This window comes from Ornithorhynchus anatinus, chromosome 16, assembly GCF_004115215.2.
Source record: "Ornithorhynchus anatinus isolate Pmale09 chromosome 16, mOrnAna1.pri.v4, whole genome shotgun sequence".
Lineage (NCBI taxonomy): Eukaryota > Metazoa > Chordata > Mammalia > Monotremata > Ornithorhynchidae > Ornithorhynchus > Ornithorhynchus anatinus.
The window spans coordinates 5,941,372-6,910,472 of NC_041743.1; the positions used below are offsets into that span (position 1 = coordinate 5,941,372).

Genomic DNA, 969,101 nt, shown 5'->3' on the forward strand with positions numbered 1-969,101 from the left:
CCCCACAAGAGGCCCGCGGTTACAGTGGCAAAATGAATGAGATCAGCATTCTGAACTATGTGCCCTTGTTTGCCTGTGGTGGGTGGGAGTATATCTATTTGTGAGGTTAGAGTGAAGGCTGGAAAATGGTAAAGTGCATTTCCCTTGAGCTTTAAGAATCAATGGTTCATTAAGAAAAGTTCCTGCAATCACTGGGAAAATAAAAACTTGGCTTCCATTAGAGGAACCTTATTGTGGCTGGGACTATCCAAGCAGCGGTGCCATGTGAAAAATATATTTGAAAGTGAAGTATGATATTTAATTTTGCTTTGAATTTCTGACTCCTTCTGTTGTTGCTCCCTTGACTTATTCTTTTTTCTGCTTCAAACTTTTCCAATGCTGCCTCTTTTAGCCACTGGCCATTACTTTTATATAAGTAACCAGAATCTCAAACAGCAGCTAAAACATTCTTTTAGTTTTCTTAAAATGTGCACCAAGGAATTAGAATGAAGGTTTAGAACTGTATATCACGAGATTTTGAAAGTGCATTTATGCATTTAAAAAAAAGGTATTAAAATTTATACATTAAAAGTTGTGACAGCATGAAAGTGCACAATATAAGGAACACTTTCCCAGCCATAATGGAATGGCTTCCATTTGTTTTTAAATATGAGCAAAAATAGAGAATTCACCTTGAAGGGCTCTAGAAGGTGATAGAGACATGAGGCAGGAGGGAGGATGAGAGGGGCTTCATGTGCAAAGACGACACGTTCTCCTGCTGCCCTGAAGGACTACAGCTGAACATAAAGAAATCAAGTTACAAGAAGGTGAGAAACAGCATGGCTTGGTGGATAGAGCACGGTCCTGAGAGTCAAAGGACCTGGATTCTAATCTCAGCTCTGCCACTTGCCTGCCGAGTGACTTTGGGTAAATCACTTAACTTCTCTGTCCCTCCGTTACCTCATCTGTAAAATAGTGATTAAAACAGTGAGTGTCCAACCCGATTAGCTTGTATCTACCCTGGTGCTCAGTACATTGACTGGCATATGTAATCACTTAACAAATGCCATTTAAAAAAAAAGACACTTAGAGATGGTAAACACTTTACCCCATTGTATAACTAAAGAAACCAAAAATTGAACACTAGTCTCTTCCATTCTGGGTTCATATAAAAAAACTGATATTTGACTTAGGTTAAACCTTCAACCCCACAGCACTCAGGTACATAGCCATAATTTATATTAATGCCTGCTTCCCTCTCTAGAGTGTAAGCTCCTTGTGGGCAGGAACCGTGTCTGACTCTATTGCATTGTATTGTCTCATGCTTAGTGAAATGCTCAACACACAGTAAGCACTCAATAAATACCCATGATGGTGATGATGTTGAATAAATACCATTGATTGTTTGGTCCTGTTTTCACTACTGCTTCTTGTATTTGGGTATTCCCAAATCCTCAGTTCTAAAAAAAGCTAATCTGCCCCTCATCATTTGAACTTTCTAACAGCCCTCACTTATTCATCTGATCACATATAGTGAACCTATTGACCATGAATTTATCCAAATCCTTCTTGAACTTTCAGCTTTGGGAATGAGGAGGCTTTCCTGGCTGATATCCAACTGAAGGCATATTCGGACTATTAATTCATAGTCCTTTGAGATTCATAAAATACATGAGTGTCCTCTTGCATGTGTGCTGTCAAAGCATGCACGTTAGTCTTCAGTGACAACATAGTATGTAAGCCTCCTCACATTATTTGGAAATAGGAACATTTGTATCATCTGGCAAACCTTCAGAACTCTACCCCTTGTTTTTCCTCAGTATCTGTAAGCTAGTGGATGGATTTTATTTGAAAATTGCTCTGATAATTCAATGAGGCAAGTAAATTCTACACTTAAGCACATTTTTATTTGTACCCTCAATAGTCTTTTCATCTTAGGTTAGCCAATTATTGTACCAAACAGTCTGGTTTTCAACCATCTTCCCTACACCCCTCCTCTCTTCCCCTCCTGCCCCCCCACCCCCTCCCAGCCCCTTGCCACCTGCTTCCAATACAGTACCAGGCAACTGCTGTGTCCCTTTTCAAATGTTCAGCCAGAACCTCTGTCTGCCGTGGCTTCTGCCACCAAGTTCTGCAGTTCAGACACTGTGCTGAACTTGACATGGGCCCGGAGATGGGGAAGGAAACGCCAAAGCTGTGAAACATCAGGGAGCATCTGGGTTCCCACAGCAATCTTCTGGTTTTGAGCAGAATAAAAGGAAGTTAGGGAAAGTGACAGTTGTGTGACAACATCGTGATGGCATGTGTGATGTCTTGGGTCTTGGGATCCAGTTCCTTGGGGTGGACCTAATTCAGGTTTTTTATTACCCTAAATCATTTGTACTAACTCCTGTTTTATTGTTCTTCCTCCTACACCCACTATTTGTGGACAGATATTATCTGCCCACCCCATTAGATTATAAACTCCTGGAGGGTAGTAATTTTGGGTCCTGTTGTTTCCTCCCAACTGCTTGGTTTAGTCCTTTGCCCAAAGGAAACCCTAAATAGATACCACTGATGATGACAATCAATCAGTGTTATTTATTGAGCACTTATGTGCAGAGCATTGTACTAAGCACTTGAGTGCAATTCAACAGAATTAATGGACATATTCCCTGCCCATAACGAGGTTGCAGTCTAGAGGATGTGGGGTGTGTGTGTTTGTGTGTTTTCTGTGGGCTATGATGTTCTTTGCAAAGGAAGCTGTTCCTTATATTTGTATATGCAGAGTGATTAAAAGATTGATGGTCTTTTCCAGGCTTTTCAAATGATACTAGTCGTCCTAAAAATAGTTTCTAAATTTGGACTGCAGGGGATTCTTTGGCCTTTCCACAATTTTATATGGACTCTCAAGGTGTTACTATTGACTTGAGGCCCGAGACAAGGAGTTAGTTCTTACATCTAAACCCAAATCAACCCTGAGTTTTCCTCAGAGGAACTCATCTAATTTAAATGTAATTAGAGAAGTGGCATGGCCTAGTGGGCAGAGCATGGGGCCTAGGAGTCAGAAGGACCTGGGTTCTAATCTCGGCTCCTCCACTCATCTGCTGAGTGACTGTGGGTGTCACTTCACTTATCTGTGCCTCAGTTACCTTGTCTATAAAATGGGGATTAAGACTGTAAGGTCCAAATGGGACTTGGACTGTGTCCAACTTGATTAGCTTGTATCTACCCCAGCACATAGAAAGCACTTAATACATTTTTTATTATTATTATTATTATTAAGTGCCATCGGGTCATTTCTGATTCAGAGCAACTCCAAGGATATACCTTCTTCAGAATGTCCTGTCCTCTGCTATAATTTGCAACCTTTCTCTTGGTTTTTCCATTATTGTTGCTATGGTCTGTATCCATGTAGCTGCAGGTCTGCCTCTTCCACGTTTTCCCTGGACCTTCCCTAGCTTTAATGTCTTCTCCAGAGAATTAGTCAAATACCATTAAAAAAGGATAGAATGTGGCTTCATTTCCCAGTTTTGCTCTTCAGTTTTGGACTTCTGCTCTAAGCAAATGTGTGAATACACTGCGAGTGTAACCCCCGGTCTGTGGCAGCCAGGAGAGTCATTTCAGAAGGAAGTGTCTCCCCATCTCCATCTGGTGTTCTGTCAGTTGCAAGTGTGGCTGCCCATCACTGGTGGGACTTCATCTTCCATGTTGGCACTGTTTTTTGGTCTTTGTTTTTTGAATTATGAAATATCGAGAGGTAGGAAAGATGATTAACAGAAGATCAATCAATCAGTGGTATTTATTGAGCAATAACTGTGTGCAGAGCACGTTATTAAGCACTTGGGAGAGTATAACGCAACAGAATTAGGGGGCATGTTCCCTGCCCATAACAGGCTTACGGTCTAGAGGGGGAGACAGTGTAAATAAGTAAATTATAGCATATAATTTAAAGATGTATACAGAAGTGCTGTGGGGCTGGGGATGAGGTGAATATCCAATGTCTGAAAGTCACAGATTCAACTGCATATTTGAAGCAGAAGGGAGAGCGAGCTGGGAAAAAGAAGGCTAAATTGAGGAAGGCTTCTTGGAGGAGATGTGACTTTAATGAGGATGGGAATGATAGCCTCTAGGAACTTAAATTGTGGGGTGTTCAAAATCTTCAAATATCCAGCTAGGGTTGGACTATCTGAAGATTTGGGCTCTGGCTATAGTTTTTGCATGGGGTTGGAAGGCCTGCCCAAATTGTACCCCTTAATGATGCCACCCAAAACAACAATTCCCAGAAACTTCCCAATCTGGATTGTCTGGCCTACTGGGTGGAAGTGGTCCAGTTCCTCTTTTTCAAACAGACATTTTTACTTTGGCATTCAATCAGTGATATTTATTGAGCCCTTACTGTCTACAGAGCACTATAGTAAGTGCTTGGGAGAGTAAAATACAGCAGAGTTGGTAGATGTGTTCCCTGCCTTCAGTGAGCTTAGTCTAGAGGGAAAAGTAGGAAACAAGGAAGACTTTGGAAATAAACCCAAATAATTAGAAGGTATCAACAGAAGCATCTGGTCCAGTTCTGCACAGACTCAGTTAATAACCAAATCAGATATTCTGACTAGAGCGTAGATGCTCTTGGTTAAGTTTTCAAAACATCAGCCAGGCAATTATAAAAATAATAATTGTGGTATTTAAGTGCTAATTTTGTGCCAGATAGATTCTGTATAATCAGGTCCCATCTGAAACTTTCAGTCTAAGTAGGAGGAAGGGCAGGTATTGAATCCCCATTTTGCAGAGGAGGGAACTGAGGCACAGAGAAGTTAAGTGACTTGCCCAAGATCATACAACAGGTAAATGGCAGAGCTGCACTTATTATGTTATTACATTATGTTATTATGTTATTACATTATGGATTATGTGACTTTCCACACTCACCTCTCCAAAAAACTCAGGCACCTGAAATTTATACAGGGGCCCTTCACCTCAACAGGATATAGACTGGTGCCCCTCCCAATTTTTTGTGGGTTTTTTTTTTTTTTTTTTTTGGTTTGGGGTGGAGAGAATAAGTATAAATTGAGAAAACTGAGAAGTGCTCCCCCACCCTGCCCGGCCACAATCTGGCATCAAAGAAAACCCAGATCTGGACCCTTAATATCCTTTTCCATGAAAGCAATAATCAAGCTTTATCAGAAACAAAACCAGAACCATACTAAATATGTCCAAGGTTTAGGATCAGAGGCCAGAATAGTGGAAAGAAGCTTTTAAATGAGTCGTAATGTGTCCTGACCAAAGTAAAGGAAGACAAAGAGAACCAGGGAAAAGATATGAAAACTCCACTGTCTAAGATGACCCCAAAAAAAGTCCCTATCAACAGGAAGCTATCAGCAGCCCTAACCAGGGAAAGTTGGTTGCATCTGTGAAAAAAAACAGTGTGACAAAATGATCACCCAGACAGATCTTAATGTAAGGAGAGCTAAAGGTGAGGGCCCCTTGCGATGGATTCTCTTGAACTGACTTCAGATGAAGACCTGACAGAGATGAGCAAATCAGAAATGTTTTGGCTTGCAGCCCATTGAAATTTCCTTTAAATTCACATGGGTTGCCTTCCCCTCTGGTGAAGGGGATGCCCCTCACCTGCCCATCTCAGTACTACTGGTTACTGTAATACATCAAGTCCTCCCATAATGTGGGGGTTGTATTTGTGCAGGACCCCACCTTAAGGAAAGCTCAAGTTATAGCACCTTCAGAATCCAACTCCACACACATGCTCCCAATCATTTTTCCCAACACCACATCGCACTATATCCAAATAGACTCATCTTGTCAGAAAAATGCTCCCTAATACAGACACTGTTTTGTGTGTGTGTGTGTGTATTTTAAATCATGTTTAAGTGCTTACTATGTACCAGGCACTGTATTAAGCATTTGTATTTATTGAGCACTTACTCTGTGCAGAACACTGTGCTAAGCACTTGGAAAGTACAATTCAGCAACAAATAGGCTAATCAGATTGGATACAGGTCATGTCCCACATAGGGCTCACAGTCGTAGTCCCCGTTTTACAGATAAGGTAACAGGCCAACAAAGTGAAGTGATTTGCCCAAGGTCACACAGCAGACAAATGGTGGAACCGAGATTAGAATCCAGTTCCTTCTGACTCCCAGCCCCATGCTCTATCCATTAGGCTAACCTGCTCTCTGTCTTCTGGCCCACTGTGTAAGAAAGATGTGTGTTCTGAGTGTGATAATGGTTGTGCATCATGATTTGGGGGCAGAGTGAGCCCAAAAATGTAGAAAAAAGTGTTTTGCCAACTATTCATTTGACGGTAGGCCCAGAAAGGGGGAGGGGATTTTAGGGAGTGCCATCCTTGCTCTATAACTTGTCTGCTGTATGATCTTGAGGAAGTCACTTAAATTCTCTGGGCCTCAGTTCCCTAATCTGAAAAAGAGGGATTAAGACTTAAACCCTATGTGGGACATGGACTGTGTCCAACCTGATTAATTTGTATCTACCCCAGTGCTTAATATGATGCCTGGCACAAAGTAAACACTTAACAAATGCCATAGAGGGGTGGGGGGGCATGGGGGAACCTGGACAAAGACAAGTTTCAAAGAACCACTACCTTGCGTCTTTTCAGCCCTAAATGCTAGTTAACTCTTGGGGCTTGTCAGAGACTTGGAGGGGTTGGATTGGGGGTGAGTGAAGTTGGCTGGCTGAAAGTGAAGGGAAGAAAAACCTGTCGCCTGGAACTTCATCTCCTGATGGCCTCTCCTGCTGCCTGTCTGTGGCATCTTAGGTTGCTTCTCTGCAAGTGTCTTTTCACTCTTCTAGGATGTAGGGTGATGTGGTCATTCAAGGTGGAAATAAGGCATCTGGCCTGTAAGAATTTTAATTAAAAATTAAAAATGGGACCCATGGCCCAAAATTGGCCCTTGGCCTTGAGCTTCTTCAAAGCATTCATATATTCTGTCAGTAGACAATAGTAGTCAGTACTATTGATTATAATAATAATAGGCATTTCATGCCCATTTCATGCCCTTTTTTCTGTACCAGGAGCTGACTCTTAAAAGCTGTTTACTGTATATGTAAAATACTGAGTCAAGATGTCAAGTGCAAGCAAGAACAAAAGAACCATTTGAAACAATTTTGAAAATATTATGGTTAACAAAGAACTGACTACAAAATTTCAAGCCCAGAACTTGAAATTCTGAACTTGAACATGATGACAATAAGTAAGAAGGGTTGCATTTAATACAGATCAGGTGATCTAGAGATATGAATAAAATAGGACCAGAAACCGGTTGAAAATAAAATAAGTCCAGCAGTAAAAAAGCAGATGTGATTTAAAACATTACTTTAATGGCCCTGAACTTCTTCAAAGCACTCATATATTCCATCAGTAGACAAACCTCATGAGCTGAAATCCAAAAACATAATATGGCTGAGAGCTGCAGGTAATTTTTTAAAAAATCCTTTAATGAGAAAGGTGAGCAAATGTTCTTTGGGCAGGGGTGGGCTGTGGGGCCAGTTATTGCACTGTAAGCTTGATATGGGCAGGATACGAATCTGCTTATTCTGTTGTATTGTTCTCTCCCAAGTGCTCAGTACAGGGCTCTGCACATTTAAAGTGCTTAATAAATACCACTGATTGATTCCCTGGAAGGGGCTCAACTGCAGCCTGCTGCAGTGATGAAAGAATAAAACATCTGTCGCCCAGCTTTTCACTGAGAATACCAGCAAGTACAGGAAAGGTGCATGTTGCACTTGAGCTGCAGTTTGACCACCCTTGCATTAAATGCTTAGTGCTTAGTACAGTGCTCTGCATACAGTAAGCGCTCAAATATGATTGAATGAAATGCACCATTTTTGCTTAGTCATTCAGAGTCGCTGTGGGGACAGAGAGGGAGACGGTTGTAAGAGAGAAGTTCAAAAAAATGTACCCTTCTGATCTAATTCAAAGTAAAATGCAGTATATCTTAATGAAGCATCTATACTTTGTATTAATTTGTTAGTGAATTCCAAATCAAGTTCCTTAGAAGTTTGTCCATCTCTAAAAATAAGAAGTAATGTTTTAAATCACATCTGCTTTTTTACTGCTGGACTTATTTTATTTTCAACCGCAGTTTCTGGTCCTATTTTATTCATATCTCTAGATCACCTGATCTGTATTAAATGCAACCCTTCTTACTTATTGTCATCATGTTCAAGTTCTGGGCTTGAAATTTTGTAGGAAGTTCTTTGCTAACCATAATATTTTCAAAATTGTTTCAAATGGTTCTTTTGTTCTTGCTTGCACTTGACATCTTGACTCAGTATTTTACATATATAGTGAACAGCTTGTAAGAGTCCGCTCCTGGTATAGAAAAAAAGGGCATGAAATGGGCATGAAATGGGCATGAAATGCCTATTATTATTATAATCAATAGTACTGAGTACTTGTTCAATACCATTACCATAAATAAGTACTTCCCTGTTTGCGCCTGTCCCGCTGTCAACCCCTGGCCCACGTCCTACTGCTGTCCTGGAATGCCCTCCCTCCTCACATCCACCAAACTAACTCTCTTCCCCTCTTCAAAGCCCTACTGAGAGCTCCCCTCCTCCAAGAGGACTTCCCAGACTGAACCCCCCTTTCCCTCTGCTCGTCCTCCCCTCCCCTTCCCCCGCCTACCCCCCGGCTCTTCCCCCTCCCCCTCCCCTCAGCACGGTGCATATTTGTATATATTATTTTTTACCCTATTTATTTAGTTAATGAGGTGTATAACTTCATGATTCTATTTATCTTGATGGTGTTGTCTTGTTTTGTTCTCTTTTGCTTTGCTGTCTCCCCAATTTAGACTATAAGCCCGTTATTGAGCAGGGATTGTCTCTATCTGTTGCTGAACTGTACATTCCATGCTCTTAGTACAGTGCTCTGCACATAGTAAGAGCTCAATAAATACGACTGAATGAATGAATGAATGCCTAAGAATTTATAAACCCATTGTTGGGTAGGGATTGTCTCTATCGGTTGCTGAATTGTACTTTCCAAGCGCTTAGTACAGTGCTCTGCACACAGTAAGTGCTCAATAAATGCGATTGAATGAATGAATGAATGAATGAATGAAAAGCCGGGTGGTCTAGTAGAAAGAGCATGGGCCCAGGAGTCAGAGGATTTGGATTTTAGTCCTGGATCTGCCACTTACCCTCTGGGGGATCTTAGGCAAGTCACTTAACTTCTCTGTGACTCAGTTTCCTCATTTGCAAAATGGTGATTCAGTACATGCTTTTCCTCCTACTCAGACTGCGCCTCTATAGACTCCAGTGCTTAGTAAAGTGCTTGACCCATAGTAAGCACTTAAATAATTTTATTAATTATATTATCAACAATTATTATTATTACTGCTCCATGCAAGGATCAGTACTAAGCACTTGGGAGAGGACAGAAGAGTACTAAAATTCTTTTGTAATAAATGAAAAAAAATCAAAGTTTCAGATAATCCATAGGAATGCCATTGACCTCTGGTGATTGCCATAAATCTGGAAATGTCAAATGCTCAAATGACAAATTTTCTACCTTCCCTGCCACCCCCAGTCAGCTGACTCTCATGTGTACGGACACTCAGATTCAAGGAAGATGGCGTGGTCTGTGAGCTCAGAGATCCCATGCTAATGGGGAAACAGAAAACATCACCAACTTAAGAGATACAGAAAAATGCAGAGACCCAAAACATGTTTATGTAATTTACACATTCACAAATGCGTGGGAAGACCTAAGGAGGCTGAAGTGACACTCGAACTCCCATCTACATGTACAGAATGAAGAACTGAGAGAATTAGTGGATCCATTTATTCCCCCACCAAAAACTAACTTAACCTAAAGTACCTGAATAACTGAGGCTACTGTATATTTTTTGGCCTTGAATGATCGGGATCATTTGCTGGTTTGTTTGGCTTTAGAAGGTGATATCAGAGTGGCAAAGGAAATGAAACGCGGCAAGGAAAATCTAGGAATCCAGATCCCTATCATTTGTCAAGAAATAGGACCATTTCCCGGTTGGAAATGAAGGATCCAAAGTGGAAAAGTGTAAGCAGATCCACTCCTAGACTTGGCAAATGTGCAAGAGCTTCTCAAAGACATCCATACTCACGGATGCTGCCTCACAGTGGACAAAAATGCCAGTGGCTGGGGGGATGTGAGGCCGTGTTTCCCACTTTCAGTTTATTTTGGATTCTGTGTATTGCTTTTGCAGGGTAACCCCTGGGAATCAGGATCATCCAGTCTACAGGCTCTAGAGTGAAGGCTTCACTAAATAATAATAATAATTATATATTATACTCTTATGTGCCAAGCACTGTCCGGCACATTGTCAGTCTATCATATTTATTGAGCGCTTACTGTGTGCCGAACACTGTACCAAGCATTTGGGAGAGTACAGTATAATAGTCTAAGGGACACATTCCCTGCCCACAACAAGCTGACAAGATAAGCAGGTTAGGCACAGTCCTTGTCCCACATAGGCCTCACAATCTAGGGAGGGGGAGAAGAATTGATTTAATCCTCATTTTACAGATGAGGAAATGGGAGGCAAAGAGAAGTTAAGTGACTTTTCCAAGATCACACAGAAGGCAAGTGGTGAAGGTGGAATTAGAACTCAGGTCCTTTGACTCCCCGGTCTGGGCTAGGAGTTAGTTACGATGAGTGCAGATTCTGGATTACAAATACTAGATTCTCTTCTAAAATTTCAGAGATCCAGTGGCATGAAAAGTTAAGAAACAACTCTCATTTGGAGATCTGCAGTCAGCAGGAGTACATTTAAAACTTTCCCAACGGGGGAAATTTGAAAGTTATAAGATGCTTATCCCAAGAAGTTAAACCTTGCTTCCTTCTTCCTAGCTTGGCTGGTTGCTAGATTCTCACTACAGATCTGCTCAGCATACCTTCCTGCCCAAAACCAAGGCTCATCAAAAAGACACAGCAATGCCTGTCTGATGCCAGGACACCAGGGTGAGGCTCAGATATCTGCCAACAGTCCTTGGTGACCCTCCCCTAGACAGATTAAACCTTGAAGCTAGTACCTCACAGGAGGAGGAAGAGGACAGTAGGGAGATAGATTGTTAGCTCATCTTTATTGTATTGTACCCACCTGAGTGCTTCTACAATGCTCTGCACACAGTAGGTGCTCAATAATTATGTACATAATTTAATTGTGCAATTAATTAAATTGTGCTATTTCAGTGCTTACTACGTGCCAAGTACTGTATTAAGTGCTAGGGAAGATGTAAAATAATCAGAATGGACACAGTCCCTGTCCTACATGGGGCCCAGAGTCTGAGAGAGAGCAAAAACAGATATAGAATCCCTATTTTACAGATGAGGAAACTGAGGCTTAGAAAAGTGAAATGACTTGCCTAAGGTCACACAGAAGGCAAGGGGCAGAGATGGGATTACAACCCAGGTCCTCTGACTTCTAGGCCCGGGCTCTTTACATCAAGCCACGCTGCTTAGAAAACCCTCAGAGATCTAAGGAGGTTATGGGAGCTCTTTCTCTGGCCATTAATAAGGAAAAGTTTCAGGATCAACTGTATGATATCCAATACTGCGTGAAGGCAGGGGGCTGGACTAGTCTCTGTCCTCCTACGTGCTCCTCTTCCTACTCCATGCCTCCATAGAGACACAACTGGCAAGATGAGAGAGTGCAAGTGGCACTGTGCCAGCCACCAGCCCCACCAGCAGTTCCTCTGCACGGATTTTTTCGGCCCGGAAGTCTCAGTTCCAGGGGTCATCCATGATTTCTGATGGGAGACTCCGTCATCATCCAGGTTTCTCCTGGCCCTTCAAGTCTACAGTTACATTCATTCATTCATTCAATAGTATTTATTGAGTGCTTATTATATGCAGAGCACTGTACTAAGCACTTGGAATGGACAAATCGGTAACAGATAGAGACAGTCCCTACCCTTTGACGGGCTTACGGTCTAATCGGGGGACTACCTTGGTTAAGGCAGCCCTCTCAGGGTCGCATCTGGAGAGTTTCCAGTACTCTACCGGTCTCGACTATGGGAGGGAGAGTCAAGCAGAGGCATGCCCATTCCATTGCTAGCTTGGGCAGCGGCTAGCGAATGGAAGGAAGGCAATCTGCTACAAGTCAAAACTCATCTGTGCTGGTCAGGAGCGGCACGGGAGAGGACCGAGGGCAGAGACTCAAGTTTACCGTGCGGGGGGAGGCGATGGTAAGCCATTTCCATATATTTTTACCAAGAAAACTCTGTGGATACACTACCGGAACGATTGCAGATGGAGGTGGGGCATTCTGGGAGGGATGTGTCCATGGCGTCGCTATGGTTCAGAGATGACTTGACCACATAAGACAAGACGATGTTAGAGCAAGAAAAGTAGAGTCATTCTTGGGTGTTTGGGAGTCTGCGGCTCGTGGAGAAATTTCAATGAATGGTATTTATTGAGCACTTACTGTGTGCAGAGCATGTGTACTAAGCACTTGGGAAAGTGCTCTACTAGGGACAGAGACTCTATTTTCCACCTGTTCATTCTCTCCCAGGGCTTAGTACAGTGCTCTGCACACAGTAAGTATTTAATCGATGCCGTTACTACCACTACTAAAAGACAGTAGTCACTAGGTACGATTCCTGCCCTCAAGGAGTTTACAGCCTAGTGAGATACTATACCTTTCCCCCACCCTCTCCTCCTCCACTCTCGCCTTGTCTTATGCTGTATCATACTCTTCCTAGCGCTTAGTACAGTACTCTCCACACAATAAGCAGCATGGCTCAGTGGAAACAGCCCAGGCTTGGGAGTCAGAGGTCATAGGTTCAAATTCCGGCTCTGCCACTTGTCAGCTGTGTGACTTTGGGCAAGTCCCTTCACTTCTCTGTGCCTCAGTGACCTCATCTGTAAAATGGGGATTAAGACTGTGAGCCCCACGTGGGACAAATTGATCAGCTTGTATCCTCCCCAGTGCTTAGAACAGTGCTTTGCACATAGAAATCGCTTAATAGATGCCATTATTATTATAATAAGTGCTCAATAAGTACGATTGTTTTACTGACTGAACTTGGGCATCCTCACTGTCTCTGATGTAACCCACTAGGAGAAGCAGCGTGGCTCAGTGGAGAGAGCACGGGCTTTGGAGTCCGAGGTCATGGGTTCGAATCCCGGCTCTGCCACTTGTCAGCTGTGTGACTGTGGGCAAGTCACTTAACTTCTCTGTGCCTCAGTTCCCTCCTCTGTAAAATGGAGATTAAGACTGTGAGCCCCACATGGGACAACCTGATTCCCCTGGGTCTACCCCAGCGCTTAGAACAGTGCTCTGCACATAGCGCTTTACAAATACCAACATTATTATTATTATTGAATGAATGAATGAATGATTATTATTACTTGCAGGTTGGCACTGGGGAAAAAAAAACCCAACAAGCGGGTCTCTCTTGAATACTGAAAAGCAAACAGTGGCCACTAGGGGGCAGCAATAACAATAGTGAGGTTTGGGGTGATTTTTTTCTCTTTATTTTTTTTCCTTTCACCGAAGTATTGTTATATCAGAGTTTAACCAGTCAGTCGTATTTCTTGGACGTTTACTGTATGTAGGGAACTGTACTAAGCATTTTTAATACGATTTAAAAAACACACAGGCAACTGGATGACTCTTGCTCTGGCCTATCCCGTCTGACCATAAATCCTTCTAGTCCCTCAGGGGAGCAGCAGATGTTCTACACTCACACCCACACAGTAACAGTAATAGTTATCGTGGTATTTGTAAAATGCTTTCTATGTCCCCAGCATTATACTAAGCACTGGGGTAGATACGATACAATCAGATCGGGCACAGTTCTCATCCAACACGAAGCTCAGAGTCTCCGTAGGAGGGAGAACGTGTGTTGAATTGCCATTTTACAGATGAGGAGACTGAAGAACAGAGAAGTTAAGCGACTCGCCCAAAGTCACGCTGCAGCCAATTAGGGGAGCTAGGATTGGAATCCAGGTCCTCTGACTCCAAAGCCCGTGCTCTTTCCACCAGGTCTGTAAGCTCCCTCGAGACAGAGTTTGTTGTGGGCAAGGGAGCGTCTGCTAATTCTGTTGTACTGTGCTCTCCCAAGCGCTTAGTGCAGTGATCCGCACATAGGAAGTGCTCAGTACTATTGATAGGTCGCTCTGCTTTCCAGGCCATTCCCCCTTAATTTCCTTTGGCAGTAAAGCCTGGGGATGTCAGAATTTCAGGGTGGATGGTTACCTGAGCAATAATCTTGCCCTAGAAGCAAAATTCTCCCGATGATCCAGGCAGCACTGGCCCATAGCCCAGGTCCTGAGGGATGAAAGTATTGGTCGAGTGAGGGTCGGCTGCAATGGAACTCAAGTCACCAATTCAGCCAGCAGCAATTGCCCCCTCCTGGGAAAAGGGGAGACCTGACTGATCCGTGCTAAGGGAACCGGACGAAACCCCTTTCAACATGAAGGAGAGGGTCTGTGTAGCCACCTGAAAGCACCTGAAACCTGAAACCCTCCCTATCTGAATGAGCCTCATTTCCACAGCCTAAGCACAATGTATTTTAGGTGTGTGTTGGAGTGGGGGCATGTTGAGGTCATCACTTGGATCATTCTTACCAAAAAAAGAAAAAAAAAGAAATTTCCTAAAACCTACACTTTTGTCTTCATTATCCACAGAATTTTTTCAGTTCTTCTGTTTCCCCGGGCAAAGGAAACCTGGCCTTTCAGAGCTTGGACTGGGGCTTGCCTAGTGACGTGGGCACCAGAGAAGTGAATAAGGAAATACACCATATCATGGTTGGGTGGGAGGAGGTGAAGAAGAGGAAAGGGTGAACGGCGGTGTGAGTAAGCTAAGAATCAGTGGGAGGACATGGACACGGAGGCTAGGAAGTGGCCTGGGCCAGCCCACTGATTTCACGGCGCGTCGGCTTGCAGTTGAATCCAGAGGCCCTGTGACCATAGCTCTCGTTTATAGTGTGAATGAGATTCCCGAGACCTAGCGTCCGCAGGACCCGACGCTATTTGGTCTGGGGGAAGTCTGCGCTGATGGTTTCCTTTGGTGCTTTCCAGCTATTTTGGCACAGCAGGTGTTTCTCTTTCTTGGCTTCTTCAACTACCCACTAGATTTTGTTAGGTCGATTTTCAGGGGGCTCTGGAGAGCATCGGGGGAAAAATATCCCGTTATTTCTAGCCGCCCTTTTGATTTGAAAAGTGGCATTACTTCCTGACAGTCGAGTTTTGAGCAACACGCGTGGGTGTGGCTCATCGCCGATGTGTGACCGACAAGCCCATCTGCCGCACTCTCGGGTGTTATCCACCACGGCTGACGCTGATTTCACGTCTCCCCCTCGGTGTCCCCCTGCTCTCCTGCCTTCCCCATTTCTGATTGCTGCGAGTCACGCTGACCCATCTTCTTCTGCCACAGTCTAATGCTGCTTCACAGCATTAAGGTTTTGCTTCATTTCATCTCAAACTTGCAACACCCTCCTTCCACACATCAGACAAACCACAGCTCTCCCCACCTTCTATGCCCTCCTATAAATCCCCCTCCAGGCCGTCCGTTCCCTGTGGGTAGGGAGCATGTCTGCCAACACTTGTGTGGTACTCTCCCAATCGCTTAGGACAGTGCTCTGCACACAGTAAGGGCTCAGTAAATACCACTGATTGGTCCTACCTCCCCCGACAACCTGTCCCCGATTAATTTCCCAGCACCCCGAGTCATCTCATCCCTTCAGTTAACACCAGACTTATGACTTTATCTTTACCCTCCGTAGCGCCCATGTATTTGTGTCTGCTTTATTTAATTTTGAGTTTAGTCAATATTTTTATTGTGCTTAAAGTGTATGCTTCCCCATAAGCAGGGAATGTGTCACTTCTGTATTCTTTCCAAACACCCAGAAGAGAGCACTTGATACATGCTGCTACTATTTATACTATTTTAAGGTGTTTCTTCTGTCCTCTTGTTCAGCATCTGGCAGCCATTTGGGTAAAGTCTTGTTATCCTTCTCTTCAAGTGGACCACCGGTGAAGTACGATGGGACAAGTATGGTAACCAGAGGCCTGAGGGTTGACTGTTGTAAAACTCCATGCCATTTTTTCATGGTATTTGTTAAGCACTTACTATGTGCCAGGAACTGTACCAAGCTCTGGAATACAGATACAAGGTAATCAGGTTGGGCACAGCCCAAGTTCCACATGGGACTCACAGTATTAATCCTCATTTTACAGATGATGGAACTGAGGCTCAGGGAAGTGAAGTGACTTGCCCAAGATCACACAGCAGACAGATGGCAGAGCAGGGTTTAGAACTCAGGTCCTTCTGACACCCAGGCCCGTACTCTATCCACTTAGGCAATGCTGCATCCCTGATGCTGTTTTTAACCTAGTTGTTATTGATGGAACTGCTCTAGGAGTCAGATATGATTTTTGCAGTATCGAAAAGTCTATCTGTTAAGTGCTTACTGTGTACACAGCACATACTACGCGCTTGGGGGAATGCGAAGTTAGAATGTTCCCTGTCCACAAGGAGCTTGTAGTCTAGAGGGGAGCAGTAGACCCCAAATCTGTCATAAAGCAAACTGGGACGTTATTTCCTTTGTCTATCTTCAGTTTGGGCTGTCTTGGTGCTGTGTTGATCCCACACCCTGTGTTTGTATCTTCCTCAGGACACGCTAATTTTACGGTCTTACTTTCTATTGCTTACCCTGCATCATAAATGTGCCATTTAAGTTACAGAGATCCATGTCATTCAATCAGTAGTATTTTTTGAGTGCTTACTGTGTACAGAGCAGTGTACTAAGCATTTGGGAGAGTACAGTACACTGGAATTGGTAGATATGTTACCTGCCCACAGTGAACTTTCAATCTAGAGGGGGAGTAAGCACTCTATAATATAATAAACACAGTAAGCACTCTATAATATGATTGATTGACAAGGCTCTCTGAATTCCGATGCAGTCAGCTAGAAAATATAGGAAATTGGCGAACATCTCAGGAAAGCCAAATTTTTTAAGAAGTGACCAGAGCCCAGGAATACTGAAGGTGCCAAGTGCATTTGAAACAGTCAGTTGAATTGAGCACTAACTGTGTGCAGAGCATGTACTAAGCTATTGGGAGAGTACAGTGTAACAGAGTTGAACACATTCCCTGCCCACAACAACCTTACAGTGTAGAGGCATTATACAGACTATATTGCCCTTAGGTAGTTAAGTCGATGTATGGAACACTCAGCATAAGATGATTAATATCAATGATCAGTATCAATATAGAAGAGTAGGGTTTTGATTGTGATAGAGGTCATGGTGATAATAATGGTAATTATAATAATAAGAAGAATAGTTGTATTCCTAAGTGCTACCGTGTGCCAAGCTCTGTAGTAAGCACTGGGATAGGTGCAAAAGAGTTAGATTGGACACAATCCTTGTCCCACATGGAGCTCACAGTCTCAGTAGGAGGGAGAAAACACAATGAATCCCCATATCAGCGATGAGGGAACTGAGGCCCAGGCAGGTTAAGCGACTTGCCGAAGATGGCAAGTGGCAGAGCTGGATTAGAAGCCAGGTCCTCTGGTTCCCGGGACTGTGATCTTTCCATGCTGCCATGCTGCTTTTCTATTACCTCTCATGTTTCCTACATTTCTCCTGTGACGGGCAGGAAAAATTATGACCACTAGAGTGATATGAAACCACACTGCGATTCATGGAGCATGTGGTTAATGATGTTCCTTAAGGTCTTCAATCAACCCTCTCCCACTGCAACTCAGCCCACACACATTTCCCCTGGAACATCAACCTACTCACTGTAACTCAATCTCATCTCCGTCATGTTGACCCCTCTCGCGTGTCCTCCCACTGGCCTGGAGTGTCCTCCCCTCCCTCATATTCTGCAGATTACCACTCTCTCCATCTTCAAAACCCTACTAAAATCTTATCTCCTCCAAAAAGCCTTCTTTTTTCAATCATAGTTGTTAAGTGCTTTCTATGTGCCACGCACTGTACAGAGCGCCAGTTACAAGGTAATCAGGTTGGACACAGTCAAAGTAGGAGAAAGAACAGCTATTGAATATCCATTTTACAAATGAGCAAATTGAGGCAGAAAGAAGTCAAGTGACTTGTCCAAGGTCACACAATAGACAAGTACTCATATACGTATCCTTAATTGATTTTGCCTTTCTCCTCGCCTAGACTCTAAGCTCCTTATCAGCAGGGAACATGTCTACCAACTCTGTTGTATTGTACTCTTGCAATTTTTTAGTACAGTACTCTGCACACAGTAAACACTTTATAAATATCACCGATTGATTGTTTGATTGAAATGGTAGAGCTAGGATTAGCACCCAGGCCCTCTGACTCCCAGGCCCCTACTCTGTCCAGGACCTGGGTTCTAATCCCCGCTCTGCCACTTGACGGCTGTGACCTTGGACAAGTCACTTTACTTCTCTGTGCCTCACTTATCTCATCTGTAAAATGGGGATTGTTCCTGTGAGCCCCATGTGGGACATGGACTGTGTCCAACCAGATTAGTTTGGGTCTCCCCCAGCACTTAGAAGAATGCCTGACACATAGTAGCATAGTAAGCGCTTACCAAATACCATCATCGTCACTAAGCCAGGCTGCTTCCAAGCCTTCCCTGACTAACCTCTCATCTCCCCTCCCTATTCTTCCTCCCTTCTGTGTCACCAACCTACTATGCTCCTGAAGCACTTTGGCACTTTCGCCTCAGAGCGCTTAAGTGCATATCCGCATACTCCGTTGCTTCCCCTACCTGTATTACATTTTAATGTCCATCTCCCTGACTAGATTGCAAGCATCTTGTGGGCGGGGATTGTGCCTTCCAACTCTAAAGTTCTCTCCCAAGCACTTAGACCAGGCTTCGGCACCCAGTAAACATTCAATAAATACCACTGATGGATTAATAGTTGGTCCAGCATTGAGATCCCACAATAGTTTCTGCACTCTCCTCTGAAATCTTGTGACATTTCCTGTGTTCTTTATTTAGTAAGGGCCTATGAAGGGAAGAAATAATGTTCTGGAAGAGAGGAGGAAAGAGAAGAATCCTAGAAACATTGGGAGAGGGAAGAAAGCAATATCTGCTCTGGGATATTAGGGTAATAGAGCTACCAAAAGTGAAAGAGAAAGTCAGGAAACTAGATGTAAGCAAGGCCCCTGGTGGAAGAAAAGAGAGAGTGGCTTGGGCCTTCCACCTTCTTTACCCGACAGGGATGTTGTGAGGAGAAAATGAGATCGTGTATGTGAAAGAGCTCTGGAACAAAATTAAAACACTGTAGAAATTCAAAGTATTTTTGTGTTATGCACATGTCCTCCGTAGAGTTGAGAGACAGTCGAAGGTTGGGTTACCTCTGTACTCTGTGGAGAACATGTGAGGGAAGCAGATGTCTCTGTTGAATTGTACTCTCCCAAACGCTTAGTACAGTGCTGGGCACGGAAAAAGCACTCAGTAAATACCACTGTTGGATTGATTGAGTGATTGGGGTGATGCCTGATGCTGTCCCATGTGAGACAGATTCTGTATCCGACCTGACGATTTTGTGTCTACCCATCCCAGCCCTCAGTACGGTGCTTGGCACATAGTAAGTACTTATCAAATGCCACAATTATCGTTATTTGTAGTGGCGGCAGCACTCTCTGATCATGCACTGTGTGCAGAGCACTGTACTGGGGGACGTGGAAGCCGAAGTCATAGTCCCTGCCTTGGAGGAGTTTACATCTAACAAGGGAAGAGAAGCAGCTTGCTCTAGTGGAAAGAGCACAGGCCTGGGAATCATAGGACCTGGGTTCTAATCCCACTCTGCCAATTTCTTGCTGTGTGACCTCAGGCAAGTCACTTAACTACTCTTTGCCTCAATTCTCCTGCTCTCCCTCCTACTTGCTGCCAGAGAAGCAGCCTAATCTATGGAGAGACCATGGACCTGAGAGTCAGAAGAAACTGGGTTCTAATCCCAGCTCCGCCGCTTGTCTGCTGCATGACCTTGAGCAAATCCCTTCACTTCTCTAGGCTTCAGTTACTTCATCTGTAAAATGGAGATTGAGACTGTGAGCCCCACATTGGACAGGGAGAGTGTCCAGCCTGATTTGCTCTTATCTACCCCAGTGCTTAGTACAGTACCTGGCACATAGTAAGCACTTAAAAAATACCATTATTATTATTTAGACTGTGATCCCCCTGTGAGACAGGGATTGTGTCCAACCCAATTAACTTGTATTTACCCCAGCACCTAAAACAGTATTTAACACAGAGTAAGTGTTTAACAAATACCATTTAAGAAAAAAGGACACAAGCAGATACAAATGACCGAATATGCAATAGGTATAATCAATAAGTGGTATTTATTAAGCACTTATTGTGCACAGATAACTGTACTAAGCACTTGGGAGAGGCGTAAAGGAGACAAATGATAAAAATCACATGTAAATTATTAATTAAGCAGATATGCATCTGGCTGTTACGCTACAGGAACAGTGTGTCCAGAAAGGTGCGGGGCTTGGGAAGTTACCCCAGAAATACCTCTTGGATGAAGTTGACTTTATAGAGTGATTTTGAGGTAGGAGCGGTTTGCAGCTGGTAGAGTGGTGAGGGAATTTTCAAGCCACGGGGAAAAGTATGAGGAATGGGTTTCAGGTCTGTCTTTGTCTTTTGAACAGAATTCTCCTCTCCACTCAGATGAGATCTTGCCATGATGTAGAAGGGAGAGAGGCTCTTCAATAGAAACGATCCTTGAAACCCACCCAACGGCTTCCTCTCTTCCTTCTATCCCCCTCTTCCCAGTCACAAATTAGCTGTGATCCTCCTCTCTGAGATTTTTCCAATACTTCTGCTTCCCCGACTCTGATGAGGACCATTAGATGACTCAGTGAATGAGTCTCCGCTCTTGGTTTTCTGCTTATCTAGTTGGTAGTGATGATTTGTCTTCCAGCTTTATCTCGTCTTCACGGATGGGAGGCTTGAACAGAGGGGCTTATACAAGGATAAGTTGCAGCACTCAAAACAAGCAAAAAGCAAACAAAATGGATTCCAAAAGCAAAGATGGAGTCGCCTGGTCCTGGGTCAGTTTCCACAATAGTAAGTTCTTGCTATGTGCAGAGTACTGTTGTTAATACCACATGACTGCATCAATCTAACCGTACTTGGGGGTCATTCATTCAATTGTATTTATTGAGTGCTTACTGTGTGCAGAGCACTGTACTAAATGCTTGGAAAGTACAATTTGGCAACAAATAGAGACAGTCCCTGCCCACAACAGGCTCACAATCTGCCCGGGATAGCCTTACTCTCTGCTTCAATCGCGGTGCTCCATCCCTCAGTTTCTGGAAGAATACGAAAGACTAAGGTGCAGAATCAAGGAATAGCACAATTATGTATTAACAAGATTAGGAAAGCTAAAATTAGAAAGGAGATACAGATAGCTCAAGGTAAGAGGTATTTACTGAGCATCTCCTATGGGTAGAGCAATGTACTACTTGCTTGTGCCTGTTATTTTAATCTGTGCTCTGTTTTAACCTGAGTGTCGATCGATCAATTGCTGATATTTATTGAGTGCTTGTGTTCAGAGCACTGTACTAAGTGCCCGAGAAAGCACAGTACAAAAGAGTTGGTAGACACATTCCCTGTCCACAATAAGCTTACAGTATAGAGGCAATATACAGGTTATATTGCCCTTAGGTACTTTACAGTCCGATGTGAGGAACACTCGCCGTAAGATGACCAACAGTGAGAGAAGATGTGTAAGAATAGACAAGTGAGTGAATAAATAGCACAAAGATAAGTGAATGAATGAATCCTTAGGTGGCTGAATGCTCAATAAATGATGATGATAATTATGGTATTAGTTTAGCGCTTACTATGTGCAAAGTACTGTACTAAGCACTGGGATAGATACAAGGTAATCAGGTTGAACACCATCCTTATCCCACATGGGACTCACAGTCTAAGAAGGATGGGGGAGGATTTAATCCCCATTTTAAGGATAGGAAACTGGGGCACAGAGAAGTTATGTGATTTGACCAAGGTCATACAGCAAGCAAGTGGTGGAATCAGAATTAGAACTCAGGTCCTCTGACTCCCAGGTCTGTACTCTTTCCACTAGACCGTGTTTCCTCCCCATGACGGTGATGATGAATTGGGCATGTTAGCAGTAGTTCTTAGAAGAGCCTGGAAGTACTCCTTCTGCTAAATTATGCAACAGTCAGGCCCTTAAAAGAAATATCGTGGATGGTTTGGGTCAGTGCACTCTGAAAAGGATGTGGACAAACTAGAGAGGTCCCAAGAAAGACAATCAAAATAAGGGGCTGGAAAATCAACTCTAGGAAGAAAGGTTAAGGGACTTAGATTTATTTAAATCTGGAGAGGAGAAGGATAGCTAAATGTCTTCAAGTATGTAAGGGTTTTTAAGATGTTCACCATGGCTACAAAAGAAAAGGTTTCAGTTAAGGCAGAAACAGGCCTTGGGAATATAATCAACTACAAACTGAATGTTATCCCTTAGAGCTCTCACAGGATTCTGGGAAGCATTGTGCCCTAATGAAAGAGCACGGACCCGGGAATCAAAGGACCTGGCTTCTACTCCTGGCTTTGCTGTTTGCTGTGTGACCTTGGACAAGTCAATTAACTTTTCTGTGCTTCAGTTACTTCATCTGTAAAATGGAGATTAAATCCTCCTCCCTCATTCACAGCCTGTGAGCCTCAGAGACAGTGTCCAACCTATTTATCTTGTATCCACCCTGGTGTTTAGAACAGTACTTGACATAAAGTAAGTGCTTAACAAGTACTATAAAAAAAATCCTGGGATCTATTTATTTATGAAAATTTTGCATGCAAAATCCAGGATATTTTGCAATGGGTGAGAATGAGTATTGTGTCTAGTTTGGTTCCTGAATTTTTTAACAGTTGCAGAGAAACTGAAGAGGGATTTGGGGTCAGGGGGAGATGAGAAGTTCAGTTTGAGTGTGTTCAGTCTGAGATCCTGGTGGAGAAGTCCCTGAAACTCAAATTTAGTACAGAGCTGTGTACACAGTAAGGGCTCAATAAATACCATTCATTAATTAATTGATAGAGGAAATGCAACACTGAAAACATCAGCGATGGTTGTGATTGTTGAGTGGACAAAACCTGAGATAGAATAACTGAATCCCCATCTTTAAGGGGGTCCTGGTCCCCATTTTTGATAATGCTAATAATGATAATTTTTGGTATGTGCCAAGCACTGTTCTCAGCCCTGGGATAGATACAACATAATCAGGTTGGACCCAATCCCTGTCCCATATGTCTTCTGATGTCTACAGAAAGAAAGAATGTGAACCCCAGGTGGGACAGGGATTGTGTTCCCCCTTCTAGACTGTGAGCCCATTGTGGGCAGGGATTGTCTCTGTTTCTGGACTGTACTTTCCAAGTGCTTAGAACAGTGCTCTGCACACAGTAAGCACTCAATAAATATGATTGAATAAATGACTGAATGATTATCTTGTGCCTACCCTAAGCTTAGGACAGTGTTTGGCATAGAGTAAGTGCTTAACAAATAGTAGTAGTAGTAAATAATAATAATAATAATAATGAAAAGCTGGGAAATACAACCTCACTGACCTGGGAGAGAGGTCCAGTTCTCTGATCTGATGAGTTTGTAATAACTGTTGGGGGTTAAGTGAAAATTATGGTGAGAGAGTGAGGAGGAGAATGAGTTTCATGAATGAAGGTGGAACCTACTCCCCATAGCACATATTCCTCTCTCACCCTAGAAATTCCCAAACATTAATAGCGCTGAATTTGGCTGCCTTGGCCAAAGCCACCCTAAATAAAAACACTGTTTTTCCATACTTTTGAGTAGGCTTGGGCAGAGTAAGAAGGAAAGAGGCCCTTCAATAAAAAACGGCCTTGAAACCTACCCAAAAAGCTTCCTCTCTTCCTTCTATCCCCCTCTTCCCAGTCACAAGAAAACACATTCTTGCACTCTTGACAAATAAGCCATTGTTGCAATCAACAAGGCATTGATTGCAGCAAGGTTTGGTAGCACCCCTCCACCCCACACTTACCCCCCCCCCAAAAAAATATTCCTAGCTTCTACTCCATATTTTCTCATGATCACCTAAAGCCATAAGAAGTAGAATTAGGTCCATTTCTCCTTAAAAGGTAATTGAGGAAATGGGTGTCTGGGCTGACTAAGAAAAGAGCAATTTTCATTGGGAATTTAAAATGTTTTATAAATGAAGTGTTCTTTTGGCAGATAAATACCCACTCTGAAGCAGTTTCAGGGAAAAAAAAGCCAAGACATCAATTCTGCCAAGAACAGATGTTCAGTCAAAAGCAGCAAGTGGCAGGAGACTGGAGCCATTACTTCTCAAACCTTTCTTGATAGGGAACCAAGCCTGGGCCTCCTGCTTACGCCTAGTGAGGACATAGTTCCCAATCCATTAGTCAATCAGTGGTATTTTTTGAGCACTTACTATGTGAAGAGCACTGTATTAAGCACTTTGGAAATACTATACAACAGAGTTAAGTAGGCATGATCCCCACCCACCAGGAATTTACAGTCTACCAGGTGAAGCGGGCATTTAAACAAAATGACAACCCAGCCCCTTCTTCCTGAACCCATGAAAACTCAGACTAATGGCCAGTTTAGGCTGATGGGACAAAGAAGGGCGAAGGGACAGGAAGTGGAAGTGTCTTGGGACACAGGATATAGTAAGAGTGAGGGTGACCAGTCAGCCCATCATATTTATTGAGCGCTTCCTGTGTGCGGAGCACCATAAGCCCTTGGGAGAGTACAATATAACAATGCAAAAGACACATTCTTTGCCCACAATGAGCTTACAGTCTAGAGGGGAAAACGGACATTAATTGAAATTTTAAAAATTACAGATACGTACCTAAGTGCTGGGAGGGGGGATGAATAAAGGTGGGCAGGTAGGTGTGCAAGAGGAATAAGCATAAGGAGCAGAAGGGCAAAGGGCAAGAAGTTGGGAGGGAAATGTAGTGGAGGAGTGAGAGGAAGCCAATTCCAAGGGGTAAAAAAGACAGGGACTGTGATAGGGAATAGTAAAGGCACAATGAGAGAGTGGAAAACTGAGGAATAGCTAGGAAGAGGAGGAGGAGATGAGAAAAAGAGGAGAGCTAAATGAAAAAAGAGAGGCAGCATGGTCTAACTGATAGCTTCCCTGGAGTCAGAAGGACCTGGGTTCTTATCCGCCATTTGTCTGCTGTGTGATCTTTGACAAGTCATTTAACTTCTCAGTGCCTGTTACCCCAGCTGTAAAATGGAGATTAAGACTGTGATCCCCATGTGGGACCATGGACTATGTCCAACTGGATTTGCTTGTATCTACCCCAGCACATAATACAGTGCCTGTACATATCCTCGTACTTAATAATAATAATGTTGGTATTTGTTAAGCGCTTACTATGTGCAGAGCACTGTTCTAAGCACTGGGGTGGACATAGGGGAATCAGGTTGTCCCACGGGGGCTCACAATCTTAATCCCCATTTTACAGATATGGTAACTGAGGCCCAGAGAAGTGAAGTGACTTGCCCGCAGTCACACAGCTGACAAGTGGCAGAGCCGGGATTCAAACTCATGAGCTCTGAGTTCAAAGCCCGTGCTCTTTTCACTGAGCCACGCTGCTGAGCCACACAAATCTTTGATGACAGAGTGGTGCTTTGAAGGCTGCTATATGCCCAAATAGCACATTGTTCTGTAAAGAAAAACACACTAACTTCACACATCACATATTTACTGGTGAATTTGCATATTTCATTCACTTACATTATGCAGCTGAAGTAACCCAGCTATCACTCTGTAATTTTCTTTTTTTAGCTTCTTCATTTGCTTTAGCTCATTTTCCTAAATTATTCACATATCACTTCCTTGGTATTTATGAAATTTTGGTATTAAGAAGTAAATTGTCCAGATGACAAACTGTGGCTGACTAGTTTTTGCAAAGATGTCCAGTGCACTGACATACAGGTAGACATAAAAGACCAGAAACAGAAATCTAAAATGATAATGGAAATCTATGCCTAAAATGTTGTGAAGTTAAAACCGTTAGGGAAGAACTGAAGTGATCAGAGTGACTAGAGTTAAATGGGGTTAATCTGGGAAGACCTCCTGGAGGAAGTGGTTTTTTGTTTTGGAGGAGAAGGATGCGGTTTTGCAAAGAGGAAGAGGGAGTGTGTTTATATGTACATGTTTATATCTACTGCATGTTTGTCTGGCTCATTTCCCTTTAAATAATAATTTTACTTGATGGGATGATATGTCTCCCTAGCCAATCAATGGCCTTAGAGGTGATTTAGTCAGCTCCCTTCAGCAAGATTCTAAACTGAGCCAGGGTTCAGTCTAGCCCACCATCCCGTTGTACCCATTGGGAACAGTGGCTTGGATTCTTTGGCCTTTGTCCATCCCTTTGAGAAGCAAAAAAAGTGGGATTCCAAGTTGAGACCATATTCTTAGCATTTATCTCCCCCCGACCCCCCTCCTCCAATTGGACTGGGATAGGGATTAATAGGGATTGAGAAGGAGCGAAAAGGACACCCAGTGAAAACTTGGAGCCTTCCATCTCTCCTCTCACTCTCTGCTGGGGACATAATAATAATGATAATTATTATTATGGTATTTGTTAAGTGCTTACTACGTGCCAGGCACTTTACTAAGTGCTGGGGTGGATATAAGCAAATCGAGTTGGATACAGTTCCTGTCCCACGTGGGGCTCACAGTCTTCATCCCTATTTAACAAATGAGGGAACTGAGGCTCAGAGAAGTGAAGTGACTTGTCCAAGGTCACTCAGCAGACAAGTGACAGAGCCAGGATTAGAACTCAAGCCCTTCTAACTCCAAGGCCCGTGCTTTATCCATTTATGCCATGTTGCTTCTCCGCTTGTGCCCCCAAGCTCCTCTTACTTCTGCCTCTCTAGCTCATTTGTAAACACAAATTTCAGACTTTGGCTGAAAGGAAGAAGCAGTATTCTACAGAATAACTGCTTCTAGACCCAATGCACGCCACCTCTAGCAACCTAGAATCCTCTCTTGACCTCCACTAAAGTACAGTCATCTTCTCTCTCCCATTACCTTCCAGTAATAATAATAATTGATCAAATCTATGACAGCTGCTACTAATTTATCCTTTAGAGAAGACAGGCTCATGAGCTTTGAGTATAGCTCTCTGTGTCTCATGGGGAGTGAATTTTTTCAGTAAACATTTAACTTATGGGCAGGGAACATGTCTGCCAACTCTGTTGCACTGCACTGTCCCAAGCATTTAGTAGAGTTCTCTGCACATAGTAAGCGCTCAATAGGTACCATTGATGATGATGATTAACAATGCAAGATAGAGTCAGTGAAAGATTCAAAAACAAACCCAGTAGTACCAATGAAGAATAATGTTTTTGACCCAATGTGGTGTACAGGGCATGAAGAACAGTGTGAACAATGGGAACAGTGAAAGAAGTAATAGTATTTGACACATCGTAAGCACTTAACAAATAACTGTAACAAAACCCAATCTGTGTCCATTACAGTGTAAGCTTCTGGAGGCTAGAGAATGTGTAATATATTCTCCCAAGTTCTTAGTACAGTGTTTCACCCTCAGTCATGTCTTGTGCCGTCGAGTCGTTTCCAACCCATAGCGACACCTCAGGCACATCTCTCCCAGAACGCCCCGTTCTCCAACTGCAGTTGTTCTGGTAGTGTAACCATAGAGTTTTCTTGGTAAAAATATGGAAGTGGTTTACCAATGCTTCCTTCCGTGCAGTAAACTTGCGTCTCCCCCCTTGACTCTCTCCCAAGCTGCTGCTGCTTAGCACAGGTGAATTTTGACTTGTAGCAGATTGCCTTCCACTCGCTAGCCACTGCCTAAGCTAGAAATGGAATGGGTAGGCCTCTGCTTGACTCTCCCTCCCATAGCCAAGACTGGTAGAGTACTGGAAATTCTCCAGGTGCAACCCTGAGAGGGGGTCACCCTCAGTAAGCCCTCAATAAATACAGTGGCTGATGGTGGATTGCCAAAGGAATAACAGAACCCTAGATTGTAATTACCAGAGGTAATTATTCCATGGTATTTGTTAAGCACTTACTATGTGCCAAGCTCTATACTAAGTGCTGGGGTCAATACAAGATAATCAAATCAGACACAGTCCCTACCCTACAGGGGGCTTATGGTGTAAGGAAGAGGGAGAATGGGCATTTAAACCCCATTTTGCAGATGCGGAAACTGAGGCACGGAGAAGTGAAGCGACTTGCCCAAGATTCATTCAATAGTATTTATTGAGCGGTTACTATGTGCAGAGCACTGTACTAAGTGCTTGGAATGTACAATTCGGCAACAGATAGAGACAATCCCTGCCCACTGACGGGCTTACAGTCTATGATCACACAGCAGGCAAGTGGCAGAGCCGGGATTAGAACCCAGGTCCCCTAACTCCCAGGCCCGTGCTTTTTCCTGGGCCACACTTCTTCCTAGTCGGCAGGTGATGGGATGGTGGCTAAAGAGAGAGAGGTAAATAGCAAATCAGAGGGAATCAGAGGCAAAGTCGGGAGTTTTCTGACTAGTTTCTAAAATGCCAGCTTTGGTCTTAGCCTGCTGAGCTTCCACCTATTAAGAGACACTTCAGACTTGACAGTGCTTCATTCAGGTGGCCCTGGACTCCAGAAAAGAAACATGCGCTTTCATCTCAGTCAATCAGTCATGTTTATTGAGCTTTTACTCTGTGCAGAGTACTCTACTATTAGCTTGGGAAAGTACTTTGGTAGATACGTTTCCTGCCCATAACAAGCTTACAGTCTAGACGGGGGAGACGGACATTAATGTAAATAAATTACAGATATGTACATAAGTGCTGAGGGAGAAGTGAATAAAGGGAGCAAATCCAAGTGCAAAGGGCTATGCAGAAAGGAGTGGGAGAAGAAGAAATGAGGGCTTAGTCAGGGAAGGCCCCCTGAAGGAGTTGTGCCTTCAGTGTGGCTTTGAAGGTGGGGAGAGTAATTGTCTGTCGGATATGAAGAGGGAGGGCATTCTAGGCCAGAGGCAGGATGTGGGCAAGAGGTCAGCGGAGAGATAGATAAGATCAAGGTTCATTGAGTAGGTGGGCATTAGAGGAGCAAAGTGTGTGGGCTGGGTTGTAGTAGGAGGGCAGAGAGGTTAGGTATGAGGGGGCAAGGTGATTGAGTGCTTTAAAGCTGATGGTAAGGAGTTTCTGTTTGATGTGGAGGTGGATGGGCAACCACTGGAAATGTGGACGGAACGTGTTTGTAGAAAAATGATCCAGCCAGCAGTGTGACGTATTGATGACATCGGTGACATCAAGATAATGACCTGTGAGTACAGGGATTCCTTGCTTTCCCCAGAAAATCCTCATCAACAACCAAATGAGCAAAGTTCATTCAGTGCTAGCAGTCAGACCGAACACAAAGAGATGCTCCAAACATATAGATAGATGGATAGATTTATGGTTCTCAAGTGCCTGTTTAACAATTCCAGTTATAGTGAAACCTCCACTTTGAGTGGATTCAGACAGTGAAACTCTAGCTGTGGTGAACAAAAAAATGAAAGTTTCATATTATTTCATAGTTTTGAATTTTGCCAACAGCCACTGAGAGTAGAGCAGAACCTTTGCTCAGTGGCAAGTCATGGTGCCAGCAAGGGAGTGGATTCATCTCACCAGAGTTGGGTCCTCTTATCACTTTCATAAACGTGAATTTGGATCCTCCTTTGAGGAGGCCGTCTTGAAATTCAAAGTGATCAAAAAGATATTAGAAACGGCTAGCCACACAGGGCGGCATTTTGTATCCTGCAGACATTGAGATGGGATACGAGCAGTCTCGTTGGTCAGCTATCATCATCGGGTGCTCCTATTTTTTCTATAAAACCAGGACTCCCTCAGGGAGATACTCAGAAACTTAGATTAGGGCCAAACGTTCCTCCCCTCAGAGATTCTGAAAAAAAAAAATGTTTTAAGAATAAATGAAACCACAACTTCTTCCTTAAAGCTTTACCCTTCTCTTGAGTGAACCTGATACTACGATAATACGATTCCCCTAAGCCTTTTCTGTCTTTCTCAACCTTCTTTTGGCCTTCCTGCATAGCCACGGAGTCAGTCAGTCAATCATATTTATTGAGCACTTACTGTGTGCAGAGCACTGTACCAAATACTTGGGGGAGTTCAATATAACAGACACATTCTGTGACCACAATGAGCTTACAGTCTAGAGGGAGAGATAGACTTCTCCACAACTATAGCAGCATAGCATGCCCCAGTGGAAAGAACACAGGAGACCTGGGTTCTAATCCCGACTCTGCCACTTGCTGTATGGTCCTGGGTGAATCATTTAACTTCTCTGGGTCTCAGTTCCCCATCTGTAAAATAAAATGGAGATAATATACTTGTCCTCTCTCAGACTGTGAGCCCCATGTGAGTCAGGGATTGGGTCCAATTTGCTTATATTATATCTACCCTAGCCACTTAGGTACAGTGCTTGGCATATAGTAAGTGCGTAACAAATATCACAATAAATAACCTCCCTTGCCTAGGCTGTAAGCTCATTTGAGGATAGGAACCAGGTATGTTTCTCTCCTAGTATAGTGCCTAGCAGAAAAATTTTCTCCCAATTCTTTAATTAGGACTTTGCAAATTGGCTCCTGTACCAGAGCACCTTCCATTGGCTTGTATTTCCCCAGATTAGATTATAAACTCCTTGAAGGCGAGGGCCCTGACTTTTTTTTTGTAACCGCTTTTTGTAATAATGATGGTATTTAAGTGCTTATTATGTGCTGAGCACTGCTCTATGCTCTGGGTGAGATACAAGATGATCAGGTTGTCCTACGTGGAGCTCACAATTTTAATCCCCATTTTCCAGTTGAGGTAACTGAGGCACAGAGAAATTAAGTGACTTGCCCACAGTCACACAGCTGGCAAGCGGTGGAGCCGGGATTAGAACCCAGGACCTCTGACTCCCAAGCCTGTGCTGTTTCCCTAAGCCACGCTGCTTCTCTTCTGTAGTTGCTCTGAACTCAGGAGACACTCTAATACTGTTCACTGATAGTTTGTTGAGGGAATTACTCATTGCTTCAGGAAGCCATCCTATCCCTGCCAGATTTCAGTGGGAACTTTCTCCAGTACAAAACTCCATCCATGGACACAAAACTCCATCCATGGACTGACCTCCTAAGGCTCTCCATGCTTCCTTTGTACCTATTCAATTATTTAACTCCTTGTGATGTAGAGCAAAACAAAATAATAACTGTGATACTTATAAAGTGCTTACTATATGCCAAGCACTGTACTGAGCACAGGTGTGAACCCATGATAATCAGGACAGAAACAGCCCCTGTCCTACATAGTCTATGGGAAAATCAGAACAGGTATTTAATCCCCATTTTACAGATGAGAAAACTGAGGCACAGAAAAATTAAGTGACTTTCTTAAGGTCAAACAGCAAGGAAGCGGCAGAGCTGGGATTAGAATGCATGGTGTGGTGGATAGAGCACGGGCCTGGGAGTCAAAAGGTCATGGGTTCTTATCCCGGCTCCGCCACTTGTCCGCTGTGTGACCTCGGGCAAGTCGCTTCACTTCTCTGAGCCTCAGTTACCTCATCTGTAAAATGAGGATTAAGTTTCCTCGTGGGCTCCACGTGAGCTCCACGTGGGACAGGGACTGTGTCCAACCTGATCTGCTTGTATCCACCCCAGCGCTTAGTACAGTGTCTGGTACATAGTTAAGCACTTAAATACCATCATTATTATTATTATTAGAACCCGGCACCTGTGACTCCCAGGCCTGTGTTCTTTCCACTAGGCCACGGGCTGTTTCCTCCAATGATACAGATAGGGTACTAACCTTCTATTCCTACCTTAATCTCTCTCCTGTTGCCAGGGGAAGGCACGATTTGCTCTAAATTGGGAAGCTGTAGCTGTTCTTGAAAGTTTCTCAGATGCAGCCACCGAGGCCAGATATGACCACTCAAGGACTTCCATGTATCAGCAAGGAGACAAGACTGTGAAAAACAGATAAACAATGACTGAGAGAAACTGAGACATGAACAGAGAGAGAGAAAGAGATCAAGTTCATGTTAAAATACTGAGAATGCTTCTTGACTTAATGTTCTTTTTTTCAATTCTAGCCTAATTAAATTTAAAAAAAAAACCTACTGCCACCACAGTGTTGTGGTGACCGCATACAGCCGCAGCAAAATTTTCTAATCTTCACTGTGGTTAGCAAAGCCACAGATAACCAACAGCAGGAGAAAATGCAGAGGCAGAGGAAGAACTCAGAGAGACTAAATACATCCCTTCTCAGACCAGAACTGTCCTGTGGGTCCCGAATGTGTGAGAGACTGGTGGGACTGGCACCAAACTGAAGGGGGTTAGGCCTTTGGTCTCTCCCTGTCTCCCACTATTGTGGAATCTTCTCTCGAGGAGGCTTAGGTGGCTCAGATTCTACCACATCTGACAGGCAGTGGTTATTCCTAGAGGAAACAGCCCAGGCCTGGGAGTCAAGGTATCCGGGTTCTAATCCCAGCTCTGCCACATGCCTGCTCGGTGACCTTGGGCAAGTCACTTACCATCTCTGGGCTTCAGTTTTGTCTGTGAACCCCATGTGAGCCTGGGTTGTGTTCCACCTGATTATCTAGTATCGGCCCCAGCATTTAAAAAGTGCTTAGTATTGAGTAAGCACTTAGCAAACACCACAGTTACTGCTGCTGATATTGTTATTATTACTGCTGTCTTGTGCCCCCCACAAGTTACTCAACCCATGGACCCCCACAGCAAAGTCGCACAGATGATTATTGTCGGGATTTAGCAGCTTGACCTAGTGGGTAAAGTGCAGGCCTGGGAATCAGAAAGACCTGAGTTCTAATCCAGGCTCTGCCACTTGTCCATTATGTGACCTTGGGCAAGTCATTTCACTTCTCCAGGGCTCAGTTTCTTCATCTGTAAAATGGGGGTTAAGACTGCGAGCCCCATGTGGGACACGGACTGTGTCCAACCTGATTATTTTCTATCTACTCCAACACTTAGTGCTGTGCCTGGCACATAGTAAGTGCCTAACAAATACCATAAAAACAAAAAAGAGGTGGGAACAGGCTGGGTGCAGGTAGGTTGTACTGAATTGAATGAATGAGCTGTTGCCCCAGCAGGAGCCCCTGGGTAAGTCCTGGGCAGGACTAGGTTGGACCTTGTCACCTCCTCTTACCTTTCCTCCTGCCCATCCATTCCTGTCTTAACTCTTGTCCACAGCACTCTTTGCCAGGAGGAGCAGCTGCCTATATACCAGGAAAAGAAACTTGCAGGCGTTCCAAAGACACTCACCATCCCCTAGAGTCCCAAATGCCAAAGTCCCCAACTCACAGGCACCTGAAGGAAAGCGGCGAATCAGACCGAGTAACTCAAGTTTCTTCATGGGCAACGAGTGTGGACGGTCTGAGAGAGTACATCTTGTATAGGGGTTATATGTCCTCTGGACTAGAAGCTCCTTGTGGATGGAGAACGTGTCGATCAGTTGTATTTATGAGCACTTATTCTGTGTGGAGCACTGTACTGAGTGCTTGGAGAGTCCAACACAGTGGATTTGGTAGCCAAGATTCACTCCCTTAAGGAACTCACAATCTAGTTGGGGAGACTTGACGGTATTGTTCTGCCGTCTGCCTAATATGGTGCTTGGCACACGGTAGGTGCTCAATAAATACCATCAATTGATTGATTAATGTGGTGCCTATGCAGGTCTCCGTGGCAGCCCCATAAGCCCTAGGTGGGTGTGAATCCAGACCAACATGTGGCTTGGTCCGGCCTCACTTCCTGGACAAGGCAGCTCTTAGATGAGCAACAACCGATCGCTGTAGGAAGCCAGACAAGGGCCAGGCCGGAATAGAAGGTGGAATGGGCTCAGCCCCAGATTTTCAGATCGGGGAGGGCTTTCACACGAGAGCACTTCTGCCAAGCCAACTGCCTTTCCGGCCCAAGGAAAGAGAAACCATGGGAAGAGAAAATCCCAAAGAGATTCCAGGAAGATAAGGTTTAGGAGAGTCAGACTACGTCACATAAAAGATATCTCTAACCAAACACCATTTGTAAGAATAGATTTATCGTTTGGACTTTTCCGTAACTGAGGCTGAACTTTTCCCCTTAGTTTCCAAATCAGCCAGGAGTTTCCCCTGCAAGCCCTGGAAACAGATACATGGGAAACTGTGTGTTACACTAGGCACCCAGCATTACAGTAGTTAATGATTTTGGTGTTTGTTCAGTGTTTACTGTCTAAGCACTGTTCTAAGTACTGAGGTGGTTGCAAGATAATCAGTTCGGTTATAGTCTCTGACCCACATGGGGCTCACAGTCTAAGTAGAAGGAAGAATGGGTATTTAATCCTCATTTTACAAATGAGGAAACTGAGGCACAGAAAAGTTAAGTCACTTGCTCAGGGTCACACAGCAGTCAAATGGTGGAGCGGGGATTAGAACCCAGGCTCTCTGACTCCTAGGCCCATGGTCTTTTTACTAAGCCATGCTGCTTTTATAAAATAATGGCATCAAATACCCCATTTTGAAGAATCTGTCCAGTTTGGCCCAAATCTAGAGCATTTCTCCAGGGGATCTGACTCCTCCTCCCCAACCCCTCAAATGCACACATACACTCACTCTCACACACACACACACACACACACACACACACACACATATTTCGGAAGCTTTGAATTCTTCTTCGAGATCCCTCGGAATTCAAGCCATGGAACTCCCAGCATCAGTTTATGCTGGGAACAGAAAAATACCAGAAATAAAAGTAATAATAATAATAATAATGTTGGTATTTGTTAAGCGCTTACTATGTGCTGAGCACTGTTCTAAGCACTGGGGAAGACACAGGGGAATCAGGTTGTGCCACATGGGGCTCACAGTCTTAATCCCCATTTTACAGATGAGGTAACTGAGGCACCGAGAAGTTAAGTGACTTGCCCAAAGTCACACAGCTGACAAGTGGCCAAGCCAGGATTTGAACCCATGACCTCTGACTCCAAAGCCCGCACTCTTTCCACTGAGCCACGCTGCTTCTCATTCCGGTGCCATATCTATTCCGAACAGGCAGAAACCCAAATAAATGGCCCCCCTACTCATGACTGAGGACAACCCTTGACCACAAAGAGCCTTTCTAACTAGCAATAAGCGATCTTATTTTTCTTTGATTCCTTGGGGTTTTTTTAAAAAAAGGAAATGTCAGAACAATGTTGGTGTATGAGGGACTTCATGGATTTCAGTATGGCATCTGTTCATTCTGTTCATTTTTATATGATAATGATGGGGATTTCCTGTATGGATTTTTCATCAGTAGTGGCATTCTTAATATGAAGTGGAAAAACCACCAATTGGTGGTATTTATTGAGCACTTACTGAATGCAGAAACACTCTACGAAGTGCTTGGGAGAGTACAAATCAATAGTCGGTAGACATGATCCCTGACCACAAGAAACTTACAATCTAGAGGGGGACACGAACATTAAAGTTAAATTACAGCCAGGAGAATTTTTAATGGTATTTGTTAATTGCTTACTATGTGCCAGGCACTCTACTAAGCACTGGGGTAGATATGAGATAATCAGGTTGGACACAGTCTCTGCCCCACATAGAGCTCACAGTCTTGATACCCACTTTACAGATGTAGTAACTGAGGCACAGAGAAGTTAAGTAACTTGCCCAAGGTCACACAGCAGACAAGTGGCAGATCCGGGATTAGAACCCAGGTCTTCTAACGCCCAGTCCTGGGCTCTTACCACTATGCCACACTGCTTCTCAGCATGGTAGAGTATAAGGAGAATGACAGTATAGGAACACGTTACACAAGGAGCAAAAGTTGAAACAAATAGCCAGTGCTCACAGCTTTGACACTTGAGAATTCTATGGGATCGGATGTTTGTTTTTCCTTCAAGTTGTGTTTTTACAAAAGGCCATATTTGGAGAAACAATTCTCTGGTTAATCAGTGCTTGCCCTCAATCCACGCGCTACTGTAGTAATGTGGAAAATTGCCTGGATTTGCATTCTCCATTTACACCCACTCCCTTCCGGGAATTCATCAGTTCCCACTGCTTCAATTACCATCTCTACCTGGATGACTCCCAGATCTACAAATCCAGCTTCTCTCCATCCCTCTCTCTGCTGTCTCACATTGCATCCTGCCAAGACGTCTCTACCTGGCTGTTCCATTGTCAGCTCAATCTCAACATGTCCCTAACTGAACTTTTCATCTTCCCTCTCAAACTCTCTCCTCCCCTCGGATGGTACTTTTGACAATCCTACCATCCCTTCTGTCTCACAAGCCTGCCACCATGGCATGACCTCAACGGACCTCTCTCCTTCAATCTACATATTCAGTCACTCACTAAATCTTTTCAAAGGTGAGACCGGCAGGTCTTGGTGACGGATTGGATGTGTGGGGTGAATGAGAGAGCTTGCTCCTTCCTCTCCATCCAAACTGCTACCTCACTGATTCAAGCACTTGCCGTATCCCATCTCGATTATCACATCAGCCTCTTCACTGACCGCCTTGCCTCTAGCCTCTCCCTTCTCCAGTCCCTATTTCACTCACTGCCCACATCATTTATCTAAAAAATTGATTCTGGACACATCTCCCAAAGCCTCAAATACCTCCTGCGGTGGCCCATTCCATCTCCTCATGAAGTAAAATCTTCTCACCATCAGATTTAAGGTCTGCAATCTTCTCTCTTCCCCAACGTAACCCTCACTTCTCTGCCACTACAGTGTGGCCCATACACTTCGCTCCTCTACCTCACTATTCCTCACTCTGTCTACTCACCTGGCATTAACCCTCTGCTCCCGCCCTCCCTCCTGCCTGGAGCTCCCTCTGCCGCCATATCTGCCAGACCAGCATTCTACCCATCTTCAAAGCACTATTGACATCATATCTCCTCCAGGAAGTCTTCCCTGACTAAACTCTGATTTCCCCCACCCTATTTTCCCTCCCTACTTCCTCACCCATGCATTTAGTCCCACCTACTAAACACTTGGGTACTCATTCCACACCCCCGCCTTCCACCCTCAGCTCTTGTATGTGGTTGCTTCCCTTATCTGTTACTCTCTGTATCCCCTACTAGAGTGTAAACTCCTTGAGGGTGGGGATCGTATCCACCAACTGTAATGTACTCTCCCAAACACTTAGCAGTGCTCTGCCCACAGTAAGCACTCAATAAATACCACTGATTGATTTGTGGGCTCAAGTGAAATGGAGAATTGAACAATTACGCAGTTGATTCATTGGCCTTCATGCCCCAAAATCCTCTTTGGGGATCTGAATTTTTCAGTTGGTCCATTTATTTAGGTGTAACTCAGCCAGGGAATTGCTTGGTCCTTGTTCACTTGGACTATACAGTGGGCTATATTAGGGGACCCATTCACTAAAACCAGAACAATTCCTATCTGCTCTTGTCAGAGGCCCGTTTTCATAGATATCCTTCCCTCGTATTTTCTTGTCCCCTCGTGAGTCAGAAACAGAAGGTTAGCGTCTCGCTTCCATTCCTGAGTTGACCTGGGAGGTGGTTTGGTGTCGAGGAGGGAAGAGATATCCCCAATCTCTAGGACGGCACCAGTCTCTAGTCCCATCCCCCAACCTCCAAACAAGACAGAAACTTGCTTTCTCCCTCTCTACTGTAGCAATATAGAGAGTTTCAGACCCCAGTGCTGCTCAGTCATGTCTAACCGACATGGATGGTTTTTCTAAAAATCCATTCAATCCATATTTCCCCAGTCCTCAAGAACCTCCAGTGTTTATCCATTCAACAAACAGAAACTCCTTACCATTGGCTTTAAAATGTTCAATCACCTTACTCACTCCCATCTTACCTCACTGATTTCCCACTACAACACAGCACACACTTCGGTCCTCTAACGGCAACCTACTCGGTATACCTTGAGCTCATCTATCTCACCACCGGCCCTTGGTCCACATCCTGCCTCTGGCTTGGAACTCCCACCCTTTTCATATCCAACAGACCACCACTTTCTGCAACTTCAAAGCCTTATTAAAATAACATCTCCTCCAAGAGGTCTTCCCTAACTTGTTCTTCATCCCTTTGCTCCCATCCCTTGCTGCATTGCCCTTGCACTCAGATTTGCACCCTTCATTCACCCCACCCTTAGCCCCACAGCACTCTGGTACCTATCCACAATTTATTTACTTAGATTAATGCCCATCTCCCCCTCTAGAATATAAGCTCAGTGTAGGCAGGGAAGGTGTCTACCAGCTCTGTTTTATTGTACTCTCCCAAGCACTTAATACAACTCTCTGCACAAAGGAAATGCTCAAATTACACCAGTGATTGATGCAGCTCACTTTAAAAGAAGCCAAACTGAACCCCAGGGACATAAGAGGATGCTATTCAACACCAGAGGAGATGATCTAGAGAGGGAGGCCTCAGAAGTGGGGTAATCTGGCCTAGGCACTCATCTGGCTCTCAGGAGGTTTGGGGAAATGATTCTGGCCCCATCTTGGCCTGAGAGAATGGCTGCTCAAGCCAGGATTTTTGAGAAGGGGTTGCCCCAGTGGGGAGAGAAGACTGAAAGTGAGACCAAAGCAACCACCACCACAACAGGACAAAAAGAAAGAGACATGTACGAATTAAACCCACTCACTTTCGGTTGAGCAAATTGAGTCAAACTACTGATCCCTCCTGTATTGTGGCCTAATCCCCAAGACCAAATGAGTAGATAGCTTTCTTCTCAATTTCTATAGGCCAGTTAAAATTTGTCAAAGGTCCTTTACCTGGTGAAAGCCGTTATGGTTCTGAGAAACACTTTCCAGCCATCCTCGGTGCTTGTGTACAGCTCATCTGTGATCTCTACTTTATCGATCAATGGTATTGACTGACCGCTTATGTTGTGCAAAGCACTGTGCTAAGCTCTTGGAAGAGAACAATGTAATAAAGTAGGGAGATACAATTCCTTGCTTCCCATTCACATTCAATTAAGGCAATGAATGGTGGGTGATGTTTGGGTTTTTTTTTTCTTTTGTTTCACACTGTAATAATACTGTCATTTGAAAGAGAAGCTTCAGGAAAACGAATGGTTGATAGCAGAATCCCGATAGGACGGGTGGCTTTGGAATAGAATATAAGGCAAACTGTCTGCCTTCCCCGTCTGTCCATACCTCACTGCAGTGGCTGAGGGTGAAATACCCTGAAAGAGGGAAGTGGTGGCTGGGACCCGGTGGACAGTAGTGAAGAAGACCTAATTAACTTGTATTTGCTGTAGTACTTAGTGCAGGGCTTTGCACTGAAGTGCTTAATAATAATGATGGTATTTGTTAAGTGCTTACTATGTTCCAGGCACTGGCGCAGATACAAGCAAATTGAGTTCAACACAGTTCCTGCCCCATGCGGGGCTCACAATCTTCACCCCCACTGTTCAGATGAGGTAACAGAGGCACAGAGAAGTGAAGTAACTTGCCCAAAGTCACACAACAGACAAGCGGCGAAGCCGGGATTAGAACCCATGACCTTCTGACCCCCAGGACCATACTCTATCTACTACGCCATGCTGCTTCTCTCCGCCATGCTGCTTCGCCTAACAAACACCATAATAATAATAATAATAATAATAAGGTTTTGGACCAGAGAAATCAATCACCTAGGGTATCTTGTGTGGCAGACAGGTCTGGAAGGAAAAAGTTGTCTCTCCATCCCATTAGACAGCAAGTTCCTGGAAGACGGTGAGCGTGTGTCATGTTTCTGTTGCTCTTTCCCAAACACTTAGTACAACATTTCACTAAGGTGCTCAGAAAGTACTGTTTGATGATGATGCTGAAAATAGTTGGCTAAGAGGGACGGTCCGAGCAGGAACCGGCTGGCCCATAGTTAAAGTATTTAGTAAGTGCTTGGTATATGCCCAAAATCGTGCTAAGCGCCTAGCGTGGATTCAAACAACAGATCAAGTCTAGGCTTGCTTCCCCACATGGTGCGCTCAATCTAAGTGGCGTCAGACAGATAAAAGGGAGTGGTAACAATGGGCCGCAACAACCACAAGTAGCCCTCAGCAGCAAACCAAGCGAAGCAACATAGCCTAGTGGAAAGAGCACGGGCCTGGGAGTCAGAGAAGGTGAGTTCTAACCCCAGCTCTGCCACATGACAGCTGGGTGACCCTGGGCAAGTCACTTGGCTTCTCTGTGTCTCAGTTACCTCATCTCTAAAATGGGGGTTGAGATTGTGAACCCCATTTGGGACAGGGGCTGTGTCCGACCTGATTACCTTGTATCTACCCCAGCACTTAGAACTGTGCTTGGCACATAGCAAACACTTAACAAATCCCACAGTCATTACTTTTGTTATCAAACCAAGACAACAGTGTTAAGAAGATTATCAATCAGTTGTATTTACTGAGTGCTTCTTGTATGCAGAGTACTGTACTTAGTGTTTCGGGGATGTTTCGGAGTGTCGGGAGACACTTTCCCTGCCTGTGCCTGCCTGCCTGGGCTGGGTTCTAATCCCAGCTCCACCACTTGCCTCTTGTGTGACCCTGGGCAAGTCATTTGACTTCTCTGTGTTTCCCTTCCCTCATTGTAATACCTGCTCTCCCTCTTATGTATCTTGATTATCTTGTATCTACCCCATCTCTTAGTATAGTGCATGGCATGTAGTAAGTGCTTAACAAGAACCATAATTAATTCAATTAACCACCCCACTCTCAGTCCCCAACCTCAGCCATTCCCGAAAAAGGGGTCATTCTAAGATATCTCTCTCTCAGCTCCAGACTTAATACATCAACAACTTACCCAGTGATTTATTATTATTAATACCTAGCAAAATATATCATTAATATCATATTTAATAGTGCAAATAGTGGATTGTATGTATCAACTCTCGTGAATAGTCCTCTCTCAAATGCTTAATCCAGGGCTATGCACACAGTAAGCATTTACATTCTAAGCACTTAGTACAGTGCTCTGCACACAGTAAGCACTCAATAAATACAATTGAATGAATTAATTCAGTGAATACCAATGATGGATAGATTGCCAAAATAATATCAGCCCATTAGCCATTTCTAGTATGTATAAACTTATTTATGTCAATCTTCAGCAGTTTTGTACATTCATTTCTTTAATAGTATGTACAATTAGCTATTTTGGCTACTTTATAAATACTTTTATTTCCATTACCCCTGTTAGGGTATAAGCCCTTTTGTAGGTGGGGAGCAAATCACTTCTTTGTTTTGTATTTCCCAAGTGCTTAGTGCAATGTAGTGCACCAACTGGACCCTCAGTAAACAGTGCCGAGAGTCCTTGAGAAGAAGGATGGAATTTATTAGCTGACCTGCCAAAAGGCACTATTTATTTTACTAAGGGGTTTCCCTTCTTAACAAAAATAAGCCACCTTACCCTTCAGGTTGAGGTAAAAGTAAACCAGAGCCCACCGTAACGTTGGTCCAGTGTTGGGGGGGTGGGGAAATCACTCCCATTCAGGCATTCCAGTAGGAATCATCTGAAGCAGCATGAGAAGCAACGTGGCTTAGTGGAAAGAGTACGGACTTGGGAGTCAGAGGTCATGGTTTCTAATCCCGGCTCTGCCACTTGTCAGCTGTGTGACCTTGGGCAAGTCACTTAATTTCTCTGTACCTCAGTTACCTCATCTGTAAATGGAGATGAAGACTGTGAGCCCTACGTGGGACAACCTGATTACCTTGTATGGGCCCCAGCGCTTAGAACAGTGCTTGGCACATAATAAGCGCTTACCAACATATTAATAATAGGTGCTTGGGAGAGCACAATACAACAATAAGCAGACACATTCCCCACCCACAGTGAGGTTACAGTTGAGTTTACTTTCACCCCGCTCCATCGGAAAGAGTTTCTTTTTCTTAAGTTTCATATAGACTTTCCACAAAACTTTAGACTACTGTAGTGGCTTAATTAGATTTTAAATAGGGACCCGGGTCTTTTAAAGATCCTGGATGTTTGAGAATTACTGCAATGAACAGCAATACTACATGATCCTTTTTTATTTCTCTGTCCCACATGGGGCTTACAGTCTAATGAGGAATTGGATCCCTATTTTGTGGATGAAGAAACTGAGGCATGAAGAGGTTCAGTGACTTGCCCAAGGGCACACAACAGGCAAGTGACAGAGCTGGGATTAGAATGCAGGTCTTCTTGACTTCCAGGCCCGTGTGCTTTCCACTAGGCCACATGGCTCATGCTTGGAAACCATTATTAAGCACAAGTAGGCGGGCATTACAACTAAGCCCGATGAATCCAGTGAGTTTCGTGTTGCAGCTGTTACGCACCTGAGCAGTAAAGTGACCGATATGAGTGTCCTCTCACAATTATGGGGTCAGAACAAGTTCCGGACACTTGCATTATGGAACAAGGCAGAGGCAGACACTGGAACAATTTGCATACTCTCGTTCCTTAGGCGGCCACCAATTCAGGCCCGGGGGAAGACCACCATTTGCTGCAGGTTTTTTCTGAATTTAAAAGTTTTCCCGGAATTTTCCCCAAGGAGTGTTGGTATTGTGAGGAAATTCTTCAAGGAGAACTTGGAATTTAGGCCCACACTGCCAGAGAGGAGTCTTCCCTTCCTCACTCCCTCCCCCAAGTTTTCCAGTGTCCAGAGATGACAGAACAGAGTCCGGCTTACCCTGCTCCTTTGGGGGACACTCAGCTCTCTGGTAAAGTCCCGAGAGCTTGTCTTCTCCTGACGTAGCTAGATGTGGTGTCAAAAAGGGAGGCTATGAGTGGTTTTTGGTGGTGGGGATAAGTGGTGGGAAATAGGTAGATGTCCCAAGACAGGTCCCTGTGGTCAGGATGTGAGTTTGAAAGTGGACCCGGGGCTTAAAGAAACCAAAAGGTTCAAAAACTCTACCAACCCACGCCCTAAAAGTTTCCCCAGCCCAAGTTTTCCCCAACTCTAACCACACTTACCACTTTTCAGCCCACTCCTTGTCACACCTATCTCGTCAATCACAAGGCTAAGAGAACGGAAGCCAATTTTTGCCTGTGAGTCCACCCAGAACGCCCCCCCTCGGCTAACCAAACGGTGACTAGAAAGGAGAGCCAGAATTTTTAATCTTGCATTTAATCCTGTGCTTGGGACCTAGTAAGCACTCAACAAAAACCACAGTTAAATTAGAGGTACTGCTTGGGCAGGCTGCCTGTTGTCTATTATTCAATCAATCAATGATCATATTTATTGAGCGCTTACTGTGTGCAGAGCACCATACTAAGTTCTTGGGAGAGTATGACACGATAGAGTTTGTAGACACATTCTCTGCCCATAAGGAGCTTATTAAGCCCAAAGCTCTTAGGGTCGGGCTGATCTGAGGAGCTAATTTAATTAATCAGTGGTATTTATTGAATGCTTACTGTGTGTAGAGCACTGTACTAAACACTTGGGAGAATGCAGTGCAACAGAGTTGGTAAATACGTTCCCTGCCCTCAAAGAGCTTACAATCTATGGAAGCAGCATGACCTAGTGGGTACAGCACAGGCCTGGGAGTCAGAAAGACCTGAATTCTAATCCCGGCTGTTCCGCCTGTCTGCTGTGTGACCTTGGGCAAGTCACTTCATTTCTCTGTGCCTCAGGTACCTCCTCTGTAAAACAGGGATGGAGACTGTGAGCCCCATGTGGAACAGGGACTCTGACCAATCTAATTAGCTTGTATCTACCCCAGCGCTTAGAACAGTGCTTGACACATAGTAAGCACTTAACAAATACTACCATTATTATTATTAGTGGGTAATCTGTTATGGCATCACACTCGAGGTACCTAAATGCCACAGTGCACCCACCACCACCACTGGCAGGTCTGTTGTCACGGGACTGATGCTCCAGAGGTCTTTCCTGCTGCCTTGGCTCCCTACCTGGCCCCGGCCACAGACATGGGCATCGGGCTGGGAAGCTTAATACGGGGAGGCTTTAGTAAACACAGAGCACTGAGTAGAGTACTCTGCACATAGTAAACTCTCAATAAATATCGTTGATGATGAAGCCTTGATCTCTGGAACAGCAATTCCAAGTCAGAAGTAGCATTGCTTCCTGAAACATAGGCCAAAAAAACTCCCAAAATGTTCATGTGTCACCTTGTGAGGCCTGAGGTCACTTATCTTCCCCATTAGGCTGTAAGCTCTTTGAGGTCAGGGCTCACACCTACCAACTCTATTGTCTTGCACTCAGTGCTCAGTTAATACCATTGTTTGTTGGATTGATAAGGTAAATAAAACTTCCAAGCCATAATGAAAATAATAGTACTAGTAATAATTGGGTATTTGTTAAGCACTTTCTTTGTGCCGGGCACTATACTAAATGCTGGGGTAGATATAGGATAATTGAATTGGATACAGGCCATGTCCCTCATGGGTCTCACAGTCTTACTCCCCATTTTATAGATGAGGTAACTGAGGCACAGAGAAGTTAAGTGACTTGCCCAGGGCCACACAGCAGTCAAGTGTCAGAGTTGGGATTAGAACCCAGTACCTCCTAACTCCCAGGCCCGTCCTCTATCCACTAGACCACACTGCTCCTCTATAAAGAGGGATGGGAAGCAGGGAGGAGATGAGAGAAGGGAATTCTGTTGAACTTTGGTAGTGCAAGGAATATAAAATGATTTTTCTCTCGGCAGCGGATGGAGAGAAGAATAATAGGAGAATCGTCTTGTCCAAATTGGACAGTCATTGTGAGAAAATGCTATCAGAAAACAGGTTCTGAGGTAGAATCTCACTGGCTCGAGGTGAATGTTAAAGGCCCCTGGGGCTCTTTTTTTTTTCCCTCTGAAGGGATTTCCTGTGGTAGGGATTTCCCTGTCTCCATTCCTAGGAGTTAGCTGCACCCTCCTTCCAGTCCTGGCTGGGTTTCACTAAGGAAACTGAAGATACTATATATGGCTGTGGAAAAAGAAGCCATATGAATGCCAAAGGCAACAATTGCATGCTTGGACGCTGCGTTGAACAGAACTTAGTGTGGTGTCTAGTTCTATGTTCCGCACGCCAAGAGGGGCAGAAGGGTGTCCCCACAATAACTAAGAGTTTACAGATAGGACACAGAAGGAAAAGTTACAGACTGGGATCATTTAGTCTGGAGAAGGCCAGGGAGTGACTTGAGTGGCCACAACTAAGCTATTGGCCGTGATGCAGAGGAGGGAGATATCTGCTGAGGATAGAACTGTCCACAAATCACTAAAGAAGGGAAGATCGCTAAACCTTGGGACAGGGTGCCTAGGTGGTTTCTGAGGGAGGTTTTGAAAATTTCTGGTCAGGGCTTTAAGGTAGAATGAATACTACTTTACTAGGGGTTCTTGCAAGTAGCCCCTGCTTGGCATTGGGAGGTGGGCAGATGACCTCTCCTGACCCTGATTGTATTGGGGTGATCTTTTCAGATCAAATCTATATAATCTGGGCATTTTTTTCTTTGTCCTGTCCAGTTTTCACTCCCACAGAGTTTTGTTGTTACTATAGCAGAGTAATAACAATAGTCATTTCTTCCTTCCAAGAAGCATTGGTCACTTTGTCCCCAGATCTGAGTGTGTGCTAAGAAGGCAAGCAGGAGGTACGCATCATTTCTAGAATGAAAAGGCTCCAGGGAAAGGTTGTGGTGTTTTCAGCAGAACTTTTGAAAAATTTGATCTCCTTGCATGATATTTGGAGTGCAGATACCCATTATGGGACAAGGAGCTACGTACTACCTCAAGAATTTTCAGCATTAAATAGTCATGCCTTTGAAGCACTAGGTAATCCTAGTTGATACAGTTTTCTAGAGCCGTCCATGCCCCAGTGTAATGTGGAAGGGTCATGGAGTCAATCTTTCAAGCCGAACGCAGAGAACAACCATTTGTCTTTTCAGCGTTCGTATTCCCGTTGCTCGTGGCGCCATAATTCATATTCATTGGATTCCCGACACAGAGTGGTTCATCCACTTTGAAGGTGGATAGATTAAGTATGTTCACCAAAGCCGGACTTTCCGAAATCTCATCTTGTGCTCTAGCTCGGGAATTGGCAACCAATTTGTGCAGAAGAGCTAAACAGAATGAAACCTTTGAGCAGTAGGTGCCAGAGTCATATAACGTACGACACCCCCGCCCTGCCAGCGTTAACGCGTAACATCATTACATTACGCTGCGTGGGATGAAATGTGATGTCATTTGGCCGCGAGGCTGCGTCATAGCAACAGCTGTTGCGGCCGGCAGGGAAAGGAAAGGGGAGACCCGACAGAAGGGGAGAAGGGAGAGGCAGGGGAGATCAGCACTGGAATTTGCGTCCCCTGGGGCGTCAACACCCATGGCCTTCGGGGAGTCGACGCCCAGCCGCTCCACCTGTTAGGGAGCCCCAGTCTAGTTGCCCATTGCTGACTCCCCAGCTCCCTGCCGCCCCTTGGCTGTCTGCTGTGGCTTTAGGCATAGTTGCATAATTATGGGATTTGTTAAGCATTCACTATGTGCCAGGCACTGTACTAAGCGCTGGCTAAGTGCTGCATCTGCGGTGTTATATATGGTAGTGGCACCGTGTGGTGTGGGCTGTTTGGCCAGGTCCCCCTCTTAACCCAAGGCTTTGCTTGAGAGTCTTATTTAGTTGTGAGAAGAGAAGCAGTAGAGTCTAGTGGCTAGAGCATGGGCCTGGGAATCAGAAGGACCTGGGTTCTAATCCTGGCTCCCCCACTGTCTGCTGTGTGACCTTGGGCAAGTCATTTCACTTCTGTTAGTAAATAGCAATTTCCCGAGCCGCCGCAGATGCTTTGGGGTGCGATGATAGAACATGGAGAAGATATACAGTCCTGGCTCTGAGAGCCCACACTCCAGTTGTTCACCCTGAGTCATGATGATAATAACCAGCTTGATCATCCTTTGAAGGATATATTTACACCTCTTGCTGGGTCTTCATATTATCTTTATAATGTAAGGTCCTCTATGGAGAGGACCATTCTTACTCTAATAGATGGTGAGTCCTCTGAGGGGAGAAACCATGTAATAATAATAATGATAGTGGTATATGTTAAGCGCGCACTTTGTGCCAAGCAAGGTACTAAGTGCTGGAGTAGATACAAGGTAATCAGGTTGGACACAGTCCCTGTCTCACATAGAGCTCCCAGTCTTAATCCCCATTTTACAGATGAGGAAACTGAGGCACAGAGAAGTTAAGTGACTTGCCAGAGGTCACATAGAAGACAAGTGGCAGATCCAGGATTAGAACCTAGGTCCTTCTGACTTTCAGGCCCATGCTCTCTCCATTAGGCAACATTGCTTTCCATGACTTTTGTTTCTGAGGTACTTTCCCCATGGCCTCCTAGTACAGTGCTCCAAACCGTGCAGCATACATGGTAACAAAAACAGCCGGACCCTGGGAGTCAGGGCACCTGGGGTCTAATCTCAGCCCTGCCACTTGCCTGCTCTGTGACCTTGGACAAGGCACTTCACTTCTTTGAGCCTAAATTTCCTCACCCGTAAAATGGGGATTAAATAGCTGATTCTCTTCCTTCTTCAATCAATCGATCGTATTTACTGAGTGCTTACTATGTGCAGAGCTCTGTACTAAGTGCTCGGGAGAGTACAACACAACAGAATTAGCAGAGAGTTTCCCTGCCCATAATGAGTTTACAGTCTAGAGGGGAGGACAGTCATGAATTAGTAATTTATAATATATAATTTAAAGGTATGTTCATAAGTGCCGTGGGGTTGGAAGGGAGAGGGTTGGAGTTCTTAAACTGGGAGCCCCATGTGGAAGAGCGACTGTGTCTGAGCTGATTAGCTTTTATCTACCCCAATGCGTAGTACAGTCCTGGGCACATAGTAAGAGCTTAACAAATACCACAGGTAATATCATCATCATCATTATTATTATTATTTACCTTAAATTGTGTATATCATTGAGAAAGTGTTAGGAAATTAATAAATTTGCTTAGAAGTATTAGGCCTTATAAGTATGCAGTAATGGTATTCATTGTCTTAAAGGCTTAATGGGAAGTCACCCTTCCCTTTATGGAAGAAAGATGTGGTTCACTTCTGGGAATGTGAAGCTGGCCCATTGTGAGCCATACAAATGAGCATGTAACCACATGCCTGAACAAAGTAAAAATGTCATTAAGGGCTGCCTTTTAAATTCCTTCTGCCACTGCCTCGTGCTGGATTTTTTTTTTCTTTCTGTTTTTATCTTCCTACTGCTTCCTCTTTCCCTTCCCCTCCTCCTCATTTTCTTTCTCTGTCCTGGTAAGATTTATAGAATTCTTGCTTACCAAGTAAATGCCATTTGCTGAAATGCTGCTGGTTTTATGGTATAATAATAATAAGGACAGTATTTGTTAAGTGCTTACTATGTGCAGAGCACTGTACTAAGCGCTGGAGTAGATACAGGGTAATCAGGTTGTTCATTCAATAGTATTTATTGAGCGCTTACTATGTGCAGAGCACTGTACTAAGCCCTTGGAATGAACAAGTAGGCAACAGATAGAGACAGTCCCTGCCATTTGACGGGCTTACAGTCTAATTAGAGCACTGTTCTAAGCGCTGGGGTAGTTACAGGGTAATCAGGTTGTCCCACGTAAGGCTCACAGTTAATCCCTATTTTACAGATGAGGTAACTGAGGCCTAGAGAAATGAAGTGACTTGCCCACAGTCACCCATCTGACAAGCGGCAGAGCCGGGATTCAAACCCATGACCTCTGACTCCCAAACTCAGGCTCTTTCCACTGAGCCACGCTGCTTCTCATATATATATATATATGAGAATATATATATTATATATATATATACATATATATGTATATATTCCCCAAGCATGAGATATGTATTCAGTCTATTTAAATTATATAAATTATGTATTTATTGCTTACTGTGCGGACAGCTCTCTGTACAAGTGCTTGGTGACAAGTTAGTAAACACGATCCCAGCCCTCGAGGAGTTTACAACCCAATTCCCTAATCAATCAATTGTTGTATGTATTGAGTGCTTACTATGTGCAGAGCACTGTACTAAGTGCTTGGGAGAGTAGATGGCATTTGTTAAGTGCTTACTATGTGCCAAGCACTGTTCTAAGCACTGGGGTAGATACGAGGTAATCAGGTTGTCCCATGCGGGGCTCAGTCTTAATCCCCATTTTACAGATGAGGTAACTGAGGCATAGAGAAGTCAAATAACTTGCCCAAAGTCACACAACTGACAAAAGGCAGAGCTGGGATTAGGACCCACGACCTTTGACTCCCAAGCCCATGCTCTTTCCACTAAGCCAAAATGATAATAGGAGACTATTGCTAACTTTTGTTCTGAAATGATAGCTACCAAATAACAGAATTGAAAGTAATATGTGAATTTGGGGTAATTTTTGGGTATCGGTCTTTGAAACGTAATAGAATGCTATTTTTAAAAAAATGTCATTATTCATTCAATATTATTGATTGAGCGCTTACTATGTCCAGAGCACTGTACTAAGCGCTTGGAATGTACAATTCGGCAACAGAGACAATCCCTGCTCAACGACGGGCTCATAGTCTAAACATGTAAGGCTAGGTTTGATTATCTGTAAAGACACACCACAATCTTGGAGCCCTGTGGGTATTGGGATTTATTGATCACTATCCCCCTTTTTATTTTTTTAAATACATTTCAGCTTTTCCTGCATTCAGTTTGTTCTATGTAGTTCTTTTAGTCTTTGTTCTTTCAGCCTCAAATCCTTGTTACTCTTCTTCCTTCCTTTTCTGATGTTCCTTGTTTTTTCCTTTTATCTCCCCTAGCAGAAAGCTCTACTCTGAGACAAATGATGTGAAACATACTTCATTGTTATTACATACTCTTTTTTTCACCATAGGCCCTTTTGGGTCTCTCTTTGCTCGTATTAATGAAGGATTTGTGTTTGTCTGAATAATGAGTCTAGGTAACATCAATCCATACTGTCTTACCCTGATTTTATGTGTAGCGGTGGAAGATGTGAGAAGCAACTCTGGTGACCATAAGGGCAGAGAGAGGGAGTGAGTCAGTGGTCATGAGAGGGTGACCGGTGTCTTCCAAACCAGAAGTCAGGCTCTGAGGACACCTCAATCCCCACTCAGCCAGGAGGAGAACTTAATAGGCTGTAAGCTTGTGGTGGGCAGGGAACATGTCTACCCATTCTGTTGTATTATACTCTCTCAAGAGCTTAGTACCGTGCACATGGTAAGCTTTCAAGACATCCCTTTGATTGATTGCGGGGGAGATAACGTGAAAGAGAGTTGTAGAATTGGGGATAGCTCAAGAGTCAGGGCATTAAGAAGTGAGCTTGTCCATGAGATTAAAAATTCCCTCTCCCTTCCCCTCCCCCCAGTTTAGCACAATGCTCTGCACACAGTAAGCACTCAGTAAATATCGCCGATTGATATCTACCCCCTCACCTCCCATTGGCTCCAGCCCCTCGAGAGACAACGTCTATGAGAGAGTCAGTGTAAGTCTCTGACTTGGCTTCCTGAGAGAACCGATCATGCCACCCCGTACATACTGGGAAACAGCTGGCTCCAGTGGAAAGAGCATGGCCGTGGGAGTCCGAGGACCTGGGTTCTAATCCTGGCTCTGCCAATTGCTTCTGGTGTAACCTTGAGCGAGGCTCTCAATTTCTCTGTGGCTCAGTTTCCTCAAGTGTAAAATGGGGATTCAATACCTGTTCAATACCTGTCCCATGTGGGACAGGGACTGTGTCCAATCTGATTAACTTGTATCTACCCCAGCTTTTAGACCAGTGCTCGACACATAGTAGGTGCTTAACAGATGCTATAATAATTTTAAAAAACCCAAAACATAATACTGGCAGTAGGAAGAGGGAAACGGCAAAGAAATCTGGCAGTAGGGCTCCAGTGCAGCCAAAAACACAACTGACACGGAAGAGGAAAGTGGGGAGAAAGGCAGCAAGCCGCAAGGGGCTGTTTCCTAATAATATACCTCTGGCACATATGTATTGTGTGGGCAGAATGAGGTGCAGAAAAGGGAAGTGGGAGGGTGAAAATACCTGAGCCTAAGGCCAAGCAAAGGATCAAAGCCACAACAGCTTTCATTACCATTGCTTCAAGGGGTTTTTTGGTTTTTTTTAATCTGGGTTCAGAACTTCGGTTATCCAGTGAAGCCAGGCACCAGTCCGAAGGAAGATTTTGTTGTTGTTGTTCTTCCCATCTTCAGGACGGAGTGAAACTCAACCCCCATTTCAGTCGCGAGAATCCTTTGGGTTTGAGGCACCACAGGAAAACACTGCCTTCTGTCCTTGATAGGATCTTTGGTGACTGCACCTTATGACTTAATTGGATTTTCCAAGTTCTGAACCTCCTCAAATGGGGGCTCTGCTCCCCGCTCTATCTTGGTGATTAATTTTACTTTTTAGCAGCACCCACCCTATTTCAACTTGATACCAAGAGCAGTAAGAAGGGGAGTTTAATCTCCCAACCAGATCACCAAGGTAGAAGGGGTTGAAATGCCAGATTAACCTGTGAAATCCCCTTAGCAACAGTTTTAAGATTACTGTGTGACTGTGCTGAATTGCCAAGCATACCAATGACCTATTCATGCAAATGTCTGGGCTAGCCAGAGGGTTTTTTATTTTTAATTTAATCAAATATTCACTGAGGCAGAGGGCCAAGAGGGGGCCTTGAGGCCATTTTTCTATTCCTTTGTCTCTTGGGGGAGCTCACACCTAAAACCTCCCTTTCAAATGAGAAGGTAAACCTTGTAATGTCCTGCTAAACCTCCCGGGAAGAACACACCTCAGCCTCCCAGATCTTTCCTCCCAGATTTTTTCCTCCCTTTTGACGAGTCTCTCCTTCCAACCCTACAAAATGTCAGGCCTGAGTAAGCACCTCTAGAAGCAGTGTGACCTACTGGAAAGAACACGGGCTGTGTGAGTCAGAACGCCTGGCTTCTAATCCTGGCTCTGCCACTTGTCTTCTGTGTGACCTTGGGCAAGTCACTTCACTTCTCTGGGCCTCACTTACCTCATCTGTAAAATGGGGATTGAGACTATGAACCCCACATGGGACAGAGCCTGTGTCCAACCTGAGTTGCTTGTATCTACCCCAGTGCTTAGTACAGTGCCAGGCACATAGTAAGCACTTCACAAATACCACCATTACTATTATTATTATTAGTCTGTGACCTAGGGCAAGTAACTCAAGTTCTCAGTGTCTGTTACCACATCTGTAAAATGGGGATTAAGACTGTGAGCCCCATGTGGGATATACTCCGTGTCCAACCTGATTATCTTGTATCTCTCTCAGTGATTAGAACAGTGCTTGACAAATAGTAAGCACATAACAAATACCATAAAAAAGTTCCTTGTGGCAGGGAATATGTCTTATGCTTCTGGGTACCTTTCCAATCACTTAGTACAGGGAATGAAATGTAATAAACACCATTCCTGCTACTGACATAGTCACGCCTATGGCTCTGAGGCTGATGTGAAAGTTTCTGCCCCAAGAATCAGTCGATCAGTGATATTTATTGAGCACTTTCTATGTGCTGAGCACTGTACTAAAGTGCTTGGGAGAATACAACAGACTTGGTAAGTGCAATCCCTGCCCACAAGAAGCTTACAGTCACTAAATCATTGTCCGTCTTGCTCACTACTCCCAGGATTCTGCTGTCTTTTGTCACCAGAATCATAAAGTTATCTTTTTCTTTCCTTTTTTTCATTTTTACATAAAATCATCACCTGGTATTGCTCCTGGGGTCTAGACTGAGCCAGTGAGCTTTGAATGAGCTGGTTCTGTTCCTAATCTAAACTGTCTTGGCTCTTGTCTGGGCTCCCAGACCAACTCCTGTTGAAGTGATCAAAGAGCCAGGTAGTGGGTTTTCTTCCTCCCCCTCCTACTCAGGGTCTGTAGTGAGGCTAGGGCAACCACTGATGGTCCCCATGAATCTCAGAAAAGTGGACACCCAGGATGTTGGATGCTTTACCCAAGCACACAGCATAACATAATAATGTCACAGGCATCATTTGGGACAAGTCCATCAGGTTTGAGTGAATCCAGAGGGTTTCTCTGGGCCCGATCATGCCCTCTACACCCCTCACTTAATCATATTTATTGAGCACTCACTCTGTGCAGAGCATGGTACTAAGTGCTTGGGAGAGGACTACATAACAATAAACAGACATTCCCTACCCACAAGGAGCTCAGGTCTAGAGACTGTAGAGACTTCACAGGTCTGGGGGTCCTCGGACATCACATCTAGGGGACAGAACTTGACAGGAGGAGTCAGGGCACCAAAAGTGAAAATGTCAGACATTAAGGGATCCAATACCCTACCTGCCCCCAAAGGGAAAAGGCAAGTTAAAAAACAGATTTTCCAACATAAAACTGAATGAAGGAAGAGCTATATAGGGATGAGATGTAGAATGAGAATCTAATCACTAAAGGTTAGCAACAGTCTGCCTCCTGTCTCCTGTAGATGTACTTTACTAAGTTTCGAAGTGTAGATTGTCTCTCTTTGTTGCCGACTTGTACTTTCCAAGCGCTTATTACAGTGCTTTGCACTCCGTAATAGCTCAATAAATATGATTGAACTTATGTTGGCAAAAATCAAGAGATGCACTGATCTGTGAAGAACTGCTGTATCTCACCAGAAAAGTAGAGGCTCAGAGTGGAAAAGAAACCCCAGTGTTAAGAATAATAATAGTATTAAGTGCTTACTTTGTGCCGAGCAGTGTACTAAGCACTGGGGTAAATACAGTATACGCAAATTGGACACAGTCCCTGTCCCAGACAGGTACCACAGTCTAAAGGGGAGGAGAATAGGTATTTAATCCCCATTTTACAGATGAGGAAACTGAAGCACAGAGAAGTGAGGTGACTGGCCCAACATCACAGCCTGGTTGATAGAAGTTGTTTGCACCCCTATTGGAGGCAGAACTGAGGTTAAAGGGGCTGAACAAGAGCACCTACTGACAGTGAATTATTTCTGAGGCTACTTTTCCCCCAAATCCTCTGAAAGAGAACCTCAGTTGGAAAACTGGGCAGAGCCTTTCAATTGAGGAGAGGGAACTCTTGTTTTCTGTCTTCCTGCCTGCTGAGTCATGTTTTGGCAGCCTTGCAGGACAGCTGTCTCCACAGGCTGATTTACGGGCATTTATACCCACCACAACTTTATCTCTGTACCTCAGGAAGTTTGCCAGAGGCTTGCATGTTTTTGGTAATCTATGATATAGTGCAGTTTGTGTATCTAGTGGAGTGTCAACTTTTGGATTTGTACTCACTTTCCCCTTTTCTCCCCTTGCGTATCAAACTAAACTTGTGTGTTAACACTGAAAAGTCTGGAGATTCTATGGATTATTTTTTTTCCCCTGGTTCCTCCCCTACTAACCCTGATAGCATTCACTGAATGCCACATGGATAGCACTTGCAGTCTCATGGCATGGCCTGACGTGTTAAAAAACTCAGAATCTAACACCTATCTATCAAATGTACTTATTGAGCAAGTATTGTGGGCAGAGCACTGTGCTGAACACTGAGAAAAATACGGTAAAGTTAGAAAATATGATCCATAGTGAATTTTTTTGTGACAAAGTAGCATCCCTGTGTCCTCCCTCTGTCATCCTTAACTTTTCCTCCTAATCACATATTATGAGATTATTTCCAAAGATTTTTCTAAAGCCCTTCTAAAACTGATTGAAATTTTCTACCTCCAGATTCCTATGGTAATTCATTTCCCATGCCTTCAACATGAAAAAAACCCATGTTGTCTGCTGATGTTTCTCATCCATCCTGTGTGTAAGAAGATTTTTAAAACTGGGGTAAGGGAAAAAAGAAGCTGCTAAGAATAACGTCTTTGAAACTCTCCAAAATAAATTGCCAATGACCATCCAAAGCTGAAGGAGAGTATTTTCTCCTCAGTAAAGAAGGGACACATCCATTCCTTTTCCAGAGAGGTTAGAACTAAGAACCAGATGGTTGACGGGGTCATTCCAGCTTGACTATTTTAGGGAAGATGTTTGGATGGGCAGCTAAAAAGTAATAGGCTTCCAAGTCTGGGATCACATGAAAGGTCAGGGAAGGAGGTGACTTGGCTTCAGCACTCCCCACCGGATTTCCTCAGCTTACATAGGATCCTTTTTCACCCTCAACTCACCAGGTCACGCTCTTACCATGCTCTCCTTCTAACTATACTTTCCTCTAGATTCTCCCATCTTGAATTCTTTGTTCATGCCATTCTCCCCCATCCTCCTCTCTTCAAATATGCCTCAGCTCTCCACATCTTCAAACCGGCCCCCAAAATCCCACTTTCTCAAAGAAGCAGATTCCCAAGATCTCAAGCCAAGTCAGCCCAGCAGCCACACTTAATGTTTATCCATATCAACAGAAATGTTCTGTCCTTGTCTTCCCACTCCTTAAGACCCTCCACTGGCTGCTCATCCACCTCCTCATCAAACAGAAACTCCTTACCATCGGCTTTAAAACATTCAATCAGCTCACTGCAACCACTTCACTTTACTAATCTCCTACTACAGCCTAGCCCTTAACTCTGCTCCACTGGTGCCAGCTTCCTCACCGTGCCCCGATTTCATCTATCTAGCTGCCGATCCCTTTCCCACATCCACTCCCTAGCCTGAAATTTCCTCTTCTCCCATATATACCAGACTACCACTCTCTTCTCCTTCAAAGCACAATTAAGGTAGCATCTTCTCCAAGTGGCCTTCCCAATTAAATCCTCTTTTCCCCGGCTCGCTGTCTCTTCTACTATCTATACCCTTAGATCTGTGCCCTTCGGCCACCTGATAGTCCCCGAACCCCACAGCCCTTATGTACATATCTTTAAAATATATATTATGTTTCTTATTCATATTAATGTCTGCCTCCCCCCCTAGACTTTGTTCATTATGGGCAGGGAATTTGTCTGCTAATTCTGTTGGCTTATACTCTCCCAAGGGCTTAGAACAGTGCTCTGCACATAGTAAGCAATGAATAAATACCACTGATTGATTGACTGATCCATACCATCCTTAGTGCTTATGTAGTCTATATTTATGTTCAGTTGTATATAAATTTATTCCACTATCTCTTCCTGATATACTGGGCTTCTATACATAGCTGAAATTTATATATATTAATGTCTATCTCCCCCTCTACACTATAAGCTCATTATAGGGAGGAAACAAGTATGCCAATTCTGTTCTACTGTAGTCTACCAAGTGCTTTTAGTACAGTGCTCTGCACACAGTAAGCACTCAATAAATGTGATCTATGATCATTATTAGGCTACTCTTGGTTATTTCCTTGTTCTTCCCACTATCTGGGAAGTTCGACAAGCTAAAGGCACATTACCTAACCTGAAGGAGTTTACAGTCTGTTGGGGAAGACAGATGTGGAAGTATTCACAAGCAGTGGAATCAGAATAAATACAATTGACTGTTGCACAAGTGCTTGGAGAGGCCATTGTTCTTGTCTGTCCGACTCCCCCGATTAGACTGTAAGCCCGTCAAATGGCAGGGACTGTCTCTATCTGTTGCCGACTTGTTCATCCCAAGCGCTTAGTATAGTGCTCTGCACATAGTAAGCGCTCAATAAATACTATGGAATGAATGAATGAATCATGGATGGTTCAGATTCAGAGTGCTGATAATTAGTTGGATGTGAATTGAGTGAGGTTTGGAGAGGATGATCTGGGCTGCAGTGTGGTACAGACTGAAGAGGGGAGATGACCAATAAGGAGACTGATATAATAGTCTAATCATAAGATGATGAGAGCTCAAACCGGTGGGGTGATTGTTTGGGTGGAAAGGAAGAGGCAGATCCGAGAACTATTGTGGAGAAAGATTTAGCAATTTACAGTGTCAGGGTTATAAGATAGTGGGGAGATAAAAAATGACACACAAAGTTGTGGGTTTCTTAGACAGGAAGGATGGTGGTGGTGTCAACCAAAATGGGGAAGTTAAGAGGAGTGGGTTTACGAGGGAAGATGAGGAGTTCACTGTTAGACATTTTAAGTTCAAAGTACTGCTGAGAAGTCTCCACTTGGAGTTGTCCTGGAAGCATATGAGGAAATGTGAGATGGTACAGCAGGAGAGAGGCTGGGATTATTTATGTTTATTAATGTCTGTCTCCCCCTCTAGACTGTGAGCTCATTGTGGGCAGGGCTTGTGTCTCTTGTTATACTGTACTCTCCCAGGCACTTAGTACAGTGCTTTGCACACAGTAAACACTCAATAAATATGATTGAATGAATGAATGAAGTTAGGGAGGGAGATTTGGGAATCGTCCACATAGTGGTAGTAGTGGAAGCTAAGCTCCCCCAGACTGAGTGTAAAGCAAGAAATGTTTGGGATGCAGAACACAGTTTTTTGGGACACAAATAGGAAATGAGAGAGAAAAGAGCCACTAAAAGAGACTGAGAGGGTGGGCAGAGTGGTGGGGGAAAGATCATTTATATACTGTGTCAGTTAAACTAAGGTAGGAGAGTATTTCCAGGGTAGGGACCAGTCAGCAGTATAATAATAACAATAATAATAATAATGTTGGTATTTGTTAAGTGCTTACTACATGCAGAGCTTTGTTCTAAGCACTGGGGTAGATACAGGGGAATGAAGTTGTCCCACGTGAGGCTCACAGACTTCATCCCCATTTTACAGATGAGGGAACTGAGACACAGAGAAGTGAAGTGACTTGCCCACAGTCACATAGCTGACAAGGGGCCGAGTCGGGATTCAAACCCATGACCTCTGACTCCCAAGCCCGGGCTCTTTCCATTGAACCACACTGCTTCTCTACGAAGTGGCCAAGAGGTCAAGGAGACTTAGAGCAGAGAAAGCCCAAGGGACTCGGCTAAAAGGGTTCATTGGTGAGTCTGGAGAGATGTAGAATGAAGGGGACAAAATCCTGATTGTAGCAGGCAGAGTTTCCAACTGTAACTTCACGGGCAATCTGTTAAAATTGTTAAAAGTTAGAATTGTTCATGTTCCTAAAATAATAGTATTAATTATTAAATTATTATTATTGTGGTATTTGTTAAGCACTTACTAAGTGCCAGGCACTGTAGTAAGCGCTAGGGTGGATACAAGCAAATCAAGTTGAACGGTCCGTGTCCCACATCGGCCTGATGGGCTTAATCCCTATTTTACAGTTGAGGGAACAGAGACACAGGGAAGTGACTTACCCAAGGCCACACAGCAGAGAAGTGGTAGATCTGGGTTTAGAACCCAGGTCCTCTGACTCCAGGCCTGGGCCCTATCACCTGTTTAAATCTGTAAACACTGAGCCATTTGACCTGTAGACGGAAAAGTTAGAAAGATTTTAAAGGGATGGATGCAATAAATACAGTGACCATACTGGATTTTCTTCATGTGTGGCTCGCGCACATGTGCTGTTTGTTTTATTTCACCACCACTGCAGCGGCGGCTGACTTTAGTGGGCCACTGCACTGACCATTGTGATGGCGGCAGCAGCATGAGAAGAGGGAAGACAGGTCAGGACATGTTTCCTCACTCCTCAACCTAGGGGTTGCCATCCTCCTCTGCATCAAACAAAAACTCCTTACGATTGGTTTAAAGCACTCATTCATTCATTTAATCCTATTTATTGAGCACTTGCTGTATGCAGAGCACTGTACTAAGCACTTGGAAAATACAATACAGCAATAGAGACACTCCCTGCCCACAGCGAGCTCACAGCTTGGCGGGGGGGAGACATTCATTCACTCATTCATTCAATCATATTTATTGAGCTCTTACTGTGTGCAGAGCAGAGTACTAAGTGCTTAGGACACTCAGTCATCTTACCCCCTCCTACCTCACCTCACTACTTTCCTACTACAGCCCAACCTTCACACTTCTCTCCTCTAATGCTAACTTTCTCACCGTGCCTCCATCCTGTCTCTCTCACCGCCAACCACTCGCCCACCTCCTGCCTCTGGCCTAGAACGTCCTCCCTCCTTAAATCCGACAGACAAGATCCACCCCTTCTCCCCTCCTTCAAAGCCTTATTGAAGACACATCTCTTCCAATAGGCCCTACCTGCGTAAGCCCCCTTTCCTCTTCTCTCCCGCTCCCCTCTGCATCACCCTGACTTGCTCCCTTTGTTCATTCCCCTGTCCTAGCCCCACAGCTCTTATGTAGATATCTGTAATTTATTTATGTTAATAATAATGATAATAATAATAATGTTGGTATTTGTTAAGTGCTTACTGTGTGCAGAGCACTGTTCTAAGCGCTGGGGTAGACACAGGGGAATCAGGTTGTCCCAGGTGGGGCTCACAGTCTTAATCCCCATTTTACAGATGAGGTAACTGAGGCACAGAGAAGTTAAGTGATTTGCCCACAGTCTCACAGTTGACAAGTGGCAGAGCCGGGATTCAAACCCACGACCTCTGACTCCAAAGCCCGTGCTGTTTCCACTGAGCCACGCTGCTTCTCTAATATTAATATTAATGCCTGTGTCCCCAGCTCTAGACTGCAAGCCAATTGTAGGCAGGGAATGTGTCTATTGTTGTATTGTACTCTCCCAAGCGCTTAGTACAGTGCTCTGCACACAGTATGTGCTCAATAAATTTGATTGAATGAATGAATGAATGAATGAATGAATGAATGACAGCAAACCCCGGCCACCTCCCCCCGCCTCTTCTGCCAGACTCAGTGAATTAGGGAAAGCAGGACCTGGGTAACAGCAATGGCCACCATACCTAGGGAGCAGCAGGAAATATCCCTTAAGAAACTGGCTAACTGCTTTCCACAAATTGTATCTTTAGGAGGCTTTGACCACTTGGAAATTGAGTTCATCAATGGCCAAGAGGCAGATTTAAGCACAATTACAATGATACTGAAAGAACCTGTGACATATATTGAAATATATAGAACATCTATATGTGACATAAAGAGAAGTAGCATGATTTAGTTGAAAGAGCGCGGGCTTAGGAGTCAGAGGGTGTGGGTTCTAATCCAGACTCTGCCACTTATAAGCTGTGTGATTTTCGGCAAGTCACTTAACTTTTCATTCATTCATTCAATAGTATTTATTGAGCGCTTACTATGTGCAGAGCACTATACTAAGCACTTGGAATGTACAAATCGGTAACAGAGACAGTCGCTGCCCTTTGACAGGCTTACAGTCTAATCGGGGGAGACAGACAGACAAGAATGATAGCAATAAATAGAATCAAGGGGAAGAGCATCTCATTAAAACAATAGAAAATAAACAGAATCAAAGTGATGTACATCTCATTAACAAAATAAATAGGGTAATGACAAAATAAATAGGGTAACTTCTCTGTGCCTCAATTACCTCATCTGTAAAATGGGGTTTAAGACCACGAGCCACAGGGGACATCCTGATTACCTTGTATCCACCCCAGCACTTAGAACAGTGCTTGGCACAGAGTAAGTGCTTAACAAATATCCTCATTATTATATATTGACATCAAACTGGTAAAATAACTAAGCATGACCACCCAGCCTAGATTTTTGTTTTTAATGGTATTTGTTAAGCCCTTACTATATGTCAAACACTGTTCTAAGCACTGAGTAGATACAACTTAATCAGGCTGGACAAAGTCCCCGTCCCTCATAGGGATCACCATCTGTCGGATGGAGGAGGATTTAATTCCCATTTTATGGATGATATAACCGAGGCCCAGAGAAGTGAAGTGATTTGCCCAAGGTCGCACAGCAGGCAAGTAATGGATCGGTGATTAGAACCCAGGTCCACTGACTTCCATGCCTGGGCTCTTTCTATTAGGCCGCACTGCTTCTCAAAGACCTTTGCATCTTTCAAGGTTTGCACACACAATATTAGCACTTCCACATGAAACTGCAGAAGTGAAGCATGTTTTCTCATGTGAAAATAATGAAGCAGTAATAGTAGTAATAGCATTTTTTAAGCATTTACTATAGGCAGAGCACTGCAGTAAGCACTGGGAAAGAGTACCCACATGGGAATGAAATGTGGTCCCTAGCCATGAGGGAATTCACAGTCTATAATAAATAAAATATATACTCTTTTGGTGGAAGAATTACAGGCCGTCAAAAAATCCTGGAAAGCATTTTTCACAAACAAAAATGCACAGTAAAAAAAACCAAAATTTAATTTGTCTGTTGTCTCCTGAACACCTTAAGCTCCTTATGGACAGAGTTTGTGTCTACCAACTCTATTATATTGTACTTTCCCAAGCTCTTAGTACAGTGGTCTGCACACAGTAAATGCTCAATAAATACCACTGATTGATTAAACAGGACACTGGCGACATTAACATTGCTAACTTGGCTAAGTATGCATAATGAAATTACTGTTGAGGTATAAAATTGGTAGATTATGGATGTGTATATAAGTAATAATACTAATGATAATGGTATTTGTTTAAGTGCTTATTATGTGCCAGGCACTGTACTGAGCTCTGGGGTGGACACAAGCAAATCAAGTTGGATGCAGTCCCTGTCCCTTGTGGGTCTCACAGTCTCAATCCCCATTCTACAATAAGGTATTCTAGGCACAGAGAAGTCAAGTCACTTGCCCAAGGTCACACAGCAGACAAATGGTGGAGCCAGGATTAGAACCTTTAACCTTCTGACTCCCAGGCCCGTGTTCTATCCACTACACCATGTTATGGGGCTGAGGGTGGGGTGACTATCAACTGCATAAGTGCATCGGTGACGCAGAAGGGAGGAGGAGTCAGGGAAAAGAGGGCTTAATTGGGGAAGGTCTCTTGGAGAAGACATGATATTTAACCAGACTTTGAAGGTGGGGAGGGTGGCGGACATCTGTCATATACGAAGTGGGAGGGAGCTCCAGGCCGGAAAGAGGACATGAGCATGGGTTCACTATTGTTAGATGAACCAACTTGTATTATGCAATATTATGACTGTTGGGTTTGAAACCAACAATTTATTTTCATATTGCTTAAAAAAATCATTCTCAGCAGTTGTCGGTAGTAAATAAAGGCAACTGGAAGAGAGGACTTGAAGGTGATTAACTGGTAAATGCAACCTGCTTGAGTAATTTGGACATGAATGAGAGGAGGGAAATGGGGTGATAGTGAGCTGTAATGGAATCCAGAGAAAGATTTCTTAATTTAGAAGAGGAGAAAGTGCTTGTTGCTCAACTTTTTCCTTATTTGTACTTGTAAAGGATTTAGTGTTGCAACTTCAGTTAATTTATTTGTATTCTGTCAATGCCATGCTCACTCAGTGCTCGCCGGTTTGAGAGCCTAGAGTTTACTTGGTTCCTGTGAGATGACTCAGCTTGTGTAGTTTAGTCTTCAAGGAATGAACCACGAGACTTGGCAATGGTCCAGATTTTTAAAAGTCCTTAACTAAAAGATCTAAAAGATCACCCTGGGAATTTTTAACCAATATAGTCAACACTATTTCAGAGATTCCACATGAGTATAGTAAGATCTAAATCTGCTACAGCCACTCATTCACAGAAGTAATGAACCTAGAATCATCTGGATTTTGAAGAAATTAAATCAATTAATTCCCATTCCTTCTGATTAGATGGACTTTCTCATGGGTAAAATTCCACTATGATAGTAACACCTTTGGCTTTAAAGCACTCAGTCAGCTCACCCCCTCCTAGTTTATCCCTCTGATTTCCTACTACAACCAGCCTGCTCTCCTCTAATGCCAACCTACTCACAGTATTTGGATCTTCACCTGTTTTGCTGCCTACCCCTTGTCCATGTTGTCTCTCTGGCCTGGACCTTTCTCCCCCTTCATATTCAACAGATGGCCACTCTCCCCATCTTCAAAGCCTTATTAAAATCACCTTTCTTCCAAGAGGCCTTCTCCGATTAAGCTCTCATTTCCCCTACTCTTTCTTTCCTCTGTACTGCCTGTGCTTTTGGCTCTGTACCCTTAAGCACTTGAGAGTCTCCACCCTCAGCCCCACTGCACATATATGCACATATCCATAATTTATTTTAATCTCTGTCTCCCCCTCTAAACCGTAAACTCCATGTGGCCAGGGAATATGCCCACCAGCTCTGTTGTTTTGTAATCTCTCAAGATCTTAGCACAGTGTGTTGCACACAGTAAGCACTCAGTTGATACCATTGATTAATTGATAATACAAAAAACAGTTATACACACACACATATACACTAATTCCCCACTGTATTTATGCCTGACCTACCTTTGAGGATCGATCTAATTATTTGTTTCATTAGTTTATTGTTGTATTCTTGTGTTGTACTCTCCCAAGCGCTTAGTACAGTGCTCTACACACAGTAAGCACTCAATAAATATGATTGAATGAATGAATGAATCAGCACCAGATAAATTAACTAAACACTTGTAGCTTTAGCCAATTTGTTCATTTAGGTGACCCTTAATAAATATTCTTTCTCCAATTCACACTTCAATGTAAGCTCCTCCTCTAGACCATAAGCTCACTGTGGGCAGGGAACATGTCTACCAACTCTGTTGTATTGCACTCTCCCAAATGCTTAGTACAGTGCTGTACACACAGTAAGTGCTCAATAAGTATCTTGATTCATTCATTCATTTCACATCTGCCAATTCCCTAACCTCAAACACCGTAGCCTGGTTGTGTTTATTTTGGAGGCCTTTTTAAATGGGCCTGATTCTTTCATGGAGCAATTGTCCGGAGCATCTAGAATTGGAGATGGCTGAGTTATGAATCAAGACCTCTGTGGATCTCCTCTGTGTTACTTTTTCCAGTCTCCCATCGAATCTCTTGTATCATTAAGAATTTCTCTAATATATAACCTCTGAAAGGAGATTGTCCAAGTTCCATCTTTCTATGTCCATCAGGTGATCCTCATAATAATAATAAGAAGAAGAAGAATAGTGTTTCAGTACTTACCACATGCCAAGCACTCTATTAAACACTGAGGAAGATACAGTACCCACAGATTGGACATATTCCCTGCCCCTAAAGGGCTCATAGTCTAAGTGGGAGGGAGTACAGGTATTTAATCCCCATTAGACTGTGAGCCCGTCATTGGGCAGGGATTGTCTCTATCTGTTGCTGAATTGTACATTCCAAGAGCTCAGTACAGTGCTCTGCACATAGTAAACGCTCAATAAATACTACTGAATGAATTTTACAGGTGAGGAAACTAAGGGGCACAGAGACATTAAGTAACTTGCCCAATGTCACAGAGCAGGCAAGGGAAAGAGCTGGAATTAGAACCCAGATCTTATGACTCCTAGGCCCACACCCTTTCCACTAGGCCATGCTGCTTCCTGAAACTGCTTCTCAAAAGGACTGTCTTGTGTAGTGCTTTCCTCAACCGAAAAAAAAAAAGAGAGCGAGAGAGTGCAAGAGCATGCACACACCAAAATTCTTGGCTTCCAGCACTTGGTCTGGTTCATCAGCCTAACCTCCTCTTTCTAACTTTCCCATCACTATCAAACACCAACCTCCCAGTTCCAGAAGCTCCCAACCCTGGTACGTCATCTCTGGCTCCACTCTCTTGTTAACCCCACTCTCCAAATCCTGCTGGGTTTTTTTTCTCGGATCCACCAACTTCATCATTTCTGACAAGATACTCTTCCAGCCTCCCCATCAGACTCTCTACCTCAAGCTTTTCCCTTCTTCAGCCAACATCCTAAATGAAGTTGCAAGTGTCTTTCTAAAAGACGAGTTTTAAGACACCACTCCCTGACTTTGAAAACTACTCATTTTTCCATAGGAATAGCTCCATCAGCTGTGTCCCTCTTACCTATTCTCTCTCTGAAGAGGAGCAGAATTTTTAAAAATTCAATTACCAAGTCAAACCAGGGATCCATCTAACCCAGCATTATGATCTGAAGGAACTGTGAGTTGATTGAGCTTCTTGGCATCCATTCTAATGTTGAGATGATGCTCCCTGTAAATCCCAAACTTTTCCTTCTCTACCCTTAACGTTTTCTCTGTTAACTCATTACAAACCACCCACCCAGGAATTTATACAAACGCTGTTTGAAGCGAGTATTTTAAACTTGCTCAACTTTGTGGTAGGAAACTCCAGATTTCCTTTTGTTTGTTTTGAACATACCATCTTCAAGCTTATTATTATAGTATTTGTTAAGCACCTCCTATGAGTCAAGTGCTGTTCTAAGCACTGGGGTAGATACAAAATGATCAGGTTGGACATTAGTGGGTGCACCACATTCTGTCCATGTACTTCATGATCTGGAGGCTTAATCGTCTCCCTACACCCTGACTTCTTCTCTTCACTCCTCCCAAGCAAGTCTCATAACTGGACCTCACTCCCAATTCTCCCATCTTTGAGCCATTCCCTTATACCTGCCCTTCCCTCCATGGAATGCCTTCCTCACCACTCCACCAAAACAGATCACTCCCCTCCTTCAAAGCTCTCCAAAAAGTTACCTCCTCCATGAGGCATTCCATGACTAATCCCCAACCTTCATGGTCATACCACCCCATGAGCCCTCTTGGTATTCAGTTATAATTGTTTATTTATGATTTATGTAATTACTTGTGCTTTTATCATTTATAGCTATACTTGGTCTCTTTCACTTAATATATATTTGGTAATTTGTACTTACATGCTTTTACCTGCTTTAGGACAGTGCTCTGCTCAGAGAAACAGTGTACCCTAGTGGAAAAAGCACAGGCCTGGCAGACTGAGGACCTGGATTCTAATCCTGGTTCAGCCACTTCCCTATGTGACTGTGGACAAGTCACTTAACTTCTCTGTATCTCAGTTTCCTTTACCTGTAAAATGAGATTTCAATACCCATTCTCCCTCCCATTTAGACTGTGAGCCCCCTTTGGGAGAGAGACTGTGTCCAACCTGATTGACTTATGTCTCCCCTAGTGCTTAGTACAGTGCTTGGCACATAGCAAGCTCTTAACAAGTACCACCAATTAGTAGTAGTAGGTGCTCAATAAATAAGATGGTGTTTGATTTTCCCATTTGATCATAATCTTCTCAAGGTTTCCTAAGTCCTACAACAATGCAGTACATTGGCAGATGCTTGATAAATTATGCTGATGGCAATGAAGATGCCTGTGAGGCCAGCAGGCAAGGAATTAGGACTAGGTCCTCTGACTCCCAGTGCTGTGTTCTTTCCACTACACCTGGATCTGATAAACAAGTGGTGGCTCTCTTTTGTCACATCTAGCTCACCGTTCCTCCTAACAGGATTCTCAGAGCATCACCTCATAAAAGTTGTCACCCCCAAATCCCACCCCTCCACTCCTCCAACCATTTCTCCCTTCCAACCAGAGATAGACCGCAGCCTGCATTCCAGATTGTTTTTCCCCACACCCTGATCCCTACCTAAATGTTGCAAACCATCTCTTGTGAGCCGTTCTTAAGAGAAAGCCAAATTGCTACTGCTCTAGTACTAATAATAATGTTGGTATTTGTAAAGTGCTTACTGTGTGCAGAGCACTGTTCTAAGCGTTGGGGTAGATACAGGGTCATCAGGTTGTCCCACGTGAGGCTCACAGTTAATCCCCATTTTACAGATGAGGTAACTGAGGTACAGAGAAGTTAAGTGACTTGCCCACAGTCACACAGCTGAGAATTGGCAGAGGCGGCATTTGAACCCATGGCCGCGGACTCCCGAGCCCGGGCTCTTTCCACTGAGACACGCTGCTTCCCTAATAGCTCTCTGCAGTCATTCATGGCTATAGGTAGGGAGGCAGCTATTTTCTTTTCCATTTCCCCTTTTTGAATATTGTTGCTTTAGGGGTGTTTTGCTGGTTTTAGCTACAAGCGAAAAGTCCTCCCCCACAAATCCCTGAACATCCCTTAGCATAGAAAACACAATCCCCTAATACCGGATGTCTCAGGAATATGTCTGATAATTGGCTAGATGCTGATGGTGATCTAGTCCCCATAAAACTTGTACACTCTTCCCAGGCTTAAAGACTCCGCTGCCTGTGTGCCTATTAGCAGTAATGGTATTTATTTTCTGCTTAATGCAATATATTGCAATATAATACACTGTAATATACAATGTAACAATACACTGTAATAATTATCCAGGAAGTACAAGAAACTAAGCCCTCAATTCTTCTTCTCCCACTCCCTTCTGCATCACCCCTTGCACTTGATTTGTACCCTTTATTCACCCCTCTCTCAGCCCCATGGAAGCAGCATGAGCTAGTGGAAAGAGCAGGGGCCTGGGAGTCAGAGGACGTGGATTCTAATTCCAGCTCCACCACATATCTGCTGTGTGACCTTGGGCAAGTCACTTCACTTCTCTGGGCCTCAGTTACCTCATTTATAAAATGGGGATTAAGAGTGTGAGCCCCATGTGGGACAAGGACGGTGTCCAACCCGATTACCTTGTCTGACCCCAGTGCTTAGAATAGTGCTTGGCACATAGTAAGCACTTAAATACCACAATTACTATTATGGACATATCCATAATTTACTTATTTATAATAATGCCTGATTCCCCCTCTGGTCTGTCCCCTTGGTTTTTTGTTTGTTTTTTTAAGGTATTCATTGTTGTGGGCCAGGAACACGTCTACCAACTCTGCTATATTGTACTCTCTCAAGCGCTTAATACAAGGGCTCTGCACACAGGATAAGCACTCAATGACTGTGATTAATTGATTGATTAAGGCATAAGATGTATTCTCTGCCCTCAAGGAGCTTGCATTCCTGCCTGAATTAGGCATGAGAGCAGACAGGATGCAATCACAACTCTTCACACATGCTTCCTTGAGCTCCCCGGGGAACACTTCTTACTTCCTCAATTTCTCCTTCCCTAACCCCGGTATGCTTGATCCTCCTCTGACACCTAGGTGTGTGACATGCAGAAACTTTCCCTTTATTGGAACTTATTTAGCATATCCTTTGTGTAGAGCTTGGAATTGGGTGCCTGGGAATGGTTGATAAAAGTAATAATAATGCCGGTATTTGTTAAGCGCTTAGTATGTGCAGAGCGTTGTTCTAAGCTCTGAGATAGATACAGGGTCATCAAGTTGTCCCATGTGAGGCTCACAGTTAATCCCCATTTTACAGATGAGGGAACCTAAGCCCAGAGAAGTTAAGTGACTTGTCCACAGTCACACAGCTGACAAGTGGCGGAGCTGGGATTCGAACCCATGCCCTCTGACTCCCAAGCTCGGGCTCTTTCCACTGAGCCATGCTGCTTCCCCTAAAAGTAGAACATATGGTCTGTGCCCTTACAGAACTTATGCTATAATGGGGAAAATGGACAGATGTGGAGAGTCTGCATACAATGGTAGTTATTATTATTATACTTGTTAAGCACCCACTATGTGCCTTGCACTGTACTGAGCACTGGGCTGGGACACTTGTCCTACTTGGGGTTCAATGATAAAGTAGGAGACAGTAGAATTCAATCTCCATTTTACGGATGGGGAAACAAGAGGCAAATCTGAGTGAAGAAAGGAGTGGGTCTGGTCAGTAAATCGGGGGTAACCCACCTGCTCTGACCAGGGCCAGGCTTAAATTATGGCAAATTGGAATTACCCCCTAGGCAGCATGCTTGAGTAGGCCCCCACCCTGCTTTGGAGGAACCCAGTATGCTGTGATGCTTTAGAAGGTGAAAACTAAATGCACCAGCTAAGAAGGAGCTTAATCAAATAAGCTACTGAAACCAGAAGCTGGCATCAATCATTCCGTCAGTGGTAATTATTGAGGGTTTACTGTGTGCAGAGCACTTCTAAGTGCTTGGGAGAGTACAGCATAAAATGGAGTTGGTAGACACAAGGTAGACACAAAGAGTTGGTAGACCTGCCCATAAGGAGCTTACAGTCTAAAGGAGCCATCTTTCATATCTGCAGATCAAGGCCCGTGCATCCCCCAATTGGCAGGTGGTCTGGGGCAGGGAATGCTATGGAGAGTAGTTCCTTGCCCCACTCCAGGAATGACCCTGCCTCCAGTCCCCTGGTTTTAAGGAAATCATGGGAAAGATCCACTGGTGAACCCAGGAAGTCACCAGTCCAGGTCAGTTTGCTTCCTCTAGCATAAATCTTCACCTCCTACATATAATGGAAAATCTCCAGAAACAGCTACAAGAGAAATATGTCTTTCCCCCCTGCCAAACACCCCCCACACCTCACTGATCTTTTTTGAACTAAAGAAGTATGCTTTTTTTATGTTTTGTCCCCCCTCTTCGTTTTCTCAAAGGTCAGACATGCCAGTCCACCCTGATCCCGTGTGGAAGCTCCAAAAAAGGGGCTTCGGTTTTGTTGAAAACTTTGAAGACCTGACCGTCGTAGGGGCAGTTTCCCAGGGACAAAACTTCCTCTTTTTTGCATCACAACTGTTCACATCGGAACTTCCAACAGAGCCCTTTCTGACAGCACATCCCACTCACTTCCGAAAATGACACTCTCCGTTGGGGCCAACCGAGAGTCTCAGCAAGTCCCACCTGCTGGCAGAAGACCAGACATCCAGCTTGCGGAGTTAGGTAAATCCTATGAACCTGGGCAGCTTCAGACCACTGCAACCCAACGGACCCATCTAGATTTGGGCAAAATCTTCACCTCGTAGGTGGTCACAACGAGCAAAGAGGGAGTAGATACCCCTCCTGCTGGTTTGGATCCCTCCATCCATATTTTTCCACCTCCTTGCACCCTACTATCAATCAATCCATCAGTCAGTGGTATTTGTTGAGCACTTACGCTGTGTAGAGCACTGTACTAAACGGTTGGGAGAGTACAATTCAACAGACTTGGTAGGCATGTCCCCTGCCCCCAGTGAGCTTACAGTCTCAGTCTGAACCCAGGTCTTCCCTTTCCCCTCCTCCCTGCTGAAGAATTTAACCCAGTGCTTGCCACACTTCTGTCACTAACTTGCTTAAGAAGAACACATTTGGTATTTTCCCAAGCAGGAGGCAGGGCCTCTGATGGGTGAGGTATCTAGGAAGGGAGAAGCAAATACAGCGGGAAAGACAGAGGAAAAAGTCAAGAAGGAGAAGTATAGGGACAAAAGGGAAAGTGACAGGGACAAAGAGAGAGAGTCAGGTAGGGGAAAGAGAGGAAGCAAAGAGAGATAATATAGGTATGGGCTCTCACACTCAGGGCTTTAGACCCACACACACGTAAATATTTTTATGTCTGATCCCCAGTTAGACTATAAACTCCTTAAGGCAGGAAACAAAATACTTCTTTGTTTTGAAGTTCATTCATTCATTCAGTAGTATTTACTGAGCACTTACTGTGTGCAGAGCCCTGTAGCACACACTTGGAAAGTACAATTCAGCAACAGACAATCCTTAACCACGATGGACTCACAGTCTAGAAGTGGGGAGACAGATATCAAAACAAGTAAAGAGGCATCGGCAGCATCAATATAAATAAATAGAATTATAGATATATGCACATCAGAACAAGTAAATAGGCAAGCCTGGATGGAGGGAGAGAGTACACGGGAGGAGATATAGATTTGGGTATCATCCACGTAGAGATGATAGTTGAAGCCAGGGGAATAAATGAGTTCATCGAGGGAGTGAGTATAGATGGAGAATAGAATGGGACCAAGAACTGACCCTTGAGGAATCCCTACAGTTAGGGGATGGGAGGGAGAGGAGGATCCCGCGAAGGAGACTGAGAATGAATGGCCGGAGAGATAAGAGGAGAACCAGGAGAGGACTGAGTCAGTGAAGCACTCAGTACAGTGCGTTGTACCCAGTGGACATGGACTCTCAGTAATTACTATTACTTCTACCACTGCTGGATAGAACCACTCACCCTGACCCTCGCTGCCTCCTTTGCAGAGTTCATTCCTTTCCCTGCCACCACCTCTTTCTCCACCACTTCTGCCTCTGACGCTACTTCTGCTGCAGCGTCAACTACCACAGTTTCTGGGATCCCCAGCCTTCCTGCAGGTCCTCCCCTCCTCAGAGGACTGCCAGGGTGGGGAAAGGGAAGGAGGAGAAGAAGGAAGAGGAAAAACAACTCACCTGTTACTATTTGGCCACTGCTGCCATTATGTCTCCTGCTTCTTCAACCACAGAAGGGCTTTGAGCAATCCCCTTGACTGCTCTCCGGGGATGGGATGGGACCCCAAAATTTGTGTCTGCCCCACTTCAAGGACACGTAGTCACTTCCTTCCTGCTACAGCTGAAATCCAGGACCATTTGGGTCCAGGAACTGTAACTCTGGGCAGACAATGGGGAAACCTTCCTCCCAGTCAAGATAAGATGGAGGAGTGGATTGCAAATGTTGTTCAGGCCTCTTCCTTGGAAATTATTTTAAATAGGGCAGGTTACAGTCAGGGTGAGAGGGTGAAATCCCACCAGTTCCAGGATGGTAGGACATGGCTTGCCATGGAGAGTTACTTCTTCAGTGAGGCCCATCCATGTTTCCTCCCCTCTTCATTTAATAATAATAATAATAATGTTGGTATTTGTTAAGCGCTTACTATGTGCCGAGCACTGTTCTAAGCGCTGGGGTAGACATAGGGAAATCAGGTTGTCCCACGTGGGGCTCACAGTCTTAATCCCCATTTTACAGATGAGGGAACTGAGGCACAGAGAAGTTAAGTGACTTGCCCACAGTCACACAGCCGACAAGTGGCAGAGCTGGGATTCGAACTCATGAGCCCTGACTCCAAAGCCCATGCTCTTTCCACTGAGCCACGCTGCTTCTTCCCCATCGTTGCTTTCTCCCCCTGTTTATCTCTGCCCTGTCCTTACTTGCTGTCCCTCTTCATCTCTGCCCCCATCCATGCTTCCTCCCTTCCTCATCTCTGCTCTCACCCATGCTTCTTCCCCTTCAGCTCTTCTCCACTTTTTCTTCCTCCCCTTCTTCATCTCCACCTCCATCCATGTTTCCTCTCCCTCTTCATCTCTGCCTCCATCCATGTTTCCTTCCCCTCTTCATCTCTGCCTCCATCCATGCTTCCTCCCCTTCTTCCTCTCCCTGAAAATCAGCCACCCATACACTGATGACTGGGGGACACTCAGGCCTCCACAAAAGCCTGAAAACCAGAAATGCGCTTCAATTTGAGCCAGATCAAGTTCAGCTAGGGTGGGGGAAGAATGTTGTGGCTGTCAGGGTGATGAGACAAAGGAAGAGACATTGTGGAGTCTGGGTCTGGCTTGGATGACTCCTTGAGGTTTCTTCTAAAATCTCTGATTTTATGATTGCATAGCATCTTATCCTAAAGATCAGTAGCATTAATCAACACTTCAAAGGAAGCTCCCAATTGTTGGGGCCAAACTAAAACTGGAAGTATGTGTATAATTGCTCCAAAACTTTGAATAAGAATTTCCACAGTTGAGCCAAGTGTGGGGAAATGATCATTTACTCTCCTGGGAATAGGCTCTCTTTTGTATTTTATTTTATAAAGTATCTGTTAAACACTTACTATATGCCAAGCATTCAACTAAATCCTGTTAATCAGATTGGACATAGTCCCTCTCCCACATGGGGCTTACTCCCTAAGTAGGAGGGAGCAGGATTTAATCCCTTTTTACATATGAGGAAACTGAGGCACAGAGAAGTTAAGTGACTTGCCCCAGATCACACGGCAAGCAAGTGGTGGAGGTCCTCTGACTCCCAGGCCCATGCACCTCTAGGCCAACTGCTTCTCTTTACTCAGTATATCCTTCTCTATATTTTTCTCTTCAAAATGTATGTTTGTTCAGGCAGAATGAGACCCCATCATTCGTATTTATTGAGCACTTACTCTGCGCAGAGCACTATACTAAGTGCTTTGGAGAGTACAGTACAGCAAAGTTGATAGAAATGTCTTCATTGCCTTTATACAAAAGATATGATTACTGATGCTTTAAACTGGACTCCCTTATGTGATTAGTAGATGGGAGCAAATGGATAACTGAGGTTTAGGAATGTGGAAGCCAGACCTTTGTAAGTTTCTGGGCGACAGGAAACATTTGTCTTGCCTGTGGTGTACTGAGGTTTGGGAGGAGAGAATTCAGACCTTTGTGAGCTCCTAGAGGACAGGCAACATTTGCCTTGCTTCTGGTGTACTCTCTCCAATGCTTTGCCTAGGGCTCCACACTCAGGCAGCGCAATATATGCCACAGATGGGTTTATGGAGTAGTAGGATGGTGTTTTTAAGTTGGGACTTGATGGGCACAGCAAAATGGACCCGGCCCTCTTCGCTCTCTTGCCCTCTGGCTTTATGAGCCTTCTCTTCTTTCTCGTGCCCCCTTTCAGAGACAAGGATCTAAGTCCAAAATAATTGGCTGGTGGAGAAGGGATAGAGAAGAAAAAATCAATAGAGGACAACCTTTCAGGCATCGATAACACAATTTAACCTAAAGATCACCTAAGAGTTGACTACATCGGCTATTCAAGCTCCTGGGAATTACATAGAAATCATCTGTCATGTTAGTATGGCCAGAGTTTATGGTTTATTTTTTCCTATAAACTAGGCAAAAAAAACAGTGGGAGGGAGAAGGATTTTAAAAGAGTTGTTCTTCCTTCATTTGTATTTATTGGGCACTTACTCTGTGTGGAGCACTATACTAAGCACTTGGCCATAACCAAATTGCAGTTCCCAGCACTATTGTCTTCCCAATTCACTACCCCCCATCCTTCTTTCACTTCTAGTCTCTGGATTCAGTGTTAGTGAGGAATCTTATCGTCTCACATACCTGGGCTCAGTGCCAAGATTGAATCTGGAACTTAAAGATCACAGGACTTGGCTTTTTTTAGGAAATGTCACACATGTGACTTTCCTATTGCGGTGGAGATATTACTTAGGAAAATCTGACCCTGACGTAGGTTTATTCGGAAATGAAAAGCAGAAACATTGTGGCTGATTTAACCCCAAATGAGACCATTCTGTGATTTCACTGAGTGATATAGGGCCCTCTCAAAGGTAATAACTGTGGCATTTGTTAAGTGCTTACTATGTGCCAAGCACTGTACTAAGAGCTGGGGTAGATTTAGGATAATCAGGTCCCACATAGAGCTCACAGTCTAAGTAGGAGGGAGGATGAGTATTGAATCCCCATTTTGCAGATGAGGAAACTGAGCCACAGAGAAGGGGTGACCTCCCCAAGGACACAAAGCAGATAAGTGATGGAGCCAGAATTAGAACCCAGGTCACACTGCTTCTCGCTGAGAAATAGAAAAAGGTCTCTTCTGTCTCTAATTCTTGAGATTTGTATTATAATTATAACTTTATCACAAAGGAACTTTTCTTAAGGAAACTAAGTCCTCTTCAGATGTCATTTCATCCATTCTCACATCTCTAAGTGTTATCAAGACTGTAGGGAATAATTCACCCCAATTTATGAATAAGGAAATATAAATGCAGAGAGATAAATGTGTTGCCTTCTTTTTTTATGGTATTTTTTAAGTGCTTATTATGTGTCAGGCATTGTACTGGGGTCCTGGGGTAGATACAAGATAATAAAATTGGACAACATCCAGGCCCCACATGAGGCTCAGTCTTAATCCTCATTTTACAGATGAGGTAAAAGGCACAGAGAAATGAAGTGACTTGCTCAAGGTAACATAGCAGACAAGTTGAGGAGCCGGGATTAGAACGCAGGTCCTCTGACTCCCAGGCTCATCCTCTTTTCACTAGGCCATGCTGCTTCTTGGCTTTACGTTCAATGTACAGACGTGTGCATGAGAAAGAGAGAGAGAGAGAGATACAATCCATAATTCCTATTATCGCTACTGTCATTACCATTATTATTATCATATTTAAGTGCCTACTATGTGCCAGGCACTAATAATAATAATTATGGTACTTCTTAAGCGATTACTATGAGCCAAGCACGGTTCTAAGCACTGGGGTACCTACAAGGTAGTCAGGTTGGACACAGTCCCTGTCCCACATAGGGCCCACACTCTTTATCCCCATTTTACAGATGAGGTAATTGAGGCCCGGAGAAGTGAAGTGATTTACCTAAAGTGACACAGCAGATGTACCAAAGCCAGGATTAGAACCTATGACCTTCTGACTCCCAGGACTATGCTCTATCCACTAAGCTACACTAAGCACTAGGGTAGATACAAAGTTTATCGGGTTGGACACATTCCCTGTCCCACATGGGGTTCACAATCTGGGCTTTAAAACCTAAACTCTCTAACTCCTCATCTAGTGCTCTACTCTAAATGTGATAACAGCCCCAAAAAGGAAGGATCATAGTGAACAAGTTGATCAGAAGTCTGATTTTAAAAAAAAATTGCACACCAATGAGATGACTCACTAGAGGTAGACTTTAGGTCAAATAGGAGAAAAGATTCCCATTATTCACGGCCCTGGCCAGAACCATATTAAAGTATGGATTTGGGCCGGACAACTCAAGAAAGCCATAGACGTGGACCAGATTAGATATACAGATGGACAGTGGTTCTAGGAGAAAAGCTTAAGGAACTAGGAGGGCTCTGCTCCGGTGGTGGTAATAATACTAATTGTGGAATTTGTAAAGCACTCACTATGTGCAAAGCACTGTTGTAGATTCAGGTTAGACACAGTCCCTGTCCTACATGGGGTTCACAGTCTAAGTAGGAGTGAGAATGGGTACTGAATCCCCATTTTACAAATGAGGATACTGCAGTTCAGAGCAGTCAAATGACTTGCCCAAGTTCATCGCACAGCAAGCAAGTAGTAGAGCTGGGATTAGAACCCAGGTCCTCTGATTCCAAGGCCCGGGATCTTTCCAATAGGCCACTTTGCTTTCTAATCCAGAATAAAAATAGTAGAGCCTTCACTGTCAGGCTTCTGGGAATGCTCCGGACAGCCGGAGGCTCTGTGATTGAACCCTAAACATGAAGGCCCTATGAACAGCTGGAAGTAGTGAAAATTCAGATTTCACAGATAGTGTGGCCCTACTAACTCCTAAGGGGCTTTCCCCCACCACCCCAACCTTGACCTCAAACAAAGAGCCCTTTCGAAACACCACATAATTCCAAAGCAACTCAGAATGGATTTAGAATCCAAAGAGTCACAAGAAAATGTATAAAACCCATCTCTGGTTTATGCACTTCTCTGTGTGGTCTTACACAAACAACCAGGCATTTGCCTATTTCTGGGTGACTCAGTTCCCTCTCTCACATAAATACAGCCCTAGGGCAGAGACAAGGTGTGTTATTGACGTTTCTAAGACAATAAACTCTCCCTGTGAGATGGCTGAAATACCAGTTCACAAGCAGTCATCACAAATGACTAGACAGGTTAGGTTACCACAACCATTCAGATTAAAGAACAAAAGGAAACATTTTTAGACGGTTAAGGTCACGGAAAAAGCTACCGCAACAAGATGAAAGGGGGGACAAAAGGTTAATGATGTGACCAGACTTCCCCAAATGGGCGAAGTGATCACGCTCTTGGCTGTATCATCCTGCCACCTGGCCAGCCTAAGGTGGCTGTTCTCCCAATAAGGGATAAGTTGCAGAAGGGAACCCCATGAACCCACAGCCGTGGCAGTGGAGGTGCCATGGCAAAAGGGAGAAGGATTCCGTGTCTCCCAGCTGGGCATGGGAGTTGATGGGCACCGACCTGCACCCAGTCAGGCTCAGGTGAGTACAGGTATCTCCTTTCTTCCCCACATTTGTCGGGGTTCAGATTATACTATGTCCTGGCACGCTGGGTAGCATGATACCATGTACAATAGAGAAACAGCCTCATTTAATGAATGGAGCAAGGGCCCGGCAGTCAGAAAGACCAGGGTCCTAATCCTGGCCCTGCCACTTATCTGCTCTGTGACCTTGGGCAAGCCACTTCACTTCTCTGGGCCTCATCTGTAAAATGGGAATTGTGCCTGTGAGCCCCACATGGGACAGGGACTGTGTTTCACCTGCTTTGCTCATATCCACCCCTGCTCTTAATACAGTGCCTTGCACAAGGTAAGCGCTTAAATACCACAGTTATGATGATGATACCAGCATCCTTTGGGACAGCTGCACGTGTGCGGTAGCACCCTCAGAAGTGAGCCCAGTCTGAGTCGGGTTAGCCCCTTCCCAGGGGTGATAGCCAGGCCCAGTTGGGCATGGGCTAGGCTGAGAATGGACTAGCCTGAGCTCTAACTGGGGCAGGCTCCACAAGGACAGGGACTACCATTTATATGGAAAGACAAACACAACAGCCCAAAGTATCCAAGAACAGGCTGGATTGTTTGGTGAGGGTGGATGTAAAGAAAGCCACCAGTTATATTTTCAAGCCACATCAATATATTTGGAGATTATTCTCATGCATTCCCATACATATGCCAATACATGGCTGGCAGCTGGCCTTGTCTTTTAAGAACAAAAGTCTTGATAACTATTTTTACATTAGCCACCTTCCATTAGGGTGCAATTTCACATCCTGTGTCGGCTGCTTTTTCCATGGCCTGAGCTGTTTTGAAAAATTGTTTCCTTTTCTCTGTGAATCTACCTGTTTGCTGTTTGCTTTAACATAGCCAGTCGTGTGATTACTGCTTGTGAACTGGTAAGTCAGTGATCTCACAGGGAGATGTGTTTTTTCATAGGCATATAAAGTAGCCCAAGCTGCCTCTACCCTGGTTTTTCTGTGGGTGAGAAGTATTGTGTTGCTGGGAAATAGGCAGATAAAGCAGCATGGCCCAATGAAAAGAGCATGAGCTTGGAAGTCAGAGAAGCTGGATTCTAAACCCGGCTCTGCCACTTGTCTGCTGTGTGACCTTGAACGAGTCACTTCACTTCTCTATGTCTGTTTCCTCATCTGTAAAATGGGGATTAAGCCCTACTTCCACCTACTTAGTTTGTGAGCTCCATGTGGGACAGGGGACCTGGTTACCCGAGGGGGTACTCAAATACTGTTACTGCTGCTATTACTGCAAAACACTGGGGGAAATGCAAGCATATTAATTTAGACGGATAACTGGCACATTCCCTGCCCATAATAAAGCATAATGAAAATACTCTAAGCATAAACAAGGCTGTGAACAAGGGAGCTGTTTTTGCATAGAGTCAAAGGAAGGCCCGGAGCCGGGGATTGGGGTGGGGTGAGGGTGCACGTCTTTCAGGCTAGGAACTCTGTTGGAAGAGAAGTAGTGTTCCCTAATGGTTAGAGCACAGGGCTGGAAGTCAGAAGGACCTGGGTTCTAATCCCAGCTCCACCACTTCATTCGTTCTTTCAATTGTATTTATTGAGCGCTTACTGTGTGCAAAGCACCATACTAAGTGCTTGGGAGTACACTATAACAACAGACACATTCCCTACCCACAATGAGCTCACAGTCTAAAAACTGTCTTGTCTGTTTTGTGGCCTTGGGCAAGTCACTTTATTTCTCTGTGCTTCAGTTACCTCACGTGTAAAATGAGGATTAAGATTGTGAGCCCCGTGTGTTCCATGAACTCTGTCCCTTCTGAGTAACTTGCATCTACCCCAGTGATTAGTAGAGTACCCGGTACACAGTAAGCACTTTACAAATACCAATTTTTAAAAAACCAGAGGAAGCCTCTCAGAATTTGAACAATTCAATTACTGAGTCAGCTGAATCCAACCACACAGCCCCCATGTTCTGTCTCCAGCATTGCACTGGAGGCCAAGGTAAATTTTTCAGCTCGTTTCAGCCTCATCCCAAAGGAATCACTCTGCCTGGAACCAAAGATCACTACATAGAATTTTTCTGTGAATGTTCACTTTACCACCGGACACAGAAAGGGAATGTCTTTGAGATGAATCACTGAGGAGTTGAACATTGCATTCTCACCACTTTCACATGGCTTGGGTTCCAGCTGCCCTCAGTGATGATCCCCTCGAGCAGGGACCGCCAAACCTCAGGAACTGAAGAGCTGGAAACTAGAAAAGTAGTTTGGCCAAGAGCCAAGGAGCTGAGAAAAATTCCCTGAACCAGAACAGAGAGTGGGAGCATTTGGGATCGATTGGCGGCAGCTCTGAGCAAAACTCAGATGGGGCAGACTGGGCATAGGGCCCGGAGTCTTCCTCTCCCCTGGCCCTCATTGGGGAAGGTTCCACCTCCACTTCAGGTGGAGTAATAAAGTAAGCAATAAACCAGGAGCCACAGACAAGCTGAGGAGAGCTGCAGGTGGCTTACAAGGCATAGTTTGGCCAAACCATTTTTTAAAAAACAAAAACAAAAAAAGAACAGTATTTAAGTACTTACTATGTGCCAGTCACTGTATTAGCACCGGGGTAGATACAAGATAATTAGGTTGGACACAGTGGGGCTCTCAATCTTAATGCCCATTTTATTCATTCATTCAATCGTATTTATTGAGCACTTACTATGTGCAGAGCACTGTACTAAGTGCTTGGACTTACAATTCGGCAACAGATAGAGACAATCCCTGCCCAACAATGGGCTCACAGTCTGGTATGGGACCTGAAGCACAGAAAAGGGAAGTGACTTGGCCAAGGTCATACAGCAGACAAGTGGCATAGGTGGAATTAGAACCCAAGTCCTCTGACTCCCAGGCCCATGCTCTTTCTACTAAGCCACATTGTTGTTATTGTTGTTGTAGCAATAATGGTTCTGAGGATCCACCGGGTGCAGTCCCTGTACTAAGCACTTAGAAAGGTTCAGCAGAATGAAGAGACAAGTTCCCTGTCCATGAGTCACTTATACTCTCAGTGCCATTATCTTCAAGTCCAATGGATAATGTAGACATACATCTACTCTCTGTATCACTGTCAGACAGGTGTTATAGCTGATGCTCATGGTCTTCTGGAGCCTAAAGAATTACGCCCTAAGGTTTATTCCTAATTCACTGATTAAAATCCTTTGCTGGCTCTCCCGCCTGGCTTCATTTCATCCCGGCCCTGGGCTTATCTCATCCCGGCCGCTTGGTCCTCATGCTCCAGAGCGATAATGCTCTGCTCAGCCTGCCGCGGCTAAATACTACAACCTCGAATGGGAATTTTGAGGGCACCACAGACCGTGCACAGAAGCTGGGTGCCACTGAGGGGAATCGGGCGAGAAGTCTCCACCGCCTGTTGGTGACAAGAATGAAGCGGCCCGGGGAAGAGCTAAGAAAACACCAGCCAGCTGCTTCCTGGAGCACCGGACCTGGGACCAAGAGATCCGGCTTCTTTTTGGAGCCCTGCTAGTGACTCATTCTCTAAAGATAGGCCCAGTCACCTCCAAAATCTGCGTGTCCATTTCCTCATCTCAAAATACCCCGTGGAGATCTGTATTTCGTAATTGTCAGTTCCCAAGGTGCGATGAAGAGAGGCGAGGCTTCCCTTGGCGATGAGAGTCGCTATGCTAATGTGACATCCTTCTTCTACACTGATCCTCTCTCTGAGGAACTCAAAAAGCCCAATTAGTGTTACTCAGTGGCTCCTGCCAGAGGAAAGGGCGGAAGAGAGAGCAGGGATTGTCCTTCCCATTCATATCTACCAATCCTGTTATATTGTACACTCCCAAGAACTTAGTACAGTGTTCTGCATACAGTAAGCACTCAATACCATTGATTTATTGATTTTACAGATGAGAAAACTGAGGCAGAGAGAGAGAAATTAAATGGTCATCCAAAAACACTTAAAAAGTCAGAAGGATCAGAGTACAAAATTTGGGATTTACATCTCTCAATACCCGAAGCAGGCCCTTGGACCACATTTGCTCTCTTGGGTATCATTGCTCGTGAGCTGAAAAAGTGGTTTGAGGAAGTACTCTACGTAGAAGACCATCCACATCTGTTTGTTTTCTGCCGACAGGCTCTTGGGTGATTGCCATCCAAATCCCAGCTCTGCCACTTGTCAGCTGTGTGACTGTGGGCAAGTCACTTAACTTCTCTGTGCCTCAGTTCCCTCATCTGTAAAATGGGGATTAAGACTGTGAGCCCCATGTGGGACAACCTGATTCCCCTGTGTCTACCCCAGCGCTTAGAACAGTGCTCTGCACATAGTAAGCGCTTAACAAATGCCAACATTATTATTATTATTACTCCTGCTCCAGAGCGCATGATTCCCCTGCTAGGTCAGGATGTGAATCACAATAATAATAATGGTATTAAGTACTGATAGTATGCCAAAACTGTGCTCAGCACTGGAGTAATTACAAGGTAATCAAATTGGACAGTCTGTTCCACAGTCTGAGGGAATCAGAGAACAGACACCATCTTTCAGCTGAGGAAACCTAGGCCCAGAGAAGTTAGATGATTTTCTGGAGGACACACAACAGGCAAGCAGCAGCACTGGAGGTAGGAACTGGGTCCCCTGACTCTCAGTCACAGGGCCCTTTCTATCAGGGCTCGCTGCTGGACCCACATGACTGAGAAATTTCCTTCATGGTGTATCCATTTCACATCCGGAGAAGCAGCGTGGCTCAGTGGAAAGAGCATGGGCTTTGGAGTCAGGGCTCATGAGTTCGAATCCCAGCTCTGCCACTTGTCGGCTGTGTGACTGTGGGCAAGTCACTTAACTTCTCTGTGCCTCAGTTCCCTCATCTGTAAAATGGGGATGAAGACTGTGAGCCCCACGTGGGACAACCTGATTCCCCTATGTCTACCCCAGCGCTTAGAACAGTGCTCGGCACATAGTAAGCGCTTAACAAATACCAACATTATTATTATTATTATTATCCTTAAGCAGGCGTTCTGTAGAGGAATGAAACGCAGTGAGAGGGATTTTCCAGAACAGCATCAGAAAAATCTCAACCCAGGCAGAAGAAAAAATGAAAAGAAACAGGAGTCGTGATCTGGGTCAGAGGTGATCTTAGAGCCCCTTGTCTACGGCTGGGTATCTAGGACCACTCCTGATTGATGAGAGCCGAGGAGAAATGTCAATTTTATGTGTTTTACTTTAAGGGATTTGGTGCCCAGAGAGCCCAAGAGAACAGGGAGGGTGGTAAAGACAGTTTAGTAGTAGAGTTTGGCACTCAACTTCCAGGCTATCTTTAAAATGTTTGGGAACTTCAAAGGGTCCTTGGATATTAGGAGCTGGCAAGGTTGTACACTGGAAATCTCTTCAGCCAAGATGGTCTTGTTACTGTGTAGTGAAGATCTGGGTCATTGTCTCCTGCATCTAGAGGCAGACTGTGAGACAGATTGCGATCAATCAAACAATCATTTGTGTTTATTGAGTGCTTTACTGTGTGCAAAGCACTGTACTAAGTGCTTGGGAGACCACAATAAAACATAATTGGCAGTTCCCCACCCACAATGAACGTACAGTCTAGATTTGCTCTTTCTAAGTCATAGAGCTAATGAAATCAAATAATGGTACTTATTGAGCACTTACTATATGTGGAGCACTGTACTAAGCACTTCGGGAGTACAGTACGATGAGTTGGGGGACCTGTTCTCTAATGAAATACTGGGGAAGATTAGAGAGTGAGTGGAACTGTGAGTGAGAGGCGTGAGTAAGAAAGTAGAGGTTAATCAGGGAATACTCCTGATTCTGACCCATTGCTCATCCCTTCTGCTCCTGCTTGGGGACTACCTCCTTTCTCGATTCCATGAAACTTCCACCACCATCTCCAAAGCCCAAGAGGCCAATTAATTAATCCCTCTCTGCCCAATCGATTAGACTGTAAGCCCGTCATTGGGCAGGGATTGTCTCTGTTTCCGAATTGTCCATTCCAAGAGCTTAGTACAGTGCTCTGCACATAGTAAGCGCTCAATAAATACTATTGAATGAAATCCCACGAGCTATATTTAGCCCTTGCACATATCTGCATATTGCCCATTTCTGTAATACTTTTTTCCTTCTTTTATTATTTTCTCCCTTGTTGTTTTTACTCTTTTACCTAGTGTACATTTGGCAATTTGGTTGCCTCTTGCAGTGGATTGTAAGCTGCTCAAGATTAGGACAGTGTCTTTCATTTTTGTTGTTTTTCTTTTGTGTGGGGTACAGTGCTTTGCATATAGGAAGTGCTCATGGCCTAGTGAAAAGAACACAGAATTGGGAGTCAGGAGATCTAGGTTCTACTCCCAACACTGCCGCCAGCCTGCTCTGTGATCGTGAGCCCTTAATATCTGTAAGCCTCAGCTCCCTTAATTAGTCCATATTTATTGAGCATTTATTGTGTGCAGGGGAAGATTCTAAGCACATGGGAGAATACAGTACAATAGAGATGGCCGACACAATCCCTCCCACAAGGAACTTAAAGCCTAGTCATCTATAAATGGGGATAAGATACCTGGCCTCCCTCCTCTTTAAACTATGAGCCATGTGTGAGACAGGAACTGTCTGATCAGGTTATCCTGTATCTGTCCCATGTTAGGACATTGTAAATGCTTAATTAATACTGTAATTATCATCGTGATTATTATCATTATTATGTTGATGATGGGAGGGTGTCCAAGGTAGGGGGCAAGTCATAAGCAATAAGTCGAAGGTGGAAGAGTTGAGAGTGAGGGAAAGTCACTTGGCTGACTGGTTATCCAAACCAAGACTGGAACAAATCAGAAAAAAATCAATCCATGGCATTTACTGAGTGCTTACTATGTGCAAAGCATTGTGCTAAGCACTTGGGAGAATACGATGTAACACAATTGGCAAATAATGGGTACCTTGAGCTACTCTGGTAAGGCACCTGTAAGACTCGGCCAAATCCTGTTCTGGTATGTTGCTCAAGTTTGCCTGCATTCACTTTAGTCTTACTCTGTTCAGAAAATCACTGTCATACTGCCTGAAAACCAAGGGCCCATTAGTGGTATTCTGATATTTGGAGCAAGAAGAGAGCTCTATTGAGCTGTGCCCTCTTCAGCCTCCCTAGGGAAGGAAAGCTCTGTAGATGGCCAGCTCCTTGTGGGTAGGGAATACGTCTACCATCCCTTGTAGTTTTCCAAGCAGTTGGTACAGTGCTTTGCACAAGAATCAGCCCTCAATAATACCACTGATTAATTCCTGAAAAGATTTGTTCATTTTTCAATGCTCTGTCTAAAAGTTTAGAAACTCTCTTGTACTCTCCCAAGCACTTAGTACCCTGTTCTGCACACATTATGTGCTCAATAAATACCACTGATTGATAGAAATAATCCATCATCACTAACTGGCAAATGATTACTGTGTACTAAATGCAGACTCACCCCCGCGATACACATTGCATCACTCCAGGAAGGCTCAGCACCAGGCTTACTCTTCACTTTTTTTTCTTTCAGTTTTCTGCCTCCCGTATGCTATTTCAATAGCAACCGACAGAACTGGAAGCTAAACTGGGCATGATGACGTGGGCATTTCTGTTCATGACTAATACCAAGAAAAGGGGGAAGGAAGATGCCGTTAAACACTGAAGAGATGGCTGCATAGCGAGCAAGTGTGCATTGTTGGCTATAGATAATTTTGTTGAGCTGAGTGTTGGATGGCTTTCCAAGAATAGGTAGTTGAATAGTAATAATAATAATGATGATGGTATTTGTTAAGTGCTTACCCTATTCATTAAGTCATATTTATTGAGCACTTATTGTATGCAGAGCACTGTACTAAGCACTTGGGAGAGTACAATGCAATAATAAACAGACACATTTCCTGCCCACAAGGAGCTTACAGTCTATATGCAGGGAAACAGACATCAGTACAAATAAATAAATTACAGATATGTACATAAGTGCCTTGGGGCTGGGAGGCAGGGAAGAACAAAGGGAGCAGGTCAGTGTCGTCGCAGCAGGGAGTGGGAGAAGAGGAAAGCCGGGGCTTATTCTGGGAAGGCCTCTTAAAGATGTGCCTTCAATAAGGCTTTGAAAAGGGGCAAAGTAATTGTCCCTCGGATTTGAGGAGGGAGGACATTCCAGGCCAGAGGTAGCATGTGGGCTAAGGCTCAGCGGTGAGATCAAGACACAGTGTGAAGGTTAGCATTAGAGGAGCAAAGCTGCAAGTTAACCAGGTTGGATGCAATCCTTGTCCCCTCATGGGGCTCAAAGGCTAAGAAGGATGGAGAATGGGTATTTTATCCCCATTTTATAAGTGAGGAAATTGAGGCACTGGAAATTAAGTGACTTGCCCAAGGTCACCCAGCAGGAAAGTGGCAGAGTTCTGTGCTCTTTCCACTAGGCCGGGTTGCCTCTCATTTTTATGGGCAACGACCCCCTGAATAATCATTTACTGGTCTGGATCTGGCCCAAAGACCAGATGCTGGGCAGGCAGCCAACACACATATCTGGATGGGGTCAGGCAAGCCCATTTGGTTCTCGGGTCAGATATCTTAGGGCTCCCAGTGGATCTTCAGGGTACTTTTGTGCACAGATATAGGCACAGTAATAATAACTGTGGTATTTGTTAAGCACTTACTATATGCCAAACACTGAACTAAGTGCTGGAGTAGATACGAGATAATCAGGTCCCACATGAGGCTAACATGCTTAAGTAGGAGGAAGAACAGATATTGAATCCCCATTTGGCAGATGAGGGAACTAAGACACAGAGAAGTCAAGTGACTTAACCAAGGTCACACAGGAGACAAGAGGCGGAGCCGGGATTAGACTCCCAGGTAAAAGCTTGCATAGTCTCCAGACCTTTTGCTGAGAAGCCTTGCTACTGCTTTCCCAAGAGCTTAGTACAGTGCTCTGCACACAGTAAGTGCTTAATAAATATGATTGAATGAATGAATGAAGGTCCCGCCATTGTAGTCCAACTGTCAAGCGGTCTAGGGCTCATGTCTAACAATATGTTTTCCTGAAAATCCCCTCCCCACCCCCACCCTCTGCCAATGTCAAATCAGGCTCAGCCACATCTGGCCAATGGAGAAAAAGCTTTAGGGCTGGTTATGGGGTTCACCCTTATGACTCTGGCAGACTGAGCCAGAACCCCGTGCAGGAAGTATATGTGGGAGAGCCACTCTGTAATAGCGATCACAATACAATTAAATATAACAGTCTTGCTGGGAAGGAAAGACCAAAAAATAAAAAAGCCCAAACAACACAAGGATATTCAATTTTAGAAAAGGGAACTGTGATCAAATGTGAACCGTAAGTTAGGAAAAAGTTGAAAGGAGTAGCCTAAAAAAAATACCCAAAACAATCGACCTACAAGCTATGAAAAAACCCAGCCTAGAGGACCAGAGAAAATGCAATATGCAGATTTTAAAAAGTAAAAAAAACACTCGCTCATCACTAACGGACAAAGTTAAAAGAGGTTATCGTTCTAGTCAGGGAGAACAATGCCACAGGGGCAAGGACTTCTTAACCCATGGAATTGGCTTTTGGGGCAGAGGGGCTGTCAGATCTCCTTGCAGCTGGGCAGAGGCCCGAAGTGGCTTCAGGAGGACAACTCTGTTCCCCATTGTGTATTCAGGCTAGGCTTTGAAGGGCATACCAACTCTAGTTTTTAGGTACATAATGCTGTTCCTCTTGTCCCTTGTTTTCATGGTATTGTAGCCAATCAGTTCTTCCTACAACTTAACCTCACTGGATGGGATGTGTGAGGAGAAGGTGTTTTTTTTTTTGTTATATTTTTTAATGGCATTTATGAAGCGCTTACTATGTGCCAGGCATTATGCTAAGCACTGGGGAAGATACAAGCTAATCAGGTTAGACGAAGTCCAGGTCCCACAGGGGCTCACCATCTTAATCACCATTTTACAGATGAGGGAACTGAGTCTCAGTTAAACGAAGTGACTTGCCCCAAGTCACACAGAAGACAAGTGGTGGAGGCGGGATTAGAACCCATGCTATATCCACTAGGCCATGCTGCTTCAAGTTGACATCAGATCTATATCATGCATTGAGATGGGACAACCTCCAGTAGAGGGGCAGAAAAACAATCCGAGTATTCAGTGAAAGCCAACCTCAAGGAATGTGGTCTAGATGGGCACAGCTGGGAGATACTAGTGGAGAATTATCTTAGTCTAGTAGCGCCATCTTTGACTATAAAGGGCAGGTATTAAAGAAAAAAAATACCCACACACACGTACCCACCCACTCCCCTCATTTCAGTATGACTCCGAATAATAATGATAATGATAATGTGTTATTTGTACTTATTTGTACTTGGCACTTAGTATGTGCCAAGCTCTGTACTAAGATCTGGGGTAGCTACAAGCTAATCACATCCTACACGGGGCTCACATTCTAAGTAGGAGGGAGCACAGGTATTGAATTCCCATTTTGCAAATGAGGAAACTGAGGCACAGAGAAGTGAACTTTCCCAAGCGTTTAGTACAATGCTCTGCACACAGTAAGCACTCTGTAAATATGATTGAATGAAATGAATGAATGAACCAAGTGACTTGCCCAAGGTCACAGTAGACAAGTGGAGGAGCCGGGGTTAGAATCCAGGTCCTTCTGACTCCCAGGCCTGTGCTCTTTCCACTACAGCATACTCCTCAAAGGTCATTCCATCCTGCATTGGCCCAGAGGAAAAAGCACTGGTCTGGGAAGGATTCTAATCCCGATGATCCCTGCCAGAACTATGCCATCAGGAGAGAAGGTCTCTGACCCAAAGAATCACAAAGGGCGCTTCTCCAGGTGGACTCATTCATCAGGAATTCTGAAAAATAGCTGGCTGACAGGGGTGGCGAAGACTCTACCAAGCTGCTACTACCTAGCTGCTACCAAGGAAACCACCTTTTGGGAGCTGGCATTACAGCACAGCACTGGCACTATGCTGTGCTCATTTTGCCCATAAAAGAGTTCTGCAGTAAAAAAAACAACACAAAAATCTTGGCCATGTGCTCTCCCCTGCTTGCCTGACTCATATCACTCTGAGCCCTAGAGGAACATGATTGGCAGAGATGAGTGTAAGTGACACTGTGCACAGCACCATGACTGTGACCTTCCTCCAGGTCCTTGTTCCAAAAGTCTCAGGCCAAAGTCTGCCCACTGTTCCCTATGGGAGTCTCCATCACAGTAGTCCCTCTATGTGCCTACAGAGACAACCGGAAATGGCATTTGCAAACTATTATTTAACTGGGAAATGAGGTGATTTATTTCTACTCCCTTTGCCAAACTCCTTAGTTCTGTCAATCACACATAGATAAATGGAGTTGAAATACTTTTCTGATGGCAAAATGCAGTTTTTAAGGGTGAAGCAGGAAGAGATGACGTACTGTAAAAAAAAGAACAATCTCCTGGGAAACACGCAAACATAATTCACACAACTTGCATCTTCTGGGGAGTTCACATTTCACCCCGCAGTCTCCTTAGCTTTATAGTTAAAGTTCACAGTATAAACCACTATGATATTGTGGAGCTTGGCAATTTTTTTAACTTTTTCTTTAAAAAAATGAATTCTGTGTTTGTGAATATTTGGAATTAAGAAGTAAATTGTTTAGGCAGTCAAACAGCCATGTTGGGGTTGGTTTGTGCAGCTGGATTTTATTTTGTTGCTGCCACTTGTCTTTTTGCATTTTCCTTTGTATTGTTTTTTACCTGGAGGAAAACAAGCTCACTATTTTAGTCACTCCTCACAGCAACTAAAAGTATGTTCTGTCCCATGGGTTTTGTCTAAACGTTTTGAATATAATACAATTGAGGAATTAGAGAATGTTCTCACAGTGAACATCTTTCTAGATACAACCCAGTGCTGGGCCAGAAATTTTTTTTTTCTGCCTGCATGTGGCCTCATCAAGACCTGAGTACATAGTGCACCTTTTCTGCAATGTGAGTTTTTCAGGAAAACAAGTCCCACATTAAAGGAGAAGTGATTATTCAGTGCCTCTCCTACAGCATATAATCAGTAGTTCTATTGACTGGGTGAAAGATATCGATTGGCCTTTGAAAATGGCCACTCACCTACTCACTTTGGAAAAGTAGCAGTATATTCTAGGAGAATAGCAAAAAAAAATGATATTCATTGTATTAACATTATCCCTTCATGGAGAGCAGTGTGGCTTGGTGGATAGAACACGAGCCTGGGAGTAAGAAGGACCTGGATTCTAATCCCAGCTCTGCTACTTGTCTGCTGGGTGACCTTGGGCAAGTCACTTCACTTCTTTGGGCCGCAGTTACCTTATCTGTAAAATGGGGATTAAGACTGTGAGTCCCATTTGGGCCAGGGACTGTGTCCAACCTGATTAACTTGTTTCTATCCCAGCACTTAGAACAGTGCTTCGCACATAATTCATTCATTCAATAGTATTTTTTGAGCGCTTGTTATGTGCAGAGCACTGTACTAAGCACTTGGAATGTACAATTCGGCAACAGATAAAGTCAATCCCTGCCCAATGACGGGCTCCTTAACAAGTACCATTATTATTATTATTACTATTATATTTTATTATTTGTTTATAAAGTGTATCTAATAATGTTGGTATTTGTTAAGCACTTACTATGTGCAGAGCACTGTTCTAAGCGCTGGGGTAGACACAGGGGAATCAGGTTGTCCCACGTGGGGCTCACAGTCTTAATCCCCATTTTACAGATGAGGGAACTGAGGCACAGAGAAGTTAAGTGACTCGCCCACAGTCACACAGCTGACAAGTGGCAGAGCTGGGATTCGAACTCATGAGCCCTGACTCCAGAGCCCGTGCTCTTTCCACTGAGCCACGCTGCTTCCTACTGAGCCATGCTGCTTCGTGTATCTGTAGCATGATCAAAAGTTTCTATGCACCTCCACTGCTACAAAGCCAAGTTTCCCAGAACCGGTGTCCATAAATCAATGGTATTTATTTATTGAGAGCTTACTGTGTACAGAGCACTGTACTAAGAGCTTGGGAGAGTACAATACCGCAGAGTTGGTAGACATGTTCTCTGTCCACAAGGAGCTTGCAGTCTAGAGGGAGAGATAGATATTAAATAAATCATGGATATGTACGTAAGTGCCGTGAGGCTGAGGATTAGGTGAATATCCAATGCTTATCAGGAGCATTCCATTGCCAACTGCATTGGCATTTTGTGTTTTCAAACACTAATGAATGGGTTGCTAAATGTTAAAATGCCAGAGTTGGGGGCGGAGGGGGAAGGGAAGTGGGGGGCATTTCTTCAATTTGATGTAATGGAATCTTTTTGTATTTTTTTTGTGGTAGGCACATAGGGGCTTTTTGATCACTCTGAACATATATATGTATATTTATAAATATTTATACATATGTGTTAGTGTCCACATATACACACACAAACACACACAGTTTATATATACAGAATGAGTGGTGAATAACCTCTCCTGAACCTCCAGAAGGCTTTGCAGAGGCGGGGAGGGGAGGGAAGTAAATGGTGTATACCCTAGCCCTTCTCCAATCTCTCCACCATAATATCAGTTATCTATAACGTCCCCCATCCCCTATTCCTGCCCACCCCCTTTATCCCCCTCATCCCCTCCATCTAGTCTAAGCTTTAAAGCTCTGCTAGGCCACTTGTACTGCAAGGGGAACAAGGCAAGACAGATATGGGTAGGCTAGGTCCAGAGCAGATGTGAAGAGAGGGGTCTGGACCGTGGCCTAGGTGAGACAGTTGTGGATTTTTTGTGTGTTTGGTTTTCGTTATTCATTTTTTTCTTAACAGTACTTATTATGCACTTATTAGATGCCAAGCACTGCCCTAAGCCCTGGGATAGATGCAAGATCATCAGGTTAGACATAGTCCTTGTCCCATGTGGGACTCACAATCTAGGTAGGAGAGAGTAGGATTTAATCCCCATTTTACAGATGCAGTAACTGAGGCACAGAGAAGTTAAGAGACTTGCCCAGTGTCACACAGCAGACCATTGGTAGAGCCAGGATTAGAACCCAGGCCCCCTAACCCCCAGGCCCATGCTCTTTCCACTAGGCCATAGCAGGCAGGGGTAGAACGTAGGTCCCGGATTAGAGGCCAGGAATGGGATTCTTGGAGCACTTCAGGAAGTGTTTTCCAGGACAGGCTAATCATAACCCCTTCCCTTCATCCCAGAATCACATGCACACTCAGTGGATTCTCCAATTGCTTTCCGTAATGAAGGGCGCCCCACCACTGAAGCGACCTACTAATTTATTCAGCAATGTTTGTTCAGTTGTTTTAAGATACCAATGAAGTCATCAATCAATCGTATTTACTGAGTGCTTTCTGTGTGGAGAGCACTGTAGTAAGCACTTGGGAAAGTACACACAACAGAGTTGATAGACATTCCCTGCCCACGGTGAGCTTTCAGTCTAGAGTGGGAGAATCTTGTAGTCGAGTAATCTTGTCACATCAGCTATCTTCATACTATAGTAGGTGGCCCTGCTATGCAATATTTTGCCCTTCTTCCTACTAGAATTTTACTGTCCTAATAGTAATAATACTCGTGGTATTTGCTAAGCGCTTCTTATGTGCCAAACACTGGACTAAGCACTGGGGTAGATCCAAGATAATCAGGTTGGACCCCATCCCTGTCCCACTAGCTACCTCTCAAACTTCACCTGAGGCTTTTCTTCGGACCAAAGACCAAATGATGAAACCTGAAGTTACAAGGTGAAACCCACAGAGGTGGCAACCCTAAAACAGAGAGGCTCCGCCAGACCAAAATAGTTCTTTCTAAGGGTTGGTTTTTCTTTATAAATTTCTCTTCTGACTTTCATTTCTTTGACACCGAGAGGGCCTGGGGAACTCCCTCTGGTTTCCCCATGTGGTCTTTTTCATCCTTCTGTCTTTTTAGAAGATCTCGGAAGCCTCCGCTGCCAGGCCATAGAGGAGAAAGTACTTGCTCTGGGCAAGGGATCGGAAGCCTAGTGCAGGGCCCAGTGCAGTCTCCGACTCGCCTGCTTGCCTTAAAATGTGGGCTCTGCACATCCCTCTTCCTTTTCCTTTTTCAACACCTCCTTCTCGCCTCTTCAAGTTCCAGTTCCCCCCGCTCTTGCTTGGAACAGTGTCCCGGGATGCCACTGCCATCTAGAGGGGCGAATCAGCAAGTCGAACGGTCCGAAACAGTTATTAAAAAACCAGCGAAGCACATCTTCAAATCAAGCGGGCTTCTGGGAAACTGCAGGAGCCGGCAGGCCAGTCTGGCAAATGCAGCATGCAGGGGGAGGTCCTTTTTGAGCCCAGACACTGTGAAAAACCAAATGAAGAGTCAGAGTCACAAGCAATGTCTGAATCTGAAAATCGCAGCTGTACACGCAAAGGTCAGTTGTCTGGGTCATGGGAAAGCGTGTGTACACTCCGTGCACACATGCAGCCGCATCTGCACACCCAGGTAGCCGTTACTCTAAAGGGCAGCCTCAGCAAGATGCTATATAGTAAGATACGATCTTTAAGATGCTAGAGATCTTCTTTGGGTTCTCTTACTGTAGAGATTGGAGCTGAAGAAACCAGATTTGAAACGTGAGTAAATATAGAATATCTTTGACCTCAGTAGTCAAAGGGCCAAGGAGGCTGAGAGAAAATGAAAGACAGAAAGCTCCCCCTCCCTCTGGTTAAGTTGGGGGCCACACCTGGGTGAATGTCCAAAAATAAGCCGGGTCCCTGTTCAAGCTCTCTCTAGGGCTGGTCCAATTCTCTTCCAGCCCCAAGGATGGGGAGCCTGACCCAAGAGAGTGTGTCCACAGAACCCGGAACAGATCCAGAAAGTCCAGGCCATCTCTAGGTCAATATTAAACCCAGAGGTTCTGAGCTCGATATTAAATTAGAGAGCTGTGGGCTTCAGCCTCTAACAAGAGATCTGCAGAGGTCAGAGGTTGGATCCTTGAGGGGACTATTTAAATCAGATCTCTGCTTCCAGAGTCTATGGTACTAGAATAGGTAGACCCATTTGTTTGAATGACCTCAAGAGATGACATGCTTCTAGAAGAACAATCAGGCTAAGGCTAACTGCACAATCTCATTTATCCAGTACACACCTGGACTTTGGCACCTGGCAAAGTCCCAGGGATACGGTGCGGCTTCTATAGAGGATGCTTGGGAAAGAGGATGCTTGGGAAAGATTAGGACATTTGAACCCTGAAAGATCAAGGCTGAGGGGGGCACGATTGAATTTGTCAGGAAATATGTGGACAGGACAAACATGGAATTGCTGTACACCAAATCTCTCAGCACTCACTAGTTCTTTCATTCAATCACATTTATTGAGAGCTCACTGTGTGCAGAGCACTTCACTAAGAACTTAGAGTACACTATAACATTAAACAGACACATTCCCTTCTCCCAGCTAGTTTACAGTCTAGGGGGACTTACAGGTTCTTACAGGTGGTTGGTTCAAAACAAACAAGTGGAACCTCCTCATCACCCAGCATATGGAATTTACTGATTCGGGCAAAAATAGGTACAGGTTCATCAAAAGATTTTGGTTGATTCATCAATGAGTGGTCCATGATGGATTACTAAAGGACAAGTTAGCGGTAGGGAGGGGGAAGGAGAGGAATATTAGTCCATCATAAAGAACAGTCGGGATGTTGAGGAAATAACCATCACACAGTTTCTTTGAGCATTCCAAACTGGAGAAGCCATTTTCATTTCTCAGTGTCTAGATAGGGTGTGGTTTGTTGAAGCAGTCAGTGATTTGTCAGACACCCAATTCTGCTTTAATCTCCTGGGATTAGATACTTGGATTCTCCTACTGTAGAGATGGAAGCTGAAGAAGCCAGATTTTCATGGGGATTACACAGTTTCCAGGTTGTAAACAAGATACTTTTGGAAACTACCTGGATCCCGGGGTGGGGAGAAGGGGGAATAAGGTCTGATTGCCAGCAGATTTTAAATCCTGCTGGGATGAGAAATCTCCCGTTCAAGTTGTGTCAGTGGTTGCTCTAATCCCATTCTCAGAGGTTCCCCAGAAACAATACCTGGCGGCTTTTTAGTAGAGCAGCCACACCCGGCTTTGGGAAACAGAACTGTCCCTAGGGATGTCCATTATTACTATCGGACACACAGTCCGGTGAACTGCCCCATTTTCCTGCCCCATTGTCATTTCTACTGGGAAGCTGAGGTAGCATTCTGGGAGACAAAGAGAGATGTAGGGAGGCATAGGTTGTGGAGGCAGACACGTGTCTAGAAGGGACCAGTGCCCGAACAGATTCACACCTAGAAATATACACACACTCGCAGATGGACCAGCAAGCAAACTCATTCACACAGACATACGCTTACTCTAGGCTAAACACGTGTGCCTGCATGGGTGGGGGCTCGGGATGTAGTCGGGCTGTTTTGTGGGCCCAGTCACACTGGGGACCCCTTGCTGAGGAGTCCCTCTCTCACCCCCTCATGGTCAGAAACAGCAGAGCCCGGTTCTTACAACCATTCGAGAGGTAAAAGGACTCCCTAGCAACTGAAACCCTTTAGAAAGGGCTCAATATGGACTTTCAAGTGAATACTTCGGTAAGTCATTCCAGCATCTATCAACTCTCGTCTACAAATTCTTTATAGTTCATCTTACTCTTTCATGCTGCAGCTTATACCCATTTCCTCTTGCCTGTCCCTAGCAATAATGAAAAGCAGTTGGTCACTTCCCATGGCGTAGTGGATAGAGCACGGGCCTGGGAGTCAGAAGGCCATGGGTTATAATCCCGGCTCCGCCACTGTCTTCTGTGTAACCTTGGGCAAGTCACTTCATTTCTCTGTGCCTCAGTTACCTCATCTGTAAAATGGAGATTGAGACTGTGAGCCCCACGTGGGACAGGCACCGTGTCCCACGCGATTTGCTTGCATCCACCCCAGCACTTAATACAGTGCCTGGCAAATAATAAGTGCATAACAAATGACATAATTATTACTATTATTTGCACAATAACCAAGGCCTATGTGAATTTGAAAGTCATTAGTCATGTGCCCTCACAGAATGCCACCAAGCAAAATAATGATTCCAGAATGGGCTTTATCAAATGAGGTAAGAAGTTCTTAACCTAGAAACTCTAGCTTCCCAAGAAGATGTGAGCCCTTCGTGAGTAGGATCTTATAGTGTCTCATGGGATCTGGACTCAGTTCAATAATAATAATTACAATAATAAGAATAATAACAATAGTGGATTTCACTAAGTACTTACTGTGTAGCAAGCACTGGGGTAATACAGTATAAGCAGATTGAACACAGTCCCTACCCCACAGCCGGCTCACAGTCTATAGGGGAGGGAGAACAGGAATTTAACCCTGGTTAATTGATTGATTAACTCCCATTTTATTGATGAGGGAACTGAGACACAGAAGAGTTAAGTGACTTGTTCCAGATCATGCAGGAGGAAATAGGTAAAGTCAGGATGAAAACCCAGTTTTCCTGACTCGAACCCCACATTCTTCCTGCTAACACAAGCAGCTTCTCAGCTTCCCTTCCACAGCTCTTTTGGGATTTGGGAAGTGTACGGAGGCTGAGGGTGGAAGAATGGGAGATTCTCCAATCTCAAGTGGGTTTAAAACGTTAATAGCAAGTAAGTTTCCCTTCGATGTGGCATTATTTTGGGTGGGCAATTCCCCATGCCCTAGGGTAGGGTTTATCTCCTCAGCCTGCCTCATCCTTTGTGAATGGAGGTTTGGACTCAGATCATGGAGGTGGTGATGCTAAGTTCCCTAATAATAATAATAACAACAATAATTGTGATATTTGTTAAGCGCTTACTATGTCAGGCACTTTAGATTCAAGGTTGTCAGGTTGGACACAATCCCTGTCCCACATTGGGCTCCCAGTCTTAATCCCCATTTTATAGACAAGGAAACTGAGGCCCAGAGAAGTGAAGTGACTTGCCCAAGGTTACAGAACAGACAAGTGGGGGAGCTGAGATTAGAACCTAGGTCCTCTGACTCCCAGGTCCGTGCTTTTTCCTGACGGGCCATGATGCTCCTCTCGCTGACCTGCAAGAGGGCAACCGAACCTGGTTTGTCTTTTTCCAGGACCTAAGCATTCTGGTTACAACCAGGAAATCCCCTGCTTGGGGGCTTTTGGGGAGGCAGTGGGTATGTAAATACTCCAGATGAGATCCAGGCGTGCGGCCCCGGCCCCGCTCAGTGTGAAAGTTCCGCCATCGGTAGACGGCTCGTTAGTCATTTCAGCGCAGACAGCTGAAAGGAATCTGGTGTCGGGCAGAGCGGAGCTGCAAAACTGGCCCAGACAGGTTTTTCAGAAATTTTCCACTCGTGGGCGTCCTGAAAGCTCACACCCCGAAAAGGTTAAGAAAGCGCCCCAGTCTGAGCAGTGAGCCCCGGAGAAGTTGTGGACCTGGGAGGAAGCTCCCCCAGAGGTGGGACCAGGGAGACGGGCTACAAACCCGCGAGCGTAGACTGGGCCCTGTTCTTCAGCTCCTGAATCTCCACACCCCCTACAGAGCTGTGCCAAGGTATTTCGGGGCCAGAGATCGGGCTGCATTTCTGGACCCCCGATGGCTTTTTCCCTTCCATCCCAACCCTCTTCCCACCACAAAGGGCAGCTTCCCAGGAACCCTCCCTTGCCCCCTCCTTGAGCTGCTTCACCGTCTTTATCTTCAAGGTTGCTCATTGATTTTGGTGGGGACTCATCTGGGTTAATGGGTGGCAGGCACACGGGGATGTACTGGTAAAGTCCCTTCCAAATGAAGGTAGAATTCCTGACATTTCTCCGCACAATTCTCATCGGAGAAATCAAGAATAACTTGCACGTCCTAGTGTGAAAATGACGTGCTAGGCTGAGTCTCGTTTCTCACGTAAACTTGAAAATGAATGTGGCAGGGGACCCTGCAGTTCCTCCGGGGCTGCCCCATGGGCCTCTGAGAGTTATTCCCACTCCCGCTTTAGGGTCCAGAGAAACTGGCTGACTGAGAGGTGTCCCTCTACCCTGCTGCTGGAAGCAATTAGGGTAGGGGCCCGATATACCCATCCCTCCCTTCGTAGCAGAGGAGAGGGCCGGGAGAGAAATAAAGACGCACAGCATCCCAGTATGCTCCACACTGGTGAGGCCAAGACTCTCAGCGCCGGGGCCGGAGATCTGGGCCTTTATAATAGGACCAGAGCCAACCAGAAAAGCCGTGGAGGCTGGAACCAGCCCAGCAGCCCCTATGGACACAGAGTCCAGGATTAGGGAGATCGGTCTGGTTATAGCTGGAGAGTTAATAATAATAATAATGTTGGTATTTGTTAAGCGCTTACTATGTGCAGAGCACTGTTCTAAGCGCTGGGGTAGACACAGGGGAATCAGGTTGTCCCACGTAGGGCTCACAGTCTTCATCCCCATTTTACAGATGAGGTAACTGAGGCACAGAGAAGTGAAGTGACTTGCCCAAGGTCACACAGCAGAGAGTTCAGTTTTCAGGTCCTGATATGGCACCAGACATAAAACAATCAATGACATTTATTGAGTACTTACTGCATGCTGAGCACTGTACTAAGTACTTGGGAGAATACAATACAAACTTTATGTCTGGTGTTTTTAAGTACCTGGCTTCGCTCCACCTTTACTCCTGCCACCGAATTCCGCGGTTTGGAAGCAGTATCTGTGTTCACAGGGACGAGAGAGGGGACTGGGGGTGGGGGAGCGGAGAGGAAGGGTCAAGTTTCCCTCAATTTTGACCCTAACTTTTAAAAATGGAGCCCTGTAATTAGCGCTCGAATTCACAGATGTTTCAAATCTTGAAAAACGAGCTTCAAACGATTGTCATGCACGTAGAAAGGGCTTAACGAATACCATTATTATTATTGTTATTTTCTAATGAGATTTTCAGAGGAGCGGGGTCCTGCAGCTTTGTTGTTGAGCAGCAGGGGGCGCTGTGATACTGTCAATGCTGGCCTGGGCCCCGGAGAGAGGATGATCAGGGATCAAGGGTATATCCATGGTCATTCAATCAATCAGTGCTATTAATTGAGCGCTTACTATGTGCGGAGCACTGGACTAAGCACTTGGAAGAGTACTCTGTCTACTTACCCTCTTTTAATGGAGTGGAAGCATAACTGCGCTTCCTTTCCAATTCAGTTTCCAATATACAAGCCTAGGTCAAGAGCTCTGGGGAACTGCATGAGAGCCTGAGGTGTTTTAACAGGGAAAACACAAGAGAGGAGATGGAGGGAAAAAAAAGTGTTTCAGTAGTCAAGTGTTTGAACCACTGCAATGTGAGAGGATGAAGCTGGTTGATTCCCGGGTCTCAAGACCTAAGCACTTAGTACAGTGCTCTGCTCCCAGTAAGCACTCAATAAATGCGACTGAATGAAAGATACACACATTTTTTTTTCCACAACACATACTTTCACTGAATTTTGCCAGTAATGTCACGAGGGAACATTCTTCCAATAATGCGTGTCCGATTATCTGGGCAGGCCACAATTGTGATGTCAGAAGAAGCTGTCCTCCTACCTGATCCACTCTCTTTTCCCCTTATATAGTTCAACTCACCCTCTTCGTTCCTCGGAAACCAATACTCACTGTCCTTGTCTGTCTGGCCTGATGGTCATGCCCTTCCCCAGACCCAGCACATCCTGCCCAATAAAATCCACCAGACCACAGCTCTCTGTATCTTCAAAGCCCTTCTGAAATCACCTCTTCCAGGGAGCCTCTCCTGACCAATTTCTCTTACCCACAGATTATCTCCCTCCAACTGCCACTTCAGCATCACTACACCAATGACTACTTGTGGACTAGCAACCCTGTAGCACTTCCCTACGTATCGACTCACATTTAATATAGACAACTGTTTGAGCACAAACTCAGACGTGTCCATTTCTCATCTTATTTGTAAATTTATTTCAGCCTCATTCCCCTGTCCGAGACTGTAAACTCAGTGAGGTTAGAGATCATCTCTACCAATTCCACTGTGCTCTCCCATGCCCTTTCTACAGTGCTCTGCACACTGTAGGTGCTCAATAAGTACTACTGATTGACTGATACTATTGTTTGAATGCTTTTGGGCAAGGTGCTCATACTCTGATGTGAAGTTTTCTCCATTATGGGAGAACTGAATGATAAATATCAATCAGTGGTATATATCGAGCACTTGCTGTGAGCAGAGTACTGTACTGAGTGTTTGGGGGAGTACAACAGGGTTGACAGATACATTCCTTGCCCACAAAGAACTTTCAGTCTAGAGGAGGAGGCAGACATTGATATTAATATATTTCACTGTCTTTCATTTTCTGAGATGAGAGATCTGACAAGATCCTGAAAAGTGATATATGTCTAACTTTCCTTTCTGTATTGTGTTTCCTGATGCACTGATGTCTTTGGAACCATGAAGGTCCTTGTTTGTTTTCCCACCTGTTTCCTGTGTCGCAATCTTCTCAAGGTCTTTGCTCAAGGAACCTGCCAGCCTGGACTGTCCACTGCAGTGGTTTCCAATAGTCCACTGCTGCCCAGCACCATTTGTCGTGGTGTTTTACTCTTTAAGCATGTATTCTGCCGCCCCCCACCCGGCTTTGGAAAACCCCTTTAAGTACATCATCCAGCAGTTACTTGGGTATCCGGTACTTTTATACTCACCCGGAGGATGGCAACTGAGACTTTCACCCTATTTGCCATGTCCCCAGCTGAGTTCTGATTCTGAGCCCTGGAGCGCAGTGGGAATTTGCATAGTATCCCAGACATTCTTCCCTCTACAAGACATTTGGCCCCATTGCGCCTTCTTACAGCCTGGATCACTTTGCCAGAAGCCATTAAGAGCTTTCAATTAGAGAGGGGAAAAGCCCCGGGGAAGAACAGTAAGTCTTGGGCCTTGGACCTCAGAGCAGCTTATTCAAGCAAAAACTTCACCACATCCCTGCTACATGAAAGATTTCTGCACCATATTCAGGTCTTCAGAAGGGCTGAATCTCCCTAGATCTTGGAAGCAGGTGCCTGTGCTGGCAGGGCCTTCCCTTCCCCAGATCTGTCCTCAGCCCAAATTCCTGTGGTGACTTTTGATTTTGATATGAATTTCCATCTTCCACATCTTGGAAGAAACTAGCTTATGGAAACAGTTTGGATTAGTATAAAGAAGGTGGGCCCGGGAATTGGAGGAACTGTGTTCTAATCTCAGCTCCGCCTTATACCTGTTTTGTGATATGGGGCAAATCATTTAATCTCTCTGGGCCTCAGTTCCCTCATCTACAAAATGGGAATTCAATCCCTGTCCTCCCTCCTACTTAGACTGTGAGCCTCATGTGGGTCCTGATTATCTTGTATCTACCCCATCCCTTAGTACAGTGTTTAGCACACGGTTGCGCTTAACAAATACCACAATTATTATTACCACTGGTAATTCTGAGGCCCGAGCCTCACCCTTAAACCTAACTCCCATCATTGTTTAACAGTTGCTTCTCCGTATTTCCTGAAGTCTTGGAGGTTTCTAAGGGACAGTCCATTGGTCTTGGAGAGTTCAGTTGGTCCTAGAGTGTTTATATTGTATTTCTGGAGCTACCTCATGGCTACTCCCCACCTATGCCAGCAGACTGGGGCTAGGCCCAGAATAGGGGCCCAAAACAAGGGCCCAGAGTAAACTATGTGCGGTGAGATGGGAAGGGTTGAAGCCGAGCTGCCGCGGGCCCTGTGAGTCGACTTGACCTCAGGAAATGTGAACCAGTGGGCAGATCCCAGAGCGTTTCCTTCCTCTTCCCATTTTGCCCCTACAGAGACTGTGGGCAAAAGAAAGCCACTACCAACCTTGCTTTTTTTTGGTATTTGTTAAGTGCTTACTGTGTTACGGGAGAACAGCGTGGCTTAGTGGAAAGAGCATGGGCATAGGAGTCAGAGGTCATGAGTTCTAATCGTAGCTCCGCCACTTATCAGCTTGGAGACTTTGGGCAAGTCACTTAACTTCTCTGTGCCTCAGTTACCTCATCTGAAAAATGGGGGTGAAGACTCTGAGCCCCACATGGGACAACCTGATTACCTTGTATCTACTCCAATGCTTAGAACAGTGCTTGGTACCTAGTAAGTGCTTAACAAACGCCATCATTATTATTATGTGCCAGGCACTGTACTAAGCACTGGTGTAGATACACATTATCACATTATCCCATATTGTCACATTGGTCCACGTGGAATTCACAGTCTTAATCCCCAGTACGACAGGCCTTTATAAACTTCCTTTCACAGGAAAAATCACCATTGCAAGACTGGCTAGTTGCATGTGAAGCACAAAAAAAAAAAACACCTTCCTTTTCCTTTGAGGCTTCAGGAAAGCTGGAAGTAAACCTGGGGATAATGGGCAATCTTAGAACTGGAAACCCAGAAATGATCATTTTACCACTTTTTTAAGAAAAAAAATGGTATCAGTTAAGCGCTTACAATTCATTCATTCATTCAGTCGTATTTATTGAGTGCTTACTGTGTGCAGAGCAGTGTACTAAGTGCTTGGAATGTACAGTTGGGCAACAAATAGAGACAATCCTTGCCCAAGGGGCTCACAGTCTAAAAGGGGGAGACAGACTTACCAGGCACTGTACTAAGCACTGGGGTATGTACAAACTAATCAGGTAGGACATAGTCCGTGTCCCACTTGAAGCTCCTAATTTTCCGCCCCATTTTACAGATGAGGTAACTGAGGCCCAGAGAAGAGATGCTTAATAGTACAGTGCTCAAGCGCTTAGTACAGTGCTCCGCGCATAGTAAGCGATCGATAAATATGATTGAATGAAGTGACGTGACTTGTCCAAAGTCACACAGTGGACAAGTGGAAGGGGTGGGATTAGAACCCAGGCCCTTCTGATTTGGGGGCCCGTACTCTATCCACTAGGCGATGCTACTCCTTGCCCTGGGAGCTTCGTGCTCTCTCTAAAGGATGGGAAAAACAGACTGTGGATTTCGGGCTTGGGAGTCAGAGGTCGTGGGTTCTAATCCCCACTCCGCCACTTGTCTTGCTGTGTGACCTTGGGCAAGTCACTTAACTTCTCTGGACCTCAGTTACCTCCTGTGTAAAAATGGGCATGGAAAAAATGGGAACCCTACGTGGGACAATCGGATTACCCTGTATCTACCCCAGCGCTAAGAACGGTGCTCAGCACATAGTAAGTGCTTAACAACTACCAGAATTATTATTATTTTTCATATTTTATTTCGGGGAATCACATTTAGCGTTTGCGCGGAAACTGGCATTTCGATAACCCCCCTTGCCCTGCACCCCTCTCTCCTCTTCCCCCAGCCCCGCCGGGGCCCAGAGAAGCAGCGTGGCCTAGTGGGAAGAGCCCGGGCTTGGGAGTCAGGGCTCATGAGTTCGAATCCCACTCTGCCACTTGTCGGCTGTGTGACTGTGGGCAAGTGACTTCACTTCTCTGTGCCTCAGTTCCCTCATCTGTAAAATGGGGATTAAGACTGTGAGCCCCACATGGGACAACCTGATTCCCCTATGTCTACCCCAGGGCTTAGAACAGTGCTCGGCACATAGTAAGCGCTTAACAAATACCGACATTTATTTATTTTATTTCTCTGTGCCTCAGTGACCTCATCTGGAAAATGGGGATTAACTGTGAGCCTCCCGTGGGACCACCTGATGCCCCTGGATCTCCCCCAGCGCTTAGAACAGTGCTCTGCACATAGTAAGAGCTTAACAACTATCAACATTAATATTATTACTATCTCCCCGCCCCGCGCCTGGCCCCGCCCGCTGTCACGTGCTCCGGCCCCGCCCCTTCCTCCTGGCCCCGCCCCTGCGTCACGTGCCCCTCCCGTCCCCACCGGGCGCCGGGCCCGCGTCACGTGCCCCGGCCCCGCCCCCCGGCTCGCGCCCATCTCCCCGCCCCTCCGCGTGGCCGCGCTCGCGCAGGCGCCGTCCCGCCGTCGTCGTCGTCCTCCTCCTCCTCGTCCTCCTCCTCCTCCTCCTCCTCCGTCTCGTCCTCCTCCTCCTACACCCCCCCCCCCCCCCCCCGAGCCCCGCCGTCCGTCCTCGGCCCGTCCTCCGCCGCCATGCCCGGCCTGCTCCTGGGCGACGAAGCGCCCAACTTCGAGGCGGAGACCACCTACGGCCCCATCCGCTTCCACGACTTCCTGGGAGACTCGTGAGTGCGGGGCGCGGGCCTTGGGCAGACCCCTTGCCCGCCGCGGGGGCCGCCGGGAAACCTTGGCGTCCACTGAGGCGGGGGGCGCGGGCTGAGGCGACGGGCAGGGCGCCTCTGCCCGACGCCCGTTGAGGAATAAATAATCCTAAGGATGGTATTTCGTAAGAGTAATAATTATGGTAAGCGCTTACTATGTGCCAAGCACTCTTCCCAGCGCCGAGGCGGACGCAGAGTAAGCGGGTTGGCCCACGTGGGGCCCACAGCCCCGGTCACTGAGGCCTAATAATGAATAATGTTGGTATTGGTTAAGCGCTTACTATGCTTACTATGCTTACTTACTATGCGCAGGGCACTGTTCTAAGCGCTGGGGGAGATACAGGGTCATCAGGCTGTCCCACGTGAGGCTCACAGTTAATCCCCATTTTAATAATAATGTTGGTATTTGTTAAGCGCTTACTATGTGCAGAGCACTGTTCTAAGCGCTGGGGGAGACACAGGGTCATCAGGTTGTCCCACGTGAGGCTCACAGTTAATCCCCATTTTACAGATGAGGGAACTGAGGCCCAGAGAAGTGACTTGCCCACAGTCCCCCAGCTGACGAGTGGCAGAGCCGGGATTCGAACCCATGACCTCTGACTCCCAAGCCCGGGCTCTTTCCACTGAGCCACGCCGCTTCTCTAGAGAAGTGGCTTGCCCAAGGTCACACAGCAGACGGGTGGCGGTGCTGGGATTAGAACCCACGTCCTCTGACTCCCAAGCCCGTCCTAATAATAATAACAATTACGGTATTTGTTCAGCCCTTACTATGTGCCGGGCGCTGTAGTAAGCGCTGGGGTGAATGCAGGCAAATGGGGTTGGACGCGGTCCCTGTCCCATGTGGGGCTCACAGTCTTGATTCCCATTTTTACAGGTGAGGTAACGGAGACCCAGTGAAGCGATTTGTCCAAGGTCACACAGCAGACAGGTGGCAGAGTGGGATTAGAACCCAGGACCTGCCGACTCCCAGGCCCGGGCTCTCTCTGTTAGGTCATACTGCTTCTTTGTGCTCTTGTCACTAGGCCATGCCGCTTCTCCTGACCTGAGGAACTGGGAACCAGAGGGCAGATCCCTGGGCACCTTCTTTCCTTCCTCTTCCTGTGCTGGGCTGTACAGATTGCAGGCCGCAGAGGCTCTCTCTTTTAAAAAATATCTATCTATTCACTCAATAGTATTTATTGAGCGTTTACTATGTGCAGAGCACTGTACTAAGCGCTTGGAATGGACAAATCAGAACAGATTAGACTGTAAGCCTGTCAAACGGCAGGGACTCTATCTGTTGCTGACTTGTTCATTCCAAGGGCTTAGTACAGTGCGCTGCACATAGTAAGCGCTCAATAAATACTATTGAATGAATGAACAGATAGAGACAGTCCCTGCCCTTTGACGGGCTTACAGTCTAATCGGGGGAGACAGACAAGAACAATGGCAATAAATAGAATCAAGGGGAAGAACGTCTCATTAAAGCAATAGCAAATAAATAGAATCAAGGTGATGTACATCTCATTAACAAAATAAAATTAACAAAATAATACGTTTAAGTGCCAAACACCATACCAAGCGCTAGGGTAATTGTAAGCCACTCAGGTTGGACCCAATCCGTGTGCCCCTTGGGACTCTCAGTCTTCATCCCCATTTTACAGTTGAGGGAACTGAGGCCCAGAGACGTGAAGTGACTTTCCCAAAGTTACACTGCAGACAAGTGGCAGATAGTGCATTAGAATCCAGGTCCGGGCTCCAACCAGGAGGCTGCATCGCTTCCCTTCCCAGACACTTGTTGAGTAAATGCCGTTTTCACCTGCAAGACTCTTCCCGTGCCAGCCCCAACCGAGAAAGTAGCAGCCAAGAAAATGGGCAGAAGGGCTTCTTGCCAGTCTCTTGGATTGGACGGAAAGGATTTCTTGTTTGTGTGCTGTGAGGTTTGGGGAAGTTAAAAGAATGCTCTGCATCCTTGAATCAAAGTTCCCCACACTTAGAAGTGTTCATAAACTTCTCAGGTCCTACAGTTTTGAGCTAGGAGGGAACTTGTGAGATCCTCTAGTCCCTGAGGCCCCATTGGACCCTTTTATCACCAGACCTGTTGGACTTCAAACTTGGTCGTTCGATTCTATTAATATTTCCTCCTGGGTCTTTCACCAAGCCTTCCTCACCTAATTTCAGCGTGGCCCAGTGGGTAGAGCATAGGCCTGGGGGTCGGAAAGACTTGGGTTCTTATCCCAGCCCCACCATGTGTCTGTTGTGTGATCTTGGGCAAGTCACTCTGTGCCTCAGGTACTTCGTCTGTAAAATGGGAGTTAAGACTATGAGTTCAATGTGAGACAGAGACCGTGTCCAACCCAATTACCGTGTATCTACCCCAGTGCTTAGTACAATGTCTGGCACATACTAAGTGCTTAAATAGCACAGATATTATTAATATTAGTCCCTGGAGGGCCAGGGACCTTGCTGAATTCTCACTTGCGTTTTGTTTTTGTTTTGTTTTTTTGCCAGTGCTTGGGATGGGATTCTGCACACAGTAAGCACTTAATAAATACCATTTGCCTTTAGGCAGTTCTACCTGTACCCATCCAGTCAAAAACAAGAATTTTCATCCCATTTTTAGCTTTTAGGACAGGAGGCCAAGTTGTTAGACCTGTCAGTTTTTCCCAACATCACACTGCGTTTCACGCTGCATTTTATCCAAACAGATTTATGTTGTTGGAAGAAAGTTCCCTAATTCCCGGAACAAAGTATGTAGTGAAAGGACAGGTTGTGGTATGTGTAATACTCATTTGGTATAGATTAATCCAGAATTGCCAATCCATCCAGTCTGCCCATGATAACCATTTTAGGAGGGCACCCCTTTTTAGGTTGCTTCACATTGCCCCTTCTAAGATCCTGACTTTTTAAAACAGTCATATTGTACTTTCTTGACTTTATAGGGCAATCAGGCACAGTTATTGAGTGATTACTGCTTGCAGAGCACTGTACTAAACACTTGGGTGTTGGTAGACATGTTCTCTGCCCACAAGGAGCTTACATTCTGGAGGGGGAAACAGACATTAAAATAAACTATAGCTATGTCCATAAATTCAAGGGGGATGGAGAAAGGGAAATGAGGGGAAATCCTCTTAGAGAAGATGGAATTTTAATAAGACTTTGAAGGTGGGGAGAGTGTTGATCTGTTGGATATGAAGTGGGAGGGAGTTCCAGGAAAGAGGCAGGACATGGACAAGAGGTTGGCTGTGAGGTAGATGATCCCCACCCGTGGGAAGCTTGCAGTCTAGTAGCCTCATATAGCCTGGTGCTCCTGCTGCCTGCTTATCCACTCCATAGTATAGGTTAAAGTTAATGGACAGTCTCTCCTGTATATTTTGTTTATGTGATTTGAAGAGAACAGTAAAGAGGAATTGGGGAACGTTCTTCTCACGATGTGCATCTGTCTTGATGCGAGGTTCTCCACAAGGTGCCCCAGGTAGATGCAGGCCATGGCATCAGAAGAAAAGCAGCTATGCTCATACGTGTGGCATCAGTCAGGGTGGAAGCACAATAAGGTCAGTTTTCAACAACCCAAAATTCTTTGAAAATACAACTTCCAACGAGTGGCAGAGCTATCTTTCCCTTGCCTTTTCTCACAAGAGGCTTCCACTGATGCCTGCCTATTCTGAGGAGAAGTCAGGAAGGGGAGTGAATAGAATCACTTCCTAAGGAAGATTAGTGTGGAGAGTGATGGAAATCATTCTAGGGGAGTCTCATATTAGATGAAGTCCTGACCATCAATGAGGGAGGCTGCCAATTTCCTAGGAAAGATCCTGAATAGCCTCTGGTTGCAATCAGCTCTTTAGAATGACTCAGCAAATCCCAATTTAGCACAGTTAAAAACAGAGGAAACATTCCCTTGGGTTGAACCTCTAAAACGGCCCTTCACTGAGTCCTACGACTGTTCTGGGGTCAATGGGGCCAAATATCTGTTCTCTTCCACGGCTTGGAACTCACATGTTTTTCTCATGTCACTTCTGGTGTCCACACACATGCCCCCACACACAATGCGTGCTGACTCTTGTTTAAACTAGAAGGTGTTTTCTGAGCGAAAACCTCACTCATACAACTCCCTCCCCCCCCCCCCCCTTATGGCTACCTTCCCAGACCATTTGGGGCTGCCATTGCATAGGGGAGCAAGTGATGGGTGCTTATTGGGGCGAGCAGAAAGTCCACAGGCTCCGTCTCTTGCTTGCTGTATTACCTTGGCAAGTCATTTCATTTCTGTATACCTCATCTGTAAAACGGAGATTAAATGCCTCTTCTCCCTCCATTTCAGACTGGGAGCCTCCTGTGGGAAATAAACTGATTCTATCTGCCCCCAGCACTTAGTATAGTAGTTGGTACATAGTACTCGCTTAACAAATGCCATTATAATTCCTACACCAAGGTCACCAGCTTCCACCCTGCTTTGTGCTGAAGAAAAGTCCCTTTGAGGTCCTTTGGAAAAGCCTGTTTTGCCCTTAATGTTGTAGCGCTACTTTGCAGGTAATGCTTTACAAATTCACAGTTAAGCTGACCTGAGGGCTGAACTCTGAATTTTGTTTTTTCTGTGTGGGTAGGTTTGGGTCCTGAAAATTCCACTTGTGTGTAAGCTCGACCAGGCAGAAGGAAGGGATGTGTGCAACCAAGTGCTCAATAAATACCATTGATTGTAAGGTGTTGGGGCAATGCCTCTGTAGAAGGTGGCAGTTTGGTAAGAGGAAGCCAGAAGGTGGAGAGCCTTGAAGCCAAGAGTTTTATGCAAACAGTTCTGGAGGCCTTTGTCCTTGAATAGGAAGGAACATGATCAAATGGATGCCTAAGAAAAATGATTTCTGCTGTTGGAGGCAGAGTGAGCCTGCTGCCAGGTGTGGAAAGTTGCTTGAGTTGTCCAATTTGTAGGTGATCGGAGCTTGTCAGGTGGCTGTAGAAAGGGGGAAGGGGCTGATCTGCAAAATATTGCTAAAGAAGAACCAGCTGGACAAAATGACATTGACAAGTCAGGAGTCATGAGCTTGGGAAGGTCAATTCTTGTTAATATTTAGCTTGAAGCGCACAACCTTGTAAACAGTGTGTGTTTGGCATTTTATCAGGTGCTGCCCAGGCACTATTACGTGCTTATGTATTATTATTAGGGTGCATATAAATTGGGAAGAAGGGGAAGTGCCATTGCATTCCAGAATCCCTCCCCGCTTGTCACTCCCTGGTCAGAAATAGGAAATACTTTTTAGAGATTTAAGAATAAAAATTTGTTAATGTGCAACAAAGAATTTAGATTTTGGAGGTAGAAATTTTAACATTCACCTACTCAGAAATGGCTGGTGTCACAGACCTTCACCCCAAGTTTTACTGGTGTAGCTACTGAGACGGTGAACCATTCGTTGCCCGGAAAGAGGCTACCTACCACTGTCTTCTGTGCTGTGGCAAAGTCTGGGGAACGTGGAGAAGGAATTGCACCTTTCCCATCAATCAATAGCATTTATTAAGCGCACACACGCTGTACAAAGACCTGAGCTAAATGCTTGAGAGGCTACAGTAGATGAACAGTCGTGAGCTCTGCTCAAAGAGTTCACAATCTAGTAAGGCTGACGCACCCTAAAGAATTAGAGGAGGAGGAAGGAAAGGGGGATAGAGATATGAGTCTGTGCTTAAGTTATAAGGTAAGATATTCATTCAGTGGTACTTATTGAGCGCTTACAATGTGCAGAGCACTGTACTATGTAAAGGGCTGTGCAAAGTTGTGAGTACTTGTAGGGGAAACAAATTGGAGAGATTATGGGACATTAATCTGAGAGGATTCTGGAAGAGATGGTTTAAAAAAAGATTTTGAAAAATAGGGAAAGCTAAGATGAGGTGGCTTTGAAGAGGGAGGGAGTCCATCCAGAGAGAAAGTATGAGGTAGAGATCTGTGGTGGGAGAGATGAGAATGAGGTAGTGAGGAAGTCCGCTTGAGAGGAGTGAAGGGTACAAGCTGAAGTGTAGTGGGAACAAAGTGGATAGGAAGGAAGGAGATGAAGGGGAAACTCACGGAGGGTCTTAAAAGCCGATGCTCAGGAATTTCTTATTGTAGAGAGGACTGAGCAACAATTTGAGGGTTTTGAGGATAGGGAGGTTGTAGCTTAGTGGAAAGAGCACGGGCTTAAGAGTCCAAGGGCTTGGGTTCTAATACTGGCTCCGTCACTTGTCTCCTGTGTGACCTTGGGCAAGTCTCTTAACTTCTTGGTGCCTCAGTTACCTCATCTGTAAAATAGGGATTAAGACTGTGAGCCCCACGAGGGACAACCTGATTACCTTGTATTTACCTCAGTGCTTAGAACAGTGCTTGGCACATAGTAAGCACTTAACAAATACCGTAATCATTATTATTATTAGGTGCAGAACACCACTGTAGAAAAAGATCTCTTCAGGAGAGAAACTGGGGGCAGTGGGGAAGCTGATGGAGTAGTCACACTGAGTTATGAGAAGGATTCGGACCAACATTGGAGAGAGAGGAAGGGGTTGATTCTAGACCACCTTTTATTTTAGTGAGAATTAAAACTCAGATTTTCCCAGGGCAACCAAGAATCAATTTTATTTTGCACCAGCACTGCAGAAAACTGTACCCATCCCATGCCACTACTGACTCTTTTCTAGCGGTGCATTTTTGGGAAAACAAAACTCCCAAACAGCTGCCGAGTTGCTGCCTTGCTTGAGTAAACAAGTTTGCTTGTTTGCTGCTCACTGAATCTCTGTGGTTTCTTTGGAATGGTAAACTGCCAATAAACCAGTTGCAGAAAAGATTTAGAACTAACTTGCTGTGCTTTCATGAAGGAAGATTTCCAGAATCGACTTCTCATGCACAGTAAGTGACTAAGGCAGTGCTTGTCTGTTTGCATATATGCAGTGGTATAATGTAAGAAGAAATGCTCCAATTAAATATTTATTTTTGCCAATTGGTCATATTTATTGAGTGCTTACTGTGTTCAGAGCACTATACTAAGCTCTTGAGAGAGAACACTATAATGTAACAGACATTCAGTGCTTGAGGGACAGTGAAAAAGGGGCTGTGTTGTGCTAGTAAGTAATCAGTTGTATTTATTGAGCAGAGCAATTGTCTTTGAGTGCATACTGTGTGCAGAGCACTGTATTAAATGCTTGGGAAAGTACAGTATAATAGAGGTTGGTAGGCATGTTCCCTGCCAGAGTCTAGAGGAAATAACAGTATGGTGTGTTTTCATAGCCTCTTTCTGGAAAGGAACTCAAAACATGTCATGCTGCGTCACACCATCTCTAATCTAAACCACAGTATCAACCCTCCAAAAGTGTGGAGAGTGAGCCAACACCCCAAGAAGAATTCTGAATCACTCATTTTTAGTTTCTTACGTTGATGTGGAGAGGTTCTAAAGCCTGGGATGAAGGCTCTCAGAAGGGAATAAGGAAGAATTTCCCTATGGAACAATTCCCAACTCTGTTGTTATTGCACTTTTCCAAGCACTCTGCACACTGTAAGTACTCAGTAAATTCCACAGTTTTTATTACAAGATTATTATTACAAGAACTCTTTTAAAAAGAGCAATCAAGCTGTTGAATTATTGGACAAAGGGTTGTGATTTAAAGCCCCTGCTGTTCTGCAGTTCGGTCTGCGGGTTTTTCACCTGTTTCCAGATTAGTAGGGCCTCCACTCATCCCGGTTGTTGTTTTCCGTTGACTTCTAGATGGGGCATCCTCTTCTCTCACCCTCGAGACTTTACCCCAGTTTGCACCACCGAACTTGGTCGAGCTGCCAAGCTGGCTCCCGAGTTTGCCAAGAGGAATGTGAAGATGATCGCTCTCTCAATAGACACCGTCCAAGATCATCTTGCTTGGTGTAAGGTACAGTGTGCCAGGGTCTGGGTCTTGGGTGTGCCTTAAAATTCTATGACAGTATTGCCTGTACAGTACTTGGAAATTCATTTTGCTGGCTGGGGAGGGGTTAATGGGTGATCTGAGGTGACCAAACTACTGAGATGCAAGTAATGAACCAGTCTTGATTGGAGAAAGGTCTTGACTGGTTTTCAACTTCTATTTACTCTACATTTGCCATGAGGAAGGCCATAAACTCTACTTCCAAGGGAGAACTCAATATTTGTGAAATACTGTTTCACTGGGAAGTAATGAGAATGTGTCCCAAACCCTGCCACCAATTTCCTTATCACCCCAAGCATATATGGAGATTTATTTAATGACAGTATCTGTAGAACAAATAATCATATCTGTAGAACAAATAATCCCTAGAGTTCAATTGAATACTGTAAAGTTTCATTCACAATCCCTCTCACTGAGAAACTGAAGGGCATTGTGAGCAGAGCCATAATGTCACAACTTCTTTGTGTTTCCCCTTTCTAAAAATTTTAAAAAATTTTAGGATATGCAAATTATTTTTGATATTATAAAGTAAGTCATTCAGGTGCCAAAGCTCCGACTGATGCCCAATTTTGGAGAGACTTACGTGTGTGCATTTAGTCTTTCCAAGCCTGCACTGAATTGATTACTTGACAAGTATGACACTGGAGGAACTGAAACTTTGTGGTTTAAGTTTTTAAACCCCTATGGAGAAACTCAAACCTGAGGTTTTATGCTCTCACCCCAACACCTGTCCTCATCATTAAATCTTTATCTCAATCAATCAATGGTATTTTCTGAGTGCTTCATTCATTCGTTAGTATTTATTGAGCACTGTACCATGCGCTTGGAATGTACAATTCGGCAACAGAGACAGTTCCTGCCCAGTGACGGGCTCACAGTCTTAATGTGTGCAGGGCACTGTACTAACAGGGTTGGGAGGGTAAAACACACCAGAGAAGGTAAGGCATGATTCCTGCCCCCAAGAAGTTACAGACTAGAGGGGGAGACAGGCACTGAAATAAATTACAGAGCAGCACTTAGTACAGTGCCTGGCATGTACTAACTGCATAACAAATACTATTTTTATAAGAGGGCCATGAGGCTGGGGTGAAATCAGAACGCCTCGGGTACAGACAAAAGGAAATAGGAGACATAGAAGGGAGGGCAAATACGAGGAGTGAGCAGTTTTTGGTCATGTCAACAAGTCATACTTAAGTATAGATGCAAAGCTTCCTAGGGGGAATGTGGAGAGGATTTGGGGTCCAGAAGCAGCACTGGGGAAAGAAACATCTCTACCTGGATTGGCAGCAATGTTTCAGTCACTACCTACCTGGTGTCCAAAAGCGTTGGGCAGGTGATTGGGAATTCTCTTGTACTGTATTGTATTGGCAGAGTGGATAGAGCTAGGGCCTGGGAGTCAGAAGGTCATGAGTTGTAATCCTGGCTCTGCCACTTGTTTGCAGTATGACCTTGGGCAAGTCATTTCACTTCTCTGTGCTTTAGTTACCTCATCTGTAAAATGGGGATTGAGGCTGTGCATCTCATGTGGGACAGGGACTGTGTCCAACCTGATCTGCTTGTATCCACCCAGCGCTTAGTATTGTGCCTGGCATGTAGCGAGTGCTTAACGAATACCACAATTATTATTATCATTATTACTCTCCTAGGCACTTAGTATAGTGTTCTGCACCTAGTAAGGGCTAAATGAATGCCATTGACTGGGGGAATGGGAGGTAAAAGGGATAGATAGCCAAGTTGCTCCATGTGATGATGTTACATATTTAATTGTATTTATTGAGCACTTTCTGTGTGCAGAGCACTGTACTAACTAAGCATTTGGAAAGCATAGTTCGGCAACAGATAGAGAAATCGCTACCCAACAGTCTGTTACATATGGAAACAATTCCCCTTGCCCTGGGGCTTTTGAGCTTACATTCAGCTCCTATGATGCAGGGCTCACGGCCTTGACATGCTTCATGTGCATGAAATGTGTATTATAGAATACCTTCCTTGACCGCTGCCACTTGCGTGTCTGCTACCTTTTCTGACATCACATCACATTCTGTCCAGGCAGAGTGCCAGCAGGAAGAACATGCCCTGGTTCCTAACAGTTCTCTCCCAAATGCATAGTGAAAACACAGATCATGGGCAAATTGATAGTAGTAGTAATACTTATTAAGCAAGTACTGTGTGCCGAGCACCATTCTTACCACTGAGAAAGTGATGTCTGGGGGGAATTAGGTACTGCCCCTGTTCTCTGGGAGGCTCACAATCTAAAAATAAAAAAGGGGAAAGAGAACTGGTGACAGATACATTGAGGAATATGGTATTTGTTAAGCTCTTTCTTTGTGCCAAGCACTGTATAAGCACTGCAGTAGCTCCAAGGTAATAATAATAATGGTATTTAAGCACTTACTATGTGCCAGACACTGTAACAATAATTATGGTACTTGTTAAGCGCTTACTATGTGCCAAGCACTTTTCTAAGTCCTGGGGTAGATACGAGCTAATCAGGTTGGACACAGTACCTGTCCCAGATGGGGCTCACACTCATAATCTCCATTTTACGGATGAGGCAACCGAGGCCCAGAGAAGTAGAGTGACTTGCCCAAGGTCACACACATGGCAGAGCCAGGATTAGAACCCAGGTCCTTCTGACTCCCAGGCCTGTGCTCAATCCACTAAATCCCTATCCCACCCGGGGTTCACATTCTTAGTAGAAAACAGATGAAACAAAACACTAAACTGATAGAAAGACAAAAGCAAAAATCAGTAGAGTGCTGTGGCTAGCAGAGCAGAATTTCAGGCCCTTCAGAGTCCACAGTCACGGGCATGGCCATTGTGCCCACTGCAGTAGCAGTGGTGAGGTTGTCTTTGTCTTGGAAGATTGGCAGCGGAACACTGTGAAGGGCCACAGGCCAGCTGGCACTCTTCGTTGTCATCTCCATACTCAGTGAAAGCTTTCCATCCAGTCGAATACTTCAAATTTTTGTATTTTTCCTCTCAGTCCCCTTGGTCAGTTAAATTAAGTGTCCCTGGCTGAAGACTTTAAGTTTCCAAATGCTAAATACTGTTGGTCATGCTAGCCAGTGCCAGCAATTGCCTCAGTTCTGTCCTCTCTGTGGGCCTCAGTTGGACTTTAAAATTTAGTATGTAGCCCCTGCTTTTCAGCAGGAAGTGCAACAGTGAAAGACGTGGTTCCTTTCTTGGGGAACTTAAAATCTAATGGGTCAGAGAGAACAAAGAGAAATAGCCAAACATTCAGAAAGACACAGAAGGCAAAGAGTACTTTTGAATACAGAGAACAATATGCTCCCTTAAGGTTTTCATCACTGTGCTTTGAAAGTAAAGGAGCTGGAGTGAATTTCAGGATTAGAAGAGTGAAGGTAATCTGGGAAGTCTTCATGGAAGAGAGGTGACTTTTGGTAGCACTTTGAAAGAGGAGGCAGAGGAAATGCCATTTGAATTTAGATGCAGTGGATGTTGCACAGGTTTGTTTTGGCAGAGTAGCAAGCACAAGAGTAAGGGACATGGATGGGGTGGATGATTTTGAAGCCGACGGTCAGGGGAGTTTTCATTTAATGAGAGTGCCAGGAGGCAGGGATTGGGAGATCTAAACTGGTGCTTGAAAGGATGATTCTTTCTGCTGAATAGAGAAGGAAGACCAGCAAAGGTAACTTCTTGCCTAGGAGACAATAGTAATAATAATAATGGTGGTAATTGTAAAGCACTTACCCTGTGACAAGCATTTTCTAAGCCTAGGGGTAGATTTAAGATGATCAGGTTGGACACAGTCCTGTGGGGCTCACGGTCTTGGGGAAGAAGAGGAATTTAATCCCCATTTTGGAGAAGTTAAAATGACTTGCCCAAGTTTACAGAGCCAAGATTAGAATCTAGGCCCACCAACTCCCAGGCCCGTGCTTTTTCCACTAGGCCATACAATGCAGTAATCCAGGCTCAGGCTGGTTACGGTTTGCAGACAGTGTAGATGTGTAGTGGAAGATCACGGCGTAGTTGGCTGTGGGAGGTGGTGGAACGAGTTGAAATCAGTGACATATTACTGAGGAAGAATAGGTAGGGCTTGAGGGGTGAAAGAGTGGAGTCTTCAGTGACACCCTAGGAAGACAAGAGGATTGGGGTTCTGTGAGCATGGATAGGAAAGTTAGAGAGTGAAGCTTTGTCTACCAACTCTGCTGTGTTGTGCTCTCCCAAATACTTAGTACAGTGCTCCACACACAGTAGGTGCTCAATAAATGCCACTGACTGAGAGCAAGTGGAATGTGGGGGTTGTCTTGCTAGGTTCCTTCTGTGGTGTGTTGATGGGGTGTGGAAGACAGCATCACTATCAACAACAAAAGTGTTCATTGAGCACCTCCTGTGTATAAAGCACTCGGAAAACATTCAGAGATATAAATGCAATCCCTGCTGTCAAAGGGTTTGAAATGTAATGGGGAGAAGGGGTGGCACACAGACATTAGTCAGTACCTAGAAGTTTAAGACTAGGAGACTAGAGATCAATAATTAAGACCATAAGAATGCTGAGATGGCTAATCACATTAAACACATATGGATTTGTAGAATTGGGAGAAGGTGGAAATCTTGCCTTCAGGTGGCTTATAGCTTTAAAGGTCAGAGGTAGCAACACCATTATCATAAAATAGCATGGGTGGAACAGAAGGGAATTGATTTGAATGTTTACCATGACTGAAAACTTTGTATTCAAATTCATACACCCTTATTCTTGCCACTGGCTTTTGCCATTCATTTGAACATATTTATTGAGTGCTTACTCTGTGCAGAGCACTGTACTAAGCACTTGACACCCTTTCCTTGTATGTTTGAGTAAAGCCCTTTTCTTCATTGACACAGGCTGGTGCAGTATCACACCCTGACTGATGCACAGTCCTTTTTTCCTCCACCAAAACTACTTGTGAATCATGCTGTATCCCAGCATCAAATCAGTTTGTGGACAGAGTATTCCCTAAATATTTTCACTGTGAAATGAATAGCAGAAATGGCTTCACAGTGGATGGTTTTGCCAGTTACTTTGCTCGTGTTGTAACCATAAAATTACTACCTGCTCCTTATTAACCTTGGTTTGGGAAAGATTAATTTGGCAGGGATTGTCTTTATTGCCGAAGTGAACATTCCAAGTGCTTAGTACAGGGCTCTGCACATAGTAAGTGCTCAATAAATACTATTGAATGAACCTAGGTCCAGAGCTTTCTTGCAGCCCTTTCCATGGGAAGTTAAGGCTTTTGTTGTTGGTCATAGGTTACTCATCCGAGGAGGATGGGTGCTATTACTCTTTCCACTTCAAGAGGGTAATGGTTAGCCTATCAAAGTCGAATGAGCCCATCCCTCTTAACTTCTACCCTCTTTCCTTTTATAAGGACATCAATGCATACAATGGAGCGGAGCCCACGGAGAAACTGCCTTACCCCATCATCGCAGATGCCAAAAGGGAGCTGGCTGTGAAATTGGGCATGTTAGACCCAGATGAAGTGGACAAGGATGGCCTGCCTCTGACAGCTCGTGTGGTCAGTTTCCAACACATCCCATTCCCAAATCCCATATCAGTCTACCAAAGAGGAAAAGAGGTTCTTATAAGGTTTGGTTTCAACTGCCCGACACTCATGTGATAGGAGTGCTGGCCTTACCCAGGGTCTCTTCCCCTCTATCTCCTGGCCACTCTGCCAAGTGAGATTTTATTTTCTAATTGTATTTAAGTATCTATTTCAAGATACTAAGCACTCTGCATGGTCCATTGCTCTGCACATAGTAAGCACTGAATAGATACTATTTTGAAATATCTAATTAATAGCAATTTATTGAGTGCTTACTCTCTGCAGAGCACCGTGTACTATGTGAAAGTGTAACAGAGTTAGTAAAGTTCATGACCTCAGGGAGTTTACAGTCTAGCAAGGGAGATAAAGTAAAATAAGTTATCCTATAAGAGGATGCAAGAGAATTTAAAGATGTTCATAAGTGACATGGGGTGTGTATTTGAGTGCACAGGAGACACAGTGGGGGAGGGGGGCTGGGAGAAGAGTTTAGTCAGAGAAGGAAGGCTTCCTGGAGGAGATGTGGTTTTAGTAAGAGCTTTGAAGGCTAGTGTTTTCATAAAGTATTTTTATGGATATTCAAACCTGCCCTTCCATAATTATATCACAGTGCATAATTCTGGTCTCCACTGGAGGCGGCCATGACCGAGGCCTCTTTCTGGACCCAGTCCAGAAGTAAAGGCTAGTAAGGGGGAAAAGACTGATTATTAATCAATTTAAAGCTCTGTTTTGGCTGGTTCTGATTTCCACAGTGCACAGTCAGCCATTGGGAAAGGGAAATTAACAACTTCAGTGGTGAGCTGGCCCTCCTGCTATTGGCTGCAGCCTGTGTTCCATTTCAGTGTTGTTAATGTCAATCCTCTGCTGCCTATTCGGCTTTACTCTGGACAGACTTACTCTAATGAGAAGCAGTGGGTAGTGCCTGTGAGGTTCAACCTTCCTTCTTTCCTCCCTCCTAAGCTTCACTACAGAAGAGACCCATATGTATGTTTTAAAAGATGCAAGACAGGCTAGAATTAGAAGTTATAATTTCCTTTCAGTGTTATTGAGTATCCCTGACCAATTAACTCTGGTTTATGGAAGTCTCTGAGGGGAGACCACAAGGACCCCATGGTGTGGAACAAGAGGGAAAACTGTAAAAGGTCTACATAGTGGAAGAATGTTACCCACGATCCCTTCTTTCCTCTGTCCTGTGTAGGTATTTGTTTTTGGCCCTGACAAGAAGCTAAAGCTGTCTATCCTCTACCCAGCCACCACGGGCAGAAACTTTGATGAGATCCTCAGAGTGATTGATTCCCTGCAACTGACAGCATGCAAGAAGGTGGCCACCCCAGTGGACTGGAAGGTAAATACAAGGGATCGCTGAGCTAAGATGGGACCCCCAGCTGTGGTTTGCTAGAGGCCAGAGGGGCAGTGCTCCCCGGCAGCCAGTGTGAGGTGAGCTCTGGGGTACTTGGCATTATGTTCTTAAAGTGGGGGCACCCATATTGTGTCTCCACAGGCACACTTTTAAACAACTCCCCTCGAATGAATCCAATAGATAATCTAACAGTCCAATTTATTTACAATACCGTTTAACCAATTTACATTACCTGAAGCATTCTTTCTGCTGTTCCAAAAGACATTCATTTCAATTTTGTACTCCCAATTATATAAGTGCCTTTTAGGTCTCAGAAAATCTCACAGTAGTGATGGTTAACACGTATGTATACCGGGAAGCTAGAGTTTTAATGGACATAAGGCAGCGGGAGAGACTCTAGCTGCATTTCGTCTGGATCCTTTCCTCTCCTCCCCCATTGTCACCTTTTATATCCAGACATGGAGGCAGGAGCTTTCAATACTGGAATTACCCTGCGCTCCTGCTTTCTGCTTCCTTATTTTTCTCATCCTAACCCCTTAAGGTTCCTTCCAGCCTGCTGGGTGCCCAAAGCACATTAGGAAATCTCTCTGAGCCGCAATCTCCACTCCTGAAAAAAGTGGAATAATCCTCATCCCCTACTCCTAATGCTGTGGGGCTTGGGATTTTTACAAAAAACCCATGAAGCACTTTGAATTTCTTAGAGATAGTCAACAGAAATACAATTTATTACCCCAGTGTGCCACTCTTACTTACTCGTCTGAAAAGCGGAATTAATCATATTCTATTAAAGATGAGGTGGGGGGACTCTGATCCCCAAAGGTTTCTAAGGTATGGGGAGAGGGGAGGAGAGAGTTTTCAGATGAAGATTTGTAAGGAACCTCATTTCTAAAGCTGTGGGCTGTCACTCATGAAAGCTCTCTTTTTCTCTCCCCAGAGTGGTGACAGTGTCATGGTCATTCCATCCCTCCCTGAAGAGGAGGCCAAAAAGCTGTTTCCTAAAGGGGTCTTCACCAAGGAGCTCCCCTCAGCCAAGCGATACCTCCGTTACACCCCCCAGCCGTAGGCCCCTCCAGCCCACCAGCTGGCTTTCCTGACCTTGCCAGTTGAGGGGATACCACGTGGACATTTGTACTACAGCCATCTCTAACCATACTGGGCTGACACACAGTCAGAGGTCTGTGGCTCTACTAATGGTTTGTTAAAGGAGAACAGCACTAAAAATAATCTGTGATTTCCCTTTTATAGTGCCTTCACCAGCGCTCTGTTCATTTAAGAGGCTCAGTACTGGGGACTTTACATCTTATTGAAACTTGGTGACCAGTTGGTATTGGAGAAGTATGGCATTCCCTAATTTCCTTATGATTTTTTTTTCCCCCCCAATAATGGTTTCAGGGAAGACTGGTGTTGAATGTCAGATCTGTAAGTGCACCCTCCTTGGTGTGAATTTCTAAATGCAATTTAAGAGTCCAGATATTTCAGGCAGTTTTTTCTCCTGTACTGGAGGTTGAAAAAAGCTTTGAGTCTAACCGTTTCTACAACATGAGTAAGAATATTGTGCTGCAAAGAGCTTTTCCCAGAATTAAGACTTCAGAGAAATTTGCTTCAACTCAGTGGAAGATTGGTTATATACCACGAGCTCCCATACCTTTGAAATGTTCTCATTAACAAAGCTAGATTTATGGGGAGGGATAGATACTGTATCTTCAGAATGCTTATTTCTGTCTCTGGTAGTTTTTGCTTTCTGATTTGCCTTTTGGAATTCAGCAAATAAAATTCTTGGTTGAAACCAATTCTCGTGTGCTGTCTGAATGACAGTATTCCTCCTAACTGTAGACCCTGTCCCCAGTTTTACCCCACAGCTGCATGGGAGCAGAGGTGACAATGGAAAACAATTTTAAGAGTCACACTCTGGGGAAGGGGGAAGTATAAAGAGGCTGGAGGGTTACCTGATCACCAGGTAAGGTCTGCTTAATGGTTAAATACATTGTTATGGCTATGTTACTCATCTATAATTGTGTACTCTTTTATAAGTTTACTCCTGTGAGAAAGTTGGCTTTGACTTAAGACACTGTTTTCAGGACCCAGTTGTGTTTGGGAAAGGAAAGCTAGGTCCAAATGAAAAGTCACAGATCACACCTACCAACTTCATTTCATACAGTCTAGTCCTGCACTATAACCTGAGCAGAAACCATTTGCTCCTCACCTGGTACGCTTTTGCATCATTTCTGCCATCCTGCAAAATGTTCCCCTCTCATCTGTAGTAAGTTGACTTTGTCACATCAGACACTCTTCCCATTAAACTTTCCCAGAGCTAAGAGCCCCTAACTATGTGGTCAGTTAAAGGTACTGGTCACCCCTGTGCAAGAGCCAGGAAAGTCCCCCCAACGCATACCAGACACAACAGAGAAGTTGCTTTCTCACTGTGTGAAATGTGTACTGTAGAACTCACTGTGTCAGAGGGCCTGCACCACACCTTCCTTCTAGAATCCAAAAGGGCTTCGATTGATGAACGTTCCTTAACTCCCTGTCAAGGTTTCTGGCAGAAGTGGATGCAGTGCACATCAAGGATTCTCTGTGGACTCCTGCTGGCTCCCTTCTTTCTGAATCTGTAAATACCTAGAGGGGAAGCTGGAACTGGAAAAGCCACAGGATATATTAACCATAGCTCTAAAATATCAACTTCTTGAGAGGGAGTCACACTATTTCAAAGAGAGCAGTGTGACTTCTCAACCCCTCCTTGGGTCTGTTTTCTCAACTGCATTCAGCATCTGGTTGAGAAATCAGTCATTTACTGTACACTTCCTTTGTGCAGAGCACTGTACTAAACGGTTGGGAGAGTACAATCCAATGTAATTAGCAGACATGTTTCCTGCCCTTAAAGACAAGATAAAATAAAATGACAAGAAAAGGTGCTAGACTGAAGGAACCCTATGGAAACATTGAATATATTTCTGGGCCAAGAAAGTGAAACAAGGCAAAAGTCCCCTTTCTCAAAAGACTAGAGGACAGAGTGGGAGAAACAGAAACTCGCTGTGTGGGGTTCATTACTAATGAAAGAAAACTGACACTTCGTGAAGCCTCAATATCTGTTCAAGGTGACCTTAGTGAAGAGACCTAAAATGAGTGTGATGATGAAAGAAATTCATCCTCTGTGTGCTTAACCAACCACTGGGAAATCACTTTCAAAGTAGATAATCCCCATTTTGTGCTCCTCTCGCAGAAGTCTCAGAGGTAAAAGAGTTACGTCCTACAGATGCACAGGAGAGGTGTGTGTTGAAGGAGCACTAATATAGTAACTCACTGGAAGAATAAGATTACCTACCTGGTCTGTCAAAAGCTGCTTCTTCACTGGAGAATTATATTTACTTCACACGATGGCCTCTTCCTCCAAAGAGATATTCAGACTCCATTGCTGGGCACCGGGAATGACTGCAGAGAGACTGCTACCTTAATAAAATATGATGCAGAGAGCAAGAGGAAATGCAATAGAATTGGTTTGAGGAATTCTAAAACTCAATTCATGAGGCCCTGAGGTGCTCCCAGCTAAAAACAAGCTAGACTGGTGTGGTAGCAACCAGCCCAGGAAGGGAGAGGTTGGAGGGGGGGAGGGGGAGAGGGGTAGTTATCAGGTTAGAAACCTCACCTGATTGACTAAAGCAGGAGAAGCTAGCAAGGCAAACAGAGTGCTGAGGTATTTCAAAATTGGTAGTGGAAGAAACCAGGAAACCAGAGAGTCTCTAAGGCAGACATCACTGAGGAATCTTGAAGCACATGTGTGCACATCACCTATGTCACAACTGTCCCTGTCCACTTGGAAAAAAGGAGCCTTTGTCCAAAGAAAGAAAGAAAATAAATGCTACTGGAGCTGAAATCTTGTGAGATCCGTCTTTAAATCCCTCTGAGGGTCTTTTAAAACGGAGATAGAGAAGCCTTCATAGGCCTGTGAAAGATTGGGAGAATAAGGTGAGAAGACAGGCACCAGAGACATTATGCTAATAGGCAATGAAAGATATGCAAGATAAGTGAGATTGAAGCCCTGGGGGAGCTCCCCTCTCCCCAGCAATACCCAGGAAGGTCCCGGTCTTGGGACTAGGACAAACCAGGAGGGAAGAGGAAACACACTAGGGTGGGATAATGAGCCAGGAACTCAGCGCTGAAAAGCAGTCTGACAAAACTTGCACCAACAAGGGAAACTTTGGAAACATACCTCTTTCCTCCCTCTCCTTGCCCCTTCCACTACTCTACACCCCAAGCTCAGTGGTATTTACTGAATACTTGATATGTGCAGAGCACTGTACTAAGCACTTGAACCACAAAGCCCAGGTAAGGCCTGCTAGCTAATGCAGAGTTCCAAGTGTGCCAGGTTCCCAAGTTGAAGGATACGACATTTTCACTGGGGGTTATGGCATTATGTAGATAAGCCCCTAGAGGGAAATTAATTAACTTGGGCCATGAGTTTATACGTTCTGGCAAAGAAAGCATCCTTTCACACTGCTTTTACATACCTTTAAGTAAAAGCATCAGTTCCTTGCCGATTACCTTGTTCATCCTCTATTACTGAAGATGGTCCTTTGTCACCTGCCAAACTGCCGGGTGAATGAACATAAATCAAAATACATTTAAATAAGCTCCAATCCATAACAGGAACACTTAAGATAATACAGAGGCCAAGTTTCTGATGTAACATGCATCCTACAGGAATTAGAAAGAGTCACTTGGCAGGTGATGCTCTTTCCCTTCAAAATAACAGAACCACAAGAGGCCCTGATCTACTGGAAATTAGACACTGACATACTGCAACTGTATACATCTATTTCCTTGCATAGGTCCCGCCTCGAAATAGCATTTCCCACCTTGAAATAGAACGTGGCATTTCCACCAAGGTAGAAATGAATCCTTGTAAATGGACTGGGGCATAGGGAAAGCCAGAATCTCTTCTTTCTCCCCCTGCCCCCCCCCACCCCACCTCAGCAAGCCCACAGGGTCTCTAGAGATGCTTTAGAAAAAATAAAAAGACCAGATAGTATGTGTTCTAGGATGAAATTTAAATCCTCTTCCTCCTGCCGTAGTCACAGGGACAAAACACTTCAGATGCATTAGCTTCCGCCTTTTCTTTTCCCTTCTCCCCTTGTTTGTAGCCCAAAGATTCCACTGCCCCTGAGGTTTTCACTATTCTATTCTAGCATTCCTTCAACATAAACTCTTCTGTTTATGGCTCCTTTGGGCTGGTCTGAGTGGGAGGTACAGAAATATAAATAGTAAATTCTGAAAATTGTTAACTCTTAATGAACTTGAAAACTGCAAATTTAAAGTCACAACTAAAAATTTATTGCAAAATGCCGAGACACATCGTTTTCATAACATTGCAGTGCATTGCTAAGACAGTACAATACCACTTTTTAGAAGACAAAACCCAAAAGGTAAGAGAGATGCCAACTGCAGCAACTTGAAAAACCATCATTTCATTTAAGACCCAACACATCTCACCTTAGCATTCATGCTTCAGAAACTTTACCATAACTAATCAACTCTATCACAGTTTCCCTTTGCACTGGGGAGCAAGATGTCAACTCCAGGGCTTCATGCTCCTTGGCTTACTGTAACATGAACGAACAGAGGCTTCTGGGGCTCATTACCCACAGACATTTTACACGTCTGAGATTAAATCTTGTTCTAAAAGCAGAACTGGTAGAGGTACCTCATCCTGTTTTCTGGTGAAATGAGTACAGTTGGAATTAGGTTTGAAAGTCTATCTTTTTTTTATTGTCCTTCAGAAATATTCCTTAAACCTGGATGTTACTCATGATCTTTGGCCAAGAGCTGAAGAGATCACATAGAAGGAGCTCTTAGTAAAATCGTCTCCTAAAATGGGAGGCTCTTTTGATCTAAAGAAGAATGAAAAACAAAGCAGATTGTAAACCAATCAATGGGTCTTAGCAACTACCTCTTTAAAGATTTCAATTAGGGAGATTTTCTATCTCAGCAAAGAATACCATATTGCTCTAAAAAACATCACTCCCTAAATTTGATGTTTTCTAATGGAAAAAACAATTCATCCCGCCACTCTCCCCCCTACACGCCTGTGTATCTATCACACTGCCCCCATGGGTCCTATCTTTTGTCCTTTAACCTTCTAGGCCACTTCTTCCCTTCTTTGTAGCAGCAAGAGGAATCAAAATCAGAACATAGAGTCACAGAAGAGGAGAGGGAGAGAAGCCGAGATAGGAAGGGAAAGAATCAGAGCTGGAACAGCCCAGCGGGCTAGACCCTCGCACAGATGGGGCGGGGAGGGGGGGGGGGGCGGAGGTGAAAGGCCCACCTGTTTCTAGAGCAGGGAAACTGCTCAACTGGAAGGACCCTCCCATAGGGAAGGCTGTTGGACACTAGATGTCAGTCACTAAGGTGGTGACATCAGCTGAAGCTGAGCCAATTTCAGGAGAGGAACTGGGCGAGGAGGCAGGGAGGGATGAGGGAGTCTAAAAAAGTTGGGGAAGAGCTCAAAGTGGAGAGGAGAGTTTCTGCAAGGCGTCTGAAGAAGGATGTGTAACAGATGTTTGAAGGAACAGTGCCCTACAGGGGAAGGACTTGGGAATGGTGGGCCCACACAGGAATGACTAAGGGTAGGAGAGCAGTATTTTGGAATTTGGGTCGGGGGGAGAGACAGGGGGATGGACCCCTGGGCTTAATTTAGGACCCAGTGTAATTAGGAATGGATCTGATTCCTGCATCTGGCCTGGGATTCTGCGGTGCTACTGCTGTTGTCGTTGGACCTTTTACCCAGTAAATACTAAGGAGCAGTGTGGCCTAATGGAAGGAACACAGGCCTGGGAAACAGAGGAGTTGGGTCCTAATTCCAGCTCCATCACTTCTTTGCCATGTAACCTGAGGCAAGTCACTTAATGTTTCTCTGTGCCTCAATTACCTCATCTGTAAAATGGGGATTAAGACTGTGAGCCCCATGTGGAACAAGGATTTTGTCCAACCCGATTCTTTTGTATCTACCGCGGCGCTTAGTGCCTGGCACATGGTAAGTGCTTAACAAATACCACTGTAAAAAAATAATTAGTACTTATCCACTTAGAACCAAAGTGTGCTCAAGAAATCCACAGATGTGGAACCAGCAAAATCAGAGAAACTTGCTCCCAAGAGAGGGGGTGGGCCCAACATCGGGAGCCGGCCCGCAAGGTAAGAGATGGACAACTGGACCCTGAATGCTTCCTGGGTCTTTTGAGGGGACTAAACCTAAGTCACAACAAAGTTGCAGTAATGCCCCAATATTTTGCTGCTATGTGCTAACAGGGAAGCAGCGTGGCCTAATAGCTAAAGCACAGATCTAGGAGTCAGGGGGACCTAGGTTCTAAACCCAGCTCTGCCTCTCTGCCTAGGACAAGTCTCTTCACTTCTCTGTGCCTCAGTTATCTCATCTGTAAAATGGGGATTAAGACTTTGAGCCCCGTGAAGGACATAGGCTGTGTCCAACGTGATTAGCTTGTATCTACCCCAGAGCTTAGTATAGTGCCTAGCACATAGTAAGCATTTAACAAATACCATAAAAAAATAGGGCCTAAAAGAGAGGACCTAACACTACTGGAAACTGCTGAGGGTCCCAGCAACCCTTGTCTTCAGAAAACTCAATTTCCTCACACATAAAGGGAAAGTAAGCCTCAGAGATGGAGACAGATACAAACAGAGGTAAGGCAAAAACCATACACAAGCCACTTCTGGCTTTTTTGAAGTGGTCTGAGACCCCTTATCAGAGCTGGGTCCTCCCACTCCTCAGCAGTTGATGATGACAGGGAAGTGCTCTCCCAAGCCTTTGATCTTCTAATACTATGTTCCACCCCCTTCTTCCAACTCAGAGCCAGAGGAGAGAGGAAAGTGCACTGTCTCACTTCCAAAAAGGGAGCATATGTGGGCAATTCCTTCCCCCTGATTTGGTGTCCATGTATGGATTTTCAGTGCTAAGGGGGGAGAAGCAATAAAGACACTTTGATTTCATAGCAATATGGTATTATTGTTTTTGAAGGGAAATGGAGAATCAAATCCAATTAGGTTGAAAATGTCACCCAGTTAAGGGACATTTAGTGAGAAGGTAGTCGTGCATTCCTCTCTCCTTAAATATTCAGAAGGTAAGGTCCCTTCTCCCTGATTTATTGCACTACTACATTTTGCCATTTGTCCTCCCAGGGTATTTATTGTAATCAATATTCCGAGTTAGGGGCTGGAAATAAACAAATGCCTAAACTCACCCCTTCGTTCCTTCGAAGCCATTTACTTTCCACCTGATTCTTAATCAGATTTCTTAAGCTGACTGGGGAAACAAGAACAAAATTCTCTTCTGAGTCCCATGAATTAAACAGTCCAAATACTATGAGTTAAACAGATCTAAGAGGTAGCAAAATGTCAAATCTACAGCCACCTAACATTCCAGCAGCGAGAATTCAAGTGGCAAACCTCCACCTCCAAAAACTCATCAGAGACTCTCTGTCTGGACGGCATGCAGTCAATTTTTCTTTTTACACCCTTCAAAACATCAAAATCATAGCTGAATAGGGAGGCTATTGTTGCCCAATTTTATCCATTTCCTATCTGAATATTCCCTGAAAACAGATTTTATTTTGAAGCACTGATAATAAAATCAGTACAAAGGATCTCTTTGTCATAACACTCTTTTGCAACAGCAGTAGTCAATTTTATTGCCCGTATTTCACTTCACAATGACTCTCCGGTTCTGAAGTGTTTGCAAAGCTTATCCTGACTCAAACATCTCCCTTTGCTCATACTCTGCCCACCTCAACCTCTGAGATATTTTTGACTAACTTTTATTAGAGATTAAAATTCCATTTCAGCAGCTGTTTTGCTATTTGCCACTCAATTATATGTAGAAAACAAATGAGAGGTCCTTACTATGTTTAGCAGAAGATGTATTTTTGCTGATTAAGAAGTGAAAATGCTTGACACATAGCAAGCACTTAAATACCATAAAAAATTACTTATGTAAACCTAAAAAATCTAATTCAAAACCTTTCATTATTTCTAATTCAAAACCTTTCATTATTTCATTAATTCAAAATCTTCCACATTACTATTTGATGTCTTTAATTGTCTTTTAATTGATATTTTCCATGTATATTTTCCATGTAAATATTAACTTGGGTCAAATTGGGGATCTTAGGAGCGCATTTAATGCCCTCTACATTGCTTCCTACGGAAACTAAACCTCATTTAGCACTCTTTCACAGAACCATTTAATGGTGCTAACCGGAGGGTCCCTGTATCCAGGTCCCAAAGGTGACACCAAATGCATGAAAATCCCTTTAAAAACCCACCCCCATCTGAATCAATCAACCAATGGAAGCAGCATGCCCTAGTGAAAAGAGCCAGGGCCTGGGAGTCAGAGAACCTGGGTTCCAATTCTTGCCCCACCCCTTATCTACTATGTGACCTTGGGCAAGTCACTTCACTTCTCTGTGCCTCTGTTTTCACATCTGTAAAATGGGGATTAAATCCTATTCCCTCCTACATAGACTGTGAGCCCCATAAGGGACAGGGACTACTGTTCAATCTGATGCCATGTATTTACCCCTGTGCTCAGTACAGTGCTTGGCACAAAGTAAGTGCTTAACAAATACTAATTATTATTTATTGAGCTCTTACTGTGTGTACAAAGCCCTGCCCTAGGCACTTGCACACTCTCAATCTTGGAAGCAGGGCCATGGTGAGCAGCAGGGGTTCTAGCACACTGGATGCCAACTATTCATTTTAGGCACCAGAGTGAAAAGGGGCCAAGGATTTGAGGGAGGTGGGGCAACTGGGAGGGACAGGCGTCAACCAGCTAACAGGCCAGAAAGCCCCTACTTGGGGCCTTGTCGATCCTAATTAGAAGCACTGGTCTTGTCACAGATTTAGGATGAGACGATCTGGGAATCCAGGCCCAAAGGCTAATAATAATAATTATAATAATAATTAAAATAATTATGGTATTTGTTAAGTGCTTACTATTCTAAGCACTGGGGAAGATACAGGATGATTGGGTCAGACACAGTCTCTGTCCCACCCAGGGCTCACAATCTAGGTAGGAGGCAGAATAGGATTGAATCCTCACTTTACAGATGAGGTAACTGAGGCCCAGAAGAGTTGAGTGATTTGCCCAAGGTCACACAGCAGACTATGTGGCCACTGCCCCCAGGCCCCCGGGGTGGGACTAGGGGAAGAAGAACAGGGAGGGAGAAGGAGAGAGAAGGAGTGGACCAACTTCTCCAGGTCCCTGGGCTAAGAACCAAGCTGAGGAGTAGGCTATGGGCGTCCACCTGGGGGAACCAACGACTCCGCTGCCCATCCCACTTCCGTCCCCCAGCCTGAACTGATCCAGCCATCACTCCCTGGTGATTGCTTCGTGCAAGGAGGAAAGGGAGAGAAAGGATTTAAGCATATTTCCCCAGGTTCTCACTCACCCCGTCTCTGACGACCGGGCAAATACATCTGCTCTTCATTTAATCCCTGCAAGCTGCTGTCAGATTTCAGTACACTTTCTGGTGCCCGGACGACCAGCAGTTTACTTATTTCCGAAGTACCCTGGATCTGAAGAAGACAGACAGAGACAAAATTAGGGAGAGCAGCATTCCACCACCTCAGCACAACCTGGTCAGTCCAGTGGCACTAACACTCCAGGATTGGAGCCTCGAGGGGAAATGTGTTTGTCCAAAAAGCCACCATCCCAACCAAGGGAGTGGGAAACACCAACTTTCCACTGTCACCTCTAACCTAATTTGAGAAAGATAATCTTGTGGTCTCTAGGGCTTAAAAATAGACTAGAGGAATCCCAAAGCCTAGGAGACAATTAGACAAATACATTACAAATACACAGCCATACACCCTCTAGGCTCTAAGCTCTTTGAGGGCAGGAAATGTTTCTGTTTATTGTTCCATTTTACTCTCCCAAGCACTCAGTACAGTGCTCTACACCCAGTAAGCGCTCAATAAATACAACTGACCCATCACTTAAGTAGCCAGGTCGGGGGTGCTGACGAGAACAGCACCCAGGCAATGGGGCTGCAGAGTCAGGACAGGAGCAAGGGCTGTGGGACCCAAGGGGAGTGGGGAGGGAGAGGCGGCTGGGGCGGGGGTAGGGGAGCCCTGCCTTGCCTTCACCACACAGGGAATTGATGGACGTTGAGAGGAGAGATGGGGAGATTGAGCCTTGCTTCAAACAGCCCTCCCTAGCCAGTGGTTTACTAGAGAATATTTGGCTCCACAAAGGGTCAGCTGGAGCCCTGAAGTTCTCAGGTGACTTATTAGGACCACTGAAAGGCTGGACCCTGGTGCCGCCGAACCAGCACATTAAATCCTTGTCCGGGCCTAGCAAGTGGGAAAACAAAGCTGTGGACTGGGGCACAGCTACAAAGTCTGATTTAGTTAACTTGCTCCAGTTAACCAGCTCCACCCTTTTGACTCCTAGGAGCCAGGGAAGAAAGACCTGAGACTTGTGAGAAAGGTAGTGATCCTACCTGCCTCAATATTTTCTCCCCCTTATCTCCCTCCCAACATATTACTGAAAGAGAAGAGGCCTGGGGCCTTGTTCTCCCCACTATGGGTTTTACACACAGAGAAGTAATCTCAAAGGCAATCCGTTTCTGAACAGCCGCTCTGGGGTGGGTAAGAGGGAAAGGTGAGGCCTGTCCAGCCCGATGAAGGCTGGGTCCAGGGTGGCTCCTCCTCCATCCTTTAAGGAAATCATTCCTGGAGGATGAAGCCGGCTCCTCTCCCCTCTGCACCGGACAAATGTTCACCAAGGTCCTAAGAAATAGTAAAGTAGCCAAGAAGCAGTGTGGACTAAGGGATAGAGCACGGGTCTGGGAGTCAGAAGGACCTGGGTTCTAATCCTGTCTCCACCACTAGTCCGTTGGGTGACCTTGGGCAAGTCACTTAACTTTCCTGTGCCTCAGTTCCCTCATCTGTAAAATGGGGATTAAGACTGTGAGCCCCAGGTGGGGCACGGACTGTGCCCAACCTAATTAGCTTGTATCTAGTACAGTGCCTGGCACAGAATAACCGCTTAAAAAATGCCATAAAAACAAAAATACCTCAAAATTACTAAATCCGGAGTCACGCTCCTTACCTGGGTGCAGTTTTTAGGTATCAGGCAGGGAGCGTAATATGGTGCTTCTGTATGAACATCAATCACACTTCCGTGTACTACAAAAACGTGCTCCATAGTGTTATCATAAATAGTCAACTCATTGTAACTTAATAAAGTCTCCACATAGATATTATTAAACTCCACAACCTTCTGATAGGCTAGTTCCTACAATAAATGAAATACTTTCTTTAATCAAACATGCCAAGAGAGTACATCTTTTCCCATGATCCAAACAGTTGGGGGGCTTATCTTGGTGGAAAATGCATAGCACTGAGAGGGAGGAGACTCAGGTTCTAAACCCAGGTCCGCTACTGGACTGCTGTGAGACCTTGGGCAAGTCATTTAACCTCTCTATGCCTTCATTTCCTCATCTATAAAATAATAACAATAATGATGGTATTTGTTAAGCACTTACTATGTGCCAAGCACTGTTCTAAGCGCCGGGGTAGATACGAGGTGATCAGGTTGTCCCACGTAGGGCTCACAGTCTTAATCCCCATTTTACAGATGAGGGAATGAGGCACAAAGAAGTTAAGTGACTTGTGCTAAATCACACCGCTAAGTGGAGGAGTCGGGAATAGAACCCACGACCTATGACTCCCAAGCCCAGACTCTTTCCATTAAGCCACGTTGCTTCTCTAGGAATAAGATACCTGCTCATCCTACTACACAAATTGGGAGGAAACATATGAGACTGAGCCCTTGTCCAATCTGATAATCTTGTGTTTAGCCCAGTGCCTGACAATCAATTAATGGTACTAAGTGCCTGGGAATGTACAAAATAATGGAATTAGAAGACACAATCCATATCCACAAGGATCTTACAGCCTACAGGGAAGCAGTGTGGCCAAATGGGTCTGGGAGTCAGGGGACCTGGGTTCTAAATCCAGTACTATTTGGCTGCTTGGGCAAGTAACTTAATTGCTCTGTGCCTCAGTGTCTTCAACTGGAAAATGGGGATTCAATACCTATTCCCTGTCCTACTTGTACTGTGAGCCCCATGTGGGACCAGGGCTGTCTGACCTAATTAACTTATATCTATCCCAGCACTTAGAATAATTTTTGACACAAAGTGCTTAAAAAATATCATAATTATTATTATTACATGGACACATTCACTTGAGCCTAAACTCCAGACTCTGAACAAGTGTAAAAGATGCTTTATTCATCCACTGTCTGCAGCTCTGAACCAGAACATGATAGACTAAACTCCATGGAGGAAAGAGAATTGATAAAGTGGAAAGGCCAATGCTGCTAGCCTGAAGTTTGAGAAGTTTCCAATCCATAATCCCAAACAGGAGAACGAGTACTAATTTCCTGCAGAAATCTCATGTAAACTCATGCCTAGGTCCGTTTACCTCACTAGCTAGGTACTCCTCAAAATACTGAGAGGCAATGTTGAGGGCAATTTTTAACCACATTTTATATTCCAGAAATGGCCAGAATACATCAAAACCTTCATAAAGATCCTCCAGAGAGATAAAACATGCCTGGGAAAGACAAAAAAGATCAGCAGTACAACTGGAAATAGCACTTATTATACCAAACAAAAAAATCCCCCAAAAAACCAAATAGCTACATTGGGGGAGGAAGAGGAGGAGGAGAGGGAGAAGGAAGAAGAGGAGGAAGGAGAGAAGAAAAAAGTGGAAGAGGAGGAGTAATTGTAAGTGGGAAATAGGGAGAGGAAGGAGAAAGGAAAAAAAAGAAAGGGAGGGTGGGGAAGACAGGTGGTGAGAAAGCGAGATAGGAAAGGAGAGGAAACAAGCAAAGAAGGGTAAAACCCCAAATCATTTTTCCCTGACAATAACTGACTGGATTTCTGGAAAATAAAATAAAAATCACTAAAGATTTCTGAGGAAAATCACCCTGGAATCTCAGATGCCCCTGAGGAGATGGAGTTTGATTCAGAACTTCTGGCAAAGGAAGCAATGGTTCAGACCTGTAGAATTGTCTCACACGTAGCAGTGAATTCGAGTTCCTGCTTTAATAGACAGCTCAACTCTCCTATGATGTCACCACTGGTACAGTAATCTGTAAAGCTCATCTTGGTGTTTTCTGGATTGTGGTACACTTGGGGATCAATTCCAAACTTGAGGCGCGTACCATGAAGCTGCAAAGGATAAAGGCACAACTACCAATCGAAAGCCGGGGCTCCCACTATTTCTTCCTGCTGCAGCCCCCAGAGGGAATGGGAGCTGTGCTTTCTGGGCCCAGAGAGACCAGTTTCTCCTTTAAAGTCACAGAATCCCAGAGCTGGATGCATCCTGACCTCCAGGCAGGTGAGGTGACAGATGAAGCCAACCAGGTCAGGTGGTTAAGGTCCATCTCCTCCCCTGCCCCCAGTGGGGGCTCCAGAATGACCCTGGCATGACCTAACTGCCCATGTAATACAGGGGGACCCACAAATATTATTATTTATAAAAATGACGTGCCCACATTAACTTTGTCTTCTGGGATATTCAGCATTCAAACCAAAAAGAGCCAATATAAACTGAACAGGATCTAAAATTTGAGAACCCTTTGTCTGCATGTTTTACAAACTGAAAATAACTCCAATTTTCCTCTATATCTGAATTCCTCTCCAGTGATGGAGAGCAGCTCTTACATTCATTCATTCATTCAATAGTATTTATTGAGCGCTTACTATGTGCAGAGCACTGTACTAAGCGCTTGGAATGAACAAGTCGGCAACAGATAGAGACAGTCCCTGCCGTTTGATGTAAGCGGGCTTACAGTCTAATCGGGGGAGACAGGCAGACAAGAACAATGGCAATAAAGAACAATGGCAAGAACATGGCATCAGGTGACTTCAAATGGAAGATAAATAGTCCAGGAGTGTCAGTGATGAAATCAATTTGGAAAAGCAACATTTTAGCCAACCTGAATTTAGAAGAAGTTATTTAAAAGCCTCCAGCTTAGGCCCCATTCACTAAGAACCACATTATACTGGGAGCCTTCTTTTCATTGCCCTCCCTCGCCCCAGAGTTTACACCAACAGGCCCTTACGCTTGCCATTCCCGAAATAATCAGGTAGATTCCTTGAGGCATTTCACCTTCTTTACAGATGACTGCCCCATAGTCAAAACAGGCCAGGTGGGCTTTTTCCTATTAAACACAGAAAAGTAAACAGTAAACACGAGTAAACAGGCATCAATATGAATACATAGAATTATATTTACATATGTACATAAGTGCTGTGGGTCAGGGAAAGACGGTAGAGCAAAGAGATCGAGTAGGGGCAACGCAGAGGGGAGGGAGAGCTGAGGAAAAGGGGGTGCTAAAGGGGTACTCAGTCTGGGACAGGGGGCATGTTCATTCATTCATTCATTCAATCATATTTCTTGAGCACTTACTCTGTGCAGAGCACTGTACTAAGCACTTGGGAGAGTACAATATAACAATAAATGAACATATTCCCTTCCCACAGTGAGTTTACAGTCTAGAGTAAAAGAGCCACTGAGGGTCTGGCCAACCAACAAGCGAGATCCCAGGGACAAGCCACCCAAGGGGTCACCGTGAGGAAAAGTCCTTTTGATCGGAATCGCCCGGATCATCTGCCCTCATCACTCGGAGCAGCCAAACCTCACTTTGCTCTGGGCTGCCCTCCCGTTGAGTGCCTGCTGGGAATGCTGGAAATGATGCCCAGGACCTGAGCCCATTGGAGAAATAAGGGGCTTTACCTTAAAGAACTCAATGAGGACATCTTTATCCTCTAGCCAAACAATATGGTGTAGAAATTTCTCAGGAGTCGGGGGAGGAATTACTGTAGGAAAGTGATTAAGCTCTTTTATTTTGGAAAGAAATATCTGAAACACAAGAAGATGACACATGATGATGGAGCCTCCAGACCAGGACGGAGGAGGAGTGACACTTAAGGCCTGGGATCCTGGGAAAATGAATCCTATCTGGTGCCAATGGGCTGCTGGGCGCCTCGGCACACTCTCGCCCCTGCAACAAGTGACAAGGTGGGCAGGAGTGAGGCACATTTTGCCTTCGCTCTGATCTATTCTGTGGCATATTTTCCTTTGGATTCACTCCCCCAAACCTCAAACCCCAAAGCTCATACTTTTTCCATCCCCTACCACCCATTTCTCATCAACAGATACATCACCTTCATTCAGAATAATCCCAGGATAAACCCTAGTCTGGGTTATTTATTACTCCTTAAAAACATAATCATTTGGTAGTGTAGCAGATGTCAGATGATTTGGGGTATCGATAAACCTCACTGATCATTCCTCTCCCAAATTCCTGAACTACTAACATTGTAAACTACAGTACCTGATAGCACCTGTATAATCTTTTAGAAAGCAGGAAACATGTTTTGGTTCTGTTTCTCCCCACCTCCCCAGATTTTAGTACCTGGCTCTGACCTCAATAGGTGCTCAATAAATGGCATTGGTCGATCAGCTATTCCACAGCAGGTAGGAGCATCACTGACCACCCAACTCCAGGCCTGCCACATAAAAGGCATCCAACAGAACGTTCTAACTGGACCTGGTTCTGATGGCAGCTCTGCCACTGGCCTCCCGTGTAACCTTGGGCAAGTCACTTAACTTCTCTATGCCTCAGTAACCTCATCTGTAAAATGAGGATTAAGACTGTGAGCCCCATGTGGAACATAGACTGTGAGCAATCTGATTATCTTGCATCTTCCCCAGCACTTAGTCCAGTGCCTGGCACATAGTAAGCCTTAACAAATACTATTAAAAAAAAAGAAGAAGGTCCTGACATCCTTCTTTCTACCAGAAGGACTGACCCAGCATGGCAGAGAACCCCAGTGGGAGCAGGTAAACAGGGAAGCCACAGCCAAAGTAGCATCAGCTGCTGTTGCTGCCCCACGGTTTCCATTTCTGCCTGCGGCTACAGGTGCTGCACTGGGCAATCGTACTAAAAACTCCAGGGAGCCAGGGCTGAGACAGCTGCTGCCTCCCCTCTCTGCACTGAATACATCTGTCTTGGACAGTAAATATTGCTGTAAGTGTATGTGTTGGCGTAGAATAGTGCTATTAATTAAGCCTTTACTGTGTGCCAAGCTTTGGAGTAGATTCGACTTAATCAGGTTGGACACGGTCCCTGTCCCATATGGGGCTCACAGTCTAAAGAGGGAGCACTGGTATTAAATTCCCATTACAATGAGGAAATGGAGATACAGAGAAGTTAAGTGACTTGCCCAAGGTCATAGAGTTGGCAGGTGGCAGAGCTGGTCTGTCTCCCCACCTCTAGACTGTGAGCTCACTGTGGGCAGGGAATGTCATGTTTCTTGTTGTATTGTACTTTCCCAAGCACTTAGTACAGTGCTCTGCACACAGTAAGCACTCAATAAATACGACTGAATGAAGGAAGTAGGTGGATGAGAGAAATTTGAACCCCCTCTTTCTGAGTGTCTGCTTCTCTCCCTCAGAGGCATCTCACCTTTTCCTGTCTTTTTCTCCCTGATAGCTTAGATCAATGGCCCTGCCTCCTGGAAGCCCCACCCCAGCAGCAGAAAACACTGCTTCTTTCACTCACATCGAAAGATTTGCTTCCTGGTCTATGGAAGCAGACCAGGCACAGGCTATTCACAGGCACAAAGAGAAAATATTCGATTACCTTGTTCATCTTGGTTCCTTCTATTTTATCAATAATGCCTCTTGACCGGAGGAATCTTAGATTTTTCAAAGCTTTACCGAGCACGCTGCGGATAGCCTGCTTGGTTTTCAGAGCAATGACGACATCACGACACTCGTGTTCTATCAGACCTGAAGTCAACAAAAAGAATTCAGGTGTGACCCTAAAGGATTCCTCCAGAATAAAAATGGTGGTATATGTTAAGCGCTTTCTATATGCCAGGTACTGTATTAAGCACTGGGATGGATACAAGCAAATCGGGTTGAACAGAGTCCTTGTCCTACATGGGGCTCACAGTCTTAATCCCCATTTTCCAGATGAGGTAACTGAGGCACAGAGAAGCAAAGTGACTTGGCAAGGTCACAGAGCAGACAAGTAGCAGAACCAGGATTAGAATCCAGGTCCTTCTGACTCCCAGGCCTGTGCTCTCTACAACAGGCCACGCTGTCTAGTGACTCGAGCGAAAAGATAACCTTTCGAAATGACCACTTGGCAACTGTGTCCAAAGACAGTGGTACCTTGCCCTGGCTTTGCCTACCCTTGTACTGTGAGGGAAGGGGTAACAGGTGAGGCAAGAAGGCTGGGGAGATGCTCATTACCCAACACAATCTGGTGCTGCTCAGCAGGAAATCATTGTGATTGAGGCAAAGATAATGAGCCAGGCAAGGCCCTACTCAGGGGAAAACACTGTGCCTGTCCAGTTCAGTTCTGGACAATAGCCAGGGATAGATTCACCTGTGCCAGGAAGACATCGAAGAATGACAAACTATCTAAGCCACTCCAGACTGATGGCTGTGCACTTGTCCTTATTTGTCCCTCTTAATTACCTTCCACCCCTTGGTTAAAGCCCCAGAAAACAAGGTGACAGCTTGGCTGTTACCTAAAATGTCCTCCGGCTTCCACTTACCTAGTTCTTTGATTGCTTCCTCTTTGTTCTTTTCCAAAATTTCATATAATTTCTGAAAGGAATTGAGAACAACATAGTACATTAGATAAAGAACTAAACACCTCCTGAAGGTCGATTCTCTCAACCAAAAATTCACATTAGAATTGACTAGTCTTGAGGTAGGGGGAGTCAGAGGAAGCATTAGTTAATAACTTTGGAAATAATAGTAGTAGCAATAATAATAATGACATTAATCTATTACAAAAAGTATTCCATTTTACCCACCTCCAAGAAGGTGACCCGCCCAGCCCACAGATGCAGACAGAACAATGCAAGCGTTCAGATTCTCTCCGACACTAAAGGTACCTTGCCATAGGGAATGAGGGCTTGGACTTAACTGGTTTTTGAGCAGAATCTTTTCTAAGTGCAAATGTTCCCCTGCCATTTTAGATTGTGAACCCTTTGATGACAGGGATTTTATTTAACCCCCATACTTTCGTTCAGTGCTTGGCACCTTATAGTGCACTCAATAAATCATTTGCATCAGTCATGATACCACTGCCCCTTCTCATTCTGTAACACAACTCATTACACCCGATTAGATGTTTTCAATTGGGTTAAAGTGGGGAGGGAAGAAGGAATTCTGCCGAGGGGACAGTCTTGCCAGAAATGAGGATTCTGACTGCCCCTTTCTCTATAAATGCATGTTCTCTTCACCTGAGAAACGGGCTCTTGACCAGCAATTTGTCTAATTAAACGCTTAATATCTTCTTGACTTCTGATATAGCCCTTTGTGAGACTGTACATCAAGCTGAGCCGCTTTTTGATTTGAGCTTCTATTAGCTCTATCAGCGTGGGGAGTATCATCTGAAACAGAGAAGGAAATCAAACAGTGAACTCTGAACATCCTTCTCTTCTTTCTATCCAAGGAAAAGGACGTAGCACAGCCCAGAGGGTAGAGCATGAGTCTGGGAGTCAGAACGACCTGGGTGCTAATCCTAACTCGGCCACTCGTCTGCTGTGTGACCTTGGGCAAGTCACTTCGCTTCTCTGTACCTCAGTTGCCTCATCTGCAAAATGGGGATTAAGATGGTGAGCCGCAAGAGAGGCATGGACTGTGTGTCCAACCTGATTATCTTGTATCTTTCTCAGTGCTTAGTGCAGTGCCTGGCACATAGTAAGCACTTTAATACCATAAAAAAGGGAAAATGAATCAATTGACAGTATTAATGAGCCCCTACTATGTGCAGATCGGTATACTAAGCACTTGGGTGAGTACAAAAGAGTAAGACAAGATCCTTGCCCTCAAGGACCATACAATTCAGTGAAGGAGGCAGGCATTAAAATAAACTGCAAGTAGGGGAAGCTAACTGTTTAAAGAAACATTGTGGAATTGGGGTGCGAGGGGCAAAGGCTTGCCAGGATGTACCTCTGACCAGTTTTCAGTTGCTTAACTTCTCTGTGCCTCAGCTTCCTCATCAGTAAAACGGGGATCCAATACCTGTTCTCCCTCCTACTTAGACTGTGAGCCTCACATGGGATAAGAACTGTGTCTGACTTGATTAACCTGTATCTCCCCAAGTGCTTAGGTTAGTGCTTGACACATAGAGAGAGCTTAAATTTTATTATTGGTGGTAGCAGCAATGGCATTTATTAAGTGCCAATCACTCTAATAAGCCCTTGGGAATTATAACAGAAGTCCCAGGCAATGTTCACTGCTCACAGGGAGCTCATGCTCTAATGGAGAAAGCATTTCATACCTTAAGAGCCATTTAACAATTTGAATCCTTACCTTAAAAATACGCAGAAACCTAAAAAATCTAAAGTACTCCAAAACTGTTGTAATCTGAACTATCACTGGATCTTCACCTATTAATGTGACAAAATGTACAAAAAAGATATCCACGAGTCCATGCACTATGATGAAAAGTTCCATCTGGTTCCAACTGTAACTGAAATATTTCCTTTTCATAACTGCTATCTGAGAAGTAAAAGAAATAGAAAAGGGATCATTTCATTACATTCTCTACCTGTATTAAAAAAAATATATGTGCATCCCTAAGGAGAGTCTAGAATACAATATCCAATTTTCCAATACTCCAGTCCTACCTCTCCCCTCCTCCCATCCAGGCTCAGAAGTGGGCTCTCACAGTCACTGTTCACTTTCACCAAGACTGGAACCCTGTGCATGATGATTCATTCAATCATATTTACTGAGCACTTACTGTGTGCAGAGCACTGTACTAAGCACAATACAGCAATAAACAGACACATCCCGGATCACAGTGATGATTCTTCTTTTCTGATCACTCCCTTGACCCTGCCTCCCCCAACCACCACCACCATCACCACCTAGGCCCCTTGAGGGCCAGTGGGTTCAGGGACTGAAAGACACCTTTTAGGGAGAAAGAGGGCTTCTGTCACCAGGTGGGCTGATTTTTGTTTTTAAAAAGAAACCAAAAATGTGGTTTTTGCCCCAAACAAAATGATCTCCAGTACCTTCAACACTGCCTCCGTGATATACAACAGAACAAAATAGTAATTTACTATTATCAGGCCAATCACATTGATAGCTCTCACAACTGGTAATAAGTGCATCATCATGGGATAAACATACAGAAGCGATAGAATGTGTCCTGCATATTCAAATTCATCTGAAAATACAATATGATATGCTAAAAAGGCAAATTTGCTCCTAGGAGGAAACAAATAGAAGATTAATTAGAATATCAAGGTATTTTTATGGTGTGACAATAAAAAACACCCAGAAAACAAGTGAGAGGTCTAAAATATAAAAGTTTCAGCATGCTGGTAGTAGATAATTAGCAGATAATTCACTAAATAATACTACCAGTAGGAGAGTTTTAATTATGATTGAGGCGGATGCTTTTTTGATTTTGAATTTAGGGAGAGAGTGGTAGGCTGAGGGCAAGAGGAAAGAAGAATGGAGGAATTGACACTTTACCAGCAGATACCGGACCCTTCCCATCACTGGGCTTAAAATAAGGGCCCCTTAAGCGGAGAGTGCATGCAGAGTTAGTGAGAGAAAAGGAATCAGGAGGGATGGGGCTAAAGGCCACTAGAAAGAAGTAACCGTTTCTCTCATTTATAATCATCCTTCAGCCTCACTGGTAACAGAAGTCTGGATGTGGGGGAAAGCCTCCATTTCAGTCCATCCTAACCCTTCCTCCTAAACTTCCTCCTCCTCTTCCCCCACAGATGCTTTTCTCTCACCAGTACTTTTCAGAATGCTGCCACACAGCTTGAAGCATAAATGGAAAGCCAAGCCAATAATGATGGGGAGGGAGGGTGGGCATTTCATCCCCATTTTACAGATGACAAAACTGAGGCACAGAGAAGTTAAGTGACTTAGCTGAGGTTACTCAGTAGGCAAGTGGCAGCAAGTAGAATCCCAGGTACTCTGTCCTCCCAGGCCCTTCCCACTAGACCATGCTGGGAGTGATTCTGGCCCCCTGAACTCCTTGGAGCCTGACCCTACAGCAATGTTGTACTGAAGGGAGGTGTGGCCACTGGCTTTGCCATCTGGGCCAAGTCAAGTCACTTCATTTCTCTTTGCTTCAGTTTCCTCATCTGTAAAATGGGGATTCACTACCTGGTCTCCCTCCTATTTAAGGCTGTGAATCCCTTGTGGGACTTGATTAACTTGAATACCTACCAGCACTCAGAAACATGTGTGATATTTAAAGTGCTTAACAAAGACCACCCTTATTATTATTTATCATTATTCCACATTCCAGTACAGAGCAGAAACTTCCGCCTTGAGATCAGAGCCAGCCCCTGGCTATTGAACATGCTCATGGCAACTGCTAGGGTCTCCAAATAGTCAAATCCATGGCTCCCACTGACTTTGAGGTTCCTGAATTGGGAAGGAGTGGCCCAGATTCATAATCGCCGAGTTCTACCGCAGCCTAGATGAACCCTGCAAGCAGTCGGAGATTGGGCTTGGACCCAACAGCTGGGTTAAAGCTATAGTATAAACCAACCAACCCACAGTTTTCAGCATTTTTCAGGTTGCAGTGCACTGAAAACATCAGGCTTTTTAACCCGAGTGCTCTGCCCACAGTTAAAGCACTTAATAAACACTATCACAACTATCAGGATCCTCAATCAATCATATTTACTGAGCACTTTCTGTATATAGAGCACTGAACTAAGTGGTTGGGAGAGTACAATATAACAGACTCAATCCTTGCCCAAAACAAGTTTACAATCTAGAGACCGTCTCCTCCAACTTAGTCTTTTCTTCCTTCACCCAGTCTGCCTGAGGAAGTGCCCAAATTCATCCCCTAGACTGTAAGCTTCCTGTGGGCAGGGAACATGTCTACCAACTCTGCTGTACTGTACTCTTCCAAGTACTTAGTACAGTGCTCTGCATACAGTGAATGCCCAATAAATACCATTGATTGACTATAGACCAGAAAAGCAAAAAGAGGAGGGGTAGAACCTTGAGAATTAATTGTGAATTTGTGAAATTGGACTTTATCCTGCTGACCTATCAAAATTTACCAATTTTGAGTAAACTGACATTTAGGAACAGAGAACTTACTTGGGTGGGGTGAATTTTTCCCTTTCGTTACTGTACACCAGATATAATAGCAGGTTTTTTACTCTCATAAGTACGCTTTTAGTTTTCACATACGTTGAAACATCATGAATGCTCATGAATCTTTTAAAAAAGTAATAGATTAAAATAAAGTCAGCACTGTTCCTGATAAAAAGTTGCATTAAGTATCAAATGAATTTACTAAATAGGCTCTAAACTAGTCATTTCTAAAATCGAAGACCCAATGGCACAGTCCTACCTGAAAAAAACATTAGGCTAGGCATAAAGTCAGACTGGAAGCAATAGAAACTTCTAATTACAATTAGAAATGCATACTCTAATGCTCCCACTACAATTTTTTGAGCTACTGAATGTTGGTGCCGTGCCATTTTTGGCAGGTGCCCAGGTGAACCCTGAGAACTGATGGGAAAGTTCTAGGCAGTTTAGAGGAGTTTATTTCATTGGCGGTAAGAGAAAAATCCAGAGACACACACCTCCGCCTAATTCAATTATCCACCCAATGGCTCTTGACCATCAACTCTGACAAATTTAGAGCTTTCTGTGCAATCGGGCTTCCCCTCAAGGATGGGACAATGGCAACAACTGTGCAGGGGTGCCCAACCTGTTGATTCTGAGTACAGTGCTGGCATAGTTACCAGTTAATCAGATTGGACCCAGTCCCTGTCCCACATGGGGCTCATAATGTAAGTACGCGGGAGAAAAAGTATTTAATCTCCATTTTACAGTTGACGAAACCGAGGCACAGAGAAATTGAGTGAACTGCTGAGAGCTGGGATTAGAATCTGTGCGCTTTCCACGCTCTTTCCACTAGGCCATGCTGCTTCTCTAGGTGGTTTTACGACTGTATGACAGTAACAGAGACTGCTGGGAAATGGAGAACACACAGGCATCGCACTGCCCAGCAGCAAAAGATAGCCCGGAATCAGACAGGTCTCCCTGACCCTTTTCCCTCCAGGGAAGTCAGGGAAAAACCAGCTCAAGCCTTCCTTCAAACAAACCACTCAGGCCTATGATCCCTCTGCTTTAAGTCATAAAGCTTGGTAAGTTCAAAGGGTCCCAGTTTAAATTACAAGAGCCCCAGACTCAAATGATCACTGGATTTGAGGGAAGTGGGAGAAAAATGAAGGAATGGTCTGAAAGGTAAATGGCCCTCCACATGGTGCAGCACTTTCATTCACTCATTCAATCGTATTTACTGAGCGATTACTGTGAGCAGAGCACTGTACGAAGCTCTCGGGAGAGTACAATATGACAGTAAACAGTGACACATTCTCTGCCCACAGTGAGCTTACAGTCTTAACCAGAGAGCCACACTTTGGTCACATTAGCTTAAGCAGGCAGATGTAAAGACCCAAAGGAAGGAGGATGACAGCTGTGTCAGCCCACTTGTACATCTGTAGTCAGAACATTTTGGACATTTCTAGACCGCAAGCTCTCTGTGGGCAGGGAATGTGTCTACCAACTCTGTTATATTGTACTCTCCCAAGTACTTAGTATAGTGCTCTGTACCCTGTAAGCGCTAAATAACTCCCACTGACTGACCACCCCCTGGAGAGTTTCCATTTGATATATAAGTAAGCAAGCAGCACTTACTTTCCTTTGGTGGCACTGTAGCTTTTGGATGCGCCAATCAGTATCCGGGCTGCTTCTTCATTCAGGTTTCCATCTTTACACTGTTTCTCAAAGCTGCTCTAAAAAGAGCAATTGAAATGCCACTTACAAAGGATGCCAAACTTATGTGGAAGGGAGCCGAATTTGACCAAGTCCAGTACATAAAGTAGAGTCCTTAACACTCTTAAGGAGTGTTTTCACTTCTGTTGTGGAGAGAATCCCTTTCGGGAATTAGAGAATGTTCCTCCAACTATACGCATCAGTCGGGCTAGGGCATGATGCAATGTCAGAGTAAGCAGTTGCATGGAGGTTCACGGCACCGCTCAGGGAGTGGGTACCAAGATATGAATTTTTCAAAAAGCAGGGTTCTTCAGAAATGGAACTAATATTTTAATTTAATTCTACTGTACTGTCCCAAGTGCAGTGCCAGGCTCAAAAGATATTATTGATGGATTAGGAGGTGGAGAGCCCAGTGGAGAAGCCCCAGGATGACTGCAGATGCCGGGACCACTCCACCATGTTTGTTCTGTCCCTGACACTATAATTAGCCTGTAAGCTCCGTGCTGTCTAGCGACTCGATTGTACTGTACCTTCCCAAGCGCTTAGCATAGTGTTCTGCACATGGTAAGTACTCAATAAACACCATCGATTGAACCTGTCCCTGACTTCAGTCAGCAGCTCCTTCCTCATTGTCTAGGACAGTGAATGAAGTTGACCTGCTTCTGCTCACCCAAGTGCTTAGTACACAGGAAGTGCTCAATAAATACCAATTACTGATTTGTCCCAAGTCCCATGCCAACAAAGACTAACTCTGAGTGGAGGTAGAGAAGAATTTCTTCCTTTACTATAGCATCTTGAGGAGTAATCTCCTTCTGCCCATGCTCCCCCAAACCCACCCCACTTCGTAGTTTGAGTCTGTGAGCATCCCTCTTCTGAACTAGTGGTAAAGGGGGAACAGTCATTCTACATCCTGCTGGAACATGCCGTCAGCAGACTTCACTTACCAGACATGGTAGAGAAAGGGTTCTACGTTCTACTGAGCACTATTGATTCAATTAAAAATTAAATGCCCATCCTCCACTTGATGTAAAGGTAAAGGCCATCCTATCACTGGATTAACAATTATTGCTTTGAAAATGAAACCTGGGCCGGCTTTGCCTCTTTAATTACCGAATTTGAGATTTATCATGGGACCCATCTAGAGTTCATCACTTACTAGGAAATTGAAACGCTTTAATGAGAAGCAAAATTTGAAATGGAACAAAACGTATGCAAGCTCAGGCTTGCAAGAGCAACTGGAGCAAAATATGTAAAAGGCTGTTCAAGGATTGTGAAATTAAACATTCAAAGGACAAATAATAAAGTGGAGTACTATGAGCAATACTAACCATCTGTATTATAGATACATGCATTCTGGCTTCCTCCAATAAATCTTCTTCTATGTTGGACATGTCTTCCTCCCCAAGATTCTGCTTTATCTGAGCTGCCATATACTACATTAAAATACACAGAGAAAAATGGAAATGACTAAAATATACTGCAGGAAAAAGACCATAGCAATTTGCCAATCATTTAACAGAAATCTCAATTGACAAAATTAAAGTTCCTGAAATTGAGTTTACACAGCTGCACTATTTTTTCCACAACAAAAAATGGTTATTTTGCAAAATGAGGTCTAATCAGCCAAATATTATTTCTGCCGAAAATATATTTTCACTGGGAAAAACCTACACCTGGAAAATGTGGATTCCATTTGTGGGAAAACAGGAGTTTGTGAGGGGTCCTGTCCAGAAGACCTGAACATTTCTACCATGTCATTTCCCTGCCACCCTGCAAGTTTTCCTATCTTTTGAGAAGTCTTCTGAGAACTCAGAATCCGCCCAGTGGAAAATCCACTAATAATAATAATAATGTTGGTATTTGTTAAGCGCTTACTATGTGCAGAGCACTGTTCAAAGCGCTGGGGTAAACACAGGGGAATCAGGTTGTCCCACGTGGGGCTCACAGTCTTAATCCCCATTTTACAGATGAGGGAACTGAGGCACAGAGAAGTGAAGTGACTTGCCCACAGTCACACAGCTGACAAGTGGCAGAGCTGGGATTCGAACTCATGAGCCCTGACTCCAAAGCCCGTGCTCTTTCCACTGCGCCACGCTGTTTCACTAGCAAAGAAATGGCTACCAGGCTAGCCACAAACCCACACCCACCCAGGGAATTTAGAGAATATTTGCATATCCCCAAGTTTCATTTGCCTAAGAGGACGTGTCGCAATATTGCTGGATCAGAGGCAAAACAAAAAACAAAAACCTCTTCATTAGAGTGACGCCTAAAAAAGAAACTTATTTTCATTCAGGTATTGTAACTCTAACAGTGAAATCCTCAGCTTTCTAAAGTCTCCTCATGAGGCTGATGTAAGTAGGGGGAGAAGAAAAAGACAAAGGGAAAAACATGCAGGATTATCTTTGCAATACACGGCAATAGAATCAAATGTCTCACTTGCACAGGGTATTCAATTTTTGTGATTTCTTCTACCTTGGTCCAAATAACATTTGTTAAAATTTTTTCCGTTTTGGATAAAGCAATCGTATTGTCCACCATCTCCCCTATGTGTCGAATGGCATTGTGCACTGCCATTTGCCTTGGGATGGACACAACACACAGTCCTGCCAAAAGAGTAATATTAAATATGTTGTCAAAAATAAAGGTGAGGATTGGGCAAATATCTGACCAATTCAAACACAATTGGTTCATTACCCAAATTCAGACCCCAAAATAGACTTCTTTAGCAGATTTCCCAACCAGAATTAACCAAGCTTCGTGTTATCATCTTTGTAAATTAGCAAAAACACAGACTATTGAAATCTTGACGAGCAATCACACACCCTATCACCACTTAGCAAAACAAGGAGAAACTTGAGCCACTTTATAATTATTATTATTAATAATAATAATAATTGTGGTATTTGTTACTATGTGTCCAGCACTGTAGCAAGCACTAGGGTAAATACAAGATCATCAGGCCCCGCGTGGGGTTCCCATTGTAAGTAGGAGGGAGAACAGATACTGAATCTCCATTTTGCAAATGAGCAAACTGAGGCACATAGAAGACTTGCCCAAGGTCACAAAGCAGACAAGTGGCAGCACAGGAATTAGAACCCGGGTCCTTTTGACTCCCAGGCCCAGGCTCTATCCACCAGGCCCCGCTGCTTCTCAGGTGGTCTACACCTTCTATCTAACCAAATTAGTTACAGGCCAGGGGCTGCGTGGTGTGCATTTCCCAGATGCCCACTCCTGTTAAATACCTTGTTCACCTGAGTACTCAAACGGTAAGACCCAGCAGCTGCCCACTGCTATATCACATCTCCACTGGCAGCCAATCTACTCCATCCCAGGCTTGACTCTGTGTTCTCCCCTTGGGAATCTCATCATAAAAAGGGATTACGATTTGTACACTCTGGTCTTTCCTTTCACAGCACACAACAGGGCTTTTCACAACACACTATAGAGAGACTTGGGCACCATGGTTCATGACCCATGTTTTTCTCTTAGAATCCTAAGGTTGAAAATTCCTGTCTAGAAAAAAGGTCTAGTTTATGGTGGCCCTTTTGGAACAATGACCCTAAGCTTCTGTGATATCGTCTATATCTTTTGTAGTCTCCCAAGTGTTTAGTACAGAGCTCTGCACAAAATAGGTTCTCAATCAATACTATTTTCCTGATTCCTTTCCCTACCAGTCTTGTATTGCTGTCATTTGGACGGTGTTTCTCCTAGATGCCCAACCCTACGAACGCTCAAAATGAAGCTCATTTTTGCCATTTTTCTGCCCACCCACTCAGCTTTATGAGGACTTCCTAACATTGTACCCCATCTGCACAGGATTTCATCACCCAGAAGAGTTTCAGTGTGACTGAAACCTGGGAATTTCACTTTTGAAGTTCCCAAATGGCAGCAGCGGGGCAGGCCAAGAAACAGCAGCAGGTGAGCACAGACGGCAGTCTCTGGCTCCCTGGGGTCCCCTACGCTGCTGCCCACTGTAGGGCCGGTGAAAAAAAAAAGCCCCACGGCTGGTGAGAACAACTGGGGAAACTCCAGAGATCCAGTGACCCCAGCTACTGCACTCACCTCCTGCTCTAACTTACCTTCTGTTGTTCAACTCCTTTTTTTTTTTTATGGTATTTTGTTAAGTGCTTACTATGTGCCAAGCACTAAGCACTGTGGTAGATACTTTACCTAATACTACAGATGACCTAATCGACAGCTCCGAATTTAGCACCATCGTCAATATTGTCGCAGCGACTATGTGGGCTAAAAACTAATACACAAAAGCAAAGTTTAGCGCAAACCAAAAAACTGACACACTGTAAAAATTGGGTCCCGTGGTGGAGACTGAACGCTCACTGTGGGCAGGGAATGTGTCTGTTTATTGTTATATTGTACTCTACCAAGCGCTTAGTACAGTGCTCTGCACGCAGTCAGTCCTCAATAAATATGACTGAATGAATGATGTGGGGCTCACTGTTCAGTCACAAACATAAAGTCTTCTGTGCCCTAATTCCAAATTGGAGTAGATGTTTTTGTGAGTCTTAGATGAATTAAACAAAAGGTGACCATGAACTGTAAAGCTTAAGTCTTCCTCTTAAAAGAAATAAATTGCTTTGGGCATTTTTCACCAGAAATTTTCTGAATTATAAAAAATTTAGAATGAGGATTCCCCTATAGAAGGCATTTTGAAGGGAGTGGAATGGCAGTAAGCACTCAGGGCATAGCTTTCATAACAGTAAGCACACAAAAATAGGGGGATGATTATAAATCCTCTGTCAAAAGAGGCAAATCCCAAAATTCTGCTGCAGGGAACTTTCCACTGGAAGAATGCAGCCAAAGCATCCAGTAATCTGCTGTTAGAACCTTTTTATCTGAGACTGTGAATAAATTATCTTTTGGGCTCCTCACTATTCAGGAAAGGGAAGGTTTTTATGGAGTCAGGAGAAAAATTATGCAGGTAAACTCTATTATGACTCATTAAAGAACGGGAAAGGGAAAAAGAGAAAGGAAGAGGGAGCCAGAGCTAGAAAAGGGAGAAAAAATAGAGTGGGAGGAGAGAGAAAGAGAAAAATCAATATTACACTAAGTGCTTGGGAGAGTACACTATAAGAGAGATGTGTTCCCTGCCCACAAGGAGCTTACATTTCAAGGGCTTGGTACAGTGTAGTACTGTGTGCAATAAATACATAGTATTTATTTAATGAATTTCAGAGACAGAGACAGAGAGAAAGAAAGAGCAGAAGAGAGAGAAAGAGAACAAAACAACAAAGAAAATCGGTGAAAGCCTGTTGGTTATCTCTACCGCTTGTGGTGGAGATTTCATGGGCATAATCATGTCATTAAAAGCCGGAGCAGAGATTAAGCAGAGTGACCCTTTGATGCCTGAACAAACAATAACGCAACCCCATCTCCAGTTAAATCCAAAGCCGGAGTTCATCAGAAGTGGACTGACTAGCAGAATGGTCAATACCCTGTGCAAAGAGAAAAGACAAACAGTCATGCAGAAATCAAACCTTGTTTCTGAGGCCATTCAATCATTAAGGCATCGCATTAAATTTACTCAAATAATTGCCCATTTTGGGGGTAACGTTAAAACAGGGGTGGGGCTACTAAGCAGGGTTACATTTTTGAAATAAGTCTAAGCAATTAGGAGGGCAGGAGGAAAAAGGAAAGAGGAAAGGAGGGGAGAAGGAAAAAGTAAGAGGGCACTTGAAACTGAAGTTTCTTATTTCCACTGCACTCTTCCCGTGTGCTTAAAATATGCACTTAGTGAACTGACCTTTCCTTCCCTTTTTTTCCTCTCCCCTCCCTCCCAGCTTGTCTTTTCAGAAAAGAAACCCTCCTCCCCGAGACTCGAGCTAGGTTATTGCATTCTGACTCTTCTCTTCCCAGCTGGAGTGTGTCCGGAATGGAAAATAATTATTTGCTCCTCAAAAATCGGGGCGGGAAAATTATGCAACTGAGCCAATTAAGAGATGAATATATCACCTTTAAACACTGCAATCACGGTGTTGGAATGAACAACAAAATTCCAACTGGCAAGTCTAAACTCGGATAAGAGTCACGATGGATCGGAATTGACCCAATTTTGCCCACGATTCTCCAATGTTGGTACCCAGTAACTATTTTGGAGTCCCAGAACCATCATTTTTCTGAATCTCAATAAAGAAGTTGGGCTTCAGAGAGCAGACATGACCAAACAGGCAGGAAAAAGGCTTAATAAAAAAATAAACAGAGTCCTCAGACTGGGAGCCTCATGAGGGACAGAGAATGGTATGACTTGATTATCATGTACCTACCCCAGTGTTTAGAACAATGCTTGGCACATAGTAAGCATCTAGCACAGAAATTATTAAACAGGCACCTAATTTTTCTTGGTGTGTCAAAGAATCAAAGCTCAACTTCTCTGCGAGTAGTCTACACATCCCATGGTAGCACGTGGCTGACATTGGTAATATTAATTGTTGTGGCATTTGTTAAAAACTTACTATGTGCCAGGCAGTGAACTAAATGCTGGGGTAAGCACAGGATAATCAGGTTGGACACAGTCCCTATTCTACCTGGGGTTCACAGTCTAAGTAGGAGGGAGAACAGGTAATGAATCCCCATTTTACTGATGAGGAAACTGAGGCACTGAAAAGTTAAGTGATGTGCCCAAGGTCACACAGAACGCAAGTAGCAGAGATGGGATTAGAATCCAGATCTTCTTACTTCCAGGACAGAGCTCCCTCAACTAGGCTAGACTACTTCCTAACTGACTGAATGCATTTTCCATCAACCAGTAGAAGACCCTGAGCCTTCGTGACTAAGAGCTTTTCATTAGTTCATCTTTTGAAAACAGCAGAACTGATGATGGCTCCTTAATTATGCAAGCTAAAGGTGTCTACTTGGAAGAACCATAGTTCTCAGAGAGTTGCTTGCTTTCTTCAGTTGAGAAAGTTTACAAATTCCTGTAAATGCTGAGAAATTAAACCAGTTGAGAACTGTGAAGCAAGCAACTTAAAAAGCCTTGGCAGAGATCTTAGCTCTGCTTAAACAAATAAGCAGGCCTGTATTTAGGTCAAGCTAATTGGCCAGGCAGTGTAGTAGAATCGGTCTCTTAAACACAAACTTTCGAGTGACTATTTTTAGCAGAAAAGACTATCGGCTCATTTTAACAGGTTCTTCCCCTCATTTGTTTTCCATGCCTGCTTGGCTCTCACACTTTCTGCCTGTCCGCACTAATTGAGTGTACAACTTGCAGTCATAAGAGATAATAAGCCTTCCCGATAAGTCTTTTTTTTTTCTTGGTACTGTGGGATTTCTCTTTAAACTGGAGAAACAAAAGTTTACAAATGAGTCTGCATACAAGTCAGATGATTTACCTTACAAGGCTCAAGATAAAATACGTGAGTATGGTGAAAAATCCAGAATGAAATTTCAAATAGCTCAGATCTTCGCATCCGAGAATTATGCCAATAATAGAGCAGATAAAAGCTTGGCACAAAAATGTCAAAAGTATCAAGAACCTATGGAGAAAGGTAATCATGCTTTACAAACACACTACTGATTCTGAGTTTCTCTTTGGAATTTCCAAATTCTCCATTTTGGGCCCTTCCCCTCCTCTGAAGACTATTCTACCTGCACACAAAAGGATCTGGAGCTGAAAATCCAAAACTACTTCCCCAACTTCGTAGGTGCCAAGTTGGGTGAGACTCAGGAGGGGAGAGGGCAGGGAGCTCTGCCATACCCTCGTCCCCCTGCCCCACCCGGGGAGAGTGCCAACTAGTCCCTAAAGCCTGGCAGGGGCCCAGAGAGTCCTAGAGAAGAATCCTCAGTCAAGTCTTGGAACAAGGTTGAGCCAGGCCTTAGAGCCTTGCAGGAACAAGGTAAAGCCCCCAGCTTACCTTAACTCCCATTCTCTTCTAGACACCCTCCAATCTGGCTTCCGTCCCCTCCACTCTACCGAGACTGCTCTCTCTAAGGTCACCCATGACCTCCTTCTTGCCAAATCCAATGGCTCCTACTTCATTCTGATCCTCCTTGACCTCTCTGCTGCCTTTGACACTGTCGACCATCCCCTCCTCCTCCATACCTTATCTCACCTTGGCTTCACGGACTCTGTCCTCTCCCGGTTCTCCTCTTACCTCTCTGGCCAGTCATTCTCGGTCTCCTTCACTGGCGCCTCCTCCCCCTCCCATCCTTTAACTGTTGGAGTTCCTCAAGGGTCAGTTCTTGGCCCTCTTCTGTTCTCCATTTACACTCACTCCCTCGGTAAACTCATTCGCTCTCACGGCTTTGACTACCATCTCTATGTAGATGACACGCAGATCTACATCTCCGCCCCGTCCTCTCCCCCTCCCTTCAGGCTCGCATCTCCTCCTGCCTCCGGGACGTCTCCACCTGGATGTCGGCCCGCCACCTAAAACTCAACATGAGCAAGATTGAGCTCCTCATCTTTCCTCCCAAACCCGATCCTCTCCCAGACTTCTCTATCACCGTGGATGGCACGACCATCCTTCCCGTCTCTCAGGCCCGCAATCTCGGTGTCATCCTTGACTCGTCTCTCTCGTTCACCCCACACATCCTATCCGTTACCAAGACCTGCCGGTTTCACCTTTACAATATTGCCAAGATCCGCCCTTTCCTCTCCACCCAAACGGCTACCTTACCGCTACGGGCTCTCGTTACATCCCAGCTAGACTACTGTGTCAGCCTTCTCTCTGACCTCCCTTCCTCCTCTCTCGCCCCGCTCCGGTCTATTCTTCACTCCGCTGCGGCCGGCTCATCTTCCTGCAGAAACGATCTGGGCATGTCACTCCCCTTCTTAAACAACTCCAGTGGTTGCCTATCAACCTCCGCTCCAAACAAAAACTCCTCACTCTAGGCTTCAAGGCTCTACATCACCTTGCCCCTTCCTACCTCTCCTCCCTTCTCTCTTTCTACCGCCCACCCCGCACGCTCCGCTCCTCCATCGCCCACCTCCTCACCGTCCCTCGGTCTTGCCTATGCCGCCGTCGACCCCCGGGCCACGTCCTCCCACGGTCCTGGAACGCCCTCCCTCCTCACCTCCGCCAAACTGATTCTCTTCCCCTCTTCAAAACCCTACTTAAAACCCACCTCCTCCAAGAGGCCTTCCCAGACTGAGCTCCTCTTCTCCCTCTACTCCCTCTACCACCCCCCCTTCACCTCTCCGCAGCTAAACCCTCTTTTCCCCCTTTCCCTCTGCTCTTCCCCCTCTCCCTTCCCATCCCCTCAGCACTGTACTCGTCCACTCAACTGTATATATTTCCATTACCCTATTTATTTTGTTAATGAATTGTACATTGCCTTGATTCTATTTAGTTGCCATTGTTTTTACGAGATGTTCTTCCCCTTGACTCTATTGCCATTGTTCTCATCTGTCCGTCTCCCCCGATTAGACTGTAAGCCCGTCAAACGGCAGGGACTGTCTCTATCTGTTGCCGACTTGTTCATTCCAAGTGCTTAGTACAGTGCTCTGCACATAGTAAGCGCTCAATAAATACTATTGAATTGCATTGAAGCTTGGCATCCCCCTCCCCTGCAGGCCAGCTCCAAAGACAAACCAAAAATGGAACTGCTTTCCTGTGGCTCCGTTTTTAGGTCCCCCCCATGTAACAGACAAGGAGCAGGGCAAGGTAGCCCATGCAGCCCAACCTATCCCAAAGATTATCGAGTGATCGCCCTCATCGAGCGATTGCCCCCTTTGCAGGCTACTCCCAGCCCAAGTTGGTGGTCGAGGATCCTTTTTAACTCCAATATTAGTTGGTTTGCTCCTCCACAGGAGTGACAACATCAGGAGAGAAGGGTGAGGCCTCTCCCACTTCAACTATGGAAGTGCACCTCTGATCAGCTATGCTTGCTCTGAGCTCAGGAAGAACCTGTGGGACCCACAGAACTCGAAGGCCCAGGCCTCGGGCGGGTGAGCAGAGAGCCAAACCCAACTGGGCTTTAAGATCAGTTAGAGAAAAATCTTGGCTTAGAACACAGCCTTTCCAAAATGGCTGAGTCTTCCTCACTGAAACGACTTCCAGGTTAGATGAGTGCCTTGCACATATACTGTGGAGAAAATAAAAGGCCAAGGCATTTTCCAGATGAATCCCTGTGTTCATTTTGAATTTCAAGAAAAGCAGCTTGGTTCAATGGCAAACTTTTCCAGGGAGGAGGACTCAAGTCCTATGGTCAGAGACCACACCTATACTCTACCTAATGCACTGATCCATACTTAGTGCACTGTGAATTTCACACTTGTCATGATCAAAAGTATGGATTTAGTCCTGCACATGGAACCTTGCTAAACTCAATACAAAATGAGTTCCACATTTACTGTCACTGCACATCAGTAAACTCACTCTGAGTGGGGAATGTGTGTTTACTGTTATATAGTACTCTCCCAAGTGCTTAGTACAATGCTCTGCACACAGTAAACATTCTATAAATACGATTGACTGACTAGTAAGATACATAAATCATAGTAGTAATTTTTCATTTTATAGATTGATTTTTTTTGATGTGACCTAGAGAAGAGCATAGGATTGAGGATTAGGAGGTCAGGGTTTCATCTCATCTCTGCTACTGGCTTGCTGTGTACTTGAGCACCTCAATTAACTCCATTCTACAGACATGGAAACCAAGACCCAGAAAGGTTAAGATACCAACCCCGGCCCCACCCCACCTCTTAGGTTATGAGTTCCAATGTGGGACAAGGACTGCGTTCGATTTGATGACTTTGTTTCTACCAGAACACTTAGTCCTGTGCGTGGCACCTACTGAGCACTTAAGAAGCACCCAAATTACTATTACTATATGCTCACCTTATAACAATGACATCAATCCCTGGTCTAAAGCTTATGGAATCTAAAAGCAGACCCAGGGTCATGATGGAAACAACTCCTGACATGCCCAACCATTCCGCTACAGAAAGAGAAGAAAAACAAAGAACAAAAACAAAAAAATGAGATCACAAAACTCACCCAAAAGAACACAATTAACCTTTGGGCCTGGTTGGTTATAGACCTACCAACTACAGAGCAAATAAGGGAAAAGTGATGAGAGCTCTGGTCCCAGAATTCACCTGCACCTGGTAACCCCACCTTAGCTACAGTAAGTATGGTTCTCTATTGACCTGGGGGTAGTAAGGGGCACAACTCCACCCTATAAAAGGAACAGAAGATAAAATGGGGGCAGCAGCTTCCCCTTCTATGCTGCCAGAAGAAAAATGAACATTTTCAAAACTGTTCCATTCAGTCTCCCCAAATGAAACCAAAACTGTCAATGGAGAAAATTATTACTAAACTCAGATCAATCTTTGGACTAACACATGAATCAAGAGAACAACAAAAAAAAATCAAAATAAGGGATCTTCAAGCGGCACCCAGGCCAACCAGCTCCCAGTCGCTGCCTGAGTTACGAAGGGAGAGTCGTATTTGCTGCCACCTCAGTATTGACACAGTAACCCACTCTGCAAACATATTGTGCCTAGGGATGTTTGGCCCGCATGAAAAAAATCCTGCCAGTGCAAAATCTACTTTGTAAAACAAACTGAGGGATGAGGAGAAGCCCAGGGTGATCATGAGGCCCAAGAAACTGCTCCAGGCTGCCATCTGGGGGAACCCTGCTCCACTGCCAACTCTCTGCTGGGAGGCTGAGGCCTTAGATCTACAGCTGAGTTTTGGCCATGGAAACCTATAAACCTCAATCCCAGCCCCGCTCCTGAATAACATGACCAGATCAATCCATCTAGCGTTATCCGGGAGGAACACGAACTTCAGGGGATCCACCCCACTCCCTGTCAGGATCCCGCTTTTTTGGCCAGGGCGGTGGGAGAGTCTTGGGGACACACAGTGGTGACACCACAACAGTCGACCAATGGTATTTATTGAGAGCTCACTGGGAGAGCGCAATAGAGGGAGTAGAAGTGACCTCTGCCCACGAGGGGCTGCCAGTCTACAGCAGAGACGTAGAGTGGAGGAACTTCCTCTTCCTCCCCTTGGGCTTCATCTCCCACACCAGCTGCCACCACAATCAAACTAGGCCTCTCCGGGCCATTTCCCAAAGGTACCTGGCAAGGCCAAGGTACCTTGTTTCCGGTTCTGCCAGAAAGTTCACGGTCAGAGCTCGTGTTGCCGCTGAGCGGGCGGTGGCAATGAAGCCAGCCCAAACAGGAGCAGGGGCAGGGCTGAGAAAGGGATCTGGTTTGACGGCACCAACAAAAGCTGGGTAAGTGGCAGGTGTGCATCTTTGGGTCTCTACATGCCACTCTCCGGAGGGCCCTCCCTGACAGATCCTGCCCCCACTCCAGTCTGAGACCCACAGTGCTGGTCAGCATATTCCACAGTCTCATCAGGATCCACCTGATCAGGCCATTGCTGCCATTTTGGTAGGTGGCAGTTAACCGATCAATCAACAGAATTTATTGATCGGAAGCACTGTGGCCTAGAGGATAGAGCCCAGCACTGAGAGTCAGAAAAATCTGGGTTCTAATCCCAGCTCCACCACGTGTCTGCTGCGTGACCTTAGACAAGTCACTTTACTTCTCTGTGCCTCAATTACCTCGTCTGGAAAATGGAGATTAAGACTGTGAGCCCCATGTGGGACATGAACTGTGCCCAACTTAATTAGTTTGTATCTAACCCAGCCCTTAGTACAGTGCTTTGTACATAGTAAGAAACACCATTTAGGACTTACTGTATGCAGAGTACTGTGCTAAGCACTTGGGAGAATACATCGCAGAGTCTGTAAGCCTGTTGTGAGCAGGGAACTTGTCTACCAACTTGCTTATATTGTACTCTCTCAAGCACCTGATAATGCTTTGCACACAGTAAGGGCTCAATAAATATCATTGATAGGGTGATTGATTCATTCATTCAATCATATTTATTGAGTGCTTACTGTGTGCAGAGCACTGTACTAAGCACTTGGAAAGGGGCAGACAATTACTCTGCCCCCAAGGAGCTTACAACTTGTCACTGGGGCAAGTGGCCAAAGGAAGAGCTTCCTGAGAGCAGGATTTGTGTTCTCTAGCTACTGTAATCCAACAATAGTACCTACTGAGTGCTTACTCTGGGAAAAGCACTGTATGAAGTGCTTGGGAGAGTAAAACAAAGTTATCTTACAATCTTGTTTCCAGTCTAAATCATGCTCCCTCAAGAACTTGTGCACAGTGTTCTAGCACATTAGCAGGCACTTAGGAAATACTGCTGATTGAAGAAGAAAGTGAGTGGCCATTAGGACGTGATGAAAGACATCAACACTGTGGAGGTTTTGCCCACGTTTCACCACTGAGAGAGACCCACAATGCACCCCTCCCTTCTTCCTCCATTTTGTAGATCCAGCCAAAAATAAGCCCTAGCAAAGGACACCTTTATTAAGGGATAGAAAGGAATATAGAGAGCTATATAGGGCTTGGTTCAAAAGGGGTAAAAAGAGGGGCCACAGAGAGGAAGAAAAAGAGAGAAATGAAAAAAAGGGTTTATAAAGATGCCCTGACCAAGAGGGAAAAAATGGGTGGTCAAGGTTGATAGGAAGGGAGTACAGTAAGGAAGATGGCAGAAATATTAATCAATCAAAGGTTGCAGAGCACTGTACTAACAGCTTGGGAGAGTACAATATAACCAGGTTGGAAGTCGTGTTTCCTGCTCAAAGCTGGGCTTACAGTCTAGAGGAGAGCAAAAAATAACAGGAAGGGGTGGCAGGAAAGTGGACTGTTGGGAAAGGGAGATAAAAGTGAAAGAGTCATTAATAAGCAATACAGCATTAAGAGATATCATTTCTTTTCCTGACTTACCAACATAGAAGATGAAATATGTCATGGAGAAGCACACATTGACATCAGCCACTGTGTCACTAAAAATGTCAGACAAGAGGTACTGGACGATTTTGGAACACCAAAATCCAAATAGAATGCTTCCAAAAATGTCGTGGCATAAATGTAATAGAATGTGCATCTCTAGAGAAAAAGGAATAAATGAATGGGTGAACAGGACCACTTCCATCTTTATAGGGGATGGGTATTATCTAGCCACACTGGAGTGGAAGCTCTCTTTCTAAACATTTTTCAAAAGCTCTGTAGCAAAGGTGGGAAAATGGGAAAATTGTCATTCCAGGCTCTATCCTGCATAGCTAATTTGAGCTCTGTGCTCCACTTAGAGCCAATGGAAAGAAAGTGTGTGGGCTAGACCCAGCAGATACCAAAAAGGAAAGGATCACCCAGTGACGCATTGACTGGTACATGCATCCAAAGGAGGCCAGAAATATGATGGGAAGCAGTAAAACCTGAACATCCTAATAATAATAATTGTAGTATTTGTTAAGCGCTTTCTTTGTGCCAAGCACTGTACTGAGCGCTGGGGTAGATACAAGTAAATCAGGTTGGACACAGTCCCTTGTCCCCCACAGGGCTCGCAGTCTTAATCCCCATTTTACAGATGAGGTAACCAAGGCCCAGAGAAGTGAAGTGACTTGCCTAAGGTAACACAGCAGACTTGTGGCAGAGCTGGGATTAGAACCCAGGTCCTTCTGATTCTCAGACCCATGCTCTATCCTCTAAAATATGCTGCTTCTCACTTATCTGAATCCTTCCTTGTCCTGCCCTCCCCATCCTTCCATAGGGGTGACCTTGATTGGGATTACCCTAAACTCAGCACACAGCCGCATGAGGTCTTGGCCCCAAAAGGGAGCAGAGCATTCAGCAAAGCTAGAGAGAATGGCCTCAAGATGATTTTGGGAGACATTCCAAGGAAACAGTTGAAATCAAGCTTCCTGCAGAGGGGTTTAGAGCCAGAATGCCTTGCAAGTACAAAATAAATAGGAAAATCAAACGGTCCTACCTTTTGGAACAGGGCTCTGAAGTTCCATAGTTTTGAGAATCCCAAGTATAACTGAGGCAATCCCATAGCTGGCCAACGCCTCTCCTCTAATGAGATCGATTAACATTTTGGGAACTCCTAAAAAGAAGAACCTATATGGGTTAAAATGAATTACAAAGCAGTCATTTCCATAATTGGGATTGTCTCTGTTGTCCAACTGTACTTTCCAAGCACTTTGTACAATGCTCTGCACACAATAAGCACTCAATAAATACAATTTAATGAATGAATGAATAATTTGCACAGGGCCAGGGAAAGTTGTAAGGAACAGGCTAGAAAACAGGACAGAAATCAGGGCAATGAAAGGACATAGAATGAAATGGAGCCCGCTGAAGGAAACCCCTAAAAAAACAAAATCTCTCTATTTCTGAGCAAGACTTCTTTTCACCTCCAAGTCAGTCCCTTAGGGGGTTCACCATAAACATGTCTCATTTCATTCTAATCAAAGCTAATTTTATAAATGAGGGTCCAATATCATGTGAATATCATCAAGAGAAGCAGTGTGGCTTAGTGGAAAGAGCACGGGCTTGGGAGTCAGAGGTCGTGAATTCTAATCTCGGCTCTGCCATTTGTCAACTGTGTGACTTTGGGTAAGTCATTTAACTTCTCTGTGCCTCAGTGACCTCATCTGTAAAATGGGGATTAAGACTGTGAGCCCCACGTAGTACAACCTGATTACCTTGTGAATCTACCCCAGTGCTTAGAACAGTGCTTGGCAAATAGTAAGCGCTTAACAAATACATTATTATTATTATTATGTGACTAATGTCATTGGTCACATAATACATTTAAAGTCCAGGTACCAAATGAACCCTATTTCTCTCACCAATCAAATTTTCAAAGGAATTGGAAATCACTCATTGCCTATTGTTATTAAAATGCATTCATAAAGATTTTTCTACAAGTGACTAAAACATGCTGCTTGTTTTTATATTCTGCAATAAAATATTTTAAACACCAGTATCTCTGTGTTTATCTGTATTGCTATACACATCTATTTGCTTAAGGCAATTGTATAACATAATTTTGCAAGCATAATGCACTGTTTGAACGAGGTATATTAAGTTTCTCTTAAAAAAAAAACACCCACTTTTTAAAATTATTTTAACCCCAGACTGATTTGTCAATGGTCCCCAAATAATCCGCTCCTAACTTTTTTAATTGGCCTACTCTCATAATTTGGTATCATGTTGGGCCTAGGTTGAAATCATTACATTTGTGCACTGGAAATGCAGATTTCTGACAGTGTGATTGGGTTCTTCTACATTCCTCCTGGTTGTCCAGGATGTTGCCTGACACCTCACCCTTCCCTCACCTGCGTTCTCAAAAAGGGGATTTAAGGAGCACTACTTGAAACATATTTCTTTGGTTCTTTTTGTACTCAGACTGCAATTCTTTTATTGTGCTTTGCATGTGAAGTAATAGACTCTAATCTCACCCCACCCAAATCCAGGAGATTAAACTGCTTCAGGTATGAGGCACTCCTCAGGAAATCCTCCAACAAAGATGGCCCAATCCCAAAAGATCACTTGTTGAGTGCCAGGTCTGAGTCTTTGCCCGTTTTTTTGAAACAACTTACCCCTCTCGGTGCCCCAAGGTGTGCCCTAGGGGACATGGAATTCATGCCTTGTCTACTGGGAAACCAAATTTGGAGTACTAGAGACTATACATGTAAAATAAAAGTCTGTACCTTTGATATCTGAGACAAAGAACGAGGAAATGAAAGCATACCAAGATTTTTCAAGGGCCTCACAGCCAGAAGAGGATCTGTAATGCCAAGAACAACTCCAAACAGTAGACAGGAGCCCAGCTCCCATTTATATTTATTGTATTCCAGGGTAAAATATCCAATTAAAATAAACGTCATGAAAAAGTTACTACATCCAAGCATGGCAACCTGTGAAGTCAATCAATAAGCAAGTTACTTCACTTAGCTCTAGATATTTTCATTGCATTTCATCAGTTCTTAATAACCGGGTATTTATTGGACATTCTGAAGATGTGCAGAGTTAGGAGGGACCTTAAAAGATATTTTATCCTATAATGTACATTATGCACATTAGGTGGGTTTGTTTTTTGGTTTTTTTTAATTGGGAGATCTTTAGTAAGGAAATACTCTTTGGCCAGGGAATGTGTCTGTTCCACACAAATTACCGTAATCAAGTTGAATTCAAATCCTATCCTGACTCTGTTCCCCTCACTCTTCATGGGGAACAACCTAATTCATGGAATCCATAGAGTTTCCTGTATTTAAAATTATGTTTTTGCCTGATAATAATGGTATTTATTAGGTGCTTCCTATGTGCCAAGCAATGAGCTATGTGCTAGGGTAGATACAAAGCAACCAGATTAGACATGAGCCTGTCACACATTGGGCTCACATTCTAAAAGAAAGGGCAGATATCTTATCTCCATTTTACAGAGGAGGAAACTAAGGCTCAGAGAAATTGCATGCCTTGCCCAAAGACACACAGCATGCCCATGAGAGCTGGGACTAGAATCTGGACTTCTGGACTCCCAGTCCCTGGAGCTTTCTACTAATCCACACTGCCCTTTAATTGGGAAATAACTACAAAACTACTACTAGGTCACGTCTACCCCGACCAATGAATAATCTATCCTGTAGTTGTCTCTCTGAGCTGGAGTGCTTTATTTGCTAAACAGTGAACTCTGCACCTTTTGTTTTACCTGACTTAAGAAGCTGACTAAAAATGCTGTCATTCAGAAACAGGAGAAAGAGAATGTGCTCATGTCCCTAGCCTGTTTAGGGAAAATCTTCATCCAATACTACTAATAGTTGTTACTTCTCTGTGCTTTGGTTTCTTCAACTGTAAAATGGGAATTAAATACCTGTTCTTCCTCCCATCTAGACTGTGGTCAACCTGATTATCTTGTACCTATTCCAGGATTTAGGACAATGTTTGGCACATACCAAGCACTTATATACCATTATCACTGCTATTATTATTGTTCTATAGTTTGTCTAGTAACAATAGCATTCATTGTAATACTCCCCCCTCTAGATTGAAAGCTCACTGTGGACAGGGAACATATCTACTAGCTCTGCTATTCTGTACTCTCCCAAGCACTTAGTAAAGTGTTTGGCACAAAGCAAGCACTCAGTAAATATGATTAATTTAATATTTTAATACTTTCCTCTCTGCTGGACATTCCAGAGGAGAAAGCAAATGAACTATGGGATTAAAAAACATTTGGATCATCTGCACTTGTATTTATCCACACCAGCTATTGTGTTAATGACACTAGTAGAAAGCTGCAATTTCTTTTAAAGAAAGCTCTTACCTGCCAGAAGAGTTTCTTGAGTATATAAAAGTCCATATCCATTGCAGCCATAAATATTATTAGTGGAGTGAAGAAATGAAAAAGTGCATAATTATTGGTAGCTAGAATAGGATAAATAACCATAGAAACCTAATAATACAAAACACAAATACAAGGGTACATTAATCTGACACTCTAAGAAATGTGAGATATTTTATTTACTTCTGTTAGTTCCAAATTATCCAATCATCTGCTTGACTTGGCTGTTCAAATACTGCCTGGAGAAACAAGGAGTTGATAAAGCCCTTCCCTATGAGATTCTGAAAAGTACTGACTTATACAATAGGTACCAGGGTCAGTACTGCATTTTTAACAGATGAAGACTGTCTCTGAAGTTTTCTAGGAGCGGCTGAAAATTCTGGGGGCCATTAAATGAATTGAAAACAAAACTTTCATTACCCTTCCAACTGTAAAACAGGTAGGCATACCTAGTGGATGACTTCTTCAAAATTTCAGGCCCTTAGCACTGAAAATTGATTTTTTTCTTAAGAAGCAGTGGTTTCCTTCTCTCCAAAAGGCCTGGGTGTGCCTTCTACCACTCTTAGTTGAAAACCATTGACATTTATGGAGTCCGTACTTACACTTACCACTCCCTGGCTAAGACATCCAAACACTAGTCTTCTAAATTCGTTATAGGCAGGGAAGGTAACTGCTAATTCTGTATTTTACTCTCCCAAGCACTTAGTACGGTGCTCTGCACATAGGAAGTCCTTAAAAAATACCACTGATTAATTGGGTTCAGGGAAAAGCCCCATAATTATTTAATGCTGGCTAGAGAGTTATTCAAGGCCAACTTCTGCTACTTCTTCTTTAAAGCCCAAAAATGCACTGAGTCTATCCTCATGTAATTGTATGCTTTCACTTCCAAAGCACCAACACTGGAAACTTTAAACTGACATGGGGCTGCCTCGGTAACCTCCTATGGCAAAAGATCGTCTTCTGCTCAATTTTTATGGCAAAGGTCAAAAAACCCACAGGTTTTTATCCCCAGCCCTAGGGGTCCTTAATCATAAGGAAATTCTGGACTACACACCCCAAGATGTTAGGGGCAGAGAGCTAGCCAACCATGGATGAATTAATCTTAGCTTGAAAATGAACCTGTGCCAAGCCACACTGCCCTTCATCAGGATCTTTCCCCAAACTGCCAGAGATCTTTATCAGTCTCATCCTTCCTCATCATCACCGTCATATTTGAACACAGTTAATCTTAAGATTATCTAATTCATCCTTGGATGTAGGAAGGGGGGGCATTATTCTCATTTTATTAAAACCGAGGTCTTCCCCGAATAAGCCCGGGCTTCCTCTTCTCCCACTCCTAGCCCTCATTTCCTCTTTTCCCACTCACTTCTGCATCACCTTGATTTGCTCCCTTCATTCACCACCCTCCACCACTACAGCCGCACAGCACTTACATAAATACCTATATTTTATTCATATTAATGTCTGCCCTTCTAGATTGTCAGCTTGTTGTGGGCAGAGAACATGTCTACCAATTCTATTACTGTACTTGCCAAAGCACTTAGTACAGTGCTCTGCACACCGTAAGCATTCAAAAAATACGATTAATCGATTGACTGATTAAACAAACCGATGTAAGCTGCTTCTGATCATAATCTTCAGGACAGGAACTGAGTCAAGAATGGAGGGGAGGGAGATCCCCAGATTCCTGACCAGAGCCCTAGTAAAGCATGCTGCCTCCTGTGTCAATAGGCCTCGCTCCCACCCCAGAACCCAACATCTTTAGCAACGTTTTTGATATCAGGTTTTCAGAATTTTAAAGAGAATCTTCATGCACAGGTTATTGTACATGTTCTGGCTGGGAGTGGGTGGCAAGTGGGGGAGTCCATGCTTTTGCTCTCTAATCCAACATCAGTGGTTTCTTAATTTATAATATAAATTACTCCTACCTACACTTATGAGCCCTATGCGGGAGAGGGACTGTGTCCAACCTGATAACCTTGTATCTACTCCAGCACTTAAAACAGTGCTTAGCACAGAGTAAGCACTTAAATACCATCATTATTATGAAATTACCTCTTTATATTGGCGGCCTACTTGTCCTACGATAAATCCAAATATGAGAAGAACTGCCAAGATAGGCACACGGGTGTGCTTTAAAAAAGCTCTTAACAGGCCTGGGTGGAAATGAACAGAAAGGAAAAACCAAGTTCAAACGTTATATTTGCAAAAATATCCTACCCTCAAGTCATCTCCTTCATCATTCTCTGCAGCTCACCTCCCATTTCTTGGATTGACCACTGGGGTGGCCTCCATTGGTACTGACTCAGAAAGTCAATTCTTAGCTCAGGGACCATAGAGAAGCAGCATGGCTCAGTGTGGAAAGAGGATGGGCTGGGGAGTCAGAGGTCATGGGTTCAAATCCTGGCTTTGCCACTTGTCAGCTGTGTGACTCTGGGCAAGTCACTTCACTTCTCTGGGCCTCAGTTATCTCATCTGTAAATGGGCAATTAAGACTGTGAGCCCCCCTTGGGACAACCTGATCATCTTGTATCCTCCCCAGAGCTTAGAACAGTGCTTTGCACATAGTAAGCACTTAACAAATGCCATCATTATTATTACCAATGGGGGGGACCAGCTGATACCAGGGAGGTTCCCCCCTCGGGTCTTGGCAGTGGCTCTCTAACAGTCTAGCAACATATTGGCTACCCCCTGCAGATATCCACCTTCCAGACATCAAAACCTCAGACACCAGGCTCTGGGTTCTGCAATTCTATGATGAGTTTGTTGTTGGCTGGGAATGTGTCTGTTTATTGCTATATTGTACTCTCCCAAGCGCTTAGTACGGTGCTCTGCACATAGTAAGTGCTCAATAAACATTACTGATTGAATTTTGGTGGCTTTCTGGCCTAACAGCTCTCTCAATTCTGACCCTACCTAATTCTCACCACTCCAAAAATCCACTCCCTCACTTGGTCCCCATGCTCAAATACGAAGTTAACATCTCTGTCTACTTGTAGTTGCACCTACCTGCAACAGCAATGATGGACAGCATTAGCAGCAACACATGTGACTCTTCAGGGACTTTAATATATCTCCCACAGATTAATTTATAAGAGTTTGATTCCTTTAAGATGCCTTTCATTTTTTGCTCTGATGTCTTCAATCCCATCATAAAGTCTACTGATTTCACCCACTTAAGTCTTAATTACCACTGTCCTGCATATATCAAAAGGAAAATGAGGCCATCTAGAAGAGTTGGAAAATTAGCACATTCATACTAAGTGCATCCCTTCTTCTTCCTAACTCCTTAAGGTAGGAATGTGCCCTGTAGGACCTACATGGTCCTAAAATACCCGGTTATGCCACTTGTCTGCTGTGTGACCATGGTCAAGTCCCTCATCTTCTCTGTGCCTCAGTTACTCACTTGTAAAATGGGGATTAAGACTGTGAGCCCTATGTGAGACACGGACTGTGTCCAACCCAGTTACTTTGTATCTATCCCAGAGCTTAGTTTAGTTCCTGGCACACAGTAAGTGCTTAACAAATATCACTATTATTACTATTGAAATACTCGATCATTTTTAGATACACCAGCTCCCCTGTGGAACTCTGGAAAATCACCTATCTGGGCTATAGTAACCCTTTAAAAATGGCTCGAGTCCAATTCACCATGACTTTGCAACCTCTGGTCATCTCAGCTTTCTCTCAAATAATTTTGCCGTTCCGACTGCCCACCTAGCCCCTCATCCCTCTAATAACACAGATCAATCTTCTTTTTCATCCCCATCAATACCACCTTCCGATTTATTCCATCACCTGTATCGCTCTCCAACTCCAAGCTACTTCAGAAAGAAAGATGGGACCCAGTTAATAACAAGGGGAGGACAGCCTCATCTCCCCATCAGTTTGTCGTAGGTGATGCCCACCAACTGACAAGTTCTTCTGGGATTGCCCTTGCCCAGTCCTCATTGGCTCTTGCCTTCAGGGCTCACATCTGATTGGTAGTTCAAACTCCCAACTCAAAACAACCTCAGCACACCTCCTCTTCATAATTCTCTTTCTCATAGTTTTTTTATGGCATTTGTTAAGCACTTACCCTGAGTCAAACACTGTTCTAAGCAATGGGGTAGACGTGAGTTAATTAGGTTGGATAATAATAACAATATTTGTATTTGTTAAGCACTTACTATGTGCAGAGCACTGTTCTAAGCCCTGGGTTAAATACAGGGTAATTACATAGTCCCATGTGAGGCTCACAGTCTTAATCCCCATTTTACAGATGAGGTAACTGAGGCACAGAGAAGTTAAGTGACTTGCCCACAGTCACACAGCTATGTGGTGGAGCAAGGATTCGAACACATGACCTCTGACTCCCAAGCCCATGCTCTTTCCACTGAGCCATGCTGCTTCTCTGATAAAGTCCTTGCCCCAGTGCTTGGCACAAAGTAGGCACATAACAAATATCATCATCATTATTATTATTATGGGGCTCACAGTCTAAATAGAAGGGAGAACAGGAGACCTGACACATAGAGAGGTTAAGTGACTTGTTCAAGGTCACAGAACAAGCAATTGGCAGAGCCAGGATTAGAACCGAACAGAAGTGGCATGGCCTAGTAGAGAGAGCACAGGGCTGGGAGTCAGAAGGACCTGGGTTCTAATCCTGGCTCTACCCCTTATCACCTGTGTGACCTTGGGCAATTCACTTCACTATGCCTTAGTTACTTGATCTGTAAAACGGGGATTAAGACTGCGAGTCCTATGTGGGACAGGGACTGCATCCAACCTGATTAACTTGTATCTACTCCAGCACTTAATACAGCGTCTAGCACTTAGTAAACGCTTAACGAATACAATTAAAAAAAAACCAAAACAGGTCTTCTGACTCCCAAGCCCATGCTCTTTCCACTAGTGCTTCCTCACCACTTCTTTCCCCCACTCATTCTTTCTCATTCTCTCTCTCACATACACATATATATCACCTTCCCTGTGTTAACAGCACCCTGATTCTCCAAGAAGCAAACTTTTGGCAATAACTCACTTTGCGGGGGCAGAATTTCTGTGCCTTTTGCCTTGGAAAAAGAGTAGGCTGGCAACCTCCAGTTCACCCTCAAAGAAAGCCTCTCCAGTGCCAGGGGGCTTCCACCAACTTCACTTGGCTTCAGATCTTCCCCATGTCTTCTGCCACCAGTAAAACACCTTAGTCAATCACCTTCCCCACTCTCCAGGACTAGAGATTTTTCCCAGAGTGAGGGAAGTGTCCAAACCTCCTGTTGCCCCCATTGCCAAGTGGTCCATTATTTACCAATGGTGTCAGGTTTTCAATTTTAGATTCTAATAATAATAATAATGTTGGTATTTGTTAAGCACTTACTATGTGCCGAGCACTGTTCTAAGCGCTGGGGTAGACACAGGGGAATCAGGTTGTCCCACGTGGGGCTCACACTCTTAATCCCCATTTTACAGATGAGGTAACTGAGGCACCGAGAAGTTAAGTGACTTGCCCAAAGTCACACAGCTGACAAGTGGTAGAGCCGGGGTTCGAACCCATGACCTCTGACTCCAAAGCCCGCGCTCTTTCCAGTGAGCCACGCTGCTTCTCATACACTTATACCAAAATGCTTGCACAAAATTTTGCACTAAATTCTTATACAAGTGAGCTTGTGATTATGAAATGAGATGACAGAAAAAAAATTAAATTCACGCAAATAATTCCAACGTTTTTTATGAAATCTGTTAAGCACTTACCATGTGCCACGCATTGTACTAAGCGCTGGGATACATATGTTAGTCAGGTTAGACACAGTCCCTGTACCACATAGGGCTCACAGTCTTAATCCCCATTGCCCAGATGAGGTAACTAAGGCACTGAGAAGTGAAATGACTCACTCAAGGTCACACAGCAGCCAAGGGGCAGAGCAGGGATTAGAACCCCTGTCCTTCTGATTCCTAGACCCATGCTCTATCCACTAAGCCTCTCTGCTTCTCTGCTTCGCAAATCTTTTAACCAGAACAGTTGTCATAACTGCCTGGCTTGTTTCATTTAAAAATCATGTTGCATATATTGAGGGTTGGTTACACAATCAGTATTTCATTTAAAATAAACCATTAAAACATTTCTAACCGGTCAGTTTAGAGCTCAATATTTCTTTACAAAGGCAGTAATTACAAGTTTGCACAGTTATACTGCTGTTCATCTACAAGCTCCAATACACGTTGGGCACTCGTCCACACACCATAAATCTGATTAGCAGCCCCCATAAACCCAACTCACCAGAACATGAAGTAGCCTAGCCTGCGGCAAAGGTTTAGGTAATGGGTTTAAAGAGAAGGCTTTCAAACGCATTTCCGTCACAGATGATAACAAGGTGTCCCTTTCCTGAGATGAATGAAGCCAGTGGATAGAAACCCACTACAAAGACAGGCATAAACTCCCAGAATATATCTTTTGATCAGGGCTCCTCCTGTAACCTAATGAATATTCTTCCGTTCATTAATCCCTCATGTCACCACACCCTAGGTCATAATGGTCCTTGTCCCTTGTGAGAATAGTAAGTGATTAAGGGGTATTATGTGAAAGGCCTGGGGCTGATTAGGGTTTCAGAAGCCTTTGGTTTTGTATGTTTTGACATAATCTAAAAGGGCAGTGCTACAGTCAAAGTGACCTAAAACGTGAAGTTTTTGTCCACGTTCCCGACGACCACATCGGCCCACTTCTTTATGAATCACAAAACTACCACCTGCAGTCTCTTAACTGGCCTTAGTTCTCTTTACTCCACGTGCTGATCCACGGATTAGCTTTGTTGATTAAAGGCACCCTAAATCCACTTTTTGTGATTTTTTGCAATACCTTTCTTCCTGCAGTTTAACTGTGTAGCTCTATCAAACCTGTAATTATCAAATGTGGCATATTCTATATAAACCCTGTTAGACATTCACATCCATTTCAATTAAACATAAATGAACTAACTCCTCTTCCTTTCTACTTGCGACCAAGCATTCTCAAGCATGAATTTAAAATTAAACCTTCGCACACTAAAGTTCGATCACTAATTACATAGTCAGCTAATATATAAGAATCATTGAAAACTGCTTTGAAATTTTAACTAATGTGGGGACTTCACACACACACACACACACTCTGAAATTTATGGAGATACCTTGGGCAAAAATACTCACATTTCTTCATCAACTCTCAGGTCTTTTTTTCTGATGGGCTTTGGAAAACTGAGATCATCCCCTTAATAGATCCATTTTTAAAAAATTTTCTCCAAAAAATTGTTCCCAAAGCCGGAGACTTTTGTGAATACTGCGATCATACTAAAAAGGTGACATATGCTAAAATAAATTCGTCCAAAGGCCTATTAGCTTCTGATGAAGAGAGTAAAGCTCAGTGAACATTGTCCAGAGGAAAGAAATTTCCAAAATCTGAGTTGCTTTCAAATTAGACCATAAGCCTTCGGTTTCTGGTTTATTTTGGCAGGGGGAGATTGCTGCTTTTTCGTACTAAAAGACCAAAACCCCTTTTGAAATCATGATTATGGACACACCGACGTTCTCACAAGAAAGTGTGCGCTGGAACTGAGCTTTCCTGTGACCGACCCCACAACAGGTCAAAATTCACGTGCAAAAGTAAAGCCAACGCCCCCATCCGTCTTTCCCCTCTCCACACCCTTTCCCATACACGTGGAGCCTAGCCCGGGAATTTCTTTTTACTACAAGGACAAAAAAAAACAAACAAAAACCAGATCAAGTTTGTGCCTGTTGTTTTTTTTCCATTATATTTAAGCAAAATGCGTCTGTTATATTGTGGTGTACTCTCCCAAGTGCTTAGGACAGTGTGCTGCAAACAGTAAGCGCTCAGTCAATAGAGTTAAGTGCTTACTGTAGGAAGCTCTGGGGTACATACAAGGTTGGGCACAGTCCTTGTCCCACATAGGACTCGCAATCCTAATCCCAGTTTTCCAGATGAGGAAACTGAGGCATAGGGAAATTAAGGGACATGCCCAAGATCACACAGCAATCAAGTGGTGGGGGAAGGATTAGGACCCAGGTGTTTCTGACTCCCAGGTCCATGCATTACCCAAGGACAGATACCCAGAAAAAGTGAACGAAGAGGTCCTCTAGACTGTAAGCTAATTGCAGGCAGGGAACGTGTCACCAATTCTGTTGTACTGTACTCTCTCAAGCGCTTAGTAGTGCTCTGCAGATAGTAAGCACTCAAATACCATCGAATGTGATGAAAGTGAATTTTTTTTCCATTTTGAAGCACCAATTTTTAAGGCATTCTTTTAAATCAGGGCCATCTGGGATTGGAAGCCAATTAGTAATTGTCATGGAATTTAAGCACTTACTATGGGCCAGGCACTATACTGAGTGCTGGGTTAGATACAAGATAATCAGGTTGGACACAGTCCCTGTCCTACATTAGGCTCACAGTCTCAATCCCTATTTTAGAAGATGAGGTAACAGGCACAGAGAAGTTAAATGATTTGCTCAAGCTCACACAGAAAACAAGTGGTGGAATAAGGATTAGAACCCAGGTCCTTTTGACTCCCAGGCCCGTGCTCTATCCACTATGCCATGCTTCACCTAATTTCTTCCAACGCACCATTGCCGAATCTCGGGGTGTCCTGGTATACCTTTAGGAACGCTGGATTGGACAGAGGGCTTTAAAATCTGGAGCAACCTACACCAGCCTGTGAGTGTAGCAGTGTTTTTTTTTCAGAGGCACAGGCCAGGTGGCTTCTTTGAAAATGAAAACCCGTAAATATGGTTTTAGCCCAAAGCAATTTATTAGATTTGGTGCAAGCATGGAGCAGAGACATTCAACAATTAGAAGTTGCACACCATTCTCCTTAGTAACTTCACCTAGTAAAAAGAGATTAGAACCAGACAAACACTTCTAGAATTATAATTTGCTAAAAGGATAGGAAGGTTTGCTCAATCTACCCGTGTTTAAAAGCCACTGAGTAAATATCTAGTTTTAAATATAACAAATCCCTGCCCCTTTCTCCCCGCCCCACCTATCATCCCTTTTTCCCCTGTGGAAAAGCTGAAAGGAAGTATTGTCATCAATCCCTGAACAAAGGTAAATTCTTAATTTCTCAATTTTAGTTGCAGAGCTATCAACTCTTATTGAAGAATATTGCCTTTTTGGATTTACAAACATTGACTGTAAGCAAACCCAGTTCAAATTAGCATAGGGAGCAAAAGGCATCACAACAAGGCTTTCTTCACCTGGATGTGGAATACAAAAATTAGCCTGTCAGCATTAGCAAATCTAATCAGCAGGAAAGTCTTTCTGTAATATTTCATCCACCAATCTGCCCCTAATTGAAAGGGACATGCCCAACTTTTAAGTAAATTTAAGGAAAATCTTGCCCTAAGTATGTTAGTTGAGTCACTGTGCTCCAAAATGCAACTGCTGTAATCTTGATTTGCCATAGGAAGAAATTCTACTTGGTTTGGGAACCCCACGTGGGACTATGTGACCTATTAACATGTACCCATCCCAGCACCTAGAATAGTACTTTACACATAGTAAACACTTAACAAATACTATTATTATTTTATATATAAAGAATGGCTTTTAGATGATGTTAATAAAACTGGCTCAGAATCAGGATATGGCATAACAATTGGGGTATTGTTAAGCACTTATATGTGCCAAGCACTGTATTAAGCACTGGTGTAGATAAAATTCATTTCAGGTCCAAAACTACTGTTTACATAATAACATGTACACTTTAGCTTGCTATTGAACTGGCATTGCTTCCTAGAGTGTAAGCTCGGTGTGGACAAGGAATGTGACTGCTATATTCTTATATTATACTCTCCCAAGCACTTAGTACAGTGCTCTGCACACAGTCAGGGCTCAAAAATGCAATTGATTGATTCCTGTCAACTGGCCTCCCAATGGCTATCTTGACCTGCTTGGATACATTTCAGAATAATAAAGATATGTGCACTGTTTGCCCTCATGAATAGGCTCTAAGAGAAACCATTCAACAAAGCAGAGGTTACCAGGTAAACCAATACTTTGGCATGAGGGCACAGGTCAAATGATATGTCCAGGGAATGTGGATACTCATATTAAAAACACTTCTCAAAATTAAATATTTATATTTTACAAAACTGAAGATAGATAAAAACTCCTGGTGCTTACATTTGTTTTCAGAAATACTTTTTTCAAAATTTAACTTGAGAAACTGGATGGTTCCATGGTTTGGTTAAGTAGAATGGGAGAGGGTGCCTTCAATCATCAACTGGAACCTAACCAAGGAATCTTGTGCCCCACACTCATCTCTCCCACTCCTAGCTTCTCGCTAATACCCTCCCGCTTCACATCTGATAGAAATGCTCTCCCGATCTTCAAAGACCTTCTTTAATTCCATCTTCATTCATTTCTAATCTCCTCACTTTATATCCACCTAATGCCACTTCAGTATTTCCACACCAGCTAAGCACTTGTGTACTCACACCCTTCCTCAATACTTATGTACACATCTTTATAGTCTATTACTTCCCGCTATCTGTAATTTATGTTAGGGCTCTGTTTTTCCCCACTAGGCTGAAAGCTACTTGAGGGCAGGGATTCTGTTTACTGATTCTATTGTACTTGTCCAAGTGCCTAGTATCATGCTCTGCACACAAAAGGCACTCAATAAACACAACTGACTAATCAAAGTTAAAAACACACATAATCTAAAGGAGAAATAAGAAACATGCAAGAAGGCTCCAAAACAGAACTTGGGTTGTATCTCAGACTACATGCATGGCAAAATGGGAAAAATCTTGAGTATCAAATTCACAGCCTTGACTCATGATTAAATCTAGCTCATGATCATAGCTTTCAGGCAGGAAAGAAGGAATTCCATCCAGGTGTAGTATCCCCACCGACCTAAGTGAGTTTGCTTGGTTGCCAAGGTTTGCTTGCCTCAAAGTCTCCTGGAAAACTCACCTTCTGTGGATTCAACTTTTTGAAATTCCCAGATAGCTTTGTCCCTGGACATAGGTGAAATCATTGAAGAGGGTTCTCACTGGAAGTTATTTACTTAGGAACATCCTCCCCTAATTCATTTCTGAAGACTAAATGTAGCCTTCGTGAGAAGATGAACATCCCCACTTGGGTTTGAAGAAAATGGCACTATTGAGAGGAAGTAAAAAGTTGACAAAGGGATATCCTTTGTGCTTAAAATTCCCCAAACCACAAAATGTGTTTGTTTAGCAAGCCATAAAGGCAGAGTAAAAAAGTGAGGATTTTTATTTAGAAACCTTACTTCATTATTAAAACCTCTTTTTCCTAATTTTTATAGGCACTTGCAGGATTTATTTTCTGATAATTAGCTAGATGTGATCAAATTTTTTTTTAACATCTCTTCAATTGAGAATGTAGGACTGTGGATAGCTTGCTCTCCAGTACGGTTCAGTTTATCACAGATTTGGCACTTTTAACTGGACCTGGAAGTAAGCACATTTTAAAGAGGCAATTAATTAGATTCAGGTGCCACATCTTCAGTAAGCTAGTTAAGGAAATAATGAGAAAAGCCAGGTAGCTATGTTTCCCAATCAGACTCAATCAGTAATTGGACATGGGGGGGTGAACACTTTGCTGACTAATGCCATTCCCCATTCTAAGCATTTTCCCAATTTCACCTAGACTCTAAAGACTTCATTTTCTTTGAAAAACATCCACCTGATTATGTTTTTCAAATCCATTTGTATCCCTTCACTATTTTTCATTTAGCAATACAGACAACCACCGAGTAATTTTGCACAAGCCTCTTACTCCCTTGGGCCTTCACTTTCCCTGGTTAAGATGAAGGTGTTCAGGCTGAACTTCTCAATAATTATATACCTCTTACATGATGGCATAACTCAACTGAAAGGGACTTCCCCAGACAGGCTCTACCATATGGGCAAATCTGGCAGTGTTTTGCTAGGGGCACCTCTTTCTCTTCCTGACTTTTCATTTCTCAATTCAACCGCTTTCTTTGCCCCTTTCTTTTTGCCATGGGTACAGAAATGTCTTGAGCTGGCCCTAGCCCCCACTTTTAGGCAAGTTAACACCTATCCTACTCCAAACCAACTAAAGGTTGCCAGTCTTAGGTTTAAAAATCTCCAAGGACATAAGAACACAAGCAGTGTCATTACTAGATCATACCAGTGAAACATCCAGGACAGTACTTTGAACCCTACTAAGGTTACAAAATACTTGGAGGAATCACATGATGATTGCCTTCTTTTTCATTAATCCTAAGGCTCTCTCATCCATTAGTTTACTCAAGCCCTTCTTGACCTGATATTTTCAATCTGCACAACTTCCTTTAGTTATAAATTTCATATACTTAGGCAATTGCTGTGTGAGGAAATGTTTCTTTCTGTTTAATAATTGTGGTATTTGTTTAGCATTTATGGAGTGTCAAGCACTGTTCTAAGTGCTGATTGTTTTGTTTGGAGCTTACCATCTTCAAACTTCCCCTTATCCTATTACTCTGAGATTTGGTGAACATCAACTCAGTATTCAATTACATTCCCTCTCATTCGTATCTTTCAGGAATGAAGAATGCTCATCTTTTCCATCTCTCTGTGTGGAAGTTTCTCCATCCCCCAATCAGCTTGGCTCCATGCCTTTCCTAAAATAAATCAACCAGAACTGCGCCCAGTATTTCACAAGCAGGTATACCATGATTTGACTCAGCATCGATAGATTGTGCATCCTCTAAGCTCACTGTGTAATCAGATTGATGTATTGTGTTCTCCTGAGCCTTTAGGACAGTGCTCTGCATATGGTAAGTACTCAATAAATACTATTGATGATTACCTCTTGTAACCTTGGGGATTGATGACTGCTGCAGCACTATCCCACTGACATGGCTTCTGGGCATTTCTATGATCTGGGGAGTCCAAAATGGTAGTGTTTGCTGGTTTATCTATTCCTACCTAATACCCTGGGTAAATGCTAAGTCTTGCTTCATTACTTCAGGAAGAATTCTGAAGAATGGCATTCTAAATAAATATCAACCAGGTAAAGAGAGAGATTATGCTGTCTAGAATGATTAATAGCAATGTAAATCAACCATGCCAAAATCTAAGTGTTTGAGGAACATTATGGCTGTTAATTTTCATCTTTTCTAGCCCTTGCTTTTGTCTATCACCCAGGACTCACGTGGTGCAAATATCTTCAAGAAAATAGGTTGCACAATATCATCCAGTTGTTGCTTCTGCTCCAGAACTTCTTGGATAGAAGACTCCTTATGAGTTTCCAGCCAGTCAGCTTTTGCCCGGCAAGCATTAAGAGCAGTGTTCTGTAAAGGAAAATGGGAGAAAATATTCTCCAGAATTTTAATATGACTTTTATTTGCTACTATACCTTTGATTTTCATTTTTCAGTGCCCAGGGTCCTCTGGACTCAATAAATGAAAAGTCTCCGATTTACATTATTCCAAACTTACTTCAAGGTACTTCCCCCCATGTCCAGAAAAGGATTTTCTCTTTGGCTTATTAGAGCACCTTTAAGAAGCAACTGTGATGTTTGAAAGCTCCTTGAGAGCAAGGATCGGGTCTACCAAGTCAGTTGTATTGTACTCTCCCAAGCACTTAGTACAGTGCTCTGCACAAGGTAAGCGCTCAATAATACCATTGACTGATTGATTATGATGATTGTCTCTATCCATTGCCGAATTGTACATTCCAAGCACTTAGTACAGTGCTCTGCACATAGTAAGCGCTCAATAAATACTATTGAATGAATGACTGGAATACTGATACCCAAGAAGAATGTAATGGATCAATTTGACACCTATGTTTAAAGGCTACATCTAAGTAGTTCGAGAGTACCAAAATCTGTTGTTCAAGAAAAGATACATGGACCCGTACGCCTCTTTGCCATTCTTTGCTATCGTTTCTAGATTTTCATTTAAGGATATTTTGACGAATGAGCCGATTAGAGCAGTTAGTGCCAACTGCAAAGCCAGAGTGGGGGTACAGAAAATCAGGTAAGAGCTGGGACATGGAGGGTAAGCACTCAATAAATACGATTGATTGATTGAAAGGGCCCCAAACTTCAAAAGAGGTAATCCTCAGAGTTAGGGATGATACCTTGTCTTCCTTATTGAGTTTTCCCTGCACCTTCTCTGTGTCTGCCATAGTTGCCTGGATCTTGGCAATGTTCCTTTTCAGAGCTAACTTAGCATCTGAAAAACAGGTCCAAGAAAAAAAATTAAAATTGAAAGTAGAAAATTATCAGAGATCTGCACAACTTTTATTTGCTGAAAGCTGGAACTATAATAAGGAACTACACTGACTATACCTGAGGTGGGATTTTTAGGGAAGTTCCGCCAGGAAAGCTTCTCCTACCTCTAAATTTTTCTCTTGCCAAAGTGATCTCTTAGAAAGCTAGCACCTTCCAAATGGTTTCAGATGAGGGCTTTTATTGCTCCTTAAGCAAAAGACTAATAGACAAAATATAGCATAGAAGAAATGAAATTGCAGACCTAGTGGAATTGGTCAGGGAATGTAATGTAAATCTGGGCTAAGGCAGACGATGAGACTGAATTCACTTTTTCAATTAACTCCATTCAAATAATAATTAATAAATAATTGTGGTATTTATTAAGCACTTACTACAGTGCTTGCCAGGCACTGTACTAAGCGCTGGAGTCGATGCAAGATTATTGTGTGGGACACAGTCCCTGTCCCACGTAGGGCTCACAGTCTTAACCAAATCAATGACCTACAGCTGGTATATCCCAATCTAATGGGGTCATGTTGATTACCAACCTACAACTTTACACGATGAAGTGGGAGACAGTTTCTGGAGCCCATGTTCAGCTACAAAGTAATGGCCAACATTTTAATTGAGATTTTTTTCTCTTTCTAATGATCATTTAGCAATAAAAAAAGCATTTCTAAACTACACAAAGTTATCAGAAACAACACGGTTTAGGGGAAAGAGCACAGAACTGGAAGTCAAAGTACCTGGGTTCTAATCCCAGCTCTGCCAGACAATTGCCATGTGACCTTGGGCAAGTCATTAACTTTCCTGCGCCTCAATTTCCCTGCCTGCAAAATGGGTTCTGCACCCAGTAAGTACTTAATAAATACTATTACCGAATCCCTGTTTCTTCTTCCCATTAAACTATATGCCCCATGGGAGACAGGAACTGTGTCTGATGTGAGTATATCTACCCTACCATTTAGTACAGCGCTTGACACGTTAGTGAGTGCTTAACAAACATCATGATTATTATCGTTATTATTACTCTGGGCAGTTAGGTAACATCTTCTGGTTCTAACGCTGCCCTTTACAAAATTCCGGAAGCTCTTTATGTCCCAGAGTTATTCTTGAAAGGAACCGTCCTGGCTGATGATGTCACACTGGTCACTAAGTTACAGCTCTGCTGGTCCACATAATTGTAGTTGTCATCTGGCAGAAAGTGATGTGGCAGAAATATCATCTTGTCTAAGACTGAGCCTGAGACAATTCGCTATGCATTTCAAGGGTCATTTTCTGCTGGATCTCTGTCCCAGGTTTTAGCTGACCAGTGACTTTTTTTTTCCATTTGGAAAGATGCTTCGTCAAGGGCTCACTCTCACCCTTCTAATCTGGTCTGCGGGCTTGTTCCAAGAGAGTCACTGTTTTTGTGACAAAGTACCCTGGGCCAAAGTTGGATGGGAGATTCTTCCAGAAGATATGGAGAAATTGAAGCTTACGCTTCCTCCTTCAACTTACTGCTTGCCTTTCCCTTTGGAGAAAATGTGCTGCACTTTTCCCACCATCAAGCCGTTCTACAGTTGTATGTTTGCCCTCTGTACTCTTCTGAAGAGTCTGTGTTTTATCCTGGCTTCTCTAACTACATATTCGCTCTGGACCAAATGGAAGCAGCATTTGAAGGTGAATTAGTAATGCAAATTTTAAGTGAAAATAAGTTTACGGGATGGATATGTATTTGAACAGGGCACATCTCAATCAATCTCATTTATTGAGTGCTTACTGGGTGCAGAGTGCTGTACTGCAGGCTTGGGAGAGGACGATAGATCAGAATTGGTAGATGTGTTCCCTGCCCACTATGAGCCTGCAGTCTAATACACAAATCCCTAATGCAGTATTATGAAGCGAGTCAATCCGAGTGATAAGTTAACCACCCATTTGGGGAGCTCATTTTATTGTGGCATTTGTTAAACTCTTATTGTGTGACAAAGCACAACTAACTATGGTAACTGCTTGGGGAAAAGGCCCAGATAATCAGATTGAAGGGAGTTGGAATCAGTCCTTAAATAGATTTTTATGTATAAGTCAGGACTTAATGAAAGTGAAACTAACATGCCTGACACCTTTTGTTATCAGACGTGATTTTATGTGATTTTATGGTACTGTGCCCTAAATGTTTTAAGAAACGGGTAAAAGTTTATCATTCAAGAAGATGACATACATAACTAGATAGTAAAAAAAATTGTTTCTTCTTATTGTAAATATTAAAAATGTATAACTTCATTCTGTCTATCCTGTCAATATTATTAGATGGTATTTATTAAGCACTGCCTATGTGCCAAGCACTGGCCAAAGCCTTGGGGATGGTACAAGATCAAAATATTGGACATTGTCCCTGTTCCACACAGGGCTCACATTCAGAGGGAGGGAGAAAGAGAGAAAGGAGAAAGAGAAAGGAGAAAGGAGAAAGAGGAAGAGAGAAAGAGAGAGTAGGTTATCTTATAGATGAAGAAACTAAGGCACAGAGAGGTTAAGTGGCTTGCCCAACATCTCAGAGCTGGCAAGTGGCAGAGTCTGGCCTAGATTCTGGGTCTCCTGACTCCCAAGCCTGGGATCTGGTATTCATTGCCTACATATTCCACAGGGATAGTGTGAAAACGAGCTAGATAATAGTTGTCACGTATTCTGTTCTCCCCAAAAGAAAGGAGTTACATAACAGAATGAAATATCGCAAGGGAGCCTGTCTCTCCTACTTTGGTAGGGTAGAGTGGACACCCACAAGTTTGGGATGGAAGAGTGGATGGGGGAAAGAGGCCTCCCTCATAGCTCTGGGCAGGGGCCCTGTGTCTTTGGGTTGTGTGTACCTCTACCAACCCTAACAGTCCAAAGTGATAACTGGTGATGTGAGGCAGGATGGGGGCAAGAATTCTGCCACCAAATTAGTGGTTGCCATTCCATTCCCTTTTGGGATCCTCTCAATGTTGTATACCTCCTTGCTTTTCCCTTTCCAGTTCCTGAGAGAGTGGCTACACCCTTGGGAGCTTCAAAGGAGAGAAAAGAAAAAAAAGACAGAAAAACCTGCAGTTTCCCAAATGCATTCTGAAAGTGGAAATAGCACTTACTCCAGTAATCTGAAAAAGGTGATTTTGGTGCCTACCTTGAGAAGAAGAATGCAAGACGGCTCTTGTTATTAGCATTAATGCATATTTATTGTAATGTTCTAGGTGTTGCTCAAAACACAAACTCGTGAGTGATCCCCAGTGGATTTATTATGTAACAGAAACACTGAATAATGACCAATTTAAAAGTAATGGGACAGGACAAGAGAGAGGGTTAATTTCAGGATTTCCCAAAATGAGGCTACCTTTCCTGTAAATCAAAAGAGACAGGATAGGACTCTTGGCTATCTTTCAGGGATCCCAAAAAAGCACTTCTCTTAAGGGCCACTAAAGAGAAACAGTGTGGCCTAACCGACAGACTATGGGTCTTGGATTCAGGGGACCTGGGTTCTAGTCCCAGCTCTGCAACTAGCCAGCTGTGTGACCATAAGTAAGTTCCTTAACCTCTCTGCACCTCAGTCCCCTGCATCAGAAAATGGGGATAAGATTCCTGTGCTCCCTCCCTCTTAGAATGCTAACCCCTGTGGGACAAGGGACCAAATCTGACCTGATTAGCTTGTATCCACCACAAAGCTTAGCCCAGTGCTTGGGCACACAGTGAGCACTTAAATAAATACTATGATAAGGATTATTAAGTATATTCTTAATAAGTAAGTGCCAAGCACTGCACTGGGAAAGATACAAGCTAATCAGGTTGGACACAGTCCCTAAACACATAGGGCTCACACTTTTAATCCCCATTTTACAGATGAGGTAACTGAAGCCCAGAGAAGTTAAGTAACTTGCCTGAGGTCACACAGCAGACGTGGCAGAATCCGGGATTAGAACCCAGGACCTGACTCCCCAGGCCCGTGCTCTATCCACTAAGCCATACTGCTTCTCTAAAGAAGAAATCCCCTGACCCCATTTCTTGTGAAATAGCCTATTAACATAGTCCTAACCTATGAGAATGGGTTATTACAATTTGAGTTTAAAAGATAAGGAATCAATTTAGGTTTGGTCTCAAAGAAAAATGCTTCACTCTGTTGTTTCCTTCTCCTTTTCAGCTGCGAGTGGACCCTTCCACAGAGTTCTTAAATAAAAAATTACCGGGTGGAGCCCTCCAAAGGACGGATCAGATCCTCTCCAGGCTTGTGAATGCTATATCGATTCTAACAAGTTACCTGGACCAACCAAACGACCGTCACCACCACCATCACCATCACTACCACCACCACCACCAAAAATCCAAATTCGGCCAAGTCAAGGAAAAAAAGAAAGATGCTGAAAACGATTGGCCCTTTCCCACCATTACCGTTTGTTCACACGCTCCCCCCTCTATCTTGAACACTTCCCACAGAGATGTAAACTACTAAAAGAAAGGAATCTATCTGGGATAAGAAGCATTCTTTCGTTCCACTCTTTCTGTCTTAAACATTCTTTATGGAGTTTTCCTTATGCAGAAATTTCGTTCAACTAAAAACGAAAGTGCTTGACTAACATGGTGTTGGGCAGAAAGTTGTCTTATAATAAAAACTACTAAGCACTGAATAAGCATTTCCACTAAAAGAGACTTAGATTGGCATTCAGTAAATCCCTGATTTAAGGAAAATTTGGGGGGCGGGGGAAGCCTGTTATGTATTTATTCATACTTATGAGGTACTAAATAATTTGACCAAATAGATATGGGAGCCACCCACCCAGAAGTGGTAGTTGAAGCTGCTGGGTGGAAAAGTTTTGCAAGTGAGTATGAAGTGAGAAAATTAGGGGACCCAGAACAGATCCCTAAAGGGCACCTACAGTTAGGGGAAGTGGAACCAAAGAGAAAGAGAGCAAGAAATAATGACCAGAAGTAGGGAGGAAACTAAACAGTACCTGGGTTGGTGAAACGAAGACTAGACTGCATCACCAGGAGGAGGGGGTGGTCCAATCAATGGTATTTATTGAGCATTTAGTGTGTGCAGAGCACTGTACTGAGCTCTCGGGAGGAGACAATACAACAGAGTTGGTAGACACATCCCCTGCCCAAAAGGATCTTATAGTCTAAAGAGGGAGACCAAGTCAAAGGCAGCTGGGGGATCAAGAAAGATCGGGATAGAGTAGAGGGAGGGGGAATAGAGAAGGTGAGATGCTGCCTGAGAAGAGAGCAGCAGGGGACCAACAGGGTTAGGGGAAAACTAGAACTCAGTGATGGTAAGGAGTGGGAGAGACTGGGCCGCAAAGAGTCACTGGAGCTACCTACCTCCTTCCACGGATAAAAGGGGCTGTCCAAGGAGGGAACTGTACTTTGGCAGCCCTTGGGTGAGGAAGCCTAAATCAACCCTAGCTGGAAGGCTACGGAGCAAGATTCAGGCGATGATGGACCCTAAAATAAGCATTTGGGATCTGAGGGAAATTCTTACGTTACCTAAACCAGGAAGCCCAGGAGTCGTAAGGTGCCTTACCCGCCCATTTCAGGAATTCTACACATTCCACCTGGGAGTACCGAGCAGCCACGTCTTGAGCATTTTCACCCTGAAAGTTCAATGCCTCGATGTCAACGTCCAAGTCGACGAGGGTTTTCAAAGTTTCCAGGCGGCCCCAGGCTGCAGCACAGTGTAAGAGCGAGTAACCTAGGAATGTGAACAAATTCAGTCAGGCCCTTAGTATTTTACAGTAGCGTTATTTGCAAGTACTTTATTTGCTTCAAGCAAAAATACTGCACTTCCCATGGCTGGGACAGAGATTCAATCAAAGAAAGACCCGGATTTAGAGCCAAAACCATTTGGGAAAGAGAAACACTCAGAAACATGGGAGTAGTGAAAGATGTGGCTCATCATTGCTGCTCTGTTTATTAATCAATAGTATTTATCAAACACCTACTGTGGGCACAGCACTGAGCTAAGCACTTGGGAGAGCACACTTAGAACTAGAGAAGCAGCAAGGCCTAGCGGATAGAGCACGGGATTGGGAGACAGGATCATTCGATCCGTTAATGATATTTACTGATTGCTTACTGTGTGCAGAGCATTGTGCTAAGTTTTAAGAGAGTACAACTGAGTTGGTGAACATGAAGAGTTCAAAGAGTTTACCTCAAAGAGTTTACTTCAAAGAGTTTACAATCTAATGAAGGTGTTTTCAATCTAGGAGACCTGGGTTCTAATCTCTGCTCTACCACTTCCTTGCTGTGTGGCTTTGGGCAAATCATTTCACTTCTCTGTGCTTCAGTTTCCTCATCTTTAAAATGAGGCTAAAATATCCGTTCTTCCTCAAACTTAGACTGTGAGCCAGTGTGGAACAAGCACTGTGACTTATCTGATTTTTCTGTATCTACCCCAGTGCTTGGGGATTAGCAACTATCATTATTATTACTTAGTAGTCACAATATCTGCCCTCAAGATGCTTACAATCTAAGTGGCAGGGAGAACGGGTATTTTATCATATTATTATATTTATTGTTGTTATTGTATTTGTTAAATGCTATGTGCCACGCCCTGTACTCTAAATGCAAAGGCCTAGAAGAGCCTACAGATTTAGTGGATTAAAAATACTGCGTATGAAAACTCACAGGGCAGGAACTAGCTTTCCTTAAAAAAGGATAAGAATGAAAAGCCATTGTTGGGTAGGGATTGTCTCTGTTGCCAGATTGTACTCTCCAAGTGCTTAGTATAGTGCTCTGCACACAGTAAGCGCTCAATAAATAAGATCGAATGAATGAATGAAAAGGAGCAGAATACCTCTGGCTGTTTTTTCATTCAGGTTTACCCCATATTTTGCCAGTGCTCTGATCACTTCACTTTGTCCAGCCATGCACGCTGCATACAGCAAATCTCTCCCAGCGACATCTTGTTCCAAGAGCAACTGCATGGCCTCTCCCTGGTGAGGCTCTTCGGCATCTTCAAAAATCTTCTGCAGCCCCTCAACGTCTCCAGTAAGCACAGGCTTCAGGAGAGGGTTCCAATCAGCCAGCTCCTTTGGCTCCTTGGATTCTTCAGATGTTGCTGGGTTTGGGGATTCCAACGGTTGGGGTGGCTCCTGGGGTTCTATCGACTCCATCGCCTCCAGAAGAAGCTGAGGGGAAAACAGCACAGATCGGAAGCCAGATCAACGGCAGTTCCAACCTGCGGATGACCTGTCAGTCTCACCGTGACAGCATGGCTAAAATCCGCCCTTCCCCCTCCATCCAAATTGCTTCCACGTTAGTACAGTCACTCATCCTATCCCGTCTGGATTTACCGCATCAGCCTCCCAGCCTCCTCACTCTCCCTACACCAGTCCATTCTTCACTCTACTGCCCGCTCATTTTTCTAAAATAATGTTCAGGACGTGTTCCCCTGCTCCTCAAAAAACTCCATAGCAAACAAAAATTCCTCACCACTGGCTTTAATGCACTCCATCACCCTGTCCCCTCCTACCTCACCTCACTTATCGCCTACAACCCAGCCCGCACACTTTGCTCTTCTAGTGCTAACCCTCTCACTGTGCCTCCATCTCGCCTATCTCGCCGCAGACCCCAGCCCACGTTCTGCCTCTGGCCTGGAATGCCCTCCCTCCTCAAATCCTCAATTACTCTCCCCCAGCTTCAAAGCCTATTAAAGGCCATCTAATCCAAGAGGTCTTCCCAGACTAAGCCCCACTTTTCATCTCCCACTCCCTTCTGCATCTCCCTGACTTTCTCTCTTTGTTCTTTCCCCCTTCCCAGCCCCACAGCACTTATGTATATATCTGTCATTTTATTTATTTGTACTGATGTCTGTTTCTCCTGCTCAAGACTGTAAGTTCCTTGTGGGTAGGAAAGTCACTATTTATTGTTGTACTGAACTTTCCCAAACAGTACAGTGCTCTGCACACAGTAAGCGCTGAATAAATACGATTGAATGAATGAATGACTGTGGTGGGTATCAGATGCCTGATGCTGAACAACAATGCTGCCTGTAAGGGCACCCAGGAGCCGGAGGAAAGTGTGAATGGGCCCCAAGGGTCTTGTCCTGCGTATTCTCTCCACCACCCCCTCAACCTGCAGCAAATATTTCCAGCAGATGGATAACTGTGTTCCTCTCCTCAAGCCTCCTGGCGCCTACTTCCCCATTCCTGTCCCTTTGCCAACAAGATTCACCGAAGAAGCAGCATGAAAGAGTGGAGAGACCCTGAGGCCTGGGAGTCAGAAGGTCCTGGGTTCTAAACCCGGCTCCGCCACTTGTCTGCTGTATGACCTTGGGCAAGTCATTTACCTTCTCTGGGCCTTAGTTACCTCATCCGTAAAATGGGGATCAAGATGGTGAGCCCCACATGGGACAGGGACTGTATCCAACCTGATTAGTTCATATCCACCCCAAGTGCTTAGTAAGTGCTTGGCATAGAAAGCGCTTAACAAATACTCAAATTATTATTATTGTTATCTCAATTTCTCATCAGGGCAAGCAATGGATTTCCTTACACTGGCATATATCGTTCTAATTTACTTAAGATAGAGAAGGAATCAGGATTTAGCTTTCTGTTTGCTCGACCCCACATACAAACCACTTAATAAATATCAAAAAAGGGTTAACACCAAAGCACTTTTCTCTCTGTATAACATGTTCCCCTCTTAAGGTGTTGGGAAGTAAGAAGGCAGATCAACCTCACCTTGGGTAAAGAAAGCAGTGAGTGTAGCCTGATTGATTGAGAAGAGGTCTGGCCCTTCTGTGATTGTGAGTCCATTGTCGGGTAGGGAATGTCTCTGTTACCGAATTATACTTTCCAAGCACTTAGTACAGTGCTCTGCACACAATAAGCGCTCGATAAATACGATTTAATGAATGAATGATTGAATCAGAGAACTTGGGTTCTACTCCCCACTCCGCCACTTGCCCACGGTGCCTAAAGGCAAGTCACTTCACTTTTCTCTGTCTCAGTTACCTCACCTGGGAAATGGGGATTAAGACTATGAGCCCTATGTGGGCAGGAACTGTTTTCCAACATGATTAGCTTGCATCTACCCCAGTACATAGTTCAGTGCCTGTACATTGTATGTGCTTAACAAATACCACAATTATTATCAGTATACCATATTTTTTTAAAAAAGGCTGATATATTAATCAACTAATAGCACCTCCCATGTGCTGAGCATTGTACTAACTTTTTGGCAGAGGACAATCTACAGGGTCTGCTGTCTGACCTTGGGCAAATCACTTCACTTCTCTGGGCCTCAATTCCCTCATCTGTCAAATGGAGATAGAGACTGGGAGCCCCACGTGGGGCGAGGGACTGTGTGTCCTGCCCGATTTGTTTGTTTCCATCCCAGCGCTTAGTACAGTGCCTGGCACCTAGTGACCACTGAAGAAAAAACCACAATCATTCTGTCACTTAACTTCTCTGTGCTTCAGTTCCCTCATCTGTAAAAGGGGGATGAAGACTGTGAGCCCCACGTGGGACAACGTGATAACCTTGTAATAATAATGTTGGAATTTGGTAAGCGATTACTATGTGCCAAGCACTGTTCTAAGCAATGGGGTAGATACAGAGTAATCGGGTTGTCCCACATGGGGCTCACAGACTTAATCCCCATTTTACAGATGAGGGAACTAAGGCCCAGAGAAGTGAAGTGACTTGCCCAAAGTCACACAGCTGACAAGCAGCGGAACCAGGATTAGAACCCATGATCTCTGACTCTTAAGCCCAGGCTCTTTCCACTGAGCCACGCTGCTTCTCTGTAGGTACCCCAGTGCTTAGCACACTGTAAGTGCTTAACAAATGCCATCATTATCATTATGATGATTGTGCCCACTGCATGACCATGGACAGGGCATTTCCCTAGGCCTCAGGTCCCTCATCCGTCAAAGGGGGATGGAGACTGTGGGCACCTCCCCATGGGACAACCTGAGGACCTTGTAGGTACCCCAGCGCTTGGCACAGAGTGAGCACTTAACAAATGCCATCATTATGATGATTGTGCCCGCTGCGTGACCATGGTCAGGTCACTTCCCTAGGCCTCAGGTCCCTCATCTGTCAAAGGGGGATGGAGACTGTGCCCTCCTCCTCCCGTGGGACAACCTGATGACCTCGTAAGTACCCCAGCACTTGGCACATAGTGAGCGCTTAACAAACGCCAGCATTATCATTAGGATGATTGTGCCTGCTGTGTGACCATGGGCGGGTCACTTCCCTAGGGCTCAGGTCCCTCATCCATCAAAGGGGGATGGAGAGTGTGCCCTCCTCCCGTCGTGGGACAACCTGATGACCTCGTAGGTACCCCAGGGTTTGGCACAGAGTGAGCGCTTAACAAATGCCATCATTATCATTATGATGATTGTGCCCTCTGTGTGACCATGGGCAGGTCACTTCCCTAGGCCTCAGGTCCCTCATCCGTCAAAGGGGGATGGAGACTGTGCCCTCCTCCCCCCGTGGAACAACCTGATGACCTCATAGGTACCCCAGCGCTTAACAAATGCCATCATTATCATTATGATGATTGTGCCCGCTGCGTGACCATGGGTGGGTCACTTCCCTAGGCCTCAGGTCCCTCATCTGTCAAAGGGGGATGGAGACCATGCCCTCCCCCCGTGGGACAACCTGATGACCTCGTAGGTACCCCAGCGCTTGGCATCGAGCGAGCGCTTAACAAATGCCATCATTATAATGATGGTGATCATGAGGAAAGAGAGGTATTGCCCTGCCCACGACGAGCTGCCAAGATGGCGGGCTGAGGAGAAGGACAGAGCGGGGTGGGGGAGGGGCTGGGTGTGAGGAGGTTGGGGGGGCGCCCCCCCCACCCCCCCGGCGCTGTCCTGGCGGCCATTTTGAGCGTCCCCTCCCCGGCCTGGCTTACCGTCCTGGGGGGCAGCGGCGGCTCCCGTTGCCATAGCAACGGCGCTCTCGGGGGCGCCGGGCTGGTTCCGGGAACAACGAGGCCCACCGGAACCCCGCCCGGGCTTGATTAAATAACCCAAATAAAATAAAAACAAAAAGGGACTCCACTCTACCTCCGCTTCCTTCTCTAGGTCACGTTTTACTCATTCATTCAATCGTATTTATTCATTCAATCGTACTAATTGAGCGCTTACTCAAGTGACTTGCCCGGTCTGTCTGGGTGGTATTTGTTAAGCGCTTACTATGTGCAGAGCACTGTTCTAAGCGCTGGGGGAGATCCGGGGTCATCAGGTTGTCCCACGTGAGGCTCACAGTCTTAATCCCCCTTTTACAGATGAGGGAACTGAGGCACAGAGAAGTGAAGTGACTTGCCCGCAGTCACACAGCTGACAAGTGGCAGAGCCGGGATTCGAACCCATGACCTCTGACTCCCAAGCTCCTGCTCTTCTCACTGACCTACGCTGCAGTCACCCAGCTGACAGGTGGCGGAGCGGGATTAGAACCCATGACCGCTGAGTCCTAAAATGCGCTCGGTGGACAGCGCCCGGGCTTAGGACTCAGGGGTCATGGGATCTAATTCCGCCTCCGCCACCTGTCAGCTGGGTGACTTTGGGCAAGTCACTTGACTTTTCGGTGCCTCAATCACCTCATCTGTAAAATGGGGATAAAGACTGGGAGCCTCAAGTGGGACAACCTGATTACCCCGTATTTTCCCCAGCGCTTAGAACAGCGCTCGGCACGTAGTAAGCGCTTAACAAATACCAATACTACTAAGCGCTTGGAATTCATTCAGGTGTATTTATTGAGCGCTTACTACGTGCAGAGCACTGTACGAAGCGCTTGGAATGTACAATTGGGCGACAGATAGAGCCCATCCCTGCCCAACGACGGGCTCACAGTCTAGACGAGGGGGAGACAGACAACAAAACAAAACAAGGAGACTGGTGTCCAGTATCATTTAGATCAACAGAACCATAGATATAGACACATTCATTCATTCACTCATTCAATAGTATTTATTGAGCGCTATGTGCAGAGCACTGTACTAAGCGCTTGGAATGGACAATTCGGCAACAGGTAGAGACAATCCCTGCCCAGTGACAGGCTTACAGTCTAATCGGGGGAGAGAGACGGACAAAAACAAGACAACATAATCAGGATAAATGGAATCAAGGGGATGTACACTTCATTAACAAAATAAATAGGGTAATAAAATAAATAGAGTAATAAATAATATATATAAATAAGCACCAGTGCTGTGGGGAGGGGAAGGGGGAAGAGCAGAGGGAGGGAGAAGGGGGAATGGGGAGAGAAGGAGGAGGAGAGGGAAAGGGAGAGCTCAGTCTGGGAAGGCCTCGTGACTGGGGAGAAAGTTTGCATCCTTGAAGGGATGACACAACTTTACCTTGGCTTTGTAAGCCACCCTGATTACCTTATGGCCAGTTGAAGGAATAATAATAATAATTATGGTGTTTGTTAAGCGCTTACTGTAGGCCAAGCACTGTTCTAAGCGCTGGGGTAGATAAATGGAAATTGGGCAGTCCCAGGTGGGAGGTTTACAAATACCATTAAAAAAAAAGCCTCCTGAGACTTCTTTAGATAAGCAGCGTGGCTCAGTGGAAAGAGCACAGGCTTGGGAGTCAGGGGATGTGGGTCTAATTCTGACTCCGCCACTTGTCTGCTGGGTGACTTTGGGCAAGTCACTTAACTTCTCTGTGCCTCAGTTACCTCCTCTGTAAAATAGGGATTAAGACTGTGAGCCCCAAATGGGACAACCTGATGACCTTGCCTCTACCCGAGCGCTTAACAAATACCATCATTTTGTTTGGTTTTGTTGTCTGTCTCCCCCTTTTAGACTGTGAGCCCGTTTTGGGGGGCAGGGATGGTTTCTACCTGTTCCCGAACTGTACATTCCAAGCGCTTGGTACAGTGCTCTCCACACAGTAAAGGCTCCATAAATACGACCGAATGAATGAATATTATTATTATGGAAAGGTGGCGCAAGATGAAGCGCTTAGAACTGTGCTTGGAACATAGTGAGCGCTTAACAAATACCATCATTAGACTGTAAGCCTGTTACTGGGCAGGGATTGTCTCTACCTGTTGCCGAATTGTCCATTCCAAGCGCTTAGTACAGTGCTCTGCACATAGTAAGCGCTCAATAAATACTATCGAATAAATGAATCATTTTGTTTTGTTGTCTGTCTCCCCCTTTTAGGCTGTGAGCCCGTTTGGGGGCAGGGATGGTTTCTATCTATTGCCGAACTGTCCATTCCAAGCGCTTGGTACAGTGCCCTGCACACAGTAAGGGCTCCATAAATACGACCGAATGAATGAATATCATTATTATGGAAAGGTGGCACAAGATGAAGCGCCTACCTGAGCATCCTCCCAAAGACAGATGCTTGCTCCCGTGGAGGAAGAGGGAACATTCTCCTAAGCCGGGATTTATCCAGTTTGATAAGAAGGGGCGGGGGGAGGTCGTACGAGGGCCCCGAGAACTCAGGGGCCCCGAAAAAGGAAGGGAAAGGCCGCGGGCCCGGGGGGTAGGGGGGCGAGGGAGCCCCGGAACCTTTCTGCAGGAGGAGGAGGTTTCCGGCGGGACCGAAATGAGCGGGAGGATTGCTTCCTGCCGTTGGCCGGAGACGGGAGAGGAAGTTGTGCGGAGTGGCAGGGTCCTGCTGGAGCCCAGGCGGCGGTGGCGACGGAGGAGGAGGCGACAGAGGAGGCGGCAGGACTGTCCGGGCGGGTGAGTGCCACCCCCGGACCGCCTCGCCTTCCTCCTGTCACCCCCGGCATTGGGGCTGGACGGCGCCCCGTCTGTCCGGTCCTGCCCGGTCCTGCCCGGTCCTGCCCGGTCCTGCCCGGTCCTGCCCTTGCCCTGCTTTGGGGCTGGAGGGGGTCTCCCCGGCCCCCGGGGACCAGGGGGACACCCGCCACCGGGCACAGGGCCGGGGCTTGGGAGGCCGGATCCCGGGGCAGGCTGGAGTTAGGGGAGGGATCCTCCTCCCCCGGATCATCCATCCTCTGGGACCCTCCCCCTCCCGGGACCATCCATACCCCGGGACCCTCCTCCCCGGGATCATCCATACCTCGGGATCCTCCTCCCCGGGATCATCCATACCCCGGGACCCTCCTTCCCGGGATCATCCATACCCCGGGGCCATTACCCCCCGGGATCATCCATACCCCGGAACCATCCATACCCCGGGATCATCTACCCCCCGGGATCCTCCCCCCAGGACCATCCATCCCCTGGGACCATCCATACCCCGGGACCCTCCTCCCTGGGATCATTTTGTTAATGAGATGTGCATCCCCTTGATTCTATTTATTGCTATTGTTTTTGTCTGTCTCCCCCCCCGACCCCCGATTAGACTGTAAGCCTGTCACTGGGCAGGGATTGTCTCTATCTGTTACCGAATTGTCCATTCCAAGCGCTTAGTACAGCGCTCTGCACATAGTAAGCGCTCAATAAATACTATCGAATGAATGAATCCCCCCGGGGCCATCCATCCCTGAAATCATCCATCCCCCGGACCCTCCCCCCGGGACCCCGCCGTGCCCCTCCGGGCGGAGCCGAAACCGAGCGAGTTTCTTGTAGGCGGATGGCAGCCCCATCCGATGCCCAGAGCCCTTCGCTGACGGAGCCGGGCCTGGCAAATGCCCGCTCCTTGCTCGCCCCAACCGAAGGCTCCGTCCTGACGAAGGGCTGCTGGCTGGCAAACCCCGGAGAGCCACGGATCCGGTCCGCCTACTTGGCCCTACGCTCCCAAGCGCCCAGTACAGTGCTCTTCGCACAGATTAATAATAATAATAATAATGTTGGTATTTGTTAAGCGCTTACTATGTGCCGACCACTGTTCTAAGCGCTGGGGTAGACATAGGGGAATCAAGTTGTCCCACGTGGGGCTCACAGTCTTAATCCCCATTTTACAGATGAGGGAACTGAGGCACAGAGAAGTTAAATGACTTGCCCACAGTCACACAGCCGACAAGTGGCAGAGCTGGGATTCGAACTCATGAGCCCTGACTCCAAAGCCCATGCTCTTTCCACTGAGCCACGCTTGATTATCCACCCAACAAGTACTACTGATCGATGCTAAGTGTGAGCCTCCCCGCTCATTATCGTAGTGCCGAATACCATGTCGTACACCTAGTGAGCGCCCTCGTGGTATTAATTAATATCGACACTGATATTTAGAAAGGGGGATGTAATCATTTTAGCAACCCAGCTGTCGCCTTAATAACCATCTCCCACCTCCAGGATTTTGAAATGCATTTTGGGTTTCTACAGGGGCCGGCCCCCTAAAAAATCAGTCGATCAATCAATGACATTTATTGAGCATTTACTGAGCGCTGATCGCTGTACAGAGCACTTGGGAGAGTACGGTAGAGTAAGTGGACCCAATCCCTGCCCCTAGGAGCTCACTAGGTACAGCGGTTAGTGTTAGAAACTCCGGTTACTGAATTATAGAGACTGGGTGGTAGGCCTAAGAAAAATATTTTAAAGGAGACTTATTCCTTAGGGCTAGTAAATGAGTGATTTTGATATTGGAAAGTTATGTCAATCAGACAACGAGAATGACTTTCGTTAAGGTTGCTCACCTTTCTGTCTTCTCAGGTTGGGGCTTGGAAGTTTGGTGTGAAGGGTTCCCTTCACGGTGCATGGACGGAAAGCCAATGCGTAGGTAGGCTCCTCGGTGGAATACATTATCATTTATGTTTTTATTTCACTTCCCATCTTATGTGCCGGGACCGGTAAATTGTGTTTCAAGGTGGAAGAGTGAGATTTTTCAGATGTAAATGCCTTCGCGGAGAACACGTTTCTCTAGTATAAGAATGTGGTTATTCCCGTCACTTTTTATAATCTTGGACTGTGGTTTTGACAATAACTCTACTACTCTTCCTTTTAATTTTGCTAAAAAACCATTTGTTTTTAATGTGAACTGCTCTGAGTATCTCTGTGATGTAAAATTAACTGCACACATTGCAGGGTAGAGGTAGATTTTGGGGGCGAAGGTGGGAGTTTTTTTCTTATGTCATTGTGACTCTTACTTCTATTTGTCAATCATTCTCCCGAACTGTGCTGCAGCTCCTTTATGTCTGATTTCATTTTTGGTTATGTCACTGATGTTTCTGAATGCTTCTCTGTTCATTAAACCAAACAATTTATAAAGAGAAAGCACTGCATTGCAGGGCAGGTGGTTCAAAATCCAAGCAAGGGATTACATATGATAATTTAACCCATAGAAGAGTAGAGCAGAGATTGGGGTTGAGGGGGAGTGAGGGAAAGTGGCCCATCCCAGCTCCTCTATTCCCATCCCTAATGTGATTCCTCTCCCTTGCTTTCTCTCCACGTAAAAAAATCCCAGAATTAACAGGAGTGAGTTGGTGCAATATCCTCACTCTGTTTTCACCCCGCTGCTGTCCCAAGCACATGTTCAGGTGAAAAATTGCACCTGCTCTACCGTTCATTTTAGCTCTGTCTCAACCATCTGTGCTTTGATCCCAAGGATGGGACATTGCTCTCAGGCCGTTTCAAAGGAAGAAACATTTTATGTAAGGTATATCTTCTGTAGCCGGAGCAAGGAGGAGAATTCAAAGGAAATCATTCTCAGTTGTGTGAGTTAACACCTTCTCCGTGTTTGTTTACCCTGACAAGCACTCAAAATTACTGTCACCTTTTATGTATCTTGTCTTCTGACATAAATAGCAACATCCAGATTCATGGAGCAGTGAAGTTAGCGAATGCTTCAGTTCCTACCGTGAGTGAAAAAACCGCTGACCTTTTCTTAACCTCAGGTCACAGAAATGCTAGCCTTTCTGTAATTTCTAAAAATGGGGGATTATAACTTTTTCAGGAAGGGAATCAGTCTTTTTTCATTTTTAGCATTTCCTAAATAAGTACTTGTTCACTCTTGATGGCTCCTAGTTTGATTTTTTTTGCAATACCAAGTATCTGTTCTGAGAACTTCCAAATGCCCCCTCTCAGTGTTTCCATAATCTACTTCTCCCTCCAATTCCAGATTTCAAATACAGAACACAGTACTCATTCCTAAAACTCTATGAACACTGATTATCAGAGATACTGGAGTTCCATTTTGCTCTTACATTTCGTAAAAGAGCTTAGCACGCTTTGTGGAAAATGTCATCAAAGGGGAAATAAAGGAAATTCCTAATTTAAAAAAAACCCTGTTCTTAATGTCAGCAATAATCATGATGCTATTGATTAAATGCTTACTATGTGCCTAGCACTTTGCTGAGTTCTAGGGAAGATGCAAGATAATCAGATGGGATAGAATCTCTCTTCTACCCGGGGCTCACAATCTGAATTATCACAGGGTCACAGACGGTGATTGGTGTTTTGGGGGGAGAGGCAGGTCAGTGTCAGTGCTTTGGTGTTAGCAGTTCCCTAGTTTGCCCTGAAAGGGAGGTGAGAAGATGGGTGAGAGTTCAAGTTTCAGAAAATGGTGTTAGGTGGATCTCTTAGATCACACTTATGAAATTTATTATTTCATCACTTTTTAGATATGTGTTAAAATCTCTCTGTTTCATATGCATTCAGGAATGAGGGTCAAGTTCTGGTCTGAGATCTTACACCGAGCAGCTGCTGGTGGTATATTTATCCAAAAAAATACTTTATTTGAAATATCTAAAGGCAGAAGTAGCTGGGAGCAACACGATTAAGGGATGTGCATTTGCTCCCGTGGGACTTCTGGCCAGCCCGAGTCTTCTGCCTGTTCCCTCAGTGGCACTTCTGTTTATTGTTATATTGTACTCTCCTAAATGCTTAGTACAGTGCTTTGCACACAGTAAGTGCTCAATAAATAACAATTGAATGACGATGGCCTCCCCTTTTGCCATACCTGTCACCCAAAAAGGGTGGGAAAGAATTCCCCATGTTATTGAGATGAGGAGAACAGTGACAGCTATACTTTGTCAACTGTTTTAGAAATAATCTCACCTAGGCTCTAATCTTTCTAAGGCTGGAGTCTGAACGTGATGATAAAGAAGAGAAAACAGAGAACGAGGTGATAGCCGGGAACAGGGGTGATGGTGAGATGAGGGTAAGGGAGCCCCAATAAAGTTGTAAAGTCACACTGAATTAATTAACCACCCTTATCTCCCCAGGTCTTCAACGCCCCCTACCCCTACCTCTCCAACACACACTTACAGACACACACACAACATCTTCACATCACCCAGTTTAAGAAGCACTGTTGTAGAGCATTTTGGATTCATCCTATGGTGCTAATTAATCATTCTCTTTGAATATTAGGGAGTTCTTTGATCATTAAAATGCATCCAGTGTCGCGCCTTAATCAATATATCCTTACACTAGCCATGCAAACAAGCGTTTGTTCGCTTCCAGGGTATTTATAATTGCAAGCAAGGGCAGACGAACAAATGAATTGTGCCTGAAGGACAAGGATGAACTCTATTATGAGTTTCTGGGAACAGGAATTGTTATTCAGCTGCTTTCCCTCCCTTTGCCATAACTAACTACTGGCGTTGGACCAGAAATCCTTAACTTGACTTGCTGGGGCCATCCCTGCCCCTATAGCCCTGCCTCTGGGTCAGTCTTTGCCAGTATACCTCAAAGGGAAGAAGTGAACATTTTCACCCTTTCTGTGCATATTTACCATCCCGCTGTAGTGGGGTTCAAAGCTGGGAACTGCTCCCCGCAGCTCCTCTGGCTCCCTCTTCCCAGTGCCACTGCACTCACTTTAAAAACAAACTGTACCACACACACAAACCTTTTAAGGTTGAGGTAGAGGCAGGTTCTCCCAAAGATGAGTGTACGTCTCCTCAACTTGTTAATCAGTTACCCCTTCCCGGGTCACTGAGAGGAATTGGAGCTTCCGACCTGGCCTGCCCAAGGAGATCCAGGCTTTGATTCTCCTCCTCCTCTCCTTCTCCTCCTCCCTTTCATCCCTTCCCTCCCTTTAAAGAAGCAGCGTGGCTCAGTGGAAAGAGCACGGGCTTGAGAGTCAGAGGTCATGGGTTCAAATTCCAGATCCGCCACTTGTCAGCTGTGTGACTGTGGACAAGTCACTTAGCTTCTCTGTGCCTCAATGACCTCATCTGTAAAATAGGGATGAAGACTGTGTGCCTCATGAGGGACAAGCTGATTACCCTGTATCTACCCCAGCATTTAGAACAGTGCTCTGCACATAGTAAGCCCTTAACAAATACCAACATTATTATTATTATTTCATCCCTTCCCACTGCCTCCACCGCCTCTGGCTAGTTTAGGTGTTCCCCAACCAGATTTCCTTTCTCCACACATGATAGGAAAGACCCCCTCCAGTGAACTTCAGAAGACACTTCCCCTGCAAAGTAAGTTCAGACCTTTGATTTAGGACAGGAAGAGGTGGGGGAAGCGCGGGGAGGGGCGGACATAGTTGTCTCCTCCCTTCCCCACCGGACGATAGTCTTCCATCAGGGATGCTGGATGAGCCCTGGTATTGAGGCTTCAAGACCGAGAATCTGCTGAGAGGAATCGATTCTGGTAGCAGTTTCTTGGCCGGCGGCCTCACACTTTCGTGTCCCGGCAAGCCTTGTTCCTGCCAGGGCCCGGAGCGCAACGGTGGGTAGATGGGCAGGGATGCCGCCCGTCTCCCAAATCCCAGAGCAGAGAACTCGTCCACTGCCCCTCCCAGCACACAGGATGCGCGTACCCTAACAGCCCCCACAGTGGATAGGCTTTTCAAATATCCAAAGCCTAGTTTCTCTGCATACGTTTTCAAAATATTTCTAACTCGCCTATACTTCTGGACTCCGTAGGACATGGGACCTTTTTACAGCCAACTTCCCAAATGGTGTGGTGATACACAATGCACCCCAAGCCACACGGCGACTAGAGATATGAAAAAGTTTTGAGAGTTGGTTTTCTGGGTTTTTTTAATGATGTCTTTTAAGCTCTTACTGTGTGTCAAACACTGTTCTAAATGCTAGGACAGGTACAAGTTAATTAGGATGGTCACAGTCCCTGTCCTGCAAGGGGCTCACAGTCTAAGGAGGGAGTAAAATCCCCATTTTACATTGAGGAAACAGGCACAGAAGTTAAGTGACTTCCACTAGGTCACGCAGCAAGCATTTTTTTCAGAGCTGGGATTAGATTCCAGGTCCCCCGCCTCCCAGCGTGTCTTAGTGGAAAGAGCTTGGGTTCGGGAGTCAGAAGTTGTGGGTTCTAATCCCGGCTCCATCACTCATCAGCCGTGTAACCTTGAACAAATCACTTAACTTCTCTTGCCTCGGTTACCTCATCTGCAAAATGGGGATTAAGAATGTGAGCTCCATGTGGAACAATCTGATTACCTTGTATCTACCCCAGTGCTTAGAACAGTGCTTGGCACATAGTGCTTAACAAATACAATCATCATCGTCATCTTTCCAATAGGCCACGCTACTTCTTTGTAAGAGGCAGATTGACTGCAGCACTTAAAAGGCTGAGGTTTCTGAACCTCACAATAGGTTTATTATAAACTGGGGGGTCCCATTAATGAAAGACCCTCTTTCCAAAGTGACTTTGCTTTCTTCACTTTTAGCAGTACCCGATTTGAGCCCCCGTCTACTCCCCCAATCATCTTGTTCCTTCCACTTTCCGTCGGCAGTGACGGAAAAATCCAAAGAACCTTTTCCCCCGAGTCTCCTCTGCCCTCAACTGCACCTCCCTGCTTGGGTGTGTTTTGATCAAATGCTCTTTTGCCTCAGTTTTTGTCTAAACCATTCTGACAGAAACCGTGCTCTTTAGCAAACAGGCCTCATCTGACTGGCATAAAAGATTGGAAACCTGCTGGGGAGAAATATTGGTCTGCGGGTGCTCCGGGAACATGGTGGTAATATTATGGAGCAAAATGCAGCAGCCTAAATTTTTAATTGAGGCTGCATATTGCAACAGTCTAACAGGTCGTCTTTCTCTTGAGGGGCAGCCCTGAATTGGAACCGGGCCTTTCACCCTGGGTTACTGGCTTTTCTTGGATCTGTTGCAATTGTGTTGGAAGTCATGTCGATGGGGCTTATTGGCTGTAAGTGATGGGAGGACAACCTTTTCAAGGCCACCAGCCAGGCAAGTGTTTAGAAGAGGGAAGCTGCAGTTATTAAGAGCAGAGGCCAATGGTAATGCCATGGCGAGGCTGGAAATTTAAAGAGTGGATGTCGACCCTCTCTTGGGAATGTTATATGATGCATATGGCACATAGAGTATTTTGGAATAAAGGACCTGTTTTAACAGTGCCCTATATTCAGAGTACTGGGTACTTGTGTGTGGTAGGAGTTGATATGTAAACTGTTGTTTCAGCATGAAATGTTACTGTTATTTAAATGGTGCTTTTCATGCTTCTGAATTTTTACCTTTTAAGAGCGATGAACGGGAGCACTAATAACAGTGTGATTAAAAGCCCAATTACTTGCTGTCTGTGTGAAAAGGAGAAATTATCCTTTAGTTCTTTTGCTTTGTTATTTTTCAACCTTTGCATTGTCAGGTTCATGCAGCGGCTATTCCTCACGGATGACAAGAAGTCCGTACAGTTTGAACTCCAGAGTTTAGCTGTCTTGGTGTTATTCATGGCGAGAAATGCTTTTGACTAAAATGGCTTTTGGTAGCCCGCTCTAGACTCTGATAAAATATAATGGAATCACTGGGCTGAGAGCAAGCATGAAAAGGCTCAGTGCCAGATGGATTTTTTTTTCAAGAGAATTTTGCTATTTTTGCAGTCTGAATATATGATTATAGTTAAGGTTGCAAAGATAGCAATAAACAAAATAAGGCATGTGTATGTATATACTAAGGGACCACTGTTCTTGCTTCAACATCTTGAGGAGTCTATAGTAATTGTAGGCAGAAGACCTGAGCTCCATTCCTGGCTCAGCCGACTCGGAGGCTTTCAGCAAGCCATTCATTCATTCATTCGATCATATTTATTGAGCGCTTAATGTGTGCAGAGCACTGTACTAAGTGCTGGGGAGAGTACAGTGCAACACTAAGCCATTGAATAACTGAACTATACAGTCCATTTATACAGGTGACCACTCTTGGAAGCATTTATGGGCTGTATTTATTTTAATGTAGAATGAAGGTGTGGGATGACTGGCGGTTTGTTTTTTTTTAATATTATTCTCTCTCTTCCCTGAGCCATGAAGTAGGTAGGTAATGTAGGCCCACTCCACTGACCCATCTGGGCTCCGTGAATTCTCCCATTATTATCATTGATGTCCCCCTTTTGACTAGATGAATATACTCCTGTTTTTTGGGCTCCTAAAAGAGTGTTAGAAAAATTAGTATAGTCTATTGGAGACAAAACCAAGGTGACTCTCTTGTGTTTGAATTCCAAAGAAATTCTGGTTTTCTTTCCTCTCACACACTTTTCTTTGTACCTTCAATAATGCAGTGGTTTCGAAGATAGCCACTCCTTCAGCATCAGTATTGCTTCATGACAGCCTGTTGTGTTTATTTTTAATAATCAATTGTATTTATTAAGCACTTACTGTGTGCAGAGTACTGTACTAAATGCTTGGGAGGGTACAGTATAGCAGACACATTCCCTGCCCACAACAAGCTTGTAGCCTAGATGGGGAGACTGATTTTAATATGTATGAATATACATTTTATATGTGTATATATATAACTAATATAAATGAATAATCTGTACATCAACTAGAAGAGTTGCAGTGTTAAAAGGGGACCGGTAAATATTATATACTTACAGAATATGGAGTGAAGATTCTCTAAGCTGTTGACCAGGTTTTCTTTTTAACCTAAACCCTGAGATATATCTCGGTGGTTAGAATTCTCTCTGACAAAACTCTCAGTGATGATCTGCGGTTATCCCTGTGAATTTTTTCCTGTCACCATGGTTCTCTGGTGCTCAAAACTATTTCTCAAAGCTCAATGTGTTTCTCAAATTAGAGGTCATGGAGATCCAAACAGATGTTTAGTGGCAGCAGCAAATTGCAGGCTAGAGGTGACACAGGCAGTCCCACCATTCCCTCCGCCTCCTGGGAAACTTCCTCAGGCTCAATCAATCACTGGTATTTTTCGAGCGCTTCCTGGATGCAGAGTAATGAACTACACCCTTGGAAGAGCACAATCATCAGTACTTTTTTTGCAGTCACGAATGGATAGTCTTTTTTTTTCTTCTTTTTATTGGAGGGGGGGATAGGGCATGGGGATTCTCAAGAGAGTCAAATGAAGAGGAAGATAAGCGAATCCTGGCCTAGGGCAAAGATTTCTGGGAGGAGAAGGCCCTCTTTTCTTTTCTCTATTCCTTTGGGTCATCTCAGCTTACGTGTTAGGGATCGGCAAGGTTTAGGGCACTTCAAGTGTTAAGGATTATCTCGGACAAAAGTAGACTTGCACTAAAATGGATTTTTTTCTGACAAGATCATTCAGACCATAGGACATTTGAGTCTCCGTTCATTGTAAGAGTTCGGTGCTACTGGTATAGAAATAATGTGTTTCTTTCCCTTTGGTACTTTGTCATCTCCGGATTGTGAATATTTCTCTGAGTAGTTTGACTCAGTTTCCCTCTGGGGAAGATTCTTTTGTAATTAATGTGCTTTTCAGTGCATCTTTGGGCAATGGGACATCTCCCTTTGAACTTGGGAGACTCTATTAGCCACATTCTCCTGTCTTTGAATGCTATTCAAGTGCACCATTTAAAATGTCAGTCCAGTCAGATTGGTAGAACAATAGCTGTTATTTTTCTGAAGAGCAATGACTATAAATGTTTTGGTAAGGACAGATCATCAGTGAAATCTGTAGGGTATCACTCTGCAGAAAGAAACCTAGAAGTGATTATTTTACTATAATAAATGGATTGACATTTTTTAGCCATTTCCTGGGATATGCCTCTAAACAATCCTGAGATCAAGGCATTTTTTTCTAGTGTATGTGTGTAGGTATACAGCTACTTCATTCAATCGTATTTATTGAGCGCTTACTGTGTAGAGAGCACTGTACTAAGCACTTGGAAGAGTATAATATAACAATAAACAGACACACTCCCTGCCCATGATGAGCTGGTTCAAATAATGAATTTCTATGAAATTGGGGCGCAGTGGTCCTTGCGACGCTACGAATCAGGATTGAGCAAGATTGGATTCAGCCCACCAGTCAAACTATTAGGGCTCCTTTCTGTGGCCCAAGGCTTCCTCTGGGGTACATAAAAGGGCCTCAGAAAAACTCATCTGGACTCTCAACTGAGTTTATACCTGCATTCCTCATTAGATCATAAGGCAAGTGGGTTTTGCTTCTGGTACACTCTCCGTAAGGTGCTCTGCACTCAGGAGTTCAGTAAATACCATCAATGGATGGGTCGATTGACGTAAATCAGTGAGGTGCCTGTTCTCATCCCTTTCCCCCATCTCCTTCTCCATTCCGGTAGGTGTACCGGCACTCGACCAGGAGAGACTGGAATGGACGTAACAAGCCGCTGCACTCTCGGAGACCCCAACAAGTTACCAGAAGGGGTTCCTCAACCTGCTCGCATGCCCTATGTCTCAGACAAACACCCTCGACAAACTTTAGAAGTCATCAACCTCCTGCGGAAGCACCGGGAGCTGTGCGATGTGGTGTTGGTCGTAGGCGCCAAGAAGATCTATGCCCATCGAGTCATCCTGTCAGCCTGCAGTCCCTACTTTCGAGCCATGTTTACAGGAGAACTGGCGGAGAGCCGCCAGACTGAGGTAGTGATCCGGGACATTGACGAAAGAGCCATGGAGCTGCTGATTGACTTTGCATACACGTCTCAGATCACGGTGGAAGAGGGTAACGTCCAAACTCTTCTGCCCGCTGCTTGTCTTCTCCAGTTGGCAGAAATCCAGGAAGCCTGCTGTGAGTTCTTAAAGAGACAACTAGATCCTTCCAACTGCCTGGGCATCCGGGCGTTCGCCGACACACACTCGTGCCGGGAATTGCTGAGAATTGCGGACAAGTTCACCCAGCACAACTTTCAGGAGGTGAGTTGCTTCAGGTGGTTGGAGGTCCTGCCCTGTAAACCAAAATCCATTTTCAGCACAGAAAAAATCAGTGAGGGGAAGGGGGAAAGGGCCCACATTTTGCCAATTAGTGGATTTCAGTTCAGGTCCACACTCTACTCATTCTAGTTACTTCGGTGAAGAGGGCCAGAAGAAGTTATGATAGCCGTGGTTTACTGACAAGGAAAGATGGGAGAGCTGGCCCCTTTGGACAGTTCGATGTTGAAGAGCAGTAGCTTTAGAGAGAGGTCTTGATTTCAACTGCAGAGTTCACCGAGCCGCCACTTTAGGGAGAGCACAGGGGTGTCACAGCTTTTCGAATTTCCAACTCATAATTGCATAGCATCTCCCCCATACATAATGACTCACTGGGCCTCCCTTCGCTGTAGTTTAAAACTGCAGAAATCCCACGGAAGTACTCCTTTCCCTTAGTTTCCCACATAGCTTCCCAGCCCAGCATTACGAAACTAGTCCACCTTTCACGGCCTAGATCAGGCTGACATTTTCCCTCCGAAAACCAGTTCCCCTGCATTTTAGCTCCGAAACAAAACTAGTTCTGCCCTCCATGTTTTTGGACAGGAATCCTTTGGTGTGGGAATAGAGCCTTTTTCTTGCTGTTATCCCAGTTACTTATCCTCACACCAATCTTCAGGGTTATAACCTTCTTGAGTGATGATATCTGACTCTAATTGGCACACAGACGTCATGCTTATTAACTAAAGCTAGGCAACCAGTGTCAGGGGCAAGAGGGTAGGACAAAGAAGAGAAGAGGGGAAGAGAAAACGGCCCTCAAAAAATTGGCTTAAATTCATATGATTCCAGTGAATAAGATCCTATTCATGCTCAGCTTTGTTTAGAGAAACTTAAAACCTGAAATGCAGCAAAATGTCCCAAAACTAATTCTACTGCTATTCAATCCTTTCCCAGAAGGACTTGCTTTATTCATACTCTTGCACTTTTGTGAAAAAGCCTAAAGCCCATCTCAGGAACCAATTTTGAGATCTCCTCAGGTAGGCCAATCCTAAATGGCTTCCTTTCTTCTTCTCATCTAGTTGTCGGAGAGAAGGTTTCCAGCTCTTAAAACAAGGAGCCAACATTTTTAATCCAAAGCTACATATATTTTTTTAAGGAGTGAAAATATGAAAGCACTGTCTTTTGACTAGTGAGTGATTCGGTACAAATATTATGTTGGCAAATTTCCTGGGATAGCAAAATAAATTCACCATTTTAATTTTTTCTGTTTCAGAATTGTTTGGAAATTTAGACACCCACATGATCCATGATTTAATTACTTGGCCACTGAGCTCCCACTGTGATCAGAACACAGGATGGTGACCAGTTTAACAGCCTGGGTCTAAGAAATATTCATTTCCAGTAATGTCTCTGTCACTGCTTTAGAGATGCCCTAAATACCACTCGTGAGTAAAATATGGCCCTCCAATTAATTTAATCTGGCTGTCTGCTACTTCCTGTGGCCACTACTATTTTGTTTCATCCAGCTATAGGTTCAGGTAGCAATTTAGCCCCAACCAACTACAAAAGCCAGTTGCATGTGGGGGCTGCTGTCAGCATCTAGTCAGCCCAGCAGTTGAGAAAGTTGCCTCAGTTGAAAGAGGCTATACTTCTGGTATTTAAAATCCTTTTTTACACGCTCACACGCACACACTCTTTTTCTCTCTCTCTCCTCCCCTCTCCCTCTCTCTTCTTATGATCCAGCCCACAAATGGTTTTTTTTTGGTTATTTGTACAACACTTACTATGTGCTAAGTGCTGGGGTAGATACCGCTAATCAGGTTGGACACAGTCCATGTACCACATGGGGCTCCAGTCTTTAATCTCCATTTTACAGAGAAGGTAACTTAGACATGGAGAAGTAAACTGATTTACCCAAGGTCACACAGCAGACAAGTGGCCAAGCTGGGATTAGAACCAGGGTCCTCTGACTCCCAGACCAGTGCTCTACCCACTAGGCCATGTTGCTTAAGGTTGCTGACAAGCCAGCACAGTTGGTTTCTTCTGTTTATCATTAGGATTTTTTTTTTGGCATGTTCTCATCCAGGCTTGTCAACAGATGTAACCAGAATAATTGTCAAGCAGGGCAATCATCACTTCCTTCCTTTAAGATGGTGGGTTGTTGGTCTGATAACCAGTGACATATCTTATGTTCTTTGCAATCTCTTTAGCTCTAACTGCAAATGACACACATCTTGTTGACTCTCTCAGTCCCCATCTGGACTTGTGCAGTCCAGCAAAAAACACAGATGCTAAATGTACTGATGAGTAAATCCTTTCCTGTCTTCTACAAGTCAGTGGCAACCTGACCTCTGATTAGCCCTCTATGCAGTCATTTAAGGATATTTGCATTTGCCCTTCTCCAGCCTGATTAGAATATTTTACCCTTTCTTCCTTCTCTTTTCTGCCTCCTCTTACTGTTTGGATAATGATACTTTTAGATTGTCTGAAAATATTTTGCTCTATTTCCAGCCATTCCTTATTTTAAACAGTCTACCGACAGACATTTATCTTTAACCTGTGGAGGGGTGAAGGAACAGGAATCTCATCCAAGGATCTTTGGCACATTCTTCATGTTGTGTATGCCTACATATCCCAAAATCAAAATTCACAGAAAAAACAAAATTGAGCTGGTGAGCATAAGAATATCATACTGACTTTTTGAGGGCAAATATTAAAGGTGAGGCCTTAGTGGAGTAGTCAGTCAGTCATATTTATTGCACACTTAATATGTGTAGACCACTGTACTAAGCGCTTGGAAGAGTTCAGTTTAACAATATAACAGACACATTCCCTGCCTACAACAGCTATTCATGTCAAGCACATATCACAACCTACCCATTGCCTTGTGTTTTAAGTCACCTCGTGATCTCGTTAAGTCGTTCTCTTAATATTGTGGTGGGTTCATTTCTAACAGCTCCCCTCAAGAGCTTTGGGCTCTGTAATGCTTATGCATCAATCAGTCGGACAGTTGTATTTATTGAGCGCTACTGTCTGCAGAGCACTGTACTGAGCACTTGGGAGAGTACAAGAAACAGAATCGGTAGACCGTGTTCCCTGCCTATACAAGGAGCTTACAGTCTAGAGCACGCAGAGCAAGTGACACATTGACACATTATCTTTAACCACCTGGTTAGCAGAATCCATGATTACAGCTAAATTTTCAGGGTCCTGACATTTCCTGAGCCGGACGAGGACTTCGATTAAAACAGGCGCAAGATCTGTAGGGTCCTACGTTCCTTAAAGTCAGGTGGCTACTCAATCAACTCCAGCGAGTATGTAATTGATCTTGTGGTCCTCTTGATTATGTTTCTGGCATCCTGAATATCTCCCAATGCATTTTAAAAGACACTTGTAATCAAATATTCAAATGATTGTGTTCCTGGGCGTCTGCGGCTGAGCACTCTGACTTGTTGATGAGAGTGAGAATAAACCTGACCCAGGAGAGTGTCCGTCATTTGCAGTAGAAATTTTACAACGGAGTGTCCGAGCTCTTCCTCGTGGACTGCTCATGGGACAGATGGAAATTTCATCTTTTCTTGTCCTGCGGGCAAGGGCAATAGCAGCTTAGGCAACAGACCTCTGCAGGGCGTCCGATCAGCAGCCTGAAGAGGGCAGGCGTTAAGAGGGCTCCAAGTTCCCCAGCAGTGTGAGACAACTGCATTGTCGTCTCGCCTTCTGCCCCAAGTTGCTCCATGTCTTCAGCATGGGAGAAATGATGAACAGGTCTACAGTTTGTCACTGGCTTGTTTGTCTGAGCGGGTCAGTCCTTGGGGGGCTCTGGTGTCCTTCTCTGGGTATTCACACTTGGTAATGCAAGCATTTTGCTCTAAAACTCCTTTTCTTTCTTTCTCTCTCTCTCTCTCTCCTTTTACTGTGTATATATTTAGACAGAGAGGTGGGATCAGCTCACCAGACTAGTCCCTTCATGTTCCTGCCACAAGGCAGTTCCCATTTAGCAGCAGATCCGTCTTTGCAAGGTTTTCCTAGTTTTCTGTTTGCCACTAGTAATAGATTTCCAAAACTGTTATTCGGGTTGTTTTGTGTGTTTGTCTTTAATAAAGCTTTTTATTCAGTCATTTTTTTTCCCTTTGGAAAGTATTTGATGGCAGAAATGCACATTTTTGTAATAGTTTTATTATTAATTGACTTACGTCTTTATTTTACCGAACAAAAGGCAAACTCTAATTCCTGCTCTTGAGCAGTTTGTTCTCTTCCTAGTCTCTTGGAGAATTTTTTTCTCTTTTACGTGCCACCATCTGATGCTGGTTTGAACAGTATTCCAGCTTAGAATGTGGAGTCTTAAGAACAAATAATTTTCTGAGTATACCAACGTTTTTCTCTCATTTTTACCCACCTTTGAATAGGTGATGGAGAGCGAAGAGTTCATGCTGCTTCCAGCCAATCAGCTCATTGATATCATATCCAGCGATGAGCTGAATGTTCGCAGCGAAGAACAAGTGTTCAATGCAGTGATGGCGTGGGTCAAATACAGTATCCAAGAGAGGCGTCCTCAGCTACCCCAGGTAATAATAGCTACGTGCTTGAGCAAGCAGCTGCTTTTATATCAGATGAATTTTAAACTTGGCAGATGGAGAATAGAAAAGGAATTTCACTTCCTCCTCCCTGGCCTGAAGGGTCACTGGCACTTTTCAGAGCCGGGCTAATTAATGGGCTAGGGTGATTTAGGTTTGTGATGGCCAGTCAATCAGTAGTTTTTATTGAGCACTTTCTGTGTGCTGAGCAAAGTACTGAGGGCTTGGTAGAACACAATAGCGTTGATAGATATGATCCCTGACCCCAAGAAACTTACAATCTAGTCGGGGAGGCAGGCATTAAAATAAATTACAAGTAGGGGGAAATAACAGAGTTTAAAGATATGTACATAAGTGATGGAGTTGGTGGGGAAGGGAGGGAGTATCCAAGTGCTTAGGGAATCTGGAAGTGCTGAAGTAGGTAGAGGGAATAAGGTGGGAAGGTGTGAGATTAATCAGGGAAGGCCTCTTGAAAGAGATGTGATTTCAAAAGGGCTTTGAAGCTGGGGAGAGCAGTGATCTTCCAGCTTTTTCAAGAGGGAGGGTGTGAGCAAGAATTTGATGGCAGAAAAGTTGAAAAAAGGCACAATGAGTAGATTGGCTTGAGAGGAACAAAACATGCAATATGAGTGTAATAGGAAAGGAGTGAGGATAAGTAGTGGGGAAAGTGAGCTGATCAAATGCCTTGAACCCAAGGAGTTTTTGTTGATGCAGAGGGAAGTGGGCAACCACTGGAGGCTTTTGGGGAGTGGGGAGATAGTCACAAAATGACATTTTAGAAAAGTGATCCAGGCAACAGAGTGAAGTAAGGACTGGAGAGGAGGAAGAGTGGAGTCAGGGAGGCCAATGAGGAGGCTGATGTCATAGTTGAGTCAAGACATCAAAAGTGCTTGGACTGGTAGGTTGGAAGTTTGGACAAAGAGGAAGGGAGGATTCTGGAGATGTTATGAAGAAAGAACCGGTAGGATTTGGTGACTAAGTATGAAAGAGAGAGAAGGAGTCAAGGTTATTAATAATAATAATGGTATTTGTTAAGCACTTACTATATATCAGGCACTGTACTAAGCTCTGGGGTGGATACAAGCAAAGCAGGTAGGACACAGTCCCTGTCCTGCGTAGGACTCAAAGTCTTAATCCCCATTTTACAGATGACATAACTGAGTCACAGATAAGTGAAGTGACTTGCCCAAGTCCATACAACAGACAAGTGGTGGAGCCAGGGTTAGAACCCATGACCTTCTCATTCCCAGGCCTGTGCTATGTCCGCTACACCATGCTGCTTCCCTTGGATAACGCCACGGCTGTCCACTTGAGAACAGATAGGATGGTGGTGGTGTCAACACTGATGGTAAAGTGAGGAAGTTGAGCCTCCCATTTTGCCCCTGATCACCTTATTCCCACCTGTACCCTCCTTTCTACCCAGCTTCAAATAAAGCTAGATTGAGCATAGAATGGTTGAGAACCTGATGGGTTGTTTGTGTTAAGAGACTGTTACTCTTGTCCTTCCTCTGGACAGCATGGAAATCCTGATGCCTTGGTTTTGGTGCAGGGATGTTGTGAAGGATTTCTCAGGTTAATTTTTTTAAATCTAGTAGCAAATTCTGCTCAAAGCTCAAGATGGCCATTCTGAAATGGCACAGAACTCCGGAAGCAAAACGTTGCACTCGGTGAAAAAACTGTGAATTCCCTGATCCTCCCACATCAATGGTTAAAATGGGTTAAATGTCATTTACCATTATGCGAACTTTCCCCCTCTGTGTAGTTTTCTTGTGTGGCCATTTTAATTTGATCTGGAAATGGCTGGAAGAAAAGCTTCAGAAAAGGAAGGTCCTGGGACTGGCCCTCTGTTGAATCACCCCTTGTGAACTAAAAGAGTGATCCAAATGATAAAATCCAATAATGGTGTGGGGTTTTTTTTTTCTTTTTTGCCTCCTAGGTGCTGCAGCATGTTCGTTTGCCTTTACTTAGCCCCAAGTTCCTGGTGGGAACAGTAGGCTCTGACCCTCTCATTAAAAGTGATGAAGAATGCAGGTGAGTGAGTCCCTGGAGGCAGAAACAAAACATTCCCATTTCCCCCTAATTTCAATATCTGTTGCCTTAGTATTTTATTAGTTGTTTGTGCTGAACCTCAGGCAGTGTTAAAGGAATCTCTTCTGGGGCAGGATTAAGAAAGGAGATAGATGAGAAAAGGATTGGATTCTCATATCCCATTTCATTTGTTGTTTTTTTGTGGATAATGCTTATTAATGTATAAGTGGCAATCAACAAGTTGTGTTTATTGAGCACTTACTGTATGCAGAGTACTGAAACCTAAATGTGGATTCCAAGATTTCAGTATAAGTGTGTGTTTGAGGAGGCTGTTGGCTGTTAGCACCTGATAAATTTTCTTTGCTGAGGTGAAATTAGTTAAGATCCTACCTTCTGGAGAACTCGATGTTTGGCTTCAAGCCCTTAAGACTGTACTTTTCAGGTTCATTTTTCTATAAAGATGTTAGGAGAGTAAGTAGTGGATAAAATCTATCAGTCGGTGGTATTTCCTGAGCACTGTACTAAGTGTTTGGGAGTGTATAATACAACAGAATTAGCAGATTCAATCTCTACCCATAACAAAATGGTCCCAACTCTAGCCATACCTGAATTTGGCAATGTGGGCATTTGCTTAGCATAGACCCAGAGGAAGCAAAAGGTACTTTTTGAATATTTTCCTGTGACCTAGAGAGGGGGACTTGGGTTGATCCACAGTTGATCATCATCTGTCATGGCATGTGAAGGGGAAGGAGGAGGCTCTCTAGATTGTAAGCTTGTTGTGGGAAGGCAACGCTTCTGCCAACTCTGTTGTAGTGTACTGTCAAGTGTGCTGCAAACTGTAAGCGCTTGATAAATATCCCTGATTGACTAGAGAAACAGATTTTATTTGCACCAGCAAAGAGAGGATCCATTTGCTCTTGAGAGTATTTAAGAGCCACTGATGCACAAACTGTATGTCTCGGGATGTCACATTAGTAGATTTCTTTCCTTTGGGATATCCCAACCCGGAAGTTTGGGGGGGGTTATGTATTCTCCTTTGTAGAATTGCCAGATAAATTCTCAGAGCAGTGAGAGAACATTTCTGTGGGAACCAGGCCACCAATCAATATTTAAAGACATTTGTATTTATTAATAAAAATACATTCTTGACTCAAAAGGATCATTCCTGTTCATCTCATTTGTAAAACCTTTCTGCTCTGTCAGAATTTAACAATGTGCATTTAAAAAAGCAGATATCCTGAAGGAACTATGACTGAATTCATAGACCAATGAATTTTTGTCTGTCAATTTTGAATCCAGATGAAACGTTTGCATGTTGAATTTCAAGCTAAAGCTAAGTCAAAATCAGGATCAGTCAGCCAATCACTGGTATTTATTGAGCACTTACTGTGTGCTGAAAGGGTCCCTAGCCATACCTGAATTTGGCACTGTGGGCATTTGCATAACATAGACCCAGAGAAAGGAGAAAGTTCTTTTCAAGTATTTTCATGTGACTGCAGAGAAGGGGACCTGGGTTGATCCATAGATGATAATCAACTGTCATTTATTGAGCACTTACTATATTAAGCACTTGGGAGAGTACATTACAACAGAGTTGGTAGACATGTTCCATGCCTGCAAGGAGATTACAGTCTAGAGAGGGAGGATTGGAATGGAAATGCACTCATTTTTGCCAGGGTGTGTGTCATCATTTCCTGCTTGGGCTCTATTGTTCTTAAGGAATCAGGGTTTGTTTGTCTGATTATGCGAGCCAGTCAGGATTCAACAAGCGATGTGTCAGAAGAAACAATTTGTTCGTATAGGTGACACCAGATATGAGGGGCACTTCTAGGTTTGGAAAGAAGCAGCTGCTCTGCTCAGGAAAACTGGTGTGTTGTCAGCTTGCCATCTTATAGGGTCATCTGCAATGTGTCAGTCAGTCAATCATATTAGAGCGCTTACTGTATGCAGAGTGCTTTACTGAGCTCTTGGGAGATTACAGTATAACAATAAACTCTGTGTGTGTGTGTGTGTGTGTGTGTGTGTTGTGTATGTCCTTTGAAATTTGCTGCCATTTGTGACTGGATTTGATTTGTACTTGCTCTTATTTGCCAAATATATTCTTGAGCTAAACTGGTTTTGGTAATGACAGTGTTCCATAGACACTGAAATAAACGTTGCCTTTTCTTTCCAGAGATCTGGTGGATGAAGCTAAAAACTATCTGCTCCTGCCTCAAGAACGACCACTAATGCAAGGACCAAGGACCCGTCCACGCAAACCTATTCGCTGTGGGGAAGTTCTTTTTGCAGGTAGAGACCATGTCTATTTACCCTGATTGTGTGGTACAACATTAGATTTCTTTTTTTGCTTCTCTGTATTAACCAGTATGGCACATTGGTTAACTTAATGAAAATGGATGGTGGCCTTCTGATTTGGCCTCTCTCTGTTTCCCTCTGGCCATAATTCTCAATGCATTTATTCCATTCCCTTTGACAGCAGCCATTTCATTCCTGCGGCAGATTCCAAATACTCTTTCTCCTCTGACACCTTTAGTGCCTTTTTCATTAAAATTGAAATCTTGACTCCACTTGGACCATTCCCCAAGTATTGTGCTGTTAATCCATCCCTTCACTTTCAGACAAATTACCACCCCAGCCAAGTGAACTATCCATCACTTTCCGTCATCTGGAATCCACTGACCCAGCTTTCCCAAACTCTTCCCTACTCTCTGGGTCTTGTTCAGGTCGACCAAGTAAATCATTCTCTCTTTTTCAAGGGACTTTGATAGTGTTTGTTCTCGTTTCTGATCCTACCTTCCTTTTCATTTTTCTTCATCCACAGTCTGTTCCTGAGTGGGTTCATTCATTTTCATAATTTAACGTTATAACTATAACCCCTTTGTTTTAACCCCTTAAACGTCTCAATTGTACTCTGACAGCCCTGTCATTTCTTGCCTTCTATAACATTTTCTTCCCATCAACATCTTCATTTTTCACTTTTCCCTTCTGTTCTTATTTTCTATCTGGCTCCTTGATGTTTCCTTCCATTCTCATTCTGCCCCAGTTCAGTCTCCGGACTTCGTAAGAGCTCCCTTTTTTGCAAAGACCTTTTGATCTGCTTTGTTTCTAAGACCCTCTCACTACTTTATATTTTTTATTTAAATGGATTGCTTAAGGAGCTTAGATTGAGAGGCCCAAGGGTTGGAATTGTCTATGTGGCTTCTATGCTGTCCAGACTACACTGTCAACCCTCAGCCAGAAAAAAACAAAAAATTATCTAGCTTGGTTCCTAGTTACATTGTGCTCTGCCACTTTGGAAGCCTTAATGGCTAAAATGCACACATTCAGATCTCTCCTGAAATACCACCTCCTCCAACAAGCACCCTGAAACATATATCATTCATTCATTCAATCCATTCAATCGTATTTGATGGACAGGCTTCTCATGGACACTGGGCCAGGATATCAGAGCTTGGTTCCATTCCTTGAAATTGCTTGTGTGAGCATGATCACAGGCCTTACCTTTCCCAATGCCCCCTCAGTAGGCGGCTGGTGCAGTGGAGATGCTATCTCCAGCGTGGAGCGCTACGACCCGCAAACCAACGAGTGGCGAATGGTGGCTTCAATGAGCAAAAGGCGCTGTGGAGTTGGAGTCAGTGTTCTCGATGACCTTTTGTATGCAGTCGGAGGTCACGACGGATCTTCTTATCTCAACAGTGTGGAAAGGTAAGCGTAAGAAATTTGGGTACCCTCTCTTGCCAAATAGCAAAAATTTTCAGCCTGGGGTTCAAACGGCATTTGATTTGTTCCCGGTCTGTGCCTTGGCACAGAAAGCCAGTGCTGCGATGTAGGAACACCAAACTCACCCCTATGGACAAATGAAACTTCTCAACTGCCACACAGAGGGGAAGGCTTCTCTGTAGCTCTTCTAGTGCATATCCTCAGCCACTCCTCTCTGCTGACCCCTCGGGCCTGACATAGCCCTTTGCAGAAATCCCTGTTTTGTGAGGAGGCAAAGGAAGAAGCAGCACTGAAACTTGAAAAAAAATTTGGAGGAGTTGATGGAGGCAGTGATGCTTGTCCTGAGTGGTTTGGGGTAAGTCGTGCTGGAGGACTGGAGCCAGGGCTAAGTGCCTTCTGGAGGTTTCTCTGAGTTAGTGATGCCAAGGTGATCCTTCCATTAAAAAGTTGCTCAAGGGAAAGCAACGGAAAGGAAGATCTCCTCACAACACTGTGGCAATGTGGTCTAGTGTGCAGGGCATCGGAAGGACCCTCATGAGTTTGGAATCCAATTCCCAGTTCCTTTTGGAACTTTGTGTGACTGTGGGAAAAATCCCTTAGGCCTTCTGGGCTTTGGTTTCCCATCTGTAAAATGGAGAGAGGAATACCTAGCCTCTGTCTTCCTCAAAAGCGCTTTGAAGCGTTCATATGTATAGATATATATATGGTGTGTGTTTCAAATGCACTTTAAGTTCCTTTGAGAGAAAGGCACTGTAAACATGAGGAACTTTTGAACCAGCAGTTATTGGGGCATCTCTCGACCAAGTGGCATATTAAAAGTCTTTTTTTCTTTTTTAAATAGAACCTTTTCCCTTGGAACACTCTTATTCTCCAAAATCTTTCTGATTAGAGGGTAAGAAACAGCCAGGGAAGGAAGAATACTAAAGGAGATCGTTCTCTGACCTTTGCCAAGAAGACAAACATACTCCGCCTTCTGGCATCCCAACACTGTGCTGACTCAGAGTATGCAGCTGTTTTCTTTAATAAACTTGGACTATGGCTAGAATTTAGTTCAGGAGGGAAAGCATTTGAAGCATCTGCTTTAGGGCTAGAATCAAAGATGAAGAATTTCTTCACTATTAGGACTATATTTTAAAGGGGAAACAAAAATAGGTCAAATCCTTTTCTCTGATAAGGCCTCAGTAACCTCAGCCTGAGGTTTCTCTGTGCACGTCAAGTCGACTACCCTGTTGCTTGCCCTTCACAGGTACGACCCGAAAACCAATCAGTGGAGCAGCGACGTGGCTCCTACAAGCACCTGCAGAACCAGCGTGGGAGTGGCAGTTCTTGGAGGCTACCTCTATGCTGTGGGCGGACAGGATGGAGTCTCATGTCTCAACATTGTGGAGAGGTGATTTTTTTTTAAAGGAACATTGTTAAAGAGCTCCAAGAAATGCAGTCCCGATTGCATTTGAGGCAGCGAGGAAAGGGTTAATGGGATTATTCAGGGATCTTGTGGGACATTTCTTCTGTTAATCTGATAATTCCAGGAAGAGTAAACTTGATCTTCCACCAAAAAACAGGCAGTTCACTCTTATCACCCTAGAAAACTATTTAGAATCTTCTGCCTACTTGGAAAACAGGAATTCCAGTCTTTCAAAACCAGTCATTACTTTTATGCTCCACTTCCATTTTGAACATTCTCATTCCCATGAACTTGGACATTAGTGTCCCCATTCTGCAGATGCACAGGGCAACTAAGTGCCACAGAGCAGGTTCTCCTGCTTTTCTCAGATTTTCTAGGGGGTTAAACTTCAAGGCCACTCTATCTTAATGTGCCAGAACCTGTTAGATTGCATTTTGAGTATCAAGTGTCCTTTCACTGGGAATGCCATTAAGGCTATTCATGAAAACCCCAGGAAGGAAATAATCTGTGTCCTTAAAATGATTGAGGAGTGACATTAATGAAATGTTCTCCTTTGGCAAACAGTTTGGTTTAGTATCAGTCAATTGATAGTATTTATTGTTTGCTTACTGTGTGCAGAGCACTGTACTGAGCGCTGGGGAGAGTATAGTATAACAGAGTTGGTAGACACGTTCCCTGCCCAAGAGCTTAATAATGATATTTATCGAGGGCCTGCTGAGTGCAGAGCACTGTAATAAGCGCACTTGGGACGTATAACAGAGCACAAGACACAGTCTCTCCCCACAAAAAGTTTACACTGCCAACAGACACTATGTCCTAAGTGGAGTCAAAAGATCCTGAAAGATCCATTGTTTCCATTTCCTGTTTTCTATTCCCTCTTAAAAAAAAAGAGCCATTTTCCACATCATTTCTCTTGTTCATTACTTTTGACTTAAATCTGCAGGACTGCAGAAAAAAAAACACTTCTATATGGGATGCTGCTCTGCTAAAGTCCCTTTGTTGATTAGAAAACACAACTAGTATTTTCCTTATCTGTAATTTATTTTAATGCCTGTCTCTCCCTGTAGACCGTAAGCTTCTCGTGGGCAGAAATCGTACTTACCAATTCTATTATATTACACTTTCCCAAATGCTTAGTACAGTGCTCTGCATGTAATAAGCACTCAATAAGTACCATTGACTTACTGATTGATTGGTTGACTTTTTCTGCCGGCAGGTATGACCCCAAGGAGAACAAGTGGACTCGAGTGGCTTCGATGAGTACCAGGAGACTCGGCGTGGCCGTAGCAGTGTTGGGGGGCTTTTTATATGCGGTAGGGGGCTCTGATGGGACGTCACCTCTCAATACAGGTACATTCTTCTCCGACTGAACCTCTCTGGAGCCTTGTAAATACTCCTGTCATGTTTCTTTATCTCCACTCCTTCCTATACTGCTGGTGGATTGCCGTAGCAATTGAAAGACTAATTGACCAACATTGGTTCCCTCCCATCCAAAGTCCCTTTAACCTATCAAGCCATAGTATTTACTGAGCACCATAAGCTCTTGGCCAAGCACAGTAGAGTTAATAGATTTGATCACTGTCTTCAAGGAGCTTCCAGTGTAATGGGAGAGACAGATGTGAAAATAAATTATAGATAAGCAGAAGGGAGCAAAAGATATTTCAGGAATTAGTGCTTAAGTAATAGGTGTCTCAGTAGGAACCTGAGTGCTGTGGACAGTTGTGAATGATTGCGTGTTTAGGTGGTGTAGAAATGCTGAAGTGGCAGTTAGGGGGATATTAATTCGGGAGTTAGAGAATAATTGGAGTCAGTCTTATTTACTTTATTTCCACGCCTCATCTCCCAGAGGCATTATGGGAATAGTGGGCAGGAGGTCTGCAATCTGGCAATTCTTGGTGATCCTTGGTGGGGCTGGGGAGGGCTGTATGGTCCCAAGGGAGGAGAAGCCAGTTGGCTTGGGATAGTGACCCAGCATTTACTCAGGAAAGTTGGAGAAGTGGAGTTCTGGACAGATGGACTATCCGGAATGTACGTCCTCAGACAAGGTGTTCCCTGCTCTTGCCATTTTTGCCCCAAGCTTCAAAACCAGCGTTTTGGTTGCACCCACAGAAAGAAATATAGAGCAAAAAGCATGGCCTAGTCAGTCATTAAGTAATTAACCTCGACTTTTCCCAAGTCCTGGGCTACAGGAAAGCCGACCCTATGACTCAGCCTCACAAGATTCGGAGACCCTAGCTCCGCCGAGGTGAGAGGACATCTTCAAAAACAACTCAGCCCCCTTCTTTTTTTTGTCTTTTTCTCCCCAGTGGAACGCTACAATCCCCAAGAGAACCGCTGGCACACAATAGCCCCTATGGGGACGCGGCGGAAGCACCTCGGGTGTGCTGTGTACCAGGACATGATCTACGCAGTGGGAGGCAGAGATGACACGACGGAGCTGAGCAGTGCTGAGAGATACAACCCCAGAACCAACCAGTGGTCTCCAGTAGTGGCCATGACATCCCGCCGCAGTGGAGTGAGTGCCGCCTCTTTTCTCTACCTCTCAGCAGACAGTTAAGCAGAAAGGAGAGAGGTTGTCTCAGAAAAGAGAAATTTGTCTGGTTTCTCCTCCTAGAGAAGTGCTTTGAAAGTGAGAGGCCAGGCTGCGGTGTGAAGTTCCTGCTGCTTAGGTTATGTTGTCGCAGGTCTGTAAGTGCAGAGGGGACACTTTTATGCCGACTGCAACTTGCTAATAATAATAGGGGTATTTCTGAAGCACTTACTATATTTCAAGCACTGTACTAAGCTCTAGGGTTTTTTGTTTTCTTTTTATATGGTATTTGTCAGGTACTTACTATATGTCAGCCACCGTACCAAGTGCTGGGGTAGATACAAGCTAATCAGGTGGGACACAGTCCATGTCCCACATAGGGCTCACAGTCTTAATCCTTATTTGATGGTTAACTGAGACAGAGCAGTTAAGTGACTGGCCCAAGGCCACAGAGCAGACAAGTGGCATAGCTGGGATTAAAGCCAAGCTCCTTCCGACTCCCAGGCTCTTGCTCTATCCATTAGGCCACGCTGCTTCTCAATATAGCATACCGAGAAGGGTTATGATCTATGCAGATCGGACACAATCCCTGCCCTACCTGGGATTGCACAATCTCTTGGGGAGGTAGAACAAGTACTGAATCTCCAGTTTCACCGATGAGGTAACTGAGTCACAGAGATGTTCCTACCTAGACGGGGAGCCCCATATAGGACACTCCATGTCCCATCTGATTATCGTGTACCTACCTTAGTCCTTAGTACAGCGCTTGGCACCAAGTAAGCCCTTAATAAATATTATTACTACAAGTGCTTGAAACAGTGGTCCTTATTAGCCAATAAACCATACTCAATCAATCAATCAATCATATTTATTGAGCACTTACTGTGTGCAGAGCACTGCACTAAGAGCTTGGGAGAGTTCACTGTAACAATATCATATATATATGTATATATATAATATATTCAATGAACAACTGCCTGCTGAATTTAAGTGTCAGGAATTGGTGGGGGGCTGGGGGAGAAGAGGCCTTTAGACATATGTATGACTTCTGGATCTATTGCAATTTTCTCTGAACAAGATTTTACATTTTTTAATAGAACCTTTTTGACAATCCCTTTATCTCCTGTGTTTATATTCTTCTTGAAATTGGGCTTCTTGAGGAAGGAGACATTTAAATAAACTAGAAATAAAAGGTCATCAAAGAAAGCCCTTCTATGAAGAGTTCTCTGAGGAAACAAATGCTTTGTTTTTCACCCAGCCCATGGGTCTGTCTTTCAGGTTGGCCTGGCAGTGGTGAATGGACAGCTCATGGCAGTAGGAGGTTTTGATGGCACTACTTATTTGAAAACAATTGAAGTTTTTGACCCCGATGCTAACACATGGAGGTAATTTTTAGTTTATAAAAGCTGTGCCACTAATCACCAAACGGTTCCAAAGGCTCTTGGTGGGTAGGGGGCTCAGTTCCATCCAGCCTATATTGACTAAGAATATCCCTGGGAGACTTGGAGCCGATGTCTTCCGGGAACCTAGGAAGTCATGGGTGTGAGGTTCCGATGTAATATGCCCACTGGCGAAAGACCAAGTGGTGCTTAGAAGCAGTTGTGTGTGGTCTGATTCTATTCCAATCAGAACTCATCCTGAGCTCAGATTGAAACCCAGCGTTCTCAAGGGTGGCTACTTGAAATTACAGGTGGAGGATAAAATTACTCAGCCAACCTAAACCAATAGCCATTCGGTCAGGCCATCCATCAAGTTAAAGCTAATCTAGACAATTGGGAAATGTACATTTAGACCTCAAACCACACTCTGCTCCAGGATTTCTGAATTTGATCTCATCCTAGGGGACCCCATACCAGAGAAATCCACTTATGTCTAGTGGATAGCTCTTATGGATGCACAGTACACATTCGGGTTTTAGGAGAAACCTCTATGTTAGAAGGGGCCGGACAGTTCTGAAAATCTGACTCTGAATTTTCTTTACAGGTTATATGGCGGAATGAATTATCGCCGGCTGGGGGGTGGCGTAGGCGTGATCAAAATGACACATTGTGAGTCCCATATATGGTAATCACGCAATCATGTATATACTTAGATATATACCGGAGAGACATGTTGACTTTGGGGCTGGGGAGCAGCTCAAGTAAAAACATTAGTTCACTCTTTACCCTCTGCCGGTGCCTCGTGACGTGGAGATATAAATCCAGTGACTTCAAGAGAGCATCTAGTGGAAGACCAAGTTGGTCTGATTCTACCAAACTTCCTGCCACATTGAAGCTTTGCTTACCTTTGAATTTTTTAAATGCCTGTTTGCATTCTGAGCAAAGAAAACCTCGTGCTACGCCAGCATACGCAAGATTCCAGAACCAGAAGATGTATCAGGAGGTTGGCAACAAGGAACTTGGAACCTGTACCAAGTTGTAATGAAGTGTTCACCCCCATGGTGGAGACAGTGGCTGGGAGGTAGGTGAAAGTGGAAAACGATACTGAAAACAATGCTCTCTCCTTATTTGCAGAGAGCTTTAAAAAAAACCCAATAAAGAACTCAACTCGCAGGATGCCACCTCTGCCCAGCTTTTTTGACTGTGCAGAAAAATATTTATTTTTTAATTTGCTATCATGTATTTTCCTCTGTACTTACACACAAAAAGCCCTCTTTTTGTCTTTTGTAAGGAATCAAGTTGCAACGAGTTAATGTGGAGCAGAGCTGTAACCCGAATTATTTCTGTGTGCTGCAGGTTGGGTTACTTTGGATGAATTCACAACTCAGAGGAGAGTGGTAAAAGTGATTATCTAGCCAAACATTCATAAGCTGACGTTTGTTTTTAAGGATCTATAGGAAATGGACTTGACAGTCTAAAAGAAACCATCTTGCTTTTTAAATATGTCAGATAGGAATAATGTTTTATCCCAGAACTCTGGACTGAATTTCAAATGTCACAGCTGTTGCACAGGCAGTTTCCGTTTCCTTCACGGGGACATGGACTGCTGATATTTTTATTACTGTTTTTCTGCTAGAATGAGAGTGGAGCTCTTAGTGCTTCCATAGCCAGCATGGAAGTCTCCTATTCGGGGAACGCAGACAGGGACTTCTGTAACTCCAGAACTGTTTCTACTCAGAAATCCAGAAAAGGAGAAACAAATAAAGGAGAGGTCTCGGTTGTGGAATTCTTAACCCTTGATGCTTAAAGATGCTTTTGTCTCTAAGGGGCCTGCAAGGAGAGAGATGCCGAGATTCATGTAACCAGCTCCGGTGTAATGAGTGTCAAACCACTCCAAGCATTATGCTGTAGCATCAGCCTGGCTGCCTTGTCAAGCTCCACACTTATTCTCATAGTCTAAAGGATCATTTTTGGAACTCATCTCTCAAAATGCACTTTCTAGGGAAGAGTTAAAACATAGGTGTTGAAAAGGAAAAATATCCATTTTCTTATACATTTTAGTCACAAACCAATATTTTAATGTGCTTGGTAGCAAAGTCTTTAAGACTTTTTTTTAAGGGAAAAAAACCTTTTACCCCCCCACCCCAAACAAAAAGGGTTGGCAATTCTTGTGTTTACATTTGAAAATCATTTGCACCTTTACAAGAAAAAAAAGTATTCTGTAAACTATCGTTTACATATACCATTTATGCTTTTTTCTAGCATGACTAACTTGTAAAAATGTGTTTACCCTAATAAAATCCTTTAATGCTATTTGGGGCTTGTTTGTTGTCCAGGAAGCAGGACACTTTTTTTAAATGGTATTTGATAAGCGCATACTGTGGCAAGCACAGTTCTAAGTGCTCGAGTAGTACAAATTAATCAAGCAGGATACAGTCCTTATCCCACATGGGCTCCCAATTAAGTAGGATGGAGAACAGCTGTTGAATCTCCATTTTGCAGTTGAGAAAACTGAGGCCCAGAGAAGGTAAGTGATTTGTCCAGGGTCACAGAGGAAAGTAGTTGAGCTAGGGTTAAAAGCAGCGTAGCTCAGTGGAAAGAGCACGGGCTTGGGAGTCAGAGGTCATGGGTCATCCCAGCTCTGCCACTTGTCAGCTGTGTGACTTTGGGCAAGTCACTTCACTTCTTCGTGCCTCAGTTACCTCATCTGTAAAATGGGGATTAAGACTGAGTTTGAGCCCTACTTGAGACAACCTGATTGCCTTGTATCTGTCCCAGCCCTGATTGCCTGGCACCTAGTAAATACCATACTGAGGGAAGTCAATAGCCCCTGAAAAAAGCTTTCTGTCTGGACAGTGCCTCTCCTGAATAGCCTTTTTTCTTTATCCAAGCAAAAGGGAATTAGGCAAAATATTTGGTCACACTTCAGCATCTTTGGCCTTGATCATAGGAGGTGGAACTTTTGGAGATGAGGTAGATAGATCTGTGACGTGTACTGCCTTAATAATACTTAATCCACACCACTTGAATGAACGGGAAGGTGCTTGTGACCCTCTCAGGGCTTGAGGCCACTGGCCCACCTGAACTTTTCACTGAAGTCACCCTGACCTATGAAGTGGAGACGGGGAGGGGTTGTGGTAAGGATGGAAGAAAGGCCGTGGGGTAGTGATAGCAAAGTCTTCATGAAGTTTACCTCCTACACACACACCCCTACAAAGTTTAAGTCCTGGAGATGAGTTGGGCAGTAGGCGTCCAGCTCGCTTCGAATGAAATCAGAGCTAATGGGGAAGTTTATACCAAAATAATTAGGAAGCATGCGCATTTCTGGTGTAGACATAACTTATGCCTCTTACCCCAGACTTGCCCCTTCTGAAATAGGCTGTAAGAGCAATTATATTTTCCACAGAAATATGTAATCCCATTACGCCTAGCAAAAAGCCATATCTTCCTATAAAGTGAAGTTGACATTTTTCAGATAAAGAGGAGGTAATCCTCTCTCCATTTCTCATCACTGGAAACATGTTTCACAAGCCTTCTACCTTGCCAAGCAAGGTGATCAAGAGTCCCTGCATCAGGCTAGATAACCTTCTCTTGCCCTAGAGCAAGCCCCCTTTTCTTTCCTCTATTAGTTTTAAAGCATTAGTCGACACCTCTAACCTGATGTTTTGGGTGCTTTAATATAAACTATTACATTCATCAACCACTAGAATTTATCTAAATATGACAAGACAAAGGCTTTACAAACTAAAGACTGAATAGTGGCTAAAGTTTGAATGTTTAGTTAATATACTGCTGGGAAATTAGGTTTCTTCTATTCCAAGCGACAAACTCACTGCAAGAGCTCAAGTGCATAGGGATACATTAAAATCTTTAGGCAGTGTAACAAGCTAGGCAGGTCAAAAAAGAGACCATAATAAAAATGTTCTCTTATGCTCATACATCAGAGCCCCAACTCACTGGGGCTCTGGTCTTATTTCACCTGAAATGTCAACAGAGAATAGTGAAGGAAATCTTATACATAATATTGTATAATGTTTATCCCATATGAAATGTCACTGGATTTCAGCAATTGCCAGTTCTGTTAGCAGGGCCAACACTCCAGTCAGGTATTTACTATTCAAAATCTGTAAGAGAAAAATACATTTGAAGTTAGAATGAAAGGTTGAAGAGTCATATTTCCATTTGTATTAGCATGATACCAAACTAAATCAGTCCTATTCTAAACTAGGTCTTCCATATTACTTTTAATGACATTAATTCTTTCAGGTTGACACCTATCCAATGCCAGCAGAACCAAATGCTGAATTCTTTACTTGCTGGGTGCTTCCTTATAGTATGTGGTGGGTGGATTATAGAGGTGGGAATGTATTTTGTTATTTCTTGGAAAATTTTGTATTTTCAGCTTTTAGGTTGTTCACTTGGGAAAATTGAATGTGAAATTTGACTGCGTAAAAACATCTTCTGGAATTTGTGAAGAGGGTCAGAAGCATAGCTACCGCATGTATGAACTGGGGCCCAAGGCTTGCAGAAAAAAGTATTACAGTCAGACTTACTATGTTCAACACTAGCAGGCAGCTGCATTATTCCCGTTATCTATATCTTTGTTAGGCCACTGAATGAAGTGCTTTTGCTTTGAGTAGATGTGAGAGGATTGAAAGTATTTTACCCTCAAGAAAAGATAGTAATCACTTAGCAAAGGGAGAGGAACAGAGAATAGAGAAATGAGGGTTCTCAATGTTTATGAATGCCAATAAAATTGACACTACCAAATCAAAAAAATTCAGGTAAGATAAATAGCATGGTAGAGTTAGCTTGCCTATCTTGAATTACCATTAGAGAGGGTAAAAGGAAAACAAATCATGTCTCCTAACTCCTAATGATCAAAGTGATATAAACATCTAAACTTTCCATTTTGCCATGTAGTCTTACAGCTTCCAAATATTAAAAAATGAATCGAGTGAAACTGTGGGTAAGTTTATGTAAGCCATATGTTGAAAATCCAATTTTAGTGTTCCCTTATTTAGCCACACACCTAAATCAAACTAAATTTGCCAGATCCTTAAGTCATACACACACAATAAAATCATTTGGATTGCTCTTTTTCTTCAAAAGTAGTTTTTGTAGACTGCCATTCTGATTTGTCTTTTCAAGTATGTCCATCTCTCCCATCTCTTCTACCCCTTATTGGCAGAGAACATGTCGCTACTTGCTGTTGTATTTTCCCCAAGTGCTTAGAACAGTGGACACCCCCTAAAAACGATTACTTGTACTTCTGATCGAGAGGCAGAATTCATTAATCAAACTAACCTTTATTTTTCCATCGGTATGTGCGGAAGCTATGGCAGTTGAAACACGGACAAGTCTCGTGGCTGTCAAGTGGATTTTGAAATGTCTGTGGAAGTGTGAACAGAGGCAGTCTATAAATAAGTCAACTTCTTCCTGTGTGATCTCCTCCAGGGTTTTGTGGACGTGGTTCCACAGAGCTTGGGCATCATCAGGGTGTATTGAGTATGAAATGTCCAGGCTATGAGGACTGCAGGGCACAGACCACAAAAATTCCAGAGGAACCATGTGGTGGTCTAAACTGCTTGCACTCCACAGGGCTGCCATCCAGGAAAGGTTGAGGGCGCTGATTTTTAAGCGACTGAAGTTGCAGTCAAAGGTTCTCTGAAACCAGGTTCCAACAATGGCAGTGTTGGATTCGGCTCCATTTGCAAGGAACAGGGGTAGACATGTAAAATCCTCTGTAATGCTCTCCAAAAGGCTGTCTCCAGATGTACAGCAGAACCAGCCTGTCCAAACCACTCTGTCTTCTGCAGGTTTAGATGACGTCTGGAATTTTGACAGAATCTAGGGAAAAGAAATCAGAACATTCAGTTCCAAAAGGGCATCTACGAGCAAGCTACCAGTTCTCCAGACATGCTCTAGCGAGGGTTTTTTAATATTATTTAAATTTTTGAAGAGGTTTCAGCAGCAGCAAAAGCTAAGGAATAGTGTTTTCAAAATCTTTAATATTCTTTATATATTAAAGTCTTCTTCCACTCCCAGAACAGGGAGTGTGTCAAGACTTGATTACCTTCTAACTTTGCCGGCACTTAGTCCAGTGCTTGTTGCATAGTAAGTGCTTAAATATATTATTATAGCCATAAAAAGTCTCTTATTTAGCAATGAAGGCCTCTGTCTATCTTCTATCATGGAAAGGAGAGACCTAAAGCATCTATAAATGGAATCTTGAATTACTAGATATTTTCTACAACTCTGGAATACATGTAAAACGCCAGTAATTGTAAGTTTAACCTCTCTTATTTAGAGTCGGGGACTAAGTTTGACAACTCTTGACTGGGAGCTTCATTAACTATTAATCAAGAAGATGAAAAAACCAATGAGAAAATAGAATGGTAACCACAAAGAAATTCAAGGCTAAATAAGTACGGTCCAAAGCATCCAAAACTATGCACACCACGGTCAGTCGGTGATGCCGGATGTACACCTTACCTGTACAAGAAATGCTCCAGGGTCCCGCTGGGTTCCTTTCATGCCAAGGAGAGCGGAGAAGGTCACTCTGAAGTTGAGTTCTTTACCCACTTCTACAGCGACGCCCTTCTGCTTTTCGGCAGCAATGAAAGCATTCAGAAGCCTAGAATACTCTTTGAAATTATCATGCGAGAACCTATACATTGGAGTCAGGCTGTATAAAGTCCACTGTTTGTGAAGAAGGAAGGCAATCTTTTGAGGGTCGGCATTTTCCTAGAACCAAGTCAGAGACCAAAGGACCAAGTTTTTTAAACCAGAAGAAAGCATTTGAGTGGTATTTCAAAATTCTAAGAGGGAACTCAAGTTGCAGCACATATCTGCTCAGTGAATCAAACAGCAGAGTGGAAAAAGATCAACTTGTTCCTTGATGTGGTTGGGATTACCACCCTCATTTTCAAGCTACCATTAAGGTTTAAGATTAAGGTCAGCAGTTCAATACTACTGTGTAATAATGCTTAAACTTAACTGGGCTTGCCTAGGGGTCCTTATAACGAGTAATCTGAAATCCACTTTGGGTAAATCTTTTCTTCAATTATGGTTCTTCCAGAAAGCTGTAATTTACCTGCAATGGTGAATTTAGGGAAATTCTCCTTCGACTTGGTGTTTGACCAAATGGGGTCTGCTTCCTCAATGATGCCAGTTGTCTATTGTAATTTTTAAGCCTCAGAGTTTCTCCTCCTAAGGAAGCAGCTTCCCGTATGTCAGAAGTATCCATAGTCTAGAGAGAGAGAGAGAGCACGAACGCTTATTAAAGGGGCAATCTAACACAAACATATTTCACATAACCTAAGTGAAAACCTGATCTAACCTAAGGGAATTGTCACTAAATTTTCCAAATGAGAGGCAGCGTGGTCTAGTGAATAGAGCAGGGCCTGGGTGGCAGAAAGACCTGGGTTCTAATCCCAGCTCCACCACTTGTCTGCTGTGTGACAATGGGTAAATCACTTCTTTGTGCCTCTTACCTCATCTATCCCAAGCTCTTAGTATAGTGCCGAATTGTACTTTCCAAGCACTTAGTAAAGTGCTCTGCACACAGTAAGTGCTCAATAAATACAATTGGATGAATGAATGCTCTGCACCGAGTAAGTGCTCTAACACGACTGACTATAAAATGGGAATTAATACTGGGAGCCCATGTGGGACATATGTCATTAAAAAAAATTCTACCCTGACGCCCTCCCCAAATCTATGGTATAAAAACCTCACACAATAGCAAACATACTACATTATCTCTGTAAATATTTGAATTCCAACAGCATGCCACACAAAGGTAATTTCCTCCACAGTCAATGGGCAAACACTGCCCAAACCAAAGGTATATAGTGAACTGGGTTTTCCATTACCTGAAAATAGCAATTACTGCACAGTTGAAAAAAATATATTAAAAAGTGGTAGCTTGTCACAGGTTAGAAAAGATGCAGCACTATCCATTTCCTATAAACTTGGCATCATCCGCTCCCCTCAGAAAAAGAAAATTGATGAACATTTGTCTTGACGGTGTCTTGGCTGGCCACTAGTATGGCCCTGTAGAAAGAACACAGGGAGACCGAGTACCTAGGCCCAAATGCCAGCTCTGACACTGGCCTGTGTGACCCTGGGTGAATTGCTTAATCGCTCTGTGCTTCAGTTTCCTCATCTGTAAGACAGAAATAATAGTTGTGGGATTTGTGAAGGGCTTCTTATGTGCCAAGTTTTGGGGTAGAACCAAGATAATCAGATCCGACACAGTCCTTGTCTCATATGGGATTCATAGTCTAAATAGGAGGGGGCGCAGTATTCAGTACCCTTTTGAAATTGGGGCACAGAATGGAAAAGTAACACAGCAGGCAAATGGCAGAGCCAGGATTAGGACCCAGGCCCTCTGACTACCAGGCCTGGGTTCTTTCCATTATCTCTTATACAGGAAGGGATGTGTACAATCTGATTATCTTGTAACTACACCCCAGCATTTAGCACCGTGTTGTTATTAAATCAATAAAAACATCATTCAAAAGAAAAGGAAGTGTCAGTTACACTAAAACCTTAATTTCAACCTTAATCTTGTAGCCTTTAGAATTGTATTTAGAGAGATTGGTGTCATAAATTTGAGGTAACTAAAATACACCTAAATGAATCCAGCTAACAGGAAGAGTGAAGCTTTGCAGCTGGTTAGATTAGTCCTCTAGACCTGTAAACTCTTTACAGGTAGGGAACGTTTCGGCGTCCGCCTTCAATAGTATTTATTGAGTGCTTACTATGTGATGAGCACCGTTCTAAGCGCTTGGAATGTACAATTCGGCAACAGATAGAGACAGTCCCTGCCCAATGACGGGCACACAGTCTAAACGTATTGTACTCTCCCAACCGCTTAGTACAGTGCTGTGCACAGAGTAAAAACTCAATAAATAACCACCGATTGACTGGATAGCCACACCAAGTAAAAACAAAATTTTTAAACGCCAACGAATGAGAGAGATAATATTTTAGACTGGGAGCCCCTCGTTGGTCAGGGATTGTCTCTATCTCTTGCTGAATTATACATTCCAAGTGCTTAGTACAGCGCTCTGCACATAGTAAATGCTCAATACATACAACTGAATAAATGAATCATCATCAATGGTGTTTATTGTGCACTCAGTACGTACAAAACACTGTACTGAGCGTTTGGGAGAGTACGACAGGGTAATCGGATGTGTTCCCGGCTCAAAATGAGTTTACAGTGTAGACACCCCCCTGCCAGCCCCCTCCCAGGGCAGGAAGCAGCGTGGCTCAGTGGAAAGAGCCCGGGCTGGGGAGTCCGAGGTCGTGGGTTCAAATCCCAGACTCTGCCACTTAGCGGCTGTGTGACTTTGGGCAAGTCACTTCACTTCTCTGAGCCTCAGCTCTCTCATCTGGAAAATGGGGATGAAGACTGTGAGCCCCACAGGGGACAACCTGATCACCTTGTATCCTCCCCAGCGCCTAGAACAGTGCCTTGCACATAGTAAGCGCTTAACAGATGCCATCATCATTATTATTATTATTCTCGGTGCCTCAGTTACCTCATCTGGAAAATGGGGATGAAGACTGTGAGCCCCACAGGGGACAACCTGATCACCTTGTATCCTCCCCAGCGCTTAGAACAGTGCTTGGCACATAGTAAGCGCTTAACAAATACCAACATTAGGCAGGGCCCCTCTCCGCCTCCTCACCCGCCCCCCCCCCCCATACACACACACTCCTTCATTCAATCGTATTCGTTGAGCGCTTACTGTGCGCAGAGCGCTGTACTGAGCGCCTGCAAAGTCCAACGGAGCACTCACCCCCAGCCGTCGCCTCCACCCTCCTCGAGGACGGGCCGGGGTCTCTTCCCCCTGGGGGATCCCCCTCTGCGAGGGAGAGGCCAAAGGCAAAAGGAGAAAATTACCAGGAAAAAGAAAAGTGCGGAGGCCGAGGCGACCCCCGCGACCCCCCAGCCCCGCCCCGCCCCGGCACCGTTCAAACCTCTTTCCCGTCCGGCAGCGCGGCCGGAAGCGGAGGCGCGCGCCCCCAGCACGGGCGGAAGGGGGTGGGCGGAGGCTTCAGAGGGGGCGGGCCGGCGCTACGGCGGTTCTCATTGGTCGCTCGCGGGGACCGGCCGCCAATGAGGACGCCTTTCGCCCGAACTAAAGATGGCCGCCCTGCCGCTCCCTCCACCGTGAAGGAAGGCGGGGCTCGGGGGCCGCGGAATGGCGGCCGAGGCCTGCACGTCCTCGTGGGCTTCCGCACCTCTCCACCCCGGGCTCGTCGCCTGCTGAGAGATGCAGGCCCATTCGATTTCTTTCCCGCGCCCTGCTCTCATCCAAGTGAGTGATGAGCGGGGCTGCGGGGGGGCAGGGCTGCGGGAGGGCAGAGCGGGGCTGGGCAGGACCGGTCCTTGCTAGGAGGGGGATTTTTTTCCTCCCATCAGATTCCTAAGGAAGGGATAACACCCCCTCTCCCCCCCCTCCTCCTCCTCGAGGGAAGAGGAACCGACCCCCTGAAAAGCAGCCCGGCCGACAGGAACGAGCCCGGCTCTGGGTTCTAATCCCAGCTCCACCGTGTGACCTTGGACGGTCACTTTTCATTCATTCATTTTACAGATGAGATAACAGAGGCCCAGAGAAGTTAAGTGCCTTGCCCAAGATCACACTGCAGACAAGTGACCGAGCCAGCAGTCGAACCCAGGTCCTTCTGACTTTCTGGCCTGTGCTGCTATCTTCATTCAATCGTATTTATTGAGCGCTTACTATGTGCAGAGCACTGGACTAAGCGCTCGGAATGGACAAATCAGCAAGAGATAGGGACAGTCCCTGCCCTTTGACGCGCTTACAGTCTAATCGAGGGAGACAGACAAAAACAATAGCAATAGACTCAAGGGGATGAACATCTCATTAAAACAATAGCAGATAAATAGAATCAAGAATAAATAGAATCAAGTCACTTCCCTTCCCTGGGCCTCAGTCTCCCCATCTGTAAAACGGGGATGGGCTGTGAGCCCTCCGTGCGGCAGCGACTGCGTCCAATCCAGTCATCTTTTATTTCCAGGCTGGGAGCCCGGTGTGGGCAGGGATTGTCTCGCTTTATTGCTGAATTCTACTTTGCAAGTGCTTAGTAATTCATTCAATAGTATTTATTGAGCGCTTACTATGTGCAGGGCACTGTACTAAGCGCTTGGAATGGACAAATCAACAGATAGGGACAGTCCCTGCCCATTGACGGGCTTACAGTCTAATCATAGTAATCATAATAATGATGGTGATGGTATTTGTTAAGCGCTATGTGCCAAGCACTCTTCTAAGCGCTGGGAAAGGTATAGGGTGATCAGGTTGTCCCACATGGAGCTCACAGTCTTCATCCCCATTTGACAGATGAGAGAACTGAGACACAGAGAAGTGAAGTGACTTGCCCTAAATCACAGCTGATAATAATGTTAGTATTTACTAAGTGCTTACTATGTGCAAAGCACTGTTCTAAGTGCTGGGGGATACAAGGTGATCAGGTTGTCCCGCGTGGAGCTCACAGTCTTCATCCCCGTTTGACAAATGAGGGAACTGAGGCACAGAGAAGTGACTTGCCCCCAGTCACACAGCTGATAAGTGGAGGACTCGGGATTAGAATCCACGACCTCTGACTCCCAGGCTCTTTCCACTAAGCCATGCTGCTTCTCTAAGAGCTTGGTAAAGTGCTCTGCACACAGTAAGTGCTCAATAAATATGATCGAATGAATGATTTACCCCTGCGCCTATTGCAGTGTCTGGCAAATAGTAAACGCTAAGAGATTTGGGCATGAATGTGTCTTTTGTTATACTGCACTCTACCAAGCATTTAGTACAGTGCTTTGCACACAGTAAACACTCAATAAATACGATTGAAGACAGCAGTACGGGCCAGAAAGTCAGAAGGACCTGGTTCTAGTGCCGGCTAGGTCATTTGTCTGCAGTGTGATCTTGGACAAGTCACTTAACCTCTCTGGGCCTCAGTTATCTCATCTGTAAAATGGGGATTAAGACTGAGAGCCCCATGTGGGACATAAACTGTATCCAACCCAATTACCTTGCATCTACCCCAATGCCTAACGGTGCTTGGCACACGGTGCTAAACAAATACCATTAAAAATACCCCAAATGCTTTAAAGGGGGAATGTTTGAGATAGGGAGACCTATCCCAATGACATCAATATTAACCACCCTTATAACCCTTGTTATAACCCCAACTCTTCCATACTTGCCTGCTGTATGACCTTTGGTAAATCATTCAACTTCTCTTTGCCTTAGTTTCCTCATCTGTAAAACGGGGATTAAATATCTATTATCCCTCCCCTTTAGACTGTAAGCTTCCCATATTGGGCAAGGACTATGCCCGATCTGATAATATTGAATCTACGTCAGTATTTAACACAGAATAAGTGCTTAACAAATGCCAATGGGATTATTATTATAATAATAATAACACAGAATATTTAACACAGAATAAGTGCTTAACAAATGCCAATGGGATTATTATTATACTTGCTGTTAGCAGTTACTCCTTGCAACATCTGTTTGAGGTGCTGAAAGTGAATGTCTTTAATCTCCTTTTTACAGAGGAGGAACTTGACAACCTGAGAAGCAAGCTTGACATATCCCAGAGTCCCAGAGGTAGGGGCAAATCAGAGGATGTAATTTCACCCTAACTTGAGGGTGATTAAGACCACTACTACACCCCCTCCGAAGACAAGAAGTGTGAAAGTCGTCATCTTGGTTCCAACACAACCTGTGACCCCAAAATGCCTTTCCCCTGTGGACTACTTCTGTCATTCTGGAGTCCGTTAGGGCCTGCCAGAAAGACAATACAGCCTCTCCGGTGGTTCTTCTCTCGTAACCTCACATTGAGTTCGTGGAAGAGAATACCAGGTGAAACAATGGGGGATTGGGACATCTGAATTATGTAGTTCTACAGTGATACTTTTAAATTTACCTTTCCTTTTGAAGAATGGGCAGTCTTGTCCATTTAATAATAATAATAATAATAATGTTGGTATTTGTTAAGTGCTTACTATGTGCCGAGCACTGTTCTAAGCGCTGGGGTAGACATAGGGGAATCAGGTTGTCCCACGTGGGGCTCACAGTCTTAATCCCCATTTTACAGATGAGGGAACTGAGGCACAGAGAAGTTAAGTGACTTGCCCACAGTCACACAGCCGACAAGTGGCAGAGCTGGGATTCGAACTCATGAGCCCTGACTCCAAAGCCCGTGCTCTTTCCACTGAACCACGCCATTTCTGTGCAGTCATTTAGATTGACTACTTCTGTAAATATTTTTATGTTTGTCTCCCCTCGTTGGAGCATAAACTCCTTGTTTTTATTCTGTTCTTCCCTACTGGCTGGGATATTACCCTGCACCAAGTAGGTACTCAGTACTACTACTAAAATGAGACATTTAAATTGTTTTTTATGGAAGATTTATATTTTCATATCACTGGGATTATTTAGCAACTGTTTTATGTGGGGCACTATTCCATAGCCACTAGTAACGTTATTCTTCCTATGCTTGAATTAAATTGTACCCTGAAAGAGTAGTAGTCAGGAAGAGTAAATTCATTTGTATGATATGGTCCTATATCAATCAATCAATATATTTATAGGGCACCTCCTGAGTGCAGAGCACTATACTAATTAGGGTACTTGTTAAATGCTTACTATGTGCCAAACCTTGTTGTAAGCCCTGGTGTAGATACAGTTTAATCAGGTTGGACACAGTCCCGTGTGGGGCTCATACTCTTATCCCCATTTTATAGATGAAGTAACTGAGGCACAGAGAAGTTAAGTGATTTGCCCAAATTCACAAAGCAGATGTGTGGCGTAGCCGGGATTAGTACCCAGGTCCTTCCAACTCCCAGGCCCGTGCTCTATCTACAAGGCCACACTGCCTCTTTAATTGTATGGATCTTGCAGTGGCATTAGTAAATATGATTCCTGAACTCAAAGAGTTTATCATCTAGCAGAAGAAGCAGGTATGAAAATAAACTCTGATGGGGAAAATAAGAGAGTAATTTATGTACTAAGTGCTTTGAGGGATTGTGAGTACTGAAGTGCTTAGACGGCATGAAAGTGCTGATGTGGGAGTTGGGGGATATAAGATGGGGATATTAGAAATAAATTGTGAGGGTCCCTTGGGGGAGATGTGATTTCAGAAGGGCTCAGAAGATGGAGCAAGCTGTGTTCTGTAGGATATGAAAGGAAAGACAGTTCCAGGCCGAGGTAAAGGGTCTGAGCAAGAGATTGGAGGTGGGAGGCACAATTGGTAGGTTAGCTGGAGCAGAATAAAGAGTGTGAGCTGGGGTGCAGTAGGAGAAGAGAGTGGATATGTAGGAGGCAGAACTTCGATTATTTTAAAACCAGTTGTCAGGAGTTTTTGTTTGATGTGGAGAGGAAGGAGAAGCCATTGAAGGTTTCGAAGGAATGGGGAGATGTGTGTATATCACATTTGAGGAAAATGGTCCAGGCAGCAGAGTGAAGACTGAAGGAGACAGTAAACAAGAAGACTGATGCAGTAGTTAAACTGAGACATGACGAGTATCTGGACCAGGATAGGGGCAGAGTGGTTGGAAAGAAATGGAATGATGTATAGAAAAAACAACAATTAGGATATGGCTAAAAACTGAAGTTGGGGGTATATCTAGAAAGAATGGAGTTAACAGTCTGTATTATCTTAGTAAGAATCAGGCTATTCTCTAGATTTCCATGCCTAGGCTTGAGAAGCAGCGTGGCCTAGTGGAAGGAGCATGGGCTGGAAGTCAGATAACCTGGATTCTAATCCCAGGTCCGCCACTTGTCTGCTCTGTACCCTTGGGCAAGCCACTTAACTTCTCTGTGCCTCAATTACCTCAGCTGTAAAATGGGGATTAAGTCTGTGATCCCCACTTGAGACATGGACTGTGTCCAACCTGATTAGCTTTTATCTACTTGATACAGTACCTGGCACATAGTGCTGAACAAATGCCATTTAAAAAAAATGCCATTGCTCTTTTAACTCTGGAATTTTTGGGAAAGGCACAGATATAGAAGGGCTATATAAAGACAAAGCATTATTTTTATAAAGCAAATTACATGTATTTTGAATTAATTTGTTAGCTACATTAATGTATTTGATTATTTAATAGGATAGTTGAATGTGTTTCTTCCTCCTTTGTACAGATTTTAATAGCTTTGTTGCCCGGACTAACACTTGTGGAGAGTTGTGTTCCTCTCACTTGGGCCAAGAGGTTACCTTGTGTGGATGGATTCAGTACCGAAGGTAAGTTAAATCAGGCAGCTTCATGAGCCAGTCACTCGATGATATTTACCGAACACCTACTGAGTGCTAAGCTCTGTAGTAAACTTAGCTTGGGAGAGCTCAACAGGCACAACAGAACTTTTTCATTTTCAATAATCTTTTCTTACTAACGCCACTGTACGCTCCACACACTTTGAATAGTAAGAGGGCACTCGGGACTTGCCCAGTAAATACTACTTGATATAGGACCCAATCACACAAATGCATTTACTTTTCCTGACTACAACTCTTTCAGGGTACAACTTAGTTCAATAAATAATAAAGTTACTAAATGGGTATAGGGTAGTGCTCTGCATAAAATAGTTGCTAAATAAATGATCCCGGTGATATGTGAATATAAATCTCTGATAAAGAATAACTTAAATGGCTCACAGTAGTAATAATAATTGTGGTACTTGTTAAGTGTTTACTATGTGCCAACCACTGTTTTAAGCACTAGGGTAGACACAGGTTAATCAGGTTGGACACAGTCCCTATCTGACATGAGACTCACACTTTTATCCCCATTTTAAAGATGAGGTTAACTGAGTCCCAGAGAAGTAAAGTGACTTGCCCCAGGTCACACAGTAGACACGTGGTGGAGCCGGGATGAGAACCCAGATTCAGTGCCATTAGCAGAATTAGCAGTCACGTTCCCTGCCCATAATGAGCTTACAGTCTAGAGGGGGAGGCAGACATTAATATGAATAAATAATTTAAAATATATAATTTAAAGATATGTACATAAGTGCTAAGGGGTTGTGGATGGGGCAAATAGGAAGTATCCAAAGGAAACTTCTAAGTCTTGAGGGCAAAGATCATGCCGTTTACTTTTCATATGTTTCCAAAGCCACCTGATACAGTGCTTTGCTCACGGTCGGCACTCAGTGCACACTGTCGATCTTCATGACTCTGAAAAAATATGTTTTTTGTATTGTTTTGTTTCTTCATGAATCAGGCAAAGCCTTTTCCTGGTCCTGAGAGATTTCCATGGACTCATTCAAGTTGTCATTCCCCAGGATGAGGTAAAGGGAGGAGGGGGGTTAATTTTTGTAATGAACAGCAAAGATTGAGAGGCAAAGCCTGGCCCGACACAGCCCAAGCGTTTATCGATGACTAAATGGAAATGTTGGAAATGCTGCTTCTCCACCTTCATGTCTGGTGGGCCACATTGGATTCAACCTTGCCAGTTGGTCCATGTTATTGAGAGGTGGCATCTGTGTAGATCTTATGGCCTCAAACAAGTTCAGAAATCCTTTATCAGGGAGCAGCATGGAAGGAATTGCTGCATTAATGAGGGTTCCTTCCACTTTCCAACTCTGTCACTGCATTAATTCTCCCATAAACCCCGACATGGGTAGGACCATCTCTGCAACAGGGAGGATTTGATCATGTTAGAATTAAACGTGGTAGTTTGCTTCATTTTCCTTTCCCCAAGGAAGTCTTAAAAACCTCAACTAGCTCTGTTCCAAACTTTTTTTTTGTGATTTAAATAAAGGCATTAAAGGACTAATTTTTAAAGCACCAGCCCTTTCCGTGGTACTTAACTATGGAAAAACTCTGTAGTTGATATTATCCTGATTAATTTTTTTGTTTCCTTTTTTTCTGTCATCCCTAGTCGGCTGCTTCAGTGAAGAAAGCATTATGTGAGGCCCCTATGGAATCTGTTGTGCAAGTGACAGGGACCGTCATCTCCCGACCCCCAGGGCAGGAGAATCCGGTTAGTGCTTTGGAAGGTCAATAAATGGGATTAATTGACTCGGTGTGGTTCTGTCTTGGACTTGAAATTTCCCTATCTCTTTGCCCCATGTAGCACCTAGGAATCCCTGGGAGAAGGAAAATCTGTAGTGAGGCAGTGTGGCTTAGTGGGAAGAGCCCAGGCCTGGATCATGGGACTCAGATTCAAGTCTCAGCTCTGCCACTGGCATTCTTTTTAACCTTGGGTAAATCAAGATGATGATGGTATTTGTTAAGCACTTACTATGTGCCAAGCACTGTTCTGAACACTGGGGTAGATACAAGGTAATCAGGTTGTCCCACGTGGGGCTCCCAGTCTTAATCCCCATTTTACAGATGAGGTAACGGAGGCACAGAGAAGTTAAGTGACTTGCTCAAAGTCACACAGCTGATAAATGGTGGAACCAGGATTAGAACCCACGACCTCTGACTCCCAAGCCTGGGCTCTTTCCACTAATCCGAGCTTCTTTGGGTCTCAAGTTTGTTTCTTTGTAAAATGGGGTTAAAATAGATTGTGAGCCACGTGTGGGACAGGAACTATTCTAATCTATCTACCCTGCTGCTTAGCACTTAATAAGCCCTTAATAACTGCCATTATTATTATTATGGCACCGAGGGGCAGGACCTGTTACCTCATCTCACTTCTTAAATTGCATAGTCTGCATTATAGTGAGCTGTCACTGAATGTATCTTAAGTAGATCTTTCTCTCTTTCAGAAAATGCCGACAGGTGAGATTGAAATTAAAGTGAAATCTGCAGAGATTTTGAATTCCTGCAAGAAGTTGCCCTTTGAAATTAAAGACTTTTTGAAGGTGAGTGTCTTTTTTGGTCATATTTGGCTAGTGATGAGGTAATGATCACTGTAGGATGTGTTGGCAGGGTAGCATTTCAGGTGAAACATTGATGCTGCAGAAGTATACTTTCTTCCTTTAAAAAAAAGTTGAAAACCCTTGTAAAAGAGAATGTTTTTTGACCATAAGAATGAAACAGATAAATATCAATGCTTAGAGTTGCTTGTGCTTTTATTCTTAATGTAGGGTTTGTCATGAATATGACTCCCGCGTGGCATACTTATACTGTGATCAGTGAGCCTTAAATTTGGAATTAAAATGAAATACATTTGCTGGAAAAAGAGGTGAAAATAAATCAAGGAAGGCCAAGTGTGGTTCTAACCAAGATGTTTAGCAAGTTTGAATTTAAAACAGGAAAAGATAATTTGGAATAATAATAATAATAATAATGGTATTTGTTAAGTGCTTACTATGTGCAAAGCACTGTTCTTTGAGATGGTATGATGGTAGGAGCAGGGTCTTACCTCTGCTGAATTTGGAGTAAGCAGGTAGTGATAGGTATTGGAAACACTGATATGTTTTGAAGGAAACTCTCCTAAGTCTCTTAGAATCCAACTTTATGTGAGAGATTAGCCTCAGGTAATAGAGGCTTCTTTGTATCCAGATTATTTTGTTTGGTTTTTATAATGAGTCTTTTTTCAAAGTCATCTGGCTTTTTTACTTGTTAGAAAACTGAAGCTCTACGGATGCAGTATCGTTATTTGGACTTACGCAGTTTTCAGATGCAACACAATCTGCGCCTGAGATCCCAAATGGTCATGAAAATGCGGGAATTCCTCTGCAATCTGCATGGTAAGGGAAATACCAAGCTTCACCCTTGAACATTCAAGGGTGCATTCTACGCAGCATTTTTATTGCAGAAGACCACCTGTCATTCCTCTCAAAATGAGTTCAGAATAGGACATCCACTATTAGGGTTCAGTGCTTGTTTGCCTTCCTTGCCTTGGACACGGAGGCACCAAAAGATGATGTGAGATAAGTATATATGGAGCCTTTAATCAGTCAATCAATGGTACTTATTGAGTGCTTACTGTGTGCAGAGCTCTTGGGGGAGTTGATTTTTCTTTCTGCCTGTTTTTGACATCATCTGTCATTTCGCGAGAAGTTTTGGAAGAACAACAAAGCAGATGTCAACCAGGCTCTAAAATGAGGCTGTTTCAAATAGATATTAACCTTAGGACAATCTCAGAGTTGTTAAACTGCCTTTGGAACTCTTTGATGGGCCTCAGACTCAAACCAGGTCTTACCTCTATGTTGTTCTGAATTTTTAAAATGCTGACATTTCTCTTCTTCAGGATTTGTGGATGTAGAAACACCAACATTATTTAAGAAAACTCCAGGGGTATGTATGTCTCTTGACAAGTCTGCTATTAAATCTATCTTTTGACTCCAAAATCTGAAACATTACTTCATTTTGATGTTCACTTGATGTAGCTTTATGTTTGTTCTAAGGGGTTTGTTGGCTCCTCACCTACCTATCACTAGTCTGTGCTGTCTAAGGGAAATTTATCAACTAGTCATAATCTTTTCCTTCTGAGCTATTCCAAGGAAAGTAATGATTGAGCTGTTCTCAAAGACTTTTATCCACAAAACATTCCTGTTGAATTAGTTCAAACTTTATCATGTAAATCTAAAAAAAACATTTAAGAATGGCTCTTCTGGAAAGCCACAAACAAAGATTCCTTGGTCAGCTGCCTGCAAGAGAACTGAAAATTCCAGAACTGTTCCTGGCTAGTGCTTTATTCATTTTATTTGTGTAATGCATCTAATCCCTCTTTGAAATATAATAACTACACAGTGACATCCTTTAGCCACAAGATGTGTAAGCCAGGTGCACTTTTACTTTTGGTATCAGGGTGCAAAGGAATTTGTGGTACCTTCAAGAGAGCCTGGAAAATTTTACTCCCTCCCTCAGAGTCCTCAGCAGTTTAAACAGCTCCTGATGGTCGGAGGCTTGGACAGGTAAGAGGGGCTTTTTTAAAAATTTGGCTGGTATTTTCAGGAATATGAACATTGATTTCTTGTAGAATTACATGAGTATTTACAGGGAATAAAGGGGAATAAAATGGTGTTTAATAAGTGACATAATCTGGAAACTTATTTTAGTGTACTCGTGAGAGGTGGGGAGAAGACAATAGGATAAAGAAATATGTGGGATAGTTATTTCGTGGCATAGGTTGGCGAGGAGTCAAGCAAACGATGGTAGGTATTTGGTGCTTATTGTATGCACAGCACTCTATTAAGCTTAGGAAAGTACACTGCGTAGACACAGTCCCTGCCCACAGGGAGTATTCAGTTTATAGGGGGAGACAGACATTAAAGTAGATTAGGAATAGGAGATATAATAGAGTAATTTCTGATTTGAAGGAGCATGAAGATCCAAGGAAAACTTCTTGCTTGCTAGTGGGATGGGTTAGTGTAAGGTGACTGGCATTGTTGCAGCCCAAGAATGAGAAATCACAATTTCCCAGAAACGGTTTCATTTGTGCCCTTTGATCACAGGTATTTCCAGGTGGCCCGCTGCTTTCGAGATGAAGGTTCAAAGCCAGACAGGCAGCCTGAGTTTACACAGGTATCCCTGAGCATATTTTATGCACTCACTGTCTTCTCTTAGAATCAGGCCACAGAGCGTGTAGCTATTCCATGGGTGGGAAACTGACTAGCACAAGTATGTGACTGTAAGAGTCTGCTGTGCCTGCCTGAATAGCATACCTGGATGATGTGTTCTGGGTTGCGTTTTTCTCTATGACATGTATGCTTAATATTTAATCTGATACGGATGCTGTCAGGTTGATGTCTATTTGCTGTTTTCTCCACTGCATATCACTCCACGCCCTATAAATCTGCATTAAAGCCCACATCCATCAACTGTATTTAGCACTTACTGCATGCACAGAACTGTACTAAAACACTTGGAATGTATAGTGTAGTAGAGTTGGAAAACACAATCAGAGCCAACAAGAAGCTCACAGTTTACAGGAGGCAGATATTAAAATAAGGTACAGATAGGGGAAATAGTAGAGTATTAGGATATTTACAAAAAGACTGTGGGCCTGGGGTGAGTAATGAAGTGCTTAAAAGGTACAGAGGTTAATTGGGCCCTGGTGCAGAATCCAACCTGAACACAATTTCTTGTACACTCATTTTTCCATAATGCATGTTTTTGCTATGTGTTTTGGAGCGAACTCTTTTAGGGAATTAAGGAAATCTCTTCCAACCGAGTGTCTGTCTAGGTTAGACCACGATGCTGTGTTGGAAGAACCACTTGTAGGAATGCTGTTGCTGCTGGTTAAGGCATTATAGTGCAACTTTTCCTCAACACAGGGCCTCTCAGAACCCCGGCGGTATAAGAGAACTGCATGTGAATATTTGATTACGTCTTTGAAAATAGAAAGTTATTGTCTGTATAAAAATTAACCTCCACTTTTATAGTAGATTATTCACATTTGAAATCTAAGGCCTCTCAGAATCGAAAGATAAAAGTGAACATAGAGTTAGGAAGGAAGGAAGGATCTAACATCCATGCTATTGTCTTTATTAATCTTATTCTCTTGTTTTGATTTCAGATTGATATAGAAATGTCATTTGTTGACCAAGCTGGGATTCAGAAGCTGATTGAGGGCTTGCTTCAATTTTCCTGGCCTAAGGAAAAAGGACATATTACTACTCCTTTCCCTTCCATGAGCTACTCTGAGGCTCTGACCTCCTATGGGCTTGATAAACCAGATACTCGCTTTGGAATGAAGGTGCTTCACTTTCAACACTCTTTTTTTTTTTTTACTTAATTTTCAAGTGAATGGCAATGAGGCTTGTGCTGAAGTTTCCTCAGATTTTACTAATTAGATGAGTTATGCATCTAATTTCTGATCCAGGTTAGACTCTAATGGTGCTTTGAGTTTATCTGAATTATTACCCTGAAATGTTGTTTCGAGTTTACTGTAGGGAAATGGGCAATCTGAGAATCAGCAAGGCCTAGTGGAAAAAACATGGGTCTGAGAGTTAGAGGACCTGGGTTCTAATCTCAATTACATTGATTACTTGCTGAGAGACCTTGGGCAAATCATTTAAATTATCTGGGCCTCAGTTTCCTCATCTGTAGAATTCAGTACCTGTTCTCCTTCCTACTTGGATTGTGAGCCCCATATGGGCCACGGACTGTGTCCAACCTGATAAACTTGTATTTACCCCAGTGCTGAGAACATTGCTTGCCATATAATAAGTGCTTAACAATTATTATTAAAAAATCTGAAAAGCAGGGCTTAAATTTACTGGGGTTTGCTGGGTCTCAGTCCAGCACCTGTTCTGGAGTCCCAAGCTTTTTGGGGAGAACCCTGGCCCTCAGTTCCCGGAGGGGTGCTGGGTGCTTAATCATCGCCATTGATAGACTGATTGAAACCCAGGTCATTTCTTTTAGATACAAAAGAGGCTTACAGTGTTTGCAAACAAAGAGGATTGAGTTTGGCAGTCTTATTTTCCTTCTCAACTGCCCTGCAATTAACCCATAGACATGTCTTCTACCGTGTGTCCTCCTTCAATTCACTTCAATCTTTTTTCTCCTGTGTCTGTCTGTAAAATCGGTGGATAGTAGCAAATGAATTGGTTCATGCCACTGGAGCACCAGGGAAAGACAAATACTGGGTATTCCATTATATTCAACCACTCTTATGTTTTTTGAAAAGCAGATTCTTGACGTGTCTGATATACTCAAGACGACAGAGATTGAATTTGTGCAGAAGGCCCTCAGTGAACCCCAGGGTGCTATCAAAGCCATCTGTGTCCCTGAAGGAACAGTAAGTAAGATGCAAATCTGTAAGTCTGTAAACTCCTTGTAAGCAGCGATTGTGTCAACCAACTCTGTTGTACTCTCCCAAGTGTGTAGTACAGAACTCTGCCCAGAGTAAGCACTCAGTAATTCCACTGATGGATACAACAGTTTAGAATGATAGTTGCTTTTTAGCAGGAGTGCTAAAAATATGCTCACTGTCCTCTAGGAGTGTGCACTGTACGGAGATCAGTGCACATCTGATCATATGATTATTGGTAAATACCACATTATAATTAGAAGGGGGGAAATGCTAAGTAAAACCAACTACTGAGTGTATCTGCAACCAGCTTGGCGACAGGAAGGAGCTGCCCCTGGATGATGTGGTTGCAGTTCTAGAATGAAGTCCTTAATCCCTTCCCCATCTCCGCTCTTTACTGTCAGCTGGCCCACAGTCACTTATAAACAGGGCCATTGGTCAGCAGGGAAAATAATAATGATTGCTCCTGAATGAGTGTGAGGAAAGAACAAATAATTTGTGTACTCTCCCATTTAGAGAAATCTGTTTATGGGGCCACATATCTGTGGAACACTTCATTTGCCTGTTTTTTCTTCTCTTTAGAAACATCTTAAAAGGAAAGACATTGAATCCCTTAAAGAGTTTGCAGAAACTCATTTTAACCAGGTAAGGATTAAATAAATCTATCCACCAAACCAGGGCCTCTTCCCTTTTTCTGATGATTGGCTGCAGCCATATCCAATTTTGAATATGTTCAGTTTTGCCATGACACATGTCTTTACAATTCATTTTGGCTAGAATGTTGTTAGGATATTATGGAAGGCTTGTCCCAGTGCCTGAGCCTGTTTGGTTATGATGTGTGACCCATGCGCTCCCCCCCTCAAGGAATTTCCCATGTTTCAGACTGAGCCTTGATAGTCTGAAAAGACAGCATTCTTCAAATTCTCCATCCTTTAGGGTCAACCTAAAAACTTGCCCTGGGTTGGTAAGACTACACCTAAATTTGGAAGGGTGGCCATAGCTTGAAGTGGAAGTGACCTTCATTTTCCTTGTGTGCTTGCTTGTGTTTTCTGGGTTACTCTTCATGTTTCTTGAGTGAATTCCTAAGATAAGCATTTCAGGAAATAATTCATCTCAATAAAATTGGCTTTTCAAAGCCCTCCCCCTGATGGATAAGCAGTGGGATGCTGCATATTACTTTCTTTTCACTGCAGGAAATTTCACCTTTATACTTGAGGTCCAACAGAAACTGGAAGTCTCCATTTACCAAGGCTCTAAGTGAGGAACAGAAATTGGAATTTATCAAATTAATGGAGATCCAGGAAGAGGACCTTGTCCTACTAACTGCTGGAGAGCACACGAATTCGGTAAGGGGGACATTCCTACCCCTTCATAGTAGGAACAAACAATGTCTGATCTGTGAAAGACAAACAATTCCTCCTCTAGGGGAATCCACCCCAGAGATTATAATCAATCAGTCAATCAAGGAAGCAGCGTGGCCTAGTGGATAGAGTATGGGCCTGAGAGTCAGGACCTGGATTCTGATCCTGGCTATGCCACTTGTTTGCTGTGTGATCTTGGGTAAGTCACTTTACTTCACTTTACTGATCAGTTCCCTCATCAGTAAAATGGGGATTGAGACTATGAACCCCATGTGGGACCGGGACTGTGTCCAATCCTATTTGATTATATCCACCCTAGCGCTTAGTACAGGACCTGGCACATAGTAAGCACTTAACAAATACCACCAAAGACCCAGAGAACTTAAAAGTGACTTGCCCAAGGTCACACAACAGTTAAGAGGCAGAGCCAGGATTAGAACTCAGCTTCTGCCTCCCTGGCCTGGACTATTCCCGTTAGGCCACTCTGCTTCTCTTGCAAGTACTATCCAGCAGAGTTGGCAGGTACCTTCCCTGACCACAGCAAGTTTATTGGGAACTAGGAGGTGCTCTGGTCTCCCAGAAGTTGGTTACTTTGGTCAGTAAAGTTGCTTTCATAAAAGAGAGGCTCCAAAGCATTTAAACAGAATTCTCCTAACCCCACTGTGGCCTCTCTCATTCACAGTGCTCTCTGTTAGGAAAGCTCCGCTTGCAATGCGCCGAACTTCTGGAGTCAAGAGGATTAATGCTCCGTGACCCGTCTGCGTTTCACTTCCTCTGGGTGGTGGATTTTCCCTTGTTTCTTCCCAAGGAAGAAAACCCTGAAGAGTTAGAATCAGCCCATCACCCGTTTACTGCCCCTCATCCTGATGACACCCACCTCCTCTTCTCTGAGCCCAGAAAGGTACCAATGTCTGAACTACCTGATACAAGAGAGGGGTAAAATAGGACCTGGGAATGGAAAAATAAACCCAAACTTTTTTTAACGTTTTAAGGAATAGTACTATTTTTTGGTATTAGAGTTTTGAAGTTTGAATTTGCATTAATAGTCCAGTGTTCTGAAGGAATGGCCCTATTTCTCAAGGGCCCGATTATACTTTCCCCAACTCCCAGGTCCGAAGCCAGCATTATGACTTGGTGCTGAATGGCAGTGAGGTAGGTGGTGGCTCCATCCGAATTCACAGCGCAGAGCAGCAGCATTACATCCTGGAGACTGTGCTGAAGGTAACCTATCTATGTAGATTTCTATTTTGCCATCTTACATATATTCAAGTTTTGTTTTTTCATCTGGTAAATTCATTTTATTAAACACAGTATAAATATGGGATTAGATCCCTCTTGCTCTATTATGTTAATAATTATAAATTAGAATTAACTTTAGACAACATATTTTTAAGGTATTTAAAGGAGATATGAGGAAGGAAAAAATTAGAAGGAAATTATAACAGTCATATTAGAGTTTTTGTTTACACTCATGAATGCCTGTTCCATGAGGATGGTGGGCCCCACAGCCTTTTGAGATCTAAGAAGACCTAAGATTTTCCAGTCAGAGCTGAAATGACCCAAAATGGCAGCTTTCTGGACTGTTAGCTCTTTGACATGCATTTCTTCCTATTCCTCATCTCCACCCCGCAACCGAAAATCCCTGACCTCTTTACACCCCGTACTCCAAGTGAAAAGTTAGAACCTATGTTTAAATTTCTCAAATGTATTTTGTACAGTAAATAAAAAATGAAAGCAAGGGTAGACCCAAGATTTGCTGGGAGAAGGGAAGGGAAGAATCTCTTCAGGTGCCCAGAAGGGAAGGAAAAAGGGAATGGGTGGTTAAGGGTGGCTGCTAATAGAACTGGTAAAACATGGGAAAGAAAGATGATGGGTGAGGTGCCAGTAACGCCCAGAGATTTGGATCCTAAAATGAGAAGTGAGGTTGTGGGGCTGAATCGTGGGCCTAAATGGATAGAGAAGTGATTTTGAGAACAGTTGGTTCACCTGTGACAGTAGTGGTCCCACTGAGTGAGCCTTCCCTCCGAGTAATGACACTTCTTTGGGATTCCAGGAAGATGTCAAGCTGCTTTCCCACTTGCTTGAAGCTTTAAGTTTCGGGGCACCCCCACACGGAGGAATCGCTCTTGGTAAGTAAACTGCGTCGGGCTGGGCATTTCGCCCAGAGAGGATCGTGCTGGTGCTCAGAAACTGATTCAGAAATTGAGAAGAAGCCAGGAGGGAGAGAGGGGAGGAAGATTGGTCAAAATGCCTGGGCTAAGGCAAAGCAGAGATTTTCAGGATTAATAATTCAGCTGGGGCAGAGGGTGGGCAAAAAAACCCACAGGTACCTAGCCCAAGAAAGCTGTATTTATCAGGGGTCCCGGGTCCATGGGAGGCAACCTGAAAACAGGCTTTCCCATCCTCATGCTTGTTGTCAAAGGAGCCCCAAGTGGCTGAAAACTTTCCTTTCCTGTCTTACAACATTGGCAAAGCTTAACCAGCGATTCAGTGTTCCCCTGGGGTGGTGAAGTACCCAAACACTGACTCCTCCAAGAATTGTTCAAGTCTTGCATATTTTTCTGTTGATATCTTGAACGGCTGAATTTAGACCTGTCCTTCCTATCTGTTAATCTAAGTTCTTCTACGTACTGTCCTCCTCCATTTAGGAGCAGGCCCTTGTGGAACCCTGTGCTTCAAAAATTCTAATGACTCGATAAATGTAGGAATAATATCTAGATTGGTGTTGTTCAGACTTTGTCCAGGGTAAGTGCTTAACAGAATGAGAATTTAGATTAGCCTTCCTAACTCCTAGATAGATGCTGAATCAACTGGGTGCTCAAGAAAATCTCATTTCCTGATCCATCTTGGACTCAAATCTGAGGAACACCTGCAACTAAGAGAAGACCCGCTTGTGGTGGTGTCCTCTGGTATCTCCGTAAAGCATTGTACCTTCAAGAGGTACAAATGAAGTTATTATTTTACGAATTTGATCACATGCAAAATAACGTATGATTCCTCAAAGAAACCAAGGGCAAAAATAGACAATCTTTCACCTTTAAATTTTCACAAGGAGAAGCATCATTTGCATTTAGGCAAGGAGAGAGGGGATGGGCGGACTGGGTAGAATAGTAAATTCAGACCTGGTAGCTGAATTTTATATGATAATGACCATGGTCCGTAAACCTTAATCATCCTCCCCAGTCCTATATTTTGGTTTTCGGTGACTATTCCTCTTCATTTGGTTTCATGAGAAGAGAAGGGAAAGGCTTAGGCAAGTGTTGCAAGCATCACAAGCAGCATTTGGATGGAATAAATTGGAGGCTGAAAGTTAGACATAATGTGTCCCTAGAAATTTGATTAGAGTGATCCGAACCCATTGTATTACGCCTCTGGATTCCGAAAAGAATACTGTTGTAAAAATGCAAGAGTGAAATCATTCGAACTCCATATTCCTTTGAATAATTGGATAACTATTCTTTTTCTTCATGGTGTTTTAGCACTTATTACGTGTCAAGCACTGTTCTCATTACTGGGATAAGTAAAAGTTAATCAGATCGGACACAATCCCTGTCCCACGTGGGCCAGTCTAAGTGGGAGGGAGAACAGGTATTTAATCCATTTTACAGTTGAGGAAACTAAGGCACAGACAAGTGACTTGCAGACAAGCGGCAGAGCCAGAATTAGAACCCAGGTCCTCTGACTCCCAGGCCTCTGTTCTTTCCACTAGACTAAGCTGCTCCTCAATGGTATCAGAATATTAGAAAGCCAGGGGAGGTGGGAGGGGTCATCACTACTGGCTTAGTGTCTAAATTTGATTTCCAGGACTGGACAGACTCATCTGCCTCATCACTGGAGCACCAAGCATCAGAGACGTCATAGCTTTCCCAAAATCCGTCCGGGGACATGATCTCATGAGCAATGCTCCAGACTACCTCCCTCCGGAGGAACTAAAACCTTACCACATCCAGGTCCAGTGGCCAGGAAATTCAGAAGGGGACGGGAACTAATTCAAACCGAGGAGCGAGAGGTCTCTGGCCTGGGAAGCTGTTTATGAAAGAGCCTTTCCGCTTTGAAGTCTCCAATAACCGAAGGCCAGGGTGAGAAGACTGACGTACTGCCGCAGATTTCGCCAACGCTCTTTTTAATTTCGGCTCTCCTGGAAGGTTGTAGAGAACTGAAGGAACAAATGGAGACTCTCTGATGCCTTTACCAGGTTGTGGAATCACAGACGGGAAATTAGATTTTACTTGGAATGGAGAGAGACAGGTAAGTCCTCCTGTCCCTCCATGAATTAGTGATAGGATGAGATCGAAATAGCATGATGCTGTTTGTACCGACTCGGGTAGAACATCATTCCATTAAAGATGTAAATGATCGAACGAATCATGATTAAATGGGAAAAATGCTGCCATCTAAAGGCAGGTTAGTCAATTTTAGGGGCTCAAAGGCAAATCCATGTAGCCCTAGGGGAAGAGCAAAACTGTTTTCATGGCGGGAGACCAAGTCCCACAATCATTTGTAGCCAACAGCCAGGAAAGATGCTAGTCTGGGCAGCTAGTATAGGTCTGTGTATTTACATTTGTTCCAGAATTTTCAGACTTCCTGAATATGGCTCTTAGCTGTTGCCAGCATGGCTCCTCAGTGGTTACAGATGAGAGCCTTGGTGATTTTGAACCTAATAGCTAGTGGTTTTAAGTCTGTAACTTCTTTAGTTTCTGAATAAAATCTATTTTTAATGCTTGGGTTTAGTTTCATTCCAAGTAGGGAACGTATTTCAGAAAGGTTGAGAAGCAGCATGGCCTAGTGGAAAAAGCATGGGCCCGGGAGTCAGAAGACCTGGATTTTAATCCCAGTTCGGCCAATTGCTCACTGTATGACCTTGGGTAAGTCACTTCACTTCTCTGTATCTCAAATTCTCCTGTTCTCCCTCCTGCTTGACTGGGATCCCCATGTGGGACAGGGACTGTCCAATCTAATTAACTTGTATCTACCTCAGCACTTAGAGCAGTGTTTGACATATAGTAAGTGTCTAACAAATACCATTTGGAAAAAAAAAAGGTCAACCGATAGGTGTTGCTTTTCACACAAGTGATGCAGTAATGGGCCAACTTGATGTAGGGTGAGAAGATGATCATCATCAGCAGGGCCCAATAAAAAATATGAAAGGTGTTTGATTTTTTTACCCCCTCCTTCAGGCCAACCAAGTGTACATGGCCCAGTCTGTTCTTCCCATAACCAGTGGGAAATAAACCCCCCCAAAAAAGTGCCAGATCTGCAATCCTATGAGAGTTAAAACTGAGCTCCTGCACACTAGTAAACTTTAAAGATTTCCTTAGCACACTTACAACTAGAAGCCAGTGATTTCAGCTCCAGCTATTCCTCCCACAACACACCACCGGGTTCACTGCAAGTGTTAAAAACAAGGCAAGCAACTGCCCGCTCCATCTTTGGAAAAACAGTGGCCTCCATTGTCTTCCTGTGCACACTGGGTGTGAACAATTTCTCCTTGTTGGAGAAAAGAAATATCAGATGACATGTCTGATGGGGATTTGTTTTATGTCCTTCTCTTCAAGGAACAATGGGTTGATACAGCTGGTTTTGTTTATTCGTAGAATTTCCCCACTCTTTTTTTGAAAGCTATGTCCTTCTGTGATAGTAGTTTTTCCATTCCCGCCCCCTGCCCCCTCAAGCTCCCAAATTCCTTGATGCTGACTGTTGTTTGCTTGGGTCGTTTAAAGGTTATTTTCCTCATTCTGAGCAGTAAAGTAACTCCGTCTTTCCCACAGAAAATCAGTTAAGTTACTGATCACTACATTAACGTAACCTTCTGGCTAGGCATTCAATAGACTAATAACTTTCAGCTGGGCTTCAGCTAAAGCAGCTAAGACCTGAAGTAAGAGAAGCAGTGGTCTAATGGATAGACAGACCTTATTAGTGTGGGGAATAGGCCTTCTGGGGTGCCTTCCTAAATAATAGCAATTGTGATATTTGTTAAGTGCTTACTATATGCCAGGCACTGTACTAAGCCCTGGGTTGGACACAGACCCTGTGCCACATGGAGCTCAGTCTGAATCCCCATTTGACAGATGAGGTAACTGAGGCACAGAGAAGTGAATTGACTTGCCCAACATCTCACAACAGACAAGTGGCAGAGAGGGAATTAGAACCAATGACCCTGTGACTCCCAGGCCCATGATCTATCCACTACACCGTGCTGCTTCTTTAATATGTCTAGTGTTGACTAGTGTTCCATTTATACTGTAAGCTCGCTGTGGGCACTTGTCTGCCAACTCTCGTGTATTGTACTCTCCCAAGTGCCTAGCACAATGTTCTGCACGTAGTAAGCGCTCAATAAATACCAATGAGGATGATGACTGGTCTGCAAGATTCTGCCCTTCTTGACAAAGAGGGAATCCTATCCAGAAGGTGAAAACACTACAGTGAGCTCCCTGAAAACATGTTTTCCTCCATCAAGGACTATAATGACTATAAACATCCACTTGCATGTTTAGTATAGTAAGACTTCAACATTGTGCCAGGGAAGGGATTCTGTATTCTTACTAAACTTTAACCTTCATCTATTTGCTTTTATTAGACTGGTTTGAATAGACTGCTTGCCTGAACAATTGTTCAAGATCTTAAAGAACTAAGAGTATGGGTTTTCGTAACCTAGAAAATCATTTATATTAAGGTTACAACTTTGGAATATAGTGAAAACCACACACCAATGACTGTAAAAGACAACAAACATCTCTTGGAGTAAGCAGGGGCTGAACTTGCAGTAAGCAACACCAGCTCTTAATCCTATCCCGCGACTTGAGTACATAGCTGCATCTAAATCCTCTCTTTGTCTCCTTTCTCTGAGTGTTTTAGGCAATGGGCTTTGTTTCAAGCATCATTTGTGAAACAAATGACACACTAAGAGTCCATGTGGGCAGCAGGGTGGGTGTCAGGACTGCCCCTGGCAGGGCATAGTAGGGGGTGGTTAATACGTTATGGTTGTCACAACAGTGGTTTCCTCCAATAGGGCAGTGGAGGGAGGATCAGGGTGGTACATCAAGTGCATAAGTATTAGCACACACATCTGGACACGCTCACCCTGGAAAGCAACGAACTGTAGAGCTCGCTCTCCCAAATGTAAGTATCCTTCAATTCTTTCCATGGATTTCTACTTTCAGGAGCAGGGTGGCAGAAATTACTTTCTGGACTGGAACAGATTGATTAAAGACTGTGAGCCCATTGTTGGGTAGGGATTGTCTCTGTTGCCGAATTGTACTTTCCAAGCATTTACTGCAGTGCTCTGCACACAGTAAGCGCTCAAATACGAATGAGTGAAAGGCATAGCAATTTTTATATTGGGAGGTCAGACTCCCGGGAACTTTCTCTGGATCTCCCTGAACAAATAGGCTGTTGAGATAGGAGCTCAGTGCGAGCAGGGAATGTGTCTGTTTACTGTTATATCATACTCTCCCAAATGCTTAGTAAAGTGCTCTGCACACAATAAGCGCTCAATAAATGATTGAATGAATGAATAATCACATTAGGGCTTGGAAGGGTGGAAGACCGATTGACTTGCTCTTGGATAGCTATCCAAAATTTAACAATACCTGGATTTAGAAGTGAGGGTTCTCTAATGGAGGAAGAAGAAAATCATACCCAAAGGATAAGCAAAATTGAACATGAATTCTAGTCACCCAAGGAAACTTTTATTCTGAGAACAGAAAGCCTCCAGAAGAAAAATTATAATACATAAACAGCGTGGCTCAGCGGAAAGAGCGCGGGCTTGGGAGTCAGAGGTCATGGGTTCTAATTCCAGCTCCGCCGCTAGTCAGCTGTGTGACCTTAGGCAAGTCACTTAACTTCTCTGTGCCTCAGTTACCTCATCTGTCAAATGGGGATTAAAACTGTGAGCCCCACGTGGAATAACCTGATCACTTTGTATCCCTCAGCACTTAGAACAGTGCTTTGCACATAGTAAGCGCTTAAAAAATACAATTTATTTATTTAAACAGCCAAATAGCCCAGATAATTCTGTTGTTCTCCCAAGTGCTTAGTACAGTGCTCTGCACATAGTAAGAGCTCAATAAATGCCATTGATTAATTAATCTCATGATCCTAAATAAATGTCAATCTATAACTGTTAACTGGGGCATGATTAAGAAAAAACTGTAAATTGAGAAGTCCAGTTTGGCAGCAAAAACATCAAGAAAAACCGTAAAATTTTTAAAAACTAAATTTGGAGGGGTTTTTGATGCTCACAAATTTTAAAATGCATATTCAAGGGTTAGACATTGAATAGGATTTTATTCAACCCTGAATACATAATTGAATAAAATCCCCCCCCAATCCTTATCAATAATAATAAAGGATACAAAGTGCTGGGATAGCTACAAGTTAATTGACTGGTATCAAAATTTGGAAGACTGCATCCTCCAGAGGTCTGATTATTAGGAATGGCAGTCACTATCTAGGACCCATAGTGGGTTGGGTGCTGTATGTTTAGTTTATAAAGAAAAATTCCTGCCCTTTAGGAGTTTCCTTTCTGGACAGCAACAGTTACAGAATATGATCCTGCCAATAGTTGCTTGGTCCCTGAGAGGGGAATGTTGTGGGAGGGGACAGTGCTAGTTGAAGGCATAACCTGGCCTATACTCTTGACTCCTCTGCCCCTGTCTGTGTCTAGTTGCAGAGGAAAGGAAATCACTAGCCTGCCACCTGTTCTCCATCAGTCGCGTCACTGCAGTCCATAGCATCTTAGTCTACTGACCTCCCTCCTTGAGTGGACATCATGATCAAATCCTTAAAGCAGACGTTCCTGTCCCAAGACCTGGAGTCACCAAAGTGGAGTCCGGTGGAGACTGTGGTAAATTCCGGCAGGGAAAGAAGGTTGGGATCGTGGGACGATGAGCAGCACAGGTGTCAGGGCAAGGAGCCAATTGAAATGGAGTGGGGATGAACCTCTGTGGGCTGGCTGTGTTGCTGCAAAGGATCAAAATGCTCCCTGTTGCTCCCAGCACAAGATGCAGGGCTTCTCTCCATCCTTTGGTTGGAAAGCCATGATCAGAGCCTCCCCTCTTCCCAGCTGAGAGACTATGAATGCCAAAGTTCATATCCCCTGACCCAGGCGCCACAAGTAATAGCTGAAAAATCTCTGGCCTCTATTTATCTTCCCAGGGGGAGGAACCAAAAACACCCCAGCTTCCCCTGGGGACTGAATACAGGGGTTATTTACCGGTTGGGACCCTTTCTGATCTGAAAAGCCCAAGGAGACTTGGATGGCATAACTCCCTTCCTCCCCCTCTGGAGTTCCAGGAGCTTTGGTAGTCCCAGGAGTTTCTGGACCAAAACAGACTTCCAGTCACCCAAAACGGTGACCCACAACCCAGATGGGAACCTGCAACCAGTAATTTCCCGAGGGAACTCTGGTTCCTGGAGTCGACACTCGGAGACACAGCAGCCTCCTTGTGGTCCTCAGCAGCCCCTGGGGAGCAATTCCAAAGGCCAGATGCTAGCCTAAAGGGAGGCTGGGTACGGGGGTTGTGTGTTCCAGGTGCCGGGCTGCGACCTGCGGATGTATGAGGCCAGCACATGGGTCAGCACCGTGATTAAAGGAGGGAGCCAGAAGGAGGCACTGAGGCAGGGCTTCCAGAAACTCTTCAGATACATCCAAGGGAAGAATGAAAAAGGTAAAAGCAGGCACCTTGAGCCCTGGGAGGCTTCAGAGCAGTTCAAATGAGTGCTTTCTAGCTCCTCCCACTGACTGGAGCCCATCATGAGCAGAAAACTATTTCATCTTCTCCCCAACACAACTCTACTCCCCAGGATACTCCTACCAGTGGAGGGTAGAGTATATGTCTTGATGGCAAGCAGTACTGTAGGGAAGCACCTTTGAGGTGCTATAGCACTGAGCTAAGTGTCAGGCTCCACAGCCCCCTGGGGGCATGGTCTGGGCAAAGTGTTAATAGTGGATACTGTCCAGGTTTGATTTCATCTTTCGTTTTGTAGGGCAGCCTGTGTATTCCTGCTCCTGTATTTGCTTGAGGCTCTTGCACTAAGGGTTTCTTATGAAAGAAGCTGACCTGGTGTTTTAGCATGGGTAAAGCATAAAGTGGTCATTATTTCTTCCCTAAACTGGAAAAGGTTGCCAGATGAAAGCTGAGCAAAAACTGGCTTTCATTTTGGTCACATAGGACTAGCCCGAGAAAATCCAGTGAACTAGGGAAGTTATGCCATTGGTCACCTCATGTGCTCTGGAGGGGATTGAATCCCCTCTGTATACACACAAAAATACAGATGGGTTTAACTTTGGAGGCTTAAATAGCTCACTTTGGTTGCATGGTACTTCCAGCTTTCTTTGATGGTGGGTGAAACAAATCTATAAAATCCTCTAACTGGATTTAGCCCCTTTCAAGCAATAGCATTTGAGCACTGGGGCACCGTACTAGGCACTGGGGAGAATACAATGCTTCTAATCCTGATTCCACCACTTCTCTTTGTGACCTTGGGCAAGACTTCTCTGGGTCTGTTATGTCATCTGTAAAATGGGGATTAAAGCTATGATCCCCATGTGGGACATGGACTGTGTTGAACCTATTATATCTACTCCAGCATTTAGTACTGTAAGTGGCACTTAAGTACTTTTTTTAAGTATATGATCCATTTTCTCTAAGAGCTTTAATCTACTCTCTGGAGGAAACTATGTGGCATTTTAATCTTATTCCAGAGGCCAAGATCGAGATGACTGCACCAGTGACGTGTCTGGTTCAACCTGGCAATGCTGAGTACAAGATCTCCTTCTTCTTGCCATTTAAGCATCAAAACTCACCCTTAGAGCCAATTGATCCGGATGTGTTTCTTGAGCAGAGAAAAGGAGCGGCCATCTTTGTCAGGTAGCTCCTAGATCATTTTGGAGGAGCGGCCTGTTTGGTAGGAAAAGGCAGTTGTGCTTGGCCGTGGCAGGTGAGATTCTATATCAGCAGATAGCTGGTGGGAGTCTGGGTTTGGTCACTATACTGGTCTCTGGGGCAGTTAAAACAGGTTTACTGAACACAGCTTTTTATCCTGCGAGTGCGATGGAAGACGGGCACTGTGCCTATTACCTCTCTTGACTTCTCTCCTAAAACTGCATTATCCAGGGTGACCTCAGTCCTCATTACCAATCTAGTAGTTTCTATATTGAATCCTTCACAACTTTCATTTTGAGAGTTTCTTCCTCTTCCTCTCTAGCCACTGACTCCATTTAAGCCTCCATCTAACCACAAGTGTGACTAGAGTATACTTTACCCTTTTTCACCATTTGTTCCTACTGCTTTTATGGGGTTAAGAGCACACATCCTACCTACACTATACCCCCCCTCAAAGCAGCTGACAGTAAGCAGTCAATACCACTGATATGACACCCAAAATGAGCCCTTAAGTCCCAACAAGTCACTTGCTCTGCAATGGCATCATTTAAAGCCTTACCGCCTCACCCTCTTTCAACTCATTTAGACTGATATTAAGCCTTGGGTCTCCCTCGTCTTCTGGATTTGCTCCCTCATTCAAATATCTAGACTAGGCTACTATTCATTTTTGTTCTTCCCTTGGCACCCTATACCTGAAAATTCAGGATTGTTACTTGACCTCTCTCCCCTTCAAGCCACCAGGGGTCATCCATTCTCACCTCCCTACTCAGCATCTTGGCATTTGATCTGCTCACATCACACTTCCAAACTAACCTTCCTGGAATACCCTCAGTCCACCTTCCCTCCGCCTGGAACGCCCTCATTCAGCCAAATAGCTTTCTATCCTCCTGCAAAAACCTACCTTATCTTGATGCTGACTAGAACCTCAGGTGAGGTAGGTTTGAAGATGGCCAACATGCATGTACATTTCCTTTGTTCCAGGTCATTTGGAGGATTTGCCTCTATGGAGAAATTCAGTAAAGAAGCTCAAGCTCTGGCAGAAACCTTGCAGAAGGAAGGCCAGTCATTCCATCCTGACTTCTACTATACTGCTAGCTACAACAGTCCTTTCACACTTTTCAACAGGCACAATGAAGTGTGGTATTTCAAGAAGGAAGAGGGAGAAGGGTTATGGGTAAGGGCATAACCCTGGATGGGATGGCTTGTGGCTACGAACATTTTAGTGCCTAGAAGGCCTCGATGTGGAAGAGGCAAGCCCAATGAATCCCAAAGAGTTGATATATAAAGATTTGTCTAGTCACCTAAATTAGTGAATTTGAAAACTGTACCAGGAATATTGGGGAGGGCAGGGGGAGAAATGGGACAGACCAGGTTTTAAGCTATGGTCCTAAACCATGTATTTGTTTCCATAGCAGAGGTCAATCATTAAGCATCAAGACATGTATATGGGGTTGAGTGGTTATGAATAGGCAACTCGGGGGGAGCAAGGATTGAGTTAACTCCCCTATTGGAGTTTCAGATGGCAAAGGATTCCTTGTTGAAAAAAATTGGGCAACTACTGTAGTCAAGAAACCCGGGCTCCAGTCTCTGCCTTGAACTACCCTGGGACGTTTGGATGTGGACTTCTCAATGCTTAGCTTGCAATGGCTTCAAGCAGGTACTCTTAAAAAAAATCATGGATTAATTTTGAAAACCGTTCTCCCTGAGCCCAGCAAACCTTGTCATTGCTCCCTCCTGAGGGGAGAAATGTGGAAGTTGTTGCATTCAATGACCAGAGTGGTTAGGGTGAATATAGGGTGTGGTTCATGAATGAGAACAAGGAGACTGAATAAACAGTGATATGACCTTATTAAGAAACCCAGTGAGCTGAAAGCATTGTATAATGGCTCAGTAACCGAATAAATGCTCTGAAGTTTAGGGTACTAACATCCCCCTTAACCCATTTTTTTCCCTCTAAGGCATTAAATTGAGTTTTAACAATCAAGTCTTTGAATCATTCTTTATTGTAGTTTGAAAATGTACAGTGAATGTGGAATAGTTTCAGGGGAAGTCCAGACTGACCTGGAAAAAGCAAATAGGTAGGGGTTAGGGATCCAATTTTAGCACTTCATTCCATCATCCCCACCCTAGGTTGCATCAGACCTTAGATTCTCATCAAATATCAGTGAGAGAGTTCAATTAAGGATGTGGTCATCATTTGTGGATTGTACCCATGCAGTACCCTCATTCTTCACTCAGTCTTACCTTTAGCTGTCCCCATGATTCCAAACTGCACAAACCCTAGGAGAGAGGGACAAGTGCATTGACAACAGTCCAAACAAAATTTTAGTCTTTACCTTTTGCATAGTAACCTCAGAATAAAAAAAGGAACGTTTTATAGGTGAAATCAGTCTCTTTCATTTGGCAGAATCTTATCATCATTGGTTATCAAGTTACAACAAGCAGAAGGTGGAATCAGACATCTTACCTGATTGTGAATGTCCAGGGCACATCCCCTGGAAAAAAAAAGCATGGGGGCATTGTTTTAGAAGTCTAAAATTGGGCATGGAGAGGCACTTAAACGATTCCCCAGCTCAGAATTTTATACAACAAAGTAACCTCAGCATAGTTTATTGGGTGAAAACTGTGCATTTCATTAGGCAAAATCATCAACATCACCAGTTACCTCCCCAGTGACTTACTTTAAACTGATGCTTAAAAAGTCCTGAAAGTCTTCATCCTGAAAACCATTAAAGCAAGATGAAAGTACCATCTTGGAAAGTCATTCAAAAGCATGCTATTCCTCCCACTAGCTGCCCCATTGCAAACACTTTATTTTCTGATTTACTTACTCCCATTAAATCACCACTGCCCTGCATTCCCTCTACATCTATTTTCTCCATTAGACTGGGGTAGGCTCTGAGGACAATGTTTTGCCCCTAAAGCCTTTAGTAAACCCTGATTTTTAGTTCACAGAAAGCCAGATACATCAGATAGGAGCGAAAGACAAAAATGAGAGTTCATCACTTTTCATCTGCTGAACTATGTTATCATCATTGTATCGGCTTAAACATTTGAGACTACCAAAAAAGCTACCTTTGAATGCTAGCTGGTTAGGGGCTCCTGCTTCAGTGGGCATAAGCCTCTTCACCTGTAGAAAGATACTGAATTTTAGCTGTGGCTTCAAAGATACACTTGTCTTAAATGTATGTTTCTGTACTGTTTCAGTATAAAAACTGGCTTCATTCTCTTCAGAGAGATTCCCATTGATTTTAACAAATCATCATGAACAGCACAGTTACAATAGTGATACACATGGATCCAAATGCCACAACCCATTAAGGCAACATTTAGTGTGAGCTGTTTTATGGTATTTGTTCAAGCGCTGGGGTAGATACAAGCTAATCAGGTTGTGCACAGTCCACGTCTCACATGGGGGTGCTCAGTCAGTCTCCATTTTAAGACACTTGCCACATAGCAAGTAAGTGGCAAGATAGGCAAGGGTCAAGAATAGAATCTAGGTGCTTCTACATTACAAGCACATGCTGCTTGTCAATCCCACTATGCTGTTCAAACATACATCAAACTTACTTTTAAAGTCACTTGCTGGAATTTCCACGCTTCTGACTAAAAAATTAAAAAAGGACATGTGTTTTAGGAGCAAATTGTTACAACTTCAAAAAAGAAAAACCCCAAGCCATCAACCACTGCACTCACAGCACTCAACAAAGCCTCAGCGTTTCAAGTATTCAGAAATCTCTTCTGTCCACTACTCTTATCATTTAAAGTCATCACTGGCTTTGCATATTTAGAGTTGCTACGCAGGCAACCTCCCACCCACCTTTGGATCAAACTGAAATCCCCCCCCGCCAAATCAGTAACTTCTATGTACATTCTAGAACCTCACTGGCTTAGAGAATTAAACATTTCAAAGTTGGCACTGAAATTAAGCCCAACTCCAATAACACTTGCTAAATTTGGAACACAGCTCAGTGTGATGGACCTTGTGATCTTGTGAAGTTGGTTTGATACTAACCTCAAGCTCTGAGGAGACTCACAATGGCACATGCTGTTCTGATATTCAGTTAGCATCCAAGTTCACCTAGAAGAGTGTTACTTGCATTAGAATTTGCAATTCCAGTCAAGGGCTGTGTCATTTCTTTTCCACCCCTCCTGGAGGTGGCACAGGGTCTTTCAGAAGCAAGCTTGTCTACATAGACTTTCAGGTCAGACATTTGAAGACATCATTGTAAACCCTGTTTCAAAATAACTTCCCTTAAATTGAAGCTTCTGGACTTCCTAAAATAATCTGCTCCACATTACAGACTAGAAAGGAACATGTCTATCAACATTGGAGGAGAGCTAGTCTTTCACTGCAACATCTCCCCATGTATGGGCATAAAATGACAGAAACCTACCCTTGATTCATACTTACCACTGCTAGATGTATCCAAGTGCCAGTTATTGCCTAGGAAGAGGGAAAGCAAATTCTTGAAAAAGCTGTAAGTGGTTATCCAAGCCCCAGAAAAGCAATGCCTGAGATCAGGTAGAGCTAATAAGACCATCATGATTGAATCAGTCTTTGCAGCATCATCATACAGGCTATTTCAGGGCTTTAGAGACAAATATGTCTCAAAGTGAAGGTAAGGGCTCAGCCCAAGTACAAACCCCATTTTCCAACTAACCTTTGATGAGATCCATTTCCCAGTTGACAGCAGAAATGCCCCAAATGAAGTTACGACAGAGCAGTCTCTTCAAGAATGCTTTCCACTCCTGTGGAGTAATATGTTGTTACCCTCTAATAGATCGCAATAGCAGTACAATATGGGAGATGTGGTTTACAGTGGCGAACACATCAGATAGAAGCGAAAGATTTTTGACTGCTCATCATAGAGGTCTGTTGAACTTTGGTATCATCACAGAAAACACCAAGACTTTAGCCTCATTCACATCACCCTTTCCAAGCTCAACCATTTCTCCTAATCACCATTCCTTGTGTCAACCATGTATTAAGCCATATACCCCAAACACTCAACCCAACCTCACAATACACAATAAAATACCCTTGAATTCTATTTCCCCTACCCCTAACGTATCCCCATTAGACTGCAAGGTCCTCGTAGGCAGATTGTGTCTAGCAACTTCTTGGATATTTTCCCCCAACCACTTAACATCACGCTCTGCACGGTAAGCACTCAAATACTATTGACTGATTCAAGCATTAGTCTATTTCAAACCAGTACTCATTTTTAAGCTACTGAAATAGAGGGAGCTCTTCTGTGGCATATTCAAGTGACCAGTTAAGAAGCTTTATTAGCCTTACCTTACCTTTTATTTAGGTGGTGTCACCCCACTCCCTAGAATAAAGAAAATAAAGGTCAGCCCTTCTTAACAAGCCACCAAGAGAATGATTTGGGGGATTGCCAGATACATCAGATTATGTGGTATATTTCGTCACTGTTCCATCTGCTGAACTATGCAAGCATCACTGTATCGGCTTTCATTGGCCCACTACCAAGAACTGGTACCCCCCCACTGTTATGTCCCTTAGCATCTTGGCATGTGATTACAACTGCACATTATGATAGCTCACCTGATCTTTGGCCACGGTGACCAAGGAGCACTTCTTTGAAGTGGTCTAGGGAAGAAATAAAGCATTAAGTGTAATGCCTTCTAACACCCATCCCCAATGGCCAAGTTTAAAGTGCCTCAGTATCAAAATGGTGGTAATAGCTCTCGTCATTCTCATGGTCAAGAGTAGCAAATAAAGAGTCATCATTGCGGCACTCATGTCCAAGTGGCTTTTCACAGTTAAAAGGTCCACCCAATTAAAGCATCTGAGATGTCCTGTGGACACTTTATCCCATTCTGTATTAAAGAGGAAAAAGTTACCTTGCTAAAGAGTGATGTCCCCTCCATTTCTCTGGACCTAAGATCTAGAAGACAAGGAATAAGCTCAAGATCTCAACGTACCACCCAGGAATCTGGCTTCTTCAAATCACAAAGCCTCAGTAGTCAGTTGTCAGAAATCACATCTGTCCACTACTCTTATACTTAAAACCATCATAGGCTTGTCTGCCTCGTTTATTAATTCATGTATGGGAAAATTCAGATTTCCCTTCCTAACTGGGTCAACACCCCCAGTCTGCTAATCAGACTCACTAGGGCATTCTAGGATTGTGATCAATAGCACATACCTGATGGTTGATACCACTGGACGTGTCACTTCATCCCAGCTTGTACCTGAGGTAAAAAAAAAAATTGAATTAGGCTTGAACCAATGCTACTTTTTCGAGTGTCAAGGAGCAAATACTCGAATTTCCATCCCTTGCCTCTAGCGCTGCTGACCAAATAAAAGACCCTAGGATTAGCCCGTCTCCTGTTGGCCAAAACCAGATCCCGCATGAACCTACCCTCAATCTAGAATATATGCTCATTGTGGGCAGGGTGCCTATACTGTTACATTGTACTCTCCCAAAGCGCTTAGTACAGTGCTCTGTACACAGTAGGCGTTCAATGAATACGATTTACTGATAATCGGGCAAGGGCCTCAGTGGGCCTTAAACCCGTCGCCTTCCCGCCATGTGCTCCTGCATGAGGGCGAGGAAGGCTTTCCTTCCCTTTGTGAGGATGGGCTCACACACCCTACGCTTGGTAGCCCAAAACTCCCCAGCCTACCCACCCCAAGGCCCCCAAAATGTTCTGTCCAAGCCCCGACTCAGCTGTGTTGGCATTCATCAGCTTTCTCAGATGTCCCTACCAACACTTGTTTTCATCACAGGTAAGGGCAGGACTTGCGTGGCTCGGTGGCAAGAGCCCGGGCTGGGGCGTCGGAGGTCGTGGATTCTAATCCCAACTCCGCCATTTATCAGCTGTGTGGCTTTGGGCCAGTCTGGGCCTCGCTTCCCTCATCTGTAAAACGGGGATTGAGACTGGGAGCCCCACGTGGGACAACCTGCTTCTCCTGTATCCACCCCAGCGCTTGATACCCGGGAAAAGGTTCATGAGCACCACCATCACCCTCAGCGACCTCATCTGTAAAATGGGCATTAAGAGTGGGAGCTCCACGTGGGACCTGATCACTTTGGATCCTCCCCAGCGCTTACAATAGCCATTTGCACGTAGTAAACGCTTAATAAATGCCGTCATTATGATCACCCCGGGCCGCCCTCGTCGAAATCGATTACACCGAAGGCAGGCCTTGGGGGACGGTGTGCTGGGAGGGCAAGACGCGCGGCCTGACCTCCCGCTAGTCCTCATCCTCCCCGGCCCGAGGTGGGGATGAAGACCGTGAGCCCCACATGGGACCACCTCATCACCCTGCATCCCCCCCAGCGCTCAGAGCAGTGCTTGGCACATCGTAAGCGCTTCACAAAGGCCAGCATTATCATTCCTGATAGGAAGAATGGGAAGCAGCGTGGCTCAGTGGAAAGAGCCAGGGGTTGGGAGTCAGAGGTCATGAGTTCGACTCCCGGCTCTGCCACTTAGCTGTGTGACTGTGGGCAAGTCACTTCACTTCTCTGGGCCTCAGTGACCTCATCTGTAAAAGGGGGATTAACCGTGAGCCTCACGTGGGACAACCTGATTACCCTGTATCTACCCCAGCGCTTAGAACAGTGCTCTGCACATAGTAAGCGCTTAACAAATACCAATATTATTCCTATTCTACCCGTCGCCGTCCGCGGGCTACCACCCGACATCCATCACACCGACCCCTTCCCCGCATGGAGACGCGCTGACGGCCCAAGGCCGCAGGGCCTCCACAAAGGTCACTCACCCAGATGGAAGACAAAGGCTGCAGGCGACTCCGAAAGAACGAGATGGCGCTCGGCCACCTGTTTTTATAGCCTCCCTTGACGTCACTGCGCAGCCGCACTGAAGCGGCCCCGCCCTTCGGCTGTTTTCGGCCGTTTTCGGCCGTTTTCGGCCGTCTTCGGCCGTCTTCGGGCTTCCTCGGGGCTCCTTCAGGCTCCGCCCCCGGCGGGGCGGGGCGGGGCGGGGCGGGGGGCCGGGAGGGGGCGCTGGCGCGCGGCGGTCACGTGAGGCGCCGGGCGTCGGGGCCCGGGCGCGGAAAGGGGAAGCGGGCGATGGGGGGAGGGGGAGGGGGAGGGGGAGGGAGGGGTGGAGGAGGGGGCGGTGGAAGGGGGAGGGATTTCCTTCCGGCAGGTCGCCCGCTCCAGGGAAGGGGGCGGGGGGATTCACTTCCGGGACGGTGTTCCGGCCCATTCCGGCCCGTTGCCACCCCCGGAGGTAGGTACCGCTCAGCGGCGGGGTCCTGGGCCCCGCCCCGATCCGGGGACCCCTTCCCCTCCCCTCCCCCCCCCCGACTGGGGCCCCTCCCTCAGTTTCCCCCCCATCCCCCAGGACTGTCCCCCCTCCCCCCCAGTGCCCTCCTTTCCTGGGCAACGCCCCCTTCCCAACCCCTTCCCCCTGGCACCCTGCCCCGCACCCCCTCTTTGGATCCACCCCTTGCCCCCGGGGGGCAACCCAACCCACCCCCCAACCCCCACGCCTTCCTCTCCATGCACGCACCTTCACCCCTCCAGCCTGGGCAGGGTCCTTCCCCGTGCTCAGAAACGCCCCCCCCCCCCCCAACTCTCCCACACCCACCAGTACCAACGACAGACTTGTCACCGGTGGATCGATCCCTCCTCACACGGGAGTTGCTGGAAAGATCAATTCAACAGAATCAAGCCCCCCCTCCCCCCCCCCAAAAAAGAAGGGCGGCGGTGTAGGATCCAAAATAAACATCAGAATTATTATGGCATCGACAAAGGCTCTCGGGGGATTAAAAGTTTCAAAACAAACACAAATAAGGCTTTGGAAAAGAAAAAAAAAGGTCAGATGGGATAAAAGTTGGTGCTTGAAAGCAGTAAACATTTCCCCGTTTTGCCATCAATTGATAGCTGTTAATTAGTGGGGCGGGATCCTTTGAGTTGTCACGAAGTTCCTAAACTGCCGGTGTCCTGTCGATATTCAGATTAGTAAAGAGACACACACCCTCTTCAGACCGGTGGGGTGAAACCCTCTTTCACCACTATTGAAGACCGTGGGTACAGTTCCTGTCTCGGCTTTTATCCCCCATGTTGACAATGTAACTTTTTTGACATCTGATCGAGATTTTTTTGGGGTTTTCGTGATCTGGAAGACTTGGCCCGGCTCAACCTCAATCGAGCCCTTAATAAATTCCACAGGTTTGAGGCCTGGTAATGAGCCACGCTGCTCTCTTGCCACCGAGGGAGAACTGCCGAGCCGCGTTCAGCGTTTTCAGAGCCTCCGGCGCTTTTCCTAAATTGGAGTCTGCCATTGTCTTTAGCCTAAATTTCTAGACCCTAGCTGGCTTGGCTTGGGAAAACTGAATTATCCTCATAAAGTCTTAGTCACCCTATAAAAGATGTAATTGAGCAAGAGGTTTGCCAGGGAGTAGCCAGAGATGAACCACGGATGAAAGTGCTAATCCGCTCTACCCCTTTCGGAGATCACTTCTACCCCACGTTTCTCCTGCCTGGCAAAATGGTTGGATATCCTCTGTGGCAGGTGAACTGGGCTAAATGCCTGAGTCTCGCTTCCTCTTTTATCTCTACTGGAAAATTCTTCTTCACTCTTGCATCAGATTCAAGGCAGCTTGGAAGGTCTAAGCAGGTAGTTTAGTTATAGGCCTTCTAGGAATCTGAAGTGTCCCTTGCAAATTTGACCCTGACCAGTGGAGAGGGTTTGGACAAACCACCTGTTGGGCCCTCTGTTTCAACGTCTAGGAATGAAGAAGTCACCGCTCCCTTAGTAAACCTCTCAAAGTGACCCAAGGAGGATTTCCAGATCCCGTGGAGAGGACCCGTCGGGACCCGGTTAGGATTTACACTGATCGCTCTTTTTTCTTCTTCGAGCAGGGTTGAACTCCTGAACCACCGGGCCCAGCCATGGAGAAAGGTGGAAATATACAACTGGAGATCCCCGACTTCAGCAACTCGGTCCTGAGCCACCTCAACCAGCTGCGCATGCAGGGCCGCCTCTGCGACATCGTGGTCAATGTGCAAGGACAGGCCTTCCGGGCTCACAAAGTGGTGCTGGCCGCCAGCTCCCCCTACTTCCGGGACCACATGTCCTTGAACGAGATGAGCACCGTCTCCATTTCGGTCATCAAGAACCCCACGGTTTTCGAGCAGCTCCTGTCCTTCTGTTACACCGGGCGCATCTGTCTGCAGCTAGCCGATATCATCAGCTACCTGACGGCGGCCAGCTTCCTGCAGATGCAGCACATCATAGACAAGTGCACGCAGATCCTGGAGGGCATTCACTTTAAAATTAACGTGGCGGAGGTGGAAGCGGAGTTGGGCCAGACGAGGACAAAGCATCAGGAGAGACCCCCGGAGTCTCACAGGGTGACACCGAACCTAAACCGCTCCCTCAGCCCCCGCCACAACACGCCAAAGGCGAGCCGGAGGGGCCAGGTGAGCACAGTGTTGGACATCCGGGAGCTCAGTCCCCCTGAGGAGTCCACCAGCCCCCAGATAATCGAGCAGAGCTCCGACGCGGAGGGCAGGGAGCCCATCCTGCGGATTAACCGAGCGGGACAGTGGTACGTGGAGACCGGGGTGCCGGATCGCGGGGGCCGGAGCGACGACGAGGTCCGCGTTCTGGGAGGGGTGCGGATCAAAACGGAGAACTTGGAAGAGTGGCTCGGGACTGAGAATCAGCCCTCGGGGGAAGACGGGAGCAGCGCCGAGGAGGTCACGGCCATGGTCATCGACACGACGGCCCACGGTTCAGTGGGTCAGGAGAGTTACCCTCTGGGGTCTTCGGGAGCCAAGGTGGCCCGGCCAACGAGCAGTGAAATCGACAGGTAAGATGGCGGCCTTTCCCCCTGTCTCATCCGCTGCGAGGGCATCGTCCAAGTTGGCCACCCTAGAGAGCTCTTCCCGTCCCGTATGTAGGCAAAATAAACATCGACTGCGTGGAGATTTTTCTTCTTATTATTTTTTGAAACCAGAAGGTTCCACTTCCTCTAGTGTCATAGGTTCTACTGTACTGTATGTTCTCCCTTGAAAAATCCAAGTAGCACATCCAGCCACCCTACACTAAGTAATTGTCAGGCAGGACTTCCTGAGGATTCAAGGCAGGGAACCAGTCACCAGCCGAAACGGGGCAACATTTCCCTTCCTTGCTGTGTCGTCCCCAGGAGGAGAGTTTTTGTGGGGGGTTCATTTTCCTCTGAGGTATTTCAAAGGCAGTGCTTAAGGCCAGCTCCTGAACTAGATATTGACTTGGATTCTAGGGATTCCTAGGCTAAGGGATTCCTAAGAGCAAAGGTAATTGGAATTCAGAAGTCAGTTTTTGCAACCGTTCTTTTTTAATTTTTTTCTAAACCTAGCATTTAAGAACATTTTCCCAACTGTACCTAGCTCTTATGGTAGACTCAATTAGCCCTGGGCTTAAAAATTCCCTTATTCTGAGACCAGTTCTCTCCTCTGCTTATCGCAGATAATGGATCTCAAAACTATTTGGGAGCAGAGACCATTTTGGCAAGACAAAAGTACCTGCTTACCTCGTCCACTTCCAGTTACCACTAACATACCAACCACCATGCTCAAACAAAGTCTCCTCCCTGAATTTTCCCACCTCTTGTCACAGCTTTGATCCCCTCACTCCTCTTGCCTTTCTTTCTTCCTTTTTGTCAGAACTTTTGTATAGCTCTGAAAATCTTGGGAAAGTATTTCTAGTTTTTTGTCACCATAACTTGCACTTTTAATGTCCTTCAGGGGATATATGAAAGAATTGGTTAAAAAAAAAAGTCCCATCATTTTTACCAGCTATGGTTTCTCAACATGTTTTCTTTGTCTTCAGGCATAATTGCGTTCTTGCATATTGGCCTGTCTCCCCCCTTATATTGTAAACTACTTGAAGGCAGGTACCATGTCACCTTCTTTTGTAATTTCCCAACATTAACTAAATCCAATCCCTTCAGACTCCTCAAAACTCTCATGTTTATCTGTTTACTTGTTATTGATTTGACGCATTCACTGTCTTTTAGCCGGAGTTATTAGGTCTCTATGGAAAATTTGTCATTTGAGGCCTACTTTCTTCCTTGCTAGATCGTCAGCTCCCTAGAGAAGGGATTGCTTCCCTGAGCAGGGAACACACAGTGCTCAGCACACAAAAGGCACTCAATAGATGCTGCTGGTATGGTCACTAGTACAGATAAGTACCCATATCGGCAGTGATAACGTCAGGTTCCTCCTGTTGCTAAGTAGCCTACATGGATCCAGCCTTGTTTTAAACCCAAGGAGAGGGAAGTTGAAAAGCGGAATTTCCTATTGCAATTCTGTGTGGTTTGCCTTCCTGACAGCAGGTCTGGTTTGTATAGACGAAACAGTGGATCTGTGGGGTGAACTCTGTTGGGCAGGCCTCCTGATTGGCCGGGAGTTGGTGCGTAGCCCTCTCTGGCATACCCCACCGGGCTTGGCCTGGACTCTGGAAACTTCTGGAAGGTCACCTGGGGCAGCAGCGGAGAGTGGTGGCGGGAATGGAAGGTGGACAAGCTTAAAATGCCACCCGTCAGTAAAGACCGCTCATTGTCAGCCTGGTTTCGAGGACGGCGCTGGAGAAGGGCCTGGCGGCGGGGACAGCGCTCAGTTCCCTGGGCGCCTGCGGGAGCCTGGCACTGTTTAGAAATTGGCTCTGAAGGCTCTTTCAGCTGCTAAATTCCACTATATAAAATTCTGTGTTAGGGGTGGCTTCTCGCTACACTGTAGCACAGCAAAACAAGTGACTTCTCGAGTCCAATAGTGAGATACAGACCCAACACAGACCTGATCCCACATCTCCTGTGGGACCTTGGGCAAGTTGCTTAACTTCTCTGTGCTTCAGTTTCCTCATCTGTAGAATGGGAATGCAATCCTCTTCTCCCTCATACTTAAATTGTGAGTCCCATGAACAGGGACTATGTCTGAATCGATTATCTTGTATCTACCCCAGGACTTAGTGCGGTGTGGCACATAATGAGTGTTTCACAAGTTATGATTATTGATATGTGCCTCAGTACAGTGCTCTGCACACAGTAAGCGCTTAATAAATACGACTGAATGAATATGCAGATGAACCAGATCCTCTACCTTCATTCCTAAATGTGATCTTTTTGTTGGTGACTTTCCTGTTTAGTACCCCATAAAGATTATAAATTATATCTTCTCTTCATCTGCTCACATGACTTATCTAAGTGGATGATTCCGAAATCTCTCTCCCATCTAACCTGTGTGTAGTTCCACATTTCCTTTTGCCTTCAGAGCAGCTCAACTTGGATGCTCTGTCAGCACCTCAAACACAGTATGTCTAAAACAGAACTGCTCACCTTTCCCGCTAACCCTACCTCTCCATCTAAATTTTCCCTTCTCAGGCATTGTCCTAGAAGCCTTTGACCTCAGTGCCACTGTATCAGCCTCTTTGCTGGCTTTTACCCCTCCAAACCACTGCGCAGATCCATCCCCTTGAACCATTGCTCGGCACGCATTTCTTGTCCCCTAAAATCCTTCGGCTGGCTTCGTGTATCTGATAGGAATAAAATTCCTCACAGTCGAGTTTAAGGCTCTCCACCAGTCCATCCCTCTTTTCCTATCTGTTCTCTTTGCCAGCTCTTCCTCAACTCGCTCTCTTCAATCCGCCCACCCCTAACTCCACCACCTTTTCCTTGCTCTCGACTCTCCCACTTCCATCCCATCGCTCACGCTGTCATCCCCTAACTTAGAGTTCCCTCACACCCCAAATCTGATGGGCCTCTGCTCTCCCCACATTCAAGTCCGTCCTAAAATCTCACCTCTCCCAACAAGCCTTCCCCAGTTAGTTTCCGCTTCCCTGTTCCATGTGAGCCTGTCGGCCATCACTAACACTTTCCTCACCTACCCCAAGGAGCGAGGGCCAGCAAAAGGTCTCTTCTTCCCACATGAAACACTGGGAAGGTTGTGGCATTTTCTTATAGAGACCAGTTTGCCCGAACACTGAGCTCTCCAAGAACTATCTTCCTGCCACCACCCCCAGGATTGTTTTGCTTATGTCTCCAATGGTTGATGTTAATGGCTGCTGAATCGTAGTTTATATTTTTATCTGATATTGACTTTTATTCTGTTGGATGTCTGATTATTTTTCTAAAGTGTATCTGCCTCCCCTGTTTGGATTGTAATCCCTTTGAGTGGGAGGCCTTATCTTAATTGACCTTCAGTAATTACTCCAGCACTTTGTGAGATACTCATTGAATTGTAAATGCTTTCTAAATGGCAGTAATAATTATAAGTAATGTAGACACAAAAGCTGGGAAGTCATACTGCCAGGTAAGCTACTGAGTTTTGGCTCTTTCTCTCCTGGAATAAGGATGACATGCCAATGGACAGCAGAGTTCCCAGAGCTGTAGTAAAGTCCCTGCGTGGTTTAGAACAGGGGAGGGCCAAGGTGAGTCCCTGGGCCAGGTACATCAAGTGATTTAATCCAGCCTTTAGACTGGAAGCAGCCTGGCTCCAAACTGCCCTTAGCCACTCCTATCAGGTCCCGAGTCAGTCCCTGGGCCCCGGGACCACACCAAGACCCTGCACGGCGTGTTGGAGATACACACTGCCGTCTTGCTCCCCCAACCTCCCTAGTGGCTGGCTGGGAGGATTTTGCCCATTTCAAAATCCACTAACCGTCTGTGCTCTGGCCCAAATCACTGTCCACCCCACAGTGGAGAGCCCTGATAAACAAAGAGATGGGGGCCACTTACCCTGACTTCCTGGGATGGGTAGGGGTGGAATCAAAGAGACAGAAGTGTGGCAGCTGAAGGTGATGCTTAGGATCCAGCCTGAGCACCGCACTTTGCCCATCCCTGGTTTAGAACCTGCTCCAAAGCTAGGCAGGTTCTCACTGTGGAATTGGAGGGGTTGCATCCACTGGGAACTATTCTGGTTTGACTGGAGAGTCCTGGGGCCTCCTTAGCTGAATGAGGGCCCCCTTAGACTCAGAGCCCTGAGCAGCCTCCCTCTTTGCCCTGGAGACCCTTCTCGATTGAAGTAGCTGGTGTTTGGGCCTGGGAGTCAGAAGGTCTTAGGTTCTCATCCCGGTTCCACCACTTGTCTGCTGTGTGACCTTGGGCAAATCACTTCGCTTCTCTGTGCCTCAGTTACCTCATCTGTAAAAAGGGGATAAAGAATGTGAGCCCCGCGTGGGACAGCGACTTTGTCCAAGCCGATTTGCTTGTATCCTCCCCACCCAGCGCTTAGTACAGTGCCTGGCACATAGTAAGTGCTTAACAAATACCACAGTTATTGTTGTTCTCCCTCTCTCTTTAATTGTGAAGATAGTATCTGTGTCTACCCCTGCTTAACACTGATTAATCATTCTGTAAAGAGATAACCGCCCCCCCTTCAGAAGTACAGCCTCACCTACTCTGACAGCCCTTTTCCTGTTCCTCCGCCTGCAGATTTAGCCCTTCCGGCAGTGTTGTCACCCTGACCGATCGACACCGAGCCAGAAGTGAGTCTCCCGGGAGGATGGATGAGCCCAAGCAACCCAACTCTCAGGTAGGAAGGCAGAACTCAGGGATTTAGGGTTCCATTAGGGCTTTATGAATGAATTGCCCCAGAGGCAAAGCAGTCTTAAATTTCACTGGAGTAAATAGGCCGCTTGCTATTCTTTGTAAGAGCAAAAGAGCAGTGCTTTCTGTAGGAATTGGAAAGAAAAATGGGTCAGTGTCTGACGATACCAGTTACGGTGTTTCTCGGCCTTTTGCAGAGGGCAGATTTGGAATTCGGCAAAATGAAATGGATTTAGGGTTGCCTTCTGATTGTGGTACTGAAACCAGCCCTTGGGACGTGAAGGAGATACAGCAAAACCTGGGCTTGCAAGAACAGTCAAATGGTGATGGGAAGGAGGAGTGAGCGGCTGTAGTTTAGGAAGGGGAGGGATAGGTTCTTAGGTTGCCCTGGTCTCACTCCATGGATTAAGTGGAAAAGAGGTAAGACTTTTAAGACTGAGAGCTCCTGGATTGTAAGCTCCTTGGGGGCAGGGAACCATTGTAATCTCCCAAGCACTTAATACGTTGTTCTGCACAAAGTTAGGGCTTTATAAATAGATTGATTGAGGTGGAGTAACCAGGCTGGCCCTTGTTTCATTCAGTTGCTCTTTCCTGGGGAAGGGTCTGCGTGGCTGAAGGGAGGAGTGTATTTTCATGGCCCAGGGCCAACCAACCATGGCCACTAAATGCAATTAGGCTGCTCAGTGGACTGACAGCCTACTTCCCCAAATCCTGGGGAGGCTTTGGAATATTCCATTCCTGTCTTGGGGATTGGGCCGACACTCCCTGGTCCAGGGAACCCAAGGGAAGAATCAGGGTGTTCCCAGGCTGTATTCAATTCCAGAGGGCCCAGGTAGCTTGCAAAATCTCTCTGGGGGGGAGCAGGGAGCACTAGAAAGCCCCTCACCCATTGGCGGGTGAGGGGTGGGAGGGTGGTCTCCACCCTGGCAGCTTGCTACTGGACTTGGAGGATGAATAAATGGAGTAAGTCAGGGTGATGCAAAAGAGGGTGGAAGAAAGGAAAAGAAGGCTTAGGGAAGGCCTCTTGGAGGAGATGTGCCTTCACTAAGGCTTATCATCCCCAATTTCCTTAAATAGGATAAACTGATGTTTGAATTTCTACCACACACAAGAATAAGCAGTATGGTCTAGTGGATAGAGCACGGGCCTGGGAGTCAGAAGGACCTGGGTTCTAACCCTGGCTCTGCCGCTTGTTTGCTGTGCGGCCTTGGGTGAGTCACTGCACTTCTCTGTGCCTCGTTTACCTATTCTGTAAAATGGGGATTGAGACTCTTGAGTTCCGTGTGGGACACGGACCGTGTCCCACCTTCTTAGCTTGTATCTACCCTAGCGCTTAGTACAGTGCCTGGCACATAGTAAACTCTTAACAGATGCCATTTTTAAAAGTATACTGTACGAAGTGCCTGAGAAGTACAACGGAAGCTCAAGACACGTTCCCTGGCCAGTAGGAGTTGACACTTTAAGATGTAAACCTAATCCCAACCGCTTAGGTTCCCTCCTTCAATTGTCATCCCTTTCAAATGGCGGAGTCCCCCTTCTGGACTATGAGCCCGTTGTTGGGTAGGGATTGTCTCTATCTGTTGTGTACTTTCCAAGCGCTTAATACAGTGTTCTGCACCCAGTAAGCACTCAATAAATAGATTGAATCAATGAATGAATGAAAGGAAGCACCAAACCCGATTTTTCTAGCTGTCTGCCTTGACCCCCCACCGTGTCCTTTCTCGTGCCTCTCCCACGCCTAATCCAGGTGGAGGAGTCGGCGATGATCGGCGTGAGCGGCTACGTGGAGTACCTGCGGGAGCAGGAAGTGTCCGAGCGGTGGTTCCGCTACAACCCCCGCCTCACCTGCATCTACTGCGCCAAGTCCTTCAACCAGAAGGGCAGCCTGGACCGCCACATGCGCCTGCACATGGGGATCACGCCGTTCGTGTGCCGCATGTGCGGCAAGAAGTACACACGCAAGGATCAGCTGGAGTACCACATCCGCAAGCATACGGGCAACAAGCCCTTTCACTGCCACGTGTGCGGCAAGAGCTTCCCCTTTCAGGCCATCCTGAACCAGCACTTTCGCAAAAACCACCCCGGCTGCCTGCCCCTGGAGGGCCCACACAGCATCTCGCCCGAGACCACCGTCACATCCCGGGGCCAGGCAGAGGAAGAGTCGCCCCCGCAGGAAGAGACGGTGGCGCCGGGGGAGGCGGTCCAGGGCTCCGTGTCCACCACCGGGCCGGACTGAGCCGCGGCGGCGGAGGGGGAGGAACCTCTTCCCCTTTGGGCGGTCAGCAGCTGGCACTGGGGTCGCGGGCTGGTACTGCGTTTCACAAGATGCCACACCTCCGGACCGGACAAAACCCCCCAAGATGTTGCCAAAACCGAGAATGAACACCACCTGCTCCCCACAGCACTAAACGCCGTTCCCCTCGCCCGCCTCCCCTCCCACCCTCACCTCGGCGAGTAGTCGGCAAGCAAGTCAGCCTTCTGATTCAGGGATCAACAGCTTTGGTTTTTACTTTTTTGAAAACGACGCTTTTTCTAGAGAACAATTCAGGATCGACTGTCATTTTGTAACCAGTCACGTTTCCAGTCCGGCCCACCCACCGGTCCACGTTACCTCGGGGGCCGCCGGCTGGGCCGAGGAGCAATAGCACTCAGGCTTTTTCCGTCCTAACCAGCCGCCGGAGGGGAGGAGGAGCAGGTGAAAAAGGTGGGGGGTGGGGGAAGGGAGGCGGGGGGGTGGCGTTTTGGGGACGGTCTCTCCTCCCTCTCCTCTGCCGCTCCTTCCAGGTGATTTTCACAGTCCAGGAGGAAAGATGGGCCGGGGGGACCGCCCCTGCCCAAGGACATCAGTTCCTGTTGGTTTAGTTGGGCCGTTCTGAATCTCTTAAAAAACGTGATGGCGGCTTTGGCTATCCTGGGTCGGGGGCAGGGGGGTGGGCCCTCTCCCAGCAGGGGACGGAGGCCTGCTTGTTTCCCTGCAAGCAGACTTCTGAGGAGAGCAGCCTCCCAGTGGGCAACATTGCCTCACCCAAGCACCCCAGGATCTCGCAAATGAAATTCGCAGCTGTGAGATTTGCGTTAGACCCTTCAGAATCTGAGGAAATCGGGGCAGCGGCCGAGGTCGGGGCAGGGGAGGGAGAGGGCGGGGAGGGCCAAAGTCGAGTTTTTATTTTTGCCAAGATGGAATAGCACGGAGCCGAACTGCAACTTCCTGAGCGGTGTGTGCCCAGGGCAGTGCCCGGCACATCACTGAACATGAAGAAAAGGCTTCTGGGCCAGATGAATTGATGAGTTAGTGGCTGGTTTGACTGTAATCTCATCCAGCCCCTGTGCTCCTGGTTTTACGTAAGAGCAATATTGTACATCAGAAAATGTCACCTCCCAGGGAAATGATTCTGGGCGGCGTTTTTAAATCCATACGTCTCCACATTTGATAAGTTTGATAGGTTTTATATGACTTTTTTAAAAAAAAAACAAAAAAATCAGTTTTTGCAACTTTGCAATTGAGGCTATTCGAAGCTCTGGTTCCCGGCGTGCTCTGAAATCAGCCGCCTGCCGCGGACGGAACGGAACCTCCCTCGTTCCCGTGCCTCCCGCCTGCAAAATCCAGAATTTCTCCACGCCTTCCATATCCACCCCGCCCTGCCAGAGGGCAAGGCCGAGGGGGGACAATAGCCAGGGTGGAAGAGCTGAGCTCTGGTAGAATACCCTGTGGGATACCTATGGCTGCAGCAGCCCGGGCAACCCAATCAGAACCCCATCGGGCACAGTAAACTGCCAGCTGGTCCTTTCGATCTGGCTCAACTCACCAGTCCCCCTTGAGATGTGGCACGGCATTCCCGGGAATGAGCGAGGTTCCTCCGAGGATCCCACAGGGCTGGCCAGACCCTGTCCTGCAGGTGGAAGGAGAGGAGAGGGTTGGGAACAGGTCGGTGCGGGGAGCTTTTGCAACCTAAGGCCTCTAGGACAGAAAGAAAAGAAGAAAACTCTCCAACCGCCCCGATTACTGGTCAGATTTTTTTTTTTTTGAGGATTGGTTTTGTTTTAAAGAGTGTGGAAAACGTGCCGCGCTTTTTAGAAATTGCTTCTGTGCAGAGGCCGGGAGGCAAGCGGGGTGCGACCGGGCCCCCTCGGCATCGGTGGGGCCGATCCCAGATGGGGTGGTAGGCCCGGCCTCGCTCCCCCACCTGGGATCGCACATGGTACATGGGCAGGAGGGTGGAGGGCAAATGGAGTTGCTCCAAAACTGTCAAGGGAAAGAGCCGAGGGGGCTGTAGGAAAGAAGCAGGTTAAGCACACCAGTTGCTTACTGTTAGGAAGACTGTCCCGGCCCCCTCCTCCTTTCTCCAAGGGCAGAGGCGTTGTCTCTCCTGGAGGGACTAGGGGAGACCTGAGGGCCGGGGAGGCTCAGGATTGCCACAGAATGGGACTCTTTTAGCTCCCAGGGACCGGCCAGGTCCTGCGGCCGAAATAGGATAGAAAGAAATCGTAACGACTGTGCGACTGGCTAAACGCTTTCGGTGTGCCGGCCCCGGAACTGAGCACTGGGGTCGTTACTGGGTAATCAGGCCAGACAGAGTCCCCGGCCCACTGGGGGCTCACGGTCTAAGGGCGCTTGGAAGAGGTTTGGCCTCAAGAGTGGGGCAGGGAGGGAGGGAAGGGGAGGGCAGGTGCAGATTATGCTGCTCTAGACATAGCTTTTAAATTTACCAAAAAAGAAAGAGAATATTTGAAATGTCCATCCTGCTTTCGGGAGACAGTGGTAGGAATTACTCTATCGCTTTGTATGGTTCCTTAGAAGATGATACGTGTGAAAATAGAGCTTTTTCAAACTATTACCAGGTTGGAAAGATGACATGCAGGAATTGCTGTTACAGGAAACTTTCTCCCCAGCTACTAGCAGCAGCTCCATCCAAGTGTAGCAAGGAAGGGCTAACATTGAAGCAGTGACTGTGTTCTCACACGGGGGTGACTGTGAGTTTGTGACATTTTGTTTATCCTTAAATTATCTTTTAAGGTTTTCACTGTGTTGATACTGTGAATAGAGGAGAGTTTTCATCATACAGGGCTGTGGTCTCCGACCCCTGTTTGCTGGTTCCCTCCTCTCAGTTGGCCTCTCCAGAGCCATGAAACGTATATGAAGTCCCAACTGAAGCTACTTTTAAACAAAATAAAACTTGTGAAAGGAAGGTTTCCCTCCCGCCTCCTCCTCCTCCCCCTTCACACCTTTCCATGGAAGAGATGCCAGTCTCCAAGTGGTTTCTTTTAGCTACCCAAGAATCCAATCCAGGCACCTCGGGGTCATTCTTATATTTTGTAGCTGAAGTGAGCTCTAGTTTAAAGATATTGGGAAGGAAGAGGGGATAGCAAAATCAGCTTTATGTTTACTTAATGTACCTAGAAGAATACAGGAAGAATGCCTTGGTGAGGATATCCACAGTGAACTCTTGTTCTTTAGACCGGTCAGAGCTGAATTGACCCACAGTCCTTTCCAGACCCCCAGGTGGGCCCCTCCTAGGTAACAAGCTGCCTTGGCCCCAGGGGTTAAGTGAAACCCAAAGGTCCTCTGTTGTGGAGCCTGGTGTCCAATGGCAGTGCCAGGCTAAGTGCCAGGGGGTTCTTGTTGCTGGGTCTTTGGGTGACTCGCAGTTACAGAAAAACTGTCTTGCATGCCTCGGGGAAAGAGGAGAGCTGGCACAGTGCTGTCTGTTTCCATTCTAAGCTGCCACTTGGAACCTCTCTGGCCTCTAATCTGTCACCTAATTTGAGGTCTAAATTTAGCAGAGGCCAACAGCGCTGTGTGCCGGAGGGGGCCTGAATGCCCTATTCCAGTGTTCTCATTTCAGGTTCCAACTCAGGGGAGTTGGAAATCATACCCAGAATTTTGCTCTCTGTAAGCGTATGGGCAAATTTCCAGATCTGTCTGATCTCACCAAAGCGTGTGTGTTGGGCTGGGGTGGGGTGGGGGGAGGGTTGGACTTGTACCCTTAAGCTCTGCAGCAAAAAAGTAATGGCTATAAAGAGTTGGAAGGGAAGAGATGTTTACTCATGTTTTCGATTAACGGGACTCTCCTGGCCTTATTAACATGGGACTTTCCGGGCAGTGTGGCAATAGCAATGTAGAGAATATTCCTTCAAGGTCAGTGTCCAAATCCTGGCCTTTGCTGGGAGTAAGATCGGCGTGGGCACTCAACCAGTGTCTGCAAATTTCAGATTATCTGGCTGTTGCCCCATTTGATAAACTCTGAAAACAAATCACCTTCCTCAGATAAATGGTTTTAGGTTTTTGTTTGTTTGTTTGTTTTAAATAGCCCAGGCCACAGTTTGAGGGGAAGGAGACGAGCTGCTAGGTGATTTCATGGAAGGAGAGGGGTTGCAGAAAGGACTTTGGATTGTTCATATGACTAAGAGAGTTTTGGGATGGCGCAGAGAGAGGATGAACAGGTGAACTGCAAGTCATTTTCTTGGAAAGCTGCTCATGTGCCCATGCGGTGGTTTGCTCTTTCCCACATGCAGGCATACCATGTAAAGCCTCCCATTTCAGGAACAGCGGTCGGGAGGGTTACTCTGCCCCAAGTCACCTCTGTTTGCGGGGTGAATTGTGGGAGAGGCAGCGTAAAGGTCCACGTGCCAGCCAGTCTGAGTAAACAGGGCTCTCCATCCGCTCCCGGGAGAGGCTACAGAGGGTGGAAGAGCCAGTGCCCCAATATAATTCCTCGGGCTCATCTCCAAGTTGGGGTTGTTCTGCCATTTTGCCTAAAATACGGGTCGGTGGGGTTGTAAGCCGTAGAGCCATATACTGCCACCTCCTTTAAGAGGCTGCTGCTTCCCCCACCAGCTTCTTCTTTTCCTGCAAATTGGGAGTCCATTCACAACTTGGCACTGTGAACTGCCCATCCCTTAAGGGGATGGGTGAATTGTGGTGGTGGTGAGACAGCGTGGCTCGTTATAAAACAGGCCTCATTTAAAGCCAGATTTTCCCAAAAAGGGGCCCGTTTACAATGGGGCATCCTAGATAAATAGTCTGTTTTGTGTCAGGCCTTGGAAACATGCAACTCTCCCTGATTGATGGCAGTGGGCCCGCAGGGAGCAGATAGGCTAATTGACCCAGATACTAGCCACCTCTTCAAGGGGAAACCTTCATTTTCGGTTTGCTCAAATAAGCTATGCTTACCATATGCTACAGGGGGAGTCAAAAGTCACACCTCCTTCTGCTCTTTAAGGTTTGTCTTTATTGAAAATGTTTCTAGGTAAGGCCTCCTGGCTTTCAAATGCATATTTGAACCATCCTTCCAACTGTGAACAAAGTTACTGTTTCCCTTTATTTATTACACTCCTGAATGTATATTTATCCATCATCCATTTGCATTGTGAATTCCCATGCTCAGTGTTCCAGGAGCCCATTAGCACTGGGAATGGTCACAGTGAATACACAAAGAGATTGGAAAAATGTAAAGGAGAGTGGAGCAAGGGGTCGAAATCCCTCAGGGGAAATAGCATCATTTGACTCGCTGTGCCCATATCTCAGGGTGGACACACCGTCCCTCCCAAGACTTCTGATTACCTCATTTCCATAGGTGAGATTCTCCAGAATGCATGTGACCAGCATGGCTTCGGAACTCCCCGGATCCGTGGTGGAAGCTCCTTGGGTTTAGCGCAATACAGAGCTGAGGGATGTCGAGCTGAAGGAGGTCTTGCTGGACATTTTGGCTTGAGTAGTCCTAAGATGAGAGGGTGGCGGGCTTCGTTCACTACTAAACATCTGTCGAATCGTCGGTAAGCCCTCACTGTTGGAGGTGATGATGAAATCCTTGCCTCGTGACAGAATTACATGTTTGTCTACACAGGACACCTGAATGCTTTTCCAGGTTAATTCTCTTCCTGACCTTAGAGCGAATTCACCAGGCGAATTGATGATGCATTTCGGGTTGTGGCCCTTTGTGTTGTTGTGCGGAGCTAAGGGACAAGAGGCAAGAGGAATATGGAATGCTCCTTAGGAGACTATGTTTCTCAAAAGGCAGAGGGCATTTCCTGCCCTTAAACAGGAACTGGAAATAGCAAAGCCTCCTTCAGAGACTACACTTCCTAGAAGACATTTCCCTGCTGCACTTCCTGCCTGCCCAGGTATCCTAGGGCCGAACCCTTAAAAGACCAATGAGATGAGGCCTTCGGCTTATGCTCATCTCTCCACCTGACTCCTGAGGAGTGTCTGCTGTAGCCCAGGCTGCCCGTATGTTCAAGGGAAGACCCCCATGGTGGTGAGTAAATCGCTTTCTAGCACCTTGCTCAATTTAAAACTTCTGTGAGAGATGCTCAGACAAGGCGATAGGTGACTTGGAAGTTCTCTCAATTTTCTGTCCTTTTCTGAATGAAATTCCTGTGTATTGGTGGGTGAATGTTGACCCGCTATTAAGAGGAGCTCAGCACCTCGTGAAGATCTGCCAGCACTTCAGTTTCATGGGTTCTGTAGAGGTGAGTGGGATTTTCGATATGCATCTGAGACGTTAGGCATATCACCCAATACCTTCCTCAGACCCTCTGCTTATGAGCCACAATCCCGTGCCATTTTGAGGATATGGTGGGGGTGGGGTTGGGGGGAAGCAGAGTAATACGGATCACTTAGAAACCAATCACCCTCAACCAGAAATCTGAATCCAAGATCGATATTACTTTCTGCCATTATGCATTTTCTACCTTTCAGATGGGTGAAGGCGGTGGGGGGAAAGAAACAGGACGAAACGGATTCTTTTAAAATCCCATCCAGCCCTTTCTCGTCTTTTCTTTTATAAACAGTTCTCCATTTTCAGAGAAATGAATATTCTTTTCCATGAGAGCCTGCTGTCTTGCTCCTTGCCTGTATTCACAACTTCTGCCCCCGACCCCTTGTCGGTGTTGCCTGGCGGTGTGTGGTAGGCAGATCCCTCTGGGTCCCAGGCAGCCTCACCTGCCAGGGTGCCATGGGGGAAGCTGGTGTTTATTGAGTGGGCGGGTGAGACCGGGCTCCAGAAACTGCCATCAGATTGTATTCTGCGGGGCAAGAGAAGCAGTATTTGCTGTCCAGCTTGGGCTGGGGTAGGATGTGAGGCAGGATAGAAGGCTTGGGAGCGTGGCTCGCGTGGTTTCCCCACCTAGCTCTTGGAATTCAAGCCAGACGGGGAAAATGCATTTGTCGACATCACCCACGCCTCATTTCTCTACTTCTCAACAAACCCCTTCCGTGGGAGCTCCATGCCCAGAATATCAGCCAACTTGCACTTTGAGGCTGATGATAATAATGTGTGGTATTTGTGAAGCGCTTACTATGTGCCAAGCACCGAACTAAGCACTGAGGTAGATCCAAGTTAATCAGGTCAGGTACAGTGCCTGTCGTCTATGGGGTTCACAGAGGGAGGAAAATAGGTATTAAATCCCTATTTTACAGATGAGGAAACTGAGGCACAGAAAAACTAAGTGACTTGCCCAAGGTCACATGGCAGGCAAGTGGGTAGTCAGGATTAGAACCCACATCCTTTGACTCCCATTCCTTTGCTCTTCTATCAGGCCACCCTGCTTCTTCTGAGGCAGAGCCGGCCTTCTATGCCTCCTTCGAGGAATCCTTCCCCTTCAAGACAGTAAGCCTCTGGACTGTAAGCTCCTCTTTAGGCTCTAAGCTCCTTGTGGGCAGGAAACGTGTCTAACAACTCTGCTCTGCTGTACTCTCCCAAATGCTTAGTGGAGTTCTCTGCACACACTGAGGGCTCACTACATTTCATTGATTCAAGAGCTCCATACTCACTAGCAAATTAACAAAGAACCCATACAGTCTAGAAACTGTGCCAAACCATTCTCTGTCTTGCAGACTTTTCGGGGACTGGCTGAAATTTTAGGATCCGAATTAGCCCTTGGGGGTCAGCAGTCCAAAGAACAGCAGTGATTATCATTGGGATCCTTTCCCAGGAGACTTTTTCAGATTCTATGCAATCACTGTCCCCTGGGATCAGGTAACGTTGTCAAAAACCCACCCCACCCTACTCCATCCAACCCTTCATTCTTGTAAATGGTGAGATTCCAGTCTCCCCTTACCTTCTTAAATCTATGCACTTTAAATGAAATTAGGGAAAAATCAACCTGAGGCTTCAGGGGTTTTCTTGAGAAAGGATAGGTTAGGGTCTGTAGAATCTTTCATCATCTCCTCAATCAAGCAGCGGTCATCCAATTCAGTGCTTTGTAGCTCCTTGGATCCTTGTGGCTTCCTGTCCTATTGGCCCTACTCTGTCTTTCCTTTCTACATCCTATGCTGATTTAGAAGCACTCAGTCTAGAAAAACCCGGTATTTATGTAGCGGAACCAGCCCAAAAAACTTATGGACAGATTGTCTTCAGGTCAGCCCGTGGCACCAGGGTGTGCATTTCAAGGATGATGCCCTTTAGATTGTTGAGCTAAAGGGTTGAGAGAAGCTGGGGAAGAGCCCAAAGGCACGTTTTTAAAGCCATTTGGTCTAATAGCCAGTGAATTGTAATGCTGCAAGTAAGACCTGAGCACAACGGGGGCTGGGGAAATCCCGGGCCTGACTACGATGGCAAAATAAGGAGGGCACCCACCATCTCCTGGTTGCCAGGCAACCCTCAGAGTTGTGTTGTTTCTTCAGGAATAGAAAGAATTTGTAGTTGTCCTCCAGGCTCATAGAAGAGGACATGGAGAGGGAATCCCAGGGATGTGAAAGAGATGGCAGTGCTCTGCACATAGTAAGCGCTCAATAAATACTATTGAATGAATGAATGAAAAGAGAAAACCCCCACTAAAATCCATGGGCTGATAGGTACCTTGACTCAGTAGGTACTTACCATAGGCCACCTTGGAAACAAGGGAGGTGCTCACACTTCAGAGACAAAAAGGTACAGGCGTACTGATTTGTGATGTCTTGACTTGGCCTGTCCAGCCCATCTAGAAGGGGCTCCGTCGTCACAGGCAGGGGAGGATTTAGCTGCCCCTGCGAGAGCAGGATCATTGGAGAAGAGGAGAGGGGAAGAACAAATGCGAAAGGGCCCAGACTAATTTGGCAGCGGAATGAGTAGGTTTTCACCTCTCAGCAAACTGCTGGCCCTTCCTCCCCAGCCGACCCCCGTACCACCCCAGCCTGCCTCTGGCTTCCAGAGCGTAGCAGGCCTGGCCGAGGAGAAGGGCTAACCGGAAGGAGACCCAGGAGAGGCCCAAAACGTTTGTCCTTCCTCACGTTTCCCCACTCTGCAACAAAAGCCGAGGGCGCCCAAGTCAGGGGAAAAGCCATCTTGTTGGGAAATTTGTTTACTTTGGGACTTCTTTTCCTAATTTATTTCTCAAGCCTGCCAGAAGCAATCAGTCAGGTTTCTATTGGGGACTAATCAGATCCCTAACTGCAGTGATTCTTAAGGAGATTCACTTTAAAATCAAAAGCCCTCACCTACAATGAAGGTATGTTCCCCTACACTAGGGGAGGACAGATCTGGCCCTACTCCGCTGGACGTCTCCCAGCCAGCCCCAGGCCCGTGGCCTACAGGAATGCCAACCGTGCTCACAGCTAGCTCCGAGCCAGTTGCCTCCGCCACAGAAGTGGCTGCATTTCTGCTGTTAGAAACCCCCCCCACTCCTAGCCCACCCCACCCCTGGTCCACCCCATGATTGGGAGGATTTGGCATGTTGATATGTGGCCTTCTACGTGCCTCTAGACTTCCACAAGTTCCCCGGCGGCCCTCCAGCCCAAAACCCCGCCCAAGCAGGAGGTCGCTAGCAAGAGTGACTGCAACAACCCCCCAAGCCCCTATGAATAGATGGGGCAAGCCAGTCACCCGACAAAAAAAAGACTAGAATTTATATGGGTTTTCTAGTTTTATTTAAAAAAAAATACTTTTAAATCATGTAGCTTGTATTAAAAGAGCCGGGTTTCTTTTTTGAAAACCAGCCCGTTAAAATTAAAGCAACACTAATATAATTCAGTTGTATATGCACATGCATTTGATCACAGAGTGATATATAGTTCATGAATGGACTTTGTGGGAAGTTTGGCTATTTTCTTACTATCTTATCTATCGCTGGTAAATGCACATTGGTAAATCTTATTTACGCGCCCATGGTGACCTTGGTACCGTAGACAGCTTCGTTTATAGTTGTGTCTAGTTCTGGGCAAAGAGAATTGCTTAAAGAGCTTTTTTGGTTGCTTCGATATGGGGGCAAGAAATGTCTTTCTTCGCACTTTCTATTTATAAAGAAGGCATGACTCCATACCTGCTCTCGGCACAGGCGTGGTCCCGAAGCAAGAGGTAGAGGTGCCCGGTGAGGTGCCCGGTGGAACAAAGAGGAAAGGGGAGGGGTGGCTTCAATGTGAGCTTGTCGGCCCCCATGGGGAAAGAGGGTGGGAGTCGGACCCTCGGGAGGAAAGCCAACAGGAGCCGGCCCTTAATTGGGGTCAGATTGATGGCGTGTGGGGCGGGGAGGAGGTGGGCAGCCTCCATGTTTGTGTGATGTGGTTTGGGAAAGTGTGGGTTGGTGGGTGTACGTTTGTTTATGAAAAGTTGGACAAGAGCAGAGTCTTCTCCCTCCCCATTCCAAGAATGTGCAGGTAGCAAGGTTACCTCGTCAACACCAGAGGGGAGTCCATTGCCCTGTGACTGCCACCGCTGAGGCTTCACCTCCTCCCATCGTAGCATCTCTACCTCCGAGCTCCCGGCTGAGGAGCGTGAAGCTAAGGACGCTTTGCTGCACATCGGTAGTCACGGCGGTGCCGCTGCCCGAGTGGTGTGAGGCGTTCTCCTTCAGGGCCCCGGTCAGAGATCGGCTGCTGCCTCGCTTTTGCCCATCAGATCTCTTCCAAAGCAGTTCCCCGGTGTCATCTGTGAGCTTCTAGTTGGTGCGGCTGTTACAGCCAGATGCTCGGCCCAGTAGATAGGAAAGGAAAGCCAAATGCTTGTCTTCGGTTGCCATTTGCCACTCGCAGTAGGAGCTGCTGGGAGGAGCCCAGGTGCTGGGTCAGGAAAAATGGGGAAAGTTTCCATGTCACTTATAAGCTCATTCTTGTCCTAGAGCCAATTTGCTTTTTACCAGAACTGTGGGGGAGGGGGCCGTGGGTTGGGGGGGAGAGAGAGAGTGCGTGTGAGAGAGATGTATCTACCCCAGCGCTTGGCACATAGTAAGCACTTAACAAGTACCATAATTATTATTATATTATTATTATTATCAGATGGTCATCCCCACCATCCTTTGCAATCAGGCCTGGAGGAAGTTTGGCCCAGGCAGCTCATGGGGAAGGACCCCCAGAAGCCCCCTGACCCTCACCCCGAGCATAGCATTGTGCCGTTTCAGGGTGAAGAAGCAAGTAAATCCCAAACCCAGCAAGTTGAGCTTCTTTCAGCGCCTTTTTCCCACTGGTGTGCTTTGCTTTTCTTTCCTTCCACCCTCACGGAGCTACTTTCATCTGCTGACCTGTGTGAGAACTGTGATGTGAAAACTGAAGTAGGAGGCTGGGGGAGGTACGGAGCGAGCTCAGCTCGGTGAGGGGCCAGAGGATCAGGCGGTTCCCGACAGACATTTTCCCTCCCGGCGGTCAGGGGTGCAGTGGAGGAGCACAGAGCAGCCATGCGTCAGACAGGGGTACTTAATGCCAGCAGCCTCGGGGCCAACCTGCACGCGGGCCTCAGCTTGTCCGGAGGAGAGGGCGGTGGTGCTGCCCCTGCGCAAGCCCCGTGACCCACTTCCCGCAGCTGCTGGCCAGCTCTGTTTTTCCCCTTCTCTCTCGTACATGACTGGGACTCAGGAATTAGCTCCTGGAGGACCAAATCCTTGCCTCCGATAGTCCCCAACACAGCCAGGGACCCCCCTTCTTCCCTGCAGCTGTCCCACACTAAAGTCACAACCGTTCTAAGCCAACAACTCACCTCTGGGGTCTTGAGGTTGCTGCGGGGCCGATTAGCACGCTTGAGAAATGCCTGAATTGCACCAATGAAGGGCGGTAAGGTGATGTGCAAGGATGGGGCGGCAGGAAGGGAGAAGCTGGCCTTTCTCATGTAGGTGACTCGGCGTTCCCCATGCTCGATCCGGCTGGTAACAGAGAAGCCACCGTCTCTTGCTTTCCCTGACTGGTTAAGGATGTGATATTGTGGGGCACGGGCGGTACCTGCTCCAGTTGTAAAAGTTGGTGAGGTCCTGGCTAGGGTAGGTTAAATAAATAAATTGCGGTATTCATTAAGGGCTTACTATGTGCCAGGCACTGTACTAAGCATTGGGGTGGATACAAGGAAATCAGGTTGGATGCAGTATCTGTCCACATGGGGCTCACAGTCTCAGTCCCCATCTTACAGATGAGGTAACTGAGACCCAGAGAAGCAAAGTGACTTGCCCAAGGTCATGTAATAAACAAGGGGCGGAGTCAGGTTTAGAACCCATGGCCCTCCGACTCCCAGGCCTGTGCTGTAGCCATTATACCACGTGGGGCTCCTCCCACCTCCATGAAGGCCGTAGCCAGGTAGACGGAAACATCAGTATGTCTCGTGACAGCTTTGAGACCCCAGTTTGTGGCACTGCTCCCCCGCCCATCCCGTCCCCTTCCCTCTGATATGTGATGGGAGTTGAGACTTCCCAAATCTCCTAGCCAATGAGCCTAGGCAGCGCCCGGGGGCAAACCTGATGAGGAGAGCGTTCGTCAAATGAGTCGGGGAGATGGTCTCGGACATGCGGCAGGGTGAGAACCGCAAGTTGAGTGAAGCAGGATTCCATCTTGGCTGGGCCAGGAACAAAGAGGAAGATGGTTGGATTGTGAAATGACCTAAACAGGAACACCCGCTGGGGGAATTGGTGGGCAGTATTAGTGTTAGTGATCCGGGACCTTCAGACAGATGGAACTTGTACTAGGCCCGGGAGAACGGAGTCCAGGTGGCTCTCTGGCCCTGTAGTTTCCAGTACGGTTTCCGAATGGGAAGTCGTTTATTTCAGCAGTGTTGATCTGATCTAGGAAGGCAGAGGTACAAGCGAAAACCCCTGCAGGGCCATTCCTGGTCTACTGAAGCAATCCGGGTGCCCCGCCTGGAGGAAGCAGATATTCTCTCCCCAGAGGGAAGCCCTGGTCTCTGGCAGGGGCGGTCACGAGCTCCAGTGGGCAGCTGTCTTGTCGTTCAGTCAGATGGGCGGGAGCCGACACGGTCACGGGCTTCAGCCCCATGCCACTCGTAGAATCCCCTGTCCAGCACTCTGGGGGGGGTGGCCCTGCCCTGGAGGGACCCTCACTGTGCCCATGAGGTCAGCCCTTACGATGCTTACCCTGAAGAAGGGTCTGTGGATTACTGTGAAGCTTTGCTCAATAACCTCCATTTTATGCAAATCATACCACATTGGCTAAATTACAGGTGGGAGATTTAAGAAGGGCTGACCAACGGAGGTCAACTGTGCACTTAGAGCACAGGCGGTCCAAGCAGACGGATCCCTGACCCCCCTAATCCCTGCCACACAGATACACCCTTCCCATAAAAATCCTCCCTGAAGCAGCCATAGACATACTTGAAAACATCTGGACTGGCCTTCTGGGGGTAGAGGGGAAGAATGGATAGAGGTACTTAGAAAAGAAATTCCAGATCAGCAAATTTATTCTAGTCTTTGGTGTGTTTTTGCAGAGGTTGTGATCGGCAACAAAGAGAATGTTGAAAATATCATTTACCTGGATTTCTGATTTAGGACAACTTACATGTCTACCAACTCTGTTTTAGTGTACTCCCCCAAGCGCTTAGTACAGTGCTCTGCACATAGTAAGTGCTCAATAAATACCATTGCTCGGTTGATTGTGCGCTAATCGCGCAGGGCTTTGAAATCGTATTTCATCACACATCCGCCCCTCCCTCAAACTCTCAGCTCCTACTGCAGAGGGCTCGGGAACCTCTCCAGCCAGCAGGCTGAATCAGGGAAGTTTTTCCTTCGGAAAGCGGTGTTCTGTCTTTAAACTATGAAAATATTTTTGTATTTCAAATGTGGGCATTTCAGCACAAGAAAGGTGAGGGAGAAGTCTGTGTGAATGGCCTTTACCCCACCCTTCCCACCCCCTCGACCCGTCTCGCAAAGATGCTCGAGTGGAAACCACCTCGTTCTTTGTGTTCGCCGACACTGGGGTTGGAGGTAGTAGAAAGGGAAAAAAAATCCATGTAGCAGAATTGTTTCCTTCAGATGGACTCAGTCTGAAAGGAAATATGCCCTTTTTGGTGCTTTTTCTAGTGGGAGGGAAAGAGGGACATGGCCTCCCCACCCTTTCTCTTCTTCCCTCCCCATACCCTTCCACTGAGTAAGATGCCTGCCCTCTGGCCTTTGTGAAAGGCTCGTCCAGTGGGGCTCATAAAGGAAGGACCCTCCCAGGTACCCCCCATCCCTCCACCTTCCCCCTCTTCCCCCCCTACCCCCCAGGGGGGTGAATCTGTCAGCTGCTCTGGGTCCCACAGGAGCCCATTCACACAGTTCTGGGCAGTGACAAATTCCTCTAAGGAAATCCTCCCCTGCACCCTTTTCGGATTGTTTGGGGTTCTCAACCCCCTTGATTTTAGGATTGGTCAGACCACACTTGGTCTAACATTAGTGGTGCTCACACTATCCTAATCCAGGAGGGTTCTTAGTAAACTAAATCAGACAATCAGTTTCTAAAATACAAAGGCCCCGGAGCGGGAAGGGAAGCGCTCATTTTTAACCAGTAGGGCTTTCCAGTTTCGTTTTCCTCGTGGAAAATGGAACACTTGTTTTTCTCCGAGAGCAATTACTTCAATAACCAAGGTGCAACAGAAAGGTCAGAAGGGCCCAGGATGGCTACCTCTGCCCCTTTCTCCCAGAGGAGGTGGCTGTTCTGGGCCTGGACGTCTTTAATTACGACGTGTGCTTAGACTAATAATATGTTTTACTATTGCATTGTAACCTTACTTATATCTAGCTCGAGCTATGGACTCGATAGGGTTATTTTCCCACCAATTTTAATTGTTGTCCCTGAAGTGTAACCCTCTTCTCCCAGCCCCCTCCCTCCCCACCCCCATCCCTGTCCCAAGCTTACTGAAGAAATGCACTTTACTAAACTTTGGGTGTGGGGGATGGCCTGTAGCCAGGCCATTCGGAAGGAGAGTCCAGGAGGGAGCAATTCTCGCTAGACCTTTTTGCTGCTGCTGCTACCGCCATCACCTAGCGCACCAATGCAGCTCTGCCTCCTACCTCAGCATCCCCCTCCTTTGGTGAGATTAATTCAGTTTTGGGGGGCAAAACCCCTCAGCTCCCTTTCTCTCCACCCACACAGATCCCCGACTGTCCTTTGGAAGAGGAACCAAAAAAAAAATTATAAAGAAAGATTTTTCTCAAAATGCCAACCACCAAAATCAGAAATTTGATGGGGAAATATTTCCTAACGTTGCAAACCCATGTTACCGGTCTGAAGTTTCCTGCTGTACACGCTTCCAGGTGATCTTGCTGGGGGGTTGTTGGGGGGTGGGGGGAGTGGCTGAGGGTCATTTGACTTATGGGACTCAGTGGTCGCCCTTAGTCTGCAGTAGGTTAAGGAGCAATGCTGCTGTGTGTGAACTGGGGCCATCAGAATTTTTTCCCTAAAGTTTTCCCAGCTGTCTCCTTTTGAGAGTTCTTCCCTCCCGCTGCTCGCCAGGTAATAACAATTCTTGGTCCGGTTGCAATGTCTCCTCCAGGGGGTACCCCTGGGAGCGGAGTCGGGGCAGGGGGGAGGGTAGGTGAGGGTGGGAAAGGATTTGGGTCGGGACAAGGGGAATGAAAAGAAAGGGTGAAGATACAGAACTGTATAAACATATTTAAAGCAGTTTAGCAAAAGCTTTCTCGTTGAACAGCTTTAAGAACAATGTGAATGAAAAACTTAGCAACTTGGTTAGGAATCTTTAAAAAATCTATAAATGTCTACTTGAAATCCTGTTTGTATAAAGAAAATGCATTTTCCTCTTTATTTTAACACTGTAAAAGAACATTATGCATGTGAGTGGTTTGAGAAATAAATGGTTTAATACTCTGCTTCAGTTCTCGTCCTTAAGTAAGTTAAAACAATTCTTGAGTGTGCTTAGTGGGTAGTGGGAGGTCTTTTCCATCTCCCCCCGGGTGGGTGAAGGGATGGGAAGATGCCTCGCTCTATGGAAGACTGAAGCAGACCCTTCGACCTACTCTTCTGTCCCCCTCCGTTCACTAGAGAGAGTGAGAGAGATGATGGCAGTAGGTTTTTTATTAGTTTCTATCCACAAACCAGACCGAGGGGAGGCAGAAGCAGCACCGCTAGCAGGGATTGGATATTCTTCCCATGAAGATGATGGTGTTAAGGGCAGCTTCCCGGATCAGGACCAGGAACGGCCTGTTGGCTTTGAAGGTCACCCTGTAGGGGTTCAGCGAGCGGCCAGAGATCACGACAGCCGTAGACGCCGCTGCCTCGCTGCCTTCTTCGTTGACCTGGTGAGTGAAAGTCCAAGACAAGAACATAAGGATCCGTCAGTATTTACTGTGTGCAGAGCACTGTACTAAGCGCTTGGGAGAGTACAGAATAACAGACCTGATCCTTAGAGGGTGAGAGGTGGAGGCATTTGGGTCTCTAAGTTTACCCAGGCCACCTTATGCCTGATGGGGCACTCAAGAGTGGTCAACCCCCACCCAAATCCAACAGAGTCAAATTTCCTTCCGAGGTTCCCACCCTCCGTCACCGGTCCGGCTGATGAACAGACAGGCAGGACCAGCAGAGAGACTTGTCACCCAACATCTCACGGCCAGAACCAGAAAACAAAACCTTACCCAGAAGCAAGGTAAAAACAGATAGAAAAAAAAGAAGGAAGCGAGTGGGAGCCTCTCACCTCGAGGAAAGCTTTGTGGAAGGCTTCAGAGACGGAGAGGTCCGAGCGGCCTCCAGCCACGATCCCTGAGGAGGAACGACAGGGGAAGGGTAAGTTTGGGGGCTGGGGGAAGCGTTGCTGTGGGGAGCTGCCCATCCCCAACCCCAGGCAGGAATCTCCTCTTCAGCTCCAACTTCGCTTACACCCATTGGCCTCCACACCTCTCCCTTGCACCAGCCCCACCCTCGTTCCCTCAGTTCTTGGTCTTCCCCAAAACAAACTCTGCCTTTTCCCCTTGCTCCTTCACCCTGCACCTCCCCCGAGGCCCAAATCCTGGCCCCAGGCTACAGTGAGAAGGAAGGGAGGAAGTCAGCACCTGAGGGTGTGGCTCCCCCCAGATATAGGCTGCTCAAACAGGCTAAAAATAATAATAATAATGGGTATAGTTAAGCACTTACTGCCAAGCATTGTTCTAAAGCACTGGGGTAGGTACAACCTAATCAGGTTGGACAGTCCCTGTCCCACAAGGGGCTCGCACTCTTATCCCCATTTTAAATATGAGGTAACTGAGGCACACAGAAGTGAAGTGATTTGCCCCAGGTCACAGCAGAGGTAGAGTCAGAATTAACTCTATTAATTCTAATTAAATGCAATTAGTCGATGGTAGCCATAGCCCTTTCCTGGTGGGGTCCCAAAGGCAGGACATCAGTTTACAAACCCGTAGGCTGCTTTTTCACTCTCCCACCTCCCCGGGCTTCAAAAATTCCGAGGTTCTATTTCATTTTTGAGAAGCAGCATGGCTTAATGGAAAGAGCACAGGCCTGGGAATCAGAGGACCTGGGTTCCAAACCCGGCTTCACCAGTTGCCTGCTGTGTGACCTTGATCAAGTCGCTTTCTGTGCTTCAATTTCCTCTTCTGTCAAACGAGGGTCCAATGCCTGTTCTCCCCGCTACTTAGACCGAGAGTCTCACATGGGACAGGGACTGGGTCCAACCTGATTAACTTGCACCTACCCCAGTGCTGAGAACAGGGCTCGACGCATAGTTAAGAGTTTAAATACAATAATAATCAAAATAATAATATTCAATCTGACCATCTTCTACTGTTCCTAATGTTAGTGTAGCACCCAACACCTAATAAGTGCTAAATAAATACTTCTACTAATAATATTAATACTACTAAGATGGTTTGTTTTTTGTGAATGTGAGGAGAGGGGTGGCTATACCTGGGGTTTGCTAGGGGAAACTGGATAACGGAGAGGGCATCTCCCTCTGCTCTCTTCTTCCCCTTTCTCCCCTCCTCCTCCTCCCCCTCTACCTGGTAGCCTGGCCTTGTCAGGGTCGAAGAGGTCCACCAGCCCCATCTGTCCCAGCTTCTCCTTGACGCTGAAATTGTCCTCGACGCGGAAGCGTGGCATGTGTACGGACAGCAGGGTCTCTTTGGCGTCGCTCAGCCACTCGTTCAGGGTCTCCGGCGACAGGTCCCGCTCCACGGCGGCCAGGGCCGAACTCTGCCGGGGCAGGATCAACACCATGGTGATGTCATCCCCCTTGTAGGGCAGCTCCAGCACTTCCACCTGACCGGCCTTCAGGTAGCGGAACTTGGCCTCCTGGTACATCATGGGGACTGGGCAGGACTTCTCCTCCTTCAGGAAAAATGGCTCCTTCTTGGTGTTCTCAGGGCTGAACTTGGAGTCCCAGCGACCCTTCGGCGAGACAGGCAGGAAGAGAAGAGGGGGTGACCGGAGGTTAATAATAATAGTAAGTCCTTAAATACCACAATTCTTATATGCTAGGCACTGTACTAAGCACTGGGGTGGATACAAGCAAATCGGTTTGGACACAGTCCCTGTCTTACATGGGGCTCACAGTCTCAATCCCCATTTTACAGATGAGAGAACTGAGGCACAGAGAAGAGGAGCAGCATGGTGTAGTGCATTGAGCACGGGCTTGGGAGTCAGAAGGTTATGGATTCTAATCCCAGCTCCGCCACTTGTCTGCTGGGTGGCCTTGGGCCAGTCACTTCACTTCTCTGTGCTTCAGTTATCTCAGTTATCTCATCTGTAAAATGGGGATGAAGCCTATGAGCCCTATGCAGGACAGGGATTCTGTCCCACCCGATTTGCTTGCATTCATACCAGCCCTTAGTACAGTATCTAGCACATAGTAAGCGCTTAACGACTGCCATTATTATTAACTTATCCAAGATCACATAGCAGACCACCAGTCTTGGCCCTTGCAACGCTCTGGCTTTCTCTCCTTCTCCATTGTCCATTTCACATTTCTTGGCGTCCCCTGCCAGACCCACAGGGGGGCAGGAGGGGCTGAATGGCCCCCTTGGGCAAAAGCAGTAAAAACCCCCCGGTGGGGTGTTGAAGATTCACGACTGGTCCTAGCCCTCAGGATGATGCCCTGCTGCCCCAAGCCCACGCTGGTCCCTGTGGACCAGACCCACTCCAAGCCCAGGCCTTTTCTTACCTTAAAGTAAATGGCATTGACCAACACCAGGACTGTGAATTCACTGATGACTCCCGGGGGAATGACGTCGTTGATGCGACCCTCTGTCTTGTTTGAGACCCAGTCATTGATGATCTCCCTGGACAGCTCTGGCTGATCCTATGGAGGCCGGAGACAATCAATCATATTTGAGCATTTACTGTATGCAGAGAACTGTACTAAATGCTTAGGAAAATACAATATAACAGAATTAGCAGACACTTTCCCCGCCCACAACGAGCTTAGAGTCTGGAGGGGAGACAGACGTTATTATAAGTCATTTATAGTATATAATTGATATGTCCCTATGGCCTGTGGGATTGGGGGAGGGGCGAATATCAAACATCCAAAGGTCACAGTGAGAGTGGAGAGTGAACTGGGGAAAAGAGGGAAGGTTTCTTGGTGAAGATGTGACCTTAATATTGCTTTGAAGGTGGAAAGACAAGTCCAACCGGCTGAGTTTTTCCTTCTAGAGATGGGTCCCCCCCTTCAAGGGGGTGACTGCCTCCACAGCCTTTGGAGCTGGACTTCCAGACTTGATGATGACTGATGGTATTTGTTAAGCACTCACTATGTGCCAAGTACTGTTCTAAGTGTAGGAAAAGATACAAGGTCATCAGGTTGTCCCATGTAGGGCTCACAGTCTTAATCTCCATTTTACAGATGAGGTGATGCAGAGAAGTTAAGTGACTTGCCCAAAGTCACAGAGCTGATAAGTGGCAGAGGAGGGATTAGAGCCCACGACCTCTGACTCCCAAGCCCATGCTCTTTCCACTAAACCATGCAGATTTGCTCATCCTGGGCTTCTGCAGAGACCTGAGAGTTCCCAATCACCACTGGAAAGAACCAAAATGGTCAGGCCTATGAAGTCTGTTCCCTAGAAGCCCTCATGCGCCCTAAAAATCCTTGCCCCTTTTCCTCCCCTGTGTTCCGGTGAGCAGTTCACACCTTCACTTCTAAGATTATGGAGAATGAGGGAGTTAACAGTCATCCTCTCCATTGGTTTGGAGGGCCCGGGGAGGAGGACGTAGTGGGATCAGAGAAGAGGGTGGAAAGGGACCACCAGGAAAAGATTCTCCAGTCCCCAGTGACCAGCCACCCTGGAGTGCAGCTCTTAGTAGGCATCCATGTTGCCCCTACACTGTCCAATTCAGCTGATTTAGTAATTCATTTAAGTCAGTCTTGTCTCCCCACTAGGCTCTAGGCTCCCTGAGGGGCAGAGACCATGTCTGCCCAAAATGAGGCAAAGTCCACAGTATCCATGCCTGCTGTCAGTGCCCATCAAATGCAGGATGAAGATGGTGGAGAAGAAGAGATGTCTTTCAGTTGTAAGGAGATAGGGAAATTTGGAACATTTTTCGCTCCACCTTCTCCTGGGACAAACTGAATCTGAAGGAGGTGTCGGGGAGAGGGGGAGTGGGTGGGTGGGTGAGAGAGAGAGAATGAATGAATAAATAAATTTGGGTGATGAAGGGTTGCTTTGATTCAGTGAGCCTATCTGGACACTCACTGGGCTTTTTAATCCTGCTACTGAACCTGCTGCCAGTCACTGGAGTCCAAGCCCCTTACTCCTCCAAGCATTTAGAGTGGGTCCCTTTCTTCACCCCTCCTTCAGCCCCACAGTTCTTATGTCCATATCTGTAATTTATGTATCTATATTAATGTCGGTCTCCCCTTCTAAACTTTAAGCTCGCTAAGGGGAGGGAACGTATCTACCGACTCTGTTATATTGTACTCTCCAAGTGTTTAGTACAGTGTTCTGCAGTAATAATTATTGTGGTATTTGTTAAGCACTTACTATGTGCCAGACATCATACTAAGCACTGGGGTAGATACAAGATAATCAGGTTGGACACAGTTCCTGTCCCTCAAAGGGCTCACAGTCTTAATCGCCATTTTACCAATGAGGAAACTGAGGCACAGAGAAGTGACTTGCCCAAGGTCACCCAGCAGACAAGTGACAGTGCCAGGGTTAGAACCCAGGTCCTCTGATTGCCACTAGGCCACACCACTTTTGCACATAGTAAGCACTCAAATAGGATGGATTGACTGACTGACCTCACTTCACAACAAGGAGACGACAGGCACAGCTCAAGAAGAGCTGGAACTAGACCCACTCTGGTGGCTCCCAGGGTTCGGAGTTCAGCTGGGCATGGGAGCAGGGGAATGACTCTCCAGGTGAAAAGCAGGTGAGGAGTGGGGCCTTGAACCCATGGCTGCCTATGTGGCCCAGAGGAACTCGAATAGCCCCAGAAGGCAACCCCAGGTCCAGAATGGCACAGCCCCTCGACTCTCGGTTCCCGTGGATTCCATTTCTCCCTCCAGGGAGTGCCAATGATGACTCTCTCTCCTCCATTATAATTATTAATAATTATAGTATTTGCTAAAACGCTTGCTTATGTGCCAGACCCTGTACTTAGCGCTGGAGCGGATTGGGTTGGACACGATCCCTGTCCCACATGGGGCTCACAGTCTCAATCCCCATTTTACATATGGGACAACTGAGGCACAGAGAAGTGAAGTGACTTGCCCAAGGTCACAAGTGGCAGAGTCTGGGTTAGAACCCAAGACCTTCTGACTCCCAGGCCTGTTCTCTATCCACTGTGCCATGCTGCTCCTCTCCCCTAACTCAGGAGCAGGAAGAACCAGAAAAAATGGAACATCCCCAACTCACCTTGAAGTTCAAGGGCTGCAGCTTGGCTCTATACAACATCTCACTGATGTCCTGGTAGGTCTCATTGAAGGTGAGGGACTTTTCTCCAAAGAGACGATTGGCGGACACCAGCTCGGAGGACTTGTTGGCTTTCCGGTAGAGCCGGCAATTCAGCTTGGCGAAGAAGAAATGGACCTGATCCGACGTCTTTTCCGAGATCGTATCAAACTTGAAGACCTAAGGAATCCATACAGGGAGTGTTAAGAGAGCGGTGGGTTTGGGGAATCTTAGGGAGCGAGGGAGTGGTGGGCAAGAGAAGGCAGAAAATGGCCCCCCTCACAGGACATAAATAGTGGGAGTCCAGTCGAACTCTCTCCAAGTAGTCAGGGGAGGGGAAAGGCAACTGTTGGGGGTGAATGGGCACTTAGTGATTGGTCACTAAGCTCCTTGTGGACAGAGATTGTGTCTACCACTTCTATTGTATTGTACTCTCCCAAGCACTTAGCACTGGGCTCTGCACCCAGAAAGTGCTCAAGAAATACCACCGATTGGCTGGAGAAAGCTGAGGGGAACACCCATAAAATATTTAGTACTCACTGTATCACTCAATAAAACTGATGGCATTTGGGGGATTAAAAAAAACCCCTTCATATTGCTTCAACACAAACTCACAACTAATAAATATATGCTATTTAACAAGATCCAGGGGTTCCCTGGGGAAGGGAGGAATTAAATCTATTGGGGCTTTTGCTGGATGTGGTGGTAGATTTATGGGAATTTTCTGGCCATTTGGATGCAACCTCCAGTCTCTCTTCTGCCATCCTGCTCTCCAGCATCCCCAGGCATCACTGCACAACCCAGCCATGATCCCCGGAGCTTTGGGGTTGCCAGTTCTGTTTGGGTGAAGCTGGGCACAGCAGTGCCAGAGGCAGGTAGGAAACCATGGACCACCTCCTGCCTCCTATCCTGCTGGCCTTTGGCCTCATCTTTCAAAAGACTCCTCTTCCCCCTCCCAACCTCTGATGAACACCCTCTTTCCCCTGTCCCTGTGGGGATTCCCACCCCTTCCATTCAGGAGGAAGAGAAGGGGGAGACTGTCTTTCAGGGGTGACTTGAGGTCTTGGGAACTATGCCCAGCTCAGAGGAAGTGGAATCACCCCCATGGGATCTTGATGATGATGATGATTATGGTGTATGGTATGGTATGGTATATCACTCAAGCTCCACTTGGCTCGAGGCCCAGAAGAACCCTGCTTCTCTGACCAGGGGTATATTATGGGCCAAGAAGGAACCCAGGCAACCCTTAGGCCCACTGTACTACTTTTCCCTCAGATCACCTGCTCTTTCAAGCCATCTAACACTGGGCAAAATGAGGAATGGACTTAGCTGAGCAATAATAATCATAATAATAATGATAATAATAAACCTCTGTAAGCACTTACTAGGTGCCAAGGATTATACTAAGTACCAAGGGTGATATAAGGTAATCAGGTCAGGCACACTTTCCTAGATTCAGAGGGGAATTGGTGTGTGATCAGGGCTCACCAGGCATGTGTGCAGTTCTTTAAATCAACTTTAAATATAAAATAATTGAAGTATCTCCTGTCTAATCCTCCGCCTTAAAATGCCTCGAAGGCAGAGCTGAGTCTCCTCAGTTTAGTGTGACAATAGGTTGCTCTTCAGCACCTGTTTTCTCCACAAACATTAACTTAATGAGAATGATGGGTCCCCAGGGTCCCGAGCCTCTCCCTCTTGCTGGGAATCCTGGAGCACTTGGAGTCCACAGCCTGGGAGGGATTCCTGAGGCCGGGGCAGGACCAGATTCTCCCCATCCTAACTAACCTCCTACTACAACCCAACCTGCACACTCCACTCCTCTAACACCAACCTACTCTCTGTACCTCCATCTTGTCTATCCTGCTACCGATCCGACCCCTTGCCCATATCTCCCTTGGGCCTGGAACCCTCTCCCCTTCATATCCAACACTCCACCACTCTCCCTACCTCCAAAACCTTCCTAAAATCACATGTCCACCAAGAGGCTTTCCCAGACTAAACCCTTGATTTCCACATCCGCCCACTCCTCTGCGGTGACTGTGCATTTTCCCCTTTAGGACTTAGATACTCACTCCACCCCCATGATTCTTGTATAAATATTCTTATACTTTACTCTTTTCCATATCCCTAATCTATTTTAGCATCTGTCTACCCTGTAGGCTCTAAGCAGTTTATGGACAAGGATTGCAACTACCAACTCCTGATGCATTCTACTTAGTAGTATAAGCATTTTGTACAATGCTCTGCACACGGTAAACACTCATTAAATTTAGCGTTCGACTAGGCCACTCCCCAGGTCCTGCTTTGTTGGAAAAGTCTCAGTCCAGTGCTCTCCGACCTCAGCCACCCTTCAGCGAAAACCCAGATGGACCTTGGCCCTGAGACTTCAGGACAGAGGACCTGTGAGAGGGAAACCCGGATGGTGCCAGAGGTTTACATGATGCCACTCACCCTTTCTTTGCCCCTACCCATCATATTCCCGGGTGCAACGTAAGAAGGCAGGCAAGGGTGTGGCACACGGAGAGGTGCAAGCAAAGGACTTGAACGTGACAGTCCAGGTGCCGACACAGAGTTGCCCATTAGACCGTACGCTCATTATGAGCAGGGAATGTTTACTGTTGTACTGTCCTCTCCCAAGGGCTTAGTACAGTGCTCTGCACACAGCGAGCGCTCAATAAATATGATTGCCTGCAGCATCAGGAACCAGCCTCCCGCCGGGCCATCGTGACCCTGCTCTGGGCCCTCCTCTGTAAGATTCCGGCTCCACCACTTGTCTGCTGTGTGACCTTGAGCAAATCACTTCACTTCTCGGGGGCCTCAGTTCCCTCATCTGTAAAATGGGGATTAAAACTGTGAGCCACATTTGGGACAGGGACTGTGTCCAACCTGGTTACCTTGTATCTACCCCAGCACTAAGAACAGTGCTTGGCACATAATAAGTGCTTAACAAATACCATTATTATTACTATAAGATGGGCCAAAGGATATTTTACCTCCATGAGCTCCTTGAGGGTATTGTTGCAGGCACCCAGTTTTGTCATGGCGAAGGCAGTGGAGATGCTGAGGGGAGACATGAAGATGTTCTCTCCGTTGGACCTGGAGTCCGCCAGATGCTTGTAGAAGGATGTGGCGAAGCGAGAGTTGGCCTCAGACAGCTCCCAGACGCGAGGGTTGGTGGCCTCGGGGATCTTCTTCGGCAGCCGCATCTGGGAGGCCGGGCCCTCCGGTTCGGCCAGCTTCCCGCCCGGGGAGCGGTAGATACACATGGGACTCCCTGGGACATCCCGGGGCTTGGCCAGGCAAACGTCTTCCACGGGGCTCGAGTGGCAAGTCACGCAGCTCCAGGCGCCCACGAGCAGCAGGGGGAGAAGGTACGGTAATGGTCCCCTGCTCCCGAGAATGAAAGCAAATCAGAACCACCAGGAACGGAGACCGTGAAAAGCCCTATGTCAATAACACGGGGGAAGCAGTCACCCTAGTAATAGTAATTATGGTACCTGTTAAGCGCTTATCATATGCCAAGCTCTGTTCTAAGTGCTGGGGTAGATACAAGTTAATCAGGTTGGACACAGTCCCTGTACCACATGGGGCTCACAGTCTTAATCCCCATTTTACAGATGAGGTAATAGGCACAGAGAAGTGAAGTGATTTGCCCAAAGTCACAAAGCAGACAGTGGCAGAGCTGAAATTAGAAACCAGGTCCTTCTAACTCCCAGGCCCATACTCTAGCCACTAAGTCACACTGCTTCTCCCCCTCCTCTCTAATAGATGGGGAGCCCCCCGAGAGCCAGGCATTGAGGCTTGCTTAGCCCCCAGTGTCTCCTCCCCAGGACTCACGAAATGCTCAGTCAGTAGCACGGGCTGGATGAACTAACTCCCTGGCCAGAGGGGGTCACCCCCAGTACTTCTCCGCTTCTCTCCCTCTCACAGACGCCTGCCTTGCCCATCTGTAAAATAGGGATGAAGACTGTGAGCCTAATGTGGGACAGGGAACATGTCCAACCTGACTAGCTTCTATATACCCCTGGCACATAAAAAGTGCTTAACAAATACCATCATTATTACTATCATTATTATTATTATTATTATTACTGTTCGCCAGTCCCCAGGGTCCTTGAGACCAGGCCTCCGGCCGGCTTGGCCACTGACCGTATCGGGCTCCTGAGGCCAAGGACCTCCCACCCCTGGTCCAACCCCTCTCCGCCAGCCCGAGCACTGGGAGCAACTAGAAAGGGTAGGGGTTAAACCCACAGCACAGGGCAGCGAACAGGGGTTGATATTTCTGGACAGACTATCTCCTTCCCGCCCTCCGCCTGGCATAATGCTGCACTTGGATCCTTGCAGATCTATCTTCTAAGCAGAGCTGCAAAATTCCTGGTGTGAGGGAGTAGGGAAGCCTCAGAGGGCTCAGAGTGGTGCCCATACAGGTGGAGCTGACGGGGCAGAGCGGTGAGCAAAAGCACGGGGTCAAACTCCCCCCCTCCCCCCCAAGGCTGCCATGGTCGGGTCCTGCCCATGGGAGCTGGACTGTCAGAGGTGGCTGAAGCTGCTGGATTGTCTTTCCAGCTGGGAGAATGTTGGAAGGGTTGGGATTATTACAAGGCTTGATTTGTCCCCACTAGGGCCCCAAGGAACCAAAGAGCTGTTCCACTAGCAGCAGTGTTGCCTAGTGGAAAGACTACAGTCTGGGAGTCTGCTGTGTGACCTTGGACAAGTCCCTTAACTCTCCTGTGTCCGAGTTTCCTCGTCTGTAAAATAGGGATTAAATTCGTTTTCCCTCTCTTTTACACTATACCATGTGGACCGGGGACTGTGTCTGATCTGATTATCTTGAATCTACCCCAGTGCTTGGCACATAGTAAGCGCTCAACAAATACCACTATCACCATTAATGACCCGCGGCTCCTTTTGCTTTCGGCAGAGTCCTTGTCTTGTTGATTTACTGGTTGTTCCCTCACCCTCATATTCTTTTCTTTCACTCCCTTCTGCGTCACCCTTTATTCACCGCCTCCATCAGACCCACAAAACTTATGTACGTATCCATAACTTATTCATTTATATTACTGTCTGTCTCTCCAGCTCTAGGCTGTAAGCTTGTTGTAAGCAGGGAACATATTTACCGACTCTTATATTGTACTCTCCCCAGCAGTACAGTGACCTGCACACAGTAAGCACTCAATAAATATGAGACACAGACTTGCTGAGGAAACTTGGACAAGTTACTTAACCTCCCTACGCCTCCTCATGCCCTCTCCCCTCCCTTCCTTCAATGTTGTGAGGAAGCAACACAAAAAATGAGACAGCATTACAAGCTTTGGGAGACGCAGTGTTCTGGAAGGCCTTGGATTCCTCTCCTGGACATTTATCCCTGCCTCCATCCAGCTCATGCTGCTTCCCTCCCTGGACTGTTCTTAATGGGGAAGCAGACAACAGCACTCAATCCCAGAGAGAGGCCTGTGCCACAAACGCAGGAAAAACGGTTATAATGCCGCCACCACCTTGGGGAACAGCTTGAAGCTACTTCTGCAAGGAAGGCAGTGGGTTAGGACTGTTAGCCTCCTTTCAGCAGAAAGACTATGGAGGCGTAGAGAAATGGGGAAATCTGCCCAGGACTCCCGGAGGGGGCTTCCAGAGCAAGGGAGGAAGAGCCACTGCTTAGCCCCGAGGAGCTAAAACTCACAGATTCCCCCAGCAGACCCCAGAGAGGGATGGAAAAGGACCGGTCCACATCACTTGGCTCCTCCAGGGTGATCTCATTTATCGGTGGGAGTTAGGAGCCAAAAGTCTCCCCTGGACAACACAGGTCCCCCTTACCTCCTTCTAGGAACCCCAGGCCCTCGCTCCACAGGAACCATAGCTGCTGGCCACTAAAGATGGCACTTCGTCACACCTGGGAAAATGGAGACCGACCGATTCAGTGGCAGCTCCCTCACTGAACCAATCTCCCCCCCTCCTCCAGGATTCCCGGAGGTGTCATGGGGTGGGGGTGGGGGAGTGATGGATGAAAAAGCGGGGGTCAAAGGTTGACGACCAGCCCCAGAAGGTTAAGCAAATTAAGCAGGGGGATTGTTTAATCAGTACAGAAGTTCTAAAGTCCAGCTAGGCCAGGGAAAGTTGGTTCCACCTTCCCCACTCACCCGCCACTAGCCACCTTTTCCTCTGACTTGCCAGCAGAGAGGACCCAATAAGGCAGGACTGGACATTCGAACGGGCTCAGGACCTAGTTGTTGAATTCTTGGCCTGATGGCATTTTTTTCCTCCCTCTCCTGTCAGGGAACGTTCAAGGTCAAAATAGGAGAAAAATAGGTGGGCAGCCCTGCATCCCCAGGAACGCTTTCCGCTCCACCCACACCTCACCAGCTCCTGCAACCTTGTATCTCTCCCACTTCTCCCCAGGAGGGGTAGAGAGGGAGGGAGGAAGGGAGCGGGAAAGGGGGAAAGGAGCCGGGAGGGGGGGAAAGAGGGAGAGGAGAGAATGGCACAAGCTTAATGGGGCAGAGCAAAATTCCCACCTTGAATCAGCCCTAAGTAACCTATGTAATTTATTGAGTACTTACTGTGCGCAGAGCACTGTACTAAGCGCTTGTACTAACCAGGTCCCCAGAGTCTGGCATGGCCGGAAAGGTTCAAAGCCTCACATCAGAGTTGTTTAAAACAACTCCTAGCCCTCTGTCATTGCCCTAGTTGACAGGGCGATGGAACAGGGCCAGGAGGGGTTACCCTACAATGCCCTTCCTGGCTTGCCATTGCCTGCTACAAAGCTGCTGCTGCCACAGTCACCCTTGGTGGATAAACTTAGCCGCACTCCTGGGTTTAGTTACGACTGTAGTTGACCTGACAGTTTCCTTTCCTAACGTATGCCACAGGGAACAGGATTTTCTATTTGGGAGCTTGCCTGGAAGTGGCTGAAAGGACAGTGGGGCAGGATCTCACTCACTGTAGACACCACCACCATCGTCTTTCCTGTCGCACGTGGCCTAGTGGATAGAGCATGGCCTGGGAATCATTAGGACCTGGGTTCTAATCCTGAATCCGACACTTGTCTGCTCTACGTTGCTTTGTTTCTCTGGGCCTCAGTTACCTCATCTCTAAAATGGGGATTGCATGTGAGCTCTTTGTGGGACGTGGACTGTGTTCAAACTGATTAGCTTGGATCTACCCCAGCGTTTAGTACAATACCAGGGATGTAGTAAGCACTTTATGAATACTACTAAAAAAAAATGGTGGCAGCTGAAGCCATTGGAGAGGATGAGTTTTCTGATTGAATGGGCGTAGAGTGAAAAGGGCAGGAGACTCAGAAAAAAGTCTTGAGTTAGCAGATGAGTTCCAGAGGAAAATCCAGCAGAAGTGATCTCCCCCTCCAAACTGTAAATGCCCTATGGGGAAGGATCATGCCTACCAACTCTGTTGTATTGGGGTTACTCTGCTCACAGTTAACGCTCAATAAATATCATTGATTGAATGGCCAGAGAGGTAGGAATTAGAAGAGAACCAGAACAGGGAGACCAAAGCTGGACATTTCCAGGAAAAGGGAATGGTCAAGGGTATCAAAGATGGTGAGAGATCAAGGATAATTATGACTGAGTGGATCTCATTACACTTGGCAAAGAAGTCATTGGTGACTTTGGAGAGCGCAGTCTACCACAGTCATTATTATTAGACACAATGTCCTCAAGTACATTACAGTTTGGTGGGGATGGGACTCTCCTTAAAGACAGCATTCAAACTTCACCTCTTCCTTGCCCGTATCCACTTCCTTCACCCCAGCTGTAAGCAATAGGGGTGGAGGAAACTGACACAGTGCCTGGTCTGACTTTCCTATCACCCATAACTCTGCTGGGATCTTTTATTTGATGTGAGAGCAGGGCCCTGGCAGAGTGCAAACAGCTCCAGCTGAAGTTACTGAGTAACTCACCGATTAGCTCTTTTGTAGGAATCTGTTGAGAATTCTTCTCTGGGAAGGCAGACTGATAAAGCATCTGACAAAACAGAATTGTGAGACCCATCTTCTAGGGGCAGGGAACGTGTCCACTACTTCTTGTACTGTACTATCCCAAGCGGTTAGTACAGTGCTCTGCACATATTAAGGGCTCAATAAATACCACTGATTGATAGGGTTCCTCAATTCTTCTATTCAGTTGGTAGCAACCTTGCTTGCAAAACAGAGTCTATCAAAATAAAGTTTTGTCTGACACCTTTCCAATACTTTCTTAGAGAATCTCACTCAGCTGGGTTCAAAGCTTCCCAACTCCATTATATGGGAACTTAATTACATTTTAATCTTATTTGGGAGACGAGAAAAGCAAGCCCAAGAGAAATTCACCTGCCTTGATTTAAAACAAGACAACAACAACAAAAAAATCACACACTAATATTCACCCCCAAATTTTGCAGTAGCTCTCAGTCACTCTTTATAACTGCAAAATGCTTAAGTACTAATTAGAAAATCCCAACTTTCCTTTAAATAAAGGCCTCAGAGCAAAGGGCAAAATGTTAATCTTGATGAAACCATGGCAGCTTAGTGCAAAGAAGGCCTTGGGAAAACTGTAGGAATTCAAGAGCTCAAAGCCTACTGTTCTATGAGTATACGGGGGAACAAGGGGGATGAGAGGAAGGGAAGGAAGCTTTTGAAAGAGAAAACACAGGGGAGCATGAGAGAAGAGGAGCACATTAGTCCAGGATTGAAGCTAGGGGTTAAGAACTCTAGCAGGCTGCAGGGAAACAGAAGCAGGAGAAAGGAACTTTTTTAGTAAAGAGAATAATGTTGACATGAGCACAGGGTAGCCATTGCAGGAATCTTGGTTACAGATGTCTGCTTCACAGAGACATGGCTTAATTGCTTTCTGAAGCCTGTCCCCTTCTATCAATCAACTGTATTTATTGAGCTCTGTGTGCAGAGCATTGTACTGATACAGCTTCCTACAGTTGGTACACATTCCCCGCCCACGAGCTTATAGTCTAGAGGCCTAATACTCATGTCCCCTAAAAGTCCTGCCTCTTTTCACCCCTCCCCTCAAACTGACAGCTTAAAGTTGAAACCTGACAATTGCTGCTTTAAGGAGACAAATTTAGAGATGTATAATAACTATGGTACTTGTTAAGCACTGTGTCAAACACTGTACTAAACATTAAAAAATCAGGTTGGACACAGTCCCTATCCACATGGGGCTCCATCTAAGGAGTAGGATTTAACCCCTGTTTTACAGATAAGGAAACTGAGGCACAAAGAAGTTAAGTCACTTGCCCAAGATCACACAGCAGACAAGTGGAGAAGCTGAGTTTAGAACCCAGGTCCTCTTTCTCCCAGGCCCAGGCTCTTTCCACTAGGCCCCGTCCGAACCCCATTTTTACTCAATTTTTTTTGACTCAAGCCCTTGAGTGGGATCATCGGGGCTGCTGCCAGCCCAGTTACCATTCTTGGTATTCAAAGCCAAACTGAGGCCCAAGCCTTCAGTGTGAAAACTAGACTGAGCAAGCCATTGTTCAGCCGGGTTCACTCCGATCCCACCCCATCATCCACGGTAATGGGAAGCGCAAGTGTGGTGGTACATTTCTAATCCAGGGAGCGGAAACATGAGCCAGCTTGGTTGATTGAACCTGGAGGAAACAGTTTCAATAAGAAACAGGTTGGACTCTGGTGCCAAAGTACAGAGAAAAAGAAACCCAAGTCACACCTGATTCATATGTCAGACAAGGACTCTTTCTAGAGCTTTCGAGCTCTGAAGCCAAACCTTGCTCCTTTTAAGATGACACCACCATTAACCACTTAATGTATTTACCTGTTCATTTTGTTCTTAGGCAGGTATTTACTCACTTCTTTCTTCTTTCCCCTCCTAAATATCCGGCAATGTTTCTCCTGGTCTCCCCCATTATAATATAAAGCTCCGTTGAAACAGGGACACTTTCTTTTACTCTACTGGGTCATCTCAGGTGCCTCCTTCAGCGCTCTGCATAAAAAGCAGGGTGCTCTGTAAAGACTGTTGATGAAATAATAAAATTAATAGTGGTACTAAGTGCTTACAATGTACCAAGCACTCTACTGAGCACTCTCGTAGGTACGAGTTAAATAGGTTGGATGGTTCCTGTCCCATATAGTCTCACAGCCTAAGCGGCAGGGAGACTGGGTATTTAATCTCCACTTTACAGATGAGGTAACTGAAGCACGGAGAAGTTTAGTGACTTGCACAAGGTCACACCTATAAAGAAAGCATCCCAACTTTATGCCAGACTGAATTCATAAATTTACTTTTCCACTGAGAATGAATGGCTCAGCTCTTGGCCAATCCACTGGTCCACCCAAAGCACTCAGAAACACAGGCCTGGTGGGAAATGAACCTGGAGCCAAACTGAATGTGTCCTATGGCTACTTTGGTGGCTCATGGCCTGGGTGATCTGGACTGGTGAGAACAGGACCAAATGTCTCATATTGTCTTGACATTCCGCTTCTTACCTCTGGGCCTTGTGGCCAGATGAAACGATTAATAAAGCGATGGCGTCTCCCCTGGAGTGCGGCAGATGAATGTCCACCCTGCCAGCTCAGGACCGAGAACCTGCCTAGAAGAACTTGCTGTGCCACTCACACTCTTTTGCCCTGTTGCCAGTCATGCCCCCAATGAGCTGAGGAGACAGGAAGAGGTGCAGCAGGTTGCCATACCCACACAAACGTTTTCTATGTTCAGGACCCACTCGTGGAAGAAGTGACCATGGCAGAGTGCTGAGAAGTACTGTTAAGCGCTGAGGTTGCCACCGCCCAAATTTGCCCCTATTTTTCAGGATTCCTGTCCACCTCATGAAATACCCCAGGCGGGTCGTTAGTTGGAAACCTTCCCCACCAACAGCAGAGCTCCAGCGGGCCTTCTACCTCCCACACCAGGAATAATCAAATTGATGGCATTTACTGAGTACTTACTGTGTGCAGAGCACCATACTAAGCGCTTGGGAAAGTACAATAGAGTTGGTAGCACTGATCCCTGTCCACCAGGGACTTACCGTCTCAATTTCCAGAGCCACGCTCTTTACACTAGACCAATAGTGCGGCGACTAATAAGGCAGGTAGCACTGGAAAGACAAGGACCAAAATTCGGTGATTCCCCTTCTAAATCAAGGAGTTGCTCAAAAGACCTCTGGCGCTCTTCTAACCAACACTCACTTTTTCTTTGTCGAGGTCACCCAGAAATTCCACTCACCATCACAACAGACCACCAGGCAAATGTCTAATTACCCCACCCAAATGGTAGTTCTGTAAATATATGTAATTTATTCATTTATAGTAATGTCCATCTCCCTCTCTAGACCGGAAGCTCCTTTTGGGCAGGGAACGTATCTCAACCAACTCTGACGTACTGCACTCCCCCATGTGCTCAGTACAGTGCCCTGCACACAGTAAACTCTCAATCAACACCACTGATTTAAATAAACGACTTCCTCTCTTTGAGGAAAAAAAAAAAAAGCACACTGGGGGCCCAAGGAGATCAGAGACACCGAGACAATTACCAACAAAAGAGACCAGACGTTTCATCTTCATTAATTTATCATTTAATATAAATGCTGACAGAAAGCAGATAAGACCTTGTAGACACTTCCATATATTTACAAACCAACAGGTATATCACCTCCTTCCACTTGTTAAAGTAAATCCTTTTATCTGCAACTCATAAGAGCCTTAAACACTATGCAGGAGCGACATGAGGCTGAGTCAGTTTCAAATGGAAGGGAGGGAAGAAAAGCATTTTAACATATGTGGCATCTTCTACATAATCACCATGCACACCATTTTTTTAAATACAAAACTGAAAAAGTTGGTTCTATACCTCTCAAAAATCCACAAGTGGAACATTTACTTTTTTAAATCCAGAGTTGCCGCTGCCCCTTGCAGCTACAACCTTCATCATCTCTTCCCCAGCACTTCATGGCTCTTTTAAAACTTCATATAATTAACAATTAAAATGGGATAAGTTTCAAACAGTATTCTTTTTTCCCCTTTCTCCCATCCCCAAAGGAGATGAGGCATTCTGTATCTGATGTCCCAGCTTGCCCCAAAGCCAATGGACCAAAAGAAGTGCTTACTGCTTGGGAAATTCCTTCCTCACATTTTAGTTGTTTTCCCTCCACTTTTTGTAAGTTGATAACTTTTTGAGAGGTATAATAAACATCCATAAAATTCAGTAACTTGAGAATCCCCTTTATTAAGGCTGAAGATCTTACTTTTTTTTTTAGAGGTGGGTGGAGGTAGGAAGAGGAAAGGCGGGATTAAGGCATAGGAGAAAGAAAAGACGGGAAGACTTCGAAAAAAAAACCAGCAATGATATATGAGTAGATATGAAGTCTCACTTATCCAAAAACCTAAGTGATTTCATGAAGTCACTCATAACCTGACTCAAATCTCATGGTCTCCTAATAATTCTAGTTTATTTCTTTGTTTTGTTAAATATACCTCTGCAGGGCACAATCACATACAATCAATACGATTGGTAAATTACACAAGCTCTATCCCAAGCATATATGCACCAATGTTAAAAGTTAATTAAAAAAAACACACAAAACAAACCCAAAAATAAAATAAAAGTAAAATCCACCCAAAAAGGTGATAATGACTGCAGAATGTCTCGGGGAGACTGGTATGAGCCTAAAGACCAAATGACCATCATCGTAGGGTTAAAGGAGAAAGGGGAGGAGGGGGGAAAAAGGGAAAAAACACTCACATTCACACACAACTGAAGAGAAACCTCCACAACTGGAAAATGTTAAGTTGCTATTAGAGGGATTAGATCACATGAATCTTTCATAGACTCTTTCTAGAACATATTATAAAGCCAGGAACATTGAATCAAATGGAGGAAAAACAATTCATACTAACTCAAGTTCCAGTTTTCAGGAAAGGAACAAAATGACAGAAAAATTGGGCAACAGTGCAAATGGTAAAAGTAGCCTTCAAGTAGGTTGGTCTGGAGACTCTGAGCCAGAAAATGGAGGCTGACATGGAAAACCCTGAATTAAATGTAAGGAAGGCATCTGCCCTCTCCCTCTCCCCTCTCAATGCAACCTGAAAGGCCACAGAGCTAGCCACATTCTATACTTTCCAGTTGTAAGACAGCTCTAACTGGATGGTCTGGAATCCAAAGACTTGTGAGTTTTGTCTGCTGAGGATAGAAAAAGCAGCCACAAAGGAGCACGTAAAAATGTCATCCAATAAATCTCAAATACTCTACAATGTTTTATCTTTACTTAGATGTACATTTCTTCCCAGTCACCTGGTATTTTTTGCTTTTTGAGGTTTATCAATGTATCCTCCACTCCCTTGGGCTACAATTTTCTGTCTTTTGTCAAAATCAAAAATTATTGTTTCCCAACTCTTGTTTTAGTCTCAAGACACTCACTGTTTAGTTGCTGTGGCCCAAAATATTACCGGCAGATTAGAATTTTCTCAAATTAAAAAAAAAATCCCAGTAAACTGCACATCTGGGTGTGTAGGGAGTGAGAGGGTAAGGGGTGGGGGAGGGGTCATGTTTCTTTATCACAAAACACTTTGCTCAGTGCAGTTTAGAAAATATGTTCATTGTTCATGAAAAATACGGATTTTAACAATTTATTTCCCCACTCTCCAGAGCTTAGAAATGGAGCATGGACAAAAATCTACCTTGGCAATTCAGTCAGACCCTGATGACAAAAACCATTAGACAGATTTTTTCTTTTTCACTATCAATAGAAACAATATCTTGAAACCAAAAGAGCAAGACAGCCTAATTCTTCATTATAAGCATCACTCCTCTGTATAACAACTTTACCAGGTGGCTCAAAAATTATTGATTTGTTTACCTTAATACTAAAAGAAATCCAGCTTCACATATATTTTACAACCTTGTCCTCTGAAGTGGCAGCAGTAACCATGGACTTCAACATCCATCTTGAGAGCCCATTTTAGCTACTATCAGGGAGGGAGGGAAGGAGGGAAAGAAGGAAGGGAGGGGAGGGGAGGGGAGGGGAGGGGAGGGGAGGGGAGGGGAGGGGAGGGGAGGGGAGGGGAGGGGAGGGGAGGGAGGGAGGGAGGGAGGGAGGGAGGGAGGAAGGAAGGAAGGAAGGAAGGAAGGAAGGAAGGAAGGAAGGAAGGAAGGAAGGAAGGAAGGAAGGAAGGAAGGAAGGAAGGAAGGAAGGAAGGAAGGAAGGAAGGAAGGAAGGAAGGAAGGAAGGGAGTGCAAACATTCGCAGCAAGCCAGAGAAGTCAAGATAAATTTATGCCACCTTAAAGTTTCTGGCTTAATCTCAGCTCTTCAATTTTTACTTATATAGTATGGTTCTGTCTCAATACTTCCTTTTTCTTATGCTTAAGAGAGACAGAAATATCTATTGGAAGATGATCAGTTGGCATCTCAGTTGGCAAAGCTGAGTTTCCAATTTTTTAAATCTATTCATTTTTCTAATAAGAAAAAATAAACCCCTATAAACATTTAACACTAAATCCTCTAGGGTTATTTTTATTTTTTTCCCCTCCCTGGAGAAAGAAAACTGGATTAGGGATGTCAGAAAGGGAACAAACTATCTCCAGAGGCCACCATGGCTATTTGGTGTTTACATTACTGACATTAGCTATTACTTTCAATACTGTTTTTTGGAGGAATTTCTAAACACATATGAATGGGACTTTTAATCTCTCTAACTTCACACTATTTCAAATGAACAAACAGAGAAAGCAAGAATTTAGCAAACTCTTGTGGCTTCATTATGTTGCACGTCAAAAGCTAGAAGTACCACCCATTATGACCCGGGCCCTGCTGATTGTGTTCTCCTTAGCGAAAGTCAAATTACAAAGAGCCCTCCTCCATTCACTGTTCCTAGAGGACTGACTTCCAATATCTGAACCCAGAAATGTGCACCAACATGTTCACTCCTTTACTCACTAGCCATTTCACAATACAGTTTGTAATCGGTGATTCATTTCTACAACCTGACCAGTGAGAGCTGTTTTTCTCTTTTACGCATAAGATTCCATGGGCTGCGAGGATAGAAATGCATGTAAAAATTGCATTCAAAAACTGGATGATCCAAAAATAAAGGGTTATATAAACGCCATTTTAAAAGAGCTGAAATCCACTCTTGGAGAAAATTAAGTCTCTTCTGACTATGTTAACAGGTATAAGGCCATATAACCCAAACCGTTAACTTCGGACACATCTACCCTCACAGTGCAGTCATCTCCAAAACACTTTTCAGATTTAAAAAATCAAAAAGGCTGCTATATTCCCCCTTGCCAAAACAAAATAAAGCACAAGTCTTTGGCTCCCCTTTAAAAAACACAACACAACACAACACAGCAGGCTATCGCTCTTAATCAGACCCTTGTTTGCCTACCAGTAGGGCAACACCACATTTGTGCATCACTGAGTAATAACACCATTAGAAAAGGCAACTTCACAGAAGTTATTGGCTAAGCGAATTCATTTGAATGCTCTGTTTTGAGGCAGCAAACTGTCACTGTCACACGATTGGGGAGGGTGGTGGGTGGAGCCCAGCAAATCAGCATAATGCATTAGGGGCCTGAAGAAACTAGACTGCTGAATTCAAGTTTGAGAGAACAGTGCTGCCAATCTGAAGGGCTTTTCGGTCTAGAGAATTCCTATTTTGAAGGGGGATGAGGCTATTTAGAGAGCAGCAAATGAGTGGCCAAAAGATAGTCCATTTTTAGTGGAGTAAAAAAAAAGAGAATCAGAGTTGAGGGGGTTATGGGGAGTGGGAAGGGCCGGGCTGATTTGGCCTAAATTCTGGTTTTATGTTTGGTTGGTACCAGAAGCATGTCCTGCTAACTGTGGTAGAGGTTTTGGAGAAGTCTGAGTTTTGGTCAAGAAGGATGCAGGGAAAGAGACAAAATTGCACTGCCCTTTGGACAAAATTTAGAGGCAAAATAATCTGTGGACCCAAAAAGAATAGAAAATTGGACTCCCAAATCATGCTGAATATGATCTACAGTCACTTTTCCCAGAGACCTTCTTAGAAGACACTTTAGGGTTTGCTTTTGCTCACCTGTGCCCTGCCAAAATTGAGTTCCTACTTTGTGGGCTGAATAAGGGGTGAATAAGGTACTTTCTAAAGGTTCCAGATAGAAAAGACACCTAAGGTTCCGCCTTTAACTTGACTCTCCTCAGATACCATGAATGGTCCACCCCACACTCTTCCTTGCCTACAGATGCAAAGGTGGTTTTAGCACTATGGAAAAGAGGGAACTGAATTTCCATCAACTGAAAGAACATAGTAAATTGCAAAACTTGAAGGATCATTACATTACTTAAAGGCACCAAGAAACTCAGTGTAAATCAGCAGTTCCTTACAGTAGAGGTGGATTGTTTATAGATTTCTTCACAAACACACACACACACGGGAAGAGACTATAAAGTCATTTCCACAAACCCCAGAAAGATTGAAAACTTACAATTGCTACCTGACTGGTTTTATTTCTCAACTTTCTCCAAAGGAATGGGGAAAGGGCAGCCAAAAGTTTTAAACCAAACCAAACAAGAAAGCCAAAAATCAATGCCTTTTGCAGATATTAACAAAAACTAGCTTAAGAGCCAAGCTAGGTATTTCCAAAGAGGACATTCACCTGGACAGACTAATCATAACAAGGACAAGCTGTGCACAAAGTACAGCCCAAAGACCAGAAAAAAACAAGAACTGGGGTTTCTTTTCTAGTTCTAAGCCTGCCACTAAGCACACGAGGAAATCAACTTTGACTGTCAGGATCCAAACTCTTAGCTGGGTGAGGTAGACAGAGAGGTGTGCTTTGACTGGAAAAACTCTGGAGGCACAAGGGGGCCATGAGCCTTCCTGGCAACTCGGTTCCTTACTCGGCATGATAGGATTGGCGGGTGGAAATAGAGGCCTTAACTTTACTGGAGTGACACCTATTTCCAAAATGTTATTTAAAAAAAAAAAAAATTTCTGAAATCAAGTTACAACAATGGCATTTCCTGTGCTTAGCTACACGAAGTGGCTATACAGTAAAATCTAGAAATGGCTCCTCTGGTAGCAAGTAACAACAGTAGGAGAATAAAATGTTGTTGGAGGAAAAACAAAATGGTGGGAGCTACACTGGCAGTGGGAATCAGTGCCAGAGGCCCCAGTGTGGATTTCGGCCTTCACCGTCACCGCCCAGCCCAGCCACCTTCCTCTCCGGAATGTAGCTCAGGTCGGTTGACGACTTGCCTTCTAAATTAAGGAACTACCTGACAACCCCTCAAGCAGAAAAGGGGTCTGTCCAAATCAACTCAAGATCAAGATTTACGGTCTTGTACATTATTTCCTCACAGGTAAGAAAATTAAGTGCAGAGACAACAACTATAAAAGCCAAAGGAATCTAGTGGGGAGATGAAAACGCCATGGCCCTTCTCTGCTTCTCCCCCAGAAAGAAAGCATTAGGAGTAAAAGAGAGTTGAGACTATGGGGTCCGACTTGCTTGAAGTCAGAAGTTCAAGATAGTTCAAAACAAAATTTGCAAGTGAGCGAGCAAAGAAAATGTGGACATCAGCTGAAAACAATGCCTCATCTTCATTCAGTGCTTTGACCTCCCAATCAGACATTTGATTGCAACAGCTGCGCTCATGCGAAAAAATCCTTAAAACATACCCAATATATATACAGATATAACTATGTATATCTGTATATATATAATATATATAAATTTTTATTTAAATAAAAAAAGCTCGAATCCCAAGCCAATATGTGTATATCAAATCCTTGACCAGCCAGGTCTGTAGGGCATAATCAAATTCAATGTGAAATAGTATATAAACGCGGTGCCTTGACTGGGCAAATTAAATAATCGCTACTCAAAAGAGTGTTCTGATTGGACTCTCCTACTGGTAGGCAACGACAGGACTGTTATCACTCTCCTCCCCCCGACTTTTGTTTCGATTAACAGTATGATGGATGCAAAGCTTAGCCCAAGGTTGCTAGGACCTCAGCAAGAGTTAAGAAAAAATAAAAAACAACAAAAAAACACTAAACAAGAAAAACATCAACTCTTGCTTTTACCCCACCAAAGCAATACAATAACTTATTACATAACCAGTGCTTTCTGATTTAGTAGTCTAATCCAGAAAGGAAACGAGACAATCAGGCCGAGAAAGGGTGAGAGCTAGGGAGGGAGGAGGACTGAGGAAGGCTACAACCGAGGCGGTCCCAAAGGACGTTTTGGAGGAGCTCAGCACGGGCACAATGGGCCAGAATGAACGAGGCAATGACCGAATATTCTCCCGATAGTGGAGAGACAAGATTCAATCCCCTGCGAAGGCAACCTTCGTTTCCTTCAAAATTGGTGAGTTTAAATCAGGTCTAGGAGAACTGATGAAGAGGAAGGGACTACCTTCTTTTGCTAAAGACTTCCTAAGGAGACGACTAGCCAAACCCAGATTTTCTGCAAGAACCAGACAGTTCACTTTAATTCTCCAAAGCAGCTAAAAATTTCTTGCATTTGAGAGAAGATATTCAATTTTTTACTCTCAAATGCCATAAAACCTGATGTTCAGCAGCCCACTGAAAGCTCCAATGTAGTGACAGAGCTAACCTGGGGGGAGTTTCTTGCTTTTGATCTCATTGAGATTTTGATCATGTGGATTCACAGGGCATTTGGGGGAGCTTGATATTTCCTTCTGCCAGTGCAGTGCGCGCATCAGATATTTCACGCTGGCTAGTAGAAGAGTGACTGGGCCAGGCATCTTTCCTTAAGAACCAGCTCCAGTTCACCGCCACTGTGACCACCATTTTTACCCAAACCCATGGTCAGTACACTGAATCAAGCTTCGTGGTCACTTGAGGAGGGGGAAACATGACAGTGGCAATTGAGTACTGGTAGCGGGTGGGTGTTAAAACGACATGCGGGGGAAAAAGCGCATAGACCAAAACACTAAAATAACCCCCAAAAAACTGAGGTTGGTCAAGAAACACAAAGCGGGGACTGCTGCCCAGGTGTTCTGGGGAAGGAAAGAAAAGGAATTTATAGGCTCCATGAAATAGTTGTGGAAAAAGAGTTTGTTGCACATTTTCTGACAGTCTTTAACTACCCCAACTCCCTCTCTCTCACACGAACACCTTAAATTCACAAGAGTTGGCCAGGTGCTTTTTTGTCTGGGTTTCTTTTTTTTTTCCCCAGAGGGTGGGGAGGTGGGAAAAGGGGGGTCAAAAAAGACAGGGGAGGGGTTAGGAATTATACACTGGGTATGTAATAATACCAAAATAAAAGAAAAACCTACCTCATTAAGATCATACAATTAATCAAACAGAGTATATATATAATATCTTCTTTTTTTTTAAGCCCTGGATCCAAGGCGTCCAAAGTTATTAAAATAAAGTTCATTCACAGAACAAAAACAAATTTAATCTGAATTGCTTGCAGATACTGCTAATTTTCATTTTTTTTAATTAAAAAACGCATTAATGTGAACTATGTGCAGGGTTTGTTTTTAGTAGTGGTGTTTGTGCACATTGCCTCTGGACCTGCTGCTGTTCCTGGGTTTCTCTGATTACCCTCAGAGCAAAGGCATGGGAGCTCTACACACTCCTTTCCTATCCCTCTGCCCCTCGCGCAGACTGGGGGGTGGGGGTTGCGGGTGTGTGTGTGAGGAGAGGAAGAAAGCAGCTGTGGCCTCTGTCTAGGGAGCAGAGGTGGGTGTGGCGCCTGCTCTCTGGGAGTCATTGTTATCTCCTCCTCCCTCAGGGTCCTCAGACAGGTTCAGAGAGGCGGTCTTGTTGGATAAGAGGCTGATACTCTCTTGTGTCAAAGCTGATCCATTCGGCACATCGCTGCTAAGTGAAGAGATTTAAAGGGAAGAAGGGAAGCAAGGAAAAAAAAGGTCAGTGGGAAATCAACAAGGTGGTAGAGCCCAATCCACATTGGAATGTTCTAAACTCTAGTGATCAACAGAGTTATCAAACTGAGGATGGCTCACACTGTCAAGTGAGCACGTGTATCAAAAAAATCTAAGCAGACTCTCGGTTCCCAAGGGGACTAGATTTCCATCACCCGAGTCTCAGGTCTCACTGTTCCACAGCGGAAGCAGGCTAGAGAGCAGGATCCTTGTTTGGCCTCTCTGGATCGGACAGGACGGGAGCTCCTGAATCTATGTACTCTCAAACCTGATCCATTTAAGGCATCTAAATTAAGGGTGGGGAGAGGAGAGAGAGAGAAAGAGAGAGAGAGAGAAACTACCTCTTTTGTTTGAGATGATTGGACAGATTTGCTCTGGCATTTCAATGGTAGGTATGCGGCAGTACAGACTTATGCAACACACTTCTCTTTTGGGTGGTTCTACATATTCAAGGTAAGCAAGAGCAATGCCGGAAGAGAGATGTTTTCAATCGCTTCCGTTGGAAGACTGTGTTGACCGCTTGCCCTCGTCTACCTGGAGAGGTCAAAAGATCGAGGGAACCTGCCATTTCTTTACCTGAATGTCAGTGCAAGGTCCTCAGCAGCAATCTTGTTTTGTGGTTCTGGTTGTCCATTTTCTGCTTGCTTACTGGTACCCAGTTTGCTTTTCATGTCCAGAGAAGACTGGTTCTCCTTTGAAAGAGGAGAAAATACATGACAACTCGCAGAGAGTAAACCGAAGTACACTCAAGGTTCTATAGCTAGACTTCGTGGGAGCAGAGAAGAAAGTTGTGAACATAGAACTGTACAAAGAAAGCTCACGGAATATATGATTAAAAACAAACAAAAAACCCATATTGTAATAACCATGCAGACTGTGGGTTCTATCCATCCTCTTAAGACTCCAAATTTCCTAAAAGGAAGGAATGGTCCATGCAACATGAAGCAAAGCCTAAGCACATCAGTACAACAGGACGAACGCCACTGGTATTTTGTAGGAAGGTTTCAGCCATTTTAGCCATTTCAGATCTCTAAGTAGGTCGATGATGGTTTCTAAGACAAAGGAATATTGGCTAGCCACTTGGCACTAATCTTCTATAGAGTGGCTCAACCATTAACACCAATGTCTGCTTCCCAATCTCAAAGCCCAAGATTGACCCCCTACAAAAATAATAAAAAAAAAAATCCAAGTGGACTATTTCAGGGTATCAACAATACCCCTTCCTTGGAAGTTCTGACTGAAGCCAAGGGCAGAGATTCAACACAGAACCAGCCACGCCAAGAGCTCATTTAACTGGAAACAGCCGCCATGGCGATGGGTCATTTTTAGATACTAAAAGTGATGCTAAGAGTAGGCATCCATCAGAGTGCCTTGCAGTAAGGAGTATCCCAGGTGACAGCCAAGTTTTCAGATGGGTAAGTAACACAGGAGCTCTTCGTTTCACCTCCCTTCTCCGCCCCGACCCGAAGCACTCACCATGCTCAGTTCTCGGGTTCTCTTTCCGATTTCCTTCTCCACCTGGTGTAGCTCCAAGCTCAGCTGCTCACTTGAGATCATTCCTGGCCATTTTGGGGGTGGTGGTGGTGGGGGCTGAGGCTGGGGTTGGCCTGCCAAGGTGGTCACCTCCCTCTGCAACAGCAGCCTGTTACTAACAGCCTAAGTGCATAAAGCCAAGCACATACACAACTCAGCACACAACACACCATGTGCATAAAGTGACCAGGCCATAATTTAGGAGTATTGCCCCCTTCTAAAGCTCTGGACTTTCAATGTGTTTCCATCCAAAATTGTACGGCACTGCTTTTTTCACTTATTCTGGGCTATTTTCAAATATAAAATGAAGGCTTGCAGACTTGGTCCATGGCCCCTCAGGCATGCAAATCCCCGTCCATCCCCACTCTACTACAGCCGAGTGATTCGGGCCCCCAGAAGTGAGGTTGGGTCAGGCTGGGTCGTGGTTTGAGCCAGGCCACAATTTTCAATTTAAAGCAGGACACGTTACAAAAGTGAGTCAATTCTTCCTTGGATGTAAAACCTATTGAATAGATTCGCAGGACTGAAGGCCTCAACTCAAGCAAGCACGATCAATGACGACAGTATCTGAGGGACAGGAGTCAGCGAGTAGAGGTTTGGGAAGCCATCCAACACTCCCACATTAAGGCACCAGCAAAGGCACGCATGCAAAGTAAGACTATGACCAAAGAAAAACAACCCAAAAAACACCTCTAATTCCTGAGCCAGAGCACAACAGCATGAGCAAAACAAGAGCTCCGTAAAGCAGTCACCTCCAATTCCTCCTGAGAAAGGCTAAGTCAAGGTTAGTTTCTATCAATGCATCGTTACACACAACAAAAGGTTTAGGAAGGAACACAATACACTATGGTGTCTAGGGCAGTAGCCTTTCCCAGAAAGGGATAATACAATCAAAGAACACAAGAGCGGCCTCAACTTTCAGCCCAGCAAGGATTTCTATCCCGTTCCGAGGAAGAGGAACACGGTACCACATAAGTAGTTAAATTATGCTCACTCTCCATTATTCTTTTTACAAGCTTGAAGAGGACAGTCCATTGTAATGCACTTTTTTTTTTAACACTTGCCTTTGATCACAGGGGCTAAAATAAGATAGGAATTTTAGGGAGGAATAGGGGGTTAGAGGAGGACAGGCTTCAAAGAGCTCACAGGCCAGAAAGCCACTAATTTAGGTCTCTTAAGCCCCCATTTCTCAAGTTGCATCAAAGGCTGGGGATAAGTGAGGCTGGGGGTTCAGCTCAGAGAGTTCCCTTATATTGTGAATTTGGCAGGACTCTAAAGAGTGTATTGCATAGTGCTCTGCACATGGTAAACATTCAATAAATATTACTACTACCTAATAGCTGTGGGCACCATCGCTCCCAAGGAGTTGGCACCTTTGCTTCTGTTGATTACTTTGGAGAGGTGTGGGAAAGAATTTAAAATGGATAAATTAGGGTTCACGTCCAAATGAACTTCTTAACTTTTTCAGAAAAAGCACAAGATGTAGATTCACGCTCACTGGAGAGAAAGAACACAAATCACCCCTGGGGATCCTATCTTTAAATTAACTATTTCGTCACCACCAGGAGGAACACAGTCCCTGTTGTGGGCAGAAAGTGTGTCTGTTGAGTGTGATACTTACTCTCCACTCTCCAGAGCACTTAGTACCGTGCTCTGCACACAGTAAGTGCTCAATAAATATGACTGAATGATTAAATCTGAGTGTTTTTCTCCCATAAGGTAAAGTAGTGAGGAAAAAAACCGTTCCGGGCTTTTGGAAATATTTTTAAAAATGAATGAGTGTTAACAATGGAAAGTACTGCCACCAGATTACAAATCACTCATGGGCTCAAAGTCTGATCCCCAGACTCTGGGAGGCCCTTCAAACCTAAACAGTCAAAAATTTTCCAGAACAGTACCTCTAGTCCTCGTAAGTGGGTCTGCTGGTTAATTTGGTGGTTTAGTTGCTGCAGTTCCAGTCGAAGTTGCTCCCTCTCAGCAGAGGGCAAGGGCTTCCCGTGACTTGCCACGTCTGACATGGACAACCTTTCTCTTTGGGCAGGGGCAAGAGTGAAAAACATACACATGAGACTTTTCTGTAACTAGATTAGCAGGATGAGCTCAAGAGAATGTGAGAGTGTGGGAAGAAGGGAAAAAAAAATTACTATTACCTCTCGTTGAAGTGCCCCTGAGAAGGTAAGTTTTGCTGAGATAAGTATGGAGAGCCTCCCCAACCACCATGATTTCCATAGGGACTGTAATCTGTAAGGGAATGATCACGGGCAATATATTAATCTGTTCTTCAGGCTTCTCAAGAGTTATTTCTGATCGCTGCACGAGTTCCGCAATCCAAAACGATGTTAGCTTTAACAAGCTATTGAGGAACATTTTAATATTAAGGAAGAGTTCTGCTGTTGGTCCAGAGTAAAGAGCATTGCTCTGGGAATCGGGAGACCTGATTTCTAGCCCCCGTTCTATCTGTAGGGGGCTAGTGAGGGAGAAGACAGGTCACACATGACCGCATTGGGCCGCATCCCTGCCCATCCACTCTTCTGTGGCACTGAATGTCCCAGCGAGGCTCGTAACTGTAGGGACAAGAGAGCACGTGGCACCGCACACAAGTGATTCGACCGCACGAGCTCTCAACTTTCAAGCATCAGGACCGAGCCTCATCCATCACTCGGGATGGGAGACTTCAGCAACACAAGAGAAAAAGGAAACAGCCTAACTTCCAACCCACGGACAGCATCTGAGCTCCCTTGCCTTCACCTGAACACAAACTTAGGCACACCTGAAATATTAATTGATTTGGTGGAAGCTCCCTGGGCTGCCATCGCCTGCATGGGCCCCGAACTCTGGTACATCGCTTTGGAAGTGCGAGAGATGGCTCCAAACCGCGACACCGTAGGCCGGTCTCCAAACGGAATGAGGTCATCGTCACTAGTTTCCGCTGCCCTTCTCTGTAGGTCCAACCGCTGGTCTCTCATTCCTTTACTGTCTGCATTCTGGGAGAACGGGAGATCCACTAATACTTAGCAAAAGCAGAGAACATATTGTATCCGGCCATTATCATCTGCTTGGTTCTGAAATAAGGCTACGGATGAGGCAATGCTCAGGAGCACTGAAAATACAAAGTGAGGGCATCATACCAAATGGCTCTTCCCTTTTAATATATAAACTGTTCTGTGGTTTTTTATAAAGAACAGCAAATTCAACCAAGTTATAACCTGCTACTCCAACAACATTCTTCTGCAATTCAGTCAATAGTATTTACTGAGCGCTTATGGTGCACAGAGCAGAGTAACAAGCTGCTGTTTCCTGTGTGTTATTGGCGCTAGTTTTTAGAACCTGTAATGCTTGGCGCATAGCACCTAAAGACTACAAACCATTACAATAGCATTATTGCTATTTTACCTGCCTTGGAGTAGAATTTTCACTCCAAATGTAAGGAAATTGATCTTTTGTTAACATTTGTGTCGCTCACTTCAGGAATGCCCTCTGGCCAATGGTAAATCAGTATCGAGAGCTAGGAAAGGCAATCTCCTTTTTCGTCTCCTTTCTATGTCAGAATCCAGTACAGCGTTCTGCACAAAGAGAGATATCCCAACAATACTGATCTCACCAATTACCTGGATCTATTACATCTTTAATAGAAAAGAGCTTTAAAAAGGCCAGGGACTTAATCATCCGGGGTAAGAAAAAAAGGCACAAAGATAGAAGCAGAATTTGGCTCTGAAGTGTTGGGAATTTTCTAGCTACGCAAATGGGTTTATATTCTTATCTCGGTCTGGATTTGAAGAGAGCCAGAAGCCCTTAATACAGTGCTTTTCACACAGTATGTGCTCAATAAATACGACTGAATGAATGAGTTTAACTACATCTGGAAAAAAAAAAAAAGAACAGACATTTTCAATGAAGAGTGAAGGGGAAAGCTGAGAATTCAATCTGCCACTCTGAACACAGAATCACCCCTGCTGCGGGATTAAAGAATACCCTTGACTAGAACCAGTGACTCGTAGCAGATCAGTCCATCTAAAGTCTATCTGGCAGCCACAAACAGCTGACCTACTTTGATTTGCTGTGTTTGTGGTTCTGCAGCTTCACCTACCGTCATCTCCACACTCCCTGCTGCCACCACATCTTTGGGCTTTGCATCTTTGGTTCCAATGTAGGAGCCGATGGTGTCACAGGACCAGGGGGAGTACTGGCTGTAGTCGTTGCCTTTGTATTTGCCAGCTACCTTCAAATCTTCATCCAAATACTAGGGATGGAAAAAGAGAGGAACTCAATTCTCTCAGTAGCTGGGCAAGGAGGAGTTTTTCTGAACCTTCTAACAGCACGCTTGAAGTGAGGGGCTGGGAGCCCTTTGGACTAAATATGTCACAGAATAGACAACTGTGTTTGTTGTGCACCATCTACGAGTCCTTGTGGACTCTAAATATTTGTTGTTAGATTTCCGACGAGACAAGGGACCATCTGATTATATGACAGGACACTTGGTAGGGATCCATCACCAGTCCCATTCTAGGCTTCCTAGAAGAGGTAAAGTCCAATTGAGTCTAGCGTTCACACCTCTTATCAGTGAAAGACGAGAAAAAAGGGCAAGTAATAAACCACATCTAGGGTTTTAAAGGAACCATTAATTTTGCAACTTGAAAGCAGGATGAGGAATTGGCAATGCCATTTTCAGCATTTGGAAACTAATAAGGTTTACTGTGGAAACCTTATTATCTGCGCATTAAGCCTTAAAACATTTCCTCAGTGCGCTGTAAGGTAAGATCTTTACTCTTCAGATACCTTCCCTGGCCAGGAAAAGTAAATGCACTTACATTTCCCAGCTGTCATACTGGAGGTCATTTGTAAACTCCTCCAAGGTAGCATCTCATCTTTTGGCTTTTATCCCTCCACGGACAGCGCTCTTGCCAAAATGACACCAAAGACCACTGGACACAATCAAATGGTCTACTCCTCTGAGGCATCTCTACAGTCTTTGACAGAGTCACCTGAGGATGCTCTCCTCCTCCTCTCTTTGAATCTCTCTGGTCATGACTACAAGGTCTGTATTTCCATTTCTGACTACTCATCTCTCCAAGCCAGTACTTCCTTCCACAGCCACTTCAGAGTCAGAAATTGTGCTCAATGAATTGCTCTCCCAATTCTCGGTCTTCCTACAAGGCCTCACCGATAGGATTGCTCCTTATTGGATCCTTTACATACACACACACACACACACTCACTCTCTGTCTATTTGCTTACTTCCTCTGGATGGAAGGGATGAGGCAGTGTTGGGGATGGTGCAAAAGGAGGTGGGGAGATGACCTTTCTCTCCTCTAGCTGGGCCATGATTTCCTTCCGCCGGCGGTGTAGTTCATCGAGGCTAGGATGAGCCTGAGGGGGAGGTGGCAGTCGGCCATAAGGTTCCTAAAATTTGAGGAAAAAAATTACTTTACCTCGAAATAAGAATGTCACTTTTGAAACAGAAGTCAGTCAAATGCTTTAAATATCTGAGAAAACTCTGCAAAGGATTAAAAAAATATATACCTCTGGTATTAGGAACAGGTAGAAAGACACCTGACACAAAAGAGCATTGGCATAAAAAGAGTAATGGTGATTGTATTTCCAAATTCAATCGGCAGTTTCACCGGGTCAATAGAGAATCTCTCTGGCAAGACGTAAAACAAGAGATGAAGGAAAAATAAGAACAATCCACACATACTCTGAGATACGATGATCTGATCTGATTTGGATGGGGACCCACTTGATAGTAACCCTCCAGTTGCTGGTATCTCTCTCTGGTTTCGGGTACATAGGGTGACACGGCCACTGGCGGGATCTCAATGGGACCAGGGCTCTCCCGGAAGATTTCTTCTCGCTGAGCAGGGTACGGCTGACCCGGGTACACGCGGCGGCCATCGTAGTGTGGCGGATATATGGGCGAGTACTGTTGCGGCTGGGTGCCGTACTGGGAGCTGACCGCACGATCCTGAAGGTAGGGTGGGTAGTGATCCAAATATGGAGGTCCTGGCTCCGGGGCGGATGGTGGAGGTCGCACGAAGCGGGACACGCACGGTGGGGTTGGGGTATAGTATACACCTGGACAGGTGGGATAAAGGGAACACGTCACTCCATGTAGTTGGTTCTCAATGCAAGTCACTTCTTTTCCTGATGTTGCCATCTAGGACCCTACTTACTGGGCGAGAGAGTAAATATATTGCTTCCTCAAAAGCTCTTGTTTTCCTTACTATACAGTCTCTGAACACGTGAGACAAAATAGACTACCTAAAGAGCATGGGGCAAAAGAGTAAATAAATCGTTTCCTCAAAAGCTTCTGCATTCCCTACTATTGTATAGTCTCTAAACACGTAAGACAAAATAGGCATACTAAAGGGCTTCGCTCTAGCGTCTCTTTAGCCTTCAAAAGAGGGAGCTGGGTTTCTCTTACAATGGACAGCAGAAAGGAATGTATAAATCAAACAAAAGAATAAAGGGTAAAATGCAACTATTGAGTCACCTTCTGAGAAGCAGAAATGTAGCCTGACAACGCTAACCTTGTGACCTGGAAGGAGCAGCAAGGTCACCACTGGTTAAAAATAACTTTAAAACAGAGGCCTCCCCCCTCCCAACTGCCCATTCCCTGCTTAAAAACCCATTTCTGCAACCCTCCAAAATTGAAAGCTGGCCAAGAGTATGGCCCTTGGTAAGCACTACCTTCCCCCAAAGCCATTAAGGAGTCAATCGATATAGGAGGGGAAGAAAAATGTGTTGAGTTCACCTGCTCACTGAATGACCTCGGGCGAACTAATTCATGACTCTACTGTCGCCTTATCCCTCGAGAACAGCAGTGAGACGGTGACAAAAGCCAGTTCTACAAAGTATGTTGGTTTTTGGCAAGATGTGTGGCCCCGGCCGGGTTCTGTTCCTACCTTGAGGGTAAGGGGCTGGATCAAAGGGTGGAGCCGCGCCTCTGGGATCCTGATAGAACACATCTGCCTGCTGGGCTGGGTACAGCTGGGACCCTCGGGGCACCATCTGGAGTGGTTTGGTGACCGGCATGGGAGGCAGGTCTGTTGGTCCTCGGGGAGGCACCGGGAGGGGGTTCACGGGTAATGCAGAAATAGAACTCTTGGGAACAGACTCCAACCTAAGAGAGAGGAAGCAAGAAATGGGGCAGGTTAGGTTCTCCAAGGCAGCTCTGTTCCAAACAGTTTCAGTGTGAGTGGGTGAAACATGTTCAAGCAAAACAGAGCTTTCCCAAATGGAGGAATTAGCTCACGGTAACTCCCAGTCTCCCTATCAATGAGACAGGCTAGATTGTAAGCTCACTGCGGGCAGGGGACGTGTCAACTGACTCTGCTCTACTGTACCTTCCCAAGTGTATAGTACAGTGCTCTGCACACAGCAAGTGCTCAAAAAATGTCATTCACTGCCTGGAGAAAAATTTAATACCTCATTATCCCTGTGTCACTTTTAAATCACTAGTTCATATCAATCAATAAGTGGCATATATCGAGTACTTACTGTGTGCAGAGCACTATGCTGCTGCTTGGTGAGTACAATGTAACAGTGTAACAGAATAGAGGGGGAGAGGGACAATAATATAAATAAATTACAGATACACACATAAGTGCTGTGGGACTTGGGGGGTGAACAAAGGGAGTAAATCAGGGTGATGCAGGATGAGCTCATAGAGGTGGAAGTAAAAAAACAGGGAGGGGTGGGGTGAGGTTCAAGACACATCTATTATTGCTTGTTTTTCCTCTAGTACCCATGAAGCAGGTCAAGTAATAGGAAGATGCATACAGGTCAGGAGGGGATCCAGGAGCACTGCTACTCAGGTGATCCATCTTTCCCGGCTTCAGACCCGAGTCATAGCTGGCATCAGTCCCTCGGGGGATCAGCTGGGTCACGGTACTCCCTGCTGAGACAATCCCGTTTGGCAGAGTGGAGGGCTTTCTGCTGGGCATGTCCACTGCCCCTTCGTCTGAAAGGATAGCTGGTGAAGGCAGTCCCACCTCATTCAGCTGGCCCAAGGAGGCACTCAGTGGTCTCCGGGGAACGAGGCGTTTGTTCATTTTACGGAATCTTGAGAAAAACAAAATTGCGCACACACAAAAAAAATTCAGAAACCAAGGAAAAGTTCTTCAGACATACAGTGGTGATATATCGCAAGTGCTGTTACTAGACACTGGAGTAGCTACAAGATAATCAGGGTTACAGCCAAAGGGAATTTACATAGGAGCTTATTATCAAGTCTACCCTCCTTGAGTTTTTCCAAAGGCGGAAAGGAAAGGACAAAAAATAAAACAGTTGCTCTTCAAAGTAACATCTCAACACCATGGCTACATTCTGTTAGAAAGTCTGAGCAAGGAGAGAGGCTGTGGGGGGTTGCAGGGAAGATAAGCTTTCCAAGAGGCAGTTCCTAATTAAACATTTTCTGCTATATAGAACCTTAGAAAAGCTCAAACCTAAGGACAATCGGTCAAGGTACCTCGTTACCACAATTGCTGGGAATACAGTGAGACAGGGACTACAATACCACGAGAACAAACTCTTACTTGATGTGTAACAGGAAAAAGTGCAGCTTGCCAGAGCTTAGCAGGAAGCAGAGGACCAGATTTCAGAAGTTCCAATTTTTTCCCCCTTATACTCATGAAAGTAAGGGATCTTAGAAAATGTTACGCCCTTAGATCTCTAAAAATACTGCACACAAGAAATACTACCAAGTGTACAGTATAACTAGGGAAGTAATGTAGCCTAATGGAAAGAGTACAGGCCCGGGTGTCAGAGGATCTGGGTTCTAATCCCAGCTCCTCTTATCTGCTGGGTGACCTTGGGCAACTGCTCTGTGTTTCAGTTACCTCGCCTGTAAAATGGGGAGTAAATCCTCCTCCCTCCGGGTTAGACTCCTGGGCAGAGACTACGTTGACTCGATTATCTTGTATCTAACCCTGGTGCTTGTACAGTGCCTGGCACACAGTAAGGGCTTAAAAAGTACCATTAAAAAAAAAACCCTTCCACTCCCACCCAAACGTTTCTTTTATTGCTCAGTAATATAAGTTCTTCAAGTGAATGCAAAAAACTACATTTTGCAAGCAGGAACACACATGTGAATGATCAGAACTTAAGCTGCTCCTTTTGCATTGCCTGTCTGGTTTTTAAGAGTCCTTCAGGATCCCCAGAGTACTGCCGAGCTTTGGCACTAGTTATTATTATCAGTGCATTACACTACCGAAACCAAATCCCCTCTAATGAGCCCACTGCTCTTCTGGTTCTCAAACCCAATAATTTTTCAGCTTAAATGGAAAACACTACGTGGCTCTCCCAGGACCAATAAGAAGGGGAGGGATGGGGGGTAACCCCCAAAACCAAGTCTTTCCTCAGAAGGTGAATATTATCTGGAGCCAGCCAGCCCATCAAAACATGCAACATGCAATAACCTCCACCACAAGAGGGACACTTACTTTTCCAATTCCTCCTGTGAGTGTGCAAACGTGCAGCTGGCCCCACGGGGGCACCCTCCTCTTTGCTTCATGTCTCGGCACATGTACGTCTTATACTTGCTGTGCTGAGGAGGCTAAGGAGCAATAAAAGGAGAAAACATGTTAGACCAAAGATCCTACAGTTCGGGGTGAGATCACTTTTTTGGATCTCTGAATGTTCAGGGGCAGCTGGATGCCTAGACTGAGCCAGGGAAGTTGCGTGTATTCCAGAAAACGACGGAAGGTGGCTTTGCCTTGGTCTGAGAAAACAGGAAACAACCAGCTGTTGCTCTCACGACCACGCAGGGACAATAACTTATCTTTCTCATTTACTTGGTCCAATTCAGGACTCCTCTGAAAGTTGGGATCTTGCCTATTTAGAAAACAGGCCTTCCTTTAAAGCCCTATTAGTTCTGATCTCAGGGCCGGTATGCTAAAGGAATCTTCCCTTTTACTCTCCTCCATAATGTGATCTCACAACCAAGTCGTCACCTGGTAGTTTCTCGATTTTTTCAGGAGGGGGAAAGAATGTTCACGATCACAGGAAGCTATGCATTTTTAGTCAAAGCCTACTTAATCCTTGTCTGACTTGAATTACGTTCAGATGGTAATATGTATGTGCCTGGATTATGAAAAGCACTTAGGAATCCCATGTTTATTAAAGGCAGCCGTACAAATTAGTTTACCCACGATGAGTCCAGAAAAAAAATTACACTGTGCTTTTTTAAAAGAAACAAAAATATAGGCAACTAAGAGTTTAGCTGAAAAACTGAAGAATTCACTTTTTTTTTTTAATGGAATTTGCTAAACACTTACTATGTGCCAGGCACTGTATTAAGCACTGGCTGTGCTTAATGGACTAGATAATCAGGTTGGAGACAGTCTGTGTCCCACAGGGGACTTGCAGTTTTAAATTGCATTTTACAAATGAGATAAGCACAGAGATGTTAATGACCCATCCAAGGTCACACAACAGACCAGGCGCAGAGTCAGAATTAGAACACCGGTCGTCTGAATCTCAGGCCCATGCTCTATCCTCTGCTTCGCTACATATCTCTCCATGATCCCAATTCTCTACGAAGGTAGGCTAATAATGCTTACTGCCATTGATGAAAATTTGGAGGGAGTCAATAAGATTCTTTGCCCTGAGATTTATTTTAAACCTTGCCTCAAGACTACTTCCAAATAAGGTCACGGACAAGTTTCCAGCATTAGTGCTGTACCAACTCATCACTGTACCAACTCATCACTGTACCCACAGCTATTACTACTAATAGTAGCATCTGCCAATAAAAGTAATTTACCTAGTTTGAAATGGTTAAAAACTAGAAATAGAGCTATCACTATTTGTCAAATGCTACGATCTCTGGGATAACAGGTGGCAGGCACCTCAAAATTCATGTCACTACTGCATAATGTACCATATAGCCTTCTTTTTCAGTGATGGGGGAAGGGGGTGGCATGAAATGAATCAATCATACTAATTGAGCACTTACTATATGCCAAGCACTGTAACAAAGTGCTTGGGAGAGTACAATGGAATTACCAGACAAACTATGCTCCCTGCCCTTAACGAGTTTACAGACTAGAAATTAAAGACTTTTTCCCACCTATTTTGGGCATCTTCTTACCTGCTGCTGGTCTGTTCCTTTTTTGCTGTGGTTCTGGATGTAATCTACCAGGCCATGGACCACTGTGCGCACAGCAACTAGTCCATTTTCGAGTTGTTCCCATGTCGGAGGTGGGGCATCTGCACAGAATGAATTGATCAAATTAATCCATGGTATTCACTGAGCGCTCACTGTTGCAGAGCACTACTCAGCACTTGGGAGAGTACAACAGAGTTGACAGATATGTTTCTTGCCACAGTCTAGAGGCGGGGCAGAGGCATCAAAACAAATTATAGATATGTTCTGAGGGTCTGAGAATGGGAAGAATATCAAACGCCTGAAGAATTCGGATCCAAGATGAGAGAGTGGGTTTTGGGGATTTTTTTAAACATCTGTTCTACTAACAAGCAAAGGAACTTCATGGCTGCAAAAATATTATTTAAGTCACCCGAATTAAAAGACGGTTATTGCCAGAGAATACAGTGTGGTGATATGGTTCGTACTCAATCGAAAAGTACTTGTACCTAGAGACTGTGGGCATTTTTCTTAGCTTATCCCTGTTAAATTTCCAACTACTTTGAGATTTCCAATCTAAACTTTACACAAAATGCTCAAATTCTATGTTTTGTTCTTCGGGGTTTCTTCTGACTGAATGCATAAATTTCAATCTCCCAGAGGGATTCTAACACTTAATTCAATCACTACATGCATCGTACTGAATCTGCTCGAGCTTACCTGGACTAGGGTCAATATTTGCTAGCAACTCCAGGTGGGGTCGCAAGCGGTTGAGGTTGGCTGGGTCTCCTGTCCTTTGCAGAGCAATTGTTAGTTCCTGAACACTCTGTGCGAATGAGGCTGGGGTCTGCAACTTAAAAAAAGATAATAATTAACTTCTTCAAAGGTCAGGCAACCTTTCCCATCCTCAAAGGCCCAGCTAATTCAGCACATTTTCACCTTTTCAGGCAGTCACACTCAAACTTCGTTACAGATAGGGAAATGAATGCAATGACCTACTTTGGCCCCCTGAGGTTCTTCTAAGCAATGTGGAACCTGTCCTGCAGAATAAAACAATTGGGCCAAGCCACAGAACAGTCAATTCCTTGAGAAAAGAACAGGGCATCTACCTTCAGATTAGGAAGCAAAAGATCAGACTCCCCAAAACTATGGCTTCCTACTAGTGAGTTCTAGTTATCATATCAGTGATTTATTTATATTACCATTTATCTCCCTCTCTATACTATAAGCTCCTTGTGGGCAAGGGAGGGGTCTATTAGCTCTTGATGTATTGTATTCCTCCAGGCATTTAGTACAGTGCTCTGCACACAGTAGGCATTTAATAAATATCATTAATTGATCACATCCCAAAGCCTTCTAAATCAACCACAAGCAAGTCAAGAATCTCCCTGCAGTATGAATGCACCTTAATCGGTAAGAAAATGGAGACAATGACCAAGTAGAGATCCACAGAAAACTAGCTTCAGATTCTTTTGATTTCATATGCTTGAGTGGCTCCTTTATATATTGGCAAATTAATCTGCTAATGGAGTTTTTCACCTTCAGAATTTTACAACCTACTTATTAATCATTAATGCTGCTTCCCAAAGAGATGAGCAAATCAAGAGAAAACCTCCTTGCCTGAGAGAGACTTTTTGATAGTTATTTCGCCTCCACTTGACACGGAACAATCAATCCCTCATTCCCTATGGCCCACAAGCCACTTCTTATAATGATTCAGGAACTGAGAGCTGGTGTGTGGTATGCCAGAAAATCTATCAATCTGGAGAAGTGGTAACTTGATACCTATCTGCAACCAATAACTGCCCAGATTCCTGAATGCAAGCGGCTCAGCCAGGCGTTAGGAGATGCCACTGCACCAGGCTTTCCTGCCACTTGAAAGGGGAATAGGAAGGGAGGCCAAGTTTAAGGTAAAGACTGAAAATCAAAAGAGAATACGTGGTAAACGCAAGAAGAAAGGCAAAGAGAAGGGGTGGAAGACAAAGGCGAAGGGACATGGAGTATAAGAAAAAGGAGATCATAAACAAACTGACCAACATTTTGGTCCCCTCCTCCATCCATTATTTTTTGGACATTTAAAGGTGGATCAGAGTTCAAGGAACAAAGAGAGGCTTTACCTTGTCAATAATGGACTGCATGTGAGATTTGTGTGACTGGTCTCCATAAAGAAGAGAGGACCACTGGTCTGGTGCAATGCGTAAGCCTGCCTCCATGGCTATCTGCACTATCTGCGAGTCATGTTCCCGTCTCAAAGCTTCATAAGTCCGAAACTCCTCCTTCAACTGCATCAAGGAGGAGTCTTCGTCACGTTTCGTTACCTGTTGAGGAGAAATAGCGCCTTATTTCCATGGAGCATTTAGAAACTAAAGGGATAAATACAAAGTCTAGTTACGACCACTGCCCATACGAATTTAAACTGTTAACATGTTTTTCTACCCTCGGAAAATCCATCTGTTTATAGTTGCCAAAGTCTCAGGTACTCCACAAAATTAAGCCACCTGAGAATGAAACATTTATGCCTTTGTGTTGGTCAATGTTATTTAATGGTTATAAGGATCAAGCCCAGAAAGCTAAAACTGAACCAAACACAGCAGACTTACGTGAATTTTTAAAAAGCAGCATGGCCTAGCAGCATGACCATGGACCTGGGTTCTAATCCCGGCTCCTCCACTTATCTGCTGTGTGACCTTGGGCAAGTCAATTCACTTCTCTGTGCCTTAATTACCTCATTTGGATAAAGGGGGATTAAGTATGTCAGCCCCAGCTGGGACATGGACTGTGTCCAACCTTGGATCTACCCTAGTGCTTAGTACAGTGCCTGGCACATAGTAAATGCTAAACATATTACCAAAAAAAAAAAAAGTCCAACTTGGGTGCCTTGGCCAACAGTGCATTGGCCTCCCCTACAGAGTTTCGCTCCCCTCACATCGCAGCCTAAGATTCTAAGGTCTAGAGCGCTCCTTGGCCAGAAGCCAAATGAGGTTTACTAAAACAAGAATAGGTAAAACCAAACCCCACTTTGAAACAAAACTGGATCTGAGTTAACTCCCATGACTGACAGTTCAAAAGGCAAAGCAGGAATTCCCAGCACTACCTAATCCAAACAAATCTCGGAACATTTGTTTTGATGTTTCATAGACAAGAGAACCCTATCTCATATTTGCTTCATCTTTAAGAGTTCCTATTGAAAGCTTAAAACCAGAAGGGGAGGGAAAAAAAATGTAAGTTTTATTTTTATAATCCTTTAAAAAGAAGTCAACCCCTTTGGGAAAATGCTCTAGCTAAACTGAATCTTAAACACTATTTAGTGGGAAGTGCTTTGTTTCTGGCATGTTCCCTGCATGCTGAATTTTAAGCGTAAGACAGATCATACCTTGAAGCAGGAGGCTCTATAAAGGAGCTGGACAACGTGCCCAATGCTAGTTTTTGAGGCTTGAGGAAATCGTGGCTCCAACCTTTGTACCACAAAGAGAACCAAGACTTTCCGGGACAAAGCCGATCCGTCTTCTAAGGCCAGCAAGACCAGCTTCAGAGCTTCCTCCTGCATTGCTGAGAAGGCAAACGAGAAATTTTATTGTGGGGCAAGTTGAGGCAAGTGACTTGAATGCTACAGAGTGAGTGAACCTGTGCCTGATCAGGGTAGGAGTTGGGAAGGGCACAGCTGTCAAACCTCTTTCATTCTCTCTTGGCATTGTAGTCAGAAAAACTCCAGGGGTGAATTGCAAATAATGCCGTTCTTGGGTCAGAAATATGGCCCAGCCTGGCATTAAATCTGCATGTTCTTGTATACTGCTGCCCTCATTGACACCATTCTTATTAGAGTTGTTTCATCTAATATCATTAACTTTTTCCCTCAACAGTCCTAATTTTCCCTCTAGTGGTCCAGTAATGCATTTCACATTCAAACAAAGAGTAGTAGTATTTAATGAGTGCCCACTTGGTGTGATTTACTAGGCACTTGCAAAATACAGACTAAAAAAATGACAAATTCCCTGCCACGAGGAGCTTACACTCTTCCAGTTCCAATATATCCTTTCCTCCCAAGATATAAGAAACAGAAGGAATATAATAGGTGACCCCTGGCCTCAAGGAATTTATAATTAAAAGAAATCACACTAATAGTAAATTAATGAAAACTATTTCACCTTTTTCATTTAATGTAATTATAATATGAAGGAAGAAAAGGCTAAAAGAAAGGAGGCATTAAGTCATCTTTTTGAAGAAAAATGTGATAGATTTATCTTCAAGCTCTGAATTATGGTGAAGTTAAATGTTAAGTCAATAACTGCAAAGTCTGAGCACTGTTTTATGGCCCAGGTGGGCCTTCTCTACTCCATTCAAGTCTACTCCACTTGCACTTGGGCATTTGATATTCACCCCTCCCTCAACCCCACTGCATTTATGAATAAATTTTTAGTTTATATATTGTAAATTATTCATTTATATTAACGCCTCTCTCCCCCTTTAGACTGTAAACTTGTGGGCCGGGAAGGTGTCTGCTTACTCTGGACTTACTACAGTGCTCGGCACATAGCAAGTGCTCAATAAATACAATGGAATGATAGATAATCCCAGCTCTGCCCAAGAGCCCACTTTGTGAGGCAACATTTGGGTGATTTTGAGACAGGAGATTAGGATCTGGGCGGAGACTAGAAGGATACAGTGGAGTGTAGTTCAATGGGTGGAGTATAGTTCAATGGGTGGAGTTCAAGCCTCCAGAACTGTAAATTATCTGACTCAACTGAAACAGATACTAGGGAGGAGGTAAGGTGGTGACTAGGGCATGGTGATGGGAGTCAAAGATGCCAATACAAAGTGTTACACACATTTCCCTCTAGAAACAAGAGCATCCGATTAGATTAGAACCACAATCAACCAAATTATGCTAGATGTGATTAAGACCTGAAAGCATTAGGTCAAGCAAGGAAAGGAAAAGGCAGTAGCAAAAGAAATGTGAATGCTAGTCTGCCATCATTCATTCTGGCACAGTTCTGTCATGCAGAATTTTCAGAAAAGAAATTAAAGGCTAGAGTGCAAAGTTGTTTTTTGGTGTTTTTTTAAGTCCCGAGCAGCAACGAAATGAGGATCGGTTTCAAAATTATTTTCCGTCTAAGAGCCTTTTTGCCCTGGATAAACTTCATTAAAAAGAACAAATATCCATGTTTAAGTTTCATATATAAACACATTTGAATGGTCAGAAGGGCTTTCTGGTCACCTATTGTTGAATTTCAAGAGAAATTACCAACATCTTGAAATACATACTTAAAAATCAAGTGGCACCGTTCTTTGCTTCCCTTCCTCCTGGTTTACATCACAGTTCCACCACCCAAACAGTTCATAAGCATAATCACCTCAGTAACTTTGTTACTTACCTGGTCCAAGGAACTGGCAGCCCCGAGCCCTGACGGCTGCCCAAAGATTGGAGGAAAGTTGCTGAGGATTCTGATGCTGGAGGATGAGCTCGGTGACCGTCCTCTCGCCCAAGGAGCGAGCTGCCCTCATGGCCCGAATTCGTCCCTCTTCTTCCACCAGTTGGCAGTGAACTAATGTCACCAGTTTCCTCTGCATTGGGCGACTCAGGACACTCTGAGTAGTGCTGTTTAGACCTACTCCTTTTGGAAAGGGAGGGAAAAAAAAGAAAAAGACAATCCAATTTTCTGCTCTTCAAGCTAATTGGAACCTCTAAATCAAGAGTTAGAAATGTTTAGTTTTGGTACCCTGAGTTTCAGTAAACCTCAGGCACTATCAAAGACTCTGGGTGAGAGGGTACCAGATATCGGCGGGCCCTTTGGATATCACAGGTGAACAAGTGTCCCAAGCACTTCCTCCCCATGTAACCTCCTGCGTTTTCAAGCACCCTTGACCAATATGTCACCAATATGTCACCAAAAACAGAACATGTGGCTAACTCTACTGTGTTCTAGCTTAAAGTCTGTTAGAGTAAAAGTATATTCAGTCAATCGTATTTATATACAATTTACTATGTGCAAAGTGCTGTACTACACACTTGGGAGAGTACGATACACCAGATTCATTCCCTGCCCTCAATGAGTTCACAGTTTATAACAAAATTGAATAACAAGTGTGCTTTCCAAAAAACCCATTTTGGATTCAAAGGGTTTGATGCAAACCAGATCTGTCACCTGCTGCAAACCAAATTCTACAGTGATATAATCGTTTTGATGGGGGCAAATGTATATCAGCCTCATCTGGACTTACCTCTAGCACTGCTGAGTGGTTTCAGGTACAATGCTAACTCTTCGACACATTTCTTGGCTTCCTCATAATGCTTTGTATCTTCTGCCCCACTGCACAAAGTAATGGGCTGTTGCTCAGGGACCTGCAGGAGAGAGCATGTTAGTTAAAATGCCCCACTGTCCACAAAATTAGAACAAATGTGCTGACTTTAGAACCAAGTGCCCAGTTCTATCAAAAACAGGTAATGACTCTGATGTCCTAGTCACTCAATTAATAGTACTGAGCGTGTTCTCTGTGCAATGCACTGTACTAAACACAACAGAAATTAGGACCTTACAAGAAGCTTAAAATCTACAGCTTACACTATGTCCAACTGACACATCAATATTTCACAGGTCAGGTGTAAGGTTAAGATTTTTTTAAGGGTGAAAGTCTTGGAACTTCACTTCACATTGCTTCCCATTAACATTTGGAATGAAACTATGAAAACAAAAATAAAGAACCCTCAAGAGAACACTAAATCCATTCAAACATGCTGCATAAGTGGCAAGGCAAATTAAACTCTTAATTCAAGAATTTCATTTTTAAGGCAACATGAGGTTGCTTCTGCGGATCAGATCAGGAACCCTGAAAGATCCATCAATGAAACCACTCATGTCTTTAAAAAGCCACACCCTAGCCCTCCAGAGATTTACATTAGACTCACTTCAGAGCAGGTAGCAACAAAAGATTCTGACATATAGATAAATCATGATAGAGTAAATCAGGTTTGGCTATCCCAATTAGCAGCTGAATGTGAATAATTCAAGAACTTGGCCTCTAGTTGGTAAACCAGTGCCCGAGGACACAAACTGCCATGATGCTTGCAGTTGGAAGCAGCAGCCATCTTGTCTCCTCCAGAAGAATCTAAACTTGGTATCACTAAATAGCAGTTATACAAGGGACACTTACTGAGCACCCATTTGACATGGTGCACCATACTAGGCGGTTGAGGTCATACAGAATAACAGAGTTATGCATCCCCTGGCCCCAAGGAGTTTATATGCCAACAGGAAAGAATATAAAAATTTACAACCAGAAAGATAAAAATTAAATACAGCAGACGTGCACCATAAATGCTACAAAGGGATAAATTAATATGGATTGGCAGAAGGGATACTACAATTACTCCTGTTATTATCACTATTATTATTGGATGATATAGCTCAGTGCTGGGAAATGTGCGAGAGAAAGCTTATTCAGGGAGTACTATACCAAGCATTTGGGAGCGTACAATATGACAGAATTAGCAGACATTCATTCAATCATATATATTCAGCGCTTACTGCGAGCAGAGCACTGTACTAGTACTGTACTTGGGTCTGTACTGTACTAGTACAGTACTAGCACTGTACTTGGGAAGCAGCGTGGAAAGAGCACAGGCTTGGGAGTCAGAGGTCATGGGTTCGAATTCCAGCTCTGCCACCTGTCAGCTGTGACTGTGGGCAAGTCACTTTACTTCTCTATGCCTCAGTTCCTTCATCTGTAAAATGGGGATGAAGACTGTGAGTCTCATGTGGGACAACCTGATTACCCTGTATCTACCCCAGCGCTTAGAAAAGTGCTCTGCACATAGTAAGCGTTTAACAAATACCAACATTATTATTATTATTACTAAGTGTTTGGGTCAATAGAACAGAACAATAAGCACACAGATTCCCTGCCCACAACAAGCCCACACTCTATAGGGGAGCTCGTTCCTTGCCCATAACGAGTTTACAAGAGTAGCCCCCAAAAAACAAGTGATGACCAAGATTTCTAATGCTAAATTTGTCACTGTAGTATTGCTTATAAAATATAGCACATTCAGGATAGAATTACATCAAAGAATAGTCATGATTTCCTGATTTCAACAAAACTACTGTATAATGATTACTATAGTTTCAACTGCAACAACTGCTGTTATCATTGACTGATTCATACATCAAAATAGTGAATAACATCTCTTTCATGGATTATTTGTAAATTGGAGTTAGCTATCCAAGGCCTACCCATGTCCCCTTCTCACCCATATAGTACAATTAATTTAAAGGAACAAAGTGAATTACCACTTGCCTGACTAAATGACATACAGCAGGAATTTCTAGTTTATCTAGAAGCCTAAAAGTTTCAAAGTAATTGCCATTAATCAAATAAAGGTCCCTCGCTAAGTAAGGAAGGAAGAAGGAAAAGTGCCAAGGAGAAACTCGTACTTGGGAAGTATATGAAGGAGTTTTATATTGTTACTTGATGATTTAGAAGGTGTAATGGGCAACTCAAGGAAAGCTGACCAAAATAAAAGCTTAAGAAGTTGCTTGCGTTTCCTGAAAACAGGTTAGTTGTCAACCCTAACAATGCCCTCTCTCATTTACTTACACTTTTATTGTTATCATTGGGTGAGTGCCTACTTCCTACTTGGAGGAAAAAAAAGAACATAAATTGAAGAAGGTCCTGCCACATGGCACTCACAATCTAGGGAGGATCACAGAAACAAGTAACATTAGCGTTAACATAGCATTTTGATGCTCTCCCTCCTTCCATTCACTCTTCCATACATGGTTAGGAAAGTGAGAAACCCCCAACACTCTAACCATTTGAAATGCAGGCTCCTTGCTTTACCCATGCTGCTCCTAGGGAGGGGAAAGGGAGGACAGAAGAAGGAGAAAGGAAACACTCAGTAAAGGATTGTCATAATAATGATCACTACTCCTGGGAATGGGGGAGTTGGGGACCTGAATCTCCACAGAGCCTAATCCCCAAGTCAGGCGGGCTTGGGCTTCACTTGGCCTCTGATCCAGGAGAAGGGGGGAAAGCTCTAGTATCTTAATTTGCAGAGGGTGAGGGGCACTAAGGTTTTGAAGCACTTAGTAGACCGTTCTGCATCCAAGAAGCGCTCAGTAAAAATCACTGCTTGATTTGAACCCCGTAACAGCCTGGCCTTGTTGACTGAAGACTTGGCCTGCACTCCCGGTTTCCCTGATATTCCATTCACATTTTTTTTAATGGTATTTGTTAAGGACTTACTATACGCCAGGAACTGTTCTAAGCACTGGGGTTAGATTCAAGCAAATCAGGTTGGGCACAGTCCGTGTCCCACAAGGGGCTCAGAGTCTTAATTCTCCATTTTGCAGATGAGGTAGCTGAGGCACAGAGAAGTTAAGTTACTTGCCCAAGTTCACACAGCAGACAAGTGGCAGAGCTGGGATTAGAACTCAGGGCCCAACTACTAGGCCCATGCTCTATCCACTAGGCTACGTTACTTCTATGAGCAGTAGCATGAGAAATGAGAAATGTATTAACAGTAACTGCAACCAGGAGCTTAGAATTAATTGTCTTACTATGGAAACTATCCGCTAATCCACATTGGGCAAACTTTTTTACTGCACTATTCAGAAGACAGGGGACCTTATACCCACCAAAAATCATCTTATCACAACCAAAGGTAGCAAGTCAAAATGCTAATCCTTCCTAATGAGGAAGTTTACCTGTTATAACCACTAATTTGTGACAAGCAGGCTAACATTCCATCAAATCATGGAGGCCTCATCAGCCAATTAGTCTAACAAGTGAGCCAGCCTTTTTTATTCTAAGACAAAAGTACTCTTTAGTCTAAAAGCAATCGATATCTTCCTAAATGGACCCCTTGTCTTAAATGTAGGACTTTTGGGACTCAGCTAACTGCAAGGTGAAAATCCTTCTCAATTTATTTTAAAACCAAGTTTTGATTTTTCAAGTTATGTATTTAAAAGAGTTATACCCAGAACAGCCAATGCTGCCCTCAATAATATTAACTTGCGGCTACTTGAAGCAGCTACTTGAAAAACTTGAAACTTCTACTTTGAAGGTTAAAGAAAAATGCTCATGAAAGGAGAAATAATTTGTTGAGAGCCTTTTGCTGCCTGAGAGTTTCTCAGTATTTAAATACAATCCCAGAGAAAATGGCAGTTGACGGAATTTTAGCTCAAAAATCTCATCTACAAAGTGTTTTTCTTCGGGCAGTAGGTATAAAAGTTTGGAGAAGATGAAAGGGGACCAGCAAGTTACTTTGCTATGTGACCAAATTTTCAAGAAGGCAAACAGCCTACAGTCACTCACACTCTGGCTAGTTTCCTCTATACAATACACACACGATAATGCTTTCTTGGCAACATTTTCACTATTCCTTCCTCCCCCTCTATCACAGATGCAAACTTTCCATTTCTCTCCATTCCAGGATACTCTCGTCAGGACCAAAGTCCTTTCCCTGCACAAAACTTGGGCCAAGTCAATTTCCTTTGTGCAATTTAGGAGAACTGCTCATCATATACATCCTTGGCCAAAAATCCCCACTGATAATAGAAATAATATCTACATGAGCCACCCTAACTCTTGTCCCACACATCGAAATACCAAATTTAATGGGCTCTTACATCATCTACACCCAAAATGCAATGAAAATGGAGTACCCACTGGGCACTTTGACATCCCAGCTGCAGAATAATCGCAGCAAGATGCACACAGGGAGCCTGCATCAGTCCAGGGTGGACCACCTGGTCATCCCTGCAACTGGGGCCCATGGACTCCTCCCTAATTTGTGGGAATACTCCGGTTGAAAAAGGGCTGCTGGGCTGGGAGAAAAGATGGGATATCATGGAGGGAGGGAGGAAGGCAAAATGTCTGGAGGGCACCTTCTGAAGGGAAAGACACAAGGTCCAAATCTGCTTCTGGACAGAAGGGAGGAGGGAGGGAGGAAGAATGAAAACTGGAAAGATCCAGTGTCTAAGATAGACTCCGGGGTACAGTGGGTGCTTTCAGGATCCTCTTCCCTTTCCAAGTGGCCTCAGGATGGTCACTGCTGACCTGAGTCACTTCCTTCAGTCACAGATGAAGGAAGGCTGGAACAAGGCCAGTCTGAGAGAGGGTTCTACTAGAGACAACTTGGGTCCAGGTGGAGTTCACTACAGGACAGGTAATGAACAGGTCATGGGTCAAGAAGAGGAGAATAAAATGGAAGCCTAGGGATGCTGCAAAGCAAAGAAATGTGGGTGATGAAGAACGAGGGAAAGGGGGACGAAAACTAAGAGTCCAAACATAAGTCCATACATTTGTCCACGGAGCACTCCCTTTTGAACAAAGCTCAAAGGAGGAAAATCTCCTTTGCTCTTTTCAACTACACCTTCTTAAAGAATGCTAGAAAAAATGAGCAAAAAAATCAAGCCACCTGGGATAGAGAACACAATACTGGGCCATGGAATAATCTGATACATATTTTCACGCCTGCTGGACTTTAAAATCTTTGAAGACGGGGATAGTGTCTTACTCTACTGTACTTTCCCAAGCGATGTGTACAGTGTTCTGCACAGACTAAGCACTCAATAAAATACTGCTGATTGAGAAAATTTTCTGCTGTATAATAGGTTTGGTCTATGACCGATGGGCTTAGAATAAGACCACTTATCTAATACAGTTTATGTACTAAATGTAAACCCACAAAGCCAAGGAAACTTAGAACAAAAACTGAAAGGGAAAAGTTGAAGTTATTCGTCATATGACCTTGAACATAGTTTTTCTTTTGACGAATCCATCTCTTGGAAAGAGGGACAGACCTTCTTGACATGAATGTTGGAATCAGTTTCAACAGCAAAATCAGCCATAGCTTTAGGCATGGTCAATTAAAAAACAACAACATCCTAGCTATATGATGTTAACAGTCAGAGGGGAGCCTGAGAATCCTATTCATTATTTATTTGTTCCTCGAGTGCATTTTTCTCTTTTGAGAGAGGGAAGAACAGAATTGATTCTACAGAAACTTCCATATTAATTTCCCAAACTTTAAGCTCAATATATAAACTACATGAGAGCAAAAGCTAAGCTATGCAGAGATGCAGTCCTCATGCTTTGTTCAGTTCTAGCAGTCACTTGGAAACTAGCCACCTCTCTGCTCCACCCTTCCTAAAATTTTACTTCGTGGCTGGGTGCCCTTCACATGCTGTTCTAAAACCTTGAAAACATTTCTGATCTAATGAACATCCCACAAAAGTCCAACAAATAAATCAATACTGCTTTAGAAGTTTCAACATAAAGAAGCAGTTTCCCCTGACCATTTTTCAACATACTCAAAACATACAATGTATTAGAAAAGGAAGTAGGTACCTCTATTTTTAATAGACGGTTAAAATAATTCCTTTGGTTTTACCTTTAATTTCAGATTTTTCTATGCTTTTTTTCTTCAGCTTCACTTTTTTTTAAAATGGTATACATTAAGTGCTTACTATGCACCGTATTAAGAATGGGGGTAGATACAAGGTAATTAGGTTGAACACAGTTCCTGTCCCACATAGGGCTCAAAGTCTTATCTCCAACTTTACAGATGAGGTGACTAAGGCATAAAAAAGTTACGTGACTTCCAAGGTCACAGAGCAGAAAAGTAGCAGATCAGGGATTAGAACCCAGGTCCTCTGACTCCCAGGCCGGTACTTCTTCTACTCAGCCATGCTACTTCTCATGTGAGTTTCGAAAGGAGGAAGAAAAAGCTCTACCTGTGGATGGTAACCTACCTCCTACAACATTACAATATTAGTCATCTCTTCTAGGTCTAAATATAGTTTTGCACATTACTTCGTGGGGTACTGAACTGAAAAAGAAGTTAGTGCTTAGGATGAGGGAGGACTGCTTTCTTTGGCCGTCACCTAATTAGAATGTACTTCATGAGTTTCACACAACCTATAAATGGGGGAGGGTGGAGAAAAAGCACGTCGAGAGACTTACTAGAAAATTCTTGGCTTACAGTAGTTACCTAGAGGGCACAATTCAAGTTGCTAAGATCTTGACATTCGACTTTAATTTGCATTTTAAGAATGCTGCTTATTTAATAAATGCTTTTCATCTGCAAGCAGACCACCCAGGTTTTTACATCTCTGAAACAAAAGCTAGGTTATATCAAGAAGCAAAATGGATACACCCAATAGTTTGAGTTTAAAATCCCATGGAAATTCATTTTTCCCTAAAATGCTCCCAGACATATGGCCTTGGTCTTTTGCATAATGAAACTCCATATTCCCAGAAGAGCCTCTCCCACACCTACAGGTTTTGAAATGACAAAAATGTGCAGTCATATTGGTGACATCCTACTGTTACTGACTCCTGAACTCTGGCCAAACACCTCCTACCCTCACAACTGGAAACACCAAAAGAGGTGGTGATTTTCCCAGTGCCTTCTTCTAAACAAATACACAACTCCCCCTTCACACCACACACTATATTAAAAATCAAGAACACCCTGCAGCAAATTCACAGAATTCATCATTTAGAAAATGAATTGAATTTGGCTTACTTTTGTGACTTCAAAACTGAATTGATAGAAAACTTCAAGTATGAATTTCTAAATGAGCTTAGCTCTATCTAAAGAAAGGCAAGTCTTCCTCAGGATTGGTAAAAGAGCACTTGTGCTCAGATAATAAAATAAGAAAATATTGGTGGTATTTAAGTGCTTACTATATGCCAATCAATCAGTGGTACTTATTGAGCATTTACAATGCTCACAGCACTGTTCTAAACCCTTGGGAAAGTATAATACAACAGGTTAGCAGGCATGTTCCCTGCCCACAATGAGCTTACAATCTACAGGGGGAGACAGACATTAGTATAATTAATTTATAATATATAATTTAAAGATATGTGCATAAGTGCTGAGGGGTTTAGGGTGGGGCAAATACCAAATGCCCAAAGGTCGCAGATTCAAGTGCACAGACGGAACGGAAGGGAGAGGGAGCCAGGGAAAAGAGGGTTTAATCAGGGAAGGCCTCTTGGAGGTGATGTGCTCTTAATAATGCTTTGAAGGGTGGAGACAGTGCCAGTCTGTTGTATATGGAGGAGGCAAGAGTTTCTGGCTAAGGGAAAGACATGAGAAAGGGGTCGGTGGCAAGACAGATGAGATCACAGCACAGTGAGCAAACTGGCACTAGAAGAGTGAAGTCTGTGGGATGGCGGAAGTAGGAGATCAGTGAGGTGAGATAGGGTGGGGGAGGCCGATCGAATGCTTTAAAGCTGATGATAAGGAGTTTCTGCTTGATGCAGAGGTGGGTGGGCAGCAGTCCTTAAGGAGTGGGGGAAACATGGACTGAACTTTTTTTTTTTAGAAAAATGATCCCACAGCAAAACAAAGTATGGACTGGAGTGGGGAGAGACAGGAGGCAGGGGGATCACCAAGGAGGCAGATGCAGGAGTCAAGTTAGAATAGGATAAGTGCTTGTTTTAAAGAGGTTGTCTGAATAGAGAGGAAAGGCTAGATTTTAGTAGTGTTGTGAAGGTAGAGTGGACAGGATTTGGTGACAGATTGCATATGTGGGTGGAATAAGAGGGATGAGTTGAAGACAACACCAAGGTTACAGTCTTATGAGATAGGGAGGATAGTGGTACTGTCTACAGTGATGGGAAAGATGGAGGGGAGATAGAGTTCAGTTTTGGGCATGCTTAGTTTGAGGTGTTGGTGGGACATTCAGGTAGAGATATCCTAGAGGCAGGAGGAAATGCAAGACTGCAGGGAAGGAGAGAGGTCAGGGTTGAAGATGAAGATTTGGGAATCATCTGCATAAAGACGGAAGTGGAAGCCATGGTAGCGAATAAGTTCTCCAAGGGAGTGGGTGTAGATGGAGACCTAAACCTGAGGCTTGAGGAACTGTTAGAGAGTGGGAGGAAAAGAGGAACCAGCAAAAGAAAGTGAGGAGGAGCAGTCAGAGAAATAGGAGGAGAACCAAGAGAGGACAGTGTCAGTAAAACCAAGGGTGAATAAAGTTTCAAAGAGAAGGTGGTGGTCTACAGTGTTGATGACAGCTAAGAGAGGATTAGGACAGAGTAGAGGCAGTCGGATTTGGCGAGAAGACGGTCACTGCTTACCTCAGAGAAGGCTGTGTTCGTGCAGTGAAGAGGGTGGAAGCTGCACTGTAGGGGGATCAAGGAGAGAACTGGAGGAGAGGAAGTGAGAGAGTATGTATAAACAACTTTCTCAAGAAGTATGGAGAGGAATGGTAGGAGGAAAAGAAGGCAATAACTAGAGGGGACCATAGGGTCAAGTGATGATAGGGTAAACGTAAGCATGTTTGAAAGTGGTGAACAAGAAGCCAGCGAAAAGACAACAGCTGATGGTGGCAGTCAAGGAAGGAAGACAGAAGGAGCAAGTGTTTTAAAAAGGCATGAAAGGATGGGGGTCAGAAGCACAGGTGTGATGGGGGTAGATTTGGAGAGGAAGCAAGAGATCCCTTCTTTGAATTTCTGCAGGGAATTTAGGGAGAGTTGAAGAGGATGAGGGGGAGAAGAGGGCAGGATTGGAGAGGAGCAAGGGAGATTTTAGCAAGTACATCCTGGGGTAGATAAAGGAAAATCAGGTCCTAAAATGGGCCCCCCGAAGTAGGAGGGAGAACAGGCACTGAACCCCATTTTACAGATGTGGGAACTGAGGCAGAGAGAAGCTAAGTGACTTGCCCAAGATCCCACAACCGGTAAGTGGCAGAACTGGAATTAGAACCCAGGGCCTCTGACTTCCAGGTCTGTGCTTTTTCCTCTAGGCCACACTGCTTCTCTGGGTTTAGTCATTACTGCATCCCTTTCAGGGTGACTTCAGGTCTGGGTAATCACTTTTTGTTGCAATTATTGAAACCGACAAGGAAGTAGAAGGTTAAAAAGTTTGAAAATATTTCAAGTAGCATAGGCTCCTAACACTGTCACAGCCTGCATCCTGGAAATGGCTCCCAAAGCAGAAAGGAATGTGATCAGGAGGTTCCAATATAATGACATTTTCTTCCCCAGCCATCCTAGTTCCTGGTGTCCATTTGCTGAAATCCCCAGTGACATCATCATCCAAAGTTTTTGTTAACTGCTCACACAAGCAAGGCTCTGTTCTGGGTGCAGTTCAAAACCGGCTAAAATGGCCCTCTTCCTCCTAAGTAGCTTAAAAAACAAGCGACAACAACAACAAAAGCATCACACTTCCGAACTCACCAGGAGAACCCTCTGCATCAAAGCTAATCAAATACCTGCTTTCTCCTCAAAAGATCCTATTAGGTAAAGTATGCTTATTCACATTAAAACCCATCCTGTTGGAGCATATGCAGACTGAGAATCGGTACTCTAAGTCTACACTGTTGGGGTAGGTAGGCGTAGAATTAACTGATACTGAATTGTGCTACCTTAAACGGAGTGATGCTGGATTTTTCACTCATTCCCTTCCCTAAAGACGGAAGGAAAAAGAAGAAGAGGGAAGTGGCAGGAAGAAGGCTACCTAAAAATGCCTCTCACCACCTTACCTGAGCGCCCACTAGCTGCAGCAAGGCTGAGTTCACTGGGAGGAGCTCGATGTCGGTGTTGATGGCGGTCTGGTCAAAGGGGCAGGCCTTGCGGTGGAGCTTGTTCAGGCACATCTTGCAGACGGTGTGGCCACAGCCCAGACTGATGGGCTTTCGGATCGTTTCATCAAATGTCTGAGTGCAAATGGGGCAGGAGAGGAAATCCGTCCATTGTGGAGCTTGTACAGGCATTGCTTCGGGAGTGACAATTCACAAGACAAAAATCTAAAGCACAGATTCCACTGGAATCAAAATCTTCGAAAAAAAGTTTGTTTTTTTTTTTAAATAGCTTCTGTAAATTCAGTCAGCACATAGTGTGAAATATAACCTGGGGAAAAAAAAAGACAAAAAGGAAAGGTTTCAGTCTATCTTCCTTTTGGCTTACCAATTTAATGTTAATTATGCATCTACCTCTCCCTGCAATTTTTAACGCCCTTCTAGATTTTATACCAAACTTCACCTTGCTACCTGTAATTTAAAAAGTAATATTAGATAGTCTCATTGCAGTCAGAGTTGTATCTATTTTTGGTGATTTCAAAACATGCATGAGCTGTCATTTTTTGTTTTACTTCTTGCCAGACAAAAAAAGTGGAGTGGTTGCTAATGATGAGGGGACCAGATGGTGGTTGGTGAATCTCTTTTTTCCATGCAGTTCCCCACATTTCCCACACTCTCTTATTCCCTTTATTCCTCGCTTTGTCCAGTCTTGAAGTCTGCCTTATGCCTGACTTTAGCTATTGGTAATTTTAGAGATCCTTTCATATTTAGGCCCTTAACTATAAAATGATTTACTGTTTTTCATTACAAATAGAAAATAAAATAGAAAAAAAAAGACAGCCTGGTCAACACTACTCCCAAAATGCAGACTTGCTTTGTCTACACGACCCTGCATCAAGGTATATATGTAAAACCACATACTCACACACATGTACATTCCTCCCTCACTCTCCCCAGAAAACCTCAAGTAATTTTTAGTTGAAGTTTGTAGATACCAAATCCCCTTCAGCTGAAGTCCAATAAAGTAATTTCCTCTTTGGACTTTAAATCCCTTCCTGCTTTCATCACCTCCTTTCGTCAGCACCTTGTTCCTGGCTGTTCTACTAGGAACAGAACCAACTTGTGGCCCAGAAGATTTTTAGGTAACTGAGACTTCGCTGACCACTTTAAATCAATCTTCCTATTTCAGCTCAAAACCCTTGGCTGCAGAAGTGTTAAAGGAAAAACGGAGTTATTACCCTGTCAAATTGTTGCAATTGATGGTTCAAAAGAGGCTGAATTACATGAGGTTTACTGTCTTTATTTTAAAGACCATAAAAATTCAGTCAAAAAAATGACAGGAGCTAATTGTATATGTTCCGTATGTGTAATCAAAAAGGGGAACAACTCCTTTTTAACCAGAATCTTCATAAAGACAGCGAGATAGGGAGACAAGTGACAACAGTGACTTAGGTTCTAATCCTGTCTCCACCACTTGCCTTCTGAATGACCTTCGGCACATCACTTAAATTGTGTCTCAGTTCCCTAGTGAAGCAGCCATGCAGTCTGTGAGGGAAATCTTTAATGCCCTTGCAAAAGCACCATTGAGCTGGCAGTGATTTACTGGCAATCCTGCTGAACACAGTGACTACAGCTGAGGTTGTGGATGTGATAGCTCAAAACCTTACGCCAAGAATTTAACTCAAATACACAGCCTGGCAATGAGAATTTGAATCAGTCTGAAATAGTTTTTGATTTCTGAAATAGCTTAGCTGGAGAGCAGATTGGGGCTTTGGATAGTTTTTACATGTGGAGAAGTACAATAGCACAATAAGAGAGAGTGTTCATGTGTACAGTAATCACGACTGTAGTTTCTGGCATCAGCCACATATGCACCCCTTAGTTGAATTTCACTGTCAGTGGTGTCTTTTTTTTGAGCACGAAGACCAAATACTCATGTGTCTATGTGCATTAGTATAAAATATATGATGTGCCTGAAAAAATTAGGTATTTAAAAGCAGGCTCCATAACACTAATGCTTCAACCCTTAGCACTGAAACCTCACTAAAACTGCTCCATATTTTCATCTCTCAGTGCATGTTTCTATTTCTTTAGGGGATTTGTTAAGCACTTACTCTGTGCCAGGTACTGTATTAAGCCCTGGGTTAGATACAAGCTAATCAGGTTAGCTTGTGAGCCACATGAGGCTCACTATCTTAATCTCCATTTTACAGATGAGGTAACTGAGGCACAGAGAAGTGAAGTGACTTGCACAAGGTCACACAGCAGACAAATGGTGGAGCCAGGATCAGAACCTAGGTCCTCTGATTCCTAGGTCCACATTCTTTCCACGTTACTTTTGCTGGCTGGTGAGCATTCCTGGAATGAAGCCTGCAGAAGACAACAGAATTTGGGCAAAGGAAACGAACTGCAGCTTCACCTGTCCTCTGCTGTTGCTCCAGAGTGATATTCCCACTGCTACTGGGGATAACTGGCTGATTTCTTGACGTCTATGGGCTCCACATCAGGGATTCCAGTCAGCCAATAGTGGTGATAATCAATCAATGGTATTTATTGAGCTCTTACTATGTGCAGAGAACTGTACTAAGCACTTAGGAGAGTACAATACAACAGAATTAGCAGACACGTTCCCTGCCCATAATGAGCTTACAGTTTAGAGGATTGTGGCAGGGACTGTGGTTTTTGTTTCACATGCTTTTTCCTAACACTTTGCTGCCCTGAGCTACTCCGTACCCTAGAATTTCATATAAAATAATCCTTACAAGATGTTCAAAAGGGAAAAAAAATTCTTGCCAAGGCTGACCTAACACAAATTTTTAAAGTTACTAATTTCTTCACCTCAATAAGTACTACATTCCATGGATAGTTATTATGTATATACTGTCATAAATGTTTTTCTGTTTTCTGTTTTTTTAATTTCACATGTTCCCACACAAAATCAATCTCTCTTTTAATCTTCTGCTTTCTATTCCTTTTTTCATTTTCTAATCACTTATCACTCCTAACTGGACTTGACCTAGCTGTTGCACAAAATCTAAAGCAAAAAAATCAGGACAAATCATGATACATGGTCTCATCGGTCCAGGATGTCCCCGGTCTTTTAGAAAAAAAAACCAGAATGATCACTCCAGCTCTGAAGTCCCTGTCCCACATGGAGCTCACAGTCTCAATCCCCATTTTACAGATGAGGTAACTGAGGCACAGAGAAGTGAAATGACTTGCCAGTAGCCAAATGGCGGAATTGGAATTAGAACCACGGCCCATGTTCTATCCACTATGTCATACTGCTTCTCAACTCTCCAATTAATTTAGGCGTAATCCATTTTTCCTGTACAATGCCACCGAAGTGTATCATTTTTTTATTTCCAACATCTAACCTCATACATTACATACATATTGATGGAAAGGGAAAGAGGCATTTTCAGAGTGGTGAGTGATGGGGTGATCCAAGCCAAAGGGAATCACTCCAAAACCCGGGAGCCCCAAGCTGTTAAACAGAGATTCCCCTGGCTGCACTGGAAAGCTGGCCCACTCCTTCGGATTAGTGTGATTTTCCATTTAACAGAAACCGCGTTCACTACTGCACACTAAACAGATTTCTTAACAAATTACACATAATTTCTTTATTGCAATCCTTCAAAATAGCAAATGGCTGATTCAGAACTCTGGAAGCACCAGCACTTTACACTGCTCTTTCTGGCACATTTCATTCATGTGCCTCTGAATCTCCAAATCCCCAACATTCTTTAGGTCTCAGAAACGCGCAAAATTATTGTCTTGACCAATCTGAAAAAGAGACTGTTGTCAACAGCCTGTTAATTACTCACCCTGTCTAATGCAGAACAGCTACTTGAGGCCTGTTTTTCCCTTCCATACTGAGTCTTAAAAAGGGAAGGAATAGTAGGGTCTTATCCTCAGGTCCTTATTTATGGTTCTGCAAATTAAAAACCAGACTGAGGACACCTTTTATCTTCTGCCAATTAAGGTCAGTGCAGATGCAAAATGCTACACTTACTAAAAGCCCTAATTACTATTTCATTTGCTTATGTAAGCACACACCTCATGGCTTCTCTGTAATTAAACCTTACCAAAGAACACACAGTTCTCTCTAAAAACCTAGGTTACGTTCTTGATGAACCCTATGCCTTCCTGTAAGCATGCCTTGACTAAGGCCACATACATCCGCACAACTATTTCTTGCAACACTGCAATAGCGTTTTATCCCAGAAGGTTGTGCGCTGCCAGAAGAACATTCCCTAACAGAGTCCTATCCAAATCACAGTGAGGCAGATGGGGGAATGGGACAGGAGGGCTAGGATTCATATGGGACAGAACAAAGAGTGGGAGAGGTAGGTGGGTGGTGGCGGGGATAGAGAACAGAACCAGGAGATTCTGGGGGGGTAGGAGAGGTCAACGTTTGGACAAGGAGAGGACTGGGAGGGGGTTGGTTGGATTGCCCTTTCCTAAGGGCAGCTAACAGACAGCGGCAAGGACCCAGACCTGTCTTTGGCAATTCCACCCCTTCCAATTGTAGGTATTGACTGAGGGTTTAAGGGGCCCAAACTAATGCCTTTAATATTCATTTTAGAGGAAGAGGAATGATTTGAGATGATCCATTTCAAACCTCATATAATGAACAACTTCATTCCATTGTTTTGTGTTTGGCAGCATCTCTTCTTTGAATAGATTATCATGTCAGTAATAACAGAGTAAAAATACTCTGGATTTAGACTGCACCTTTCCTTTGAAGAGCCGAAAAGCACTTTCTTATATATTATCTCATACTCCAAAGAAATTGCATCGAGATTTCAAACAGCTCATGCGATTACCTTTCAGCTTCCTCTGGAAAAACCACAAGATGATAAATACAAAATAACAGCTAACCATTTTTTTTTAAACACTCAGACTATTATCCTGACATAGCAAGGGTTAGGCTAGTTCTGTTAATGTTAATGTTGGTATTTGTTAAGCGCTTACTATGTGCCGAGCACTGTTCTAAGCGCTGGGGTAGACATAGGGGAATCAGGTTGCCCCACGTGGGGCTCACAGTCTTCATCCCCATTTTACAGATGAGGGAACTGAGGCACAGAGAAGTTAAGTGACTTGCCCACAGTCACACAGCCGACAAATGGCAGAGCTGGGATTCGAACTCATGAGCCCTGACTCCAAAGCCCGTGCTCTTTCCTCTGAGCCACGCTGCTTCTCAAGTTCTGCAAGACCCTTTGATGGAAGTGTGTGCAAATTTTTCATTATTTTTTAGGGGGGGTCAAGTTAAATATTAACACCATCTCTGATTGACTTTGACCAGAAAATCACAATCACATACTCCAGAGAACCTGCTTTACCTCAGTTCGGATAATATAATCAGGATCAATTCTGTCACTGTAAGTATTTAATCCAATTTTCTGTGACCACGTTTTAAGATGTTCTGCATGTGAACTACAAGTAAAAACTGAGTTGATTTTGTTGCATATGAGAGCTTTTATAGGGTAAAGAAGAAAACCCAAGGGTCATTTGAAGCTTTTTCCAGAGGAAAATAAAAATTATCTTCAGAATCCTTGACCCAAACTCAATTTCTGATGTTAGGAAAACATCCATAGCAACCAAGGAGGGCAACTTTAGATAAAAGCAGAGCGCTCAACACAAACATGCTTACATACTTTTGTTTTTTAAATCAAGAGCAAGGGATTAGAAATACAATATATGACTAAATACATTTAACACCTCACACTGTTACAGTCTTTCTTTTAAATATGGGCTTTTGCAGTGAGACAGTGCAGGATTGAAAAAAATCCCTCTTTTTAATAGAATTTCTCTTTATCGTTGTCATTTCTGTAGGTTTTTTCTCCTTCCAAAACAGCCCTGAAGTCAAGAATATGTGTTATTTCAATATTATAGTGTTGCCATGGAAGTAACCAATTTATCACTAGTCATATTTGGATCCCACAGAAGGACATGGAACAGCTATTCTTCAATATCTCAGAGATTTGGCAGCCCAGGCAAAATTTGAAAAATGAGACATTTTATTTTATTTGCTCTAATTTGAAGGACTTTCTTTTTTAAACAATGGGGTCATTGAATGAAATATGGTTTTAATCAAACGTACAGTCACCAGCCTAAACCACTTTCCACAAAGGCTGTCTCAGTAGTTTGAGACCTATGATAATTCTTCAGCCAAGGAGCTGGAGAGTTGGGGACACAATGGCTTTCTGGGGTATGCTTTAAGAGTTCAAATCATCCACCTCCCAGACAATGATTTGTCAGGAATTTTCTCAAATCCACCGACTTTGGCCACCTCCCTAACCACCTGGATCAACCCACCTTCTGCTCTCTTTTTCTCCTGTTTCAGACCTATACTCTGATAGCTTAAAGAGAGTTTAGGTGTATTAACAGAAATTACTTCACTCTTCTTTGATGTGAAAAATGGTTTACCTGTGACTTTCCAATGAGCTTCCTCCTTTACATAAACAGGACAAAGGCTTAGATTACTCAAAAGCAAATTATTCCAAGGTCCATTAAATTAGGTGGTTATGAAAACCTGCTCTAAGATATTTAGACAACTTGACAACTTGAAGCATTCTTCTTGCTTCCAGGTCATTAACCATCCTGCTGCCATTTGATACTCCTTTACTCTAGGGTCAAACGTACCTCCAGGTCTTCTTCCCTCAGAGCTCTTCTAGACCAGTCTTGCATTTCTTGTTAAATTGGCCTTACTTCAAATGCTTCAATATTACTCTTCTCCCAGGAAGCTTCTGCTCATACACCAAAAAGGTAACTATGGAGAGCTGGTCCTTGTGCTCGAAAATACCAATGAGGGTAAAATTTACCCGTGGATAAGTGGGCAGTTGAAAAAGCTAATGTAGGACCCAGAGTCCCAAGCACGCACGCACAAAGGCTGTCCTGTGCTGCGCTACCAGTTTAATGCAGATCAACATCCCCGAACAATGAACCTCTACTCCTTTTTCCTAAAGTGTACTTCATTTATTCCAATCTGATAGTCTGTGAACCCAACAGACGGTGATTCTGGGCAATGAAAATAATAGACATCATTCCAGTCACTTTAATCACAACCTTTTTTTTTTTAATAGAGGAAAGAATTTCAAAATAAAGTGCAGCAGCTGGCTTTAAGGATTACTACAAAGGATAATGGGAGAAGACATTCTCATGGGCAAGATTCCTTATCCAGGGCCCTTAAAATGAGAAACTGATCTGCTAACTTTGGTCCTCAGGGAAGGAAAGGCATGTTACACCCTGGAACTGGCAAGGGAAGAACATAAGCTGGTTCCTAAGCAATTCCTGCACATTAAACAGCAATTCTGACACGGGGTTTTAAAAAATATGAGTTAATTTTTATCCTGGTCTTCAAATCCTGTTAAATCAGAAAATGAGGCCTCTTGTATCAACTATTAACCAGGGTTTCTCAACCCAAACTTCAGAGATGCTAAGACATCAAATTAAATTTGTTTTACCCACACTTTAAATATCCTCTTAGGTCACACTTTGAGATCAGTTCCTTCCCACCACAAAAACTGTTTAATACAGGAAATTAGTTCCTGGTTCCATAGAAGTTATTTTGAGAAACCCTGCAAAAAATCAGATTGTCAAGAACTTAATTTTACTGTGGGAAAAGAAACCACAGAGAAAATCCAATCCTACCTGATGGTGTCTAACAAGTTCAATCCTATCGAAGTTTACTAAGTCGATCAATCGAGATGAGCCTGCCCTAAGAGAAATCTTAACTGGAGAGGTGTTTCTCTAATTTGGTTTAACCAATCAGTCCAGTCTCCTGCCTTTCTACCTGTACTGCCAGTATGGCCCAGCTGCAAGGTTAATTTTCAGATTAGATGGTCACACCCTCTAGAAGGACAACAAAGCTGGGGCAGTTCTGCCTTCTGTGGCTGTGCTAAGAGTAGCAGAACAAAACATGGAGACCCCTGGGCCACCTTGTGTTCAGGTACACAACTTATCAGGATTCATCTATCTGTCATGAAAATGAGACTATCTACAAGTTATAAACATTTTCCAGTAAATATGCTACCTGGAAAACTAATGAACTGCAAGAATAAGGAACCTTTTCTAAGAGGATAAAAAAAACCCAACACTCACCATCTGCATCCCTATGGGGGAGACATTTACTTTCACTGTAGTTTTGGGTTGTTTTTTTCAACTAAATAGTGATTTTTGAGGAACAGAGCACTGAACTAAGCACTTAAAGAATGCAGTTGTCTATAGGTAGATAACGTAAAGGCACATGGTATGATACCCAAAATGCAGCACAAAATATATAAAGGACTTTGGAGCTTTAAACTAGTTAAGAACTATTTTTGAATTATTGTATCTGATTTGTCTAAGATAGTGCTAACAGTGGTCGTCCATTAGCTTTGCTTTTTTTTTCAGTGTTACAATAATAATAATAGTATTTGTTAAGTGCTTACTATGTGCCAGGCACGTACAAAGCACTTAATGTCAGAGCCTCACTGAGCATTTAGGCGAGAGGAAAGAGAGAAGTTGATCAATCGGTGGTATTTATTGATGGCAACTAAGGACACTTCCCGGAGAAGTGTATGTGTTTATGTAGTGGGGTCCTAGAAAATGGGATTTTATTCTACTTGTTAATGATAATTTTGTTAATGAGGCAGTTCCACATGCAAATGATGTTAACTTGCTTTGCTAGGGGATGAATATTGCATGAAGGAATTCCAAACTGTCATGTGGATTATGTGGTCATCAAAATCAGGACTGTCTAGTCAATACTGTCTGCCATCATCAGTGGAAATCAAGAACACAATCTAACAAGGTCAGAAAGCTATGCATCAAATCTGACATTAAAAGTTGAAGTGTTCTATGACCTTTTCAATATTTAATCCTATTTTAAAAGCCATGTGCCCCCCAAGATCTGAGGAGGAAAGGCCCTAAAACTAGTAGGTCACCCTCACTAGCCAGTTATATTAAAGCTCTTTCAATGGACATTAACATGCATGCCCCTTCTCATCAACTTACTACTTCAGTGGGGAAAAACAGTAAAAGAGAAAATATTTGGTCTTTTAGTCCACCCAAATGAGTGCATTTTGAAAACAGTACAGAAGTGAAAAAGGCACTGCTGACCCAGAGGATGTTTACCATACAGACTCAATTTAAATTACCCTAAACTACTTCGTTGGTTTACTGATGCCAGGACACACAATTTAAAATAAGTAGTAACCGCTCATATGCCAAAAACATCACAGCGGGGTGACCGAGATTCTAGTCACACTGCTAATAATGAAGTTGATTCAGAGAGGAGAGTTTCCAGAAAGCAGTCACGCATGCTTTTAAGATCAATAAACTCAGTCACTTCCTGGTTAAACTCAAAATAGCCTCGTGCTGTCACTCTAACAGATGCCTGCTACTACTTTCTTGATCTCTCCCACCTGACAAATTTTACACATTGTAAATTTTGACCCCAATCCATGATTTAACAAATACACAGAAGTCTTGAGCTAAGATCAACAAAACAGAGCACTGAAGCACATCCAGAAAAGAGGGAGACTGTCAGAGAGAGTGGTATTTTTATTTGACCGGTGAACTAACCCAACATCCTTATGTAGTATTAAGACTTTTGCTCTCCCTGCTTTCTGCCTTATCAAGCAACTAAATCAGAAGTGCCAAAAAAACAATAAAAAATAATTTACCAGGTCAAGAGATACAAAACCAAACAGGCTATAGCACTGGTTCCCAAAAGGGATGTCAGCATGGTAGGATGCTTATTTTTCTTTTTCTTTTTATGGCATTTGCAAAGTGCTTACTATGTGTCAGGCACTGTACTTGGCACTGGAGTGGATACCAGCTAATCATGTTAGACACAGTCCTTGACCCACATGCGGCGCACAGCTAAATCCCCATTTTACAGATGAAGTAACTGAAATCAAGACAAGTTAACTGACTTCCCCAAGGTCACACAGCAGACAAGTGGCAGAGCTGGGGTTAGAACCCAGATACTCTGGAATAAAGTCTGGTTGCCCTGACAAGCAAACTGCCCAAAGCCTCATGAATTCCAAAATTTTCTTCCCACCAGCAATCAAGTCCCCAAACTTGGTTTAGGGCCACTATAATCCCATGCCTAGGGACAATTGTGTAATGGTCCTTGAAGAAGGTGTGATTGAAACATAAGTATATTTTCAGACTTATTTGGTACATATTGGGAAGAGTAATATGAAATTTCACTACCTGCTACACACTGAAATGAGGAACATCTCTGCATTGTCTAATCACTGATATGGAAATTCAAAGATTAATATCATAGTTTGTAAGCCCGTCAAAGGGCAGGGACTGTCTCTGTTAACGATCTGTACATTCCAAGTGCTTAGTACAGTGCTCTGCACATAGTAAGCGCTCAATAAATACTATCGAATGAATGAATGAATGAAATAAAGGTGGTGTAAAATGATTATTAGCTTCAGTTTCTCCTCCAAATTTTCAGGATCTGCTCCCTTGTGTCTAGCCAAACTGCCACTGCCCTGTTTCAGGCATCTGTCTTCTCCCAACCCATTTTATCGGCCTCCTTTCTCATCTCCCAGCATCCAGTTCCTCCTGCCTCCAGTTCATTTTTCACTCTAACTGGATCACTTTTTTCAAAGATGTTGAATATGTCTCCCCATTTCTCAAACCAACATAACCACAGAAACCAATGTAACAGATCAAGTAGAGTCTCAGTTCCTTATGAGGTTCCCAAGCAAGGACACACTATGTGCAAAGCACTGTACTAAGCACTGGGATAGATTCAAGATAATCAGATCAGACACAGTCTATGTCCCACAGGGGACTCCCATTTTAAGGGGCAGGGATGAAGAAACTGAAGTCCAGAGAAGTCAAGTGACTTGCCCACAGCAGGCAAGACGCAGGGTTAGAATTAGAACCCAGATCCCCTAATTCCCAGGCCCAAGATCTCTGGAGCCTCCCTGGATCCCCTGATGTCAGCTTGGTTACCAGCCTGATAGTGAGCATTTGGAAAGCCCAGCCCCTACATTCCAACACCACTGGGAATGCCAGGGGTCAGATGACTAGCTACTAAGTGGACAAGGAGATCATGGAAAAAATAAATAAATAAATCTTCAGCAATATATGGACCAAGAATATAATCTCTGGAACCCAAATCCCATGGACTCAAACAAATGGCTTTCAGCCAATCCCGAAATGCTTTGATAAAACTCCACTGGTTCACTGGAAAATGCGACAGGCAGGCTTCTGGGGGGTTGGATTTTTTTTTTTTTAAAAGCACTGTTTTGCTCCTTGTCAACCTGGGGCAAAACAAATTCAATTTCAAGGACCTCCTACACTTTGTGTCAGGGATTCAAGTTAATTTAAAGATGACTCAGCTGGTTTTTCTTTTGCTCAACATCTCAAGGACAACAAGATTTGAGCTTTTATTGTTTGCTAATCCATCATCTCAAGACTGTAAACTCATTGTGGGCAGGGAACATGTTTGCCAACTCTGTTGTAGTGTGCTCTCCCTAGTGCTTAGTACAGTGCTCTGCACATAGTAAGCACTCATAGCAGCAGCATGGCTCAGTGGAAAGAACCTGGGCTTCGGAGTCAGAGGCCATGAGTTTGACTCCCGGCTGTGCCACTTGTCAGCCGTGTGACTGTGGGCAGGTCACTTCACTTCTCTGTGCCTCAGTTACCTCATCTGTAAAATGGGGATAAACTGTGAACCTCACATGGGACAATCTGATTACCCTGTATCTACCCCAGCGCTTAGAACAGTGCTCTGCACATAGTAAGCGCTTAACAAATACCAACATTATTATTATACGCCATTGATGATCATTAAATGATCTGGGGCCTTACTCACTTTTTTCTTCTCTTTGGTCATCTGCCTTCTGCCCACCTCCCTCCACTTCAGAATGAATAATAACATTAACTGGGCCAAAAGTAGAACAGGGCCCAGTGTTTACAGCTAAGAATAATTAACCTGAATGTTCACAATGGTGGGCAAGAGGGAGATGGGGCGGGGGGGAGACAACAATTAATCAATGTTTCCAATTATAACATTCAGACAATATCCAAATTTTTAATCGAGAACATTTAGTTCTTAATTATAAACAAATGACAGATTTAATCTTGTGATGGGAGACTCAGCTCCCTGTTGTTTTAAAAGTTACTACTTCTCTTTTCATCAACTTGATTTCTTTTGAAGCTTTCTCATATTTGCAAAGCGCAGCCATGTCGACGGCTCATTACAAGTCAAGACTTAAGCAGGTAGTGGAACTCTAGCATCAAGCCCATGTAAATGCTACACGTGTGGTTTAAGATCACTCAGTACTTAAGATTGAACTTGACTTCCTGCTCCACTACAATCTGGTCTCTCCCCCTTCAGTCCACTGAGTCACTCTCCAAGGTCACCAAGGACCTCCTCCTCTCCAAATCTAATGGTCTCCGCTCCAGACTAATCCTTCTTGACCTCTGATCTGACTGTGGACCACTCCCTCTTTCTGATAATGCTATCTAATCTTGGTCCCACCCACACAGTTCTCTCCTGGTTTTCTCTCAGCTGGCTCCTCCTCTGCCTCTCACTTTTTAACTGGGAGTGTCCTTCAAGGCTTTGTTCTGGGTCCCCTACTCTTCTCAAATTATTACTCAATTTTGGGGAACTCAACCGCTCCTTCGACTTCAACTACCAAAATGGGGTCCCAGAGTCTTTCCAGGGATGGGTAATTTATAAGGGAAAGGTGCTAACAGACCTCTAATTTACACCATCCCCAGTGGGAGAGGGACTGTGTCCAAACTTGGTTATCTTGTATCTACTCCAGCCTTTAATACAGTGCTTAGCACTTAGTAAACCTCTTAGCAAATGCCACTATTATCAGTATTATAATCTGCCACTCAGAGGAACTGGGGTGCTCCCTTTAAATGCCTCTGCTGCTCTAGTGGCATTACTCATTTACCACGTACTTTGCCCAGGGCAACAGTGAGAACGGCTCCTCGACAGAAGGACACTGTAGAGGATAACTCATACACACCAAATACTTATCTAAACTTTAAATGTATGATCCTTACTAAAAGTAAAATAATAGTAATATTATATAGCCCACTATGGGCAGGGACTGTCTCACCTTATTGCTGTACTGTACTTTCCAGGCACTTAGTACAGTGCTCTGCAAACGGTAAGTGCTCAATAAATACAATTGAATGAATGAATGTAATGAGTACCAACTGGTTGCAACGTGTTGCACTGGAAGTACTTGGGAAGTACAGAGAAGTGATGATACCTGCCCATAAGGAGTTTACACTCCAATGGGGGAGCCAGATTTGTACAGTCAAAGAAACTGAATGTCCAACTTAATAAAATATAAATACAGAAGTGTTCAGAATCTTTATCTGGAAGAAAAGGGAAACTGGAAAATTAGTTTGCAACTGCATCTGGACTTCCAGGACTCCACTATTCAAATAAAGTAATCACTTTCCTCAAACGCCTGCCCCTTGAGAAAGCAAATTCTTGCCCTCACACCTCCCCATTATTTGAACATGACTTTTTTATTCAATTACCAAATTAAATCCACTATACCTCCTCAAGGGAGGTGGGAGAACCAACTTCCAAGTAGGTTTGTTTAGTCAGCAACAAAATCAACAGAGTGAGAACTTCCTATCAGCTAGGTAGGGAGAGGAAAGGAATTCTGGGACAGCAAAAGGATAAAACCTGTCTGGCTCAGCTCAATATCTGGGTCCTGGTCTTATCTTTTCCCATGTGAATTTAGTTTATTTCTTCTCCAGGAACAAAATCCCCAGCAATTGAGAAATGAGCCATGAACTCGCCTCACAAAACCCACAATACAAAACCCTCTTAAGTGAAAGTGCATACCAGAGAGGTGATGAGGAACACACCTTTATTTACTACTTTTTCCATGTAATTCTGAGGTGCACTGACCCAAAATTCCCAATATGCTTAGTCCTGTCATAACGTGTACTCGGTCAGTCGATCATATTTTTTGAGCACTTACTGTGTGCAGAGCACTATACTAAGCACTTGGGAGAGTACAATATAACAGTAAACAATCACATTCCCGGCCCGCAACAAGCTTATAGTCTAGAGGGAATGAATACACAATCGATACCACTGATAGGCTGTTGCTTCTTCCAAGCTGCAATTCATTTTGGTGTCTGCCTCCCTGACTAGATTGCAAGCACCTTGAAAGTGGGGATCACGTGAACTAATATGTCTGCATTCTGTTAAGCACTAAATACTATGCACAGATTGAGAAGTCATTTGGTTATGGCACGACAAAATGCCAGAAGACCCGTCTGTACATATGCACACAGTGTTACATGGGGGGGATAGCGTTTTCCTTTATTGTGGAGTTCTGCAAGAATGCAATTTACACACTACAGAGTGCAAGAATGCACTTACACACTGGGAAGCAACATGGCCTAATGGCAAGAGCATGGACTTGGGAGCCAGAGGTCGTGGCTCCCTCACTCGTCACTCGTCTGCTGTGTGACCTTGGGCAAGTCACTTAACTTTTCTGTGCCTCAGTTACAACCTGATTACCTTGTATCTACCCTAGTGCTTAGAACAGTGCTTGGCACATACTAAGTGCTTAAGAGGTACCATTATTATTGTTATTATTACTACAAGAAAACTGTGTTCTGAAGCACCTTGTCAGACCCTCCCACAGTACCTCAACCCCTGCGAAACCGTCACTGTTTCCAGCTTCAGAAAAAAAAAACCCTAACCTCATACAAAACACGTGAAATGAAAGGCAAACAGTTGTATGCAACTGAAAGTAAAAATTTTTTCTTCTGAAGAACACCTACAAAAAACCTTCAACCTAATGAATCATTGATTGACCTTAAAATATTATTTTAGAATTTGCTAGAATCACCTTCTATTGAGTTCTGAAATTAACCGAGAAGAACGTATAGATTTTGTTCAACTCAAGAGTTGGGAGGTGATGATTTTCTAGGGCATCAAAGATAAAGCAATATAAATTCTGAACTTCAGCCAGACTGTTCAGGCTATTTTTCCCTTCCTCAGACAGAGCTAGAAGTCTATAAAACATAGACTAGATATTGTATACCCTGAGATAAAGACATAAATCACATTGGTTGATTTAATAAGATATACTGTGTTAAGTATTTACATATTAGAGAGAGAGAGAGTTTTTATAGTGCTATTTATTCAATCGAGTCACATTACAAACGATAGGAAAGCATTTGCCAAGTGTATCCTTATAAAGGACAAATAAAAGGACAAATATCTTTCCCAGAGAAATGAAGTATAATTCCAGTTTTAGTTGCCTACAAAACAGCTCTAGTAAAACAAGATAAAAATTGTTTAAATATAAGAAATAAAAAGAATCGTGTATTTTGCCACTGTAAATATGCAACTGAAAAATGGTCTATCAAAATGATCTTTGCCCCTTCCTTTATGTGGCTTTCGATCAGTTCCAAAAAAAGAGTAATGATACTTATTAAAACACTTACTCTGTGTTAAAAGAATTGGAGAAAACAAGATAATCAGATCAGAGCCAATTCCTGTCCCTCAAGGAGCTCAACCTCTAACAGGGAGAACAGGTACCTTCTCCCCATTTTCCAAATGAGGAAACTGAGGCCCAGAGAAGTTTAAGTGACTTGCCCAAAGCCAAAGGAGCCGACCAATAGCAGGAGAGGCACCAAAACTCAGGTCTCCTGAATACAGTCTCATGTACTTTCTATTAGGCCTCCCTGTTTCCCATCACCATCTCTAGTACTGAACTTTCCTGTACCTAAATCCCTATGGTTTGTATGAAGGAGTTTTGATTGAAAGGGTCTGCGTGGTAATTGAGTAATTCATAACCGAAGTCATTTACCTTTGGAAAAGAAGTGCTTGTGAACCTGTATTCTCAGGGATTAGCACTCCGCACAATTTACATTTATCGTTTACCCAACATGACAAAATCACTGCACGGGCACTTAGAGTCAATTCTTGATTACTTCTGGTAGTGAGAACAGGAAATCATATGGCTGTATAACTGCAGCTGATCAGTAATTTAAATCCTGGTCCCCAATAAAAGCTTTGCCCAGATCTAACTAGGTTCTGACAAAACTATTTTTGGCCTCAGTTCCCATCCGTTCCTTTGTCATCCCCTTTATTGAAGTGCTACCATATTCTGTGGGGTACCCTGTGATGAGATCATTTTTAACTAAGATATATACAAGGATGGAATTTGTCTTCCAATAGGAAGGGCAGATGTATATGTAGTTTGTTGAAGTGCTAATGAGCAGTGAAATAGTTAAGGACCATTAATTAGGGATGATTATCCCTCTGGACATGTTTCTTTGCTCAGAACCTCTTTGGGGGATGGGGAAAAAAGGCTAAAAGTTAAATCACTCAGTATACTCAAAGTTAGTGCCTAATATATTTTTTTTTGGAATGCTCTCCAGATAGCATATATCCATGCTATCCATCCCTCCAATAAAGTGATTAACTGAGAATTGTAAATTAAAGCAGCTCACACATACATTTCTATTTGCTTGATAAAACCGTGATATTTTCGGTCAGCGGTATTTTTCTGCCAGCCATCAAATGAATGCTTTTACTTCAGTGATTTAGGGGAACCCTGGTAGTATTTCTTTACATCCATTAGTGGTTCAGAAAACACTGTACTGTATCGATTTAAAAATAATAGTGATAATGTTGGTACTGGTTAAATGCTTACTATGTGCCAAGCACTGCTCTAAGCGCTGGGATGGATACAAGTTAGTCAGGTTGCGCACAGTCTCTGTCCCACATGGGGTTTACAATCTAAGTAGGAGGGAGTAGGATTTACTGCCCATTTTACAGATGAGGAAACTGAGGCCTGGAGAAGCGAACTGACTTGCCCACAGTCACACAGCTGACACGTGGCAGAGCTGGGTTTAGAACCCACATCCTCTGATTCCCCAGCCTGTGCTCTCTCTAGTAGGCCATACTGCTTCTCTAAAAATACAAAAAAAAAAACCAACCCAAAAAATGATACCCACCCAATTCTGGGCCACTGTTATAGTACAAGGACAAACTTGCTTTCCTTTTTACTTTAAACAAGCGTTTTAATAAGATTTTCAGATTATTAAACACAATTTCTAATCAAATTAGGTCAGCATGATATTTTAAGGCTCTCTTTCCTTGGCCTGGCCATCATGCAATACACAGCAAAACTTTCCCCTAATGCATTTACCGTCCTAACAGTTTGAATCTCACTTTAATCCTTCACTAGTAACGCGAAACCTCATTTTCTTGTCTAATTTTGAACCATGAGGTGATTAACTGCTTGCAAAATTATTTTTAATATGAGAAATGTTTCGGTATAAATTGGTAGTCACAGACTTTTTCCAAAAACCAACTGTAACTCAATTCTACAACTCCCTGAGATCCCCACCTCTGTGTCTGATTAGATTATCTACTCCAGTGTTTAGCACAGTGTTTGACATTAAATTCTATAATTATTTTCTTCAGAGGATAATTTGCCTTTCAGGTAAAATAATTGCCAACAGGGCAAAAAGGACATTCTGTACTTCTAATGTTGGATTATTTTGGGTAGTAGTAACAGTTCTTATTAAGCTCTTACTGTGGGCATAACACTGTACTAAGTGCCCAGGAGAATAATAATAATAATGATGATGGCACTTGTTAAGTGCTTACTATGTGCAAAGCACTGTTCTAAGCACTGGGGAGGATACAAGGTGATCAAGTTGTCCCACGTAGGGCTCAGAGTCTTACTCTCCATTTTGCAGATGAGGTAACTGAGGCACAGAGAAATTAAATGACTTGCCCAAGTCACACATGTTGCAGGGTGGGGGCGGGGGGAAGAGAGGAGTGGGGCGGGGACGGATGACACAATTATTTATGTAAAGAGACTGTTGTAAAGGACCAGGGTTCATAATCGAGAGTTTTAGACGAAATCATGTCTGGCTAGTAAATAGGCCACTCTATCATTAAAGCAACTAAGAACTGGGAAAATGAAGTAATCCAACTGGAATTCTGCAGGCTCCAAAATGCTAAGTCTGTCACTTGCCCCATTTTGTAACGTGACCCTAAGGAGGCTAACAGTTAGCTAATTCTATTTTGCCACCCGTAAAACGGCTTAAGGTGCCCAGCTCAAATTTACTGGTGGGCCAAATTCCTTATGAAAATACAGGTGGGCTGGCTTGGGATCAGAATAGTGGCGGGAAGAAACAGGGATGAAAGAGTAACGAGGCTAAACACTAAAGAACACATATGTGCAAAGAGTAAAAGCATCTAGCCCTATCTATCACTCAGTCAACACGCTCCCCACTGAGTAAAACTGGCCCCTCGGTATTTTCATAAGGAGAGGAAAAAAGCATCTCATCTCCTACCTCTTCCTCCTTTCCTCATCTTCTGGGTGGGAAACTATTCTGGGCCTCAAAATAACGACACTTGGGCACAGCAGCTGGAGCTGAAATTCCAGGCCTCGGCCAGGCCCAACCCTGAAAAACTGGGAGATGTCCATAAGGCCCAACACTCATTTTTTTCTGGCTGGACCCAACCTTGTTAACAGGGGAAGGGAGGAAATTCCAGAACCTAAGCACGTGCAGTGGTAACCTCGAACATACATTAGTCTGTCCGGGGAGTAGGACCGCTTAGGAATTGCAGACTGCACCCTGGAAGCCCCACTCACTTGAAGAGGGCATCACTCACACTACTGAGGAATTTGGGGGATTCTAAATGCCGGAGTCCTGATGGCAGACCAACAAAAGCCAATTAGGAGAAACACAGGCCAACCAGAAGAAACACAAGCCAGGCATGATTGAGACGACGTCTGGCCCGGCAAAGGCTCTCGCTTCAAGGTTCCAGATTATTAGAATGGGGCAGAGAATTTGTAAATTAAAACCAAAAAACATCTTCCTGTGGTTTCCAGTTGGCTGGTATAACGACTGCAGCCATGTGCTTGTTGATCATAGGAGTAAAGAGGTACCTGGGAATGAGGCGTTCTTTAAGATGGCTACGATAATTAAATTTCAATTTTGAAAATCTCTTTTGCTTTGACTATACTTCCCTTCAATCTCCACCCAAATCATTCCTCCAGTCTTCTTACGCACCTACCAACCACTGACTCCTTTGGAAGGCCACCCCAAGGACACACTAAACATGCAAATCTCTGTGAGATCTTCTGAGATCCTTAGACTCAAAACACTGGAAGATCAAATTCCTCTTTTTTGAACTGATAATGATCTGTGGGGATGAATTCACATTTGCGGATGAGGCATCTCTAACCTGGCTGAAATGGGTGACAAAAACATCCAAAGAGTTTGCTTGGATGTTTTGGATATTTTGCCAAGTGACAATCCAAGAAACTCAAAACTCTTTCTTCCAAAAGGCAGTGAGGGACTCATACCTGACATGCCAGTGATGACAACAAGCAGTGAGGCCTAGTGGATATAGCTCAGGCCCGGGAGTCAGGACCTAGGTTTTGCAGTGTGGCCTCGGGCAAGTCACTTAACTTCTCGGTGCCTCAGTTACCTCAGATGTAAAATGGGGATGACGACGGTAAACTCCACATAAGATAAGGACTATGTCCAAACCTGATTAAGTTGCATCGCTGCCTGTGCTTAGGGCAGTGTCTGGCACATATAAGCCCTTCACAGACACCATTAAAAATAAAGGGGGGGGGGTGTAGAATCCATCCATTGGCTTTGAGCTTCTTTTACCTTTCTTTGCCAAATATTTGACCACAAGACAAATTCAAGGAATATCCAGATCCCTGTCCTTCCCTCCCAAAGCCAGTCTATCCCCAGCCCAGCCTGGGGCTGCAGGTCTGGACTGGAACAGGCCAAGGGTTCCCACCTAAATCCTAGTCTGCATCCTTAGAGTCTCCTAGATAGTCGCTCTGGTGCAGACTTGGGTTTCCTGGAGGCTGCGCCAGGATCAGATCAGCTTCCAGGGTCAGGGAGATGGATTAGTAGGGAGGGGTTCCTAAGGGGGTACTCGAGATGAGAAATAGACTAGAGCAGAACTGAGTATCAAATCTTGAACATTGCATTTTCATTTTAGACACCCATATATTAAAACGTGGTCTAGGCTGCTTTTATAAACAAATGAAAGTTGGAGACGGACATATTTTTTTAGCTCTGAGTTGCACATCTAGTAGCTGGCTGGCCCAACTTTAATAGCTTTGGTTGCTATAAATACATTTTTTTTTCTAAATCCTTCCCAGTCAGGCAGGATGACACACTTCAGAGGCACATATTAGCACTGTAATTGTTTTTATGTCACAAGAATAATGTCACCTCAATTTTACAACAGCACTGCATACTTGCTCAATATGAGTTCTGTGATTTTCACGTTTTAAAATCTAATAGCAAAAGCAACTGCTGAAATGTCTTAAGCGTACCATGTTCCTAGTCAGAGCAATATACTTGACACAAAGGAAAGTGCAGCACTACCACTGCTCTCTACCACTGCTCAAGTACTTTTCTTTGGATTAGGGAGGTACCCCAAGGTGCCAAATTTGCATAACAAAAGCAAATACTCTGCCTCTCTATGCTTTTAAAAATTTGAATATTAAGGGAAGGACATCACCTTTAAAATTTAGACAAAATTTCTCTAGAGAATCTTAAACACAATTAGAGCAAATCAGAGTGCACACAGATGCAGAACTAGAGTATTGGAAAAGACATACTCTAGTCTGAGAAGCAGCGTGGCTCAGTGGAAAGAGCATGGGCTTTGGAGTCAGAGGTCATGGGTTCGAATCCTGGCTCTGCCACTTGTCAGCTGTGTGACTGTGGGCAAGTCCCTTCGCTTCTCTGTGCCTCAGTTCCCTCATCTTTAAAATGGGGATTAAGACTGTGAGCCCCACGTGGGACAACCTGATTCCCCTGTGTCTACCCCAGCGCTTAGAACAGTGCTCTGCACATAGTAAGCGCTTAGCCAATACCAACATTATTATTATTATTATTACATGAAGTAAATGAAAAAGATATTTTCAGAAGGAATCCTGAAAATTACATAGAAGAAATAAGTGCGGGAGCAGACCAAAAATACTGTAAAAATTTGGAGGGTAAAAAAGACAGTGTAACAGAAAGACAAGAGCAGGCGAAGGAGAATGCACCTTTAGCCTTTTCTAATATAGACAAATGTGAGGCGGGAATATCTGAGGGGAAAATAATGGTGTATGTCACAGCATGTGCCCTAGACTGCGTATGGTAAAAGACCACTGCAACTTTTTATTAGTAATCTCATACAATTCTTGCTTATCAAATACAAATTTAACAGCAGTGGGATACTCATTTTCAGTAAAATGCTGATAAATGATCCCCTTGTGTAACCTGATTAGATTTTCATTGCCAAATATACTAATCATGTAGATGGATAATGTGATCTTAGTTCTACCAGATTTAAAAACACTATGGGGTCTGCTGAAGAACTAAGTGCTTGGAAGGGTACAATAGAAGGACTAAATGATGAGTTTACAATGGTGGGGCGGGGGAGCACGGACCAGGGAGAGGCAGACAGTAAATTAAATGATAGAAGGAAATAATAAGAGTATATAAAATGCAAACCTAAGTGTTACTGGGTGGGAGAGGGGCTCTGAGTCCCGAGGGGAATTTAAAGTGGGGGTAGTCCAGATTTAATGGGGGAAGGCCTCTTGAAGATGTTATTTCAGAAGGGCTTTGAGGATGGGGAGAGCTGTGGTCTGTTGGATAGGATAGAGGAGGGAGCAATGGCAGAGGGAAAGCATGAACAAGAGATTTAGAGGAAGAGACAATGAGGCCTGATGAGACAGATTGGGAGGAACAAAAAGTGGAAGCAGCGGGTAGTGGGAGAAGAAAGTGGAGAAGGAGGAGGAAGTGTGGCCTATTGGAAAGAGCATGGGCCTGGGAATAAGGAGACCTGGGTTCGAGTCCCAGCTCTGTCACTGGCCTACTTGGCCTGTTATGTAACCAGGGCTAAATTTCCTCATCCATAAAAAGGGGATAAGTTAGACTGTGAGTCTTCTGGAGGTCAGGACTTTGTCACCACAGAGAGCTAGCTTATCAAGTGACTCCAAGCCCAACTCTCAGGAGCTTCTGTTTGATGCGGAGAGGAATGGCTCACCAGTGAAGCTTTCTGAAGAGCGGAGAGATGCATAGAGAGTGATGATTCAGAAAAAGAGATCCAGATGGCAGAGTGAAATATTGACTGGACAGGAGAGGCTGGAGGCAGGAAGATCAGTGAAGAGGTTGATGTCAGTGGTCAAGCTGGGATATGACAAAGCACCTGGACCAGCGGGATGACCGTTTGGATGGAGAGGAAAGAGGAGATTCCAAAAATCATGGGGGGAGAAAGGACAATATTTGATGACAGAACAAACATGGGAGATGGAGGAGAAGGAGGAGTCGTCAAGACTAAATGCTGCCCTTCAAAGATGGGAGAGTACGGGGGTGTCAATTATAATGGGAAAGTTAGGGAGAGAAGATTTGGGAGGGAAGATACATTGACTTTGGATCGAAGCTACTCAGAAAAGTTTTTATAAGCTTAAAATACATGCTATCGTTGCTATTTTCCAGTTCTTTCAAATCATCTACCACAGTTTAGTTTTGAAAGTAACAGAACTCTGTAGTGAAAGGAAATGAACTATTTTTAAAAATACGACACAAACACTAACTCATAGAAGAGTTACGTGCAAGTGCCTTGGGGGAAATGCCCCTTATCTGCGATACCCGGAATGAAATATGTATGGGTGACATAAAGAGAATTATACATAAATTAGCGGTTACATTTTGAGAAAACGTGCTCTTGAACCTTTCACCATATTAAATACAAGGATCTCATATAAAAAAACAAAAATCTATTTTTTGCTATAAACTGCAATGACAGGGAAAGATAATGGACTTGTATCTTCTCCACCGAAGCAATATGACTGACCGGCTGTGCAAACTTCCCGTGAAAAAATGACTGAACCATGCCACGTCGTGGATAAGTGGAAAGAGCTGGGGCTTGGGAGACAAGGGATGCGAGTTCTAATCCCGCCTCCGCCACTCATCTGCTGGGTGATCTTGGGCAAGCCCCTTAAACTCCTCTGGGCCTCAGTTACCTCCTCTGTAAAGTGGGGATGAATACCGTGAGTCCCATGGGGGACAACCTGCTATTACCTTCTAACTACCCCAGTGCTAGGACAACGCTTGGCACACCACAAGGGCTTAAAAAAATAGCATTATCATCATTATTATTATATGTAGGGAATGCCTAAGATTAAAGAGAGCTCCCAGAAAAAGGCGAGGTTCTTCCTCGGTGCACTTAATTAAGCCTCTTCCACATTAGAGGGAAGTTTCCGAGGGGGAAGATATCAGCGGGATTTCTAAGCTCCAAATAACCCGGAGACCTCCTCTCCCTGCCCGACGTGAATTAAAATGGCTGTTATAAGTCCATGAAAATTGAGTGGAAATGGCAGTTGGCCCGTGGTAGTTTTGAAGAGAGGCGACCTCAGGGCAGACAACAACTACGATACCAAACGGTGGCCGGGGCAGGCAGTGGTGGTTCCTCCCCAAAACGCTGTTTAGCCCCGGTTAGGATTCAGAGGTGTCGACGCAGGCTCCTGACTGCCGGCAGGCCCTATTCAAACCGTTTTCGGTTAAGCAGAACCTGCCCCACGATGCTGAAATCCACCACCATGTCACAGGCGCCTGCAAACACACGCGCAAACACCGCACAGCCCAGAAATCTTTTTGTGAACACACCTCGGACACGGGCGAAGGGAGGGGGAAAAATCGGGGGCCTCGGATGGAGGGGAGCCAGCACAATACAGCACCGGGCCGTGGAAAGGCCAGACTTTTGTTCCCGCACCCGGGCAACCCTTTCCTGCCTCTTCTACCGTCCTACGGAGAAAGCGGTCCAATTTTAGGGGGAAACCACTCCAATTTTCTCGACAAACGGCTCCTCTTTTGCCGGGAAATTGCCGTGGCTGGCGAGTGGTCTGTCGTTAGGCTTCGCTGAGGCCGAGCCCTACCTACGTGCTCAGCATTTTATTTTGGTTTTGCCCGTCGGGGGGGGGGGGGGACACCGACCCTTTGGGGTCGCAGGGTTGGCAGGGCCCTTTACCCCGTCACCGGTCGTTACCGGTGGCCGAAAGGGGCCGGGGGGTGCGGGGGCGGCCCCGGCCGGCCCGGTGGGCCGTCGTTGGGAAGGGTAAGGCCGAGGGCCCGCCATGCTTCTGCCGGCTCGGGTTGGGGGGGGGGGGGGGGGGTCGGGGGAGGGGGCTGTAGGGGCGGCCGGGGGCATTTCGCGTCCCGCGCCGGTCTCTCCCCGCGTCCGGTCCCTGCAGCGGCCCTTATTGTTCCCCGGCTCCGCCCGGCCCGGCCCGGCCCGGCCCGGCCTCCCTCCTTCTTTCCTCCCTCCCTCCCGGCGGCTGCCCCCCGCACTCACCGCGCCGTCCGAGCAGCAGCAGCAGCAGCAGCTGGAGCAGCAGCTGGAGCGGAGCAGGAGGAGGAGGAGGTGTTGTGGGTCCGGCTGCTCTCAGCTGCGGGCCCCCGCGGCCTCCGCCTGGGCCTGGGCCCGGGCCTGGTCCTGTCCCGGCTGGGCCGTGCGGGCCCCCTCGGCCCTCCCCGCCGCCGCTCCCGCCTCGGCCGCTCCCGCCTCGGCCCGCCGCCCACCTGCTGCTGCCGAGGCCGCTCTGGCAGCAGGGGCCATCTTGTTCAGCTGCCCCTTCCTCCTCCTCCTCCTCCTCCTCCTCCTGCCGGCGCCCTCGTCGGCCTCGTTCCGCTTCCTCTTCCTCCTCCTGCTGCTGCTGCTCCTCCTCCCGCTCCTCCTCCTCCTCGGGGCGGGGCCCAGGCGGGGCACCCGCCGAGGCCGCCGCTCCTCCTTCCCGCGGACGAGGAGCACCAGGAGGAGGAGGGAAGACGGGGGGGGGGCGGTCGAGGAAGGTCCGCGAGCCCACAAGTCCTCCTCCTCCTCCTCCTCCCCGAAGAAGGACCGGGGCCCCTGGAGCGGCCGGACGTGTGACCGGTCCCTGCGGGGCAGGGGGCCTCTCGCCTCGGGGCCTCGACTCTTTCTCTCTTCTCTCCCCGCCGGGTCTCTCTCTCCCCAGGGTGTCTCCCTCTTCCAAGTCTCTCTCTCTCCCCGGGGTGTCTCTCTCTCCCTGGGGTGTCTCTCTTTCCCCGGGATCTCTCTCTCTCCGGGGTGTCTCTCTCTCCCCGGATCTCTCTCCGGGGTGTCTCTCTCTCTCTCCCGGGGTGTCTCTCTCTCTCTCTGTGTCTCTGTCCTCCCCCCGCCCCGCGGCTCCCAGGCCCGAGAGGAGCCCCCCAACCCCCGCCGCACCCCCAAGTGCGGGAGGCACCGGGGAGCCCCTGATCCTGCTTCTGCCCCTGCCCACCTACCAACCGGACTCCAGACCCCTAAACACTCGCCGTCCGCAATAGTAGGAATAACAATAATGATGATAATGGTGTTGGTTCAGCCCTTCCCACGTGCCAGGCACCGTACTAAACGCTGAGGTGGATCCAAGCAGATCGAGTTGGACACCGTCCCTGTCCCATGTGCCGCGCCCCCCTCCCGTCTCAACCCCCTTTTTCATAATAATGGTGCTGATTACGCGCTTCCTAGACGCCAGGCGCTGTACCAAGCGCTGGGGTGGATCCAAGCAAATCGAGTTGGACACTGTCTGTCCCACGAGGGGCTCCCCCTCTCACTCCCCATTTTACAGATGAGGGAACTGGGGCCCAGGGGAGTAAAGTGACTTGCCCGAGGCCACGCAGCAGACAAGTGGCGGAGGCGGGATTAGAACCCATGACCTTCTGCCTCCCAGGCCAGGCCTCTAGCCGCTAGGCCATGCTGCCCCTCTTTATGCTTCCATCTGGCCCATCTCCCTTCTCCCCGCAGCCCCCCAGAGGGGTCAGGGTCTTTGCCCTCGCCTAAGCCTTTACTTCTGGGGAGGAGTAGGACCCAAGTTTCCTGGCCCCGGGTAGAGACCCTAGGCTAGTAAATTCTGTGTTGTACTGTACTCTCCCCGATGCTTAGGACAGTGCTCTGCACATCGTAAGCACTCAATACCTCTAACCGACTTGTACGCTGCCCTGCACATAGTAAGTGCTCAATAAATATCATTAATAATAATGATGGCAGATTCCATAGGTACCAACTCAGGAGAAGGGGCACAGTCACAGCACCATCGGCCCTCCTACTGATTTTTGGCCTTGAGGTGAGGACCCGAAGGTTGCTTTCACTTGTCTGCCCCATTCCTCCATCACAGCCAGCAGCAAAATGGTGTTGGTAGCAAACCGGCAGAGCTGAAGGACATTGGTAGATGGGGATGAGGGAGTTGGAAAGCAGTTTATGGATGAGAAACAGTACGGTCTAGTAAAAAGACCAAAAGGCTGGGAGGCAGGAGACCTGGGTTCTGGACCCGACTCTGGCAATTGCCTGCTGCGTGACCTCGGGTGAGTCACTTAACTTCTTTGTGTCTCTGTTTCCTCATCTGTTAAATGGGGATAAAAATACTACATCTCCTAGGCTGTGAACCCCATGGGGCACAGGGACCTTGTCCAATGTGATTATCTTGCATCTACCCCAGTGCTTGGCATAGAGTATGTGCTTAACAAATGCCATAATTATTATTAAAATAACCAAAGACAGAAATGGTTAACCCTGCTTGCTTCCTTCCTGTAGTCTGGGTCTGACTCAAAAATTAGCTTCCTGTTGCTACTGGTGTCCCAATTTACCCCTCAATCCCACATTCCCCTCCTTGGGGAGAATCTTCTAGAGCGTGAGCCCGTTGTTGGGTAGGGATTGTCTTTATTTGCTGCCCAATTGTACTTTCCAAGCGCTTAATACAGTGCTCTGCACACAATAAGCGCTCAGTAAAAACGATTGAATTGAATGAATGGACAAGTCCAGGGTAAACCCACAGACAAGGGCAAACTTTAAAAAAAAAAAAAGAAAAGGTATTTGTTAAGTGCTTACTAAGTGGCAGGCACAGTACTAAATATTGTGGTAGATATAAGGCAATAAGTTGGACATAGTCCATGTTCCCCATGGGGCTTACAGTCTTAATTCCTATTTTACAGATGAGGTAGCTGAGGCATAGAGAAGTAAGGTGACTTGCCCAAGACCACACACAGACAAATGGTAGAGCCAGGATTAGAACGCAGGTCCTCCGACATCCAGGACTGTGCTCTTTCCACTAGGCTATATGGGACAACTTCTACTCCATCTTAACCAGGAGGCATGGAACAGGGAAACTAGGCTGCCCCAAAATTCCCATTTTATGGGCCCAAGACAATGGAAGGGTATGGAAATTGGAAAACCAAAGAGATAGCTTCTCCTACTTTTTATTCAACTTCCTTGTCCTTCTGCGGAAACTTGATTTTTATAGTGGAATTTTCATGACATGGTATGTGAATCTACAGCAAACAATTGAATTCTCTTTCCTCAGTGTGCTCTTTTGAAACACAATGGTTCAGTGAATGAAACTACTGTTTTCTAGAGGCTTGAGGCTATGAAAGGGGGAAAAACTAAATGGGTACTTGGTAATGAACTTCTCCAGTAATATTTATTGGATGCTTGGAAACCTTTAGATATGCCAAATAATTATTATTGTGTTTGAAACTGTGTCACTTGCCCTTTTAAATGCAATGCAATACAATACATTTGCACCTGTGACCGCTAAATTGGGAACTTTCAGACTAATCTCTGCCAGAGTCTAAATAGAACACAGGGAGGATGCGAGCCCAGTTCTTTGTGACCTTGGGCAAATCACTTAAGTTCTCAGGGCCTCAGTTCCCTCATCTGTAAAATGGGGATGAAGACTGTGAGCTCTAAGGGGACCAGGGACTGTGTCCGGCCTGTTTATCTTGACTCTACCCCAATGTTTAGTTTAATGCCTGGCACATAGTAAGTGCTTAACAAATGCCATCATCATCATTATTATTATTCTTACAAACCAGAAGGAATTTCTGAATCCCATGGGTCCCCAAACATTATGGATCCAAGTTGGATTGGCAAAATTCTGATCACATTAAATCAATCAATCGATAGTATTTATTGAACACTTACTCCATTGGCCTGGGAGAGTACAATAGAGTGGGTAGGCACGATCCCTTCCCTCAAGAAGCTTACAGTCTTATGGGAGAGACTAATACTCATATCAATTTCAGGTAGAAGCACCTGAGAATAAAAGGATGTACAAGGCCTTGTCTGGTTTGCACTTATTGTCCTGTTCGTGGCTGGACCGCTTGGGAACCAAACACCTGTGTTCTTTTGGGGAAAGGATCTAAGATGGGTTGGGTTAAGCTAGAGATTTCTAGTTTATGCCTCTAGGGTTTATGAACTCTCAACTCCAAAGGCCAGCATAATCGGTAAGGAGGTTGTCACTGAGAAATTGCTTTTATTAAGAATTATTCTTTTTACTTTGCTACTTTTTTCATAGTTCTTAGCCCCAGAATGTACATTTTAGGGGGTGCTGGGAGCTGGTATTGTACCGAAAACAGCTGAAATTGGGAATTCTGAGTAGCAAACATTGCAGGTAGCCCCTGCCCGCAAAGAGCATTGAATCAGGGACTGGAGGAAGGGGGAATAAATCAGTTAAAATGGTGACTGCAGGCTTTTCAGTCAGTCAGTCAATCAATCAATGGTGTTATTTGAATGCTTACTCCATGCACAATACTTTTTTTAATGGTATTTGTTAAACACTTACTATGGGCCAGACACTGTTCTAAGCGCTAGGGTAGATACAGATCAACCAGGTTGGATACAGTCCCTGTCCCACATAGGGCTCACAGTTTTAACCCCCAGTTTACAGATGAGGTAACAGACACAGAGAAGGTAAGTGACTTGCCCAAAATCTCTCAGCAGGCAAGTGGCAGAGCCTGCATTAGAACCCGGGTCCTTCTGATGTCTCAGGAGTACAAGAGAGAAACAGCACAATCCCTGCCTTCAAGGAGTTTACAATTTAGCAGACAGGCATTAAACAAATTACTGGTAAGGGAAGTAACCAAGTATAAAGATATGTATGTGCATAAGTGTGGTTGGGGTGAGGTGACTACCTAAAGGGCTTGAGGAAAGAGATCGGATGAGCAGGGCTTTTCTCCCAATTTGTCCTTCCCTGAAACAAGCCCTGCCTCTGTCCCTGCTTTCATCATGGATTCATTGTGAAACCTCTTTTTACACTGGATTTTCAGTTTCTTTATCAGAAAAAATAAGCACGTTAAATGCCAAATATTATTTTGATTGTAAACAAAGAAGCCTGAGGGGCTATTTGAAACAACAAAATGAACCATTTAGCAACCCACTAATACATATTCTCCTTTCGGCTCCTGTACATATTCTTTTCAAGAAATGTCCTGCTCAAAATCTTCACTAGATAGTCCCGTGGACACCTACTCTGTATTTTCCTCTTCCAGTTTTCATTTTGAAAATATTTTTCTCTGAAATGCTTTTGAACTTAAGCATGATTTAAAGATTTCGGAACACAACCTAACTGCAAGATATTTAATCACCTATTTGGCTGAAGCAGTGTCTGCCTTCCAAAGATTTAATTTATCCTGTACTCTCTCAGACTGAGAAGGAACCTTCTAAAATAATACAGTGGGCTGCCCAAAAAATTCTTCCTGAAGCTGAAATCAGGGGGTCTTAATCTTCCAAGCATCCCAGAATTTTCCTTCTAATTGGTAGCAGAGTTCATAATGAAGCAGGAGGCCCCAGGATCTCTGAAGTAGGAAGGGTTAGACCCTGGCAATGAATCAGCTGGTGACCTCCTTCCTGTGTCTCAGTGGCCTGCAGTGGGGAGCTGGCCTAACATTACAAGGGAGGTTCCAGGGGTTGGGCAGAAGCCTTATCTAAGTGACCCAAAGACATATCATATCCAAGGAATTACCCTTAAACTGTAGTAGCCACTGGCACCATCTAAGAAGCCTTGCTCCACCTCCCAGGAGGGGGATCAAAGTGAATGGGCAAGAGAATCAATCAAGACTATTCACTGAATGCCAACATGGGCAGAGACTGTACTGAGTGCTTGGGAGAGTACAAGAAAATTAATAGATAGGATCCCGGTCCTCAAAGAGTTTACAGCCTAGTAGGGGAGACTTGGTGTGGTTCAAATCCAGTTCTACCAGCGCACGCTTGGAACGAGGATATTGCAGTATACTGCACATAGTAAGCACTCAAACACCACCGATTGGTATTATCCTCCTACCACCTCCCCTTGCCAAGGGTCGTGATGTCCTGGCCCTCCCACCCTCTCCTTGGCTGCTTCCTCTAGACTTTAAGCTTGTTACGGTTGGGGAACATGTCTGTAAATGCTGTTGTATTGCATTCTCCCAAGCACTTTGTATAGTTCTCTGCACATAGTAAGCGCTCAATAAATACCAATGAATGACTGAGAGATTGATTGGCCATGGTTTGGTTTGCGATTTAACACTACGATCCTCAGGTTGTTTTCTCTGTAACCTGATTATTTTGCATCTTCCCCAGTGCTTAGTACAAGGCTTGGTGCATAGTAAGCATTTAACAAATATCACAATTATTATTAAACAAATGTTGCACTTGCCCATCTTCAAATGATACTGGTTTTCTATGAGAAACTATTTTAAAGAAGAGGAATTGTTGAATTTTCTCAGGGTTTCATTTATCTAAACTGACAGACCTGAAGACTGCTCAGTTGGGGCTCGACGAGAGATGATCTCGATCTTTTGTATATAAGGGTCAGTCTTATCCCCAGTTCTCCTCTTAACACCCAGGCTGCATTCTCCCAGAACTCTGCTGTAAGAAAAATTTGCGGTGTAACACCAACCTGACACTGTATTGTGCTGTATCCAGACAGATGCCTGTTTTCAGAACATTCCCTAATTTTGCCTTGGTATCCTAGCCAAGACGCATAGTGAAAATATGCAGTATAACCTAACGGGTTGTATCTTAATAATCATGTTTAATCACTGAGTGTAGACTTCAGCAGCTGACAATGGGGCAGGCAAGGAGTAATGGCAAATGTACAGTGGACATCCAAACTTTTCTCTGCAACCTTATTATTTTATATCTTCTCCAGTGCTCAATACAGGACTTGGCACATAATGAACATTTAACAAACACTTCAGTTAGTACTAAACGAATGCTGCACTTGCCCATTTGAGAGGGTGTTGGATTTCTTCACTGATACTGGTCTTAGAACGTAAGAGTGTAAGCTCCTTGTGGGTAGGCAACATGGCACTTCTTGGTTTTGTAATTCCCAAATGTTCAATACAATGTACTTCACCGAGATTGCATTCATTAAATACTAGTACTACTAACTACTATTGACAACTGAGCACTCTAGAAGGTTCTGAGGGAAATTATAAAGAAAGAACAAGGCATTAATAGTCAATCAAGTGAGCCTGTTGTTGGGTAGGGATTGTCTCTATTTGTTGCCAAATTGTATTTTCCAAGCATTTAGTACAGTGCTCTGCACACAGTAAGCTCTCAATAAATACGACTGAATGAGTGAATGAATATTTATTGAGCACTTACCATGTGCAGAACACTATACTAAATGCTTGGGATAATACAATGTAACAAATTGGGTAAGCTCCTTGTGGGCAGGGAGCATGTCTACCATTCTATTGTACTGTTCTCTCTCAAGCCCTTAGTTCAGTGCTTTGTACACATGAAGTAATCAGTCGTATTTATTGAGTGCTTACTCTGTGCAGAACACTGTATTAAGTCTTTGGGAGAGTACAATATAACAATAAACAGACACATCCCTTGCCCACAACAAGCTTGATTTGGTTGACATGTTCTCTGCCCACAAGGAGCTTACAGACCAGATGAGGAGACAGAATCAATTATCACCCTGGTCAACTGACCTTGAAAAGAGGATTTAGTTATTCTTAACCTTTTTCCTCAGTTGGTAAGCCATGAAGATGTCCGGGTTCCTCAGTAGCCTAAAACCACAGTGAGATTTCACAGGACGGTTAAGGAGGGCCCTTACAGGGATCTTTTCTGTGTAACCTAGAAATACCGTTTTGCTCCAAAAAAATCTAGACAACTCAAGTTGGACCTTCTTAACTTTGATATGCTCAATTCTGCCATAATGTATGCTTTCAATACATAGCGCATGATCAGGGAATTTAGGGAATGCTCTTCCAACCACTGCGCCTGTTTGAGCTTGACCATACCGCTTATCAAATAAACCGGACTCTTGTGCAGCATCAGAATGGGATGAGTTCTACAGTGTGAGTTTTCTTTAACACCAGGTTTCACAGCCCAAACCTTGTATTTGAGGAGAACTGGGTGGCGCTTAGAATGGAGAAATGATTCTATATGACAAATCTCTCTCACACATTTTCACACACAGTCACGCACTCTCATACCCCTTTTTATAACCTCTCACGTCACACAACCACATCATTTCTAGCTCTCTTTCTTTCAGACATACTCACTCATACTCTTTCCCACATCCACTAACTCTCACATACTTATTCCTCACACCAAATCACAGACTCTCAAATGCTCTTCATGAACCATTCACTCTGACACATCCACTCTGATACCCGCCCCTCTTTTTACTCCCTTCTCCTTCCTCACACATTCTCACTCATTCACACACCTTCCTATAACCACTAACTCTCACACAGTTACTCCTCCCACTCAATTACACACGCTCTCACACCCAAACGCACACGCCTTCTCCCATATGGCACTTTTGTCTCTTATTCCATTCATTCCTCTCATAGTAGCAGCAGGAACAGTTTGCCCAGGGGACCCTAAAAACGATCTTTAAATGGTGACAGCAGAGAATCATAATAGACAGCAAAACCGAGGGAATCATAATAGCAAAAACTGGGCCACAAAGAGGGGGAAAAAGTCCAAGGGAAAGAAGGAGACGGCAGTGAAGATGAGGTGGGAGACCGCCCACACTGCTAATGAGCATGGATTTGGGAGTCAGAGGATCTGGATTCTAATCCCAGCTCTGCCACAGTGACTGCTGCTATGTGACTTGGGGCAAGTGACTTAACTTCTCTGTTTCTCAGTTACCTCCCCTGTAAAATGGGGACTAAGATTGAACCTAACGTAGGACAGGGACCGTGTCCACCCAATTACCTTGTATCTATCCCAGCACTCAGTACAGTGCCTGACCCTGAGAAGCAGTTCTAATCCTGCCTCCACCAGTTGCCAGCTGTGTGACCTTGGGCAAGTCATTTTAACTTCTCAGTGCCTCAGTTGCCTTATTGAGTTACCTGTTCTCCCTCGTACTTGGACTGTAAGCCTCGTGTGGGAAAGGGGACTGTGTCTCATGTGATTGACTTGTATTTGCCCCAGCACTTAGAACAGTACTCGACACATAGTAAGCACTTAACAAATACCATAAAAAAGAAAAAAAGATAGTTCTGGTCAGGAAGCCAATTTCTTAACCACTAACTCAAAGATGAGGGACTATTTGGGTGACCAGAAACAGTAACCTCATCTTAATTTCATATCTGTAGTTTCCAAACTTAACCTTTGTCACAATCACAGCCTCCCTGAGGTCCCCAGGGACTTCTACAATACCCCAAATCCTCAACAAGAGGGGAAGTAGCTTGGCCCAGTGGAAAGAACACAGGCTCAGGAGTTGGGAGACCCGGAGTTTAATCCCACCTTTGCCACTTGCCTGTTGTGTGCCTTTGGGCAAGTCACTTGAAAAGTCTGCGCCTCTGTTTTCCCATCTGTAATTTGGGGATTAATGCCTGTTCTCCCTCCTACTTAAACTGCGAGCCTCAGGTGGAACAGGGACTGTGACCTATTGGGTTATCTTGTATCTACCTCAACACTTCACACAAAGCAAGTGCTTAACAAATACCACAACTATTATTAATATTGCTACTATTAGTAGTAGTAGTAATAATAGCAATAATACTAATAATAACAAGATCTCAGCAAGGTTTCCATTGACTCTCTTTTTCCTTTACCACAACTGATGCAGATGTACCAACCCACGCCTGACTAAACTGTCAGCCTGTGCAAAACTGGGTAAACCAGCATGTTTATCACGCACAAGCATTAGTGTGAGCAGGGCTGATTTTCTGCTGGACATTCTAGGATGCCCATCCAGAACCTCTTTGGATGGGGATCCAGGGCAGTGGTGAAGCACTGCCCATGCCCACATCGCTGCAACTCAATCAATGGTATTCATTGAGCTCTCTGTGTGCAGAGCACTGCACCGCAGATATCACTACCACCCTCCCCCGGAACACTTTTAGAACTGAGAAATTTTTTGAGGCGTGTAAATTACACGACTGAATACCTGGTGCTGTTGCAATGTGAAGGCTTCTTGATGCCTGAAGAAGAGAAGGAGGCAGCTCCCAGATGGGGATTATTTTCCTGACCGGGAAATAAGCAAGATGGGAGGAGGGAAGCACTCTAGAGGGGACCAGCGGGTCCAAACAGCAGGAACCCCCCAGGAATGTGCCCGGGGAAACTTGACACCGACCCCCCACAACAACCCCTGGTCAGCCCAAGTAAAGTCAGCCTGGTCCCCTGGTCTGTTTTCACCTCAGCGTGACTCAGACCTGTTTACAGTGGGGCAGTCTGGGGAATTCACCATGGCCCTTCCAGCTAGTCAGGTGAGACTTCTTGGAGGAGGAGGCAGTAATTAATGATCTCTTTAAACAGTGGAAGGGAGGGAGATTGGCCCTCTGAAAGGGAAGGACAGATCACGTGAGGGTGAGGTGGGAGAAGGTCTGAGGTGCTGCTGCTTATGCCCCAATCTTGTGTCCCGACCCCTAGGCCAAGCACGCAATCTGGCAGGTAACAGAGGGACCACTGATTGTGAGTTTCAAACATAGGCCGATTGCCCTGGATCCACCACCCTAGGGATGACCTTTACTGAACCTCCTCCAACACATTCATTTCATACACACACAGACACTAAAGTTTCCCCGACCCCTCTCTCGCCACCCCGACACGCAGTAAACAAGGGACATATAGTCTCATGCTTATGCGGGACATAGCAGGAACTTGCTCAGAGAGACACACATTCATTGAAACACAGAAAAACACACAGAGTCCCAGACACAACAAACCCTACACAAATACAGGGCACAAGCAACGAGAGTAGCCCAGGGGTTCAGGACCAGAGGAGAGCCGTGACAATCTAATATAGGCAAAGACTGCAGCGTGGCCAGTGGATAGAGCGAGTACCTGGGAATCAGAAGGACCTCGGTTCTAATCCCAACATCACCACCTGCCTGGTTTGTGACCTTAGGCAAGTCGTCATGCCCTGTACTAAGCACAGATACATGAGACCCGTTTCCTGTCAACAGGGACTTGAATTCTCACAGAGGAGACGGACAGAAATATTTGCAAACAGGCCTAAGTTGTCTGTTTGTCTTAACAGTGCTAAGCTGTCCTCGGAAATTCTTCCTAATTATGGGACTAATTTCCTTTCTGCTATCTGAGATGGATGAGACGCTTGGTTAAGGAAGTCCCCAAACGCTAATGCTACAACCCTCATCCCAAGTACCTGCTGGATGGAGCCACTTCAGGGAGTTGTAGATCTCAAAGCCCAAGACAAGCTATATATTCGTAATATGCCAATTCTAATTACTATCAGCTGATGCTCTTATGGCTGCTGTTTATTAAGCATCTGTAGTATCCCAGGTATGACCGAAGTGCTTTATAGTCATTTTTATAAGGTATTCACCATACAGAAATCTCAGTCAGGAAGTTATACCTGTTAGGACTGTTCTTCTTGAGGTTACTTGCGCTAAGGTATCCTGTGTTTTGGAAAGGACACTTCAGTGGCCAACTTGTATGACAGCAACTTGATCTAATTGGGTGAGCTGAGCTGCCCTCAAAAACCTGCCAAGGCAGGTAGCAGGTTACCAAAAAGGTACAAGAAAAATAGCTCTCCAAGGGATAGTGTCTACCTTGTCCCCTACCTGGCGTGGCGAGTAAACCCTGGGCAGAGGAACTCAAAATTCAATCTATCCCTCTTTGCCCGGAATTATGAAAAACGAGAAAATATTTCACATCAGTCTGTGAGGTAAAGCCACTTGAGTTTCCAACAGAAATCCTGAACTCCCTTCTGTTTTGCAAAGATACAAACATGTCCTGCTTCTTTTTCTTGACAACCAGAAACAGGCAACACCCAAGCAGTATACTTTGGCAAACATCTAATACCTCTCAATTTAGGGGAGACCTTTTTTTGGACTATCTGAATATATTCTCCCATGATCCTGTTGATTGGTCCTGAATTCTGCCTGGTTAACAGCTGTTGCTTGGGGTTACTCCCTTCACCCCATCACCCCCTTGTCTGGACTCTAGGGGTGGCTCTGATGTTCCCTAGGTCAGCAGTAGATGGGAGGGACTGATGAGGGGATTGGAAAAGTCTGACATACTCTGTCAACTTTTTGGACATGCTTAGGTCAAAGAGCCCAGGGCTAGAGGTTAAGGACTCCAGAAATGCTTCCCTTTTTTAAATGGGGATGATAGCTTCCTTGAGTTGGATTGGTTCTGAGGTTTAAATTTGCTCAGTTCAGATTCAAGTTGAAACGGAAAACCTCTCAAAAATAAAGGCTTGCCCTCAGTAGACCTGGATCTTGACAAGAAAGGCGCTCTGTGTGACTCAAAGAGGCTGGAATTTCAAACAATTTGAAGTTTGGTACTTTCCTCTGAGGCCTAAATGAGAAAGAGCAGGAAACTGGACTCTCAAATTGTAGTGGCAAAGAACACCAGATCTTTTTTTTTTTTTAAAAAATGTTCACCATTATAACCCCTTGTACCTTTTAGCAGAGGAGCTAACAGGTCACAAATGAACCTGAGACAGAGTTAATGACTGAACTGAGAGCTACAGGTAGCTTGAGATAGAAATCTCCATTAAAAAAAATAAGCTCATAAATTCACTGAAGCTTAAGTCTAAATTAGTGCAGAGCTATTTGAAAAGTTGGGCCATGAGGTTTTTTGGGATCTAACATTAATTTGGGTGAGTACAGTGCAGAAAGGATTAATGTTTCATTACGCAACTGGCATTAAGCAACAGAAACTGATTGTCCCAATTTTATTTCTGGCCACCCTGAACTGTACAGCTGTAGTTTTGTCTAAAAAAAATGCATGAATAAGGGGAAAGAATTCTGGGGATGAGAATTCTATGTAGCCAGTGTAATGCTTATACTTTACCACTTTCCCTCTGCCTAATTTATTCTAATATCTGTCTGCCCCTGTAGACTGTACGCTCCTTGTGGGCAGGGATCATTTCCACCAACTGTGTTGTACCGTACTTTCCTAAGCACTTAGTACAGTGCTCTGAATACAGTAAGTGTTGAATAAGTAGTGTTTGGCACATAGTAAGTGCTTAACAAATACCATCATTTTTATTACTATTATAAATACCATCGATCTATTTATTGACTGATTGATATAAGACTGCCTAAGGACTCTCTTTAGCCAAACTGAAGATACTAACCGGAGAGAAACTGCATCAGATATTACTTGATCTTCCTCCACTCACATACAACAGTAACTCTAATTTGACATTCTGCCTTCTGCCCAGGTGATTCCAAAATGTTTCGCTGAGGGCAGGTGCTATTACTTTACATAGATACGCACAGTATTTCCTTAGTGTCTTTCATCTGAGCATCTTAGGGTTCAGGCCAAACACTAATTAATTCTTGCAACATCTCGGTGAAGTATCATTTTCATGTATACGTAGTGAATGAGTCACTTGGTTCATCATCAAAATAGAACCTTTTGGTGGAGGTTAGAACTGGCAGCTGCTTAATAACACATAGCATCATTACAAAACATCAGGAAAGGCAATGCTGCATTTTATCTAACTAAAGACACTCCCAGAGTATAATTATTCAAACAGTAATTCACCTGGCATTTCCACTGACAACACCTGACTTGCAATAACAAAAACAACCACCTCCAAAGTGTTTAAGGGTGCTATTAATAACTCCGAGTGACTCAGTTTTACACTTCACCCAGAACCCAACTGTGCTGGCAGCCACTCTCCTCCACGTTCTGCTGGGAGGTGGATTTCGCCCTGATTCAGGGAAAGTGGCTACCGCTGACTGAATCATCCAACACTTCCTGTTCCACCCACAAATCTGGAGCAGGTCTACCTGACCTGCTTAGCTTCAGCAGGCTAAAACCATCATTATTATTTTAAACTGTACCTTCCTTCCTGCCTCCTTGACGGAATGCTTGTAAAGATGTAGGTGCATGATAATGTGGGCTTTTTCTTCCTCCAAACCCAAATAATGCAGGTGTGTGATGAAACTGGACCCAGTTTGCATTATTACAGGGTCTTGAGAATGCACTGTTTGGCTCTGACTCGGGGAAGGTATTATTTTTGGAAAAAGATGCCTCGTGATTCAGGTCCACCTGGGACAAATCTAACCCTTTGTCACCAACCTATGGTAATGGGGCATGCAACATGCAGACGGGAAGGTTTGGGAAGCCTCACACCCATCATTGTCCTGCAGGATGTCAGCCTGCCCCACCCACCCCCCCAACTGGGAGAAAGAAGCTCTGGTTTAGACATTGCCTCTGCCTCAGGGTTCGACTGTCCAGAGAGCTGCCCACAGGGCCCTGACCTCAGAGATGTCTCCCAAGCCAGTTGCCATGCTGCTTGGGTTCAGTGGGGATTCACTGCGAGTCCCTGTTCACTCTCACATTTGGGGTAGGTAGAACTTCATCATAATAATTGCGGTATTTTTTAAGCGCTTGCTAGGTACTGAGCACCATACTAAGCACTGGGGTAGATACATTATCATCGGGTCCCATACTGGGCTCACATTGCAAGTAGGCAGAAGAACGGATATTGAATTCCCATTTTACAGATGGGAGAACTGAGGCCCAGAGAAGTTAAGTGACTTGCCCAAGGTCACACAGCAGGCACCTGGCAGACCTGGGATTAAAACCCAGGTCCTCCGACTCCCAGGCCCATGCTCTTTCCAGTAGGCTATGCTGCTTCTCCAACTTCAGCCATTTTTCAGGGGGAGGAGAGATCATCATCATCATCTGCACGCAGTGCCACTGATGGTGACGAGCAGTCAGTCGTATTTATTGAGCACTTACTGAGTGCAGAGCACTGTGCTAAGCAGTTGGGAGAGATCATTATAACAATAAACAGCCTCAATCCCTGCCCACAAGTAGTAAGCGCTTGGGAGGACCCAATACAAGAGAGTTGGTAGACGCAGCAAACTTACAACCTAGAAAGGGAGACGGGTATTAATCCGGACGTACCTGTCTGCTCTGGAGCCCAGTGGGTGCCTTCAGAAGCCCTGTCCTGGCGAAGATGGACACGTCTCGAGGGAGGTGCAGTTCTTCACATCCCCACTTTCCCTGCCCGTCTGTTGGGATCTGGCCAGCACTTATCGTCGAACCCTGGCTCTGTCTGCTCCAGGATACCTGGGCCAGGATTTCTGGAGCGGATGGCGCAAGTGTGACCCTGAGCAAACACTTCACTTTTCTGTGCCTCCGTTCCCCCATCTGTAAAATGGCAGGTAAGACTGTGAACCCCACGTGGGACACAGACCGTGTCCAACCTTGATTAGCTTGTATCAAACCCCACTGCATAATACAGTGTCTGGCATATAGGAAGTGCTTAACAAATACCAAAAAAAGTCTCACCAACAGCACTGGAGCTTCGTGACTTCTGAAGAGGTAAATACCCAGTCCCACAGCTGGAGTTCGTCTGGCAACAGGCCACCATCACTTAGCTTCTGCAGAGTAATCTGCCCATCAGCCTCCGCTCCCTCTCCTTGCCTAATACCTGTGAACTATTTCACCACCCTGGTTAGGGTGGGCTGGTATGATGACAGTCTGTTTCCTGCTGCATAACCTGTGAGTTGACCTGAACCGGGAGTGCAGGAGCCAGAAGGACTTAGAAAGACTCCACTTTCTCCTGCTGCAGTGGGTGAAGAATGCTTCCACTGACCCAATGCAAAGGATCACGGGGGAAAGGAAGCAGGGAAAAAAAGGTACCACCCACCTTTCTGCTCAATCAATGGCATTTATGGAGTTTTTATTGTAGGCAGAGTACTGAAGTAAGCATTTGGGAGAGTACAAAAAGCAGAATTAACAGACACGTTCCCTGCCAATAACGAGCTTCCACCTCCCACTTCCAATCCTCCCCTGGCGTCTCTGCCTCCCTGTTACCACACAAAAGCAGGCCCACGGAGCAAGGGTGGGGCGGGGTTCCCTCCTTGCCTCTTAGTAATTAATCATGCTTGTTTTGTTAAACCCCACAGCTCTTCTCTGCCGAAGACAGTTTCTGGGAGCAGACAGACACCTCCTACTACAGTCTCTCCTTCCAGGCCTCTCCGCCCCCTCCCTCCTGAGGAAGGAGGAAGCTCGTGATTTAAGAAGCAAACAAGGCTTTATTTTTAACAGCGGGCAGAGTGGGGGAGGAAGGAGAGAAGGAGGAAGACTAAGGCAGCCCATTTGGTCAGGAGAAGGTCAAGGTTAGCAGGCAAGTCGTAGCTCTTCCTTACTGCCGGTCTCACTGCTCCTTGCTACCTTTCATTCATTCATTCAGTAGTATTTATTGAGCGCTTATTATGTGCAGAGCACTGTACTAAGCGCTTGGAATGTACAAATCGGTAACAATTTGTACCTGGTAGCCCCAAGCACAGCAGGGTGGGCGGTTCTCTCCGAAGTGACCTGCCCTGTGCCTCCTCCAATTTCTTTTTCTCATTTTCTGATATTTGTTAAGCGTATACTCTGTGCCAGGCACTGTTCTAAGCACTGGAGTATATCCAAGCTAATCAGGTTGGGCACAGTCCATGTCCCACTTGGGGCTCGCAGTCTTAATCCCCATTTTACAGATGAAGTCAGGGAGGCATGGAAAAACTAAGCGACTTGCCCAAGGTCACACAGCTGACAAATGGCAGAGCTAGGATTAGAACCCAGATCATTCGGACTCCCAGGCCCGTGATCTATCCACTAGGTCACACTGCTTCTCAATTGTGGAACTGGAGGCCAAAAAGGGGGAGGGGATGGGGAGAACCTACTACATGTGACCCAGAATTGCTCAGGAGAAATTCATGGAAGTGATCCCCCCCACCTCAGGGTACCGAATGTGTGTGTCTGTGAGAGTGGGGAGTGGGGAGGGGCTGGGTTGGATCCTCTACACAATCCTCCTACAGAACCCTGGATTTCTGTAGGAAATCCTCTGCCCTTCTTTAGAGGCAGAGACTCACTGCTGTAGCAAGCTAAGGATGCAAAGTGAGCTTGCAAGGTGAGGTGTCATATCCGACAGACAATTACTCTTCCCCCTTCAAAGCCTCCTCCAAGAGGCCTTCCCTGACTAAGCCCTCCTTTCCTCTTCTCCCATTCCCTTCTGCATCTCCCTGACTTAATCCCTTTATTCATCCCCCCATCCCAGCCCCACAGTACTTACGTATATTTCTGCAATTTATTTATATTAATGTCTGTCTCCCCATCTAGACTGTGAAGGTGTCTGTTGTATTGATGATGATGGTATTTGTTAAGCGCTTACTATGTGCCAAGCACTGTTCTAAGCATTATAGTGTACTCTCCCAAGTGCTTGGTACAGTGCTCAGCACACAGAAAGCGCTCAATAAATCCAATTGACTGACTGATGTTTGTAGAGGAGCTCCATGGTGATCTGCAGATCCCATAGGAGAAGTTGCTCCTTTCCAGGTTTTTCCTTGGAGGTGGGTATGGGGGGGGGGGGGGGGGAGCAGAGCCCCCAAACAGGAAAACAATCTTGAAACTCCTTCCTCTGTCTCCTCTTCTGCCTGACACAATTTGTTGCGTAGAACGATTTACCTCTGGCATTCCAGTACTTAGTCCAGCGTTCTGCACCCAGTAAGGGTTCGATTAATTTAAGTATTCGTTAAGTACTTACTCTATGTCAAGCACTGTTCTAAAGGCTGGGATAAATACAAATTAATAAGGTCAAACCCAGTTCCTCAGGCAAATCCTGCAAGCCATTGCAAATCCAGGGCCCACTCTCCCAAGGAGCTGTTGAAGTACTCAATCAATTAGTGGTATTTATCGAGCTCCTAATGTTTGCAGAATAACTGTAATTTATATTAAGGTTTGGCTCCCCCTCTAGACCGTAAGCTCTTGTGGGCATGGCCTGTGTCTGTTTGTTACACTGTACTCTCCCAAGCACTTAGTACAGTGTAAGCACTCAGTAAATACTATTGACTGTCTGACTTCTACTTGAACTCTGAGCCCCAGGAGGGACCTGATTATCTTGTGTCTACCCCAATAGTACTCAGTGGAGTGCTTGACACAAAGTAAATGCTTAACTAATACCACAGTTATTACCTATAAATGACAGCCCCAGGCTTCTTGGCATTGCTAAATTGATAAACACACCTTTGGGCTAGTGATAGTTTTAAAAAGGTTTAATCATAGCGACAGGCAAAACTGGATTTAGTCCAGCAAGTTTGTGTGCCAAGAAAATCAGAAGCTTTGCAATGTACGTCATTACAAGGCATTCCCTGAAATTATTAGAAACAGATGTCATTCAAGGTCGGTCCCTTAAAATCTACCCTTAATCAGCTACAATGAACCTTCTGCACCAAGTCAGTATATTTGGGGGCCAAAAGTGGGTTTTATTCATTTGCCTTGGTTTTGCATCAATCCATGGCCTGTAGAGAAGAAAATTGAATTGGGAATGTCTCCTGGAGGAAGTGGGTTTCGTGTGCTAAAGTATTCCCCAAGTCCAAGCCATAGATCTCCATTTTCTTCAGAAAATCCTTCCTTAAAGAAATTAAAAGGATTAAAAAAAATATCGAATGCAGAGTCTTCTTCCAGTTGATCTTTAGTCAGTGGCACAGGGAAACCATGGAAAATTGAAATCCCCAGATAGTCTAAAGAAAACCCTCATTTTAGTTCATCCTTCCAGCAAAGCCATTAGCAAGTAGCAAGTCAATTGACTTCCTTCCCATCACTGCTCCTACTGAGAGAGGGTCAGGAGGAGAAAAATGGCCAAAAGGCTTTCAGTAGGAGGGAGAAAGAGAAACAGAGGTCTTGGAAAATCCACAGATTGGATGATCAATCTATGCATTTTTGGTGCTTAAACTGTTTTATTTCCCATAGACTCAGGGATGGTGAGACTAAGTGTTCAGCTTTCCTTTTGTTCACGCTCAATTTCTGATTCTCAAGCATTAAGCCAAAGCTATCAGGTTTGTGATCAACAGTACTGTAGGGAAGGTTTGAATAAAGCAAATGCTTTCATGGGAAAAAAACACCCCTCTCCCCCTGCCACAAACACACACACAGAACTCTTTTCAACTTCAATTACCAGAGAATATAGCAGTGGTCCCACAGCTATACTGAATACAGTGATTCTAGTTTGTGAGGTTAAGAGGCAGAGTGGAAAGTTGGAGAGTTGGGAGAAGCTGGCCTTGAAACATTAGTCCTATGAAAAGGAACACTTTTAAGTAGGGCAGGATTTCCATTTTTAACCTACTGATACATTCTCAGTTTTAAATGTAAAAGATTCACATGTGTCTTAATACCCAATTACTGATCATCCCCTGAATTCCCTTTTTAACAAGTTTTCTATTCAAAGAATATTACTAGCATGTGAAAGGTGGAGAAGCACTTTGTTGTTGCTTAATGTCAAGGAATGGGCTCTTATATTCATTCAATAGTATTTATTGAGCGCTTACTATGTGCAGAGCACTGTAATAAGCGCTTGGAATTTACAAATCGGTAACAGAGACAGTCCCTGCCCTCTGACGGGCTTACAGTCTGCAATGATATCTCACTGGGACAGGGTAACAGTGTCAAGAAGCACCTAGCCTGGTTGGTTGAAAAATTCATCCCATTTAAAATGTGTGAACAATACATGGTGAAGAAAGGGAGTTTACACTAAAAATTAATGTTTCCTATTCCTGTTGGAGTCTTAATAGGCATGAGGCAATCAACACTTTAGCTGTAAAGGACACTTTAAAATATAAAACCTGGCTTTTAATAGTACTAGCGGTATTTTTTAAGTGCTTACCATGTGCCGAACTCTAGGGTGGGTACACTCTAAGCAGATCAGGCACAGTCTCTGTCCCACTTGAAACTCACAGTCGAAGAGGAGGAAGAAGGTATTTGTTAAATGCTTACTATGTGGCAAGCACTGTTCTAAGCGCTGGGGTAGATACAAATGAATCAGGTTGGACATAGGCCCTCTCCTGCATAGGGCTCCTAGCCTCGACCCCCATTTTACAGATGAAGTAATGGAGACCAAGGAAAATGAATAATAATAATCATAATAATTATGGTATTTGTTAAACACTTACTATATGCCAAGCACTGTTCTAAGCACTGGGGTAGATACAAGGTATTCAGTTGTCCCACGTGGGGCTCACATTCTCAGTCCCCATTTTACAAATGAGGTAATTGAGGCCCAGAGAAGTGAAGTGACTTGTCCAAGGTCACACAGCAGACAAGTGGCAGAGCTGGGATTGGAACCCACATCCTCTGACTCCCAATCCCGCTCTCTTGCCATTAGGCCATGCTGCTTCTCTCGTCTGCTGTGTGATCATTGGCAAGTTCATTCATTCATTCATTCAATAGTATTTATTGAGCGCTTACTATGTGCAGAGCACTGTACTAAGCGCTTGGGATGAACAAGTCAGCAACAGATAGAGACAGTCCCTGCCGTTTGACGGGCTTACAGTCTAATCGGGGGAGACGGACAGACAAGAACAATGGCAATAAATAGAGTCAAGTCACTTGACTGCTCTGTACCTCAGTTACCTAATCTGTAAAATGGGAAATTAGGACTGTGAGCCCCTGTAGAACAGGGACTGTGTCCAACCTAGTTAGCTTGTATCTACCAGTGTTTGATGCATAGTAAGCGCTTAACAAATACCATCATCATTAATATTATGACTGTGCTTGGCATATAGTAAGCGCTTAACAAATACCGCCGTTATTATTATTCAACGGCTTAACGGAGAACTGGAAACTAGGAAGGACGTCAGCTAGGTGTTATTTCACTAAGCAACCAGCAGGGGGAGGAAAGCGTCCATGTCAGCTTGGTGCTATTTCACGAGGCAACCAGCAGGGGGCGGAAGGCGTCCATGTCAGCTTGGTGCTATTTCACGAGGCAACCAGCAGGGGGCGGAAAGCGTCCATGTCAGCTTGGTGCTATTTCACGAGGAAACCAGCAGGGGGCGGAAAGCGTCCATTCAGCTTGGTGCTATTTCACGAGGCAACCAGCAGGGGGGCGAAAAGCATCCATTCAGCTTGGTGCTATTTCACGAGGCAACCAGCAGGGGGCGGAGAGCGCCCTGTCGTCTCGTCTCGTCCCCCGAGACGCGGGGCGCCGCAGCCGCCAGCTGGGTCCTGGCGCCCTCTGCCGTTACAACGGCAGCAGAGCAACAGGCGCTAAAGGCGTTCGGCGGAGCGGCCCGGGCGGCCCCAGCCACTGCCCACAGAAACCGCCTCCTCCCCTTCTCCTCCCTTTATTTGCTCCTCCAGTCCTACCCAGCCCTTCTGTGTTTTTCCTCTTCCTATTCCCAGCAGGATTCTCTTGCCGTGCGGCCCGCATGCTGCTTTTGTTCTTTCTGTTTAAACGGTATTTGTTACAGCACTTACTATGTGCCGGGTGCTATAATCATTTATTTAGTATTTATTGAGCGCTTACTATGTGCAGAGCACTGTACTAAGCACTTGGAAGGTACAAGTCGGCAACAGATAGAGACAGTCCCTGACCTTAGACGGGCTCACAGTCTAATCGGGGGAGATGGGCAGACAAGAACAATGTTGGTATTTAAGCGCTTACTACGTGCAGAGCACTGTTCTAAGTGCTGGGGGAGATACAGGGTCATCAGGTGGTACCACGTGGGGCTTACAGATCTAATCCCCATTTTCCAGATGAGGTAACTGAGGCACAGAGAAGTTAAGTGACTTGCCCACAGTCACACAGCTGACAAGTGGCAGAGTTGGGATTTGAACCCATGACCTCTGACTCCCAAGCCTGGGCTCTTTCCACTGAGCCACACTGCTTTTCTGCTGTTCTAGGCACTGGGGATAGACTCAAGCTAATCAGGTTGGACACAGTCCCTGTCCCATATGCCGTTGGCAGTCTTAATCACCATTTAATAATAATAATAATAATAATAATGATAATAATGTTGGTATTTGTTAAGCACTACTATGTGCCAAGCACCGTTCTAAGCACCAGGGGAGATACAAGGTGATGAGGTTGTCCCAGATGGGGCTCACAGTCGTCATCCCCATTTTACAGGTGAGGGAACTGAGGCACAGAGAAGTTAAGTGGCTTGCTCGAGGTCACACAGCTGACAAGTGGAGGAACCAAGATTAGAACCTACGACTTCTGACTCCCAAGCCCGAGCTCTTACCACTGTGCCACACTGCTTCTCATGGATGAGAAGTACATTTCATTTCACAGATGAGGTACAGAAAAGTGAAGTGACTTGTCCAAGGACACACCAGCAGGCAAGTGGCCAAGTTGGAATTAGAACCCAGGTCCTTCTGACTCCCAGGCCTGTGCTCTATCTATTACTATTCACCTGGGTTCTAATCCCAGCTCCACCACATCTGCTGTGTGAATTTGGGCAAGTCGCTTCACTTCTCTGTGCCTCAGTTACCTCATCTGTAAAATGGGGCTGAGTGTGAGCCCCATGGGGGAACTTGGACTGTATCCAATCTGATTAACTCTCTTCTACCTCAGTGCTTAGAACAGTGCGTGGCAGGGAAACTAGGGAGGAGGAGGCTGAAATAATCTAGCCCCAATATAACTAGAGTTGTACTAGAGCTATAACTGTTTGGATGGAGGCGAAGGAGTGGATCCCAAAGTTTTTGCAAAGACAGACTCCACAGGATTTGGCAGTTGAAGGACAGGAGAGGCTCCTGGGACAGGGACGACGGCAGCGATATTAACAGACAGAAAAGTAGAAGTAACTCTAGGAAGCAAGAATAACTCAAAAGCACAGCCTCACTTGGCTCAGTTCTGGCTTTCTGCTTCCAGACTCTTTTGGAACCCATTCCCTCTGGATAGCACACCCTCAAGTCAGTCGATTGATTTTACTGAGCGCTTACTGTGTGCAGAGCACTGTACTAAGCACTTGGGAGAGTACAATATAACAGAGCAGTAGACACCTTCCCTGCCCACAACAAGCTAACAGTCTACAGGCGGAGACAGACATCAATATAAATAAGTTGCAGATGTATACATAAGTGCTTTGGGGTGGAGAGGGGCATGAATAAAGGGAGCAAATCAGGGCAACGCAGAAGGGTGCTGAAGAAAAGGAAAAGAGGGCTTAGTCAGGGAAGGCCTCTTGGAGGAGATGTGCCTTCAATAAGGCTTTGAAGGAGGGGGGAGCTCATTAGGAGCAGGGAATCAGTTTATTGCTGTATTGCACTCTCCCAAGCACTTAGTAGAGTACTCTGCACTCAGTAGGCACTCAATAAATACAACTGATTGAGGGAATGAGTGGGAGAGAGCCATGCCTTAGCCCTGAAGTACTGCACTGCCTCTTGATGGAGTCCTAGACTTTTCTGTCTCCAGCTGGGCCCGAGCTTAGAGGAGGCTTTGCCTTGGGGCCAGCCGGAGATCAGATCGGCCACCTCTGACTGGCTTCAGGGCTTGCTGGGCCAAACTCTGACCCTAGGCAAGGCCCTGCTGACCTATTCACCTTTCCCAGTCTGGCATCTCTACCTATCTGTGTGTCTAGATAGATCCAAAGTTGCAAACACATTGTAGGGACAATACCAAACTGTGTATTATTGGTGGAATTCGTTATTTCCACTTCCCTAATGGCAGATTCGAGTCGACCATCAGCTTCATAAGGCAGAAGCTTTTAAGAGGGAAAGGAATGGAGATGCCAACATTGAATACTATCCAAAAGGTTTAAATAAAAGGATCTCTTTATTTTGATTTTGAAAACTTTAATAAAATAAGGTGAGATTATAAGAAAAATTACATTAAAAATCCGGTAAACAGAGCCATTATAATGTCTTCCCATTCTTTACAGGTAAGAGGAAGTAGTTTTCTAAAGTCTGGAGACCGAAAGCGTTAATGCTACTGAACTTTGCACTTAAAGATAGTGAGCAAAATTAACTGCCTAAAATGCATTAAGACAAATAGAAAACACGATCTCTCGTGGGATCTTATGATCAGTTTTCGAAGGAATAGTTCTCAGAGAAGGAGAATCACCTTGCTAACTTTCAGAATGAGGGTGTCTGTGATGTGATGCCATAACTTGAAAAGACCCTTAAAACAAGTAGCCCTCCAAAAACGCCTCTTCAGGATCCTCAACTGACATGGAATTCAGATATGCAATCGACCTCCTTTCTCTTCCATCGCTATAGCTCAGTTTCCTGCTGGCACTGGAGAAATAAATTAAAAAACAACAAACAACAACAACAGAGAGAGAATCAAATTATAGTCCTCCAGCAACTAAACAGAGAGTGTTATTGGTAAAACTTCCACAGAAGTTAGACTCTTCCAGTGCTAGGTACAGTAGTTGGCACATAGTAAGAGCTTAAGAAATACCACAGTTAGTATTATTATTCTCTGAAAAGAAAGGATTTGACTATTAACGAAGCCATCATTTCCCTCCTTACAGTCCCCTCCTGCATCACCTCTATGCACCCCTTAGGAACTTTGATACTTAACTCCAGCCTCACAGGACTTATGCACGCATCCTTATACTCTACTATTGTTTCCTGTTTTACTGTCTGTCTCCCCCTGTAGACTGTAATTTCCTTCTGGGCCTAAGCTTAATAATTAATAATAACAAGGTTTAAGCCTCATTAAGATCATATCTCCTCCAAGAGGCCTTCCCTGATTAAGCTCTCTTTTCCCTGACTCCCTCTCCCTTCTGGAGCACATCTGTAATTTATTTAATGTCTGTCTCCCCCCAGATACATGCTCACAGTACATGCTCAATAAATACCACTGATCGACTGTCTATTTTAAATCCTGTTGCCACCTACACAAAGGACTGAGTATATCTTAAACCCTCAAAATAGAACGCTTACTATGAGTTAGAAACTTTTTATTTCCAAAACTCCTTTGAAAGACCGAGATCAGTCAGTTCCATAATGTGCTTGTTGTATTCTTGAAGAACCTCGTATTAAGGAGAAACTGTATTCTTTTGCTTTGATCGATGGCGTGCACATGCAAAATGCCAGTTCTTCTGACACTGCAATCACTGTCTATCCAGAAAGACACCCACTGTCAGAAGAACGTACCCCAGATTTCTCAAGAGCGTTCTATCCAAAACTCATTAATGAAAATACACTTTATGGCAGAACTGATAAGAGATTTTCTGTGTAAATATCACTTGCCTTGGTTGAAGTTTTTGCCCAGGTGATCCAAAAATTTGCCTCCGGTTTAATCCACAAGCACCTGACGTCCCAGATTCTGGTGACAAAATCAATGGAAAGAACAAGGTAGATAATATTTTCAAAACGTTTTACATCAATTTCAACCTTAAAACAGAAGATCGGTAAGATAATGGATTAAGAAGATAGTTTAGGACAAAAAAAATCACTTCCTCAGGCTATATTCCATTTGTAGTGAAATAATGAAATAGGAGTGAGGAGCCCCAGGACAGAGAAAAGCAGGGGAAAATAAGAAAGCCTGTCAGAAAGTTGAATGAATTCCTTTTCCATTTCCTCTCCAAAATCCTGATTGCTTGAAGATCTGGTGGACCTTAAAAACTGGTTTTCTGATTAAGCCATTTCACATTTTGTAGGAATTAAGTTTAGTATTTTGAAATTAACAAAATAAAGATTTTAATTCTTCCTATAAGCCTGAGTATCATTATTCAATATTACAAGTTCTGAAACCACTCAACAGCAGATTTCCATCCACAGCACCCACCCAGCAGGACTGATGCTTTTTAGATCTGCATTTACAGACAACTGGGTGGTGAAGTTCCAAAAAAGGAAAAAAAAAGGCATCTAGGGAAAATGCAGGAATTTAGAAAATCATTTATAATTTAAAATTTAAATAGAACATAAACCTCCTTTCTTTCCAGATGTAACATTTCACTTTTACACATTATTTTGTAGGGATTAGCAGAATCACAGAATTCACTTTCAATAAGGAAATTATAAAGTACATACACTTTCAAATCTAAAAAAAAATCTCATGTTGTTGCCTTTGAGATACAGAAATATCAAAAAGTGGGAAAAAATTGAACCATATCAAAAGCTGCTTTGTTTACAATCTTATTGTTTCCACCTGCTAACATAGCAGGAGTTGAATGACCACACTACAGGAAAAATAAATTATCCCTAGAGGATAAAAAGAACAGACTCTGGCTTCTACACTAAATTTACAAGAAAAGGGAGGGAAGGGCAACAAGCCGCCTTCTCCCACACTCCTAAAGTGCTCTTCTTGCCTCTTTGTGGACTCTGGTTACCTCAAAAACCATTCAACCAGGTTCTCAACTGCACTCTTAAAAGCAGAAAAAGCAAGAGAATATACTAGCACACTTTTCTGATTTCAAAGAACCAACTGGGAGTACTTGGTAAAGCAAGAGTATTATATTTCAACAGCTCTACTGTAAGTTGATACAATGTGAGTTTTCATTTTAAGAAGAATTTTTCTTATTTCTCCCTATAATGAAGTTTTACCGATACTGTCGGTGGTGGAAAGATCTGGCTTTAAGAAAGAGAATCCAGCACTTACCTTTAGTAAATGTGCAGGGACTCCCATGTTGGTTAGCCATTGGGCTAGTCAAACCCCTAGAGTTCTGAAAATGAAAGTTTAGCTCATTAAATCAAGATCAAGTGATCATTTTCATTATTTTAACATATAGATTAAAAAAAAGTCGAGAGATGAATTCAAATACATCAAAGTCACCTCTGGAAAGTCTTTTAAAAATACAAAGGAGACGGATGGACGTAAGATAAATTTATATAAAGAGTCAAGGGGTACAGAGAGACCTGAAGAGAGTAGCACGGATACATAATTGAGTGCCCTCTGGATACAATTCACTATACTGAGGGTTTGAGAAAGACATGGTCCCTACCCGTTAAGAGCTCACACTCTTAATGTAACAGAAATGTTAACCAAACTTTTAACACACGGCACACATGTGAAAGACACTTCCTCAATCTGTTCAGCTTCCTGGAACCACTGTGGGTAAAGAGGTATAAAGTGTTTTTTAAACACAATTTGCTTCAGAAAGCTATTACTGATAATGAATGTTTTAAGACCTTCCCATCATCTGCATTGGGTTGAAATTAGAGTGTGAAAAATCTACCCCCTATTTTCCCATGTTGTGATGATGCAGAACAATGGACATATTCTGTCCTCGAGAAGCAGAGTGGCCTAGTGGAAAGAGCATGGGCTGGAAGTCTGGGGACCTGGGTTCTAACCCCGGTTCCACCACTTGCTTATTGTGTGACCACTGGCCAGGTCACTTACTCTGTGGCTTGGTTTCCTCATCAGTAAACTGGGGATGGAATAGCTGTTCCCATGTGGGACAGGGACCATGTATAGGCCATATGGCTCTTGAAAAGATGAGGTCTGAAGTAGTTATTACATACTGATAGGGACTGCTGCCTGAAAGGAAGCCATACTGCTACTGTGCAGTTCCAAGACTTCTGTCTCCCTAAAAAGTAGAGGTTAAAACTCCTATAGGAACTGCCAGATTTTAGAGATTCCTTTCATGTTCTAGCACATGTTAAACACTTTAAAAATGCTAGGATAGCCAACAATTTCTATTAACTATCAATGACTTAAAGTATAATTTTAAAAAAGTTACCATATTTTCTGATTCCAATTTGGGGGAGTTGCAGCTTTGCCAGGTTTTGGGAATCATTCCGGTAACCTCAGTTGAGCAATCTCTCCCGTGTTCCTGTTGATGATTGTGCTCTTTGGGAAAGGTACTTCTCAGTATGTTTTTCTGTCTCTTTGCAGGGGAAAGCAGTGAAGGATCACAGTGGAAATGGGTTTCTCTCTTGATCCTGGTGGTGCCGGGTGATGTTTGCACTGGGGACTGAAGTTTATTGACTGTTTGGGGCACTGGTATTTCTCTGGCATTCTGCTGGGGTGAAGTTCTCTGGGATTCTTTAAGGCCATATTCCTGATTAAATTTTCTCAAAGGGGCTAAGATCCTCCAATGAGTCTCTACCAGCCTTGCTTTCTCTACAAACAGTTTGGGGTTTGAAGCTCTCCACGTTCTTTCTGATTTTAGAGGGTCTCTAGGGAAATATTTACGAAAACAGTTTTCAAATTCATCTTCATCTTTCCTGGGACTTCTTTTCAGCCACAAATGTCCAAACTGTCTCAGGGGTGACGATTTTATTTTAGGGGTGAGGGACTTCTGCGGTTCGCTGGGAAAGTATTCATGAAAAATTCTTTCAAACGCATCATCATACTTCCAGGGACCTGGTACTAAATCTTTATTTGGTGATGAAGGAAGTGAATGGCTTCTCTGCAGGTGAGCATTTCTAAGGGTTTTCCATTTCCAGCTGCTTAGCCCTTCACCAGAGATTCTCATATTAGGCAAGTTCAATTTACAAGTTGGCGACCTCAAAGTTGAAATGCCACATGAAGTTACAGAATCAACTTTGCCTACATCCATCGAATCAAATGCTGTGCTGGAGCCTACGACTGATTCCAGGGAAGGGTATTTTTGAAAGGATTGTTTAGACCTAATTGGGTCCCATTTAGAATGCGGAGATAATTTAGAGGCTCCATATGGGCTTCCATCCAAAGGGACATCTTCCAATCCAAGAGAAAAACTTGGAAATGTAGTACTCTGTAAGATTTCACAGCTGCCTGTCTTTCTGCTTGACCCACTGTCTATGCTTCTAGCACCTATTACTACTTCACTTGCCTCAAAATCAGTGCAAGGCTCCGAGCAAGGTAAATCAGAAAGTTGCTTCTGGTGGTTCTCTTCATTAATCATTTTCTTACTCAGATTGTATGGAAATGGAAATTTTTTGCTACTTCTCCAGTGCAAATCTAACTTTTCTTTCCTTGAATTTTCTAACCTCGCTATTGTGTTGTTCAACTTGTACCTCCTGGAGAGTCTAGCTTTGAAAGAGTATTTGTTTTGGGAGTTCGAGGTTCGTTTCAAAGACGCACGCACAATCCGACTCATTGAATTCACCATATCTGGGTATAGGTCTTGAAGTGTAACATCGCTCCATGTGCACTCTTCATTTGCAGTGAGATACTGATCTACGTAAAAATTACCACTGGCTTCTTCATCCCGATGAAGTCTTTGATTTTGGGGCACAACCTCCTTGTTTACTGAACTACGACAGGAGGGGTCCAGTTCCTGAAGAGATGAAGAGGTATGCTTCTGTGGAGATTCTGGATTTCTTCCTGAAGCATTATCATGGTAGCCTATGAGATGAGAGAAAGAAAGGGAGAGAGAGAGGAAGAAAAAGGAAGAGAGGACAAAGTTAGGGTTCTTCAAGTACTTGTTTTGGTGGGATCAGATTTTTAATGAGACCTTCCCTATAACTTTACTCACCAAATGATCACAAACTCCTCATTGTATGCAGTATATTTTAATAGGCTCTTCTTCTAAAGTGGCTGGGTATCTGTGGAATTTGCTGGGAGCAAAGAGCCAGGGAGAAGGCAACTCTTGTGGTTGGAATCGTCTTTAGGGTGAGGAAAGTGGAAAGAGAAGGAGGATATGTGATTGTACTCTCCAAGCGCTTAGTACAGTGCTCTGCACACAGTAAGTGCTCAACAAATACAATTGAATGAATATGTGATTGAAAGAGAAGTCCAATCAGATGCACCTGGGCTATCAGATTATAATTAGCTCAAACTCTCAAAGAGAAGAGATGGAGAGAAGATGGGAGGGATGGGGAAAGGAAAAAGGAAAGAGAGAATGAGGAGGAAGTCCTTTCTTTTTAATGGACTCATTGGTCCTTGTTCATTGGTTGCCTGTGGGCATGAATAATGTCCGTGAACTCTAATGCAGTCTACACTCCAAAAGCGCTTAGTACAGTGCTCTGTAATAATAGTAATCATAATGGTACTTGTTAAGCATTACTATGCGCCAAGCACTGTTCTAAGCACTGGGGTAGATACGAGTTAATCGGGTTGGACACAGTTCCTGTCCCACTTGGGGCTCACACTCTTAATCCCCATTTTAAGGGCAAGGTAACTGAGGCCCAGAGAAGTTAAGTGACTTGACCAAGGTCACACAGCAGACATGTGGCAGAACTGGGATTAGAACTCAGGTCCCAGGCCTAAGCTCTATCCACTACGCTGCACTGCTCTCAGCATACAGAGTAAGCATTCAATAAAGAACAGCAATTGATTGTTGATCACAAATGTATATATTGTTATGCCATATCTGGCTTATTGTTCCCCAAAGAATGATCTTTTATCCATGTACTAATTTGTTCATATTTTGTCAGCTGAATTTGCTCCTTATACATATTTTCAACATTTAACTCAATTAGGGTTTCAAAACTAATGGGAAAAAAGCAGCACTTCTCCACATCTCCTAGCTACAATTAAGACACTCAAGTTTCCAAGGTGTGAGAATATTTCATTCATTCAATTGTATTGATTGCTTACTGTGTGCAGAGCGCTGTATTAAGCGCTTGGGAAAGTACAATGTAGCAGAAGAGAGACAATCACTGCCCACAGTGAGCTCACAGTCTCACATGCTAAATTTGGGGAGAAAGTATAACCAGAATATTAAAAAAAAATGGGCGTAAGATGTAGCCTACACAAGAAATCTTTAGAGACCAACACACCCCATGAAATACTTTTTGCAATTTGCTTACCTGGCAGAGATTTAGTTGAGATATTTACTGAAGAAATAATAGTACGAACAGGTTTTGCTTCTCCTGTATCTGTCAACTGGAAACAAGGTAAATTCTTTAGTTTAAATGCAATACCGGCAATCTCGAGAAACTCATCTTTAATAAACCCTTTTTTCCCAACTCCTGTTTAAATCCACATAAAATCCTCTTTGCAAAAATCTTAATTTCATACTGTCCTGAAAATCTAAACTCAAATCATACTATTGTATTTAATTGGCACTGAAGGGCTATTTTAGCAAGGCATAATTACCTTTGGAGGAGAACTAAACTTACGTTTTATTCAGTATTGTAACTCAGTAAATACTTTACTGAAAAAGTTTTCTTTACTAAACTAAGCATGCTCTTTTCTGTAAGTAGATGCAACATGTTCCTCATGAACTAGAAATGTTGAATGGTTAACAGGTCTCCTGTTTCTCTGACCCATTCAACAACTACAATCACTGTAAACTCAGTAAAACCTCAGAATTTGCATTCACAATCGGGAAATTCCCAGCATCTTGAGTCCATTAAGGCTCAGTCTTGTTTTCCTCATAACTGCATTTATCTGATTATTAAGGCAATGAAGCTGGATCAAATATTTTCTCCACCTACTCTTACCCTAAATTAGGTACATATTTCATATAGGAAATTGTATATTTTCAGCACTGAGTTTTTAATTTGCTTGTGATCACAAAAGTTTCAAGTTGTACTCAGGACAAATAGAATTTAGAAGATTAAAACTGTAGAGCTGTACTGCAAATAGGTGAATAAAATCTACCAGCCCATCAGAATCTTTTACTGGCCTTCCCACATCTTGTTTAAAATGAGCCACATAACCAGGTTGTAAACTCTTTCTCTTCTTAAATCATTAGTATCTCTTCCTACCTACCTTCTTTATCAGTAATCTATCTTCTTTTCATAAATACCATACTATCCCAGACATATTCCCCAAACAATACTTTAAGGGCAGTGATGAGATCTGGAATTAAGATGGTAGAACTGGCAGAAGAAGACTATGCTATGCAAGCTTGGCTGTGACAGTGGGGGAAAACCTGAAGGGAAGTGGGAGCACCTGCTGTATACTGACATCTAGCATCTAGCCGGGAATGGGGCCGCAACGAGTCTTGGCAGCCATTATTGGCCATTGGACAAATGTCCAAAGGCTGCTGCAATACTCTGTCCCTTTTGGGAAATAAACCACTAGGAAAAGCTGGTATACTCAATATCGTTAAGCTGGGTGTATCTAATTCCTAGTGTATTACAGGCATATGAATTGATATGAACCATTCTTGTAACCGTAAGCTTGTTGTGGGCAGGGACCGTGTCTACCAACTCTGTTAAATTGTTATATTGTATTCTCCCAAGTGCTTAGTAAATAGTAAATGCTCAATAAATACTACTGATTTATTGAACCAGATTCTGAGCAACTAAGAGCTTCATTGACCAAATTTGGGGAAATAAAATAAACTTGAAAACATGTTACTAGATTCAAAAATGAAAAAAAGATACCAACAGTTGATGCTAGTGATGTGCTATGCATGCCTGTTTTTTCTAGCTGATTTCCACCTCATTTTACAAATTTTGGGGCCTTACAAAGGATAGCAGAATTATTGAATATAAAGGAATTGAAAAAAAATGGAAACAGTCATTTGATTTCAGATTGGATGAAAGCCAAATTAACTGAAAAGCCTGAGAAGAGACTGGTTACCTCTATCCATTTGGGATAATTCCTTTCGTCATTTTGAAGTAACACATCAACACTGACAAGGCGCTTCTTTTTGATTTCATTTTGTGCAGGTCTTTCCAGTGCAGCATGCTCCAAATATGAAAAAATACCAAACAAAACACAACAAAAAAAACCCACAAGAGAAATGAATATTCCCACCAAATGTGGATAGCCCTTTCTCCTACAGTAGTGTGACATCCTGGTGAACTTTGGTTGTCAAAACTACATCTACATGTTTCAAAAGATTCAATTTTATTTTGGCTTGGCAGCTCCAAATGGGGAATCCCAGAGGACCCTCAATGCCCGGTCAGTCGAGGGTTTTTGGACAATCTGCCCTGACCCAGGCCTCGGGGACCTTGGCGGATCCCAATCTGTATGCAAAGGCTGGGCTCAAGCAGGAGTGTGGCTGAGGGAAGATTAGAGTTTCCAGGGACCATCGCAACCTGCAGGGATATTTCAGTCCACTAAGGAGAAGTCTGAGGATGGCCCACATTAACCTAGGCCCACCGGGTTCCACCTCCTGCAGACGGGGAACTTCCGAGGGACCCCAAACTGGCCTGCTCTCGACCGGGGGGCCTGGGCTCCTCAGGTTTATCCTTGTCTCACACAAGGTGAATTGGGTTTGGGGGCTGCATATTTCATTCTAGTGATTTTTCAATCTCACGCCTGGCCAAATGGAAATGGTAAGCAACAAAATATTCCAGGTTTCAGCTGCACTGGGAAGCTGTGAGACAATCCAGGTTTAGGACTCGAAGTTGAGGCAGTATTAGCAGATGAGAAGGGAACGGCAGAGGGCAGTTCATGAGGAGGAGGATGGCAACAACACGGCAGAAGTCAGGAAAGCTGAGATTCAGGTAGAGCACACACTACTATGTTCTCCAGACTTCATTTCAGCTGTTGGCCAATTTAGTGGAAATAGCACAGAACTCGGAGTCAGGCGACTCTGGATCTAATTCTGACAAGTTCTTGGCACTTCAGTTTCCTCCTCTGTAAAATGGGGATTCAGTACCTTTCCTTTTTTAATTATTTATGGAATTGTTAAGCACTTACTATGTGCCAGGGACTGTTCTAAGCACTGGGGTAGATGGACAAATTGGACACAGTCCATGTCCCACATGGGGCGCACATTCTTAACCACCATTTTACAGATGACAGAAGTGAGGCACAGAGAAGTGAAGTGACTTACCCAAGATCACATGGCAGACAAATGGCAGAGCTGGGATTAGAACCCAGGTCCTTCTGACTCCCAGGCCCATGCTCTATCCACTAGGCCACACTGCTTCTCCCCACCTAGAATGTGAGCCTAATGAGGGACTGACACTGTGCCTGACCTGACTGTATTGAATCTACCTTAGAGCATAGGGTAGTCTTTGACACATAATAAGCATTTAAATACCACAAGCAATGCTATTATTTGAGCATGCAGGAATACATGGTCTTATTTGCAAACATTCTCATCTTTATTTCTAAGTCTATCACAAGTTAGTGAAATTTACTTACACAACTGAAGCTCTCATGAAAAGAACAAGTCTTTCCCTCCAAGTTAATTGTTTTCAGCTGTTTTCCGATCAAAGTCACTTCAACATTGTCGCACTCCACATCAGATGTAACATCGCCACTGCTGTTTTCTGCATCTAAAGTAAAAAACTAGTTCCAATAGTAACTAACGAAACAAGTTTTCCTAGAAGAGATTATATTAGTTGCTATAATAGAATATTTTCAATCTCCAGTTACTCCACAAATAAGGAAGCAAAAGAGTTTCAGCTCTGAAATATTTGGAAAATACCCAGATTTACAGGATTTTTTGTTCTTCCTAATTTAAGGAATATCCCATTTTTTAAATGAAAGAGTTGGTCTCTGACTTCAGTTCTGCCTTTTTAATAAACATATTTTACCAAGGGAATGAATATGCAGCATCAAAAATTACACTGATGAACATCAGTTCCTAATGGTAAATGTAGTTTGTTAATGAAAGCTAAAAGTTAAAAATTTGCTTAGGAACCGTGACAAACAATTTAATCCGAAAAATCAGCACCTTTTCAGATTTTCCCTAATTTCAGTGATCTAAATGGCAATAACTAATCAAGAGAAAAATACTTGTTTGCCCTGTTTACTATGTATATATCTGTTTAATAGTTCATCCATGTGGATCTTAGGAAAAAGAATGAGTCAAAATGTGTTCTCAGAGTTGTCAGTGCCTATGAGTGCCGAGGAGCAGGAGTTTGGTGAAGATTTCCATGCCAGCAACTAACTGCAACTCCTTTTCAATTTGAATAAGAGTCATTCTCTAAAAGCATTTATAGGATATTAAAAGGAAAGAGTGCCTATCTTATCCTGGATGTCACCATTTTTCTAATCGTTTGGACTCAGAAGTGTGGAATGCACAAAGTTGGACAGAAAACAAATGAAATTTGATTGAATGAGTGAACTGACTTGAAAAAGCAAAAATAAATTAATATCTGAGTGCAGAAGGCTTATTTATGAAGGGCAGAAAGACAGTAGGATAGTCACAGGATCCCATAAAGCCATAAAGCTGGAAAAGCCAGTAGCAAACCCATCCTAGGTGAAGGAGCCGGGTTCGAAAGCTTAAAGCAGGGTTCAGAAATCAAGAACAGTCACCAAACCCAATAGGAAGACAAGGAAGAGGAGGAAATTAGAGCTTGACTCAGAACCTAATTAATCATGATTTGTTACACCTAAATTGAGAGAAAATAAAATCAACCTAGATATGCTTGCATCAGGCTTTGGTGGTTCGTTCTCTTTCTTTATATTAATGTCTGTCTCCTCCTCTAGACTACAGTAAGCTTGTTGTGGGCAGGGAATGTGTCTGTTATACTCTTCCAAGCGCTTAGTGCAGTGCTCTGCGCACAGTAAGCGTTTGATAAATATGACCAGCTGACTCCTTCAGCTCCCCAGTAGGCAGGGACAGTACATCTCTTGTGTATATATTATGTATATATGATTCTATTTATCTATTTTGATGGTATTGATGCCTAACTACTTGTTTTGTTCTGCTATCTGTCTCCCCCTTTTAGACTGTGAGCCCGTTGTTGGGCAGGGATTGTCCCTATCTGTTGCCGAATTGTACATTCCAAGCGCTTAGTACAGTGCTCTACACACAGTAAGCGCTCAATAAATACGATTGAGTGAATGAATGAATGAATCTCGGTGCATATTGGACCAGGTTAGGCCTGGGCAGGGCTGGGATAGGGCTGTGATTGAGTCTATCCTGGATTTCTGGTCTGCCCAAGGCAGTAGCAGTAGCAGAGAAGCAGTATGGCAAAGTGGATAGAACACAGACCTAGGAGTCCGAAGGTCCTAGGTTCAAATCCCAGCTCCACCGCTTATCTGTGGTGTGACCTTGGGCAAGTCACTTCACCGTGCCTCAGTTACCTACTCTGTAAAATGGGGATTGAAACTGTGAGCCTCACGAAGAACAAGAATTGTGTCCAACCCAATTTGCTTGTACCACCCCAGCGCTTATTACCTGTCACATTATAAGCGCTTAACAAATATCACAATTATTATTATTATCCAATTGGAGCCGTGATCTTGACTTTAGATCACAGGCTAACCACTGCCTGCTGCCACTTCTGGTCCTCCAGCACTGAGGCTGTACCTCGGGCCATCTATCTGCAATGCTTCTGGGAGCCTGAGGTTCATGAAGGTGAGGGCAGGAGGGAGAAAAAGGCCAGTGTGCCCTAGTGAGCCGTGAAGTTCTCAAAAACCTCAGGTGGGCAACAGGGTCCCTGTACTGACTGGTTCTTCCTGTTCCCCTCTTGTTGACAATAATAATAATAATGGTGTTTGTTAAGTGCTTACTATGTGCTAGGCACTGTACTTAGCGCTGGTATGGATACAAGCAAATCGGGTTAGACACAGTCCCTGTCTCACATGGGGCTCACAATCTTGATCTCCATCTTACAGATGAGGTAACTGAGGCAGTGAAGTGACTTGCCCAAGGTCACACAGCAGACAAGTGGCGGAGCTGGGATTAGACTCTCAGGCCCGTGCTCTATCCATTATGCCATGCTGCTGCTCTTGACAACCCCTGATTACACCCATGAATGCAAAGGAAGGGTCAGAAGATGTCCCTCTTCTCATGGTGGCTAGGTTAAACTCTCTAAAAGGGAAAGGCAGCTGCCTGCTCAACAGTCCCCAGTGGGCCTGGGCGTCACCATGCCTTTCTCTCCCAGGGCAGTCCCTATTCTACTCGCCCAGTTGGATTTTCTAATTGCCAGTGGCAAGCAGGCAAAGTTACTCCTTGACCTTGTTTATAAGCCCATATCACATTACAGCAAAAATTTCAATAAGTGACAGTCACGGAATTTAATTGTAGAAATAGCAGAAGTTATGTCAGACCTAGATTCTCATACTGCCAGGCTCATTCATTGGCTTGGAAAATTAGTCTTACCTCTGGATGGAACTGGATTTTCTTCATATAGTTGACTATTCGACTCCACAGGGGCTTCCTTAAAATATGTAATTTGAATAAAATGAATATCTCATCAGCCTAACCATTAGTTTCACAGCTACTAAAATCTGAAACCAACTGGTTTTTACTCAGTGAGAAGTCCACTACTAGTCCACAATAATCCAACAACTGCATCCTGGTCTACCTAGAAAATTAACCCCAGTGTTTCCAAAACACAGTATTCTTTGAATTAAAGTTTCCCATAAAACTTCTCAGCCTTTTGAGTGCTAATTTACCTTGAAATTACACTGCAGGGGCATCTGCCTGTAACTTGGCAAGGGGAGAATTAAGCAGGCTTAATAAGGTTTCTCCTAGGGACCATGGAAGAGAAAGTAACACAATCAGTTTTCATGACATGTTTTGGCTAGGGGAATTAGGGAATATTTGGGTGACAATGTCAGCCTATTGAGACAGACTGCTTTGGGGGGATGGAAGAAACATTCTGGGCTTGGCATTGCCCACAGTTAGTAAGACGATGTGCGTTTTCCTTAATGCAAGCTTCTGCAATAATTCGACCTCCTTACTATAAAAGAACTAGGTGCAACTGGGAAGGTATAAAGTAGAATAGCCCAGCTGGTTTGTTCCAAAATTAAAGGGTTGTTGTTGTTTTTTTAAGGACTCTTGCTTGGAAAAAGTAGAGGCAACTTCTCCCCCAAATGATGACAGCAAAAACAGAAGCTTCTTTTTTTTGGAAAAAGGCAAGCTCAATACGTAACAGGATACAGCAACATAATTTCCCAGATTCTCATGTTAAGTACGACCAGGTTAGAAGTTTTTATGATTTTGGGCCCCAAAACAACAGGTACACCTGTTAAAACAGATTATTCCAGAAGCATTAATCCAGTCATGGATATGAAAGAAACGGCTCCCGTTCAAAACATATGACAATCAATTCTAAACCCAAATCGTAGTGATAATTGCCACCTATATTGTTGGGACAGACTTTTCAAGGAGCACTTGATGAGCATTTTTCAAGGAGCAACAACTAAAATGCTTTACTTTATTTTTAAATAACACTGTACCCAACCCCTTCACATCTTGTCTTAAAGCTTTAAAATCTCTCATAAAAGCAAATCAGTTTTAGATAAAAAATAATCAAATTGTAAAAGTGAAGTACAAATTGATATTCAGTAAACAGCAAAGTGGAGGAGAAAAAAGAACAGTTTGTGAGCCTTTAGGTTAGGTAGAATGTGTGGTTACAGTAGTTTACTGGAATTTAGGAACCCTGGTTTCTATTTTTGCCACCATTCCTAAACAGTCCTTGTTAGATCATCCAGTGTTTATACTTCATCTGACCAGCAGAAATTTGGCTATCCAGCTCAAAGGAGAGAAGCAAGAAAGGGTCATGGAGCTGGGAAGCAACTGTGCTTCTACATCAAGTTCCTGAAGGGCTTTAAGTCCCAACTCAAAGATCAGGACCTCTTCATTGTCCCCGAAAAAGTGCAAGTCTTTCATCAGAAACAGTCAAGACAGATTAAATAATTGGTAAAGATTTCACTGACATAGCATCTCTAACTTGACTGGAAACAGTGAAGTGTCATCAGCAAGAAACAGATAACAAGAAAGCAGATTTAAACATCCTCTAAGGAAATTTATCAGTGGAGAAACTCAATAAGGGTCAGGTTGAAGAAGGAGCCCCAGAACCTGGTGGTCTAGTGATTTAGGAAGAGAAAGGGTGCAGGACCCCTGAGAGGGCAAAGAGTCTCACTAATAATAATAATAGTATTTGCTAAGTGCTTACTATATTCATTCATTCAATAGTATTTATTGAGCGCTTACTATGTACAGAGCACTGTACTAAGCGCTTGGAATGTACAAACCGGTAACAGATAGAGACAGTTCCTGCCCTTTGACGGGCTTACAGTCTAAGCAGACTATATGTCAAGCACTGTTCTAAGCACTCAGACCAAAGGTATTTTCTGAAGGGATTTTTAAAGTATCAGGAAAAAAATTAGAATTTGCCTAGGGCAAAGCTAACATTATCAGGGGTTGATGCATGCAGACAAGTACTATGGATTTACAGTTAAATATATCATAAGTATCTTACTTCTAAGTCTGTCCCAGCACAGACTGCTTGAGGGACTACTTCTATTTTTTTAGGCTTTTCAACCAGGCCCTAGCACTCTCCCCATAGTTCTCTAACACCTTAAGAAATTATGAGAAAAACTGATGCTTCTTAAATTAAAAAATAAACAATTTAGAGAGGGCTATTTGTATTACCTAGTTTGTCTTCTTGTGGTTGACTTGCCATGAGGAGATTGTTCATGAGAAAGTAAAGGAAAAAAAAATCTGCTTCGAAAACTACTTCTCCTACTAGTTGGTTTGCAAAAAAGGAATAGTAAATGAGAAAAATGTATTAACCTCCCATAATGACGGGATAGACCCAAATTCAGTAAATAGGGAGGCTGTTCTGTATCTATGTCTTTCAATCTCGGTTACGATTCTAGACCAATATCTATAATTCTTACCACTGTTCTTCTAGAATAAAAAAGTCTGCAAAATTCATTAATAAAATACCTGTGTTTTGTTTCTTTTCTTTATCTTTTGTGGTGTTTCACCCCATACTTTTGGTCCTTAGAGAAGAAAAAAAAAATTAAAGTTACTATGAGTCTAGCATTAGAAGTCAGCCAAACCTCTTGCTAACTCCTAGGACAGAAAATTTTTCACTCACATAAAGGGAAAAGACCCTACATCCCCAAAGTTGACTGTTTCTGTGTTAAATCTAGTTCAAAATAAAATTTGTTAATTGATGTTTCAGAAATAAGCAATGGTCTCAACTTACTCCAGAGTAAAATTGGGATCTCTTTTCAAGTTTGAAAACTAAGGTTGACTTTTGGGAAGCTGGTGTCTCTGCCTGGGATCTAAGAAAACCCCTCCCCTCCCAACCCCCCTCACCCACACCACCAACCGGAGTTTGGCTACCCTGCTCCAGTACTGTGTGCCAAGCCCTGAACTAAGCACTGGGAAGGAGTTTACATGTGGGAATTAATAATAACTAGTAATAAGAATTGTGGTATTTGTTAAGCTTTTACTCTGTGTCAGGCTGGGGAGGAAACAAGCAAATCAGGTTGGACATTTGGGGCTTTCCATCTCAATCCCCATTTTACAGATGAGGGAACTGAAGCACAGAGAAGTAAAGTGATTTGCCCAAGGTCACACAGCAGACAAGGGGCGGAGCCGGGATTAGAACCCATGACCTCTGACTCCCAGGCCCGTGCTCTATCCACTAGGCCATGCTGCTTCTGGTATTTGAGGGTGTTGAAAGAACTAGTCAGGTGATTATCTAGGGATATTTCTTCAAAAGGAATTGGGGGCTAAGAAAGGGTCTCTAAGCCATTAATTCTAGGCACTTTTTGATCATGTCTAGAAATGTCAAACAAAGCACTATATAGAGAAGCAAATGTTTTCGGGAAGTGTTTGAACTGGGTCATAGAAACACACCCTATCAGAGGAGAAAATAGCAGAAAAAGAACTTCAGGGGAAAAAAAAAATCAGTACATTATCTATTTAACTCGAAGACGGCATAATGCTGCTAGACTAAAACGAAGGCTAGTGTGCTAAGTCTCCAAGGAACCAGCATACGTGTGAAGGAAGAGTCTGATCCTGGGACCACAAAGCCAAGTGTGGGGAGAATTTATGATGAATCGGGAGAAAATTGGAAACTAACAGTAGAGGTAAAATTTGGAGAGAGCCAGAGTAGGACCCAGAAAAAATCTGTGAATGATCCCTTGGGTACCAGCAAGCCAATAAAGATGAATGACTAAATCCATGCCAAGCATTGTGAGGAGTAACCTGGATCCCAGCTCCACCACTTGTTTGCTATGTGACCTTGGGAAAGTCACTTCACTTCTCTGGGCTTCGGTTACTTCACCTGTTAAGACTATGAGACCCGGGTGGAACATGGACTATGTCCAACCTGATTAGCTTGTATCTACCCCAGCACTTAGAACAGTGCCTGGCACATAGTAAGCACTTAAAAAATACCATATATTTAATGAAAAAAAAGCTAACAAGACCTTTGGACTGCCCACACTACACAAATGTTTTGGCAGGCACTGTTTTTAGGAAGCCTCAACACTAAAAAATGTTTAGGGAGAGGGAGAAATATGCTAACCAGCCTGTGGAAAATGCATTAATTGCTAAGAAAATATTGGTTCTACTGTGATAATTGAGCAAATGCATCCATTTGCAAACAAGAGCTGAAAATGTCATTAAGCAGTTGTTATTCATCCCTTCATAACTTTATGATAGTTTTTAGATTTAAGAGAAGTTAGTTTTATAAAATTCAATCTCTAGAGGAAATGTTGACATCGCATGACTAAATATAGAGTTCAAGCGTGGCTCAGTGGAAAGAGCACGGACTTTGGAGTCAGGGCTCATGAGTTCGAATCCCAGCTCTGCCACTTGTCGGCTGTGTGACTGTGGGTAAGTCACTTAACTTCTCTGTGCCTCAGTTCCCTCATCTGTAAAATGGGGATTAAGACTGTGAGCCCCACGTGGGACAACCTGATTCCCCTACGTCTACCCCAGCGCTTAGAACAGTGCTCGGCACATAGTAAGCGCTTAACAAATACCAACATTATTATTATTATTATTAAGCTTGGTTCTATCTTTTAAAAAGAATCATAGTATTAAATAGAAGTATTTGTTAATTTTAAAACATGGTAAATTTCCTGTTAAATAAACTCTAATAGGTATATCTACTCCCTTGCATGATTTTCAAGAACCTACTTTGCTTTAACTTTTCATTTTTATCACCTTTTAAAAAAGCTGAAGATGTAGTTCCTTAAGAAAAAAACAGCTTACCAACTGGTGTGTTGTAAGTCAATGTTTCCAGGCACACGATTACATCATCTTCAAAAGCATGATTATACTATGGAGAAAAAAACACAAAACTACCATTAAAAACAGATTACTTGATTCAGGCAATACCTTTTCATAATCGGGTTCTTAATAAAAATTATGCTCTTTTTCCTCATCTACCAGAAAATGCCCTAATCTGGCCCAGTGATTCTGAGGGTATTTATACAACATTTTAACTTTCCATCCCCTTATCCCACTACACCCCAGCTTGTACTTTGCTCCCCTCAAGATAACCTATGGATTGTGCCTCATTTTCATCTCTTCTGCCTCCCAACTCTTGCCTTTCCCTCTGCCTGGAAGTCAGACAGAGCTCTGCTTTTTCCATCTTCAAAGCCCAAATGAAATCACATTTCTTCCAAGAAGTCTTCCAATCAATCAGTGGGATTTATTTAGTGCTTACTTGGTGCAGACAGCACCATATTAAGATCACGGGAAAGTAGAGAACAACATAGTTGGTGAAGAGTTTTGGCTTAGTACAGTGGGACAGAGTAAGCATTCAATAAATATGATTGATTGAATAGTAAACACGATCCCTGCCCATAAGAAGCTTCGAGTCCTCAAGGGGAGACAGAAATTGAAATAGACCGCGAGACCATAAATGAATCTTAAAATCCTCTAACAGTGTTTCTGCCCTGAAGAACACCAGTCAACCTTTCCCAACTCATCTCTTATCACCCAGATAATAGCCCTCACAGCTGCTACCTCAGCACTTCTTTGCCATTTCAACACTGGTGAGCTCACAATTGCACCTAACACCTATGTATGAACGTTACATCTCTACTACACAAGCATCAACTCGTGTTCACATCCCCTTACCCTTCTTCCTTCTATCTGTAAATTACTTCAGTGTGTCTACCCCAAAAGATCGTTCATTCGTTCAACTGTACCTATTGAGCGCTTACCGTGCAAAGCTCCTTGTGGGCAGGAAACATGTCTAATTCTATTGCAAGTGCTTACTATATTGCTCGGCACACCCTAGCCACTTGAGAAGCAGCTTGACGTAGCGGATATAGCACGGGCCCGGGAGTCAGAAGGCCATGGGTTCTAATCCTGGGTCTGCCACGTGTCTACCTGTGTGTCCTACTGTGTGTCACTTTACTTCTCTCTGCCTCAATTACCTTATCTGAAAAATGGGGATCGAGACTGTGGGCCCCACGTCGGATAGGGACTGTCCAGCCCGATTTACTTGTGTGTACCCCAGGGCTTAGTACAATGCCTGGCACATATTAAGTGCTTAAGAAATATCATTATTATTATTATTATTATTAATAATTACAGTTGATTGGCTGAATTGACAAGGTAATCTCCTCAAGACCCACCCCACTGTAAATGCGGAGTTCAAAACCGAACACGCGTTCTGATAAGGAGGTTCCGACTAGTGCAGAGAATGCAAGGTTTAATCTTTAGCTCTTGCTTGCCATATTCCAAAGGTGAAATATGTGGAATTTGGTCCACGTGGCCAAGATTGCTCCTCATTCTACAAGTTTCCTTCTAGTTGTATTAGTTCCCCATAGTAAGATGGGCAAGAAATGCCCTAGGGAGAATGCACCCAAGAAAGGAATAAAATGGGAGGGAGAAAAGGGAAGAAGGGTGATATATGCTGTCTTTTGTTTTAACCCTTCTCATCCCTAGTACTCTGGAAGTCCATTGCCAGAAATCTGCACTGAACCCTCCAACAAAACTTTTTTTTTAAAAGGTATATGTTAAGCGCTTACTATACATCAAACACTGTTCTATGCACTGAGATAGATCAGCGGTATTTATTGAGATCTTAATATGTGCAGAGCAGAGCATTGTACTAAGCATTTGGGAGAGTACAATACAACAGAATAAGCAGACATGTTCCCAGCCCATTGTGAGCTTACTGTAGAGGGGACTAGATACAAATGAATTCGGTTGAACACAGTCCCGGTCCTGCGCGGGGCTCACAGTCTAAGTAGGAGGGAGAAGAGAAGTAAGTGACTTACCCAAGGTCACACAACAAGCATTTTGGCAGTCAGGATTAGCACCCAGGTTCACTGACTCCCAGGCCCATGACTGGGACTGGACTGAAGCACAAGACTGCAGACTATAGACTGTAAGCTCACTGTAGGCAGGGAATGTGTCTGTTTACTGTTATACTGTATTCTCCCAAGTGCTTATTACAGTGTTCTGCACACAGAAAGCGCTCAATAGATATGACTGACTGAAATGGGGAATGAGAAGAAAGGCTTTCAGCCGCCTGGTGCTCATGAACATGATTCAACAATGCAGTATTCACGTTAGATTTGTGCTTCTGTTGCCTGTTAGTGAGGGAAAGAAAGGATGGAGAAAGAAGAAAAGGAAAAGGGTTTGGGGGGGATCTGCAGTTAACATCTCCAGTAGATGCCATAATGCTGAAATAAGTGGAGGGCATCAAAGCTAATCAATCGTTTGCAACCCATTATATTTATATTGATGCCCGTTTACTTGTTTTGAGAAGCAGCGTGGCTCAGTGGAAACAGCACAGACTTTGGAGTCAGAGATCATGGGTTCAAATCCCGGCTCGGCCGTTTGTCAGCTGTGTGACTTTGGGCAAGTCACTTAACTTCTCGGTGCCTCAGTTACCTCATCTGTAAAATGGGGATTAAGACTGTGAGCCCCATGTGGGACAACCTGATTCCCTTGTGTCTACCCCAGTGCTTAGAACAGTGCTCGGCACTTAGTAAGTGCTTAACAAATACCAACATTATTATGGCAGGCAGGGATTATCTCTATTGCTGTATGGCAATAATAATCATGGTATTTAAGCACTTACTATGTGCCAAGCACTGTTCTAAGCTCTGGAATAGATACAAGGTGCATCATGAGAAGCAGCGTGGCGCAGTGGAAAGAGCATGGGCTTTGGAGTCAGGGCTCATGAGTTCGAATCCCAGCTCTGCCACTTGTCAGCTGTGTGACTGTGGGCAAGTCACTTAACTTCTCTGTGCCTCAGTTCCCTCATCTGTAAAATGGGGATTAAGACTGTGAGCCCCACGTGGGACAACCTGATTCCCCTATGTTTACCCCAGCGCTTAGAACAGTGCTTTGCACATAGTAAGCGCTCAACAAATACCAACATTATTAGTTTGTTTCACATGGGGCTCAAAGACTTCATTCCCATTTTACAGATGAGGGAACTGAGGCACAGAGAAGTCAAGTGACTTGCCCAAAGTCACACAGCTGATAAATAATAATAATAATGGCACTTGTTTAGCACTTACTATGTGCAAAGCACTGTTCTAAGCGCTGGGGAGGATAGGTGTTCAGGTTGTCCCAGGTAGGGCTCACAGTCTTAATCCCCATTTTACAGATGGGGTAACTGAGGCAGAGAGAAGTGAAGTGACTTGCCCAAAGTCACACAGCTGACAAGTGGCTGAGTCGGAATTTGAACCCATGACCTCTGACTGCCCAGCCCGTGCTCTTTCCACCTAGCCACACTGCAGAGGCAGGATTAGAACCCACGACCTCTGATGGCCAAGCCCAGGCTCTTTCCACTAAGACATGCTAAAGTGCTTATTATGTGTATAGATCTACGATTCAATTTATCTTGATATCTACGCCAGACTATTTGTTTTGTTTGGCTCTGCCGGTTCCAATCCCGGCTCCGCCACCTGTCAGCTGGGTGACTTTGGGCAAGTCACTTCACTTCTCTGGGCCTCAGTTCCCTCATCTGTAAAATGGGAGTGAAGACTATGAGCCCCATGTGAAACAAACTGATGACCTTGTATCTACTCCAGCGCTTAGAACAGTGCTCGGCACATAGTAAGCGCTTAACAAATACCATTATTATTATTATTACCCCAGCGCTTAGAACAGTGCTCGACACATAGTAAGCGCTTAACAAATGCCATTATTATTATTATTATCCCAGCGCTTAGAACAGTGCTCGGCACATAGGAAGCGCTTAGCAAATACCAACGGCTCAGTGGAAAGAGCCCGGGCCGGGGAGTCAGAGGTCGTGGGTTCGAATCGCGACTCTGCCCCTTGTCAGCTGTGTGACTGTGGGCCAGTCACTTGACTTCTCTGTGCCTCAGTTCTCTCATCTGTAAAATGGGGATGAAGACTGTGAGCCTCACGTGGGGCAACCGGATGACCCTGCATCTCCCCCAGCGCTTAGAACAGTGCTCTGCACATAGGAAGCGCTTAACAAATGCCACTTGTCAGCTGTGTGACTGTGGGCCAGTCCCTTAACCTCTCTGTGCCTCAGTTCCCTCATCTGTAAAATGGGGATGAAGACTGGGAGCCTCACGTGGGACAACCTGATGACGCTGTATCTACCCCAGCGCTTAGAACAGTGCTCGGCACCTAGGGAGCGCTTAACAAATACCAACATTATTATTATTATTCTAGGCGCTCAATAAATACGACTGAATGAATGAGAGGAGGAGGCGGGAAAGGCGAGCAGCGCAGGGTGGGGGGCCCGGGGCCGCCCCTGGACCTGAAATCCAAACCTTTTCCAATATGCGGCCCATGGTGGCGAAGAACTTGTCTCGGTTTCTCCTGAGCCTGTCGGCGATGTCGTGGGCCTCCATTTTGGCGGCATCAGGACTGCCCCTTCCCGCTCCGCGGGCGCCCCGGCTACGGCCCGCCCCCGCCCGGCTCCCGGCGCTCCTATTGGACGGCCGCGCGCGTCGCTCTCCGCCTCCCCGCCTCCCATTGGCGGGAGGGCGACGGAGCGGCCGCCGATTGGCTCGTTTAAAATTCCGACGTCGGTTTAGGCCTCTCGCTCCTTCCCCCAACGTCAACTCCGCCGGGGGCGGGGCTGCTGGCTAGGAGCGCCCCGGCTGACCCCCGAGCCACTTCATCGATTATAATAGTAATAATAATGTTGGTATTTGTTAAGCGCTTACTATGTGCCGAGCACTGTTCTAAGCGCTGGGGGAGACATAGGGGAATCAGGTTGTCCAACATGGGGCTCACAGTTTTAATCCCCATTTTACAGTTGAGGGAACTGAGGCACAGAGAAGTGAAGTGACTTGCCCACGGTCACCCAGCCGACAAGTGGCAGAGCTGGGATTCGAACTCATGAGCCCTGACTCCAAAGCCCGTGCGATTATTGGGAGCCGATAATAATAATAATGTGGGTATTTGTTAAGCGCTTACTATGTGCGGAGCACTGTTCCAAGCGCAGGGGGAGACATGGCGGAATCAGGTTGTCCCACATGGGGCTCACAGTCTTAATCCCCATTTTACACATGAGGTCACTGAGGCCTAGAGGAAGGGAAGTGACTTGCCCACAGTCACACAGCTGACAAGTGGCAGAGCTGGGATTCGAACTCATGACCTCTGACTCCAAAGCCCATGCTCTTTCCACTGAGCCACGCTGCTTCTCCGATTGCGAGCCTTGAGAAAATGCGACAGAAGCAAAACACGCATCTTGCCCTCGAAGCGATCAATCGGATTTTGTCAAGCGATCGTATTTATTAATAATAATAATGGATGATGGCATTTGTTCGGCGCTTACTATGTGCAAAGCACTGTTCTAAGCGCTGCGGGGGATACGAGGTGATCAGGTTGTCCCACGTGGGGCTCACCGTCTTCATCCCCATTTGACAGATGAGGTAACTGAGGCAGAGAGAAGTTAAACGGCTTGCACAAAGTCACCCAACTGACAAGCGGTGGAGCCGGGATTAGAACCCATGACCTTGACTCCCAAGCCCGGGCTCTTTCCACTGGGCCATGCTGCTTCTAATATAATATTATTACAATAATAACATATTTTATATATTATATAATTTATCACAATAAATTTATAATAATGATTATGGTATTTGATTAGCACTTATTATGTGCCAGACACTGTTCTAAGCACTGGGGGGATACAAGGTGATCATGTTGTCCCACGTGGGGCTCACAGTCTTAACCCCCATTTTACAGATGAGGTCACTGAGGCACAGAGAAATTAATCAGCTTGCCCAAGGTCACAGAGCGATAGGTGACGGAGCTGGGATGAGAACTCACGTCTTCTGACTCCCAAGTCCGTGCTCTTTCCAATAAACTACGCTGCTTCTCTATTACTGAGCACTTACTTCCACAGAGCAATCAATTGATTAATCAATTATATTTATTGAGCACTTACTGTGTGCAGAGCACTGTGCTCAGCACTTGAAAGAGCACAATATAAGAGAGTTGGAAGGCACTGTCCTGGCCCTCAAAGTTTACCATGGGCCGGGAATGTGTCTGTTATACTGTTGTACTGTGCTTTCCCAAGCACTTGGTACAGCGCTCTGCACAGGATAAGCACTCAGTAAATACTACTGACTGACTAATAGGGGAAAGAGGCAGAAACAATTGACATATAGTGGATGCAGATAGGAAAAAACAAGGACATGAAATAAAGTAATACAAAAATAACAGGAACCTAGGATACCTTATTGCACCACTCACGGTCATTTAGCGGATTTTGTTTAAAGAAACCTCAGTAAAGGTGAAAACCACACATGAAAGAGTAAATTCTTGGTTTGTGCATGTGGTGGGTGTTTGTGTCTGTGTCTTGATGCATAAAGAATCCATGTAAATCGAGAAAGACTTTAATTTTGAAATATATGTACAAGAGATGCATTCTTGGGTTATAATAGAATTATGTTTCATTAACATCGACTACAACCTTGTGAAGTACTTGAAGTTTCATGACTAGTTCAAGGCTCCTCTGTCATTTATGAAGGGAGAGTCTGTCATCATCATCATCAGCAGCAGCAGCAGAAATAACACATGACATCATCCAATGAGGCCTCTAGGAATTTATATCCTAATGAAGCTTATCACATACCTGCCACATACTGTACTGTAGATGTCCCTCATTTCTAAAATGACACGGCTGATGGTGAGATTAAATGTCAGTCGCTAGAGATTAACTCTTGCACGAGTTCATCCTTTGTTCATGAATATCAAGTACTGTCCCTCTTCTGGCCCCTTGCCATTTGTAGTGAGCTTTGCTCAGATGCCAGTGGTCACAAGCACAGGATACGTGCTTGACTTGTTTTGCAGTAGCACACGTTGCAAGACGACTGATAGGAAGGTTTCCATCTGCAGACATAGAACAGAATATCTTAGAGGCTTCAACAGCATCAGGTTTCACTGTGCCTTCACCCAGTTCATAAGCCATCTTTGAGTATGACCCTCAGAGGGACTAAATAAGGGTTGTGGAGTCTTTTTCCACTTTCTTGCAAAATATCCGCAGAAAGCAAAAGCAATAAATGAAGATAAAGAACAATACCAACAACAAAAAAAAAAAGAGTTGTCCTTTACGTAGCTAGATTGTGCCTCAGTTCCCTCATCTATAAAATGGGGATTAAGAATGTGAGTCCAATATGAGACAGGGACTGTGTCCAACCTGATTAGCTTGTCTCTACCTCAGTGTTTAGGACAGTGCCTGATATATAATAAGTGCTTAACAAATGCCCCCCGCAAAAATGGTGCATCAAAGTGCATCAAAGCAGGGTATATCTAGGCAGGAGTGGTTGTTTCAAGCGAAGTCACCCGACAGTTACTTTTAGGGCTGGGTGGATTTGAGAAGTCTGAACCCGGCCTTTGTCTGACTGCAAATCCTTCTCCCCCTGAGCCACTCCTCTGATAAGGCAAAACTTTTCCAAAACATGGTACATACAGCTGCCTTTGTTAGCAGATAATAAAGCCTCGCCCAGCTCTCCGCTTCCCACTCTAGTTCATCCATCCTATTTACTGCAATTGTCGTCACCCTATCCAGGCAGTGACTGTTCTCACCAAGCAAGGAGCACCTCCAGCAGTAGGGGGATGATATGGAAGTGACACTTGCTGATAGTGAAAGAGTGGCGTTGAAAAAGGATAAAGCCGACACTCAGCATCTCGCCAGTCAGGAGACTGGGAACTAAGGGAGCCCACTTCCCCAGAAGCCCACTATTTTGGGTCAGCCCAAAGAAAGAACAAAAAGAAGAAAAACTTTACCCATCAGACTGCCATCTTGTTGCCAGCTTCTGGTTTATACACTAAATGTTAAGTAAGGCTCTCACTCCCAATGTGTGAAGTATTCCTAATTAGAAGCGGTTCAGGAGTGGAATGCTCACAGTAGTAGAGTGCTTATTATGTGCCAAGCACTGTTCTAAGCGCTGGGGTAGATAGAAGTTAATCCGGTTGGACACTGTCCTTGTCTCACATGGGGCTCATACTCTTAATCCCCATTTTATAGATGAGGTAACTGAGGGCCAGAAAAGTGAAGTAACTTGCCCAAGATCACAGAGGAGACATGTGAAGGAGCCGGGTCCTTCTGACTCCCGGGTCCTTCCAACTCCCAGGCCCTTCTGACTCCCAGGCCCGTGCCCTATCCACTAAGCCACACTGCCATCAGCAGCTCTTTTGGGTTTCCTACTAATATCAGCTACAGAATAGATGGGAGAAGCCAGTTTCTGTAATGTTTAGAAGAGGGGACAAGGAGAGAAATGGCAGCAGCAGAGCAAGCACAGGGAAAGTGGCTGATTGGTAGACACATCCATCAGTACCAACTAAATAAAATGATGACAAGTTTGCCATTTGAAAATGTTATTAGTCTCGTTTTGGACTGGGGACAATTGGACATGTTCAGATGGAATGATCCTTTCACTGTCATGTAATTTTCATTGGTAAGATCAGCCATATTGCATAGCAAATTTAGCCCATTTTGAATGTGATATTCTATTCTATTTGAGGGAATTGTTAGGTTTATTTAATTATAAAAAAGAATGAGGAGAAGTCAATATCTGAACATCCCTCCAAACTAACCAGTTATCCAAACTGAGATTAATTCAGAAAATCCCTCCAAAAGTTCAGATAACTGGATAAAATTGGATATGTGCCTGTTTGAGATTGCCTGCTTAAGAAGCAGCATGGCTTAGTAGAAAAAGCACGGGTGTCAGAGTCAGAGGATCTGGGTTTTAATCCCGGATCTGCCACTTGCCTGCTGGCTCTGCAACTTGCCTGCTGTGTGACGCTGGGCAAGTCACTGAACTTCTCTGGGCCTCAGTTCCCTCATCTGCAAAGTGGGGATTCAATACCTGTTCTCCCTCCAACCTAGATCGTGAGTCCCATATCTTTTATCTCCCTCAGTACTTGGTACATTGCTTGGCACATTGTAAGCACTTAACAAAAAACACAATTATTATTATTATTAGCTATTTCATTATCCAAACTTCCAATGGTCTGATTTAGATTTAGTCCTTATTTGGGTAATTGCTTTTCAAATGTTCTCCTTTCAGGTCTCGAACAGGAAGGGCTACCACTGATGGGTGCTCTGTATTATATGCATGTACGAACTAATCCAGATGTCATTCATTAATTAAATGACATTTAACCCAAAGTACCAAATCTTTGACCTAAGATTAATAAAGCAGTCCATCAGAGAAGACAAAAAGGGATTTTTAATTAATGCTCAGAAAAGGCGAGGACCTGCTTGTATGCCTTCCAATAGAAAATGGTGGTGAAGAAAACAGGAAGAACTACAGAAAAAATTCAGCTCAAAGGGCATCTCTGGTTAGAAGCCAGGATGTACAGGAGCAGCAATTCTGGGGACTGATTGTGCAGGGCCCCTCACCCAACACATGGGAGAGCAGGGTCCGAAAGGAAATCTGAGTCAGAACACGTCACATATTTCCGTCAATCCTTTAACGTGTCTTCACCACAGTACCAATTTTTATGATGCAGAAGGGGCTGTTTTCCCTTTGGAAATCAATAACCCTTTTGTACTGAGCCACATGGCTACTATTCTTTGCTCTCATTGTTTGCATTTGCATGTTTTTCTTCTACAAAAATAGCCAAGAGATATTTTAATCTTGGTGCATCAAAGACATTCCCGGCCCCATTCCCGTATCTTTCTTTGTTTGAAATGCCTACATGAAACACAGTGTAATTACAGAATGCATGAAACCACGGAAATCACTGAAATCACCCGGGCCTAAGTAGAACAAATGTAAATCAATCAATAAATCAGTCATTTTTTTGAACACTTACTGTGTGCAGTGCACTGTAGTAAGTGCCGGGGAGAGTACAACACAACAATAGGAAAAGACACAATCCCTGCCCACAATGAGCTTACAGTCTAGAGGAGGAGACAGACATTAATATAAATAAATACATTTATTTAAACATCAGCAAACAAAAAAGATGTTCAATCCCAATGTCACATTTCTTTTAGTTGGCATAGGTGAGATATCGAAAAGGTCTTGACTGGTCCAAGTCATTGAAGTGGCACTTTTTTCTCACAAAAATATAGGTGTCCACCTTGATTTTCTGGATGATATCCAGCTTGGGTAACTGAATTTTTCCTATCTAAACTTGCAAGTGGTTTCATTCAGAAAAGATGCCCTTCATGTCTGTATCTTATGACAGGCCCAGCCTCTCAGAGGGTAAGTTTACAACTCTCTAAGAGTAGGTTAGACATAATGTTCCATTTAGTGCCTTGCCTCTATTATTTACTCAATAGTCCCCTTGTGGCATGAAAAGGACAGTGTCCTTCTGAGAGCATCTTACTCTTCAAGTGCAGGATGGGTCTGACTGAATCACTAACATTCTTTGCTTGGGGCAAACACAATGCTATACTCTTACCCTTATAAAAATCCAGAATTAGCAGTCTTAATAGTACTAATGAGTGGAAGAGCACAGGATTGGGAATCAGAGGACCTGGGTTCTAATCGTGGATCAGTCACTTGCCTGCTGTGAGACCCAGGGTAAGTCATTTAACTTCTCGGTGCCCAAGTTTCCTCACCTATCAAATGGGGATTCTGCCCGTCCTTTAGGCTGTGAGTCCCAGGTGGGACAAAGACTGTGTCCGAGCTTATTGCACTTTTTCCAACCCTTAGTGCTTGGCACAGGGTAAGTGTTAAACAAATACTACTACTATTACCATTACTACTAGCATTTCACTCAAAACAAAACGTGTTGGGGAAAAGGTTTAGGCTGCTGTCAAAAGTCACCCCTGAATTGGGTGGAAACTTTTGGTTTGCCCTGGGCAGACATTTGGAGCATTTGAGCAAGTCTGCTTACTTTCTAACTAGCTGGGAAGCTGCCTGATTGACACATCTGTCTCCCCTCCCTCTTTAGAAAAGGAAAAGTCAAAATTTTAAACAGGTTTTTTGGCTCTTTCTGCATTCAGAATGTATTTTGTCACATTCTGTTGCCAAAGGATAGTGTTTTCTCAACCTGGAGGCTGAGTTCTAAAGTCAGGAACCCAAATATTTCAGGCTTTGGGAGGATAATCTCATTGGTCTCCCCAGTGAATCGGGGCAGAATCCCCAGTCCTTTGTTCTGGCCCCTGAAACCGCACTTGTGTAGTGAACATTTTCAATCCAAGGACGTTTAAAGTACAAACACCCAATAGCTCCTCAGGATGTGCGATAACGTGTTCTAGAGCTCCACTTTAACCAGAGCGTTGACAGATGGATGCCAAGAGTTGCTATCTAAATACTGAATTTGCTTTGTCCCAAGAGACTTAAAAATAGAGTGGAATTCACATTAGGTATGAGAAGCAAAGGCTGAGAGCCTGAGAGGTGAATGTATCTGTAAGAGTGAGACTGGTGTGTTCTCTCCCATTGGGCAGGAGCAAGTGATACAGAAAGGAAAAAGCATTAGTGCATCCTTGTTCCGTTTAGGTCTCAATGTCAGGCTTCTTTTTTTATTGTATTTGCTAAGCGCTTACTACATTAAGCACTGTTCTAAGTGCTGGGGTAGATACAAATTTATCAGGTTGGACACAGTCCCTGTCCCACATGGGGCTCACAGTCTAAGTGAGCTTGCACAGTTTATTAATGGTAATATTAGTAATAATAATAATTGTGGTATTTCTTATGCACTATGTGCCAAGCACTGTTCTAAGCACTGGAATAAATACAAGGTAATCAGGATGGACACAGTCCCTGTCCCACATGGGACTCACAGTCTCATCCCCATTTTACAGATATGATAACTGAGGCACAGAGAAGTTCAGTAATTTGCCCAAGGTTAAACAGCAGGATGATCTTGGGAGAGTCACTTAACTTCTTGGTGCCTCAGTTTCCTCATCATAAAATGGGGGTTAAATCCTACTCCCTCCTACCTAGGCTGTGAACCTCATGTGGGACAGCAACTGTGTCCAACCTGATAACCTTGTATCTAAGCACACCAGTGCTCAGAACCAGGCTTGGCATATACTACTACTAATAATGATGGTATTTGTTAAGTGCTCACTTCTAATTTAAGCGCTTTCTACTAAGCACTTAACAAATGTGTAAAACAAATAAACAAAACTTGCACATCTCCTTGGGAGTGAGGATGTCTAAGGCCAAGAATGACTGGCTCTAGGACTTCAGATGGTGCTCGCTGTAGCCTTTTGAATTGGAAGAGTTTCCCGGAGGAGCAAAAGTGCATTATAATCCTGACGTCCAGGTCTCCTCCGGGCTGGCTGGGTAGAATAAATTGAAGAGGATTGGGCCCACTGTACATTATTGCTTTACCTCCATTGGCAGTGGAGTAAGGATCAGACTGAAAACCCTTAGCACTGTCATGACCAGCAATGTCACTGAGAAACAGTCTCAGAATCTTAATGAATTTTTCAGGGGAGCCAAATTTACTAAGCAATTTCCAGCATCCGGATCTACTGATGGGGTGAAATGCTTTTGGAAGGTCTACGAAAATGTATGGGAAATTTGGCCTCACTCCCTGCCCTTCTCTTGTATCTGATGCACTTCACCCTTGCACTTGGATTTGCATCCTTTATTTACCACTTCCTTCAGGCCCACAGCATTTGACCAGCTAAAATATGACCTACCTGTGTCAATCAAGAATGATTTCATCTAACTGGGAAAAACAGTTGTGCCATTTCTGTACTTTTAAGTAGAGTTTCAGGAAACTACCAGAGAAGCAGCGTGGCCTAGTGGAAAGAGGACCGGCCTGGGAGTCATAGGGCCTGGTTTCTAATCCCGGCTTTGCCACTTTACTGTGTGACCTTAGGCGAGTCACTTCACTTCTCTGTGCCTCAGTTACCTCATTTGTAAAATGGGGATTAAGGCTGTGAGACCCACATAGGACATGGACGGCATCCAATTTGATTATCTTGTATCTGCCCCAGTGCTTACTGCAGTACCTAGCATACAGTAATCACTTAACAAATACCATTAAAAAAAATAGAAACCAGCTTGCATTTTTAATAATAATGGAAGGAGGCAACTTAGCCACACTGCATTTTTGCTGCATCCATCTCCAAATTCTGCCCCAGTGGGTGCTCAATAAATATTTTTGATACTGAAACATTTCCTCGTGGGGTGAACCAAGAATGATTCCCATTTTACCCGTACAGAATCGAGACCCAGAAATCTCAAGTCATCAGCTCAAAGTCATTCAGTAAGTCAAAAGCATGAGCCAAGAAAAGAATTCAAGGCCTTTGACTTGCTATCCCTTTCTCTAACCACTTGACCACAGTAAATGCAATACTGAAGGCTAAAAGCACTGCAGAACAAATTGTCCATTACTGCTTCTCTTAAGGGTTTATATTGCTAAAAGGTTTTCATTAAAATCCATTTCTCTTTGGCAAACACAGCAACTGCCATATTATCGGAACTTCTAACCTTATAAAATTCTTAAACTCAAACTTAAATTCAATCTTTAGTTGAACAATATAGTACAAGTTCATTATTATTATTATTAGCAATAATAACAATAATATTTGTTAAGCACTTAATTTGTGCCAAACTTTGTAATAAGCACTGGGGTAGATACAAAATACACAGTCCATGCCCCACATGGGGCTCACAGTCTTTTACAGATGAGGTAACTGAGGCATAGAGAAGTTAAGTGACTTGCCCAAGGGGACATAGCAGCAGACAAATGGCGGAGCCAGGATTAGAACCCAGGTCTTTCTGACTCCCAGGCCTGTGCTCTATTGGCTAGGCCAGGCTGCTGTATTGTACTCTCCCAAGAGCTTAGTAGTGTTCTGCATACCCTAAGTATTCCATAAATACCAATGATTGAAGATTTGATCTTCATTTTCAAAATAAGGTTAGTATTAATACTAACTCTCTAAAACTCAGTGATGTAAGGATTATTTAGATTATTCTTTTATAGAATTTTGAGTTCCTTGGGAAAAGGCAGAGTATAATACTACATGTCATTATTATGGAAACTAATAATACTGCATGTCATTATTATGGAAACTTCTCAGTGTGGTTCCCTGATAATTTTGAGGAAGAAATTGGTACATAATTTAAAAAATCTAATTGACAAAAATAGAACCTTCATAGCAGGATATAAAGACCGAAAAAAAAAAACCAACCCTTAAATGATCACTGCTGTTTTGAAAGTCAAATACGATAAACGGGCAGTAGCAAAAGGCAAAGTAAATGGAAACATTTCTTATGGGGAAGATGGCGATTACTCATTACAGTTTATAAATATAGATTTGGCAAAATTAGGGACTGCCTATCAACAGAATAAACGATAAAGGTATAGCTATAGTTAAAGGTATCAATAGAAATTCTTGAATTTGGGAGCTCACATTTCCAGCTAAATTACTCGTTTACTGGAGGGGCTCAAGGGTTCTGGAAAAGTGCTGATTTCCCCTTGCCCTCCTGGAACAGTGTGGAGAAAAACAATGCTTTTTTCATTTCCCTTCAGCTCCTCATCTCAGACCGCTTCCCAAGGTTCGCCAACACCCTTTTGCGCTTGGCTTTGCCCTTGATAATTACTCGAAGATGGTGATGATGACGATGAAACCTTGGTTGGTCAGGTGTGAGTCCTCCCTCAATGACCTTGACCACCCAGTGTTAGTAGATTACAGAAGAAAACTGATTGAGATTCTTTTGTATTCTGAGGGTAGGGAACCAACTCTATACAGTTCTCTGCACACAGTGAGCGCTCAATAAATACGATTGATTGATTGAAACAAGTGGCTCGAAGGCTGGGAGGGTGTCTTATTTCTGTTGCACTTTCCTGAAAGTTTTGAACACTGCTTTACATTCAGAAGATAAGCAGCATGGCCCAGTGAGAAGCAACATGGCCTAGTGGAGCACGGGCTTGGGAGTCAGAAGGACCTAGATTCTCATCTCAGCTCTACCACTTGTCTGTTGTGTGTCTTTGGGCAAGTCATTTAACTTCTCTGTACCTCAGTTACCTCACCTGTAAAATGGGAATTAAGACTGGGAGTCTCATGAGGGACAGAGACTGTGTCCAACGTGATTATCTTGTATCTAACTCAGCACATAGTATGGTGCCTGGCACACTGTCAGCACTTAACAAATACAAATTAAAAAAACACAAAACAAAACAATAAATGAAACAAAACAGGGGTGCTCCCAAAATACTACTGATTGTTTGGAGACTTGGCCCTGCCCTAAATGCTACAACTGTTTTTTGAACAGTATCATTAAAATTACCCATGAGCCAACATTCATTCCCTCCATCAAAACTCCATTAAAAATCCACCGTGGTCAAGAAATTTTCCTACTTAATCCCACCTGCCTCCAGGCATTGAAAACACTTTAGTTCCTAATGTACTATGTACTTCATAATTCTGTTTATGCTTCTGTTAGATTAATTCAATGTCTTTGAGCTGATCCTGAAATCCGAGATAGATAATTCGGGGATTTTAGGGGAAGCCGTGCAAGGCCTTGGCTAAGGGGGATGTCCTCAAAAATAAAAGCCATGATTATATCGATGAAGAAATACGTATCATGCATGATCTATGGTTTGGGGTAGAACAAAACTATTTTTCCAGCAAATCTTAATGAAACAACTTCCTCATCAAACTTATCATGGGATAAATCCAATCACATTTCATTTCTTATCCCTTCCACTGGACCTCTGCACCTGTTTCAAGTAAGAAGTAGGTGATTTTGAATTAAAATTATATTCTATATGTTTGGAAACTGAAATGTACCCACATTACTGTTTCATGTTAATTAAAAGATAAACCTCTAAACTTGTCTTTTATGTTGTTTTAGAAATTTTTTATTCTTTTGTAGTTCCTTATTTGTCATCAGTCCATTTTCTCCCTTTTATTATTTGACTTTGAGCCCTCCTTGAGCAGGGGACCAGATCTAATTTTCATTGTAAAGGTTTTTTTTCCAGTGTTTGGTACTATTTTGCATACGTAAGCCCTTAATAGATACTACTAATACTGCTATTACTAAATTTAGTATAGCATTAATAGCCTGGATGTCTAAATTGAATCCTTATGTTTTCAATTTTCCACTCTCCTCACTTAAGACTGTGACCCTCATGTTGGACAGGGACTCTATCCAATCGGATTAACTTTTATCTACCCCAGCACTAGTACAGCTCTTGGCATATAATGAGTGCTTAAAAATACCATTATCATTATTAAATTAGGAAATGGGTCCCACAAAATCTAATAGCCCTGAGACACAGTAGAGTTCATTCATTCAAGTTTGAAACATGAAAATTCCCTGAACTTCAGTCTTCCAGTTGAATTATAAAGCAGCAGGACCCATCTGCCTCAGTAAGAAATGTGCAGGTTTGGGGTTTTCTTTATAAATGAGCGAGAGTTTGGCTCAGTGCTATCCATGGTGCAGATGATAGATTGTCCACTGACTCAGTCAAGGGGACCACCAAGGGTCATCAGAGTCATAGTTCCCATTTAATAGCAGAGCTCCCTTCCCCTGGGTCTTGCTTTTTCTTCTTTTTTAATGCCATTTGTTAAGTGCTTACTATGGGTCAAATACTATTCTAAGTGCTGGGGAAGGTACAAGTTAATTAGATGGGACACAATCCTCACCCCACATGGGACTCACAGTCTGAGTTAGAGGTGAACAGGCATCTCCTTTTTACAGTTGAGGAAACTGAGGTGCAGAGACATCAAGTGACTTGCCCAAGGTCACAAAGCAAGCAATCGGCAGAGCCAGCATTAGAAGCCAGGTCCTCCCGACTCGCAGGCCCGTGCTCTCTCCACCAGCCCACGCTGCTCCTGGCTGCTTCTGCCTTCCCCATATCCTATTTAAATTAACTCTAACAGTGGCTGGGAGGGAGAGACTCAAGGGGAGCAAAGAGCTCCTGTCCACTCCGGGGAAGTGGCAAACCTTTGGTCTCGGGGCTCCCTGGCTTCCACTGCGCAGAGTCCATCAATGTTAGATGCTGACATGCAGGAACGCCTCCCAGGTGTGTTCCTAATAAACAAATGACCCTCTGGGGGGTAGGGGCAGAGGAAGCCCTTAGAACAGTGCCTGACACATAGTGAGCGCTTAACAAATACTATTAAAAAAGCCCCAGAACTTCCACTAGCACCCGAGGGAGCTAAGGCTCATCTCTGTAGCATCTGTGCCTTGTTGCCATGTTGGGTTCCATTCCCTGTCACTACTAGGGCTATGTTTAGCCCCTCGGCAGCATGGCGGAGGTAAGATCTGTGCACAGGTTACTTAATCGCTTTGGGCCTCAGAGTTTCCTCATCTGTACAATGGGAATCAAAGATTGGTTCCCCTTTCCCATACTCTGGGAGCTTTACGTGGTACAGGGACTGTGTGCGGTCTAGTCGTACTGTATTTTTCACAGTGCTTGGCACGGTGCTTAACACATACAGTAGTGATCAATTAATAGTAGGAGTAGGGAGAATAGTGGTAGTGACAGCGGTGGTAGTAGTAGTAGAACAGAGTTGTTGTGATGGAGGCTCTCCTGAGGGTGGGGGTCCTGGGGCAGCTGCCCCTCCTGTCAAATAGCTAAAGCAGCCCTGCCTGACCTAGACAATTACAATTCATGCCCCTGCTATAGTTGTTTATTTGTTTGGTTGGTTTTTTTTCAGTTAAGGAGAAGCTCACAATATAATATATTCCCTCCCCTGGTCCAAAATAGATTTTACAAAGGAATTTTACTATTTTCTTTTTTCTAGTTCCAGATCAGAAAAGACAGGCCTGGGTTTCCCATTCCATCTTCCAGAAACAGTACCTGGAAGTATTCACTTGTCTCTCTCTCTCTCTCTCTCTCTCACAGCACAGTTTAGCTTCACTGACTCGCTCAGTCCAATAGCTGATGTGTTTATGATCCTCGAGAGTGAGAGAAACAGGGATATGGGGGAAAGGCAGGCTTCCTTCTTTTGAGAGCTACCTGACCTACCGATGACATCTGAGTAACTTCTCTTCCTACTACTCTGATCTGAGTACTGAAGGTTACTTCCATATTGGGAGACACACCCCACTCCTCTATGAATCCCCAAATAGCTACCTCTCTCATCTTAGACAGAGGAAGTACCCGCATCCTTCTGGGTTGCTTTGCCATCGCCCAGGTCTACCTTCCAGAAACGCTTGGGCAGCTACTCCACCAACCAAAAGGGCCTGGGGATGAACAGTGTGTTTGGAAGAGGAGGTAGGGGTCTCTAGGTGGCTGGGCTTCCAGGGGGTGGGATGCCCACCTGGTGATAGTATCGAGATCCAAATATATTTAATTGATTATAAAAGGTAGAAAAATAACTATGATACTCCTAAAGAAGGGTAAGTAATGACTGCAAGGAGTTAGGTAGTTATCTTTGTAGATTCTATAGAGCCAGTCTCCTCTAATGGGCCAACTGCCTTTGGGCTAAGGCTCACTGTCTGGTGGGGCCAATGACTGCCGCTAAGACCCCAAGGAGGTAGGGGACATTTGGGGGCTTCGACTATGAGGACTAAATCCTGACCTGGATCCAAGGGCTTGTTCCACCTCCACATCCCAGCGGCTGCTACTTACTCTCTGATACGTCTTGTGGCTGCCACTGTCTCCTCAGTTTCCATGTCACTGTCTTTTTCTTCTCTTCGCCAGATCTTCACCTTCCTCCTGTTGCTGCCACCGCTGTTTTGGTTACTGGCACCCTAATGCAGACCCTAGAAATGAGCAGTGAAGCAGACTGAGAGGAAGCCTGGGGAAATTGGAAGAGGCTGGCCTAAGGGAGAACCGGGAGGTCCCAAATCACCCCAGGCTCTCCAAGAATGGAAAGGACCCATGGTCCGAGACCACGGAGCCTCTAAATTGGAGCCACAAAGGCTATAGGGCAAAAATGAGCTGTCTCCTATTCTAGAATATGAGCAAAATAAGTTTGTTTAAAAATTCCCCCCCAACATATTGCTTTTATACTCTATTAGAAGAAGTCACAACACTAACTAACTGTATTTTATTTTGTGGTCTTGGTGATAATGGAGGTTGCTTTTTTGGGATTTTTTTTTTTTTAAAAGCAGAGATAACTGCTTTACTGGAAATGGTCAAAATCATGCCTGGTCAGAGACAGGGGAATAGAATGGATGGTCTCTCGAGGCCCCTTTCAACCTAATTGACATAAAACCTTTTCCAAAGTTGCAAATTAGTAGACCATTGAGACTTTTCTGAGGAGTAGTAGTAGTAATAATAGCATTTATGAAGTGCTTACCATGTGCTGGGCAGAGGACTGTACTAAGTGCTGGGAGAGAATATACAGGTGGGAATTAGATGAGGATTCCTCTTTAAACATTTTCTCAATTTGTCTGCTCCAAATTTCAGAGGCAAAGTTTGTTTTTAATGATGATGGTGATGATGAGGATGATGATGATAATGACAATAATGCTGACAATAATAATAATTGTGGTATTTGTTAAGTGCTTACTATGTGTTGAGCACGGTACTAAGCGCTGGGGTAGATACAAGGTAATCAGGTCCCAAATGGGGTTCACAGTCTAAGTCAGAGGGACAGCAGGTATTGCATCTGCGTTTCGCAGATGAGGGAACTGAGATACAGAGAAGTTAAGTGATCTGCCCAAGGTCGCCCAACAGACAAGTAGCAGAGGCAGGATTAGAACCCAGGTTCTCTGACTCCTAAGCCCGGGCACTTTCCGGTAGACCACGCTGCTTCGTTTTTCTTTGGCTTGATGATCCATTGAATTCATGCCAAACACTGGACTGACCAGTCTAACTGAACCCAAACAGGCTTTGATCTGGTCCCACTGACTTGGCTTCACAGGCCTAGGGCCCACCAGCCCACCAGTCTATGCATGTGTGTATTGTGTCCTAGCTGTTTGTGTCTGAGGCCCACCACCGACAGGGAGTCGAGCAAAATACATGATTGACAAGCTAATAGCAAAGTATGGTTAATATAGCTAATATTAAAGTTCTAGACTGTACGCTCACTGTGGAGAGGGAACGCGTCTACCACCTCTTTTGTACTTTACTCTCCCAAGTGCTTAGTACAGTGCTCTGTACACAGTATACTGCTCAGTAAATACTATTGATGGATTACAGAATTGATATTGAGGATTAATGACCATTTAATAGTAACCAGTTCAAAGGTTAAAGGAGCTTGATAAGGTTGCCTCCCCAAACCAGAGCAAGTGTTAATTTTTCCAGAGCTGCTCTGCTACCAAGAAATAGTTGAGAAGCCATATTTAATATTGGCAAAATGTCAACCATTATAGCTCAGTATCTCTCATGACATGATTAGATGGACTTTCACAAGAACTTTCCTTTTAGAATCCTTTTAAAAATATATGCAGTATTTTCTAGGGGAAATGTAAACAGGAGGAGTAAAGCAGGCATTTAAGTGACTTGGATATACTTTTTAAATTAGGAAAGTGGGAAGGGGATTTGTGCCTTGGGCGCTGGAAGGGTCACTCAATCAATCAATCATTGGTACTTATTTATAAGGCCAGGCAGATCCTTTTAAGGGAAGACTTTCTCCCTATAGCCTAGTGATGATTTACTCAAGATTTGTTTCTGCCTATTGATTCTTACCAACAATTCTCAGCTTGTAATTTAAGATTGTGGAAGTAGGCCTGCTGAGTGAGGCTGAGGTACATCGACAGAGCTGTGATTGTGTTTAGTCCTATAAAAGCATCATAGAGTGAGGACTCCAGTAAAATGTTAGTGGTGGATTGGCCTAGCTTCAAGACCCTCTTCTGGATTCTTCTTAGCTAAAGCCACATTCTGAGTGACATCCGACTGGAATATTTTAATATTTCCAAATACAATGCCTCATTGAAAAGTGGGAGTCTGGATTCAACAAATAATCATTATGAAATTTAAAAGTCATGAGAAAGAGAAGACAGCAGTTTTGTTTCCCTGAAGAGAGGTTCTGATAATCCCATTCCATCTGATAAAACAACAAATGAGGTGTTATTACTGACACCACTGTCAAGAACATAATTTCTACTTCTGACATGTTACAGCTTAAGCTGTCAATATGTTGTATGCACTGAATGGAGGAGAAAGATTTTTCTCTTTTAGTGCCAACCACTTGAAGTCATCTTTTACACTCAGGCTTACCTCTTCCAAAGTTGAGAAACTGTCATTCTCCCCAGAGTGGAAAACAAAGGCATTAATTTATTTGTAATCCATGGTGAGTTTGTGACTATAATACACATCCAAAACCTACTGTCAGAACAGGCCAAAATTTGGAGAGGAGGAAATGTTTGAGAAAACTCTAAAGAGAAACATACCTCTCTCCTTTTCCTTCTTCATGCTCTCATGCTCTCCATAAATTATTTTACTGCCCGTCTCCCCTGCTATGCTAAAGACTCCTGGAAGGCAGAGATGGTGTTTACTAACTCTCACAAGTGCCTAGTATAGTGCTCCACATACAAAAAGGGCTTAGTGTGTACTTACTGATGATGAGGAGCAGGAGGAAGAGGATGACAGCCCTGTAAAGCATTACTGGGCTGTGGCATGTTGTTTATGTTTACCATTGCCTTTGTGACATCTTCACTCAATTAGTCTAAATGCTGTATCTTCCAATCTAGCACCGAATAAGTAAACAGAAGCTAAAATTATACTACTCTTCCTAATGATGGTATTTGTTAAGAGCTTACTATGCACAGAGCAGTGCTCTTGGTTAGATACAAGATCATCAGGTGGGACTGTAAGCTTGTTGTGGGCAGGGAATGTGTCTACCAATTATTATACTGTACTCTCCCAAGCGCTTAGTACGCATCTAGGCACACAGGAAGCAATACCACTGATTGATTAATTGTTAATCAGGTAGGCCACCGTACTTTTCAGACTCACTTAAGAATGACCTAAGGACTGTGTTTAGCTACTTTGTTTTACATTGCTATCATCAACAGCGGGTTTTGAAATTTACTGTTGTTTTGTATTTCACTGCTACCATTCTCCATCTCTGCTAACCCTCATTTAGATTGTGAGCACCAGGTAGAATAGAGGCCCAGTTTAATTGTCTACTTTATTATCACCCCCAGAGTTAAGTACACTCACTTTCATTCATTCAACCGTATTAATTGAGTGCAGTGTGCAGAATACTGTACTAAGCACTTGGGAGGGTACACTATAACAATAAACAGACACATCCCTTGCCCACAATGAGTTTACAGTCTAAAGAAGAGTACTTAGTAGCCAAGAAAACCTTTAATAAGTACTATTTTCCCAATCGAAACGCTCACTGTGGAAGCTCCTGTGGAGAAATGTACTATATAAATATCCAGTACCATCTGGCTTAACCCTTTCAGGTGTTTTTAGTTTTTGTTTTATATCTGGAGGGGGACATATGGTAGGTGATTTTCTTGGCCACTTGTGTCACAGTCCTCCATAGGAGGATACCCAGTTTCCATTTGGGCTTGGCCTTTACATGGGAAGGTGGAAAGTGCCCCCCGCCAAACCCTGCGTTAAGAAAAATACTTAGAGAAGGCCTCTTGGAGGAGATGTGACTTTAAATCCTCCCAAGAAGGGTATCAGTTCGGTCTTTTCATTCATTTCTTTCATTCATTCAATCGTCTTTATTGAGCGCTGTGTGCAGAGCACTTTATATACAGTTCAGAACAAGTAAAACAGGTACACAAGTGCTGTGGCATGGGGGTGGGGTAGAACTATTGATTCCTGTCTACTAGTTTTGTTTTATTTTGTTGTCCATCTCCCCCCCTCTAGACTGTGAGCCCGTTGCTGGGTAGGGATTGTCTCTGTTGCCAAATTGTACTCTCCATGCGCTTAGTACAGTGCTCTGCACACAGTTAGTGCTCAATAAATACAACTGAATGAATGAATGAACAAATACCATCATCGTTATTATAATTACTCTCTGGGCAGTGTAGCTCAGTGGAAAGAGCCCGGGCTGGGGAGTCAGAGGTCATGGGTTCGAATCCCAGCTCTGCCACTTGTCAGCTGTGTGACTGTGGGCAAGTCACTTCACTTCTCTGTGGCTCAGTTCCCTCATCTGTAAAATGGGGTTGAAGACTGTGAGCCTCACATGGGACAACCTGATGACCCTGTATCTACCCCAGCACTTAGAACAGTGCTCTGCACATTGTCAGCACTTAAAAAATACCAACATTATTATTACCTCAACTGTAAAAGGGGGATGACAACTGAGCCCCACGTGGGACAAACCTGATTACCTGGTCTCCATCCCAGTGCTTAGAACAGTGCTTGGCACATAGTCAGCACTTAATGAATACCATCATTATTATTATTCTCTGTGACAGTTCCCTCAACTGTAAAAGGGGGGGTGAAGACTGTGAGCTCCACGTGGGACAAGCTGATGACTTTGTGTCTACCCCAGCTCTTAAAACAGTGCTTGGCACATAGTCAGCGCTTAACAAAACCCATTATTATTATTATTATTATTCTCTGTGCTTCAGTTCCCACAACTGAAAAAGAGGGATGAAGACTGTGAGCTCCACGTGGGACAACCTCATCACCTGGTCTCTACCCCAGCTCTTAGAACAGTATTTGGCTCAGAGTAAGTGGTTGACAAATATCATCATTATTATTATTATTCTCTGTGCCTGTTCCCTCATCTGTAAAAGGGGGCGGGGGTGAAGACTGTGAGCTCCACGTGGGACAACCTCCTGACTTTGTCTCTACCCCAGCGCTTAGAACAGTGCTTGGCACATAGCACTTAACAAATCCCATTCTTCTTCTTCTTCTTCTCTGTGCTTCAGTTCCCACAACTGTAAAAGGGGGGTGAAGACTGCGCGCCCCCGCGGGGGGCAACCTCATCACCTGGTCTCCTCCCCAGCGCTTAGAAGAGTGCTTGGCACAGAAGTCGGCGCTCGCCCCCTCCCCTGGTTATGTATTACGATCCTGGAGATTAAAAGCTCTTCACATTTCCATCTTAAGGCGGTTCAATCCCCCAGGGCTGAGGAGGGAGATGGGCCGGTGCGGAGGATGTCCTCAGAAGGGCCCTCCCGCGGGGGGGGGGGGGCGCGGCGGCGCGCGGGACGCCTCAGGGGGGCGGCGGGGCCGCGCGCGCCCCCTCCCCCCCGCCCGCTCCCCAGCGCGTGGCCCCGCGCGGCGTGCGCGCCCCCGGGGGCGCGGAGGGAGCGCGCACGCCCGTCCGCGGGCCCGGCCCCCCGCGCGCGCCCCGCCCCTCGGCTCTTCCTGCCTCCCCCTCCCTCCCGCAGCCCCGGGAGCGGCGGCGGCCTCAGCGGGACGGGCCGGACAGCGGCCGGCGGCGAATGGGGACACGGAGTTGGTCCGGCGGCCGGTAAGGGGGCGGCGGGGACGGGGCGGCGGGGACGGGGCGGCGGGGCTTCCCGCACGGCGCCGCTTTCTCTCGGGTCCGCTGCCCGCGCGGACGGCGGAGGGGGGGGGCGCGCTCCTCTCTCTCTCCCCTCCCCCCTGCGCGCGCGCCCCCCCCTGGGCCCCCCCCGCCATGACCTTCTTCCTCCCCCAGCGCTTAGAGCAGGGCTTGGCCCGCAGGAAGCGCTCAACGAATACCAACATCATCCCAGAGAGCTCTCTGGTGGTGGTGGAAAGCAGCGGGGCTCGGTGGCAAGAGCCCGGGCTGGGGAGTCTAGAGGACATGGGTTCCAATCCCGCCTCTGGCCCTGGTCGGCTGGGGGACTGTGGGCCAGTCACTTCACCTCTGTGGACCTCAGTGACCTCATCTGGAAAATGGGGAGGAAGACTGGGAACCCCAAGTGGGGCAACCTGATGACCCTGCATCTCGCCCAGCGCTTAGAACAGTGCTGGGCACATAGGAAGCGCTTAACAAACACCAACATTATGATGAGAGAAGTAGCGTGGCTCAGTGGAAAGAGCCCGGGCTGGGGAGTCAGAGGTCATGGGTTCGAATGCCGACACTGCCCCTTGTCACTGGGGGACTGTGAGCGAGTCACTTCACTTCTCTGGGCCTCAGTGACCTCATCTGGAAAATGGGGATGAAGACTGGGGGCCTCACGTGGGACAACCTGATGACCCTGGATCTCCCCCAGCGCTTAGAACAGTGCTCTGCACATAGTAGGCGCTTAACAAACACCAACATTATTATTTTCCCGCCCCCCCCCCCCACACCTCATGCCCCGTCCCCCCACCGTGCCCTCCCATGGGTGGGCGAGGATTCCCCCCCTCATCATCACCATCCTCATAATGATGATATTTGTTAAGCCACTTACTCTGTTCCCAAGCACTGTGGCTCAGTGGAAAGAGCACGGGTTTAGGACTTTAGGACTTTAGGATGGGTTTAGGGCATGGGTTCTAATCCCAGCTCCGCCACCCATCAACTGGGTGACTTTGGGTCAGTCACTTAATAATGACAATAATGTTGGTATTTGTTGAGCGCTTACTATGTGCCGAGAACTGTTCTAAGCGCTGGGTTAGAGACAAGATCATCAGGTTGTCCCACGTGGGGCTCACAGGCTTAATCGCCATTTGACAGATGAGGTCACTGAGGCACCAAGAAGTCAAGTGACTTCCCCAAAGTCACGCAGCTGACAGGTGGCGGAGCCGGGATTAGAATCCATGACCTCCGACTCCTAAACCCATGCCCTTTCCACTGAGCCATGCTGCTTCTCATTTAACTTCTCTATGCCTCAGTGACCTCATCTGTAAAATGGGGATAAAGACTGTGAGCTCCACATGGGACAAACCTGATGACCTTGTCTCTACCCCAGAGCTTAGAACAGTGCTCGGCACATAGTAAGCGCTTAACAAATGCCAACATCATTATTATTATTATTATTCTTCTTCTAAGAGCTGGGGGGTGATACAAGGTGATCAGGTTGTCCCACGTGGGGCTCACAGTCTTCATGCCCATTTGAGAGATGAGGGAACTGAGGCCCAGAGAAGTGATTTGCCCAAAGTAACACAGCTGATAAGTGGCAGAGCCGGGATTAAAACCCCTGACCTCCGTCTCCCAAGCCCGGGCTCTTGCCACTAAGCTGCACTGTTTCTCCGATTTGACCCAAGGACTGTGCTTAGGTACTTAGGTTTTACAGCTGTCATCAACAGCAGATTTTGAAACTGACTGTTGTTTTGGATATCACCGTTATTATGCTCCCTGTCTGTTAACCCTCATTTAGAACGTCAGCCCGCTGTGGGACAGGGGCCCGGTTTAATTTGACTACCTTATAATCACCTCCGGAGATAAGCACCCAAAACAGGCACTTGCAAGGGAAGTACCCCTTTTTCAGTTTTTGCAGATCCAGTGGTTAGTTTCTTGCCTGGAGCAAAGGAAGATGCCATCGTCAGGGCTCTTCAGCCTGCCTGGCGGATCGCAATCTTGATTGCATAGGTACTGTTCATCGTCAGGGTCCGTGGATGGAAATGCAATATGTTTTAGGGATTTTTTCGGTTCAGCCCGATTTAATAATTTAGTGTCATTTCTGCAGATTCACCGAGGTAGGGAGCAGTTAATACGTTTAATCCTGTGAAAAGGCAGTCTTTAAAACTTCTAAACTTCCCGTGCGCGTTTGTCTGACTTCTGATCTTGAGTAGAGTGTAAAATAGCATCGATGCGAAGTTTGACTGCAGGCAAATTGAAGATGGATTTTTGCCTATGGAAAATTTTGGAACGCAAGATGAAGCACTAGAAAACTGGCTTGTAACTCTGTTATACGGAAGTGAAGCTGAGTCAATCTGACAGTAAGACCGGACAACCCGAGGAGCCAAGACGATAGATGAATCGAGCCTTATGCATTATCATATTTAAGAGCCACTGGCACATGCTGGCAAGGCAGGTTTGACCCAGTCGCTACATTCTGGGATCTTACATTAGAGGTTATCAGGGCACCAAATGAGGCAGGGCAGATTTTATGATCAAATATTAATCATGCATTTAGATAACTACGATTTCAACCACAAGGATGTTTTAGTGATAAACTTGTACGCAAGCAACTGGATGAGTTCCTGACCAATCAGTCAATCAGTGGTATTTATTGATCGCTTATCCTGTGCAGAGTATTGCTGTTGGGATTGTCTCTATTTGTTGCTGAATTGTACTTTCCAAGTGCTTAGTACAGTGCTCTCCACACAGTAAGCGCTCAATAAATACAAATGAATGAATGAATGAATTAGCAGGCATGCTCCCTGCCCATAGTGGAAGCAGCGTGGTTTAGTAGAACACGGTCCTGGGAGGCAGAAGGACCTGGGTTCTCATCTCAGCTCTGCCACTCTGCTGTGTGACCTTGGGCACGTCACTTCACCTCTCTGTGCCTCAGTTACCTCATCTGTAAAATGGGGGTTAAGACTGAGCCCCATGGGGGGCAGAGAATGTGGCCAACCTGTTTATCTTGTATTTACCCCAGCACTTAGAATAGTGCTTGGCACAATAGTAAGCACTTAACTAGTACCATTAAAAAGTGAGCTTACAGTCCTGAGGACTGTAATACATTTCTGACTTATTTCTCCAGGGAGCAGCAGGAAGGTCCGGGAAAGAGTTGGTGTGAAAGAGCCTGGCTGGGGGAAAGGAGCAGGCAGGTCTTTCCCCAGCCATCCTGCCTGTCCTCACCCAAGCTCCCTGGGTTCCTTTCTCCAGTCACCTCCCCTGCTATTTCTGTTTTGATTTTCCTCTTCCGCTCATTGCTTTCCCACCTGTCATCCCCAGTTATACGATGAGAGTCTTAGACTGTGTAGTTTGTAGGGGTGTGGTGCTCACGTCTCCCCAGAATTATGATATTGCAAATATAGAAAGCAAGATGGCAGGCTGGTTTGTACTATAAGGCACATGGATAGAAATGAAGTGGTTTAACAAAGAATCAGAGGACAGTGTTCCTTAAAATCTTGGCTTTATAATTGCCGTGGCAGAAAGTTTAACTATCGCCCATGAAAATATCCTGTGTGTGTTTGTCCCATTGATGATCCAGATCCAGTCTAACTCTCTTTCCTTCCTTGGTTGCATGAACAGCAGACTTTTCTAAGGCTTTGCATATTAATCAGAAGGTGTTTTTTTCACATCTCTGTTTTATTTGTGTCAGTAGGTCACTTCAATTAAGTCCTTAAGCTTAAAATTTTAAGAGCTTTTACTTTCAACAATCTTCTGTTTCCCTTAACCCAATATTAATGATAAAAGTTACCTACTTTTAATACATCCCAATATTCAAACAACTTTTAGAATCACTCTAAAATACCCACACTCAAAGGAGGGTTGGAAAAGACCAAAATGATATCCTTCTCTGGAGGATTTAAAGTCACATTTCCTCCAAGAGACCTCCGCCGAGTTTCCCCGCCGAAGCCCTCCCTCCCTGTGCACTTGGGTCTGTTCCCCTTAATCATTCCCCCAGCTCCTCAGTACTTACGTCCATATCGCTCTGTATTTTATTTTGATGTCCATCTCCCATGCTAGTCTGTAACCCCTTGTGGGCAGAGATTGTCAATATGTACTATTTTGTATTGTACTCTTCCCAAACCCACAGTACAGTGCTCCACACACATGAAGCACTCAATAAATATTATTGCTTGATTGATGAAATTGAGTAACAAGTTTTGGACCTAGCCATAGAAAAAGCATTTGCTTCCAATGTAATTGTTATGGGCCTTACTGCAATTCGGTGGAGTGCTTTATTCCCAGAGCTGCCAATGGCCTCATGTAGATACCCCTGCCTGTAGGCATTTTGCATACAGAACACAGGGATGGTCATGTGAAGGAACATTTGAGAGATTGAAGCAGATATGATGTAGCCTTGGAGATACCTTTATTTTGGGGAATTTGTTAAGCACTTACTATGTGCCAGGCGCTGTATTAAGCCCTGGGGTAGACTGAAAGCTCGTCTCCAGACTGTAAGCTCGTTGTGGGCAGGGAAAGGGCCCACTAATTCTGTTGTATTGTACTCTTCCAAGCGCTTAGAATGGTGCTTTGCACATAGCCTTGTGCTTTGCACATAGCGAGTGCTCAGTAGATACTAATGATTGATTGAGGTAGATGCAAGCTAATCAAGTTGGGCACAGCGCATGTCCCACCTGAGACTCACAATCTTAATAATTGAGGCGCAGAGAAGTGAAGTGACATGCCCAAGGCCACACAGCAGACAAGTGGCATAGGTGGGATTGGAACCCAGGTCCTTCTGACTCCCAGACCCATGCTCTTTCCACTAGGCCATGCTGCTGCTCACAAGTTAGGTACCTACTTCCGACAAGTTGTAATGGTTTGCAACAGAGTGTATAATTTGTGTGTTATTCATTGGGCAGCCTCAAGGTTTGGCTTGGACACAGTGGTGAGATGATTACCAGCAGAGTAAGCTTGTTCAAGATGGTGGCACTCAAGGGCAATTCAGGGATCCCTTACGTACTGTCTGTGGATAATGCCTAGAAGGAACAGCAGAGGCAGTTATTGGTTCAGACTCATCCTATGAGTTGCAGTAAAATTTCTTTATGGCCCTTTCAACAGGATTTTTACTGGATAAGAATGAATGTTTGTTTTTACAATGTATATGGAGAAGTGTTAAGCAATTATGGATTTGGGGCCCTTGGCTAAGCCTTGTAAAGTTAATGATGTATTTCAGGGCCAACTTCCCGGGAAGGAGTTTGTTATAATGAAGTTGCTTTTTACTATTCACATTTCCAAAGTATTTTATTTTTTTTTTTAGCAGAGAGTGAACCTGGTTAATACTAATAAAGTAGATTTTATGGGACAAAGCGGAACCTGTATCTCAATACATTCCTTTCCACGGTTCATCACTCTTCTTGATGCCTTTATTCGTGGGTTTAGTAGTAATAGTAATGGCTTTTATTAAGCACATCCTAACCATTTGAGAGAAATACAAGGACATTGATTCAGACAGGGTTCCTGGCCCCTGTCACAAGATGGAAGGTGGGAAGGGCCAATACACAGGGTAAATTCAGTGACAAGGACAGCAATCAAGAAGAGCAGTGAGACTAGCAGAAAAGTCCTGCCGCAATTGAATGGTCGTTGGGTTCTTGTCTCTGCCCTGGGTAAGGCACTCCTCCGCCCAAATTGCCATAACTTTGTAGAAGCAGTGTCGCCTATTGGAAAGAGCACGGGCTCCGCCACTTATCTGCCTTATGACATTGGTCAAGTCATCTCCCTTCTCTGTTCCTCAGTTCCTTCATCTGTAAAATGGGGATGAAGACTGGGAGCCCTACATGGGCAGGGACTGTGTCCCACCCGATTATCTTGTATCTACCCCAGTGCTTAGAACAGTACCTGGCACGTAGTAAGCACTTAAACAAATGCCTTCATTATTATTATTATAATATCTTTTCTACCTATCTGACTTGTCAGGAGGGCTGTTCTCCTCCATCACCCGTGGAGCGGTGCTGGGATAATAATAATAATAATGATGATGGTATTTGTTAATAATAGTGATGGTGGACAGGGTGGACCTCAGACCTGTCCCGAGCCCAGGCTGCTATAGGAGGGGATTGGCCTGCTCTTCGGTGAGCAGGGTGGTGAGGTGGTGGAGGAGAAGTGTTGTCCTGGGCCTCAGACACCCCCCCCCCCTCCCCTAAACAGCCCTGCCCTAGCAGGAAGCCCTGCAATAACGGGCAGGGGCCGGGGCGCAGGCTGGAGGTGCATATTTTCCATTGTTGCAATTTATCTCATGACTGACCCCTTTTCAGCCCTTTGGGGAATTTTTTTGGAATATTTTGGGGACTTTTTGAGGTCACGATTTCTTGTCAATCACTTAATCTCCCAAGCGCTTAGTACAGTGCTCTGCACACAGTAAGCGTCAGTAAATGCCATTGATCAAATGATTTAACTTTAAACCAGTACTTACTAATTTTGCATTTGAAAATCCAAGGTATCTTTTCATTTTTGGACTAAAACTTTTGCTTAGAAAATACTTTTAACAGTAAAAACAAACATCACCACAGCTGTGATGTTATGATAGGCCCAGAAGAGCAGAGCACATTTCCTAGAAAAAAACAACAAAAACTGTTAGCATAAATTAAAAAAAAAAAAAGGGAACTAAACAAAAAGTTTTGTGAAAACACCAAAAAAGAAAAACCCCAACCTAGAAATTCCCAGAACTGTGGTGTTATCCTATCTTCCAGGCAACCTCTTCTCTTTTTATAAAGGTTAGCGTTTTCCTTGGTTTAGACGACACTGCCTACAGTGATGTTACACCCATGAGTGTCTTTGAGAGAGCCTCTCTTGCTCACTGATACACTCTGTCCTTGAAAATACAACAGTGCACTTTGTCTGATCCTCTTGCTCAGACACCAGTGGTTAAGAGGGGGAAAGATAGGTCTAACCGCCAGTAGGATATGCACTTGGGTTTCTGTTGGGTTTTTTTAAAATGGAATTTAAATGCTTACAATATGCCAGGTACCGTACTGAGCCACGCTCCGCCACGTACCCGCTGTGTGAGCTTCGGCAAGTCACTTAACTTCTCTGTTCCTCAGCTACTTCATCTGCAGAATGAGGATTCAATACCTGTTCTCCCTCTTACTTGGTCTGCCAACCCCATGTGGGACCTGATTATCTTCTATCTACCCCAATGCTTAGAACGAGTGCTTGGCACGTAGTAGGCACTTAACAGGTACCACTATTATGATTACGAAGCGCCGGGAAAGATACAAGATGTTCAGGATGGAAGCAGTCCTTGTCCCATGTAGGGCTCATAGTCTTAGTCTCCATTTTACAGATTTCACAGAGAAGTGGAGTGACTTGCCCAGGGTCACACAGCAGACCGATGACAGAGCTGGGATTAGATAGAGTCTGCCCAGGTCCTCCAGCTCCTGGTCCTTAGGTTTTTCCACTAGGTCCCACTGTTGTTGAAGTAGTGGCGATGATTTGCACTGAGCCATCCACACTGTGTGGCCTGCAACGCTTGTGCCCAGCAGCACACCTTGCCAGGGAGTTGATAGGGTGTTGGAGTGCTGTCTGTGGTCACAGAACAGAGTACTTCTGAGACTTTAGATTCATTATGGGCAGGGAACTTGTCTGCTAATTCTGTTATACCCTACTCCCCCAAGCATTTAGTACAGTGCTCTGCACATAGCAAACCTTCAGTAAATGCCACTGGTTGATTGGGGTGGGGGTGTAGGGTTAGAGGTGTATCCTTTCACACAAATTAATGTTTCTAAACTAATCTTTGGGCTTCAGATGTGACAGTGTTGGTTTTGGGTTGTATTTCTGGTTTTGTTTTCTCCTCTCCCCTGTTTATAATCTTCTCACCCCTCATTTTTCACACATGCACATACAACCCTGCCCCACCTTCCGAGGGCTCATCCAGATGTGCATACTCAAATGTGTAGCCCTCTCCGTAAAGTGTCTCTGATCCTCTTTGACCTATGGCCACCACAGGACATAGACTCAGGCATAAATCTGGCCTGCATTTGCCGCAGCTACCAGCATCCTGAAGGAGCACAGAGGCCCACACCTGTTCTCCTCTCGTAGAAAGAATACTGTTGGGACTTAAAAACTCTAGATTCTAGTCCCAGCACTGTCTCTGAAAGAATGTTGAATGTGTGTATGTATTTAGTATACTAATTATGGTACTTGTTAGGTGCTTATTACGTCAAGCACTGTCCTGAGCGCTGGGGTAGATGCAAGCTTATCAGATTGTAAAGTCTGTGTCTCACATGGGGCTCACAGTATTAATCCCCATTTTGCAGAAGAAATAGCGTTCTCTCGTGGATATAGCACAGGCTTGGGAGTCAAAAGGACCTGGGTTCTAATCCTGGCTCCACCACCTGTCTGATGTATGACTTCTTCACTGGTCCTCAGGTCCCTCATCTAGCATGTGATTGTTAGCCCCATGTGGGACAGGGACTGTGTCCAACCTGATTTGCTGGTCTCTCCCCCAACATTTAGTACTACACCTGCCACATAGTGAACACTTAACAAATACCATTAAAAAAAAAGGAAACAGGCAGAGAGAAGTAAAGTGACTTGCCCTAGCTCAGGCAGCAGACCAGTGGGGGAGCCGGATTAGAACCCAGGTCCTCTGATTTCCAGGCCCATGCTCTTTGCATTAGGCTACATTACTTCCCAGTATAGTGAAGAGATTACCCCACTGGGAACCCAGGTGGTTCAGGATAGGTTGGTGGCTTATGGTAGAGTGATATTCAGTTGTTTGGGAAGTTTGAGGCTGAGCAATTCTGAGAAACAAGAAAAGCTCCCTGTAGTTATGACTGAGGAGTGTTCAGGCAATGGGACACAAAGTCCACTCACAGGCTGCACTTACTTCACCCGTCCAACTTGCACGCTTTTAGTATGGATCCGAACTGGGTCAATAACCATCCCTATTAGCTCTCTGCATGGGGAGTAAGCCAGAGATGGAGCTCAGGGGAGGAGGAAAAGAGGGCCACTGAGACAGAGGGAAAGTACCTAAATTACTTTTCCAGTTGGTAAAGGCATTTTTTCAGGTTGCTTAGAGAAAAACTTTACTTTGCTATCATGAAGGGGATGACTAAGATAAAAAGGAAAAAACAAAAACACTAAACCACTTAAAAGGCCACAGAAGAGGAATTGTTACTGCACCCCAAGTCAACCTCAAACTTACTGGTCTTTAAATTTTCTAACAGGGAATTCTGCTTTACCCTCATGGACAAATTAGTGTTTTGTGCCTTGTTGAGAGGACAGCACATGGTTACCCACAGCAGAAGTGCAATCAGGCCTAACTAGACTTTTGAAAGTGTCTTTAAAATTCCTCCAAAGTGTGTTAAAAAAAGAAAATTAGCAATCCATGTTTAGTTTACAATTTTGTGAGAAGGGGCAGAGTTCAGAGGAGGTCAGTTTGAACTAAAAACTCTTGTTGGTCAGATCAGAGGCAACATTGCTAAGAGGAAACGTTTTAGAAGCTAAACGTGGGAAGGAATTGATGGGTTACTCCACTCAGAGTGCTGCCGTGGATTGCAGCATGCATATTTTCATCTGCCTGTTTGGCCGAGGACATCTGAAGTTCTGGCACACAAAAGCGTCAGCGCTTTTTAGGGAGGCCTCCCTTTTTGGCTCATCCACAAAGCAGGGCAGTTGCAGAGGGAGAGATGATATCAAAATAATGCCCCATTACTAATCAAATGAAAGGGGCAGATATGGTCATAACTTTTGCTCCCTTGTTTTCCTCCAATTTCTTATATTTTTCCAGAGAATGGAGAGGAGGCGACCTACGTAATTTTCAAAACAAAAGTACCGCTATCCGTGATGTAATAATAATTGTATTTATTAAACACTTTCTATATGCCAGGCACTGTACTAAATGCTGAGGTAGGTACAAAATAATCAGGTTGGATACAATTCCTCTTCCACATGGGGTTCACAGTCTAAATAGGAGGGGGAGGAGGTATTTAATAATAATAATGATGGTGTTTGCTAAGTGCTTACTGTGTGCCAAGCACTGTTCTAAGCGCTGGGGGGGGATACAAGGTAATCAGGTTGTCCCACGTGAGGCTCACAGTCTTCATCCCCATTTTACAGATGAGGGAACTGAGGCACAGAGAAATTAAGTGACTTGCCCAAAGTCACCCAGCTGACGAGTGACGGAGCCAGGATTAGAAGCAGCATGGCTCAGTGGAAAGAGCCTGGGCTTCGGAGTCAGAGGTCATGGGTTCGACTCCCGGCTCTGCCACTTAGCTCTGTGACTGTGGGCAAGTCACTTAACTTCTCTGTGCCTCAGTTACCTCATCTGTAAAATGGGGATTAACTGTGAGCCTCATGTGGGACAACCTGATTACCCTGTATCTACCCCAGCGCTTAGAACAGTGCTCTGCACATAGTAAGCGCTTAACAAATACCAACATTATTATTAGAACCCATGACCTCTGACTCCCAAGCCTATGCTCTGTCCACTGAGCCACGCTGCTTCTCTAATACTAGTATCTCGATATAGTTTAATTTTGATCAATGTAGTGTAGGCTAAACTTCTTTATGATGGAACCTTAATTTTCTTGTGTAGCAAAGTAGGTCTGGAAATCCCATCCTTAGAACTTGCTCACATCTGTCAGTGAGCCAGTCCTCTATACTATAAGCTCACTGTGGGCAGGGAGCCTGTTTACCATCCCTGTTATGTTGTACTCTCCCAAGCGCTTAATACAGTGCTCTGAGCATAGGAAATATGATTGGTTGACAAGGTGACTGTGCCTCTGGAAACCCTGAAATCCAAAGAGGTTCCTGGGTAATTTCTTTAGTAACAATAACAATAGCGGTGGCATTTATTCACTGCTTGCCCTGGGGTAGATACAGCGTTATCAGATTGGAAACAGACACTGCCCCACGCGGGGCTCATAATCCATTTTACCCCTATTTTACGGATGAGGAAACTGGGGTCAGAGTGTTGAAGTGACTTGCCCAAGGTTACTCAGAAGGCCAGGGGCAGACCTGAGATAAGAAACCTGGTCTTCTGACTCCCACTCCCTTACTCTTGAGAAGCAGCATGGCTCAGTGGAAAGAGCCCAGGCTTGGGAGTCAGAGGTCATGGGTTTGAATCCCGGCTCCGCCACTTGTCAGCTGTGTGATTGTGGGCAAGTCAGTTAACTTCTCTGTGCCTCAGTTACCTCATCTGTAAAATGGGGATTAACTGTAAGCCTCACATGGGACAACCTGATTACCCTGTATCTCCCCCAGCGCTTAGAACAGTGCTCTGCACATAGTAAGTGCTTAACAAATACCAACATTATTATTATTATTATTACTCTTTCCACTAGGCCACATTGCATCCTCTGCCTATTGCCTGTGTCACATCTGGATCACTCCTCCAATGAATGTAAGCCCAGAGAAATGTAAAACTAGTCACCTTCAGTCGACCCACCCACCCAGGGCTTAGGCTGCCTAGGATAATGGTGGGGATTAAGACTGAGTCTCACGTGGGACAACCCGATTACCCTGTATCTCCCCCAGCGCTTAGAACAGTGCTCTGCACATAGTAGGCGTTTAACAAATACCAACATTATTATTATTATTATTAATGGGTCTTCCCAGTTCCCAGCTGATGGCATTTTCCTCGTGTCCTGTAGCTCATTGTGCCCACTAGAGGATCTGGGGGCACCCCCAGAGTTGTTTGTAAGTCCAGGATGCTGTCTGTTCCTTAGCCTTATTTCTGCACCCTGTTGCCACCTTGGGTGGCCTTAGGGCACACTCCAGAGTCCAGGCAGGTGAGGCTGAGGGGAACCCCAAGTTAGCAGCTGTCAAAGAGGGGGTGACCCACCAAGGAAGACAAAACTTCTCTTCCCATAAATTCTACTCACGCTTCTAAATACACGAACCCTTTCGTGACACAGGTGGGATCTGTGACATTTCTTTCAACTTTCCATTAGGTTTACCTTCGCATTGACACAGCCAAAATATTCAACTGTTGATAAAAATCATTCGGTAACGCTTCGCCTGCCTGACATAAATTTTCCAGCATGCATTCAATTCACTGGATCCAAATTCTTGCAGTAGGCCTGCCCTTTCCAGTCCTAGTTAAAAGCCACCAACCAAGGATGGGAGAAGTTTGACGTTTTGGGAGCCTTTTATCCCTTTCTATTTGAGGGAGAGATTCATTCTACTCTTCAGGGCACTCTCCCAGATACAATTCAGTGTCAGTGAAGTCTTTACTGTGCCCTAGGTCAAATAATACCAAAGAATAACATTTTTGTAATTAATACTAAATGCCCTATCTTTAAAAAACAGAGACCTCTGACCTTTTTATTTCCTTCAAGTGCAGTGTCTGGCTAATTTAGTCTAGTTACTTAATGTAGTGAAAATAACACCTTTATATGGTTGAGAATTACCAAGTATTTAACAGAGCCATTTTAGGAGTCCTCAAAAAGGGCAGGTAGAATTATACGTGTTTTTTAGCTGAGGAAGTGAAGGGGCAGTTGATCAGGGACATATTCAGACAAATAACCCAGGCCTTATTGCCAAAGCCTTATCCTTGTGACTAGGCTTTGGTAGTCAAAAATGAACATTATCTATTCCAAAGATGGTGGAAATACTTATGATTCTAATTGGCTGGAGAAAATAATCCCAGGAATGAATATTAGAATTTGTCTAGGGCTTGCCAGCCTGGTATTGTTGTCTATTTTAGGGAGTCTTTGCTGGCAAAGTGCATTGGAGAACTGGAGTAGTTATCTAGGTCATTCGGACCAGAAGATTGCCTTATGAATCAAATTTCTGGCTAAGCGAAAGTTTGGAAAAAAATTGATTTTTGGAACTGAATTATAGACAGTTGCCTCATTTTCTATTTTGTTTTGCTAAAGGAGTCATGGTCTGCAAATGCTTTTGGTTTCTTATGTTGGATTTTATGGGAGTTTTGACTCTTTGGAAAAACACTATTTGGAAGAGAAGCAGCGTGGTTTAGTGGCAAGAGCACGGGCCTGAGAGTCAGAGGACCTAGGTTCTAATCCCAGCCCTGCCAAGTGTTTTCTGTGTGTTTTTGGGCAAGTCACTTAACCTCTGCCCCTCACTTGCCTCTTCTGTAAAATGGGGATTAAGACTGTGAGCACTGTGTGAGATGGGGACTTTGTCCAACCTGATTACCTTGTATTTACCCCAGTACTTAATACAGTGACTGGCACATAGTGCCTAACAGATACCATAAAAACAAACAAATATTAAAAAAAAAGAAGCCTACTGAAACCATGACCAGAAAATTTGTCCTGGTGTAATGGACTGTTTTTTAATAACTACTTAAATAGTAGTGCTTAATATTAACTTGATCAAAAATAAAAGTTTTTTTAGGCAATTTTGTAATTACTGGTGGGGAAAATCAATTTAATTAGAGAATAGATTTAGATGTTTTTCAGTTTGCGTTTAGAAATTTTCCAGTTTGCGTATCATCATCTTCAGGACTTCTTCTGTAGCAGTCACGATGAAACGTCACTTAATGTCCTTGATGACAAAATGTACTTTCCATAGGTTTGGATCATGTGGGAGATTATAATATATTCTCTCAGAAAGAATGTAAAATGTTAGGAATCTCGTGTTGGGTAGTGAGATACATGGGTAAATGTTTTATGTTATAGGTGGTGATAAGGAAAAAGTGGAAGTGAATTGGAATGTGAAGGGATCAGAATTATTAGTTTTTCTGAATATTGCTTACAGTTGAGATTCAATGGCCATATCTGGGAAAGGTATATTTTTTAGGAAAATTTTTTTCTGGAAATATCAATTTTTGATCTGAGTCTGCAAGAGGCAAAATTAACTTGCAGTGCAGAAATAAATGTCCAGGGAGGACATGTGCAGGCCGGGTAAGTTTGTAGTCAGCATCAGCAAAACTTGGGATTTGGAGGCCCAATGAGGCCCCGCTCAAGGCCTCACTGATGGAGCCTGGCCTGAGTTGGACAGGCATTAGAAAACCTGGGGCTCAGCTTGTCTGAGTGACCTAGGGCAAAGGCAGAAAAAAAAAAGGGGCACATTTAAATGTGCAATTTTGCTCTTCTCGTATCTTTCTTTTTTTGCTTAGTCTGTACTGAGAAACGGGCAAGTGGAGGATGTGGGCAAAGCGGAGAGGGCCTGATTGAGCCCTACTGAACTCAATTAGGTCAACGCTGTATATGCTTGATTTGTCAGTAGACTAGACTAAGCTCCTTGTGGGCAGGGAACGTGTCTACCAACTTCATTATAGTGTACTCTCAAAAGAGAGTGCTAAAGCTGACCTTTTCACTGTGCCTCTATCTTGTCTATCTCACTGTCCACTTCTCACCTACGTCCTGTGTCAGGCCTGGAACACCCTTTCTCTTCATATCTGACAGTTACTCCCCCCGACCCCCAAAGCATTATTTGAAGGCACATCTCCTCCCAGAGGGCTTCCTGACTAAGCCCTCCCAGCCCCACAACACTTATGTACGTATCTGTAAGTTTATATTAATGTCTGTCCCCCCCTCTAGACTGTAAGCTCGTTGTGGGCAGGGAATGTGTTATGTTGCTATGTTGTACTCTCCCAAGTGCTTAGTACTGTGCTTTGCCATCAGTAAGCACTCAGTAAATATGATTGACTGACTACAGTGCCATGCACACAGTAAGCACTCAATAAATGTCCCTGATTGCTTGTTCTTTCTGGCTCAGGCGCTGCAGCCCCTGAGGGCTGAACCTAGCCAGCGTAGAGCCCCTCCCAACCCTGGGTCGGAGCCTCCCCGTATCCTCAATCTCCCCCCCATCCCACCCCCGGCCTAGGCCATTTTAGATTCCCTTACTTCTGCTCGCCAGCCTGATTGATGGGTCACATTTCCAACTTTTCCAGATTTCGGCCCTACCTCCTCGTTCCTGCCACCGGCCCACCCGGAATCCAGAGAGACTCAGTAGCAGAGTGAACGGAGCAGGACAGAACCTGGAGAGCAGGTGGATTCCAGGTCAGGATCACAGCAGCATGTCGTCATCTCGCCCGAGAGAAAGGACTCTAAAAAGTTATTTCAGCCAATCCATGTAAATGGATTGTAAATTTTGTAAATGGAACAAAAACTGGTTACAAATTCCCCTTTGGTTGGGTATGATAAAAAATGAGCCATACTTTAAAAACAGCATTTTTATTTTAAAACAGGAGGGATGTCACTGTCACTAACTTGTTACTTTTACTGTTATGAAAAGATTCAAAATAGATTTTACATATCTATTGAACAAAAATAACTTGATAATTATTTGAAATCTTGGCGAAAACACTTGGAAGCTACTCTGGAAGAAAGTCATCCATTTCTATTCAAAGCTATTAATTCAGTGCTATCAGAGGTTTACACTTAGTGCATTCATGGCACCTTTAATCTAATTTTAGCTTTACTGTAAAATTTTTATACTAAGATCTTAGTCTTGTAAACTGTATTATTCATGACAAAATGGGGTGGAGGTACTTAAATTATAAACTGAAAATATCTTTTAGGTTTTGGAGAGACAATGCTCAATTTTTATCTTTTATCTGACAACTCTATCAAAATATGAATTGATAAACGTTTTTGAGATATAAGGCAGAACATAGATTTATTTATTTATGGGATGCTGGAAGGAGACTAAATTTCTGTGAAACAGCTCCAAAGTGTGTATGTGGGGTCTCTCCCACATGTTTCCCCTTCCTGGGGTCACCCAGAAGCCATATCCCCCCACTCCCACAGACTTCTGGGAATTTCAATAGGTGGCCCAGGGGAGTGACGTGCCCAGGGCGTACCTTGGGGGAAGGGGGATGCTGCCAAAATTGACAGTACCTCCATCCATCCTGTTTCCTGTTCTCAGTGGAGTCTCCATCCTTTGATTTTTTAAAAAAAGGTAAAGCCCTTGATGCTGGCATTTATATTTTGAAAATCAATAATCAATAACCTTTAATGTGCACCTACTTTGTGCAGAACGTTGTATTAAGTGCTTGAGAGAGTACAATATAATTAGAACACACGATCCCCGCACCGAAGGAATTTACAATCTACTGGGGTAGACAGACACTAAAATAAATTACAGATGGGAGGAAGAAAGGGGGCTATCTACAAAAGTCTGTGCTTAAGTGATAGGGTTGGGTCTGAAAGTACCTAAGTGTCAGGACAGGTTGTGAGTATTTAAGTGCTTAAGTGGCATGAAATGTCACTGGGGAATGTCAATGGGTGGGAATGGAAATTAATCAGGGAGGGCCTCCTGGAGGAGATGAGATTTCAGGATGGCTTTGAAGAGGAGGAGAGCTGTAGTCTGATAAATTTGAATGTGAGGAAGGAGAGAGTAAGATTTTGGCAGAGGGAGAGATGAAGTGTGGAATAGTGAGTAGTTTAAGAGGAATGTAAAGTACAACCTGGGGTACGATGGGAGAAGGGAATGTATCGATAGAGAGAGACCTGATTGAATATCTTAAAGCCAAAAGTCAAGAGTTTCTGCTTGATGTGAGTGAAACAGTTAAACATTTGGGGTTTCTGAGGACTGGCGTGATGCTTACAGAATGACATTTTAGGAAAATGATCCTGGCAGCAGAGAGAAGTGTGGACTGGAGATGGGAGAGACTGGAGCCGGGAGATCAGTGAAGAGGGCTTAAAATCACGGTTGAAAGGAAGGCAGAAATGAGCGACAAATGACAAGGAAAGAAAAGATGATAAAGACAAGCCAAAGTAGAAACTAAACAATGAAAATAATGGGATAATTATAATTGCTTTGTGGCCTAAGCTTCTCATCCTGAGAGCAGTGGACGTGAGTGGCCTGAAGGGCAGTGGGTTATAATGGCACTGGCTGGGCTTGGGCTTATTCTCTAGGCTCACACTAATTCATTTCTTTAGAGTCTGGACCTTTGGTACTCCTCCCTAAATGTCCACCTTAGCTCTATCATTATTGTATCTGTAAAGTGCTAACTATGTGCCACTCAGCGGTCAGGTACATAAATGATAATCAAGTCAGACAGGGTCCCTGTCCCATAAGGGGCTCACAGTGTAAGTAGGAAGGTGAACAGGAATCGAATACCCATTTATTGATGAGAAAACTGAAGCAGCGAGAAGTCAAATGGCTTACCCAAAGTCACACAGGAGGTAAATAGCTGAACTAGTATTAGAATTCAGGTTTTCTGGCTCCCAAGCCTGTGCACTTTCCTCTAGTAGCAGTTTTGACTTGACTGTCAATTGTATTTATTGAACACTTGCTTTTGGAGGAGCAGTGTACTAAGTGCTTGGAAAAGTACAAGACAACAGAGTCGGTAAACATGTTCCTTGTCCACAATGAGGTTAAAGTCTAGAGGGAGAGACAGACATTAATGTAAGTAAATAAATTATGGATAAGTACAAAAGTGCTGTGGGACTTAGGGAAGGGTGAATAAAGGGTGCAAATCCAAGTAAAAGGGCAATGCAGAAGGGAAGAAGGAGTTGGGGAAAAGAGAGCTTAATTGGAGAAGGGCTCTTGGAGATGTAATTTTAATTAGAATTTGATGACGGGAAGAATAGTGATCTCTCGGCTCTGAAGGGTCAGGGACTTTCAGGGCAGAGAGAGAAGTTGGGCAAGAGGTCAGTGATGAGGTAGACAAAATTGAGGAACAGTGAATAGGTTGGTGTTGGAGGAGTGAAGCTTCTGGACTGGGTTGTAGGAAATCAGTGAGGTAACAGGAGGAGGCGAGCTAATTGAATGCTTTAAAGCTCAGGGTAAGGAGTTTCTATCTGATGTGGAGGTGGATGGGCAACCCCTGGAGGTTCTTGAGAAGCGCGGAGATGTAGACTGAGTTTTTTTTTTTTTAGAAAAATGATCCTGGCAGCAGAATGAAGTAAAGACCAAGACTGGGGGGAGAGAGCGAGGTCAGTGAGAAGGTTGATGCAGTAGTCAAGGCAAAAGTATGATAAGTGCTTGGATCAGTATAGTAGCAGTTTGTACGGAGAATAAAGGGTGGATTTTAGCGATGTTGTGAAGGTAGAACTGATGGGATTTGGTGACAGATCAAATAGGCGGGGTGATAGGAAAGACAGGGAGGACAGGGTTTGGATAGGAAGATGAGGAATTTCTGTTTTAGACTTAGTGGAGCATCTGAATAGAGATGGAGGTGTCGTGCAGGCAGGAGGAAAATGCAAGATTGCAGAGAAGGAGAGAAGTCAGGGCTGGAGTGGTAGATTTCAGAATCTTCTGCGTAGAGATGGTAGTTGAAGCTGTGGGAGCTAGTGAGTTCTCTGATGGAAGGGGTGTAGAAGGAGAATAAAAGGGGGCCCGGAATTGAACCTTGAGGGACTCCCACAGTCATGATCCTGGCAACACTTTGAGGTAAAAGATTTTACTGAAATAAATCTCAGACTTTACTCTGTTTAGGACATTTAAACTCAAAAGAATCAATGAAGTGATTAAATAATTTGAATAATAGTTACTAAATACCTTTGATTGGAGACTGAATAGTTTCCTCCCAGTAAGCATTTATTTTTCAATCATATTTATTGAGCACTTACTGTATGCAGAGTACTGTACTAAGTGTTTTGGGTGGTGTACAATGTAACAGACATATTCCCTGTCTACAACCAGCTTACAGCCTAGAGCAGGAAGGAGACAGGCATTAATATAAATAAATTGTGGATATGTACTTAAGGGATGAGGGGTGGGGGATGAATAAAGGGAGCAAATCAGGCCTATGCAGAAGGGAATAGGAGAAAAGGAAATGGGGGTAGTCAGGGAAGGCCTGTTGGAGGAGATGTGCCTTCAATTTTTCTGTTTCATTTACATTTTGTCCTTGTGGGAGAACTCTCATTCCCCTGACCCTCTCAAGATTTGAAGGCAATTTTACAATTCTCTATTCCTTTCTGTCATATTATAAACAAGAATGGCCACTTTAAAAGCAGCCCGAATATTCCAGTTTAGGCTTCTTTAGAAATATAACCTTAAACCTTAAATTAATGCAAAATCTGAAACTAGGCATTTATTTTTACCTTAGAACTAAGTGCCTTATTTGTAATATAAATCTATATACATCATTTTTGTTCTGAAATGCACCATCTAGGTTAAAACAGGTGATGTAGAATATGCCAACCCTCTATTTTTCTTTAATAATAATAATAATATTAATAATGACTGTGTTATTTGTTAAGCACTTACTGTGTTCCAAGCTCTGTACTATGCACTGGAGTGGATAAAAGCAAATTGGATTGGACACAGTCCCAGTCCCACATAGGGTTCACAATTTTAATCCTCATTTTGCAGATGAGGTAACAGGAACAGAGAAGTTAAATGACTTGTTCAGGGTCACATAATAGACAAGTGGTAGAGCTAAATCCCTTCCCTCATTAGAGCTTTTTAATACTTTTAAGGGTAGGCATGTTGAATCTTTTATTGCCTTGGTTATGGAAGGATCAGTAAATAAATTATCTGATATAATTAATTCTGCATAGGAGCTCTCCTCTCCCCCACCAGATTGTAAACTCCTTGACATGGGTCATATTTACTAATTCTGTTATACTCTCCCAAGCACCTAGTATGGTGATTTGCACCCAAGTAGATGCTCAGTAAATGTATTGTTTTGATTGATTTCAGAGGTTGGGAAACTTGTCCTCTTTTTCTTGAGAGTTCCAAGATATGTATCCATCCACAGAGGATTTTGTATTTTTTGGTGCCTTTTCAACCTTTGGGACTGTGAGCTACAACTTGGTGGCTAAGTTCTTTGTGGGCAGGAAATGTGTCTGTTTACTGTTATATTGTACTCTCCCAAGCACTTAGTACAGTGCTTTGCACACAGTAAGTACTCAATAAATACAAATGAATGAATGAATGGGTGGTGTCTGTCCTCATCTTTTCTGAGTGTGCTCAGAGAGGAAGACTGTGTGTAAGCAACAAAGAGGGGAACCACTTTGGTTTGGTTGTCCTGTAACTGGTGTATGGACTTTTCGAGGTTTTAATATTTTAACATTAAGCCTGAAAAAAAAACCCAACAAAATTTAATTAAAACTTTAAGGTTTTTATTGAGATCGTTTTGGCAGTGTATGTACATTTATTGAGTTGTATTGTCAGTTATGTATTTTAATGACTTTGACATATTTATGTATTCATGCCTCCCCTAATAGGGTATAAGCAGCTTGTGAGCAGGGAATTTGTCATTTCTTTGTGGTTTGCTCTCCTAAAAGCTTATGACCATGCATTGAGCCCAGTGCGTGCTAAGTAAATATTATTACTACTTCTGCTACAGTGCAAAGTTCTAAATCCATTCTCATTCTGCCATGGTTGGCTTAAATCAACTGAATATTTTTGCATCATGAATTGTTAAAGCCTCCACATGACTCATCACAGTTTGGAATGTGTTATGCGGAAAACCTGATCATTTTAAAATGTGACAAATATATGTTTTTTTGGTTTTTTTTCTGGGAATTTCCCCTCTGCCCACTCTGATGGATCTGGAGTTTCCTTGGGTAACTGACAACCTAGTTTTTGCTCACTTCTAGTTGCCCTTCTTCTTTGTACACTAATATAAAGCCTTTAATCTCCAAACCAAAATTTGGATATTTTTCAGTTCTGAATTGAGAGTAGCATCTGAAATCCTAAATAAGATAAGGTTACCATAACGTTGCTCTGCATGTCAGAGGTAGCTGTGCTGTTGAGGTGTGAGTCATCTGCAAATAACCAGAAAGGGGTAATCTTACTAAAGAATTAACTCTTGTTATGCATGTGTTGATTCTGTGCAAATCATAAAAATAACAGCTAATATATCTTGTAAATTTTAAAAATTTAGACCAGAATTTTTACTCGAGTGAAAATGAAACCTGAAAATTATCCTCTGAATTAATGTTTTCAAGGTCCCAAATCCACATACAGAGCAGTGATCTTGACTCCAAAGGTACATGAATTATAAAGGAGTCCACTTGGAATATGTAGAAAATTGTGGACTCAATTTTGAGTAAACCCCAGTTGTTCAGGGTGTGTCCACCTAAATTCCTATTCTTTTTCTACAGGAAAGGCCAGTCTAGCTGATGACATAGGCATCCATTCCCCTCACTGGGTTAAAGAAGCAGTCAGTCGTATTTATTGAGTGCTTATTGTGTGCAGAGGACAGTGCTGAGTGCTTGGGCGAAGGTAGTGTGGCAGAGTTGATAGAAACGTTCCCTGAGCACAACAAACTTACAGTCTAGGAAGGGTAGATGGACATTAATATAAATAACTAAATTATGGATATGTACATAAGTTCTGTGGGGCTGAGGGTGGGGGTGAATAAAGGATGTAAATCCAAATGCAAGGGGGGACGTAGGAGGGAGTGGGAGAAGAAGAAATGAAGGCTTAGGAAAGGCCCCGTGGAAGAGATGTACTTTTAATAAGGTTTTGAAGGTGGGGAGAGCGATCGTCTGATATGACGAGAGAGGGCATTTCAGGCCAGAGGCAGGACGTGGGGGGGGGAGGTCGGTGGCGAGATTGACAAAACCGAGGTACACTGAAGTAGGTTGACATTAGAGATGTGAAATGTGCGGGCTGGCTTGTAGAAGGAAAGCAGCGAGATGAGGTAGGTGAGGGCAAGGTGATTTAGCGCTGTAAAGTCTATGGTAAGGACTTTCTGTTTGATGTGGAGATGGATGGGCAACCACTGGAACTTATTGAGTGGGGAAATATGGACTGAACGTTTTTGTAGAAAAATGATCTGGGCAGTAGAGGGAAGTATGGACTGGCGTAGGGAGAGACAGGAGGCAGAGAAGTCAGCAAGGATGCTTAGGCAGTAGTCAAGGCGGGGTAATAGTGCTTGAATTAAAGTGGTAGCAGTTTGGATGGAAACAGTTTACGATGTTGTGTAGAGAAGCAGCATGGCTCAGTGGAAAGAGCACGGGCTTTGGAGTCAGAGTTCATGGGTTCGAATCCCGGCTCGGCCACTTGTCAGCTGTGTGACTTTGGGCAAGTCACTTAACTTCTCTGTGCCTCAGTTACCTCATCTGTAAAATGGGTTAACTGTGAGCCCCACGTGGGACAACCTGATTCCCGTGTCCACCCCAGCGCTTAGAACAGTGCTTGGCACATAGTAAGCGCTTAACAAATACCAACATTATTATTATTGTGAAGTTTGAACCGGCAGGATTTGGTGACACTGAATATGTGGATTGAATTAGAGACACCAAGGTTAGGGGCTTGTGACACAGGGAGGATAGTGTTGCTGGAAAGCTATGGGAAGATAAGGAGTTCTGTCAAAGAATGGTATCCAGCCTGTGACCCTGCATGGGCTAATGGTGGAGGGAAGGATTGGGCCTCCAGGCTGTGGAGGAGGATGTCATGCTAATCCACTCTTCTGTTCCCCCACTTCCCACCTTTTGTTAAGCACTTACTGTTTGCCAGGCACTCTGCTAAGCACAGGAGTAGATAAAAGGTAGTCAGGCTGGACATAGTCCTTGTTCCAGGTGGGGTTTACGGTCATAATTTCCATTTAACAGATGAGGTAACTGAAGCACAGAGAAATGAAGTGACTGCTGAGGTAACTGAGGCACAGAGAAATGAAGTAACTTACTCAAGGTCACAAATCAGACGAGTGCCGGATCTAGGATTAGAACCCAGGTCCTCTGACTCCCCAGCCTGTGTTCTTTCCACTAGGCCATGCTGCTTCCTTGTTTCTGCACCTGAAGTGAAATAATTGTCTTGATTCCTATTGAAATGCCAATCAGTTCTGCTGGCGAGTGAACGCCCAGGCTCCTTTTTATTCAAACCAGTTTTGCTGGGCTGCTAAATTATCTGTAACAAACCTCATGCATTTATCCTGGACAGGCAGGAAAGATTATTAAGAGATTTTTTTTTCGACTTTCATTTCAAGAGAATAGTTAAAGAATAAGTTGCCTACATTTTAAGAGAAAAATAACTTTTCCGTGTGGCACTTCAACAATAATGTAGATTAGTTTTCATGAAGAATTACCCTTTTTAATCTTTGTGAAAATATAAAAACCATCTATTGTTCTGTGCATGTACAGAGTAATTTATCATACTTTTATGGTTTCAGGTAATGCATTATAGATTTTCAATTATTATTTAGACCTGTAACCATACAGAGATGGATGGAAAAGTATTGCTCTTATAATGAGAATGAAAATGAAATATGTATTATGAATAACCTTTTTCTTTGTTGATCTCTTCTCTGCCTAACATAACATTAAAATGTGGTAAACAAGAACTTATTACCCATCAGTTATTCTAAAATGTTTCTTGATGCATCTGTTGTTTAGCATGATTAAGATAGTTTCCATTTTCTCAGGGATTGCTTGATTTAAAACCTGGATAGGCCAAGATTTTACCAACCCAGCCCAGGCTATGGGTGGTGGGGGGAGAGAGGGGGAAAAGGTCCAGGGTAATTTGCAGTTTTTCCACGAGTTCCCAGGTTTGTTGTTGTATTCTTTAGTTCCCCTCTCCTCTTTAACAAGCTTTTCCTCTCTTACCTGGCTCAGGCAATGCTTAGTTTTTATCTGTAAACTTAGAATCCTTACAAATCTTTAACAGATTTTTTTAAAAAAAGCAAGTTGTAGAAACTAAACACCTTACCTTTAACTGCCTTATTGTAGTTGAACTTTAGATAGGGTAGCACATCAGGGCTCAGGATTCAATCAAAAGCCACACAGAAAACAAACAGCCAGCAGAAAACAAAGCTGATTATGAAAACCTCAAAACTTTGTGGCCTATTGGAAAGAGCATGGTACTGGGAGTCAGGAAACCTGGGTTCTAATTCCGTCTCTGCCACTGGCATCTGTGTGTCCTTGGGGAAGTCAGAACTTCTCTGGGCCGATTCCTTATTTGGAAAATGGCAACAAGACCTCTACTTTCCCTACCTCGTACTACGCTGTAAACCCTTTGTGGAATAGAGACCGTCTGATCTGTTATCTTGTTTCTACCAAAGCACTCAGCCCATAATAATACCAAGGCTAAATAAAAGATACCCTGGGTTGGAGGAAGTGTGAAACAACACAGAAAAGTTATTTAAAATGCAAATTTAAGATTAGCCTTTTGCAATTCACAAGGACCCTATCCAACTCCCCCCACCTTCCCTAACCCACCCTTCACAGTACTTTATCTTGAAGCTTAATACCTTAGCTTTAAAGGGTGCTATTCTAAGTGAACTTTAGATTCGAAAACTCACTATAGTATAGAAGCAGAGTAGCTTAGTGGAAAGAGCACGGGCTTGGGAATCAGAGATCTTAGGTTCTAATTCCGGCTCTGGCTCTTTCACTTGTCAGCTGTGTGATTTTGGGCAAGTCACTTCACTTCTCTGTGCCTCAGTTAATTTATCCATAAAATGGGGATTAAGACTGTGACACCCCCTTGTATTTACCCCAGCACTTAGAACAGTACTTGGCACATAGTAAGCGCTTAACAAATACCATCATCTTATTATCATTATTACATGACAAAGTTTTTATTCCCACTGTAGAAAGAACAACAATTGTTTCAAGGTTTGCCTTTTATAAAGAGAAGAGGGTCTAAAAGAGATATGTGTAAAATGTCAATCAAGTAGATTCAAGTAAGTCAATTAGGAGCCATACTCAAGTATACAAGAAACATATCAGAATTAAAAGCATTAATCAAGCGTTATCGTTAGCAATACTTTAGAAATCTTTAAGAGTAGGTTAGTGGGGCTGGTAGTCAGAGGATATGGGTTCTAATCCCTCCTCTGCCAATTGCTTGCTGTGTGACCTTAGACAATATGCTAATTACTCTGTGCCTCAATTTCCTTTTCTGTATAATGGAGATTCAGTGCCTGTTCCTTCTTAGACTGAGTGTCCCATGTAGGACATGGACTGTGTCTGATCTGTTTAACTTGATTTACCCAGTGCTTAGAATGGTGTTTGACGCATAGTAAGCACTTAACAAATGCCATAATAATAATAACTTTGGGAACACTTTTTATTAGCAATAAGAAGGCATAATGGTATTTCCAAAGTTAGGTAATTTCTATATGAAATGGGTAATTACAAATTAGATTTGATTATTTAGCCAGTATAATTTCAGTTTTTTTAATGATATTTAAGGGTTTGCTATGTGCCAGACACTGTACCAAGCACTGTACCAGCTAATCAGATTGGACAGGGTCCATGTCCCGTAAAGGGCTTGCAGTCTGAATCCACATTTTATAGATAAGATAGCTGAGGCACAGAGAAGTGAAGTGACTTGCCCAAGGTCACACAGAGACAAGTGGCAGAGCTGGGATTGGAGCCCAGATCCCCTGACTCCCAGACCTGTGTTTATTCCGGTAAGCCAAGATGCTTCCCAGTTACTGGCTTGCACTATAACTCCTAATTAGCACCCAAAAGTTTTTTCCATCTTCTTTGAGACAAAAATGGCCACAACTGAAAACAGAAAGAAAAAAAATTAACAACATAATAAAATAAAAAAAAACTGATGTGCCTTCTGAATGTTGATGTTTTTTAAAAGATGATAAACTTACCTTCGAGCCGTATCTTAAACAGCTGAAATTCAAAGTTAGAACGGAGTCCTAGGAAGAAAAGAATGTTTTGAAGAGAAATCTTGGAAAAATCGAATGATAAAAATAAAATATTTGTGTAAATAGATCAGACAGTAATTTCCTCTGTTTTTATTAATATCTCAGTTGACTAAAGACCTGTGACTAGAAGGGGGTGTTTCCTAGAAGGAGTGGTTTTGTGGTAGGTTACTAGGGTTAGGTTTTCTTCCCTCCGAGAAGAGAGTACATATTTCTCCTTTCTGTGGAAGAAACCAAACTGAAAGTATGAGCAGAAAGGATATCACACAGAGATGATTAAATTCCTCTCTTCTTTCACCAGATAATTGGTAGGATAGTGGCCAAAGAGCATTGGTTTCCTCAAAGAGTAAATGCAGGCTACCTTTTTACCAAGATAATCTCTCTCAATAAGTTTCCTCACCTACTTGTAATAATATTTGTGGTATTTGTCAAGCCCTTACTGTGTGCCAGGCACTGTACTAAGCAGTGGGGTAGATACAAGATAATTGGGTTGGACACAGTCCCTGTCCCACATGGGGCTCCTAGTCTCAACCCCCATTTTACAGATGAGGTAACTGTGGCCCAGAGAAGTGAAGCGACTTGCCCAAGTTCCACAGCAGGCAGAGCCGGAATTAGAACCCAGGTCCTGCTGACTCCCAGGCCCATGCGCTTTCCACTAGGCCATTCTACTTCTCATGCTGCTTCTTGAGGCCGAACTTCAGCCTTAGTAGTAGTAATAATGAGAAGCAGCGTGGCTCAGTGGAAAGAGCATGGGCTTGGGAGTCAGAGGTCATGGGTTCTAATCCTGACTCCACCGCTTGTCAGCTGTGTGACTTTGGGCAAGTCACTTCACTTCTCTATGCCTCAGTACCTCATCTGTAAAATGGGGATTAACTGTGAGCCTCACGTGGGACAACCTGATTACCCTGTATCTACCCCAGCGCTTAGAACAGTGATCTGCACATAGTAAGCACTTAACAAATACCAACATTAATAATAATAATAATAATTATGGTATTTTTGAACATTGAGCTCTTACTGTGTGTACCAGGCACTGTACTAAGCGCTTGGGTAGATACAAGCGAATTGGGTTGGACATAGTCCCTGTCCCACTTGGGGCTCCCACTCTCAATCTCCATTTTACAGATGAGGTAACTGTGGCCCAGAGAAGTGAAATGACTTGCCCAAGGTCACAAAGGCAAGAGATGGAGCCAGTATTAGAACCCTTGACCTTTTGACTCCCAGGACCGTGCTCTAGCCACTACACCCTGCTGCTGCTGTGCTGTTAATGGTATTGAAAACCTACTATGATAATGCACTCTGTTAAGTGCTTAGGAAGGTACATCAGAAACACAGGACGTATTCCCTGCCCACAAAAACCCTTCACTCTAACAGGGGAGGTAAAGACAGAAATACTGTATGATTATGTAGAGCATGTCTCTACACACAAGTGCTGAGAATGGGCATGAATAGTTGCATCAGTCAAAATGATCAATCGTATTTATTGAGTGCTTGCTGCATGTAGAGCACTGTACTAAATTCTTAGATACAGAAGGATGTTAGATTTATATGACCTAAGGGTGTGGCTAATTAGTTAAGAAAGGCCTTGCTGAAGATGCATTTTTGAAAGGCTTTGAATTTAGGGAGGGCAAAATCTGACACATTTGAGGATGGAGAGGAGAAAATTCCAGGGTAGGCATGCAGAATGAACCCGGGATTAGAGGTAAGCATGAAAAGAGCAGGGTCAAGTTAGCTTGTGATCTGGGGAATAAATAGTGTAACACTGTAAACTTGTTGAGGTCAGGGAATGTGTCTGTTACGTATTATATTGTACTCTCCCAAATGCTTAGCACAAAGCTCTGCTCACCCACACGTCGATCATATATATTAAATGTAGAACATTCAAGGGAGCTACCAGAGGAATTTAATCATCCCTGTATGGTATCCTTTGAAAATGGAGGGAACTAGTAGAGAGCCCTGAAACCAGTGGTAAAACTGGGGTTTGGGGAAAAAGTGCTGGAGAGTTATTATACTAACTGGTAGGAAAATCTAGATCAAGCACCCTGTGGATATGGAGAAGCAGCATGGCCTAGTGGAGAAAAGCACACCCTGGAAGTCAGAGGATCTGGTTTCTAATCCTGGCTCTGCCACTTGTCTGCTGTGTGACTTTGGGCAAGTCACTTCACTTCTCTGGGGCTCAGATCCCTAATCTGTAAAATGGGGATTAAGAATGTGAGCCCCATGTGGGACATAGACTTTGTCCAGCCTGATTAGCTTGTATCTACCCTAGTGCTTAGTACTGTGCCTGGCACATTGTAGGTGCTTAATAATAATGTTGGTATTTGTTAAACTCTTACTATGTGCAGAGCACTGTTCTAAGCGCTGGGGTAGATTCAGGGTAATCAGGTTGTCACACGTGAGGCTCACAGTTAATCCCCATTTTACAGATGAGATAACTGAGGTACAGAGAAGTGAAGTGACTTGCCCACAGTCACACAGCTGACAAGTGGCAGAGCCGGGAGTCGAACTCATGACCTCTGACTCCGAAGCGTTCAGGACAGTTCAGCAAGAGCTCAGAGTCAGGAGATGGAGGATCCAATATCTTTTCAAGGGCATGATGATTATATTTAAACCCAGTAGAGTTGGCTATAGCCCCTAACTAAAGCACTTCTCTCTTTGCTAATCTAAGTGTTGAGGCTATCAAATGTGTTAGAAGGGAGGATGTTTGGTAAAATGGTGTTGTTGATGATTTGCTAGTCCATTTCCTGTGAGATTTTCAAATTGGGTTTTGTTATGCGGCTAGTTACACTTAAAAATAACTTTAAAAACTAACTTTCTTGACTGCAAGGCCTTCACTGCTGTAATTACTAAAATGATAAAATAGAATTCATCTAAAATTATTTTCCCCTGAGCCTATCACAAAATTCAGAAATGCCCACCTCTTCAGCCACAATTCTCTGTTTATTCAAGGACCACCTCAATTTGTATAGTGACCAATATGCTCAAACATATCAACCAATCAAATATTAGTGCTTTACTGGGTTCAGAGAACTGAACAAAGCACTTAAAATATAAGGTTGTCAGAAGTGGGATTCTAACCTCTGCCTTGAGGGGAGTCTGAAACCACTCTTTGCCGCCCTGCCATTATTATTATTTTTATTACTATTCCTATGTGTCAAGCACTGTTTTTAGTTCAGGGGTAGATTCAAGTTAATCAGTTTGGATGTGATGTTTGGACGTGATCCCTGTTCCACATGGGGTTTGCAGTCTAAGTAGGAGAGAGTTGTATTTAATCCCCATTTAACAGATGAGGTAACTAAGACACAGAGAAGTTAAGTGACTTACCCAAGGTCATACAGCTGACAAGTCGGGGCGTCGGGATTAGAACCCAGGTCCTCTGACTCCCAGGCCTATGCTCTTTCCACTCTTCCCCTTTTACCTGTACAATGCCGCCCAAGCAAAGATATATGGTGGTAGCGTGGCGTAGTCAAAATAGCTTAGAACTGGGAGTCAGGAGACCAGAGTTGAGTTCCAGCTTCCCCTCTTAGTGCCTCGGGAAATTCACCCAGCTTCTCCGTGGCTCAGTTTCCTCATTTGTAAAAGGGGGATAAACGACCTGTTCTCCCTCTAGACTGTATGTTCCTGGTGGTACTGTGTCGTATCTGATTAGTAACTGATTGATAATCTTGTCTTCACAGCACTTAACAGTGCTAAGAAAAACAGCATGGCCTAGTGGGAGGAGTGGGAGTCAGAGGACTCGTTCCTCCACTTGCCTGCCCTGTGACCATGGGCAAGTCACTTCTCTGTGTCTCAGTTTCTTCATCTTTAAAATGGTGATTCAGTGCCTCTTCTCCCTCCTACTTAAACTGTGGAATAAGGACTGTGTCTGACCTGGCTGTCTTGCATCTACCCCAGAACTATGCTTGGGACATGGTAAGTACTTAATTACCACAGTTATTATGATTATTAGCATAATGCATGATATATAGTTACTGCTTAATAGTGTTATTATTTCCAGTAATGATTAGGTTAGATTTTCCCCTCACAAATCCAGGCCCAAATGATTTTCTCTGAAAATTTTTGTCCCCAAAATGCACCTGCTGTGTGCAGACTTGGTAGGTGTCTTAGCTATAATATGAAGCTTATTTTAGTTGGGATGAGAATAACCCAATGTATTTTCATAACATGGTGTGGTGGAAAGTGCATGTTTGACCTTCTGGGTGATCTTTGGTTGGGCTTTTAATTCATCAGGATCTCTGTGTCTTCATTTGTAAAGTGTAGATAATAATGTCTGTCCCTCCCTTCCTCAGAGGAATCCTTTGAGGACAAAATTAGATAATTGATCAACAAACACTTGGGAAATATAAGAGCAAAATGCTATTATTATGGTGACTGTTTATGTTTAAAGGAGGCACAGAGTGTGCAATCTTGGCAGGGCCCCACCTGTCTAGAAATTGGCAGAGATTGAGGAAAGTTGGGAGTGGTAAGCAACTGCAACTTCTCCAGTTTGACTTTGTGTCTCCTTTTCATGAGGGAGTGGCAAGTTCAAGTCTAGGTCAGGGACTAATGATAATAAATGATATCTGTGAAGCGCTTACTATGTGCCAAGCACTGTTCTAAGTGCTGGGTGATCACGGTGTGAACTGGAGCCATCCGAGTTGAACTGTGGAGGCTCACCCCCAGATGCTGACACAGACCCCTCTGGGAATTCAGGTGGAATCTGCATCTTCTAGAACTGTTCCACCCGGGCATCTCATTTGGCCTTCCCACTTTATTGCAGATCAAGCTGATCTTCTAAAGGGAACATGGGAAGCAGCATGGCCTAGTGGAAAGAGTGTGGTCTTGAGAGTCACAGGATCTGGGTTCCAGCTTTGTCAATTGCTTGCTGTGTGACCATGGGCAAATCACTTACTTCTCTGTGCCTCAGTTTCCTCAACTGTAAAATAGGAACTAAATTCCCATTCCCCCTTCTTCTTAGACTGAGGTCCACTCGGGACAAGGACTATATCCAACCAAACTACTTTGTACCTACCCTAGCACTTAGAAAATTCATTCATTCAGTTGTATTAGTGGAAAGAGCACGGGCCTGGGAGTCAGAGGTCATGGGGTCTAATCCTGGCTCTGCCACATTGCTGCTGTGTGACCTTGGGCAAGTAACTTCACTTCATACCAACATCTTTGTTGTAATTTACTCTCTCAGGTGTTTAGTAGAGAACTCTGCTCACAGTAAGCATTCAGAAAATACCATAGGAAAAAAACAACTTCCAACCCCTGATTTGGTGGTAAGCCTCAGGGTGACATGAGATGGCTCATTCTGTCATCCAACTGTGTCGCCATGCCACTCAACACTTGAAGTATGAGCCGAAAGATAGTAAAATATTTAGGGACAAAACCTAAAAAATACGAGTTCAAAATGGAGAAAGTCAAGTTAGGCCCAAATATTCCAGAAGAAAACTTAGTTGGCAAATTGAATAAGAGAGCAGTGCAGTGCTGAGTAAATATACTTAAATGATACTGGGATTTATTGGTGGGAATTAGGTATGTAAGAGTCAGGGAGTTATCCTTCTGCTTTCTAGGCACTGACCAGTTTTAGTATATTTTGAGAGAGAAGATAAAATTAGAGTGGTTCATTGATAAGAGAGGTCAATTTTTAAGTGTCTGAAACATGCCTTATTAGAAGTCAAAATTCTGAACAGCTGATTTCCAGCTCCTGACTTTCATGAGAAGGAATCATCTGTTAATGCATCAAATTTTTAAAAAATCCATGTAATGCATTGACTAAGGAAACTACTTTAATCTGACTAGTTTTCTCTTTAGTTATGGAATTCTGTCTGAACTGTTTCTGCTTAGAACTCTAGGTAGGTTGAAGAGACATTATGTTTGCTCCAATTGGAAAAGAAGATGGGTTTTGGAAGCTCTTGAGACCTTTTTAGAGTTATTCCTTTGAAGTTGACAGAGTTGACTCTAAGTGGCCAAATTCTTTTTCAAAATAGTTTTGAAAGGTACTTTTTCTTTTATTCTGGATACAAGTGCTCGACCAGTTAAAATGCACTTTTAAGCCTATGATAAATTTTAAATCACTTTACATTTTTCTACAATAATTTCTTTATTTTAGGACTTTTGTGCATTTATTTAAGAATATAATTGATCATATTTGATGTTCTTTGACTGTGATATGGTTAAAGGCAGACTGATAGCTGTCTCTGAAGAGAATGCTTAACCATCTTTATGAGAAGAATGTGTTCTACTGCTTTGGTTTCCCGCTTACTAGGAAATACATTATGTCTATTGAACCACCCAAGTTTCTGTTTTGCACTAAAGAAGAAAAAGTTGAGGAAGAATGTCAGCTCCTAGAAGGAAAGGTTCTCATCTCTTATTTCTGTGGAATACTCCGACGCATCCAGTGAGAAGAGTATAAGCTTGTTATGGACAGGGAAAGTATCTGCTAATTCTGTTGCATTGTACTGCCCCAAGTGCTTAGTACAGTGTTCTGCACACAGTAAGTGCTCAATAAACACTGTTGATTGATGACAGTGATGATAAAAAAAAAAGGGCAACTATTTCCTCAAATTGATGCCATCACCTTGTTCTTTTGTAAAACGTGGAGGTAAGACTTAAAACTGTCAACTTTGCAATGTTATAGGCCTAATTATAAAAGATTTGGTGGTTGAGGGGCATTGAGGTTTTGTATTATTTGTGTATTTTCCCTTTTCCACACTCTCTGAAGCGAAATGGAACAAGGTATATCACTGAATAAACAAACCAGCACAACTTACATGAAGTGTTTATTATACTGTTAAAGTATCAACCAGCCATCTTATTGTTAACTTATTGTGTGTACAAATGAAAGCCTTTGGTTTAAAGAATAGCAGTATGAATTCGTGGCTTGACTTTAGATACTTTTCTTCTGGAGCATTTAGATGTTTCAAATGCTTGGGTCTGTGAGGAGGAAAGGTTTTTTAATTTACTTTGTTTACTTTGGTCAGGGTAAGGTGAAGACTATTAACAAACACCTAATGGTTGTTTGCATTGAAAAATAAAAGCCCAGTTAATTTTTCTTTCAAGCACTCTAGAGAACTGCTTTTGTCTTTTGTGAAGCTGGAATAAGGCAGGAAGGTTATAGACCCTATTATTAATCATGGCAGTGTTTTTTCTTTAAGTAATTAAAGTTTTTCCTATGACTGCGTGGTGTAGTAATGCTTGCCCTTCAGAATGCCATGCAAGTTTGAAATATAGAACAAGGACAAGCTTATGGTAATTAAAGCTAAAGTGGCAGATTATGACAGTGCTTGTTTGTTATGTCTTTAAAACTGTTGAGCATCATTAGTGAGGTGTGCTAGAATAAGCAGAATGGTAGATTTAGTCAGCAGAGACAAACCCAATTTATCAACAGTCTTTTCCGTGTTCAGGAATTAATGCTCAGAGAAGGTAGGGGGTACTTGACAGAAATCACAGTGCACAGCAGGTAAGCATCTGGTATTTTTTTCATTATATAAACTGTATGGGTTAAAGGCTCCCTATGATACATCCGGGAATTTGTCCTTCAATTCCCATTAGCACCAATGTGGATTTTGAGTCTGTTTGTTTTCCAGAGTCGAATTCAAATTCTCTTTTGAATTCTCTGTGCTAAAAGGAGTGATGGAGAAACAAATGGTTGCTTTTATTGAAATGTGTGTGAGCGTTTTAAAAATTCTGTTTTGCCTGTCCAGTTTCTGCAGTTTATATAAAAGTTAAAATTGATGTAATAAAGCATAAACCTCATTCAAATATCTTAACTTAAGGTTTTTAAAATATCCGTAATTCTTACGTTATCTTTTTCTGCCAGAGAACAGCCTTGCGTGTAAACAGTAATTTTGTGCCTAGATAAATGAGCCTTTTCTTCTTATTTTCCCCATGACATTTGACATGTGCTTTTGGGGGGAGAAACTTGCAAGTTTCTTCAGGGATGACTTTAGCTCAGGGTCTTAAGACATGTTTATTGTGGCTTTATTTATCTTTCATGTCCTTGTCAATAGTGAAAACAGCATAAAGTTATACCATTCACAGTAGTGGAATCTGGAGGCATATGTCCCATGATTTTTAAGTAGTTAGGAGAAGAGTAGAAAACTTAGGTATAGAGAAGCACCCTGTCCTAGTTAAAAGAGCACGAGCCTGGGAGTCAGAGGATGCGGGTTCTAATCCTGGCTCTGCCACATGTCTGCTGTGTGACCTTGGCCAAGTCTCTTCACTTCTCTGTGCCTCAGTTACCTCAGCTGTAAAATGGGGATTAAGACTGTGAGCCCCATTGGGACAGGGACTGTGCCCAACCTGATTATCTTGTATCTACCCCAGTGCTTAGAACAGAGCTTGGTACACAGTAAGCGCTTAACAAATGCCACAATTATTATTTTTACTATTAAAGACTTTCTTTCAAAATACGAAGTGTGCCAGAATACAACAGATTTCAGGGAGGCCACCGTCATTACCATTTTTAACAAAACACTAAGACTCTGAAGGAAAGCATGTGGCATTCTATGTACAGTGCTCTGCACACAGTAAGTGCTCAAAAAATATGGCTGAATCAGTGAATGATCCCCCTGCTAGCAAGATAGACTTTTGGACCAACTACTGTGAACGGTATGCTTGTGGCATTGTGTCGTGGCTTTAGATCGTAACAAAACAAAGCTCTGATTTTTCCTGAATATCATTGTATTGACTGATCTTAGAGCAATGATGTTAATGGAAAGTTTGGCTCTGGCAGTTTTTAATGAAGTTTACCTGCCCAGACAAGTTCATTAAGAAACTAAGCTTTCAGGATGCTACAGCAGGTCTTGATAGAACCATTCTGCCTAACCTAGTCTCAGCCAACCAATGAAGTCAGCTGAATGTCATGCTCACTTTTTTTGTCAATCTTTGTAGGTATTCATGAAAATACACCAAGGTACTTGGGTGTTGATTTTTAGCCTGGGCTCTTGATTGTATGGGATTCTCTCAAGTCAGCCATGTGTGAACCCCAAAAAAAGTTCCTGAGTGATCTGAGGTCCAGGTCCATTGGAATTGGGGTAGCCATGGTCCCCCTTCCCTGCCTTCTCCTGGTAGCGTTCCTCCCCTACTATATAAGGAGATGTGTGCCCTCCCTACATCACCCTTTTCATTTAGATGTAATTTTAAAATGTTTCAGAGTATACAATTTAAAATCCATCACTGATATTTATTGAGCATTGGTGTGTAGCACACTGTACTAAAATCTAGGGAAAATACAGTAAAGTAGACACGATTTCTGTCCTCAGAAACTTCCAGTCTAACCAGGGAGATGGAGAGAAACATGAATTCCAGGTAGGGGAGGTTACCAAATATAAGGTTATGTTCTAAAGTGCTGTGGTGAGGGGTTAGGCGGGGGCTGGGTTTGTAAATACTTAGGGCATATGGATTCAAGCGCAGAGAAGTTGCTGTTCAGTTAGACTTTTTGAAAATTTTGAATCTTTAAACTCCGAGCTGACTCTTAGGATAAGGTGTCGAGTATAGGTGACGAATTGTTGAGACTTCCAGAGCAAGTGATTGTTTTTTCTGAAAACTGAGCAGTTGTAAAGCCCTGAAAATAATTAGGAGAAAAAGACTATGTTTTGTGTGAAGAATCCTTTTCTATGATTGAACTGAGGGTCACTAACCTCATTTTAAACATTTAGATTTAGTTCTTTGGTCTATCAGTCCAAGGAGACATTATGTGTTTTGTTTGCATAACCTGTGAAGTATGTATTTTTCCTAATCCAGGCATATGTAGTTATACATAGATAATTTTTCAACATTATCTTTCAGATACTTTATAGAGCTGCTAACAAGGTTAAAAATGCCTTTGGATAGACAAATGACTCAGTATGCATCGACAGAATTGATCAAAATAAATTAGCAAGATGAACTGCAAAGCACAATGGGCGTTTTGGGTTTATATTTCCTGTCAATTTCTATTTCAAGCAGTTGAAACCACTGGATCCTTAATTTTACATGATTTGGTGTGCTGTCCAATGTCACTTCTAGAGACTGCTATTGTATTCTAAAACCTCAAGTAAGAAAAATGCAACTGCCACAGGCTTGGGAGCCAATTAGATTAATTTCTCTTTCCTCACCCCAACCTATTTCCTAATTTTTGAATGAGAATTATGAGGGAGATTAATTTACAGTCCTGTAAACTGGCTAATATTTCCAGTTAGTGCTTTTGGATTTCATCATTTGTAGCTTAGTGCTTAAAAAAAATAAGATGGATATTTTACAGGCTCCAGAAAATATGACATCACTGAAATGTGCTGTCCAGATTCCGATAGAAAAATTTTGTCCTCTGAAGTGGAAAACTCTAGGTGTGAGTACTTGAAATGGTACAGGTTTTGATGTTGAACTCAGTAATTTTTTCCTCATCTTCACCCTGGTGAGTGCTTGTGTGGTCAGGAAGCCTTGGCCAGTGCTTCATGTCTTGAACAGTCACTGGCTGAATGGTAAACAACATAGGAAAATTCACTTTTCAGTTTTGTAATCTGTTCCACTCACCTGGAAAAATTGCATTTTTCTCTTATATTCTTATCCACACACTAAAATATCTGCAAAACATTGAGGCAGTGGCACAAACCAAAGTGAAACAATATCTGCAAAGGAATTGTAAGCTCTGTGGTCTCCAATATGAACTGTGTTTAGAAGTTGTAAACAGGACCTCTGTAAATCTAATCCAGATGCACAGATGTTCCCATTGTGGAACTGTGAGATAAGCAGATACTGCCAGTAACTGCCTCTGTCCATCCTCTCCTTCTTCTGGTCTTACAAGTCTTTCTCTTTATGTTTCATTCTGGCTGGAATATCTAGTTGGTGCAAAATAAATACTGCTTTTAGAGATTGAACAGTAATCTCTTCAGTTGGGGGAGGGAAGTTTTAAAAATATTCTGAACTTATTTTCTTCTTCAGTCTGGTTATTTTCCCTGGTCAACTAGCTTATAATTCTTAAATTCCCAATATGCATCTCCTACTCCAGCTTATTCATGGGATCATAGAACTGGAAGAGACCTTAGGAGTTGTCTGATATCAATCTTGCCAGCCGGCAGATGGGACTGGATTACTTGGTATTACCTTAGGAAAGTGGTAGTTTATTCCTGGAAAAGAAATTCCGCAGGCATCCTTGGTAAGCTCTCTCCAAGTCCAACACCTTTGTGTATCCAACTTCTCCTGTTGAAGTTTAGGTTATTGTCCATACTCGGTCGAGGGAGATTTGGATAGAGATTGATTTATAATAGCCCTCGCTATACTTGAAGACTCTTAACCAAAATTGCAACCCTATTAGCTGCAAATTAAATATACTGTTATTCTAGTTATCCTTGAAGGCACTATTTATGTTCTTTAAGGATTTCTCAGTCTCTTTCATGGGCTCCTCCTCTGCCTCCCACCCCCTTACTGTGGGAGTCCCCCATTGCTCAATTCTGTGCCCCTTTTTATTCTCCATCTGCACCCACTCCCTTGGAGAACTCATTCGCTCCCATGGCTTCAACTACCATCTCTATGCAGATAATTGCCATATCTACATTTCCAGCCCTCATCTCTCTCCTTCTTAACATTGCTAAAATCTGTTTCTTCTCCCTCCAAACTGCCATTATGGTGACCCAAGCACTTATCCTATTCCACCTTGACTCCTGCATCTGCCTTCTTGCTCACCTTTCTGCCTCTTGTTTCTCCCCACTCCTGGTCCTTACTTCACTCTGCTGCCTGGGTTATTTTTCTAAAAAAAGTTCTATCCACATACCCCCACTCCTCAAGCATTTCCAGTGGTTCTCCATCCAGCTCCACATCAAACAGAAACGCCTTACAATCCCTTTGAGCTGCTAATTGGTACCATGGTTCCCTCTCTGCCCAGTAACTCTATGGGGGAGGATTTGAGGTCCAGCAACTCGGTGGCAGGTTTGGAGACAGTTATGAGTGCAGAGAGTTGAAGTTCAAGACAGCAGTCAGAGATCCTGGGTTCTAATCCTGACTTGCGACTTACCGTTGTGTGACCTTGGGCAAGTCACTTAACTTCTCTATGACTGTTACCTCATCGGGAAAATGGGGATTAAGACTGAGACCCACGTGGGACAATCAGATTACCTTGTATCTACCCCAGCGCTTAGAACAGTGCTGGCACATAGTAAGCGGTTAACAAATACCATCATTATTATTATTATTTTTATTCCAGCGCTTAGTATAGTGCTTGGTGTATAAGAAGCACTTAACAAATACATTATTATTGCTATTATTAATATGAATTAGGCTTTGAGCATAGAACTGACTTTAAAGTGTTCATAGTGAGTGTAAGCGTCAGTGTTCTTTGGTTAGTTTGCCCTCATATGTTGCTGCTTTTGTCATCTTCTTTCTGTGATTAGTATAGAACAGAAGAGACTGTGTCGAATGAAGGCAGGACTATTTTGTTAATAGACAGTTGGTCCATGTAAGCCAATATTTGGTCCTTTTAATGTGGCACGCCTACAGCCTGTGATTTTTCAACCTCGTAAAAGGGAAGTGTAGCTTCAGAAAGAGGTGACTTGGCCTAGAAGTCATTCTGGAACAACCTAGGCAGTTGAGCACTTACTTCCAGAGACTGGAGCCAGTTTTGAGGTTACCGGAGAGTAGAGCGGCACTGAACAGAGGTAAGACTGAGGAGATCTGTTTTGGTCCAGATCTGGCCTGAGAGATCTGGTTTTGAAGTGGTTGGGCCTTGGAAGGTTGGGTTGAGTTGAAGACCTTTCCACTTCCTTTGGGGATCAGCTTCATGTGGTGGAGGACACAGCAGCCCCTTGAACCTCTAGGCAGGGTTGGGGCCTCCTTCCCAAGACCAAAATTCCTTCAGTGGCTCTAGGAATGAGGTGATATTCAATTTCAGCCATTTTTCTGAATGTGCACTCTTTCCACTATTTTTCTGCCACCAAAATTCTGGTTTTAATATCTTGTGTGAAGCAGGACTTTTTATTTTCATGTCATTAGCCAATTTATGAGTCTCTCTGTCAATCAAGTATCATTGTTTAAAAAGGTTTTGAAATCACAATTTTATGCCATCCTGTGCATTTCATGATCCTTTCTAAACCCCATATCTATTTTCAAAGTTACTTCACTAATAGCCTCTCCATTTTCACCAGAATCTTGTCTGTCCTGCTTTTGTAACATAAAGGAGACTTAGAACTAATCTAATCTAACCTCTCCTTTATTTCCTCCCAGTATGCTTAAATTAACATCATTTCTATTTCTTCTTACTGTGTGAAGAGCACTTTAATAAATATCGGAGAAAAGGCCCAGAGATATTGAATGAGACATGGTTCCTGACCCAGAGAGCCTCATAATCAGGAAGGTGTGAGGTTGAAAGACATACTGGAAAATATATGGCCAAGCACCTCTATGGTTCTCTTGACCATCACCACCACTCCTATCTTCCATCTTCTGTCTCACAAGCCCATAACTGTGGCATTATCCTTGACTCATCTCATCTCTCTCAATCTACCTGCATGTTCAGTCTGTCGCAATTCTTTTGCAAGAGCTCTAGAACCTGCCTTTCTCCCTCTATCTGGACTGCTACCATGCTGATCCAAACACATAACCCACCTTGACTACTGCATCAGCCTCATCGCTGACCTCCCCACTTCCTGTCTCGCCCTGTCTTCTCCAGTCTGCTGTGCCTGACCCTGCTGCACAAATCACTTTTAGTCCATGTCTCCCCACTCCTCAAAAACCTCTACTCATTGCTCATCCACCTCTGCATCAGATAGAAACTCCTTAGCCTCAGCTTTAAGGCACTCAATTAACACCCTCTCCTACCTTTCCTCGCCAATCTACTACAACCCAGTCCACACAATTTGCTCCTCTAATGCCAACCTACTCACTCCTCTTGATCTCATCTATCTCCCCACTGACACCTTGCCTACAGCCTTGCTCTGGCCTGGAACTCCTTCCCACTTCAACTATGACAATTACCACCCTCAAAACCCACCTAGAATCTCATCTCCTCAAAGAGATCTTCTATGACTAAACCTTCATTTTCCCCATTCACCTCCCTTCTGTGTCACCTGCACACTTGAATCTGTCCCCCTAAGCCTTTGATACTCACCCCACCCTCAGCTCCATAGCATTTATGTACCTTTCTTTATACTTTGACATTTCCCCTGTCTCTATTTTAATGTCTTTCCCCCCCCTCCCCATACTCTAAGTCCCTCGTGGATAGGGATTGTCTACCACCTGATATCGTACTTTCCCATCTGCTTAGAACAGTGCTGTAGACATAGAAAGCACTCAGTGAACACCACTGATTGTTGAGTGGTAATTGGTCAGGGAGTAAATCCTTTTGTTGAAGAAGTATAATGTGTTGAAAGCTTTATTAATCTGAGAGTTTGTAAAATTTTAAGGGCAGGTGGTGAAGCTATTTTCTTGTTTAAGTGGAAAAAAAACTAAGGTCCTTTGCCTTTTAAATCCCAGTCGGATCTATTTAATGGTTAGGGACTGAAGCTGCATCCCAATCTGGGAACAGTCTCAAACAATATTCTCTCTCAGCATCAGCTTTGGAACAAGGTTGGAAAGCCCCCTTGCTGACCTGGTAACCTTGTACCAAACAAAAAATGACATGTCTGTGCAGTGTGAATGAGGATCATGTCACAATCTGAAGGGTGGGTGGGCGGGTGGTGTTTGAATTTCAGCTAAATTGAAGGAGTGGAGGTCATGTCTGAAATGGAACAGGAAGAATGATTGAGGAAGCAGAAGGTAGCCTGAAATTCAGGGACTTCAACACACAGTGGACATGCTTATTTCCAGGAGTTCTTGCCAGATGTTTCAACATCTTCAAGAGTCTCATCAAGCATTGCATTGTAATTTTCCCCTTTTTTTTGTGGGATGGCTTGCATCCAATGATAGCTTAAGTAGTTAAATATCCGTTTGGTTTTTATCTAAAAATTCTCAATCAAAGGCATCTTTTTAAGTTTAGTTTTAAATCTTACCTTAAGATGGTGAGTGATAAAATCCATCCTACCCAAATAGATCAGTATTAACTTTAAGAGTCTGGGTCATCAGTTTTACTTATCCTCACATTCATTCAATCGCATTTATTGAGCACTTACTGTGTGCAAAGCACTCTACTAAGTGCTTGAGAAAGTACAATACAAAAACAAAGAGATACATTCTCTGCCCACAACAGGCTCACAGTCTAGAAGGAGAAACAGACATTAATATAAGTATATACATAAGTTACTGATATATACAGATATATACCAATTTTATTCTCATTTAATCTTATTTCTGAGGGGCATCAATTATTACACAAACTAAAATAGCCAGGTGGATAATAATCTTATCCTCAAAGTTTAAATAGTATTAAACATTACTAAGAGAGTTAAGGTGCAAAGGATCTTGATGCTTTAATTGATTTAAATAGTTTTTCAGTTCAAAAGGTCATTTAACTAATTTGTAACAATTATAGGTTTTGTTAAGGACTTTATGCCAGAACACTCAGGTAAATACAAGGTAATTTGATCGAATACAATCGCTGCACATGAAGGACCCCAGAATAAGAATTTGAGATGATCTCGTTTGTGATCAGTTTGATTAATGTTTGGCTTTCTGGCCCTAAGGAAATTGAAAGATGCTAATTGCTCAAGGCTGTGGCCTGCCTCCTATAGACCACATGTGTTTGGTTTAGTATTGTCACATTCTTATGGAGAAACCTCCTGGGTTGAGCTGGAGGAGAGTGAAGTGGGGAGAGAACCTGACTGAAGTGTACAAAATCAGGAAGTTTGTGGACAGGGCTATCTTGTAAGTCCCACAACAGGATGTCAGTGGTAGGTTCAAAACTAAGAGAAGGAAGCACTATTTACACAGCAGATGGCAGACATGTGGAATTGGTTACACAGGAAGTTATGGAGGCTAAAAATATCAGCAGGTTTCAGAAAAGTTTGGATAAAGTCAGGGATGAGTGGTCCTTCATGGGGTTTTAGAGGGAAAAGGGGATGTTAATTGGTATCTGGCCACTGTTTCCAAATGTTTAAGTATGGGTGAGTTAGAAACAGCGGACTCCTCTAAGAAGCAATCATATCTTCCCTTGATAATCAGTCAACCTCACCTCACTCTCCTGCTGCAACCCAGCCTGCACATTTTGCTCCTCTTAAGCCAATTTACTCGCTGTACCTCTATCTCATCTTATCTCGCTGCCAACCTCTCGCCCACGTCCTGCCTCGGGCCTGAAATGCCCTCCCTCTTCATATTTGTCAGTTTACTCTCTTCAGCTTCAAAGCCTTATTGAAGGCAAATCTTCTCCAAGAAGCCTTCCCTGACTAACCCCTCATTTCCTTTTCTCTCACTCCCTTCTGCATCACCCTGATTTGCTCCCTTTATTCACCATTCCCTTGGCCCCACAGAACTTAGGTAAACATCCACAATTTCTTTATATTAATGTCAGTCTCCCCATCTAGACTGTAAGCTCATTCTGGTGAAGGAATGTGTCTGTTGTATTGAACTCTCCCAAGTGCTTAGTACAGTGCTCTGTACCCAGTAAGCACGATTGATTGTTGGTATTTCTGATAAAGCCAGTCCCACATCTTGCTTTTGGAATAAGGGGAGCCAAGGAGAGAGTGAAGCTGCCCAACACATGTAGCAGCTGCCAATAATGAGTGAGAGTTATTTTTAATTGACACTGGGCCTGTGGTATCTTTGCACGTTGTCCAGAAAATGGGAGTTTAATGTAATTAGAAGTGGTTTATTTACCTGTCAATCAGTGTATTTATTGAGTGCTTACTGTGTGCAGATCATTGTACTAAGTGCTTGGGAAAGTACAGTACAGCAGAGGTGATAGACACATTCCCCTCCAACAACTAAAAAACACTCAATAAACACTAATGATTGATTAGTTAGCTCTATTCTATTAATAATGCTGTTTTTTGGCAAGTTACTTTTATTATATATTCCCCTTTCCAATTCAAAAATGAATTGCTCAGGGAACTGAAAGTTTTTTTTTTGCTTTAAGAGAAGTTCTGCATTTTGATTTATAAAAATTGTGCTCTTTTCAGTAGTTGTCACATTTTTGACTGCTTTGCACCAGTCTCAAAAAGCCTCCTGTGTGTTTGGAATTTTTGGCACCAGTGTTACATTGCTGCCAAGGGTGCTTTCATGAGATTACAAGATATGTTTTCTGTGCAGTAAAAAGACTCTCCTTTCCATATTGCATCTTCTTCTGTATCATGCTAAATTGTCTTCATTTGTTTTTAATCCCATGACTGTCTCAACACAGCTGTCGGAGTAGTGTGATTTTATTGCCTGTGAAATGCCTACATTTTATCAGAAATCCTCAACCATTTTATGTGAAATAGTAAGTAGGTGTCAAAGATGAAACTTGTCTCATAGTTTAAATCTTATGCTGAAAGAACAGGTAGAAAAGAAGCATTTCTTTTGAGCCTTTGGCAACAGACTCTGATTTTAGAATCTTTACTTAAAAACATTTTAATTTATGCTATTTGATAACATGCATGTGTGCCTGCACGCACACATACTCACACATACAAAATACTGTTTTTTGACACAAAAGTAGACTCACCTGTGAGAGCAGAGTTCAGTTTATCAGAATCCCACTGTGGAATTCCGAAGTATTAATTTTGTTTGTGGTTTTTATTCAGTGAATAAGATTATGGAATATATTTTCTAGTACTTAAATTTACTGGAGAGGTAAAATTGTTTAAAACTCACTGTATAGTACAAATCATTGAATGATAGAGGGAAGTGTTCCTTTTTTAAAATAAAATTGATGTAGTTATTGGGAGAAATAGGTAAACTAGGAAAAGTACCAACAACCCAAAGAAGGTGGTAAAGCTACCAAAGGGTAATTTTTCCACATCTCTAGACTGTAAATTTATGTGGTCAGAGAATGTATCTATTCGTTACTGTACTCTCCCAATCACTTAGTACAGTGCTTTGCACATAATAATCGCTCAATAAATATGATTGAATGAATGAATGAGTGAACCAACACTGGTTTAGGGAATAGATAGGGCACTGTTCTCAAATTTTAAGTTCGTCATCATCAGTGGTATTTGAGCACTTACTATGTGCAGAGCACTGAGCTAAGTGCTTGAACATTAAAGTTGAAAGTTAAAATGTGGAAAGACCTTTTGGAGTTGTAAAATATGAAATTTGCTTTATGCAGGTTCAAGACTAATATGATGAGTTTGCAGTTTGTGCTCAATAATTATGGCTGCTGATGGGCATTATACTTATATGTCTTTGTATTGTCAGCTGCCCCCTTGGGGAAAGATAATTCTCATTTCCTTTTTTTCCTCTTGATATGAGTTTTAGTTTAATTTTTATCTTAGGTTTTCTATTTCAAAATTTTACAAAAGATGAAGTAAACTGCATTAGGGGAAAACCACACTATTGCCTTTTTTTTTTCGCTGAGCTTCCACCTGCAGGGTATAAAAAGAGCTGCCACAAAGGAACTATTAGTTACATGCCCTAACAGTTGAAAACCCTTTTCTTGCCATAGGATTGAGCTCCAAGACAAGATGGAGATGATCTAACTATACTGTCACAGAAGCATGGATGGAGGCACAGGAATTTCTGGGAAAAGGGAAATTCAGTGGAATTTCAAGAAAAATGAATCCACAGTGAGAATTGATAAATTATGGAATAATCTCAAGGGAAGTGGTGGAAATTTCCTTGCCCAGGCAGTTCCTTTTGAGAAAGCAGAAATTGTAGGTAACCATCTGCCACTGGCCTCAGGGGATGGCCTTGATGATTAGTTGGGTTGGCTTCCTCACTGAATTGAGGTCATATTGCCTCAAGAGAACAGGGATAGAAATAAAGACTGGTAATATGACAAAGGGAGTGTTATTTTTCTGCTTAGCTCACCAAACTTGGTTTCATTGGACATATATAGGGCCCCTTCTCCACAGTAGAGGCAGGGGCTGCTCATAAGCTTAGTATATTCTTGGTTATTATGGAGAGGTGATGGAAAAATAAATGAAGTGGTTAGAGCAGTGCAGATAAATATCAGTTTCCCGGGTACTCCCGATCCGCATGTCCTTTTAGACTGTGAACTTGTTGTGGGCAGCGAATGTGTCTACCAACTAAGTGCTTAGTACAGTGCTCTGCACACAGTGCTCAAGAAATATGATTGAATAAATGAATGAATGAACTGTGTGGTACTCTAATAATAATTACTCTCCCAAGTGCTTAGTCCAGTGCTGTGTACACAGTAAGCGCTCAATAAATATGATTGATTGAAGTCTAAGGTGAAGTCTATTATTGCTATCTAATAATAGCAACTGTGGTATTAATTGTAAGATTAATAAGCTCAATCAATGAACCCAAGTTCATTTTAGACCAAGCTCACTATGGGCTGGGAACATGTCTACCAACTCTTTTGTATTCTACTCTCCCAACAGCTTAGTACAGTGCTCTGCACATGTCAGTGCTCAATTTCATTGATTTTATTAAGTGCTTACTGTATGCTGAGCACTGTACTGAGCTCTGGGGTAGGGACCATGCAAGCAGAGTGGACACTGACAGCAGGGCTCAGGGTGTAAGCTGGAGAAGGAGAGTAGGTATCTTATTCTTATTTTATAGGGGAGGAAATTGAGGTACAGAGAAGTTAAATGTCTTGCCCAAGGTAAACCAGCAGGCAGATGACAGAAGCAGCATCAGAACCCAAGAATCCTGACTCTCAGCTCCATTTTCTTTCCACTTGGCCACACTGGAGGGGCCCTCAGGACCGGATTAGTCTCAGGATTCCCCTGAGGGTCTAGATCCACTCAGGAAGTGAGGAGGTTTAGGATTTCCACTTCTTCACTATTTGACGCCAACGCCCGGTGTGCAATTCCTGGCCTGAACCAGAATCTTGGTTAGCAAGGATGAGTGGGTAGTAGCCGGTTGGGCCGTCTTTGACTCAGTGGGTACAGAGTGGATACATGCTGGGAGCTAACTGGCTCAAAACATCCTGGCCACTGTCAGGGCACAAGTTGCCATTCGTATGTGCTTTTTACATTAGAAGGAACTGGGTTCTAATTCCGGCTCTACCACTTGTCTGCTTTGTAACCTTGGGCAAATCACTTAATTGCTCTGTGCCTCAGTTACCTCATCTATAAAATGGGGATTAAGACTCAGAGAGCCCCATGTGGGACTGTGTCCAACCTCATTAATTTGCATCTACCCCAGTCCCTGACGCATAAGAAGCACGTAACAAATACTAGTAAAAAGAGGTACCGGAATGTTGGGCCCCCTTGCTTTTTTTAGTTTAAATTACTGTGAAGAAATTGTTTTATGAAACAATTTAGACAGTGTCTTCAGTACAAAAACATTAAAGACAAATAGAATAAGTTGTGGTCTTCAGCAACTGAGACATAACGGTGTCTGAAAATAAAGGACCTTTGGATTTCATTTGCCTCTAAGGGCGCAACAGATTATATGATATTAGTTTATAGGGCCATTGGTTGCAGCAATTTCTACTTTAAATTCTTTTCTTGTCCCTGAGATCTAGTGACTCAGCATCTAATTCAGAATTTCAACTCAGCAAGAGCTTTCTCTCTATGGCTACTTATGTCAGCACACTGGAATCCATTACATAATCTTGTACAAAGCTTTAGTTGTGAAACCCTGTGTGAATATTATAGTTACAGTTTTTTAGAAGAGGATGAAATATGCTATAGTATGCAGAGCGGTTAAGTGGGAGGAGCATGGGCCTGGGATCTAGGTTCTAGTCCTGACACTTCTTGCCTACTGTGTGACCTTGGGCAAGTCACTTAACTTTTTTGTGTCTCAGTTTCCTCATCTGTGAAATAGGGATTAAATACCTGGTTTCCCTCCCCTTTAGACTGAGCGCCCCATGTGGGACAGGGACCACATCTGACCTGATTATCTTGCATCTACCTCGGCGCTAAGTAGAGAGCTTGGCACATGTTAAGTGCTTAACGAATCCTTCTATTATTACTGTTATTACTGTGATTATTAAGTTAAATTATGGACAAGTAGGTAAGTGTATTGACCGAGTCGGAATAATGCATCAGGTGCAGCTGATCCCTTAAACCATGGGTTGGCAAACTCTATCTGACCGCTGGAGGGTGATGCGCTCGGCCTACTTACTTTGCTTGCTAGTGTCAGCCTGGTATTCATCTGCCACCACCTGCGCCATATCTGAAAAGAGTTGCGACCTGATTGGGAGGTCACATTTCCAGGCAAATGAGAAAGGACGGTGCTTACCAGTGGAACCCGGTAATTAGCAGATGAAACCATTCCGACTCCAAATGCGGATTATTTTAAAGCCGGGGGCTGAAAGGTTTTGTCTCTTTTATACTAGATCCTCAGCCATATTTTGTTCAAGCTCTGCTTTGGCCAGGCGCTGGATTAGTTGGGAAAAGACATTTTCAGGTGCCACATGAATTAAGTAACGCTAGAGCATATTTTATGTTGTAACTGAAAATATCTCACATTCTGTCTTGGTGGGGGGGGTGATTAGATTTCAGTTTGTGTGACTCCACAGAGAAAGTGTAATTACCACAAACCATCTCCTAGGTTCTGTCTATGGGTGCTTCCACGTTTTCACATTCATCCAATTCTGTTGTAATGAAGGCATTCTTACAAAGCTCCTTGGTAAGGAAAGCCTCAGCCATAGAACTTATCAGTTTTGACGCTGCTTGGGTTGCACAAAGTTTCTTTCAACATAGTGGCATGTCGTATCTAACTTGTGTTGTTGGATAAATGTTCCCCAACTCCCAAAGAGTGTTCTAGCCAAAATGCTTTGTTGGAAACATGTCATGGTGGAGCAGAGGGAATAAAGAATGAAAAAAATAACATGTATAAAGAGGCCTGGTCTACTTAATAGTCATGGCTTGTCAAGACTCCTAACTTCCAGATGATGATGATGATAATTTCAGTATTTAAGTGCTTACTCTGTTTCAGGCACTGTTCTAAGCATTCGTTCATTCAGTTCATTCATTCATTCATTCATTCATTCAAACACTGGGGTATATACAAATTAATGAGGTTGGACCCAGTCCCTGTCCCACATGAGGCACACAGTCTGAGTAGTGGGAAGAATGGGTGTTGAATCCCCATTTTACAGTTGAGGAAACTGAGGAAAAACAAAGTTGTGACTTGTCCAAGGTCACACAGTGGGGAAGTAGAACAGCTAGGGTTAGAATCCAGATCCTGACTCTTAGCCTCGTGGTCTTTCCACTAGCCACTCTGCTTCTCATGTCTGGGAGTCAGAAGGACCTGTGTTCTTGTCCTGGCTCTGCCGCTTGTCTACTGTGTGACTTTGGGCAAGTCACTTAACTTTTCTGTGCCCAAGTTACCACTTCTGTAAAATGGGAATTAAGACTGTGAATCCCAGGTGGGGCAGGGACTGTGTCCAATCTGAACACCGTGTATCAACCCAGTGCTTAGAACAGCACTTGGCACATAGTAAGCACTTAAGTGCCATGAAAGTCACATTTATTAATAATAATGATAATATTTTTAAGTGCTTATTAAATGCTGAGCACAGGGTAGATCCAGTATAATCACATCAGAGTCAGTCTCTGACCCATACAGTGCTTCAGTCTGAGGGTGGGAAAGCAAAACATCTTATGCCATCTTTACTGCAGTTAAGTGACTTGCCCCGTGTGACAACAGGGAAGAGGCAGTGGGGGGGTGGGGAGAGGAGTTGGGGGAGAAGGCTTGACTCCCAGCCCTGTTCCATTAAATCATGATGCTTTTCAAAAGCAATAACTTTAAAAACACAAAAACATACAAATAATGGCAGGAACTTAAACTGGAGCGAAACCATTTTTCACTCTGCAGAAAGTGGGGAGGCATGAATATTGAGTTTAGTTACCTTGACAGTGTTCTGATTAAGTTGGATGGATGCCCTTTTTTCCTTGATACAAAGCCTACACCTGCTGGGCACAGAACTAATTTGTAAACCTGTGCCAATTTTATGCAACTCTAAATGAGACACTAACAATCTTTGGTTTCTCAGGCAACGGATGAGTATTCAATGCACATAATTTTAGCCCACTTTGGTTTGGAATAGAATTACTTTTTCAGTTAAAGTAGAAGAGAGAGAAAAAAAAAAGGCAGCAATTGTCAGTCCTCACTAAAGGTGTATAGTTTTCAGCTTTCATTCAGTGTCCTCTAGACTCTTAATTTGTCCTCTAGATTGTATTTGCTGTGGGAAGGGACATGGCTATCAACCCTGTTATATTGTACTCTCCCAAGCACTTCTTCGTATAGTGATCTGCATACAATACAGTGATCTGCGTACTATAAGTGCTCAGTGAATACGATTGATTTTCATTTTTCACATTTTATATTTTTTTCAAAGTTGATATACTAAGCTACTTGAAAAAATAGCTGAGGAAAAAGAAATTGAGGGTGTGTATTGCTAGCTGAAATACTATAGTAAATGTTATTTTACTTTAAGTGGAACTTATGTCATGGTTCTAAGTAGAGGATGGTTTGAAGGCCCTTGTAATGTTGACAGGACTACATTAAAGCCTCGTTGAGAGATTGGTAAGGTCACAGTAGCACAGTCTCCTAGATTGTCAGGTAGATAGCTGAGTTCATTTCAGTTTAATTGACTTTTAAGGGCCAACCAGGACATTATGGTCAGGTAGGCAATTATAATAAGTACTTTTTGCACTAATGGGTAGCTTCTGCTCACGGAGAATAATCCCTTCCCAATTTTCCACCTATCAAGTTGGCCTGTTGCTGTTTCACCATGTCCTTAAAAGATTTGCCTTGCTCTTCCTGGTTTTGTAAACCTTACTTCATTTCACCATACAGCAGGTGGATGGCTCTCTTGCCATCCTTCATCATCTCTCCTGGGACCCCCAGTGAAACAGTGTTTCAGGATGCTGGTGAATTGGCCATGTTCTTGCCTTGCTAGTCAAAGTTGAGTATAATGATGATAATAATAATTATGGTATCTGTTAAGCGCTTACTATGTGCCAGGCACTGTATTACAGCACTGGGGTGGATAAAAGCAAATCGGGTTGGATACAATGCCTGTCCCATGTAGGACCCACAGTCTCAATCCCCATTTTAAAGATGAGGTAACCAAGACACAGAGAAGTAAAGTGACTTTCCCAAGGTCACACAGCACACAAGGGACAGAGTAGGATTAGAACCCATGACCTTCTGACTCTCAGGCCCATGCTGTATCCACTACGCGATGCAGCTTCTCACTGTGACTCCCAGTTGACACTGAAAGCTCTCCCGAAGCAAGCAGCTTGTGCCTTCTGTGATAGATGCTGGACTTACAGCTACGTAGAAGACTAGATAGCACTGACACTTCTCCTTTTCCTTCCCCTCCTCTTTCTCTTCCTCCTCTTTTTCCTCCTCCTCCTTCTCCTCCTTCTTCTCCTTTTTCTCCTCCTCTTTCTCTTCCTCCTTCAGCACCTTTGGGGTACTTAGTTTAGTATAACACTGATTGTCCTGTCATCTCCAAGCTTTTCTCCCCAAGGAAAGGTTTGATTTGGGGTTAAGTGATCTGCGTGAAAGAGCTTGCCCTTTCTCCCTCGCCAAACAGGGATTTTTGTGCTAGATAAAGGACATTCAAGAGTAGTAAGAGAAATATGGAGCCATTCAGCCTTGTGTTTGGAAAAAGGCTGAGATCACAAATCCCCAGAGTCAGACCCCAGATTCCTGATGTGTTCTACTAACCTAGATCAGATTGCAGACCAAGCTTCTCCTAGCAGAGAGTTCAAAGCAAGCAGGAATAGAGAGATTTTGGAGTTTTTACAACTCCTTATGAGGGTTTAGCTCCTCCCTAGAGCCCTGGCCATGAAAGTAACTCCTCCTAGAAAGGCCCAGTGGTAGCTAGGGAATGTAGCCATTGAGCTCCTTTGCTTCTTGGGAGATGTAGTTTTCCCTTTTTGTTCCCTAGCCATTCCCTAGCCAACTTTCAGTCAGACCTCTGACTGTAGGGTTTGAAGCCACCCAGCTGTCACCCGAAGGCTGACTGTGTTGCTGTTGAAAATCAGCAGCTGTCTAAAGGGGTTTCTGGGTGTGGTTGGTGTATAACCTCATTATTCTTCACGTTTAGTATCAGTTCATAGTGTTGTACTGACTCTATAAATATCTCATAATCATCTGCATGTTTTGTATATGAGGTTTGAGCGCAGACCTAAACATTAAAGTTATTGGATCTCAACTCGAATACTTTGAAAGAAACTTGTAGCCTGTTTATCTGAAAGGGTTTCCTGGTAGATGATTCTGACAGCCATATATTGTGAAGTGTATGTGGTCTGTTATTTTAGGCTCCCATTGAATGCCCCTCATTCACTCTGCATCAACAGTGTTTTTGTGCACATCTCTGTGTGCAATGCATTGTATTAAGTGCTTGGGCAATGAAATAATACTATAATAATTATGGTATTTGTTAAGTGCTTACCATGTGCAGAGCACTGTTCTAAGCGATGGGGTAGATACAGGGTAATCAGATTGTCCCATGTGGGGCTCACATTTTTTAATCCCCATTTTTACAGATGAGGTAACTGAGGCCCAGAGAAGTTAAGTGACCTGCCCAAGGTCACACAGACAAGTGGCAGAGTCGGGATTAGAACCCATGACCTCTGACTCCCAAGCCCTTGCTCTTTCCACTAAGCCACACTGAGAAACAAAGAAGAGACCTGTTCCCTGCCCCTCAGAAGCTTACTTTGTAACAGGGAGGGGGTAATAATAGTTGTGTATTTGTTAAGCGCTTACTGTGTGCTAAGTCAGGTCCCACATAGGACTCACAGTTTAAGTAGGAGGGAAAAACGGTACTGAATCCCCATTTTACAGATGAGAGATCCGAGGCACAGAGAAGTTATCTGACTTGCCCAAGGTCACATAGCAGGTACAAGGTGGAGCAGGGATTAGAACCCAGGCCCTCCGACTCCCAGGCCCGAGCTCTTTCCACTAGGTCATGCTGCTTCTCTAGCAGGAGGAGGCAGATATAAAAATTTTGGCAAATAGAATAATGAAAATGTATATGTATACAATTGAATAAACCTGTATGCCTAAATCTATATAAGTATATATAGATATATATACTTAAATGGGGATTAAAAAATGTGAGCCCCACGTGGGACAATTTGATTACCCTGTATCTACCCCAGCGCTTAGAACAGTGCTCTGCACATAGTAAGCACTTAACAAATACCATAATTATTATTATATTATTATTATTTCATTGCCCTATATATATATAAAAGTTCTGAACATGTATATAAATAAATCCACAAGCATAGACGGCCAGTGAGTTTATATGACTTGGGGAGCTGGAAATTAATCAAAGAAAGGTTGTTGGAGGAGATGAAATTTTAGTAGGGCCTTGAATCAGTCAGTAGTAGCTGAATGCTTACTGTATACAGAACAGTCTACTGAGCGCTTGTGGGAGTACAGTAGAGAATATACTAGGGGAGAAATTGCATCAGAAGAACTGGCAGGATTTGGCAGTGAAAGTGTCATATCCCTTCCATTTTTTTATTCAATCAATGATTTTGAGAGACTATTGTGTACTAAAAATTTGGAAGAGTACAAGAGAAGATAAAGCTAGAGTCCCTGCCTCATAGGGAGGTTACAGTCTAATGTGGGAGACAGGTAGACATAAATTATTCATAGGTAGAGGGAGGAGGTGGAAGTTCAAGAGAGTAATAGATCGTAGCATGAGTATGTCAGGATGGAAATTTGGATAAATAATTGCGCAAGGCTGTATAATAAGCGTGAGGTTGGTTTTCAAGTTTTCACATACAAGTGTGGTTGGTTTGAAGGACCTGGAGCCTTGAGAATTCATCAGGGAAGCCTTCTTGGAAGAGGAACTCCAAAAATTTCCCCATCTCAGTGGCTATATTTGAGGATGTGTTGACTGTTTTTTTCTCCTGATTTATCTGTCTGTACATGCAAGTTAGATGACTTCATATAATTTCTGTGACTTCCTTTTCACTTACAGTCCACAGAGTTCATTGACTTTTTTGTTTGTACAAAATTATAATACTTTTGATGTGGAAGAGCTATTCTATCTTCCCCATTTCCTGTCCATATATAGCCCATATAAATTTCAGAACACCCGTGGAAGGAAGTGCAATAAAAAATTAAATGTGAATATGCAATGAACAGAGAACTCAAGTCTCTTCCAGCTATTTCTCCAAAAGCCATCGTTGGAGTTCTTACCCTAGTGTTTGGATCATGGACCTATGAGTCAGAAGGACCTGGGTTCTAATTCAGCTCCTCCATTTACCTGCAGTGTGACCTTGGCAAGTCACTTCATTTCTCTGCACCTCAATTCCCTCATCTGCAAAATGGGGATTTAGGACTAGTTCTCCCTCCTACTTACTCTATGAGCCCTATGTGGGACCTGATTATCCTGGATCTACCTCAACACTTAGAACAGTGCTTGGCATATACTAAGCGTTCAACAAATACCACAGTTATTATCCTTTCACTTCAGGCCTCTTAATGGTCTCAGTAGATCTGTGGGTGGGGCCGATTTGCAGGCTGGTAGTCATAGCTCTGGCTTTGCTCGCACATTTCCCTTGCCATCATGTCCTCAGGGCAGAACTGAACTGGTCTTCTGGAAAATCTTGGTGGTCCAGGCCCATGTGGGCTGTTGTGAGCCATATCAGTGGCAACAGGCTGGGCATGGCTTCTTGACTGTCAGAGTAAGCAAGGGGCTGCTCTGACTGGCTCTGCGTAGCCAAGAGGCCACTCAGAGCTGGTTTTGATGTGGCGGACAGAAGCTGAGAAGCTTCTCAAACTCCTCAAACCACCCCACTCTTGCCTTTATGGGTATTCCCCCACTCTTGTCCTTATCGTTATTCCCACTGGGAATTTCAGAACCATTATGATCCTGGCTCAAGGCATCCTGTCCCCAAGTCTCTGGAAGCAGAAGAGCCTAAACAGCCAGACACTGAACGTGGGTGTTGGGGTTGGGGCTGTATGCTGAGTTGGCTCCGAGACTGGACCCCATAATGAGCTTTTCTTCCAGGGTGGGGCTAGAGGCTCAGCCGCTATTGCGATGAAATGCCCGTTGGCTCAAGCCACAGGTTTGAGTGAGGGTTGGCCAGTGAGCTGGGGGCAACCATTCATTTTCTCAAGTCTGGTTTAGGCTTTGAAAAACCACAGGGAGCTGGGTTGCCAACTGCTGTTCTGAATCACTCGGTCTGGTTTTTCTTTCCCAGAGAAATATATTTGGAAAGCAAAGGAATCTATTTTTTCCTTTGCTAGTTTGAAACTGTTGCTTTTTTCATTTTGGTGGGAAGAGAACCACTGGCATTTGATTCAGGGACCTTGTTAAGTGGGTGCACTCTTCCCACTTTGTAATAGTGCTTCTGTAGTCCTTCCAAACTCTTTGTCTTAGCTGTACACTCAGAGACAATTCAAACTTTGCTTCGCACGTTTATTTTTAGGCTATTTTATTTTGAGAGCCACTCAGAAGATGAAGAGATGCAAATATACCAATGTAAACTAAAAACAAGAATCAGGGCTGACCTCATTGGCTAAAGAAGGCTATTGATTGTATCCCAAGATCTTATACATTTGAATTTGTGTGGTTATTGTGGAGGGAAATATTTAGCTTCCAGTTTAAACCTTTCTGAATACCCTTGAGCTGCTCCTAGAAAATTAGATTTGAAATATTTTAAACCTGTCATTCTAGTGAAATGTTACATCAGCCATTACCATAAAGCATTCCAAATGTTAGCTCATTTTTTACTGTGGAGCAATTCAAAGGGAGGAATTCAAAGGATTAGAGTAGAGCTGAGAAACGGGCATTAATTTGATTTTTGATTTTTTTATATTTAGTTACAGAAACATTCTGTCAACAAACTGACTTTTCTTGAAACCGACCTCTATGGTCTGTCACTTCCAAGATTTTCACCAATATTAAGAGCCTAAATTGTGCTTGGATTAGGATGCTATTTGAAATGACAGATGGTGAAGTTAACACTTACAAAGCCCTGTCAGATCTTTAAGCTGTCAAATAATTAGCATGTGATTTTCCAAGATGAACTGAAGTGTGATTTCAGTCCCATTGCAGGGATGATAATATTCTGTCAGTTGAGTACTTGGCTTTCAAGTCATGACTTTGGAATGTTGAGTTTGTCAGCTGCTATCCTAGGTGAGAGGCTATTGGAAGGGAATATAATTATCTCTAAAAAAGAATCAGAAGTCAAAACATTTTGAGTGTTTTGGGACCATTTTTATCATTCTTTCATTATAGATGGTTATTCTTTTCTCTCTATACCTTTAACAGAGTGGCAGAACAGTGTATGCTGTATTTAAATTTCAGTTCAATGGATGTCTGCCCAAAGATGGCTACATTTGGGAACTACAGTTCATTTATTATATTTTTAAATATCTTTCCACGTAGTTAAGATGCTGTTGAATTTGGGTCCCATGGGTAATGGAATAGAGGAGAAATATTGAACATTTCACGGGAACAAGTATAAATTATTGCTTAAATGTTGTCTGTAACATGACTGCAGAAGGATATCTCAGACACTTTGGCATCTGAAAGTGGTAGTGTCTGGAACTGACACAAGGTCCTGGGTGTTTGTATAGAGTTATTTGAATACCAGTTAACATCAAGGCGAAAGCTTTGTCAACCCCAGAAGATTGTTTTGCAGCACAACCATGGTGCTTGAAGCTATCTGTTATCTGAAATGTCCAATGGATATCCAGTTAATAAAATTCCTTCCATAAATATATTTCTTTTTTAACCTTCTCATGTGTTGGTAATTTTGGGTAAAGAGGGTGAGCAGCTATATTTTTGTAGAAACTTCAAGACACTGGAATAAATTGCATTTCATCCTGTTAAGTTTAAGATTGAATGAGTTTTAGAAATTTGAGGCTACTTTTTTTGTTTGGTTTTTTTTCACCCCCTAAGGGTCTGGGTGCATCCAGCTGTACTTCAAGGGACAGTATTATCTGTTGATGGAATGTATAGTAATCTTGTTGGAAACTGAAGCATGTGGGCCATTTTGGCTTTGTTCTATAAAGATCGTACAATTGGTGATTTTTTAAAACACAATTCATGTTTTAGAGCTGACTAGGTAATTTTCCTGCAGATTTTCCTAGGTGGATGTAGCAAGAGAAGTTCCGAAATGGAGGTCAGAACTTCATTACAGAAGGTTGGTGTGTCATCGGATTCTGTGGCGATCGTCAACAATGAAGAATTTGTTTTGGTTCCTCAGCAGGCAGATGACACATCTGTGAAAGATGATGAAAAGCCTCAACTGAAGGTATCTTTTCCTTTTCTAAAAATAAATGGGTAGATTTTGGGCACCTTGTACTTGTTAATATTACAGTTGCTATGATTTTTGTTGATCACCTGGAATTAGTTGCTTTCTTTGTTTTCATGTGGTCTTTAAAATAATGAAAATGAAAAAGGAACCTGGCCCAGGTGCCCAGATGTCTGAATAAGGGCATCCTGAAAACAAACACATGTAAAAATGAGAATGAAAAGTAAGTTCTTTGGGCCCTTCAGAAGCAAGGCAGTGGTATTACCCTAAGCAGGGTGCTGATACTGCTCAGTTCACTTACTTGAGGGATCCTTTGGTGCTGTGTTGCTTTCAGGTGGGTAATAGCACCTGAAGAATTTAGGAGGATGAGGCAGTCCTGGAGGACACAGTCTTTGGAAGGGCTAAAGGTAGTCTCTTGGGAACGTCTGATCTGTATCTCAAGTGGAAAAGTTTTCAAAAATCTCTCCAAGAAATAAGGGTGAAATAGATGTGCTTATGCGAAGGTCAGTCAAACAATCGAGTGGAGAACTGCTGATGGAAGGACTGACATTGGAGGTGGATCAGAACCATGATGGGCTTGGATAGGACAAAAGTAGACTTGTTTACCAAAACCCACCATAATAGGACTTGAAACTCACTGAAGTTTGAGATTCTAGGTTCCGCGTTCCAAAGAAACAAAAGAAATGATTTTTCACCCACTGAGTGACAAGGATATGTAATTTGTACCGTAAGAAGATGTTGTGGCCCAAGGTATCAGTAGGCAGATTGAGTAAATTCATAGAATAGAGGTTTATAGTGGGTTGTCGGCCAGAAAGTTGGGTTTTAGAGGAAGAATTAGGGGTGCTAAATAGAGCATCCAAAGATAGGAAGATGGATATCGAGGACAGCAGTCATTTCACAATTCTTTTGAACTTTCTTCTCTTCAGAGTGAGAAAGCTCCTCTAGGCTGTAAACTCGTTATGGGTAGGGAATGCATCTGCTTATTGTTATATTGTTCTCTCCCAAGCCCTTAGTAGGGTGCTTTGCATTCAGTAAGCACTCAATAAATACGATTAAATGAATGAATGAACACTGCGTGGGTGAAACATTGGTCTGGTTCAGTATTTCATTTTGTCTATTCTTGCAGTGGAAGTAAGACCTTTTTTCAAGACTAAAACATAGTAGCAGAGTATAGTGTTACACAAATATACACAGACTTTGGTACAATTTGTTTTGAACCATGAAACATCTTTGTATTTCTGATAGAACTGCATTTCATGTATTATGATTGTTGCTCTTATAGAAATATCCTAAAGAATCAGTAATCACTTGAAGATTTTCCTTCATTTTAAATAGTTTTGCTTAGCTAGAAGAATATAATGCAAAAGCAGAATGTTATGAAATGCCTTGTGATTTTTATTTTATTTTTTTACTGCAGATAGTTTCAAATGGCGATGAGCAGCTAGAAAAGGCCATGGAAGAGATTTTGAGGGATTCGGAGAAAGGCCAAAGCAATAATGCTCTTGACTGCAGCAACATCAGTGAGACATCCAGAGAGTCATCCAGAGAGATCGCAACCACCCCCAAAACTAAGCCTTCTCTCCAGTTAATATTGGACCCTTCCAATACAGGTACTCTTTTAACTAGTTAAAGGATGGAAAAGAAAAATGAGGAAAGCTGAGGAGGGGGAAATTTTAGAAGGAAGGTGGGAAAGAAATCTGAGTTTAAAATTCTCACCTCACCTTCCCTGACTGGTAGAGCAGTCACTCCCCAAGGACTTGGTGGCATGTGTGAAAGAATCGTGCATGAAGGCAAATCACCGGGTGCTTCCTGGGACAGCAGTCATAGTCCTAGTAATAGTATTTTAATAGGATTGGACTGTGAGCACAGCACTGTATTAAGTGCTCAGAAAGAATACAGCAAAATCCTTGCAGCTCACAAAGAGCAGCTGCATGGGTCTAGCATACCACCTGAATGCAGCCATGCCAGTTGTTGAGTGCCTGTTGAGTTTAACCTTTAGGCAAATTGAGCAATTGCCTACAGTTCACTGCCTCGAGGGACCCCCTGCAACCATCACGTGTTGCCCCTTTGGCTATTTCTAAAAGACCCGCATCCATCTTGTCTTTGTCTGCCTCGGCTGTGCTCTGGGGAGAGGCCTTCCCCAGTTCATCCCTCCCCTTCACCCCCCAGCTCCCTCTGCCTCCTGCATCGTCTCTGCAAATGTCTTTGACCTTTGGACATTTCAGCGTGGCCTAGCGGTTGGAGCATGGACCTGAGGACCTGAGTTCTATTGCCGGCTCCATCACTGGTCTGCTCTCTGACCTTGGGCAAGTCACCAGTTGTGTTACAGGCTGGGATAAATAGAACCTGAACAAGACCAGGGGACCAAAAACACCCAAATTAAAAAAATCAAGTTTCCTTCAAATTTCATATCAGCTACAAAGTCAGCAAATGTCTTTGTTTCTGCTCAATGAAATGGAACAAAGGAAAAAGGACAACCAACTGGGTAACTTTTCATTAATTTTTTTTTTTTGAGTGAGGGTTTTAAAAGAAACCTTTTACTCCAATGGAATTGATTTCACGAGAATGTTAACCTTCGTTATAAATGTGCCGCTGCCAAGAATCCCATAGGCGACCAAACCTCTTAACTAATTTTCACTTCAGTAAGCTATTATTAAACTTGTAGGATAATTTCAGAACTTCCGATGCTGGCTGACTACTCCATACTTAAAAGTATTAATTTAACTGGAATAATTTAAGTGTTTTTTACTTTGTGTTTTTATTTGAACAGAGTAGGAATATTCCTATAAAAGGGCTTTGCCAATATGAAAAGGATAAATTTCATAATTCTGGATCAGAATCTAGAGCAAATGTTAGGAAGAATTGAGATCTGTTGACAGCTAATTTTCTTTCTAAAGTTTTTGTTGTTTTTAACCCCAGGCAAGAATAAAATTGTGGTTTTTAATTATTTTTTTAAAGAAATTTCTACGCCCCAAATGCCTTCTCCCAGTGAACTCCCAGAGGAACACAGTGTTTTATTTAACAAACTGACATACTTAGGATGCATGAAGGTTTCTTCACCTCGCAGTGAAACAGAAGCTCTTCGGGCAATGGCCACCATGAAATCTTCAAGTCCAGCACGTTTCCCAGTGACCCTCTATGTGCCAAATGATGAAGAAGGTTCTGTAAGGTGAGGTCTAATGCCCATTTTTTTCCCCCTCTAAGCAGATTACAAATGCAAGCCTAGTTTGTTCTTAGTATCAATCAGAACATTTTTTGTGATATCCATTTATGTGAGCACAAACAAGCACATGTCACATTTTGGCCATAACAGTGCTTCCTGTTTGCAGAGGAAATTTATGAAATGGTGCCTAGAATGTCATAAATATTTGTCAGTCAGTCAGTCACTTTTAGTGAGCACTTCCTTTATGCAGAGAAGCATACTAAGCCTTTGGGAGAGAACAATATAATAGATTACTAGGAAGGAAGAACACTGGAAGAAAGAGCATGGGCCTAGGAGTCAGAGGACCTGGATTGTTGTTAATAACAGTAATAATAATAATAATAATTATGGTATCGGTTATGAGCTTTACTATGTGCCAGGCACCGTACTAAGCGTGGGGCTGGATACAAGCAAATTTGGTCTGACACAGTCCGTCCTCCGTGGGGCTCATAGTTTCAATTCCCATTTTACAGATGAGGTAGCTGAGGCACAGAGAAGTTAGTGACTTGCCAAAGTCACTCAGGAGACAAGTGGCAGAGCCGGCATTAGAACCAGTCACCTTTTGACCCCCAGGCCCATATTTTGTCCAGTGCGCCATACTGCTTCTAATTCCGGTTCTAATCCCAGTTCCACTACTTGTCTGCTGTGTAACCTTGTGCAAGTCATTTAATTTCTCTCTGCCTGAGTTCCCTCATCTCTCCCCTTCCCGTCTTTAGGAGTCTTTGGGACTCCTTGGGTGGAAAAAGCCCTTTTGATCTCCCCTTGAATTCCTGGCTTGAGTAAACAAGCCTGAGTTAATGTTTTCAGCTGAGAAAATTACCCATTTTCTTCCCCCTTTGCCTGCCCCTTCACCTCCTACAAAAAAAACCCCAAACCCTCAAAGTTTATTTTAGAAGAAATAGAAGCCATGTGCAAGCTTATTTCACTTCTTTAAAGTCAGTGCCATCTTTCTTATATTTGGACTAGGGTCTAAAATTCAAACTTTTCTTTTTGATGGATTATCTCCACTTCAAAGTTGAGGTACCCAGAGTATAAATGAGTTAGTATGTGTTCCTACTAAATACTTTAGATTTAGGGTAGTAATTTGCTTCCATTTGAGAAAAAATTTGTTGTGCCTGGTTATATTATCTGTTTTCTTTTTTCTGTTTTACTGAAATTAATGTTTTGTTGACTTTTATCCATAAGGTACTGTAAATAAAAAGGAAGTACAGAATATTTTCAAAGAGTCTACTTGTCCCAGTTTACTCAGTGCTCAACCAGTGTAGCTTATCACATTGGGAAAACGGGTGTTTTCTCTTGTCACCTGCTTCATATGCTTAAGCTATCAGCACCACAAGGGGGCTGGTTTGGTTATGGTAAATGTTATTGTGTACATGTGGATGGAGGTATGTGTGTCTAGTGAGATGTCTTTGAGGGTGGTTTGGATGGCGAAGAGACCTGGATGAGAAGATGGGAGTGTGTGAGAGGAAGGTAGCTGATGGCAGAAAGCAGGGAGGCAATTTAGGTGAAAACCTGAGCCCGAAGAATACATTTCCTACCAAAAGGCTGCCAATTACAGAATGCCTTTGTTGGCCCTCAGGTTGCTCTGGCCCCGTGGGGTTCTTCCCACTGGGGATTGCCCCTGACTTGGCCAAACTTTTCTGGGCCACAACGGATTAGCCATTCATCATTCTGACCCAACCCTCTGGATTTGGAGACATGGGAATCAGGGAAAGGGGCAAGATTTACCTGGGCTTTTACCCAGGTGAGTTGGCTTTTTCGTGGTGCTGTGATGCCTGAACTCTGCAATTCAGGATTTTAAAAAACAATAAAATAGATGTAGGGTAATCGGCAGTAGCGAAAATGGTAAGAAGTGAGGAAAGGGCTTCCTACTGATACTTTAGGAAAATTCAAAGAAGCTTGCTGTTGATGTAGAGGCTAATTTTTTTATTTGGCAAAGGTGAGAAAATTATGCACTTAGATTGGGTGAGATTATTTTTTTTTTGGTAGGGGGGCATCAGGCTGAATTAGTGTAGTGAATAGAAATGGCAAAATATTAAGAGGTGAAACATAAAAGTGTGGACTGCTCAGATTTAAGGAACAAAGGATTTTCATATATGAATACTGACAATTAAACTTCAAGTTAGTTGTGATGCATCAATCAGTAGATATTTGGGAAATGACCCATCAAGAAAAACCTTGAAAAAATGTCTACCTACCATTAATGACTTTTTAAAGAGCAATTCGAAATTATTATCTTAATTTTCAGTATTTAAGGCAACTCTTTTCAATATGCATCCTTCACACTATTATAGCAACCTTTATCCCCTAGTTCCATTTGTTTCCAAATGTTAATTACTTTTCACATTTATTTTATTCTTCAGAATAATAGACCAATCTGGCAATATAGAGATTGCCTCTTTTCCAATCTACAAGGTGTTGTTCTGTGCACGTGGACACGATGGGACGTTGGAAGCTGATTGCTTTGCATTTACCGAGAGCTCCCAAGGGACAGAAGAATTTCAGATACATGTTTTTTCCTGTGAGATTCAAGAGGCGGTAAGTATAAATACCTAGTGGTCTTCTATTTCGGCATACCTGATGTTGACTTTCAGGGCCATGCTCTTCCCACTAGGCCACGCTACTTCTCGTGCTGCTCAGATCCTCGCCAGAGTCTTCCTAAATTGACTGCTGAAAGTGTCATTGACTGTATTCTACTTTCCTACGTGAAGGCTCAGATGCTCTAGAATGCAGTGTAACTTGTTATATAATCATAGTAAAGTTATTTATTGAGCACCTACTGTGTGCAAAGCATTGTACTAAATGCTTGGGAAAATACAACAGAAGCACAAGACTTGAAGATAAATAAAGGTAATTGGAATTCAGAAATTCGACTTCCCGATGGGGTTCTCATTCATTCATTCAATAGTATTTATTGAGCGCTTACTATGTGCAGAGCACTGTACTAAGTGCTTGGGATGAACAAGTCGGCAACAGATAGAGACAGTCCCTGCCGTTTGACGGGCTTTCAGTCTAATCGGGTTCTCCATCGTGTACAAGTTAATACAAACCAGATGTGTTTTGAAATGGATTTTTTACCCACTCTTGCTGAAGACTATTACCTAAAACTCCTTTCCCTGCAGAGGAGGGAATAGATATCACTTGGGAGATTTATATGTAGAGGTCAGGGCCGTGGAGAGCAATAGAGTTATATATGTTTTAATTCCCTCTAGGATCAATGTTAGGCACTTTTCTTCTCCGGACACATTTGTAATAAAATGAAGCAGAGAAATAGCTAACTAGTGAGATAAACTCTCAGCTGTTCAGATACATGTGGTATGTTGTTTGATTTTTGCCCGAACTCGGGGTTCTGGTTTGGACATTGTTGGTTGGAGAAAACCTGCCCCATTAAAAGGGAGTAGGCAGTTTCAATTTCAAATCCAGTAGTCCTTTTTAAGAGGCTTTTCAAAGCGTGGAAAGCATGAGGGGAGGGAGTTAGTTGCAACCCAATATGCTGGAAAGCCTTAGAAAGGCTTCTGTTCTGAATCAGAGGTGGACCTGGGAGAGAGGCCAGAAGGCCAGACTTATTTTCTCTTGATCGGTTTACCAGAGACTTGGATCCTTCCTAGGAGTTGATCCCTTGAGAAGGTGGGTTCCCAGGCAAAAGGAAAACAGTATTCTCGTGATGGACCATCCACCTCAGGTTTAGTTACTTTACACGAGACCACCCTCCCAGAAGCAGAAATACGCTGCAATTCCCAGATATCATGGTGAAATGGAAAGGGAAATGTGGGATACTCTTGGGTCACTTGTCGCCTATGATAGTATGAAAGGGAGAGAAACAGGAATGATGCAGACAGAAAGTAAGACAGTTGCCTAATGTGTGTGTTTTTTCTTGATTTAGGTCAGCAGAATTCTTTATAGCTTCCATACTGCATTTAAACGTTCTTCCAAACCAGTGCCCGATGTTAAGGATTCAGTTCTTCCCACCCCGGACAGTGATGTATTCACTTTCAGGGTCTCTTTAGAGGTTAAAGAAGATGATGGAAAAGGAAATTTTAGGTAAGTCACCTAGACACCTGGGGGGAAATAACCCTTGTGCACCAAAATTATGAGTCTGATTAATGTGCTGGATGTTCTGAAAGATAAAGGAATTTGGGGCAAACATCCTAGGATGGTTAAAGAAATATGTGTTTATGATGAAAAGGTTATATTTTCTTAGTGTTATGAATATCTTTGCTTCTTGCTTTGGTGTCTCATGATCTTTGTAAGGCCATTTTTGGGAAAGAAACCTATAATAATAATAATAATAATAATGTTGGTATTTGTTAAGCGCTTACTATGTGCCGAGCACTGTTCGAAGCGCTGGGGTAGACATAGGGGAATCAGGTTGTCCCACGTGGGGCTCACAGTCTTAATCCCCATTTTACAGATGAGTGAACTGAGGCACAGAGAAGTTAAGTGACTTGCCCACAGTCACACAGCCGACAAGTGGCAGAGCTGGGATTTGAACTCATGAGCCCTGACTCCAAAGCCCATGCTCTTTCCACTGAGCCACGCTGCTTCTCCATAAGAAAACACAGGTTCTTATGGAAAGGTTTCATCTGATTTGAATCTGTGTCATATAGCCTAAACAAAAGTAAAAATGTACTTAGAAGAATTTTAGAAGCAAACAGCCTTTATCCTTGCAAAAGCAATGAAAGCCCATATAAATTTCTGTGACACAAATCAAACTTCACTGACAAGTGGTAAATAAAATGGGGCTGGGGTGGTGGAGGTGGAATAGAAGATATACCAGTACAAATTTTTGAAATAGTGGGAAAAAGGTATAATCTTTGAACCCATTTTCTTGTTGGAGAGGGTTAAAATTATGAGGGCATTCTGCCACATAATGTTAATGACAGTGTGAAATGCCTCTGAGATTGGTATAAGAAGTGACGAGTAAAATTACATTTAATATGTTGCACAAGGTGTGAGCTGAAGGAAGCAGAGAGGAGAGGAGTCTGCCAATGTTGAAAAATCAGATTTTTCAAAGTAATTCAGAATGTATTTCAGTCAATTAATGGTATTCACTGAAAGCCTACTGTGTGCAGAGCACTGTACTTACTATACAGGAGAATTGATAGACGTGTCCTTAAGCGAGTTTGTTGTCAGAAGGAGAGCTGAAAATTAATGCAAATAAATAAATTACTCTTACCATGTTAGCATGGACCACATTTCTTGGTGTGTGTTTAGGGGTATACATTTATAGTTACCCTCTTGTATTCAAAGAAAATGTCACTGGTGAAATTTATGCTCCGTGTGACTGATAAACCTGAGAAATTCCACTGTCAGAAGGATTTGCACTTGAGGTTAATAATAATAATAATGTTGGTATTTGTTAAGCCCTTGCTATGTGCCGAGCACTGTTCTAAGCGCTGGGGTAGACATAGGGGAATCAGGTTGTCCCACGTGGGGCTCACAGTCTTAATCCCCATTTTACAGATGAGGGAACTGAGGCACGGAGAAGTTAAGTGACTTGCCCACAGTCACACAGCCGACAAGTGGCAGAGCTGGGATTTGAACTCATGAGCCCTGACTCCAAAGCCCGTGCTCTTTCCACTGAGCCACGCTGAGGTTGTTTTTCAGTAGTGGCAATGGTTTGCACTGAGTCATCCATACTCTCAAATTTTCTAGGTAGGATATATTTGACAAAAAATTTCTTAACTTCTTTTAAAACATTATTAAATCTCCAGAATTTGTTAGATAAGGAACAGAAGAGGAAATCTGCAGGCTAGATGATTTGGTAATTGGTTGTAAAGAGTGTAACCAATAGAGAACAGGGAGTTGCCGAATTCAAAACTAACAAGATCAGGATTTAAGTGCAGATTTGATAACGAAGAAATGTATTTGGTAATTCATAGTTATCTCTCAATTTTTATTGGGGTTTTCTGTGGCCTCAAGTTTTGGATATACCCCAAATAGGAATACTCCCCCTGGCATAAACTGGGGTTGGGAGTTATGCTACTTAAGCCATTTTGCAAGCGTGATCATATGACTGAGTATAGGTGCTCTGTGGGTCTTTAGGGTGAAGAAAACTAGGGCTGCAAGAGTCAATGAGAAGTTTTTATCCCACCTCTTCTCTGCAGGCAGGTAGTGAGCCAAGCCTCCAGGACAGAGCTCTGTCAATTCCTTCTTAAGGATTTTCAAGAACGAAACCTCTTTGGGTGGCTTGTAATTGTGTCTTATTACCTTCACAGGCAGGGCATTCTTTATTCCCAACCGAGATAATAATAATAATGATATTTGTTAAGCGCTTACTATGTGCCAAGCACTATTCTAAGCGCTGGGGTAGATACAAGATAATCAGGTTGTCCCACTTGGGGTTCATAGTTTTAATCCCCATTTTACAGATGAGGTAACTGAGGCACAGAGAAATGAAGTAACTTACCCAAGGTCACACAGCAGACAGGTGGCAGAGCCGGGATTAGAACGCACGTCCTCTGACTCCCAAGCCCGTGCACTTTCCACTAAGCCACACTGCTTCTCTAACAGATGAATAGATCTCTTCTGTTCATTGATAGGAGATGATAATGATGTGGTTTATATGTGAGGGCAGGTGAGTTGGCTCAGAAGAGAAAGGACAAATGGGCATGTGTGAGGGAAGATGAGTGCAGGCAAGTGAGGAGGGCAGTGGAGGCCTTGAAGCCTTTGTTGGAAGTTGTTGGCAGCTGGGAGCCACTATAGGCTGTTGAGCTAGGGGCATGGTTAGCAGGTGAGGAGAGTGAACCTTTAAATCAGTGGTATTTATAGAGTGCTTATGTGTACAGCACTGTGCTAAGCACTTGGGAAAGTTCAGTACAAGAGAGTTGATAGACACATTCCTGTATAGTTCATCATAGGACAGGAGACTGTATGACTTAAGGACAAAGTAAAGTGTGTCCAGCCCGCACACTCCTCTGCTCTGGTGCCGCTAACCTCCTCACTGTATCCCGCCATCGACCCCTGGCCCACGTCCTACCTATGGCCTGGAATGCCCTCCCTCCTCACATCTGCCAAACCATCACTCTTCCCCTCTTCAAAGCCCTACTGAAGACTCACCTTCTTCAAGAGGCCTCTCCAGACTGAGCCCCCCTTTTCCTCTGCTCCTCCTCCCTTCCCCATCACCCCGACTCCCTCCCTCTGCTCTACCCCCATCCCTGCCCCACAGCACTTGTGTATATATGTCCATATTTATTATCCTATTCATTTTATTAATGATGTGTATATATCTATAATTCTATTTATATTGATGCTATTGATGCCTGTCTACTCGTTTTGTTTTATTGTCCGTCTTTCCCCTTCTAGACTGTGAGCCCGTTGTTGGTTAGGGATTGTCTCTGTTGCCGAATTGTACTTTCCAAGCACTTAGTACAGTTCTCTGCACACAGTAAGCACATAATAAATACAATAGAATGAATGAACGAATGAAATAAAGGGAATATCATTCCCCTCCATTGTAGTGATTATTGGGAGAGCAGTGAGTCAAGAACCAATTTTAAATGATGCCTGCATTTTCCAATAAGGAGATATGACAAAATTTTGACCTACATTGTGTCTTGTGTACATAGAGCCAGCAAGGTGGCAGGGTTTATTTGCAGATTCACAGAACTTTGGTAAAAAATGAGCATGGAGCTCTGCACATTCATGCAGTCCTGCTCTAAGGCTTCCACCTGACTCCATCAATCTGTTTTTGCACATTTGGTGAATCTATAAAAATGAATGCATAATCTGTTGCACTTTTTAAATTTGACAGTTTCTCCATATATATGTGTGAAGGACACTTTAAAAGTAATATTTAAATTATATCTTCCTAGTATTCCCTAATATTAGCTAGTTTTGATTTGATTTTAGTCTTATTGTTTTCGATCATATCGATTTTTAGATGAGAAACATTTCAAATTTGTAAATTTGTCTGGAAAACCTTACTTTTACCATTTATATTATGAATTATATAACATGTTTATTACTAATATTTGCACTTAGCAACTACATTGTTTCATTTTAACTAGAACTGTGTTTTTCTGTACTTTTTCACTGTGCTTAGTACAGTGTTTTGTACATCCCAGAGTTCAGTGAATGTATTAATGGCAGAAAACTTTTGAAATAGATGATTTCTCTGGGTCATTTATATGGCATTCATGATTGTTATTCGTTTGGATATTTCAGCCCAGTGCCTAAGGACCGAGATAAATTTTATTTCAAAATGAAACAGGGAATTGAGAAGAAGGTTGTGATCACAGTGCAACAACTTTCCAACAAAGAATTAGCTATCGAAAGGTACGTATAATTTTCAGCACAGACATTCACTAAATGAGTGACATTAGGCACTCACTAAAGGTTGATATTTGTTTAAAGCCAGTCAAGTTGTGCCGCAACTTAGCCAACATGAGGATTGATTGATACAAGGAGGGGGCAGGGAAAGAGGGGAAACAAGGAAGGCTGACCTCAGGGGACCCTGACTTGAAAGAGGTGGCTCCTCTGCAAGTCAGGTCCACCATGCCCTTTGTCATCACCTAAACAGCAGTGTGGCCTAGTGGATGGAGTCCGGGCCTGGGTGTCAGAAAGACCTGGGGTCTAATCCCGGCTCTTCCACTTGTCTGCTGGGTGACCTGGGTGATAGAAATAACTCTGTTGGAACAGCATTTGGAATTCTAGTGCTGGAATTATCTCCACAAAAGTCGTCCTCTGAGAGGTGAAAGTTTCCAGGAGCAGAGGGAGGCCACTTTCTCTTTCCTTTCCTGGAATTGATCCTCAAAATGGTTCTCTCCCTAAAAAGATTGGAAGTCAATGTCAAACGCCATTCCCAAATAAATATGTAGAGTATCTGTTAGTAGCTGTACTCTAAGGTTCTGAATAGACTATGTTAAAGGTTCTGAGAAGGGAGAAGCAAACTTTCTCAACAGAGCAGTCTTTACATTTTGTACCTCAGTCCCATGTAGATGCCATTCTGTGTGACTGTTACTGGGTTAGAAGACTGAATAATTTCTACAGGCATTTTTTTCAGACTTGGGAAACAAAAGTGAGAAGGCATTACTTCTTGATCAACCTATGCTGGTTTAATATCACAGTGTGAAAGTTACTGCTTTTTACTTGGGAAACAGTGTTAGGCACAAAGTTGGTGCTGAGTAAGTACTATTGAGGATGATTTGGGTTTATCTACCTTTAAAGAAGTCTCTTTAAGAGGAGCTGGACTTTTCTGGACTCACGAGATTCCTGTGGGAAGTAATATTTGGATTCATAACCATATATTCTGTGGATGGTCTTTTGTTTGGATATCTGGGATCTGTGTTCACTTCTTGGCCCCAGAAAACACAGTGAAAGTTTCCTTAACTGGTTTAATTCTGCCATTAGAATGAGTTGTTAAAATGTTGCAAATGCACCGTAGTTTTCTAACTGATTTTTACAACTGCAGCTGTTTGTCCAGTATTGTAGCTGTATGGATTTAATGAGTCTCTTCCTCAAATTTCAGTTTGGATTATGAATCCAAGGCATTTTTCTTTATGAGATTTAAGATTCAATTTTATTATTTTGAGACCCCAACAATGTTGATGGACTGAAGAACCATTGCAATCTTGCGGAACAAAAAAAAGTATTGCGTGCCAATGTAAATCTCATAAATGATGATCTCGTGCTGTTAAATGTTAATAGTGTGTGGCAGAATTATTTTGGTTTGTTTCAGACTGGTTTTGCATTTTTCAAAGTTGAATGGAAGGTGCAGTGTTCTGGGATTTTAGGAAGAGGGCACCTAGGCTCAGGTGATTTTTCTATGCCTTCCTTTCCTCTGAAAAACTGAGTTGACTCTTGCCCCAGTGCTTGTCACAAGACACTGAGAAGATAAATATGTAATAACTGAAAACATTTTGGTACAGGTACTTCAATTTTCTCTTATCCAGTGGAGTTTTGAGTGTCTACCCTTAACATTCTGAATATCATTTTGACTTTCTTTGTCTAAAGTTTGGAGTTACCATTGTTTCTCTGGCTGCACATCATCTGCTGATTCCTCCTCTCTTTTGCCACCTGTGTGCTTCCTTGGGTGCCTATAATCATAGCCTCTAAAGGTAACATAGGCTAGCAATTTGTGAAAAGATAATAATAATAATAATGTTGGTATTTGTTAAGCGCTTACTATGTGCAGAGCACTGTTCTAAGCGCTGGGGTAGATACAGGGTCATCAGGTTGTCCCACGTGAGGCTCACAGTTAATCCCCATTTTACAGATGAGGTAACTGAGGCACAGAGAAGTTAAGTGACTTGCCCACAGTCCCACAGCTGACAAGTGGCAGAGCCAGGAGTCGAACTCATGACCTCTGACTCCGAAGCCCGGGCCCTTTCCACTGAGCCACAGGTCAGGGATGTTACTGTCATTTTTCTAGGCACCTGCTTAATAACTAACAGTATTAAAGGCAAGAAAATACATTTATATTCATATCTGTTACATTTGGTGGAGGCTTAGGTTGCTCATTTTTGACTGTCAAATGCCTAGAGGCTGTAAGCTCCCACTCCTTGCGAGCGGGAGTTGTGCCGCCTTATTCTGGTGTGCTCTCCTATCCACTTAATATAGTGCTCTGCAATCAATCAATGATATTTGTTTAGCAGTTACTATGTGCAGAGCACTGTTCTAAGAGCTTGGGAGAGTACAATACAAGAGAAATGAGCAGACATTTCCCCTGCCCATAAGAACTCCATAAGTACCATTGATTGATTCTTGAATTCTACCCTTTGAGACCAAATCAATCATTGTTATTTAATGGCATGTTCCGAGGGCTTATTGTGTGCAGTCGACCTTACTAAACACATGGGAGAGTACAGTACAACAGAGATGGTAGACACTTTCTCTGCCTACCAGGAGCTCATAGTATATAGCAAAGATGCAGAATCCTTGACCGTATTTATCCTGGGGGACCTTTAAGCTTTCAGGAGTCTAAATCAGCACTCAGGCGAAATTCAGTCTTGTTTTTAAAATGATGTGTTGATTTCAGTACTTTTCAATTCATTATATCAAAAAAAAAGCAAGTAAGCGCAAGCCATGTGCTTTAGATTAGCAATTCGATCCATTTAAAACTTAGTCCGTTTTCCTTAGTGAATTCTCTTTAGTAACTTTTTTAAATGACAGTGAAAATAGTCCAGCAGGTGGCAGTCTCGTCAAGAGAATTGCAAAATGTGTATAAATCTGAAAATTCAGGCTGGTAAGAGAAAGCTATTTAGGATGAAATACTAGTTATACTTAGTTCTCCCCTCCCCACCTCTTTGAAGGTGAAAATGAAAATTTAATGTTGTGTGTCAGAAGATTTAATAAAATGTTAGGTTTCATTATCGCCGCATGGACTCAAAGAGTGTAATCAATCCTTTCAATATCAATGAGCCCTCTTTCATTCTCCACTCTCTCTGCCAAAGTAACCCCAGTGGGTGACTAGGTAAGAAGGATTTTCAAGCCCTACCTCCTTACTCTGGTGAACTCCTTGATAATCTGGGTTAGATTCCTTGAAAATGTGGTTGAATGATTATATGGGGTGTGTTTTCCTAGGGACTTACCTCTTCAGATGCCTCACAGTAATATGAAATTCACACCCCTTATGTGGTAATGATAAACACCACTAAACTATTTCCTAATTTGCATTAAAGTTGCAATGTAGTACAATATAAGGCATTTAAATCAAATGTCACATTAATCTCCCTGCATGTTCATTATTAATAAGAATTGGCTCATAAAACAGCTTAGTGGATTTTGATACTAATACTTTTTTTGTCATGATTCACCATGGAAAGAAGAGATACCAAGTGCCAAGTTGAAGATGTCTAAAACAGGACATCTTGGAGTGCACAACTGTGTTCTAATGTGTCCCTAGTGAGTGCCCTAGATGTTTACCCAACTGGCAGCTTCCTAGGTTGCTGGCTGACATCTTTGCACATTCTTCCTGCCCTCCATCTCATATGGAGGCCAGCGTGGTCTAATGGATAGAGCATGGGCCTGGGAGACAGAAGGACCTGAGTTCTAATCCCTGTTCTTCCAGTGATCTGCTTTGTGACCTTGGGCAAGCCATTTCTTCTCTTTGCCTCATTTACCTCTGTAAAATGGGAATTAAGACTGTCCAACTCAGTCACCTTGTATCTACCCCAGCTCGTGGTATAGTGCCCGGCACCTAATAAGCATTTAACAAATTCCATAATCATTATCATCATCCCCAGCCCGCCAGGAGTTGGAAAAAAACCGTAAGGTTGTCCAGGCTCTGGGGACGAGGCCAGAGATTGAAGCATTATCTGTAAAACTGTAGTTCCCACACCAGGGTTACCAAGTTGAGCTCAGAAGCGAAGAAGTAGTAAATGACTCCATTTATGGTGGCCCACTTTCCCTTAATATTAGTTTGGCATGTGATCTTGAGTTTGCTTCAGGCAGAATTGGGCCAAAACCAGGACTGGTTTGTGAAAGCCCTCTTTAAGGTATACTTTTAGCCTAAATGGTTATGGTCATTATTTGTAATACTAGCAAAGTCTAATGTTTTAATCCATTGTTGTTGCCTGATATCTGGAGGAAGGTTGCCACTTATTAACCAAAAGTTCATAACAGCTGACTTCTGCAGTGGATTATTCAGCCCACATCATTCTCCTGACCCTGTAAACTCTCCCTACATTTGGATCATTTTACTGTTTATCAGCACCATTCCCAGGAGATCAGCAGGAGAAAGAAGGGGAGATTAAATTCTAATAACCCCTAAAGTTCTTGAACCCCATGTCAGTCACATCACTGTACTGATTTGGACACGCACACTTGGAGCTTCAAGAAAATTCCATCTGATTCTATGAACTTCACCATGTTGTTTGTGGTGAAGATACTTTGAATAATTTACACAGATATTCATTTCCAGATTAAAGTAGCAATTTCATTAAAAATGCTTATTTATGTCATCTTTAGTTTTCAAAAATCCATATCAAGTCTTTCTTCCATTAGTCTGAATTATGGAGAGTTGTCTGTATGAAGGCAGCGTGCTTGTTTCTCTCTTAGAAGACATCCTCTTGAAAAGGTGCAAATGAAATACAGGTGCATCATTCGAGTGGTGCAGACACAATTTTGTTTGGATATGCCAGCACCGTTTCATGCTAAAGTCTTCTAGCTGGGCAAGCTGAGTGTGAGTTTTTGCACTCTGGGAAGATATGACGCTCCGTCACCTGTAAGGAACATTGGCTGTGATTGTAGAATTGATGAGAACCAGGTTGGTGGTGGCTTTCATTCATTCATTCAATAGTATTTATTGAGCGCTTACTATGTGCAGAGCACTGTACTAAGCGCTTGGGATGAACAAGTCGGCAACAGATAGAGACAGTCCCTGCCGTTTGACGGGCTTACAGTCTAATCGGGGGAGACGGACAGACAAGAACAATGGCACTAAACAGCGTCAAGGGGAAGAACATCTCGTAAAAACAATGGCAACTAAATAGAATCAAGGCGATGTACAATTCATTAAAATAAATAGGGTAACGAAAATATATACAGTTGAGCGGACGAGTACAGTGCTGAGGGGATGGGAAGGGAGAGGTGGAGGAGCAGAGGGAAAAGGGGAAAATGAGGCTTTAGCTGCGGAGAGGTAAAGGGGGGATGGCAGAGGGAGTAGAGGGGGACGAGGAGCTCAGTCTGGGAACACCTCTTGGAGGAGGTGATTTTTAAGTAGGGTTTTGAAGAGGGAAAGAGAATCGGTTTGGCGGAGGTGAGGAGGGAGGGCGTTCCAGGACCGCGGGAGGACGTGACCCAGGGGTCGACGGCGGGATAGGCGAGACCGAGGGACGGTGAGGAGGTGGGCGGCAGAGGAGCGGAGCGTGCGGGGTGGGCGGTAGAAAGAGAGAAGGGAGGAGAGGTAGGAAGGGGCAAGGTGATGGAGAACCTCGAAGCCTAGAGTGAGGAGTTTTTGTTTGGAGCGGAGGTCGATAGGCAACCACTGGAGTTGTTTAAGAAGGGGAGTGACATGCCCAGATCGTTTCTGCAGGAAGATGAGCCGGGCAGCGGAGTGAAGAATAGACCGGAGCGGGGCGAGAGAGGAGGAAGGGAGGTCAGAGAGAAGGCTGACACAGTAGGCTTTCTGATGGAGGTAATGAAATGAACAAAAGGGTACATTGAGTCTTTCTGCATTTCAGACTGCAGACGTGGAAAAGCTGAATACAGTGAGAGTGGAAGTCTTCAACATTCTCTTTGCCCCACTCTGGTCTCCCCTGCTGCCAGTCTCTTGCTCACACCATCCTTCCCACCAGGAATACTCTCCCCCTTCACAACCAGCAAAACACTGCTCTCCCCATTTTCAGAGCCCTTCTAAAATCACATATGCTCTAGATCTACCCCAATTAATTTATAATTCCCACCACTTTTTATAGCCCATACTGCCACTTTATCTCTTCGGAACCACTTACTCCCCGAAGTATATTCAACGCCTCCTCCGTCCTCGCCTTAGAACTTTTCTATCTTCATACACTCTTCACATCTGTAATTTATTTTATCATCTGTCATCTCCCCCATCTGAACCCCCAAACCTGGACTGTAAACTCTTTGGGGTCAGGGGATCATATGTACTAACCCTATTGTAGTCTTTCAAGTGCTTAGTACAGTGCTCTGTGTATTGGTAGAGCAGTACATTCTTTTGATTGATTTGATTATGGGCTCAAGGGAATTCTGGGGATGACAAAATGAAAAAGTAGAGAGTTCCTGCTGACATGATTATCTAAGGTTTCCTGACAAATTGTTGAGATACTCTAGAAGAAATATTTCTCCAAGGGACTTCAACAGCCAAGGAACCATCCTTCCTGAAATGTATCTGAGTTCTCTTTCTCTCCAATCCTTGGAATCTGAAAGGAAGCCCAGGGTTACTGTGGTTCTGATCAGCTCTAAAAGTCAAATGCAAACAGGGGAACTGAGGGTTTTGAGGATAGTAGGAGATGAGTAATCCCAGGGCACCCAACACGATCTCCATTTCCTACGAGTGTGGAGGTTTTGAAACTGTTCAATCTTGAGGATTGGTAAAACTCAGTATAACAGCTTGTTTGTGGCAATTAAGCAACCCATGCGTGTCTTCTCTTTCCCTAGCTCCTCAATTTCAACTAATACATAGTGGTTGTGTTTAAAGAAGCTTAATTTAGAGACCGGAAGTACAAGAGCTAGATCTATTAGAACTGCTTACTGCACACACTTTTAAATTATTCAGCCAGTTAGAAAATCAGCACAGCTCTCACAGATGTGCTTCAGCGAGATCTGCAGCCGAGGTTATAGGTTCCAAATCTTTGCTCTGGGGGACAATGGAGCTCAGAATTTCAGGCTCTTCATGGGATACTGCTCAAGAGTACTGAACCCCTCACCCCTGAGATAATTGGCACTTACAGAGGGGGAAATCGAAGGAGTAGAAATTGCAGGCAGGTTTTCAAATGAAATACCTCAGGATGGGATAATTTAGCAGGTACCTAGCTGTCCTGTGAATCAAGAGCTCCCTCACTTGAAGAAAAATGGATTGTCCTACTCATCATTAATAAATTTTCCTCTGTGATGCAGTATCCAATGAAGATCACACTAAAGGAGATGGCTAATATTAATAAAGGCCGTATGGACCTAGAAAATATGCTTAACTGACTAATGCATCTGCCTCCTCCCTGCCTCCTGTCTCTCTCCACTTCAGTCCTGCTCGGATCATTCTTCTAAAAAAAAAAAGTTCAGTCCGTGTTTCTCCACTTCTCAAGGCACTCCAGTGGTTGCCTGTCTACCTTAGCATCAAATAGAAACTCCTTACCATTGGCTTTAAATCACTCGATCGCCTTGCCCCCTCCCATACTACCTCAGTGATTTCCTACTACAACCCAGCACATTCATTTCGTTCTTTTAACACCAATTTACTCACTGCTGACCCCTTTCCCAAATCCTCCCTCTGGCCTGGAACCTTCCCCTCCATGTACGCCAGACCATCACTCGCTCCACCTTCAGAGCTTTATTATGTCTCATCTCCAAGACACCTTCCCTGGTTCGTTCTGTAGTATGTTTTACCATTTCAGACTGTGTTCATTGGATCGCTGGATTTTACTGTTTCCTTTCAGATGTAGATTGTGAGTGTAATTTTCAACGGTTACATTAAAGATAATACTGATGGTCTTGATTAAACACTTATGCTAATTGCTGCCGGGGTAGATACATGGTTATCAGATCAGACATTTTGAACTCCTGCACCTCATTTCTTTTCATCGGCTTAGGCTTTGGGTCACCCGAGAAGGAACTGAATGAAATAGCTCACTTACTGATTGAAGATTATTTGTAATTTACAAGTATAAGTGCATACTATAATTATAAATGTGATGCCCACATTAGACACTCAATAAATGCTTTTGATGATAAGAAGAGGGAGAACTAACTACTGCTAAGTCACTAAGAACTCTACAAATAGACCATAAGAACACATCAGATTGTTCACTGTTTTGTGATACAGGGAAATTATTTTTATTATTAGTTTTCTCAAGTCAGATGTAGAGTAGTAATTTTTGTGTGTCTCTCCCCAGTAGACTTTAAGCTCTTTGAGGGCAGGGATCTGGTATACTGCATGACCTTGGGCAAGTCACTTCACTTCTCTGGGCCTCAGAGAACTTGTCTATAAAATGGGGAATAAGCCTATGAGACCTATGTAGGACGTGAACTGTGTCCAACCAGGTTAGGTAGTATCTACCCCAGGATTTATTAAAGAGCCTGGCACATAGTAAGTGTTCAACAAATACTCAACCCCCCCAAAACACTATTGTACTCCCCCATGTGCTGCTTTGGTGCTCTGTACAGGGAAGGCACTCAAATGCTATTGATTGATTGATTGGTGTGATCAGGATTAATGTTCTACCAACTCACGCTTCTTTGTTTAGGCAGAATTTTCATTTTCACTTCATGGTTGCTGAGAAAATGGGCCCTTTAGCAGGGTATGTTTTGTTTTGGGGAAAATATATTAAGAGGATTCAGTTGATACCCTTATTTGAGTCTGCCATTCTAGCTAATGATACTTTCTCTTTTTATGGGCAGAGTGGTGCTGCTGTTTCTTTTGTTCCCTCAATGAATGAGCTTCTGTGTTCAACCCCATTAATAATCTCAGGAAGATCAGTCAGATCAAAAAATATTTTAGTCATAATAATAAGTGTTTTTGTTTGTAGCTCAACTTGAAGTTTGCATTTCTATATTACTAAGGAGTTTGTTCCTTGACACTGATTTTGAGTGCAGTTTAATGAGTCTGTCCTTTTCCTACACTCCATTTTCATATCCTTCCCTCATGATGATTAGTTTGTTCTTTCACCATTTCTATACAGTGAATGTTGTTCTTTCATCTGATTTGATCAGAGTTTCTATCTGTCACTCTAAGTAGTATTGTGTTGCTAAGGATGCTTGTATTTGCTGATATCTAATGCAATTGCCATTTTCTCATGTTAAAAAAAATTAGCAAAGTGAATACAGAAAAATGGCATTTTGGTATTCCTTGTTTTCTGGCCCAGGATTCAATTTTAACCTACCATTTCAAATCTTGAGTCTGGGTTTATAGTGTACATGGATTTCTAGAAATGTATATCATGTGGTTTTACTCTACCATGAATTTTCCAGGTCCCATTTTCTGAACCTGGGTTGGTTGCCCTCCAGCAGAATCTAGGTAGCCCTTCCTCTCTTACACCCTCAATTTTTGATCAGGATCCAGGTAAAAAGTAGCCCTTCTAGATCAGACATTGGAGTTGGAAAGGCAGAAGGGATTTCTGGGCCCTATTTCTGATGTTGGAGTTAGGGTCCAGATGGGTTGGAACCCAGGGGACGTATGTTCCCTGAAGCACACCTGTGATATTGCTAATGATAAAATAAAGATGTTTGCTCAGAGGTTGATCTGGGTCTCATGAGCTCATTGATTAGGTAGGTACCTTTCAGGATGCCAGAGAGGATTAGAATTGCTGTGAAGAGCTTCAGGAATCCCCGGGACGGTAAGAGCAGCAAGCAGTGGGAATGCAAGTCAGGGTTTTGCCTCAAGAAGCAATACGTCTTGCTTCAGAAGTTGATAGTTTTTCATTTTCCTCTTTTATATTTTGGATGTGGGACCCCGCGTTATTCCTCATATTAAACAAAAGACATAACAGTGTTTCTTGATCTGTCTTGTCATTTTTGGCAACTGACTGATTTTTATATGGGGAAAATGATCTATAACTATATTTCAGTAGAGTTTTTGAGTGCTTTCTGTGTGAAATATAAGAAGCATAATCCAAAATTCTATTATTGTGTAGAATATTGTTCTGACAAATAAGAAGGTGTTTCTTCTTAAATCTAAAGCATTCCTGCACTCATCAGTCATCTCTGTCTCCCCCTCCTTTGTTCTGGTTTTAGGTATTTAGAACATTTTTCAAGACTCATGGCCTGCCTTTGTTTAATTGCAGCTGAGATACATTAGAAAGCACTTTGAGGAGCCTGGGGAAAAAAACAAAGGTTTAAAATAATTGAGGGAACAGAGATGTCGAGGAAAGACAGGGAGGAAAGGTAGCTGAAAAAATTTACCAACCATGAAATTTTCACCATCCTTCCCTCGCTGGAATCAATTTTGTACTTAGGCCATGAAACACTTATTATGCAACTCCTGCTCTTGGCATTTGCTCAATGAGAATGAATCTAGAGGCATATTATCATATTCTCTTATGTAAATGTCAGCCATTAATATGGAATGAAACAAACTCCCACAGAATCTATGGAACTAAATTACAGTTAACAGTTTCCACTAGTATTCTGCCTAAATATTAGCCAGCCTGCCCAAACTTTTTAGGTGCCAAGGGCTGGCAGGTGGCCTCTATTTACAAAACCAGTCAAAGATATTTTCTGAGGAATAGAAATTCTTGAAAATTGGAAGTAGAACTGATTGGCAGGAAATCAAAAAGAGAAAGGGCAGGGGAAGAGGGAGAAGAAATTGAAGGGAAGAAAACTCAAAGAAGAAAAGTGGTGCAGAAACCAAATTAGATATGGTGAGAGGAGGACACCTGGAAGGAGGAAAAGCAATAAAGCAAAGTGATTTGACTGTAAAAATAGACAAACTGCAGGAAGATAGGGAAGAAGACTGATGGCCATCAGAAAGATGAGTAGAGTGAAATGAGGAGAGAGCAGGTGCCCAAGATGGAAAGGTTTTTGGACTCAAAAAGTGAAATATCTGGACATAGAGCTACTCTGGGGTCAGGAGATGAGGCATCTCATGGCCCTTGTCCAGCATGCTGCTTTGGTTCATCATCAATTCTGTTTAAATTATGGCTTAGGTGGTATCACTGCCACAGAGTTACCCAACTGGTGGTTTAAAAGAGAAGGCCGGAGAAGCCTCTTGGGGATCTCCTATACTGCTTGCTTCCCCATCTCCTTGCTTCCTAACTTTTGTTGTGTTTCGAGCTGTCAGTGTAATATCCAGGGAGTTGTATAAAGATGGGATTGGAACTACATTTAGACAAATCCTGGGGGGGCAGCCAAAGAGCTGCAAGCAGATCGAACCATAGTTTGACTGCCCGCGTTATATCATCAGTTCCCTCGGTCATCGAGTACAGAACAACCTGGCATGATCTCAGCTAGATGACATTACTTACCTCTTGGACAAGTGACTTCCTCTTTCAACACTATGCATTCTCAGCCCGGATACAGGCTCTATGCTATTGCAACAGCTCTCAAAAGAAATTGCAAGTCAAACCCAGGAACCGAGTTGCTTATTTAATTTTTTCAGGCAGTTTCCCAATACCAAATTACTGCTCATTCCCATGTTTCTTCTTCCTTAATTCAGCTATTGACTTTGTTCTCGATACCAAACTGGCACGAAGTGGGATTTAAAGCTTTAATTACAGCCCAACCCAGCAGCCTACTTAGACTCAGTCTTGTTTTCATTCTTGGGAGAGCACTTACTGTTTTTTGTGAATAATTTTTATCTGTTGGTCCTATGAGCCCTTTTCCTCTTTAGTTTTTCTTCCCTTTTATTTATTCTTCCTCTTCCCTGTCCTGTCTCTCTTTGATTTCCTGCCAATCAGCTATACTTCCAAGCCCCAGCCCAAGGTTGTTGAATTCAGGGAAATTTTTGTTTGAAATGATACTCCTGACGTTGAGATCTTTTTGGTGTTTTGTGGTTGTGGTGGAAAGGAATTGTGTGTAACTGTGGCTTCATTCCACCTTAAGAGCTTGGAAAGCTCATCCTTTGCTCGCCTGATAGGTTTGCCCCTCGCAGTGGCTGTGCTGATTTCAAACCTGCCTTTCTATTTCCTGGCCTTTCCGAAGGCTATGCTTAAAGAGAGCAAACGCTTTTCCTGACTGTTGCATGCCAGCCAGTTCTGGATGTTGAAGGGAATACAATACAAAAGGTGGAGACAGTGGTGCCAGGCACAAAAGAAAAGAAACACTTGAACGAGATCAAAACCTGAAATGTGGAGAGTTACAGCACATCACCTCTAAAGGAATGAAAGTAAGAGGGCAGAGGAGCAGCCCCGGCGGCTGTGTAACCAGTGCTGCCTGTCCCACGGCTTTCGGCAGCCCCATTTTACCGAGTAGCTAGTGAATCCCCGGCGGTTTATGTTGTGGTACCGTAGTGGGATGTAAAGTGCATCTGGTGGTCATTTAGGATTTTCCAGTGCCAAGCTTTCCCTCTGGTCCTGTTTGCCTGCTCCAAGTACCACCAGGTGGAAGCAGTTCCTGATTTCATCATCGAAATGAAATAATTTGGAATCTCGGTTTTGATAAAGATAGATTTTTACCAGCTTTTTTCAGCAGTGTCTTATTTGTATAAATACCAGGTCTTGTGGCATTGTCCACCCAATCTCCCAGGTCATTTCTTAATGGATTCTACCAATTTCCTTCTCTCAGAAAAGCAATAAATAGGAAGGACAATCTACTTTAATAAAATGGGACTGAAAGCAAATTTTCATCACAATAACTAAGTCTTTTTATATAAAAACAGGCAAAGAGCACCACACCGTAATAGGGTGATTAAAAATAGCTGTTTAATGAAAATGCAAATATAAACCTAGCCAACCTACTTTTGTAATTTTGACATACCAGTGTTGTTATGCTAAAAATACATGGTCATCACCATCTTTTCATTGAATTTAAAGTCCAAAGTCCAAAATAAAGACACACTGGAGAGAGATCCACAGACCTGTACCCATGTTTAATCTACACACCTTCATCATGCTCATACATAGAAATTATTTTCCCACACCTAATAATTGTGATAGTTGTTAAAGCACTTACTCTATGCTAAACACTGGGGTAGGTACAAGGTAATCCTGTCAGGCATTGTCCCAGCCCCACATGGGTCCCACAGTCTAAGTAGGAAGGAGAATAGGTACTCTATCCCCATTTTACAGGTGAGGATACTGAGGCCCAGAGCAGTTGAGCGAGTTGTTCAAGGTCCCCGAGCAGGCAGATGGTGGAGCTGGGATTAGATGCCGAGGTCTGTTTGCTTTCCAGTAGGCCATACTTCAGAAAAACCACATCTACGTGGGATCACAAATGCGGAACATAGAAACCCAAATACACAGCACATGACCACTAGAATTAAAAACCAGAGAGAGCAGTAGAGGAGGAAGAATGAGACATACATTGCCTAATTTAGAAGACTAGGTATTTTGCTAGTAAATTGATAGTAATTACTTTGACACATTGTAGTTTGAATTAAAATAATTAGAATCTTTTCTTAACACTTTGTCCGTACACATACAAAAGTCTTCTCTACAGACACAGGTTTTTTTTTTCATACTTATTTTCAAAGTCTTATTTTGAGACGTAGCATGCCGTAGTGGAAAGAGCCCAGGCCTGGGAGTCAGGAGGACCTGGGTTCTAATCTAGGCTTTGCCTCTTGTCTACTGTGTGACCTTGAGCATGTCACTTAACTTACCTTTGCCTCAGTTACCTTATTTGTAAAATCGGGATTAAAACTGATTGTGGAAGCAGTGTGGCTCAGTGGAAAGAGCATGGGCTTTGGAGTCAGAGGTCATGAGTTCGAATCCTAGCTCTAGCTCCTAGTTAAGTCACTTAACTTCTCTGTGCCTCAGTTACCTCAACTGTAAAATGGGGATTAAGACTGTGAGCCCCACGTGGGACAACCTGATTCCCCTGTGTCTACCCCAGCGCTTAGAACAGTGCTCGGCACATAGTAAGCGCTTAACAAATGCCAACATTAGTATTATTATGTGGAACAGGAACTGTGACCAACCTGAGTAGCTTGTATCTACTCCAGCGCTTATTACAGTGCTTGACACAGTGAGCGCTTAACAGACACCATAAAAAAGTCTTCTTGCTTGGAGAAGAGTGGAGTTAGAAATAAATCTAAAAATACCATTAACTCTCAATTCTATCAGGGTGAAATTTATAGCCTTCTTTCTGATTATCTCTCCTTTCGATCTGTAATTAGACCAGTTTTGGAATGCTGTCTGGTAGATGACTTTATTTTGACTGTATTACTACTATAATTTGCATCTTTTTAAAGGGGAAGTAATGGTTGATCCTTGAAGCCATTTTTGTTAATCATTACTTCAGTATTTAAAAAAATATTTAAATTAAGAGCTGTGGGAGGGCATAGTGCGAAGGGATAGTAAATGAATTCAAATAGCTGGTGTGCCCCACACTACCCGTGTTTCTTAAGGTGCCTGGCCTTTATAATAATTCAGCCAGACTAGGTACGATATAATGAGGACACATAATTTATACTATTTGTTGACTTACCTCTGTCTCTCTTTTTTTAACATTTTTAGGTGCTTTGGAATGTTGTTAAGCCCAGGTCGAAATGTGAAGAACAGTGATATGCATTTGTTGGATATGGTAATGATTATTTTAGCCCTTTTAACAAAGTGAGGTTTCGTTATTGTTCTATACTATGAAGGAATGTGTTGAGATAACAGCATAATTAAAAAAAATTATCTTTTACATTTGAGTTTATTAACTTCATGTGGAAAACTGAGCCTGAACTTGAGAGGAAAAGGGATGGGCAAGTGCCACAGTGGAAAATATCATTGTAGGTGCGTCTCTGAAAGCTAAGGCAAAAAACCCAGTTGTTGTTGAGAAATCAACCATCTGATATTCAATCATCCCTAAACCAGTTGTCCAAAGAACAAATCATTAACCTCTAACACTTCTTTATGTAAATGTTAATTGAGGCTAACCCGTTGGCTTTGTTATTGAAATATATTGATAGTTGAAATTTGATGACTGGCCTTTAATTGTTTAGATTTTTAGGCGTTTTTGTCATACGACCTCCAAAATGCTGCAAATTGGAATCTGATATGTGACTATAAAGTTAATGTTCTCACAATGCCCATAATGCGTCTCCTGTTAGTCTTCTTGGGGAAATAAATAAGGACATGAACCAAGTAGCTCCAAAGGGAAAGGGAAGCCTTTCATTTAGAGCGCACACTGTTACCGATATGACTCAACCTTATTAATCTGACTCTTGCCCAACATGTTCTCTTTAAAGTATTTCTCTTGTTTGTTACATCTTCCTTGATTCACATGGCCAAGTAACTTTAATGTATTTGCAAGCCACTACATAGATTGTCATGTTGTTTAGTCACCATCCTGCAGGTGTGGAGTACATGTTTCCTTCATATTATGAAAACACAATGTATTTTAAGTTTTTCCATAATCTCTGGTTCTTTTTTTCTTTAGTGGCTAGAGATTCCTCACCTGGAACTGGGTGGACATTTTAGCATGAAATATCAGCTGTAGATGTAGACCTCTCCCCCCGTCCATGTTGGATGTGGTCATGGTCAAGCCATTATTATTTACAGTAGGCATTTTCAACATTGTTTAGAAAGGAGTCCTCTTATGATTTCAGGGCGGCATTCGCTGGAGTGTATTTCCTTGGAGCCCAGCAATTGAGTAGCGGTGGGCCCTACTCTCACCATCACTGCCTTGGGGCACATGCCATGTTGAAGGAGTTGTGACAGTTCCACCCTCAATTGAGTTCACCCACTTCTAAGAATGCAAAAAAGGAGAGTTTATTTTATGCGTGCATTACAAAAGTGCTCTTTGAAGAAAAATATGGCACTGGAAAGATCCCTAAGTCTCTTTTTGTATGCAGATTTAACTCTTCTTGCTTCTTGTTGTGGTATTTTGAAGTTCCTCTGGGGCATTTGTACCTCCAGTTGGAAACTTCTGGTTTCCAACCCTTAGAATCAAACCAGAAATTTACCCTGAGGCATAAAGACTACTTAGGATCGTAGGTCCTGAATAATCATCTGTGATTGCAGTACAAGTAAGCTTTTTGCTTTAACCTTTCTAAGGCCAGATGATCTCAATAACTGTACTGTATATTGGTAGTAAATGTTAAAGCTGAGCACCTACTAATATGATAATAATGCTTTCCAGCATGGAAAGCTATATTCCATGTTTGCTACACCAATGTTACTGAAGAAAGAGAAGTTAGTTTTACATGTCTTTTTCTATTTTTTTTTTCTGATGCCATCTGTTCATAGGAGCTAAATGAAGTGTACTGCCTTTTCTACTAAGGATTTTTAAGATTTCTTCTGTGGGCTCTTGTTCCATCATGCCAATTGGTTTTCACTTGACAGCTTCGTGTTAGAGATGTGGTATAGGCCACAGTGTTGCATGGACTTACTGAAACCCAACTTTATCTTTTCACACTTAATTAAATGCCACAAGCCATGAAAGGCATGTAACTGCAGGAAGCTAACTTCAACCTTTTTTTGATTGTTGTATTAAAAACCATTTTTCTAGTGCCATATTTTTCTTCAAAGAGTGCTTTCTTAATACATTAATAAAAGAAACTCTCTTTTTACAGTTCTAGAAGTGGGCGAACTCAATTGAGAATGGAATGGAGAGGCCACATGACTTTGTGGATAGAGCATGGGCCTGGAAGTCAGAAGGACCTGGGTTCTAATTTCGGTTCTGCATTTATTTGCTGTGTGACCCTGGGCAAGTCACTTGATCCCCATTTTAGAGATGTGGTAATTGAGTCACAGAGAAATTAATACTATGAGCCCCATGTAGGACATGGATCGTGTCTACCCTGATTAGCTTGTATATACCCTAGTGCTTAGTGCCTGGCACGTAATAAGCACTTAACAAATGCCATATTTTTTTTTTAAAGAGTAATGCTTTCTTAAGTTTGAAGCTCATCTACAAATCATAATAGGGTAGTCAGGAGAAGTAACAGCCCTCAGGCCTGTTGCTCTATCTAGGGCTAAGCTTTCTTTTCTTCAAGATCTTAATGACAGATAGGAACTAGCATGTTATAACTACTGCTGTAAATGGAGATTATGAGCCCTCTGAAAAGCCTTAAATAACTAAGTTACATCGTGTATCTTTGAGAGCATTTATGTTGGAGATACATTAGCAGAGAGCTTTTACTCTCAAATTATAAGTATTTAAAAAAGCTATTAGCATAATCCTTTTGCTTGATGAAAATTAATATTTTTTGAAAAGGTGATGTTTTTTGGAGTCCCCTCTGTGGACCTTCATCCCAGTTCAGTTCAGCCCTACGTGCATATTATCCCTGGTAAGGTCTAGGTTGAGGTTGTCATAGAAAGCAAGTATGTTGTGGAATATGTCAGTGGTTAGGTATCGTACTGTTTTGAACTCAGTGAGGAAAATGAAGACACCCAAGCACATGCTGAAATGGCTTTTTTTGTGAAATTCAGAATGTGTCATTAAAACTGAAATGTCTAGTAGTCTTATTTTTAAAATATGTCTTGGTGAGAACTTATTTATGCAGATCCCTACCCTCTCCATCTTCAAAACCCCACTAAAATCACATCTCCAGGTAGCCTTCCCAGATTAATCTCTTCTCCCAACCCTCTTTCACTTCCTACTCTGTCACCTGTGGACCTGAGTCCTAGTCCCCTAAGTGATTCCTGGGATTCAGAGGACCCTGGTTCTAAACCCAGCTCTGCCACCTACCTGTTGTGTGACCTTGAGCAAGTCACAACTTCCCTTTGCTTCAGTTTCCTCAACTTTAAAGTAGAGATTAAATACCTGTACTCCCTTCTACTTAGACTGTGAGCTTCAAGTGTGACAGGGGCTGTGTCCAATTTGATTATCTTGTTATCTGCCCCAACACTTAGAACTGTGCTTAACATATAGTAAGTGGTTAACAAATACAATAGTATTAATGATGATAATATTAATAATGATAATAAAAGCACTTAGGAACTCACTCCACCCTATTGTATTCTTCCTAACGTTTAATACAGTGCTTTGCAAAAAGTATTTATTTATGTATATTAATGTCCGTTCTCTCTCTAGACTGTGAGCTTGTTGTGGACAGAGAATGTGTCTGTTGTTACATTGTATATTGTTATATTGTACTCTCCCAAGCACTCAGAACAATGCTTTGTACACAGCACTCAATAAATATAATTGAATGAAAGAATGAAATAAGGGTTCCAAAAAAACTAAAATTGTGTACTTTTTTAGGAGTCCATGGGAAAGAGTGCTGATGGGCGAGCATATGTTATAACTGGAATGTGGAATCCCAACGTGCCCACATTTCTGGCTCTAAATGAAGAAACTCCCAAAGGTAATCCAGTAATGTTTAAGAACTTTATTTGATTTCGTTTTGCAGGTTCAGAAGTATGCTACATTACAGGTATTATTTGAATGCTAGATTTAATATTGTAGTGATTCTCAAAATAGAATTATTTTTTAAGGGGAAAAGGGCTTTTCTACTATTTTATCATACTGAAACTTGTCCACTCTTCTGGTCTTTCCTGCCTCTTTCCCCGTTCCCTTCAACCTAAACTGAATTTTCCAAGACCAAGGGCAAAGATTAGTATTTTGATTTTAATATTAGTAATTTAGGGTCATCTGATTGAATTATGTCTATACAGAACTTGGTACAGTACTTGGCACATGTCAAGTATTTAATAAATATCACAGTCATTCTAATTCTTCCTTTTTCTTTTTGCTGGAGGATTCATGAACTTTAACCTCCATGTTTCACAGATCTAGTTATGAATCATTTAAGGTTTTGCCTTTAAAAATACTGGAATACTGGATTCTCTTGTAAACCATTCCTGCTTTGTTGTTGTCTTTTTGCCCACTCAATTTTTGTACGTCTCTGTTCAAAATGGAAAGCACCCGTCTGCTTAAGTCTTTACAGGATGGTGGCTTTTTTTTCCTAACACTTTACATGACCTGACAGGATAATTGCAAGAGCTTAACAGTAAATGCATTCAGAATGCTGTTAAGATATTGCTATTTGTAAAATATGAAGAAGGCGATGGGCCTGTGTGTTCACTCCTGTTGAGTTAACACATTTTCTAAGGCATGTCATCACCATTTCCCAGTCTCTGAAATTGGTACATCCCATGAGACATTCAGTTCACAAATTGATCTCATCTGTCAACATTATTGTTTATATTCCCTGACTTATTCTCTGACTAAGCCAAACAACCAATTTAGTAAGACAGTTGTTCTACTTCTTTTTAGTGAAGTGTGTTTTCTTCAGTTGACATATTCTCACTCCTTTTCTCAACATGATAATATTTAGGGAGAATGGTATAATACTTAAAGTAGTAATCTTCATTTTTATTTTTAATCCACTATTCACTTGCTTTTTGCCTTGGCATCTCTTGGGCATATCTGTCATTTTCCCCTCAGTAGAATGGAGCAAAAACTTCCATGTGAATCACTTCCAGATTTCAAGATTCTGGAATTCTGTCTTTGCTAATCATTTGCTCTGGAACCTGTGACAAGCCTGTCTGTTGTAATAGGCATTGAGACAATTTTACTAAAATGATTATACAGTTCCCAGAATAGAGTGGTAGTAGCAATACCAGTTTTAATTGCTCTTCAAGTTGATCATGCCAATCAGCAACCACACAAAGGACTCACACTATGGATAACCGTTCTTCCTTGCCTGCTTCTCTCCCATCCATTCTCGCTCTCTCCTACCTCCTCCTCTTCTTTCTACTTCCTCCCCCTCCCTACTATTTCTCTATCCTAAAGTAAACGTACACCACTCCCCAAATAAGGCCTACACTCAGCCTCGGTTTATTTTTAGATAGATTTAGATAAAATACCATGTACTTTTGATTGAATGTGCACCAACATCTGCTACTGTGGACCCCTACGTAGCATTGGAGTGTTTCAGAGCATTTTGCTCTCAATCATTCAGTTAGTCTTACTCCACGATTTTGGTGTCTTCCAACCCAACCTTTCCTTTAAGTACTCACTACCTCATCTGGTTTACCTGATCCTCTTTTTCATCCAGGTCTGCCTCCTCCCTAGAACCTGGGCCCATCTCTCTCACTCACTTAATCCTTTTATCTCCCACCTCCCCTGTCCGATATCCATATTGTTTCCAGAATGAAAACTCACAGAAGTGTATAAAGGCAGCCTCCAAGTGTGGCTAAGGAGCTTACATGCTGTTGATTGGTTAGTTTAAGTAGAGGTATAAGGTAAAGTAGAGCTTACTTGTGGATGTAAATTTTTTTTTAAAGTTTCTCCGATCCTGATTCTAGTTATTGCTTATCACAGAGTCATTAATGTCCTTTCAGAAGTGTTGTAAAGTGAAGTTGAGAGGCAAATTGTTGTTTTTAGTATTAGAAGCCAGTAGGGAAGAGAAATTGGAACTAAGCTTTATAACGGCCTTTCTTAAAATGTCTAGGCAATACTAGTACTACTACTACTAATTGTTGTATTTGTGAAGCTCTTACTATGTGTCATATACTGTACTAAGCGCTGGGGTTGAAATCTTCCCCTTGACTCCATTTATTGCCATTGTTCTTGTCTGCCTGTCTCCCCCGATTAGACTGTAAGCCCGTCAAAGGGCAGGGGCTGTCTTTGTTGCCGATTTGTACATTCCAAGCACTTAGTACAGTGCTCTGCACATAGTAAGCGCTCAATAAATACTATTGAATGAGATAATTAAGTCCCACATGGGGCGCACAGTCTAAGTAGGAGGGAGAGCAGGTATTGAATCCCCATTTCACAGATGGGGGAATTGAGGCAAGAGAAGTAAAGTGATTTGCTCAAGGTCACCCAGCAGGCAAGTGGAGCTGGCATTTGAACCTAGGTCTTCTGACTCCCAGGCCTGTGCTTTTTCCACTAGGCCATACTGCTACTGTAGCATTTTTGACACTACTGAATTCATCCTTATTATGTTGTAGGACAAAACCACAATATTATCAGTCAGTGTCAATTCCCTGAGCTCTTTGATCCAAACTATAATGATTTTTTATCAACTGATTGGTCATTCATTCATTCAGTTGTATTTATTGAACTTACTATGTGCAAACACTGTACTGAATGGTTGGAATGTGCAATTTGGCAACAGATAGTGAGAATCCCTGCCCAAAACGGGCTCACAGTCTAAACGACCATTAGTGGAAGTTCAGATTTAGTGCCACATCCAGCTAAAATAACATGAGCTTGCAGGTCTTTGTATATTAGGTTCAGAATAAACACCTTGAAACTTTAACATATCAATTCCTGGTTATAAAAAGGGGAGGGAGTTTCTACCCTGCAGTATTTGACATGGCAGTGCTTGCTCATACATCTTTTCTTTCCAAGTGCATTAAAAATAGATCTTTCACAGAGTTTTTTTATGTCCTGCGTGGATGAAAAAATGCTGAGATGCTTTTATTGCTTTTTTAAAAAGTGCACTTAGGTTAATGAAGCAGCAGAACAAAAACATTTTAATGATTGAGACACATTTTGGAATCCGTTTTTTTGTCTCTTGGAGACAGGGAACGTTGTTTTAGGTCAGAGATTGGGCAGGAGACTGCCCACTCTAGACTGTAAACTTCTCGTGAACAAGGACCATGTCTACCAACTCCATTATATTGTACTCCCCCAAGTGCTTAGTACAGTGCTGCACGCACAGTAAGTGCTCAGTAAATGTGATTGAGTGCAATAGATTCAGATTCTGTATATAAATGGAATCTAAAAAAAATCTGAAATACCCTTCTGAGAAAATAGGAAAGTACCTTAATAGAAAAGATACTACTGTTATGCATTTCTTCATTCATTTTTGGAATCAAAACATTAAAAACAAGCCAGGTTCCCGGTAAATGACCTTACAGCTTGGGAACCTTGAGGTCTCACTGCGACTGATTGGGCATTTGTAAATGAGCTTTCTCTAAAACAAAAATGCTTTACCAGAGTTATGGGAGTAATCTTCACGCTATCCTTGGAAGGGAGGGGAAGAAAGGACACACTTGTATCACTAATACTACTCTGGGCCTTTATTGGTAGATACTGAAGGGTGGGAAGGAAGAGCCTGGGAAGGCCTGAGACTAAGAGAGAAAGAAATCAGAGAGGGAAGGGGCACTAAAGCAAGGGAAAAAACAGAAGGCAAAGGATGGGCCAGATAATGAGGAGAAGAACAAAGTCAACTAATGAGATCAAAGCAGAGCAGTGAAACAGAGAGGAGAGTCAGAACATATCTTGGGCAAGTAACTTAACTTCTCTGTGCCTCCATTACCCCAGCTGTAAAATGGGGGTTAAAACCTTGAGCCCTATGTGAGACAAAGATTGTGCCCAACCTGATTAGCTTGTATCTGTCTCAGTGCTTAGTACATAGTTTGTGCTTAATACCATAAAAATGCCAAAATTAAACTGGATGAGGACTGGATCTGTTTGCAACATTTGATAAACAGATGCTTAAAATGCACAGTTCAAAATTGCTGTAGGTTGATCAGCAATTATTAGTACTTTAGGGCTTTATTTCTTTAGGAAGCATTTCTAGGAATTATTGACAATTGGGGCTGCATTAATCTGTAGCACTCGGGGAGAGAGCCTTTATGTAATGCGATCTGACATAGACTACTTGTTGTTTAACTGTCTCTACACTGCTGGAATTCAGAGCCCATCACAGACTACTGATGTGTGACCATGTGGCTCACAGAGATACTGGAAGGCTGAATGTGTATCTCTATAAACCAAAAAAGCCATTGTTATCAGTTAAGAGTTGTGAGCAGGGCTGACCTTACTTCTGGGATATTTGTGCAGGCAGACACATTGATCATAAGAATGCAAGTTTCTCAAACTGATGCTGAATTTTAATTCCCCTCTTATGTCTCTCACTTTAGATTTTTAGCTTCATGAGAGCAATGAATGCAGTACTTATTATGTTATGGAACTTATTAACCACTATGTGTCGAGCGCTGTGCTAAGCACTAGGGTAGGTAAGGAAATCTGATGATAAAGAGGCTTTGTTTCACATGCGGCTCATGATCCATCCTGTGTCACCAAGTCCCTAGCACAAAGACTTCTTCCATTACACACCCCTCACACTCATCCTGACAACTGAGGAACTGAGAAGTTAAGTGATTTGCCCAAGGTCACAGCAGACAGTGACGGAACTGGGATTAGAACCCATGTCTCCTGACTCCCGGGCCCCGTAGACTTTCCAACAATTGTGAAGCCCAGATCTGTTTGCAAGAGCGTGTTTGCCTTTAACTCAGGTATTTGAATATTGTTTGAGGGACTGAACAATACAATTTTCTCTCCTAGATAAACGGGTGTACATGACTGTAGCAGTGGATATGGTAGTCACCGAGGTAGTGGAGCCTGTCCGCTTCTTGCTGGAGACCGTGGTCCGTGTCTATCCTGCAAATGAGCGCTTCTGGTATTTCAGTAGAAAGACGTTCACAGAGACTTTCTACATGAAGCTGAAACAGGTAGGAACGATTTCTCCAAACCAAAGGAAATGCCTTTTTCCTTTGTCTTTCCAAATAAGTGTCTGGCTGAAGAATTGTTTTGGGAGTCTGTCTTGGGTTGTGAAATTTCTCTTAAAGGGACAAAAATCCAACAGAAAATTAAAACAAAAGAATGTATCATTTGGAAGTATGGTATTGGGCATGTTTCAGTTAGAGATTTCTAGCTTAGTAATATCACACCAGTGACATTCCAGAGGAGAATGTTGACTAGAAGTGGTGGTATTTGACTTCTAAGAGGTTTTTTTCTGGTGGGTTATTAAGAAACATAGGAGATGATTTATTAGGAAAATGGGGGAAGAAAACCCCACTAATTAAAAAAAATTAAGTTTCTACAAGCAGTGCTTCCTAGCCTATATGGTCTAGTGAGCATTTGCAATTACTGGCAAAGCACTTAAAGCACCTTAATATTCAGTGTACAGAATCATTATGTTAATGTTTCTATGACAACCTTAAATTTTATTTGCTCTTTGTTCCTCCCAGCTCCCCTCACTCTGCCTCATTTTCAGCTCTTCCACCTCCTATCCCTGTTCATGTTCTTCCTTTTCCCCTTCAAATTGAGCAGAATACAGCTCTCTCCATCCACAAATTCCTCCTGAAATTGCTCCTTTTCCAACAGTACTTCTTAATTAATTTTCTCCTACCCAGGTCATAACCTTCTGACTACCACCTTAGCACTTTTGTACTCACTGTTACCCACAGCCCTTTTGCCTTGTCTCTTTAATTGTAGTATTTCAGCACCTTTTCACCTCTGCCCTGTTCTCCAATAATGCGTGATTTATGAAAAATTCCATTCCAAATAAAAATTATTGCTACAATCTAGCCAACCTATTTCAAGAGAAGAATCAAATGAATGGTGTGATTTGGATTTGATTTTGGTATGCGACTGATTACTTCCAATTTTGCAATCACCTGCTATATAGGCAGACATTTACCAGGCCGAGGGTATAGTTCTTTTGAGTGGAAGTCGAGGTGTTATAAACCAAAAAATAGGGCTACCGATCCTACTGTTAATCACTGTACAGTGAAATGGGCCCTATTTTTCATGAACTTGATAGCACAGATGGAAACAAAAATACCTCAGGTTTTTTCAGCCAGTGAATCACAGTGTGTTTTTTTGGATAGTAGTCAGTCTGTAGCACAAGGTTCATTTGAAGCCCTCAGAAGGTGCCCCAGTTGTACAGTGTATTTCTCATCCCTCATTTTACCACTTATGGCTTATTCCAGTGAGCATTTTTTTGCAGCGTTTGAGACTCCGGAGTGCTTGTGGCATCAGCCCTTCAATGGCCCAATGATGAAAGCAAATGCCAGAGAGCATAAGCAGAGGAAAGGAAAGCGGGTAATAGAACAGAGAAGTGGAGAAGGAAAACCAAGTAAAAATTGTACCTTGCCTGAGGGCTTTGGCTAGAGACAGTCAAACAAGAAGTCTCAGAAAAATCAGGGCCTTTATCAGTTGGAAAAAGAATAGGAGCCGAGTGAGGCACTGCATTTTGCTGAGTGTGAGCGTACATCCAGGATGCCACTCCTTTTAAAGTTAAGGAATAATCAGAAATACCGACAGGCTGGGCCAAGTAATTTGGTTTATATAAAACAGAAATAATTTTCAAGAGAGTTTCTCTTACCCTCATGAAACCAAATTCAGGGAATAATGCCATTTTTCTCATTAAAGCAATTAACTTTCATGTACATGAGGTCAGTGGAGCTGATACTCACTTGTGTGCTCACAGCCTCCCATAATCTGTTTGGACCAAATGCTCAAAGCTTTACCTGCTAAACGAGTTTCCCTTTCCTTCCACCTTCTGTCTGTAAATTACTTTTCCTTCCACCTTCTGTCTGTAAATTACTTTAGTGTCCATCTTCCCCTTCTGCCACCTAGAGTGTAAGCTTTTTAAGCACAAGGATTGTGTGGACTAACTCAGCTAACTCTCCCAAATGCTTAGTAAAATGCTCTGCACACCACAGGTGTTCTTTACATACAATCCATTGATTCATAGGAGTGTTATGTTTACTAGCTGTCCTGTTACTGGATTCCCATTGGTTCTCTTCTTTTGCAGTACTTTCCTCCTTCAGATTATTTTTTGAGTGCTGGAATATAGGCTCCTAGGGTATTGCTGGAGTTTGAGTATGATAATTGGACTGCAGCTTTTAACATTTAAAAACCGTAGATCATCTCTTTCAGTTAACTTTTAAGAGAAAATTAAATGCAATCTATATATTTGACACCCATGGAAAACTCTGATTATACTTTAACAAGTCTCAAAACAGCTTTTGTTAATTACCATTTCTCATTTAATTCATGAATTATTAAAACTCAGTGATCCTGATCAGGGTTGAACTCTTTTGCTTGATATAGGCGTAACTGATATTTAGTATTTAAAAGATGTAAAATTTAGGTTTTTTGAACATGGCGGATAGGCAGAGATTAGGCAATTCATTAAGCTAAACTATTTTATAGGAATTCAAAAGAGGGAAGTTTCCAAGGTAAGAAATGAGGATTAATGAATGATTTTAAAATTCAGAAAAATCGACCAGACCCTCCGCACTCCCATGCACTGGCCCACACAGTCTCCTGCTCATCGATTCTTTCATTTTACTGTCCTCCACAACTTCCCCACAGAGGGAAAGCCGCATAGTTTAGTGGAAGAAGCAAAGGCCTGGGAGTCAGAGGCCCTGGGTTCTAATGCCAGATCCACCAAATGCCTCCTATGTGACTTTGGGCAAGTCACTTCACTTCTCTGGACCTCTGTTTCCTAATCTGTGAAATGGGGATTTAATCAGTTGTATTTAAGTGTTTATTTTATGCATTGTATTGGCTTATACAAGCAGAAAAGCACAATGGCCTAGTGGAAAGAGCAGAGGCCTGGGAATCAGAGGACCTGGATTCTAATCTCAGCTCTGCCAAATGCCTGCTGTGTGACCTTGGACAAGTCACTTAACTCCTCTGTGCCTCAGTTCCCCCAACTGTAAAATGGGGATTAAATGCTGGTTCTCCCACCTACTGGGAACCCCATGTGTGGTGGTGAACAAATCCCAGTGCTTAGAACAGTGTTTGACACTTAATAAGCGCTTAACAAATACCATTAAAAAGGTCAGAGGAACTGGGTTCCAATCTCAGATCAGAAAGTATCATACCAATTTTCCATAGCTCGCTAGCTCTTCACTTCTGGGTAATGCCATCTTTTGACCTTAATCCCTAATGGATAAGACACTTGGTTCTTGTGAGGATCACTTAGTCTTTAAACATTTGGTATCCTAAAAGTAGAATATAGATTTATGTCTAAAATACTGATTTTCAAGATGGATGGAGTTGGGTGTCTTCAGTAGTATTGTAATAGTATAAAGGGTTATTCAAGATTAAAATTCTTGGATTTGGGAGCTCTGGAATATTGCTTTTTGTCCTTCAGCCACTGCATTAGGAGCTGCTTTATTCTCTTGTTTAGACTTGATTTCACTTTTATCTCTCCCCTCGCCACATTTACCCAGAGCAGTGGGTGGAAGCGTTAATCCTGCCTTAAGTCTGTTCCCTACTGATTGGTGTGCCTGACCTGCTTTGAGCTTTTCAGGAGTTTGGGAGAGTGGGGCTGAAATCTTGGGAGCCAAGAGTGGAATTATGGGATTAAAACCAAGATTGAGATCCACAGATACTAATTCTCATATTAGATTCTCCTTCCACTTCCTCCCCTTCCCCCCAAACCTCCCACCCCCCACTTTATTTTCCAACTTTGCATTCCATTCCTGGGGCAGAGCAGCCTCCGTTCCCTAGGTCGTCTCAACTTCTCTGTTTTGGATTTCTCGTATTAAAACCCATTTGTGTTTAATTTCAGTCTGAAGGAAAAGGCCATTCAAGTGTCGGGGATGCCATTTATGAGGTGGTGAGTCTCCAGAGAGAATCAGAAAAAGAAGAGCCGATCAGTCCGACAAGTGGAGGGGGCCCTCTGTCCCCACAGGAGGATGAGCCAGAAGAGGGTAAGAAAGATGGATTCTGCTCATATCCCTTTCATTTTGCATATTGTATTATTTGTGTTATGTCATTTTTCCTTTGCATTTCATCAAGCATTCATTATACGTACTGGGAGGCAATGTTGGGAAATAATCCTCTTCCACAGTGGGGTGTGAACATGTGCATCGAACCTTGATTCGGCTTTGGCAACTACATAAAATTTTGACAGCAGCCCCTTGCTGACCTGCTTCTTGGTGAATTTCTTAGGAAAAAAATAAGATGATAGGTCAAGATAGTTTTTAGCAGTTTGTCATCATTCAATTTCTAAAAGTGACATCATTCTATTATACTGTTGTTCCAATCTGAGATCTCTTTGTAGCTAAAAGTGTCGGCTCCTTTATTCTTCCATTGAATGTTACTTCGAATCAGAGTCATTTGGCTGAAAGGGCCCAACAGAGATCCTCTGCTCCTGCATCCTCTTCATGGGCAGGAGAAATACTGCTAGTTGTCCATTTTTTTCTTCAGTGCTCCAGACCCAGAGGCTCTGCAACTTCCCTTGAGGGCCTATTCTGGTGTTTTATCTCCGCAAGCAGCTGAGAAGTGTTCCTTTCAATTGCAGCAGGAAAGTCTTTTGGCTAGCTATGAACTCACTTTCTCATCTGCCCTTTCCAGACATTTAGAATTTATTGGCATCTTATTCACAAAAACCTTTCCTATAGCTGGAGACCACTTTTAAGTAATCTTTGCTTTCTCTCTTCCTCGCTGAATAAGCCCAAGTGCTTTACTGGGTTCTAATAGGGCCTCTTTTCCATTCTTTATCATTGCTGTGGTCTCCCTTTTTAAAGGACAGCCAGAATTGGACACACTACTCTAAAGAATCGACAAATGCAGAGATTAGCAGAGGTATTATTTCCCAATCCTTTCATATCCCATTCCTATTGAGGCATCCCAAAACCACGCTGGTGTTTTACATAATGATGCCACATTCCTGATGTCTATTTAGCGAGTGGGAGGTTGGCGCCGTCTACTCTTCAGCCATAACATCGCGATGGGTATAGAAACCCTTTAGAGCTAGGTACAGTGATTTTAGTTTTGGTGGATTTTTTTTTTTTTGCATCTTTTTAGCTTTGTCATCCAACCATTCATTGTGCATGGGCTTTATCTTTTTTTAGAAGCAGCCTGGCTTAGTGGAAAGAGCATGGGTTTGGGAGTCAGAGGTCTTGAGTTCTAATCCCAGCTCTACCACTTGTCAGCTGGGTCACTTGGGGCAAGTCACTTCTCTGTGCCTCAGTTGCCTCATCTGTCAAATGGGGATTAAGACTGTGAGCCCCACATGGGACAACCTTATGACCTTGTATCTACCCCATTGCTTAGAACAGTGCTTGGCACATAGTAAGCGCTTAACAAATATTATTATTATTATCTTGACCTACAGGTTTCTGTAGGCGCACTGGTCACTATCAAAATTCACTTGAAGGTGTTGATGATAATTTGTTTAGAGGCAAGTGACTCTTTAAATCTTGTTTTTTTGGTTTTTTTAATGCAAATAGTCTTGATGGGCACACTAATCTGGCCCATTAGGCTGATGGACCACTCAGTCCACCTCCCTGGAGCCTTGAGAATGGACTCAGTGCAGGGAGTTGGGTAGAATATTTTTGTTTATGGTGTTTGTGAAGCTCTTACTGTGTATCAGGCATTCTACTAAGCTCTGGGGTAGATAGAAACTAATCAGCGTGGACACAGTCTATGTCACCTGTGGGGTTCGCAGTCTTAATCACCATTTTACAGATGAGGTAACTGAAGCCCAGAGAAGTGAAGTGACTTACCCAAGGTCAAGTGGAGGAGCTGAGATTAGAACCCAGAGCCTTCTGACTCCCAGGCCTGTGCTCTGTCCACTGGGTCACACTGCTTCTGCACACTTGCACGCTTATTTTCTTGTCCTACTCTCCCTTCACTCTTCTACCCCCATAATCTCCTTCTCACCGTCTCCTTGGGAAGATAGAGTACGTCCATTCTGCTGCTTTCTTATTGACACGCTGAACTGGCTTATACTGTCACCCCTGGTTGTATCACTAACAAAAGGTTTGGAGTATTTCAATCAATGGCCAAGTGAAGGGCTTAGTGGCAAAGAGAGCTGCAGAGATCTTTCATTTCCTAAATGATAAAGCAATCAGGGAGCTGCCATAGGTCAGATTCTCTGTGTATGGCTGATTCTTTTTCTTCATCTTTAAGCAGAAGATGCTGTTAGTGATCACAGCTGATGGTTGGCACCCTTGCTGTGTGGGAGTAGATCATTGCTATGGAGCTTTCCAATCTTCTACAATTCCCTGACTGTTTTTCCCTCATCTGTGACTATATGCGAATTGAAATAAACATGTCAGATTTTGGAACTGCTGGGATAAATCGGTCCAGTTTTGGGAGAAACATTCTTTCTCCTCAGTAGTAAATGCTAGTGTAAGGGCATCCGGCCAATCATCATTTTAACTTCTATTTGGGGAAGCAGCGTGGCCCAGTGGAAAGAGCATGGATCCGGGTTCTAATCTTGACTCTGCCAGTTCCCTGCTGTGTGACCTTGGGCAAGTCAGGGTGGGCAGGGATCGTCTCTATTGCTGAATTGTACTTTCCAAGCACTTAGTACAGTGCTCTGCACACAGTAAGCACTCGATAAATATGATTGAATGAATGAAGTCAACTTCTCAGTGCCTCAGTTTTCTCATTTGTAAAATGGGGATTCAGTGCCTGTTCTCCCTCCTCTTAGACTGTGAACCTCATGGGTGACCCAGTTATCTTCTTTCTACTCCAGCGCTTAGAACAGTGCCTGGCACATAGTAAGTACTTAACAAATTAAATAAATAAATAAATAAATGAGAAGCAGTGTGGCTTAGTGGAAAGAGCCCGGGCTTGGGAGTCAGAGGTCATGAGTTCGAATCCCGCCTCTACCACCTGTCAGCTGTGTGACTGTAGGCAAGTCACTTAACTTCTCTGTGCCTCAGTTACCTCATCTGTTAAATGGGGATTAACTGTGAGCCTCACGTGGGACAACCTGATGACCCTGTTTCTACCTCAGCGCTTAGAACAGTGCTCTGCACATAGTAAGCGCTTAACAAATACCAACATTATTATTATTATTAAATACCATTGTTATTGTTACTATTATTGGCAAAGGGTCATCAAAATAAGTCATACCAAATTGGCAGCCCTGAGAGAGATAAGCAACTGTCTGATAGCAAAGTTAGTTCATGTGCTCATTCCTGTAAAGAAGGAAGATCTCTGGAGATTCAAGTATTTGCAACACCTTTCTCAGTGTGCTACCCATCCTGACTTTGGCATCGTCTTTTCTAACTCCCAGTCCAATTGTAACCAAGTAAGTGACTCTTCTGGAACCCATTACTGGAGAGTCTTGGGCTTGCTGTGTATTGCTAATATTTTTGTTGGGCACTCGTTAAGCACTAATTATGTGCCAGGCACTGTATTAAGTGCTGGGGCAGATGCAAGTTTATCAAATTGGGACACAGTCCAGGTCCATGTGGGTCTCATGGATTTAATCCCCATTTTACAGATGAGGTAATATAGGCACAGATAAATTAAGTGACCTCCCCAGGGTCACTCAGCAGACAAATGGTGGAGCTGGGTTTGACTTGCAGGCCTATGCTCTTTCTATCAGACCATGCTATTTCTCTGTTCAATATTTATTCTTTCTCCTGCTCCATTTTAGGACTAGTAGCACACATTCTGGAGAAGTACAGGGAACAACATCATAATCCCTATCCTCTGTCTGTACGTCCACCTTGTAAAGTGTTTGATGACATCAACAGATCCTCTGGATTTCTTGCAGCCTCTTTTTAATGCAAAGCATTGGTTGATAGCCTATGAAATATCAAATTCCTCTCCTTGGCAGGTCACTGACATTAAAGATGTACCTTCACTTTCATTCCAGCTTAGAGAAAAACTTCCAGGATGGTTTAAGAAATCAAAATCCTTCAATTGGTAATATATTCATACAAAACCTAAGTACTAGAGAAAAGACTTACCTATTAGAGATTTATTTTTAACAAGAGAAGTGGCCTTTTCTTTGCACTTTGAGCAGAGGCTTCAATAATATTGTGAAACTAAAGATCAGAATTGAAAACTATGCCAGGTGCAGCAAATAGCAACTGTAACAACATAGAAAAAGATGATTTTTTTTTTCCTCCCCGAGCACAGTATGGCATTAAGTGTTGACCGCACATTGGTCTCGTCAGTGACACCAACACATACTAGGGAAGAATGCCGTCAGTAGTGATATCTCTGAACCTAAGGGACAACTATATTCAGGCTTGCTGTGGTAATTTATGCTCATTAATAAATTTGGCTTTGTGCTGCCTGATCAAAACAAAATCCCAGATTTTTGCTGTAGTTCTTTTATCAATGGCTTATAGACCAGGGTTGGTAGGAAATAATTTCCTCAGTTTTGTATTGCTTGTCTGAATCTATTTCTGGCTTTCCCTGAGAGAATAATTCTAAATTCTTAGGCTTCTCTTTATGAAGCTGCTCCTTTCCTCTCCTCCTATTCTAACCAAGCAAGTCTTGGGTTCATCTTTTTTTTAAAACTAACTGCATAATTCCTGTGGAATGAACCTTATTATTGTAACAATTTAGGTTTTTATTCTATTGTCCAAGATAATTATGTTTTTTAGATTATTTATTGCTCTTGAACTTTTACATGTGATTAGAATTCAGGAAAGGACCCTCCTGTCCATTACACTGATTCTTTAAGATTGTATATAGGTATTAGAAGAATCTCTAAATAATATTTTTGATAGTTATGGTTATACTGCGTAGGGATTTTGGGGGGGATGCTAAGAGAATAACTGCTATTATTTTCAGGGTTCAATGAGCACTATATTGGAAAATGAAGTGATTGTTAACTTTTTGGCGTGATTCCAGATGAATAATGCTAAAAAAAATAGAACCTTCCACTATGGCATATTTAGTAGCAAAAAGAAATAATAGTAATTTTATCCTAATGCAAGTTTCCATACTTAAAATTAAAAACGTTTCAAAATATTTTCTGTGGATTTTTTTTTTCATTTCGTTAGTGTGGTACTCAACAAAATTGCATTTATAATGCAGTCAACTCTTGATTATTCAGAAACTGATTTCCCAGTTTGTATATTTTCCAAGGGCTGTCAGCTTCTATTCCTTTCCTTTCTTGTCTTATCTTTGACCATGTCTTCAGTGGCTAACTCTTCCAGCTGAGGCTGGTTTGGGAGAAGGTGATGAAAATCAATCAAGGACTATCCCCAGTAGAGATCTTCATTCTATTACCGTTACGTATTAGCTTTGGGAATTGAGACGCTGTGTTCTTTTGCAGACATAGTCAGTTGTATTGAGTGTAAGGGATAAAGGATCATTTCTACAGACTTAAATGAGTGTAACATATACTGTTTTTAAGTGATCTGATGAGCAAAATCAGAAGAGATTTCATGGATGCCTGATAAAGGTATCCTTGGACAAATGAAATGGAAACCATTCATTCAGTCATATTTATTGAGCGCTTACTGTGTGCAAAACTATACTGAGTGCTTGGGAGAGTACAGTACAGCAACAGACACATTCCCTGCCCACAGTGAGTGTCACTTTAGTGGAAAGGCCCACTAGCTGCTCAGCATTAGGTTTAGCTGAAACTTTTTTCTCACTCTGATCTTGACTTCTGAAATAATATATGGGATTTCTTTGTTTTTGTAAGAAATGACATAAGCCTATTGGTCTAATGGTGCATGGTGAGTCTCTGTGGTTTAACATTTCCTCGCCTTGGAGAAACTGAAATTATTCTTCATAGTCAATGTTATGTAGCCTGATGCGTACAGGAGCTATAAAACTTATTTGAAATAGCACCATTTTACAGTCTGTTCTGTGTTGGCAAAGGTGAATCTTTTTGGTTTCTTCAAATGTGGCCGTATCATTATAGTATTGAAGTTGTATTTTAATAGTAAATATCTTCATGTTTGAGAGCATTCTTTCATTAGAGTTCAAATATATTTCAAACATTAACCAGAGAAAAAAATCCAGTTTTGTTCAACTAATTCTAAACTTCCATGCTTAAGATTGTGATAAGTAACCTGAAAGCTTGTTTTACAATAACCTTCCAAACAATTAGGTAACAGTTCTAATTCAACATGCTACAGGCTTCTCAGCGTATCTCAATCAGTGGTATTTATTGAACACCTACTTTGTGCAGAGTGCTTTAAGTGCCTGGGCAAATGCGCCAGAAATAAGACATGGTTCTTGCCCTCAGGAGGTTATAATCCAATGAAGAAAACAGCAGGCTTAAGTTATTTACAAAGAGATAGAGCAGGAGGAAGATCAAGAGTAAAACAAGGTAATGACAGGAGTATGAAAGGATGAAATAGCCAGATTAAAAATTGAATATTCAGTTGATCGATCATAAGTGTAAAGGAAGGCAATTGTATTGACATGGTTTTGGAGTTGGGATTTAATCAAGTATGGATCCTTGTAAGAAGTGGGTTTTAAGAGAGCTTTGTGGATGGTCTGGTGGAGTGGAAGCAGGAGGGAGTTAACAGCTTGAGTAAGGGGTCAGAGGTGGAAGACTGAAAGGGAGTCAACAGTTCTCCTGCCTGCTCTCCAATTCCATCTCCCCTACCTGGTTTTCTGATGCCATTGAGGAACAGCGTGGCCTATGCCTAGAAGTTGTGATTTGCCTAAGGTCGCACAGCAGTCCACTGTCAGAGTCAGGATTAGAACCCAGGTCCTCTGACTCCCAGGCCCATGCTTTTTTAACTAGACCACAGTGCTCTTCAGTATCATCAGAAGACTGTGTAGGGAGATAGACTTGGAGAGCAGGCAGGAGAACTGTTGAGAGATGCTGGGAAGGAGGAGAAAGTGGTAAGGATAGCAGAGCAGTGATGAAGTAATAGGGACTTTAGTTCAGTATGATTTCTGTTTTCAAATTAGTTGGTGAGGGTGTTAGGTTAGGGAGAACTTCGGAGTGAGTTGTTTTTTTTTTAAGTGCTTACTCTGGGTCAAGCCCTGTATTAAGTGCTGGATTAAATAGAGTATAATCAGGTCCCACATGGGGCTCACAGTCTGCGTAGAAGGGAGAATAATTATTGAATCCCCATTTTGCAGATGAGAGAAAAGCACAGAGAAGTGAAGTGACTTGCCCCAGGTCACACAGCAGACAAGTGGCAGAGCCAGGATTAGAACACAGGTCCTCTGACTTCCAGACCTGTGCTCCTTCCACTAGGACATGCTGCTTCCTGTGGCCTAGTAGAATTGATTTGGAATCATTACAGTGGGCTGAAGGAGTTGGCGGTCGAGGGAGGAACAGACTCTTGATGAGCAGAGGAATGGTCTGAAAGGTGACAGAGCTGAGTGAATTTGAAGTGGCAAGAGTCAGCAGCTCAGAGAAGCACGAGAGCAGGAGTGAAGGAATCAGATTGCTGGGTTCAGCCAAGCCTGGTATTGGTGGGGCAAGAATGATGGAGGGTCAAAGGGAGAGCGGAATTATGTGGCGGAGAGGGAGTTGTCAAGGGCATGTGTCAAGGGGAAAGAAGGGGTTGGGAGGGAGTGTCATGAATGGATCGAGACTTAGCCATCACGACAGGAGGTCCCATCGTTATCGATTTGTGTATTCCCTTTGTTTATGCTTTTTCACTCTCTCAACTATGGTGCATTTATAAATCGTCTGCTATTTCTCCCATTAGATGGAGATTGCATCTTAGAACGTTTTTGAACATGTCCCAAGTGGCTAGTTCAGTTGCCTGCCAACAATAGGTGCTCCATAAATACAGTGGATAGTGACATTCAAAGAAAGCCCATCCAGCTTTTGGAGTGATTTGGTTAATGTCACTTTTAAGCTTCATTTATAATCAGTTAGCAAAAAGAAATCTCCCCCAATAAGGTGTTGGAACACATTCAGTTGATCAGCACAGAGGCACTGATCTCATAAAATAGCTTCACAGGGAGGCACACATGAGGATAATGGACAGTAGCAGAATGCCGAAAACAAACTGCTGATTGGGGAAAGAAATGAGGCACAAAAGGAAGGAAAACAGAGCAGCCCTTAAAAGATGCAGTGAAGCAGAATCTCACATAGAGTGGTCTAGTAGCTAGCATACTGTAGGGAGATGGCAACAGCAGTAGCCAGACTAGCCTGCCATGTTTACGGTCTGAAGAGCAGGGGCTGAAGAAGCTGAATTTTAGGAAGCAGCTTACAAAATGGCTACCCGTGCTGCACAATTCCGAGAAGAAACTATCTCTAGGCCCACCTAGGGTGAGTGTTTAGGTGGTGACCCACTGGTTTCTCTGGCCGCCCCCAGCAGCTCTCAATACTCTCACCATCTATAGCGACATCTCTGAATGCTAAATTGGGGTTTCTGTCCCCTCACTTTTCCCTCACTTTTCCAGGAAGCAGCATCGCCTAGTGGAAAGAGCATGGCCCTGTTAGTCAGACGTCATGGGTTCTAATTCCGGCTCCACCACATTTCTGCTGTGTGAGCTTGGGCATGTTACTTCATTTCTGTGGGCCTCAGTTCCCTCATCTGTAAAATGGGGATTAAGACCATGAGCCCCTTGTTGGAAAAGGGACTGTGTCCAACGTGATTATCTTGTATCTTCCGCAGCGCTTAGAACAGGGCTTGGCACAGGGATATCATAGCTTAAAACTATTATTAAGTAAGAATAGTTATCAAAATAACCAAGAGGCCCAAAAACACTAGGTCAGTCTTCCTAAAATTGCGGAAGCAAGTACCAGTGTCTTTTCAAGCCAGTGATTCTGATTTAAGTGCATAAAATGAAGACTTTTTACAGCACACACTTAAGGTGCAGGCTGGATGATTTTTCAGTTTAGTAGTATATTCAGAAACATGGCCTGAAACCTAAACTGTGCACTGTTGAGTAATGGGAATGTTTTAATTCAACATTTGAAATGCACTTAATTTTTGGAGAATACTTTCTTTTTGAGATTAGAGATAAGAAATTGGGCCATTGAGAAGTTAAGGCACTTATTTTGGTCACTGGAGACAAATACAGATGCTGGATTAGAACTTGTCCATTTCTCTTCAGAATGATGTCTTGCCGCCTTATCCCTTCTGCTGTCTCATCTTATCTTTCATTGACAGGAAAGGTTGTAGAGTTTTATTTCTTCTTTTTGAAGAGAACTGAAGGCAGATAACATAAATTTCTGGAATTATAAATGAAAATATTTAAAACCAGTGATTGCTAAGCACAAGAATCAGCAACTGAAGATGTGTTTTTCTACAAGAATGTTCTTGCCTCTATTCTTAACAACAAATTTTGATTGTCATTCCTCAAAATGCCAGCTTGTCTTTTAAAAATCAATTAGCCATCACCGATATGAAAGGTGGGTACAAAAAAAAACCTCATAGAGCAATGCGAACAAGTTGCTTTTCTTTCATAGATCAGGCTTTCATGCATTTTCAATACATTTTATTATTAGTTCCATAATTGATGTTTCTGTCAACTCAAGCATCAAAAGTCAGAGCTGGAGGTGGCGTAGAAATGTTTCCCTGCTGGGGGATCACAGTACTCTTTTATTTAATTATTTTTAACAATTTGCCTGTCAAAGCAAAAGTGGAAGTTCAAGTCGTTCTCATTTGACTTGCCTCGGTAACAGGCATTCTTTAATTCAGCCTGTAATTTAACTAAAAGGGGATCCAGATAGAACATGACTAAAATTATTCTCATTAGTTTGCTGGAAGAGGTCTGAAGAGAAATGACTGAGGTTATCTCTGCTCGTATTTCAATAAAATGCAAAAAGAGGGGCTGTATTAAAGGATACTAATTTGACCATAGATTTTCATTTGTCAGTAGGCTGAGGATCATAACAGAATCCAAAATTAACTTTTCACCTGTGAACTCTTCCACGGATGCTAAATTGCCTCTGCTAGTGAAACTTGAAGTGCCCTTGATACAGCTTTGATTGAATTGCAAAGTGCGGCTCTCTGCTGTTGACTTCACCCATGTATTTAGTCATTTGTAACATGCATAGTAGGCTCGGCATTTTTAGATTGGCAACGATACATAGGCAACAGGTGGCAAAATTGCCCTCCTATAAGATACATACCTCAATTATTGGAAAAGTCCAGATTCATAAGTGTTCTGAAACAGTTGGTTAATTTGGGGTGCACTTTTTCCCTTCATACACTTGATTTAATTTTGATGAACATAGCCTGGCCAATGGAAAAAAGAAAGCCACTTTGAGCAATGAACTGTTTTTTCTATTTTAAATCAACTGAAGTTGCCATTTATTAGTCAGATGATACTCATTTATTAGCCAGATGATACTTCTCGCGGCTTAGTGTATCCAGGCAGCAGAAGCATCAACCCAGTGTGCAGTTATTTCAAAGAACATCGTCCTCTGATTTTGTAATCTGTAGTACTGATTAGCCAGTGGCAGCATTCACAAACCATTCTTTGACTATAGCAACAGGTTTACTGATGAAAGTTCTCCATTTGAAAATGAAAGGAACCCAATCAACAGATAAGGAATGGGCTGTCTGAGATAATGCACTACCTATTGTTTAATATGCATGATTTGATTTGGGCATGCTAATGCTTCCTTATCTCTTTTGGCTTGGGGTGAGGCCTGTAGATGTTGGGTATTTTTTGATACTCATGAAATTCGGAAACAGTGTGGCCTAATGGAAAGAACAAGGGTGGGACTCAAGAGACTGGGCTCTAATCCCGGGTGTGCCCCTTGCCTGCTGTGTGACCTTGGAAAAGTCACTTAACTTCTGTGTGTCAATTTTCTCATGTAAAATGTGGCTGAAGTCCTTGTTTTCTCTTTTGAACTGTGAATCTCATGTGGGGTAAGGACTGTATCTCGTTTAATAATCAGTGCTTAGCACATAATAATCCTTAACAAATGCCATAATGATTAGTTTCCAGGGTCTCCCTCATCCTTTTTTCCTTCCCATATTATCACATGAATGGGAAGATGGATAGAAGTGGCAATACACAGTTTTGGTATCTGTTAAAATCCTCAAATCAGCACTTCCCTTCTTACCTTACCGGGTTGATCTACAACAGTCAGCCTGCGTACTGTACTCCGCAAACACCAGCCTTCTCACTGTGAGCCTCACCTGGGGCAACGGGATAACCTTGTATCTCCCCCAGTGCTTAGAACAGTGCTTGGCACGTAGTAAGCACTTAACAAATACCATTATTATTATCATTCCTCAATCTCCTTGCCCACATCCTCCTCTGGTGTGAAACTTCTTTCCCCTTAAGTTGTGGGCAGGGAATGTGTCTGTTTATTGTCGTATTCTGTTCTCCCAAGGGCTTAGTACAGTGCTCTGCAGAGACAGTAAGTGTTCAATAAATATGATTGAATTGTGTGAATATCCATCAGACCACCTCTCTCCCCACCTACGAAGCCCTACTCAATTCATATGTGCTCCAAGAGGCCTTCCCTAAACCCTCAGAAAGGCCTTGATGACTCATGGCAATTTAAAAATGCCCTGTCTTGCAACATGGCCTAGTGGGAAGAGCACAGGCCTGGGACTCAGAGAACCTGGATTCTAATCCCAGGTCCTAAGTAGTAGATTCTGCTACTGGCCTGCTGAATGACCATCACTGTCCCCTAATGTCTCTGTTCCTAAGTTTATTCAACTGTAAAACTGGGTTTCAATACCTGTTTTTCTGCTAATTTAGATTGTGAGCCCTGTATGGCACAGGGACTACATCCAACCTGATGGGTTTTTATCTAGCCCAGCGCTTAGATGATGATGATGATGATGATGTTGGTATTTGTTAAGCGCTTACTATGTGCCAAGCACTGTTCTAAGCGCTGGGGTAGACACAGGCTTAGAGTGGTCCTTGTCAAGTAGTAAGCACTTAACAGATAAAATTGTTAAAAGTCATTATAATTACATTTATCCCTGCCACAAATTACCATCTCAGAAAGTTTCCTCTGAAGATGAAAAAAGTAAGTGTTTTGTCTGTGCGCTACTGTCCTCAACCCTAGACGTAACTACATCCACCTAGTGGATAATGGGATGCACGCATACATATCCAAGTGTGAGTGGAGATGACCTTGTGCCATTCCAAGTTAGATTTATTTGCACTGTAAGTGGATCATATGTATGCCTAGATTACATGAGACATAAATTCAAACACATACTTTTGTTCCCCCTAAGTATGTTAAATGAAATTATGTTGTTATGTATGTTATTGAAATTTAGCCTTAAAACTAGCGTAGGTAGATTTTTCCACCTGGATCCTGGTTTGCCCAGTCCTGTTGCCTGAGTCCTTCTGAGGAATGAGCACTAAGAGAAGCGGAAGGAAGGGGGCTAAATGCACCTTTAAATTTTTCACTTTGTTGTAAGTAAAAAATGAATTAAAAAAGAACAGCATGTACATCTCCACCTCTCTTTCTACTACATGCTGCAGTTGGTGCTGCCAGAACCACTCAGCTGGTGCCATCAGAGCCACTTGGCCATAAGATCTCTCCTTTAACCCTTGATGGCTGGCCACCCCAGTCTCATGACTATTGTGAAAGCTTCTCTATTACCAGGGGGTCTTCCAAAGCCTCCCCCACATCCTCAGCAACTGTTTGGGCTGGTAAAGGTAATAAAAAAAATACAAGTTTAAAGATGCTGGGCTCAGATTTTGATGACTGTGCCTAGCTCGACCGAGCCTGATTTGGTTTGGGTTAGAAACAGGTCAGGTTGAGCCCTGGAAATCCAACTGCTGAAAGAGGATGGGCTTCTTGAGAACAGATCAGAAAGGAACAAAGCAAAGTATTGCTGAAGGGAAGAAGTAAGGAGTCATCAGCCCCCATGGCCCTTCCTGCTTGTTGGGTGAGGAAGGTGCCATTTGAGTTCCTGCTAGTCTTCATCGTTACTCTCTCTACGGTCAGGTCCTCCCTCTAGACTGTAAGCTCCTTGTGGACGGGGAACAGATCTCCCAACTCGATCGTAATTGTACACTCTCCTGAGAACTTAGTTCGGTGTACTGTGCATGGTAAGCTGTGAGATAGCTTTGCTTGAGATCTAGTCCCATGAGTGGAAGTAACAGAAACATGGACAGTACCTTCACAATTGCTCTGGATTCCCTCCTTGTCATAGCCACTATAGTTTTGTGAGTGGGGAGAGAGGTTGTCATGAAGGACCCCAGGATAAACAGCAGTCAAAACTGAGAATTCAATCTAACAGACACAGTGCTGCAGGAACCAGCCAGGAAGCTGGGCTCTGGGAGCCAACAACTACTCTTATTCCCAAGGTATTACCCTAATAAAATCCAAAGCTAAGCACTCTTCCCTCTGATCGGGTTACATTTCAACTGAACTCAGGCATTAAATGTGCACTTCCTCCTTTCTGATTTGTATGTCATTAAAAATCTGAAATACAAAAAGGCAATGTTAAATTCATGAGGACAATCTGTTAGGGGCTAATCTTGTTCCATCTTCAATCAGAAGGTAACCTTTGTTGCAGTCCCCCAAGATCTGTTGGGTTTTTTTTTCTTGATACAACAGCTTCTAAAGAATGCAAATCTATGTAGCATTCCATAGGAAAAAGATTACATGCCTAAGAAGAAATCTCAGTTTTAGAGGTGGCACTTGAATACTTGAAACTCCTCTTGCAGCCTTACGGCTTAACCTTTTAGTGCTTTTTTAAATACATTTTAATCAATTCCTGCAGCACTGTTATTGTTTGGATAGTTTCTAATCTCTTTAGCTAGTGGAAAATTCATTGGCGTACTGCTTATTTATTATTGAGTGTTATCACTTTTTCATTTGTTGCATCTGAGCTTTGTAAGCTGTGAAATTTATGATTGAAGCCTGGACACTCTCCAAATATGTTAAATACATATTTAATTTTTAAGATGAAATGCAAATAGTGCCTGCCTGTTATTTTGAGGCATTGCCTTTTCATATAAAATAAGGCAGTTATAGGTAATAGGTTCTTTATGATGTTCGAGGGCCGGTTAAGCGTCATAACTTTGTTTTCTCTGGGCTCTTGGAGCATTTTTGCTATCATATCTGAATATTCCTGTTCAAAGGTATTTCACCTATAGTAAGGATCCTTCCTGGACTACTTAATGGAGTACTTTTGTTTGGAAAAAGAGGTGTTGGTGCCAAGTTGAAACATAAAAATTCCAAATTAAGAAATATGTTTTGGTCATGCAAAGTGGGCTGCAAATACCCATTCTTCTTTCTTGCTCAGTTATATTCACCTGCACTTCAGTAAGCGAGGCTTTGGTACTGAATATTCAATTTGTATTTGTCTTGGCAAGTCAGATATATGGGGCTCTGTTCTTTTCTTTTTAACCCGTGGATTCAAATATACAGACCTTTTTAAAACAAGGGACAGTATTCCCTTGAATTGTTCTTTCATCTGCCTCACAATGTATTTCTAGTTTAATGAGACCCTACTGAAAAGATGTTTTTTAATAAAGGTCAAGATTCATGTCTTATTTTGCCAATTGGTTCGGAGCCTTAGTAGAATCTTGGATAAATGATACAATCTCGAAGGCAATTGTATTAGAATCCTAGACTGATAGAGCTGTGAGGAGATCACCTGGTCTCCAGACAAGTGAAGAACTAAACCATCAAGGAGAGAGGGTTGTCTCTCCTTTTTGGACGATCTCCAAGGACAGAGGCAGCACCCCACCATTGGTAGCCTGTTGGAGTGTTTTATCCCCCTCACAGAAGTGAAGTTTTCTTTACATGCAACTGAACTGTCTTGCTGTAAATTCCACTGTTTTCCCACAAAGAATAACCAGTTGGCATTTTCGCTCCTCTCACCCCTCAAAAAACCTTCCTATCAGCTGATTAAAGGTATCTCCATTTTACCCCTCTTTTCTCCAGGCCAAACAATCTCAATTTCTCTAACCTTTCCCCATGAGGCCTTTTTTTCCATTCCTTTAGTTATGTTTATTGCTATCCTCTAAATCTCTTTAGTTTCTCTAAATCCTAAATGTAAAAATTTAGTAAATCTAAGAATAAGGAAGGACTAAATAGAAGAATGATTTCCTGAAATCCATGATTTGATCCTGTTAATGCAAACCAGTTCTATAATGACTTCCTAAATAATAGCATTCCATAGCTGACTCCTCTTTAGATTTGACAGCTTTATCCTCCAGATCTATATTTTTTCCTTGCACAGACATTTCTTTTACAACAAAGTAGTTGTGTTTATGGTAACCTTCATTTAACTAAAAAAAGTGTGAAATAAGGGGCTTCAAAAACAATTGCCATAGCACATGGCTTCTATTGCATCTTGGGAAATTTAAGAAGGTGGTAGAAGGTGGAAAAAGTCTTATGAAGCTTTTTCCATTCTTTATGAGGTTAAAACTTGAGGTGAACTATTGCTCTTGTTTCTCTGTCAGTGAGAAAACAATATGAACTGCTAAAAAACAATTTCTAGTAAATAATTAAATTTAAATTCATTCATTAAATCATATTTATTGAGCACTCACTGTGTGCAGAACACTGTACTAAGCATTTGGAAAGTACAATTCAGCAATAGAGACAATCCCTGCCCACAGAGGGTTTACAGTCCAGAAGTGTGTTTACTATGCATTTTAGTTCAAATGTTATTAGGGCATTAGGGTACAGTCTTCTGATACTATGTTTTAACTTACCATTCTTATTTAGCCCTACTCAAATTATAGTGCCCTATTAAAAGCATATGCAAGAATACCCTTTTCTCCTGTAATGTGGCAGGTGCATTTTTGCAAGCTCCTCAGATTACAGAAAACTCATGCTGTAGCATTTACCTATTCTTACATTGTGCAGACGTTATTTCTTCTGACCTTGTGGTGTGGTGTTCAGTCAATTAGTGGGCATTTGTTTAGTGCTTACTGTATGCAGAGCACTTTATTAAGCACTAAAAGCATATCTCCTTCAAGAAACCATCCCTGACTAATCCAACATTGCCCCACCCAATTTGCCCTTCCCTCTGTGTCGCCTGTGCACTTGGGTATGTATCCCATAAGGACTTTGGTAACTTCCCCACTGCCAGTCCCACAGCATTTATGTAGATATCCTTATATTCTGTTCTTTCCCCTATCTGTAATTTTAATTTCTTCTCCTCTGAACTATAAACTCTTTGTAAGCAGAGATTGTGTCTCCCAACTCTATTATATTGTACTATCTCCAGTGCTTAGTACAGTGCTCTGCAAGCAGTAAGTGCTCAGAAACACCATTAATTGATCATCGGAGTTTGCAAGAATGCATCTGCCACATAGGACTAATGGGTGTACTTGCAATTAGTTTCTTTTGCAGTGTTGATGAAGGACTGATAAGTGCGATTTTCATGCAGTCCTGTCATCTGTGTGAAACAGTATTCATGGCAGAGCCCCAGTACCAATATCTTAACTGTGTTCCTCAGTCAATCACATTCCCTCCAAATTGTGTAAAGAAAGCTAGGTATCAGCAGTAATGACTGCACTGTTATCTCTCCTAACTTTCCCCATCCTATTTTTGTGATGTCCCTATGGAATATCATCCTATTTTGCAGAACCATTTTTCCAGTTGTCCTAGATCATCTTAAATTCAATTTTTGGTCACCAGTGAAGATGTTGGCTAGAACCAATTCCCATGGAACACCACTTAGAATATTCTCCCTCTTGCATATGGGGCACCGAATACTTACCTTGTGGAAGCCCATGTTAGTTGCTTGCTTCAGTTTATAGTCTTCTAGCTGTTTTTTTTTTTTTGTGGTGGATCATTTGTTTGAATGTTTTCACAGATATTAATGTTAAACTGATTGTTCTGTGTTTTCCTTTTCATCGCAGTAAAGATGGGGACAGCATTTACCTTTCTCAAATCCTCCGGGCCTCCTTCTGTCTAACATCAACTCTCAAAAATAATAGGTAGTGGCTTCACAACCACATTTACTTAAATTCCATTTTCTTTCATGAAGAGAAAACAGCTGTTTTATCTGGGGCATTCAGCCCGCAGATAAGAGTACTTTGCACTTAAAATGCAGCAGCTCATACAGCCAGCTTTTTTGTACAAGTTATTAGAAAAAATACATCTTACCTCATTAAATATGTATTTATTTTAAAATGCTCCTACTCAAACTCCATACAAATCTTCTGTGGGTTTTTTTTTTCTTTTCATGCTGATGTCAAATTCAGCTCATTTAGTATACTGTAAAGGTGTTGTTTACATGTATGGGAACAATGTTATCTATTAACAATGGGGAACAATGGGGAAGCAGCGTGGAAGCCTGGGTTTGGGAGTCAGAGGTCATGGGTTTGAATTCCAGATCCCCCGATTGTCAGCTGTGTGACCATGGGCAAGTCACTTCATCTCTGTGCCTCAGTTACCTCATCTGTAAAATGGGGATTAAGACTGTGAGCCTCATGTGGGACAACCTGATTACCCTATAAATCTAACCCAGCGCTTAGAACAGTGCTCTGCACATAGCGCTTAACAAATACCAATATCATTATTATTATTATTATTATTATTGGCTTTGTCACCAGTGAGGAGGGAAACTAGTGAATTTTAAGGAGTTACTGTCATTTAAAAAAGAAAAAATAGTTTTTTCATTTTCTGTTTTGGATCCTATGTAAGATATTCCTTCTGGAAACTGAAATATTAGTCTTTTTGAAACCAGTTTTTGACAAACATTCCAAGGCTAATTCAGATGCCCCAGAATTTTTTTTTCTTTAGTATTTGTCACTTTCCATTTGAGTCTGGGTTTCCCTTAAGTAGTCTTTCCAGCTCTTATTAGATTGAGTCCAGTTAAGTTCAAATGACTGTTAGGTGCAGTAGCAAGGTTCACTAATTGCAGTGACAAAGTTAAATAGTTTTTGAATCCTAGGGAAAATAAAGGGGTTTTTTTAGTGTTTTTTTTCCCCCTCTTCATGAGGCCCTCCTTTCCCAACTGGACGAAGTACTAGAGTACAGAGCTACTTGGAGTTCTCTGAGCCCTGGCTTTCGTCCCCCTTGGAGACTCATCCTGACTTTGGCCCTGAGCTAATTTACTTGGCCCATGTAGAGGGAAGTTTGGGTCTTCTTTCCATCTCTGACTTGAGGCCCTGGAGTTAGGCTGTGAAGAATTCAGAGCATGTGAGCAACTGCACCTGCAGGAAGCTTGTGCCAGACCTAGCAAGAGGAAGAATGGAAGGCAGATCAGGAGAAGACGACTCCTTCAGCTCTTCCCAGGAACCGTTTTCAGAATCCCAGCTAGAATGGAAGTTTCAACTCCCTCTCTCCCTTCCATTTTGAGTCTGTGATGTTTTGAAAGGAAGATTTCCCACCCTCCCTCAGCGCTTAGTTCTTTTTTTGGCGTGAATATGACCACACTTTGCCATGGTTCACAGCAGCCTCACACATCCCTTTTTACTGACTTCAACCAACAAATGTTCCTTTCTTGAGTCGTCAGTTGAGAAGCAACGTGGCCTAGTGGTTAGAGTACGGGCCTGGGAGTCAGAAAGACCCGGGTTCTATTCCCAATTCTAACATTCTGTGACCTTGGGAAAGTCACTTAAATTCTCTGTGCCTCAGATACATCATCAGAAAATGGGGATTATTAAGACTGGGAGCCCTATGTGGCAGACAGACTTTGTTCAACCCAAATATCTTGTATCTACCCTGGCACTTAGTACAGTGCCTGGCATATAATGCTTAACAAATACTACAATTATTGTTATTATTATAATAAAGTACGACTTGCCTATTGCCCTCCTATGGTCTGGGCTTCGGTCTCGGCTTTAAGGCACTCAGTCACCTCTCTTACTCATTTCCGTATCCTCGCTCCTCTCCCATTACACTCTGACTCACGTTTCAGTCCTTTAATGCCAGGCTACTCATTGTGCCTTGATCTTGTCTCCCTCACTGCCTACTCCTTGCTCATGCCCGGCCTCCAGCCTGGAGCACCCTCCTCCTGTGCCTCTGGTGGACAATTGTTCTCAACGTCAAAGCCCATCGGAAATCACATCTCCAGAAAGCCTTCCATAATTAAGCTCTCACCTCCCCACCCTATTTTCTCCTGTACTGTTCCTTCACCATTTCTGAGTTACCTAAGACCTTGGGTCTCCACCTAAGTAGCACTTAAGGACACATCCTTAACAGCGTGGTTTAGTGGAAAGAGCATGGGTTTGGGAGTCAGAGGTCGTGGGTTCTAATCCCAGCTCCACTGTGGGACTTTGGGCAAGTCACTTAATTTCTGTGCCCTAGTTACCTCATCTGTAAAATGGGGATTAAGACTGTGAGCCTCACGTGAGACAACCTAATTACCTTGTATCTACCCCAGCGCTAAGAACAGTGCTTAGCACCTAGTAAGTGCTTCACAAATATCATTATTATCTTTGAACACTATTGCTTCTTCCTACCTCTAATTTGTTTCAGTGCCTGTTTCCCCCCCCTAGATAATAAGGCCCTGATAACAGGGATTGCAATGACTTTTGTACCATCCAAGAGTTTAGAACCTTTCTCTGCATTGAGGAAGTGCTCAATTAAGTTGATTACTTGATCAGAGGGAGGAAATAGGTATAAATTTCTGTAATGGTATCTGTAATTTATTTATGGTATCTGTAATTTATTTATGTTAATGTCTATCTTCCTCTCCATTCAGTAAGCTCACTGTGGGCAGGGAATATGTCTTTATTTTTATATTGTAATCTCCCGAGTGCTTAGTACAGTGCTCTGCACAAAGTAAGCACTCAATAAGTACGATCGACTAACTAAGAGATGAATGGGGAAAGCCTTATTCCTTCAGATCTTAGCCCCATGGCATTACAGTGTGAAATGTTTGCTGGTGTGTCTCAGAGAGGCGATTCAATCCCTGAAGTGAAATGGAGAGTCATTTGAAAAGTGCGGAAGAAAAATGTTTCCCCTCACTGTAGCGGAGAAGAATTCTGCTGAATAATGCAGAATTTTATCTCTGTGGCCATACATGTGGAAAACAACACAAATTTTCATCCTTAGGAGCTGCCTCTCAGTATCAAGTTTGTATTTTTGGAAGAAAATGCATTCCAGATGTCAGTAACACAGAACACCACCAGTGTCCATTTGAGTATCTTTGCTATTTAGGCCTTTCAGCATGTAGGAGATTTCCTGATCAAATATTTGACAAGCATTAAATCTCAGAATGAAATCATGAACTCTGCTTCGTCACTCAGCTGATGGATGGAAATCTCACATGCATTAATCCAAAGGCAGTGGATTTTTTTTTTCAAAAGCTACTCCCTAGTAAATAGGTTAAGCTTTCAAGCTTAGAATATTACCAAACTTAACCCAATTTGGGGGGAGTCTGTAAAGGTCAGAAACCATGCTTTATTTTTCTAAAGGGTTATTATATCTTAGTACATTTCTAGGGGAATGTCACAGGGTTTGTGTATAAATTTGTAGTAGATTATTTTTATTCCAAGTTAATTCTCTGTCACATCTGTTTGTCTAGTACCTAAATCTTCCCCAGTGGCTGAATAAAATTATTTAAACAAAATGAATAAAAACAATCTTTTGAATGTAGCCTTCATCAGACCAGTCACTTAAACTGAAGACTGACCTTGCAGTGGGTATAGAAGGAAGAGATGAGCTAGAGCTATTGTGTATGAGTAACATACCTGTCAATAGCATTTGGCAAAGTGGTTCAGTAAGGAAGCCAGTCAGAGTTCAGTCAGGTGAGTGAATACTGTTTTTAAAAACAAGGTAGGTTGTTCGAAGAAGTCAGGTTAAGTGGGCTTAGAATACATTTCTAAATTGATTATTTTCTACAATAAAAGCAGAATGGCATGTACCAATTTCTTTAGGAAATCTCATGATTGATTGATTCATGATTCATTGAGTGATTGAAGTTCATGACTTGGTGGTGGGGGTCATGGCCGTCTCCTTGCCATTCCCAGTTCTTCCTTTGATTTTTCTAGAAAGAGTTGAGTATCTTATGATATTGAGCTCCTGTCTCCCTCCAGAATTCAGGAGAGAAAATCGCGGATGAAGATAACTTCATCTGGGGAGCAATAGGCAAAATGGCCTATGAGAATAAGGAGGAGTGGAGTTGTACAAGTTCTTCTCTTCCCTTACCGTACACTGTACAGTTTTGTCCCAGCTGCTTTTGTTGTGTCTACCCAAAGGCTTACAGTGCTGTGCACATATTAGTGCTTAATAAATACCACAGTAATTATTGTACCCATCTGCACTCTGGTTGGATTCTCGTTATAGGCAAGACAAGTCCCCATTCATGCTCCACATCCATTTTGATGATGGTGATGATCATGATGGTATTTGTTAGGAGTTTCCTATGTGCCAAACACTGTTCTGAGCGCTGATACTGTTCATTTTGGTTCCGGAGGCCAGCAACCTTAGGCTGAAAAATGCCCTTGTTTGGAATTCGATTTTCAGAAGTGACACAAGTGCTCTTGTCTGCTAATTAAATGCCATGTCTTTTACCTGTAGCTGATCATGTGGAATATTTTGTTCAGAGACTGAATTTCATCTTCCCCAGAGTGCAGCTTTGATGTGTATAAAAAGTTAATACCTGTAGTACTTAAGAGCTATTGGCCCTCCAGGGTCGCAGTGCTGTTTAATGGTTCCAAAGCAGGATTGGGAATTCAGTGGCTCAGATCTCTTTCTACTGTAGGCAGAAAGCTGAGCTTTCTGAAATCTCTCTTTGGGTTTAATATTGGGGTTGGAGTAAACATTTGTAAGTATGTCAGCAGAAGGGCCACACAATATAGCACTTAGTATTTCCAGTATTGTAAATAGAGACAGGCAAGCTGTTCAGTAAGAATTCTAAGTGGTATCCATTTGAGTCCATTAAGATTTTTTTTAATGGTCTTTTTGTGATAACATTTCAGTTTGAATATAGATTGAAATGTAAATATCTCCTTTCTGTTTTGAATGGGAGAACCTAATTGCATTTCAAATAAAAAGGTGGGGAGAAGTTTGTTAGATTTTCTTCCATCAAATAGCCCCAGCTTCTGCCTAAATAGTCCAATTTCTCTTCACTGTGAACAGAACTTAAAATTGTTCATTCACCCAATCTCACAGCACCAGAACCAAGGGGTAGGTGTTAAATCAATCAGTGGGTATTTATTGAGCACTTACTGCGTGCCTAATGTACTAAGCACTTGGGAGAGTACAGTGCAACAGGGTTGGTAGACCCATGGCCAGGACTAAAACCAAACCAAGGGAGATATGTCTTCACACAGTGAAGGCTAAGCAAATGGAAGTTTTATCAGGTGAAAATATTAGCAGGTTTAAGGAGGGCTTGGATAAATTCATAGATAAATTGTCTATAATGTGTCAGTTGAAAAGTTAGTGTTTTAAGTTAGGGAACCTAGATGGTACATCCTTAACCATCAGGAAGGGTGTTAAGGCAACCACAATTTTTATTATTCCATCTGCAATCTAGTTGTATTTTTGTAATAGGCAAGGCATGTCCATGCTCATGATGTGCATCCAGAATACTGGACTGGGTGACAGTTTAACCTGACCCAGTAAAGGCATTAGGATGTTTTTATTGTCTACAAATATGCAGATCATATTCTGATGAAAACCAGATCACCGGAACATTATCCCAAGCTTAGATGGCTAACCCTTCCCTCATACCAGGGAGATGGGAGAGTTGAGACTGTAAGCTCGTTGTTGGCAGGGAATATGTCCGTTTATCGTTATAGTGTACTCTCCCAAGCTCTTAATATAGTGCTCTGCACACAGTAAGTGCTGAATAAATATGATTTGAATGAATGAATGAGTGAATAAATGAGTCAAGGAGAGCACTGTGAATCCCAAAATGCTATAGAAATTAACCTGGAAGGCTCCACTCTGCATATGAAAGCGTAAACATCCAAAAAGCACAAGAACTGCTAGGTGACAGTTTGGGGTAGTCAGTGAAAAGTGTCCTGACCAGAGTCCCACATCCAGGAAATATTTGTATATTTTCCTAAAGTTGTTAGGGATAGTCCACAGGCGTACAGAACCGTTCCAGAGACATATGGATGAATGGATGAAACAGACTGTGTCGATTATGTTTGCAAGAGATGAGAAAACTGGATGTGACCGGGAGGCTTACCCTGATGTTGTGCAAAATACTGCAGCACACACTTTTAGGTTTGGGGAGAAATTGCATTAATCCCTCTCAGCTGGCTCCTCTTCACTCTGTGGGCCGTGTAAAAAATGGTGGATTTGCTATTGGAATTGGCCTTGGACTGGAAAACTCAGAGGGCAAAATTCAATCTATGTTCAAGACCTCCATAAATTCAATTCTGACAGGAGTCTGCTCTAACTCCACCTCCCCCCAGGGGTTCCTCCCTTGCATTTACAACTTCAGCCGACTCCCGCTTTGATGTGGTGACCCCTAAATGGAACCAGTTCCCTCCAGACCTTTGCCTCAGCTCATACTTTGCTCTGCTACCCATCCCTGATATCTTTGATCATACTAGTGCTCCTCTTTTATTCACCTTTTCATTCTTTTCCTCTTCCTATCCATTACATTATTTGTTGTGTCTGGCTCCCTGTTAAAGTATAAACTCCTCAAGAGCAGGGATTACATCTCTTGCCTCTATTGAACTCTTCCTGTGTGATGTAGGAGCTGAAGAACGAGGGTATGTTTTAAAATTGGGATCAGGGTCCTAACTGAGCTCCTGTTGATTGGTTTGGGGTCTAATCACCCACAGACATATATGTTTCATCATCTTTTATCATTTTCCTGACCAGCTAATGTACAGGAAGGAAAAGATCTAGAAACGTCAGCATGGTCTGATTGTCTTGCAGATAATGTGCATTAGCTATTCTTGTCTACTTGTTTGATTGTCAAGTCTCAAAGTCTGATACTGTTTTTATTAATCACTTGTACTCAGCAACTGCAGGGATTATTAATTAGAATCCTGTAATTAGATATAGAGTGACAGTGATGAAGATTTAGTTTGAGGAGAAATCATGCAAATATGCTATGAAGATTTTCCCTGACCCAGAGTTCTTCTACCTGCAATAAATCAACCCGTTTTCTGAAATGGGAAAATGTTCAAACACTTTATAAAATGAAGGTTGGCCTTATTTAAATATTTACTTCTACCGTTCACCCACGGTAGAAGTTGGGTGAACTTCTGTTGAGTTGGTGGAAGCAGTGTGGCTCAGTGGAAAGAGCATGGGCTTTGGAGTCAGGGGTCATGAGTTCAAATCCCAGCTCGGCCACTTGTCAGCTGTGTGACTGTGGGCAAGTCACTTAACTTCTCTGTGCCTCAATTACCTCATCTGTAAAATGGGGATTAAGACTGGGAGCCCCATGTGGGACAACCTGATTCCTCTGTGTCTACCCCAGCGCTTAGAACAGTGCTCTGCACATAGTAAGCGCTTAACAAATACCAACATTATTACCCACCTAACACAGATCTATGGTAGCTCCGATAAATGTTGGCTTTTTATTTAACTGAAGCAAATGGAAATAAAGTACACTTAATTTTTCTGTCATGTTTTCATTACACATTTTGGATAGAACATGACTGAAGAATTAGGGAAAAAGTATTCATGATAATAATACGGCTACCACGTTAATCCAAGCACTTTCCCTATCCCGCCTTGATTACTGAATCAGTAAGTACTCAAAAAATACAATTGATTGAAGGGAAGAAAGAGATTGGTGTGTTACTCAGGTTAGTCAAACCTCCTCCCCTCTTGCCTGTTCCACACTGCTCCGTCTCAATCAGTGACGTATTTTGAGCACTGTGTACAGAGCACTGTACTAGGTGCTTGGAAGAGTTCAATAGAACAGAGCTGGTAGAAAAGTTTCCTGCCCACAAGGAGCTTACATTCCAGAGGGGGAAGGTTCCAGGGGGGTCAGTGTTTCATTTGGTTTCAACAACCTCCTCCCTACTTATAGGGACAGACCCGAACGTATCCCTATCTTTGCAAAAAACTCTGCTAGGTGGTCAGTCAACCCGGCTTGCTATTGGACCGAGGATTATCTGAAATGTCAATATTAGAGCTTTCTGATTAGTAAAATATCAGCAACCCTGCTTTCACAGCAGCGCTACTAGTTGGTATCATACTTTCAATTTTTTAATCAAATTCTTGCTTTTTATATATATGGTGTTCAACCATGAGGTCAGCAGGCCCATGTTAAGTTACATGGCTGCTCTGTTCTTTTAGCAGTTTCATTGCTTCACTTGAGACTGTTCTGTATTTATCCCACAGTATCAGTCAACTTGACTATGGAGAGATAGCTGACCTTTGGGTAAAATCTCCAAGGTAGGTCTTTCAGGGTGTCTGTCCAAATTCCCTGATGCAGCAAGACCCTGACAAGACTTTACAGAAGCAAAAAAATACCATGCCTCTGAGAGGAAGGAAATGAAGTAATTTCCTTGTTGTGTGTGTTCATTGTCCTGACTTCTAGGTGTGAGTCTCAAATACTTTAAAATCTACCATATCCAGTATTTATCCTCTTCAGGGGTGTGTATAGCACCCAGTCCAGAAAATGCATTATAGATGGCTCAACATGATTGCTGACATGACCAAAGGCTAATATAGAATAAGGGTTCTCTCTCTTTCACTTTCCACAAAAATAGTGGTACTTTTCCTTTTAAATATAAATTATTTAAATTGTAGTTGCTGCTGTTGATTTAGCCAGTTGACTGTACATCTTTCAGTGAGGAAATTAGATTTTGGTGTTTGTTGATAGGTAACTAATCTCCTCCTATGTTGTGCTTTGACTGTGGTTATTAGAGAAAGAGTTGCATTTAGACTCTTGTTAGTGGCTTGAAATGTCCTTCCATTAGTGATTGGATAAAGCACCCAGTTAAAGAAGTACAGTAAATTTTTAGAGATGTTCAGTCAAAGCCTCAAACTATTTTGACTGAAGTGTCATGCATATATATCTTATTTGATCTAAAAATTCACCTGCACTGTATCTTTATTCTTCCATTTCAGTGGCTCTTTTTTTTATAGCAGTGTCACATTATCAGAAGCCGATACAGAGGAAAAGTAGTTATGTATCTAGTTTTTAATTCAGTTCCTTCATCTAAAGATGGCAAAAGCCGAGAGATTATTTTTATTTTCAGTGAACCCTAACTTCCTTTTCTTCCAAGGAAGGTACCTCAGTAACAGTGCTGTCACTCCCACCATTAACACTGAAAAACGAACAAAAAAAATCCTCCACTATAAAAAGAGACCACCCATGGCTGGAAGGTGAAACAGGTAATACATTGTACCTTTTACGGATGCTACACCAGAAGCAGGATAGTAATAGAATTCTTCCTCCCCGGCTTGCACATCTTTTCTTCGCCCCCTCAGCTCAGCTTCTTCCACACTGGGGGCCTCAGGATCTATTTTCTTTAACCCTTTTCCACTATTATTTAAACATCTAAAGAACACATAAACAAACAAATGTAGACAGCTTTTGAAATGAGCGCTATTAGGATGCTGCATATGAAAACAATGCTGAGTGACATGAATATGAAAAACATTACACCTCAGGATATAGGGAAGAAGATCCTTAATGAACTTTAGCTCCCAGGAACAGTTGTTATTCTCTTTCAACTGCTGAATCAATCTGGAATAATTCCATGTGCCTTTTCATTGTAATACATAAAATTTGTGATATCTTTTGATATCCATAGCCCTCTAAAGAACCTTAGCCTGTCAGTGTGTGTTTTGGAGATTAATATGAATAATATCTTACAATTAATAAACCCTTTGGCTGTGAGGTCCCAGAAGACAGTTTTTCTGAACTTTGTAAAATTACCTTCTCTTGCAAATACAGCTGCACCCCAGAATCTTTGGGAATCACCAACTGTTTTTTAGAAGCAAACAGGTAAAACCAAGGCATTGTGGAAGATGCAGTGTTTGTACAGGCCTGTAAATAAATATTATTTTTTATTGATTTCAGTCTTCCCCATTAGCTCATATTTGCTGTGTGCTCTACTACTAGTTAATTGGATGTTGAATCAGGTGAATGCAGATTCCCTGGAAATTGGATCCTTTTAAAAACCTTGGAAGTAGTGTTTTCCTTGATGTCACAACTGAAATTTTCTCTCTGCCTCTTCTCTCCATTGTTTTTATGCCAAATACTTAAAAATTTGTTGTTTTCAGCAATAATTCTTGAGATTTTAGCTTGGAGAGTGGGTTAAAAAATGCCTTTTTAAAGTGTTCTTTTCTGAATCCCAAATAAATAGCTATTGATGTAGAGACACTTCCATCTATGGTATTTATGATTACTCTTTTTCCCCCTTTTCTATTTTCCAATATTTCTGTGAAAATATATCTCCAATTTAGCACTCTTGGCAGTTCTTTTCTTTAAAGCACTCTTCTGAGACTGTGTATCAGTTTAGTTTAATTTTTTAAACATCTCCTTTTAAGGACAGAATTCGCTAGCTGGAGCACCACCCAGTAGCTCAGGTGTAATATTGCCAGGGCAGTGGCTATAGGGATAATTTTCTCCTCCTTTGATTTGACTAGAATCCTTGAATTGAATTGGTCTTTTGTGCAACAGAATTGCTCTAAGAATGGTTATTCATGTTATCTGGTATTTTCCCAAAGAATTGCAATGTGTTTTTGGGGGGAGGAGTTTCATGACTGTTTCACCAAGCATGTTATTTTTACATCTTACTTCAGATTGATGTGATCCTATCTTCAAGCCGCCCAGATCAATCTTTATCTACTGCTTGTCTCTTTGGTATTTTCTGTAGCTTCTAGCTTTGCATTATCCTCAAATTTGATCACCAGACTGTAAATGAATATGCTGAAAAATACCGTTCCTCTTTGTTTCCTTCTCAGAATCCACGTAATGGCAACTGCCATTCTTCAGTAACACCAATGTTAAAAAAACTTCTGCTTCCTATCTCCCAGGCAGATTGTTATCCTGATTATTATATTATTCAGACAACACTTCTCCATCTTCCCTTAGCTTCTTTATATACGATTGGGTCGGAGGCTGTGTTATAATCTCGATAAATCATGTCCATTGCATTTCCCTTCTCCACAGGGAAGTATCATGTCTGTTACTACATAATAAATGCCGGGGCTCAGTGTGACTCATTTCACCAGTCAATGTTAACTGTTATGTGGTCTGTCTTGTTGGTTTTTTTCCTTCTTACGTAGTGTTTCCATTTATTTTCTGGTTTTTACCTGGGATCGGAACATACACTCAAGTGTATAATTATTCATATATCTCTGAGACTGTCACAATTTTAGATTTCCTTCCAAACACAGAACTACAGAAACCCAAAAACTAGCTAGATTTCTCGGACAAGTGTTTTTAGTACTCTACTATATTCCTGCTAGTGTGGTAAACTTCTTTGTGTCTCATTTGTCCTTTTATTTCTCTGTTGTCATGGGTTTTAATACATAGGGAAGAAATGTGGCCTAATGGGCAGGGCATCAGATTAAGGAGTGCAGGCTTCGTAATTATAAAGATAACCCTTCTAAAGGGTGAACTTGGTTGAAACCAGTCACATCTGTGGACTTAATTCTCTGACTCAGAAAAGTCAGAAAGGAATAGCCACTTTAAAAATTTCTCATTTTAGAATCCTTAGTCTTGAATGCAGGATAGAAAATTAAGTGAACACTTCTTTGAGTGCTTTTTGAAGGTAGAATAATGCAACATCATGATAGTACGTTATAAGAAAAAGTGGTTTCTTGTTTGGTAAAACTGCATTTTTTTTTCCCCCAGAGAGTGATAACGAGCTGTCAAGCGGTACAGGTGATGTGTCTAAGGATTGTCCAGAGAAGATCTTGTATTCTTGGGGAGAATTACTAACAAAATGGTAAAGTTTCAATTTTCTCATTTAAAATTTCATGTTTTTGATATTTACTCTTTTGCAAATGTTTGAATTTCTCAGGCTTAATGATTTTTTTCTACTTATGAAAACCATGGCTCTATTACTTGAGGCTGTCTATACTGACTATGAATTGGCATTCTTTATTTTTTAGAAAAACCAAGAGGGACAAACAAATGATTGATTCCAGAGCACCTATGGAAATAGGGTCTTATTTTACTACATTTTCAGAATTTGCCTTATTTATTGTTTCTCCCACTTGTTAAATTGTTCAAAATCATCTATTTCTAGCTTTGTTGTCATCCCATTCAAATGCCACATTTTTGTCATTTGTACCACTTAAATCCATGCCAAGCTATCTATATTTTTCTCATGCTGTGACCAGCTTCATGATGTTAAAAAAGTAGGTTTATTAACTTACTGTCTTGGAAAAAAAAAAGTATATTTTGTAACTACTTTGTCCTTGCTCCTAAATTACTATACCCAAACTCATTTCTCATTAATGAAGTTTCCATTGGCAAATTTGCCATTTGAGAAAATTCCTGTAATTCCTTTTAATTGTTTGATAGCAGTGAATAAATAAAATTATGAATTGAGATTAGAATCCTATTTTTGAAAAATAATTTACATTTTAGTCGTCGAGTTCCTACATTTAAAATGTATGGGGCATGAAAAGCAGCTGCTTAGAATATAACATTTTATTTTAATTGAAATAATAATGTCTTTAAAATGCAGAAATTGTCCAAAGTCCATTTGAGAATGATAATAGCAATAATGATAATAACTGTGGTATTTAAGTGCTTACTATATGAGAAGCACTGTACTAAGTGCTGGGGTAGATATAAGGTAAGCAGGCCCTTCAAGGGGCTCACAGTCTAAGTAGGAGGGAGAGCAGATATTGAATCCCCATTTTGCAGATGAGGGAACTGAGGCACTGAGAAGTTAAGTGACTAACCCAAGGTCATACAGCAGGCAAGTGCCAGAGCTGGGATTTGAACGCAGGTCCTCTTACCAGGCCCGTACTCTTTCCATTGGAAAAGACTGCTTCTCTAAAGATGAAAATGGAAACCTAGAATTTAGACTTCGGGGCTGTTTTCATTCAAATAAAGTATTAAATTTTCAAACTAAGATTGTTAACAAACCTGCCATTGAAGCACAAATGGAAAGCTACAACTTTATAGTATAAATTGTTCAAGGATACCTACATTTAAATAAATGCTTTAAAATGTGCCCTGGATCATTGGCAGGTATGATTTTAAATCAATCAATTGATCCTATTTATTGAGTGCTTATTGGGTGTAGAGTATAGTACTCTGCGTTTGGCAGAGTACAGTATAACAGAGTTGGTAGGCACGTAACATGCCCACAGCAAGTTTACAGGCTAGGAGGGGAGACAGACATTAATTTAAATACATTATGGATCTGTACATTAGTGCTGGGGCTGAGGGGGGGCGTGAACAAAGGGTGCAAATTCTAGTACAAGGGTGATGCAGAAGGGGTGGAAGAAGAAGAAATGAGGGCTTAGAGAAGGCCTCTTGGAGATATGCTTTTGTACAGTGCTCTGCACACAGTAAGCGCTCAATAAATAAGCACATATACACAGCATAAACACTCTGCAAACTACTACCACTAAAATCCATCCACTCTTGCAGGTACTCAAAATAATTGGCAAGTATGGCTGAAAAAGATCGGTGGGTCACATTGGATCATAAGCTGTACATGAGTGGGCAATGTAGCAGTAAAAAAAAAACAAACCCAGCTTGCTACTCTGTGTAAGAAAAACGAAGTACCATTATGTTTCCCCCAATCCAACAATTATAAGAGAACTTTGGCCAGTTCTGGGTTTTCTCCAAAATGAGAGATGTATAGAATCTTGAGAGGGTTGGACTAGGAGCCTCGAAGATGATCAGGAAGTTGAAAATTAACAGAAAGTTAAGGTAAATTGAATTATGTAGATAAGATGAGAGAAAATTAAGGAGAGAGTTCATGATTATTTTCAAGTCTATGAAGAGTTATTAAGCAGAGATGATTGCCATCTGTCTATTCTCCATCTTTATGGGGGTAGAACAAGAAAAAAATTGGTTTAATATGCATCATGAGAGATTTGGGTTAGGCAAGGAGAAAATTTGCAGAGTGAAGCTGATTAAACATTGGAATGCTTCCAAGGGAGAATCTGGAGGTTTTTTCTTTATTTTTCAAAATAAGGGCAGGGAGCAGGTCTACCAACTCTTTTGTAGTATGTTCTTCCAAGTGCTTAGTAAGGTGCTCTGTGCACTGTAAGCACTCAATAAACCAATGATTGATTGATCACTTGTAAAGGTATTGTTGATTTTTTTTAATCTGCATGTTATGGAATAAGGCAGTTAGAGTATCCTGAGTGACCTTCTAAAGTGTCTCATAACCATTTGATGATATGATTCTTTAAAGCAATTGAGATTATTTTTAAATTATTAACATTTTTAGTTTGACTTTGTGGCTGGTCTGAATTCATGTGTTATTCAAGAATAATATCTGTACCTTAATGCTGGGACCTAAAACATCTATTCTCATGTCTGTTGTCATGACATTTAAGGCTTTATATTAAAGTAATGTGGAATGGATTTTATCATTTTTAATGCTATTTGTTAAGTGCCTACTATGAACAAGGTACTGTAGTAAGTGCTGGGGTAGATACAGTGTAATTGGGGTGGATATAGTCCCTCTCCCACCTAGGGCTCACAGTCTTAATCCCCATTTTATGGATGAAGTAACTGAGGCACAGAGAAGTTAGGTGACTTTTCTCAATGTCACACAGCATAAAAGAGTCAGAGCCAGGATTAGAACCCAGGCCCTCAATCCCAGTCCAGTGTTCTGTCCTGTAGACCATGCTCCTTCTCAGGCCACACTGCTTTTCTATACTTGGTTGAGTTTTGGGTTGAAGCATGTGTCATAGCCAGTTTAATGTTCCCAAAGATGCTGAAAACAGCAGCTGATGTTATTGTGTACAGAGCAGTTGGCCATATGTAGTTGGATTTTCCCAGAAATATTTAAAGCCACAATAATTTTTTAAATTGCTCTTTTGTCTAGGCCTTGCCTTGCCATGAGTATATTTGTTTGGTGTCAGAAAGAATGCTTATCTCTGGTTCCTTACTTATTAAACAAGAGCTGTTTTTGAACCTCTGGAATAACCAGTACACGTGGCAAGAAAATTGGGATGTTAATCTTCCAGTAGTATAGCTGAGCTAGTTCTTTTCAACTGTCATTGGGCACATAGAATAAAGATAAAGAAGGGATGGTTTGACTTTTTTTAAAAAAAGGGGAGGAGTGGGAAGTTTCCTACAAGTGCTAGCCAAAGAAAGCAGGGGTCAGTCAATCAATCAACCATACTTATTGAGTGCTTACTGTGGGCAGAGTACTTTACTCAGTGCTTGGGAAAATACAATATAAGAGTTGGTAGGCATTTTCCTTTCCCACAATGATCTTACAGTTTAGAGGGGCACCACATTTTTTTTTCTGCTCATCATGGTAGAATGTAAGCAAGAGCCATGAATGCTAAGCAAGAGTCATGAATGCTTTCATTCTTTATCCTTTTTTGAGGGGGATTCTGCAAATAGAGCTCATCATGTCACCATTATAGAACATGAACTTGGTCCCAGAAATATTCAGGTGAACTGATTTCTCTTTGATAAGTTACTCTACCCAAATTTTCATACAACAGGAAGCCTTGAATCTTTTCAGTTACATTCTTAGAAATGAAAAATGGTTTCAGTTGATGGGGAATATTATTTTTTCAGCTGTTTCCTTCCCTAGCTGGAAAATAAGAATTGCTTTCCTTGCATTTGTCCTGAGAATACAAAAATGATTGTCATTGTATTGTCTTGTTAGGAGTCATATATGACAGGGCTCAGAGTGCTGAAGATTCTTTTGTTCAGTTAGCCCCAAATAGTTTAAAATTGATATAATGTAAAAAGCCATGTAATGGGAAAATCTGGGTGACATTTTATAGCAAAGACTTTGTTTTTTAACTAATAAGCTTTTGACACAGCATTCTCCGATTCTGACCAGGAGTATTTTGGGGGTGTAGCTGTTTTCTGTTGGTCTTGTTCTTATTTTTAAATTTTTTAGACCGGTGATTTGAGAAGAACAGTTTGACCTAGGTGGGAAATTGTGGAAGTAGGCAGCACTGCTGAAAATTGAAATCTATGGATGGGTGAAAATGTTTGTGGGCTGAAGCAATCTACAGCATTGCCTTTTTTATGGTATTAGTTTGGATTTTTGTGCAAAAGCCCCATTCTTTTCCTAATCCTTAAGAATTGATTGACTTTAAATGAATCTGAGATGTTTCTCCATCACTACCCACGATCCCATCCAACTACCTGTGGGAATCCGATAGTATGAGTAATATTTTTTTCTTTCAGTTGTTTCTCAACCAAAATCTATATTGGAATAGGGTCACTATAACCTGACAATAAAGAAGGCTACCCCAACTTTACTCTAAAGATGGAGGGAGGGAATTTCTAAAAGTGACTGATTTCAATGTAAAGGTCTTTAAGTTTTAAGATTAATGATCCAAAGGAATGTCCTCTAAAAGCCACTGACAAGTATGATTTAAATGAACCTGTGAATAGCTTCTTGAGACTTTTTGCTCTCTTAATCTCCCTAAACTTTAAGCTCCTTCTAAACTGTAGGTTTACAGCCTACAACAAACCTACAGTTTAGAGGGAGCTGTAGGCTGGGAATGTGTTATATTGTTGTGTTGGACTTTCTCAAGTGCTTATTACAGTGCTCAGCACAAGTGCTCAGTAAATACAATTGATTGATTGCTGTTTTGTTTGCTTCCTCTCCTGTCAGACCTGAAGCACTTAGTACAATGCCCTGCACAAAGTAAGTGCTCAATAAATGCCATGGATTGATTGATTGTTCACCTCAGCCTATGCTCTGTGGATTTCGCCCTCCACATTTTGCGATCCTGCAGGTTAGGGCAGCAGAGTTCCAGAAGCTGAGAATAATCAAACAGGGAAGCAAATATAGGGGAGCAAATCATTCATCAATCTGCTCTGCCCCAGCAATCTCAATCCTGGTGGCTAACCTAGAGATAACAGGTCAGTCTTGGGGCTAACCTTGGAATCAGCAATGTTCCCTTAGTGGGAGGGAGGGCAGAAGCAATGGGATTCTGCCTCTGTAAAATTTAAAACATTGAGAAGGCTCTGGAGGCTCTCCATCAATTAATCAATCAATCATATTTATTAAGTGCTTATATTATGTAGAATACTGTACTAAGCGCTTGACTACCTGTGGCAGTTAGCAGCATGGCTTAGTGGAAAGGGCATGGGCTTGGGAGTTAGAGGTTGTGGATTCAAATCCCGCCTCTACCACTTATCTGCTGTGTGACTTTGGGCAAGTCACTTAACTTCTCTGGGCCTCCGTTACCTCATCTGTAAAATGGGGATTAAGACTGTGAGCTCCACTTGGGACAACCTGATCACCTTGTATCTACCCCAGTGCGTAGAACAGTGCTTGGCACATAGTAAGCACTTCACAAATACCATCATAATAATTATTATTAGTTACTGTGGGTTTACATGACTGTTGGATTCCGAAAACTTGCCGTTCTAGTCCCAGTACCGTACTGCTTTTTGGTTTTTATTCTATGAATTATTCTTGTCTTTTATGTTGTTTCATCTCTCCTTCTGGGTCTTCTGCCAATCCCGACATCTCCTTGTCATTCTTTGATTGCGAACCCTTTAAGCCCCAGGGACTGTGACTAATTTCCACTCATGTATTTTTTTTTTTTCTCAGAGACTAGTACAGTGCCCTGCACACAGTAAGAGCTTAAAGAATTCTCTCTCTACTATTCCTCTTGCCTTAAACTGGGGTATCCTGGAACCACATTGAATGGTGGACAGTATTCCTAAGCCTTTTCCTTCCTTTCAGCCCTTCAGTCTTTCATTCAGTTATATTTATCGGGTGCTTAGTGTGTGCAAAGCAAAGTACTAAATGTTTGGGAGAGTATATATAACAGTGAACAGACACATTCCTTGCCCACAACAAACTTAGAGTCTCCCATTTCTCCCTGATTTTCTCCTTTCTTTCCAACATCTTCTCACCCTTGTCTTTAAAGCATTCAATCACCTTACTCCCTCATACCTCACCTCGCTAGTCTCCTACTACAACCAAGCCCGCAGACTTCACTCCTCTAATGCTAACCTTCTCACTGTGCCCCGATCTCATCTATCTCGCCACCGACCCCTCATCCAGGTCCTGCCTCTGGCCTGGAACACCCTCCCTCCTCAAATCCGACAGACAATTACTCTCTCCCCTTCAAAGCCTCACTGAAAACACATCTTTTCCAAGAGATCTTCCCTGACTAAGTTCCCTCCTCCTTTTCTCTTCTCCTACTCCCTTCTGTGTCACCCTGACTTTCTCCCTTTGTTCTTCCCCCCCCACCCCCATCCCAGCCCCATAGCATTCTGTAACTTATTTATATTAATGTCTTTCTCCCGTCTCTAGGTTGTAAGCTCAAATGGGGGCAGGGAATGTGTTTGCTTACTGTTGTATAGTACTCTCCCAAGACCGTAGAACAGTGCTCTGCATACAGTAGGCGCTCAATAAATGCGATTGAATGAACGACTAGTGGACATAGTTCCAAATCTCCAGGCCTGGGTGGGAAGCATAAACTTTCACCCCCCGGGATTTAGGAGTGAGATACATTTGCCCAGGCATTACCAGCTCCATGGTCATAAACACATACATGCACTGCCTTCTTTGAAAACTACCATGCTCCCCTATCCTATCAGGCTGATGTGGGGCTCAAGAGATTCTTGGGGTCCCAATAATTCCTGCCTAGAATTTGCTAGTAAGCACATTTATAACACTGGATGTGCAGAAGCTAAAGCTGCCCAGTCCAAAGTGTTAACACAGGTACAGAAGAAGATGAGACCCAGGAAAAAGTCAGAGACAGTCTTGAGTTAATCCGTTCTCATACATTTTTCTCCTCCTCCATCTCTTTTTTTCATTTGACCCAGAGCTAACACTTAGAGAAATTTGTGCATACACTTTCCTTAGCAACTGCGTGAATCCAGAGAAAAAAGACTGTTTCTAGATTTTTTACCCTGACTGCTCGGTTCAGAGTGACAAAGGAGTGGCAAACTGTTTATATCCTTGTTTTCTCAGGCACAATAACCTTGGTGTGCGGCCAAAAGGGCTATCTACTTTGGTGAAGAGTGGAGTCCCAGAAGCCTTAAGGGCAGAGGTATGGCAGCTACTTGCAGGATGCCATGACAACCAAGCAATGCTGGATAAATACCGACTTCTCATCACAAAGGTAAGAATCATTTTTCATTTTGTGCTCGTAGGAGAACTTATAAAAGGAATTCATTTAGCTTGGTCCCAAAGTAGCACCTGGGTTTTGCGTTGTGCTTCTAAATGTGATTGGAATTGTGATGAATAGATTTTGTCCTCTATCATGACCTCTCGCTAGATGGTCACGAACAGTGTACCCCAGTTGTCTCTTTGCATTTCAGTCCTCGGGCTTTGTTTTTCAATTTGTGACATTTTCTAACAACTGTGTACTATAGCTAATGAAATTGTATTATTTAGATTTTAAGTGTTAACTATCACACTTTTAACATTTATTAAATTCATATAAACCCAGATTCACATGCACACCATAAAGCTTTACTTATAACAGCCTGCTAGAGAAATGCAGATGGCTTAAACAGGAAAGGTAATTAAAGTGCTTTATCTTTAGAATTGGCTAAATAAATAGGTGACAAAATTCATTCATTCAGATATTTATTGAGCGCTTACTGTGTGCAGAGCACTGTACTAAACTTTTGTGAGAGTACAGTATAACACTAAACAGTCACATTCCCGCTCTGTAGTTGGTCCTTGGAGAACCCGTCAATCCCCCTCAAATCCTTTTATTCATTCATTCAATAGTATTTATTGAGCGCTTACTATGTGCAGAGCACTGTACTAAGCGCTTGGGATGAACAAGTCGGCAACAGATAGAGACAGTCCCTGCCGTTTGACGGGCTTACAGTCTAATCGGGGGAGACGGACAGACAAGAACAATGGCACTAAACAGCGTCAAGGGGAAGAACATCTCGTAAAAACAATGGCAACTAAATAGAATCAAGGCGATGTACAATTCATTAACAAAATAAATAGGGTAACGAAAATATATACAGTTGAGCGGACGGGTACAGTGCTGTGGGGATGGGAAGGGAGAGGTGGAGGAGCAGAGGGAAAAGGGGAAAATGAGGCTTTAGCTGCGGAGAGGTAAAGGGGGGATGGCAGAGGGAGTAGAGGGGGAAGAGGAGCTCAGTCTGGGAAGGCCTCTTGGAGGAGGTGATTTTTAAGTAAGGTTTTGAAGAGGGAAAGAGAATCAGTTTGGCGGAGGTGAGGAGGGAGGGCGTTCCAGGACCGCGGGAGGACGTGACCCAGGGGTCGACGGCGGGATAGGCGAGACCGAGGGACGGCGAGGAGGTGGGCAGCAGAGGAGCGGAGCGTGCGGGGTGGGCGGTAGAAAGAGAGAAGGGAGGAGAGGTAGGAAGGGGCAAGGTGATGGAGAGCCTTGAAGCCTAGAGTGAGGAGTTTTTGTTTGGAGCGGAGGTCGATAGGCAACCACTGGAGTTGTTTAAGAAGGGGAGTGACATGCCCAGATCGTTTCTGCAGGAAGATGAGCCGGGCAGCGGAGTGAAGAATAGACCGGAGCGGGGCGAGAGAGGAGGAAGGGAGGTCAGAGAGAAGGCTGACACAGTAGTCTAGCCGGGATATAACGAAGGCTTTTAGCAGCCTTCTAGATTATAAGCACCTTGTGGGCAGGGAACATGTCTACCAAATCTGTTTTATTATACTCTCTCAAGCTTTTAGTACAGTGCTCTGCACACAATAAGCGCTCAAAAAATGCAATTGATTGATCAGTTGATTGATTGCCGTAATGATGTTGGCCAGCTCTGATCTGGTCCCAGTAGCTTAATAAAGGCAGTAAATTCTGACTGCATTTTCATTCTTGTCATATTCTTCAAATATAGTTTTTAATCTGCTTGATCTTGATTGTCTCCCTCCCGATATACTGAATTTTATTATCTTAAGTCTTCATCTGAGGTCTTATGTATTTCAAGTATACTGTCAACTGAACAGTCTAAGTGGCTTCTGCATTTTCAGAGAAGACTTTTTCCCCCAGTATTTTGAACTCTATAGGAGAAGTTCATCTTTGGGTGGTGGAATTTAAATTTTTCTCCCGATGTATTAATTTCATCTAAAGAGAGAACAACTTCTAAGTAGAAATAAGTGATTTTAAAAGGCTTTTTAAATGAAAAGCCTTGCTCTTTATGCATCTGCATTTCCTCTTAATCCCTTCAAGAGATAAAATGTTCATATGGAGATTATATGCTTGGATACTTCATCTCAGATTTAAAAAGAATAAATACATTTGACGGTAGTTATTGCAGTAGGTCCCTGTCTTTTGAAGGGGACCTAAATAATGGGGATCTAGACTGTAAACCCTTTGAGAGTGTCTACCAACTCTCTTGTATTATACCATCCCAAACACTTATTACAGTGCTCTGCTATATACAGTAAGCTCTCAGTAAATGCCATTGATTGATAGGCTCTAAATAATGAGAAATATCAGTGAGGTCTTGACTGAATTGCTTGTATTTCAGTAGCTGAGATGTGTTATGGATGGTTTTAAGCTTGAACATGTATTTATCGGTAAACAAAGAAGTAGGCATCGTTAACTAATTGCCAAGGAGTTAACTATCAGCAAAGGTTTAGATTGGCGAACAGTGTGTAATTTTAGGTAACTTAAATCAATGGGGTTCCCACATTCAGTTTATGGATTAGTGGCAGAATAAAATGTGTAATTTTATTTTCACCGTTAACAATGCAGTTATAGCAAAAACAGCATTTTAATATAAGCAGTGTTACAACCTACCACGGTGGTAGGTCATGTTCAAGTCACAATATTCAATGGGAGGAAGTTCAGAGATGGGTTTAGTTGCAGCCCAGCTTTTCTCTGGAGAAAAGAGGTGAATTTCTTTTCATGGGAGAGGGGAGGTGTGGGGGGATGGTCATCGATACTGTCCTGTAAAAATCAATTATTTGCCTGTTTAATGCAGACTCTTCATTTTTGGGCCAGGAAAGGGTATGTGTGCTAGAGAAATGGAACTTAGTAATCACTAAAAGAAAAGAGAGTACAAGAGCATGGAAGGTTACAGGAAATGGTGGCCGCAGTCCTGGCAGCTCTTGGGTGGCCATGCCAGATGATAATGTTCAGTTCCAGTCTCGTTTACAGAGTGAGGAGGAGGAAAAGGGGAATTATCTAGGGCAGTTCACAATGTAGTTTGGCTTAAATATTGAAAGCTAATTAACTTTGTAAAAGTTCCACAAATTCCACAAAATGGAGAGGGAAGGAGAAATAATAGGAAATAAAATTGGGAGAAGGGGAAGATACAATTCAGAAAGCAACTCATGATCCTTCACAAGGCGTGGCCAGTGCCCTTTTGGTACTTATCAATTCTTTCCATGGACAGGCCTCTCTTAATATCCTGGTTGAAGGGATTAAGAACAGGGCTAAAGAAATTAAAGAATCCTCAGAACATTTTGCAGTCCATTTTGGGAGAGAAAGGGAAGGGTGATTATCTTTGGAACCTGTTCACTGTATTTATTTATGGCTGTTGTTGAGATGTTAAAAGTTTTAAAAATGTGTGCAGCACTGTTTTAAGGGCAGGGAAAGATATTCAGTTTTTCCATAACACTTGTTTTCACAACTTGTTTTAAATAGAACATTGTTAGAGAATCAGGGAATGTGCATCTGTCCAGATAGAATATTAGTGTGATGTTGGAAGATGTGCTTCTTTGTACTTGCATGACATCAGTCATGGCCACCATGTTTTCCATTAAACTGAAAGCTCCTTGAGGACAGGTCTCTTGTCTACTACTACTAATAATGATTGTGGTATTTGTTAAGCATTTACTCTGTGCCAGACACTCTTCTAAGCTCTGGGGTAGTTGCAAGGTATCGGATTCGTCACAATCCCTGTCCTACATAGGACCCACAGTCTTAATCCCCATTTTACAGATGAGGGACTGAAGCACAGAGAAATAATGGGACTTGCTCAAGGTCCCACAGCGGACAAATGCTGGTCAGGATTAGAACCGCTGTCCTCCTGACTCCAAGGCCCGTGCTCTTTCCACCAAGCCACGCTAGTGCTCTGTACAGAGTACTCAGTCAGTAAATGGTTGGGATAGACTGATTTATCCAAGAAGCCTGTGAGGGAGGTCTTTTTGGAAACTCTGTTGTGTAGTACCATGAATTGTCAGATACATAATTTTATTCTGCCATCAAGGAGTGAGATTGTTCCCTCTTTTCCTCTATACAGCTCTTCCAGTCACTGCTTTGGCCACGGTTGTCTCTTGGACACCTCTCTCCCCTCCCCTTCCTTAGTTCCCCGACTGATCATTTATTTTTAGGAAACTATGAAGATACCCTTCCCCAAACCCACAGCCAGTACTGGACACTAAGTATGTGTTAGCTGAGAGCAAGTAAGTCTTGCAAAATTATAAGTAGATAGTCTTTAACGTCAGAATTACATTGTGAAAAATATTGGTCGAGAGCGCAAATGATTACTCTGTAAAGTTGACGTTGTCCCTTAAAAATTCTGCAACCTTTTTGAGCCCCGTAATGCAAGGAATGAGCTTCATTCCATTCATTTTTTACCAGGCTGATGGTGGAGCCCAAAAGTAAAACCAGCTTTCTTCCTTGTGATGCTTAATGACTTAAGAAAAATTTATTCCCTCATATATTCCCTCATAGCAGCAGATGACTGTTAATAAAATAGCTTAAGGAATATTTTTACTTGAAACATCCCTTGTAGATTGTAGGAGGATTTATTATAATCACATTACTAGTCATTTTGCTTGTAAATATGTCTAGTTAAGGGAATACCACAATTTTCATCTAGTAGAATGAAATGCTTACTGGATAGCTGTAATAATAATAATTTCTGAAGCATTATAAGTAGTTTTATATGATCAGCTTCTTATAAAGACATTAAAATGTGTACCTTATTAACTCAGATAAAATGGTTGATTTTTCTTTTATATGATTTGGTTTTTAGAAAAATTAATTTTAAGCTGTGTATAAGACAAATAAAACTTGACAGAAGGACACTGGCTTTCATCAGTAGGCAAGGCATTGCTTAATTACAATGCTCCTCTGTTCTGTGTCATCACCTTGTCTAGTTCTAAGAAATGAGCTTTTTGATAGAATGGGGTTATTCCAGCTGGGACTATACCATTGATATTTATAAAAGTCATGGGAAGATTCCTGCCCCAATACATTACTAATGTAGTCATAAACTCTAGAGTGCTTTCTTCTGCAAATTTAAAATGATGTATTTTTGTTTTTGTTTTTTTTTAGCCATCTTTCTTTTTCCCTGGAAGAGAATAAGATACACAGGGAATTGGGAGGAAGGACTTTATTATGATATATTTTGAATGTCTTGAAAATAGGCATGTGTCATAAGGAAAACAAACACATTTCAAAAAAATTATTGAAAATTTAATGTGAATGAAAGTTAATCATTTTTTTTCATTTTTTCTGTCTAAGGAAGATAGAAGCGTATCTTTTCCTGTGTATTCCTATTTGCTTTTCTGCAAGAGAGATAATCCTTTTTAGTCAGTCTTTTGTTTTTCTTAGACCCTAATCTCCTTTCTCATTTTCCATCAAGTTAGAGAGAAATGCAAACTACTAAATTATTCCACTCTTTTAAAATTATACTAATGTAAATCATTTTATTTAGATGTTACTTAATCTGTTGGCCAAAGATTCATCAGAAACCAGCGTTGTGGCCTCGAGGATATTGTGCTCACTTCTGTGATTCTCTGGTTTTATTAATCGTTAACATTTTCAGCAGCTTTGCCTTATTGGATGTTATGTTCCTCTCTTAGTAATTCTAATTTGTTCCATTCTTTAGTTCGGAATATTAATAGGAGTGAAGTGTCTGAAGGAAATGATGGTCCTTCCTAAGTTAACTTCATTGGCTTAATATGGAATCAGAGTGGGAGTGTTACCGCTCAGGAGGAAGTATTTTGAGGTTCTTTGATATCATTAGCTTCTCATAGTTCATTCAGTTGCACAGCATATTATTTCTGTAGCATTTCATATTTTTGAAGTGTTTTTACAATAATTTATTCATTAATCCTCACCTAATCTCTTTGGAGCTGGGTGGGCGGCAGTTATTATTGCTGATTTACAGCTGGAGGAACAAGAGACCAGAGGGGTTGACACTCATAAGGTTACACAGAGCGAGAAAAAGCTGGAATTAGACCCCATTTGCCTGTTCATTATCATTATTAGGGGAAAAAACCCCAACTTATTGAGCACCTAGTGGCTACACAGTGTACAGGCCCAAAATGGCTCCCCACGGCTTGACTTTCTTCCGTTTGCTTTTCTGTTTCAGTTTGTGCTTGGGGATAATAATGATTGTTAGGATCAGTTTGAGTACATACACTGATGTTCACTAGACCCTATAAGTTTTTTCTCTGGTATTTGTTAAGCTCTTACTATGTGCCAGGCACTGTACTAAGAGCTGGGTTAGATACAAGGTAATCAGGTTGGAAACAGTCCGTGTCCTACATGGGGCTCACGGTCTTAATTCTCATTTTTCAGATGAGGGAACTGAAGCACAGAGAAGTGAAATGACTTGCCTAAGGCCACACAGCAGACAAGTGGTGGTGCTGGAATTAGAACCCACGTCCTTATGACTCCCAGGCCCTACCTCGATCTTTGGAGCAAGTGGCATAGACTAGTGGATTGGGAATAAGATGGGAAGATTGCTGTTTAAGTTTCTATTGGGAAAAATGACTGCAAGCATTATTTGGTCCCTACTTATTTTAATAATAATGATGGCATTTGTTAAGCGCTTACAATGTGTCAAGCACAGCCCTCTCCTGTGGAACTTATTTCATGGTGCCCTTAAAATGGAAATTCAATGGTAAAATAAGTCCCCAAATAAATCCCATTGCAATTACTTTGAGAGCCCGATAACCAGGACTTTCAAGTTCTCCTCACCCTAGAAAGGCTCTGGAGGGCTGACTCTATGAGACCTTTCAAGATTTTGGCCCTGCTGTGAAATGCTTTGAACTACTTGGAAAAAGATGCCGTGTAAATTCGAATTGGTTTTTGTATTAATATTATGCAGGCACAAGTCCTATTGAAGTGTAAAATAATTCTTCCTTCATTAAGAACAGGCTGCTAAGTAATACCTGATTTAGTTAAGCCCTTTTTTATGGTATTTAAGTGCTTACTGTGTGTCAAACACTGTCCTGAGCGCTGGGATAGATACAAGTTAATTAGATTGGGCATAGTCCCTGTCCCGCATGGGACTCACAGTCCAAGTAAGGGATAGCAGGAGAACTGAGGCACAGAGCAGGGAATAAATGAGGTAACTGAGTCACAGAGAAGTTATGTGACTTGCCCAAGGTGACACAGCAAGCAATTGGCAGAGCCTAGGAGTTAGAGGAGCTACATCCTAATCTCAGTTGTGCCTCTTGTCTGCTGTGTGACCTTGGGCCAGTCATATAACTCCTCCATGCCTCAGTTTCCTCATCTATAAAATGGGGATTCAACACCTGTTCTCCCTCCTACTTAGATTGCAACCTCCATGTGGGATAGGGTCATGAGTGTATAGATCACTGGGAGAATTTCTTGCAGCTTTATACATTTTAACCGTGAAAATACGGTACTACTAGTATAAATAGATCCAACACCACAGGACCCTGCATTACGTCCTATTCCTCCATTTCAGACAGGCATTTCTGGAAATTGGGTCTTGGGCACAATGACCCACTGGTTCTTCTGCTTCTTTCTGCCATGAATAGCCCCTTTTGCCTCCGGTGGAAAATAAATTAAGCTTGTTGCTTACGGTGACAAGAGGATGCCAAGTTAACACCATGAGGAGAATCATCGTTCATCCCAGTGGCACAGTATAGTCGTGTGTTAAGTGTTCTGGGACTAATTAATCAGGAAAGGACTCTAATTAAAAAGGAAACTGCTCACCAGCTGCCGGCTCAGGCTGCTTTACAGAATGGCACTGTCTAGTTGGCTACTTGGCAACAATTTTGTCTCAAAATTTGATCTGTATATGGCACAGTTGAAAGAGGGCTAGTTGCGGTTCTCTCACAGAGTCTTCTTTGAGGCAGTCTATAAGGCTTACCAAAGCTTGGGTTATTTAGTGGTTGCCTTTCAGACTCCTTAATGATGCACAATCCATTAGAGTAAAAACAAGGATTTGTAGTTGAAATATTTCACTTATCCTTCAAGACCATCTAATGTACAGTAGTCTCCCCAACCTCCTATACTAAGTGAAAAGGCAGTGTCTTATGCTGAGCCTGGCCTGTTGGTGGATTCCAACTGCCCATCCCAATCCTCCCTTTTATGTTGTTCCATAAATCAATCTATCCTTCTGAGTCATCCCCAGTAGTTCCCTGGTGGCCGTAAGAACCCCAAGGTGAATCAATTTGCTAGATTTGATTAATGTAACAGATACAGAATCAGAACATTAGATTAACAAAAGCCCCATCCTGTCAGGCTTTACGTTTGAAAACTTAACCATTTCTATGCTCCTCACAGGAAAGTCATATGGAAATGCAAAATATAAAAAAAAAAATAAAATAGGCAATGATGTTTGGTTCCCAGTGTTCAAACCAGCTGTGATTAATTCTGGCCTTTTCTAGCAGTCTCTCCAGGGTTCAGGTTGCTCCCCAGCAGGAAAATAGGCACTTTGGGAGGAGCATCAACACATTTGAAACCAGTCTGTAATCACTGCCTCACTGTGGGTGCAGTGAATGCCACAGTTCACCAGTGCCCAAATAGACTGGAAAGAGTTAATGCTGCTCCCAAAGCACTTAAATTCCCACCCTGATATAACCATAACCACTGGTAGAAGGGGGACCGCTGCAATTACACACTTGTCTTTTGTAAACAAGATCAAAGAATTGTAGAAATGGTAGGGGAGAATTCCTAAGATGAGTAGTTGTACTTTGTGGTCTGGCTGTCCCATTTTTAGGTCAAACTTCTTTTCGTTCACTTTCCAGGATACATGCTGCCTCTCGTTTTGCTCAATTGAGCTAAAAGAGGTAGAAGTGAGTATCCTTCTATTGATCCTTATTCCTGTATTTTTAAGCCCAACACTTACTACACCAGAAAGTTAAGTTCTGATTCCCATGTCCAGTTGAGTCAAATTGAGAGAAAAGTGCTTAGTAAATAACTGATCACGTTCATCCGATACAATCTACTAAGTATCGTAGACAGTAGTAAACACTTGGGCTTTAGAATATATGAAAACCCATCTAGTTTAAAGGAAATAAAGAAAATGTAATTAATAGTACTCTGGGAATAACTGAGTCTAATGTTCCTTTGGGATACTATGAGAGGGAAATTATGGGAGTCATAATGTAGGTATTAATCGGGAAATTATTTCTACAGATTATTTCATGGAAATTATTTCTATGAAGATAATGAACATGCAGTTATTAGTTAACTGAACTAAATCCTTGAGCATGTGTCTAAGGTTGAATTAAAGGACATTGAATAAGCTTTTCATATGTTAAATTTGCTTTTTGGCATGTCTTAGTTAACATACTTATATTAAGAGTATTTTTTTATAATTCAGCTTCTCAAATAGAGAAATGATTGCTAAAGAAGTACTTTGTGCATTTTTATCTGATTGAGATCTATATATTTTATGCTGCTTTGTTTGCTCAGGCAGCTCACTAGTGAAAATTGGGCACACACCTTCTGTTATTTATGTTTCATTTGCCCAGGACAATTTTCCCAATTGGCGCTGCTGCTATCACTACCCGTTTACCCTTTAGTTTTAGTTCTAGTTGAAGTGGAGCTTTAAGGAACCCGGTGTAGCTTTTTGTTAAGACAAGGGGTGGGGTTTTGAGGGGGGGGAGATACATAATTAGCACTTTTCAAAATCAGTAGTCACAGAAGTGTTTATCTCTGACAAGTGTGGGTAGCAAGGAGAGATGATGAAATCCGAAGAAGTGTAATTCTCTAATACGCCCTCAATTAATACTTTGAATTCCCCCAAATGACTGGTATGAACAACACTGTGTGGGTTTCAGTGACTGCTTGACACTAAACCAGTTCTGGAAATTATTGTTGCCACGTAGGTCTTTGGTCCTACCTTTAGTCAGAGACTCTTTTGTTGCTTCTCAGTTTCTTTAAACTGCCAACTAATGTGGGACTCTGTGGCAGGCGCTGTCCCATTTTCCCTTTTATTTTTTGATAGACTAGACCTCCTTTAATTTAATTTAAAATTACCCTTAGATTTCCATGATTTCTTTGTGCATATAATGCCAAGATCCAGTTAAGAGAGGTTTCCAACTCAATGTGTTGCTTAGTTTCCAGACGGGTAACTGCGTTTGTATCGCCATGAATTCTATGTTAATTAATTGTCTGCCAGCTTTATTCTGAAGGCTGCCCCTGCCAGCAGATCTGACATTCCAAGTAGGAAAGCAGCATGAACATTATGAAGTGGACCCAGAAGATCACCTCAGCCTTTCCACATGCCTGAGTTGGATAAACTGTTACCAACAGTCTACTGACCCACATATCTTTGCAAAGTTTTTTTCTACATCATGGGAAACTATTTCTGAGATGGAGCAGCCGAAAACAGTTTTCTCATTTCCAGAGGTGATTGCGGGTGGATTCCTGCTCACCTCCCTTTCCACCCAACCTCTAGCACATGTTTTCTGTCATGGGATTTTTGTTTATTTTCCTCAGGAGCAACACTTGTGTTATTCTTGGACATTTAGTTTTAAAGAGCTTGGAGAGAGGTGGTGTTATCTTCCATGTCTATCTTGAATTGGGAATGCTCCCTTGCTTTGGGCCATAGGAGGATTTCATTTAGAACTCAAGCTTCTGGGAAATTGCAAGGATTTCTACACTCTGTAGTGATATCTAATCCCCTAGAACACCTTCTGGGTCAGTTAATTAATGCATTTATTAAACACTTAGTAGGAGCCAAGCACTGGGCTAAGTGGTGGACTAGAAGCAAGATGTTCAGGTTGGACAAAGTCCCTGTTCCTCATGGGACTCGATATTTAAGAAGTAGAGAAAGCTGGCATTTGGTCCCCATATGCAGGTTAACCAAATGATAGCAGGGATTTTCTCCTTCCCAGGTTGCCTGTACTTTGCAAAACTGTGAATTAGGAGGTAATATACAGCATATTATTTGGCAAATTTTTGTCTTTACTCTTTTTCACATTTGAGCTTGTACTAAATGGCGTATGGGGGGAAAAAAAAGAAAGATTTCAAATTTGAGGAGTCTAATTTAGGAAATTTCTTCTGGATTAAGAGTCATGACAGGTATATAACAAATCAATCTTAATTCTCACAAGAGCCAAAGGACCTCTATTTGCTCACAGTAAATGTTAAGAATTCTCTACAACTCTCGGAAAGTCTTGGTGTCCTTGATCATTCTTTCCTACTTTCTCTGCTGGAAATTGTTCTTTGTGCCAGTTGAGCCTTGTTTATCAGCAGAAGATGACCAGCAGAGTCTTTAAGAAGTACCATGTGCCTTTACTGTGAATTTTGAGCTAACTAATAAATGATGGTAAAAACCCTTTGCAGTGATAAAGTGCCATTTAAATGCTAAATAACATGCTTTGGGAGGAAAGTCTTTATAAATATTTATATTTAATAATTAGGTAATTTCACCTTTTTGCAAGTCTTTTGGAGGTGCCTCAACACCTCTTTTTTGAATACTTTAAGAACAGTGGGGCAGTCCTGTAAAGACTGGATGCTTTAAAAGCTAGGTCCTAGCCCATTCCCCCCCCCCCCCCCCCCACCAAACGCTCAAATCTATTTTTGGAAGAACTTCTGTAGCCACTTTCAGGCTTTTACAGCACAGAAGACTAGGGGAGACTGAGTTCTCATTGACTTTGGACTCAAATATGACATTCTTTGCCTTCTCCCTTTTGAACCAAAGAGATGAGAAGCCAGCATTTTTCAGCTCTCCTAAGACAAAGGTAAAGAATCTGTAAAGGAAGCTCCTTTAATTGGGGAAAGAACCGTGTCTCAGATTTCCAAGGAGAGTTTGAACCTAGCTAAAATTCCAGAAAGTAACCCTCACTCCCAGTATTACTCACCTCTATCTGGAATTGAACTTACATGTTCCCCTTCGTTACTAACTTACAAGCAAGAGGTTTTCAGAATTGCGAGTTGAAATAGTTTACTAAAGGTCAAGCGTTTGTTAAGGGGAAAGAATGCTCTCCTCTATGAAGCACAGTAATTGTTCTCCACATAAACTTTGGGGCCTTAAGGTGGGTAGAAACATTGTCGCATAGTCTTGTACTTTTCCATTGTGAACCTGACATTTGGAATCATTGGAATGCTGTGTAAAGAGTTACGATTTAACCTTTATTTGTTCCCTCAAGACAAAATCCTCACTCCCTTTCTTTAGTCAGCTAATTGATTTTCAAAAAGGAAGATACACATGAACCTGACATTGCTCTTACCTAACAAGGAGCTCTTACCCAATGTGCCAGTGCAACTGTGCACAGTTGTCAGATGTGGATACTAACATTAACCAGCTCTAAATCGAAGATGGGCAGCAGCTTTTTCTTAGTTCCTTTCACAGGAGGTAGAAAGGTGCTGGAAAAGGTGCCGAGTAATTTTAACCACATGACATGCAGTAATCTCCTTGAACTCACACCCATTCTGAAGTGTTTTATTGCTACTATGAAGTAAAAACAAGAATAAATGTCAGCTTTTAACACTTTTTTTATTGATTTGAATATAACATCATTCGCAGCAGATCATTATTTTGCATTTGTGCCCACAATTAGCACTTTACCGGAATGACTTTTAAAAGTTGGTTAAATGAATTCATTTCCTTTGAAATTTCTGGAAGGCGAGGGTCTGAAACAAGATAAAACAAAATTCAGATGGGTTTTCTATCAGTAATGAGAGTGGGAGAACAAAAACATACCAATTTGGCTACACCAATATCAAGTATGGCATGCACTTTCAGCCTCATTAGTAGTTTTCACAAGTCATTTGACCTACAAAATTTGCATTGGCCCTCCCCACAGTTTCCAATGTCATCTTATTCCTTTCTGTCCTTGACTGCCCTCCATCAACCTATCTGCCTAGACTATCCTAGACTGTCTGCCTACAGCAAATAGAGTTCCCCCTAAGCATGACCCATAAAAACCAAACCAGAAGGAAAATGGGAGAGCTAAAGGTGATGAGATTTCTTTTATGGCTACTGCCTGGTTTTCATTAGGCCTACTGTAATTTCCGTTAGCCCCTCCCTGAGCGTATGGGCCAGTGTCTGTCTTTGTGACTATATATAGTGCTGGCAACTAAACAGTTACCCTTAGTCTCAACTTGCTAAAATTTCCTAAGCATGGATTCCAAGAGGTAGAATGAGGATAATAGTAGCAATAATTGTGGTTTTTGTTAAGCACTTACTATGTGCTAAACTCTGTACTAACCACTGGGGTGGATACGAGTAAATTGGGTTGGACACAAGCCCTGTCCCACACAGGGCTCACAGTCTTAATCCCCATTTTACAGATGAGGTAACTGAGGTGCACAGAGGTGCGCAAGGCCACACAGCAGACAGAGAGCAGAGCAGGGATTAGAGCTCATGACCTTCTCACTCCAAGGCCCGTGCTCTATCCCCTAGGCCATCTTAATACTTGTCACCTACGCACCTTAATCAGAGCATGGCATTAGTACATTGACAAAGCATTTGGATCCTTTAGGAGATAAGGCAACAACATACAATAATTTTGAATTTTAAAATTATTATTTTTGCCCTAGGATAATTGATTTTATTTTATATGAACCTCAACTGGCAACACCACCTCATATAAAACTGATGCCATGGAATGTACTGACCCAGCAGTTGTCCAACATCCATTAAATGTCATTTCATTTGATAATCTTTACAGCTATTCCTAGTCTACTCTATGTCATGTCACAAAACTTAGTCAGACAGCTTTAAACTTTAAGGCTTCCTTAATGACATTTATCCATGGCAATATATTTATAAAATGTAAAGAAAAAGTGGACTTCTGTCACATTATTAATCCTGTAATCCCTTATCCAATTTTCTGCTACTCCTCCTTTTGTTAATGCCGGTTACATATTCAAATGGAAGCCCTGACACAAGCTAGTTAATTACATTTACAGATGCAGAGACATTTAGCCCACAGTATTGGCTAACCACTCCAAGTCCAATTTTAGATACTGTACCTGCCTACCCAGATTCATTTTATATGCACACGCCCACAGGGGGTCTGATGACAAATTATACTACTAACAACCTGCAATTTCGTAACAAAAAGTGTGTTGTCAGAAGAAATAGTTAAGGTAGTATCCTAAAGAAATAAGGTGCATTTGCTGATTTTTAAAGAGAAAGCTATGATTCTAATTTCTAATCAACATACGTTGTTTAATTTGTGGTTTGAATCAGTATGTCATCGTCTTTTGAATTTTAAGATGGAAAAATGTTTAGCCTATCAGTTAATTTAAAGATCCTTCACCAGTAAGCATTCACTTTCCAAGTACCTGTTACATTTCTTCGGAATAAATAACCGGTGAATCTTTTTTTGCAGGGTTTATAAGCAATATCCAGATGTGTGGGGCCATTGCAAAATTTTGTGGAATTTGGATTTTCCAGCTCTTAGTGACAGCCATCACTGTCCCTTCCCCCATCTTCTTTCTCCAGGAATAGCATGAATAATTTTAAGGGCAGAGTCAATATTCTGTGAGTATTTCCATTCACAGCTCCCTCTCTTCTTCTGGCGGCTTGCAGAGGAGTTTTATTCTTTCTGCAGTCCATAGTGACAGGTGTGGGGAAGGCCAAGCAGTGTATGGTTTGATCCTTTTTTTTTATGGCATTTGTTAAGCTCTTACTATGTGTCAGACACCGGGGGTGACACAAGATAATCAGGTGAGATACAGTCCCTGTCTCACTAAGGGCTCACAATTTTATCCCCATTTTGCAGATGAGATAACTGAGGCCCAGAGAAGTGAAGTGACTGGCCCAAGGTCACACAACAGATAAGCGGTAGAGTCGGGATTAGAGCCCAGGTTCTCTGACTCCCAGTCCCCTGCCCTTTCCTCCGTGCCATGCTGCTTGCCTTCTGTAGTTTGTAATTGGAAAGCTGGTTGAAAGTGAGGGGGGAAGTATTGCCCCTTCCAGAATAGTGGGGGCATCTTTGATATTACCTTACCTTGGGTTCCCACAATGCAAGATCCGCTTTAGTGTCAAGCCAGGGGCAGGTATTTGTTCTCGTTGACCTTTCTCATTTTTTTTAATGGTATTTTTAAAGGGCTTACTATGTGTGAAGCACTGCTGTAAGCACTGGGGTAAATACAAGATTATCAGTCCGGACACAGTCGCTGTCCCATGGGGGGCTCGGGGCTTAAGTCAGAGGGCGAATAGATACTGCGTTCCCATTTTACGGTTGAGGAAACCAAGGCACAGAGAAGTTAAGTGACTCGCCCAAGGTCACACAGCAGACAAGTGATGCAGGCGGGATTAGAACCCACATCCTCTGACTCCCACGCCCGTGCCATTTCCACTAAGCCCCGCTGCTTCTCTCCCTATCCTTAGTAGTTAACTGCAGGGCCCTCTGCATGAGGGAATAAGTATGGACAGAGCACCACTTACAGAACAGGCCATCTCTAAACATCCACTGAGCTCCCAATTACAGAACAGCGCATTTCTGCAAATCCATCCATCCATCTCCCTTCTTCTCCCTACCCCCTACTTCTCCCCACCTCCACCCCCAATAAACACACATAGGCACTTTACTTGCAGTTTGAAGCAGGGAAGGGAAAGTTGGCCAGATAATTACCTTAATACCTCTTAAATGATGTCTTGATTACCGATCTTTAGAGAACCAGTTCAGCTGTCAATGCTCTGTAGTTTATTCCTGAACCATCCCTATTGATTTCCAAGGTAACACAGAGAGAGCTATTTAACTTGTTCAAATTCTTCTACAATAAGGAGTTGAACAGCTTTTGTTTAAAAGCAATTTGAGATCAGAAGAAGATAAATATTTTCCTTTGAGTAAGTACAAAAGAGCATGTGCATGGCTAGATGAACATTTGGACAATGAACCGAATTCCCCATCTCATTATTTTTTCTCATCTTTGGGACCTTATAATTAGGATACATTTCAGCTGATATTGAGGACCGACATATTTGACTAGCTTCTTACCTACATGGCTTTTCTTGGCTTTTCCTCCCCCTTCACTCGACAGGACCTAGTTGAATTATCCTGTAAAATCTCTTGAATCAGTACAATAACTAGATCATTATAGTTCAGAAATAAGATATTTGGCTGCCTGCTGGAGTCCCATTTTTATAATGGAGCAAAATGAAGTGACATAGGGTGAACCCATCATTTGAAATGCATGAAGACCATTCATTATTAGAGTGTGAGGGTGAAATCCATACTGTGCCCAGAGCTGAAATATCTGACTCTATATTTAGAGTCTAAAGATAAGGCCTAGTGGAAAAAATCAGAGAACCTGGGTTCTAATCCTGGCTCTGCCACTTGCCTGCTGTATGACCTTGGGTAAGTCACTACACTTCTCTGTGCCTCAGTTTCCTCATCAATTAAAATTTTAAATTAAAAAAATGCTAATTCTTTCCTTCTATGTGCTCTGCACATAGTAAGCCTCATTAAATACTATTAAATGAATGAATGGCAGGATGGCTGTGAAGGCAGTCACCTTCCCAGCTCCCAAACCCTTTGGGGAATGAGACAAGGATCATAACCTGACCATCTCCAACTCTTGAGGGACAATGAAATAATTAAGGACCGTTTGGGGGTATGTTTTTGATTTATTAAAATAGTTCAGATAGAGAGGAAGAGCATTAAGATGTTTGGTCAGTCCAAAGGAAGGGTGTTCTTTATCAGAGGACGGGGCATTTTCAGAGAGTTGTGGAAAGGTGCAAAGGAAATAATGTACATCTTTAGGCATCCTAGTCACCCACACCAGTTCTATTTGACAGAAATACCTAAGAGGAGGAAACCAAAGAATGTTAAATTAAATATATGTGACTAGCCTTGCATGTTTGAGGATGAGTAGGGGAAGAGGTTGGATAATTTAGGGAAGAATGTCCTAACAGTAGACAGCTTTTCCTCAACATTCACAATAGAGCGAAGAAAAACAGTAAAATTGGAGGCAGGAGACAAGACTAAATTCAAGTTATCCTACTCCCAAAGCCCATGAAACTTGGCAGCTGCTGAGATATCAATACAAATGAAGTCTTCTGCCAAAGAAATGTGGATAGTGAGCAGTAAGAGACACTGATTAAAAAATATTTCAATTGTGTTATCCAAAAGAACTTTTCAAAATTTGGAGTTCAGACCTAGAGACATCTCATAAAGGCAAGAACATTTCAAGTTTGCTTCTGAAAATTGAGTCATAGATGTTATATTTCAAACCAGCTGAAGGTTTGATTATTCTACACTTGACTGCTTTTAAAATTCCAGTTGCTATAACAACTTTGATATTTCTTTATTATTTTTAGCACTTTAGTTGCCATAACAATAGCTTTTTAAAGTGTAGCAATTTATCTTTTATTTTTTTTTTCAGAAAAGACTCTTTCAATTAAAAATATATTTGAATCTAGGTTTTTCTCAAAATATGACCCTATTAGTTAAAATCTGATCATGCCAAAGTGTTGTCATACAGTTTTAACAGACTTTTGCAAGAGGTGCTTGAGGGCTCAACTCTTCTCTCTGTGCCTTTTCACTCAGTCTGAGTGCTGGCATTACAGGCAGATAGTACTTATCAAGTGCTTCCTATGTGTCAAGCATTGCATTAAGCACTATGGTGGATACCAGATAGGTTGGACATAGTCACTCTCCTCCATGGGGCTCACAGTCTAAGTAAGAGAACGGTTCATGGGCATGGCTGATTTGAACCTTTTTGTTAGTGTACAATTAATTAGTGGAGAAATTGCATTTAGGCACAAATGTTGCTGGTGGATGTCTTATGGAGTTGTGTTAAAGAGTCTTCTTCATCCCTTTGAGAGACATTTATTATTGAGGACAGTCAAAAGCCTCAGAAGAAAGGAGAGCCCCCAAATTTTTATGCAGATAGTGAAATTATGTTTTGTTATAGTGTGAACAAAATAAATTTCTCCCATTTTAAAACTGTTTTTAAGAGCCTTTTACATATAGAATGCAGCAGTCACTGCTGACTGAACGAGGGTGGTGGATAGCAGTATTTTCCTAACTGGTAGACCTCAAAGTTTCCCAGAAACTTTTCTGGGAAAGAGGACTGATATAAGAGTGTAGAGATATAAGTTCACTGCTCTGTACAACACATATCCTGGCACTCGATAATTTTTTTATGATATTTGTTAAACGCTTAGTAGGTGCCAGGCACTGTACTAAGCACTGGGGTAGATACAGGCTAATCAGGTTGGAAATAGTCCCTGTTCCCCATGGGGCTCAGTCTTAATCCTCATTTTACACATGGGGTAACTGAGGTACCAAGAAGTGAAAGACTTTAAGCTCATTGCAGGCAGGGAATGTGACTATTAATAATAATAATAATGTTGGTATTTGTTAAGCGCTTACTATGTGCAGAGCACTGTTCTAAGCGCTGGGGTAAACACAGGGGAATCAGGTTGTCCCACGTGGGGCTCACAGTCTTAATCCCCATTTTACAGATGAGGAAACTGAGGCACAGAGAAGTTAAGTGACTTGCCCACAGTCACACAGCTGACAAGTGGCAGAGTTGGGATTCGAACTCATGAGCCCTGACTCCAAAGCCCGTGCTCTTTCCACTGCGCCACGACTATTGTTCTCTCCCAAGTGCTTAGTACAGTGCTCTGCGCACAGTAGGTGCTCAATAAATACGATTGAATGAATGAATGAAAATGATGTCCAGTGTCACACAGCAAAGTAGTGGAGCTGGGATTAGAACCCAGGTCCTTCAGACTCCCAGGCCCGTGCTGCACCCACTCTGCCACGCTGCTTCTCGTTCAGCAGGAACAATCAATTTCTTTGACCTAATTATACAATTTAACCCTTTTTCCTCTTCCACTAACAAATAGCTACACTGAAATGGAATGTCAGTTATCTCCAGGCCCCATCCTCCTGTAGAGGAAATATCTCTTTCATGATTAACAAAAGATATGCAATTCTTTCAAAGGTATTACTCAGCTGGTCAAATGGCATGAGCAGCCCGTGTCTGAAAATCATAGTTAGCTAGGGCAGCCAGAGATTGTTGTATAACTGGAATTTAAAGGTAAGTCTTTCCTCACTCTCAGCATCTCCTTCGGTATCTGGGGCTGTTGTGGCTGTGAGTACAGATGGAGGCCCAGGAGACGGGCATACCGTGACAGCGTGTAAGCAGCCACCATCTGAATGCATATCCTCTGCCCCTCAAAATCCGATGTCCCTTTATGACTGCAGTAGACCTTAGCTTCTTGATGGCAGAGTGCTTTGGTCATAGCCTGCTCTTTTGGAAATCCTCTTCCAAATTACACGATTAATTCTTAAAATCCAGCCAGATGATTTAGGGATGTTTCCCTGTAGGAGTCACAGAAGAACTGGATATGTTATTTGCCCAGGCCCTGAAAATTTCATTGTTTTGCTATACTGACAATAGCATAATGCATAAGCTCTAGCATTTGTTATATCCTACCACAGAACTGCTGTCATTTGTCCAGTAAGGAAAGACTTTTAACAGTTTTAAACTTCTAGGTGGTATGTGAAAGGAATAACATTTAACAGTTTAATTAGCTCAGATGGTTGATTTGCTACCTTGGCACTTGGATTTTGTATAAGATTGAATTCCTCATAGAGAAGTGCCCTGACAGCCTGCACTAAGTGGAATAAACACTTTTTGTGATCCCCAAAACACAAATATTACTCATGAAGCCTATATCCGGAATCGTGGGATAAGGAAGATGGCAAGATGAACAGAGAAATCCTTGATTTAGCTGTGTTAGGGAGGCCAAGCCATTTTCGTTATTTAGTTCCTTTAGCCACCTCTTCTTCTGGTCTTTTGATGATTGGTGATGATTGTTCAGCCTCTTCATCTGGGGAATTTCAGTATTTGGTAAGTCTTTCTCTTCACAGGGATCAGTGCTTAGTGTCCTCTCCATCTATTTAAGGCAAGAAAATGATGGAATTCCAGCCTAGTGCTCTATTTAAAGGATTTTCAGAGGGAACTAAAACATTGTACATTAATCGCAGTCATCTTGGAGTCCTGTCCCAAACACTGCCTTTCACCTCTGTCATGTGTTAAATGTTTCCCTGTGGTTGAAATAGTGCTTTTAGAGGGGCAGCCAAAAATAGTCATTCCTCAAGTTGCAACCTCCCCTTCCTTCCCTACTGTTCCTTCTGGACTGCTTGCTGAGCACGGTTCCTTGTTTCCCAGTTTCTACTCAGGGGTTACTTGAGCACTACAGCGTTCACATTCTCACCGATAGCTGCACTTGTGCTGTTACAAATCAGCTTTTAGGGCAACTCAGATAAGTTTGCCTTCAGCAGCATCGTACTTCTCCCTACTCAGAAATATAGGCAGGGTCTGCTAGTCGGTCTTCAGTAATTTTTCTAGCCAATGTTTTCCAAAGGCGAAGAGAGATTGTAATAAAAACGACACGGTATTCCTTTAATCTGCTTAAAAGATTGAGGTTCAAGCCCCAAATGAAGATCAATCAATAAATGGGATTTACTGAGCACTTGCTGTGTACTGTGTAGTAAGGGTTTGGGAGAGTATGGTACAGTAGAGGTGGCAGGCATGTTCACTGCCCACAATAAACAGAGATATAGAGTAACCTGTTCTCAGGGGGTTCTAGTGCGAATGGAAGACTGACACTTCCAGAACAGAAAGACCGGGGACAGGAGAAGCAAGGAAAAAATGAATGAGGTTTGGGAATATCAGAAAGGCCATGGGTTGAAGGTGACCTGATCGCACTTGTTGGAAACTATCTCTTGATAGGAGGGAGAGCTAGGGGAGCTTAGTAATGTTGAAGGATTCTGTTGCCTCTGTCCTACCCTCTTGTTTTTCCTAGAGAAGTCGGTACAATCATGGATTTAGGATTTTCCTCCTTTTCTGTTTTCCACTGTGAACATTAATTTTAGGCTCAAATCTCTGCGTATCATAATTTATTTTAGATTAAATATGCAAATCTGAAGCCTCCCCCCCATTGTTGAATTTCCTGTAAATAACTTTTGTCGCCACTGACTGAAGGAATGTGTAATTTAATTTCTCTTTTCAGTAGTGAAGTGTGTATTTTTGCAGAGTTTTGATAGGGTGGGTATATTCAAGTTGCTTTAGTTCATTTTGTTTTACATTCTTATTGCTTAGAAACTCAGGCTTGAAAATGTACTCTCCAACCAAAGACTAAATGATTTTTATATTCCCGCAATAAAAATTGTTCAGTTTCAAAATGGTACTATACAGGCTTGCTTTGGGACATCAAAAAAAAAAAATCAGAGCTGTGTTTCTCATTCATTCTAAAGGTTTTCTTCTGTCATGTTTTTTTTTTAAAACTATTAAGTAAGATTTCTGAAATGGATAGTTGAACAATGAATCCAGCAAAACATGTACTTCGAGTCGATAACCATCAGAGGAATCCACTCTCTTTCTTTTGGATTTGGAGTGTTTTTTAAGATACATTTCCAAAGCTGAAATCCTTTAGCAGGTCAGACATTAGTAAACCGAAGCATTTTTAGCACTAATGCTGAAGTCTTCTTCACTTTGGCTGCCAATTTTTCCAATTATCAGTTGGTAATCTGTACCAAAAATATGTTGAAAATATCTGTTAACCATTCCTATAAATCATTCAATCAGTCGTATTTATTGAGTGCTTACTATGTGCAGAGCACTATATTAAGCCCTCGGAAAAGTACAATGCCACACAATTAGCAGACGTTCCCTTCTCGTAACAAATTTACAGTCTAGAGAGGAGACAGACATTAATATGAATAAATAATTTATAATATATAATTTAAAGGTATGTATAAGTGCTTTGGGGTTGGGGTGGAGCAAATATCAGGTGTTCAAAGGTCACAGATTGAAGTGCATAGACAATGCAGAAGGGAGAGCAGGTCGGAGAAAAGAGGTTTCAATCGGGGAAGGCCTCTTGGAAGAGATGTGGCTGAAGCCACATCTAGTCACTCTAGTCAAGCGCTTAGTACATGCTCGGCACATAGGGCTCAATAAATACCATTGATTGATAGTCAAGCTTTGAAGATGGAGAGAGTGATGGTCTGGCATAAATGGAGGGGGAGGGAGTTCCAGACTAGGGGAATGACATGGGAAAAGGGTCGGTGGTGTGGGAGATGAGGCTGGGGCTGGTGCTAGAGGAGTGGGGTGTGCAGGCTGGGCTGTGGTAGGAGATTAGTGAGGTGAGATAGGGCGGGGTGAGCTAATTGAGTGCTTTAAAGCCAATGGTATGGAGTTTCTCTTTGATGCGGAGGTGGATGGGCAGTAATTGGAGGTTCTTGAGGAGTGGGAAGACATGAACTGAAGATTTTTGTAGGTAAGTGATTCGTGCGGAAGAATGAAGTATGGATTGGAGTGGGGAGAGACAGGAGGTCAGTGAGGAGGCAGATGTAGTAGTCAAGGTGGGATACGATAAGTTCTTAGATCAGCATGGTAGCAGTTTGGATGGAGAGGAAGGGGTGGATTTTAGCAATGTCCTGAAGGAAAAACTGACAGGATTCGGTGACAGATTGAATATGTGGGTGGAATGAGAGAGACAAATCAAGGACAACGCCAAGGTTACGGACTTGCGAGGTAGGGAGGGTGGTGGTGATGTCTGTAATAATGATGGGAAAGACAGGGTTTGGGTAGGAAGATGAGTTCAGTTTTGGATGTGTTTAATATGAGTCATTGGCAGGGCATCCAAGTAGACATGTCTTGAAGGCAGGAGGAAATGTGAGATTCCAGGGAAGGAGAGAGGTCAGGGCTGGAGATGCAGATTTGGTAATCATCAACATTCCTAATTTAGTCCCCAAAATAATCACGCTCGACTCCCTCCAGCATTTTTTTCAAAGCTTTGACTTGATAGAGCAGAATTGTTGAGGTCTCTAAACCTCATTGACTATTTTAGCCTCAGTTTCCTCCTCTCTCATTCATTGTTTTTATGTATAACACAAGGTCTGTGTGAAAAACCGATTTGACCCCTGTGCCTGCTTTGGGGGAGTTAATTTCAGGGTTTTAAATCCCTATGCTGTCGTGGGGACCAGTTTGATATTCAGCCATGCAGAGGACAAATTTTGGCCTTCTGGCTTTAGATTTAGTGAAGAGCATTTCCTTTTTACCTTTAAAGTCGCATATATACAGTTACAGAATTGGAGCTCAGAATTTGGTTTGGGGAAGTGCTAGGAGTTGGATAGGGGTGACTAAAGAAGCAGCGTGGCTCAGTGGAAAGAGCACGGGCTTTGGAGTCAGGGCTCATGAGTTCGAATCCCAGCTCTGCCACTTGTCGGCTGTGTGACTGTGGGCAAGTCACTTAACTTCTCTGTGCCTCAGTTCCCTCATCTGTAAAATGGGGATTAAGACTGTGAGCCCCACGTGGGACAACCTGATTCCTCTATGTCTACCCCAGCGCTTAGAACAGTGCTTGGCACATAGTAAGCGCTTAACAAATACCAACAAAAAAATAAATGATTCGAACTCCTTTTCATCAAAAATATTTCAAAGAAGAAAAAAAGCACCATCAGCCAGGGGTACGAAGGTTTGGCACTTAATTGTTTAATAATGAATAAGACTTTTCTGCCAATAAAGATTAGATTACTGCTGACTGGCTTCTTGAGCTAGTATCTGTTATAGTGACAGGGTAGTAGTTTCTCTGTGGGATTTAAAGGTGTTCCCTGCGCTGTTCTTCTAGCAGGTGTAAAATTGTGTGAAACCCTGCAAGGGGAGCACCTCTGGAAGTCCCTAAATGCTATTAATATATTATAAGGACTGGTCAGATCTATTGTCTTCATTTGTCATTCTTGATCGCAGCTTGCCGTGTAAGGCTATAAGCCTGCATGTGCCTGGCAACTGTTACCTAGTGACAGTTTCAGCTGCAGTAGCCATTGGCTGTGCTGTTGATTGGGGCAGAAGGACCGAGTCACCTTTCTGATGGTGAGTTCTTCTGCATCGGCTCAGGAGGAGGAGGAGGAGGAGACAGAGGGGGAGGAGGAGGTGGAGGAGGAGCAGGGGCTCAGGTGCAAGCAGTAAATCTGAAAGCGCGATTGTGAAGAATAGCGACAGCATCCTTGTAACTGCATCACAGTAAATCGGACTTTTGAATCAAGCAGCACAGCACAGCAGCTAAGAGTGGATGTAGGTGAGAAGCATCGCCTTATTCCGGTAACAAGAGAATCCCAAAAGTGATTATTTTGTGGTGGATGAAAGTGGCTACTGATAGAGGGATCGGACATCGAGGACTGTTCTGTGGATGTTATAAAAGCACAGCTCTCCCGTATGACTTGGCGATGCAGCTGAGAAAATAACTTTAAAAAGAATGCTTTCTGTCCAACTGCTGCATCCGAATGGGAGGAAATGTTTCTATTTCTAGTGCATAAAATTCCTTCAGAAGCCTCAGCAAGGACTGGCAAAAGGATCCCTGAGAAGGCAGTACTTTTGAAAGGACTTTCAGGAAATGTTAGCGTAATAGCCGAATGACCTTGGAAGCTTTTATATTTGGACTGCCTGATTCCATCCTTCCTGATCCCCAAGGTCTCAAACTCTAGGATTTCAATGGGTCTCGATGTTTTGGGAGCATTTTAAAACAAGACTATCTAGTAACCTCTCTAATGGCCCCTGAACTAATTGAGCATTTGCTCAAAATAGAGCACAGAAAGAGAAGAGCTGTTTTCTTAACATACGATTGCTTCATAACTGCAAATGTAACAAACGGGGTTCTTTCCCACTGTTGGAAAATTTAGTTGTCGAAGCGGTGATTTTGTGTGCTAATTACTAATGAAAATGGAAAATGTGTAGCAACTAGAAGATGAAGCCGAGTGAAAATAACTGAGTAGTAAACAAGGGCAGCATTTCTAGTCAAATCAGCATTTCGTTAGCTTCCCGGCAGAATGCAGACTGAAGTTTCTATTATTGTGCAGGGCTTTGGAAAGGATTCAGGTGTTGCTGCAAGGTGAGACAAGCCATTGATTGAGCCATGCACTTTATTGTTTCAGAACAGGGCATGGAAGGTGGCAGATCAGCAAAAGAAAATGATTTTTGGTACTCGATGCTTGAAACTGAATGCCCAGGATTTCTTTTTCCAGGTGGGAGAGAGCATTAAATTTTAGTGCTGCCATCGCTGTAACTGGAAATGACTAGAACTGGGAGAAATTGAATATTCACTTAAAACTCTACAAGTTCATCTTCTCATGGGTGTTAACCCCCTTGTACAGAACCGTCCTCCCTGGAGATGTGTATTCTCCTCTCTGAGAGCCACAGGAGAAACCTGGCCGTATTCCTTAGTCCTCTTCTCCCCCTAAATCCAGTTCAACATTCAGATTCAAGTGGTGCTGAACCTCTTGGAATTAACCTTGACAGGAATGTTTTTCTTACCTCTTTAACGAACGGATGGATCACGGCAACGAGAAAGGCAGCATCGTCCCCTGAACAGAGCCCAAAGGCACCGCCTGCTCCTATGAACTTTTTTCTAGATTTTCCAACCAAAAGCAGATGCCGAAGCTGTGAGATGTTCGTTATTTGAGTGGATCGAAAACATTAATTCACTTCTCATCGTCCTGGTCCTGGAAGCCTGATCTGTATTAAGACTTCTGTCCCTTTCTCATTCTTTCTAGTCTATCCCAAAGAAACTGCCTTTCTCAGGAGAATAAACAATTCACAGAAGCTTTCTTTTTCCCTCTTTTTAAGCCCCTTGGCAGTCAATTTTTTTTTCTTTTTTGGTTTTCATCTTCCATTGTGCAAGATAAAGAGTCTGTTTTCTCTAGAAGTGCCTTCCGTTTGTTAAAGGTGGTTGGAGAGCCCAGGAGGGAGCTAATCAGAGGCCTTTTTTCACCTGCTTCCTAACTTATTTTTCCCCAAAGCTGAGGTGTGTCACTGTTGCAATGAAGCTGATAAAGAGGCTCGAGCAGCTCTGAGAGTCAAATGTGAGTGACAGAAGCTCCGGCAGCCACTACCAAGACAGATTCTGAGACACCAAAGTGGAGAGTTTAACAGATGTTGGGCAGGTCACCTGCTTGCCGTAGCTCTGGCTGCAGGCTTCCCTAATTCCAAACCATGAATGAGTCTGGGTGGATTGAATGGAAGACTCTGAACATGAGTGGCAGTTTTATGAATAGGTCTGAGCATCACTCCTGCCCACTTGGATTTGGCCACTACAATGCCGTGGATGTCTGCATCCTTGAGACAGCCATCATCGTCCTGCTCACCTTCCTAATCATCGCCGGGAATTTAACGGTGATCTTCGTCTTTCACTGTGCGCCGCTTCTCCATCATTATACCACCAGCTACTTCATTCAGACCATGGCGTATGCTGACCTTTTCGTTGGAGTGAGCTGTTTGGTTCCTACTCTGTCGTTGCTGCACTATTCCACAGGTGTCCACGAATCCTTGACTTGCCAGGTTTTCGGATATATCATCTCCGTGCTGAAGAGTGTCTCCATGGCCTGTCTTGCCTGCATCAGCGTGGACCGCTACCTTGCCATCACCAAGCCTCTTTCCTACAATCAACTGGTTACGCCTTGTCGCTTGAGAATTTGTATTATTTTGATCTGGATCTACTCCTGCCTAATTTTCTTGCCTTCATTTTTCGGCTGGGGGAAACCCGGTTACCACGGTGACATTTTTGAGTGGTGTGCCACCTCTTGGCTCACCAATGCCTACTTTACGGGCTTTATCGTCTGCTTACTTTACGCTCCTGCTGCCTTTGTCATCTGCTTCACTTACTTCCACATTTTCAAAATCTGCCGGCAGCACACCAAAGAGATCAATGACCGGAGGGCCCGTTTTCCTAGCCATGAGGTGGATGCTGCCGGAGAGACTGGACACAGCCCAGACCGCCGTTACGCCATGGTTTTGTTTCGGATAACCAGTGTGTTCTACATGCTCTGGCTGCCCTACATCATATACTTTCTTCTAGAGAGCTCGCGCGTCCTGGAAAATCCCGCTCTTTCCTTCTTGACAACGTGGCTTGCTATAAGCAATAGTTTCTGCAACTGTGTGATATATAGTCTCTCTAACAGTGTTTTCAGGCTGGGCCTCCGAAGGCTGTCAGAGACTATATGCTCGTCATGTATGTGTTTAAAGGACCGGGAAATACGGGACCCTAAACCTAGGAAACGGGCTAATTCCTGCTCCATCTAAGGAAGGCTGCCCAGTTAACCCAGTGCAGTCTGACCGTGATTTGGGGAATAGTATTTGATACATCTGGAAATTTTGCCACAACGGAAATATTTACTTGAATAGTTGACGATGAGTCGAGATTTGGGACTGCAGGTCATTTTTTAAAATGGAAAAGGCAGCTATAGTGAAGGACCTATAGAGGATGCCCACGCAAGATCTTTATCATGTGAACGTAGTAATTCTCAAATTGACATAGGGGTTAGAGCAATTAAATAGCAAAGTTAAAAAAAAGTCAGTATCTCAAATCTTCCACAGGGCATGAAATTACTGGCACATTAAAGCAGGTTCCTCTGTGTGTGTGTGTGTGTGTGTGTGTGTGTCTTTCTCTCTCTCTCTCTCCTTCTCTCTCCCCTCCCCCCCACCCCGCCTTTTCTCTCTCTCTCTCGGAAGATCTTATATTTTTCCCTTTAAGAGACATGCTGCATATCATATATGTGGCAGAATATGTCCTTTTGCGTTAAATTGTACTTTTAAAATACAGTAGGCTACTATCTATAAACGGATCTGTTTAGAGGGTACAAAATAGATGTTTTAGATGAGTAATTAGACACACATCTTTGCTTGTGGTTTTTATACTATTCTCTGCTGCACAAATAGTTGCTGAAAACAAAAATGAGACAATGAGCTATTCATTTTTTAGGTAAAAGAGAAAAATGCTTCCCTCCCACCCCTCTCTCAAGACCTGCTGTATTTTTATCCATTTTTCATGCCCTGAAGTCTTTGGTTCCTTAGTCCAGAAGTGTCTTAGCTGAAGAGGTAACTTACTGTACAAGGGTATCACAATTCTCAATAATCGCTTCCTTCCAAAAAAAGCCACCTGGCTTTGGTAGGGGGATTGCATTCAACATGTTCCAGTGGCTTATAGAACCTTTTCTTTTCTGGGACCTTTGAAATTAGTCCCTGTTTCCAAAATGTCCTTTTTGCTGTACTAAAGCTTTGTTTCTTTTTCATTAAGGCCAATACTACTAATGCAAATACAAGAGACACACATAGCAGTGAGGCATCACTTTTAATGCTAGCTGATTTTTTTTTCTTTTTAAATGAAATACTAACCCTTTTATGTTGGCTCTACATAGCTTTCTATTGTAGCCGCCAGTCCATTGTGTGTAAACCTAGCTTGCACATAGTGTATTTTTTAAAACAAAATGTAAATTATATTATGTGGTCTGTGCCTAATGTTTTCATAGTTCATTGAATAGATCAATGGTATTTTAAGTCTGCAGGATTGAAAAAAATACACAAAAACACAAAAAACTTGCTTTAAGAGAAAAATACTTTCTGTGCAGTTGTTAAATAGATATTTATTAGACAAAACTGTGTTCTTGGACGAGGTGAGAAGACAATTTACTTAATTATCAAGTACAGGTAAGAGCTTCAGTATTTCCCTTTGTAATGATCTGCTTTCAGATTCAGAGATTAATCAAATTTATTTTGTAAGTGCACTACATGGGTTTGTGTAATACAGAGTTGTGTCAGGGGTTCAGATGCAGCATGGTGGGTTTATTGGGGTAGGTATATGAGCAAAGAATCATTTAAATCTTACTTTTGGCTCAAGTTGCCAGTTTCTCAGATGGTTTTATAAGTGACTAGTTCTGGAGCATTTGTCCTGTTAACAGCTGCACTATGATTTCCTTGTTTTACCAAAATGCATTTAATGAAATGTGCCTATGACTCTTCAAACTGGAAGCCAACCATGTTTGCACACCAGTGGTTTGACTTCAACGGTCCTTTTAAAATGAACTCGTTATTTTGTTAAGGTTGTTCTGAACCCCGGTTTGTTTTTAAACATGTAAGAAAGATGAAAATAAAGAGAATAAAATAGTATTCTATGTATCAAAACCAGACTTGGCTTCACTTTCATGGTTACAGTGTATTTAGAACGAAGGTCTCCTTATGCAGGATTAGGAATTTTGTTGCATCTCATTTTCTTTTACTCTCATGCATTATGTGTATGGGGGGAACTCATTAGGGTAATCCTGTGGGGTTTGGTTTAGCTGGCACATAACCACATCTGCTAGTTCTGGTGTAGAAAATGGAATCTTCAACATCCAGACCATTATTTGGCCTGAGGAGTTAGTCTTGGCCAGATTTCCCTGCTCTCAGACCTGAAGATTAGCTTCCCGCTTCATCCCCACTGCATCTACTTCCTGTAATATATATGTCCTTCCTATCTACTCCCCACAAAGAAACCCTAACATCTTGATAATTTCCTTTCTGTTAGTATTCCCCAGTCTATTTTTCTATTCCTGCAACTTTCCCTGACCTCCAGGATTATGATCTCCCGCTTCTTCCCTCAATTCAATAATAACCAGGCCTTCATCGGGCAAGCCAAGGCCACCTGGGCCAGAGTCACACCTAGGCACTAGGATAAGGAATTCTCTCTGTAATAGGTCCTATTCATTTTGATGTCCATTATTTCTCTTGAATTGGCCTCTTTGAACTTTTTTTTTTTAACCCGCAAATAAAACTCCTGTAGATCGGTGGAGAGAGCAGAAGTGAGAGACCTTGACTATTGGTTGTTGTTAACATGCTTGATAGCTTAGGGCAAAGTACTTAACTTCTCTTCACTAGTTCTGAATATGTATTTATGCCGCAAAGAGATAAAATTCTATGTATCCGATGAATGCTGCTTTTATGGAGGGACTTCTTTATTAATTATTGACCCCAACTCTCCCAGTGGCTTTGAATTCCCCCGAAGTAGCAAGCCAGAAACTGAGATAGCAAACTAGACACTTAACTCTTTCAGATCACTGGGGACAATTTAGTGCATTGCTATCTGTCCACCTTGTGCCTTCACTGTAGCATTGCATTAATTGAAGTGGTCTGAAAGGTTCACTGCTCACCCCAAAGTGCCAAACTTGCCACCATGACCTGGGAAAATTTAGTCCACTATTACTGTAATTATTATTAAACTGTATCTTATTAACTGGTTTGGGGGTGAATAATGTCCACCATGTAGAAATAGCAGAGAATCCTGTACTATGCTATCTTTGTTCACTTAGTGCTGCTTCTGAGGAATGAAGCGAGTGTAAATTCACCTGAATATAGTGTTCCTCACAACTCAAGGCAGCGTATTTGAATACAAGTTTTCATCACACACTGGATTTTCCTAGTCACATTGTGAAATATGTGTAATCACCTTGATTTTGATTCAAAAAGATTCAAATTTTCACAGTTTATATACTGTTAACACCTGATAAAACCCATAAGGGCTAATACAGGATCCCTTGCCTTCAGAGTAGTTACCCATTGTGGGATTCCAACAGAATAAATAGTAACTAAAGTTAAGAGATAATCTCTTGATTTTACATGCAGACAATTGAAGGCATCCATGCTCTCTTCTTAGGAGTTAAAAATTAAAAGGTATTATATGTATAGCTAAGTTATAATTAAGGTTCATTTATCATGTCAACTTTGCATCACCTAATATTTGCTGCTCAGTTTCAAAGGGCATTTTGTTTGTTTCGATGTACATTTGTAAGGTAAGAATTCTGTAAAAATCTGCGTACAGGGCTTTCTCCAACAAGAACCACATAATAGCAATGTGTTGTGTTTGTTTCGGAAAAGAAAGAAGCAATGCATTTTAGGGGCGGTAAGGTCGGAATTTGTCTTTGGGGAAATATTCCATTTTGATTGGAATTACCTTACAGAGTTTGGTGCATAATTATAAAAATATCTATGAAGCTAACCCAATTTGTATGTAGCAAATATGGGAATTTGCCTGATTAATATTATGCCACCAAAAATGATAATGTGTAGTTCCTGTAGACAAACATAAATATAATTCAATTAGGCTACCTTCTGTTTTTTGACATCAACTTGAATATTCATTTATTACTATTATTTTTTCCATTTTAGTTATGTGTGAACTTTTAAAAATGTAAAAATTTTAACCCATTAGTAAAAGAAGACTGGGATTGAAACTAAAATTCAGAAAGACGACTGTGATTGAAACTAAAATTCAATGTATTGCTTTCTTCAGATACTTTGTTATACCCATAAACCAACCAAATGGGAATTTGATTTTCCTCAAAAATTAATTTTAGCTGTCAAAATTTGAGTCTGAGTTATCTAGGAAATGGGAGAATTTTCAGAAGTTTTTAAAGATAGCAATTTCCTCATATAGACCCATGTTGTTCTTTGCTTTGGAAAGTACGCTTCATAATGCTTCTCTTGATTTTTATGGAATTGTCCCTTACCGTTCCTTAGATTGAGATTTTAAACTGTTGTAGTTTAAACAACATGGTAACAAATTAAAAATTTTAATATTTGTTCCAGGTACAGAGGTATTGAGGGAAATCTCCAGGATTGTATTTGCTTGTTTTTTTCAAGGATAAATGTTGAGCCTCACACATTGGAAGTCATGTGATCTCTCTGGGCCAGTACCCCCATGCCAGCCACTCTTCCCCCCCCCCCCAAATACACTGAGAAGCAGCTTGGCTTAGTGGAAAGAGCACAGGCTTGGCAGTCAGAGGTCATGGGTTCTAATCCTGGCTCCACCACTTGTCAGTTGGGTGACTTTGTGCAAGTCACAACTTCTCTGTGCTCAGTTACCTCATCTGTAAAATGGGGATTAAGACTGTGAGCCCCAAGTGGGAGAACGTGATCACCTTGTGTCTACTCCAGGGCTAAGAACAGTGCATGGCACATAGTGAGCGCTTAAGAAATACGATTATTGTTATTATATCACACCCAATCACACACACACCTTTAGTAGAGAAACTATCTCTACATCTCTACATTTGGGTTTCAGACAGGCATACAGAGTGCTATTTTTGCCTTTTTCCTGCTGTTGGCAGTATATTGCTTGGGTTTGGATTGCTTGGGTTTGGAAGCCCATAGGGGTGTTTGTAACAGGCCGCATGACCCAGTTCAAGACCGTGTCTTCCACATTTGAAAAGTGTCCAGTAGTTCACGTCCTTCTGCCTCCAAGCAGATTCTTAACTAACTAGTTTGTTTAATTTCCCTTTGGAATTTTTTAAGAAGTAAACCAGGAACATGGAAGAAGTATTCATTAATGGAAAGTTTTAATTGAACTGCATCTAAACCCACATTAATTTATCACGGCAAACCGTGATATGCTTTTCTAAATCCATTATGGAGAAACAGCCAACATGAACACCATGTGTGCACATAATTAATGTTAAGCAGATAGGGCCAAATCTAAGCTCCATCTCAATTCTCACTGTTTTTGATGAGAGCATCAGGCTTCCAAGTTGGGAATTGGGTTCACTGAACTGACTTGTAGCGTTTTCTCGAATGGCAAGATTTAAACTGATGGCGATTGAATCGTGGTTGGATTAGAAGCCTGCAGGCAGGATGCTTGGCCCCCTTCTTATCCCTATTAAATAGCCGTAGTTTCCAATTAAGGCGGCATTCTCTGGTGAGCTCAGCTAAGAATTAGGAATTAAAAGTTCTGGATTCCTAAGCCTGGCCCTACCAATTACTTCTAATGAGCTCTCGCTAAGTGCTTTCCCTCTCTATTGCTCAGTCCCTTCATCTGTAAAATGGGGAGAATAATGACTTGCTTCAGGCAATTGGAGAGTGCTTTGGGAACAAATTTCCATTTTAGAATGTCATAACTAAGGGGTTTTATGTTTATGTAACACCTTTCAAGTGATGATTTTTGAGAATTTGGGAAATTCACTAATGGGGAAGAAAGTGTCAATGTTTGGGAAGTGGAGATACTTGAAAAATGAGTTTTAATTTTCTGTCTTTGGGCCATTAAACTAATTAATGGTGGAAGGAATAAGAGTGCCCAGGTGATATGTACTAAGAGTATTACCCATCGAAAAGTAGGTAATGAGTGATATTTTATAGGCAGACAATTGGTAATCCAGTACAGCCGCAATTTAACTAGCAAATGCTGAGGACTAAATATTAGAGATGGTGAAAATACATTTGTTGTACGTTATATGGTGTGATAGTAATTTTGCATCACTTAAAATTGACTTGTGTTTTTATGGGATAAAGGAATTTAATTTCTAATTCTTAAAATGAGTTATTAATTTACCGAATTTATTAGTAGGTTTGTTAGCTGGATTATACAGCATAACATCAATTTGAACAGCTAATAACTGTCAGTATTGCACTAGCTCCTATTCAACATGTTTAGAAATCACGTCAATGACCAGTGAGTTTTTCCCACGGCCTTACTTTTGTAATGGATCCTTCATGTGGATTAATTTCATGATCAGGTGGATGATCAGAACAGATCCTTTTGGGATATGACTTGATTAATTTTTCATTTTAAGTCTATGACTATGCAAGGTATTAAACTATGATAGTTCTTTTTAAACATTTAACAGAAACGATGTATACTCCAGGCCCTCTCCAACCTAAAAAAAAAACAACTTTCTCAAATATGCGCTACCTCTTTGCCACATAAATGTTCATTGCTCCACTGATAGAGTTTTGTCCTACGTGTAGGCTCTGTTGCAAAACTGTTTCATGGCATCCCAATTTTTGCAAAGCCTCCACTCAAGTAGAGCAAGCCCATAGCTGCCAGGCTGGTCTGTCCGCTGCTGTCTGTTACCTTCTATGTCACATTATTTGAAACCGAAACGTTGGCACTGACCTCCCTGCTGGCACAGTCCTGCTTTCAGTTCACTGCCCATTAGCTCTTTGGGTATCATGCTGTCATCCATTCTTCTCAGATATCCTGCCCGGTGAAGACACACACTGCTATGAGTACCGCCCCGGTGCCAGTAAGCCAATTGTGTTCCAGTACTTTGTGGTTGGCAAAAACACCACAGGAACCTTCTGAAATTGTCTATCACCTCCGAAGAGGTCTTTCACCAGAAAAATCAGCTAAAATGAGAAGGTTTGGGCCTTTGCTCCAACTGTGAATAGTAATGATTATAATGATGATCGTTCGGGTATTTGTTACCATCTTACGATGTGCCAGGTGCAGTGCCAAGTGTGATCCATATGGGGCTCACGGGCCAAGAGGTAGGAGGACAAGAAAGTGAGGCATGGAGAAGTTAAGTGACTTGCCCAAGGTCACACAGCAGGCAAGTGATGGAGTTGGGATCAGAACCCATTTATCCTGATTCTGTCCCGCACTCTTGCCGGTAGGCAGTGCTGCTTCTCCAACTGCATATTCAGTTGTGAAAAGTGGTAGAGCCCCTGGGTCTTATCACACTCCTCCAGAAATCTTCAAGCGAGGAGATCTAATTCTCAGACATCTGCGTGAGTTCTTTCTCAGAATTGAAAATGCCACAGCACTGTAAAGGATTTCAAACATGCTGTAATGATCACCGTCTTCAAGAAAAAAGGTAAGAGAGCTGACTGGAAACTACAGATTTGTGTCTCTGCTTTTCACTGCCTGCAAGGAATCTTCCTGGATAAGCTACAAGGTGGATCTGTTATAAAATCTGTAACCAGGTAGAGGATTGCCTGTCCTTTGAGGGTGGCCCAGCACTTTTATAGTAGAAGTGGCAGATCCACTGTGAGAGAAATGGGAGTGAATGAGTTTAAAAGAAAAACAAAAACTGCCATTTTTTTTCCAGTCACTCTATAGAAGACGTACTTCAAAAACACAACCAAAGACCATCTCAAGTGATGTCATATCTGTGAGCAAACGTGAAACAGCAACAGATGCAGACCAGTCTAGCAAACATCAATGTATTCGTTTATTCATTCAGTCGTATTTATTGAGTGCGTATTGTGTGCAGAGCTCTGTAGTAAGCACTTGGGAAAGTACAACACAACAATAAACAGTGACATTCCCTGCCCACAGTGATCTTCCAGTCAAGAGAGAGAGATTAGTGAACGAAGGTTTACTGGAATAGCTTGTGCTTATGCAGAAATGGAGGGCACTCTTAATAAAGGGTTGTTGTTTTTTAATGGTACTTGTTAAGGGCTTACTATGTGTCAAACACTGTTCTAAGCACTGGGGTAAGTACAAATTAATTTAATTGGATACAGTCCCTCCCCTGCATGGGGCTCACAATCTAAGTAGGAGGGAGAGGGAGGCTTTGAGACCTTTTACCACCAAGAAGGAGAAACGAGAATAGAGAAAAATGTAAGATGGCAGCCAATTTAGAATGCCATATTTTAAATTATAAATGCTTTGCTCTTGCTCCCTCCCTAAACTACAAAGCAATTGGTTAAACCTCAGGTATTTCTTTGAAAAGTCATTCAGCAGATGGGATTATCAAACGTCTGCTAATAGCTTTCCACTATTTATGTTTAAACAGAATTAATCAGGTAACTTCTAGTCTTAGTGCTCCAGTGAACAGTACTTAGTAGGACTATGGTCTGTTAATTTTTGACTTGAGGTAATTTGTTGAGGTGTATTGTTCAATCCTCCACGGAGGGTATCTTTGACTTTATTGGTTGATTAGGTTAGACGAGGTGGGAAAAATGGGAATAAATTGTCTCGATGTTGACTTTTAGCATACACCTCCATTGTCCTATCAGAATGCACAAGCCATTTATTCAATTTTGAAGGTTTTTTTCCCCACTTTTTTGGCCTTACCCTTAAGTACAGAAAAAAATCAGAAAATATGCTGGCCAAATTATGAAGGGACTGTGAGAGGGGAAAACATAAGCAAGCATTTGGCATTTCAACCAAGCGGTTGATTTGGGTTCATTACAGCCCCTTTTGCTGCAGGATGGGCAGTTCTGGAGTCTCTCCAGGACAGGGCAGTTCTTGCTTCGTAGCCAGGAAACTTAAAAGCCATTGCTGCTTCTCCAGGATCTATGGGATTGCAGGATTCCCCCTTCTGGAGCTCTTGGGATGGCCGGACCCCAGAGTTTGGAAGTCTCACCCCGCTTTTCAGGCTCACGTGTGGAGGCGAATGTTCCGGTGGGCTGTCGGGGACCCTCCTGCCCTCTGCAAAGTCCTGCTGCTGCCGGGGCCTAATGAGTAGCCAAGGGACTAGAGGTAAATTCTTTTCGGGTTCTCCTTCAGCTAGCTCTTCTCTTCACCTACAGTCGGTGCCTCTTGTGTGATGAGATGGGAAGGATATTGGGTGAATGACATTCCAACACTCTTCTTCTCCCTTTCTTGTGCTCTACTGGAGTGGACATAAAGCATGTTTTGGTGAAGGTCAGGGGTTGGGGAGAGGGTGACCCACCTTTTAAGAGACATTTATTTTCATAGGCCACTGGCATTCTGGAAGACAACATTGTTGAAGCTTCCCAGTCTTTCATATTACATCTTAATGCAATATATTGTTTTCTTTATTTTGACCCTTAAAGTAATAACACTGGCCAAGGGACATATTCTATTTTCAGTTCAGCGTACCCAGCATTTTATTGGATCTGTTCATTTCTAAGATATTACTTTTGTTTTATAAACCGCTCCCTTTCCACTTTCTCCCTGGAGGCTATCTGATGGTCACAACTCTTCAGTTCCAGGGGCCCCAGGTGACTGACCCAAGCCCATCATTCTGTTCCAGATTCCAAGTTTCCGTATTATTTCTTTTATTTCTCATTTATGGACTTAGGATATTGAGTGTGAGGAAAAATGTCAAAAGCAATCAAAGCTTACAACAGACTTAAACTTCCTGGAAGATTATGAGCATTTGGCAAAGGATTTTCCTTTGACTTCCAAAGAAAATAGTCTTAATCTGGTGAAGACAGAAGATGTACCATTTTCCCCCCATCTTTTTTCTGTGTGCTGATGCAAAGCTAACAACATTAAGAAGCAAAAGATCGAGCCTTTTAGCAGTTCCGTTGTGACCTCACTTTAAAACAAGAATGAATATATGCTCTGCACACAGTAAAAGCTCAGTAAATACCATTGATGATGAGTATGTGTTTGCCTTGCCCTGAAAACATTTGAGCAGTCCTAGTAATCCAGATTGGTTTAGCAGCATTTAGTAATAATATTCAGTGTTTCAAATAAATGCTGATTATTATCTTAAGAAGCCAATGATTGATTCATTCAATAGTATTTATTGAGCGCTTACTATGTGCAGAGAACTGTACTAAGCGCTTGGAATGAACAAGTCGGCAACAGATAGGGACAGTCCCTGCCGTTTGATGGGCTTACAGATAGGCTAACTGTCATTCAGGTACTCTGATAATTTGGATAATCGGGTCTCTTTGGCTACATAGGTAGTAGATTCAGGTAAAAACGGGCAGATGTAATTATTTACTTGGTAGGGCGAAGTTGAAGCTGTTGACAAAATGAATTTTGTGTGTGTGTGTTGGGTGGTATTTCTGGCCCCTGTTAGCAGAAATAATCTTGAATTGTTTATATTGTTTTCCAGACAACAAAATGCGCCTTCGGGGCCCATTTCAAGTGGGTAGGGCTCCTCCCCAAAATGATGAATTTAAGCATAGAGATGAAAATAATTTCTTATTTTGGAAGTAAATCAGGAGTTGAGAAGCAGTGTGGCCTAGGGGAAGGTGCTTAGGACTGAGAGTTAGAAGACTTGGGTTCTTATCTTCAGTCCACCACATGCCTGCTGTGTGATCTTGGGCAAGCCACTTCACTTCTCCATGCCTTAGTTTCGTCATCTCTAAAATGAGTATTACCTGCTTGTTCTTTTTCCCACTTAGACTGTGAACACCATGCAGGACAAGTCACGGAACAGTGCAGTCACCTGATGGAGTTCTGCGCTTCGTTTGGCCTCATGTCGCTAATGAGCCTGGGGCCGTGTCCTAGGGAGTTCATTGGAGATATCTCCCATTGCCCTAACTATACAAATCACTGTCAACAGTGCCAAGTTGCGGCTCTGGCTGTGGCCTTGCTGCCTCCTTCTCTCCTTGTGTCCTAATTTCCAACACTCCTCCCTGACTTTCAGTCCCGTCTCGGATATGACGTCAATCCTTCTGGCTTTTAGTGGGGAGGATTAGGAAGCCCCTCTTATTTATCCCATGCCCCTCTGCTTCACTGACAGGAATCTGCTAAGGGGTCTACTTTCAGTTCTAAATGCAGTTCATTCCATCTTGCACCTATATGAAAGGGCACATTTCTAGAGGCCGTGTTTTGGACGCACCCAGCAAATGCTGAAAAAAATACTAGACTTTTGGATGTCAGGGGATTTTGCAATTGGAATTGTAGTTGCATGTTCAATTTTGAGATGCTCTGATTAACATTTCATGGATGTTATGAACAGATAATCATCCTGAGGTGGGATTATAGACATAAATATCAAACAAGGTGCTCCCCTCTTGCAAGACCCCCACAGAATACATTTATTACTGCCCCGGAAGCCTACATAGCAGTATGTGGCTGTAAGGATAGCCCATTACTTGATGCTCTTGATTTGAGGTTATTGCCATATTGCCAGTTTTCTGGAGAAATGAGTCTGAGGACAGTGCCTAAAAGCTCAAACTTTCCCTATCTCCAACTGTTATTCTGGAGTATTTCAGGGATCATTAAAACAACGGGTACTGTTATGTGTTGGGCTGCATTATGCCATCCCCGCTGCTCCGCTTGAGAAATGGAATAGCCACAGTAATACTTTCTGCTGTCATGGAGCTTTTCATCTGAGAGTCTCAAAGTACTTTATAAAGATTAACCAAGCCTCAAACACCCCTGTGAGGTGGGCATTACCCCCATTTTCTAGAGAGAACAAGTGTCTGGTCCAGCGTCAAATGGCCAGTTTTCTTGCTCAGTTTTACATAGAACCCCCTCTAATATTTTCTGATATTCTAATATTTTATTTTCAGCAATGATCAGGTTTTATTTTTGGTTCATCACAGTCTGACAGCCGAATGGTCTTGAGAGGTAGTTGATTTACAGATTGCTTGAGAAATGAGTAACATTATTGAAATAGAGGTGTGTCCACATATTTCTCATAATATGCAAGGAAATTGAGTGGTGGAAGGCCCTATTAAGGTAATGATCCTGAAACTAGACATATTGCAATGCATTTATGATGAAAAAACAATTTATAAGATTTGGAAGAGCTTATTGATCTGACAAAGCAATTTCACTTTCTGTTTCTTCTTTAAGATGATGGAACATGAGGGGAATTGGGATCCATCACTCACTCAAGCAACCACAACTTTTTCCCACGAGTTAAGGAGAGACAAATTTGAAACTTCAAACTGCCACAGAAATGATAAATTCATCATTTGCCTTAGCTAGAAAGTTTCATGTTATGTTTGTTTTTATGTTGAATTCTTATGCAGGGAGATTAAAAGCTTTAAGGCCTGGCAGAAAATAATCAATGGATGGTATTTAGTGAATGATTACTGCCTACTGAGCACTGTGCCGAAGTGCTTGCGAGCGTTCAATACAGGAACGTTGGGAGATATCTTCCCTGTCCCCAAGGAGCTTACATATCTAGCAGAGGAGACAGATGTGCAAATAAATTACTGGTAGGGGGTGTGGCATAGTTTAAGGATGCTTCCATCAAGTGCTGTGGGCCTGGAAGTGGGGAGTGCTTAAAGGGTACAGATGCAATGCCTAAGTGATGCAGAGGGGAGGACAGATAGGGTGAGGAAAAGAGGGGCTATTCGGGGAAGACCTCGTCGGGGAAATGTGATTTTTCAGAGGGTTTCGAAAATGGGGAGATTGGTGCTGCCAGATAGAGAGAGGGAGTTCCGGTTGGATGAAGCTCTTGAGAGAGGCAGGAGGTACAAAGAGTAGGTTGCGCTAGAGAAGAGATAATAAAGAATTGCTTGATTTGTCTCTCCTGGTAGTACTCTGTTGCCATCGCCTTGCATGTTCAGCACCACGGGGAGGTAGGGTCTACCTGGGAAGACTGAAAGGATTTAGGAGGATAAACTCTTCCTGCGCCATTTTCTTCAGATCCTGGACCCGGAGGTTAATCCATCAGTCAGTCAATCATTGGTATTTATTGAGCAGTTTCAATAGAAATGATAGACGCTGGAGATTGAGCATGGAAAGCCCAGGCACAATTTCACCTAGCAGTTGGGTAGGTGGAATTGGGTATCTTTTCATCACCAATCTTGAAGATATAAAGCTCAACCAGGAAACTTGAAATAGTTTTTTTCACTACAGATGACTTATTTTCCTGTTGAAGTGACATAATTTTCCTTATTTCCTCCTTCTAAATTAAATTCAAAGGCCATTTGGTTCACTTTGTGAAGGGGGGGAAGACTCTCTACCTTTCTTCATATTCAAGCTATAATTCTGTGACATTTATGAGAAAAGGAGAAGCAGCTTGGCTTAGTGATTAGGGCACAGGCCTGGAAGTCAGAAGGACCTAAATTCTAATCCTGGCTCTGCTGCTTGTCAGCTGTGTGACCTTGGGCAAGTCACTTAACTTCTCTGGGCCTCAGGTACCTCATCTGTAAATCGGGGATTAAGACTGGGAGCCCCTTGTGAGACAGGGACTGTATCAACCCGATCTGCTTGTGTTCACCCCAGTGCTTAATAGAGTGCCTGACACAAAGTATGTGCTTAATGAATATCATTATTATTATCATTATTATGATTATTAGGGCATTGGGTTTATCATGAACTTCATCTGGACTGCTCCCTGGTATTTCTCTCTTTCTGAGGCTGGATCACGAGGTAGGATTGGCACAACCATTTTCCAACCCTATTGCAGAACGTCTCGTATCTCAGTATAAATACATCAGTGTAGCAGCATTACTCATCTTTAATTATCGGAGTACACAATTCTGACCAATTTTGGTAAAATTATCAAATACTCAATCACCTTTCTCCCTTCTACCAAACCATTCTTCTCTCCTAGTAACCTCCAACTTGCAATCTTTGTTCCTCACTATCCTACTCATCGTGCCTCATTCCTGTCTCTAACCGCTGACCTCTTGCTCCCTCCCTTCCCACTGCCTGGAACTCCCTCCTCTTTCTCATCTGGCAGACTTCCTTCTAGACTGTAAGCTAGACTAAACACACTGTGGGCAGGGAACATGTCTACCAACTCTGTTATACTCTCCCAAGCACTTGGTACAGTGCTCTGCGCTTGGTGAATTCAGTCGATTGATTGATTGATAGACCTCAGCTCTCTTCATCTTCAGAGGCCTTCTGTGGAGAACATCTTCTCCATCAGGGCTTCTCCAAGTAAACTCTAATCTTTCTACATTGACCCCTCAAATGTCACTTCTGTAGCACTTAATAACCAGAGCCCCTAAAACACTGATGTCCATGTCTCATATGCTGTGTTACTTCGCTCATCTGTAATTGCACCTATCCTTTTACTCAGTTGCTTCCTTTACCTGTAATTTATTTTAATGTCTGTGGTTCCCCTAGACCATAAACTGCTGGAGGGCAGAGATTTTATTTTCTGATTCTTTAGTGCTCTGCGCACAGTAAACACTCAATGAATATTATCGATGATGATGATGTTGACAAAATAGTGTACCCAAGCTTGGTTTAGGAATCAATTATCTAGGCAGAAATTGGGTTTGTAAGTCTGAGGACTATCTGAGAAGCAATTGTGCTTTCCTTGCATTATTCCCTGAGGAACAGAATGAATGTGGTTGATTGAAACCCACCGACAAATTCATTTAAGGCATTCAATTTGATCTCCTGCCTTTTCAAACCTTTAATCAGGGCTTCTAAACAGGAGCAAAAGTGTCTGGGGTGAGTTACATCTTCTTTTCTTTACCCTGCCCATCCTTCAATAGTTGTGCTAAATAAGAAGCAAAATGGACGAAAGCCTGAAGGAAGAAAACATACAATCCATAATCTTTATTGAATATGGAGAATAGACTAGGTGAAAATTAATGTGGTAATGCCTTTCACTGATGAACTGACTTCACGTAATATATCTTCAGGACCTTTACAGTGTAGCAATATCCTGTAATTGCTCTCAAAATGAGTTTTTGTTTGCTCACTAAGAAATGGTCATGGCTAAAAAATGAGCAGATTGAAAAACAAATGAGTTGTGTTGCTTTAATTTCCAAGAGTCCTATTGGAGTAATTCAGAATAGAAAAGTCCTCTTCACAGAATCTGAAATTCTCCTCACTGTTTAATGAACTTAAAGCTTTTTTTTAAAGAACATTTGTGAAATGAGACATGAGCCACACGATTAGCTGGTTATGTTTGCCTATGAAAAACTTAAAAACACAATAACCCATACCAATATAATGTCTAAAAAAATGTTCTGTTGGGTCTTGTAAAGAGAAGTACATAGTCTTGTTCGATATTTCTTGGTTGCTATGACTTCCTTCCTAGTGTTGTGCAAGTATCTTGTTTATTTATCAGCCTAAAATCAGTTGAACAATGAAGAGCTAATATAGTGTTATTATTAGCTCTTTCTTGTTGAATTGCTTTAACTGAATAATCACCCAAAGTGCTTTGACTTTGGTAATGTATGTATAGGTTATACTATCTGGATGGCTGTCATAAATTCTTGAAGACAATGTATTCACCTCCACAGTACTCAACATTTCCGAGGCATTGTTGAGGTCCTTCATGTGAGGTCCTGTGAGCTCTCGTGGTCATAGGAAAATCTGAAACCATAATGATTTCTTGAGTTTTATAGAGTTCAGTTAACTCTCATTATGTTATAGGGTTGGGGAAGCATAGAGCCTTCACATTATAATTTACCTGCCATAAAGAAATAAGCTGAAAGGACATTTGGGTCTCATTTCTGCCCTGGGTATGGTGATCTATGTAATAATAATTGTGGTTTTTGATAAGTGCATATTGTGCGCCAAGCATTGCACCAAGCAATGAGGTAGATAAAAGATAATCAGAGTCCACATGGGCCTCACAGTCTCTAAGTAAGAAGGAGAACTGGTATTGACTCCCCATTTTGCAGATGAGGGAATTTAGGCACAGAGAAGTGAAGGAATATGCCCAAGGTCACACAGCCAACTAGTGGCAGAGCCAGGATTAAAACCCAGGGCCTCTGACTCCCAGCTCCATGTCTTTTTTCCTAATAGACCACACTGCTTTCCCACATATTCCCTCCTTTCCTGTAGTTGCAAAATATGAAAGTGGGCTTAGAAGGATCCCTCCTACCTCAGAAAAGTCAACGGCAGTTGAGGGAGGGGATTCCTTGTCCCTGTTTAGTCATCCTTGAGCTGGTCTATTGGTCGTAATCATTTTGAGGTCTTAAAACTCTGTAGAAGCAGTGTGACTTAGTGGATAGAGCATAGGCCTGGGAGTCAGAAGAACCTGGGTTCTAATCCCTGCTCTGCCACGTGTCTGCTGTGTGACCTTGGGCAGGTCACTTAACTTTTTTGTCCCTCAGTTACCTCATATGTAAAATGAAGACAAATGTGGTATTCAAACTGAAGGAGAAATTACAATTTAGGCATCACAAAGAAAGAAGAAACACCACTCTATTTAAAAAAGGAAGTCAGTCTGTATAAGCAGTGGTTTCATGGAAATATGACTTAGCCCATGAAGAATTACAATAAATTCACTTCAGTGCTTGAGATCATCTAGAGAGCTGTTTATAATTCTTTCCCCTGGAATCCATAGGCTTTGGGAATTGATCACCTACTTCTCTTTCTTATGCTGCGTGCTTGCTTTTAATAGGTGATTATGGTGTCTGTAAGCAAAGCTGGCTCCGCCAGAGCAGTAATGCCCTTAAAATACTTTTTTATCTTGCTGTGTGTGCAAAATTAGTCTCTTTGGAATATTCAGGGATATACTGCTGGGTAATGAACTAAAGTCTCACTTTGCAATCTCTAATTCCCACCTTTAGATTCTCTCCCAGCACTTAGTACAGTGCTTTGCATATAGCACTGAATAAATACTTCTACTAGTAATTTTCTCTAGCAAATACAATTCAAAAGGGGCGGGGAGGGGACTAAGTGTTGAGGGGTCTCTTCCCCAGCGCAGATGTTTTCCTCACCTCTGGGGTCTTTTCAAAGAATTGCAGATGTTATAGATAGTATATGGACTTCCGCAGCAACAGCACCCATGTCTTCCTCTGCTGTTCTTTTGATCATCTAAACTGTAACCTCCTTGTGGGCGAGAAACGTATGTACCAACCTTGTTATACTGTCCTCTCCCAAGTGCTTAGTACAGTGGTCTGCACATAGTAAGTGCTCAATGAATATGATTGATGGGTGGGTCTGCTTTTCCTGAGCCCCCTAATAATGAATGAGCAGTTCCCAGGAGCCCAGCATTGCTTGGCACACAGTAAGCACTTAACAAATACCATAAGTAGTATTATTAAGTGGACCAGCAGCAGCCACAGCCACTCAGCCAAAACATGGCTCTTCTGTCAGTTTCCCAGAAGGGTTGCCTCTGCAGAAAGACCGCAAAGTGTGACTCTGCTGAACAAATGCCATTTATTGTTGTTGTTATTAGATTAGTTTGGGTGCTACAGAGGGCGGTGTGTTTATGTGTCAGTTTGTGTATATGTTTGTGTGTGTGTGTGAGAGAGAGAGAGAGAGAGAGAAAGAGAAAGAGATATTTGGTAAAACTGAGATGAAAGGAGAGCAGTCTCTAAATAGAAAATCTTTCATCATCATCACCATCGTCATAACTGTGGGAGTTATTCAGCTCTTACTACGTGCCAAACGTTTATACTTGTCAGGTCCTGTACTATGTACTGGGGGAGATAAAATTTAATCAGGTTGGACTCGGTTCCTGTACCACATGGGACTCACAGTCTAATAAGAGGGGAAAAACTGAGAACTGTATTAACCATAAAAATGATTATTTCTTCCAGAACTGATCATTCCTGAACATTTATGGACTTCCAGCGGTGTGTTAAGTAGTGCTCTGTCTTTTAACAGAAATATGAGAGTTGGCTAGAAGTGTTGTTTGAGTAGTTTAAAAACACCTTCTGTCTAGTATGTCTCCATAGGTAGTAGTGTGTGTATATGTGCTTGTGTTCATGTGTATGTACATATGCACACACACATACATAATATATATAATATCCAGCATGCAGTGTACTGTAATGAATCACTTAGGAAAGGACCACAGGAAGGACAAGGAGCTGCCTACAAGGAGCTTACACCCTATCAGCCAGACAGACATGACAAAGGTGAAATCTGAGTGTGATGGTCACAAACTGTGTTTGGGCTGGATCCCTTTTAGGGGGTGCTACCTAGACTCCACAAGTCACCAACTACTTCAGAATCTTCTGAAGTTGTCTGGCCTTCCTGGTGAAGAATACACTAGTCATAATAATCGTATGGATTTTTGCGTTAGTCCTGAAGAGTGAATGTTTTGCATTTGGGTCGTTTTTCCTAAGCACTCATTTTTCATTTATCAGATGAGCCGATTAAGTAGCAATGTAGTCAGTTTAGATCATTCTTTACTCCCATAAACTTTAGGTACTGCTAATTTTCTCAGAAATTTTTTCTTTTGATTTCCCTCATTTATGTGCTTTATGATGTTGGGTACAACAAGGCATGATAGTAAATTACTATTTTGATGATCCTAGATTGTAATTATTTAAGGAAAATAAATGCCTTGTGGCCCAGAACAAATCACTGCTTTTGTTTCCTTTTCTGAAGCAAGTTATCTACTTAATCAGTGGTATTTATTGAGCACTTCCTATGTACAGAGCACTGTACTAAGCGCTTGGGAGGGTACAATGCAATAAAGTTAGCAGATACATTCCCTGCTCACAGTAAACTTATCTAATGAAAGTAGTATTAGAGTTACATTTATGTTTTAGGGACTAGGAGAGCTCATTTTTCATCCAATATCGATTAATGTATTCTATTTGGTCTATTGGAATAGCATTTTTTCTCTGGCTTTTGACAGACATTTTGTGTAAAGACAGATGTCTTATTAAAACTAAGAGCTATTCGAGGAGGACACCACTTTTTAGTTCGAACTGATATTTCGGTAAGACAGATTTGTGTTGTCTGTATTGATCGTAGATTGCTGGGAGACTAAAAAGCAATAAAGAGGCACTAGGGAAAATCTGTTTTCTGAAGAGTTTGCTTGAAAGCACGAAAATTACACTTCCCAACCAGCAGACTTATTCTTTGAGAGATTTTAGGAATTATTACATGTAGTTATCAAGTGACAAAGGGGCAAGGTTAAATTCATTATTCATTTGTCTGTTCTCCAATTTTATTGACCTCTAGCTTTAATGTAGCAATTCCTGGGCGCATTTTAATTCATGTGGGAACTTTTGACTGTTAATATCAACAGTGTTCCTGCAATTCAGAATAAAACACAATGTATCCAGACAGTCAATTGAACGGTGCCTTGAAGTACTGTGACACACTTATATTCAAAGTGCACTCTTGAAAATTTTATCTATTTCTGTAGATTATCTGAACAGAATTTGGGATGAAAACTGCCTCCTTTTAAAGAGCATCTTCTTGCTCTATAGCTCTTTTTAGTGGCTTTCAGTATTGTAGCATTGCTTTTGATGTGCATTTTACTGTTAAAATACATCTATAATTTATTTTACTGTCTCCCACTCTAGACTGCAAGCTCCTTATGAGAGGGAACGTGTCTATTAACTCTGTTATACCGTACTCTCCCAAGCACTCAGGAGAGTGCTGTGCACATAATTACTGCTCAATAAATACGATTGATTCAGTGATTGTTTATGATGGTTATTAATTGTTTGATTCCCAGCAAACCACTTTGTGAAACAAAAGAATGACTTATACATCTGTCCCTGTATTCTCTCTCTACGTTCACTCCCGAGTGATTTGATTTCAAGGAAAATACTTCTCTTAGAATCATGTGCTAAGTGTACTGCAAAGAATAAGAACCAGCCTAAAAATCACTTTTGTAAGTTCATAAAGTGGTTTTTAATTGGGAATCAGTGCACTCTGCCAGCCTTTGCTTTCCAGGAAGCCTTAATGGGCTGATCATTATCAGTTCTGAATTGGATTTTTGATAACATTTGTCTTGATTCTTTAAAACATTTCTTCCTCTGTATTTAGTATGAGCCAGAGTGGGAAGAGACTGATATTACCATAGCTTGGCCTGGTGGATAGAGTGTGGGCCTGGGAGTCAGAAGGACCTGGGTTTTAATTCTGACTCTGTCACTTGCCTGCTGTGTGATTTTAGGTAAGTCACTTAACTTCCCTGTGCCTCAGTTCCCTCATCTGTAAAATGGGGATTAAGACTGAGTCCTGTGTGGATCATGGACTGTGTCCAACCTGATTAGCTCAGATCTACCCCCAGTGCTTAGTACAGTACCTGGTACATAATAACCGCTTAACAAATACCATAAAAAATTATATTCAGAATCATAAGCCAGATAGGAGCATAAAACCAATAACTTTTCTTCCTTTTCCTTGACTCTGATTACCCATTAGTGGAACAACAACTTGTGTGGGAAACTTGTTCCAACCTTAGTTGAAGGTAAAACTGAAGATCAGAGGTGGAAGAGGAATTGGATACTGATTTGGGGAGCACTGCTGCCTGCAGTCTATATTTTCCAGAAGCCAAAGGCCTATATTTCCCCAATTCTTGGTGTAAGAACCAAATAGCAAAGCTGGATGGGGTCTTTACATTTGGGATCCTGCACTTTTTCTTTCTCTCTCCCTTTCTTCTGGGGCACACTCTGGTGGTCCTGCTCCAAGTGCTAATTTTTGAGTTCATGTGGCTCAGAAATTTCTCTCTAGAAGTTTACTTGTATATTTCTGGGAGTCTGTCTATTTCTGAGTCTTTATACCTAGAGGATGTGTGAACATTTGGATATGGTTTTGTTTTCCCCTCTTTGTGTGCATTACCCTAAGTATGGGCTCCTTCCATCCTTCTGTCAATGGTATTTATTGAGTGCTTACTGTGTGAAGAGCACTGTACCAAGCGGTTGGGAGAGTTCAATATAGCAGTATGTTAAACACATCCCCTGCCCACCATGAGACAGCCATTAAAGGAAAAAATAATTTGTAATATATGCTTGATGAATTATTTAGAACCGTAAGCAATGGGTATTTAATTCCCATTTTACAGATGAGGGAACTGAGGCTCCAAAAAGTGAAGTGACTTGCTTAAGGTTCCAGATTTACTTGTCTGGGAAATGTCTGGAAGTACAGGAGTTTTTGCTCAAGTTCCTCACCCAATAATCTTGATAGACCAGCTTTCACTGAACGCTACAGGACAGTAATACTTTCAGTCCAGTGGCTGGAGTTGTGATCTAAGGCATTTTACAGAATTTGGATCCCTGCCCCCAATTTGTTTCTAATGTATTCAAGGCAGCGGTTATTATGGAAAAGGCCCCCTACAGTTACCATTCAGGAAATATGTCAAACTTGCCACCCGCCCTGGAGGTATCTGCTCTGAGGGTGCCAGCGACCAGCTTGAGACGGTCAGCGGCAACAAGGGAGTGGCAGGAAGCTCATTCTCTTCCCCGTCGCCATACACACGCACACACTTTCTGCTGGAAACCCAACTCTTTCTCCAGACAAAAGGGGCTGCTGCCACCTCTGCTTCTTGGGTGGGTTGCTCATGCCCACCTTCCAGCTAACCCCCCGACTAGAAACACCAGCGAGTTTCCCCATGGGTGGCAGGAACAGTGGGATTGGCAATCCCCCCAGCTAGGAGCACCAGTGGTGATATGAGCAAGGTTGGACTTTCCCCCACTGCCAGGTAGCTTCTCAGAGAAGATCACCTGGGGGAGAATGTGTGTCTGTACTTGAGGATGAAAGATGATATGTGAGTGAGAGACAGAGAGAAAGAAGGGTTGTGTCTTTCTCTCCCTCTCTCAGTCTCCCTCTGGTCCTGGTTGTCTGTCTCAATCCCTGCCTCTATGTTTCTTGGTACTCGTCTCTGTCTCTTTAGTTAGTTTAAATGCCTACAGTCTGTCTTCGTAAGAAGCACGACTATTCTGTCCTGAAAACACGGCTCATCGGGAAAAACAGGTGCCATCCCCTCCATGGGCATAATTTCAGGCCCTGGTAAATTGAAAAGTCTGGAATCAGATTTATGATGCTGCAGGAAGAGGCAGTGATTTTCAAAGCTGTCCCAGCAGGCGATGTAGAAACTTTTGAGCAGTTGGTTTGCAGAGACCCATAAAATTTATAACTCCCCCACCGCCTCTTGTGACATGTGGAGCCACAAAACACAGCGCAATGTGACGATGTCACTGCACTATGCAGCTGCTTCAGAGCAACTACGGTTACCGGCAGTGGGCATGGTAAGCAGGAGGAGATGGGGAGGCGGAGACAAGGGGAAAAGAAGAAGGGCAGAAACGGGTCAGGGGAAGGAGGGGAAGGGATTAGCCCAGTTGCAGCCTCTCTCAGTGCATGCAGCCGTTGGCTGCCAGCAGCCTATGGCTAATCCCGTTGGCTGCCAGCCCATAGGCTGCCCATAGGCTGCTCTTGGCCCCAGCATACATTTGGGGAGAGCGGTCTCTTCCTCTGGTCAGCATGGCTAGCCCGCTCAGCATCACTGCTGCTTGCTGGGTGGACGGGGGTGGGTGGTGCACAAGAGATCGGAGGGGGTGAGTACATCTTGAGATCCCCCTGCCATCTTGGCTCCCCCTCAAGCCCTTTTCTGCTCAAAGGCTGCCTATCTATTTCAAACCCCTGTTTTTCATTCTGGAGGCCAAGCTGATGGCACTGTCTTCAGAGGGCGGAGTCTGCAAGTGGGTACCTATGCTTTAGAGTTACATTTCCTTCCAGAAGAGCATATCAAACAGTGGTATTTATTGAGCCCTTACTATGCGGAAAGCACTGTACCAAACACTTGAAGTAGTACAGTACAACAGAGTTAGCAGGCACATTTCCATAACGAGCTTATAGTGTAGCTCATCAGCCGAGAACACTCCTGACCCCTGTCCTGGGGTTATTAAATACCACTGATTTTTTCCCCAAAGCTCTGCAGTTCAAGGATAAAATAGATTTTAATGAAGAGAGTCCCTAGGCATTCAGCTAATAAAGAATGTTTCATCTTTGTTCAAGACCGTATTTAACAGTTGAAAAGCATGTCTTTCAAATCAGAGTTTTCTGGGGGGAAAAAAGACATCTTTTTATATCCCTAAAATGATTCTTCACCTGCTGATGTTTCCTTCAATTCTAAGTGTGTGGGTGGTATTTATATGATACGTAATTGATTCTCTGCAAATTATTTAAAACAAAAAGGCATAACTGGGATTTTAGATATTAGATAATTACACCAGAAGGAATTAATGCCATTTAGAATACTCTATTCAGACAACTGTAGAGTTTGAAAAAGAATGGCAGAGCTTTAATTACATAATTAAGACTAGTGTTTCCAACAAATTCCTTGAAACTTAATAGAGACATACTGAACTATCATTCTGAATATTCTTTAGCTTTTTGACTCAGTTGAGGATGGTGTGGCACTTAAGGTTTGGCTTGCAATATGTAATTTCGAACAACTACATTAATCGTTCATTCAGTCTCCCCTGTTCTTTTGCATGCCCCTTTTGTGCAGACCATTGTATTAGATGCTAGGGAGCAGAAGAAAGTAGCACAAAGAATCCATGCCCTCAAGGAGCTTGCAAACTGCCATTCTCTGTACTTCAGACACACCTACAGGGCTTGCCAGGGAATGATAACGCAATCCTGGAGTTGGAAAGAACTCAGATTTCATCTAGACTATCCCCTTTCCCCACGTTTCCTCATCTCCCACTACCTTCTGTGTCGCCCTGACTTGCTCCCTATGCTCTTCTCCCCCTCCCAGCCCCACAGCCCTTATGTACATATCTCTAGCCCTATAGCACTTACGTACATATCTCTAATTTTATTTTATTTGCATCGATGTCTGTCTCCCTGCCTTTAGACTGTAAGCTCATTGTGGGCAGGGGATGTGTTCGTTTATTGGTGTATTGTACTCTCCCAAGTGCTTAGTATAGTGCTCTGAACACAATTAGTGCACAATAATTACGATTGAATGAATGAGTATACCTAACCTGGGATGGTTGCTGGGCATGCATGTGCGTCGTTCTCTCTTTCTCTCTCTCTTTCGCTCTCATATTTGTTAAGCACTTACTATGTACCAGGCACTGTACTAAGCAGTGGGGAAGATACAGGCTAATCAGGTGAGACAGGCTATGTCCCATGTGGGGTTCATAATCTTAATCCCTTTTTTCAGATGAGGTATCCGAGGTACAGAGAAGTGTGACTTGCCCAAGGTCACACAGCAGAAACGTGGCAGAGCTGGGATTAGAACCCTGGTCCTCTGACTCCCAGTCCCATGCTTTTTCCATTAGGTCATGGAGCATCTCTCCATGATTTGAGTGATTCTTGCACTGTAGATTGGTCCATGGTCTAAACAGATAAATGTGGTGTAGAGTGGGGTATTCTGAAATCTGAATTCCCCCACTCCCACCCTATCCCGGCAAACTCACTGAGTCAGCTAGGCTTCCAGGACCAGTTTTCATTAATGTCTTAGGTTGTTGAAGTGAGTGAATTAGTAGCAGTCAACTCGAAGTGACAGCTGCTCAGAAGAGAAGGATTATTCATTTTAAATGCTCAAAAACTGGTAATACTCTCTAATATCCTGAATACTCTAGTTAATGGGTGGTGTAATTTAAAGTTGATTGCACTCACTGCAAACAAAGTAATTTCACTCTCTAAAAAATGAAATGTTGCCATTAATCCTGTCAGTGTTTTATTATTTTTATACTGTACACATTTCACTCTGAGTCAATCCTCTAAATTTTCCACTTGTTTCCCGTTTCTATCCATTTTCACAAATCTGTTTCACAATATTACTCTCCATTGAATACATTCACTCACTCTTCAGACTGCCAAACTGCTCTCTCTTTTGGGAACCTCAAAAAGGAGACCAGAAACTACTACATGGAGGAAGAAAAGTATTAAATACACTCATCACCAAACCATTCCAGGTTTGTTAAGGACATATATTCATAATAACTTGCAGGGTTCCCTTTATCCTAACCTGGCAGTCTTGCTGGTTTTAATCATCTTATCTGCTAATTCAGTGTTGCAGCTAGTAAAATATCGAAAATATGGGTTGACATTGTGGTATCTTGTGTAAATTGTTTGGAAACGTTTCCGTGGGGGAAAAACAAGACTGCAGTAGCTATCAATCTATGAGGTACCTAATGTCCATGTAGCTCCTACTCTTAGTAAACATTCCTTCTCCATCAATCAGAAGTCACGGCCACTGCCTGATGCTATTGTGTGCTCTGGATGGATTATGTGCTGTGGATTCCAGGCTTTCTTGGGTATTAATGCATGAAGGCCAGTTGCCCCCAGCCCCACGGCACTTCTGTACCTATCCTGAGTTTATTTCTATTGATATCTATCTCCTCCTCTTGACTGTAAGTCCATTATGGGAAGGGAACATGTCTACCAACTCTCTGAAATTGTACTCTCCCAAGTGCTCAGTACAGTGCTAGGCACACAGTATGTGCTTCATAAATATGATTGATTAATGAATTAATTGCAGTAGTTGGAGGGGGAGATCCTTTCATCACCGCTGCTGCTCCTGGTGGTTCCCCATCTTATCTGTCGACTCATGGGTTTGCTAAGAAGAAAGGGGTCTCTGTCCCAGGTGGTTCAACTCACTTATGACAGACCAACTGAAATGCCAAATCTAGGGGCTAATGAAGTCCCACAAAGGCATTCATTGAAAAGCTAAATTCGTCATAGATCTTTATTGGGAGCCTCATACTGAAAGCATTTTTGGGAATGGTAGAGATGGGTATTGCGTAAATGGTGCCACTTGTTATTTATTTAGTACCACAGTGCTCTGCACAGAGTAAGGGTTCATAAATTCCATTTTTTGATTGGCTGGAAGTGCTTCTTTTGAGCAGAGCATTTAGGCTATCCAAAGTGGTTTTTGTCATCTTCATTTTTTCCTCAAATATTTCTGCTCACTTGTTCCTCAGAAGATAGCAGTCTCTCTCTATTTAACACTTGAATAGACTACTTCATTTGAGGAAAATGGAGACTGACTATATGATCCTTCATTCATTCATTTATTAATCATGCCATTGTTGACCCTCAGTTAAGCAGAATCACATACACACAGCATACTATGTAGAGGAGCAACATAATCCACTTTTCTACGCAGAACATCTTCCCTTCATTTTATTAATTTACAGAACTTAATAATGAAATCCAATCATGTTCCTCTTGTGCTTATCTTAAAACTTATGACCCCTCTGCGGGTCTCAGCCATTTTATTCTTCATTGCCAAGCCAGTGAAACTGCCTGGAATTCACCCCAGATTAGGAGGAGGGAAGAGGATAGACATGAGTGACAGGGAAGGGGGTTGTGGGTCAGGGGCTGAGGCCGAGGGGCAGGTTTTTACCCCAAATGCAGCCTTGGCTCCCAAAGAAACAGCGACAACTGGCACTGGTGCCACGAGAAACTCTTTCTGCTAAAGACGGAGCCTGGATGTGGGGTGTGGTCTCTGGAGCAACCACGGTAGCTGGGTTACCAGTGGTCCATACAATGTACTCTATGGTCTTTCCTGCTATTGCCTTTCTACTCCCCGCTGGACTTCCCAGAGTTCTTGGTCTGCCAAGAGCCCAGCGAGAATAATAATAATAATAACTGAGGTATTCATTAAGCACTTACTATGTGCCAAGCACTGTACTAGACGCTGGGGTGGATACAAGCAAATCGGGTTGGACACAGTCCCTGTCCCATGTGGGGCTCACAATCTCAATCCCCATTTTATGGGTGAGGTAAATGAGGTACAGAGAAGAGAAGTGAGTTGCCCAAGATCACAAAGCAGACGTGCTGGAGCCAGGGTTAGAACCCATGACCTTCTGACTTCTTTTAGTACAGGTTCTTTTCTGTGACGGGGATCTCAGTGCATTGGGTGGATGCATTGGGTGGATCCAGGGAGATGACAGTCCTATTAGGGTTTCATATGTGGCACTGGAAGAGAAAGACCATTTCCCTTTCCTCTGATTTTTGTTTGTGGGGTCTGGGGCTGTAAATAGCCCATACATGAGGGTAGCATTTTTAAAAAGAGAGAAAATGGCACTGATCTATTTCTTGCTTTTTGAAAATAACACTCTGTTGGTGGCTTGGAAGGGTTATGTTACATTAAATGGTTTAAATATGGGCGATTGAGCTCCTGTGGATAATGCCACAACCATCTTCAGGCAAGCAGCTTTGATGTTAATGCACTAGGCCCTCTTTTTCTTTTGGAGAACTAATGTCTATTCTTTTAAAATAAAAAGTGCACAAAACTTATTATATTTCTTTTTTTTACCAATTTTGAATTCATTAATTTAAAGCGAAACTGATTTGTGGTCCTTTGATCCATACAGCCAGTGCTTTATAGATTGTTTCATTCTAATGATGATATTAATTAAAAAATGTCACAAAGCACCGTCCACAAAATAATTAAAAATTGAACGAATACTCTTGATTTTTCATTTCCTATTAAATGATGCTCACCACGAGGACATTGGGGGGATTGTTAGTCTTAAGTTAACTATTGACTTTTACATTTTTGTTTAAAAGATTTAATAATAATAATAATGCCCAGCGAACATTGTGGCCTAGTGGAAAAAACACAGCCCTGGGAATCAGGACACTTGGGTTCTGATCCTGGCTCCTTTATTTGCCTGCTCTGTGACTTTGGGCAAGTCACTTCTGTGCTCTGTTTCCTCAGCTGATAAAGAGATTAAATACCTGTTCTCCCTCCCCCTTGAACTGGGAGCCCCATGTAGGGCTAGAACTGTGTCTGAACTGTTTCTACTTATTTCTACTCCAGTGCTTGGCAAATAGTAGATACTTAATAAATGTCATTATTATTATTACTAGTTAATATTAAAGTTATTACAAAATTGACCAATGGTTTGTACATGGTTCCATATAAATTCCATCAAACAGTGGTATTTGAGCACAGAGCACTGTACTGAGTGCTTGAGAGAGTACATTGCATCCTAGTTCCTGTCCATAAAGACCTTACAGTTGGAGAGAGAGAGATTTAAATAAATTGTGGATATGTACATAAGTGGGAGAAGAGGTGTTGCCTAGTGGATAGGGCATGGGCCTAGGAGTCAGAAGGATCTAGGTTCTAGGCTCACTTCCTCCAGGAGGCCTTCCTAGACTGAGTCCCCCTTTTTCCTCTGCTCCCCCCCATCACACCTACTCCCTCCCTCTGCTCTACCCCCTTCCCTGCCCCACAGCACTTGTACATATTTGTACTTGTTTAATTTATTCTATTTATTTTATTAATGATATATATATATATATAATTCTATTTATCCATTTTGATGCTGTTGATGCCTGTCTACTTGTTTTGTTTTGTTGTCTGTCTCCCCCCTTCTAGACTGTGAGCCCATTGCTGGGTAGAGATTGCCTCTATCTGTTGACAAATTGTACTTTCCAAGCGCTTAGTACAGTGCTGTGCACACAGTAAGCGCTCAAGAAATGCATTGAATGAACGAACAAATAATATTCTAATACCCTTGGACAAATCACTTCACTTCTCTGGGCCTCAGTTACCTCATTTGTAAAATGGGGTTTAAGACTGAGCCCCATGTGGGAAATGGACTATGTCCCACCTGATTACCTTACACCTACCCCAATGCTTAGAAAAGTTCCTGGTACATAGTAAGTCGTTAACACATATTTAAAAAGTGCCGTGAAATTGAGTTCATAAGCGACATGGAGGGGAAGGAAATGAGGGCTATGTCAGGGAAGGCTTCTTGGAGGAGATGGGATTTTAGCAAACTTGGAAGGTGGAGAGAATGGTGGTCTGTCATATATGGGAGAGGGAAGGGAGTTCCAGGCTAGGGAGGCTGTGGGAGAGGGGTCAGTGGTGAGGTAGATGAGATTGAGGTACAGGCAGTGTTGTGGATCGTTGATCCCTTGTTTCTAGAGAGGAGGCACAGGATTATTTTATAATCACATCTGTGACTACATTTTTGTGCTTTTCTGATGTTGGAAATTGAGGCTTACAATTCAGTGCCATTTTTTACAGTAGCCTTTTGGGAAAGGCTGAAGAGCCATGGGAAGTTTAATATAGTTTTCAATTTGGTTTGTGCTTATCACATCTGATAAATGAATTGTGTTCTTGAATGTCTTAAAGACACCATTTTTTGTCACTATATGTGTAAGCTCAAAGTGGGGATTAAGTAAAAATTCCTAGCAGCAGAAACCCTGCAACACGTTAGAAAGTTGGCTTGAATAAAGTGATGGGTGACCACTGGCTCTCAAATTTTAATATTTTTTCAAGAGCTATGCTCGGAAAATTAGCAGAAACTGCTAATCAAAGGAAGTTTTCAACGGAGCTGTTTGGGACAAGGGAGGGAAGGTGCCTGTCTGCTTTAAGTAAGCAGATTGTGAAATTTAAATAGTGCCTCACAGCTTCATTTGAGGGTGGGAATCTCTATTCACATCAGGGCGATACATGTCATAATGTTAGTTGCTCTGACACCGACTCCTTTCAGGTTCATTCTTTTCTTTCTGGTTTCCATCTCTTAGGCCTTAATGATACAGTAATTACTGCAGCATCTCCCAGAGGGGAAGACAAAACAACTGCAAACTCATTACCTTACAGGCTTGATTTGTTTCGGGGTCCTGTTCCTTTCATGGAAATTACTTTTATCATCTTTAGAGAGAAGAGTGTATTTTTTCTTTCATTTCATTCTTTTAAAGATCTAAACTGGGTTGGAAAAGATACGATCTTTAGTGTGTAGTCAGTTTTGCTTATTGGCTTTGAAGATATTGATCTGTATTTATCTTTGTGTAGTTTTGAAATATGAGTACCTTTCATATATGACTACCTTTCATTTCGATTTTCAGTTGCTGAGTGAGACAGAACAGTTTGAAATAAACAAATGTAATCTCTCCTTGAAAAGGTCCTTGGCATCTTTCTAATAAGCAAGTATCCAGACATGTTGAAGTTAGATGGCAAATGGAGATAGTCAAATAAAGTAGGATGACCTTTAAGTGCTAGAGAGGTAAAGATCTAAAGTGAGTGTAAACACTCAGAAATCTGTATTTTAACTTGTAAAATCAGATTAATCTTATTTGTTTAAGGAGTGGATATTTTTAGTAACATTTAAAAAGTACTTCAACTGAAATAATATTACGTGAGTTAAACTGAAATTAATTAATAGGCTGATGCCTTATGCCAAATTTCAAAGTAAATATAGGTAGTTTCACTGAATTTTGTATGCTGTTTCACACATCAGTGCTAAACTCAAGGGGCCATCCTTTCTGGGGAAGGAAATCAATGGCTAATGCTAGCTGGCAGTTTAGTATGTGTCTTTACTTGTGCTCTGATGTATCAGTATTAGTTTGGATCCCAAATATATTTTGGTGAATATTTCTTTAGAGATACTCATAATTCATTGACTATCTAATGTGTTCAGGGCCCTATGATAAGTGTTTGGGGAAGAGAGGAATCAAAGATGTGATCTGTGCACTTGAGAAGTGTACAGCATCATGGGGGCAGAGAATAGACATAAAATGGTAGTCACAATTGAGAAAATAGAAATAATAGTTACAAGTGGATAACTGAAAAGCTGAAACAGAGGATTGCTGAGCTAACTGATGTGATAGTGTAGCCTAGAAGATGGTGTGAAGGATTATTATTACTATGGTATTTTTTAAGCACTTACTATGTGTCAAGAATTGTTCTAGGCACTGGGGTAAATACAAGTTAATCAGGTTGGGCACAGTCCCTGCCCTACATGGTGTTAACAGTCTAAGTAGGAAAGAGAACAAGTAGTGAATCCCTATTTTAGAGATGAGGTCCACAGCAGGCAACTGGGCGGAGTCAGAATTAGAATCCAGGTCTCTCTGATTGCCAGGCCCGTGCTCTTGCCACCAGGCCCTGGTCCTCCTCATGCATCAAGATATGTCTCCTATTGGAGTTAACGGGTCGATGCTATAAGCAATCAAATAGATTTACTATCTGTTTTAAGGTTGCAATTGTTAACCAAAAAAGTATTTTCCAACAATGTTGCAAAATCCCAAATGGACTCGAATAGCACATATGTAATGAAGCTAGAAAAGGTAAGCCGTAAATCAGGATCTGTCACTATGTCGTCATTGTATGAATTTAGATGTTTAGTCTCCAGTTGGGCAATCAGTGATGTTTATTGAGGCCTACCTTTTAAAAACTTTAGGCTATTTAAGCACTTACTCTGTATCAGGCACTGTACTAAGTGCTGCGTAGATACAAAATAATTTGGTTGGACACAGTCCATGTCCCACAGTGGGCTCATAGTCTTCATTTCCATTTAATATGAGGTAACTGAGGAACAGGGAAGTTAAGTAACTTGCCCAGGGTCAGAGAGCAGACAAGTGGCAGTCCTGGGATTAGAACCCAGGTCCTTCCGACTCCAAAGGCCAGTGCTCTTTTCTCTAGGCCACACTGCTTCTCTGTGCAGTGCTTTGTACTGAGAATTTGAGAAATTAGAACAGAAGCAAAAGCAACTATTTTTACCCACAAGGAAGTGACAGTTTAATATGGGTGAAAGGCAGAAATGAAGTATTTACAAATAACAGGAGAAAGAGGGAGATCCAGGATACAGCTAGTAGTGGCAAGAGTATTGTAAGATGAAATAGGGGAGTAAATAAGCAAATAAATAATTTGTCTTTATAGACCAATATATACCACCACAAACCTACATCTTGATATCAGTCGATCAGTTGTATTTATGGAGAGCTTACTATGTGCAGAGCACTGTATTAAGGATTTTGGAGAGTACAATACAACATAATTAGCAGACATGTTCCCTGCCCAAAAAAAAGCTTACCGAATAGAGGGGGAGACAAGCGGTAATATGAGTAAATAAGTAATTTATAATAGATAACTTAAAGATAATAATTGTGGTACTTGTTAAGTGCTTACTATGTCCCAGGCACTGTTCTAAGCACTGGGGTAGATACAAACTAATCAATTATACAAACTAATCAATTCGGACCCAGTCCATGTCCCACATGGGGCTGACAGTCTTAATCTCCATTTTATAGATTAGGCAGCTGGGATACCGATAAGTTAAATGACTTGCCCAAGGTCACACAGCAGACAAGTGGCAGAGCCGGGACTAGAACCCAGGACCTTCTGACTCCCAGGCCCATGCTCTATCTACTAGGCTATATGTGCATAAGTGCCTTGGGGTTGGGGATGGGGTGAATATGAAGTGTCCAAAGGTCACAGGTTGAGGTGCTTAGATGATGCAGAAGGGAGAGCGAGCTGTGGAAAAGGGCTTAATCAGGGAAGGCCACTTGGAGGAGATGTGACTTTAGTAATGCTATGAAGGTGGAGAGAGTGGTGTTCTGACGTATATGGAGAGAGAGGCAGTTCCAGCCTAGGGGGATGAAGTTGGAGAGGGTCGGTGGTGAGATGGACAACATCGGGGCACAACGAGTAAGTTGGTGCTAGAGGAGCAGAGTGTGCGGGCTGGAGTGTAACAGGAAATTAATGAGGTGAGATAGGGTGGGGCGAGCTGTTGCAGTGCTTTTAAAGCCAATGGTAAGGAGTTTGTTTGATGTGGAGGTGGTTGGGTAGCCATTGAAGGCTCTTGAGGAGTGGGGAGTCATCATCTGAATGTTTTTCCTGATAATGATTCGTGCAGCAGAGTGAAGTATTGATTGGACAGGAAGAGACAGGAGGCTGGGAGGTCAGCGAGGAGGCAGATGTAGTAGTCAAGGCCGGGTAGGATAAGTGATTGGATCAGCACAGTAGCTGTTTGGCTGGAGAGGAAAGGGCAGATTTTAGTGATGTTGTGAAGGAATGTGTGGGTAAGCAATATGTGGGTAACTTTTCAGGATAGGTGTAGATAGAAGTATTAGAGCAGGGTCTCCTGATGTGTAAACTCCTTCCTGGAAATGCGAGATACTTCCATAAGTGTACCCTCCTACAATTGTAAAATCATAGAGTTGGACAGGACTTCAAGATTTGGTCCAGTCCCTTCCCTCAACGTGCCCAACGATTAAATCAAGTTAGTGGTATTTATCCAGGGTTTACTGTGATTAGACTATTGGTACAGATGGGAACTCTTCTCCTTTTAACAAATCCATAAGGAAGGAAACTCGACAGTGTCCCCCGATAGCCCATTCTAGTGGGTGGCCACCTCTGTGTTCAAGAAATTCAACCTGATTACTTCATATCTATCCCAGTGCTTAGAACAGTGCTTGGCACATGGTAAGCACTTAACAAATACCATTATTATAATTATTACAAACCGTGGTAACAACCGCAGAAGAGGTGGCTACAGATATGGCCAGATGATAATGTCATTTATTCAAGAGATTACTTGAAAGGGGGATGCAAAGAGAATGGAGAGAGAATAATGGGAAAATTGAACAAAGGGAGAGGAAAAAATCTGGAAAAGGACCAAGGAGAAAACAGTAAAGTGAGAAAAATAGCAGCCCCATTTGGTGGTGGATGGATCTGCTCTGGATTTCTCCCAGTGCTGGATGTTTGGTCGGCAGATATTGTGAGTTAGTGAATCTGGCGTGCCTGTTTTTATTTTGCAATCCTTTGCTCTCCCTCTATGCCCTCTCAATTATTCCATTTTCTTTGTTGTATCTGGCAAACATTTTCTTCTGTCTTTCAATGTTGTTTTTCATCAATTCTGATTCCTCCTCCTTTGGATAGTGTTGATTGCCTCTTCAATTAAACCAAATTCTAGCCAGGATAAATGGGTTAAGATTTGGTGACACATGATGAATTGGCACGTCATTTGTGATTGTGTAGCCTACCCAATAACTAGTCCTATATTTCAGAAAGATGTTTTCTCCTGGGAGTGCTGAGGGAACTGTTATAGAATCATCCATCAGAAATCCATAGTAATGTATCAGACAGATCTAGACCAAGGATACCTCATAGAAATAAATGTTCTCCCTGCCAAAATACCATATATGTATATATATATGTATATTAGTATATATATATGCTAATGCTAGTTGCATTTGCTTTACATACTTAACTCTTTTCCATGCTCCGAACAGTGATAATATATAGATTATAATATACTCGGAAAGGCTGGAGTCCAGTGCTGTAATAATTAAGCCAATTTGTCATTTATTGTTTATAACACACATGTCCCATTTTGTTATGTTTGATTTGTTAGCCTTTCATCCATCAGTTCTCTTGGAATGGAAAAGTAATGACAAATTTGCATTTGGATTTAATTAAAGGGGGGAGAGATCATATTGCGTCCCCTTAAAAAAACACGCTATTGGTAATTTTTAAATGTGCAGAGAGTTATATAAATAGGAATGAGCTGAATCTATTTCAGGGAAAGGTAATTACAGTATCATAGGATAGAAGATCTGTGGGTAAAAATAGCCAGCCTCAGATGGTGTTAGAGAAAAGTAATTAAGGCATGAAGAATAATGATAAATACCCTTTGCTTTGCTACTGCAGAATAAAGCTTTCCCATCAAAATACTAGCTTCTAGTCTGAAATCTCAGTGTGATGGACGTTGATCTGTTGTATGTTATTGAGTTATAGAAATCACCGCAGCCTTCTGTTGTCTTTTGTCTTGTATCACAGCACAGCCAAACTTAAACCGTTTCCCAGGTCTCCAGTGAGGGACACTTCTGGTTTACTTTTAGGTAGGTCAGGGCCAAAGATGCTAGCAAACATTTCTGATCAGGCACACGGGCAATCAGGAATGCTTTATTGAGGTACAGCCTGTTTTGCTCCGACCCCCAGTGTATTGATCACTTCTTTCCATTTTCCCTGAACACTCTTCAGCCACAGGAAGCAAGGCTACTGAGTGTCCTCTAAGACTGTAAGCTCATGAACAGGGAACATCTTTGCTAATTCTGTTTTATTTTACTCTCCCAAGCACTCAATACAGAGATCTGCACATAAGAAGCAATCAATACCATTGATTGATCGATTCTCTATCTCAAGCTCTTACCTCTTGCCACTCCTCTGGTTCCTTTCCTTCAGACTAGAGTCCACCAGCCACCAAGATCAGTGGCCCCACCCCTCAACCCCTAATGAACTCTATAAGACCCAAGAAAACGAAGGATGCGCTGAAGCCTGCTTTTCCAACTTCTCAAAAATTGGGCAAGGATCTATCGTGGTCTAGTGGAAAGAGCACGGGCCGGGGATTCAGAGGTCATGGTTTCTAAACCCAGCTCTGCCAAGCGTCTGCATGTGACCTTGGGCAAGTCATTTCACTTCTCTGGGCCTCAGTTTCCTCATCTGGAAAATGGGAATCAAGATTGTGAGCCCCATGAGGGCCATGGACTGTGTCCAAGCTGATTACCTTTTATCTACCCCATCAGAACAGTCCTTGGCATGTAGTGCCTAATAAATGCCACAATTTTATTATCATCATAGTTTATAAATGGCATTATTTGTCCGAAGAGGATAAATTTTTGGCCTGGGCATGCTGACTAAGCAGTGGATCTGAAGTGCCAGAGCCCACATACCTCTTGTCCTTATGTGAGAGACATTCCTCTATTATCTGCATCTTTCCCTTTTCCAGTTGAGCTGGATAATTGAGAGATTTTGGATGGCTTTGCCAGCAAAAGTGTCCCCTGCGTGGGCCAAATGCTAGTTGAAAGGTTTATATCTTTTATGGTGCATGTGCAGTTAGTGCACGTGAGCTCCGATTGAGTGTAAAGAAGAAATGCTTTGTTGTTCCCTCCTGATTATAATTAAAATTAGGTTATTATTCATTAAAACATTCTAGCAACACTTTACAATGTGATTAAGAGTGCGAATGAACTACCATGGTATTGAAGAGACTGCTGGGAGAGAAATTACCCAGAGGACTTGAAGGAGAGTAGGTAATCTAATAAGAGGGGGAAAAAAACCAAGCTTCCGAATACCTCCAATTACTCTAGCTGCTTGGAAAAGCATATGGTTTTGATTCCTTTTAAGTTTAAATTATAACTTTCTAATTCATTTAGCTTCCAGTGATACGAGTGTGTGCTTTTGAGATTAGCCTGCCTTAGGTGTAAATATTTAATACAATATGTTGGAGTCTGCACTGTGTCATTGCTGGGGAAATTTGTATTCTCGCCCAAATCTCCCTTGTACCTCCCACAGTATACATCTTTCTCCTGTCTAGGTTTTTTCTTTAGTTTGGCACAAGGCTTATTTTTCATTCAGCACAGTTTCCAGGTTCTGATAAGCTGGGAAAATCAATCTATATTCATTGCCCTGGTTTATTTTGAAGCCTTGAAGGGTCACTTGTTCCAAAAATTCCTCCGAATTTCAGGGAGTGGTGGATAGGATGTTTTCTGTTTCACACCCAAGCTTCCATTTAAATCATTCTTTGGGAAAAGCCTTCTGAGATTGGGGACATTGGAATAGGTGCCAGTGTTTCTTTTTGAATACAAGATGAATGGGGGAACTACTACCTTCCCCTGGCATTCAAAGGCAGAAAAAACCTCCATTTGACCTGGGAGCGTGGTGAGTTTGTCAGTCATTCGGATTTATTGAGCATGTACTGTGTGCAGAGCCATTTACTAAGCACTTGGGAAAGTACAGTATAACAATAAGCAAACACGTTCCCTGCCCACAATGAGCTTCCAGTCTAGAGGATGTGAGAAAGCACTCGATCTGACACCGGAGCCCAAGCCGCCCCCAGCTCCTGGAAGATGGAGAAGTTCTTCCCTGGGCTTTGGAGGTGAGAGGCTCCTGTAACCCAGCATCACAGCCCCGGGATGGGGGTCGGGGGCCGGGGGTAGCAGAGCTCCTGACAAACTATGGGACTGTGGGGGGTGGTCTCAGCCTTGTACTCCCTGACTCAGCCACAGAGCAGCTACCAAGCTTCCTTCACTAAGATCAGGAACTGGGCTGGCTCACAGCTTAGCAGGGGCTGCTGCCAAGCTCTGAGCCTGGGCAGGGAGCAAGAAGAGCTTCCACCCGGGCCCTAAAGCTCAGAAGGGCAACAGGAATCTTGCCTGGGTCTGAGGTTGAGCCGGGGAGCGTGGCCTGCCGGGAGGGGTCCAAAGAGGAGTTGCTGTGCTGGCTCCAAGAGGAGCCTGAGCAAGCTGCAGCTACTCACCCTGACCAAAGCACTGTGGAAACAAAAGTAATGGTTTCTCCTTCAAAGCGCCAATCCCACAGGAGTGATTTTTTTCCCCTCCCCTCTCCTCCACTCAAATGGAGCAGGTGCCTCTATTCATTCGTTTATATAACTTTCTCTTAAGATCAGTGCCACACTCCTATTTGAACAGATAGGCTTTCAAGGTTTAAATTCCCCACATTTATCACTCTCTACCCCCAGAGCATTTTGTCAATGTTCCATTTAGTTTGGTGCACTACGAATTAGAATGAATTCTAAGAGGAAGGACATGTGGAAAGATAAGGCACTGGCTGTGCTTACCCAAGCTAGCAAATGGTAAGTTGTATTTTGGCAGAGTAGTTTCTCTAATTGTTCTGGGAACTCCTCAGGAAAACAGGCTGTTCATTGGCCATTGATAGTGTTTTCGAGGGGAGCAGAAGAGAGGCCATATTTGTGCCTTGGGGCCACCCACCCGTACAGAGAAGCAGAACTTCTTCTGGCCAAGGGATTTCACAGGATCCAGGTGAATGACCGCTCTCACTTTACTGGTGGGAAGGAAGAAGCAGGGGGCCGCCTCTAGACTGTATCTTTAAATACCATTCTTCATAGCAGTATTCAGAGACATCAATTTGAAAATATTTTATATTGTTAGGAAACATGATCTTATAGCTAGGGCTCACAAGTGGCCAACCTACTTCCAATTAACCCACTTGAGAAAAATATATATCTGATCCCTTTAAGCCAAAAAGGGAATGCTGTTTCAGTTCAGTGGTATTTATTGAGCGCTTACTGTGTGCAGAGCACCATATTAAGCAGTTGGGAGAGTACTGTTTGTAACAATTTCCAGATGGATAAATAAAAGGCACCCATTAGGGATAGATCACGATGCTAACAGCAAAATTGATGAGCTACTGTATTTTTTTTGAAGGGGGCATGGGATTTGGGGGCAGGGGAGTGGTAAACATGAGAAGCAGTATGGCCTAGTGGAAAGAGCATGGTACTGGGAGTCGGAGGACATGGATTCTAATCCCAGCTCTGCCAGTTGCATGCCATGTGACCTTGGACAAGTCACTTAGTTTTCCTGTGCCTCTGTTTCCTCATCTGTAAAATGGGGATTCAGCATTTGTTCTCCCTTCTACTTAGACTGTGCCCCATATGGGACAAAGACTGTGTCTGACCTGATTATCATGTATCTACCTCAGTGCTTAGTACAGAATTTGAAACATAGTAAGTGTCCAACAAATATGATCATTATTACTATTATTATTAACTGGGTTCAAGAGAAGAAGGAATGGAACTGAAGTGTGGTCTTTAAAGGAAGCAGTGTGGCTCAGTGGAAAGATCCCGGGCTTGGGAGTCAGAGGCCATGGGTTCGAATCCCGGCTCTGCCACTTGTCAGCTGTGTGACTGTGGGCAAGTCACTTCACTTCTCTGGGCCTCAGTTACCTCATCTGTAAAATGGGGATGAAGACTGTGAGCCTCACGTGGGGCAATCTGATCGCCCTGTATCTCTCCCAGCGCTTAGAACAGTGCTCTGCACATAGTAAGCGCTTAACAAATACCAACATTAGTATTATTATTATTAATTTTCTGAGACTAGTTCTGCCCTGTTGGCTAGTTGAAAACACTCATTCAGAATTTAATTAGTGTCCATCTCTCCCTCTAGATTGTAAATGCTTTGAGGGCAGGGATCACGCCTACTGATTCTATTGAATATTTCCTAGCTCTTAGCACATTGCTGTGCACTTAGTAAAGCATTCAATAAATACAATTGATCGTGTCCCAGCAGGAATGATCTTTTGACTGGGGGTGGGAGGGAGTGTGCTCAGGATTTTCAGGTCTTTGTAACTGTTCTGTTGCCCTTATCCACCCCCCTTTGCCATTCTAAACAATCACAGGCCAATTTTCTTTGTTGACAACCAATTTCATCCATTTCTTTGTTAAATTGTTTAGGGGAAAAAAAGTCCAACAGTGTCATGACTGATGTAAATGCCACACCCATTCATGATAGAAAAGGGGGTTAACAGTATTAGTTGCTGCACAGGGTGCCCTGAGATATGCTAGCACTCTCCCGCAACCACATTTGGCACCCCTAACCCCTGTCACCCATCTCCCAGTGCTTACCAGTCCAGTCCCAGTGCCTGTCACAGACTGGGTGAAGGATTGTCGATGACTTTTTTATGGTATCTGTGAAGCACTTATTATCTAAGCACTGGGGTAGATACCAGTTTATTAGTTTGAACCCAGTCCCTGCCCTGTATTACGCTCACGCTGTAAGTAGGAGAAAGAGCAAGTATTTAACTCCCATTTTACAGATGAGGAAACTGAGGCACAGAGAAGTTAAGCAATAACCCAAGGCCACACATCAGGAAGTTGACGGAGTTAGGGATTAGAAACCAAGTCCTCTAATTACAGATTGTGAGCCCTGGTGGGACTCAGCAGCATTTATTATTCACCCCAGGGATTAGCCCAATACTTGGCCAATAATGAGTATTTAATAAATATATTGTATGCCTGTGCAGGATTTTGGTTGTTAGACTGCAGATAATGTAGCAGTATTGCTTGGTGTCACTCCTTTTGTCTAAGTCAACCTATTTAGGAATGTACTGTTCTTGTTGAATAGAGAGGGACTGGAAAAAACTCCTTATACATTGCCTGTTTCACAAAACTCAGAACTGGCTCATCCAAGGACTCCAGTGGGTGAGGTTTAATCTTGCAGTACAATAACAAATGGAAAATCAATACAGGCCTAAAGTCAGAGACATACCCTGTAGGAGACTAAATCTGTAAGCGCAGCAATGATCTAGAAAGGCGTATTGGTCAGATACGTGTCTTTTCGGACACATTTGCATGCATGGATAGGATCTCACCATCAGCACATCACCTTCAAAAGCAAATGACAAGTAAACATACGTGGTACGTATATTGACTGAGATTAAAAATGTTCAGTAAATTAATTTGTGGTGGGCCAAGTTAAACGACCAACATAGTAACTCAATTCATGATGAAATTACCTCCAAGGAATGGTAATTCTCGAGTGTGTGAATTTCTGAGAGTTTATTCAATCGCAGAATAGATAATACTAGAAATTCAGAACCTAACACTGTTGAGGTCAGACAGGAGGTCAAAATGAGGCTCTGTTGGATCTTAATTGGTCAGATATTGAAAAAAAAATGAGGCAATCATTGTTTTAGAAAAAACATTCCCAAGTCATTGCCTAAACATTCACCCAGTGGGAGTCTATTGGGACTTTTTTCTGGAAAGTGGGCAGTTTATCTGAGCAGAGCTTTCCAAACCCATCAATTCAGGTTTTGTTCATATTTCTTTAAATTACTATTTTGATCTTTGAAGCAGTAATTAAAAATGCCCCTGTTCTGATGTGAAAGTCATAACTTGGACCAAGTTTTACAAAATAGCCCAAGCTTTCTGACATAAATCTAAAATATTGTCTCTGACTTTTTTTTTACATCTGTATGGCACAAATGGTTTTGCATAACCTAAGCTTAGCCTCCCTTTTAAGAATAAAACCACAATATATATGTAATTAACAGTGCCCATCATCAATTATAATATATGGAGACATTAAATTTATATGCTAACATTTTACTTTTAGTAAAGTTTCATAGCAAGGCACAGGGAAAGAAATTTTGAGCATGGAGTCCTTAAACCTTTCAGAATATACCTTATTTCCATCTTACCCAAGGCAGCTAAGACTTTTCTACCTTAGAGGAACTGGATAGGCAATTAGCCACCATGGGGCTGGCTGGATGAGCACTCTAGTCTCGCCCAAATTTGGGGACCACTAGGTTAGCCCCTAGGCTTCAGAATTCATTTGTTCAGATCTTTGGACACATTGATTTCTGGAAGCCAGCTTACGGTAATCAACACCTTCAAAAAGCATACATAGAAATTAGTCTTAAGATTTAGTCTTCTTCTTTTCCTCCAGATGTTGAATGAGCTACAAAAATGGAAAACTAGCCTATCCTCTTCCATTTGAGGTTATTGGGCACTAAATATTCATTCAGTCTGTCCATGCAGGAGCTGGACAATGGTAGATAATATTCATTCAATACTCATTCAATAGTATTTATTGAGCGCTTACTATGTGCAGAGCACTGTACTAAGCGCTTGGGATGAACAAGTCGGCAACAGATAGAGACAGTCCCTGCCGTTTGACGGGCTTACAGTCTAATCGGGGGAGACGGACAGACAAGAACAATGGCACTAAACAGCGTCAAGGGGAAGAACATCTCGTAAAAACAATGGCAAATAAATAGTAAGCTATCCTCACCCCCGTTAGACTGTAACCTTCTTGTGGGCAGGGAATGCGTCTACCAACTCTGTTATATTGTCCTTTCCCAGGAGCTTAGTATGTGCTCTCAGCACAGTAAGCATACAATTAATACCATTGATTGATTGATTGGTTGGTTGGTTGGACCAAGACAGTTCTTTGCCATTTCCAGAATGAGCCAAGGTGAATCCCATATTCCAAGTTAAGGAAGTGCTCACTCCTCTGGGGTAAAGTAACTCTTCATTTAATAAACTTGTGCAATACAGTCATGCCCCTAAATAATTGGTTTAAGGCACACAGAAGAAAATTTCACTTCAGACAGTATTTTGTGCATGACAAGGTTATTAACCTTGGTAAGGTCAGACATATTTGTGCCGGAATAATTTTTTTGGCTCCTTTTATGGTCTGTGCCTTCCCACTGTCATTGTTCTGCAGTCCAAACCTTCTCTAACACTGTTAGCGTTTATTCGTTAGAGGAAGATATTGAATAATTAATCTCCAGTGCTGACTAAGTATCATGGAATCCGAAGTAATTGCTGCAGTTGATATATTCATCGCTGTTACTTTGGATTGGCTCTGGATTACATCCTACTTTTCTGTTGAGTCACCTTATTTTAGCTATTTAATTGATACCCGTTGACTTTCAAACCCAAACCAACCCCAGTCCCATCTTGTATTAGAAGAGGTCAGAATGTGATTGCAAGTTCAGAGTAAGGTACATTTGATTAGAATTCAGAAGTTGTAGGCAGGAACGACAAGAGTAGCAAACTGAAGTGGGAAGGTTGCTAAAGCCTGGGAAGAGAATAAATTTGAGTCCAAGTTAATTTATTGCTGTTGGTTGTGAAATGATTGATTTAAGTCTCTCTACTTGTTCCAAGACAGAATTGAATGTGCCTGAAAGAAGGGAAAAGAAATATCTCAGGGGATAGAGTGAGATAAGGAAAATGGTACCTCAGTAATAGTAATAATAATTAATTGTGGGATTTGCACTGTACTAACCACTGGGCTAGATACAATGCAGTCAGATTGGACATTGTCCCTGTCCCACATGGGGTTCATAGTGTAAGTGATGGGGCTCACAGTCTGTGGAGTCTCTTGCAGGCAGACAGAATGCTTGCTAACTGAGCTTAGAACGTTCATATTTTAGATAATCTTCAGTGAGGTGAAATCTCTAAACTACAGTTTTCCAGGCAAAGCCAATTTTAAGGCAGACTAAATCTGACTTTAAGGTAGTCTCTGAACTACTGTGTATGCTTTATAGTGGTGAATATCAAAACAGCAGTTAATTATAGTAGTACCATTTTTGTTCTTCACCTCATTATCTCTGTCTTGCACTATTATTTTCCACTGCTGTTGGCTATTCAGCATCAGGCCTGGCACCAGTGAAGTGTGAACACAATGCCAGCACCGCATTCAGCACAAGAATAGAAAGGCAGATGGCAGATTGTGCTATTTATAGCCTGCGCCATTCTGCCTGAGGTGAGCTCTGATGAAATGGTCCTTATCAAGAATGTTGTTAGTTTTTAAAGGGATAAAGAAATGAAAATCGAAGAGAAAAACTTCATTCCCAGGACTCTAGAGAGCAGAGACCTGGCTATTGATTGCAAAGTAATTCCAAGTATTGATTAGCTATTTCCTAACTGGAAAATCATATCTTTCCCTCTCTCCATCCCAGATAAAGACTTCAGGATTGCACCTTATTCAGAGTTGTGCTTGAGGAATTTATTGTTCAGAGGAAGTGTGCTGCCATAGCAACTTAGGTAGGGTGAATTTTAATTACTAGGAACAGTGTAGGTTTATGATAAGAACTAATCATTTAAGAGCAGTATTAATGGAACTACCAATTTTTTTTGTATCTCACTAATTGTGCAACTTTTGACCACTTGTTACATTTTACATTAATTGCTAGAGAAGGGGAAAGTTTTTGAAATGAACCTGATAAATTTTGTCCTCAATCAGTGTATTTAAATGCTTATTTAAAAGATGGACACTGGGGTTTGATTCCTTCGTCTGGAGCAGAGAGCACTGGGAGTCCTGCTGGCCGGGTAGCTTCTCCCCTGCGTTGTGGGCCCCGACTGCGGAACTTCACTAGCCTTGAACTTTGAAGGGACAAGAGGTGGAGAAAGAGCCTTTGAGTCCCGGAGTGCCACGTTGGCCGAGGAGGTGATAGACCATGTTGAGTTTAGTGCCCAGTTCAGGGGTTATCCATTCCTTTGGTTTCTTCCCCGTTGTCATCTCTCCGGCATAAACTGCAGACTGTAAGCTTGCCCTCTCGACTGTAAGCTCATTATAGGCAGGGAATGCGTCTGTTTATTGCTATATTGTACTCTCCCAAGCGCTTAGTATGGTACTCTTAGTAAGCGCTCAATAAATACACTGGGCTGATAAACGGGTTCCTTCAGAATGTGAGTTTTCACTGGAGTGGTGTTTGTGATGCTTTCATCCAAGTACAAACTCTCACTTGATATAGGAGAAGATCTTTGGTAGAAACAGTTGTTTAATGTTAGCATTTTTTTTAAGTCTCTCACTCACCAATTTGTTGCTGCCTATTTAGGGTAATTCATCATGTTGAATTGTCACATTTTCAAAATAATATTTGTAGATTATTTTTAAGACCACTTTCAACCATCTGTTGACTAGTAAATATTAGCCTTGTCACTAAATGATATGTAAAATGTTTGTACTCCAGTAGACTCTCTGTCTCGATCGATGTAATCAGATGAAAATGAAACCCAGTCGAACGAATGAAATGTTCAATTCATAAAACCGGGTCTTCATTTGCAAAAAAAAAAGCCAACCATGCTAACCTACATAGGCCACATCTTGGTAGTGTCATTTTTTACCTATTTGGGACTCTAGTGAAGGATGGTGTTTCTTTTCTTAAAAGAAGGAATTGCTTGCTCTGAACAAACACCTCATTACTTGATGACATTCCATTTCATTTTCTTGATCTGTATGCCTGCTAGCGGGTAATGACAAATTAAAAGAGTGCTTTGTTTTAAAAACATGAAGAGAGACATTTAAAGGGGAAGGTCAATAAACCACAATCAGAGTTATTGTGATTTCATGCCTGTTCTATCCTTGTTCTATCTAAAAGGTCCCCCGTTTCAAACCACTGAGCATTATGTGTAGTCTGCTGTCTACATTGCATTTTGTAAACTATATGTACATTTGGGTTTAGAGAAGTCACTAACCTCAGTGGGTGTGGATTAAGAGAAAGAATTATTTGTAGCCAAAGCTGCTCAAATCTGCTCTGAAGGACTCTGGAAGGAAATGAATCCCCACTGTATAATATTAAAAGCATGACATGTAAGCTTCACACCTTAATGTGTCCAGGTCAGCGCTTCCTTTGAAGCTATGTGACCCCAGATTTGCTGTATAAAACACAATGTTCAGTAACATATATAGATGTTACAAGCAGTAGATTATACTACTAATAGCTAAAATAAAAATAATGTGCAATTCTTTGGTCTTTTCTCATCGCGTAGTGTACTTTTCCTGTTTGAAGGTCATGTCATCCCCTGGCAAGGGGATAGATTTATTGATAAGTAGATCTTTCTCCCTCCCAAGTGTTTGTGCTCTCTATCTTAATACTGTAGGAAGGAGAACTAATTTGGATGATATTTACTCTTCTAAATAGGTCAGTTTTACTAGGCGGTGATGATATTCCTAAGGAATGCTTGTGGTGAAGATTGTTTTTGTAAATTTCCGTAATCTGTAATACTTAAACTTATGGAGGCTATCAAAAACACAGACTTATTTTTAGTGTGACTGTGCCTCTAAGGCATCTTTAAGAGGTTCTATTACCAGGCTTTGTTTCAAAAGTATGCCAGAAAAGGACTTTGGAAGACTGTATTATTTTGCCAACTGATGGGGCAAATTGCTCTCCCCTTCTCAGACTAGGACTGAATCTGTTCTACTTTCTCCATCAAATGCAGTGCGGGTCATGGTTATATCATTTCTATCGTTCATGAAAAGAATGGGATGGTGGAAATGAGCTATATTTTGTAATCTGAAGCCTCTTTCCCCCCTTTCCCCAATATTTACTGTGATGAGAGGTCCTGTATTTGGCAGGCAGTCATGTATGCCTCTAGGGCTTCTGTCTTGCTGTGGGAAGAGGCTAAGGCCAAACCCATAATGGCCAGCAGCCCGGCATTCTCCATCTGCAGTTGGGAAAGCTGAGGCAGCAGCAGTCAGGACTGTTCTTGCCTCCTCTCTGCCATGCCACTCTTTTGAGCCTGGGGCAAGAGTGTCACTCCTAGTCTGCTTCTTCTGCTGTTTTTTTGCTTTGGTTTTTTTTTATGGCATTTGTCCAGAGCTTACTCTGTGTCAGGCACTGTTCTAAGTGCTGGGGTAGATACAAGCTAGTCAAGTTGGACATCGTCCATGTCTCATGTGGGGCTAATAGTCTTAACCCCCATCTTAATCCCCATTTTACAGATGAGGTAACCGAGACACAGAGAATTGGTGACTTGCCCAAGGTCACACAGAACGCTAGTGGCAGAGCAGCAATTAGAACCTAGATCCTTCTGACTCTCAGGCCGGTGCTCTAACCATTTGGGCACACTGCTTCTTTGCTTAGGAATGTTGAAAGAAAAGTGTATTCCACACTAATCGCACTCACTAGAAATTTTCACTCTTGTACAGTGACTCTGCCCCAACCACTATAAGATAATGTTATTCTAATAATACCCTTATTGATGTCAACACCCATCATAATCCACACAGTTAGATTCAAACCTTCAGCTCCCTTTAATGTTACCTGATCTCTTTCCCTTAATTTTTGCTTCTTTGCTTCTCATAGGCACTTGAAAGTGCCTCATTCCCTACTCTGTCCCCCTTCCTCATCATATCCTGTTTCCTTCATCTGTTCTCCCCACCCCACCCCCAGAAAGATATTCCTTCCATTTCAGAATGTTAAATCTTCCTTTGTCTTAGATCCCTCCACCAAAGCTTCTACCTACTGAGAAAATGTTCTGTCATTTCTGTCTCATTATAGTGAAAGTTGCTTAAGAACAAGGATCATGTCTTTTAATTATTTTGTATGTGGCCCAAGTGCTTACTGCAACGCACCACATAAACTTGGCTTTCAAGAAATGCTGTTGCTCTTGAATGATTCTAAACCTATCTATGTTGGCTATATCAACTTCTCCCTCCCCTCTGCCTTAAATAAGATGAAGCCGCCTCTATTCTGAAAAGGAAAAAAAAATTGACTTGGAACCACTGTCTTTCTGGTCTATTTGCTTGAAACTGTGGAGTGAACTTTCATTCTTCTCTTTCATTTGTCTTCCATATTCAATGCATTATCAACTCCTTAGACTGAAAAGATTAGTATTCTTTAATATGGAAAGATGAAGGCTGAGAGAGAGCATGGTTGAAGAGTTTCAAATCAATCAGTGGTACTTATTGAGTACTTAATGGAGGCAGAGCACTGTACTAAGTGCTTGGGAGAGTACAATATAACAGAGTTGTAGGCATGTTTCCTCCCCACAAGGATCTTACAGTCTAAAGGAAGCTAACAAATCATGGTAGGTCTGGACACAGGGTGATCACAGAATTGTTGTTCAGCAAATCCCACAAAATCAGGTTGGGGATACATGCGTTTCAACTTGCCTTGATAGATTCAAAGTAAACCACCAGAAATGTTTCTTCACAACTGGTGAAGAAATAGTTCACGTGAAAACAGCAACAGGTTTTAAAGGGCTGTGGACAAGTCCACGACTGAAGTCCACAGTGGGTTACCAGAAGGAAAACTCATGAGTTAGGAGGAACACTTAGGGGTATTAGATGGTATATCCTTAAACATGGATGTCAAGAGGGTTCCTATCACCTGGTTCCTCCAAAACATCTTATTGCGAATATCCGAGCGTTATGGGTAGATTGGCCACAGATTGGACCTCATATTGCCATTTCCTTTGTTTTTATGCTCCCTTTGCAATTCTTTTGCCGTATTTTACCTTGGATCTATCCTATCCTCTCCGTTACTATATTTACTGTGTAATTCCAGGCCTTAAGCATAATGTACCTGAACTTCTACAATAATTTCCTTGCTAGATTTCCCTTCCAGTCTCCTTCAGCCTCTCTCTACTACATGCTGTCTTACAACACCAGCAATCTTCTTTATCCTTTAAAGATGCAATATTTTATGCTTTAAATTGATATATTCCATTTCTCATATATACCAGCCCTTCCATAGTGCGTGTTTTTGCCATGTGTTTGTGAATAGAGCACGGTGAGGAAATTAGGGAATGTTTACCATCAGTTTTCAAGCACTCCATCAGCTCTCCGCCTCCTACCTTACCTCGCTGATTTCCTACTACAGCCCAGCCCCCACACATCGCTCTTGTAGCACCAGCCTACTCACTGTGCCTCAAACTCGTCTACCGCACTGCCGACCCCTCGTCCACATCTCACCTCTGCCCTAGAACACCCTTCCCCTCCTTATATGCCAGACCACCACTCTCTCCACCTTCAAAGCTTTATTAAAAGGTCACATCTCCTTCAAGAGACCTTCCCTAGTTAAGCTTTCCTTTCCACGGCTCCCATTCCCTTCTGCTTCGTCTGTGTTCTTGAACCTGTGATTTTGGGTATTTGAAATTTGCCCCACCCTCAGCCCCACAGCACTTATGTACATCCCAGTTAATTATGTCTGTCTCCTCCACTAGCCTGTCAGCTCACTGCGGGCAGGGAACATGTCTACCAACTCTTGTTTTTTACCCTCCCAACCACTTAGTTCAGGGCTCTACACACAGTAATTGCCCAATAAATAGCATTGATTGACTGATGATTTTTCTGACAATGCACATCTCTCTGGGTAGAACACGATTGTTGTAAGATACAATTGTGCATGTCTGGAAGGCTTCAATCAGAGCTTAGTTGCAATCGTGTGAGTTTTCTGTGACACGCTCTTTGTCAGGAACTTAAATCGCATGCTATAGGAGAAGTGAGTGTATTGCTGAATAAATTAGTAGGAAGGAAGAATTTGAGGATTTGTAGCTGTTCATGGAATAAAAAATAAGCAAACTATTTTGGGCAACATTCTTAATGATCTCCAATTCTGAATCCATTTCTGTGGTGTAGATGAATAAATGAGCTCCGTGTTGATTCTGATTTCAAGAGGTTTGTTTGCCTGTACCTGTGTCTAAATTACTTGTACTCAATAATTTATTTTTAAGTATTAACAAGTTTTTTACTTGACTATTGCCCGTATGTATAGAGTCTTGCTCCAGTAGCTAGGGAGCTTTGTATTCCGAGCAGGGAGAAATTTGATGAATTCAGAAGTACAAGGACGTTCTATTTCCAGACAAGAAAATTTGAGGGATTCTGAATGAGGTGCAATAAGCATTCAATCCAGGAGTGTGGAAAACGACTGGCATGCCTTAAAAATCATTATAATTAAAGCCCAAGAGAATCCAATTACCTTGTAAAAGAAAAATGTAAGGGACAAAAAGAGAATATGAAAGACCTGCAATGAATGGAGGAAAGAACAAACTAAGAAGGTACATAATCAGAAGGCTAGGGATGAAATAAAACCATGAGATCTAACAAGGGATTAAGGGCTCTGCTTCAGGCATAAAGAGGTTGAAGAAAAGAAATATCAGAGACCAAATTAACCCACCAATATGTAAGAAACAGGAGTAAGCTAAGGATGATTAATAATAAAAATAATAGTAATTGTGGTATTTGTAAGCACTTACTAAGTGCCAGGCACTGTACTAAGCTCTGGAGCAGATACAAGCAAATGGGGTTGGACACAGTCCCTGTCCCACATGGAGCTCACAGTTTCAATCCCCATTTTACAGATGAGGTAAGTGAGGCACAGAGAAGTGAAGTCACTTGCCCAAGGTCACACAGCAGACAAGTGGCAGAGCTGGAATTAGAACCCATAACCTTCTGACTCCCAGGCCCGTGATCTATCCACTATGCCATACTGCTTACCTGATTAAAATGTAGTTAAGTTATTGAAGCACCAGTTTGGAATCTGTCATTTGTAGTCTAAAATGAAAATAGCTATAGAGAAATAAGAATTATGAAAATCACAAAATTGATAAGAACCAACCAGGATGGGTCTTTAGCATTTTCAATGATTGCAGTAGTTTTACTGTTTCATACTTCATCATACTCCTCTTCAGTATGTATTTTGCACCTACTGTGTGCAAAGAACTTTTTGTGGTAACTGGCATTATTCTTCAACCAGCTAGAAGAAACATACAACTATATTAGTGGGTCCAAGTGACTTTTCTCATAAAATGTTAATAGAATTGGCCAAATAACTTTCTGAATTTGTGGGAATGATATAATAGTTTAAAAGGGCCACAGGAGTCTAGATTAAAATTTTGTCGAATAAGTAAAGTTTCTAAAGAGAACGGGGAAAGAACTGTTGGTCCAGTCTGTCAAACATCAGCAATTATCAGGTAATAAAACAGATAAATGAAAGAAAATATCCAGAATTTGCATGGCAACTGAACAGTGAATAATTATTATTAATTGGTCAGACCCTGCTGGTGAGACAGTGGCTCATTTTTGGAAGATGAATTAACTCAACTCACCAAAGCCAGCAACTACTCCTTCCTGGAACTCATTGATTAAGATAGGATTATAAATTGAGTAAAATGTGTCTTTTAAGAGAAAGGGCAGTTTTAAAATGTGAGCAGTCCATCTCATGGGTATAGACAGGCTCAATACTTATATATCAGCAAGTTAAATTTTGAGAGCTTAAACAGAAATCAGGCCAATCAAACTCAATTGGTTTCATGTTAATATAAAATCAATGGAATGAAATTGATGCAATTCATTGCAACTGCTAACTTTGATATGATCGTAGCTGCTTCTTCTTGGAAAATGAATTTGGATGGGTCGTTAGCATTTTCAGTGATTGCAGTAGTTTAACTGTTTCATACTTTATCATACTTATCTTCAGTATGTATTTTGCACCTACTGTTTAAAAAGAACTCTTTGTGGCAACTGGCATTATTCTTCAAATTAGAAGACAGGAACTTTGTCCTGGAGGATTTTCCAATCTAATGGGGAGACAGGTAAACACCAATCGAATGTATATAGTAGGAAGATGACAAGTGGTCTAGTGGATAGAGTATAGCCTATGAGTCAGAAGGATCTGGGTTCTAATCCTGGCTCTGCCACTTATCAGTTGTGTGACCTTGGACAAGTCACTTAACTACTGTGTCTCATTTACCTCATCCGTAAAATGGGAAATAAGACTGTGAGCCCCATGTGGGACAGGGACTGTGTCCAACCTGAATAGCTTGTATCTATCCCAGCACTTAGTTCAATGCCTGGTACTTAGGGCTTAACAAATACCATAAAAAAAATTGAATGGGGGAAGGAGTTCTAAGTAGGGGGAAGGGTATGCAGAAAGAGTACATTAACCGACTACATTAAAAGTTTTAGACTGGAATGGTGGGAGGTATTCCAATAGAAAGACTAACAGTTCAGAAAAATCCCTCTTTTAAATATTTCAAATTCTTGTGACCATTGTGGGTTAGGAGGAAATGAATGATTGTGAGTTTTGCAAATAGAAAGAACAAGAGAGACCCGTTTTAAGGGCGAGCCAATGATGCATAATTGAGAGGGAAGGAAATAAAATAATGCAGAATTAGCCTACCCAGAAAATCTTGCTTGCCAGCCGTGGCAACTCCAGCAGCATCTCAGTTGTACCAAAAAAAGTTGATAAAAATGGGGCTATTTTGGTATAAAATGGTACCAAATAGCTATGACAATAGGTTCGATTAGTCTTCAAGGGAAAGCATGAAAAGTGCTTTGCCTTGGTGATCTGTTCTACACTTGATAATTCTACTCTAGATCCCTGGAATTGGAAAACATCCATTAAATAGAGTGTTTCATTGCTAACATCCTCAGTTTTGTGATATTTCATTCATTCATTCATTCAATAGTATTTATTGAGCGCTTACTATGTGCAGAGCACTGTACTAAGTGCTTGGGATGAACAGGTCGGCAACAGATAGAGACAGTCCCTGCCATTTGACGGGCTTACAGTCTAATCGGGGGAGACGGACAGACAAGAACAACGGCACTAAACAGCGTCAAGGGGAAGAACATCTCGTAAAAACAATGGCAACTAAATAGAATCAAGGCGATGTACAATTCATTAACAAAATAAATAGGGTAACGAAAATATATACAGTTGAGCGGACGAGTACAGTGCTGTGGGGATGGGAAGGGAGAGGTGGAGGAGCAGAGGGAAAAGGGGAAAATGAGGCTTTAGCTGCGGAGAGGTAAAGGGGGGATGGCAGAGGGAGTAGAGGGGGAAGAGGAGCTCAATCTGGGAAGGCCTCTTGGAGGAGGTGATTTTTAAGTAAGGTTTTGAAGAGGGAAAGAGAATCAGTTTGGCGGAGGTGAGGAGGGAGGGCGTTCCAGGACCGCGGGAGGACGTGACCCAGGGGTCGACGGCGGGATAGGCGAGACCGAGGGACGGCGAGGAGGTGGGCGGCAGAGGAGCGGAGCGTGCGGGGTGGGCGGTAGAAAGAGAGAAGGGAGGAGAGGTAGGAAGGGGCAAGGTGATGGAGAGCCTTGAAGCCTAGAGTGAGGAGTTTTTGTTTGGAGCGGAGGTCGATAGGCAACCACTGGAGTTGTTTAAGAAGGGGAGTGACATGCCCAGATCGTTTCTGCAGGAAGATGAGCCGGGCAGCGGAGTGAAGAATAGACCGGAGCGGGGCGAGAGAGGAGGAAGGGAGGTCAGAGAGAAGGCTGACACAGTAGTCTAGCCGGGATATAACGAGAGCCCGTAATAGTAAGGTAGCCGTTTGGGTGGAGAGGAAAGGGCGGATCTTGGCGATATTGTAGAGGTGAAACCGGCAGGTCTTGGTAACGGATAGGATGTGTGGGGTGAACGAGAGGGACGAGTCAAGGATGACACCGAGATTGCGGGCCTGCGGGACGGGAAGGATGGTCGTGCCATCCACGGTGATGGAGAAGTCTGGGAGCGGACCGGGCTTGGGAGGGAAGATGAGCTCAGTCTCGCTCATGTTGAGTTTTAGGTGGCGGGCCGACATCCAGGTGGAGACGTCCCGGAGGCAGGAGGAGATGCGAGCCTGAAGGGAGGGGGAGAGGACAGGGGCGGAGATGTAGATCTGCGTGTCATCTGCGTAGAGATGGTAGTCAAAGCCGTGAGAGCGGATGAGTTCACCGAGGGAGTGAGTGTAAATGGAGAACAGAAGAGGGCCAAGAACTGACCCTTGAGGAACTCCAACAGTTAAAGGATGGGAGGGGGAGGAGGCTCCAGCGTAGGAGACCGAGAATGATCGGCCAGAGAGGTAAGAGGAGAACCAGGAGAGGACAGAGTCCGTGAAGCCAAGGTGAGATAAGGTATGGAGGAGGAGGGGATGGTCGACAGTGTCAAAGGCAGCAGAGAAGTCAAGGAGGATCAGAATGGAGTAGGAGCCATTGGATTTGGCAAGAAGGAGGTCATGGGTGACCTTAGAGAGAGCAGTCTCGGTAGAGTGGAGGGGACGGAAGCCAGATTGGAGGGGGTCTAGGAGAGAATGGGAGTTAAGGAATTCTAGGCATCGATTGTAGACGACTCGTTCTAAGATTTTGGAAAGGAAGGGTAGTAGGGAGATAGGACGATAACTGGAGGGGGAAGTGGGGTCAAGAGCGGGTTTTTTTAGGATGGGGGAGACGTGGGCATGTTTGAAGGCAGAGGGGAAGGAGCCCTTGGAGATTGAGTGGTTAAAAATAGACGTTAAGGAAGGGAGGAGGGCAGGGGCGATGGTTTTAAGAAGGTGAGAGGGAATGGGGTCCGAGGCGCAGGTGGAGGGGGTGGCACTTGCGAGGAGGGAGGAGATCTCCTCTGAGGATACTGCAGGGAAGGATGGGAAAGTAGGGGAGGGGGTTGCTGGGGGGGAGGGGAGAGGCGGACTTTATAGGCTTTCCTCTGTAGTGAAGTTTATACCTGAATTTATTTTTCCATTAAAAGGCATGCCTTTTAGTAGTCTCAATTCTGTTCTAACACACAAGTGTGGTTCCCAAAAGAAGTTAGAGAATTGAATCTGGGGAAACAGATCGTCCATCAGCTTGTAATAATTGAAAATTATTCAATTAAAAAAGGAAGGAGTCCATCCTTACGAACCGGTTCCTCCCATGAAGAAAATGAGCTGTTGTGGTTTTTAAATGTTCCACAGATAACCCAGGTGGAGAGAAGAGTGAAGGATGTGACAGAGAAAGTTGCTCATTCTGCTTAACAAACTTTCAAACCGTAAAAACTGTAAGAACAGTTTTTTAAAAGGCAATGATATTTACCTTTTAATTGTCCCTCCAAAATCTTAATCTCATCTTGGTTTAAAGCCAAGACTTTGAATGCATTCAGGCCTTCCTCCACTCTCCTCATGTCCACTTCTCATCTCTGCCCTTGCCTACTTCACTGAAAAAAAGGTACTGTAGAAGTGAAACAATCAGCGTGATATCAATTTTCAGCTGCTAAAAGGTTAAAGATCAACCTTGAGGGAAAATAATATTCTTTCTGATTATGAAAAATACACTGACAGCAGCCTTTCATCTTTTAAAATTGCTTTTCGGCTTGTCATTATTACCTCAACCTTTTTCGGAACACCGAAGGGTATTTTATAATAAGTTCAATTTGGGTGGTAGTGCAAGCGTAGTTTATTTTAACTTGTGAAAATTCACAAGCAACATGGCCTAGTGGATAAAGCAGAGGGGGAGCCAGGGGACCTGGGTTCTCAACCAGCTCTTCCCCTTGCTTGCTGTGTGACCTTGGGCGAGTCAAGTAATTTCTCTTCGCTTCAGTTTCCTCATCTGTAAAATGGAGTTTCAATACCTATGCTCCCTCCCACTCAGACTGTGAGCCCCAAGTAGGACAGGGACTGTGTTCCACCTGATTAACTTGTATCTAACCCAGCACTTAGAACAGTGTTAGGCATATAGTAAGCACTTAACAAAAACCATAAAAGAAAAATCAATTTCACAACTCTTGTTGTGGGCCACCACTTAGGTAAGGACATTTATGAATAGTATGACCATCTTTAATATTGCTCTTTCTTTAGGAAGATGGCCAAGGAACACATCTACCCACTCTGTAGTATTGTGCTTTCCCAAGTATTTAGTACAGTGCTGTGCACACAGTAAGCACGCATTAAATACATCGCTTCTCACTGTGGCAGGGAGCATGACTGCTAATTCTGCTATATTGAATTTTCCCAAGTGCTGTGAACATAGTAAGTACAAAGTAAGTAAATATGATTGATTGATTATTTCAGGTTTACTACATGAGGGTTTGTGTGTGTGTGTGTGTGTGTGTATATGTGTGTGTTCCAGGAACAAATCTCTTTCAGTCAGTACATGAATTATTGATGAAGCCAGCTCTTGGAGAATTTGTTCAAAATGAATAATGCCTTTGTCAGTCACTTTGCTTATTTAATGTGTTGTCCTCTCAAAATGTTTTGTACTGCTTTTATTAGATGACTGGGTTGGGAGTGAAATATTCTCTAGCAAAAATACTTTCTTTGTTTTGAACTTTAAAGCAACAGGTTTTGCATTTTAGGTTTGCTAACTGATAACAGATGTAGAGGATTCATCCATTTGATGTGTGTCCAGAATTGCAGCACTCCTTGGCAGGGTACATTGGTCAGGGTTTCTTCCAATTTTTCTGGGTTTCTCCGAGATGGATCTCAGTTAGGTGAGTCACAAGGAGCTCACAAATGAAAATATAAGACATATCTCTTCCCCAAAACTATTAATAGTAAGATGATTTATGCACTGTCCCTAAATTCTCTCTAGACCATAAGCTCGTTGTGGGCAGGGAACCTGTCTGCCAACTCTGTTGTGTTATAGTCTCCCGACCATTAAGTTCAGTGCTCTGCACATAGTAAGTACTCAAATATCATTGAAGATGATGATTAAAGAAGCAGTATGGCCTTGTGGAAAAAGCCCCGGCCTAGGAGTCAGAAGGACCTGGGCTCTAATCCCAGCTCTTCCATTTGTCTGCTGTGTGACCTTGAGCAAGTCACTTCACTTCTCTGTGCTTCAGTTACCTCATCTGTAGAATGGGGATTGACTATGAGTTCCATGTGGGACACAGACCTTCTCCAACCTGATTAGGATGTATCTACCCCAGTGCTTAGAACAGTGTCTGGCACATAGTAAGTGCTTAATAAATACCAAGAAACCAACCCCCTCCCCCCCCCACCGAAAAAATTAAACATTTAAAACTGCCTTGTGCAAAATGGAATTTCAAAGCAAGGCAACTTTATGGTTTCAGTAAGTGGACTATCATTTTAAATAACGTAATGCTTTCCCTATCGAGGGGCCTTTAATTTAGGGAGAATAATACTTTCATATCACTTTTTATTACTTTTTTTTTGAAGAAGTGAGATTTTTTTTCCCTGTCTTAGTAATCTGTAAAAGTGATTTCAAACATTCCTTCAAATTGAGCTTTTTTGTTCTCTCTATTTTTTTCTGACAAAATCCAAAATGGAATTAAAAATAGACCATGAACCTAAATGTGGGAGGCAAACTGAATGAGCTGCTGTGACAGTTCCTATTAGGAGGTTGAACAAAGTGCAAAGTCACTTAATAAGATTTGGGAAATTGAGCATTTTATTGGTTCTAATAGCATCACCACCCACTTGATCCCAAGCTGCCGCTCTCTTACCCCTGAAAAAAAATTAATAAAAGAATACGGAGAATGGTGTCTGAGCTGTTTAATTTGTATTTTCCTCGGCACTCATCACAGTACTCAGTACACAGTAGCCTCTTAATAAATACCTCAGTCAATTTTGAAGAATTAAGCAACAGCAAGATTTGGGAGGAATAGGATAGGTAATTGCCTTGGACCCAGAGGCTCTCGCTTTTTGGTCTTGTGGATTTGACAGAAAAGCAGTGGAAGAATATCTTTGCTGTACTATTTGGTTTCCCTTGTTTTCTTAGCTCACCTTCTCTTTCACAGTGGTAGCAAGACTGAGTGGATGATTAGAGTTCTCTACTTTTACTCTACTTTTCCCAATATTTCGAGTCTATTTTAATGTCTTTCTCCCACTGTAGACGGTAAACTCCTGTATGCAGGGAACCCCCTTACCAACTCTGTTGTATTGCAGGGCTGGGAGTCGAAAGGACCTGGGTTCTGATCCCCGCTCTGCCACTTGTCTGCTGTATGACCTTGAGCAAGGCACCTCTCCCTGCTTCCGTTACCTCATCTGTAAAATGGGAATTAAGACTGTAAGCCTCATATATAGAGTAATTGAGGAAAAAAATGTAACTCTTTCCTTTTGAAAAGTGGTTAATAAAATTTATTTAGATATCTTAAAGTCAGGTATAGGGAAAAAAAATACAACTGAAATTAATTTGCACATTTCCAAAGGACTGTAGTAGAGATGTGAGTGGATGGACTTAAAAAGGTTTTCCTCCCACTGATACTGTATTTAACATGAGAGCGCTGAAAACCAGAGACCAAAAAGGCCAGGTGGAAGACAAGAAACGTGTGTTTCCTGAACACGAACAGAAATCCATGTTTTATATTTCCGGAATCCCACAAAGAGCTGCTTTTTCTTCATGGAAAATTGTGAATAAAACATTCAATTTAACCAGTACATTTGTATTTAATACTTCCTGCTTTTTCATCTTTGTTAATGATAACTTGGGACATTTGTGTGAAAAGAGCTTTAGGTTTTTAGAATTCATGGATAGAAAAAATTCATTTAGTTGTTTCCCCACCTGAACTGTGGAGAAACAGACAATCCTTTGCATATAAGTGCCACAGGTAACACATAACACAAAGAAAAGAAACATAGAAATTAAATATGTACAAATTCCCAATCTGTTTTATTTTACTTTCTCTCTGTCATACCCAGTTGTGATGATTTTCTTCCCTGAGCAGGGATCCAGGGCCTCTCTGGCAAAGGTAACTCTCATCTCATCACGAGAAGCAGCGTGGCTCACTGGAAAGAGCACGGGCTTTGGAGTCAGAGGTCATGGGTTCAAACCCCGGCTCTGCCACTTGCCAGCTGTGTGACTTTGGGCAAGTCACTTAACTTCTCGGTGCCTCAGTTCCCTCATCTGTAAAATGGGGATTATGACTGTGAGCCCCACGTGAGACAACCTGATTCCCCTGTGTCTACCCCAGCGCTTAGAACAGTGCTCGGCACATAGTAAGCGCTTAACAAATACCAACATTATTATCTCACTAGGATGACCGATGAAAGGTTGAGAAATCGTTCCCATCCTTAAGACCTCTTCTCTCAAATGAGTGTCGTCAGTTTTCTAGGCATCTAACTATCCGTGGGGGAAAAGCAAATTTTTCTTGCTTTTAATGAAAGAGGTCCTAACTTGTTAGCTTATGATTCTGAGACTGAGTATGTAAGTAAACCATTAAATACGGAGAAGTTTTGTCCTGCCCCGTTCCTTCAGCAGTCATGCACCAGAGCCTACTGGAAAGAGGATGGGCCTGTGAGTCAGAGGACATGGATTTTAATTCTGCCTCCACCATTTGTCTGCTGAGTGACGTTGGGCAAGGGACTTCACTTTTCTGTGCCTCAGTTCTGTCATCTGTTAAGTGTGGATTAAGTCTGTGAGCCCCATGTGGGACAGGGACTGTGTCCAATCTCATATTTACCCCAGTGCTTAGAACATTGCTTGGCATATAGGAAGTGCTTAACAAATACTACTACTTAATACTACTACTAATAATAATAATGAGATGGAAAGTGGTGACAGATCATTCTTCTTGATTGTAAACTCTGCAAGGGCAGGGATTGTGTTTCCTTACTCTAGTGGACTCTCCCAATCAGTAATCTGCACAGAGTAAGAGGTCAATAAATAGTTCTGACTGAGCGATTCGGCTAGGCCCTGTGCACTCCCAGATGTCCCAGCCGGGGACAGAACAAGCCACCATCCAGGCCTACTCACTCTGCCATCTCCTGCTAACGGTACACTGGTAGGACAGAGAGTGTGGATCTTTCTTTTGTAACCTACATTTGAAGTTAATTTATTGGGACAGTCCTCTTAAGGATGGCAGCAGTGTGGGGAAAATTTTCGAGAATTGGTTTTGAATCTAGAAACAAGCTGTAGAGAGCGGCAGCATCCGTCCCACTCTCTCCTTGCGCTCCCGGGGGTTGGCTGCCACTCAGGGATGGCAGAATGCAGATGGGAGAATTCAGGAGAGTTGCCAGAGCCCTTCGGAGTGGAAAGGGTCAAGAGCTTTCCCCCTAACTAAATTGTTAGTTCATCTGGAATTGAGCTTTGATTTGCTTTCCCAAGATTATTTTCGTAAAGCAAGTGAAAAGAGCTGTGGAAGAGGAGTCAGAAGGAGTGTGATCCTTCCTCACAGAAATGTTATAAGGTTGTATATATCAGCTTCTTCTGTCTCTTTGCAAGAAAAGCAGCTAGGCTAAATTCAGGTTATTCTTTGGCCTTCAAATAGAAGATTTTTGGATCGAATTCAGACATGTTTTTGTTTACTGCAGTAGCCTAGCATTACTTAAGTAGGGGCTGTTCATCAATACTGACTATGTTTACAAAAACCCCTACACCCTGGATGGTTTCATATAGTGCTTGACATAGAGTAAATGCTTAACAAATAGAATAATGGTAAGAATAAATGTTGCGATTCTGGGAGCATCAGACTTTCTCTGCATTTCCATAGCTGGAAATTTCTTTGCCTTCCCTGATTTTTGTTTTGACATAAACCTATTTGCTCTTAATATTTGTAGAGAAACTGAAGATAAAGGATTATAGGGATGAGCCATTTCATTTGCTTATATTCCATATCTGCCGAACAAAACCGGACTTGGTAATTATCACAGACAGTTATTTTAGTAAGAATTTGCACCTAATCAAAATTGGGCTTAGATATTACTGAAAGTACTTCCATTTTGTATCTCAGTGGGCTTGACCTAAAAGAAAATAAGAAAGTAAATAAAAAAAAATGCTGTGCTTCTTCAGTGATGGAGAATTTCTCTGTAAAATGTGGACAAACATTTCTAGCTTTGGCACAGAATGCTTCAGTTTATTCCCTACTGTGTTGTACTGGAAAAGGAACATATTTGTTTTGTTTTTTAGCGAGGTTAATTTTAGTCGCACTTTGGGACTATTTATCTAGTCATAGAGCATACTCAAAATGCTGCTAAAGGATCCCTGGAGGTCTCTATGGCAACCTGGTTTTTCATGCAATTCTGGATGTCCCTAACCTCTTCCTCAATACATCCTTGCTTTCATTTTCTTTAAGCAAACTTAATTGTGCGGACCCTCTCTGAAACACAAACCATGTTAGGAAGTATTGTGCTTGTTAAGTTGTTCATTAAAGTCTCATTCTGGGCTACCCTGATGGTTTGGCAGGGACATGACTCTCTGCGGTGTGGGAGGCTGGGGTTCATAAGCAACTTTATGGATCATTTCCTAAGTTCCTGGTGCTCATGTGCAGTTTAGCATCTGTGTGACTGTTCTCCCAGGGTGAAGATAATTAAGATAGAACATGGTCTACGAGTTACAGGCAGGAAACTGAGAGAAGGGAATCAGGGATTCTGTTCCTGGATTTTCAGCGAGTTTGGTGCGACTGGTCAAATTCTTGACCTCTTAGTTTACTTACCTGCAAAATAGGAAGTAATTCTTGTTTATATTGTGCTTTGAAGACTTAAAATAGAGTCTCCACCTTTGGGTTGTTGAGTAAAAAATATTAAAAATCTACAGATATTAGGTATAATCTAGAGATATAATAATATAGTATTTGTTAAGCGCTTACTATGTGCCAAGCACTGTTCTGGGGTAGATAGAAGGTAATCAGGTTGTCCCATGTGGGGCTCACAGTCTTAATCCCCATTTTACAGATAAGGTAACTGAGCCACAGAGAAGTTAAGTGACTTGCCCAAGGTCACACAGCAGACAAATGGCAGAATCGGGATTAGAACCCACGTCCTCTGACTCCCAAGCCCGGGCTCTTTCCACTAAGCCAAACTGCCCCAAATTTGGTGTAAATATAGAACTTTAATTTCATGCCTATGTCCCATCAAAAACGACTGAGACTTGGTTGGTCACTGGTCTGACAACCAGCAAGAAAGAAGTGATTTGAGCGATGCAGATTTGTGTAACCCCCCTCGCCCTCTTGTCAGTGTTAGCCGTGTTCCTGCCGGGACACAAAGTGCAACCAACAAGCGGGCAGGCTGGGGTGCAGCTCACTGCACAAAAAGAGCTCGAAACATTAATCCTGGGCCACATCACCCTAACCCTGAAGGTAGTTGCCTTGGCAGCTGCTATTAACTTTGCTACCCACAGTAGCCAGCTATTTTTCAGGATTCAAGTAATCAGTTGACCAGTGGTATCCACTAGATAATATTAGCCACAAGGAGCAACGCCGCCAAGAGGAAAGGGTATGGGCTTGGGAATAAGACGATCTGAGTTCCAATCCTGGCTCTACCAGTTTCCTGCTGGGTGACCTTGGGCAAGTTACTTTTTGCCTCAGTTTTCTCATCAGTAAAATGAGGATTGAATATTTGTTCTCCCTCTCTCTTAACCCATGTGGGATAGGGACCGTATCTGGCCTGATTAACTTGTAGCTGTTCCAGCGCGTAGAATAGTGCCTGACCAATAATAAGTGCTTCACAAATACCATAATGATAATCTATCGCATGCTTACAATGTGCAGAGCACTGTACTAAGCCCTTGGGAGAATATAATATGATAGATTTTGCATCCAAACCACACCTACCCGGTTGTAACCCGTATCCCAATTTACTTCCAGGGGCAGTGGGGTAGAGGGCATGGGAAAAGGGGGGGGGGGCCTGGGTCCGTGGTCCACCCTCCACACCAGATTTGGGGGGAATGCAGGACCCCGGATTTACAGCAGGCTGGAGATCCCACAGTCGGCCCCCACACCCCACGCTAAACTCCTGTCGTCTGCTTGAGTTAACCCAAGCGGCCCAGCCCAGATGACCGGTTGGGGAAGTGTTAGACCCTCGCAGCACAGCCTCCAAGACCCTCCCCAGAGGAGGGACCGATGGCCTCTTCCTCCCTCCCCTTCTGTGCCCTGTGGAGGGTTAGAGACAGGGAGTAGAAGATCCTAATGGTTTGGAAAAGTAAATGCTCCTAACAAATTGGCTGATTTACTATCAGCCAGTACATTTAATCCCCGAGAGAATCAGGCCCGGTATCTTTCATCTATAAATGTTTCTAAGAATTGTACTTACCAAAGGAGAACAAAATCTGACTGATCAATATCTGAAATGGGTAGGCAGATGCTACACAGTATATGCCAAACTGTTGTGCAGATAGCCCTGCGCACCTGTCCCCTGGCCTCTCTTGAGCAGCTCTCTGGTGCACTTAAGACTAGATTAATGCTATCAAATTCACCTGTCTCGCAGTGTTCAGGTCTAGAATTCAGCATATGCAGAACAACCCCCCACTGCTCCCTCATGGCGGTGTCCGATTCGGTGCGCAGACACACCGTTCAAAGAGCGTCTTAGACGCCTTTCCAGGAGAGTTGTGTGGCAGCTGAACAGCCATTCTGAACCTTCGCACCTGCAGTCACCTCTATTCTGGCTTGGGATTTTAGATATGTCAAAAGACCTCACAAACAGAGAGAGCTTCTGTCCCCAGACTGCAACAACAGAGTCTGGGGGTACAAGTTTGGATATTGGGAAAGTGGGGTCTCCCCCCGGGCCAGGCCAACCCTTTTCTCAGACTCAAAAATATACATCTCATACTAGCCCAGTGAAGAGGGGCTGCAGGTAACCATCCCCCTTTGACGACTTTCTGTGCGCCTCTATTGCCAAGGCTCTAGGCTGAAATACCCTAGGGCATGGGTGGCATGCTTTTATGCCTTTTTCCAGTGCCTTTTCAGTTTTTGCAAACAGGGCTGTAGAGGCCAAATAGGGCTGAGAATAGCTGTTTTAGGTCTGGTGACCAGTAATGAGCCTCAAGACATGACCAGATCCAGATTTTCCCCTCATTTGGTTATTCTTAGACCCAGGAAGCCTGACCATGGAACATGGCTGGGTCAAGGGCGCCTTTAGGTATAGCTTACCTCAATTCCAGAGCAACCTGAGCTTAAAAAAAAGTAGCCACAGTAACATCTTGTAACTGTTGTTTCATTTGAAATATGTTAGTCTTTCCCATGAGACTGAAAATTCCTGGCCAGAAGGATAGGAAACATGTTTAAAACTTACTTCCATGTATCCCCCCATTGCACAGTCGGTGCTCAATACATTCTGTTGAGGAGAAAATAAGTCAGTAGTGGGCCAGAAATAATAGAGAGGCCCCCAGATGAGTAGTATGCTGGAGTTTTCAGATAGGTCTGTAAATTTAATTTGCCTATTTTAGGGTCAGCCAATCAGTCATGTTTATTAAGTGTTTTCTGTGTGCGGATGTTTTCTGTGTGCACTGCAGTAAGCACTGGAAAAGAGTATACAAGTGGGAATTAGACACGGACTCTGTCCCTCAAGGGGTTCAATACTGGTAATAATAATTATGGTACTTGTTAAGCACTTACTATGTGTCAGGCACTGTTCTAAGTGCTGGGATGGATACAAGCAAATCAGGTTGGACTCAGCCCCTGTCCCATGTGGGATTCACAGTCTCTAACCCCATTTTACAGATGAGGTAATTGAGGCACAGAGAAGTGAAGTGACTTGCCCAACGTCACACAGCAGACAAGTGGTGGACCTGGGATTAGAACTCATGACCTTCTGACTCCCGGGCCAGTGCTCTAGCCACTACACCATACTGCTTCCCTAGACAATAAATGCTTGTTTCCTAATTTGCTTTGATTAGAAGGTGGAAGACAATGGTTTATTAGTACCAAAAAAAGGTTTCTAAGCAGTATATTGGGTCCAATGCCATAAAAGACATTTTGGCTACAGAGGTTGCATCAGATTTGGGGAAATGCTAGAGATTTGTGAGAGTTACTATATAAACCTGTCACCTTTGTATTAAATGGTTCCTTGGAAATTTTGTGATAGTGGCTTTTCATTAAGCAACTGTTTTCATTTCTAAGTAAATGATAGGCAATGTATCTTAAAGTGAAATATTTGTTTTGGTTTATACCCTATACTTGCATGCTGTGTTCTTTATATTTCAAAAGACACCTTGTACCCTTTTGAAATCATTTTTCTCAGTCTTATGAAATGTACAGTCCCAGAAGTTTAAAATTAATATTTTTTACCCTGCATTTTAGGGAACCATTCTCTGTCGAAAGTTACAGGCTTTTGTAGCAACAGCCGCAGATCACACATTTGAAGCCAAATTTTAAAATGGGAGAAAAAACCCTGCAATTTGTGATAAGGTTAGGTTTGCTTTTTCTGGGTTGATAGCTTTTTCACAGAAGAAATAATTAAGTGGAATCAGTTTTTTTCCACTTGGCTCACTTAATGTACTCCAAAGTTGTGTTCAAGTCCAGGCTTCAGTCATCATGATTGAGAAAAGTCCATTAAGTGGAACTTCCCGGGCAAATACTGGCTCCTCCCACCTGGTGTGCTGTGCGACTCCGGGGGTTATCTTGGAAGCCACCAGAGTGCACTGACTGTGGGGGGAGCTGACTGCGCCCCTTGTTTCAGGTGATGACAGATTTGCTCCTGTCTCCCTTATCCTTGACAAAAACCCTCCCTTAACTCCATGGCTCCCTCCAGTTATCGCCCAAACTCCCTCCCTCCATTCCTCTCCAAACACCTTGAGTAAGTTTCTACCACCTGCTACCGTCATTTCCTCTCCTCCAGTTCTCGCCCCTGCAATCTGACTTTTGCTTCCTTCACTCCTTAGAAACTGCCCTCTCAAAGGTCATCATTGCTCTCCTCCTTGACAAATCCAGCAGCCTCTACTTAATCCTAATCCTCCTTGACCTCTCAGGTGCCTTTGATGCTGTGAAACACCCCCTTCTCTTGGAATCATTTTCTAACCTTGGCTTCTCTGACACTGTCCTCTCCTGGTTCTCCTCTTATATCTCTAACCGTGATATTCTCAGGCTCTTCCACAGACTCCTCCCCTGCCTCCCACCCCCTGACTGTGGGATACCCCCGAGACTCAGTTCTGGCTTTCCTTTCATTCTCCATCTACATCCACTCCCTTGTAGAACTCATTCACTCCCATGGCTTGTTCGAGAGCCCTTCCCCACTACGTCCTCATTTCTCATACCCCCTCTCCCTTCCGCATCACCTTTGTACTTGAATTTGCACCCTTTATTCATTCCAGTCTCAGTCCCAGAGCACTTACATACATATCCATAATTTCTTTTTATGTCTGTCCCCTCCCTCCCCCGCCAAAGAGGTAACTTGTCTACCAACTCTGTTATAGTGTGCTCTCCCAAGGCTTTAGTATAGTGCTCTGCACCCAGTAAGTGCTCAGTAATACCACTGATTTCTTTATTGATTTGGGGGTGGAAAGGAGGGCCTGGCTTTCCATCTTGCTCTCAAGAATTTGAAAGTTAATTCCTGGGGACTTTTTCCCATGAAATTTAGCAATCAATCAATAGTCTCAGGCATTTCCACACCTTCGTCTGAGTTTTAAAGTTCACATTTAGCATAAAAAATCATTAGCCCTCCCATGATTCTATTCTGGGAGAAGGACGTCAGTTTTTTCCACACTCCCTGCTACCATCACCTGACATCAAGTCTAAAAACTTAATTGCGAAAAAGTAGTACTGCCCTCATGTTCCTCACTCTTCCCCCAAATGTAAAACTGTAAGTTGTCTGTGGTGCTTTATTCCAGCTGTTCCTCAAGGTGGAGTTTTCCAATGTTCGCCCTTGAGACAGCTGCAGATTGCGAGGTGCTGAAGGCAAAAGATATGCTGCCTGAGTTGTTGCAGTTTCGAGGGACTCTCCTCCATCTCTGGTGATTCAAGATACTGTTTCACTAAGTACGCTTATTCTGTGCTTGAGGCCAAACTGTGCGGGACTGATAACACAGTCGGCCTGCTCTCCAGACAGTTTTCTGAATCTAAATACTGCCTTTCAGAAACTTCTGATGTAGAGATGGGAAAGTACTTTTCTTGGAGGTCACTGCAGATGTATAACGTTGAGCGGGGAACACAGATAAAACTGGAAAATCTTGAGGAAGAATTGAAGCATGAGTTGACGATTCAAATTTTATCACCATTCTAAAGAAATAGCAGCTTATTAGCTACAGCCTTTAAGTTTGTGAGGAAAACCCATGATTGGGTCAAGGAGCTGAACGCGTTACTTAAATCCCCATTGTTTGCTGTGGCCTTGACACCGTGGAGGGTGAGTGTAGAAGGTTGACTACCAAGCGATTCCTTCTGGATATAGGCCGGTGTGGGCAGCCCCGAGGAGATTGATTGTTCATTGATTTTCTTCCCAATTTCCAACTGCAGCTTTGTCTGGACTGTTCAATTTTTTGTTTGCACCTGCAGTGACGATACTCCCCTACTGGTCTGAGGTGGAAAGGAAATGGCACTTTCTCCAGATCTGAACTTCCCAAATCACTGACTTGGGAAGATGTGGGCATTCAATTTTTCTCAAGGGCTAGCCTGAATTAAGGCTTCCTGGCTGATGGGGCCTGCCAGTAAAGGATACATGATGGATGTGGTAACATCACTTTACTTCCTGTCCAGCAATAAATCTTATGTCAGGAATACTTTCTACAGATAAGCCAAATTGGATAAATATTCTTTTATTGGATTTCACTTAGGCAAGGAGCTATTTGTGAGAAGTGCTGTACCCCAGCTTTATTATTTTAATGTGCTTATTTGGAATAAGTGAATTCCAGCACGCTGAAGCTGAATTCGTGGGTGGATTTATCACACAGACACATGGACAGGTCTGTGAGAGAGAGCCATTATTAATCTCTGAATATTTGGAATTTCAGAGTTTGCATTAAAATTTGACAATATTGCTAGTTCTGTTTCATTTGGGGATTTCAGAAACTTAATTCTCAGTCAGCTAAAGAATTCTGGGCATTGGCTAGACAGACCATTCACTCTTTATTATTAGTGCATACAAACATGATGCGTGTGTGTAAACTAGATGTTTTCTGAGAGAAGTAGTAATAGTAGGTAAATAAATAGTAACCTCTTTTTTTTGCATCTTAGTAGTATGGAATTTACCTGTTCAGAACTGTCGGTAAAGTAAGAGAGCTGTTTGCTGAATAGAAGAGAATTTTGGTTCACACTTATTGTTGCTCACAGCCTAGAGGCCCAAAGGAAGATATTGATTTGGCTTGCAGCCTGCCTTTAATTCCAGCCAGAGATTAGTTCGAGTCACAATAGATGTTGTCAACACAGTTTTTACCACCAGTAGAAAATAAATTACCTCCTTTAAAAGCCTTTCAGCCTTTTTAAAAAAATGTTTACTTTCATCACCCACCATGGGATAATGTTGTTCTTAGCCAAACGTAAATCTCTGCTTAGTTGTAATGAAAGGTATCCATCAGATTTTCATAACTGTGGGCATGAATTACCCCTGGTTTCCGTGAAATAAATATTTTTAGTACTATTTTGATATGTTGTAGTTTCTTTCTTCCCCAAAGGCCTAGGAATATTATAAGTGTTCTCGTTTCCTCCTGAGATAGGTAGGAGGAAACAGATTGCCTATTTGCAGCCACGCAGTAAGAGCCACGAATTGGTAGAAGCCGAGTTTGGACTTTGGTGCTTTGTCTTGCCCGCGATCCTGGCTCCAGGTTTGGACGTGTAATTGAGTGAAATGAGGCTGGGTCACCTCAGAGCATGCTGGGATTTTCCAGGACTAGCTCGTCCTCTTGCTTCCCATGACCTCACCCTTATACAGGTTCTGCCTTTCAGTTCTGCCTCCATCGTCTGATCAGACTCATTCTTAGAAGAGTTTCCAGCTCCTGTTTCTTTTCTTCGCCTTTCTGGGATCATTTTTCAGAGCTCTTCAACCCTGCAGTTCTTCCTCCTTAGATAATTATATGCCTGCTCTCTGACAATGAGCATTTGACAAGCAAGATGGAAGGGGCAGGGACAATACAAGCTCCAGGTGTATTTAAAGAGAGGACCTCTTTATTAGTGCCCAGTAAAGATTTAATTCTTTAGGTCATGGCAGAGGAAGCTTAGTTGGACTGAGCTTGAGGCAGGAAGTAGTAATCATAGAGGCAATTGTTCTCAGAGTCAGAACCAGTGGTTGTCTGAAACAGCAGAAATCAGAAATTATTGTACATTTTCATGGTCAGATAAACCCCCTTCATTAAATCATTCTTTTGAAATTTCAGTAATGAAAGAAGTGATGTTAACAGCCTGGATTCAGAATACTGCAGTAGGGTCTCCAAAATGTATGGATCACAGCTAGGCTGACCATCATTACAAACTCATACCGACTCTAGTACTGGTAGTAGTGGTGACATTTATTGAGCACCCTCTCTGTGCAGTTCACTATACAAGGCACTTGGGAAGTACAAAATAACCAAGTGACAGTTTCTCTGCCCACAAAAGGCTAACGCCAACAGGGGAGATGAATATGAATATAAAATATTGCGATGAAAAGTCATCTCCAAATTGCCAAGACACCTAGTGATATGCTCCTGGAAAATGAAGACATCTATAAGGAATTTGGAGGAAATACTTCTACAGCCTTGTTAGAGGTCGACTTCAGCTCCTTCTGAAGGTGTACAGAGCTGTCGAGCTATCCAACATGCTCTAATGGCTGGGAGAACTGGACCCCTCACAAACACCATATCCAGCTTTTAGCTGTTCCATCAGCATCATTTATGTGCTGTGCTCAACATCAAATGGCAAGGCAGGATCAGGATCGATCCTGGACTGTGAAGTCCTTGAAGCAGTGCTAGAATTGCTCCTGGGATTGAAGCAACCCTAACCATGACAGTTATTCTCTGTGGGGTGTGTGAGGAGAAGGGATGACAGAATGCTCCCCCAAGGCCATTTGGTGAGTCGAGATTGGGATGCCAAGAACAGGGGTAGAGGAAATATGTAAAGGATATAATAAAACAAAGCTTTAGACCATGTTGCACCTCACTGGGAGTCAGATTGACACCAATAAATCATTATCATACGTTGCAATCAACAGAGGAAAGGCTTTTTCAAGGGAAAGTTTCATCAGGGTACAAAGTAGCACTAAGCATTGCAAACCACATACTGCTAGCATAACACAGGGTAGTCTTTCTGTTTACAGATAGTCAGTTGTGAATCTGGGTCCTGCCTAGGGCTTTTAGGCACAGTCAGCCCTGAAGTGAATTTCATCTTTGGGTGTAGACCTCTGGAAAGATAGAGTTTTCAACCATTCCTACATCACTAACCTAGTTTGGGGGATTTGGAAAATCTTCTAAAACATTAGCACTGGGAAACACAGTACATATTTGAGTTTGGCCTCTTAATAAATTCTCAAAACAAAATTTCAGACTGAGTTTCATTCATTATTCTTCTAAAGTAAAAAGGTTCTGAGGTACTTTTACTAAAATACTGACTAATTTAGCATGATTTTCACCAACTCAAAGAGTTTGAATAAGGCTCCGTGCTTATAAGGGGACCCTCTATAGTTTACAAGTGAAATTGGTTAATATATCCTCTTTTAAAGGTAAAATCCTCCTCTTGAAGTGGAAAGGAACTGAACTTTGCACAAAATGCAGTTTATTTTAATGACTTAAAATAAGTGAATATTGGTTAGTGTGAAGAGAAATTGGGGAAGGGAAATGGTGGTGGGGGCAAGCATGATGGCCCCGGTAGACCAGGGTAACTGGACCCCAAAGAGATGATATTTTCCGATATAAAGATAGCTACAGGATCTAGCAACAGTGTGAAGCCTCGACTGGTAACCAGAAAATAATCTGGGTTTCCCATCAGGCTGGATGAGCAATCCTAAGTGTCATACTTTCCCCATCTGAAAAAAGGCAACGAACATGAGAGAGCACTTTAATCTCTAGCTGTCATGGTTATTGTGAGAAGCAGCGTGGCTCAGTGGAAAGAGCACGGGCTTTGGAGTCAGAGGTCATGGCTTTGAATCCCGGCTCTGCCACTTGTCAGCTGTGTGACTGTGGGCAAGTCACTTAACTTCTCTTTGCCTCAGTTACCTCATCTGTAAAATGGGGATTAACTGTGAGTCTCACGTGGGACAACCTGATTACCTTGTTTCTACCTCAGCGCTTAGAACAGTCCTCTGCACATAGTAAGCGCTTAGCAAATACCAACATTATTATTATTATTATTATTATTATTGTGAGGCATGTTTAGGCGAAAGTGTTTGAGTAGGTTTTGAAAGCGGTATGTGAGTACTTTGTGTCTCTCCCTGGAGACTGTAAGCTCTTTGAGGGCAGGGAATGTGCCTGCCAACTCGGTTGATTTGTACTTTCCCAAGTGCTTAGTACAGTGCTCCGCATACCATAAGTGTTCAATAAATACCACTGATTGATCTCTTTTGGCACTAATTGACCAGACCCATCCTGAGTTCCTACCAGTTCATTGCTATTTCTTGGTGTTCCTGCTCTACAAGATCAAAAGACGTGGGTGCCCCATGTTTCAGGGAACTTTCCAGATCTGTCTGGCTGCCTCATCCCCACTTCTCCCACTCCATCTTCTTTAAGTGTCCTTACATAAGGGTAAGTTGGAAGCTGTCTGTTCCCTGGGAGATGAGTAAGGTTTTGCCCATTTTATCCCCAAGTAGACACAAGTCATTGCTTATTTGAGAGGAAAGCTGAAAAATATAAGTTCCAGCCATCTTCTGAAAGAAGTTCTGGCCCCTGCCATTCACTCTCACAGTTGCGTGTGAGATGCATGTCCTATTCAGAAAATATTATTAAATGAAGTGAGGTTCATATTCGCTTCTGGTTCATGCAGCTCTGATTCAGGAACTTGGCACTGCATTTATTAAGTACTAGCCAAATACAGAGGCTTGAATGCCCTGCATCTCCTTCGTCCAGCAAGACAGTGTTTGTATATTTCCTGTCACTTGGCACAAATGTTTTCAATCCTGAGAAGATGCCCTGGTTTAGAAGGCTAGAGGCCAAATGCAGTCTTCGAATGACCCAGTGGGCTAGGGATAGTAATTGGTTTGGAGAAAAATAGGGCCTGGCTTTGGCTAAGGGCAGAAGTGGATATCACCATGAATGAAAAATGCATTTTAAAGATTCATTTGATAGGAGGGAAAAGGAATGCTTTGACGGGCTTCTGCTGAGCTGGGCAACTTCTCTCCAAAGACTTTGATTTGGTGCAGCGGCTCAGAAGCTCAGTGATAGTGCTAAGGAAATGTGCTTTTGTTCACCATTCTTCCCCACGGTGACAGCCTATTCCGAATGATTGGCTGGAATTGACGAGGGATTGGCACTGGCCAATCAGTCAATAAATCAATGATATTTATGGACCACGTACTGTGTCCCGAACCATGTATTATGATTATGGTACCAGTTAAGCACTTACTATATGACAAGCACTGTTCTAAGCTCTGGAGTAGGTACAGATCAATTAGGTTGGACACAGTCCCTGTCCCTCATGGGGCTCACACTCTTAATCCCTATTTTTAACAGTTGAGGTAAATGAGGCCCAGAGAAGTACAGTGATTTGCCTTATACCAAAGGCTGGGGAGAGTACAATACAATAGGGTTGGTAAACGTGATCCCTGCCCATAGGATGTTTCAGATTTTAGAGGTCTGTTTAGAACAGTTTCCAGTATTTATTTTTATTTTATAGTACTTGTTAAGCATTTACCGTGTGCCAGGCACTATGCCAAACACTGGGGTAGTTGCAAGCCAATTAGGTTGGACACGGTCCATATCTCACGTGGGACTCTTAGTCTTAATCCCCATTTTGCAGATGTGGTAACTGAGGCACAGAGAAGTAAAGTGACTTGCCCAAGGTCACACAGCAGTTGGCAGAGCCAGGATTAGGTGGACTGGGCTCTATTCACTAGGCCCAGCTGTTCCTCAAGATAATGGCTGAGGGAGACTCCCATCAGAAAAGACAGATGAGCCTCAGGCAAGCGACTTCAGGATGGAGAGCCTGTCCAGACGATTGCTTCTAATGCTAGTGACTTACACTCACACTTTTTGACCCCTGCCAGTCGTGTTCCCTTGCCGGAGCATGGAGTACAACGAGCGTGTAGACAGGCTGGCTGGGGTGATGTACATTGTAGAGTGCATGTCCCATTTTCAGCCACCTTAACCAGAGATTTGCAAGACCAGGACAGGAACCCAGGCCTCCTGATTCCCAGTGCACTGCTCTTTCCACTGGATTGGCAGCAGAGCTGATAATTTGTCATATCGCTGTCATTACAGGTAACAATGGATTATGCTTACAAGGCAAGTATTTCCAAATCAGTAATTTGATTTCCTTTGTACTCATTGCAGAGGAGCTGGGAAAGTACATTGAAAATATGACAGGATATAAATTGAGCCAGATCACATCATTAGGATTAGCTGTAGAACTGTTAATAATAACATTCATTGTGGTATTTGTAAAATGCTAATGATGTGCCAAGCCTCGTGTTAAGGACTTTGGGAAATACAATTCAATCAGATAAAAATAATTGGTAATTATGGTATTTGTTAAGCACTTACTGTTTGCCAAGCACTGTACTGTATACACAAGGTAATCAGGTTGGAGAAAGTCCCTTGTCCCATATGGAGCTCACAGTCTTAATCCCCATTTTACAGATGAGGTAACTGCGGCACAGAGAAATCAAGTAACTTCCCCAAGGTCACCAGCAGGCAAGTGGTAGAAACAGAATTAGAACCCAGGGCTCCTGACTCTCAGATCTGGGATCCTTCCCCTGGGCCATGATGCTTCACTGTTCACTGTTCACTGTTTTATCTTCAATACTTGCCAAATGAAGAGAGGAAAGGATTCTGGCCCAGTGCTTTGGTTATCAGTCTGGTTCACCGAAAGGCAGTATTGTGACAAAGCAGTTGAAAGGACTTCCCTTGATGTATGAGAATATATGTTTGAACAAAGTTGTACTGAAATGTTCCATGAATTGGATTGGGTTCCCATGACCAGATAGAGTGGTTATTTCCTTCCCGGGATGAAATTTATTTATTCATTGCCCATCTGGTGGACCGTAATGTTGAGGAAAGAAATTTCTGAATTGGGAGTCAGAAAACCTGATTTCTCTTCTTGGTTCTGCTACTCACCTACTGTGTAACCCAGGGAAACGCATCTTCCTTTCTCCTTGCTGAGTTTCTCCATCTACAAATCTGTAGACCTGCCATTTTTTGCTGCTTGATTTCCCACAGCATGGAAGATGCTGCCAGACGTGGGACATGGTCCCTGCCACCCCTTATTTTAGTGGTGACATTCATTAAGATCCCCTACCCTGTGTCAAGCGCTAAACTAGACAGTAGGAACTAGGTAATCCAATCTGATCAGACAGCAGATGAGGAAATTGAGGCACAAGAGAAGTTACGTGTCTTGTCCAAGCTCAAACTGCAGGCAAGCAGTGGAGCCAGAATTAGAACCCAGGTCTCCTGACTACCAGCCCCGTGAAATGAGGATGTGTAGGATAATCGTCACTTAGTCCCAGAGTCTCTCAGACAAAGCCTTTGTTGTAGGCAAGGTATTTATTTGGTGTCAGAGGTGCAGGAGTCTTAAGTTTGTATCTGATCAGTTTTCCAGTTCCTCTAACTGGTTGTGTTCACAATGTTATCCTTTGCTAAATTAAAGGTGACTTGAGGGCATTCTCCCAGTGCATTTGGCATGTCTTTCCATGCCATTTCATAGAACGCGCCTTAAAATCTCTCTTATCTTTTCAAATACCCTGGAAGTATTAGGTATAAATAGCTTCCTCATCTTCAGAAACAGCCCAGTCTTAGAAATTATTGTGAGAAGGTTTCTGTTGGATTGGCATTTGCAGTCCTCTTCACTTGCCAGGAAGCTGAAAGCAAAAAAGAGAGTTTAAGAGTTCATGCTTTCAGGCAACTCAGTTCTTGTGCTTCTAGTGCTTGGGCTCTAGGGGAGTAAAATGTTCTTATCTTTTCAAATTTCTACATACTGTACCGTTCTTTTAGAGCAAAGAGAATGGAGTCAGAGTTTCTTTCAAAATAGTATTGCATTTTGGGTTGTTTATGCTATATTCCAGTGTCTAGGCCAATTGAAACTTATTCAAGAGGGGTTAAAAGACCCTTAAAATTCAGCAGTTAATCTAGAAGGCTTTCCAAAATGACCTTTTTCTAGAACATATTTTTAATTTTTTTTAATACATATGATTCCTAAACAACCCAGTCTTCACAGGGTATTGCACAGTAACAACTAATGTTCACTTTCAGGGTAATTGTGCAGAAGAAATATCTTGGCTGTGTCCATGAGTTGCTGAATTTCCCATATTCATAATAAACCTTATAAATGAAATGAATTGCTTCCTTAGACTTGAGCCTTTGCAATTTTTGTCCAGGTGGAGCATGCATTTCCTAATGTGCTTTATAATTTATATTCCAACTCCTCCTTCCCTCTCCCTAGGCTTCCCTCCTTACCTCTCCCCCCCAAACCACCCCCCCCCCACACACACTTTGAACAGTGCTTGGCACATAGTAAGTGCTTAACAAATGCCATTATTATTATTATACAAGCCCACTGTTTTAGGAGAACTGGTTCCATTTGGGGCATCTTAAACTGACTGTGTTGCACTCACCTCAACTAGGTACTGTGTCATTGTATGCTGACAGATGCACTTCCTTTAAAGAACATTCTCTAATCCTGCAGCTGTATTCTGTTCGAATGCATAGTGAAAACTTTTTGGCAGAACTGTGACTGCATCATTACAGTAAGTGACATTGAGGAAGTCAAGGAGTGAGGGGTAGGTCTAGAACTCGGATAGAAGACATCTGATAGTTTTTCAACAACATCCTTTAGGAGGGAGAATTAAAATTCCCTTTTTACATTTATTTTCATTTTGTTTCCTTTTCCCATATACATGTAGGTCTGTGAGCACACTTTGAACTCTGTTCTTATGATAATAAGAGCTGCAACTTGCATATGTTCAGCTAGGACTATTTTTCTGTTCTTTCTGGGCTTAGAGGAGGGCGATTGTAAATGTACTGTTCTAGCTAAACTGAACATTGCAAGCTTTAACAAACATGGAGTACCAGCAATTCATTTGTCAAAGTATATCCCATAGTAAACAGCTTCATTTTTGTTTTGCCCTCGTGGAGAATAACCAAATGTCAAATGGGCTGATATTTTTGTTGTTTAGGACAGGCTCATTTGGTTGACAGGATCTTCTCCAATCTTTAAAGAATGTGCATCTGTGTGCATGAAAATGAAAACAAGCCTGGTTCTGGAGATTTGAGGATCGAGCACATATACTTAGAAGTTACTTATAGTGATAATGGTTTGTGCAGATGTAGATTGGGGAATCATCCACATAGAGATGGTAGTTGAAGCCACGGGAGTGAATGAGGTCTCCAAGGGAGAGGGTGTAGATACTGAATAGAAGGGGACCCAGAACTGAACCTTTAGGAACTCCCACAGTTAAGGAATTATTTATGCACACACACCCATATGTATATATCAGCCAGGCATTTTAAGAGACATACTGAAGTGTTTTAAGCAAGTTGTTGTTTCTTATGACTGTTTTGTGACTTTTAATGTATAGCTTAATGTTAGGTAGTACCAGAATAGGCACCATTAATTAAAGTTCAATTTAAGGGTTAAGCCCAATTCTTATTCAGGGAACCAGCATCACCAGGGCCATGCTAAGACACTTTTGCTTCTGTGCCACACACCTTCAAGTCATGTTCTCCCTCTCCCTTGTACTCTCTTTAGCACTGTTGCCCAACTTGGCTCAGTAGATAGAGCCCTCGCCTGGGAATTAGAAGGTCATGGGCTCCAATCCTGCCTCCGCCATTTGTCCACTGTGTGACCTTGGGCAAGTCACTTCACTTCTCTTGGCCTCAGTTCCCTTATCTGTAAAATGGGAGTTGAGACTGTGAGCCCCATTTGGGACAGGGGCTGTGTCCAACCTGATTTGTTTGTATCCACCCCAAGGTTAGTACAGTGCCTGGTACATAGTAAGGGCTTACCAAATACCACTATTATTATTATTATTAACTCTGGTCCATATGGCATCTAGCTAGGAGGTGTTGAGACCGGAGTCCATTTGCTTCCCCCAAATGCCAGGGATATGCCTTTCTCCCATCTCTTCCAGCTCTGGGGGAGGGGTTCCTTTTACACCCCAAAGGGAGGACCTGTTTAAAGTTCTGTTGGGTTCCCCGGGCCCTAGTTCAATTCTTTTTCCTGAGCATGCTCATGTCTCTAATTCTGTGAGTAGTCTTCCTTTCCCAACATTTTGAGAGCATTTTACCATGGCCAGGTGGTATGGTGAAGGTAGCTAGAGTGGGCTTGGGGAAGGAGCTGGTGCATTTGGGGGATGTGGTGGTAGGTCAGGAGAGGAGGAAGCTTAATATCCATGGGGATTCCCTGCTGCTGATGGTCCCAGGGAAAATTCCCAGTTTGCCATCTAGAAACCATGATCCTACCCACAGTCATGGCACTGTGAAGTCCTTCTGCCCCGAGTACACCGCTATTGCTGACAACCTGACGATCAGGTTTCTTCCTAAAGTCCAAATAATGCCTTCTCTCAAATTAAATCAAGACACCATCAGTTTTTTATCTTGTTGTTTCAAATCCAATTTAAAATCACAAAATACCAACATTATTATTATTTGTTCATTTTACTATGGAACACCTTACATGGTTCCCTTTTTATCAGACAGATAGCCAAGTTTTGATGCCTTCTTGCCTGAGGATAGATAATCCTTTGAGATCTACTCCAGCCCAATAATTTTGAGCAGAAAGTGATTTTGCAAGAATGTGGTGTTTAAAAACTTATTGGCTGAGAGAATTTTCTTTGGTTCCATCACATATCACTTTCTTCCTTCTGTAGCTGCAAAAGCATGTCTTCATTATAACAGTTTATTTGGTAAGTGTTAAATAGTTGCCAGAACACCTTATTAGAGACTGATAAGGGGAAATCACTTTTTTTAACCTGTTCATGAGAAACAGGAAGTGAGATCAGGTAGGCTAGAGGACGCTGAGTGTGCCTAACAGATAACCTTTCTGTAATCCTTAGAACTTTGGGCTTCTGAATAGAAATTTGTAACAGGAGCATATATATAGAATGTGTAACAAGGAATTTAAAAAAGACTTGGATTGGGGAAATTTTCTTTGAAAGTTACATTAACATTTTTGCTTTTGAATGTGATTTTTCTGAAAATTCCTGGGCACCTAACTTACAATTTTCTCAAATGACTCTAACCAATAAGGATGCAGCAGTGACTTGTTCAAAGGAGCATCCTAGTAATCAGAATAGCAGGGCCAACTCTAAATAAGGAATTGAGGGTGATCGGGCAAGAACTGCCATGTATTAGCAGAATAAAAAGCAGCAGAGTTGTGAAATCACCAGCCAGGAGGTCTACAGCTTGGGATATCAGAGCGTGCTATCGTTCTAGTGGAACTGGGGTTGGGAGGCCCAGGTCAGGCAAGAAAAATAGAAATAGAAGACGCCGAAGGATTCTTTTAAATGACTGAAGGTGGAAACAGGCAAGGTGTTCTGAAATCATCCTTTGTGTCCTTAGCTCAATCTGCTTAACACCAAAAGAAAGCTGTTTCATAACACTCCTTGAAACAGTGAAGATGAATGCTAAATAGGCTTATAAAATGAAAATGCTGTAGCATCAAATATTAATATTTTGCTAGCAGCAGGCAGCACAAATGTTAATAGCTGGCGTGCATTTGAAGACTTACTTGACTGCAAATTTTATTAGAACTATTTCTCAGAGCTGGAGTTATAAATGGGCTTATAAATGAGAAATCAGCTACCTCTCTAGGGAGCAGTGGGTTCTTTGAAATCTTAATTAACCAATCACACTGATCTGCTCTTCTCTCAATAGCTAGCACTCAGTTAAATTTGTGAATATAAAAAATATGTCGAAGGTAGTATTGTCCAGCTGGAGTCAACTTTGAACTGGTGATGATTCTGTTGCTTCACGTGGCAAAATATTGCTGTAAAAAGCAAAATGGAATGGGCAGATCTGAGTTTCATGAATACATTAAAAGTAAGTAGAGATGAGCTTCTTTCTAGTAAACGTATTGCTGGAAAACTTCATTTTACAAAACTATTATTGCATCACCCCATAGATGCAAATAATCCTATCTATGTGTGAGAGAGTGGGGCTGAAAAGACAGGTGGATAACCAGCAGAACTGCTCCTTGTGGGTAGGGAACACATCTGACAACGCTGCTGTGTTGTACTCTTCCAAGTGCTTAGTACAGTGCTGTAAACACAGGAAGTGCTCAATAAATACCATTGATCGATTGACACGTTTCCTGCAACCATTGATCGATTGACACGTTTCCTGCGTTGAAGAATAAACCCTGACATCATTAATGTATTTGTCTAGGTTGTGAGCTCCATGTGGTCAAAAAACGTGTCTACCATCTCTGTTGTACTGTACTCTCCCAAGCACCGTAGCACAGTGCTCTCTACACGGTAAATGTTCAATAAATACCCTTGACTGATGGATTGATTTGTCCAGTACAGGGCCTGACTTTGTGGTTGAGCCTGCTTCTGAGGTTAGTAGTGCCCTGCCAGAGAAAGCACTGGATCTGGAGTTGGATGATGGGTCTCAGCCTTGGTTCACTGGGATTGGGGGAGCATTATATGGCACCTTCACACCACTGCGAAAAGTCTTATCTATGGAATCATGGATCTCTAAGCAAATCCAGGCTCTTCTGTGAAATCAATTCAGCTGGTCTCTTTCCTAGAAATCTGCTTTTGAAGTAGGGTGATGATCGATCCTGTTTTATGATAATAATACTGGTGGTGATGGTATTTGTTAAGCGCTTACTATGTGCAAGGCACTGAACTAAGCGGTGGGGTGCATACAAGCAAATGGGTTGGACACGTGGGGCTCACGGTCTCAATCCACATTTTACAGATGAGGGGACTGAGGCCCGGAGAAGTGAAATGACTTGCCCAAGGTCACACAGCAGATAAGTGGTGCAGCCAGAATCAGAACACATGACCTTCTGATTCCTAGGCCTGGGCTCTATCCACTACGCCATGCTGCTTCTGTTAATGCAACGTACAATGTATTGTACTATGCATTTGGGCTGGTAGAACAGAAACAAGGGGCATGTTCCCTGCCTACAAGGAGCTTCACCAAAATAGAGGTGGCCCCTCCCTATCTCTATTATTTAGAATTCTCACTAAGGAGAACTGCAACTTTATCCCTAAACCTTAGCATCTCTAACCCATTTGCTGTGCTTGTGTTTTTGAAAATAGCATATGCACCTGAATCCAGTTTCATTCTTCCACTCTCCTAAACAAAAATAGTAAGCCAAATTATAGCATCTTTACACACATGGGATCCCCACATTCAGTGAATGTGCAGTTTCCAATGTTATGTTGAAATTCTGTTTTCAGGAGCTTAGTGGTAGTAGTAATGGCATTTATGAGTGCCCACTGGCTCCAGGGCATTGTAGTGTTTCCTTGGAAAAGTTCTTGAGGGCCAGGACTTTATCTCTTCAAAATTATATAAGCCTCAGAGAGCCATGCTCCGAGGGCAGTTATTTGTGTTCAGATGGTCATTCTCCAAGATCATTAGAGTCTGGGATGTTCAACAGAAGGCTCGTGATGTTCCCAGAAGCTCTACAATTGCTTTTCGACCAAAACCATACCAATAATTTAAGGATTTCCCTGATTGATTCATGTAGCTCTCCACCAAATATAAATATTCTCCTTTGTTAAGGCAGTGGCATAGGACTTTCTAACTCTTCACTAGATTCGGGATTGTACACTAATTTCCAAACTGCTTTTCTCATTACCCATGATAGCCAGTCAGGTATTAGTTGATTGGTATTTGTTTGACATTTGATTAGATGAGACACACTGTAGAATGAGTTAACCATCCTTTGCATCTCGGTAATTTATCCAGGGAGGAGGAAAATCGCAACTTCCACTGTCTTCATGCCTTTGGGACCATCAAACTAGCCTGCTATTTCCTAATTTGATCTTATTTTCCAGGTCATCAATCCAATTTCTCGGTCTCTCCCAGACTTGGTTGTCTCATTAACAATAGTGTCTATCTCTCGTATCTCGCTGTCCTTGTTTCCCCCCTCAGCCTTTTGCAAGTCTCAGACCAAAGCTTTCTGAATCCATTCCTAGCTCTGCCAGTAGCTTTTAACTAATATTTGCTCACTTCTTATTAAGTAAATTTAGCACAGCTTGGTATGTCAAATGGGACAAGTTTATACCACATTCTGGATTGGGCCTTTCATCCTAAGGGATCTAAATGGCCTCCAGTCCACAGAAATAGATGAACTAATTAGTCTCCAGGACCATTTCCTCTGTCGCTGAAATGCGGCAATCCTGGGGTTGGCAGTCCTGGGGTTGATCCCAGCAGCTGGGGAGCTGCATCTGGGAAGCAAGGCCCTGGGTGGTCATTTAAGATGTGAGGTTAAGATGATCCCATGGGAGAACATCGATCGTTGGTCAGGAGGCACCCAATGCCGTAGTGCTTGTTCACTTCTAAAATCATCATTTAGAAGAATTGGATATTTTTCAATTCATTAAAGGTACAGAAATGAAATACAAATGGAACCCTCTCCCAGGACCTGCAGAGAGGAGGTTTAACAAATATCCATTTAATATAATCCATGTAAATAGGTTATCTAACTAATTTAAGTCAACCCCTTCCCCCCTCAAAAAAAAACTACTTTGGATTATCTGGATTGACTGATTGCTTGGAGTATTTTAATCACAGAGTGGCTAATTTTCCTCTCCATTCTTTGCCAATCAGTGGTATTTATTGAGTGCATATTTTGGGCAGAGCACTGTACTAAGTGCTTGGGAGAGTAGGATACAATTGGTAGACATGATTCCTGCCCCCCAAGAGCTTCCATTCCCGCTGGGGAAGCAGACATTAAAATCACCATTGGCATTCAGACTCTTGGCCAAAAATATTTCTAGTTCTTTTTTTGTGATCATCATCCTCAGTCACCTCCCTGCCATCAATAAGAATGTGTATTAGGCACTGCTCCTCAAAGATTACTTGATGTTTAAGCGATTACCTGCAGTGACGTGATGCTCTCTGTGGAGCGTCTAAGCCAGATCAAAGGAAGGGATGTGATTTCAAATTCTTCCCCTGAATATCAGCCCTGTCCGCTTTCTTTGCCAGCATCTAAACCACCTTGCCCTTCGCTGTTGGCTGCAACTGGTAGTTGTGGGAATGGCAGGGGTAGAAGAGCACTGTCACCAGTTGCTGGAGTGAGTTTCAATTGTGCTGAGCCCTGGCCCTGAATCTGAAGAGTTCCACTGGATTTTGAACAATTAGGAGGATGGGTTCATTTTTTTTTCCACCCCTTAAATTTTGCAGTTTGAGTGACTTACTGTTCACCCACGGATCATTAGCCTCTTTGGAAAAAAAAATCCCTGAATTAGAATAGGTAATTATAAAATCAGTTGGAAAATATGGAAAGGGGCTATTGAATAGGTGAACAGAGAAAAAGTGTAATCCTACTAAATAGAAAAAATTGAACAGAGATAGCCCAATACCAGAGGAAAAATGTATAAATGTTACCTAGCATGGAAAAGAAGCAAACTGACCAGTGCACATTTGGTTGACTGGCTCTAATTCATATCTATGCTTATTAGTTTCCCAGGGCCAAATCCTTCCATTCTTTTCTACTCCTCTTTCTTTCACAATTATTGCTGTTGTGACCAGTGACATTTACATTCCCAGGTGAATGAAACTAATGTTCACGGAGAGATATTTTTTGTATGAAAAGGGACCAGAACTTAATACTTAAATCATTACTCCATTCAATACGAACATTCCTGTGTAGGAGGAAAGAAATCCTACAGTAGCATTGAAAATGTTTTTTATGAAGGTGTTTGTTTTTAATGGACAGATATTGAGTCACTTTTCACATCCCAAGAGCTGTTTTGTTCCTCTAGTTTGTAAACTCATTATGGGCAGGGAAAGTGTCTGTTAATTCTGTTGTATTGTACTCTCCCAAGTGCTTAGTACAGTGCTCTGCCCTTACTAGTGAGTGCTCAATAAATACTATTGATCGATCATTGATCCTCCCTTTTGACATCTAATCTGACTTTCCTAGGAAGTAGGCTGATCTTATTTGTTTTTTTTTGTTGGTGGTGGTGGTGGTGGTGGTGGTTTGGTTGGTTGCTTTTTCTGTTGCCGTTGTTTGGGTTGTTATTTTTTTTGTTTGTTTTTTGAACATGGTCATTGGAATGCCATCACAACATCACTTTCCCTTTCTTATCAGTGACTGTTGTGGTAGGAGTACTTGATTTATTGGTCACCCACTGGGTGCAGTAAGCCCTCGGGAAAGTTCACCAAAATCACGAAACATTCCCTTCCCACAGTGAGCATACACTCTAAAGGAACAGGATAGGGATGTAGAAAAGGGAGGCAGAGTGTCAAAGTCCTCCAGCAGTCTGAGGCTTCTGTTCATCTTTCAGAATGCTTTGGGAACCAAACTGAGCAGGAGCTGAGTGTAGCCCAGTATGGATGTGAAACTCTTCTCCCCACTGAAACATGGTAGTTGTTATTATTAAAAATAATAATTGTGGTATTTGATAAGTGCTTACTATGTGCCAGGCGCTGTATTAAGTGCTGGGGTGGTTACCAGCAAATGGCATTGGACACAGTCCCTGTCCCAGTGGGGCTCACAGCCTTAATCCCCATTTTCCGGTTGAGGGAACTGAGGCACAGAGAAATGAAGTGACTTGCCCAAGGTCAAACAGCGGAGCAGTGGCAGAGCCAGGATTAGAACCCAGGTCCTCTGACTCCCAGGCCCATGCTCTTTCCAGCACATACGTTCATTCAATCGTATTTATTGAGCGCTTACTGTGTGCAGAGCACTGTACTAAGCGCTTGGAGAGTACAGTTTGGCCACAGATACAGTCCCTACCCAGCAATGGACTCACAGTCTAGAAGTGGGGGAGACAAACAATAAAACAAAGCAAAACAAGCAGAGAGGCTTCAATAGCATCAGTATAAATAAATAGAATGTGCATAGTAAGCGCTTAACAAATACAATCATCATTATTATTATTACCCACAAAGTCACGTTGCTTCTCAGTTAAGCACTTACTTTGTGTCAGGCACTGTCCTAAGGGATGGGATAAATACAAGTTTATCAGGTTGGAAACAGTCGCTGACCCACCTGGGCTCTCCGTCTAAGCCCAGGCCTTTAAAGTGAACACCAAAGGCTGGAGATCAGTCTGAAGAAAATATGCAGTTCTAGCCAGAGTAGTCCCAGCCTTGGGATATGTGTATGGTTTTTTTGGACCTGTCTGTCAGTCTATGCCATTTCATGTGTGACCTAGCTACATGGAAATGATATTCAGCTTCTTGTGTTTTCTTTATGGGAGCGTGACGTGGGCACAACTCTGCTAATCTGGATATTTTCCACTTGGCCCTCAATATTTAAATAATCATGAAGAGCATTTATTGATTGTATACACTGTGCACAGAGCACCATCCTAAACCCTTTCCTGCCCTCGAGGAGTTTACAGTATTCCTTGCAACCCCCGTAAATGACTGAGCCCCTCATTTTTTCATGAGGATGGTGTGTGATCAAGAAACAGAGGGCTATATTAGCAAATGCCAGACACTACTAAAGTGTAGTTCAAGGAACACAAAGCTCCCTCTCACTGTGGGCAACTGAATGAAAGCAAAGTGTTGCTTCTACTCGTCTTTGTATCTGAGTTCCCCAGGGAGAGGGAGCCCATCAAAAGACCCCTTCCAGCCTGGTATTGGTGTTGGCAATGCCTCAAGAGGCCAGCCTTCCACCTCGGCGACGTGACACGCACCAGCTGCTCTTCCTTGAAAGTCCTCTCCCCATGAACACAGCGGCAGGCCCGACTTCTTGGAGGTATAATGAGTCAGTTGGTTCTTCACCCCTTGGAGCACATTGGAGCCACATTCTGTGTTAATGTAATTGCCCAAGAGGTCTGAAAGCAGTCGTCTGGATACCACAGCTTTGGCTCCGGCATCGGTTTTCCGAAATACCAAGCATTGACCTTGAATCGGACAGTGAGGTTATAGGCAGTGCGTGTCAAAGGCGTGATGATTCCTACCAGAATTTATTTGGGATCATTTATATGTGTCCAAAACCCTTTCACAAAAACAACCCCCAATTTCCTATGTTCAGAAAATCTAAGTTGAAAATGAACCCATACTCCTCTGGCACTGTTTTCAGCTCCTGCATTTAGTAGAATGTTGAAACAAAAAACTGCTTCTTTGATTTGCTTTTTGTCTCTTTGTGTTTGGAATTTTGGCAAGCGGCTAACCTGAGTAAATTGAAAGTGCTACTGTGAATCCATCTCCTTACAGGGAGAGGCAGGCAAGATCTGCCAGTGACACTGCAGCACAGATCTGGCTTGAAGTAGAACTCCAGGACCCTCAGGGAGTCCACATCAAAAAATTATAGTCTCTAGGTGTTTAAAAGTGTGCAGTTGATTGTTTTCCTGACCATCCTTCACTCACAATTATTTAAAATATGTACTCAAAGAAGCAATGTAACCGCAATACAGCAAAGTGATTTCAAAGCAGAAATGACTATTTATAGCAGAGGATTTAAATATAGCAAATGCTGTGATCTTGGGTGATAACTGGGGAAAATTTCCAATCGAATCACATTCATTAGTTTTTTTTCACGCTTCATCTGCTACTCGGTGATATGAAAATCAACAGTCTCAGTAGGATGACTTTCTACTTTCTTGGTAGCCCAGAAACAGTTTCATCAAAAGCCATAGAGTAAGATCATCCTTACTCTGCTCCCTTGTAGTCAGTGAATATTCCCTTTCTCACAACAAGCAAGGAGCTGGTTACTTTGGAAATGATAGAAAAAAGATAGAAGGAAACAGGAATTATGATAACTGTGAACTGATCTGCTCATAAAGTCTGCTGCGTAGCTGGTATAGCACTAAGGAAACGGGCACTGAAGTGGAACGCATTTGAAAGTGATCAAGAGTTAATTGAGGCTCTTGTCATACATCATGCAGTATGGTCCTAAACCAGTCTCCACTGCGAATTCAATTATATCTTCTATAAGAACATGGCTTTTATCACACTTTCTATCGATGTCTTTATTTGAGAATAAATTTAGTTGTATTCAGAAGTAGGAAAAGTAGACTCCTTTAGTTTATAATGAATCTGGTACATGAACTTGACTCTAAGGATGGACAGTGTAATCTACAGTTCATTCCTGCTGCAGAAATCATTCTCTAAGCAAACTCTGGTCTCTAGCCCAGCCTAATATCAAAGAGCAGAGAATATGAAGTCTCCCTTCTCTCTCAAAATTCATACCGATGGTGCAGGGTAGAAAGCTTAAGCTGGATTTGTAAAATGGTTCCAGTGATAGCAAGTGGTTAGGTTTTTTCCTCTTTGGCTGCCTAACCAGAATTGGCGACCTTAGCACATAATGCTTGTATTCCATTCTGCCTTGTGTCTCCTGGTGTTATAGAATGTGTATGTATCATCTTTATTGTCTTATCAGACAGGTAATGGGATTGGAACCCAAGGGAGATGAGGAAGAAATCATCTTCCATGCAGGGAGGCAACATTTGCTTTGATTCTCTTCCTTTGCCTTGAGGAATTGAAAAAGGTTGTAAGAGAAAGGACTCCCTTTTTTCAAGGAAAATGTGGAAAGTAAGAATGCATACCAATATTTCTGGTATGTCACTTGGGGCTCATATCAGATCAGGTAACATAAAGATTAATAAAAGTGCTTGCTCTGGTTCAAGTGAAAACCACGTACCTTTATTTCCAGAAGTCATTTCCCCACTTTTTAGAACATGCCCTTCATCTTACAAGTAGCAGTTCATGATCTATCTCTCCACATGCTCAATGAAACTTAAGCAACAACCTTTAAATTAATTTCTGTGGTCGAAATAGGAGCAATCTTGTCTTGTTGCCACTCATTTAAGGCAGAAGAAGTTTCTCAAGGAGGAATTGCAGTATTGGGGAGTGTTTGCTGACAAATTTATAACTTTCCAGTCAGCTTCTTTTCTTTCACGAGATTATACAAGATCTAATTACCACCCTGCAAGAAATGTCAGCTGAATTGGACTGAGAGAGCAAGACAAGGCAGTGGCTTAAGTCATAGCTAATCATCTATCCCCTTCTTTTCCTGTTTTTCTAAGAGAGAGCAAATGAGAATTACCATTCATTAAAAAAGCTCTCGGTTTAAACTTTGTGCTTTTTTTAGCTTAAGACAGAGCAAAGGGGCAAATTCAAATGCTTACAGATATCCTGTATTAAACAATACTTTTAATTTGCAATTAGCATGCTTTTGATGAAGTCTTGAAATGGGTAGAAGAAATTTATCACCGATGTGGCTAGAATCAACCGCCTACAATTTTCCAGATATTCAGGCAGATGCAGCAACTGGCTTTTCCAGGAATAAAATAATATAAATGAGTAACAGCATCCTACAAAGCTTACAATACTATCCAAATTTAGACTTTGGACTTGTACCCTGGCTGAAAAAATTGCCACGTTCCTCTAAAGCAGGTCACCTAGAGGTTGGGGCTGACAAGGTCCATTTTGGGGGCTGAATCAACAAGAGAGGTACCAAAGGAAGTCACATAGTCTGAAGTGAGAAGTTTTAGTGAGAATGTTTTCACTTCAAATATGACAGTGGTGGATCTCTTTCCTTTTATAGGACTCCGCCCAGGAGAGCGTTATTACTCGCGATATTCATCGCACATTTCCTGCGCATGATTATTTCAAGGACACTGGAGGAGATGGGCAGGAATCACTGTACAAGATCTGCAAGGTAAGGCCGCTCCGTTCCACATTTTCTTTCTTTACCGAAGACTTTTCCAGTTGGGGAGATTCCCTTTCATTTCGTTGTGTCCTTTTTCTCCTTCCCCATGGTGCCTCCCTTTCCCTTCCTGTGCAAATTTGGCTTGCAAAATGCTAATTTGACCTTAACATTGGATTTGTATTATGCCTCTAAGCACTGATATCCCTTCAGAATTAAACTCACCGGGGGTCATCCCTGATCATTCTTCCATTCCATTTGGAAGAGCGAGGATTCTGCTGCAGACGGAAAGTAAACAGGAGGTGCTTTCAGTGCTGTGAAGGCAAAAACACAGAACCGTCCTAGTTAAATTTTCTCTCTGGAGAGATGTTGGTGAGGAGAAATGTGATGGCTGTAGGACCCGTGATCATTATTTTCTACCAGAGGTGAGAAAGAGGATTAGAGTACCTCTCCAACACCAGCTATTTCTATGATACTGTGGCATTACTTTGAGCTATGTCACATCATATGGCTTTGTTCTAGTTTGACATCCTATTATAAAGTGCTCCCCTTTCCCCATCACTGCCAGTTTGCCTATAAATGCCTTTTGCAGATTTTGTCAAAGGTAATTCACTCTCCTTGGAAACTGAAGTCGCTCACGTGCCTACAGTTTGCTAGGCTAGCGTTCCCTCTTCTTACTGTCCTTGGGAACCTCTCCTTCTTTTAAGAGTTCTGTATTGCATTTACGTAGAGCCTTCCACCTACTGTCATTTTTCCAATATCATGCAGATTGGGGTTAAAGCAGTTGTGAATGAGCGAGGTACTTATCCTTGGTGGTTAAAGTAACCTGGAATGGTTATTTCCCTTCAGCTCATCTCCCTCTGACAGAAGTGGGTTTGAGAAGCAAAATGGCTGAAAAATGGCAGCATTGAGAGGAGCCTGGGTAATCAGTCCCTGAGTAATTGAGCTGACCCTATCTGATGTTAGTGTCAGCAAGCACACCGTTTCCTTTTTTATTTTCCTATATTCATTCAATAGTATTTATTGAGCGCTTACTATGTGCAGAGCACTGTACTAAGCGCTTGGGATGAACAAGTCGGCAACAGATAGAGACAGTCCCTGCCGTTTGACGGGCTTACAGTCTAATCGGGGGAGACGGACAGACAAGAACAATGGCACTAAACAGCGTCAAGGGGAAGAACATCTCGTAAAAACAATGGCAACTAAATAGAATCAAGGCGATGTACAATTCATTAACAAAATAAATAGGGTAACGAAAATATATACAGTTGAGCGGACGGGTACAGTGCTGTGGGGATGGGAAGGGAGAGGTGGAGGAGCAGAGGGAAAAGGGGAAAATGAGGCTTTAGCTGCGGAGAGGTAAAGGGGGGATGGCAGAGGGAGTAGAGGGGGAAGAGGAGCTCAGTCTGGGAAGGCCTCTTGGAGGAGGTGATTTTTAAGTAAGGTTTTGAAGAGGGAAAGAGAATCAGTTTGGCGGAGGTGAGGAAGGAGGGCGATCCAGGACCGCGGGAGGACGTGACCCAGGGGTCGACGGCGGGATAGGCGAGACCGAGGGACGGCGAGGAGGTGGGCGGCAGAGGAGTGGAGCGTGCGGGGTGGGCGGTAGAAAGAGAGAAGGGAGGAGAGGTAGGAAGGGGCAAGGTGATGGAGAGCCTTGAAGCCTAGAGTGAGGAGTTTTTGTTTGGAGCGGAGGTCGATAGGCAACCACTGGAGTTGTTTAAGAAGGGGAGTGACATGCCCAGATCGTTTCTGCAGGAAGATGAGCCGGGCAGCGGAGTGAAGAATAGACCGGAGCGGGGCGAGAGAGGAGGAAGGGAGGTCAGAGAGAAGGCTGACACAGTAGTCTAGCCGGGATATAACGAGAGCCCGTAATAGTAAGGTAGCCGTTTGGGTGGAGAGGAAAGGGCGGATCTTGGCGATATTGGGCGGATCTTGGCGATATTGGGCGGATCTTGGCGATATTATCATCTTCTCCAAGTGGCCTTCCTCGACTAAGCCCTCATTTCCTCTTTTCTTCCTGCCTTCAGGGTCCATCCGTGAAGTTGGATTTGCACCCTTTATTAACCCCTCCTTCATCCCCACAGCACTTTTGTACATATCCATAATTGATTTATTTATATTAACGTCTGGCTCTCCCTCTAGCTCACTGTGGGCAGGGAGTGTGCCTACAAACTCTGGTGGTACCACTGTACTCTCCCAAGTTCTGAGGACAGTGCTCTGCACACGATCTCCCCCCTTCTAGACTGTGAGCCTGTTGTTGGGTAGGGACTGTCTCTATCTGTTGATGAATTGTACTTCCCAAGCACTTAGTACAGTGCTGTGCACACAGTAAGTGTGCAGTAAATACGATTGAATGAATGAATGAATGAATGAATAAGCATTCAATAAATATGCACGATTGAGTATATCCAAGATTATTATTACTATCATTGTCATTGTTATATAGACTGTGAGCTCGTTATAGGTAGGGAACTTGCCTGCTAATTGTGTTGTACTTTCCCAAGTGCTTAGTATGGTGTTTGCACATAATAAGCACTCAATAACTATGAGTGATTGACTGATATAAGGTATCTTCATACTCTCTCTGTGGGGCCAACATTTTGTCTTTGACATGGAGGAAGGACTGTGTAAAAGAGATTTGGCTTATGGAGTGTTTGGCATGGAGGAAGGACTGTGTAAAAGAGATTTGGCTTATGGAGTTGTTTGCCCATATAAATATCCAGTGCTGTCTCTCTTGATGCTATCCTGGTGACTGGCACAATATGATGATAAATAGGAGCGCTTTTTTAACTTGGGGAAAAAAGATTAATACATGTTTACTTGCTAATCTGGGTGTTAAACTAATGTCATTTAACTTTCCTTGAGCCAGATTCTCCCTTAAGACCACCTTAATGGTAGTATATTAAAGGAGAGGCATATAATCGCTCGGGTCATTTAGTGCAGCATGTATTTGTCGATGAGATGATGGGCAGAGTGATTTTAGCCTTATGTGCTGGGGGACCGGGAAAAGTTGATTTAGACCAGCAGTCTCTCTCACATTTTGGGCACACGCAGGTTTTTTTTGAAGTGGTTTTTGCTTTCCACAATTAAAGTGTCAATCAATCCATCAATCTTGTCTGTCTTGTCTTACCTTGCTTGAGTGAGACCAGTCATTTTTATAGTGCCTTTTCTAACCCCCTCCTCATATGGGGTAAGCAAAAGGGCTACTGCCTCTTCAACAAGGGAACGACCAGTGTCTAGTCTGCAGCAGCAAGTGAACAGCAGTATTCCAGTTAGTGGTTCCCGAGTGACCTGAAGGGGTTAATTCACTTCCCCGAGTTCCCAGCTTTCTTCCATGGAATCACTTGGGAAGAAGGAAGAGAGGGCCTAAATACACACAGTATTCTAGGTGCCTCATGGAATTTAGAGAAGTTACCTAAGTTTTGACTTTCAAAGAGCTTTCGTAAAGGTGATTGAGGCTGTAAGCTCATTCTGGGCAGGTAATGTGACTGTTTATTGTTGTACTTTCCCAAACACTTATAGTACAGTGCTCAAAAAATACAATTGAATTAATGAACAATAATAACTTTATACCAGGGCTAAAGAATTATGTAAAAACAATAACAAAACCCTACTGCTACACTCAAATATTTGAGCCTCCCACCCTATCCACCTTTTCTACTCTCCTCCTACCTCACTACCCCAGTCCCTGCCCCTACCTTAGAGGTGAAGCTAGGATTAACAAGAATCCTCTCACAAAGTGGCATCTTGGATTCTGTCTCCAAGAGGCCATAACTTCAGTGCAGGGGGGAGAGAAAAGGAGAGAGGAAAGATAGAAGAGATGACTTTGGGTTTCCGAGGGAGTTATTTTGGTTTCAGGAGTTAGTCATTCAGTGGTTTTTATTGAGAAGTTATTGTGTGCAGAGCACTGTACTAAGCACTTGGAAAAGTACAATGCAGTAGAATTGGTAGACACGATCCCTACCCACAAGGTTATTCTCTTGAGGGAGAGACAGGCATTAAAATGAATTACAGATGGGGGAAATGGCAGAGTGTAAGATTATTTATTTAAGTGCTGTGGAGCTGTGAGTGGGCTGGGTATCAAGTGTTTAAGGGATACAGATCCGAGCACATAGGTGATGCAGAGAGGTGGGTGGGTAGGAGAAATGAGGACTTAGTCAGGGAAGGCCTTTTGGAGGCAATACAATTTTAGGAGTTCTTTGACGGCAGGGAGAGTGGTGATCTGTCAGATATGAAGGAGGCTTTCTCCATAGAAATTCCCCAGTGAGGAAATTCCATGAGAAAACTCTCCAAGAAACAACCAAAAATGAGCAGCAGACCTTCCACTTCCCCCCCCCTCCCAATTTCCCATGAGTTCTAGCTCCCAGGGAAAATAAGGTGTAAGGCACTACTTTCCGGGGTGGAGGGGTGAATTATTCTCTGGGTTTGGGTGAGAGTTCTCCCCTGTAACAGAAGGGGAAAGTGCTGGAGTTGAAAAAGTTTTCTCTGGGCCCGGGTGAAATAAGAAATGATCCGAACTGTCAGATAAGAGGGAAGGCAGTTAAAAACTCCCTGTCAGGTTTTAATAGGGCTGTCAGTTCTAGTTTTTCTTCCTAATCTCTTCTCCAGAAAAAGAGGAAATCAAGGCAGCCCCAAGCTTCTTCCATGTCATGTATTTGTGTGATGAAGTTGCAGAGCTAAGCCACAGAACTGTAAGGCTGAAAATAGGAGCAGTCGGCACCCCGAAAGAATTTCGGCCATAGCCATGGGTTGAATTTGGCTTTAACCCAGGACTCTCAGTTTTAGATTAGCCAGGACGATGTATTTCAGATGCTGAGGAGACAGCACCACCCAAATCCAGTTTGGTTTTGACACTTCCATTGTTTTACAAATCCTCTTAGAAACGTTCCGTATTTGCAGGGTGGAGAAGCAAAAAAGGGTTGTGTCACAACAAATAACTGCATAGTATGTGGTAGCCTATTTTCACATTGACACTTCCTCTGAAGGTCACCACAAAAGTCCAGTCAGTCCAAGCAAACAGCAAAAATACTGTTCTAAACTCTATAGACCGAAGCACCTGCAGTGTGCAATTTAATTTGAAACATGGTGCCTTTTCTCATTTTCTGATTAAAGCAACTGCTTCCCGAAAGAGAGGTTACTGCTGTGACTTTAATGGGAGGAACCGAATATGTTGCAAGGAAATCGATATCCTGGTTTGTCTCAGTTAATTGTTTGATTGTACAATGGTTTAAAAAAACAAAATAAACCCAACCCCACTTCTGTTTCGGGGGTGTCCAAAGTTGTGCGGTGCTACAAAAGGTGAATGAAGACTTTTAAACAGGATGACGGTGTTGTTGAGAGGTACATAACAAATACCAAAATTAGGTTTATTTCTTACATGTATGACCCTTTCATACAGCTGTTCAGTGATTATTCTGGTCAACCCCACCCCTTCTTGTAATTAGAACTCTGGGCGGATGCCACGTGTTGTGTCGCAAGGGTCCACACATTTCTCAGCAACTGCCCTCCTCATCCCCTTACTTGCACAACCGTCTGAATTCACATAGACCAGGAAAGGACTGGTTGTTCCGATACCAACTGGCTAGGCTTGGTGCTGCAGAGACCGACAGAGAGTGTATTCTCGAATGTACATTCTTGCTGCAGATTAGTGGCAGGAAGGGTAAAATGAAAAGCTTGCCATGGAGAGGAACGTGTCTATCAACTTTGTTATATTGTACTCTCCCGAGTGTAAGTGTACTTTCACAAAGTATCCGCTCAATAGATATGATTGATTGATAGCTCTCCCTGCTGTCCCACACCTCCTAGAGAGCTCTGTGCACCTCCACCCGCCCCCATTACACCGTCAGCGGCATCACCTCCAAATTCATAATCAGGTTCATTTTAGCCTGTCTGCTCACCAGATGTCGCAGGAGTGACCACCTCCTATTCCCTCAAGATCACCAATCTGACCACTGAAGAAGTTCCAGAGGGTGAACGGGGGACCCCAAATGACCCGGGTATTGCTACGGCTCTAATATCTGTTGATCAGATAGCTAACGTGGCCCACAGGCTCATGTGAGTGGTGGGTGGGTATCGGAGCATCTCAGAGGTCATGAAAGCAGATGGAGTTTAGCATCCCCCTTATAGATCAATCCGGAAAGCCATCAGCTCAGGGAATCTCGTTATGAAGTTCCTCACTGGTGGGATGCTAATCCAGAACCTCCTCAGTTCTTCTGTCTGGGTCCAGGTAGCTCCTGGTCTCTCAAGGCCTTCAAATAGTTCTTCTAACCTTCAAGCGCTTAGTACAGTGCTCAAGTGCTTAGTACAGTGCTTTGCACATAATAAGCACTCAGTAAATATGATTGAATGAAATAAGTTGGTTGCAGTCTTCTTGGACGTGTTGGAGAGTATGACGGTGGCCGAGTCCTGGGAAGGGCGATCTTCTGTTTGCCCGAGCAGAAGAGAACTACAGAATAGCATTGGAAATGACCCATCTTTCCTTGTGTTCTTCTGGCAGGATCCCCACCGTTGGGGTGATCTTGGTGGCCTGGAGCCAACAGGAGTGTGGTAGAGGGTGGTCTATTGCCTAGCCATGTGACCCTGTAATAGTAGTTAAGCCTTTATTGTGAGCAGAGCACTGTACTAAGCACTGAGAGAGAATACCCCGGTGGGAATTAAACACAATCCCTGTTCCCCGTGGGGCTCATAATCTAAAAATTCAAGTGGGGAGGAGGGTTTGGATACAGACATATCAGGAGTGATGAAACCTTAAAACAAAAAGACAGAATAGGCTCGAAGTCTCAGCGGCGATGGAGGAGTCCATGGAGTGTCTGATGATTCCCTAGTGTGTATTGTTGTGAGGAGAGTGAGAGTCAAACCAGTAAGTTAAATCTTTCAATATAGTAGAGCTCCTTGTGGGCAGAGAACAGGTCTACCGACTCTCTTGTATTGTACTGCCCCAAGCGTTTCGTACAGTGCTCTGCACACAGTAAGCACTCAATCAGTACTATTGAGTAGTAGTAATGTATTTACAGCTAGAGAGGGCAAACTAAATGAGTACTAAGCAGGATGTAAATAAATTCATATGGGTAAGGGTGCTGGGAAAATAATCAGGGCAAAGCTTTTGAGAGTAGATAATTTTAGGTGTTATGAGATGTGAATGTGGGGGGTTCCAAGCCTGGAGAACCACGTGACTGTGTTGTGGTGGAGGCAAGAGAGTTGAAAGCGAGGTACAGCTAGAAGGGTGGTTTGGCAGGAATGAAGACAGAGAGTTGGGGAATAGCAGGTGAAGAAAGCAGATCATGTAAGGTAGGGCCAGAGAATGGAGAGCCTTGAAATCGATTGTCAGGAGTCTTTATGTGATGTGGAGACATAGGACCTCTAGGGATGGTTTTGAGGAGGGGGGAGAGGTGAAAGATGATCTGTGCAGCAACGCAAAGTATAGATTGGAGGTGGGAGAGGCTGGCGGCTGGGAGGCCAGCAGAGAGGCTTATGCCCCGGTCTAACTGAGGCCAAACAGAATTCGTTCCAGGGTGATAGTTTGGGTGGAGAAGAAGAGGCAGATCCGGAAGATGCTGTGCAGACTGAACTGGCGGTACATGGCAGTAGATGGAATGTGAGAGTTGAATGATCAAGTGTAGAGGATGACATTGAAGATGCTAGCTTCCAGAGTAGAGAAGAGGTGGTGGCAGTGACTGATATGGGTATGTTAGGGGAAGAAGTGGGTTTCCAGAGGTATATTTTAGACTTGAGTTTGAGGTGCTGGGAGCGCACCCAAGGGGAGATGTCTTGGAGGCAAGAAGCAATGCGGATGGCAGGTCAGAAAAGAGGTCAAGGCTAGGGAGATAGATTCGAGCATCATCCACAGAGGTGGAAGCTGAAGCCATGTGAGCGGATGAGCTCCCCGAGAGAGTGAGAGTAAAGCGAAAATAAGATAGTGATATATTTAGAAGCCAATAGAAGTGATTTATTCTTGTTCTTCAATGTTAAGGACTCTTGTTCAATAAATTTTACTTCTTCTATTTGTTTCTCAGGAACCTAGCACAGAACTGTCCCCACAGGAGCCACTCAGTCAATACTGTTATTGACGATGATGGGGCCCAGCTGATTTAAATACATCCCCTGTTCTTAGATACTCTTTAATGACTTCTCTTCCTATTCTACTTCGGCTGTCCAGTTTTCCTCTGCAAGTGGGACTTGCCTTGATCCTTTTCTGAAAAGAAAAGGGGAAAAAAAGCATCTGCATTTTCACACTACCTTGTTATCGTTCTTGTGCTACCCAGCATTGTTCTGCTTTGTTCGTGAATTTGCAGGAACAGCCAGCCCCTTTCCCTCTTAGCTTTTCTTTGCTCTGACTCTTCCTAAATCTGTAAAACTTTTCTTTCCAGAATTTCATTTTTCTGTATTTTTGCTGCTGTTTCTCCTCTTTTCCCTTAGGATCTTAAACACAATCATCCTGTGACCACTTTCCCCAGTCTCTATCCACCTTTAGATCCTTGACTAATTCCTCCCTGTCAGTAAGAATTATATCAAGAAGGGTATCTTGCCCTAGTTGACTTCTCTATATTAGGAAATTGTACCTGGTGCAATTCAAAATGCTGTTCGCCGATGTGTGGCCTGCTGAATTGTTTTTCCAGCAAGTCCCCAAGTCATTAAAATCACCGTCAGCAGAAACTGATTTGAGCCTGCCTTGGTGGATGGGTCACAGGGGGTCTTTTGCACCTTCTCCTGGTGTGGGGACCAAGGAGAGATAAGGTTCCCACGGCCCTCCACATCTGCCCTCTCTTCTTCCATCAGCTGATCTGCCCACGCAACCTAACCTTTCTTATTAGAGGTTTCCACAGCTCTTCAGAGGTGGGGCAGGAGAAGGATATTCTCTTAGTTTTGCCCTCCCCTGTTTGAACTCTTTCAGGCTGTTAAAGAATCAATCAATCAATTGTATCTATTGAGCGCTTCCTGGATGCTGAGCACTATACTAAGCCCTTGGGAGAATGCAAGAGAATTAGCACACTCCTGTCCATAACGAGCTTACGAACTATTTAGAATTCCAGATGTGTCACTTATTGAATATGGGTGGCATGTACAATACCTCAAAAGGAAACCAGAACTACTCCAGTTGCTTAGGATGCAAAATAAGCCCCCTCCGCCCTGCTCATTTAGCACCCTCCTTAGCACTTGGGTATATCTGCCCGGGCAATTTATTTATTTTGACAAATATTATTGCTTGTCTGCCCCTGTAGACTGTAAGCTCCTTGTGGGCAGGGCACATGTCTACCAACTGCATTGTATTGTACTCTCCCAAACCTTAGGACAGTGCTCTATGCACAGTAAGCCCTCAGTAAATACCTATGATGGGTCGATGGATTATTAGAGTGTAAGCTATTTGTGGGTAGGGACTGTATCACATCGGTATTACGTATTTTCCAATCATCTGGTACAGTACACCATACCAAATGGATGCTTAATAAATGCTGCTGCTGTTACTACTCATACTATTACTATTTTCCTTAAAAGTAGCTCAATTTGTCATCTTATTTAAGGATGTGCAAGGGCCCCCTGATATTCTACAAAATAGACACTTCATATTGCTTTAAAGCAAGGTAAATTTAGAAGCAGCAGCAACACTAGTTTAGGAGTTTATCTCTATTTTTTGACTCTTCAGGGATTGCAGATTGCAGTGAGATTTTTTTTTTCCTGGATAAACATTGTTTTATTGTTCCAAGCACAGGATTATTTTTGTTCTCTTGTCCCATTCAATTTACATATGAATAAGACTACCTCTTTGTGAATCTGTGCTTAACTGGAATGCAGTAATGTGATTTGCAAATATGGATTTTCTTCTGAGAATGTACTAGTAGAAAGGTCAGGTTTATGAAGCTAGATTGGTAAAAAGAGAATGAGTGATTTGTTATGCTATTAAGTGTGCCTGAAGAGATTTTAAACATTTCTTCATGCTCTTGGACAGAAGCTCCCCAAGAGCTTTTATGAAATAACTTAGTAGTTTCTTTGGAGTCAGTGTAGCCTTCCAATCAAAGGGCTAAGTGCCATCATTAGGGTATAACGTGAAAAAAAGTGGAAGCGGATGGAAATTCAGCAAGAATCAAAACTTCAGGCCAAGCCGGAGACTTTAGGGGTAGTATAAAGCTGACATTTTACTTGTGGGGAGGTAGAGAATAGGAGGGAGTTTATAGTAAAACCATTGAGAATTCAATTTTGCCCCCTAAAAACTTAGACATGGATAGCTTGTGAAAAATGGCACAAGTAAAATATATTAAAATACTAATGATTGTAGCAACAAAAATTGGCTTCCTTTCCCTACATCTGAGAAGTATATCTATAATGGTATCTAGAATAGTGATTTTCAATGGCTTAATACTCATTTTTCATATCAACCCTGCTTGAATTTTTTTCTTGGTATTTGTTAAATGCTTATTATGTGCCAGACACTGTACTAAGCACTGTGGTATTTACAAGCTAATCAGGTTGGCCACAGTTCCTGTCCCACATGGGATTCACAGTCTAAATCTCCATTTTGCAGAAGAAGGAGCTGAGGCACAGAGAAGTTAAGTGGCTTGCCCATGATCACCCAGCGGAGAAGTGGCAGAACCAGGATCAGAACCCAGGTCCTTCTGATACCCAGGCCCGTGCTCTATCCACTAGACCACCTAATTTCATTCACTCATTCAGTTGTATTTACTGAGTGCTTACTGTATGCAGAGCACTGTACTAAGCGATTGGGAAGTACAGTTCAGCAACAAATAGAGAAAATCCCTACCCACAACGGGATCACAGTCTAGAAGGGGGGAGATAGACATCAAAACAAGTAATCAGGCATTAGTAGCATCATTATAAATAAATAGAACTATAGATAAATGCACGTCATTAATAAAAATAAATAGAATTATAATTATAAATAGGTACATATATATATACAAGTGCTGTTGGGCGGGGAGGGAGGTAAAGTAAAGGGAGCGAGTCGGGGCAGTGGGAGGAGAGGGAGAGCAGAGGAAAAGGGGGGCTTATTGAGCAAGGCTGGCTCCACCAAATAGGCAGACTGCCGGAGGAGCCATTTTCCCTCTTCTTTTGCTTCATGCCTCAGGGTTCAGCTACCCCTTCCTTTTTCCTGGTGCTCCATACTGCCCAAGTTGACCCTCCTGGGTCTGGGGAGTTGGTGGGGGGCGGTCAGGCCCATTTTCTGAGTGAGTAAAAAGGCACAGTTGGCTTCCTACTCTGAGTCAGAAAGCCAAACTATTTAGCATCTGAGTAATACTTTTTTCCTGCAAGTCAGTGAGTAGCAATGTGGGAACTAAAAGCCATGACTTGCCTCTCATTTTTTCAGCACCTACTGAGCACCAGTGAATCCCGTTGTGGGATAAAGAACCTAAATCAATACATGGTTGTTTCAACTGTCATTTCCAGTTCAAGATCTAAGTCTCCCAAGATAATGGGAAAGGGCACCAAAGCTGTAGATATTGGTTTTCTGATGCTAACTCCTCTCAGCCTGGAAATCCTGGGAGGCCAGCAAGCTTGGGTTCTCAGTGTGATCCATGCTGCCACCTTTGTTTGAACTAGTTGACATCCCCCCCACACCCAAATTTCGTGGGATAATAGATTGGTTCAGATTTTAGAGCAGTGTGCTATCCTTGAGTTTACACCACTGTAAGAATACAAAATGATATGGATTACGAACATGTAAAGAAGTAGCGTTCAGTGTGATTCATTGTCTGTGGAGGCATAGAGTCAGTGAACTTTTTCCAAAGGAATTTTTCCACAGAAAAGTCTCTTTGGGGGCTGAATCTGTCAAGGGCAAACTTCACACTTGTCGAGATTGCACTGTACAGACAGAACCAACGTTCTTGCAATCTAATGCTCCATTGTCACCTCCCCATTGGTCGCCTGACTGATAGCATTTCAGGGTGCTGTCACCTAAGGAAGAATCATCAGTTTCCGGAGCCCAGGCAGAGTAACGAGAGGGCTGCCTTGAAGCATCTGCACCCCTGGGTGGCTGTCTCCCAGACAAATGACCTCATTTGTACTCAGAGGCTCACCATCCAACAGGGAAAAAACATCCCATCGGCTCCCTCTCAAGGAAATGCCTTGGAGGGCTCCTGTGCTGAGTTGTGACATAAAGCTGTACAGTAGGTTAGAATGCCCAGGAAAATGGATTGCAAATTTGATGATTTGATGGAGCTGACTTTCAGATTAGAATTGGCTTTTTTAAGACAAGAGCACACAGCCTTCTCAGGTTTAGAGCAGCAAAGTGCACAGCCCTTGGTTTAGGGGTTAGTATTAATACTTTTTTATGATGGAAAATTTAGGAAGGGAAACTCAAATCTTCTGTCTTTTGTGTTGGCATCTGAGTTCCTGTCAGCGATTCTTAGGTATTAGTACTAATGCTGTTTCTTAATAGAAAGTTGGGAAGGCCTCTTCTACATCTTTTGTATGCTATCAAATGCTGTCAGAAGTGAATAGATGTTAATGAATGATAATAATTGTATAATTGTCATGTAGGGGGAAAAAGAGTACTTGAGTGTTGTCAGTTTCATTCTAGGAAAGCAGAAAGCCTTCCAACTCCCTCTAAAAATATATTTATCAGTAAGATACCGAATCTCAATCTTTTATTTTTTTGTAATCATTTTTTAGTTCAATATGAAACTATCAAGCGTTATTTTTTTTGCTTTTGAATTACATGAGGTGAAATGTACATCTAGGAATTTTGCCAATTCTATTAGATAAGAAAATTGCTATGTGCCTATTTCTGAGTACCCATAGCCTTCTGCATTCATCTTTTCAAGTGTGCAGATTATTCCATATCAGACATCTATTTATAGAGTCGGTATTGTTTCCCTCATTTGTATGACCCTTAGGACAGGCTTAACAACTTGGTTCTAAAGTAACTTAGTTCAAAGTTTCTCTTACCATTGGGATTTGCTTCATGGAGACTTTTCTCTAACTCCCCTCCTCCTGAAAGTGAGTCTCTGTAATGTATGAAGGTGACACCTCTGCTTATGATCATTATCAGGATGAATCAACAGAGAACATTACAGAAAGGATGGGTGGATGGGAAAGTGGCAATCCCTTCCACCATTTTTGTTTTGGGGAGGTTGCAGCTGTTTGCAGTGCATCTTTCTGTTTTCTTAGACTTTCAATGACTTGAATGAAGCCTCTTCGTGATTGTTAACCTTTAGTGGATGGCCTGGCTGCTTCCAGTCCACTGCAGCAGTTTGGGAGAGGGGCAAGTACCGAGGTTGGCACCTCTCTTGGCATCAACAGGTGGAGGGAAGTTGCAGAGTTGATAAATCAAATTTTGGCCTTTCTCAGTTGCCTCCAGGAAGCTTCGTTGCCCACAAGGGTCCTCAAGAGAAAAGTGCCTCAATCAATCAATCAGTAGTATTTATTGAGTGTTTACTGTGTGCAGAGCACTGAACCTAGGCTGTATGCTCTTTGTGAGCAAGGGATGTGTCTATTATATTGTCGTGTGGTACTCTCCCAAGTGCTTAGTGCAGTGCAGAGCTCTGTAAATATGATTGATTGTAAGCTCGTTGTGGGTAGGGAATGCATCTGTTATATTGTTGTTGTGCTCTCCCAAGTTCTTAGTACAGTGCCCTGAACACACTAAGCACACAATAATATGATTGACTGGGAAAAGTTCAGTACAGTAGAATTAGCAGACACAATCCCCGCCCACAAGGAGCTTAGAATCTAGAGGGGAGTTTGGAGAGTTGGAAGTTCTGAGTGCATCTGTTCCCAGTTCTTTTGTTAGTAAGTTTTGCTTTTGGTACTTATAAGGAGAAGAATCATAAAGTTCTTTCTCAGAACTAGTTAAAAAATGCAATTGAGGATGAAGCTTCTTTTAGAGATTTATTTTTCCGGATGGGAAAACATTTTAACTTTTGGATACAGAATATTTATAAATACAAACAAAATGATACGCGTGTTAATACCAGCAGACCAAGAGAGAAAAGACTTGCATTAATGCCCCTTGTAGAACTAGTAAGATGTTCAGAATCAATTACAATTTAAACAGTACTAATTAAACACACTTTTATTGAATTAATGCCCCTGGCTAGAAAGGACAGAAACATCCTCCCTGTGGCCTGGAACGCCCTTCCTCTTCCTATCTGCCAAACCACCACTCTTCCCTCTGCAAAGCCCTGTTGAAATCACATCTCCTACAAGAAGCCTCCCCAAAGAATCCCCCATTTCCCCACCCTATTTGCCATCCCCTCTACCTCACTCACGGACGCACTTGGGTGTTCACTCCTTTAAGTACTTTGATACTCGCCAACCCTCAGCCCCACCACACAGATGTCCATATCCTTACACTCGGACATTTCCCCTACCTACCTGTAATTTACTTTGATGTCTCTCTCTCTCCCCCTTCACTGTAAGATCCATGTGGAAAGGGATCAGATTTACCCGCACTACTGTATTTTCCTCTCCCAAGAGCTTAATACAGTGCTGTGCACACATTAAGCGCTCAATAAATACCATTAATTGGTTGATTGAGCAGAAAGCACCCAGAGATTTTAGGCCTGTTAGTTCACTGGGAAGGAGGAACTTTGTAACAAATGACTGTGTCCTGGAACAGTCATCAAACACCTAAAGACTGCCCTCTCCAAAACCTTTCATCTGTTTTATACCCTTAATTGCTCCCATTGTTTGTAGCTTATTCCCACTTTGTACTCGTCTATCCTCCGCCATTTAGCTTGTGAGCCCTTGGGGCAGGGATCACATCTAACTTTTTATTCTGTATCTATCCCAACATGGGGCACATAATAAGTTCTTAATAAATACCATAATCAATCAACAGCCACAAATAAACCAGCCTGGTGTGCGGCAATGGGGAGAGTGATTGCTTTTCCTTCAGCAGAGACTTCAGGCGAACGGGGCTACCAAGAGGAAATTTCAAAAAGTAGCAAACCCTGAAAGTGGCAAATGTAGCAAGGAACTATCTGGAATGGATTTCCAGATGTAGATAGATCAATTCAGCCATACTCCCAGGCATGGGCGGGATCTCGCCTTTAGTAACATATTCAGGACAGATATGCATACGTTTGCACTAGGATGGCCGGTGACATTACCCACACTATGCCGGCCCTGCAGCCTAATGTGCCCGTCACCCCCGCCGATTGTTCCGGACCTTTAACTCTCTCCTTAGGCCCCCTGTTCCTCCCCCTCCCCCATCTCTCACCCCCAATGATCTGGCCACCTATTTCCTCACGAAAATCAACACGATCAGGTCTGAGCTCCCCAAAGTCACCCCTCCGCCTCTCCCCTCCCCCCCAACAACCCCCTCCCCTACTTTCCCATCCTTCCCTGCAGTATCCTCAGAGGAGATCTCCTCCCTCCTCGCAAGTGCCACCCCCTCCACCTGCGCCTCGGACCCCATTCCCTCTCACCTTCTTAAAACCATCGCCCCTGCCCTCCTCCCTTCCTTAACTTCTATTTTTAACCACTCAATCTCCAAGGGCTCCTTCCCCTCTGCCTTCAAACATGCCCACGTCTCCCCCATCCTAAAAAAACCCGCTCTTGACCCCACTTCCCCCTCCAGTTATCGTCCTATCTCCCTACTACCCTTCCTTTCCAAAATCCTAGAACGGGTCGTCTACAATCGATGCCTAGAATTCCTTAACTCCCATTCTCTCCTAGACCCCCTCCAATCTGGCTTCCGTCCCCTCCACTCTACCGAGACTGCTCTCTCTAAGGTCACCCATGACCTCCTTCTTGCCAAATCCAATGGCTCCTACTCCATTCTGATCCTCCTTGACCTCTCTGCTGCCTTTGACACTGTCGACCATCCCCTCCTCCTCCATACCTTATCTCACCTTGGCTTCACGGACTCTGTCCTCTCCTGGTTCTCCTCTTACCTCTCTGGCCGATCATTCTCGGTTTCCTACGCTGGAGCCTCCTCCCCCTCCCTTCCTTTAACTGTTGGAGTTCCTCAGGGGTCAGTTCTTGGCCCTCTTCTGTTCTCCATTTACACTCACTCCCTCGGTGAACTCATCCGCTCTCACGGCTTTGACTACCATCTCTACGCAGATGACACGCAGATCTACATCTCCGCCCCTGTCCTCTCCCCCTCCCTTCAGGCTCGCATCTCCTCCTGCCTCCGGGACGTCTCCACCTGGATGTCGGCCCGCCACCTAAAACTCAACATGAGCAAGACTGAGCTCCTCATCTTCCCTCCCAAGCCCGGTCCGCTCCCAGACTTCTCCATCACCGTGGATGGCACGACCATCCTTCCCGTCCCGCAGGCCCGCAATCTCGGTGTCATCCTTGACTCGTCCCTCTCGTTCACCCCACACATCCTATCCGTTACCGAGACCTGCCGGTTTCACCTCTACAATATCGCCAAGATCCGCCCTTTCCTCTCCACCCAAACGGCTACCTTACTATTACGGGCTCTCGTTATATCCCGGCTAGACTACTGTGTCAGCCTTCTCTCTGACCTCCCTTCCTCCTCTCTCGCCCCGCTCCAGTCTATTCTTCACTCTGCTGCCCGGCTCATCTTCCTGCAGAAACGATCTGGGCATGTCACTCCCCTTCTTAAACAACTCCAGTGGTTGCCTATCGACCTCCGCTCCAAACAAAAACTCCTCACTCTAGGCTTCGAGGATCTCCATCACCTTGCCCCTTCCTACCTCTCCTCCCTTCTCTCTTTCTACCGCCCACCCCGCACGCTCCGCTCCTCTGCCGCCCACCTCCTCACCGTCCCTCGGTCTCGCCTTTCCCGCCGTCGACCCCTGGGTCACGTCCTCCCACGGTCCTGGAACGCCCTCCCTCCTCACCTCCGCCAAACTGATTCTCTTTCCCTCTTCAAAACCTTACTTAAAAATCACCTCCTCCAAGAGGCGTTCCCAGACTGAACTCCTCTTCCCCCTCTACTCCCTCTGCCATCCCCCCTTTACGTCTCCACAGCTAAAGCCTCATTTTCCCCTTTTCCCTCTGCTCCTCCACCTCTCCCTTCCCATCCCCACAGCACTGTACTTGTCCGCTCAACTGTATATATTTTCGTTACCCTATTTATTTTGTTAATGAATTGTACATCGCCTTGATTCTATTTAGTCGCCATTGTTTTTACGAGATGTTCTTCCCCTTGACGCTGTTTAGTGCCATTGTTCTTATCTGTCCGTCTCCCCCGATTAGACTGTAAGCCCGTCAAACGGCAGGGACTGTCTCTATCTGTTGCCGACTTGTTCATCCCAAGCGCTTAGTACAGTGCTCTGCACATAGTAAGCGCTCAATAAATACTATTGAATGAATGAATGAATAATGTGAGAATGTCATACGGAACCGTTTTTGCAGAAATATGCCTGATTCCAACCAAATTCACCAGAACTTTGAATGTTTTTCCAGTCAGTCTCAATAAATATGAGTGAATGAATGAATGAATTCAGCACCTGCTCTATGCTGTATTAAGTGCTTGGTAGAGGACAGTGTAACAATAAACAGACATTTCCTGCCCACAGCAGACTTAGAGTCTAGAGGGGGACCCAGATATTAATATAAATAAATAAGTTACCAATAAGTACATAAGTGTTGTGGGGCTCCGAGAGGGGGATGAATAAAGAGAGAGTACCTTGATCCTCCCCTCCAGTTATTTCACAGCTGCCTCACTCCCTACTTAGGTCTGTGTGAACTTTTTTTATGTTTTTTTAAGCACTTTCTCTGTACCAGGCTCTGTACTAAGCACTGGAGTAGTTACAAGATAATCAGGTTGGACCCAATCCATGTCCCACATGGGGTTCACAGTATTAATCCTCATTTTACAGATGAGTTAACTGAGGCACAGAGAAGTTAAGTGACTCTCCCAAGGTCACAGAGCAGACAAGTGGCAGAGCCCAGATTAGAATACAGGTCCTTCTGACTCCTTGGCCTATCCAGTAGGCCATACAATAATAATAAGATGAGCAGCACATTACTTCTCCTGCTCCTGGTTGAAGCAATCCCCTCCCTCCCAAAATTCCAAGAATGGGAAAGACAGGCTCACTAGACTCTAAACTCCTTCTGGGCAGGGATTATACCTACCAAATGTTGTACTGTATTCTCCCAAACACTTAGTGCACCGTTAAACAATTTATCCTTATGTGAAAGCCCAGCTACTTGATCAACTACCTGTATGGTGTATTAAGCCACTACAGTGGCTGTTGGGCTGGTTTGTCATTCTTGCTTAAATTCAGTGATATTAACATCTTGTCTCCTCTAGACTGGAAGCTCTTGGTGGACAGGGAAGGTGTCTACCAACTCTGTTTTATTGTAATCTCCCAAGGGCTTAGAACAGTGCTCTGCACACAGCACTCCATAAATATGATTGATTGTTCGCTCTGCAGGCAGTGAGTGCAAAATGAATATGACTGATGATTAATTATTTCTGCCCCACTCTAGTTGTGGCAGAAAGCACCATTCTTTTAGGAGCCCGTCCAACAACCCTGGAGTCCCAATGGAGGGGAGATTCACACCCCGAGAATAGAAACCAAGGGGCTCACAGTCTTATGTTTTGTACTAAAAGAGACAGTGTATAGATTGCTTTTGAAAACATAGGTGACAGATTGCTAAAATTCAGTCCATATTCACAGCTCAAATGCATTTTGTTTGCCAGTTGTGATTGTTTTCTATAATTCATCATTTTGACATGGTTGACTAGTAAAATAATAAAAAATAAGGTGGGGAGGCATTTGGCTCATGGCACAGATGTATAGTAGACAGACGCAGCAGGAAAGCTCAACCAACTTATAGGGGGTATTAGTCCTGATAAACATTTAATATTAGATTGTATCCTAGAAGATAAAAGCCTAAATGGAATTCTAGAAAACGGTGACACTCAACTAAATGGCTTATGAGAAATGATCATGGTTCAGTTTTGTTGGCAGTAGTTGTGGAGGCCTGTACTTATTTTGTAATTCCCATATGAGAATCTTCCACTCAGTGATAAAAACAAGTGCTGTCATTCGTAGGCACTACACAGTTCCAAAACGTTTTACTTAGCTTGTATGCAAAGGGGTTTAGTGTCACACATGGGAGAGGCTCTGAGAGTTGAGGAGAGAAAATGGGGAGGAAGGGAAGGAAAAGGACATCTCTGGTTTGCAGTCCTAATTTTATAAAAGTCAAACATCCCTTTGTGAATCACCCGGGCTAAAACAATAATAATAATAATATATGGTATTTGTTAAGCACTTACTATGTACCAGTTACTGTTTAAGGCACCTGGGTAGATACAAGGTAATCCAGTTGTATACAGTCCCTGCCCCACACAGGCTCACAGTCTTAATCCTTTTACAGATGAAGCAACCTGGGCCCAGAGAAGTGAAGTCACTTGCCCAGGGTCACAAAGCAGACAAGCGGCAGAGCCGGGATTAGTATCCAGATCCTCTGACTCCCAGGCCCTTGCTCTCTCCACTAGTCCACACTGCTTCTCAAAGACTCCTGCTTCAATCCCTTGCTTGTGACTTTTTGTCCACCTGGGGAGTGCTTCTTGAAATATGTGCTTCAGAAACCTGGCCTTGAAATTATCCCTCTCCCCCTACCCTAGGGCTCTCCTCCTTGTTGTCAGGGATCATGTCTACCCACACTTTTGCATTATACTCTCCCAAGCACTTAGTAGTGTGCTCTGCACAAAGGAAGGCCTCAATAAATACCACTGATTCACTGACAGCTTTTCTCCCTCTAAATCCAAAAGACATCCCCACCAAGGTTTAAGCCTGATTTCTAGGCATTCACCCATTATGAGCCTTTTTTTCCAGCTCTCTGCATCAGTAGTATTTGTTGAGCATCAACTGAATATGGAACACTATCCTAAATGACTGGGAGAGAACATTACTCTAGACTGAAAGCTCCCTGTAGGCTGGAATTATGTCTACTAACTTTTGTACTTTTCACTCTCAAGTGCTTAGAACAGTACTCTGTACATAGTCAGGGCACAGTAAATTGATTGATTACTGTATGCAGTTTAACCGCAGATGGAAAGGGGATGAGGGAGAATGGAAAGAAAAGGGTTTAATGACACTCAACTCCCACCTCCTCCTTCACTTTATGGGGAAAAAAGTGGGAGTGGAGTCCTCACCCCTTTGGACTCACTGAAAGGATCTCCTGCCAGCCCAGGTCAAAGAGCTGGAGAGACAGAAGTCTTCCAGAGAGCTAGAGTTCCCCAGTAGGTACAGCAGTAAATACTTCCACTTTCTTCCAGCTTTGGCCTAAGTAAAAGTCAATTTACTTTTTTTTTTTGACCTACTGGTTTTAATACAAGGATAAGTGAAAAGAGAAGACAAAACATAGCGACAGATTGATGAAGAACAGGTGGATAGACTGTGTGAACAGATTGTGTAAACCTTTTGAGAGAGAACAGTCCAAAACTGATTCACATTTATTTATATGAAGTATTTGAAAAATCTGCATTTTAAGTAAAAGCTAATAATACTGTGCAGTTATACTGTGGTTGAAGTATATGCTTTTGTGGGTTTCAAAAAATCAACAAGGTTTAGATTCACTGCTTATTTAATTTTTTTTAAGAAAGCAAATGAACGCAATGGGAGGGAAGAGATTGATTATCTGTATTCTTAGATATTAATCAGAATATGAGTAAAATGGTATTAGGAATGTCACAGGAGAGCTGAATCTCTTTTCTTAGAAACTTTCCAAAAACCACTCTTTGCCTTGAAAAGTTAGAAAGCCTCAGCAACATCTTTGACACAGGTCCTTTTCAATTAATTTTCTCTGGTTTTGGAAAGATTCGTAATTAAAATTTAAAAGCTCCTGGAAGAAGGTCTTTCCTCTCCTACAGACCAATTCTAATTGTCACATAAATTTATTATAAACTTGGGGATCATTGAAAAAGGTTCACATTTTGGTGCCTCACAGTGTTTTCCTCATTATTCAACTTCATTTATTGAGCTTCTGTTGGGTGCGAGCACTATATTAATCATCATTCTCCTGTACTTCGAAGCACCTAGTACAGTAAATCCCACTAAGGTAGCGTTACTTAAATGCTGCTGCTATTTAAATGTTTCTGAGTGTACAATAGAAATAGAAGACAAGGAGCTTACCGTCTAGCTGACATTAAAATGAATTACAGGCAGGAAGAATTAATAGAGTTTAAAGACCTGTACATCTGTCAGTCATCGTTTTATTGTATTATTGCTGTACTGTACTTTCCCAATCGCATAGTACAGTGCTCTGCACACGGTAAGTGCTCAATAAATACAATTGAATGAATGAATGCATTTTTTTTTTAGTTTTCAGTCCAGCAGAGTGGGTAGGCAGATCCCTGCCCACAAGGAGCTTAGAGGCTAAAGAGGGAGAATGGCATTAAAATAAATTATGGATAGGGAAAATAGAGTATAAGGATATTTACCTAAATGCTGTGGGGCTGGGTTCAGTATCAAAGTACTTAAGGAGTAAACAGCCAAGTGCATAGATGATGAAGAGTGAAGGGCAGAGAAGGATGAGTTCCCTAATGGTGAAGAGGTGTGGAAGTGTTGAAGTGGCAGCCCAGAGGTTAAAGAGGGAGATTTGAAAAGTAATTGGACAAAGCTGTGGTCAACACATGTGGAAACAGGCACACGTGTACACACACACATACACAAACAGACTCACGATTGGTCAGGTAGCTTTTCTTACTTGCCCACGGGAGACCCTCAGGGAGTCATTGTTGAGGATGGGGAAAAGTCAGTATCTCCTCCCCGCAAATCAGTCAAACAATCATTGATGTTTATTGAGCGCTTACTATGTGCAGAGCACTGCACTAACCGTTTGGGAAAGGACTATATAATAGAGTTGGTCGACACTGTCCCAGTGCACAGGTGCAAGGACAGTTGTCTGGCCCTTCCACATCTTTTCAGCTATGGGTTTAAAGCAGGAGGCTAAGCGGGGTTTGCTATTGGAGAGGCTCTGTCCCATTCTTCCTTTTCTTTCACCTGGACCCAGACAGAGGCATTAATTAGTGAGGGCTCCGTTTTAGGGCTGAGCCATGGTAGGAAGGAGGCTACTCAGCTAACTAAACTCCCCGCCACCAGAGCCAGACCAGCGTCTGGTCGAGCCGGATGTAGAGCCGAGTAACTTCAACCACTGGCGGTTCCGTCTGAAATGTAACGGCCCCAGAAGCCTCGGGGGTCCTCATTAATTACCGCTGGATGGTTGTGAAGGAGACCCGCCGGACCTTCTCCGCTGGCCACCCCAGCGCCGAATGGGGTCATGCACTTGCCCATCCAGATGGTTCCCATCAACAGCATCCGTCCTTTGCTCGCCGTCGTAACCGGACAACCTTGCCATTGCCCAGGAGAGTTTTATTAGCGGAGACCATTAGCATTCCTAGTATTGCAGAAGTTAAGCTAATTAAAGGAAAATTCACTCTGCTACAGTGAAGAATGACACACAGAAATGGAATATATCGGAGTTTCGAGAGAGCACGACAGATGTTGAGGATTTAAGTAGCCCCATTGGGGTTCATAAAAGAGAGTTGGGAGAATCCAGAAAGGTTTTCTCTTTGAAGTTTCTGCTCTCTGTATTCAACACGCTCTGCCTCCTACAAAGTGTCCAGGCCTCCTTTGGGTTACGTGCACCGTTCTGCCTGGATTGAGCCTTATGCTTCTTTTCAAATTGCAGTGATTTTCCTTGCAAGGGAGTGATGCAGAGATAATACAGTTTTGGCCTCCTCTCAGTGATTTGAGCACGCTCGGCTCAAAATGACCCCACAGGCCCGTGGTCTTTGTGGCCCAGGGAGATTGGGAAGGCCTTGACTCCAGCTCCAGAAGACTAGCGGAGTCAAATTTTCCTCACACTCCACAGCTGTGGGATGGAAAGACCTCCACCCCAGCAGACTTTGCTGCGCCACCCTGAGCCAGTCAAATCCAGTATAAAAATACCTGGCTCTGCTGAGCCTTAATTTATTAATCAATCAGTGGTATTTATTGAGCACTTACTGAGTGCAGAGCACTGTAGTAAGTGCTTGGGAGAGTACAACACAGCAGTGTAGGCAGACCCATTCCTTGCCCGCAACAAGCTCCTCCAGTTTGGCTGTGAGAGTACATCTTAGCTCTTCTTAACTGGCTCTGGGAACTTGGGGAGACTCAGATGAGCCCAGTTCATCCAACACCCCCTGACCTGTGACTGATTCAGCTGTGCCTGGGAGGGCTCTAAGATTCCTGCATAATCTTGTCACTAATAATGGTGGTACCATATGCCAAGCACTGTTTAGGGGCTGGGTTAGACACAAGATAATCATGTCAGACACAGTCCCTGTCCCACACAGGCCTCTCAGTTGCAGGGTGTTTGAACAGCAGGTATTGAATTCCCATTTTAAAGATGAGGAAACCGAGGCACAGAGCAGTTATGTGACTTGCCTGAGGTCATACAGCATGCAGGTGTAGAGCCAGGATTAGAACCTGGTTCTCTGACTCCCAGACCTGCATTCTTTCCACAAGGCTACGCCATTTCTTCTGCATCTTTGAGATGGCTCTGGCTGCCTTAGGAGATCTGACAGGCCAGACAGGGTCATGGTACAAGGACTCGAAGCGGAGTCTTGGCTCAGCCTAAAGGAGTGTGCAGTGGATAGCCTTGGGAATAAAACCGGATTCACTTTATATCATTTCACTGTCTCCTGCCTTCTCATAATTTGCAACCCCAACATGTAGTAAAGGAGACCCATATTAAAAGTTTCCTACATATCCACATGGTATGAATTGTGTTCAGCATGCCACAGTTTGGAAGGAATTCATTATATGAAAAATTGCTACCAAAAATGTCAGGAAAAATGACATTTTCATTTCTTGGACCAAGAATACAGTTTTGTACCCTGTGCCAAGGGAAATTACAAAAGAATAGAAAGATAGGGTCTCTGTCCTTGGAAAGCTTCCCATCTATTGGAGTAAGAGACCAACAAAAAAATGGAGAATTTACAATTAGACTAGAGTTTGGGAGCCAAGGGCAAAAGGAATATGAGTGCAAGTAATCAGTAAACCCAAGATTTACAGATATGCTTAATTTAGAGGCCACTGGAGAAGAAGAGTACTCAAGATTTTCAGATATATTTAATGTCCATGTAACTTTATGGATACACTACCAGAACGATTGCGGATGGGGGTGAAGTGTTCTGGGAGAGATGCGTCCTTGGTGTCACTATGTGTCGGATGTGACTCGACAGCATAAGACAACAACAAAAGCTCTAGGAGGTGGCTTAACCAAGGTGTTGAGGGGAACATTAGTCTGGAATGCCTTTGATTTTTTTTTTTTAATGGTATTGTTAAGTACTTACTCTGTGTCAGGCACTGTACTAAGTCCTGGGATAGATATAAGGTAATCAGGTTGGACACAGTCCATGTTCCACATGGAGCTCACAGTCTTAATGCCCACCCCCCACCCCCTTTTTTTTAAACAGATCAGGGAACTGAAGCACAGAGAAGTTAAGTGACTTGCCCGTGGTCACATAGCAATCTGGGGTGAAACGGGAGAAGGCAACTAGACGAGGAAAAAAAAAAACTAGTGGAAAACCATTTAATTGGATGTCAACAGGGAAACTTAGACTGTGAACCCATATGGGACGGGGACAGTGTCCAACCTGATTAACTTGCATCTACCCCAGTGCTTAGAACAGTGCTTGACATAGTAGGTGCTTAAATACCGCAGTTATTGTAATTAGAGCCATACTGGCTTTGGGGAGGTGATCAGAGTGGTTCTTTTCCACCAGTTCTCATCCAAGTGCTTAGTACAGTGCTTTGCACACATTAAATGCTCAATAAATGCCACTGATCGATTTTGGGAAAAATGGTGATGCTCGTTACTGCATTTTGGATAGGCTGAAGTGGGGAGGGGCTGGAAGAAAAGAGAAACCAGCAAGGAGCCTCTTACAGCATCCTAATTAGAAGGAGGAAAGGAATGGAGCTGTACATCAGAATCGCTGGACAGGATCCCTGCCCACTAGGAAGGGAGCAATGTGGCCTAGTGGAAATAGCCTGGGTGTGGGAGTCGAAGGATCTGGGTTCTAATGCCGGCTCTGCCCCTTGTCTGCTTTGTGACTTTGGGGAAGTTACTTAACTCTTCTGTGCCTCAGTTTCCTCATCTGTAAAATGGGGATCCAGTGCCTCGTCTCCCTCCTACTTAGATTCTAAGTCCCCTGTGGAACAGAGACTACATCTGACTGGATTAACTAGTATCTACCCCTGCAGTTAGAACAGGGCTTGACACATTCAAAGTGCTTAATAATTACCTTTAAAACAATGGTATTGGGTGATTTCTGCATGAGTAGGAAGGAAGGGAGGTTTCGGTGAAGCACTAAAGAGTGAAAAGTGGCAGAATTTGGTGACAGATTGGTTGCCGAAATGTTTTTTCAATGTTTTTAGAAACAGTGTCTGAACAAGCTGATAATACAGTACACCACTCTAACAACATTACCCTTTCTTCCTCTTCTAGGCTTATTCTGTCTATGATGAAGACATTGGCTATTGTCAGGGACAGTCTTTCCTTGCCGCTGTATTGCTGCTGCATGTGAGTAAATTGCCCAACTAAGAAATATGAAGATTCTTCCTCCCTTGTTCCTCGGCTACCTGGGGGAAAGTGATTATGCACTGTTTGTTTATTCAGTGCTTGTTCAGCAGTCAAGGGCATGATACCAGCTTCTGTCATTCCCTTTCAGGCCCCTATGTTTCCCTCCTAGCGTCCCACCCCCTCACAGCGTTTCCACGTCACTACCTCCATATGGCTCCCCGATGGCTTGTGGTTGAGCTGCCCATCTCTCCGAGAGCCAGGAAATAGGCTCCTCTCCCAGGCGTCCCCTGGGTTAAGATAGGCTCTGGGCTAAGATGATCAGCAGGGCACCGGTCAGTAACCACAGTAATAACCATGCAGTTATCACAGTTGCTGTGTGACCTCTGGCAAGTTAACTTCTCTGTGCCTCAGTTCCCTCAACCATAAAATTAGGGTACCTGTTTTCCCTCCAACTTAGACTGTGAGCCCCGTGTGGATAGGGATTGAGACTGAGCTAATTAACTGGACTGTAAGCATGTTGTGGGCAGGGAATGTGTCTTCCAACTCTTTTATGTTATATTGTGCACTCCCAAGTGCTTAGTTCAATGCTCTGCACACAGTAAGTACTCAGTAAATACATTTAATTGATTGATTGTACCTACCCCAGCACTTAGAACAGTGTTTGACGTATAGTAAGTGCTGAATATATCCCATTAAAAATGAGGAGACTAAGTCAAGGTTGGGCCTGTGGACAACCAAAATTAGTGTGAATGTCTCTAGAAACTGCTGGGCTTGCCAGGAGTTGTGATTCCTCCCTGGCCTCAGAGATTGAGCTAGCACAGGTCCACCTATTTCAGGCCCCTGAAACTCCCTGAGGGACATGCTGTAGCCCAATACCCAGGCTGACTCCTGGGTTGGGTCTGGGCAACCCCCTACCATGGGGAAACATGGAGAGGGAAGTGCATGGCTTCCTCACTAGAATGTAAACTCTCTGAAGTGCAGGGATCATATCTTTATTCCCAGACTTGTTCCCCAAATTCTAATAAAGTGCTCTGCCCTCAGTAGGTGCTCAGTCATGCTCCTGGTGATGATAATGACATTGAACATGCTTGTAGTTTCTTTTGGCCTCACCAAAATTTCAGGCAGAAAGCGTTATGAGGTATTGATCGTAATTTTTTGCCTGCATTTTTGAGAGATCTATTCCCTGCTAATCCGGTCATCCCATCAGCCACCTATAGCTTTGGCATTTGCTCCATTTGCACATTGGTGTTACTCACTGCGGGTATAACTTGGGTCCACCAGTCTACCTCATTAGATCGTAAGCTCCTCCAGGGCAGAGGCAAAGCTCTGCCCACCGCTGGACATCCGGTAAATATTAGTGAATGAAGAAATTGGCAGAGATGATCAGAATTTTAAATATAGTCTTTGAAAAGTATTTCCCTCAAGATATTAATAGGAATAAGAATATGGGACATTTACAAGTCCCTTAGCAAATTAATCAGAGAGCATATCCTAAATTTTAGAAAGATATGAGTCCATTTTACCGAGTAATTTTTTTGAGTTATATAAGCTGTTGCCATTATTTGCTGCCAGACTTCCGCCGGCAGTTCCATATTAATCATTGTCAGAGGTTGCTTCCTTTCAGAATGCTGTCCTCTCCTAGCTCCTTGATGATTTATATATCACACTCACAGCCCAGGAGTGAAAAATGTAAATTAAAGGGGGTTACCTAAAATCATAGAATGAAATATTTAACTGTTTTGACATGGGCTATTTTCTCAAACATCTCTGCATTGCAAGACCACCCCAAGCAATTCTAGGAAATCATGGAATGGCCTTGAGCGTTTGGAAACTTCCAAATGTTTTGGTTCCTGTTTATAGCAGGACTCTGCATTGTGTCCAATATAATAATAATAATGGTATTTGTTAAGCGCTTCCTATGTGCCAAGCACTGTTCTAAGCACTGAGATAGATACAGGCTAATCAGTTGTCCCACGTGGGGGTCACAGTCTTAATCCCCATTTTACAGATGAGCTCACTGAGGCACAGAGAAGTGAAGTGGCTTGCCCAAGGTCACACAGCAAGGTGGCGGAGCCGGGATTAGAACCCAAGTCCTCTGACTCCCAAGCCCGTGCTCTTGCCACTAAGCCATGCTGCCTCCATATATACAGTTGGTACAGCAGCCACACGTGATCAGAGAGCACAGTGCACGATACATACTTCGAGACAAGCAGCCAAAATTTCCTACTTGGACAATTTTCCGGATAAGCCAGTTGGGGATATTGACTTTCATTCAGTCGTATTTATTAAGATCTTACCGTGTGCAGCACACTGTACTGTGTGCTCAGGAGAGTACAATATAACAATAAACAGACACATTCCCTCACCACAGTGAAGGGAGGAACAACCTCATCCTGTCTCGAGTCGCTGTTCTAATCTCCCCGAGAAGACAGGCAAAATGGATCAAGGGGAAGGAGATAGATGATGTGCCTGCCTTGAGTATCCCGCTATGAGACAATCAGGCAGACTCAGAGGCAGAGCAGCTCAGCAGGGATGGTCGGAGAGAGAAGGGGGCGGATGCAATGCCCTGACCATTTTGCATCCGCACGGGATACCAGAGGATAGACAGTGAGGAGACCTAACTCTTTCTCATAGAAGGTACTCCAGAGGCTGCTGCCACAATACTGTTTTTCGTGGAATTTATTTTTATTTACCTTCAAAAGAAAATGGTCGGTCCAGATTAATAACTGGGGTAGCCACCTAGTGTTTTTTTTAGGGTTTTTTAAAAATAGAAATCATATTTTGAGAATAGGGTGGTAGTGATAGTAGTAGCAGAAACAGTAAAATTTGAGTGCTTTCTGAGTGCAGCTCCCAGTATTAAAATAGAAAGCCAAGCCATTAGATGCCCCAGGCAGATTCCCTGGACTTGTGCCCCATTCCAAGTTCAAGCAAGGGCTGCTTGCTTCCTGTGGAAAAAAAAATGGATTAAGGAGCAAAACTCCAGACCATGTGGTAATTTCACTCCTTAGCCTGATTCCCCTAACCACACTGAGTCCAGGACTTCTCTTTGGCGCTCCACTAAATGATATTTCCCCAAATGATGGCATCTTCTGCTGACTGCCTACCGTGCACACTTCTAAAAGCAGCTCTGTCCAGAAGTAGAAGTAGTAGAAGTGGTAATGGTAGTTACACTGTACTAAGCACTGGGAAAGAACAAACAGGTGAGAAATAGACGTGGTCCCTGTCGCCTGAGGAGCTCACAATCTCAAAATTAACAAAGCAGTTTGCCTCCTACTCTCTCATTCTGTTGCTGTCCAGGGGTCCTGCCCTTAATGCGACTGTATGCCCCCAAGTTTGGAGTGCTGTCCCACCACCCCCAAAAAACTAAGATGGGCCTGATTTCTCCACTTCCTTTGTTCTCCCCTCTGCAGCATCTATGCACTTGTCTGTTCCCCTTAAGCAGTTGGATACTCACCCTACCCCACCCTCAGCCCCATAGCACTTATTTACATAATCCTTATACTCTGCCCCTTCTCCTGGATGTAATTGACTTTAATGTCCTGCTCCACCTCTAGACAGTAAGCACTGTTTACATAATCCTTATACTCTGCCCCTTCTCCTGGATGTAATTTACTTTAATGCCCTGTTCCACCTCTAGACAGTAAGCCTCTTGAAGGCAGGGATCACGTCTACCAATTCTACTGTATAATCCTCTCCCAGTGCATAGAACAGTGTTCTGCACACAGTCAGCTCTTTATAAATGCCATTGATTGACTGATTGAATGACATCCCTCCCCCGGGTCCAGTTGGTGGTGACATGATAAAATCCCTCCTTTGTGGTTGTAGAGAGGAGGAGGAAGAGCCAAAGGAGGAGGAGGCAATCTCTTCTACCTTCTCCTTTTCTTCAGCAGCAGCCATGATTGCCCTTACTACATGGCCTAGTGGATAGAGCCCGGGAGTCAGAAAGACCTGGGTTCTAATTCCGGCCCTGCCGCTTGTCTGCTGTGTGACCTTAGGCAAATCACTCTACTTCTCTGTGCCTCAGTTGCCTCACCTGTAAAATGGGGATTAAGACTCTGGGTTCCATGTGGGACATGGCCTGTGTCTAAACTGATTAGCTTGTATCTACCCCAGTGCTCAGTACAGTCCCTGGCACATAACAAATACCATTTAAAAACTAAAAAAAGTAGATATTCTGCCCCCCCCCCCCCCGGCAGCTAATCAATGAGAGTTTCTATAGCAACTGGCTTTTTATTTTTTTTGGCTGGGCCGGAATCTCTCCCAGGAGCATCAGTCAATCAGTCATACTTATTGAGTTACTGTGAGAAGAGCACTGTGCTAAGGACTTCGGAGAGTACAATATAACCGTTAGTATACATGTATACTGTCCCCAAGGAGCTTACAGTATTAGATGGGGAGACAGACATAAAAATCACTTACGGGTAAATACAGAAATATCAAGTGCTTAAAGGGTATAAATCCAAGTGCAAGGGTGACACATGAGGGAGAGAGAGTAAGGGAAGTAAGGGCTTCCCCCCTTCTCCTTTTTTCCCTTTCTTCTTCTTTTCCAGTTCCCTTCTCCACTGTTCCCATTTTTCTCCTTCATTATTCCTTTTCCTTTATTCCCTTCCCCTCTTTTCCTTTCCTCCTTTCCCTTCTTCCTTTCCACTTTTCTCTGTCCTTCCCTATTCCCTTTGTCCTTCCTTGTCTCTAGGCCCATCCGTCCCTCTCTGTGCCTGCTCTGTTTGGACCTCTCTTAGGCCCCATCCTCATCCCATCTCTCTCTGTATGCCATGGAAAATTCAAACTCCTCTCCTGGCCTGTTTTTGTCTGCATGATTCCAGGCTGCTGTGTAGGGTGGTCAAAACCTCTCCCTAGAGACTATGCCATCCAGATAATCTGGGTGTGGGAGACGGCAGGTGGGAGTAAATAGGTGTGAATATGTTTGCGATCCTGTGCATGCATATGTGTTAGATGGATTGTGAGAGAAAGTGTGAGAGGGGGCACGGTTTTGGATGGATCTGCTCCATAAACGTATTTTTCTCTTTTAAGCATTGCATTTTTCTGTGTGGGAAGGTTCATTTTAAATCCAGTTTGATTTTAGAGCTTGTCAGGATTTTGAAGGACAAAGTTGAAATTAAATATTTTTTACCTGTTGGAGAATTATAAGGTTTTAATATAATTTCCATTTATGTGCATTTTGACTTTTGAAATTTGTTTTCTGATTTCCAATTTAATGCCATTGCATTTGAGTTCTGAGAGTTTGACTAGATGATCAGATTTCACCGTAAATGTCATTAAAATGTGTACCCTTTACCTTTCAAAAAATCCTCAACCCTTATTGTTGTTATTAGGTCCAACAACAAACATCTTTGGCAATTCTGTCAATCAGTCGATCATATTTATTGAGCACTTACTGTGAGCAGAGCACTGAACTAAAGGCTTGGGAGTACCCCTCCCCCCCAAGACTGTATTTAAGCTCATTGTGGGCAGTGAATGTGTCCGTTTATTGTGGTATTGTACTCTTCCAAGCTCTTAGTATAATGCTCTGCACACAGTAAGTGCTCAATAAATGCAGTTGAATAAATGAGAGTGCATTATAACAGATTTGGTAGAGACATGCCTTGCCCATAAGAAAGAGCTTGCAGTGTAGAGAGGGAGGCAGACACTAAAATAAATTAAATTAACAATAATTTAAATAAAATTAATACCAGCAGTTGCTATTATTGTTAATAAACAACTACTTGAAGAAGGAGAAGGGCACATTTATAATCTTCGAAGAATAGCCCCCAAACTCCCCATGCCTTTCATTCCAGATAAGATTTGTTCTTTCTCCTTAACTTCATTTGCAGGTTCTTTCGCTCCTCCGTGGAGGTTTGTTTCAAACCATTTAATGATGAAATAGCTGAGATTATTATCATTATTATTATATTACATTTCTATGATGTGTATCAAGCACTGTTCTAAAGTCTGGAGTAGATACAAGGTAATCAGGCTGGGGCTCACAATCTAAGAAGGAGGGAGAACAGCCATTAAATGCCCATTTTACAGATGAGGAAACTGAGGCACAGAAAAGTTGTGACTTTCCTGAAGTAACACAGCAGTGAAGTGGTAGAACTGAGGATTAGCAGGAACCTAGATCCTCTGACTCCCAGGCTCGGGCTCTTTCCACAAGCTGTCGACAGTGATTCCATCCCAGCTGTCCTGATATATCTTGAGATCTGCCTAACATTTTTGTGTGACCCCCAAACTGACTTGACAGCAGTTCATGGGGTTTGAAATAGGACGTGAACTAAAGCTCCTAGGCCAAAATAAAGCCCCAGATGCCAATTTAAAAGAACCACATTCTCTCCAAAAAGAAGTGTTTGCCTTTAATCCTCTGCTGGCATTTGTCTGTTAAAAGAGAAAAGAAATGCTGTAAGGTCATAAATTGTCACTAATATTTAGAAAATGTTTTTATCTTTTGGGTTCCTGCTGCTTACAAAAGCATGAGATTTTTTTCCCATCAGTTTCTGTTGAAATTTTGTAGGCCTAATCTTTATTTTCATGATAATAGTAATGTCCCCTTTTCAGAAATGAAGTAGATAGAAATCTCCTTGGAAACGCTTTGTCGCCTTCCTTCGTGGTCCTTGGATAGGGCTTTCTCTCATCCTTGATTTAGTAGAAGGATGTTCTTTCAAATAGAAGTAACCTGAGGAGGAGAAGCAGCGTGGCCTAGTGGAAAGAGCACCAGCCTGGAAGTCAGAGGACTTGGGTTCTAATCCCAGCTCTGCCACATACCTGGTGTATGTGAGACTCTGGGCAAGTCACTGAACTTCTCTGTGTCTCAGTTCCTTCATGTGCAAAATGGGGATTCAGTACCTGTTCTCTCTCCTACTTAGATTGTGAGCCCCATGTGGGACCCGACTATCTTGTATCTACCCCAGTGCTCACTAGGGTGTTTGACACATACTAAATGCTTAACAAATACCTCATTTGTTACTATTATTATCCAGCCCACCTTGCATCCATCAAGCAGGACTGTCCATAATCCATCCCTCCCTGAAAAAGAATGTTTAAGTAGGATGTTTAACCTGCTCACAGTCAAGAAATCCCACAGGATTTTGAACAAGCTGTCTCATTCGTGCATATTAGACTAATGCTACATTCATTCAGTGCAATCATCTTTACTAACAAAGAATATTAATTGCATGTCCACTGTAAACACCACAATGTGTTAGGTGCTACTAGGAACCGACAAGGGATTCTTTCCTTTAAGTGTACATTGTGAATGCTTAAGGGACTCGCCACCAGTTAGATGACTAAAGCTTCCCTCTTAAAATGGAGTCTCTGCCCTGTAGTGTACTATGTAGTGTACTATGGGGATTTTCAGGGGGGTATTCTACATGTGGCCCCATTCTGAGATAAGATTTCTGACAAATGTCTTTGAGGAAAGATTGGAACTACTTGTGCAACAGAATACATTAATGTACTTTGGATTCTCCCGGGAGTATGCTATGTGTGTGATTTTTTTTTCCCCCTGTAGATGCCGGAAGAGCAGGCATTCTGTGTATTGGTGAAGATCATGTATGACTATGGCCTGAGGGACCTTTACAAAAACAACTTTGAAGATCTTCACTGCAAGTTTTATCAGCTGGAAAGGCTAATGCAGGTAAGGGCAGAAGCAAGAGCTTCCATTCTGTTGTTAGTAAAATGAAATGACAATAGTGCTTATTTGGTAAAGGGAACTGGCATAAAATGCCCCCAAGTTTTCACAGTAAATGGGGATTAAGCTTCAGACCAGAAACAACCAGGCTCCTAGTCAATCAATTGGTAGTATTTATTGAGTGCTTACTATGTGCAGAGCACTGTAATATGTGCATGGGATAATATGGTACAATAGAGTTACTGGCCATGATCCCCGTCCACAAGGACCTTGCACCCTAGAGTGTTGCAAGACTATTGAGGTAAAAGATGGGGGGCATAAAGATGAGCCTTGGGGTCTTAATGCTCCTTCCTTCTCCCAGGAGAAAAAATACCGAAGGAAATGTTCCTACATCACTGTTTAACTCTTGGAAAAAAAGATATAATGTAGGAAAATGGGGGTTTTGGTATGAACTAGGCTCTAAAGAATCACTGTAAAGAGATTGCTGAATTAAAAGGGATTTTCTGTTATTTCTGTTTTACGGCATTAAACTGTAACGGTCCATTGGGCCTTTTGTTGTAGACTGCAGTAGTTGAGAGCCCTGCTCAGTCTCTGTGTAGCTCTTAAAACCCACAGGAAATTTGTTATTGACTCTACTGTGTGCTAAGGTGGTTCTGAAGTAAGAAACCTTGAGAATCAGTACAGTGAGATAATTTCAATTGTAGAACCTCAGGAATCCATTGGTGAATGAGTTTTTTTTAGAAAATGTGAAATCCAGGCCTCTTTCGATGGAGCCCCAGGGCTCTTAGAGCAGAAGTTTATAGGAACTCAGGGATACAAACAAAATGCCAAAATGAGGTCTATATTCAGAAGGAACGCTTCGAGTTGTCCTCACATGATTCTCTCGTCCCTGAGCAACATTAAAACTGAATGTCAAGTGGACCTTCAGAACAAGGTTCTTAGAAAATCAAGTAAGGAAGATGGTGAAAGGAAATCTGATTTATTCAGGCTAGCAAAAAACATGCTGTTTTCTAAATCTCATTCTGCCAGATGTAAATGTATCCTCTTTTCAAGCTTTCATTTTCTAAAGTTCACCTTTTCAAGTTCACATCTATTAGCTCCATTCCTACAGGGCTGGAGTCGCTGGGGAAGATGGCCATTTAGGCCCTTTCGCCAGAGTTAAAGCTGTAAACATGGGGTTTTTTTCTGGAGTAAAACTTGGAGGGTATTATCTTGGTGCCTCTGTGGATTTCTCCTTCTGGCCCATTTTTGAGTTCCATCAATTGATCAGTCATGTTTATTGAAAACTTACTAAATGCAGACACTGTGCTAAGCATTTGGGAGAGTACAATATAACAGGGTAGACATATTCCATGTTCACAATGAGCTTACGGTCTAGAGTGGGAGACAGACATCAATATAAATAAATTACAGATATTTACCTAATTGCAGTGGGGCTGAAGGGTGTATAACGGGGAGCAAATGAAGTTCAAGGGTGATGCAGAAGGGAGTGGGAGAAGAGGAAATGAGGACTTAGTCAGGGAAGGCCTCTTGGAGGAGGTGTGTCCTTGCCAATTCTCTTGTACTGTGCTTTCCCAAGCGCTTAGTACAGTGCTCTGCACACAGTAAGCACTTAATAAGTAATATTGATTGATCGAATAAGGCTTTGATCGGAGAGCAGGGGTGATCACATATCTATTCCATGTAGTTCATAGCATAACACAGTCCACATAGCATAACATGGTTTTCTAAACCATATTTCCAATAATAATGATAATAGTATTTGTTAAGTGCTTACTATGGGCTGAACCTTGTTCTAAGCTCTGAGGTTGATATAAAATACTTGTATCTCTTTCCACAAGACCACGGTGTGTCTCCAAGTTAAAAGTGGTGCAAACCTGGTCCATTTGATAAAATCTATTTAGAAAACTCAGAAAATCAAGAAAAACTCCAAAATTTGGTCTTGATTTAGAAGGGATATCCTTACATGAGTCTCCTATACCCATGTGCCATTAAAATTGAATGTCAGCTGGACCTCCCGAACAAGGTCGTTGGAAAATTGTAACACAAGGTAACTCATTTGAAACAGGCTCCCTTAATGCTTTAAAGTGGAAAGTATGTCAGATGGACCAGCCTATTTCAGGCTTCATTTGGTACTGGGGATAAAATGGTTAAAAAGGGTTGGGGAAAGGCTGGAGGGGGAGGGGGGGCAGGGGCAGAGAGCAGGTCACCACAAAGGCACTTTGGGATTCTAAATATAACAAAAGAATAGGCTTGGCCTTTACCTCTCTTGAATTTGACATTATGGTTTTTCAGAAAACTATGTTAATGTCATGTGTTTTACATTTCCTGGTTTTATAGATAGAATTAAGCTGGCTTCTGCTTCCTAAGCATTTGTTTTCCTGGGAAGAAAAAGATGGATCATATACAGAGTAATTTATAAAAAAGAATGAAATGACCTCCCTTTCACATGCAGGCAATAGACCATAAGATCCACAAAGGCCAGGCCTTTGATGAATGTTGCTTTTGCCATCTCCTCAGTGCTCCAAATGGACCCTTAATATTGGATTTGGTAATCATCTCTCTTCTGGATAATCTCTACTCTTCTGGTTTGGCAGTCCCAAGATTTGCCTCTAATCAATATGAAGGCTAAAAAGTTGTTTGATTTATCCAGGTGCCCCAAGCTTCCATTCATTCATTCATTCAATCGTATTTATTAAGCGCTTACTGTGTGCAGAGCACAGTACTAAACGCTTGAGAAAATACAACAATAAACAGTGAAATTCCCTGCCCACAATGATCTCACAGTCTAGAGCAGGAGGGATAGACATCAGTACAAATAAATCAAATTACAGATGTATGCATAAGTTGCTGTGGGGTTGGGGGAGTTCTAGGGAGAGCAAAGTCAGGGTAATGCAGAAGGGAGTGGGAGATGAGGAAAAATGAGAATTAGTTTGGAATTTCCCAGGGCAGATTTGTTATGGTCTCCAAAGCAAGTTTGCAGTTTTTTCTCAGCCAGTTAGAGGGTGGCCATGAGCAGGGATAGTGGATCTGGCTTGAAGTGATATTAATTTTCCAGCAATGGCAACATTTAGCCAAAGTGGAGTTATTTTGCTGAAAAGCAAAGGTGGAGATTTAGAGGTACTTAAAGGTAATCTCTGACTCTGCGCATATCAAGCTTTCTCCTTTTCCCACATGTTTTTGAAAGTTTTTTCTTGTTCCTTCCCTTTTGCCTACTCCTCCCCATGCTCTGTCCCATCAGCATTGCTCCTTGATTACATTAATGCTAGAAAATAGAAAGGAGACGGTAAGCTCCTGGAGACCAGTCATCGTGCGTATGCATCTATTTAATTGTACTTTCCCAAGCGCTTAGGACAGTGCTCTGTACACAGTAATTGGTCAATAGACACCACTGATTGACCAAGAGTCACAGAGGGAAAATTACTACAAGTAAAGATAGTTTGGGGACAGAGAAGTACTTAAATATTTCCCCACATTCATTTTTGATTTCTTTTCATTTTTAGGAGCAGTTACCGGATCTGCATAGCCATTTCTGTGATTTGAATCTGGAAGCCCACATGTATGCATCCCAGTGGTTTCTCACCCTTTTTACTGCCAAGTTTCCACTCTGCATGGTCTTCCACATCATTGATTTACTGCTTTGTGAGGTAGAGTGACTGCATCTTTTCGCCAAGGCCAAATACACTTAGTTTTCTTAATGTTCTATCATTTCTTTCTACTCCTGACTTCTTCTATGAGTGGAATTCAGACACAATTCAGATAATTCAGTCTTTAATCCACAGGACATTAGCTTGCAAATGTTTCTTATCGATGGAAGCAGAAATGGTGAAGCGCTTTTGCAACTGATAATTTTATTTCCAAATTAAGGTTTAAAGTGCCATTTTTCTCTATTATAACACCTAATCAATTCTGTTAGCTATTTAACTTGAAAAAAATAGAACAGATGGTAAAAGTACAGCATCCATTAGTTTTTTAAATGTTCAGCAAGTTAGCTCATGGTAGAATCCTATCTGTTGTGTTGAGTCAAACTATCTGAAAATATTTGTTACATGTTTCTTCCAATTCAGCCTGATATTTAATAAATGGTAATAATGATGATGATTATGGTACTTGCTAAGTGCATACTATGTGCCAAGCACCATTCTAAGTGCTGGGGTAGATGCAAGTTAATCAAGTTGGACACAGTGCCTGTCCTACATGGGGCTCACAGTCTAAGTAGTGGGGAAATAGGATTTAAGCTGCATTTTACAGTTGAGGTAATTGAGGCACAAAATAAATGGTGGAGAATTACAGGTCAGAGCTAATAGATGAGGCTCTGAAGTATCAAAGGCGGAAAATAACCTGATCTGGGAAAGAGAGTTGCAATTTCTTCATAACAAAAAAGCTTATCCAGCTGGACCTTAAAGTATAACCGTGATCGGTTGCCGTGTATGACAGTGAAATGAACATTTCAGATATTGATGATCAAAAAAATATAATCCGGCCTTCAAAACTCAGGGTAAAGATGTTGAATGGGAAGGATCTAAATTGTCTAGGGCAGCATGGGTTCACGAGAGAAGTGCCATTTTCTCAACTTTCAAAAAATTGCACTGCAATAATGGAACGTACAAGCTAGTTATGTGGTTATAAGCGATCTGCAGGGCTTTTACTTACCCAGTCTACGGATTTCCTGTCAATTTGTTCTTTTATTGTGCCCAGACCTCACTTTCCTAAAAGAAAAAGTCTGACCATATTATTCCCCTAACAGTATGAAAATTAAAGGGAAAAGAAATCTTTCAAAGTGAAAAAGTTGTGAGATGTGTTTGAAGATGAAAGCAAATTGTAAATACAATTTCTTAGCCTGCTATGGCAACAACCATCTTGCTCTCAGTTTTCACTCTTCTATAGTTCTATAGTGTCTATTGACTTATTTAAATTATAACAATAGGGTCATTTGGGTTGCCAGTCCGACCCTGGGTCGCCATCTCTGAGTGCATCTGTTGACTCAGGAAGTGTCCTAGGCCATGATTGACTTGGAGCATAATATGTATCCCAACCCCCGACTCTGCCTGTGCTCTACCCCTTGCTTCCTCTCGTGCCTTTCCCAACCCTGTCTTCCAGGGTAGCAGAACACCAGCCCGTAAAGCAAAGGGTAATCTGGGGCCAGAAGTGTGATAATATGGCTCTGGCCCACATCCCCAGAAGAGAAGTGGAAGGAGCACAAGCCTAGGAGTCAGAGGCCAAAGGTTCTAATCCCAGCTCTGCCATCTGTCTGCTGTGAGACCTTGGGCAAGTCACTTTACAGCTCCATACCTCAGTTTACCCATCTGTAAAACAGGGATTATATCCTCCTACTTAGACTGTGAACCCCAAGAGAGATAGGGGCTGTGTCCAACCTGCTTATCTTGCATTTACCCCAGATCTTAGTACAGTGTTTTTTATACCTTGTAAGAGTATTACAAACCTGTTTTTCCTCATGTTCTCCAAATGACTGCCTTGAGCACAGTACTGCAACATATGGAAGAGTGTAGATATAGATTGGAAAGGAGAAGGTTTATTCTTTTTCCAGAAACCATAAAAGGAAGAAGTATTGTAGTTGTCTTCAGGAATTTCAACCTTTCCCTTAACTGGTCATTTTAGTCTGTAAGCTCCTTGTGGACAGGGTCTGTGTCTACCAACTCTGTTGTATTATACTTTCCCAAACTCTTAGTTCAGTATTCTGCACACAGTAATCACTCAACTCATACCAACTAAGATGACATCCTCCAAGTTTTACCTCAGAAAAACCTGTGGGGGGGGAAGCAAAATCTAATAGAAAAAAATTAAATAGCATTGATAATGGCATCTAGTTAGGGAGTTCCAGATAGTTTATAAACAAGCGGTTTTCACTGACCCTGTGAGTTTTGCCGATGAAGAAACGGTTGCATGCTCTCCCAACTGCTTATTACAGTGTTCTGCACATAATAAGCGCTCATTCAATACTATTGATTGATTGTTCATCAGTTTACGGGTCTCCTCAGGTAATCAGGGCAGAATCAAGATTAGAAATGTCATGTCTTAGAGCAACCCAGACCCTATACTGAAATGACTCGGGTACACTGGTAAACAGCAACAACAAAAAACCAAAAATATAGAAATAGTGCAGTAATAATAATAATGATGATATTTGTTAAGCTCTTACTATGTGCTGCCAAGCACTGTTCTAAGCGCTGTGGTAGTTACAAGTTACAAGTTACGTGGGGCTCACAATCGTAATCCCCATTTTACAGATGAGGGAACTGAGGCACAGAGAAGTTAAGTGACTTGACCAAAGTCACACAGCTGACAAGTGGCAAGTGAAAGTGGTACCAAATTTTATCTTTCCATCTTTCACTTCCTTTGACTTCTTTCAGTGTCTAGCTTTCACCCTGAACCTCACTCTAAGATGCTGTAGCCTAGTAACTGGAGTGAAAATCAGAAGGAAACCTCACATGGTTTTAATAACAATAATGATAATAATGGTATTTGTTAAGCACTTAGTATGTGCCAAGCACTCTTCCAAGTGCTGGGGTAGATACAAGGTAATCAGGTTTCCCCACGTGGGGCTCACATCTTAATCCTCATTTTACAGATGACGTAACTGAGGCACAGAGAAGTTAAGTTGCTTACCCAAGGTCACACAGCAGACAAGTGGCAGAGCCGGCATTAGAACCCCACGTCCTCTGACTCCCAAGCCCGTGCTCTTTCCCCTAAACCATGTTGCTTCACATTATTATCTGTCTGAATAGCTGTGGAGAAGGAGGCTGAAACATGAAAGGAGCAGACTGCACTCTGTCACCTTTCAGTGACATCTTCCTTTGAAGCCATGAATTACTAGCCACAAATGAATTTCACCCTGCTATTCAATGTATCAGATATGCCTTTGAAGCTCTTCAACTGAAGAAGAAAAAGTACCTTCCCTTCCCCAACTCTCCTGCTGCCTTCCCCCACTCTATCTCTTGTTTATCCATTATTAATTTCATTGGGATATATCTCATGAAGAAGGTGGGTTTTCAGTAGGGCTCAAGGAGGGGAGAGCTGAGGTCTTGGATTCTGTGGATAGAATGGATAGAGCCTGGGCATGGGAGTCAGAAGGTCATGGGTTTTAATCCTGGCTCTGCCACTTGTCTTGCTCTGTGGCCTTGGGGAAGTCAGTTCACTTCTCTGGACCTCAGTTACCTCAACTGTGAAATGGGGATTGGGACTGTGAGCTCCATATGGGACAGGGAAGGTGTCCAACCCGATTTGCTTGTATCCACCTCGGCGCTTGGTAAAGTGCCTGGCACAAAGTAAGTGCTTAATAAATACCGTCATTATTATTATTCTCTCCCAAACATCTAGCACAGTGCTCAGCACCCAGGAAGCACTCAATAAAGACTATTGATTGCTTGATTGATTGAGTTAAAGGCAGAGGTAGTTCTAAGCTGGAGGAAGCACTTTAGCAAGGGGCTCAGAGGCAGGAGGATTGAGACAAAGTGAGAAGATTGTCTTGGGAAGAATAAAGAGTGCAAGCTGGGGAGAAGTGGGAGAAGAGCCTGCAAGTAAGAGGGACATAGCTGATGGACGGTCTCAAAGCCTATAGTCAGGAGTTTTAGCTTGCTGAAGAGGGGAATGAGTAACTATTAAAGGGTTTTGAGCAATGGAGACATATGGGTAGAATGATGTTTAAGAAAAATAACCTAGGCACCCAAGTGAAGTAAGGCCTGAAGAAGAGAGAGGCTACTGGTTGGGAGAGCAGTGGGGAAAGCTTTTGGAAAAGACTAATCAGGTTATGATAAATGCTTGAACCAGGGTGGTGGTCATTTGGCTTGAGAGAAAGGGGTGGATCCCAAAATCACTGTGGAGGAAAACCCAGCAACAGACTGAACATCAGAGTTGAATGTGAGAAACAGCTTGGTCTAGTAGATAGAACACAGGCCTGGGAGTCAGATGTACTCCACCACTTGCCTGCTGTGTGACCTTGGGCAAGTCACTTCACTCCTCTATGCCCGAGTTACCTCATCTCTAAAAGGGGGATAAAGACTATGATCCCTAGAGTGGGACATGGACTGTGTCCAACCAGATTAGCTTATATCTACCCCAGTGCTTAATACAGTGTGTGGCACATAGTGAGCACTTAACAAATACTATTTAAAAAAAGAAAGAGAGCAGGGAGTCAAGGATAATGTGAAGGTGGTGGACTTGTGGAACAAGGAGGATGGTGCTGCCATTGCGTGTTAGTTAGAGACATGAGTTTAGAGTGGAAGAGGAGGAGTGCTCTTTTCAATGTATTGAGCTTAAGGTATCAGCAGCATATCCTGGTGGAGGTGAGGAAAAAGGGAATGAGAGATTGCAGAGGAAGTAAGAGGTCAGGGCTAGCAAAATAGAATTGGGAATCCTCTGAATAGAGATGGTAATGGGCTTCCTATTTGCCAACCACTGTAGTGCATGACAGGGTAGATAAAAGCTATTCAGGTTGGACTCAGTCCCCATCCTACGTAATGCTCCCAGTATAAATAGGAGCAAGAACAGGTAATTAAACTTCATTTTACAGATGAGGAAATTGAGGTATAGAGAAGATAAGCAACTTGCTCAAGCTCACACTGTGGACAAGTGGTGGAGGCAGGATTAGGACCCAGGTCCTCTGACTCCCAAGCATGGGATCTTTCCACTAAGCCACACTGCTTCTCTCTCAATCTCATGACACTTAAAGAAAGTCTTTGACCTTGTAAAACTGGAGTACATCCCATGCTTTGTCTTCTTTTGGTGTGGAGGAAAGCCACTGTGTGACTAACATTACTTTACTAAATATTACTGAGTATAATCCTCTTTAGATATATTTTAAAGAGGCCATTTTCAAAGGAGTAATGCCGTAGTTTTGTAATTTTCTATCTTCCTGCCTTTATTTCTCCAATGATGTTTCTATTTTGATCCCGCGGTCAGGGTTGGTAGAAGAGTGAGCATTGTGGAATCTACATAAATATAGCTGAAAGGTTTCTTAAGAGTCATAATTGGCTTCAAGAATGAGAGCAAGAGAGAGAAAAGAGCATTTTAACTATATACGTCTAGGACACTTGGGAAATTACCTAGTGGGTAAAAATATTCAGCTCTGAGAGCAAGAGTGTATTTTTTTCCAGACACATTTTTTACCTTTTATCGGGATCCCCTATACTCTCGCACATTATTGTTATTTATCATTCATTGCATCCTTGGAATGCTAAATTCTGTGCCGAGCACTTAGCAGGAAGGGTTGAACTCTGCCCTTATGAAACTTCCAGCTTTCAAAGATTAGACAAATGTAGATAGTGTGACTCAGAAAGTTAGGTTATTTGTCACTTCGAGTTCTGGGACGGTCACAGTTTAACCCCATCTTTGGTCTTCAGGGGCCGAGACCCATCCAGGGCCAAATTCCAGGGAGCCCCAAGTTCACTCTGGGAGTTTGGGAGTTTGGCATGCCCAGGCCTGCTGGGGAGCATTGGCACTGGCTCCAGACCACAGCTGTTCTGGAGAGGAGTTCTCCAAATGCCGGCTGGGAGAACGCAGAAGAGCCTAGGGTGAGGCAGGGAGAGGGAGGTCTGGATGATCCTCTTCAGAATCAGGTGGTTACCCCCCTCTGAGGACTTTCCTGAACTCATGTCACCCAAAGCGATGACCAAAATGAGGTCCTGTCCTAGCCTAGACTCTGAGGCCCTCCCCTCCTCCTGTCCCCGCGCCCCTCCCCCCCCCCCCCGAGGGCCCAGTCACAACTACCGATTGGGAGGCAGCATAGCTTAGTGGATAGAGCACAGGGCTGGGAGTCAGAAGGGCATGAGTTCTAATCCTGGTTCCTCTCCTTGTCGTTGTGGCCTTGGACAAGTCATTTCACTTCTCCGGTCCTCAGTTATCTCATCTGTAAAATGGGGATTAAGACTCTAAGCTGTAGGCAGGACAGGAACTGTGTCCAACCCGATTTCCTTATATCCACCCCTGCACTTAATACAGTGCCTGGCACATAGTAAGCACTTAACAAATACTATAATTATTATTATTCTTACTGGGGTGCTTCTGATGCCACCCTGAGTGTCTGGTGTGGGGCTTCCTTAGCTGGATGGCCAGCAGCAGAGGATATTTTTTACCCACCAACAGCTTTTCCTTGCCCAGACATTGTAGCCTGTTTGCTGTAGATTTGTCAAGAGAGAGAGATGTAAGAGATTGGGGGAATACAGGTATGACAAAGTTACCTAGGATTCTTTCAGGCTTGCATCAGGTCTGGTACAGGCCAGGATTGATAAGCCACATGGCCGTATTCCTTTCTGATTCACCCTGTCTGCCCTGAAGCATTAAAGGCTTACTGCCCTCTCACTTGTAAATGCCTCTGTCCTTGTGCATGAGCCATCCTGGGCCCACTGATGGCACATTCTTCCTTCCACCTTGGAGGGTCCGAAGAGATTGGGTTGCAAATGGGGAGGCCAAAGTCATCCTCTGAGTCCATGTGTTCATTGATCCAAGGAAGTCCCACTGCTGCTGCTGCTGCTGCTGCTGCTGCTGCTGCTGCTGCTATTGTTTTGGACTCTCAGTTGCACAGGCTTAGGAGCACGTCTCAGTGTGCTGTTACCGGACCTCGGTTTTGGTTATCCTAGTACCACATTCTCTGTGTTGCTAAATTAATTCTGAAAATGGATCCTGGTGCCCTTGGGAACATTTCAGGTCAAATTTTGTAGCTTTAAAATATGAAACCTGGGGGTGGAATGTTGCTGAGAGATGAACAGTGGGGGAGTAGACATGTCAAACCTGCAGTTTTAATCACGGCACCCCTCTTAAACTCGTATGTGATGAAGATTTTTCCCCTAAAATAGAACTCGCCTCTTGCTAAGATTTCCGTAAGATCCGACCTACTCTTCTTTGTGAAATTCCTTAAAACTTTCAATTTCTCAGTGTTGTTTAAATCTCCTGTAACTCAGTTATTAAATCTGCCACAATGTTTACTTGCCTTAGGCTATTGTGACGATTGTTCTGATACACTGGTTTCTCAATTTTTTCATTTTATTTTGGAATTCCACTCTCTTAGAAACACGTTTATTATCCGGCAATCCAAATCGCCCAGCTCTTTTGAAATATTTTGTGTGACACCCCATCTCCAAATCCATCTCTCCCTGTGAGGGCCATTCACAAAGGGGCAAATAAGTGGAAGGGACATTTAGCTTTCTGGTAGAATGACAAGGGAAGGGGCTATGGCCCGGCTTATGGGGTGTACTTAGATTTGCTCACTTCTCATCCCCACATCACTTACATACATATCCGTAGTTTATGCATTGCTATTAATGTCTGCCTCCCCCTCTACCCTGTAAGCTCATTGTAGCCAGGGACCGTGTTTACCAACTCTGTTATATTGTACTCTCTTGAGTTCTTAGCACAGTGCTTGCAGTAAGTGCTCAAAAAATATGATTGATTGGATATCAGAGGAGCTGGCCACCATTTGGATCATCTTATAACTGTCTGACTTCCCTCATTCATTCTTTCCCGTTCTCCTCTCAAACCACACCAAGCTAAACCAGGAAGAGTGAAATAAGATGAGTTGTTGCGGGGGCCAGTTGGCAAAGGGCTGGATGCATCCCGAAACCCAGGGTCATCGGGTACACCCCGTTCTCTGTAATATGGAGGTTGCATTCTGGAAAGAGCCGGGTTTAAGGAAAACTGCCCCCAGAGTACTACACGTCGTGACGCCACATGTGTGCCCAAACCATTTCTTTTGACATTGCGGCATTCTAATCCATAATTCTCATATTGTCAAGCAGTGTGAGAATTCCATGATTTCCTAAAAAGCTTTTTAGCCAAAGTGCAAAGTGATAACATGCATTTTGGCAGAACTGAATGGAATTATTTTCCCGATGGAAAATGGGATAAATAGTACATGTGATGTCCTGGTAGGGGCAGAACTTCTGCCTGACCCAGGCCCTCTTTCATAATCTATGATTTCCTCAGTATTTGTCAACAGTAGGCTCTTGGCTGGAGATGCACTATTTTGAATGTTGTCGCTGGTGATTATAAAATCAAGTCAGCTCTCTAATGGAGTGTTCAGCTGAGCGCACACAGCAATTTGGGGAAGGAATTAACTGATGCATTTGGGGGTGGTTTCTGATTATGCTAACTGGCGTGTTTGTCAGATGTGTAAATTGGTTCTAATATTGGGGTCCTGCATGTAGCGAAATGTCCCACGTTGAAATGGCTTGTTTTTCTTGTAAAATGTCTGTCGGGATAATCGTTCCTTGTTTGAGTGACACCTGGCCCACCTCTCGGGAGGGGGCAGAGGGTGAGGAAGTCGTACCACAGCCCATGCTCGGTTCTCTCAGACCTGAACCCTGGCCCCTGAACGCACAACTTTCCACATACTGCTTGTTGACATGTTCTGTCCAACCATACTGAAGAACATTTTCCAGACCAGAGTCTGTCAGTTGGTGGACAGCACTCCACACCTGGGCAGGTCCCATCCAGCCTGACTTTTGATATCCATCCCAGCCTCCTGCCTATTGGGAGTATGGAGAGAGAGAAATCATTTTTCACAAAATAAAATGATACTATTTGGGAAACCACTGGCTTGTGGTAGGCATGGTCATAGAGAGCAGCCATCTCTGCCACATTCCACTCTGAACCGTCTACCCTGACCTTCTAAATATGGCTGTTTTAAAACATTCCTTAAATAGGGAATGCTAAATGCAAAATGCATTTTTACACTGTTATATTCACTCTGAACACAAATGGTGTTTGGCTTAAATAACGTGCATTTGTAAAAAAATGTTGAGTGTTTACAAGAAACCTAAATAATGATTTATCAGAGCAGACTAAAGCCGCTGACAAGTAAATTATGTGAATTTGATAACCTTACATGAAATAACATTTACAGTAAATGAAAAGACCCAAAACCCATGACCCAACCAGAGTGACAAAGCCAGGGGAGAACAACATCTTTTCTGACCTTACATCATTAATTTGAAGTTGCCTGACTCATGAAGGTTTGTGTCACCACCTTACTTCTGTTTGCACAGTGAATTTGGCATTTTAGTCTCAAAAGCCTTTGTTGATGCAGTGCTTCAAGACTAGTGCATTTCGGGAGTTTGTGTTTCCTCTCCCCCTAAAGTGTGTATTCAAAACAATCTGTTACCACCCCCCCCGACCCAGATTATTGCATCCCCCTCCTCATTGGTCATCCTATCTCCAGCCTCTTCCCCCTCCAATCTCTGTATTAGATGCTGTTCCTCAGATCATTTTTTTGAAGCTTCGCTCAGTCCACCTCTCTCCTCTCCTTAAAACCCTCTACTGGCGTCCTCTGTCTCTGTGCATCAAACAAAAACTCCTTAAATTTGGCTTCAGAGCTCTCCATCAACACGCCCTACCACGCCTATCTCTTCTCTTTACTGCTCTCTTCCTGTACTAACTTTTTTAAATGGCATTTGTTAAGCATCTACTATGTGCCTCACACTGTACTAAGTGCTGGGGTAGATAGAAGTTTATCAGGTTGGGCACAGTTCCTGTCTCACATGGGACTCACAGTCTTAATCCCCATTTTATAGATGAGGTAACTGAGGTGCACAGCAGTGAAGTGACTGGCCCAAGGTTACCCAGCCGACAAGGGCATAGCCAGGATTAGAACCCAACTCCTTCCACCTCCCAGGTCTGTGCTGTACGTCCAAGGCCACGCTGCTTCTCTAGCTCTTCCTTGCAACAGTCCCACCTCCATCCCCTCACTGACATTGTTCCTCTGGCTTAGGACTTCCTCCCTTCCCAAATTCAAAGCTCCAAAAATCCCATCTCCTCTAACAATCCTTCCCTGCTTAATGCTCCAGCACTCTCAATCATATGAACCTATCAGCCAACTCTAGAATTTAAGATCTGTCTTATATCCATCCTCCGCACTTTGTATGCATTTGTATTACACTGTACAATCAGTTATTCATTTTGACTACTCTGGTAGATATTTTTTGGTTTATTTTTATCGAACCTTTTGCACTTGATGGACTGTCTATCTAAACCCCAAATTTTTTTCATTTAGATGTCTGCCTCATTTTAGCTTCTGTCTCAAAATCGCAACAAACACGGAAGCCACAGAGTAAATGTGGGCGTGGGGCACATTTCTCAGAGGGATAGCCAGGCTCTCAAAGATTGTCTACCAAAGAGCGTTCATACTAGAGTGTGAAAAGAGCTCATCATTAATTTGAGTTCAAAGGCATCAAAAGAGAGTGAGGAGCAGATGAGTAAATTGAATAAATGAATATCAAATCGCCTACACTGAGGGGGTGGCAAGGGACGAGCACAAAGCTGTGGAAACAGCGGGCGTTATCCTCTTGTAGAAGATGGTAGGAAAATGGAGAAAAGGCGCTCGGCAAAAAGTGCTTGGCAGATGTTTTGCTCCACCTTAGAGTTTTGTCTAGGAAGGTTCTAGGCAATAAGGAAAGGGTCAGTGATTAAGGGACCCACAGGCCAAAGTGGGTAGGCCCTTTCATCCCAAGGCAGTTTCTCTACTGGAGCTCTGGGGTTTGCCTTTTCAAAACGAGTTCCTAAACCTTGTCATCTCTTTCCATTGTTGGTCCTGCGATCCTTTTACCCTCGTAACACACACACCCCAAAGAACTTGCCGGGTATCTGCCACTTTGTGCAGTTTTCATCGTTCCCTTCATCCGCCCCTTGATTTGTCCCAAAATGCACTGTGCGATTTCAGGTCAGAGCCGACTGTGAACACCCGGCTGGAGTTAAATTAGTGAGAACTGTGTGAGAGCCAGGTGTCACCTCAGGGAATTTACCTGGCAGGGAAGTGGGAAACAAGCCTGCTTCATCTGGTCCCGTTGGGGGATTGTTGGGAGGAATCCTGCCGAGGAGGCGTTTATTTCAGAAATCATCACTTCCTCTTCATGTTCTTCCTGTTCAATGAGATTGTTTTTTCCTTTTTTCATTGAGACAGTATCCAGGCTGGAGGCTCAATATGGCCACCTTATTTGTTTGCTTCATACTGTTCCATCCTTAGATGTGGTTGATTTTTCTCTTCTTTCAAACATTTCTCACTGATATAACTCATACAGAAAATGTATCATCTCCCCATTCTCCTTTAGAAAAGATTCGTTCCAGACCTCGTGTTCTCAAGGGGAAAACAGCAGAAAAACAGTGGCTGTGGGCTTGCTTGGGCTGCCGCATTAACCTTCACCTGGATATAAGAGGGTGGAGTGTTTCTGACAACTCTTTTTTAAAAATGACAGTGGTTTTGACTTAGCCTGCCTCTTAAGTTTTCATTGTGTTCGTGAGAACGCTTGAGTGGGTGTGGAATGGGGAAAATAAATTGAAGTAGGTACACCATAAATCCCATTCCCCTGCAGTGGCTCGTCTGTGTGTGTGGTGGCGGGAGGTGGGTAAAGAAGTGATGATTTAATCATTCTATAGGCTAGGCATGTAGATTTGGCTTTAAATATGTGTTATACCTTTGCATATGTCCTCAAAGTTTCTCCTGTTCCAGATGTCTATGGGGTGTTTTCCCATATTCAACTTTTCCCTTGTTAAAAAAAAAAAATCTAAAAATCAGCTCCCAACAGATTGAGGCAGGATGTCTCTTACCTCCTTCCCAAAAATTTGGATTAGCTATATTGAATATTTTCTCCCCTCAAATTAAGCTGTTGCTCATCTGTAGTGTATTATCATAAAAGCCCTTTTAATTTTGCATCTCCTTTATAAGGCTGTTTGGAAAGATTTTGAGCCATTTTCTAGCAGACATCAATTCTGACAGCTTGATTCTAGTAAATTTCCATCATTCCTTACTGACACACAGTGCCATCTGCTGCTGATGGGAAAGAGTAGATTCTAGTTAAATGAACCATTAGAATGGCTACAGGACTTCAAAGAAAATTTTACCAGTGTATTTGGGGGTAGAGAGAATAAGAAAAAATGGGAAGATCTTTTGAAATGCTATGATTTGTATCCTGGGATGTAGTTCATTAACTTCCCGTTTTTTATGTAGCCGATTTGAGCTATCGATCGTTTCCAAATAAGGAAGATACAGGTTATCCAACATAGCATTTTTATGTGTATTCACTGGAAATGCTCTCTGAAATCATTTAAACACATTGGTACCTTTGGAATTTTCAATGGAACATGTTTACTTTCTCACACATCACCCAACCGTGGTTACACACATTTCAGTCATTAATCGCTGATACTGTCTACTTCCCAAAATCCAGCTTAGTGATGATCTGCAGGTCTCTGCTACTTATTAACTAGTTGTTCCCTCTCTTGGCAATTTGGGAGTAGTCTCTTTGGGTTCTGATTTATAGTCTCTGCTAGATTTTAGTTTCACTGAGATCTCGGAAGTGCATGATTAATGATATTCTCCAGGAGTGTCCTGGAGTATTTTGTTAGCATCTTACCAGTATTGAAGAGCGGTGAGACCCCACAATAGTTCCTATATCCAACTCTCTCATCTTCCTTTGTGAAAATGGAAATGATGGTGGAATTGTTGAAGTATTTTCCTAGTGGAAGAGCCTGGGCAGGGAAATGAGCATCTTGCTTGTAGATTTCAGCTGGCATATTGTCACATTGGCAATCCTGCCATTTATTGGTGGCTCTAATTCCACTGGAGCGAAAGCCTCGCCTTCACATGTTGATTGGTTAGCTATTTTTCACGGGACCTCAACCTCAACAGGAGGAGGTGTATGAAAGAGCTGGAAGCGGTGGAGCTGTTTCTCTAAGATTTCCTCCCTGGGTGCGGTGAAGGCGGAGCATTCTGCACCCTCTGGGATGCTGGGACGAGGAGTCTGGGCCCCTGTGGTCCTCTCAGTGGTGCCTTGGGCATGCTTTGCTTGCATCCGAGGGGCCGGCACTGGGGAGAGGTGAATCAGGAAGGATTTCCTGGGGCCGCCATGGAGCCTATTTAGACGGTGGGCCCGCCGAGGGATGAGTACTGTGTCCTACCTGATTGTCATTTACCTACCCCAACACCACTAGCACAATGCTTGGCACATAGTAGACACTTAACAGATATTATTATTATCATTTTTCATATTATCAGAGCAGCCCTGCTTTAGGCTCCCCTGCTTTTCCACCCACGTTTCCTAGCCCTCCCCTCTGCTTTGAAAGTACATTTGGCTGTGGACCCACTAATCATTTGGATACTCAACCCCAGCTCCACAGCACTTATGTACATATCCACCTGCCTGCACTTGGATCTCTATCCTTTGGGTACTTGGTATTCACCCCACTCTCAACCCCGCGGCACTTATATACCAACCCAGAATGTATTCATTTATATTAAAGTCTGACTCCCCACTAGCCTCTAACTTTTTGTGGGCAGGGATCATATTCCCCAACCTTGTTATATTGAGTGATTGATGGACTGAAATCCATCAGTTTGGTCCTGGGCCAAAACAGCATATCTCTATTGGCAAGTAATTCTACTCTTTAAACCTTCCTCTCTCATCCCCTCCCTGAAAGCAGGCATCTGCGTAGCTCTCTGCCCAGTCCCCGCAATGGTCTAACACTCAGCTTTACTCTGAGGCCTCATAATCCCGACCATTTTCTCCGGGGTCCTTAGTATTCCACAACCTTAGCTTAGAGAAGTACCACTTTTGTCAGGGTCAGGAGACTGCAGGGTGCTGATAATATATTGCTTACTCTGCTGCAAGCAGCTCCCTGATCTGGGAGTCATTAGGCTAATGGCTGAATTTATTAAAGTAATAGTTGCAAGCAGTACATATCACATTACTTTCAACATTCTATGGCTATAGAACTACCTTCTACTATATGTCCATCTGCAATTTTGAGAGTTTGTCTGCTTTGTGACCTTGGGAAAGTCACTTAACTTCCCTATGCCTCAGCCTCCTCATCGTAAGTTCAGTGCCTAGTTTCCCCCCCACTTAGGCTGTGTACCACGGGGTACAGGGGCAGGGACTGTGTCCAGCCCGATTAATTGTCCGACCTGATTAAGTTGCAGTTACCCCAGTGCTTAGAACAGTGCTTGATACTTGGTAAGTTCTTAACAAATACAGTAGAAATGATAATAAGGAAGCAGGGGCTACAAAATCAGTATGTTTCCTCACAGTCCCTTTGTCTTAAGACTGTCAGAATGATTTGAAAATACTAACTGATTTATTTTCTTCCCCTTTAAGCAGTGGTTGAAAAGTGTTTCTTGTGTTGGGAATCTGTCTTTGTTCCTGGTTTATTCAATAGTATTTATTGAGCGCTTACTATGTGCAGAGCACTGTACTAAGCACTTGGGATGAACAAGTCGGCAACAGATAGAGACAGTCCCTGCCGTTTGATGGGCTTACAGTCTAATCGGGGGAGATGGACAGACAAGAACAATGGCAATAAATAGAGTCAAGGGGAAGAACATCTCGTAAAAACAATGGCAACTAAATAGAATCAAGGCGATGTACATTAACAAAATAAATAGGGTAACGAAAATATATACAGTTGAGCGGACAAGTACAGTGCTGTGGGGATGGGAAGGGAGAGGTGGAGGAGCAGAGGGAAAAGGGGAAAAAGAGGGTTTAGCTGCGGAGAGGTAAAGGGGGGGTGGCAGAGGGAGTAGAGGGAGAAGAGGAGCTCAGTCTGGGGTTTACAGCCCCAACACTGAGCTTTCCATCTCTGCAAACTCTTAATCTCTAAATGTGTTCCTCCCTAATTTTTTCTTCCCATTCTATGCAGGGGACTCACAAACCTATCTTGATAGCCCCACCTCTATCTTTGTAATCTCCCATTTCCTCTTGCTTCCAGGATACCTTCCCAGGACTTCCCTTGCCTGCACCTTAAGCTCAGCATGGTTGAAACAACTCATCTTCCCTCCCATATCTCCTCCGCCACCTAACTTCCCCATCACAGTGCACAGCTCCATCATTCCCCCCATTTCAGGAACCCCAACCTTGGTATTATGGCCTAGTGGGTAGAGCACGGATTTGGGAGTCAGAAGGTCTTGGGTTCTAATCCTGGCTCCACCACTTGTTTGCTGTGTGGCCTTGGCAAATCACTTACCTTCCCTGTGCATCAGTTACCTCATCTGCAAAATGGGGATTAAGACTTTGAGTCCTGTGCAGGACGGGGATTGTGTCCAACCCGATTTGCTTGTATCCATCCCAGTGCTTAGATAGTGCCTGGCACATAGCAAGCACTTAACAAATACCGTTATCATTATTATTATTATTAGTGATTCCTTGGGGCCTTTCAGTTTGTACATTCAATCTGTCCATAAATCCAGTTGTTTTGGGGGGGCAGCATTTTCCAAATACAGCCCTTCCTTCCCATCCAAATAGTTACTTCTCTGAAACGGTCACCTGTCGCATCATGGCTAGACTGTTGTATAAACTGCCTTCCTGGTCTTCCTCTCTCTAGTCCCTAGTTTTTCTCTTCTCCAGTCCATGCTTCATTCTGCTCCTCGGGTCATTTTTTCAAATGGTATTTGTTAAGTGCTTATTATGTGTCAAGTTCTGTTCTAAGCACTGTTATTCCAAGGCGTCCTATGCACATCTCTCCACTTCACAGTAACCTGCCATGTTTATCCATTCACCTGGGCATCTTGCATTCCACCAGCTTTCTCCCTCCTACCCATTTGCTTCTTCCACTTCACCCCAGCTCTCACTCTTCATTCCTGGCTAGCTCATCATCTCTTTCCACCTTGTTCCTGCCTTTCCTTTCTCACCCACCCCTTGTTCACATCACTTGCCTGCTCTGTGACTTGGGCAAGTCACTTCACTTTTATATGCCTCAGTTTTCTTAACTGCAAAATGGGGATTCAAAACCTGTTTTCCTCCTGACTTAGACTCTGAGCCCCCTATGGGACAGGGATTGTGTCCAACTTGACTCACTTTTATGTACCCCAGTGCTTAGAACAGTGCTCAACTCAGTAATCATTTAACAAATACCATTTTTTTAAAAAAAGACCTCTGACTCCCAAGCCCATGCTCTTTCCACTAGGTCACACTGCTTCTCTGACCACACTGTGACAGTCACATAAGGAAAGGTAAAACAAGAAGTACAAAAAAGAACATAAAAGTTGAGGACAAAGAAAATTAAATTAAAAAAAAGAACAACCCTTAGGGTATTGTAGCAAAAAGAACAGAATTTTGGGTTTCTCACAGCTCGGATGCCAACAGCCATGGCCGCAACCACAGTAAATGCCACTGTCCACATTTTTCCCCAACATACTCTATTTTATGGAGGCCTCATGCTGCCACTGCTTGGGTCCTTCTTGGTGGGTATTTTCTCGACCAAGTGTCTAGGCCAGTGTTCTGCACCCAGCAGTCACTCAACAATAACAGTTAGTGATTGTTGATGAGGGAGTGAAATCAGGTTGAAGGTTCTTGGGCAGTGCCTACTCTTCATAGTTGCTGCCGGTCTTTCCTTTGGAATCACACTGGATCTGCAGGCCAAAAGCCTCCCTTTCTTATTCCGTTTGCTCTAGCAGTCAGAACAGGTCTTCATCACCAAGGAGAAAAGTAAATGGAAAAAGTTAGGATCCCTGTCAAATGTTTATGGGATGTGAATGATGAGAAAACCAAAGATCAAGTAGTTTACTCTCAACGCCAGCATCCGTCTTGAGGTACTATGCGACACTTTAGGCTTTAACACGTGTTCTGATAAAGCCTCTAAACAAATGTTTAACTGCAACCCATTCAAGATTCAACTAGAACTTTTGTTTTCATTTGAAAATCTGTAACCCCTACTTACCCTTTTTAGTGTCACATAGTAATTGTAAAAACAGCTGCAATACATTTGATGTTGGAAGGTTGTACTTGTAAAGTCAGGAATACTCTGAGACTCGAATGTCAAAGAGCTCAAAAGTGAATTCTGTCTTTTAGAATTTAAAATGTTCTGAATTTTTCAAAACAGCCTGAGATTGAAAACACTCATGGGCTGCTAAAGTGCGATTTTTACCTTTGGAGAATGTAATATTTCTATAATCACCTTCTCTTCTAGAAGATGTTTCATCAAAGGAAATGATGCTTGTTCAGAAATGCCTGGCAATTTGGGCAGAAAGGCACCCTCGAGGGTCATTTGGTCTAGGTGTGCAAATGAATATGGGCCCAAGATCCCCCTTCATTTTCTTCCTTCCTCTACTCTGTGTCTCCACACCCAAAAGTAAACTAGACCTACATACAGTATCTCTTAGGAAATAACAGTTTTACTAAAAATGGAAATAAGGACGTATAACATTAGTTCTGTGGGCTATACACCATGTGCCACTATATGCGTCATTACTGTGAGATCGGGATGTGGTAAGTGATTTAATTTTAGTTATAGTACTTGTCAAGACTTACTATGTGTCAAGAAATTTACTAAGCATTGGGGTAGATACAAGATAATCGATTGGTCACAGTCCCTGTCCTAGGTGAGACTCACAGTCAAAGTAGGAGAAAAAACCGTATTGAATCTCCACCTTACAGTCGAGGAAACCGAGGCATTGAGCAGTTAAAATGACTTGCCCAAGGTCACCTGCAGACAAGCGACAGAGTTGGGATTAGAACCCAGGTCCTCTGACTCCCCAGGCCCATGCTTTTTCCACAAGGCCATGCTGCCATATTGGTAGAGAGTTTGGAAATTTTTTTTCCAGTCTGATATTGTTCTTGGAGTCTCTTGGGAAGAGGCCTTCCCTGATTAAGCCCTTTATTTCCCGGCTCGCTCTCCCTTCCGCGTCGTCTATCCACTTGGATCTGTGACCTTAGGACATTTGATGTTCACCCCGTCCCCAGCCCCACAACGCTTATGTACATTTCTTTAAATCATATATTATAAATTATTTATTTATATTAATGTCTGTCTCTCCCTCTAGACTTTAAGCTTGTCATTGGAATTTAAATTCTGTTATATTGTTCTCTCCCAAGCATTTAGTACAGTGCTGTGCCCATAGGAAGCACTCACTTAATATCATTGATTGATTGATTTGATTTAGTGTAGCCTCCTTCGGTCAGACAGTATTGACTACCCATCAGCCATTCTAGATAGGTTGGTTTCTACTCATGTACATTTTCGGGGAAGGAAATTATCTGATATTCATCCCAGCCCCACAATATTTCATGTAAACAGACTCTCCCATTTTATCTATCCATAATCTATTTCAATGTCAGTCTTCCCCTGTACACTGTAAGCTCCCTGTGGGCGGAGATCATGTCTACTGACTCTGTTGTAATGTACTCTCCCAGTGCTTGATATAGTGCTCTGCACACAGTAAGCACTCAATAAATACCACTGATTGACTAATTGATCCATCCTCCTCTGGTAATTTTTTAGCGAATTTATCACGGTGACTGCTCTTTGAACAAGTTCCTGAGTCTGGGAAAAGTACACGACAGTTGTTCCCAATAAACTGGGCTCCTCTAATATTCATTCATTCAGTCATATTTATTGAGCACTTACTATGTGCAGAGCACTGTACTAAGCGCTTGGAAGAATACAATAAAACAATAGACACATTCCCTGCCCACGAGTTTACGGTCTAGAGGGACGATACCCATACAGCCCTGGGAAAGGAGAACCTTCTTCACTCTGCCTCATTCTCCCTCTGCCAGAGAAGGTCACCTCCATCCTTTTGTCCACCCCAGAAACCAGGCTTGTTTTAGAATGTCATTCTGACTCATATCCAGTAGTGACCTGGACGGACATTTTTCGATCCAAATTCCCATTAATCGTTCCATCCACCTCTTGCAAAATGCCTTACATTCTTGCCGCTCATTCTAATTTAACTGTATTAACTATAAAGTTGCAAAAAGCACAAGGAATCACAAAGTACTGTACCTCGAAAAACAGCAAGCCAAGAAGCATAGCAGCATCACAACCGTTTCTTCATTTGCTAGTCTACTTCCGCCAACTTGTAGATTGTGTTATATATATCATAGAGCAGCAGCATGATATAGTGGAAAGTACACAGTCCTGGGAGTCAGAGGAACTGGTTTCTAAGTCTAGCTCTAGCAATTGCTTGCTATGTGACTTTGGGCAATTCACTTAACTTCTCTGTGCCTCAGTTCCTCATCTGTAAAAAGTGGGGATTAAATACCTGTACTCCCTCCCTCTTAGACTGTGAGCCTCTTGGGGAACCTGATAAACTCGTATGTATCTCAGCCTTTAGAACAGTGCTTGGGAGAGTACAGTGCAACAGAATTAACAGATACATTCCCTGCTCACTATGAGCTTACAGTCTAGAGAACTGTGTTATTGCAGAACTGACTGGGGGGAGGAAATGAAGGCAGGATGTCTGTGCTGTAAGCTACCTCTAAACTGTAAGCGCCCTCTAAATTGTAAGCTTCTTGTGGGCAGGGAATGTGTCTGCTTATTGTTATATTCTACCAAGCGCTCAGTACAGTGCTCTGCACTCATTAAGTGCTCAATAAATACGATTGACTGCTAGTGAACCTCCAGAGGACTCTCCTTTGAGAATCCTGTATAATATTTTCCAGAAGTGGGCTTTCCTCCCCTTTGCTGTCTCCAGCACGTCTAGCCCCATTTCGGAACCCTGTGGGTCTTGTTCTAAGTCATTTTGAAAAGGGTTTATTTTTATTGAAGACATTTTTCGTATTCCAACCTGCAATTAAGGCAAGAACAAAAGGGACTAAATGAATGATCTCAATACTCATCTAAATTCACAGTGCAGCAGAACCACAGCCTCAGCATTCCCGTCTCTCTCTATTTTACTAGCTTCTAAAGCTCCTGATCAATTTCTCTCACTCCTAGGGCTGCAGTCATCTGTGGGAGTCTCTCGTGAAGTTGTGTCCCATATATTTATTCCATCCCTCTAGAGGTCAGGGTGATTGCTTCTGAAAAGGGAGTATAATTATGAGATGTCTTGTACATTAGCCTCCCCTTGGCATTAACAAAGGATACTTCATTTCTTACTCTTCCCCAACCTTGGAAAAAAAAAACATCTTTATTCAACCTTCAGCTAGGAAGGTTGAATACTTTATCGTCCATCCCATTACTACACTTCACAGTGTTTTAAGAATGAGAATTTCTTTTTTGCAGTCTTTTTTTAGCCATTCAGGATTATTTTATATGCCTCCATAATTGCCTCCCCCCATATGGAATTTTGAGGAGATAATAGGAGATGATTTTTTGTACCCCAGAACTGTAAGCATTGCTAGGCTGCAAGCCATAATGCAGCAGAGACAGGCTCACGCTGCAGGAGAGGAGTTTGTCTTTGAAATGGCAGACCATGGGAGAGGGGAGGGGTCCATTCACTGAGTGCCTATTGTATGGAAGACTAGGAAGAATGCAGTCGAATTAAGAGATGCAGTCTTTTCCTTTCCCTTCCTTCTCCCCTTCTTCACACCATTTTTTCTTCTTCTCTTTTTTCCTCCGGCTTCCCTTATTGCTAGACTTAACTGTCATATGACCTTGCATAATCACCCCACCCTTGTTTTAGGGTTGCAAAAATGAGGGACATGTATACGGCTTTTGTTAAGCGCTTACTATGTGCCAGGCACTGTACTAAGAGCTGGGATGGATACAAGCAAATCAGGTTGGACATAATCCCTTTCCCAAATGGGGCTCACAGTCTCAATCCCCATTTTACAGATGAGGTCACTGAGGTACAGAGTAGTGAAATGACTTGCCCAGGGTCACTCAGCAGGCAAGTGGTGGAGCTGGGATTAGAACCATGACCTTCTGACTCCCAGGCCTGAGCTTTATCCACTAAATACAGGCATTCCCAAGTCTGCTGATTGAACTGTTGTGTACGTAGCAGAAATAAAAAGGCAGCTCACAATGAGTCATCCAGTACCACCGTACATCATCCAGTACCGTGGTGTCTACTAGAGCCCGACTTGAGAGAAACGGAATCGTTTGCAGCCCCTCCCTCAGCTACAAATGAACATTAACTCTCAAAGATGAGTAAAGTTCAGTATTCCTTTCATCTGGACTCTCTCTGCTCTTCTCATACCTCACTTTAATCAAATGCCAGTTCATAACCTTCATTCCTAATAATGATCATAATAACTGTGGTATATGTTAAGTGTTTACTAAATGCCAGGCACTATACTGAGCGCTGGAGTAGATACAAGGTAATTGGGTTGGACACAATCCCACACAGGGCTCATAGTCTTAAAATCCGATTTTACAGACAGGGTAACTGACGCCCAGAGAAGTGAAGCGACTTGCCCAAGTTCACACAGCGAACAAGTGGCAGAGCCGGGATTAGAACCCAGGTCCTTCTGACTGCCAGGCTCTTGCTCCATCCAATAGACCACGCTGCTTCTCCGGATTCATGCTGCCGTTTTCCTTCCACCGAGACAGAACCTCGTGTAGCCGACAAGCCCTGCGGTACAGCTAGTGTTTCACTGAAATGTCTTGGTAGAGCCTGAGGCAGTACCCAAATGGAAGAAGTTCACTTGCACAGCAGTCAGTCTTCTTTCTTTATGTAGGTGGCTGCAGAGACCTGCCTAGCCTCCAAATCCAAGTTAGCTGTTGGAAGGGAAGTAAGCTTTCAGAAATCGTTTTAGAACTCATTGTAATTGTTTTCCAGATTTAAATACTGACCTGTAGTAGTAATCAAATGAATGAATATGCGCTCCTTCCCGAGCTCATGTATTTAGTCACCGATCGCTCATAATTTCCCTAAGAATAATGTAGCACTCAATTGGAAAGCTGTGAAAATGCAACCCTCGGAGTTGGAAACTGATTCAGTTTTCTTTATGAAAACACTGGTAATAGTTACTGTTCTTTGGCTACAAGTTGTATTCATTATATTCTTTTGTGATAATGTTAAGGAATAATGTGCCCTTTAAGCTGAAGCAATTAGTTATCTTCAAGCCTGAAGGGGGAAAAATTGTAAAACTACAAAATCTTGGCCAAACGATTTGCCTTTGCCACAATCAAGAAAACTTAATCACTCTTGAGAATATTTAATTAGTTCAAGTGGTGTTTTTCTTTTTTTAATGGTCGGAATTTTTGAAGGGGGAGCTTTGATTAACTCACCTGCATAGCCATAGGTACCTTCTTGCTTTGATAGGAAAGATATTGCTTTCTTGTGAAGCAAATAGTAGTAGCATCTATGGACCCAGGCTTGGTGTGGTGCATTATAACGGAGTGATGTGCTCCCTGCCCACAAGAAGCTTATGCTTTAATGGGGAGAAATACATAAAAATGTTTTCAAGTAGAGAGGTCAAAAATAAATAAAATAAAGCAGACCTATTCAAGATTTCTGTGGTGGGTGTAGTACATAATGCTAGAGATGACTGAAGGGATGAGATAGCTCAGGATCATGGGAAATTAACTGGGGAAAATTTACTAGAGGAGGTAGATGTGGATGTGCTGAGATTTGGATTTGGATAGGTCTGATATGGGGAGGGAAGAAGTTCCAATAATCCATCTTGGCATTTTAAATCAGTCAATCAGTTGTATATATTGAGCTGTTACTGTGTTCAGAGCACTATATTAAGCACTTGGGAGGGTACAGTATAACAGAGTTGGTAGACACATTCCTCGTCCACAGCAAGCTTACAGTCTAGAGGGGTGCATTTAATTATTGGGGTGCATTATCGATACCTGATTTAATTTATGAAATTCAGTAGGAATTCAAGGATAAGAATGGAAGGTTGTTTTCACACAAATATCTTCTTTTAGCCACTTATATGTTAGGAAACACTGATTTTCCATCTAATTGCTGAAGCAGTTTCCTTTTGCCTCTTTTCAATGTGGTCAAAATTAGATGTGGTTGGTTTTGCCCCACCCACTCAGATCTGACAGAATTTTAAAGTTTGAATGTCATTTTCTTTTTAGAATGGTTTGATATTTGAAAAAAATGTGTAAAAGTTACTCTGGCCCACACAGTGGGATTTTGCCATAGATGATCCACCCGCAGTGTTTGTCCTGGAAACCGATCCACTAAGTATGTGCAATTTGATGGCACTTAATTTTCCAAGTAGCCAGCCAACAGTCCCAGGTGAAGTAAGAAGCAGCTAGACCATGGGCCTGGGAGTCAGAAGGACCTGGTTTCTAATCCCAGGTCCTCCACTTGTGTATTGTATGACTTTGGATAAGTCACTTCACTTCACTGTGACTCATTTTCCTCAACTGTAAAATAGGGTTGCAGACTGTGAGCCTCATGTGGAACGTGGACTGTGTCCAACCCGATTATCTTGTTTCTACCCTAGTGTTTAGAACAATGTCTGGTGCATAGTAAGCAGTTAAGAAATACCTTTTTTTAAAAGTAAAATTAGTTTAATGGTGTATATAGTGCATATAAATAGTGACAGTATCAATAATCATTTTCTTAGTCTTATGAATCATTACTGATTTGCATGGCATTTATTAATTTTATTTTATTTAAATTACTAAATTATTTCAAATCACTTCATAAGAATTTTGCGTAATTCCAGTGAGAAAGTCTGATTTAGTTCCTTGGTATTCTTAATCAGCATTTTCATTTTATATTTAGGAAACATCAGCTGCCCTCTCCTGACAGAAGCTTTGCCAGGAGCTTAATCAGAGGCATTTTCTCTGACCCGAATTCCAAAATTCCAATCAATCAATCAGTGGTACTTATTGAGCGGCTTACTTGTGCAGAGCACTGAACTAAGCACTTGGGAGAGTACAGTATAATAGACACATTCCCTGCCCACAATGAGCTTACAATCTAGAGGGACTTTCTCTCCAAAAACAAGGGGTTTAAATAGCAAACCTCCCCAGACGGCTTGTGTTTGCCAGCGGCTCGTCCTCCTTGGCAGCGCTGGGACCTGGATGCAGGTTTGGGGCTGAATTCAGCCAAATGTGAGGGAAGCATCCCAGTTGACCATATGACACCATTCATTCATTCAATTGAATTTGTTGAATGCTTACCGTGTGCAAAGCACTGCACTAAACACTTGGGAGAGAACAATAAACAGACACATTCCCTGCCCACAGCAAGCTCACATCTAGAGGGGGAGACAGATGTGAATATACATGAATAAATAAGTAATTACACATAAGTGTCATGGGGCTGGGAGGGAAGATGAATGAAGGGAACAGGTCAGGACAATGCAGAAGTGAGTGGGGGGAGAAGGGAGGAGGGGTTAGTCAGGGAAGAGATGTAGTTCAATCGGAGGCTCTGTTTTTTAGTTACTGCAGTCATGCCAACCAGAATATGCTCTCTCAGTTTAGATTGGGCAGGGCAAGAGGAGCTGGTGGGCAAAAGTCGCTAGATTGGCCTCTCCTGCCCCGTTTCCCTGTCTGGAAGCCCAGACCCAGCACTGGGAACCCCCCATTTGCATCTCTCAACTCCTACTTCAGACTTTCAGCATCCCTGAATCTCTCAAGTACTGTCACCCTCCCCTGGTGCTTCTGTCCATGTCTTCAATACTCTTGTTTCTTAAGCGCTAACTCATGAATTTATTATTATCGTTATTATGATTAGGGTAGTTGTTAAGTGGTTATTCTGTGTCAAGGGCGGTTCTAAGTGCTGGGATAGGTGAAGGTTAATCCGTTTGGACACAATCCTCATCCCCCATGGGGCTATGAAAGTAATTATGGTATTTGTTAAGCACTTACTGTGTGTCAGGGACTGTACTGAGCGCTGGGGCGGATCCGAGCAAATTGTTTTGGACATAGTCCCTGTTCCACATGGTGCTTATAGTCTTGCTTCCCATTTTACAGATGAGGTAACTGAGGCACGGAGAAGTTAAGTCATTTGCCCAAGGTCACACAGTAAACAGTGGTGGAGCTGGGATTAGAACCCTCGACCTTCCAACTCCCAGGAGTCGTTAGGAGAACAGTGAGCAGGGGACGTGTCTACCAACTCGGTTAAATTTTACTCTATCAAATTTCTAATCGCAAATATCTCTAATTTCAAAGAGTAAAGGCAAGATATGAGTGACTTCTTCTTTTGAGACTTGTGTTGTCTGGATTTTCCGCGATGCAAAGTTTCTTTTGGACCAAATGATTTTTAAAAGAAAACCGCAGCCGAGTTCTTGCCTGAAAGCCTGCTCTGGTTGCACGGCTCCAACTTCAGTGCTTCAGCGTCACCTGCTGGGACGAAATCAAATCACTGGGGCACAGATTGCAGAGTAAAATATCTAAACAGTTTTTGTTTTGCTGTTCCATTAAACAAATCTGTTCAGCTTTCCTGAGAGAATCAGTCATCCCACCTTCACCCAAAATATATACGAGAGCTTAAATTCAGCACATGCGCATCCCCACATTCAGGCTCTAAAACCTATTCAAAGAAATGCTGTTTAGTGGGGGGGGGGGGGAATGTTGTCCTTTACATTTGCAAGGGGCTTTCCTGTTGCGTGAATCCCCCCCCCCCCCCCATAATTCTGTGAGGGCAGCTGGTGTTTTCCTCTTTATGACAGGTGAGGAAAACCAAATCAAGAAAGAGCATCACTCAGTGAGTGAATCAGCAGATAGGCGGTCCCCTTCTTTTGTACCTTCTGTCCACTAAACCATGCCACACCACTCGTTGTTCTCCCCGGGGAACTGTACGGCCAGTACCCAGTTTCTGGCCTCCACTTTCTCAGGAAAATCAGTAGGGACAATAACCTCGAATGACAAAAACATGGTTGGGGTGTCCTGCTTTCGATGGGCTAGAGAGAACAACTCCAGCCTAACCCATTTTGTTTCTTCCCTGAGGCAGTTGCAGCCTTTCCCTGTCCCTGCATGAACACATTTATTCAATTCTTCTGCTTTTCTTACTTTTCCCACTGCTTCTGTATACCTTTCTCTTGCCCAGCCTCCTCCACCCTACACCACCCCCCAACACCAACACACACATCCCTTTACTTTCCACAAAGCATTCAGCAACAAAGAGTATAGAGTTTGGTTTTCCATTTGACCTTTGAGGATGGCTACAGGAACTGATGATTTTAGGCTCAGTTTTACACTATTTGCCCCCATCCTTGCAACTTCTCTTTGCTTTTGTGGCCGATGCTGTCAGCACCGTCTTTGACAGCTTCTCAGCACAATCTGTCACCCGCCTCTGAGCCCCCCGTTGCCAGCATTTCAGAGCAAAAGTGTTCGGTTTCTTTGTTTCAGTCAGAGCTCTTCTGTCAGTGTTCCTCTGTGAGGGATTGTGGGTGCTTAATCGTTGGCTTACCTGTGCACATTACGAACAGTTGTTAATCACAGGAGCTCTTGGCTGTGCTCTTTCCGAATTCTGAAGCCAAAGCATCCTGGCAATTTCATGAAGCATCTCTGCAGACACACGTACAATGCTGATCACATCTGTTGTCTGATATGTATATCAGCAGGAGCCTGCTGATGCTCTCGTATGGCGACCAGGATCTTCAGCACAGAATGAACTACACCGCCCATCTTCTGTCCTTCTTCAAGCAACCCTCCATCTCTTTTTCATGTCTTCAAAAGGTTTAGAATTTGGTTTCAGGAGAAGTCACACCAATTTTTTTTCCCCCTCCTCCTACCCCCTCCCAACCTTTTTTATTGTGTATAACTCCTTCTCATTGATCACACATTTTTAAAAAGACATGGAGAAAACTGCAAGAAAAATTTTTAAATGGAAAGGGTAGAGAAATTGGGGTTAACTTGGCAAAAAGAAGACTTCAGTAATATTCAGGAAGGCTTCAACAGTGTTTATGAGGAAGAGACTGATTAATTCCTTTTGGTTAACCTTGAATTCAACTGTATCAGGAGGAAATGTTGCAGGATATCCAGTTCTAATAAGGGAGCAATTCTGATTTGTCCTGATAGGGCCGTGACTGTGTTTACACAATTGATATTATATGTCTATTGCTGTAGATTTACACAGGATGGGAGGGCCCATTTTCCTCTAGCTGGAACACTGATTGGCCAAAGACATGATAAGGATTCTGGTGTTTAGGTATTCCACTTTTTGGAGTATTAAGTTCATAGCGATTTATTTCCAAAAAGAAAAAATAGGGCTAGAATAAAACCATCTGGTGTACCACTCAATCTGAATTGTCTAGGCTGGAGAACGTAGCATGGGTATGGGACTTAGGAATCTCAACTCTATTTTAGGCTTGCCACTACTCACAATATCCCCGTAGTCAAGAACTGAATCTCCCCCAAGTTTCAGTCCAGTATCAATTCTGTATAGGTGTTGGAAGTTTAATAGCACAGTGTGAGGCTATTTGCACATGTAAAATGCTTTGAGGTTTTTCCTTTTTTTTTGGTTCTTATTTGATGCTTACTATTTACCAGCCACTGAACTAAGCTTTGGCTTAGGTGCAAGATGTAAGGTAATCGGGTTGAACACAAGTCCCTGTTTTGGTGTGAGGAGGATTTGTTCCCCATTTTATAGATGAAGTAACTGAGGCACAGAGAAATAAATGTCCTGTCCAAAGTAACACAGCGGATAAGTGGCTGAGCCGGGATTAGAACCCAGGGCCTCTGACTCTCAGGCCTGTGCTCTTCCCACTGGACTGTGTTGCTTTCCAAGAATATTTGTGAAAAGCAGCATGGATGTTATTTCATTCAATCATTCAATAGTATTTCTTGAGCACTTACTATGTACACTGTCCTAAGCACTTGGAAGTACAATTCGGCAGCAGAGACAATCCCTGCCCAATAATGGGGTCAGAGTCTAATGTTGGCAGAAGCAATGAATTTCAAAAAAACTGTGGGCCAGACTTAATGGATAATACTTATTTGGGTAGGAACAGATACAACAGGATGACCTTAATGATTCTTTTCTTTCTTTTTTTTTTTAGGGGCTAAACATAATCTTTCATGTCGCTCTGGCTCTCCTAAAGGTAAGTCTTGTCCCAAGTTAAATGATGACATTGCAAGTATTGTGCATCAGGTTGTAAGATACTGGATTGTGGATATTGGGATTCTGAGACCCCATGGTTAAGGAAGAAGAAGGGTCCTGAAAATTTCTGGGACTTTTCATTTTCCTCACACTTTGATTTCTGAATTAGTCAAGGAGGCCTCAATAATCTGGCTAACATTCCTCCCCTTCTGATAAATCTCCTAAAAGTGCTTTTGGTTTTGAGGACTGTACTGTAGAGTTAGCATGTAGTGAGTAAATGAAAAACTCTTCCCTTAAAACAGTGCCAGTTTTTAAGCAGCTTCGCTCTACAGTGAAGTCCCTGCAGGTACCCGAGCGAATTATTGAATTATAAAGATGTCTCTGAAAAGTACCGATTAGTTAGGAAACTGGTACATTTCAATTTGCGGGTCTTTCCCTGCTGGCTGCGATATTTACGAGATGCTTTAGAATTCAATTATAATTACTTCTTGGAATTTTATTCCAACATATAAATGCAGCTGCAAGGCTGCACTGAAACCAGAATTCTGCTGTAATTGGGCTGAAAATAGCCCAGGCAGTGGTTGTTCTTCCCAGTCTATCATTGCATTACTGATAATAACAGTCTCTGATGGAGTAATTTGATGGGTTTCGGGCTGCACACTGCCCCTCAAGAAAAGCTAGCAGGGATATAGTTCCAAGCCTTCCTCATCTTCTCCAAAAGCTATTATTTGGGCCTGAGATCTCATCTAGTGTTCCATCAGCCATCCTGCATATGCGTTGAAATCAAGAGTTGATTTGGGTTTATTTTTCAAATTGTCCTACATGTCACAAAGGCCAGCCGCATGGAAAATGGTCCTTATCATTAAGGGCAAACAACATTGCAACTGAATGGAGACTGTGAACCCTCCGCATCAGTAGGTGGCTGCTAAACTGTTATCTGTCAGAAAAACCAAGGGAAACTGAGGACATACCCAACTGTTGGTGTCTACCTGTCCAAAGTGGAAATCTGAGTTGATTCCTCTTTGATAACCTAAGCATACATGCATTTTGAGAACAGTTGGAGGGTGAAATGAAAAAATTCTGGAGGAAAATGGGGAAGTTATTAAAGCGGGAGTCTCCAATCCTCACTTTTCCAGTGTTTGCGAGGCCCAATTAATCACATTTATTGAGCACTTAATGTGCTCAACCTCAGATGATGCAGCAGAGTGGTAGACAGTTGGCATTTCGGAGTAAAGGAAGATCAGTCTGTGGTGCAGCAGTTAGACTTGAAGTGACTCTGAATGACAGTTGCTTCTGGCAGATTGATACCCGACCAGGATGGAATGAAGATGATTCCAGGCGTTGTGGAAAGAAAATGCAAATTTTTACATGGATATGCTCTGCAAGGGATTATCAGTTGTGCATTGATTTGTTCAGCCAGTCGCAAAATCAATCTGGTTTTTATTGAGTATAAACTCCCAGGGGGCAGGCAGTCTACTGCAGTGTCCCAACTACTTAGAACAGAGGCCCGCACACAGTAGACACTGAAGACATTCCAATGGTTGATTAATTGCCTTCTAGATGTTAATCACTGATCTAATCACTGTTCTAAACACTTGGGAGAATACAGTAAAAGCAAGACTCACAATCCCTGCCCTCAAGAAGCTCTGGGAAAACATCTCCCCATCGGTGGCATCACCTTCAAAGTCAAAGACAGTTATCGATATTGGATTTAACTCAGAATTTTTTGGAATTTGCCACCCCACCAAGCAAACATTAGAAAGCATAGACTCTCAAAGTAATTACTTGTAAAGACTATAAGATAATTGCATCATAGTTATAAAGCTGTTCAGCCAGGATTGATCTTAATCTCCTCATGATAAACAGAGGGTTTTTTGATGGCCTGGACGGCTTCCATTTTAATCTCAGTAGAGAACAGAAGGGAAAATTTCAAAGCCTTGTATTTCTCAGAGTTATAAAGCAAGTTGCAAATTTGCAGCATATGTTGTTCTCAGAATGTTCTATGGTTTATACTTACTCTTATAGTCTTTATCCTTCAAATGTACTTCATTGTTAGTCTATTGTACAGTTCAGTATGTAGCAACCAGCCGTATACATGACAATAAAAAGCAGCAAGGAGTAAAAAGGCATAGTAATAAACTATATCTCTATTGGAAAGCGGGAAATAAAGGCAGAAGGAGTGCAAAGCTAAGGAAGATAAGGTACTAGAAGAGATAACATTATGGAGTTGAAAATGATGTTGCTGTTTTTTTCCAACAAAAGATTCAGTGTTCAGGGAGGCAGTAAGCCGAAAATGATAACTTGATTTCTGATGCTGCAAGAGGTAGTTGGATTTAAGAAGTTTGCAACTCTAATAGTTAGGAAGGGATTTGTGGGCTGTTCGAGTTCTGGAAGAGATGTTTACCACATCTATACTGACTGGCCATTCTTCCTATTAAGGAAGTAAATTTAGAAAGAATATGCTCATTTTCTTCCTTGCCTTTTAAATATGAGTGCATGAATCAGAATGCCTTATTACAGCTGTTTATTTTAAACCCAGCTCTCCTCTGTCCTTTCGAGGTGTTAGAGATTTAACTTTTTCAAGTTTATGTTTATGTTTAAAAATATGAAGAAGCAAAAAGAGGTCTCTCTGCCACAACTGGATTCTGTGTAACACTTTATTCAGTGGGTCCTGTCCTTTCTGGTGAACCTCTTATAAGCTGGAGCACCTTGCCCACAAGAATATTTACTTCTTTGAGGACGTTTCCATTGGCATAGGAAGGGCCCCTCTCACTCATTCCAAAATGACTGATTAGGGTCTGTAAGGTTGTTCCTACTTGGACTCCAGACCTAATTAAATGGGTTCAGATTACATCTCATTCCCCAGTGAAGGTCTGCTTAAGAAATGAAATCGGAAGAGTGGTTGGAAGAGATTAACCAGCTATACAGTAAAGGGCACGTGTGCATGTATGCAAAAGGGCAGAATAACCAGTATAAAAACGCCAGTTAGTCAATCCATCTCTGAGTGCTTGGAGTGGAAAAGATGACCTAACTTAGACTGTGGTGATGATTTCCATGCATTTTCACTCCCTTGCAAAGCAGAGTTTACTCTGTTTTTCAAAATGTCAGTGAATTAAGCTCAGGACAATAAAATAGGGTTTAATGCTTGTTAGGGTTAGAATCCTTTCAATGTTATAGTTCCCTCTCCTCATTCTAATAAATTGAAAATGAAATCCCATCATTCAAAGACAATAGAGACAGTAGTAAAGCATCTTTATTGTTTCATTAGATTGCAAACCCTTTGGGAGCAAAAACAAAGACTCACGTGGTTCTTAATAGTACCTAGCTCATTGTGAATTCTAAAAATTATTACGTCATTTCATTAATGTTGATTTGGGGGTGGAAAGGGACATCATGCATATCCAAAATCAAAGCAATCTAAAATTTCTGCTGGGAAATTGACTCCTAGTTACACTGTTTTAACTACTGCTTATTTGTCACACCCTGCCATCTCTCCTCCCACCTTCTGCAGTGGGAACCTCCATTAGGGAACAAACCTGATGTTTGTCAGTGAACACACTTAGAGTTCCTTTGGGAAAAGAGAGGAGGAGGGAAACAGCATAGCCTGGTGGATAAAGCACAGGCCTGGGAACCAGACGACCAGATCCCGACTCTGCCACTTTCCTGCTGAGTGACCATGGGCAAGTCACTTAACCTCTCTATGCCTCAGTTTCCTCAGCTTCAAATTGGGGACTCAATGCCTGTTCTCCTTCTTAGACCGTGAGTCCCACGTGGGACAGGGAGTGTATTAGGCCTGATTAACTTGTAGATACCTAGCATATAGAGCTGCTCTTGACACACAGTAAGCGCTTAGTAAATGCCATAAAAAAAGAGGAGTTGGATTATGGGAGTCTACCCTATGGACTCTAAGCTTCTTGAGGGCAGGGATTGCCTAGTCCAACTCTGTTGTATTATTTATTCTCAAGCGCTTTTGTGTTCGCAGTGCCTTAGCCAAATCGACCAAGCTTTATTGCTTCCTTGTTTTCATCTCTCTTTTCCATTTGGTGGCAGTATAACACAATTCTCTGGAGTTGGAAATCTAATTTATATATTGAAAATTAAATTTCATTATGTGAATGCAACTTTGCTCATATTTGTTCCTTCCTGTGATGGCTCACGTTAAGACCTACACATTCTCGTCTCTGAGGGACACCTTTGGAGGGAGCCACTAAGTAATCTTACCATCTCAAAAGGCTTTATTGAAAAAAAAATCTGATTTACAGGAACATTTTATTGAAATGGCACAGAATCAATCAATCTGTCAATCAGAGAAGAAAAGTTACAGTCGGTCTCAAGGAATAATTGTGGGTTCTCTTTCAAGCCCAGCCACTCACGCTCTGTATAAAATCTGCTTCCATGGGTGAAGAACATAAATCCCGCCTTCTATATTGGAATGAACATTTTGTTTAAGGAGCCCTGGGTAGTGGGATCATTTCACTTCAGGAAAGAGCCTCAGAATACCCTAGGTGAAAGTACCTATAATGGGAGTTATAATTAGAATGAGAGCCTTTGTAATTGGTTATGTCTCCTATGTCCAATATCTTTAATTATGTATGAGGTATTACCATTGCTTCTGTGTAGATCAGGTGTTGAACCGTTTCAGTTTAGAGAATTTAATTAGTAGTGGATGATAAAAGAAAGTGCTCCTGATGGACATGCTATGGAGTGGCCCTTTAGGTGGCAAACTTTTTTTTTCTTGTTGACCACTTTAGTTTAAGCAGTTTGAAATTCATGAATACATGGTTTCTGTGGAGACTCTATCTAAAATAAGTTAAACTCGATATTGGTTCCAGTCTAAGCCCCAAATTCTAAGCTCCTTTCCTACCCTCATCCCAACCCTTCAAATAAATTTCCAAGTGGCATGAATAAGCCATTTTCTGTTCCAGTTGTAGACTCCATCATCTCAACAGTTTGTCTAACTCTAAACGTGATTTTCATGTCTCATATTTATGTGGGTTCGGAGGCTAACGCATCTTCATAAATTGTTAAAAATAAGGGAATATGTATGTCAGAAGGACCTGGTGATAATTAAGCTTGTGGCTAACATACAGCCTACCTTTAAATTTGTTTTGGTTATTAATGTTTTCTACTTAGGAGAGGGTCTTATTTTTAATTGTTCTAAGTTTCACTTTTTAAGGAAAGAGAAGAAAAAAACCTAGGAAGTAATAAAATAAAGGTGACAGAACTAAGAAGGAAAACACACAAAATAGATATAGGTAATATTTGCAAAGGCTTAATGATAATATGCAAAGCCTTTCAAAAGATAAAAACCATGTTTTCGCCAGAAAACCCTAGGCTGTGCTGAGTGCTTAGGAGAATACAACAGAAACAAGACACATGATCACTGCTATCCAGAAGCTAACAACCTCATGGGATGGGCAGAAAGACAAATATTTACATATAGTGGGAGGAAGAAGAACCAGGATTTAACAAGAAGTAGTACAAATCTATTAGGGTGTAATAGTTGAATAATTGAAAGATTAATTGATTGCGCTCCCCATCTTCCAAAGTCCTTCATAAAACACATCTCCTCCAAGAGGCCTTTCCTAATTAATACACTGCTTTCCCACCCACTGCCCCAGTTGCTTATCACCCAAGCACTTGAATACTCACCCCCCAACCAGAGCCTCATGTATATATTATGTACGCTAATGCTTTCCCACACATACTCTGTTTCCATTCCCCGTCTTTAATTTATTTTAGTAGCTGACTTCCCTGCTATATAATTCGGTCCTTGAAGCCAGGATCTACTCTCTTGAGTGCTTAGTACAGTGCCCAGTAGAGGATCAATAAATACTACTACTACTAACAATAATTATGGTATTTAAGTGCTTACTATGTGCCGAGCGTTTTTTTAAAATGGACACACCCAGAATTGTGCCACTGTGATTTTCTCTCTGTCTCTGCTTCCTGGCAAAATGAAGAAAAGATACGATTAGAGCATTGCCCTTTAAACGCATGACATTTTCTTTCTGGGTGAGGAAAGGGATGAGAAGTATAGGGTTAGGAAATCTGAAAACCTCTGGAGTAGATTATTCTTTGGTTGTCACTGCTATTTTTCCCTTTCATGACCCTAAATTGGTTCACAAACTAATATCGGCGCTGAGTACCTGTGTTTGTTCTTGTTCTTGTCAATTTATTGCCAAATACTGGAACAGGTTTTACTAATTAATATTCATTCAGTAGTATTTATTGAGCACTTACTATGTGCAGAGCTCTTGGACGTACAATTTGGCAACGGATAGCGACAATCCCTGCCCAATGACGGGCTCACAGTCAAATCGGGGAAGACAGACAGCAGAGCAAAACAGAACGAAACAAAAACAAGACATTATCACGATAAAAAGAATCAGCATTCCTCACTCTCACTGAGCATGTACAGTGACATATCAGATATAGAAATCTTCAATGTCAAAGAGAATGCATTCTAAAAAGATAAAAGTGCATAGGAGTTTCTCCTGATTTCACAAAAGACAAACTAGTCTCATCTGAGAGCTATCCATAGCATCTCCTTTAAAAAAAAAAAAAAGGTATTTGTTAAGTGCTTACTATATTCCAGGCATTGTACTAAATGCTGGGCACTGTACTGAGCTCTAACATTTACACTTACTCTTACATTAAGTACATGACTTTATATTTCTCCTGATATAAATTATTCCAGATAGGTTTATTGAAGCCATCCCAGGCTCATAAAAGGTACACAGAGTAAAATGGTTATGGCAGAAGAAATTCATTCAGGGAGTTTGTGGGCCCCACCACCCATAACCTGATTATTATGTGTCTACCCTAGCGTTTAGTACAGTGCCAAGCAGTACAGTACAGTGCTTGGCACATAGTAAGCTTTTACCAAATATCACAGCCATTAGATTAGAATACCAGATACAGTAGTTCGGAGGGGAATGGCAAAATAATGTCTAAACCTTTTTGTAAGAAATAAAACTAACTGACAGAAAACAGCAAGAGCCTGAATATGGGCATGCCTAGTTCTTCCACCATGTTCCTGTCAGACCATGCTTTTAGAAGATCGCGCTCTGTCATACTCACATGTTTCTGTGTTGCCCAACTACCTTCTTCAAATGAAGTGGCACACCAAGTCCAAATTATTATTTGTGGTATTTGTTAAGCGCTTACTATGTGCAAAGCGCTGTTCTAAGCGCTGGGGGATACAAGGTGATCAGGTTGTCCCATGTGGGACTCAAAGTTTTTATGGACTCGTGCTGTCAGAAGAACAGGAGCAGCATGGCCTACTGGAAAGAGCACAACCCTGAGAGTCAAAGGACCTGAGTTCTAATCCCACCTCTGATTGGCCGACTGACTGGTTGACTAACAGATTGATGGGCTGACTGACTGACTGACTGTCTGATTGACCGGCTCTGCTACAAGTCTGCTCTGTGATCTTGGACAAGTCACTTAACTTCTCCATGCCTCAGTTACCCCATCTGTAAAATGAGGATAAGAATGTGAGTCCCATGTGGGACAGGGACCGTACCCAACCTGATTAACTGGTACCTACCCCAGAGCTTAGAATAGTGCTTGGCACATAGTAAGTGCTTAACAAGTACCATTATTATTATTATTATTATTGCATGCATTGTGACCTTGGGCAAGTCACTTCTCTGTGCTTCAGTTACCTCATCAGTAAAATGGGGATTAAGGTGTGAACCTTATGTGGGACAGGGACCATGTTCTACCCCAGTTCTTAGAATAGTGCCTGGCACATACTAAGCACTTAACGAATATGAAAAAAATAAAAATAAAAACAACCACACCCCAATTCCCTCTCCATGTTCTAGCCAAAATTCAGGGCCAATTCCAGATGGTACTCGAGGGAGACAGTTGACTCAAGCACACCTTTGGAAGGTTTTGGGGAGTAATGGTGGGGTGCCACAGAGGATGGCTTCAAGGAGGCGGCAGTGAAAATTTTCAGAGTGCCACCTGTTTCTATGGTAACAGGGATCTGGGAGAAGAGCACCATGGTACTGAAACAAGGCAGATTGGCCAAGGGTCCCCTTGGAGAGACACTAGGTTTGGGAATTTGAGCCGACTAGCATATGTTGTCATCACATCATTCAGAACACCGCATTGCACACAACATGATGTGATGGCATCAAATGGAACAAGATGGGGCAGAGAAATATTTGGAGTCTGTCCTGCCAAGTTCATAGTGTAAACACATGTTCCAGTAGAACTGAGATTATTCATTCATTCATTTAATAGTATTTATTGAGAGCTTACTGTGTGCAGAGCACTGTACTAAGTGCTTGGAATGTACAGTTGGTCCACAGATAGAGACAATCCCTGCCCATCGACGGGGACTAGGAAACTGCATCTGATTTGCTTTACCTTTACCACCCTTGTTTGTCTTGATTTTGAGCCAGAGAGACAAACTACTGTTTTATCTTAAAACGTTATTGACTTTTCCTTAACTTGAGAGTATTTGGAGATTGAAAGAGGTATGGAATGTACTTTCATAAAAATGGCTGTTTTTATCAACCTGGTTTCCACTTTTTGCTGGAAAAAAAACCCAAAGCTTTTTGAAATGGTCCTGGACCTGTACAGTGTAATTGAACCTAAATAAATTAGCAGCTCCCCATGTTTAAAGATATGAATAATGCATTTGAAGCCCAAAATCTTTGTACTTGAGAGGAGCTCATCTGCATAGCTGCAGGAAAAGTATTTTTCACATTTTTTCAAATACAGTCTGTGGAAATGGCACTAATCTGCATTACATTTTTCCTGCGAGGTCAGTTGACTAAAACTACATTGGACTCCCTTCGTTCTAATTTTGACTTTGGCATGTTCCCCTTGAACCCTTTTACTTCCTAGATCCCCAGTTCTATTCTCACAGCTCAATTCTAGGTGGATCTTTTCACTTTGGTCTTTTCAGTCTTGCTTTTATCCTTTGAATTGTCCTCTGATGCCCTGTTCCTAAGGGAACCATCCTGAAACCAGTAGCTTTACCTCTATAGATTCAACCCTGTAAATAACAAAGCTGTTTAGAATTTTTCAGATTAATCTGCACACCATCTCATCACCCTTCATCCTCACCTTTCTCAATATCCCCTTTCCCTCATGTTTCCCTAGGCTTAGGTGGGAGAATGCCTGTGTTGTGGTGGTAACCTTTCAGCCAGTTTATTTCTATACCGGGTTTATGCTGTTTTGTTTAGTAGAGGTTTGAAAATTTGAAATTGCCTAAGGCAGAGGACACAAGCAAGTTCAAGCCAGCCTTTTGCACTAGTTCATAACGTCAAGCACTTATGGAAAATTTAAGTGTATGCACGTGATAATAATAATAATAATGATGGTATTTGTTAAGTGCCTACTATATGCCAGGCACTGTTCTAAGCACTGGGGTAGATGCAAGGTACTCAGATTATCCCACGTGGGGTTTGCAGTCTTAATCCCCATTTTACAGATAGGGTAACTGAGGCACAGAGAAGTGAAGTGACTTGCCCAAAGTCATGTAGTTGATAAGTGGCAAAGCCGGGATTAGAATCCAAAACCTCTGACTCCCAAGCCCAGGTTCCTTCCACTAAGCCACGTGGCTTCCCCATTCCCATGTCATATTACCTGGATCTGCCCTGGCCTCACTTAAGCACTCCACTGGGTCTGTGTTCACATCCTGGACCCGCCTCCTCTATTCCTACCAACCATTTGTCTCCCCCTATTTTTCTCTTCCCTTCCCCCCACCAAGTTTTATTTTCAAAACCTATCTGACTCAAACATCTATCTGACCAGAGTGGTACCCACTGATAATGAGCTTCATGCCCATTAACATTGAGTCCGATTTTATTATTCCTAGAGTCAATCAATCGATTGTATTTATTGAGCACTTACTGTGTGCCGAGCAATGTACTAAGCACTTGGGAGAGTACAACGTAACAGAATTGGTAGGTGCATTCTCTGCCCACAAAGAGCTCACAGTCTAGAAGAGGAGACAGCCTTTAAAATGAATTAAAAAAATAAATAATGGATGTGTACTTCAGTGCTGTGGGGCTGAGGGTGGGGTGAATATCAAGTACTCAAAGGGTATATCTATAAGTGCTTAGGTAATGCAGAATGGGGAGGGAATAGGGGAAAAGATGACTTAATCAGGAAAGACCTCTTGGAGGAGATGTGACTCTAAAAAGTCTTTGAAGGTGGGGAGAGCGGTAGCCTGTTGTATGTGAAGAGGTTGACTTTCATGCAGATGTGCTGTATTTCCTTTTATCAGGGATTCCCTCTCTCATTTCAGTAATCCACAGACATTACATGACTATTTTCACTGGAGTCCTTTTTCCCGTGAATTCAGAATCAGAAACCCAGTTTCTCCTCTGTCCTAAATCTGGGATATTCTCAAGCTGTTCATTTTCCGACATCACTCACTGCAAGCTTATTTCTAATCACTTCATGTTTCTTTTTCTTTCTCATCTTCTCCCTTGTGATTTCTATTTTTGTCTTCTTTTTCCCATGTCTTTATGACTTCTGCTCTCCCCTCTTTCATTTCTCTCTCCCTTTTTTCTCTTTACTGTCACTCTCCTTACCCTCCCTTCTCCTCTTTCCTTCGTCTCTGCCTTTCCTTATGCCCTTTGTACTGTAAGACAGTGGCTCATACTTGAGCATTGCCTTGTGAAGTCATTGGTTTGCTGCTTCACTGGGTTGGTTGGAAGTTCCCAAAGCAGCAGATTGTAGCCACAGGGGCATCTTCTGATTGGCAGATTCTAATTAGGGGCCACCTGCTGTAGCCAACAGTTCTTACTAAGTATTGGAGTGACCATAAGCGCTCAATAAATAAGACTGACTGACTGACTGAAGCCACCAGGCCTGTTTGCCCATCTAACTATTTCTCAGGCATCACGCTTTGAATTCAAAATGCGCATTATTTAGGATAACATATCAGAAGTTTATTTTCCTCCAAAATGGTTTCATTTGGTGAAGACTAGTGCATAACCTACATTTGCGCCCCTTTGATCCACAAGTTGATATGATTAGTAAGGTGTAGAGTGGGAAACAGAAAAACGTAGGAGGTTATTTTCTTTCCATTAGTATTCTTCTCTACTCATTTTTCCCCTCTTTCTAATGCTGGTGAAAGGGCCTCCTCTTCTCCCTCCTAAAAACAGAGAGTAATAGCTGATATTTGAACAGCAGTTGTTACCTAAAAACTTCATAACTCCTGAAAACAAGCATTGTGTTCCTTGTGCCCCAAAGCATTTCTTTTCCCCTCCTTGATTTTGATTCTCTCACTTTATTTCACCATATTACAGCTGTTTGGACACCCTTTGTTATCATTCTCCTCAGCTCTCCCACCCACTGTAGCTATGTGGTAATGAACATTACATCCAGAATGGTGTAGTGGATTCCAGCATCTCATTGTTTGCGGTCTGAATTGTCATTGGAGGTTAAGCATGACATGTCTGTGAAATGACATGTGTTAGATGTAAGCTTTGTGGAGAAGCAGCATTGCCTAGTGGAAAGAGCCACAATATGGGCAGTCTCAAACTGGGCAGAAGATTTCAATCCATTTACTCAAATAACCTAATATTCATCTAAGGTTGCTTTTATTAAAAACCTTTTAATTTAGATATTTGGGTGTGGTCCACAGTTCTTCAATATTAGCTTATCATGCAGTGAATAAAAGAAAATTTTACTTCTCTTGCAAGCTGTTTTTAAGCCCTTCATCCTTACGTAGCCAGTAGGCTAGTGGATTGGCAAGATTGCTTTAAACTCCCAAATGGAGAATATCCACTTATTTTAATTTTAAATGTTTAGTGCGTGTTACATTATTAATTGGCCTTCATGTTTCATGTAAATTCAAATATGGTTCAAAATACTTCACAGCCATTAATTCCAGGCCAGATCATTTTGTTAAAATAATTTTAATAGCTGTAGGTCCATTTCTACAATGAGAGAATTTCTCTGAGGGATTAAAATAATCACTGATGTAAGATTAATGAATTCTAGGACATCATGTTACTGGGTTATAACCTAGTGAAGTTAGGAACAGTAAGCCGTAGTAGAAAGAGCCCGGGCTTGAGAGTCAGAAGACCTGGGTTCTGATACCAGCTGTTCCAGTTGTCTGTTGCCTTGGGCAAGTCACTTAACTTGTCTGGGCCTCAGTTATCTCATCTGTAAAATGGAGAGTAAGAATGCGAGCCCTATGTGGGGCAGGTACTGTGACCAACCTCGTTACCTTATATCTACACCAGCATTCAGTACAGTGCCTGAGACAAAGCAGGCACCTAGCAAATACCAGCAAATACATACAGACAAATCAAAAAGAGTCCAGCAAAGTAGGATGACATCTAGCTTCCCCACCCCTTCTGCAGGGATGAAAATCCTGGCTCTGCATATGAGGGCCCCGAGACTAGAATGGTCAGGAAACATGTCGCTAGTAGATGTCACAGCAGGAATTCACATTGCTTCTCTCTGCCCCAAGTTTGTTCCATTTGGATTGGGCTGATTCTTCTGTAGATATTCAAGTAGGGAACTTATAAGAGCCCCTGTGTATGGCATCTAATACCACGTATTATAGTACCCAGAAAAGAAGTCTTCTTCTTTGCCCTCCCCACCCTTCCCCATTTGTATATCAATCAGTACTATTTATTCAATGCTCACCCTGCCCGGGCACTGTGCTAAGCACTTTGGAAAGTACAGTAGAGTCAGTAGATACGATCTCTGGCCTCAAGGAGTTTACAATCTAGAAGATCAATTTAGGAATTCAGATTTAAGCACATAAATGAGAAAATGCCCTGTATTAGCTTGACCCAGAATGCATAATTAACATATTGGATTTCTGATTGGAATTTTAAACATGGAAGCATAAATGACACTCTAGGAGCCTCAGTTTGCATCGCTATGGTGTTTAAATATACCACCACAGCATTTTTATATCTGTGTTTCCTAATTGTGTGGTGCACACCTTTCCAGTTTGTTTTTTCTCTTTGCAATCGAAAATGCTTCTGGAAGTCCTGGCACTGCAAAATACAATTAGTATTGCACAAACAATTCAAATACATTGGTGGGGGCGGCAGGGGGTTGTCATCTCGGTCTGTTAGATTCTCAGGTCTTGCTCTTCCTCCTCACCCCCTTCCATCATTATGCCCTTGTATCTCCCCCCCAACCCTCATCATTCCGGCGATCCAACAGGAGCTGGGCGGACTCATTTTAAATATGCACACGTCATTTAGGACATCCTTAGATTCACATCTATTCTTAGTAATAGCAAGTAAGATGAATAAAGGTCAGCCTTTTGGCTGGCAGACTTTCGGATTTCCTCTAAGTGTCAAAGGCTGCGAGCAGCTAGTTCATCCGTCTGTGGGTTTAGGATTCAACAGCATAAGCTGTCAGACTAACATTGATTGAAGGTGGACCGGGAGGGGAAGGCGCATCTGTCCAACGGCTCGCCATTGGCTTCTTATTACAGCATTCTCCCCCGAGACACACTCTGCATGCTCATTCACCTACCTCCTCCTCTTCCCTCCCCCTCCTCTCCTACCCCTTCATTACTGATTCACAGCGAGAGGCAGCAGCAGCAAGGCTTGTCACCAATCTGGGATTGCAATGAGCTCATCCCTTTTCTCCTAGCTGCTTCACAACTGCCCTGTCTTTCTGGCTCTCCCCACTGCCGACTACTCACAGGCTCACACACACACACGCACACACACACACACACACAGAGTCTCTGGGCCCTGCTAGGTATCTCTGCTGTTTTCCAGCTCAACTCTCGCAGTCACTCTTAGCCATTTTCTTCCTTCCCGTGGCTCTCCCTGTCGGCCTCCTCCTTTCTGTTTTGATTTTTCCCGTCTCCCCGGGACTCACGGACCGAGGACCGCATGCCGACTTGATGGTTGGGCAAAATGCCTGGATGTTCCTGAGGCATTAGCCGTGACCACCCCCGTCGTAGCCGGGCGGGCACCACCGCCGGAGGAGACCCGGGACTGGCTCCTCTCTTATCGCACTTCTCCCGATCCGGTCTAAGAGACTGAGCTCCTCATTCTGGATACCTACTTCTTACTGCTAATGGAAGAAGGGGTGCCCTGCCCAACCCCAGCTGCCAAGCTCGCACCTCCGGTCAAAAAGTCCCAGGACATGCACGACGAACGGAGCAAGCTGGTGAATGAGTATGCTTGTCGAGTGCTGGAACTTCTGGGGATGGGGCATCGCCTGTTTGTGCCCCGGCTTCTGGCGGTGAGATCCCTTTTAATTGAACTTCATTTTTAGGGAACCTGCCACCTCCCACACTCTGAGGAGGCCCCTGTCCCGCATCCTGGCAGTGATGGAGCTTCCCCCTCCCCCCCCTGCCCATTTTCTTCTGTTTGCCTGCCTCCTCTTGAAGGCATCATTGCATGGCCCCTCTCCTTCTGCTCACGAAGGACTTCTAAGGATTCCCTTCTAAGCCCTCCCTGTGCCATTCCTTAGTTGACTGAATTATGCCTCAGGAAGGCTTCATCGCAAAGGGTTTTTCTTCCTTGAGAAAGGAATGTTTGCTATTGCCGGGACCCTGTGACGGCCAGTATGTTCCCCTTACCTGCTCGATTAAATGCTAAAGAAAATGGATTGGTCCCGAATGTGGAGCGCCTGCCGTCATTCAGATGCCAAGGGGTTAAATCGGAAACCAAGAGAATCGTCATTGGAATCAGTGACGTTTCGATGTCTCTTTTCTGATCTTTCTGTTTGGTGGACAGCTTGACGTTTAGTTTTTGTGGAAAAATTCCCCCAAATCCCCTGAAGGAAATAGTTAAAGATGCTTTCTCCATGGGAACAACTGAACTATATAATCATGGCCTGAAGATGAGGTGCCTTGTTATGATAGAAGTCTAACCTGCTGATCCCAAATAAGACCCTCCCTGTCTCCCACTCATGCCTCTTTCCCACCTTTCCTCCCAACCCTTCCACCAAATGGGCAAGATTAAGTTCTAGCAATCACTAATGCAGGATTATTCAGTAAATACACCTAGCTACTATTCCATAATATAATCAGTCTACAGTAGTTCTGAACCATTATTGGTAATTGGACATGAGTAATTCAGCTCATTGGTCTGGATCGACTTGAACTATACCACACAAAACTGTTTTGCTTCAACTTAGATTGTATTATACTGAAGCCTTTTGGGGCTCCAGTTATTTCTCTGGATTTAACCCATGCTGTGTGCTCTATCCTAGCTTGGGTCTAGGTTGATTTATATTGCTATTCTTTATGTTCTACAAGTCAGCTGTGCGGTGTAGCACTTCAGTATATATTCAGTATGATAAAAAATAGAACTTGGCAAGGTAGACATCTCCTATCCTTCACTATTTGTCTTGGAGTGGGGAGGTAAGATTTAATGCTCCTGAAACACCATAATTTCGATGCTAATTTGTAGGGTGGCAGAATTCTCTTCTAATGTGAGAGTACATTAAAGACAATTTTGTAAAGAGTTTTTTGTTCTCAGACCAATTGTGGCTTTTTTCTTGAACCCCCTCTTAAAATGAGGATGAGAGCTATGCATTCATAATTCATTTAGAAAATTGATTTTTTTCTTAAAGCAACAACCACTGGTAGTCTTGACAACATGTTCAGGTTCTAGAGCTCCACAATCCCAGCCCAGCCTTCAAAGCTTGATAATGGTAGAGACAGGTAGGGCTGTAGACTAGGTAACCGTATTCTCTAGAGATATCCAAACTTTGTGACTCCCCCCCAGAGCATCCAGCAGCAACCTTTCAGGGACCCATTGACCACCTGTCATTGGCCTTGGCATTTCCAACCATTATAAAGCCAAGCACAAATCAGGAGCCCTAGAATGTGCTTGTTTGCAATTTCCTCTCGGTTGAATAAAAATGGTCTCGGGTTTGAACTTATCAGCAGTAAAACTCACCAGCAGTTGATTGGTTTGGTCCTTAGGCTGCAGTTCCAGGAAGAGGATATGTGAGGGCAAATGCTATTACTTCAAGGTTGAATTTGGCTGTCAGATTGGAATAGCCCAGTGCCTAATGTCCTTCTAGATCCTCTGGGGATCAAACACCCACATCCTGGGAATTTATTAGCTGCCGTTAAGGCTGTAAATTCCCCTCAAGCAGGCCTGCAGTGCTGAGGGGCCCACAAAAGAGGAGAAGACCCAGAATTCCCCCACTCAGCTGCTTCAAGCCACCCCTGCCTCCCTGCACCTCCTCCCTTCCCCAGAACTTCTGGAGAATTTTTAGACTGCCACTGGAAGCTTTGAGGTGTCAGGCCCATTGCAGGGGAGTCAAGGGTTGCTGGCAAGTGCATGCCATTCCCCTCCTAGTCAGGCTGCCTTCTTCTTCAGACTTGATCAGCCACCCAGATGGGAAATATAGGCCACTGGTGGCTAGCACAAATATATGTGAGAAGCACAAGCTAGAACACTGGTATCAACAGGGATGCCTCAAAGTGACTATCTGCCTTATGGCCAGCAGCCTTTGAAAGATTTCTCTGAGAGCCAGAGCACCGTTGCATTGGGAATCCCAGTCACAGTGGATAACAGTGTGTCTCTGGAAGGGAGATGAAGCTGCTCTTCAAAAGAGTGGCTGCTCTTTTCCCTAATTGGCTTGGCTAATGAGAGGGGAACAATGGCTAATGCCTTCAAGTGCTCCAGTGAGGGACCTAGCCGTGCGAAGCATTGCAGTCTTCCTTCTGCCAGTAGAAAAGACAAGCAGTCCACTTTTGAAACATTATAGCGAACTCTTAACTGGTCGTCTTTTTCACAGCATGAAAAGGTAGCGAGTTCAAAGATCCTGGTTACTTACAAGGACCAACATAAGCTGTTGACGTTAAAGAACGCGACAAGTTTGGGGCATTTAGCAAGGGGGACTTCAATATGAAACTCTGAGGTAGCAGCAGAGGATTTTCTAATCATTTGGGGAAAAATGAACTCAGTCGGGTTCCTGAGCCTTGTTCATGACTCCTCAGTCCACAGTAGGAAGTTTATGTCAAAAGTCATTATTCATTCAATCGTACTTATTGAGCGCTTACTGTGTGTCAAGCACTGTACTAAGTGCTTCTACCTCAATAGAAGGTAAGCATCTTGTGGGCAAGGAATGCGTACTTTTCGAGTGCCTAGCACAGTCCACCACACCAAGTGTGGGCACTGAAGAAAGGCTATAAGTCAGCAGAATTCCTTAATGACTGGGAAGAGACCCAAACTTTAATTCCAGTTGTGCTCTGTGAAGCTTTGAGGTGTATGCATTGTATTCTTGGGAACTGGACTTAATAATGTGTCCTTTCCCTTTAGGTGATATTTTTAAAAGTCACAAGAAGCTAGCATTAGGTGGGTTCACAAGGAAAAGAATCCTGGGTGCACAGAGATTCAGGGAGTAGGTTGACTGTCTCCCCCTCTAGACTGTTAGCTCTAGCGGGCAGGGAGCATGTCTACCAATTCTTTTGTATTGTACTCTCCTAAGTGCTTAGTACAGTTTTCTGTACACAGTAAGTACTCAATAAATACCATTGATTGCTAACACCCAACAGCATATATCTTGGCAGCGACAGGAAAATCTTAATGTGACAATTGCACACATTTCAAATCCCAGCTCCCTTGCCGTTAGCCCATTCTGAAACCTCCACAACCCAATAACCCATTTTCTAAAAATCCACATTAATGATTGCTAAATAGGATAACCCAGAGCAATCACTGAAATCATATTTTTTGGTTTTTCAAAATGGGGTGTAGAGCGGCGCAAGTCCGTAGTACATTCCTTTAGGATTGTGGAACAAAGAGAACATTCTCTCTGACTTAGGAGAAATTTCCAGTTGCTCACCTGGATTCAAATGCCCTAATTTCCCATCTCTCTCCAATAAATCAAGTAAAACATTCCTGTGATAAATATGTGATGTAGAAAGTTTTTGTGGGAGGATGACTTCTTGTCACCAGTACAGGCTGTTGACATTAATATAGCTTAGGAATCTTGGGCAGTAGTTAGAACTCCTCTTATGCTGCTTCACAGGGTACCCCAGAATGAAGTGGCATTATATGCGTGTTGAGTTCTATTCTGTCCGCAGATCTTGCTCAATAAATGAATCAGTGGTATTGGTTGAGCGCTTACTGTGTGCAGAGCACTGTACTAAGAGGTTGGGAGAATACAATAAAACAGAATTAGCAGACATGTTCCCTGCCCATAACGAGCTTAGTCTAGAGATTCAGAAAGTGTGGCCCCGTTCCCCAAAACATGCTGCCATTTTCTAGCTCATGAAGGCCATGCAGTAAGGCCAGTTGACCCAGAATTCGTCAAACTTCCTGTCTCAGATGGGATCAATCAATCATATTTATCGAGTACCTACTTTGTGCAGAGCATTGGAGAGTCCTTGCCTTCCCCTTCCTGCATTCACTATCTCATTTTCCCACTAATTCCCTCAGTCTGGTAAGTGGGGACCATCTTGACTATTACAGGGATTGCTGACTAGTTTAAATGACAAATTCATGCTTCCCCAGCCTTGTGAATCTACAGTACCCAACACATTACCAGCTTTTTTTTAAAATTCCACAAACCCATCCTTTCACTAGCAAGGCCACAAGTTATAAAAAAATAATGTATTCTGTACTCTTCACCATAAATTGTTTTACTTGCCAGAGATGGGAAGGCCTGTAAGTATTTACAAGGTAGCTTTAAACTCCCTTATTGCAAGCAGCATCCTGACATACTGCTGAGTTTCTGGGCAATGTGTAGAGCTTTACTCAGATATCACCACTGCCTTAGTTGGAAAGAATTCATTAGACATCCACCGGGGATGCACTGATATCGAGTACAATGAATTGCAGAAGCATCATGACAGAGTGGATAGAGCACAGGCCTGGAAGTCAGAAGGACCTGGGTTCTAATCCTAGGTCTGCCACTTGTCTTGTGTGATCTTGGGCAAGTCACTTCATTTCTCTTTGTCTCACTTTCCTCATCTATAAAATGGGGCTTAAGACTGTGGGCCCCACGTGGGCAACACTTTAGAAGGTGTAGACATTTTGAAAGTGTTTTGGAACATGAGAAACATTATCAACAGGATTCAAGATATGTTGTGGCTCTGCGTGAAAGCTTCAATATTTTTATTCTTGAAATCAAGTCAAGTAACGGTTCTCCTGCCCATATCCAGATAGGCATCGATTAGGAAAAGCATTTGATGGGGGCTGAGGAGTGTATGTAGGTGTAATGCCTGAGGGAAGATCCTTCAGTTAATGATCTAAGTTACCCTTCTGTCTTTCCCTGCCAGCCCCCACTGCCTGCACATTTTTTACTCTTACCTTTGAGCTGATTGATGAGTATCAGAAATTGGGAAAGTAAGAGGAAACGGAAAGGAATATAGGTGAGAGGACCCATAACACCAAGTCTCTAGGCTCTGTTACTCACCTCAGGAAAAGCAGTGATTCAGACAGTTTGGTGGAGCAGGGTAGACCCTCTTGGACAAAGGGCAAGGGACCCAGGACTGCACTGTGCACTTCTGACTGGACTTGCTGCTGGCCGCCATTCTTTCCTTCACACCTTCTACCAGTGCTTAGGGGAAGGATCACAGGAAAGCCAGAGCACATTAGGATTTGGGCGGGGCAGATGCTATCATCTGAAGCGTTTTGGTGATTAGATGACTTTCAAGTTTTTCTATCCCACAGGGAGTTTCTGCAGAAGCATCTCCCAATTGTTGAATCATTTCCTAATGAGGTCTCTCTTGTTTCTCGCAACATGGTTGACAGGAAATGAGTCTCTTTCTTCTGAGACAGCAATTTTCATTTTGTAATTTTTTTATTATAGTTGTCCTCATAATTTCATTTGAGAGTATCCCAAATTCATGCATTTGGGATGACGGGTCTCCAATCAAAATCAGTATTAAATTGTGTTGGTTTGTTTGATTTTAAAAAGAGGTATTTTTTTCACCATGAGACCTCAGATGTTTTAAAGAACATCAGCAGAAATGAAATCTGTACATGGTGGTCTGTTTTAAGCTTAGGTTGTTTGGACTCAGGTAAAATAGCGGAGGAAGAATGAGCATTCCAGAGGCATAAACTCTAGACTCTAAGCTCCTTGTGGACAGGGAATATATCTTCCAACTCTGTTATACTGTACTTTCCCAAGTGCTCAGTACAGTGCTCTGCACACAGTAAACACTCAGTATCATTAATCGATTGACAGACACCTTGAATTATCTGATAGACCAGAGCTGGAGGATAGTAGCTATAGTAGAAGCGATATTCATTTGAGTTATTCATTGTCCTAAGGTCTTGGAAAATTACAGCAGAAGCTCAAGGCATGTTACCTGCCCATAAGGAACTTATAATCTAATGGGGGAGACAAACATGAAAATATTTACAAATGCTGTAGTGAAACCAAAATTTCTTTACAGTGGTTGCTGGTGGCAACGGCCGGGCTTCTCTTTATTAAAAACCTTCTTCCTCCATCTTTCTGTTCCCAGCCTGCCACCTAGTATAGGAGAAAAATCGAGTTTTGCTCTCCTCTTGTTGGCTGTTGACTTTATTGAGCATCAAATGCGGTGGTGGTTTTTCTACCTCCCCAGATAACAGAGATCTTGAAATTCCAGTCAGGCACATTACTACAGGAAGAAAAGTCTTGCTTTTTCCCAACCATCCAGTGCATCTGGTCTGGGGACATAGATGCCGTAGGTCTGGCCCAAAACTGAACAGGACTTACACTGGTGATGTGTTGAACTTATCGCTTTTATAGCTTCTCGGTAAATGAAGGGAAGATTACTATCTCTTTGGGGATGTCAGCACTTAATCATCTCTATTTAAGATCATTCAGATTTATGAAAAGTTTCCATCATCTGTTGCAGCAAACACAGGGGGAAAGGGAAAATTATATATATCAGCTGTCTTTTAACACTGTGAAAAGGTGTTAAAGGTATTAGTATCTATTTCTTTATAGTACCAAGATCAAGAACTGACATTTTAAAAAATGTCTCTCCTTCTCTACCTTTTGTTTCCTATAGTTTTCAAAATTCACAAGTAATGCATTTTTAAAAATGTCTCTCCCCTACCTTTTATTTTCTATAGGTTTCAAAATTCATAAGTAATCTAATCTCTAAAGTTTTAAAGATCCACATTTTGGTCATCCATCCAAAAGCTGTTATAAATCTTGTCTAGACTAGAACATGGGGAAAAGAATTGCCTTTCCCTGTCTTTTATTCACATGACTTTGTTTTTCCTTTTATTTTGTTATTATGATTTTGCAAATGAAAATGCTTGGAGACTAGTAGTGGTAATAGTATTTATTAAGCACTTACTGTGTGCAGAGCATTTTACTAAGTGCTGGGAGAGAGATACAGTGGGGAAAGAGACTTGATCCCTGTCCTTCTGGGAGCTCACCATCTTATTGGGATCAAAGGTGTGCCCAACCACAGTTTTCCCATCATGCAGATACAACTGGTGCTACCTTCCCATGATTCCTGCCTTAAGAGCAGTGTGGCCTGCCTCCAGTTAGAATGATCCCTGTATTTCCCAGCAGAGACAGTATCCCATCTGACCTCAATGCATTGTCCTACCTCTGGTGGGGTTCTGTATTCTGGACACATGAAAACCGAAAGCAGTAATCTAGGTGTCAACAACCCCATCGAGGTAATTTGCCTAGCTGTAGGAATATTAATGTCGACTATTCCTTAGGTGCATTTTAAGTTCAGTAGTAATCACTGCGGTGGATCAAGTGTGTTAAACAGTTCTCATATTAATGCAAAATGAAATTATTACCATTAATTAAGACATCTGTCACCACAGCAGACCTATTAATAATTAGTATTTAAGAGAGCTGGTCCTGCTGTGAATAAAGTGGTGCCAAATCTGTATTTTATGAGAGATAATATCAGAATGATTTGTCCTATTTAACTTTAGCACTATATTAATATTTTATGTTTCTCTATATATAGTTGACCTTCATACTTGAAGATACTACAGTGGTGAAATTCACCCAAGAATTTGTGTGTGTGTGTGTGTTTGTTGTGTGGGTGTTGTGTGTACCATGCAAGTGCATATGAGTTTGGATGACTAAAAAACCACAGTGCCAGCCGTGTTGTGCACCTAAAACAGCTGCTCCTTGTGTTATTGTGTTTAGTGTTTGCATCACCAACACTGTTTTTTCTTTGGCTGCCTCATTTTTCATTCTTTATGAAGTGTTTGCTCAAAAAGAGCAGCTTTTTTTTTTTATCCTAGTTTAAACTAGTTTGACTCCCAGCTTTCAGCTGGCATGCAGCATTTTCTGAGATTTTGTTTTACTGTGTCTTTAATATGTTTCCTCCATCTTCCTTACTTTGGTTTTCACTATTTCAGCTCTCCTTAGAGCAGTCGTTTGGGTGTCCTGCTGTTATTCATTCTCCTCATGTATCCCATCCAGATCCAGCGTAGCTGTGTTAAGGGTGGGAAGGGCTTCAGAACTTCATTGTTTGTGATCTTGCTTTTTGACATTGAGTATGGCCTATAAAAGACGTTGATGGAACTCAGGGAGCCGCATGTTGGGCCTTTGTGGGACCCGGATCTTACAGCCTAAGAGTAGATTGGACAGCACTGAATTTGAGAATAATGAGGCCACCTTCATGAGGTGTACAGTCATAAAGCAGGATTCTAGATGTCGAAGGCTAGATTTCATGGATTTCTCTCCCAGGAGGGAGGTTAACATTCCAGATGAAGTAGACTGGTTCATTAAGCTTGTCAAAACAAATGCTAACTGAATAGGGCATCATGAGGGCACTTGGCTAGATGGGCAAGGATTACAGAACCTTCTTTCCATAAGAAGCCAAGAAAGAAACGTAAAAGAAAACATAAAACCAAGTGGGTGACAGCAGAGCCTCTGGCTGCTTGCCTCTGGGAAGCTGGAAGGACTGGCAGGAGTTAGGAAGAGGAACCCACAGCCACAGGTGCTGGAGAAGTGGGAAAGGAAACCATAACTCCACCACCCCACACTCAACAAATCCTCCTTGTAGACCAACAGGGTGTATTAGAGGGTGTTGAGAAGATTTGCAGTAAGGGTGCCTGCCCATTCAACGGAGTTTATAAACAGTAGAATAATTTACAGAACTATGGATTCCCATGATTCTGATTTTTTTACTTTTGACACTTTTGACCATTAACATTTTTAAGAACTTGTTTTTTCAACTTCCTTCAGTTTACCAGTCTAAATACGTTAGCATTTATTTACAGCATCTAAAATATAAGGAGTAAGGTTTTGTTTGATACTTAATGAACATTTTAGACTGTGAAATTGAGGACATAGTGACCAGAACATGGGTCCTGGTCCCAGCCCTGTCCCTAGCCTGCTCTGTGACCTTGAGGAGGTGACGTATCCTCTCTGTGTTTCAGTTTCCTCCTCTGTAAAATGTGGATAAGATCCATCCTCTCCCTGACTCTTAGACTGTGAGACACATGTGCACCAGGAACTGTGTTCAGTCTGAATTACTTGTATCTTTCTCAACGTGTGACTCATAACCGGCACTTAATAACTTCCACTACAATTATTATCATCATTAGTATTTACAAATGAGGCCAGTTGTTTCCTAGGTTTATAATTTTTGTATCTCATTATGAGATCCAGTTTAAACTAACTTTTTTTTTGCGGGGATGAGGATGGGGGCGTTCTTCTTTTAGTCTCCTCCTGATTTTCCATAGTTCACTCTGTAGGTGTTTTAAGGAGTATGCTGTCTTCAAAATTTTCTCCACACTGGGCCACATCTGCCTTTCTTGACTCTGATTTCCTGATATTGGTGTCTTGCTGGTACCAGCTCTGATTCCTGAAGTGTTCTGATTGCATTGGTCTTGTCTTTGGCCCATTTCATAGCAGGACACCAGGGAAAAAAGCTCTCAACTAAAATTCCCAGATAATCTTCAGCAACGCCAAGGGCTTTGCTGGGTTTCATTGGCCTAGCCTGTATTTATCGAAGGGTAAATTAGCCTGTTTGATTCATCTCGTATTGCTGCTTAGATTTGAATTTCTATGGATTGTTGTGGGGGGAGGGAGCGTTTGGTTTAAAATAAGGAAAGTAAAACAATCTCTTTTATTGAAGAATGTTTCGGAGCTAATATGAACATGAATTCTCTGAAATTAATTCACAAGAATAACTATCTCTTGTGAAATGTAGTTGTTATTTAGGCACATATGTAATCATTCTCCTTGGTGATTTGTTACAGACCTCAAAAGAAGATCTTTTGCAGGCTGATTTTGAAGGCGCCTTGAAGTTCTTCCGAGTTCAGCTTCCAAAGAGGTACAGAGCAGAAGAGAATGCAAGAAGACTGATGGAACAGGCATGCAACATTAAGGTAAGATAAAATACTTGACTTATTTATCTCACTTTCCCATATAATATGTGCATAGTCAAAAGGTGGAACTTAAGAAAGGCCAAAGAGAATGGAAAAGGATTTGAAATGGTTCTTTGTTTTCATGACAATCCAAGTTTTCTTAAAATGATTTGCATTAGGTGGCAAGTCAATACAGCAAGTGAGTTATTGTATAGTATATAGTGCATATTGGCTTGTTAACTGATTTGGTAATTGGTGGAAGTTCATTAAGATTGGCATTTGTCAGGTGATTATAACCAATCAGTTTGGACTTACAAATGGGGAGATTGGTTTTGCCCATCTAGCTGTTAATGAGGGAAACTATTTTCCATTGTATTCTAGCCTCCTGCTATGCTAGGGTAAGTTGCATTTGAGCAGGGATTGCATCTACCAACTCTTCGTACTTTCCCAAGTGCTTAGTCCAGTGTTCTGCACATAATAAACACTCCATAAATACCACTGATTGATCTGTATACTTAATTCAGGGACTTAAGTAGGGAGAAAACTGAAGGTTGCCTTAAGAGTTCTTTGAGCTAGATTTGTGTGGGTTGTAGTTCAGTCTTCAAGTATGTTGTATGTTGAAGGCTAGCCAACCCAGATTTGGACCCTAGGAAACCAGACATTTGCCCAGCCAGGCTTATGAAAAAGATGTTCCCATAGCAGCAGACCTGATTGCTCTCTCTGTCTGGATCATGACAACACATGGGCCACACAAGACAAATGTGCAGAGACAACCTCCTCTGTGGGCCCAGATGGCTTGGAGCAGCTAGTCTGGCTGCTTCGATCTTGGACACACATTAAGGGAGAGTTTGGACAGAGAGAAGAAACCTTTGGGTCACCGTGCTTGCCAGTGGAACGCATCATATGATGTATTTTGGTATGAATTCGGGAAAAGAGTTTCCATTACAAAGCTCATTTGTTTTAGCCTGTAAGCCAAGAAAGCAATCATATCTCTCTCCAACCAGAGAATGTGAGAGTATCTTAAAGACTAAATTCCAGAATTAGTTTGTTTTTTTCCTTTTGGCTTAGTCCTTTATTCTGAGTATCTGGACCCAATACCTAATGAAGTAGAGAAGCAGCGTGGCTCAGTGGAAAGAGCCCAGGCTTGGGAGTCAGAGGTGATGGGTTTGAATCCCGGATCTGCCACTTGTCAGCTGTGTGACTGTGAGCAGTCACTTAACTTCTCTGTGCCTCAGTTAAATCATCTGTAAAATGGGGATTAAGACTGTGAGCCTCATGTGGGACCACCTGATTACCCTGTAAATCTACCTCAGCACTTAGAACAGTGCTCTGCACATAGTAAGCGCTTAACAAATACCAACATTATTATTATTATTAATATTGGATATCAACATTTTCAGTATGTCACAGACAGTGGAAAGCAAGTAAAACCGTAGCTAATTGCATATTCTACTTTCCATTAGTATCTCAGACTGCTTTATTGAGGTAAATAGTACCTTTCAATGTCAGAGCTGTGTCATTGTGCAGTGCAAAACTATAATTTTATGGAGGAGAGAGAGAGAGCGAGTGTCTCCCAGTCTGGATGTGCAAACCCTCTTTAACCTTCTTGCCCACCTTTGTGGTTTTCTAGACTGCTGGCCAAGTAATCTTTCAAATATTTACCGTGGTTTCTGAAATGCTGGTTAATTTTCCAAAATGACTGGCTTTCAGTGGTCCTTTTTAAAGACCACTTAGCTGAAAAATTGCCTGTGATTAAATTGTTGGCAGAGAGGGGAAAGAAATTGATAGGGTGGGCTTTGGTCAGTTAGCTCTTTCTAAACTGCCACTGTTTCTTCAGTAGGTGAATTCAGGGAATTGAGCCAATGCTGTGTATTGAATAAATTACTGAAAACCAAATAATGAACTAATCACATGAGGAGAAATTAAACAATTCAGGCTTACAGTCCCAAACCAGAGGAGTGGAATGAAGAGGGACCAGAAAGGGGAGGGGGAGGAGGAGGAGGAGGAGGAGGAGGAGGAGGAGGAGGAGGAGGAGGAGGAGGAGGAGGAGGAGGAAAATTCTATCAAAGAAAAGAGAGGCAGTGTCAGTTGGACTACCTGAAGCAAGGAAGAGTCTCCCAGAGGTCTTGGACTATGGCTGAGAGTTCACATAACGGAACTGGTGGGGTTCTAAAAAGGGGTAGAGATGACTCCTGCCTGCCAAAGAGAAAACAGTGGAATATGTCAGGGAACAAAATGTTGTGAAGTAAGTCCAGGGAATGATTTGGGAGTGAAGCAAGTTGAGAACTCTAGGAGGTGTCAGGGTCTGAAAGCAAGACCTTAGGGAGATTTCTTTGAATGTGTAAGCTGATGGACACACTATCTTAACATATTTTCCTGAGTTGCTTGGAAAAATAAATCTTCCCAAATATTATCTTTTAGAATTCTCTTTATCCCATTTCCATCCCTGTTTATATCATCTCTATGATGGGGAGGAGCAGGTATTGTCATTCCAAGTGTTACCTGGGTAGATTGAGGTATGGAGAAGTTCATTCCCAGCTGATCAGGGAAGAGGGAGGACAAAAAACTCAGGTCTCCTGATTTTCCATGCAATATCCTCCCCCATGTCTGACGTGCTGTGAATGGAGAAGGTGGAAGAAGAGCAAGTGTTTCAATCAATAATCTAAGCCAAGGAGGTAGAAATGTACAAGAGGTGTTGAGTCAGAACATCCCAAGCTTTGCGCACAGTAAACACTCAAATACAATTGAATGAATGAATGAGCATCCGCAATGCAATGACATATGCCAGCATGATTTGGAGGTAGAATATAACATAAGCATAGGGAATGTGTTGCAGAGAAAATTCATAATTGGAGATGAGGCCATGGTGGGACAAACTCTGACTACTTGGCATAAGGCATGGAGTACCCATAACAAATAATGAAGGTCAGAGTGCATAGCTTTATAACGTGTGATAAAATTATTTCTGAGGTTATGATAGCATGCACAGCACACCAGTTTTTTTCTGTGAATACAATCCTAATTTTTAATGGTTGGGATCACTGTGTGCATTTTTATTGCCTGCAAGAAAAACAATCCCTCAGTGAGTTGTAAATCAGAGTAATCAAGCGCTCATGTGAAATAAGAAGTCTGATAGATGAGCCTGTTAAATAAGGACTTACTACCTGTATCAGTGATTCCCAAACCGTATTTAGTGGATGGAGCTATTTTACAGCTGCCATTGTGGCAACACCATTTAAAAATGTGGCTGATAATGATAAATGGTAAGATGGAGGCGCCTCAAGGAAGAACTTTAGTAAAAACTTGGCAAATGCAATTAAAATTTTTACTGCTGGATTTTTTTCTTTGTTGGGTAGTGAGTACCAAAACAATCAGATGGTCACATTTGAGAGCCACAGGCCCACACAGTACTGTCACTTGGTAAACAATCTGAAAACTGCAGGGTCACACAGAGCCACCCGAAGCCTCGGCTTTGGACAGGCAGTGAATCATGAGGCAGAATCAAAAACCACATCAGACGTTGCAAGAGGAGCTCCAGCCACAAGCCAAAGTAGAGCATGGAAGGATTTGTCGGTCACTTGTAGTCTTTTCAGCCATGACCACATCCAAGGATAGTGATTCACCATCAGCGATGTCAGCTGTAGATACAGAGGATAATTATATATACATCTAGAGCAGTCAGTGCAGGCACATCGTCAGATTATGAGGGACAGGGTTTATATATGTGGCCTTTAACTATATCAAGATGATTTACTAATAATGAAAAAAGGCAGATTACGGAACAAAGGAAAGAGGTTTTCTCATAACTCTGGGAGATTAAGTGCCATGGAATATTTTCTGAAGCTCACTAAAGCTGGTAATTTAACAAAAATGATTCTAAATAAACCTGACACCCTCTACTGCAGACCCCAACAGGATAAATGGGAAGTATGATGGTCTGTGAAACTAACTCTACCAGACGGTTGTGCTCTTTAAAGCTAAAATCAGTATCTAGCTGAAAAGAGGTTAAAAAAAAATGATGATAATACAGCTGGAATTGTAAGGTCCTTGAGGCTTGGGTCTGGATCTTTTATTTCTGGTGAATGCCACCCTACTGCCCAAGACCCTGCTTTCTACACCAGTGCTCAACAAATCCTTGTATCTACCCCAAGGCTTAATACAGTGCCTAGCACAGAGTAAGCACTTAACAAATGCCATTTAAAAAATAATGTTGACCCCACTCTTTATACAGATGGATAGCTGACCTGATTGCATCTGTATGCAGAGCACTGGACTGACAGTCTCCTCAATCTGGAGCAGGGTTTCTTCTTCTGGACCGTGTGGGCGCTGGGTTTCCCCAAGTCCCAGAGAATCCCAGTAGGTGGGGGCTGAGAGAAGAGGCTTTCCTGGTGGCCCCCATCCCCATATAACCATGAGCATTCTAGATCCACAAGCCAGGGTAGACCCTGGAGGAAAGGAACTCCTCCTCCAGCACTAGAGGAAGTGAACTCCCAGGGCCTCACGGAGCCAGAGAATATGAGTCTGTCACCCTAGGCCAGTGGTCTGCACCGAACCAGTGCAGTCAACTCTACACTAGCCAGGCTTCACAGCTTCCTTTAACAATTAGTGACCATTCTTTTTTCCTTTATCACTTGGCTGTGAAAATCCTGCTTAAAGAACACTTCTAAATTTTCCAAAATGCTAAAATTACTTATGAGAGTATAACTCCTAATGGAAGAATCTTGCTGTGTAAATGCCCTCTTATTTGTTATTGCTGTTTTTGAGGACCAATGCCAGAATGCAAGTTTATTTTTATTCAGCGTTGTGTTGTGTGTCTTGTCTTCTTGTAGTTTTAAATGTGATATGCTATCTGAAGAAAGTAATTAATAATTCATCATTCTATTTTTATATTTCACTTAATTCACATGTTAGGTAATATTTTGGAAAACTCAAATGATTATTTTAAGGATATGAACTGATAGATTCTTGTTTTGTTGCCAGGATAAATTAAACGAGTTACCATGGATGAAATCTGACTCTGTGCCATATTGCCATATATAAAAATTTCTACATGAGCCTGGCCTAGATGGGCCCATCAGGTGTTTGGAGTTGATCTGTACTTTGAACAGTAAGGAATCAGGCTCATTTTCCTCCAAAATCAAACCCTATACCTGAGCTAAATGAAAATATATTCAAACCACACAAAAAGAGTTTACAATCTAGAGGGGGAGTAGAAGGATATGGGGATATTTATGCATTAGGGCTTAAGGAATAAGATATGGTATATTTGTAAGGAAGTACTGTGAGTGATGGTGAGTACACAAGTGCATAGTTGGCAATCGAAGGAGATGGGTTGGCACCATTTAAAGGATTTGGGGGCGGTAGAGTCTTAATTATACAAGCCTCGATGAACCAGACTCTCAGTTGTGCAGGCTGAAAAAAAGAAGACAGATAAGCCTAAGTTGCAGGTGACATATTTCTTACTGTATAATACTTGATAGACCCCTGAAACATTCAACTGCACACTCAGTGCTGTAAACTTTAGTGTTACTCTAAGTAACTAGCAGAAACCTGCCACAGGATTTGCAAGGAACCCTAAAGATCTAGGAGTGAAGAAAGTGAAAGTGAAAACCTTCCACCAAGCATCAATAGTTCAAGTTTTTCTTTGGGAGAAATTTGATTCTTGACCCCTGTTGATCAGTGTCCTGAGTAAGAGAGAGTCTTTTTTTTATTTTTTTATCCATGATCTAGTACTAGTTCATGCTTCTATCAATCAATGGTACTTATTAAGCCCTTACTGTATGCAGAGCACTTTACTAAGCACTTGAGAGAGTGCATTGCAAAAGAGCACTCCTATTTGAATATTATCTAGGGGGTAGTTATCAATTGATAGTATTTATTAAACTCTCAATCCTGGCTATGCACTGTACTAAGCATTTGGGAGAGAACAAGAGAGAGAAAGTATGTATTAAACTCTTAATCTGTGCTATGCACCGTATTAAACATTTGGGAGAGAACAAAAGAGGTAAAAAAGAAATCACTGTCTCCATCCTCAAAAGAGCTCATAATCTAATGAGTTTATTATCATGGATGTCCTTGTGAATGATAGTAGCGGTAAATGAGAGGAGGCATCTCAGTGCTTGCATTTGGAATGCTGATGTCATCTCCTGGTACATTACACTGCATACTCATGCTATGGCTCCCATTCCATTGATGGTATCCTTTCATAATAGCATTATGGACACTGAAAATATTATATGCTGAGATAGTCCACAAAGTGGCTTTAGTCTGCCCATATTATTTTAATTTCAGAAGACTTTTTGAATAACTCTCTAAGCAAAGTTATAAGTAGCACATGCTTCACTGGCTCACAATCCGTGTTTGCCAAAGTGTAGTTCTAGTCATAAGCAGAAGAGTAGCAAATACAGGTTCCCATATATATAAACGATTAAAAATGTCCCTTTTATTTTTTTCCATAAAAGCCCAAGTCTCTGCTCTGAAAAAAATAATCTAGTCCTTTAGAAACCATACAAACTGTTGAAGTGAAATATATCAATGCATGCATGGGTTTGGGGTGAAGAGATGCCAAAAGACCATCTCCCTGCATGATTACTATTATAAATATTTTTCCATTAGCAAGTTTCTGCTCAGGAAGTAGATTAGAGCCTTAATGCTCTAAGCATCCAGGAAGTGAGCAGTATATTTATAGATTCCACCTCTGGATTTGAAAGCTAAAATTTCTGCCTATTAGGAATTCTGACTCCAGCATTATTGAAGTAAATCATTCTCTTGTATTCATTAGTAGCTTTCCTTGTCCATTTTTCCTAAGATACTTTCTCCACCCCTTAAAGTCAGAATCTTTAAGAAGATTAAGTGATGAAGAGGACAGATTTGAGGAAAATGCACTGACAAATAGTCACATGTCTTGCTTCCCCTCATCCCTCCCTTCCCCTCTCTCCCCGGTCTCGTGCTCCACCTCTCCCCGCAACACTGCCTGTGCTAGACCTAACTGTGGGTTATCCCTGGTTCGAAGGATATAAACAAGAGAGAATCAATAGAGGGAATCTAGCTAGACTTCCAACTCTGCCCTTCTGGCTTATCATCCATAAGGAAAGACTGTAGAGAACCAGTGTGGCCTAGTGGATAAAGCACGGATCTGAGAGTCAGAAGGACCAGGGTTCTAATCCTGGCTCTGCCACCTGTCTGCCGTGTGACCTTGGGTAAGTCACTTTACTTCTCTGTGCCTCTGTTACCTCATCTACAGAATGGAGATTTAGACTGTGAGCCCCATGTAGAACAGGAACTCAGTCCAATCCGAATTGCTTGAATCTGCCCAGGACTTAGTACAGGGTCTAGCACATAGTAAGCGCTTAACAGATACTATTAAAAAGAGAAAAAAAAAGAATGGCTAATCCTGGCTCTGTCACTTAACCTGCTGTGTGACCTTGGACAAGTCCTTTAACCACTCGGTGTTTCAGGTTTAAAAAATTCCCACTGATTGATTACAAGGTCAGTCATCAGTAATTAATTCAGTATGACAGTTATCCAACAGAGATCCATCCTAGAACCAGTTTCCACCAATATCTTTATTGACAACTTCAGATGAAGAAAATGAGAACCTTTTCAGCCATTTTGCAGTTGATTCTATGTTGGGTAGATCACCAACACTTTGGAAAGAAGGGAGAAAGTTCAGTGACTTGGGTAATTGGAAAAATGTTCCTGTAAAAATAGAATGAAATTCAATAGTCTAGGCACCAGGGAATCCACTTAAGGGTGAAAAGCAAACATAATCAGGGTTGGGGTAAAGTAGCCTTTTCATAATTACAGCAGAAAAAGACTTAGGATTCAGTTACCTACAAACTTAATATGAGTCAGCAATGCCATGCAGTCATTTTAAAAAGAAACATGATGTTGCGCTGTATAAAAAGAGAGTAACGTGGGAGAATCAGGAAACAATCCTTCTGCTAATCTCTACTCTGGTCAGTCAGTTAATCTAGTATCATGCCCATTATGACTCTTGTACTCTTAAGAAAAGAACAGACACCATCTTTTCTGGATGGTTTTGTATTCACCTGTGTGGAGGCACCGAGTCATCTCAACCTGGGTTACTGGATTAGCACCAATCCCCCCTTGTGGAAAAGGGTACTGCTCTGTCCCAGTGCTGGGTGGGCCTTGGGCACCTGATTTCAGTGGGCCTGTAGGCCGGCCCTAAAGCTCCTCAGAAGAAAGGTGCTCTGCAATATTAGTTCACTGAAACCTCTAAGAGACAGCTTCCTAGCTTGGTTTTTAGACTATAAAGTGATCCTAGATCTGTACTGAAAGACCATTCATCAAAAAGACCATTTTTCTGTCAGTCAGACAATGGTACCCTCAAGTAGATTGTTCCCACAAATTGCACTGTTTTATCCTCCACAAAGCAAAAGATCCTCTGGTTGTATCTGGTGTTTTGGCTGTTCGAGGCATCTTTTAGCAGATTTACCCTGCTGTACACCATTGTTCATGTGGACAAATCTGCTCTGAACTTTTAATGTTAAAAAGCTTCCAACTACAGTAAGTTGATCAAAAAGAATTGTTTTGAGTAAATGATTTGCTTTCAGATGTAAGAGAAATTAGAGGTTTGTTCTTTCAGAATGTCATCATCGTGTCTACCTCACAGATTGCAGTTTTTTAGGACACAGTACTGAAACGGTGCGGCAGCAACGCAGAGTCCAAAGCTCTATTTAATAAGTAGACTGTTCAGATATCTTTATTAGTTCACCCTGAGAGGTGAAGGGCCAACAGCTTCCTCTTCCCTCTGGGCAGTCAAAGTCTTCCAGAGCAGAGGAGCATCCTCTCTAGAGACATTGGGGAACTTTATCTATGCCAAAGTGGTCCTTGGGGAGAATTGTTGGAGAATTGCTGCTTTAGAGATTTTTTAAAAAGCCTATTGTTGTTTGGGGTTCAAGGTCTCTGGGGCATTGAAATGTGGAGGTTGCTCATTCGTGGACACAATGCTGGGGGCAAGTGGGGAAATTCCCTTGGTTTTCTCTCTGATATTCTGGATTCCAAGGAGTGTTGTGAGAACATCAGTATTCAGTATGCAGCTTTAAAACTCCAAGAGTCAGTTCTAAGAATAGGGACTTTCTAAGCCATCTGGCTGACCATTCAAATTGCTAAGCCTCAGCTGAATGTAGAAAGAGAGAGAGAGAGAGAGAGTGTGTGTGGAGAGTGTGTGTGTGTGGAGAGTGTGTGTGTGCGCGCCCGCCAGGCACGCTCACATGCCTGTGTATGTATGGGGTGAGGAAAGAAAGGGGGAGAGAGGGAGTACTCCATTCTGTAATTAAAGCATGTAAGTGTATAACTATACCAGGGAGGACCGATCTGGGAATCCATTTGGAAGTCTGGAAACCTTGTGGTTTACTGTAAATAGTTACTTACTAGGCATATAAACATATACTTCCTACTTGAATGAAAGGGATTAATGGGAGAAATCTAATACTGAGTAGCAACAGTGATTCTGCTTCTTCTCATTTAGAAGACTGTAGCTCTTAAGACAGGCTTCTCTTAAGCAGAATTTTAAAATTCATTAATATCTTCCTAAATTGCCTAGCCCCCTTAGTGGCCTCATTTATTGCAATACTTAAATGTATTTAGTTTTGCCCCCAAACCCCTGTCCAAAATTCCCCCCACCTTTGACCAGGCAGTAATTTCCTCTCCTCTATATTCCCAAACTGCTCCCTCTCCTCTTGATTATTACTGATTTCAAATTATCTTTGTAATATCTGTCAAACAGATTTTCTCATGCCATAACTGCCAGAATGTATTTACACCCCTTCCAATCTCTGGGACACTGGCAAGTATTGAACTAGAACTCTGACCATCATTTTCTTCTACACTGAACCCCCACAATCTGTCCCTAATGCTTTCTGACTCCCTCCACATTGCCCCCCTGAACTCCAAGACCCCAGGTTCCCAAACTGTCTTGAGCACCCATTGATTTTTGTTCCCACTCCAAACTGCCTAACTTTCTTGAGAAGCAGCGTGGCCTAGTGGATTGGGAGTCAGAGGACATGGGTTCTAATCCCTGCTCCTCCACTTATCTGCTTTGACCTTGGGCAAGTCATTTCACTTCTCTGGGCCTCAGTTACCTCATCTGTAAAATGGGAATTTGGACTGTGAGCCCCATGAGGGACATGGGCTTTGTCCACCTGATTCGTTTGTACCTACCCCAGCGCTTAGAACAGTGTTGGACCCGTAGTAAGTGCTTAACAAATAACATCATTATGATTTTTATTATTCATGCCCCATCTCTTTCTCCCTAGGACTCTTCAGTCACTGATTTTCCCTCCCCAGAGCCCACACTATTGGTGTTTTCCAATCAACCAATCAGTGTGGTATTTATTGAGCATTTACTGTATGCAAGTGCTTAGTACTTATTACTTGGAAAAGTAAACACAGCTCTCTTGAGTTGTCCCTGTCTGGGAAAACCACTGGCTGGGAGCTAGTATGGTCCAAAAGTAAGCCAGCAGTCTGGGAAGTGTGAATTTGGTAGGTGCTGAAAAGAATTTTATTAGCAGGGCAATAAAGGTGTAATCTTAGGAACTCCAGGGGAGGCAGGAGCAGATAGTGGGACTTGGGGGCAGGGATTCATTCATTCATTCAATCGTAATTATTGAGCGCTTAGTGTGTGCAGAGCACTGTACTAAGCGCTTATAATAATAATGTTGGTATTTGTTAAGCACTTACTATGTGCCAAACACCATTTTAAGCGCTGGGGTAGATACGAGGTAATCAGGTTGTCCCAAGTGGGGCTCACAGTCTTCATCCCCATTTTACAGATGAGGGAACTGAGTCACAGAGAAGTGAAGTGACTTGCCCAAAGTCACACAGCTGACACATGGCGGGTCCGGGATTAGAACCCACAACCTCTGACTTCCAAGCCCGTGCTCTTTCCACTAAGCCATGCTGGATCGGGTGGCCTAGAGGGATAGGAATGCTAGGAGCCATTTTGGCTGGGGTTGGGGCAGGAATTCAGTTGAGTAGTTCAGAATGCATGCATATATGTTTGAGCAACTGAAGTCATTCGTACGGGGACTGGAGGTAGATGCCATATTAAAGCAGTCCTGGTGTTAGAGGAACAGTGGTATTGGAGCTGAGGCAGACAGAAAAGTCAGTCAGGTTCTGGGACAGTGTCTCAGAGTCTTGGATGCGCACAAATGCACTGAGACAGTTTAGAGCAGGCAAGAGAAAATAGGCAGTTGATCCACTTTTAGCTCAGTTACTTGGGTCCGAGCCATTTTCATCTCATTAATTTTCACTGTTCATTAAGTCATGTTTGCTTGTTCATTAGAGAGTTTTATTACTTATAGATTCATTTTTTTAATACTCACTTGGCAAGAGAGCTGTTTTTCACACAAAATCTCATGTGCCAGCTTACACTGTTAGCTGAAGAACCTAACACATGAAACTCTGTGTTCAGAGGCAGTGATTCTAGTTCATAAGATTGGAAAGAAGGATTGAGTACTGGATCGGTGCGGTAGATTTGGGAGTCATCTGCTTGGAGATGGTAGCTGAAACCATGAGTGCTAATAAGCTCCCCAAGAGAACAAGTGTACAGTGAGAAACAGAGAGCCCAGGACTGAGTTTTCGAGCATCTTACAGCTGGGGAAACTGAGGCATGGGGCGATTAAGTAATGTGTCCAAGGCCACAAAGTAGACAGGTGACAAATCCAGGACCTCAGCCTTACAGGGCCACAGCCCTTTCCACTATGCCACACTGCCTCCCCTTCTGGTATTAACTCTTTTTTTTAACTCTTCAGGCCTCTTCAACCCTAAAACCTGCTCTCTATTGACCAAACCATCTCACTTCCTTTCCTTCTGAGCAACTTTTCCTCCCCATTTCAACTCTCCCCCTCTCTTCCTTTCACTTCCTGTTGCTCATTTTAGAGTGTAACTTGTCCTTTTCCATTTTTCTTTTCTAATGTTGAGCCTCACTACATAGCCCCATGTACACACCCACACATATGTTTGCAAGTCAGTGGTACAGTAATTCACTGCCCACAGAACAAAGGCTCTTGAAACAGTGTCATTGGGCAGTCAAGTAGAAAGGGCTTAGTACAGTGCCTGGTGCGTAAGCGCGTAACAAATACCACCATTATTATTATTTTTACAGTAAGCACTAAATAAATACGGTTGACTGATTGACTTACTGACTGGAAGTGGGAAAGTAGAGGTCATGTTGAATATGGCCAGGAAAATTACCTAATAGGTCAAGAAGGAAAGGGACCTGTACCTGACAGCAAGCATTTGCCCCAGCAGCCACTCTGGAATCAATCAATCAATCGATGGTATTTATTCATTCATTCAATCATATTTATTGAGTGCTTATTGTGTGCAGAGCCCTGTACTAGGCACCAGAGTGTGGAAGGTTTCATTACCACATTTGTAAGTTCCTTTCTTTGGATCTCCTGCATCATCACTGAACCTTTCTACTGTCTCCCTGCATGATCCTTTCATTAGCTTGCTAAGGAAAGGGAGGTCATCTGTCCTCAACCAGCAGTTCCCTGAGGTAGTCTCAGCTGCTGTGAGAGAAGCTGAGAGTAGACAGAAGAGGGAACTGTCACCCCCTCCTTGTGTAGGAGCTCTGCAGAAACTAGAGCAATCTAGATCCAAGAGGATTTTAGAGGTACTTATCTTCCTAAGTTCTTAGCAACCGCTCTAGTAGCTCAAAACACTCATATTCCTGCCCTTTGCATTCCTGGAGACCAGGGTGTATGCACACAGACACCCAGCTCCTGAAAGCGAGGAAAGGTGGGTTGTACTAAAAGGGACATGCCTGTTGAATCTTGCACAACAGAAAATAATATCACACGTCCTACCTATCACATCCCCCTTAGCGGTGGAAACTTCGCAACAATTTTTCCTTCAAATCCTTTTTTCCTTTACAAAAAAACCAAACAGTTTTCTGGGTTGCCCTTCCTTGGGCGTGCAACATCTTAATTAGCCTAAGGGAAGACTGAGGCTCTGAACAAATAAATGAGGTATTCCAAAATGCTAGTGGAAGAATGTTAGGAGAATGGAGAATTAAAACAAAGCAACACAAAAAAGGACACTTGGTGGGATAGTCCTGGGCGTAACAAAAAACTATGAGACTGAAGCTTTGTTATTCCACCGGCACAACAAATAGAGTTCTCAGGTGGATGTAAATTGGATGCCCAGCAGCCTCAAACTGAGGTACTGTGGAGGAAGTATATCATGAGAGAAACCAAGATTTTGGTTTATATGTAACCAAGTGGACAGAAACTATTATTATGACTAGAAGAGGGGATCCTGATATTATTTGAACAGTTCAAGGAAATTAATAAATAATTAGAACGTGAGGTGAAGGAAATGGGCATCATTTAAATAAAGATGAAATTATGAACTTGCCAGGCATGCTTTGGAATTTTACCAGTACATGTACAGAGCAATAAAGTCTTTGCCACATCAATTAAAGTCTCTGTACACTTGCTAAAGCACTCTTTTAAAGATGCCCACATTATCTGATTAACAAGTTAATGCCCCCCCCAATCCCCTTATGCCATTCAAACATTTTACATTCAATTTTACATTCAATTTGTCTTTTTCTGAAAAGCTGCTAATTTCATGCTGCTTTAGCCCAGCAGCAGAGAGCTTGTTGCTTAGCAACCGCCAAAATAACTAATGGGCCTATATCTAGCTCCTGCCTTGAGCTCTCATTTTTACATTTTTTTTAGTTCTATACCGCCAGTGTTGAGCAAATGGCCTCCTAAACATAGAGGAAAAGTTATTTTGCTTTAATTTCCCCTGTCTGTGGTGACTTTCCTTTTAAGTTGGCTTGTATATCTGTGCATTGGGGGTTAGAAAGCCAAAAAGGTTGCACCTTTTCTTTTCTTTCTTTTTTTTAATAGTCTTTGTTAAGGACTTACTATGTGACATGGGCTTGGAGGTCAGAGGTCGTGGGTTCTAATTCAGGCTCCCCGACTTGTCAGTTGTGTGACTTAGGGCAAGTCACTTAACTTCTCTGTGCCCCAGTTACCTCATCTGTAGAATGGGGATTAAGATTATAAACCGGTGTGGGATAGGGGCTGTGTCCATCCTGATTACCTGTAAAACCCATTAAGACTATGGGCCCCATGTGGGACAACCTGATTACCTTATATCGACCCCAGCTCTAAGAACGGTGCTTGGCACATAGTAAGCCCTTAATAATATTATCATTATTATGTGGCTCCAGGCAAATTTTACAGCTGGTTTAAACTTCTTGGATATTGCTTGGGTGATGATTATTTATGCCGTTCATAGATTCTAAGTATTTATAAACTGAAATAACTGAAGCATGGGGTTTTCCTAAAAAAATGAAAGCTTATTAAGGAAATATTTAACAAATAACAGTTGCTGGTGGATGTAACTCCTAGAAAAGTGACAAAACAGCCCAAATACAATCCCTAGGTAGTCAATGGAGAATTCAGAATATCTCTTCCTTAAGAATCTAGTGTATGTGAGTCCTCAAATTAACTGCTTAATGACAGCCCTTTTTCTTTCATTCATTCATTCAGTCATATTTATTGAGCACTTACTGTGTGCAGCGGATTGTACTAAGCACTTGGAAAGTACAATTTGGCCACAGATAGAGACAATCCATACCCAACAATGGGCTCACAGTCTAGAAGGGGGAGACAGACAACAAAACAAGTAGAAAGGCATCAATAGCTTCAAAATAGATAAATAGAATTATAGATATGTACACATTGAGACAATGACACACTGAAATAATAGGAGCTAAATTTCAGGATGAAATTATAGAGAGGTAAAAGAATAGCCATTAGGCCACTTACCTGTTGAAGTTAAGTACAATACAGAATTCCAAGAAGCTTAACACTATATACCAACAGTTTGGAAAATCAACAAGAAATATGGGGATATGAGTTTGAAATCATGGAAGAAATCATCTAGACCGATCTCTTGACCTAAGGCAGCTAAACACCAAAATCCTCAAAGTCAGGGAGTTACCTGTCTTGTTTTTTAATAACTCTAGTGGATGAGGTTGTAAATCATCCCTCAGTAGCCCGTTCCAATGTTTAAACCCCTTTATTTCGAGAAGGCCGTCCTGATGTATTGCCAAAATCTTAGTACTTGAATTTTAAACATTAGTTTTGATATAGAAATAGGATTAATCACAGGCAGTCGATGTACATATGATACAATTAATTGTGAAAATTGGACCCTAAGTTAAAATGTATGTCAGAACAAATTTCCTTATAGAAATAATTTTATAATTAGGGAATTGGTTACTGAACCAAAGACAGCCAAATATAATAATTCTAATAAGCATTTACTATGTTGTCCATGTGTCTCAGATTCTAAAACATAGGGAAAGCAAGTATCTTATCCCCATTTCTCAGATGAGGCAACAGAAACCCAAAGATGTTAAGTGACTTGCCCACGGCTGCAGTGGAACTGGCCCATCCTGAGCTGTGCTGTGTCCACCTGGATGGTGGGGGAGGTAGCAGGCTGGCAGAGGAGCCCTCAGTACCCCAGAACAGCAGTTCAGTGAGATTCCCCCTCTCCTCTTTAATCCTCTCTCCCTTCTGTTCTCCCCCATCTTTCTCTCTCTTCATTTCTCTCTCCCACTGTCATCTTTCCCCACCTTCCTTTCTGCCCCTCCTCCCCTTAGACCCCACCCTTTGGGGGACCAGAAATCTGTTGACCTTTGCATTGACCCTGCCTTCCAGGCCAATTCCAAACACATATTGTTTTCCAAAGTTGCTTACTCGGTAAAATTTCCCACTTGGAGGTTTTGATGTCACACTCGTGATTTAAAAGTCTTTCTTCTGAATAAAGCCTGCAAGCTTTTCAGCCCTATTCTCCATGTTAGTTATCATTTTGAGGCTCAGGAACTGGAATAGATTATCTCTTAGAAGAAGACTATCTTACCGCTCTTTCTGCACTGCATATTTATCCTGCCTCATAGACAGGAAAGAAATCCAGTTTGTTGCAATTCAGAACCTCTTCTGGCATTGAACGCTAATTTAGTCGTGGCCTTTTGTCTGTTCCCACACTAAGGGGAGAATTGCGAGAATGTCATAGTGCCGGAATAACATCTTTATGTGTGTGGAAGGTTTACTTACCATCACAAATTTCATGACTATTTTTACTCTGAAGAATGTGGCCATAAACAAATTGTGAACCTCGCACCCACTTAAAGCTTCTTTTTGGGGAATACCAAGAAAACCTTCAGGCATTCTGTGTTTGGACAGTGAAAGCTTATTTCACGGTAGTGGGGAAAAAAGGAAATAACCATTTAAAAGGTTGAGAAGCACCATGGCCTAATGGATAAAGCACAGGCCTGGGAGCTGCTCCCATTTTTGCTCCAGTTAGGGGTGGGGCAGTCCTGGCTGAACTGACTCCTCCTTGGTCAGCCCTGGGGACTCTGATGGCACAACTGGCTACAAGTCATTCTAGTCATGATGGGGACTCCCAGGGCCTGCACAAATAGGCCAGCAATTGCCACCAGAAATAAGGGCGAGGGGGAGGAGGAATAGGATGAAGAGGAGGCGGGACATTCCCAGTTGATCAATCAGTTATATTTATCGAGTATTACTCTGAGCAAAGCACTGTTCTAAGGCTTGGCAGAGCACAATATAACGTAGTTGGTAGACACGTTTCCTTCCCACAAGGAGCTTCCAGTCTAGAGCGGAAGACAGACATTTAAATAAATTACGGATAAGGGCATCAGTGCTGTGAGGCTCACCACTCCTCCTCCTCATTCTGGTTCTCCTCCTCCTCCTGGTTCTCCTCCTCCTCAATGATTGATTAGTTAATTGATTGATTGGTGCATAGCCAAAGACCCAAGACCTTAGCCAAAGTCAGAGGTGGACTTAGGGGAGACAGAGAGAGGATAGAAAGAGATCGAAAGGGGAGAAATTGAGAAAGCTACTCAAGGACAGAAAAAGAGACAGACTGAAAAAAGAGAGACACAGTAACCAAGAACTAGCAGCCACAGGATGACTGCCTCAAGGATTGTCGAAGATGTCCAGAGGATTGGCCGAGTTGAGGATCAAACCCTTTCTTCGCCTTTCAGATCCCCAATTACATCTTCAAGCTTAGCAGTCTAGAATGGGTTGAACAAGGCTGGCCTTATTACGATACCCTCAAGCAACATATTTAAGTTAGACTAAACTTCCTTAGTCTAGATCACCTGACATTACCCTCTTACTCAAATGGTAACTTATTTTGAGGAATTTTGGGGAATATTTTAAGGCAATGTTCCAAATGAAAATAATTTTAGGGACTAAAATAACAGGGTTTGCCTGAATTTCTTGTTTTCCACTCTGAGTGTGTTCTTGACGATTCATTACAGCTGCATCATATAGCTGGCACGTGATGAAAACTGTCTACCATTGGAAAAGTTCCGTTTCAAAGGAATAAATGAAAATCATGTCATCCCTCAGAGCCTGGGGTCCACTTCCTTAGGGAGACTCTCGGGTCTCTTGTAGCCCCGTGGTCAAACTCCTGCAGAGCCCAGCAGCGGCTGCCTAGGGGTGATGCAACGATTCTCCTGCCTCCAGGTTGGCACGCAAAGCAGTGTTTTGGCACCCCACCTCCCCTGTAACTGTCTTTCTTTCTCCCTTCTCCCTCCTGCCTCCCAATCCCCGGAGGGGAGAACCATTATTAGGCTGAAATGTCATAGAAAAAAGGAAGTTGAAAATCTCTGCCATAGTTTTGCCTGAATCATTTTCTGTGAGTCCTTTGAGGCGCTCAGAGCCATCAGTGGAACGATAGTGTTGATACTCCTAGTGAAATTGTGGCTAATTAGTACATTTTCTATTAAGGCTATAAACCAGAAGCTCTGATTATATAACTGCTTACCAGTGAGTCTATGTGGTGTTCTAAAAAAATGTAATTATTTGAAATTATTGGTTTTGGGGAAATAATGGAAAATGCAGACCTCTCTTGGTAGCTTTTGAGTAGTTGTATTTTTGAAGTATTTTTGTTCTTGTGCCTAGCTTTTATGATCTTAAGGGCACTAAAAAGTGAATAAATATCAACTTGTCAGCAACCTCCTCTAGATATGGAGGCTCCTCCATTCCCCCTTCTGCAGAATTGCACCGTTGCTCTCATTAGTGGTGAAGAATGCTTGTTTTTGTGCCGTGAGCTCTCTCCCTCTGTGCATATGTGACTTTTCAATAGCAGTTTTAATTCTTGTTTGCTGCCACAGGGTGGCTGCCATCAGGGAGTAGGGAATTGTGGGAAGTCATTTGCTTTACCTTCTACAACAGGTGTCTTTGTCAGAACACCTCATTTAGACACCATAGTACGCAAGCACCCAGTCGCAGCAGCTGGGAAAAATATGAATGCAGGAAAAGTTGATTTCCTATCTAGCACATGTTGCCGCAAGATCAATCTGAAGCCTTCGGGTGGTAGCGAATGCATGAAGAAGTTCTCAGTGCCATTTAAAGCCTGCTGAAAAGATAAGGAAGATCTTAAGAGGCTACCAGGTACGGGCAGTCCGGACTCCTTAAAAAATGTCTTGCTTGTTGATTATCACTAATTTTTATTTTTTTTTTTTGCTACTCAAAGTTGAGGAAGGAATATATTAAAAGGTCTGCCAAGAAAAACAAAGCTTAAATCACGAAGCTGCAGTGCAGAAAAATTGAAAGTGAAAATATATTTTTTTTTACTCTAGCAAGGGGTTAAAAACTGTTTGAAGTAGTATTAATCTCAGGGATTTCACCTGAAGTATTACATTTTTTGTTCCCATAAGCCTATTGAACTCTTCTGTTTCCTAGCAATAAGGAGTCATGTTTTTCAAGGGGAAGGATTGTTGGTTTTCAATCCTGAATTCTACAGCTGTTACTCAGGCCTCCTATTCATATGTAAATGGAATGTGGTCCCGTTTCAATAACCAGTTTAATCTTCATTAAAGATAAATCCAAAAATCAGGAAAAAAGAGAGTTGTGGCTGGTCTCATCCTGTTTTTTTTTTCTTTTCTGGAAAGGGAGAGTTGTACAACAAATTGTTCCCGGGACTGGTAATTTGAACAGGAAATTTCCATATGTTTTCTCGGGGCCCACAATCCCCCTGATTTAGGCAAACATCTTTGCCACAGCTGATTTGATTTACATTTCCTGCTCAAATCAGATTTTTCATAAAGGAACAGGAGAGAATGCTAATTGGATTGTGTTTCTAACTCTAAAAGCTCAGACCTTGTCAGCTGGCTTAGAGCTGCCCGAAAGCAGATTTCAATTGTGTTTTCCCTGTTTTTCCTTCTTCAGATTTTTCCATCCTTTGTGTTAAGCTACATTTATTTATTACTTTAGAAATCATTTTATTACCATATTTCCCAGTTGTTGAACTTTTCCCCCCCACTTTTATTAGCAGGGGACATCTATAGGGTTTCCTTGTCTGCCCCAGTTGGGACTGCAACATAAACAGACCTCGAAAGTCTTATCATTTTTCTAATTAAAAGCAGCTCTCAACTTCAAAAATTAAACCTGGACAGGGAGCTTTGGGACTGGTCTTGTTTTTCTGTGATCTAACCCAGGGGGCCAGTTTTTCTAACTGGGAGCAGTTCATTTAAGATAAGGACTGTGTGCTTTTCTTGATGCACTGTCCCTTTTTTTTAAATTTAGGCATTTGCTTTTTTCCTTTTGGGTGGCAGAAAGTCAACTTCAGGTAGAGAAGAGGCTTTTTTGGAAGAGGAGTGTTTAGAGCTTTTAGGATTATTTTATCTTATTATTTTTTCATTTTTGCTTTTTTAAAAAAAAAAACACACCTTGTTTTCCAGAACTGCTCAGAGAAAAAAGTGGCTTCATATTTCCGAAGATAAATTGTTATCTTAGGAAGAATTCCTTTCAACTTTAAAATATGTTGTCATTCCCTCCTTTTCTCTGAATCTGCGGACTAAGCAAGAAGTCATTAAGAAAAGACAGCTCCCCCAAGAAGAAGAATCCTCTGGGGCTAAGTATTGGATTAAGAAGATGGACTGTAACAAAGGAATTTCTTTGGTTTGAAATTCTCCCCTACAATTCATTTTTAAAGAAATCAATTAAATTTTAGTTTGTGAGCAACTTTTAAAGAATTCAGCAGAGAAGACTTTTTCTCAGGTTGAAAATCGTCAATATTTAAGGTCTCCTAGGACTGCATTGAGAATACCAGAGATGTTTATAGTATACGCTTCCTGCAGAGATAAGAGAGACCTCCCCTGGCCTTCCCACTAGGGGTGAGCAGCACACCAAGATTTGGATAAAGTTTGCTTTTTTCAGGATCTGTGACAGTCTGCACAGACTTCATCAGGTTTGGTGTGTGCCTGGGCACTGACTGAGCCGACCTAAAGATCCCCCTGCCTAAGCGAACCTAATCTGGGGCTGGTGCTGCCGCTCTCAGAAAACCAGGTGGCAAGATGATGGAAGAAGTCTCCATAATGGTGGCGTACGATGCCCATGTATTTAGCCAACTGTACGATGAAGACTTCCTCACTAGTCTGGTGGCAATCAGCAAACCCAAGTCTATGGTAGGTATTGCTTCTGGGGCAGGGCAGTAGAATGGTTAGGGCAGTCAGGTTCTAGCCGACGGAGGACTCAAAATATTGGAGATGGATTTGTGTATGGAGTACAGTGGACTCTGCTTTTTGGATCTGTTTGTGCACACTACAGACCGTTCCACTGTATTAAAATTTGGAGTGTCAAAGGGTTAAAATACAGGCTAATAATTTACACTGTGCCGGGTTGAGGCCCCTGTCAGGATCACACCTGGAGAGTTTCCAGTACTCTACCAGTCGTGACTATTGGGGGGAGAGTCAAGCAGAGGCATACCCATTCCATTCCTAGCTTGGGCAGTGGCTAGCGAGTGGAAGGCCATCTGCTACAAGTCAAAATTCCCCTGTGCTGGGCAGCAACAGCATGGGAGAGACTTGAGGGCGGAGACTCAAGTTTACTGTGCCGAAGAAGGCAATGGTAAACCACTTCCATATTTTTACCAAGAAAACTCTGTGGATATATCACCAGAGCGATTGCAGGTGGAGGTGGGTTGTTCTGGGAGAGTTGTGTCCATGGTGTTGCTATGCGTCGGAGACAACCCAACAGCATAAGACAAGACAAGCCAGGTTAAATTGCCTGTTATATACCATATATATATGCCTACATGTATGTGTACATGTTGCTCATGAAAAGGACCCCTGTGCATGTGTGTCTACTTATAAATGTGTATATGTCATCGATTTTTGCTCATTTAAGTAAAAGCAAATCATTTACAAAAATATAGTACTTTAGAATTGTTGTGAAAACTCAGTATGGCATGGCTTTGTTTTAGGCTGAACCTCTTTTCAAAAAAGCTACAGTGGGATGGGTTAGCGTTTCCTCTCTGCATATAAGCAGATGGAGATTATACAAACTATCCTTCATATTGCTATTGAAATGAAAGCTTTTCCTTGTAGCAAGTAGCGACTTGATTTTAGACTAGCATAGACTTTATTTCCGTGAGCATAGACTTTATTTCCTTTCACGGAATAACGTTTTCTCAGTAGTTTCAAAGACTTTCAGGAGCTGATTAGATGTGCCTGACTTTCTTGGTGAGTGAAATATAGTGAATGGTAACAGGGCCTGCAGAAAGGGTAAACTAATAACTAGGAGTAATTCAGACTTTGGGGGAAGTGCCATGATAACCTGAAAGCTAAAAATCATCTCGGGAGTGCTCTCACAGTCAGAGGTAGGTTTCAGGTAGCAAGAGCTGACCATTGTGTGTGCATGTGTCTGTTTACAGTTAACAAACACTGCATAGAGACAGGTAACGGTAGATTGTTAGGCTGAATGTATATGTTAATAGTTATCTACTGGGGTGTGTTCAGCTAGGACTCAGTTCTCTGAGGTAAAGAGGAATAGTGGGAGCAGCCAGAGCTGCCAACAGTTGTTGAACCCCAACCCCCCATTATACTATGAGTTTAAACTTCCACCCACCCTTTTAGCAGAGCTGCTAATGTAAGGTGATCAATCGTCTCATGAGGAGCAGTGTTGCCTCGTGGAAAGAACATGGGCCTGGGAGTCAGCAGATCTGGGTTCTAATCCCAGCTTCACCACTTGCATGCTATGTGACCTTGGGCAAATCATCTAACTTCTCTGGACCTCAGTAGCCTCATCCATAAAATGAGAATTTAGTATGTGTTCTTCATTCTACTTAGACTGTGAGCTCCTTGTGGGTCAGGGACTATGTCCAAAGGGATCAACTTGTGTCTATCCCAGCACTTGGAACAGCTTACCAAATACCTGATAACAAATTTTGGCTTCCCATCCCACCTTTTGAAATGCAGCCATTCAGTTTCCCCACAACTTCTCTATGGGGCTATAGGGACAGTTGCAAACAGTGCAGCTAGTAATGGCAGCAGCAGGAAAGTCCAGCCAGGCAGCCTCTCCATAACTAACTCTCCCACATGCATCTCCTCCCCCAAGGCTGGTGCCACCGTAGGTTGTTCCCATGACAGCAAGGCCTGAAACCCCGAGGCCCCAAGGAGCAGTCTGGAAAGGGGAGGGGAAGAGAGAAAATGCATCATCTTTTTTTCTGCATTCACCTGCTGCTCCCATTTCCAGCTGCTCCTCACCAGAGACATTGTGTGAGTGTTTCTGTGGGTGTGTGTGTGTCTCGACCACTTTCCTCATTGTCTTTCTCTCTTTTTTTTTAAATGGTATTTGTTAAGCGCTCTCTATGTGCCAGCCACTGTACTAAGCGCTGGGGTAGATTTGAGCTAATCAGGTTGGACACAATCCATGTCCCACATGGGGCTCACAGTCTTAATCCCCATTTTGCAGGTGAGGTAACTGAGGCACAGAGAAGTGAAGTGACTTGCCCAAGGCCACACAGCAGACAAGTGGTGGAGCTGGGATTAGAACCCAGGTCCTTGTGACTCCCAAGCCCAGGCTCTATTCACTGTCATATTAATGTTTGTCTTTCACTTTACTGTCTTTCATATTAACATCTGTCTCCTGTTCTAGACTATAAACTTGTTATGGACAGGGAACAGATCTGCTAATTCTGTTGTGTTTTCTCTCCCAAATGCTTAGTACAGTGCTCTGCACATAGTGAGTGCTCAGTAAATAAGATTGATTGATTGGCCATGCTGCTTCTCTATCTGCCTCTGCTTATTTCTGTTCTGTATATCTCTCTTCCCTCTCCCCCAGCTTCCCTCTTCCTCTCTCCCTCTTCCATTTTCTCCCTTCACTCTTGCTCCTTCTCTCCCTCTTTGCTTTCCTCCAATTTTTGAACCACTGGTCTTACCTTGTCCTAGATTCAGTTCAAGAACATACAATCTCTCTAAGTTAACATAAAGCACAGATAAACTGATAAACTGAATTGGGTTGCACCTCCTCTTTTGTGCCACCCATTAATGAAAATGTTCAAAAAATGGACAATAGGAGGGCCTAAAGAGAGAGGATTTAGGGGCCTGGAAAATTGAAAAATGGCATAATTTATTCCTGAATGATCAAGAGCTGGTCAAATCTACCTACCAGTCCTTCTTTCTAGGCATCTGCATATGGGTATGAGCATTGTATTTTACAGAGTTTTGCCTTCTCTTTTACTGCTTTGTAAAACTCCAATTTATTTAGATTATAGTAGTAATCTAATGATAGGCACACCTTTTAGGAAAATGTTGGTGAGGTCCCTAAGGCTTTAAAATCATTTTGCTAACTATGCATTCATGACATGTTTATATGCACGCTAAACAAGCCCTGCTCCTGTTTCAGTGGAAAGAGCATAGCTCTGGAAAGAAGGAGACCTGGGTTGTAGTTTCAGAACCTCCAAATCAGAGAATACCTCGTGGAGCCATTTTCTGACCAAGAAAACACCTAGGGCATTCCTTGAGGTGGACAGGCCCAACAGAAATCCTGATAAAGGGTTAGCTCATGTGAGCAGCGAATGCCACAGCAGCTGCCCAAACCAACCAGCTTCTGGGCTCCGGAGCTCCAGTACAGCATCAGCCCGCTGCTGCCCTCACTTAGGTCCTGCCCAATAAGAATCTTTGCCTCCCTGCACTTCACAGTCAGCTGCACCCCTGCCAGCTTACTCCCTGGATATTATTCACTGCCCCAGAAGGAGTGTGACTGACAGGGATGAGAGAGCGTGAGTGGCACTGAGAAAACCCCTAGCAGTACTATCAACCCCTTTGTGCAGGACCTTAAGCCTTAATATTATTATTCTTCTTAAGTAAATTAAGCAATGATTATGTGCCAAGCACTTTACTAAGCACTGGGGTAGATACAAGATGATCAGGTTGGCCTCCACCCCTGTCCCAGGCTAAGTGGGAGGGAAAACAGATACTTAATCCCCATTTTACAGATGATGAAGCAGAGGCAGAGTGACTTGCAAGAGGTCACAGAGTAGGCAATTGGCTGAGCAGGGATTAGAATTTAGGTCCTTTAATTCCAACGTCCAACGGTGCTTCCATATCTAGGATATTTTCCTCTCTTTCTCCCCCCTCCCCACCCGCCGCTTTTCAGAAAGAATAGAGGTCTGGTGCAACCCAAAAAACTGTTCTAGAATATTTGCCATCTGCTAGTGATTCGATATTGATTTTTATTTTAGGTGTGGGGACTTTTATAAATGATGGTCTGAGAACCACCACTATATGAAAGAGAGATAAACACTCATGAATTTTTGCAGTCCTACAAGATAAATTGTTCGCTGTGCAGTCTGATTGATTGTAGCTCAATTGTAGTACATTACTGCTGTTGTATAAATCTGCTGAGAACGAGTGGTAGAATGAACATTTGCTTCTTATTTGAGACGATATCCAGCAATTTTATGACTATTAGTTAAACAACATCCTGGAATCAGTTTTGATTAAATACTGAAACTCCTGTGATCCCTTGGAGTAGTGATGTAAAATGGTGCGGGGTGCTGTTGGGAAAGATCCTTACCCATTGTAGTAATGACAATAATAATATTAATAATAATGATTGTTTAGTGTTTACTATATACTGAGCTCTGGGGTAATTACAAGATAATCAGGTCCCACATAGGGCTCACATTCTAAGAGGGAAGGAGATCAGGTATTGACTCCCCCATTTTGCTGATGAGGGAACTGAGGCACAGAAAAAATGAAATGACTTGCCTAAGGTCACACAGTTGAGATGGCTGACCTTCTTTGCTGCTCTTACTTGTATCTCCCCTCGATCCTTCCTGCTCCCAAAGGATAACTGTAATACCCTACCTGAATGGTTTTGATCCTTTTAGCTGGGAAGGCTTGGCTGCATGCCAGACAGGCTGGGGACTAAAGACCAAAGGGGAGGGGCCGATTTCAGTAGAGATAATGGAAGTGAAGCCAAGACAAGAAAGAGGTTTCCAGGGTGCCCATAGTATTTTCTTCAGATCAGTGAATCATGTCAGTGTATATGAGTAACACCCACTTAACTTGAATGATTTGGAAGGATTTGTTCTGAATATTGTTCAGTTTACCACCATCCTCAGGTTTCCAATAATCAAATGCCAAAGGTGAGACAGATCACAATATATGTGTTGTAAGAATATATAGGTATAAATATATATCCTTCTAGACTCTTAGTTCGCTGTGGGCAGGGAACGTGTCTGTCAACTCTGTTATATTGTACTCACCCAAGTGTTTAGTACGGTACTCTGCACAGAGTAAGTGCTCAATAAAAAAGATTGATTAATAGGTGTAGATATTTATACTTGCATATTATTGAATATAAATTATAACCCACCCGTACATACAAATCCAAAAGCAAAAATGAAATTAGAATTTGATCTTCTGATTCTTCTAAAACCATGTGCTCTTAAAATGAGGAGATTATAACTTCCTTATATACTAGCTTTCAATGAATATGATTTATTGATTCTAACGAGCAGCATCCTATCTTCGTTAACATTGACTCTATAGTAATAACACTTCTCAGCCTTTATTACATAAAGAATGCAATAATTATTTTGGTAATTAATCAAATATCCAGACCGATATTATAATTGAATAGCAAAAATGGGAATTTGTTTCAGTTTTGTCTTTAAGAGGATGTAAAACAAAAGTGAAAATTACATAAATTTTCAACAAATAATACCATGCAAATGAAATTCATTTTTGTTTGCCTTTATTTCAGTATGTCATTTAGGAAATGATATTATGAGATTTATTTGACTGGTTTAACTTAGTATGCATGTAATATTCGAGCAATAAAATGTGCACTGAATACAAAAATAGGCACTTTTTTCGCAGGGACCGTATATTAAATGAATCGAACTTACATATAAAGGGCTAACATCCTTCACTCTAATCTGCAGGTGAGGCAACTATTGAGGAAAATTTTAGCATTCCATTTGCAGTTATTTTTCAATTGCATGCTTGTTGTAGCCTAGACCTCCTTCCAACATGAGCCAATACTCCTTTGTAAGGTCAAGCTTTGAGGTTCCTTTGAGGTGAACTATCAAAGCCAAGTAACGTGTGTTATAAATCCCTAGCCCATGAAATCTTTTTAATTCAAGGGTGTTGCCTTCTATGTCTATGAAAGTGTGGGCCGTCCTGGAAGAATGAAGTTTTCTTTGGGGCATTTAGAAATTCTGCACGTGCAACCCAAGAAATACTGAGGGCATCATGGCCAAGAGCTTTGGGCCTGCTGAAGCGGCTTACAATGTCGCATCCAAGCAGAATTTGGAACCCCGTTTCCCAAGAGAGAAACAGCGAGGATGGGTTGAAATATTTTACCCCTTTACTGTGTTTCTAGGGAGGGCAGGGTGAGCCACCAAGTGGTAATCCTGACATTAGCGATTTTTCTTTGAAACCAAAGATTGATGGTTTTTGCATAGTGATAGGTGAAGGGGATATTATTGTGTGAAAGGATTTGCCAGTGAAAGCTGTGGGACATTAGAGCCTGAAGGTAACCTGGTCATGGAAGGAGGAGCTGTTTATGAATTATGAACAGCAGAAAGGTTGGCTTTGTACAAAAGGCTGTAATCCACAACCCTCTGGGGTTTTGGTGCTCCAGGTTATGAGTAATGGCTTTGATATTTAGGATATGCTGACTCACTTGTAGGAATGATAGGAGAGGATGGAAAAAAAGCAGAAGTGATGTTGGGTTGGTGATATTCCTATATATCAAGAGCTCATAGATCTGCATTTAGCTAGTAAAATCATTTTATAAAAATGAGGAATCAATTTTATTAAGCAGGTGTAGGTGTATGTCTATAAATCTACTGTGTGTGTGTGTCTGGGTACACACACACATAAGAAATTGGACCTATAACAGCTAGATGGGTTTATTCATAAGTCTCCCTCAGGGAGGGCCTTCTATCAGCCAGAAGACACTAAAGAGTGTAGGACCCTCTCTGCCGAAGCAAAAGACTATTTTTCTTCCCTGTCCAATTCTCTACCAGTCCAATTCTGACTACATTTGTCATCTGTCTTTTTTATGACTGATTGTGGCTGCTTCTTGGAGGGTCCGTTGTTGTCTGTGGCCTTTCCCTCAGAGTGTGTTATTTTAATGTATATAAAGCTCCCTCATCATTGGCTGATGCACTCTAGTTTTTGCTTTTCCTTCCCCCCTCCCAACAGTTCTGTCATGCCCTTTCAAACTATGTCCTTCATTTTTCTTCTTTATTTCTTGGTTTTGATGGCCACTCTTCAGCTTTATTAACAAAAGTTGTTTCCGAATCCCGCTATCATTTACTAGATGTTCCTCAAAGCCAGGCTGTATCATGCAGGGCTTGATACCCAAGGAATTGACAGTCCTCCAGGATTGAAGTTGATTGAGCTAGAGACAGGAAATTTTCTTTCAACAAGTTAAATAGCCTCCGGCATAGAAACTTCCCAGCCACATTTATGTTATTGTCCTTTAGTTTGAGCTCATCATGTGAAATGCTCATTTTCATTTCTCTTGCCTGAGATGTATAAATCGCCTCTATTTGACAAGCAGGATATTGCCCCTTTGACCCAAGATGCTTGGCTTCTTTTTTGTTATAGAGGCCGGAAATTCATCTTTCATTTAGAGCAGCGCTTCTGTATGTATATGAAAATGTGTCTTCCAGTTAGTTGCTGACTGGAACTCTTCAGAGAAGATTAGAGATAGAGATTGTTTCACCCAGCACTCCATATTACTCAACTTGTTCCAGCAGTTCAGAGCAACTACCTTTCCAAGGGCTAAGGGAGGGAGGTGGACGTTGGAATGTGTGCAGTTCATCCTTTAGACTATAAACTTATTGTGGGCAGGGAACAAGTCTGAGAAGCAGCGTGGCTTAATGGAAAGAGCATGGGCTTGGGAGTCAGAGGTTATGGGTTCTAATCCCGGCTCTGCCACTTGTCTGCTGTTTGACCAGGGGCAAGTCACTTAACTTTTCTGTGCCTCAGTTACCTCAGCTGTAAAATGGGGGTGAAGACTGTGAGCCCCACGTGGAACAACCTGATTACCTTGTATCCTCCCCAGCGCTTATAACAGTGCTTGGCACGTAGTCAGCGCTTAACAAATACCAACGTATTATTATTATTATTCTTAACTCTGTTACATTGTACTCTCATAAGTGTGTAGTACGTGTCCTGCACACATTAAGTGCTCAGTAAATATGATTGATTGATAGATAGGAGCCCCATATAGAATGGGGATTGTGTCCAACCTGCTTGTCTTGTATCAACCCTGATGCTTAGTACAGTGGGTTGCACGTATTAAGCACTTAATGATACTGTTATTATTATTATCATTATTATTGTATTCTGTACCCTAGGCAGAACACTGACCAATGATGCGGTGGTAGGCAAGGAAGTAGAAAAATGGTACAAACATCAAACCTAGCAACACTTGGGATAGGCTTTTTTGTGCACACAATGTGGCTAGGACTGTGGTTGCTTGCATTGGTCTTTACAGTCACACACACACACACACACACACACACACACTCAAATGAATTTCACTATCAGTAGCATCTGTTTCTATTATTATGGACAACTGTATATGCACCCAGTTGTGCCAGATCACATGTTTTCAGCACGCATTTTGGCGAGCATGTCGCTAGAGGATGGATTAGAGAATGTGCTTCCAACAACACAAGCCTATATGGGTAGAGCGAGCTGTCCTTTTGGAAGAAACGACTGCGCTCATGTGCATTGTGTTAGGCATGGGTGAAAACGATATGATGAATTTTCATTAAGGCAAGGTTCTGCCAAAATGCACCCCCGGCATTATAGAAGTGGGTGTGCCTAGGATTATGTTGGAACAAGTATTGAAATTGTTTTATGAACAGAATGTTTGAAAGCTTTTCCGAACCAAAGAAGCAACTGAGAGACAGAGTGATTTGCTAAGCGCCGTGCGTTTTGCCAGTGGCAAAGCTGAAATGAAAACTCATTGCCTGACTTTACAGTCCAATCTGCTAGGCCACCGTGCCTCATGGATTTCTAGTTCAGAGAACATTACATTATTAATGGAAAATTACTTGAACATTCTGAAGTTGAATCACAGTAATTCTGAGCCATTTCAAATATAAACTAAATACATAATTTATAGGATTTGAATGAACCACCTCTTTTTATCAGTTGATGATCCCGTATAACTGCTTCACTTGAAAGCTGAGCTGTTCTCAATGACTTTAATGATTCTGTTAATGATAATAATAATAATGGTACTTGTTAAGTGCTTATTATGTGCCAAGCACTGTTCTAAACTCTGGGTTAGATACAAGTTAATCAGGTTGGACCCAGTCCTTGTCCCACGTGGGGCTCGCAGTCCTAATCCCCATTTTACAGGTGAGGTAACTAAGGCACAGAGGAAGTGAAGTGACTTGTCCAAGGTCACACCGCAGCCATGTGGCACAGCCAGATTTAGAAGCCAGCTCCTTCTGACTCCCAGGCCTGTGCTCTATCCACTAAACCACACTGCTTCTCCACTGGAAACGGAAGGGCCACCTTCATGGGGAGAAATGGCCCTGTGCATTTGGAAGGTTGGGGAGGGCGCAGAAAGGCTGTTGTCCTTCTATGAAGGTTTTATGGCTTTATTCATCCATGTAGGTGGTAAAGGGACAGTTGATTGTCCATTTGAATCCTAACTCATCTTAACCCTCCCTTCTTTTTTTTTAATTGTTTTTGTTATATGCTTACTATATGCCAGACACTGCACTAAGTGCTGAGGTAGATACAACATAGCTAGGTTGGACACAGTTCCTGCCCCACATGGGGCTCACAGTCTCAATCCCCATTTTACAGATAAGATAACTGAGGAACAGAGAAGTGAAGTGACTTGCTCAAGGTCACGCAGCAGACAAGTGGGAGAGCCGGGTTTAGAAACCAGGTCCTTTTGACTCCCAGGCCCATGCTCTGTCCACTAGGCCCCACTGCTTCTCCATGGGAAATGGCAGACCCACCTTTGTGGGGAGAAGCAGGACTTTGTTTCTGGAACGTCGGTGAGGGGGCAGAAGGGCCGTGGGAGCTCTGATGGTTCACCTGGAGGAGGGCACAGGGAGAATCCCGTGAAATTCAATGCTGTGATGAGCGTTTGGTATGCCAGCAGGAGCCTTGAGGGCATGGTCTGGGCAGTGGAACCCTGCCAGTTCGCGCTAGAGCATGACGGCAGGCCTTCCACTTCCCAGAGTATGGTGAGGTTTCCTCCAACCGACAGCAGATGAAATTCACCCTCCCCTCTGCCATCTTTTTCTCTCCATCCCCCTTCCCCACCGCTTCTCCCCTCTCCTTTTGTTCCCTTGCTCTCTCTACTTTCTCTCTCCCCTGTTCTCCCTCTCTCTTTTTCTTCACTCTTATCCTTTTGGCACTGTCCCCATTTTACCTTACCTCATTACCTCAAAAAATGTAAAATTGATTTTAGCCAGTTAAGTGCTGTTCCCAGATAATGCAGGACTGGGATAGGTTTATAGTGCTAAAATAAGAATATTGTCAGCCCACTGTGCCCTTTAGGTCATTTTTCCATTACAATATTGAAAGGTTCATCTCCACTAAAATTGCCAACATTAGAATATATAGTACTCTCAGGATTGGATTAATGTACCAGACCCCAGTAGAGTATTAACTCCTTTGTAATTCATTAGTATTTGTACTCATTATCTCTAAATATTCTAATAAAGAGATTGCCAACCCAACATATAGTCATTTAGTCCTCTTTTGTTTTCTCTGATTTTCCATTTGACAAAAATACTGTCTTACCCACTTGCCCTGTTGCAGAAATGACAGAATATTCTTTTTTTTTTTAGTATAAGGGTTCTTTCTTTCAGGCAAGCATATTCCTGTGGAAGAAAACCAAAAATTTCGCCCTTTCTTTCCTTTTCTTATGTAAAATTTAACAAAACCTGAGAAAGTCATTTGCAGAAAATTTCAGGGTTTAAGTGGCACTGAGATGGCAGTTCCTAATAAGCAAAGAAAGATCTCGAGGCTAACAAAGCTAGTCTACAAACTTAATCACTTAGTACAGCACTCTGCGCATAGCACTCGTTAAATACCATCAGTAATGATAGTCACCATTTTGCATTCTACCAATAATGATTTGCAGCGTATTGAAAGTTAGACTTTTTATTTGAGTTGGGGGTAGGAGGTGTGGGCGTTCTCAGCACCTAGCTTTGACTTTGAGATATGGGCATTCTGGGGTTTTGTGGGGTTTTTTATGATATTTGTTAATCACTTACTATGCACCAGGCACTGTACTAAGCAATGGGGTAGATACAAGCTAATCAGGTTGGACACAGTCCACATCCCGCATGTGGCTCACAAGTCATAAACATTTTACAGATGAGGTAATTGAGGCACAGAAGTGGAAGGACTTGTCGAAGTTGTCATACAGCAGAAAAGTGGTGGAGCCGGGGTTTATAATCCAGGTCTTTCTGACTCAGGCCCAGGGTCTATCCATTAGGCCATGCTGCTTCTCAGGTCATGCTGCTTAATGGTAAACGTATTGCTTTACCCTACAGTGGAAAAACCAGTAGAATCGGTAGGGCATTAGACATTGGTCTTGAATGCCATTTTACTGCATTCCCGAACTGCATGCATATTTAAAATGGCTCTTTTGTTTCCACTGGGTCTGTTGCAGAATTTAAATATCAGATCTGCTCTTAAATCTGCCCGACCAAAGAGAATTGGAAGAGCAATGTGCCTGATTAAAGATTAGACACGTCAGCTATTTGAAAGATGTTCTTGATTTCTTCCAACCCAGGGAGCCCGTCTTAATAGCATTCTTAAAACTCTCTTGTGATGTTTTCTGGCCATAATAAAATTTCAGTTTTACCACAAGTGACTAGATGCAATTTGAAACCAACAAAGCATGGGTGAATGCTTGGATAAAATTAAAATATCAGCAACCTAGGTTTTGAGCAAATGGTGGTTTTCACCAGACCCAAAGCAAGGAATGCATTTATTTGATCGAATCTGCTTGCCTGTGTTGTTTGGGAGCCACTGACCCTTCTATGTACGCTTGGTTTGAAATGTATATAGTTTTCTTTACAGTGATGGAGTTGAACTAGTTAGGGACCCGTTATTGTAAGGGCAGTGGCTCCAAATAGCTGCATATTTTGATGATGCGATAACGCCAATGATTTCAGGAGATTGCCAATGTACCGTAAGCGAGGTTTTAGAAAACTTGCTTAAGTAGACGGTATTTTCCCTTCTTCTAAAGGGTTGGGTTGTTTTTGGAGTTTGTATCCTAGATTACTTTTTCCTGTGATCTTTTCATTTATTCCCTATGCTTTTCACTTGTTCTCTGATTCTTTTTTTATGTATCTTTTTCTCCTCTCATTTCCTTCTCTGCTCTCCTCTAATTCCTCTTGTACCCGCTGCCAGTACGTTTATAATGAAGGTGTCTGCTAGCTGCAGCAGTATTCTAGCAAGGCATGGAAGGGTAAGAGGACCACTGAAAGTAATTGGTTTGGGGATAAAAGGGATTGAATGGAAGCACCCCCGGCCCCTAAGAGTTTGACATGTCCCAACCTGCCATTTTACAGCCTTCCCTGGTAATCTTTCTACCTCCTGACTCCCAACCTAAGAAAGACCTACACACACACCCCCAAACACACACGCATGCAGTCTTGAAACACACCAATGATCAAATCTATTCTGTGCTAATGTGTAGAAAAGAAGTGAATTATTGTCCTTGGGAACTAGAGTTTGTGTATACTGCTATCAACATCTGGGGATTAAACTTCTAAATGAAACCTACTTTGATCTCTGCTGTCATGACGATTTTATGAGGAATGTTTAGGAAATAAGTGGACCTGAGCGATGTCCTGTAAACTGAAATCAGCATCAGATAATCTGGCCCAAGGCCTTAAAGAATGAGACCACCAGGATCAAGAGTCCCAGAGTGAAATGAAATTCCTATAAATTCAGAAGCCAGATATTTGAGGAGTTATTGCTAGTTTCTGTAGGGGAAGGCACAGGAAATTAAGTGTCCATTCAAACTCACATAAATATGATGGGAACCAAAATCCAAGATCCAAATAAAGGAATATGAGTTAAGATTTACATGGATGGAGGACAGGGAATAAGGTGGTCAGTTTATGTTCTCTTGAGACCTCTAAGAACTTTATGACCTCTAGCTCTCAGTTATTTTATTCTAGGTGATTAGAATTAGAGATTGTTGTTTTTCTTGATTTTGTTCAACCATTTTGCCCTTCTCAGAGGGCTACCCCAGGCAGAACAGATATGCGAAATTCAACATTGTATAAAATATTTGAGATCTTCCATTTCAAATGGAATTTATAGCATGTCATTTAAGACAGAGTAGTAATGTTATTTATTCAGCATCTAGTGGGTGCAGTGCACTTTAGCCACATGCAAGAGAAGCAAAAACATGTGCCCTACCCTCAAGGAGTAACACTCTTAACAGGGCGACAGACAAAAATATTTATAAATCAGAATACATAATGGAGTAAACACATATATATATATAGATGTAGATATATAGTATATGAATAATCAAGTGCTGAAGATGGTTATAAATAAATCTGTAAGTGCTTGAAGTAGCTGTTGGGTTGATACTGCGTACTAAAAATGAATTGCAGAATCTCTGGTGTTAATGCAGGGATTTACTCTTTAATTCAGTTGTCCTAAAGTCCTAAGCTCCTCTTCGAATGAGCAGCATAGCCTCTTACTGCTGAGAAGAGATCATGCTTTCTCTACTGATCCTACTTGTAGGAATTCCCCATGCCTGGCTTGAGCTTTTATAGCCTGAAGTGAGCTGCATCAGTGCCTGCTCCTGACCTGCAAAGCTCCAGTATGAAAAAGCCGCTGTGGTCGTAGGCTCTACACTGCCATCTTGAATCTGAATCAGCTCTTTTAACAAATTGGAATTCTTACAGCATTCCCTCCAGAAATCTCTCAAGAGTTCCTCTGTCTGATACAGCTGCTACAACTGCTGTTGCCGTATCGGGGGCAATTCAGATGAAATAAAAAGCAGTTCCCAAAACACAGCCGTGTTCAGATTGGCTTGATGAGGCAGGGGATGCACAGATAGGCCATAACTGAACGACATCAGTGGTGGTCTTTATGGCAGGAGGATAAAGGCACTCCATGGAGCAGAGAAGATATCCCCTATCCTTAAATGTAAAATCTCATGAACTTTTTAAAAAAAATGTGTGTGTGAGTGTATGTGTGTATATGCATATAGGTATATAGGAAGTGATATTTAATATATGTAGATATATAGATATGCTCAGCTTGCTGCGAATTTCAGATCTTTAATTTACAGAATGAACCAGAAAGTGTTGTTTAATATATGTAAAAATATATAATACATATAGATTTATATTAAATATCATTAAATATTAATATTAAATATCAGATAACCTGCTTCACCAAACTCTTTGTTTACCTAGAATTAATGGCCAGTTTCTGGCCAACGGCAAATTGTCTGCCCCTTGGACTGCACCAATGAGCAGAGATTTGAAATGTAGAATAATAACCCTTTCCTTCGGCCAGTATCTCACAAGTTCTGGAATTCTGGGATGAAATCATTCTCCCATCATGGCCGCTCTGCTGCCCTCCCCCTAAACTTATGGTCCAGTAACTCCATATTCTCTGCTGTAGTAAGGGCCATGTGGGGCAAGCCCGATGTGGCCCAGAGGTTGATTTTGTTTGGCCTGATGATTAATTTGAGGAATTGGCTGTTCTCGATGGTGACTGTGACCTGACTCCACAGCCCCTGTAGCAACCCCTGCAGTCACTGCTCTTGGGGCTTTGATAAATAGGAGTTGCTGAATGGATCCTTGAATCTGTTGTTGTATTTGTGTGTATGTGTGTGTGTGTGTGTGTCGAAATGGCATTTGTTAGGCACTGTACTAAGTGCTGGGGTAGATACAAGCTAATTGGATTGGACACAGTCCATGTCCCAGACACAGTCCATGTCCCAGACGGAGCTCACAGTTTTAATCACCAATTTAGAGAGGAGGGAAATGAGGCACAGAGAAGTGAAGTGACTCACCAAGGGCACACAGCAGACAAGTGGAAGAGCCAAGATTAGAACTCAGGTCCTTCTGACTTCCAAACCTGTGCTGTATCCACGAGGCCATGCTTCTTCTCTGCTTGTTTACTGTTGTATTGAACTCTCCCAAGCACTCAGTACAGTGTTCTGCACACAGTAAGCACTCAATAAATACCATTGAATGAATGAATGAATGACTGCTTCTCCGCCTTGTGGGCAGGGACCGTGTCTACCAACTATATTGTATTGTACTCTCCCAAGCGCTTAGTACAATACTGTGTACACAGTAAGCGCTCAACAAATACTATTGATTAATTTAATTTTTAAAAACTAGGGTTTTTTTCATTTCTCCTTTCACTCCTGTCCAACCAGTCCTTCTCCTTTCTGCCTCACTCCTCTTTCCCCTGTGCCACACCTTCCTACTTCAGTGTGCTTTTGCTATTTACCAGGATCAGCTCACTGTCGGGGTTCCCTTCAGAAACGGATAGTTAAGTGTATATAATGGTTTATATATAATTATTTGCTTGTAATTAATCATTTTATAGTGGTCATGAACCAGACCAGATCCTAAAAATATTGCTATTTGACGCTCATTTGAATGAGTTCCTCAGGCATTTTTTTTCAGTTACAGCTTGCTTTTTAGAGACGAGCCTATTCTCTGGTGACTGGAATTGGAATATCAGAAGGAATTACCCAATTTACTTCACTTAAATTAATCATCCCCAGCCCTGGATTTCAAATGATGAAGGAAAGGAAATCAATGAAAGGAGGCAAAAGCCTGTAAAAGCTCCTCTGAACCTTCTTCCCAGCATAGTGATGTCATGTATTTTCCTCTAGCAAATTATGACGGTGGAAGTTTATTAGGGAAAACATCATTTAGAAATTTAAACAGCTGCTAAAAAACTGTCATTTTCAGCCCCGAATTGACATTGAGCAGCTGAAATCTGTGAGAGAGTTTTCCCTTCTGCTTCTGGAGGGCTTTGAACTCCAGTTCCCATGGAAATGAGGGCTGGATGGGTGGAAATAAGGTAAGGGTATTGAAATGCAGACTTTTTCTTATTTGTCTTGTCTTTCACCTGTTTCTATGGAGATAGGAGCCAAGAGGCCACAGCTGGCACTGGAGAGCAACAATTCACTTTGCAGATTACAAGTATGGATTAAAGCCTGAAGCTCCCCGTGTTATCTGGCTACTTCCCACTTTGCCCCCTTCCTAACCTCTGCCTCCCAAGCCTCTCTGTGAATGACCTTAGAGGCATTTCAGTCATACCTCATCGTCACTTCTAAGAATTAATGAAACTTTCTTTGGGGGGGAAAATGTGCCCTTCTCCTACCTAATGTTTTCATGCTCGTCCTCTAGGCTGTAAGCTCATCGTGGGCCCAGAATGTGTCTACCAACTCAGTTATATTGTACTCTCCCAAGTGCTTAGAACAGTGTTTTGCAAGCGCTTAGTAAGTGCTCAGTAAATCTGATTGATTTATTGCAGTGTTTTTCCTATCAGAACAGAACATTCAGTGCTTCAAAAGTGGACTTCCTTCCTGCCTTTTCTGTCTGAGTGGTTCAGGCCGTGTAGATTAGGGAATGCATCTGTTCCATTCTTCCTTTATGCCTAGGTTGGTTGGATTTCAAGGTGGCAAATACTAGACTCTGGCTGCAGTGTGGCTTCCCCATTCCCACAGAGGCCAATTTTCATTTGGGGTGTGGGAGTGAATGGTGGGGTAGGGACGTTAGGGAGAATGGGAAACAGGAAGAGATGGGCTTCAAAGACCCAATGGGCCAGAAAGTCACCATTTTGGGCCTCTCAGACCCGACTGGAAACTGTCCGGTCCTATCAGAGGCCTGAGGTGAACGATGCTGGGCGTCCAGCTCCAGCAGCTGTGGGGACCATTAGTCCCGTTGCCTCTCTCACCCTCCATGGAGTTGGCACCTACGTGAGGTACTCGTGTCACCCCATTCAGGAAATTATGATGATATTTAAGTGCTTTCTATATGTCAAGCACTATTCTAAGCTCTGGGGTAGATACAAGTTAATCAGGTTGGAGGTGGTCTCTGTCCCAGCTAGGGGCTCACAGTCTAAGTTGGAGGGAGGACAGGTGTTGAGTCCCCATTTTACAGATAAGGAAACTAAGTCTCTCTCCCCCACCCTCAGTGTAAGTGGATTTATCGTACAAAATAAAATGGGGAACTGAAACCATCGACTGATTAATCGATTGCTCTCCAGTTGGGGTCCTCAGAAGGCATAGGCAGAGCCACAGTATTCCTTTGGCTGCATTCCACGGGTTCTCTGCAAAATTCCCATAAAAGGTGATGATCGTGGCCCTTGGGCATCAGGACCAAAATTTGACCACCAAAGTTCAAAAACAAATCACCTGCACCACAGGAATGTTAATGTGTTCCTTTGATGTTTGCCTCAGAAATACCACCTAGTCAGTGAAACATTTGCTCTTTTAATACCAAATGAACTTTCAAGCAAATACATGAAGTCACACCAAAGGATGACTTGAAAACATCCAGGACGAACTAGATGGAGGAGTGGGAAGCCTGCAGCACTTATGTTCGTATCCGTAGTTTATATTAATGTCTGTCTCCCCCTCCTGCCTGTGGGCAGGGAACAGTCTGCCAACTCTGTTATATTGTACTCTCCCAAGCACTAAGTACAGTGCTCTGCACAAGGAAGTACTCAATAGATACGATTGATTAGTGAAGAGATAATAATAATAATGGCATTTGTTAATCGCTTACTAAGTGCCAAGCACTGTACTAAGCTCTGGGTTGGACACAAGCAGATCAGGTTGGACACAGTCCCTGTCCCACATGGGGCTCACAATCTTAGTCATGAAATTTACTCCGGCAATTAAGGGCTGAGGCTACCCCCACAATGTAAAGGCATTGAGGGAAATGAGAAGAAAGAAACTGTGTTTAAACTGGCATAATTTTTTAGTTTTCTTTCTGTATTTGTCCTATGAGGTAGACTAAAATGAAATTTCAGCCTGAGGGAGTGAGGAGAAGTTGGTACCAGGGCGGGGCAGTCAATCTGTTGCCACTGATGGTGTAAATTTAGATTTTGTTTGGGTGATAATGGAATCATGCCCAGCTGCAAAATCCTGACCCTCTGCCAGCCACTTCCCCCACCCAACATTGCTGCTTTCCCACATGATCCTTAGCCGAATAAGCTAAATGAAACTGGAAATTCCCTCTTAGCCTGCTTTTCTGTCCTTCCCCCTTTTCAGGTGGACTGTTTGTGTCTAAATTGAATCTCTCTCCGGAGACAAACTTCTTAAGATTGTCTTGCACAGCAACCTTTCTGGCATCCTAGTCCTTTGAATTCCATTTCTTATAGCATAGGAAGTATCAATGTGCCCATTGTATTCCATCCAAACTCAACTGTGACTTTAAAATAAAAGGGACAGAGTCATTTATCTCATTTTCAATCTAATCCACTGTGATCAGTATCTTAAAGTACTTCTTCGGGCTTCATAGCAGTCTTTTTGTTATGGAAAGGATAGCACAGTGATCTTATCTGCTCCAGTGATTACCCAGAGTGGTGAAACCTTTGGTTGCTCTTAACTTTTTTTTTCCTTTTTGGCAAGTCTATTACAGTCAAGTCTTAAATAAGCTTAATTAACTTTCTGAAGGGAAGAGTATCCTCTTTCCACGGTCCTGCTCTATGTGAATGCATTCAAGTTAATGTGCTCCCTGGAATCAAACCAGGACTTTCTCAACATGTAATCAGACCCAGTGCACTGTATACCATTTTCGGATCTTAAATTTTCAGCACTCTGTAATTCTGTCTCTTATTCATCAGTCTCAACCCTTATTCTTAAACTGATAAATGTAAGCCAAAAAAAATCACTGTACAACTGGCTTTCCTATAGCATATTTTAAGCTGCAGAAAAGTGTTGAAACACTAGACAGCCATCATTCTGAATTTTTTAAGAAGCAATTTAATTTTTAAAGAAGAAAATATAGCAGGTATTCTAATCAGTGTTAATTTAGTAAGGGAGCAATAATAAATGCTTGAAAGATGTTCAAAGAAAATATTGCAATTTTGTCTCTCCATATATTAAAAATCTGAGGAAACAAAACTGGGACACTTGGACCTGAAAAGATGGTGGCTGCAAGGGGCCCTGGAGAGTGTGGATAATCATGAATTGTGTGTGCAGTTATTGTTCACAAAAACCCATATCAAATGGCTCACTGAAATCTGTGTGTCACCAATTATTTAAATTCTTGGCCAGTTATAAAAGTCATATGTAGCCCAACTCAGCGAGGGCATATTGCTAAATTACCACCCCTTCGGTTGGGCCTTAATCATATTCAGGGAGTAGCTTAACTCTGTGGCCCAGTTTCTCTGTTTTGAAAATGTGGAAAGTCAAAGGAAGCTCTGTGACCCTAAAATTGCCCAGTTAGTCAGTGACTGCAACCCATTTAGAATTGAGGCCCACTTGGGCAGGCCCTGTGGCCAATCGGTTTACTTTGTTTTTACTCCAGCACTTAGCATGCTACTTTGCACAGAGGAAGTACTCAATAAATATCATCAGTACAACTCCTACTATAGATCTCAGGCTCAGTTATCCTGATGCCCTGTCCACTCGCGGTCTACTAAGCCTCACACTTCAAAAAGGGATTTTTAAATTTTATTTTCTGTACTTGGTTAGTTTCTTCAGAGTGAACAACTGCTTTTTTGGCCCTGGACTATCTTCTCATTAGATATGAGATAGTCATTTCTTTGAGGGCAGGAAATGCCTGTTTTCCTTCTGTGGACCTTCCCAGTGGCTTAGTTCAGTGTTTTGCACCAACTCAACAAGAAACAACCATATTGTTTCTCCACTGTTGCTGGACTGCGGGTCCCGCTTGGCCTCCTCAGCCACACATGCACTCAGAGATGAATTTGATCATCAGTGGGGTCTTCTTCAGATACCAGGACCGCTTTTTATCCTGGTCAGTGCTCAGTAGGAGCCATTGATTGATTGACTGATAAATAGTCTACTTTCAGGGCCGATTTGTCAATCTCATCCTCCTATCATAATTATATACATAACTTATCCATATGATATGTTGCTGTGATTCTAAAAGGCATTAATAATGTAACAATTGACTCTGAACACAACACATCTGAAACCATCCCCTTGGAAATACATTCTCTAAGAACTTTGCAAGCCCATTTGCACCTTAGAAAGGAGCATTCTTATCCAAGCAATATCTTAGACAAGCCGTTTTCACTTTTAAAGCTTTAAATTTAAAATATGCCATTATAGCAAGAGGACTCTGAAGACTCAGTTTACTCCCAGGTCAACCCTGGATTTGAGAATACCTCAGAGATTTTCCTGGTAGCACAACTCTGTAAACCATAGCCTGCAGCCTGGAGAATAAACAGTATTCTCTTTGTTCATTCCAGGGAGGCGGGACCATAAAATCACACCCATAGTCACAGCACAAGGTGAAATTGCTCTCTCCTCATTTGGGACCCAAATTCAAATTGAAAAACACCCTGGGGATCATTCCGCACCTCTCTTGCTCTTGTTGCTTTTGTGAAACTATGAGCTCACTGCACTAGCTATCAAGGGGACCACTCGGGTTCCAAGCAGCCCCTCTCTGGTCACGGGGTTCCAAGCAGCCCCTCTCTGGTCACGGCATGTGCCAGAGGGATTGTGTTTATGGCACCTCAGGATTTATGGGGCAGTTGTCAAGCAATAATAACATTCCTTGCCATAAATCTCTTCCGGGAGGCTTTGTAGAAGGGAATGCATGTTTTAAAGTTGCTCTGAAATACATTCACTTCTGCCAGTTCTGCCTTTCCTCTAGAGTGTGGTGGCAGAATATGGGCACATTCTTCCGACAACGTATGACGGGTTATGGTGCGGTGAAATTTTGGAATAAATTGTGTGCATGCAAGTGGCAGCATCAGAGGCTGAGTACTATAGTGCAAGTTTTCTCTAATGTGGCATTCTGCAAGAATGCAACCCCTGGTTATAAGAGAATGGTGTATGCCAAAACATAGTCAAGTCCAAGCCTCAAAATTTTACTTGAATGGCTGTCTTTCACTTCTTTATCCAAATCCCCAGTATCAATCAATCAACTGTATTTATTGAGCACTTAATATGTGCAGAGCACTGTATTAAACTCGAGGGAGAGAACAATATAACGGAGTTGGTAGACATGTCCCCTGCCCAAAAGGAGCTTACGATCTCGAGGGGGCAGCAGACATTAATATAAATAAATAAATCACGGATATGTATGTAAGTGCTCTAGGGCAGAGGGAGGGCTGAATTAAGGGTGTGAATCCAAGGGCAAAGTGCAGAAGGGGTTTCCCTTCTATTTCCATACAAAGTATTCAGATTTCCTCTGGTGCAAGATGGGTTGGGATAGAACATCCAGTTTCTTGGCCTTCCTGGGATGAGGTTGGAAAAAAAAGGAATTATGGGACGGAGATGGGAAAGCTAGAATTAGGAGCAAAGAGAAGGAAAGAGGGGAAATAGAGTGTTATGGAGGGTAGACAGAAAGAAGAGGGTGAGGCAGGAGGGCAGAGAATAGGCAAGGGATGAGAAAGAGAGGAAATGGGATAGAGGATAAGGAAAAAGGGATGATGGGTTGTCAGTCACTTACTGAGGCTTACTGCTCTTCCTAGAGACCTGGGTTTTCCTGGCCTCTTAGGAACAACTGGAGCTTGATAGCCCTTTGGCATGTAGGACCCTAACACTGCAATGGCCATATTTCTCAGTCTCTACCTTTCACTTGACTCCCTGGAGGCCTTGCCACCGATCCCCGGAACAATAAACCCGAGTGTGAAGCAGAATGCACACTCTGTGGGGCCCAGGCTGTGACAACTGGTCCATTTGGCTGAGCGGTTCTCTGGGGTGGCTGTACATTTGGAGTAATAGGTCTGGCCTGGGAAAAACTCCGATCATTTGCTCCTGCCAGCCAAAGCCCAAAAGTCTACTCAGAGTGGACCCGTTCTTTCCAGCCTCCGGTTCAAGTACCCAAGTGTCCTGATCTGTCTCTTCTCACCAGGGTGGTTGGGGGAGTGGATGACATTGCTTGCATGCACAGTACTTTTGTGGAGTTGTCCCCGTGGATGGCTGGGACTTGAAAAGGCATAGGTATCTGAGCCACTTTTGTTTAGCAGAGAATGCTGGAAGAAGCCAGAGAGCAATTCCTTCTATCAATCAATGGTATTTATTTAGCACTTTTTGTGCTCAGAGCACTGTACTACATGTTTGGGAGAGTACAATACAGTGCAGTCCCTGCATTCCCTGCCCACCAAGAGCTTCAGCTTCCTTTTTCCCGTGAGCTAAGGGAGAGGCTTGGCCCAATCCTTTCCTCTCCTTCTTTCTCTACACTTTAGCACTTTGTAGCATTGGAGAGTGAGGGGAAAGCCTGCGGTGCTGAAACTGTGGCACCCTGCTGCCAAGGCTCAAAGACCCAGCCATCCAAAGGGACGACGCCAGAAAGGTATTGTGTATGCAAGCAATGTCACCCATTCCTCCATCCTTCCAGAAGTGAGGCATGGCCTAATGCAAAGAGTTTGGGCCTAGGAGTCAGAGCAGCTGGGTTCTAATCCCCACTCTACCACTGCCTGCTCTGTGACCTTGGGTAACTCATTTAACCTCTCTATGCCTCAGTTTCCTTATCTGTAAAATGGGGATTTAGTACCTTTGAGCCCCATGTTGGACGGGGACTGAATCCAACCTGATTAACTTGTATCTGTCCCAGCACTTAGCACACTTCTTGATACATAGTAAGTGCTTAGCCAATATTATTCTTGTCATCATATTAGCAATAATAATAATTTTTAAAATGAAGTCTGGGCCCATCCCCTCCATTCCAGGACTCCACTTAGGCCTGACTGCGGTGGGGCCAAGCTGAAGATGTTCAGCCTTTATGCATCTATTCCATAATCAGTTCCTGCCAGGTTGAAGAGCCAAGTTTGGGATCCAATTGCTGGCTACCACAACTCCCCTCCCTCCTCCTTCCTCCCATTCCCCACACTACTTGTTTTCTTACAGCCTATCTTGTATATATTGCTGAGTGATGTAAATATATTGTAAGGCAGTGCGGGAACTTGGCTTTCCTCCATGAGAACATGTAGACCTGGTTATATTTATTGGACTCACAGACAGTATTGGATACAAAAGTGCCACAGAGAATAAAGTTCAAGATAAAGTTGGCAAATGAGAGTTTGAGGTATCCAGCTAAATTAGGTGTTTTAAAGTACCAGAAGCTCCTAATGGTGATCCAGCAGGAGAATCTGATAACTGATATCAGTGATGCTAGAGGAAGTGGAAATCAATACTGCAGAAGATTTCCTGGGCATTCCCTAAAAATGGGGCCATCCAACTGAAAAGTGACTAACCTAGTGACTAATAAAACTCTAACGGTTGCCTGTTTCTCTCTGCATCGAACAAAAACTCTTGCCCATTGGCTTAAAGACACGCAGTCAGTCAGCTCACTCCCTCACTACTTATCCTCCTTCCTCACCCACCCCACTTCACCTTGCGTGCTTCACTCCTCTAATGGCAACCTAGTCACTCTGCCTTGTTCTCCTCAACTTTCTCGCTGCTGACCTCTGCCTCCCTTGAATACATCTTCCAAGGTCTGTTTGCATAGGTTATTTTCCTTCAAATATTCCAATAGGATGGCGATGGGAAGGTGGAGTCATTTCCCATTTTCAGATGAAGAAACTGAGACTCGATTAAGTGACTTACCCAAGGTCTGTTGCCGAGTGGGGTCTAGAAGTCTTGTCTTGTAACTCCTCTTAGCTTTGCACTCTTTCCACAAATTCATGCTCAAATCAAATCCTGAGTCGGGAAAGAAGAGCCTGGTAAATGAATCTTTGGCACCCAAAGAAGGCTATCCAGTATCTTTTTCACCCCCTTTCAAACCATTAAGCCTCTATTTGGTATTGTTACACAAGCATTACTCTTTTGCCTCATATTTTATAATTGTTGTCTAATCTAGTTCAAGAAGACAAAATATTATGAACTAATAGATGAGGCAAGGGGTTGGTAAGTGTCTTGAACTGGAAAGCCACAAACCAAAAACATAACATGGCTGAGGGTTGCAAATTTAAAAAAATTCCTTTAACAGAAACAGGAACCAGGTGTTTGTCACTGTCGGTTCCCCCCCAACCCCAGATGAAGGGGGAGGGATGGCAGCCAGCAAACAAGAGCTGGGGCTGGGGCAGAACTTAAGGCTGGGCACCCCATTCCTCTCAGAGTCTCCGGAGGCATTGCTGCGATAAGTCAATGGAGGGGCTGAAGGAGTTGGCCACCTCCACCATTTTGATAGCAAAATAGTGAGGGTGAGCCACAGTTTGGAAATATCCATCTCACCTCACCCAGCCTCCCTCTCCCAGGGCTAGTCTGTAGACACTTTGAGGGCAGGAATCCTGTCTTTTAACTTTGGTGAACTCTCAAGGGCTCAGTCCAGTGACATACAAATTTGTGAAGCGTTACATATTTTTCTGTAATTTTATATGTATTGATGTCTCTCTCCCCCGCTCTTAACTGTGAGGTCATTGTGGATAGGAATTGTCACTGTTTATTGTTGTAGTGTTCTTTCCCCAGCATTTAGTACAGTGCTCTGCACACAGTAAGCACTTGATAAATACGATCGAGTGAATGAATGAATGCTCTACAGTGTAGTCACTCAATAAACACAGTCAGTAGATTGAAATCCTGCAAAAAGTGGTTTATAGAACAAGGAGTTGGCATCAGGGTTTGGGGTTTGGCCTTCTTGGGGCTCGGCCTTCCATCCCTCAGTCATCGTAATGTGATTTACTGAGCGTGTTGACTGCGGGGCCACCCCAAGCAGCCTGGGGATCGAGGGACTGAACCCGTGTCATTGAAAAAAGTGGGATCCGTTGGGGAGCAATGACAGTGGGGTCAGTGAGCATTCCTCAGCAAGGTCCTTGGTGCAGCCCAGAGACTGGAGCCACACTGGTATAGTAGCATGGTTTAGTGGATAGAGCACGGGCCTGGGAGTCAGAAGCCCTGGGTTCTAATTCCGGCTCTGCCACTTGTCTGCTATATGACCTTGGGCAAGTCATTTCGCTTCTCTGGGCCTCAGTTACCTCATCTGTAAAATGGGGATTAAGACTGTTAGCCCTATGTGGAACAGGGACTCTGTCCAACCCAATTAGCTTGTACCCACCCCGGCACTTATAGTACATAGTAAGTGCTTAACATATAGAATAATTATTAACTCAACCTGGCAGGAAATTGGTGGAATAGCATCAGAAGAGATCTCTAGAGATAGTCCCCTTAGCTGGATGACCATATTCCAGGGGTATTAGAGCTTTTGAAAGTTACTTGTGTGACTTTCCTGCCGAACATATGAACCCAGGCATTTAACTCTAGGTGGTGGCACATGCAGTAGAGTGGATGTGATTCTGGATGGTTACTGTTTGTATGAGACATTGTTCCCTATTAAGTTGCAGAGCTTCTGTTTTGAGCCCATGCTTACAGATGTCCCCTCTCCTCTTTCATCTCCCAACACCCCTGAAGCGATGGAAAGCTCCCTGGTGACCTTACAACATTCAGCTCCCCTCTGTCGAGCTCAGTGTCGCCTTTTTAAGAAAACCGAGAAGCTTAATTCCTCAATATTGGGAGCGTAGTTAGACTCGATTGTCTACATGCTTTTTGTTTTCACTGGTCTGAGGAATCGGGTGTAGTCGGAGAAAGTATCAACTTAAAGAATACCCTAGTGGGCTCATTATTGTTTCTAGGGTTTCTTCAATTGGACTAGTTAGAACTGTTGTCAGTTTAGAGCTCAGATTCAAATTGATCTCTGGTCTCCTTGGGATAAGTGGTTAGAGCCTCGGATGTGATCGCCCAAGTAGAATTTCACTCTCTTTCCGGCCAGGAAATGATATCTGGAACCAAATTAGATGTGGGTTGTTGTTGTTTTTTCCCCAGAAGCCCAACAGGGTTTCAGAAATCCAATAAGGAGAGCTGAATGATGGTGGCTAGTGTTGTTTACATTTTTGCCTCTGCATCCTCTTCCCCTCCTTCCCCTCTATCTACCCTTCTCCCTCTGCCGGCTCCATGCCTCGGACTTCCTCCTTCCAAGGATGGAAAGTTTCTTGAGGACATGGACCTGGAGTCAAATGGAATGCCCTGTCCTCCTTAGTGGGCTTAATAAATGATTGAGTATTGGTGAAGTGTGGAGTTTACTTACAAGAGTATCTTACCCCTGCCTTCAGGTCTCTGTTTTCACAAATTACTAACTTGGGTGTGTCTATCCCATGTTTATAAGCAAAGCACATTTTTTCCACCTGCCAGCTTCTTTCTGCCTCTCCCACTGAATCCTTTCAGTTGTCTGTTTTTCACAATAAGTAGCAGATTCACCCCTCCCTGGTTGTAAATCTCACAGATAATTCTCTCTACTTCAAAAGCCCAGAGCTGACATAAATCAGCACACACTTAATCAACCCAATAAAATCCTCTGAGTTTCTGATTTTTCGTGGTAGCTGTTCTTATTGGTCTCCTGGTGTGTGACATCTTTCTCTCCTGTTTGATTTTTGGGCTTTTTTTCCCCTCCTCCTAGAATCTTTGAACTGGAAAGCCCCAGCAGACCGGTTAGTTCATGTCATGGCCCACTTTGCACACTCAGTCGCTTTTCTCAGGGATCTAAATATATCGCTGAACCTGGTGATTGCTCCTCCAGGAGTGAGATAGTGTATTGAACTGGCTTCCTCGCCCAGGGTAAAATCCTAGTTCAAATATAATTCAAGGTGACAAGATATCACCCACAGCCAAGGAGCTCAAAATGGCTTATGATCATCTTCACCTGATCAGTGTTCAGCTCCCTGGAACTTTATCTCAGGACTCTACTTTGACCCTTCCTCTTTCACCCCGTTGGAGGCGGATAGAGTCCGAGCAGTACATGGCCTGGGCACCTGCCCCTTGTTGCTAGGGCGGCTTTAAGAGACAAAGAAAAAGTTTCATGGACCTTCCCCCATGAATACCCCATCCTCCTCTCAGAAGTCATTTAGGTCCCTCGCCGAAAGCAGAACTCTCTCCACTCCCTTCCCTCTGTCCCACTCTCTCCCACCATAAACAGCCCGGTTCCTGACAGGAGGCAGGAAGCATCAGCCATGTGAGTTCATCGTGAGCAGGAATGTATCTGTTTGTAGTTATATTGTACAATATATTGTATTTTGTTATTTTGCACACAGTAAGCGCTTAATAAATACAATTGATTGAATGAATGAATGAATGAATGAATGAATTTTCCAAGTGACTGAGTAGAAAATTCAGTTCCAGGGAGATCACAGATGCCTTAAGATCCCCCACTCTCTGTCATAATGCCTTGGTAGATCGAGGCACGCAACTACCGCCTAAATGCTTCATCTACCAAAGCACATTTTTTACTCGAGTCTTGGATAGGATCGCACTTAGAAAAACTCCTCAGGAGACCACTGTAACCGAGAGGGTCAAGGAATGCAGTGATTGGGCTGAAACAGTCAGTGGTAGTGCAGAGAGGATGTCCAGAACCCAGATAAGTGATAAAAGGTTCTCGTCCAAGGAACTCCTTGTTTTCAGTGTCCTGCTGAGGTAGTCCGTCTGTGTCTATCCCCCACTCAGGGACCCTTGAAATGAGGAAGGTTTCCATTGATGCTGTCGCCCCGTTATGTCCTTAATTCAGTCATATTTATCGAGCGCTTACCGAATGTACTAAATGCTAGGGAGAGTACAATACAACAATAAACAGGCACATTCCCCGCCCACGACGAGCTTACAGTCTAGAGAAGATATGTCCATTCAGTCGTATTTATTCAGCGCTCACCGTGTGACCCGGACGTGATCGTCGGGGTGTCCTGATGGCCCTTGGTTTCTCAGTGGAAAGAGCCCGGGCTGGGGAGTCAGAGGTCATGGGTTCGAATCGTGGCTCTGCCACTTGTCAGCAGTATGACTGGGGGTAAGTCACTTCACTGTCATCTGTCAAATGGGGATGAAGACTGTGAGTCTCACGTGGGAAACCTGATTACCGTGTGTCTACCCCAGCGCTTAGAACAGTGCTCTGCGCATAGTAAGCGCTTAACAAATACCGACATTATTAGATAAGCCAGTCTCCCCGGGATTTCTTGGCGGAAAATAATTCTGTTGCCGAGGTGAGGCGGTGGAAGAGCTAAGAGGCAGGGTGAGGCAAATAGGATTTCAGCTGGTTTGCTTAAGGTCACCCAGCAAGGCCCAGGATGGGTGGGCCTGGGACGGGAGGGAAAGGGGATGAGAAATCCTACGGGTCAGGGTGCTATTTCGCTGCCGACCACTAGGCCGCGCCGTTTCATCCTTTTCCCTGCGTGCCCACGAAGAAAATTCCTGAGACCGTTTGATGACCTGACCAGAGTTCTTATCGATGAGGCCCGATCCCAGTCCCCTAAAAGTGCCATTTCAAAGACTTTTCTTGCCGTTCCTCCATAAACCCTAATTATTCCCTTCCCAGCCCCGGCCCAGCCCCATCGTTCTGTTGTGGCGAGGAAAAATTTGACTCACCAAGTGTCCCCTGCTGCCTAAGTTCCAGCGCTTAGAACAGAGCTCTGCACATAGTAAGCGCTTAACAAATACCAACATTATTAAGTCAACTAGTTGTGCCCCAGAGTACAGTCTCTAAGGCTCCCCAGATCTGTGGAGTTTTACTGCTGTTCCCTAAATAATAGTAGCTTAATGCCAGTATGAGTCTTTCCTTCCTCCCCCATCTTCCTTTTTTCATTTCCTTTTTTGCCAATCACAGGTGGATGCACATCACGGCGGGGCCCAAAGTAAATAAGCTTGGAAGGTATCCTAGCAACACATTGTTCTGGAAACCCGGCCCGTGTCCCTGAGCAAAATCGAGCCAAACAGCCCAGAATCTCAGCAAGATGGGAAAGGGAAGGCTTTGGAAAGTGTTTTTGGTGCAGTCCTATGAAATCTGATGTAGGGTACACCGGGATGTTTTCTGGTCAGGGATACCTAGATATTTTGTGAGAAGTGCTTGCTTTCTGTTTGGTTTTGGATACATTCTGCAGGGTAATTAAGCACTGGGTCGAGCAGGCATATATAGCCGACCGAGTCAACTTCGGAGTCAGGTTGCAAAAATACGTTCATGGATGCGCTGAGGGATTTTACGTCTCCACTTTCTGTAAGATCCTTTTTATTCCTTAGCATCAGAGCTCTTGCAGTGCTGTGTTTTGCCATTTCATAGTAAGGTCTATTTTTAGAATCCTCAGTGTATGTTCAATAGATGTCAGGATAGGAACCCTAGAGGAATCTTAGCCTGTTGGTGCAATCATAGGTCAGGGAAAATGATACATTTATCACCTTGAAGTGATGTAGATTTCCCTTATTTTTTGCACGTTGGTAAATTAGACTGTACAATTAATACGTCAAACTTTGTTTTATATTTCTGTTTTGTTTCACATTTGTGCTGTTTGAGTTCTCTTGAGGCAGAAAGTTCATGACCAAAGAACAAAATTAAACAGCAGCTTTGCGATTTATCTGCCCCTCGGAAAAAACACTGTTGCTGTCATTTTTAGATAATGGGTTTTCCCCATCCTCCAGATGAATGTTTAATGGGAATGCTGTAGGTTAGTGGCTTATCACTGTTTACCAATTTGGTCTTGTGAAACTGCCTCGGCCTCCCCGCTCCCTGAGCTTCTCCCAACCACCCACTGTGGTTAGAAGGGGATGGAATAGGTCTTTCTTAGTTTCTGAGGATACAGTAGTCTTCAACTGGAAGAATTAAGATTGAGAGGAAGAGAAGAGAGAGTTCTCCAACCTGATCCCTGATCATTAAGGAGTTCACCTTACCAGCAACTGGGCCATGTTGCTAGGTTGCAGAGTGGTCAATTTTAGGCAGCCAGTTCATTGTCTATAGACACTAGATACAACTACAACTAATAATAATAAAAATAGTGATGATAGTACTTGTTAAACACTTACTATGGGCCAGGCACTATTCTAAACACTGGGGTAGATACAAATTGATCAGCTTGGACACAGGACTCACAGTCTTAATCCCTATTTTACGGATGAGGTAACTGAGGCACAGAGAAGTTAAATGACTTATCCAAGGTCACACAGCTGACATAGCAGAGCTGGGATTAGAAATCAGGTCCTTCTGACTCCCAGGGTCACCCAGGGGCCTAGAAATGCTTTCTTTTAACTCATGGAGTATTGGCGAGGTGCTAAATGACTGAAAGGGAAAAAATACGATGCTGATCTTCAGGAGCAGGAGAATGAACACCTGGAAAGGCCACACCAGCTTGCTGCCTTATGTTCATATTGAGAAAAATGCTAGAACAACAAGACACACAATTTGTCTGTCTATGAAACTTTTTCTTTGTCTCTTAAAGCCACCCTAACAACAAGGGGCAATTTATAGGTTCCTAGTTGGGTTATGATCAGCTGTTTGAGAAGAAGAAATCCTGTCAAACCATTATAATTTCCTTCTGTGCAAGAGTCCCAAATGTGATAGATCTGGAGGTAGCGTAATGAATTTGGACCTTAGAAAATCTTTGGAATTGAAGTCACACGTTAATTAATGGTGCAGATTGTCCAGTCCTGGCCCAGCCAAGATTCTCACTCTGGCTCTGCCACGGCTTAAGGCTAACATGTGGACTGTTGGCCCCTCATGGACAGGTTGCCACAGATGGTTATGACAGGCTAAAAATGGGCTCTGTGAGATCCTCAGTTGTGTTGGCAGTTCTTTGTGTTGCAGGGTGTGCCTAGAAACTTACTTTAAAATGAAGAGGGAAGAAAACCAGATAATCATGTTTCTTCTCTAAAATCGTATATTTTAGATGGCAGGAAGCAGAGAGTTAGTGATTATGATCATTAGTAGTATCTTAGTAGTAGAATCACAAAACCAACTCCCAAGCGTCAATCACTCAATTGCTGTATTTACTGGATACTTACTGTATGCAGAGCACTGTATCACGTGCTTGTGAGCATACAGTATGACAGAGTTGGTAGACACAATCCCTGGCCATAAGGAGCTTACAGTCTTGAGCGTCAACTGAAATCTAAGTGCTGCCCAGCTGTAGGAGCCCTAGAAAGGGTCCTTTTCATTAAGAAATTCACCTGGAAGAGATCCTCATCTAACAGTGCTCTCTTCCCATATATTTCCTCCAGGTGCCCACCAAGAAGCTGAAGAAATATGAGAAAGAATATCAAACGATGCGGGAGAGTCAGCTGCAACAGGAAGATCCTATGGACAGATACAAGGTAGGAAAACCTTGGGGCACCATCTCAGACCTCTTGGAAGGCCGATGGTGAGGAGTGATTCGGTTCTTCCTGTTCCCTGCGGATCCGTTTGGCTGCTCTTGGGAAGGTTCTGAGTGTACCGTGGGTGTTCAGTTAGCCGCCTAAGAGGCACTGCGAGAAGCCATACATAATATGTCTTTTCTTTCAGTTTGTATGTTTGTAGGTAACTCCTGCTGTTGCGTGTTTATACTGGGAATCCGCATGAGATGCTGAGAGAGAGGCCAAGGGAAGGTGGCTCTCATCTACTTACACAGTAAAAAAAAAAAAAAAAAAAAGGTGGAAATGACAAAATTCTGGTTTAAAGTTGTGCATGGTCCTACCCACGGCGACTGTTTAGAAGGTGAACTGTTGCAAGACTGACATAAGGAATACAGTGTTTTAAGTTATCTGTTTGTAGCAAATGTTATAATGTTCTACTTTCATCCTTGGAAGAAAATAAAACCCCAGAGCAAATGAAGCTGAATAGTGTTGTATCTCACTAAGTGTATTCAGACAACCAGATTATCAGTAGCTTTCACCCTCATTAAGCGGTTTCAGGATCACAGTGGCTTCTGTAGAGAGTCTCAGTTGCTGTTCCGCCTTGAGATACCGGTGCCCAAGATGGGCTACTCACAGAGATAGGAAGATTTTTCACTCTGCCTAAGGTGCTGCAACATGAGCAATGCTGATTTCCAAGTGAACTGTCATTACGATACCTCTGAAATATTTGCCGGCGCCCATTTTTATCTGGACTCCTTATTTAGCATCGGTTCCCAGTCCAATCAATCAAACAATCGTATTTATTGAGCGCTCACTGTGTGCAGAGCACTGAACTAAGTGCCTGGGAGAGTACAGCACAACAGTATAACAGACACATTCCCTGCCCACAACGTTCAACTACAGGATAGCAATAGCAATACCCTCCTGCAGTTCATTGCATTCTGGGAGTCTGAAGGCCATGGATTCTAATCCTGGCTCTGCCACATGTCTGCCGTGTGACCTTGGGCGAGTCACTTAGCTTCTCTGGGCCTCAGTTACCCCGTCTGTAAATTGGGGATGAGTGTGAGACAGGGACTGTATCCAACCTGCTTAACTTGTATCTACCCCAGCACTTAAGACAGTCCTTGGCACATAGTAAGCGCTTAACAAATACCATTATTATCATTACTGTTGCCGAGCTCTTTTACAGAGCAAAGAGCAGCAGTGGCATTGTTCATCTTTAGCCACCTCCTGCTGTATAAACTACCCAGCCCCTGGGGAGTGAAGGAACTGGACTGGGCAGGTATGTATTGCCACGTAATGAATTCCTTTTTGAGCTGCACAGCATTCCTCATGTCACCACATCCCCTCTCCTTCTCCTGCTATCCTCTCCCTTCAAGATCCCACTAACATTTTGATCCTCCTTATTGTCGGACGGACAAAAAATCAGAAAGATTCCGTAGGGCCCTAGGTACAGTCAACTTCTGTACCAGTAGAACAAGGGAGAATGTGTCTTAATAGGTCTTTTAATGTTGCAGATATGGCCATTGTTTGAGAGAGAATTTAAGAAAGTGTTTGGATGATGCCAGATGAAGCCAACATGCTGATGGCATCATCCTAACTTGCTCAGTGCCCCCGCTACCAGCACTGAATCTGAGTTAAGGGGACACTTAGGTAGAAGGAAGACAGTGGAGGCCAGGAGAAAATTGCATGCATCAAATCTGTTATTTTTCAGAACTCTCCAATAGTAAGTAAAATATTTTAAACCAAGTTTTATTCAAGGAAGGACAATAAAATGTGCAGAGAATCCCTGGGTTGCAACTCAAGGCCTCTGCATGTACGCACATGAGGTGCCCTTGGCTGTCAGTATTTCTCTGCTTTCACCCCATTGGCGCTTTGTCAAAATGAAGTAATTTAGACTTGTTTATAGAACTTCAAGATCTTGGTTAAGTCTAGCCAAGAAAAATCTCTCAGCCAGAGTGCAGGCTCCTTCAGGTAGTGTTACAAAGCTGCCAATTTTCATCCTGCCTGTGGCAATGATGGTGTTCCTCAACCATCAATAGAATAATTTGAAAAACTGGACCCATTTATTGTAAATGTTCAGGCCACATAAGTGGATGAGGAAGAGAAAAATGTTCATTTTTACAGGAGTTAAGATTAAACTCTGGAAGTGAGACAAGACATATCCAGGGTTTAGAATCTCATCATCCAAAAGGTAGCCCAAGGGTCATTTGTCACTCCCAATCTAAAGAACATGGGTAGTGAGTGCCGTCCTGGAACAGACAGTGGACCACCCCCTGCCAGATCAATGTTCTTCCCCCAGGATGCCACATTCTGGGATCTGGAATTCTGGGAGGAACAGCTGGGAGGTTAGTTAGCCCTCCTTGGCATCCATCCTTAGGCTTACGGATGTTTGTTCAAACATCTCTATCTTTTTTTCCACTAACAACCCTTTATACAACCATTCGTCCCTGACCCTGCCTAAACTTGTTATGATTCTTCTAAGATTCCTAACTTCTCCTTCTAACCATTCATCCCCTAACTTATCCAAACTAAGACGACCAGGTTTCCCAGACGTCGAGGCTGGAAAAGGGCCTGAGCCTCTAAAGGGATGGGGCTGAAAAGACGGGGAGCGGCAGAGAGAAAGAGGTGACGGCTACTCTGGGGTAAGACCTGGAAATCTACTTTTAGTGTATGTCCCCAACCGTCGAGGACAGTGCTCTGCACAGAGTAGGGCACTCAGTGAAAGCTGATGCTTATGAGAGGGAGAAAGGGGAAAGAGGAGATAAGAAAACAGGGAAAATGGGGGTAGAACTGAGAGGGAAGCAGGGAGAGAACAGCATCCTGGAAACTGGCCAAGGGCTTCACTGGGGCAAGGTAAGCCTTCTGACTTTGAAGTGGGAAGGTCAGTGTACATACACAATAGTTATGCTTGCTTTGTATTGACTCTCGTCCATTTTCAAGTGCAATTTGCATCACTGACTGGCCATACCACTTAGTGAGCTGCTTTCGAAACCAAGACCAACAGATGCAGCACTTAACTTCTCTTTGCCTCAGTTTTCTCTGTAAAGTGGGGGTGAATGCCCGCTCTCCCTCCTTCCTAGACTGTGAACCCCATGTGAGACCGGGACTGTGTCTGACCAACTTGTCTAGTTTTCACCCTAACACTTAATACAGCGCTTGGCACATAGAAAGTGCTTAAGAGATCCCACCATTACTACCATTACCGTAGGTCGCTTTCTGTGTGTCTTCCGGGTCGGATCCGTGGAGATGGAAAAGGAAAAACATTGTCATGGGCCTTTGCACATTCTGGCTTTGATGTTTGGCCAACACTGAAGTTTTTAAAGCATGAAACTATTTCATTGGAATTCGGGCATTAACTGTGAACACCTTATGGGCTGAGAAGGCCTTCTTCATTTGGTAAACTGTTTAATTGGGTTAAATCCCATCCTGGAAAAAAATGGTTACCTTTGAGTTCATGTGGCTCCTCTCTTCTCAGGGAGAAATACTTTCAACTCTAGCAAGAAATGTCTTCTTCTTCCAAGAGAAGGCTGAGCCCACCTGCCGGCCCTGGCCTCGAGAGCTCCAAAATAACAAAATAACAAGCTCCAAATCACTGGCACCGACCTGACAATTTTTTCTGCAATGAAATCTAGACTGTAAGCTCCATGTGGCCAGGAATCATGTCTTCCTACTCTGATGTATTGTACTTTCCCCAGGGCTTAATTAACACAGTACTTTGCACACTAAGCACTCAGTAAATAGTGCTGAAGCAGCGTGGCTCAGTGGAAGAGTATGGGCCTGGTAGTCGGGGGCCTGGGTTCTAATCCCAACTCTGCCATTTGTCTGCTGTGTGACCTTGGGGAAGACACTTAACTTCTCTGTGCCTGAGTTACCTCATCTGTAAAATGGAGATTAAGACTTTGAATCCTATGTGGGACAGAGACTGTGTCCAACCCAATTGTCTCAGTACAGTGCTGGGCACATAGTAAGTGCTTAACAAATACCATTTTTGAAATATTGCTATATTCAAAAACGCATAAGACTGCTCAGTTGCCACTCGGCCCTGATAACTTGCAGCCTCTGCCCCTTTTCCCTGCAGATAACCTGATGAACGCATTTGGGTTGGACACTCTGAAATGTCATCCCCAAGCTGGCTCAGGCTTCTGAAGCTCCTTAACCGAGAGTTGACAGCTCATCTCTGACTCCTCCCGAAACACAAGCACACATTGGTAGATTTTGCACTGAAGTCACAGGGCGCCTAGATTAAGTGTCCAGGACACTGGCAGGTTAGGTAAGGCAACCCAAATGTATTCATGTATAGCTACTTGAGCTTTTATCTCCCTTTCTTACTTAGACTGTGAGCCCCACATGGGGCAAGGACTGTGTCCCTTCTGATTAACTTATGTCTACCCTAGATCTTAGAACAGTGCTTCACTCTTAATATGTACTTAACAGATATCAGTCAATCAATCAATCGTATGTATTGAGCACTTGCTATGTGCAGAGCATCGTACTAAGCACTTGGTAGTGTACAGAATAACAGAGTTGGGAGACCAGTTCCCTGCCCACAACAAGCTTACAATCTAGAGGAGAGCTTAATATAATAATTTACTGTAATTATTGTTATTTGGACTAGCACATTGTTCCAAAAGACTCCTCCAGATTCCTATTATTTGTATTTGTAGTTCTCTGCTGAAATATTATAACTGAGAAGTTTGCATCTCACTAACGTGTTTCAGCAGTATTTTTTGAATATTTCATACTGTTTTTTGAGTTTTGGTTTTATACTGAAGTAAGTTATTGCTGATGATTCCACAGATGGTTTTAGAGAGGTAGAAAGAAATGAAACTTGGATTGCCAATTAATTTTACCGACTGGTTAGAAAGCAATCAGAGATTAATTGTTCACAAAAGTTAAATTAAGAAATTCATTTCGAGAGGGATGGAACATGGATTCAGGGAGGTAAATTGGCATAGAAAAACCACAAACAAGTTATTTTTGAAACTTTCACTTTTTCAGATAGCTTTCACTTTTTAACTAGTGATCCGGATGTTCTGGGCTTCTCAAGTATGTCAGTTGACATGTGAATTTTGTTGGGAAACTCTATTTTGGGGAAGGTGGAGAAAGGGAAACTTTTGATAGCAGAGTGAGAGCACTGTTTGCTAATAAAATCTGCACTCTGTCACTTAGAGAAGAATTTTCCTCGGCCCTAAAATTTCTTCAAAAATAGATGCCAAAAATTCATCATAGCAGCACACAACACACACAAAACATTGGAGCCGTCCCTTAGACTCATTTTTCTAGGGTTTTCTTTTTCCTTTACAGCTCAGCAACTTTTCCTTTGGCTGCCAGTAAGCATTTCTCCGCTTTTCCACATTTCACTACAGTTACCATCCCTCTCCCTGCCCCCAGATAGCCACGTATGGGAACTTGAGTCAGTCTTCCTTTTCCAGCTCCGAGAGGCTCTCTGAGCTAAAATCTGTCCCTGCCACCTCACAACATAAAAAGTGGGAGAATTTCATAGTCTCTGGCTGGGAAAGTGTTTAGGAATTACCACTATGGAAGCCACTCACACCATGATCGCTAATCAAGCTTTACACAGCCTATTCATCCATCATGCAAGCTGAGAATAGCACCGTGTGGAGGGTGGAGTTTGAGTTTATCGGGCTTCCTGAGTTGGGACTTGCCCACTGGCTTTGTCAAGACGACTTTCTTTCCCCAAATGTTTGCTGTCAGAGAGAGAAGCTGGAGGAGAAGACATTGTCTTGGGGGAGAAAAATTACCCATTTGAAATATCGAGTGTGACTTTGTTATTATTGTTGTTGTTTCCTGATTGTAGTAGTTGGCAGTTCCATTTCACTGGATATCTTTTTTCATTGTTTTTGTACCTATGATTGAAAACGGTAGTTGGTCTATGACTTTACCGGAGGTAAGTTTCTGTTCTGTGTGTATGTGTATAATTGGTGTTTGTCATTTTAGAAAATGCAGTATCCTCTTCCTAAAGTTACTGACTGTACTTGGGTGGCAGCACATCTGCTTGTGGAAGAGACGGGGAGATGAGATAGGAAAGCTATGTCTCTTTTTAAGCCGGGATAGAGAGAGAAAAATAATTTCGAGTGTTTTCAAAGCTATGCTTACTGCAAAACATTGAGAGTCAGGGAAGGAAGCAACCTGGCTGCCTGTTGACAAGTTTGGAGCACTCAGCGGATCCAACTGGTCAGCTTGGGCGAGATTAGAGGGCAGGTTCTTGCTCATTCGTGGCTGCCTTGAAAACCCCATCTGGAGAAATCTTGCAGATCAGCTTCAGGGGGTATCGGGATGAGGCAGCCAGCTTCTTGCCAGCATTCCCAAAGGACCAAAGTGAATCTGCTGCCTCTTTGAAGTCCCTAAAACTAAGCCCTCTTCTGTTGTTTTTAGCAACCAGGTTTCATTTGTGAAATCCGGCTATTCACGGCTGCTGGCTCCGAGGGCGGGACTGGGAAAGGCAGCCACATGTGTGTCCTTCCTTAAATTCCTTTCCTGTTTGCCTGTAGAGGTCTGTGGCAGGTAGGAGCGAACTGCATCCCTGTCTTAAGAAATGACTCCACGCAGGCTCACAGAAAGGCTGGAAATAGTTCCTTGCTCGCTGGCAGACTAGGATAGAAGTCACCCGTTTTTATGACTAATTACTCAGGCACGATTTAGGAGGAGGATACTGCATTTTAGCCACCTAGCTTGCTTTTCCACTTGTTTGTGAGTGCAGAGCAGGAGTTTGAAACCTCACGTCATGCTGCTTGCTTTGCAGACACTGAAGCTTCTCGCAAAGGCGTAGCAAAGACTTTGAAAGCCACCCGCCTCCCTTTCGCTCACCTTTTTCAAGGGGCCAGCTGACCCAGGTTTTGGCCAGATCTCCCCCTAGCTCACGCTGACAGGCAGCAGCAGCCCAACCTCTGTGGGCATTTGAGTGTAATCTAAATTGAGCTGAGATAGCTTATTGGAAAACATTACAAAATAATTTTTTCAGCAGGAGTGAAGTCTGTAAGGTGATAACCTTTCCTTAGCCTATTTTCAGAGGAACCTGCAAAGAAAGGCAAAAAAATCTTTCCCATGCACTGCAGGCTCAGTTGCCCAATAGATTATGTTGAAACTGAGGGTTGGGTATTTGCAAAAGGCTCATTTCCTGACCCTGAGGAAACTACTTGAAAACAACTTCAGAAAAACATAATTTCATCAGAACTCAACCAGTCTTCTAAATCACAGTCCGTCTCCCATGGTCATTTCGAAGTGTCAAATGAAAGTCATTCACTCAATCGGTAGTATTAATTGAGCACCTACAGTGTACAGAGTACTGTACTAAGCGCTTGGGAGGGTATCGTAGAGACTAGTTTACCTGATCCCTGACCCCAAGTAGGTGACAATTCAGCCTGCCCCCCACTGAGGTGTGAATTGGTTTGAAAGGGTAGAAAGGGCCAGATTCACCGTCTGACTTCCTTAGGCATAAAGATGGTGTTTCAGACCCTTCCCGTGAAGGTCAAATTGAAGAATCTCCTCTGAGATAAGAATGAGGACACTCTTACAAGTATAAGCTGCCCTAACAGAAGTTTCTTGGAGAAGTTTTCTTAGTGAGGCAGTGCCTTACCCTCTTATTAGTTGGAAGGGTTTCTTGTTTGCTGCGGTGCAAGGTTGGAGATAGAGGATTCCCCGTATTAAGGATTGAGCTAGTGGAAGAGTGAGGTATCAGAAGTGTTATTGTCTGGCTGCCCCACCTCTAGAAGTATCTTTGGGAAAGAAATAGGTATTGCGTTTTCAAGAATTTTGCGTAATTCGGTGCCTTCTGCCCAGAAGGAAATAGGGAGTCTTCGAGTGGAATTAGGGCTGACCAACCCGAGGTACTTATATCCCTATCCTTATACTCTGGCATTTCCCTTAGCTGTAACTTATTTTAGTGTCTGTTTCCTATTCTAGACTGGATTGGGCATGGATTTTGTCTACCAGCCCTGTGGTATTGTGCGTTTAGTACTCTGCACACAGTAACTGCTAAGTAAATACAATTGATTGATTGACTTTGTTCAGGTCCGCCGGGCCTCCGTGGCCATTCTGAGTTGGGCTCCTCAGGCACTGCTTTCAGTCGCTGCATCTCAGCGAGCGCTTGCCCTGAGCTCCTTGTAGAAATTGAAGACAACAGGCACCGGTGTGTTCCATCAAATATAAAATCATCCGACTTTCCCTCTCAGCACTGCAACTTGCTAGAGCCATAGATCTCACTGTGGTTTGCATTTGCAGGTCTGAATTTTTTGCCTCCCTTGCAGAAAACACACGCTTGACAGCATAAATTTGAAAAACAGGAAGGTCTCTTACATTGAAGTCTTTCCTGTCAGATCTCTTTTGAGCCTCCTGTGACTGCTATCACCAGCAGAGCACTTTGATTCCCCAGAATAGAAGGCCCCGAGTTGTTATTTTTCAGTTAGATTTAAGCATATCCGGTCCAGAAAAGTAAATGTTAAAAGACCTTGACATTTCACAGGATGAAGAGTTCACTTTTTAACAGTACAGTACTGGATTCTTGGATCTCTTACCGAATGTTTCCTTAATACTGTAATGACCTCAGTGAGATTGCCCCCATCCCTCACTGACTTCAATGGATGTAGGAGAATCTGGCCTGCAGACTTCTATTTCTTTAGAATCATCCTTCTGGAACATTAACAGAAGATAGGTTCCTTCCATAGGATATGTGAAAAAGTTGAAGCATGAAGGTTTTCCTTGGACTTGTCCACGGTTACCGCTCCCGCCCCCACCCCTAGAGTCCCAGTAGAGTTAGAAGAACACCCCATTCTGGTATGGCAGTCCGAGAGGGGCCCCTCAGTGGTCTTATCGAAAGTCTTCCCTTTTCCCAGTTCTACACCTTGCTTTGCTCTATATGGACTTTTCTCAGTGGATTGAGAGTCTAGAGAAGCAGCGTGGCTCAGTGGAAAGAGGGTCCCACACTTTAGAGGGCCCTGCCCCACCCCACCTAAAGCATCCAGGGTGGAATCCCTAGAAACAAGGCTGTCCAGCTTGGTTGAAGGATAGACAGGGCAGTGAAAAACGGTCTAAAGAGTGGAACCACACCCCCCAGGAAGCAGTTCCGTTCCGTAACCTGAAGCGTCAACCACCCTCACTGGACCAATCCTGGAAATGACAGCTCTGCACTGGCCCCTCAGTGCCCAGGACCAACCCTGACTAGGGTTTCTGTTTGTATTCAGGCACCCAACCCCATCTTCTTCCTCCCCAACAGTACACCCCGCCTCCTCTTCCATGGGCCAACCTGGGTTATAGGGGTATGAGACCTGAGGACTGTTGGGAAGCACTGCTGTTGGAGGCGTGTTTTAGAATCCCTGAATTCAGGGGAGCAGAGAGATGAAGAGGTTTTGGACTGCTGGGTGGAGTGTTGCATCTGCACCGCTGGCTTAATTCACTGTTGTTTCCCAAAGCAGCAATCCTGGCTTGTCGTTCCACTTCTGCCTTCACCGTTTTTGACAAACTTCTTTTGATCCTGCCCATCAGCCCAGCCGTTGACTCTTTCCCTCTGGATCTTTCTCTCTTTCTGCAGAGGGAGAACCGGCGGCTTCAGGAAGCCAGCATGCGGCTAGAACAGGAGAACGATGACCTTGCCCACGAACTAGTAACAAGCAAAATCGCCCTGCGGAATGACTTGGACCAGGTAAAACCCCTCATTCTTTAGTCAGAGGTCAAACGTGGCCCCTGCCTTCTCGGGGAAGGATGTCTACGTATGATGGTGACCAAAATCAGGACAATTGGAAAGCGATTGGATCTTCTCAACTCCACATGTGTAGCACTTGTTTTGTGATCTGAGCTCTCCTCAAGTCACTTGTTCTGTCCACCCCATGACCCTCTTCCAGGGGAAGTTATCAGGAAGTTACAACACCCAAAAGTACCTCAGTGCCAACTGAAATATTGGTTTTAGTGAGTGTCTGAGGGTCTGGGTAGGGGAGGTAAAGGGTCTGGGTGGTGGGGGGTAGGGAGGAGCAGGGGGGACAGCCGGGGGGGGGCATTTCACATTATTTATAAGGACCCTGAGTAGTACATTAGCCGTAGCTAATAAAGTCGACACTGAGACCTTAAACCAAGTGACCAACTTCAGGGCAGGCGGCTTCCTTTTGACAGCTCTTTCTGAGAGACCAGAGTCAAAGGATTTCATTTTGAAGACCAATGAATCTGGGTCAGGCTTTAGGCAGGGAAAGTCTTTTTCATTTTGAAGTAGGTTCTGACGTGTAAATCTGTATTTAAAATGTAGGCGCATCATTTTTTTGGGTTAGGGTAAGTTCTAAAGAGTCTTGGCTGTACGGTTTCCAAGATCAAGAGCCTCAGCAGGGTGATTATAAGGAAGAAAGGGTTGGGTGGTCAACAACCTTGGCTTCTCCCCTTGTTCCTAGTTTGTGAGACAGGGAGGGAGGAAGGGCAGGCAAAGCTGTAAAGGAAATGACTCGTCCGTTCATAGGTTTCTCCTAGGAACTGCATTCCTTCCTCAGCTCATTATTTATGTATCTTTACTGGGAACTAGTCCAGGACCATGTCTTTTCATCTATAGACACCCCAAAAGCCTAAAAAGGTGCCTTGCTCACTATAGACAGGGCCTTTGTTTTGGCCATGGTACCAAACTTAGATCCAATGAGTTCTGACTGTGGGATTTTTAAAAAAAATGCTTTTAGATCATCTTGCCCTCTATGGGGCTTTTCTAAAATCCCATATCCTACTTCCTGAAGGACCTCAAAAAGACTATATAGCCCTAAGAGATTTGTCTGACAGCAGCAAGATATCATCAGACTTAAAAGGTGTGATGTGAAATTGGCTGTTGCTCTGCACAGTGAAGAGTAATTTAAAAACAAAATTGCCCTGCATTGTTCTCTTGACCTCATTTCTATTTTATGCTCCAGTGCAATGGAGGAGATCATTAAGACCGTAGACTGTAAGACCGTTATGGACAGGGAATGTATTATATGCTCCCAAGCATTTAGCGCAGTGTTCTCCACACAGTAAGTTCTCAGTAAATACAACTGATAGCTTATGAAAGATCCCATACCATCTTCAGGCCTGACAGGTACAAGCAGATCTCCATCCCCCTATTGAAGGAAGTGTGTTCCTAGGCTCAAGCGGCCTGTTGTTAGGTATCAACTGCTCAGTTTTACCAACATCCCTGAAATACTGCCCTGGGCTCAGCGGACCCGATTCCCATTGTGTTTTCTTTGGAAAAAGCCCTTCTACATCACGGACCTGCCTGCTGAGCTGGGTAACCAAGCGAGCAGTTGTAGCCTGCTTTTGTTTACTTCTCTCATCGCTACATTAGGGAGCCCAGCTTCCCATTCGATACGTGCTTAGCCTCTGGAGGGAAGCCTGAGTTACCATCTGTCAAGGGAAGCCAGGTGAAAGGAGAGGCAGTTGGGGCAGAAAGGAGGCAGAATCCCAGGCTGTTTTAACCCCAGGACAGGTAACTGGAGGAACGGGGAGGGGGTAGACCTCTGGAGTTTCCTGCCAGCCTAGAGTCATACCAAACTGTACCAAACCTCGTTTCCTTTTCTGACTGTCCTTCTCCTGCCTGCTCAGGCCGAGGACAAGGCGGACGTCTTGAACAAAGAGCTGCTCCTAACCAAACAGAGACTGGTGGAGACTGAAGAAGAGAAGCGGAAGCAAGAGGAAGAAACGGCTCAGGTAAAAATCAATCAGTCGATCAGTGGTATTTATTGAGCTCTTACTATGTGCAGAGCACTGTCCTAAGCGCTTGGGAGAGTACAATACAACCAAATTATCAGACATGTTCCCTGTCCATAAGGACTTTACAGTCTAGAGGTAAAAACTCTGTCGCAGATCTCCTAGAGGCAGCTGGGTTTATTCTGGCTGCCTTCTTGTAGAATAACCACAAAGGAATACACTTCAGTAGAGTGTGCTTATTAAAAAGCCAAAGTGCTCATTTGAGCAAGTCCAGACTTCTGTGTCTGGATTTACGTGCAGGTGAGGAAGGAAACTCTTCATAGGAAAACAAGTCTAACTACACAGGACAGCATCGTAATGGGGATGAAGCCTGCAGCTTGTCTTCACTGAAAGTCTAATAAGGTTGGAGGGTATTTGCCTCCCAGTTTAGTAGTTCAGAAGTAGGATCCAAGATTCATCATGTTGGTTAAAGCTTCCAAGTCTAAAATTTCCATAGGCTTACGCTGAACTGTTTTTCCATTTTTTTTTCCACGCGAACCATCCTGTTCATGGACCAGTGAAGAGCACTGACAGAGATCCAACAGCCATTCACTAACAGAGGGAGGAGCGCAGGAGAGCAGCCATCTAGGCTAGGAGACGATAGATTTTTTTTTTGATGGTATTTGTTAAGCGCTTAATATATATCAGGTACTGAACAAACAGCTAGAGTAGATACAAGTTAATCAGGTTGGACACAGTCCCTGTCCCATGTGGGACTCACAGTCTTAACCCCCATTTTAGAGAAGAGGTAAATGAGGCCCAAAGAAATTAAGTTACATGCCCAAGGTCACACAGCAGGCAAGTGGCAGAGCCAGAATTAGAAACCAGATCCTTCTGACTTCCCGATTTGTGCTGAATCAACTAGACTACGTTACTTCTCAGGTGGAGGGAAGAGGGTATCTAAAGAGCTCCCCTCTCCCCATCTCCCACTAACAGGAGTCCAGAGACCCCAAAGCTTGGGTCTCTTGGACTACATGGAGAAATTTGCACCTTCCTGTCCCTCTTTGCCCCCTCTCATATCCAGTAATCAACTGGCTGGAACATTTTTGAAAGGAACAGAGCAGGGGATGTTCGATGTCTCTGAAATACTTAGCTAAAAATCTAAAGAACATCTCTGAGGGGAATTGCAATCCCAGCATTCACTCAACCAAACTGCATATGCCTGGCTCAAGTTTAAAGAAGGTACTCAATCAATCAATCAATCAGTCATCTTTATTGAGTGCCTACTGGTGTACAGAGCCTTGAACTAAGCTCTTGGGAGAATACCATAGTATTAGGAGACACAATTCCTGACCTTGTTCATCTCTCCAGGTATTGACAGTATCCTTCAGATCCTGAAATCTGTACAGCCCAGAAAAGACAAGAAACAGCTTGAGAATTGGCCACCACTCTAATTTTCCCACCATGCATGAAGAGCCTGGTTTGACGGAGGGGTTGTCCCACCCAGAAACCCAGGATTTTCTATAGGACTAGGCTATGAAGGGCAGGCCGGATAAGGAAAGGGGTGCTGTGGGGAATTGTTTATTTCCCCAGTGCTCTGGATATCTGACAGCCTTGATGAGAAACCAGGGCCGGCCAAGAATCTAGCATTGCTTTTATTTTTTCTCCCCACCCAATTACTAGCCACTGCCAGAAGCCCATTTTGAAAAGTGCTTACTTGGAATTTTACTGGTGGGACTTCACCCTCTGAAAGTGAGCGACTTCTGAAACCTTGATTTCGGATTTAACTAGCAGAGTCCATTCCAAAATGAAAGCACCATTTCAGAGATGGAGGGGGAAGCCAAATCCAGTCCACTGCCCTCATTTTGGGCAGCTCAGAAAGAGATCTGGTGGAGGAGTCGAGTGCAGTAAGAGTTTCCGGATCAGTGGTGGGTTTTGATTGCTCTCTCCCTCTTCTCCGGGACCGCAGACGTCTCAATGGGAGGAAGCTTGGACCTGACTAGACTGGCTTGTCTGACTAGACACCCAGGGACTTTTGCCTGATGCCACTCAATCTTAAAGGTCTGTGGCTGTGTGTTTCCCTAACAGACTAAATAATAATAATAGTTGTGGTATTTCTTAAGCATTTACTATGTGCCTAGAACTGTACTAAGCACTGGGTCACATACAAAAATCAGGGGGAATAGCTGGGTCAACGAAACTTACCCTCCCCTCTCAGAAGATCAGGTTGCTTAGCCTAGATGATCCAGTCTCACCCGTCCACACTAATGATGGAGACCACCCAACGGCACTAACGATGACTGAAAACCCAACCCGCTTGTAGTAGTTTACAGATTACCAAGTCGGGGGCAAAACACATGGATGGTTTAAAACTGCTGCAACATAGAAATGACATTTGTTCCTTTGGGCTAATGTGGGCGAGCGTTATGCGAGAGTTCTTTCCATGCAAGAACTGGGCACAGTGGAATTTCCCCACCTCCTTGGGGTTACTCTTCTGTCTTTTCATCTCCCTTGCTGTGAATCCTTTGCTCTCCTGCATCTTGAGTTCTGGTACCTTTATGCCTACAGAAAGTTCTGCTGTGTTTGATATGGTATAGGGTATCCAGAAGCAGCTTGGCGTCATGGATAGAGCACGGGCCTGGTAGTGAGAAGGACCTTGGCTCCAATCCTGGGTCTGTTACTTCTCTGCTGTGTGATCTTGGGCAAATCACTTAACTTTTCTGTGCCTCAATTGCCTCATCTGTAAAATGGGAATTAAGATTATGAGGCCCATATGAGACATGGACTGTGTCCCATCTGGTTAGCTTGTGTCTACCCCACTGCTTACTCAGTACACTGCCTGGTACATATTGAGTGTTTAACAAATACCGTTTTTAAAAAAGTTCTATGTTAGATTAGTGTTGCAAGAAGTTAGCAACCTCCTGGGGGACTCGTAGCTCTTCCCCTGGGCTTTGTACACCAGTCACATGCCCTTTCAAACCATGCCCCCTGCCAGCTAACCCCCCCGGGCCACTGAAGTCTTTTTCACCCTATTCTTCCCCAGTCCCTCCTTGTGTGGTTGAGAGCAACAGCAACAGTTGCATGGGCAGCTGGGTAGGCTGGAAGGAAAAGCGTTGTCATTTTTTAATGCAAGACTGATTTATGATTCCTTATATAGATCTAGAAGCCAAGCAAACCCCCTCAGGTTATTAGAAGCAGGAAACAGAAATCACCAGCAGTGAACGTTCTTTGCCTTTTTATTTTGAGTATTTATTTATTTGTTTTATTTAGAGTATTTAGAGTATTATCTCTGGTTGGGCCACTTAATAGATTGAATTATCTTAGCCTGGGCAGACAATAGAAAATGCAAAAAATGTAATCTTAACAGGAGAGCTCCCAGGCCTAGGATAAAGGAAAGATGAGATTCCCGAGGTTTGGGGTGAGAACTTGGATTTTGCTCATTACCAAGGTTCTGCTCCAGTGGGAAAAAGAACTCAGTTTCTGAGAATGCGTTAGCATACTTGAATACTGCTATGCTGGGACAGCGTCTGGGAACTTGGTTTGAATCTGATCTCTCTCCTCCCTGCACTCGTTAGCTGAAAGAAGTCTTCAGGAAACAGCTAGAGAAGGCAGAATCTGAAATAAAGAAAACTACAGCCATCATTGCCGAATATAAACAGGTAAGGCACCACTCTCCTTCCCCTCTTTCGCGTACTGGCGCACACACATGCTCCCTTCTTTTCTCTTTTGGTTTAGGGAAAGCCTTGCTATTTTGATAAAAGCTTCAGGCTTTTTATGTCCCTGGCTTTGGGACATAGGTCCTACTAGTTTTCTTGATGGGTGATTTCAGGGAAGGGTGGGTGATCTCCTTCTCCAGGGATTTCAGTGATGGATAATCTGCTTTTCCACGGATTTCAGTGATGGATAATCCCCTTCTCCACTGATTTCAGTGATGGATGACATCCTTCATGTGTTGGACAGTACGTCGGGCCTCATTGCTGACACTAGGCCAGGCAGGGCTATGAACGGTTGATCCTTTACAATCTTTTCAGGGGGCAGAAGACTGGGGATAGTGGGAGCCCATCATCCTGATTATGCTCAAGTTCTTATCTTGTTCTTGCTAAATTCCCATTACCAGTGAAATATCCCACTGTGCATAATACTTTCATTCACGGACTGGATTCAGGAAGCAGAGATTCCAGTCCAAGTGCTGTCCTCTTCTAACGTGCTATGCTGGCCCTTCATTTTCCATTAGATTTGTTCCCAGCTGAGTACCAGGCTGGAGAAGCAGCAAGCAGCGAGCAAGGAGGAACTGGAAGTTGTGAAGGTGAGAGTCGGACAGCTTTTGTTGTCCCTTCCCTTGAGTGCACACACCAACTCTGGGAGGCAGGATGGTGCATTTTTACGGCCACACCAGCAGCTGGCCTGACGAACCTTCCAGGTATTCCGTAGTCTTCGAAGAAGTAGCGTGGCTTAGTGGAGAGAACACGGGCTTGGGAGTCAGAGGGCGTGGGTTCTAGTCCCGGCTCCACCGCTTGTCAATTATGTGACTTTGGGCAAGTTACTTCACTTCTCTGGGCCTCAGTTACCTCATCTGGAAAATGGGGATTAAGATTGTGAGCCCCACATGGGACAACCTGATCACCTTGTATCACCCCGGCGCTTAGAACAGTGCTTGGCACATAATAAGTGCTTAACAAATACCATCATTATTATTAAGTAGGAGGGTGTATGTTTCCCTCTCGAGCACCTCGGATTCCCAGTCCTGAGTGGATTCCCAGTCCTGAGTGGACTCTGCTAGTGCCCGGTTTGAACTCCCAGGGCTCGGCGCTGAGAAGATGGCAGCATACATTGGGCGTAAAGAGCCCCTATTTATTGCAGGCAGCACCAAAGAAAACCAGCCCTTTTGCTCAGAGCTAGCTTCAGATGTTAGGGCGCCCTGGGGCGGGGAAAAGATTGTTACCCTTTCCCATTCCAAATGCATCACGCTGCGAGCAAAGACAGCATCCTAGGTGATATCATACGGAAGTCTGTTTGACTCACTGATCCTCGGAGTGTTTCTCTGGTGGGTCCCTGTCACCACCCCCGGCCCACCTGTCCTGCTTCAGAGCCGAGGGCGTATTCCCCTCCCTCTGCTTTGGAGGGATGCTTTCAAATTCTTAACCACTGCCACAACGCAGCAATTCCCCTATTGACAAGCCCCGGACCAGTTGCGTCACACGTTTTCCGTCTGAAGCCGGTCCTTCCTCGACAAGTTATAGTTGCTCCAGCTGGTGCAGAAACTGAGAACCATGGTTTGTTCTCAAAATCGCGTTGGGGGTGCTTTGTTTGGAAGGGGGGAAAGCCCCAGGAGCCTGCCGCCTAGTGATCAGATGCGTTGACTCTATGCCCATCCTTGCTTTCGCATCAAACAAATGATCATTGTTTTGACCATGTTCCCGTCGTTTTCCTCGAAAGGAAAGATCCACGCAGGTTTGGAGTTTCCTAGAAAGTGCCACCTCGGGTGTAGCTTATTTTTCCAGAGAGCAATCTGGGCTTGTGCTGAAAGAACCAGATCCAGGGGCTAACTCACAGCAGCCTGCAGTTGGCCAGCTCCCTCGAGTCCCCACCCAAACCTATCATTTAGGCAATTTTTAATTTCCCTAAACAGAGAAGTGCTCTGTAAAATCAAACCTCCAGCATTTAGTCCAACTATTAGCCCCCACCCCAGAAACCGGCTTGAAGGACTTGGCTTCTGGTTAGCATGAAAAAGACAGGAAAATAAAGGAAGGGATTTCCCTCATGTTCACAAAGAACCTGACTCCCTAATTGAATTGTTCCAAGTTCCTGAGAAGCGTAAGCAAATGTCGGCAGGTAGAAAGATATGTGGAAATCTAATTTATCAGAAAGCCTTTTATCATTAATTCGGGCAAATCAGGGCAATAAGATATTCCGTGAGACCTTTAAAATCTGTGAGTATTGAATGCTCACGTATAACAGAAGGAATGGATGGTTAATTATTTAGTGCTCTTCTGCAGCCTTTCGAATGGGTATAAAAAATTTACCAACCCACAAAAATGGTTGTCCAGTCAGCTCTTCCCTGCAGGAGGCACCAATGGGTAAAATGAATGAAAGCAGAATTCTTGATTCTTCAAGCAGCAGAAATCCCTGTGCTCTAGGAGCTGGATCTGCCAGGCATCCTTTTCTTTGGAAAAGCAGCTTGGCCTAGTGGGAAGAGCATGGGCCTGGGAGTCAGCGGATCTTGGTTCTAATCCCGGCTCTACCACTTTGCTGTGTGACCTTGGACAAGTGACTTAACTTCTCTGTGCCCCCGTTTCCTCAACTGTAAAATAAGGATCAGATATCTGTTCTCCCTCCTACTAAGAGTGTGAGTCTCATATGGGACAGGGACTGGGTCCAACATTCATAACGTTGATCTTCTCCAGCGTTCAGTACAGTCCTTGCCACAGAGTAAGCGCTTAACAAATGCCGTCGTTATTACGATGATGATGATGATTACTATTAATATAATTGAAATTATTATTCTGAGATCTTGGTATGTGGCCAATAAAATAATGGCCTCACCTTGCCCTGAGGATATCCAGCTCAATGGCTTCTCAGCCTTTTCCGTGGCCCAGAATGCAACTGAATTTGAGGCAATCTGAATTCACCTGCCTTATCAGTTAGCCGAAATGTGCAGAAGTGGCAGCCTGCGGCCCAGAGTCACAGAGGGCCGTCCCCTCAGGTAGAAAGAACCGTAGACTAGAAAACAAATTTCCAGAAATGGTTTTAGGACCTCCTTCCCCTGGAGGCCTTTTGAAAGGAGGACAGGTAGACATTTGTCTTGAATGAGTCAGGAGGCAGGAAAATGGCCACCGATTGATCTGTTGAGATTCCTTCGGGCCTTGTGAGCACATGATCGATGAAGTAGCGGTGTCTGGCTTTAGAAGCGGACCCGTGTGAGTCGGAGGAGGGCACGTGTCCCAAATTAAAGGGCTTTCCCACAGCAGCTGAACGGCAAAGCACATCCAATGGCAGGGCTGCTCCCTGAGCCATCTGCCTCTTCTTTGACTTTCAAGTCGGTTCTACGGTTGGTTATTCCAGGGAAAAGTGATGGCGTGCAAACACTGCAGTGAGATTTTCAGTAAGGAGGGGGCCCTGAAGTTGCCCATCATAAGCAGAGAGAACGAGGGGACAGAAACGGATGACGAGAAGGACTCCCTTAAGAAGCAGCTGAGGGAGATGGAGCTGGAACTCGCACAGACCAAACTGCAGCTGGTGGAAGCCAAGTGCAAAATCCAGGTAGGTGGCCGGGCCAAGCACTCAGTCCCTGTCGCAGTCTTGAGTTTGCCCCTGAGCTTCTCTACCCACCGTTCCATGAGACACATTCCTGTTTTGGACTGGGCATTTTTAAATATGGGGGTAAAGGAAACTGGCTATTTTTCTGTCTATCTCATCAATTGATGTTGCCTATGACTTTCATTGGAACTCTCCAAGTTTTCTCTGTTTCGGGATCTTTCTTGTTAGGGCAAGTCCAACAGAAGTCGATTGTTAATTAGCCTTCTTTCTGACATAATGTATGTTCTTCCTGAAAACCAAAAAAAGTTTTCTTTTTCGCTCCATAACTCCACTGTCATCCGTATCCCTGGCAAGTGAGCAGTGGATGCTGACAGGCCTTTTCTCTTGAGTACCTTGGCTTCCTCCGCTATGATAAAATCTCTGTCCCGTTCGTTTCCTCTACCCATTAAAAGAAAACACCCTGAGATCTTGGAAGGTGTCTTCTTGGCACAGATTCCTCCACTTCCTTCTAACCACTCTCACCCCCCCATTTGCAGCTAGTAAGTGTTAACCCAGTTTGGCACCTAAGAGGACACCCCATCCTGCATTAGTACAGAGAATTCAGGAAAGAGGAAGATTTTTCTCCTTTCCTGTTTCATCTGTCGAAAAAAAAAGGAACTTGGGTTACTGGGGGCGGTGGCACGGAGTGGGTGTGTATGTATATTTGCATATATATACAGAGTGGGGTAAGAAAGAAAACCCAATTTAATCCCTCCGGGATCGTAGAGTTTGAATCTGAGGAATAGAACTAACATGCCTGGGCCACGGGTGGGGGTAAGAGGAGGCGAACAGTCGAACATTGAAAGGAATCCTGCATGCGGAGAGACATTTCCATGTTCTTTTTCTTAGGAGCTTGAGCATCAGAGGGGAGCCCTCATGAATGAAATCCAAGCTGCCAAAAACTCTTGGTTTAGCAAAACCCTGAACTCTCTCAAAACAGCCACGAGCACTCAGCCTCCCCAGCAGCCTCAGCCCTCTCAGCCACCCAGAGAGAGTACATAGTTGCAACCACGCCCCCAAGCAAAAGAGCACAAAGATCAAAGCAACTGGAGCCCTGGAGGATTTTCCCACTGTCCTTTGGGGAAAACGAGGATGACCAGGGAGCAAGCCTTGAACCGAAATTCTTCAGCACCTTTCATTCAAAGTTCAAAAGGAAGTTATTTAAAAAGTCCTCTTTTCTGTTCAGTACTTACTTTCCATCAGCCTTGGCAAAGGCCATGTTCAGATCCCTCATGTGTTTACACATTATTTTATTTGCCTAGATGTTAAAAAAAATAAACCATTCAGAAGCCATTGTTCATGTGGAACTAACTAATTACTCTTGTATCTTGCATAAAGCAGTAGGATTTTCTTTTTTTTTTATTCAGGATTGATGTGGTGGGACCCAGGATGTCAAGGTAAGGAAAGGCTCTGGTTGGAAAATTTAGAAAGCGCCAGGTCATGACAAATGTCTAAGCCCTCGTCCTGGAGGTCTCACATCCTTCTCATGGCGGGCGGGCCAAAGGCCAAGCAGGCTTCTGGCCCGATTCCATTTTTATTCCTTGTGGTAGAAGTGTGGACACGATACTGACATTTGACCTGCGGGGTCCTGGTGTCCTGGGTTTTCCCAAGCCAGACGCCGTAGCAGGGAGAACGGGGATTGGAATAATCCCGCCGATCCAGCCACCCCCTGGCCACTGGCCTCTTCTTTAGAGTCCTGAACATGGCTTTGCAGCAGGACAAAAATTCCTTTTGTGTTTGTCCTCGAGAAAGGTTGGCAATCACAACCGTTGTGGGCAGGGATCTCATCAACCAACTCTTTGGTCCTGTACTTTTCCAAGCGCTTAGTACAGTGTTCCTCACCCAGTAAGCGCTTAATAAGTACCACTGACCGATTGATTTGATTTTGAATCTTATTTTAGCATCCCAGCAAATCAGTAGAGCATAAAGTGGCTGTGAAAAGTAGCCAAAAAAACTTGCACCAGGATGGCAGGGCTCTGGCGGCAGCCTTGGGCCCAGGATCGAAACCTCCTACTTGCAAGTAAGTGGAGGAGAGAGACGGGTGGTGGGAGGCTGTTCATTTTGACACAGCCACTTAGGAAACACTAATGCCATATGCACTAAATCTGTTGTGCTATAAGACAACTTCTAAATCTTTTAGTCGAATGCTTGGAAACTTTTTTCGGGTAACATCTGTATCTCTAAAAATGTGTGCCGTTTTTATCTCTATGGCAAGGAGGTGTGAAGACATTTGTAATGTTTTCTGATTGAATATAAAAATGTTTATAGAAATACTTATTTCATGGAAAATTGAAACTATTGCTTAAAAAATTGATGGAAATATTTTTTTATTATATTTAACTTGTCTATATATATATATATATATTTGCAAATATATATATATATATATATATAGACCTGGCAAGGAAATTTCTCAGCTGAGCCAAAAAGGTTTAGTTGAGTTTTGAGTTTCCCAGGTTCTAAACTGTTCCGCAATATTCTGTCTACCCTGTTTAATAAAGATTAACAAGACTCATCTTTGGTTTATTGTTAAGCAGATTGTTTGCAAAGGATATAAAAATGCTAGAACGGTGTAACTCTCATCCTGGCCAAATGTTTCATTCAGAAAAGGAACCGGTTCTTGAAAGCGGTCGTCAAAATACAGCCAACTCCACTCTGGGTAAAATCGGAGCAGTTTGATCACTCAGAGTGTCTTTTTCCCAAGGTGCATATTAATCCCTCAAATGTAAAGTCCACTCAATTATAACTTTAAAAAAGATCCTCGAGAGTATAAAGTTTGCCTGGAAAATATGCTCTTTGTTCCATCCACTACAGTTTGGCTAAACAGAAGCATGTTTTGGCCTAATATTTTTCCCGATGTTTATTTCCTTTTATCAGAGAAAAATTCCCCAGTGTTTCCAAATTGTGGAAATTCCGTTTGTCATATTTTGGCTTGTTTATCAGTAGAACCGAATGTAGTGCCTGAAAATGCGTTTGACTTTTAAAGTGGAAATATAGTCCCTGCCGAGCCCGTCAGATTGCTAACTCTGATTTCCATATAACCTGAAGGCAGACCTAAACACTCCAGTCACTCTTTTCTTGGTAGGTGTGGAAGCAGAAAATGACTATATAAAAAGAACACTCTCTTACCAGCTCATTTACTCATCTTGATCATACAGTTATGGATGTAACTTTGCTGACTCTCATCTGATTTTGGTCCTATGGATCCTGCCTAGGCAGCCAGGATTTCTTTCTGAATAAAATTACCACCGATTCTTCTCTCTTGGTAGACAACTCCCATCATTCTCCTGCAGGGTTTGTTTCCTCTGGTTTCTACAGAACAGTATGTGCCAGGAGACTTGGACACGTTCCTGCAGAATCTTCCTTAGTGAGAAGTGAGACATGGGTAGAATGACCAGGTATCGTCCATCCCTATGCTGACAGTTGCCTCCGGGTTGACTAGCAGAGCACTTCTCCAGGCCCCAGGGCTCCTAAATCCTGATGGGTAGTTCTCAGGTTTTCAAGGCCAGAGGAAACAGCGTTCACTCCGGTATCTGGAAAGTCTGGGAACTTGACTCCATTGCCATATTCTAAATTGGAGTGTGACACTCTGGTGTTTCACTGAGTTATATTTTGACTCCAGCAATAGAATTTCCGTAGGAGTGATTGAGTGTAGAAATATGAAATTCTATACAGGATCATTTTTACACACCCGTCTGATGGGCCAGTAGTTTTTTCAGAGAGTAAAAATAATGCAGCTTAAGGAGTTGTTGAAGGGAGAAACCTTCCTGATAGAGAAACAATTTTGGAACCTGGCATTTGGAAAAGTTATATATAAATCAGATTTTCGGGTGATGCTCTCAGTGCTGAATGTCAGAAACACTGACATTCCTCCCCCCTTCCCTTGTTGGGTAGGGTCTGGCATGACCTGAAGTGCCATGAATTCGTTCTTAGTGCCTAGGCAGGCGGGCGTATGGGCCGGCAACAGCAGCATTGAGTGCAGTCCAACAAGAGCTGGTGTTTGGCATGTAGAGGAGGCTCATTTAATGGGTTGGAACAGCACTAGCCAAACATATCCACAGCCAAATATGACTTTAAAACTCCTTCCAAGAATAGGAAACCATAGCTTCACATTAACTAATTTTGAAAATTAGTCCTTTTCACCAGATGTGAAAATTAGCCCTTTAGCAAATGGACAAAGTACCAACACCCAGAAAGTCCTCAAAGGCCTCTGGAGCATTTTTATTTTCTGACATGATCGCTTTACCTTCGTATGCTCATCCCTTCCTATAATACAAGTGCAGAAAAAGGCCAGCCCAAAGCCTCAACCCTTCCAGCATTCTTAAAACAGGAGTCATTTTTCCCTAGGGCGAATTCAGCCCTGAAACCACAGGTTGAGAGATGAAGAAAGATCAGTGCTACTTGAAGAACCTGTTCATTTGCTGTTCGTCCCCTGAGGTTCTTAAGTCTCAAAGAAAACAAAGCCAAATTTAGTGCTGTAAGTGTTTAATAAATTCACACACCCTGAGTTATCCAAAGGATGGTTATCTATAGAAAACCAGTCTCATTCAGGGAAATTTGAAGTTTCTTTAGTTCTCTGTATATATCTGCATTTATCAGAACCTGTAGTAAAGATGCCTTAGTTTCACAACTCTATTGCCTTGTGTCTAGGACAGCTGTGCATCCTGACTCTTAGCAGTGCTTTTCTGTGACTTGGGTTTCATTTCCCCATTAGAAAAGCAGTCTGATCTTTGGGTTCAGAGTCCATGTGCTCTAACGTTTATCATGTTTCATCATTTGCTTCCAGTTTTTAAAACCTCCTCAGCGGTCACTTTATTTGCCTTTCTCTCCTATATCATTTGTCGAAAAAGCTCACCTAGCTGAGAATTTGGCTCTACATCCATGCCAGAGGGGAGAATTGAGCAGTCCAGGGATCAAGAGCTTACAAGCCACTTGAGTCTTAGAATCCAGGACGAGCAGGTTAGATTCACCTAGGAGGAGAGCCACTTAGAAGACTTGACTGCAAATTGACTTGACCCCCAAGAGCCAGGCTTTGCTAGAAACTCTTGGGCTTTCTTTGACTAGTGGTTGAAAGTGAAATGCCAAATGGACTCTAGCACTGTTTCCACAAACACTAAGGTATAGTGGTTGGGGGAATCCAAGGATCTCTTTCCCTATAATTTTTCAAAATTCTATTGAAACCTTACTTGCCTTGTCTTTCTAGGAAAAAGAATGTTGGGAGCCCTGAGCAAGGAGGTAACGTCACACCCGATACATTGTTAGGATAAGTGATTTAATAAGCTTTAAACCATGTCAGTTTAATCCCAGAATGGCACTGCTTGTTGGAGAAGGCCAAGAAAACAGGCAAGTTTAAATTTTATGATTTGCAGATACAAGGCTATTTTAGCCAAAGTTGCTCAATCAATGCCCTTTAAACTCTTAATTTTGTGTCACTCTAGACATGGTATTGTGCAACTACATGGATCTGAAAGCAGCAAAAAGACCTGAATTATTTCTCCCATCAAATACCAACCCTATTCCATTCTTCTTTCTTCTGGTTGCTTCCCTGGTCTTTCACTGTCTGCTTCTTTGCCACAAAACACAGTCTTATGCTAAGACTTGTCTTTTCTTCACAGGAGGTTCCCATGTCATGCTAAGTAGGATGTTACCTTCCCAACCTCTCATAAAGGATTTAATAGGTGGGATGAACAAATGTAGAAAGTGGGTGCTTAGGAATCCGAAAGTATTTAAAAGCAGAGGTCACTCTCCCCAGATGCCATCACTCCCCAGATTCCATCACTCTCTCCAGATGCCAGCAGCTGCTAAACTCTCTATTTTTCCCCTAGTCCATAAGTCAGCAAGTTAAATAGGAAACTTATCCTTTGGACTAGTATGTCTACAGACTCATCTTTCCAGGAATTTAGGGCTGTTCCGGCACAACAGAACTCCTCGGGAATTGGTACTTTAAGGTATTTGAATGGGTTTTATCTGGCAGAATGTTGGGTCAAAAATAAGCTTTTCTTTCCAAATTTCTCCTTATTCAGTGGGACTTATTTAACATGTAAAGGGGTTTAGTATATATGTAACTTTGGAAAACTATATATTATATAGAGAATAATATATAGGAAGCTGAAATGCAGTGATATAACTAACATCAAAGGACTCTGGTGTTATTAAAACACAGGAGAGGAACTGGAGATGATGCCAGAGTCCAAGATGTCTCAGTAGCCTTTTGCACCAGTCTGTCTATTTTGGGTATTTTACATAATGCATGGGTTTGGTTCCAATTTCAATTGAGAAAAAAAAATGATTTCCTTTTCACTCTGCCCCACTCCCCCTCTTCCCTGACTTCTGCCCCTCAGAGGGGGAGAAAGAGCCATTTTGCTTACCTGCCTTCCCATTTATTTAAACAAACAATAAAGTAAATGGGGTGTATGGATTAAGCCCAAAAAGGACGATTCTGAGGGGACTACTAGAGGAACATTGGTGACCTCTCTCCCCCAACCCACCCCCCCAATACACAATATATCCCCAACACACAAAATCACCATGACCCCTCATGACTGCCAATTAGGTCTTGTTCCATGAATCCATGTATTATGTAAAGTGTAATATCTAAATGTAAATGTAATGCTTGTTATGAAAAGTGCAATTGACTGTACATTGTCCCCCCCAAATGTCTACTTTTCTATTTGTTACGAACTTGTTCGGATTAGTACCTGTTTTCATTGTGTGGATGACGGCGCCTTGTAAAATAAACAGAACTGCAACCAAGAGGCCCATGAGCTGCCTGGTTTGTGAGCCAACCTGTTCCCACAGCCACGGGTTGCCTGCTTTGGCCCCATTAAACACTACCAAACATTTGTCATGAAATCAGCACGGAACTGCAGTTTTCAAGCGTTCAGCATATATGCAACCCTTCGAGAGGACAGGGATGTCAGCCTGGAAGACAGTCGGTCACCAGGAGACAAAGGGGAAGCCACGTATAAATTTCCTGCCACAGTAAGAAATATTCTAGCCTGCCCACGCCCTCTCCCCGTCTCACTTCAACATGAGTTCCTACTCAGCAGAACTCACAGGGAATCCATTCCGATCTGAGATCGTAGGGCAAGCACCTGAGAGCCCCACCACCATTGTCTTTCTCAAGATCCAGTGGACATCGTAACCCTGATACCAAGGGGGGCTACTATGGCAACATGATCCTACCCTACCTTGATGCTTTGCAGGATAGGGGGCCGAACAAATGGCATTGAAATTTGCTGCATTTTAGTAACTCTTACCACAGTCAATCAATGATATTTGTTGGAGCGCTTACTATGTGCAGAGCATTGTTCCACGTGCTTGGAAGAATCCAACAGAATTAGGAGACACAGTCCCTGCCCATAACACAATGTATTTTGTTTTCTTTGTCGGGTACCTATCTGAAAACTGAATTACCGAGTCATGATGATATGGGTTCTTTGCTTTTTTAAAATATTTTTAGATGATATGGGTCTTGGGCCAAAACATATGCTTTTAAATGTTAAAAGTCTGACTCACTTGCTAAATTCTTTATGGTTCCCAAAAGCCCAAATTTTGGGTGTGATGCAAGATCCATCTGGTCAGAATTGGACACAGTCCCTGTCCCACATGGGGCTCACAGTCCCCATCTCCTTTTTTACAGATGAGGTACCGAGAAGTGAAGTGACTTGCCCAAGGTCACGCAGCTGAAAAGTAGCAGAGCCGGTACTAGAACCGATGACCTTCCGAGCCCCCAGGCCCGTGTTTCATTGTACCTGATATACCTCTCTCCAGTCGCCTCCCCCAATTTACCTTCCTAGATTGTGGAGCCCCCAGGTCAAGGTTCATGTCTAATTCCCACCTGTGCTCCCTTTCCCAATGCTTAATACAGTGCCCTGCATAAAGTACACACTTAATAAATACTATTCCAACTACTAGTAAGAGAAGCAACGTGGCTTAGAGGATAGAGAACAGGACTGGGAATCAGAGGACCTGAGTTCTAATTCTGAATCTGCCACATGTCTGCTTCGTGACCTTGGGCAAGTCACTTAGCTTCCCTGTCTCTCGATAACCTTATCTGTAAAATGGGGATTGAGACTGTGAGCCTGATGAGCTTCTATCTACCCTAGCACTTAGAACGGCGCTTGACACATAATGCAGGCTAAAATGATGTCATCACTATTATTATTAGTAGGAAGGGGAAATGACAGCAAAAAAGTCACGTGAGGGGAGGAGTGAGTAGCAAGCGAGTGCATAGGGGAGCACTCAAAGAAGCAGTGTGGCTCAGTGAAAAGAGCCCGGGCTTGGGAGTCAGAGGTCATGGTTCGAATCCCGGCTCCACCACTTGACTGTGTTACTTCGGGAAAGTCACTTCACTTCTCTGGGCCCCAGTGACCTCATCTGTAAAATGGGGATTGAGACTGTAAGCCCCATGTGGGACAACCTGAATACCTTGTATTTACCCCAGTGCTTAGAACAGTGCTAGCCACATAATAATGATGTTATTTGTTAAGCATTTTCTATGTGCAAAGCACTCTTCTAAGCACTGGGGGAGGGGGGTGGAGAGCCCTCGTGGAGCTCACAGTCATCCCCCTTTTACAGATGAGGGAACTGAGGCACAGAGGAAGTGAAGTGACTCATCCAAGGTCACCCAGATGACAAGTAACAGAGCGGGGATTAGAACCCATGACCTCCGACTCCCAAACCCGGACTCTTGCCACTGAGCCACGCTGCTTCTCATCGTAAGCCCTTAATAATAATAATGTTGGTATTTGTTAAGTGCTTACTAGGTGCAAAGCACTGTTCTAAGCGCTGGGGGGGGATATAATAATAATAACGGTGGTACGTAAGTGCTTACTAGGTGCAGAGCACTGTTCTAAGCGCTGGGGTAGATACAGGGTAATCAAGTTGTCCCACTTGGGGCTCCCAGTCTTCATCCCCATTTTACAGATGAGATAACTGAGGCACAGAGAATAATAATAATGTTGGTATTTGCTAAGCGCTTACTAGGTGCAGAGCACTGTTCTAAGCGCTGGGGGAGATACAGGGGAATCAGATTGTCCCACGTGAGGCTCACGGTTTAATCCCCATTTTCCAGATGAGGTCACTGAGGCCCAGAGAAGTGAAGTGACTGGCCCACAGTCACCCAGCTGACCAGTGTCAGAGCCGGGACTCGAACCCACGACCTCTGACTCCCCAGCCCGGGCTCTTGGCACCGAGGCACGCCGCTTCTCTAAAGAAATGCTTAAGAAATGGCGTCATCGTTCCTATTTATTAGGATCCCGACTCTGCGGCGGGCCAGTCCCTTCGCTTCTCCGGGCCTCAGGTGCCTCATCTGTCAGATGGGGATTGAGTGGGAGCCTCACGTGGGCCAAGCCGGTTTGCCTCTTTCTCCCCCCGCGCTTAGAACCGTGCTCGGCACGTGGTAAGCGCCTAACAAACCCCAGCAGGGGAGGCCGGGCAGGGGAGAGCCGAGATGCCCGCCCAAGTCCTCCGACGTCCTAGAGCGGCCCGTCGCGACGCCGGAAGTCGGCGCTGGAGAGCGAGGCCCGACGGGAACTTCCGGGGCGCGCGGGGGCCGTTGCTAAGGGGACGGACCTTCCTCCCTCCCTCCTTCCCGACCAGAGGCTGAGGGGACCGCGGCTCGGGCGGCGGCTGCGGCTGCGGCTCCTCCTCTTCCTCTTCCTCCTCGTCTTCCTCCTCCTCCTCCTCTTGCTCTTCCTCCGGAAGGTCCCGGCGTCCGCTGGGGTTGCGCGTGCGGCCCCGGGCGGTGTCCCCGGCCGAGCCCCAGCGGCGAGCATGGCGGCCACCCTGGAGGAGGTAAGGCGCGGGGATGGGGCCTCCAACTCCTCGCCCGCCCGCCCGCCCCCAACAGTAATAAGAATAATGTCGCTATTCGTTAACTGCGTACTATGTGCAGAGCACTGTTCTAAGCGCTGGAAGGGGGATACAAGGGGATCAGGTTGTCCCACGTGAGGCTCACAGTCTTAGTCCCTATTTTAATAATAAGAAGAATAATGGTGGTATTAAGCGCTTACTAGGTGCAGAGCACTGTTCTAAACGCCGGAAGGGGGATACAAGGTGATCAGGTAGTCCCACGTGAGGCTCACAGTCTTAGGCCCCATTTTACAGATGAGGTCAATGGGGGCGCAGAGAATAATAATAATGATACTGTGGGTATTTGTTAAGCGCTTACTCTGTGCCAAGCACTCTTCTAAGCTGCTGGGGGCGGGAATGCAAGGTGATCAGGTGGTCCCACATGGGGCTCACAGTCTTAGTCCCCATTTTACAGATGAAGTCACTGAGGCACAGAGAATAATGATAATGTTGGCATTTGTTAAGCGCTTACTCTGTGCCAAGCACTGTTCTAAGCGCTGGGGGGAGGCACAAGGTGATGAGGTTGTCCCACGTGGGGCTCACAGTCTTCATCCCCATTTTACAGAGGAGGGAACTGAGGCACCGAGAAGTGAAGTGACTTGCCCACAGTCACACAGCAGACAAGTGGCAGAGCCGGGATTAGAACCCATGGCCTCTGACTCCCAAACCCGGGCTCTTTCCACCGAGCCGAGTGACTTGCCCAAAGTCCCACAGCTGGCAAGCGGCCGAACCGAACCGGGATTTGAATTCATGACCTCTGACTCCCAAGCCACGCTGCTTCCCTTCTCTAAAATGGGGGTTCGGGACCTGTTCTCCATCCCACTTGGGCCGATGATGAGGATGGTGTTTGTGAAGCGCTTACTCTGTGCCAGACACTGTACTAAGCGCTGGGGTGGCTACTGTCCCACGTGGGGCTCCCCGTCTCAATCCCCATTTTACAGATGAGGGAACTGGGGCCCAGAGGAGTGAAGTGACTTGCCCACGGTCACACAAGCAGACCAGTGGCGGAGCTGGGATTAGAACCCATGACCTTCCGACTCCCAGGTTCTATCCGCTATGTGGAATGGTGTCTACCCCAGCGCTTAGCACAGTGTTTTGGTGCATTAAACGCTTATCAGATACCACAGTTGTTGTTGTGCGCCAGGCGCTTTGGGACAGAGAAACCAGCCGAAGCGAACCATCCCCTCCCCGGCACCACCTGCCTACACAGTGGCAGGAAGCTTCAGAGGCTCAGATCGCTCAGAGTAGTGTCACAGCCAAGCAGTGTAATGTGAGCTTTGAAGGGTGGGCAGAGGGAGGTCCCGGTCGTGGCTCTGGAGTCCCATCGGGTTGTAATTTAATTTTCGGGACTTTAATGGTAACTGCGTCTCGTCGTAGAGCAGTGATGGGATGTCTGTCATTGGGTGAGGTGGATGAAATGACCCTCGTCCAGTTAGAGACGCCATCCTGGCCGGCCCGAAGAGCATCCCGGTTGTAGTTCAAAATAATGAAATCCAGCTCTGTGTTTCCTTATTTTGGGGGGGCTTCATTTTGTTGCCATAGTGCTAAGTGTTTTCTCTCTGCATTTTGTCTTTAGGGTGGTCTCATGCAAACCCTGAAAGGCACAATCTCAAAGTAGCTAATGCCCTGAAATGAACCCATGTCTCTGAAAACAGACTAGTTTTTCATGTTGAATTTATGTCCCAGTTAAGTTTCAGAGCGGTAGAACGAGGCATATCCGTGGGTTCTAAGCAGTTAATAGCCTAAGGTGACTTGCTCCGTTTCTGTGCCTTTTAAATGACATTTGGGTTGATACTGAGTCAAGACATGGTCCGGGGTGAAACCCTAAGTTGTTAAGTTCTTGATTTACCCCATCGACTCTGAGCAGAGGGACAAATTCTGAAGGTGAAGTGATCCGTCGGTGACACTAGCAATATGCCTTGTGTTTGTGTAGTGCTTCTATTTTTCTAAAGCACTGGCATATCAGATGAGTTCATTTCCCCCCACAGATTTGTCGGGTAGTGATGGGCAGTCATTATCCTCATTTTCTAACTAAGGAAAAGGCAGAGAACAGTTAAGTGACGGCCCCAGTTGACAGTCGGCCGGTGACCGAGCTGGGACTAGAACTGAGTTTCCCGCCCCGGACCCTCTGCCCTTGCCGGCTGACCATGCTGCCCTCTGTGTCGTGATGTGCGGGAGCCCATTCCTCACAACAGGACTTAACGAAGACCAACGTTATTATTATTAATTATTATTATTATTACAGTATAACAATATAACAGACACATTCCCTGCTCAAAATGAGCTTTCAGTCTAGAGGGACTTAAAGTGCGACTTAAGCAAGATTTATGAAGAGTTGACTCTCATAGCTGGTATCAGCCCTGTGACCATGGGTTGGAAATACTGTAGAGGTATACACTACCTTAATAAGAAATGGATGAGTGCTTTTACAGAACTGCTCCTGAATGTACCCTGTTTTAGACCCAATTACTTAGTTGCGGGTTTATTTAAAGTCCTTCCAGGACTTTGTCATATAATTGAGCCATTATTCCTTTAGTTCGTATAAAAGCAGAATCGTTCAGAATTATGCTTCAATTTAGTTGTACTCTTCATAGAAGAACTGTCTAGTTTGGGCCCAGTGCATTGCAGCACATACACAAATCCATGTTCTGTTTAATTCATTTATAGTGCCCCTTGCCAGTTACTTCAAACATGTCATTAAAATTTGCTGCATTTTAGCAGCTAATATCACACTCGATCAATGGTATTTGTTGAGCGCATACTTTGCGCAGAGCATTGTACTAAGTGCTGGGGAGAGTACAACAGAACAGAATTAGCACACACATTTCCTGCCCATGACAGAGTGTATTTCATTTTCACTGTTGGGTACCTATAGGTAAACTGAATTACCGAGTCATGATGATATGGGTCCTTTGCCTTTTTTAAATATTTATAGATGATACGGGTCATTTGCCAAAACATATGTTTTTAAATGTTAAAAGTCTGACTCGCTTAATTTTTTATGGTTCCCAATAGCCCAAATTGGGGGGATGAGGTAAGATCTATCGGATCAGAATCCATCTGGTCTGGCTTGCTGAGAAAGAACATGGGCATGTGCTGCTAGTTTTCTGTTGTTTAATTTTTCACTTATTTTAGAAAAACAAAACGTTTGTAGAATAAGTGCTTGAAACAGTATGACAGAAATATTTTTGTAATAATAATACTAATTGTAGTATTATTAAATGCATACTGTGTGGCAGGCAGTTTACTAAGCACTGGGGTGGATACAAGCAAATTGGGTTGGGCACGGCCCCCGTCCCACGTGGGACTTACGGTCTCAATTTCCATTTTACAGATGAGGTAACTGAGGCACAGAGAAGTGAAGTGACTTGCCCAAGGTCACAGAGCGCATAAGTGACAGAGGTGGAATTAGAACCCATGTCCTTCTGACATCCAGGCCTGTGCTTTATCCACTAGACCATACTGCTTTGTAATAGTGATTTTTATAATAGTGAAATCAATAAATAAATGATTGGATTACATCCACGATGAGCCAGTTAGATGTCATTTTAGTACTAGGCTGCCCTCCCGATATTAACTATAGCCCCAGCAGCTAATGAGTTACAGAAAGTTACCTGAAAGTATCCGAAAAACAGCAAAATCCAAAAGAGCGATGAAAGAGCCTAGCCAGGGAAAGGGACGAATGCCAAGTGAATACAAAATGATGCTCACAGAATATGGCTGGGGAGACCTTTGGCTTTTGGAGACCATTTATTTGGAAAGCTAGTTATTGCAGATTCATGCCCAAATTAATTTCAAACACTACCATCGTGCACCCTCACGTTCTTTAATATGGAGTCATTCTTCTCCTTTAAAGGATTGGTGCTGATAGAAAACCATAGCCTTGCACATCCATTTCCCTGGGTAACATTTATGAGACTAAGTGTAGTGGGTTCCTTAGGAAAAGTGTAGGCCACGTGAGTTATGTCCATCCAGTTGGGTTATGTGCTGGAGAAAAGGATACTGCAGTAACAAGTTATGACCTGTTCAGGGGTGGGAGAGGTAGCTATAAATCAAATTTCCTTACCTTGCTTCTTTGAGTTGGCCTGTTGGAATTAACACATTTTGTATTTTTTAAATGCAGCACCAGAAAGACCTGGAGGAGGTGAAAAAATTACTGGAAAAGGTGACGAGGAAACGAGTTCGGGACGTCCTAACGGCAGAGAAAGGCAAATTAGAGTCGGAAATTAAGAACAAGATGCAGCAGAAGGAGCAAGGGAAAAGAGAGACGGCTGACAGTGAAAAGCCAGCAGCTGTGGTTGCCCCCATTTCAGTGGGGTACACGGTGAAAATCAACAATTACGGTATCCCCGCTTTCTCCATATTCGTTCTGAATACAGCTGAGTGAATGCTCTCCCCTTTACTCAGCTAGCACATAGCATTTCCATTACCGTCCTTGACAGGTGGCAAGAGGAGCCCATCCAACCTTGCCCATTCAGGGCCAGTGAGCAAAGTTGGAGTCTGGGGTGCGAGGGCATTTACCTGGGAAACATTCCAGAATCTTTTGGGCAAAAGGCGATGGGTGAAGCTGTCAGAAAGGGGAATGGGGTGTTTGAAGAGTAAGGAAAGAAGGAAAAAGGCCGAGTCCTTATCTCACTAGTCTGTCAGACTTATCCCCTTCCTCAAGGAGATCATTCCTTGTGAGATATGATTCCAAAATACGCCTTTTCTAGAAAGCCTTCTCCATTTAAGACAAAACTCTGACTTAGACTGTGAGCCCCTTGTGGATTAGGGACTGTATCTGATCTCATTCCTCTGCCCTCTCCTGGTGCTTCCCACATAGTAAGCCGAAATAAATTCCACGGTTATTTAATCACTCTGTAATCAACCCACCCTCACTTGCCTCACTGGTGGGCAGAGGTATTGACTTACAGCCTATGTTTATACCCCCAGCTTTTGGAAAGTTCCTCAAAAGACTAGGATTGGTTATAGAGTAGAGATGGTTTACGGTTAACCCTCTCCACCGAAAGCCCTTTCCCTCCAATCATGCAGCTGTTCCACGCGCCTCAGTGAATAGCCAGCTTCAAACTGGGAAGTCTTCACGTGTTTCTGGGTGGCCCAACTCTGGCCACTTTTGTTTTAGGAAAACCCGGTTTGGATGAAGAAGGGGCTGTGCTAGGGAAAAGAAAGAAGTCTGAGAGAGAATGAACTGGGGAGCTGAGCTAAGGGCAAGTGTACAAGATCATGCACTCAGCTGTAATATTATTATTATTGTTGTTATGGTATTTAAGCACCTACCCTATGTCAAGCAGTGTTGTAAGAGCTGTGACAGATACAAGTTATTCCGGTCAGACCACAGTCCTTGTCCCCCACCTGGGGCTCCCAGTTGAAATAAGAGGGAGAACAGGCAATGAATCCCCATTGTATATAGGAGAAAACTGAGGCACAGAGAATCTGAGTTGCCCAAGATTGATCGTTCATTCATCATTCAATCATATTGAGCACTTACTGTGTGCAAAGCACTTACTAAGTACCTGGGAGAGAACAGTATAACAATAAGCAGACACACTCCTTGCCCACTATGAGCTTACAGTCTAGAAGGGAGGAGAGATGTTAATAGGCATACATCAGTCACATGGCAAGCACCTGCAGAGCTGCGATTAAAACACAAAGGTTACCTCCTTGACGAGCCAAGCGTTAAAGAAGACTCACACTTCCCGGGAGCTGCACCCATGTGCGTGACTGATTCCAGCATCGCATCCTCTCAAAAAAGTGCCAGGAAACACGATTTATGGAGGAATCGAGTATGCTTGGGCAGGGTTGGGGGAGGGGGTGCCAGGATTGAGCTGGTGACCCAGGGAGCTGCAATCTAGAGAACCAGCCAATGGAATCTATCGATGATGGTTTTGAAAAGTGAACAGCAGTGTCTTGTGCAGGAAGTGGTGCGTGTGGCTGGATATTGGGGAAGGAGAGCTTCTACCTGGATTTGGTAATGTGGTGGCAAACATCTGAGAGAGAGGTTCTTTCCACCGTTCTGTTCTCTCCCCAAACTCTAGAATTACAAAATGGATGACTTGAGAATATGTGCCATAAGCTATCATGGGGCTCAAATTTACTGTGAAGCATTCGTCATTATGGTATTACTTTTGCACTAAGTGTCGAGCGCTGTTCTATGCGCTGGGGTAGAGACAAGTAAATCAGGTTGGAAGCAGTCCCTGTCCCACTTAGGGCTTTCAGTCTAAGTAGGAGGGAGCACAGGGATTAAATCCCTCTTATACAGTTGTGGAAACTGAGGCACAGAGAAGTTACGTGACTTGCCTTAGGTCACACAGCAGATACGTGGCGGAGCTAGGATTAGAAACCAGGTCCTCTGAGTCCCAGGCCTGGGCTCTTTCCACTCAACCACACCCCTTCTCAAATACTCTTGTGTTTTTTCGCTGATACCGTATAATCACTTCCACCACCATCGTTGGTTTGTTCTCTGTTATTGCCTGGTGGTAAAAGGAGCCATATTTATTGACTATTGTGACAGGGTGATGTGAGAAATTCATAGTAACTACTCATCAACCATTCCCCTTACAGGATGGGATCAGTCAGATAAATTTGTGAAGATTTATGTCACCTTAACTGGAGTTCAGCAAGTCCCTGTGGAGGATGTACAAGTGCATTTCACGGAGAGGTGAGTCCTGGGCTGTTTGGTCAGCAAAGAGTAATTTGCCATCTGGTCTCAAAACATTTTAGATTTTAGCATCCATCACTTTCTTTTCTTCTTTTGCATCCCACCCTGTCCCCTTTCTTCCTCTGCACCTTCTCTTCACCCCATACCCTCAACTCACGCTAGAAGTTTGAAGGCAATAAATCCCTATTTCTGAGTCCCTACAGTAGCCAGGAAACCTGGTGCCTTGAAAAACTACCACTGCATTCTCCAAATAACGCTTCGGGGTGTCTACTGATAGAACCAGAAAGATAACGCACCCATGACTGTCTCCCTTCTAGATCATTTGAGCTTCTGGTGAAGAATCTAAATGGGAAAAATTACTCCATGACAGTCAGCAACCTCTTGAAACCCATCTCAGTGGAAGGTAGCTCAAGAAAGGTACAGTTTTGTCTTTCGGTTATTTTGCCATTTTCAGTCCTGTCCCTAGCCCCTTTGATGACAAGTGTGTCATTCTACAATCCTTACTTTTCAATTGGGGAAACTAGGGGATTTGGCCAAGTTAATCATGAAAATTGATCGGAGGACTTGGGATTAGAATGTATTGTGTCCGTTCTGTTTTAAGCAGGCCCATGGTCCTACAATGCAGGGTTTACATTCTTGAAGAAACTCACATTATAGAACTTGGACTTTTAGCAATGCTACATGTATGCAAGCAGCCATTCCTTCTGATACCATATTGCATTCTAACCAGACATACTGCATTATTAGAAGAAATGTTCCTTAATTCTTCACTTGTGTTCTGTCCATAACACAAAATATCTGCTAGATTGTAAACTCCTTAGGCTAGATATCCTCTCTATTTACTTTAAAGGTACTCTCCCAAGCACTCAGTACAATTATCTATCTACACTGGAGGCTCATTTGGCACTTTTCATGGTAGAAACATTATAGAAAGACCTACTTCTGACTCCTGTAACTAAATTAATTGTAAACATTGGGAAAGTTTACACTTGCCTCCACATGAAATAAGAATTCACTGGATCCGTCAGAGTAATCAGGACTTTTCTCTTCATTTTTAGGTTAAGACCGACACCATCCTTGTGTTATGCAGAAAGAAGGTGGATCATAAATGGGAGTACCTGACCCAGGTGGAGAAAGAAAGCAAAGAGAAGGAGTAAGTCTCCTCCCTGGGTTTGCTAAGAAAATTGCAAGGTGACCCCTTAGGAGTATGACGGGCTTTGAAGCACTAGGGTTTGTACAAGCTAGTCAAGTTGGACACAGTCCATGTCCCCCATGGAGCTCACAGTCTTAATCCCGTTTTTACGGATGAAGAGACGGAACCACGGAAATGAAGCGACTTGCCCAAGGTCACCCAGCAGACAAGTGGCAGAACAGGATTAGAACCCAGATCCTCTGACTCCCAACCTCATGCTCTTTCAACTAGGCCACACTAATGCTCTGGAAAACTTAATTTTGGTGGTCTGTATCTGTCAGGTGCTATGTCAGTTTTCTGTTTTCAGTCAGTAGAAACAGTATACGCTATGGTTTCAGACACGATCCCTGCCCTCTAAGAACTGACACCCCTCTAATTTAATTGGGGCTATATCACCTTTCTTGGGAATCTGTCGCATTGCCAAATAATGCTTGGAATTTATTGATGGGCAGCAGATCCCTGTCTCTTCTCCCCCTCGGGTTGGCCTTCTTGGCTGGGTGGGTTGCTACCCAAGCCAGACATGTGGGGGGAAAAAGAAAAAAAAAACCCTCACCTGGCAATATCTGTGCACTCACATGACACACACTACAGTATTCGTAGTAGAATTTCATGAACACCCAGTTGGCGCTGTGCCCCATTCTAGGCATTTGGTAAGTTCAGAATAAGAAAGTCACACGTTTCCTGATTACAAGGAGTTTACATTCTACTGGCAAACAAATATTTTCAAACCAATACCCGTGCCACCCCCCCAAACAACCTTGTATGAGACAGAGTCCTAGAGCTTTTCGGCTCTCGCATAGTCCTGGTTTGTCGGTTTCTTGCCCGCAGGTTCAGAATGCCCATTCGTTCACAGGCATGTGCACTTGACTCAAACACCCTTTGACTCCCCTAGGCATCCAGGAAGCACTACTGATGGAAAATGTGACTACCAGCATATTGTGCTTTATTTTGGGTTTCCACTTGCTTTTTCTTACAGAAAGCCCTCCTTTGACAACGACACAGACCCCAGCGAAGGGCTGATGAATGTTCTGAAGAAGATTTATGAAGATGGGGATGATGAGATGAAAAGAACCATCAATAAAGCCTGGGTAGAGTCAAGGGAGAAACAAGCAAAAGGAGACACAGACTTTTGAAATGAAAAAGGCCTTCCCCAGACCCCCGCCCCGGAGCTGGAATATCAGTGTTTCCGTCCAAGACCGCTGCTGGGCTGCACCAATCGATTCGACCAGTATATACTGTTTACACCCTTTCCAAGCAAAGAGCCGTGAGCTCCTTCCATTTCATGCTGAAGAATTTATTTAAATAAAACGTGCTTAAACACTTCCCGCAAAGACTTTTTGGGCCTCAATGCAAGTGTTTAACATTTTCACAGGGGAGACTCATTAAGGGGGCCCTGCTGACTTAAAGAAGGCTTCTACGATTGGTTCGGCTGCCTGGCCGGAGCTGAGGGAACCCTGCCTAGTCCACTCCTGACCGGTGGCGGGCGGGACAGTCCCCGGTCCTCATGGCTGGGGCCGAACCACCTGGGCCTAGGTCTCGAAAGCTGAGGGAGGCGTCTACGTGCCGAACTGAAAACAATTCAGAGGCAGTCAGGGACCCGTCCCAACACAAGATGCAGTGTGGCCTAGTGGATCGAGCACAGGCCCGGGAGTCAGAAGGACCCAGCTTCTAATCCCAGCTTCTCCACTTGGTTGCTGTGTGACCTTAAGTTACTTCACTTCTCTGGGCTTGTTACCCGTAAAATGGGGAGTAAGACCGTGATCCCCTTGTGTCCAAGCTGATGACCCAGCTCTGCCACTTGTCAGCTGTGTGACTGTGGGCAAGTCACTTAACTTCTCTGTGCCTCAGTTCCCTCATCTGGAAAATGGGGATTAAGACTGTGAGCCCCATGTGGGACAACCTGATTCCCGTGTCTACCCCAGTGCTTAGAACAGTGCTTGGCACATAGCGCTTAGCAAATACCAACATTATTATTATTATTATTACCTATCCCAGAGCTTAGTCCAGTGCCTGGCCCATAGTAAGCACTTAAATACCATTTAAAGGAAGAAAAAAAAGTGCCAAACAACAATGTGCCTAGCAACGCTGCTGGAAAAGAAACCAAGGGCAGCACCACCTGAAAAGATACCTTCCTACCCACAAATAACAGACACTCCGATTGAGCAAACCCGTTGTATGACCCTGCCGGTGGCTACTTCTAACTCTTACCCAGAAGGGTAAATGCTGGAGGAAGGGGTCCCCGGCAAGGAGAGCCACAAGGCTTATGTTACTGTTATTTTGACTTCTCTCCCTTGCAGACAGTCCAGACCTTCTGGGGACAGGGCAGAAGATCTGGGGGCCTTAAAGAGACACTTTGCTGGTGTACAGAAGGCTCTGAAGATGACAAACCAATATGGCAACACCAAAATGGGTAAGAAAGATGGAAGGAGGTGGCAAGATCCCTTCAGAGTAATACTTTTACAAATACACCTCTCGAGTAGCTTCTGGGAAAGTTAGACGTACATATAGATACCCCAGCAAGTGTTTAGGATTTTCACGGAAGTTTGTGTTCTTACATTGGTTTCCGTGGATATTTTCATCAATACAGTGATCGGAAGACAGAGCCAACAAGATGAGGCAAAAAGAGACTTTACCATTATCCCAGATGGGATGAATTTTAAGAAAAACACAGAGAAACAGGTCATCATCTTAGCTTTAATGTAAGGGTTCCTCTGTAGCACAGACAGAACTTAGACTTCATCAGGGTAGCAATTTGCTTGAAGAGATGGTCTCTTCCAGATCTCTGCCCCCAAGAACACCTCAGCAGACTCCCTTGAGCTATTTTATAGGGGTCGAACGTCACGGCACCTGTCATTAAATGTCATTTAAACTCGGGTTGAACCTGCACTCCTTTTGCCTTAAACAAGGAGTTACCAGATCGCTCTCTGGATCCCAGAAAGTTGGCCATGGTCAGCCAGGTGACGGAAGACGATGCGGCTGAGCCTCCAACGCCGCTTCACCCCCCGCGGCCGGGAGGTCAAGACGCAGCGATTGCGGATCCGAACGGGACAGCTGTCCCGGGGGAGGGCGGCAATCTCCTTATCGGCCACTTCCTAGAAAAAGGAAAACCTTGTGTTAAAGCTCTTCCACAAACCAGGTATCATTTAATCTAAGCCAGGGTCAGGGTGGGGGTTGGTGAGTCCTCTAAACCGTAAGCCCGTCTTCTTGATTGTAAGCTTGTTGCGAGCAGGGAATATCACTGTTTACTGTCGTATTTTCTCAAGCACTTAATACAGTGTTCTGCACACAGTAAGCACTCAATAATTATGACTGAATCAAAGAACCAGGGCTGTGAAGGATGCCAGGTTTTACACACTGAAGACAAGCCCATTTTTAGTCCCAGAAGAGGAACTCGGTGAATGATGAAGGATGGGCCAGCTGTGGCTCAAGTAACCAATTTTGCCCAGCCCCACCACTTGCTGACAGTATCTGGCCCCGACTCGGGGGGTGTGGGGGTGAGGGAGGTGGGAGTAACGGGGGAAAAGGGGGCTGCTCGTGCATCTGAGACATGGCCTGTCACCCTGCCATCAGGATGATCATCCAACAGGGATGTCTAACGGGGGGCGGGGGGCGTCTCTTTTACTTGGGGAGGTGCTGAAGGGAAAAGGAAAGGGCAACCTCTTTGCCTCCTTCTGAGGAGGGAGGAGAGGCACGGATGAAGGTGATTTATTAGGGAGCCGGAGAGCCAAATGGAAATATTTGCTTTTTCCAATAGGTCACGCTCCTTCTCAGCTTTGGAACTGGTCCCTGGCCGCCAATGGCCCGGAGTCCAGCAGGGCCACACGAGAACTGTAATGGATTTACCTGTAGATCCTTGGGCAAAATGGTGTTCTTTCTGAGAGAGTTGATCCTCAGCCTCTCGTCTGCATATTCAAAGGCCATTTTCCGTCTCTTCACATCACGCAGCATCCTCCAGTCCACATAATAACCTCGGGCTTGCCCTGCCCCTGGCAGAGGAACCACCTAATGACCATGACAATGCAGAAGAGGGACAGTTAAATCAATCCTGAGCCACTCACCCTAACCACGCCGCCCTCTTTTTACAGCTATGATGGATCAGGACTCAAGGTTCCTACTAGCAACAAAGTAATTATTCTGCACTACAATAAGGTACCTATTAATAAAGAAGCATTATTATTATAGAGAAGCAGCGTGGCTCAGTGGAAAGAGCCCGGGCTTGGGAGTCAGAGGTCATGGGTTCGAATCCCAGCTCTTCCCCTTGTCTGCTGTGTGACTGTGGGCAAGTCACTTCACTTCTCTGTGCCTCAGTTACCTCATCTGTAAAATGGGGATTAACTGAGAGTCTCACGTGGGACAACCTGATTACCCTGTATCTACCCCAGCGCTTAGAATAGTGCTCAGCACATAGTAAGCACTTAAATACCAACATTATCATTATTATTATTTAAGATAAGCAGAACCAAGTGCCAAACCATATGGTGTCATGAAATTGGCAGTAATATTACAGGCTCACCACACAATATAATGAACTCCTGCTACAGCACACTATACTAAGCACTTGGGGATTGTGGTATTTGTTGGGCACTTAAGATGTAATTACCTTGATTCTATTTATTGCTATTGTTTTTGTCTGTCTGTCTCCCCCGATTAGACTGTAAGCCCGTCACAGGGCAGGGACTGTCTGTTACCGATTTGTCCATTCCAAGCGCTTAGTACAGTGCTCTGCACATAGTAAGCGCTCAATAAATACTATTGAATGAATGAATACTGGGGTAAATAAGAGATAATCAGATGGGACACAATCCTTGTCCCACCTGAGGCCCTCAGTCTCAGTCGGGAGAACGGGAAGAAGCGTGGCTTGGTGAAATGAGCCCGGACTTGGGAGTCGGAGGTCATGGGTTCTTAATCCCGGCCCCGCCACTTATCGATTGTGTGACGCTGGGCAAGTCACTTATGTCTCAGTGACCTCCTCTGAAAAATGGGGGTGGAGACTGAGCCCCACGTGGGATCACCTGATCACCTTGTATCACCCCCACCGCTTAAAAGAGAAGCAGCGTGGCTCAGTGGAGCGAGCCCGGGCTTTGGAGTCAGAGGTCATGGGTTTGAATCCTGGATCGGCCACTTGTCAGCTGTGTGACTGTGGGCAAGTCACTTCACTTCTCTGTGCCTCAGTGACCTCATCTGGTAAATGGGGGTTAACTGGGAGCCTCCCGTGGGACAACCTGATGACCCTGTATCTCCCCCAGCGCTTAGAACAGTGCTCGGCACATAGAAGGCGCTTAACAAATACCAACATTATTATTATTAAAACAGAGCTTGGCACATAGTAAGCGCTTTACAGCATGGCTCAGTGGAAAGAGCATGGGCTTTGGAGTCCGAGGTCATGAGTTGGAAACCCAGCTCTGCCACTTGTCAACTGTGTGACTGTGGGCAAGTCACTTAACTTCTCTGGGCCTCAGTTCCCTCATCTGTAAAATGGGGCCTAAGACTGTGAGCCCCCCCGTGGGACAACCTGATTCCCCTGTGTCTCCCCCAGCGCTTAGAACAGTGCTCCGCACATAGTAAGCGCTTAACAAATACCAACGTAATTATTAACCAGTGGCATCAGTATTACTATGATTTGTGGCGGAGGGTCCGGGCTCGTTGGACCGGCCTTCCCCGGGCTAATAATAATAATGTTAATAATGTTAGTATTTGTTAAGCGCTTCCTATGTGCAGAGCACTGTTCTAAGCGCTGGGGTAGACACAGGGGAATCAGGTTGTCCCACGTGGGGCTCACAGTCTTAATCCCCATTTTACAGATGAGAGAACTGAGGCCCAGAGAAGTGAAGTGACCGGCCCAAAGTCACACAGCTGCCAAGTGGCAGGCTGTGCCCCGGGGGGGGGGGAGGCTCCGAGCCCGATCCCGAGGGCCAGGTGGAGGCCGGGGTTGGGGGGAACCCCGTTGGGCCTGGGCCTGGGCCTGGGCCTGGGCCTGGGCCTGGGCCTGGGCCTGGGCCTGGGCCTGGGCCTGGGCCTGGGCCTGGGCCTGGGCCTGGGCCTGGGCCTGGGCCTGGGCCTGGGCCTGGGCCTGGGCCTGGGCCTGGGGCGGCCGCGCACGCGCACACGCAACCACCAACCTGCCGTAGCGCCCGCGCCAGCCGGCTCAGCAACGAGGCCGCCATCTTGTCCGCCGCCCCATTCAAAACGAGCCAACTTTATCGCCAGCCGAGGGGCGCGAGCACGGACACCAGCACGGGAGGTGGCGCCACCCGGCGGAGAGGAGCCAACGGGCCCTTTCTCCGCCGCCTCCCAAGCCGGCCCGGCCCCGCGCGGCCCCAGCGGCCCAGCTCCCCCGCTTTCCTCGCAGAAATTCATTCAATCGGATTTAATAATCATTCATAGTATTTATTGAGCGCTTACTATGTGCAGAGCCCTGGGCTAAGCGCTTGGAATGGACAATTCGGCTACAGATACAGTCCCTGCCCATTGGCAGGCTTACAGTCTAATCGGGGGAGACAGAAAAAAAAACCAATTGCAATAAAATAATAATAATTTTGGTATTTGTGTTAAGCGCTTATTATGTGCCGAGCACTGTTCTAAGCGCTGGGGTAGATACAGAGTAATCAGGTTGTCCCACGTGTTGATGATGATGATAATGGTACTTCTTAAGCGCTTACAATGTGCCAAGCACTGTTCTAAGCGTTGGGGTAGATACAGAGTAATCAGATTGTCCCATGTGTTGATGATGATGGGACTTCTTAAGAGCTTCTTTAGCGCTTACAATGTGCCGAGCACGGTTCTAAGCGCTGGGGCAGATACAGAGTAATCAGGTTGTCCCCCGTGTTGATGATGATGATAATAATGTTGGTATTTGTTATGCGCTTACTATGTGCAGAGCACTGTTCTAAGCACTGGGGTAGGTACAAGGCGATCAGGTTGCCCCACGTGGGGCTGCCGGTCTTCATCCCCATTAATTGAGGCCTAGAGAAGTGAAGCAACTTGCCCAAAGTCGCAGCTGACAAGGGGAGGAGCCGGAATTAGAACCCACAATCCTTGACTCCCAAGCCCGGGCTCTTATTGACACCTACTGCGCAGAGCGCCGTACTAAGCTCTCAGAAAGTACAGAATCAAAAGATTGTCCTTCCACAGTTAAGGTTAAAGCACGTGTCGTAACTGTTGCTTCCCAGCTGGGACTCTGTTCTTAAAACCCTCCCCTCCATGGGAAGCCAGCCCCGCTAGGTCTGACCACCCTCCCTTGAAATGAGGAAAGGAGCAAGGGAAAGGGGTAGGGGAAAAGGCCAGGTGCCCGCAGGAAAGAGAGGAGAGGAGGAGTTTGATAAGGAGGAGCGGCATGGCCTAGTGAAAAGAGCACAGGCCTGGGAGTCAGAGGACCTGGTTTCTAATCCCAGCCTGGCCACTTCTCTGTTGTGTGACCTTGGGTAAGTCACTTCCCTTCTCTGGGCCTCAGTTACCTCATCTATAAAGGGGGGTTAAGATTAGTAGTCCCATATGGGATATGGACTGGGTTCGACCTGATTCTCGGATATCTACCCCAGTACTCAGAACAGTGTTTTATACATAGAAAGCCCTTAACGAATACCATTTTAAAAAAAGGAAAAACGTCTGTATTTCTCCACCTCTCATCCAGGACCAGGAAACCTCCCCTCCCTAGCCCCCACCCAGCTTTCAAAGCTTCAAGGGGTTCAAGGCAGAGTGGGTTGAACTGGATGAAGGAAAGAGACCCTGAGGCCAAGTGACGCGCCGTGCCCGAGGGTAATGTCAGGGATGAGGCAGCTCTCCGACCACCTACCTCCTCTGCCAGGCCTTCCACAGAAGGTGAGAATCACACAACCTAAATTGGATAAATTTCTCCAGGGGTGCCCCTCTTCTGCAATCCAGTCTGTACTGATCCATGTATAGCTGCTTCTTCCCTTTCTGTGAATCAAAAGAGTTATCCTCAGTCCTTGGGGCTAGACTAGCCTGAGCCCAGATCTCAAAGTCAAGAAGTCTTGCATTCATTCTCTGCTTTTAATACCTAATACTCTTTTCTTTCCCCTATCCCTCTGTATTTTATAAGGCCCTTACTTCTATAAAACAGCTAAATTTCTGCTCCTCAGATTCTTAGGCAGGATTGCTCCTCTCAACCTGGGGAGAGCGATAATTTACTACTGTATTTGAAAAGGGCTTTTGTTGCTTTGAAAATCATTGTTCATAGCGGAGTTTTATTTCCTTCCCTCGTGTTAAAGGTCCTGCCCGTTTCATCTGCAGTGTGGCCTTGAGCAAGTCTCTAAACCCAGTGTGGGAAGGGATTGTCTCTATTGCTGAATTGTACTTTCCAAGCACTTAGTACAGTGCTCTGCACTCAGTAAGTGCTCAATAAATACGATCGAACGAATGAATGAAATTCCCCATCCGCAACTTTGTCCTGGCCTGCAGTGGGAGGGTAGGGGCTGTAACATCCATCGCCGTTGCCCCTCTGCCTGAATTTAACATCCACAGAGTTGTGCGGTCTGAGTGGCCTGACTTCCTCACACTTGAGAGGCTTGAATCCAAGGCATCCCCAGTGCCCCCCGCCTCACTCTTTGGTTTGGGACCTGAGCTGTAATGTACACAAGATGGCACTAGCATCCCAGCTTCCCCAGGAGCCCATCCATCACTCCCTCTTCGGGGTCCGGATGCCAGCACTCTGTGGCGGCACAGCGGGAGCCCTTACCACCGAGTGTGACAGTTCATGTGGGCTCACACACTCATCCCCTCCATCCGATTTCTCCATTTCCTGAGGACCCTCCTCTCTGGGGAAAGCTTTATGAATGCTGGTGGCTGGAGAAGGGCTCCTCTGGGCAGCTGTGGCTCCCGAAGCCCCGGGACTCCTGCCGAGGACGCCAGGTTCATGGAGGATAGGCCCCCGCTTTCTTGGTTCCTGTGGTTCCAGCCATCTTGGTTGTCAGGCTGGATAGGTCTACTGTGGTATCCTGTTGCTGGGCCTCTCTCACTGAGCACAGTGCAAAATTAGCTCTAGCATTGGGGCCTGCTTCAGTGTCCTGTGCAAATCTCTGCCAGCTGGGGGCTTGAACTGAAACCAAGGTTTGGGAATCACTTCACTAACAAGATTACATCCAGCCTTTGCAATGTCCTGGATTGGTTTACACTGAGGAAAATGTTCCATTAAAAGTAGCTTCTTATTATGTTTTTTCTTTTTCCTTCTTGCCCTCTTTCTTCTCCTCTTCCTCCTCCTTCCTCCCTCTTTTTCCCTTCTCTTCCCCACTCCTCCCTTCTCTGTTCTCCTTTATTCACTCTTCTAGAAATAGCATTAGCATTTGTTAAATGCTTATTGGATGCAGAGCACTATACTTAAGTTCTGGGAAATAATACACAGGTGGGAATTGGATATAGTCTTCTCCTTCCTCCATTTTCCCCCCTTCTCCATCTCTTCCTCCTCTTCTTTTGTCTCGTCCTCTACCCTTTCCCTAAGTTTAGTCTTACTTAATGAGCAGTCAAATTCTTCTTCCTTTTGGTGAATTCATTGCATATGGAAGGAGTCATAACTGTAAAGACCAGTAATAATAATAATGTTGGTATTTGTTAAGCACTATGTGCAGAGCACTGTTCTAAGCACTGGGGTAGACACAGGGGAATCAGGTTGTCCCACGTGGGGCTCACAGTCTTCATCCCCATTTTACAGATGAGGTAACTGAGGCACAGAGAAGTTAAGTGACTTGCCCACAGTCACACAGCTGACAGGTGGCAGAGCCGGGATTCGAACCCTTGATCTCTGACTCCAAAGCCCATGCTCTTTCCACTCAGCCACGCTGCAGTAGGTTGAGGGCAACTCGGTGGCCACTAAAGTGTTTCCTATGCCATGTGAATTATGTTCCTTTGGGTTACTCAAACAAGGGAAAGGACCAATATGAGAATTTAGCCCATAGCAGATGTTCTTGAATTAATGATTGACTGGTTGATGGTTCAGTGGTGCTAATTTGATGCCATTCCTGTTTGCTCTTGCAGCCACAGGGCTAGGAGACACATCTAATAAGTTTGGGAAATAGTGGCCATGCCCTTGGCAAGGTTGTAGATCTAGTCACAGACAGGCACTCTGTCCCAGGACTGAGAAACCCAGAAATGTCTCTGGAGGGTCAGAAGGACTGAATTTGTGACATGTCTGGACATCTGAACTTTGTCTCGAGGTTATGTCAAGCTGCCTATCTCACTCATTGGATTTAGCTGGCATCTTGCATGAAATCCTAGCCTATAATGCTTTGTGGAAACCACAAGGGCCTGCTCCTCAGAGAGGAACATTTGTAGGGATGGTGGGGAATGGTGTTCCGGCAGGAAAATGTGATGTAATGAAGTGGGGAGAATAAGTCACACATGTGGTTACTTTGCATTTGAGTACATTTGTCTGTGTGGGATGCCCGTAATTACTGCTGGGACATTTTTCATCAGATTCTGGCTTTGCCCTCCTTGCTGCTTTCAGTTCCCCCTGCAGGAACAGGGCACTGAGTTTCATTAACATGATTATATTACAAGTAGGTTCTCCAAACCAAAGTATAATCAAGGAGCTAAAGCCAATGATGACTGCAGCACTGTGTGATTAACCAGAGGGATAATGAGACCATTTTGTGTGAACAACTCAAAGAACTCGGCGGACATTCAATCGTTAATCTGATGATTCTCCCCTGAGGCAGGAAGGATGCATTCTCAGCTCCATCTTGAGGGTTTGCTGTGATAATCGGGACCCCGACCCTCCCAGGACACGTCCACGCATAGGCCTCCTAGTGCTTCTCAGTGACCTTGATGAGGTCACCTGCCATCCTAGCCTTCTGAGCTCCATTTGGATGGGTGTGAGAACTTCTTTGGGATCTCAGATTCCTTCCCTTGAGGTCCTGACTACTCTCAGGGCCAGAAAGACTGGCTGTGAGTGGTTTAGTTTCCCAGGCCCCACCTCAAGCTTGGCTCTCCTGGATCACACGCTATTCCTTTTTTTTGTGGTAGCTGTTAAGCTCTTACTATTTGCCAGGCCCTGTACTAAGCGCTGGGATAGATCCAAGCTAATCAGGCTGGAGACAGGCCTTGTCCCTCATGGGGCCCCCAATCTAAATCCCCATTTTACAGATTAGGTAACTGAGGCACAGAGAAGTGAAGTGACTTGCCCAAGGTCACCCAGCAGACAAATGGTGGAGCCAGGATTGTAAATCAGACCCTTTTGATTTCTAGGCCCATACTCTGTCCACTAGGCCAGGCTGCTTCTCTCTTCCTCCATGCAGAGTCTCGGTCCCGAAGCCTCGGAACCGAGGCTCATCTGTCATACTCCACAGGAGATTCCATCCATTGCTTCCGAACCACCCAGTATCCACACGTGCTATCGGTGGCCACCAAAGGACAACCCTCATTGTGTTCAAACCCTTTGCTCGTGTTCAGCAAAGGACCTGGGTTTGAATCTTGGCTCCGTCACTTGTCTGCGGTGTGACTTTAGGCAAGACGCTTCATTTCTCTGGATCTCAGTTACCTCATCTGTAAAATGGGGATTAAGACTGTGGGACAGGGACTGTGTCCAACCTGATTAGCGTGTATCTAATCAGCTTGTATCTAATTGTTGTGTGACAAGAACAGTGCTTGTCACATAGTAAGTGCTTCACAAATACTATCATTATTATTACCACAGTATTAATGTACAACAGCCAAGCAAATTGTTGGAGTTCTGCATCTGTGGCCATCACCTAATTCACCGCCCCCTCAGAGTGGCCCAGAAACTGCCCTCTTCCCAGTGGGGAGGTCAGGCTGGTGGGTGACCAGGGATGAGGGGCATCAGACAGTCCTTGAATTAATTCACTCATTCAATCGTATTTATTGAGCACTTACTGTGTGCAAAACATTGTACTAAGCGCTTGGGAGAGTATAACAACAAACAAGACACATTTCTGCCCACAACAAACTCAGTCTAGAGGGGAAGAAAGACACTAATATAATTAAATAGATAAATAACAGATATATATGTCTGTATATGGCTCAGTGGAAAGAGCCCAGGCTTGGGAGTCAGAGGTCATGGGTTTGAATCCCGCTCCTCCACTTGTCAGCTGTGTGATGGTGGGCAAGTCACTTCACTTCTCGGTGCCTCAGTTCCCTCATCTGTAAAATGGGGATTAAGACTGTGAGCCTCACGTGGGATAACCTGATCACGCTGTACCTACCCCAGCGCTTAGAACAGTGCTCTGCACCTAGTAAGCGCTTAACAAATACCAACATCATTATCGATTAGACTGGAAGCCCGTCAGTGGGCAGGGATTGTCTCTATCTGTGGCCGAATTGTACATTCCGAGTGCTTAGTACAGTTCTCTGCACATAGTAAGCGCTCAATTAATAGTACTGAATGAATATGTGCTGAGGGCATGGGAGGGGGATAAATGCAAGAGCAAATAAGAGTGGCGCAGAAGGGATTGGGAAGAGAGGAGAGAAGGGCTTAGTCAGGAAATCTTGTTGGAGAAGATGTACAAAGGTGCACATCCCCAGTTTTGACGACCCTCTTTCCCCCTTTTACTTCTTCGTTCCCCATTCGGGCTCCAGAGCTCGCCTTAGGGCAGCAACGCATCCTACTCCCCAGACAGTCGGGATGGCAGCTTCTGGCTTTTATCAGTGGACGGAGCTCTAGGAGGAACCCACTCTCCCAAAGAGACAGACAAAATGCATTCTAAAAAATGTTTACCCAAAGTGTTATCTCATGCATACTTGTACACACACACACAAACACCCTTTCAAGTCCCGTACCAGCTGTTTCTTACACATACACTCTTTTCCGTCTGTCTCTCTCCCTGCCTCTCTCTCTCCCTGCCTCTCCCCTCTTCCCTCAGTCAGCAGCATTGATTAAGTGCTGATTGCAGAGCATTGTGCTGAGCGCTTGGGAGAGTACAACAAAAGCAGGGCACATGTTCCTTGTCCAAAAGGAGATTTCTTCCCTCTCCTTCCCCTTCTTCCTCTGTTCAGTAGCTGATATTGCTTGAAGCTTAGCCTTCAGATCTCAGCCCAGAGAGCTGGTTTTTATTTTTATTATTATCATGGGACTTATTAAGTACTTACTTAAGTACTATGTGTCAAGCACTGTTTTAAGTGCCGGGGTAGTTAGAGTCAATCAGATCAGACACAGCCCCTGTCCCACCTGGGGCTCACAGTCTAAATAGGCAGGAGATTAGGTATTGGATCCCCATTTTACAGATGTGGAAGCTGAGGCATAGCTAAATTAAGGGACTGGCCTAAGGCCACACAGCAGGCAAGTGGCAGTTAGGATTAGAACCCAGATCCTCTGACTCCTAGGCCTGTGTTTTTTCCAGTAGGCCACCCTGCTTCCCGTGCCATTCTCTGTGACTGCGACCCAAAGTTCACCAGGAGTGCTCAGCCAGCTGCTTTTTTCTTGGAAGAGCGCTGCGATGGCCTGTGGAGGTGAGTACACACTCACCTTTGCTGGTTTGTCTAGAATAGAGGAATGAGATTGTGTGGGTGGACGTGGTACTGGTCCCAGGAGCTTGGCTCTGGAGCGAAGCTTACTCATCACGCCGGATGGTGATTTTGGAGCTGGCGAGGCGGGCAGGATTCCCAAAGAATACTTTCTGCCCTCTCCCATTCCTGAGGGCCTGGCTACAAGAACCAGACGTACATCATGACAGCTTTCTAAATCCTGGTTGCTGCCCTTTAGCTTTCCCAACCTAAGTGGGGACTTTGATTTTGAGCGTGTATGTGTTGCTTTTGTTCCATGCCAAAGCAAGTCCATCCCAAACAGAGCTGTTTTGAGCATGATTTCATTTTCCCTTCAGTTGAGGTTCATTGAGAGCAATTCACTTTTTCATGAATGTAACAGGGCAGTTATTCTTTCTTCTAGTGTTTCCCCCTGCTTACTACTTCTGCAGTTTCAAGTGAGATTGGGAGAATTTTCAAGTGTCAGAGGCGCTCGGCAATCCCACCACTCTCCCACCCACCATGCAGGTGAAGCAGTGCAGCTTAGTGGGAAGAGCATGGGCCTGGAAGCCAGAGGACCCGAGTTCTAATCCTGACTCCGCCATTTGCCTGTTGGGTGGACTTGGGCAAGTCACTTCACTTCTCTGGGCCTCAGATTTCTCATCTGTAACATGGGATTCAATACCCGTTCTCCCTCCTACTTAGATTGCACCCCACCCCACTCCCCACAGTGTGGGACACGGACTGTGTCTGATCTGATTAACTTGAATCTACCCCAGTGCTTAGAATAGTGTTTGACTAAGCACTTGACAAATACCATTAATTTTTTTTTAAAAAAAAAGGTTCACCAGCCACCAGCACCTCCCTGGCTAAACTGGCCATCCAGCTGGGCATTCCTTATTCTGGTCCCCCTGGGCACTCCCATGCCTAAACCCAGCAGGTGTTAGTTCAGCTGCGGTGGCAATGGGGACCAGAAGATAGAAGAGAAGGGAGATGGGCAGCCTCTTCTTCTTCATCATCATCCTGGCTGCTGCCAAGCCCCCGGTACCGCTGCTCTGACTGGGAGTGCCCTCTCCCGGCCCCTCAGCAGGCTGAAACCACCACTCTGAGCTCTCTCATCCTGAGCCTCACGGAAGCCCCAGAATCTTAGCTGGCCCACCTTCTTGGGAGACATCTGGCCACATTATGCTTGCAGAATGAGGCTCCGCCAGCTGCATCGCAGTTGGATCGTCAGGAAATCATTCTAGAGGGGAGGAGGCCCGTGAGGGACAGGTTTGACCAATTAGAGCAGGAGATGACTGGATGCAGGTTCAGAAGGATTAGCACAGCGAGGAGGCAATTGGATTTGACCTTAAGGAGTTGGCGGGAAGCTTTCGAGAGGGCCGGGTCCTCTGAAGGGACTGGGGTGAAGCCAGATCCCTGGGGGGAGTTGAAAGAGTGAAGAGACGGGAGACCGTGTGGCCTAATCGGCAGAACAGGGGCTGGGAGTCAGGCGACCTGCCTTCCCCCGCTTCCACCCCATCCGAGCTGTCTCCTCCAGCCTCTCGGAGAAAGCCACTTGAGCCTGGCTTGCCTGTGGCCCAGAGCACAGCCTGGGCCATAGCGGTGACTTCATGAATCAGCCCGCAGAGCCTGTGTCATTACTCTGTGGCTTTTCCCTTGTCCAGGAGGGAATAGTTGCCACACGCAGTAATCCGACATCCCTGAGAAAATAAACCATGTGGAGGGGAGGGCAAGGGAGTCGCTTCTCAGGAAGAAGCAGAGGCTACGTGGGGCTTCAGGGTCCCGACGTGATTCTTCGATTGTCTAGCGTAAGCCCATGGGCGCACCAAATCCCCTCCGCCACAACACCTGCCCCCTCATCCCCACGCAGCCCCCATCCCAGCCTCTCAATTGGGCCACTGTTCTGGGTGGAGAAATGACTTGGTCTGGGGGAAAATCCCAGCAGAGAGTATGGCTTCCTCGTGAGCTGGTCCGCTGGGACCTGATGGCTGGAAGACACCCCAATAATAACAATAATAATAATAATTGTGGTATTTAAGTACTTACTATGTGTCAGGCACTGTACTAAGCTCTGGACTAGCCCAGGATGGCCCCCAGGCAAGGCCCCACCTGGATGAATTCACCTGACTCCCCGGCCTTGGGTTGACTCCTGGCAGCCACGGTTACTGTCATAGGGAGATACTGACTTCTGTGAAGACAAATCTCGAGATAAAGTAAGCCAAGGGAGGCAGATGTTCATTCATTCAATAGTATTTATTGAGCACTTACCATGTGCAGAGTACTGTATTAAGTGGTTGGAATGTACAATTTGGCAACAGATAGAGACAATCCCTGCCCAATGATGGGCTCACAGTCTTAATCCGGGGAGACGGACGGCAGAGCGAAACAGAACGAAACAAAAACAAGACGTTATCACGATAGATATAATCAAGGGGATGTACACCTCATTAACAAAATTAATAGGGTAATAAATATATACAAATGAGCACAGTGCTGAGGGGAGGGGAAAGAGGGAGGGGAAGGAGAAAAGGATGGGGTGGAGAGGGGAGAGAAGGGGGAGCAGAGGGAAAGGGGGCTCAGCTGAGGGGAGGTGAAGGGGGAGGAGCAGAAGGTGGAGGAGGAGCGGAGGGAAAAGGGGGAGCTCAGTCTGGGAGGGCCTCTTGGAAGAGGTGAACTCTCAGTAGGGCTTTGAAGAGGGGAAGAGAATTAATTTGGCAGTTAGATGTTGCCCGGGGTGGTTCATTTTTGGTCTCCAGGAATAATGTCAGGCAGATATTATGTCTATAGCCCGTTGCTGTATTGTGCTCTCCCAATCGCTTAGTACAGTGCGCCGTCCATAGGAAGTGCTTAATAAATAGCCCGGATTGATTGCCCTGAAACCTGCAGTTGCTGCAGGGGTTGCAGTTGTTTTTACAGGCCCACCATCTCCAGGCTCCTCCCCATCTTTCATTCATTCATTCATTGTCATATTGAGTGCTTCCTGTGTGTGGAGCACTGTCTTAAGCAATTGGAAGAGTACAGTACAACAATAAACAGACACATTCCCCACCCACAGTAAGCTTACAGTCTAGAGGGGGAGACAGACATTAATATGGATAAATAAATCCCTTCCTGTAATGCTAGGGATTGCTTTTTGGTCTCTCCTCTTCCATCCGGTCATGTAGTAGGTGGGCTCCCAGGTCCAGAGTGCCCGGGATCCCCCCCGACACAGTGACTTAGGGGGCGTCCATCAGGCCAGGCGCCTCCCCTTTAAGTTGCACTTCATTTCGATTCACCTAGTCCCAATTCAAGACATTAAGAGAAACGAGTTCAAATTCACTGGAAATTGGGCAGGCCGGCTAAGACCCATTGGAGTGGTTAAGACTTCCCCAGACCAAGCACACTGACGTTATTTGGGTTTGGGGGAGAACTGAATAGGAAAAATAAGATCAGAATCATAATGGCATTGATGGTATTCTGAATTCTTAAAAAAAACCAACTATCTTAAAAGGACTAAAATACTTCAGTGAAGAGTTGGACTGAGCCATAATTTGAGCCTAAACAATGTTTTTGAGGGTGGGCCCTGGCGCCAGTTACCCTGCCAGCACAAACAATTCGGATTCAAGGAAAAAGCCAATTTCACACAGACGTTTCAGTCTGGAGTCTTGGTCCCGTGGATTCCCCCATCAAGATGTCGCAATACTGAGCAATGGAACTCAGCTGCTTCCAATTGCGCCAGGCCTGGCCCATTGGAATACGTGATCTGATTGACTTCTTTGCCCTAGGCCAGGAGGTCCGGACCACTGCTAGCATAGCCTAATGGATAGAGCATAGGCCTGGGCGTCAGAAGGTCATGGGTTCTAATTCTGCCTCCACTGTGCCCTTGGGCAAATCACTTCACTTTTCTGGGCCTCAGTTACCTCATCTGTAAAATGGGGATTAAGACTGTGAGCCCCAAGTGGGACAGGGACTATGTCCAATCCGATTGGCTTTTATTCCGTCCCCGCCCCCCAGCACTTAGTACAGCGCCTAACACATAGTAAGCGCTTAATGAATACCACAATTATTATTTCTTGAAATTGGAGGCTTGCGCTCTCAAGGTATCACCTGAAGTACCCCATTTCATCTAGTCACCACCATCCCCAAACGGAACACCCTCCCTCTGGCTTCCTCGACTCCTCCTCATCCACCCTTCCTACTCACGCAGAAGGGCTCTTCCAAAACTAGAAGGGAACGGCAGCAGCCTAGAGAGCAGAGCACATGACGAAAGGGAACAATTTTTGTATGTCTCAAAGCCGAGGGCACTGATAATAATTGTGGTATTTGCTAAGTGTTTTATTATGTGCCAAGCACTCTTCTAGTCACTGAGGTAGATAGAAGCAGATCAGATACAGTCCTACTTGGACAACCTGGTCTAAGTGGGAGGGAGAACGGGTATCTTACCTTCATTTTTATGGAGGAGGAAAGTGAGGCTCACAGAAGGGAAGTGACTTGTCCAAAGTCACAAAGCAGATCAGCTCCTGCAGTCGCTATTTCTTGTCGTATTTCCGGGGAGCCCATCACCCTTAATTCTCCCATTCCGTGGGGTTTACCATCTGCAATAACTGCACGGTCTGTAACAGTTGAAGCTGAACTCCTTTTGGCCAGGAACGTGTCTGCCAACTGTCTTGTATTGTACACTCCCCAGTGCTTCGGAAAGTATTTTGCACTCTCTAAGCTCTCGATAAATATTATTCATTGATTAGGTTATGAACACCTTTCAGAGGGTATGGACTGACTTTCATAGCAGGTTCTGGTGGGGTTTTTTTAGAAAGCATTGAAGCAAATTGGAGTTTCACTCTCAAAACTCTTTTCGTAGCTAAAAAGCCTAGCTGGAGGGGTGAAGGAGGGCCCCTGTTCTTCTGAAAAGTGAAAAGGGAAAGGAGTTGAACAAATACAAACCTACCAATCCAGAGGCTCAACCCCCAGCCACAAGACATCTTTGCTCTGCATCTGCCTAACTGGAAACAGCCTCCAGTATTTTTAGCTGCTGCATAATCGAAGTTAAAAGGAAGAAGGGGGAGAGGAGGGTGGGATGGAAGGGTCTGATTTTTTCCAGCTAGAATAAGAGAGGCATTCCTCATTATCTCTCATGTCATGTCCCTGCCTGGCAAAAAGGGAAACACCCAAGTATCCCCATTGGCTCTCCTGGTCTTGCCCAGGAGGGATTTAAACTCAGGGAGGGCAGCAGGGGCTCCTCGAACAGAGCAGGAAAGAGGAGACCAAGGGAACCTTTTTTCTCTCAGGGGTCCACTCTCACAGGCGTTCATAGGAGTACAGAACTGCGTCCGAGGTAAGGAGACCCTACTACAGGGGCTTTTCCAATGCCGGCAGAGGTGGCTGGAAGAGGGAGGGCAGGTTCCAGGGGACGCTCTCCTAAACTCTACATCAGACAATCTGGGAGGTCTGAGCATGATGTCACTCCTCATTCCCTTCCCTTGAGACTTTCAGGCACAGCTCTGTGCCTCAGTTTCCCTAGCTGGAAATTGGGGAAGGGATATTCTGCTTCCATTCTGCCTTCAAGAGTTGGAGCGAGGTTGAATTAAGAATGTGGCAGTGGAAGCAAGCACTATGTACTCGGGAAATATTACTGAATTCAAATTGTCTGGACCAGGTGGAAACTCTCATCCAGTTACTTGGCAGAATACAACTTGTGGGTTTTTTATATATATATATATGTATATATATGTGTGTGTGTATATATGTTGTATTCTGCCAAGTATGCATATATATACATATATATATATATATGTGTGTGTGTATATGTATATCATTTTTTTAACCCAGGTAAAGACTAGTCAGGAAAAAAAGATTTCCTTTTACTCCAGCAGGTCCTATGTTGGTGGATTTTTCCTCTTCGATCACCTAGGTCTTTTTGCTCTTGCTAAGAATTAAAAAGGGGTTTCTGTTTTCAGTCACTAAAGCCTCATTTATAACCCCACATAGATTTGTTTTTCTGTCTGTCATCAGAACACAAAGTTAAGGCTTACTCTTTCCCCTCCCCATGGTATAAAGTTTGTTATACAGATTCCATTCTAACATTCGGGAGTGATGCGTTTTCCAGCGCTTAGTACAGTGCCTGGCACATAGTAAGCACTTAACAAATACCACTTAAAAAAAAAAAAGACGAGTGATATGTCAGTTTCCCTCTCGTTCCCCACCTCATCTCTTCCTTCTTAATGTCCAAGTGAAATCGCTTGAGAAATGGCAGGGAGTTCTAGGGTAGGAAATTGATGTTCAGAGTCGAGCAAGATGTTACTCAACCTGCCCCACACCCTCAAACGATGGTGGTGATAGCCACCCAGGTCCACAGCGGGAGCTCACCTCCTGCAATGGGAACAGCTTGGCACTAGGACTAGCCTGAGGGCAAGCAGCAGAGCTTCCGGGAAGCTGAGGGACTTGCCCGATAAATAAATGAGAGCAGAACCCTTTAATCTACTTATCTTGTATTTACCCCAGAGCTTTGAACAGAGTAGGCATTTAATATAGACCATTACTAATCCTGGCCCAGAGCTCAGGCCTTTCAGGGTAAAGTTGGCAGAGAGGAGAGGTGGTATTGCTTTGTAAAACCCTTCCTCCTTTGTAAGGTATTTTCTGGACTCTGGTGCTGAACCACATTAAAAAAGCCCTTAGAGGGCTGGTCTGAAGCTCTGTTTTCTGAGGTGGCTGGCTTCTGTTTCCACCTTAAATATGGGCTGAATAATGGGGTGGTGGATGTTGGGAAGAGGATGTTGAAGACTGGGCAAAAGGGACAACTGTCCTGGGATGGCTTGGGGCTGGAGTAGGTCCCTCCAGGGATTAGCAGACCCCCACTATTCTTCAATGAATGATGAATTCTGGTATTTAAGTGCTTACTATGTGCCAGCTACTGTACTAAGCACTGGGGTGGATACAAGCAAATCAGTTTGGACTCGGGCCCTGTCCCACATGGGGCTCACAGTCTCAGTCCCCATTTTACACATGAGGGAACTGAGGCACAGAGAAGTGAAGTGACTGGCCCAAGGTCACACAGCAGACAAGTGGTGGAGCCAGAATTAGAACCCATGGCCTGACTTCCCGATCCGTGCTCTATCCGCTATGCCGTGCTGCCTCAACGGCATCCTCACCCTTGACCTCCACCGTAGTTCTGACTGCATTGACATACGTGGGCTTCAGGGAGAGCAGGAGATGGCAAACTCTGTCCTGGGGCAATGCCCAGGTTTCCAATGCTGCTTAGTCTCAGGGAAACCTTAACTGAGGCCTGGGTCACCCAGTTACCCCAGTGGGGCTTGAGGCAGAGTCAATGTGACCCTGGCAGGTAGGCACTCCCAGGGGGCTCAATCCTGAATAAGGGACAAATGGAAAGGCCCCTCTGCCTCCCTGTGGGTAAGCCGGAGGACTCTGACCCGTAGCGACCCATCCCAGGGGAGAGCGGCCCAGCCGAAGTGACGGACTTCACCAGATGGAGCACTGAACGGCTCAACTCAAGTTCCCCTGGGGCTCGGGTCCACCTACGCCTAGCCCAGCTGGGCCAGCCATTGTCGGTCGATACTGGTTCTAGAATTGGAGAGAGGGAGGGACAAGAGGGGTGAGCAAGGGAACTATCTTGGGAATGTCTTCCAGGGATGTCCGGGAGACTTGGGAAATGCAAGGTGGTAAACGTGTAGGTTCTCCAGTCCATGTTCAGAGGCCTAGTTCTTATTCTTCCTTCTTAGATCAATCCGGTCTTCACTCATTTGAACAGCAAGGCCATTAGCCCAGAATAGTAAGGTAATCTTTTACTGAGGTATGGTAGTAATAATAATAATAATGTTGGTATTTGTTAAGCACTTACTATGTGCAGAGCACTGTTCTAAGCGCTGGGGTAGATACAGGGTAATCAGGTTGTCCCATTTGAGGCTCACAGTTAATCCCCATTTTACAGATGAGGTAACTGAGGCACAGAGAAGTTAAGTGACTTGCCCACAGTCACACAGCTACCAAGTGGCAGAGCTGGGATTCGAACCCATGACCTCTGACTCCCAAACCCGGGCTCTTTCCACTGAGCCACGCTGCTTCTCTGTTAGTACTGGGAGGGCAGTAGAACCCAGTGGAAAGGACACACAAGGCAACACCCACTCTTGCTCAGAGATCTGGTTTCTGGTCTCAGTGCTTTTTTTGCCCTGCTGTAGGTAAGTCACTTAACATCTCTCTGCCTCATCTGCAGATTGAGGTTAAGATACCCACTCTCTGTATCCCTTAGATTGCAAAGGCTACTTGAGACAGGGATTGGGTCAGTTCTGATTATCCCCAGGGCTTAGTAGTGCTTTGGCACATTGTAAGCACTTCATAAATACAGTAATTAATGAATCATCAGGAGCTTTTCTTTTTGACAAGCAGGCAGAAGTATTGCCATCTGATTTGAATTTCCATTTCCTTGGGATGCCAACTAGTGTATTATTATTATTAGTATTATTTACAGGCCTGAAGGAAGAGGATCAGGGAGCTTCCCTCTGGGAATAAACTGTTGCAGAAAACTCTTTCTGGAGACTTACCAGATGGTAGCATAGTCCTCCAAAAGGGTTAACTGAACTGAGTTTTCTCTGAAGTGAGAGCCATTTCAAGGCAGATGAAACAGGAGTAAACAGAGAAGACCCGGCATGGCCACAGCTGCAACCTATTAAGTAAATAGCAGCCATTTATTAAGGCAGAATCAGGGCAAGTGGCCTGACTTTCCAATTCTTGGTGAGCAGGAAGAGACCTTTTTGGGAAGAATTGGTTTGCACGGTGTTTGCTGCATTGTGGGTGGGAGAGATTGAAGTCAGTAAGAATGGTGTTGGATGCAGGGGTCCATGGTCTGCTCCGGAGAATTATGTAGAATGAATGTGTTCTAATCACATTCAACTAACTTCTCCAGATGCTATCTCTCCAGAGAATTATGTGGAAGGAAGAAAATAGAAACCCATCCCAACCATAGGCTTTCTCCGGGATCAACACTCAGTGATACCCAACAGCACCTTTTGATAACTTCTGGCAATGAATGAGACTCTTCATACTCTGGCTATCTAATAATAATAATTATGGCATGAAAGTGCTTACTAGGTACCAAAAACTGGGTTAAGCGCTGGGGTATAAATGCCAAAATCAGATTAGACTCAAGCACATATGCCTCCCAATTTGAGAGGTAGGGAGACCCAGTGTCTTATCCTTCTTTTACAGATGAGGAAATTGAGATCCAGAAAGAATAAGTGACTTGCCTACAGTCACACAACAGGCGTGGGGCAGAGCTGGGACTAGAACCTGGATCTACTGACTTGGGTCTCCCTGATTGGGTCTCCTGCAGTGGCTTTATCTAGAATAGTCCAAATCCTAGTGGTTGTATAGGTGCCAAGTTTGGCCAGGTCTATCCCTCCGTTGGCTATGTCGTTCACAGAAAAATGAATTACTCCATGGAAGACATGCTAAACAAAAACAACAAATCCTCTCTTTTTCTGTCATGTCAGCTCTCTTTTTTGTCAGGACAGGCCTAGACCCTAAATCTCTGATAGTTTTATATGAAACAGATTTTTTTTTTGTTAGACTGGTTTTCATTAGGCTCCTGCTAATGAAGTTCTTGTCTCACTTTCATCACCACAGGCAGAGGGACAAAAAGCATTAAAATGAACACTTGCTGAACTCCAGAGTAGTAGGTGATGGAGTTGACTGAGTTATTATAATTATGGTAGTTGAGAAGCACTTACTATGTGCCAAGTACTGTTCTAATTACTGGGATAGATGCATAGTGATCAGGTTGGACCCAGTCCCTGTCCCACTTTGGGCTCATAGTCAAAGTAAGGAGAGAGTAGGATTTAATCCCCGTTTTACAGATGAGGTAACTGAGGCACAAAGAATATTCAGTCATATTTGTCGAGCGCTAACTGTGTGCTAAGCACTTGGGAGAGTACCGTTAAGTGATTGTCCAAGGTCACGCAGCAGACTTGTGGCAGAGCCGGGATTAGAACCCAGGTCCTCAGATACCCAGGCCCCTGCCCTTTCCACTAGGCTTTGTTGCTTCTCTGGTTAGAAGCAATCTCTGTTTTACACCCAGTTCCACCCACCCCAGCCCTAACTGGAGCCACAGACATGTGCCCAGGATTTTGTTTCCGATATCATGGTGTGCCACAAACAAACAAACCTGCTCGGGTGGTCCCTAACAGCATTCTAGCTGGAGTGCCAAGTAAAAACTCTCACCAGGGCAGAAGTGAGGGTTTGGGGGGACAGAAGCATGAAGGAAAGTTGAGTGGGCTCAGGGGAAGTCGGTGGTGGCTCCACTGGGCAGAGGTCCGGGGGTTCCATTACTCTTCATTGTGTCAACTGCCAAAAGCCCTCTGCCAGCTACCAGCAGAGTCGGAGAAGGGAAAGATGGGAAGGACCCATCGAATCACATCTGGTTTGTTTCCTTCCATGAATTAATTCCTCCTTCTTAAATATCACATTCTGTGGGGCTTCTCCACTGCTTCTATGGAAATTTATCTTCATTCTAGCTGCTTTTACCAAGAGGAACACTTTGAGTGGCCAGTTTTCCTTTGCCCCATTTCTATGCCAAAATTCCACATTTACCTCTCCAGTTTTCCCCTTTCCTCTCCCACTTAGGTCTGTCTGTGGCCTACTGGTGTCTCGGAGAGACGGCATACATCACCCTCCATCCCCCTAAATAACAGGGGAAGCCGGTTTTTGCAGAACGATGTCTGAAGAAACCAAAAAGCTTCTCTCCTCTCTCATTACATTTGACAGAAATGCTCAGTTCAGGGATATTTCGTCTTTCGAGCAATCAGCCTACCCAGGAAAATCTGAGATCAATGCATGAAATCTGAGAGACTGTAATTAACAAGGACCTCATGTTACAGCTCAGAATGGTGCGCAACACTGATGTTAATACTAGGGCTTCTGGGGTTTCTTGTCTTCCAGGCTCCAAAAACAAAGCCTGGGTAGCCCCGCTGTGGTTTATGGTTAAAGCCTGTGGGTTCACCACTGGTTTAAAGCCTCTTCTGAAAATGGTCTGCACTACAGCTGAGTTTGTCATTTAGGAAGGTGCAAAGAGAATGAGAAGTCAACTTTTGCTGCTGTGCTTTTGCACCCAAGGGAGATTTAGAGGTTTATTCATTCATTCAGTCGCATTTATTGAGCACTTACTGTATGCAGAGCACTGTATTAAGCCCTCAGTAGAATACAATACCACAATAAACAGTCACATTCCCTGCCGCAAGGAGCTTACGGTCTAGAGAAAATGGTGTCTGATTAGCTGGGTGTCACACGCAGAGGCTGCTCTGCATTCGTTTATTCAGTCCTATTTCTTGAGCACTTACTGTGCACAGAACACTGTACTAAGTGCTTGGAAAGTACAATTCAGCAATAAAGAGAGGCAATCCCTTCCCACATCAGGCTTATAGTCTGTAGGAACCTGCCGAACATTTTGTTGAAAGAAAGAGAGCAGAGGCTGGGACAGGGAAGGGGGAGTGGAACAGGAAACCTTCCCCAGTGAATCAGATTCACTGCTCATCTCTGGCATCCTGTGGCTCTCCTCACTCAGCCAACACTTTTCTGACTTTATGTTAATGCGGTGATGCTGGGCCGACCCTTAAAAGAAGAGTACTGAACTAGTGTAATTCTTGGTCCCTCCACGAGAAAGAGAGAGAGACTCAATCCTGTCTCTGCCTTTGGATTCCTTGAGGGTTGAGACCTGTGTGTTCAGTAGTTCAGGGCTCTGCACACTGGCTCCTCATTGGTACTATTGGCTGACTCAATGAACTCAATAAATGAACTCAATTTGTCTCCTTTGGCTGCCTTCTCCTCCGCCCTCCCCGAGGGACTGCCATGATTGCCCCGCAGTTTCTCTCTGCCTTGCCAGGGCCTGTTCTGGGGCCTCGAGCTTTTAAAACCCCAGACCCTGAGAAGGAAAGTCCACGTTCTGACCCTTAAGCCAAGGGTCGCTGTAAAGTACTTCATTATGATATTTATTAAGCCCTTACTATGAAGTCATTTTTATTAAGTGCTGTACTAAACATTAGGAAATAATACCAAGATGAGAATTAGACACGGTCCCTATCCCGCTACCTGCCAAGTATGATGCTGGGATAGGTATGATAGATCGGACACTGCCCCTGGCCAAAATGGGGGCGCTCAGTCCAAGGGAGGGAGAGCAGGTTTCTTTTTCTCATTTTACAGTTGAAGTAACCAAGGTTGTGACTCCCAAGGTCTCGCAGGAAGCCATTGGCAGACCAGGGAATAGATCTCAGATCTCTTCACTCCCAGACCTAGGCAAAGTCCAGGGTCCCGGAAACAACTGAAATAGAGATGGCCCCACTAACATGGGAGTAGTTGTGATGTCGCTCCCCACGGAAATGATGCCACAGTCACCCTGCGTTAGAACCAGAAGGTTCAAGGAGGATTTCCGGGCTCCTGGTGGCTGGCTTGGCCAGTGGACACCTGAATGTTGAAATGGGTGCCATCCCCTCCCCAGCTGGGTAGGGAGGATCTGAGAAAGAAAACAACCGGGGGAAACAGGAGCACTTCCAGAATGCAAGGAGCAGAGCCCCAGCCTGTCCCAAGCTCTCTGCGGTCCCCCAGGGAGGAAATTGAATGCCCAGCAGCTAACCAAAATTCATCCTGGAGAGGTGGCCCTTGGGAGAGAGTTAGGATCCTGAGGCAGATGGGTAAAGCAGGGCAGCTGTTGCTGGTTTTGCTCTAGGAAACATGTTGACTATTTTGAAGGACTTCCAGAGCTGTTGATTGTTGAGATGCAGAATCTTCAGGGCCAGTGGTGGTTTGTCCTATCCCAACTTGGCCAGACCTTGACCATTTCTGCAGAGAGGTGTGCAGGCCCAACAGAGATTCTTCTGTGGGGCCAGGACTATCGACTTTTTAACCATTCTCCTTCCCACTCTCCACCACTCACAATGGGACCTTCTTCCTTAGTTGACAGCCTGATAGGATGTGTGAGCCTAGCATCCTTCCAGTTGCCAGGGCAGGTTTTGCTCTGGGGAGCAGACCCTTCAGTGCCAGGGCATATCTGCCTGCTGCTTTCTGTTTAAAAACTGTGGCCTCGTGGAAAGAAGCCCCAGCTTGGGAGCCGGAGGACCTGAGTTCTGATCCAGCCCCACCACTTGCCTGCTGTGTGAGCTTGGGCAAATCACTTCTCTGGGCCTGTTTCCTCATTTGTAAAATGAGGATTCAATGCCTGCCCTTCCTCCTTCCTACACTGTGATCCCCACGTGGGACAGGGACTGTGTCCCCCTGATTAGCTTGTATCTACTCTGTGCATTTGGGATTCACTTTATGTACATATGTATGAATTATATATTATATAATATAAATCATTTATATTAGTATCCATCTCCCCCTCTAGACTCTAAGCTCATTGTGGGAAGAGAACATATCTGCCAATTCTGTTGGCTACCAGGCAGTTAGTACAGAGGTCTGTGCAGAGCAGGGCTCATTAAGTGCCACTGATTTATTTGATGCCCCAGAGCTTAGTACAGTGCTTTGTATATTGTAAGTGCTTAACAATTTTTTTATATTATCCTCATCCCCATCTCTGTGGGGGGGTCTCTTCGAATTTTTCGGCTAAACTGGGCTTTTTCAGGGCTATTGCTAGGTCATGGCTTTCTCTTCTTTTGTATCCTTTCTCTCTAAGGGACTTCTCCGCTTCACCCCAAGGATGCACAGGATGGGCTTCCAGGGAAGACTTTGCTGTGCCTTGGGGCTCCTGCTCTGCTTTGTCGTACCCAAGGCAGCTCCCAAGCCTCCCGGGGCCCCACCCAACTGTAGCACCAAGGAGCAACAGGTCACATTCAGCCACACCTATAGGATCGATGTGCCCAAGGCCACCCAGGTCCAAGTGGAGGCTGACCCACCACCCCTCGGAGACCAGGGGACTGCTCTGATCGACCCCGGGGAGGCCGGCGAGGAGCAGAATATCATTTTCCGACACAACATCCGCCTGCAGGCCCCAAAGGCAGACTGCGAAGTGGCGGGCAGCCTGCAGGACTTACTGGCGCGAGTGAAGAAACTGGAGGATGAGGTAGCAGAACTCAAGGACAAATGCAGCCCTCAGAACTGCTGTAGTGGAGCTCAAGGTGCATACTGATCTTGCCCTTTTATGGTTCCCACAGTTAGAAAACGTTGTTTTCCAAGTTGAGTTTGTTTTTAACCGGAGCCTGGTTAATCCCCCCTAAACCATGTAGTCTTCCCCCTGGATAATGAAGAGTTGGCTCTCCAGGGCCTCTCACTGGATTCCCTGAAGTGCTTTCTGATGTCTGTCTATTAGTGACACACCATAAGGGGAATCCATCCACTCAGCCCGGCCCAGCCGGGAGAATTGGATCCACTGGACGTTACCAGGTTTTTCCTGTTGACTTTTCCAGAGAAGCAGTGCAATTGAACAAAATGACTTTGGAGCCCAGGAACCTGAAATCTAGTCCCAAATCCATCACCGGAGAAGACAGTCCCCTGTCCCCACCTCTCACCTATGGTTAGGAATGATTTACTTTCTAGACAACATCTTATCCATAACCCGACTCTTAGAGATGGAAAAGATCTCAAGAAATTCATTCCCTTTTCTTCAGGCAATTTGGACCCTAAATGGATTTGGTGAAGTGGATTTTATCCTTCAAGATTAGTGACATTCCTCCACCCCGACACACACACACTCACACTCGCCAAAGACACTGTTATTCTCATTCTGCCTGTTTCTCTTCTTGTGGTTCTGCCCCTCTCTTTGTCCCCTATTCCCGTCTGCCCAGGGCTCAGCGGTCACTGCAGCGGCCATGGGACTTTCATACCCCAGACTTGCAGCTGCCAGTGTGACGTGGGCTGGGGAGGCCCCGACTGCTCCCTTCCCAGCTGCCCCGGAGCCTGCAGTGGCCACGGGCGCTGCGTGGACGGCCAGTGCATTTGTGACGAGCCCTACGTCGGGGAGGACTGTGGCTACCTGCCCTGCCCCGAGAACTGCAGCGGGAATGGGGTGTGCGTGCGAGGCGTCTGCCAGTGCCATGAGGACTTCACATCCGAGGACTGCAGCGAGAAGCGATGCCCCAATGACTGTAGTGGGCACGGCTTCTGCGATACCGGAGAATGCTACTGCGAGGAGGGCTTCACCAGTCTGGACTGCTCCGAGGGTGAGACACACCTTGGCTCCAGTCCCATCTCCTCTGTCCCTTCTTTTTCCTTCCCTTTTCTGTCTTCCCTTCCCTCCCTTCCCTCCTCTTCACTTTCCTTTCTCAATGGAACTTGGATCTGAACACCCTGGCACAGTTCTAAGGCAGGAACCCTCTCAGCACTCCTGTTTCCAAACCCCACTGCCCTCAGGTCCTAGGGGAATCCATTTCAGATGGTTTCTCACTGAAAAAGCGTGGTTAGTGGAAAGAGGAAAGTGGGACGGTCTGAAGAGGGTGTGACGTTCTGAAGAGGCTGCGTCCATGGAGTCCCTATGGGGCGGAAAAAACTCGACAGCATTTGAAGAAGGAAAGAAATGGAAAGAACACGGGCCTGGGAGTCAGAGGATCTGGGCGGGGGGTGGTCTAATCCTGGCTCTGCCATTTGTCTGTGTGACCTTGGGCGAGTCACTGAATTTGTCGGTGCCTCAGTTCCCTCATCTGCCAAATGGGGGTTCAATACCTGTTCTCCTTCCTATTTAGAATGTGAGCCCCACGTGGGACCTGATTGTCTTATATCTACCCCAGCACTTAGTACAGTGCTTAGCACATAGTAAGCACTTAACATAAACCACAATTATTAATTATTTTAAAAGTCTATCCCCTCCACCCCCTGCCCCTGCCGAGGATAAACTGGGAGCCTGCTTCTCTGGGACCCGGTGGTCAAGTCAAGTTTCTGAAGAGTGTTTTTTCCCCTCCCTTTTCCTTTCCTTTTACAGTTCTTGCTCCACAGAGACTGCAGCTACTCAAGAGCACAGAGGACTCTCTGCTTGTAAACTGGGATCGGGTGATGGACGTGGACCATTACCTGCTCAGCTACTATCCGATGGGGCTGGAGCCCTCTGTGAAGCAGATCCACGTCGCCAAAGATCAGCTCAGCTATGAGATCCTGGGCCTGCTCCCCAGCACCAAGTACATAGTCACCCTACGCAATGTGAAGAAAGGGCTTTCTAGCAACCCACAGCATCTGCTGGCTACCACAGGTAGGAGGGTTGGATCGACTCCTTGGGAGCATTTCTGGGGAAAGGCCTAATGGAGCGATGGAGATGAGAATTGGACTCCAGTGGGTTGGAGGTGGCAGCGGGTAACTTTTGTTCTTATTTGGTCTCCCCCATCACCCCCCAATAACATAGTTAACCTGTCTTCCCCCAGTACTCCTACCCTTCCATCGGGGCCCTGCTGGACTAAACACTCCCCTCTTGACAGCATTGAGGAAACAGGGAAATTTTAAAAGGGGATCCAGGAGACTTTGGGAATCTACTTCTGATTTGAAAGGTTGAGCAGCTCTTTTCTTGGAAGAAGCCCCCAAAAAGCCACATTCCAGATACTTAAAACATGGGCCCTTCCCTACTTCCCCCAGCTACTGTGCCCTTCCTTTCCTCTACACTTCTGGATTCAATTCTGCAGAGCGACAGGGATTTTAGTAGTCGTCATAATAATAACTGTGGTGTTGTTAAATACTTACTGTGTGCCAAGCACTGTACTAAACACTGAGGTAGATACAAGATAATTAGGTCAGGGACAGTCCCAACCCCACATTGACTCTCCAATATACAGGTGGCAAAACAGAAGCGTTAAGTGACTTGTCCATGGTCACCCAGCAGGCCAGTAGCACAGCCTAAATTGGAATCAAGATCCCCTGAGTCCAAGACCTGTGCTCTTGCCACGAGGCCACGCTGCTTCTCAGTGTGGGCTGAATGTCTGAGTCCAAAGAAATCTGTCCCAGGGCAGCAGGCCCCTGCTGATATATCCCAGGATGGCAGAGAGCCTAACAGCATGGTCGGGTGGGAGAAAGCAACATTGATATCTGGACTGTAAGCTCGTTATGGTAGGGAACATGTCCTCTATTTCTGGTGTATTGTACTCTCCCAAGAACTTAGTACAGTCCTTGGCCCATAGTAAGTGCTCAGTAAATACCATCGATTGATCTGGAGAATTGAAAGCTTACTGTGTGCAGAGCACTGTACTAAGCACTCGGGAGAGTATACTACAACAATATAATAGACACATTCCTTGCACCCAACAGCTTCCCTAGGGCAGGAATCATATCGACTAACTCTACTATAATTTACTATTTGCGGAACGCTACACCAAGGCTTGGAAGAGTACAATACAACAGAATTAGGAGATGGGTTTTCTGCCCATAGCGAGCTTAAGTACAGTCATTGGTACTGTGTGCGGAGGACTGTACTAAGCCCTTGGGAGAGTACAATACAATGGAGTCAGTAGACACCTTCCCTGCCTAAAATGAGCTTACAGTCTAGAAAGAGAGATAGATATTAATATAAATAAATTATGGATGTGTACAGAAGTGCTGTGGGGCTGAATTTGGGGTGAATATCAAGTGCTTAGAACTAGTAAATGGCTGAAGGGAAATCCGCTCACGTCTCTGCTTCCTATTCATTCCCCTTCCCAGACCTGGCCATGATTGGCACCGCCTGGGTGACGGATGAAACGGAAACCTCTCTGGAAGTGGAGTGGGAGAACCCCCCGACGGATGTGGATTACTACAAGCTGAAGTTCGGTCCCCTCCTTGGGCAGGAGGTGGAAGAGGAGGAGGAGGAGAAGGAAGTGACGGTACCCAAGAGCAATGACCCCAAGAGCAGATATGATCTCACGGGTAAGGGCCTTCTCCTGCTCAGGTGAATGGGTCCTTTATTCAGTTTGGCCAAGCACTTAGCATGGGAGCTGAGGGGAGAATGGCAGAGGCTGGTATTGGAGTTTTCTGACTGGAGAAAGCAGTTCTGAAAATTTCCCTCTCTTCCAAGGTTGAAAGGAACTGATATGGGGCCAGATCCCTGTGGGAGTTCTTGAGCCCTGAGCTGGACCCCACTCTGACATTTGTCTGACTTTGTGAGAATTCCAGGTCTCAAACCCCCTGGAAAAAGGTCTCAAGTCTGAGATCTGCTTCCAAAAGACCCAACCGTCTTCGGTTCTGCCTTAATATGGCAGCGGCCCTAAGTGGCTGGAGGGGTTGGGAAAAATCTTCTGCGCGAAGTTGGGTCATTGGCATGTGCGACTGAAATTTTTCCACCGTCCCATCAACTCCTCGGGCAGGAGAAGGCCGAAGTAGGGGCGGCAGTGGTTCTGTGTGAGAGGCTGGGATGGAGCATCCAGGCCTAAAGGCGCCACCCTGCACCCGATGATCGGGTGTCTCCTCTCCCTGCCCAGCATTAAGACAGCATCCCTGCCAAGCTGCCAGCCCAGGAGAGAAGTAGGTGTTCGCATTTTGCTCGCAGCTCGTGAGTTTTAATGTCTCCTTGACTTCCTTATGGGCAGGACAGCATATCTTGCTACTGTTGTATTCTCCCCCATATAATGGAATTTAAGTACTAATTGTGGGCTAAGTGCTGGGGTAGATGCAATTCAGTCGGATACAGTCCCCATGCCACTTGGAACTCATAGTCTAAGGGGTAAAAAAAAAAATGAGGTCCTACTGAGATATGACCTCGGATTGTTGGAGTCTAAAGTTCTAACTTCTGCAACATGATTTTGTACAGGGAGGTGCTTGGTAATCAATACCAGCATTATTATATGCCATTGATTGAATGATTTCTGGGGAAAGTGTGTGTGTGTGTGTGTGTGTAGGGAAGGGGAGAGTTTTATTATCATTCAATTTGCCATCCAAAAGGCCCTGTCAGCCAGGCTGCTCCTCCTGGAGTGTCAGCCTGGTCCAAAGCCAAAATGTTTTACCTAGAAAAGATTTCAGGTCCTGGAAAACATCTTCCAACTGCGACCACATCTGGCTTCCCACATAGTTGGGAAACATTATGGCCCCCTATCAGAGGAGGAAATTCCAGCTGCCTCCCCCAGAAAGGGGATTATTTCTTAAATGACGTTGGGGTCAAAATGCCTGGCTGCCCTCCAGAGGCAGAGTCTTCAGAGGCCTCCCCGTTGGAACTACGGCAGATGGCACCCGCCCCCCTACTTGGCAGTCGTGTGATGTCTGAAGCAGAAGCCTCAGCACCTCAAAGGTTCCCAGTAGAAGGGAATCCCAGAGAAAAGGGCCGCGTCACCATTCTTAGCCAAAACTGAAAACCAATTACTGCCGCTGCCCCCCATGGTGTCTTTACAGGTTTGCAGCCCGGTAGAGAGTACAAGATCACTGTCGTACCCATGAGAGGAGGGTTAGAGGGGAAATCCATTTCCTTGAATGGCAGGACAGGTAAGGACCACTTTATTCCGCTCTTGAACTTCCAATTTGTTTGAATTTTAATGTTCCTCTCTGCTGCTTTCCTTCCCTGGATAAAGTGTTCTCTTTCCTGTGAACTGAGAGAGACTGGGTTATGAAAAAATGTAAGGGATCTATCGCTTGGGGTGCTGCAAATCAGGGCCAAATGTTAACACTAACAGTAGGTTCAAAGTTTTCACAATCAAGTGGACAAAGTCAACTGCTGATATGTTGGTGTCTTTAAAAAAGAGAAAAATGGCACTTCTACCTAATTAAGGATTTCTGTCCAGTATGGTTTTAAGTCACTCATCTGCCTGGAGTTAGAGGACTGGACTCGTGCCAGTTCTAAGATTCCACCATTCTATGATCAGCTCACTAATTAGAATCTAACAGAAGTGAAAGAGAACATCCTCTCACCTTTCCTCTCCACCCAAACGGCTACCTTACTATTACGGGCTCTCGTTATATCCCGGCTAGACTACTGTGTCAGCCTTCTCTCTGACCTCCCTTCCTCCTCTCTCGCCCCGCTCCGGTCTATTCTTCACTCCATTGCCCGGCTCATCTTCCTGCAGAAACGATCTGGGCATGTCACTCCCCTTCTTAAACAACTCCAGTGGTTGCCTATCGACCTCCGCTCCAAACAAAAACTCCTCACTCTAGGCTTCGAGGCTCTCCATCACCTTGCCCCTTCCTACCTCTCCTCCCTTCTCTCTTTCTACCGCCCACCCCGCACGCTCCGCTCCTCTGCCGCCCACCTCCTCGCCGTCCCTCGGTCTCACCTATCCCGCCGTCGACCCCTGGGTCACGTCCTCCCGTGGTCCTGGAACGCCCTCCCTCCTCACCTCCGCCAAACTGATTCTCTTTCCCTCTTCAAAACCTTACTTAAAAATCACCTCCTCCAAGAGGCGTTCCCAGACTGAGCTCCTCTTCCCCCTCTACTCCCTCTGCCATCCCCCCTTTACCTCTCCGCAGCTTAAGCCTCATTTTCCCCTTTTCCCTCTGCTCCTCCACCTCTCCCTTCCCATCCCCACAGCACTGTACTTGTCCGCTCAACTGTATATATTTTCGTTACCCTATTTATTTTGTTAATGAATTGTACATCGCCTTGATTCTATTTAGTTGCCATTGTTTTTACGAGATGTTCTTCCCCTTGACGCTGTTTAGTGCCATTGTTCTCATCTGTCCGTCTCCCCCGATTAGACTGTAAGCCCGTCAAACGGCAGGGACTGTCTCTATCTGTTGCCGACTTGTTCATTCCAAGCGCTTAGTACAGTGCTCTGCACATAGTAAGCGCTCAATAAATACTATTGAATGAATGAATGAAACCTTTTCACCAGTGTGGAGGCCTCCCTTAGGATTTTCCTGAGCACCACCACCTAGACCTGTGAAACAGTTTAAGGTGGGAAGGATAGGGAGAGAAGAGGTGGCATGAGGATATTTGCAGGTGATTAACATGTATGAAGACAGAAAACAAGCCGCCCGATGCTGCAGGTCGGTCACCGGGGGTCAAGCAAAATCCTTCCTGGGGTCCTGGTTCCAGTTCAGAAAACGCAACAACATTGAAGGGATGATTGGTGAGGGAGGAGTTACGGCTTCTGGGAATCTCTGCTCCACTGAATGATGCTTGAGGCACAAGATTTTGCCTTTATTCTGGAACACTATGCTGTAGGGCGGTGGAGGTGAGGAAGAAGACTCCTCAATTGGGGTCACACTCAAGAGTGCCCTGTTCTCTTTGCTGACAGTCAATGAGAAAACCAGACAATTAGCCACCTTCTTGCCACTCTGAGCCCGAAGCCTTCAATTGAAAATACTCTCCTTTGGGACCAGACAGTTACTGCAGCAAAGAGGACAGGAGGAGATCAGAGTGTTTTGGGGTTGTTTTGTTTGTTTTTGTTCTTTTTGGTATTTGTAAAGTGCTTACAATGTGCCCGGCACTGTACTAACTGCTGGGGTACATCCAAGGTAATCAGGCTGGGCACAATGCATGTTCACATGGGGGCTCACCGTCTTAATCCCCATTTTGCAAATGAGGTAAATGAGGCACAGGGAAATTAAATGACTTACCCAAGGTAACCCAGCAGACGAGTGGCAGAGCTGGGATTGAGAGCACTGTGGGAGATAGTTTCTTGAGTACCTAAATCCTATATAATTTGAGAGGGAGCCAGCATTGCACTTACAACCCGAGTGGTATATAGTGTGAGAAGCCTGTGTGGACAGACTGGATGAAAGATTGTATTGGTTGTGGTGACGCGATTGTAGTTTTCTGCAGGAGGCTGAATCAGGGTTAGGTATATACTAGCTCTAAAAGTAGAATAAAAATCTTTAGTTGAATCTGTGTACTAATGGGATTGCATTCCATGTCAAGATAAACAAAGGACCGAAGCGGATCAGAACACGAGAAATATAGTCCCAAAGTGGCAGGCCTCTCAGCAAATGTCCTCAAACTAGAGAGGGAAAATAAATTAGAATCCGAGAAGCAGCCGTAAACAATGATGAGTAACAAATTATCCAATCAAGGTATTTTTCCAGTTATCCAGCAGAATTAATGGGAGGAGAGAGAGAGAAATGTGGTTGTTGGTTCCCACCCACTGACATTCTCAGGCTGCAGTTGAGCGGGGCTGGAAGATAAGGCAGGGTACGCCTCACTGCTGGCCTAAGCTCCTTGAAGCAAGTGGCATAAATTTGTTAGAATTCTTGGGGACTGGAAAAGCTGTAGCATTTTCCCCCAGAACCTTCCAAGTTCTTTGTACTAGTCACTTTGGGTTTTCTCAGAAACTTGAGTGGGCTTATTCATTAAAAAAAAAAATGAAGCTTCCCACCATTTTGAATTTGGGGAAGGTGAAATAGGAAGGAAAAACTCAGCCCAACAAAGCCTTTTTTAGCTCTGGAGGCTGTAAACCTTTTCTCAGTAGCAGGGAACCTTTATGAGAAATCAGGAAATCTGTTCTTGAAATGTCTCCCTGCTCCTTGGCGAATTCCAAATTTGTTTGCCACGGATCCAATGTCATCTCCTTCTCAGTTTCTAAGTGATTGGCCTCAGGTAACGAGCCAGTAAAAGTCTTCTAACCTTTCAGAATCTAGTGGCAATAAAATATCAACTTGCTCAGGAAGTCTTTAACTTGGTGCATTGACTGCATTTTTCTTATCTGGCTATCCACAAACCATCAGCCAGGAAACGGTGTTTGGGTACCACTGCATCCTCCCTCAAGCCAGCTCTCTCGTATGTCTAGCACTGTTGTACTGCTTCCTGAAGATGATGTTTCTGAGAAACGGTGTTTTTTCTTTTTGGCCCTTTTTCCCCAGAAAAGCTAAAAGCCACCCATCTTGATCTTTAAATTGCACAGTCTGTGCAAGAGGCCTAGTGCCCAAGGGGACATTCAGCTAACATTTTTCTCCTGACATTTTCCTGGGTTGGATTTTTGTTCCAGCCTATGAAAGCCACTGGTTATTGGGTGCTCCCCACAAGGGAAAGCACTTGATGGGTGTGGGCTTCAGCGGTGTGGCTTAGTGGGAAGTTCATGGGCCTGGGAGTCAGAAGGACATGGGCTCTAATCCTGGCCCTGCCATTTGTCTGCTGTGTGACCTTGGACAAGTCACTTAACTTCTCTGTGCCTTAGTTCCCTCATCTAAGAAATGGAGATAAAGATGGTGAGCCCCATTAGAGGCAGGGACTGTGTCCAACCTGATAAGCTTGTATTTACCCAGTGCTTAGTACAGTGCCTGGAGCATAGAAAGCACTTAACAAATACAATAAAATAAAATTTTAAAAATGACAGGTCAGGCGCAGTCCCTGTCCCACAAGGGGCTCAGAGTTTTAGGTTTTACACCGGATTTTACAAAACTGGAGCCATCTAAAATCAAGTGTACGTAGTCAATCAGCTCCTTATAGGCAGGGAACATATTTACTAATTCTGTTGTACTGTAGTCTCCCAAGTGCCTAGAACAGTGCTATGCACATAGTAAGCTCTCTCTCTTTTGGAGCAGAAGCTTCATATGGATCATGAGGCAAGATCGTGTTGCAAAAGCAAACAAAAGAAGGCCCTCCAAACACATGATTAAAATCCATGACAGCACAACAAAGGGGACAGCTTTTGTTGAGCACTCAGGGTTGAGGGTCCCACACTGCCTTTTTCAGCCACACACGCCCCCAGAGATGGAGTTCACGGTCAATGGTGCCTCCTTTTAAAGATGGAAGACAACCAGACCTCTTCAGAGGAAATGCAGAACGGTTCCTCAAGGCAGAGCCCCCAGAACTGGAGAGTGGGCAGGGAACTTGTGTTGCTGTTCCTGCAGAGTTGGGAGCTTGAGGACCCTTAACATTAAACGGTGGTAAAGGATGCATCGGGTGACAACCACTCTCTTCTTGGGCACCAAATTGCGGGCCTCGTAGTCTCCACGTAGTCTCCAGTGACTAGGAAACCATAGGGCTCCCCTCCCTTCCCCGCAGAGGGAGTGGAAGTAGCGGGAAACCTGTCTGGGCTGCAGTCTGGCCTGCAGCTGTTCTTCATCTGTGTGTTGGCCAGGAGCCCTGAGCTACCGAAAGCCTTGGATCTGGAATGGAAATGTTGTCTAATCCTTCCCACAACTTTTTCTGTTAGAGATCTGGGTGGCTTTATGCCGGGAGCTCCCCTCTTCTCCCTGCCGCTCCCATTTTCCTCTTTGTCTCCTCAGGTTCTCCCTTGCATCTGACTCCCTCCCAGGAGCAGGGAATGGGGGCGGGAGGGGGAGGTTACCACACCGGTAGCAGGCCTCCCCCTGCAGTCATCAGCAGATTAGATTGGGAGTGAGAGCCCATTTTCCTTCCTCGCAGCAGCAGCAACAATTGAAGATCATTTTCCTCCCCCTTTCCCAAGATCCCTGCTCTTCCTTCTGTCCTGTGGGTTGGGCATCAGGCCTTTTTGGACTGTGCCTGAATCTCCCCTTCCAGCCCCAGCCAATGGAGTTGAATCACCCAGCTGACACAGACAGCCATCTTGCCAAGAAAAGAGGCCACAGTACTACAGGGGCTGAGCTGTGTGGCCTGCCAGCTACCACACAGTGCTCACCGGTTTGTGGATGTAGGGCGAGAGACCCTCCTGGGACACCGAGCTCTACAGATGTGGTCCATCGTGTGTCGCAACAACTTTGCAGCGGAGACGGGAGCAGGACATAGAACAGCCAAAGAGGCCATTTTCTCTCTTATTCTCCAACTCTCCTTTGCCCCTCTCCCAACTACTCCTCATTCCCTTCTCTCCTTATGGTTTTTCCTGTGCCCAGCTGCCTCATTTATATTCTCTCTCCCCTTTCCATTTTCTCACTCCCTATTCCCTCCATCCGCTAATAAGCACTGAGGTTGGTGCAGTATGAACTGATTGGACACAGTGTCTGTCCCTCATGGGGCTCACAGTCAGAGAGAAAAACAGGTATTGAATCCCTATTTTATAGATGAAGAAACTGAGGCACAGAGAAGTGAAGAGACTTGCCTAAAGTCCTTCAGCAGGCAAGTGGCAGATCCGGGATTAGAACCCAGGTCTCCTGACTCTCAGGCCCATGCTCTTTTCACTAGACCATGGTGTTTTCCACCAGAACCATGTTAAAATAAAACTTCCTGCCTCTGGAGTAAAGAGGAGTGAGGCCCAGAGGAGGTTCTCACCTTTGAGTGGAAGAGAAAGTAGTGGAGGCTCATCCCGTCCACATAACACCCATTGCTGTTTCTGCCAGCGTGCTTCCGTCCTTGGAAAGTCGGTGGGGAAGTAGAGCTAAGTACATTCCCACCCCCAGCTTTGTTTCTCCCCACTGATGCCTGTTACCTCTAAGCTTGTGCCTGTCCCTTGCTGGTTTAATTGGACCCTTAGTCCTGGTCAAGTGGAAAGAGCACAGACCTGGGTTTTAATCCTGGCTTGCTTTCTGATCTTGGGCAAGTCACTTAACTTCTCTGTCACTCAGTAACCTCATTTGTAAAATGGGGATTAAATCTCCTTCCCTCCAAGCTAGACTCTGAGCTTCAAGTGGGACAGGGACTGTGTCCAACCTGATAAACTTGTATCTAACCCAGCGCTTTGAATGGTGTTGACACATAGTAAACGCTTAACAGATGCCATAAAAAGGTATGCATATTGTTGCGAACAGCTACCATGCTGGAGGACTAGCAGATGGCAATATAATTCCCATCTATCTATAAGGTTCTAGAGATAGTCCTTGGCAGTGGTGATTTTCTCTGGGCTTGCTAGTAGTGAACCACTGAGCCGAAAATCGTTGTGGTTGTCGTTGATGAACCTGAGAGACAAGAAAAGGTCCAGTAAAGGGCAACCAAAGTGATCCAGGTAATGGAAAAGGTCGATGAAGAGATCGACTGAAAGAGTTAGGACTCTTCAGATTGGAAGATGTAAATTGAGAGGAGACCGGAGTGAAGTCTACCAAAATGTGAAGGGTGTGGTCAGGTAGAAAACAAGATCCCCAGCAATGGAAGGAAGGGGCACTCACAAAGGGTTGAGGGTGTAGGTTCAAAATGAAAGAACTACTTCACACAGCCTCTGGAATTGGTTAGCATAGGAAATTGTGCAGGCCAACAATAATAAGTTCAAGAGGAATGTGAATAAATTCAGGCAGGGAAAAGGTAGGGTGCTGAGACGGGGACTTCCCAATTTGATGTCCAGAAGGGCAACCATCACACAATTTTTTGAGATAACCTGTTGCCACTGTCGGGGACACAATAGTTACCGGATGGACCATTGACCTGACCTGGTAATGGCTACGCTTGTGTTATCTCCTACTGATTTCAGTAACACCTGTGACACCTCTCTTTCTGGAAGGTATCGACAGCCCAACTAACCTGGTGACCGATCGAGTAACTGAGGACACAGCCATCGTCTCCTGGGACGTGGTCCAGGCACCCATAGACAGGTATGTCGTGCGCTACGCCTCTGCCGACGGGGAGACCAGGGACATCCCAGTGGCAAAGGACCAGAGCACCACCACCCTGACGGACCTGAAACCAGGCGCGGAGTACTCTGTCTACGTTTGGGCCGAGAAGGGGAACCAGGAGAGCAAGAAAGCCAACACAAAAGCCGAGACAGGTAAGGAGGGGAGGACAAGGGGGGCTGGAGATGGAGAGATGATATTCATCGGGAAAGGGACTGATCGAGTTAGCGAGATGTGTTCAGCTGGTAACAACTGGAACTTAAATTCCTAAACACTTATCTGGGGCCTCTTTTCTGTAGGAAATGAGGGAATTCTGGTACCTCCATTCATGGGGGAGATGATAGCACAAACAAGTTCTTAATAAATAGCAGTAACAAAGGCAAGGGTGTTAAAAGAAGTAGTTGTTTTTTTTTCCTGCCCCTACCACCAATGACCCAGACCATACCATTGAGTGAATGAAACAATTATTCCAACGCAATGGTAGGTATACCAGATTATGGGCCTGAACACTTCATTTTAGTTATGTTTTGTTGGAAATTCCCCCAGTGGTACTAATAGGACTCTGAGAAGCACTGATTTAGACTCATCTATGCGGAGAGAAATCCACTTAAAGTAGTTCCATCCGTAAGTTCCCCAGGTCCCTAAATTACTTGTGACAAGCAAATTAATGTTTCACAGGAAGAATAATCTGGTGCTTTGCCTTCCGAGATTGTATTTCCTCCCCAGGAACCTGGAGGCACACAGTTAACTGAAGCAGAACCGGCTCACAGAGCACTCTGCTTCAAACTAGGACGTGGAGAAACTAGGTGACGAAGGCCAAAGCCACTCTTAGGAAAGACAGTTTGAGTACAGAGCTCTTACGGTGGAAACTGGATCTTGAGCTCTTCTGAAAAATCCCTTTTTTAATTTTGTGGTTTTAAATCACTGTTGGAATTTTCAGATATCACATCTAAACCTTTAATCCACACTGTTCTTAGCATATAATAGGCTCAGAAATGTATCTGGATCATCGTGCCCCTGGCTTTATCCTCTAGCTTTTTTAGGAAGTGCAGAGTAGGAAGGAGTAAGCTACATTACACCACCAGCCTCCCTGTTCCAGAAGTCACAGTGTCATTCAGGACTTCCCGCTGCCTTTCAATTCTCACATTCAATCTTCTGCTGAGTCTGGCTGGTGTCCTAAATGTAATAATAATAATTACTGTTATGGTATTTGTTATACATTTACTATGTGCCAAGCAATGTTCTAAGTGCTGGGTTAGTTACACGTTAATCAGGTCATATACAGTCCCAGTCCCACGAGGGGCTCACAGTCTAAGTAGGAAGGAGAACAGGTTTTGAAAGGAAAATGAGGCACAGAGACGTTAAGTGACTTGGGAGGTCACATAGCAGGCAAGAGAAAGAGCAGGGATTAGAACCCAGGACTTCTGACTCCCAGGCCCATGGTCTCTTTCCAAAGCCTCCCCACATCCAGCAGATCCTGGCTCTCTCTCTTTTCAAAGCACTTCTGAAAGCCCACCTCCTCCATCAAGCCTTCCCCAAGAAGTTCCCATACTGCAAGTTGTAAAAACCTACACTTCCAGGTGCCTTCAGCTGTCTTGTACTTATATGTTTCCATCCTCAGCTCTTTAATGTATTGGTTTGTTCAACGGTAGATTCAATTATTTAGTTTGACTATTCTATTTTTGGATCTGTTTTCCCCAGGAGAGCATAACCTCCTTGTGTGTTGGGGGTGGGCAGGTGGGAACATGTCCCTTCTCTGTTTCGTACTTCCCAAGCCATTAGTACAATGCATTGCACCCAGGGGGTACTCAACAACTACAGTTACTATTACTCGGTTCTTTCCAAATTCTCTTTCAAAGATATTGACAGTCCAGCCAATGTGGTGACAGAGCGAGTGACTGAAGATACAGCCATCATTTCCTGGGACAGAGTCCAGGCTCCCATAGACAGATACATGTTGCGTTACACCACGGCCGATGGAGAGACCAAGGACATCCCCGTGGTGAAGGACCAGAGCACCACCACCCTGACAGGCCTGAGACCAGGCGTGGAATATTCCGTCTACGTGTGGGCTGAGAAGGGGACCCAGGAGAGCAAGAAAGCTGACACGAAAGCTGAGACAGGTAACGGGCGGCGGGAAGGGAAACAGCAGAAGATAAAAGGAAAAGAAATTTGTGATGATACAAATCCTTATTCTAATTATCATGTTTGTTAAGCACTTACTACGTGCCAAACACTGTATTAATAGGGTCAGAAATGTATTCAGAGAGTCATACCTCTGGCTTATCCTCCAGCCCTTTAGGAAACACAGGATCAATAAGAGTAAACTTCTTCCCTCCTTGAGAGTGTGAATTCCTCCTTTGGAGTTTTAGAACCCAGAATTAGGGCAAAATGCTTCCCTTTGACCTCTGAGACTGGGAACCAGGGATCACACAAAGAGTTCATTTTGAATGCTTTTTTAAATTGAGGGGAGGGGGCCCGAGTGATAGCTACTAGAAGGTAGACCGAGGGCAGGTTCCTCCCATTGTATTGAAGACGTCAACCTTGCGCCTTTCTTCTCTCCTCATTTTCTCCGTAAGAAATCGATGCCCCTAAAAACCTGGTGACCGATCGAGTGACCGAGAACTCAGCCGTCGTCTCTTGGGACAGAGTCCAGGCCCCCATAGACAGGTACGTCGTGCTCTACACCTCTGCCGATGGGGAGTCCAAGGAGGTCCCCGTTGCGAAGGACCAGATCTCCACCACTCTGACGGGCCTGAGACCAGGCGAGGAGTACTCCGTCTCCGTGTGGGCTGAGAAGGGGACCCAGGAGAGCAAGAAAGCTGACACGAAAGCTGAGACAGGTAATCTATGGGACTGGGATTCCCCGTGATAGGGACAAGCTAGTTTAATACTGGAGATTTCCTCTTATTTGCAATCAGAGAACTGTACTGGAATCTGAAGTTGGACTAGAAGTGGGAATTGGAAGTCATTAGTTCCCCCTAAAAATGCAGTAGGGTCCTGCTCATTCTATGGCTATGCTGAAGCTCTGAACACTTCTTTTCCTGTTAGAACATAAGTGGCATTTCAATCGGTCAGAGCCTGCCATGGACTCTAGGTATTGATCCCTATTTAAGACCATTTCAGATCCGAAACAAAATACTGTACAGTAAGCTTTTGGCGGGCAGGGAAGGTATTTATCAACTCTGTTGTATTGTGCTCTCCCAAGCGCTTGGTACAGTGCTCTGCACACAGTAAGTGCCCAGTAAATACCATTGATGGAGAAGAAGATTGAGTATTGAGTTTTCCTAGGAAAGGAACCCTAAAATTCCTGCAAAAGGGAACGAGGAAGCCCTGGTGGAGATGTCCCAAACTGCATTTTAGGCGACACACAGGCTATTCTTCAGGAGATGAGGAGCTGGAAATCCTCCTGGGAGACTTGGGTCCCTAAACTGAAGCAAAGCAATGTGCTTTGACCTCTGAGACTAAGAACCAGTAACCTCTCTGTGAGTTATCTCCAGATGACCAAGGAGAAAACAACATGACCACTGAGCTAAAGGGAAAACACTTGAATGATAGGATCTAGGATCCAACTGTGAATGGATGGAGGCTGCCTCTTTGACTTTGAAATATCTTAATTCATTCCTCATTTGCTTGGGAAGGAATCGACGGCCCTAAAAACCTGGTGACCGATCGAGTGACGGAGAACACAGCCATCGTCTCCTGGGACAGGGTCCAAGCCCCCATAGACAGATATGTCATACGCTACATCTCTGACGATGGGGAGACCAAAGACGTCCCGGTGGCAAAGGAACAGAGCACCATCACTCTGACAGGCCTGAGTCCCGGAGTGGAGTATTCCATCTACTTGTGGGCTGAGAAGGGGACCCAGGAGAGCCAGAAAGCGGACACGAAAGCCGAGACAGGTAACCGGAGAGAAGCAGAAGCTGGAGTTCCTGGTAGTAGGAGCGAACTAGTTTCATGCTAGAGAGTTTCTGGAATTTGACATCTAAGAGCTGTTCTATAATCGGAAATTGGCCTACAAGTGGGAATTGGAAGCCGGAGGCACCCTACTAAAAATGCAAGAAGCTGCATCTCCCAACTTCCAGTCCCGTAATCTTTCCACTGGTCCGTGTTGGTTCATTAGTCAGCCAGTGATATTTATTGAGTGCCTACTGAGTGCACACACTGTGCTAAGCACTCAGGAGAGTATAGCAAAAGGAAGAAACACACGCTCTGACTGGTTTTACATTACCCATTGTCTCGGATGGTTCCCTGGGCCTTTTGTGGGCTGTATTTGGGACTCGTGCTTTGGAGTTAGCTCTCCAAGCACATTAATACAGTGAATTTCACTAAGGGGGGTGTTGATTAAATACCATTTCTGTTACTACTAGCCTCTTTGAGTTCCCTTTAGATGACCATTGTGCTCAAAGGGAGATAGTTTGGGTATTAGCCCCTAGAAAGTACACTAAGGGACCAATGGATGCATGAAGGTTGCCTCCTTGTCTATAAAACATCTTTATTCCTTCCTCATTTTCTCGGGAAGAAATCGATGGCCCTAAAAACCTGGTGACCGATCGAGTGACCGAAAACACGGCCGTCGTCTCCTGGGACAGAGTCCAGGCCCCCATAGACAAGTACATTGTGCGCTACACCTCTGCCGATGGGGAGACCAAGGAGGTGCCCGTCACGAAGGACCAGATCTCCACCACTCTGACGGGCCTGAGACCAGGCGAGGAGTACTCCGTCTCCGTGTGGGCTGAGAAGAGGACCCAGGAGAGCAAAAAAGCTGACACAAAAACTGAGACAGGTAACTGGAGGGAAGAGAAACAGAAGCTAGGATTCTTGGTAGTTGGAATGAACTAGTTTTACGCCGGAAAGTTTCTGGAATTTGACATCTGAGAGTTGTTCTACAATCTGAAGTTGGCCTAGAAGTGAGAATTGGAAGTCATATTCTTCACTCCATGCACCCCAAAATGCAATATTGTGGTGTTGGTTACATGGCTCTGAGGTTCTTAACACCTCCCTTGGCAGAACGTAATAATAATGGTATTTATTAAGTACTTCCTTATGCCAAGCACTGAGCTATGTGCTGGAATAGATAAAATGAAATCTGATCAGACGCAATCCCCAGAAGCAGTGTGGCCTAGCGGATAGACCTCGGGCCCGGGAATCAGAAGGACCTGGGTTCAAATGCCACCCCCTCCACTTTTCATTCATTCATATTTATTGAGTACTTACTGTGTGCAGAGCACTGTACTAAGTGCTTGGGAAGTACAGTGCAGCAGTAAAGAAAGACAATCCATGCCCACAATGGGCTTACAGTCTAGAGGGGGGAGACAAGTATCAATGCTGTGTGACCTTGGGCAAGTTACTTCACTTCTCTGTGCCTCAGTTACCTTATCTATAAAATGGAGATTAAGGCTGTGAGCCCCATGTGGGACAGGGCTGTGTCCGATTAGCTTGTATCTACCCAGAGCTGAACATTGCCTGGCACATAGTAAGGTCTTCACAAATACAATTAAAAAAAAAATCCCTGTCCCACTCGGAACTCACGGTCTAAGAAGAAGGGAGATCAGGTATTAAATCCCCATTTTACAGAGGAGGAAACTGAGGCATAGGCTGAGTGACTTGCTCGAGGTCATACAGCTGACAATTGGCCACCCTGGGGCTAGAAGCTAGGTCTCCCAAATCCCAGTCCTATGATCTTTCTGCTGGGCCATATTGCCTCATTAATCAACCAATCAATGATACTTACTGAGTGCTTACTGATTGCACAGCCCTGTTAAGCGCACAGGAAAAGGTAGCAACAGCAAGAAACACACTCCCTGACTGATTTTGCATTAATCTTGCTCTCCAATTGCTTCCAGAGCCTTTCGTGGGCTGTGGTGGGGCCTTGAGCTTCTGTTGTAGTTTCCCAAGCACATTACCCTCAGTAGGGATTGAATAAATACCAGTGTCTGTGAGCTCCCTGTAGATGATTATTGTGCTAGAAGGGAGGTAGTTTTGGTATTAGTCCCTGGAGCTAAGAGGTTTAACCAGAGGATGGATACAGGGTGCCTCCTTCTCTCGGAAACATCTTTATTCCTTCTTCATTTTTCGGGAAGAAATGGATGGCCCTAAAAACCTGGTGACCGATCGAGTGACGGAGAACACAGCCATCGTCTCCTGGGACAGGGTCCAGGCCCCCATAGACAGGTACGTCGTGCGCTACACCTCTGCCGATGGAGAGACAAAGGAGGTCCCTGTGGCGAAGGACCAGAGCACCATCACCCTGACGGGCCTGAGACCAGGCGTGGAGTACTCCTTCTACGTGTGGGCTGAGAAGGGGACCAAAGAGAGCAAAAGAGCCGACATGAAAGCCGAGACAGGTAATCAAGCTTTATTGAGGTTGTAGAATAGTGTTCTCTGAAAAATGGCCCGGAAAAGATTTCTGGTGGTCCTAGCTGTCCCACTGACTCTCTTCTGGCCTTACTGTACTGCTCTGCTGGCAAAGGGTTCTGTGTCAATTATATTGAGTCTGAGATAGGGAAGGAAAAAACTAAAGAAATTTCACTGTTAGGGGACGGTGATCACAAAGCAGTAATGTGAAGTTTGCTGCAGTGAAAGCAGGGTAGTCTACGTGCAAATTCCCTTGTTGCCCTTGTTGCCCTGTTTGTGCGCTTGACTGTAGTGTGGACACTACTCAAACCTGCTCTCACATAACCTTTGGATCTGGTTGTTAATCTGGATTTTTGCCCCAGAGTGGGACAATCATAAATTCCCTTTACTTGATCACATGATTTCTTTGTGTTTTTCCTGTAAACTTCACAGGTAAAGCTATGTTCTCGGCGAGCCAGCAAAGGCCCCAAGCTACGGCTTGCTTGGTGGGGCGGTAAGAGGGAAGAAAATGAAAAGAGTGTGATGGAGTGATCCACATCCATCCTTAGCCCTGCACTCAAAGGGTGATAAAAAGATCCTAAAGAGTAATGGAGGGATAGAGAAGCACTTGAGGGAGCTGCCTTCTAATCACTTCTTTTTCACCAGAGACTTTCTAACCTATCTGGGGACAAGATGCTGTTGAATGGCTATTACAGGCCTCCTCTCCCATCCCTCAGTAGGGGTATTCTATCCAGGGCTGCTGGCCACCTTTTAGTCTGAACCCCAGGAGTGGTCCAGGAGTTCCTCGTCAGTTGCAAGCTCCTTGTGGATAGGGATAGTGTCTTCCAACTCTCTTGTATTGTACTCTTCCAAAAGCTTAGTACACAATAATCTCTTGATAGATACCATCGATTGATTGGTAAGGAGACAGAGAGCAGCGGGCAATTCTCAAACCTCGCCCTTTTTTTATGGTATTTGCTAAGCGCTCACTGTGTGTCAGGTACAGTACTAAACCCTGGGGTAGGTATAAGTTAATCAGGTTGGACACAGTCCATGTCCCACACGAGGCTCACAGTATTAATCCCTATTTTACAGATGAGGTAACTGAGGCACAGAGAAGTGAAGTGACTTGCCCAAAGTCACACAGCAGACAAGTTGCAGAGCCGGGATTATTAGAACTCAGGTCCTTCTGACTCCCAGGCCCGTGCTGTAGCCACTAAGCCACGCTGCTTCTCACCCTCTTAAGCATTCATGCGGAGTTTTCCCAGTGATTATTTCCGAGTCAGTCCCGGCCCCGAGGCTATTCTCTGCTCCGTCCCACAGCCTTCAAATCCCTTAAACCTGGCTCCGCAAGCAACAAGGAGCTGGGAGCCCTATTTATAGCATCAGATTTTGCTCTTGCTGCTGAACCAAGAGCCGGCTAAGGAGGGGACTAAGAGGAGGAGCAGGGTGTTTGCTTTTAGCTCTCAGATGGTTCCCCTTGTGAGACAGGGACTATGTCCAACCTGATTATCTCATTTCAACCCCAGTGCTTAGTTCAGTGTTTGGCACATACTAAGTGCCTAAAAAGAGCCATTTTAAAAAATCCTTCTGGTAGAGAAAGCTATTTTCATCAGTGAACATGGGTTACATTGGTTGGAAATACAGTTTTGCCTTAAGCCCCTTGGATTGAGTAGACTCATTCAGTCTTTCAGTGAGTTGTTTTGGAGGGAGAATGAAACAATTGGCCAACCCACTCATACATGCGGAGTCAGGCCAAACTCCAGGTAGGTTCTATGTAAGCTTCAGTCGGTCAGTTAATCAATCAATAATGCTTATTGAGCACTTACTGTGTGCAGAACACTCTACTAAGCACTTGAAAGACTTGAATATGATAGAATTGGTAGACCCGATCCCTGGCTTCAAGGAGCTTACAGTCCAGTGGGTGAGATAGATGTTAAAGCTTCCTTGGCTTTCACTTCTTCAGGGCCTAATATGTGCCCAAGAACTCTCTGTCTAGACCTGCCGCAAACCCAGCCCACATCTGTTCCAGGCCGGCGCCAGGGACACCCATGTCCTCAGCTCAGCTCCATGGATACGACTCTTTCCAGTCCTGGCAAGGCTGAATGTGACTCATTGCCTCTAACTAACCATATTGCTCCCTACCGCTCTGCCCTCCCCTCCTTCTTCCCTCTACCCCCGCTCCATGCCTTTTCCAGACCCGAGATACCAGATACATGAAAATAACTTATCTACCCAGTTGCCGACAGCCAGACTGCCGTTTTGTACCCTGAGCTGTTGTTAAGATGAGTGTTAATGAGTTTGGGAGAGGATGATGCCAGACAGGTAAAATGCTCGCGTTTGAGTCTGTCCAAATGCATAAACTGCCTCGCCTATGGAGGAGAGAATGGATTCAGAAAAAGAGTATATAGCCGTCTCACCAACCTCTCTGGGGCCTGTTGATACACGTTATCAACCACCGTTAATTCACATTCTTCATTTCAGAGATTGACAGCCCCACAAATCTAGTGACCAACAGAGTAACCGAGGATTCAGCCGTCATCTCCTGGGACAGGGTCCAGGCTCCCATAGACGGGTACCTGGTGCGATACACCTCTGCCGACGGAGAGACTAAGGTGATACCCGTGGGGAAGGACAAGAGGACCACCACCCTGACGGGCCTGAGGCCAGGAGTGGAGTACTCTGTCTACGTCTGGGCAGGGAAGGGGAGCCGGGAGAGCAAGAAGGCTGACGCGAAAGCTTTGACAGGTAATGAAGGACCAGGCACGCAAATAATCAATGGGATTTATTGAGCGGCACACTCAATTGGGCACAAGACCCGGTCCCTGCCCTAAAGGTGTTTACAATCTAATATCTCTTGTATTGTGCTCTCCCAAAACTTAGGGAGGAAGCTGACTGAGTGCTTTAAAGCCAACGGGAGCTAGAAAGGAGCAGGAGCAGGGTTGGGCCACGGCAGCCACTCCTCAGGAAGTTGCCGGGGGAACTGAGAAAAAGACAAAGTGGTCTCCGACTGGCCTCACTTGCCGTTTTGCGCAGTAGGCCTTGCTCTTGGATTTGTTCTTTATTCACCCCTCCCACAGCACTTATGTACCTACCCGTAATTTGTTTATATTAATATTTCTATCCCCCTCCAGACTGTAAGCTCATCGCGGACAGGGAATGTGTCTACCAATTCTGTTACATTGTACTCTCCCAGGCATTAGTACAGTGCTCTGCACACAGTTAGTGCTCAATGACTACCATTGATTGATTGATTGATTGCGTCCTGCCACGGATCCTTTTCTTTCTGGTCCTACTGACACACAGCTGTTTTCCAGACTGACGACCAGGACACAGGAAGAGGTCACACAGGTGCTCTCCCAGAACTTCACAGAACAAAATCACTATATTTTGTTCTTTTGTGAGTTATTTTTTTAAGGCAGGCTTTGATTTTCCTTCAAAGCAGAAATACTATTCTCCGTCAAAATTAGACCGATGACTCGCTAATGATCTGTTTTTGAAAGGTAAACCGAATTGATGTTAGAGAAGGAGAATATGACATAAAAGTCTAATTCAAAGCAACTGAGTCACTTTTTTCCTATTAAAGTACAGTGGAGTACTGTAATTTCCATCTGATCCGAGCCTTCGTGGAACATTTTCAGCCCGAAGGCATCTCTTTGGGGACAGCTAAATTAAAATCACCTTTTCTGAGGATTTTTTGAGATGGAAATTTCTGGCCAATTCTTAGCTTTGGTCAAAATACGGAGATGACTATCCAAATGCAATTACTAACTGCCCTCTGGCTATTTAGAACAATAATCCTGCTGAATTGTAAATCTCCTTGTAAACGAAAATGACTGTACACATACGACTCTCTCAGACTCCCTCTGGTGACCATGTGAAGAGATGCAGGTTAGATAGCCTTCCCTCTCACTCTACATAATAATAATGTTGGTATTTGTTAAGCGTGCCGAGCACTGTTCTAAGCGCTGGGGGGGATACAGGGTCATCAGGTTGTCCCACGTGAGGCTCACAGTTAATTCCCATTTTACAGATGAGGTACCTGAGGCACGGAGAAGTGAAGTGACTTGCCCACAGTCACACAGCCGACAAGTGGCAGAGCCGGGTTTCGAACCCATGACCAGACTAGACGCCTTTTCAATCCCCCCCGGCTTGCTTCTATCTCTTCCATTTATCCAGCTTCAGAAGTTATAGTTACTCTACTCTTTCTCAACAGAAATCGATCCTCCCAAGAACCTCCGGGTGTCTGATGTTACACACTCTGGGGGTGTGGTGACCTGGAAGCCCCCTTCTGCTCAGATCGACGGCTACATTCTGACCTACCAAGCCCCAGATGGCACCAGCAAGGTATTGGGGTCTTTCTGGGCTGCTTCTCTCCAGATCATCCCCCGCTTATACTACTTGGCCGGAACCAAGCAGTTCGATTGCTTGCTCGGTGGGCACTGGGATTCTGGGACTCTGAAGATGTGTGGTAGACTCATTCCATTCTACTGGAATGACTGGCAGGGTTGGCATAGAGAGCCTCCATTCTGAATATCTTATTATGGCTACGTGATCATTATTGGCCTTTGTTCATTCTAGGTGGTTGAGTATGTACCATTCTGGGCACAGAGAGCTTCAGGGACTAACAGCTGAAGGCACAAGCACCTGGGATTATATTTTCCCAACTCTTTCATTCTTTGCTTGGTTTTTAAATAAGACTGTGTTCCTTGTGGGTAGGGAACCTGCCAAAATCCCCCCATATCAGGCTAGTTAGGGAAAAAACTCTCTTCATCCCAGTAAGGTAAAATCACAAAAACAGGAAATTCCTGGCAGGAGTCACTCTTTATTTTCCTCTTCAATATCCAAGAATAAAAGAAAAGGCCAACCAGCTGCTGACAGTCCCCAGATTTAATTCAATCAAGCAATCAGTGGTGTTTACTGGAGTGCTTATTGTATGCAGAGCATTAAGCTAAGCTCTTGGGAGAGTTCAATACAATAGAGTTGGTAGACACAAGGGAGAGACAGTTATTAAAATAAATTACAGGTAGAAGAAGCAATAAAGTATAAGGATATGCCCGAGTGCTGTGGGGGTGTGTATCAAAGCGCTTAGGGAGGGCTCTGCACTCAAAAGAGCTGAGTTCATAGGCAGTGACCAAGGGAGGGAGGATGGGGTAGGTAGATGAAAAGGTAGCCAGGGAAGGCTTCTTGGAGAAGATAAGGCTTTAGAAGGCCTTTGAGGAAGGTAGGAATGTGGTCTGTAGGATCAATCAGTCAATCCAGTGATATTTTTTGAGTGCTTATTATTTGCTGAGCATTTTATTGAGGAGAGGGAGTTCCAAGCAGGAGGGTGTGAGCTAGGGGTTCTTGGTGAGAAAGACTGCCCTGGAGGGCTTCAAGCCTTGAAATTTTAGACTGTGAGCCCGTCATTGGGCAGAGATTGTCTCTCTCTGTTGCCGAATTGTACATTCCAAGTGCTTAGTACAGTGCTCTGCACATAGTAAGCGCTCAATAAATACTATTGAATGAATGAATTTTCCAACCTGCTAACCTTGGCTGGGTCTGGAAATAATGCAGAGCCTCATGATAGTCTTCCAGCTCATGCAGGGCTAGTGGTCCATAGCCCCACTGACCTAGTAGGCCTATTCTAGGGTCTGCATTACCCAGTGAGAGTGTTAGATTGACCCTAATAATATTAACTGTGGTATTTGTTAAGCACTTACTATGTGCCAAGCACTCTAACACTGGGGGAGACACAGACAATCAGGGTGCACACAGTCCCTGTCCCACCTGGGGTTCAGTCTATGTCATCCAAGTAATGTAAAGAACCTATTGTCCTCCTTTACACCTGGGGCCTAAATTGTAGTTGACGGGCCCTTGGTTTGTTTCTCAACCTGAAGAGTGGGTAACTGTGTCCCACAGATTACACAGGGTCAGTTTCAGCTCTCCTGAAGCACCTCAACCCCAGAACAATATCAGGATGCGTGGTGAATGAGGGATCCCACTGGGTACAGTTGTTTTCCAGTGACTCTTCTCTTTACATGGTAGGAGGTACAGCTGGGACCCTTGGACCAAAGGTTCACGCTGGAAAGTCTGGAACACGGTGCCAGTTATACCATCTCTCTAGTGGCTTTTAAAGGAGATCGACAGAGCAGGAAAGTATTCACCACCTTATCGACAGGTAAGGGGGCCCCGGGCTCTAAGACCTAGACCAGCAAAAACAAGGAAAGAACGGGAGGGGGGGTGGGGATGGGGGCGGGTCAGAGGGAGGCTCTGGGAAAAAGGAGAGGCCATGTTCAAAGTATGCAAAAGTGGAAAGAGAGAGCTGGGTTCTACCAGTCAAAATAATCTATGCTGGGGAGGTAATAAAGGGAGAGTGATTTAGAGAGGAAAATATAGCAGAATCAGAGCCATTCAGAAATAGGAAAGGAGATAGGTTGAAGAGATGGGGATGCAGTCTTTAGAAAGCTGGTGGACCATGAAGTGGTAAAGGGTGGGTGTGTGAGTGTGTGTGTTTGTGGTGTTTGTGCTTGGGGAAGTTAGAAGGGAGTGATGCTTCTAAGTGAAAACATTTGACAAAATGAAAGACACCAAAGAAAAGCGTAAGTTCCTTTTCCTTTCTTTCTACCTTACTAATGATGCTTTGCTCCTGCTCTTTTCCTCTCAGTGGGTGTCAAGTTCCCTCACCCTTCAGACTGCAGCCAAGTCCAGCAAAACGGCAACGTTGCCAGTGGCATGTACACCATCTATTTGCACGGCGACGCCGGCAGGCCCTTGGAGGTGTACTGTGACATGGACACTGATGGAGGAGGATGGATTGTGAGTGACCCCAGGGGCCTACGGGCCTTTTGTGCAGTAATTGGTCTCTAAGCAGGAGGGCTGGTGAAAGGTAATTCCTAAAGGGTTTAGGAGACAGCTTTCTTCCGTGCCAATGTAAAAGCCAGTGTAAGATTGGCATGAGACAGGGAAAGGCAATGGAAGCTCTTATCCTAGGGAGATGTAGCTGATGAAAAGAAAATAGCTCTGCTTCTAGGGCCTTTAAAGAACCAGATTTGGGGCAACCAAGGTCACTAACAAGGATGAACTGGGGCTTAACTCATGAGATGAATAATGGCCCTAATTATTTGGGCCATGATTAAAAACCCAGCCCAAGAGCCTCAAGGATGAAAATCATTAACCACTTGGGAGCACTTCAATGATCCAAATTAGTAGTACCTATCCAATTCCTATGGTTCTGAGTCAACAGTTCAGAGACAAAGGCCATAGGGAATCGGATCAGGATGGGCAACGCTCCAAAGAAGGAAATTCTAGGTAGTGAAGTTCCCAGTCCTCCACCGTTCTATGGGCACACCATCTGAACTAATCGCATTGTTTCCTGCCATGATCGAATCAGACCAATGCAATTGCATAAAGGGAAAGCCATCCAACAGCACAGCAATTCCATGTCCTCCTCTGCCGTCTGTGCCCACATTACCAGAGTATTTCATTGCCAACTTCCCGGCTGGTTGGGCCATTCGCAACCCATTTTTAATAAGAAGGAAGCCCAGGCTTCCAGTACTTACACTTGATTCGTTTACTCTTTTGCCCTTGGGGCTGGGGAGCCAAATGGACTAAAGTAGCTGCAGATCGAACGATCCCATCAGATGGGAAGCACAGAAGAAAACATATTAACTGCACAGCTGAATCAGAGTGTTGAAAGAACATAATTGGGTTAGATGAAGTATGCCTGATTGATTTTAAAAAATGGACTGAACAGAAAGTAGCATGGGAGATCTTCCATCTGTGTTCATGCTTGCTGTTTTTGATCAGGACCTCTAACTCTGTGTACAGTATATGGCACCCTGCAGGTTCGAAGCCTTCATTTTGGGCAATCTATCTCAGAAATGGATCAATAGCCAGGATTCTGAAGCTATCTTTCATAACTGAATTGAAATCCAAGCTAGGAGAGGGAAGGAGACATCTGCTATTGGCTAGCTGTTAAGAAAATACATGCTGTCTGTCTGGAAACTCCTCCTCATAGAAATAACTCATCTGCATCCTTTCCTTCAAAGACATGGAAATCCACCCTTCATAAGGAAGTCACTTAGCATTGACACTAATTCCTCTCTGAAGAGAGGGAGGAGTTCATTTTCCTCAAATGCCGCACTCTTCAAAGAAAGCATCTGAAGTCCATTAATGTCCCGTGTTTTACTGACAGTTCCCATGCTTGGTGAATTGAGAGAGGTGCATTTGTCAGCTACGGCTGCCTGGAGAGAGAGAGAGAAAGAGAGCTGGCCTCCTAGTTAAGCACTTAAATTTTTTTCCAAAAGGAACCCTTTTTATTGTGAGCAGCAGGAAACTAATTTAGTTAACAGGGATGGAGAAGGGTCTTCCCCTGAGGCAGTTTTGGAGACAGCTGCTTGGGAGTTGGAATTAGGAACATCAGGGAGTCCAGGACTTAAAATGCTTTGGATGGTAATGGATAATAAATTCTATTTGTTTTCCATCTTCTCCATCTTGAAACTCTTATGCAGCTCTTTTCCAAAATCCGGCCTCAAGTTTCTAAACGGAATTCTAACTCTTTCCGATTGAGTTGAGCAGGAAGGCTTTAAATAGGCTTCCTGCTCAGTGTATGGATCCATTTCTGAGCAGTGCTGAGCAATCAGTACCTCTACTCTTGTAAAAGGTTTATCGGATCAGGACAGCAGAAACAGTAGAAAATTGAAGACTTGAATTTCAAAGAAATTAAATTAGAAGTTGAAGTTTTGAAGAAGGTATTAGAAAATAACCCAGCCCTGTGCCCTAAGCACTAGCCCACACTGCCTCCTGTGATTGAGTGTGGCTGAAAGAACCATGTCGGATCGATAGTCCCAACCACCCCCATGTACACATATACCCTCCCCTGTTGTGCTGGTGTGGTGTTCGTAGCACTTAGTGCTTTGTTGGGCTTGGCCTCCCGGTTTTACGTTTTACTTTAAGTTTCTTCTTGAAAAGAGCAGCTCCTTTTTGGATAACACCGCTCAAGACTAGTCTCTCTCCCACAGCTGTCAGGCTTCATGTCCTGGCTGCCCTTCACATGTCACCTTAAAGTATTCCCCTATTACTTCATATCACCTTCCTTTACAGCTGCTGTTGGGTAGCCTTCCAGGCAGCCATGAAGATTTGGAGTACTGCCAGCTCATTGGCATCATCACCAGCATCACCAGCGGCATTTACTGAATGCCTGTCATATGCAGAGAATGGTACTAAATGCTTGGAAACATACAACAGACCCAGTGCCTGCCCTCCAGGTGTTTACAGTCTACAGAGGCTCTAAGTACCTGCAACCTATAGCTCCTCTGTCAGCCAAGTGCCCAGCTCAGAGCTCTGCACACAGGAGGCATTCATAACTGCTGTTGAAGATGATGATGAATGACCGATTCTTCCTCAAAGGAGTGATCAGAAATACGAGGCACCCCCCCTTCTCCCCCCCCAGACACCTGGAGCTTTATTCTCCTTGGGGAAACCCCCTGCTGTCTCACCATCCAGAACAGAGGAGCTTATAGAATTAATAAGCAGTTTATTTATGCAGGTAGAACACCGGTCTTAATCCCTTGCCCTAGGTACCTACAGCAAGGCAGGGAGGGACGACCTGCAATTTGATGTTGCATTCTGCATTGAAATGATACAAAGGAAAGGACCGGAAGTGATGGGACCTTCCCGGCTCCCCTTTTTGCTCCCTGACCGAGTCCCTGCCTAAGACCAGTTATTATTGTATTCTGTCTGGCTATTGAGGTCAAGCTACACCATCAGATGTCAATTCAGATAGCATACAGCCTTAGGTATATATGACTTTTCTTCCCAAGTGGAGGAATTGGGGAAAGAATTCTCCTCACCCTGAAAAGGTAATGAAAACCACATCTCCTCCAGCAACGGCAGAAATAAATGAGGACAGGAGCAGCAGGAGTGGAGGCGGAAGGGCTTCAGAGTACCTGGGCACTATTTGCTCTGAGGAGAGCAGGATTGGGCCTTCATCTTACACACCCCTTACTTTGCAGGTATTCCAGAGGCGAAACACTGGACAGCTAGATTTCTTCAAGCGCTGGAGAACCTACGTGGAAGGCTTTGGAGACCCTACAGGAGAGTTCTGGCTCGGTATGGCCTCTGAGGAGTCTCGGGGAGAGACTTGGGGGTCAATCAATCGGTGTTTATTGAATGCTTACTTTGTGCAGAGCACTGTCCCAAGTGCTTGGGAGAGTACAGTACAAGAGTTGGTAGACTCCCTACCCACAAGGAGTTTACAGTCTAGAGGGGGTAGTGGGGAAGGGGTTGTCTCACATTAAGGGGACAGGCAGCCTGAGGGAGAATGCAGGATTTAATGGTTGATCCAGATTGGAAGTGAACACCACATAATAGCTTTTGGGGTAATCTCTAATTAAGTTTATCTAATTAAGTTTGTTCCTTACTAGTGAAATCAATCGATCAGTGATATTTTTTGAGTGCTTACTGTGGACAGAGCACTGAACTAAGTCGAAAGGCATAATTCTTGCCCACAAGGAGTTTACAGTCTAGTGGTGGAGACAGAGAGTAAAGTAAATTACAGAGGGGGAAGCAAAAGTAGTGGACGTACTCAGGAAGTAGCTCTTTCTTACTCTGTGGCGGCAACTTCTCACCGGTGCCCAAGGGGAGGCTAAACACGACTATACAAAAGGGAGCAAAAAAGATGGAAATGGAATTTGGGCCTGAAGTTGCGCAACAATTCTGATGTCTTTTACAATATTATTCTAATAACTCTGGAGATGGAGTGAATCACTACTTCTCTAGGCCTTTCCTATAGACTACAAATGTATAGTCATCACCTTTAATTTGGGACAGCAGAGTCAGTTGCCCTGGAAATCATTACAACATTTCATATATCTGTGAACAGGGAATGTAGATATTGGGGAATAATTGGAATCCACACATGATTAAAAACTCTATTTTAGTAACCGTAGTAGCAGAAGCCTTTAATGAGCTCTCACTTAATGCAGTGCCCTGTAGGAACATTTTGGTAAATATAGACTAACAAAGTGACATGATCTTTACTCACAAGAATCTTGCACTCCATTTTAGCGCTTTGCTTCTAGCTCTTCCTCCGCCAACCCCCTCAGCAAAATGAATAAGTAGCAACATGGTCGGATTTAAGTTTCATCTCCTTTCCGTGCCCGATGGAGATAGAACTGAAATTGATAGAGGAGGAGGAGCAAAAAGCCTGAAAATCCAAAAGCTTAAATAATTGAGTAATTAAGTATTCAATAATTGAATAATTGAGTAGAGAAGCAGTGTGGCTCAGTGGAAAGAGCACGGGCTGGGGAATCAGAGATCATGGGTTCAAATCCCGGCTCCACCGCTTGTCAGCTGTGTGACTTTGGGCAAGTCACTTAACTTCTCTGTGCCTCAGTTACCTCATCTGTAAAATGGGCATTAAGACTGTGAGCCCCACGTGGAACAACCTGATCACCTTGTATCCTCCCCAGCACTTAGAACAGTGCTTTGCACATAGTAAGCTCTTAACAAATGTCATAATAATAATAATAATAATAATTGGGGATTCATTTTGTTGAGTGTTTCTAAGAAGTTTTTATAGTCATTGTATCCAATTCCCCACTACAGAGAAGCTCACACACACATCCTTTGGTATATCTGTGCATATTGACTGAGGAGATAGAAGAATGGACTACTATAACTACTAACCAAAATGCCATTTATTAAGTACTTACTTTGGGTAAAGCACCAACTAAGAGATTCAGGGATATTAACTACAACAGCATTCCAGACCCACAGGAATTCAACATTTAAACAGGAGATGGACGGCAGGAGGACCGACTCACAAGAGGGAAAACTAGGGTGAATTTAGCAAAGACAACTGTTCAGCAAAATAAGATTAAGTCTCAGGTTGGCACTTAGTACCCACCTGCAGGTCGGCACTTCTACCCACCCACCCCCGGACATGCTTGGGCCCTGGCCCCCTTTAAAGTGGCCCAAACACAAAGCCCAGCCTCTCTGGGAGCAAGACTAGGGCAGGCCAGGGAAAGGCTGGAAATGGAATGATCGAGAATTATCCTGATCATGCAGTGCTGCTTCTGGGCAGACCAGTAGGCCAGGTTTCCTGAACGCTGGCCACCCCAGAGGTTCCCACTCTTTGAACTGGACGCAGTTCTGCCCAATGAGGGTGTACTATTTGCTCCCTTCCAGAGAGCCATGTGACCTCCTCTTTCACACTGGGAGAGAGCTGAGTGACCAAGAAGTATTTTTCCCCACTTTGAAACTAGAAAACCGAGAACTTGTTAGAGGTGAGATGCTTTGTGCCCATGTCACACAGAAGCCAGTGAAGGTAATTGTATCCCCTTAAAGAAAAAAAAATGGCTGCCCTAAAATCCATATTACTCTATTTGAGAAACTGAGAAAACAATCCTAGGAAGGAGCTAATACTGATGAATTTTATTAGTAAATGTGGAGAAGGCTGTTTAGAAAAGATTTGAAGTGAAGGTTTCCTTCGAAGGGCTCAGCTACTCAGTGATTTCTCTGTCATGTATAACTTCTGTTCCTTTTTTAGGACTTGATAAACTGCACAATCTTACCAGTGGCACCCCCATTCGTTATGAGGTCCGGGTGGACTTGAAGACCGCCAATGAGTCTGCCTACGCTGTCTACGATTTCTTCCAAGTAGCCTCTAGCAAGGACAGGTACAAGCTGTCGGTGGGAAAATACAGAGGCACTGCAGGTAAACACCCTGAGGACTTTCCCCATTATAGGGAAATTGAAGGCAGAGCCAGAGAGATGAATCCTATCCAAAATTTATTATATCTCTAATTTATTTATTTATATCAATGTCTGTCTCCCCTCTCTAGATTGTAAGCTCAGTTTTTTAAATTTGGTATTTTTATGGTATTTAAGTGCTTACTATGTGCCATGCACTGTTCTAAGCATTGGGGTAGATATAAGGTAATCAGGTTGGACACAGTCCATGTCCCACATGGGGCTCACAATTTTAATTCTCATTTTACAGATGAGGTAACTGAGTTCCAGAGAAGGTAAATTACTTGCCCAAGACCACACAGCAGACGTGTGGAGGAGCTGGGACTAGAAGCCAGGTCCTTCTGACTCGCAGGCCCATGGTCTGGCCAAGTTGCTTCTCATAAGGAGCTTCTTGTGGGCAGGAAATGTTTCTAGCAACTCTGCAGTGGGTGTGTGAAAGTATCTCAAGATGTCCCTGAGCCCATCTGCCTGTTTCCAGGCTCTTTACCCTTAAAATCTTCCGAGGGGAGAGACTCCATAACCCTCCTTCCGACCTCTTAGCTTGTGTGATCCCTTCTCTCCTGCAGGCGATGCTCTGACTTACCACAATGGCTGGAAGTTCACCACCTTTGACAGGGACAATGATATAGCCCTCAGCAACTGCGCCCTGACACACCACGGTGGCTGGTGGTACAAGAACTGCCATCTGGCGAACCCCAATGGCAAATACGGAGAAACCAAGCATAGCGAGGTGAGTCCCAGGGAGCCCCTCTTTGTGAGCCAGAGGTAGGAGCAATGGTCAGATTGGTCCCAAGAGAAATCCAGCGGGGTCCAACACGCAGATAGAACAGCATGAATGCCGGGAATCCTCAGCGTCATCTCTTCTAACAGATATTCCGGGGGCGGGGAGGCGGCCAGCTCACAAACTGCAGGTCCTTACCTTGTCATCATCCACATAAATTAAAGTGCATAAGAATGGCAAGGTTGGGGTTTATTAAATAATTACAAATGATTCAACTCACTAATCCAATGGCCCATAATGTGTTTCTTCAGAGGAGAATTCAGTTGGGCATCGATAAGACTTATTTTATGCAGTTGATCTGATTGAACTGTACTTAGCACAGTGCCCGGTACAAAGTAAGTGCTGAACAAATACCGCAATTATTATTATCATTATCATCACAATTGGTGCAAATGTTGGGCTTTTTAAATTGAGTATATTCCAACCCAAGTTAGTTCACCTGCCATCTGCAGGCTGTTTCTGATTCTCACACTTGGACCTGCCCCCTCAGGTTAGAGCTGCCCCCCATCTCCCAGTAGAGCTGCTTCACTGCTACACCGGGGGCGCGGGGGGACGCTGAGGATTCTTGTGGGTCCCAGACACGGGCATGTGACCTTGCATGCCTACACCGGCACACAGCTAGCTTAATGACCCACCATTTTGCCAAAATCCTTCTGAGGTCACCGGGAACTAGAGCATTTTTCCAGGATGATCCTAGGCCCTCCACATGGTCCAGAGCCAGTGCATTCTTCACCTGGGTCCCTGAAAACCTGGGCACTGCTTGCATAACACAGAAATCGACTGCAGGAGCTGAGGTGGAGGGAGGACGGGCACTGAAAATGAAAATCCCTGACATAAAGGTGCCTGATGGCGAACCTGTACCTGACAGGGGAGAGACCAGCTGAAAACTAAGCCAATGACCATGCTAGGAATGGAGTTTTCATTGGCCAAAACCAGCACTTAGAGCTGCTTGCTGCTTCCTCCCTCTGTCCTTGCCCCTCATCTCACTAGACAGGGCACCTCTCTTCTTTTTTTAATGGCATTTGTTAAGCACTTACTATATGCCAGACCACAGATGTCCAGTGCAGGGGAACTGGTCATGGGCTACCACTGCTGGAGACTCCTCACGCACCTCAGCATTCCTCCCTTGTACCTGTACCGAACCTTTGTGGCTTTGCTCTTTCCCCAGGGGGTGAACTGGGAGCCCTGGAAAGGGCACGAATTCTCCATCCCAAATGTGGAGTTGAAGATCCGCCCCCAAAATTTCAGCAGTGAGCACATCCTGGGGAGGAAGAAGAGGACTCTAGCAGGGAAGAGGAAAATCACCAGAAGGCACAACTGACCAGACCCCAGAGTGAGACGAGAACAACAGGGGCTGCGGTGTGTGTACTGGGGAGCGGGATGGGGGAGGGGGAGGTAGAATAACTTTGACGAGGATCTGAGCAATCATATCCGAGATGCCCATGAGATTTCTGTGTTCTCCAGAAATTGTACAAGAGCAACTTAACTCTCTCCAAGCATAAACCACTGAGCTTCCTTTCTTCACACTCATCTTCACCAACACAACATCAACCACACTTGTGAGAATCTAAAATAGAAATGAGAGAGCTGCCCCAGAACACAAAAATCAATACTGAATCAGTAGGAATGCTCCACCTTTCTCCAGTGATGAGTGCTAGGCTGTTGTAAGTGAAGGCTTGGGAGCCCTCCAATTTACAAGCATTATTTTTATCGTGTTAGTTTAGCTCTTACTATGTGCCAAGCACTGTATTAAGCACTTGAGTACATACAAGATTATCCGATAATCAGTTTACCTGGAACCCAGTTTACCCCTTTTAATCTGATGCATAATTATTTCCATAAATCTGCATATATTATGTTTGCACTATTTTAGACATTCAGACTTAGACTATGTTGCCGCCTTTCAAATAGCCATTTCTTGATTATTTTTTTCTTATCCCTTTATTTGCTACTTGTTTTAGCCACCCAAGCACCCATTTCCCAAGCTCTCTCCCTTGGGCATACTGCTCCCTTAGAGGGAGATGTTCTGATGCTGGATTCTGATGCTAAGATGGCTTTTCCCTCCATGGCACAGTTTGAATGGCAGGATCAGCCATTCAAATTGTGGAAATTGTGTTCCTGAATGACTGAGATGGGGGTCCTCCTCACTCCCACCCCAGGGACCACCCTGAAGAAACCAGCCTGGAGTCACCCTCAGGGCCAGCTAACAGCTCGGCCAACTTCCAGTGTGGGGATCTCCTGGGAGAGCCAGTTGGGGAGGCTTTAGAGCTCCCCAAAGGGTTTCAGTTGAGTTCAGAGGCTCTGGAGGGTCATTCTGTTCAGAACCCCAGGACCCATCTGCAGCTAATGGGAACCTCTATTGGGACCCCTGAACTGCTCCACTCTGACCATCACCATCATTTATCGAATGCCGGCTGTTTGCAGAGCCCTGAACTAGGCTGTGGGAACACTTCACTTTTGCAGGGAGTCTCTGGCTTATGAGAGATAGGCTTGGTCCTCTGCAGAGCAGACCCTCGAGGCAACTCTGAGTTTGTTGGGCCACCCAGGATTGCTCCAGTCTCAATGGAAGGTCCCTGGGGAGAGGGGGCTGGTCCTCCAGGGTGTGTGGGCAGTACTCAGTCACTGAGCGTCAGCCAACATCCTCTGGCCCGCCGGGGAACCCCCGGCATGGGTGGCAGTCCTGGGGAATGGCCCCTTGCCATGCTGGCCTCTAGAGTCCCGTTTGACTCCTTGAAAGAAGATCATTCTTCTGAAGACTTCGAACACTGAGGCACTCCCAAGTAGTCAGTCTGGAATGCACACTGGGTAGTCTAAGCCCTTGGAGAATCGTTCGATACTTTTTACTGATTTTTCTTACCATTTTGGCAACATCATCTATTAACTAATTCAACGGCCATTTAAGTAATTTAAATTTCCACTCTGGAAAAATAAACCACTAGATAAAAAAAGAACCTAGGTGCCTTAAAGATTTTTTTCCTCATTAAACGAAATTGAACACTACCAAATTGGGCTTCGGTGCTAAAAAAAGCTTCAGTTTGGATCCTCTTCTAAGAGCTGGCTTCTTGGGCCTCCTGCCTGTCCTGTTCAAAGCGGTAGTATTTCTTCCAGGATGGGAGGGTGGTCAGTCCATGCCGACTACATGGCCTTCACCGGGATCACTGCCCAAATCTTACTGCTACTTTGAAGAGCATTTCAAAAGAAATCTTTCAGTCCACGGACATTTTTACTGAGCCTGTAAGATTGTCATATGCCGTTCCCAGTCCCCACTGCCATAGAGGTGATGCAGCAGATGGCAGTTTATAGGTTCAGAATTGTGATTTGTTTTCAGCTTTCATGAAAATTCTTTCTTGCCCACAGTCTGATTTCTTTAGACTCAAATGAAAGTTTTTCAGGCCTGAGCCAAGGAGTTTGCAGGGAGATCATAAGCTTCCCAGTCGAGCTCCCCTTGCCTCATTCCCTTCAGTCACCCTGTGCCTCTTTGGTTCCATGACCCATCTGGCACTACCTCAGAGACAGATATCTAGGAGGTAACGCCCCCTCCATCAAATATGAGGAGGGGGCTCATTTCTGGAGCAGTTGCAGAGGTTGATTGAGAGTGATGGGAAAACCGGAGACTGTCCTCTTTGCCTCTGGACCAGGTTGAGGTGATCAAACAGCTCAAGCCACCCCACTCCACCCCTCCACTCACCAACAGTAGCACTCCATTGAGTCCGACCAAAAAGGGAATGGCTGGGGACATACAGGATGGGTCCATTGTCAAGATGGCCAATTGCCGTCCTGCACAGAGGGAGTGGAGGCAGAGGGAATCCTCGGTTGACCTTCATGGGTGCTGCAGAGGGTTGAAGGAGGATGACGGGGAGTACAGCTAGACCCAGAGAAACTTGTTCTCTCTGGGAATAACGCAGCCTTTGTCCTTTGACCCTTGAATCATTTTTGTAACAATTTGAAGTTGGCAGGTCTTAAATTCTGACCCTGAGAAGGCACAGAACTGATACTGTCCCCCTGGGTTGGACTGTCTTCAGTGGGGCAGCCTTGAAAGGGGTAGGAAGCTGGGCGGGAATGATTGAATGCCCTCTTACAAAATATAGATGCCATCGTCTGGATTAAAAATAAGTGCTCAATAAACACCATTGATTGTATCTACCCCAGTGCTTAGAACAGTGCTTGGCACATAGTAAGTGCTTAACAAATACCAACATTATTATTATTATTATTGTTATTAAAACCCAGATCATGTGACTCCCAGACCCATGCTCTTTCTAACTTCTCTCGGCCCCAATTCCCTCATCAATAAAGTGGGGATTAAATCCCCATTTTCCCTCCCCCTTACACTGTGAGCCTTGGTAGGACAAGGAGTGGCTATCTTGCACCTTTCCTAGCATCCGGCATAGAGCTGGGCACAGAGTAATCGCTTAATGCTAAATTTACACCACAATTACTAAGATCAAGATCTAGGTGATAAGGTAAAGTTCTAGTTGCTGTAGGCAGATGCCTTTCTTTGCCAGAGTGTTTCCCAGTGGAGTCTGGAAATTACCTAAGCTCCTGGTTAATTCCTTTACTAAAAGGAGACTTTGGCAGCAAGCATTTGCAAATTCAAGCCTCCCCACCCTCAGAGAGAGTTAGGAGAACGAAGGAAAGAGATGAGGTGAGGTAGGCCCGGCCTGGCCCGGGCCAGAAGATGGCAGCACAGTCCCAGCTTGACCTTGTTGCTCTGCTTGCCTAAATGCAAACCCTCGGCACAAGCAGTTTCAATAAACGCCTTTTTTTTCCATTTCTAATGGCATTTGTTAAGCGCTTACCCTGTGCCGGGCATTATACTAAGCCTGGGGTAGTTACAAGATAAACAGATTAGACACATTCCATGTGCCACATAGGGCTCACTATCCTTAATCCCCATTTTACAGATGAGGTAACTGAGGCTCAGAGAAGTAAAGTGACTTTACCGAGGTCACAGAGCAGACAAGTGGTGGAACCGGGATCCGATTTTCAAACCCGAGCTCTTTCCACTAGGCCACACTGTTTCTTGTACTCTTTCCTCCAGAGGAAAGAGTTCAGTGGGAGGCAGTTCTAGGGGACCCCTGCAGCTCTATAATATAAGCACACACTGGCTTCACTTTCCCACTGGAGTGCTGCTGGAAATGAAGTCTGAGTATGCAATTCAGTGAAATTCCAGACCTGGGGAATTTTTTCCCCAAAAGATCTGCCCTGATGAGCAGTATTTGAATGGGAGGGAGAAGGGAGAGATTCTGCAATGGCCAGGTTTTCACAGTGAAACTTTTTGGGGGGAGGATTTCCATTTATGACATGGATCTGTGTGGACGAATGGGAAAGGAGCATTGCATATTGGATAGAGCGTGGGCCTGGGAGTCAGAAGGTCATGGGTTCCAATCCCGACTCCAGCACGTGTCGGCTGTGTGACCTTGGGCAAGTCACTTCACTTCTCTGTGCCTCAGTTACATCATCTGTAAAATGGGGATTAAGTCTGTGAGTCCCATGGGAGACATAGACTGTATCCAACCTGGTTATCTTGTATCTACCCCAGCGCTTATAATGCCTGGCACAAAGTAAGTGCTTAAAAAATACCATTTTTTTTAAAAAAAGACTTACAGCCTTATGGTTTAGAAACAGTCTAGAATTGCCGCATATAGATGACTGCACACTAAGAGCACACACCCAAGATGAGGTGTAGATAAGGGGGAACCACTGAATTCAGCCTGAAGCTGTAGCCTGATGATGACTCTGAAGAAAACTGAGGTAATGTATCAGCTGACACCAAGGAAACCTTCCATACAGCCAGAGATCTTCACTGGAAACTGAATGCTACCACAGAATTCAGCTAAGTAAGTAGAACACTCACCAGTGATGCAATGTTAGAATTAAGTAGAAAACCAAATCATGAAAAGCAGCATATCTTTGGGGAGGCTGTTAGAAAAAAAAAATGACAGCAGTGTGACATCAAAATTCAGACCAAACCGAAAGGTTTCCCAGCTGTAGTGCCGTCCAGTTTCCTCTAAGGCAGGGAGATGGGACCACTGCAATCAGTCGATCATATTTATCGAGTGCTTACTGTGTTCAGAGCACTGTGCTAAGCGCTTGGGAGAGTACAAGGTAACAGAGTTGGTAGACAGATTCCCTGCTCACAAAGGGCTTACAGTCTAGAAGGGGGCTAACAAATGCCACCTGGGGCTCCTTTAGACAGTTCCATCAGCATCAGGTATTGGCTATAGTCCACATCAAGGGGCAAGACAAGATCACAAACAATTAAACCTTGCAAAGGAGTCTGTCACTAGCAGTGAGCTATGTTCTTACTCAACACAACTGACTGGAACAAGGGGTGACATTTGGATATTCAGAAAGCTGTGTTTTGGTAAGGTGATTGGACCTGGGTTCTAATACTGACTCGGCCACTTGCTTGCTGGGTAGCCTTGGGCAAGTCACTGAACCTCTGTGTCCCAGTTTCCTCATCTGTAAAATGGAGATTAAATACCTGTTCTCCCTCCCCGCTAGCCCATGTGGTACAGGGTCTGTGTCTGATCTATTTACCTTGTATTAGTACAATGCTTGGCAGGTAGAAGTGCTTACCAAATACCACAAATATTACTATAATTATTACAAGGGGCACAAAGAGAACAAGGTCCAGGGATGCAAAGCCTCAGACAATATAGCAATTCACATGAGCATAGCACATAGCAATCAAGAAAGGAGTGCTTTTTTGAGGAGAAATTTCTAGAGTTTCAAGAGACAGGAAAAAGCAAAAATAGTTCCAGGTACTGCAAATCCAGAAGCATAACAAAAGACGACCTTGGTGTATACACAGTGTGGTCAGGTCTGTGGGGTGCTTAATGTTTTCTTTTTCAGTCACGCACCCCCATAGATTAAATATACTGTCCGTGGTGTCATCCTCAAACATGAAGGAGAGTTTTATATATATATATAAAAATATATATATAGTGCCTGCAGTCCACTAGTACTTAAACTGGCCACACTGATCTGAGGGCAGGGTCTGACTCAATTCTAGAAGAAATAAACTTTGGGGATAATTCTTGATGACCTCCATCTCCCCACTTTTCTGTATTCCTCCTCCTATACCGCTGCTTTTCCTCCTTCTTGCCCCATTTCTCAAAGAGGATAGTCAAATAAAAAAGCAAAATAAAGGTCTATTATAACTGGGGACATTTTACAAAGTGCCACTTACAGCCGTGGGTCTTTACGTAACTCTGTCCTGGCTCTTAGAGGGTAAATTCCAGAGGAACCGGGAAAATCTATTTCTGAAAGCTTTGAAGAGGAACCAAGACTCCATGGGTACTTACCTCAGAATGAATCCTAACAGCCGGAGCAGCAGCAGCAGCAATTGTAAGTTGGGTGATCGGCATTAATCGGTCCAGGGACCGAGTGTTTTCTGAGAATGAGACTGGCCTAAGGTGAGACTGGCACCACTTTCCACTTTCCTATATTCCCCACCTGAAGGACTGATCTTCATGTGCCTCAGCCAAAAATATAGCCCATCCCCTGTTGCCCTAGGCCAGGCCTAAGGAAAGAATATCTGGGTCAATCCCAGCCTCTTGGAAATGTTTAAATTACCCCACTCCCAACAATGGTCAGTTGGTCTGAATCAAGAGCTTCACACAGTAGGGGGTCACTGAGCTCCTGGGGAGCCCAAAGGCCCACTCAAGGAGAGGTCTGTTTCCCCTCTGAAGTTAGCCTTTCCTCAGCCATCAACCATTACTGAGCCCCTTAAAACCTTCTTTAAGGCCATTTGATGTGAACCTAATACCTAGGCCCTTGTGTGATACTTAGCAGCAAGAGGCAAGACAACATCACAAGCACTGAGAAAGCAGTCAGAAAACCACCATGGAGGCAGTGATCTTCACCTCCATTTGAAGGGACTTCTCAGCCCACCCCTCTCAGTTGGAGACAGAGAGCCCGAAGTGGTTGTCCTCTTTCTTTTTGCCCTTCCCAGTCCTTCCCCTGACCTCAGCCCCCGCCACAATGGGGTGGGGCTTTTATGGTTTTGGCTGGAGAGGAAATGTAAAGTGTGGAATCAGCTCACACTCCAGTAGTTCCACTCCTTAAACTGCCTCATCCCCAGGTGGACGAGGAAACTAATATCGCCTTGGTTCAGTCCCATTGTGGGCAGTTTAAGTTGCAGAACTATTGCAGTGACAGGAGCTCCCCCTGGTCATTCCAGCACAGGGCCACAAAATGGCCATCATTACCAGGTCACCTAACTTCTAGCCCCTGTGCAGAGTGGAGGCCTAGACCCAGTCAAGAGTTTCAGGGCCACCAAATTATTTCATGTCTTGTAATGCAAACACCCAGCCCCCTGGGCATTAAGCCAAGACCCTCAAATTCATTTCCCTTTTGGCCAAAATTAGATGGATAGATCTGAGCCAAGCCTACCTAAAATTTGGTTGTGGGGCGATCGCTTTCTCAACCCTCAATCAGGTATTAATTTCCACTCATACCACAATCGTTTGCTCCTCTCCCTGTCTTTTTTTTCTCTTGCGTAATGTATTTGATTGACCTCATTGAAAGGTTGGCTGCCAGGAATTGTCAGTATTTCCTTCTGTAGCTGGTCTTTTGGAGAATTTCCTTTTCTGTGACAAACCTGTTGCAAGCCAAGATGGACAAACAGCCTGCCTGGTCACCAGGGTCGGCCCTGCCCAGGTCCAGCTCAACCAGGCCAGACAGTGCATGAGCCATAGAAAGGGCCAAGCCTTCACTGTAATCCACAGATGGGCCCAGAGGATTGGCATCGTCTGTTTGCTCTGTGGCAAAAGTGGAAAGCTTCTTTTTAGAGACAAGTAGATGATTGGGAGTCCCTAGTTATTATAATGCTGGTGTGAATCAATCAATAGTATTTATTGAGCATTTACTGCAAACAGGATACTGTACTAAGCGCTTGGGGGAGAGTTCAATAAAACGGAGTTGGTAGAAACATTCCCTGGCTATAAAGAGCTTACAGTTTAGAGGGGATTAAGTATTCAGCATTTACTATGTGCCAAGCACCACGCTAAACACTGTCCTGTCATGTCCTACATGGAACTCATAGTCTAAAAGAAAGGAGAGCAGATATTTTACCCTTCATTTTTCAGAAAATGAAACAGAGATGTTAAGTGGATTTCCCTAGGTCACAAAGCAGGCTAGCCATTAAAATCGGCCCTTTCCTCCCCATCCAAACTGCTACCGTATTTAGCTAATCACTTATCCTATCCTGCCTTGAGTACTGTATCAGACTCCTTGCCTCCTGTCTCTCCTCACTCCAGTCCATATTTCACTCTGCTGCCCAGATTTTTCTGTAAAAACATTCATTCATTCATTCATTCATTCAATAGTATTTATTGAGCGCTTACTATGTGCAGAGCACTGTACTAAGCGCTTGGGATGAACAAGTCGGCAACAGATCATGTTTCCTTATTCCTCAAAAACCTCCTTCCCTCTCAGGGTTGCACCTGGAGTTTCCTGTATTCCACTAGTCTTTACCATGGGAGGGAGAGTCAAGCAGCGGCCTATCCATTCCATTCCTAGCTTGGGCAGTGGCTAGTGAGTGGAAGGCAATCTGCTACAAGTCAAAACTCAGCCGAAATGGGTAGCAGCGGCATGGGAGAGAGTTGAGGTGGAGACATCAAGTTTCCTGAGTGGAAGGAGGCAATGGTAAACCACTTCCGTATTTTTACCAAGAAAACTATGGAAACACTAGCAGAATGACTGCAGATGGAGGTGGGGCATTCTGGGAAATATGTGTCCATGGTGTCACTATGGATCAGAGATGACTCGAACAGTATAAGACAAGAAGCTCCATTCATTCAATCACATTTACTGAGCAACTTACTGGGTGCAGAGCACTCTACTAACAACCTCCAGTGGTTACCTATCTACACCCATCAAACAGAAACTCCTCATCATTAAGAGACCTCAATCATCTTGCTCTCGCCTACAACCCAGCCTATATGCTAATCTTCTAACTGTACCTCCCTCTTGTCTATCTTGCTGCTGACCTCTTGCCCACGTCCTGCCCCGAACTCCTGCCCCTGGTCGGCACACCCTCCCGCCTCATATCCAACAATTACTGTCGCCTTCTTCAAAGCCTTATTGAAGGCACACCTCTTCCAAGAGGTCTTCCCTGACTAAGCCCTCTTTTCCTTTTCTTCAACTCCCTTCTGTGTCACCCTGACCTGTTCCCTTTATTCACTCCCCACCCCACCACAGCACCTATGTTCATATCTGTAATTTATTTATATTAATGTCAGTCTCTCCCTCTTGACTAAACTCGTTTTGGGCAGGGAATGTGTCTGTTTTATTGTTTCATTGTACTCCCCCAAGACCTTAGTACAGTGCTCTGCAAAAAGTAAGCGTTTAATAAATAAGATTGACTGACCGGCCAGAGGGGAAACCAGGACTAGCACCTGGATCTCCTAATTCCAAGTTCTGAGTCCTTTCCACCAGAATAAACCAGGCAGCCTCCCAATGCAGTCGGGTTATGGACAGGGCAGGCACAAATTTAATCGATTTGAGGCCAACAAAGCCAAAGATCTGGTCAGGCAGCAGCTTGATACATGAGTCAACTCCTCACAGCAACCAGTGTCAATGCCATTGTGATGGGTCCCCTTCTCTAAGGTGATCAATTTTTCCAAGTCCTTTCTGGCCCTGACGTCTGGCCACCAGCATCCCTGGATTCTCCTGGTCACCCATGGCAGAGTGAATATGAGATTGGGGGAGGGACTAGCTGCTGAGAGGGGCAGTGAACAGACCAGGGAAGTGGACTTGGAGGGCACAAAGATGTGGCCAGTTGGTCATCATGTGGAGATTACAGGGCAATAAGCTGCCAGCACAGCCATGGTTTCGTCATTCAGGTCATGGTATTGAAGGTGGCTTTCTGCTTCCCCCTTTCTGAGGTAACAGGGCAGTTTGGTGGTATCCAGGAGCCAAGGGGCCATTAGGATCCATTTCAAGATGGGTTACTGGGCCTGCAAACCTTACTGTGGCTGCTTCCAAAATACTATTCTGTTTGACATTATAACTGTCTCTTTCAATCAAAATCTCAGCTAATTCCATCTTTGTTCACAGAAAGGAGCAGAGACAGTGTAGCCTGCCCACCCTCCCAGAGTAAGGGTCCCGGGGGGCTTAACACTGAATAGCGAGTCAAGATTTGTGGGCTGAAATCCCAACTAATTCCCTGCCTCACCTTGAGCAATTCATTAACCTCATCTGGGCCTCAGATTCCAAAACACAGGTGGCCAAATGAACCTTCCCTCCCTCAGAGGCTATTGACCACATAGCATCCCCACCTGTCCCTAGTTAGTGCCAATGTCCCTGAGAGGAGGAAGATTAAGGGACAGATCAAGGGGCTTCGGAGAACAGGGAAACTCTGGGTCAGAACTGCTAGCAGACTCAGTGTACTCACCTCTGTAAAAGGGCATCCTTGATGTGAGTGGGACCCGGTCATCTGGGTTTCCTGTCAAATGGCTGACAGATGTGCCATGGCCACTAATGCAGACAAAAATCCCGCATGGTGAATGACATAAGGTAGCAACAATTGGGCCATTATCACAACTGACTGAACCGACGGAGAAAAAGCAACAGGTAACCTAAGTGTGCTGGCCCCTTTCCTTCTAAATAAAGAATGCCAGGAACTGAGACTCAAACACACCAAATGACTGGCAGAGTGAGGACAGTGAGGCAGAAAACCAGCCACCATCATACAGTAATAATAATAGTAGCAATCAGGATGATGATGGCATTTAAGTGCTTACTATGCATTAAGCACTGTTCTAAGTGATGGGGTACATACAAGCTAATCAGATTGGACATAGTCCTTGTCCACCTGAGGACTTGCAGAATTATTATTATTGATCCCCATTCCACAGATGAAGTAACTAAGGCACAAAGAAGTGAAGTGACTTACCCAAGGTCACACAGCAGACAAGGTGCAGAGTTGGGATTAGAACCCAGGTCCATCTGACTCCCTGGCCAGTGCTCTATCCACTAGGCCCTACTGCATCCCAAACCCAACATTCCTTGCTGGTGCAAGCTTCCCCTTGGACCTACCTGTTGGTCCGTCCTAAGGCACCAACTGAATTTGTTAGTTTGGGGCATTTACTGAGGCAACCGTGACTGTGTGTGTGCTGGGTTTATATCTGTGTGTGAATGCCCATAGCCAAGGGTACATTCTACGTCCCGCAGTTGTCGGTCGGAGTATGTGCGATCTAAGTTAATACCTACCTGAGTTTGCAAGAGTGCTCGACTAGCTATAAGCACCTTCACATGCACATCTTCTTGTATTATAATACATTTTTGTTCTTCTTGGTGCAAATGTACCAACACTTAGAACTTGGTTCTGCTTGTATTTGGGACTGGTATGGCTCCCAAATCATTATTGGAAAATGTGGACCCAGACCCCAGAGAGCAGCTCAGAGCCAGGCAGGAGAGAGACAAACAGAGGGAAGTACAGGAAGCCCAGAGCCCACCCAATGAACCCCCTCTCAGGCAATGGCCCTCCATCATCTTCATTTAATGCACAAGTCTCCCCCCTCAGCCGTTAAAAGTACCTGTTAAAAGTTCGGTACCTCTTTCTAAGTAGGTGGAATATTAAAACCTTGTCTTTCTCTCGTAGTTATTGAAATCAATTCAAGACCCATTATCTTGCATCTGTATCCCAGGAAAGCAGCAGCACTCCCTTCCAATGGACGGAGGAACATTAGGACACGGTTTACCATTTGCCACTGGGTATAATCACCCTCTCCCTTACGCCATAACATCAACTCCAACCTCCCCCAGGATAATGTGCATCTCTTAATTTGTCTAAAACAAGCCCTTCTGTCATTTTTATTTGTGCAATTTTAAATTGGGCAATTCTTGAATTCTAGGCACTGCAGCCTAGTTGTCTTCCAAAAATAAAAAAATCCTGTTCAACATATATTAGCTCAAAATACAATCTCCCACAACCCCAGTAAAACATACATCGTCCAGATCTTAAAATCTCAATACTGTACAGTGAGTCACTCTCGCTGAATTTCCTTTCCAAGAAATTAACCTTCGGTTGGATTCAAGGAAGGCTCTCGGTTGCTTGGCCCTGAAGTGGCGCCTGAGAGTCTTTAAGATCTTGAGGAGCAGAGCTCTTCTATTTGCAGAATTAGAGAAACTCTTCTAGGCTGCAAGAACATTCAGCAGGATTGGATCTGTCCCATTTCTCCATGCTCCTGAAAATGTGCTTGTTTATGCCTAGACGCTGGGGGGTTTTGCACATGGAAACATGGGCCTTCCAAAGGTCGTGAGTTCATCTGTGGTCTTGTATAGAAAGGGCATATATCACTGACGTCCACGGCTGGAAATGTGTCCATCTGCATAAGTTTGCAGCAAGACCGTACAAGTGTTTAGACAGGCATCTGAGAGAGCACATCCACATCTGCATACCCAAGCACGTACAAGGGTCCACTCATGCTTGCACATCTATTCAACCTAGTTTTGTACACTTGCCCATGTGCGGACCTAAGGTTGAAAGTGGCAGTCTCTTCTGTTGGTCATCTTGGGTTTTGGAAAAGCCATTTCAGGAATGTCTTCTCTCCTTGGCATCAGTTGAAAGGTCCCAAGCCCACAGGGCTTGTAATTATCTGGTCTAATCTCCCTCCCGCTAGACTGGCAGGGAAGGCCTCTTCTCCAGCTGGAGAAGCTTGGGTCGGGCAGTGATCCACAGGTCCTCTTCATCCTTCTTCTTCTTCTTCTTCTTGGTTCTTTCTGGCTGGTTGCCTCCTTTGTTAGGCCTGCTGCAACAGCAGTGGCAACATATGAACAGCAGGATGAGAAAAACCACCAGCGGCAACCCCATCAGCACTGCCAGGCAGATGGTATTAAAGATGCCCTCCTCGTGTTTCCTGTGGACCAGGCTCCAGAGGGAGCTGAAAAAGGAGTTTATTTGCTCCATAGCAACCTGCTAGATGGAGAAAGTCCCAGCTCTCCAGCCCTTCTGGGATCCACTGGACTCCGATTCAACTCGGTAAATTCACCCTTGGGCCCTGGGTCCCTAGGAGAGAGAGATGTGCAGGAAATCCCACTGGCCAGCACCTGAGAAAACAGAAGATCCTGTGAGAGTGCTGCTTTTACCAGTGAATTCTGTGGAAGGCTGGAGCCAGCGTTGCCTATTCACAACAGTGTGACCCAGTAGAGAAAGCATGGGCCTGGAAGTCAGAAAGATCGGGGTTCTAATCCCAGCTCCGCCACTTGTCTGCTGTGTGACCTTGGGCAAATCGCTTAACTTCTCTGTGCCTGTTCCCTCATCTGTAAAATGGGGATTAATACTGTGAGCTCCAGGGTGGGACATGGACTGTGTCCAACCTAATTAGCTTGTAGCTACCCCAGCGCTTAGTTCAGTGCTTGCCACATAGTATTTAACAAATACCTTTTTTTAAAAAAAAAAAAAAAGATGGGCTTGAAATGAACCAGCAATTCTGGTGGAGATTCACATTCTATCGAGTTGAGTGAGCGCCTCTGATGTGCAAAGCTCTGTACTGAGTCCTGGGAAAAATTCCAGGGAGAGATTTGGACACCGTCCCTAGCCCCTGGGACTCCAATCTAAGGGAATGGGGTGTCTCATGCTAGGATGGCTTGGGTTGCTCCTCTGAGGATCAGATTGCTTAAAGGGGACTAGGAGACCCATGATCTTGTCTCTCTCAGATCCATTCAGAGACGGTTTTAAAACTGACCTCTACAGTGCAGCAGAGCTCTGAGGGAGGATTGTCAAGAGAGAGGGCTGAGACGGGGAACTGAGACTGCCACCATCCAAAGCTCTTCCTCTGTCCCCCACACAATCCTCAGTCCTCCTACATGCCTCTGTCACCCCCTACACTTTACTGCTTTGGAAAAATCTCCCTGTCCCCCAAAAATATTGTGGAGAGGAGCAAGGGCCAGGCTGACATTCCTTCTTTTCTGCATTTAAGCGCCTTTCCCAATAACTGTTTACTAGGTAATATTTACCTTCCAGCGACCCTTTGCTCCCCAACCCCTTCAATAACCCTGATATTTGTTAAGCATTTACTCATTGTCAAGCCCTGGGATAGATGGGAGATCATCAGCTCAGGGACAGTCCCTGCCCCTTGTGGGACTACAATCTAAGGTTGAGGGAGGACAAGTATTTAAGTCCTATTTGACAGATGAAGAAACTGAGGCACAAAAGTTCAGTGACTAGCCTAAGGACAGGGAGCAGGCAAGTGGCGGAGGCAGGACTAGAGGCTGGATCTACTGGCTTCCAGTAACGGTAGTCTTTCTAGCACGTCACGTGGCCTTATCACTGCCACCCTGCTCTTACCCTCCTTTCCCTTTTCCAGTCCAGCTTGCCCACAAAGCCTAAAGCCAGTGACTGGGAATGGAGGCTCTGTCCTCTTCTCCTGCACCACCAGGGAAGGCTATTCCCACTTACTTTGGACTTCCCTCTTTAGGTCAAGATTCTTGGGCCACTCCTTAAATTCCTGTGAGGGTGGAATTAGTGTGGCAGGAACCACAGCCCTCTTGCCCAAGAGGGGCTAAACTCATACTTTATGTGCAGGTAGGCACTGTACTTTAAATATAGTCAATGCTCCTATTCTAGGCAATGCTGGAAAGAGTGCTGATGGCCCCCCAAAATCTGGGAACTTTTCAACTATGCTAATCAATCAAGCAAGCAATGGTATTTATTGAGTGCTGTGTGAGGAGCACCGTACTAAGCACTTGGTAAAGTACAACAGAATGGAGTTGGTAGCTAATGAAGGGTCAGAAAAGGGTGAATGAGAAAGATTCAGGAGTTAAATTGGGCTTGACTCATTTTTGTTGATATAACAGTGGTGGGGACTTTTAAGTATAACACACACACATACACACACCCACATACATGCCCCCTTATTGTGAAAGAGCAATCTGCATTGTCTGAGCAATTTAGCCTTCACTTTTGAGCCCAAAGTCAAAGTATGAGACTGGAGGGTTTGGATGTGGATATTTATCTATCTAGATGTTTTTTCATCAGTGGGGATGTTGCTCCAGCCCATTACCCATCTCTGCTTCCTCAGAGAGGTGGGCCATGGTGGAAAGGCAGGAAGCAGCCCTACCATGATAAAAGGCTCTGTAATGCCTAGTAGCAACGCTGCCCATTCAGTGGAAAAACCACACAGTTCCCCAGATTCCTGAGAGAGTTCCTCTGTTCACGCAATATGAACTAATCCTCCCTGTCAAAGTGCTAATGTGGATTAAGGAACTGGAATGAGGGTGAATAGCCTTGCCCGGTATCCAGGATATTCAGCATTGTCCCATATTCCATTCCCTTGTCCCGGCTTCCTCAAAAGGCCCGTCGGGAAGAGGAAATAAAGTGGCTCCTTATTTGGATGACACAATCTCACCCCTCTGTGGAGTGGAGGGCAAGGGAAATGGGAATGCAGCCAGAATCCCATATTTGGAAAACAGAATCTGGCAATCCCTAATCAATTCATCAATCTATCAATGGTATTTATCGAGTGCTCACTATGTGCAGAGCACTGTGTTAAACGCTTGGGAGAGTACAACAGAGGAGACAGACACATTCCCTGCCCGCAGTGAGTTTAAGGTTTAGAGAGGGAGGCAGACATTAATTATAAATAAATAATCCCTAGTCAACCAGACTTAGGGTTGGAATACAAATGGTGCAATTTCCAGATTTAAGGACTCCTATAAACCTGTCACTGTTTCCAGCTAAGCCATCTCATGCTTGGATTAATTTGGCCAGACACAAGTGTGTTTGGAAATGTGAGTGGATCCATATTCTTCAACTGCCCAGCAATGACTTTTCATCTTGGAATGTCCTCAAGACCCATTCCTAGTTCCCTTTTCCTTCTAGAAGAAATAATAACAATAATAATAATGTTGGTATTTGTCAAGTGCTTACTATGTGCTGAGCACTGTTCTAAGTGCTGGGGTAAATACTGGGTAATCAGGTTGTCCCGCGTGAGGCTCACAGTCTTAACCCCCATTTTACAGATGAGGTAATTGAGGCACCGAGAAGTTAAGGCACTGAGGCACAGAGAAGCAGCATGGCTCAGTGGAAAGAGCCTGGGCTTGGGAGTCAGAGATCATGGGTTCGAATCTCCGCTCTGCCACTTGCCAGCTGTGTGACTGTGGGCAAGTCACTTCACTTCTCTGTGCCTCAGTTATCTCATCTGTAAAATGAGGATTAAGACTGTGAGTCTCACGTGGGACAACCTGATGACCCTGTATCTACGCCAGCACTTAGAACAGTGCTCTGCACATAGTAAATACTTAATAAATACCAACATTATTATTATTATTAAGTGACTTGCCCAAAGTCACACTGGCACCAGGCTTCATTATTTAGTCTTTATCCTCAAAATTGGGGGAGGGGGGAGCCTTGTTTGTAAAATGGGGATCAAGACTGTGAGCACCACCACCCCAGCCCCCACTTGATTATCTTGTTTCTACCCCAGCAAGTGTACAGTGCTTGAAACATAGTAAGCACTTAACAAATACCATTTAAAAAAAAAAAGCCCAGCTCCCTCACTCTCTCATTCGCATGACTGCAGGAGTCACATATCTTCTGGAGAGTCAATACAAAGCCAGTAATTCACTTTTAGGCCCTCTGAAGTTTCCCATTTGGCTTCCCATCCAGAGAGCCCGAAGGAATTATTCATGAGCTGAATAATGTGAAAAATGCCAAATTAACACCAATGTAATGTGAATCAATTCTCAGCTAATAATTCACTTGGAGGACCCAAAGTTATTTATAAGGCTTTGGGGACTGTAGAATTGAAGGGAGTTTGTTACTTATGCAGCTTTAAGAACCGGTTTCAGCAGTCAGTTTTTCCTGACTTCTGGGTGTGAGGGCCACAGATGCCCCGCTCAGATTCCGGATCCTCCACGCATCACCTTCCCACGCATGCGTATACACACACACACACTTGCATGCACACACACATATACACACACAGCGTTCTGTAGAAGTTAACCAGGGCCAGAGTCTGGGTCTGGGAGTCAGGAGAATACAGGTTCTAATCTCAGCTCTTCCATATGTACGTGTGGCCTTGGGCAAAACACTTCACTTCTATGTGCCTCAGCTACCACATCTGTAAAACGAGGATTAAGACTGTGAGCCCCATGTGGGACAGGGACTGTGTCCACCCTGATTACCTTGTATCTACCCCAGTGCTTAGAACAGTGCTTTGCACCTAGTAAGTGCTTAATAAATATTATTATTATTATTACTATTATGAAGAGGGTGTTGCCCAAGGTTGCGGGGAGGCACTCCTTACCCTTTGCTCCAGAGCCTCTGCATTCCTCTCCCAGCTCCCCAGGGGACATGGGCGCCGCTTCCGAGTCACGGGACTTGGCGGTAGGAGCCAAGGCAGAGGGATGCTCGGTGCTTTAAAGGGAAAACTATTTTAGCTTCAAGAGAAACAAGGGCTTGCAATATTTGTCAGCTAGGCAGTGCAACCTAGTGCAAAGAGCACAAGATTGAGAGCTAGGAGACCTGGATTCTGACGCTTACCTGCTGTGTGACTTTGGGCCCATCCCTTAACTTCTCTGACCCTCAGTTTCATCAACTAGAAAATGGGGATAAAATATCTCGTTGTCCCACAGACAACAGGGGCTGTGAAGGATCTGATTGTCTTGAGTCTACCTCAGCACTTTGGAAGAGAGTAGCGTTTAACAAACGCCGTTATCACTGTTATTATTATTAAGCTTCGATTTGGTGCTGATGAGGGTCCTGAATTTGGCTTATGAGTATGATACATTTCTCCCTAAGAGGGACATTTCATAGTTATCTGAGGAATAACCAAATAATCATTCCTTTCAAGGAAAATCTTGTAGTCCATCCCTAGGAAACTCCCACATGGAGGTAGGCAGGGAACTTCTAACTGAAGGATCCGATTAAACTAAATCAGGATGGGAAACAATAACTTGGCAACCCTATCATCAAGTTCTTTCTCCTCCTCATACTGAACTGGGGTAGGAAACTACACATTCTGTCCTGACAAACTGGAAAGACTGTCTCTGTTTCTGTTCCTCTTTCATGCTTATTTTCCGGCCATCTCTTAATTCATCATCATCATCATTATTATTATATGGTATTTATTAAGAGCTTGCCATGGGTCAAGTACTGGGCTAAACCACTGGCACAGATGCAAGATAATCATACCACACACAACCCTGTCCAAAACTGAAGAGACAGGGCGAACAGGTATTCTGTCCTCATTTTATAGATAGCAAAATTTAGGGAAGTCACAAAGGCCTTCCCCCACAAAAACTGGATTTCCACTGGGTAGTGCTGCCCTACCTTCCCTCTGGAAAGGGTTCAGTCTTCCTCCCTTCAAAACTGGCTGGGTAGTGGCTTATTCTCCTTTCTGCTCAATCAATCTCCTCCAGATTCAAGGCACTTGAGTCAGTGCTATGATTGTCCTGTTCTGTTTCCAGTGATGGTTCCATTGAAAAGGTGTGATTGAGTAAGAAAAACTGCTTATATCTCTCCTTGGACTCGAGCTATTCAGTCTTAGATCTATGGGGTTTTAATGATGGCACACCTCTACAACATTAGATTGTAAGCTTCCTGGGGACAGGCACTCTGCTTATTTTCTTTCCTGAAAAGAGGCTAGGCTGAAAAGTGCCATGTACCCTGTGGCCAGCCAATAAATGAGAATTGAATGAATGAATGAATAAAATTAAATAGATCGCTGTCAGCTGAAACTCAGTCTTGACAAATTACCCTTGCCGCACTGTTAATCGGCCTGACCAAATGGATGAGGACTATATACAGGAGGAATTCATCTGTACAGGAATGTCACAGAACACATTACATAAGGCTGAATTAGGGCTGTAGTCTGTACACCTAAGCATATGCACAGCCAGCCAAATTATGAATCATCGCCATCAAGATCCACCAGTCTTCCGACTGGGACAACTCACAACTCCCATAGTCCCATACATCTCTATCAGCCAAATGGAGCCACATATAAATACTCTTGTGTTTGAACTGAGGCTATGTAGATTTCTAAGTATGCTGAATAAATTACACCGCCAGGGCTAATAAATACCATGGTTAAAGCAGCGAGAAGACCCCATTTTCACTAACTTTTTGGAAAATTCCTTGGGAGCTAAAATTTTCCAGGCGTGGCTGTAGCACTAAGGTAGAATTTTATTTTTGGAAAGTTTGAGCTAAGTCACTAAGTCATCTTGTAGTTATAAGAGATGGGGAAAATGTACTTTTGCAGCTCTAAAAATAAATTTTAAGACTTTCTGCTTTTGGCCAACTCCACCAACTGATGTCCAGAACTTTTAGCCTCTGTTTTTTTTAACACAAAAGTAATTTTACATAAAGGAGTTAGCAATTATTCTGATATCTGAAACAGGGTGGTGAGGGTTTGGGGTTTTTTTCTACTGTATTTTGTTAAACAATTCTCATTAGCACTTTGGAGTGAAACAGTGCTCTATGGAATTCTCCACAGTCATCTAGGGAGATAGATTTAGTTGGGAATTTCGATAGGCTGATGTAGTTTAAAACTAATGGAGTGTAACAAATATCCAATTATGCTACTCTATGGTTGTGCAGATAAGGCTTTCTTTCCCTTTCCATTATTTTTCTTCTCTTTATGTATAAAAAGAAAAAAGTAAAGACAGTTAAATGCCAAAACCTCTCTTGTTGCTAAATTAAAGTTTAAAATTGTTGGGGAATCCAAAGTTCTTTGGGCAAGAGTAACTCATCCACATTAAATAAGCAATTTGGACTGTTTCAGATTGGTGGTGATTTTAAATGCCAGTTTTCTTGCAAGAGAAATGAGGTGAGGTTGACGAGGGTAGGGAGTGAATTCTGCTGGAAGAATATACTTTTTCCTTCTGTGGTGTTTTGTATTTTTAACCCTTCATGAAGAGAATTTTTTCACTTGATAAATTCAGTAATTAATGCATGCGAATCATTTGCTTTGAGGTTAAATATCAAACAGCCCACTGTGCTTAGCCCAGGAACATTGGCAGCATTAATGGTCACTCTTCCCCCAAATCAATTCTGGTTCCTGGGATATATCCTCTGAGAAGATTCTCTTTGGCTGCCAGAGAATCCAGGGCAGACTGGCATCTTTCGGTGTCCAGCCTCTCAGGATGTAGGCTTCACCTCCCCCTCCCAAGTGTCTTTCCCCTTCCACACTGCAGACACCTTCCTGGCTCAGCATCTGATGACATGGGCCTTGGGGGTACCCAAATGTCCTTAGGTTGGTTTCCCAAGGACTAGGAGATCAGGTCTGGCCTGCTGAACAGGTTCTGGTACGGGGCAACACATTCCAAGCATTGTTTTGGAGGCGGTGGGGCTGAAGAAAGAGGAGTAGAAGCTGGGGCTCACTATTACCCCCTCTGTGACCCTTCAGTCAGCTGCTTAGTGTGTGCAACTTCTCTCAACTTCCTTCCTGAGCCAATAGCTTTGACGAACAGCTCACTCTTCTTTGCAGGAACTAAAGGCATGGTACAAACATTATTTGATGAACCCTTCCACTTGGGAGGAAGTGACTGGCTTCAAGGTCACAACAGGAGGTAGTGAAAGAATTGAGAATAAACCCAGTATTGGACTCCCATCCCAAGGCTGTGGCTTCATTCCCACATCTCTTCGATGAGAAGCCAGGTGAGTCGATGCTTTAAGAGATATAAACACCGACTCTCTTAGCTTTCGAAGGCGACAATCTTACCAACAGGCACTTTGAATTTCATCTTTAAAAGGCTCATGGCATAAATAAAAATGGACAAGATGGAGTGCAGCTGACAACCAAACTGAGTCCCACTGGTGTTTCTCTCACATCCCTTGGGAGTGGGGAAGGAGAGAACAGGCAGCAGGAGCAGCAGTAATAGGGGTATTTATTAAGCACTTACTATATATGAAGCACTGTGTTCCAATCCTTGATCCCACACTCCTAGTGAATCACAAATGAACTTTCTCTTTAGGGTTGGTAACACCGAATCTCTTGTTTCTAAAAAACAAACAAATCCTGTTAACTCTTGCAAATGGCTCTTCCCACCTCTTGTGACTCTGAGGAGAGGCGCTGCAATAGTCCTGGATTGGGGTTCCCAAGCCCAAGCTGCAGGGTTAGCTTCAGAAACTCCCCAGCCAAGCCCTAGGGAGGAGCCCTGGGGAGAAGGATAATCAAGGCAGCTGTGGGGAAAAGGCAATGTGGTGCCAGGGTTGAGCTTGTCCAGATACCCTGCTAAAGGCAGAACTTGTCTGTGCAGGGTATTTACAGGTGATGACTAGGAGTGACACTGTGAAAGTCATTCTTATTTTTCCTCAGGGAATATAGCACAACATTGGAAAACTCAGGCTGACCGTTTTGTGAGGTCATTTTTGGAACTCCTAATGTGATGATGCCGCTCCAGGGTGTGCTCCAGGTAACCAAGCAAACCACAAACTGTGAAACCACAGACTAGCTCCTCCTACCTGCACTCTTTAAAAAAACAAAACAAAACAAAACATTCTGCCTTTCTCCCGGGCACCTTGAAGGCAGGAAAGAATTGTCTTGCTTCTAAAGTGCTTAGTACAGTGCTCTGCATGCAATAGGTGCTCAATAAATACTATTGAGACTATAAACTCATTGTGGGCAGGGAATGTGTCTGTTATTTTGTTATACTGCACTTTCCCAAGAGCTTAGTACAGTGCTCTGCACACAGTAAGCAGGCATATTCAATTGACTGACTGACTGATCAAGGGAAGCAAGGAAACTCTTCTGCTTTGTTCTTCAAACATTGAAACTGTTTCCCCTACCCAAGCTGGGGAAGGGGCTGCTGAGGAGGGTCCATTAACAGAATGAGAGCTACTTAAGAAAACAGGGAGGGGCAGAGGAAGAATGAAAATAAAGGGCCTGTAGATTGGTGTCCAAATCCTGGGTCTTTCATCCTCTCAAGCAGATTGACTTGCAGTTATTTTAGCAACACTTCAGGAGAGTCAGCTCTTCTCCATCAGAGGACCAGAAGCAGCTCTAATCTCCACTGCATTCCAATGAGGCACTCTTACTAAGGTCTGAATTCACTGAGGGACATGGCCCAGACAAATGCTTGGAAAACCTGGTTCAAGCCTTTCCCCCAGACCAAACTGTTATGACTCGAATGTCAGGGTGCCGGCCAGTTGGATTGTAGTGTGGCGTCTACAGAAGGCAAAACTGTGAGGTGGTGGGGTTGAAAGCTATTGTGTGTTGGCAATGCTGACTGGGCAGATGGAGAGGGCCAGGAAATCTGGGATGGTTGGTCATGAGCTCAGTGAATTAACCGCATAACCTAGTGTGTCTATGCAGGCTATTCTAGGTCACCTTGTACATTTTTGGGGTTCCTGGTGATTATACTTGGTTGTCAAATCAGGACTCATACAGGCTCTAAATCATAAACACTACAGGCAGCCAACTCAAGCATTTAGTATCAAGAATCTATGTAGGACCCATACAAATAGCAACCAATCTCCCCTACCCCTTTATCTCTCTCTCCTCTCTCACTCTCTCTTTTTACACAGGTAAAGTAGAATGACAAAAAAAAAAATCCAGGAAATATGCTGGGAGAAGTTCCACAGGATGTTGAGAAGAGAAGGTAGATGAGAGAAAGGGGCCAAGTGGAGATTTTTTCTAAGTGTTAAGGGATGATGCTTTTTGTTTTGACACTTGAAGTCAGCATTGCTAGGCCTGTAGGAAAGGAAGCAGTTGGTCAGTAGGCTCTCTTGGGGGCTGGGGTGGAGAGGAGTTTTCTTAAGGCCAAAGTTTCCTGCTGAAATAGTCTGGGAAGTCTCTGTATAACCTGATAGGTTACTTTACAACCAGTAACCACTTTCTCTCTTCTTCTCAGACTGACCTCATTTGGGATGGGAAAATACTTTATTATTCCTGATAGGATCAATGAGGAGAGAGAGGAGGACTGGAACTACATCTTTAATTTCCATCTCAGCCAGTGAGTAATGATGATGGGACATGGTTCACCATTCGCCTTTGTTACCTTATATTACCTGAATTTTGCCCATGTTCCCTGGTTCCCTCTTTTTTTAATATAGGCAAAAAACCCAGGAAATTAAGGGAAAGTGCCATGCTACACATCACAGAGGTCCAAGTCTTGAGGAGATCTGAGCCATTACCATCTCTTTGATTCCCCCAGTAGATTAATTGAGCCCCCTCCAAAAGACATATTCATTCAGCTGGATTTATTGAGTGCTTACCATGTGTACAGCACTGTACTTAGAGCTTCAGAGAGTACGACAGAAAAATAAACAGACATGTTCCCTGTACACAGCGAGCTTATTTCAATCTGGGCTCCGCACATGGATCAAATTGGCTGGATAATTGTTTGATTAGACTGTGAGGCCCATGTGGCACAGGGACTGGACCCAACCTGATTAACTTGTATCTACCCCAGCACTTAGAACAGTGCATGTCTTTCCACATCCCGAGGCAGCCTTGTACTGTGCATGAAAGCATGGAGAGACAGCCCGGCTGCTTGGTCTCGAGACTTGGGGTAGAAACAGAAGTACAGCCCTGTATGGGCCAGGCTGGGTCCACAAATCCTCCAGAGCTCAAGGCCCCAGGGCTGTGTTGGGACAAACCCATCTGTTTGATTGGCTTCTCAGGGCTCGGTCAACCACCACAGACTTCTAAACTGTCAGCTTGTGGTGGGAAGAGAATGTGTCTGTTTATTGTTATACTGTCCTCTCCCAAGAGCTTAGTACAGTGCTCTGCACCCAGTAAGTGCTCAATAAATATGAATGAATGAATGAATGGTGAATTGCAATTGAGCTTGGGTTCTCTTCTGTTCCTTTTGGATTCCCTTCCAGTCCAGGCCAGCACTTGCTGGGCAGATACTGGGGACTGCTGGACAGGAAACAGGCAGAATCCAACCTGGGTCAGGTCCTGTAGCTCAGTCAATGCAACAGTGGTATTTATTGAGTCCTTTATGCATTCAGAGCTCAATTAAGAGCATGGCTGAAATCCAAAGCATTATAGAAGAGAAATTCTATTTTAATGGTGCCCTTTCTTGTCCTCCAGGTGCAGGAGAAACCCCCAGTGAATTGTGCTATAAAAATACTAAAATTTTAGCTCTGGAAAGTTATATTACCAAGATACTTCTAACCTTGCTTACTGTATATAACATTATCAGGGTGCATGTTAATTAATTAATGTACTTTTTAAGCATTCACTATGTGCAGAAGCATTAGGCTACGGCTTAGAGACGAGACACTGGAAAATCAGATCAAACCAAGCCCCAGTTCATCACAATATATGTGGTAGGGAAAGCAGGAATTTTATGCCCATTTTGTAGATGAGGAAACTGATGTCCAGAGAGATTAAATGACCTGCCCAGAGTCACTCAGCATGTCTCCCAGACCTATACTCCTCCTAGCCCTGTGCTCTTCCCGTTATGACTCAGCGAATGAAACTTCATCTCCCTCCTGTAGCCTGAAAAGGAAAAACCTGCTTTCCTGCGAGGGCTGTGCCATCTGGGCCAGCATTCTTTGGCACCCTGAAGCATCCCACAATCCCCTGGGTTTGACATTCCAAAGGGAGTGGGATTTTGAAATCAGCAACACCTGCAACTCTGAACCAGAGGACATATTTCTGAAAAATATGCAGACACTGTCAAACTTCCAAATGTCCCTCAGGACTCGATTTGAGGTTTTAGTTAGGAAACTCCGGGAAGACTCCGGGAAGGTGCAACTAGGAGGAGCAGCCTAAGTTTAGGCTTGCATTTCATCTTGGAAGCTTCACTCTAAAATGGCAGAACTGCAGTGGGTTAGATTCTATTAGTTCTTTATGTAGAAGGGAGAAAGTACTTGGTCTCTTCCCTGGTTTGGCCCTGGCTTGGTTGGATGGGCAAATTGGCCATAACTTGTCGGGTTCTTTACCTCATCTCTCCCATGTGCTCAGTACAGTGCTTGGCACATAGTACGCACTCAAAATTATAACTGTGGCATTTAAGTTCTTACTATAATAACAATAATGATGGTGGTATTTGTTAAGCGCTTACTATAAGCCAAGCATTGTTCTAAGCACTAAGGTAGATACAAGGTAATCAAGTTGTCCCATGTGGGGCTCGCAGTTCTAATTTCCATTTTTCAGATGAGGTAACTGAGGCACAGAAGTTAAGTGATTTGCCCAAGGTCACAGAGCAGACAAGTGGCGGAGGCAGAATTAGAACCCACATCCTCTGACTCCCAAGCCTATGCTCTTTCCACTAAGCCACGATTGATAAACAAGTTCCCTACTGCAACGGAGCCTACAATGTTTTCCACCCTGTTTGTACCCTGCTTACAATTAAAGCAGGGAAGGTAGACACTAAAGTAAACTACAGGTAGGAAGGGAAGCCCTTCTAGCTACAGTGGAAAGAGCACGGGCTTCAGTCAGGTCATGGGTTCTAATTCCAGCTCTGCTGCTTGTCAGCTGTGTGACTTTGGGCAAGTCACTTAACTTCTCTGTGCCTCAGTTACCTCGTCTGTAAAATGGGGATGAAGACTGTGAGCCCCACATGGGGCAACCTGATCACCTTGTATCCCCCCAGTGCTTAAAGCAGTGCTTTGTACATAGTAAACACTTAACAAATACCATCATTATTATTATTACAGCACTCTACTGCTTTTGTTTATTTTACCTTGAGTGTGCATTTGTACTGGCTTTAGTGTTTTTGTTTCATCTCTCCTTGTGCATTTGTTCAGTCTCCTCTCTCCCCTTCGATTGTGGGAGAAACCTAGGTGTGGACAGGAGCCCTGGTTTCCTCAGGCCCTTTTTTTTAATGGCATAGGTTCATTCATTCATTCAATAGTATTTATTGAGTGCTTACTATGTGCAGAGCACTGTACTAAGTGCTTGGAATGTACAAATATGTTAAGTGCTTACTTTGTGCCAGGCACTGTTTTAAGCACTGGGGCAGGTCCTCTAGACTGTGAGCTCATCGTGGGCAGAGATGTGTCTTATTTGTTATACTGTACTCTCCCAAGCGCTCAGTACAGTGCTTTGCACACGGTAAGCAGTCAATAAATGCGATTTGAATGAATTAATACAAGCTAATCCGGGTGGACATAGTCCCTGTCCCTCATGGGGCCCACAGTCTTAATCCTCATTTTACAGATGAGGTAACTGAGGCCCAGAGAAGTGACTTTCCCAAGGTCACACAGCAGACAAGTGGCAGAGGCAGCATTAGAACCCAGGTCCTTGTGACTGTCAAGCCCTTGCTCTATCATTAGGCCAGTGGGGGGGTGAGGCACGTTTATCTGTCGTGCTACCGTCCGTGGGGAGGGGAGGGGAGGGGAGGGGTTTTCCTGCAGCACCTGCAGCCCAGGGCCCACCAGCTGCCTGCAATCTGCTCATTAACGACTGAGCCACCACCACGAGGGAGCCGACCCGTGCCCAAGAGCCAGTTTCTATTTTATTTTGACAGAGAAATACCGGTAAAGGGTTGTATTTGCCTCTCCGTGGGTCTAACTTGGGAAGCTGCTGTTGAGGTGGATGATTTCGCTGGGCCATCCAACACCCAGAAGGCCTGCGGTGCTTGAGGGGTTGACCCCATCAAGGGGATTGTCCTTTTTGCACCAGGTTCGTGTAGGGGAAAAAACAACCAAGCCGCATTTCTTGGAACCCACTTAATCGAAGAAAGAGCCTTTGAGGATAGTGAGGAGCTTCTGTCCTCTCCTGAGATTTCTTGGTCGATTGGTAAGTTATGTATCAATACTTGATGTGTTCTGCTGATCACTTTATCAGGCTCCACCTCAGGCAATCGCCTCTCTCGGGTGAAACTGTTCATTGTGATGCAAAATGCCTTTGAGTATTTACATCAATGGCAGTTCCCCCCACCTCTCCCCTCTGCTTTGAGGTGCTAGCTGGGAGGAGAGTTTGGGGGCCGGAAGGAGGGAGGGGGAGCGTTGGAGAAATGATTTGGTAATTTTCCTCCTCGTGGAGTTGCAGGAGCCTGCCGAATGTCTGGTATAGGAATCCAGGTTCTCTTCGCTCTGGTACTTGTTTTGTTTGTATCCCCCATAGCGCTTACTACAGTGCCTGGCACATAGTAGGTGTTTAAATACCACAATTATTACTTTTTGGGGAAGGGTGTAGAGACAAGAGGCTTTCTCAGTGGCAGGGAAGAAGACTGCAATACTTAGTAGTCCTTACATTAAAAAAATTATAAATGGCACAGATGGAAAATACTTTTCATTAAGGCTTGAATCTTCCTAGACCTCCTGACATTTGCTAATCTCAAGGGCTAAGATGCTAGAGTTTGAACTGGGGATCTGGTGAATAGGGTGGTGCATCTTCCTAAGACTCAGATGTGTTTTGGTAAGGGAAGGGACCTACCCCAGTGGAGGCTGTAACAGAAAACTTGGCTGGAAATGGTGAGAGATGAGGCTCAGGTGTCATGAATACTTCTGTAAATTCATGCTTCTAGGGATGCTTCATAGTTTATTGATTTCTCTGTAATTTCCTCATCTGGGCTTAATCAGAGCATTACACACAGTTTTGGTTAAGGCTCCTTTAATAGAACAGCTTCCAAATCCTCCCCCTCCCATCTTAACAACCACCAGCCTGGTTCAGCTCATAAGTGAACTACATCAGCCTGTCTCTAGCCTTTACTGCATGCTGCTGTGTGGATTATCTTCAAATTTGCCTCTGCATGTGACTCTTCTTTTGGAAATCTCCAATGACCATCCATTTGCTTTCATATCCAGCAAGAAATTCTTGCCATTAGTTCCCAGCTTTCTCCATTTTACATATCAGCTCTCTATCAGCTACTCCCCAGCTCACCTTGGAACTGCACCTGACCGACTCACCAGCCTCTGACCCTTACTCATTGCCATATGCCCTCCCATCTATAGCTCCTTCCCAAATACACCAGGCCATAGCTCTCCCCATTTTCAAGGGACTCTTAAAATTCACCCCATTCAAGAAGTCTTCCCTGAATTAGTTCTCAACAACCCAAGCACAGTAACATTTCTCTCTTTGTACTCATCTTCAGCACTTAGGTATTTTGAATTGCACATTTGATTAAAAGCAGTGTGCCCTAGTAGAGCACAGGCCCAGGAGTCAGGATCTGGGTTCCAATCCTACCTCTACCACTTGTCTGCTGTGTGTCCTTAAGTGACCTTAAGTCATTTAACTTCTCTGGGCCTCAGTTCTATCATCTTTAAAATGAGGATTTAAAACCTTCCCTCCTACTTAGACTGTGAGCTTCGTTTGGGACTTGATTATCTTATATCTACTAAGTGCTTAACAAATACTGTTGTTATTATTGTAACTTATTCTGCTATTTCATCCAGGCATATAGGGGCTACTTTTGGTTATCTGTTCTTCCTCCTGCTCCAACTCTTGGTAAATAAGTTGGTCCATTTTATCCATTGTAATTCCCTTTAAAGCAGGGACTGTCTTTTGCTTCTGGTGAACTCTCTGAAACACTAAGTACAGTACTTTGTACACAAGTGCTCAACAAGTACCACTGATTAAATTTAAGGGGTCTAGGACACTTTCTTTTTAGTGGTATTTATTATGCACTTACAATGTGTAAAGCAAACACCAGATAAGCAAATTGGACACAGTCCCTGTCCCACACAGAGTTGGGTGGCTGTTATCAGAAGCCTGGGGCGCCTTGTAAATTGAATAGCGACAACATGAAAGTCATTTGTCAACTTCATTTTGAACATGATACATTGACAGTAGGGTTAAAAACAAAACTGGTACAAGGACTAGCCCATCTTTCAGTTTCTAGTGGAAAGAGCCTGAGAGTCAGGGGACCCACACTCAAGTCCCAGCTTTGCCACTGGCCCACTGAGTGACCTTGGGCAGGTCACTTAATCTTTTTGTGTTTCAGTTCTGTCATCTATAAAATGGAGATAAAATGCTTGCTCTCCCTCCAGCTCAGACTTCTGAACACAGTGTGAGACAGGACTGCCGTCAGAGGTCTGTCAGAGGTCTTCGCTAAGCCCCCAATTCCTCTTCTCCCACTCCCTTCTATCACCCTGATTTGCTCCCTTTATTTACCCCTTCCTCAGCCCCAGAGCATTTATGTACATTTCTGTAATTTTAATGTCTGTCTTCCCCTCTAGACTGCAAGCTTGTTAATAATTGTGGTATTAAGCGCTATGTGCCAGGCACTGTACTAAGCGCTGTGGGGATACAGACAAGTTGGGTTGGATGCAGTCTCTGTCCCATAATGGGCTCACAGTCTTAATCCCCATTTTACAGATGAGGTAATTTAGGTCCAGAGAAGTGAAGCGACTTGCCCAGGGTCACAAAGCAGACAAGTGGTGGAGCCAGGATTGGAACCCATGTCCTTTGGACTCCCAGGCCTGTTCTTTATCACTTTGACATGCTCATGTTGTTGTGGGCAGGCAATGTGTCTGCTAACTCTGTTATTTTGTACTCCCCCAAGCGCTTATAGTGTTCCGCACACAGTAAGTGCTCAATAAATATGATGTCTGATTATCTAGTAGTTGTGAATTCATTCATTGACACAGATCTCTAAAGTTGCCTTTAGATTTTAGCCAAACTTCCCCAAGATCTTGATAAATGTGCAAAATCAAGCTAGGTGAATGGAATGCAACAATCCCCTGGAGTGATACAGACCTTCCAAGATTATAGCACACTAATTCTCTCCCCTATGCTGTCCAGGAAAATGACTGCAGCAGTATGCTTTCTATATTTGTATTCGTTAAGCACTTACTAGTGCCAGGCAGTTCGAGACTCACAATCTTCATCCCCATTTTACATATGAAGGAATTCAGCCACAGAAAAGTGAAGTGTCTTGCCCAAGGTCACACAGTAGACAAGTGATGAAGCTGGAATTAGAACCCAGGTCTAGTGACTCCTAGGCCTGTGCACTTTGTACTAGGCCATTCTGCTTCTCTAATTCACACTAGTGACAATTTGCTTTGTATGTTAGGACAGATGCTTCATTTCTCTTATCGGCAAAACACTCTTCAGCAGCAAATGCTTGTATGGGAATTGGAGATTCAAGGCTATCATTACGAAACATAACCTCAAGTCCAGAATGACCACAGTTCCCTCCACCCTCAAAGCCCCCCAGAAATCCCACTTCTTCCAAACCTTCCCCCATTGGCCTCCCCTAGTGTGTAAACATTTTTTTCTGCTCTTTCTCAGAACTAACATACGTATAAATGATCATTTGTAAGGTCAATTTATTCTATTGGCCTCATTTGTAAATATGTTTTTGAGTCTCTTCTGACCTTCGTTAGAAGATATATATTCCTTGTGGGCTTCTCTTGTATTTTCCCAAGGAGTGGAGACATTACATTGCACGCAATGTGACTCAGTGGAAAGAGCACGGGTTTAGGTGTCAGAGGTCATGGGTTCTAATCCCACTCCGCCACCTGTCAGCTGTGTGACTTTGGGCAAGTCACTTGACTTCTCGGTGCCTGTTACCTCATCTGTAAAATGGGGATAAAGACTGTGAGCCTCACGTGGGACAACCTGATTACCCTGTATCTACCCCAGGGCTTAGGACAGTGCTTGGCACATAGTAAGCGCTTAACAAATACCAACATTATTATTATTAAAGGGCGCTCAAAGAATACCTTTCCCCCTTACTAAAGAAAGTTAAGAGATATCAGAGAAGCCAGTGGTGGGGATAAGTATAGAAAACGAAACCCCTTCCCCGCTCTAGAGTATGAGCTCTTTGTGGCAGGGATTGTCTCTTTATTGCTGAAAAGTACACTCCCAAGCGCGTAGTACATTGCTCTGCACACAGTAAGCGCTCAATAAATGCGACTGAATAAATGAACCGCGGTTTTTTCCTTCCCGTGCTCCAGGCCACATACCTGACCCGGCAAGTCTACTGATCCTGTTGCAAAGTTTGCTAAGGATGCATTCGAAATGCCCGAGCCTGCGGGGGCCCAGAGGCTATAAATTTCTTCCCTTCTTCCAGCGGCTTTGTGGGCTGCGGCTGGTAGCCGCAATGGGAAGACCCGGGTGCTAGTGGATAGATCATGAGGCCTGGGACTCAGATGGACCTGGGTTCTAATCCCGACTCCCACCACTTATCCGCTGTGTGACCTTGGGCAAGTCGCTTCATTTCTCTGTGCCTTAGTTCCCTCGCCTGTAAAATGGGGATTATGACCATGAGCCCCACGTGAGACCTACGCAGCGTCCAACCTGATTAGCGTATGTCTACTCCAGCGCTTGGTACTCATTCATTCAATCAATCGTATTGAGCGCTTACTGTGTGCAGAACACTGTACTGAACGCTTGGAAAGTACAATACAGCAATAAAGAGAGACAATCCCTGCCCACAAAGGGCTTACATTCGCTGGGAGAGGGCGGGTGGGAGACAGACATCAAAACAAGTAACCAGACATCAATGTAAATTAATAGAATTATAGCTATATAGATATAGACATAAGTGCTGTGGGGTGGGGAAGGGGGGAAGGGCAAAGAAAGCCAGTCGAGGTGCCGCGGAAAGGAGGGGGACCTGAGGAAAAGGGGCTTAGTCTGGGAAGGCCTCTTGGAGGAAGTGCGCCTTCAGTGGGGCTTTGAAGAGGGGAAGAGTACAGTGCCTGGCTCATAATAAACGCTTACAAAAGAAACTGGGCCAAGCCGTAGAGAGGCAAACAGCCTGCTCTTATTTTGCGAGCAAAAGAAATGGGGCAAAGATGATCAAGGAGGGGAGGGAGTCAAAATGAGTCTTTGCCTCCATGAGGGTGGAGAGAATGGGGGCTAGTGGAAAGAGGACGGGGCTAGGGACTAGCTGGAAAAGTCACTTGTCTGTGCCTCAGTTATTTCGTGGATAACATGCCTGGAGAAGTGGCGTGTCTCAGTGGAGAGCCCGGGCTTGGGAGTCAGAGATTGGGGGCTCTAATTCCGACTCTGACACTTGTCAGCTGTGTGACTTTGGGCAAGTCACTTAACTGCTCTGTGCCTCAGTCACTTAACTGCTCTGTACCTCAGTTACCTTCTCTGTAAAATGGGATTAAGACTGTGAGCCCCACGTGGGGCAACCTGATCACCTTGTGTCTACACCAGCGCTTAGAACAGTGCTTGGCGCATGGTAAACGCTTAACAAATACCATCATTATTATTCTGCCTGCTCCCCCCGTCCCCGTGTGGGGCAGAGCCTGTCCGATCTGATCATTCTTAGGCACCCCAGCGGTTGACACAGAGCACATTAAAAAGACCACCATTCGCCTCCTTATCCTGTGCAGAGCCCACTCGCCCCCAGGAATGCCTCTGTCCCCCAAAGGCCCGAGTGGCAAACGCTTCTAAAACTCGGTCGCCCCATCCACGTGAGCCAGAAAACCGCGCAACTGAAGGAAAAAGAATCGGCCACGCAAAACTTACCTTTCTCCCCCTCCGCGGGTCCTCCAGGTGGCCTGCAAATCCGGCTTGGGCCCGGCCCGGCCCGGCCCGGGGGTCGGAGCGGGGGTGAGCTTCTCGGGTCTCAGCGCTGTCCCCGCATCGGCCCCCAGCAGCCAAACTCTAGGCATCTAAAAGAAATGACGGTGAGCAAAACGTTGAGGTCTGGGGCCGGGCCGGTCTCTCGCCCCTTTGGGTCCCTGGGCTGTTGGGCTCCGGGCCCGGGGCAGGCCCGCCTTGCCCTCTCTCCCTAAGAAAAGCTCCCTCTGTTCCACTCTCCTCGAGCTGGCTCACGCCCTGCATTTTTGAGGTTTCACTCCAACTCAGCCCTGCCACTGATGTCAGAGACTCGACTTCCTGAACTGGGCTTCTCTTTCTCTTTCCTAACGGAGACTCACTATTAACGCCCTTGGGGGCGAACACACGGCACCTTTCTTTGGCTTCTCCGCCCCAGGCCCCCCTCTTTCTCACCGTGTCCCTGCCAGCTAGCCACACACCCTCACTCACAAGCTGCTTTTCTCCTTCTCATAATGATGCGCCCAGCGCTGGCTCGCTCCCTCCCAGCGGCATGCATGAGGACATCGAACACAAACTCAGGGAAAACTTACTTGACTTAAAACAGCTCTGTGTTGCTTAAGAGTGCAAACTTCCTGGATGGTGGCGGAGAGTTAGGGGTAGGAGGGGCTTTATCAGCTCCAATGAAAATGTTGCATGCCTGCACTGAAAACCCCTCCGGTGACAGCAAGCGGAAACGGGGATTAACTCCGTCCAGGATTTTAAAAAGTCTCTAAAACTGTCTCAGTACCTTGGCCTAAAATCACTGACAGTCTCAGATTCTCATTGAAGGGAATCTGTGGGCCGCTGGAGGCGATGGATCAAAAGAAGAGGCGATGTGTGTTTTGTTTTTACAGAAAAGAACAGCTCTCGGACAACCTCAGTTTAGTGATACAGGGTTCTAACGGCTGCTTGCTGTGTGACCTTGGGTAAATCACCTAACTTGAATGTAACATGGGGATTCAATCCTCCTCCTCCTGTTAGGACTGTGAGCCCTTTCTAGGAAAGGGACTGTGTGTCAACCTGATGATATTGTATCTACCCAGGTGCTTAGAATGGTACTTGACATACAGTAAGCACTAAACAACAATAATAATAAATACCATAATAAAAAAATACACCGATGCTGGGTCTATCAATTCCTGCTTTCCTTGTACTTTTAATTTATGTCATTCTCTTCTTAATAGTATTTATTGAGTACTTATTATGTGTGGAACACTCTACTAAGCTCAAGTGAGAGTACAATACAACAATTAGCAGACATGTTCCCTGCCTATAATGAGTTTACAGTCTAGTTATGTTCTAAGGCGACTCAGGATGGAAAGGAAAACAGCAGGCTTTCTGTGGCAAGCAAAGAAAGGGTCTATCCGGATAATAATTGTGGTGTCTAAGTGCCTACTTTGTGCCAAGCACTGCACTGAACGCTAAGGTGGATACAGTGCAATCAGATCAGACACAGTCTGTGTCCCACATGGGGCTCACAGTCTGAGAAGGGAGGACAGGTATTTCATCCCCATTTTAAAGCTGGTGGAAACAGAGGCACCGAGAAGTTAAGCGGTTTGCTCAAAGTCACCCAACAGGCAAGTGGTGAGCCAAGATTAGGACCCAGATCTTCTAAAGGCCAACCCTGTGCTCTGCCACTGACCACAGGTGTGTGGGGGAAGAGTTTGATGCTAACTGGGGTGGCCTCTGTCTCTTCTCCTCATCCTGCTCCCTCCACGTGACAGGAGGCCCTCTAGAAAGATCAGGAACTGGGGGCCCCTCTAAGCCAGAAGGCTGGTCCCATATACGGTTTCCTCCTGGCACTGGAGGCTATACTGCAGCTATGGGGCAGTGGAGTTGTGGGGGAGAGGTGGGAAGGGCTCATCCTTTCCATGCCTGCTTCCTTCTGCTGTCTCTGCTCTGTAGAGGAAAGGGAAGGAAGTAGCCTGGAGGATGGAATGATGGGCCAAGGTGCCCTTCTCATTAAAGTCTCTTCCTAGAGTTTAGGGATTGGCGGCCCTGAAGCAGAGGAAGGCATGCTCATTCAGCAGTGGCTCCTGGGACACTTTGGGCACAAGTACAGTTATCAACTTTTGCAGTATCCAAATTCTTTTGTTTCTTGTGTGGACCCAATGTACTGCTCTGATGGTGGATGGGTGTGTGGGGGGTGGAGGGGGGAGCAGACTGGCTCACCTTTGTCCAAGAAAATCACTCTTGAGTCTAGGCCTGGAAACGACATAAATACCAACTCAGCCTGGGAGGAATCCAGGAGCAGAATCCAGGGGAAACTGGGAGTCCTCAGGAAGCTTTAGTCTCCTCTGGAAGAAATTGCTAAGAACCCCTCTCCTCAAGGGGGAGCCCAGAACAGCCACCACTGGGTGTGGTGATTTAGGGCATGAAGAACTGGGGCTTTGTGGTCTTTAAACATTATAACAGGAAGCAACAAGGTCTGAATGCTGGGGCTCACAGGAACCCTGGGCAAAGATACAAGGTGTTAGCTGGGTGTTCGTATAAGAGAATGCAAACTGGGCCGGGGGGTGGGGGATGCAGGAGGGGAAGGTTGGGCTTGCTGGACTGGCTACCATTTTGAGGGATGACTGCCAGAATGGAATGCTCTCTGGCATATGAGGAGTACGCTCTGGGTGTAGAACTTGCATCATCTTACAGCTTAAGGTTCACTAGGTGGCCAATCAACCTCACTGGTGCCCATCTGCAATCACGGGAAGCAGCGTGGTGTGGTGGGTAGAGCACAGGTCTGGGAGTCAGAAGGTCATGAGTTCTAATCCCGGCTCTGCCACTCATCTGCTGTGACCATGGGCAAGTTCCTTCACTTCTCTTTGCCCCAGTTACCTCATTTGTAAAATGGGGATTGAGACTGTGAGCCCCACATGGGACAGGTTCTGTGTCCAACACGATTTGCTTGTATCCACCCCAGTGCTTAGTACAGTGCCTGGCACATAATGCTTAACAAGTACCATAATTATTATTATGAATTATTATCACTGGAGACCAAAAGAAAGTGATGAGGCTTGCCACTGGTGGTGGTATCCTTCAGACCCCTTTTTGCACATGGGGAAATGGGCACCAACAAAGATTCCCAAGGCAGAGTTGGTTTGCAAAATTGGGGTTCCTTGAATCTCTTACCCTGCCTCATCCCCTAGAGAGGAGCTATGTATGCGTCTCTAGGTAACAATGGCAATAAACAGGAAATGAGAAAACACCCAGGGGCCTTAAGGAAATGAGGCTAAGAGCAAGGGTTCATTGTAATGAAAAATCAAAGATCTAACCGACTGGGTTGTAATTCCTCAGGTTGCCAATGGATGGTCACTGCTGGGTCAGGGATGTGGGTAATCTAATAGGTGTGGGAAGATTCTGTCTTTCTGGAAGGCTGAGTTAAGGCAGTTTTCAAATAAGCACTTAGCCACTTGGGGCAAATAGAAATTCATTCAATTGTATTTATTGAGCACTTGCTGTGTGCAGAGCACTGTACTATGGTCAGTAATAATGATGATGATATTTGTTAAGTGCTTACTATGTCTCAACTACTGTTCTAAGCGCTGGGGTAGATACAAGGTAATCAGGTTGTCCCACATGGGACTTACAGTCCTAATCCCCATTTTCCAGATGAGGTAACTCAGGCACAGAGCAGTTAAGCAGCTTGCCTAAGGTCACACAGCAGACAGGTGGCAGAGCCGGGGTTAGAACCCACATCCTCTGACTCCCAAGCCCATGCTCTTTCTACTAAGCCACACTGTAACAATAAACATATACATTCCCTGCCCACAACGAGCTTAAGGTCTAGAAATGGGTGTTCATCAAGCAGCAAAGAATGGTGGCATCATTTATATTTACTACCGGGCACTTCCTGCTGGGAGGATGGGTGGTGAAGCATTTGTTTGGTCAAGTTCAGTTTGGGGAATTATTTGCAAGATGGGTCTATGGAGGTGCATAAAGTATGGCCCTCTGCCCAGAGAGGCTGGATCTGTGGTCCTTCCTGTGCCTCCAGAAGAAGGAGGATCGAGGAGAGCAAAGGCGTAGTTCTTCAGTAGCGTAGCTCTTCTGTGGTGATGATGGAGATTCCTGTCCAGATGACGCATGGGCCTCCGTCCAGTCGTGAAGACTCTGGGACTGTGAATCTGCATGTCGGAACATGATGATGGTGTTTGTTAAGCGCTTACTATGTGCGAAGCACTGTTCCAAGGAACATCAGAGTGCTACTGGAGGCTGCAGCACCACTTGATCTCTGTCATCGCTGTCAGGCCAGTGCCACTGTGGGCCCAATAAGAGGGCAGAGATACAGGGCTCTGCAGACCACTTGCAAGAATTTATATCCCTGGAAGATCAGCACAGGGCATTGGTGTGAGTCCTGGGATGTGAGTGCCCTGCCCTCTGACCTCTGGCACAGCTGCTGACCTGAGAGTTGGCAGCCATTTGTTTAGAATAGTAGTTCTATTGAGCTGGAACGAACCACATTCTACTTTCGGGCCTGACTCACGAGACACCTACTTTAAAGCATGGTTGGCTTACCAAGAGACCTTGAGGAAAGGAGTCACAATTGCCTGGGACTGAAGGCAGGGGTGTGGACCAGAAGATCTCGCCTTCCTTCCAGAGTAAGAATCTATGCAGGCATAGGCACCTGTGTCTGGCTCTGGGCTGGATAAATAAACTTTCAACAACCAAAGAAAGAAAATTCTAAGTCTCAGTTGCAAATTCAGGAACTGATAAACATTGTCAGACTCCATGAGGAAGGAAAATCATATATTACAGAAAACTACACAGACAGTGACATCAGGGGTTTCACTGTGGCCATCCCAGTTAGCTGGAGGTTGTGGGTTTGCACAGGGTGATGGATCGGTAAGAAGGAATGGGAATTAAATTGAAATGTGTAATTGTGGGTGGTGGGCTGTGTGTGGGGGGGGCTCTTTTCAAAATTCTCTTTTCCTTGGGTGGATGGCGAGGTATCCATTACTTTTTCATATGAAGTGCAGATCTGTCTGCTTTCCTTTTTTGTGACATTGAGAAGAAGAAACGCTACTGGTTTTTGAGGATTTTTCTAGGACAAGTGATGACTGGACTTTCCAGTTGCCTAAACCTAAGGATTTTTTTTTTCTTACCTTAGGGTGAGGAGGAGATCAAAACAGTAGAATATGCAACAACTGCAAAGCTGAGAGAGCTTATGTTTATCAAAATTCTGAATCAGTGGCTTCTGGGCAAACACTCGAGCTATTCAATGGGCTCCTTTTAAAGTCGCTTTTTTATGTCAGGAAAATGGGATTAAAATCATCTATTGGCTGTGTTTGACAGCAGGGACTGTCTCTAGCTGTTGCCGATTTCTACATTCCAAGCGCTTAGTAAAGTGCTCTGCACATCGTAAGGGCTCAATAAATACTATTGAATGAATGAATAAATCTGTTCCCCTTAAAGGGGAATCGTGAGATCCACAAAAAGTTAGGTGATGCATTTCATCTGAACTGCTAACTCTATTGTACTCTCCCAAGGGCTTAGTACAGGCTCTGCACAGAGTAAGCTCTCAATATTCATTGATTCAAAGCCTTTTGGAGAAAAGGATTGAAAGAACAAGGGATAGCTATTTCCAGTTTTTCTGAGTGAAGGATCCTGGTTCTACATACAAATGATTTCAGTGGGGAGATCTTTGCTGGGCTGGCCACCTGTCATCCCCTGTTTTCTGCTGACTTCTGTCTTCCCCCTCCCATCAAGTGGTAAACTCCAGATTGGCAACTGGGTCTAAGCAGTTGTGTCAATACTGTGCACCCACTGAGCACTCATTAAGCACTTGCTGATGGGAACTGCTTTAGTCAACAGAGCCCTGGCTTCAGTTTTCCTCCTTGTGGTCAGTGTTGTGCATTCATTCATACATTCAGTCTTATTTATTGAGCACTTACTGTGTGCAGAGAGCACTGTACCCAGAGTAAGCACTTAACAAATAGCGCAATTCTTATTATTAGACTACAATAATAAAAAGACACATTCCCTGCCCACAAAGAGCTTACAGTCTGGGGGGGAGGGGGCAAGACATTAATATAAAATAAATTACAGATGTGTATATAAGTGCTGTGGGGACAAAACACAGACCGTGAGGGCTCCCAATCCCTCTTCTCCCCCTCGCCGCCTTCTCCCCTCCCCTCCTTTTTTTAAAGTCTACTCACTCTATCCCTGCAAAAACTACCTTTATTTAAGGAGCAGCTTATGTTTATCCAGCCTTTCTGGGATATCCTGATGTCCTTTAGGTTAATTATAGGCACACTAAGAATGCATTTCCTTTCCCCTACTTTAAACTCATTGCTTTCAATTTTGGCTTTTTTGCTTGTAAACAGGCTTTGCCTGTCTGCCTCACCCACCAGCTATTCTATTGTTTTCCTCACTGCTTTGGGTCTGTGGAAGCCTCCCCTGGCTAAACTATCCATTCTTACATAAATCACTAATTTCTAAAGTTTCTCTTACTCTAATAATAGTAACAACAACTGATTCTTCTGGTAACAGTTGTCAGCGCAGTAGCCAAGATACCAGGAAAACATTATTATGACTGAAATGTCAAAGTTTGAAAGTGATGGGGAGGGGTGAACTGTTCCTTAGATCTCTAGTTGAAATAATCGTGTCTTGTTTATCCCCCAAATGTACTATTTATTTTTCTTAAACTGTAAAAGCTTTGGGGGTAATGAAGAATCCATATTTGCTAGACCTGAAAAACTCTGACTCCAGACCAAGTTGGTAAGGGTCACACTTAGGTTGTGAGCTTCTTGAAGGCAGGGATCACGCCTACTGTATTGTACCCTCCCAAGATCTGAAATATAGTGTTCTCTGCATAATAGAGGCTCAATAAAAGCTGTTGATTGATTGAAGTCTGAGAGAATGCATCCCATAGGTCACTTTTTTAAGGCTAGTACCTGGGTTATGGTTAGACCTTTAAAGCTATTTTTACTGTGATGTTCAAAACAGTTGTAAACTGGATGACATCGATGTTTGGGCACTTCAGTAGGGTCTCAGATATTGTCCTGGTCCTTCTTGGAACCAGTGGTGTGAGACAGGAGAGGTCCATAAACATTTGCACCTCTTGGGCATGTCAGATCTACAGTTTCTCATTCTAGATGTAATTAGAATCCTAATTGAAAAATGTGAAACAGGATTTGGGGGTTGAAATCACTCTCCTGTGATGCTAGCCCCTTCTTCTATGGGAATGATGTATAAATGATGTCAGTCTAGTAGAAATGGTTGTCCAAGGTCACACAGCAGGCAAGTAGTGGAGTTGAGATCAGAACCCAGGTCCTTCTGACTCCCAGACCTGTGCTCTATCCATTAGGCCACTCTGCTTCTCAAGTTGGTAGCGTGAGGTTGTTGTTAGAAGAGCAAAATGAGCATGCTGGGTTGTAGAAAATCAGCAAGGTAAGATAAGAGGGTGCAAAGTTGTTGAGTCCTTGAAAGCCGATGATAAGGAGTTTCTGTTTGCGGAGGTGGATGGACAACCACTGGAAGTTCTTGAGGTATGGGGAAATATGTACTGGACAGTTTTTAGAAAAATGATTTGGGCAACAGAGTCAAGTATGGATTGGAGTTGGGGAGACAGGTAGAGAGGTCAGCAAGGAAGCTGATACAGTAGTCAAGGTGGAATAGGTTAAGTGGTTGGATCAATATGATAGTTTGGATTGAGAAGAAAGGGAAGATTTTAACACTGCTGTGGAGGTAGGACTAACAGGATCTGGTGACACGCTAAATATGTGAATTGAATGAGAGAGGTTAGTTAAGGATAATGCCAAGGATAATGGGATTGTATAGTGGTGCTGTCTACAATGATGGGAAGATGAGTTCAGTTTTGGACATGGTAAGTTTGAGTTATCAGTGGGCATCCAAGTAGAGATGTCCCGGGAGGCAGGAGGAAATATGAGACTGCAGGGAAGGAGAAAGATCAGGTCTGGAGGTGTAGATTTGGGAATCATCAGTATAGAGATTGCAGTTGAAGCAGTGGGAACAAATAAGTTCTCCAAGGAAGTAAGTATAGATGGACAGTAAAAGGGGACTCACAACTGAGCCTCGAGGGACTCCCGTAGTTAGGGGGTGAGAAGCAGAAGAGAAGCCTGCAGCAGAGACTGAGAATGAGTGACGAGAGAGATAAGAGGAGAAACAGGAGAGGATAGTGTCAGCAAAGCCAAGTTAGAGAATGTTTCCAGGAGAAGGGAGCGGTTAAAGGCGGGTAAGAGGTCCAGTAGGCCTAAAATGGAGATCATCAGTGACCTTAGAAAGAACTGTTTCTGTGGAGTGAAGGGTGCAGAAGCCAGACTGGAGAGGGTCAAATTGAGAACTGGAGAAAAGAAAGTGGTGGCGGTAGGTGTAGACAACTTGCTTAAGGAGTTTGGAGAGGAATGGTAAGAGGGAGATGGGACAATAACTGGAGGAAGCCATGGGGTCAAGGGAGATTTTTTTTGGGGGGGGAGTTAGGATAGGGGTGACATGAGCATGTATGAAAGCAGTGGGGAAGAAGTCACTGTGCTGAAGACTGGTCTCCTTGTCTGATTCAGTACACAAGCATTCCTTATGACGCTGAACTCAGACTTGTCACAAGTGGTCAGAAGAACTTAACCTAATTCTGTGGGCACGTTTGTGCATGACACATAATCAGAATCCCGCACTATGAAAGATCCGGATTTCCCCATCACCTCCATTTCCCAAGCCTCAAATGCAAATCCTTTTTTCTCTCCTTTGGCCTAATGAAAGGGTAAAATCAAAGGCTTCACTGCCCCTGCCTCTGTAACCCACTGTCCCCCTCCCCCACCCGCCCCAGGCCCCTCCAAGAGTTGCTGTAGGACTTCCTGCAGTTTGGGGGAGGGGGGTGTCCCAGTGGCTGGTTTCCTTACTACATCCCCTGAGAAATTGCTACTGGCCCAAGGGAAGCCTTAGTGCTGGCAGTGGTGCTTAAGGCTGCATCTCTGATGATGACTGCTCCAGCTCTTCAAGTGCTTAGTACAGTGCTTCACACCCAGTAGGGGCTCAATAAATTCCATTGTATTGATGCACTCTCTTCAGCGTGGGAAGGAGGTGAGAATCTTTAGGCTTGTGAGAGCTCTTTCATTCATTCAATCATATTTACTGAGTGCTTACTGTGTGCAGAGCACTGTACTAAGTGCTTGGAAAGTACAGTGCAGCAATAAAGAGAAACAATCCCTGCCCAAAAGAGCTTACAGTCTGTAGGGGAAGAAAAACAAAAATATCCATAGGGCTATTAATATCACAAGCCTAGAATTGTGTGTCTGGGACTCTGTTAGGCAACAAGTTTTGCACAGGATTTTAGAAATATTTGGACAAGAGATTATCTTCTTCTACACGAGGAAATTCAGTCCAGCCATGGGCTCATATCCAGGGTGACACCTGATTTCTCTGGGGCCTTTAGGACGATACAGTTTCCATAAGATATTGGCTGCGTTTGCCAATGGAAAACTCTGCTCTGGGCCAATCAGTCCCTCAGTTGTTCTAGTTGCACTCTCCCACCCTCCCCCACCCCCCACCCTCCCTCCTTTTCCCAAGCATTGCTGCAAAAAGCAAGAAGCTCACACAGCTGCAACCCAGATAAAAATAGAAAGTTTGTTTATTTTGATGCCAATGGAGCTATTTCTCCAGCTCTGCCCCCTGTGAGGATAACTCCAAAGCCTGGAGAGGGCGGGAAGGGTCAGCCAGGCTGCTGCGGGTGGGCTGGGGGGAAGGATGGGGGACTTGGGGGGTGGGGGGGAGCACCTGGGGCAAAACCAAAGTGGGGTGGGCCCTGGCTCCCCAGAGCTCCAGGCAGACTGGCTTTGGGCAGACCTTCTTCCTTGAGGCTTTTGTTCCCAATAGCCCAGCAGGAGGGTCAGCCTAGGACAGAGCTTTTCTAACTTGGCTCAGGGAGAGAGATTGCTCTCCCTCCCCAGAGTTCCAAGGGGAAGCACTCGGTGGGGATGGAGGAAAGGCGGAAGGTGGGTGGTTGGGTGGGGATGTGTGAGGAAACCACAAGCTTCTGTGTAATGTGTGTTAACCCTCTCCACGACTGTCTGAGCTCTTTCTGTTGCTTTGGGCTCAGGAGAGAAGGGAAAAGGCAGGGCCCAAAGGATGCTGGGAAAGCAGTGAGGACAAGATGAGTCAGGGCATTTAGATCCCAGGATCTACCTCCCTGCTTACATGTAATGGTTCACTCAGAAAGCTACTTCCCCTCTCTATGCCACAGTCTCCTTTTCCAAGAGATGGGGACGGTGCGCTTTGCCTTTTCATTCAATCGTATTTATGGAGCACTTACCATGTGCAGAGCACCGTACTAATTTTGTACATTTTTCTACAGAAACGTTCAGTCCATGTTTCTTTACTCCTCAAGAGTCTCTGGTGGTTGCCCATCGTCTTCCACAGCAAACAAAAACTCCTCACCATCAGCTTTAAAGCACTCAATCACCTTTGCCCTCTCCTACCTCACCTCCCTGCTCTCCTACTACAACCCATCCCGCACACTTTCCTCCGCTAATGCTAACCTTCTCACTGAAACTTGCTCCTGTTTCTCTGGTCGCCGACCTCTTGTCCACATCCTGACTCTGACCTCCCTCCTCATATCCGACAAACAATGACTCTCCCCCCAACCCTCCTTCAAAGTCCTACTGAAGGCACATCTCCTCCAAGAGGCCTCTCGTGAGGCAGAGAGAATAGACTGGGAAGGGCTTTGCGAAGAGGTGAGGTGAGGAGCGGGTCCTTCCAGACAATCTGCCAGCTGTCCAAGGTAGCAGAGGAGGGTTCGGGAGAAGCATTGGTCCCACCTTGGCTTGAATGGTTCCTGTAGATTTAGCCTCTGGGCTCGTGAAGTTCTTCCTTGAAGAAAGCCAGAAGATCAATTGTGCAGTAGGAGGGGTTTGGGATACCTAGGGAAGCCGGCTCAGCTGAGTTCAGGCATGGTTTTGGCACGGGTTTCCAGGGTGTGCATCGTCGCAACACCTATCAGCAACTCCCGGCTTCATTTCTGGCAGGAGGCAAAACCGCAGAGATCGGGGTTTGAGGCTGTCAACTGGAGGCAGCAGTCATTATCTCGGCCGTACAAGTGGGATCCCCTTGATCCACAGTTGGAGGGGGACGCAGAGAGTGCCAGCAGCTCTCAGCGGTTGTGGGTGCCTGCTGAGCATGATGTACTGTGCTAAACACTTGGGGAAAGTTCAGTGGAAGTGCACAATCCTTTCGCTGCTTGTGTAGGGTGGACCCAGAGGGAACGGGGTAACTGGGTCGGAGAGGGAGGAGAGCTGCCCATGCTCTCCCCAACCAACCGGCCCCTCCCTTAAATGGGAGGCTGGTTGTGCTGCATGGGCCCTGCCTGACCCCTGGGGCAGATAATGAGCCTCCCTCTCTAGTCAGTCATATTTACTGAGCCATATTTGAGTCATATTTACTGTGTACAGAACACTGTACTAAGTATTAGGGAGACTCCAATACAAGAGTAAACAGATACATTCCTTGCCCACAAGGAATTCACAGTCTAGAGGCTGTAAGCTCACTGTGGGTAGGAATTTTGCCTGTTATATTGTACTCTTCCAAGTGACTAGTGCAGTGCTCTGCACACAAGTGCTCAATAAATACAACTGAGGTCGCCTCCCTGGGCAATGAGGACTTTTGGCCTGTGGGTGTCCAGGTGTGGAGGTGAAGTATTTCTCCCTTGGCTTTCCCCTTTATTTCCATCCTAATTTTCGTCTGTCCTCTGTGGCTTAGTGGGAAGAGTACTGGGAATCAGGAGTTACTGGGAATCAGGAGTTCTGAGTTCTAATCCTAATTCCATTACTTGCCTTTTCTGTGACCCTGGCAAAGCCATAATTTCTCTGTGAGTTAGCTTCCTCAATTGTAAAATGGAAATAGGCCTATTTTCCCTCCCTTTAATACTAAGAGGCCCATATGAGAAATGGGCTGTACCTAACCTGATCACCTTGTATCTATCCCCATGCTTTGTACAGCATTTGGCCCATAGTTAGCACTGTATTTTCCCCCTTTGCCTCTCCTGATCTCCAATTTTTCCTCCCCTTTCACTCTGTTTCTCCTTTCCCTCATCCCCTCTTTTCCTCTAAACTGTAAGTTCGTTATGGACAGGGAACATATCTACTTACTCTGTTGTATTGTACTCTCCCAAGTCCTTAGTGCAGTGCTCTGCCCATGGTAAGCACTCAATAAAATTACCAACAATGGACTGTCTTTTCTCTCACTTACCCCTCTCATCTCCTTTCTTCCTATGCAACTATCTTTCTTTTCCTCTCTCTCTCCTTGGTCTTATCTCTTCTTTATCTAGCCCTCCTCTTCATCCCCTCACTGCCCAAGTGCCTCTGGCCACCCCAAAGCAGGTTGGGGGGGTGGGGGGAGGGACCGGACAGGGATGGACACAGACGCGACACTAAGACCGGCTGGGTATTATTCGTTTGGTGGGTCCATTCCAGGAAGTGGAACCTGTGCTTGGTAACTCCCTGGTGAAAAAGAAGGAATAAAAGGAGATAGGGGAGGGAACTCTAATCTTTATCCTATCTCCATCCCCCATAGTGGGCTAACATTTAGTGTTTCTCGGTTCCTGATCTCTGCCCGTTGGTCTTCTGTGGCTATAGGCAATCATTTTTTCCTCTGGTTACAAGCCATTTAAATCAAGTGAACATTCTGAACAAGCTGAAAAGCAGCATTGCCTAGTAGATAGAACAAAGGCCTGGAAGTCAGAAGGACCTGGGTTCTAATCCTGACTCCACCTCTTGTCTCTTCTGTGTGATCTCGGGCAAGTCATTTAACTTCTCTGTGCCTCAGTTACCTCATCTGGAAATTAGGGATCAAGACTGTAAACACTGTGTGACACAGGGACTGTGCCCAACCTGATTAACTTGTATCTACCCCAGAGTTTAGTACGGTGCCTAGCATATAGTAAGCATTTAGCAGATACCCTTAAAAAAAATGGTTCCTCTTTGCCAATGAGCAATTCATCATCCAATACTATTTATTGAGCACTTATTCTGTGTGGAGCTGCTACTAAGCACTTGAGTCAGTTGGGGGTCTGGGGAGGAATACCCCTTGACCCTGTAAGGGCAGGTTCATAGTTGAACTCCATGAGCCATAGGGTGGCTGCTGAGACACTCGTAGGCACTGAACTGGTGATGCCTATGTTATTAATAATAATAATGTTGGTATTTGTTAAGCGCTTACTATGTGCCGAGCACTGTTCTAAGCACTGGGGTAGACACGGGAATCAGGTTGTCCCACGTGGGGCTCACAGTCTTAATCCCCATTTTACAGATGAGGTCACTGAGGCACCGAGAAGTTAAGTGACTTGCCCAAAGTCACACAGCTGACAAGTGACCGAGCTGGGATTCGAACCCATGCCCTCTGACTCCAAAGCCCGTGCTCTTTCCACTGAGCCACTGATGCTTGTGTTTATGCTTCTGAAATTGGGTGCTAAAATTTACCCTGAGCCTGCCTTACAGAATGCTGGGGGATTTAATGCAGCAATATGGCTAAACTGCTTTGATCTTTCTGGGGAGAAAGTGCTATAAAAATGCAGCATTTAAAAATGATTCTTAATCAGAAGAAAATGCCCTCCATAATGGCAGACTGTGCTAAATCTTCACCACACAATCTACCGAGAGCCTTCTTTCTCATAAATTTCAGAGTGATCTGTTGTTTGGCTATTAAGAATGCAAATGGAGCAAAACTAAACATTTCCTCATTCAAGCAAGAATTAATATGTAGTAAACACAGACCAGGGGATGGTGACAGCCATGGTGGCATAATTTATGGTATAATTTTCCTCAGATCACACCGGTGTTTGGGAGCATGTGAAACTGCCTAATCAGAGGAGATGTGCCATCTTTCCTGTCCCAGGAGGACCATAGGTCCTTATGAACAGTTGTATTTGTGTAACAGGAGTTCTCTATTTGATCATTAGGAATCTATTACTACTAGTCATTTTTGGCGGCGGGGTGATGGCAGGATAATTACCCATCTTCAATTTTCAGACTTAAATCTCTTTCCTCCTTGGTAACTTTGGGATCATGGGCTATCTTTCTTTTTTCCAAGTGGGTAGCCTCTGCCTTGAGCCTTATGAATCTTTGTCTTCTGGTCTGTCATTTCTTTTAGGGTTTTACGTGAAAGTTATTCATTCCAGGAGGGGGCAATCTTTGGCTCTGGCAATTAGTGGAGGCCCTAGGAGCTGTGTGCTCCCTGCTTTGGGAGCCAAAGCCCATGAAAACTGTGCTATACTTTATCGATTATTTATGTTGATATGTCATTATCCATCTCCTGTTCCTAAAGCCCCTTCAAATTTGAAGCCTAAAAGTTCAAGCCTAGAGGGAGAAAGGAGGAAGGGGTTAAAATCAATGATGCAAACTTTGGATATTTTTTTTTTTAATTAGGGGTTCACAGGCAGAAGAATGAATGCCCTTTCACCAGGGGATATCCAATTCAGGTTTTGCCTCTGGTTTTGAAACCCTTGGCACAGCCAGGTAGCTGAACCGCCTCTTCCCCCCAACCCCTACCCCCCCGCCAAAGCCTCCTGCCCCTCCAGAGGTCTTCCCCCCCCACCCTCTCTTCCCCTGGACCGGAGGGACATTCCCAGACTAGCAGACAGGGATGGCTTCTCAGTGCTTTCCCCAAGTGAAGGAAAAGGGCACAAACTGCTTGTCCCCAGGAGACCTCTTGGAACATAGCAACATTGAAGAATTTCTCAAATCCCAGAGGACTTGGCAACTGATTGACCTTGGTGAGGGAGCAAAGGGATGGTCCCCACTGCCAAATGAGATGGGGGTCTCAAACTCCTTCTGAAAGCATTCTCCTTGTCCCTCCCTGTCCCCATTTTCCCTCTTCATTTGAAGACTTGAGGCAGTCAGCCCCTTGGGACCAAGATGGGGAACACTTAGGACTGAGTCACGGCACCGATAGGAATGTGTCTGACGGCCACCCTCCGGGGAGGGGGAGTTCTCAGCTCTGCAAGCTCTCTCCTTTTTGGGAAGAGAACAGGGTCCAGTCTGGGCTCAGAGCGCTGGCCAAGAATGACCCGGAAAGACTCTGGCTGGGCTGGAGAGTGGGGTCGGAGAGTCGAAGGGGTGGGGATGAGGGAGCTGCTGGCTTCCCCGCCCCCCCACCCCCCCTCCCCAACATTCCGCCTGTAGGGAAGCCCTGTGGGAAGGAGCTTAGCAGGCTAAGAATTAATAGGGATACACCTGCACTGCGTGGCCTTTCTGAATGACTTTTGGTTTTCCCAGCTAACTACAACCTGGTGGAGACTGGGGCTCGGGGGCTGGAACCGTAAGGACTTGCAGGTACAGTGGCCATAGGTCTGGTGGACTGTCTCCTGCCCCGCCCAGTGTTTTTGTTCTAAGCACCAGCCTCCCTCTGCCACTGTTCCTGCCACCAAGTTCTGTGGTTCAGAAGCGGCACCTGTGTTCTTTCATTCATTCAATCATATTTATTGAGCATTTACTATGTGCAGAGCACTGTACTAAGCACTTGGAAAGTACAATTCAGTATCAAATCGAGACAATTCCTGCCCACAACGGACTCACAATCTCGAAGGAGGGAGATAGGCATCAAAACAAGTAAACAGGCATCAATAGCATCAATATAAATAAATAGAATTATAGATATATTCAAATCATTAATATAAATAAATAGAATTATAAATATGTGCACATACACAAGTGCTGTGGGGGGTGGGGTGGGGCGGGTAGAGCAAAGGGAGCGAGTCAGGGTGATGGAGGGGAGGGGAGCAGAGGAAAAGGGGGTCTTAGTCTGGGAACCCCCTGAACTTCTGGGGTGGCCACATTAGCCCTAGCCAGAATTGGAATTGGAAATCTACACCACTGAGACTGTGCCTTTAGTCCCTAAAGGTGGGATTCGTCCAGTGCCTGGCCCAGCTGGCTTGGCGGGGAAGATCCCGAGTCACTGGCAGGGTGAATATCTGGTCACTGTGGCCGTCTCTGTCCAGCACAGAATGCAGAAATGCCAGCTAGGGCTTAGTCTGTTTGTAGATGCAGAGGTGGCATTCTCGATGTGAGAAATGACTCTGGGTGAGTGCATGGGAGGGCTGTATATGGACACTGGACTTCATTCTTTCGGAGTGGGGGAAGAACAGTTCCTTACAGGGGAAAAGAGATAATCAGTCAATTAATCAATGCTATTTAATGAATGCTTCCTGAGAGCCAAGTACTGTACTACGGGCTTGGGAGAGTAAAATACAGTAGAGTTTGGTAGGCATAATTCCAGCACCCAAGGAGTTTGCAATCTAAGCAAAGTCAAGCAATCTTACATGCTTTAATATTTTTCACTTTTCAGTCCTCCCTGTAAATGGTGTAGTTTATATTTAGGTTGTCATAATATTGACTTGTAGATTATTTAAAGAAGCAGCACATGATAAAACAGACCCCTAAGGAACTCAGGCTTTCTCCGAGGATAATTTGGAGCAATGTCAGAGGACGATTCAGGAGGTAAAGCTCTGCTGGCTAACTGGGTCCTCTCCTTTCACCCTCTCTGCATCCACAAAGGGCTTGGGCCCACATAGTCTGCAGTCGAGGGTGATCATCCCTCCTCAAAGTGGGGAATCTGAGGTCTGGAGTTTTAGTGAGAGAGGGGCTGGGAATTGAGGGTAATCTGAACCCCTCTTCACCCAAGCCTCCTGTCTTTCAGCAGCCCTACCTCTCTACCACATTACTATCGGTAATAACAGGTGTGGTATTTAAGAGCTTATTATGTGCCAAGCACTGTACTAACTACTGGTGTAGGTACAAGATAATCAGATTAGAAACAGTCCCTGTCCCAACATGGGGGCTCACAGTGTAAGGGGGGGCAGGGAGGAACAGATTTTGAATCCCCAATTTACAGATGAGGAAACTGGGGCATGAAGAAGTTAAGTGATGTGCCCAAGGTCACACAGCAGACAGGTGGCATAGAGGAGATTAGAACCCAGGTCCCTTTACTCCTAGGCCTTTGCTCTTTCCAGTAGGCCACTGGTGCTTGAAGTCAGCCCTGGATGCATGAGGGAAAGAGGCAGCGGGAGGTTGCTCTGTGCATTCACAGCCTTCAAATCGCTTGTGCTGTTTGCCCTCTTGGCAACTTGGAATAGGACCCTTGGCTAGGGATCAGGGGTCACTAGGCCTTTGTCCTTGCCCCAGCGTTCTCAGGATAGCAGGAGGAGGGCTACACCTCTGAGCTCTGTCTCACGCCTTCACCCAAGAGGGTGGATTATGCCACACCAATGTGAGAAGTGACAGCATGGGTCGCTACAGTTCTTGCTGAGGGTGGCAGACATCAGGGACACAGTGTGAAAATCAACATATTAAAAGCAGGTGGGTAGCCCATAGCCATTAGCCCACTTGCCAAGACTGGATCTGTACACCAGATTCCTGGCAGGGAAGTGGGTCTGACCACATATGTGAATACACTGCTAGTCCAACCTCTGTGAGCTTTCTTAGGGCAAGGCCCCCTTTCCAGGTCAACTGGGGATTTCTGGGGGTCCTCTAGATAAGCTGGGCTCTTGGGGAGCTCCAGGCTGGAGCTTCTGGTGAGCAAGGATCATGTCTGCCTAATCTATCGTACTCTCCCAACCGTTCAGTACAGTGCCTTGCACACAGTAAGTGATTGATTTGGGGCCTTGGGGTACTCGTGATGAGCAGGCAACATTGTGAGCTAATTCTGTTGCACTGTACCCTCCCAAGCACTTAGTAGAGTGCTCTGCCACATATTAAATGTTCAATAAGTACCATTGATTGATTTAACCCTTTGCCTGGGCCACCCAGCTGACTCAGTGCCGTATCATCATAGTCCTGGGGTGTGGACCATCGGGGTCCAGGGACAGTCTGATGTCCCGCCTTCTTCAAGGAGAAGGAAGCCTCCCAGGAAGAGACCTAGAGCCCAGCACTGTGAGGAGCAGGCATGAGCCAACACTCCACTGTCACCCTTGGTGGGAAGAGAGCAGGATCTGAACTCTGAAGGAGAAACTAAGCAAATTTCATGGGCATCGCCCTGGGATCCTCATTCCAGAAAACCTTGCTGGGCCTCTAGCCTTGTGCTTCTGATAATTCTTGCAGAACTGCACGTTTGGCAGCTGGTCTTTGTAGGTGACATTCTACTTCTTCTCTCTCAGTTGTCCCTTCTGCTCTTACTGGGTTTCTCACCACCACTAGCTTCCCCCTTTCCATTCTCTCCTGCACTGTGCCTGTTGTGTGAGTATGTGTGTGTATTTTTGTCTGTGGATATCCCAGCCTGAGGTCGCTGTGATTGCCTCTCCCTGTCTGTCTGGGTCAGGGCTGAAGGGCGCAGAGAGGGCAGAGCCAGGGCAGAGAGGAGTCTTCAGCCTCAAGCTCCTACACCAAGCTGCGTTAAGGGCCAGAGGCCCAAAACCTGCCTGTTGGTTTTGTTCGGCTCCCTGCTCTGACCATGAGGCTGGGTTTCGAAGCCAGCGAGGCAGGCGGTGGCAGGGTGAAGGGATCTGAGGCTTTAGACCCTATTTGCCCATGGGCATTTATTTGGCACCCGGGCAAGTGAACTCCTGTGATGCGGCATTTTCTGTATCAGTACCTCTCACACACTTTGTGCGTGAAAGTACGGCCAAATGTCAACTATCAGGAAAATCTCTGAGGGTGCTACAGATTCTGTCCGTTGCTCAGCAGGTATACAGTCCTGGAGTGGCCTCCCAGGGGCTTCTCGGGATCCAGGCAGATAGTCTAAAATCCCCTGCCGCCTCCCCTCACTAATAAATAGCACCCGTGACTCTACTACCACCAAGGCCAGAGACTCATCTGGGAGACCAGTATAAAATGGGGATTTTCATTTTTTTCATGGCTGTGAGTATCTCATGTTGGGGTTCCAGCTTCCCAGGAATTAATGATCCCTCTCTGAGTTTGCTGTCCTTGCTTGAGATCCGGAATTCTTCAGGCAGGTGTCCTTCTCCTCCAGCCATTTTGTGATGTTTTGCTGGGGATCCCTAAATTTGGACTGAGAGTGTGTGTTTTAAGGAGAGGTACCACTTCCAGAGGCAGCAATTCTATGCCTTAACCCTCTTTCCAGGCGGAAGTGCCCTCCTAAGCAGGAGGCACCAAATGGAGAACCAAACTTTCCCATCGCTGTTAGGTGGCATTGCTATCCTTCCCGTCTCACAAGCCTGTAACCTTGGTGTTATAATTGACTCCTCTCTGTCATTCAACCCACATATTCAATTCATTACTGTCCTGTTGGTTCCATTTTCACATCATCGCTAAAATTCTCCCTTTCCTCTCCATCCAAACTGCTACCAAGTTAATGCAATCACTAATCCCATCTCTCCTGGATTACTGCATTAGCCTCCTTGCTGACCTCCCAGCCTCCTGCCTCTCCCCACTCTAGTCCATACTTCACTCCATTGCCCAGATCATTTTTCTACAAAAATGTTCAGAACACATCACCCCGCTCCTCAGAAAACTTCCATGGTTGCCCATCCACCTCTGCATTGAACAAAAACTCCTCACCATTGGCTTTAAAACACTCCACCACCTTGCCCCCTCCCACTTTATTCATTCATTCATTCAATAGTATTTATTGAGCGCTTACTATGTGCAGAGCACTGTACTAAGCGCTTGGGATGAACAAGTCGGCAACAGATAAAGACGGTCCCTGCCGTTTGACGGGCTTACAGTCTAATCGGGGGAGACGGACAGACGAGAACAATGGCAATAAACAGCGTCAAGGGGAAGAACATCTCCGATGGCAACTAAATAGAATCAAGGCGATGTACAATTCATTAACAAAATAAATAGGGTAACGAAAATATATACAGTTGAGCGGATGAGTACAGTGCTGTGGGGATGGGAAGGGAGAGGTGGAGGAGCAGAGGGAAAAGGGGAAAATGAGGCTTTAGCTGCGGAGAGGTAAAGGGGGGATGGCAGAGGGAGTAGAGGGGGAAGAGGAGCTCAGTCTGGGAACGCCTCTTGGAGGAGGTGATTTTTAAGTAGGGTTTTGAAGAGGGAAAGAGAATCGGTTTGGCGGAGGTGAGGAGGGAGGGCGTTCCAGGACCGCGGGAGGACGTGACCCAGGGGTCGACGGCGGGATAGGCGAGACCGAGGGACGGCGAGGAGGTGGGCGGCAGAGGAGTGGAGCGTGCGGGGTGGGCGGTAGAAAGAGAGAACGGAGGAGAGGTAGGAAGGGGCAAGGTGATGGAGAGCCTTGAAGCCTAGAGTGAGGAGTTTTTGTTTGGAGCGGAGGTCGATAGGCAACCACTGGAGTTGTTTAAGAAGGAGAGTGACATGCCCAGATCGTTTCTGCAGGAAGATGAGCCGGGCAGCGGAGTGAAGAATATGCGTGAAGTGAAGAACCTTATCTCGCTTATCTCTTTCTACAACCCAGCCTGCATACTTTGCTCCTCTAGTGCTAACCTTTTCACTGTGCCTGCATCTCACCTGTCTCGCTGCTGACCTCTAGCCCTCATCCTGCCTCTGGCCTGGAACACCCTTCCTCCTCAAATCTGCCAAACAACTACTCCCCCCTGCCCCTTCAAAGCCTTAATGAAGGAACATCTCCTCCAAGAGGCCTTCCCAGACTAAGCCCCACCTTTCCTTATCTCCCACTCCATTCTGCGTTGCCCTGACTTACTCCCTTTGCTATTCCCCTCTCCCAACCCCACAGCATTTATGTATGTATCTGTAATTTTATTTTATTGTATGGATGTCTGTTCCAGCCCCCGCCCCCGCCCCCCCCCCCCGCCGGTTCCTCCAGACTGTAAACTCTTTGTGAGCAGGGAATGTGACTGTTTATTGTGGTAATGAACTCTCCCAAGTGTTTAGTACAGTGCTTTGCACATAGTAAGTGCTCAAAAAGTACAATTGAATCAATGAATGAAAGAAGTTGAATCTGGATGACTGCTTTTATTGATTCAGGCAAATTGCTTTGGCTATTGATTGCCTTGAGATTTTCTTGGCCATAAATCACTTTGGAAAGGGGGCACAGTGGTCTGGGCTGATAAGAAAAGTTTGAAAAGATAACCTTCTATCCTAGTCCTACCTCAAGGGTTGGGACCTGGCTCCAAGCAGAGGGACCAATCACCTACCTGTTGAAGTACTTTGATCTTCCTACCCTGCTCCAAGAGAAGAAGGGCTTAGGCCCCTGAGGAGGATTGACTGTTGGTTAGTGGTCACCGACCACCTCCCTAAAGCTCAGGTCACAAGATGACCTCCGCCCTAGGGACCCAGCCACCTTGACCTTGCCCACCTGAGGTCCTGCAGACCTGGTTGGAAGCCTGGTCTTTTTTCAGCACCTTCTACCTGCCTGGTGCCAGACCTCGCCAGAGCGGAGCCAGTCCCTGGAGGCAGGGAGCATGAACACGTTGCTGCTAGTGTGGCCATTCTAGTAGGTGTATTTACAGAATGTCCGCAGTGCAGTGCACTGTACTAAGCACTTGAATGTGTCGTGTATCAGAGCAGGGGGAGGGGAGGAACAGCAGGGGGAAGGGACTCTCCCCAGCTCATTTTCATTAGTGACCTCCACCCTGCCCCCGGCACATTTGGAGTACCCCAGGGTGTGAAGTGCATCTGTTCTCCAGTGCTGTTATGTGCACCTCGCCCACCCAGGTCCCCTGGGGGAGGCTGCAGCTGGAGCCAGCCTTCCCTGAGGGAGCCAGGGGCTCTGCACCCACTTCTGTAAATCGCATAACCCTCTCAGCACATGATTTGCAGTCGACAGGAAAAGAAAGTGGAGATGCAAAACAAAGCAGCAGAGAGAGAAATGGGGAGTGGGGGCAGCCCAAGGAAGAGGGAGGGAAGGAACGTTGGCTTTCTCCTCCCGAACCTTGGCTTGCAACATGCGAAGGGCAGACAGAAAAGAGACTGAGAGGGTAAAGGGAAGTGTGTGTGGGATCAGCTGGGGCCCAGCCCCCTCCAAAATGCTCCCCCTCTGGGGCCAGTGATCTTAATCCCTGAACCTCTTAACCTTCTTTTTTGTCACTAAATTAGTTGATGACTTGTTACCATTAGCAAGGATTTTTTTGGTGGGGGGAGGGGTAGTAGGATGAGGTGGGAGAGGTCATGACCCTGAAGTCTCATCTTGTCTAAAACCTTACACTTGAAAGAACATCATTTCTCCTAATGGGTGAGACTGGAAAGAACTATGAGAGAGAAGATAGTACACAGGGATGATTTGTGGCTCTTTTCTGGAGCTCTCATTTCAAGATAACTTTGCAACCTTTACCTTGATTTAAACACTTCCCTTCCAGATCTTTGAAGTATTTGAATAGCAAAGAAAAGCCCAATCCAATTTAGCTTTAGATAATGGCAGATCTGCTTAGCTTAGATAATGACTGATCTCAATCAGTTTATCATGGCATTTATTGAACTTTTACTATGTGGAGAGCAGGGTTAGCACAAGGTACCTTCCCTGAATATTCTCCTTATTTAGCGAAGGTACCTTGTGCTAACCCTGATGTCCACATACTGTACAGAGGTAAACAAGAAAACTATGGGTACATGATTGCAGATGGAGTGTTCTGGGAGAGATATGTCCATGGTGTCGCTATGGGTCTGGCATGACTTGACAGCATAAGACAACAACAACAAACAGAGGTAAAGTGTCCATAAACCAGATAAAACAATTTTCCTTCCTAGAAACATCTAAAACAGTCAACCAACCATGACACTGTATGGTGGAGGTCAGTCATTTTGAATACTTTATTTCATGATTAGCCTCCTCCTTCTGTCAACTCCCATTAGAGTGTCAGCTACTGGAGGGCAGCATCCATATAGATTGGTACAATGCTGTGCCAACAATGGGGGTTCAGAAAACCCATCCAGTCCCGCCATGCCACAAACTGGCACTAGGAGTTTTAGCTAAAATGATGTTGGGGAATTAAAGAAACGATGGTCTGACAATGCAAGGCTGTAGCGATGATGTAGCAGGCCAGAAAAAAGGGCTTGTGTGCATGCTAACGGCATTATTTTCCTTAACACCAGGCTCTGCCAGAATGAGCCCCCGCACTAGAGTTGTCAACTAACTGGCCATTAGCCCAAGCCTAAATAGGCCGCCCCGCTGCCAGATCTCAGATTATTTTTGAGTGAAAACAGTGTTTTTTATTGCTCCTTGGGAGCTTGTCACTTCTTGACAATTTTTTCCTCCCTCACGTTTCACCCACATGTGCCTGCTGACTCATGTCTCCTACACTGAAGCATGTGTCAGATGAGAGAGAGAGAGAGACGGGGCAAGTTGAAGGGGAGTGCCCCATGAGAAGAGGTCGGGGGACATGGCATGGATATGATCGCAGTTTATTTTAAAGCACCCAGCCCAAGTCAGAAGTGGCACCTTTGTGAACAGGGGCTGGGGAGGGCAGAGGGTGCAGAGGGCAAGGGCTCGGGGTGGTCAGAGAAACACTCTAGGTTTGGGGTGGTCCGGGCAGATTTCCAAATGTGCTTTATTATATTATGCTCTGTGCACACATGCCCTAACGTAATGATGGCATAATAATAATTGAGGTATTTTGTTATGACATGCATATGTCATATGGAACTACCCATGGGTGTGCACACAACATAATAATTGCAGCATTATGCTTTCCTATGTGCCGAGCACCATTCTAATCCTTGGGGTAGATGCAAGATAATCAGATTGAACAGAGTCCCTGTCCCTCATGGGACCCACAGTGTAAGAGGGAGAGAAAATAGGTATTGATTTCCCCATTTTACATTTGAGGAAACTGTGGTAGAGAGGAATTAAGTGATTTGTCCAAGGTCCCACAGCAGGCCAGTGGCAGAGTTGGGATTGGAACACTAGTCCTCTGCTTCCTCCTCCCGTGTTCTTTTCACTAGGCCTGTGTATCGTAATGATTTCATGTTGAATTTTGTGTGTGCACAACAGAGTGCAAATTGATCAAACTGAACAGGGCAGGGCAGTGAACTTGTTCTTTTGTCTTGAGAAGCAGCATGGCCTAGTGGATAGAGCATGGGCCTGGAAGTCGGAAGGACCTGGGTTCTAATCTTGGCTTCGCCATTTGTCTGCTGTGTGACAGGTCACTAACTTCTCTGTGCCTCAGTTACCTCATCTGTAAAATGGCGATTAAGTCCCTGTGAGCCCCATGTGGGACAGGGACTGTGTCCGGCCCAATTATGTTGTATCTACCTAGTGCTTATACAGTTTCTGACATAGAGCACTTAATGAATATCAGTCTTCTTCTTATCGTTATTATTGTTATTCAGAGTGACTGTATATCCTTGTCTGAGAGGCTTCTTTAAGTCTCTTCTAGAGGAAACATGTCAGTAGATACACTGGCCTTGCAAAGACACATCCCCAATCTACCAGCCCACTGAATTCACTCCCTAGCCTTCTCCTCTCCAAAGCACTGGGGCCAGGATCCAAGCAGTGCTGCTGCGACAGCCCAACCCTGAGCTTCCAACCCGAGGCGGGAATGCTGGCTGTGTGACCCGAGGCCGGTCCTGAGTTCTGCCACATAGCCTGGTGGGGAGAGGCATCACCCCCGGGGTCCCAGGAGAAGCACCAGCCTGGCAGCTGTGCACCCATGGGGGCACCCAGGGTGATTGGGGAAAGCCCCGAGCTGGAGGACAAAGCCTCACCTCCCCATGACACAGAGGGAAGCTCTCGGGGTTCAGTTTCAGAGGTGTTTTGGGCGTGAAGGCCTCAGGCTCCTGCAAAGCAGAAGTGGGTTTGGTCTCACTCCCCTGGGGCGCTGATGCCCTCAGTTGTGTCTGGGTTAAACGGGCATCCCGGGTAATAGGCGGCAGCCCTCCCTCCTCTCCAGGAAGGACTGAACTGAACCTCCATCGAACAATCAGCCGGTGGTATTTTTTGAGCTCTCACTGTGCGCAGAGCACTGTACTAAGCACTTGGGAGAGTACAATAGAATTGATAGATGCAATCCCTGCACTAAAGGAATTTACAGTCTAGCGGGGGAGGCAGCCAGTAAAGTAATTTGCCAGTAGCAACCTGAGCAAGGAGAGAAGGAATTTGTTCAGCATTACAGCTTCTTGCTAGAAAGGGAGGGTGGGAAGGTGCAGGGCTTGGCCAGGAGCAGCTGCTAGGAAGATGAGGGGGTGGCAAGGTGGGGATTGGGGCTGGGCTGATGTTGAGTGCGGGGGGGGGGGGGGAAACGGCAGAGCGGAACTCAGAATTTTGTTTTGATTAATGATCCTCTGGGGAGAAGGCCTGGTTGCTGTTCCATTTAGCCCCCCTGGGGAGGAGGGGTGTTTTTCTCGGATCGTGAGAGAAGGAAGGAACCCCGCTTGGCTGTGCTCCAGCTTGCAAGCTGCAGGTCTTTGCCGAAGGTCAGCGAGGGAGGAGGGTGAACTGAGCTGGGCGGATGCAGCGTGCCTGTAGTGGGATTTGAAAATTGGTTTTCCATCCTCCGTGGCCCGGACTTTCAGTCTAATTAGTTACTCGGCGACAGTTAATGATCACAGTAAATTGGCAAGTGTAGGGCTTTGCATGTCCACAGCCCTCTGAAGTGTCCAGGGCAGGTAGTGCTTGCTTGAGTGACTTGCCTGGCAGGGGTGGCCTCCTTCTGGAGGGGTGACTTCCTCCAGTGCAGGTTTGAAGTGAGGGGAGCTTAGAGTCTCAATCAATCAGTAATATTTATTGAGCACTTATTCTGTGGAAGACACTACTTAGTGCTTGGCAAAGAACAATAGAATTACTAGAAGTGATCTCTATCCTCAAGAAGCATCCAATCTAATGGAGGAGACAAGCATTAAATTAATTACAGATAAGAGAAAATAATGAGTATAAGTGAATAATTGTGGTAGGGATGTGACATTGGGTGCCATTATGTCCAGAATTTTCATGTTCCACTCCCAGCCTCCCTCCACCATGTTTCTGTTGCTGAGTTCTATGGCCCGGGAGCCGCGTCTGTGTTCGCGGGGACCCAGAAGGGGAGGCCAGATGGCTCTAGAGCTAGTCAAGGCAGGCCCAGGGGTTCTCTCCCTCCCCTACCCAACTCCTCCCCATCCCCCCCAAACACTGTAGGCTTGGTGGTCTTTGGTAGCCTCCCACAAAATGGCACTTCTGGTGGTGTTATTACCCTGTGTGCATGGAGTTCTAGAATCCCCTGTGATTGCTCAAGTTCAGGCAAATGGCCTTTTTTATGGTATTAAGCACTTATGTGTCAAGCACTGTACTAAGTGCTGGGATAGATACGAGTTAAACTGGATACAGTCACTGTCCCACATGGGGCTCCCAGTCTAGGAGGGAGAACTGGCATTGAATCCCCATTTTGCAGTTGAGGAAACTGAGGCTTAGAGAAGTTAAGTGACTTGCCCTTGCAGGCGAGTGGTGGAGCAAGATTTAGAAGCCAGGTCCTTGGGCTCCTAGACCTGTGCTTCCCAAATGCTTGCTTCTCAGTGCCCTTCCCCAAGAGAAAATTATTTTACATAGCAAGGCAGTCACTCACCTGATAACACCGGCTGGAGCACAGCCAATTGCAGGGGAAGAACGGAGCGAAGAGATGAGAGCCAGACAAGTTTATAGAAAGGTTTCAGACAGGAATTAAGGGCCAGATCCTACTTGGGAAGAAGTTGGCTGCTTGCTTTTCCTCAGGAGACTGTGGCTACAGGGTGAACTGGCAAAGTCCTGTGTGCAGGGACCACAGGAGAACTACTAAGGGATGAAGAGCAGTGTGTCAGGGAGGTTTGGCACTCCCTTAGTTCAAGAGCTAATCCAAGGGCAGGGATGGTGTGTTACTTCCAAGATCTGGTTTAAGATTCCATGACCCAATTAGGATAGTCACCGAAACCTCGATATCACATAAATTCTGGCTGTTTGGCTGTGTCCTAAAAGAGTGCCAGGGGAATCTCTTTGTGGCACAGGTTACAACCCACTAGACTGTAAAGTCCTTGAGGGCGGAGATCATAACTACTAATCCCACTTTACTCTCCCAAGTAAGGTGCTTTGCATGGAGTAGGTGGTCAAATACTATTGAATGATTGATGTGTTGCAAATCAGGTTGGCTGGAAGAGACTCAGTCCCAAGGGAGGTGGCTGGGCACTAAACGGGCCCTCATAGTGGACTGGTCAACTCTCGGGACGACCCTGCACCTTTCACTGGGCAACAGACTGAGGAGCAGGGCCCTAGGGGCTTGTCTAGCATAAAGCCCCAGCATCCGGGCCCAGCTGCAAACAGCAGCGAACACCAAGACCCCCAGGTTCTGCAGGCATTGGACTTCAGGGCCCAATCTGGCCCACATTGAAAACCGGGATTGGCCAGACTTGAGCTGGACCGCTTTGTCCGGATGTGCCTCTGGAATTTAGGGAAGAATTTCCCCACTGCTGAAGGGCAGTAGGAGCTGTCCTCTGAACCTGTTAAGGGAAGGGGCCGATTGGCCCTACAGAAAGGAGGCAGTAGCTTGGTTTAGATTCTGCCCTTGTGGATGACACTGACTGGTCGCCCTGTGAACACTACTGTTCAATAAAGCAGGTTTCATTTTACCCAGGGTGGCTCTTGGCTCCCAATGCCAAGCAATAATTCCATTTGTACAAATGGTCTTAAGTGCGCCCAGAGGCTTTC

The 969,101-nt window shown here is 43.9% G+C and overlaps 18 protein-coding genes, 1 long non-coding RNA gene and 12 other non-coding genes across 68 annotated transcripts; 12 read left to right on the forward strand and 19 right to left on the reverse strand.

Annotated features, from left to right (window-relative positions):
* Nucleotides 1–11,933: 11,933 nt before the first annotated feature.
* On the forward strand, nucleotides 11,934–12,075 carry LOC114817516. The gene has a single exon (XR_003765379.1). It is a non-coding gene; the product is annotated as a small nucleolar RNA SNORA7 (small nucleolar RNA).
* A 15,671-nt stretch (nucleotides 12,076–27,746) lies between these two features.
* On the reverse strand, nucleotides 27,747–27,884 carry LOC114817607. Its single transcript, XR_003765469.1, has one exon. It is a non-coding gene; the product is annotated as a small nucleolar RNA SNORA7 (small nucleolar RNA).
* Nucleotides 27,885–102,184: 74,300 nt separating this feature from the next.
* PRDX6 (peroxiredoxin 6) lies at nucleotides 102,185–118,937 on the forward strand. The gene is made up of 5 exons (XM_003430860.4): nucleotides 102,185–102,324; nucleotides 110,055–110,211; nucleotides 115,617–115,763; nucleotides 116,986–117,132; nucleotides 118,082–118,937. The coding sequence occupies exons 1-5, from the start codon at nucleotides 102,233–102,235 to the stop codon at nucleotides 118,208–118,210; spliced, it is 672 nt and encodes a 223-aa protein (XP_003430908.2). The 5' UTR covers nucleotides 102,185–102,232; the 3' UTR covers nucleotides 118,211–118,937.
* Nucleotides 118,938–122,452: 3,515 nt separating this feature from the next.
* On the reverse strand, nucleotides 122,453–166,555 carry SLC9C2 (solute carrier family 9 member C2 (putative)). 6 transcript variants are annotated; one of them, XM_029080173.2, is made up of 28 exons: nucleotides 166,465–166,555; nucleotides 163,218–163,406; nucleotides 162,264–162,364; nucleotides 160,191–160,319; nucleotides 158,619–158,784; nucleotides 156,849–156,965; nucleotides 155,807–155,968; nucleotides 152,835–152,934; nucleotides 149,385–149,528; nucleotides 147,323–147,491; nucleotides 146,209–146,290; nucleotides 144,475–144,641; nucleotides 143,367–143,471; nucleotides 141,961–142,058; nucleotides 140,350–140,469; nucleotides 138,282–138,477; nucleotides 137,575–137,763; nucleotides 136,500–136,649; nucleotides 135,804–135,855; nucleotides 134,879–135,027; nucleotides 132,967–133,092; nucleotides 132,293–132,391; nucleotides 131,226–131,396; nucleotides 130,645–130,776; nucleotides 129,266–129,451; nucleotides 127,602–127,728; nucleotides 125,397–125,458; nucleotides 122,453–123,032 (listed from the first exon to the last, which is right to left on the reverse strand). In XM_029080173.2, the coding sequence occupies exons 2-28, from the start codon at nucleotides 163,360–163,362 to the stop codon at nucleotides 122,994–122,996; spliced, it is 3,483 nt and encodes a 1,160-aa protein (XP_028936006.1). In that variant the 5' UTR covers nucleotides 163,363–163,406; nucleotides 166,465–166,555; the 3' UTR covers nucleotides 122,453–122,993. The 6 variants fall into 6 exon arrangements, with proteins under 6 accessions (XP_028936006.1, XP_028936007.1, XP_007667086.2 ...); XM_029080174.2 differs by lacking the exon at nucleotides 166,465–166,555 and adding an exon at nucleotides 164,007–164,137 and having other exon boundaries at nucleotides 160,191–160,205; XM_007668896.4 differs by lacking the exon at nucleotides 166,465–166,555 and adding an exon at nucleotides 164,007–164,137.
* A 2,408-nt stretch (nucleotides 166,556–168,963) lies between these two features.
* Nucleotides 168,964–187,905, reverse strand: ANKRD45 (ankyrin repeat domain 45). 2 transcript variants are annotated; one of them, XM_029080568.2, is made up of 6 exons: nucleotides 187,710–187,905; nucleotides 181,220–181,553; nucleotides 179,948–180,115; nucleotides 174,294–174,388; nucleotides 173,362–173,500; nucleotides 168,964–171,653 (listed from the first exon to the last, which is right to left on the reverse strand). In XM_029080568.2, exons 2-6 carry the CDS (start codon nucleotides 181,536–181,538, stop codon nucleotides 171,619–171,621), a joined length of 756 nt encoding a protein of 251 aa, XP_028936401.1. In that variant the 5' UTR covers nucleotides 181,539–181,553; nucleotides 187,710–187,905; the 3' UTR covers nucleotides 168,964–171,618. The 2 variants fall into 2 exon arrangements, with proteins under 2 accessions (XP_028936401.1, XP_028936402.1); XM_029080569.2 differs by lacking the exon at nucleotides 187,710–187,905 and adding an exon at nucleotides 185,290–185,393.
* TEX50 (testis expressed 50) lies at nucleotides 175,566–179,054 on the forward strand. Of its 2 annotated transcripts, XM_007668897.3 has the most exons (3): nucleotides 175,566–176,088; nucleotides 177,417–177,545; nucleotides 178,571–179,054. In XM_007668897.3, the coding sequence occupies exons 1-3, from the start codon at nucleotides 175,765–175,767 to the stop codon at nucleotides 178,877–178,879; spliced, it is 762 nt and encodes a 253-aa protein (XP_007667087.1). In that variant the 5' UTR covers nucleotides 175,566–175,764; the 3' UTR covers nucleotides 178,880–179,054. The 2 variants fall into 2 exon arrangements, with proteins under 2 accessions (XP_007667087.1, XP_007667088.1); XM_007668898.3 differs by lacking the exon at nucleotides 177,417–177,545 and having other exon boundaries at nucleotides 175,567–176,088.
* A 54-nt stretch (nucleotides 187,906–187,959) lies between the features above and the next one.
* KLHL20 (kelch like family member 20) lies at nucleotides 187,960–217,235 on the forward strand. Its single transcript, XM_029080567.2, has 12 exons — nucleotides 187,960–188,079; nucleotides 189,955–190,021; nucleotides 198,722–199,295; nucleotides 203,693–203,851; nucleotides 205,797–205,891; nucleotides 208,062–208,177; nucleotides 209,410–209,593; nucleotides 210,855–210,998; nucleotides 212,230–212,363; nucleotides 213,320–213,528; nucleotides 214,822–214,928; nucleotides 215,527–217,235. Exons 2-12 carry the CDS (start codon nucleotides 189,999–190,001, stop codon nucleotides 215,609–215,611), a joined length of 1,830 nt encoding a protein of 609 aa, XP_028936400.1. The 5' UTR covers nucleotides 187,960–188,079; nucleotides 189,955–189,998; the 3' UTR covers nucleotides 215,612–217,235.
* Nucleotides 217,236–218,580: 1,345 nt separating this feature from the next.
* Nucleotides 218,581–224,965, reverse strand: CENPL (centromere protein L). Of its 3 annotated transcripts, none has more exons than XM_007668899.3 (7): nucleotides 224,919–224,965; nucleotides 224,738–224,803; nucleotides 222,800–223,092; nucleotides 222,019–222,174; nucleotides 221,418–221,669; nucleotides 220,230–220,772; nucleotides 218,581–219,046 (listed from the first exon to the last, which is right to left on the reverse strand). In XM_007668899.3, the coding sequence occupies exons 4-7, from the start codon at nucleotides 222,169–222,171 to the stop codon at nucleotides 218,975–218,977; spliced, it is 1,020 nt and encodes a 339-aa protein (XP_007667089.1). In that variant the 5' UTR covers nucleotides 222,172–222,174; nucleotides 222,800–223,092; nucleotides 224,738–224,803; nucleotides 224,919–224,965; the 3' UTR covers nucleotides 218,581–218,974. The 3 variants fall into 3 exon arrangements, with proteins under 3 accessions (XP_007667089.1, XP_028937204.1, XP_028937203.1); XM_029081371.2 differs by having other exon boundaries at nucleotides 224,687–224,803; XM_029081370.2 differs by lacking the exon at nucleotides 224,919–224,965 and having other exon boundaries at nucleotides 224,687–224,879.
* Nucleotides 224,966–225,107: 142 nt separating this feature from the next.
* On the forward strand, nucleotides 225,108–243,815 carry DARS2 (aspartyl-tRNA synthetase 2, mitochondrial). 2 transcript variants are annotated; one of them, XR_003765090.2, is made up of 19 exons: nucleotides 225,108–225,259; nucleotides 227,519–227,827; nucleotides 230,111–230,210; nucleotides 231,187–231,253; nucleotides 231,847–231,948; nucleotides 232,682–232,777; nucleotides 233,485–233,608; nucleotides 234,112–234,158; nucleotides 234,672–234,778; nucleotides 235,319–235,388; nucleotides 236,383–236,562; nucleotides 237,499–237,606; nucleotides 238,201–238,263; nucleotides 238,812–238,964; nucleotides 239,662–239,880; nucleotides 240,090–240,200; nucleotides 241,033–241,108; nucleotides 242,784–243,227; nucleotides 243,711–243,815. XR_003765090.2 is itself a non-coding variant. In XM_007668901.4 (18 exons), exons 2-18 carry the CDS (start codon nucleotides 227,701–227,703, stop codon nucleotides 242,966–242,968), a joined length of 1,935 nt encoding a protein of 644 aa, XP_007667091.1. In that variant the 5' UTR covers nucleotides 225,108–225,259; nucleotides 227,519–227,700; the 3' UTR covers nucleotides 242,969–243,701. The 2 variants fall into 2 exon arrangements, 1 of the variants encoding a protein (XP_007667091.1); XM_007668901.4 differs by lacking the exon at nucleotides 243,711–243,815 and having other exon boundaries at nucleotides 242,784–243,701.
* Nucleotides 243,805–251,845, forward strand: LOC100084808 (heme-binding protein 2-like). Its single transcript, XM_029080576.2, has 7 exons — nucleotides 243,805–243,844; nucleotides 245,989–246,098; nucleotides 247,645–247,824; nucleotides 248,512–248,647; nucleotides 249,685–249,850; nucleotides 250,847–251,039; nucleotides 251,385–251,845. The coding sequence occupies exons 3-7, from the start codon at nucleotides 247,750–247,752 to the stop codon at nucleotides 251,427–251,429; spliced, it is 615 nt and encodes a 204-aa protein (XP_028936409.1). The 5' UTR covers nucleotides 243,805–243,844; nucleotides 245,989–246,098; nucleotides 247,645–247,749; the 3' UTR covers nucleotides 251,430–251,845.
* Nucleotides 251,846–251,850: 5 nt separating this feature from the next.
* Nucleotides 251,851–257,767, reverse strand: LOC103170510. 2 transcript variants are annotated; one of them, XR_486233.3, is made up of 14 exons: nucleotides 257,622–257,761; nucleotides 256,042–256,087; nucleotides 255,737–255,780; nucleotides 255,438–255,482; nucleotides 255,173–255,201; nucleotides 254,530–254,617; nucleotides 254,280–254,312; nucleotides 253,881–253,946; nucleotides 253,436–253,471; nucleotides 252,941–252,995; nucleotides 252,547–252,584; nucleotides 252,333–252,360; nucleotides 252,110–252,145; nucleotides 251,851–251,926 (listed from the first exon to the last, which is right to left on the reverse strand). It is a non-coding gene; the product is annotated as an uncharacterized LOC103170510 (long non-coding RNA). The 2 variants fall into 2 exon arrangements; XR_005660899.1 differs by lacking the exon at nucleotides 255,737–255,780 and having other exon boundaries at nucleotides 257,622–257,767.
* Nucleotides 252,214–252,291, reverse strand: LOC114817593. The gene has a single exon (XR_003765455.1). It is a non-coding gene; the product is annotated as a small nucleolar RNA SNORD47 (small nucleolar RNA).
* Nucleotides 252,826–252,909, reverse strand: LOC114817596. The gene has a single exon (XR_003765458.1). It is a non-coding gene; the product is annotated as a small nucleolar RNA snR60/Z15/Z230/Z193/J17 (small nucleolar RNA).
* Nucleotides 253,062–253,139, reverse strand: LOC114817588. Its single transcript, XR_003765449.1, has one exon. It is a non-coding gene; the product is annotated as a small nucleolar RNA SNORD79 (small nucleolar RNA).
* Nucleotides 253,574–253,644, reverse strand: LOC114817585. The gene has a single exon (XR_003765448.1). It is a non-coding gene; the product is annotated as a small nucleolar RNA SNORD75 (small nucleolar RNA).
* On the reverse strand, nucleotides 254,035–254,097 carry LOC114817582. The gene has a single exon (XR_003765445.1). It is a non-coding gene; the product is annotated as a small nucleolar RNA SNORD78 (small nucleolar RNA).
* On the reverse strand, nucleotides 254,385–254,446 carry LOC114817595. Its single transcript, XR_003765457.1, has one exon. It is a non-coding gene; the product is annotated as a small nucleolar RNA SNORD44 (small nucleolar RNA).
* LOC114817581 lies at nucleotides 255,270–255,338 on the reverse strand. Its single transcript, XR_003765444.1, has one exon. It is a non-coding gene; the product is annotated as a small nucleolar RNA SNORD77 (small nucleolar RNA).
* LOC114817584 lies at nucleotides 255,849–255,916 on the reverse strand. The gene has a single exon (XR_003765447.1). It is a non-coding gene; the product is annotated as a small nucleolar RNA SNORD75 (small nucleolar RNA).
* On the reverse strand, nucleotides 256,554–256,634 carry LOC114817594. Its single transcript, XR_003765456.1, has one exon. It is a non-coding gene; the product is annotated as a small nucleolar RNA SNORD74 (small nucleolar RNA).
* Nucleotides 257,768–258,026: 259 nt separating the features above from the next.
* ZBTB37 (zinc finger and BTB domain containing 37) lies at nucleotides 258,027–268,098 on the forward strand. Its single transcript, XM_029080410.1, has 4 exons — nucleotides 258,027–258,094; nucleotides 259,732–260,684; nucleotides 265,284–265,383; nucleotides 267,145–268,098. Exons 2-4 carry the CDS (start codon nucleotides 259,762–259,764, stop codon nucleotides 267,631–267,633), a joined length of 1,512 nt encoding a protein of 503 aa, XP_028936243.1. The 5' UTR covers nucleotides 258,027–258,094; nucleotides 259,732–259,761; the 3' UTR covers nucleotides 267,634–268,098.
* Nucleotides 268,099–283,575: 15,477 nt separating this feature from the next.
* Nucleotides 283,576–295,351, reverse strand: SERPINC1 (serpin family C member 1). The gene is made up of 7 exons (XM_001515218.6): nucleotides 295,209–295,351; nucleotides 292,388–292,781; nucleotides 289,359–289,574; nucleotides 286,667–286,804; nucleotides 285,507–285,894; nucleotides 284,210–284,274; nucleotides 283,576–283,814 (listed from the first exon to the last, which is right to left on the reverse strand). The coding sequence occupies exons 1-7, from the start codon at nucleotides 295,247–295,249 to the stop codon at nucleotides 283,644–283,646; spliced, it is 1,413 nt and encodes a 470-aa protein (XP_001515268.2). The 5' UTR covers nucleotides 295,250–295,351; the 3' UTR covers nucleotides 283,576–283,643.
* A 13,384-nt stretch (nucleotides 295,352–308,735) lies between these two features.
* RC3H1 (ring finger and CCCH-type domains 1) lies at nucleotides 308,736–363,059 on the reverse strand. Of its 7 annotated transcripts, none has more exons than XM_029080517.2 (20): nucleotides 362,751–363,059; nucleotides 338,360–338,726; nucleotides 328,083–328,203; nucleotides 327,236–327,475; nucleotides 325,237–325,412; nucleotides 323,981–324,181; nucleotides 322,584–322,710; nucleotides 321,870–321,988; nucleotides 320,221–320,333; nucleotides 318,560–318,841; nucleotides 317,683–317,900; nucleotides 316,476–316,852; nucleotides 316,016–316,180; nucleotides 314,868–315,020; nucleotides 313,551–313,764; nucleotides 312,931–313,021; nucleotides 312,679–312,811; nucleotides 310,724–310,903; nucleotides 309,824–309,939; nucleotides 308,736–309,185 (listed from the first exon to the last, which is right to left on the reverse strand). In XM_029080517.2, the coding sequence occupies exons 2-20, from the start codon at nucleotides 338,588–338,590 to the stop codon at nucleotides 309,032–309,034; spliced, it is 3,411 nt and encodes a 1,136-aa protein (XP_028936350.1). In that variant the 5' UTR covers nucleotides 338,591–338,726; nucleotides 362,751–363,059; the 3' UTR covers nucleotides 308,736–309,031. The 7 variants fall into 7 exon arrangements, with proteins under 7 accessions (XP_028936350.1, XP_028936353.1, XP_028936352.1 ...); XM_029080520.2 differs by having other exon boundaries at nucleotides 316,518–316,852; nucleotides 322,584–322,716; XM_029080519.2 differs by having other exon boundaries at nucleotides 308,736–309,182; nucleotides 310,724–310,876; nucleotides 322,584–322,716.
* A 23,067-nt stretch (nucleotides 363,060–386,126) lies between these two features.
* On the reverse strand, nucleotides 386,127–428,116 carry LOC103170512 (Holliday junction recognition protein). 5 transcript variants are annotated; one of them, XM_029081291.2, is made up of 15 exons: nucleotides 427,946–428,114; nucleotides 425,600–425,729; nucleotides 425,434–425,514; nucleotides 422,723–422,856; nucleotides 410,850–411,106; nucleotides 404,024–404,090; nucleotides 401,735–401,790; nucleotides 399,158–399,215; nucleotides 396,244–396,377; nucleotides 394,726–394,833; nucleotides 393,000–393,075; nucleotides 390,002–391,593; nucleotides 388,921–388,984; nucleotides 387,570–387,645; nucleotides 386,127–386,606 (listed from the first exon to the last, which is right to left on the reverse strand). In XM_029081291.2, exons 5-15 carry the CDS (start codon nucleotides 410,856–410,858, stop codon nucleotides 386,492–386,494), a joined length of 2,355 nt encoding a protein of 784 aa, XP_028937124.1. In that variant the 5' UTR covers nucleotides 410,859–411,106; nucleotides 422,723–422,856; nucleotides 425,434–425,514; nucleotides 425,600–425,729; nucleotides 427,946–428,114; the 3' UTR covers nucleotides 386,127–386,491. The 5 variants fall into 5 exon arrangements, with proteins under 5 accessions (XP_028937124.1, XP_028937125.1, XP_028937126.1 ...); XM_029081292.2 differs by lacking the exon at nucleotides 425,434–425,514; XM_029081293.2 differs by lacking the exons at nucleotides 425,434–425,514; nucleotides 425,600–425,729 and having other exon boundaries at nucleotides 427,946–428,116.
* Nucleotides 428,117–428,341: 225 nt separating this feature from the next.
* On the forward strand, nucleotides 428,342–837,810 carry RABGAP1L (RAB GTPase activating protein 1 like). 9 transcript variants are annotated; one of them, XM_029080878.1, is made up of 28 exons: nucleotides 428,342–428,429; nucleotides 443,290–443,398; nucleotides 483,912–483,953; nucleotides 484,038–484,085; nucleotides 485,503–485,695; nucleotides 487,044–487,254; nucleotides 489,651–489,825; nucleotides 491,171–491,328; nucleotides 495,454–495,564; nucleotides 510,015–510,081; nucleotides 513,694–513,796; nucleotides 518,737–518,903; nucleotides 522,764–522,905; nucleotides 551,466–551,559; nucleotides 558,724–558,874; nucleotides 671,503–671,616; nucleotides 696,985–697,059; nucleotides 704,564–704,689; nucleotides 708,187–708,330; nucleotides 736,258–736,299; nucleotides 760,415–760,543; nucleotides 812,005–812,097; nucleotides 821,666–821,776; nucleotides 823,678–823,782; nucleotides 827,337–827,420; nucleotides 827,996–828,067; nucleotides 830,824–831,021; nucleotides 831,907–837,810. In XM_029080878.1, the coding sequence occupies exons 3-28, from the start codon at nucleotides 483,948–483,950 to the stop codon at nucleotides 832,057–832,059; spliced, it is 3,072 nt and encodes a 1,023-aa protein (XP_028936711.1). In that variant the 5' UTR covers nucleotides 428,342–428,429; nucleotides 443,290–443,398; nucleotides 483,912–483,947; the 3' UTR covers nucleotides 832,060–837,810. The 9 variants fall into 9 exon arrangements, with proteins under 9 accessions (XP_028936711.1, XP_028936710.1, XP_028936712.1 ...); XM_029080877.1 differs by having other exon boundaries at nucleotides 483,912–484,085; XM_029080879.2 differs by having other exon boundaries at nucleotides 483,912–484,085; nucleotides 832,425–837,810.
* Nucleotides 582,765–587,791, forward strand: GPR52 (G protein-coupled receptor 52). Its single transcript, XM_029080883.2, has one exon. It carries the CDS (start codon nucleotides 584,825–584,827, stop codon nucleotides 585,908–585,910), a length of 1,086 nt encoding a protein of 361 aa, XP_028936716.1. The 5' UTR covers nucleotides 582,765–584,824; the 3' UTR covers nucleotides 585,911–587,791.
* Nucleotides 781,232–781,371, forward strand: LOC114817616. Its single transcript, XR_003765478.1, has one exon. It is a non-coding gene; the product is annotated as a small nucleolar RNA SNORA7 (small nucleolar RNA).
* A 2,836-nt stretch (nucleotides 837,811–840,646) lies between the features above and the next one.
* Nucleotides 840,647–850,093, forward strand: LOC100081772 (calcyclin binding protein). Its single transcript, XM_001515561.6, has 6 exons — nucleotides 840,647–840,855; nucleotides 845,036–845,255; nucleotides 847,474–847,570; nucleotides 847,888–847,987; nucleotides 848,629–848,723; nucleotides 849,739–850,093. Exons 1-6 carry the CDS (start codon nucleotides 840,835–840,837, stop codon nucleotides 849,893–849,895), a joined length of 690 nt encoding a protein of 229 aa, XP_001515611.1. The 5' UTR covers nucleotides 840,647–840,834; the 3' UTR covers nucleotides 849,896–850,093.
* A 1,343-nt stretch (nucleotides 850,094–851,436) lies between these two features.
* On the reverse strand, nucleotides 851,437–854,972 carry MRPS14 (mitochondrial ribosomal protein S14). The gene is made up of 3 exons (XM_001515282.5): nucleotides 854,882–854,972; nucleotides 852,606–852,764; nucleotides 851,437–851,854 (listed from the first exon to the last, which is right to left on the reverse strand). Exons 1-3 carry the CDS (start codon nucleotides 854,924–854,926, stop codon nucleotides 851,672–851,674), a joined length of 387 nt encoding a protein of 128 aa, XP_001515332.2. The 5' UTR covers nucleotides 854,927–854,972; the 3' UTR covers nucleotides 851,437–851,671.
* A 1,422-nt stretch (nucleotides 854,973–856,394) lies between these two features.
* On the forward strand, nucleotides 856,395–911,234 carry TNN (tenascin N). Of its 3 annotated transcripts, XM_029080690.2 has the most exons (21): nucleotides 856,395–856,580; nucleotides 862,067–862,175; nucleotides 875,839–876,280; nucleotides 876,947–877,321; nucleotides 878,077–878,340; nucleotides 879,774–879,977; nucleotides 881,433–881,522; nucleotides 888,320–888,583; nucleotides 890,288–890,551; nucleotides 891,008–891,271; nucleotides 892,070–892,333; nucleotides 892,954–893,217; nucleotides 894,515–894,778; nucleotides 897,252–897,515; nucleotides 898,984–899,114; nucleotides 900,795–900,927; nucleotides 901,414–901,565; nucleotides 904,763–904,859; nucleotides 907,300–907,467; nucleotides 908,069–908,232; nucleotides 909,452–911,234. In XM_029080690.2, the coding sequence occupies exons 3-21, from the start codon at nucleotides 875,863–875,865 to the stop codon at nucleotides 909,602–909,604; spliced, it is 4,197 nt and encodes a 1,398-aa protein (XP_028936523.1). In that variant the 5' UTR covers nucleotides 856,395–856,580; nucleotides 862,067–862,175; nucleotides 875,839–875,862; the 3' UTR covers nucleotides 909,605–911,234. The 3 variants fall into 3 exon arrangements, with proteins under 3 accessions (XP_028936523.1, XP_039770281.1, XP_001515359.3); XM_039914347.1 differs by lacking the exon at nucleotides 891,008–891,271; XM_001515309.5 differs by lacking the exons at nucleotides 856,395–856,580; nucleotides 862,067–862,175 and adding an exon at nucleotides 867,415–867,501.
* Nucleotides 911,235–921,075: 9,841 nt separating this feature from the next.
* On the reverse strand, nucleotides 921,076–942,216 carry KIAA0040 (KIAA0040 ortholog). Of its 7 annotated transcripts, none has more exons than XM_007668913.4 (5): nucleotides 942,188–942,216; nucleotides 941,565–941,710; nucleotides 930,142–930,239; nucleotides 926,544–926,653; nucleotides 921,076–922,344 (listed from the first exon to the last, which is right to left on the reverse strand). In XM_007668913.4, exon 5 carries the CDS (start codon nucleotides 922,202–922,204, stop codon nucleotides 921,914–921,916), a length of 291 nt encoding a protein of 96 aa, XP_007667103.1. In that variant the 5' UTR covers nucleotides 922,205–922,344; nucleotides 926,544–926,653; nucleotides 930,142–930,239; nucleotides 941,565–941,710; nucleotides 942,188–942,216; the 3' UTR covers nucleotides 921,076–921,913. The 7 variants fall into 7 exon arrangements, with proteins under 7 accessions (XP_007667103.1, XP_028936528.1, XP_028936527.1 ...); XM_029080695.2 differs by lacking the exon at nucleotides 942,188–942,216 and adding an exon at nucleotides 942,087–942,149; XM_029080694.2 differs by lacking the exon at nucleotides 942,188–942,216 and having other exon boundaries at nucleotides 941,565–942,050.
* Nucleotides 942,217–969,101: the final 26,885 nt, after the last annotated feature.

Coding starts and splice junctions, on each gene's coding strand:
- PRDX6 (XM_003430860.4), top strand. CDS start 102,233: ATGCCCGGCCTGCTCCTGGGCGACGAAGCGCCCAACTTCGAGGCGGAG. Junction 102,325..110,054: donor CACGACTTCCTGGGAGACTC/GTGAGTGCGGGG, acceptor GTTGACTTCTAG/ATGGGGCATCCTCTTCTCTC. Junction 110,212..115,616: donor ATCATCTTGCTTGGTGTAAG/GTACAGTGTGCC, acceptor TCCTTTTATAAG/GACATCAATGCATACAATGG.
- SLC9C2 (XM_029080173.2), bottom strand. CDS start 163,362: ATGATGGGATTGAAGACATCAGAGCAAAAAATGAAAGGCATCTTAAAG. Junction 158,785..160,190: donor TCAAGAAACTCTTCTGGCAG/GTAAGAGCTTTC, acceptor TTGACTTCACAG/GTTGCCATGCTTGGATGTAG. Junction 130,777..131,225: donor CGTGTGAGACAATTCTACAG/GTCTGAACCATT, acceptor TGTCTTTCCCAG/GCATGTTTTATCTCTCTGGA.
- TEX50 (XM_007668897.3), top strand. CDS start 175,765: ATGCTTCGTCAAGGGCTCACTCTCACCCTTCTAATCTGGTCTGCGGGC. Junction 176,089..177,416: donor AATGGAAGCAGCATTTGAAG/GTGAATTAGTAA, acceptor TTCCCTTTCCAG/TTCCTGAGAGAGTGGCTACA. Junction 177,546..178,570: donor ACTCCAGTAATCTGAAAAAG/GTGATTTTGGTG, acceptor TCTCCTTTTCAG/CTGCGAGTGGACCCTTCCAC.
- ANKRD45 (XM_029080568.2), bottom strand. CDS start 181,538: ATGGAGTCGATAGAACCCCAGGAGCCACCCCAACCGTTGGAATCCCCA. Junction 174,389..179,947: donor AGAATTCCTGAAATGGGCGG/GTAAGGCACCTT, acceptor CCTGTTTTTCAG/ATGCTAAGTTAGCTCTGAAA. Junction 173,501..174,293: donor AACTCAATAAGGAAGACAAG/GTATCATCCCTA, acceptor TTTCCTTTACAG/AACACTGCTCTTAATGCTTG.
- KLHL20 (XM_029080567.2), top strand. CDS start 189,999: ATGGACGGAAAGCCAATGCGTAG. Junction 199,296..203,692: donor CCCAGCACAACTTTCAGGAG/GTGAGTTGCTTC, acceptor ACCTTTGAATAG/GTGATGGAGAGCGAAGAGTT. Junction 203,852..205,796: donor GGCGTCCTCAGCTACCCCAG/GTAATAATAGCT, acceptor TTTGCCTCCTAG/GTGCTGCAGCATGTTCGTTT.
- CENPL (XM_007668899.3), bottom strand. CDS start 222,171: ATGGATACTTCTGACATACGGGAAGCTGCTTCCTTAGGAGGAGAAACT. Junction 221,670..222,018: donor CCCTAAATTCACCATTGCAG/GTAAATTACAGC, acceptor ACTTGGTTCTAG/GAAAATGCCGACCCTCAAAA. Junction 220,773..221,417: donor CTGGAGCATTTCTTGTACAG/GTAAGGTGTACA, acceptor TCTTTTCCCTAG/ATTCTGTCAAAATTCCAGAC.
- DARS2 (XM_007668901.4), top strand. CDS start 227,701: ATGCCTTTCCCCTGTGGACTACTTCTGTCATTCTGGAGTCCGTTAGGG. Junction 237,607..238,200: donor TCTGTGTCCCTGAAGGAACA/GTAAGTAAGATG, acceptor TCTTCTCTTTAG/AAACATCTTAAAAGGAAAGA. Junction 238,264..238,811: donor CAGAAACTCATTTTAACCAG/GTAAGGATTAAA, acceptor TTTTCACTGCAG/GAAATTTCACCTTTATACTT.
- LOC100084808 (XM_029080576.2), top strand. CDS start 247,750: ATGATCAAATCCTTAAAGCAGACGTTCCTGTCCCAAGACCTGGAGTCA. Junction 248,648..249,684: donor CCAAGGGAAGAATGAAAAAG/GTAAAAGCAGGC, acceptor ATCTTATTCCAG/AGGCCAAGATCGAGATGACT. Junction 251,040..251,384: donor AAGAGGGAGAAGGGTTATGG/GTAAGGGCATAA, acceptor TTGGAGTTTCAG/ATGGCAAAGGATTCCTTGTT.
- ZBTB37 (XM_029080410.1), top strand. CDS start 259,762: ATGGAGAAAGGTGGAAATATACAACTGGAGATCCCCGACTTCAGCAAC. Junction 260,685..265,283: donor ACGAGCAGTGAAATCGACAG/GTAAGATGGCGG, acceptor CTCCGCCTGCAG/ATTTAGCCCTTCCGGCAGTG. Junction 265,384..267,144: donor CCAAGCAACCCAACTCTCAG/GTAGGAAGGCAG, acceptor CGCCTAATCCAG/GTGGAGGAGTCGGCGATGAT.
- SERPINC1 (XM_001515218.6), bottom strand. CDS start 295,249: ATGGTTCCTGTGGAGCGAGGGCCTGGGGTTCCTAGAAGGAG. Junction 286,805..289,358: donor TGCAGCCCTTGAACTTCAAG/GTGAGTTGGGGA, acceptor CGGCCTCCATAG/GATCAGCCAGAGCTGTCCAG. Junction 284,275..285,506: donor TGACAAGGCCAGGCTACCAG/GTAGAGGGGGAG, acceptor GTTCCTCCTCAG/GGATCGTGGCTGGAGGCCGC.
- RC3H1 (XM_029080515.2), bottom strand. CDS start 338,590: ATGCCTGTACAAGCTCCACAATGGACGGATTTCCTCTCCTGCCCCATT. Junction 324,182..325,236: donor ATAGAGCCTCCTGCTTCAAG/GTATGATCTGTC, acceptor TCTCCTCAACAG/GTAACGAAACGTGACGAAGA. Junction 316,853..317,682: donor TCCAGCCCCTTACCCTCAAG/GTAGGAACAGAA, acceptor CCACCTGTCCAG/GTGTATACTATACCCCAACC.
- LOC103170512 (XM_007668904.3), bottom strand. CDS start 408,612: ATGGAGGCCCACGACATCGCCGACAGGCTCAGGAGAAACCGAGACAAG. Junction 391,594..392,999: donor CTCAACTAAATCTCTGCCAG/GTAAGCAAATTG, acceptor CTCATCTCATAG/GCTACCATGATAATGCTTCA. Junction 386,607..387,569: donor GGGCAAAAACTTCAACCAAG/GCAAGTGATATT, acceptor TTATTTCTCCAG/TGCCAGCAGGAAACTGAGCT.
- RABGAP1L (XM_029080877.1), top strand. CDS start 483,948: ATGGAGGTCAGAACTTCATTACAGAAGGTTGGTGTGTCATCGGATTCT. Junction 513,797..518,736: donor AAATGAAGAAACTCCCAAAG/GTAATCCAGTAA, acceptor TTTCTCTCCTAG/ATAAACGGGTGTACATGACT. Junction 671,617..696,984: donor CACTGTACAAGATCTGCAAG/GTAAGGCCGCTC, acceptor TTCCTCTTCTAG/GCTTATTCTGTCTATGATGA.
- GPR52 (XM_029080883.2), top strand. CDS start 584,825: ATGAATGAGTCTGGGTGGATTGAATGGAAGACTCTGAACATGAGTGGC.
- LOC100081772 (XM_001515561.6), top strand. CDS start 840,835: ATGGCGGCCACCCTGGAGGAG. Junction 847,571..847,887: donor CAAGTGCATTTCACGGAGAG/GTGAGTCCTGGG, acceptor TCTCCCTTCTAG/ATCATTTGAGCTTCTGGTGA. Junction 848,724..849,738: donor AAAGAAAGCAAAGAGAAGGA/GTAAGTCTCCTC, acceptor TTTTTCTTACAG/AAAGCCCTCCTTTGACAACG.
- MRPS14 (XM_001515282.5), bottom strand. CDS start 854,926: ATGGCGGCCTCGTTGCTGAGCCGGCTGGCGCGGGCGCTACGGCAG. Junction 852,765..854,881: donor TGGCGCGGGCGCTACGGCAG/GTTGGTGGTTGC, acceptor CATGGTCATTAG/GTGGTTCCTCTGCCAGGGGC. Junction 851,855..852,605: donor TTTTGCCCAAGGATCTACAG/GTAAATCCATTA, acceptor TCCTTTTTCTAG/GAAGTGGCCGATAAGGAGAT.
- TNN (XM_029080690.2), top strand. CDS start 875,863: ATGCACAGGATGGGCTTCCAGGGAAGACTTTGCTGTGCCTTGGGGCTC. Junction 899,115..900,794: donor CCCCAGATGGCACCAGCAAG/GTATTGGGGTCT, acceptor TTTACATGGTAG/GAGGTACAGCTGGGACCCTT. Junction 901,566..904,762: donor CTGATGGAGGAGGATGGATT/GTGAGTGACCCC, acceptor CTTACTTTGCAG/GTATTCCAGAGGCGAAACAC.
- KIAA0040 (XM_007668913.4), bottom strand. CDS start 922,204: ATGGAGCAAATAAACTCCTTTTTCAGCTCCCTCTGGAGCCTGGTCCAC.